The sequence below is a fragment of the Bufo bufo genome, chromosome 3, assembly GCF_905171765.1.
Source record: "Bufo bufo chromosome 3, aBufBuf1.1, whole genome shotgun sequence".
Classification (NCBI taxonomy): Eukaryota; Metazoa; Chordata; class Amphibia; order Anura; family Bufonidae; genus Bufo; species Bufo bufo.
Genome location: NC_053391.1, coordinates 342,466,720 through 343,620,152, shown reverse-complemented (window position 1 = coordinate 343,620,152; position 1,153,433 = coordinate 342,466,720). Strand labels below are relative to the sequence as shown.

Genomic DNA, 1,153,433 nt, shown 5'->3' with positions numbered 1-1,153,433 from the left:
AATTCAACGACAATTACTGTCTCAAGAGGTTGATGAAGAGGATGAGACACAGTTGTCAATCACTGAGGTAGTGGTTAGTTCAACAAGTCAGGAGGATTAGCAGAGTGAGGAAGTCTAAGTGGAGGTGGTGGACAATAAAGTCACTGACCCAACCTAAGAAGGTGGAAAGCAGAGCGAGGACAGCATTACAGAGGGGGAGGGATCTGCTGAACTGCAACAGACTAAAAGAGGCAGTGGGGTGGCAAAGGGGAGAAGGTGGGCCACACCAAACAGGCCCGCAACTGTTCCACAGAGCACCCCCTTGCAGAAATCTCCCTTGCCAATGGGTAGGTGTTCCGCAGTAAGGGACTTTTTTGAGGAAAGTGCGGACGACAAAAGAATAGAAGTTTGCAACCTGTGCCGTATCAAAATGAGCTGGAGCGTGAACACTAGCAACCTCACCACCACCAGCATGATCCGCCACATGGCATCCAAGCACCGTAATAAGTGGGATGAACGCCTGGGTCCACAATCTGTGTCTTCGGGTCACACCACTGCCTCCTCTTCCCCTATGTTACGTGCTGGCCAATCCCCTGTCGAAGGCACAGGCCCGGATGCCTCCCGCACTGCACCTGGACCTTTGCAAGCACCTTCAGCGACCACATCCACTTCTGTGTCCCAGCACAGCGTCCAAATGTCCTTTCTCCAGGCCTTTGAACGCAAGCAAAAATACCTGGAAATGTTGCCATTCAGGCTTGTGGACTGATGCCTTCTGCAGCCTGATGTCGGCGGCCATCCTACATTATGCAGTCCCCAGCCGCCACTATTTTTCAAGGTGTGCCGTGCCCGCCTTACACCAACATATGTCCCGTAACATCACATGTGCCCTGACTAACGCAGTTACTGGGAAGGTCCACTTAACCACGGAACCATGGATAAGTGCATTCGACCAGGGACGCTACATTTCCCTGATGGCACATTGGGTGAATGTTGTGGAGGCCGGAAGTGAGTCGTACCCTGCGATGGCACAGGTGCTACTGACGCCAAGGACTGAGGGCCCTAATTCGATCAGGTTTTCTGCCACCACCTACATTAGTGGCTCCAACCCCCACTTCTTCTCCTCCTCCACTTCCACCTCCAAATTTTCCACGTGCAACACCAGTCAGTCATCAGATAGTAGCTGTAAGCAGTGTAGCACTGCAGTGGGAAAGCCGCAACAGGCTGTACGGAAGTTGATATGCTTAGGGGACAAACAGCACACCGCCGCAGAGCTGTTGCAGGGGATAAGAGACCAGACTGAGCTGTGGCTCTTGCCACTCAACCTAGAACCAGGCATGGTTGTGTCCAGGCTCGGACTGGCCCACAGGGGTACAGGGGAATCCCCCGGTGGGCCCCTGAGCAAGGTTGGCCCCTAGTCTCCCACCCCCTGCACAAGTGGCACATAACATATTAGATTTAGTACACTACATACATTTATTCAATTTACAGCACCTCAACCAGCTTATGTTCATATAAAAAACTTGTTAGATTAATTATTATATTTGAATGTAACCGTACGGTGAGCCCCCAAAATAAATTTTACTGGTGGTCCCAAGGTACCCCAGTCCGACACTGGTTGTGTCTGATAATAGCCAAAACTTAGTGGTGCCTTTAGAGCTCGGCAAGCTCCCACACATCCCATAACTAGCCCACGTCTTAAACTTGGTGGTTTAGCGTTTTCTCAAAACCTACTCCAATTTGCCTGAGTTACTGGTTAAGGTGCGCCGCATGTGTGCACATTTCTGAAAGTCATCAACAGCTTCAGCCGGTCTGTCAACGCTGCAGCAGCGCTTGAAATTGCCAGCTGTTGTGCCAAGTGAGCACACGCTGGAACTCTACGTTCTACATGTTGGTCAGGCTTTGTGAGCATCAGAGGGCAGTAGTGGAATTCCAGCTGCAACATGGTTGTCGTCTTTCCAGTCAGCTTCCGCTATTCACAAGCGAGGAGTGGGCATGTATGTCTGACATCTGTGAGGTTTTAAGAAACTTTGACGAATAAACACAGATGATGAGGGGCAGCTCCCCAGCAGGCCTTCACCTACAATCTTTTACAGGGTCAGCTCAGCTGCAGGCCCGCACCTAAAATCTTTTACAGAGTCAGCTCAACTGCAGGCCCTCACCTAATTATACCTAATAGATAATTTGCACGCATGCTGCCTTGCTTGGATGTGGTAGCCGTAGCCGTTTCTCAGGCTCCCTCTCCGGAATCGAACCCTAAATTCCCGTTATCCGTGGTCACAATGGTTTGCACTGAAAAAACCATTGAAAGTTGATAGGGCAGACATCTGAATTGAACATCGCCGTCACGGGGACTTGCGGTCGGCCCCAGGTTATCTAGAGTCACCAAAGCGGCAGCAGACCGTCACCTATAATGTTTTAGATGGTCAGATCAGCAGGCCCTTGCTCCAAATGTTTTTGAGGGTCACTTGCATGCCATCAATCATCATTTTTCAAGGCTGTGTATGATGCCCTCCTTTATGTGTAACAAATGGTGTATTGGAGTGCCAGTTCCTTGTAATTTTTGGCAGCCCTTTCACTTAGTGCATCGGCTTTATGAGTGTAGGAGTCCCACTACATGAACAATTTTACCACAATGTGAATGAGGCCCTCTTTTATGTGATATACAAGTTGTATCGGAGTGCCTCTTCCTTTCAACTTTTGGCAGTACTTGCACTTTATATACAATTAAATATATAGGAAAGAGTGTTTCCTAACAATTTTTCCTCTAAAATCGATTGCATCTTTGGTTTTGTACATATTATTGTCAGTCTGTAATAGTGGAGTACTACTTGGATATCATCATTCCCAGGAGCGACCTGGGAGTCCAAGATGAATCCAGACATCCTATCCATGCTGTTTCCAAACCATTTCGGTGGTGTTTCCATCAATTTCTGACCTTTTCCTATGAACCAGGCACCCTCCAACAGGAGGCAAAGAGAAACGTCCTGCAATCCTCGGTGGCGGAAGGACATGCACCAAACTGCTATCCGCCTCAGGCCCAGCCGCCACTGCATTTACCCAGTGTGCAGTTAGGGAGATATAACCTCCCTGCCCGTGGTCAGTGGTTATATGGACCTTGCCACAGATGGCATTGCGCAGTGCACACCTAATTTTGTCCGCCACTTGGTTGTGCAGGGCGGGGATGACTCGACTGGAAAAGTAGTGGTGGCTTGGAACCATGTACTGTGGGACAGCCACCACCATAATTTTTTTAAAAGTCTCCGTCTCCACCAGGCATTTAGGGCCAGGATCGCGGGTGGGTAAGGGGGTACTTCCTATTTCTCTCCAGTGTGTGGGAGATGGACAGCTGAACGCTTCCATGGGACATTGTTGAGATGATTGGTGATGGTGACGGACATGGTGGCATTGCTGTCACATCCTCTTTTTGCGTATTGGCAGGTGCCACTGTCACTCCAGAGGGAGAGGAAGAGGCCGAAACTGCAGCAGTAGAGGGAACAAGAGGAGCCTGAGATCTTTTGTGGTTTTTGAGTTGTTTACTTTACTGCCGCTCGTGCTTTGCATTTAGATGCCTGGTCATGCAGGTGGTGCTCAGGTTTAGAACATGTATGCCTCGCTTCAGGCTCTGATTGCACAGCGTGCAAACCACTCACGTTTTGTCATCAGAACATTGTCTGAAAAACTGCCACGCCAGGGAACTCTTTGGAGCTAGCTTTGGTGTGCTCAGTCCCTGGGTGCGGTGGGCAGTAGCAGGTGTACTATCTAGGGTATGGCCACTCTGCTTTTGCACACTGCTTCCTCTTTTGCTGTGCGGCTGTTGCTGTGTGACCACCACCTCTTCCTCCAAATTGCACACGTCACTCCCATGACCTTTATTCCATGTGGGGTCGAGGACCTCATCATCCTCCACATCATTTTCCACCCACTCTTCACCCCTACCCTCCTTGCCGGTCTGCACACTGCAGAAAACTGCCGCAGTTGGCATCTGTGTTTCGTCATCATCAGAGATGTGCTGCGGTGGTCCTCCCATCTCCACATCCTGAAACATAAGTGGTTGGGCATCAGTGCACTCAATCTCTTCCACTTCTGGAGCAGGGCCATGTGGACCGCCCTCAGAAACCCTGCCAGCAGAATCATCAAAAACAATAAGAGACTGCTGCATGACTTGGGGCTCAGACTGCTTGGCTGATTTGCAAAGGGGTGGAGGCACTGTCAGCCACCCAATCTACTACCGCCTCTACTTGTTCTGGCCTCACCATTCGTACACCGGTATTGGGGCCTACAAAATAACGCTGAACGTTCTATCGCCTACGTGCACCTGAGGAAGGTGTTTCATTTGGGCGTGTAGCTGGAACAGATCGACCACGTCCTCTCCCTGCAACAGGAGCTCCACCAACCCCAGCAGCACCAAGACCAGGGCCACGTCCCTTATTTGATGCTCTCCTCATTCTTTGAGGTCACCCACTAAACTAACAGACAGATTAACTATATTATTTTCCCTGTCACATATGCAGTGCAGGTGTACTTCACGGAATAAATGGGTATATGACATGCACCTAACTAAGAGACGGATTAACTATATCAATTTCCCTGTCACATATGCAGTGCAGGTGTACTTCATGCCAAAAAATGGGTATATGACGTGCACCTAACTAATGGACGGATTAACTATATTTTTTTCCCTGTCACGTATTCAGTGCTGATGTACTTCACGCAATAAATAGGAATATAACGTGCACGACAACGAGAGATTGTGTAGGTGGCAGCAGCATGAGGAGGCCACAGAGTAGCATGACGACGAGAGATTGTGGAGGTGGCAGCAGCATGAGAAACCACAGAGTGGCACGACGACAAAGTGTGGAGGTGGCAGCAGCATGAGGAGGCCACGTCGGCTCTGCAGAATTTAATAATACACGTTCTCTGGCACAAAAGGCTTGGCAAATTAAGTGTTCAGGAATTTCCTTCGAAGGTTGGGATAATATATTGGCGAATTTAAGTTTAGTTTCTTTCATAAATTTTATTTAAAAAATGAAGTGTTGCCTAAGACAGGAGAGAATCGGCCAGTCTTCTGGTTATTTGACAATGTGGTTGCGATGGAAAAAGCATTCCAAAAAACAATATCTCTCCACCTGGAGACGAATCCTGTCAATATTGATGCAAGTGCGGCATCGGCTGCTCATCGAGCCAGATACTTCTGGGGGACCTGCCTGGCATGAACAGGCCTCTAGTAGCTACAGACAATGAGAAGACTAAGCTGCAAGATTGCCCTGGTCTCTTCGTCAGGGAAAACATCATGACTTCCCAGTCATTATGGATGGGAAGGAGGACATCCTGTGGTGCACGGAGATGGAGAGGGTCTTCAGATTCCCCCCGCACTACATGGACGTCTCAGAAACTCCCAAGTGCGATCAGCTACATCATCATCATTGAGCACTGTCTCCACATTACGGATGTCCTCCTCAACTGTCTCTGAGTCAGGAGCCTGACTGCTCGCAACACCAGCTCCCACGCCACTCTCCTCATCACTACTTGACCGCCTAGAGGAGGAAAGGACAGAGGCAGGTTGAGGACATCCTGCACAGGGCCTGCTCCCGGGCCATGCCAACTAAAGGTTGTGTCTGACGAACCCACTGACTGTTGGCTGGGGGTGTGTGATGTCACTTGGGATAAAGGGGATGACCGAGTTAATCAATCAAGAATAGAGTTGAGCGAACCCAAACTTTAAGTTTTTCAGCACCCGGACCCGAACCCAAACATTTACATAAAAGTTTGGGTTCGGGTTCGGTGTTCGGCGATTTCTATGGCGCTTTTTGAAAGGCTGCAAAGCAGCCAATCAACAAGCGTCATACTACTTGCCCCAAAAAAACCATCACAGCCATGCCTACTATTGGCATGGCTGTGATTGGCCAACTGCAGCATGTGACCCAGCCTCTATTTAAGCTGGAGTCACTTAGCGCCGCCCGTCACTCTGCTCGGATTAGTGTAGGGACAGGCTGCAGCTGCTGTGAGGGAGAGATCAGGGATCAATCTTATCAAGAACTGGCTTATGTACTCAGCGATCTACAGAAAAAGTGTTTTGTGGGAGCAGTGCACAATTTTTTTAAGCCTGCCCTGAGCCAACTACTGCTGAAAACAAACTTTTTTTTCTTCATTTCATCAATCTCAATACCTGATCGGCAGCCATTTTATGCAACGATAGTGCACCAGCATAGGCTATCTGCAAGTCTAGAAATACAGCTTTGGCATACTGGGGTGAAAAAACGCTCTAATATACTACACATCTGGAATTAGACAAGCATAAGTGACTGTCACATTTAGGACAGAAATACAGCTTTTTGGTTAGGGTGAAAAAAGCCTCTAATATATTGCACATCTGGGATTACACGTGCATAAGTGACTGTCACATTTAGGCCATAAATACGGCTTTAGCATACTGGGGTGAAAAAAGCCTCTCATATACTGCACATCTGGGATTACACGTGCATAAGTGACTGTCACATTTAGGACAGAAATACAGCTTTTTGGTTAGGGTAAAAAAAAAAATCTAATATACTGCACATCTGGGATTACACGTGCATAAGTCACTGTAACATTTAGGACAGAAATACAGCTTTTTTCTTACTGGGGTGAAAAAAGCCTCTGATATACTGCACATCTGTGATTACACGTGCATAAGTGACTGTCACATTTAGGCCATAAATACGGCTTTGACATACTGGGGTGAAAAAAGCCTCTCATATACTGCACATCTGGGATTACACGTGCATAAGTGATTGTCACATTTAGGCCATGAATACGGCTTTGACATACTGGGGTGAAAAAAGCCTCTCATATACTGCACATCTGGGATTACAGGTGCATAAGTGACTGTCACATTTAGGACAGAAATACAGCTTTTTGGTTAGGGTGAAAAAACCCTCTAATATACTGCACATCTGGGATTAGACAAGCATAAGTGACTGTCACATTTAGGCCATAAATACGGCTTTGGCATACTGGGGTGAAAAAAGCCTCTCATATACTGCACATCTGGGATTACACATGTATAAGAAACTGTCACATTTAGGACAGAAATATAGCTTTTTGGTTAGGGTGAAAAAACCCTCTAATATATTGCACATCTGGGATTAGACAAGCATAAGTGACTGTCACATTTAGGCCATAAATACGGCTTTTTGGTTACTGGGGTGAAAAAAGCCTAAATATATTGCACATCTGGGATTACACGTGCATAAGTGACTGTCACATTTAGGACAGAAATAAAGCTTTTTAATTAGGGTGAAAAAAGCCTCTGATATACTGCACATCTAGGATTAGACAAGCATAAGTGACTGTCACATTTAGGCCAGAAATACGGCTTTTTGGTTACTGGGGTGTAAAAAGCCTCTGATATACTGCATATCTAGGATTAGACGTGCATAAGTGACTGTCACATTTAGGCCAGAAATACGGCTTTTTGGATACTGGGGTGAAAACACCCTCTTATATACTGCACATCTGGGATAAGACGTGCATAAGTAAGTGTTACATTTAGGCCACAAATACAGCTGTCATATAGAGTAAAAAAATAAAAATAGAGTTGAATACCCTACATCAGGGTTTATATTGGCAGTTAATTATTTTTAACATACTTAACCACTTTTTACTTTGCTTTGTGAACGCTAACTATGAGGCAAACATCTAATAAGGGACGCGGTCATGGTTGTGATGGTGGTGTTGGTGGAGCCTCTGGTGCAGGGAGAGGACGTTGCCGTTCTGCAACAGCTACACGTCCTACTGAACCTACTACCTCAGGTCCCAGTAGCCGCCAGAATCTACAGCGATATTTTGTCTGGCCTAATGCCGTTCTAAGGATGGTAAGGCCTGAGCAAGTACAGGCGCTAGTCAATTGGGTGGCCGACAGTGGATCCAGCACGTTCACATTATCTCCCATCCAGTCTTCTGCAGAAAGCGCACAGGTGGCGCCTGAAACCCATGCCCATCAGTCTGTCACATCACCCCTGTGCTTATCGGGGAACCTGTCTGAGCCTCAAGTCATGCAGCAGTCTCTTATGCTGTTTGAAGACTCTGCTGGCAGGGTTTCCCAAGGGCATCCACCTAGCCCTTCCCCAGGGATGGAAGACATAGAATGCACTGACGCACAACTACTATGTTTCCTTATGAGGACATGGATATACCACCTCAGCACGTCTCTGATAAAGGCGAAACACAGGTGCCAATTGCTGCGTCTTTCTGCTGTGTGCAGACCGAAAAGGAGGTCATGGAGGAAGACTGGGTGGAAGACGATGCAGGGGACGATGAGGTCCTAGACCCCACATGGAATGAAGGTCATGCCACTGACTTTCAGAGATCGGTGGAAGAGGCAGTGGAGAGACCGAGCCAACAGTGTAGCAAAAGCGGGAGCAAGGTGCAAAAGCAGAGCAGCCGTCGCCAAAACAGTTTGCCTGCTACTGGCCACCGTCAACAGGGACCGAGCACACCAAAGGCAGCTTTAAGGAGTTCCCTGGCATGGCACTTCTTCACAGAATGTGCTGACGACAAGACCCGAGTGGTTTGCACGCTGTGCCATCAGAGCCTGAAGCGAGGCATTAACGTTCTGAACCTTAGCACAACCTGCATGACCAGGCATCTACATGCGAGACACGGGCTGCAGTGGAGTAAACACCTTCAAATCCAAGAAAGGGCTCAGGCCCCTCCTGCTCCCTCTTCTGCTGCTTCAAAACCAAGAAAGGGCTCAGGCCCCTCCTGCTCCCTCTTCTGCTGCTGCCTCGGCCTCTTCCTCCGCCTCTGGAGGAATGTTGGCACCAACAACACCACCTCCGTCACCAAGCATCTCCACCATGTCACACGGAAGCGTTCAGCTCTCCATCTCACAAACCTTTGAGAGAAAGCGTAAATTCCCACCTAGCCACCCTCGATCCCTGGCCCTGAATGCCAGCATTTCTAAACTGCTGGCCTTTGAAATGCTGTCATTCAGGCTGGTGGAGACGGATAGCTTCAAACAGCTCATGTCGCTTGCTGTCCCACAGTACGTCGTTCCCAGCCGCCACTACTTCTCCAGGAGAGCCGTGCCCTCCCTGCACAACCAAGTATCGTATAAAATCAAGTGTGCACTGCGCAACGCCATCTGTGACAAGGTCCACCTAACCACAGATACGTGGACCAGTAAGCACGGCCAGGGACGCTATATCTCCCTAACTGCACACTGGGTAAATGTAGTGGAGGCTGGGCCCCAGGCGGAGAGATGTTTGGCGCACGTCCTTCCGCCGACAAGGATCACAGGGCATCATTCTTTGCCTCCTGTTGCCTTCTCTTCCTACTCGGCTTCCTCCTCCTCTTCTTTCACCTCCTCATCCGGTCAGAGACAGACCTTCACCACCAACCTCAGCACAGCCAGGGGTAAACGTCAGCAGGCCGTTCTGAATCTGATGTGTTTGGGGGACAGGCCCCACACTGCGCAGGAGTTGTGGCGGGGTATAGAACAACAGACCGACGAGTGGTTGCTGCCAGTGGGCCTCAAGCCCAGCCTGGTGGTGTGCGATAATGGGCGAAATCTCGTTGCACATCCCTTGCCTGGCGCATATGCTGAATTTGGTGGTGCAGAAATTCATTCACAACTACCCCGACATGTCTGAGCTGCTGCATAAAGTGCGAGCCGTGTGTGCGCGCTTTCGGCGTTCTCACCCTGCTGCTGCTCGTCTGTCAGCGCTGCAGCGTAACTTCGGCCTTCCCGTCCACCGCCTCATATGCAACGTGCCCACTAGGTGGAACTCCTCCTTGCACATGCTGGAGAGACTGTGCGAGCAGCAGCAGGCCATAGTGGAGTTTCAGCTGCATCACGCACGGGTGAGTCGCACTGCGAAACAGCACCACTTCACCACCAATGACTGGGCCTCCATGCGAGATCTGTGTGCCCTGTTGCGCTGTTTCGAGTACTCCACCAACATGGCCAGTGGCGATGACGCCGTTATCAGCGTTATATAATACCACTTCTATGTCTCCTTAAGAAAACACTTTGGGTGATGATGGAAGAGGATGTGGCCCAGGACGAGGAGGAGGAAGAGGGGTCATCTCTGACACTTTCAGGCCAGTCTTTTAGAAGTGACTCAGAAAGAGGATTTTTGCAACAGCAGAGGCCAGGTACAAATTTGGCCAGCCAGGGCCCACTACTGGAGGACGAGGAGGAGGAGGATAAAGGAGGAGGAGGATGGGGATGAAGCATGTTCACAGCGGGGTGGCATCCAACTCAGCTCGGGCTCATCACTGGTGCGTGGCTGGGGGGATACGGAGGACACAGACGATACGCCTCCCACAGAGGACAGCTTGTCCTTATCTCTTGGCAGCCTGGCACACATGAGTGACTACATGCTGCAGTGCCTGCGCAATGACTGCAGAGTTGCCCACATCCCTGCTGGATCCCCATTACAAAGACAATGTGCCGTCCTTAATTCCCTCACTGGAGCGTGATCGGAAGATGCGCGACTACAGGCGCTCGCTGGTAGACGCGCTCCTGAGAGCATTCCCGACTGACGCCGGGGGACAAGTGGAAGCACAAGGCGAAGGCAGGGGAGGAGGAACAGGTCGCCAACGCAGCTGTGTCAGCGCCAGCACCTCAGAAGGCAGGGTTAGCATGGCCGACATGTGGAAAAGCTTTGTTACCTCGCCGCAACAACCGGCCCCAACTGCTGATATGGAGCGTGTTAGCAGGAGGCAGCATTTGAACAACATGATGGAACAGTACCTGTGCACACGACTACACGTACTGACTGATGGTTCTGCCCCATTCAACTTCTGGGTCTCCAAATTGTCCACATGGCCAGAGCTTGCCCTGTATGCCTTGGAGGTGCTGGCTTGCCCTGCAGCCAGTGTACTTTCTGAACGTGTATTTAGCACGGCAGGAGGCGTCATTACAGACAGACGCAGGCGCCTGTCCACAGCCAACGTGGACAAGCTCACGTTCATTAAAATGAACCAAGCTTGGATCCCACAAGACTTGTCTGTACCTTGTGCAGAATAGACATTTATACCACCATCAAACATACATTTTTGTACTTAAAGAGGACCTTTCACCTATTCTTACTCTATGAACTAAGTATACAGCCATGTGGAGCGGCGCCCGGGGATCTCACTGCACTTACTATTATCCCCAGGCGCCGCTCCGTTCTCCTGCTATGCCCTCCGGTATCTCCGTTCCCTAAGTTATGGTAGGCGGAGTCTGCCCTAGCGCTGGCCAATCGCATTGCAGAGCTCACAGCCTGGGAGAAAATAACCTCACAGGCTGTGAGCTCTGCGCTGCGATTGGCCAGCGCTAGGGCAGACTCCGCCTACCATAACTTAGGGACTGGTATCTCCGCCTACTATAACTTAGGGAACGGAGATACCGGAGGGCATAGCGGCAGAACGGAGCGGCGCCTGGGGATAATAGTAAGTGCAGTGAGATCCCCGGGCGCCGCTCCACATGGCTGTATACTTAGTTCATAGGGTAAGAATAGGTGAAAGGTCCTCTTTAAGTCAAGTGCAATGATTCTTTGTTTTCTTTTTTTTATTTGGCCCAATATTTTGGGGGCTACCTACCCAATAAAAAATTAAAAAAACATTGTTGGCTACCTGTTCCTCCACCATTGCTGCCTCCAGCTACAACACCACATTCATCGCCTCCTTAACCTCCGACTCCATATCCACCTCCTTCTCTGAGTTGCAGGTTAATAATTTGTAATTTTTAGTTATTTTATTTCATTTTAAGGTATTTCCCTATCAACATTTGTTTGCAGAGCAGTTGCCATGCTCTTAAGCACATTTTACTGCCTTTTACATCCCTCTAGCCTTTTCAAGTACTATTTTAGAGCCATTTTAATAAAATAAATTTTAGTGCCCTAAATTGAAAAAATTCTTATTTTCAATTGTCAGCTGACATTTTATCCATTTTTGGCGTATACAAACCCCTGCTGTGCGTGGGTGACAGGAGCATAAATCTCTCAAAATTCTGTTGTATTGCTGGGTGACATGAACCCCCTTTTGCTGTGAATGAACCTCTGCTCTGCATTGCTGACAGGAGCCTAAATCTCTCAAAATCCTCTGTTGTATTGCTGGGTGACATGAACCCCCTTTTGCCGTGAATGAACCCCTGCTGTGCCTGGGTGACAGGAGCCTAAATCTCTCAAAATCCTCTGTTGTATTGCTGGGTGACATGAACCCCCTTTTGCCGTGAATGAACCCCTGCTCTGCATTGCTGACAGGGGCCTAAATCTCTCTAAATCCTCTGTTGTATTGCTGGGTGACATGAACCCCCTTTTGCCGTGAATGAACCCCTGCTCTGCATTGCTGACAGGGGCCTAAATCTCTCAAAATCCTCTGTTCTATTGCTGGGTGACATGAACCCCCTTTTGACATAAATGAACCCCTGCTGTGTCTGGATGACATGGGCCTAAATCTCTCAAAATCCTCTGTTGTATTGCTGGGTGACATGAACCCCCTTTTGCCGTTAATGAACCCTTGCTCTGCAATGACGGCAGGGGCCTAAATCTCTCCAAATCCTCTGTTGTATTGCTGGGTGAGATGTACCCCCTTTTGCAGTGAATGAACCCCTGCTCTGCATTGCTGACAGGGGCTTAAATCTCTCAAAATCCTTTGTTGTATTGCTGGGTGACATGATCCCCCTTTTGCCGTGAATGAACCCTTGCTCTACATTGCCGGCAGGGGCCTAAATCTCTCCAAATCCTCTGTTGTATTGCTGGGTGAAATGTACCCCCTTTTGAAGTGAATGAACCCCTGCTCTGCATTGCTGACAGGGGCCTAAATCTCTCAAAATCCTCTGTTGTATTGCTGGGTGACAGCCAATGTGGACAAGCTTACGTTTATTAAAATGAACCAGGCATGGATCCCACAGGACTTGTCCGTACCTTGTGCAGAATAGACATTTATACCAGCCTCAACCATCCATTCTTGTACTCAAGTGCACTTATTCTTAGTTTTATTTGGCTATATGTCCCAATATTTTGGGGGATACACCAATTTAAAAATTAAAAATAACACAAATCAGTGTTGGCTACCTATTCCTCCTTCACCGCCGCTTCCACCTACACCACCACGTCAACCTACACCGCCACATCCACCCATCCACCGCCTCCTCAACCTCCTACTCCTTGATCCAGATTTTTATTTTAAATTTTTCTGTATTTTATGTTATTTTAAGTCATTTCCATACAGTTGCCATGCTCTTAAGCACATTTAGATGCCTTTTGCAGCCCTCTAGCCCTTTCCAGGACTATTTTAGATCCATTTTAGTACCCAAAAGTTCAGGTCCCCATTGACTTCAATGGGGTTCGGGTTCGGGGTCAAGTTCGGGTCAAGTTCGGGTCGCGAACCCGAACTTTTTTTTCAAGTTCGGCCGAACCTGCCGAACCCGAACATCCAGGTGTTTGCTTAACTCTAATCAAGAACCTCTGGGTTGCTGGTGAAGACACATCCGCTAAATGATACCGGGAGCGCAGGTCTCTCACTGCGACTCCTGCTGCAACGCCCCCTTACTCTGTGGCGACCTCTGCCTACGCCAGAAACATTTAAGCCTCTGCCACTCCTCTGTGCATGGCCTGGCACTTCTCTGTCAAATATACTTTTAGCTAAACTAAATCAATTAAAAGCATATCAAAACACCCCTAAAAGCGATAAATATATTTTTCTTTTTGTACTGAAATAGGCCACTAAACAATTTCACAACAGATAACTGCAACAGTGAAGTGCGGTATATATTTTTCTTTTAGTACTGGAATATGTCACTAAATGCTTTCATCACAGATAACTGCAGAAGTGAACTGAGGATATAATTTTATTTTTGTAATGAAATACACCACTAAACGCTTTCAACACATATAGCTGCAGTAGAAAACTGCGTATAATTTTTTCTTTTTGTACTTAAATAGACCACTAAACGCTTTCAACACATATAACTGTAGAAGTGAACTGAGAATATATTTTTATTTCTGTACTGAAATAGGCCACTAAACGCTTTCACCACAACTAACTGCAACAGTGAAATGCATATATATTTTTCTTTTTGAACTGAAATAGGCCACTAAACACTTTCACCACAAATAACTGCAACTGTGAAGTGTGTATACATTTTTCTTTTTGTGCTGAAATACGTCACTAAACGCTTTCACCACATAAAACTGCAGAAGTGAACTGAGAATATATTTTTATTTTTGTAATGAAATATGCCACTAAACGCTTTCAACACATATAGCTGAAGAAGAAAACTGCGTATACATTTTTCTTTTTGTACTGAAATAGGCCACTAAACGCTTTCAACACATATAACTGCAGAAGTGAACTGAGAATATATATTTTTTTCTATACTAAAATAGGCCACTAAACGCTTTCACCAGAAATAACAGTGAAGTGCGTATAAATTTTTCTTTCTGTACTGAAATAGGCCACTAAATAGTGTTGATCGAGCACCAAATTGCTTGTGTGCTCTGGTGCTCGAGTAGAAAACTTCCCAATGCTCGGGTGCTTTACAGAGCACCGGAGCACAAAGGAAGTCAATGGGAGAACACGAGCATTAAAACAGGCACCCCTGCTCTGAAGAAGGGAGGGTTTCGGGACTCTAGTTTGGCTTAGGAGTCCCTGCTCTAACTCCATATATAGCTATGTCCATATATGGAGTCAGTGCTTGTGGAAACCCAGTGTATTTAAATCTAATTTAGCCTCTAATTTGGAAAAGTTTCAGGCAGGATTCAAACTCACAACCTTCTACATAACAACCAAGAATCTTATCCACTACACTATAGAGCTGCATAGCCAGTTACAAAAAAAATAATTCTTACTACTAGTAAGTATTCCTATACAGCAGAAATCTCATATTTTATTTATTTATTTAATTATTTATTTTTGTAACTGGCCATGCAGCTGTATAGTGTAGTGGTTAAGAATCTTGGCTGTAATGTAGAAGATTTTGAGTTCGAATCCCATCAGAAACTTTTCAGAAATAGAGGCTAAATTTAATTTAAAGTTTTTAGCCATAATATATTTACATATATACATATATTATTATATATTTAGAATATATAATATATTATAATATATTATAATACATTATGGCTAAATCATTAGTAGTAGTTTCCCACATATTATACATTTATATACAGTACAGACCAAAAGTTTGGACACACCTTCTCATTCAAAGAGTTTTCTTTATTTTCATGACTATGAAAATTGGAGATTCACACTGAAGGCATCAAAACTATGAATTAACACATGTGGAATTATATACATAACAAACAAGTGTGAAACAACTGAAAATATGTCATATTCTAGGTTCTTCAAAGTAGCCACCTTTTGCTTTGATTACTGCTTTGCACACTCTTGGCATTCTCTTGATGAGCTTCAAGAGGTAGTCCCCTGAAATGGTTTTGACTTCACAGGTGTGCCCTGTCAGGTTTAATAAGTGGGATTTCTTGCCTTATAAATGGGGTTGGGACCATCAGTTGCGTTGATGAGAAGTCAGGTGGATACACAGCTGATAGTCCTACTGAATAGACTGTTAGAATTTGTATTATGGCAAGAAAAAAGCAGCTAAGTAAAGAAAAACGAGTGGCCATCATTACTTTAAGAAATGAAGGTCAGTCAGTTAGCCGAAAAATTGGGAAAACTTTGAAAGTAAGGGCTATTTGACCATGAAGGAGAGTGATGGGGTGCTGCGCCAGATGACCTGGCCTCCACAGTCACCGGACCTGAACCCAATCGAGATGGTTTGGGGTGAGCTGGACCGCAGAGTGAAGGCAAAAGGGCCAACAAGTGCTAAGGATCTCTGGGAACTCCTTCAAGACTGTTGGAAGACCATTTCAGGGGACTACCTCTTGAAGCTCATCAAGAGAATGCCAAGAGTGTGCAAAGCAGTAATCAAAGCAAAAGGTGGCTAATTTGAAGAACCTAGAATATGACATATTTTCAGTTGTTTCACACTTGTTTGTTATGTATATAATTCCACATGTGTTAATTCATAGTTTTGATGCCTTCATAGTCATGAAAATAAAGAAAACTCTTTGAATGAGAAGGTGTGTCCAAACTTTTGATCTGTACTGTATATCAGAAGTATGAATATATATAAATATATATATATATACATATATATATATATATATATATACAGTGGATATAAAAAGTCTACACCCCTGTTAAAATGTCAGGTTTCTGTGCTGTAAAACAATGAGACAAAGATAAATCATTTCAGAACTTTTTCCACCTTTAATGTGACCTATAAACTGTACCACTCAATTGAAAAACAAACTGAAGTCTTTTAGGTGGAGGGAATAAAACAAAACAAAAAAACTAAAATAATGTGGTTGCATAAGTGTGCACACCCTATTATAACTGGGGATGTTGCTGTGTTCTGAATTAAGCAATCACATTCAAAATCATATTAAATAAGAGCCAACATACACCTGCCATCATTTAAAGTGCCTCTGATTAACCCCAAATAAAGTTCAGCTGCTCTAGTTGGTCTTTCCTGAAATTTTCTTAGTCGCATCGCACAGCAAAAGCCATGGTCCACAGAGAGCTTCCAAAGCATTAGAGGGATCTCATTGTTAAAAGGTATCAGTCAGGAGAAGGGTACAAAAGAATTTCCAAGGCATTATATACACCATGGAACACAGTGAAGACAGTCATCATCAAGTGGAGAAATTATGGCACAACAGTGACATTACAAAGAACTGGACGTCCCTCCAAAATTGATGAAAAGAAGAAAACTAGTCTGGGAGTCTACCAAGAGGCCTACAGCAACATTAAAGGAGCTGCAGGAATATCTGGCAAGTACTGGCTGTGTAGTACATGTGACAACAATCTCCCGTATTCTGTATATGTCTGGGCTATGGGGTAGAGTGGCAAGACGAAAGCCTTTTCTTACGAAGAAAAACATCCAAGCCAGGCTACATTTTGCAAAAACTCATCTGAAGTCTCCCAAAAGCATGTGGGAAAAGGTGTTATGGTCTGATGAAACCAAGTCACTGCAGAAAATGCACCAAAATTATATGCAACTGACAATACTAGTTAATTCCTCAGGCCGATGTTAAAAGCTGAGAACATTGCCAATATCTTTCAGTCAGGAACATATCGGAGCCCCTCATGCACTACGTCACGGTGTCTCAGCACGCATGGGGTCCTACCACTCAACTGCCCGTGGTGTGTGACCAGAGTCTGAACAGTGCTAGAAACATACTCACAGCCAGACTCTCACATGCCTCCATAGTGGGATCACCAATGCACTGTGGGGTAGGATAAAGCTGTGAGCCGCATCCACAACAGACCATGTGACACAGAAGCCACTAAGTGCAAAAGAATGTTACCAACAAAATAAAGTGGCACACTCCATACACAAAGACAAAAACTCACCGAAAATGTATAATTTTGTGTAAGATGTTCTTGTGGTGCATGCGGTCTGCCCCGGCATCCTCCATTGTACGCATTTTTTGCTGGGGATTGCTGTTGTCTGCGGACCAAATGCGGAGGAATTGCTCCCCCGAATATGGACACACTACAGTGTCTGGGTTTGGAGCATTTTCCCCCGTTTAGGTCAGTTTTCGGTGAGTTTCTGATCAAACCAAGGTTGAACTTTTTGGCCAAATTTCCAAAAGATATGTTTGGCGCAAAAACAACACTGCACATCACCAAAAGAACAGCATACCCACAGTGAAGCATGGTGGTGGCAGCATCATGCTGTGGGGCTGTTTTTCTTCAGTTGGAACTGGGGCCTTAGTTACGCTAGAGGGAATTATGAACAGTTCCAAATACCAGTCAATATTGGCACAAAACCTTCAGGCTTCTGCTTGAAAGCTGAACATGAAGAGGAACTTCAACTTTCAGCATGACAACGACCCAAATCATACATCCAAATCAACAAAGGAATGGCTTCACCAGAAGAAGATTAAAGTTTTGGAATGGCCCAGACCTGAATCTGATTGAAATTCTGTGGGGTGATCTGAAGAGGGCTGTGCACAGGAGATGCCCTCGAAATCTGACAGATTTGGAGCATTTTTGCAAAGAAGAGTGGGCAAATCTTGTCAAGTCAAAATGCGCCATGCTAATAGACTCATACCCAAAAAGATGGAATGCTGTAATAAAATCAAACTTTGCTTCAACAAAGTATTAGTTTAAGGGTGTGCACACTTATGCAACCATATTATTTAAATTTTATATTTTTTCTTCCCTCTACCTAAAAGATTTCAGTTTGTTTTTCAATTGAGATGTACAGTTTATAGGTCACATTAAAGGTGGAAAAAGTTCCGAAATGATGTATCTTTGTCTCATTTATTTACATCACAGAAACCTGACATTTTAACAGGGGTGTATAGACTTTTTATATCCACTGTATGTATATATATATATATATATATATATATATATACACTCACCTAAAGAATTATTAGGAACACCATACTAATACGGTGTTGGACCCCCTTTTGCCTTCAGAACTGCCTTAATTCTACGTGGCATTGATTCAACAAGGTGCTGATAGCATTCTTTAGAAATGTTGGCCCATATTGATAGGATAGCATCTTGCAGTTGATGGAGATTTGAGGGATGCACATCCAGGGCACGAAGCTCCCGTTCCACCACATCCCAAAGATTCTCTATTGGGTTGAGATCTGGTGACTGTGGGGGCCATTTTAGTACAGTGAACTCATTGTCATGTTCAAGAAACCAATTTGAAATGATTCGAGCTTTGTGACATGGTGCATTATCCTGCTGGAAGTAGCCATCAGAGGATGGATACATGTTCTCATTCTGTTTACTCCAAATTCGGTCTCTACCATTTGAATGTCTCAACAGAAATCGAGACTCATCAGACCAGGCAACATTTTTCCAGTCTTCAACAGTCCAATTTTGGTGAGCTCGTGCAAATTGTAGCCTCTTTTTCCTATTTATCGTGGAGATGAGTGGTACCCGGTGGGGTCTTCTGCTGTTGTAGCCCATCCGCCTCAAGGTTGTGCGTGTTGTGGCTTCACAAATGCTTTGCTGCATATCTCGGTTGTAACGAGTGGTTATTTCAGTCAATGTTGCTCTTCTATCAGCTTGAATCAGTCGGCCCATTCTCCTCTGACCTCTAGCATCAACAAGGCATTTTCGCCCACAGGACTGCCACATACTGGATGTTTTTCCCTTTTCACACCATTCTTTGTAAACCCTAGAAATGGTTGTACATGAAAATCCCAGTAACTGAGCAGATTGTGAAATACTCAGATCGGCCCGTCTGGCACCAACAACCATGCCACGCTCAAAATTGCTTAAATCACCTTTCTTTCCCATTCTGACATTCAGTTTGGAGTTCAGGAGTTGTCTTGACCAGGACCATCCCCCTAAATGCATTGAAGCAACTGCCATGTGATTGGTTGACTAGATAATGGCATTAATGAGAAATAGAACAGGTGTTCCTAATAATTCTTTAGGTGAGTGTATATATATATACAGTTCCAAGAAAAAGTATGTGAACCCTTTGGAATGAAATGTGATTTGATCTTCATCTAAGTCACAACATTAGACAATCACAGTCTGCTTAAACTAATAACACACAAAGAATTAATTGTTACCATGTTTTTATTGAAAACACCATGTAAACATTCACAGTGCAGGTGGAAAAAGTATGTGAAACCTTGGATTTAATAACTGGTTGAACCTCCTTTGGCAGCAATAACTTCAACCAAACGTTTCCTGTAGTTTCAGATCAGACGTGCACAACAGTCAGGAGTAATTCTTGACCATTCCTCTTTACATAACTTTTTCAGTTCAGCAATATTCTTGGGATGTCTGGTGTAAATCGCTTTCTTGAGGTCATGCCACAGCATCTCAATCGGGTTGAGGTCAGGACTCTGACTCGGCCACTCCAGAAGGCGTGTTTTCTTCTGTTTAATCCATTCTGTTGTTGATTTACTTCTATGCTTTGGGTCGTTGTCCTGTTGCAACACCCATCTTCTGTTGAGCTTCAGCTTAAGTTCTCCTGCAAAATGTCTTGATAAACTTGGGAATTCATTTTTCCTTCGATGATAGCAATCCGCCCAGGCCCTGACGCAGCAAAGCAGCCCCAAACCATGATGCTCCCACCACCATACTTCACAGTTGGGATGAGGTTTTGATATTGGTGTGCTGTGTCTCTTTTTCTCCACACATAGTGTTGTGTGGTTCTTTCAAACAACTCAACTTTGGTTTCATCTGTCTACAGAATATTTTGCCAGTACTGCTATGGAACATCCAGGTGCTCTTGTGCAAACTGTAAACGTGCAGCAATGGTTTTTATGGACAGCAGTGGCTTCCTCTGTGGTATCCTCCCATGAAATCAATTCTTGTTTAGTGTTTTACGTATCGTAGATTCACTAACAGGGATGTTAGCATATGTCAGAGACTTTTGTAAGTCTTTATCTGACACTTGGAGTCTTCTTCACCTCATTAAGCAGTCTGCGCTGTGCTCTTGCAGTCATCTTTACAGGACGGCCACTCCTAGGGAGAGTAGCAGTAGTGCTGAACTTTCTCCATTTATAGACAATTTGTCTTACCGTGGACTGAAGAACAGCAAGGCTTTTGGAGATACTTTATAACCCTTCCAAACTTTATGCAAGTCAACAATTCTTAATCGTAGGTCTTCTGAGAGCTCTTTTGTGCGAGGCATCATTCACATCAGGCAATGCTTCTTGTGAAACGCAAACCCAGAACTGGTGTGTGTTTTTTATAGGGCAGGGCAGCTGTAACAAACACCTCCAATCTCATCTCATTGATTGGACTCCAGTTGGCTGACACCTCACTCCAATTAGCTCTTGGAGATGTCATTAGTCTAGGGGTTTACATACTTTTTCCACCTGCAATATGAATGTTTACATGGTGTGTTCAATAAAAACATGGTAACATTTAATTATTTGTGTGTTATTAGTTTAAGCAGACTGTGATTGTCTAATGTTGTGACTTAGATGAAGATTAGATCACATTTTATGACCAATTTGTGCAGAAATCCATATCATTCCAAAGGGTTCACATACTTTTTCTTGCAACTATATATATATATATATATATATATATATATAGATGAAGAAATTCAACAGCACATGCAAGGAGTAAAAATAAGTATAACGGCTTTATTCACTAGACACATAACGTTTCGATCTGCTTTCTGGGATCTTTCTCAAGCAGAAAGAAAGATCCCAGCAAGCGGATCAAAACATTGCGTGTCTGGTGAATACTTTATTCATATTTTATACTTATTTTTACTCCTTGGATGTGCCGTGGAATTTCTTCATCTATACAGTTTGAAGGTGGATCGCCTCCTCAGCCTCTGACATACCACATTTACGCAGAAAACCGCAGTGCTGCCCAATTTGCAATAAAAAGTATGTGAACCCTTTGGAATGATATGGATTTCTACACAAATTGGTCATAAAATGGGATCTGATCTTCATCTAAGTCACAACAATAGAAAATCACAGTCTGCTTAAACTAATAACACACAAAGAATTAAATGTTACCATGATTTTATTGAACACACCATGTAAACATTCACAGTGCAGGTGGAAAAAGTATGTGAACCCTTAGACTAATGACTTCTCCAAGAGCTAATTGGAATGAGGTGTCAGACAACTGGAGTCCAGTCAATGAAATAAGATTGGAGGAGTTGATTACAGCTGCCCTGCCCTATAAAAAACACACGCCAGTTCTGGGTTTGCTTTTCATAAGAAGCATTGCCTGATGTGAATGATGCCTCGCACAAAAGAGCTCTAAGAAGACCTACGATTAAGAATTGTTGACTTGCATGAAGCTGGAAAGGGTTATAAAAGTATCTCCAAAAGCCTTGCTGTTCATCAGTCCACGGTAAGACAAATTGTCTATAAATGGAGAAAGTTCAGCACTACTGCTACTCTCCCTAGGAGTGGCCGTTCTGTAAAGATGACTGCAAGAGCACAGCGCAGACTGCTCAATGAGGTGAAGAAGAATCCTAGAGTGTCAACTAAAGACTTACAAAAGTCTCTGGCATATGCTAACATCCCTGTTAGCAAATATACAATATGTAAAACACTAAACAAGAATGGATTTCATGAGGGGATACCACAGAGGAAGCCACTGCTGTCCAAAAAAAACATTGCTGCACATTTACAGTTTGCACATGAGCACCTGGATGTTCCACAGCAGTACTTGCAAAATATTCTGTGGACAGATGAAACCAAAGTTGAGTTGTTTGGAAAAAAAACACAACACTACGTGTGGAGAAAAAGAGGCACAGCATACCAACATCAAAACCTCATCCCAACTGTAAAGTATGGTGGTGGGGGCATCATGGTTTGGGGCTGCTTTGCTGCGTCAGGGCCTGGACGGATTGCTATCATCGAAGGAAAAAAGAATTCCCAAGTTTATGCAAGTCATTTTGCAGGAGAACTTAAGGCCATCTGTCCACCAGCTGAAGCTCAACAGAAGATTGATGTTGCAACAGGACAACGACCCAAAGCATAGAAGTAAATCAACAACAGAATGGCTTAAACAGAAGAAAATACGCCTTTTGGAGTGGCCCAGTCAGAATTTTTAACTCAACCAGATTGAGATGCTGTGGCATGACCTCAAGAAAGCAATTCACACCACACATCCCAAGAATATTGCTGAACTGAAACAGTTATGTAAAGAGGAATGTCAAGAATTACTCTTGACTGTTGTGCACGTCTGATCTGCAACTACAGGAAACGTTTGGTTGAAGTTATTGCTGCCAAAGGAGGTTTAACTAGTTATTAAATCTAAGGGTTCACATACTTTTTCCACCTGCACAGTAAATGTTTACATGGTGTGTTCAATAAAAACATGTAAATGCACTGTAAATGTTTACATGGTGTGTTCAATAAAAACATGGCAACATTGAATTCTTTGTGTGTTATTAGTTTAAGCAGACTGTGATTGTCTATTGTTGTGACTTAGATGAAGATCAGATCACATTTTATGACCAATTTGTGCAGAAATCCATATCATTCCAAAGGGTTCACATACTTTTTCTTGCAACTGTATATATTTTTCTTTCTGTACTGAAATAGGCCACTAAATGCTTTCACCAAAAATAACTGCAACAGTAAAATTCCTATATATTTTTCTTTTTGTACTGAAATAGGCCACTAAACGCTTTCACCACAAATAACTGCAACAGTGAAATTCCTATATATATTTTTTTGTATTGAAATAGGCCACTAAATGCTTTCACCACAAATAACTGCAACAGTGAAGTGGGTATACATTTTTCTATCTGTACTGAAATACGCCACTAAACGCTTTCAACACATATAACTGCAGAAGTGAACTTAGATAATATTTTTCTTTTTGTACTGAAATAAGCCAGTAAACGCTTTTTAGCAGAAATAAATGCACCAGTGAAGTGCGAATGTAATTTATATTTTTGTACAGAAATAGGCCACTAAACGCTTTCAACACATACACTCACCTAAATAATTATTAGGAACACCATACTAATACGGTGTTGGACTCCCTTTTGCCTTCAGAACTGCCTTAATTCTACGTGGCATTGATTCAACAAGGTGCTGATAGCATTCTTTAGAAATGTTGGCCCATATTAATAGGATAGCATCTTGCAGTTGATGGAGATTTGAGGGATGCACATCCAGGGCACGAAGCTCCCGTTCCACCACATCCCAAAGATTCTCTATTGGGTTGAGATCTGGTGACTGTGGGGGCCATTTTAGTACAGTGAACTCATTGTCATGTTCAAGAAACCAATTTGAAATGATTCGAGCTTTGTGACATGGTGCATTATCCTGCTGGAAGTAGCCATCAGGGGATGGATACATGTTCTCATTCTGTTTATGTCAAATTCGGACTCTACCATTTGAATGTCTCAACAGAAATCGAGACTCATCAGACCAGGCAACATTTTTCCAGTCTTCAACAGTCCAATTTTGGTGAGCTTGTGCAAATTGTAGCCTCTTTTTCCTATTTGTAGTGGAGATGAGTGGTACCTGGTGGGGTCTTCTGCTGTTGTAGCCCATCCGCCTCAAGGTTGTGCGTGTTGTGGCTTCACAAATGCTTTGCTGCATACCTCGGTTGTAACGGTTATTTCAGTCAACGTTGCTCTTCTATCAGCTTGAATCAGTCAGCCCATTCTCCTCTGACCTCAAGCATCCACAAGGCATTTTTGCCCACAGGACTGCCGCATACTGGATGTTTTTCCCTTTTCACACCATTCTTTGTAAACCCTAGAAATGGTTGCGCGTGAAAATCCCAGTAACTGAGCAGATTGTGAAATACTCAGATCGGCCCGTCTGGCACCAACAACCATGCCACGCTCAAAATTGCTTAAATCACCTTTCTTTCCCATTCTGACATTCAGTTTGGAGTTCAGGAGATTGTCTTGACCAGGACCACATCCCTAAATACATTGAAGCAACTGCCATGTGATTGGTTGACTAGATAATTGCATTAATGAGAAATAGAACAGGTGTTCCTAATAATTCTTTAGGTGAGTGTAATAAATTATGCCAGACAGGGAGTGCTCTGCCCATTTTGTGCATAATAAATGTATGTAATGTGCTGTAAAGATTATACTGAAATATTATGTTTGACATTGCTGCCATCTAGTGGTCAAAGTTAGTTTCTACTTTGCCAGAACTTTACAGGAAGTGTATTTTTCTCTGAGTCAGAGGCAGTAACCTTTAACCTGGAACTGTATTTTCTCCATTTCATGACTGCTCCTGGATCTCGCAGGCTGCAAGCAGAGGAGCTCTTGATCTATTCCTGGACTTGTGATGGAATTGTCTGTGAGTACTCTCACTGATGGAGTGAGGCTGCTGTATTATGTTTAATGTATTGACACATATGTTTTGTTTATGTTTATATTGTAGTTTTACAAAGTTATTCAGAAAAAAGAATACATACAGATCTGATGTCTCATGTTTCTTGACTTCTGAATTATTGTTAAGCTGTCTGACTAGTGTTATACAACAGTTCGATAACGCGAAGCAGAACACATAGTAAAATAGGGCTGGAGGGGTTAAAAAATAAATAAAAATATTAAACTCACCTTAGTCCACTTGATCGCGCAGCCGAGCTTCTCTTCTGTCTCCTTCTTTGATGATTGCAGGAAAAAGACCTGTGGTGACGTCACTCCGGTCATCACATGATCCATCACATGATCTTTTACCATGGTGATTGATCATGTGATGGACCATGTGATGACCGGAGTGACGTCACCACAGGTCCTTTTCCTGCAATCAGCAAAGAAGGAGACAGAAGAGAAGCCCGACTGCGCGATCAAGTGGACTAAGGTGAGTTGAATTTATTTATTTTTTTAACCCCTTCAGCACTATTGTACTATGCATTCTGTATTCAGAATGCTATAATTTTCCCTTATAACCATGTTATAAGGGAAAATAATACAATCTACAGAACACCGATCCCAAGCCCGAACTTCTGTGAAGAAGTTCGGGTTTGGGTACCAAACATGCACGATTTTTCTCACGCGAGTGCAAAACGCATTACAATGCTTTGCACTCGCGCGGAAAAATCGTGCATGTTCCCGCAACGCACCCGCACCTTTTCCCGCAACGCCCGTGTGAAAGGGGCCAAAGGATCTCCTGCTAATATTTTGGTGTCAGATACCACAGAACACCTTCAAGGGTCTTGTGGAATCCATGACTTGATAGATCATAGAACATAGTCAGTTGTTAGGGCTTACCTGACTATGGACCCAGGGGCAGGTTGTTCATGTATGGCATGAACAATGAACATGTCACAGAAATTCCATATGAGGCAATTAAAGGCCCCCCCTCTTTCACTGTCCTTGAATGCCATGGTCAGAATTGATTATCACACACAAGGTATCATCTCAGGCATTGTGGCATATCACTTGGAGCATGCTTGGCAATTTTTGGAAGTCTCACAGATATGAATAGAGTGCGTACCCTGCAAGTGCTGTCACAGCTTCATTCACTGATATGGGAGTCCCAGAAATAGCACAGCCAGCACTGTATTTTCAGAAATCATATAGAAATGAATGGTGGGTGGCCGTGGAGGCATGGCCCCCCTCCGATCTCTTGGGAGGTCCCATTCTGGAGATAGAAGCAGTGCCTAGAGGTTGGATCCACACCTATCTGACATTGGTGGCATATCCTAGCAATACGTCACCAATTTCAGAAGTGAGACAACCCCTTTTAATTGCAAAGATTATGGGCCAGATTTATCATTACTCTGACAGCTCACTCCACTTTCACATCTGGCTAAAGTCAGTTTTAGCCAAGTCAGATAGGCCCTTTAAGACTGTAATAAATGTGGTTTGACGGTAGCAGCTTATCCGTCAGTAAGCGGCTTTACAAAAGTCGCATGTCTTTACGGAAAAAGTCGCATGTTCTATTAAAAAGTCTCATAAGATAAGCATGGCCCTCACTGGAGTGAAATTGCGACTTTTTTGCGACTTTTTAAATAGTCGCAATAGTAAATCTGTCTAGAGATTCATTTACATAAGAAAACACGCCCACTTTCAGAAAACTGGCAAGCATAGTGCAGAGCAGAAAAAAGTCGCAAATTTTTGCGCAGTTTTAGTGATTGCGCAAAAATTTACGACTTTTTCACTCTATTATTCTGACTTGAGCTAATGATAAATCTGGCCCTATGAGTTTAAGGCCAGGTAATAAGGGCATACATTAACAAAAAAAAATTGCTTTGTGATGAATTACTTTGCCACAACGCACAATTTTTTGCAAGTATTTGGTACAATGACAGGGAGCTGCAATAGTGTCACTTCCTATCATTGTACCCCTCAGATGCCACGTTCATACATGATTGCTGCATCTGAGAGTAAAAACTGTGTAAAATTGACAGAAAAAAATTAAATCATACTTACTGCCTACATTTGCTCACAAGGGGCCAACCTCCGCCTTCTTTCTTGAAGAGCTAGAGCGAAATCTCGCACTGTCCAAGATGACGTCGCCATGCCAGCCAAACGGGATCTTCAATCAAGATGGCGGTGGCCGGCCCGTCGTGAGCAAATGGAGGAGGTAAGTATGTTTTTTGTTTGTTTTTTTTACACTATTTCAAGTTATATTCGGATCCACTTTGTTGGATTTGATTCATTAAACGCTAGCATAAATATGTAAAATATATACATGTCCCAAAATCCCAGGGAATGCCCACAACTACAGTTTTCGAAATTATCAGCCTAGGGCCTCATGTACACGACCGTTGTTGTGTTCCGTTCCGCAAAATGGGGTTCCGTTGTTCCGTCATCCGTTTCCGTTTTTGTTTCCGTGTGTCTTCCTTTATTTTTGGAGGATCACCAGACATGAAGGAAAGTAAAAAAAAATCTAAGACAGGTTTGTCATGCAAATGATAGGAAAAAAAGCGGACGCGCGGACGCGGATGACAATCTTGTGTGCCTCCGTGTTTTTTAGCGGTCCCATTGACTTGAATGGGTCCGTGAACCGTTTTCCACAAAAATAATAGGACAGGTTATATTTTTTTGACGGACTGGAACCACGGATCACGGACGCGGATGACAAACGGTGCATTAGCCGAGTTTTCAACGGATGCATTGAAAGTCAATGGGTCCGCAGAAAATCACGAAAACGGCACAACGGACATGGAATAAAACAACGATCGTGTGCATGAGGCCTGAGACTGAATCATAATAATGCAACCTTTTGTGATCATTCTTAGTGTCTAAAGTACAACATGTGAATTTTTTTGATAAGAAAAAAATATATACATAATGCATGTATTTCTTACTTCCCAGAACAGTTTGTATTGTAGAAAGAAAAATTCTATCAAAATCCTGAGATTCATATTGTTCACACAGCAATGATGTTGCATTTAGCTGTAACATTGCAAATGACCTCACAGCGAGACATTACATAATAACCCTACAGAGGGAGCAGTAAGCTAGTGCACTGTGACAAGGATGCCTCCGGCAAGAGAACTCAGTTATAGAAATGGATAAGTATGCCTAAAAGCCCTTTCTATCTATACAGCATGCAAGCAGAAACACAGCCGTACAGAAAATATTTCCCCCCAAATCAGTATTTATAGAGCTGAGGACAATAACTTGCACATAAAATATACATGTATTCAAAATGCATATATGAAAGCAAAATCAAGGCATGACTGCTGCATGATGTCCATCTGTTGACTGACTGCAGATATGCTGGAAAGCAAAAAGATAGATAAAATCAAGGCGGATTTCGTTTTTCTGCCATCATCTGTGCAATGCAAGCATTTCACAAAATAGGATTCTTTTTGGATGTCCCTTCTCAGATTGGTTGGCTGTAGTACATGAATATCCAGCCCTCCTGCTATACATACTATATGATTCTGCCAAGACTGAATATTCACTGATACTCAGGTCTATAAACACATGCTATGATATCTTTTAGTTTAGTAATCATAGAAGTATGTAGCATATTAAAAGTAAAATGTAACTCATGCATGGAAAAAAGTGCAATAAAAGTAAATGAAGACGATTATGTTAAACTCCATGAATGAGACATCTATTCACTCATGTGAAACATGATAAATGGGTGTTTTGTGCTCATTTAGATCACTTCTCCAGTCTCAGCTTCTCCTGATTCAGGGCTGCCATAATACCTCCTCTTACAGTCAGCCGGTAGTGCTTTATGTGTAATAAGCAAATATAATTTTAGATTGTAATTTGAGATATTTAAGATGATATTCCACAACAGAGATAGGTAGATTATATAAATAATTGAACATTTTAGAGAATCCATGCAACATAAAAAAAATGCCATGGTTCGGAAGAATATTAGATCCTCTAACAGGCACTCTGCATACTCTGTGTATTCTTGAAGACAGAGTTCAACGTTTTCAGATTCCTGGGTAATAACATTTGCGACACAGATCTAAAGATCTACTGTACCTGTTAAACATAAATAACTGGAATTAATACAAAATCATTCAGCATCAGTCTCACTTGGTGACAGTCAGGCTTTCATATACAGATATAGATGTCAACCCTGATTAAAAACACCCATTGAACTTCTATTTACTACTTCCTATAAACTGTTGGCTGCATAGCTTAAAAGTCCCTACCCACCCCCACATAAACAAAATCTCCTCCCAATCAGGGAAGCCTACTCGTTGAGCTCTCCTCTTAATGGTGGCTATGGGTACAGTCTTTGAGAGAGGGGAGACTTGAGGTTTGTGTAACAGAAGAGCAGATTGAGGCATGGGAAGCAGTCCATTAGAGAGATGGAGGCATAGATAGCAGTCCCTGTGTGTAGGAAATATTGGGAAGCAGTCTGTGTGAGAAGGTCTGTCCTTTCTAGTCTTAGCCTTCCTGCTACAAGGACAACAGTGGATCCTGTAGGGGCGAGTAACTTGATGGACACTAGGCAACATTAAACTTTTTTTCTGTCTTAAATCAGGTCAGAAACCAAGTACCCAATCCTAGGTGTGATGGTTTTATGCAACTCTAAGGTTGTGCCTCTGCTTCTGTCATTACTGAGTGCCACATTAAAGAGGACCTTTCACCTCGAAAAACATTGTGAACTAAGTATCCTGACATATACAGCGGCGCCCAGGGATCTCACTGCACTTACTATTATCCCTGGGCACCGCTCCGTTCTCCCGTTATGTCCTCCGGTATCTTCGCTCAGTAAGTTATAGTAGGCGGAGACTTAGGACTCTTGGTTATAGTAGGCAGAGTCTGCCATTGTTCTGCTGGGCATCTCCTCCTCCTAGGCTGTAGCGCTGACCAATCGCAGCGCAGAGCTCACAGCCTGGGAGTTTTTTTTCTCCTAGGCTGTGAGCTGTGCGCTGCGATTGGCCAGCGCTACAGCCTAGGAGGAGGAGACGCCCAGCAGAACAAGGGCAGTCTCCGCCTACTATAACTTACTGAGCGAAGTTACCGGAGGACATAACGGGAGAACAGAGCGGTGCCCAGGGATAATAGTAAGTGCAGTGAGATCCCTGGGCGCCGCTGTATATGTCAGGATACTTAGTTCGCAATGTTTTTCCAGGTGAAAGGTCCTCTTTAAGTCAATTTTTTTTTTGTGGTAGATGAAAGAGAAGTCTAAAAGCAGAACCCACATCCGTTTTCACTGGGTCCATTAACCCCTTAAGGATCGGGACATTTTTCACCTTAACCACCTCCGGACCGCTGTACGCAGATTCGCGTTCCGGAGGTGGCAGCGCTGCGCACAATCACGCATATACGCGTCATCTCGCGAGACGCGAGATTTCACTCCAAGCCGGCCCGCGCATGCGCATCGCGGGCCGGCAAAATTCAAAGAAGAAGTTCGTCACCAGCCTGCCAGCAACGATCATTGGCTGGCAGGCTGGCGATTTTTAAAAAATCCAATCAAAAGTCATATAACAGATCATATTAGTAAATATGATCTGTTATATGGCTTCTCTGCTCCTCTGCTGGTCCTTTTCGTCGGTTGGATCCAGCAGAGAAGCAGACTGAACTGTAAGTACACCAAACACTTCACTGTAGCCCCTGATCACCCCCCTGCACCCCAATTAACCCTTTGATCACCCCTTTGATCGCCCCTGTCAATCACCAGTGAAAGGAAAAAAAGTGATCAGTGTAAACTGTCACTTTTTTTTTTCCACTAGTATTGGCTGTTAGGTTTTAGGGATAGTTTAGGCCCCTTGGTTAGGTAGTTAGCGTCAGTTAGCGCCCAGCCCACCGCACCGCAGTCACTTTTATTCGCTGAATAGCGTATCGCTAATCAGCATTTGTACTTTTATAGTATCTGTAAGTGATCAAAACTGATCACGGTCAGATCTATAATAGTATTAGTGTCACTTTAGTTCGCCCTCCACCCAAAACGCAGTGTTTGCCTGATCAGGCCTGATCGGTCGCCCACACGTGCGTTCACCCATGCCCGCCCCACCGCAGTGACAAAAAATATATATTTTTTGATCACTGCACATTCATTTTACACGCACTGCGGCGATAAAAAAATCAGTTTTGATATTTTTTATCAACCGCAGCGGCCTCCGGTACTTCGCTAGCCTCCCCTTTGTAAGACAGGCTTGCTTTTTTTCTTGGGTAGTCTCAGGGAATACCCCTAAATTTAGTAGTCCAAAATGTCAAACAGGGTCTACAGGATTCTGACCCAGTCGGATGAGGAGTGGGAACCCTCATCTGATGAATCTAGCGGGTCAGAATATGAACCTGTGGAAAGCAGTGGCTCTCTGACCCAAAGTTCGGACGAGGAGGTGGAGGTCCCTGGCAGCACCAGGCGTACCCGGCCCCGTGTCGCTAGACCACAGGTTATGCAGGATCCGCTTCAAGAGCAGCAGAGTGGGGCTGTCGCTGCCGGATCACGTGGTGAGGCATACACCAGCAGCGCAGCCCTCCCTGGACCAAGTACCAGCACTGCCGTACAACATGGTGACGTGGCGAGCACCAGAAGGGCAGTTGAAGCTGGTACGGTGGCACGTGCACTAGTTACCCCGTCGCAGCCACCGCACAGACAGGCCCGTAGAGCCCCTAGAATCCCTGAGGTACTGGCAAACCCTAATTGGCAGTCACCAACTTCAGCCGCACCTGTAGTTCCCCCTTTCACCCCCCAGTCTGGAGCTCGGGTTGAGACGGCTCAAATCGGTTCGGCCCTGGGATTTTTTGAGCTGTTCTTGAATGCGGAGCTCTTGGACTTAGTCGTGGCAGAGACCAACCAGTATGCCACACAATTTATATCTGCCAACCCGGGAAGCTTTTATGCCCAGCCTTTCCGGTGGAAACCAGTCCAAGTTTCCGAACTTAAAATTTTTTGGGCCTTCTCCTCAACATGGGCCTGACAAAAAAGCATGAATTGCGGTCATATTGGTCAACGCACCCGATTCATCACATGCCCATGTTCTCTGCTGCTATGTCCAGGGCACGATTTGAGGCCATCCTCCGTTTCCTGCATTTTAGCGACAACACCACCTCCCGTCCCAGAGGCCACCCAGCTTTTGACCGGCTCCACAAAATTCGGCCCCTCATAGACCATTTCAACCAGAAATTTGCAGATTTGTATACCCCCGAGCAAAACATCTGCGTAGACGAGTCCCTAATACATTTTACCGGGCGCCTTGGCTTCAAACAGTACATCCCAAGCAAGCGTGCCCGGTATGGGGTCAAATTGTATAAGCTCTGTGAAAGGGCCACAGGCTATACCCACAAATTTCGGATCCATGAGGGAAAAGATCAGACCCTGGAGCCGGTCGGTTGCCCTGACTACCTGGGGAGCAGTGGGAAGACAGTCTGGGACTTGGTGTCACCCTTATTCGGCAAGGGGTACCATCTTTATGTGGAAAATTTTTACACAAGTGTGGCCCTCTTTAGGCATTTGTTTCTAGAACGGATTTGCGCCTGTGGCACCGCGCGAACTAGTCGCGTGGGCTTCCCCCAACGGCTTGTAACCACCCGTCTTGCAAGGGGGGAGAGGGCTGCCTTGTGTAACGAAGAACTGCTCGCGGTGAAATGGAGAGACAAGCGTGACGTTTACATGCTCTCCTCCATTCACGCAGACACGACAATCCAAATTGGGCGAGCAACCCGTGTCATTGAAAAGCCCCTCTGTGTCCACGACTATAATGCGCTCATGGGAGGGGTGGACTTCAATGACCAGATGTTGTCTCCGTATTTAGTTTCCCGCAGAACCAGACGCTGGTATAAGAAGGTGTCTGTATATTTAATTCAATTGGCGCTGTACAATAGTTTTGTTCTCTACAGTAAGGCTGGGAGAACACGATCTTTCCTCAAATTCCAGGAAGAGATCATCGAGAACCTCCTTTACCCAGGAGGTTCCGTGGCCCCATCCACCAGTGTAGTTAGCCGTCTACACGAGCGACATTTCCCCAGTGTCGTTCCTGGTACCTCAACCCAACCGTCACCCCGAAAAAGATGTCGTGTCTGTAGCAGGAGTGGAATAAGGCGTGACACCCGCTATTTCAGTCCTGACTGTCCTGACCACCCTGCCCTATGCTTTGGTGAGTGTTTCCGGAAGTACCACACACAGGTACACCTAGCATTGGGATTGCATCTCACAGGACAGGCACACAGGGCTATTAGGGCCCTTTTACTCTCAGCTGCTGCAAACCTCTCCTTTTACCTGGGATAAAGTGCATAACGTACTTCGCCACATCTTTGGGCGATTTGCGCTTTGCACATTGTCCCATGGGGAAGGAGAGGTTTGTTCTATAAAGGTAAAAAAAACTAAACAAAAAAAAAATTACCGGTAAGTAAAAAAGTTAAAAAAGTTAAAAAAAATTAATATGTTCTGTTCTAAAGTTAATAAAGTTATTGCTTTGCGGCCTGGTTTTTTCTTTTTTGTTTTGTTTTTTTACCTTTCAGGTGGACCAATCGATCGACTAGCTGCAGCACTGATGTGCATTCGGACAGAAGCATTGCGCTGCTGTCAGATTACACGCAAGTCGGTGTATGCGGCGCTGCAAGACGAGATTTCTCCTCTGCAGTAAAAGATATGTTTGCCGAGGCATATGAGCTGAGGAGGTGGCGGTGTTCATATACTTTGGCAAACACTTTGTATATATAAAAAAAAAAATCCCGGCAATGATTTATTCATCCACATCGATTGATGTGAATGGAGAAATCTGGTTTGCCAGGGCATACGAGCTGAAGTGGGTATGGATGTTGGGCGGAGCTCCTATGTCCTGGCAGACGCCTTTCCCCTCCTTTTTCTTTTTTTGGCAGAGATTTTTTCATCCACATTGATCGATGCGAATGAAGAAATCTGTGCCGTTCATTTTTTTCTTTCAGCCCAGAGGCTGAACGAAAAAAAAAAAAATCTCATTACCTGTATGCTCAATATAAGGAGAATAGCAGAAACTCCTAATGCTGGGCTTCCATGTAATGATTGCGGAGACCCTCAAATGCCAGGGCAGTACAAACACCCCACAAATAACACCATTTTGGAAAGAAGACACCCCAAGGTATTCGCTGAGGGGCATATTGAGTCCATGAAAGATTGAAATTTTTGTCCCAAGTTAGCGGAAAGGGAGACTTTGTGAGAACAAAATCAAAAAAATCAATTTCCGCTAACTTGTGCCAAAATTTTTTTTTTTCAATGAACTCGCCATGCCCCTCATTGAATACCTTGGGGTGTCTTCTTTCCAAAATGGGGTCACATGTGGGGTATTTATACTGCCCTGGCATTTTAGGGGCCCCAAAGCGTGAGAATAAGTCTGGTATCCAAATGTCTAAAAATGCCCTCCTAAAAGGAATTTGGGCCCCTTTGCCCACCTAGGCTGCAAAAAAGTGTCACACATGTGGTATCTCTGTATTCAGGAGAAGTTGAGGAATGTGTTTTTGGGGGTCTTTTTACATATACCCATGCTGGGTGAGATAAATATCTTGGTCAAATGCCAACTTTGTATAAAAAAATGGGAAAAGTTGTCTTTTGCCAAGATATTTCTCTCACCCAGCATGGGTATATGTAAAATGACACCACAAAACACATTCCCCACCTTCTCCTGAGTACGGAGATACCAGATGTGTGACACTTTTTTGCAGCCTAGGTGGGCAAAGGGGCCCACATTCCAAAGAGCACCTTTCGGATTTCACAGGTCATTTACCTACTTACCACACATTAGGGCCCCTGGAAAATGCCAGGGCAGTATAACTACCCCACAAGTGACCCCATTTTGGAAAGAAGACACCCCAAGGTATTCCGTGAGGGGCATGGCAAGTTCCTGGAATTTTTTATTTTTTGTCACAAGTTAGTGGAAAATGATGATTTTTTTTTTTTTTTTTCCATACAAAGTCTCATATTCCACTAACTTGTGACAAAAAATAAAAACTTCCATGAACTCACTATGCCCATCAGCGAATACCTTGGGGTCTCTTCTTTCAAAATGGGGTCACTTGTGGGGTAGTTATACTGCCCTGGCATTCTAGGGGCCCAAATGTGTGGTAAGGAGTTTGAAATCAAATTCTGTAAAAAATGACCTGTGAAATCCGAAAGGTGCTCTTTGGAATGTGGGCCCCTTTGCCCACCTAGGCTGCAAAAAAGTGTCACACATCTGGTATCTCCGTACTCAGGAGAAGGTGGGGAATGTGTTTTGGGGTGTCATTTTACATATACCCATGCTGGGTGAGAGAAATATCTTGGCAAAAGACAACTTTTCCCATTTTTTTATACAAAGTTGGCATTTTACCAAGATATTTATCTCACCCAGCATGGGTATATGTAAAAAGACACCCCAAAACACATTCCTCAACTTCTCCTGAGTACGGAGATACCAGATGTGTGACACTTTTTTGCAGCCTAGGTGGGCAAAGGGGCCCACATTCCAAAGAGCACCTTTCGGATTTCACAGGTCATTTTTTACTGAATTTGATTTCAAACTCCTTACCACACATTTGGGCCCCTAGAATGCCAGGGCAGTATAACTACCCCACAAGTGACCCCATTTTGGAAAGAAGAGACCCCAAGGTATTCGCTGATGGGCATAGTGAGTTCATGGAAGTTTTTATTTTTTGTCACAAGTTAGTGGAATATGAGACTTTGTATAAAAAAAAAAAAAATCATAATTTTCCACTAACTTGTGACAAAAAATAAAAAATTCTAGGAACTCGCCATGCCCCTCACAGAATACCTTGGGGTGTCTTCTTTCCAAAATGGGGTCACTTGTGGGGTAGTTATACTGCCCTGGCATTCTAGGGGCCCAAATGTGTGGTAAGGAGTTTGAAATCAAATTCTGTAAAAAATGACCTGTGAAATCCGAAAGGTGCTCTTTGGAATATGGGCCCCTTTGCCCACCTAGGCTGCAAAAAAGTGTCACACATCTGGTATCTCTGTATTCAGGAGAAGTTGAGGAATGTGTTTTGGGGTGTCTTTTTACATATACCCATGCTGGGTGAGATAAATATCTTGGTCAAATGCCAACTTTGTATAAAAAAATGGGAAAAGTTGTCTTTTGCCAAGATATTTCTCTCACCCAGCATGGGTATATATAAAATGACACCCCAAAACACATTCCCCACCTTCTCCTGAGTACGGAGATACCAGATGTGTGACACTTTTTTGCAGCCTAGGTGGGCAAAGGGGCCCATATTCCAAAGAGCACCTTTCGGATTTCACAGGTCATTTTTTACAGAATTTGATTTCAAACTCCTTACCACACATTTGGGCCCCTAGAATGCCAGGGCAGTATAACTACCCCACAAGTGACCCCATTTTGGAAAGAAGAGACCCCAAGGTATTCGCTGATGGGCATAGTGAGTTCATAGAACTTTTTATTTTTTGTCACAAGTTAGTGGAATATGTGACTTTGTAAGAAAAAAAAATAAAAATCATCATTTTCCGCTAACTTGTGACAAAAAATAAAAAGTTCTATGAACTCACTATGCCCATCAGCGAATACCTTAGGGTGTGTACTTTCCGAAATGGGGTCATTTGTGGGGTGTTTGTACTGTCTGGGCATTGTAGAACCTCAGGAAACATGACAGGTGCTCAGAAAGTCAGAGCTGCTTCAAAAAGCGGAAATTCACATTTTTGTACCATAGTTTGTAAACGCTATAACTTTTACCCAAACCATTTTTTTTTTACCCAAACATTTTTTTTTTTATCAAAGACATGTAGAACAATAAATTTAGAGCAAAATTTATATATGGATCTCGTTTTTTTTGCAAAATTTTACAACTGAAAGTGAAAAATGTCATTTTTTTGCAAAAAAATCGTTAAATTTCGATTAATAACAAAAAAAGTAAAAATGTCAGCAGCAAAGAAATACCACCAAATGAAAGCTCTATTAGTGAGAAGAAAAGGAGGTAAAATTCATTTGGGTGGTAAGTTGCATGACCGAGCAATAAACGGTGAAAGTAGTGTAGGTCAGAAGTGTAAAAAGTGGCCTGGTCTTTCAGGGTGTTTAAGCACTGGGGGCTGAGGAGGTTAAGGGCCAGGCCATTTTTTGCAAATCTGACATGTGTCCCTTTATGTGGTGATAACGTTAAAACGCTTTTACTTATCCAGGCCATTCTGAGATTGTTTTCTCGTCACATATTGTACTTCATGACAGTGGTAAAATTGAGTAAAAATAACAAAATTTTTATTTAAAATAAAAAATAAAAAATTTACCAAAAATTTGGAAAAATTAGCAAATTTCCAAATTTCAATTTCTCTACTTTTATAATAGATAGTAATACCTCAAAAAATAGTTATTGCTTTACATTCCCCATATGTCTACTTCATGTTTGGATCATTTTGGGAATGCCATTTTATCTTTTGGGGATGTTACAAGGCTTAGAAGTTTAGAAGCAAATCTTGAAATTTTTCTGAAAATTTCTAAAACTCACTTTTTCAGGACCAGTTCAGGTCTGAAGTCACTTTGTGAGGCTTACATAATAGAAACCACCAAAAATGACCCCATTTTAGAAACTACACCCCTCAAGGTATTCAAAACTGATTTTACAAACTTTGTTAGCCATTTAGATGTTCCACAAGAATTAATGGAAAATAGAGATAAAATGCACCCTTTTTTGGCAGATTTTCCATTTGAATCAATTTTATCCAGTTACAAAGCAAGAGTTAACAGCCAAATAAAACTCAATATTTATGGCACTGATTCTGTAGTTTGCAGAAACACCCCATAAACTGTTGTACGGGCACACGGCAGGGAACAGAAGGAATGGAAGTCAGATTTTGCTGGACTTTTTTTTGACACCATATCCCATTTGAAGCGTCCCTGATGCACCCCTAGAGTAGAAACTTCAAAAAAGTGACCCCATTTTGGAAACTTTGGGATAAGGTGGCAGTTTTTTGGGTACTATTTTAGGGTACATATGATTTTTGGTTGCTCTATATTACACTTTTTGTGAGGCAAGGTAACAAGAAATAGCTGTTTTGGCACCATTTTTATTTTTTGTTATTAAAAACATTCATCTGACAGGTTAGATTATGTGGTATTTTTATAGAGCAGGTTGTCACGGACGCGACAATACCAAATATGAGTTGGTATTTGTTTGTTTCAGTTTTACATAACAAAGCATTTTTGAAAAAAATAAATACATTTTAGTGTCTCCACATTCTGAAAGACGTAGTTTTATTTATTTTTTGGGCAACTGTCTTGTGTAAGGGCAAATTTTTTTCTGGATGAGATGACGGTTTGATTGGTACTATTTTGTTGAGCGTATGACTTTTTATATTTTTTTTTTACGGTGTTCACCTGAGGGGTTATGTGATATTTTTATAGAGCAGGTTCTTACGAACGCGTCAATACCTAATATGTAAACTTTTTTTTATTTATGTAAGTTTTACACAATGATTTCATTTTTGAAACCAAAAAAAATCATGTTTTAGTTTCTCCATAGTCTGAGAGCCATAGTTTTTTCAGTTATTGGACGATTATCTTAGGTAGGGTACGATTTTTGCGGGATGAGATGACGCATGACTTTTTGATCGCTTGCTATTACACTTTTTGTGATGTAAGGTGACAAAAAATGGCTTTTTTTACACAGTTTTTATTTTAAAAAAATTACGGTGTTCACCTGAGGGGTAAGGTCATGGGATATTTTTATAGAGCAGGTTATTACGGACGTGGCGATACCTAATATGTCCACTTTTTATTTTTTACTTAAGTTTTACACAATACCAGCATTTTTTAAACAAAAAAAATATGTTTTAGTGTCTCCATATTCTGAGCCATAGTTTGGGGCAATTAGCTTAGGTAGGGGCTCATTTTTTGCGGGATGAGGTGACAGTTAGATTGGTACTATTTTGGGGGGCATACACCTTTCTGATCACTTGGTGTTGCATTTTTTGTGATGTAAAGTGACAAAAATTGCTTTTTTTATACACAGTTTTTTTTTTTATGGTATTTATCGGACAGGGTGGATTATGTGATATATTTATAGAGCCGGTTATTACAAAACGCGGCGATACCTAATATGTGTGTGTTTTTTACTTTATTAATTTAATTACTTTATTAATTTTATTAAAAACACTTTAAAAAAAAAATTCCTTTACTTTATTTCTGATGTTCACTTTTGGGGGTCTGATCCCCTCTGAAATGCATTACAATACATCTACAGTGAGTAATACACAAACAGGTTGCCTAGGAGACCCAGCCTGAGGGTGGATCTCCTCGACTCCCATAGAAGGCAGGTCCCGATGCCGTGCAAGGTATTGGGCAGCCTCTGCACAGCATTGGGCTGCCTTCTGAGACATCGAGTCTCCTCCACCGCAGCACGGGGACTCGATGCAATTACTCAAACACAAACCCCTTCTATGCCACGGTCAGCGGCATAGAAGGGATTAATCTGCAGTGATCGCCGATACGGGGGGGTCATAGGACTTCCCCAGCTTTGACCCAGGGTGCCTGCTGATTGATTTCAGCAGGCACCCAGTTCCGCCCTGTACAGGTACGCCCTGTGTCCTTAAGTACTGGGACATCAGGGCGTACCTGTACGCCCTATGTACCCAAGAGGTTAAAAAAGACTATCATATAGTATTCCTGCCTTTTAGAAAATACCTTTATTCTCATGTGTTGTGTGTAGTTGAGTTTCTGTATTCAGAAATTGGTGCAACATATACTAAACACTTACGTATATGCATAGTAGAGATGAGCAAATTGATTCTAAACAAATCAAATTAGGGTGTTCCTAATCAGGGTTGACATTAGAGATGAGCGAATCGAAGCTGAAGTGGAATTCGATCCGAATTTCAGAAAATATTCGATTCACAACGAATGCAAATTTCCTTGCGCTTTGTGGTAACAAATCACAATTTTTCCTAAAATGACAGCTACAATGTTGGCTACACGTGTGAGGACATGGGGCAAGGAACTCTGGGAAGGTGGGCCTAACCATAATGCCATGCATGCAGCCAATCAGCAGCTAGCCAGCCCTGTGATGTCACAGCCCTATAAATACCCACAGCCATCTTGGATTCAAACGTTTCCCAGCGTTCTTCGTGAAGGGACAGACATTGCAGGTACTAGGGAGAGCTATACTGAAAACCTCATTGTGAAAAAAAAGTGATTTATAAGTGCAGGGAAAAATTATTCAAATTGCAGGGAAACGATAGGGAGGAATCATTTCACAGCATGTTAGTGCAAGGAGAGACGTCTGAAGTCGCTAGGGAAAGTGCTAGAAAAACTCATTGTGAAAAAAAAACTGCTATTTACAAGTGCAGAGAAACATTATTTGGGGATCCAAATAGCCATTATACAGCTCTTGTCCTTGTTATTGGGGTGCAAGTTCTATGTTGAAAAGACTTTAGTGGATTATATCTGTGAAAAAAGAAAAATATATACACATTTAACTTCTGCAGTTATTTGTGTTGAAAGAGATTAGTGGCCTATTTCAGTACAAAAAGATAAAATATATACGCATTTCACTTCTATATTTATATGTGGTAAAAGCGTTCAGTGTCCTATTTCAGTACAAAAAGCAAAAAAAAAAAATATATGCACTGCACTGTTGCATTTATTTGTGGTGAAAGAGTTTAGTGGCCTATTTCAGTACAAAAAGAAAAAAGATGTACGCATTTCACTTCTGCACTTATATGTGGTGAAAGCTTTCAGTGTCCTATTTCAGTACAAAAAGGGAAAAAAATATACACACTTCACTGTTGCATTTATTTGTGGTGAAATTGTTTAGTGGCCTATTTCAGTACAAAACTAAAAATATATACGCATTTCACTTCTGCAGTTATTATTTCAGTTAAAAAACAAAATATATTCAGCTTTCACTGTTGCAGTTATATGTGGTAAAACCTTTAGTGACGTATTTCGGTAAAAAAACAAAATACAGTATATTCAGCGTTCACTGTTGCAGTTATATGTGGCAAAACCTTTTCGGTCGAAAAACAAAATATATTCAGCATTCAGCACTGCAGTAATATTTGTGTTAAAACCTTTAGTGACGTATTTCGGTAGAAAATTATACATTTATTCTGCGTTCAGCGTCGCAGTTATATGTGGTAAAGCCTTTAGTTGCGTATTTGAGTAGAAAATGAAAAATGTATTCTTATAAAAATGTATCCTTATTAAGGAGGGGTCCACGGGTTCATGGAAGCAGCGGCAGTAGCAGTTAGTCAATGCGCAGTGTTGTCGGTAGAATCACCTACTCTGCGGTGTGGCAGTTTTTTGTACAGCCTCCGGAGGAGGTGAACATGGCCATATGTAGAATCTGTGGGCAGCGTCACCATAAAGTGGTCTGGGAGAACCGAGGCTCCAATGTGGTGGTCCAGCCTACCGCAGCAACCGTTGTATCACCCAGTGGCATGCCACACCCGCTTTCATGCAGTCAAGGCTCTACCACCTCAGGCGAAAGAGCTGTCTGTCGTTCCCATTGTCTGCTGGTCCTGATGCTCTTGCTCCTCCTCGTCAGTCATTCCGTGAGCAATCGATCACCGAATCGATTGCCAAGAGACAACGGTATGCGTGCACGCATCCAACGGTGCAGAAGCTGAACGTGCTGCTGTCCAAATTGCTGGAGAGTCGCAAGCCTTTTGTGGCGTATTTCGGTAGCAAAAAAAATGTTTTCAGTGGTCAGCGCTGCGGTTATATGCGGTAAAATCTTTATTGAAGTATTTTGGTCGAAAAACCAAATTAATTCAGTGGTCAGCGCTGCGGTTATATGCGGTAAAATCTTCAGTGACTTGATCTTGATGAACTTCGCGACTCTTCCGGGCTCAAAGCTATCTTCAAGCTTTGTCTTCTCATTGTCTGTAGCTACTAGAGGCCTGTTCATGCCAGGCAGATTTCCCCAGAAATATCTGGGTCGATGAGCAGCCGATACCGCACTCGCATTAATCTTGACAGGATTCATCTCCAGGTGGATAGAAATAGATTTTTAGAATGCTTTCTCCATCGTAACCACGTCGTCGAATAAACTGAAGACTGAAGGATTCTCTCCTGTCTTAGGCAACACTTAATTTTTATTATTAAATATTGAATATTAAATTGAACCAAAACTTAAATATAATTATAAAAAAGTAAACTTAAATTCGCCAATATATTATCCCAATCTCCCAGAATGTGTATTATTAAATCGTGTTTTAAGCAACACTTTATAAAGTTGAGAAATTTTAACCTTCTGTTCTGTCCCATATTCTCTATAAATGAATAGACGAAGTGGTCACTCTGTGGCCTCCTCATGCTGCTGCCACATCCACAACCTCTAGTCGTCGTGCCACTCTGTGGCCCCCTCATGCTGCTGCCACCTCCGCAATCTCTCATCATATTGCCACTCTGTGGTCTCCTGATGCTGCCGCCACCTCCACACTCGGTCATTGTGCCACCCTGTGGCCTCCTCCTGATGCTGCTGCCACCCCCACCTCCACACTATGTCATTGTGCCACTCGGTGGCTTCCTCATACTGCTGCCAGCTCCACACTCTGTCATTGTGCCACTCTGTGGCCTCCTCATGCTGCCGCCACCTTCAGACTCTGTCATTGTGCCACTCAGTGGCCTTCTCCTGATGCTGCTACTGCTGCTGCCACCACCTCCAGACTCTGTCATTGTGCCACTCTGTGGCCATCTGATGCTGCCGCCACCTCCACACTGTCATTGTGCCACTCTGTGGTCTCCTTATGCTGCCATCACCTCTAGACTCTGTCATTGTGCCACTATGTGGCCTCCTGATGCTTCCGCAACCTCCATACCCTGTCATTGGGCCACTCTGTCGTCTCCTCATGCCATTCCCACCCTCCCCACTTCATGACTGGTACACTATTTTGACTTTCGGCCTGGCTGACATCATCATTTGTTTGACCCTTCTTCTGATCTGTCAGACAGAAGGAAAAATGAGACGCACAACGGATCCTGTCTGTTTAGTAGCTGTAAGGCCTGTATGGTCCCATCAGAACTGGCTTATGATTTGGTAGCCAAAAGCAGGAGTGGGTACAAAACACAGAAGACATGCAAATATTCAATTCACGTGTCATCTCTGTTTTAGATCCACTCCTGTTTTTTTGGCATTAGCAATACTGATGGATTATTAAGCAAATCCTGACCGAGTGAAGGCGTATGCTTCACAGACAGGATACGTTTTTTTGTGGGTTATTGTTCTGACAGATCAGAGGAAGGGCAAATTAATCAGTGACATCAGCACAAACTTACTGCTGACACCCTCTCCACTCTGTCAGGGGGGCTCTTCTTGTATAAGCGTTTAATTGCAAAGGTTCTATCTATGTGGAATCAGCTGGCGACGGTGTAAAAGAAGTGCACTTCTTCTTGACGGTAACATCGACCTGTAATGCTGAGTTCATAGTTGAGTTATTTTGTCGGTTTTGGCCCCATGAATGCCCAAATAAGTGTAATGTGCACTGACTCTAAGAGTGACGCCCGTCATTTGCATGTCATACTGACTCACAGTATTATTTCACTACCACAGCACACTCCCTATGCGTATTACTGCAAGGTACAGTGTTCTACATCCCTATAAACGCTCTCTGCAGCCCTGAAATAGCTGTTTTTTAATGCAATTCACCTCAAATAATTTGGGATCGAAGTGAATCTTGTCGGAGAATTCGGCGAACCATCTGAATCGAATTTTTTTGAAATTCGCTCATCTCTAGTTGACATCTATATCTGTATATGAAAGCCTGAATGTCACCAAGTGAAACTGATGTTGCAAGATTTTGGATTATTTCCAGTTAGTTATGCTTAACAGGTGCAGGAGAACTCTTTAGATCTGTGTTGCAAATGTTATTACCTAGGAATCTGAAAACGTTAAACTCTGTCTTCAAAAATTGACAAAAAATTTTGTCTGGCAAACAAAATCAAAGTTTTGGTGATACATTTCAGATCAATTTCATCAAAACAGTGCCCATCACCATTTTATTTTGAAAATTGGCAGGGAAAATGACAGGAAGGAAGAAGATGGATGATCACGACCATGAGAGAGAAGGCTTGCTATAAATTCCTCAGAGGCTGACAGCCTGATCAGCCGATCAGAGGGAAGCATTCAGCATTCAGTCAGTACTGAGAATGAGCCATTCTGTTCTCATTTGATGATGTAATAAGATGTGCTGTGTCTGACAAAAAACAATTGCAGACAGAAGTCAGTTACTAAGGACACTATAGAGGCACTATAGGGAGAGAAAGGGAGATATTATTGGGTAGATTTTAGGGTTTTATCAGGAAAACTTAGCATAGAGAGTGAGTGAGGGACTGGCCACTGTCTCAGTTGTTTTATACAGCATACTAGCAAGTTCTGCATTATAGAATTCTGCAAGAAAGTTTATGACAACTAGCTAGCTTTTTTTGGGAAAAAGTTTCTATAGTTCATAGGCTTATTGCCCTCAAATAGCATGCATTCCACATATCGTTTGTGTATTTCATTTTATTACACCTCTGTTATTGAACACGTTGCATATAACTGCAAGATACTGTTCAGTGCTATAGTAAACTGATTTACTGCGATAAGGAAAGTGGTAGTGCGTAAGAACGCTAAAAAAGACCAGGCGAATGGCTCCAAAAACCCTTGAATACGGATAAGGGATAGAAGTGGATCCCTTTAATGGGAACTAAGGGCCCTATGATGCTAACACATTTTAGAAAAGTGTGTGCCCATAGAGTATGTAAAATCAAGTGTTTAAAATAGATGGTAATATAAAAAAATCACACATGACCACATAAAAACATAATATAAATCAAAAAATATATATAAAAATATATATTAATGATGACTCACTTCACCCAGGAGGGTAATGTGGGATAAAGCTATAGACACCCACACCACACCTCCTGCGCCTGGGTCGCCCGTAGAGATGTCAGATTCGGACCGAAACACACTCAGGAGCCTTATCCTTTTTATTTCCTTTTATTCCAAAGCCAGGGTGGGGGGAGTGGACAGCTCAACGCGTTTCGGGGCCTCTGTATGGGTCCCCTTCATCAGGAGAAGATACGTATCTGCTCCTGATGAAGGGGACCCATACAGAGGCCCCGAAACGCGTTGAGCTGTGCACTCCCCTCACCCTGGCTTTGGAATAAAAGGAAAGAAAAAGGATAAGACTCCACTCACTAAACAAGTGACTTCATTTGCAGGCCTCAAAATAAAATTTCTAAGGGAGTGGAAGTGGAGTGGAGAACAAAAAAGCCATGCCTCATCTTGTGGGATTCAGAATGCGGGTAGTAGTGCAAACATCAGTAGCAGCAGCCAACTGGTCAGTACAAGTAGCAGGCCACAGTTCTCCCAGACTTTTAATTGGTGTCACGTTATTATTGACGACAAAGAGGATATTGTGGACTGGATGGCTCACTTCTCTTAGTTACAGGAGGGTGATGTGGATGTCAACACTCAGTCTGACACCATGCCTTAGAGCTGATACTTCTTCCGGCAATCCAAGAGAAGACTTTCAGTTGAATTATCTCTGTCTTCACTGTCCCTTCCTCTAAGGCCTCATGCACACGGCCGTGCCGTTTTTTGCGGTCCGCAAACCGCAGATCCACAAAAAACTGAAACTGCCTGTGTTGCCTTCCGCAATTTGCGGAACGGAACGGGCGCCGGCAATATAAATGCCTATTCTTGTCCGCAAAGCGCGGACAAGAATAGGACATTTTATATTGTTTAACGGGGCTGCGGAACTTCTTGGAGATGATATCCTTTAAGGATATACGATAATGTAACATTGATTGTTACAGAAATGGTGGCAGATGCTCTTTAACACCATGGCTGCATGCATAAGAGCATATGGTTTTGAGCTCTGAATAAAAATAAACTAATCTCCAAACCGTTAAAAGATATTCTGAAATGAACACTAGAGATGAGCGAATTTCCAAAAAATTTAATTTGGCTGGTTCACCGAATTTTCCGAAAATATTTGATTCGATCCGAATTTATTTGCGGCGAATCACTTTAAAAAACAGCTATTTGCTGGCTGCAGAGAGCCTGTATAGTGGTGTAGAACACTGTGCCTTGCAGTAATATGCGTAGGGAGTGTGCTGTGGTAGTGAAACAATACTGTGAGTCAGTAAGACACGCACATGGCAGGCGTCGCTCTTAGAATCACTGCACACTTCACTTATTTGGGCAGTTACAGGGCAAAAACTGACCAAATAACTCAAGTGTGAACTCAGCCTTACAAGTCAATGTTAGCGCCAGGTATAAACGACTGTGCAGAGGCCCAAGATCCAACTGTAGTGTGAAAGCACACACTCCTTTTACATCGTCGTTAGCGGATTCCACATAGATGTCTACAGAACCTGTTCTATTAAACACTTATACAAGTAGAGCCCCCCTGACAGAGTGGAGAGGGTGTCAGCCAGTGGCGTACATAGAGAAGTAAGGGCCCCCACACAGGATACAAGGGTTTCCGCCTAAACCCCTTTCAATGACCCTTGGGCCATTTTTTCCACTGCCTCATATGCTAAAAGTTGTTCCTTTAGAGCAGGCATGCTCAACCTGTGGCCCTCCAGCTGTTGCAAAACTACAACTCCCAGCATGCCCAAATAGCCTATAGCTATCAGCCTACAGCAGGGAATTATGGGAGTTGTAGTTTTACAACAGCTGGAGGGCCGCAGGTTGAGCATGCCTGCATTAGAGGGTAGAGTCCTGACTAAGTTTTTATTTCCAGTAGAAGAGGAGATGATCCCCACTAAGACTGGGCCCTCTCTTGCCCTGGGCCCCATAGCAGTTGCATGGTCTGCCACTATGGTAGTTACGCCCCTGGTGTCAGCAGTAAGTTTGTGTTGACATCACTGATTATTTTGCCCTCCCTCTGATCAGTCAGAACAATAACCCCCCCCCAAAAGAATGGATCCTGTCTATTGAGCATCCACCTTCACTCGATCAGTATTTGGTCAGTAATCTATCAGTATTGCTAAAACAAAAAAAACAGGAATGGATCCAAAACAGAGATGACCCATGAATGGAATATTTGCATGCCTTCTGTGTTTTGTACTCACTCATGCTTTTGGCTACCAAATCATGAGCCAATTCTGATGGGACCATACAGGTCTTACAGCTGCTACACAGACAGTATCCATTGTGTGTCTCATTTCTCCTTCCTTCTAACAGATCAGAAGAAGGGTCAATTAAAAGATTATGTCAACCAGGCTAAAAAGGCAAAATTGTGGCCCTGTCATGGAGTGGGGAGGGTGGGAGAACAGCTTGAGAAGTCCACAGAGTGGCTCAATAACATAGTGTTGAGGTAGCAGCAGCATGAGGAGACCACAGAGTGGCCAATATACATAGTGTTGAGGTGGCAGCAGCATGAGGAAGCCACAGAGTGGGCCAGTGACATAGTTCTGAGTTAGCAGCAGCATGAGGAGGCCACAGAGTGGCAAGGTGACATAGTGTGGAGGTGGCAGCAGCAGTATGAGGAGGCCACAGAGTAGTTTAGTGATATGGTGTTGATTTAGCAGCAGCATGAGGAGGCCACAGAGTGGCAAGGTTACATAGTGTTGAGTTATCACCAACATGAGGAGGCCACAGAGTGGCGAGGTGACATAGTGTGGAGGTGGCAGAAGCAGCAGCATGAGGAGGCCACAGAGTGACCCAGTGACAGAGTTGTGAGTTGGCGGCAGCATGAGGAGACTACAGACTGGCAAGGTCACATAGTGTGGAGGTGGCAGCAGCAGAAGCATGAGGAGGCCACAGAGTGACCCAGTGACATAGTCTTGATTTAGCAGCAGCATGAGGAGACCACAGAGTGGCAAAGTGACATAGAGTGGAGGTGTTAGCAGCATTAGGAGACCACAGAGTGGCAAGGTGACATAGTGTTGAGGTAGCAGCAGCACCAGGAGACCACAGAGTGGCAAGGTGGCATAGTGTGGAGCTGCCAGCAGCAGCATGAGGGGGCCACAGAGTGACCCAGTGACATAGTCTTGATTTAGCAGCAGCATGAGGAGACCACAGAGTGTCCCATTTTAGTGTTGAGGTGGCAGCAGCATGTGGAATCCACACAGTGGCCCAATGACATAGTGCTGAAATAGCAGCAGCTTGAGGAGGCCACAGAGTGGCAAGGTGACATAATTTGGAGGTGGCAGCAGCAGCAGCATGAGGAGGCCACAGAGTGGGACAATGACAAAGTGTGGTGGTGGCAGCTGCATGAGGATACCACAGATTGGTCCAGAGACAGAGTTGTGAGTTTGCAGCAGCATGAGGAGACCACAGACTAGCAAGGTGACATAGTGTGGAGGTGGCAGCAGCAGCAGCTTGAGGAGGCCACAGAGTGCCAAGGTTACATAGTGTTGAGTAATCACCAGCATGAGGAGGCCACAGAGTGGCAAGGTGACATAGTGTGGAGGTGGCACTAGCAGCAGCATAAGGAGGACACAGAGTGGCTGTCACGGCGGGCGTGCACTCAGTATGACAGATAACAAACCAACCAGGCTCTGGGCGAGAGACAGGGGAAGGGTCACCTCCTAGCTAATCCCTGACCTATTTCTCTGCACTGCTCAGCCCATCTTCAGATCTTGAAGGTAGATCTGAGATGTCCCCGTGCCTGGGCTGACAAAACCCTGAATTCCCTGAGATGGTGAATTGGGAAATAGGAGCAGCCTGCTCGCACAGAACCTGGATGGGAAAGATGACACAAAACAACCAACTAGAAACAACACTTATCTTCCTGAGCTGGAGCAGACAGCCAACCTTCCTTCCTAGCTTCCAAGATCACAATGATGAATATAATCCGCTCAGGGCACTGGGCAGAGGAGCTATTTAAACTAATGACTCCACCCAGTGCACCTGATGAGGGGCAGATCCAGCACGACTCCAAAACTCGTGCTGCAATCCTGGCCGACCTCCGCACATCGTAAGAGTGGGGCATGACAGTGGCCCAGTGACATAATGTTGATTTAGCAGCAGCATGAGAAGAACACAGAGTGGCAAGGTGACACAGTGTGGAGGTGGCAGCAGCAGCATGAGAGGACCACAGAGTGGCACAATGACAGAGTGTGGAGGTGGCAGCAGCAGCATGAGGAGACCTGAGTGGTGAGGTGGCAGCAGCATCAGTAGACCACAGAGTGACCCGGTGACAGAGTGGGGAGGTGGGTGGCAATAACAGTACCCGATGATGATGGTGGGTGTAATAAGAAGCATTTGGCATCATATGTGTGGCATCAGGCGGGTGGCAGCATCAGAATAGTAGCTGACGTAGGTTGCCAGAAGAAACTGGTCTCTTTTGTCAAGGTTTGGTTGAGGCAGCATGGATGATCTAATCTGATGCATCAGGCATTGGTAGCTGAAAATCCTGGCTGATCCATGCCTGATTCATCTTGACAAAGGTCACTCTCCACATTTTGGGTGGACAGGCTAGTTCTCCTTCAGGTAACTATGGCCACCACACCACTAAACACCCACTCTGATGCCAGACTACTGGCTGGGCAGGACAGCTTTTCCAGTGCAAACTCGGCCAGTTGCAGCAACAAATCCAGTTTGGCTGCCCAGTAGTCCAGCAGATCATCAATGTGGGGTGGCAGGATGCTGTCCAAGTATGCCACCACCTGCTGGTTCAGGTTCTGCTCCAGGTCTAGCTGCTGCTGGTGGTGACTAGTTTCTTCCTTAGCCGGGTTAAAAAAGCTGCTCATCATCGTCTCTAGACTCAAGCTGATGATGATGGAGCTGGTACTACTCCTACCCCCCACCCCGCCATAGCAGCCATGGCAGTGGAACAAGAGTGCAGAGGGCCCCTGTGAGAGGATGGACAATTGTGCAGATAGTTACTGGCTAACTGACTACATAGGATATCTAGATATTAGTTCAGTTTGTCCTATCTCTCAGCGGGTGTAAAAAAAGGCCCTGATTTTGGACCAGTAGCAAAGGTCCAACAAGGTGGAGAGCCAGAAATCATCCCTCTGCTGAATGGTGACTATTCAGCTGTCACTACGCAAGCAAGTGAGCCTGCAGCAGGCCATTTGCGCAAGTGACTCGGAGGGACTCCCTGCGTCCATCTCCAATGCATACTGCCACGGTGTGCCTGGGTCATCTGCCTCATCTTTCTCATCTTCCTCTTGCTCCTCCGGCTGCTCCTGCTCCTCCTCTTGTGTCACCTGTGTAAAAAAAAACACCCATTCCGCTACACATTGCTTGTGCTTCAATGTCCTCCTCCTCCTCCAGTTCAGCCCCAACAGGGCTCATGTGGCCATGAGATGTAGGCGCCATGTCTTCAGTCCCTTGACCAGCCAGATGTATAAGCATCCGTTCCAGGATATAAAGCAGTGGAATGATGTTGTTCATCTCAAAGTCCTGGTGACTGACAAATAACGTGGCATCCTCAAAGGGCCTGAGCAAATGGCAGGTGTCATGTATGAACTGCAACTGGCTGACATCAAAGTTACACAGGGAAGTACTCCTGTCCACATGGATCATCAAGAAATCATTTATGGCCTTTCTCTGTTCGTATAGTCGGTCCAACATATGGAGAGTGGAATTCCAACTGGTGGAGACGTTGCATATCATCTTGGGGGACCCCGTTCTGCCACTGCAGCTCAAGGAGTATGTGCTTGGCGGTGTACGAGTAGCTGAAGTGCATGCAAAGTTTCCTGGCCATTTTTAGGATGTCTTGCAGATGGGTGGAAGACTTCAGGAACTGCTTGACAACCAGATTGAACACATGCGTCATGCAGGTCGCATGGCTCAGCCCTCCTTGACACAGTGCTGACACTATGTTCTTCCCGTTGTCGGTCACCATTTTTCCGATTTTGAGTTGTCGTGGAGAAAGCCAGGATCTGATTTCTTGATGAAGGACACAGAGCAGTTCCTCCCCTGTGTGACTCAGTTCGCCCAGGCAAACGAGGTGTATAACAGCATGACACCGCCGTGCCCTGCACATGTGGTATACTGGAGGAGCACTGTGAATTGTCCCTGCAGTGGAGACTGAGGACACAATGAAGGATGAGGAGGCAGAGACAAACATTGTCGCAGAACCAACGGCGTGACAACGTGGAGGCGGAAGCAACGTCACCTATCCAAGTTGATGGTTTGGCTGGGCAGGAACCACATTTACCTAGTGGGCCGTAAAGAACATATATTGTCCTTGACCGTAGTTATAGCTTCACACGTCGGTACTGCCCCTGCACTTTGTCAGACACCGACAGGCTAAAGGACTAGCCTACCATCTGTTCCATATATTTGTGCAGGACTGGCAATGAAATAACGGCTTGGTACTCTCGACCTTGGCTCAGTACAAGCCATCAGTTCTCTGAAAGGTGCAGAGTCCACCACTTGGAAAAGGAGGGACTGCAGCACCAGCAACTTAGCCAAGAGCACATTTAGCTTCTGCATTGTTGGATGCACACTGTTGTCTCTTGTATATCGCTTCGGTAAGCGATTGATGGAATGACTGACGAGGAGTAGGAGGGTGAGGAGCAGGAGCATAACGACCAGTAGATGATGGGAAGGACAGCCAGCTCCCTTCAGCTGAGGTGGTGGAGCCTTGATTGCCTTAAATCGGGTGTGTGCCCCTGGGTGATGCAGCGGTTGTTGTGGCAGGCTGGACCACCTCATTGGAGCCACGGTTCTCCCAGGCCACTTTATGGTGACGCTGCATATATTGACGCAGGGCCGTGGTGCCAACATTGGTACCCTGGCCACGCCTCACCTTCGCCCACAGATTTGTCAATGGCCATGTTCACCTCCTCTGGTGGCTTAACAAAAAACTGCCACACCACCGAGTAGGTGATTTTACCCCCAACACTTCGCACTGATTGACTGCTAACACCGTTGCCTCCGTGAACCCATGCACCACTACTTTCCAGGAAAGTAGGCTCCTGCAAAGCGGGTGGTCTACACCAGGCACGTTTGGCTCTGACCTCCCACTGCTGCCACCCTGCTGACTTTCCGGCCACGCTACGGACTTGCTGGCTCCGCTGCTGCCTCACATGCAAGCTGCCACCCTCTTCTCCCGATAATGATGAAGCCCCTTCGTCACCTGGCTCTCAATTGCGATCAGCTACATAATCATCGAGTACTGTCTACACGTCACTAATGTCCTCCTCAACGGTCTCTGAGCCAGGAGCCTGCCCGCTCGCAACACCAGCTACCACGCCACTCTCCTCATCACTACTTGTCTGCCTACCGGATGATGTCTCCTACACATCTTGGCTGGCCAGTAGTTGCTTGACTGTCCTCTATTAGCTTGTCCTCGCTGTATAGTGGAGCTGAACCCACAGCATATAATACTTCTCTGGCTGAGGGAACAGAAAAGGACGGAGGCAGGTTGAGGACAGGTGATGGCACAGGGGCTGCTCCCGGGCCATGTCAACTAGGGGTTGTGTCTGACGAATCCACCGACTCTTGGCTGGGGGTGTCTGAAGTCACTTGGGACAAAGAGGATAACAACCGAGTCAAGCATTCAAGAACCGCTGGGTTGCTGGTCAAGACACGACCGCTAGCTGGCACTGGGAGCTCAGGTCTCTGGAAGTGACCTTTGCTCCCACGCCCCCCCTTACTCTGCTGAAACCTGTGCCTATACCAAAAACATTTAGGCCTCTGACCCCTCCCCTGTGCAGGGCCTGTCACTTTTCTGTCTGACATACTGTTAGATCAAATAAGTAAATAAAAAGGATATTAATACTGTCCAAAAAAAGGCTGTAATTTTGTTACTTCACCACACAACGGAAAATAAGACTTTTTTTTGCCACTAATACACGACAAAAAAAGGCTTCAGAACATATAACTGCACCGCTGAACGGCAAATAATACTTTTTTTGTCACTAATACACGCCAAAAAGGGCTGTAATTTTCTCACTTCAACACACAACGGAAAATAAGCCCTTTTTTTTATAAACTAATACACTCAAAAAAAGGCTTTAGAACATATAACTGCACCACTCAATGGCAAATAATAATTTTTTTTGTCACTAATACACGCCAAAAAGGGCTCAATGCACAACGACAGGTTTTTTTGCGGTCCGCAAAATGGTCCGTGATCCGTTTCCGTTTTTTTTGTTTCTGTTATGTTTCCATGTGTCATCCGTTTTTTTTTTGCTGACCGGAAAAAAAAAAAAGGAATTTACAAAAATGTTTTTAAAAAAAGGACATTTAAATATCCACACCCAGGAACAGGTATATATGCTGGTCACCTGAGGTTTGTTTGGTGGCCATTTTCTGTAGTCTTTACAGGGTACAGAGGTGCGTTTGGTTACTTGGCTTTGCTGTTCTTGGCTTTTTCCTTGTTGCGTCTTGGTTTACCATGGCGGATGGACTCTGAGGAAGAAGTTGTACTGCACTGGCTAGTTTCTCGGCGATGGGAACAGCGCTCACTTTTGTTGGACGAGGGAACCGACTAGAAGGTGGCGATTTTGGGTTCATCCGATTGTTTCCCAACGCTACCGGAAAGACACTTTCATACCCTCTACCAAGATCTTCGGCAGCATCCTGAGAAGTTTTTTGGCGTTCTGTCGGATGTCAATGTCTATATTTGATTGCTTGCTGTTATCTCTACGTACTGTCCTTACCTTCATGGACACCAATATGAGGCGCAGCATTACTCCTGAGGAAAGGTTCATCGTGACGTTGAGGTAAGCTATATCTTTTATTTATAGTTCAAACAGTAATGTGCATGGCTTATGTCATCAGTAACATGTTTCTGGAAATGGCTGGTTTTAGACATGTGCTCATGTTTGGAGAAGTTACCATTCTTTTTCCATAATATGTCTGCCCAATTGTCAAAATTATTTTTTGGGGTTAACTGACTGACACATAACCTGGCCAGATTAAAGGTAGTCGTGTATGTTAAAATGGTTAACTATTTGTATGTGTTTGGCTAATATCATCATGCCGGGTGTTCACATCATCCTTGAAGTCGCCCATTCTGCATGCAAATGGCATAAACACAGCTGCTGTAGCCAGGGCCGGTGCAAGGATTTTTGCTGCCCTAGGCAAGATAAAAATTGCCGCCCCCTCCCCCCCTTATCAGATGATCTGTGGATGACGCACTGTTATGGGGGGGATCTGTGGATGACGCACTGTTATGGGGGGATCTGTGGATGATGCACTGTTATGGGGGGGATCTGTGGGTGATGCACTGTTATGGGGGGGATCTGTGGATGACGCACTGTTTATGGGTGGATCTGTGAATGACGCACTGTTATAGGGGGGGATCTGTGGATGACACTTATGTCTCCACAGATCCCCCATAAGTGTCATCCACAGATCCCCCATCAGATGCATCAGTGTGGAGGGAGGAGGCGGAGACACACATGGTGGGGCCCGGTGCAGTGATTCTACTCTAATACACTGGGCCCCGCCGCAGCTGTTTAGTCCATTCAATCCGAATGGGTCCCGCAATTACTGTACTGTACTTACTGTAGTACCTTATGTATTAGCATTAAGACGGCGCAGACCGGCAGCTCCCTCGGTCATGCGCCGCCTGCCTGCTTATCTCACTTTATGAATGAACAGGCAGACGGGCAGGCGGCGCGATGAAGAGGGAGCTGCGGCTAGGCTGCGCCATCTTAATGCTATACATAAGGTACTAGTACAGTAAGTACAGTAATTGCGGGACCCATTCGGATTGAATGGACTTAACAGCTGCGGGGCCCGGTGTAGAGTCACTGAACCAGGCCCCGCCATGAGTGTCCCCGCCTCCTCCCTCCACACTGATACTTCGCTGGCTACTCTGTGCAGCATAGCGGCCAGCGAAGTATCCCCAATCTCGCTTTACAGGACGCACGGCCATTTCCCCCCCCACTTTTTTTGGGGAAAAAGTGCGTCTTATAAGGGCAAAAATACAGTAAATAAATAAACATATTGCATTGTCTACTAACTACTTACCAGTCCAGGACAATAAGATGAGCTGGTCTCTGGCTGCAGTCTGGCTCTTGGTCGGGCCTGGGGGACTGTGAGACAAACACGGTACGTTTCACCATTCACCAATGTCGCCCTGGCTGGGTCCTGGGGACCCAGAAGGAGAAGGCACAGGCACTGCACTGCCCACTGGGGGTCGGGGGAGGCAAATTGCTGGTGGTGGGCCACTGGTGGCCTCCGTGGCCACCGTGGCCGTGGCTGGCTGCTCGGCTCCTGGGCTGCTCAGTGTGCGGCCTTGCCGCCTTCTCTTCTTCCTCCTTCGCTCCACCCCTCTCTCTGACTCTGCGTCACGTGCTCAAGGGTGGGAGGGGTCAGGGAGTTCAAATCAAGAAGATCATTACTCATTAGCTCCAAAGTTAGCAGAACTCTGCCTCCGCTCCACCCTCTGCACTGCAGCCTGAAGCCAGGTAAGCCAGCGTAAGCTAGCAGCAGTTAGAATAGTCACTCAGTCAGGAGGACGTCAGACCACCAGAGAGACAGACAGCGGTGACCGTGTCAGACTGTCACTGTCAGTGACAGACTGTCTCTCTGGTCTGCTGCGCCGATGCGCCGCCGCCGCCGCCGCCTCCCCGCCCCACCCCCACGGCTGCCTTCACTGAGGCAGCGGCGCTTAGTCAGGAGTCAGCAGGCGCCGGCTCAGCTCAGTGCTGCACAGCCTGCTGCCTGTGTCTGTGTGTGCGCTGCCTGTCTCTGACATGTGCCACCTGCCGCCGCGGCCCGCCGGGATTCTTTAGAGCGCTCAGCCGCTCAGGCGGTGCAGCATGAGGGGCGCCGCCGGCCGGCCGCCACTGTTATGTTAGTTATAACCAACTTTTCTTTATTTATTTTTTTTAAACCGCGGCGGGCCCCCTGCTAAGTTGGCGCCCTAGGTGACTGCCTAGTTCGCCTTTACTGGTAGCGCTGGCCCTGGCTGTAGCCTAGCTGGTGTGAGTATTGCCCACACCCCAATTTCTGAAAGTGTTTTGGTCAGTTGTACCCATATGTCTCATATCAACATTAGACGTATGATGTATTGTTTTGTAAACTTTTTTTAGCTGCTTAATGATATTTTTATTTTCTCTATTTTTCCACAGATTCCTTTGCAACTGCGAACTCATTTGCATCTCTGCATTTTTAGTTTCTTTTGGGGAACCTCAACCATTTCTCGGATTGATGCGTCACACTTGCCGTGTCATCTGGCACCAACCTCCTCACTCAGGGTCCCGATTCTTCAATTATGTGCAATATTTTTCGATGTGCTTATGGCTGTTGCTGACAGTAACTACCGGTTTATAATGGTTTGATATCGGGGCCTATGGAAAGCACAGCAGATGCTCGCACTTTAGTGCTTCTAGAATGGTGGTGAACGGCTTCGTGTCAACCAAGGCTTGCCCTGCCCGAGTCTAGAAGACTGCCCGGATATGCAGGTCCACCGGCTCCATTTGTCATCGTTGGCAGGGGATTAAGGGTTTGCATTGACTCACCATGTTATGCGGCCCTTCCCAAAGCGTGGTTTGGATGTCATGGAGGCATTATTTTCAAACTCCGGTTGACTCTTTGCCCGTCGGTATGTTGAGTGCGCTTTCGGGAACTCTCTAGCAAGTGGAGGGTATTTTTGTCATCAATAAAGATGGATCCGGAGATGCTACCCTGGTGATTCAAGCTTGTGTTGTTCTACACAACTTCAACCAGGATTCACCAGGCTTCCTCTTCTGTTGACATGGAAGATTTTCCTACGTCAACAGGTTTGGGTTTTGATAGGACCCTGCATAGAAGACTGGGACTGCAGGCATTGCAGTTCGGGAACTCCATGCAGGACTACTTTTTCAGCCCAGAGGGGTCCTTGCCATGGCAGAGGGACACTATTCATGGCAGGTGCTTTTATTTCTTCTGTGCTCGAGTAGTATTTTTTTTGTTTTCTAGATAGTTTGTGTAATTTATGTCGTAGTTGAGTGTAGGGAACTCGCAATGAGAATGAGGACCCTTGACGTGGGCTTGCGGGCTGAGGTTTTTTTGGAACAAAAACATATTCAAGCTCATTATAAATAATATAGAATGTTTATGGATTTTTGTATTATAAACATCATTATTGTATTTGCTATATGTTTCAAAAAAAAATTTCTAATATCTCACTTTTGCATAATTTTATTTTGGTTTTAACATAGAAAATTGGTTTACTAGAAGTATTGTTGTGTGTCTATCTAGTTTCTAAATAATGTTGCAATGTGATTATTTTGATATCAAGGATAATCTAACAATAACAATATCACATTCTACATGTATTCCTGGAACATTATAATGTTTTTTTTTTTTTTTAAATAACACTCAATTCAAAGTGGTGTTAGGAAAATGTACATACCCAAGTGGTTGGCTGTGCAACCACTTGGGTATTAATATTTCACTCAACCCATTAGTTTTAGTGTGTTTGTACATTTGTGCCTTTTAGTGTCGACCAATATTAGGTTTGATTTATCCCCGTACAAACAGATGTTTTGACTACCCCCGATTCCTTTGGCCTATATAATCTGTATTGCTACTTCACCATCCAAAAGGTTGAGTTGTTTATTGGGCCCTATCCCATAGTTATTATTTTTGATTGAAGCCACTATCGTTGAAGTTTATGATAAGAAAACGACACATAGCATTTGTAACTAGTCAAATTTACTTAAACCCAATCCCCCCAAATAAAAAAAAGGCACACAATTTTGCCAAATATTAAGGAAACATAAATAACAATAAATGAAAACAACAAAAGTGCACACATTTTGTGATATAGCTGAAATAATTCCCTGGTGAAGGGGCCAGGAGGATAAATGAGGTTGCCTGGCCTAACCTGTGGGTCTGGTTGTGTGCCATAGTCGAAAAAAGTGGCAGCATGAGTAGAAGAATGGGAAGGGGTTGGTTTGTGTCATGTACCACCCGATAACGTGGCACAGGTAAAGGTGGGCCATGGGGTTGTTGTTGGCTGTAGCTGGGAGCATGCTGCAAGGGTGCAGACAGGATTTGGCAGCGTAGGGTATTTATTTGGGCTACAATGTCTCCCTGCTATGGGAAGCGAACTGTCTAGTAACCAGAGCCAGTCCTGCTACACATGCGCTATACTTGTTGGAATTCACACGCCTCAGTAATTGCGCCACCCCCTCAGCATCGCTTCCTCTTGGCCCTCACTCCTCCTCTGGGTAAGGAACTCAATGACTCTGGATCATCTCCCGAGTCGCTTGGCCAGAGGAAGAGTGGGGCACATTTCGGCGACGTCTAGGCTGAGGCTGCTGTGACATTTCGGGGCTCCCCTAGAAAACGGTGGGTGGCTCAACGGACTGTTCTTCAGTTTCCTCTGCCGGTGTTGGAGCCGGACTACTTTCAGGGAGAAAACCGCTGGAGTCTCAATTCCCCAAAATCCGACTCGTCTGGTTCATCAAGACTGTCCACAGTACTGTATAGACAAATAAACATGAAAACATATATTACATCATTTGAGTAAACATTTCAGTAGTACGTAATGATTTAACCAAATAAAAGCTTTGACTGTACTATATACGATGAGCCTGCAAAGATGACATATTGTTTCTGAATGTGGTATTTCCACTTTAGATGTTATTTTATAACATCCCCAAAAAGACTTCACTGATTTTTTTTTGGGGAGCCTAAACACTAAATGGAAAAACTCTTTTTCAAACATTGCTTGGAGTTTGAGGATGTCCAGCCCGAAACCCGGTAGACACATTCAAGGAGCTACCAAGTGCTGAGATTCTGCCTGTCTGGATCTGGCCCGTTTCTACCATGCCAACCTCCTTATGTTGAATAATAAACAAAAACCCCTGAACAAAAACATGTATCAGGCATCACAAGGCCATGGTGGTAGTTGGATTTCAAAATATGATGGATGGACGCTGTTGCAGCATCAATACTCAATATAATAGGAGTATGTATTTTGCCTTTTATTATAACCTGATTAAATCCATTTTGTGGTTTGTACTCCAACAGGAAAAATATATAAATGGCAATTACAGAACTGAAGGGTTACAAACACAAAAAAAAAACTCAAAATACACAAATTAGCATGTATCTACCCAAACATAGGAACACAAAGAACCATACCCAAGTCACAACACTATTCTGGCCCTAAAAATGCAAAGGGCTTGGCCCAGCATTTTCATATTTGGTACCAATCCATAGGATAGGTCCACATTATCAGATTGGTGGGGGACAAACACCCATCAAAATATGAGAATCAGCTGTATGAGGAGAAAATGCGTGCAGTGCGCAGGGGCCATCTCCCTTCTCTATTTCTGCACTGATTGCAGATATCTGTAATTTGCTCCTGAAAAAAGTGCCACACAGGAAGAGAGACGGCATGAGCGCTGTGCACGTGTTGTCTCGTCAACAGCGGGGTTGACAGGTGTTTTACAACCCCAAAAAATGAAATTGATCACCTACACTGAGGATAGATCATCAAATGAGTGATGAGCGGCAGAGGTCATATTTGAATTTGGCAATATTTTGTGGAATATTTGTAGAATATCATTGAATATTAGCTAGCAAATTCGAATATTCGTTAGGAGTAGTGTTGATTGCGAATTTCGTAATGAGAATTTTTGTAATGAGAATTTTCGTAATGCACATTTTCGTAATGAGAATCAATGAGATCGTAAAAACTCAGATCCCGATGGTATATTCTACCCCCAGGCGTTTCCCATGGTGACGGGGAGGAGTATGGCAAAGTGGAACAACTGTAACAGATTTTTTTTTTAAAAAGACAAATATTCTAAAAAACAAATATATTAGTTTTTTAGAATATTCGTAATATTCTAAAACAAGAATATATAGCAATATAGCGAATATTCGGGAAAAAAAACGAATGTAGAACAATTTAGCTAATATAGTGCTATAATCTTTTTTTTTTATAGTTGTAATTTTTTTCCAATCTGAACTTCAGCAGGGAGGAATCATGACTTCAGATGGAAAAAAAGACGAATATTCTAAAAAACTTATATATTTGATATAGTGCTATATATTAGTTTTTTAGAATATTCCGATAATTCTAAAACAAGAATATATAGCAATATAGCGAATATTAGAGATTTAAAATCCCTCCACACACATCATCCCTCCCTGCTTCTAGCTTGTGGGCCAATGAGAAGGCTGCAATATCTTTGACTTTAGGAGTAGTGTTGATTGCGTAATGCAAATTTTCATAATGAGAATTTTTGTAATGAGAATTTTCTAAATATTATAATTTGCTTTATTGATATATATTCTTGTTTTAGAATATTATGAATATTCTAAAAAACGAATATATAGCAATATAGCGAATATATAAAAAAAAAAAAATGAATATAGAGCAATTTAGCTAATATAGTGCTATAATCTTCTTTGTCTAATAGTTGTCATTTTTTTCTCATCTAAAGTTAAGATTGGAAAAAAATTACAACTATTTAAAAAAAGATTATAGCACTATATTAGCTAAATTGTTCTTCATTTCTTTTTTTTTTCCGAATATTCGCTATATTGCTATATATTCTTGTTTTAGAATATTACAAATATTCTAAAAAATGAATATATTTGTTTTTTAGAATATTCGTATTTTTTTTTTAAATCTGTACAGTTGTTCCACTTTGGCATACTCCTCCCCAACAAGCGTCCCCGTCACCATGGAAACGCCTGGGGGTTAGAATATACCATTGGATCTGAGTTTTCACGATCTCTTTGACTCTCATTACAAAAATCCGCATTACGAAAATTTGCAATCAACACTACTCCTAAAGTCAAAGATATTGCAGTCTTCTTATTGGCCTACAAGCTAGAAGCAGGTAGGGATCATGTGTACTGATTAAAAAAAAAATTTGAATATTCGACATTACGAATATATATTACTATATTCTAAATATTCGCAAATTCTCGAAGTGCCGATATTCGCAATAAAAATTTGCAATTTGAAAATTGTGATCAACACTAGTCATACAATAGTAACACGCCACACAACCACTTTAAGTATTTCCTACTAGTGTTAACCTACATTATGAACTATTGAGACCCTGCAAATAATGCTATACATTTGGATAATAATACTTTTTCAAATATGGGATGAGACAACTATTGTATGCTCAATTACAACAGGGACACGTGTCACAAAATAAAACGTGCATATGCATGTTATCCATTACTACGGTTTGCTGTAGCAAAGGTAGGGGGCAGGCATTTACACCAAAATGCAGGAGTATGGTATAAATTGCACGATTGTTCAAAAAACCATATATAGGCCTATAGAAAATTAAGAAGGCCCCCAAAATATACAGTTTATTATGACATCATGGAATTAATAGCTAGTTGATTAGTGGCAACACAGGCCCAGGACAGTTCAACAACATTGCTGGCACATACCTAAATCGGCCAGGCCTTTTCCCTTTCGGACCGCCGCAGGGAACGGGCAACTTTCTCCCATGCCACCTCTTTCCATACTCAGCGGTCCTGGTATAAATTGATCCTGCTGTCCCATAATTCTGGCCTCTCCTGGACCAGGGTAATACATTTTTCCACGTTTCAGCGAGGCATTTTGGCAGGAACACAGAAAATTCTCTGGCAAACAAACCACCACACTTTTGCCACAGGTGCCTAGCAATCAGCTATCAGATAACCTGTGACCTTGAACTTCCTTCCTGTATTATAATTTTTATTTTTAATCTTATTTGGCTCAGTTCTGGCAGACAGGTTGCCATGAAAATGAATGTAAAAAATCGGACGCGGACGCGGATGACATACGGTTGTGCATCCGCACATTTTGCGGACCCATTGACTTGAATGGGTCCGCAAACCGTTTTTTTGCGGACAAGAATAGGACAGGTTATATTTTTTTGACGGACTGGAACCACGGACGCAGATAACAAATGGTGAACTATCCACATTTTACATGGCTCCATAGAAATAAATGGGTCTGCATCCGAAATGCTAAAATTGGCCGAACGGATGAGGAAACAACATACGGTCGTGTGCATGAGGCCTAATAAGTCCTTTTTTCCCCACTAATACACGCTAAGAAAGGATTTAGAACAGATAACTGCACCGCTGAACGGCAAATAATAAAAAAAAATTGCCACTAATAGACAACAAAAAAGTATTTAGAAAATATAACTGCACCGCTGGACGGCATATAATACTTTTTTTTGCCACCAATACATACCAAAAAGGGCTGTAATTTTCTTACTTCACAACACAATAATAATAATAATAATAATAATAATAAGCCCTTTTTTTTCCCCACTTATACTCACCAATAAAGGCTTTAGAACATATAACTGCACCACTGAACGGCAAATAATACTTTTTTTGCCACTAATACACACCAAAAAAAGCTTTAGAACATGTAACTGCACCGCTGATCGGCAAATACAACTTTTTTTTGTCACTAATACATGACAAAAAGGGCTGTAATTATCTCACTTCATCGAAAATCGGCTAATTAGCCCTTTTTTCCCACTAATAGACGCCAAAAAAGGCTTTAGAACGTATAACTGCATTGCACAAGGGCTAATAAGACATACAAATATTTCCTAGTAATACACCCTGTTAATGGCTGTATCACACAGCACTTGCACCCCAATAACAAGAACGGTTTGCTGGAATTACAGAGCTGTATAATGGCAATTTGGATCCCCAGTCAGTGCAGCAAGGTGTAATAGGATTGTTCCTATTACCCAGGCTGTAAACTCCCCTATTGAACACTGTTCTGCTTCAATACTGTGAAATAATTCCCCTCTATCCTTTTCCTACACTTCTACTGCTCTTTTCATGAACTTTTTTTCAGCAAAATTAAAGTTTTCAAGTCTTTCCTAGCACTTTCCCTAGCACCTGATAATGTCTCTCCCTGCACTAAGTACACTGGAAAATGGAAGAATCCAAGATGGCTGAGGCTATTTATAGGGCTGTGACATCACAGGGCTGGCTGGCTGCTGATTGGCTGCATGCATTGCATTGTCTGTGATACCTTGTTTCCAGAGTTCTTTGCTCCATGTCCTAACATGTGCAGCAGCCATTTTAGGAATAAATGCGATTCGTTACCATGAAGCGTCAGAAAATTCGGATTCAGTGTGAATCAAATTTTTCCTAAAATTCGGATTGCATTCCACTTTGTCAATTTTGATTCGCTCATCTCTAATTAACACTTCTCCCCCCTTTAGTATTAACTTCTGTGTTTGGCTCAGAAAATCCCCTCTCAAACTGCTTCAGGTCTCATTCACACATGTCTATTTCAGTCAGTAATTTGCTTCAGTATTTGCAAGCCGAATCTAACAGGGGGTCCGAAACATGAAAGAGGTGCAAATCTTTATTTTATAGTTTTTTTTATGTTGGATACAAAAAGATAAAGTTGAATCAATCTTTTCTGTACTATTCCTTGCATCAGGAACAACCATTTTGTGGCAAAACATATTCTGTAGAAGCAAGAAACACGTGCTTGTCCTGCATTTCGGATTTCCCATAGATTCATACCTGGAAAAGGCTACCGCTGAGGTGTGGGAGGGGATTGGACTGAAAGGAATTTATAACGAATTTAGCAGCAGGTTGGCTGCCCTAAGGCTTATAGTTATGTGTTTCAGTGATACAAAGTATCCAAAGTGAACGTTGATCCAAATTTCAGGAAAAATTTGTATTAGTCACGAAGTAGAATTTCCTCGAGGCTTCGTTGGTAATTAATCAAGCTTTCCTAAACTGGGTGGCTGAAAAAAATATACTCATCTCATCCACTTGCTCGCGGAGAGACCATCCACCCCCGTTTTGATTGAAGAAGACCCGCAAAAGGACCTCAGTGAGCGTGAGCCATCACCACGTGATACATTGAGAGCACACTGTGACATCATCAGTGATTACATCACCGCGTGCGAGCAGCTTCATTATGTGGTGACTGCATCATGCCGTCTGCCAGACCCTTTGGTGGGTTTTCTTCAATCAAAATGGGAGCTGACAGCCTCTCCGCGAGCAAGTGGATGAGGTGAGTATTATTTTTTTAACTCCTTTTTATCACTCCGTGATCACTGGTGCCAGGTTTCCTTAGGCTTGATAGATCAACCTGTTGTGGATCTGTATCAGTGATAGTACAGGCACTTAAAGTTTACATTACACACGCAGATAATCATGAAGATCATTGCTAACAAGCATTGATATGAACGCTTGTTAGTGATGATCTTACAGTGTAATACTGCCGCTGTTTTTTCGATTAACGAGCAAATGCTTGTTCATCGGGCAATTGTGATTTGCTTAAAAATCATCATTTGCCACCAGCAGATCTGCTGCCGGAAAACAACTAGTCAGTATAGGGTAGAGAGATAGCATTAACGATCGTTACTGCTGATACTCTGGAGGAGATCACTGCATGTAATAGCAACAGTTTCCTCCACTAGCGAGTAGCTGATTGCAGGAAGGAACACGGTCTCCTCCTGACAATCGCCTGCTGTAGTTGCTAGTGTAATACAAGCTTAACTTACTCAGGTAGACACAGCAATCTATTATATACATTTCTGATAAATTCTTGCTCATCAGAGGAGGTGAGAGATGCATTTACATGCAGCAATCAGCTCTGGTGTAAAGGGAGGATGTGTCCCTACTGTGATTACTAGTGTTGAGCGTGAATATTCGTATTGCAAATTTTTATCACGAATATCGGCACTTCGAGAATTCGCGAATATTTAGATTATAGCGCTATATATTCGTAATCGGAATATTCAATATTTTTTTTCACCTGCACACATATTCTCTCCTGCTTTTAGCTTGTGGGCCAATGAGAAGGCTGCAATATCTTTGTCAGAGCTTAGCAACATCCCTAGCAACCAATAGGAAAGTTGCCTACCCCTTACTATATAAGAACCTCCCCAGCAGCAATTTCCTGCTGTCTTTTGCAGTTGTGAGAGAGAGAGGAGTGTTGTGCTTTGCTGTGTCATCATATATTACATTAGATAGCCTATACAATTATATAATACAGATAGTTAGTTAGTGGGAGATACTCACAGTAGCTTAGTTAGTGATTAGTGTAGCTGATAGGTTAACTGCAGGGTGTTAGAGACATTATAGTTAGTTAGCTTAAATAGATAATACAGATAGTTAGTGTAACGGACCGTTTCAGCAGACAAGGTTTAAAATCCGTTATAGGCGATGTGCCCCTTTCTGAGAGACAGGCCCAGCTACGCAGAACACCAATGTCCCGAACTGGATACAAAGTAGCACTCCAAACTGGAACCTCACGAATAGCTGCTAGCAGACGAACAGAATCAGCTTACACTCCTGGCAATCAGTCTCTAAACAGCATACAGCTGATCCCCCCAATAACGAGACAAGGCATCGTGTTTAAGGGTCAAGCAGTGGGTCGAGGTGCTGGTCACCCAGCCTGGTTTTATTACAGTCTTTTCAAATACAGACCCGCCCACAGGGAGGTAAAAAACAACCAATCACATATCAGTTTACATCCCACATATTCCCTCCCCTTATTCTGAGAGGAAACTCAATTACACATACAGTTAAAACATACTTTTCTACCTACTTTCATAACTCTAAAACCATACATCACATTCACATAAAAATTACATATTCACAATCAATCCATTTAGGGGAACAACATATTACAAAATGGCATGAATCAGACCAGGGGTTTGAAAAGTTAGTAAAAGTATCTTTTGGGCCCTGGCTGGCAGCATGGCAATCTGCTCAAGCAGGTTTTTACAGAGACAACACATCCCCACAATGCATCATGGTTCTCCTCCTCTCTGCCCTGGAGACACCTGAGGCGTAATCCAATTATCTCTCAAGACAAAGAGAAATCACCAATACACACTGTGGGGACAATGGAACAGACATCACTTACTCAAACATACAATGTCCCCACCCTTTACAATACACATAGACATTTAACACATTCCCAGACAGCTCAAGTCTGAGTGCATATCATTAGGTGAATGGCAATCAGACAACATGAATACAATAAAATGAGCTAACTGGGTACCCTCACATACATACAATACAATTACACAGACAGATGGATCTGTCACACATCTCAAAACCCACATGTCCCCATATGGCTTTGGATCTGAGCGCTCAGATGCCACAAACACAGTCAAATCGCCATGGGGTTTAAGTTTTGCATGGGCTGATGAGAGGGCCCATAATCCTGGGGCAAGAGGCTGATAAACAGGCCTCTCCAAAACCCAGTGGCGAGGTTGGTTTCGCCACACATCTCCCCCCCCAGGGAAGACTAACCAGATACCTGACCTCATGCCGGGGTCGGTACCTGAGTTAGTCTGGCAGCCCACCCACAACCCAATACTGGGACCTGTTGCATTTGGTAGCCTGTTCTCTGTCCAGTGAGTCCACCAAGGTTATGCTGGAAGCTGGCACTCCCGGTCTCTGTGTTGCTCCCTGGCTTAGAGTCTGGCTGTTGGAGGGGGAGACTGACTGTCTCTACCCCCTGTGCCGTAGGTGCAGAGACCACGGTCCCATCTGCACTGTTGTGGGGGTTACTGTCTCCCCCTGGTGCGTTAAGCTGCCGCAGGGGAGAGGGGGTAACGAGCTCTCTCCCTTACATACTCCAGCCGCTGGGGAGGCGACCGACCGTCTCCGCTCCCAATACAGTGTCCTGCTGCTGGGGAAAGGAGACTGGGCTCTCTATTCCCTGCTGGACACTCTGCCGCTGGGGAATGGAGACTGGGCTCCCAATTCCTTAAAAATCACTCTGCTGCTGGGGGGCAGGAACAACTACCTCTGCCCCCTGTAACTCAGCCTGCTGCTGGGGAGGGAGGACGCTGCTCTCCTCTCCCTGCATTTCACACTGCCTTCCCGGCATATCACTCTGCTGCTGGGGGGGCAGGAACAACTACCTCTTGCCCCCTGTAACTCAGCCTGCCGCTGGGGAGGGAGGACGCTGCTCTCCTCTCCCTGCATTTCACACTGCCTTCCCGGCATATCACTCTGCTGCTGGGGGGCAGGAACAACTACCTCTGCCCCCTGTAACTCAGCCTGCCGCTAGGGAGGGAGGACGCTGCTCTCCTCTCCCTGCACTTCACACTACCGCTGGGAATGGAGACTGGGCTCCCAATTCCCTGCAGGACCCGGTGGAGAGACCTCGGTCCCATCTCTACCGGCCACCTGGGGCCCTTCCCAGTAACACTCTACAATATCTGCCCAGCTGAATGGGTCTGGATCTGGGTCTGTCACCTTACCGTCCTGCTGAGCCTTCTCAATGGAGTGGAAGAGATCTCGGTAGTCCTGCTCCAGTTCCCACTCCAGGGTTGCTAGGTGAGCCAGGTCTTGCTCTACCTCATGGGGGTCATCCCACTCATGCATAGCCTCCCTCTCATAGAAAATGTCCTGAAGTCTGGACTGTGCAGGGCTCCCAAAGTCAGGCTCTGCCAAGGACTCCCATAACAAGCCAGGACCATCAAACGCCTCTCCCTCTGGCTTGTCATGTTCGGCTGTCCAGGGTATATACTGTGCCATATACCACCAAAGTGCCTGGTAGGCATCCTCCAGCCATAGCTCCTGCCATACCCGGTGCTCTAGATCCTTCACCCATTCCTCCAGGGGCTGCTCTCCCAGGAAGGGCATCCGCAGGGCCACTTGCTTCTGCAACCGCTGCTCTTCACTGGGGAGACTCTCACCCCGCTGGTATTGTACACTATCCAGGGCCTGGTACCAGATGCCTTTCCTTAATGCATCCCGGCCATCCAGGTCCTCCTCCTCGTATAACACTGCTGGTTCCATCCTGTTGCTTTTAGGGTCGCTGTACTGGGACATGCGTTGCCTTTAAATTGTAGAATCCAAAGAAATGGTGTCTCCTGTAGCTGTCCTTCTGGCTGTAGGAACGATCCCGCTGCTTGCCACCAATGTAACGGACCGTTTCAGCAGACAAGGGGTTAAAATCCGTTTAGGCGATGTGCCCCTTTCTGAGAGACAGGCACAGCTACTGCAGAACACCAACCTCCCGAACTGGATACAAAGTAGCACTCCAAACTGGAACCTCACGAATAGCTGCTAGCAGACGAACAGGAATCAGCTTACACTCCTGGCAATCAGTCTCTAACAGCATACAGCGGATCCCCCCAATAACGAGACAAGGCTCCGTGTTGAGGGTCAAGCAGTGGTCTGAGGTGCTGGTACACCCAGCCTGGTTTTTATTACAGTCTTTTCAAATACAGGACCGCCCACAGGGAGGTATAAAACAACCAATCACATATCAGTTACATCCCACATATTCCCTCCCCTTATCCTGAGAGGAAACTCAATTACACATACAGTTAAAACATACTTTCTACCTAACTTTCATAACTCTAAAACCATACATCACATTCACATAAAAATTACATATTCACAATCAATCCATTCAGGGGAACAACATATTACAAAATGGCATGAATCAGACCAGGGGTTGAAAAGTTAGTAAAAGTATCTTTTGGGCCCTGGCTGGCAGCATGGCAATCTGGCTCAAGCAGGTTTTACAGAGACAATACATCCCCACAATGCATCATGGTTTCCTCCTCTCTGCTCTGGAGACACCCAAGGCGTAATCAAATTATCTCTCAAGACAAAGAGAAATCACCAATACACACGTGGGGACAATGGAACAGACATCACTTACTCAAACATACAATGTCCCACCCTTTACAATACACATAGACATTTAACACATTCCCAGACAGCTCAAGTCTGAGTGCATATCATTAGGTTAATGGCACTCAGACAACATGAATACAATAAAATAAGCTAACTGGGTACCCTCACATAACATACAATACAATTACACAGACAGATGGTTCTGTCACACATCTCAAAACCCCACATGTCCCCATATGGCTTGGATCTGAGCGCTCAGATGCCACAAACACAGTCAAATCGCCATGGGGTTTAAGTTTTGCATGGGCTGATGAGAGGGCCCATAATCCTGGGGCAAGAGGCTGATAAACAGGCCTCTCCAAAACCCAGCGGCGAGGTTGGTTTCGCCACAATTAGTTAGGGGGAGATAGCCAGTGTAGGTTAGTTAGTGAGTGTAGCTGATAAAAAGTATTTTCCTTGATGTTTTAGTGTCATTGTCTTAGGGTTTTGTGTGCTAGGGAGGGATTCTTGTCATCGTCGTTCGTCTGTGAATAAAACAAAAAAAAATGTATTTTGCTTGGTGTTTTTGTGTCATTGTCTTAGGGTTTTGTGTGCTAGGGAGGGATTATTGTCATCGTCGTTTGTCTGTTAAAAACAAAAACAAACAAACAAAAAAAAGTATTTTGCTTTGTGTTTTAGTGTCATTGTCTTAGGGTTTTGTGTGCTAGGGAGGAATAATTGTCATCGTTGTTCATCTGTGAAAAAAATAGTATTTTGCTGTCTGTTTTTTTGTCATTGTCTTAGGGTTTCGTGTCTATTTTATTTAATTTTTGCCCCATTTTCCCAAACCCAATAAAGTTAGCCCAAATTCTCTCTTCATTTTCTTTCAATATTTTTTTGGTATTTAAAAACACAGTGTTTGCAGATTCAATCATGAGTGGACATGGGCATAAAGGCAGCCGTGTTCATGATAGGGGAGTCGGTTCCATTGCTGGACCGCTGCCAGCACAGGGCCACTCCGCTACCCATGGAGGGGCAAGCACAGCTGGCATGGGCATCCGCCTCATCAGAGATTTTTTTTTGGCGTGGCAGACGCCCCATTTTATCTCAGGACTCCGAGGCAGTTGTGTCATTCGTGACACAAGCCAGTGGCACGGAGTCCTCTGCCCCAGCTCTGAGCAGCAGCAGCCCTCTAACTCCTGAAGGACCAGCCCCCAGCCCCCAAGACTTGCCCCTGATGCTGTTTGACAGTGACAGCGAGAGTGACATCTTGGGGGAGGTAATGCAGGAGAGTGAGCTGCAGCTTGGTCCGGATGCGCAGAACCTTTTGGAAGGGATGGAGGAGGAGGGGGTACCTCCCGTTAGTACCCCAGTGATATCCCTTCAAACTTGTGCGGGTGATTTCAGCCACAGAACCCCCTCACCTAGTAGACCCAGGCATCAGCCGGGGGACAGCGGAGGCAGTTCAGGGGCTCCACGTCTGCTGTTCCCCTCAGTCCACCACTGGTCAACCTTGGGTCTGACAATGCAGGCGACAAAGAGGAGGGTGACCAAGAATGGGTGCCACCTCCCTTGTCAGGTGACAGCAGCACTGATGAGGAATGTAGGCACCCAAGGCAAACGGCGCACCAGGTCACCAGGGAGCCCAGTGGCAGGGGCTCCACTGGTAATAGCAGCAGGAGGCAGCAGCAGCAGGTGCGGCAGCAGCAGCAGGTGCCGCCTCCACCTGTGCGCATCGAGATCGAACAGGTGCAAGCCAGCACCACCCCATCTGACAGGAGGTCGGTGCGTAAGTCGCCTGTTTAGGTTTACTTCACCCTGGCAGAAGACGATCAGACAATTGCCATCTGTCAGCTGTGCTATGCCAGGGTGAGGAGAGGAAGGTCTGTTGCTCGGCTGGGTACCACTGCCCTTACCCAGCACCTGAGAGTCAACCACTGGCGGGAGTGGACCAGATGCAGGGTGGTCGCAGCAGCACCATCAGCAGTGCACAGGGGATAGCAGCTCCTGCCATTGTCCTGCAGCCACCCCACCCCCTTCCAACAATTCCTTCCCACTCCTTCTCCTAGAGTTTCTGTACCCTCCTCTATCGCCTCCACTGCTGTCCGGCGCCAGCGTGTCCCCAGCCACCATTTATTTGCCAGGATCGGCGTCCCTGTCCTACACCAGCACATTGTGCAGAATGTATCCCTGTCTCTGGATCACGCTGTCAGCAACAGGGTGCATCTAACAATGGATGCCTGGACCAGCAGACATGGGAAGGGACGGTACATCAGTTTTACAGCCCATTGGGTGTCCCTCTGAGGTGCTGGGGAGGGATCATTAGATGTGGCGGCATCTTCGTTTTTGGTTCCACCCTGGGGTGTCCAGGGGAGAACTGCTGCTCTTCCTCAAACCACTGTCTCCACCGCTGCTGAGTCCCCCAGCAAGCGTCCCCTTAGCTACACAAGTGTGGGGCACATCCGCTGCCAGGCCGTGCTACAGCTTGTGAGCTTAGGGGAACGGAGACACAATGGACCTGGTGTTCTGGCCACCATCCAGGCTCAGGTCCACAAGTGCCTGACACCCCGAAATCTCCAGGCAGGTATGGTTGTCTGTGACAATGGCAGCAAACTCCTCGCCGCCCTCCATGCTGGCAGTCTAACACACGTGCCCTGCATGGCACATGTCTTCAACCTTGTGGTACAGAAGTTCCTACGCACATACCCAAGGTTGAGTGACATCGTGCAAAGGGTACGGAGTATTGCCAGCCACTTTCGACGCTCCCCAACCGTCACCTCGTCCCTGTCCAAACTGCAGCAGGACAACAGCCTGCCACCTCACAGGCTGATTGTAGACAGTGTGATGCGGTGGAACTCCACCCTCCACATGCTGGAGAGGTTGTGGGAGCAGCGACGGGTGGTAAAAGAGTACCTGCTGGACCAAGGCACTTCTGGGCCATCACATCCACTCCCCTACATCACCAATGCGGAGTGGGGGCAGATACACCAGGTCTGCCACATGTTGGCCCCATTCTAGCAGGCAACCAAGATGGTAAGCGGGGAGCATGTCGGCCTCAGTGACGTGCTCCCCTGCTGGACAGGACACTAGAACACCTGCTCAATGCTGGGGAGAGTGCCTTAGTGGAGAAATAAGAGGCAACACTGCTCCACCAAGACCAGGACCAGGATGAGGAGAAGAAGGAAGAATTTTTTGAGGAGGTTGTTTACGTCCAGGAGTCTGGGCCTGGTCAGGAGGGAGAGCCGGTGCTGGGGGCACCGTTAGTCCGGGGGTGGGGCAACTCCCAGAGGGAGCAGCAGCAGGAGGACCAAGATGTCCTGGTCCCGGGCAGCCAAGAAGAGTCACAGTGGTCTGTCCTCTTTTCCATGGCTGCCCACATGCTGCTCTGCCAATGGAGGGACCCCCGTATCAGGAAAATTAAAAAGAGGAATGATTTTTGGTTGGCCACCCTTTATCAGCAGCAGAAGCAACAGGACCAAGATGTCCTGGTCCCGGGCAGCCAAGAAGAGTCACAGTGGTCTGTCCTCTTTTCCATGGCTGCCCACATGCTACGCTGCCTTCGGAGGGACCCCTGGGATCAGGAAAATTAGGGAGAGTGATGATTTTTGGTTGGCCACCCTTTTAGACCCTCGCTGCAAGGGGAAACTGGAGCAGTTCATCACAGCCAGCCGGCGGGATGCCTATATGCAACACCTGCGGGCCTGTCTGCTCTACCGGCTGGAGCAGGCCAACCCTCTGCCTCATGCTCCAGTTCTCCCTACCCATCTCACCCAGCAGGTGGCTGGCCCAAGCACCAACAGCCGAGCAGGTGATCTTATGGGTGAGATGAGACTGTTCTACCAGCCTGCGCGATCCAGTAGCGAGCAGCAGTCACCACCAGCGGCTAGCATGATCACCAACGACCCCATGGAGTACTGGGTTTCAAGGCTGGACACCTGCTGTGAGCTCACTCAGTATGCGCTGGAAGTACTGTCTTGCCCCCCCTCCAGCGTACTGTCCGAGCGAGACATTCAGCACGGCAGGTGGTGTGGTCACCGACAAGCGGACCCGTTTGTCAACAGACTCCGTGGATAGACTGACAATTATCAAAATGAACGAGTCCTGGATCGGCGGAAACTTCTCGGCCCCCGCAGTCAGTTAAGGGAGCTGAAGGGTTCCTTGTCAATCCCTCTCCTTGGCTCTCCCTCCAAAACATCGTTGTTTTTTAACTTCTGTATATATTTCTGGATTATTTTATTTATTTATTTATTTAGGGATGATGTTTTTATATATGTTTATTTATTGATGACTTTATTTATATATTTCTCTATTGATGAATTCCTTTATGTATTTATTTGGCGAAGAAATTTTTTTTTTTTTTATCAATTGATGAGTTTATTTATCTATTTTTTTCATTAATTTATTAAACCTCTTATTTATTTATTCGTTCAATTTACTTATTATTGAAATATACAGGGAGTGCAGAATTATTAGGCAAGTTGTATTTTTGAGGATTAATTTTATTATTGAACAACAACCATGTTCTCAATGAACCCAAAAAACTCATTAATATCAAAGCTGAATATTTTTGGAAGTAGTTTTTAGTTTGTTTTTAGTTTTAGCTATTTTAGGGGGATATCTGTGTGTGCAGGTGACTATTACTGTGCATAATTATTAGGCAACTTAACAAAAAACAAATATATACCCATTTCAATTATTTATTTTTACCAGTGAAACCAATATAACATCTCAACATTCACAAATATAAATTTCTGACATTCAAAAACAAAACAAAAACAAATCAGTGACCAATATAACCACCTTTCTTTGCAAGGACACTCAAAAGCCTGCCATCCATGGATTCTGTCAGTGTTTTGATCTGTTCACCATCAACATTGCGTGCAGCAGCAACCACAGCCTCCCAGACACTGTTCAGAGAGGTGTACTGTTTTCCCTCCTTGTAAATCTCACATTTGATGATGGACCACAGGTTCTCAATGGGGTTCAGATCAGGTGAACAAGGAGGCCATGTCATTAGATTTTCTTCTTTTATACCCTTTCTTGCCAGCCACGCTGTGGAGTACTTGGACGCGTGTGATGAAGCATTGTCCTGCATGAAAATCATGTTTTTCTTGAAGGATGCAGACTTCTTCCTGTACCACTGCTTGAAGAAGGTGTCTTCCAGAAACTGGCAGTAGGACTGGGAGTTGAGCTTGACTCCATCCTCAACCCGAAAAGGCCCCACAAGCTCATCTTTGATGATACCAGCCCAAACCAGTACTCCACCTCCACCTTGCTGGCGTCTGAGTTGGACTGGAGCTCTCTGCCCTTTACCAATCCAGCCACGGGCCCATCCATCTGGCCCATCAAGACTCACTCTCATTTCATCAGTCCATAAAACCTTAGAGAAATCAGTCTTGAGATATTTCTTGGCCCAGTCTTGACGTTTCAGCTTGTGTGTCTTGTTCAGTGGTGGTCGTCTTTCAGCCTTTCTTACCTTGGCCATGTCTCTGAGTATTGCACACCTTGTGCTTTTGGGCACTCCAGTGATGTTGCAGCTCTGAAATATGGCCAAACTGGTGGCAAGTGGCATCTTGGCAGCTGCACGCTTGACTTTTCTCAGTTCATGGGCAGTTATTTTGCGCATTGGTTTTTCCACACGCTTCTTGCGACCCTGTTGACTATTTTGAATGAAACGCTTGATTGTTCGAAGATCACGCTTCAGAAGCTTTGCAATTTTAAGAGTGCTGCATCCCTCTGCAAGATATCTCACTATTTTTGACTTTTCTGAGCCTGTCAAGTCCTTCTTTTGACCCATTTTGCCAAAGGAAAGGAAGTTGCCTAATAATTATGCACACCTAATATAGGGTGTTGATGTCATTAGACCACACCCCTTCTCATTACAGAGATGCACATCACCTAATATGCTTAATTGGTAGTAGGCTTTCGAGCCTATACAGCTTGGAGTAAGACAACATGCATAAAGAGGATGATGTGGTCAAAATACTCATTTGCCTAATAATTCTGCACGCAGTGTATATATATATATATATATATATATATATACTACACGTTAGAATAACGGGTGCTAGAACAGTAGTGTATAAACATTAGTAGGAACAGTCTATATTAAATGACAAGGGAAGTTGACCACATTGACTTTTTGTGTCGAATTACTCAATTCAATTGATTAATTGTTTCAGCCCTACTATAGTCCTCTGTGTGATCTCTAGACACTGCCCACCATACATAAACCATACTGGAAAATAGAGCTCTCAGATACTAATTGCCACACAGCGCTCCACACGCTGCCCTCACTGCTATGCTCTCAGTTTCCATATCGGGCACATCATCGAGTAGGGAGAATAACACTGCGGTAATGTAGCCTGCCACGCCATATGCTGATTCCTCCAAGCGGGGTTGAACAGCGGCTCTCTCATCCTCCTTTTGTCTGTGAGGAGGCATGGGTACCGCCACTCACCCCACCCATACATGATCATCGCCGCACACATGCTGGGCTCCGACCATCGGCAGCACCCAGCCGTCCTTTGCCCGTCTGAGCCCAGAAGCCAGTGAACTTCAAAAACCTAAACTTTCCCTTATAGTGTTAGGATGCAGTGTTTTATACAATAACTATAATAACTGATGTCCCTAGGACTGCCTTACACCTGTTATTCCTCCACCTACCAATATCCTAAAACTTAACCTTTAATGGTATGCTCATAATATACTACAAACCGGATTCCAAAAAAGTTGGGACACTAAACAAATTGTGAATAAAAACTGAATTTAATGATGTGGAGATGGCAAATGTCAATATTTTATTTGTAATAGAACGTAGATGACAGATCAAACGTTTAATCCGAGTAAATGTATAATTTTAAAGGAAAAATACGTTGATTCTAAATTTCACGGTGTCAACAAATCCCCAAAAAGTTGGGACAAGTAGCAATAAGAGGCTGAAAAAAGTAAATTTGAGCATAACGAAGAGCTGGAAGACCAATTAACACTAATTAGGTCAATTGGCAACATGATTGGGTATAAAAAGAGCTTCTCAGAGTGGCAGTGTCTCTCAGAAGCCAAGATGGGTAGAGGATCACCAATTCCCACAATGTTGCGCAGAAAGATAGTGGAGCAATATCAGAAAGGTGTTACCCAGCGAAAAATTGCAAAGACTTTGCATCTATCATCATCAACTGTGCATAACATCATCCGAAGATTCAGAGAATCTGGAACAATCTCTGTGCGTAAGGGTCAAGGCCGTAAAACCATACTGGATGCCCGTGATCTCCGGGCCCTTAAACGACACTGCACCACAAACAGGAATGCTACTGTAAAGGAAATCAAAGAATGGGCTCAGGAATACTTCCAGAAACCATTGTCAGTGAACACAATCCACCGTGCCATCCGCCGTTGCCAGCTGAAACTCTACAGTGCAAAGAAGAAGCCATTTCTAAGCAAGATCCACAAGCTCAGGCGTTTTCACTGGGCCAGGGATCATTTAAAATGGAGTGTGGCAAAATGGAAGACTGTTCTGTGGTCAGACGAGTCACGATTCGAAGTTCTTTTTGGAAATCTGGGACGCCATGTCATCCGGACCAAAGAGGACAAGGACAACCCAAGTTGTTATCAACGCTCAGTTCAGAAGCCTTCATCTCTGATGGTATGGGGTTGCATGAGTGCGTGTGGCATTGGCAGCTTGCATGTCTGGAAAGGCACCATCAATGCAGAAAAATATATTCAGGTTCTAGAACAACATATGCTCCCATCCAGACGTCATCTCTTTCAGGGAAGACCCTGCATTTTTCAACAAGATAATGCCAGACCACATTCTGCATCAATCACAACATCATGGCTGCGTAGGAGAAGGATCCGGGTACTGAAATGGCCAGTCTGCAGTCCAGATCTTTCACCTATAGAGAACATTTGGCGCATCATAAAGAGGAAGGTGCAACAAAGAAGGCCCAAGACGATTGAACAGTTAGAGGCCTGTATTAGACAAGAATGGGAGAGCATTCCTATTTCTAAACTTCAGAAACTGGTCTCCTCGGTCCCCAGACGTCTGTTGAGTGTTGTAAGAAGAAGGGGAGATGCCACACAGTGGTGAAAATGGCCTTGTCCCAACTTTTTTGGGATTTGTTGACACCATGAAATTCTGATTCAACATATTTTTCCCTTAAAATGGTACATTTTCTCAGTTTAAACTTTTGTTCCGTGATTTATGTTCTATTCTGAATAAAATTTTAGAAGTTGTCACCTCCACATCATTGCATTCAGTTTTTATTCACAATTTGTATAGTGTCCCAACTTTTTTGGAATCCGGTTTGTACTAATAACTAACTATATGTTTAAAATCTCCAGTACATCGTAGCCATTAAAGTATGTCTGATTTTCAGACATACTTTAATGGCTACGATGTACTGGAAATTTTAAACATATAGTTAGTTATTAGTAGTATATTATGAGCATACCATTAAAGGTTAAGTTTTAGGATATTGGTAGGTGGAGGATTAACAGGTGTAAGGCAGTCCTAGAGACATCAGTTATTACAGAAGCCAGTGAGGAACCAGCTTGCCTCGGCCCGAGTCTGGAAGTGTCCCCAGCTCTGCCGCCGGGATCAGTTCACCTCCCCTCGGTGATGACTCAGTCACGGTACCCGGCTGCTGGCGGGGTCATCGGCGGCTGCTTCTGATGCGCAGCCTGGATCATCGATTGCAGGTTATGCTACTGAATAAGCCTTTAGTTGCGAGGCTTGGCTACAGAGGGGGTAGTGTCACACAGCCCTGGCCAGACTTTACCAGGAAGGTGCTGACAGGCACCGGGGAGCACCTACACGGTCATCCAGCAGAGCGGAGTTTGTAGTCTGTTTTGAAGGCAACATGTGTTCTCGAGTTACGTAGAACTGCTGGTAAACTTACCCCACAACACAAATGCAGCTCTGCTTCATCTTTGTGGACTTGAAATAGAAAATCATATCCTGTAGGTTCAAGAAAAACGTACAGTAATCGGGTCCTATACAATGCAGATGTCTGGAGGGGGAGAAGATTTCAGGGCTTCCAGGGAGAGATGGGGTAGATAGATTATAGCAGGATGGACCACATATATATATAATCTATCTACCCCATCTCTCCCTGGAAGCCCTTCATTCTTCTCCCCCTCCAGACATCTGCATTGTATAGGACCGGATTACTGTACGTTTTTAATGAACCTGAAGGATATGATTTGCTATGTCAAGTTCACAAAGATAAAGCAGAGCTGCATTCGTTTTGTGGGGTAAGTTTACCAGCTGTTCTATGTAACTCGAGAACAAAACAGCCTACAAACTCCGCTCTGCTGGATGACATTGTAGGTGCTCCCCGTTGCCTGTCAGCCCCTTCCTGGTGAAGTCTAGCCCGGGCTGTTACTAACCCCCCCCACTGTGTGTAGCCAAGCCTCTCAACTAAAGGCTTATTAAGCAGCCTGATCTGCGACCGATGATCCAGGCTGTACACTGGAGGCAGCCGGGGACCGTGACTGAGTCATCAACGAGGAAAATGGAACTGATTCCGGCGGCAGAGTCAGTGACACTTCCAGACCCAGGCCGAAGCAAGCTGGTTCCTCACTGGCTTCTGTGCTTAGACGAGCAGAGGACAGCTAGGTGCTGCCAATGGCCAGAGCCGAGCGTGTGTGCGGAGATGATCATGTATGGGTGGGGCGAGCGGCAGTACCCATGCCTCCTCACAGACAAAAGGAGGATAAGAGAGCCGCTGTTCAACCCTGCCAGTCCTGCTGCCCTCTGGCTTGGAGGAAGCAGCACACGGCGCGGCTGGCTGCGTTACCACAGTGTTCTTCTCCCGACTTGATGTGTCCGATATGTAAACTGAGAGAAGACCGTTGCGGGCGTGTGGAGCTAATGTTGTCCTAATTTATTGTGGCCTTTACAAACTTAAAATATCTTTGAAAAAAATATATTGTCAAAGGATATTCCTGCTCTAGACGAAGAACCTGCTGCTGTCATAGGTGTCTAAGTTTATTTTTGGTGTTGCCCTGGTCTGGTGGGGGCCTATTCCTGGGAACACATTCCTGCTGCAACAACGAACCTGCTGCTGTCAGAGGTGTCTAAGTTTATTTTTGGTGTTGCCCTGGTCTGGTGGGGGCCTATTCCTGGGAACACATTCCTGCTGCAACAAAGAACCTGCTGCTGTCAGAGGTGTCTAAGTTTATTTTTGGTGTTGCCCCGGTCTGGTGGTGGCCCAAAACATTTCTGTTACAAACAAAGAACCTGCTGCTGTCTGTTCCTGCTGAGTTTGGCCGAGCTATGTGTAGGCTTTAGACTCGACCATTACCATGTACCTGCTGCTGTCTGTGCTGATCATGCTGAGTTATGTGTAGGCCTTATGCTACACTGTTACCTTTACCTGCTACTGCTGTCTGTCCTGATCTTGATGAGTTATGTGTCGGCCTTATACTACAGCGTTACCATTTACTTGCTGCTGCTGTCTGTCCTGTTCCTGCTGAATTAGGCCCAGCTATGTGTATGCCTTATAGTACAGCTTTACCATTTACCTGCTGCTGTCTGTTCTGATCCTGCTGAGTTTGGTCGAGCTATGTGTAGGCCTCATACCATAGCGTTACGATTTACCTGTTGCTGTCTGTCCTGCTCCTGCTGAGTTTGGTTGAGCTATGTGTCGGCCTTATACTACAGCATTACCATTTACCTGCTGCTGCCTGTCCTGTTCCTGCTAAGTTAGGCCCAGCTATGTGCATGCATTATACTACAGCGTTACCATTTACCTGCTGCTGTCTGTTCCTGCTGAGTTAGGCCCAGCTATGTATATGTCTTATAATACAGCGTTACCATTTACCTGCTGATGTCTGTTCTGATCCTGCTGAGTTTGGTCGAGCTATATGTAGGCCTTATACTATACCGTTAACAATTACCTGCTGCTGCTGTCTGTTCTGATCCTGCTAAGGGGAACCAGCATGGACCACTTATTCGCCCTAGGACTTTATTAACTATCGAGTATTAGAATTCTCCTAAACTGGTGTGCATGTTCATTTTTGCGCATATGCTCTGTTCATCATATATTGTCTATATATATATATATATATATATATATATATCATTGTTTGCATAAAATGCATTCATGCGGTGTTACGCTTCATTCACCAAAAAAATTTATTTTTTTTACTTTATTTAATTTTACATTTTTTAATTTAGCTTTAATTAGGTTTTGGGCAGCCCTGGTGTGGTTCTTACTAAAACTAGGTGGGGACCGCATGTGGGCTTCCCTTGTCAAAAGGTCTTGTGCAGTTAACATTGTACAGGACTGATTGAGGAACCTAATTACATTTTATTATTTTATTATTTTATTGTTTGTTTTAATCAGGATTTAGGTTTGAACATGGTGTTGTCTGTCATCCTGAACAGGATGCCTGACTTCCATGTTGACCTCTCTACATGGTTGGGTGTGACTGGCATTATACTCATCCGTGTGGTAATCCGGTTTTGGGAATGGAGCGTTATTGTCACGTGTATATATCTATATATACATTTATATTTTATGTTACTTCTTGACAACTATGTAATGATAATTTGCACATGCCATTTTTATTAATCACAGCTTTTCACTTTGCAATATAAACTGTTGTATATATAATATTCTTGAAGCCATGTCACCATTTTAAGAGTTATTCTACTCATTTCCATGGTTGCTATCTTGTGACTGCATAGACAGGATGCATTTGTGGCTCAGCTTGCGTTTAATTTCTGATGCGAACAAGTGATCTGTTATCATGTGAACGCCCTGCTGCAATATATATATATATATATATATATATATAGTTTTTTTTGCAAATTTCTTGTGGGCTTTACAATCTTAAAAATACTTTGAAATAAAAATTGTCAAATGAATATATTGCAATTTGTATGCATGGGACACATTAATTTTGTAGAAAAAGAACCTGCTGCTGTCAGAGGTTTATACGTTTATTTTTGGTGTTGCCCCGGTCTGACGGGGGCCCATTTTTGGGAACATATTACTGCTATAAACAAAGAACTGGATCCTGTCTGTTCTGGCTAAGTTTAGCCCAGCTATGTGTAGGCCTTATACTACAGTGTTACCATTTACTTGCTGCTGTCTGTCCTGATGAGTTTGGCCCAGTTTGTGTAGTCCTTATACTACCCCTTTACCATTTACCTGCTGCTGTCTGCCCTGATGAGTTTGGCCCAGCTATTTGTATGCCTTATACTACCCCGTTACCATTTACATGGTGCTGCTAACTGTCCTAATGAGTTTGACCGAGCTATGTGTAGGCCTTATACTACACCATTACCATTTAAATGCTACTGTCTGTTCTGATGATTTTGGAGCGAGCCATGTTTAGGCCTTAGGCTGAGTTCACACGGGCGTTGCGGGAAAAGGTGCGGGTGCGTTGCGGGAACAAGCGCGATTTTTCCGCGCGAGTGCAAAACATTGTAATGCGTTTTGCACTCGTGTGAGATAAATCGCGCATGTTTGGTACCCAAACCCGAACTTCTTTACAGAAGTTCGGGCTTGGGATCAGTGTTCTGTAGATTGTATTATTTTGGTTATAAGGGAAAATAATAGCATTCTGAATACAGAATGCATAGTAAAATAGGGCTGGAGGGGTTAAAAAATAATAATAATAATTAAACTCACCTTAATCCACTTGATCGCGGAGCCCGGCTTCTCTTCTGTCTCCTTCTTTTCTGATTGCAGGAAAAGGACCTGTGGTGACGTCACTCCGGTCATCACATGATCCATCACCATGGTAAAAGATCATGTGATGGATCATGTGATGACCGGAGTGACGTCACCACAGGTCCTGTTCCTACAATCAGCAAAGAAGGAGACAGAAGGAGATGCCGGGCTCCGCGATCAAGTGGACTAAGGTGAGTTTAATTTTTTATTTATTTTTTAACCCCTCCAGCCCTATTTTACTATTCAGAATGCTATTATTTTCCCTTATAACCATGTTATAAGGGAAAATAATAATGATCGGGTCTCCATCCCGATCGTCTCCTAGCAACCGTGCGTGAAAATCGCACCCCATCCGCAACGCATAAGTGATGCGTGAGAAAATCACAGCTCATGTGCACAGCCCCATAGAAATGAATGGGTCCAGATTCAGTGCGGGTGCAATGCGTTCACCTCCCCCATTGCACCCGCGCGGAATACTCGCCCGTGTGAACTCAGCCTTATACTATCCCTTGCCATTTAAATGCTGCTGTCTGTCCTGATGATTTTAGCCAAGCTATGTGTAGGCCTTATACTACCCAGTTAGCATTTACTTGCTGCTGCTACTGTCTGTCCTGATCCTGATGAGTTTGACCCTGGACTAAAGGGGCCTTACTGCAACATTATCGTCCAAAATTACACGAAAACAAAACATCTCTTGCATCCATTTGAGGTGCAGCGCCTCCATCTTCTGCTTGCACATCAGCTTCTGCATCTTGTGCATGCCGGCTTTGTGCTCGTGCTGCATCGTTATTTTTTTTTATTAATCAGTACTGTTGCAATTCAGATTAAGAGGCATGGATATTGCTATGTGCACATATTTTCCCTCCTGGCAGGGGCTAGTGACAACCTCCTCCTCTTCATCGTCATCAGGAGCTGGGGGGTCCAGCCTCTTCCACCTCCACCTGTTTGCCCACATCAGGTGGGGGTGATGCCGCATGCTGCTGGTGCTGGGAGGGTCCGGCCTGATCTCCTTCCTCCTCATCGGCGGACAGCACCACCACCTCCAGATCCTCTGTCGAAGGCCTGCGGCGACCAGAGGTTAACTGGTACCCCTGTAATCACACAGTGTTCAAAATTTAGATAAACAACTCAGAACTCATAACAAATGCAAATTAAGTGTCGGATGTATCTAATGTAATGATGGACGGGGCCTTTTACTGGAATACAGAATGATGACTGCAGTTTATGTATATATACACTCACACACATATATATATATATATATATATATATATATATTTATGTGTGTGTGAAACGCACAAAATCAGCAGGTTACATCATACATCTGTACCTCACTGTGTGTATATATATATATAGCGAGGTAGAGATGTATGATGTAACCTGCTAATTTGATATGTGTCACACGAGGTACTAAGTAATCATTTGTAAAGGGATAAAATACTTATTTGCATAACTGTATATATACATTACAGATTGTTGACGAGAGATATAAAAGTTATGTAAGCATTGTACCTGGGCATATTCTGTCGTGGATCTCTCTACGAGTTCCTACTTTTCAAATCGGACCATTTCTTGAGTATGGCCATCTTCGTTTGCGTGCCATTAAACTTCCGACATAGCTCAAAACGGATCCCCCACACGATCCTCTGCTTGTCAGACTGGACCCGGGTCCTATCATAGCCCAGCTCCCAATTTTTTTTTAATACAAGTATTGAAAATAATGTCTTCAACAAAACAGCAAAAAGTATTTAAGTCTATGAAGGGGAAATATTACATTTAATGTTACCGTTATAAGATCGGATTGTATTGTGATTGTATGTAGTAATGGCCTTGCAGTTCGCCCCGCGGTCGGTTCGCAGCAAACTTTGACCGCTAGCGATCTGACGAACATGCGAACATATGGCAATGTTCGCGCGCGACATTTTTTTGCATTGCGCCAAACTTTGACCCATTACACATCCATCAGGTGGGACAGAACAATCAATTGAGACGTTTCACCACATGGACACACCCCTACCCTATAACAGAACCCGATCTAGCTGCCATTTTACATTCTCTATTTTGTCAGTGAAGGGAGAGATTGCTTTGTGGAGCAGGGACAGGCTGTTAGGAACACCAAATGCTAGCTAATATGGCCACAAAAGTCCTTTTAAGGATTGGTATAGGTGTGCTATCAATAGGTGCAATATATAGAGGGGTGTGATATACTAATAATATACTTTTTAACATAGAAAGTAAATTATAGTGCATTTGTACTGTGCAGCAGTTGTGTGCGGTTCTGCTGCGATACCGCAGCTATATAGAGGGGCAAACGCTATTGGAACAACTAATTGCAATGGGTGTGATATACCAGTTGCCCCCCAAAAAACTGATTGAGGCAGGGGTGTGATATACCTATAATATACTTTCTATAGAGTGCATTTGAACTGTGCAGCAGTTGTGTGCGGTTCTGCTGCGATACCGCAGCTATATAGAGGGACAAACGCTATTGGAACAACTAATTGCAACGGGTGTGATACACTAGTTGCCCACCAAAAAAACTCGGAACTGCTAGCCCGCCAACTACTGCCATAAAAACTGGTGGAATCGGAGACCTTTAGAAAACTTGAGGCCATTGGCACACGGCAATGGAATGTCCCCAGAAGGAAATATTTCTCCCAGAAGGGCATCCCGGAGCTATATGGCCACGTTCAGCGGCATGTAAATATATCTCTGGCACACAGTGTCGGTGCCAAGATACATGTGACCACGGACACGTGGTCTAGAAAACATGGGCACTGACCACTGGGTGAACCTTCTGACGGCCGTCAAGCATGTAACCTGTGGCTCCCGAGTGGATTTGGTGTTACCGCCACGGATTGCATGCAGGCCTGCCTCTTCTTCTCCTCCTCCTACTCCATCCTATGTCTCCTCCTTGGCTGACTCCTCCTTTTCCACTGCTACCGCCTCTTACGCTGCACCCCCCAAGCTCCCCTGAACCTATTTGACATCCCAGATGAGTCGTTGCCATGCTGTGCTGCAAATGTTTTGCCTGGAAGCTAAGAGACACACAGGTCCTCCACTGAACTCATCTGCTGTCACAGGCCGATCAGTGGCTAACCCCGCTAAATTTGACAGTTGGTAAAGTGGTGTGCCACAACGGTGACAATCTGCTGAGCGCGCTGAAACAAGGCAAAATGAGCATGGCACACGTCCTGAACTTAGTCGTGCAGCGATTCGTTGCCAAATACCCCGGGGTCCAGGATATCTTGCTGGGGGCCAGGAAAATCTTTGTCCATTTTAGAAGATCTTACACGGCCATGGCTCGCCTTGCTGACGTTCAGCGGCGACACCACTTGCCCGTCAGAAGTCTGGTTTGTGACAGCCCGACACGCTCAAACTCCACCTTGTATATGCTTGATAGGCTGCTCCTGCAGCAACTTTCCGTTAACAACTACCTGTATGAACTCTGCAGCAGGACAGGTTCTGGGCAGCTTGGTTTCTTTTCACCGCGCCAGTGGCTGCTCATGCGCGACGCATGCAGACTTCTGCGTCCGTTTGATGAGGTCACCAAACTGGTCAGTCACAGCCAGGGCGCCATCAGTGACATCGTACTTTACGCCTTTTTTCTGGAGCGTGCATTGCATCATGTCATTGATCAAGCCGTCGAGGAGCAGGAGCAGGAAGATGAGGAAGTCGCAATGCTGAATGAATTCCCAGGGGGGGCTACTCCATCTGAGACAAGTCATCAGGAGTCTCAAGAGAGGTCAGAGGAGGATGGTGGCTGGGGGGAGGAGGAGGAGCAAGAAGAGAAGGCTTTGAGGGGGACTTCAAACTTTTCAGGGATCCATGATGTTGTCCGTGGCTGGGGGGAAGAGACCGAGGACGACATTCTCTTGGGTGATGAGTAGGAGCCAGGGCGCTCCACCACTTCCAATTTAGTGCAAATGGGGCCTTCATGCTCCAGTGTCTGCAGAGTGACCCCGCTTATAAAAATCATAAAGGGGGCTTCCGGTTCCGGGGCCAACGCGATGAGAGGTGCGCACTAAGAGCTCCGCTCCGACAGGCATCGAAAATCGTAAAAATCCCTAACAAAACGACCAATTTAGTGGCACAACTCGGGCGATCGAGTGACTGCTTATATACAGAGTCGGTGGATGGACCGATACGTGACACAAATGGGGAGCAAATCGAAGAAAACGGCAGCTAAGCATGGAAAGGCGCCAATTGATGTTAAAATGGCGCAGCCGCCAGAGGAAGGAGCTCCGGATTTGTCACAATCAGAGCAGAGCAATGATGCGGGTGACCTGACTACTACTAGCGACGAGAGGCTAGCCATCGCCAAGTTCTTAGCGGTGGAGGTGGCGACGAGGATCTTACCTGACCTGCAAGAAGCCCTGTCATCCACAGTGGTGATTTCTTTTAATGAGCTGAAGGCAGAGGTCGCGCAGCATGACACGCGACTGGAGACGCTGGAGACAAGAATGGAAGAGATGGAGGGTGAATATGAGGAGGTACGCAGACAACTCAAAAGGGCTCTAATGGAAAATGCCAGATTATGGGATAAAGTGGATGATCTAGAGAATCGCTCTCGTAGGAGCAATCTGAGAATAATAGGCCTCCCTGAAGCAGTAATGCCAAAGGACTTAGAAATAATCTGCGCCAGAGAAATCCCAGAAGCATTGGGCCTAGATATTACCTGCAAAATTGAGAGAGCTCACAGAGTCGGCCCGTACAACGCACAAGCGGGTCAAGAGAGAGGCGCCAAAGATGCAAACACAACAAAGGCCAAAAGCAGGGCGCGCCAAATAATTGCTAAATATCTGAACTACGCGGATAAAGCACTCATATTAAGAGCGTTCAAACAAAGCGGCAAGGCCATTGAGATAAGAGGACACCGAGTTCTAATTTTTGGGGACTTTTCAGCTGAGGTATCCAAGCGAAGAAAGGCCTTTGCTCCATTATGCTCAGCACTGTTCAAAAATCAAATAAGATTTTCTCTATTTTAACCTGCGACGCTGAGGGTATTTTTCCCCAACAACAAAATGGAGTCGTACACGGATCCAGAGGAGGCGGAAAACGCATTGCAAGGTGTGCTTACAAGAAGACGAGGAATACCAGCGATCGCTTACAAGGCCTCAGAGTGCACTTCCCCGCAAAGAAACAGGGAGGACTCCTGGTGTGGTTCTGGATCGGTGAGAAGGTCGCCACGGGAAGATGCAGTCGCAGATTGATTAAAGGTCTATATGCATGTCGAAGAGACTGATAAGTATTTCAAAGTTTTCAGTTATGTTGGAATTCCTAACATGTTAGTAGGACATTGCTGGTCGAACTGGCTTTTGTTGAAATGATTGCTGCAGGAGTTTTCATTTAGGTAACCTGCCATATCTTTTTCATTAAGCAGGAAGGATGATGTAAATGGAGAAATGAGTAATATGTTATTAGCACTGATGATATATACTACCTATGTTTTTCTCATCTCTTTGCCTAATAGTTTGTTTAACATGCAAAAGATGTCTAAGTCGGAGGGGTTGAAGAAACGTAATAGTTATCTCTGCGTTGAAAAAGTGAAGCCTAAACTTAAACTTAAATGTGTTTAGAGTATATGCAGTGGATGTTAGAGGGTACAGTTTGCCCCAGGTTGTTCCACTGTTAAACCATCTTGAGTTGTAGTTCTACACAGGGGAGGGTGGGGGGGGAGAGGTTTCAGTTTTCCACTACAGGTCTGCAGGGACATTTAATAGCTAGGAAAAATCCTAATGGATAGTCACATTAAAATCGTCTCCTGGAACGTCAAAGGGCTGAGGTCTCCAAGAAAACGTAGGTTAGTTTTGAAATATCTTAAAAAATTAGGAGCGGATATTGCCCTCCTGCAAGAAACTCATCTCCAGAGGAGAATTTAGAAGAATGAAAACGCTATGGGTAGGAGAAGTATATGGCTAGGAGCTATAGGAAAGAAAGCAGGAGTGTTAACGTTGTTAAAGAAAGGGCTACCGTACAAAGTGATAGGGTCACACACATGACTTGCAAGGTTAGAACTATCCAGATTACAACTTACAGAGGGGGGGGAAGCTATCAGTATTCTCAATGTCTATGGACCTAACGATCGGGATAAACCCTTCTTCAGTGCACTTACCGGGGACATATCTGCAGAACCAACGGGACTGAAAATAATAACTGGGGATATGAATGCGGTATTAGATGAGAAGGAGGATAGGAAAAGAGACCCAGGAAAGGGAGAGAAAAAAGGGCCTATTGATACTAGATTAGCACAACTTATAGCTGACACAAATTTGGTGGACTTGTGGAGGACCCGAAACCCGGAAGAACGGAATTTACACACTATTCGCATGCCCATCAGTCGTGGTCGCGACTGGATTATATTTTATGTGGTAATTCAGACTCAGGGCATTTCTCAGAACCGCACATAGAGGACATGATAATCTCGGATCACTCTCCGGTATCTGTCATTTTGAGGAGGGAAACCCCCCTGGGTACTGACTTCTTATGGCGGTTTCCAGCCGCGCTATACAAAAATGAGGAATTTGCAAATCTTTTGAGAGGTTGGTGGTTAGAATATGAGCAAGAAAACAAGGGCATAGACAACCACCAAATACTCTGGGATGCAGGGAAGTCAGTGCTTCGGGGACGGATCATGGCATATATGTTCGGTAAACGCAGAGTGATAAAGGAAAAGTTGAGTCAGCTGAGTAGTGATCTTAGAAACCTTTTTTCAAGCCGTCCCCACAAATAATTCTCGTATAAGTTGGCAAAACGCTAAAATAGAATATGAGGCCTGGCTTAGGAAATGGGATAGTTTCGCCACCACAAGATGGGAAGCACATCTTTACCGTTATGGTAACAAGGCAGGCAGATTGTTGGCAAGGCTGGCGAAAGGGCAAAGAGGGACATCTACTATTCACTCCCTTAAAGGGAAAAATGGGAAAGTGACTTCGCACCCAGGAGAAATCAACAAAATACTGGGAGATTTCTACGAAGATCTATATGCAGCAAATTCCTCTCAGAATCAAGATGGTAGAAGTTGGTTAGCGGGAGTTCAGATGCCTAAATTGTCGGCGGAGGACAGGGAGACATTGAATTCCCCGGTCTCCACGGAAACAGTAATTACATATATTAAAAACCTGAACTTGGGGAAGGCACCGGGGCCAGATGGATATAGTGGGGAATTTTATAAACTAATAGCCCAAGATATAGCGCCGACTCTTGCTCAGATATATTCAGGGTATATGAATGGTGACCCAATACCGTCATTGACCAATACAGCATACATTAAAGTTCTTCCAAAACCCGGGAGGGATCCCACAGACCCAGCCTCATATCGTCCAATTTCCCTCATTAATGTGGATCTCAAGATCATTTCTAAGATACTAGCTGATAGACTCTCAAACCTGCTACCTAAATTGATTTCATCGGCCCAGGTGGGATTTGTGCAAGGTAGGTCGGCAGTGATGAATATTAGAAAAGTTTTGCTGGCGTTGGATGAGGTGAAGTTGAGACCCTCTTCCCATTCATTTCCAGCCATCATATCTATTGATGCGGAAAAAGCGTTTGATAACGTGGACTGGGGGTGGATGGGAGAGGTATTGGACAGTATGGGTTTTGTGGGACCATTTAGAAAATTCCTGAATGGAGTTTATTCAGATCCTCAGGCTAGAGTAGCCACGCCAGGATTTTTGTCCAGGGCTATTCACTTGGGCAAAGGGACGAGGCAGGGTTGTCCACTTTCTCCACTCCTCTTCAATCTGGCACTGGAGCCTTTATCCAGACAGATTCAGAAGGACAACAAACTAGAAGGGATAAAGATTGGCAAGTCCGGGAAGAAGGTATTAAAACATGCGCTTTTTGCCGACGACTTGCTGGTATTTTTGGAGAAACCACATAGGGACATAGGGCGCTTGATAGAATTATTGGAGACGTTTGGAACATTCTCGGGATTCAAGGTAAATACCGATAAGTCAGAGCTGTTGTTTATAGGACCTCAGGCCAAGAAAGCCCAAAAAAGATCATTAGGGTTTCCCTTACAGTTAGCCAATCATTCGATTAAGTACCTAGGTATACATGTAGGGAGTACGCCTGATTCATTATATTCATTGAATTACCCACCATTAATCAAAAAAATCCTAGCAGATATAGGGAGGTGGTCGTCCTTGCCACTATCCTTGGGAGGGAGGTGTCAACTTTTAAAAATGATGAGTATTGCCCAACTCCTGTACCCCATACAAACAATCCCTATCCTACTTAAACATAAGGACGTAGAAACCTTGGAAAAGGCATTTAGGTCATTTCTGTGGAGGGGGAAAAAGTGTCGCATCTCAGTGGCAAAACTGCAACTGCCCAAAAATTTGGGGGGTCTTAACTTCCCGGACATAAGAGCGTACAATTTAGCTGGTCTCCTAAGACACAGCATAGACTGGATATATGGAACACAATTTTACACGAATACCAAATTAGAGGAACAATTGGTGGCACCTTGGTCACTGACAGCGTTGCTGCACACTAGATATGGGGCCATGCCTCCTGAGGTAAAGGGTAGTCTTTTGATAAAAGATACAGTGGCAAGCTGGAAGGCGGTACGCAAATTATTTTCACTGCCTTTCAGTTTGTCTAAACGCATGAGCATCTGGGGCCATCCAGAATTCCCAGCAGGGAGTGAAGCTAAACATTTTCAGAATTGGAAAGAATTGGGGATAGGTAAGGTAAGGGATCTTTGGGATGCGCAGACAGGGAGTTACCTTAAATACGAGGAATTCATTGTGAGATTTCCTGCATTACGCAACCAACATCCGCTAGCATTTTCGCAAATTAAAGATTTTTTAACTAAACGGGTAATAAACCTGAGGGAGAAGAAGCAAAGGCAGATAGCAGAACGCCTATTCTCTAAATGGAAGAAAGAATTCCCGCTTATAGATATACAACAAATTATACTGAAAGGATGGGAGACAATTAGAAAGGTGACACCAAACGAAGGATGGAGAGAGACATACTTCAGGATGATGCATAGGGCTATTTATGGCTTCCACTTTGCCCCTCGGTTGCTCCAAACGGATAGAATCATTAAGTGTCCAAAATGTCAAGAGATGGGTACGGACTTATATCATGGGATATGGTCATGTCCGGAGACGGAGAGGTTCTGGAAACAGATCATTTTTCAAATAAAAAATCACTTGTAAGTGGAAATTTCGCTTGCTCCGGAGCTTCTGATATTCCAGATAGCTTCCAAGGGACAAATGATAACCCCGTTGGTGCATTTACTGCTGCTAGCTGCCAAGAGATGTATATTCAGGGAGTGGCTTCAACCTAAAACACCCTCAATGGACGAAGTTTTCTTACATACTAAGTCATGCTTTCTGCTGGAAAGAGCAGAGGCAGAACAATTTAAAGGAAAGAGGGTCAATGTTTTCTTTAGCAGATGAGAGCCTTTCATAAAGGTAGCCCTAACCAGCACTGAATTGCTGGAAACTATGCAACCATTCACAGGCTCAGAGTGGTATCTGAAAAGAAAAATAGCAAATACCTTAGGGACGTTGCAGGTAGACTGAAGACTAGAAAATAACCTACCTTTTAGCATATGAGTGTAGGTACCGAACCATATAGTAGACCTGTGGTGAAAGGGGGGGAGGGAGGTAGGGTTAGTTGGGGTCAGTTGTAATAAAGTTTGGGGTTAAAGATATATAGAAAATAAAAGTGGTTTTGAAAAGGTTTTGACATAACAAGGTGACTCATGAGGTCATAGGACAACTGTACTATGAAGGATAAATAGTATGTGTACCACCACATAAATATCCAGGACTTCAAATTGTATACAGATTGCATTGTAATGAATATGAAAATTTGTATATTGCTGGATTGCTGTCACTATAATTGTATATGCGATATGATGTCACTAAGTTGTAACTGAATCTGACTTATCTGCTTCAATAAGAAGGATATTTGAAAAAAAAAAAAAAATCATAAAGGGTAAGGACCAGTACTGAGTGGCAACGTACTTAGACCCCTGGGACAAACACAAAATGATGGACATGTTACCAGCATCAAAAAGGGGTGGCAGAATACAGCATTTCCAGGCCTTGTTGTGAGAGATGCTGTATTCTGCTGTTGCGAGCGCTGGCAGAGGAATTTCCATCCACAGCGAAACAGGTGCCGGTACCAATCCTACCGCTTCTGCAAGAAGATGGCGGTTTGAAGATGTGTTGGTCACTACGTATAGGAGATCATTCTTGCATCCAAACCATCGACAGCCGCCCTCTGGATCCAGCCTCAGGGAATGCCTAGACTGACAGGTGTCCGAGTACATTGGGTAAACAGCCGATGTGGACGCTCTGAGAAGCGAGGAACCCGTGGACAACTGGGTGTGCAGGCTTGACCTGTGGCTAGAGCTGGCACAATTTGCCATGGAACTCTTGGCTTGCCTTTCATCGAGTGTCCTGACCGAAATGATGTTCAGCGCAGCAGGGGAGATTGTGATCGATAAGCACACTCGCCTAGCTTACGACAATGTGGACTACCTCACATTTCTAAAAATGAATGAGGCATGGATCTCTGAGGAAATCAACAGCTGTGAGAACCACGTGTAATTGAATTTCCTCTTGCCAGCCCACACATATCCGCCACCACACAGAACAAAGAATGGTCCATGTCTTATGTATATACAGCGGCATAAAAGGCCTTTTCTGTCAGGTGAATGCCTAATTTTTAGGGCCTCTTCTCCAGTGGCCTACAGTGCAATCTTTATCAAGTGACCGCCTAATGTACCTCCAGCCACAGAATCACAAGTTCTTTTGTGTCAGGCGAATGCCTAATTTTTGGGGCCTCTACTCCAGTTGCCTACAGTAAAATGTTTATCCAGTGACTGCTTAATGTCCCTCCTGCCACAGAATTACAAGTTCTTTTGTGTCAGGTGAATGCCTAATTTTTGGGCCCTCTACTCAAGTGGCCTACAGTTCTATTTTTATCCAGTGACCACCTAATGTACCTCAAGCGGCAGGATCACAAGTTCTTTTGTGTCAGGTGAATGCCTAATTTTTGGGGCCTGTACTCCAGTGGCCTACAGTGAAATGTTTATCCAGTGAACGCCTAATGTACCTCCATCCACATCAGCCATAGTTATTTTCTGTCCGGTGAATGCCAAATTTTTTGGGCCTGTACTCCAGTGGCCTACAGTAAAATTTTTATCCAGTGACTGCCTATTCTACCTCCAGCTACAGAATCACAAGTACTTCCGTGTCCTAAAATAAAAAATTTCTAGGCTCCAGCAGGGCACATTTTTGAGAGTTTCCCTTTAAGACGCATAAAAATGTCCACTGATTAAAATACATATTTTCTTGTGGGAATTTTTGCCAATGATACCCCTCTGGTATATCACTGTCCATGTTGTGGGACTATTTGTGTACTTCTAGTAAGTGCTGGCTGCAAATATGACCTGAAGGTTTTTCAGGTTCGCCTGCCATTAAAGTGAATGTGGCCCGCCGCGAACGCGCGGTTCGTGAACATTTGATCGCAAACGCGCATTCGCGAATCGTCCAGGCCAATGCTCGTCCATCACTAATTGTATGTGTGTGGGGTCTGAGCAATCGGATATTGCCCAGCTGATGTACCTGTCTAGTGAAGTGACGGTACGGTATGGGGTGTAAAGCTGGTTCGTCTCCCCGTGGTGCACCCTGGGTAACTCTAAATGAACCTGCAGATACTGGCAGTCAGACAAAGAAAGCTTCTCCTGAGTCCTGAGCAACAGGACACAGACTCTAATCTATAGACTGTGTTTGTGTATGTATGTGTGTGTGTGTGTGTGGTATATAGTGTGCGGCAGGAAAATGGATGTACAATGTGCATGTGAGAGATATTTCTCTGCTGTCCATACATACATGCTACAGACATAGTGCTGTGATGTCACAACAATACTTAGTGCACCAATCAGTAATATCTATTGAGACCTAAAAAAAGGGAAGTTGTATGTATTGCAAAAAAATGTTTGCATCATTAGCAATGATTTTCGCAACCGCAGATATTTTAAAACACTCTATCTGCATATAAAGCGATTATTCTGACATGCATGTGACATGTAATCAAATACACTGCTGTAATGTCAAATTACTTACAGTGATCAGGACTCACTGTCGAGAAAATTGCTGCCAACCTTTTTTTCTAATCTCATCCAACTTTGGGTAGTTTGAAAACAGTTACTAAACTAGACCGCCCCCGTTTTGCGTATGCGCAGTTGTGAATATTACATTGCCGATTTTCGCAATAAAGAAAGTTGTGACTGGAGATCGCAAATTCTCGAATTCACGAATATATGATGAATATTCTCCCAAATATTTGCGAAATATCATGAATTAAAATATAGCCCCTGCCGCTCATCACTAGTGATTACTTGTCTCAATAGAGAAACATTGTTTCTAGGCAGCAGATTGCTGTTTACACTGTGTTTCTAGGCAGCAGATTGCTGTTTACACTGTGTTTCTAGGCAGCAGATTGCTGTTTTAAATGTAAAATGGATGTAGAAGTTAGGACGTTGGTAAACTTAATTGTAGCAACCAGTGTCAGGCAGCTGCTTACAAGGTCAATAAGATTATAGGCTGCATCAAAAAGAGCAAAAATACACTTGACAAAATCATAGTTCTGTCACTTTACAAATCATATAGTCAGACTGCACACAGAGTATTTTGTATAATTCTGGGTAACTACACAAGAAAGACATTAAGTGGGTTCAAAGGTGGGCAATTAAAATAGTAACTGGAAAGAGTGGACTACAATACCCCAAAAAAATATCAAAATAAGATTATTTGTTTTAGAAAAAAAAACAGCTAAGAGGAGATCTAATAACTTTGTACAGAGATCTCGCCCATGATTTATTTATATCAAGGACTGTGACAAGAGGACATTCTCTACATCTAGCGGTAAGGTTTATACACCAACATAGAAGAGGGTTTTTTACTGTAAGAGCAGTGAGACTATGGAACTCTCTACCAGAGGTGCTTGACATGGTGAACTCACTAAGAGTTCAAGAAGGTCCTGGAGGTTTTTCTGGAGTGTAACAATATTACAGGTTATAGTTATTAGAATTCTTTAAAAGGATTGTTGATCTAGGAAGTTATTCTGTTTGCCTGATTGGCGTTGGGAACTTTTGTTCCCCTAAAATGAAGACAATGGGCCTCTACCTCATGGCAATCATTATATGCAGGATAATTGGCTGAAATGGATGGACATACAGTGGGATGCGAAAGTTTGGGCAACCTTGTTAATCGTCATGATTTTCCTGTATAAATCGTTGGTTGTTACGATAAAAAATGTCAGTTAAATATATCATATAGGAGACACACACAGTGATATTTGAGAAGTGAAATGAAGTTTATTGGATTTACAGAAAGTGCGCTATAATTGTTTAAACAAAATTAGGCAGGTGCATAAATTTGGGCACTGTTGTCATTTTATTGATTCCAAAACCTTTAGAACTAATTATTGGAACTCAAATTGGCTTGGTAAGCTCAGTGACCCCTGACCTACATACACAGGTGAATCCAATTATGAGAAAGAGTATTTAAGGGGGTCAATTGTAAGTTTCCCTCCTCTTTTAATTTTCTCTGAAGAGTAGCGACATAGGGGTCTCAAAACAACTCTCAAATGACCTGAAGACAAAGATTCACCATCATGGTTTAGGGGAAGGATACAGAAAGCTGTCTCAGATTTCAGCGGTCTGTTTCCACAGTTAGGAACATATTGAGGAAATGGAAGACCACAGGCTCAGTTCAAGTTAAGGCTCGAAGTGGCAGACCAAGAAAAATCTCGGATAGACAGAAGCGACGAATGGTGAGAACAGTCAGAGTCAACCCACAGACCAGCACCAAAGACCTACAACATCATCTTGCTGCAGATGGAGTCACTGTGCATCGTTCAACCATTCGGTGCACTTTACACAAGGCGATGCTGTATGCGAGAGTGATGCAGAGGAAGCCTTTTCTCCGTCCACAGCACAAAAAGTGCTGCTTGAGGTGGGCTAAAGCACATTTGGACAAGCCAGCTTCATTTTGGAATAGGGTGCTGTGGACTGATGAAACTAAAATTGAGCTATTTGGCCATAACAAGGGGCGTTATGCATGGAGGAAAAAGAACACAGCATTCCAAGAAAAACACCTGCTACCTACAGTAAAATATGGTGGTGGTTCCATCATGCTGTGGGGCTGTGGGGCCAGTGCAGGGACTGGGAATCTTGTCAAAGTTGAGGGACACATGGATTCCACTCAGTATCAGCAGATTCTGGAGACCAATGTCCAGGAATCAGTGACAAAGCTGAAGCTGCGCCGGGGCTGGATCTTTCAACAAGACAACGACCCTAAACACTGCTCAAAATCCACTAAGGCAGTTATGCAGAGGAACAAGTACAACGTTCTGGAATGGCCATCTCAGTCCCCAGACCTGAATATAATTGAAAATCTGTGGTGTGACTTAAAGAGAGCTGTCCATGCTCGGAAGCCATCAAACCTGAACGAACTAAAGATGTTTTGTAAAGAGGAATGGTCCAAAATACCTTCAACCAGAATCCAGACTCTCATTGGAACCTACAGGAAGCGTTTAGAGGCTGTAATTTCTGCAAAAGGAGGATCTACTAAATATTGATTTAATTTCTTTTTTGTGGTGCCCAAATTTATGCATCTGCCTAATTTTGTTTAAACAATTATAGCACACTTTCTGTAAATCCAATAAAGTTCATTTCGCTTCTCAAATATCACTGTGTGTGTCTCCTATATGATATATTTAACTGACATTTTTTATCATAACAACCAACGATTTATACAGGAAAATCATGACCACTAACAAGGTTGCCCAAACTTTCGCATCCCACTGTATTTATTCTTTCAGCCTTACAAACTATGTTACTATATATGTTATTATGTCAGAATTTCTGTTTTATGAGTCCAGTGTGTTCATGAGAAAAACTCAGTCTCATCCCATGTAGGCTAACTGACAAACTGCAACTTCTAGTGAGCAGTATGAGAATTCAGCAGCAGGGTGGGAAGGTACATTGAAAGGAACCTGTTAGACTAGGTGGAAAGAAATTGAGTTTAGCTCTTGAATATACTTAGACTCATCCGTGTTCTCCCTCTCTGTAGTTGGACTCATAAAATGCTAATTTTAATACCAGGCAGGAAAACAAAAAGTATTATACAACCATTCTGACATGAATTTACAAGGTAAGTACACCCGCCTCATCAGGTATATGTAGTAGGAGATCTATTTAAGAGTCTGCAGCTTGTATTATGAAATCTAATGACATATCATCTTTAATTGCGTGATTAGAAGAATTCAATTATATTAATAGCATTTGATGGCATCTTGAAGGATGCAGTTTTCCAAAGACCTTTATTATTTGTTTAATCTGCCTACATTGTAAAAACAATGCTGATCTGTCAACATTTAAAATCTGAGAAGCATTTGTAGATTTCAACATAATTAAAAGGACATACAGAAATAATTAGAAAATCAAATACTGAGAAGAAGCAGAACTGGGATTTTCAAAAAAGTGAAAATGAACTCTTCAGCCAGCAGACACTATTGTAAGACTGCTATATTCTGTAAGTAAATTTTTCTTTAAAAACTGATCCTAATTACCTCATTTGACCATAGATTGGCTGGTGGATTAAAAAGCCACTTACTGTAGTGTGTTTATTACAGAGGAACAATGGCAACATACAAAAAAACATATACAGTAATTCAAATATACAGTGGTGCTTAAATGTTTGAAACCCCATACAATTTTTCTGTTTCTGCATAGATTTTCTCACAAGCCCTAAAAGTAGGTAAAAATAAACAAATCAAGCAAATAAGTAAAAACTAATAGACTTGGCAATTTATCTATTGAGGAAAATGAACCATATTATGTATGTGAATATAAGAACTTAATATAAGAACTTTTGCTTTGATTTGGTGTGACCCCATTGTGCAGCAATAACTGTAACTAAATACTTCTGGTAATCGTTGATTAGTCCTGCACATTGACTTGGAGGAATTTTAGCCATTGCTCAATACATGACAGCTTCATCTCTGTTATGTTTTTCAGTTTCCTCTATTTTTACACAGTCTGTCTGACGGTGGATTAGTGGAGTCCAAACTCTTTAGAGTTGGTGCTACAACCTTTTCCAACCTGATAAGCATCAACAGGTCTTCATCTAAGGTCCTCAGAAATCTCCTTTCTTCATGTCATAATACATTTCCATGTTGTGAAGATCAGACTTTGACAGAAGATTTTCTTTAACCCCTTTGACATACATATATGTCAGATGTTGCCACTTGTCGGCAGATGTTGACCAGAATGGAGTGGGCACCATATCCAGAGGGGTTTCGGATATTTTACACAGCAGACACCCAGAGCTAATGTTTGCGTTCACCAGTTGCAGACAATTAACTCCTCAGATGCCATTGTCAATTCTGACCACTGTATCAGAGGTAGCTTTCCCTGGGAGCACTGCACTGTAAAAATGAAAAATTAAATTTTTCCCATAAAATGTTCCTTTAGCCCCAGATTATTTATTTTCACAAGAAGCAACAGGAGATAAAGCAACCTGCAATTTTTTTTACACATTTTCTTCTGAATATGGAAACATCCCATATGTGGTTGTAAACTGATGTATAGGCACACTGCAGAGCTCAGAATGGAAGGAACACCATATGGCTTATAAAGGCATATTTTGCTAGAATGTTTTTTGCGTGCCATGTTGCATTTGAAGAAACCTTGAGATACCACTACAGTTACCCAATTTTGGAGACTTCAGGGGTGTATTGAGTCTTTTGAACCTATAGGCATTTGATAGAATTCAGAATAACTTGCCTGCAAAATGTTGCTTTAGCCCCAGATGTTTCATTTTCACAAGGGGTAACAGGAGAAAAATACCCACACAATTAATTTGTCACCCATTTTTCCTAAATACAGCAATACCCCATATGTGTTTATAAACTTCTGCTTGTGAACAATGCAGGGTTCAAAAGACAAAGAACAACATCTGCATTTTAGGCCTAGTTTGGTAATTTGTACAGCACTGGCCGACAACTGCAGAGGCTCTGGTGTGAAACAAAAAAAGAAACCTCCAAGAAGTGACCCCACACCACTCTCAGAATTTACCAAGAGACGTAGTGAGTATTTTGACCCCCCCAGTTGTTTTGCAAAAATGAATTTACAGTAGATGGTGCAAAGTGAAAATTGCAATGTTTACACAGACATGTCCATTTCAGTGCCCAATATGTTGTGCCCAGCATATATCAGTGTGAATCGCAAATACTCTAATTACTAAGCTGTGCTTCCTTTTTTTCTTAAACACCCTATATGCCACCCTAATCCTTTGACTGGACATACATCAGGACTTAGGAGTTAAAGACCACCATGTGTATTTGAGGCCCAATGTGGTGATTTACGCATTGTGTGCTGACAAATGTAGAAGCTGTAAGTTGAAAAAAATAAATGGAACTGACGAGAAGTGAACCCATTTTGGATACTGCACCTATGAAGATATTAAGACGTGGAGTGAGTATTTTGATGCCAGAGATATTTTTAAAAAATTAATGCACAGCGGACCATGCAAAGTTAAAATTGATGAAAAAGATATTCACAGATATGGCATTTCAGTGCCCAATATGTTCTCCCCAACTGGTGCCATCTGAAACTCACACTGCACTACTTGAATTGATAGGCGGGGTCTACTAAAAGTAGAAATGCAATACATATTGGCATAAGTTGTTGTATGGGCATATGGTAGGTCTTAAAAGGGAAGGAGCGCCATTTGGCTGTTGGAACATGGATTTTGCTGGAATGGTTTTTGGTTGTTACATCACATTTGCAGAGCCTCTGGAGCAGTGGCGTACGGATCGCCATAGCAGCCATAGCAATGGCTATGGGGCCCTACGCCACTGGGGGCCCGGGATGCCGGCTGAGGATTAAAAAAAAAATTTAAGTGGCGGTACGATCGGTGTGATAGGGGCCCCCCTCTCCTCATTGGTGGCAGCGGCAGTTCCGATCGGAGTCCCAGCAGTGTAATGCTGGGGCTCCGATCGGTTACCATGGCAGCCAGGACGCTACTGAATTCCTGGCTGCCATGGTCAGTTACTCTGCAGCATACTTATATGCGCTGTGGCCGCCGGACGCTCCTCCTTCTTGTAACTCGTCACAAGTAATAAGCAATGCGCCGCACAGACCTGTGACGTGTTACAAGAAGAAAGAGAGCCAGGCGGCCACAGCGCATATAAGTATGCTGCAGAGTAACTGACCAACTGCCGCTGACACCACTGATGGGGGGGCTGGAGGGCACACTGCCCACCAATGAATGATTTTAATACAGGGGAGGGGGGCACACTGCCCACCAATGAATTATTTTAATACTGGGGGCACACTGCCCACCAATGAATGATTTTAATACAGGGGAGGGGGGGCACATTGCCCACCAATAAATGATTTCAATACAGGGGAGGGGGCCACACTGCCCACCAATGAATGATTTCAATACAGGGGAGGGGGGGCACACTGCCCACCAATAAATGATTTTAATACAGGGAAGGGGGGCACACTGCCCACCAGTGAATGATTTTAATGCAGGGGAGGGGGGGCACACTACCCACCAATGATTTTAATACTGGGAAGGGCAGGGGACACACTGCCCAACAATGAATGATTTTAATACAGGGGAGGGGGGGCACACTGCCCACCAATGAATGATTTTAATACAGGGGAGGGGGGCACACTACCCACCAATGATTTTAATACCGGGGAGGGCAGGGGACACACTGCCCAACAATGAATGATTTTAATACAGGGGAGGGGGGGCACACTGACCACCAATGAATGATTTTAATACCGGGGGGGTTTGGGGAGGGCACACTGCCCACCAATGATTTTAATACCGGGGGGGGAGGGCACACTGCCCACCAATGATTTTAATACCGGGGAGGGCGCACTGGGGGCTGATGAAGATGGTACTGGGGGCTGGTGCGAGGCACTGGGGGCTGATGGAGAGGGTACTGGGGGCTGATGGAGAGGGTACTGGGGGCTGGTGAGAGGCACTAGGGGCTGGTGAGAGGCACTGGGGCTGATGGAGAGGCACTGGGGGCTGATGGAGAAGTACTGGGGGGCTGCTGGTGAGAGGCTCTGGGAGCTGATGGAGAGGCACTGGGGGCTGGTGCAGAGGCACTGGGGGATGATTGAGAGGCACTGGGGGCTGATGGAGAGGCTACTGGGGGCTGATATGGGGCTACTGGGGGCTGATATGAGGCTACTGAGGGCTGCTATAAGGCATGGGGATCTTATCTGAGGTCTGATTGGGGGTCATTCATATTGGGGTCTGAGCTGAGGTGTAGTGATGTCGCGAACATAAAATTTTCAGTTCGCGAACAGCGAACGAGAACTTCCGCAAATGTTCGCGAACTGGCGAACCGGGCGAACCGCCATAGACTTCAATAGACAGGCGAATTTTAAAACCCACAGGGACTCTTTCTGGCCACAATAGTGATGAGAAAGTTGTTTCAAGGGGTCTAACACCTGGACTGTGGCATGCCGGAGGGGGATCTATGGCAAAACTCCCATGGAAAATTACGTAGTGGACGCAGAGTCGGGTTTTAATCCATAAAGGGCATAAATCAACTAACATTCCTAAATTGTTTGGAATAACGTGCTTTAAAACATCCAGTGTGTGTATACGATCAGGTATGATGTTGTATCGATCAGGTAGTGTAAGGGTTACGCCCGCATCACAGACATTGACAGACCAAACTCCCCTTTTAATGCACCGCAAACAGTTCATTTGCACAACCGCAAACTCCCCATTTGCACAAGGTTGGATACCAAGCTAGCCACGTCCCGGTGATGTCATTGAAGGTTTCTTCCTCCACCCAGCCACGTACAACACCAAGGGTCCCCGAAAGGTCAATTGAATTGATTTTTCGAACGGGGAGATGGTTAAAAAAACGCTGGCTCCCTCCCCTTTGTTTTTATCCACGGTGACTGCGTCTGCGCCGTGCAATTTACTGTCACACCCGATATGAGTGGTATTTTCTGTAGTACTATTCTCATCAGTTTAATCCCTCTAACGTCCCCAATCTGGGTGCCATTTATTGAATAGATTTTTCGAACGGGGAGATGGTATCAGTGGTTGGCACTGGCAGTGGGCACACTACAGTCAGTAGAAGCGGGCCTGACACACACTGGCAGCAGGCAAGCAACTGAAATTACACTAAAGTGTAAAAATTAAATGCCTTATTTATCGGCAAGCTACTGTGCCACCCGGTATGAGTGGTTGGCACTGGCAGTGGGCACACTACAGTCAGTGGAAGAGGGCCTGACACACACTGGCAGCAGGCAAGCAACTGAATTTAGACTACTGTCTAAAAATTAAATGCCTTATTTATCGGCAAGCTACTGTGCCACCCGGTATCAGTGGTTGGCACTGGCAGTGGGCACACTACAGTCAGTTGAAGTCGGCCTGACACACACTAGCAGCAGGCAAGCAGCTGAAATTACACTAAAGTGTAAAAATTAAATGCCTTTTTTATGCAAAGTCCTGTGCCAGCCGGTATGAGTGGTGGGCACTGGCAGTGGGCACACTACAGTCAGTGGAAGTCAGCCTGACACACACTGGCAGGCAACTAACCTTAGATTAAAGTGTAAAAATTAAGTGCCTATTTTTTAAGCAAAGTCCTGTGCCACTCGGTATGACAGGGGTGGGCACTGGCAGTGGGCACACTACAGTCAGTTGAAGTCGGCCTGACACACACTAGCAGCAGGCAAGCAGCTGAAATTACATTAAAGTGTAAAAATTAAATGCCTTTTTTAAGCAAAGTCCTGTGCCAGCCGGTATGAGTGGTGGGCACTGGCAGTGGGCACACTACAGTCAGTGGAAGTCAGCCTGACACACACTGGCAGGCAACTAACCTTAGATTAAAGTGTAAAAATTAAGTGCCTATTTTTTAAGCAAAGTCCTGTGCCACTCGGGATGACAGGGGTGGGCACTGGCAGTGGGCACACTACAGTCAGTTGAAGTCGGCCTGACACACACTGGCAGGCAACTAACCTTAGATTAAAGTGTAAAAATGAAGTGCCTTTTTTTTAAGCAAAGTCCTGTGCCACACGGGATGACAGGGGTGGGCACTGGCAGTGGGCACACTACAGTCAGTTGAAGTCGGCCTGACACACACTAGCAGCAGGCAAGCAGCTGAAATTACACTAAAGTGTAAAAATTAAATGCCTTTTTTATGCAAAGTCCTGTGCCAGCCGGTATGAGTGGTGGGCACTGGCAGTGGGCACACTACAGTCAGTGGAAGTCAGCCTGACACACACTGGCAGGCAACTAACCTTAGATTAAAGTGTAAAAATTAAGTGCCTTTTTTTTAAGCAAAGTCCTGTGCCACACGGGATGACAGGGGTGGGCACTGGCAGTGGGCACACTACAGTCAGTTGAAGTCGGCCTGACACACACTAGCAGCAGGCAAGCAGCTGAAATTACACTAAAGTGTAAAAATTAAATGCCTTTTTTATGCAAAGTCCTGTGCCAGCCGGTATGAGTGGTGGGCACTGGCAGTGGGCACACTACAGTCAGTGGAAGTCAGCCTGACACACACTGGCAGGCAACTAACCTTAGATTAAAGTGTAAAAATTAAGTGCCTTTTTTTAAGCAAAGTCCTGTGCCACACGGAATGACAGGGGTGAGCACTGGCAGTGGGCACACTACAGTCTGTGGGCCTGCAGCTCCTCACACACAGGCAGGCCAGGCAACTGCAATATGTATATAAAGGAAAAAAAAAAGCAGACTAATGTTGCAGCCCTAAAAAGGGCTTTTTGGGGTGCTGTCAGGACGCTGTCCTTACAGCAGAGATCAGATGAGTCTTTCAGGACTGGAGTGGACACTGAATTCACTAGCCTAGCTATCGATTTCCCAATTAAATCAGCAGCAGTTACAGTCTCCCTCCTCTCACTAAGACTGCAGCTTCAGAATGAATCTAAAATGGATGCTGTGCAGGAGGTGGGAGGGTCTGGGAGGGAGGGTATGCTGCTGATTGGCTGGAATGTGTCTGCTGACTGTGAGGTACAGGGTCAAAGTTTGCTCAATGATGATGTATAGGGGGCGGACCGAACATCGCATGTGTTCGCCCGGCAGAGGCGAACGCGAACAAGCTATGTTCGCCGGGAACTGTTCGCCGTCGGATAGTTCGGGCCATCTCTACTGAGGTGTGATCTGAGGTCTTATTGGGTGGGGTCTTATTAACATTGGGGATCTTATTGGGGCTGTCAGCTGATTAACATTAGGAGTCTGATTGGTGGTCTGACCTGAGGTGTAATGAATTTTTTTTTTTTTCCTCTCGGAGCAGCTTGGAGAAAAAAGGTCTCACAGTCTCCCACACTCCTTCTGCCCGGCCAAGCCTGCCAGCACCCCTGAGGCCAAGCTAGCCAGCACCCCTGTTTCTTCAGAACTGTAAGTAAATTATATATAAGGGGAGCTTATAATATGAAAGAGATTAATTATGTCAGAGCGACTCTTCACCTACACGTGTATCAGCACTAGATATATAACCCTTACTCTCCCTAATACCCAAACTACACAAGATACATATCCCTACCTTCTGTCTAATACACATATACACCCCACGATATGTTCTTTCACCTTCTTGTGTTACAGACCTCTGTACAATTTAACAATCTTCTTTAATACACAGACATTTAGATTCATACATTTCCTACACTGGCACAAATGCGTTGCCAGTGACCAACTGTCTGTGCTCAGTCTTACGCGTAACCATCGCAAGTGCATAAGGAGCTGCGGATGTGGCGGCGAGGTCCGAGAGGTATGTGGGGGTGGGAGATCCGGGAGGGGGGGGGCATAATTTTTTTTTGCTATGGGGCCCAGTTATTTATAGCTACGCCCCTGCCTCTGAGGTACCCATACAGTGCAAACCCCCCAGAGTGTACCTCATTTTAGGAACTTAACCCCTCAATTTATTTATCAAGAAATGATTTGAGCATTTTGACAGTTGTTCTGCAGAAATGAATGAGTAGGGGACTGTAAAGTTTGAAAATTGCAAATTTTTCACAGATATTGTATGATATTTCAGCGACTAATGTGCTGTGTTATCTAAGATATACCACACTCTTTATATTGTTAGGTGAGTTCTACAGGGTACTGAAATGCCATAAATGTGGATATAAACAGCTGTTTGGGTACATTGCAAGGTTCAGAAGGGAAAAAACACCTTTTGGCTTTTGCAGAGCAGATTTTGATGGACTGGTTTACAGGCACTATGTTGTTTTTGAACAACCTCTGGGGTAGTAATACAGCCATTTCTGAGCACCATATATTTTTCATGTTTTTCTCAGTGGAGCTGTCGGAGTGCTTTTTTGTGATTTGCACTTATCATTGGTTCTATTCTGGGACACATATGACTTTTTAGTTAGCTTTTTAGTACTTCTGCTATTACTTTATTAACTTTATTCTGCTTTAATATATATAAGCATTTTTGAAAAAAAAAAGAAATTATGTTTTTTCATCCCAATTTTTTTAAAGACTTATTTTTTATTATTTTGAAGATGGTCTTATGCTAGTGCTCATTTTTTGTGGGATCTGTTGACATTCTCATTGGTACCGTGAGAGAGGCAAGGTGACCAAAAAATTGCTGTTCTGGCATACAGTTTTTTGTTCTCCTGATGGGGTAGATTATGTGATTTTTTTTATAGAGCAGTTCGTTACAGACTCATCAATACCAAATATACCTATTTATTTTTGTTATTCTATACAATGAAATCATTTTTAAAAGAAAATATCATGTTTTTGTCTCTTCATTTTCAGACAGCTATATTTGTTTTATTTATTTGCAATGGTCTTTTTTGTGAGGGGGCTCATTTTTTGTGTAATTTGGTGACATTTTCATTGGTACCATTTTGGGGTACATACAACTTTTCAGGCCAGGCTATTTATTATTTTTTACATTGGGATAGATCATGTCATATATTTATAGAACAGTTAATTATGTCTACATGTTTTTTAAAAAAAAAATCAGTTTCACTTTTTTTTTTTTAATAATGTTTTTGTGTCATCATTTACTGTGAGCTATTTTTTATTTATTTTTTGTGGGATGAGGTGTGTTCTGCTTCGCGTTATTGACTGTTGTATAACACTAGTCAGACAGCTTAACAATAATTCAGAAGTCAAGAAACGTGAGACATCAGATCTGTATGTAACTTTGTAAAACTACAATATAAACATAAACAAAACATATGTGTCAGTACATTAAACATAATACAGCAGCCTCACTCCATCAGTGAGAGTACTCACAGACAATTCCATCATTAGTCCAGGAATAGATCAAGAGCTCCTCTGCATGCAGCCTGCTAGATCCAGGAGCAGTCATGAAATGGAGGAAATACAGTTCCAGGTTAAAGGTTACTGCCTCTGACTCAGAGAAAAATACACTTCCTGTAAAGTTCTGGCGAAGTAGAAACTAACTTTGACCACTAGATGGCAGCAACGTCAAACATAACATTTCAGTATAATCTTTACAGCACATTACATACATTTATTATGCACAAAATGGGCAGAACAAGGTGATATTTTCATTTTTACCATTTTGTGGTACAAAATACTTTTTTAATCACTTGATATTATATTTATTGCTAGGCAAGGTGACCAAAATTGGCTGTGTTGGCACAATTTTTACTTATGTCTTTTTTTTTTTTATGTGATATTTTTTATAGAGCCAGTTACTACTGACCCGGAGATACCTAATATGTCTATTTTATTAATTTATTTCTAGTTTTTACATTTGCTAATGGGTTGATGAGCGGTGTCTTGAGAACATGACAACCTTTTATTCTTAAAAAAAAAACTATTTATTTATTTATTTTTTTACTACAGGACTTCAACTTTTGACTGTCTGATCCCTGTTTTAATGCAGTACAATACATATTGATGAGACCTAACCTGGGGGCTGGGCCTCATAGGTTTCCATATATGGAAGGAAATAGTAACCAACAGCATCCTGCGATTGCATCAAGAGCCCATGAGGTGAGAGTGGGAGTTCCCTCCATCTGTAAACTCCTTCGAAGATGCATTTAAGGGGTTAATTCACTGGCAGACATGTTTTTAGTGATGCTGTCAGGGACAGCAGGGGCCTAGTTGTCAGTAACAGCTAGAGCCACTCCATTGATCAAGCTATCACTAGCACAGCTCCTGTGCCCGCTCAATCAGTGCGCCGTACATGTTTAGTGGATGCCGTGCATGTCAAGAAGGGGTTAAACTTATATCTGAACTATCTGAACAGATTTCTAATAGATATTGTAAAGGATTGTCTCTTTTCAGGGGGTCACACTCACAGATATTTTGCCAGACAACGGATTTTCCTGTTCAAACTGTGCATTTATTTTGGCACTCTTCTCATACAGGATAGTCCAGTTATGCATCAATGGGTGGAGTGAGGTTCCCGCACCGCCAACACTTAAAACACAAATAAACTCCTGCCTGTCTAGTCACTACCTAAACAAAATACATCCCTACGTAACCTCTTGCCGCCACACTAACGCCGATAGGCGTCAGGACGGCGGCGCCCTCAGGTCTCAGCGAAGCCTATTGGCATCAACTCATTAAACTACAGCCTGCCAGCGCTGATCATTCGCTGGCAGGCTGTAGATGTTTTAAAAATTGCATCAGAAAGGTATATTAGACACTGTTTTGTTTACAGCGTCTAATATACCTGCTACCTGGTCCTCTGGTGGTCCCTTTTGCTTGGATCAACCACCAGAGGACACAGGCAGCTCTGTAAGTAGCACCAAGCACCACACTACACTACACCCCCCTGTCACTTATTAACCCCTTATTAACCCCTGATCACCCCATATAGACTCCCTGATCACCCCCCTGTCATTGATCACCCCCTTGTAAGGCTCCATTCAGACGTCCGTATGTGTTTTGCGGATCCACGGATCCGCAAAACACGGACACCGGCAATGCGTTTTCCACATTGCCAGAACTATATAGAAAATGCCTTTTCTTGTCCGCAATTGCGGACAAGAATAGGACATGTTCTATATTTTTGCGGAACGGAAGTGCGGACCCGGAAGTGAAGATCCGCAATTCAGGATCCGAGCGGGACAAAGTCTGTCCCCATAGAAATGAATGGGTCCGCAATTCCGTTCCGCAAAATTCGGAACAGAATTGCGGACGTGTGAATGGGGCCTAAGGGTCCCTTATCACGGCCAGTTAGTTACTTGTTAGGTAGTTAGCGCCCACTGCACCGCAGTCACTGATAAGTCGCTGATTAGCGTCATCGCTGTCGCTAATCAACACTAGTACTATACAGTATCTGTAAGTGATCAAGACTGATCACAATCAGATCTATCAGTACATTAGGCTCTACAAAAAACGCAGTGTTCGCCCGATCAGGCCTGATCTTGTGCGCCCCACCGCAGTGACAGAAATATATATTTTTTCTGATCACTGCAAAAACACCGTAAAATCGCTGCGGCGCTATAAAGATCCCTTTTGAGGGGCATGGCGAGTCCATAGAAGATTTTTTTTTTTTTTGCACAAGTTAGCGGAAATTGTTTTTTTTGTTTGTTTGTTTTTTTTTTTTTCTTACAAAGTCTCATATTCCACTAACTTGTGACAAAAAATAAAATCTTACATGAACTCACCATACCCCTCACGGAATCCAAATGCGTAAAAATGCCCTGTGAAATCCTAAAGGTACTCATTGGAATTTGGGCCTCTTTGCGCATCTTGGCTGCAAAAAAGTGTCACACATGTGGTATCGCCGTACTCAGGAGAAGTAGGGCAATGTGTTTTGGGGTGTATTTTTACATATACCCATGCTGGGTGAGAGAAATACCTCTGTAAATTGACAACTTTGTATAATAAAATGGAAAAGTTGTCATTTACAGAGATATTTCTCACACACAGTATGGGTATATGTAAAAAGACACCCCAAAACACATTGTCCTACTTTTCCTGAGTACGGCGATACCACATGTGTGACACTTTTTTGCAGCCTAGGTGTGCAAAAGGGGCCCAAATTCCAATGAGTACCTTTTAGGAGGGCATTTTTAGACATTTGGATTCCAGACTTCTTCTCACGCTTTAGGGCCCCTAAAATGCCAGGGCAGTATAAATACCCCACAAGTGACCCCATTTTGGAAAGAAGACACCCCAAGGTATTCCGTGAGGGGCATGGCGAGTTCATAGAAGATTTTTTTTTTTTTGGCACAAGTTAGCGGAAATTTTATTTTTATTTTTTTGTTTTTTCTTACAAAGTCTCATATTCCACTAACTTGTGACAAAAAATAAAATCTTACATGAACTCACCATACACCTTACGGAATACTTTGGGGTGTCTTCTTTCCAAAATGGGGTCAGTTGTGGGGTATTTATACTGCCCTGGCATTTTAGGGGCCCTAAAGCGTGAGAAGTATTTCGGAATCCAAATGCGTAAAAATGTCCTGTGAAATCCTAAAGGTACTCATTGGAATTTGGGCAAAAAAGTGTCACACATGTGGCATAGCCGTACTCAGAAGAAGTAGGGAAATGTGTTTTGGGGTGTATTTTTAAATATACCCATACTGTGTGTGAGAAATATCTCTGTAAATGACAACTTTTTACATTTTTTTATACAAAGTTGTCAATTTACAGAGATATTTCTCTCAAACAGCATGGGTATATGTAAAAATACACCCCGAAACACATTGCCCTACTTCTTCTGAGTACGGCGATACCACATGTGTGACATTTTTTTGCAGCCTAGGTGCGTAAAGGGGCCGAAGGTCCAACGAGTACCTTTAGGCTTTACAGGGTTGCTCACAATTTAGCCCCGCCCAAAATGCCAAAACAGTAAACACACCCCACAAAAGACCCCATTTCGGAAAGTAGACACCCCAAGGTATTCACTGAGGGGCATAGTGAGTCCGTGGGAGATTTAATATTTTTTTGCCAGAAGTTAGCAGAAATGGAAACTTTATTATTTATTTATTTTCCTCAGAAAGTGTCATTTTCCGCTAACTTGTGAAAAAAAATTAAATCATACATGAACTCACCATGCCCCTCCGTGAATACTTTGGGTGTCTTCTTTCTAAAATGGGGTCATTTGAGGGGTATTTATACTATCCTGCATTCTAGCACCTCAAGAAACATGACAGGTGCTCAGAAAGTCAGAGCTGCATAGCATAGTTTGTAAACGCTATAACTTTTGCGCAAACCAATAAATATACACTTATTGGATTTTTTTTTTTTATCAAAGACATGTAGCACAATAAATTCTGACACAAACTTGTATAGAAATGCAATTATATTTGAACAATTTTACCCAAAAAAGTTAAAAATACACTTTTTTTGAGAAAATTGCGGTCTATTCTGATTAATATCAGAAAAACGAAAAATGTCAGCAGCAATTAAATACCACCAAATAAAGATGTATTTGTGAGAAGAAAAGGAGGTAAAATTCATTTGGGTGCCAAGTTGCATGACCGAGCAATAAACCGTTAAAGTTGTGAAGTGCTGATTTGTAAAAAAAGGGCCTGGTCACTAGGGGGGTATAAACCTGTGGTCCTTAAGTGGTTAACTCGTAGAGCTCAGTTCACACATGGACATAATATGGGGCTTTCCTCAGCCAACATCAATCCAGCATTACCACATATCCCCCCCTCTTCTTCAGACCGGAGGTCTGGGGAATTTCCCACATCGTACCATGCCCTCTGGAAGATGTGGTCAGTGTCACATTTTTCCCTCTATTGTGCCACCCTCAGGGTAGCAGAACTTGGTTTTTCATAAACACTAACTTTCTAACTAGCCTACAATGTCTAAGGGATTCCTCCGTCTCCTCTTCGCTGGGGAACTTCTTAGCTTTCTGGCTTGCTACTTTTCCAGATTTCTTCTTAACCTTTACCTTCCGTAACCTTTATAGCCGCGTTTTCCACAGGGAGCTAACGTCTTCCCCTCTTGTTGGAGAGCCGGCTGGTCAGTTTTATACCTCTCTTCAGCAGCTCTTATGTCACCTGGTGTTCACACTCGCTTTGTTTCTTTATTCTATCAACAGATAGCATCTCTCTTTTTCCTTTACTCCCCCCAGGGGTTAGCTCAGGTTTGGATTCAGTTTCAGAGACCTTTGCTTCTTCAGTGGCTTTTTCCACTTCGGCAGACTCTGCTTCAGCCTCTTCTTTGATTTCTGCAACATCTGAGGATTTCTCCCACTCCAACTCATCGGCCTTAGCTTCTTTAGCCTTTGTCTCTTTGGAGTCTCCATTCACTTTGAGAGCCTTCTCATCCTTCTTGGACATGGTATCATATACCTGCCCTCTTAACTCCTACTTTTCTTTCTTATCAAGGTTGGAAGTACTCGGGACACTGGGGTTTTTAACAGACCCTTCGTCTTCTGGCATTCCCTACAGAGGGTCACCCAGGATATTGTTCCCCATTCGTGTAGGCTCTAGAAGAGCCATCTCACAGTAGTAGACAACATCTGCATGCTGGTCGTCTGTCTCCTTGTATTTCTTCCCCAGCAGACCGCTGGCTTTCTGTAAGACATTGACAGCAGAGGGAATGTCTTTCATGACCAGGTCCTGGCTACTCACTACCATGAGTCTCTTGGATTCAGCCTCCATATCAGCCACATTACCTGGTTCCGCATAACCATCTTCCATCTTCTCTGCCTCGGCCGGCACCACCATCTCCAGACCCATTCTTAACAGGCTCTGGCTTAGACTTCTTGGCATCTTTCATCTCTGCTCTGAGTTGCCTGTTCAGCCTCACAAATTCATCTCGCTCCTCAAGCGCTTCTTTAAGGGCTCTAGCCAAGGAGAGGGCCTTGGTCTACTTCTCCGAGCATCAATCTCCGCTCGGTCACGTTCTTCGGCATACTAGGCCAAGGTGTTTTTCTCTCCAGCCAGGAGCTGGTCAAACTTCTTCTGTTTCTTCTACAACTTAGACACAATTTGTCTCTGGTGGTCCAGGTCCAGCATCCGATCACGCAACTCTTGATCAAGTTGAGCAATCCTGGCTTCCAACTGTCTTTTCTCCTCCAAGAGAGCATATTTTCCTGAAATGCTGTTTGAGACCTCATCAGCCAGCTAATCTATTTCCTGCTCCGCATGACATCTGGATCGCTCAGAAGCTGCAAGTTCCTCTTGAAGTTGGAGAATTTCCGCTTCTATTTGTGACTCTAGATCCTTTAGTTCATTCATCTCTTTCTGAGTCTCCTCTTTTGACTCTACTGGAGCTTTCTCCAGTTGCTCTGCGAGAACAGCTAGTCCCTTCTCTAGTGTATCTAGGGACTGTGCGGAGTGGGCGAATACATCTTCAAGTTTGCAGCCGTACTGACCTGCCAGGCCCAGCTAGTAGTGAGCCTCTGCTAGCAGTCGGTCATGCTCTTCTACACGCTCTTTTTGGTTGATCAGACCTGCCAGGAATCTTCCAATGCCTGGGTATAATTCTCAGACCCTATGCTGACGTCTCCCCACTTATCTCTCATCAAGTCAGGTATAACTGTTGTCTGGTCGCTACTAGCAACTACCTTAACCAACTCAGCTCCCCTAGCTTAAACACCCTTAATGACCAGGCCACTTTTTACACTTCTGCACTACACTATTTTCACCGTTTATTGCTCAGTCATGCAACTTACCACCCAAATGAATTTTACCTCCTTTTCTTCTCACTAATAGAGCTTTAATATGGTGGTATTTCATTGCTGCTGAAATTTTTACTTTTTTTGTTATTAATCGAAATTTAATGAAATTTTAGCAAAAAAAATGACATTTTTCACTTTCAGTTGTAATTTTTTTTTAAAAAAAACGACATCCATATATAAATTTTGTTCTAAATTTATTGTTCTACATGTCTTTGATAAAAAAAAAAAATGTTTGGGTAAAAAAAAAAAAAAATGGTTTGGGTAAAAGTTATAGCGTTTACAAACTATGGTACAAAAATGTGAATTTCTGCTTTTTGAAGCAGCTCTGACTTTTTGAGCACCTGTCATGTTTCCTGAGGTTCTACAATGGCCAGACAGTACAAACACCCCACAAATGACCCCATTTCGGAAAGTAGACACCCTAAGGTATTCGCTGATGGGCATAGTGAGTTCATAGAACTTTTTATTTTTTGTCACAAGTTAGCGGAAAATGATGATTTTTTTTTTTCTCTTACAAAGTCTCATATTCCACTAACTTGTGACAAAAAATAAAAACTTCCATGAACTCACTATGCCCCTCACGGAATACCTTGGGGTGTCTTCTTTCCAAAATGGGGTCACTTGTGGGGTAGTTATACTGCCCTGTAATTTTAGGGGCCCTAATGCGTGAGAAGTAGTTTGAAATCCAAATCTGTAAAAAATGCCCTGTGAAATCCGAAAGGTGCTCTTTGGAATGTAGTCCCCTTTGCCCACCTTGGCTGCAAAAAAGTGTCACACATGTGGTATCACCGTACTCAGGAGAAGTAGGGCAATGTGTTTTGGGGTGTCTTTTTACATATACCCATGCTGGGTGAGAGAAATATCTCGGCAAAAGACAACTTTTCCCATTTTTTATACAAAGTTGGCATTTGACCAAGATATTTAACTCACCCAGCATGGGTATATGTAAAATGACACCCCTAAACACATTGCCCAACTTCTCCTGAGTACGGTGATACCAGATGTGTGACACTTTTTTGCAGCCTAGATGCGCAAAGGGGCCCAAATTCCTTTTATGAGGGCATTTTTAGACATTTGGAACCCAGACTTCTTCTCACGCTTTAGGGCCCCTAAAATGCCAGGGCAGTATAAATATTCCACAAGTGACCCCATATTGGAAAGAAGACACCCCAAGGTATTCAATGAGGGACATGGGCAGTTCATAGAATTTTAGTTAGCGGAAATTGATTTTTTTTGTTTTTTCTCACAAAGTCTCCCTTTCTGCTAACTTGGGACAAAAATTTCAATCTTTCATGGACTCAATATGCCCCTCAGCGAATACCTTGGGGTGTCTACTTTCCGAAATGGGGTCACATGTGGGGTATTTATACTGCCCTGGCATTTTAGGGGCCCTAAAGCGTGAGAAGAAGTCTAGAATATAAATGTCGAATTTTTTTTACGCATTTGGATTCCGTGAGGGGTATTGTAAATTCATGTGAGATTTTATTTTTTGACACAAGTTAGTGGAATATGAGACTTTGTAAGAAAAAAGAAAAAAAAAATAATATATTTCCGCTAACTTGGGACAAAAAAATGTCTGAATGGAGCCTTACAGGGGGGTGATCAATGACAGGGGGGTGATCAGGGAGTCTATATGGGGTGATCACCCCCCTGTCATTGATCACCCCCCTGTAAGGCTCCATTCAGATGTCCGTATGTGTTTTGCGGATCCGATCCATGTATCCGTGGATCCGTAAAAAACATACGGACGTCTGAATGGAGCCTTACAGGGGGGTGATCAATGACAGGGGGGGAATCAATGACAGGGGGGTGATCAGGGAGTCTATATGGGGTGATCACCCCCCTGTAAGGCTCCATTCAGACGTCTGTATGTGTTTTGCGGATCTGATCCATGTATCCGTGGATCCGTAAAAAGCATACGGACGTCTGAATGGAGCCTTACAGGGGGGTGATCAATGACAGGGAGGTGATCAATGACAGGGGGGTGATCAGGGAGTCTATATGGGGTGATCACCCCCCTGTAAGGCTCCAGTCATACGTCTGTTTGTGTTTTGCGGATCCGATCCATGTATCCGTGGATCCGTAAAAATCATACGGACGTCTGAATGGAGCCTTACAGGGGGGTGATCAATGACAGGGGGGTGATCAGGGAGTCTATATGGGGTGATCACCCCCGTCATTGATCACTCCCCTGTAAGGCTCCATTCAGACTCCGTATGTGTTTTGCGGATCCGATCCATGTATCCGTGGATCCGTAAAAAACATACGGACGTCTGAATGGAGCCTTACAAGGGGGTGATCAATGACAGGGGGGTGATCAATGACAGGGGGGTGATCAATGACAGGGGGGTGATCAGGGAGTCTATATGGGGTGATCAGGGGTTAATAAGGGGGTTAATAAGTGACAGGGGGGTGTAGTGTAGTGGTGTTTGGTGCTACTTATTACTGAGCTGCCTGTGTCCTCTGGTGGTCGAGCCAAGAAAAGCAAAAGGGACCACCAGAGGACCAGGTAGCAGGCATATTAGACGCTGTTATCAAAACAGAGTCTAATATACCTGTTAGGGGTTAAAAAAAAAAAATCGCATCTCCAGCCTGCCAGTGAACGATCGCCGCTGGCAGGCTGGAGATCCATTTACCTTGCTTACCTTCTGATCCTGTGAACGTGCGCGCCTGTGTGCGCGCGTTCACAGGAAATCTCGCGTCTCGTGAGAGGACGCATATATGCGTCCAGGAGGAATGAATTGACCGCCTCCAGGACGCGTCCCTGCGTTCGGCGGTCCGGAGGCGGTTAATTTCACAAGACCTTGACATCGTAGCTTCCCTCTCTGAGTTGCGATCGGTCACAGCACAATCATCATATATGCCGCTCGGGTCATTCTCAATCCTGACCTCTAGGGGCATCGATGAGCCTAACCCCACATGGGACACCTCCCCCGCAACCATAGAACCCCGTGGAGACTGCATATCTACCTCTGGTATGTGTGGTACACTTTCTAGGACTGCCACATGTTCCGGAACATTCACCACAGTAGGTTCGCTCCACTCGGTGCTCACAACATTTATCTGCACTTCTGCATCATTTACATTTTTAGCTACAGGGGCACTTCTCACCTGTCCACAACCTGCAACAAAATAGCATGTCATCATCATCACCACATATTTCACATGACCTCAAAATATGCATTTCCCCAAACTTGGTACAATACCCTTTCACCTTATCAGCACCATTGTTTCTAATGGTCACTTAATTTAAAGGGCTATGTACCAGTTCTGCAGGAGTTTTGTCACTGACTGCTGAAGTATTTCCACTTCCCCACAAATCACGGAACAAAGGGAAATCATGGCCCAACATTCCCTCATGCTTGAGCACTTTTGCATTACCAAGTTCATCAGTCTCAGTTCTCACCATGGTCTCACCCTCAGTGAGGACCAACGGATAGTGCATAGTATCCTCATAATTGTCCCGAACATTTATCATTCTACCAGTCTCAGGTTTTACTATCATGCTACCTCTTACCCGGGCTAGCATGGGATCTCTGATTTTCGCCATCCCAAATCTAGCCTTGGTCACAGGCACTTTTGGGCAACACAGTAACCTTCTCCCCTGCAGATTCCCGCGAGGAAGCAATCACAACAGGCTTACCCGCCTGTTCAGACACAGTATTTTCCACATTGTCACACATTTTCGTAACAGTTTCTCGCCTCGGTGACGTATCACTCACCGGCCCAGCAGGTAGCAACTGCCGCCGGCTCAATATCAATGGGTCTGCTACACAAGGGTTAATCGGAATAATCTTATCTCTTGTAATCACGGATTCGGCATTCACGGGAGATGAGGGTAGTCCAGGAATATCTCCAGCACGGTTATCACCCTTCTCCTCAATGCAGAAGTTGCCACGGGAAATGCCTTGGCCTTGACTCCAGTCTTTTTCTGGACGGTCACTCCATCCACACCCTTTAAGACTTTGTGCACATGTGCAGGAAGCATAGGATCTCCTGAGAACTGCAATGCTCTCCACCTCCTTTTCTTCCCGACAGTTGCCCTTGGCAACGGAACACATCTGCTCTTCCTCCGGAACTCTGGCCACATCACTTAACTCGCTATTTCCGCTCCACACCTGCCCAAATAACGGAAAGTCTTTGTCCAGCACACACTCCACTCTCAGGGTCTCACACTTAAAGAGCTCCCATTGCACTGAGCCATAGTCCGTTACAAAGAACAGAGACACAATGGTATCTGTCTCCGGTCCCCCTTTCATAAAGTCCAGAGTTTCCCGACCCGAGACACTTGTTGTTGGGAGTTTAGCGTGACCCACAGCTGGAATGCCCCAATTACTATCTTGCGGGATCTTTCATATCTTTGTCCGACCTCCATATCCAAGAACCATCCATTGCAAAGTCCTGCTGTAGGTGGGTCTGCATAAACCTCATAGTGACCACAACCGAGAGAAAAAAAATAAAAATTCAACAGGACAATCTCTTTCACCGGGTTTCTGGGCCTTTAAGCTCCACACACTTTTACTTGCAGCACAGCAGAAAGTGTCCAGAATAGCACGAGCAGCACCTGCTCTTTCTGCCTGTCATTGCCCCTAGCAACCAGTCTTGTTAGCAACGTGCTGTTGTTGCTGCCCGCATCAAATGTGAGGGATCGTCTCTTTTCAGGGGGTCACACTCACAGATGGTCACACTCACAGATATCTTGCCAGACAACGGATTTTCATGTCCAAACTGTGCATTTATTTTGGCACTCTTCTCATACAGGATAGTCCAGTTATACATCACTGGGTGGGGTGAAGTTCCCGCACCGCCAGCACTTAAAACACAAATAAACTCCTGCTCGTCTAGGCACTACATAAACAAAATACGTCTCTCCCTTACCCGTAGAGCACAGTTCATACATGGACATCATATGCGGCTTTCCTCAGCCTCAATCCATCAGCCTCCAGGCTGTGGAAATTCCAGTACCTTTTGGGGAATTGTGGACCAGTAGTCCTCCCGACTCTGACCTAGTGATCCTTTTTCCGCAGGCGTCACTGCATACCCCAAACTTCAGGCTATACCCTAGCCTTGTGGTCTCTCAGCCTTGCTAGCTGAGACCACACACCCAGAGCCTCAGCAGGACTCTGCTTTACACACACTCTTTCTCTCCCTCCTCAGACTGACACACTGGGAGGTGCTTTATGTTGGCCTGATTACAGCAGGCCTCACCTGCGATCACCTCAACATTGACTGCATCATGTACAGGGTACATGGAGGGAGGGAGGGGGCTCCCTCCCCATCCCCATTGGGTCCCAGAATTGCAGTGATGGTAACCCGATAGCTGGGAAGGCTGCTCAATGCCTTCCACAGGCATTGGCGCTTGCCTTCTATGGAAGGGTGTTAGACCCAGCCACCTGGGTCTCATAGGCTGGCACGCTGTCAGTATATTACACTGGTAATAAACTGACAGTCAGTGTATTACATTACACATATATTGCAATGCATTGTGGAGGGTATCAGACCTTGATATCCACATCAAAAGTTGAAGTGTGACAAAAAAAAGTAAAAAAAAAAGTGTTTTACATGATAAAAAAAATAACAGTTCCAAGTAATAAAAAAAGCCCTTATCCCATAAGTAAGTCATATAAAATTGTAAAAAAATAACAAAAAAATAGACATATTAGGTATCGTTGCGTCCTTATTGACTTTATAAAAATATTGCTTGATCCATATGATCAGATGAACACTGTAAAAAAAAAATATATAAATAAGTTGCCAAAACAGCCAACAGCTAAATCACAAAAAGTGTAATACCAAGCGATAAAAAAGTCATACATACCCCAAAAAAGTAACAATCAAACCATCATCTCAACCCATAAAAAATGAGACCCCACATAAGACAATCACCTAAAAAAAATATATGGCTTTCATAAAATGGCAACACAAAAACAAGTTTTTTTCTTTTCGAAAATGCTTGAACTGTGTAAAACTAAACAAGAATAAAAAAAAATCTACATATCAGGTATCGCTGCATCCGTAACAACCTGCTCTATAAAAATATCACATGATCCAGCCCATCAGGTGAAAGCTGTAAAAATAAAAACAGTGCGAGAACAGTAATTTTTTGTCACCTCACCTTACAAAATGCGTAACACAGAGTGATCAAAAAGTCATATGTACCCCAAAATGGTACCAATAAAAATCTCACTTCATTCCGCAAAAAAATTTGTCCTCTCACAAGACAATCTCCTTAAAAATAAAAAAAATATGGGGGGAAGGTGAAAACTAGCCTGGAATAGAGGGGTTAAGGTAGATACGGATGTGACAAAAAAGATGGAAATGGTATTGAGATTTACCAGATAATGCAACTGGAAATATCTACCCATGGATGGAAAATGAGGGACAATTATGGACAAATCTAAAGTGCCACAGGAAACAAGATGATGGTAAAAGGTGAAAAAGGTCCTATAGACAAGGGTGATGAGTAGGGTTGAGCGAACCCAAACTGTAAAGTTCGGGTTCGTACCGAACTTTAGGATTTTTGGACCCCGAACCCGAACATTTCAGTAAAAGTTCGGGTTCGGGTTCAGTGTTTGGCACTTTCTTGGCGCTTTTTGAAAGGCTGCAGAGCAGCCAATCAACAAGCGGTTAACTGTCTGACCTTAGAAGCCATCACAGCCATGCCTACTAATGGCATGTCTGTGATTGGCCAGTGTAGCATGTGACCCAGCCTCTTTATAAGGTGCAGTCACATAGCGCTGCACGTCACTCTGCTGTGCTTAGTGTAGGAAGAGGATGCTGCTGATGATTTCAGGGAGAGAATAGGACTGAATCTTTGTTCAAAATCTGAATTTTACTCAGCGATCTACATACATTGTGTTTTGTGGGTGCAGGGCACAATTTTTTTATCCTGCCCTGAGCCCAGTGACCGAAAAAAAATAACTTTAATAAGTCAGTGAGGTGGGCGGGGGCGGCAGCCATTTTATGCAAGCTCAGTGCACTAGCACTGCATCTGAGCTTTTGGGACATTGAAAATACAAATTTTTTAGGCAATTTACAACATCTGGTGCATTTGCAGGCTTAGTCAGTGTGCAATTTAAGCTAGAAATACAGCCATAATTTTCTGGGTTTTTAAAAACACACTTTCTGTGCCAAAAAAACTCAATTTTCCAGATCTTCAAGTGTTAAATTCAAGTTTAATATATACAGCTTTCATATTCTGTTACCAAAAAAACACTTTTTTGGCAATAGACAACATCTGGATTAGGCCTCATGCACACGACCGTATTTTTTTGCGGTCCGCAAAACGGGGTTCCGTTTTTCCGTGATCCGTGACCGTTTTTTCGTCTGTGGGTCTTCCTTGATTTTTGGAGGATCCACGGACATGAAAAAAAAAGTCGTTTTGGTGTCCGCCTGGCCGTGCGGAGCCAAACGGATCCGTCCTGAATTACAATGCAAGTCAATGGGGACGGATCCGTTTGACGTTGACACAATATGGTGCAATTTCAAACAGATCCGTCCCCCATTCACTTTCAATGTAAAGTCAGGAGTTAATATACCATCGGATCGGAGTTTTCTCCAATCCGATGGTATATTTTAACTTGAAGCGTCCCCATCACCATGGGTACGCCTCTATGTTAGAATATACCGTCGGTTTTGAGTTATATCGTGAAACTCAAATCCGACAGTATATTCTAACACAGAGGCGTTCCCATGGTGATGGGGACGCTTCAGGTTAGAATATACTAAAAGAACTGTGTACATGACTGCCCCCTGCTGCCTGGCAGGTGCTGCCAGGCAGCAGGGGGGAGCCCCCCCCCCCTGTAGTTACCCCCGCCTGTAGTTAACACATTGGTGGCCAGTGTGGCCGGCCCCCCCCCTCCCTCCCCTGAAGTTAACTCATTGGTGGCCAGTGCGGCCGCCCCCCCCCTCCCCTGTAGTTAACTCATTGGTGACCAATGAGTTAACTACAGGGGAGGGGGGCCCACTGGCCACCAATGAGTTAACTTCAGGGGAGGGGGGGCCCACTGGCCATTAATGAGTTAACTACAGGGGAGGGGGGGCCCACTGGCCACCAATGAGTTAACTACAGGGGAGGGGGGGCCCACTGGCCACCAGTGAGTTAACTACAGGGGAGGGGGGGGGCGGCCACACTGGCCACCAATAAGTTAACTACAGGGGAGGGAGGGGGGGGCCGGCCACACTGGCCACCAATGTGTTAACTACAGGGGGGGCTGCCCCCTGCTGCCTGGCAGCACCTGCCAGGCAGCAGGGGGCAGTCATGTACACAGTTCTTTTAGTATATTCTAACCTGAAGCGTCCCCATCACCATGGGAACACCTCTGTGTTAGAATATACTGTCGGTTCTGAGTTTTCACGAAGTGAAAACTCAGCTATGAAAAAGCTTTTATGCAGACGGATCTTCGGATCCGTCTGTATAAAAACTAACCTACGGCCACGGATCACGGACACGGATGCCAATCTTGTGTGCATCCGTGTTCTTTCACGGACCCATTGACTTAAATGGGTCCGTGAACCGTTGTCCGTCAAAAAAATAGGACAGGTCATATTTTTTGGACGGACAGGATACACGGATCACGGTCTCGGCTGCAAAACGGTGCATTTTCCGATTTTTCCACGGACCCATTAAAAGTCAATGGGTCCGTGAAAAAAAACGGAAAACGGCACAACGGCCACGGATGCACACAACGGTCGTGTGCATGAGGCCTTAGTCAGTGTGCAATTTAAGCTACAAATACAGCCATCATTTTCTGGGGTTTTAAAAACACACTTTTTTTGCCAAAAAAAACACTATTTTCCTGATCTGCAAGTGTTAAATTCAAGTTTAATATATACAGCTTTCATATTCTGTTACCAAAAAAAAAACACTTTTTTGGCAATATACAACATCTGGATTAGTCAGTGTGCAATTTAAGCTAGAAATACAGACATCATTTTCTGGGGTTTTAAAAACACACTCTTTTGCCAAACAACACTATTTTCCTGATCTGCAAGTGTTAAATTCAAGTTTAATATATACAGCTTTCATATTCTGTTACCAAAAAAACACTTTTTTGGGCAATATACAACATCTGGATTGGATTAGTCAGTGTGCAATTTAAGCTAGAAATACAGCCATCATTTTCTGGGGTTTTAAAAACACACTTTTTGTGCCAAAAAACACTATTTTCCAGATCTGCAAGTGTTAAATTCAAGTTTAATATATACAGCTTTCATATTCTGAGTGATGCAAAAGGAACTGGGCACTCTCAGGATATCTGAACCATAAGGAATTTATAAACATATACAATGTAGTTCAATAAAGGTAACTATATAAATCAACAACAGTCAATATAAAATATAAAATAGCATAGACATCTAAAATAACGCACCTAAAGTGCATAGACTGGTAGTGGGACCAAGATGCAGCAATCACTCAAAATTTGACATAAAAGAATTATAGTAGGTACAATACAAGTATAAAAACGAATGATAAAATGGAAAAATAGAAAAATTGGAAAAAATCGATATCACAGTCTATCAGGCTGATGTGAATCGTATTGATGAATTCCAATAGGAAATAGTCCCAAATATGAATATCAGCAATGATAGCAATGTCCTAAAATAAGCCCAATACGATAAATTGGTGATAATACACTTGAATGTTCTTATGTCCCACAGGGGTAAAGTATGGAGTCGCTCTGTACGGTGGTCTTGTGTGTGTAGAGACCAATATTCTTTGAGCGGTATTCGTCCTGACTTCCCACGCTGGCAAATGTTTGGCAGGTGCAGTCAGACCTTCACTATGGATTCAGGTCTTGCGTAGCGTTTTCCGAAACTACCATTCACACGGCTGACGATTTTCCTTGTGTGAATCCGGCAAGATATTCCAGCTTCCCAAGTGGTCAAACAAACGCCGCGTGAATGGTAGTTTCGGAAAACACTACGCAAGACCTGAATCATAGTGAAGGTCTGACTGCACGTGCCAAACATTTGCCAGCGTGAGAAGTCAGCACAAATACCGCTCGTAGAATATTGGTCTCTACACACACAAGACCACCTTATTGAGCGACTCTGTGATACGAAAAGTGACACGGTAAGACAGTTCAAATTTTTCCGGCAGTATCTTCAAATACGCAGTGTAAACCTTCCAGTGGGACGCCGCTGGTATTTGCATTTAGCGGGACGCGCTACTCCTTGCTTGGCCATACTTTACCCCTGTGGGACATAAGAACATTCGAGTGTATTATCACCAATTTATCGTATTGGGCTTATTTTAGGACATTGCTATCATTGCTGCTATTCATATTTGGGACTATTTCCTATTGGAATTCATCAATACGATTCACATTAATCGACACCAGCCTGATAGACTGTGATATCGATTTTTTTCAATTTTTCTATTTCCATTTTATCATTCGTTTTTATACTTGTATTGTACCTACTATAATTCTTTTATGTCGAATTTTGAGTGATTGCTGCGTCTTGGTCCCACTACCAGTCTATGCACTTTAGGTGCGTTATTTTAGATGTCTATGCTATTTTATATTTTATATTGACTGTTATTTATTTATATAGTTACCTTTATTGAACTTTATTGAACTACATTGTATATGTTTATAAATTCCTTATGGTTCAGATATTCTGAGAGTGCCCAGTTCCTTTTGCATCACTCAGTTTCTTTGTTGGAGTGGACAGGGTGAGTCACTGAGACTGAGTGCACCTCACTTGGTTACTAGTTACTTCTGTGCGTCACATTTACTATTTGCAAAAGCTTTCATATTCTGTTACCAAAAATACCCTTTTTTTGGCAATATGCAACATCTGGATTAGTCAGTGTGCAATTTAAGCTAGAAATACAGCCATCATTCTCTTGATTTTTAAAAACACATTTTTTTGCCAGATTCCACTATTTTTCAGGTCTTGCAGCATCAGCATGTGTGAAATTCCAGGGTTATATACTGCTGTCAAATTCAGTTATTAAACAAACACCCGTTTGGGCAAACAAAATTTAGTTGGCAGCTTTTTCTGCAGATGTCATTGTGAGATACCGCATACTGTCTTTCTATTCAGTTATTTGAAATAAAGCCATTTTGGGCACAATTCTTTGATAGCGTCCTAGTGTGGATCAGGGCGTGTGAGATACACCCTTTAAATACAGGGGTTCTATTCAGGTATTTGAAATACAGCCATTTTGGGCCAACAAATTTAATTGCGGCCTAGTGTGGATCAGGGCATGTGAGATACACCCTGTATAAACAGGGGTTATATTCAGATATTTGAAATACCGCCATTTGGTGCACAAATCTTTAATTGAGGCCTACTGTGGGTCAGGCCGTGTGAGATACACCCTGTATATACAGGGCTTATATTCTCTCATTAATAAAACACCCTTTTTGGGGCAAAATACACAATATTTTAGGCCTTGCAGCATCTTGACGTTTGAAATTCCAGAGTTATATACTACTGCCTTATTCAGTTATTAAACAAACAACCGTTTGGACAAAAAAAGTTTATTTGGCAGCCTTTGCTGCATATGTCATTGTGAGATACACCCTTTATACAATTGGGTTATATTCAGATATTTGAAATACCGCCATTTGGTGCACAAATCTTTAATTCAGGCCTAGTGTGGGTCAGGCCGTGTGAGATATACCCTTTAAATACAGGGGTTTGATTCAGGTATTTTAAATACAGCCATTTTGGGCAAACAAATCTTTAATTGAGGACTAGTCTGGTTCAGGCCGTGTGAGATACACCCTTTACATACAGGGGTTTGATCCAGGTATTTGAAATAGAGCCATTTTGGGCAAACAAATCTTTAATTGAGGCCTAGTCTGGTTCAGGCTGTGTGAGATACACCCTTTAAATACAGTAGACCAGTAAAAAAAAAAAAAAAAATTGTCAGTTACATTTTTTGGTGAAATTCAACAATTTTTGCGTGTGAAGTACCACTGCTATACCTAGTAGACCGGTTAAAAAAAAATTTAAATAATAATTGTCAGTTACATCTTCAGTTGAAATGCAACAATTTTTGGGTGTGAAGTACCACTGCTATACCTAGTAGACCGGTAAAAAATAAATTAAAAAAATTGGCAGTTATATTTTCTGGTGAAATTCAGCAATTTTTTGGTGTGATGTACCACTGCTATACCTATTAGACCGGTAAAAAAAATATAACATTTGTCAGTTACATTTTAGGGTCAAATTCACCAATTTTTGGGTGTAATATACCCCTCCTCTACCTAGTTGACAGCTTAATAAATTTCAATAATTTTTATTTTACATTTTCGGGTGACAATAAACAATTTTTTTCTGTCATAGACCCCTGCTCTACCAAGTAGACAGGTTAATACATTTCTGTAATTTTTCTGTTACATTCTTGGGTTGACATTATACAATTTTAGACGTGACTAAACCCCTGCTCTGCATAGGGGACAGGGAATCAAATTTCTGAAATGCTTCTTTAATTGATGCGCGCCACCTCCTTTGATTCAATCCTTAAACTTAAACAAGTTGTACCACATTTGCACTTCAATAATTTGTCCCACATTTCCGCTATACTCTTTTGGCCAACATTTGCGCCTCAATAGCTTTTCCCTATTTTATGTTATTTTAAGTCATTTCCCTATACAATAGCTTTTCCCACATTTCTGCTCGATCCCAATTTTTTTAAATAAATTTTTCTCCCTTAAACTTGGTCTCTTTTTCTCACGCTCCCTCTCCGGTGTGGAACCCTGATTCGCTGATAACCTTGATCAACATGGTAGGCTCAGAAAAGAACATCGAAAGTTGATAGAGAAGATATCCAAATGGATGGTGGATGTCACTTGGGCACTTCTACATAGGTGACAGGAACATAAATTTAAGAAAATCGTCAATTACATTGTCAGGTGACATTTTTCAAATTTTGCCGGATAGAAACCCCTGCTCTGCATAGTTGACAGGGAATAAAATTTAAGAAATTCTTCATTAAATGATGTGCGACACATCCTTTCATTCTATGGTTAAACTTTAAAAAGTTGTCCCACTTTTACTCTTTAATACTTTGTCCCATATTTCCACTCTATAATTTAAAATTTGAAAAAATGTATCCTCCCTTGGATGTGGTCTCTCTTTCTCACGCTCCCTCTCCGGCCTGGAAGCCTGATTCCCCACCACCCGTGTTCACCATGGTAGGTGCATAAAAGAACATCGAAAGTTGATAGAGCAGATATCAAATTGGATCGTAAACATCACGGGGACGTGCGACATGGTGGGGCAGTAAGTATGCACACACCCTGCAACTTCTGGGTCTCCAAATTGGGCACATGGCCTGAGCTTGCCCATTACCCCTTGGAGGTGCTGGCCTGCCCTGCAGCCAGTGTATTGTCTGAATGTATGTTTAGCATGACTGGAGGGTTATATTTCCCAATGTTTTGGGGTGTACCCTAATTTAAAAAACTAAAAATTAATTTTAAACCAAAAAGCAGTGTAGGCTACCTCCTCCTCCACCTCCACTTCCACCTACACCGCCACATCCACCATCTCCTCAACCTCCTACTCCATATGGACCTAATCCTCCTAGATCAAGATTATTATTTTTTATTTTTATGTATTTTATGTTATTTAAAGTAATTTTCCTATCCACATTTGTTTGCAGAGCACTTGCCACGTTTTAATGACATTTGCAGCCCTCTAGCCCTTTCCATGACATTTTTACAGCCATTTTAGTGCTCAAAAGTTCGGGTTCCCATTGACTTCAATGGGTTTCAGGTTTGGGGTCAAGTTCGGGTCAAGTTCGGGTCCCAAAGTCTAACCTTTTTCTTTTTTCTGTACCTTTTGCCAAAAATTCACAAATCATGGTGGACACCTATTGTGTCTGGTAAGGGTTCCATGTTTTCTAACATTTCCATTTTTTTTTTATGTGCCTCCTAAAGCCACATTGACTTCCTTTTACATTGTCAGCCTTTATATGTCCATTAGTCACTCTATGACCTTATTGATTCTGATTTTTGTCCTGCAGCATGTACATTTCTCATTACTGTGTTGAATATCATTCAAACATGTAATCTAACAATATGTTTTACTTACAATTGTGTGGGACTGCCAAGGACGCCAATGTGGAGCCCACATATACTAACATCTTTATGGCAGATTTGGAGGAAAGATAGATTTATGTTTCCCACCAATTCAGCCATGTGCTGAGGTGTTGGCGATACTTCAACATCTTCCTCATTTGTGCTGTCACTGAAACCCAGGTTTGTGATTCTTAAAGACTTTTGGAATGGTGTTGATTTACATGTGAAATTTACATTAAAATACATCTTTGAAGAAAACAAATTACAATGGATTTAAGATTTTGAGACTTTGGGTACTAAAGGGTTAATCGTTGAATTTAAAATTAATAAAAACTTGTTCAGATGATTAGTTAACCCTATATAATGTTCTAGTCCTGTTCCCTGAGGCTTCAAAAGGTTTTGATGTATGTGTAATGACCCGGAGTGCCATTACCACTTCTTTTGACATCTTGCTACAATTTCCTATATTTTATGTCATTTCCTATAATGTGCATATTTATTCCTCAAACTGTTAAGTTCAAGTGTAATAACCTGGTCCACCAGCGGATGGCGGCAGCAACATTGGCAGTATTAGCTTCCCCGGAGAGGAATCTTTTGCTTCCTCCCAGCCCTCTGTAGCTAGAGGGAGGAGTTTAGTTAGTGAGTAAGTCAAGCTTAGCCCCTGTAAGGGGAAGCAGCAGGCTCTCGTCCCTCCTGGACGAGCCTGCAGGAGTGTCTAGCCACCCTCCTTAGCAAACGGTTGTGTGCCGGCTAGCAGAGCGCTGCCTGATCTGCTAGGCCCAGAGGCCCTGCCTCTGAAGTCTACATGGTTGCTTGTCCCCTCCTGGGCTTGCATTGCCTCCTTCCAAGCTGAGCTAAAGCTTGAGGTACTCTAAAGCCAGGAGAAGAAGTTCCTAGGACTATAAGAAACAGACTACAGACCACAGTTAACGTAAGTTCCAGCAGAAGATGAAGAGTTTCCAATTTATCCAGCCAAGCATAGCAGTGCTGAGAGAGCTACCACATAGCAGAGCTGAGATTGTTGGAGAGAAGTATTTGCCTGCCAAAGTTTAGCCAATACCCGCTGATGACCAAGATATCATTTGGAAGCTGTTTTGATTACAAATTTATGCCAAGTAAAAGCAACTGTTCAACGTTACTACAAAGTCTGGACTCCATTTATTCCACTTGTTCATCATCCAAGTTCAACTACCCCTTTTGCACTGCTTCAGACCACATCACATCTGGGATCCATGGATATCCAGGTAGGAACACCGTGACACGTGTATGTAACATCTACAGAGACTGTAGGTCACCCTGCACCACTCTGGCACTCCTACCTCTGGGTACCAACCTTACCGTCTACAAAGGGAGCCTTGAGCTTCCGCTGCTTAATTGTAGCTGGCGTCATGTTTACTTGCTCTATGAGAGGGACATATTTTGTAAAAACCTCCCAAGGGGCAAGGGATACCCTAGGCGTGGCCCTTTAGTGGGACGTTGCATATGTTTTTATGGATTTTTTATTGTATTATATGATCATTAATTATGTCTTTTGTTTCATTTTAGAATCCGGAGAGGTAGGGATATGTCTCCACCAGAGGAGCATTTGTAACCATTGCAACTATGGATAATACAAATGTTATCTTTCTATGGGACTTGGGGGCACATTTATTAAGACATTTATTAAGCCAGTCTTCATAAACCGCACCAGTTCTAAAAGTTAGACAGCTTCCTAGCTGGCTTACATTTACACCTTTTTCTTTGCTACGCCCACTTTTTTAGACCTGGTGTGAACGGGGAGAAGTCACAGAAGTCGCAGAATCTGCGCCTGAAATACACCTAATTTAGGTGCAATGTAGATTGATAAGTAACCCCTTTAGTTTACACTTTGAGGGGTTGGCTATGTTTAAGTTATTCTATATGGCCTTGAGTGTTTGTTTTATGTCCTATTTCAGGCTTTTTACCGATTCTCTGCTGTTCAGAGAAATTTTCACGTGATCGGCCCTGACCTGCGATTGAGACACTGATCGTATCTTGATATGCTGGTCTTTATGCCCTTTTGGATGGTGAATGCACCTCTATGTGTTTTTCAATGCATTTACAGCCTTATTTCCTCTTTATGAAGTTTACCAGATTCTATGACGTCTGCTGTTATAACACATTGTCGGTGGGTAATAATTCAATTAAGAATTATTAATTATGGTCATAAAAATAATTAACCATAAAAAAATTAAATTTATAAAATTTGTCATAAATTCTTAAAATCATGACCTGGTGAATTGTAGACAACCTAATTGATACAATTCACATCTGAGTCTGACGATTTCCTCAGATAAATAAGTTCTTTTTGACGTGAGATGACGTTAATGATAAAATGTAGTTCTGCATTATACAATAATACACAGGTATTATAAAAATATGCAGATTTATTGGTTACAAGATTATAAACATATATAAGTAAATAAACACAATGATACATGCAAATGAATATATATAGCGTTAATATAAAGCATTACAAGCTTAACAATACATGTGAGTGGAAATAACTTGTCACATTATAACCAAGCTATTATTAGGTTAGGATATCAAAATATGAACATAAGTTATATACATTACTTCTGTTCAGAGAAAACCTCATGATATCAAGATGGGCATGTCTAATCCTAGACATCATTATAGAATGCTAAATACATTCTGCCCCCCCCCCCCTAACCAACTACACATCACATAACTTCTAGAGATGGCCCGAACTATCCGACGGCGAACAGTTCCCGGCGAACATAGCTTGTTCGCGTTCGCCTCTGCCGGGCGAACACATGCGATGTTCGGTCCGCCCCCTATACATCATCATTGAGCAAACTTTGACCCTGTACCTCACAGTCAGCAGACACATTCCAGCCAATCAGCAGCATACCCTCCCTCCCAGACCCTCCCACCTCCTGCACAGCATCCATTTTAGATTCATTCTGAAGCTGCAGTCTTAGTGAGAGGAGGGAGACTGTAACTGCTGCTGATTTAATTGGGAAATCGATAGCTAGGCTAGTGAATTCAGTGTCCACTCCAGTCCTGAAAGACTCATCTGATCTCTGCTGTAAGGACAGCGTCCTGACAGCACCCCAAAAAGCCCTTTTTAGGGCTGCAACATTAGTCTGCTTTTTTTTTTTCCTTTATATACATATTGCAGTTGCCTGGCCTGCCTGTGTGTGAGGAGCTGCAGGCCCACAGACTGTAGTGTGCCCACTGCCAGTGCTCACCCCTGTCATTCCGTGTGGCACAGGACTTTGCTTAAAAAAAGGCACTTAATTTTTACACTTTAATCTAAGGTTAGTTGCCTGCCAGTGTGTGTCAGGCTGACTTCCACTGACTGTAGTGTGCCCACTGCCAGTGCCCACCACTCATACCGGCTGGCACAGGACTTTGCATAAAAAAGGCATTTAATTTTTACACTTTAGTGTAATTTCAGCTGCTTGCCTGCTGCTAGTGTGTGTCAGGCCGACTTCAACTGACTGTAGTGTGCCCACTGCCAGTGCCAACCACTGATACCGGGTGGCACAGTAGCTTGCCGATAAATAAGGCATTTAATTTTTAGACAGTAGTCTAAATTCAGTTGCTTGCCTGCTGCCAGTGTGTGTCAGGCCCGCTTCCACTGACTGTAGTGTGCCCACTGCCAGTGCCAACCACTGATACCGGGTGGCACAGTAGCTTGCCGATAAATAAGGCATTTAATTTTTAGACAGTAGTCTAAATTCAGTTGCTTGCCTGCTGCCAGTGTGTGTCAGGCCCTCTTCCACTGACTGTAGTGTGCCCACTGCCAGTGCCAACCACTCATACCGGGTGGCACAGTAGCTTGCCGATAAATAAGGCATTTAATTTTTACACTTTAGTGTAATTTCAGTTGCTTGCCTGCTGCCAGTGTGTGTCAGGCCCGCTTCTACTGACTGTAGTGTGCCCACTGCCAGTGCCAACCACTGATACCATCTCCCCGTTCGAAAAATCTATTCAATAAATGGCACCCAGATTGGGGACGTTAGAGGGATTAAACTGATGAGAATAGTACTACAGAAAATACCACTCATATCGGGTGTGACAGTAAATTGCACGGCGCAGACGCAGTCACCGTGGATAAAAACAAAGGGGAGGGAGCCAGCGTTTTTTTAACCATCTCCCCGTTCGAAAAATCAATTCAATTGACCTTTCGGGGACCCTTGGTGTTGTACGTGGCTGGGTGGAGGAAGAAACCTTCAATGACATCACCGGGACGTGGCTAGCTTGGTATCCAACCTTGTGCAAATCGGGAGTTTGCGGTTGTGCAAATGAACTGTTTGCGGTGCATTAAAAGGGGAGTTTGGTCTGTCAATGTCTGTGATGCGGGCGTAACCCTTACACTACCTGATCGATACAACATCATACCTGATCGTATACACACACTGGATGTTTTAAAGCACGTTATTCCAAACAATTTAGGAATGTTAGTTAATTTATGCCCTTTATGGATTAAAACCCGACTCTGCGTCCACTACGTAATTTTCCATGGGAGTTTTGCCATAGATCCCCCTCCGGCATGCCACAGTCCAGGTGTTAGACCCCTTGAAACAACTTTCTCATCACTATTGTGGCCAGAAAGAGTCCCTGTGGGTTTTAAAATTCGCCTGTCTATTGAAGTCTATGGCGGTTCGCCCGGTTCGCCAGTTCGCGAACATTTGCGGAAGTTCTCGTTCGCTGTTCGCGAACTGAAAATTTTATGTTCGCGACATCACTAATAACTTCAAGATGGGCAAATCCATTCAAGGATATAACTTAGAAGAGATAACTGTATCCTTCCGCCCCATCCTGGACTATTTTCACACATATTACTTTGGTAAGACTATTAAGACAAATAACAGCGATCTAGGATTTTGCTAGACCATATCTTAAATAGGAGGGACCTGAAATAAGTCCTTCCTGTGGGAATCCATCACTTAGCTTGGCGAAGAATGTTCTATAAATATATATATATATATATATATATATGCAATTATATACTGCTTTTCTAGATTATGAGTCTAGATTCTTCTGCAGGTAGAATGAAGCCTCACAATATCCTAAGACTACATCTCAATATGGAGATGATCAATTAATTTAATTATTTATTTATTCGCCAATCTAGATGGCATAATTTCACCCACACTATCAAATTAGTCTTAATAAAATGAAATATCATTTCCTGTGTCTCTTACCAAGTCCTAGTAGGAATCTCACTTCTGCTCCTAGGAAAGCTGGGTGGTCCATCATAGCGCATCTCATCATGGCTTTCATCTTGATAGAGACTCTAGAGACTCAACTCGTCTCTCCTTTTCCTTCTCCCCCTTCACCTCCTGTGTATTGCTTATGATTAGTGTTGAGCGAACAGTTCGAGCATAGTTCGGGTCCGTACCGAATTTTGGGGTGTTCGTGACACGGACCCGAACCCGAACTTTTTCGTAAAAGTTCGGGTTCGGGTTCGTCGTTCGGCATGTATTTTGGCGCATTTTGAAAGGCTGCAAAGCAGCCAATCAACATGCATCATACTACTTGCCCTAAGATGCCATCGCAGCCATGCCTACTATTGGCAAGGCTGTGATTGGCCAAGTGCAGCATGTGACTCAGCCTCTTATAAGCTTGTGCGCACGTCGGGACGTGCTCACTCCCGATGTGAATAGAACAGGGTTAGACGCAGCTGATGCTAGGGCGAGAATAGGCAGGGATAATTGAATAACTGGAAGCAAATTTCTCTCCTCCACCTGTGATTCATCTGAACAACTGCAGCTGAGCTGCTTTTTTGATAGGGATTGGCTATTTTTAGAGTGGCCAGAGTGATTTTTCCATCCACATGTACCCGGGCTGACCGCCGGCCGCCATTTTGCGACTTGTAGTGCTGCAGCAGAAGCTGCCACAGTGTGCATTCCAAAGCTCCAAACAAGTCAGACATCTACACCTGGGATTCAGACCAATAGCGATTTAGCAGCACAGTCCAAGGCTATTTTTTTTAAAGGTTGTGCAGACCATTTTGTGGCACATGTTACTGGGCTGATAGGCGGCGGCTATCTTGGGACTAGTGCTGCAGCACAATCTCTCCCAACGTCCATTAATCACTTGTAATAGTGGTCTGTGCCATAGAAATCCTACATCAGGGACTTGGGTGTGCTTGTGTCACCCCTACTAATACCAGTCCACCTGTAATCCATACAGTGAAAAGCCATAAAGTATTCCAGTGAGGGAATTTTTTTTTTATTTAAAAAAGGCCAAGTTAGTTTATCTGGCGTTCAATATACTAGATACAGTTAGGCCTGCGTTTCATACATCTGGAATTAGCAAACTAATGTGCTGGGGTTGGGAAAACATATATGTACCCATACTAGAATCTGTCAAAGAAAGCGGTACTCACATATAACAGTCATTCCATCTGTAATCCATACAGTCAAAAGACTGAAAGTATTCCAGTGAGGGAATTTTTTTTATTTAAAAAAGGCCAAGTTAGTTTATCTGGCGTTCAATATACTAGATACAGTTAGGCCTGCGTTTCATACATCTGGAATTAGCAAACTAATGTGCTGGGGTTGGGAAAACATATATGTACCCATACTAGAATCTGTCAAAGAAAGCGGTACTCACATATAACAGTCATTCCATCTGTAATCCATACAGTCAAAAGACTGAAAGTATTCCAGTGAGGGAATTTTTTTTATTTAAAAAAGGCCAAGTTAGTTTATCTGGCGTTCAATATACTAGATACAGTTAGGCCTGCGTTTCATACATCTGGAATTAGCAAACTAATTTGCTGGGGTTGGGAAAACATATATGTACCCATACTAGAATCTGTCAAAGAAAGCGGTACTCACAAATAACAGTCATTCCATCTGTAATCCATACAGTCAAAAGACTGAAAGTATTCCAGTGAGGGAATTTTTTTTATTTAAAAAAGGCCAAGTTAGTTTATCTGGCGTTCAATATACTAGATACAGTTAGGCCTGCGTTTCATACATCTGGAATTAGCAAACTAATGTGCTGGGGTTGGGAAAACATATATGTACCCATACTAGAATCTGTCAAAGAAAGCGGTACTCACATATAACAGTCATTCCATCTGTAATCCATACAGTCAAAAGACTGAAAGTATTCCAGTGAGGGAATTTTTTTTATTTAAAAAAGGCCAAGTTAGTTTATCTGGCGTTCAATATACTAGATACAGTTAGGCCTGCGTTTCATACATCTGGAATTAGCAAACTAATTTGCTGGGGTTGGGAAAACATATATGTACCCATACTAGAATCTGTCAAAGAAAGCGGTACTCACATATAACAGTCATTCCATCTGTAATCCATACAGTCAAAAGACTGAAAGTATTCCAGTGAGGGAATTTTTTTTATTTAAAAAAGGCCAAGTTAGTTTATCTGGCGTTCAATATACTAGATACAGTTAGGCCTGCGTTTCATACATCTGGAATTAGCAAACTAATGTGCTGGGGTTGGGAAAACATATATGTACCCATACTAGAATCTGTCAAAGAAAGCGGTACTCACATATAACAGTCATTCCATCTGTAATCCATACAGTCAAAAAACTGAAAGTATTCCAGTGAGGGAATTTTTTTTATTTAAAAAAGGCCAAGTTAGTTTATCTGGCGTTCAATATACTAGATACAGTTAGGCCTGCGTTTCATACATCTGGAATTAGCAAACTAATTTGCTGGGGTTGGGAAAACATATATGTACCCATACTAGAATCTGTCAAAGAAAGCGGTACTCACATATAACAGTCATTCCATCTGTAATCCATACAGTCAAAAGACTGAAAGTATTCCAGTGAGGGAATTTTTTTTATTTAAAAAAGGCCAAGTTAGTTTATCTGGCGTTCAATATACTAGATACAGCTAGGCCTGCGTTTCATACATCTGGAATTTGCAAACTAATTTGCTGGGGTTGGGAAAACATATATGTACCCATACTAGAATCTGTCAAAGAAAGCGGTACTCACATATAACATTCATTCCATCTGTAATCCATACAGTCAAAAGACTGAAAGTATTCCAGTGAGGGAATTTTTTTTATTTAAAAAAGGCCAAGTTAGTTTATCTGGCGTTCAATATACTAGATACAGTTAGGCCTGCGTTTCATACATATGGAATTAGCAAACTAATGTGCTGGGGTTGGGAAAACATATATGTACCCATACTAGAATCTGTCAAAGAAAGCGGTACTCACATATAACAGTCATTCCATCTGTAATCCATACAGTCAAAAGACTGAAAGTATTCCAGTGAGGGAATTTTTTTTATTTAAAAAAGGCCAAGTTAGTTTATCTGGCGTTCAATATACTAGATACAGTTAGGCCTGCGTTTCATACATCTGGAATTAGCAAACTAATTTGCTGGGGTTGGGAAAACATATATGTATCCATACTAGAATCTGTCAAAGAAAGCGGTACTCACATATAACAGTCATTCCATCTGTAATCCATACAGTCAAAAGACTGAAAGTATTCCAGTTAGGGAATTTTTTTTATTTAAAAAAGGCCAAGTTAGTTTATCTGGCGTTCAATATACTAGATACAGTTAGGCCTGCGTTTCATACATCTGGAATTAGCAAACTAATGTGCTGGGGTTGGGAAAACATATATGTACCCATACTAGAATCTGTCAAAGAAAGCGGTACTCACATATAACAGTCATTCCATCTGAAATCCATACAGTCAAAAGACTGAAAGTATTCCAGTGAGGGAATTTTTTTTATTTAAAAAAGGCCAAGTTAGTTTATCTGGCGTTCAATATACTAGATACAGTTAGGCCTGCGTTTCATACATCTGGAATTAGCAAACTAATGTGCTGGGGTTGGGAAAACATATATGTACCCATACTAGAATCTGTCAAAGAAAGCGGTACTCACATATAACAGTCATTCCATCTGTAATCCATACAGTCAAAAGACTGAAAGTATTCCAGTGAGGGAATTTTTTTTATTTAAAAAAGGCCAAGTTAGTTTATCTGGCGTTCAATATACTAGATACAGTTAGGCCTGCGTTTCATACATCTGGAATTAGCAAACTAATGTGCTGGGGTTGGGAAAACATATATGTACCCATACTAGAATCTGTCAAAGAAAGCGGTACTCACATATAACAGTCATTCCATCTGTAATCCATACAGTCAAAAGACTGAAAGTATTCCAGTGAGGGAATTTTTTTTATTTAAAAAAGGCCAAGTTAGTTTATCTGGCGTTCAATATACTAGATACAGTTAGGCCTGCGTTTCATACATCTGGAATTAGCAAACTAATTTGCTGGGGTTGGGAAAACATATATGTACCCATACTAGAATCTGTCAAAGAAAGCGGTACTCACAAATAACAGTCATTCCATCTGTAATCCATACAGTCAAAAGACTGAAAGTATTCCAGTGAGGGAATTTTTTTTATTTAAAAAAGGCCAAGTTAGTTTATCTGGCGTTCAATATACTAGATACAGTTAGGCCTGCGTTTCATACATCTGGAATTAGCAAACTAATGTGCTGGGGTTGGGAAAACATATATGTACCCATACTAGAATCTGTCAAAGAAAGCGGTACTCACATATAACAGTCATTCCATCTGTAATCCATACAGTCAAAAGACTGAAAGTATTCCAGTGAGGGAATTTTTTTTATTTAAAAAAGGCCAAGTTAGTTTATCTGGCGTTCAATATACTAGATACAGTTAGGCCTGCGTTTCATACATCTGGAATTAGCAAACTAATGTGCTGGGGTTGGGAAAACATATATGTACCCATACTAGAATCTGTCAAAGAAAGCGGTACTCACATATAACAGTCATTCCATCTGTAATCCATACAGTCAAAAAACTGAAAGTATTCCAGTGAGGGAATTTTTTTTATTTAAAAAAGGCCAAGTTAGTTTATCTGGCGTTCAATATACTAGATACAGTTAGGCCTGCGTTTCATACATCTGGAATTAGCAAACTAATTTGCTGGGGTTGGGAAAACATATATGTACCCATACTAGAATCTGTCAAAGAAAGCGGTACTCACATATAACAGTCATTCCATCTGTAATCCATACAGTCAAAAGACTGAAAGTATTCCAGTGAGGGAATTTTTTTTATTTAAAAAAGGCCAAGTTAGTTTATCTGGCGTTCAATATACTAGATACAGTTAGGCCTGCGTTTCATACATATGGAATTAGCAAACTAATGTGCTGGGGTTGGGAAAACATATATGTACCCATACTAGAATCTGTCAAAGAAAGCGGTACTCACATATAACAGTCATTCCATCTGTAATCCATACAGTCAAAAGACTGAAAGTATTCCAGTGAGGGAATTTTTTTTATTTAAAAGAGGCCAAGTTAGTTTATCTGGCGTTCAATATACTAGATACAGTTAGGCCTGCGTTTCATACATCTGGAATTAGCAAACTAATTTGCTGGGGTTGGGAAAACATATATGTACCCATACTAGAATCTGTCAAAGAAAGCGGTACTCACATATAACAGTCATTCCATCTGTAATCCATACAGTCAAAAGACTGAAAGTATTCCAGTGAGGGAATTTTTTTTATTTAAAAAAGGCCAAGTTAGTTTATCTGGCGTTCAATATACTAGATACAGCTAGGCCTGCGTTTCATACATCTGGAATTTGCAAACTAATTTGCTGGGGTTGGGAAAACATATATGTACCCATACTAGAATCTGTCAAAGAAAGCGGTACTCACATATAACAGTCATTCCATCTGTAATCCATACAGTCAAAAGACTGAAAGTATTCCAGTGAGGGAATTTTTTTTATTTAAAAAAGGCCAAGTTAGTTTATCTGGCGTTCAATATACTAGATACAGTTAGGCCTGCGTTTCATACATATGGAATTAGCAAACTAATGTGCTGGGGTTGGGAAAACATATATGTACCCATACTAGAATCTGTCAAAGAAAGCGGTACTCACATATAACAGTCATTCCATCTGTAATCCATACAGTCAAAAGACTGAAAGTATTCCAGTGAGGGAATTTTTTTTATTTAAAAAAGGCCAAGTTAGTTTATCTGGCGTTCAATATACTAGATACAGTTAGGCCTGCGTTTCATACATCTGGAATTAGCAAACTAATTTGCTGGGGTTGGGAAAACATATATGTACCCATACTAGAATCTGTCAAAGAAAGCGGTACTCACATATAACAGTCATTCCATCTGTAATCCATACAGTCAAAAGACTGAAAGTATTCCAGTGAGGGAATTTTTTTTATTTAAAAAAGGCCAAGTTAGTTTATCTGGCGTTCAATATACTAGATACAGTTAGGCCTGCGTTTCATACATCTGGAATTAGCAAACTAATGTGCTGGGGTTGGGAAAACATATATGTACCCATACTAGAATCTGTCAAAGAAAGCGGTACTCACATATAACAGTCATTCCATCTGTAATCCATACAGTCAAAAGACTGAAAGTATTCCAGTGAGGGAATTTTTTTTATTTAAAAAAGGCCAAGTTAGTTTATCTGGCGTTCAATATACTAGATACAGTTAGGCCTGCGTTTCATACATCTGGAATTAGCAAACTAATTTGCTGGGGTTGGGAAAACATATATGTACCCATACTAGAATCTGTCAAAGAAAGCGGTACTCACATATAACAGTCATTCCATCTGTAATCCATACAGTCAAAAGACTGAAAGTATTCCAGTGAGGGAATTTTTTTTATTTAAAAAAGGCCAAGTTAGTTTATCTGGCGTTCAATATACTAGATACAGTTAGGCCTGCGTTTCATACATCTGGAATTAGCAAACTAATGTGCTGGGGTTGGGAAAACATATATGTACCCATACTAGAATCTGTCAAAGAAAGCGGTACTCACATATAACAGTCATTCCATCTGTAATCCATACAGTCAAAAGACTGAAAGTATTCCAGTGAGGGAATTTTTTTTATTTAAAAAAGGCCAAGTTAGTTTATCTGGCGTTCAATATACTAGATACAGTTAGGCCTGCGTTTCATACATCTGGAATTAGCAAACTAATGTGCTGGGGTTGGGAAAACATATATGTACCCATACTAGAATCTGTCAAAGAAAGCGGTACTCACATATAACAGTCATTCCATCTGTAATCCATACAGTCAAAAGACTGAAAGTATTCCAGTGAGGGAATTTTTTTTATTTAAAAAAGGCCAAGTTAGTTTATCTGCCGTTCAATATACTAGATACAGTTAGGCCTGCGTTTCATACATCTGGAATTAGCAAACTAATGTGCTGGGGTTGGGAAAACATATATGTACCCATACTAGAATCTGTCAAAGAAAGCGGTACTCACATATAACAGTCATTCCATCTGTAATCCATACAGTCAAAAGACTGAAAGTATTCCAGTGAGGGAATTTTTTTTATTTAAAAAAGGCCAAGTTAGTTTATCTGGCGTTCAATATACTAGATACAGTTAGGCCTGCGTTTCATACATCTGGAATTAGCAAACTAATGTGCTGGGGTTGGGAAAACATATATGTACCCATACTAGAATCTGTCAAAGAAAGCGGTACTCACATATAACAGTCATTCCATCTGTAATCCATACAGTCAAAAGACTGAAAGTATTCCAGTGAGGGAATTTTTTTTATTTAAAAAAGGCCAAGTTAGTTTATCTGGCGTTCAATATACTAGATACAGTTAGGCCTGCGTTTCATACATCTGGAATTAGCAAACTAATGTGCTGGGGTTGGGAAAACATATATGTACCCATACTAGAATCTGTCAAAGAAAGCGGTACTCACATATAACAGTCATTCCATCTGTAATCCATACAGTCAAAAGACTGAAAGTATTCCAGTGAGGGGATTTTGCTTATAAAAAATAATATATTTCATTGTGGTGCGAGTTGAATCGCAACAATGAAGAAAAATACTATTAAGGGACGAGGACGCGGTCGTGGTGGTGTCCGTGGAGCCTCTGTTGCTGGTAGAGGACGTGGCGCACACAGTAGGGAACGAACTCCCTCAACTAGCCGGCAGAATGTACCGCAATATCTCGTGGGGCACAATGCCGCTCTTAGGATGGTAAGGCCTGAGCAGGTACAGGCATTAATCGATTGGGTGGCCGACAGTGCTTCCAGCACGTTCACCACATGGTCTTCCACCCAGTCTTCTGCGGAAAGCGCACAGGTGGCACCTGAAAACCAAGCCCATCAGTCTGTCACATCACCCCCAAGCATATCAGGGAAACGGTCTGAGCCACAAGTTATGCAGCAGTCTCTTCTTCTGTTTGAAGACTCTGCTTCCAGGGTTTTCCAGGGGCGTCCACCTAGCCCTTCCCCAGTGGAGGAAGACATACCATGCACTGACGCACAACCACTTATGTCTCCAGATGAAGAGGACATGGGAATACCACCACAGCAGAGTCACCGACTCTCTGATGATGACGAAACACAGGTGCCCACTGCCGCGTCTTTTTGCAGTGTGCAGACTGAACAGGAGGAGGTCAGGGAGGGAGACTGGGTGGAAGACGATGCAGAGGACGATGAGGTCTTAGACCCCACATGGACTGAAGGTCGTGGCGATGACTTTCACAGTTCAGAGGAAGAGGTAGTGGTGAGACCGAGACAACAGCGAAGCCAAAGAGGGAGCAGGGGGCCAAAGCAGACGAGCCGCCGCCCCCAGAGTTCGCCTGCTACTGGACATCGCCAACAGGGACCCAGCCCCACAAAGGCAGCTTCAAAGAGTTCCCTGGCATGGCACTTCTTTAAACAATGTCCTACCGACAAGACCCGAGTGACTTGCACGCTCTGCCATCAGAGCCTGAGGCGAGGCATTAACGTTCTGAACCTCAGCACAACCTGCATGACCAGGCATCTACATGCAAAGCATGAACTGCAGTGGGGTACACACCTTAAAAACCAGGCACTCGCTGAGGCTCCCCCTGCTCCCTCTACCGCTGCTGCCTCGGCTTCCGCCTCGAGAGGAATGTTGCCACCTGCCGAGCAGCAAACAGAGGATATGCCACCGACACCACCACCACCGCCACCGTCAACTAGCGTCTCCACTATATCACACAGCAGCGTTCAGCTCTCAATATCTCAAACCTTAGAGAGGAAGCGCAAATTCCCCCCGAGTCACCCTCGAGCCCTTGGCCTGAACGCCAGCATTTCTAAACTGCTGGCCTTTGAAATGCTGTCATTCCGGCTGGTGGACACAGACAGCTTCAAAAAGCTGATGGCCATGGCTGTCCCGCAGTATGTGGTTCCCAGCCGCCACTACTTCTCCAAGACAGCCGTGCCTTCCCTGCACATGCAAGTGTCCGATAAAATCAAGTGTGCACTGCGCAACGCCATTTGTGGCAAGGTCCACCTAACCACAGATACGTGGACCAGTAAGCACGGCCAGGGACGCTATATCTCACTAACTGCACACTGGATGAATGTAGTGGCGGCTGGGCCCCCGGCGGACAGTTCCTTGGCGCACGTCCTTCCGCCCCCTAGGATCGCAGGGCATCATTCTCTGCCTCCTGTAGCCTCCTCCTCCTACTCGGCTTCCTCCTCCACTGCTTCCACCAGCTCATCCGGTCATCCACACACCTTCACCACCAACTTCAGCACAGCCCGGGGTAAACGTCAGCAGGCCATTCTGAAACTCATATGTTTGGGGGACAGGCCCCACACCGCACAGGAGTTGTGGCGGGGTATTGAACAACAGACCGACGAGTGGTTTCTGCCGGTGGGCCTCAAGCCAGGCCTGGTGGTATGCGATAATGGGCGAAATCTCGTGGCAGCTCTGGGACTAGCCGGTTTGACGCACATCCCTTGCCTGGCGCATGTGCTGAACTTGGTGGTGCAGAGGTTCATTCACCACTACCCCAACATGTCAGAGCTGCTGCATAAAGTGCGGGCCGTCTGTGCGCGCTTCCGCCGTTCACATCCTGCCGCTGCTCGCCTGTCTGCGCTACAGCGGAACTTCGGCCTTCCCGCTCACCGCCTCATATGCGACGTGCCCACCCGGTGGAACTCCACCTTGCACATGCTGGAGAGACTGTGCGAGCAGCAGCAGGCCATAGTGGAGTTTCAGCTGCAGCACGCTCGCGTCAGTCGTACTGCCGAACAGCACCACTTCACCACCAATGATTGGGCCTCCATGCGAGACCTGTGTGCCCTGCTGCGCTGTTTCGAGTACTCCACCAACATGGCCAGTGGCGATGACACTGTTATCAGCGTTACAATACCACTTCTATGTCTCCTTGAGAAAACACTTAGGGCAATGATGTTAGAGGAGGTGGCCCAGGTGGAGGAGGATGAGGGCTCGTTTCTAACACTTTCGGGCCAGTCTGTTCGAAGTGGCTCAGAGGGAGGTTTGTTTAAGCAGCAGAGGACAGGTTCACAAGTCGCCAGCCAAGGCACTGTACTGGAGGACGAGGAGGATGAGGAGGAGGAGGTGGAGGGGGACGAGGATGACGCAAGTTCACAGCGGGGTGGCAGCCCAGGCCCATCACTGGTGCGTGGCTGGGGGGATACGGTGGACGATGACGATACGCCTCCCACAGAGGACAGCTTGTCCTTACCCATGGGTAGCCTGGCCCACATGAGCGAATATATGCTCCAATGCCTGCGCAACGACAGCAGAGTTGCCCACGTTTTAACGTGTGCAGACTACTGGGTGGCCACCCTGCTGGATCCCCGGTATAAAGACAATGTGCCCACTTTAATTCCTGAACTGGAGCGCGACCGTAAGATGCACGAGTACAAGCGCACGCTGATAGAGGCGCTCTTGAGAGCATTCCCACATGTCACAGGGGAACAGGTGGAAGGTGAAGGCAGAGGAGTGGCAAGAGGTCGCCAACGCAGCTGTGTCACGGCCAGCTCATCTGAGGGCAGGGTTAGCATGGCAGAAATTTGGAAAAGTTTTGTCTCCACGCCACAGCTATCTGCACCGACACCTGATACGGAACGTGTTAGCAGGAGGCAGCATTTCACTAACATGGTTGAACAGTATGTCTGCACACCCCTCCACATCCTGACGGATGGTTCGGCCCCATTCAACTACTGGGTTTCGAAATTGTCCACGTGGCCAGAGTTAGCATGTTATGCCTTGGAGGTGCTTTCCTGCCCGGCGGCCAGCGTTTTATCTGAACGCGTATTCAGCACGGCAGGGGGCGTCATTACTGACAAGCGCAGCCGCCTGTCCACAGCCAACGTGGACAAGCTGACCTTCATAAAGATGAACCAGGCATGGATCCCACAGGACCTGTCCCTCCCTTGTGCAGAGTAGTCCTTATTAACTGCCTAAAACATGTCTTGTTGTGCTACGGGCCACTTCTTTATTTGATACAAATTTTATGAAACCCACAGTTGAATGAAACTCTTCTCTGTCTGGGCGCCGGGGCCTAACCAGATGAAAGTGGCCGGTTAAACTAACGGGTGACATGAAGCCATAACCTCTGCCATGCTACCTCTGTCTTCTGTCTGGGTGCTGAGGCCTAAGTCAAATAAAGCGGTCTTCTGCTGTGCTGGGGGATATGAAGCTAATCTCTGACCTCTCTCCTCTGTCTGGGTCCAAAGGCCTAAATCACTGAAAGAGGCCTTCTCCTGTGGTGTGTGATATGATGCCAGAATATGTGCTGTGGGGCCTCTCTCCTCTTCCTGGGTGCAGGGGTCAAATAAACTAAATTGTGGCCTACTCCTGTGGTGGCTGATATGATGCCAGAATATGTGCTGTGGTGCCTCTCTCCTCTTCCTGGGTGCAGGGGTCAAAGTAACTAAATGGTGGCTTCTCCTGTGGTGGCTGATATGATGCCAGAATATGTGCTGTGGGGCCTCTCTCCTCTTCCTGGGTGCAGGGGTCAAAGTAACTCAATGGTGGCTTCTCCTGTGGTGGCTGATATGATGCCAGAATATGTGCTGTGGTGCCTCTCTCCTCTGTCTGGGTCCAAAGGCCTAAATCACTGAAAGAGGCCTTCTCCTGTGGTGTGTGATATGATGCCTGAATATGTGCTGTGGTGCCTCTCTCCTCTTCCTGGGTGCGGGGGTCAAAGTAACTCAATGGTGGCTTCTCCTGTGGTGGCTGATATGATGCCAGAATATGTGCTGTGGGGCCTCTCTCCTCTTCCTGGGTGCAGGGGTCAAAGTAACTCAATGGTGGCTTCTCCTGTGGTGGCTGATATGATGCCAGAATATGTGCTGTGGTGCCTCTCTCCTCTTCCTGGGTGCAGGGGTCAAAGTAACTAAATGGTGGCTTCTCCTGTGGTGGCTGATATGATGCCAGAATATGTGCTGTGGGGCCTCTCTCCTCTTCCTGGGTGCAGGGGTCAAAGTAACTAAATGGTGGCTTCTCCTGTGGTGGCTGATATGATGCCAGAATATGTGCTGTGGGGCCTCTCTCCTCTTCCTGGGTGCAGGGGTCAAAGTAACTCAATGGTGGCTTCTCCTGTGGTGGTTAGTATGATGCCAGAATATGTGCTGTGGGGCCTCTCTCCTCTTCCTGGGTGCAGGGGTCAAAGTAACTCAATCGTGGCTTCTCCTGTGGTGGCTGATATGATGCCAGAATATGTGCTGTGGTGCCTCTCTCCTCTTCCTGGGTGCAGGGGTCAAAGTAACTAAATGGTGGCTTCTCCTGTGGTGGCTGATATGATGCCAGAATATGTGCTGTGGTGCCTCTCTCCTCTTCCTGGGTGCAGGGGTCAAAGTAACTAAATGGTGGCTTCTCCTGTGGTGGCTGATATGATGCCAGAATATGTGCTGTGGTGCCTCTCTCCTCTTCCTGGGTGCGGGGGTCAAAGTAACTCAATGGTGGCTTCTCCTGTGGTGGCTGATATGATGCCAGAATATGTGCTGTGGGGCCTCTCTCCTCTTCCTGGGTGCAGGGGTCAAAGTAACTCAATGGTGGCTTCTCCTGTGCTGATTGATATAAAGCTGATGGTTGTGCCATCTGACATGGTTGCCAGGGTCTGATTCAATGGGGGCCTACTCCTGTGGTGGGTGATCTAAATGCCTGATTCTCTGCTGTGAAACCTCTCTCCTCCGTCTGGGTGTAGGGGTCAAAGTCTTTCAAAGTCGCCTTCTCCTGTGCTGATTGATATGAAGCTGATGGTTGTGCCATCTGACATGGTTGCCGGGGTCCCATTAAATTGTGGCCTACTCCTGTGGTGGTTGATATGATGCCTGATTCTCTGATGTGGAACCTCTCTCCTCTGTTTGGGTGAAGGGGTCAAAGTAACTAAATGGTGGCTTCTCCTGTGGTGGCTGATATGATGCCAGAATATGTGCTGTGGGGCCTCTCTCCTCTTCCTGGGTGCAGGGGTCAAAGTAACTCAATGGTGGCTTCTCCTGTGGTGGCTGATATGATGCCAGAATATGTGCTGTGGTGCCTCTCTCCTCTTCCTGGGTGCGGGGGTCAAAGTAACTCAATGGTGGCTTCTCCTGTGGTGGCTGATATGATGCCAGAATATGTGCTGTGGTGCCTCTCTCCTCTTCCTGGGTGCGGGGGTCAAAGTAACTCAATGGTGGCTTCTCCTGTGGTGGCTGATATGATGCCAGAATATGTGCTGTGGTGCCTCTCTCCTCTTCCTGGGTGCAGGGGTCAAAGTAACTAAATGGTGGCTTCTCCTGTGGTGGTTGATATGATGCCTGATTCTCTGCTGTGAAACCTCTCTCCTCCATCTGGGTGTAGGGGTCAAAGTCTTTCAAAGTCGCCTTCTCCTGTGCTGATTGATATAAAGCTGATGGTTGTGCCATCTGACATGGTTGCCAGGGTCTGATTCAATGGGGGCCTACTCCTGTGGTGGGTGATCTAAATGCCTGATTCTCTGCTGTGAAACCTCTCTCCTCCGTCTGGGTGTAGGGGTCAAAGTCTTTCAAAGTCGCCTTCTCCTGTGCTGATTGATATGAAGCTGATGGTTGTGCCATCTGACATGGTTGCCGGGGTCCCATTAAATTGGGGCCTACTCCTGTGGTGGGTGATCTAAATGCCTGATTCTCTGCTTTGAAACCTCTCTCCTCCGTCCGGGTGTAGGGGTCAAAGTCTGTCAAAGTCGCCTTCTCCTGTGCTGATTGATATAAAGCTTATGCTTGTGCCATCTGACATGGTTGCCGGGGTCTGATTCAATGGTGGCCTACTCCTGTGGTGGGTGATCTAAATGCCTGATTCTCTGCTGTGTAACCTCTCTCCTCCGTCTGGGTGTAGGGGTCAAAGTAACTAAATGGTGGCCTACTCCTGTGGTGGGTGATATGATGCCTGGTTCTCTGCTGTGGGACCTCTCTCCTTTGTCTGGGTGCTGTGGTCAAAATAATAGTAAGTGACCTTCTCTATTGGTGGGTGACTTGAAGCCTGATTCTGTGCTATGGGACCTCACTCCAATTAATATTGTTTAATTTTTATTTATTTTATGTTAACTCATCATTTCCCTATCTACATTTGTTTGCAGGGGATTTAACTACATTTTGCTGCCTTTTGCAGCCCTCTAGCCCTTTCCGGGTGTGTTTTACAGCCTTTTTAGTGCCCAAAAGTTCGGGTCCCCATTGACTTCTATGGGGTTCGGGTTCGGGATGAAGTTCGGGTCGAGTTCGGATCCCGAACCCGAACATTTTTCGAAAGTTCGGCCGAACTCGTCGAACCCGAACATCCAGGTGTTCGCTCAACTCTACTTATGATCCCAAACTTATCAGTTAGACACACCTTCCTGGTTTGGAACTTTCCAATCATTGTCGGATGGGTGTGACCATTGATAAAAATTGTGACATCATAACCTTACCCAGAATGCACTTTTGCTACTGTTGTAAAGTCACCTACTGATACCTATAAACTATCTGCATCATAGTATAAAGGGTTAACTTATGTAAGTCTGAATATACATTTTGACTTTAGAAGCTTTAATTCAAGCTATAGGGATTAATTCTGACACTTGTAGCAATTAGAGACAGACCTCTAGGCGTCTCTTTTGAATGTTTCTCACACTCAATTTATGGATCGTAAATGGCTTGTTTTCTCACAGAGATATCAGTACCTCCTCTGTCATACCAAAGATGTGATTAATTGTTAAAAAATACACATCTTCACAGACACTCTTCTAATGAGAAATATATACAATATACTGGATACATGTTGCCTTCGTAACATATAACAATATAATATAAACAAATATTTATATATGTCCTACTGATTGTTTTATGCAAAGGACTAACTAAGGATCATTAAATGAATACATACATATTATATATTTTACTTCATTAATAAATGCCTAATTGTATAGGTAATTATCACCAGCTGCACAGAGCTCAACTTTATCTACCGTCATAAATTTAAAAGTAAACAAGGCGGATTCTTCTCAGACTGGTACATTCATGGGAAGGATAACACTGAAGAGTATAAACCTTTGTGTGACCTTAATTTGGCCTACTCAAGACATACAAAATTGCAACTATAGTCGAGCATGGCTCTTAAAGGCAATGAACATCCATCTTGACAATAATGAATTGGATATCAATGCATTTACCTATGAAAAGGCCCAACAACATTCATGTAGCGTGTATATGCTGTGAATAGGCTGTGTAGTACCTAAGTGTTTGTCACTGTACTTTTCATTGTCTTCTCATTGCTACCTTCTGAGATAAAATTATTAGTGTTGATTGAGCACCAAAGTGCTCGGGTTCTCAGTTGCTTAAGAAGAAAACTTTGGGATGCTCGGATGCTCGGGTGCTCTACAGAGCAATGGATTTCAATGGGAGAACCCGAGCATTAAACCAGGCACCGCTTGCTCTGAAGAGGGAAGGGTGTATGGTTCACCGGAAAAGGTCAGAAATTGATGGAAACACCAATGAAATGGTTCAATAACAGCATGGGGAGGATGTCTGGATTCATCTTTGACTCCCAGGTCACTGCTGGGAACGTTGTTGTCCAAGTTGTACACCACTTTTAAAGACTGACAATAATACGCACAAAACCGAAGATAAAATCGATTTTAGAGGAAGATTGTTAGGAAACATTCTTTCCTATATATTTATTTGTATATGAAGTGTAAGTGCTGCCAAAAATTGCAAGGAAGAGGCACTCAAATTACAAGGAACCGGCACTCCAATACACCTTTTATTACACATTAATTATGATTGATGGCCTGCTGGTGACCCTCAAAAACATTAGGAGCAAGGGCCTGCTTCTGACCCTCTAAAACATTAGGGGCGAGGGCCTGCTACTTTTCTGACCATTTAAAACATTAGGGGTCAGGGTCTGCTGCTGAGCTGACCATCTAAAACATTAGGGGCAAGGGCCTGCGGCTGATCTGACCATCTAAAACATTAGGGGTGAGGGTCTGCTACTGAGCTGACCATCTAAAACATTAGGGGCAAGGGCCTGCGGCTGATCTGACCATCTAAAACATTAGGGGTGAGGGTCTGCTGCTGAGCTGACCCTCTTAAACATTAGGGGCGAGGGCCTCCTGCTGATATGACCCTCTAAAACATTAGGGGTGAGGGTCTGCTGCTAAGCTGACCCTCTAAAACATTAGGGGTGAGGGTCTGCTGCTGAGCTGACCCTCTAAAACATTAGGGGCGAGGGCCTGCTGCTGATCTCACCATCTAAAACATTAGGGGTGAGGGTCTGCTGCTGAGCTGACCCTCTAAAACATTAGTGGCGAGAGCCTCCTGCTGATCTGACCATTTAAAACATTATGGGCGAGGTCCTGCTGGTGACCCTCTAAAACATTAGGGGTGAGGGTCTGCTGTTGAGCTGACCCTCTAAAAAATTAGGAGCGAGGGCAGCCTAATAAGCATGTTGATATGATAGAAGAGGAGGAGGACGAGAAAAGGAATATTGAACCATATACCCTTTTTTGTGGTGGAAGGGGTGCATGGGAATACAGTGTATTCAATACACCATAAAAGCCACATTTAAAGTGCCTTTATGTTCAGCTGCTTTCTTCTGGTGGAGTAGAGAAGTCAGGGTCAATCCAGGCCTTATTCATTTTGATAAGAGTCAACCTGTCAGCATTTTCAGTTGACAGGCGGATTTGCTTATCAGTTATTATGCCCCCAGCAGCACTAAATACTCGCTCTGACAAAACACTGGGGCAGGGCAGGCCAGCACCTCCAAGGTGTAGAGCGCCAGTTCGTGCCACGTGTCCAGCTTGTACACCAAATAGTTGTAAGGCACAAAGGGATCACTGAGGATGCTGACATGGTCTGCTACGTACTCCTTCACCATCTTCCAAACCTTTTCCCTAATGCGAGAAGGGTGAATAACCAGTATTCTGTGTTGGCCAAAATGCGTATAACGCGAGGGTCAGGGGAAAGGCAGCATAACATAAAGTCAGCCATGTGTGCCGGGAGGATGACTCTCAATCTCCTCATCCTCTTCATCCTCTTCGGCCCAACCACACTGAACAGATGGAATAAACCTGCTATGGGTACTACCCTCTGTAGTGGAGGCAACCCTCTCCTGAACCTACTCCTCGTCATCATCATACAATTCACGCTGAGAAGATGAACGGAGGATGGTCTGGCTATCACCCTGTGTACTGTCTTCCCCCATTTACACCTCTTTCACATGCAAAGCATCCGCCTTCATTGTGAGCAGCAAGCGCTTCAGTAGACACAGAAGTGGGATGCTACACTGCTTCCAGCTACTGACTGATGGCTGACTGGTGCTGCAAGATGAGAATTCAGAGGTGGAAGTGGAGGAGGAGGCGGAGGAGGATAAGGGGGGGGGGGTTGAAGCCACTAACGTGGGTGGTGGCGGAAACCCTGATGGAAGTAGGGCCTGCAATCCTTGGCGTCGGAAGCACCTGTGCCATCCCAGGGTACGACTTGCTCCCGGCCTCCACAACGTTCACCCAGTGTGCTGTCAGGGAAATGTAGCGTCCCTGTCCAAAGGGTGGCTGGCTAGGTATTTACGTTTTTGTTCAAAGGCCTGGGGAATGGACATCTGTATGCTGCGCTGGAACACAGGCGTGGAATTGCTAGCTGATGGTGCTTGCAAAGGTCCAGGTGCAGGGCGGGAGGCATCAGGACCTGCGTCTTGGACAGGGGATTGGCCAGTGTCAGTATGGGATCTGCATCTCCACTGCAGGGTGGCAGATCGCTGTCTACACATTGCAGCACTATGGGTCCCAGTACTAGTTTACCTTGTAGGAGACGCAGGTGCCCGCCAGCATACCGCCGCATCCGTCCTCTTTGCCAGGTGTCATCTGATGCGCTATAGCATGCGGGCGCGCACCTCTACCTTTCTTATAGGAGTAGGCAGCTGGTTCCTGATTACCATCCCCACCCGGAGGCGGGACTATTTGTATTTAAGGCAGCTTCACTCATCATGAAGTGCCCAAGCGTGGTTGTTGTACCTCTTGACTCCCGCTGAAGCATTCCTCTGTGTCTGTTTATTGGATTTCCTGGATTCTGACCTCTGCTTCGTTTGACTACGCATCTGCCTGCTGTCTGTTTATTGGATCACCTGAATTATAGACCTCTGCACTGCCTGACTACGCGTCTGCCCATCTCCTCCTGTAAGTCTGCCTGGATCCAGATCCTGCACTGCCTATGAGACTGCTTATATCTGCACTGCCTGACAACGAGACTGCTTATATCTGCACTGCCTGACTATGCATCTGCCCATCTCCTCCTGTAAGTCTGCCTGGATCCAGACCCTGCGCTGCCTATGAGACTGCTTATATCTGCATGCTATATTGCTCTGAACTTTGTGTTGCCTGTATCTGTCAAGTGACTTTTGAATACTGTCTGCCAGTAAAGACCATCTGTTCCTTTATTCTGCCTTTGTTGGACTCTGTTCACACTACTGCAGGTAGCTGCATTCAAGGTAACCAGTGCAGACACCAGGGTCCTGTCTCTGAGAGTCAGCAGTCAGCAATATTGGTCTAATTCCCAGTCCTCTATCAGCTGACACAGAGGATCCACATCCTCTGGTCGTAACAGTACGCTTGGGCCATGGATTCCGCTGGCTCTAAACCAGGAATGTCTGAACTACTACATGAACTTGAACAACAGCGTACCACCCAGAAACAAGTGATTAATTACTTGCAGCATGTAGCTGCTCGCCTGGACTCCCTTTCTACAGCACAGTCTGCACAGGCTCCTACTGCTTTTGCTGTCCCTGTTGCGGCTGCAGCACAGCCAAGCGTTTCCGGACTACGATTATCTGCTCCGCCCCGTTACAGCGGCAACCCGAAAGTCTGTCGTGGGTTTCTTAACCAGTGTACAATTCACTTTGAACTGCTTCCTCATCACTTTCAATCAGACCGTGCTAAAGTGGCGTTCATTATATCTCATCTCGAGGGTGAGGCTCTGGCCTGGGCGAATCCAATATGGGAGAGATCTGGTCCTATCACCAATAATGTGGCACTATTTATGGACTCTTTTAAGAGGGTGTTTGAGGAGCCAGGTCGAGCTTCTTCTGCGGCCTCCTCTCTGCTGCACGTCCGTCAAGGAAGCTGGTCGGTGGGCCAATATGCGATTCAGTTCCGCACCTTAGCGTCTGAAGTTTCGTGGAATGAGGAGGCTTTGGTGGCGGCCTTTTGGGAAGGTTTGTCTGGACGTATTAAGGATGAACTTGCAGGTCGTGATGTGCCTACCTCCCTTGAGGCTCTGATCTCTCTGGCTATTAAAATCGACATACGGTTTTCGGAGCGAGCTCGGGAGGCCCGTCGAGAAAAAAGACTTCCACAACAACTGTTTAAGTCTAATACGTCTCAACCTCCATTACGCACCTCCTTTTCGGATCCTGAACCCATGCAGGTGAATTCCACTCGGCTCTCGGATGAGGAACGTCGTCTTCGCATGTCTTCTGGACTCTGCCTCTACTGTGGTGGTCCGGGTCACCGTGTCCACAACTGTCCCCAGAAGTCGGGAAACTCCAATGCCTAGGGTCTTTGGGAGAGGCGGCCCTAGGCGAAAACTGTTCCACTCTCCAAATTCCTGTGACTCTGGTTCTTGGGGGCATCAAGGTCTCCATATCTGCTTCCTTAGATTCCGGGTCTGCGGGGAACTTCATACACCAAGCTATGGTGAGTCAATACCACATTCCTGTACGCCTGCTTAAAAATCCCCTGCTGGTGACTGCCGTCAGTGGACAAGTACTAACGGATCCAGTCCGGTTCATCACTGAGCCGTTGGAACTGCAGGTAGGGTGGTTACATGTTGAAAAGATTTCTCTATATGTGCTCCCTGAACTGTCCCATTCTCTTTTGCTGGGGTTGCCCTGGCTTAGGATGCACAATCCAGTAATCGAGTGGAGCTCTGGAGAGGTTCTTCAATGGGGTCAGCTGTGCTAAGGCAAGTGCTTATGTTCTATTCAACGAAGGGTCTCTATATCCCTCCCTAAAAACCTGGAGGCCTTGCCGGTGGTCTATCATTCCTTTGCGGATGTGTTCGATAAAAAAAGAGGCTGAGACACTACCTCCCCATCGCCCCTATGACTGCCCAATTGATTTACTACCTGGGACTTCTCCTCCTCGGGGTCGTGTTTATCCCCTGTCTCCTGCTGAATCGCAGGCAACAGCAGATTACATTAAGGAGAACCTTGAGAGGGGTTTCATCAGGAAGTCTTCCTCATCTGCAGGGGCAGGATTCTTTTTTGTGAAAAAGAAAGATGGGTCTCTTCGCCCCTGTATAGACTACCGTGGTCTGAATAAGATCACCATCAAGAATAAATACCCTTTACCGTTAATTTCTGAATTATTTGATAGACTCCGTGGGGCTCGGATCTTCTCTAAGCTGGACTTGCGGGGGGCATATAATTTAATACGGATTCGTGAGGGTGACGAATGGAAGACAGCTTTTAATACCAGGGATGGCCACTATGAATACCTCGTGATGCCCTTCGGGCTCAGTAATGCCCCTGCTGTCTTCCAGGAGTTTGTCAATGACATTTTTCGAGATCTCCTCTATTCTTGTGTTGTTGTCTATTTGGATGATATTCTTATTTTTTCCAGTGACATCAGAACTCATCGCAGGCATGTGCAGATGGTCTTACAACGCTTACGAGAGAATCGTCTGTACGCTAAATTGGAAAAGTGTGTCTTTGAATAGTCGTCCCTGCCCTTCCTGGGGTACATCATCTCGGATCATGGTCTCAAAATGGATCCTGGAAAGGTGGCAGCAGTGCTCGACTGGCCCCGTCCCTTCGGCCTGAAGGCAATACAAAGGTTCTTGGGTTTTGCCAATTATTATCGTCAATTCATCCGTAATTTTTCTACCCTGACAGCTCCTATTTCTGGTCTGACCAAGAAGGGTGCCAATCCCAAACAATGGTCCCCTGAAGCAGAGACGGCATTTTCCTCCCTCAAGCAAGCCTTTTCTTCAGCTCCAGTCCTTAGACGCCCAGAACCCAACAAACAGTTCTTCTTGGAGGTGGACGCATCCTCCGTGGGAGCCGGGGCAGTCCTGTCACAGAAGAATGCCTCAGGTCGTATGTCTCCTTGTGGGTTTTTTTCTAAGTTATTTTCCACTGCCGAAAAAAACTATTCTATTGGGGACAGGGAACTCCTAGCAATTAAGTTGGCTCTAGAGGAATGGAGATATCTTCTGGAAGGTTCTAGCCTACCGGTCATAATTTACACCGATCATAAGAACCTCACCTATTTGCAGACAGCTCAACGACTTAATCCTCGTCAGGCCCGTTGGTCTCTCTTCTTTGCCCGATTTAATTTTCAATTGCATTTTCGGTCCGCTGACAAAAATATCAAAGCGGACGCTCTCTCGAGGTCCTTTGAAACCACAGATTCAGAAGACGAACCCCAGTTCATCATTGAACCAACTAAAGTAGTCCCAGTGGCTCCAGTTAACCTGTCCAAGGTTCCCCCAGGTAAGATCTTTGTTCCGGAATCTAAACAAAGGAAGGTTTTATGGTGGGGGCATTCATCCAAGATTGCTGGCCATCCAGGTCAACGGGGGACCTTGAATCTCATCTCCAGTCATTACTGGTGGCCATCCATAACCGCGGATATTGTAGACTTTGTGGCTTCCTGTACCTTGTGTGCTCAGAATAAGTCTCCCAGACTGAAACCTGCAGGTTTATTATTGCCTCTTCCGGTGCCTGAGGTCCCCTGGCAGCATATTGGTATGGACTTCATAACCGATTTACCTGTCTCAGAGGGCTGTACAGTCATTTGGGTTGTCGTTGACCGTTTTTCTAAGATGTCGCACTTTATTCCGCTTCCAGGTCTGCCATCTGCTCCTCGTGTGGCTGAGCTATTCATTTTACATATCTTCCGCCTTCATGGATTTCCCCTCCATATTGTCTCGGATAGAGGAGTACAATTCACCTCCCGGTTCTGGAGATCTTTATGTAAGTCTCTGAATGTCTCTTTGGACTTTTCTTCTGCCTATCATCCACAGTCTAATGGCCAGGTGGAACGCATGAACCAAATATTGGTCAGCTTCCTGCGACATTTCACTAATGCCCATCAGGATGACTGGGTAAAGCATCTTTCCTGGGCGGAATTTGCTCATAACAATAGAGTCAACCAAGCCACAGGTAAATCTCCATTTTTTGGGGTCTATGGACGACATCCAAGTGTTCCTCTTCCCGTGCGGCCTTCTTCTGGAGTTCCTGCGGCAGATTCCTGTGTGGAGCAGCTGTCTCAGGTCTGGTCTGACACTAAAGTATCGCTTCGGAGAGCAGCGGACCAGATGAAAAGGTCTGCGGATAAGAGGCGCAGACCTCCTCCTCAGTTTGCCATTGGAGACAAGGTATGGCTTTCTTCTAAGAATATCCGTCTCAGACTTCCCTCTTACAAACTGGCTCCGCGATTCTTGGGACCTTTTTCTGTGATCAAGAAAATTAATCCTGTTGCCTACAAGCTCAAACTACCTGCTACCTTGCGGATTCCCAACTCATTTCATGTTTCGTTACTTAAGCCAGCTGTCTTTAACAGGTTTTGCAAAGGCACTTCACAGAACCCTCCTCCTGTCACTATGGATGATGAGTTTGAAGTTAAGGACATTCTAGACAGGAGGATTATCAGAGGTAAGACCTTCTATTTGGTGGACTGGAAGGGCTACGGGCCTGAAGAAAGGTCATGGGAATCTGCAGAGAATATTCATGCCCCTCTGTTGCTGAAGAAATTCCTCTCCAGGTCAGCCGTGTGGAGGAGGGGGCGTAAGAGGGGGGGTACTGTCAGTATGGGATCTGCATCTCCACTGCAGGATGGCAGATCGCTGTCTACACATTGCAGCACTATGGGTCACAGTACTGGTTTACCTTGTAGGAGACGCAGGTGCCCGCCAGCATACCGCCGCATCCGTCCTCTTTGCCAGGTGTCATCTGATGCGCTATAGCATGCGCGTGCGCACCTCTCCCTTTCTTATAGGAGTAGGCAGCTGGTTCCTGATTACCATCCCCACCCGGAGGCGGGACTATTTGTATTTAAGGCAGCTTCACTCATCATGAAGTGCCCAAGCGTGGTTGTTGTACCTCTTGACTCCCGCTGAAGCATTCCTCTGTGTCTGTTTATTGGATTTCCTGGATTCTGACCTCTGCTTCGTTTGACTACGCATCTGCCTGCTGTCTGTTTATTGGATCACCTGGATTATAGACCTCTGCACTGCCTGACTACGCGTCTGCCCATCTCCTCCTGTAAGTCTGCCTGGATCCAGATCCTGCACTGCCTATGAGACTGCTTATATCTGCACTGCCTGACAACGAGACTGCTTATATCTGCACTGCCTGACTATGCATCTGCCCATCTCCTCCTGTAAGTCTGCCTGGATCCAGACCCTGTGCTGCCTATGAGACTGCTTATATCTGCATGCTATATTGCTCTGAACTTTGTGTTGCCTGTATCTGTCAAGTGACTTTTGAATACTGTCTGCCAGTAAAGACCATCTGTTCCTTTATTCTGCCTTTGTTGGACTCTGTTCACACTACTGCAGGTAGCTGCATTCAAGGTAACCAGTGCAGACACCAGGGTCCTGTCTCTGAGAGTCAGCAGTCAGCAATATTGGACTAATTCCCAGTCCTCTATCAGCTGACACAGAGGATCCACATCCTCTGGTCGTAACAGCCAGCATGTAACACAGGGGAAGAGGAGGCAGTGTTGTAACCCGCAGACACTGATTGTGGACCCAGGCGTTCGGCCAACCTATTAGGGTGCTTTGATGCCATGTGGCGGATCATGCTGGTGGTGGTGAGGTTGCTAGTGTTCACGCCCCTGCTCATTTTGGTATGGCACATGTTGCAAGTGACAATTCTTTTATCGTCCGCACTTTTCTCAAAAAAGCACCAGACTGCAGAACACCTACCACTTGGCAAGGGAGATTGTTGCAAGGGTGTGCTCTGTGGAACAGTTGCGGGCCTGTTTGGTGTGTCCCAACTTCTCCCTTTTGCCACCCTACTGCCTCTTACAGCTTGTTGCGGTGCTGCAGATCCCTCCCCCTCTGTACTGCTGTCCTCGCTCGGCTTGCCACCTTCCCAGGTTGGGTAAGTGATTTCATCGTCCACCACATCCTCTTCCACTTCCTCACTCTGGTCATCCTCCTGACTTGTTGACCTAACAAGAACCTCACTTATTGACAACTGTGTCTCATCCTCATCATCATCCTCTTGAGACACTAATTGCTATTGACTTATTGGCAACTGTGTCTCATCATCATCCGTCACCTCGTGAAACATTAATTGCTGTTCCCCACCGTCATTTTCTTCTGACTGTGGATTCTCAAGAGTTTGTGAATCAGTTCACAAGATCTCCTCATGTCCATCTTCAAGCGGGCTTGGCGAGAGGCCCAAATCAAGGAATGGTGCTGAAAAGAGCTCCTCGGAATATCCGAGTGTGGGATCACTTGCTTGCCAAGACTCTCCATGGTGGGAGGAAGGAGGATCAGGGTGAGGATACTGTTGACCAGACTCTTGGCTACTGAGGCCAAGACAGGGCGGTGCTTAACTGACTGGAAGCATTATCTGCTGCAATCCAACCGACCACCTGGTCGCACTAGTGTGACTTCGAGAGTGTTGTCCTTCACCGCCCTGCAAACTGGGACATGAAGCTAGGTATCGTGGATGAGTGTGTTTCTTGTGCTCTGACAGCAGGCACAGTTTCACCGCGCCCAGGGCCACGGCCTCTGCATGTACCATCAGCAGCACGGCCACTTCCCCGTCCCTTACTGATCGCCTTGAGCATATTAAATGGTATATATGCTTGCAAGTATGTCACACGTACAGTAACGCAGGTCTTGTAAGTGTATGCGCAAATACAGATGTCACAGATGTTTAGGATGCTCAAACGTTATACAGGAGATGTAGCGCAGGTAATGTCAGTGTCAGCAGCAGCGAAATAATTAGACTGAATGTCACTGATATTTAGGATGCACAAACATAATACAGGAGATGTAGCGCAGGTAATGTCGCTGTCACCAGCAGTGACATAATTTGACTGAATGTCACAGATATTTAGGATGCGCAAACGTTATACAGGAGATGTAGCGCAGGTAATGTTGCTGTCACCAGCGGTGAAAAAATTAGACTGAATGTCACAGATATTAAGGATGTGCAAACGTTATACAGGAAATGTAGCGCAAGTAATGTCGTTGTCACCAGCAGCGACATAATTTGACTGAATGTAAGAGATATTTAGGATACGCAAAAGTCATACAGGAGATGTAGCGCAGGTAATGTTGCTGTCACCAGCGGCAAAAAAATTCGATGTAATATCACAGATATTTATGATGCGCAAAAGTTATACAGGAGATGTAGCGCAGGTAATGTTGCTGTCACCAGCGGTGAAAAAATTAGACTGAATGTCACAGATATTAAGGATGTGTAAACGTTATACAGGAAATGTAGCGCAAGTAATGTCGTTGTCACCAGCAGCGACATAATTTGACTGAATGTAAGAGATATTTAGGATACGCAAAAGTCATACAGGAGATGTAGCGCAGGTAATGTTGCTGTCACCAGCAGCAAAAAAATTCGATGGAATATCACAGATATTTAGGATGCGCAAAAGTTATACAGGAGATGTAGCGCAGGCAATGTCGCCATGTAACCATCACCCTCTGCCACAACAGAGCATCGGGTGATGAGGAGGGAGGGGGGCCCCCTCCCTCTGTGATCCCATCAAGAATCGGGGGCTGAAATGGCACAGCAGCCCCCAATGGGAAAGAGAGGGAGCTCCCTCCCTGTTAACCCCTTCCATACAGCAGTTCCTATGGACTGTGGCATGGAAGGGGTTAAACGGCTGACATCTGTGCCAGCACAGATGTCAGCCGTTTCAAGCAGAGTGTCAGCAATGTGCTGATACTCTGCTAACCGCTCGACCATCCTGTAAATGAGAGAAGGGGCGGGCGGATGATCGCACGCCTGCCCACACTGCACCGCCTGCACCGCCTGCACCCCCCTCACAGCTCGCCGGCACATATCAGTGAGGGCTGCGGGGGGAGGGGTAAAAATGAAAAGATGTGTCATTTCGAAGTTTCTGATCCCCGCGGTCCGTAAACTTCCAAAAGCGCTGCAAACCGCAGGTCTGAATTGACCAGCGGTTTGCAGCGATCACCGATACGGGGGGGTCACGGGACCCCTCTCGGCATTGTCACAGAGTGGACTCGGACATCAGGGCGTACCTGTACGCCCTGTGTCCGCAAGAGGTTAAAAGGACTTTTGGGTCTCTAACACCTTTCAACATTAAACAATTCCTGTCCCTACACTATCTGTCCTTCTGCTACAGCTCTCCCTGACTAAGACTGAGCCGAACCATGTGTCATCGGGTGCTATAATGCCTGTGTCCAACATGGTAATGCAGTAACCAACATGGCTACGGCATTACATTGAGGGCCAGTACTTTCCCGCACGTATTAACAAACATGCGTTGAGCACATGCGGTGTTCTGCCAAACACAGCGATGTGCCAAGCATCGCGATGGTCGAGTGAAAATGTTGTCCGGCCGAGCATGCACGCCCAACACTAAAAATTATAGCTTCTGGTTATGTTGCTTTGGTGCTCTGGATGTGACTTATCTTGTCTCCTTTGGCGGTTGGGCTGCATCTATGCTTTAATTTCCTCATCTACAGTACTCCGTGATTGTTGAGTATTCCCTCTCCACCTTGGAATACATTTGAATAATTGGCTAATATATATTCTGTACACATTTTCACTATTATGAATATCAGGTAGATTCCAGATTTTAATTACACATTGTATCATGTATACATGTATCATCAGTGTATATATTTAATATCAAGATGACCTCATTTTTTATGACATTTTTAATTGTGGTAATTTAATTCTGATGTCACCACTTATTAGGCTACATATATATATCCTTTCCCAAGTGCTCAAGTGCTGTATTCTTCCATTATATATATATGTATATATGTATATTTATATATATATATAGAAAACGAAAAGAAGGCAGCACTCCAGGTGAACTTGAAAAAAGTGGACGGTTTATTCACTCATTCAGCGACGTTTCAGCACTCTCAATGGAGCCTTTTTCCAGCTGATTAACATGTGCACAATTACATATATAAATAGTGCAAGTAATTGCCAAAATACAAATTGGTATATCATATAATAAAGTGCAAATGCATACAAATTACAGTCATATTGCAGATACAATTAATCTGGTGTCATAATACAGTGAAATAATAATATAGATAAGGTCATAAAAATTCATACTGTGATATCTCCGATGTATAATCTTCAAAATACCATAATTGTCAATCAAACATGTGAAGGTGAACACAAGTGTACAACATAATATAGCAATCAAAATTTTTAAAAACCTTTGAATGAATCACTTGCGGCTGAATAGGCATGGTGGAATCTGTTGGCGTCCGGACAAGACAACGGCGCATGCGCCACTTCATCTGCTATCGCGAGAGTCACAAAGATAATGTGTGGTATAGCAACCACAGCTAAAATGGCCGCTTGAGACCTTTTCTCTAGGGCGCATGCGCATGCCAGTAATCACGCCCATAGGAATTTGACAGACACTTATGCAGTGTCAGAGCGCCGCAGTGTAAAGCAGAAAGCTGATCCATATATCGGAGGCCGGCGTATCAACATCGGTCGCCAATAGGATGTCTGTATCAGCAGGACAATATGGTTTTCACACCGTTGGTGTCCCGCTGTCCAGAATGACAGCACATCCGCTCCCTGTCCCTTACAGCTGCACAATAGATATCCACTGTGAATCAACGGAAGGGACACGGACAGAACTGCATCGGGGCTCATCATAGTATTAACAGTAAATATGTCAGTGCCCACCGTCTATGCAGGTGCCGCTCAAGTCCCAAAAGGGGCTGGAGCCGTACATATAATAGACAGAGGCTGACCTCAAACACTCATTATACATGTAACAGAAAATAATTGAAAGAGGGATCGCCAACATAGTTCCTCCAGTATTCGCCTTACGTGAACACTCATACTTTTATGCTTCAATATAATATCCTATGAGGAAAAAGAAAAAAAAGGTTAATATATAGCACATGTTGTTTTCCATACACGCCATCAAACTTGGAGAAAGCATACATAAAATCAATAACTAGACGACCCTAAATTCCACATTAAGACCTTGAGGCCTTAGAGTGCCAAGTGTAAAGATCCAATATAACTCACATTTTTTCAGTATTTTTATCCGATCACCACCTCGCCTTGAAGGAGATATTTGTTCTAAAGTTCTGAAGCGTAAGTCATCTTGTGTGTGTTTAGCTTCAGTAAAGTGTTTGGACACTGGGAGATCCAATTTTTGCTTTCTAATCGAATATCGATGTTGATTGAGGCGAGTTTTAACATCCCATGTGGTCTCCCCTACATATAGGAGGCCACACGGGCATACCAACAAGTAGATGACATAAGAAGAATCGCAGGTTAAATATTGTTTAATTTTAACCCTATAACCTGTAGTAGGGTGCATGAAAGAATCTCCCCTCAACATTAGTTTGCAATTTATACAGTTATAGCAGGAATAACATCCTATACGTGTAGAGCCAAAGTAGCCCTCACATGTCTCCCTGGTAGAACCAATATCTGATTTCACTAGTTTGTCACCCAAATTGGGGCTGCGTCGATAGGAGCATAATGGTGGTGATTTAAACTCCTGTACCGTCTCAAAGTTGCTACTAAGGATACGCCAATGTTTTTTAATTATAGCTGCAATCTTGCCACTATTAGTACTAAATTCCGACACAAAAGGGATTCTCGCCTGGGAACCCTTGTGATCACCTAATCCCTTTCTGATATTATCAGTAGTGAGTGGTTTAATTCTGTTCAACTGTTCTTGAATCAATTTTTTAGGGTACCCACGTGTCCGAAATTTAGACCCCATTTCCTGTAGTCTATTTTCCACTTTTACCGGATCCTGAACAATTTTTTTGACCCTGAGGAGCTGGCTGAAAGGGAGAGACCTAATCATAGGTTTGGGGTGGTGACTCTCGTAGTGCAGTAAAGTGTTTTTGTCTGTAGATTTTACGTATAGGTCAGTAACTAACCTATCTTTCTGAATAGTGACTTGAGTGTCCAAAAATTGTAAGGTGGCCTCAGAATATATCAATGTGAATTTAACACTGGGGTCAATGGTATTAAGAAAACCATGGAACGCGATGAGGTCCTCCGTGGCACCGACCCAAATCAGGAAAATGTCATCTATGTACCGCCACCACCCCAGCACTTGGCTGAAGTGGTGGCTTCCATAGACGACAGACTCCTCAAGGTGTGACATGTAAAGATTTGCATAGGTCGGCGCCACGTTGGACCCCATCGCGGTCCCCCGCAACTGTTACATGTATAATGAGTGTTTGAGGTCAGCCTCTGTCTATTATATGTACGGCTCCAGCCCCTTTTGGGACTTGAGCGGCACCTGCATAGACGGTGGGCACTGACATATTTACTGTTAATACTATGATGAGCCCCGATGCAGTTCTGTCCGTGTCCCTTCCGTTGATTCACAGTGGATATCTATTGTGCAGCTGTAAGGGACAGGGAGCGGATGTGCTGTCATTCTGGACAGCGGGACACCAACGGTGTGAAAACCATATTGTCCTGCTGATACAGACATCCTATTAAAAATAGTGGTAGGTTGTGGTGGCTCACTAGCAAGTAGTTAAGGTATGGTGCTGCAAGCTCATATAGAGGGAATCACCCCACCCTCTCTTAAAGGCAAATGTAGTAATAGAGTAATGAGCGAGCACTCATACACTGGGCAACCAGATTGACATGTGCAGAAAATATTTATTATATCCCCATAAAATACAAGTAATAAAATTTATAAGAACAATGTAGCAATAATATACAACATTACAATCACATATATTGTGGTAGATATGATCAACACTATATTCATATGACTCAATAGTGTCGATAAATTCAATAATATATATCACACCAAGAAACTTCAAGTATATGCTGTTATTTGGGAAAGAGGGGGTATTATCTTCTAGCGCTCTATCCCAATTTGGGAAACTGAATGTCACTGAAAATGTTGTAGGTGTATTCACTGGGAGCGCAATATGTTCATAAAGTGTCCACAGGAATCCTGATAATGTGAAAAGTCTCTTATAGCTGATCCTTTTAAGCTCGATATGAGCTTTGGATTGGAGAAAACTTTAAATCGATGTTTGGCTTACCGTCTAGTGTCTGCTGTCTCCCTATTGCTTCAATGGAGCTTTAAATATTTGCCGGCTTATTCAGTCGCTCCATACAGCAAGCTGGTTTAAATTTCGCAGGAGTTCCAAAGATCGCAGGAGTTGCCACTCTGTTCCGCAATTTCCTTTGGTGCAGCTTTCGACGATAAGAATAGTTAATCCTTTACTGTAGAGATTTTCTTCTGTATGGCCATACAGTATTATCGGAGGCTTTTCAATGCAGGTACATCACTTGTTTCACCATACGCGTTACGGGTAGATTCACTCTCCCTTCCTCAGTGGTCAAGTGTCTGCCTGCTCTGCCTCCATTTTTATCCATTCCTTTGATTGCTTCCCAAATCTCGGACACCTGTTATTCATGCTACTCCCAGTTTGCAAGGGAATCCTCCCACATAATCAAGGGATAATTCTATACAGCCTTGATTTTAAAAAAAATAAAAATAATTTTTTTTTTTTATATTTTTTTTTTTTATATATTTTTTTTTTCCCCTCTTGCAGTTTCCATGCGTTTTTTATGCGTTTTTTTGGGGACACATGCGTTTTTTGGCCCAGATGTCCCAATTGGTGTGATATATCATTATGTGAAATATAAACTTGATATCTGATTGCCAACACTTATAAAATGACTTTTTATAATAAAATATTATTAAACAAATTTTCAAGATTAAAATATCAATATAAGAATATAAAACAATAAATAATAAATGTGAGGAATCTTGAAAGTTTCATAGGAATCCTAGAGTTTGATACAATTATTCGGATTTGATAGAGAAAGAAGGGTGGGTTATAGTTATAGCAGGAATAACATCCTATACGTGTAGAGCCAAAGTAGCCCTCACATGTCTCCCTGGTAGAACCAATATCTGATTTCACTAGTTTGTCACCCAAATTGGGGCTGCGTCGATAGGAGCATAATGGTGGTGATTTAAACTCCTGTACCGTCTCAAAGTTGCTACTAAGGATACGCCAATGTTTTTTAATTATAGCTGCAATCTTGCCACTATTAGTACTAAATTCCGACACAAAAGGGATTCTCGCCTGGGAACCCTTGTGATCACCTAATCCCTTTCTGATATTATCAGTAGTGAGTGGTTTAATTCTGTTCAACTGTTCTTGAATCAATTTTTTAGGGTACCCACGTGTCCTAAATTTAGACCCCATTTCCTGTAGTCTATTTTCCACTTTTACCGGATCCTGAACAATTTTTTTGACCCTGAGGAGCTGGCTGAAAGGGAGAGACCTAATCATAGGTTTGGGGTGGTGACTCTCGTAGTGCAGTAAAGTGTTTTTGTCTGTAGATTTTACGTATAGGTCAGTAACTAACCTATCTTTCTGAATAGTGACTTGAGTGTCCAAAAATTGTAAGGTGGCCTCAGAATATATCAATGTAAATTTAACACTGGGGTCAATGGTATTAAGAAAACCATGGAATGCGATGAGGTCCTCCGTGGCACCGACCCAAATCAGGAAAATGTCATCTATGTACCGCCACCACCCCAGCACTTGGCTGAAGTGGTGGCTTCCATAGACGACAGACTCCTCAAGGTGTGACATGTAAAGATTTGCATAGGTCGGCGCCACGTTGGACCCCATCGCGGTCCCCCGCAACTGTAAGAAAAAATCATCATGAAACAGGAAATAATTCTGGTGAATCTCAACAAAGCGCTTAAAAATCTCTGACAATCATGACTATAGTCTGTTTTTAACAAAACCTGTTCAATGGCCCATATGCCCAATTCATGTTCAATCAAAGTGTACAGGCCTATTACATATCAAACGATGCCAATAGTGCCCCCTTGGGGATGGAAATACCATCAATTTTTTCTCATAGGATATTATATTGAAGCATAAAAGTATGAGTGTTCACGTAAGGCGAATACTGGAGGAACTATGTTGGCGATCCCTCTTTCAATTATTTTCTGTTACATGTATAATGAGTGTTTGAGGTCAGCCTCTGTCTATTATATGTACGGCTCCAGCCCCTTTTGGGACTTGAGCGGCACCTGCATAGACGGTGGGCACTGACATATTTACTGTTAATACTATGATGAGCCCCGATGCAGTTCTGTCCGTGTCCCTTCCGTTGATTCACAGTGGATATCTATTGTGCAGCTGTAAGGGACAGGGAGCGGATGTGCTGTCATTCTGGACAGCGGGACACCAACGGTGTGAAAACCATATTGTCCTGCTGATACAGACATCCTATTGGCGACCGATGTTGATACGCCGGCCTCCGATATATGGATCAGCTTTCTGCTTTACACTGCGGCGCTCTGACACTGCATAAGTGTCTGTCAAATTCCTATGGGCGTGATTACTGGCATGCGCATGCGCCCTAGAGAAAAGGTCTCAAGCGGCCATTTTAGCTGTGGTTGCTATACCACACATTATCTTTGTGACTCTCGCGATAGCAGATGAAGTGGCGCATGCGCCGTTGTCTTGTCCGGACGCCAACAGATTCCACCATGCCTATTCAGCCGCAAGTGATTCATTCAAAGGTTTTTAAAAATTTTGATTGCTATATTATGTTGTACACTTGTGTTCACCTTCACATGTTTGATTGACAATTATGGTATTTTGAAGATTATACATCGGAGATATCACAGTATGAATTTTTATGACCTTATCTATATTATTATTTCACTGTATTATGACACCAGATTAATTGTATCTGCAATATGACTGTAATTTGTATGCATTTGCACTTTATTATATGATATACCAATTTGTATTTTGGCAATTACTTGCACTATTTATATATGTAATTGTGCACATGTTAATCAGCTGGAAAAAGGCTCCATTGAGAGTGCTGAAACGTCGCTGAATGAGTGAATAAACCGTCCACTTTTTTCAAGTTCACCTGGAGTGCTGCCTTCTTTTCGTTTTCTATGCAATTTGGGATCTTGGTCACAGGTCCCCAGGAGGATTTTTTGCACCCACTTACTTTGTGTGCTGCTTTTTTCTTTTTCGCTTCTATATATATATATATATATATATATATATATATATATATATATATATACACACACACACATACACTGCTCAAAAAAAATAAAGGGAACACTAAAATACCACATCCTAGATCTCAATGAATGAAATATTCCAGTTGCAAATCTTTATTCATTACGTAGTTGAATGCATTGAGAGCAATAAAACATAATGATGAATGTAAATCAAAATTAATATCCCATGGAGGTGTCATGTTTCCCCCACCGTACAATGTCAGGTATAATGGGGAAGCAGCTAGGCCAGGATACCGGAATCAGGTAGCAGGTCACCTCCTAAAGAGTCCCTAATCATCGCCCTAATTCCTCACCGTATGAGCTGACCTGGATGGTAGGATGGCTCATACCCAGGATACCTAGGACCCTGAGTCGCCCTGTTAATCCCTCACATAGGAGCAGGGGAGAGATGACCTATTCTTCCATGACTCGGATGAACAGGAGTCTCAACCGGCCTAGTAGCAGAGAAATGCCAAGTGGAACAGCAGGTAAGTTTCCAGTGACGGGGATAGCCACTGAACCTAGAACCCAGGAAGGCATGGTAACTTACCCCTGGCAGCTGCTGGACGGGACAACCGAAGACTACACCAAGGTAAACTGGAACCCATAAAAACATACTGCAATCCAAACACCAAACTGATGCAGTATGTACTGACACACAGGAACCAGCACTCCAGCAACAGATCACCGACTTGACATTTGGTTCACCCCTCCGGGAAACCATGACACCCCCTTTCGGAGGCCACGACAGACAAACAGGGGAACATCTAGCATCCATGCCGGACAGAATAATACACCAAACACTGACCAGACACAGAACAACAACCAGACGAACAACCACCCCAGAACATATACCCACACCAAACATAACCATAGGTAAGGTAGGGAAAATGGAGGAGACGTAAGGAAGACATCGCTGGAGACATCGATGTCCCACTAGGTGGCCCTCACACTGGAAGATGGAACAACCAGACAAGGAGCATAACTCCAACACACACCACATGCTCCTGTATGACCTCCCTACAATGCCTGGCCATGCTCCTGATGAGGTAGCGGATGTTCTCCTCAGGGATTTCCTCCCACTCCTGGATTAGGCTCCATTCACACGTCCGCAACGTGTTTTGCGGATACACGGAGCCGCGGATCCGCAAAACACGGAAAGCGGCAATGTGCGTTCCGCATTTTGCGGACCGCACATTGCCGGCACTAATAGAATATGCCTGTTCTTGTCCGCAATTGCGGACAAGAATAGGACATGTTCTATTTTTTTGCGGAACGGAAGTGCGGACCCGGAAGTGCGGATCCGCAATTCCGTGTCCGGGCAGCACATCATGCTGCCCCATAGGAATGAATGGGTCCGCAATTCCGTTCCGCAAAAGCAGAACGAAATTGCGGACGTGTGAATGCAGCCTTAAAGCATCAGTGAACTCCTGGACAGTCTGTGGTGCAGAGTGGCATTGGGGAATAGAACAAGACATGATGTCCCAGATGTGCTCAATTGGATTCAGGTCTGGAAAACGGGCAGACCAGTCCATAGCATCAATGCCTTCATCATGCAGGAACTGATGACACTCTTCAGCCACATGAGGCCTAGCATTTTCATGCATCGGCAGGAACCCAGGTCCCACTGCACCTGCATATGGTCTCATAATGGGTCTGTGGATCTCATCCTGGTACTTAATGGCACTCAGGGTACCTCTCGCTAGCACATGGAGGGCTGTACGGCCCTCCAAACAAATGCCTCCCACACCATTACTGACCCACTGACAAACCGGTCATGCTGGAGGATGTTGCAGGCAGCAGAACATTCTCCACAGCGTCTCCAGACTCGTCTGCCACATGTGCTCAGTGCAAACCTGCTCTCATCCATGAAGAGCACAGAGTGCCAATGTGGAATCGGCCAATCTTGGTGTTCTCTGGCAAATGCCAATTGCCCTGCATGGTGTTGGGCTGTAAACACATCATCGACTTGTGGACGTTGGGCTCTCATACCACCCTCATGGAGTCTGTTTCTCACAGTTTGAGCAGACACATGGATATTAGTGGCCTGCTGGAGGTCATTTTGCAGGACTCTGGCACTGCTCCTTCTTGCACAAAGGAAGAGGTAGCAATCCTGCTGCTGGGTTCTTGCGCTCCTATGGACCCCTCAATGTCTCCTGGTGTACTGGCCTGTCTCCTGGTATCTGCTTCATGCTCTGGACACTGTGCTGACACACGGCCTTCTTGCCACAGCTCACATTGATGTGCCATCCTGGATGAGCTGCACTACCTGAGCAACTTCTGAGGGTTGTAGACACCCCCTCATGCTACCTCTAGGGGTGAGAGCAATGACAAAATGCAAAAGTGACCAAAACCACAGCCAAAAAGGATGAGAACAGAGAAATGGTCTGTGGTCACCACCTTCAGAACCACTCCTTTATAGGGATTGTCTTGCTAACTGCCTATCATTTCTACCTGTGAAAGAAAGAAAGAAAAAAATATGGCGTTCCATCTTGATTGAAGATCCTGCGTGAAATCTCACGCACGGTGATGCAAGAGATCACCACACTGCCAGCGGGATACACACCGCGCAAGATTTCATGCAGAATTTTCAATCAAGATGGCCGCCACAGCCTCTTCGCGCTCAAATGGATAAGGTGAGTATTATTATTTTTTCAACAGTTTAACACCTGAAAGCCGTCACTATTATTCTCAGATGCTGTGACCAGCGATGAACGCTGCATTTGAGGCATTCAGTTATGAGGGGAGGCACAATCGCTGTTCCCTGTCTTTGCACTCGCTACTTACAAAGAAATGCGGTTTGTGATAAATTACTTCACCAAGTCACAAAGCGCATACATTTCTTTGTAAGTAGCGAACGCAATGGTGGGGAACGGCGATTGCAACATCCCTCATCATTGAATCCCTCAGATGCCACTTTAATCGCTGATTAGAGTATCTGAGAATAATTTCATTGTGAAATTCCATGAAGCAGCCAAATCGAATTTTTGTAAACTTCGCTCGTCACTAGTGTTGAGCACGAAAATTTGAACAGGTAATTTTTATCGCGAATATTGCCACTTCGAGAATTTGTGAATATTTAGAATATAGTGCTATATATTCATTATATCGAATATTCAGCTTTTTTTTCCATCTGAACACATGATTCCTCTCTGCTTCTTACTTGTGGGCCAATGAGAAGGAAGCAATGTCAAGTTCACAACAATACTTAGTGCACAAATCAGTAATCTGTAGTTAGACCTGCTAAAATATAAAAGTTGCACGTAAAAGATATTCTAATAACTGCCGATTAGCGCAATAGCGCACTTGACTCTATCTGCATATAAAGCTATTCTAATGTTCTGCCGTGCCAACCATTTTCTTCAGCCTCGGGAAACTTTTACCAGCTTGAAAAATGTAGTCAAAGTGACCCACGCCTGTATATCAAGTTACAAATTCGCATTACGTGATTTTTACATTGCCGATTTATCGCATTAAATAAAATAATCTCCAATTTGCGAAATGCGCGAATATATAATGAATATTCTACAAAATATTCATGAAATATTGCGAATTTGAATATAGCCCCTGTCGCTCATCACTACTCATCACTACGAATGGTCATACAGATACTGGATATCCTCCTGTGGTGTGTTATTCCAAGCTCTTTCAACTTGAAACTGTAGTTCAGTCAAGGTGGTTGTTGGCTGCTGTGCATGGGAGATCCATAGCCCCATCCAGTCCCAGACATTCTCAATGGGGAAGTGATATGGCGATCAAACTGGCCAGGGGAACCAGTGGATACCCTGAAGAGCACTTTCTGTAGCATCAGTAGTGTGTGGGCAGGCAATATCTTGTTGGATCACCATCTCAGTCAAAAAGGCAGTAGGACTGGTTCCACAATGTCTGGGATATATCGAAGGCTGGTCAATGTTCCCTCATGAATACCAGACAGGAACGGTCATGGTAGCTAATACCACCCCATACAATAACACCTGGTGTTGGCCCTGTGTGTCCACACTATGCATGATGGCAGTAAGCGCTCTCCTGAGAACTCTGATGCAGCCATCAATGGCAAACAATAGTGTTCAGTGACAAGAGCAGGTTCTGTCTTAGTACTAACAATTCCTTCAACAAAATTTGCAATAGGCCTGGAGAGCATCTACATATAGGAGGCCACACGGGCATACCAACAAGTAGATGACATAAGAAGAATCGCAGGTTAAATATTGTTTAATTTTAACCCTATAACCTGTAGTAGGGTGCATGAAAGAATCTCCCCTCAACATTAGTTTGCAATTTATACAGTTATAGCAGGAATAACATCCTATACGTGTAGAGCCAAAGTAGCCCTCACATGTCTCCCTGGTAGAACCAATATCTGATTTCACTAGTTTGTCACCCAAATTGGGGCTGCGTCGATAGGAGCATAATGGTGGTGATTTAAACTCCTGTACCGTCTCAAAGTTGCTACTAAGGATACGCCAATGTTTTTTAATTATAGCTGCAATCTTGCCACTATTAGTACTAAATTCCGACACAAAAGGGATTCTCGCCTGGGAACCCTTGTGATCACCTAATCCCTTTCTGATATTATCAGTAGTGAGTGGTTTAATTCTGTTCAACTGTTCTTGAATCAATTTTTTAGGGTACCCACGTGTCCGAAATTTAGACCCCATTTCCTGTAGTCTATTTTCCACTTTTACCGGATCCTGAACAATTTTTTTGACCCTGAGGAGCTGGCTGAAAGGGAGAGACCTAATCATAGGTTTGGGGTGGTGACTCTCGTAGTGCAGTAAAGTGTTTTTGTCTGTAGATTTTACGTATAGGTCAGTAACTAACCTATCTTTCTGAATAGTGACTTGAGTGTCCAAAAATTGTAAGGTGGCCTCAGAATATATCAATGTGAATTTAACACTGGGGTCAATGGTATTAAGAAAACCATGGAACGCGATGAGGTCCTCCGTGGCACCGACCCAAATCAGGAAAATGTCATCTATGTACCGCCACCACCCCAGCACTTGGCTGAAGTGGTGGCTTCCATAGACGACAGACTCCTCAAGGTGTGACATGTAAAGATTTGCATAGGTCGGCGCCACGTTGGACCCCATCGCGGTCCCCCGCAACTGTTACATGTATAATGAGTGTTTGAGGTCAGCCTCTGTCTATTATATGTACGGCTCCAGCCCCTTTTGGGACTTGAGCGGCACCTGCATAGACGGTGGGCACTGACATATTTACTGTTAATACTATGATGAGCCCCGATGCAGTTCTGTCCGTGTCCCTTCCGTTGATTCACAGTGGATATCTATTGTGCAGCTGTAAGGGACAGGGAGCGGATGTGCTGTCATTCTGGACAGCGGGACACCAACGGTGTGAAAACCATATTGTCCTGCTGATACAGACATCCTATTAAAAATAGTGGTAGGTTGTGGTGGCTCACTAGCAAGTAGTTAAGGTATGGTGCTGCAAGCTCATATAGAGGGAATCACCCCACCCTCTCTTAAAGGCAAATGTAGTAATAGAGTAATGAGCGAGCACTCATACACTGGGCAACCAGATTGACATGTGCAGAAAATATTTATTATATCCCCATAAAATACAAGTAATAAAATTTATAAGAACAATGTAGCAATAATATACAACATTACAATCACATATATTGTGGTAGATATGATCAACACTATATTCATATGACTCAATAGTGTCGATAAATTCAATAATATATATCACACCAAGAAACTTCAAGTATATGCTGTTATTTGGGAAAGAGGGGGTATTATCTTCTAGCGCTCTATCCCAATTTGGGAAACTGAATGTCACTGAAAATGTTGTAGGTGTATTCACTGGGAGCGCAATATGTTCATAAAGTGTCCACAGGAATCCTGATAATGTGAAAAGTCTCTTATAGCTGATCCTTTTAAGCTCGATATGAGCTTTGGATTGGAGAAAACTTTAAATCGATGTTTGGCTTACCGTCTAGTGTCTGCTGTCTCCCTATTGCTTCAATGGAGCTTTAAATATTTGCCGGCTTATTCAGTCGCTCCATACAGCAAGCTGGTTTAAATTTCGCAGGAGTTCCAAAGATCGCAGGAGTTGCCACTCTGTTCCGCAATTTCCTTTGGTGCAGCTTTCGACGATAAGAATAGTTAATCCTTTACTGTAGAGATTTTCTTCTGTATGGCCATACAGTATTATCGGAGGCTTTTCAATGCAGGTACATCACTTGTTTCACCATACGCGTTACGGGTAGATTCACTCTCCCTTCCTCAGTGGTCAAGTGTCTGCCTGCTCTGCCTCCATTTTTATCCATTCCTTTGATTGCTTCCCAAATCTCGGACACCTGTTATTCATGCTACTCCCAGTTTGCAAGGGAATCCTCCCACATAATCAAGGGATAATTCTATACAGCCTTGATTTTAAAAAAAATAAAAATAATTTTTTTTTTTTATATTTTTTTTTTTTATATATTTTTTTTTTCCCCTCTTGCAGTTTCCATGCGTTTTTTATGCGTTTTTTTTGGGGACACATGCGTTTTTTGGCCCAGATGTCCCAATTGGTGTGATATATCATTATGTGAAATATAAACTTGATATCTGATTGCCAACACTTATAAAATGACTTTTTATAATAAAATATTATTAAACAAATTTTCAAGATTAAAATATCAATATAAGAATATAAAACAATAAATAATAAATGTGAGGAATCTTGAAAGTTTCATAGGAATCCTAGAGTTTGATACAATTATTCGGATTTGATAGAGAAAGAAGGGTGGGTTATAGTTATAGCAGGAATAACATCCTATACGTGTAGAGCCAAAGTAGCCCTCACATGTCTCCCTGGTAGAACCAATATCTGATTTCACTAGTTTGTCACCCAAATTGGGGCTGCGTCGATAGGAGCATAATGGTGGTGATTTAAACTCCTGTACCGTCTCAAAGTTGCTACTAAGGATACGCCAATGTTTTTTAATTATAGCTGCAATCTTGCCACTATTAGTACTAAATTCCGACACAAAAGGGATTCTCGCCTGGGAACCCTTGTGATCACCTAATCCCTTTCTGATATTATCAGTAGTGAGTGGTTTAATTCTGTTCAACTGTTCTTGAATCAATTTTTTAGGGTACCCACGTGTCCTAAATTTAGACCCCATTTCCTGTAGTCTATTTTCCACTTTTACCGGATCCTGAACAATTTTTTTGACCCTGAGGAGCTGGCTGAAAGGGAGAGACCTAATCATAGGTTTGGGGTGGTGACTCTCGTAGTGCAGTAAAGTGTTTTTGTCTGTAGATTTTACGTATAGGTCAGTAACTAACCTATCTTTCTGAATAGTGACTTGAGTGTCCAAAAATTGTAAGGTGGCCTCAGAATATATCAATGTAAATTTAACACTGGGGTCAATGGTATTAAGAAAACCATGGAATGCGATGAGGTCCTCCGTGGCACCGACCCAAATCAGGAAAATGTCATCTATGTACCGCCACCACCCCAGCACTTGGCTGAAGTGGTGGCTTCCATAGACGACAGACTCCTCAAGGTGTGACATGTAAAGATTTGCATAGGTCGGCGCCACGTTGGACCCCATCGCGGTCCCCCGCAACTGTAAGAAAAAATCATCATGAAACAGGAAATAATTCTGGTGAATCTCAACAAAGCGCTTAAAAATCTCTGACAATCATGACTATAGTCTGTTTTTAACAAAACCTGTTCAATGGCCCATATGCCCAATTCATGTTCAATCAAAGTGTACAGGCCTATTACATATCAAACGATGCCAATAGTGCCCCCTTGGGGATGGAAATACCATCAATTTTTTCTCATAGGATATTATATTGAAGCATAAAAGTATGAGTGTTCACGTAAGGCGAATACTGGAGGAACTATGTTGGCGATCCCTCTTTCAATTATTTTCTGTTACATGTATAATGAGTGTTTGAGGTCAGCCTCTGTCTATTATATGTACGGCTCCAGCCCCTTTTGGGACTTGAGCGGCACCTGCATAGACGGTGGGCACTGACATATTTACTGTTAATACTATGATGAGCCCCGATGCAGTTCTGTCCGTGTCCCTTCCGTTGATTCACAGTGGATATCTATTGTGCAGCTGTAAGGGACAGGGAGCGGATGTGCTGTCATTCTGGACAGCGGGACACCAACGGTGTGAAAACCATATTGTCCTGCTGATACAGACATCCTATTGGCGACCGATGTTGATACGCCGGCCTCCGATATATGGATCAGCTTTCTGCTTTACACTGCGGCGCTCTGACACTGCATAAGTGTCTGTCAAATTCCTATGGGCGTGATTACTGGCATGCGCATGCGCCCTAGAGAAAAGGTCTCAAGCGGCCATTTTAGCTGTGGTTGCTATACCACACATTATCTTTGTGACTCTCGCGATAGCAGATGAAGTGGCGCATGCGCCGTTGTCTTGTCCGGACGCCAACAGATTCCACCATGCCTATTCAGCCGCAAGTGATTCATTCAAAGGTTTTTAAAAATTTTGATTGCTATATTATGTTGTACACTTGTGTTCACCTTCACATGTTTGATTGACAATTATGGTATTTTGAAGATTATACATCGGAGATATCACAGTATGAATTTTTATGACCTTATCTATATTATTATTTCACTGTATTATGACACCAGATTAATTGTATCTGCAATATGACTGTAATTTGTATGCATTTGCACTTTATTATATGATATACCAATTTGTATTTTGGCAATTACTTGCACTATTTATATATGTAATTGTGCACATGTTAATCAGCTGGAAAAAGGCTCCATTGAGAGTGCTGAAACGTCGCTGAATGAGTGAATAAACCGTCCACTTTTTTCAAGTTCACCTGGAGTGCTGCCTTCTTTTCGTTTTCTATGCAATTTGGGATCTTGGTCACAGGTCCCCAGGAGGATTTTTTGCACCCACTTACTTTGTGTGCTGCTTTTTTCTTTTTCGCTTCTATATATATATATATATATATATATATATATATATATATATATATATATATACACACACACACATACACTGCTCAAAAAAAATAAAGGGAACACTAAAATACCACATCCTAGATCTCAATGAATGAAATATTCCAGTTGCAAATCTTTATTCATTACGTAGTTGAATGCATTGAGAGCAATAAAACATAATGATGAATGTAAATCAAAATTAATATCCCATGGAGGTGTCATGTTTCCCCCACCGTACAATGTCAGGTATAATGGGGAAGCAGCTAGGCCAGGATACCGGAATCAGGTAGCAGGTCACCTCCTAAAGAGTCCCTAATCATCGCCCTAATTCCTCACCGTATGAGCTGACCTGGATGGTAGGATGGCTCATACCCAGGATACCTAGGACCCTGAGTCGCCCTGTTAATCCCTCACATAGGAGCAGGGGAGAGATGACCTATTCTTCCATGACTCGGATGAACAGGAGTCTCAACCGGCCTAGTAGCAGAGAAATGCCAAGTGGAACAGCAGGTAAGTTTCCAGTGACGGGGATAGCCACTGAACCTAGAACCCAGGAAGGCATGGTAACTTACCCCTGGCAGCTGCTGGACGGGACAACCGAAGACTACACCAAGGTAAACTGGAACCCATAAAAACATACTGCAATCCAAACACCAAACTGATGCAGTATGTACTGACACACAGGAACCAGCACTCCAGCAACAGATCACCGACTTGACATTTGGTTCACCCCTCCGGGAAACCATGACACCCCCTTTCGGAGGCCACGACAGACAAACAGGGGAACATCTAGCATCCATGCCGGACAGAATAATACACCAAACACTGACCAGACACAGAACAACAACCAGACGAACAACCACCCCAGAACATATACCCACACCAAACATAACCATAGGTAAGGTAGGGAAAATGGAGGAGACGTAAGGAAGACATCGCTGGAGACATCGATGTCCCACTAGGTGGCCCTCACACTGGAAGATGGAACAACCAGACAAGGAGCATAACTCCAACACACACCACATGCTCCTGTATGACCTCCCTACAATGCCTGGCCATGCTCCTGATGAGGTAGCGGATGTTCTCCTCAGGGATTTCCTCCCACTCCTGGATTAGGCTCCATTCACACGTCCGCAACGTGTTTTGCGGATACACGGAGCCGCGGATCCGCAAAACACGGAAAGCGGCAATGTGCGTTCCGCATTTTGCGGACCGCACATTGCCGGCACTAATAGAATATGCCTGTTCTTGTCCGCAATTGCGGACAAGAATAGGACATGTTCTATTTTTTTGCGGAACGGAAGTGCGGACCCGGAAGTGCGGATCCGCAATTCCGTGTCCGGGCAGCACATCATGCTGCCCCATAGGAATGAATGGGTCCGCAATTCCGTTCCGCAAAAGCAGAACGAAATTGCGGACGTGTGAATGCAGCCTTAAAGCATCAGTGAACTCCTGGACAGTCTGTGGTGCAGAGTGGCATTGGGGAATAGAACAAGACATGATGTCCCAGATGTGCTCAATTGGATTCAGGTCTGGAAAACGGGCAGACCAGTCCATAGCATCAATGCCTTCATCATGCAGGAACTGATGACACTCTTCAGCCACATGAGGCCTAGCATTTTCATGCATCGGCAGGAACCCAGGTCCCACTGCACCTGCATATGGTCTCATAATGGGTCTGTGGATCTCATCCTGGTACTTAATGGCACTCAGGGTACCTCTCGCTAGCACATGGAGGGCTGTACGGCCCTCCAAACAAATGCCTCCCACACCATTACTGACCCACTGACAAACCGGTCATGCTGGAGGATGTTGCAGGCAGCAGAACATTCTCCACAGCGTCTCCAGACTCGTCTGCCACATGTGCTCAGTGCAAACCTGCTCTCATCCATGAAGAGCACAGAGTGCCAATGTGGAATCGGCCAATCTTGGTGTTCTCTGGCAAATGCCAATTGCCCTGCATGGTGTTGGGCTGTAAACACATCATCGACTTGTGGACGTTGGGCTCTCATACCACCCTCATGGAGTCTGTTTCTCACAGTTTGAGCAGACACATGGATATTAGTGGCCTGCTGGAGGTCATTTTGCAGGACTCTGGCACTGCTCCTTCTTGCACAAAGGAAGAGGTAGCAATCCTGCTGCTGGGTTCTTGCGCTCCTATGGACCCCTCAATGTCTCCTGGTGTACTGGCCTGTCTCCTGGTATCTGCTTCATGCTCTGGACACTGTGCTGACACACGGCCTTCTTGCCACAGCTCACATTGATGTGCCATCCTGGATGAGCTGCACTACCTGAGCAACTTCTGAGGGTTGTAGACACCCCCTCATGCTACCTCTAGGGGTGAGAGCAATGACAAAATGCAAAAGTGACCAAAACCACAGCCAAAAAGGATGAGAACAGAGAAATGGTCTGTGGTCACCACCTTCAGAACCACTCCTTTATAGGGATTGTCTTGCTAACTGCCTATCATTTCTACCTGTGAAAGAAAGAAAGAAAAAAATATGGCGTTCCATCTTGATTGAAGATCCTGCGTGAAATCTCACGCACGGTGATGCAAGAGATCACCACACTGCCAGCGGGATACACACCGCGCAAGATTTCATGCAGAATTTTCAATCAAGATGGCCGCCACAGCCTCTTCGCGCTCAAATGGATAAGGTGAGTATTATTATTTTTTCAACAGTTTAACACCTGAAAGCCGTCACTATTATTCTCAGATGCTGTGACCAGCGATGAACGCTGCATTTGAGGCATTCAGTTATGAGGGGAGGCACAATCGCTGTTCCCTGTCTTTGCACTCGCTACTTACAAAGAAATGCGGTTTGTGATAAATTACTTCACCAAGTCACAAAGCGCATACATTTCTTTGTAAGTAGCGAACGCAATGGTGGGGAACGGCGATTGCAACATCCCTCATCATTGAATCCCTCAGATGCCACTTTAATCGCTGATTAGAGTATCTGAGAATAATTTCATTGTGAAATTCCATGAAGCAGCCAAATCGAATTTTTGTAAACTTCGCTCGTCACTAGTGTTGAGCACGAAAATTTGAACAGGTAATTTTTATCGCGAATATTGCCACTTCGAGAATTTGTGAATATTTAGAATATAGTGCTATATATTCATTATATCGAATATTCAGCTTTTTTTTCCATCTGAACACATGATTCCTCTCTGCTTCTTACTTGTGGGCCAATGAGAAGGAAGCAATGTCAAGTTCACAACAATACTTAGTGCACAAATCAGTAATCTGTAGTTAGACCTGCTAAAATATAAAAGTTGCACGTAAAAGATATTCTAATAACTGCCGATTAGCGCAATAGCGCACTTGACTCTATCTGCATATAAAGCTATTCTAATGTTCTGCCGTGCCAACCATTTTCTTCAGCCTCGGGAAACTTTTACCAGCTTGAAAAATGTAGTCAAAGTGACCCACGCCTGTATATCAAGTTACAAATTCGCATTACGTGATTTTTACATTGCCGATTTATCGCATTAAATAAAATAATCTCCAATTTGCGAAATGCGCGAATATATAATGAATATTCTACAAAATATTCATGAAATATTGCGAATTTGAATATAGCCCCTGTCGCTCATCACTACTCATCACTACGAATGGTCATACAGATACTGGATATCCTCCTGTGGTGTGTTATTCCAAGCTCTTTCAACTTGAAACTGTAGTTCAGTCAAGGTGGTTGTTGGCTGCTGTGCATGGGAGATCCATAGCCCCATCCAGTCCCAGACATTCTCAATGGGGAAGTGATATGGCGATCAAACTGGCCAGGGGAACCAGTGGATACCCTGAAGAGCACTTTCTGTAGCATCAGTAGTGTGTGGGCAGGCAATATCTTGTTGGATCACCATCTCAGTCAAAAAGGCAGTAGGACTGGTTCCACAATGTCTGGGATATATCGAAGGCTGGTCAATGTTCCCTCATGAATACCAGACAGGAACGGTCATGGTAGCTAATACCACCCCATACAATAACACCTGGTGTTGGCCCTGTGTGTCCACACTATGCATGATGGCAGTAAGCGCTCTCCTGAGAACTCTGATGCAGCCATCAATGGCAAACAATAGTGTTCAGTGACAAGAGCAGGTTCTGTCTTAGTACTAACAATTCCTTCAACAAAATTTGCAATAGGCCTGGAGAGCATCTACCGCCATCATGCATGGTTCAGAGACACACAGGACCAACACCAGGTGTCATGGTGTGGGCCATTCCTGTCTGGCATTCATGAATGGAGCACTGACCAGACTTTGGTATTTCTAAGACATTGTGAAATGAGACCTTTTCATGTGTGGTTGCTGCTGTACATACTGTCATCTCCATATATATATATATATACATGCTGTACTATATGGATTATATATGTTTTACTTATGCTGTCTGAGCCCCTTAGTGATCCGTTTTCAATAAGGAGAAAGGGATAAGTTGCAACCATGCACACCATTTATCTCCAAGTGACCAAAGGATTGCATGGGCTAAAATCCCAGCTCTTTAACCTTTGGTACCCTAACATACATGCAATTGACAGCAGATTCCACTCGTAAATATCTCCTCTGTACAGTAAACTTTAGATAATCTCTATGCACTTTCTGTATTGAAATTAGGTGCTGTATATTTCATGAAATTATACATTTTGTCCAGTATAAAAATAACAGAATAAAACAAAAACAGAATAAAGTAAATCTAAAGTGTTGGGTTCTTTCAATGTATAAGAGCTTGTCTTTTTTTTAGTATTCTTAGGATGCGAAGCATAGAAAACTGCACATTAAACTAAATCCATTGAGCTCATTGCAGCTTCTGTTTCTTCCAGCTATAGATGTAGCAGAGCTAAAAATCATCATTTAGCTTTTTGAGACCGCTTTGCTGGAACACACAAGACATGCTGAGCTGTGCCACACGACAAACTCAGCCATACTGCATTTGCATACTTTCACATCCAGCTGGTCAGTGAGTGCTGTGTCAAACAATGCACGAATAATAAAATGCTGGCTGCACATCCTCCCATTGCATTTAGACTGTGCTTGATCACATCTTTTCTCTAATGTGTCCAAATTTCCATCCTCTGCTCACTCTGCAGCTTCAACACCCCCCTTCCCTCATAGAAACCCAACACGTGTTGGCTCCCTCCCCGTTCACACTCTCATTGGCCTGTGCTCCATGCTCTGATCCGCCTTCCCATTCCTATTATGGAGCAGCCGAAATCCAAACTGGGAGCTACAAACAGCAGCAGGAGCAGCATCAGTATCAGCATCTCTGGGTATCTACAGTACACACAGCATGGGGCTCTGCAGCACCCTCACCTGCTTCATCTGCCTCACTCTGCCTTGGTACCTCTCTGCAGAGCAAGGTAGGTACTGCCAAAGGGCTGTGGGCGGGAGAGAGGGGTTTACCTTTCCACTGGATAAGGCATATATGTTCTAGTAGATGGGTTCAGGTGTATGAGTACACGTCCTATGTGATCAATGACAAAGGATGGACTGATAGAAATAAAAACACCTAAACTGGTGATCTACTATATTAAATTCAGAGCTTTTACACTAATATGGATGCATGATATATGTAGCATGTACATATTGCTCCAATGGGCATTGCTAATGTGCCATTCATTTGTGTGTTGGTATCAATATCTTTGTAGCATATGCTTTGTATAACCTTCCAATATATGACTTAGGCTGTATAGTTGACCGTATATCACTAAAGACAATGTGTGCCTTATGCCTTTAAGTATTTAGTATGTATTTCTATTGTAATTGTACCATACAATGCCCCTTTATGATGGTGATTATGATTATTTATTATTATTCTTCTTTTTATTATGTTTATTAGAATTGTTGCATTTTGTATTTTTTTCTAGTTTGGCGCCTTACAATATCTCGCTGGCAGCATTTACTCAGCAGTGTGTGCATGGTATTGATATCTCTCATTTCAATGAATTACAGGGTGCCATTCAAGGAAGTAATGATTCATATTACATGTGCTGTCTGATTACTAATATTATCCTTGAAATGTTTTCACTGCTTGGGAAACGGCTTCCTGCGTATCGCCTAGCACAGAATGGAATATTTCCTATTGTGTTGATCACTCAACAAAAAATTCATTGTCTTTGGCAGTGTTTTTTGATGGACAGGTTTGTCCTTTGTCCACCCTTTTAGGCTTGGTTGACCTTTCACCCATCAATTTGTAGGAACGTGCTGTTCTTGCCGTTGGCAGTGATAGGGTTAACTGCACCTGTTGTGCCATAATAGGATAGACAAAAGTTTTTTTTTTTTTGCAGAGTACCTGGACGGTTCCTAAAATCCACCCCTCTTATTGTTATCGCTGGTAGCCCTGGTATTTGGCAAGGCTGGAAAGTGGGAGGCAGTGTAGGAGCGGGGAAACAATGGGTGTATATTGTGTAGGATATTTAGGATCGTAGGGCTGAGTTTCACAGCAGTATGGAAAATCATTGCTCAATGGTGCATGAATGATTTCTAATTGACTGGACTTTCAGTATCTTAACTGCGCAAGCCAGCAGGGAAGCTGCATATCTCAGCAATGACAGCTATTTACAGAATCTAGCACTTGACTATTGGCACAAGATGGCATAATTACTTCCTGGTGACAAAAGACAGCATGGCCAGCGTCCCTCCCTCTGAAATACATTTTCTGTTAGATTAATGACAGTAAACTTCCACGTAGTCTGTGTGATTGGTGGGATGACTCCTTCTGTGGATAGAAAGCTTATGAATGGCTTTGTTTAAGGAGAATTCTACTGACTGTGAAGCTATGTACTGACTGAATGTGGCTCTAGGTGTACCGGCAGGTGGGGGGGGGGGGGGGGGGCATAGGACAGGCTTCTGGCAGGTTGGCATCTGTCATACTGTATTGTAGAGTTGTAGAGGAGGATGTCAACATCTGTCTCATCTAAATTTTATCTGTTACCTGTCATATCTAAATGTTATCTATCGTAACACATCTATCTATCTATCTATCTATCTATCTATTATCTGTCTATCTATCTATCTATCTATCTATCATCTATCTATCTATCTATTATCTATCTGTCTATCTCAATATCAATCTATATATCTATTATCTGTCTATCTATCTAATCTCATACCTAGCACTCTATTTCATATCTAACTCTATCTATATCATATTGTACTATTTATCTATCTATTATCTATCTATCTCATATCTATCTATCTATCTATTATCTATTATCTATCTATCTCATATCTATCTATCTATCTCCCATATCTATCTATCTATCTCACATCTATCTCTCATATCTATCTATCTATCTATCTATCTATCTATCTATCTATTATCTATTATCTATCTATCTCATATCTATCTATCTATCTATCTCCCATATCTATCTATCTATCTCACATCTATCTCTCATATCTATCTATCTATCTATCTATCTATCTATCTATCTATCTATTATCTGTCTATCTATCTATCTATCTATCATCTATCTATCTATCTATTATCTATCTGTCTATCTCAATATCAATCTATATATCTATTATCTGTCTATCTATCTAATCTCATACCTAGCACTCTATTTCATATCTAACTCTATCTATATCATATTGTACTATTTATCTATCTATTATCTATCTATCTCATATCTATCTATCTATCTATTATCTATTATCTATCTATCTCATATCTATCTATCTATCTATCTATCTATCTATCTCCCATATCTATCTATCTATCTCACATATCTATCTATCTATCTATCTATCTATCTATTATCTATTATCTATCTATCTCATATCTATCTATCTATCTATCTATCTATCTATCTCCCATATCTATCTATCTATCTCACATCTATCTCTCATATCTATCTATCTATCTATCTATCTATCTATCTATCTATCTATCTATCTCATATCTATCTATCTATCTATCTATCTATCTATTATCTATCTATTTATTATCTATCTATTATCTGTCTATCTATCTAATCTCATACCTAACACTCTATTTCATATCTAACTCAATTTATTTCATATTGTACTATCCATTATCTATCTATCTATCTATCTATCTATCTGTCTACCTATCTCCTATCCGTCTATCTATCTATCTATCTATCTATCTCATATTATCTATCTATCATCTATCTATCTATCTATCTATCTATCTATCTATCTATCTATCTTATATCTATATTATATCTATCTATCTATCTATCTGTCTACCTATCTCCTATCTGTCTATCTATCTATCTGTCTACCTATCTCCTATCCGTCTATCTATCTATCTATCTATCTATCTATCTATCTATCTATCTATCCCATATTATCTATCTATTATCTATCTATCTATCTATCTATCTTATATCTATCTATCTATCTATCTGTCTACCTATCTCCTATCTGTCTATCTATCTATCTATCTATCTATCTGTCTACCTATCTCCTATCTGTCTATCTATCTATCTATCTATCTATCTATCTATCTATCTATCTGTCTACCTATCTCCTATCTGTCTATCTATCTATCTATCTATCTATCTATCTATCTATATCTCAAATATCTATCTCCTATCTATCTACATGTCTATATCTGTTTTACTATAGCATATACAGATTTATAAGAAGATATATTATTGTAGTGCTTTCAAGCTATGTACGGATGTAGCAGGGTTAACACACATGCATTATGAGACATGTTAACATCTAAACTAAATGCATTAAGCAATTGCTTTTTCAATGGCTTTTCTTTCAAGATAACACAATGAGTTAAGAAATTTGAGTTGAAAGTGTGTGTGTTACCCCCTACTACATCTGTACATAGTTTAAGATATTGTGTTTGCTTTAATGTCCTGTATTACATCCCTATGAATATAAAGTAAATCATTTGGAAGATGACCACTCAAAATTGCATTAAAAAGCAAGAGGGGTGGTCTTCTGAAAGAAGATGGCCAGTACGCAGTCTGTCACTGGAAACCTTGTCTGGATATGGGGTGCTGTTTTGGAGAGCGTTCACTGTGTATACAATAGATGCAAGTTGTCCTGAAGAGCATGCACGTGCATTAGAGCCCAGTATAACATGATGCCCATCAATGAACTTGTCTGTTAAGGTGCTGGAAGTGAACAACTTGTTTCTAGAAGTCCATTAATGCATAGGCTTCAGAAGAAAGATGAAAGCTGCTGATGAATTCTGAGAAGGAGAAGGCCAGAAAGATGAGAAAGAGAGATTTAGGTATGAGTGTTGTAGATAGAGACTGTTCAAAGATGAGGCATTTCTGAGTCTGGTGTAAGAGGCTCATATTGATGGAACCAGAGATAGAAGCTGATATACATGGATGTGCCAAGCAGTGTTAAACCTTCTAAAGAACCAGGGAAATGTGGAGTTTATAGATACAAATAGAAGGCAAAAGGAACAAAAAGATGTTGATGTGGTGTGATTTGGGTATCTGAAATCTGAATTGCTTAGACTGAGCTTAAACTGTGTTTATGTTTAGTAAAACATCCTGCAATATATGTTACAATACAATAAGATTTTTAATTTGGGTTATTTGATATGATGCGGTAGTTGATGTATTTATTCCAAAATTACAAAACTGACTTTGTTTTATCACATTACAACATTTTTGTATATTCTAATACAAATAAGATGCAGATGGTTTATAACACCTAATGGCCGCTGGCTCTCCAGTGTGAGGACATGGTCCTTGTCTGAGCTCTGGACCAGTGCAAGCTTCAAATGACAAATCCCGCTTTGCTACATTTGTATATTATCTTACAGTACTTTATGCTGTATGTGTGTGCACCCATATTACTATATGTCATCTTTGTGCAACAACCTCAAATCTCTATTTATGCTTCTCCCTACAATATCTTCTCCATCAAATAAGCACATATCCATGTAGCGACAGCAGCACAGTACTGTTTTGTGAGACAACTTTACATTACTACACCTGTCATGCTTTTGCTATTACTACTGTCCTCTTCTTAACTGCAAATTCCAAGACTTTAATAAACAGCTCCCCCTTGTGTGTAAAAATCTGATTTTACCATTATACAAATATCACCTTCCGACATCTTGATAGGAAAAAGTGCTATTTCTTTAGCATTATTATATTATTTTTTCACATCCTAAGAAATCTTATTAATACAGGGTTTGTCATTTGCTCATCATATCCTATATGGTCAATTGGTCAACATTACTGTAGTGTAATATGCATACACAGGCCAACCCTCCTGCATCTGTGTGAATACTATATATATATATATATATATATATATAATGGTCATTCTGGCAGTGTCATGTAATGCCTCTGTGCCTGCGATGGCAATCTTGGCAATGCCAGGGCTACATCCTCAGGACAAACACAAGCCATGTTTTTTCCTTTGTTTCTGTAAGTGCGCTCTTTACTGTGCATAATTTGGATTATTCTGTAAAACTGCAACCCAAAGCAAGGCTGATAATGAAAAATGTCATTGTATCTGTTAAGATGGAGAAGATAATGTCTGCTAGTCTCTGACAGGGGTTTAAATAGCCTGTCTGTTCATTACAATATCGTCTGGGAAAGAGGCACAGGTCCTCAGATAAACTTTCCTTTGCTGCCAGTACCTTACATTTCAGCTGTGAAACCTTAACCCCATCCGTTCCATGTGTAGTTTACCTTGTCAAGCTTCCTTATAATTGAATTCTCTTTTCACTTCTTTTTTGAATGCTTGACTGATTATAGCTCTTCTATGGTACCTAAATCTACTTGCTCTGAATAATATCATTTTGAAGGTGTCATATCAAGCTTTTCCCAGTACCTCTCTGATTCTCAGCATAAAAGCTACCATGATATGGAACAGGGCAGAAAACCCTGTCTTATCTTTTACTTCGACTGTTCCTTATGTATCACTAAAATGATTTCACCTAATAGGAACGAGGAAAGGCTGAAGGTAAAATAGTACTTTTCTTCTTGAGTTAGTCCATCACGCACACAATAATTTTTCCATGACAATCTAAGGGTATAGCTTTTTTTAGATTTACAAGGGATTATCAGAGAATGTATCAATCCCCCCAAAAAGTGGTACACCATATAGAAACAAAACATCTAGAATATACTTGACTTCATGGCGACCAGTGGTGATCCTACCTTCATAGTCATAGGAGATACAGTGAAATAATCTGTCATAGATAGATGTGTGCATCACATTGGTGAAGTGTGATTTCCAGAGCATGCCTTCCTTGGCACTGCTCAGTGATGTCTACAGCAATCTAAGTACTGTATATGTCTATGTAGATCTATGACAGTTTCCTTAGAATGATGTGTCAAATGTCTAGTAACAAAATACTGAAAAGTGTCGAAAGAGTTTACATTTCTTTCCTGTTCGAAATCACTGATTGTCCTAGATGACATATTTCTCCAGTGTGACCACCTCATATGTATATTTGACATGTTAGACATTATTTTAACTGGATTTCTCCTATAAGCAAACATAAGAGAACATACGTAATTGTGGAGACTTGAATGCACAGTAGACATTTAATACTGTAGTTACGTCTTACCATTATAAATGCTGTTGGTTTTTACTTTAACTGAATAGCTGATTAAGATACTAAAGTAAAAAGGGCTTTGTCATGTTACCACACCTTTAAGTTACTACACCAATAGTATGAAACTATTGCACATTACAAGTGATCTTATGAGCCTGGACATTGAAGAAAATATTCCTATCTGGCTGGAATTGGTCTTTGACTGAACTATATAATATCTTTTCTTAGGCTAGTTTCACACAAATGTTCAGAGATTCGTCAGGCTGTTCCAGCCGGGAATGGTCTACCTGAGCTCTCTGGATCCTGCATTGCCGGACACTGCCAGAATGCCCGCCAGACATATTAACTATAATTGGAAATCACTTGCATCCAGGTGTGCAAGTATGTAACGATCTGGCCATAGAGAGTACTCCCTATAAATATTATAATATAATGGACCAAAATATAATCAGACATTGAGCCATTATATGCTAGAAAGACCACAGATTACTTCATATTCTTCACTAATGTTTTATGAAGAAGCCTAGTGGTCTAATCAAACAGAAGAACACAAGCAGCACAAAGTAAAATCAACTATCCTTGCATTTGGTCATCAAGAAGGAGATCACTGCTGCAGAGGCAAGGGGGTGATTGTCGACGTACATCTATGACTTCCATGTAGGGGGTCAACTTGGATGAGTTAAATGGAAAACAGCCTCAGGGTGCTTCGGAAATGTATGTATATAATATGCCCATTACACCACCTGTATTGGTTACAAGCCTCTGTATGTCAGACACTAAGTACCTGTTTTACTCATAGTCATGGACTATATAGTAAATTTCATGTATTGATTTGAAATAAGCTTTAATTTAGGTCCATAACTTACATCCGGTCATCCAACAGCCCCTTATCTACTATCCACTGCTGAAATGACGAGTATGTTTGGGTAAGGGGAACTGCGTTGTTACCTGCTAGACAAATAGTTGTTGTCTATGGTTAGCTATAGATTTCGAAAAATATTTCTCACCTTTCACATGGGAGAAACGGAATACAGTGCACTTTACTTATTTCTCTTTACTTAATTCCAAAAATGGACCATTTTAAAATTGTGCATCTGTCACATATGATGATTAGACTTTAAATTTACCTAGTGATAGAGCACCTCGGTTAAAATATCCTAGGACACAATGTAGATTTGCAGCTCATATTTTGAGTACTGTTGTTTCGGTTGTAGTAACATTACTATGTGGAATTCAGTTCATTGCAGCTCTGATATTTGTCTTCTCCATAATTTTGCTTGGCGATGTGATTATTCAAGGCGTTTTCGAAGATTTACAAACTGTAGTTACAAACCACGATGTTCCTTTCATTTGGGATGAGAATTTGGTATTGCTTCCCATCTTAAGTTTGCCCAAGACCACATGGATGCTAAACTAGGCTACTAATCATATGCTCTATGGACAGATGAGACAAAAGTGCAACTTTTTATTACAAATTCATAGCACTATGTTGTGGTTGAAAAAGAATACTGTGCACAGACGCCAAATCCTCATCTCAACTATGTAAGAAAAATTAATGAACTCAAACACATTTGCGGGGAGAATGGAATGTAATTCCCTCTGAACATTGTGCAAATTGTATTTACATTTTATTTATTTACAGAGAGAGTTATTAAATTCAAGAGTTCACTTTCTTTTTTCTCCCTTTACTGTGAATGTTTACTCAATGTGCTTAATGAAAGACAAAAACTGTAGAAGTGTTTGTGTGCTATTAGTTTAGTAAGATTGTTTTTGTCTATACTTCTAATAGCAATCACTAATTATTTCCTTTGAGTAGCCTTTTAAGCATTTGAGTATGGTGGTGCCGTTGTAACCCTCACAGGATACTGTATTATGTAATACCTGATTCAGTATGATATCATTTATATAAAAGAGTTATTGTTCCAAATTGGTATTGATCCATTGTTTCAACTGGATATGTCAGCAATTAAACCAGGACAGGAAAAGAATTATAGATATGCACTGTGGGAATTTAATTGTACAATAAGTAATAAAAATGGGTGAAGAACTGATCATATGAAGTACTGTACATATGGGAAAGCACCTGACAAATATGTGTGTTAATTGTCTAAAATAAACCTGCAAAAAAGGTACATGCACCATTGCTGGGAAACCTGAGTCCTTATGCCAGTTATAATATATAATGTGCCATATTGACGCCATACCATTGTGCCATATTGACGCCATACCATTGTGCCCTATTGACGCATACATACACACTTACCATTCTTCAGTCAATCTGTCAAGAACCATAGATGTTGTTCCCAGTCATAATTTTCTATATTTCTCTCTTTTCCACTGAAAGTAGAGATATGCTTCTGTAAACATCAGAACGATGAACACTTTGACTGCAATACAACAAGCTATAAAACTGGGAAGCACTAAAGCCCAGAATTAGTCGTATTGGTTCCTGGCAGATGAAACTCACAGTGTGGTTAAAAGGGTCACTGCCTTTCAAGATATTACATGGGTCTATATAAAAAATACAATGTTGTGTGATTAGGACACATGCTAGAACAATAGAATGGGCAATATTTGGTGATTTGTTATAGGGACCCTGGTTTATGAAGTGTAATAATTGCATATTTCCACCACCCTTTTACCTACAGTGGAGTGCTGCGTCAATTTTTTAAGTTGAATCTCTGGACAAAGGTTTTAGAGGAATTGTACCTAGTATCTGCATATGTTTGTGATAGTGCTGCTGTTGATTTTATATATATATATATATATATATATATATATATACTAGCTGAAGGACCCAGACTATAGGACTATAACAGTGACATCTACAGCACCCAACCCCCAAAACAGTCCACCCCCTTGAGAGTGATCTCCACAGGGGCCCGCCCCCTTAACAGTGGCCTTTACTGGATCGGGGGCATGTCCTTTTGTACAGCTTACTCTAAGATAGCAGCACTGTACTGTCTGAGTGTGATCTGCAGGGAGAAATTCACCCTCCCTCCCACCTCTGCAGCTGGCAGAAGTTGATTTTTACCTTCATTTTTTCAATCCCTGTCGGCTGAGGAGTGGAGGGGCGTGGCCTAACCAGATCGGGGCATGGCTTATTGCGACCTAGAAGTTGATGTTTAAATTCATTTTTCAGTATTAGTTGGCTGAGGGGGAGGGGGCGTGGCCTAACCAGATCAGGGGCTTGTCCTTTTGAACAGCTCATTCTAAGGGCCCATTCAAACGTCCGTAGAATGGGTCCGCATCCATTCTGCAATTGTGCGGAATGGGTGCGGACCCATTCATTCTCCATGGGGCTGTAAGAGATACAGACAGCACACAGTGGGTTGTCCGCTTCCACATTTCCAAAGCGCAGTCCTGATCTTTCGGTCCGCAGGTACGGAAAAAAAAAGAGCATGTCCTATTTTTGTTCGCAATTGCGGACAAGAATAGGCATTTCTATGGGGTTGTCGGCCGGGTGTATTGCAGATCCGCAATGCACTACGGACGTCTGAATGGAGCCTAAGTGTAGTGGAGCCTAAGGTAGTGTGAGCTGCAGGGAGAAAGTCGCCCTCCCAAGACCCGGCCTGTTATTTACAACATTCATCTGACAGGTTAGATCATGTGGTATTTTTATAGAGAAGGTTGTCATGGATGCGGCGATACCTAATATGTATACAATTTTTTTATTTATGTAAGTTTTACACAATGATTTCATTTTTGAAGCAAAAAAAATAATGTTTTAGTGTCTCCATAGTCTGAGAGCCATAGGTTTTTCAGTTTTTGGCCGATTATCCTAGGTAGGGTCTCATTTTTTGTAGGATGAGATGACGGTTTGATTGGCACTATTTTGGGTGCATATGACTTTTTGATCGCTTTCTATTACACTTTTTGTGATGTAAGATGACAAAAATGGCTTTTTTTACACCGTTTTTATTATTATTTTTTTACGGTGTTCACCTGAGGGGTTAGGTCATGTGATATTTTTATAGAGTAACTTATTACGGACGCGGAGATACCTAATATGTATACTTTTTTTTATTTATGTAAGTTTTACACAATGATTTCATTTTTGAAAGCAAAAAAATCATGTTTTAGTGTTTCCATAGTCTGAGATCCATATTTTTTTCTGTTTTTGGGCGATTCTCTTGCATAGAGTATGATTTTTGCGGGATGAGATGACGGTTTGATTGGCATTATTTTGGGGTGCATATGACTTTTTGATCGCTTGCTATTACACTTTTTGTGATGTAAGGTGACAATTTTTTTTTATTTAGCACAGTTTTTTATTTTTTATTTTTTACGGTGTTCATCTGAGGGGTTAAGTCATGTGATATTTTTTTAGAGCCGGTCGATACGGACGCGGCGATACCTAATATGTATACTTTTTTTTATTTATGTAAGTTTTACACAATAATATCTTTTTTGAAACAAAAAAAAAAATCATGTTTTAGTGTCTCCAAATTCTGAGAGCCATAGTTTTTTCAGTTTTTGGGCCATTATCTTGGTTAGGGTATGATTTTTGCGGGATAAGATGACGGTTTTATTGGCACTATTTTGGGGTGCATATAACTTTTTGATCGCTTGCTAATAACAGCTTTTTTAAAACATAAAAAATGATGTTTTAGTGTCCCCATATTCTGAGCCATAGTTTTTATATTTTTTGGGCGATTCTCTCAGGTAGGGGCTAATTTTTTGCGGGGTGAGGTGACGGTTAGATTGGTACTATTTTGGTGGGCGTACGCCTTTTTGATCGCTTGCTGTTGTACTTTTTGTGATGTAAGGTGACAAAAAAATGGTTTATTTAGCACCGTTTTTATTTTTTTATTTTTTACAGTGTTCATCTGAGGGGTTAGGTCATGTGATATGTTTATAGAGCCGGTCTAGGCGCACGAGGCAATACCTAATATGTCTATTTTTTCCCCCTATTTTTCACCAATTTTTTTTAACTTTATTTAGGGAAAATGACGTTTTGGTTTATTTTTACTTGAAACTTGTAATTTTTTGGGGGAAAACTTTTTTTTTCACTTTATTTTTTGTCCCACTTTGGGACTTCAACTTTTGGGGGTCTAATCCTTTACATTGCATTCCAATACTTCTGTATTGGAATGCATTGGCTGTATGAGTAATACTGTGTGTATTACTCATACAGCTTCCGGCCTGTGAGATCCAGGGGGCTGGATCTCACAGGCACGTCACAGGAAGGCAGCGGAGATGCCTCAGGAAGGCATCGTGCTGCCTTCCATGCCATTGGGTCCCCCCTATAGCCCCATGGGGACCCGATGGCACCGCCGACCGCACTATAAAAAGCCGCAAACCGCATGTCTGAATTGACCTGCGGTTTGCGGCGATCACCGACATGGGGGGGTCACGGGACCCCCCCGCACATTTAGCTGAGGTGCCTGCTCAATGATTTGCTGCACGGCGGTGATCGGAAATACACAGGGCGTACAGGTACACCCTGTGTCCTTAAGTACCAGGACATCAGGGCGTACCTGTACGCCCTGTGTCCTGAAGAGGTTAAAGGGAAACTCTCAAAAATGTGCCCTGCTGGAGCCTGGAAAATTTATATTTTAGGCCACGGGAGTACAGGCCCTAAAAATTAGACATTCGCCTCACAGAAAAGAACAAGTGATTATGTTGCTGGAGGTACATTAGGCGGTCACTGGATACCAATTTTACTGTAGGCCAGTGGTGTACAGGTTTCAAAAATTAGGCATTCACCTGACAGAAAAGAACAAGTGATTATGTGGCTGGAGATACATTAGGCGGTCACTTAATAACAATTTTACTATAGGTCAGTACAGGCCCCAAAAATTAGGCATTCACTTGACAGAAAGGAACAAGTGATTATGTGGCTGGAGGTATATTAGACGGTCACTAGATAACTATTTTACTGTAGGCCAGTACAGGTCCCAAAAATTAGGCATTCACCTGGCAGAAAAAAAAAATGTGATTATGTGGCTGGAGGTAAATTAGGCGGTCACTGAATAACAATTTTACTGTAGGCCATTGGAGTACAGGCCCCAAAAATTAGGCATTCACCTGACAGAAAAGAACAAGTCATTATGTGGCTGGAGTTATATTAGGCGGTCACTGGATAACAATTTTACTGTAGGTCACTGGAGTAGAGGCCCCAAAAATTAGGCATTCACCTGACAGAAAAGGCCTTTTATGCCACTGTATATACAGTACATACGAAAAGGACCTTTCTTTGTTCTGGGTGGTGGCGGATATGTGTGGATTGGTATGAGGAAATTTAATCAAACGTGGTCATCACAGGTGTTGAATTCCTCCAAGATCGATGCCTCATAAATTTTTAGAAATGTGAGGTAGTCCACACTGTTGTGAGCTAGGCGAGTGTGCTTATCGTTCATTATCCCCCCTGCTGCGCTGAACGTCAATTCGGACAGGACACTCAACGAGGGGCAAGCCAAGAGTTCCATGGCAAATTGTGCCAGCTCTGGCCACAGGTCAAGCCTGCACACCCAATAGTCCAGGGTTTCCTCGCTTCTCAGAGCGTCCACATTGGCCGTTAACCCAATGTAGTCGGACACCTGTCGATTTAGGCATTCCCTGAGCCTGGATCTGGAGAGTGGCTGTTGGGCTGGCTGAAAGAATGATCTCATATCCAAAGTGACCAACACATCTTCAAACCGCCCTCTTCTTGCAGGCGCGGTAGGATTGGTACCCGCACCTGTTTCGCTGTGGGTGGAAAAACCTCTGCCAGCATCCGCAACAGCAGAATGCAGCATCTCTCGCAGCAAGGCCTGGAAATGCTGCATTCTGCCAGCCCTCTGTGATGCTGGCAACATGTCCGCCATTTTGTTTTTCTACTGGGGATCTAAGTATGTTGCCACCTAGTACTGGTCCTAACCCTTTATGTTTTTTATACGGGGGTCCCTCTTCAAACACTGGAGCATGAAGGCCCCCATTTGCACTAAATTGGAAGCGTTGGAGCGCGCTGGCTCCTGCTTATCGCCCAGGAGAATGTCATCCTCAGTCTCCTCCCCCCAGCCACGGACAACACCAGGGATCCCCGAAAAGTTTTAAGTCCCTCTCAAAGTCTGCTCTTCTTGCTACTCCTCTTCCTCCTCCTCCCTACCAGCCACCATCCTTCTCTGACTCCTGTTCAGACTTCTGCTGACTTGTCTCAGATGGAGTAGCCCCCCCCGGGAATTCATTCAGCATTGCGACTTCCACATCTTCCAGCTCCTGCTCCTCGATGGCTTGATCAATGACACGACGCAATGCACGCTCCAGAAAGAAGGCGTAAGGTACAATGTCACTGATGACGCCCTGGCTGCGACTGACCAGTTTGGTGATCTCATAAAATGGGCGCAGAAGTCTGCACACATCGTGCATGAGCAGCCACTGGCACGGTGAAAAGAAACCAAGCTCCCCAGAACCTGTCCTGCTGCAGAGTTCGTACAGGTAGTCGTTAATGGCACGCTGCTGCTGGAGCAGCATATACAGTACAAGGTGGAGTTCCAGCGCGTCAGGCTGTCACAAATCAGACGTGGTGCTGCCGCTGAACGTCAGCAAGGCAAACCATGGCCGTGTAAGATCTTCTAAAATGGCCACAGATTTTCCTGGCCTGCCACAAGATGTCCTGGACCCCGGCATATTTGGCAAAGAATAGCTGCACGACTAAGTTCAGGACGTGTGCCATGCATGGCACGTGTGTCATTTTGCTATGTTTCAGCCTGCTCAGCAGATTGGCACCGTTGTCACTGTAAATATGCAGACATTTAAAAGGAAAAAAGAATCTTACCGATTCAACAATTGCAACTTGTATAACATAGAAACATAGAAACATAGAATGTGTCGGCAGATAAGAACCATTTGGCCCATCTAGTCTGCCCAATATATCTGAATACTATGGATAGCCCCTGGCCCTATCTTATATGAAGGATAGCCATATGCCTATCCCATGCACGCTTAAACCCCTTCACTGTATTTGCAGCTACCACTTCTGCAGGAAGGCTATTCCATTCATCCACTACTCTCTCAGTAAAGTAATACTTCCTTATATTACTTTTAAACCTTTGCCCCTCTAATTTAAAACTGTGTCCTCTTGTGGTAGTTTTTCTTCTTTTAAATATGCTCTCCTCCTTTACCGAGTTGATTCCCTTTATGTATTTAAAAGTTTCTATCATATCCCCTCTGTCTCTTCTTTCTTCCAAGCTATACATGTTAAGGTCCTTTAACCTTTCCTGGTAAGTTTTATCCTACAATCCATGTACTAGTTTAGTAGCTCTTCTCTGAACTCTCTCTAGAGTATCTATATCCTTCTGGAGATATGGCCTCCAGTACTGCGCACAATACTCCAAGTGAGGTCTCACCAGTGTTCTGTACAGCGGCATAAGCACTTCACTCTTTCTACTGCTTATACCTCTCCCTATACATCCAAGCATTCTGCTGGCATTTCGTGCTGCCCTATTACATTGTCTTCCCACCTTTAAGTCTTCTGAAATAATTACTCCTAAATCCCTTTCCTCAGAAACTGAGGTCAGGACTGTGTCGAATATTCTATATTCTGCTCTTGGGTTTTTACGCCCTAGGTGCATTATCTTGCACTTATCCACATTAAATTTCAGTTGCCAGAGTTCTGACCATTCTTCTAGTTTTCCTAAATCCTTTTCCATTTGGCGTTTCCCTCCAGGAACATCAACCCTGTTACATATCTTTGTGTCATCAGCAAAAAGACACACCTTCCCATCGAGGCCTTTTGCAATATCACTTATGAAGATATTAAACAAAATTGGTCCCAGTACAGATCCCTGTGGAACCCCACTGGTAACATGACCTTGTTTTGAATGTTCTCCATTGACTACAACCCTCTGTTGTCTGTCACTCATAACAATTGTAACATGTACAGAGATGGGTACTTATTATGAAAAGGCACGTAGTAATACATCAATCAGAATATGTCAGGTGAGTGAGCAATTGTATTGCAGCAGGTCATATATTAATTAACAGTCAACCTTCGGCAATCAGAAGCAATTAGAAGCATATAGTGTATACTATGTCATGGAGTTCGACTAGTTAAATCGGAGTCAATCACTAAAAATAATATTTCTGTGATTTATTCAATTTTTCCATTTGGATCTGAAGACCAGTGGTTTACGTGATTCTGCTGCAGCGTTCTCTTCAAACCTATATATAGAGTCTACCTTCCCTGTCCATTGGACTATGGTAGGGAGTTCAGCTGACAGCCAGAAACGTGGAATAAGGAGGCGCGCAGCCGTAAGAAGAATGTGGAACAGGGGAGGGATATTGTGAGCCAAATCTGAGGATGGAAGGTTCAGAAGAGCTAGATGTGGAAAAGGAGGGATATAAGTTTTGCAAATTTTGTTACAATTCTTGAATAGTGCTTCCCACCATGGGAGCAATGAGGGGCATGACCACCAAATATGAAAGAAAGTACCCCTTTCTTCTCCACATCTGCAGCACCTATCTCGGTTACAGCTATCATATCTAGATGTAATGTCCGGAGTTTTGTACCGTCTTGTGAGGATTTTATATCCGTTCTCTTGAATAAGTACACACCTTGATTTGTGTGGAGAGATAAAAAGCTTTGTTAGGTCTTGAGATGAGAAGAATGTATTCAAGTTTCTTTCCCAATGGCCTATAAAAGCAGGTTTCGGCATCATGATAGGTACAGTAAGTTTTTTGTATATGTGTGAGATTGTTTTTTTTTTTTATGGTACTGATTGCAAATCCAGTTCTCAAACCATGAAATAGGCCTGAGAAGGGCCTGGAAAGGGATATTCTTTGCTATATAGGAATGAAGGTAGGAAGTTAGGGAGGGGAAAGCGTTCGGAAGGGAGAGCAATATGGCGATTTCTATTTACATGGGACTGTATGTTGAAGGTGTCTGGCGGAGTGATGGTATTTACATAGGACAGAATATTAAGGGGGTGATGGGACTGTATGTTGAAGGTGGCTGGGGAGGTCTGTGATGTTCTTTACACGGGACTGTATGTTGAAGGCAGCCGGGGAGGAGGTGATGTTATTTACGTGGGACTGTATATTGGAGGGGGGAGGAGAGATGGTGTGATGTTATTTACATGGGACTGTATTTTGGAGGGGGCTGTAGATAGCGAGGGATGTTATTTACATGGGACTGTGTATTGGAGGGGGCTGGAGAGATGGTGTGATGGTATTTTCATGGGACCTTATGGGGGAGGGAAATAATGTTATTTACATGGGACTGTATAGTGGAGGGGCTGAGGAATTATAATTTCTGTGGACACTAAATTGAGGAATATAAATACTGGAGGCACTTCAGGGCCAGCATTATAACAGTAGGGGACAATATAAATACTGGGGGTACTGTAGGTGCATTATAACAGTAGGGGGCGATATAAATACTGGGGGCACTGTAGGGGCATTATAACAGTAGGGGGCGATATAAATACTGGGGCACTTCAGGGTGAGCATTATAACAGTATGGGGCATTATAAATACTGGGGGCACTGGGGGGAATTTTAAATCCAGGTGACATTAAGCGTTCTTATTACTACTGGGGGCTCTATAAGAGGCACTTATAGATCTGCATTATTTCTACTAAGAGCAGATATATCAATACCCTTAATCAGGATTTTGTGGAAGCAGGTATCTCGCACACCTCAATCAGTATTTGGTGGAAGCAGGTATATCAAACCCCTTAATCAGTATTTTGTTGAAGCAGGTATATCACAGACCTCAATCAATATTTGGTGGATGCAGGTATATCAAACCCCTTAATCAGTATTCTGTGGAAGCAGGTGTATTGCAGGCCTCAATCAGTATTTGGTGGAAGCAGGCATATAAAACCCCTTAATCAGTATTTTGTGGAAGCAGGTATATCAAACCCCTTAAGCAGTATTTTGTGGAAGCAGGTATATCGCACCGCTCAATCAGTATTTTGTGGAAGCAGGTATATCAAACCCCTTAATCAGTATTTTTGGGAAGCAGGTATATCAAACCCCTCAATCAGTATTTTGTGGAAGCAGGTATATAGAACCCCCTAATTAATATTTGGTGAAAGCAGGTATATCGCACCATCAATCAGTATTTTGTGGAAGAAGGTATATCAAACCCCTTAATCAGTATTTTGCGAAAGCAGGCATATCGCAGTACTCAATTAATATTTGGTGGAAGCAAGTATATTGCAACCCTCAATCTGTCTTTTGTGGAAGCAGGTTTATCAAACCCCTTATTTAGTATTTTATGGAAGCAGGTATATCACACTACTTAATCAGTATTTTGTGGAAGCAGGTATATCAAACCCCTTAATCAGAATTTTGTGGAAGCAGGTATATAGCACCCCTCAATCAGTATTTTGTGAAAGCAGGTATATAGAACCCCTTAATCAATATTTGGTGGAAGCAGGTATATCACAACCCTAAATCAGTATTTTGTGGAAGCAGGTATATCGCAGGCCACAATCAATATTTAGTGGAAGCAGGTATATTGCACCCCTAAATCAGTATTTTGCGGAAACAGGTATATCAAACCCCTTAATCAGTATTTTGTGGTAGCAGGTATATTTCACCCCTCAATCAGTTTTTTTTGGGGGGCAACAGATATATCACACCCCTTGCAAATAGTTGTTCCAATAGCGTTTGTCACACCTATATACCTGCGGTATCGCAGCAGAACCGCACACAACTGCTGCACAATACAAATGCACTATAATATACTTTCTATGTTAGTAAGTATAAGTATATCACACCTTTCAGTATATCACACCTATCGATAGCACTCCTATGCCAGTCCTTAAAAAGACTTTGTGGCCATATTAGCTAGTGTATATTGTAATTTGGTGACTGACAACATTCACTCACATTAGATGTTGGCTGAACCCACTGGTGAGACTGGGAGTTGTTGACTAGCTAAAGGTTATGTGGATCTCTGAACATTGGCTCCTCTTCTGTAGCTGGTCTCGGTTGATTAGTAATCTGAAATTACTATTCTAAAAATCTGTGGATCTGCTTGACCATATTCTCAGCTCAATCTAAATTATATTTTTTATTCTTTCTTATTTTGTTGTAGTCTAAATTTTAAATACTATTTTAAACTACTTTTACTCACTGTGAGAAAAAATAACTTGTGGAATTTCTTGAAGACTTCCAAATTTCGGTATGCCAGTCTACCATTTAATTTGTTAGATAGGTCAGGGGAAATGAGTTTAACATTGATAAAGGGTCACTAAATTTTATAGAGACATGTAAAAAGTTTTGATTGTTGGGGGTCAGTGCTGACACCCACAACAATCGCTAAATTGAAGAGAAAGAACTGTTTGCATATCACGTTCTCTTGTCGTTGCAGAGGACTGAATTAAGATGAGCCCAAAGACTTCAACTGAGCCCATCAACTGCACCGAGGAGAGAGAACATGATATATGAAAGCTTTTCTCTCCTCTTTCTAGTGATTGGTGGTGATCTCAGCATTCAGACCCAATCAGTCCAAACTTTTGACATATTTCTATGAAATGTGAAAAGTTTTTGGAAAACTTAGTAACCTTTCAAAGGAGTTATCTGGGTGTAATGACCGACGTCACGCACAGGGAGGATAAAAGGGAAAGCCCTGCCCAAGGGAGAGGGAAAGGTGGTGACCCCTAACTCACCTTGCGGCTGGCACCTGACTGCCCTGACGTCCCTAGACGGGTTCCTCACCGTGCGGCGATTACGTGCCTAAACCCTGGCTTTCCCTAAAATGAGCCCTAGATAGTGAACGGGCCGGTGGGATCGCTAGTCCGCACCACTATCACTAAGAGGGAAACACCAGGGAGAGGACAGACAAAACAGACAAACACATGCACCTAGGTGGGCGATCACAATAGACCACAAAGGTCCAACAGGGATCCGGAGGGTAGCGTTCTGGACCAACTACCAGAGAACGCAGCAACAGAGCTCCAGAAGGTCAGAATAGATGTCCAGGCAGGAAGTTCTATCTCTGGCAACCAGAGAAGTGTGAGAGGGCAATATAAGGAGGTTGGGAGTGCTGGACAAGGAACAGCTGAGGAGAAGGAGCTACGGATCCCTGAGTGAGCCAAAAGGGTTTGCAAAGCAAACCCAGAAAGCTACCATAAGGAAAACAGCCCTATCTTAAATAGAGCGTGCAGCCAACCGCTGCGACTTCCTGACCCCGGGTATAACGGAGTCAGGCGTGGTTCTCAATACCCTCGTGACAGTACCCCCCTCTCTACGAGGGGCCTCCGGACACTCAGGACCAGGTCTCTCAGGATGAGAGGCATGAAAAACCCGAACTAGCCTGTCGGAGTTTACCTCAGACGCAGGAACCCACATTCTTTCCTCGGGACCGTAACCTCTCCAATGCACCAGATATTGAAGAGAGCGGCGGACCCGACGAGAATTAACAATTTTGGATATCTGAAATTCTAGATTACCATCCACGACAACAGGAGGGGGTGGCAGCGGTGACGGTTCTAGAGATGGAACATATTTTTTGAGTAACGACTTATGAAAAACATTATGAATTTTAAAAGTCTGAGGTAACTCCAGGCGAAAAGCCACGGGGTTGATGATGGCTACAATTTTGTAAGGGCCAATAAACCTAGGACCCAGTTTCCAAGAGGGAACCTTCAATTTAATATTCCTAGTAGACAACCACACATAGTCATTCACTCCTAGGTCCGGACCTGGAGACCGTCTCTTATCAGCCATGCATTTGTATTTACCTCCCATATTTTTCAAGTTAGCTTGCACCTTCTGCCATACCGATGAAAGAGATGACGAAAACCGTTCCTCTTCAGGAACCCCAGAAGACCCCCCCTCTTTGAAAGTACAGAATTGGGGATGAAAACCATATGCACCAAGAAATGGTAACTTGCCAGTGGATTCCTGACGACGATTATTTATGGCAAACTCAGCTAACGGTAAATATGATGACCACAACTCTTGGTTTTCAGACACAAAACATCTTAGATATGTCTCAAGGATTTGGTTGGTACGCTCAGTCTGTCCATTCGACTGAGGATGGAAAGCTGAGGAAAAGGACAAGTGTACCCCCAAACGGGAACAAAAAGCTTTCCAAAATTTAGAAATAAACTGGGTACCCCGATCCGAAACAACATCGGAGGGGACCCTGTGAAGCTTCACAATTTCACTGACGAATACCTGAGCAAGAGTCTTAGCATTAGGTAGTGCGGGTAACGCAATGAAGTGTACCATTTTGCTAAACCTGTCCACTACTACCAAAATAACTGTTTTACCCGCAGACAAAGGTAAGTCAGTGATAAAATCCATTGACAGATGTGTCCACGGTCTATTGGGAATGACGAGTGGTATTAGGGGCGTCCCCCTGGGCCTCTAACACCTTCACCTCCAAAACAGAGTGTACCGCAGAAACAACCACTCCTCTTTGAAGAATGGGCACCGGATCACTCACATTACCCCCTCCAGGGAAACAACGAGATAGTGCATCAGCCTTGGTGTTCTTTGCCCCAGGACGATAGGTAATCACAAAGTTAAACCTGGTAAAAAATAGCGACCACCTAGCCTGTCTAGGGGTGAGACGCTTAGCTGATTCGAGGTACAGAAGATTTTTGTGGTCCGTAATCACAGTGACGGGGTGGACTGCCCCCTCTAAGAAGTGACGCCACTCCTCAAACGCAAGTTTAATAGCTAATAGTTCCCTATTGCCAATATCGTAGTTCTTTTCTGCTGCAGATAGTTTTTTAGAAAAGAAAGCACAAGGACGCCATTTGCCAGGAGACGGACCCTGAGACAGTACAGCCCCCACTCCCACCTCTGACGCATCGACTTCAACAATAAAAGGCTGAGAGACATCAGGTTGGACTAGTACAGGTGCTGAGGTAAACCTCTCTTTTAGAGAGGAAAAAGCAACTTTAGCGGCGTCAGACCATTTAGAAAAATCAGTCCCCTTCCTAGTCATGTCAGTAAGCGGTTTTACAATAAGTGAATAATTTTTAATGAATTTCCTATAGAAATTCGCGAGGCCCAAGAACCGTTGTAGTCCTTTGAGGTTCTCAGGAAGATCCCAATCTAAAATTGCCTGGACCTTCCTAGGATCCATACGGAAACCTGAAGCAGATAAAAAATAACCTAGGAATTGTATCTCCTGAACGGCGAAGACACATTTTTCAATTTTAGCATATAATTCATTCGTCCGTAGGACCTGCAGTACTTGTCTGACATGCACCTCATGTATTTTCAGATCAGACCAATAAATTAAAATATCATCTAGGTATATTACCACAAACCTGCCGATTAGATGACTAAAAATGTCATTAACGAAATGTTGAAAGACGACAGGAGCATTGGTCAGACCAAAAGGCATAACTAGATTTTCATAATGCCCCTCAGGGGTGTTAAACGCTGTTTTCCACTCATCCCCCTCCTTAATACGAATCAGATTGTAGGCCCCCCTAAGATCAAGTTTGGAGAACCACCTAGCACCCGCAATCTGGTTAAACAGGTCAGGAATGCGAGGAAGAGGGTATGGGTCTCGGATGGTTATCCAATTTAATTCGAGAAAATCTAGGGAAGGACGCAGGCCCCCATCTTTCTTTTTAACAAAGAAAAACCCTGCAGCCACGGGTGAAGAAGAGGGTCTGATGTGTCCCTTAGCCAAGCTCTCGGAGATATAATCTTTCATGGCTTGTCTCTCTGGACCCGAAAGATTATATAACCTGGTCTTGGGTAATTTTGCGTCGGGAATAAGGTTAACCGGGCAATCATAAGGACGATGAGGTGGTAACTTCTGACAACCGTTTTCAGAAAAAACATCCTCAAAATCCGAAATAAATGTAGGTAGGGTAGTTATGGAGGCGACTAAGCAATTGCTATTTAAGCAATTTTCTCTGCACTGCTCACTCCACTCCAATATCTCCCTGGCCTGCCAATCCACTACTGGATTGTGCGCTACCAACCAGGGAAGACCCAGCACTACCGGAGTGGGTAGCCCCTCCAGAACATAACCTGAAAGCATCTTGTTATGGTGGTCCCCTACCCGAAGGTGTAAATTATGAACAATGTGGGTGAGGTTTCTCTGAGACAGGGGAGCAGAATCAATAGCGAATATGGGAATGGGTCTCTGTAACGTATAGAGAGACAAACCCATAGTGCGGGCAAAATGGGCATCTATCAAATTTACCCCTGCTCCACTGTCTAGAAAGAAAGAAATAGTCTCCGTCTTATCACCAAAAATAATAACCGCTGGCAACACAAATTGCGATGTACGTATGGAGGAAACGTATACCCCCGGCTGACATCCTCCACACAGCCTGGGGTTAGTAGTTTTTCCGACGGTCTTTTGCTTCTGAGGAAAGAAGGACAGATTCTAATGAAATTACCCCTCTCCCCACAAAAAAAACAAACCCCACGCCTACGGCGTGCCTCAGGATAACGGACCTGATGAGTAGTTCCTCCTAGCTGCATAGGCTCGTCTAAGTCCGTACAGACTAACTGCTGCTTGGGAGGGGTTACCAATTGCTCCGGTTTTTTCAACCTGTCCCTAAGGCGTCTCTCTATACGGATAGAAAGGGACATAACCGCATCAAGGGAAAAGGGGGTCTCATATAATGCAAGCGCATCCTTAACCCTTTCGGATAACCCAGAGCAGAACTGACTCCTGAGAGCCGGGTCGTTCCATTGGGTATCCGTAGCCCACCTACGGAATTCAGAGCAATACTCCTCTACCGGCCGCTCTCCTTGTAAGAGTCTCCGTAATCTTGATTCAGCCAGTGCGACTCGGTCAGGGTCGTCATATATGAGACCCAAAGCCCCGAAAAACTCATCCACTGACCGGAGAGCCTGGGAATCAGTAGGTAAAGAGAACGCCCAGGACTGCGGGTCCCCCTGTAGCAGGGAAATAACAACCCCCACCCGCTGATCTTCATTACCAGAGGAGTAAGGGCGCAGTTTAAAATATAACTTACAGGCCTCACGGAATGTCAAAAACTTGTCCCTTCCCCCAGAAAATCAGTCAGGGAGAGGGACCTTGGGTTCCGCAACAACCTGGTTACCAGTAGCAACCGCTGGGCTTGCGGTCAGTTGTAATCGCTGCTGTTGCTGGAGGACTGACGCCTTCAATCCTGCCACCTCACAAGACAGGCCATGAAATTGTTTGGACAGAGCAGCAATTTGATCCATACTGGATTCTAAGTAGGTAAAAAAAATTTTTTCTTTTTTTCTTTATTTTACCTACACAAAATAAGGGCCAGAGATAATGTAATGACCGACGTCACGCACAGGGAGGATAAAAGGGAAAGCCCTGCCCAAGGGAGAGGGAAAGGTGGTGACCCCTAACTCACCTTGCGGCTGGCACCTGACTGCCCTGACGTCCCTAGACGGGTTCCTCACCCGTGCGGCGATCACGTGCCTAAACCCTGGCTTTCCCTAAAATGAGCCCTAGATAGTGAACGGGCCGGTGGGATCGCTAGTCCGCACCACTATCACTAAGAGGGAAACACCAGGGAGAGGACAGACAAAACAGACAAACACATGCACCCAGGTGGGCGATCACAATAGACCACAAAGGTCCAACAGGGATCCGGAGGGTAGCGTTCTGGACCAACTACCAGAGAACGCAGCAACACAGCTCCAGAAGGTCAGAATAGATGTCCAGGCAGGAAGTTCTATCTCTGGCAACCAGAGAAGTGTGAGAGGGGAATATAAGGAGGTTGGGAGTGCTGGACAAGGAACAGCTGAGGAGAAGGAGCTACGGATCCCTGAGTGAGCCAAAAGGGTTTGCAAAGCAAACCCAGAAAGCTACCATAAGGAAAACAGCCCTATCTTAAATAGAGCGTGCAGCCAACCGCTGCGACTTCCTGACCCCGGGTATAACGGAGTCAGGCGTGGTTCTCAATACCCTCATGACACTGGGATTAGAAAAACATGACTGTTTTCTTCTAAGAACAGTGCCACACATTTCCAAAGGTTATTACAGCTTATCCCCATTCACTTCAACAGAGCTGAGCTGCAATGTCTGACACAACCCATGCACAGTCCTGGTACTGTTTTTGGCCATTAGCCAAAGTAGCCATTTTTTTTTATTCTGGACCATTCATTAATCATACGTAGACATTTGCCAATAAGTGATTCAAGGAAATTGAATACAAGGCGGTAACTATTAATCAATATCCAAGTATACAGTATCTTGGATATACCGTGTCTCCAAGACAAAAGATCATTTACAAGTAAGAAACATAATCGACATGAAGAGGCCATTGTTATATAAAAGTGAACAAAAGCATTCTAAGCAAATAGACTAATAACCTCCGTTTACTATGTGATTTGTTTTATATGGTGTTAAAATGCGGTTTTATAGATATTCACATTTCACTTACTGTATGCGCTACAATTTACTGCATCTTGGAACAATACAGCAAAGATCATGAAAGAATTTCAGAGATAAATAGGAAACAATCCAGCCCTAGACACCAGCGGGAAAGATCAGACAGTGCATACTAACGTGAGGTAATGTGTGGACCTTGCTGACGGGGTCATACTGTATTTTGATATGTATTTATGGTCTCTGGGACAATACACTGGGGAATTGGCTGGCTTTGTTTGCCTTGAATGTAAATCAAGCCATTACATTCTCTCTCTCACTTTATTTCTTTATAAACTCCGCAGCACATTACATTGTGCTGTCTGTTCTCATCTCCACCATGACAGTCATTGTAAGAGGTTCAGCACATAACTTCAGAGAGAAAAATGAGACACAGGCTATTTACAAACCTCTACAGTAATATTTCACCCAGCTTCTATTTTATTGTAAGATGGAGAGATAAATCGCAGATCTTCTCTTCTACTACATTTACAACCTTAAACTGGCGTGTCTTGTTTAAAGAACTGAAATATGCCTTTAGGTCTTTCTTTATTAAATCAACTAGGAACCAAAAAACAAAAAGGAGATACAGAAGTATATATGCTGCAGATCACCAATAATTGCAAAAAAATATACTAAAGGAGTGATCCAAAATCAATTAGATACATATAAAACTTTTAATCCCATTACCTTCTAAAATAGATAGCCCTCAAGATAAATCATAATTGTGGCAGGGGCTGAGGTGTACATTGGTGTGGAGTCGGGAGGGATGCCTATCACCCTCCATGATCTATCTGGCTGAACTGTGCCTGGAGCCAGTGCGGGGTAGGCCTGAATAAGTGGGCCACCCAAGAGAGTGGAATGAAAGAAAGAAGGGTCGGGAGGGTGGGGCATGAAGCGACCGTCCTCAGGGTGAGGACGCGAGGGAAGATATAGTCAGCAGCCCCGCCCACAAATACAGGCTGTAACCAGCCTTAATACTTGTGGCAGGGGCTGAGGTGTACATTGGCGTGGAGTCGGGAGGGATGCCTATCACCCTCCATGATCTATCTGGCTGAACTGTGCCTGGAGCCAGTGCAGGGTAGGCCTGAATAAGTGGGCAAGAAGACTACCCACGCTGTAGGAGGGAAATAGTTAATTGAACCGAACGACACGGGAGATAACAAGGGCCTGAGAGATTCAGGCCGGAGCTGGGTTGTTAAATGACCTGAGCGATTCGGGAAGGCACTGGGTAGTTAGTAACGTGACGGTCCAGGATGACAGCGAAAGAGCAAGCTTGGGTGATCCAGGATGAGAGAGGCAACGTGGGCCTGGGCGATCCAGGGTGAGAGAGGCAACGTGGGCCTGGGCGATCCTGGATGACTGAGGTAGAGCGAGTCTGGGCGATCCAGGATGGCGGAGGCAGAGCGAGCCTGGGCGATCCAGAATGACAGAGACAGAGCGAGCCTGGGCAACCTAGAATAACCGAGATGGAGCGAGCCTGGGCGATCCAGGAAGACAGGAGCAGCGCGAGCCTGTGCGATCCAGGATGACAGGAGCAGAGCGAGCCTGGGCGATCCAGGATGACAGGAGCAGAGCGAGCCTGGTCGATCCAGGATGACAAGAGCAGAGCGAGCCTGGTCGATCCAGGACGACAAGAGCAGAGCGAGCCTGGGCGTTCCAGGATGACAAGAGCGGAGCGAGCCTGGGCGTTCCAGGATGACAGGAGCAGAGCGAGCCTTGGCGATCCAGGATGACAGGAGCAGAGCGAGCCTGGGCGAACCAGGATGACAGGAGCAGCGAGCCTGGGCGATCCAGGAGGACAGGAGCATGGTGAGCCTGGGCGATACAGGAGGACAGGAGCAGGGCGAGCTTGGGCGATCCAGGATGACAGGAGCAGGGCGAGCCTGGGCGAACCAGGATAACAGGAGCAGGGCGAGCCTGGGCGATCCAGGATGACAGGAGCAGGGCGAGCCTGGGCGATCCAGAATGACAGAGACGGAGCGAGCCTGGGCGGTCCAGGATGACAGGCGCGGAGCGAGCCTGGGCGATCCAGGATGACAGAACGAGCCAGGGCGATCCTGGATGACAAGGGTAGAGCGAGCCTGGGCGAACCAGGATGATAGAGACAGAGCGAGCCTTGGCCAGCCAGGATAACGAAACAGAGAGAGCCTGGGCGATCCAGGAAGACAGAGGCAGGGCGAGCCTGGGCGATCCAGGGCGATCCAGGACGATCCTGGATGGCAGAGGCAGAGCGAGCCTAGGCGATCCAGGATGACAAGGACCTCAGATGACGTGAGAGTGAGTCAAGAAGCAGGGAAGACAGACAGAAGGCGTATGCTTGATACCTGAAGAATTCGGGAAGCAAATGAGCAGCAACTTGGCTGATCGGGAGGACTGAATATCAGAGAGTACCGCAGCCCTGTCTGTTTTAAGAAAAGATTGCCCAAAATTGCACATTAGGAAACCGGAAAATAGCACAGCAACAAAACCCCACTACTAAAACAACATTCATGGAGTTAGCTACACTGGAGGGGATAACTTGTGTTACATCTGTTAGCAGCAGTGGAAGGTGCAGTTTCTGGCAACAGTCGAGGAGGCATAGAGCAATTGTGCAGCAATTGATTGGCACCCGTGGGTATAGGGGTCCACCGAAGGCTCCAACCTAAACTCAACCTGGGCTAGCGGTAGCACGGGCGACGGGAATCAGAGCAGCAGTCCCTGACCCCGCAGCAGTGTCCGCATGGCAGCACCCTACTGATCACACCGGTGTCTGGACTCTCCGCTGCGTACTTTTTTTTTTTTTCTTTTTTCTTTTTTACCTGAATGGAGACACAGGCCGGCAAACCCTGTGCCTGCCGACCATGGCTTCTCGGCTGGAATGTACTGCAAAATAAAATAAAAATAGAAAACAATACATGCAATTATACCTAATTACAGTTGTAGATACCACCAGGTCCGGTGCACTGAAGAAGTACTTGTACCAATTAGGTGGACCTGAGTGAATCGAGTGGACGGGGAGCAATAAAGGGTGACAGAGGCAGCGTGGACCTGGGCGATCCAGGACGACAGAGGCAGAACGAGCCTGGGCGATCCAGGATGACAGAGGCAGAATGAGCCTGGGCGATCCAGGATGACAGAGGCAGAACGGGCCTGGGCGATCCAGGACGACAGAGGCAGAACGAGCCTGGGCGATCCAGGATGACAGAGGCAAAATGAGCCTGGGCGATCCAGGATGACAGAGGCAGAATGAGCCTGGGCGATCCAGGATGACAGAGGCAAAATGAGCCTGGGCGATCCAGGATGACAGAGGCAGAATGAGCCTGGGCGATACAGGATGACAGAGGCAAAATGAGCCTGGGCGATCCAGGATGACAGAGGCAGAATGAGCCTGGGCGATCCAGGATGACAGAGGCAGCGTGTACCTGGGGAAGCATGGAAAACAGACCAAAATGACGTGCGCGTGATACCTGAAGAAATTCAGGAAGCTGAGCAGCTACTTGGCTGAACGGGAAGACTGGATATCAGACGGTACTGCAGCCCTGTTCATATCGGAAAATTTATCAGCACCTGAAGCGCCGAGGACACCGGCCCTGCCGACAGGGCCTAAACAGAAAAAAGAGGATTGCACGCTGCGAGGAGGCTTCCCAGGAGCTGAAGGAGAGAGGGAGCCCCGACCGAGCCCAGCCGGGCAGGCCGGGCAGACGCTGCCCCCGGCCGATGAAGCTTGAGAGCTGTACCTTACCCGGAAGTGACGTAGGCTGGGAACCCCGGAAGTGACGGAACGGGCTGAAGGTAGGAGCATGAAGCGACCGTCCTCAGGGTGAGGACGCGAGGGAAGATATAGTCAGCAGCGCCGCCCACAAATACAGGCTGTAACCAGCCTTAATACTGGTACAAAAAACATACAATAGCAAAAAGCTTCTTGGCTGTAGGAAAATTGGTGTACGGCGGCACACTAAAATAAAAACTGTTTGTCCTACCACTCTGCTGGTGAGTTCCAGAATGCATCAATTGTCCGGGAAAACAAGATGAGGCTCTCCCTGGCAAAGCTGAGGATGCTGAAAATAAAACGGGGAATGGGAATCAATGTCCCTAATATTGCCCTACAACAGTGGTGTCAAGCTGGCCCTAATAACCTAACCACAGAGCACCTGCCCTGACTATTTTAGTGTGCCGCTGTGCACCAGTGTTCCTACTGCCAAGAAGCTTTTTGCTACTGTATGTTTTTTGTAACATTATTATTTATCTTGAGGGCTATCTATTTTAGAAGGTAATGGGATTAAAAGTTATTTTTTATATGTATTTAATTGATTTTGGATCACTCAACTAGGAACCAGTCAAAAGAAAGGCCTTTAAGGAATTACATGATCCAGAATACCAGCGTCTTGATTAATTATTATTGTGTGGGAGTTTTTTATAGGATGTGTAAAGGAAGGTGAAAATAGGGGTAACCGTTGGTAACATTTAAGAGGAACATTCAGTGAAACCTCTTTTGTTTTCATTCATCATCTTCTGATCTTCTATACGCAGCCATCATTGAAAGAGATGGAAATAAACAAGCTGAAGCCTCTAATTCCATTGGATTTTATTCAGAATAGACAAAGTGTATGTTGAGGATGCAGGAGGTATTGACCTATTCACCCTTGAAGTGGTTGTCTGGGTTCAGAGCTGAAAATGAACATATCCCTATTTTCACCATGCCCCTCTGACATGTACATTGGAGAATTTCAAGCGCCGATGCTCTCCATTTCTTCTCCATTTCCAAGGCTTTCTTTGGAGATACAGTGACATCCCGGGCTCTCCATGGTTAAAGCTAGGTGGAGGCTTCCGCCTAGCAGTGAGCCTGGTGACATCACCGGCCCTAATAGGAAGGCTTTAGTGCTCCCCTAACCTGTAAAACGGCTAGGGCAGCACTAATGCCCAACCTTCAGTGCCTGTAACGGCACCGGAAACATTTCTAGACAGAAGCCTCTGCCTAGCAGTTTAAAAATATAAGCAAACAGCCCTTGCCTGCGCAATACAGTGCAGGAAAATGGAGAGCATCGAAGCATTAAATGCACCTATGCTCATATTAGGGGGCTACTTGGGTGAAAATTGGGATATGTCTGGGTTCAGCTCTGAAACAAGGCAACCTCTTTAAGCTAACATCAGTAAAAAGGGAGATGAATGTGATGGATGGTGAATGTGCCATGATGTGAGTAGATCAAAGCAGAGCACAAAAGTGGGAAAAGCAGCCCGAAACCTGCCAGAGTATGAATTTATTGTAAGATTATTGTAAAATTGGTGCAGACATGTTAAAATGTCATATTGGACAATAAAAAAATTACACGCTGCAGTACATGCAAAATATGGTATCACATGGGAAAGTATTTTATTATTCCACTTAGAGATGAGCAAATTTAAAAAAAATTTGATTCGGCCGGTTCGCCCAATTTTTCGAAAAAATTTGGTTTGATACAAATTTATTTGTGAATCGCATTAAAAATTGCTATTTCCTCGCTGCAGAGAGCATTTATAGTGGTGTAGAACACTGTGTCTTGCAGTAACAGACATAGGGAGTCTGCTCTCGTGGTGAAATAATACTGTGAGTCAGTATGACATGCAGATGACAGGCATCACTCTTAGAATCACTGCACAGTTTACTTATTTGGGCAGTCACTGGGCCAAAACTGATCAAATATCTATGAACTCAGCATTACAGGTCAATGCTAGCGCCAAGAAAAAGCGCACTCCTTTTACACCGTCGGCAGCGGATTCCATATAGATGTCTACAGAACCTGTTCTATTAAACGCTTGCCTCTGATCTGTCAGAACAATAACCCCAAAAAAACAGATCCTGTCTGTTGAGCATTTGCCTTCACTCGTCAGCATTTGGTCAGTAATCTATCAGTATTACAGAGATGACCGAGTCAACCTTTCAAGAATCGATGGGTTGCTGGTCAAGACACGACACGACTCCTGCTGCCATGCCCCCTTACTTACTTTGATGCAAACTTTGCCTGTGCCAGAAACATTTAGGCCTCTGCCACTCCCCTGTGCAGGGCCTGGCACTTCTCTCTCTGACATACTGTTAGATCAGATAAATAAATAAAAAGGAAATTAAAACACCCCAAAAAGTCTACAATTTTCTCACTCCACCACACAACGGCTAATAAGCCATTTTTCCCCCCCACTAATACACGCAAAAAAGGTCTTTAGAACATATAACTGCACTGCTGAACAGCAAATATATTTTTCTTTTGCCACTATTACACGACAAAAAGGGCTTTAGAACATATAACTGCCCCACTCAATGGCAAATAGGCCCTTAGTTTTTTTCCACTTGTACACTCCACAAAAGGCTTTAGAACATCTAAATGCACCGCTGAACGGCGAATATATTTTTCTTTTGCCACTAAAACATGACAAAGGGGCTTTAGAACATATAACTGCACCGCTGACAGGCAAATATCTTTTTCTTTTTTCCACTTATACACTCCACAAAAGGTTTTAGAACATATAACTGCACTGCTGAACAGCAAATATATTTTTCTTTTGCCACTAATACACGACAAAAAGGGCTTTAGAACATATCACTTCACCGCTGAACGGTAAATATATTTTTCTTTTGCCACTAATACACAATAAAAAGGGCTTTAGAACATATAACTGCACCGCTGAACGGCAAATAAAAATTGTCTGAGGCTGCTGATTGGCTGCATGCATGGCATTATGGGTGATCCCCCCTTCCAAGAGTTCCTTGCTCCATGTCCTCGTGCAGCAGCCATTTTAGGAAAAAAATAAAATATATATATATATATATATATATATATTATGGACTTTTTATGAGATCACATAGAATCTGACATAAAAAAGAAAAATATATAAATATATATATATATATATATAGAAAACAAAGAAGTAGGACTGCACTCCAAGATAGTGATAAAATCAGCAAGTGGTTTATTCACCCATAATATGGCAAGTCTTGCGACGCTTCGGCTCACAAGAGCCTTCCTCAAGCATGGTAACAGTGAAAGTGAGAGCATTATAAAGGCATTTACAAAGTGTCCAACCCATAAGGGTGTGGTTACAATCAATTACAATTGCAAACATACGATGCATAGCAATACAAATAAAGTGCATGTGCATAAAGTGAGCAGTGATATACAATTCATGACTAAGGGATGCCATCCCTACAAAGTGTATTAAAATGTATGTGATACTTCATCTAAGCTAAAATCACAATTATATAGGTGATAATATGATGAAGGTGGATCACAGAAGTCAAACCGTAGGAAGCAATGGGGCCCGCACATACCATGGCGTTCTTTGTGCGTATCCAGGTCCTCATTGCGCATGACCACACTGACATCATCCGATGCATCACAGTGTAAAGGTCAAGCGCTCGCGCTCTGCCTGGGTCGACATGAGAGCGCCATTTTACATAAGGGAAAGACACCTTAAGGTTACGTACAGGTTATTTATTTAACTGTTGTCCACACGGAACAATCATATCTCCGACCGCTGCAGGGATCTCCTACATATATCAGCAAATGGACAGGGGTCCCGTCCAAGTGGGCGGGACACCTGACCAAAGTGCCACTACAAGCACAATTGCCATAAAAATAGCAGTCGTAGAGGGATGATCCCTCAATTGTACCAACAACCTTATCTTGTTAAAATATAATGACATATCTGGAGTAACGCATTAATAAGAGAACACTGATGTCCACCTCGGGTCGCATAGCTTCCAAAAGGGTCTGATTCTAGGATCCACATCCAATTTAGTGAAAATATAAAATCCTAAAAAGCAGAGAAAAAATATTTTAGTTTCAAAATAGATCTTTTTCATAATTGTAGATAAATCTTTCACGGTTATCAAGCACCAATATACAAAAATGAGAAAGACAAAGCGCAAACATGCCAAGGGACCGGGGGTCAGCCACAGATCCTAGGTCTCTCACCTGAACTCAATATTGAGACCCCTGGGATGCAGGCTATCCAGATCATATATCCAGCGTAACTCTCTTTTCTTCAAGAGTGTCAGGCGATCACCACCTCTTCTAGGAAGCCTGACCTGATCAATGATCCAGCATCTTAGATCACGCTCGGAGTGTGCGAGGGATCCAAAATGTCTGGACACTGGTAGGTCAGTACGTTTCTTCCTTATTGAATTCCTGTGGTTATTCAACCTTACTTTCAATTCTGTGGAAGTTTCCCCGACATATAATAGGTTACAGGGACAAGCCAACACATAAACTACATATGACGAGGAACAGTTTAGATGGAACTTTATCGGATACTCTTTGTTGGTAAGCGGGTGTGTGAAAGATCTAGTTTTACATATATATCGACAATTGACACAACCGAGACACGGATAACATCCAAGTCCCGGCTGTGTCAATGTCCGCTGTATGCTGGTTTTCTTTGGACCTGCATCCGCTCTGACCAAGTGGTCTTTAAGATTTTTGTTTTTACGGTACGATAAAAGGGGCGGAAGCTTAAACTCTGGTACATCTTTAATAGACCTGCTTAGGATACCCCAGTTGTCCTTCAGGATACGTCCTATCTCCATACTACATCCAGAATATGTGGACATAAATGGTATCCTCTGAGTTTTTTTAGAGGTGGTATGTGTTATTTCAGTATTCATATGTAGGATTTTGTTCTTATGTGCATCTAATAATCTGCGAGGATAACCCCGCTCCCTAAACTTATCTGACATCATATCCAGTGTAGTCTCCAACTCAGTCCAAAGAAAACCAGCATACAGCGGACATTGACACAGCCGGGACTTGGATGTTATCCGTGTCTCGGTTGTGTCAATTGTCGATATATATGTAAAACTAGATCTTTCACACACCCGCTTACCAACAAAGAGTATCCGATAAAGTTCCATCTAAACTGTTCCTCGTCATATGTAGTTTATGTGTTGGCTTGTCCCTGTAACCTATTATATGTCGGGGAAACTTCCACAGAATTGAAAGTAAGGTTGAATAACCACAGGAATTCAATAAGGAAGAAACGTACTGACCTACCAGTGTCCAGACATTTTGGATCCCTCGCACACTCCGAGCGTGATCTAAGATGCTGGATCATTGATCAGGTCAGGCTTCCTAGAAGAGGTGGTGATCGCCTGACACTCTTGAAGAAAAGAGAGTTACGCTGGATATATGATCTGGATAGCCTGCATCCCAGGGGTCTCAATATTGAGTTCAGGTGAGAGACCTAGGATCTGTGGCTGACCCCCGGTCCCTTGGCATGTTTGCGCTTTGTCTTTCTCATTTTTGTATATTGGTGCTTGATAACCGTGAAAGATTTATCTACAATTATGAAAAAGATCTATTTTGAAACTAAAATATTTTTTCTCTGCTTTTTAGGATTTTATATTTTCACTAAATTGGATGTGGATCCTAGAATCAGACCCTTTTGGAAGCTATGCGACCCGAGGTGGACATCAGTGTTCTCTTATTAATGCGTTACTCCAGATATGTCATTATATTTTAACAAGATAAGGTTGTTGGTACAATTGAGGGATCATCCCTCTACGACTGCTATTTTTATGGCAATTGTGCTTGTAGTGGCGCTTTGGTCAGGTGTCCCGCCCATTTGGACGGGACCCCTGTCCATTTGCTGATATATGTAGGAGATCCCTGCAGCGGTCGGAGATATGATTGTTCCGTGTGGACAACAGTTAAATAAATAACCTGTACGTAACCTTAAGGTGTCTTTCCCTTATGTAAAATGGCGCTCTCATGTCGACCCAGGCAGAGCGCGAGCGCTTGACCTTTACACTGTGATGCATCGGATGATGTCAGTGTGGTCATGCGCAATGAGGACCTGGATACGCACAAAGAACGCCATGGTATGTGCGGGCCCCATTGCTTCCTACGGTTTGACTTCTGTGATCCACCTTCATCATATTATCACCTATATAATTGTGATTTTAGCTTAGATGAAGTATCGCATACATTTTAATACACTTTGTAGGGATGGCATCCCTTAGTCATGAATTGTATATCACTGCTCACTTTATGCACATGCACTTTATTTGTATTGCTATGCATCGTATGTTTGCAATTGTAATTGATTGTAACCACACCCTTATGGGTTGGACACTTTGTAAATGCCTTTATAATGCTCTCACTTTCACTGTTACCATGCTTGAGGAAGGCTCTTGTGAGCCGAAACGTCGCAAGACTTGCCATATTATGGGTGAATAAACCACTTGCTGATTTTATCACTATCTTGGAGTGCAGTCCTACTTCTTTGTTTTCTATACCATTGGGGATTGCCGTTACCCTACGTTGGACCTTGCACCCACATGCTGGCTGGTGCTCCCACTGGATTTTTTCTTCTCTATATATATATATATATATATATATATTCATGTTTTATTGCTACCAACATAGATTACTCAGCAATTTTAGTTCTACTGTCACAAAGTTAATCTGTTTGTTAATTTCTGTATCTATAAATAACATTATTTTAATATCCTTGTGTGACTCTAGTTTTGAGGGCGTTTGTAATTCTTGAGGAAATGAAGTTGCTATTTGCTGTAGGAAATGCCTCATTCTATTATTTAATGAGTGTACAATCCCAAGCTGGCATGGTATGAAAATAACAATTAGAGCAGGTGGCAGTGCCGTCCAGGGGCATGTACTGTGTTCGAGATGCCAATCTGCTCTAACAGAGGCCTGCTCTCAACGTTCCTTGCAACAGGCGATTTTGCCTGAATGCTTGTTGGAATGCATTCATCTTTAGTTAGGGTAGACAGATTATGCTTTTACTAAAGAATATTCAAGCACAATCTTTCATTTATCATTTTGTTAAAAAAATATATATATTAAACATGTTCTATATTTCCTTTGTTTTCCTTATTTAAAAAGAGAATTACATTTCTTGTGTTGTATGTAGTTTTGCTTGATTTATCTCTAGAGCAAATTGAAACCTTTAAAGATCTGGATATACAGTTCACAATAACAATCTGACTAAGCAGAAGATAATACCAAAATGCTGGAAGAAAGAAAAGTCTGAGATGGAAACAACCGCCATTGGTGAAATATCTGTATATCTATGTTCACAGGAATATGAATTTTCAGGAATATTAATATCTGCCACAGCATTAGTTTTCAGTCTTTAGAACAATTCAAAAATTTTAGCCGCTTTTCAACAAAAGCACTTATTTTGCAACAATAAACCACTTGTGCAGGAAGTCATATTTTGTTCTACATGAATAGGATGGGAACCCTACTCCGAGCACAAAAGAAATATCACAGTGTACCACAAGATATCGATTTTGAACTATAGGTTAAGGCTGAAGTAAGAAACTCTGGTCTTAATAAAACAGAAAGTTGCAGAACTTTTGTTTATACAGAGATGAAATAGAATTAACAAAACTTATGCAATTAAAGCTTAAGGCTGGGGTTACATTATGATCTTGGATGCTACACCTGTTGTGTGACAAAAGGTGACTATAAATCAAAATACTAAAACCCCCACAAAGAGTACTAAACAGATACTTGGTAACAATATCTATTAAATTAATTTAACATCAAAATAATAAACATCTAAAATCAATAACAACGGCAAGCACATATAGAAAAGGAGGTAGCAATGGTCATGTAGTAACGGATTCTATATATCAAGAGGGCTTACTAAGTCTTATTAAGGCATTCAGATCTATCATCAAACTGCATAGCCGCAAATAGTTAAATATAAAGTGCTATAGTGCTAACAGAATTTAATACGTGTAAATTAAAATATAATAGATAATGAAAGCAATAATATATGAAAAATCAAAGATAGTGATATGTATTAGAAAGACCAGGCATATCTCTACACGATTGTCAGATACAGACCAGTGTGCCTCCGCAAGAAGATACCTTGACATACCCTTACAGTGGAAACCCTCAAAAAGTGACCCCTTTTTTATCGCTTGGTTTTAAACTTTTAGTGAAGCAAGCTGAAAAAAAAAATTGCTTTTTTGGCATAGCTTTTTTACCAACTTACCTGTTAGAGCACCAGCAAGGCAGTCTGGGGCTCAAGAACGGATGCGCCATGTGAGACATCATGTCGGGCTGTGACCCCCTAGATGCGCGGCCAAAACACGTCCACTGCTGATGCAAACATGTCCATGAGAAAAGGATCACTCACCTCCTCCCCGCAGCGTACACATACTGGAGGAGATCCTGGTTAATAATTTGTGTTTTTTAGAATTAGGTGTGTGTTCTGGATGCAGGCTGAGTGACAGCTCAGCCTGCCTATCTGTAGGATACTGGTGTTCTAGTCCAATGGGTGCCGAGTCCATGGTGCTCTATTTAAATCCACTGCTTGCAATACACCCTTGCTAGTTATAGGTTTAGTCCCTTGCTGTGCTCCTGGTTCTGTCTGGGTGTATTGGATTGTTTGTTATCTTGACCACGGCTTAGCTCTGACCTCCCTATGTCTAGTGATTCTATACTATGTTACCCGTCTGGTTCTGACTTTGCATGGCTATTTTGACTACCCTCCATCCTCTGATTTTGTACCGCATTGTCCTCCCAGTTCTGACCTATTTCTGTACAACCTGTCTGTGTTGTTGAGTCTCTGTGTCTGTCTGGCACTTAGCAGAATAAGGAACGTCGACTAGTTGCAGTCATGCTGCTTAGGGCTTGCACTGCAAGTTGGCGTGGAAAGCAGGTTGGGTTCAGTTAGGGCTCACTGTGTGTGTGTTTCCCAGACTACTGTGCTGACAGGTGCATATGAAGCGTCAAACATATGGTGCATTGTGCTAATCTGCAGCAGTATAGATTTTGTGTTATTTGTTCATTATGCTCTTAATATGCTTGTTGGTTTTTAACAACTAGGCATTTAATTGGTGAGGAGTCTACAGCATGAGAAAAATAATGTAAAGCTGCTGGGGAGGAGTGGAGAATTTCAAAGGGACTCCAATTAACTTATCTGCTTTGCAAAGTCATCACCTTGACATCCATATAACAGACTGTAATATAATTAACTTCTCCATTTGTGACCCTTATTATGATTTATGGAGGACAAGCTATAGAAATGACTGCTAATAATTCTACAATTTCACTGAATAAGTAGGATAAAGAATATTCATGCTTCCATACAACAGTACTGTTTGCAAATACTGGCAGGATTTTTACCAGCTCTCTGTAAATTATTTTATATACCATACATATAATAATTGTTTATTCGGCTTAGGGATATGAACAAAATCTGAATCTACATATTGAAAATGGAAAGTTACACAAACCTTTATTCTATCAATTGTGTGATGAGACATGATAAAGCAGACAGATATGTCCAGCCTTAAGCAATGTCCAAACTACTGGTGGAGTGAATTTTGTTCAGAAACCAATTCAACACAATATCTGGATCTCTTAACTAAATCCAGGACAGGCTTCAATACACATCACAAACACTAGAAGGTGAGCTCTCTACAATGATCTCTTTCTTTCACAAGTAGCTTCTCATTCCTCCATGCTGCTTTCTCTGCTGTTCAGAGGACAGATAAGCTGGCCATATATATGAGATATTAATCTACAGACCAATGGCAGTTGGAGTTACATTTGGTGAGATCTGTTGAGATTCTGATGTGTGTGAGGGTCATACACATACAATTAAAGGAGCACTAAACCTAGAATCCAAACAAATAAAAATAAATAAATGAATAATTATAAGAAACCTCAAATCATCTCCTTATTTTATTGCTCTTCTTTTTATCACAATTAGAGCATTAAATCTAATATGGCTTTTCCAGACTTCTGATTTCTTGTGAAGTTGGATGATGACACTGAGGAGCAGCAATTGTGACCACAACCTGTCGAAGTTGTTACCCAGTTTTCCTAGACTATTGAATAGGCCCCGGTGAAGTTGCAGTGGCAAGTCTTCCATATTGTACATAGCAAAGGTAGGCAGATTTTCCATTCACGGTCCCAAGAAAGCTGTTTAGAGAGGACTAATGGAGACTACTGAATACTAAGTCTAGCCAAATAAATCCCCTTCCTTGTTCCATAATTGTGCTATACCATGCCAGGGGTTGCATTGGTGACAGTAACAGCCAAGCTTTGATGCATGAGGTGGCCCAAAGGCCCCTCTGCCACAAAAAGAAGACACCATTACACTTAGTGTGTTACATGGGGAACTTGTAACAGATAAAGTGCATGGCCCAGAAGAATCATACAAACTCGGCACTCTGACCCCTCTTATATGTGGGAAATAATTTGAGATGAACTTCGTGGGATTCGATCCGAATTTCAGGATAAATTTGATTCGCCTAGAAGTCGTGGATATGAGGACTGGGGACATAGGGCAAGGAACTTTGGGAAGGCAGGATCACCCAGATTGACATGCCTGCATGCATCCAATCAGCAGCCAGCCAGCCCTGTAATGTCATAGCCCTATAAATACATTCACCTAAAGAATTATTAGGAACACCATACTAATACAGTGTTGGACCCCCTTTTGCCTTCAGAACTGCCTTAATTCTACGTGGCATTGATTCAACAAGGTGCTGATAGCATTCTTTAGAAATGTTGGCCCATATTGATAGGATAGCATCTTGCAGTTGATGGAGATTTGAGGGATGCACATCCAGGGCACAAAGCTCCCGTTCCACCACATCCCAAAGATGCTCTATTGGGTTGAGATCTGGTGACTGTGGGGGCCATTTTAGTACAGTGAACTCATTGTCATGTTCAAGAAACCAATTTGAAATGATTTGAGCTTTGTGACATGGTGCATTATCCTGCTGGAAGTATCCATCAGAGGATGGATATATGTTCTCATTCTGTTTACGCCAAATTCGGACTCCACCATTTGAATGTCTCAACAGAAATCGAGACTCATCAGACCAGGCAACATTTTTCCAGTCTTCAACAGTCCTATTTTGGTGAGCTTGTGCAAATTGTAGCCTCTTTTTCCTATTTGTAGTGGAGATGAGTGGTACCCGGTGGGGTCTTCTGCTGTTGTAGCCCATCCGCCTGAAGGTTGTGCGTGTTGTGGCTTCACAAATGCTTTGCTGCATACCTCGGTTGTAACGAGTGGTTATTTCAGTCAACGTTGCTCTTCTATCAGCCTGAATCAGTCGGCCCATTCTCCTCTGACCTCTACCATCCACAAGGCATTTTTGCCCACAGGACTGCCGCATACTGGATGTTTTTCCCTTTTCACACCATTCTTTGTAAACCCTAGAAATGGTTGTGCGTGAAAATCCCAGTAACTGAGCAGATTGTGAAATACTCAGACCGGCCTGTCTGGCACCAACAACCATGCCACGCTCAAAATTGCTTAACCCCTTAAGGACCGGGCTCATTTTCACCTTAAGGACCAGGCCATTTTTTGCAAATCTGACCAGTGTCACTTTAAGTGCTCATAACTTTAAAACGCTTTGACTTATCCAGGCCGTTCTGAGATTGTTTTTTCGTCACATATTGTACTTCATGACACTGGTAAAATGAAGTCAAAAAAATTATTTTTTTTGCACAAAAAAATACCTAATTTACCAAAAATTTGAAAAAATTTGAAAAATTTCAAAGTTTCAGTTTCTCTACTTCTGTAATACATAGTAATACCCCCAAAAATTGTGATGACTTTACATTCCCCATATGTCTACTTCATGTTTGAATTGTTTTGGGAATGATATTTTATTTTTTGGGGAAGTTATAAGGCTTAGAAGTTTAGAAGCAAATCTTGAAATTTTTCAGAAATTTACAAAAACTCAATTTTTAGGGACCACTACAGCTCTGAAGTCACTTTGCGAGGCTTACATAATAGAAACCACCCAAAAATTACCCCATCTAAGAAACTACACCCCTCAAGGTATTCAAAACTGATTTTGCATACATTGTTAACCCTTTAGGTGTTGCACAAGAGTTATTGGCAAATGGGGAGGAAATTTGAGAATTTCATTTTTTTGTCTAATTTTTCATTTTAACCCATTTTTTCCACTAACAAAGCAAGGGTTAACAGCCAAACAAGATTGTATCTTTATTGCCCTGACTCTGCCGTCTACAGAAACACCCAATATGTGGCCGTAAACTACTGTATGGCCACACAGCGGGGCGTAGAGTGAAAGGTGCGCCGTATGGTTTTTGGAAGGCTGATTTTTATGGACTGGTTTTTTGACACCATGTCCCATTTGAAGCCCCCTGATGCACCCCTAGAGGAGAAACTCCCTAAAAGTGACCCCATCTAAGAAACTACACCCCTCAAGGTATTCAAAACTGATTTTACATACGTCGTTAACCCTTTAGGTGTTGCACAAGAGTTATTGGCAAATGGGGATGAAATTTGAGAATTTCATTCTTTTGCCTAATTTTCAATTTTAACCCATTTTTTACACTAACAAAGCAAGGGTTAACAGCCAAACAAGACTGTATCTTTATTGCCCTGACTCTGCTGTTTACAGAAACACCCCATATGTGGCCGTAAACTACTGTACGGGCACACAGTAGGGCGTAGAGTGAAAGGTGCGCCGTTTGGTTTTTGGAAGGCTGATTTTGCTGGACTGTTTTTTTGACACCATGTCCCATTTGAAGCCCCCCTGATGCACCCCTAGATTAGAAACTCCATAAAAGTGACCCCATCTAAGAAACTACACCCCTCAAGGTATTCAAAACTGATTTTACAAACGTTGTTAACCCTTTAGGTGTTGCACAAGATTTTATGGAAAATAGAGACACAATTTCAAAATTTCAAATTTTTGGCAGATTTTCCATTTTAATATTTTTTTTCCAGTTACAAAGCAAGGGTTAACAGCCAAACAAAACTCATTATTTATGGCCCTGATTCTGTAGTTTACAGAAACACCTAATATGTGTTCGTAAACCGCTGTACGGGCACACGGCAGGGCGCAGAAGGAAAGGAATGCCATATGGTTTTTGGAAGGCAGATTTTGCTGGACTGGTTTTTTTGACACCATGTCCCATTCGAAGCCCCCCTGATGCACCCCTAGAGTAGAAACTCCAAAAAAGTGACTCCATTTTAGAAACTACGGGATAGGGTGGCAGTATTGTTGGTACTAGTTTAGGGTACATATGATTTTTGGTTGCTCTATATTACACTTTTTGTGCAGCAAGGTAACAAGAAATAGCTTTTTTGGCACGTTTTTTTTTTTTGTTATTTACAACATTCATCTGACAGGTTAGATCATGTGGTAATTTTATAGAGCAGGTTGTCACGGACGCGGCGATACCTAATATGTATACATTTTTTTTTATTTATGTAAGTTTTATACAATAACTTCATTTTTAAAACCAAAAAAATGTTTTAGTGTCTCCATAGTCTAAGAGCCATAGTTTTTTCAGTTTTTGGGCGATTATCTTGAGTAGGGTCTCATTTTTTGCGGGATGAGATGACGGTTTGATTGGCACTATTTTGGGGTGCATATGACTTTTTGATCGCTTGCTATTACACTTTTTGTGACGTAAGATGGCAAAAATGGCTTTTTTTACACTGTTTTTATTTTTATTTTTTTTACGGTGGTCATCTGAGGGGTTAGGTCATGTGATATTTTTATAGAGCCGGTCGATACGGACGCGGTGATACCTAATATGTATACTTTTTTTATTTATGTAAGTTTTACACAATCATTTCATTTTTGAAACAAAAAAAAATCATGTTTTAGTGTTTCCATAGTCTAAGAGCCATAGTTTTTTCAGCTTTTGGGCGATTATCTTGAGTAGGGTCTCATTTTTTGCGGGATGAGATGACGGTTTGATTGGTACTATTTTGGCGTACATGCGACTTTTTTGATCACTTTTATTACCTTTTTTGGGAAGTAAGGTGGGCAAAATTTCAATTTTCTCATAGTTTTTATTTTTTTATTTTTATGGCGTTCACCGTGTGGGGAAAGTAACATGACCGTTTTATAGATCAGGTCGTTACGGACGCGGCGATACCTAATATGTGTAGTTTATTTTATTTTTTTAATTTTTATTCAGTGATAAATGGTTTTTTTTTTTATCTTAACTTTTTTCACTTCTTTTTACATTTTTTTGACCCAGACCCACTTGGTTCTTGAAGATCCAGTGGGTCTGATGTTTGTATAATACAGTACAGAACAATATATATTGTTCTGTACTGTATTTTACTTACACTGAACAGATCTGTGCTTTTAGCACAGATCTGTTCAGCACCATGGACAGCAGGACGCCTGAGCAGGCGTCCTGTTGCCATGGGAACCCTCCCCGTCTGCTCAGAACTGCGCAGACGGGGAAGGGTAAGCACGGGGCTGAGGGGGGCTCTCTGGGAGCTCTCTCCCTCTCCATCGGGGGGCTGCAAAGGCACAGCAGCCCCCCGATGGAGAGGGAGGGAGCTCCCTGACGATGACAGTTAACTTTTTCCATACAGCGGTCCGTACGGACCGCGGTATGGAAAGGGTTAAACGGCTGACATCTGCACAGATGTCAGCCGTCTGTACCAGGGTGCCAGCAATGTGCTGGCACCCTGGTATAACCACTAGACACCAACGATCATTCATGGGGAGGCGGGCGGGGGATCGCGATCCCGCCTGCCGCACCGCCCGCCTCCCGCAACGCCCCCACCGCATGCGACACCCCCCCTGCACCACCCGCCGGCATCAAATCATGCAGGGGTGCAGGGGGGGGTGAATAATAATGATTTTAGCCACTCTAAAGTTTCTGATCCCCGCGGTCAGGGACCGCAGGCATCAGAAACTGCAAAAAGCGCAGCAAACCGCAGGTCTGAATTGACCTGCGGTTTGCTGCGATCGCCGACACGGGGGGGTCACATGACCCCCCCTGGCGTTGTCACAGGATGCCGGCTGAAGGATTTCAGCCGAAATCCCGTTCCGTTTAACCCCTCGGGCGCCGGAATACAGATTTTAAGTCAGGACGTACCGGTACGTCCTGTGTCCTTAAGGACTCGGGAAATAGGGCGTACCGGTACGTCCTATGTCCTTAAGGGGTTAAATCACCTTTCTTTCCCATTCTGACATTCAGTTTGGAGTTCAGGAGATTGTCTTGACCAGAACCACCCCCCTAAATGCATTGAAGCAACTGCCATGTGATTGGTTGACTAGATAATTGCATTAATGAGAAATAGAACAGGTGTTCCTAATAATTCTTTAGGTGAGTGTATGTCGGCCATCTTACAGTCAGACATTTTCCAGCGTTCAGAGTGCAGGGACAGACATGTGAAGGTGCTAGGGACAGCTATTGGAAAAACTATTGTGGAAAAAAAATGCAGAAAAAACGATTTATAGGTGCAGGGAAAGGATAGGGAGGAATCATTTCACAGCATCTTAGTGCAGGGAGAGACACCAGAAGGCGCTAGTGACAATGATAGGAAAGTGATTTACAAGTGCAGGGAACGATTATTTGGGGATCCAAATAGTCATTAGACAGCTCTGTCATTCAAGCATTTTGTTATTCGGCTGCAAGTCTTATGTTGAAAAGCCTTTAGAGGCGTATTATATCTTAGTATCTTTACTATCTTATATCAGTACTGCAAGAAAAATATATACGCATTTCACTTCTGTAGTTATTTCTGGTGAAAGCGTATAGGGGCGTATTTAAGTAACAAAGAAAAATATATATGCACTGCACTGTTGCAGTTATTTCTGGTGATAGCGTATGGGGGCATATTTCAGTACTACCAGAAAAATACATACACACTATTTAATTGTTTTCTGGTTAAAACGTATAGTGGCCGATTTTATTCCAACAAGAAATATATATTCTCAGGTCGCTTCTGTAGTTATTTATGGTGAAAGCGTATAGGGGCCTATTTCATAAAAAAAAATATATATATATATATATATATATATATATATATATACACACTGTACTGTTTCAGTTATTTCTGGTTAAAAAACGAATAGGGGCATATTACAGTAAAAAAATAAAAATATATTCTCAGTGCATTTCTGCAGTTAATTCTGGTGAAAGCGTATAGTGGCCTATTTCAGTCCAACAAGAAAAATATATGCTCAGTTCACTTCTGCAGTTATTTCTGTTGAAAGCGTATAGGGGCGTATTACTCTGGTGTAATTATCTGTGGCAAAAGCGTTCAGCGGCCTATTTCAGTACAGAAAAAAAAATATATATGCACTTCACTGGTGCATTTATTTCTGTACAAAAAGAAAAATATATTCTCAGTTCACTTTGGCAGTTATATGTGTTGAATGCATGGCTGGGATTCAGCATGGTGGCAGCAGTTGGAGGTCCGGAGCCAAACGTGCCCGGAGTAGAGCACCTGCTTCGCAGCAGCCTTACAACCCGGGAAGTAGTGGTGCAGGGGTTCACGGAAGTAGCGGCGGTAATTCAGTCAGTGTGGCGGTTATATGTGGTAAAATCTTTATTGAAGTATTTTGGTCGAAAAACAAAATGTATTCAGCAGTCAGCGCTGCGGTCATATGCAGTTATAACTCCATGATTCACCATGATAAATCTGGAGCGTGGGGGCCCTGTGTGGCTTCTACACACTTTCAAAATATTCCTTCAGCGGAGCTAATAGATGCCGGATGACCGGGAAGCTCCATGATCTTCCCAGGAGCTGCTGTCGGGAGCAGCGGTTCATTTCTGAGACATCTGTATAGTGCGGGGGGAATCCGAAGACCCTTTTCATCTCCGTGCTCTGTTATATATGGTAAAATCTTTATTGAAGTATTTTGGTGGAAAAATAAATTTTATTCAGTGTTCAGCACTGCACTTATATGCGTTTAAATCTTTTGTTAATTATTTCGGTGGAAAAACAAATTTCATTCAAAGTTCAGCGCTGCAGTTATATGTGGTAAAATCTTTTGTAACTTATTTCGGTGGAAAAAAAATTTATTCAGCGTTAAGCGCTGCACTTATATGCAGTAAAATATTTTGTGACTTATTTTGGTGGGGAAAAAAATAGTATTCAGTGTAAAAACTAATTTCCACCTCCTCCATTAACTTCCTCCTCTCTTCATTCTCATCCTCAACACACACACTGACTTGACACCCCCCCCAGCTATATATATATATATATATATATATATATATATAAGTGGTGCCAGCACCACCTAGGGGCGGATAAAGGTAAATGACACTGCCACCCTGTTAAAGAGAATTATAGCATGATACCAGAATACATTTGAAATGACATTTAGCAACAGTTTGAAGTGCCCACATATAGCACATAGTGGGACACTGCATCAAAATGAATCAGGTGTGGATCAGCCACGATTTCCACACACCAATGCCTGATGCATCAGACTAGATCATCCATGGTGCCGCACTAACAATTTGACAAAAAAGACCAGTTTCTTCTGGCTACCTGCCTCAGCTACTATTCTGATGCTTTTACACCACTGATGCCACACATCTGATGCCAAGTGCTCCTTCTTTCACCCACCATCAGTGGGTACTGGTATTGCCACCAAGCTCCACAGTATGTCAACTTGCCACTCTGTGGCCTCCTGATGCTGCTGCCACCTCAAGACTCTATCATTGTGCCACTCTGTGGTCTCCTCATGCTGCTGCCACCTCCAGACTTTGTCATTGTGCCACTCTGTGGCCTACTCATGCTGCCGTCACCTCTAGACTCTGTCATTGTGCTGTTCTGTGGTCTCCTCATACTGCTGCCACCTCCTAACTATGTCAGCTTGCCACTCTGCGGCCTCTTCATGCTGCTGCCATCTCCAGACTAAGTCACCTTGCCACTCTGTGGTATCCTGCTGCTGCTGCCATATCCATACTATGTCACCTTGCCACTCTGTGGCCTCCTGATGCTGCCACCACCCCCCAAACTATGTCACCTTGCCACTCTGTGTTCTCCGGATGCTGCTGCCACCTCCTAACTATGTCACCTTGCCACTCTGTGGTATCCTGCTGCTGCTGTCATCTTCACATTATCTCACCTTTCCAGTCTATGGTCTCCTCATCCTGCTGCCATATCTACACTATGCCACTTTGCCATTCTGTGGCTTCCTGATGCTGCCGCCACCTCCAAACTATGTCACCTTGCCACTCTGTAGTCTCCTCATGTTGCTGCCATCTCCACACTATGTGACCTTGCCACTCTGTGGTATCCTGCTGTTGCCATATTTACACTAGTGATGACAGGCAGGGGTCATATTCGAATTTGTGATATTTCACAAATATTTTGTAGTATATTAGTCGAATATTCGTATATTTGAATATTCGTTATATTCTACATTCTTTTTTTTTTACTCGAAAATCGGCAAGGTAATGATCGCGTAATATGCGAATATTATGCGATCAATACAGGCGTGGGTTAAAAACTAATATATAGCACTATAGAAAATAGTGCTATATATTTGTTTTTTTGAATATTCGTCATGTTTTTCCATCTGAAGTTATGATTCCCCCCTGCTTAAGTTGCTTGTCAAGCAATTAAAGCCGGCAGAAATCATGACTTCAGATGGAAAAAAAAGACGAATATTCTAAAAAAAGAATATATATAGCACTATATTCAATATAGTGCTTTATATTCGTTTTTTAGAATATTCGTCATGTTTTTCCATTTGAAGTTATGATTTCTCCCTGCTTAAGTTGCTTGTCAAGCAACTTAAGCAGGGATAAATCATGACTTCAGATGGAAAAAAAAATTACAAATATTCTAAAAAACAAATACACTGCGTGCAGAATTATTAGGCAAATGAGTATTTTGACCACATCATCCTCTTTATGCATGTTGTCTTACTCCAAGCTGTATAGGCTCGAAAGCCTACTACCAATTAAGCATATTAGGTGATGTGCATCTCTGTAATGAGAAGGGGTGTGGTCTAATGACATCAACACCCTATATTAGGTGTGCATAATTATTAGGCAACTTCCTTTCCTTTGGCAAAATGGGTCAAAAGAAGGACTTGACAGGCTTAGAAAAGTCAAAAATAGTGAGATATCTTGCAGAGGGATGCAGCACTCTTAAAATTGCAAAGCTTCTGAAGCGTGATCATCAAACAATCAAGCGTTTCATTCAAAATAGTCAACAGGGTCGCAAGAAGCGTGTGGAAAAACCAAGGCGCAAAATAACTGCCCATGAACTGAGAAAAGTCAAGCGTGCAGCTGCCAAGATGCCACTTGCCACCAGTTTGGCCATATTTCAGAGCTGCAACATCACTGGAGTGCCCAAAAGCACAAGGTGTGCAATACTCAGAGACATGGCCAAGGTAAGAAAGGCTGAAAGACGACCACCACTGAACAAGACACACAAGCTGAAATGTCAAGACTGGGCCAAGAAATATCTCAAGACTGATTTTTCTAAGGTTTTATGGACTTATGAAATGAGAGTGAGTCTTGATGGGCCAGATGGATGGGCCCGTGGCTGGATTGGTAAAGGGCAGAGAGCTCCAGTCCGACTCAGACGCCAGCAAGGTGGAGGTGGAGTACTGGTTTGGGCTGGTATCATCAAAGATGAGCTTGTGGGGCCTTTTCGGGTTGAGGATGGAGTCAAGCTCAACTCTCAGTCCTACTGACAGTTTCTGGAAGACACCTTCTTCAAGCAGTGGTACAGGAAGAAGTCTGCATCCTTCAAGAAAAACATGATTTTCATGCAGGACAATGCTCCATCACACGCGTCCAAGTACTCCACAGCGTGGCTGGCAAGAAAGGGTATAAAAGAAGAAAATCTAATGACATGGCCTCCTTGTTCACCTGATCTGAACCCCATTGAGAACCTGTGGTCCATCATCAAATGTGAGATTTACAAGGAGGGAAAACAGTACACCTCTCTGAACAGTGTCTGGGAGGCTGTGGTTGCTGCTGCACGCAATGTTGATGGTGAACAGATCGAAACACTGACAGAATCCATGGATGGCAGGCTTTTGAGTGTCCTTGCAAAGAAAGGTGGCTATATTGGTCACTGATTTGTTTTTGTTTTGTTTTTGAATGTCAGAAATGTATATTTGTGAATGTTGAGATGTTATATTGGTTTCACTGGTAAAAATAAATAATTGAAATGGGTATATATTTGTTTTTTGTTAAGTTGCCTAATAATTATGCACAGTAATAGTCACCTGCACACACAGATATCCCCCTAAAATAGCTAAAACTAAAAACAAACTAAAAACTACTTCCAAAAATATTCAGCTTTGATATTAATGAGTTTTTTGGGTTCATTGAGAACATGGTTGTTGTTCAATAATAAAATTAATCCTCAAAAATACAACTTGCCTAATAATTCTGCACTCCCTGTATATAGCACTATATTGAATATAGTGCTATACAGTATATTCATTTTTTAGAATATTCATAATTTTTTTCCATCTGACGTCATGATTCCTTCCTGCTTAAGTTGCTTGTGGGCCAATGACTCATTGGCCCACAAGCAAGAAGCAGGGAGTTCAGATGGAAAAAATGACGAATATTCGAAAAAAGAATATATAGCACTATATTCAAAATATTAGCGAATTCTCGAAGTGACGATATTCGCAATTAAAATTCGTAGTTCTATTATTCGCGCTCAACACTAATCCACACTATGTTACCATGCCGCTCTATGGCCTGCTGATGCTGCCACCACCTCCAAACTATGTCACCTTGCCACTCTGTGGCCTCATTATACTGTTGCCATCTACAGACTCTGTCATTGTGCCACTCGGTGGCCTTCTCCTGATGCTGCCAACTCCAGACTCTGTCATTGTACCACTCAGTGGCCTTTTCATGATGCTGATGCTGCTGCATCCACCACCTCCAAACTCTGTCATTGTGCCACTCTTTTAAAGTGTTTTTTTTCCGTAATATTGATGGGTGACTGAAAAACTCCTTTTGCTGTATGGACCAAATGACGTTGTGTAAGGTCGTGTGAAAGTGTGAGAAAAATATATATTATGAAACAACAAATATACAAAAAGTACATGAAAGCAATGACAACCTACTGATGCTGCCGCCACCTCCAGACTCAGTCATTGTGCCACTTGGTGGCCTCCTCATACTGCTGCCACCTCCAGACTCTGTCATTGTGCCACTCTGTGGCTTTGTCCTGATGCCGCCACCTCCAGACTCAGTCATTGTGCCACTCGGTGGCCTCCTCATACTGCCGCCACCTCCAGACTCTGTCATTGTGCCACTCGGTGGCCTCCTCATACTGCTGCCATCTCCAGACTCTGTCATTGTGCTACTCTGTGGCCTTCTCCTGATGCTACCAACTCCAGACTGTGTCATTGTGCCACTTGGTAACCTCCTCATACTGCTGCCACCTCCAGACTCTGTCATTGTGCCACTCGGTGGCCTCCTCATACTGCTTCCACCTCCAGACCCTGTCATTGGGTCACTATGTGGTCTCCTCATGCTGCTTCTCCCTCACCACTATGTCATAGGTCCACTCTGTGGAATTCTCATACTATTCCCATCCTCTCCACTTCATGACTGGTCGACTATTTTGGTTTTCGGCCTGGCTAACATCATCATTTATTTGACCTTTCTTCTGATCTGTCAGAAGGAAGGAAAAATGAGACGCACAACGGTTCCTTTCTGTGTAGCAGCTGTAAGGCCTGTATGGTCCCATCAGAATTGCCTTATGATTTGGTAGTCAGAAGCAGGAGTGGGTGCAAAACACAGAAGATATGCAAATATTACATTCATGTGTCATCTCTGTTTTAGATCCACTCCTGTTTTTTTGGCATTAGCAATACTGATGGATTATTGAGCAAATGCTGACCGAGTGAAGGCGTATGCTCCATAGACAGGATCCGTTTTTTGTGGGTTATTGTTCTGACGGATCAGAGGAAGGGCTAATTAATCAGTGGCGTCAACAAAAATTTACTACTGACACCGTCTCCACTGTGTCAAGGGCCTCTACTTCTAAATGCGTTTAATAGAACAGGTTCTGTTGACATCCATGTGTAATCAGCTGGCGACGGTGGAAAAGGAGTGCGCTTCTTCTTGTCGCTAACATCGACCTGTAAGGCTGAGTTCATACTTGAGTTATTGTCACGGCTGAGGATGGGGAAAACCCTCAGCCGTGCGATGTCAGGAGATGGTAGGTCGCTGCTTGGCCAGGACCACAGAATTAGGGAGCAGGTCACCTCCTAACGCATCCCTAATCTGACCCTGACTCCTAGCTGCATGAGCCGACCTTGATGGTAGGAGGGCTCATGCTCCGGAACCTCGGATCCCTACTGACCCTCCGCCGATCCCTGAACTAGGAGCTGGGTAGACCACCTGTTCCTCCTGGAAGCGGAGAAACAGGAGTCTAAACTGGCCGAGCTGCAAGGGGATATAAACATAAACAGACTATGGATATGCCAGGAGAGTGAAAGACTTCCACCCCTACCTGCCACAGACACACTGACTGGATCCCTGGACACAAGTGCTGAAGTCCACACACAGACAAAAGGACACAGCACACATAAACACACAGGAAGCCAGAACCATAGCTGCAATAATAACAGACACCACATAAACATAAACTTAACATCACATAACAACATTTGTTTATGACCACAAGGGTGGCCCTCACTGACAGGTGGTATAAAAGTAGGAGGATGACTCCAGCAGACCATGGCTGAAGTACCCCTCTGACTACTGCTCTCAGCAGAGGCTATATAGGCCCAAGTAGCCACACCCACGCAGACACACCCAGTGTTCACACACACAGAAGGGAGTTAACCCTTCCTAGACCAGGCAAGGGAAAACAGCCACATACAGGGGAAGTGTACAAACCCTTATCACACTGCAGCTGTTACCGCAGGCAACGACATGCGTGGCAACCGTGTCCTGGGAGTCATCCAGAAGGCCGAGACACTGCCACCACATGTACAGAATACAACACGTTACCTCGGGCAGCCACAAGTGAAGGGAAACTATCACAGTGCACACACCCAAACTTCGTGCACACCAAACATATAAAACGGCACACCTACAAAGACAGGTTGCCAGGTGTAACCGCATGCAGATTGCAGCAAGCTGCCAAGCACAAACATGTTGCCAGCGGCAACCACATGTGAGGCAACAATCCAGCCGCCCTCACCATGTGATTGACAAAAACCAAACCGCAGGCAACTGCATGCGGATCAGGAGTCACGACCATAACCATAGTCGTGACAGTTATTTGATCAGTTATAACCCCGTGACTGCCCAAATAAGTGAAGTGTGCAGTGATTCTAAGAGCGATGCCTGTCATCTGCATGTCATACAGACTCACAGTATTATTTCACTACCAAAGAAGACTCCCTATGCGTTTTACTGCCAGGCACAGTGTTCTACAGACAGAACTAATAGCTATTTTTCACCACAAATATATTCGTATCAAATCAAATTTTTGCCGAAAAATTGGCGAACCAGCGAATCAAATGTTTGCCGAAAAATTCGCAATTTTTTAAAAATATTTGGCGAAACAGGCGAATCGAATTTTGAAGAAATTCTCTCATCTCTAGAAATAATAAGAAAATCACTACTACACACTGAGCACTGATCTGAAAATCTGCTTTTACTCTGTGCGTCCAGTGATTTATTATAAATGCACAATATAGTGTACTTTATATTGTTCCCTAAAATTAACTACTTTTCATTCTTTAGGTGACTTTTACTCACAAAGATCCAATGTATGCATTAAAAAGAAACCCTTGCCACTAGCTCTGGGAAATAAAGTGACCTTAAAAGGATTGAACAAAGTACTGGATATTCCCTCAGATATTCCACTGTACTGCAGTCTGAGCAAATACAATAATATAAAATGAAATGCTAGTAAAATAAGCTCTGTAGATGGAAGGTGAAAGTGTATTGTGCATAGTGTAGTATAAAAAACATTACTTTTAGAGATATTACTTAATTTATTATGTACTTTAAACTTAACAGTTACTGTATGTTATGCTTAAGAAAATATATTTAAAAAGTCAAAATGTAAAAAAAAAAACTAAAAAGTTTACCTTAAAATAAAAATATTTCACAATAAAAACACTGGAATAATGTGGCTTATTACACCAAAAAATACAGTCTATTCATTTTGCCAAATTTATTGTGTTTTTGAAACTGGTATGTCTTTTTACTCCTGGAGCATTAAAGTGATCTGAAGAGGGCTGTGCACAGGAGATGCCCTTGCAATCTGACAGATTTGGAGTGTTTTTGCCAAGTCAAAATGTGCCATGCTGATAGACTCATTCCCAAAAAGACTGAGTGCTGTAATAAAATCAAAAGGTGCTTCAACAAAGTATTAGTTTAAGGGTGTGCACACTTATGCAACCATATTATTTTATTTTTATATTTTTTCTTCCCTCTACCTAAAAGATTTCAGTTTGTTTTTCAATTGAGTTGTACAGTTTATAGGTCACAATAAATGTGGAAAAAGTTCTAATATGATTTATCTTTTTCCCCTTTTTTTTACATCACAGATACCTGACATTTTAACAGGGGTGTGTAGACTTTTTATATCCACTGTGTATATATATATATATATAAATATATATATATATATATATATATATATATATATATATATAGAGAGAGAGAGAGAGAGAGAGAGAGCTAAAGGCTCATGGGCCCTGATGCAAGAGTTCAGCTTAGGCCCACCTTCCCTCAGTGCTTTGTGGCCAGGGGCAGGGTAGAACATGGCCTTCGTGCTGCCTGAGGCAAAAATTTTAACGGCAGTCCCCATGTCAAATTCTCAACGTTATTTCCTTCCCTCCGGCCGGAGGTATAACTTGTAAAAAACTTGATGAAAAAAACATTGTTCAGACCACTTTGCAAATGTAAAGAAAAAAAGAGGGTTAGTCAGCACATCCCAGTGCGCAGGTGCACATCGCCACAGTTGAAAATACAACATAGAACAAAACATACAATGCAACAGCAATTTGCAAACCAAATAAAGTACAAAAATGAACTATATTGCTTATGCTATGCCTATAAATTAGAGATGATTGGCAAATCATTTTGCACAAAATTATTTGAGCCCGTCTACCGCACGTCAAGGCGATCTCTGTAAGACGGGAACCTAACACTAAGTTTAACCTGTTAAGTGCCATGACAGTGACCATGAAGTTCAGGGGGTGTAGGTTCTGCATGCCCCCTTAGGGACTACAAGTACGGGCTGCTAACCCGTACGCCGATCACGTGTCCACCTAAGCAGGAAAACCTGGACTGGAATCCATTCCCACCACTAGGTCATGGAGCGATCTCTTAAGAAACCGAGCGCGTAGCCACCCGCTGCGACCCTCTAAACACCCAGGCACAGCAATAGGTTGTGACACCCTCTTAACACTATCTATCTATCTATCTATCTATCTAATCTTGCTATTTTTGGATGATCCACTTGTTGTGGCTCCATCTGCCTTTCTTTTACATGATATAAAAATTGAATAAAGTACATTAAAAAAAGTTTAATCTTTTTTAATTAAAGTGTACTAACAAATTGTTTTAATTTGCCATTTTCAGGTATCAAAACAAATTCCCCTAGTGGCAAATTCTTCAGAGAGCTAAACCATAATGTCCATGGCACCTCTTGTAGTGATCATAAGTAGAGATGAGTGAAGTTTTGAAAAATTTGATTCAGATTCGGCTGATTCACCAAAGTTCGCCAAGGAATTTGATTTGTTCCAAATTAATTTGTCATAAATCACTATGAATCAAGTATACCCACTCTGCTTAATCATATTCTTACCACTTGGTGGCCCAATCTCAGTGTGAAGGCTTCAAAGTTAACCCTTTCCAGAACGCCAACAGTAAATTTACATTAGTAGTTGGGCATTTTAAAATTGTGCCCTCTGGCACGTGCAGCAGGCATCATGGCTGCTGGGTGTCTGCTGTTTTAAAGAGCAGACACCCAGCACTAATGTCCACAACCACTGGTAATGCCGGTTGTGGAATTTTAACCCTTAAGATACCGTGGTCATCCGGGTGTGCTCTGGCTCCCTGTGGTGAGGATCGGGAAGCCGAAGCATTTAGGCAGCAGTCCCTGATCTCCTGTATGATGGTACCAAAGATGATACACAGCATTGAGGTGCGAAAACCTTCCACAAAGCAATACAATTGATCCTATGTGGATCCCTCCATAAGGTCTGGGACCCCTCCCTACTATGAACTGAGTTGAATTTTGCTTTTAAAATTATTATTGTTAAGACCAGGTGGCCAAATATGGTGGATGGATCAAATATGGCCACTGGATTATTGCAGCAACACTGTCCCTAGTGAATTAGTGCTTGCCACGTCTCTCCCTATGCTTAGCTCGCAGGACAATTGCGGAGACCACTCAGGATCAGAGTTTTCTATATGGCTGTGACATCACAGGGGATGGCTACCAGTGGATTGGCTGGCTGCACTGCATTATTGGTCATATCGAGTTACCAGGGTTATTGATTTCCCTTTGTAACATGTGCAGCCACGATTTTAGGAAAAACTGATTCGTTATCACAAAGCAGGAGGAAATTTGGATTCATGTTGAATCAAATTTTTACTAATCTTTGCACCAAATTCCGCTCTAGATGCTTCAATTTGTTTAACACTAATCGTAAGTTACAACCTGCATTCACAGTACTGATGGTTTTCATTGAGAACTGTCAGGCTCACCCCTAACAGCTTAGCTCATCTCCTTTAGTGGAAATGTTATTTTTACTTACATCAGAGATACAGTGTGGTATATAAAGATGCATACAATTCTCAGTATCCAAAAAAACTGTAAAAGCACTGTGTAGATCAGCAAGGAATGCACAAGTCTTTCAGAATTGTGAATACAGCCCTGAACTGTGATATAGGTGGTAACTTATGCCACAAAAATATGAGTAATAAATTGTATAGGTATAAGAATTTTATTATGTACCAGGAGGTGTTAGATTATAGAAGAGCTCAATGCCATCTAAGATCCATTGTAAGTTACTTGAAGGTATACTTAGGTTTAGTTACTCTGTCTGGTATTAGACTTTGACTTCTAAAGGAAAACTGCTTAATCAGAGAGAGACAGACTAAACACGTTTTTTTGACATCCATTGGGTAGCTCAGCACACATTGCTGCTCTACATCATCTGCAGTCTGTCTGTAGTCCTTTATAATGCAATTATGGGAAAGGAAGTCTGCTTTATCTAGAAGCATATCTCCCTTTGCAGACATAACATTGGATGATGTCATCTAAGGTACCAAACTTTAGACACAAACCAGAAAGTCTTCAAAGACTCTAATAACAGGCAGGAGATACTCTAATAACAGACAGGTGATATAATTAGCTAAGCTTCAAAATTTAAAGCATATGCATATATATTTGATTAGAAAATTTAGCAGCAAGTCAACTTGTATTTATTGTGCTGACAAATTCCATAGAGCCATACAGAAATTGTCATCACTCATATCAGTTTGCCCCTAATGGAGTTCATAATGCAAAAGTCCCTTTCTCAAAAACATACACTTTCGCCAATTTAATAAAAAATTATTTATTGAAATTGTTCCATTGACAGTTATTACTTCAATCCCCCTCATACACATGTACGCTTGGCTCAGGTATGTTGCGCTGAATGGGGAGAAGGGGGCTGAATGCTTATGGCTGCTGGCAGATTTCCTGAGAACAAAAAAATGAACATGTTAAAACCCAAAAGCCCCACCCTTTTTTTCCTCTTGTGACCTGCCATCACATTAAATAGCTGGCTGATATCACGAAGATTAGTAAGCTCAGTCAACATTACTTGAATGTGTATGTCCATCTTTGGACAGTGGGAGAAAATTTTACAAAAACTCAGAGAAAAAATAAAAAACACTGTGTAGATGCTTCTCTAGGTCAACTCAGACTAATGAAGAATTGAAATACCTACAGCTATGTCAGATTCCTTATAAAGTATCAATTCTAATGACTAGTAAATATTAAAGGGGTTGCCTTAGTGATTCAATGTCTTACATGGCTGGCCATTAATTTAAATGGCTGCTTTGTACCATTACTTTTCAAGATTGGTAGACATGGTCATGGTCATATGACATCACTGTGGACATCACATCATTCTACAATGATGAAGCACTGATCATCTGAGAGCACAAGGGTTTAATGAGATTTTAGATCCTGGAAACTATTTTTAAAGGGGTCATGTTACTAAAACAATGTGCTTGCCATGTCTTTTTCTTTTAAATTATCTTTTTATAGAATTTTATAAACTATACAGAAATGTTCAATCTACAGCTTATTATAATGGTAATAAGGTAACTACAGCAAGGTATAGACATTCATAAATTAAGCATGTCACCTTTAAAACAGATGTGTTCAGTAGGTTGTGAATTATAGAACCTCAAATACAAAAGGCATTTCCATTCATAGGGAGGTAAGGAGGGGTGTAGGGAAGTAGAAGAGGAGGAGGACTAAAGTGGGTGGAATGGTGGAGAAGGGGAAGGACCAACTTCATAGGTCAGGTTTTTTAGAAGAGACAAATTCCAGGAGATGAGTAGTAAACTATCCAATTAGACCAGAGTTTAAGGAAGTGAGTATGGAAACTAGTTTACCAGGCTGAGAGTTCTTCCATGTAGAATATATGTTCCATTTTAGTCAATTATTAAGGAATCGAAGGGGCAATGGGTTTGTTCCAGTGACACATAACAAGGGGGTTGGGACACACATGAATAAAAGGAAATTTTCTTTGTGTGGGAGGAATATTTAGAAGTACTGAGATCGGAGATTGAGTGGAACTAAGAGAGCAGATTTGTTTAATCAATTGCAATTGGAGGACTTTTTCCAAAAATGGAAGGAGCTTAGGACACATCCTAATAGATCAGGGTTCAGACATTTCATCTGATGAGTTTTTTTGCAGTTTTATACAGTGAGAGATAATGTGTGAGTATCTGTATATTTGAGCCGTATCGGTGAAGTCAGTAGTCATTTGTTGTAGTAGATTGTAAACCTGCAAAAGTAGATGTTTAAGAGAAGATTTGAGAGTTATTAATTTTTCTAACTGAGTAACAGCCCTGTCCATTTTAGCCACTGATAAATAGGGAGATAACAGAGACAGAAGGTGAGCATTTGGTAAAAAATGCTGAGAATGTAGGAAGGGTGTCTCCTGCATTCAGCTAATCATAAAGGGAAGGAATTAGTAGAGAATTTAAATGTAAAATGGTAGGACAGATATCAGTATATTTTGGGAGGTATACAGTAGCTCAGGGATGTCACCAACTGACATCAGGGGGCATAGTTACAGGCTAAGTGAATCCTTTATGCCAGTGATGGCAAACCTTTTAGAGACCAAGTGCCTAAATGGTAACCCAAAACCAACTTATTTATCACAAAGTGCCAACACAGCAATTTACCGTGAATACCACAGTCCAGTATAGTACATCTTCCATATAAGTTATTATTTAGCTATAATAGCCCGCCTACATTCAGTGCGCTGCCTGTGCTGTTCATAGCATGCCCTGTGCTGATGAATGGCATATTGATACACCATCAACATTTTCCAGGATGTAGATGCCCTCAGAAAGGGCTCAGAGTGCCGCCTCTGGCACCCATGCCATAGATTTGCCACCACTGCTCTACGCGATTCCAAATTTTGAAGGACACAGAGACACAGAGAGAGAGATTGATGCAGCGTTGCATAATGTTGCTGGTTATGAGTGTTCTTCTAGAGAGGTCCAAAGCTTAGTGTTATCTGCTCTAGCTCATTGTATTAGTCTGACTAAATGGACCAAATCATAATATAATTGCCAGTCAGGCAAGGGCATACCACCACCAAGTTTATGCTGTGTAAGAAGTGCATAGCTAAAGTGAGGGTGTTTATCTCTTTCCATAAGTATTTATATATAAGTAGCCTAAGTCTTTGGAAATAGGTAGTTGGAATTGAAATAGGAAGGGTTTCAAAAAGGGACAGGATTTTAGATCTAATGATTGCCTTTTATAAGATCCTATCGACCTATCCAGAAAAGAATGGGAAGGGACCAAGAATCTAATATAGACTGAATTTATTTTAGAGATGATAGAAATATAATTCATGGTGTAAAGATCCTTCCAGTAGGAGTTGAGCTTGAGACCTAGATACTGTATATGATGTGTAAGAATGACCATTGATAAGGGAATTTTAATTGTAAGTGTTTCTGTTCTACATGTGGAAAGTTAATGCCTAAAGCTTCAGATTTGGTGGGGTTAACTTGAGAGTTGGACAGAGCTCTATAAGTTTTAAATAATAATTGCAATTTAGGGAATGCTTGTATGGGATTGGTAAGTATAAGTAGTATGTCACCTGCTTATGCCGCTGTGTAATGAGAGGTATTTTTGGCTTCAAAGCAATCAATGTCATGTTCTTGTCTTATAGATTGTAGGAGTGGCTCTAGAGACAAGCCAAAAAGAACGGCTGATAGGGAGTAGCCCAGTCTGGTGTCATTACTTATTATGAAGAGGGCAGATAGGGAGTATATATAACAAAAATAGCTTAAATGGAATTAGGTAGGGAGTTTAATTTTTGCAGTACCATCCTCATGAATGTCCAGTCCACTCTGTTGAAGGCCTTTTCAGCATCTGTGCCCAGTAGTACCATTTTTTTATTTAGCATTTTTTGCAATTTGGAGGAGGTGCAGTATACACAATAGTATTGTCCTTTCATTCGTGTCCTGCCACAAAACCAAACTGTTCAGGGGATAGCAAAGAAAGTAAATTTCATTTGCTAGGAGGCCCCCACTTTTTTCCATGTAAACATTTTTAGGTCATTATTAAGTAATTAGATTGGTCTGTAGCTTCCGCATCTGTGTGGGCTTTCCCTTTCCTTTCTCTGTTATATACGTTTCTAGACATTGTTTTGGGATAGGTTTGCCCAACAGATATGCATTAAATGTGTTTAGAAGATAGGTTAAGGATAGGAGAAGGCTTTAAAGTACTGTATGATCTAGGGAGACAGTCTGGGCCTGGAGCCTTTCTTTTTGGGCACTTCGATAGAGTGCAGCAGACCTCTTCTAGCAAGAATGTATTAAGAAGTGAGACACATGTTAAAGAAGGTAATTTGGGGAGTGTGATGCGAAAAATAAAATTCTGCAAAATAATCTGTGTTACACGGTCCTGCAGAGGTAAACAAAGTTCTAAGTTATGAAGTTGATTGAAGGAGGAATAAAAGTTTTAAAAAGCACGCTCTATAATTTCTTGTGTACATAATTGGGCCATCCATAGTCTGTATTTCAGAGATATATGTGGACAAACACCTTTTCCTAATTAATAAAATTATTTGTTTTGAGGCTTTTTCACCATGTGCGTAAATGAGTGCTTAGTGGACATGTAAGCTTTAGCAGATTTAACATTTAATATGTCATGTAGTCTCAGTCAGGCGGTGAGTAGGTAAAGTTGTTACTGTGCTAATGAGCGGTTGTGGACCAGTTCCAGTCTAGCAATTTCAGTTTAAAGGTCACGGATCTGAGACTCGCTAAGCGTTTTTTTTTAATAAGAGCCTATAGAGGTAAGCTCACCCCTGATTGTAGACTTATGGACTTCCCACACCACAGGCATGGGTATTTCATCAGAGATATTTTGTTTAAAATAAAAGCCCAGGGACATTTGTTTAGTAGGAGGTTGTGAAGAAATAGAAAAAGTAAGTTCAAGTGGTCAGAGGGCCTAACAAGGGTTCCATGGTGATAATATAATCGCCTCCTACTATTAGAACACCTTTTCAGGCATTAATTAGAACACCTGTCAGGCATTAATTCTGGCCCATGGAAGTCTACAGATGTATGATATGTCTCAGCATCTATGACAGGTTGATGATACTTAGAAATATTATTTCTAATTTTTCTGTTATGTTTAGTTAGATTTACATGCCAAACTAATTCCATTTCAAGTTGAGATAATAATGATGATACCAAGATGCTTTCTTATTGTTAACCATTTGTAAACCAAGTTCTATTGAACAAATAAATAGTGAATATAAACCAGAAAATATACATTATTATTAATTAAAATTATTACCACTATTATAAAAACAATCATTTCTGATATCACTTAAATGCGGCAAAAGAAATGCGCTAGTATTTCCCAGACAAGCATGCTGGAATATTTCTGTGTCCATCTTTTAATATCTGTACCTTCATGTCTGTTTTTTTCTTTTGCATGCAGCAGATTTCATTTGGTGCAGCAGCACAGATAGAACCTTCTTTATGACATGGTAGATTGATATTGTCATTTAATGTAGCTCTATATTGCTGTGAGCAACTCAGAATCCTTCCCTGGTATCACTGTGTGGTCCTGAACACAGCTTCATCTATTTACATGCTGCTTTCAATAAAGCCTACCAAGTACAATGTGTTCCTGATAAATATCCTCTCTCTGTAGCCGCATGATTCTTTTCCCTTTGTTTCTCTTACCTCATTTATATGTCTATCCTTGCCTATAGCATGACACTTACCTGTTGTTATAGTAAAACAGAAGTGGGCGACCCGGGGCTATGAGGCTGATATCTATGTTGATTTGAGCATATAAAACATATAGGATCCGATAAGTATATGACATAATCTAGCAGCTAAATGGTACATCATTTTGCAATATGGTATATTAGCATAGTATTTCTAGACATCAGTTGGGTCCAGGTATGCTAAACGGTGCCTGAAAGGGCATGCTGTCATATCTGTTTCGTAATTGCTTATTGCCAGTAGAAGGGCAGCTTTATTTTTCAGCATAATTTAAACTGACAATTACATAATGTGTAAGAGACTGGGTGTATTTTTATTCACGCCAAGATAGGACATTAAATATTTATGTTACACAATATATACTTTTTATGCCATTATAGATCAATGGAGAAAACAGCCACAGAGCAAAGTATCCAGAATATTTAAAAAACACTAAAATGCACAGATAACACAAGATGTCCACCATCATGCCAATGCATGAGACATTTGTTAGTTCAATTGCGTAAGTTAATATTACTACTTAATAGGGGTATATGCAACATAAAACAGAGGGACATACATTTAGCAAGCATTTATTTAGATACTATTGGTTAATTGATGCTAGCGGTTAGTAGACATCATGTTCTGTAGGCCCATTGTGTGCCTTCGTATGGCTTCACTTTCCTACAGATGGAGCTAAAATTGTACTACGTTCCATGGGGTGCAGTATTAGAGATATTCTATGAAACTGCATTGCTACATTGCATAGTACGGCAGTGCTAATGGTGTGGTAGTACAGAACCGTAGGCACTTCCATCATGGGCAGGGGATTTGTTAAATGTCTGGTGACATTGACATGGTAACAGAAGGAGATGCTATTGGGTTTTCATGTAAGATGTGTATCTCTAGGTTTTCCATACTTTTTAGTTTACAAAAATGGGAGGCATTTGACTTTTGACAGTGAAAATCTCATAAATAAGCCAGGCTTGAGAACAGTTGAAATAAAATAGATAAAACCAGTTAACTAGCCAGCGGCCAGTTTTGTATTGGGCTGTTGTCTCAATACATTGACTACAGAGTTCCTGCTTATTCCAGTGCCAGGGAATATGGGACTAAGGATTAGCGTTTAACTGCAGTTTATCTTCATGCCCATTCTCAGAACTTGGAAGTGATGATGGACTTGCAGTTACATGCCACAAAGATTGAATTACAGTTACACTTAGGCAACAATCCAAGCTGGCCGCTTCCTTGGAATTCAATTTGAATTTCCCTGTCCCAGGGGACCCAAAAATATCTGCAGCAGGGTCCTTTAAAGGGTTTCTGTCACCCCAATTTTCACTATTAAACAGGCTGACATTATAGATGTTAAAATGTCGCCTGAATTTAACTCTGCATTTATTTTATTTAAGTATGCCCCCGTTTTCGTGTAATTTGAACTTTTATTATATGCAAATGATCCTCTAGGAGCAGGGGGGGGGGTGTTGCACCTGCTCCTAGAGGCTCCGTTCGCCCACCTAATTTCAACGCCCTTTTGTCTTGATTGACAGGGCCAGGCCAGCGTTGGTTCTCCTGCTGGCCCCGTCTGCCTTGTTAATCTCGCGCCTGCGGCCTCCCGTTTAGGCGCGAGATTTACACGGCTGGCGGGGCCAGCAGAAGAACCAACGCTGGCCTGGCCCTGTCAATCAAGACAGACGGGTGAAGAAATGAGGTGGGCGAACAGAGACTCTAGGAGCAGGTGCCCCCCCCCCCTGCTCCTAGAGGCTCATTTGCATATAATAAAAGTTAAAATTGCAGAGTACAATTCAGACGACATTTTCACATCTATAATGTCAGCCTGTTTAATAGTGAAAATTGGGGTGACAGAAACCCTTTAAGTTAGGCTCATCTGTGCTGTTTATTATGGCATTTTGGTGGGTCTTTGGCATTTGGGAACAAATAAAAGTTTTTCTTAATAACCATAAAAATTCTAATTATGAACATGCTATAATAAAGCTTCACCTAGTAGTTTCTCACTGCTACTGTATATAGCTTATAAGAGCTATGTACTATATAACTCAGTAAAGCTATAAAAATTTGGAATTCACTTTTACATGAAGCAGCTCTGGTTCCAATTTCCAAATTAAAAAGAAAAATAATTTTGTACTTTCCATTTTCCCTACAAATCTTTAAGTGTCAAGACTGAGTTATTAACCTATATTGTTGAAATATTAAAAACTTTTGAGGATAGTAAATGGCTAGTGTCAAACTGGAAATTGCAAACAATCTCTCAAAGTTTAATAAACTCAAGAGCAATGACTTTTCATGTCATGCAAGACATGTAACCTAGAAATGAGCAAATTAATTCAAAAAGATTCAATTTAGTTCTGAATCGTCCAGTAAAAATTGCTTCAAATGGTGTCCACCATTTTACATATTCAAGAATACAGGAAAGATTAGAATATAAAGGAGGATCACATGACCCCATCATGGCAGTTTTTTCCCATAATGCCTTGCAGTAAGCTCAGTCAATCATGAAGGACTGTACGCTGTGATGTCAGTGGATGTATCATAAGCACTATATAGATCCCAGCCAGCATCTGCATTTCTGGACTGGATTTGTATCATACATTTCACAGCTGCAACATACCTTTTACACAATTAATGCGGTTGCTAATAGTTTTCCACCTGACCTATTGGTGTGTGCCACAGTTACCAACGTACATTTTACACAATTAATGCGGGTACTAATAGTATACTGCTTGACCTATTGGTGTGTGCCACAGTTACCAACACTATATTTTAGTATACTCTTTCCAACTGACCTTTAAAAAACAAAAAGAGTTTTTTAAAAGAAAATCACAGACTAGTGTGCCTGACCTATTGTGGTGTGTCACAGTTATTGACTATACCTAGAGATCATTTTTGGACCATTTGTTAATTTTAAAAAACATAAAAACTAACAGTGCAGTGTATCATTTTTCCATTGTCGCCTTCTAAACACTATAACTTTCTTTTATTTTTCCAACTATGTAGACTTATGAAGGCTTGTTTTTTGCTGGGAAAATTGTAGTTTTAACAGTGCTATTTTAGGGTACACATAACTTACTGATTAACTTTAATTAACTCTTTCTGGGAGATGTGGAAAAAACAGCAATACTGCCGCTGAGTTTTTATGTCATGCATTTTGAGATATTTATTTTTCGGCATAAATAACATGATAACTTTATTCTTTGGGTCAGTACAATTACAGCAATACCAAATACAGTATTTTTTTGCCATATAAGACCCACCATGCCCATTAAACGGTCTTAGAGGAGGAAAATAAGAAAAAAATATATTTTAATATATGTTAATTATACTTTAGATGAGACTCCCAATCAGACTCCCAATGTTAATCAATCCTCAGATCAGACACCAAATATTAAGCCGACCTCAGCTCACATTGGCAATGTTAATTAGACTTCAGCTAAGACCCCAATCTTAGGGTCCATTCACATGTCCGTATGAATGGTCCGGATCAGTACCGCAATTATGCGGAACGGGTGCGGACCCATTCTTTTTCAATGGGGCCGGAAAAGATGCAGACAGCACACAGTGTGCAGCCCGCATCCGCATTTGCGGTCCGTGGCCCCGAACTTCCGGTCCGCGGCTCTGCAAAAAGAATAGAGCATGTTCTATTCTTGTCCGCAGCTGCGGACAAGAATAGAAATCCTTTATATAGTGCTGGCCATGTGCGGTGTCAGTGTTTTGCGGTCCTCAATTTGCAGACCGCAAAACACAACGGACGTCTGAATGGACCCTTAATCAGACTCCCAAACAGACCTCAGATCAGACCTTTAATGTTAATTAGATCCCCAAACCTCAGATCAGACCCCAATACTAATTAGACCGCATCTGAAACCCCTAGTCAAACCCCCAATGCTGATTAGACTGCAGCTCAGACCACTAATCAGACCTCAGATCAGACAAAAAATAAATAATCAACTCACCTCCTCTGTTCCAGCCACAGCTACTGAGATCCAGCACACTTCCTGCTGTGCCATAACCTGACATCTCACAACATGAGGTCACAGAGCACACCTACAACCTCACACTGTACGCAGATCACAGCACAGCGTGTAGAGTTTCCAGAAGAAGACCATGAAGCAGTGCGTACAGCCAGCTATATTCACCGCTTTCTGGTTCTGCTGAACTAATCAGTGCTTCCATAATAACTCTTTAATACCAAATATGTGGAGAAGATTGTATTTTTGCTATTTTTTTCAATGTAAAAAGCATTTTATATTGGAATTTAATTATTATTATTTTTTTTTTACTTTTTAAACCATTTAATAGCCCCACAAGGGGACTATAATAAATCTATTCCATTAGTGAAATACATTTTAATGTCAGTGCTATACTGATATTGACCAGCAGCCTGCACCACAGAAGGAAACTCTGGAGACAGCCCTGAGGCCTGCACTAGGTCCTGGCCTGCTGCACAGGCACTGGCATCTGAAATCTCATTTGCGGGGTGCCGATGGGATATCGAAGGAATCCGTTCCCTCTGTAACCACTTAGATGCAGCAGGCCCCATTGCCAGCGGCATGTAAGGTGTTACATAAGTCCATCAAGTTCAACCAAGGGATAAGTGGGGACATGAATCCCAGGTGTTAAAAAGCCCAGATCATTGATCCCGTTAGAGCAGGAATGCGTCTCCCAGGTGAGAGCTAAACACTCACTCTCCAATGAATGGGAGACCCATGCAACGCTTAGGCCCAGCCTAAAGCCCTTTTGTGGCTGCCGTAAAAAGGTGTATGGGTGGTCACAAAGGGGTTAAACAGGCTGTTTGTTACCACTGGCTACCATCTATTTACCCATAGCCATACATATGTCACTGTCACTTTGACATTACTAATGTTGTCTTTCATTACCTTGAAAGCAGTTGAATACAGTTCTAGGTACCCCAGAATGTCATTCATGACTTCAGGACAATTATAGCACTGATAGCTGAATCAATAGAATCGGAACCAAAATAAATTTCAGGAAATTTGCTCATTTCTAATGTAAACCAACCTCATGTGTTATGATCATCTTTTTTTTATTGAGCAAACCTACTTTCTGTTTAGGAATTTCAGATATGTTATGAGAACAGAATGGCTGGCAAGTCTTTGGTACAGTGCATATATAGCAGATGCTAGTAAATAGCTTGCAATGCCCTTTGCTGTAAGAAAAACATGTGCAACTTCTCCAAACCCAATTATTTTCTATTCTCATGGCTTTTTATCCAGATGGTTCAACCACTATGGCTTGTGTTTACTTTAGCAAACAAAGCAAAAAAAGACACCTGAGGTTAAAGAAAATGAAACTTTTACCTTAAGCTCTTTCATCTCTTTTGACATCTTATTAGTAAGCATGAACAGAGATCAATTCTTCAACTCTTAAAATATGTAGAAATGTAATACGTTCATAACACTTCAGCCACAACAAGATTGTACAATAAGGATGATTTCACCCACATTTATTTGAAAAATTCCACTACTGCTTTAGATGCAGTTTTTCGTGCTGAAGCCAGAAGTGGATCCAGTGGGAAGGAAAATATAAGTATTTCCTTTATATTTTCCATCCCAGTAAATCCACTTCTGGTCTTGATAAAAAAAAAAAAAAAAACTTTTAGGGTACTTTCACACTTGCAGCAGAGGATTCCAGGAGGCAGTTCCGTCGCTGGAACTGTCTGCTGGATCCGGCAATCCGGACACAAACTGATGGCATTTCTCAGACGGATCCGGATGAGAATCCATCTTACAAATGCATTGAAATACCGGATCCGTCTCTCCGGTGTCATCTGGAAAAACGGATCCGGTATAATTTTTTTGCATTTTTAAAGGTCTGCACATGCGCATGCGCACACCGGAAAGCCGGATCTGTTTTGCCGTAACACTAAATGCCGGATCCGGCACTAATACACTTTAATGTAAATTAATGCCGGATCCGGCATACCGGCAAGTGTTCAGTATTTTTAGCCGGAGAGAAAACTGCAGCATGCTGCGGTATTTTCTCCATTCAAAAAACTTAAGAGGGACTGAACTGATGCATCCTGAACGGAATGCTCTCCATTCAGAATGCATTAGGATAAAACTGATCAGTAACGAAACTCAATACCGGAAAACAAAATGCTTAGTGTGAAAGTACCCTTATTCTGATAATTGGTATTCTAATCTATGGGACTGTTGTACAAACAAGTGTTGAGCGTCTATATTCGAACTATAAATATTTATCGTGAATATCGCAACTTTGAGAATTCGCGACTATTTCGAATATAGTGCTACATATTAGTTTTTCAAATATTCGTCTTTTTTTTTTTACTCCAAAATCGGCAATGTAATGATTGCGTAATATGCAAATATTACGCGATCAATACAGGCATGGGTCAAAAAGGAATATACAGCACTATAGAATATATTTGTCAAGCAATTTAAGCAGGGAGGAATCATGACTTCAGATGGAAAAAAATGACGAATATTCTAAAAAACTAATATACTGTATAGCACTATATTCTATACTTTTTGACCCATGCCTGTATTAATCGCGTAATATTCGCATATTACGCAATCATTACATTGCCGATTTTTGGAGTAAAAAATAATGTAGAATATAACGAATATTCGAATTCGCTAATATTTGCCGAATATTCTACAAAATATTAGCAAAATATTGCAAATTTGAATATGACCCCTGCCGCTCATCACTAGTACCAACATACTTTAAGGGATTGTTTGACAAAGAAAACCTCTTTTAACCCCTTAAGGACTCAGCCCTATTTCACCTTAAGGACCAGGCCATTTTTTGCAAATCTGACCAGTGTCACCTTAAGTGCTGATAACTTTAAAACGCTTTGACTTATCCAGGCCATTCTTTTTTCATCACATATTGTACTTCATGACACTGGTAAAATGAAGTCTTAAAAATTAATTTTTATTTATAAAAAAAATACCAAATTTACCAAAAAAATTTAAAAAATTTCAAATTTCCAAGTTACAATTTCTCTACTTCTATAATACATAGTAATACCTCCAAAAATAGTTATTACTTTACATTCCCCATATGTCTACTTCATGTTTGGATCATTTTAGGAATGATATTTTATTTTTTGGGGATGTTACAAGGCTTAGAAGTTTAGAAGCAAATCTTGAAATTTTTCAGAAATTTTCAAAAAAACTATTTTTAGGGACCAGTTCAGGTTTGAAGTCACTTTGCGAGGCTTACATAATAGAAACCACCCAAAAATGACCCCATTCTATAAACTACACCCCTCAATGTGTCCCATTTAAAGCCCCCTGATGCACCCCTAGAGTAGAAACTCCATAAAAGTGACCCCATCTAAGAAACTACACCCCTCAAGGTATTCAAAACTGATTTTACAAAAGTCATTAACCCTTTAGGTGTTCCACAAGAATTAATGGAAAATAGAGATACAATTTCAAAATTTAACTTTTTTGGCAGATTTTTCATTTTAATAATTTTTTTCCTGTTACAAAGCAAGGGTTAACAGCCAAACCAAACTCAATATTTATGGCCCTGATTCTGTAGTTTACAGAAACACCCCATATGTGGTCGTAAACCGCTGTACGGGCACACGGCAGGGCGCAGAAGGAAAAGAATGCCATACGGTTTTTGGAAGGCAGGTTTTGCTGGACTGTTTTTTTTTACACCATGCCCCATTTGAAGCCCCCCTGATGCACCCCTAGAGTAGAAACTCCATAAAAGTGACCCTATCTAAGAAACTACACCCCTCAAAACAGATTTTACAAATGTCGTTAACCCTTTAGGTGTTCCACAAGAGTTATTGGCAAATGGAGATGAAATTTCAGAATTTCTGAATTTCAATTTTTTGGCAAATTTTCCATTTTATTCCATTTTTCCCAGTAACAAAGCAAGGGTTAACAGTCAAACAAAACTCAATATTTATGGCCCTGATTCTGTAGTTTACAGAAACACCCAATATGTGGTTGTAAACAGCTGTACGGGCACACGGCAGGGCGCAGAAGGAATGGAATGCCATACGGTTTTTGGATGGCAGATTTTGCTGGACTGGTTTTTTTGACACCATGTCCCATTTGAAGCCCCCCCGATGCACCCCTAGAGTAGAAACTCCAAAAAAGGTGGCCCCATTTTAGAAACTACGGGATAGGGTGGCAGGATTGTTGGTACTAGTTTAGGGTACATATGATTTTTGGTTGCTCTATATTACACTTTTTGTGAGGCAAGATAACAAGAAATAGCTGTTTTGGCACCGTTTTTATTTACAACATTCATCTGACAGGTTAGATCATGTGATATTTTTATAGACCAGGTTTTCACCTAATTTGTATACTTTTTTTTATTTATGTAAGTTTTACACAATAATATAATTTTTGAAACAAAAAAAAATCATGTTTTAGTGTCTCCATATTCTGAGAGCCATAGTTTTTTCAGTTTTTGGGCGATTATCTTAGGTAGGGTCTCATTTTTTGCGGGATGAGATGACGGTTTGATTGGCACTATTTTGGGGTGCATATGACTTTTGATCGCTTGCTATTACACTTTTTGTTATGTAAGGTGACAAAAAATTGTTTAGTACAGTTTTTATTTTTTACGGTTGAACACCGTAAGTTAGGTCATGTGATATTTTTATAGAGCCGGTCGATACGAACGCGGCAATACCAAATATGTATACTTTTTTTTATTTATGTAAGTTTTACACAATAACAGCTTTTTTCAAACAAAAAAATTATGTTTTAGTGTCTCCATATTCTGAGCCATAGTTTTTTTATTTTTTGGGCTATTGTCTCAGGTAGGGGTTAATTTTTTTGCGGGATGAGGTGACGGTTAGATTGGTACTATTTTGGTGGGCAAACGCCTTTTTGATCGCTTGCTGTTGGACTTTTTGTGATGTAAGTTGACAAAAAAATTGTTTATTTAGCACAGTTTTTATTTTTATTTTTTTACGGTGTTCATCTGAGGGGTTAGGTCATGTGATATGTTTATAGAGCCGGTCGATATGGATGCGGCAATACCTAATATGTATACTATATTCCCCCCTATTTTTTACCAATTTTTTTTTACTTTATTTGGGGAAAATGACGTTTTTGTTTATTTTTACTTGAAACTTTGAATTTTTGGGGGGAAAACTTTATTTTTTCAACTTTTATTTTCACTTTATTTTTGTCCCACTTTGGGACTTGAACTTTTGGGGGTATATTCCTTTACAATGCATTCCAATACTTCTGTATTGGAATGCATTGGCTGTATGAGTAATACTGTGTGTATTACTCATACAGCTTCTGGGGCCTGTGAGATCCAGGGGGCTGTATCTCACAGGCTCTTCACCGGAAGGCAGCGCAGATGCCTCAGGAAGGCATTGTGCTGCCTTCCATGCCATCGGGTCCCCCCCATAGCCCCATGGGGACCCGATGGCACCACCACCGCACCAGGCAAAAGCCGCAAACCGCAGGTCTGAATTGACCTGCGGTTTGTGGTGATCGCCGAGGTGCCTGTTCAATGATTTGAGCAGGCACCTTGTTTCGATAATCGCCCGCTGGTTTCAGATCTTTGAGTTCAGTTCATGCAAAATTGGAGCAAAACCGAAAGTGTTGCGTTTATATTTTTGCTCAGTGTTTCTTTCACTTTGTAACATGTGTAGCTGCCATTTTAGCACCTTGATATGCCAAACCTGTGAGGTTGGATGGATTATCTTGGCAAAGGAAAAGTGGTCACTAACACAGATTTGTGAACACTATTTCAGAGTAATGGGTCTTTTGTATATGTAGAAAATGGTTCAGATCTTTGAGTTCAGCTTATGCAAAATGGGAGCAAAACCAAAAGTGTTGCGTTTATATTTTTGCTCAGTGTAAGAAGCCTGGGAAGGAAATATGATCCATAATTCCATGCAGCCAGCCAATCGTCAGAAAGCCATCCCCTATAAAAAGACTAATCCCGCCCACTCTCTTTTAACAAAATTTAATTGTAGAATCTTGGATAGGGACGGTACAGACACAGTGTACGGAGATCATAGGGAGAGTTTTCAGACACTGTAGGGAGCGCATAGAAAGAGCATAGGGACACTGCAGGGACACTGCAGTGTCCTCATCATTATGATATGATGCAGATGACCCCGACAGACCATGGCAATATGTAGTGGAGATGGAGACAGGCAGTCCTTCCGAGTCCCTTGCGCAAATACAAATATATATCACTATATTTTAAATATTTGCAAATTCTCAAAGTGCTGATATTCGCGATTATTATTCGCTATTCGAATATTCGCGCCCAACACTAGTAATGATCTGACAATAGTGTGTTGCCACACCAGAATATTGGTCCCTTACTTCTGCCCATACCCTGCTGTCACTATTCTGATGCTGTCATCTGCCTGATGCCACATGCCTGCTGCCATCTGCCCCTACTGTGTTCTGCCTCCATCATGTGCTGTTACTGCCACTCTGTTCTTGGGCCACTATTAGGACTCTTCATGCTTTTGCCAGCCTGACCACTCTGTGACGAGGGCACTATTGTGACTCTTCGTGCAGTTTCCACCCTCACCTGTTACGGGGCCACTAGTGTCCATGTTTAGCCATGTTGACATCACCGTTTACTTTTCCGTTCTTCTGATCCATTAGAAGAACAGAAAAATAACAAAAAAAAACTAAAAAAGGGTTTTGTTGTCCAGAAGGCCTCTATAACACTGTCAATATTCTGCATGCAGCAATTCTTTTCCATCTGAAAAAAGCCAATTTCAGAGAGTTACGGCTAAAACTCACGCAAATTGAGCATGAGGCCTCTATAACACAGTCAGTATTTTGCATCATGATTTGGAAGTGGGTCCCAAACACAGAAGACATGCAAATATTTGCATCACATGTTATCTCTGGACCCACTCTTGTTTTTGCCTTACCAATACTGATGCAAAAAACTGACCAAATACTGACCATTAGTGTTCAGCGAGCATGCTCATCCAAACTGTTGTTCGTCTTGAGCATCGCTATGCTCAGCACATTGCAGTGCTCGGCCGAATACTGCGGGTGCTCAAGTACAATGAAAGTCAATGAGAGACCCGAGCATCAAACCAGGCACCCCCTGCTCTGAAGAAGTCTGGTTCACAAAAAAAGTTAGAAATTTATGGAAACAGCATTAAGAGGATGGCTGGATGCATCTTGGACTCCTATTATCTATGACATACAATAGACAACCACACCAAGGCTATATGCCAAAAGCCAAGTATGTGGAAGCCAACAATCTATCCATGAGACAGATAACAGTCAGCATACCTTACAATGGCAGCCTTGTGCACTATGAGACATTCCAAACCAGCTCTCATCTGACTGAGAGCCAGTAAGCCTTAAAGTTGATTCACATCTGTTGGATGGCTTGGGTGGACTTGCACACCTAGATCCATATCATAAGGGTGACAAAAAGTTTTCTGATTGTCCTAACATAATATTTAATAACCTTTCTATACAGTTTTGTCATGTAAAAACTCATTGAACAGCGCCATCTATTGGTTTCATAGTCTTATGACAAGACTATTAGACTATGAATCTTATGACAAGACTATTAGTCTTGTCATAAGACTATGAAACCAATAGGTGGTGCTGTTCATCTTGTTGTGGCGCTAGTAAGTGGGGCACCCTGCTCAACAGAGTCTACACACCATGTAGCACTCACCCTTTTTCATGGAAAATGCTCAATAAAAATTAGTGATTAGAATATTTGCGATCTACACTACTCATGAACAGCGCCATCTATTGGATTCATAGTCTTGTCATAAGAATATGAAATCAATAAATGGCGCTGTTCATGAGTCATTACAAGCAGGGCAATAGTCCTCAGATACACCCTAGCAAGGTTAGCGCAAGCTATTATAGGCTCAGTTCTAAACGGTGTGTGGACTCTTTTGAGCAGGGTGCCCCACTTACTAGCGCCCCAACAAGATGAACAGCGTCATCTATTGGTTTAATAGTCTTATGACAAGACTAATAATCTTATGACAAGACTATGAATCCAATAGATGGCGCTGTTCACGAGTAGTGTAGATCACAAATTTTCCATGCAAATGGTTTTTCAGCTGAAAAACAAGGCAGATTCTGGTCATTTGAATGTCTTTCCCATATGCCCATGTTTATGCAAATTAGTTTTTACATGAGAAAACTGTATAGAAAGGTTATTGAATATTATGTTCGGACAATCAGTAAACTTTTTGTCACCCTAATGATATTGATCTAGGTGCGCAGGTCCACCCAAGACACTGACTGTTATCTGTCTCATGGATAGATTGTTGGCTTCCACATACCTGGCTTTTGGCATATAGCCTTTGTGTGGTTGTCTATTGTATGTCATAGATAATAGGAGTCCAAGATACATCCAGCCATCCTCTTAATGATGTTTCCAAACCATTTTGATGGGGTTTCCATAATTTTCGAACCTTTTTTTGTGAACCAGACACCCTCTTCTTTTCCAAGAAGGGGGTGCCTGGGGTTCTCCCATTGACTTCCATTATGCTCAGGTGCTCGGTAGAGCACTCGAGCATACCGATGTGTTCGGCCAGAGCACATGAGCACTTTGGTGCTCGATCAACACTACTGACCATGTGATAGTGGACATTAAAGTCCTGCATGCACATGGTCAGTAATTTGCACCAGGATTTTATCATGATTTGGAAGTCATAAGCAGGAGTAAGTACAAAACACAGAAGATATGCAACTATTCCCATCACATGTAATCTCTGTTTTGGACCCACTCCTGTTTTTGCATTACCAATACTGATTAAATGCTGAACACATACTGATTGTGTGAGGGTGGATGCTCAAAATACATGATCCACTTTTTTTTGACTGTTCTTCTGACACATCAAAAGAATGGAAAAATAAACAGTTATGTGAACACAGCCTTACTACTCACACCCTCCCCACTATCATGGGACCACTTCTTGAATTTTGGGCCTGGGCACGGTTAAGTCCACACCAATAAATTAGACCTGTTGCTAACATTGGCCTATAAGTCAGAGTTTCTACTTCTTTTATTTGGTAAGTTATTTCTAGCACTTATTGTGAGGCAAATTCAGGAGCCAAGCCTACTCTCTGATTAGGTATCAAGAATAGATCTGCACCTGCTCTGTGGTTTTGACCTGCTTTGGGCTGACGATTACAGATCAAATAAGTGAAGTGTGAACTAAGCCTAATAGTGACGGACAATCATTCTACATCTAACAGAAGGGATTCAAATGCATGTGTTTGCACTGCCATAACATGGATTTTTTTTTCTCCACTGCTTTATTGGCGCTGCCTCCATGTCCTTATTTTGTTCCACAAAAGAGCCATTGGGACACCTGCAGGGGCGCACAATGTTTTTTTATTTTTTATTTACTGAAGGACGTTGTATGCTTTTTCTTGGTTAGCTAGGGATTAACTAGGAATATCGGTGGCCTGCACAATGGTGTGCACAGCCATATATGTGACCTGCCTGTCATTAAGATGCAAAGTAACAGTTTCTCTACCAGAAAGGACTAGCCATGCATGTTGCTGCACTGCACAGTGATGTCTACAAAGTTTAACTGCTGGCTGGAATAGACCTGATTAATTGTGCTTTGTGACAAATTAATTCGGATCAAAAGGAATTTGTTTAAAACTTTGCTCATCTCTAATTACATGTTTATGTAATTCATGGACTGGCTATGTCCATCAGAGAGAGACCTACAACTCTGGTGTATAAAGGGAAGTCTCTTCTTCTCTGCTTTCACTCATATAGAGTGGGCCATGAGAGAAACAGAGCATGTGGACACCACACACAAATCCTTTAACACTCACATTGGTTCTATCTGATAGAAATTTGAGGAAAGTTTTGGATTATAATAGTGTTGTATTTAGCTTTATAGATGGCTGATGATTGCAATTATGTTGCAGAACTTAAAGGGTATGTGTTAGCAGATTTTAACCTATAGAACATTGGCTGACCTGTTACATGTGCGCTTGGCAGCTGGCATCTGTGTTGGTCCTATGTTCATATGTGCCCGCATTGCTGAGAAAAAATATGTTTAAATATATTAATTGAGTTTCTAGGAGTAATGGGAATGTTACTGTTAGATCTATAGGCTTTGCTCTTTCTGTGACTGCAGCCAACTCTCCACTTCGATTAACAGGGCCAGGCAGTGAAAATGTCATCACACCTGGCCCTGCCAATCAAAGTGGAGAGAGTGTAGCAGTTGCAGAGAGAGCTGAGCTTCTACATGTAATGGCAATGCCTCCTCTTCTTTCTAAGAGAATACATGCAGTATAACCAGTCTCTGCATTTTGACTTTAAGACGACCACATACATTAGGCAAATATTGGCTGAACCTGAGAAGGGGACCAGCCTACTGTCTACTGTATATAAAGGCTCTTGAACTCTGACATTGTTGGAAATAAGGATTGAGTAGTTGTATGTCAATATTCCCCATGCTTTTGTTTTTAGGGGGTTTTCATGTGTATGGAGGGATCGGGAAAGGGAGCTGTGAGCTGATTAAGCTATACTATGTGTATGACAAAGCCTTTGGGTAATGGTAAATGCTATGGCACATTTCATTTTTTCCCCCTTATAAAGAGAGTAATTTTGACAGTGCAGGTATTTCTTTAAATTCACAGCCTAAAACTTGTGATGAATAATATTTTTGTCACTAACTACATTCTTCCTTAGGCAGAAACTGTATAATTATCAGCATGAAAATCTCTATTGCCTGCTACCAAAATGAAATGAATGAAAGATAACACAAATGTCAACAGTAAGGACATCCTTGTTTTAATCAGCAAACTATTGCAGTTTAATTTTTTCCCTAAACTTGCCTTCATTTTCTATATATAGTGCTCCCTAGACACTGAACACATCTCTCTTGTACTTAAATAGCTGCTCTCAAGGCTCAAAACACCTCTACTTTTAATTAATATTTGGCTTCTTGTCATATTTGAAACAGTATTATGCAGAATGTTTGCCAGAGATCAATCTGTGCCTCCTCATGGATGCACATATTAAGCATCAGTGCTAACATTATTGCCACCTATCCTCTGCAGATTATTTTTTTCTATGACTTTCTTTGCTGTATGCATGCCAATATATAGCATCTACACCAAAGTCACAAATTCATTCACATTAATGCACATTTTTTTGTGAATATGGCACATCTAATAACTAAAATGTTTAATGCAAACTAGCAGTGTTTTAGTAGCAGATGCAAAGGTACCTTAAAATTCAACAAATTACTTGTAAAGTAGTTTGTAAATGCAATAAAGAAGATGTTTGAGGTAATGGATAGTACAAGTCAGTAGGTTAATACTTGAATCATTTGAAGATTAATTGCATCATTGGTCAGTTCAGCCTATGAACCCATCAAATGACCCTTTATTCACGGTCTGTGATCACCACACTTCAGATAAGGCTTTACCCGGTGGGTGTCCGCTCAGTCACTTTGCAGAAGGAAGATTTAAAGCTCAACATCATGAGGAATATTTACAATATACTGCAGTGATTTCTGACTCAACTAATGTCTTTACTGTGCCTTTTATCTATATATGGAGCTTGCTACAGGTGTTATAATAAATGGCGGGAAAAAAGCATATCTTTCTGGATCACCAAGATCATATTAGGCTTGTGACCAGGGCTACTAATGTGCTGGTTTATAATACCACATGAATTAAGTGTTCATGGGTAACATCTTTCTCTTCTTACAGGGAATCTTTTAAAGTTCAGTAGACAAAATTATTTTATGCACAGAAATCTGAATTTATGAAAATGAAAATATCAAGTTTTCTGGTAATAGGGTATATTCCTACAGTGGAATCCTTCAAAAGAAACCTGAAAACCCACCTCTTCAGACAAGCCTACAACCAGTGACCCTGCTGCCTCTATACCGCCATGACCAACTTCACCCGCACTTACTGTGTGCTTCTCTCATACCATGTAGATTGTAAGCCTTCACGGCCAGGGCCCTCTCTCCTTCTGTACCAGTTTGTAACTTGTCTTGTTTATGATTAGTGCAATTGTCTGTATTATGTATGTATAACCCTTTTCATATGTACAGCACTATGGAATGAATGGCGCTTTAATAATAAATAATAATAATAATAATAATAATAATAATAATTCCTAGGAGAAAGAATAATGACAGTGATTAATGCCAGGTAAGAGCCCTGAGTTGGGCAGTAGTACTAGTGATAAGCATGCCATTTTTAGAAAATGGATTTGAGGTCTATATTGAATTTTCCTTTTAATGACATGCAGAATTATAGCAGTAAATAGTAGCAGGGGTAGACCAAGCTTTGTTAGTGCAAATGTTGATGGTTTTGTGGTTTTGGGTGTGCCCACCAACCTTTATCCCTGTACATCAGCAAGATTATCAGCAAGAGCAAGTCATTGGATAGATGATCATTCATTTAATTGTGCAACTTTCCTCATTGAACCCTTATGTTATTCTTTATGCAGGGAGCACTGATTGATAATAAAAAGCCAATGCAGAACATTGCTTTGCAAGAAAAACATAAAAAAAAAAAAAGCATAAAATGTGCCTCTCCTTGAATGGAACCATAGGTGATTATCAATTTTCCCACTTTGTGTACATCGTGTACCATGTAAATAGGGTTAAGATGTAGAATACGTGTAAAGAAACATATCTGAAGTTCAGACATGGGCTACAGGGCAACGAAATGGAACATCATCAGGCTCTTCCCTTGCCTTGGTGACTGGACATGGTCATTGTGGTCATCACTGGAACACCAGAACACAGAGGAAAAAGAAAACCACTGTTGTAGCAGCACAGTGGAGAACTGAGTAACAACTGGTCAATTGTTTTAATTATCAGTGAATATATATTTTGATACATTTGAAGTTTTGATTTACTTATTATTACTTAGTATATAATGAATATACTCACATAGGTGACTGGGTATTGTAACATCGGCTGCTGTCCATCGATTTTCCCCTTAATGCAGCTCCGTGTTCAGCGGTGATCTGCTGCCGATGTGCCCATTCACTACTGCTGGACTCTGTCCTTGTAGGCATTGTCTGTTCTGGAATCTGTTCCACGGTTTCCTTCCAGCCTTGGCCACAGCTTGCTTGCTGCTTGTTCCATGTAGCACTCCCTTAAGGGCTGGCTCAAATCACCTGTGTTTTATGGGTTAACTCATGTGACCTTTCTGACGAATCCTAGCCCTCCTGCACATATATAAGTGGCTCAGCCCCCTTCCCAGGTGCCTGAGCATCAAGGTCCTTGTGTCCTGCTACGGTTGCTTATATATCTACTTGTGTCCCTGTGTACCTGACCCATGCTTGTATTTCTGGATTCGGGTACCTGTTTGATCCCTGCCTGCTTGACTTGACTCTCCTGTTGCTGATCCGGTGTCACAGCCTTTGGTTTGCGCTGTGACACTGTTGCCACACTTGCGGTTGCCCGCGGCAACGTGTTGCTGTGAGAGCATGCGGTGGCAATGTCTCGGCCTTCTGGGTGATTGCAGTGACATGGTTGCCACGCATGCTATTGCCGGTGGTAACGTCTGGTTTGTTATGCTTGTGTGTGCACTTCCCCTTTAAATGGCTTCCTTCCTCTGTCTGTTGTTAGAAGGGTTAACTCCCTTCCTAGTGTTTTGTGAACACTGGGTTTATGTGTGTGTGGGTGTGGCTGCTTGGGCTATTTAGCCTCTGCTGGATGCCTGAAGCTCAGTGTTCCTCCAGCCTTGGTGTATGCTGGTGGTTCACTGTTCCTGGCTTTTACCATCTGTCCAGTGAGGGCCACCCTTGTGGTCATTGATGTTATTATGGTGTCTCTTTCCCTTCTTATCTTTTGGTTTGCATGGGTTATGTTCAGGATGTTGTATGTCTTGTGTTGTGTTACATGGCTGGTGATGTTTGGTGTCCAGCATGTTTGCTAGACATTCCTGTCTTACGTTTATTGCAGCTATGGGTGTCCTGGGTTCCTGTGTGGTTGTGGTTTGTGCTGTGTCCTTTAATGTTGGTGTGGACAGCAGCACTTGTGCACGGGTTCCAGTCAGTGTGGCTGTGGCAGGTAAGTGTGTTATGGGTTTCGCTTACCTGCCAACTCCATATGCTGTATGTGTTCCCCTCTCCTTGCAGCCTGGCCTCAGATAGAGACTCCTGTTCCTCCATGACTGGGATGAACAGGTTGTCTCTTTGGTGAGGGATTACCAGGGTGACTCAGGGACTCTAGGAATCCAGAGTATGAGCCGTCCTACCATCAGGGTCCGCTCATATGGTGAGGAGTCAGGGAGAGGATTTGGGACGCTGTAGGAGGTGACCTGCTCCCTTATTACTCCTTTTGGCCAGGCTGATACCCTTTTACCCTTTGACACCGCACGCTGGGGGGTTTCCCCCGACGTGACACCCGGATTGCCTGACCTGTACTTATGCCACCAGCCCTGACCTATTGTTTGTTTGACTTCGCCTCTGCCTCATCCTTCAGTCCTACACTGTTGCTCCTGGTTATGACTTGAGCTGCTGACTATGATTGTATCTCTGGTACCTTGCTCAGGTACCTCCTGGTCCGTCTGGACCAGCTGCCTCATGTGCCAATCCTCCTCAAGAAGTAGCGACTTGGTGTTCTCCTAGGGAAAGTCTATCCCCACCTTTAGGGGTACTGTCAAAAACATGGGGTTCACTTAGCCAATGCCCTTAGATGAGGTAGGACATGGGACACAGTGGGTTCACACCATTTGGTTCATGACATATTTTTGTCACATATAAATAGAGATGAGCAAATTGCTAATAATTTTTTTCAATTTGAGTTCAATTCGGTCAGACTGGTTGACAGATAAGATTCTGGTCCAAATCAATTCTAGCTAAATAGAAAGTGCTCTAATTAGCCACAAAAGTTGGGCATGACACTCTGAACTCTCCAGTGACACTTATTTTTCCTTTTCTCACATAATTTATTTATTTTTGTTAATTTTATTTCACGATCTTCAAAATTTGCCCAAATGAAATCACCTAAAATTTGTATTCAAATCCACCTTGAATTTGTGCAAAATTCTGGAGAAATTAGATTTGTTTAAAATAATTTTGCTCATCTCTACACATGCAAAAAACTATAGTTCAGGAGTGAACAATTACTCTTACATTTCTAAATAAATCTGCCTGCTGTATTCACTATATATAACAAGGTGTACAGTGTTTGGCAGTGGAGTGAGGCTTCCAGAAGTGAAAAATGAACCTACAGCTAGAAACCACAGGAATTCAGACTGCATTATACATATACTGGTATTACTTTTGTCAGATTAGCAATCGATGCATTTTATGGGGATTTAGAGGCACTGTCACTACTGTTCATTATGAATAACCATACAGCTAATAGGCGTAGAAAGAACTGGGAAGCATGCAGAGATTTTCTGCTTCATATCTATCACATGGAGAGCAAACAATCTCTAGGACATAATAGAGTCAGATCAATTATCTCTCTTTCACAGGATGAAATGCTCATATTTGAATTTAAGCATTAAAGAAGGGCATGTTCTGCTGATCAAACATGAACGTTTAAAATTTGATGGTAGTGAGCTGCCCTTTTCCTACTCATGGCATTGGATCATGACTATAAAACTGATATATAATGTCTCTTACTTCATTGCTTCCTGAATCCATCTTATAGGGTAACTCCCCTGAAGGACAAAGAAATAAAGGTGGCATAGTTGCAGCTGGTAGATTTTTAATATAAATATATTAGAGATGAGCGAAGTTTTGAAAAATTTGATTTGGCAAGAATATTGACAAGAAATTAGATTTATCACAAATTACTTTGTCACAAATAATTTTCCATTGTATGGAGCGGGCGCAATGACGGGGAACGGCTATCACGCTGTCCTCCATCATTTAACACCTCAGATGCCACGTTCAATGTTGATTGTCCACTCCCATCTTGATTGAAGAAAACCTGCCAAAGGACCTGCGGTGAGAGTGATGTCCCCACGTGATCAAGCTGGTAGCGAGCGGTGATGTAATCACTGACGATGACAGCAGGTGCCTAACGTGATCATGTGGCGACATCATCATGCTCGCCACAGGTCCTTTGGCGGGTTTTCTTTAGTCAAGATGGGAGCGGACGGCCTCTCCGTGATCAATTATTTTTTTTACTTTCAGCCATCATTTTAGGAAGAATTGAATTGTTCCAATGAAGTGCGAGGGAATTCGGCTTCGTGGGACATAATTTTTTTCCTGAAATTCAGCAAGAGAGCAAGAAAATACACAAAGCAAGAAAAAACAGCAGCACATTCACTATATGCAAACTACAAGCATGGTGTCCACTAGATAATACAAAAATTAGAAGAACAAGGCAGCACTCCAAGGTATGGTGAACAGGGTTTAGACTCACTTTAAGCTTGGGCAATAAAGGGGTCCAACGCCCTGTTCACCTGACCTTGGCTTGCTGCCCCATTCTTCTAATTTTTAATATATATATATATATATATATATATATATATATATATTTTTTTTTTTTTTTTTACTCTTCATGAACTGAATACGTTTTTCTAAAAGAGAAAAACTTAAAAGAACTGATATGCAATTTGTTCAAACATTTCATTTTAATGCTTTCTGGAAACATGTCTCCAGACAGCATTAAAATGTATTGCTTCCATGGAGGCAAAATTTGTTTCAACCAAAGTCGTGCGAGATTTCAGTGAATGAATTTGGAATTAATTTCTACATCTTTAAAAACATTTAAGTGAAAGTTAATCAGGATAAAAAAAGGAAATAGTTAGCATTCGCTTATCAGATGATACAATTACTGGAAATCAGGAGATAATAAAGAGAGCTTTTGTAGAATATTTCTCGGAAATATATCAAACTAGTGATGATATCCCAGATGAAAAAAATCAATGCCTATTTAGGTGCGATTACTTTTCCGGTTTTGACTGAAATGTAGAGAGACTGCTTTGAAGCAGATTTTTCATTTCAGGAAAGAGAGACGACATTAAAATCATGTTCAGGTAACTCTTCCCCTGGACTGGATGGCTTCCCATACGAGCTTTACCGTAAGTATGGGGGGGGATTCTTCTGCGATTGTTGAGGGTAGTTGTTGAGTCTGTGGAAAGTGAAACCCTTCCTGAATCAATGACAGAAGAACTAATAATATGAATATTGAAAAAGGGGAAAGATTCTTTAGATATGGCGTCATATAGACCAATATCGCTCTTGAACACAGACTTAAAGCTCTTAGCAAGGATGTTGGCTACAAGGCTCTCTACAGTAATCTCCTCGATTATTCACCCGGATCAGAATGGGTTAATCCCCAATAAAGGTACTTATTATAATCTCCATTGATTATTTATTAATATACAAACCTCTGGGGGGAGTTCCCGCTCCATCCTGTCCTTGGATGCCTCTAAGGCGTTCGACAGGGTGGAGTGGAAATTATTTTGGAAGGTATTGGAAAGGATGGATTTTGGTACAAGGTTTATTAGCATGGTGAGGCTTTTATATATGTAGATCCCCCACCGCTAGATTGAATATAAATGGTAGTTTGATATCTAGTTTTAAGTTGACCAGAGGTACCCGGCAGGGTTGTCCACTTCGCCTTTATTGTTTGATTTATACATTAAGCCCTTGGCATTTAGGATTAGGGAAGTTACAAGGATTGAAGGGTTTGGAGTAATGGGAGTGGATGCCAAGAGCTCTTTGTATGCGGATGATGTGTTATTTTTTGTTAATCATACCAATGCATCTCTCCCAATAATTTTCTCTGTAGTTAATACTTTTGGGAAGTCTCTGGCTTAGATATCAACTGGGCAAAGACTACTCTTATGCCTTTGGATAATTTTTGGCACCAGTGTGAGGGGTTCCTGGCGATGTTAAAAATTGTCGACTCATTTGAATATCTGGGCATGATGATTGCCCCTAGAATTGAGGACTGTACTCGGGTCAATCTGATGCCTTTGATAGCCAAAACAAATCAAAAATCTCTATCTGGCTTTGCTTACCTTTATCCAGAGCTGATAGAATATCGTCAGTCAAAATGGTGATCTTACCCTAATTTCTCTACATCTTACGGAATTCTCCAAATTGGATGTGGATAGGTTTTTCAAGCTTATTGAAAGGATGATTATTGATTTACTCTGGGGAAGAAAGCGAGTGAGGTTAAAACTGGACTTTTTCTACAAGCCTTTGTAGCAGGGAGGGCTTAACCTTTTCTACTTCAAGGGCTATTTTATTGCTGCACAGTTTGGCTATATTGTGACTGGGAGAAAAGTGCTCTTTGTAGGACGCTTGTAGACCGATCCCCATTTGAAAATATATTCACTTTTCTGGAATCTGGGCGATAAATAAACCTTGAACAAGAATATAGAGTGACGGGAGGTTATTTTCTAGAACCTGGACCACCATTAGAAGATGGCTGGGGAGAAAGGGTTGCCTTGTATGTAGCTATCTTTGGCATAAATTCTTCTTAAAGAGTTTGGATAAACTAGCTGGGGATAAGTTTTGGCAAACAAGTAATAATATTTATGTTTCACAGGTGATGAGGAATAGGGAGGTTCTCTCTTTTTCCTCATTAACACAAAGGGGTAACTTTAGTTGGCTTAGGTACTTTCAGATACACTCTGCTCTTTCTAGTATAAAATAAACTACACTTTTGGAAATAGACACTTCTTCACCCTTAAATACTGAAATAGACACTCCTGGTCACAAGACTAAGATTTCTCAATTATATAAATTACTACTTAAAGCACTATTTAATAAGGTGGTTTCCCCAGGTCAAAGGGCTTGGGGATCGGATTGTACAATGGTTACCTGGGAAGATTGGGGTAATATATTTGGCTCACTAAGAATTGTTTCACATAATTTTAATCACATACTGGTTCAGTTTAATATTCTTCGTAAAATATATATTACGCCGACTTGGCTTAAAAAATGTGGCCTTCGAATGTGGCATTTTTTTTCATATGATTTGGTTGTGTCCACAGTTAAAAACCTATTGGGGTTTGATTTATAATTTCATTACCCAAAAAATGAAGGTAATAATCCCATTCACACCTGTATGTTGGATATTGAGCGACTTTTTCAGGGTTAATTGTCACAAATATAACTAGACTGTTGGTCACTCAAGTTTGGATCCCACATAATATTTCAAAGTTTAATGAATGGCTATCTTTGGTGAATAAGGTGAAGATATATGAGAATGTTTTATATTACTAAATAAATGCTGGGGAAAAATGGTCCAGAGTATGGGGAGGTTGGAATTGGTAGGTTTCCTTTTCTTTTTTTTTTTCTTTTTGGGATGCAACACACGGGTTGGAAGGGTAAGGGGGGTTGATTTGGGAGAGATTGTAAAAGAAATAGGAACGAGAATGTAATGATGGTATTGACTATTTATGCATTTGTTTTTCAAGTTTCTTGTTCTTTAATTAAAATAAAATAAATAAAAAAATTAAAAACATTTAAAATTCAGAATCCGAAGTCGGGTTTGTTACCGACTAGTAACTCGGTACCAAACCCAACTTCGCATTGCTAATTTAAAATGTTTTTAAAGATGTAGAAATGACTACCGAATTAATTCACTGAAGTCTCGAGCAACTTCGGGTGAAACAAATTTTGCCTCAAAGGAGTCAATACATTTTAATGATATACAGAGACAGGTCTCCATAAAGCATTAAAATGAAGTGTTTGAACAAATCGACTTTGGATCTATAATCTAAGGCTCAATTTGCTCAACATTAGCGGTCATGAAAACATCTTTAACCACTTCCAGATCTTGCCCCCTTCCTGACCAGGCCTAATTTTGCAGGCCTATTTGGTAATAACTTTGGAATGCTTTTCCTTATCCATGCCATTCAGAGATTGTTTTCTCATAACACATTATACATCATGTTAATGGTAAATTTGAGTCAATATATTTCACCTATATTTATTTTAAAAATCTAAAAGTTAACAAAAAATAAAAAAAAAACTGTTTTCTAAATTTGAATCTCTCTGCTTTTAAGACAGATACCTCATAAAATACTAATTACCATATTTTTCACCCCATAAGACGCATTTCCCACCCGCCAAAAGTTGCTTTTTATGGGGCGAATGCTGCCATTTTTACTCTGCTAACATTGATACATCGCCAGCCGCGATGCTGCACAGCACGGCCTGCAATGTATCAGTGGGGAGGGAGGAGGGGCTGGAGGTCGGCAACTGGTGTTGGAATCGCGGCGGGGCCCAGTGTAGTCATTGTACTCTATTACACTGGGCCCTGCTCACAGCAGTATTCATATATAAAGTGTAGGCAAGGGAGCTTTGTTAAAGTATTGCATTCCTCTGCAGCAGTATCACAATCCACTGTAGTACTCATTATGAAACTACCGTAGCAGGCAGGCGGGCTGGTCACTTACTTCATCACGTGCTTGCTCCTCCCACTTTATTAATGAAGCAGGCGGAGCAGGCACGTGACGAAGTGAGTGACGTTACACTGCTAGTCAGCCTGCCTGCTACGATACCAACACCAGTTGCTGGCCTCCACCCCCTGTATTGGGGGTCACTATTTAAACAGGGACACTGTTATGGGGGGATCTGTGGATGACACATATATAGCATAAGATGCTATATATGTGTTATCCACAGATCCCCCCATAGCAGTGTCATCCACAGATCCCCTCTATAACAGTGTCATCCACAGATCCCCATAATTGTGTCATCCACAGACCACCATTAGTTCAAAACCCACCAAAAACACACCTTTTGGTTCAAAATATTTTTTTTCTTATTTTCCTCCTCAAAAACCTAGGTGCGTCTTATAGGGTAGAAAATACGGTAACTTTCAACATATGTCTACTTTATATTAGCATCATTTTGGTAATGTAACCTTAGAAGGTTTAGAAGCAATTTTTTTATTTTTTAAGAAACTTTCCCAAATCAAATTTTTTAAGGACCAATTCAGTTCTGAAGTCATTTTGAGGAGTTCACATAAGAGGAACCACCCATAAATACCCCATTTTAGAAACTACACCCCTCAAACTATTCAAAACTGGTTTTAGAAATGTTGTTAACCCTTTAAGTATTCCACTGGAATTAAAACAAAATATAGGTGAAATTTTAAAATGTAACTTTTTTTTCCAGATTTCCCATTTAAATAATTTTTTTCCTGTAACACATCAAAGGTTAACAACAAAACAAACCTCAATATTTATTACCAAGAATCTGCAGTTTACAGAACCACCCCATATGTGGTCGTAAACCGCTGTATGGGAACACGGCAGAATTTTCTGGAATGGTCTTAGGGCGCCATGTTGCATTTGAAGAGACCCTGTAGTACCCCCACAGTGTGAACTCCCAAAAAGTGATTACATTTTGTAAACTACACCACCAAATTAATTTTAAGGGGTGTAGCGACAGGCGTTTCATAGAATTTTTAACCCTTGGCTATAAAAATTAAAAATTACATTTTCTTTTTACAAGAAAATGGTGCTTTAGGTCCAAACTTTCTTTTTCACAAAAGATAACAAGATACTATACCCCAACAATTTGCTACACATTTTCTCCTGAAGACAGTAACACCCATATTGGGGATACGCCAGGGCTCAGAGGGGAGGGAGCAGCTTCTGGATTTTCTAACATGGAATTTTCTGTCATGGTTTTTAAAAGCAATAAGTTTTAAATTTTTTGTTGACTGAACTGCTTGAGGGCTTATTTTTTGCTGAAAAAGCTGTAGTTTTTATTGGCAGAATTTTGGGGTACATTTGGCTTTCTGGTAGCTCTCATTGTTTTGGGAGGTGAACTCACAAAAAAAGCTGTTTGGTGTCATTTTTCTATATTTTTATTACACTGTTTACTTGATAGGGTATATCATGTAGTATTTTTGTAGAGCCAGTTGTTACAGATACGGCAATACCAAATTTGTCTATTTTTTTGTACTTTTTTAACGTTTAAAAGCATTTTTAGAAAAAGAAATCATGTTTTTGTGTTGCAATTTTCTTAGAGTCATATTTTTTTTTTTTTATGGCTATGGTCTTGTGTGTGGGTGCTAATTTTTTGCGGAATGAGGTGACGTTTTTATTGCTACTATTTTGGGGTACATACGACTTTTTGATCAATTAAGATTATGTTTTTTGGGAGGTCAGGTAAATAAAAAAGCTGTTTTGGCTAATGTTTATTTATTATTTTCTTTACAGTGTTCACCTGATGTGGTAGATCATGTTATATTTTTATAATGTCGGCCGTCACGGAAGCGGCAATACCAAATATGTCTAACTCTATTTTATTTATTTTTCTCAATTTTTTACATTTTTTAAATAACTTAATTGGGGGAATTTTTTTTTTTTATAAAACACTTTATATTTTTATTTTTGTATTTTTTATTTTACGCTTTGTGTCCCCCATCATTTCTCCTGTAACTGGGGCTTACATAGTAGCCCTAGTTGCAGGAAAAATACACATTGTGTACACAGTGCTCATTTAGCGCTGTGTATACAGCGATCTAGAAGGCAGGGACACACAGGAATGGTCCCCTGACACACAGTGGGCCCCTGACACAGCAGGTGCATGATTAGCGTGCAGCTGCCATCTCTGAAAGGACGTTCTAAAACGTCCGATCAGAGATAAACCCGACCGCCCAGGACGTTTATAGTCAATGGGCGGTCGGGAGGTGGTTAAAATAGATTTTCTGGGATTCCCTTCATGGGATCTGATTCTGTTTTTGGTTCTTAACAAAGAGTAAAACCTTATGCAAATCTGTCCTTTCGGGATCCATCATTCGGAGCTCAAAGTCTGCTTCTGTATCTCGGGGTGACCTGATTTTATATAGAGACATTCAGGATTTTTTCATCTTTGATTCATATAAATTTGTAGAATTCTAAAACACAGTAATTTTTAAGGTAAATCCAGAATGAAATAGAGTGCATCTACTAAACAAAGTGGAAATTAAATCCACAACAATTTCAGCTTGATGTATATAAGAAACAATTATTGATTTCAAGGGAAACTATTAGTTAAATGTAATAAGTATAATGTAAATGTAATTACTGAACATCTGTGTATCCGTCAAGTTTCTGGCATGTAAACTTTAAATATGCAAGAGATTGATCAGTAGGGTTTGCACAACCTTCTTTGCTGAGATGTTTTCCTTGAGGGTATCATAAAAGGACATGAAAAATGGTCAAGCTTTTATTTTTCCCAAACAACGGCTGACCCCTTAATGACCACCAACACTCTTTTGTGTTTTGGCATTACTCCAGAAACACATTTGCACCTGTAATCTAGCAGGAAGAGTTTGGTTCACCAGCTGTTTATAACTACTTCTACTTTTATTGCAGGCTACATTGTGTTCACTGACTACTCAGTGTGTGGCAATGCTCCTTCCTCTATTGGATCCTGTGATCCAATGGCGACTCTAGGAACAATATAAAGGAGGGGCACAAAGATACCACAGTCAAAAATGGAGGGGGGGGGCACTAATAATTTTCACCACTTAATCATACTACTGAAAAAAACAAAATAAGTATATATAAATAAGATTACAAAATACGAGAGTATTGCGGTATGCAGGAATACATTTATAATAAAACTATTTACTTACAAAATAAGCTATTAAGTCGTCTGCTGTGCCGTCCTCTGCTTGCTTCCGCGGATTCTTTCCTCTCCTTTCTGTCTCTCCTCAGTGTGCAGGCTCAGTGTTATGGGGGATCTGTGGATGACACTGTTATTATGCCTCTCATTAGCCCCAATTATGCCTCTCATTAGCCCCCATTATGCCTCTCATCAACCCCATATCAGCCCCCATGCCTCTCATTAGCCCCCATATCAGTCTTTATGCCTCTCATTAGCCCCCATTATGCCTCTCATTAGCCCCCATATCAGCCCTTATGACTCATTAGCCCCCATTATGCCTCTCATTAGCCCCTATTATGTCTCTCATTAGCCCCCATATCAGCCCCATATGCCTCATTAGCCCCCATATGCCTCATTGGCTCCCATATGCCTCATTAGCCTCCATTATGCCTCTCATTAGCCCCCATATCAGCCCTTATGCCTCATTAGCCCCATTATGCCTCTCATTAGCCCCTATTATGCCTCTCATTAGCCCCCATATCAGCCCTTATGACTCATTAGCCCCCATTATGCCTCTCATTAGCCCCTATTATGCCTCATTAGCCCCCATATGCCTCATTAGCCCCATTATGCCTCTTGTTAGCCCCATATGCCTCATTAGCCCCCATATGCCTCATTAGCCCCATATGCCTCATTAGCCCCCATTATGCCTCATTAGCCCCCATATGCCTCATTAGCCCCCATATGCCTCATTAGCCCCCATATGCCTCACTAGCCCTCATTATTACTCTCATTAGCCCCCATTATGCCTCTCATTAGCCCCCATATGCCCTTTATTAGCCCCCATATGCCTCATTAGCCCCCATTATGCCTCTCATTAGCCCCAGCAGCTTCATTTTTTATAAAATAAAAAAAACACTTACCTCTCCTGCTCCTGGACTCCACCGCTCCTCACGGCCAATGTTTTTCTTCCTCCTCAGTTGGCTGTGCTCTGAACTGGCGCACACAGCGTGAGGTCACAGAGCGCCCTTACGCTGTGCGCAGCCCTGCACAGCTGAGAGCCAAGGACCAGGAAGGGGTAAGTACCGAGGGTTCACCGCTTCCTGGTCCTTCGGTACTAATGAGCACTTCCAAAATGGAAGCGTTTATTAGTATTCGCCGGCCATTGGGTCTCAAGAGGCAGCGCAGCTGCCTTGGGGAATCAGCGGGGGGGGGGGCAATTCCTCCCCCTTGCCCCCCTGTAGCGATGCCACTGCTGTGATCATTGAGTATTATTCAGGCACATTAGAGCTGCTGGGTCTTAGTAGACACAGATAAGCATTGGCAGGCAAAGTGTCACCCAGGGGCTTTCTTTCCCTGTAACAGAGGCTCCTGTGGATGACCCAGTTACAGAGGTTAAATTTATAAAAAAAAATTACATAGTGTAAATGTTCCCCATATTATTTATCAAAAACATAGACACACATAAGTATAAATAAAATACAAATAAAGGTAAAAATAATTAAAATGTCCACACCAACCTAATAAATAATTGTAGTTTGAAAAAAATTTACCCCAAATAAAATATTTCACTACAAAACATATGAATAAATAGCCTTATGTGTAATGCACTAAATCACACAAAAAAAGGTCTGGCTTTTCAGGAAATTAAGGAGTTAATGGCACTATTGCATATCTGGCTTTTTAAATATTTATGGATTGTAAAGTGGTTGTCTGTGATCATTGAAAAATTAGACAACAGAAGGTATGGTGATAAAATGACCTATGCTCACCTGTTACAGTCAGGTCTATAAATATTGGGACATCAACACAATTCTAGCCTTTTTGGCTCTATACACCACCACAATGGATTTGAAATGAAACAAACAAGATGTGCTTTAACTGCAGACTGTCAGCTTTAATTTGAGGGAATTTACATCCACATCAGGTGACCGGTGTAGGAATTACAACAGTTTGCATATGTGCCTCCCACTTGTTAAGTGACCAAAAGTAATGGAACAGAATAATAATCATAAATCAAACTTTCACTTTTTAATACTTGGTTGCAAATCTTTTGCAGTCAAATTACAGCCTGAAGTCTGGAACACATCACCAGACGCTGGGTTTCATTTTGGTGATGCTCTGCCAGGCCTCTACTGCAACTGTCTTCAGTTCCTGCTTGTTCTTGGGGCATTTTCCCTTTAGTTTTGTCTTCAGCAAGTGAAATGCATGCTCAATCGAATTCAGGTCAGGTGATCGACTTGGCCATTGCATAACATTCCACTTCTTTCTCTTAAAAAACTCTTTGGTTGCTTTTGCAGTATGCTTTGGGTCATTATCCATCTGCACTGTGAAGCGCCGTCCAATGAGTTCTGAAGCATTTGGCTGAATATGAGCAGATAATATTGCCCAAAACACTTCAGAATTCATCCTGCTGCTTTTGTCAGCAGACACATCATCAATAAATACCAGTTCCACTGGCAGTCATACATGCCCACCCCATGATCCTACCACCACCATGCTTCACTGATAAGGTGGTATGCTTAGGATCATGAGTAGAGTTGAGCGAACACCTAGATGTTCGGGTTCGGGGAGTTCGGCCGAACTTTAAAAAAAAGTTTGGGTTCGGGACCCGAACTTGATCCGAACTTGGACCCGAACCCCATTAAAGTCAACTTGAACTTCACTTTACAAGTGGGAGGCACATATGCAAACTGTTGTAATTCCTACACCGTTCACCTGATTTGGATGTAAATACCCTCAAATTAAAGCTGACAGTCTGCAGTTAAAGCACATCTTGTTCGTTTCATTTTAAATCCATTGTGGTGGTGTATAGAGCCAAAAATGTTAGAATTGTGTTGATGTCCCAATATTTATGGACCTGACTGTATATCCCCCACTTCTCCAGAGCTGCTGCAGTGTATACAGTATGTACCTGTCTACTCACTGCTGAAATAGTGTATACTTACCTATAAAACATACAAAAACGTACAGTCACATATAATTCAGTTAAAAGTATGGAAAGCAATCAGATCTACAGATCTACAGTAGATGTTATTTTTCTAATGCTGGGCAAAAACTAAGGTCAGTATCTGATTGATTCCCCTTATGTAACATACTAAAGGATGGTTAATTAGTTAACACTGATTCTTAGGCCTCATGCACACGGCCGTTGTATGGACGTTCTGTGCATTGGGGATCGCAATTTGCGGTCGCCAATGCACGTGCAACATCAGCGCGGCGGCCAGGTTGGATCGAGACCCATTCAACTTGAATGGGTCCGTGATCCGTCCACACCACAAAAAAAAGTGAATAGGTCCGCATCCGTGATGCTGGGAGCACTCGGCCGGTGCCCGCCCATTGCGGACCCGCTGTTTGCGGGCCGCAATACGGCCATGGCCGGGCAACAACCATGTGCATGAGGCCTTAAAGAGGTTTTACAGTCTCATCGTGTTGATGACCTACAGTATTTTGAGGATAATTCCTTATTATTTGATCAGTAAGGGTCTGTTTGACACCCTGCAATGCCACAGATCAGCTGTTCCCTGCAGCCTCTGGTTCTGGATCTAGCACTATGAAGGGAACAGAAAGGACAGCTCCATTCAAAATCTTGTAGTTGTGCCAGGATACTGCAGATCAGCAACCACTGAAGTGAATCGGAGCTGAGCTGCGGTAACTCAGAGTGGCCACTGCTCTTTAAATGGAGGGAACAGGTGGTCACGGGGTGCAGGGTGTTGGCCCCTCACCAGTTGGATATTCATAACCTATTCTGAGAATAGTTCATCATTATCAAGAGCCCGGAAAGCCACTTTACCTTGTCCTGCTAGAACTCTTGTATGGGTTACGACTATAATTTTTGCAATAGACATAACTTTATATAGCGTATAAACGTCTTTTTTATTAGATTGGTAGATTTTGTTCTTCAGCAAGTAAGGAAACTTAAAAATATTCTTCGTATAACTTTATAAAGAGATCAGTACAGCCCTTATGTTATTTATTAGAAGATGCTCTCATTGGAAATATCTTCAGATTCTGCTGTTTCTGCTTTGTCTTTCCTGTGCAGAAGTTTGCAAGTAATTCATCTCCTACGGGAAAGTTGTTAAATAGCTGGTATCAATCACGTTGCATGGGTATAAATCATTTAAAGGCAAGGCAGGGCCAGTGATGCAGAGATAACCTTGTGTAATAGCAGATAGAAAAGCATAATGCAATCTCCAGCTACCATTTCCAGACCAGATGTGTGAGTGTACGAGCAGAGAAACTGCGAGTCGGATGAGAAAGTTTATTATGATATGAGAATTGGCCATGAAACATATTGTGTGTTTTGATTCCAAGCACATTTGAGGCTCAGCTTTCTTCTCCTCAAATAGTGTTCTGGATGATTACAACTTCAATTTACCTTCACTTTCCCTAGTCTCCAGCTAAAACAACTATTAAGCTTATGTAAGACATATGGAAGAGCTGTTGGCTGGTGGTTGTTCATTGCTGGTCTCCTGATTGTAGAAATCCCTTTATTGATCATATAGTGCACTGGCTTGTTGTTGTAATAGCAGCATATGAAATCAGTATCAGGCTACAAATATCATTTTACAATTGCCTTGCTAATTAGATGAGCATGAGCATTAGCATGAGGAAGCATTCACACCTCCATAATATGGTTCTCCGTGGGAATCACATATGCCAAAATTTTAATTGGGTCTAAATTGTGAAAAAGATGGCAACATTTATCCCACCCCAAAAAAACCTTTGGAATTTTTTTCCCTGCATATGATTGAACCTGATCCAGTTTTAACATGGAGCTGAGCAATACCAGAGGTAGCAATGGACAAAAGTGACGTTTTAAATTAGTTTTAAATTAGAGGGGCAAAGGTTTAAAAGTAATATCAGGAAGTATTACTTTACTGAGAGAGTAGTGGATGCATGGAATAGCCTTCCTGCAGAAGTGGAAGCTGCAAATACAGTGAAGGAGTTTAAGCATGCATGGGATAGGCATAAGGCCATCCTTCATATAAGATAGGGCCAGGAGCTATTCATAGTATTCAGTATATTGGGAAGACTAGATGGGCCAAATGGTTCTTATCTGCCGACACATTCTATGTTTCTATGCATCTATAAAAATAGTCAGATCTGTTTTTCAAATCTCAGAAACCCCTTCTTAAGCCTAATACATGTTAACTAGTACTCATGAGACCCACTGTAACAAATGGTAGTAGGACTACATTTGTCTATCCCTAATGCCAGGAAAAAGGTTGTGATTGTTAATTACATGAAATGTATTTCATTGTATATCTGTTTGGCAACATTTACAATTGCTTTGTCCTAACACAATTTGTTCCTTTTAGTAGTCATTCAGCAGACTATATATCTTCTTATCTTATTGCATAAAATTATCCCAACCCACACCTCTGGGACTCCCTTGTCAGACCATTAACCTGGTGTACAAAATAATAATGTTGAATAGTAAGAAAATTAGGAGCTAATTTATTATTTCAATGGGTTTTAGATACAGTGGTTCAGATTTACTAATTCTGTAGATAGCGTAACTTTAGACAGACTATCTAGACATGCTCAAGATTTATCATAGTGACTCAGGCAGGTGGTGTAGGGATAGATACTTTTTATACCAACTATTGGTTTACTTTGAGACACAATTTTACACCAGAGTGGTGCATTTTTGACACAAAACTGCGCATCTTAGGCCATGCCCCATTTAATGTGAAGTCCCTCCCTCCATACTATTCCTTTTCAAGCAAGTATGTCCAGTGTAAGTATATATAAATTATAATAGTTATAATTCCAGTAGATTTCTAATTGTCAAAGTGAACTGCTGGCAAAGTTTTGTAGTTGGACTCTTTTCAGATAACAAGCTGCAAACTAGTATACCACAGGTGGGTACTCTACTGTTGCCAATTAGTTAAATGGCTATTTAGGTTTTAGTTAAATAAAGCTTAGTCTTTGTGCAGTGAAAATTTTGGCAACCGATGAGCCAACCATACTGGGCACCAGGCTGAGAAATGTAACCACGTAGAATCAGAATTTTCTGCTGATATATTTAAATTACAAAGTATTGCCTAGGCTAGAGACAGTTATAGCAGACATTCTTCCGTGAGAAGTAGAGTTTGAGAAAATCCTCCTGTGAGAAGAATGCTGTCACACTAAAGGGTCACTTGTACAAGAAGATTCAACAGGAACATCAGACTCCAACCTAAAAAAAAGTTTTAACCTTTATTTACATAAAATGTATGTTGATTCCTTTCAGGTTTATGGCATTTTGAGAAAAGCTATGCGTAATATTGTAAAATTACATAGAAAATTCACCTTTAGAATACTTAAAGGGAACCTGTCACCAGTTTTATGGTGTCCTGTTCTCTTAGCAAAATGCTGGGTCACTTTCTTTAATTAACCCAGTCAATCTGCCAACATCTTGTATTGAAAAGCTCCAGCTCATAATAATGAGTCCTGAATATTCATGAGCTCCTGACTCTTCCCGCCTACCTGATGCTGATTGACAGTTATTTTCCATATGAATCAGCAGCAGGTGGGCAGGGGAGTGGCTATAGCTCTGAATTAAAAAAACGCTGGACTCACTGACATCACACTGGACTCAAATCAGCTCATTAGCATGTGGCATGCGGCATCTTTGTGTGTATATTATGAGGTAACCATCTGTCACACCAATAAGTGAATACATCTAAGGCACTTTTTAGTAGTTAATAATTGTATATAATTAGTTAGATTATAATCAAATATCCACATGACAGGTTCCCTTTAATTCCTTTCATTAAGGGGAACCTGTCAGGAGATTGATTCCACCCGAACCAAGGGCAGCAAGAATTCCTGAATGGTTCTGGACTCTATGGAGTTTCTGAGAAAATATAATTTAAAATGAGCTAGAAACAACGAGAACAGTCATCCGGGTGGCTCCCTGTCAATGTCTTCCCATCTGACTTGTCTCCCTATACACAAATAGGGATAGACCAGTTATCCTACATATACTTATTGTGAGATTCTACCTCTCTATGGAGATTTCTAGGATTATAGTGAGGACTATGTGAAAAATCTTGTTAACCACTTCCCATCTGGGCCCTTTGCCCCCTTCCTGACCAGGCCAAATTTTGCAAAACTGACATATCTCACTTTATGTGGTAATAACTTTGGAACGCCTTTATTTATCCAAGTCATTCAGAGATTGTTTTCTCGTGACACATTGTACTTCATGATAGTCATAAATTTGAGTCAAAATATTTCACCTTTATTTATGAAAAAATCCCAAATTTACCCAAAAATTTGAAAAATTCGCAATTTTCTAAATTACACTTTCTCTGCTTTCAAAACAGAAAGTGATACCTCATAAAATAGTTATTATTTAACATTTCCCATATGTCTACTTTATGTTGGCATCATTTTGGAAATGTCATTTTATTTTTTTAGGACGTTAGAAGGCTTAGAAGTTTAGAAGCAATTCTTCAAATTTGTAAGAAAATTGCCAAAACCCACTTTATAAGGACCAGTTCAGGTCTGAAGTCACTTTGTGGGGCCTACATAGTGGATACCCCCATAAATGACCCCATTGTAGAAACTACACCCCTCAAGGTATTCAAAACCGATTTTACAAACTTTGTTAACCCTTTAGGCGTTCCACAAGAATTAAAGGAAAATGGAGATCAAATTTTTAAATTTCATTTTTTTGGCAGATTTTCCATTTTAATCAATTTTTTTCTTTAACACATCGATGGTTAACAGCCAAACAAAACTCAATATTTATTACCCAGATTCTGCGGTTTACAGAAACACCCCACATGTGGTCGTAAACTGCTGTATGGGCACACGGCAGGGCGCAGAAGGAAAGGAACTCCACATGGTTTTTAGATGCCATGTCCCATTTGAAGCCCCCTGATGCACCCTTACAGTAGAAACTCCCAAGAAGTGACCCCATTTTGGAAACTAGGGGATAAGGTGCCAGTTTTATTAGTACTATTTTTGGGTACATATGATTTTTTGATCATTCATTATAACACTTTATGGGGCAAGGTGACCAAAAAATTGGTTGTTTTAGCACAGTTTCTATTTATTTATTTTTACAGCGTTCACCTGAGGGGTTCAGTCAAGTGACATTTTTATAGAGCAGATTGTTACGGACGTGGCGATACCTAATATGTATACTTTTTCTCATTTATTAAAGTTTTACACAATAATAGCATTTTTGAAACCAAAAAATTATGTTTTAATGTGTCCATGTTCTGAGAGCTATAGTTTTTTTATTTTTTGAGAGATTTTCTTATGTAGGGGCTCATTTTTTGCGGGATGAGGTAACAGTTTTATTGGTACTATTTTGTGGGACATACGCGTTTTTGATCACTTGGTGTTGCACCTTTTGTGATGCAAGGTGACAAAAATTGCTTGTTTTGACACAGTTTTTTTAATTTATTTTTTACGGTGTTCACCCGAGGGGTTAGGTCATGTGATATTTTTATAGAGCTGGTTTTTACGGACGCGGCAATACCTAATATGTATACTTTTTTTTATTTGTTTCACTTTAACACAATAATAGCATTTTTGAAACCAAAAAAATGATGTTTTAGTGTCTCCATGTTCTAAGAGCTATAGTTTTTTTATTTTTTGAGAGATTTTCTTATGTAGGGGCTCATTTTTTGCGGGATGAGGTGACGGTTTTATTGGTACCATTTTGTGGGACATACGCGTTTTTGATCACTTGGTGTTGCACCTTTTGTGATGCAAGGTGACAAAAATTGCTTGTTTTGACACAGTTTTTTTTATTTATTTTTTACGGTGTTCACCCGAGGGGTTAGGTCATGTGATATTTTTATAGAGCTGGTTTTTACGGACGCGGCAATACTAAATATGTCTATTTTATTTTATTTTTTCTATTTTTATTTTTATTTTTTATTCCTTACTTGGGATTTTTTTTTTTTTTTACATGTGAACCTTTTTTTTATTTTATTTTTTCAACACTTTATTTTATTTTTATTTTATTTTACACTTTTCGTCCCCCATAAGGTCATACAAGACCTCTGGGGGACATTTACTTCACTTTTTTTTTTTTTTTTCACAGTTGATTTCTCCTGTAACTGGGGCTGAGATAGTAGCCCCAGTTACAGGACAAATGCACCCCTTTAGAGGCTGTACAGCAGCAATCCTGCGCTGTACAGCCTCAGAGCAGGGCTGATCGAGGTCTCTGAGAGACCTCACACAGCTCCTGCACTCTCCGGTCCCGGCGGTCACATGACCGCCGGGCCGGAACAGGAAGCGCACAGCGCTTCCTTCTCTGCAGACACAGCGCTCGGTGAGCGCTGTGTCTGCAGCGATCGTGAAGGCAGGGACACCTGGGCACTGTCCCTGCCTTGTCTTAGGGTTGCCCTGCTGTCACTGACAGCGGGCAACCCGATCAGCAGCTGCACGATTAGCGTGCAGCTGCTATTTCTGACAGGACGTTTTAAAACGTGCTGTCAGAAATAGACGTCCACCCATAGGACGTTTATATCCTATGGGCGGACGTGAGGCGGTTAAACACTAGTGTTGAGCGCGAATATTCGAAAAGTGATTTTTTTATTGCGAATATCGGCACTTCGAGAATTCGCAAATATTTAGAATATAGTGCTATATATTCATAATGACGAATATTGTTTTTTTTTTTTTTTAGCACAGTACACATCAGGTGATCATCCCTCCTTTCTTCTAGCCTGTGGGCCAATGAGAAGGCTTTGTCACAGCTTAGCAACATCCTCTGCAACCAATAGAAAAGTTGCCTGCCCCTTACTATACAAGTTGCACGTATTGTGAAAAAATATGCGCATCATTAATTGCCGAAAATTTGCAAGTGCAAATATATTGGAGCACTCTATCTGCATATGAAGCTATTCTAATGTTGTGCTGTGCCAACCATTTTCTCCAGTCTCAGGAAACTTATACCAGCTTGAAAAATGCAGCAAAAGTGACCCACGTCGGTATTTTGCACGCATTACTCGAATAATACATTGCCGATATTCTCAATCAAGAATATAATCTCGAATTCTCAAATTCGCGAATATATGAAGAATAGTCTACAAAATATTCGTGAAATATCGCAAATCCGAATATTGCCACTGCCGCTCATCACTATTAAATACTTCCTCATTTCACATCCTGGAAATCTCTTTGAAAAGTATATTCTATAATCTGGATGGGTTATACTTAAAGATGAGCAAAGTTCTTAAAAATTTGATTCGGCTGTTTTGCAGAATTTTATAAAAAAATTTGCCTTGTGACAAATTACTTTGTCACAAAACACATTTTTTTGTAAGTTGCAGGTGTAATGACAGGGAACAGCGATTGCACCATCCCTCCTCATTAAACCCCTTAGATGCCGCTCAATATTAATCAATTAATTGAGTTTTATATTAAAGCATTTTAGTTGTTGTTCATAAAAAAAATTGGACTTACCTCATCCATTTGAGCATGATGAGGCCGCCGTGGCCATCTCATTTGACGTGATGACGTATGTGTCTACATACGTCACCACAGACATGAGATTTTGCGTGGGATCTTCAAGCTAGATGGCTGCGATAGCCGCTTTGTGCTCAAATAGATGAGGTGAGTTAGATTTTTTTGATTTTTACTGCCACTTCAGGGAAAATGTATTTCTTACCACGAAGCATGAGGAAATTCAACTTCATTAACTTCAATTCGCTCAACACTAGTTTTACTAGAAAAACTATGCAGTCTTTGAGTTATGTTCCATTATAGTTGACGACTTCTTCAGAGCTGTATGCTAAATAAGGTTCTGATGTTGTTAGCAGAGATGAGCTAGTTTATTCTAAACAAATCAAATTTAACCGCAAATTTGTGGACCATGTTTTAATCTATAAATAAAACTTGGCAGGGTGTTTTTAGATATGCTGTTTTAAAAAAAAAACTGCTATCATCCATTTACCCATAGTCACAGTATGTTGCTGCCACTTTGCTATTACTGATGGCGTTAAAGAGCTTGTAACAGGTTGGGTACACTCCTGGGAGAAGTCAGACTTTTTAGAGCCATCTATGCACTTTTGATTCGGGTTCAATTTATTTGAATCTGCCAACCGATTAGTTAAAATCAGACCCAAAACTAATTTCAAGAAATTCACTTCTCCCTAGTTGTTACTAAAATAGAACTACTATACTGGTAGAAGTAATGTCCATCACCTTTTACATACAAGAATATCCAAAGGGGACAAGTCTATGTGCTAGGGTTAAAAATTGATCTAATGTTAGTTAGAGCACAGGCTGTGGGTTAGCAAAAGACAGCTACATCACAGCCACAAAAAGTGCTGGAAAAAAATGTTCAGCAACAAAGAATTTCGCTTTAAACCAGTGTAAATGATTAAATGCAGTTGGTATTGACAATTTAATGAAATTCTAAACTGTGTTGTTCTTGTTTGCTTTTAAAGTAGAAAGAATTAAGTGGTAAGAGGGATGATGTTCGGTGCTGGGTGAGTGTGTTTCTTTGTGACTTCCAGCAGTGCCTGGACTCTCAGCAATGAGAGGTGTCATTAGCAGGAGCACTGTGGTTATTTAAGCAACATGAAATTCCACTGAGACATATTCTGCAGGGAACATGATTATTGGATTATATACTAGATAGATTGTGAATAGAGATGAACGAATTTCTCAAAAGTTCAATTTGGCCGTTTTGCCGAATTTTTCTAACAAATTTGGTTCGATCCAAATTTATTTGCGGCGAATAGCGTTAAAAAATGGCTTTTTCCTGGCTGCAGAGAGCCTTTATAGTGGTACAGGATCTAATTTTTCTTTCCTTCTGACATATCAGAAGGGTCAAATAAATGTTGGTGTCAGCCAGGCAGAAAGTCAAAATAATGGCCCAGTCATGAAGTAGGGAGGGTGGGAACAGCATGAGAAGTCCACAGAGTGGCACTATGACATACTGGTGAGGTGGAAGCAGCATGAGTAGACCACAGAGTGGCCCAATGACAGAGTCTGGAGGTTGCAGCAGTATGAGGAGGCCACAGAGTGGCACAATGGCAGCAGCAGCAGGTGGCAGCAGCAGCATCAGGAGGCCACAGAAAGCACAATGACAGAGTGTGGAGGTGGCGGCAACAGCAGCATCAGGAAGAGGACACAGGGTGACACAATGACAGTGTGGAGGTGGCAGCAGCAGCATGAGGAGACCACAAAGTGGCACAATTACAGAGTGTGGAGGTGGAAGCAGCATCATCAGGAGGAGGCCACAGAGTGACACAATGACAGTGTGGAGGTGGCAGTAGCAGCATAAGGAGGCCACAGATTGGCAAGGTGACATAGTATTGAGGTGGCAGCAGCATCAGGAGACCACAGAGTGGCAAGGTGACATAGTGTGGAGGTGGCAGCAGCATAAGGAGACCACTGAGTGACAAGGTGACATAATGTGGAGGTGGCAGCAGCAGCATCAGGAGACCACAGAGTGGCAAGGTGACATAGTGTGGAGGTGGAAACATCATCAGGAGACCTCAGAGTGGCAAGGTGACATAGTGTGGAGGTGGCAGCAGCATCAGGATACCACACAGTGACCCGGTGACAGAGTGGGGAGGTGGATGGCAATACCAGTAACAGCTGAAAATGGTGGGTGAAAGAAGGAGCAATTGGCATCAGGAGGGTGGAAGCCTCAGAATAGTAGCTGAGGCAGATAGCCAGAAGAAACTGGTCTCTTTTGTCAAAGTGTTGTTGTGACACCATGGATGATCTAGTCTAATGTAACAGGCATTGGTGGGTGGAAATCCTGGCTGATCCACGCCTGATTCATCTTGACAAAGTCAGTCTCTCCACATTCTGGGTGGACAGGAGAGTTCATCTTGGTGTAACTATGGTCCCTGCCACACTAAACACCCGCAATGATGCCACAGTACTAGCCGGGCAGGATAGCTTTTTCAGGACAATCTCTGCCAGTTGGAGCCACAAATCAAGTTTGGCTGCACAGTAGTCCAGCGGATCTTCAATGTGGGGTGACATGGTGCTGTCCAAGTATGCCATCACCTACTGGTTTAGATCCTGCTCCAAGTCTAGCTGCTGCTGCTGCTGGTGAGTAGTTTCTTCACTAGGCGGGTGAAGAAAGCTACTCATCAGAGACTTTAGACTCAAGTTTCTCTTGATGGAGCTCGAACTGCTCCTACCCCCCACCATGCCACAGCAGCCATGGCAAAGGAACTTGAGCACAGAGGGCCTCCCCGATAAGACCTGTGAAAGGATGGACGATGGCGCATATAGGCAGAGGCCAACTGACTACATAGGATGTCTCTATAGTAGTTCAGTTTGTCCTCCCTCTCAGCGGGTGTAAAAGAGGCCCCCATTTTGGACCAGTAGCGAGGGTCCAACAAGGTGGAGAGCCAGAAGTCATCCCTCTGCCGAATGGTGACAATTCGGCTGTCAATACGCAAGAAAAGGAGTATGCATCGGGCCATTTGTGCAAGTGACTCGGAGGGACTTTCTGCCTCCATCTCCACTGCATACTGCCATGGTGTGTCTAGGTCCTCTGTCTCGTCTTCCTCATCGCCCTGTAGCTCCTCTGGCTGCTCCTGCTCCTCCTCTCCTGTCACCTGAGTAGAAAAAACACCCATTTCGCTACACATTGCTTGTGCTCCAATGTTCTCCTCCTCCTCCCCCTGTCCAGCCCCCACAGGGCTCATGTGGCCGTGAGATTTAGGCACCACGTCTTCAGTTTCCTGACCAGCCATATTTACCAGCATCTGTTCCAGGACAGGAAGCAGTGGATTGATGTTGTTCATCCTGTAGTCCTGGCGACTGACAAATAACGTGGCCTCCTTAAAGGGCCTGAGCAAACGGCAGGTGTCACGCATGAGCTGCCAATAGCTGACATCGAAGTTACACAAGGGAGTACTCCTGTCCGCTTGGATCATCAAGAAATCATTTATGGCCTTTTTCTGTTTGTATAGTCGGTCCAACATATGGAGGGTGGAATTTCAACGGGTGGAAATGTTGCATATCAGCTTATGTTGGGGGATGCCGTTCTGTCGCTGCAGCTCAAAGAGGGTGTGCTTTGCGGTGTACGAGTGGCTAAAGTGCATGCAAAGTTTCCTGGTCATTTTGAGGATGTCTTGCAGATGGGTGGAAGACTTCAGGAACCGCTTGACAACCAGATTGAACACGTGCGCCATGCAGGGCGCATGGCTCAGTCCTCCTTGATGCCGCACCGACACATGCATATGTTGAAGCAGGGCTGTGGTGCCAACATTGGCACCCTGGCCAAACTTCACCTTCTGCCCACAGATTCGGCAAATGGCCATGTTCATCTCCTCTGGCGGTTTAACAAACTGCTACACCGCCAAGTATGTGATTTTACCCCCAACACTAGACACTGATACACGCCAAAAAGGGCTTTAGAAAATATAACTGCGCTGCTAAACGGCAAATAGACCCTAATTTTGTTCTACTTATACACGCCACAAAAGGCTTTAAAACATATCACTGCACCGCTAAACGGCCCAAAATTTTTTTTGCCACTAATACACGCCAAAAAGGGCAGTCATTTTCTCACTTCACCACACAACAGCAAATACTTTTTTTTGTGCCACTAACACACACAAAAAAAGTGCTTTAGAACATATAACTGCACCGCTGAAAGGCAAATAGACCTTACTTTTTTCTACTTTTACACTTCACAAAAGGCTTTAGAACATATAACTACACCGCTGACCGCCAAATAGTATATATTTTTTGCCACTAATACACGCCAAAAAGGGTTTTATAACTGCACCGCTGAATAGCAAATAGGCCCTTATTTTTTCAACTTATATACGCCCAAAAGGCTTTAGAACATATAACTACACCGCTGAACGGCAAATAATATATATTTTTTTGCCACTAATACACGCCAAAAAGTGCTTTAGAACAAATCCCTGCCTCTCTGAATCGCAAATAGGCCCTTATTTTTTTCCACTTATTCACGCCACAAAAGGCTTTAGAACATATAACTGCCCCGCTGAACGGCAAATATATATTTTTTTGCCACTAATACACACCAAAAAGGGCTTTAGAACATATAACTGCACTGCTGAACTGCAAATTGGCCCTTACTTTTTTCCACTGATACACTCCACAAAAGGCTTTAGAACCTATAACTGCACCACTGAACGGCATTTTTCGCCCCATAAGACGCAATTTTCCCCCCCAAAAGTGGGGGGGAAATGTCCCTGCGTCTTATGGGGTTAATGCTGCCATTTTACATCGCAGTCTGTGATGTATCAGCTGGAGGGGGGAGGGAGGAGGGGCCGGTGTCATGCAAATGCGGCGGGGCGGGTGTGGTCACTGTACTCCGGGCCCGCCGCTCACTCACTTCCTTAATGCCTAAACCTTTTATAATAATAACTTTAATTGAAATTCCGATCCCCAGCCCCTTCTGTACTATATACTAAATGTCCTGTAGCAGGCATAGCAGGGTGGGCGGCCGGCCGTAACTCACTGATGTCACGTGCCTGCGCCGCCTACTTCATTCATAAAGTAGGCGGCACAGGCACGTGACATCAGTGAGTTATGGCCTGCCACCCGCCCTGCTCTGCCTGATACAGGACATTTAGTAAGTAGTACAGATGGGGCTGGGGATCAGAACTTCAATTAAAGTTATTATTATAAAAGGTTTAGGCAATAAAGCAGTGAGTGAGCGGCGGGGCCGAAGTACAGAGACCGCACCGGCCCCGCCGCATTTGCATGTCACTGGCCCCTTCTCCCTCCCCCCTCCCACAGGTTTAGCTCTGGTATATTAGTGCATCTGTGGATGCCACTATTATGGGGTGGGGGATATGTGGATGGCACTGTTATGGGGTGGGGGATCTGTGGGTGACACATATATAGCAGTGCCATCCACAGATCCACCCCCCATAACAGTGCCATCCACAGATCCCCCTCCATAAAAGTGCCATCCACAGATCACCCCCCCATAACAGTGCCATCCACAGATCCCCCATAGAAGTGTCATGCACAGACCACTGTTAGTTCAGAACCCACCAAAAGCACACCTTTTCGTTAAAATATATTTTTTCTTATTTTCCTCCTCAAAAACCTAGGTGCGTCTTATGGGGCGGTGCGTCTTATAGGGTGAAAAATACGGTAATACATGCCAAAAAGGGCTTTAGAACATATACCTACACCGCTGAACGGCAAATAATATATAGTTTTTTGCAACTATTACATGCCAAAAGGGCTTTAGAACATATAACTGCACCACTGAAAAGCAAATAGGCCATTATCTTTTTCCACTTAAACACGCTACAAAAGGCTTTAGAAGATATATCTGCACCGCTGAACGGCAAATAATATATATTTTTTGCCACTAATACACAACAACAAGGGCTTTAGAACATATAACTGCACCGCTGAATGACAAATATATATATATATATATATATATATATATATTTGCCACTAATACACCCCAAAAAGGGTTGTAATTTTCTCACTTCACCACACAAAGTCTAATAAGCCCTTTTTTACCGCTAATACAAGCCAAAAAATGCTTTAGAACATATAACTGCCCTGCACAATAAAACATAGAAATATTTCCTTGTAATAAACCCTTTTAAGGGCTGTATCAAAAAGCATTTGCACCCCAATAACCAGAACGGTTTGCTGAAATTACAGAGCTGTATAATTGCAATTTGGATCTGCAGACAGTGCAGCAAGGTGTAATAGGATTGTTCCTATTACCCATACTGTAACCTCCCCTACTGAAACCTGTCTCCCTATCCCTATCCTCCCTGAACTTCTATATAGCAAAATAAAGTTTTAAAGTCTTTTCTACCACTGTCCCTAGCGCATGTTGACGTCTCTCCCTGCACTAAGTTCACTGGAAAATGGCTGAATCCAAGATAGCTGAGGCTATTTATAGAGCTGTGACATCACAGGGCTGGATGGCTGCTTATTGGCTACATGAATGTCATTGTGAGTGATCCCTTATTCCCAGGGTTCCTTGCTCCATGTCCTAACATGTGCAGCAGCCATTTTGGGAAGAAATGTGATTCGATACCACGAAGCGTGAAGAAATTCGGATTCGGTGCAAATCAAATATTTCCTGAAATTTGGATCGAATTCCACTTTGTCAACTTCGATTACTCAACTATAACTCAAATGTTACTTTCATTTCTATAGGTCTTTATTAAATGTGCTTCATAACTTAGGCACATCATCTGGCAGTCCCTGCACTTAAACTGGTATAAAAGATGATAAATATGGCAGGGCTGCTGGCTCTGCCCACTACTTGCCCTTGCCATGCTACCTTTTTTGGGAAGTGGCAAGACCAGTGGAGAAACGCCACTTGCCCAATACATTTTTGCATGTGGCATTTAAAAAGTAGCAGTTGAAAACATGCAGTTTGTGACTTTTTCAAACCACAAACGTGCCAAATTTAAATGATACATTTAGCCCAAAGCTTTTTTTTTCATTTATTCTTGAAAAAAAGAAAATCCTACCATTGTTTTAGTAGTTTGTATTTATGGTATTTATTGGGCAGTAAAAAGGAATACATTACCTTTATTCTGCAGGTCAGTTAAATGATAGCAATGTCAAAGTTACATTTTGTTATGGTTTAATGCTTTCAAAAATAAAATATGCATTTTTGACTACTGAGGAATGATTATGTAGGAATTCATTTTTTAAGGGGTGCTATATCGTTTTAATTGATTACAGAAAGAGTGAACTCACCATCACCACCTCCTCAGGCAGAGAGTTCCATAGTCTCACTGCTTTTACCATAAAGAATCCTCTTTTATGTTTGTGTACAAACCTTCTTTCCTCCAGACGCAGAGGATGTCCCCTCGTCACAGTCACAGTCCTGGGAGAAATAGATGATGGGAAAGTCTCTGTACTGACCCCTGAAATATTTATACATAGTAATTAGGGATAAGCGAACCCGAACTGTATAGTTCGGGTTCGTACCGAATTTTGGGGTGTCCGTGACACGGACCCGAACCTTTTCGTCAAAGTCCGGGTTCGGGTTCGGTGTTTGGCGCTTTCTTGGCGCTTTTTGAAAGGCTGCAAAGCAGCCAATCAACAAGCGTCATACTACTTGCCCCAAGAGGCCATCACAGCCATGCCTACTATTGGCATGGCTGTGATTGGCCAGTGCACCATGTGACCCAGCCTCTATTTAAGCTGGAGTCACGTAGCGCCGCACGTCACTCTGCTATGATCAGTATAGGGAGAGGTTGCAGCTGCGACGTTAGGGCGAGATTAGGCAGATTAACTCCTCCAAAAGACTTCATTCTGTGATTGATCTGCAGCTGTGGATCATTGAAGTGCTATTATTGACTTGCTCACTTTTTTGAGGCTGCCCAGAGCGTTTTTAGATCACTTTTTTTCTGGGGTGATCGGCGGCCATTTTGTGACTTGTGGTGCGCCAGCACGAGCTATCACCAAGTGTATTTAACCATCGATAGTGTGGTTATTTTGTGCTATATCCTACATCAGCTGCAGGCTGAGCCTGTGTCACCGAAGTGCATTTAACCATCAACAGTCTGGTTATTTTTTGGCCATATACTACATCAGCTACAGGCTGAGCCTGTTTCACCCAAGTGCATTTAACCATCAACAGTCTGATTATTTTTTGGCCATATACTACATCAGCTGCAGGCTGAGCCTGTGTCACCCAAGTGCATTTAACCATCAACAGTCTGATTATTTTTTGGCCATATACTACATCTGGTGCAGGCTGAGCCTGTGTCACCGAAGTGCATTTAACCATCAACAGTCTGGTTATTTTTTGGCCATATATTACATCAGGGGCAAGTTGAGCCTGTCACCCAGCACCTAAAAAATAGACCTGACATTTCTATTCAACCAAATCTGCACAGTTTTAGCTGGTCAAGTTATTTGTAGTGACCGTCAAAGCAGACTTTTTGTTCTGGGTTGAAAAAGCATTCCCAAATTTGCCATTCTGAAAATAACTAGTTTGTGGTATTTCAGGCCTACTTGAAATCTATCCCAAAAAGAAAATCTTCCATTGAAGTTATTGATAGTATCATTCAGAAAAACCTAAGACACACGCTAGCGTGCTGATAGAAGTGTCATTCTGTGATTAAACCTATAACTGTCACACAGCGCAAAAAAAAACAGGTCTCACATCTCTATTCAACCAAATCTGCACAGTTTTAGCTGGTCAAGTTATTTGTAGTGACCGTCAAAGCAGACTTTTTGTTCTGGGTTGAAAAAGCATTCCCAAATTTGCCATTCTCAAAATTGTGGTGAACGGGAACAATGAGGAAAACATCTAATAAGGGACGCGGACGTGGACATGGTCGTGGTGGTGTTAGTGGACCCTCTGGTGCTGGGAGAGGACGTGGCCGTTCTGCCACAGCCACACGTCCTAGTGAACCAACTACCTCAGGTCCCAGTAGCCGCCAGAATTTACAGGGATATTTGGTGGGGCCCAATGCCGTTCTAAGGATGGTAAGGCCTGAGCAGGTACAGGCATTAGTCAATTGGGTGGCCGACAGTGCATCCAGCACGTTCACATTATCTCCCACCCAGTCTTCTGCAGAAAGCGCACAGATGGCGCATGAAAACCAAGCCCATCAGTCTGTCACATCACCCCCATGCATATCAGGGAAACTGTCTGAGCCTCAAGTTATGCAGCAGTCTCTTATGCTGTTTGAAGACTCTGCTGCCAGGGTTTTCCAAGGGCATCCACCTAGCCCTTCACCAGGGGTGGAAGAGATAGAATGCACTAACGCACAACCACTTATGTTTCCTGATGATGAGGACATGGGAATACCACCTCAGCACGTCTCTGATGATGACGAAACACAGGTGCCAACTGCTGCGTCTTTCTGCAGTGTGCAGACTGAACAGGAGGTCAGGGGTCAAGACTGGGTGGAAGACGATGCAGGGGACGATGAGGTCCTAGACCCCACATGGAATGAAGGTCGTGCCACTGACTTTCAGAGTTCGGAGGAAGAGGCAGTGGTGAGACCGAGCCAACAGCGTAGCAAAAGAGGGAGCAGTGGGCAAAATCAGAACACACGCCACCAAGAGACTCCGCCTGCTACTGACTGCCGCCATCTGGGACCGAGCACCCCAAAGGCAGCTTCAAGGAGTTCCCTGGCATGGCACTTCTTCAAACAATGTGCTGACGACAAGACCCGAGTGGTTTGCACGCTGTGCCATCAGAGCCTGAAGCGAGGCATTAACGTTCTGAACCTTAGCACAACCTGCATGACCAGGCACCTGCATGCAAAGCATGAACTGCAGTGGAGTAAACACCTTAAAAACAAGGAAGTCACTCAGGCTCCCCCTGCTACCTCTTCTGCTGCTGCCGCCTCGGCCTCTTCTGCTGCTGCAGCCGCCTCGGCCTCTTCTGCTACTGCTGCCGCCGCCTCGGCCTCTTCCTCTGCTTCTGGAGGAACGTTGGCACCTGCCGCCCAGCAAACATGGGATGTACCACCAACACCACCACCTGCGTCACCAAGCATCTCAACCATGTCACACGGCAGCGTTCAGCTCTCCATCTCACAAACATTTGAGAGAAAGCGTAAATTCCCACCTAGCCACCCTCGATCCCTGGCCCTGAATGCCAGCATTTCTAAACTACTGGCCTATGAAATGCTGTCATTTAGGCTGGTGGACACACACAGCTTCAAACAGCTCATGTCGCTTGCTGTCCCACAGTATGTTGTTCCCAGCCGCCACTACTTCTCTAAGAGCCGTGCCTTCCCTGCACAAACAAGTGTCCGATAAAATCAAGTGTGCACTGCGCAACGCCATCTGTGGCAAGGTCCACCTAACCACAGATACGTGGACCAGTAAGCACGGCCAGGGACGCTATATCTCCCTAACTGCACACTGGGTAAATGTAGTGGCGGCTGGGCCCCAGGCGGAGAGCTATTTGGCGCACGTCCTTCCGCCGCCAAGGATCGCAGGGCAACATTCTTTGCCTCCTGTCTCCTCCTACTCAGCTTCCTCCTCCTCTTCTTCCACCTGCTCATCCAGTCAGCCACACACCTTCACCACCAACTTCAGCACAGCACGGGGTAAACGTCAGCAGGCCATTCTGAAACTCATATGTTTGGGGGACAGGCCCCACACCGCACAGGAGTTGTGGCGGGGTATAGAACAACAGACCGACGAGTGGTTGCTGCCGGTGAGCCTCAAGCCCGGCCTGGTGGTGTGCGATAATGGGCGAAATCTCGTTGCAGCTCTGGGACTAGCCGGTTTGACGCACATCCCTTGCCTGGCGCATGTGCTGAATTTGGTGGTGCAGAAGTTCATTCGCAACTACCCCGACATGTCAGAGCTGCTGCATAAAGTGCGGGCCGTCTGTTCGCGCTTCCGGCGTTCACACCTTGCCGCTGCTCGCCTGTCTGCGCTACAGCGTAACTTCGGCCTTCCCGCTCACCGCCTCATATGCGACGTGCCCACCAGGTGGAACTCCACCTTGCATATGCTGGACAGACTGTGCGAGCAGCAGCAGGCCATAGTGGAGTTTCCAGGAGGAGGAGCAAGAGGTCGCCAACACAGCTGTGTCACGGCCAGCTCCTCTGAGGGCAGGGTTAGCATGGCAGAGATGTGGAAAAGTTTTGTCACCACGCCACAGCTAACTGCACCACCTCCTGATACGGAACGTGTTAACAGGAGGCAACATTTCACTAACATGGTGGAACAGTACCTGTGCACACCCCTCCACGTACTGACTAATGGTTCGGCCCCATTCAACTTCTGGGTCTCCAAATTGTCCACGTGGCCAGAGCTAGCCTTTTATGCCTTGGAGGTGCTGGCCTGCCCGGCGGCCAGCGTTTTGTCTGAACGTGTATTCAGCACGGCAGGGGGCGTCATTACAGACAAACGCAGAAGCCTGTCTACAGCCAATGTGGACAAGCTGACGTTCATAAAAATGAACCAGGCATGGATCCCACAGGACCTGTCCATCCCTTGTGCAGATTAGAAATTAACTACCTCCCCTTAACAATATATTATTCTACTCCAGGGCACTTCCTCATTCAATACTATTTTTAATTTCATTTTACCATTATATTGTAGGGCAACCCAAAGTTGAATGAACCTCTCCTCTGTCTGGGTGCCGGGGCCTAAATGTGTGACAGTGGCCTGTTCCAGTGGTGGGTGACGTGAAGCCTGATTCTCTGCTATGACATGAATACAGATTCTGCGCTGACATAAGGCCAGATTCTCTGTTACGGGACCTCTCTCCTCTGCCTGGGTGCCTGGGCCTAAATTTGTGACAGTGGCCTGTTCCAGTGGTGGCTGACGTGAAGCCTGATTCTCTGCTATGACATGAAAACAGATTCTGCGCTGACATAAGGCCAGATTCTCTGTTACAGGACCTCTCTCCTCTGTCTGGGTGCCGGGGCCTAAATGTGTGACAGTGGCCTGTTCCAGTGGTGGGTGACGTGAAGCTTGATTCTCTGCTATGACATGAAGACTGATTCTGCGCTGACATAAGGCCAGATTCTCTGTTACGGGACCTCTCTCCTCTGCCTGGGTGCCTGGGCCTAAATGTGTGACAGTGGCCTGTTCCAGTGGTGGGTGACGTGATGCCTGATTCTCTGCTATGACATGAAGACAGATTCTGTGCTGACATAAGGCCAGATTCTCTGTTACAGGACCTCTCTCCTCTGTCTGGGTGCCGGGGCCTAAATGTGTGACAGTGGCCTGTTCCAGTGGTGGGTGACGTGAAGCTTGATTCTCTGCTATGACATGAAGACTGATTCTGCGCTGACATAAGGCCAGATTCTCTGTTACGGGACCTCTCTCCTCTGCCTGGGTGCCTGGGCCTAAATGTGTGACAGTGGCCTGTTCCAGTGGTGGGTGACGTGATGCCTGATTCTCTGCTATGACATGAAGACAGATTCTTTGCTGACATAAGGCCAGATTCTCTGTTACGGGACCTCTCTCCTCTGTCTGGGTGCCTGGGCCTAAATGTGTGACAGTGGCCTGTTCCAGTGGTGGGTGACGTGATGCCTGATTCTCTGCTATGACATGAAGACAGATTCTGTGCTGACATAAGGCCAGATTCTCTGTTACAGGACCTCTCTCCTCTGTCTGGGTGCCGGGGCCTAAATGTGTGACAGTGGCCTGTTCCAGTGGTGGGTGACGTGAAGCTTGATTCTCTGCTATGACATGAAGACTGATTCTGCGCTGACATAAGGCCAGATTCTCTGTTACAGGACCTCTCTCCTCTGCCTGGGTGCCTGGGGCTAAATGTGTGACAGTGGCCTGTTCCAGTGGTGGGTGACGTGATGCCTGATTCTCTGCTATGACATTAAGACAGATTCTGTGCTGACATAAGGCCAGATTCTCTGTTACGGGACCTCTCTCCTCTGCCTGGGTGCCTGGGCCTAAATGTGTGACAGTGGCCTGTTCCAGTGGTGGGTGACGTGATGCCTGATTCTCTGCTATGACATGAAGATAGATTCTGTGCTGACATAAGGCCAGATTCTCTGTTACAGGACCTCTCTCCTCTGCCTGGGTGCCTGGGCCTAAATGTGTGACAGTGGCCTGTTCCAGTGGTGGGTGACATGATGCCTGATTCTCTGCTATGACATGAAGACAGATTCTGTGCTGACATAAGGCCAGATTCTCTGTTACAGGACCTCTCTCCTCTGTCTGGGTGCCGGGCCTAAATGTGTGACAGTGGCCTGTTCCAGTGGTGGGTGACGTGAAGCCTGATTCTCTGCTATGACATGAAGACTGATTCTGCGCTGACATGAAGCCAGATTCTCTGCTATGGCATGAAGAGACTGATTCTCTGCTGATATGAAGCCAGATTCTTTGCTATGGCATGAAGAGACTGATTCTCTGCTATGGGACCTCTGTCCAATTGATATTGGTTCATTTTTATTTTTTTAATTTTAATTTTAATTCATTTCCCTATCCACATTTGTTTGCAGGGGATTTACCTACATGTTGCTGCCTTTTGCAGCCCTCTAGCTCTTTCCTGGGCTGTTTTACAGCCTTTTTAGTGCCCAAAAGTTCGGGTCCCCATTGACTTCAATGGGGTTCGGGTTCGGGACGAAGTTCAGATCGGGTTCGGATCCCGAACCCGAACATTTCCGGGAAGTTCGGCCGAACTTCTCGAACCCGAACATCCAGGTGTTCGCTCAACTCTAATAGTAATTAGATCTCCCCTCAGTTGTCTTTTTTCCAAAGTGAATAACCTTAATGTTGATAATCTTTCAGGGTACTGTAGTCACTCCCCATTCCAGTTATTACTTTAGTTGCCCCCCTCTGTACCCTCTCCAGCTCTGCTATGTCTGCCTTGTTCACAGGAGCTCAGAACTGTACACAGTACTCCATGTGTGGTCTGACTAGTGATTTGTAAAGTGGTAGGACTATGTTCTCATCACAGGCATTTATGTCCCTTTCGATGCAACCCATTATCTTATTGGCCTTGGCAGCAGCTGCCTGACACTGGTTTTTAGGGCTTTAGACAGTACTTTGTATAAAGGCAGACCCCTCCCCCTCTCCAGTTTTGGCAATCCTTTCTAAATAGCCTGTAACTCTGTACAATAACCACCGAGTCACAGATATCATCCAGCCATGTCTCAGTTATTCCCACTATCTCTTAGTCCTCCTCACATATCACTAATTCCAGTTACCCAGTTTTATTAGTCAGGCTTCTGGCATTAGTATACATGCATTTAAGAGGATTATGTATATTTTGTACCCTACACTTTTCCTTCTGAGCTGTTATAGTCTCTCCTTTCATTTCTCCCCCAGTCCCATTACTTTGCCCCTGGTAATTACTCTTCCCCCAGTCCCTTCTAGCCATCTTCTCGCCCAACACAGCTGCCCCTTCCCCATTGAGGTGCAGCCAATCCCTACGATAGAGCCTGTAGCCAAAAGAGAAGTCTGCCCAGTTCTCCAGGAATCCAACACCCCCCCCCCTTCCTACACCAGTTCTTGAGCCACTTATTAACCTCCCTAATCTGCCACTGCCTTACTTGTGTGGCTCGTGGTACCAGTAGCATTTTGGAAAATACTACTTTTGAGGTCCTTTCCCTAAGCTCACAAACTCGCGTTATTTGCCTGCTTGTATAAATGTAGCTCTCAAACCAGCCTGCTTATTTCCTCTGGATTTAAAGGACTAAGCTGCCCTCGGGGTTGGCTATTTAACTTCTCCTAATTAGACAGCCTCACCCTAATTACTCACCTGGTCAACACCCTGGAGAAGGAAGAGAATTTTTTTTTTTTTATCACAGTATACTCTCAGCTGCCATGCAATAAACCTGGCAGCAAAAGCAAGTCACAGTGTACAATAAAGTGAGGCACAGCCACTCAGCAATGCACACAAATAATTTAGCTCTCACAGATACTCCCTCACTTAATAAAAAAAATAATAATTATAATGGCTGCACACACATATAAGCAGTAAAGCTGAGAAATGGAGATCATTCTAAATTCAAGTGGTACTATACCTACTATTGGAATCAATGGAAGCTCTTAGCGCACATTTTGATCAAACTTGTATCGGGCCCATCCACCACGCGTCAAGGTGGCTTCCGCGGACGGGTCCCTATCACTAATATACCGCCTCTCTTGGACTTATCAAAGTCCACATTATCAGGGCAGTGAAGGAACCAGCTTCATTTGTACTTTTCTCAGAAGCTCCAGGCAGATGGGCGTGTGCTCAGTCAAAAAGAGGCGCCACCCTTATTTTTTTTATTTATTATGTTTGCCTTATGGATGTGCACCCATGACTATGATTATGTATAAGAATATGCCAGTCTAAACTTTCTTGTAATATTTATCTGAGGGTGGCGCCTCTTTTAGACTGAGCACAATCCTCTTATGCCATAATCTAAGTTGACTGAAGCATCTGTAAGGTTTAATGTCCATGATTAGAGTTATCTCCGACCATGGACACTGACAGCAGATGTCTACTTTATAATACAGCAGTCACTGGAGCCCACTTAGCTCCTGAGCAGGTGCAATTTTTTGAAAAGCCTCTGCCATATATGTACTATGGATGTCACCAATAGGTTAAGTGCCTCATGGCTTCACTGTGACATTGTCAAGGCCAAGTCAGTTGCTTCCTAGTAGAGCAAGGGACCTCCACATTGTATCCATTTTGGCAAACTTTGAGGGCAAATAGTCTGGCCAAAATCTTAATGATTATATACTCCCTGTAACAGTCCTACAGGCTCACCTGAGTCAGAGGACCGCTGGCTGGAGGTAGGAGTGGAGCCCAGTGGCAAGGACCGCAGGCAGGTAGTAAGCGTGGTCAGACAATCCGGATGGCAACGGTGGTAGCAGTTCAGTAGGTAGGGATAAGGCAGAAGAGTAGTCGGTAGGCAGGCGGTGGGTCAGGGCAGGCGGCAGTAAGCGTGGTCAGACAATCCGGATGGCAACGGTGGTAGCAGTTCAGTAGGTAGGGATAAGGCAGAAGAGTAGTCGGTAGGCAATTCATGGTCAGCAGTGGACTTCCAGCAGTAGCAAGAGCAACAGATGAGGAGAAGCTTGATCAAGGCTCAGGAGCTCAATAATCAGCAAACTGGAGTGCAAGGGGCTGGACTATATAGCGAAGTACCAGGTGTGGGGAATCAAGGTAATGAGCAAGGCTAGGCAAGACTGAGGTTAACTAATAGGCTTCAGGGAGGAATGTCCAGAGAGGACGGTAGCCTAGTACGCAGGGCTACCGCCTGGGATGTGGCTGGTCACGGGTTCGAATCCCAACACTCCCATCAAATCAACTTTACCTCCTGTTGATTAAATGTCCTGACATCAGTTATCTTGCTAGCCACCCTTTATTCATTTTGTAGCCCTTCCAAGCTAGAGGATAGATTGTATTAATCTTCAGATTGAACTGAAAGAAGTAGAATGGGTTCTTCATTAATCTGTCAGTGTTTTTCTGTTACGTTTAATATTTGTTTCTTAACTAGCTCTATTTATGGCCCTGTCTAAGATTTATCACAACATCTTGACAGCAATATCCGTTAGCAGTAACAAATGTCCTCAAAACATTAAAAAGAAAAAAAAAACTAACCAGGGATTTTTTTAATTATTATTTAGAACATCTGTAGCGGAAGTTAGCAGAATTAAGAAAGATTTTGTGTTTTATCTGAAAGTTTGTAAATTCTATGAGCAGTTTTTTTTCCCCATAATGAAACAAAAATGAATAAATATAATATATATATATATATATATATATATATATGTATATATACAGTACAGACCAACAGTTTGGACACACCTTCTCATTCTTTATTTTCATGACTATGAAAATTGTAGATTCACACTGAAGGCATCAAAACTATGAATTAACACATGTGTAATTATATACATAACAAACAAGTGTGAAACAACTGAAAATATGTCATATTCTAGGTTCTTCAAAGTAGCCACCTTTTGCTTTGATTACTGCTTTGCACACTCTTGGCATTCTCTTGATGAGCTTCAAGAGGTAGCCCCCTGAAATGGTTTTCACTTCACAGGTGTGCCCTGTCAGGTTTATTAAGTGGGATTTCTTGCCTTATAAATGGGGTTGGGACCATCAGTTGCATTGAGGAAAAGTCAGGTGGATACACAGCTGATAGTCCTACTGAATAGACTGTTAGAATTTGTATTATGGCAAGAAAAAATCAGCTAAGTAAAGAAAAACGAGTTGCCATCATTACTTTAAGAAATGAAGGTCAGTCAGTCAGCCGAAAAATTGGAAAAACGTTAAAAGTAAGGGCTATTTGACCATGAAGGAAAATGATGGGGTGCTGCACCAGATGACCTGGCCTCCACAGTCACCGGACCTGAACCCAATCGAGATGGTTTGGGGTGAGCTGGACCGCAGAGTGAAGGCAAAAGGGCCAACAAGTGCTAAGTATCTCTGGGATCTCCTTCAAGACTGTTGGAAGACCATTTCAGGGGACTACCTCTTGAAGCTCATCAAGAGAATGCCAAGAGTGTGCAAAGCAGTAATCAAAGCAAAAGTTGGCTACTTTGAAGAACCTAGAATATTACATATTTTCAGTTGTTTCACACTTGTTTGTTATGTAAATAATTACACATGTGTTAATTCATAGTTTTGATGCCTTCATAGTCATGAAAATAAAGAAAACTCTTTGAATGAAAAGGTGTGTCCAAACTTTTGGACTGTACTGTATATATATATATATATATATATATATATATCCAACAAAGAAAAACAGGAGCACTATGTTGTGAATCCAGGTGTAATTTCCTCAGACCACGGACAAAGCAGTCATCAGTAGTAATAGTTCTCTAAAAAAGAGGCAGCACTCCAGTATATTGAAGGTGAAAGACCCGCTTTATTGTCCCTTTGCAACGTTTCAACTGCTCATTGCAGTCTTTATCAAGCTTGATAAAGACTGCAATGAGCAGTTGAAACATTGCAAAGGGACAAGAAAGTGGGTCTTTCACCTTCAATATACTGGACTGCTGCCTCTTTTTTGGAGAACTATATATATATATATATATATATATATATACAGTACAGACCAAAAGTTTGGACACACCTTCTCATTCAAAGAGTTTTCTTTATTTTCATGACTATGAAAATTGTAGATTCACACTGAAGGCCTCAAAACTATGAATTAACACATGTGGAATTATATACATAACAAACAATTGTGAAACAACTGAAAATATGTCATATTCTAGGTTCTTCAAAGTAGCCACCTTTTGCTTTGATTACTGCTTTGCACACTCTTGGCATTCTCTTGATGAGCTTCAAGAGGTAGTCACCTGAAATGGTTTTCACTTCACAGGTGTGCCCTGTCAGGTTTAATAAGTGGGATTTCTTGCCTTATAAATGGGGTTGGGACCATCAGTTGCGTTGAGGAGAAGTCAGGTGGATACACAGCTGATAGTCCTACTGAATAGACTGTTCGAATTTGTATTATGGCAAGAAAAAAGCAGCTAAGTAAAGAAAAACGAGTGGCCATCATTACTTTAAGAAATGAAGAACAGTCAGTCAGCCGAAAAATTGGGAAAACTTTGAAAGTAAGGGCTATTTGACCATGAAGGAGAGTGATGGGGTGCTGCGCCAGATGACCTGGCCTCCACAGTCACCGGACCTGAACCCAATCGAGATGGTTTGGGGTGAGCTGGACGGCAGAGTGAAGGCAAAAGGGCCAACAAGTGCTAAGCATCTCTGGGAACTCCTTCAAGACTGTTGGAAGACCATTTCAGGGGACTACCTCTTGAAGCTCATCAAGAGAATGCCAAGAGTGTGCAAAGCAGTAATCAAAGCAAAAGGTGGCTACTTTGAAGAACCTAGAATATGACATATTTTCAGTTGTTTCACACTTGTTTGTTATGTATATAATTCCACATGTGTTAATTCATAGTTTTGATGCCTTCATAGTCATGAAAAGAAAGAAAACTCTTTGAATGAGAAGGTGTGTCCAAACTTTTGGTCTGTACTGTATATATACACTCACCTAAAGAATTATTAGGAACACCATACTAATACGGTGCCTTCAGAACTGCCTTAATTCTACGTGGCATTGATTCAACAAGGTGCTGATAGCATTCTTTAGAAATGTCGGCCCATATTGATAGGATAGCATCTTGCAGTTGATGGAGATTTGAGGGATGCACATCCAGGGCACGAAGCTCCCGTTCCACCACATCCCAAACATGCTCTATTGTGTTGAGATCTGGTGACTGTGGGGGCCATTTTAGTACAGTAAACTCATTGTCATGTTCAAGAAACCAATTTGAAATGATTCGAGCTTTGTGACATGGTGCATTATCCTGCTGGAAATAGCCATCAGAGGATGGATACATGTTCTCATTCTGTTTACGTCAAATTCGGATTCTACCATTTGAATGTCTCAACAGAAATCGAGACTCATCAGACCGGGCAACATTTTTCCAGTCTTCAACAGTCCAATTTTGGTGAGCTTTTGCAAATTGTAGCCTCTTTTTCCTATTTGTAGTAGAGATGAGTGGTACCCGGTGGGGTCTTCTGCTGTTGTAGCCCATCCGCCTCAAGGTTGTGCGTGTTGTGGCTTCACAAAAAACGTTTTTGGTTGTAGGTGGAGATGAGCGAAGTTTGATTCGGCTGCTTTCTACAAATTTTACAAAGAAATATGATTTGTTACAAACTATCATCTTCACGAATCACATACCATTGTAGGAAGCGGACGCAGTGATGGGGAACGGCGATCACACTGTCCCCCGTCATTAAACCCTTTAGATGCCGCAGTCAATGCTGATCGCAGCACCTGACAGTCAAATTGAATTTTTTTCTCCCAATCCTGTCTTGCACCATTAATTTCAGGATATCTTAAACAAAGAAGAAAAGATTGAAAATAACATATCTGCATCATATCTAAATAAGTGACATGTGAAATGACCTGCTTTAAAATAAAATATGATTTAATGATACACTGTTGGGAGGTTTTTATGCAATATGGGGGTCAATTATTAAGACCGTTACTTTAGATGCCGGTCTTTATAATCCCTATAGCTGGCGGTGGATCCACCGAAGTTCTGAAGAGGTTCTGGGCTCTACACAACTTCAGTGCATCCAGCGCCAGTCTAAATGTAAACCAGCTTCCTTGCTGGTTTACGTTTAGACCATTTTCTACACCTACAACAGGCGTATAAAATGATGAATGAGACAGGCCTGCCAGCCAGTCCCCTTCCCCAACCTCACCAAGCCCATGTTTTTAGACCTAGTGTCACCGGGGAAAAGTCGCAGATATAATATAGGTGTATTTCTGGATAGTAAATTACCCCCTATGTGTCTATATTTGACCACTGAGTTGTGATGTGTGCTCTTCAAGGGTTCTTCTAGCATGTCACAATAATTATTAGAATTTGTATAGTGGCAAACTGGTGTCCATAATAAAATTTGTGGGCAGTATCTTTTTGGGAGGTGTACTGCTACTTTAATGTTTGCACAGCTACCTAAGCACTATAGAACATACTGTATTTTTTGTTGTTCTATAAGATGCACAGTTTAGCAAGAAAAAAAATCTTGCTAAAAAGTGCCAGCGTCAGTTTGCAGTCAGTGCCACACCACCCTGACTGCTCCCTTAATGATCTGGCAGAGCGCTCAAACAGTGCTATGTTGGACCAGAGAAAGTATGATCTGTGTGATCAGAGCAGGAAGGAGAGGAGCGTGAGAGATCATGAAGGACTCCAAGCTGCTAACTGTAGCTGAAGGACCTTTTATGATGTCACAAGTGGTAGGGGCCAGACCAGGAAGAAATAGTTGTAAAGTGTAAAGAAATTAGATAGAAGATAATAATAATGTGTGTGTGTGTGTGTATATGTGAGAAAGGTAGCAGTGCGTGTATATATCGGGCTGTATTTGTCAGGTTTATATGCAACAGGGCTGTATGTGTACATATATCAGCTTTGTAGCAAAGCTGTATTTGCCAGGTGTGTATGTAGCAAAGCAGTGTGTGTATATGGCAGCTGTATAGCAAAGCTGTGTTTGCCAGGTGTCTATGCAGCAGAGCTGTGTGTGTGTATTTATATGTGTTTTTGTGTATGTATAATGTACATATTGCACTGCTGTATGTGTATAATGTGTTTGTGTATATGTATAATGTGTGTGTTGCAGAGCTATGTGTATAATGTGTGTATTGCACTGCTTTATGTGTATAATGTGTATGCTGCAGAGCTGTTTGCATGTATTTATACAATGTTATCATCATGGAGAGTTAAATCCATACCTAAAAAATAAACAATCTAGCAGAACATGCATGCTGGGACACTACAGAGCAATGATAGGATACATATTTACTTGGATAGGTACATGTAATGAAGTGCTCACATGCACCATTACCATTTGTTTCAATAGTCAGCAGATAACACACTAAAGTTTACAGGAGCTGACCAAAGCCATTAACCCCCTTTACACTGGACACCAAAGTTAGTGACCCTGACCCCTTCACTTTATTAAACCACCTAGTAAGGTTGAATAAATAGAAAAAATATATTTAAAAAAAAAAAAATCTGTCTAAACTTGGGGTGTGTTTTATAGTCTAAACAATATGGTAATATTTTTCTAATGGAAAATCCCTTTAACGGCTCTTACAGAAGAATATTTTTCCTAGCTAGATATTCAGCCCTATGACCACAAAAACATGTCCATAGGCCTTTAGTGATTGCATTCATTATTAGCATTTCAAAGATCCTCAGTACAGGAAGGCCATATTGTAAAGGTGGTGGAGAAGTAGATACACAATATTGTCTTGACCAACTCATTTTAAGTTATTTGGATGGTCATAGGGTGAAGTCTCTTTCACTATCCCCCCTTGGAAAACAGTACTTACATCTGGAACTGGCTACTTTCACACTCGCATTTTGTGCAGATCCAGCATGGACGGATCCGTTCAGATAATACGACCGTCTGCATCTGTTCAGAACAGATCCGGTTGTATTATCTGTAACATAGCCAAGACGGATCCGTTCAGATAATACAACCGTCTGCATCCATTCTGAACGGATCAGTATGTATTATCTTCAACATAGCCAAGACGGATCCGTGTTGAACACCATTGAAAGTCAATGGATGACGGATCTGTTTTCTATTGTGTTAGATTGTGTCAGTGAAAACGGATCAGTCCCTATTGACTTACATTGTGCCAGGACGGATCCGTTTGGCTCAGTTTCATCAGACGGACACCAAAACGCTGCAAGCAGTGTTTTGGTGTCTGTCCCCAAAGCGGAATGGAGACTGATCGGAGGCAAACGGATGCATCCTTTTCCATTCAGAATGCATTAAGGGCAAAACTGATCCGTTTTGGACCGCTTGTGAGAGCCCTGAACGGATCTCACAAATGGAAACCAAAACGCCAGTGTGAGAGTAGTAGACTAAGCTATATAAAATGTATGATTTCTGTGTATGTATATAGATAGATATGATATCACAATAGACTTCATATATGTACATATACAGATTCTCAATGTGTATGTCAGCCTCTGCAGATTAAGTGCATTAAAAGCTTGGGGCTGTCTACTCAACTTGGGCCCACTCGCTCCATTTTCCTCTGACATCCTCCCTTCCTTGTGTCACCCAATAGTTATTTATTTTTCTATATGAATAGGACAAGGACCTAGGAGCAGCTCAGTCCCATCCAAGTGATTGGGGATGAGCTGCAATACCAAGCACATCTGCTACTAAATGGACAGTGCTGCAATCAGTATGCAGCAAGGAGGCCACGTTGCTCACTGGAGCACCGCGGTCTCCTCAAACAGCTGATTTTCAGGGGTGCCAGGAGTGTGACACCCAGCAGTCTCATATTGATGATGTATCCTATTGATAGGCCATCAATATGTAAATCCTGGAGAACCCCTTTACCTAATGATATCTGTAGTGTTACATAGGACTGCAGGTACCATCTACTACACTATCTGTACTCAGACAGCTATCACGGTGTTATCTGTGGTGTTACATAGGACTGCAGGTACCATCTACTACACTATCTGTACTCAGACAGCTATCATTGTGTTATATGTGGCGTTACATAAGACTGCAGGTGACATCTACTACATTATTTGAACTCAGAGTCTTTTTGTACAAATAATGTAGCAGATGTCATCTGCAGTCCTATGTAACACCACAGATAACAGTGACAACTCTCTGAGTGGGGGTAATGTATTAGATGTTCCCTGCAGTCCTATGTAACACTTCACATAGCACAGTGATAACTCTTTGAGTACAGATAATGTGAGTAGATGATACCTACAGTCAGCTCTGCTCAAAGCTGGTTTGTCTCTCCTTCTTCTTGTGGCAAGAGGGAAATGTGTTACATAGGACTGCAGAGTGGGCCTGCAGAGTGGCCCTGAGCTGGTTACAGAACAGCAGGAATTGAAGCTGTGGAGCTGCACAGCCTAGGGGGACATTGAAGCTCTCAGGCCTGATGAATGTATTCTGTAATGTGGGCATTTTGGGTTGACATTGGGCCCCACAGATATGTCAGCCCCGGTCCTGCTCACCCGATTATAATCCACCATTGATACTTAGTAAAAGGATTCACATTCTGCATTGAGTGTGCTAGAAGTGTACATCCAGATGGTATATTGTTGGTATCTGGATATATATATTATTAATAGGTACACATTGCTGGTCACATTTGCTTAATACCCAGGGAAGGCAAGACAATGAGGCAGTCGTGTGTGGTTGTGTCCTCTATGTATTGTTTTGTCACCTCTATGTTTTAAAGGGGTTGGCCACTTTCTGGCTACTTGTGACCAATGTGTATATATGACGACTATATGGCACTTACTAATATAGCCTTTGTTGAAATTCTGCCCCATTTTCTATATTTCATAAGACATGCCCCTTTGTTGGCCAAGTCTTCTGTGAAGTCAACACAGAGGTCCTGTTCATAAAATGGCTGCTGATTGAGGGTCTTGCAACCAGGCAGATCACCTCCATGTGATGTCTCCTCCATTCTAACACACTGCACCTGCACTAAACTCCCAACAATGTCAATGCAGATGACAGGTGCAGTGTATTTGAATGTCAAATGCTAATGTTAGAATGCAGTATATCATATGGAAGTTTTTGGATGTTAATAACATTGCTTTCTTTATATATTTTTTCTTTCTACGTCACGGGACGTACTATGTGCTGAACAATTTTAATTAAGTATGAAACAAAAGCATACCTTTTCTCTGGATATCTATTTTAAAACATCAACATTCAGATTTTGAAATTGTGTTTTAAAGTTAAGCTTAGAATGAAAAAAAAGTATCTGGTGTTAAGAAAGAAAACATGATCTTTTTTAAAATCTCTTAATTTGATGTGTTTCTTACCATCTGCTTTCCAATGACAGTTTCACACCTCAACCTGCATAACAACAGAAAACAGGCTGTATTAAAAACATCAAGTTATTTATAACAGGCAGCGTATGTTGGGGTTGAAAGCATTAGAAAAAATATCATTCATTTTTTAATTAGGATACGATTTGTACTTTCTAGAACTCAACTTTTAGAAAGCATTGATGCATCCTATAAACAATAAAGGGACCCCAAAAATAAAGTATTGCTTTCTGAAATGAAAGTACTACTGATGAAGGGAGGTTTGCTTATTGGAAATTGTAGATTTATGTCTATCTCCGTATACCGTCCGTTTTATTCTATTCCTAGACTGTTGTCTTTGTTTCCTATATAACCCGCTTGTTCTGTGTTTTTCCAGTCCTTCATACACCCCAGGTGTAACATACAACCCTCGCAGATACTTATACATAATAATCGTTTTTTGATAACATAGAGATAACAAAGCAATGGACATTATACATAAAGATACAGACACTACAAATAACACAATACATAGAGGACACCACCACACACAGCTGCCTCCGTTCCTGCCCTCCCTGGATGCTAAGCAATGTGGCTAATAATATGTTTGTATATAAAGTATATCCAGAGTCCACCAATGTACCGTCTACTGGATCTACACTGGATCTACAGTTGTAACCAACATCCAGTACCTGACCATTAGTACATGTAAATATAGAGACTCATGCATAAATAGCATATACAGTGGGATGCGAAAGTTTGGGCAACCTTGTTAATCGTCATGATTTTCCTGTGTAAATCGTTGGTTGTTACGATAGAAAATGTCAGTTAAATATATCATATAGGAGACACACACACAGTGATATTTGAGAAGTGAAATGAAGTTTATTGGATTTACAGAAAGTGTGCTATAATTGTTTAAACAAAATTAGGCAGGTGCATAAATTTGGGCACCACAAAAAAGAAATGAAATCAATATTTAGTAGATCCTCCTTTTGCAGAAATTACAGCCTCTAAACGCTTCCTGTAGGTTCCAACGAGAGTCTGGATTCTGGTTGAAGGTATTTTGGACCATTCCTCTTTACAAAACATCTTCATTCAGTTTTGATGGCTTCCGAGCATGGACAGCTCTCTTTAAGTCACACCACAGATTTTCAATTATATTCAGGTCTGGGGACTGAGATGGCCATTCCAGAACGTTGTACTTGTTCCTCTGCATAAATGCCTTAGTGGATTTTGAGCAGTGTTTAGGGTCGTTGTCTTGTTGAAAGATCCAGCCCCGGCACAGCTTCAGCTTTGTCACTGATTCCTGGACATTGGTCTCCAGAATCTGCTGATACTGAGTGGAATCCATGCGTCCCTCAACTTTGACAAGATTCCCAGTCCCTGCACTGGCCACACAGCCCCACAGCATGACGGATCCACCACCATATTTTACTGTAGGTAGCAGGTGTTTTTCTTGGAATGCTGTGCTCTTTTTCCTCCATGCATAACGCCCCTTGTTATGGCCAAATAACTCAATTTTAGTTTCATCAGTCCACAGCACCTTATTCCAAAATGAAGCTGGCTTGTCCAAATGTGCTTTAGCCCACCTCAAGCGGCACTTTTTGTGCTGTGGGCGGCGAAAAGGCTTCCTCTGCATCACTCTCGCATACAGCATCTCCTTGTGTAAAGTGCACCGAATGGTTGAACGATGCACAGGGACTCCATCTGTAGCAAGATGATGTTGTAGGTCTTTGATGCTGGTCTGTGGGTTGACTCTGACTGTTCTCACCATTCGTCTCTTCTGTCTATCCGAGATTTTTCTTGGTCTGCCACTTGGAACCTTAACTTGAACTGAGCCTGTGGTCTTCCATTTCCTCAATATGTTCCTAACTGTGGAAACAGACAGCTGAAATCTCTGAGACAGCTTTCTGTATCCTTCCCCTAAACCATGATGGTGAACAATCTTTGTCTTCAGGTCATTTGAGAGTTGTTTTGAGACCCCCATGTTGCTACTCTTCAGAGAAAATTAAAAGAGGAGGGAAACTTACAATTGACCACCTTAAATACTCTTTCTCATAATTGGATTCACCTGTGTATGTAGGTCAGGGGTCACTGAGCTTACCAAGCCAATTTGAGTTCCAATAATTAGTTCTAAAGGTTTTGGAATCAATAAAATGACAACAGTGGCCAAATTTATGCACCTGCCTAATTTTGTTTACACAATTATAGCACACTTTCTGTAGATCCAATAAACTTCATTTCACTTCTCAAATATCACTGTGTGTGTCTCCTATTTGATATATTTAACTGACATTTTTTATCGTAACAACCAACGATTTATACAGGAAAATCAGGACAATTAACAAGGTTGCCCAAACTTTCACATCCCACTGTATATATAATCTACACGTAATACAATCGCAGACTACAAATATCTATATGTACACATATAAAGTCTACTGGGATATTATACTTATATACATACACATATAACTAGATCTATACTTAGCTTGCACCTGAAGAGTTGTTGGTCCAAGGGCTGGCAGGAGGAGAGAGAGCCTCCCATAGCCTATATGTTCCTGTTTCCCAGCCCCCACCATGGACTCCACACTGTGACCACCCAAATATCTTCCCAATCTGTTGGCCACGAGAATGTTGTCCAGCTGCTTTTACAATGTACAATTTTACATTCCCTGGACTTTATGTGGCTGTCATGGCCCATAAACAGGTAGGAACAAGTGTTAGGGACCACTCAAATGAGACGACCTTGACGCGGTGAGTGGCTTATTACGCTTTGGCCAAAATGTACACCAATGTCTCATCCAGCATGGAGGCAGGGCAGAGTGCTGGATGTAGTGTGCGATCACATTTGCATTTCCTGCTTTTACAATGTGCCTGTCCTGCCTTTCATATGCTAACAAGGGACACAATGACCAAATGGCTACTGGCCATACTGATATCACTGAATGGGTGAATACCACTGGATATCAATATACACTATATGCAATTATTAGGCATATTTGTGTGGTCATCAGGCTGAGGTTCTGGCTAAGAGCCATATTTTCCTGTAACAACTACTCTAGTCAATGGTCGATATTAGTTATTTCATCTAATCTACATTCAGATAAATGGAGCTGAAATACCAAGCACTGCCGAAAGACAAGAGTTGCACCATTTCATAAACTAATTTCTTCTTATCTTAGATGCAAGGAGGACATTGGATCAATTGCCCTATTCCATCAGTAGATCCAGTCTCTTTTTCTTATATAATTAAATCAAAGGAACAAGGTCATTTGGGACAAGATAAAATGTATAGTTTTTTTTTTTGTTTTTTCCCACTGGAAATGATTGTCAGTGCATTATTTTATTAGATTGATTTGAGTTAATTGGTAAATCTAATATTTCTGTAATCCAGACTGTTCAATGAATAAAGCAATTTTTCAACTGTAAACTCTTCTGGGAACTTTCGCCTTCTCCCCATTTTCTACATAGATGCACAGCTCTTGTTTCATCTTCCATCTCTATCATCTTGTCCTGCAGAACTATAGTACTGAGACATATGTGGAAGATAAGTACAAGTGAGCATCACCAACTGTAATTAGTTCTGGGTAATGGAGAATCTTCCGACCCTATCCTATGCTACCAGTCGTCAGATATAGATAGAAAAAATGCCACTGAAGTCAAGGTCATGTTCGTGATCAGTCACTGCCTGCCACTGTAGAAAGGATACTTATTCATGTAAATTAGAGGAGTCTTATTCTTGCCTCCCCAGTTATAAACTCCCTACACAGAATGAACAAATTTAATTTTCAAGTTTTTACAGATTAAATTTAAGCATTTCAATTTGAATCCTGAATATTAATGCAGAGGACTGTGAGCAAGTGGTATAAAAGTATGCACAATTACATTTATGGTTTAGTTCTATATATTCATTGAATTCAGAATTTTAGTAGGTGTGTAGAATTTATATGCCTTAATAAGCTAACCTCTTCCAGCTGAATGCTACAATTCATCCTAATAGGATGAAGCAACTGGTAATCTTTCAACACTGCGCTGTGACCAGTCGGATAAGAGAAATATGATGCTGAAACTGCTCCTGTGTGGCTGCTCTCCATGGTGCTGAACTCTAGTATGGCTTCTCTCTCTGAGTTATCACAGAGACATTACCTTGTGAATAATATTTTATGATCATAACTTCTGAGTCTGAAAACGATGAACCATGGTATGCATAAAATTAATCATTATTCATAAAATGATCTTATGTGATTGTTATACATGGACCTGAGCTGAATTTCTCATTGCAGTCTCTGTAAATATGTTTGTGCATCATGATGCTCTGCTTAGTAAAGGTATTGTCTGGCTTTGGAGCTGACAACCTCTAGGGTTCTCCCCTATCCCCCTTAACATAAAAAACCCAACCACCTGCCTGCAGTCCCACCACTGCTCTGTTCTTGGTCCTGTGATTGTTGTGGCGAATTACAGACGCTTCCTGTACCATGGATATTTTAAAATAACCTAGTAGGAAATTCCAAGTTAATTAAAGATTGTCCCCCAAACATGACCTTCATCTATTAAATAGCAGTTACAAAGCTCAGCTTTCCAGAGGATCCATTATATGGTTAGCAAATTTATCTCAAGGGAACGACAGGGCAATTGTACACTTGCTCCATGGTTCCTCCACGGATTACAGATGATGATCCCAACTATAGGACACCCCATGATCAGGTTGACCATAGTAGGAGCCTATTACCAACACTACCTTGTAAAACTACAGATAACATATATTTTTGTAATGAATTGAGCTGTGATTAATTGACTTCTGCTAAATCATCATTCTGTTTTAAATACTTTAGAATGTTTTTATGAAATGAGTGGTGACGCTTTTTATTTTATTTTTATTTTTTGCCTCTCAGCAACCTTAGTCTCCACTTTGTTCACTGGTTTTCATGTTCCCATTTGTAAACTTCAGCATTCGTCATATGCGTGGCCTCAGTGGTGACATGCGTCCAACCAGCATGTCACTGCTGGGTTACATGCTGCTTGGCTACATGTAGCCATTGGCTGCAGGGGTGCATGTAATTCTGTCAATGCATTGCCTGGGAGGCGGTTGAGTATGGATTTTTCCACATGTACAATTGGTTAAGGAGCACATAATAAAAAAGCATTAAAGGGGTTGTGCAGTTTTGTGGTTGAAGGGGAAGTTGGCAAATGTACCTGCTTCCCTACGCTGGCTCCCGGCTGCTCTCCTTTCTGGCTTTTGCTGCTCCATTATGGTTTGACAACACTGCCACAGCAGTGACCCGTTCCCCTTGCATTGTCTGACCATTTGTCATAACGCAAGTGGAGTAGATCATCACTGCAGCTACAGATCAAAATGGCATCCAAATGGGACCTGAGCGGAGCAACAAAGGCCAGAGAGTGCAGGAGCCAGCGTTGAGAAAAAGGTAGGTATACTTTCCTTCGAAGGTCTGCCCAGGAAGATTTTGGCAACCCCCTCCAAACGTGCGCAACCACTTGGTTTCCTGGGCTATACAACTTTTTATTGTAATTTTATTATTATTTGCTATGGATGAAGGAACACTTGTTGGTCAAATTCGGTATAAAAAAAACCCGTTAAAATTGCATATGTACACCACATGTGTTATATAGATAATAGATTAATTGTTTTTTCTGCCAATAAGATGCATTATGTTAATGAATCACCAGGTTTGAGGTTTGCTTATGGAAAAATTATGAGAATAATAGGTGCATTGATTTTCCAATTGAATTCTATGGTCAAGAAAGCTAGCAAAACAAGGACATCTGTGGAAAAGGCAAATTGAACTTCCTATATTGATGATAATCAGTTCTTAATTTTTAGCAGTATGGATCAACACTATATTGGAAGGTTATACATATGAATTGTAAATATATTTATATATAAAACTATATATATATATATATACAGTCAGGTCCATAAATATTGGGACATTGACACAATTCTAACATTTTTGGCTCTATACACCGCCACAATGGATTTGAAATGAAACGAAGATAAGATGTGCTTTAACTGCAGACTGTCAGCTTTAATTTGAGTGTATATACATCCACATCAGGTGAACAGTGTAGGAATTACAACAGTTTGCATATGTGCCTCCCACTTGTTAAGGGACCAAAAGTAAAGGGACAATTGGCTTCTCAGCTGTTCCATGGCCAGGTGTGTGTTATTCCCTCATTATCCCAATCACAAAGAGCAGATAAAATGTCCAAAGTTTATTTCAAGTGTGCTATTTGCATTTGGAATATGTTGCTGTCAACTCTCAAGATGAGATCCAAAGAGCTGTCACTATCAGTGAAGAAAGCTATCATTAGGGTGAAAAAACAAAACAAACCCATCAAAGAGATTGCAAAAACATTAGGTGTGTCCAAAACAACTGTTTGGAACATATTTAGAAAGAAGGAACGCACCGGTGAGCTCAGCAACACCAAAAGACCCGGAAGACCACGGAAAACAACTGTGGTGGATGACCGAAGAATTCTTTCCCTGGTAAAGAAAACACCCTTTGCAACAGTTGGCCAGATCAAGAACAATCTCCAGGAGGTAGGTGAATGTGTGTCAAAGTCAACAATCAAGTAAATACAGAGGGTTTATCACAAGATGTTAACCATTGGTGAGCCTCAAAAACAGGAAGGCCAGATTAGAGTTTGCCAAACAACATCTAAAAAAGCCTTCACAGTTCTGGAACAACATCCTATGGACAGATGAGACCAATATCAACTTGTACTAGAGTGATGGGAAGAGAAGAGTATGGAGAAGGAAAGGAACTGCTCATGATCCTAAGCATACCACCTCATCAGTGAAGCATGGTGGTGGTAGTGTCATGGCGTGGGCATGTATGGCTGCCAATGGAACTGGTTCTCTTGTATTTATTGCTGATGTGACTGCTGACAAAAGCAGCAGGATGAATTCTGAAGTATTTCGGGCAATATTATCTTCTCATATTCAGCCAAATGCTTCAGAACTCATTGGACAGCGCTTCACAGTGCAGATAGACAATGACTCAAAGCATACTGCAAAAGCAACCAAAGAGTTTTTTAAGGGAAAGAAGTTGAATGTTATGCAATGGCCAAGTCAATCACCTGACCTGATTGAGCATGCATTTCACTTGCTGAAGACAAAACTGAAGGGAAAATGCCCCAAGAACAAGCAGGAACTGAAGACAATTGCAGTAGAGGCGTGGCAGAGCATCACCAGGGATGAAACCCAGCATCTGGTGATGTCTATGTTTTCTAGACTTCAGGCTGTAATTGACTGCAAAGGATTTGCAAACAAGTATTATAAAGTGAAAGTTTGATTTATGATGATTTTTATTATGTCCCATTACTTTTGGCCCCGTAACAAGTGGGAGGCACATATGCAAACTGTTGTAATTCCTACACCGTTCACCTGATTTGGATGTAAATTCCCTCAAATTAAAGCTGACAGTCTGCAGTTAAAGCACATCTTGTTTGTTTTTATTTCAAATCCATTGCGGTGGTGTATAGAGCCAAAAATGTTAGAATTGTGTTGATCTCCCAATATTTATGGACCTGACTGTATATATATAGATATATATATATATATATATATATATATAGAGAGAGAGAGAGAGAGAAAAAAAAGTCCAACGAGAGCACCAGCCAGTATGTGGGTGCAGGGTCCAGAGTGGGGTAACGGCAATCCCCAATAATATACGTAGAGAAAGCAGGACTGCACTCCGCAGTAGGAGTGCAGTCCTGCTTTATCTATGTATATATATATATATATTATTTTTTATTATTTTTTGTCTAGCTATTTCTAGTCAGCATACTAAAAATTGGTATAAAAATGTTTACCTTTTTGGAGAAATGTTTACCTGTTTGCAGAATCAGATAGGTCCTGCCCTCGACTATTATGGATTTTATGTAATATATTACACTACTTATTAGTCTTTTGCAGCAGACATGGAGCCTATCTTAATAATGGATGAAATTCTGTACCCTTTGAAAGGCTTTTTCTTCTACAGATGCATTGACTGAAACCATCCTGTGCACACAGGGAGCATCCCTCCTGCTTTATTGCTTACTTAGAACTTACATGGTTCTTCTGTCAAGATGAGACATAGCTAGACAGGAGCTAAGCAAACAATCCATATCTCATTAGTGCAATAAAAGAAGATGTTGTATTTCCTTTTTTTGTGTATAATCTCTGAGATAGAGAGAATATGAATTCAGAACAGTAAAAGAGGTATGCTCGCTGAGGTGTCTTTGCAAGCAGTGAGGTGCAAAATAGCCTGCAATCTTGGAGGCAGTGTTTAGAATATTTTATGGCTAATCATTTCTTTGTTAGATAACACACATTCTATACGGAGCACTGCACTCACGATAATAGAACTTCTACAAGGTATTTTACTTTTAGATTTGAATGCAGATTTTTATTTTAGCGTCTGTTACAAAAAAGGTATGAGGTCTGATTTCATATTTTATGTAGCAGCAGGTCCAAAGCCATATGTTGTTTACTTGGTCTGCATGTTAATTTTAGAATATTAAAAGTGGAAGTTCACATTACTTACATCTTAATTCTGTAGTAAACAAGAGAGAAAAAATTGAAACCAAGGAGACCTCAGATTGTCATACACAAGTTTTCAGACCAATTGGAGCACTTTCGACTTCGGTACAATCAATTAGGATCCTAATTCGATCATTTTGAACCAGAATCGAATTTTGAGTGATTTGCTCATCTCTAACTGTTTCGCTAGGGTCACATCTGTGGTGTGGTTCTTATAAGAGCCTATGGACATGTTTGATAATACTCCCTGGAGCCCATGGCCTTTAGAATCCACATTACTTGTCAGTAGTCATTGAATTAATGCGAACACAGTACTATGTCTTCCTAAGGAGATATAGTACCTCCTGAATCCCGAGCTAGGCCTCTCACCCAGTTAAGCCAGTACACTCTGACCTGCACTGATGAGGGGCAATCACTCTAAAACAGATGTCTGCAGATGAGATGCCTGCTTATTTATTTTTAGAGTCATGTCTCAAGGCCTGTTTAAAAGGGCAAACCTTGATTTATGGGATATCTACCTTATATCTGGTGGCATCAGAGGCAGAACATGTTAATAACACTTGAATACCCTCTTTCTGTGAAGATAACTTTTCTGAGCACAATTTATAGTAAAAAAAAAAAACTTGTTGGCCCTTATCTTCACTGAATTGTTGAAACAATTGCACAAAGAGCACATAACAATCTTCTACTTTAGAACTTGTGGTAAAATAAGTGTTACATAATGTCATATCTTCATATCTGTTTTATTTCAGTTATTCTGTTGGATTCCAAAGAATCACAGGCCGAACTGGGCTGGACTTCCCACCCATCCAATGGAGTAAGTGTCTATTTAATAATATACAATGCAGATGGATGCTCTATGAAATGCATTAAAGGGGATCTTTCACCTTTCCTGATATGTTTGTTTTACAAAATATTTGTGTTCTCTATAAAACAAAATTTTTGGATTGTGCTTTGTATAAGTTTGTTGTGTTGTTCCTCTGTTGTTATTGCTAGAAATGTATGAATATATTGAGAACTGAGTGTTAGCATTACCTTTTCAATGAGATTTGTCCATTAACATAGCAATGTTGTTTAAATAATGCCACACCCCAGCTGGTAACACCCAATTCTCAATCTATGTATACATTTTTAAGATTAATAACAGATATAATCCAAAATGTTATGAGAAAAGATGATCTACATTGTTATATTATTGGGAATAAAATTAATTACCAAACAGACATGTCAGAAGAGTGGAGAGAAACAGTTTAATAATTATTAAGTCAATTTCACATGATTTTTACATGATTTTAAGTGTGGGAAATACGTTGAACACTGTTTTTGTGACATGAACTCACAGCATTATAATGATTTATAATGCTGTGTGTTGTGGCCTGACTGTGACTGTACTGAATTGTAATAATATAAACCTGTCAGTACAATTCAGTACAGTCAAGATTAGGTAGGAACTAGTGATGAGCGGCAGGGGCTATATTCAAATTTGCAATATTTCACAAATATTTTGTAGAATATTCATCATATATTCGCAAATTTCGAGAATTCAAGATTAATTTATTGAATGCGAAAAATCGGCAATGTAAAAATTGCGTAATGCGAATTTGTAACGCAAAATACAAGTGTGGGTCACTTTGGCTAAATTTTTCAAGCTGGAATTAGTTTCCTGAGACTGGAGAAAATGGTTGGCACGGCAGAACATACCATTTATATGCAGATAGAGTCCAGTGCTCCAATATATTCGTGATTGCGCTAATCGGCAGTGATTAGAATACGTGCAACTACGTGCAATTTCACATTTTAGCAGGTCTGACTACAGATTACTGATTTGTGCACTAAGTATTGTTGTGAACTTAAATTGTTTCCTTCTCATTGGCCCACAAGCAAGAAGCGGAGAGGAATCATGTGTTCAGATTGAAAAAAATGCAGAATATTCAATATAACAAATACATAGCACTATATTCTAAATATTCACGAATTCTCGAAGTGGCGATATTCGCGATAAAAATTTGCTATTCAAATATTCGTGGTCAACACTAGTAGGAACACACAACATTATAAATCATTATAATGCTGTGAGTACATGTCACAGGAGCCATGTTCAGTCTAGGAAATAGAGCTGTCACATGGAGTTTATTTCCAACACTGAATGAGTTTGAGTAAAATTGCCCTTAAGTGTACCATCAAAACTAGAGCTGACAGTATACCTTTTCCCAAAGATATTAACGAGGTTTGGTAATTTGGTAAATTAACCATCATTTCACTTAAATGTATTAAGAGGACTATATAAGAGATTTACATTGTCTCTGAAACAGTGCTATCCATGGGATGATTATAGTATTGCAGCTCAGCCCCATTTACTTGGAATGTTACCGTTTCTAGCTAGATCTATTTGAAATTTAAGCTTTTTTCCTGAGAGTTATCATGCCATATCTGTAGGCAGTGTAGTACAGCTAAAGTCAAAGTAAACCCATGATGCTTGTTTGATTAAAAATTGCCTAAGTTATGTGATACGAGTAACAAGACTGGAAAAACATGGAAGCTTTCTTATAGAGACTGTGTCACATTTTTCCACGTGACATCTGGTAGTGAAAGGGTACTTGATACTATTTTTGTGGGCACTAGATGAATAGGTTCTTTTTGGACCATGATTTGCTGAACTAAAGTCATTCCACAGTATATTCAGCACTGCGTACAGTTTTATAACAGATTTATAATTTTATTACATTCTCCTTTTAAGTTTTTTTTTCCAGATATTTTGTGTTCAGCTTTATATACAAGGGCATCATGTTTTATAGGATACCTAAATGTAGTGTGTTTAAAGGTGCTAATATCATAAAATTCCCATGTCTATATCAAAATGTGTAGAGTTAAATTTCCTGGTTGCACCAAGCTCAAACAAAGCTTGTAGCTCTGCTTGTTCATGTCACCATTAACCTGGGTGAACCAGAGCTGCTCTTGAATCTCTTCCTCTCAGGATAAGCTTCTTTTTATAGTCTAAGCAGACAGAAGGTTATGACAAATACTTTGAGATGCCCCCAAGGTATACATAAAGTTCAGTTGAAGACATTCTCTAGAGAGAACATTTTTATAGGAAACTGGATATGGACAAGATCAGTATCAATGAAAGATAATATTTTATCATGGAAAATATGTTTGCTTATAGTCGGTGGCTATTTAGGAATTGTAGGTGTGTGAGCTTTAAAGAATATAAGTAAGATGTCTACAAAGATTATACAATATTTTTATCAGTCAATAATACCTTAATTTATAGAATAATTGTGTAATGTAGAAGACCACTACACATATGCCAAATTAGGACCCTTGCTAGGAACTCCATCTATGACACAGGATGGAGAGCAGCCTATACATCTAAATGTCAACCAGGGCCACCTGAGCCCATCTCGATGCCTCTGGCTAGGTACATACTACAGAGGGAACTAAAGGGGTCATTATTACAGGAGGTCCAGGCATCATGTAAAAGTAGGGATGGCTTGGTGCTGTGGCCAAAATCTCTCCTCCTAAGTCCCCAATGTGGCAGCTATTGATGGTCAGAACAGAGGGACAAGCTACTGGGGAGGTATTCTGTGGCATTTGGTTCTGTGGGATGGTATTGCTGACTCTGACAACTTATATTGCCATCTACTTTTATTTTCTTGACTTCTGTCAATTTGGACCCACCTAGAACATTAGGACCATTTTAAGTTTTTTACAGGGCCACTTTAGGTACCTGGTCCGCCCCTGATGTCCACCATATATTACTACTATGCTGTTGGGAAAATATCTGGCTCACTGCAGAATTCCTTAGCAAAATAGACTTTTTGCTAAGGTTCTCAGAAGCTTTAATAAACAGCAACCATATAAAAGAGGTTGCATGTCATGAGACAACACCATTAAGGCTAAATTCACATCATTGTAGTGTACCTATAGCAAGTGTGCTGGGAGAGCAGTGTTGCATTAGCCATATTGGCCAGATAAAGGTAACCTCTTTGGCCGCTGTCTGATCTGTATACCTCAGTATACCACAAAAGATAAGGATGCAATAGTGTAGTAGACCAGGCTATCCTATTCAATGGTATACAGTTAAAATATGCTAAATGTATCTTTTTTAAATTTTTACAATGGGACAAATGGGGGATGGATGCTACTGTATGCCAGCCATCAAAAGCATCTGTTCAGTATAAAAGTCCCATCATTTATACTTAATAGAGATCATAAACATGACATAGAAAGGGCATTAAGCATGTAATAAATATGGGATTCCTCAGGGGGAATGTTGCAATCTCCCAAGCCAAACAAATGTTTTGCAGCCCAGGGGTCCTCATGCTGGCCACAAGGCATAGATAGGGTAGGACTTACCTCCTGTGCAGTCAGTTCAGCTGGGGAAGAGAGAGCCTTATAAGCTGTAGAGCATTAGCAGAAGTGTCCAGATTTTACTGCTCAGCTGAAGTAGGGCTTAGTTGGCCAGTGGGGGCAGAGCTTAGCAGTGCAACATGGTCAGAGATTTGAGGTTCAACAGGGCAAAACTGCTGTGCACCTGAGGTTGAAGACGATAACTTTGCTTGTGGTCTCATAATATACAAAGTTGCCCCTGAATAGCTTATGGCTCTCTCTCGAAATTGCAACATACCTTTGGGCAAACATATATTTGCTGTGAATTTGAGAGGGTAGAAAACTGCTGCTAGACTCCTCTGACGGGTGGCTTAATTCCACAGAAATAAAAAGATCAGGCATGTTGAAATCCAAAATGGCTCACCTTTTTCTCCCATAGGGAGAGTATGAGGAGCCTGATGCCCCGATGCATAGTAAAAGGTTGGCTGATACCACCAAAATCTTTTCAAATTGAAAACCAAAAATGTCTTTATTTTAAAAAGAACTATAGTAATTACAGGGCACATTGATATTTACTAAGGTGCATGCACAGTCCAGTGTTAATAGTCTATATTGACAGTTATTGTAAATAGTTAATACAGAGGAGCAGATCTTCAGACATCAAGAAATCCTGCTTGGTCACTGAACTATTATTTTTTTTGTTAGTTTGAGTCTTTTCCATTAAACGAGTAAAATGTTAGGGTATTTGTCATGCAATCTTTGCTTTACTGGTGATTTAAGCAGAAATGAAGGCTTGGCCTTACACAGTTCTAAATTAAATGCTAATCCTTGAAACACTAGCTCATAATTTATGCTTCCGATAATGACCTTATGAGTCATACTGTTAACGGATGATGTACTGTAAATGATTTCACTAAGATGTAGTGCAGTTAGATGATAATTCTAACAACACTCAGAATCTATTGTAAACCTATTCTAATGTATCATTTATATAAAAGGTTATTCTGTACAAAAATGGAAATGGATAAAAATGCAATTAACACATTATCTTACTGTATTATTTTTACCCTAGTGGGAAGAAATTAGTGGTGTCGATGAGAATTACAAACCAATTCGTACTTATCAAGTATGTAACGTAATGGAGCCCAGTCAGAACAACTGGCTGCAGACCGGCTGGATCTTAAGACGTAATGGACAAAGGATCTTTATTGAGCTGAAGTTCACTTTGAGGGACTGTAACAGCATTCCTGGAGTAGTGGGGACATGCAAGGAGACATTTAATCTTTACTACATTGAATCTGATTATGATCTGGGCAAAAACATCAAGGAGAGCAAGTACATTAAAATTGATACCATAGCAGCTGATGAGAGCTTCACCCAAGGAGATCTTGGAGAACGCAAAATGAAGTTGAACACAGAAGTCAGAGAGATTGGACATCTTAACAAAAGAGGCTTCCATTTGGGATTTCAGGATGTAGGGGCCTGTGTTGCCCTAGTCTCTGTGCGTGTCTATTATAAAAAGTGCCTCTCCACAGTGCAGAACCTTGCGATCTTTCCGGACACGGTGGCAGAGGCTGCCTTCTCGACTCTAGTGGAAGTTAGGGGGACTTGCGTGAATAACTCTGAAGTAGACTTGGATAACCCACCCAGGATGCATTGCAGTGCAGAGGGGGAATGGCTGGTCCCTATTGGAAAATGTACATGTAGTGCTGGCTTTGAAGAAAAGGAAGGTAGCTGTGCAGGTAAAACTCAGTTTACAGTCTCTATAGATTTGCTTGATTAATACTTAATCGTGTTAAATGTGATTCTATTACAAGAGACAAATTGCAAGTGAATGTTAAACTTCAGTAGTTGATTTATAGTCTATAAAGTTAAATTAGCTTGTAAAACTGATTATTTACTACAGAATACATCTGCACTGAATAGCTAGGGCGATTAATAATCCTTTGTATAATTATATCTACATTAACTTCACTTAGAGGCAGCTATGATATGGCATACAAACAGGGGCATTTTGTTCTGTAGCATATTCTCGTCTCAATGCACACATGCCAAGATATATCTATTGTGCTTTGTAGCTAAATCTAGTATTACCATAGTAACATTATTACTAATAAACTGACAATGACTGCCTTATTATGTTGGACAATTAAAATGTATTCTGCAAAGTTGGATGGAAAATGTTGTCAGCTATAGCACCCATAGTTACCTACCTCTCCTCTAATTGGTAGCGATACCTTTCTATTCTACATTATACTGTTGCTTTTCAGTAGTATTGTGTCTTTGTGTAGTGCTATATGTTGTACTCTTGTGTATCTGAGACAAATTAGCGCTAACATGAAGATAGAAAAATGTGCCCCTTCTCTTTCTGTTCAGCCAAGTAGTTATCATGTCAGGTACCGTAGGTGAAGTGCCAGGATTGCCCAGTCGGCAGTAGAATGTTTCTCTCTTACTTACTAGCCAATAATAACTCATTTCATAAATTTTTGGAATCTGTAAGGATTTCATGTTTAAAGAACTAAAGTTGTGAAGATAATAGAAGACCAGGTAGCTAGTAGGTCCTTATATGATATGCTTAATGTCAGTCTCCATCTCAGAGCCCCTTAGAAAATATTGGGAAATTGCCTAAATAGCAATTCAGTGGTATCATGTTGTAAATGAAGTCACTTAATATGACTGATAATTGCTGGCTAAAATCAGTTAACCCAATGCAGACCTCTTAGCCCTGAGTATATTACCTATAGGGTGTTTATATCTGATTTGAGACTTTGTTAAAGTCCTACCCCACAGATTTTATTAAAAAGTACATATGATGGAAACCTGATGAGTCCCATTGTATTCTATGGAATCCATCGGGTGCCATTGGTGTCTGTCATGTGACAGATCCATCACTGCCATCATTTTGTTTTACTTATCTTATGATGGAACAGAAAAATGGAAATGTTGATGCAGTAGTGAACAGAAACTTAGTTTTGCTGATTAATCTGCAGGATAACCACAGGAAATGTTCAGTTCTCCTTGGCCTTTAAAGTGGTTTTCAGGATTTTTTTTTTAAAGGGAGTCTGTCACCAGAAGATTCATTGTTAAACCAGGCACAATGTAATGTAGAGCTAGCTCAGCTGAATACAATTATATGTTTCACTTAGTTATCTGGTGCTCCATTGTGGACATGGCCAAGCGATATGACTATGCAGGAACCTGGTCCTGGTCAGTCAAGAAGGAAATCGAGGTGCCGGCAAAGGAATCAAGAATTGTAAGGGTGCACAGAGTTGTTTGGACCCATCCTTGTTGCACTTAAAAGGATTACTCCATAACTAATGTAAAAAATTATAATTCGACATCTTATAGTACAGGACTATCTCTTTCTAACAAAGCTAGAACCAGCCCTGTACCTCACATGGATCCAAATATATCTCTATTCATTGCTCTGCTAGACTTATATCAAGCTTGCAGCTCAAGGGGAGTGTCTTTTCTGCTGTAGCTCAGGAGACATGACATGTCTTTTCTACTGAAGCTCTCTCCCTATCACAGCTCAGGAAGCAGCTGAAGGATGAAACTGAACATGTGCGGCCTTCTCAGTGAGCAGGACAAAGAAATAGGAAATAAACAAACAGCAGGTGGTGCTGGTACCGTAGATACATGTTATTGAATAACTTAATTATATGCAATTGCAAAACTATTTAGATCCAGGGGTTGGGTTGAAAACTGTAGAATATTTTTTGGGAGACAAACCCTTTTGCTTTTGTATGTTGATTAAAATGACTATTTCTCCAAAATGAAGCAGTGAATCGCTAAGTGAAAGGAATAATTATATTCAGATGATATAGTCCGACAAGGCATTGTACCTGATCTCATAGTGAATCTCCTTATGACAGACTCCATTTAAAAAAAAGAGCCAGAAAGGCTAAAAAAATAGTCAATTATTACTGACCTCACTGACTCCTGCCATGGTTATTCTGACACTGCTCTGGTCTCCATTGCTCCTCACAAACTGGTGCCAACTCAAAACATAGGAAATGGCTTGGGATGCCTGCTCACAAAAAACAAAATTTTAACCCTTTTTGGATGTAATAAAAAAAAATCTCCCCTCTTAACCCCTTTAAAGTGAATGCCCATCTTTTAAGCTATTGGATCTTTAGAAATCTCATTGATAATCCTGGGTGCCTCCAGGCTGATCATCAGTGGGATCTGAGGAGCTCACTGCATGCTTTTATTAGTTCAATGTATAAACAGCATATACTGAGCTACTCAGCTCCCTCTAGTGGTGACTAAAAACAGTCTCAATTTTAACTTTATGTAGGGAATTGGGAGCTTTGTATCAGAAGAATAAAACTCAACCCACTGGTCCTATTTTATAAAATAAATAGCTCAAGGTCCGAAATTTCTTTTAAAGTTATTACTGGAATGTTCCCCATGTAACATATTAGATTTGTAATTTAATAGCATGTCTTGGCAGATTCCAAATAATTTCTTTATTTGTGATTCCAGTGAAACCATACATGACTAATGATTATGAAAATGCATATGTTGTTTCAATAATAATGCAATAGTAGCTAATGAGAGCATAAGTAACTTGATCTTACTATGAGTAGCAATGTACATAGACTTTAGAATTTGGAATGTATATAATGTGATTTTTCTAGTGTTGCATATTATCCATATAAGCATTATTGATAACATCTAGTAAATTCTGTACATATGTAAGAACTGCTTACCTGTAGTCTACTGAAAGTCTCAATTGGGTTTATGTTTCTGACCATGGATTAGTACTCAGTCCTGTTGTTAATTGACTCTACCTCAGTTGCAATCCGATTTTAAGACAACCTCTGACAGGAAAGTTTGTCCAATATTTGTTGACTTGCCTTTGTTAGCACAAGTAACTCATTCTGTTATGACCCTACCTGGGAACGCTTAAGAGTCTGACCAGGAGACTCAGGGTTATTATGGGTTATTATGAATCCTCACCTATAAAATGCTCACAAATGTAATTTTTTCATATAGTACATTGAAAAAATCAAGTGTAGACATTTGCTATAGATTTACACTAAGCCCGTAGCTTTTGGCCCTGATCCTTGGGGTCATGTGGGCAAGAGTGCTATGTTCCCTTTATATTTTAACTTTTTTGTGGAGGGCTGGTAACACTGTTTATATATCATTCTGAACAGTAAATTGGTTTTATAACTTGCATTTCCTAGATTGTATAAGATTATATGTTGGTTCTGTAACTGTCAATCTGACTTAGCAAGTAGATTCATTTAGATCAGGCATGCTCAACCTGCAGCCCTCCAGTTGTTGTAAAACTACAACTCCCACAATGCCCTGCTGTAGGCTGATAGCTGTAGGCTGTTCGGGCATGCTGGGAGTTGTCGTTTTGCAACAGCTGGAGGGCCGCAGGTTGAGCATGCCTGGTTTAGAGTAATAATTTTAAAGGCATAATTCTGTGTAATAAACAGTTGTTTTCTCCTTTATCACAGATGTAGCAGAGCTGACTTTATCAACACAGTGTAGATAAAGCACATGTTATGCTGAATAACAATGGTGATATTTTAAAGGAGTTGTCTAGAATTACAAAAATGTGCCTTTTTTCTTCTTCCGGAAGCAGTGCCATACCTGTCCATGGGTTGTATCAGGTAATGTACAGTAGGTCCGCCACATTAAGGTTAATGGGACTAAGCTACAAAACTAAATAAATAACCTGTGGAGAGGTGTGACACTTTTTTAGGGGGAAACAAAAATCGGCATTTTTTTCTAATCCCGTACAAACCCTTTTAAGTCAAAGCGATAAACTGAGCTCTGCTGCTTCAACAGTATTTACATGGTAGCATCTCAGGGTCAACTCCTTTAGAGAGTTCCCAGCTCTGGTCATAACCCTGCATCATAAAACCAGCCGATGTTGCAATTGTTATTTTGCATACACAATAAGTTTTAGCAGAATGGAGAAACATTTTCCTGTAAAATTGTCTTTTTTTACATTTGAAAATAAATGGTGTTCTTACATGATGCAAACATAAAGAATAGTCTGTGTCCATTTTTATTAATAATTAAATAAAAAAGGCATAAGAAAAATGAGAAGCTTTCCTATTTATCTTGGCTTTCCTGACTCAAGAATGCTCATAGGAAAATACAATGCTTCTCTGAACAATACATAGCATTATAGTAAGACAAAGCTACTGCAGGCTTCTGTGACCTAAAGAAAAGATCCCTTGGTAGTTGTTTGCTGTGAATATAAACATGGTCTGGGTTCAAGAACTGGAATTGCTATGCAATGATTTGCCATGAAATGTGCCATGAAATGTTTTTTTTTTCGTTATTCTCATATTTCTTGTGTCAAATCTGAGATAAGAAAAAGCGTGGATTCAATCCTACCAATCCTTTCTGAATATTCTCTGTCCTTAGCTGAATAAGGACTTGCCTTAAAGAACTAAGGTTCCGTGCACATCTGCGGCGGAGGTTCACAGATGATGTCAAACATAAAGGAGCAAAAAACTGCTGCCAGTATTTCATCCGGCAAAATAACAGCAAAATACCAGTACTCACGTCGTAACCCAACAGACTCCATTATAGAGATTGGGATATGGCCAATGCTGGCGGTGTCCGGCACATGTCAGATCCATCAATTCCAGTATTCCACTCCTATGCTGGAACAGACTACTGAAATCTAGGAAAAAAGGTGCACCTGCCTAACAAATGTGGTATAGACTAGTTACTTGCAATTAAAAGCCCTAATATGAAGGTTGCAGTATTAAAGGGCATCTGTCAGCAGATTTGTACCTATGAAACTGGCTGACCTGTTACATGTGCACTTGGCATCTGAAAGCATTTGTGTTGGTCCCATGTTCATATGTGCCCGCATTGCTAAGAAAAACAAAGTTTTAATAAATGAAAATGAGCCTCTAGGAGCAACTGGAGCGTTTTTGTTACTCCTATGGACTCTTCTCCCTCTACAACTGCCCCCCCCTCTCCATTTTGACTGACAGGGCCAGGCAGTGAAAACCTCATCACACCTAGCTCTGTCAATCAGAGTGCAGAGGGAGTGGCAGTTGCAGAGAAAGCAGTGTTCCTAGGAGTAATGGCAACACATTGCCTCTAGAGGCTCATTTGCATATATTAAAACTTAATTTTTCTCAGCAATGCAGGCACATATGAACATGGGACCAACACAGATGCCTTCAGCTGCCAAGTGCACGTGTAACAGGTCAGCCAGTTTCATAGGAACAAATCTGCTGACTAACGATTAGACAGTCTCAAAGCTGGGTAAGAACTATGCTGGCAATGAAGAGGGGAAAAAGCAGATTGTCAGTAATAAGATCATGTATCACCTAGCTTAGCTTGTATTATTTTTTAAGTTTTTGTTGAAATATTTACTCCATATACAATAGTACAAAACACAGACAAAACAAATTCAAACCATTTAAGTGCAAAATTTAGAAGTTACACAACAGCGGAAAAAAAATTCCAATACAATCAAAATATAATTTCCAATTACATTCTGCATATTGATGTGGGTCAATTAAATTCCAAACATGTACCCTTTTTCCAAAAATGTGACCTATTTTGATTCCTGACTTACTTCTCTATTGATCTATCAATTCCATTGAGTAGTTATAGTTGCATTACTATGATATATGTTTAGGCAGACTATGATTTATGACTACAGTTTAGCTACAGTGCCTATAGGAAGTGTGAAATAGCCTGAGGCACATTTTCTGTCTCATCATTGGTTCAGGCTGCTGCTTTCTCCCTCCTTCCTTCAGCCTCATCGGAATGATTGCTATGTAAAAAAATGAATACATCAGGACATGTGAGGAAAGCTGCAATAATGGCAGAGTGATAGTAAAATGCAAACTAGTAAACCACCAGTGAGAAAAACGATTATCACCTCCTATGTAAAAGGGAACAGGAGTTGTCATTACTTAAACAGGCTGTCCTAGAATATGAGCAGGACTGGTTGCCTCCACTTACAAAGCTGCCTAGGGGTTGATGGCGTAGGGCCTCACTACACATTGCACTGCTCTACAATAGATGGTATTGATGTGATCCTACCTATGATATGCCGTCATGGCTGAGCAGCCTGAAAGGAACGCTTATCCAATGCAAGTATACAGAAGTTCCATAGCATAGTGTGTAGTGAGGTCCCCCTCACCCCCATAGGTAGCTATGAAGTGGAAGACAACCAGTTCTGTTCACATTCTAGGACAGGTTTCTGGCAGCCGTTTCAAATCATTCCTAGAGAACCCCTTTAATGACAGAAGATAAAGAGAAGTTGTACATTTTATACATTCAGATGGATTAAACTTAGCAACGATGTGGCAATTGACTCTGTAGTGGACTGTAGGGGCATGATGGTCTCAAGTGGGCTTAGTAGTATCATTCAATGCCAAGTACCGGCAGCAAAACTAAACACAATTTTAGGGGGCATAGAAAAAGAGAGAATCAAACAGGGTTGGCCACTTTATCATTACTATTGACGTATGTATTTTTGTAAGATGACTAAATGGCACTTACTAATACAGCCTTTTTTTAATTCTGCACCTTTTTGTATATTTCATAACTTATTCCCCATCTTTTGTGCTGTCCACACAGATGTCCATTTCATAAAATAGCTGCTGATGCAAACCATTCAGCCTCCACCACCATTAAACACACTGGAACTGCACTAAACCCTAAACAGTGCAAGTGCAGGTGGCAATGGAGGAGAGGTCATATGGAGGTATACTATGGACAGCACAACAGACTTGGCAAACAAAGGGACATAACTTATGAAATATTCAAAAATATACCACATTAAAAAGTAACCATATTAGTAAGTACCATATAATTATCCTACAAACACATTGGTCAACAGTAACCAGAAGGTGGCCAACTCCTTTAATAAATTTTAAGGGAGGGGAGGTTTCTTATACAATAAAACATTGAGGAATGACTTATACTTGACAATAAAGGAACCATTTAGAGGAGATCCTGTGAATATATATCTATAAACATCTAAAGAAGCGACACAAGAACTTTTCAATCCAAGAACAGTACATTCTGTGTGATCGTCTAGCAGAAAACTCATATTCTGCATTTAATGAGTAGAACTCCTATGTGCACACCCAGTGAGTATCATAGTAATACCATGTTTCAGAAGATATATTTTGTACTTATTCCTTCTCCCCTACCTTAGTATAGTCGCTCCAGTTTCCATGACTCTGAAAAATAACAATGAAATATAAATGCAATAGCATTATTGCTCCACTCAAGATATTGTTAATTAAAGGCTTAAAAAAGGTCTTTAAAAGCAGTGATACAATATATGATTTCCACTACATAAGACTTCAATTAGGAACTGACCAGGAAGATATCACTTGAGGAAAATGAGAACCAGAGAAATAGCGTGCCTTTGGTTATAATCCACTTATTTATAATCAACATATTTATAATCTTGACATAAATTGCCTTAATTTTGTATATTAATATTCTTTTGGCGTTAAAGGTGTTCTTGGAAAATTAAGAAAATGAAAATACTTAAATATTACAATTATAAATATATTCCCAAATATCTTTCATTAGTTATAATAGTCTTTTTTGTCTTCGGAGCAATTATTAGGAGAAAAAACATGACCACCATCCTACTAGTACACACAATACCTGTCCTAATCATACAGCAGGACAAGTTACTTCAGAACACTGAGCTAAAAAGCTGCCTCAGCCTCCTCTCTGCTTGTCAGGGATTATGGCCCTGAATACAGCTGATATGATCTTCAGCTGAATCTCTATATAAACGGAGTTCATGAGGAGAAATAAAGAGGGGAGGGTGGGGTGGCTGATGAAAAGCAGCACTTGTGTGCAGTCTCCATTACCACAGCCCCACATTACCACAGTCTGTCCTGTCCATCCTCTCTGTACTTTATGTCTCCTCATAAATTCCCATTCCCACAGAGATTCAGCTAAAGTTACCAGCTGTATTCAGGATCATAATCCATGGCAAGTAGAGCAGAGAGAAGGATGAGGCAGCTCTTTAGCTCAGTGTTGTGAAGTGTCTTCCTGTGTGATTAGGACAGGTTTTGCATCTACTAATAGGACGGCGGCCATATTATTTTTCCTAATGATTGCCCCCTAGACAAAACAAGGAATTATAACTAATAAAAGCTACTTGAAAATATATTTATAATAAAGTAATATTTAAGTGTTCATTTTCTTAATTCCCGGAGAACCCCTTTAACTATAACTGTTTGCATTTGTATTAGTGCTGTGATGGTGGGGTACAGTTTACATTGTGTTAAAAAAGGTAAGCAGTGGTAGTACAAACTGACATTGCGTTACCTACTTTATGGCTAATGGGATAAATGGTTGATTGGTTTCTCTTTAAAAACCAAAATCGAGGGTGTTAAGGGCATTGTTCAACAGAGAAGGTGTTAATCAGATGTTCTGAAGTAATGAAATGTAAAACATGCTATTGAAATATTTATATACAGTTTGCATAAGTTAATGTCAGTTTAATTAATGGAGTGTAGACGTATAATTAAAGTTATCAAAGATATTAAATTCTAGTAAGAAGTGATGATTAAAACTGAGACGCTGTATTGATCAGAGATAATTAATATGGATGATTTTTAATTTACATCTCGCTATTCCTGTGTTATTTGTGTTTTGAAGTTGAGATGCTGCATTCTCTTCTCGAAAAAAGCAAACTTCAAATTAACCATTTACTCACTGTCTGGGACTAGCCTGTATTCCAAATTTTACTAAATGTTTGGTTTAGAAAGTTGAAATATAGTTTAATGTAAAATCATTAAATGTATATAATTATATATCAATGTGATCCTGCCTACGAGAGGTCATTATGTATCTAATTATATGATACCTATTCATTTTTTTTATCATTTTATATTAAAGTAAAGAAGCCATAACTTTGAATGGATTATATGTGTCTCCAGAAAAGGGTTCATGTATGTGACTAAACCATATGCGTTGGACTCTGTGTGTCGCAATAACCATAAGCATGGGTGTAACCAGAAGGGTGGTATCCTAAGAAACCGTTATGGAGCCCAGCAACTAAGATGGGCCACAAACTAAGGAGCAGTTAATAATAAAGGATGAAAGATGAGAGTGGAGAAATGAAAATTCATTTGGGACCAAAGAAAAGATGACACAGGGAGAGAGTGGATACTAAATAAGTCAGGAAACTTTAGGGGCAACTTCATACTGATTCAATTGAAAACGAATGAAAAACAAGTAGGGTGCCATGATACCAGAAACCTCACGCCAAGAATTGATTCATCTATTTCAAGTTATGCAGAGAATAAAAATCATTTACATTTTCAAAATCTGTTTCTTTTTAAAAAGCCGCTCGTCTTTTCTTCTACTAAAGTGAGCGGACTGAACAAACATTTATTAGTATTAGGCCAGTGGTAAAGGGAATTACTGTATAATCATGACACTGAGAGAATTTCTGGAGACTGGTTTGTAACCCCCTGACCTTCAACAAGCTTCGTTGTTTCCCTTGACTAGGCAGGGAAATTGTCCCTGAAAATTTTCTGTAAAGCAAGAAAATTGTATTTGCTGAGAAATTCTCCAGTATTGATTTTCTAAAATCAATAGTATAAAATGATTTGTATTTCTCTTTGTTCGGTAGTTTGAAGGCTATGTGACAGTGCCATGTTCCCACATAAAAATGCTCAAAACATTAAATATATATCCATATCAAATTATCTATGTAGTAATAGTGAAATGAAAACTAATATAAAAAATTATGAAGTAAAAGCATAATTCAGGTCCTGCAAATAAGACACATACCACCAATCTATGATCTAAAAGTGCTCATACTAATTAAGGCTACTTTCACACTTGCGTTCGGAGCGGATCCGTCTGATGTCTGCACAGACGGATCCGCTCCTATAATGCAGACGTTTGGATCCGTTCAGAACGGATCGGTCTACATTATATTTCAGAAAAAAGTCTGAAAGTTAGTCAGACGGATCCGTCCTGACTTTGCATTGAAAGTCAATGGGGGACGGATCTGTTTGAAATTGCACCATATTGTGTCAACTTCAAACGGATCCGTCCCCATTGACTTACATTGTAAGTCTGGACGGATCCGTTTGGCTCCGCACGGCCAGGCGCACACCCGAACGCTGCAAGCTGCGTTCGGGTGTCCGCCTGCTGAGCGGAACGGAGGCCAAACGGTGCCAGACTGAGGCATTCTGAGCGGATCCGCATCCACTCAGAATGCATTGGGGCTGTACGGATCCGTTCGGAGCCGCTTGTGAGAGCCTTTAAACAAAACTCACAAACGGAACCCCGAACGCAAGTGTGAAAGTAGCCTAAGTTTTTTGGAAATGGACTATTTTAACCATGACAAACGTTCATTAAGTGAATGGAAAAACTGATCATTAGTGTTCAGCGAATCGAAGTTGACAAAGTGGACTTTGATCCGAATTTCAGGCAAATAAAATTTGCCACAAGGCTGAATTTTCATTGTGCTACGTGGTAATTTTCCATAAAATGGCAGTAAATTTTTTTTATACTCAACTCATGCATTTGTGCACGAAGAGTCTGCCGCAGCCATCTTGATTGAAGATCCAACACAAAATCTCGTGCACGGTGACATGTGACGTCACCAAGCCAGCCAGCACGATGACGTCATCACGCACCGCACAAGATTTTGCAATGGATCTTGGATGAAGATGACCGCGACGGACATGTCATTTCTCATATTCAGTAAGCAGAAGTGTTACATGACATGCATTTGATGGGTCAGCATGCAGGACACATCACATGTGGTAATTAAATAGGACCAGTGGTGGAATCATGATTTTTTATTCTGGTTACTAAAGTAACTACATGACAGTGTGTATTTATATGGCGACCTGTCTGTAGGTGATGTTATAACTATGCCGCCTGTCTTTAGATTATGTTATCATGTTATTAATACAGCTAAGTGTAAAAAAAAATAATAATAATACAGAGATCTGCTACTACATGGACACTGACAGACATGTAATCAGATTTATCATAAAGATATACCCCTTTTGTGGCACATTTGTGACTTTTTCAACAGCACTCGCCCAATTTTTTTTTAGCAAGTGTTGTTTCTCAGTGACCCATCAACAGTTGTCATCTTCTACACCAGTTTTCCTGGCGTAAAATAGCACTGAAATCTATAACACTATAAATCAGATGCAGTATGTGTTAGCATGCACGGGTATTATAGCCCAGTAATTCTGCCCAATGGTGTTGAGTTACTGCTGCAGACAGTATATGTTCTGCTAATACTCTATTATTCACATGTTAGATACATGGGCAGTAAACTGAAAGCCTGGTCACATGATACTTGTGAGGGCCACATGACTGCTCACATGACTGATGCCATGTTAAAACCTATCTAGCTCTCCTATGGGTGCACTTAACAGGACTAAAATGGGCTGATACAAAGTGGATATAAAAGCTCTGTATTGCATAATTATAACTAGATACATATTAGAAGATGCTTCAACATCCTATTCTGTAAATAAATGGAATCCTTTTAAACTGGAACGCCTCTTGTGTTGCTCACCACTCCTCACCGGAATAAAATGGGGACTCAGGAGAGAGGAGGCGATTGCCAGAGGATGCGTTTCTGTAGAGGAGAAACAGCTGGATGTCTGGGAGAATCAGGAGAATTCTGACTAGGAAACTATCTTAAGGCCTCTTGCACATGAACGTGTGCTGCTGACCGCAGTAGTGCTTCAGTAGGGTTCCGTTCCGTGCTTCCGTTCAAGTGAATGGTCCTCATCCGTGATGCGGAATGCACAAGGCCGGTGTCCCATGTATTGCAGACCCACCGTATGCGGGCCACAATTTGACCACGGGGGACACACGCTCATGTGCAAGAGGCCTAAGTGAGTGAGGAGCTGGACTGAGAGAAAGGACCACAGAGATGTTCATGATAAAATTAGCAGCTGAAGAGAAGAGGCAATTAGTTAAAAAGAAAAGACCAGTGACTGAGAGTGAAGGTAAAGTCCCAAAAGGGAATAAAACACCCATCAGTTCATTATCTGTACAGTAAGGCTGATGCCAGAAGGTACAAATTACCAGAGTTCTGCTGTTCATCACCAAATCTAGTTTTGAATAAACGGTTTTGCTGGAAACCATCATATAATGACTGAATGTGAGGAGAAGTCAGTCAGGTTGTCAGAATAAATCCAGCCAGTCACTGGTTCCTCAGTAAAGTGGTTGTCAGTGTATAGGAATTACCACAGTTCTGCAACTTACAGTATGAACAAATCTAGCTTTGAATAAATTATTTTACTGAAAATAGCAATACAGTCACTGGATACAAGTTTGTCATGTTTTAATGGAGTAAATACTCCAGGCTATTATTATTATTCATCTACAGTATATTAAATGGATAGCACTACCTGCTGTTTGTTCTTTTAATTTTCCCCCCGTCTAACTCAGTAAGGGTACTTTCACACTAGCGTTGTTAGAATCCGGCAGGCAGTTCCTCCTCAGTCGGTATCCTCCGGAATAACAGATCCGGCATTTAAATTTTTTCAAAGATCAAAAGCGAAACCAGCTCCTCCTATATTCCGGCGCATGCATAGACTGGAAAACCGCATCCGGCGACGCGGCAATTTCCGGAACACTTGGTACTGGATATAGCATTAATACATCTCTATGGAAATTAATGATGGATCCGGCAAGTGCGGTATTGTTCCGGGATTTTGGCTGGAAAAAATACCTCAGCAAGCTACTGTATTTTGTCCGGTCAAATACCGTACAAGGGACGGAACGGAAGACATCCAGATGCATACTGAATGGATTGCTTTCCATTCAGAATGCATTAGGACAAAACTGATGTTTTTTTTTCCAGTATTGAGACCCTTTACCGGATTTCAATATCCTATACATAATACAACCGCATTTGTTCATGACGGATGCATGCGGTTGTATTATTGTAACGAAAGCGTTTTTGAAGATCCATGACGGATCCGCAAAAAACGCTAGTGTGAAAGTAGCAGAACAAGTTTGAGGTGGTCACACATACTCAGTTTCATCCTTTAACTGTTACCAGCTATATCTACTGTTAAAAGATATGATAGTTACCAAGAGAGAGCTGCATTAGAGAACATGTCTTCTGAGTTGTGGTAGGAAGAGACCAGCAGCAAAAAATGACCCCTCAGCTCAGGGAGAGAGCTCCAACAGAATGGATATGCCCCTTGATAAGAAAACACCCCTGAGCTACCATTGTGAAATAAATCTAGCAGAGAAGTTAGAGGAATTAATGGGAAAAACTCTGGATATATGTAAGGTGCAGAACTGATTCTAGCTTTGTTTGCAAGTGATTGCCAGCTCAGGAGATGTGTCCTGTAACTGTTGCAGTTTCTAGCAGAAGATATTTCTAGAGGCAGTTGAAGGATGGAACGGAGTATGTTCATCCACCACAAAGTGGACAGAGAGGTTAAGAAAAGAACAAACAGTAGGTGGTGCTATACAGAATGATTTTATTAAGTGCCTATACTAAATTCTAATTACAGGCAATTACAAAAGTATACCAGGTGCCGGTTTTAACTGTATAAAAAAAACAAAAAATATATATATATATATATATATATATATATATATACTGCAAATAATTGCATCAGATATCTGAAATAATCTATAATGTACTCATCTGAGTTAATACCATTTAGATTTCTAACAGGTTAATTGCTATAACCATATACTGTTATAGAGTATTGACTGGCTACATCTTACAGCATAATTCCAGAAAAAACTTGGTTAGCTCTGACACTAGTGTTACTAATGTGATAAAAACTTGCATGCTGTTTAATTGAATATCACATGCCGATCAATAGCTGACACTGCCAGGCATAAGAAATTGTTCCTCAACTTAAAATGCTAGAAGATGGTGCCCTCTGCTACTAAATCAATTATTTTATAGCATGTTTTGAGGGCCAGTTCAATCCTCATCTGATTAGATCTTATTAATGGGTATCTATAGGTCTTATTACCTGTAATTCAATATATATCCAATCCTCAAAAAAAAAAAAAATATAATAATAATAATCACCTGGACACTAAAATCATTAATATATGATAATACATTTTTCATGCCTTAGTTACCATTACGGTGACTATTTATTGCCAGTAACAGTAATCCAGTAACTTTGTATTTTTTTTTATTTTTCTTTGTGTACTTTGTGGACTGCTCAGCATAGAAAAACTCTCCTGGTGTGGAAACTGCCAACAAGCTGCTGTTGACAGATTTGTTTTGCTCTTTCTATACATCTTTTTTATATTGCTTTAGTACATGACCAAAAGTTAGATGTGGGATAACAAAAAATGCTGCATACTACCCACAGCCCTGGTCTTAAAACATGAATATATGATATTCACAAAAAGTTAGGGAGATTTGGCTTGTGGATGCAATTTCAGGATGAATCTAAAATGCACTCTGTAAACTTTTAAATGCACATGTCCAATTGTTCAATGTTTTAGTACTTTTTGCACAACTTTCTCTCTGACAGGGAGCTTAACAGCAAAATTCACAGCAGGTGTTTGATCTATGAATCTCTCAATAAATTTCCTGGTTCAATTAGAAGTGGTATTTAAACAGTCCCCCTCATTATGCTGTTCACATTTTGACATCATGAGACCAAGACGATACCTAACAATTGATAAACAGTACCTCACCATTGTGAGGCTTCAAGCAGGATGTTCTCAGACGGAAAGGGCCACTGAGCTTAGCTTAGAGTGCCACAGAGTGTCATCAGCAGGTTGCAACAGAGATACATAGAGACTGGAAGAGTCACAGAAAGGCATAGAAGGAAACATCCCTTGGCCACATCCAACTTTATTGTGAACAATGCCCTGTGGAACCGGATGATGAATGCCACACAACTCCAGGCACATTTAAGGGAGGTGAGAGGCCGCCAAGTGTCACGTCAGACCATTTTAAACCATTTACATCAGTACAGTCTGCGTGCTAGACAACCTGCCAGGATACCTGACCACACCACCAAGCACAGGTGTCATCGTCTTGCATGGGCCAGAGAGCATCTACAATAGACGAGGGACCAGTGGGCCTCAGTGCTGTTCACTGATGAAAGTTGATTCACGTTGAGCAGAAATGATGGCAGCCAACAATGTTGTAGACGTCAAGGAGATCGCTATACATCAGCCACTGTTGTCACCAGACGAGCCTTTGGTGGTGGTGTTACAGTGTGGGCAGGTGTGTCTAGTCAATGCAGAACTTCCCTACACTTCGTACATGGTATACTGACAAGCCCATACTACTTGAATAACACAATAACATAATCCAGCCATGGTGCCTCTGCATGAACAACACAATATTATAATAGTATAACTCCAATATGTTGCCTGTATTGTTAGCACTGCAGGTCCAAATGTGAAGTGGGTCAAGTTCACAAAACTCAAACGCACCATGAACAACACAAGCCTATTTTAGACTTCACGGACAACAATGCGCCAGCTCATTAAGGTCGCATCAGTAGGAAATGGTTGCTGGAGACTGGGGTACCTCAAATGGAGTGGTTTGCACTTTCTCCAGACCTGATTCCCATTGAAAACCTATTAGATCAGATAAGTTGCTGTGTAGAGGCTTGCAACTCTGTACTCAAGAATCTCATTGACTTGAGGGCCGACCTTCAAGAAGAGTGGGATACCATGTCTCAGCAGACTATAAGTCAACTTGTGAGCAGCATGAGACGTTGTCAAGCTATAATTGATTCTCAAGGCCGCATGACAAGATATTGAGACATTGACATTTTTTGTGGGGGTATACCAACCACTGTTGTTGGCTTTTGTTTCAATAAATTGTTTAAGATGAGGAAATCATCATTTCATGCTTTTACTTAAATGCCCTACTTTCATGATATGATATCACTGTAGCGTGAACTTTTTACATTTTCCATAAATTTCACCTGAAAGGGAAATATCCCTAACTTTTTTTGAGTAGTGTAAGTAATTCGCTAAAGTCATGTCATATGTTGACGTTTTAATAGGCTATCATGTAGGGTTATCATGTACAGTAGCTGAATTTAAGGATAATCAAAACAATTTACAATCTGATGAAAATGAAAAACCTTAATAAAATTCAACAGCAACTACTAGCCCACTAGTTGAAAGTTTCCGCATACCAACATTGTATAGCGGTTGTGTTTTGTATCTCGCTCAGCCCCATTCACTTCAATGGGGCTGAGGTTGTGCCTAGCCACGTGAGCGAGGGTCAAGTAAAAGCTGAGAAATGGCCGCGGAATTACTGCAAGCATTGCTTACTTCTCGAACAGCTGATTGTCGGGGATCCAGGGTGTTGCGCCCCACTAATCAGATACTAATGATCTATCCAGAGGATAGGTCATCAGTTGTAAAGTATTTTTTATACTCTGGATTGACTACAGATCTTACTTCTAAGGGCCTTTTCACATGGATTGGTGCTGGATCCTCTGACAATGAAAAAACACTCTTTAGTAAGGTGATCACATCTTTAATATAGCACCAAAAATCATCCTCTGGGGGAAGCATGTAGCCCCATGTGAGAAGGGATGTACTGTCCCCAGACAATGAATCTGTATGGGGATGAAGTTTTGATTCCTGCATGTAAATACAGTTCTACAGCTCCTCAATAGGGTTGAGCGAACCCGAACTGTAAAGTTCGGGTTCGTACCGAACTTTACGGTGTTCGGCACCCGAACCCGAACATTTCAGTAAGGGTTCGGTGTTCGGTGTTCGGGTAATATTAATATACCATCGGATCTGAGTTTTCTCTAATCCGATGGTATATTTTAACTTGAAGCGTCCCCATCACCATGGGAACGCCTCTATGTTAGAATATACCATCGGATTTGAGTTAGATCGTGAAAACTCAGATCCGACAGTATATTCTAACACAGAGGCATTCCCATCGTGATGGGGACGCTTCAAGTTAGAATATACTGAGAACTGTGGACATAATGGCCCCCTGCTGCCTGGCAGCACCTGATCTCTTACAGGGGGCTGTGATCTGCACAATTAACCCCTCAGGTGCCGCACCTGAGGGGTTATTTGTGCGGATCACAGCCCCCTGTAAGAGATCAGGTGCTGCCAGGCAGCAGGGGGCCAGACCCCCTCCCTCCTCAATATTAAAATTATTGGTGGCCAGTGCGGCCCCCCCTCCCTCCCCAGTATTTAAATAATTGGTGGCCAGTGCAGCCCCCCCTCCCTATTAAAATCATTAAGAAGTGGCCAAAGGAGGAAAAAGGCGCTCATAGGGTGAGTAGGTTCAGAACAAGCTTCCAAATACAGGAAGAGTGGTACTGCTCACCTGTTATTGTTGCACCTAATGTTTGGTGCAACTATACTGGAGGCGAGTAGGAGTGGTTTAGGTGTTGCTGGTTGGTGCTGCCGGTTACGTCCGTGTTCACCTTTGGCGGAGGCCAAGCCGCCGTCCGGGTCAGTGTATGAAGTATGTATCCACTGGACTCTGGGGTCGAGTGGAGGGTGGACCATAGGCGCAAAACACAACCAGAGTTTGTTTCAAACCAATAGGTTTTTTTAATTGTTTTTGTTATCGTGACCGGGTCACGATAACAAAAACAATTAAAAAAACCTATTGGTTTGAAACAAACTCTGGTTGTGTTTTGCGCCTATGGTCCACCCTCCACTCGACCCCAGAGTCCAGTGGATACATACTTATTAAAATCATTAGTGGCTAGTGCGGCCCCCCACCCCCTATTAAAATCATTGGTGGCTAGTGCGGCCCTGCACTGCAGTAGCGTCCTGGCTGCCATGGTAACCGTTCGAAGCCCCAGCGATTAAACTGGGACTCCGATCGAAACTGCAGCTCTGCTGCTACCAATGATCGGGGGGGGGGGAGGGGGGTTGTTAACCAATTATTTTAATTAGGGGGGAGAGGGGAGGCCGCACTGGACACCAATGATTTTAATAGGGGGGGGTCGCACTAAACACCAATGATTTTAATAGGGTGGGTGGGGGGGCGTACTGGCCACCAATAATTTTAATACTGGGGAGGGAGGGGGGCCACACTGGCCACCAATGATTTTAATACTGGGAAGGGAGGGGGGTCTGGCCCCTGCTGCCTGACAGCACCCGATCTCTTACAGGGGGCTGAGATCCGCACAATTAACCACTCAGGTGCGGCACCTGAGGGGTTAATTGTGCGGATCACAGCCCCCTGTAAGAGATCGGGTGCTGCCAGGCAGCAGGGGGCAGTTATGTACTCAGTTCTTAGTATATTCTAACTTGAAGCGTCCCCATCACCATGGGAACGCCTCTGTGTTAGAATATACTTTCGGATCTGAGTTTTTACAATCGTGAAAACTCAGATCTGAAAAAGCTAATACTATTATTTTCCGTTATAACCATGTTATAACAAAAAATAATAAAGTGAAGTTCGGGTCCCCATTTACTTTTACTTTTTTTTTAAGTTCGGCCGAACTCCCCGAACCCGAACAGCTAGGTGTTCGCTCAACTCTACTCCTCAACAAAAAGGTAATGATTGGAAACAAAGGGTTTGTCCATGATTATTGCATTGTGTATTGACCCATGTAAGAGCACTCAAAATCCGAATGATTATTAGTTCTGTCAGCAAAATGGCTTCTTCTCTTCTTTGTAGATGACAGGACTAGAAACCATACAGTTTTGTAGATGACAGGACTAGAAACCATACCAAACTTTGTAAAACAACTTTTATTCTATTATGTTGTAGGAAATGTTAATTATTAATATTTGGGATTAATATTAATAATTAATATTAATTAATAGGCGTATCCAGCTATTGCTGACTCCTCCTAATTTCTAACTGTGCCTTTCTGTAACTTTACTTTCCTGGAACTGTCTGTGTGTGTACTGAATTACGGCGGTGACTGAAGCCTCTATATACAGTATTATAACAATAAAACATATTTATTATAATAAATATTAAGTTTGCAGTCAGTTATTTACTACTATATATATATATACACTCACCTAAAGAATTATTAGGAACACCATACTAATACAGTGTTGGACCCCCTTTTGCCTTCAGAACTGCCTTAATTCTACATGGCATTGATTCAACAAGGTGCTGATAGCATTCTTTAGAAATGTTGGCCCATATTGATAGGATAGCATCTTGCAGTTGATGGAGATTTGAGGGATGCACATCCAGGGCACGAAGCTCCCGTTCCACCACATCCCAAAGATGCTCTATTGGGTTGAGATCTGGTGACTGTGGGTGCCATTTTAGTACAGTGAACTCATTGTCATGTTCAAGAAACCAATTTGAAATGATTCGAGCTTTGTGACATGGTGCATTATCCTGCTGGAAGTAGCCATCAGAGGATGGGTACATGGTGGTCATGAAGGGATGGACATGGTCAGAAACAATTCTCAGGTAGCCCGTGGCATTTAAACGATGCCCAATTGGTACTAAGGGGCCTAAAGTGTGCCCAGAAAACATCCCCCACACCATTACACCACCACCACCAGCCTGCACAGTGGTAACAAGGCATGATGGATACATGTTCTCATTCTGTTTACGCCAAATTTGGACTCTACCATTTGAATGTCTCAACAGAAATCGAGACTCATCAGACCAGGCAACATTTTTCCAGTCTTCAACAGTCCAATTTTGGTGAGCTCGTGCAAATTGTAGCCTCTTTTTCCTATTTGTAGTAGAGATGAGTGGTACTCGGTGGGGTCTTCTGCTGTTGTAGCCCATCCGCCTCAAGGTTCTGCGTGTTGTGGCTTTACAAATGCCTTGCTGCATACCTCGGTTGTAACGAGTGGTTATTTCAGTCAACGTTGCTCTTCTATCAGCTTGAATCAGTCGGCCCATTCTCCTCTGACCTCTAGCATCCACAAGGCATTTTTGCCCACAGGACTGCCGCATACTGGATGTTTTTCCCTTTTCACACCATTCTTTGTAAACCCTAGATATGGTTGTGCGTGAAAATCCCAGTAACTGAGCAGATTGTGAAATACTCAGATGGGCCCGTCTGGCACCAACAACCATGCCACGCTCAAAATTGCTTAAATCACCTTTCTTTCCCATTCTGACATTCAGTTTGGAGTTCAGGAGATTGTCTTGACTAGGAGCACACCCCTAAATGCATTGAAGCAACTGCCATGTGATTGGTTGACTAGATAATTGCATTAATGAGAAATAGAACAGGTGTTCCTAATAATTCTTTAGGTGAGTGTATATATATATATATGTATATACAGTACAGACCAAAAGTTTGGACACACCATCTCATTCAAAGAGTTTTCTTTATTTTCATGACTATGAAGGCATCAAAACTAACACAGGTGGAATTATATACTTAACAAACAAGTGTGAAACAACTGAAAATATGTCATATTCTAGGTTCTTCAAAGTAGCCACCTTTTGCTTTGATTACTGCTTTGCACACTCTTGGCATTCTCTCGATGAGCTTCAAGAGGTAGTCCCCTGAAATGGTCTTCCAACAGTCTTGAAGGAGTTCCCAGAGATGCTTAGCACTTGTTGGCCCTTTTGCCTTCACTCTGCGGTCCAGCTCACCCCAAACCATCTTGATTGGGTTCAGGTCCGGTGACTGTGGAGGCCAGGTCATCTGGCGCAGCACCCCATCACTCTCCTTCATGGTCAAATAGCCCTTACTTTCAAAGTTTTCCAAATTTTTCGGCTGACTGACTGACCTTCATTTCTTAAAGTAATGATGGCCACTCGTTTTTCTTTACTTAGCTGCTTTTTTCTTGCCATAATACAAATTCTAACAGTCTATTCAGTAGGACTATCAACTGTGTATCCACCTGACTTCTCCTCAACGCAACTGATGGTCCCAACCCCATTTATAAGGCAAGAAATCCCACTTATTAAACCTGACAGGGCACACCTGTGAAGTGAAAACCATTTCAGGGGACTACCTCTTGAAGCTCATCAAGAGAAGGCCAAGAGTGTGCAAAGCAGTAATCAAAGCAAAAGGTGGCTACTTTGAAGAACCTAGAATATGACATATTTTCAGTTGTTTCACACTTGTTTGTTATGTATATAATTCCACATGTGTTAATTCATAGTTTTGATGCCTTCAGTGTGAATCTACAATTTTCATAGTCATGAAAATAAAGAAAACTCTTTGAATGAGAAGTTGTGTCCAAACTTTTGGTCTGTACTGTATATATATAGTACAGTCTGCCTGCTGGGACCGTTCTCAAGCCTTGAGAATGGTCCCAGCAAGTGGACTGAAACGTTGCATGGGTGAATAAAGGACCACACATTTTTCACCATTTGGATGTGCTGGGGTTTGTCTTATATATGTATATATATATATATATATATATATATATATATATATAAAAAATAATAACAAAAAGGGCAGCACTCCAGGAAGTAAAAAATGAAAAAATACTTTATTTACCCATATGGGACAAGCGACGTTTCGGCTCGAAAAATTTGAATATTGTGCAAAAGTCCATTTATTTCAGTAATGCAACTAAAAAGGAATTGCATTAATGCAATTTAAAATTAGAATATTGTGAAAAGGTTCAATATTCTAGGCTCAAAGTGTCACACTCTAGTCAACTAATTAATCCATTATCCCTGAGCAAAGGGTACCTTAGATTGTGACTTTGTGGTTTTTAGAAGCTGTAATGTGTGATCATTTATTCACCAATGCAACATTTCAGTCTGCCTGCTGGGACCGTTCTCAAGCCTTGAGAATGGTCCCAGCAAGTGGACTGAAACGTTGCATGGGTGAATAAAGGACCACACATTTTTCACCATTTGGATGTGCTGGGGTTTGTCTTATATATGTATATATATATATATATATATATATATATATATATATATATATATAAAATAATAAATAATAACAAAAAGGGCAGCACTCCACGAAGTAAAAAATGAAAAAATACTTTATTTACCCATATGGGACAAGCGACGTTTCGGCTCGAAAAATTTGAATATTGTGCAAAAGTCCATTTATTTCAGTAATGCAACTAAAAAGGAATTGCATTAATGCAATTTAAAATTAGAATATTGTGAAAAGGTTCAATATTCTAGGCTCAAAGTGTCACACTCTAGTCAACTAATTAATCCATTATCCCTGAGCAAAGGGTACCTTAGATTGTGACTTTGTGGTTTTTATAAGCTGTAAGCTATAATCATCCAAATTATACCAAATAAAGGCTTGAAATATCTCGCTTTGCATGTAATGAGTCTCCCTCATTTATTAGTTTCACCTTTTAAGTTGCATTACTGAAATAAATTTACTTTACACGATAATTCTTCGAGTTTCACCTGTAAATGTATATATATATATATATATAGAGATATATATATATGACTATATAAATATACAGACATATAGACGCACACTACAACACACAATAACAACACTATAATAACCCTAACTACACTACACAAAATACACAATCCCCACTAATTATTCCACCCCAAAATATCTATCTAAATATACTCATAAGCATTATGATAAAAACACCCTCCCACCTAATGCTAAACTGTCCCTAAGGGATTACAAAGGATCAACTTAATGTAAATAGGGCAGCGAGAGGGTTTTAGGGTCCTATTGCAGAGATAATGGCTGGGAAAAGGGTTACTGGGATATTGCAGGGCTATGACAGGGAGAGTGGCAGGGAAAGGGTTAATACAGTAGTGGGATCAGGGGGAATATGGCAGGGAAAAGGTGGTATAAGGAATATGGCAGGGCGAATATGGTGATGCAATGTAGGGGTACAATGTAGGGGTATCAGGGGGTTCCATGGGTACTTAGCCAGTGAGGTTAATGGTAACTTGCTCGAGGTGCTGCTCAGCTGGTCTTCCATGTTTTAAGTCCCATGAGTGAAGATACTCTCTTTGTCCCTGATAGGGCTAATATAACCCCAATGTGCTCCCACCGCCCAATCTAAGGCACAGGGATATGACATCATCTTGTGCGTGTGACAGAATGCATGCACTCAGACTGTAACAGATAACTGCCAATAGACCCCCTAGCTAGCTCAGGATCTGTACAGCCAAAGGTACAAAATAATTCCTGTCCAATGTGTAAATGAGAGCATCCCTCGAAGGAAAACAATGGCACACACGTTCTAAGCAGTCCCAATACAAACTTACAGAAGGGGGAGAGCATAACAAGTAGGGTGGTATATATATATATATATTTATATATATATATATATATATATATATATATACAAAAAAGCGAAAATCAGGGCAGAATACCTTGTTTCTCAGTCGAAGAAAGGAGTGCCAGAGGTACAAACTTGACCGCGGTGATAAGCATAAAATAAGAAAAAACGCAGCACATCCAAATGGTGAAAAATGTGTGATCATTTATTCACCAATGCAACATTTCAGTCTGCCTGCTGGGACCGTTCTCAAGCCTTGAGAATGGTCCCAGCAAGTGGACTGAAACGTTGCATGGGTGAATAAAGGACCACACATTTTTCACCATTTGGATGTGCTGGGGTTTGTCTTATATATATATATATATATATATATATATATAAAATAATAAATAATAACAAAAAGGGCAGCACTCCAGGAAGTAAAAAATGAAAAAATACTTTATTTACCCATATGGGACAAGCAACGTTTCGGCTCAGTATGTGAGCCTTTCTCAGTATGTGAGCCTTTCTCATACTGAGCCGAAACGTCGCTTGTCCCATATGGGTAAATAAAGTATTTTTTCATTTTTTACTTCCTGGAGTTCTGTCCTTTTTGTTATTTTTTATCTATCTGGATTGGCTTATATCCACACTGGGCCTGCTGCACCCGCATTTTTTCCATCGACGGTGCTGCCACTGAACTTTTGTTTTTCTATATATATATATATATATATATATATATATATATATATATATACAGTATTAGCAGGATCCAAGATTGGAACAACAGGCACAATCACTGGCAAAAATCCCCAACGATCAGAACACCACAACAACACCAGAGATACACACAATTGACTCCACCAAGACACCACCCCTACCAAACACGAAGAGACGAAAGAAAAAGATACGAAGAGGCCGGGGTAAATCGAAGGTAACACAACAAGGAACAACTCAAAAATCAGGATGCTATCATCAACCTAAGTAAAGTAGAACTAACTCTAGCTCAGTCAAAACTTCTAAATAAAGGTCTCAAATTTCCCCCCACTAATAAATTAAATAAATTCCAAACTTTCATCGGAATAGAGAAGTTTATAAGAAAACTCTGCTTGAAAAAGTATTTCCTAAAAAACCCAATAGAACAACCACTACATTTGGACTCTAGATATAAACACACAGATCTAAAACAAAAATCTTCACTATTCCCCAAACAAGAGATAGGCCAGGAAATTGCCACATATAGGAAATCAGTTGAATCAGATATTAGAAAGCTAAACACCAGAAATAAGGATCCCACTAACAATTTATCAAATCAAGAAATTGAAGTCATCAAACACTACAAGCACAAAATTCCATTACCATACGGCCTGCTGATAAAGGGGGCGCTATTGCGATTTTAGATACGGATAAATACAACGACGAGTGTAAAAGGCAATTATCTGATCCATCAACCTACAAAAAACTAATAAAAGAAACCCAACTTAAGATTTCTCTAAAACACTCAACCACCTCTGCCAACAAGGGAAAGAAATAGGCATCCTACTTGAACAAGAAGCCAAATTTATTTTAAATACAGAACAAAAAATTCTGATGTTTTATTGTTTACCCAAGGTACACAAAAACCCAGACAACCCCCCAGGACGCCCGATCATCTCGGGAATCGGGTCCCTAACCTCAAACCCGTCAAAAGATATTGATACACTGCTACAACCAGTAGTAAAAAACACTAGATCCTACGCATAAGACAGCACACAAATTATCAAGGTTTTAGAAGAACTGGCTTATGACTCAACATGGTCCCTCTACACCTCTATCAACCATACAGATGCCCTAGCTGCGATGGGCAAACAACTAGAAAAAAGTGGCTCATTTCCTACGGAACAAGTAAACTTTCTAGTAGAGGGGGCAAAACACATTTTTACCCATAACTACTTTTCCTTTGAGGAAGATTTTTTTCCTCCAGGTAAGGGAAACCGCGATGGGCACCAGGTGCTCTCATTACGTTATATAGATGACGTCATTTTCATCTGGAGGGGGAATGAGGAGGAACTCAACAAATTCTTCAATGACATCAACAATAATGCAGTAAACTTAAAATTTTCATCCAATACAAGCAAATCCCATATAGAATTTTTAGATTTACACATTAAAATCCAAGGTGAGAGTCTGATCTGTAGCACATACCAGAAGCCTACGGCTAAGAATAGCTTCATATTATATTCAAGTTGCCACTTACCAAGGTTGCTGCTCAACATTCCAGGCAGCCAGTTCAGAAGACTCAAAAGAAACTGCACCGAGAAGGAGACCTTTGAACAAGAAGCCACAACAATGACACAACAAAAGAAAGTACCCAACCCACCAAATCAATAAATCACTAGATGTTACTAGAGATCTAGATAGAATGACCTTCTTACGTACAGAGTCCAATGAACTTGATAAGTTAGTGACAAACGAGAACGACATAACCCCCAAAATAATACTCCCTTTCAATAAGAACTATAAATCGATAGAAAAGATTATCAATACTCACTGGCACTTTTTACAGCAAGATAAAATAATTGGTTCTATCCTCACCACAAAACCACAAATTGTGTACACTAAAGCACCCAACCTAAAACTGAAAATAGCTCCAAAAATAAAACCACAGACAAACCAAAAATCCCATTCTCTAGGGGGTTGGCTTAAACTAAAAGGGTTTTTCAGATGGGAAAGATGCCCAAACTGCAAAATCACTTCCTTCAATAAAACCACAAAATCTATCACCACTTCTGGCCACTACAAACACAAAATTAAACAAGCCTTAACTTGCAATAGCATAAGCGTAATATATGCGATCAAATGCCCATGTAATAAATACTACATAGGAAGAACTAAAAGGACATTAAGAATAAGAATAGCCGAACATGTGAATAAAATCAAATCAGGCATCGAAAAACATGCACTTTCGAGACACTTCAGAAGACACCACAACCGAGACCCCACTGGTATCTCTTTTGCTGCCATTGAAAAAGTGGAGAAAGATTGGAGAGGAGGTGACCACATTAGAAAAATGTCACGTATAGAATCCAAATACATTTTCGAATTTAACTCCATTATTCCAGAAGGCCTGAATCCGGAATTGGAAATTTTTGGCTTCCTATAAATGGGTGTGAGGCCCCAAAGTCGATGTGAAGTTGCAGTCCGGCTGTTTACCAGCACTGTGACCCCTCCTCGACCGCGGGCCTCCATCCAATTCTCTGCCCGATATAAGTATAGAATTGAACACTAATGCCAAGAAAAGAGGATCAACATCACATGAACCATACCAATATATTGCGAACAAGAAATACATTTAAAATGACCATAATAGACCTTTCACTACCGCAGTACTACTACCCTAAGCCAGATTCAATACAAAGAACTGTATATATTATATAATACACCCACTAAGAACACCACTCTTATTAAATCACCCACTATATATGTATCACTATATTCACCGAGACCAATTATATAATTCTCTCTCCCCATTATATTCGTATACTGGTATTATTTTACTTTCAAATGATGCTTTTCACTTCCACAGTTCTCTATTTTATAACAAACTTATAAAACAACTAATTATCTCTAATAAATAATCACCACAACGATTGACACCTAGAATTGATTCCAACCAATTGTTTACAACATTTCATTCTCCTCTTTCTATAACCTTTATTGATTAATTGAAAATAACTAGTCAACTACACTCAAACAGATGGGTTTATAATATCCCATTTACCTCAGTATAACCTTTATTGATTAATCGAATTGATTAGATAATTCTACTCAGCCAGACGGTATATAAAGCCTGAATTAGGAACATGCAGGTACCACTGATGAAGGGGAAGGACACTCCCTGAAACGCGTATGGTACCCAAGAAACCCTGCTTATCCTGGACTAAGATTGGATGAACACACACAAGGATCCAGTCACAGGGAATCCCGATACTGTGAAAGCGGATACCAGCGACTACAGCACCACCTGATCACATTCCTCGGTTGACCGCGAAAAACCATCACATCTGGTGACGTCACCACCACGTGGAACGCCGGACAGAGGAGACGCGCGCGCTGCCAACGAGCCGCTCAGGAGCAGCCGCCAAGCAGCAGCTCAGAATCACCGAGGACAGACTGCGGGGGATTTGAAGGTATTAAGGCACAACACCACTACAGTGTGGGACGCCACACTAAGGTAGCTTATGCCCCTTACCTTAACACCCCTGCCATTTGATCGTAATCAACAGATACAGGGGTTGTATCCCCCTGAACACTTTAAGGGGCCAACAGCTCTAAAGGGGCCTACCCCCCTCATCTAATCAACTCCATTGCAAAGCTCAGCATTTAATCAATAAGAAGACTGTATGACCTTAAAGGTGTAATTTGGAGGGATTATTCTGAAGGGGCTCATTTTTCCCTCAATTCTCCCTCTGGCTGTTCCCACCATAAAAGTGAATCCCGTACTAAAGGATACTCCCCCTTTGGACAATCAGAGATCGTCTTCAGTATTATAAGGGGAGATCCCACGTTTTTGGATATACTAAAGACACTTTGTATCATCTCAGTACTGACTATATTTTATACTTTTTATCTTTATCTTTGTCGACACCATAATTATCCACAGTCCTTTTTTGTTTTTACATTTTTCCAATTTTTCATATTTTTTATATATTTTGTATGTCATCAATTTTTATTTTTTATTCTCTTATTTTTCTCCATTGTGATATAAAATAAAGGTGTATATTTACACATTTTAACACATCCAGGATTGTCCGCATCACACTACTTTAAATTCCAGTTGCTTGAGTGCCTGTCTATCAAACCTCTCTTGTTGTCATCTCTTAACACTGACCCCCACAGTGCTCTTCGCCCTTAAAATGTGACCTCCACAGCTTCCCTAACAAAGACCTCCCCAGCGGACCACCTCCTTAACAGTGACTCTCCACAATGATCTACCCCTTAACAGTGACCTCCACACGGCCCTGTCCCCTTAATGTTGATCTCCACAGCACCCCACCCCCTTAACTGTGAATACCACAGCGCATCAACCCCTTAACAGTGACCAACCCTTACACCGCTTCACCCCTTTAACGGTAGCCTCCACAGCACTGCCCCTTTAACAGTGACCTTCACAGCACTGAGCTCCCTTAACAGTGATATGCACCATTACCTAACCAATTAACAGAGACCTCCACAGCGCCTGCCCCTTCAACAGTGACTTCCACCGTACTCTGCTCCCTTAACAGTGACCTTCACAGTATCCTGCTGCCTTAACAGTGACCTCCACAGCAGCTGCCCCTTTAATAGTGACCTCCACAGTCCTCTGCCCCCTTAACAGTAAGCTCCACAGTGCCATCCCTTTTAACAGTAACCTCCACAATACCAGTGACCTCCATGGCGGCCTTCCCTTTATTAGTGACCTCTCGGGCGGCTAGGACAGATTAAACTTCCACTCTAACTATGGACTTAATGTCCTCCAGCAGACTAGATGATTCAGACTTGACAACAGGCGCAGTACACTCCTTGCATAAAGGTTTAGACCCTGAGGAAGGTAGACGTTTAGAACAGAGACCACACGTCCTGGGTTTAACCTTGGCAGAAGAGGAAGACTCCTTTTCTCCCTGCAACATACAAGGGAGAGAAGGGTCAACCAGTACAGGGTAAGTATAACATAAGGAGGGTGTCTAACACAGGCTACTCACAGAACCCAGGGTAGTTAGGGGCTCAGATCCAGAGCCAGTGGTGGTAGGAGCACTCATGTTTCCAGTTCCCGTCCACAGAAACGCCAGAGACTGCAGGCAGGGTGAGAACCCTGGGCGCCATGTTGGGACCGTCATTGCATGTTGGGACTGGCACTGCCCTCTTTAAACACTAGGCATGCGTGTCCTAGCGTCACTCCAGCCACCATTCCACTCCGCATTAAGCACTTCTGGACCGCTGCAGGAAGGAGCTTCGTCGGGGCCACCATACAATAAAGGGGGCCCGGGTGCAGACCACACAGGAGGAGGGAAGAGCCGGACCGCCGGAACCGACCTCTGGTCTGCAGAGAAAGATGATCCAGGTATAGAAATAGGCTAGGAACCCAAAGAGCTCCCAGCACCTCTCTGGACTTCCTTCCTTGACAGGACAGTAAAAAACACTGGCGATGAGGGGAAGGGGTGGGGTTTTTAAACCTCTCTGTGTTTTTTCCTGTCCTATCAGAGGAAATCACTCTCAAGATGTGCTGTCATGGAGACGACTGGGGAAATATATATATATATATATATATATATATATATATATACACACATTTTAGAAGGTCCTGATCCCCATAGTCACAGAACCTTTCAGCCAGCATTAGAATACTCTGATTGGCTGGTCTGCACAGACTAGCCAATCAGAGCAATCACCGACCCGGGACCGCCCTCATTGTTCCCGGGCCGGTTAGCTGAGATCCCTGGCTGTGTGTAACAGCCGGGGTCTCAGCACTGTCACCATGTCTGCAGACATGGTGACAGTTTAATGCCATGACGTGTATACTCATCATGGGGTGCCAAGTTGCAATGCTACATGACGAGTATACACATCAAATAGCACTAAGGGGTTAAAGATGACCTACAGCAGTGAAGAAAAATGGCTGGGTTGTTATGGAAACCTGGTGTAAAACTGTGTGTATCGAGACTGAAGGACCTGTGAGCTTCTATTGGCTGATAAGGGTCAAGTGACCGGGTGTGTGTGCCAGTTGGGGTATAAGTGAAAGACCTGTAGGCTTCTATTGGCTAATGCAGATCATGTGATGGTGTCATATTTGTATTTTTTTTGGGAATATCTCTGGAACGGTACGTCCTAGAGAGCTGAGACCCGGTCTAAAACCTTTCCATACACCCGATGTACCTAAATGCCAAATTTGGTGCAGATTGGTCCAGTTGTCTGGCCATGAATAAAGAACAGACAGACAAATTAATTTTTATATATATTTTATATAAGAGATTGAATTCCTTCCTTAAGGGGCACTATTGTCTTTAAGTGACAGTATATAACACCCCATAGAATTAGTATACACTTAAGGTCATGTGAGTTACATTAGCCTTTACAACAACGTTGGCTAAGCATCGCAATCAAAATCATATTAACTCACATGTAAGCTGTCTTGTACTAAGAATGTCCTTTGTTTCCTATAGCAACCAATAAGAGCTCATATTAATGACCTGTAGCAAAATAGAAACTAAGCTGTGATTGGTTGCTATATGCAATCTGATGAATATCCAGGCTAACTGCCACAACAGCCAACAGACAATGGCTCCTGTAGTTTGGCGGTTAGATTACTAAGCGTACAATTTGAAAGCGCGGGGTAAAAGTTTCCACTCTAAACATAGTCTATGACATTCCCCGAGGCGGCTGTGTACATTTGATTGTAAATGTGACGGAGCAGATTCCTTTAGCAGACATACATACATACATACACTCAGCTTTATAAATTAGATAATATATTATTGCCCAATATAGGCACTTCCCTCTACATATTACTCATTTTTTTCATATATTTCACCCAAAAAAGCCACCATATTGTGTGATTGAGGCTCAACGAGAATATTTTATACATATTGGGTGCTCACAGTACGGTGCAGTACAGTGATATCAAGATGGAGTGAAGCATCATACTCAGAAACTATCAGTGATTACAAGGTCGCTAACAGTCATAGGCAGAAAAGGGACTTGACACTTAAAATACATTATATTAGCCAGTTGCCAAATGTAGAATGCAATTTGCTAATTATCAGGTGCACTTAAAACATATGTTCTTCAAAGACCATTTGAGCAACTATTCAAATCCATTACTTATCTTATACTTATCATCAAGGCCGGTTTTAGACAAAGTGTGGCCCTGGGCAAAATTTCAAGCGGGCCCCAAAAGAAATATTGCACAAACTAAACATTCACACATAGCCTGCCTTCACCGATTGCAGATTACACAATGTTTTTCCATGCAGATTCTCGTGCAGAGAAACTGCAGTGTAATTCAGTACCAGTAAGGTGTATAAGATTATCTAGCAGAAATCTAAATGTGGCTGTGAGTTGTGATGTACAGTCGTGGCCAAAAGTTTTGAGAATGACACAAATATTAGTTTTCACAAAGTTTGCTGCTAAACTGCTTTTAGATCTTTGTTTCAGTTGTTTCTGTGATGTAGTGAAATATAATTGCACGCACTTCATACATTTCAAAGGCTTTTATCGACAATTACATGACATTTATGCAGAGTCAGTATTTGCAGTGTTGGCCCTTCTTTTTCAGGACCTCTGCAATTCGACTGGTCATGCTCACAATCAACTTCTGGGCCAATTCCTGACTGATAGCAACCCATTCTTTCATAATCACTTCTTGGAGTTTGTCAGAATTAGTGGGTTTTTGTTTGTCCACCCGCCTCTTGAGGATTGACCACAAGTTCTCAATGGGATTAAGATCTGGGGAGTTTCCAGGCCATGGACCCAAAATGTCAATGTTTTGGTCCCAGAGCTACTTAGTTATCAATTTTGCCTTATGGCACGGTGCTCAATCGTGCTGGAAAATGCATTGTTCTTCATCAAACTGTTGTTGGATTGTTGGAAGAAGTTGCTGTTGGAGGGTGTTTTGGTACCATTCTTTATTCATGGCTGTGTTTTTGGGCAAAATTGTGAGTGAGCCCACTCCCTTGGATGAGAAGCAACCCCACACATGAATGGTCTCAGGATGCTTGACTGTTGGCATGACACAGGACTGATAGTAGCGCTCACCTTTTCTTCTCCGGACAAGCCTTTTTCCAGATGCCCCAAACAATCGGAAAGAGGCTTCATCGGAGAATATGACTTTGCCCCAGTCCTCAGCAGTCCATTTACCAAACTTTCTGCAGAAGATTAATCTGTCCCTGATGGTTTTTTTTGGAGAGAAGTGGCTTCTTTGCTGCCCTTCTTGACACCAGGCCATCTTCCAAAAGTCTTCGCCTCACTGTGCGTGCAGATGCGCTCACACCTGCCTGCTGCCATTCCTGAGAAAGCTCTGCACTGGTGGCACACCGATCCCGCAGCTGAATCCTCTTTAGGAGACGATCCTGGCGCTTGCTGGACTTTCTTGGACGCCCTGAAGCCTTCTTAACAAGAATTGAACCTCTTTCCTTGAAGTTCTTGATGATCCTATAAATTGTTGATTGAGGTGCAATCTTAGTAGCCACAATATCCTTGCCTGTGAAGCCATTTTTATGCAACACAATGATGGCTGCACGCGTTTCTTTGCAGGTCACCATGGTTAACAATGGAAGAATAATGATTTCAAGCATCACCCTCCTTTTAACATGTCAAGTCGGCCATTTTAATCCAATCAGCCTGACATAATGATCTCCAGCCTTGTGCTCGTCAACATTCTCACCTGAGTTAACAAGACGATTACTGAAATGATCTCAGCAGGTCCTTTAATGACAGCAATGAAATGCAGTGGAAAGTTTTTTTGGGGATTAAGTTAATTTTCATGGCAAAGAAGGACTATGCAATTCATCTGATCACTCTTCATAACATTCTGGAGTATATGCAAATTGCTATCATAAAAACTTAAGCAGCAACTTTTCCAATTTCCAATATTTATTTAATTCTCAAAACTTTTGGCGACGACTGTAGACTAATGAGGACCAGTACAAGATTCTAAAATATACAAACTTATTTTTAGGGTACGTTCACAAAACAAATTTTGATAGTCCGCCTCCAAAAATCAGAACAGAATCTTTGTTTATTTAAAAAGCATGTTTTTGCTTTTATATATATTTTTTTTTTTGGGGGGGTGTATACTTCAGTGCAAATTGCTGCATTTTCTGCCTCCAGTTTCTTGTGTGGAAATATGAGAAAAACAGTGCAAAAAAATAAAACTCTTCAATACCACGCAGCCATTAACAATTAAGAGCGACTATACAGAGCGGTCTTCATTAGTTAAATGGAAGGCAGCTGCGCCTAATTGGCCGCATGGTTCTTTTTTTTAAACTCGCTTTATTGAAGAATAGCAAGCAAGAAATAACAGTTCAGTCAAAGAACAGTACAGTATACAATGCCTCACAATACTTAATAAAAGAAAAAGATTTCCTGCAACATCATAAAGAATAATAGTCAAAACACTTCATTGGTACATCATGCCAATAAACATCAATTTTACCAATAGTGCAATGTAATTTGGCTCCATTAATTAAGTCACATAATTGAATCCTGAAATCACGTAGTGATTGAAGTAGGGTGATTAAGCCATAGAGTGTAGATGGGCTGCTGTGGTAGTCAGAGGAGAAGCGCACCACGGGCCCCATATCTTTTGGAATTTCTGGGGGCATCCCCTGTGGGAGTATATAATCCTCTCAAAAGGGATGATGTTGTTGACAAGGGCTTTCCACTGGCTAACTGTAGGGGGTCTATCCGCCATCCACCTAAGGGCAATGGCTTTCCTGGCTATAAATAGGGCCTCCCTGATGAAAGTGAGTGTATAATGTGAAAGTGACTCATCTTCTATAATTCCCAGAAGGCAAGATTTGGGGTCAACCACTAGTGTGTCCAGGATCAGGGAGGAAACTACTTCCACCACCTCCTTCCAGTACGACTGTATGTACCTGCAGTCCCACATTAGGTGCCAAAAATCCGCATTCAACTGTGAGCATCTATGACATCCCGTGTGGGGCCGCCTACCCATTTTAAAAAGCCTGGTCGGGGTGAGGTAACACCTGTGCAATGTGAAAAGTTGTATCAAACTATTAGTGAGAGATGGAGATACAGCTATTGGGGCTTCCAAGGCCTCCCCCATTCCTCATCCGTTAAAGTAAGTATATTCCCTCTCCATTTACGTTCCGCACCCAATGGCAAAGCTGAGATTTTGAGGTTGAGCAGATGTGTGTAAATGGCGGATATCATTCCCCTTGGTCCTTGGGTCCTGAAAACCCCAATTAGTGGATACGCGGACACAGGTCCTTTGAGGGCCCGTATCTGGGCTTGAAGGGCATGTCTCAATTGCAGGTATCTAAAGAAGTGTGGCCTCAAAACTCACACTTTAGTCTGCAGCTGGGAGAAGGACAACAGAATGCCATTTTCATACAAATCTCTCAAATAACATATACCATATCCTTTCCATACCGACTCCCCTTCACAGTGCAATAAATGTGGAAACAATGGATTATTCCATAGCGGAATATCATCCGACAAATCCTTGTACTGCTGCAACTTTGCAGCCCTCCACACCTTGATGCGCCAGCTTATGAATCGGTAGGAGCGAGCCTGATATGGATGTCAGGCCCTCAAGAACAGGCCATAGGGTGGAGAGCTGCAAGTATTCCCGCAGGTAATATTCAGAGTTAGGAAGCACATCCCGGGTCACCCATGGCACCAAATATCGCAACTGACCAGCAAGAAAATACAAATGTAGGTCCGGTAAAGCCGCACCACCTCGATCCCAACTCCTCTGTAGGGATTTAATGGCTAATTTCCGCCTATTCCTACCCCATATGAATGTCGCCATGAGTGAGTGCAATCTATCAAAGAATGTACGTGGGATAGGTACACAAGCGTGTTCCAGTAGATATAAAGCTTTGGGTTGAAGAATCATTTTGATTATGTTTATGCAGCCCATGGTGGACAGTGGCAAAGTGTTCCAAGATTTAAACTTGTCTATAAAATATGGCACCAGGGGACTCGTGTTCAGTTCAGGTGAGGTGGCTGGGTCTTTTGTGATGATTACCCCTAGATATTTAAATCTATCCACTACCATCAGGTTCTGATACACCAATGGCCAGTCTGAGGCCCACAGAGGCATAATGGCCGACTTGGCCCAATTTATACATAGTAAAAAAAAAGGCACCAAACTGCTCAATAAGGGTTATTGCTCTTGGTAAAGTACATTCTACAGAATCCATGTATAAAATAAGATCATCAGCATATAAGCCCAGCCGGTCCTCCCTATTTCCCAGAGCAATTCCTTTATAAATATCATCCTGGCGGATCCTCAGTGCCAGATGTTCAATGGCTACCGCGAACAGCAAGGGAGATAGGGGACATCCCTGCCTGGTACCCCTGTATAGCTTAAATGTAGATGATAAGGAACCATTAATCATGATGTTCGCAGTCGGGGATTTATACAGGATATTGACCCATTTGATGAATGTGGGACCGAAGCCAAAAAGCTTGAGGACTTGCACCAGATAAGGCCATTCAACTGAATCTAACGCTTTGGCGGTATCTAAAGCGGCCAGAGCCCACAATTTCCGGTCCGCACATCCCAGCTGAGCAATAACCTGTACTCTACGTATGTTACTAGAGGTAGATCTGCCAGGAATAAAACCAGATTGATTTTCGTGTATAATAGATGATATAACCCTGTTCAGTCTATTCGCTAGCAATTTGGTAAGAATTTTGTAGTCTAGGTTTAACAGCGAAATAGGACGGTACGACCCGCACTCTAAGGGATCTTTATCAGGCTTCAACAGGACTACGATGGAGGCCTCATACAGCGATTCCGAAAGTACATCACTATCCAGAGACGCTTTGTACATGCGCAGAAGCTGCGGTGCTAGTATATCTACATACCTAGAATACACCTCTAATGGTATCCCATCCGGACCGGGGGCTTTACCCAGATTTAACCCTGAAATCGCCTCACTCACCTCCTCCAAAGTAATCTCCTCGTCTAAAATTTCCCTATCCGATGCAGACAACTGCGGGTAGGATACTTCCTGGAGGTAGTCCTCTAATGCTTGTGTAGAGTACTGAGCATGAGAACAGTATAGGTCTTGATAAAACTCCCTGAACCGATCCAATATACCCTCAGGTTCTGATACTGCTATCCCGCCTTTGTCTGCAATACGTAGTATCAGTGGGGACATGTTGTTCCTTCTTACTACCTGTGCCAGTACTTTGCCTACTCTACTACCTTGTTCAAAGGTTTGCTGCTGCAAGAAAAGCATCTTGCGATCACTTTTTTCCTGCAAGTGGTTCATGTAGTTTCTACCTTTCAGCATCCAGTCCCTCCTATTCTCTTCAGTGGGATCAGAGAAAAATATGCAAGTTCTGCATTTCTGCACTGCATGCCCAAATCCTCCTCCTTACGACGAGTAGATTTCTTAATGTAAGAGATGGAGGACTTGATGCACCCACTCAGGAAGGCCTTTAAGGTTTCCCACAGCAGGGCCGGGTCTGTGTCAGCTAAGTTAACTGCAAGAAATATGTGGAGCTGATAAGGTACCCTATCATTCAGGGACATCAAAGACAGCCAGAACGGGTGTATGCATTGCTTGGGCGTGCGGGCAGCTGTATAAGGGTCAGTGATCGAGGCCATCATGGGTGCATGGTCAGACGGACCCTGGGGCCCATAATGTATCTCTCGCACTGCCATAAAGGTGCCAGGGGTGCCCAGGAGGTAGTCAATCCTAGATAAAGCTCCCTAGAGGGAGTAAAGCAAGAGAATTCTATTCTGTCTGGATATCTCTCCCTCCATATGTCAATCCATCCCAGTTCAGACAGCAGGCGTGCTAGGGCCATTCTATTTGATGGTCGCCCATAGTGACTATTAGACGGGTTGCAAAATCTATCTTTCGAGTCATCCAGGAGTAGATTAAGATCTCCCATGCCGAAAATCCCGGCTGATAGAAATTGTGCCGCGAATCCTGCCACTGCCTGAAGCAGTGATAGACTGGCTGGAGGAGGATTGTACATATTCAATATCACATAAGGCATTCCATTAATATGAGCATATACAAAAACAAATTTCCCCTCCGGGTCAATATTCGTGTAATGCGGTTCTCACCGAACCGCCCGGTGGATCAACAATGATACCCCTTTGGAGTAAGAGTTAACATATGCACTTTCTACCCATTGAGCCCATGGTTTCTTAACCCTCCTTCCCCCCCGTTTCAGTGGTAAGGTGTGTTTCCTGTAACCCTAGAATATGGGGAGCATAGCTGCGTATATGTGAGAACACAGCCATGCGTTTCCTAGGTCCCCCTAACCCTCTGACATTCCAGGACATTACTTTAATATCCGCCATAGCGAGCACCAGTCGTAAAAATAAGGATAAGAACCCTGCTCCTGGGGTTCACTATGGCAAGAATGATGTACATTGCATATAACTCTCATAGATTGACTATTAGACATTTCAGAAATAGCGAATAACATTAGGCATATTTTAACCACCCAAACAGTGGGTGAACCTGTAGAACATAAACATGTCCAGAATAACAAGTGGCCATGTGCTTGGGGGACCTGCACGGTGTATAGAGTTGGAAACCCAGTGCAGGTGGAGTAGCTGGCTCCAACCATTCGCAGTGACGTTTGCCGGTTGCATTGGTGCCATCAAAGCAAAAATATACAGGGTTAACCCTCAACGTCCCTGAGTCCACATAAAAATGAGGCAATACATTACCAAACCATGAATCAGGGTAAATTAGAGGAATGAGAATAAAGGGTGTCCATAGTGCAATCCTTGCAGGATCCTTCCTGACTCCCATGTGATTAACAATAGAGGCTCATCCTCAATCAGGATCATTTGGGAGGGGAGCAGTGGGGTCTCCCGGATAGCCAGTTCTCCGCCTCAGCAGGGTTGGAAAAAAAGAGCGACTTGTCGCCATCTACCACCCTCAAGCGTGCAGGATGCGCCATTGAATATTTGAAGTTCATCTCATGAAGGCGCTTTTTAATGGAGACGAAGGTAGCTCGTTTCTTCTGCAGGTCAGCTGAAAAGTCCGGATACAAAGAGATATTCGCTGAGCCCAGCGATATGGTTTGTGTAACTCTGGCCTGCGCCAAAATAAGATCTCTGTCACACCAGTTTAGCATGCGGGCTAGCAGAGGTCTCGGGGGGGCACCAGGAGGAAGTGGTCTGGCTGGGACTCGGTGCGCCCTTTCAACTGCATATGCGGAGGAAAATTTAATCACAGCTAAGACGATATCCCGTAAGAGGGAATAATAACCACAGGTGGTATATAATCCAATAAATGTAATCACAGGGAACGACCTGTTTAAAACGTAGCCTTTAATCTAATTTAGACATAAAATAACAAAAACTCCCACAGACATACATAGAAAAGAACAAAAAGAAGATATATCCTTGATGACATGGAAGATGATACTTGTAATCGTCCAAGAAATACGGGTCAGAGATGGACGGAATGGACAGAGATGGAGTCTGATCTGTCCCTATTCCTGGCCCTGGGCTAAGTAGCCCTGCCTAAGAACGGAATAGCCGCCCTGATAAGGACGATCCCGTGTTCTGGAACCTCCTTGTGAAACCTAAATAGACCCTGTAATCCTGGTGGATCCCTACTGTGGGGTCTGCTCTAGGCAAACAAAACAAAAAAACAAGTATAGATAAACAGTATAGAAAGCAACAGGCCAACCACACTCATAGATGCTCAGTAGTGTGGGTGGAAAAGTTGCCAACAATAAATATGTCATAAAGGATGCACAGGCAGCCAAAAGTATGGCTATCTGTGAATGTGCATCATCAAATGGACGATGTCACTGTGTAGACCCCACACACCTGAATCGATGTGCGACGTCAACACACCATGAGTCGCCGTTCACATTTGTACATATCAGTGTATAATTGAGATGTATATACACGTACGGCACCAGAAGCACTACATATATCAGTATGCAATCAGGTGCCAGTGTCCCAACGCGTTTCACCCTGATTGATTTTCGGGTTCCTCAGGGGACATATATCGAAGTACAATGCTGTTATTTGGCATCAATGAGAGGTAACCAAACCGTTGGTAGGGTCCTCAATTATGATGACACCATTCGACCAGATCATTCACTGGTCGCATTATGTTCAATCACCCAATAGCTTTAAGTAATCAAACACAGGGACCACATCAGGGGGCCTATGGAATATGCTTGAAAGAAGATTCATTCGCCAGTGTGGATATATGTCCACATAGATATCCAGGCGTAAGTGATTACCACGAAAATAGTCAGAATGACAACCTCCTACAAACAGTCACTAATGTGTGATGCCATGTGTGATATCATGGCCAACAAGTAACAAGATACTACTTGCGTGTCCAAATGCGGCCAAGGATGGCCCAGGCTGTCTGTGGAGATGATCATATGTCCGCTGTCACTCCAGCCATAGCCCGCATACACACTGTTTGAGACATAATTGATAATCAAGATTAAATGCCAAATAGGGCCAGAAACCAACCTTTAGTAAGTGGGAGGAATCAGCCCCCAGTTGTCCAAGGAACTCACAGATAGTGGTGCCTCACTGGTCCTGTGTGTGAGGTCTCCAAGCAGAGAAACCTGCTCGGTTTAAATAGCCCGCCCTTGAGAGATGGAGCAGGGGGCCGGACCTCGTCCCGCCCCTCCCTTTCCATGCTATGGTTAGGCATGGGAATATGGCCAAGTTACGCCTCTAATGGGCGTGCCCGTGATGCTTGGAAGGTATGGCCAGTCCCCCTGCCTACTGAATGCTTAGCAAAGCGTACCGCCCCCGTCCCGTCACGCCTATAAGGGGTGTGTCCCATCGGTGAGAGCGAGCCTGGGATAGGTAATCCATTCAAATCAGCCGGCATCCGATGACGTCACCGGCCGCGCCCGATCACATGGTATCACAGGGATAGGGTCCTCGTGCCGGAGCGCCGCCTGATGATGACGCCCTTCACCTCCGATCACGTGACAGATAGGTGTAAAATGACACAGTGGGATACCTGTGATGCAAGGTTCCAAAGTGATCAAAATCGGGTAGTTTATATAAAAAGCACGATTATGCCTCAATAAAAAGGACCCAGTATAGATACATAGACCCTAGTTAAGGAATACAAAGCAATTAGCGCAGTATAGATGCGCGGACCATAAACCAGTTTAGTATAGATTAAAAGAGTAGGGATAATATTTAAGACAGATATTAGTCCCTAGGGACACGGTACACATAATGTACGCACCAGTAGGAGGGGATATAGATACTACAGGCTAAATAAAGCTATTAGTGAATACTCTATTATATCTTGGTGAATAGAGTTGATGGTATATATATATATATATATATATATATATATAAATTGATGTTCTACATGGGATGGATCAAAACGGCACTGTAGTGGGGGTGGCCACATATCCTCCCCTTAAAGTTGTTACAGTGCTCGAGATGTATATGTCGACCCCATGTCAAAATAGTATATGGCTGGCTAAAGAAAGCAGGAGTAATCAATATTTTCGTTCAGTCCTGCAGGTGACATGGTGTTTAGCATATCCATTTTGACTCTTTCTGTCTCAGGATAGTGTCAATGTCTCCTCCCCTGATGGAGTGTTTTACTGTTTCCACCATGGAGAAGTTTATCACTTTCGGGTCTCCTCCATGTTTTAAAACCACATGCCTGGACAGAGGCTTATCCCGCTTATGGCGGATATCGCCAATATGCTCCAGAATCCTCTTTTTAAAAGCTCTACAAGTTTTGCCGATGTACCTAAGGCTGCATATACATTGGGCCATGTAGACCACGCCTACTGTATTGCAATTTGCAAAACCACGGGTCATATACGTATGGGTCTGTTCGGTGTTTGTGAAGGATTGGCCTACTGTTATAAAGGAACAAGCCTTACATTTACCACATCTATAGGTACCATTTCTCCTATCCACTAGCCACGTACAAGAGGGGGGGACTGGTTCAAAATGGCTGTGTACCAGTTGATCCCCTATACTGTGACCTCGCCTAAAGGTAATTGAGGGATGCTCCGGGAGAAGGTCAGTCAGGTCAGGGTCATACTTAATCAGTGACCAGTATCGTCCGATGATCTGACGGACTTGATTAGCTTCAGTGTCGTATGTCCCTATGATTCTAAACACTTCATCTGATGCTTTCTTCTTCCCTACAGAGTGGATTAGTGTTGATCTATCAAGGGATCCTGCATGGTTCCAGGCCTCATAGAGATAATCCTCTGAGTACCCCCTCTGTTTAAACCGATGGAATAGAGTACTGGCTTGTTTGTCAAACTCGGTTGGATCGGAGCAGTTCCTGCGGAAACTGTCCCTTAGGGATCCCCTTTTTGAGCGGTTTCGGGTGAAAACTCTCCCACCTCAATAAACTGTTTGTTGAGGTGGATTTGCGGAACAGGGTGGTAGTTAGGGTATTATTCATGTTCTTGCTAATCTGTAAATCGAGGAAATTGATTGTTCTAGATTGTAGTTCATGGGTAAAAAATAGACCGATGTGATTAATATTCAGGTCCTTCATGAACCCATCAAAGTCTTCCGCGGTACCCGACCAGAATAACAGGATATCATCGATGAACCTCAACCAAGATATTATATGGCGGGTCCATCTCTGCATCCCTTCTGTAAAGACAATGGTGTCCTCCCAGCAGCCCAGGAGCATGTTGGCGTAGGTGGGCGCACAGGGGCTCCCCATCGCCGTGCCCCTGAGCTGGTGGTAGAACCGACCATTGAATACAAAGTAATTATGCTTCAAAGCAAAATCCAAGAGTCTGATATAGAGGTGGTTATGATCCCTGAGATCGGTTGATCTGGTATCCAGAAAATATTTGATTGCTGCCAAGCCCTTATTGTGTGGATTTGAGGTATAAAGAGCTTCCACATCGATGGAGGCTAGCCACACACCTGGATCCAGTGAGATGCCATCTATCCGTCTCAACAGATCATTTGTGGAGATATGAGGGTAGAGACATCACGAATGGGCAAGGAAAAATGCGGAGGAAAAGACAGCGTTTGGGAACACCTCTTTAAACCACCCTTCCAAGAAGGCTGCTGGATCTGGGCCCTCTGCCCGCTCTGGCATGCCGATGATGCGCACATTATTGCGACGCGCGCGATTTTCAAGATCGTCACATTTCTGACGGTACAGCTCCACGGATGCCCGCCGGTAAGGGATTGGCCAGGTCCTCCAGGTCAGACACCCTGGTCTCAGTGAGTCTTACCCTTTCCCGCAGCTGTTGCACGTCCTGACGTAATAGCCCCAAGTCCACTCTGACCTCCTCTATCTTCCCCGTCAGGGAGACCTGGCACCCGGTTATGGCCGCCATAAGTTGCTGATGGGAGGTTTGCAGGGTAAATTCCGTTTCGGGCTCTGCATCAGAATGTGATTGCTGAGACGATTGGCTCCTGGTGCTGGTCGCACATGTCGGTGATGGAGCCGCGGCGACATGCTGGGAGTCCTGTCTAGCGAACTCCTTAAGTCGCTCGGCCACCATCTGTGCTTTGCTGGGGCTTATGGTTCAGGTCAGGTCTTGTTAGCAGACCCAGGTGCACTTGCTGAGAGAAAATTCGGCAGTTGGTAGAGTCAGGATGGCTCAGGATTGCTGGTGGGAGAGGGAGCTGCTCTCAGATGCGTCCGGCCATGACGGCAGTTGGCCACGCCCCCGGCCGCGTGGTTCTTGATTGCAGCATGGCTGCAACCCGACCGTATTGCGGCTGTTCCTTGTGGCCGTTCCCTATGGGGATGAGTGATGACCACTGCTATCACTACACCTCGTACAGATTCATTGTTTTGGGCAACAAACCCCTGTTTACATTGTGTCCAGAAGCGATGACTGGGATGTCCTCATCAAAGATTGTTTCACCCAATGAACGAGAGTTTTGCTCATTCATCAGGTGATCTGTGGCACCTTGACACAGGCAGATTATCTGGGATGATCTGTCATGTGTACGAATGTTCATTCCTGATAATCTACTTGACAATAAGGCAGTGTAAATCCAGTTTAAATCTAGCTTATTCCTTTTTTGAAGCCATTAATTGGAGACTGCGCTTTTTCTTCTTCAGACAGAGGAAATTCCCCCTTGTTTTTTGAGATTTTACATGAAACAAGCTATCACCATATTTCACCAAGTTCCAATCATGTCCCTATATTATTTAATAATTATCCCTCCTTATTTAATTCTTTCCCTATAACAAAGACCCACCATTAACCCTTAACATGTATAACTTATATACATAGTTGTTATAGTAGGAGTAGGCATGCTAGGTACTGTGTGTTCTGTATACTCCAATATATATCTAAGTAGGAAGCTGTTGATATGTACATAGTGTCCTTGGAGATAAACCATAGTACGGTAGTTAATGGCTTACAGTTTAACTTCTACTTGTATTAGTTAAATCTGTATATATTGTGAGCCACATTGCAAACCACTCTGTGACACGATGAAGGACCACATGGTTTGAGCTGTCATACATGCCGCATGGATTAACTGAAGCTTACTGAATAAATCTTCTGTGCATTATGGACTTCTTTGGGCCAGTTCCCACGACCGATTTTGAAAAACACGCTTAAAAAAAATCCTGTTTTTTTGTGTTTTTTTGTAGCGTCTTTTTTAACCAATGGGTGTTCACTTTAATACAAAGCTGAGTTTTCAGCTTGATGTTTTTGAAGCAGATCTGCGGAAAATACACAGAAACGCATGGACTTACATAGAAGAGTTTTTTTCTGCTTTCTATTCATTTCAACGGGATATTCAGCGCTGATTCTGACCCTAGATAGGGTATGCTGCCTCTTTTTATACAAACTAAGAGGTTGGCATTAGCAGGAGGTGCTCAAACCCACATGCAGTTGGGGAGCAAATCCTGCACTTGTGGCCTGTAGATGGAAAACAGGCACATTTAAATTGGAGTTTATACACCTCCAGGAATCTATATATACAAACTAAGAAGACAGGTTGGCATTAGCAGGAGGTGCTCAAACCCACATGCAGTTGTGCATATATATAGGGGAGCAAATCCTCCACTTGTGGTCCGTTGCTAATGGCAATCCCCAGCAAAATGCATACGGTGGAGGATGCCCGCGGCGAACCACAAGTACCACAATAGACATCCTACACAAGGTAACAAGTGCGGATGTCATAATTAATATAACAATATGACAAAACAATAACAAAGACAGGTGCACTCTGCAGTCTCTCTAAACCCTCAAACTGATTTTAAAATTGAGAGATTAGTCAACATGTCCTACGGTGTAGAACATGTCTAAGCCCGGGCACCACGCCAAGGTTTCTCAAGTAGCCCGGGACCTAACACTCTCCTACCTGAGCCGGATGGGCAATACCAGGAGCCAGTGGGCAAATTAAAGGAGCATAAGGCCGACTCACAAACAGCTCACCAGTTACCTCCAGCATGTAGCCATGCTTGCAATGGGAGGAGGGAGGAGTCTGCGAGTCCCACTCAAGACTGGCTGATATGTCCCAGGCCTCACAGGTGCACCTAAATGTGGCCTGTAGATGGAAAACAGGCACATTTAAATTGGAGTTTATACACCTCCAGGAATCTATATATACAAACTAAGAAGACAGGTTGGCATTAGCAGGAGGTGCTCAAACCCACATGCAGTTGTGCATATATATAGGGGAGCAAATCCTGCACTTGTGGCCCGTTGCTAATGGCAATCCCCAGCAAAATGCATACGGTGGAGGATGCCCGCGGCGAACCACAAGTACCACAATAGACATCCTACACAAGGTAACAAGTGCGGATGTCATAATTAATATAACAATATGACAAAACAATAACAAAGACAGGTGCACTCTGCAGTCTCACTAAATCCTCAAACTGATTTTAAAATTGAGAGCTTAGTCAACATGTCCTACGGTGTAGAACATGTCTAAGCCCGGACACCACGACAAGGTTTCTCAAGTAGCCCGGGACCCTACACTCTCCTACCTGAGCCGTATGGGCGATACCAGGAGCTAGTAGGCAAATTACAGGAGCATAAGGCCGACTCACAAACAGCTCACCAGTTACCTCCAGCATGTAGCCATGCTTGCAATGGGAGGAGAGAGGAGTCTGCAAGTCCCACTCAAGACTGGCTGATATGTCCCAGGCCTCACAGGTGCACCTAAATGTGGCCTGTAGATGGAAAACAGGCCCATTTAAATTGGAGTTTATACACCTCCAGGAATCTATATATACAAACTAAGAAGACAGGTTGGCATTATTCCATTATTATTCCATTGTTTTATGCTGCCTCTTTTCTCCACTTTTCAATCTTACACATGTAAAAAAAAAAGCAAGTGCTGCTTCCCATTGAAATGAATGGGAGGCTGTTTTGAGGCAGACACACTCCAAAATCAGCGCCAAAAATCTCGGTGTGAACTAGCCCTTATAATACTGCTTAGTTCTACTATGTTTGTCTTAATTTGGGTATCCGCTAGCTGACTTTAATATAGTAAGTGGGGGAGCATGCACAGGATTGTGAGGAGGCATTGACTGCAAAGGTTTTAGTGCATGTACTGTATCTTCCATATTTAGCTGCACATTTGAAACTAGCATGATTCAACCAAAAATTGAAAATTGTATCCAGGTAATGGCAAGGGTTGATACAACTGAAACAGTCACATTTTAATTATAATGTACTCATAGAAATTTTGAGTACAATGACATAGTAATCTTATTTAATGTTACCTTGGCTCCAACTAAAAAAAAAGTTTTAAATTCTTACATCCTTTTATTCAGTTTCTTGTGTAGTCTCTCTTGTAATCTCAGCCATTTATGATCCAGAATTTTCCTGCTTATACTTTCTGGGACAGAAAGAAACTGCTGACAGTAACTTCCTGTCAGCCATGTTTGTTCTTCCATGACAACTTTCTCAGTTACCCTGTCACCTACAGTCCTAAACCTCCAACCTCCCTCAGGGGTTTTGACAATAAGTCCCGTTGCTCTCCTTGTATCCTGAACAGTAAAGGTTCAAATTTCTGAAAATACATTGTTAGATTCCTCTTATATTTCTATATTAAATATGATAGATAAAACATGTCTTCAGTGGATGAATAAAATATATTTTGTGTTCTTAGCAGCCGGCTCATACATCTGTAGACAATACCAGTGCACGTCATTAAAACTCCATTACAAGTACATTTCATCTTTTTGTATTTCCTGTTGATACCATGTCGCCCTTTACTGTTTGAAAGCTCTAATGGCCCTTGTGGAATCCTCAATTTTATCTAGCACAGCATCAAGTACTTTCATCAAACTGAATGGAATTCGGGTGCACTTCAATACTGCTGTCTTTTACGGCATTAACATTTTTCCCTAGGAATCGAGGAAGAAAGGGAGAACTTTGAAAAGCACTCTAACTTCTATTTGTTCTCTTTAAATCACAGAGTAAAGAGACACAGTTAAAATCATATTGCAATCTTGCTATTGTTGCACGCTTCACTACCTCAGTGGCAGCTAGCCATTATCAGCCATCTGCTTGCTGCAGAGCATTTACATACTGAGTCCCTGAAGAGTTTTTCACTAATGTTTTTAGGTTTTCTTTAGGTTGAATGTGAATAATTTATGTTCTCCTAGGACACATAAGGAGAAATTATTAAATGTGTCTATTTAACCCATTCTCTTTTACAGAGGTGGACTGACATAGTTATTATGTAAGGACAAATTGATATTGTTACTCTCCTTACATCGCCAATAGCTATTGTCACATATGAATGTGACAAATGGGGGCCTCAATTTAACAGTTAAAATGGAGAGATGCTACGAAGGGTTCCTCAGGTTCCAATGGACACAATACAATAGATTGCAGTAATATACTAAAAAAGCTACAATTTCTAGGGAAATTGTGTGAAGTGTTCTTCTTGCCTCCACCAGTAGTCTACAACTGGAGTGGGCAGAGTAACTGGGTGGAGTGGCTTAAGTAACTGTTGTGTGGTTGAAGTGGCTGGAGTAACTGTGGAAAGGTTGGACTGGGCAGAGTAACTTTATGGAATGGGCTGAGTAACTGTGTGGAGTGTTTGGAGTTAGTAAAGATAGTAAACATTACACTAACCAATTGATTGATCAAATTTAAAAAGTACACATGGCAAGCTTGATAGAGTGAGAAATGCATTTCAACTTTTATTTATTTATATATATAGCACATTTAATTGCAATGTTGTTGCCCAAAGTGCTTCACAGTTACATTAAAACATGCATTTAAAAAAACATTAGCAGCCGATTTTTGTAGGAGGGAGTTGTGGCAGTTTAGAAATCATGTCCTGATTTTTCAGCTCACACTCTAGCTTTTGTCACTCTCCTGGCTGCTCACACACCTGGGTTTTTATAGCAACTCACTCTACAGCAAGGGCAGAGAAGAGCGGTTAAAAACAAACTGCTCCAACTTGCTTACTTCATTGGCGGTTGCCATCTTCAAACGGTTGTAGTTTAAAAATTATAAATCCTACAGTGAAGAGCACTGTGAGAATCACAAGAACCAGACCTACATTTTGATGTATGTCTATGAAATATAAAATATGAAGGCACAGTCGCAGTTTAGAAATTGTCCTTAAAATTTGAGGTGGCTAGAGTGGAGTTTCAATTAATGTCAACGGGCGCCATCAGTTGCAAACAAATGGTCATATTGTGAAAACTATCAGGAATATGGCTTAGCTGTGGCAGCAGGGATAGCTGAACGATTTGATATAAGATTTGTGTAGGTGGGCTTGAAAATGAGGGAGTGGTGTCAGTTTAGAAATCATGTCCTGATTTTTCAGCTCACACTCTAGCTTTTGTCAGCTCCCACTCTAATTTTGAACATTCCGCCATTCATTCTTATGGGACCAATTTCGCCACAAAAACCCTGATATTTCATGAACCATTCGGCGAAATGTTCCACAAAGTAATAGCACACCAATGAACAATCTGCACGTTTCGGTATATTACTGTCTATGTAATGTAAAAACTGTGGAAGGAGTTAGGGTGGTAAATTTGGCTATAATAATAAGAATATATATGTGAGATAACAGTAAGTGGTCTTGTCATGCAAATAATGGCTACACAGAGCTGACAGTTAGAAATACCAGAAACCAATGCACAGAGCTAATTGCCAGGGAAACTTCAATCTATTAAGCAGTTGTCAACATAAGACGCTCTATTTAAGACACAATTATATTTCACAAAACATTTTATAGGAATTTAAAGGGGGACTTGATCCATGAAATAATGTTTCACACTTCTATGAACTCAAATGATGTACACCCAACCGCCAAGGAATATAATCTTTAAAGCATACCTACTGAACAGTGGTGATGTGAGATATAACACTTACTATTAGTTATAACAGTGTCTGTGTGTGACTGTCTCTCTGCTTCTCTCTCACAGTAGCTCACTCCTCCTCACCCTTCTTCCCTTCATAAACTTCTATGGGAGCTTGTAATCTGACCATTCAGTGAACTGTCAGCCTGTCTTGGTCTCACAAGATAGAATTTGGGATCGCTCACACCTATTCTAGTCCCTGGCCAATTTCTTTGGCCAAATAGCTTAAAAATAGCCTGACATGATGAGTATTTTTGTAGCACTTTGTTAAGGAGTTTATGAGAGGATTCTGCCCATATTGTGTGTTTTTCCACCTTGTGTTTTTGCATAATGTTTTTTTTGCATGCCTGCATTTTGTAGAGGAAAATATGTGCCCCTGTAATGTCACCTTCTCTGTAGAGATGTATAGGGGGAGGGGGATACCTTAGTAAAAAATTCAGTTAAAATGCCAATATATATTGCACGTGTTTATTTTTAACCAGCAAAATAAATTTAAAAAAATACCTAAATCAGTACATAATGCAATTTGTTAAATATACCACTGACCCCAAAAAATGCACCCCGAGGTCGTAGAAATGCCACTACCCAAAAGCTCCTGCTTGTCTTTCATTTAATCATTTAATATTTCTCATAGACTTCCATCTTTACAGATCTGATTGGTAGACTATCAGCAAAGCCACAATACAAGGGAGAACATTACGTTCCTTAAAAACTTTTATAGTGCAATAAAATATTGTCTAGTAAATTAACCAATATTCCCCGGAAACCCTAATTTGTACCTACCAAAAGAAGAACTACGGCTACGATAAGGGCGATCCTACTGTATTCAAAGCTGAACCTAGAAGACCATATTATTATGGGGTATTTGGATGCAGAAAGACAAAGATATAACCCTCTGAAGGAAATTAAGGAAGGGGAAGGGATCTGGAATGTATTGCCCTTATTTACTCCTTCCTAAAGCCGAACTTCTGCCATAATGAGGACAATCCCACTATCTTCATATCTATCCCTGTAATCAGCACATCTATGTAAAACATGGAATGTGGGTTCCAAGTGAAATACAGAGAATGAGGACAAATTGGCTTGATATATTCTAAAATCATTATTGAAATACTAGTTCAAAAATGCACCTTTGAGAATAATCCCTGTACAATGATATACCACAAATAGCTCACAATACATAATTCAGGAATAAGGACAATAATTTCACCAGACTCGTTCACAATATTAGTCATATGATATACTCCTCCATGGGATAATATTAGAAGATGGTCATTGAGCATCACCCGTCAAATTTCCACCCTAGGTTGCTGCACAATACTAAAAGGGTGAGTCAATCAGGCAGTGTGCCACCATGTCACATAACTGTATAGTCTTCAACAGCACTGTAGAAAAGTAACTGCACCCGCAATGTGTAATAGTCAGCGGGTGCAAACCCACTGTCCCATGTGACCAGTCTCCTCAGAGGGGGATGACTAAGTGTACCCCTCATCTACCACAATACCTCTGATGGTAAGGATAGACTTCCCCCAGGATACACCAGGCTCTGCCTCTGAGGGGGGGTTGGAACACATGGAAACAAGGACCTGGGTGTGGACCCACTGGACTGGCCTCCAGATGGTAGTGGACACCAGAGGCTTATCAGACGAAGGCAAGGTCAGGGCTGGTGTCAATATGGCAAAGTCCATAAACAAGGTCAGGGCAGGCGGCAAGAAGGCAATGTTCGTTAAGCAAGATGCAGGGTCTGGTACACAGAAATCGCAGAAATCACAGACACACCTTTGCTCACAGGAACTAGACAAGGCTAGGTACCAAAGTTGCTCAGGCTCCTTCCTGTAGAAGGAGGCACCTTTAAATACCTCCTGCAGACCAGCCATAGGCGGGGGAAGATATGAGGCGTGCGCATGCTGCTTCACTTAAGGAGGAGAGACACGCCTACACACACCCTAAATACACACAAGGAACTCTAAGCCAGAGTGCAAGCTTTGCCCAGAGGCAGGAAAAACCATGCGCCGGTCAGCAAGGCGTGCAGCAGCGGGGAGGAGTGAGGAAGCCCGGCACCTGCACCTGCGTGTGGGGACAGAATCACAAACACGGGAAGCCGGGCTAATACAATGCATCTCAAATATAACACAGTGTTGTAAAGCAGTGGTCTCTTAGGACTCTTTTTTTCTCTCTTTTCTTTCTCTCTGCAATTTTGTTCTCTCTCTCTCCCTATTCAAGCTCATTAATGCAGACAGTTTTATTAATGTCAAAGTCATAATGACATATATGGCTCTGGAAAAACACATGAATCACCAAAAATTTGCAATAGTTTTTTTTTAGAAAAAAGGACAACCTCTGCGGCCAAAAATATACCCTGCTGGTGATGCAGTAGAATACACTTATTTGTACTCATTAACTGTAAAAAAGGTTTTTGGAGACAAAAAGGCAAAGACTATGATATGTAAACCATCATCAGCCAGTAGTTTTAGGTTTTTTATATTAATTGGGCTGCTAGCTGACTCCTGCACATAAAATGAGAGTACTGTCTCTTTCAAAATTGATGTGCAGTGCATCAGAATCTGTATGTATGTGAACAGCTCAAACCCTGCAATACAGAGACTAAATTACCTGTCCCTAGTGTTAAAGCCTGTCTTTCTATCAAGTAATCCCATCTACCTAAGTAAACATATCACCCCATTCCCTAAAACTGCCTTTGTAAGATCCTAAAATGGCTGTCTGTTGTGTCTAATTACCGTATCTGTGACACATCCAATCACATTAGCGGTTTAGCTGGGAATGGCATCTTTGTTTGGGACGTTAAATAGACAACACAGTGTCTAATAGACAAGTCAATATTGCTCCTCCTAATTGTCTGTGATGCTGGCTGCATGGCACTATAGGCAAGCGTAACAGCCAGTGCCCTTCCCAGGTTCATGCGGTCCTTTGCCTCTTTCTTAGCTGCTTGTAATTGGTTTGTAGAATTGTATATAGAATGTTTTGGAAAATTTGTAACAAATTCTCTAAGCAGCAATAGTTGTAACAGGTCTATTCTTGTGATGAGCGAACCGGGTTCGTCCTTTTTTGACAAACCCATGTACATAGCTGATAATGATTCTGATCTCTACCTTCGTATATATGGCTTAAAAAGTATGGCCTTTGTAGTTTCCCACATGCGTCGTTAATGTAAGTAACAGTGCATGCATTAACGTTTTGCATTACATTCATTAATGATGGTGGCACGTGCCACAAACCCAGGTTCAGATTCGTAATGTCAAATATTAATGCATGTAGTCTTGCGTTACCCGCCACCATATTGAAAGAGCTTTATAAGAGGCCATGCATCTTAAGCCATGTACAGAATTAGAGATCAGCATTGGTATCAGTTATGTACATGAACAAACCTAATTTGCTCATCACTAGTCTATTCTAATGATAACATCTTCTCAACTAGAAAAGGTTGGTCCCCATGGCAAACATTTGAATGTGCACCCTATTTGTCTAACTGCCATCTAGATACTGGAATTGCTATTGGCCATAACATCTAAGTTGCATGATCAATCAGATGCCTCTAGAGTAGACACACAGGGGGTAATTTATTACTAGATAGATGGCAATTTGTGGCACATATCTGTCGCAGATTTGGTCGCAAAGGGGTTTTGCGGCTGAATCTGCAACTTTTCCTTGCTTATGGCAGTTCTAAAAAAGGGGGCGTGGTGTGGGCGGACAAGGGGATGGGCCCACTGGCCCGTATCATTTATAATTTTCTATGCCTGTTTTAGGCATAAAAAATTATCTAAATCTACACCAGCAAGGGAGCTGACGTAGATTTAGGCTGGTGGTGGATGCGTCTAAGTTATGGAGAGGCCTGCGCCAATCATGCACCAATGCAGGGGTATTAAGACGGCGTCTAAAATGCTGGTTTAGTAAATGACCCCAGCCACTAAGGCAGCTATGGTGGTAGTTCTGCTACTGTTCTGATAGGAAAATCAGATAATCCTAACATGCAGACCCTAGAGCCCCACATTTCCAACACAGGGGAACCTGTGGCACAGAGCATCTGAATAAGCCTCAGAGATAAAAATGAGAACCAAGACCCACAGTATGAGAATGTCACTCCCAAAACCCCAAAGAACTCCCAAACATTTTGATCTACATGTAGAAACATACTTTTATAGAAAAAACCCTTTCTTGATGACTATATATTTTTTTTTTTCTTAAAGGCAAAAAGGTATATCTGAATTTAAATGTTGCCATCCACTAACACAAGAAGTCACCTTATGTGTTCTTAGAAATGAATTAGATGCATTCCTCTACCTGGTTTACAAACACATTCTGTGTAATCCACATCACTGTCACTCAAGCAAACCAATCCTTTGCTGCATCTCAAAGTCACTTTATCAAACATCAATTACATTTACATTAACTGCCAAGGCAATCAATATCTCATATTTACAACTCCCACTGAAAAGAAGCAGGTTTCATTCATTCGATTAGCTGTTTACGTGGTTTTAAGGCGTATTATGTTTGTGTTTTACAGAAGCACGTAACAATAAACCAAAGCAAACAAAATGGGCTCAGCAACAATAAAACAAAGCAAACTAAAACTAAATTGTGGTGATACATGGAGGCTATGACAACTTTTTTAGATACACCGACTTCTGTCTTCAAAATCTGAAATATTTCTTTGTCTCTCTGCACATTTCTTCCATACAGAAAAGGTCTTGCATTCCACCCCTCCCATTCTTCACTGGAATTAGACAGTATAATGAGTATTATTGCAGTGTCAAGGTCATGTGTGTGAGTTCTCACAGCAAACTGGGGAAGATTATTCAATGTATTCATGCCAGTTTTCTAATAAATACATCCTGAATTTATAACGTTAAAAATGTTAAATACTAACTAGGTTGGCTTTGGGCTAAAGCCTAAGGACATTATCAGGGGTGCACCTAGCCTTTCTGCTGCCTCGGACAAAAATAAAAAAAAACCTTACCACCTTACCCCTTCCCTCCTAATATTACGTATATCACTACAGAACATGCAGACGTTTGTGGAACACGCTCCGTAAGATACCGGACTGGCATTTCAGGAGCGCACAGTATCATTGGTTGCTATGACGCCGTGTGCTTTGTGCCGCCGCTGCAGTACAGTAATACACTATGATCTATACGAGTGTATTACTGTACAGCAGCGATGGCGCAAAACGCACGGCGTCATAGCAACCAATGACGCCGTGCGCTCCTGCAATGCCAGTTCGGTATCTCACGGACCGTGTTCCACAGACGTCTGTATGAGGCTTCATACAGCGCCACATATCTCTTACATCCAGTGATGTCTCCTTTGATGTAGATGTTGTGTTGCCTCATCTTCTCCTTTCAGACCGGACCACCATTTTTCAGCTATTTCTCGTCTCTGCAGTTTGACAAAAAAAAAATCTTAGTTTACTACTTTTCCATCATCCTCCCACCTTCTGGACAAATAATTCTACCACCCCCAAAACTGTGCTGCTGTGCTCCCCAATATTATACTGTAGAAACAGATAATACCCCTGATAATACTAGTACCATGCAGATAGTGCCCTTCAATAATCATTTGCACGCAGTGTCCTAAAATAACTGCGCCCAGGAAATGGTGCCCTTGACAATAAAAGTGTAAACATAACAGCCCCCAAAAATAATTGTGGTAAGCTGATACTGTGCCGGGGTACCCCCACAGTAATAGTGCTCCCCAAAGTCCCACCAATAGTAATAATTCTCTGCAAGAGCACACATGGTAGTAATACTGCCCCTACAGTGCCCCCAACATGTCTCCACTGTGTCCCATAAGTAATAATGCTCCCATAGTGTCCATACTAATAATTGTGCTCCATGTGCCCTGCCGCCGCCCCCCACTTGTCACCAGGACCGTGCCACCTGAGGCAATTGCCTCACCTCGCCTAATTGGCAGTGCGGCCCTGAACATTATTCCAGAGCTGCACCGGTATTCACCCTTTACGCCCTGTACAGGATTCTGGATTTTGCTGCAATGGATGGCTACCTTTTGGGTTAGTCCCAGTGTAGTTGGCAGCTGACCCACTATGGTCAGGGACACTGGTGCAAGCACCAGAAGCTCCAGGCAAATGCACCAAAAGTGCAAGTACAGTCTGAACAGTCACTTATACTGATTAAGGAGACTTTTGGCAAAACTTGACTGTAGAAACCTTGATTGGCTGGCTGAGATGCAGAGAATCTGCACCACAATTGCAGAAGCAATGTGGGCAGTCATTAATACCGGAACTGTAGCTATTTGGCAACACTGAACAAGAGACAGTGGGAGAACCTGTGGGCGTATTAAGGGTGCATGCAGGAACAAGGCAGGCAGGCAGGAACCAAGACTGTAGCACAGACAGGGAGACAGACTAGGAGAACTTAAACATGAACTCGAACTAAAGTACAACTGTGTAGTCATGAGCATTCAAGCTGGGTGGGTACACAGAAGGAACACAGATGGGAACACAGGCTGAATAATGAAGGTAAATCACAAGATGTAGCAGAAGCACTAACTCTTCCAACACCTTTGCTGGTCATAAGGAACCTTTTAGCTCAGGCACCCTCTTTTAGCTCAGGCATACCAATGAGCAGGACGCTGGATGGCATAGTGAGTGGTGCAGTTTCCGTGCCTACAAGAGACAGCTCCGGACTAACTATGGACTATAACTGCTTATCTAGAAAAATGCAATTACATTCTGATCCACTTCTCAAAAGTGGTGAGATAAGCATAAAATAAAAAAAAGTATGCAAAAACAATGTGGGTGCCAAAATTTGAACCCTTTTTATGATAGAAGGTGCAACTATAGCCATGAATGTGCACTGTGGAGCTCAATTACATAGAGATTTCTAAGCTCATTGGCTTCACATAAACTGCTGTGGCATATTTGCAAATTGGGAACATACCCAAAATGTATTTATCCATGGCGCAATGGGAGGGGAAGGAGTAATTTAATACAGCTTCACGCTAGTTTTCTGTCATAGAAAAGTCATAAATTTTGTCTTCAAGTGCCATTTTCCGACTTATTCGATATTTCCGATTTTTGCCACTTTTCTAAAAAGTGGGTGTGTTGTGCATAGGAAGAAGTAGACCATACGCAGAAGCTCCACAACCTGACTCATTTAACACCTTCCGCCCAGTGCCGTAGATGTACAGCGCTGGACGAGTCTTTAAAGATGGCATCCGCTCACAAGTGCAGTGGGCGCCATAGCCACTGTGTGCCAGCTGTTTTAAACAGCAGACACCCAGGAGCTAAAGTCTCTTATAGACAATAACATCGATTTCAGACATTTAACCCCTCAGATGCGTTTGCAAAATGTGCTAAAAAACATGCATGCACTCCCGGGCAAGCAATGGCTCCCCTAGTAGGGGTTGGGGGATCCGAACGGTGTGTGCGGTAGCCTCGGTCCTCCTGAATGATTCAAGGCTGTCGCAGATAAATTCTTATGGAGACCATGCCTGTGGCAGGGCTCCATAGGACCATAGTGATATTGTCATAGACTCCTATGCTAATGCTTTGGAGTCTATGATAAAAGCAATGTAATAATTGAAAGTTCAAGTTCCCTAAGGAAACGTTTAAAAAGTTTTTTTTAAAAATGTGCTTAAAAATGTAAAAAAATATATATTCAAATTCACCCCTAAAACCTAAATTGAGAAACAATAAAAAAAAAAGTCATGGGCATCTACATTGTATGCAACATTAAATAGTGCCATTAGAAAGTACAACTTGTCCTACAAAAAATAAGCCCTCATATAGCAATGTGAATGAAAAAAAAAAAAAAAAGTTATGGCCCCCGGAAAGGGAGGGATTTAAAAAAATAAAATAAAATCCCCTCTGGGGGTGAAGGGTTTGACTATGTGCTCCAGAAACTGGCATATATTAAACTGGAAATGTACTCCAACTCCTGGCTGGAGAAGATTGCAGTTCTGACACGTGGACAGCAAAAGATGCAACAAATTTATTAAGAGGATCTTCCTCCATCAAGATTTTTACTCAGAGTGGCATGTGAAATGCCGGTCTTAGTACATTAACCCTACTATGTTCATGTGAACTGATTTTTGACAACTGACATTATTTTCTTCAATTAACAAGGAAATATTTCTACTACTTCACCAGAGCTACCAACCATATAATTTATGATTGATTTAGTCATCCAAAATAAAGGTTTTAAAGAATTTATTCTTCCCCTAAAAACCTACTTCTGGACCATAGTTCCCATTTTATCATGCTGTACATTCCTAAAGTAGAAGGTGATTGACACACTCATGTAAATGCTACTCTTGTTCAGTTAAACCTCTGCTCTCAAACTTCCATCGCCACATCATTAGTGATGAGCGGCAGGGGCAATCAAATTTGGGATATTTTGAGAATATTTGGGCGAATATTCGTCATATATTCGTGAATTCCAGAATTTGCGATTATTTTCTTGATTGTGAAAAACGCCAATGTAATATGCGCGTATTGCGCAAGCAATACAGGAGTGGGTCACTGTTGCTACATTTTTCAAGCTGCTAGAAGTTTCCTGAGACTGAAGAGAATTGCTTTATATGCAGATAGAGTGCTCCAATATATTTGCGATTGCTCAAATCGGCAATTAATGATGCGCATATTTTTGCGCAATACGTGCAACTTCACATTTTAGCAGGTCTGACTACATATTACTGATTGGTGCACTAAGTATTGTTGTGACATCACAGCACTATGTCTGTAGCATGTATGTATGGACAGCAGAACCTATTGCACTACCTAACACCCTGCACTGCAACAGCTACACTATATCAGGATATAACCTACACTGACTATCTCCCACTAACTATCTGTATTATATATATATAAGCTAACTAACTATCTAACTAATGTAATGACACAGGAAAGCACAGAGCACAGCAATGATACTACTGTCTCTCTCAGAACTGCAAAAAACTTTAGAAAAAGGCTGCTGGGGAGTTTCTTATATAGTAAGGGGTAGGCAACTTTCCTATTGGTTGCTAGGGATGTTGCTAAACTCAGACAAAGACATTGCTTCCTTCCCATTGGCCCACAAGCAAGAGGCAGGGAGGGATAGAGGGTTCAGATGAAAAAAAATCTAGAATATTCATGAATATAAATATATAGCACTATATTCTGAATCTTTGCGAATTCTCGAAGTGGCGGTATTCGCGATTAAAATTCGTGATTCGGATATTTGCGCCCTACACTACTCATCACGCATCTGTTCTGCTCTACAAGGAGAATTTAAACAAGAACCAAGGTTAATGTTTTCCGACCTGATTGATCACAAATGAGACGAGATACTTTTTTGGAGGTCTGTGTTTTGAAATTACTATGGTCTTCTCTGAATAAAGGAATTATCACTACAGAGCTGTATTATATGTCAGTCATACAAGGTCAGGGTTTCCATCCTTTGAGTTTTGCCAGTTTTATCTCCTTTAGAGACAGGTTTGCAGACGTTTCATTTGCTGACAAGTTAAAAATATAATGAGATTGTATTATGTGGACTTGATACTGAAATTACACAAAAAACATCTCTACCATTGAGATAACTGTGTTTATAATATGGAATAATCTAACAGCTGATGGAAACATAACATGCATTTATAAATGCTTTTAGTTTTTAATTTTTTAGCAAAACAGCTCTAAATGTATCCATAGCAAACGCGATAAAGCCAATTATCATTGCCAATTATCAGCATAAATTTTCCCTTACATTTCATACATTTTAAAACAGATGCATTAGATTCCATAGGTGGAAAGATATTATTACCATAGGAACACAGATTATTACTTATCATCACTAAATAAAGGAAGGGTGACAGCACCTCATACTATAGTAGACTAGTTGGAATGTACTTTGTATAAGTTCTTGCCTTTTTTACATTATTTGAGTTTTAGTCTAAAATGCTTAAATGGTCACTAACTTTTCACACAACTTTGTATAGAACAATAGTACAAGTGACCACAACAAACTGTGTAATATGTCTCATCAGTAAATAATGTCTAGTTCTCATATTATCAGCTGTTTAGCGCCACCTTTGTCTGAAGTGGATGGGAGCTAGTCTCGCCCATCAAATATGATAGAAATGGAAACTAGACATTCAGCTTGCAGAGGGGAATGTCTTGTTCACACTTCAGTGTATCAAGAATGTGTGCTGTCCATGTTCTCCATGGAACACACACTTAGGGCTTATTCACACGACCATTGCCCCTCTGTTGCCATATTGCGGCCCGCATACGGCAGGGCACCGGCCGTGTGCATTCCCTTGAATGGGTCTTCAAATTCGGAGATGCGGTGCGGAACGGAACGGATCCACGGAACAGAACCCTACGGAAAGAAGTGCTTTCGTGGGTTCCTTTCCATGCCTCCGCACCGCAAAAAGATAGTACTTGCACTATCTTTTTGCGGAACGGGCGGAACAGGGACCCCATTCAAATGAATAGGGGCGCGATCTCCATGCGGCAGCCCCACGGCCGGTGCCTGTGCATTGCGGACCACAATTTGCGGTCCACTGCACGGGCATGGAGGGGCAACTGTTGTGTGAACAAGCCCTTACCCATTGATTTTAATACTGTTTGTCCACATATCAGGGTAAAAATCACAGGAGCAGGCAGTACTTGAGTCCGTGTTTTCAACAAAGCATATCCATTGAAGTCTATGGGTCCATGAAAAAACAACTGACACAACACAGATATCATCCATGTTCTGCCAGTAGTTTTTTACGGACCATTGGTAGGAGATGCTCTGGAAATGAATGTTCAAATGAGCAGTGTCCATAGAATATGGACGACACATAAAGGGCAAAAAATGGACCAAACACAGATTCTTCATGTACGTCTTCATGGACGGATTTTCCACTGACATTATTCAGACACAGGAATGTGGACGGGGCCAAAAACTGATAAAAATTGCCAGATACAAGTCATACAATGACCTGCATACAGAATTGTGTAAAAATCTAAGATTTGTTTTGATGCCTGTCAAACTTTGTTGCCAAATATTGGTATCTTAACCTTTTCTACCCTGGGCCAGTTTTCACCTTCCTGCCCAGGCCATTTTTTGCAATTCTGACATGTGTCACTTTTATTTATTCAAGCTATTCTGAGAATGGTTTCTTGTGACACATTGTACTTCATGATAGTCATAAATTTGAGTTAATATATTTCACCTTTATTTATGAAAAAATGAAAAATGTATGAAAAAATTAGCAATTTTAAAAATTTCACTTTCTCTGCCTTTAAAACAGAAAGTGATACCTCATAAAATATTTATTACTTAACATTCCCCATATGTCTACTTAATGTTGGCATCATTTTGTAAATGTCATTTTATTTTTTTAGGACGTTAGAAAGCTCAAAATTTTAGAAGCAATTGTTAAATTTTTTAAGAACATTTCCAAAACCCACTTTTTAAAGACCAGTTCAGGTCTGAAGTCACTTTGTGGGGCTTACATAGTGGATACCCCCATAAATGACCCCATTGTAGAAACTACACCCCTCAAGCTATGTAAAACTGATTTTACAAACTTTGTTAACCCTTTAGGTGTTCCACAATAATAAAAGGAAAATGGAGATTAAATTTCTAAATTTCAATTTTTGGGCAAATTTTTATTTTTAATCCATTTTTTTATTTAACACATCGAGGGTTAACAGCCAAACAAAACAATATTTATTACCCTGATTCTGTGGTTTACAGAAACACCCCACATGTGGTCGTAAACTGATGTAAGGGCACACGCAGGGCTCAGAAGGAATGGAAAGACATATGGTTTTTGGAAGGCAGATTTTGCTGGACTGGTTTTTAGATGCCATGTCCCATTTGAAGCCCCCCTGATGCACCCTTACTGTAGAAATTACAAAATACATTTTGGAAACTAGGGGACAAGTGCCAGTTTTAATGGTACTATTTTGGGGTACATATGATTTTTAATTGCTCTATATTACATTTTATGTGAAGCTGTTTTGGCACCGTTTTTATTTTTTACAACTTTCCTCTAACAGGGTAGATCTATTCTTATAGAGCAGGTTACAGATGCAAAGATATCAAATATGTCTACTTTCTTTGTTTGTTTGTTTCAATTTTACATAATATAGCATTTTTGAAAAAAGATTATGTTTTTGTGTCTCCATTTTCGGAACGCCTTATTTTTTTATTTTTATGCCGATCGTCTTGTGCAGGAGTTCGTTTTTTGCATGAAGAGTTGACGTTTTTATTGGTACAATTTTTGGGTACATATGATTCTTAGATAATTTATTATTACACTTTATGGGGCAAGGTGACCATAAATGTGGTAATTTTGGCACAGTTTTTATTTATTTATTTTTCCAGCGTTCACCTTAGGGGTTAGATCATGTGATATATTTATGGAGCAGATCGTTATGGATGTGGCAATGCCTAATATGTATGCTTTTTCTTATTTATTTAAGTTTTACACAATAATAGCATTTTTTAAACCAAAAAAATGATGTTTTTGTGTCTCCATTGTCTGAGAGCCATAGCTTTTTTATTTTTTTGACCAATTGTCTTAGGCTGCTTTCACACTAATGTTTTTTTGCGGATCCGTCATGGATCTGCAAAAACGGATTCGTTACAATAATACAACCGCATGCATCCGTCATGAACTGATCCGTTTGTATTATGTCTTATATAGCCATGACGGATCCGCCATGAACTCTATTGAAAGTCAATGGGGGACGGATCAGTTTTCTATTGTGCCAGATTGTCAGAGAAAACGGATTCGTCCCCATTGACTTACATTGTGTGCCAGGACGGATCCGTTTGGCTCAGTTTCGTAAGACGGATGCGGAAATACCTAATATTTCTACTTTTTATTTATTTCACTTTAGCACAATAATAGCAGTTTTGAAGCAAAACAAAATCATATTTTAGTGTCTCCATTGTCTGAGAGGGATAGCTTTTTTATTTTTTGACTGATTGTTTTAGGTAGGGTCTCATTTTTTGTGGGATGAGGTTATGGTTTGATTGGTTCTATTTTGGGGCATACACCTTTTTGATCGCTTGTTGTCTCAATTTATGTGATGTAAGGTTACAAAAATGGCTTTTTTTTTATACAGTTTTTATTTTTTACGGTGTTCACCTGAGGGGTTAGGTCATGTGATATTTTTGTAGAGCAGGTTTTTACGAACGTGGCGATACCTAATATGTATACTATTTATTTATTTATTTCACTTTAACACAATAATAGCATATTTGAAACAATAAAATGATATTTTAGGGCTCATGCACACAACCGTATGCCCTCCGAGACATACGGTCCATGAGCGGGGCGTATAGGTTACTATGATGCTGTGCGCACTGGGCCGCCCGCGGGACTATTGTCTCGCACTCATATGATCTTATGAGTGCGGGTCAATAGCCCCATGGGCGGCCCGATGCGCACAGCATTAAAGTACCCTATGATGCTGTGCGCTCCCATGCGCACGATGTATGCTGCTCCAGGACAAATGGCCTTCTCACGGACCATATTTCTCGGAGGCCATACGGTCGTGTGCATGAGCCCTTAGTCATCTTCTGAGAGCTATAGTTTTTTTTAAGTTTTTTTGTGATTTCCTTATTATGTGAGTTTTATTGGTATCATTTTGTGGGACACACGCCTTTTTGATCGGCTGGTGTTACACTTTTTGTGATATAAGGAGACAATAGTGGCTTTTTTTTTATCGGACGGGGTGGATCATGTGATATATTTATATAGCCAGTCGTTACGGATGTGGCGATACCTAATATGTGTGTTTTTCTTTTTCTTTTTACATTTTTTATTATAAAATCAGGGGAAAAGGGGCATTTTTCTTTTTGTTTTTACTTTAGACTTTATTTTTTTTATTAAAAACACAGTTTTTTCATTTTTTTTACTTTATTTCTTTTGGGGGTCTGATCCCCTCTGCAATGCATTACAATACATCTGTATTGTAATGCATTGCGTGTTAGTTTATTACACAGAGTAATACACTAACAGGTTGCCTAGGAGACCCAGCCTGAGACTGGATCTCCTGGGCACCTGTAGAAGGCAGATCCTGATGCCGTGCAAAGCATTGGGCAGCCTCTGCATGGCATCGGGCTGCCTTCTCACCCATCGGGTCCCCGCCACAGCAGCGCGGGGACCCGATGGGCTCTCTTAACCGCAGCAAAACCCCTTCTATGTTGCGGTCAGCACTAACCGTGGCATACAAGGGGTTAATGCGCCGGCATTGGTGTTTTCACCGATGCCGGCGCATACAGCAGGGGTCCGGCTAATGGAAACAGCCGGTCCCCTGCAGCTGATCGGGCGGGCGGAGCTCCTGCACCAGCCCAATCAGCGGCCCGTAATAGTATGGCGCTGGGCGGCAAGTCACGTCCCGCTGCGCCGTACTATTACGCCGCTGGTCGGGAAGGGGTTTAAGAGGATTATCAAGGATTAGAAAACAAATCAGTTTTTTTTTTTTATAATCTGCGCCACTCTTTTCCACAGGCTGCTTGTTGTATTGCAGTTCATGCAGTAGCGTAACTAGAACCGACTGGTCCCCAAAGCAAATTTTTTAATGCCTCTCCAGCCCCCGAGCTACCTCCTCCTTCCCTCATGCAACTAGCAGCCACTTCATCCATTTCCTACACGTATATACTGTATGTCATGTCACTGTATAATACTGTTGTCCTGACATTAAAATCTTTCAGTCCTCCTCCCGGGTGGCCCCGTCTGAGTTCAGGGCCCATTGCAGCTGCTCTTCCTGCTTTCACTATAGCTACACCCCTGAGTTCATCCCTTATTCAAGCAAATAGGGCTGTACCCCAATATCAGACAAAGGCCATGGACAAATATGGTGCTATTTTTCTATCTTGGACAACACATTCTTCAATGTTTCTATAGGAAAATGTCTATCAGACAAGAATCAGTCCTGATTCCCTTATTGGCATGCAATGTTTTCAATGCTGAGGATTTTATTTTGTTACAAAATACATCTGGTAAAGCTTGTGGAAAGTCTAAAGGGGTACTTGTTCTAATTGAAAGTATACAGGTGGTATATGGAGGCATGTTTACAAGCAATGCTATACTCAGAAAAAAAGAATGCAAATTAGCTCTTCTCCAGATGGAAGAAAACTATCCCTTATCAACGAAACCAGAGACTCCTCTAAAAGGAAAATGTATTTTTCTTTTAAAGAAACCTCTGGTTTGGCTAATATGATATAATTTCCTTCCTTTTAGAGGTAAGCTAATTTGCATTCTGTATTAGAAACAAAACAACTGAGCAAGAAAAATCCAACCTGCTTCATCCTTATTTTTTTCTTAAAGGGGTTCTCCAGGAATTAAGAAAATGAAAATACTTAAATATTACTTTATTATAAATATATTCCCAAATATTGTTCATTAGTTGTAATGGCTCATGTTGTCTGGGGAGCAATAACAAAGAGAAATAAAATGGCTGCCGTCCTACTAGTACACACAAAATCTGTCCTAATCACATAGCAGGACACAGCCACATCCCCACCTCCTCTCTTTACTTCATGTCTCCTCATTAGCTCCATTCATACAGAGATTCAGCTAAAGATCTTATCAGCTGTATTCAGGATCATAATCCATGACAAGCAGAGCAGAGAGGAGGATGAGGCAGCTCTTTACCTCAGTGTCCTGAAGTAAGTTGTCCTCCTGTGTGGTTAGGACAGGCTTTGTGTGTACTAATAGGACAGCGTCCATTTTATTTCTCCTAATGATTGCTCCCTAGACAAAACAAGCCATTATAACTAATGAAAGTTATTTGGGAAAATATTTATAATAAAGTAATCTTTACGTATTTTAATTTTCTTAATTCCTGGAGAACCCCTTTAATGACAAACATTGTGGATTGTCTTAGAAGCTCCACAGATATTAGATTGTTAGTGGATCAGATAAAAAAATTTGGGATCTAATAACGAAAATCTTATGGATGACCATTTTTAAAGGGATCCTTTATTAGTTTTGGACGGATATTATGGACACAGAGGGTCCTTTACAATCAGAAATATGCCAAAGATTATTTGCCCAGCAATCTACAATAGTGTTATTCGAGCATCCAAGCACAATGGAAGTCAATGGGAGAACCCGAGCATTAAACCAGGCACCCCCTGCTCTGAAGAGGGGAGTGTGTCTGGTTTATAGGAAAAGGTCAGAAAATGATGGAAACACCACTGAAATTGTTTGAGGACAGCATGGGGAGGATATCTGGATGCATCTTGGACTCCTATGTTACTGCTGGGAAAGATGTTGTCCGAGTAGTACGCCACTTATACAGACTTACAATAATACGTAGTTATTGACAACTATGTCTCATCCTCATCATGAACAGAGCTTAGGAATTATGGCACAAGATCTCCTCATGTCCCTCTTCAAGTGGACTTGGCGAGAAGCCCAAATTAAGGAATGGCGATGAAAACAGCTCCTCGGAATATCAGAGTGTGGGATCACTTGTTTGCTTAGACTCTCCATGGTGGGTGGAAGGAGTATCAGGGTGAGGATTGTGTTGACCAGACTCTTGGCTACTAAGACTGGACTTTGTGGAAGACAGGGCAGTGCTTAACCGACTGGAAGCATTATCTGCTGCAATTAACCCGCCACCTGGTCGCACTGGTGTGACTTCGAGAGTGGTGTCCTGCGCCGCCCTGCAAACTGGGACATGAAGATAGGTATTGTGGATCTGGCAGCAGGCACAGTTTCATCGCACCCAGGGCCACGGCCTCTGCGTGCACCATCAGCAGTACGGCCACTTCCCCGTCCCTTACTGCTCGCCTTGCGCAAAATAAATGGTATGTATGCTTGCAAGTATGTCACATGTACAGTAGCGCAGGTTTTGTAAGTGTATGCGCAAATATAGTACACAGAATGTCAGATATTTTTAGGATGCGCACACGTTAAACAGGAGGTGTAGCGCAAGTAATGTCGCTGTCACCACCGCTTAATAAAAATTATAATGAATGAATGTCACTGATATTTAGGATGGGAAAACGTTATACAGGAGATGTAGCGCAGGTAATGTTGCTGCCACCAGCAGCAAAATAATTAGACTGAATGTCACTGATATTTAGGATACGCAAACGTTATACAGGAGATGTAGCACAGGTAATGTAACTGTCCGCAGCGGACACTGTCTACAGAAAAAGTACACTGAATGTCACAGATATTTTTAGGCTGTGCACACATTAGACAGGAGATGTAGCGCAGATAATGTCGCTATCTGCAGCAGCCAAACAATTGCAAGCTATTTAGCGCAGGTTGCGCTAAAAATATATATTTCTGCCAGATACAACTATAGTCCTTAAAAGGACTCTTGTGTCTCTAACAAGTTTTAGCAATTTAATGCAGGTTGCACTAAAAATATATATTGCTGCCACACACAATATTAATTAAAAGGACTTTTGGGCCTCTAGCAAGTTTTAACAATTTAGTGCAGGTTGCGCTAAAAATATATATTGCTGCCATACACAATAGTCCTTAAAAGGACTTTTGGTTCTACAAAAAGTATAAAAACTAAAATATTGCTATTTCAATCCCTACACTATCTCTCCCTTCTGCTTTCCAGCTCTCCCTGACTAAGACCGCTTTCACCTTACCGTTTTTTTTTCCGTTTTGTGGGCCGTTTTTTGCGTTCCGTATACGGAACCATTCATTTCAATTGTTCCGCAAAAAAAACTGAATGTACTCCGTATGCATTCCGCTTCTGTATTTCCGTTTCTCCGTTCCGTTGAAAGATAGAACATGTCCTATTATTGCCCGCAAATCACATTCCGTGGCTTCATTTAAGTCAATGGGTCCGCCAAAAAAATTGAACACATACGGAAATGCATCTGTATGTCTTCCATATCCGTTCCGTTTTTGCGGAACCATCTATTGAAAATGTTATGCCCAGCCCAATTTTTTCTATGTAATTACTGTATACTGTATATGCCATACGGAAAAGCCGAATGGAAAAAAATGGAACGGAAACGGAAACACAACGGAAACAAAAAAACGGAACAACGGATCAGTGAAAAACGGACCGCAAAACACTGAAATAGCCATACGGTAGTGTGAAAGAGGCCTAAGACTGAGCCGAACCACGTGTCATCTGGTGCTATATAACACCCAATGACACGTTCCGGCCATCACTGTAATGCCAGCAGCCAACATAGCTATGGCATTACAGTAAATGGCAGTACTTACCTGCACGTTTATTGGCTGAGTAGCAGCCAAAAAGTGTGCGGGGAGGAGACTCGAGCATCGAACTCAAGCACACGCGGTTTTTGGCTGAACACCGCGATGTGCCGAGCATCGCGATGCTCGAGCTGAACTAGTGTTCGGCCGAGCATGCTCGCCCAACACTAATCTGCAACTTTTCCCCACTTACGCCCGGTCTAAAAAATGGTGTGTGTGGTATGGGTGGGGAAGGTCATTCATCATTTTCTACGCCTATTTTAGGAAGCTGACTTACATTAAGACGGCACTGGATACGCTGAAGTTATGTAGAGGCCGGCGCAGGGACCTATTAAGACCGGCGTCTAAAACGCTGGTCTTAATAAATGACCCCCACAGTGCTTCTTGCCACAGAAAGTACCTTCTATCAACTGTTTTAATGATAACTGCTGTGTAGGTCTTTGAAGCATTACTGGAAATCGACAGAAATCAATAGGCATCTGTTGTGTTCATAGCATCTACTGATTTCAGTGAGCAATCTGCAGTCTTCTAGAGGCTTTAGCTAATGTGTAGAAGTTCCCTCAATTATCTATCCATGCCCTATTACAGGTTATAACAAGGAGTAGCCTGTATTGTGTAACCCTTTAATAAATGGGGACATTTTTCAAGTCTTCTATGCCAGCTCTGTGGCATAAAAAAGTTCTATGTGATGCCTTCATGGGACATTTGGTGTATATTTTTGTGATGTTTGGTCACATTTTGCAACATTTGGTAAGTCTCACCATATTTAGAAGTGGACTGACAAGTAGGTCAGGATTAAAGATTAGGACATCTTGAACTCTCATTTATGATGTGCAAAAAAGTCCCATCTGCATGCCAGACAACCCTTTGGTGTACTTTTACAAACATAGGCGTACATCACTTTACACTTGAACCAAATATATTTTATTGCGCGCCATTTCATAAATTTAGTGCAAACCTCACAAAGCATAGACAGACTTAAAACTGGCACCAAAACCAGCTCAAATATATTCTCCCCTATGTCTTTTATTTAGGATGAATGTTACAATTTACCTTATAGCCAAGTGTTAGCATGGTTACTGTGGCAACTACCAATGGATTTTAATGTACGATATCGTAGTAGTAGCAGCCATAGGCCTTTGAAATGCATATATCTGTTAACATATTTTACAGGTTTTTTTCTGGACAAACATATTAATAATTTTTTCATAGAATAGTTATCAATATGAAATTGGAGTATGATACCAGGCAGCTGCAGGATCCAAAAGTAAACAGTGTATTGAGCTAGAGCACAACCGCTCCCAAAACTGTGTTCTTTGTTACTGTGGTAGATGTTCCTCTTATATATATGAGATGAGCTGCAGTACCTGAAGATGACCACTACATAGTATACAGATCTGTTATGGTCCAGCTCAGCACATTGTTTACGTCCAGAACCTGGGACCATCACTAATTAGCTGTTCGTTGGGTTGTCAGTTGTTAGACCTCCACTGATTTCATATTGATGAGTTATCCTACTGATAGGTCATCAATATGTTAGTACTAAAGACCCTTTTTTAAGAAGCTATGAGGGGCATTTATCAAATGTGGTACAAAAGAAAATTGGCATAGTTGCCCATAGCATACCAATCAGATTGATTCTTTCATTTTCCAAAGGAGCTCTGGAAAATGAAGGGTGGAATATGATTGGTTGCAACGGACAACTAAGTCAGTTTCCTTTGTACCAGTTTTAATACATTTCTCGTATAGTTCCTATTAGGGATGATCAAATCGACTTCGGATGAAACATCCAAAGTCGATTCGCATAAAGCTCCGTACAGTATTAGAATGTATTGGCTCCGATGAGCCGAAGTTATTACTTCACGAAGTCCCGCGAGACTTCGGGTAATAACTTAAAAAATGTATTTCTTCTGTAAAAAACCTTTTACCGAACTAGGGTTCGGTTCCAAGGTACCACGTGGAACCGAACCCAAGTTCAGTAAAAGGTATTTATAGTATAAATTAATTCCTATACTGATAGCATTGATGATGGTGTCACTAAAGGGCTGACATACATACATAAAACTGTTTTTTATTGGTTTATGAGAGTAGCCAGACAAAGCTGTTGTCATGGTCCTGCCTGTGACAGGGACTAGAAGATCGAGGAGACTGACTGCACGTGATTGACAGCCTATTTGGTTTCACCTTTCTGTGTTGTTGCTGGGGATGACCACACTTCTTGTCTCAGGTGTAGCTTAAGTGGTCATTCCTTCTATTTAGTCCAGCCTCACCCTTCATGCTATGCGGTTGATAGCTCCTTGTTTGTAGAAGTCCTGGTGTTGGTTCTCTCTGAGTTCCTGCTCATTCGCATACTTCTGGAAGTTACGTTTTTTTTTTTTTGTTGTTTGTTGTTTTCCCCAACCTGCTGATATTAGGCCTCAGGGGGTCTCCTATCCCTTCATCTGGGAAGGAATAGGCCATCCGTGTCCTGACACTATCTGCAGGGCCCTGTTAGGGTTCGATAGGGCTTAGGTTCCTGCATATGAACATTCCTACCATCAAGGTCTCTTCATACTGATAGCAGTCAGGGCTCGAGGTAGGGACTGACTAGGTGTAACCATTTCCCTTTCCCTAGGTTCGAGGCCTAATACCTTTTCCCTTCCCTATTGTTTTCAGCATGGAGTGTATTTACCACACTGCGCCGTGACAACTGTGGATCACTAGTACTAAAACTGTAAAAAAAAAAACTGTTCTTCAATGCAATGGTTAGTCATTGAAGCACCTGAAAGTACCTTCATATTACAATTATACTGTACTACCATCATAGCCTGCACAAGCAGTCAGAGTAAACATACACGCAGACTGGGAACTTACAGTAGCCCTGGAAAAAACTACAAGTGACCCTATACGGTAGGCAGATCCAAATTAACAGAAGAAAGTGCTAATACAAGTAGGTAGGGCCAGCAATATCATATTGAGGAACAAAATGCTGCACCAGCAGAGCCAAATGCCTCAGTGCAACACAATAACCACACCCAACAGCATAAAAAGCTAAACTGCAGCACAACATAATGCCCCAGTAGAACAAAATACCTCCTCAGAAGCTACCCCTTTGTGGTGGCCATCTCCAGCTGCTACAGTCTATCTTTTTACTTTGATTGACTCAGTTGAATTCTGGAATCAGACTGCCACCTGTTGTCGCTGACCAGGTACATATGGTAGCTACTTGAAGTCACCAGAGTAATTAGCTCTGGGGGTGATAGATCATTACACAACTGGCTGGTGGCCATGAGGAGGGCTCAGGATGCCCCCTGGGCATTGGCCTACCAGGAAATTTCCCTGTAGAGTTTATGGCCAATCCACCCCTACATATATAACAGTAAAGTTGCCTGAACCTCCTGATTTCCATGTAACCAGCCAACTCTTTTATGTGTTTGGGTAAATGCAGATATTATTGGGGGTAGGCAATTTTCTTCGACAGTCTAATGTGCAAGACAAGCTCCTGACTCTTCCCAGCTGAATGATGATGTAGAAGGAGAGAAGGATCTGGCAAACTGAATATTTTCACCGCATCCTTTGGTTTTCCCAGGAGATGAACCACCACCAGAGGTTTCTAACAACAACATTCTCCTTCTTCCTCATATAATCTACATATATGCTCAGCATAAATAAACAGTTAACATTAAACAAAAGTTAAAATTTGGATAATTTAAACAGGTAACTTTGAGGGGATATTTGGTACAGGTTAACTTTATATAAAAGTCTAAAACTTTCATGTTATTCCCTCTATTAATAAGCTTTATTAAACAAAACAAAAATCCCTCATTAAACTGTTGTATCTATTTCATGCTGTTTCAATAAGGATATGGTCAAACCCAGCAGATTCATTGCAGGAATTTCAGCAGGCGGAAAATCTGTTCCAGGTATGTGTGCACGGTGCACACTATGATATTTGTGTAAATGAATTGCATTCTTGTTCTTAATGGGCAAAACAGCAAGTTAGTGGCATCTCTGATAATTGAAATGAATTGTGATAAATGAAAAATTATCCAGCGAACTCAATGAGAAACATGAATAATTTTATAAAATAAGGAGTCAATGAATCTTGTAGGAGAAGACCTTTGTTCCTCTCTCTCTTTTTTTTCTCTTTCCCTCCCTATTTAATATACGGTAATGTCATTCCATGATATGACACTCAAGGTTAATTGTACGGTACTGATATCAATATATATGCATGTGCTGAATAATTTGATAATTATGGTATATGATTTCATTTTACATTTGGAACAGAAATGAATTATTACAGGAGATCTTTAGAGAATGTAAAAATGTGTGAAATGTCAGGGTCTGAATAAGTTGAATTAGACCTGACATTTAATTTGGTCAGAAATCACATGATCTACTACCATAGCTAATAAGAACAACCATAAACTATTACCTATTCCTATTGTACATATGAAGAAGCAGTAGTTTTAAACCTTGCTCCCCCTCACTCCCCCAAACAACCAATTCTAAAGGAAGTTTATACACAGACTTTTGAGAAGCTTTGGCTGAGAATTGGACTCTGGTCCTAGAAAATCCTGGCATAATATTTGATGAGATTGTGTTTTTCATTAAAAGGAGTTCTGATAAATAAAAGCAGAATAGAGGAAACCAAGAGTACAGGGGCGTAGCTATAGGGGAAGCAGGGTTGGGGCCCTGACCTAAAAGGGGCCCATCCAAGAGGAGAAGGACTAAAAGATTTGGTCAGGGCCTCCTCAACAGTATTACACAATGAAATGATATACAGCGACAGTATAGACAGTGTAGGAAACGGATGGAACAGCTGCCGGGCTTGGTCTGAGAGAGCGATCTTTACTAGCCACAGGAATGGAGGCGGCATGAAAGGAAGGGGTTGCGAAAAAATTACTGGGGGAGGGGGGCCCCATTCAAAAATTTGCTGTGGGGCCCAGTCATTTCTAGCTACGCCACTACAAAAGAATATATATATATATATATATATATATATATACTGTATGTCCAACATTAGGGGAAAAAATCTACATGGTGTGTAAAATAAAAATTAAGTTTTACTATTGTTTTTTATAATTATTCCAAACATTTACTTGTGTTTTGTTTTAGTTTTATGATTCTTTTCATTTTAGAGATAATAAGGAAGCAATAAGATTCACAGGAATAGGTGCATGCAGATTTAAGAAGTAGAGATCAAGCTTTGGCTAGATTGCTTATCTAGACAGCTGTGCATAGATTCTGTATCTGCTTGTGACACTTAGCATCAGATACAGATGACAAAAATGGACAAAATGTTTGTTCTTGCTTAATATACTGCAGGATTAGGTTGTCTGATAAATGTACTAATGGAACAAATGAAAGGCTTACTTTATAGGATTAAAATGGGACCTGTCACCTCTCCTAATATGTCTGATTTAGTAATTACTTGCATTCCCCCTGGAAATACAGTACTAGATCTCCTTTTCAGATAACATGTAACTATATGTTGTTCCATTCCTCAGTTATTGCTACTAGGAGTGTATTAATGAATCTGTAACTAAATGTTAGCGGGAAGAGGGTGCTCCTGCCCAGTCTAACACTGGCAACACTGATTGGACAGTATCAGAATGTGCAGGAGTAAACCAGGAGTGGTGACAGGTTCAATTTAAATAAGCATCTCCAGTTACTAGTGACATTAGGCTACTTTCACACACTTGTTTTGTGCGGATCTGTCAGGGACGGATCTGTTCACATAATACAACTGTCTGCATCCGTTCAGAACGGATCCGTTTGTATTATCTTTAACATAGCCAAGACGGATCCGTCTTGAGCGCCATTGAAAGTCAATGGAGGACGGATCAGTTTTCTATTGTGCCAGATTGTCTAAGTGAAAACGGATTCGTCCCCATTGACTTACATTGTGTGCCAGGACGGATGCGATCATCAGTTTCATCAGACTGACACCAAAACGCTGAAAGCAGCGTTTTGGTGTCCGTCTCCAAAGCGGAATGGAGATTGAACGGAGGCAAACTGATGCATTCTGAGTGGATCTTTTTCCATTCAGAATGCATTAGGGCAAAACTGATCCGTTTTGGACCGCTTGTGAGATCCTTGAACGGATCTCACAAACGGAAAGCCAAAACGCGAGTGTGAAAGTAGACAGATACAGTAACCTACCAAAATAGTCTAAGATAACCATTGAGGAGAAAAATGAAGAAAGTTTTTGGAAAGGATTTCCTTATCTATAGGGATGGGATCTGATTTCAGCCTTGCTACTATAAATACATGGTGGTACATGAGCTATAAAGCCCTTACAGCTGTCCATTTGGCAATTTGTAGGACATGTTTATGCTCTGATGCAGAATATGAGAAACAGAAGCTATAGTTCATCCCAAGGACCTGTTAATAGAAAAGGTATCCTTTAGAGGAGTTGTCTGGCCAGTATTTATTTTTTATTTATTTTTTAAAGGCTCAGAATGCTTAAAAACCCTAAATAAATTTTAAAAAAAGTCATTAAGCTCACTAATCCTCCACCACTTCTATTCTGCCGCATCTTCGTACTCAACTCGGAAGTGTGACAGTCAATCAGTGATGACTTGCAAGCCAGTGATTGGCTGAATGTAGACATTTCCCTGTTAAGACAAACTGTAGAGGAGCTGAGGAAGCACGAGGATTTGTGCAAAGGGGCATCAGTAAGGTCTTACTTTATTTTTTTCAAAACATTCTGAGCCTTTTTGTAAGCAACATTTATTGGGGTTATGCTATGACTGATGTAAAAAATTACAATCAGAAATCATAGTACATAGTAGTACATGACAATCTTTCTGACAAAGCTAGAACCAGTCCTGTACCTCATATGGAACCAGGGATCCCCATTCATTTCTCCAGTTGATCTTCTGGTGTATTTCAAGCTGGCAGCTCAGTGGGTGTGTCTTTTCTCAGGAGGTATGTCATTCGCTGCATTTTTCTCCCTATTACAGCTCAGGGACATGTCGTTTCTGCTAAAACTTTCTCCCTGTAAGTCTTACAGATTCTAACTGTAGGCAGTTGGTGGAAGTTGAAAAAAGGAACTAAGGTAGAAATGTATTAAACTGGTGTAAATTTGAACCATCTTAGTTGCCCATAACAACCAATCAGATTTCACCTTTCATTTTTCACAGTTCCTTTGGAAAATGAAAGGTGAAATCTGATTGATTGCCATGCGCAAGCCAGTTTGAATTTACACCAGTTTGATTAATCTCCCCCTGAGTGTGTACGACAACCTCAGCATGTGGACGTGCATGTTAATTTACTGATTAAACACTAAGGGGTGTCATTTTAATGAAGTAAAATAAATATTACAATTGGAGCATTTTTGTAACAAAAAGAAAAAAAATAGCAAAAAGTAGAAAAAAGCACATTGGACATTCCGACAATTTATAACTTCATGTATAATTTAATGACAGCAGTACAGTATAAAGTCATGGCAGAACATCTATCACAAACATCTTATGGGGACTGCATCAGCAAATAAGTTTGGAGTTTTGTAATTATTTGTAAATTCCAATAGTGTTTGAATGTTTCTTTAAAGGTGACTAAAAAGAAGTAGATCTCAAATCCTTTGAACATTCGCAACTACATGCTCTGTTTTCCTAAAAACCACATTAGCATGTTTTGATTAAGGGTAATTAGAGGCATATTCTCGATACATTACAGAATTTGTTTTGTAACTCCCAGCAAAGGCATTACATTGAATTTAATTAGTTTACAGTGTGTTATTAATGATTTTAATTGGCTGTTAGATCTCACAGCATAAATTCTCTGATCGTGCTCCCTGACTCTTTCTAATCATCTTCAGAATGGATGGTAGCGTAACTGAAGACGAGAAACAGAGGTTTCTGATGGAAAGTGCTGTATACTTTAAATGCTGAGTTGTACCCGGTTGTTGCCTGGTAAATAGCTTACCCACACTGCACTGCTCTATGTGCCATCATCAAACTAAAATATAAATGGTTATGTCAGTTTTATATATGTACCCATATGGCTGTAATGGAGAAATTATTATCCGCAAAGTGGTTTGTGTCTATTGGGGCAGGAATTCTGGATACTTATTTGATACAGATGGAATGCAACAGACCGTGAAAGGTTGGTTGCTCAGAAGGAAAAAACAGATCTCTTACCTGAGGAAATACATTTGAGTATTAATGCACATGCTGGTTGTACATAGATAGATAGATCAAGCATGGTTAGTAGTGTTGATCGAGCACAAAAGTGCTCGGGTGTTCGGGTGCTCAGGTCAAAGACCTCAGGATGCTCGGGTGCTCTAAAGAGCACCCGAGCACAATAGAAGTCAATAGGAGAACCAGAGCATTAAACCAGGCACCTCCTGCTCTGAAGAGGGGAGGGTGTCTGGTTCATAGGAAAAGGTCAGAAATTAATGGAAACATCACCAAAATGGTTTGGGAACAGCATGGAGAGGATGTCTGGATGCATATTGGACTGCCAGGTCGCTGCTGGGAATGATGTTGTCCAAGTAGTACGCCACTTTTACAGACTGACACTAATACGCACAAAACCGGAGGGCCTGCTGGTGAGCTGACCCTCAAAAACATTATATGCAAGGCCCTGCAGGTGAGCTGACCTTCTAAAAGATTGTAGGTGAGGGTCTGCTGGTGAGCTGACCCTCTAAAACATTACATGCAAGGGCCTGCAGGTGAGCTGATCCTGTAAAAGATTGTAGGTGAGGGGCTGCTGGTGAGCTGACCCTCTAAAACATTACATGCAAGGGCCTGCAGGTGAGCTGACCCTCTACAACATTAGGAGTGAGGGCAGACTAAAAAGCATGTTGATATGATGGAAGAGGAGGAGGACGAGAAAAGGAAGATTGAACCAGATACTCTTTTTTGTGGTGGAAGGGGTGCATGGGAATACAGTGTATTCAGTACATTATAAAAAAAACATTTAAAGTGCCTTTATGTTTAGCAGCTTTCCTCTGGTGGAGTAGAGAAGTCAAGGGCAATCCAGGCCTTGTTCATTTTTATAAGAGTCAACCTGTCAGCATTTTCAATTGACAGGAGGATGCGCTTATCAGTTATTATGCCCCCAGCAGCACTAAATACCCACTCTGACAAAACACTGGCCGCAGGGCAGGCCAGCACCTCCAAGAAGTAGAGCGCCAGTTCGTGCCATGTGTCCAGCTTGGACACCCAGCAGTTGTAAGGCACAGAGGGATGATTGAGGATGCTGACACGGTCTGCTACGTACTCCTTCACCATCTTTCAAAATGTTTCCCTCCTTGTGACACTAGGCCGCTCATCTGTGTGAGGGTGCTGGCGGGGTGTGATGAAACTGTCCCAGGCTTTGGAGAGTGTTGCCCTGCTGCCGTTGGAATTGCTGTGTGTTCATCTCGTCTCCCCATCTCGGTTGCCCAAGGAACTACGTACTGGAAATTTTTGGAGCAATTTTTCCACAAGGACCTTCTGGTATTGCACAATTTTGCTCATCCTCTCCACCACAGGAATGAGAGATGAGAAGTTCTCTTTGTAGCAGGGGTCAAGAAGGGTGTAAAACCAGTAATCGGTGTTGTCCAAAATGCTTAAAACGCGTGGGTCACGGGAAAGTCAGCCTAACATAAAATCAGCCATGTGTGCCAGAGTCCCAACAGGCAAGACTTCGGTGTTGTTATCAGGAGGACGACTCTCAATCTCCTCATCCTCTTCTGCACATTCACACTGAACAGATGGAATTAAACGTTCATGGGTACTACCCTTTGTAGCGGAGGCAACCGTCTCCTGCTCCTCCTCATCATCATCATCATCCAATTTGCGCTGAGAAGACGAACTGGGGGTGGTCTGGCTATCACTCAGTGTAATGTCTTCCCCCATTTCCACCTCTTCCACATGCAAAGCGTCGGCCTTAATTGTGAGCAATGAGCATTTGAGAAGACACAGAAGTAGGAAGGTTACGCTGATAATAGTGTTATTGCCGCTCACCATCTGTGTTGATTCCTCAAAGCTTAAAATTCCCCAGAGGTCAGACATCCATGCCCACTTCTCGCTTGTGAAGAGCGGAAGCTAACTGGAAAGGCGACGACAATGTTGCAGCTGGTATTCCACTATTGCCCTCTGCTGCTCACAAAGCCTGGCCAACATGTGGAACGTCGAGTTCCAGAGCGTACTCACTTCGCACAACAGTTGGTAAGCTGGCAATTGTAATCGCTGCTGCAGCATTGACAGACCAGCGTAAGCTGTCGATGACTTGCGGAAATGGGCACACATGTGGAGCACCTTCACCAGTAGCTTAGGCAAATTGGAGTAGGTTTTTTAGAAACCACTGAACCACTTAGTTGAAGATGTGGGCAAGGCATGGTATGTGTTACGGCCATTATCACACACAACCATGCCTGGTTCTAGGTTGAGTGGCGAGAGCCACAGCTCAGTCTGGTCTATTATCCCCAGCCACAGCTCTGTGGTGGTGTGCTTTTTGTCACCTAAGCAGATCAGCTTAAGCACGGCCTGTTGACGCTTCCCCACTGCAGTACTACACTGCTTCCAGCTATCGACTGATGGCTGACTGGTGCTGCAAAAGGATAAGTCTGAGGTGGAAGTGGAGGAGGAGGCGGAGGAAGTGGGGGTTGGAGCTACTAACTTAGATGGTGACGGAAACCTTGATAGAATTAGGGCCAGCAATCCGTGGCGTCAGTAGCACCTGTGCGGTCCCAGGTTATTACTCGCTCCCTTTCTCCACAACGTTCACCCAGTGAGCAGTCAGGGAAATGTAGCGTCCCTAGCCGAAAGAATTGTCAATGTGTCAGTGGTTAAGTGGAACTTCCCAGTAACTGTGTTGGTCAAGGCACTAGTGATGTTACAGGACACATGCTGGTATAAGGCTAGGACTGCACACTGTGAAAAATAGTGGTGGCTGGGCACTGCGAAATGAGGGACGGACGCCGATATCAGGCTGCAGAAGTCCTCAGTGTCCACAAGCCTAAATGGCAACATTTCCAGGGCCAGTAATTTGTAAAGTTGCGAATTTACTGCTGTGGCCTGTGGGTGGGTGGCTAAGTATTTGCGCTTGCATTCAAATAGATGGGGTAAGGACATTTGGACGCGGTGCTGGGACACAGAAGTGGATGTGGTCGCTGATGGTGCTTGCGAAGGACCAGGTGCAGGCCATGAGGCATCCAGGCCTGAGCCTTCGACAGTGGATTGGCCGGCATGTAACACAGGGGGAGAGGAGGCAGTGGTGTGACCCGCAGACAAAGATTGTGGACCCAGGCGTTCGGCCCTCCTATTATGGTGCTTTGATGCCATGTGGCGGATCATACTAGTGGTGATGAAGTTTCTAGTGTTCACGCCCCTGCTCATTTTTGTATGGCACAGGTTGTAAATTACAATTCTTTTTCGTCCGCACTTTCCTCAAAAAATCACCAGACTGCGGAACATCTACCCCTTGGCAAGGGAGATTGCCACAAGGGGAGGCTCCGGGGAACAGTTGCGGGCCTGTTTGATGTGGCCGCCTTCTTTCTTTTGTGGCCACTCTGCCTCTTCCAGCCTGTTGCGGTGCTGAAGATCCATCCCCCTCTGTACTCGCTCGGCTTGCCATTTTCCCAGATTGGGTCAGTGACTTTATTGTCCACCACCTCCTCTTCCACTTCCTCACTCTGGTCATCCTCCTGACTTGTTGACCTAACAACAACCTCATTTATTGACAACTGTGTCTCATCCTCATCATCAACCTTCTGAGACACTAATTGCCGTTGACTTATTGGCAACTGTGTCTCATCATCATCATCCACCTCGTGAAATACTAATTGCCGTTCCCCACCGTCATCTTCTTGTGACTGTGGATGCTCAAGAGTTTGGTAATCAGGGCACAAGATCTCATGTCTCATGTCCCTCTTCAAGCGGGCTTGTCGAGAGGCCCAAATGAAGGAATGACACTGAAAAGAGCTCCTCGGAATATCTGAGTGTGGGATCACTTGTTTGCCAAGACTCTCCATGGTGAGAGGAAGAGGGATCAGGGTGAGGATTGTGTTGACCAGACTCTTGGCTACTGTGACTGGACTTGTAGGAAGACAGGGTGGTGCTTAACTGACTGGAAGCATTATCTGCTACAATCCAACCGACCACCTGGTCGCACTGGTGAGACTTCGAGACTGGTGTCCTGCGCAGCCCTGCAATCTGGGACATGAAGCTAGGTATCGTGGATGATTTTTTTTTCTTGTGCTTTGGCAGAAGGCACAGTTTCAATACGCCCAGGGCCACCACCTCTACATGCACCATCAGCATCACGGCCACTTCCCTGTCCCTTACTGCTCACCTTCTTCATATTAAATGTTATATATGCTTGAACACACGTACAGTAGCGTAGGATTTGTAACTGTATACGCAAAAAAATTGAAAAAAGGTATTTGGGATGTGGAAACTTCACACAGGAGATATACTGCAGATAATGTCTCTGATATCAGCAGCGGCTAATATAAAATTACAGGGAATGTCACAGGTATTTGGGATGTGGAAACGTTACACAGGATAAATACCACAGATAATGTTGCTGATGTCACCAGCGGCTAATAAAAAATTACAGGAAATGTCATAGGTATTTGGGATGTGGAAACGTTACAAAGAAGATGTACCCCAGGTAATGTCACTGTCCGCAGCGGACACCGTCTACGGAAAAGGTACACTGGATGTCACTGATATTTTTTGGATGTGCACACGTTACACAGGAGATGTAGTGCAGCTAATGTCACTGTCCGCAGTGGACACTGTCTACGGAAAAAGTATACTGGATGTCACAGATGTTTTTGGGTCTCTGACAAGTTTTTCTACTGAAAAAATAAAATAAAAATTTCACTCCCTACACTATCTTTCCCTTCTTCAGCACAGCTCTCCCTGACTAACACTGAGCCGAACACGTGTCATCGGATGCTATATAGCACCCGATGACGCGTTCCGCCCAGCCAATCACTGTAATGACAGTAACCAACATGGCTATGGCATTACAGTAAAGGGCAGTACCTACCTGCACATTTATTGGCTGCGTAGCAGGCAAAAAACATGTGGGGAGGAGACTCGAGCATTGCGCTCGAGCACAAGCGGTATCCGGCCAAATACCGCCTTGTGCCAAGCATCGAGATACTCGAGCCGAACTGGTGTTCGGCTGAGCATGCTTGATCAACACTAATGGTTAGTTACTAAGAGGGGTATTTTGTTTTATTCCTTATGTCATTTATTTATAGAATGAGGAACTATAACATTTCCTAGTATATCTGTATTTAAAATTCTGAGGGTCATTTATGACAGATATACTTCACTTTTGTGGTGTGGCAGAATCTGCAACTTCTTCCCCGCTCACACCAGGTCTTAAAAAGTGGGCGTGGCATGGGCGAGAACGGGGACGTGCTAATAGGCCCGTCTCATTCATAATTTTCTACGCCTGGTTTATGCAGCAAGGAAGCTGTTTTACATTTAGAATCAGCACTAGATATGCCAAAGCTATGTAGAGGTAGGCGCCTTTACATAACTATGGTGGACCGCCGCCAGCTATAGGGCCAATTAAGACTGGCGTTTTGTGCCCCTCTGTGTTTACACCTTTTTCATATAAGAGTATTAGATCCCTGTCTTTGCACAGTCAAATAACATAGACAAACTGCATAAAACTAACCATGATATCAGTCATGTCATGGTATCGGTCTCTTTCCCACCTCTCTGGTCTGACAGAGAGCGTTAAGAGAGGATCTCTGCCCTTCTAAAAGTCCAGGCAGGAAGTTAATGATTCTGGACAAAAACTAATATATATGTTATATGCATAAAAACGATCCATCAATTTTTTTGAGTATACATATATAGGTTGTTAATTTTTATTTTTGAAGTAATTTTTTATTGAAGTCTCTCTTTATTTAGAGAAAATATACTTTCAACTCGTTTGTTTTGATACTATGCTGACTAGGTATGTTTGAAGTGAGTTTGCCAAGGTGACCCCATCACTTGACCAGGGACTAGAGATGAGAGAATCAACTCTTAATTATGAGAATTCTACCCAAATGTTTGGCATCTGAATTTGAATTCTTGCTCATTCGAAAGAGAGAGAAAGAAAGAAATAGAAAGAGAGAGGGTTTAGTGTGTCATACACAAATTTTCATGCCAATTGGAGCACTTTTTATTCAGGTAGAATTGATTCAGAACCTAATAGAATTGGTCGAACAATTTGGCTGAATCGAACTTGAATACAATTTTGAGAGGTCCACTTATCTCTACTAGGGACCAGTCCAATGGGAAGTCTCAGTCCAGCATGTATTTTTCTTTAGAATTTATTGTCTATAGCAAACTTCTTATACTTAGACATTTTTTTACACTTGCAATAAGTCTGCGATGGAAGGATTTCACTTCTTGGTCACTATCACAGGCACACAATACCCCAAAGAATCAACATTTACCCTAGGATCAGTCAAACATTTGGCAGCTTTCCACAACTCATAAATAACCAAATATGATATGTAGATTGATCTATTGTGTGGTAAACAAATACATAATCCTTTGCAAGTAAACAGGATTAGACAGGTCCATAGGCATTGTACTCCTTTGTGTATTTAAGAGGATGTGTGCAGATAACTGCCAATTCTTTGTTCTTAAATAAAATGGATCTGTTCCCATTAATCAAGTTGAAGTTTTCTTTAGGAATAATTCAGTCCATAATACAAAGAAAATGTATTAGTTTAAATAGATTATAATAACCAATCTTGTTATTTAGAATATCTTTAGTTACAAAAATGAATTTAAAATAGGTGGATTCTATTCCATGGACTCTGTCCATGATGACATCCATGACAAGACGGCCAGTGGTACATCAGTAAAGATATCTGTGAAGGATCCATGTGTCTGTTTTTGCCCTCAGTGTGTCATCCATATTCCATGGACACTACTAGGCTGAAAATTAATTTTCAGAGCATCTTCTACCAATGGTTCATGAAAACCAAGGACCAAACACGAATGATATCCATGTTGTGTCTGTGGTTTTCATGGAACATAGGCTATAATGCGCAAATGGGATCTGTAATTAAGGACATAAACAGGCATACCTCCCAGGTGTCACCACAGACCGACGGTCCATGGAAAGCCACTGATGTGTAAATGCACACATTAAAGTCAATGGGTATATGTACTTTTTTTGGAAACCATGAACAGCACATGTATGTGATTTACTGACGTGTAAAATAGGACTAAGGCTAAAGCTCTGACCAAATAAATCCTTATTTAAATTTTGTTTTATTGCCATACATGCAATCAGATAAAAAAAAGGAAGAAATGACTATCCGTGGGATCATTTTGTGGAAGTATTGTGTCAAAACAAGTCATTTTCACATTGAATTAATGACCGATATACAAGATGGATGACATGGTATCATAAGTCACATTTATTTTCAATCTGTCCTCAAATTTACTATGTACTGCAATTTTCCCACTGTGGTCGTGCTGTAGGACAATTGAACACCTAACGCTCGAGTTCCATGCCTATCAAAAAATCTACCCCTGCCCATAGTTGGTTGAGACCTTTGCATCCAGAATATATTTCAGATGATGTGATACACCTGTGATGCTAAAGTGTGTTACTGGTCTAAAGGTGACCATGCACATTAGATTGAAGTTGGTTGATGGTTGATCAGAAGTTGAACAATCATCTGCTGATTGTTTTGCGGACCTGACCATGCACATTTTAGTCCATATTAGTTGTTACAGTTGTTCAAACTGGCCATACACATATAAAACCTGGAAATGGACAAAAGATCTTTCTGTTAAGATTCTTTCGAAGAGAGATCTAAAAAACTTTTGTCCGTCTGTAGCACAAAAATATTAAACAGGGTTGACTTCTTTTCAAATGATAATGATCTATCATTGGTCCATTAAACTATAGTTTGTTGTTACATTTCAACTGACAAATGCTTGTTTTGGTTGAAATTGTCTGTTTTCATAAATTTTACACTGATGTGTATGGCCACCTTAAGAGCTTTTTATTAAAGTGCATGCAGATTTGAATATACCAACAGGAGATCCAATTATAGGCGTGTGTTCCTCATCCAACCTGTTCTGGAATTAGGAGAGAACAATGCAGCTTTTATACAACAAAGCATTTACCAACTGTCAATTCTCTGCTAAGAGATATCAACTGATATATTTTTTTACTTCAGTTGTAGGCCTATCCTGTGTTGTAGGAGAAAGCCACCAGAGGACTCCAAGCCGGAGGCAGACATATTTCCTCCTAGGTTGGCAATTCTGAAAGCAGTTCCAACAAATGTAGCAGCCAAGAGAGATGAATAAGAGTTGGTATCACTGACCAAGTAATACGTGCCAGCTTTGTAATTTCTTGCCAGTGAACTGTTTATGTGATGTGCAAACAATGACATTATGAAGCTGTTGAGAATTGAGACTCTGGCATCTGCTTACACAAAGGGTGGTCTGAAAGCAGAGAGAGGCCTAACAATCAGACTGCCCATAGCTAGAACTTATTAGAACTCCATTTGCATACATTTGCCTCACTTTCATCAGCTTTGATTTTCACAGAGAATGCTGGAAACAATTATAAACATATTAGAAAGCCTGAAATATAGCTGCGCTAACTGGGTGTCTAAGTGACTTGTTAGCTGCTAATTGGACTGCTAATTACGCAGTAAACAGTATGGGATGTAGAATAAAATGATGTCCTCTTACTACAGTGCCATGGGAAGGTAAAGCAACACGGCAGGTACTTAGAAGATGAACAAAATCTGACATTTCTGAATATCATAAAACCAATGACGTATTAACTTTCTTATATTGCTAGGGAGTCCCCGTCGTCTGTGCTTCATAGGTTTCATTTCAGAACTATTGAAAGCTTTCCTTACTCTGTGGCCCCCTGATATCTCATATAAGACTGGAAATCGTAGTGACAAATAGGTTATTACTCTCTTTTTACATACTGTATTTATTATTATCTTTGATAATTCGAGCCTTTCAATGATTCCTTTACATTCTGAAGAAGATAACTTAGATTTGACCATAAAGGTCTAAATGTACAGTATGTTATATTACATTTCTAACCATACAGTATCCTATACTATATTAGGCCTCTTTCACACTACAGTTTTTTTTTTCCATATTCATTCCGTTTCCGTGTTTCCGTATCTCCGTTCTGTGCAAAGATAGAACATGTCCTATATTTGGCCTCAAATCATGTTCCGTGGACCCATTAAAGTCAATGGGTCCGCAAAAAAAAACTGAATGCATACGGAAATGCATCCGTATGTCTTCCGTATCCGTTCCGTTTTTTGCGGAACTATCTATTGAAAATGTTATGCCCAGCCCAATTTGTTCTATGTAATTACTGTATACTGTATATGCCATACGGAAAAACGGAACCAAAATGGAAACACAACGGAAACAAAAAACCGAACAACGGATCCGTGAAAAACGGACCGCAAAACACTGAAATAGCCATACGGTAGTGTGAAAGAGGCCTTAATCACAAACGTATAGTTCAATATAACGCAGAAATATGAAAAATAATTAAAGGGGTATTCCGGTTTTTATTTGTTTATATAATACAAAATCTTATGAGGCATAAGAGTTCATTTAAACAACAGTATGAGAACACAAATGCACCGTTTTCTACATTTAGAAATGGTGCTGAAAAACTCACTGAAAATAGTGGCCTAAACGGGTGAAAATGTGGACACTGTGGAGTGTCTATAACCGGGGGAGCAATTACTCCGCATGCGGTCCGCAGACAACGGGCAAATCCCCAGCAAAAAATGCGTACAATGGAGGATGCCGGGGCGGACCGCATGCACCACAAGAACATCTTACACAAAATGATACATTGTGCAGATGAAAAAATATACATACAAAAATCACTGCAAAAAATGCACCAAAATGATACGCAACATAGGAACATATCGGAGCCCCTCATGCACCACGTCACGGTGTCTCAGCACGCATGGGGTCCTACCACTCAACTGCCCGTGGTGTGTGAACAGGGTCTGAACCAACTCACAGCCAGACTCTCACATGCCTCCATAGTGGTATCACCAATGCACTGTGAGGTAGGATAAAGCTGTGAGCCACACCCACAACAGACCATGTGACACAGAAGCTACCAAGTGCAAAAGAATGTTACCAACAAAATAAAGTGGCACATTCCATACACAAAGACAAAAACTCACTGAAAAAAGTGGCCTAAACGGGTGAAAATGCTCCAAACCCAGACACTGTAGCGTGTCTATAACCGGGGGAGCAATTCTTCCGCTAAATGATACGCAACTGACAATACTAGCTAATTCCTCAGGCCGATGTTAAAAGCTGAGAACTTTGCCAATATCTTCCAGTCAGGAACATATCGGAGCCCCTCATGCACCACGTCACATGGATACGCCAAAGTTATGGAGAAGCCGGCGCCTCTTCATACCTTCAGCGGATCCACTGTCAGCTTAGGGCTTTATTATGACTGGCGTGTAAATTGCCGGTCTTAATAAATGTGCCCCATAATATGCATTTTGGAGTGTAAAATGTGCTCAAGTAATTTGAGGTTTAGTTGTGTTGTTAAGACACCTTATAGCCCATTATGGTCTGTGATTGTTTAGTGCATAGTCAGAAATATCCATCCTATTCTGAATATCAATGATATTTAATTCATATTGTTTCTTTCTTTGTATTATGTTTATTTGGACTTTGGTCCTTTATCCCATCACCCTCCTCTCTTCCTTTAAACCCGAGTAACAATCCTTTGCTGCTTGAATTGTTTTTCTGCACTTGATTAGATAATTTCTTGCCTGCTTTCCATCATGTCCAAGGACAGACTTTCCGAATACTTATTAAAGTCTGTTCATTAAGTATTTTTCTCTCTATCGGTCAGGTGAAGGGAGTTTTTTTTTTTTTCTGAGCCATCATATCTCCCACTAGATAAGAAGTTAACGTCGTATTATTTGATTTAATTGGAAAATTCTTCTTAGGGTCATCCTGCCCTTGTGTTGTACTAGGCCTGCTCACAATTACAAGCCTAATTAAAGTTTTGACTGCATATTTTCAGTCTTGGAAACATGTCTATGTCTATAATGCACATTGTGCTTTATACAAAAGTATACAAACATTAAAAGGTAAATAACATTTATCTCCAAATGTAACATTGTATACAGTTTTTTTTTGTTATTTTTTTGCGATGGATTATAAAGTAATATTGGACACAGAAAATATCACTTCAAGTTTATCTGTCATTTCTATATATTTTTAATTATTATACAGTAGATTAGTGTAAATGCAGGGTTGTTTAATATTTTTGTAATATGCTTTATTTGACAAATATGTTTTTTTGTACTAGAAGACAGGGTGCAAAGTGTATTTTTAGCAAAGTTTTAGCTGAGCTTTTCTAAGGAGAGTGTGTCTTCAGTCTTCAGTTAAACTGAGTGCTGAAGATGCCTGTGTGTAGCATGCAGAGACTTGCAGCCTGACTTTTGTCACTACCTCAGTCCCTATGTACATGTGCTCTATCACTGCCTCTCTCCATGCCTATCTAACTTGTTACACAAAGGTGTCTTCAGCGGTCAGTAGAACTGAAGACTGAAGAAAGACTTGCCTTAGCATTGCTCAGTTAGAACTTTAAATGTTTACACCTTGTTTTCTAGCAGAAAAACACATTTCCCTACTAAAGTACAATAAAATAGAAAAATGCCTAACTTTCCTGCCACTAAACAATAATAAAAATTAACTGAAACAACATTTATACTTTAATAGCATAGATTTAATGGTAACATCATTTGCCTCCCTGATTTCCAGAAGCAGATGTCTTGTATTGGAAAACGTTTTGGGGTCTGTACAGATCACTGTCCTTCATTGTCATCACAAACAAGATTACAATGACAGATATCACCAATATAGAGATAACACCCCACCATTTAAAATTAGGTGATATTTCAACTTATCTACTGTACCCCCTTCTGACTGTGACAATGGCAGTTCATGGCCACTGCTGTCCTGTGCGCATAGGTGCCAGATTGCTATGTGTTAATTAGGGCTTGTATTCATTGTATCTCTGTTTTCAGCACTGTTAGGCTGGGTTCAGACCTGAGCGTATTTGATATGCGCGTTTAACGCACGTTTTTGTCGCGCGTTTTTATGCGAGTTTTTTGCAATAGTAAACGCGCGTTTGACGCACGTTTGTGTGATTGACTGCAGTGTCCTATGGCCACAAACGCGCATCAAAACGCCCCAAAGAAGCTCAAGAACTTGTTTGAGCGTAGGGCGTTTTTCAGCGCGTTCAAACGCGCTGTAAAACGCTCAAGTGAGAACCAGGGCCATAGGGAATCATTGGTTTTCATGTGTTGAGCGTTTTACAGCGCGTTTGACATTAGTTTGACATTTGCCCCCTTCACATTAGTAATGTCCTCTGTTCCCCCTCCATAGTAGTAAAGTCCTCTGTGCCCCCTCCATAGTAATAAAGTCCTCTGTGCCCCCTCCATAGTAATAAATCCCTCTGTGACCCCTCTGTATTAAAAAAACAAACACAGTAACTACTTACCTTGTCCCGTTCCTGAAACTCACATATCTCTCTTCCCTGTAGGCACAGATTGCTCTGCAACACTGTGTGGGCAGAGCTTATGCAGATTTCCAGGCTGCAGGCTCGGCCCACACATTTCGGCAGCGCGATCTGTGCCTGAATGCTGAATGGTGGAGCCGGGAGAAATCTTCCAGCTTCACCATTCTGTGCCCCACTGGCCTGAAGGAGGGGAGGAGTGCTGGGAGCTGAGCAGTGAGTGACAGGACTGCAGCTCCCAGCACTCCAGCAAAGAGCGTTTCCATCTGTATTGATGGAAGCGCTTATTGCTTCTGGCACCCTCGAGAGCCGGGGACGACCCGCCTCCCCCCCCTTAGTACAGTTCCTTTCATCTAGCCCGGTTGGTTGGCACATTGGTTCCACAACTACTTTCCGTAACACTGATCTCTGCACAGGTGACAGAGCATGCCTAGAAAAATATTCATATTCATTTTTAGGTAAAATCTATAGCAAAAAAATAAAAACATTAGAAAAAAGGATAGCTAAAAGTTAAATAAAGACATAGCTAATAAAATTACATCAAATAATGTTGCTGAAGTTGGGTAGTTGTACAGAACCTATTCTTCTTCAGCCCTGTTCAACTAAATCCATCAGGCACTATGTGCAACAATACATATGTCTCTTATTAGAACGAGTTAGACATTTCAGTTGAAGTAGGTGGTTTAATTGATTTCTCCTTAAACGGTGACTTTGAATTTCCTTGCTCATGGAGTAAAGTTAGATCAATGCTCAGATCACATTGTTAATGGATTACAGCAAATGGTCTTGTCTCTATACACCAACTACAATCAATACATCACACACAGTATGTGCTAGTGATTTCTATGGTAAGCATAGCTCATGCAGTTGACATATACATTCACAGATTATGTTTAAATTATTTCTACATTCAGAAAAATATTATATAAAATATATTATATAAAATTGTGAAATAAAACTTTGTGACAACTTTTGATCTATAAAAATATAATATATATATATATATATATATAGTCAGGTCCATAAATATTGGGACATCGACACAACTCTAACATTTTTGGCTCTATACACCACCACAATGGATTTGAAATGAAACAAACAAGATGTGCTTTAACTGCAGACTGTTAGCTTTAATTTGAGGGTATTTACATCCAAATCAGGTGAACGGTGTAGGAATTACAACAGTTTGCATATGTGTCTCCCACTTGTTAAGAAACCAAAAGTAATGGGACAGAATAATAATCATAAATAAAACTTTCACTTTTTAATACTTGGCTGCAAATCCTTTGCAGTCAATTACAGCCTGAAGTCTGGAATGCATAGACATCACCAGACGCTAGGTTTCATCCCTGGTGATGCTCTGCCAGGCCTCTAATGCAACTGTCTTCAGTTCCTGCTTGTTCTTGGGGAATTTTCCCTTCAGTTTTGTCTTCAGCAAGTGAAATGCATGCTCAATCGGATTCAGGTTAGGTGATTGACTTGGCCATTGCATAACATTCCACTTCTTTCCCTTAAAAAAACTCTTTGGTTGCTTTTGCAGCATGCTTTGGGTCATTGTCCATCTGCACTGTGAAGCTCCGTCCAATGAGTTCTGAATCATTTGGCTGAATATGAGCAGATAATATTGCCCGAAACACTTCAGAATTCATCCTGCTGCTTTTGTCAGCAGTCACATCATTAATAAATACAAGAGAACCAGTTCCATTGGCAGCCATGCATGCCCACTCCATGACACTACCACCACCATGCTTCACTGGTGAGGTGGTATGCTTAGGATCATGAGCAGTTCCTTTCCTTCTCCATACTCTTCTCTTCCCTTTACTCTGGTACAAGTTGATCTTGGTCTCATCTGTCCATAGGATGTTGTTCCAGAACTGTGAAGGCTTTTTTAGATGTCATTTGGCAAACTCTAATCTGGCCTTCATGTTTTTGAGACTCACCAATGGTTTACATCTTGTGGTGAACCCTCTGTAATTCACTCTGGTGAAGTCTTCTCTTGATTATTGACTTTGACACACATACACCTACCTCCTGGAGAGTGTTCTTGATCTGGCCAACAGTTGTGAAGGGTGTTTTGTTCACCAGGGAAAGAATTCTTCAGTCATCCACCACAGTTGTTTTCCGTGGTCTTCCAGGTCTTTTGGTGTTGCTGGGCTCACCGGTGCTTTCCTTCTTTTTAAGAATGTTTCAAACAGTTGATTTGGTTAGGCCTAATGCTATCTCTCTGATGGGTTTGTTTTGTTTTTTCACCCTAATGATGGCTTGCTTCACTGATCGTGACAGCTCTTTGGATCTCATCTTGAGAGTTGACAGCAACAGATTCCAAATGCAAATAGCACACTCAAAATAAACTCTGGAACTTTTATCTGCTCATTGTAATTGGGATAATGAGGGGATAACACACCTGGCCATGGAAAAGCTGAGAAGCCAATTGTCCCATTACTTTTGGTTCCTTAACAAGTGAAAAGCACATATGCAAACTGTTGTAATTCCTACACATTCACCTGATTTGGATGTAAATGCCCTCAAATTAAAGCTGACAGTCTTCAGTTAAAGCACATCTTGTTCATTTCATTTCAAATCCATTGTGGTGGTGTATAGAGCCAAAAATGTTACAATTGTGTCGATGTCCCAATATTTATGGACCTGACTGTATATAAAAAAATTTGGACCAGATTTAGGTCAGTGTTCAAGTGCCATTATATATGAAATAACTTCTGCATACACATTTGATGTACTATATGTTGGCTAATGTTGCTCGTTTTAGTGGGACAATCCTACCATCTATTGCATATGGGGGCCTTCTGATGCTGTTATATTTAAACATGCCTGATACTTTTGTTCTTAGGATATAACTCACCCAAGGTGGATTTTATCAACAAACTCCACTCTCCTTATTATCAACATAACATGGAACATTCATTGTATAAAGGAGGGTCAGTACAAACAGCTATAGAGAAAAAGAGCATTTGGCTCTTTAATGTTTATGGCCAATGTAAGGGTCATGGCCCGATTGTAGTTAATTCATGCCAGTTGTTCTATTCAGTATGGGTGTATGTGTAATACAGTTAAACTGCAACTGACCATTCTTTGGTAAATGTTCAAGTATCTATGGTATGCTTGACCTGTCGCTGTTATATATAGTCCGTCCAGGCTTCAGAGCTATATATCTCATAAAGGTATTATATAATGTACTTGTATTTTTATTTATTTTTTAAATACCTGTATGTAGAAGTGTACTGAAAGCTCTATCACCCATGAGCAGCCTGGAGTAATGGTAAACTGAATGATCACCTCTTGCTACTTGCACAGGCCAAAAAACATGGTAGACTCCTCAGATCTGCATTTCCACACTGACACTGATGACATACACTGCGTGCAGATTTATTAGGCAAATGAGTATTTTGACCACATCATCCTCTTTATGCATGTTGTCTTACTCCAAGCTGTATAGGCTCGAAAGCCTACTACCAATTAAGCATATTAGGTGATGTGCATCTCTGTAATGAGAAGGGGTGTGGTCTAATGACATCAACACCCTATATTAGGTGTGCATAATAATTATAACTTCCTTTCCTTTGGCAAAATGGGTCAAAAGAAGGACTTGACAGGCTCAGAAAAGTCAAAAATAGTAAGATATCTTGCAGAGGGATGCAGCACTCTTAAAATTGCAAAGCTTCTGAAGCGTGATCATCGAACAATCAAGCGTTTCATTCAAAATAGTCAACAGGGTCGCAAGAAGCGTGTGGAAAAACCAAGGCGCAAAATAACTGCCCATGAACTGAGAAAAGTCAAGCATGCAGCTGCCAAGATGCCACTTGCCATCAGTTTGGCCATATTTCAGAGCTGCAACATCACTGGAGTGCCCAAAAGCACAAGGTGTGCAATACTCAGAGACATGGCCAAGGTAAGAAAGGCTGAAAGACGACCACCACTGAACAAGACACACAAGCTGAAACGTCAAGACTGGGCCAAGAAATATCTCAAGACTGATTTTTCTAAGGTTTTATGGACTGATGAAATGAGAGTGAGTCTTGATGGGCCAGATGGATGGGCCTGTGGCTGGATTGGTAAAGGGCAGAGAGCTCCAGTCCGACTCAGACGCCAGCAAGGTGGAGGTGGAGTACTGGTTTGGGCTGGTATCATCAAAGATGAGCTTGTGGGGCCTTTTCGGGTTGAGGATGGAGTCAAGCTCAACTCCCAGTCCTACTGCCAGTTTCTGGAAGACACCTTCTTCAAGCAGTGGTACAGGAAGAAGTCTGCATCCTTCAAGAAAAACATGATTTTCATGCAGGACAATGCTCCATCACACGCGTCCAAGTGCTCCACAGCGTGGCTGGCAAGAAAGGGTATAAAAGAAGAAAATCTAATGACATGGCCTCCTTTTTCACCTGATCTGAACCCCATTGAGAACCTGGGGTCCATCATCAAATGTGAGATTTACAAGGAGTGAAAACAGTACACCTCTCTGAACAGTGTCTGGGAGGCTGTGGTTGCTGCTGCACGCAATGTTGATGGTGAACAGATCAAAACACTGACAGAATCCATGGATGGCAGGCTTTTGAGTGTCCTTGCAAAGAAAGGTGGCTATATTGGTCACTGATTTGTTTTTGTTTTGTTTTTGAATGTCAGAAATGTATATTTGTGAATGTTGAGATGTTATATTGGTTTCACTGGTAAAAATAAATAATTGAAATGGGTATATATTTGTTTTTTGTTAAGTTGCCTAATAATTATGCACAGTAATAGTCACCTGCACACACAGATATCCCCACTCAAATAGCTAAAACTAAAAACAAACTAAAAACTACTTCCAAAAATATTCAGCTTTGATATTAATGAGTTTTTTGGGTTCATTGAGAACATGGTTGTTGTTCAATAATAAAATGAATCCTTAAAAATACAACTTGCCTAATAATTCTGCACTCCCTGTATTGTATAGTAGTGATGACATTGGTAATATCAGATGGCCTATATCATGGTCATGCAGTGGAGTCAGAACACTTCTGCACAGTTATTATATTTTCATGGCATGATGCTGTTCTCAGCTCTGCTCAGTTATCATGTTGCCATTCATGACAGTATTTCTTGTGCTGAGTCCCAAAATGTCTCATGAAAATGATGCATTTTCATATCCATAGCCAACTCACCTGTGATCTTTGAGTGTAGGGTCCCCAGAATGGCGAGGTTCTGGTAGATGAAGTGTTGAGGGAGAACAGAGCTCTAAAAGTCTCACCATAGCTAGTGGAAGAAGGTGAAGAAGGTAGGATAACATCAGTGAGCCAAAAATATGACAAATTTCTTTGCCAATTGGTTTTACATTGGGTTGAAAGAAGTGTGTCTATCAATTTCAGACTGTCATATGTGCAAGCTCTAGTTAATCCAGGGACAAGTCTTAACCTTGAACATTATAACCTTAAAGCATAGATTTTCTTATAATTTATGATTTTGTGTACAATATCAAGAACAAATGAATGTTATAAGCAATGAACATTTATCAATAAGAGAAATGCATTGTTATTATTCCATTTCATGCCATTTGCAAAGCACAGTTTTTCAGCTCTACATAATAGAAAGCCTTTTTTTTTTTTTTTTTTAACTTGATGATGTTGAGTAGTTATTAATTTAGAAATGGTATGCATCTCACATTGAGATAATGATGAAAGGGAGGAAATAACTGATGCTTTGGTTTTTGGAGACTACCGGCTTTTGATGTGGTGCAAGCTGTCAGTGTTTGTCCTGGAGAGACAGTTTGTCACTAGCTGTGATGGCTTCTAACAGACAAACAAATTCGTTTTTCGGCAGTGTAAATTAGATTTTTAAACCTCACAAGTGTCTCCTTCATCTGTAATTGGGATGATACAAAAGCCTGGTTAACACAAGTACATCTATTAAACAAGCCTGGCGTGTCACAGTAAAGTATGATAACTGCTCCTATGATAAAGCTATAGATTTCATAAATCTCAGAGGTGACTTAATGCATTTTGAGACTTTGTGGTTTATTTGATTCTTTTCTCCAAAATCTGATTGAAATTTTATTGATTTGTTGGCGCAAGGCCATGCATATAGCACACCAAGCTCACCATGTCTTTTTAACAGCAAATTAATGTGGCTGGGAATTTAATACCTATATATCAATGAGCCACAATTTAATTTTAAGTATAGTAATATCAGTGACAATTACAGCCATCACTTCTTGGGATAGAGTTTTATGTAACTTTTATGTGGAAACTTTTTCACTTTATTTTTTATTTTACAGTTTTAAACTTATTAGACAAATTTCAACCTCAATGACACCAATAGTTTTAATTAGCCAACATTTGTCCAGGGAACTTTTTATACCAGGTTGTGTTTTATGTTACGATATACTTATTTAGTATTTATATATAATAAATAATTAGAAATTGTATGAAACAATGTCATAAAATGTTGATGTCCAACCCTTTCTATGCCTGCACAGTCATGGCCCTAGGACTTTTGATGCCTCTTCTCGTGTATGTGCATATTATTTGTCAATTTTACAGACCTTCTCCCCGACAATGAGATGATCATTGTAATATGGAAGATAGCACTGGTTTATCATCATCATTAAACCCCTTGGACACATTTTCAGCGTCCATTGAAGTCAATGTAGCATAAAGTCAAGCCAGGTTTTCAACGGAGATGATTTTTGTTCTATTTTATCATCTTGGCAAGACCTCCTGTCACTATGCGTGCCAGTTGGCTCTAAGTTGAGAGTCCATACTGGATATTTACACCAAGATTGACACAAAGCTGCAAAAGTACAGCAGCAAAAAGTGTCGTCAGGGGGGCAAAGACAGAGGATTTCTTTTCACATGTGTCTCCTACAATCATCTGCTATTAAGGCTTTAGCATTTTTGTCACATTATGAAAGTAAATGTATTCTAATATAAATCTTCTCAGTGTTCTTAAATATTCTCATAGATTGCAGGGTTTATTTTAATTTACAATGGTTATTCTCATCTAAGATAGGGATAGAATATCAATATAACATCTGTAACCCCTGCAATTTTGAGAATGATTCAGCATGCTTGTCCCTTTTGGCCTGCACTTTAGCACACCTGACTACCTACTGTAGCTATGCAGAGAACGGCAGCTGAACCCATTCACTTAAATGGCGCTTTGCTACAGTTACCCTGCACAGTAGATAGTATGGGCACCCTGTGCTAAGGTTTAGTGAGGGTAGTGCCAGAGGATGGACTCCATCACCGATCATAAAAAAGCTGTCATATCCTAGTGATATGCTATTACATTAAGAGGATAAAAAAGGAGACACAGTCCCCCATGGAGATATAATGGGCAGATACCACACTGGGAAGAGTTTATGGATGTAAGTCAGTTGCAGCTGACTTTCATTTAATGGTGTATATAGCCACCATATAGTAAAATACAGTAGAGAAAAAGGAGTTTCACCATCGAACTGGCATCTCCCTCAGATTTGAGGAATACACCAGTTTAGTGTTGAAATAAATACCTTTACCAGATGAAATGTTTGAACCTTCTACTTGATTGTTCTATGTAAGCAGTATTGAATATTTTATTATTATTATTATTTATTATTAAAGCACAATTCATTCCATAGCGCTGTACATATGAAAAGGGGTATACATACATAATACAGACAACTGCACTAAGCATGAACAAGATGAGTTACAAACTGGTACAGAAAGAGATAAGACCCTGCCCATGAGGGGTTACAATCTACATGAATATTTCTCCTTTTCTCTCTACTGGATTCATAACGTTGTTACAAGCAACAAGGAATTCCCTGTTGATTCATCTTCACCTAGTCACTAACTTAGTTTGGCCAATTGCCATGCATTGCATAGCAATCTAGGCTTGGTTATCACCTTACTCTATTCTAGCTGTCAGTTATAGCTTTTGCTTTGCGCATTTCCTTTCAGATATTTTTTGTATTTTTCTCAGTATATTGGGATCTGTAGTAACACAGCTGTATCTTGCTTTAGTCTAAAGTTTTTTTCTCTACATTCGTGTATATGTATTTCCATTAGTCTTCATTGCTTTAAATTTGGATTTGTTGATTGTGTACCGTTGTACTGCCCTGGCTATTTGTGGGTTGAACTCAGGTTCACTTTGGTATTTCTCCATTTGTGCTTAATGCCATTCATCTGTCTATCTATAGTGCATACATTTTTTATCCACTCTGTTGCCAGGCTCTTATCTCCTCCATCCATGGCCCTCATAACTGTTGATGAGTTTAAGTACCTTGTATACTTCCAGTGTTGATATGTGCTTCATATACTGTATGTTTTTGTGATCATCTATCCTGGAGTTTAGCAATACTGTAGGTTGTGTGGGTATCTGAGTACCAAGAGACACTGTTAGTATTTGGGAAAGGAGACTGCTATCGGTGAAGTCCAGTTCTGTGATCTTGTGCACTACCGTGGTCATTATATCTATGCAAGGAAAGACTGTAAATATTCAAAAGCAGTGAGGGTACACTCCTACCAATTATGAAATAAAAACATATCCTAGCATTATCCAATTACTATATAGTAGAGAAAATGTTAACAGATACAAAGTACTCAATACGATAATATCTATTTATCATCTATCTACATGTCTATCTATCTATCTATCTATCTATCTATCTATCTATCTATCTATCTATCTATCTATCTTCTATTTAATAATTCTGTAAGTATACATGTATTTGTTTAATTTTAGTTGGATTCTGTCAACCAGAATTTTTCACAACAGCATATTTCTAAAAGTTAGCAATGGAATCAAATTTTATGCATGAAGTAGCCCTAATTAACAGTGACCCTTTGTCCAAATGAACTAATACAGTAATACAATCACTAATAAACATAGCTACTATATCTGGAGCAACGTATTGTTGATATAAAAGTACATGTTTAACATTAGAAAAAGAGCTAAATGTGACCATGACCTTATTTTCACCTTCAGTAGTAGACACTCATTAGCTGCAGAACATCAGCTTGTTTGCTAAAGCTGTGCCGCTCAGTGCATCTCTATATCTGGAAGTCTGAAACCGCAGTTTGCTTATCTTCTGCTATCTGCTAAACGACCCGCATAGCAAAGCGCTCCATGCCCTTTAAAGTTTAATGTTGAATTGCTGTTTACTGATGTTAGTGCTGAAATCACTAAACATTGTCGTGCTTCAATTATTCAGGATTATGTGCACAAAGTTTTTCTTATGCTTTTTATAGATATACATCATTGGAAATCCCCAGCGTTCAAAGTCACATATTTAATCAGATACTAAAGATAACATTGAGATTAAAAACAATCAAGTTGGGAGCGAAACCTATCTATTATTTATTTGTTGCCTAGAATGCCATCAAAGCACCCTGGGATTTAGGAATTCAAACTATTATGCAAGCAGATGAGGAAATAAAATAAATGTCAATAATGACGATGCTGACAATAATTACAACAAAACAATTTCCCATAACATATTGTTATAGATATTCATATATATATATATATATATATATATATATATATATATATAAAATATAATCGCTCTCATGGCAATTCAGAGCTGAGGGAAAAATAAAGGTTTCAAAGAAAGAAATGATGATATCCTTAATAAAATCATATCCTCATCAAAAGCAAAAGGTAATAAAAATGCCACATGTTTCAGTCCCCAAAGATATAGTTTGATGCTTGGAGATGTTCAAATGAATCTCATTCTAAACCTTCATACATTGTGGAAAGCAAATTTAGGAAATACAAATAATCTTAGCATTACTTTAGAAAACAAGAATGGAAATAAAAAAAATTATATTTTAAACCCTGTTTGAATTTAAAGGGGTATTGAAGTTTTAGGAGTTAGATGACCTTTTCTGTACTGAAAAATTGTGGTGAACAGATCCAAACGGTAAAAGGCTAGATGTAACGTTTATGTAAACATATCAAAGTATATTTGGCTCTTAACAGTCTCTGCAACTCTGCAGTCACTTTGGATTGAGCTGAGAACAACTTCTGAACAATTCCCCAACAAATAGAAGCTGTCACTACCGAGGCTTCATGCAATCTTTGTGCATGAACCCTGGTTAAAGATCAACTTAGACTGAATATAGGTGGTGCTCTATGTCATAAAGAAATAATCAACAATTTCAAGACCATTTAAAGATATTGCACTCATTGTACGGTTAAAAAAATATTCTTTATTATTGCGCTTACAGGTATATAGGAGGTGTAAATCAAGGCGATGCCTCTTTTGTGTGGTGCTGCACTTCATCCGGCCAGAGACACATACTATAACTGTAATCAGTCTTGCACCTTTTTGTCCATTACACAAGGGCATGAGTAAACAGTGCATGTTCTTGAAACGTTGAAATGTTCTTGAAATGTTCATGAGAAGTTAATACAGAAAGAATATTGAAACATTGTATAATTTTTCATAAAAAATGAATAATATATGATAAAACCAGGAGACTCCTTTTATTTTGAAAATCCTCACATGGACAACAATAACTTTTCTATAGCAAAATTACCCACAGAGTGGGACATTTTTGCATAACATCTGTAGGTTTTATCAACTAATCAGTCCAATGAACTAACAAAAATTGCTAATTGGGGAATATTGTACAAAACAGAATATATTTTGTTTATTATGTTATAATCACAAAATATGCTACTATCTACAAATTAATTATCTCACTAAACTTGTGTCATTCTAGTTTGGGTCAATTATCTTTTACCATTGAAAATTAAACATCTAATTGAGTCAATCTTAGACCAACCAGGTATTAGATTTACTGCATAATCCACCAATTTTGGAGAGATCAGGCAAATATCTAATGTGTATGGGGCCCTCCCAAGTTAAACTCTCCGATGTTTTTGTTCTTAGGGAGATAAGCCTCTGCCAGGTATGTCTACTGCATATGTACATGGGGTTAGGAAGAAACAGCTGTTCAGCCAAAAATGGCTCTCATGTGTATGGTTGGCCATAGTGTATCCAGTGCAATGAGAAATGTATGGCTCGAATAATCTTTGGTCTATGGTCAATGTAATCTTTGGTTTATGTATGATAGAAACTATATTCCACTTTTCACTGTGACCACATGTTCAGATAGCCAACTCCACCAGGAAAAAAAAAAATCACGCCTTATGTGTTGGCCACATAGAGCTGACCTTGAACAACAAAATAAGGATATCTAATTTCTCACATCGTCTGTAATCAAATCAAGGATTGGATGTTGGTAGCAGAGAAGGGAGGCATTCTCTGTGGAAGTGTTAGACAATCTTCCTTCTCTTCCTTGTGTTGAGAACTAATCTTTCTTTTAATAAAAAAAATAATAATAATGCAAAAGGGTCCTTGCATAGCTGTTGGTTGGTGACTGTCCATCTCTCCAGACTTCCCTTTAGTGTCCATATATAATTCTCTAAGAAGCTAACCAGTAACAATGGATGTCTGGCTGATCCCAAACACATTAGATCATGGATTATAACCGATCCTATTTACAAATTAGTATGTGTAGGAAGTGGGACAGCTACCAATCACTACCAGTCAGATGATCAACCACCTGCACTAACAAAATAGCTGAAATCCAACTGGTTTTTAGAGAGATCTCCTCTACTTTTGAATGCACCAGTTTTAATACATGGCTTTTAATATTTTTATATTGTGAGTTGATATCTCTTTGGGGAACTGTTGAATAAAAAGGAGTTAAAGCTTTTGAAACATTTTGAAGATCACGGAGAAGAGAACAGTGTGGATGTTATATTCACTGATGTGGTATTATGTTTTTTAATATAATTTTATTTCTTAAGCAAATTTGTAAGTTTATATGAGCATAGTTTTTAATTAAGCATTAAAGCAATGCTAAATAACTATTAGACATAGAATGGTGATTTAACCTGAAAACAGTTCTAGTCATAGTTTGAATAACTGTTGGAGACATTTCAATTATGACCTTTATTTCTCAACCCATAAAGTCTCGTCACTTGATATATCCTGAAGCAGCATGATGACCCAGATGTCTGCTACACTGTATAAGGGAATTGTAGTAAAAAAAAAAAAAAAGATATAATTCTTTCTCAGCACGAGATTCCACAAAGGCATTGTTCTATATTCAGATATAGATCTATGTCTCCACAATACATTACTTACTCCCCTGATGGTTCAGAATTTAATAGAGAATTCCGACAGCTATGCACAATTGATACATCTTTTAAATTAGATTTGACATGTGATTCAGTAGGGATAGTACTAGCAAAATATCTTCACAGTCCAGCATCAAGGTGGGCATCTTGTAACTTTGAGTGCAGAGTTGATTGGACTAATAACAGGCTTATGTAGATCTGTAAAAGTAAAATTTTAGATTTATATAGCTATATTTATCTAGTCTTGTCTCATTAAGTTTATGTGTTGTAATTCTAGGTAATTGGAATGTATTAAAATATTTTATTTCAAAACTGGTCATTTGCAATGATGACCATGTTCAAAGTTTTACACTTAGTTTTGGCTGGCTATCTATCTATCTATCTATGTATCTATCTATCTATGTATCTATCTATCAGTACTTACAAGTGGAGACAAGTGAATCAATTCTAAAATTGACCTGCATTGTAAAAAAAATTCTGATTCTAAGAAGCCCGAACTCTGACAATAGTTGAGGCAATAAATGACCATGATGAGCAGTAATGATAAAGATAACTGACATTGTATCCATCCAACAATTGTGCATAAATCACTATTATTTCCAGGTGCATATAATGTCATACATGTACACACAATGGCACACATACTGTATCTACAAACATGCACAATTTAGAGGTAGTCCATAAAGTGGAATTTCCTCTTGATTTGTGGTAGCAAAATCAATTTTCCCTGAAATAGTGTAAAAAAAATAAAAATAAAATCATACCTACCTCATTTATTTGCTTGCGATGGGCCAGCCACCACCATCTTGATTGAAGATCTCGCACAAAATCTCATGCGTCGTGGCATATGATGTCACCACGCCAGCTTTTGCGCCACATGTTCAATCAAGATGGCGGCTGGCCCATAACGAGCAAATGCACGAGGTAAGTATGATTTAATTTTTTATTTTTTTTTTATTTTACACCCGATTATTGCTATCAAATGTCGTGATCATGTGTGAACGTGGCATCTGAGGGTTACAATGATGGGGAGCTGCGCTATCGCCGCTCCCTGTCATTAAACCAACTACTTACAAAGAAATGCGCTTTGTGATGAAGTAATTAGTCATGAAGCAAATGTTTTTGTAACATTTGGCAAAGCAGCCAAATCAAATTTATTAATACTTTGCTCATCTATAATTAGAGGCATTTCTTAAGTAACATAACTGACCCACAAGTAAGTTTTTGAAGACAACTTGGAAGTAATTTAAGCTAAACCAAGATTCAAAGTGGATATGTCTTCTGACCTGTCCATTTTAGTAAATACAATATAAATAAATATTGTACAATACATTACAATACATTGTCCATAAAGTTACAATTCTAGAGCACTCTTTCTTAGTATTCCATGCAAGGCCATTCCTCTGTTTTTACTTTTAGAAACGTATGAATAAAAAATTGATAATTTGGACTAGGGGAATGGTACATCCCAACTATCCTTTTATTCATAAATTTCATAAAGGAAGAATAACAGATGTAAGGCACAACAGAGTTTAAGAGAAGAGAATCCTTTTCCTTGAAGTGGAGACAATAAGGGCAGTACCCATAGTGGTTTGGCCAAGAACTATATAGCAAAACCACGCAAGATGTTAAAGGGAATTGCTACAGTTTGCAATGTGGTTTTCAGACATGTAGCTTGGACAAATATATGTTAAAGACATTCCCCAAGAGATCTACATTAAAACCTCTTAAGTTACTTTTTGTGTAAATTGAATTTTCTCCTCACCCATGACGGCACCCCATGCGACCAGGGACCTCCCATCCGGGACAGGAAACCTGAGAAGATAAAAGGTTCACACCCCCACCAAGAACCAGTTCAGGTTTCCTGTCCTCCAGATAGGAAGTTCCTGGGAAGTTCTTAAGGATGTTTCTCACCTGCAGCTGGGGGGAGGCCCAGGTTCTGATCCGGTAGGTGGCCCCCCCAGGCAGCTGAAGGCTCTCAGGGGCCGCTGCCTATAGTCTGCCTTTCCCCAGCATTCCGGCGCCAATCCCGAGGGAGCCGCTGTGGCCGTGTTCAGGCGGCTTCCCTCATGCTGTTCGGCGTCTGTGCCCGGCTTCCTGTTGGCGTCAGGGAGGCGTCTGCGTGCGCTTCCGACGCAGGGGTCGGGGCTTAACCCGGAAGTAGGGAAAAGCACCAGAATAGCCTAGGCGCGTCTTTTAAAATATAAATGTGGCTGCGGGGGGAATCGAGCCAGCTGATGTAGCACACAGTGCTGTGCTGAAGAGGCTCTTTTTTCCAGCAAAAATGTCTGAGCCAGTAGATGGACGCGCCGAACCCCTGGAACCCTCGAGGCCTGCCAGTCCGGTACCAGTCCTGAGGAGTGGGGACAAAAGATCAGTGGTGAGGTGGATCTTTTTTTTTTATGGGGTGTTGTTTGTTTGGTTGTTGTAGGTTGCAAAGACCCCCAAAAAAGCAGCTTCAAAAACTAAACATAAGGAGTGTGCGGGATGCAGAGTGGCCCTGGCATCCTCTTATTCTAAACCATTATGCACGCCGTGTATTGATAAGTTGGTGGCGGAGGAATCTCAGAGCCTCTCCAAAAATATGAGGTCCTTAATAAGATCCGAGGTCAGGGCCTCCTTAAAGTCTTTGAATAAAGGCCACCATAGGTCACCAGAGAAGTCCCCGGAGAGGGATTCTGATATAGACCTCTCCGACGTGGAGGAAAGAGAAGCGGGTCAGTTATTTTCTAACGACGCTACATCATCAGAAGATGAGGAAGCAGGGAGTTCCTTTTTTTCACCTGAAGACACCCAAAACCTTCTTAAAGCTGTCAGAGCGACAATGCAACTGGAAGATGTGAAACAGGCTAAGTCAACAGCAGATCTAGCTTTTCAGGGATAAGGCCGCAGGAAGCATAGGGTTTTCACCATTCACGAAAACGTCCAAGCATTAATTAGAAAGGAATAGAAAAATCCTGATAGGAAATTTTTTATCCCAAATTCAGTTAAAAGGAAATATCCCTTTGATGAGAAAGTAGCAGCTATTTGGGACAAGGCCCCTACAGTAGACGCCCCGGTAGCAAAGATGGCCAAGAAGTCTGCTCTACCGTTTGATGACTTGGGTAGCCTGTCTGACCCTTTAGACAAAAAAGCAGATTTTTATTTAAAGAAGGTGTGGGAATCGACCTCTGCTTGCATGAGACCTGCTGTCGCAGCATCATGGGTTTCAAGATCACTGTATATCTGGTTGGAACAGTTAGAACAGTATCTCAGTGAAAAAAAAGCCAAGAGAGGAAGTTTTGGCCTCCCTTCCTACCTATTTTAAGGCCGCCGACTTTCTAGCAGATGCCTCCACGGATATGATTAGGTTTTCGGCCAGATCATCCGCCATGTCCAATGCAGCTAGGAGAGCGATCTGGCTGAAATCCTGGAAAGCAGATCAGGGCTCGAAGGCCAGACTGTACTCCATCCCTTGTGAGGGTGACAGGCTTTTTGGGTTGTCTCTTGACGACATACTTGAAAAAGCCTCAGACAAAAAGAAGGGCTTTCCGGTTTCTCAACGCCCCCCTTTTTTCGTAGATACCAGAATAAAAAACAGAGGGGTAGACAGTATGACAGAAGGGAAAAGGATAGATTTCCTAAAAAATCCGGCGGTTTCCTTTTTAAGCCCCAGGACCCAAGACCTAAGGATAAGCAATGACGCCGAATCCCAGGTAGGGGGAAGATTATCTCTTTTTCTCCCAGCCTGGAAAATGGTAACCAAAAATGGTTGGATCTTGGGAGGGATTGGAGAAGGGTTTCGGTTGGAGTTTCTGACCCGTCCCCAGGATTCATTCGTTCAGACAGACTGCCCCAAGGATCAGATCAAAAGACAGGCCTCAGAGTCAGAGGTGTTGCTTCTTCTACGAAAGGGGGTAGTAGTCCTGGTTCCACAGGCAGAGAGGGGCAAAGGATTTTACTCTCCTCTTTTTTTTTGTGAAAAAACCCAATGGCTCCTTCTGAGTAATCCTAAACTTAAAGAAACTAAACAGGTTCCTCAAATACAAGAAGTTTCGCATGGAGACCATAAGATCAACCATAGATCTCCTAGCAAGAGATTAATGGATGGCGACTCTGGACTTAGAGGACGCATATTACCATGTGCCAATTCATGTGTCCTCCCAAAAAATCTTAAGGACAGGGTCCAAGGAGAGTGTCTACACCTGCAGTACAAAGCCCTACCTTTCGGGGTTTCACAAGCCCCCAGAATCTTTACAAAAGTGATTGCGGAGGTGGCTTCCTTTCTAAGATTGTCAGGGGTTCCGTTGCTGCCATATCTAGACGACTTCCTATTTATTTCCCAGACCAAAGAAAAGTTAAACCAAAACATCAGTGTTTCCTGCTCCCTGTTAAAGGACCTGGGCTGGAAAATAAATTGGAAAAAGTTTTGCCTGTCACCATCTCAGACTTGTGTGCTTTTAGGCATCCTGTTAGATTCCCGGGTAGAAAAAACATTCCTCCCGTCCACCAAGATAATCTCCATCAGGGAACATGTTTGGAATCTTTTCAGGTCTTACCTCTGCTCGTTCTGAAGGGCGATGACAGTACTGGGCCACCTGACGGCAACAATTCCGGCAGTCCCATATGCGCAGGCTCATACGAGGAAGCCACAGTCATGCATCCTGCACCAATGGGATGGCTACAAACAGTTGTTAGACCAATCTTTCCATTTATCAGCGGAAGCGAGGATGTCTCTTCTTTGGTGGACAGTGCCAGAGAATCTTTCAGTAGGGTTACCCTGGTCTTTTCAGGATCCGATACTAATAACTACGGATGCCAGCCCATGGGGGTGGGGGGCTCACTCGGAGAACAAAGGCTGGCAAGAGTGGTGGGATTTGAACACCAGGAAAGCCACCTCAAACTTCAAAGAACTAAAGGCAGAGGAAATGGCGTTAAAAGCGATAGTTCCGGATATATCCCACAAGAAAATAATTCTATACTCGGACAACTCAACAACAGTTGCATACGTCAACCATCAAGGTGGAACAAGGGTACCTTCTCTGGCAATACTCTGTCACCAGATTTTTCAGCTAGCAGAACAGAAACATCTATCCCTGTCGGCAGTCCACATAAAAGGGAAGGAGAACATAGTAGCCGATTTTCTGAGCCGTGTCCAGCTAAAACAGGGAGATTGGTGTCTAAACCCAGAGATATTCTCCCAGTTAACTAAAAAATTTGGCCTCCCCACGGTAGACCTGTTTGCCTCCAGGAAGAACAAGAAAGTAGAGAGATTCTTCTACCTAAATCATTTGGACGATCCAACAGCCCTAGACGGATTGGTTCAGGACTGGTCTCAGGAGGAGGGTTATGCCTTCCCTCCTTTTTCCCTAATTCCGCAGGTCCTAAAGAAAGTCCAGAGGGAGAAAGCGATAATTACCCTAGTTGCCCCAGTATGGCCGATAAGGTCCTGGTACTCCTGCCTCCTAGACTTAGCGATAGCCCCTCCATGGATTCTGCCTCCCCGGGAGGATCTATTGTATCAAGGCCCAATCCTGCATCCCAATCCAAAAATCTTGCACCTGGCAGTGTGGAGACTGAAAGGGGGATTTGGTTAGGTCGGGGTCTGTCCCAATCAGTAGTGACCACCATTCTGGGAAGTAGGAAAGCTACTACAGCTAGGAAATATAATAAGATCTGGGAGGTCTTCTCCTTCTTATTAGGGATCAATCCTGACCCCTTCTCTCCTCCAAATGTCTCAAGAGTCCTAGACTTTCTACAAGCTGGTCTGGATAAGGGGCTTAAGGCTTCCACCCTGAGAGTGCATGTGGCAGCTTTAAGTTAGTTTTTCGATATGCAGCTGGCCCTTCATCCTTGGGTAAAAAGGTTTCTTTCAGCGGCCTCCAGGATCCACCCTTCGATAAGACCTTTGTCCCCTCCTTGGGACTTAAACACGGTCTTGACGGCCCTGTCACAGAAACCTTTTGAACCCCTGTCAGAAATCCCCATAGATATGCTCTCCTTTAAAATGTCCTTTTTACTGGCCATTACTTCAGTTAGAAGGATTTCAGAGATTCAAGCCTTCTAGGCTTTTCCACCGTATACCCAGATCTTAGATGACAAAGTTATTATTAGGCCTCTCCCGTCCTTCCAGCCAAAAGTGGTTACGGACTTCCACAGAAGTCAAGATGTTATTCTTCCATCTTTCTGCACAAATCCTTCCAATAATTTAGAAAGGGAGTATCATTGCCTGGACGTCAGAAGATGTCTGTTAACCTATTTGGAGTCTACCTCGGCCTGGAGGTTGGAAGAAAACCTCCTTATTCAGTTTTGGGGTAGAAATAAGGGGCGGAAAGTGTCCACGGCAGTCATTGCTAGATCGGTCAAAAGGGCCATTTCCGAAGCCTACCTAGCACAGGGTCTCTCGCCCCCTTCAGGGTTTGGAGCTCACTCCACCCGAGCGGTGGCTACGTCCTGGGCTGAGAAGGCGGATGCCTCTCTGGCTCAAATTTGTAGAGCAGCAACGTGGAGTTCTCCACATACGTTCTTAAAGCATTACAGGCTCCAACTTCAAGCGGATACCGCCTTTGGTAGGAAGGTGCTTCAGGCGGTGGTCCCTCCCTAATTTTTTCATTAATAGACTATCTCGCATGGGGTGCCGTCATGGGTGAGGGGAAAACAACATTGCTTACCGGTAATTGGTTTTCTCGATACCCATGACGGCACCCCCAAAATTTTTCCCTGCCCCAAAAAAAAATAAATTATTTATAGGTATTATAGTTACCTTAATAGGTTTAATATGGAGTAGCCTGCTACTCCTCGGCAAGATTCTTAGGGAAATTCCCTAATGAACAGTCTTGTTCAGAAGAGATATAATGTACTGTATTGGATCTCTCTCTTTCTCTTTTCTTAAGTGTGTTCACCTCCAGAGTACTGTTTATTACTATCACTGGTGCTTGGTGGGGGTGTGAACCTTTCATCTTCTCAGGTTTCCTGTCTCGGATGGGAGGTCCCTGGTCGCATGGAGTGCCGTCATGGGTATCGAGAAAACCAATTACCGGTAAGCAATGTTGTTTTCTTACATAGCATCAAGCAATAAGGTCTCTATGCTGTTTAGCAGCTTTATTCACTCGCAGGCTGCATACTGCATATTCATTTCAATATAGGGCAGAACAGGAGGAAACTTGAATCACTGCAGCCCATTCAATTTCTCCTTGCTGAGAGATATACCGTAGCTGAAATAATTTGAATACTTTATACAAACAGGGAAATACAAGCTGCTTGTAAGGGGAATTTGCTACAGCAGCAGCACTGATGCAAGCAGCAGTCTTTCTCTCACTCTCTGCAGTGTACAAGAGATTAGAGGATAAGTGTAAAGTGAGCTGTACACACAGTGACCATGACTTAACTGCAGCTTCCCTGTATTTGTAATGGATTGTAACATGGTCGTGTTACATTGTAACATGGTGTTTAAAAAGGAAAGACTTCACATGGTACTGTCCATGATGATCTAAAACCACTACAAACTTTTTTCTTTATTTGTGTTTTTCATTTCTATAGCCCAAAGCTGCAACACATGATATCTTGCGTTGTTAAAGAGGTATTCCCATCTTGGACCTAGTGATATGCCCCCAATGTCTGACAGGTTAACAGAATAAAACAATTAAACAACTAAAGGGTTATTCCCATCTTGGACATGGGGAGCATATCGCTAAGATATGCCCCTGTTTGATAGTTGCAGATCCCACACCTATACTTAGAACGGAGGCCACAAAGTTCTGGAGGACGCACTACGCATGCGCGACCACCCTCCATTCATTTCTATTGGAGCAACAAAAATCTGGCTTGGCTATTTCTGTAAGACCCATAAAAGTGAATAGAGCGGTGGGCACACTTGCTCAGTGCACTTCCCAATTATTTTAATGGGACTTTCGAAAGAAGTCGAGCATGCCTCTCGCCTATTTTCAGTACTCCCATAGAAACGAATGGATGGCGGTCACGCATTTGCAGTGTATCCTCTGGCACATTGCGGGCTCCATTCTAAGTATAGCTGTGGGACCTGCACCTATCAGAGGGAGGCATATCGGAGTGTCCAAGATGGGAATAATCATTCATTTGTTTCATTCTGTTAACCTGTCATCACTTAAGTATATCCTGTATGAGGCACTTCATGTTACAATATCCAACCAAACCCATGATGCACTTCTCCGTTCTCCGGCACAGCTACGGCACTGCCCCTAACAGCTAGTTTTTAGGTCCCTACATAAATTAATAATTGATGCAAACCAGAAAAACCTTTACATAAATTCTCTATATAATGTATTGCATACAGTGGTGATTGAAAGTTTGTGAACCCTTCAGTTTTTTCTATATTTCAGCATACATTTGACCTAAAACTATAGCCTAGAAGTAGACCAATACAAAAGACATTAAATAATAGCTTAACCTACTTCATTATGTCATACATATTATGTTCAAAGGTAGTAAATCCCTAAGATTTAACTTTAAAGTGAATCTGTCAGCAGTTCTGCTTCTGCAAGTGCTCAGTGCAAGTGCTGTAATATGCTGTCTGCATGTAGCTGCTTCAAAGGTCCTACTGTGATTGACAGCTATAGTTTCCAACTAGGAGACAACTGCAGATGTCACTCAGAGCAGAGGAGGGCTGTGAAACTGCTATATTCAGAGAACACGTAACAATGAAGCTCTGCCCCCTGGACACTAGCATTAGCAGAATCTGGCAGAATAAAACATTGTATTCTCACTACTCCTGATGATACCCAAACCTTAGTGCTTTCCTCAGTTTAGCATGGTCAAAGCGTCTGACAGATTCCTTTTAAAAATAATTTGTATTCCACTATAGACACTGATGCCATATGTCTCTACTCTATGCCATCAATATCCACCAGTTGTAGGAGCAGAAGGAAAATGTCATGTTACATTTTAGAAGGTCACATGGTAAACCCACTATGTCAGTTAGTTGACAATGTAGCAGCTAAAAGAAGCAGAGTGCAGGCACTTTTCTAGCACCTCTGCCACTCCATTCTAACAAATGTGGAATGGCATACCTTGGCAATATGCAATCAATAATTTTAGTGAGACTTCTCATCAAATATATATTTTTCTAATCTATATTTAAAAAAAGGTTAATATAATGTAATAATTTAGGCATTTCAGTGAATTAATATAGATTTGTCACAATATATAAGCCAACTTAACTACTGTATTACCTTTCGAACGCAATACAAAAAAACATTTTTGCATAATGTTTAATACAGTTCAGGTAACATGACATAGTTGATTCTGATTTCTACTTTAATTGCTTATGAGATAGCTATAGAAGGGCTTAATTGTGATTTAAGGAACATTGGGATGTATCCACATCAGCATATCTTGACTATGCTTGATTACTTATAATCCATACGTTATCATGTCATGGTGATTTTATTCTCTTTACTAAGCAATCAACAACTACAGTAAAACAAAATCAAGTATATGCTTGTGTAATATCATTGACTATATTCAGATACCAGAAGCTCATTAGGTAAAACATTATGGAGAATCAATTAAAGACTAGTGTTGGGTGAGCATGCTCGGCCGAACACCATTTTGACTTGAGCATATCACAGTATTCGGCCGACCACCGTGTGTGCTCGAGCGCCATGCTCGAGACTCCTCCCCACACGATTGTTGGCTGCTACCAGCCAATAAACGTGCGGGAAAGTACTGGCACTCACTGTAAGGCCAGAGCCATGTTTATTACTGTCATTACAGTGATTGACTGGCCGGAATGCGTCATTGGGTGCTATATAGCACCCGATGACACGTGGTTCGGCTCAGTCTTAGTTAGGTAGAGCTGCAGCAGAAGGGACAGATGGTGTAGGGACAGGATTATTGTATATTTTTTTTCAGGCAGGGTTTACTATTGAAAGGTGTTAGAGACCCAAAACTCCTTTTAAGGACTATTGTTTTATCTGTCTGCAATATATATTATTAGCGCAACCTGCGCTAAAAAGCGTGCAATTGTTTGGCCGCTGCTGACAGTGACACAACCTCTGCTACATCTGTTGTGTTACATTTGCGCATCCTAAATATCTGTGACATCCAGTGTAATTTTTTCTTAGCCGCTGGTGACAGCAACATTATCTGCGCTACATCTCCTCTATATCGTTTGCTCATCCTAAATATCTGTGACATTCAGTGTAATTTTATCTCCGCTGCTAACAGCGACATTACCTGCGCTACATCTCCTGCTTAACATTTGCGCATCCTAAATATCTGTGACATTCAGTGTAATTTTTTCTTAGCCCCTGTTGACAGCGACAGTACCTCTACTACATCTCCTGTATAACGTTTGCGCATCCTAAATATCTGTGACAATCAGTGTAATTTTTTCTTAGCCGCTGGTGACAGCAACATTACCTGCGCTACATCTCCTGTATAACATTTGCGCATCCTAAAAATCTGTGACATTCAGTGTAATTTATTTGCGCATATACAGGGTGGGCCATTTATATGGATACACCTTAATAAAATGGGAATGGTTGGTGATATTAACTTCCTGTTTGTGGTACATTAGTATATGTGAGGAGGGAAACTTTTCAAGATGGGTGGTGACCATGGCGGCCATTTTGAAGTTGACCATTTTGAATCCAACTTTTGTTTTTTCAATAGGAAGAGGGTCATGTGACACATCAAACTTATTGTGAATTTCACAAGAAAAACCATGGTGTGCTTGGTTTTAACGTAACTTTATTCTTTCATGAGTTATTTACAAGTTTCTGACCACTTATAAAATGTGTTCAATGTGCTGCCCATTGTGTTGGATTGTCAATGCAACCCTCTTCTCCTACTCTTCACACACTGATAGCAACACCGCAGGAGAAATGCTAGCATAGGCTTCCAGTATCCGTAGTTTCAGGTGCTGCACATCTCGTATCTTCACAGCATAGACAATTGCCTTCAGATGACCCCAAAGATAAAAGTCTAAGGGGGTCACTGGATTTGCGAAATTGCTACATGATGATGTGTTTCCCTCTTTATGCACTGAAGCTGGCACGTTCCCTGAGTTTTTCCAGCAAGATGGTGCACCACCACATTATGGGTGTCAGGTCCGAGCATTCCTAGATTAACAGTTTCCTGGAAAGTGGATTGCTCGTCATGGGCCAGTTGAATGGCCCCCAAGGTCTCCCAATCTGACCCCCTTAGACTTTTATCTTTGGGGTCATCTGAAGGCAATTGTCTATGCTGTGAAGATACGAGATGTGTAGCACCTAAAACTACGGATACTGGAAGCCTGTGCTAGCATTTATCCTGCGGTGTTGCTATCAGTGTGTGAAGAGTGAGAGAAGAGGGTTGCATTGACAATCCAACACAATGCGCAGCACATTGAACACATTTTATAAGTGGTCAGAAACTTGTAAAAAACTCATGAAAGAATAAAATTATGTTAAAACCAAGCACACCATTGTTTTTCTTGTGAAATTCCTAACAAGTTTGATGTGTCACATGACCCTCTTCCTATTGAAAAAAACTAAAGTTGGATTCAAAATGGCCGACTTCAAAATGGCCACCATGGTCGCCACCCATCTTGAAAAGTTTCCCCCCTCACATATACTAATGTGCCACAAACAGGAAGTTAATATCACCAACCATTCCCATTTTATTAAGGTGTATCCATATAAATGGCCCACCCCGTACTTACAAAACCTGCGCTACTGTACATGTGACATAGTTGCAAGCATATATAACATTTAATATGCTCAAGGCGATCAGTAAGGGATATATAATGGCCATGGCTCTAGGTGGGGTTAAACTGTGCCTGCTGCCAGAGCACAAGAAACACACTTATTCATGATACCTAGCTTCATGTCCCAGTTTGCAGGGCGGCGCAGGACACCACTCTCAAAGTCACACCAGTGCAACCAGGTGGTCGGTTGGATTGCAGCAGATAATGCTTCAAGTCAGTTAAGCACCACCCTGTCTTCCACAAAGTGCAATGTCAATAGCCAAGAGTCTGGTCAACAGACTCCTCGCCCTGATTCTCATTCTTCCCACCATGGAGAGTCTTGACAAACAAGTGATCCCACACTCGGATATTCCGAGGAGATCTTTTCAGTGCCACTTCTTGATTTGGGCCTCTCACCAAGCCCACTTGAAGAGGGACATGAGGCGATCTTGTGCACTGATTCTCAAACTCTTGAGCATCCACAGTCACAAGAAGATAATGGTGGGGGACGGCAATTAGTGTTTCACGAGGTGGATGATGATGAGACACAGTTGCCAATAAGTCAACGACAATTTGTGTCTCAAGAGGTTGATAATGAGGATGAGACACAGTTGTCTATGAGTGAGGTTCTTGTTAGGTCAACAAGTCAGGAGAATGACCAGAGTGAGGAAGTGGAAGAGGAGGTGGTGGACGATGAAATCACTGACCCAATCTGGGAAGGTGGCAAGCTGAACAAGGACAGCAGTACAGAGGGGGAGGAATCCGTAGCACCCCAACAGGCTGGAAGAGGCAGTGGGGTGGCAAAAGGGAGAAGGCGGGCCACAACAAACAGGCCCACAACTGTTCTTCGGAGCACCCCTTTGCGGCAATCTCCCTTGCCAAGGGGTAGGTGTTTTGCAGTCTGGCGCTTTTTTGAGGAAAGTGCAGACGATAAAAGAATTGTCATTTGCAACCTGTGCCATACCAAAATGAGCAGGTGTGTGAACACTAGCAACCTCTCCACCACCAGCATGATCCACCACATGGCATCAAAACACCCTAATAGGTGGGCCGAATGCCTGGGTCCACAATCAGTGTCTGCTGGTCACACCACTGCCTCCTCTTCCCCTGTGTTACGTGCTGGCCAATGCCCGTCCAAAACGCAGGCCCGGAGGCCTCCCGTCCTGCACCTGGACCTTCGCAAGCACCATCAGATAGCACATCCACTTCTGTGTCCCAGCGCAGCCTACAGATGTTCATACTCCAGGCCTATGAACAAAAGCACAAATACCCACCCACAGGCCATAGCACTAAATTTTCACCTTTCCAAATTGCTGGCCATAGAAATGTTACCATTTAGGCTTGTGGACACTAAGGCTTTCTGCAGCCTGTTGGCTGTGACAATCCCTCTTTACTTAGTCCCCAGTCACCACTATTTTTCCCGGTGTGCTGTCCCAGCCATACACCAGCATGTGTCCCGTAACATTACCCGTGCACTGACCAATGCAGCTATTGGGAAGGTCCACTCAACGACTGACACATAGACAAGTGCTTTTGGCCAGGGATGCTACATTTCCCTAACGGCACACTGGGTGAATGTTGTGGAGGCCGGGAGCGAGTCCTACCTTGGGATTACACAGGTGCTACCGACGACAAGGATTGCGGGCCCTACTTCCATCAGGATTTCCGTCACCACCTACGTTAGTGGCTGCAACCCCCCCTTCTCCTCCTCCACCTCCTCCTCCATTTCCACCTCTGAATTCTCATCTTGCAGCACCAGTTAGCCATCAGTCAGTAGCTGGAAGCAGTGTAGCACTGCAATGGGGAAGCAGCAACATACCGTGCTGAAACTAATTTGCTTAGGTGACAAACAGCAGACTGCCGCAGAGCTGTGGCAGGGTATAAGGGACCAGACTGAGCTGTGGCTCTAGCAGGTCAACCTACAACCAGGCATGGTTGTTTCTGATAATGGCCGTAACTTGGTGGCGGCTTTGGAGCTCGGCAAGCTCACACACATACCATGCCTAGCCCACGTGTTCTACTTAGTGGTTCAGCGTTTTCTCAAAAAATACTTCAATTTGCATGAGCTACTGGTGAAAGTGCATCGTGTGTGTGCCCATTTTCGAAAGTCATCTACAGCTGAGGCCGGTTTGGCAAAGCTGCAGCAGTACTTGCAATTTCCAGCTCACCGACTGTTGTGCGACGTGAGCATGCGCTGAAACTCCACGTTCCACATGTTGGCGAGGCTTTGTGTCACGGCTGTTTGTGAGCAACAAGAGCATACACAGTAAATAGAGCTACTGACCGGACCCAAACTAGGGAGGATAAAGGGTGACCCCTGTCAGACCCTCAAAGCTCTCCCTATGCTTCTAAAGCACATGCCCGGATCCAAATGGTGGAACGAGGCATGCCCGCGTACCTAAGACTGATGACCACTGTAACCCCTACAATAGAGGAAGGGGCACGGCCACCGGTGCCCTGCTCAGTATATGGAGGGAACCGTGGTCGCCTCAGATCCAGTCAGAAAATAAACAGATACACTACAATGTCTGCACACTTAGCTGAAGAAGCAGCAGAGAAGACGGATTAAAGACAGCTGGCAATATCCGGAGTACTTGCTGCAGCAGAACACAGGTCCAGTGAAATGATAGCTTACAAGTGAAGATACTCAAGCAAGAGCTACAACTCAAATGAGAAATATAATCCACACCCTACAAAAGGAGGAGGGGTGATTTAAAGGCAGGGAAATCAAACGCAGGAGGAACAGCTGGGAGGAAGGAAACAGAAAGTAAAAACCTCATCACAGGGGCGGAGAAACAGAGCAGTGAGAACTCCTCCAAGCTCTAGTAGTGACATCATCACAGGGGTGGAGAAACAGAGCTGTGAGAACGTCTCAAAGCTCTGGTAGTGACAGTACCCCCCCCTCTACGGGTGGACTCCGGACACCCAGGACCCACCTTCTCAGGATGAGCCCTATGAAATGCTCTGATGAGGCGAGTGGCTTTAATGTCCGACACCGGAACCCACATCCTCTCCTCAGGACCATAACCCTTCCAATGAACGAGGTACTGAAGAGAACCGCGGACAATGCGAGAGTCCACAATTCTGGAAACCTCAAACTCCAGATTGCCATCAACCAAAATCGGAGGAGGAGGCAAAGAGGAGGGTACCGTGGGCTGGACATATGGTTTTAAGAGAGATCTGTGAAATACATTATGTATCTTCCAAACCCGTGGAAGATCAAGACGGAAGGCAACAGGATTGATGACTGAAAAGATTTTATAAGGCCCAATAAACTTAGGACCCAATTTCCAGGAGGGAACCTTCAGTTTAATATTTCTTGTAGACAACCACACCAGATCACCCACATTCAGGTCCGGACCAGGCACACGTCTCTTATCAGCCACACGCTTATACTTCTCACTCATCTTTCTAAGATTACTCTGAATCTTTTGCCAAATGGTAGACAAAGACGAGGAAAATCTCTCCTCCTCAGGTAAACCAGAAAGAGCCCCTCCCGAGAATGTCCCAAACTGCGGATGGAACCCATATGCACCAAAGAATGGTGACTTATCAGAAGATTCCTGACGACGGTTGTTCAGAGCAAACTCAGCAAGAGGGAGAAATGAACACCAATCCTCCTGGTTCTCTGCCACAAAACAGCGCAAATATGTCTCCAGATTCTGATTGAGGCGCTCAGTCTGACCATTCGACTGCGGGTGAAAAGCAGAAGAGAAGGACAGCCGAACCCCCAGGCGAGAACAGAAAGCCTTCCAGAACCTGGACACAAACTGTGTGCCTCTATAGGAAACAATATCAGAGGGAATGCCATGCAATTTAACAATATGGTCGACAAAAGCTTGCGCCAACGTTTTAGCATTGGGTAAACCAGGGAAAGGTACGAAATGAGCCATCTTGCTAAAACGGTCCACCACCACCAGGATCACCGACTTCCCTGAGGAACGAGGAAGATCCGTGATAAAGTCCATGGACAGGTGTGTCCAAGGACGGGAAGGTATGGGTAACGGGAGAAGGGAACCTGAAGGCCGTGAACGAGGGACCTTAGCGCGAGCGCACGTCTCACAAGCAGCCACAAAACCCTCCACCGACTTACGAAGAGCCGGCCACCAAAATCTCCGAGCAATGAGATCTACTGTGGCTCTACTCCCGGGGTGACCAGCAAGAACAGTATCATGATGCTCCTTGAAGAGTTTGTGACGTAGCTCAGGAGGCACAAACAACTTCCCAGAAGGACAACGGGCAGGTGCCTCAGTCTGGGCAGCCTGGACCTCGGCCTCCAAATCAGAATATAGAGCAGAAACAACTACCCCCTCCGCCAAAATGGGACCCGGGTCCTCGGAGTTTCCTCCTCCTGGAAAACAGTGAGAGAGAGCATCAGCCTTCACATTTTTGATCCCAGGGCGAAATGTAACAACAAAATTGAATCTGGAGAAGAACAGAGACCATCTGGCCTGTCTCGGATTCATACGCCTGGCCGACTCCAAGTATGCCAGATTCTTATGGTCGGTAAAAACGGTGATAGGGTGCCTGGCCCCCTCCAACCAATGGCGCCATTCCTCGAAAGCCAACTTGATGGCCAACAACTCCCTATCTCCCACATCATAGTTTTTCTCTGCCGGGGAGAGTTTTTTAGAGAAAAAGGCACAGGGTCGCCATTTGGCAGGAGAAGGGCCCTGGGACAAAACCGCACCCACACCCACCTCGGAAGCATCCACCTCAACAATAAAAGGTAAGGAAACATCGGGATGCACCAAGACGGGAGCAGACGCAAAACTCTCTTTAATCTTAGAAAAAGCTGCAAGCGCCTCCTCCGACCAAGAGGAAAAATCCGCCCCCTTTTTTGTCATGTCAGTTAGGGGTTTGACAACAGAGGAATAATTCAAAATGAACTTTCTGTAATAGTTCGCAAAACCCAGAAAGCGCATCAATGCCTTCTGATTCTCAAGAAGCTCACACTCAAGTACAGCACGGACCTTCTCCGGATCCATGCGAAAACCAGAAGCAGAGAGGAGAAAACCCAGAAATTGAATCTCCGATACCATAAAAAGACATTTCTTTAGCTTGGCGTACAATTTATTTTCCCGCAGAATCTGCAGAACCTGAAAAAGATGATCCTGATGGGTCTGAACATCAGGGGAAAAAATCAAAATATCATCAAGATACACCAATACAAATTTCCCCATTAAATGGTAGAAAATACTATTAACAAAATGCTGAAAGACGGCCGGAGCATTCATCAGGCCGAAAGGCATAACGAGATTCTCGAAATGCCCGTTAGGGGTATTAAATGCAGTTTCCATTCATCCCCCTCTCTGACCCTGACCAGGTTGTACGCGCCTCTCAAATCCAATTTGGAAAAAACCTTGGCCCTAACAATTTGGTTGAAGAGGTCCAGGATCAGAGGAAGGGGATAGGGATCGCGAATCGTGATATGGTTCAGCTCCCTAAAATCTAGGCAAGGTCTCAGAGAGCCATCTTTTTTTTTAACAAAAAAAAAAACCCGCGGCAACAGGTGATTTTGAGGGACGAATATGCCCCTTATCAAGACTCTCGGAGATATAGGTTCGCATTGCGATTCTTTCCGGTTGTGAGAGATTGTAGAGGCGTGCTTTTGGCAGCTTGGCGCCGGGAATGAGGTTAATGGGACAGTCAAACTCCCGGTGAGGAGGTAGCTCCTGAACACCGCTCTCGGAAAACACGTCCGAGAAATCAGAGAGAAATGATGGCACAGTTTTAGTAGACACCTCTGCAAGAGTCGCTGTGAGACAATTCTCTCTACAAAAGTCACTCCACTCATTTATTTGCCTTCCTTGCCAATCAATAGTGGGGTTATGTCTAGTGAGCCAGGGTAACCCCAAAACTAGAGGAGAAGGCAATCCGTTAAGGACAAAACAAGATATATCCTCCACATGAGTGTCACCTACAGCTAGCCGGATATTGTGAACAATGCCCTTCAGAGATCTCTGTGAGAGTGGAGCAGAGTCAATAGCAAAAACAGGTATATCCTTTTCTAATGTGCAAACCTGAAAACCATGCATGGCTACAAATTGAGTGTCAATAAGATTGACGGCCGCTCCACTATCGACAAAAATCTCACAAGAAATGACTTTGCTCTCTAGCGCCACCCTGGCAGACGGGAACTGCAGGTCAGAGGAAAAGCATCAATTCCTACATCAACTTTGCCCAAAGTAGCAGATGAAGCAGAATTTGATGATTTACCTTTTGAGGTTTTTCTCTTATTATCGCTCTTAGTACAGTTCAAGAATCTCCTAGACGGACAAACATTTGCCAAATGACCTATGCCCCCACAACAAAAACACACCATACTCTGAGGACTAAATCCTATTTTATCAGGGGCAAGTCGACCTAGCTGCATGGGCTCCTCCTCAGAGGGGAGCGAGACAGGATGAGGCCCCTGCACACTGAATGAGTCCGCACCACTGCCCCTAGACTGACAATGGCTGGACAGAGAGGTCTCGTTTCTTTCTCTTAGACGCCTGTCAAGGCGTACCGCCAATGACATGGCAGACTCTAAGGACGTTGGTCTCTCATGGAAAGCAAACGCATCTTTCAATCTCTCTGAGAGACCATGACAGAACTGACTCCGGAGTGCAGCATCATTCCAACCTGAATCAGCTGCCCATCTCCGAAATTCAGAACAATAAAGCTCCGCAGACAGTTTGTTCTGGCATAAAAAACGTAAGTTAGATTCGGCCAGAGCAACACGATCCGGGTCATCATATATCTGCCCCAGGGCCACAAAAAATCTTTCCACGGATCGAAGGGAGGGATCCCCTGATGGCAGCGAAAAATCCCAAGTCTGAGCATTACCCCTGAGCAGGGAGATGACAATCCTCACCCTCTGCTCCTCATTACCAGAGGAGTAGGGACACAAGCAAAAATGGAGTTTGCATGCCTCTCTGAAGCGAACAAAATTCTTACTGCCCCCGGAGAACGTTTCCGGAAGTGAGACCTTTGGCTCGCAACAGACTCCATGGGCCGGAGCAGAGCCCAATGCTTGAAGCTGAGTCATAGATTGACGAAGATCCGCTACCTCCAAAGAAAGGCCCTGCATGCGGTCAATCAGGCCAGAAAGTGGATCCATGTCAAAAAGGACGGTTTTGGTGGATTATAATGTCACGGCTGTTTGTGAGCAACAAGAGCATACACAGTAAATAGAGCTACTGACCGGACCCAAACTAGGGAGGATAAAGGGTGACCCCTGTCAGACCCTCAAAGCTCTCCCTCTCTCCACATGCCCGGATCCAAATGGTGGAACGAGGCATGCCCGCGTACCTAAGACTGGTGAACACTGTAACCCCTACAATAGTGGAAGGGGCATGGCCACCGGTGCCCTGCTCAGTATATGGAGGGAACCGTGGTCGCCTCAGATCCAGTCAGAAAATAAACAGATACACTACAATGTCTGCACACTTAGCTGAAGGAGCAGCAGAGAAGACGGATCCAAAGACAGCTGGCAATATCCGGAGTACTTGCTGCAGCAGAACACAGGTCCAGTGAAATGATAGCTTACAAGTGAAGATACTCAAGCAAGAGCTACAACTCAAATGAGAAATATAATCCACACCCTACAAAAGGAGGAAGGGTGATTTAAAGGCAGGGAAATCAAACGCAGGAGGAACAGCTGGGAGGAAGGAAACAGAAAGTAAAAACCTCATCACAGGGGCGGAGAAACAGAGCAGTGAGAACTCCTCCAAGCTCTAGTAGTGACATCATCACAGGGGTGGAGAAACAGAGCTGTGAGAACGTCTCAAAGCTCTGGTAGTGACACTTTGTGAGCAGCAGAGAGCAGTAGTGGAATACCAGCTGCAACATGGTTGTCACCTTTCCAGTCAGCTTCTGCTCTTCACAAGTGACGAGTGGGCATGGATGTCTGACTTCTGTGAGGTTTTTACGCAACTTTGAGGAATCAACACAGATGGTGAGCCGCAATGCCGCTATTAGCAGCTTAACCATCCAACTTCTGTGTCTACTGAAACGCTCGCTGCTCACAATGAAGGCGGACGCTTTGCATGTGGAAGAGGTGGAAATGGGGGAAGAAAGTACACAGGGTGATAACCAGACCAACCTCAGTTCATCTCAGCGTGAATTGGATGATTATGATGAGGAGGAGGAGCAGGACACGGTTGCCTCCGCTACAGAGGATAGTACCCATAGAAGGTTTATTCCATCTTTTCAGTGTAAATGGGAAGAGGAGGAAGAGGATGAGGAGATTGGGAGTCATCTTCCTGATGAGGACAGCAAAGTCTTGTCTGTTGGGACTCTGGCACACATGGCTCACATTATGTTATGCTGCCTTTCCCGTGACACTCGTGTTATATGCATTTACTGGTTGTTCACCCTTCTCGATCCCCGCTACAAAGTGAACTTCTCATCTCTCATTCCTGTGGTGAAGAGGACTAGCAAAATGGTGCAATACCAGAAGGTCCTTGTGGAAAAATTGCTCCAAAAATTTCCAGATAACTACGCTGGCGGCAGAATACGTAGTTCCTTGGGCAACCAAGGAGAGGAGACGAGGGGAACACACAGCAGTTCCAACAGAGTCAGGTCAACACTCACCAAGGCCTGGGACACCCCGCCAGCACCCTCACCCTGATGCGCTGCCTAATTTCACAAGGAGGGAAAAGTTTTGGAAGATGGTGAAGGAGTATGTAGCAGACCGTGTCAGCGTCCTCAGTGATCTCTCTGTGCCTTACAACAATTGGTGTCCAAGCTGGACATGTGGCATGAACTGGCGTTCTAGACTTTAGAGGTTTCTGCAGCGTTTTGTCAGAACGGGTATTTAGTGCTATTAACTGATAAGCGCATCCGCCTGTCAACTGAAAATGCTGACAGGTTGACTCTTATCAAAATGAACAAGGCTTGGATTGCCCCTGACTTCTCTACTCCACCAGAGGAAAGCGGCTGAACATAAAGGCATTTTAAATGTGGCTTTAATGGTGTTTTGAATACACTGTATTCCCATGCACTCCTTCCACCACAAAAAAGGATATATGGTTCAATCTTCCTTTTCTCATCCTCCTCCTCCTCCTTCATATCAACATGCTTATTAGGCTGCCCTTGCTCCTAATGTTTTAGAGGGTCAGCTCAGCAGTAGACCATCACCCCTAAAGATTTAGAGGGTCACCAGCAGGCCATCGCCCCTAATGTTTTAGATGGTCAGATCAGCAGCAGGCCCTCGCCCCTAAGGTTTTAGATGATCAGATAAGCAGCAGGCCCTCGCCCCTAATGTTTTAGAGGGTCACCAGCAGGCCTTTGCTCCTAATGTTTATGAGGCTCACCAGCAGACCATCAATCTTAATTTTTCAAGGGTGTGTATGATGCCCCCCTTTATGTGTAATAAAGGGTGTATTGAAGTGCTGGTTCCTTGTAATTTTTAGCAAACCTTACACTTAGTGCATAGGCTTTATGTGTGTAGGAGTCCCACTACCTGAACAATTGCACCACAATGTGAATGAGGCTCTCCTTTATGTGATATACAGGTTGTATTGAAGTGCCTCTTCCTTGTAATTTTTGGCAGCACTTGCACTTTATATACAAGTAAATATATAGGAAAGAATGTTTACTAACAATTTTTTCTCTATAATCGTTTTTATCTTCGGTTTTGTGCGTATTATTGTCAGTCTGTAAAAGTGGCGTACTACTCGGACAACAACGTTCCCAGCAGCGACCTGGGAGTCCAAGATACATTCAGACATCCTTCCCATGCTGTTCCTGAACCATATCAGTAGTTTTTCCATCAATTTCTGACGTTTTCCTGTGAACTAGACACCCTCCCCTCTTCAGAGTAGGGGGTGCCTTGTTTACTGCTCTCATTCTCCCATTGATTTCCATTGTGCTCAGAGCACCCGAGCATCCCAAAGTGTTCTACTCAAGCACCAGAGCATCTGAGCACTTTGGTGCTCGATCAACACTATTAAAGAAGCAGAAGCAAATCTGTCGACCTAATCTGATTGTTTGAGCAATTGAGCTGTTTGAGCTTTTTAAGTGCCCTTCTTATAAAAAGCGCCATCAGATTTGATGAATATTATAAAAATGGAAATTATGAAAACAGATCATTTTGGCTCAAAACGTTAGGCAATGTTATGAGAAATAATCATATTCCCATGTTCAGATTGTATGTGAATATTTGCTATATCTTCACATAGAATATTGGAGAAGAGGAATTAATGTAACATAGATGCAACGTCTCTATCCATATATCTGGAATTAAATTCTTTAAAGGGCATTAGTCACTAGATTTGTACCCATGAAACTGGCTCACCTGTTGCATGTGCACTTGGTAGCTTAATATTAGTGATGGACGAAAATCGGCCGGGATGTTTCGTGAATGCGAAAGCACGTTCGCGATCAAATGTTTGCGAACCGCGTGTTCACAGTGGGGCCCTATTCACTTTAATGGCAGGCGAACCTGAACAACCTTCATGTCATATTTGCAGCAAACAAATACTTACTAGAAGTGCACAAATAGTCCCACAACATGGACATTGACATACCAGAGGGGGATCAATGGCAAAAATTCCCACATAAAATATGTATTTAAATCAGGGGCCATTTTTATGCATCTTAATGGGAAACTCTCAAGAATATGCCCTGCTAGAGCCACTGGAGTACAGGCCCCAAAAATTCACCTGACAGAAAAGATCAAATGATATTGTGGCTGGAGGTATATTAGACGGTGGATGGAGTAGGAGGAGGAGAAGAAGAGGCAGGCCTGCATACAATCCGTGGCGGTAACACAAAATCCACACGGGTGCCACGGGTTACAAGCTTGACGGCCATCAGAAGGTTCACCCAGAGGGCAATAAAAGTTATGTACATTCCCTGCTGGTGTTTGCTAGACCATATGTCTGTGGTCAGATGTATCTTGGTATCGACACTGTGTGCCAAAGATATATTCACTTGCCGCTGAACGTGGCCATATAGCTCTGGGAAGCCCTTCTCGGAGAAATATTTCCTTCCCGGGACTTTCCATTGCTGTGTGCCAATGGCCATAAATTTTCTAAAAGCCTCCGTGTCCACCAGTTTATATGGTAGTAGTTGGCGGGCTAGCAGTTCCGACAAGCCAGCAGTCAGCCAGTGGGAAAGAAGGTTATCCGACGTCATTAACTCTTTACGCTCAAATATTTTACCAGATAAACGCGACAACGGCACGGTGGAAGGTGGAGTGGAGGGCAAATGGGAGGAGAGAGGAGAAGGAGAAGATGCAGGACAATGAGCGCCAGGAGTGTGGATTTGTGGGTTCTGATGGCGTTGCTCCCACTGGGCTCGGTGATGGGAGGCCAGGTGCCTTCTTAAGGTGGTCGTCCCTAGTTGAGTGTTGGGCTTACCGAGACTTATGAGTTGACAGCACAGGCTGCAGATGGCAACACTATTGTCAGCAGCTGACACGTTAAAAAAAGCCCACACAGTGCAGTCATGTGCCGGCATCCTGGGAGCGCAAGATGTGACCGTGCATAGTGAATGGCTTGCTCCAGATACAATTGCAGTCTGCTTTTTGCCTCTGGTGCACTGCGAGTTCTGCCTGCTTCTCCTCCTTCTCCTCTCTATCTGCTGCTCCGTTTCTCCCTCTGAACTCCCCTCCTCTTCCTCTCTTGAGGGCACCCACGTGACGTCCATCGACACGTCATCATCGTCACCTTCACCTCCACTGACATTAGAGATCTCAGAGTAGGCAGCAACAGTGGGGACCACCCTCCTTCAGCTGATCTGGATACTGTCCTCAGACCGCTGGGTGGTGGTCGTTGCTTCCTCCTCTTCCTCATCCGATGCCAAGAATGGATGTGCATCGGTAAGGTCTGGGAATGGATGGGAAAATAATTCCTATGATTAGAGTTGAGGGGTTATGGTGGTGGTGGTGTCTTTGGGGGTGCACACAGCAGAGAGTTACTATGGTGCATATGCAGAGGATGAGGCGGGTGCAGAAGCAGAAGGCTGAGTGAGCCACTCAACCAACTCTGGTGCGTCCTTTGACATAATTGCACGCACCTTCTCCAACTTCCCACTTAGGCTCCGGGAACAGCCTGCCTCTTCTTCTGTCTGTCATTTTCAAAATGACCCTGTGCCAAAGTCCCTGGAGAAGAGAAGTATTTGTGGAAGCAGGTATATTGCAAGCCTCAATCAGTATTTGGTGGAAGCCGGTATTTTATTCCCCTTAGGCCTCATGCACATGACCGTTTTTTTTTTGCGGTCCGCAAAAACGGGTTCCGTTTTTCCGTGATCCGTGACCGTTTTTTCGTCCGTGGGTCTTCCTTGATTTTTGGAGGATCCACGGACATGAAAAAAAAGTCGTTTTGGTGTCCGCCTGGCCGTGCGGAGCCAAACGGATCCGTCCTGAATTACAATGCAAGTCAATGGGGACGGATCCGTTTGACGTTGACACAATATGTGCAATTTCAAATGGATCCGTCCCCCATTGACTTTCAATGTAAAGTCAGGAGTTAATATACCATAGGATCGGAGTTTTCTCCAACCCGATAGTATATTTTAACTTGAAGCGTCCCCATCACCATGGGAACGCCTCTATGTTAGAATATACCATCGGATTTGAGTTACATCGTGAAACTCAGATCCGACAGTATATTCTAACACAGAGGCGTTCCCATGGTGATGGGGACGCTTCAAGTTAGAATATACTACGAACTGTGTACATGACTGCCCCCTGCTGCCTGGCAGCACCCGATCTTTTACAGGGGGCTGTGATCAGCACAATTAACCCTTCAGGTGCCTCACCTGAAGGGGTTAATTGTGCGTATCATAGCCCCCTGTAAGAGATCAGGGGCTGCCAGGCAGCAGGGGGCAGACCCCCCTCCCTCCCCAGTTTGAATATCATTGGTGGCCATTGTGCGCCCCCCCCGGCCCCCCCTCTATTGTAATATCATTGGTGGCCAGTGTGCGGCCCCCCCCGGGCCCCCCCTCTATTGTAATATCATTGGTGGCCAGTGTGCGGCCCCCCCCGGCCCACCCCTCTATTGTAATATCATTGGTGGCCAGTGTGCGCCCCCCCGGCCCCTCCGTCGGCCCCCCTCCCCCCTCTATTGTAATATCATTGGTGGCCAGTGTGCGGCCTCCCCTCTCCCCCCTCCCCGCCCGATCATTGGTGGCAGCGGAGATTCCGATCGGAGTCCCAGTTTAATCGCTCTGGGGCACCGATCGGTAACCATGGCAACCAGGACGCTACTGCAGGCCTGGTTGCCATGGTTACTTAGCAATATTACAATATTAGAAGCATCATACTTACCTGCTGGCTGCTGCGCTGTCTGTATCCGGCCGGGAGCTCCTCCTACTGGTAAGTGACAGATCATTAAGCAATGCGCCGCACAGACCTGTCAATTACCAGTAGGAGGAGCTCCCGGCCGGACACAGACAGCGCAGCAGCCAGCAGGTAAGTATGATGCTTCTAATATTGTAATATTGCTAAGTAACCATGGCAACCAGGCCTGCAGTAGCGTCCTGGTTGCCATGGTTACCGATCGGAGCCCCAGAGCGATTAAACTGGGACTCCGATCGGAATCTCCGCTGCCACCAATGATCGGGGGGGGAGGGGTGGCCGCACACTGGCCACCAATGATATTAATACAATAGAGGGGGGGTCGGGGGGGCCGCACACTGGACACCAATAATATTACAATAGGGGGGGCGTGGGGGGGCGCACACTGGCCACCAATGATATTCAAACTGGGGAGAGAGGGGGGTCTGCCCCCTGCTGCCTGGCAGCCCCTGATCTCTTATAGGGGGCTATGATATGCACAATTAACCCCTCAGGTGCAGCACCTGAGGTGTTAATTGTGCGGATCACAGCCCCCTGTAAGAGATTGGGTGCTGCCAGGCAGCAGGGGGCAGTTATGTACACAGTTCGTAGTATATTCTAACTAGAAGCGTCCCCATCACTATGGGAACGCCTCTATGTTAGAATATACTGTCGGATATGAGTTTTCACCAAGTGAAAACTCATCTCTGAAAAAGCTTTTATGCAGACGGATCTTCGGATTCGTCTGTATGAAAGTAACCTACGGCCACGGATAACGGACGCGGATGCTAATCTTGTGTGCATCCGTGTTCTTTCACGGACCCATTGACTTGAATGGGTCCGTGAACCGTTGTCCGTCAAAAAAATAGGACAGGTCATATTTTTTTGACGGACAGGAAACACGGATCACGGATGCGGCTGCAAAACGGTGCATTTTCCGATTTCTCCGCGAAAAAAAATGGAAAACGGCACAACGGCCACGGATGCACACAACGGTCGTGTGCATGAGGCCTTAATCAGTATTATTTTGTGGAAGCCGGTGTACCGTAGGCCTCAATCAATATTTGGTGAAAGCAGGTATGTCAACCCCCTTAATTAGTATTTTGTGGAAGCAGGTGTATCACAGGCCTCAATCAATATTTGGTGGAAGTAGGTACAGTACAGACCAAAAGTTTGGACACTCCTTCTCATTCAAAGAGTTTTCTTTATTTTCATGACTATGAAAATTGTAGAATCACACTGAAGGCATCAAAACTATGAATTAACACATGTGGAATTATATACATAACAAACAAGTGTGAAACAACTGAAAATATGTCATATTCTAGGTTCTTCAAAGTAGTCACCTTTTGCTTTGATTACTGCTTTGCACACGCTTGGCATTCTCTTTATGAGCTTCAAGAGGTAGTCCCCTGAAATGGTTTTCACTTCATAGGTGTGCCCTGTCAGGTTTAATAAGTGGGATTTATTGCCTTATAAATGGGGTTGGGACCATCAGTGGCGATGAGGAGAAGTTAGGTGGATACACAGCTGATAGCCCTACTGAATAGACTGTTAGAATTTGTATTATGGCAAGAAAAAAGCAGCTAAGTAAAGAAAAACGAGTGGCCATCATTACTTTAAGAAATGAAGGTCAGTCAGTCAGCCGAAAAATTGGGAAAACTTTGAAAGTAAGGGCTATTTGACCATGAAGGAGAGTGATGGGGTGCTGTGCCAGATGACCTGGCCTCCACAGTCACCGGACATGAACCCAATCGAGATGGTTTGGGGTGAGCTGGACCGCAGAGTGAAGGCAAAAGGGCCAACAAGTGCTAAGCATCTATGGGAACTCCTTCAAGACTGTTGGAAGACTATTTCAGGGGACTACCTCTTGAAGCTCATCAAGAGAATGCCAAGAGTGTGCAAAGCAGTAATCAAAGCAAAAGGTGGCTACTTTGAAGAACCTAGAATATGACATATTTTCAGTTGTTTCACACTTGTTTGTTATGTATATAATTACACATGTGTTAATTCATAGTTTTGATGCCTTCATAGTCATGAAAATAAAGAAAACTCTTTGAATGAGAAGGTGTGTCCAAACTTTTGGTCTGTACTGTATATCATCCCCTTAATCAGCATTTAGAGAAAGCAGGTGTATTGCAGGCAATATTTGGTTGAAGCAGGTATCCCCTTATTCTGTATTTTGTGAAGCAGGTATATTGCCCCCCTCATACAGTATTTTGTGGAAGCAGGTGTATCGCAGGCCTCAATCAATATTTGGTGGAAGCAGTTATATCGCACCCCTCAATCAGTATTTTGTGGAAGCAGGTATATAGAACAACTTAATCAATATTTGGTGGAAGCAGGTATATTACACCACTCAATCAGTATTTTGTGGAAGCAGGTATATAGAACCCCTTAATCAATATTTGGTGGAAGCAGGAATATCAAACCCCTTAATCAGTATTTTGTGGAAGCAGATGTATTGCAGGCCTCAATCAATATTTGGTGAAAGCAGGTATATCAATCCCCTTAAAGAGGACCTTTCACTGCCGGCGTCTCCTTCTCCCAGGCTGGAGTGCTGGCCAATCGCAGCGCTCAGCTCATAGCCTGAGAGAAAAAAAAAAAACTCTCAGGCTATGAGCTGAGCGCTGCGATTGGCCAGCGCTACAGCCTGGGAGAAGGAGACGCCGGCAGGCTCCTCCCAGTTGAGGCGAAAATCTGAAGATACCTGAGCCTATACCGAGAGAATGGAGCGGCGCCCAGGGATAATAGTAAGTGCAGGGAGATCCCTGGGCGCCGCTCTCCATGTCTGTATGCTTAGTTTCGATTTTTTATTGTAGTGAAAGGTCCTCTTTAATCAGTATTTTGTGGAAGCAGGTATCTTGCACCCCTCAATCTGTATTTAGTGGAAGCAGGTATACAAAACCCTTTAATCAATATTTGGTGGAAGCAGGCATATCAAACCCCTTAATCATTATTTAGTGAAAGCAGGTACAAAGAACCCCTTACTCAATATTTGGTGTAAGTAGTATTATCACACCTCTCAATCATTATTTTGTGAAAGCAGGTACATAGAACCCCTTAAGCAATATTTGGTGGAAGCAGGTATATCGCACCCCTCAATGTGTATTTTGTGGAAGCAGGTATATCAAACCCCTTATTCAGTATTTTGTGGAAGCAGGCATATTGCACCCCTAAATCAGTATTTTGTGGATGCAGGTATATCAAACCACTTAATCAGTACATTGTGGAAGCAGGTATCTAGAACCCCATAATCAATATTTGGTGGAAGCAGATATATTGCACCCCTCAATCTGTATTTTGTGGAAGCAGGAATATCAAACCCTTTAATCAGTATTTTGCGGAAGCAGGTATATTGCACCCCTCAATCAGTATTTTGTGGAAGCAGGTTTATCAAACCTCTTTATCAGTATTTTGTGGAAGCAGTTGTATTGCAGGCCTCAATCAATATTTAGTGGAAGCAGGAATATCAATCCCCTTAATCAGTATTTTGTGGAAGCAGGTATATCACACCCCTCAATCTGTATTTTGTGGAGGCAGGTTTATAGAACACCCTAATCAATATTTGGTGGAAGCAGGTATATAGTACCCCTCAATCAGTATTTTGTGGAAGCAGGCCCCAAAGAAGCCACTTCCCCGCTTCCCCTATAGCTACGCCTTTGACCTAGAGGTTTAGCTCTCTCTGTAACTGTGGCACCCTCTAAACTTATGAGTTTATGGTGTACCACTCATTTTCGTATTCCTTCTAGAAGTTGTGAAAGAATTGCTATTTTGAAGGTCCAGAAGGGGGTTAGTATATAGGGTGTGTCCCTGCACAGTCTGACACTGGCAGCTCTGATTAGATAGTGTCAGAATGTGCTGGGGAAACCCGCAACAGGTAAGATCTATCTGACCCATCGCTGCAAAATGCTAGCAATTCATTCATAAACTTCTAGCAGGAATAATAAGGGAATGGCACATCATAAATTGATAAAAGTAGATATTCCAGCTTCCAGTATTTGCTAAAACAAACATTACAGGGGAGGATACAGGTTCTCTTTAACCACCTCAGCCCCCAGTGCTTAAACACCCTGAAAGACCAGGCCACTTTTTACACTTCTGACCTACACTACTTTCACCGTTTATTGCTCGGTCATGCAACTTACCACCCAAATGAATTTTACCTCCTTTTCTTCTCACTAATAGAGCTTTCATTTGGTGGTATTTCATTGCTGCTGAAATTTTTACTTTTTTTGTTATTAATCGAAATTTAACGATTTTTTTGCAAAAAAATGACATTTTTCACTTTCAGTTGTAAAATTTTGCAAAAAAAACGACATCCATATATAAATTTTGCTCTAAATTTATTGTTCTACATGTCATTGATAAAAAAAAAATGTTTGGGTAAAAAAAAAATGGTTTGGGTAAAAGTTATAGTGTTTACAAACTATGGTACAAAAATGTGAATTTCCGCTTTTTGAAGCAGCTCTGACTTTCTGAGCACCTGTCATGTTTCCTGAGGTTCTACAATGCCCAGACAGTACAAACACCCCACAAATGACCCCATTTCGGAAAGTACACACCCTAAGGTATTCGCTGATGGGCATAGTGAGTTCATAGAATTTTTTATTTTTTGTCACAAGTAAGCGGAAAATGATGATTTTTTTTTCTTTTTTTTTTTCTTACAAAGTCTCATATTCCACTAACTTGTGACAAAAAATAAAAACTTCTATGAACTCACTATGCCCATCACGAAATACCTTGGGGTCTCTTCTTTCCAAAATGGGGTCACTTGTGGGGTGGTTATACTGCCCTGGTATTCTAGGGGCCCAAATGTGTGGTAAGGAGTTTGAAATCAAATTCTGTAAAAAATGACCTGTGAAATCCGAAAGGTGCTCTTTGGAATATGGGCCCCGCCCCCTTTGCCCACCTAGGCGGCAAAAAAATGTCACACATCTGGTATCTCTGTATTCAGGAGAAGTTGAGGAATGTGTTTTGGGGTGTCTTTTTACATATACCCATGCTGGGTGAGATAAATATCTTGCTCAAATGCCAACTTTGTATAAAAAAATGGGAAAAGTTGTCTTTTGCCAAGATATTTCTCTCACCCAGCATGGGTATATGTAAAATGACACCCCAAAACACATTCCCCAACTTCTCCTGAGTACGGAGATACCAGATGTGTGACACTTTTTTGCAGCCTAGGTGGGAAAAGGGGCCCATATTCCAAAGAGCACCTTTCGGATTTCACAGGTCATTTTTTACAGAATTTGATTTCAAACTCCTTACCACACATTTGGGCCCCTAGAATGCCAGGGCAGTATAACTACCCCACAAGTGACCCCATTTTGGAAAGAAGACACCCCAAGGTATTCCGTGAGGGGCATGGCAAGTTCCTAGAATTTTTTATTTTTTGTCACAAGTTAGTGGAAAATGATGATTTTTTTTTTTTTTTTTTTCATACAAAGTCTCATATTCCACTAACTTGTGACAAAAAATAAAAACTTCCATGAACTCACTATGCCCATCAGCGAATACCTTGGGGTCTCTTCTTTCCAAAATGGGGTCACTTGTGGGGTAGTTATACTGCCCTGGCATTCTAGGGGCCCAAATGTGTGGTAAGGAGTTTGAAATCAAATTCTGTAAAAAATGACCTGTGAAATCCGAAAGGTGCTCTTTGGAATATGGGCCCCTTTGCCCACCTAGGCTGCAAAAAAGTGTCACACATCTGGTATCTCTGTATTCAGGAGAAGTTGAGGAATGTGTTTTGGGGTGTCTTTTTACATATACCCATGCTGGGTGAGATAAATATCTTGGTCAAATGCCAACTTTGTATAAAAAAATGGGAAAAGTTGTCTTTTGCCAAGATATTTCTCTCACCCAGCATGGGTATATGTAAAATGACACCCCAAAACACATTCCCCAACTTCTCCTGATTACGGAGATACCAGATGTGTGACACTTTTTTGCAGCCTAGGTGGGCAAAGGGGCCTATATTCCAAAGAGCACCTTTCGGATTTCACAGGTCATTTTTTACAGAATTTGATTTCAAACTCCTTACCACACATTTGGGCCCCTAGAATGCCAGGGCAGTATAACTACCCCACAAGTGACCCCATTTTGGAAAGAAGAGACCCCAAGGTATTCGCTGATGGGCATAGTGAGTTCATGGAAGTTTTTATTTTTTGTCACAAGTTAGTGGAATATGAGACTTTGTATGAAAAAAAAATAAAAAAATCAGCATTTTCCACTAACTTGTGACAAAAAATAAAAATTCTAGGAACTCGCCATGCCCCTTACGGAATACCTTGGGGTGTCTTCTTTCCAAAATGGGGTCACTTGTGGGGTAGTTATACTGCCCTGGCATTTTCCAGGGGCCCTAATGTGTGGTAAGTAGGTAAATGACCTGTGAAATCCTAAAGGTGCTCTTTGGAATATGGGCCCCTTTGCCCACCTAGGCTGCAAAAAAGTGTCACACATGTGGTATCGCCGTATTCAGGAGAAGTTGGGGAATGTGTTTTGGGGTGTCATTTTACATATACCCTTGCTGGGTGAGAGAAATATCTTGACAAAAGACAACTTTTCCCATTTTTTTATACAAAGTTGGCATTTGACCAAGATATTTCTCTCACCCAGCATGGGTATATGTAAAATGACACGCCAAAACACATTCCCCAACTTCTCCTGAGTACGGCGATACCAGATGTGTGACACTTTTTTGCAGCCTAGATGCGCAAAGGTGCCCAAATTCCTTTTAGGAGGGCATTTTTAGACATTTGGATACCAGACTTCTTCTCACGCTTTGGGGCCCCTAGAATGCCAGGGCAGTATAAATAGCCCACATGTGACCCCATTTTGGAAAGAAGACACCCCAAGGTATTCAATGAGGGGCATGGCGAGTTCATAGAATTTTTTTTTTTTTGGCACAAGTTAGCGGAAATTGATATTTTTAATTTTTTTCTCACAAAGTCTCCCGTTCCGCTAACTTGGGACAAAAGTTGCAATCTTTCATGGACTCAATATGCCCCTCACGGAATACCTGGGGGTGTCTTCTTTCCGAAATGGGGTCACATGTGGGGTATTTATACTGCCCTGGCATTCTAGGGGCCCTAAAGCGTGAGAAGAAGTCTGGAATATAAATGTCTAAAAAATTTTACGCATTTGGATTCCGTGAGGGGTATGGTGAGTTCATGTGAGATTTTATTTTTTGACACAAGTTAGTGGAATATGAGACTTTGTAAGAAAAAAAAATAATAATTCCGCTAACTTGGGCCAAAAAAATGTCTGAATGGAGCCTTACAGAGGGGTGATCAATGACAGGGGGGTGATCAATGACAGGGGGGTGATCAATGACAGGGGGGTGATCAATGACAGGGGGGTGATCAGGGAGTCTATATGGGGTGATAACCACAGTCATTGATCACGCCCGTGTAAGGCTTCATTCAGACGTCCGTATGCGTTTTGCGGATCCGATCCATCTATCAGTGCATCCGTAAAAATCATGCGGACATCTGAATGGAGCTTTACAGGGGGGTAATCAATGACAGGGGGGTGATCAGGGAGTCTATATGGGGTGATAACCACAGTCATTGATCATGCCCCTGTAAGGCTTCATTCAGACGTCCGGATGCGTTTTGCGGATCCGATCCATCTATCAGTGCATCCGTAAAAATCATGCGGACATCTGAATTGAGCTTTACAGGGGGGTAATCAATGACAGGGGGGTGATCAGGGAGTCTATATGGGGTGATCACCACAGTCATTGATCATGCCCCTGTAAGGCTTCATTCAGACGTCCGGATGCGTTTTGCGGATCCGATCCATCTATCAGTGGATCCGTAAAAATCATGCGGACGTCTGAATGGAGCTTTACAGGGGGGTAATCAATGACAGGGGGGTAATCAATGACAGGGGGGTGATCAAGGAGTCTATATGGGGTGATCACCACAGTCATTGATCACGCCCCTGTAAGGCTTCATTCAGACGTCCCGATGCGTTTTGCGGATCCGATCCATCTATCAGTGGATCCGTAAAAATCATGCGGACATCTGAATGGAGCTTTACAGGGGGGTGATCAATGACAGGGGTGTAATCAATGACAGGGGGGTGATCAGGGAGTCTATATGGGGTGATCACCACAGTCATTGATCATGCCCCTGTAAGGCTTCATTCAGACGTCCGGATGCGTTTTGCGGATCCGATCCATCTATCAGTGCATCCGTAAAAATCATGCGGACATCTGAATGGAGCTTTACAGGGGGGTGATCAGGGAGTCTATATGGGGTGATCACCACAGTCATTGATCATGCCCCTGTAAGGCTTCATTCAGACGTCCGGATGCATTTTGCGGATCCGATCCATCTATCAGTGGATCCGTAAAAATCATGCGGACGTCTGAATGGAGCTTTACAGGGGGGTAATCAATGACAGGGGGGTAATCAATGACAGGGGGGTGATCAGGGAGTCTATGGGGTGATCACCACAGTCATTGATCACGCCCCTGTAAGGCTTCATTCAGACGTCCGGATGCGTTTTGCGGATCCGATCCATCTATCAGTGGTTCCGTAAAAATCATGCGGACGTCTGAATGGAGCTTTACAGGGGGGTAATCAATGACAGGGGGGTAATCAATGACAGGGGGGTGATCAGGGAGTCTATATGGGGTGATCAGGGGTGATCAGGGGCTAATAAGAGGTTAATAAGTGACGGGGGGGGGTGTAGTGTAGTGTAGTGGTGCTTGGTGGTACTTTACTGAGCTACCTGTGTCCTCTGGTGGTCGATCCAAACAAAGGGGACCACCAGAGGACCAGGTAGCAGGTATATTAGACGCTGTTATCAAAACAGCGTCTAATATACCTGTTAGGGGTTAAAAAAAACACATCTCCAGCCTGCCAGCGAACGATCGCCGCTGGCAGGCTGGAGATCAACTCTCTTACCTTCCGTTCCTGTGAGCGCGCGCCCCTGTGTGCGCGCGTTCACAGGAAATCTCGCGTCTCGCGAGAGGACGCGCCGGCGCGTCCACTCGGAATGGATAAACCACTTCCAGGACGCGTCTGTGCGTACAGCGGTCCGGAGGTGGTTAAAGGGAATGTGTAATCAGAAAAGGACTAACTATACTGAAATATGCCTAAATTTGGCATATTTTAGGCGCAGATGGCGGCACAAATGTTAGTTGCGCCGCTATCTGTGACTTTGCCCCGCTCACGTGAGATCTAAAATTGTGGATGTTGCATGGGCGGGGAAGGGGACGGGCCAGTAGGCAAGGAAGCTGTCTTACATTTAGAACTGGCAGAGGATCCGCTGAAGTTATGGAGAGGCGGTTCGTCTTCATAACTTCGGCGGATCCACTGCCAGCTATGGGTTTTTATTAAGACTGGTGTCTAAAATGCATGTTTTAATAAATATGCCCCTTATTGCTTAAATAAAATTTTTATGTTTAATACATTTTTTAATAATATTTGCTGATGTTATGTTTAATTTTTGATGTCAATATCTATATTTACACAAATACTATAAAATCCTGCAGTTTTATCATTGGCCACTAAGCCTAATAATAGGAGTCACTTCTTGGTCTGTATAGATCACTTTACTACAGTTATCTGCTTATCTGTCTTTCAAATCCTGTCTGTACTGATATCACCTCTGTGTATAGATAAGACAGAATCGACCATTCACAATAGGTGATTGTGAAATCTTATCTATTCTTTCCTTGTACAATGACCTCTGCACAGGTCACAGAGCATGCCTAAAAACTCTCCCATAGTCAATGAGGTCTCCTCCTGTCCATTGTGCTTATGGCCCATGTGGCTGCTATAAAGCAATTTTCTTAATGCTTTCTAAATGCTGTTAAGAACAGCTCAGGTAAAAAGGCTTCCCCCATAATCATGTTCAGGAAATAAATAAATAAAAAACTCTGCAAACAGAAACTAAAAACAGATAAAATAAAAAAGTATACATATTTTTTTCTGGTTTTAACTTGCAGATAACATTTTTGGTGACACATTTTCTTTAAGTAGGTCATCCACGATAAGAACCATAGCCTAACAGCAGACAATAAGGTAAAATAAAAGAAATGATCATTAAGTCCCCCTGCTGCTTCAGTGTTGTCACTCTAGTCTTTGCTTGGTTTTGCTATGTGAAGTTTTTAGTTCCCATAGCCTATTTTTTTTTTATTTTTTTTTTATCAGGACAACCTTTTAAATTTACTAGACAAATATACAGTGGGTTAGATTAATGCTGGCACTCTATCTGAGAGGTGTGACAGTATATTTTACTACAATAACATGGAACAGGATGAGGAATATTCTGTATGCTTAAAACAATTCCAACGTCTACTCAGTTTGGTGAAGGAATCAGATTCCTGGGGAACAGGAAGAAGGATTTTATCTAATGTATTTTCACACCATGATCGTGCCTTAATAAAGACCTAAAAGGTTTTTCAGCCTATAGATGGATATTTAGGAGCTGTACTCATGAAAGGTCATCAATATCAGATCTGCAGGGGTCTTGATCAGCTGTTGGAAGGCACTGCCTCTTCAGTGCTTACCTGAACACCATCTCCATTGTCATAGTGGTGCAGAGTTATTACAGCTTGCTCTGCCATTCACTTGACTGGGAGAAGAAGCTGACTACACCACCATTAAAAGTAGACGGAGTGCAGGTAAACACTGAAGAGGACGCAAAGCTTGCTGCCCCTTCAAACAGCTGATCAGCATGGGTGTTGGGAATCTGCCCTGCTGATCAGAAATTGATACGCTTTTCTAAGTATAGGTCATCAGTGTCTGTAACCTAGACAACCCCTTTAAGGTATTGAGTAATTACAAATATATTACACAAAAGTGTTGCTTTAAGGAGTGCTCTAAGCCAGGGATACCAAACTGTGGCCCTCCAGCTGTTGTAAAACTACTCTTGGACAGACTACAGCTCTTAGTGCATACTGGGAGTTGTAACAGCTGGAGGGCCACAGGTTGAGCATCACTGCTCTAAGCATTTATCAAATAATCTAATAACCACTGCAGAATTGTAGTGAACAAACAATAAAAACATCACATAATACTGCAGACATACATTACATTTCATTAAGCAGTTCAGGATCCGGCCATTAAGCTTCTGTCCTGACCAGCCTTTTTTCAATGATACACAGGGGTTTATTTTTATGTCATTTTTTATGCCTGGGAAAATGTTAAAAAAGGAAAGGTAATCATTTTTATTTTTACATCTTTTCATTTCCTTAGTAGCTTACAGTGCAACTAGAAATGCTTTAGTAAATTAAGCCCCTCTTTCAATAACTGTCATTTTAATATATGGAATGTATGGGTTATGGTTACTGGGGGAAAGGCTTGAAGTTGTCTTGTGGCAAGTGCAGGCTTTTTTTTTCCTATTTTTATTTTGTGCCCCTTATAAGGTCACACAAGACCTTTGGGGGGAATTTCACATGCTAAAACCCAGCGGCTCGTGCCGACGCCTGGCCCCAACAATCCCATGTTTATTGAGACCAGACCAGGAAGCAGCTGCATTGTCGCTTCCTGACCTGTATATACAGGGATCTTCATGTGCTGCGTATGCAGTGATGGAGATGGCAGGGACTGTAAAAAAACAAAAACATCCCTGCCTGCTCTATTTGGAGCCCTGCTGTCCATGACAGCGGGAGACCCACAGCTGCATGATTAGCATGTAGCTGCCATCTCTGCAAGGACCTTCAGGTCTCTTCATAACTTCAGCAGATCCACCGCCCGGTATAGGACTTATATTAAGACCAGCGTCTAAAACGCCGGTCTTAATAAATGTACCCCTTAAAGTCTATGGGCAGTCTGGAAGAAGTTACACTTCTATAAGAAACATTTGCTATTATAAAGTTGGCATTTTCTTTTGAACAAGAACCATATAAAATGCTTAGAAGAATATTTTACTCAAACGTGAAAATACTCCTGCTATATACTGGATTGGTAGGAATTAACACTGCTATCATCTTATGATGCAAGAAGTTGTTAAGACATTTGGCGATCTGGGTGGGATTTAAACCTCTGAAACTATACAGAATATTGAAAGAAACCAATGCATTAAGTCTACTTATAGTTATTTCAGGTACAGTATTTTAGAGTTTTAGCCAGAGAATCCATTTATCAGAGATTATCAGCTATATTTTTGCCTCTAAACTTTTCTTTGATCTACTTTTAAAGCTTGAAGAGTAAATGACCTCTGTGGGCGCAGGATGATGACAGACTTGAGTGTTGTATAAGAGCAGCAATTTGGGGACCAAAGTAGTCTTGGCACTTGAGCAATCCATAGCTGTCAGCTGAAGGATTTGTTTTACAGCAAGCAGCTGGTGAAATAAGAGAGTCTGCAAGAATCTGATGTCTTCCAGCACATGCTGTTTCTACCTTCGCTGCTAGCCTGATTGCAAAAACTGTAATCAATAAGTGGCAGGCTGAGAGAGACTTTGCTCCAACGTCCCCACTGCGAGGACGAGCAGAAAAGCAGTGTACGCTCTGTTATGAGATACTGGACAAGAATCAGCTGCTGAGAATCAATAGTGACTCTGAACATGCATATTGGATGGATTGAGACTCTCAAAGTGTTTACAGATTTCTTGACTCTGCTGGATGAAAATGATGCTGATTCTCAAGAACTTACTTCATTGCTGCGCCTGAAAAATGTACAGTCCAATTCTGTTATCAGAACTTGTTAAACTGTTGCACCTTTAGAGTAAAACTTGGTGGGAGCTGGTTAAACTGAGTATATATACTTTTTTTTTTTTTTTTACATCTACACAGATAGATATTGTAAGAAGGTACCTGGAATCATTGTGGCTGATAGGTATGTGTCACCGAGGTTCCTGGCCTCGGTGAAGTAAGAGCCAGTATTTTATTTGTCAGCAGCAGCTATTGCTAATTGACACCTAAAGATTTAGCATGGCTGTTATAGCTGATCCGGGACGGCTCTTACTGGGAGTAGTCAAAGTACTGGGTGGCTGGCTACTCCCCATGTTCCAGGCCGGGTTTTGCCAGGCATAAAAACCAGGCATCACTGCCAGGTGTGTGGATTTACCGCCCTCCGACAGTGGAGCTCAGGAGTCTGTGTGCTGTGAACTGAGGGCTGTGCTGGGATTTGAGGTTTGAGCCGGGCTGGAGGACTCGGGCCCCTTTAAAGGCAAACAGGCCGCCTATGTACTTGATGAGGCTGAACGGTAAACAGGGTGTGTTTAACACCCAGGAGAAAAGGTGACTTTTATTGTTTATGGACTTTCCTTGTGTGTGAACAAACACCAAGCCACCTGCGTTTTGTGATACACCTTATCTGCATTTTGTTATACACCAATGTGTGAATAAACACCGCTGTTTGATTCAAGAACTGTGTACTTTGCCTCTATACTGCATATACTGCTAGTCCTAACTACCAGAGTGAATCCCCACTATATACACAGATAAACTATATTTAATTAAAATGAGGTTTCACAGAGGTACATAGACCATATGGTTGCTATGGGGCGCTTGGAGAGAGGGGTGCAGCCTTAGTTTTTTCCCTTTATCTGTGCTACCTGGGTCTCTTCTCTACAAAAGAGATTGGAGAAGTAAAGTCATGGGAAGCAAATGGATGGGAAAGCAAACAGGCCCTTCTCTCCTGGGAAGCAAAGCATGAGCTAGACTCCCTCAAATCAGATGTCCTACCTTAAAGTGACTTTTTGGGGGCTTTAACTTAATTCTATGTTTCAGCTATCAGATGCAAGCGACTATCAGAAGTACTTACCATTCATTTGCTTCACTAATTTCAATATCTTGGCTGTGACCACATGACCTCCTGACTGGTTGTTTCTTTCTCTTCAGATGCATAATATGCATGCAGTTAAACAGGAGGAATAAGGAGTACATCTGGACTAAACCTCCGCGAAAAAGCGGGTAGCTACTCGAGCTGTGCAGCAAAGATAGCAGAATCAGTGGAAGCTCTGCTTAAACTCTGTTCCTTCAACATATTTGCTGAAAGATAGAATGCTGCTAAAGCTCCAGAGAACCCCTTTAACACCATAGTGACCAGCTTATTTTGAGCCTTAGTGACCAAGCGGTTTTTATTTTATTATTGGCACATTCCAAAAGCTATAACTTCCCCCCCTCCCCCCCGTTGATATAGCCATATGAGGGCTTGATTAATGGCACCCTTTTGGGGTACAGATAACTTACTGACTAACTTTTATTAGTTCTTTCTGGGGGGAAGGGAGTTTTTACGTTATCATACTTTTTCTATTATATGATATTCACAATAAGGGATAAACTTTATGATAGTTATCTAGTATTAGGCTACATTCACACGTCAGTATTTTTCTATAATCCGATTTTCTGTCCGTTTTTTGCGGATCCGTTGTTCCTGAAAATGTTTCCGTATGTCATCCGTTTTTTGCGGATCCGCAAAAAACGGAAACATGTATAAATTTAAATAAGCAAATAAAGTTGTTTGGATTTCTTTAAAAATTAAAAAAAAAAAAAAAAAAAAAAAATTAAAATGTAATTTCCAGGAACGGATTCCGTATAAAACGGATGACATACGTAATGACATCCGAATGTCTTCCGTTTTTTGCGGATCCATTGACTTTGTATTGTACCAGGATCCGATTTTTCAGGAAAAGAATAGGACATGTTTTATAATTAAACGGACATGCGGAACGGAACAACGGAAAAGGACAGCACACATTGTGCTGTCCGTTTTTTTCCAGGACCCATTGAAAATGAATGGGTCCAGATCTGGTCCAGATCTGTTCCAGAAAAAACGGAACAGATCAGGAAAGAAAAAACGGACGTGTGAATGGACCCTTAGTCATTGAGAATATTTTTTTCATTGCAAAACTTTTTTTTTTTTTCAAATGCAAAAAGTAGTATTTTTTTTTTACTTTGATTTCTTTATTTAATAAAGTCTTATAAAAAAAAAAAAAAATTGCCCTATAAGATGCACTTTTCCCCCCTCAAAATGGGGGGGAAAAGTTGGTGCGTCTTATGGGGTGAATATAGGGAAAAAAACATGTCCGGCATTACTATAGTGCACCTTCCTCGCTGCTGCGCTAGGTTGATCAAAGGGCTGGCCGCGCTGCTGGTGCTTGGTGATTGCCGAAGGAGCAAGACGCAATGTGGGTATTCAGTGGCAGGTACCGGGTGCCGCTGTGATGCAGGGGCTGGTCGCCTCTGCGGGCTGTCTGTGGAAGGGACCGGCCGGTCTCAGCAAGTGCTGGGTGGTAAAGACCAGCCGGCCCGAAGCGCTGTTATGGAGAAGGGAGGGGGAGGAAAGTTGAGGAGCGCAGGAGCAATCAGATGAGGGGCGGAGCAGACTTCTCTGCCACACATTCCTGCTCCGCCTATCAGTCGTCGCACTGCCTGCTCCTGACTACGTGCTCCTGGCTAAGTGCAGAGCTGTGCCCTGACAGAAAGATTCTCTAAGGTAACCCTAATAACCCCACTGCTAATATAGTGACCCCCCCAATAAAGTGACCCCCCTAATAAAGTCATCCCCCCTAATAAAGGTACGCCCCCAATAAAGTGACCGCCCTTATAAATTCACCCACCAATAAAGTAACCCCACCTAATAAAGTGACCCCCTTATTAATATTAAAATATTGGTCTGTTATTTTAAAAAAGGTTTAACACGCCTTTTGTTCAAAATGTTATTTTTTTTCCAATTTTCACCCTCTAAAACCTAGGTGCATTTTATGGGCAGGTGCGTCTTATAGGGAAAAAAATATTGTATTTACTTTAATAGGCGATCTTTTGGTGGCTTCTATAATACATTGCAATTTGCTTATGCAATGCAATGTATTATTCTCTATTATTATGCTATACTGAAATCCACCAGCAGGCTTAGCCAGAATGGGGGGCAGGGTTGGGCCTTTATTGAGTTCCAGCCTGCCATGCACAGATATCGGCACCCCAGAAGGAGGAAGCCCTCTGTAACTGGACACTGTTAAGGTGTTATCGCGTGTTGTTGCTCTCTGGACGGGATGGTAAGACGTGGTGCACCCCAATGGGAATTAAGTCCAGAGAGTCAGGGTCTGCAGTGTGCTACTTTACTGGAGGAACTTATGTGCAAAACAATACAGGCAAGGCACTGGGCTGGCTTCTCCAGTCTCCACCTGGGCAGAAGAAGGGTTCGATGCTAAGAAAAAGACTGAGCTAGCTATCCCCCTTTCTCAGAAGGCTGGAACCCTGGCCAAAGGCAGGAGACCCACAGTCTGTGACTCAGTAATCCAGCTGGTTACCTGGTCGCAGGGCTAGTGACCCATGGTCTGTGGCTCAGTATCCCCATCTCAACGTCTTCTTTTGGTCACTCAAGCAGTCTCTCATGAGTCTCTTTTTCTTAGCACTGATCCCTAACTTCAGAACACCAGGAGCTCTGACCTTTCTCCTTATATGCAGTCTCTAACTGAACTAGAACCTTCTAGTGGGAGAGGTGGAGTAGAGAAACATGACCCAAACAAATACAAAGTTACAATTTAGATCTTTCATAGACTTAAATTAGAGCTTCAATAATATTTAATGACAATGACACAGCAGAATATTCATATAAAAACAAGTTTTCACACATTATGACATAGCTAAACCAGACATCCAAAAGGTCAGTCTGTCTGGTTTTGGTGGAAAACAAGTCTGGCTTGTTCCCTCCAAAAGATACTCTTGTTCTACTGTGGAAAATTACCAGCTTCTCATTATTAGCTAGAAAGTCCCAAAAGTCTTGCAATATTCATTAACCCTTTCCACAATGCTGTGCAAAAACAGTGCAAATGAACAGGGTATATATCGCAACATACAAATAAAATGCAGTTATACAGTATTAAACAATGTAATGTCAATGCAAGTTAACACTTTAAAATGAAATAAGTTAAGGAGGAGTTGATGACTTTACATAAGGGAAACAAGCAAATGTCCACAAATGTCCAGACTTCAAAGTACCACTGCTCCAGATGAGATGCAGCTGTCACTACTCACCATGGCATCTAAGGGGTTGAAAACATGCATCATTACTTCTGCTGATCTAACCATTATAGCAGGACCCTGGCTCTCACGTGACAGCTGGGCCCCCGGTCTCCTCTGCACAGCAGACCCCTGTAACACTTAGACTGGGCTGCCATAAAAAGGTGATGGCCCAACTGAAGGCCACTTAGGGAACGCTATAAAAAAGGCTTTTTGGTGGTCACTGAGGGGTTAAGGAAAGGCTATCATCATTAGAATCATAAAAAAAAATGTTATTTTATATCGGGAACAAGTAGCAACCTGGTGATTGCTGTAAAATTTCCAACACGGTTGATTGCAACTTTTGTGCATATGCAGTAGTCATTTGGTGTCCACAAATTAGTTATGCAACTTTGAATGCAAGTTTATGTTGCTATGTAGCCCTGTTGTGAACAATGATGGCTTGATTTTTTTTTTTTCATTATCAAAACAGTTCGACGTTTCTTAGTTGAGCAGAATAAAAAAAAATTTCGGCTTGAAAAAAACAATTTAACCTTGCAACATACCCCTTGACCATTTTGACTCGACTCACACTTTAATCAATGTGCTTTCCCAATGTGCAGCCATAGAGGGTTATGTAATATCTGTAATGCAGACATCGATATTAAGACAGATTACAATACAGGTGCTGTATGTCTGCACAGTGGTTTATCTTTGTAATTTGTTATTGACTGATATGGAAGCTGAAATCAATGATAATAGGTATTATCAGACAAATGATGCTTACAAGGCAACTTTTAGCTTCAGTGACAAATGGCCAAGTATACTGAGTTTGCTGGTATTATTGCAAAAGATGCAAACTAGTGCATATCCCCATTTCATGTTCATCAAATATGTTTTTGACAAGCAAATTTGTCTAGCATTATAATTGCTTTAACAGTAGGGGCAGTTTTAGACATTTATAAAACAAATTTATAGATGAGCAAATCAATTTAAAGATTTGGAAATTGTATCAACATTTTTTAAAAGGTTCTGGTTCTACCAAACCCAAATTTTTCATGATTTACTTTGGTAGAATCAAGGACAGGAGAAAGCAAGAGTACTCCAGGAAATCAGCGCACTAAATAAGCTGAACCCGGACATACCGTTATTTTTACCCAGGCAGCCCCCCTGAGGTTAGCATCTCATGCTCCGATGCGCTCCCTTGCCCTGCGTGATGTCACCGGCTCTGATGGACGGGCTTTAGCGCTGCCCTAGCCGTTTTACTGGCTAGGGCAGCGCTAAATCCCGACCATCAGTGCTGGTGATGTCACCAGGCTTCCTAGCTGCTCCATGGAGAGCCTGGTACGTCACCGGATCTCCAAAAAATGCCTTTGCCCTGCGCGATTTAGCGCAGGGCAAAGGAGAGCATCGGCGCATGAACTGGTCCGATGCTCAAGTCAGGGGGGACAACCCCTTTTAAAGGCATAATATTCCTTTATTTTTTTTAGGAACTGTATTGGTTGTGGAACCTTTTTGATTCCTCCAATTAGCCACCCTCTTGCCACCTTGTTTTGAAGTCCAGTCCAGAAAAAGCACTGCAGTGTGGGCACAATAGCTCATCTAGTTAGAGTTAAACTCCAAGCTCCTGAAGTATGGCAATAAGATACAACCGTTGGATCAATTACTGACCTAAACGTTAGGACATTATTTATTTTAACAAAACAACCATAGTAGAAACTTCCTTTGTATACTTTTTTATCTGGCATAGACCTTTGATATTTCCACGCAGTTGTATTCTAGTTTTTCAGCTGTATTATTTTTATTAAACTTAGATAGGAATATAAATTCTTTATCTTACCTTACTGTAGTCGTAACTGACTGGACTGGATAATTTTCACTCAAAGGGGGAGATTTATCAAGAGAGGAGCTTTCTGCACCTGTCTTGATATAACCTGTGCTGCCGGAGGATGCGCCTAATTTATGACAAAGTGAACGCCTCTTTATAAATTAGGTACATCCTTCAGCAGTCCGTGCGCCTAAACAGAAATCAGCTAAAAGCTGTTGCAGATTTCTGGCTTTATTTGCACCAGAAAACTGGCATAAATGAAGATAAGTTTGTCTGAGCCGCTTGTCCTGCTTTCTTAACGCCCCCTTAAGGGGACATAATATATATGTTATATTGAACTTATATAACATAAAGGTCTGTTTCCTATGTAATGGGAAAATACTCAAAAATATAGGTGAGCAGCCAGTAGACACAAACAGAAATGTTTGGTACCTGATGGTTTTAAGCCAATGGAGTCGACGACTGCCTGTGGCCCCTGGTCCACAAGTTTTGCACCACAGCATTAGATGAATGTTGGCCAAACCAGCTGAATGCCTAGTCTGCATTCTCCCTGGGCACCAGATGTCAAGGGGAGGAAAGATCACACATGATTAATTTTATCATGCCAGATTCTTTTGTTCCCAGAGGTGTCTAATAGCAGCTTCCTTTCCTCTCCCTACTGAAAACCCAAACATGCTCATCCGAGCAGGCATGGGTCGGGTGGAAGAGCTGACGGCCAAATGACTATTGTATTTTCAGATTAACCATAATTGCATTCAATCAAGTGAGAAAGATGAGAAAAGGTAGATTCTTGTATGTTCACTGACTGACATAAATAGGATGATCATCAAGGTAACCAATGATGGAAAGTAACCCTTTAGAAAGTAATATAGTTGACAAAGATAGCTATCCTAGAAACATTGGCGTACAAACAACCCAGCTAGAAGAAGAATGTCTGCAGGCGGTAACTAGATATCATTTTTGGTGGTATCTACATGCTATAGCTAATGCAAAGCACTGCTTGCATGTTTGTTCCATTTCTGGCATTGGCGTCCCTCATTTTGACATTTCTGTCATAAAAGACTGCTACTACAGTTTCAATTATAAGATCAGTGTTGTCAAGAAACAGTAAGAATATTTACAAAGAAAAAATGTGAAATTGTGCTTTAAAAAGTTTACTACCTCACTAATATTCTTTCCTTTCCTAAAAGGTGATTTCTCCTTTGCTTGTGTACTTTTCTTGCCTGCAGTACTGAGTAATGGAAAGGCCCAGAGAAGCGACAACTGCTTTAAATACTTCGGCAACTGAGAACATTATTCTACTTTCATTTAGCTGGTGACATACCATAATACGCTTTTGAAGTTAAAGGAGCACAGCTCTCTAGGACGTACCGTTCCTGAGATATTCCCAAAAAATTACCTACATTAGCCAATACAAGCCTGCAAGTCTTTCTCTTCATATCCCAACTGCCATACACACGTGTCACATGTCCCTTATCAGCCAATAGAAGCTTGCAGGTCCATAGTCTCCACATACACACAGTTTTACTCCAGGTTTCCATAACAACCCAGCCATTTTTCTTCACTGCTGTAGGTCAGCTTTAGGCTATGGCTACACAACATGTGTCGTGCGACAATAAGTCACACGACACACAGGGCACAACTACACTGCTATACATGTGTTGTGCAACATTTTTTATAATAATAGTCTATGGTGTTGCACTGCGACATGTGACATGCTGCGACTGCGACATGACAGTCGCAGAAAAATCCATCTTGGTCGTGTCACAGTCGCAGCATGTCACATGTCGCAGTGTGACACCATAGCCTATCATTATTACAATTGTTGGGAAAAAATGTCATGCAACACATGTCATGTAGCCCTAGCATTAAAGGGGCAGGTCGCTGTAGAGGTCACTGTTAAAGGGGTGGGCACTGTGGAGGTCACTGTTAAAGTGGCGTTCACTGTGGATGTTACTGTTACGGGGACAGGCCGCTGTGGAGGTCACTGTTAAAGGGGCGGACACTGTGGAAGTCACTGTTAAGGGGGCAGGGGCCACTATTAAAGGGTCAACTGCTGTGGAGGTCACTGTTAAGGCAGCAGGGCACTGTAAGGTCACTGTTAAGGCAGCGGGGTACTGTTCAGCTCACTGTTAAGGGGGCGGGCTCCTGAGGAGGTCACTGTCAAGGGAATGGGATGCTGTGAAACTCACTGTTAAAGGATGGGCTGCTGTGAAGGTGAAAGTTAAGGGGATGGGCTGCTGTAGAGGTCCCATTTTAAAGTGGCGGGGCACTGTAGGGGGGTCAGTGTTAAGGGGTGAGGGACTGTGAAGTTCACTGTTAAAGGGGCAGAGTGCTGTAGAGGTCACTCTTATGGGGGATACTATCTATCTTTTAATAACACACACAAACATTAAATTAAATAGATGAAATATACCTGTGCAAAGCAGGGTCCTGCTGCTAGTACGACATAAGGATTGGTGCGTTGGTGTTTTTTGCTACACAGACAGTTTTATAGGAAATGGGTAACATTGTCAGGGCCACTTGCGTGCCATTTTGCCTGTTTTCTAAATAATTTTGAAATATGTATTTAACATACAGATACACTTTTTGTTGATAATGTAGTACTGCCATACAATGCCTAAATAATACTTTCACAGAGTATCCAAAGAATGCTACCATACAGTGCTCTCATAATACTGCCATATATTTGCCACAAAATACTGCAGGTCAACAGCCAAACAAAACTGCAATTTAATGTTCTATTAGTAGCCTAATGCAATGCCTAAACAGTGATGTAGCTAATGGTAAAATTCCTGGTGGTCTATGACAGCAAAAGAGTCAATGAAAAAGTCCCTAGTAGTCTTGGACAGTGAAAAGATGTATGGTGCTCCAGGGGAGTGAATGTATATGCTGTACTGCTGTATGTTTTACTGTCATGCTGCTGATGAGGTCCAGTCCCTGGGATTCCCTGGAATACCAGCCTTGCTTTAGTTCTTGTGTCATATCCATCCTCTTCAGGCTCTGCACTAGGGATTATAGTGTTATACAGTTTCGCACATAGTCATAGCTTTCATTACTTCACAAGCACTATCTAAAATAATACTGAACCCTATAGGTCACGGTACTTTATTATGGGCACACTGACCTGGGTCTGAAGACAAGAAAAGCTCTGAGCTCAGCATCAACAGTAAGAATGGCTATTTATTAGTGTTTTGCAGACTTTTTTTTTACTTTTAAATGCAGATTAGACCTAGACCCCTAAACTCATTTAGATCAGACACCTAAATGCATTCTAATCCCAAACCATAATCCAGACTACTAAAATGAATCAGATTCCACATCAGACCACTAAAATTAAAAGACCCCAGATGCACTACAACAATTTTTTCAGACCCTAAACATATGTACACTACAGTTAATTCAGATCCTAGACCAGACATAAAACTATATATTAAACTCCTTCCATATTCCATAAAACTATATATTTAGTACTTCCATATTTACTCTTTTCCACTTCACGCAACTTCAGTGTCTTGACTAGCATTAAGGCCTTGTGTCCTGGGCCCTGGTGGCACTTCCAATTCTGGTGGCAGACTTGATGTCATATACAGTCCTGATCAAAAGTTTAAGACCACTTGAAAAATGGCAAAAAAACATATTTTACATTGTTGGATCTTAACAAGGTTCCAAGTAGAGCTTCAACATGCAACAAGAAGAAATGAGAGTGAGACAAAACATTTTTTGAGCATTCAATTAATTGAAAATAGCGATAAAACTGAAACATGCTGTTTTTCAGCTGATCCAAATTTTAGGACCATATGCCTTTAAAAGGCCAAATCTGTGCAAAGATGTGGATTCATTGTCATTTTCTGTCAGGTAGTCACACGTTGTGATGGCAAATGCAAAAAAACTCTCCCTTTTTGAATGTGGTTGGGTTGTTGAACTGCATAAGCACGGTCTCTCACAGCGCGCCATCGCTGCTGAGGTGGGACGCTGTAAGACAGTCATTTGGAATTTCTTAAATGATCCTGAGGATTATGGAACAAAAAAGTCAAGTGGAAGACCCCAAAAAATTTCATCAGTACTGAGCCGGAGGATCCAATTGGCTGTCCGTCAAGACACTGGACGATCCTCGACCTAAATTAAGGCCCTTACTGATGCTGACTGCAGCCCCATAACCATCAGACGGCATCTGAGACTGAAGGGCTTCAAAAACAAAAAACGTCTTCAAAGACCTTGTCTCCTTGAACGCCACAGAACTGCTCGTTTGGACTTTGCAAGAGAGCACCAAACATGGGACATTCAAAGGTGGAAGAAAGTTTTATTCTCTGATGAGAAAAAATGTAACCTTGATGGTCCGGATGGTTTCCAACGTTACTGGCATGACAAGCAGATCCCACCTGAGATGTTTTCTACGCGCCACAGTGGAGGGGGCGCCATAATGGTCTGGGGTGCTTTTTCCTTCAGTGGAACAATGGAGCTTCAGAAAGTGCAGGGGCGTCAAACGGCGGCTGGCTATGTCCAGATGTTACAGAGAGCATTCCTCATAACTGAGGGCCCTCGTTTGTGTGGTAACAACTGGGTTTTTCAATAGGACAACGCTACAGTACACAATGCCCGCAGGACAAGGGATTTCTTCCGGGAGAATAACATCACTCTTCTGGCCCATCCTGCGTGTTCCCCTGATCTAAATCCAATTGAGAACCTTTGGGGATGGATGGCAAGGAAAGTTTACAAAAATGGACAACAGTTCCAGACAGTAGATGGCCTTCGTGCGGCCGTCTTCACCACTTGGAGAAATGTTCACACTCACCTCATGAAAACGCTTGCATCAAGCATGCCAAAACAAATTTTTTAAGTGATAAACAATAACGGCGGAGCTACTCATTACTGAGTTCATGTTTGGAAGTTGGATTTCTGTTTTGGGGGGGTTTAGTTTTTTTTGGAGGTGTGGTCCTAAACTTTTGATCATCTGAAAAACAGCCTGTTTCAGTTTATTCCTTGTTTTCATTAAATTGAATGCTCAAAAAAATGTTTTGTCTCACTCCCATTTCTTCTTGTTGCATGTTGAAGCTCTACTTGGAACCTTGTTAAGCTCCAGCCATGCTAAATATGATTTTTTGCCATTTTTCAAGTGGTCTTAAATTTTTGATCAGGACTGTATGTGCTATACATATAGTGGCAGGTCTGCTGTGTCTGGACAGCTGGTTTCTCTGTTCTGGATCCAGACAGCCGTCTGGAAGTTGAGTGCCCTTGCTATGGGTAAAACACATAGATCTGAAGAGATTTTCACTAGGCTTTCAAGTAGACATTTGCAAAGCTAAGGTTTAGGAGGTTTAAACAATACAAGTTGATTGGTGCTTAGATTTACACAGCGTGATGAAAAGGATTTGGCTGAAAAACATTTTCATACCCTCTTTTTATTTAGAACATGCCACCAAATGTGAATTTATTTCTACACATGTGAAATAATTACTTTCAGGTTAAATCAAAATAATGCTATCTTTTATCACGCAAAGTACTTTCCGAAAGTCTGCATTACTAAAAAATAATTAAAGTATTAAAATGATTTTAGTAAAGCACTTGAGGCAGACAAAGTATTCCATAATGACTTTGTCTATATGGCTGATTAATGCTTTACCCTAACTACCTTTAGTACCATAGATTATTCTGTAAAGCTTTAATGGATTCAAATGGTCAATGTTCCAGGAAAGTTACTCCCACAAACAAATACGATAAAAAACTTGGTGGTTTTGTCAATTTCTCTTCATAAAACAAAATGTGGTTTAATCAGGGAGACTGTGTTAAACTCCAATTTACAAAGAAAACTTCCATTTGTTTTAATGATTTCAGGCAAGAGCTTTAGCCGTTCATTGCACTTCACTTTTTCAAATGAGTCAGACTTCCAGAAGATAAAAATAGACTTTATGCTGATGGTGATTGTCTGCAACTCTTTATTAATTATGCAAATAAAATATTCTCTAATGTTAGTTTGTTAAGGGATATTATATCTAATAACAGTAACTCTAAGCACAATGGTGCTCAGATAATAGGATTACAGCCTAAGAGCCTTCAGAACAATTGTGGATGTACATAGAAGAGGACATCTCGACTAGGACATTACATTGGCCTCTTGTTGCCCAACAACTAGTTCTTCAGGCCTTGCAGCATCAGCACGTTTGAAATTCCAGGGTTATATACTGCTGTCATATTCAGTTATTAAACTAACACCCGTTTGAACAAAAAAAAAGGTTATTTTGCAGCCTTTGCTGCATGTGTCATTGTGAGATACAGCCTTTACATAGTGTGGTTTTATTTAGGTATTTGAAATACCACCATTTGGTGCACAAATCTTTAATTGAGGCCTAGTGTGGGTCAGGCTGTGTGAGATACACCCTGTATATACAGGGCTTATATTCTTCTATTATTAAAACACCCTTTTTGGGGCAAAATACAAAAAAATTTCAGGCCTTGCAGCATCAGCACGTTTGAAATTCCATGGTTATATACTGCTGTCATATTCAGATATTAAACTAACACCCGTTTGTGCAAAAAAAAGGTTACTTTGCAGCCTTTGCAGCAAATGTCATTGTGAGATACAGCCTTTACATAGTGTGGTTCTATTCAGGCATTTGAAATACCACCATTTGGTGCACAAATCTTTAAATAAGGCCTAGTGTGGGTCAGGCTGTGTGAGATACACCCTGTATATACAGGGCTTCAATTCTTCTATTAATAAAACACCCTTTTTGGGGCAAAATACACAAATTGTAAGTCCTTGCAGTATCTTGACGTTTGATATTCCAGGGTTATATACTGCTCTCATATTCAGTTATTAAACTAACACCCTTTTGTGCAATTTTTTTTTTATTTTGCAGCCTTTGCTGCATATGTCATAGTGAGATACAGCCTTTACATAGTGTGTTCTATTCAGGCATTTGAAATACCGCCATTTGGTGCGCAAATCTTTAATTGAGGCCTAGTCTAGTTCAGGCCATGTGAGATACACCCTTTAAATACAGGGGTTTGATTCAGGTATTTGAAATACAGCCATTTTGGGCAAACAAATTTAATTGAGGCCTAGTCTGGTTCAGGGCATGTACACCCTTTACATACTGTCGTCTATTCTACTATTAATTAAACACCCATTTAGGGCAAGATCCTAAATTTGAGAAATATGAGGAGAGCGTCAAATAAGGGACATGGCCCAGTTCGTGGTGCTGCTGGTGGAGCTCCTGTTGCAGGGAGAGGACATGGTCGATCTGTGCCAGCTACACGCACAAGTGAAAACCCTTCCTCAGGTGCGAGTAGGCGACAGAACCTGCAGCGGCATTTGGTCGGGCCTAATGCGGCTCTACGAATGGTGAGGCCTGAACAAGTACAGGCTATAGTAGATTGGTTTGCTGACAGTGGATCCAGTTCCTTCACATTGTCTCCCACCCAGTCTCCTGCTGAAAGACCACAGTTGGCACCTGCAGCTGATGGCCATCAGTCTTTTACCTCACCCCCTTGCAAATCAGCCAAGCAGTCTGAGCCCCAAGTCATGCAGCAGTCTCTTCTGCTTTTTGATGACTCTGTTAGCAGGGTTTCCCAGGGCCATCCACCTAGCCCTGCCCCAGAAGTGGAAGAGATTGAGTACCACTCAACCACCGATGCCCAACCACTTATCTTTCAAGATGAGTACAAGGGAGGACCATCGCAGCATGTCTTGGATGATGACGAAACACAGGTGCCAACTGCTGGGGCTTTCGAAAGTGTGCAGACCGACAAGGAAGGCAGGGGTGAAGACTGGGTGGAAGATGATGTGGAGGACGATGAGGCCCTCGACCCCACATGGAATCAAGGTCATGCGAGTGACCTATGTAGTTCGGAGGAAGAGGCGGTGGTCGTACAGAGCCACCAGCACAGCAGAAGAGGGAGCAGGGTGCAAAAGCGGAGTGGCCGTCCTCTAGACAGTACGCCTGCTACTGCCCACCGCAGAAAGGGACCGAGCACACCAAAGCCAGCTCCAAGGAGTTCCCTGGCGTGGCAGTTCTTCAGACAATGTGCTGACGACAAGACACGAGTGGTTTGCACGCTGTGCAATCAGAGCCTGAAGCGAGGCATAAATGTTCTCAACCTGAGCACAACCTGCATGACCAGGCATTAAAGTGCAAAGCACGAGCTGCAGTGGAGTAGACACCTCAAAAACCAAGAAAGGTCTCTGGCTCCTCCTGCTTCCTCTTCTGCTGCAGTCTCGGCCTCTTCATCAGCCTCTGGAGTGATAGTGCCACCTGCCACCCCGCAAACAGAGGATCTGCCAGCAACACCAATACCTGGGTCACAAAGCATCTCCACAATGTCCCACGGAAGCATTCAGCTCTCCATCTCCCAAACGCTGGAGAGGAAGAGGAAGTACCCCCCTACCCACCCGCGAGCCCTGAATGCCAGCATTTCTAAATTATTGGCTTTTGAAATGCTGTCATTCCGTCTGGTGGAGACGGATAGTTTGAAAGGCCTTATGGCGGTGGCTGTCCCACAGTACGTCGTGCCCAGCCGCCACTACTTTTCCAGGAGAGCCATCCCTTCCCTGCACAACCAAGTAGGGGACAAAATCAGGTGTGCACTGCGCAACGCCATCTGTGGCAAGGTGCACCTCACTACAGATACGTGGACCAGTAAGCACGGTTAGGGATGTTATAGCTCTATAACAGCACACTGGGTAAATGCAGTGGAGGCTGGGTCTGAGGCGGATAGCAGTTTGGCGCATGTCCTTTCACCACCGAGGATTGCAGGGCGCTTCGGTTTGCCTCCTGTTGCTTCCTCCTCCTACTCCGCTTCCTCATCCTCTACCAGTTCCTCATCAGATCAGCGTAACACCTTCACCACCGACTTCAGCACAGCCAGGGGAAAAACTTATCTGTTTGGGGGAAAAAACCCACACAGCGCAGGAGCTGTGGACGGGCCTTGAACAACAGACCGATGAGTGGTTGGTGCCAGTGAGCCTCAAGCCCGGCCTGGTGGTGTGCGATAATGGGCAAAATCTCGTAGCAGCTCTGGGACTAGCCAGTTTGACGCACATCCCTTGCCTGGCGCATGTGCTGAATTTGTTGGTGCAGAGATTGCTTAAAAATTACCCTGATATGTCAGAGCTGCTGCATAAAGTGCGAGCTGTCTGTGCGCGCTTTCGGCGTTCTCGCCATGCTGCTGCTCGCCTGTCAGCGCTGCAGCGTAACTTCGGCCTTCCCGCTCACCGCCTCATATGCGACGTGCCCACAAGGTGGAACTCCACCTTGCACATGCTGGCCAGACTGTGCGAGCAGCAGCAGGCAATAGTGGAGTTTCAGCTGCAGCACGCACGGGTGAGTCCCTCGACAGAACAGCACCACTTTGCCACCAATGACTGGGCCTCCATGCGAGACCTGTGTTCCTTGTTGCACTGTTTCCAGTACTCCACCAACATGGCCAGTGCCGATAACGCTGTTCTCAGCGCAACTATCCCACTTCTAGGCCTCCTTGAAAAAACGCTGCTGGCGATAATGGAAGAGGATGTGGCACAGGAGGATTAGGAGGAAGAGGGATCATTTTGCAGGGTTTCCGGCCAGTCATTCCCAAGTGGCTCCGAGGGTGGGTTCCTGCACCCACAAACGCCAGGTACACAACTGTCCAGCCGGGGCACAGTTCTGGAGGATGACGAGATGGAGGATGAGGAGGAGGAGATTGAGGTGGAGGAGGAACCATGTTCACAGCAGGGTGGCACCCAGACCAGCTCATGGCCATCACTGGTGCGTGGATGGGGGGATACAGAGGACACAGACGATACACCTCCCACAGAGGACAGCTTTTCGTTGCCTCTGGGCAGCCTGGCACACATGAGCAATTACATGCTGCAGTGTCTCCGCAATGACCGCCGAGTTGCCCACATTCTAACTTGTGCTGATTACTGGGTGGCCAGGCTGCTGGATCCCCATTACAAGGACAACGTACCGTCCTTAATTTCCTCACTGAAGCGTGATCATAAGATGCGCGAGTACAAGCGCACGCTGGTAGACGCGCTGCTGGTGGCATTCCCACCTGACAACGGGGGCACAATGGAAGCACAAGGCCAAGGCACAGGAGGAGGAAGAGGTCGCCAACGCAGCTGTGGCACCGCCAGCATGTCAGAAGGCAGGGTTAGCATGACCGAAATGTGGAAAACCTTTGTCAGCACGCCACAACAACCAGCACCGCCAGATGATATGAAACGTCTTAGCAGGAGGCAGCATTTCACCAACATGGTGGAGCAGTATGGGTGCACACGCCTACAAGTACTTAATGACGGGTCTGCCCCCTTCAACTTCTGGGTCTCCAAATTGGGCACATGGCCTGAGCTTGCCCTTTACTCCTTGGAGGTGCTGGCCTGCCCAGCAGCCAGTGTATTATCTGAACGTGTGTTTAGCACGGCAGGGGGCGTCATCACAGACAAGCGCAGTCACCTGTCCACAGCCAATGTGGACAAGCTCACGTTAATTAAAATGAACCAGGCATGGATCCCTCAGGACTTGTCTGTACCTTGTGCAGAATAGACATGTATACCGGCACTAACCAGCCATTGTTATACTGCAGCGCAATTGCTCATTCTCCCTATTTAAAAAAATTTAATTAAAACCAAAAACCGGTGTTGGTTACCTCGTCAGTTACATTTTCTGCTGAAATTCACCAATTTTGGGGTGTATAGTACCACTGCTATATCTAGTAGACAGGTTAAACAAAAAAATAATAATTGTTGTAACGGATCTCCTAGCACCTCGACCGGGTACCTCCGTCGATGGATACTCCTATTGCTTCCCGAGGACTCCAAGCACTCCCCTTGACACCGTAAGCGCTGCAGACCCCACAAACCGCCAAAGCTTGGTTGAGGTCTCACCGTCTCCTACCCACCTTGGACCTAAGACAAGGCTCCAGGCTCCAGTGGGTGAACCTCTCCTAAATCCAGAGAGCAGGAACAGCTCTTACAAGAGCTAGTAGTTATAGCCAGGGGAGTATAGCAAAACTTCAGCATATAGCAATTCCCAGTGTCGATCAGTTACACCAGCCTCAACATGATGAAGGGTAAAACAGGAACTCTTTATTGAACACACAGCATTGACTTATATACACATAACATACTGAGGACATGACATAGCGGCCAATCCTGTACAGTTTAAACACAAAACTAACCCTATTCAACAAACACAATGGCATTGTCTGTGACGCAATTAACAAACACACTGGCATTGTCTTTGACACAATCAACAATTAACATGCAAACAGATATCTTCACCCCCTCCATAATGAATGAATAGGGGACGAGGAGACACATGTGATGGGATTATCTCCTGAGTGTTCATAGGAGTCGGCTGCTATTATAATCAACCTTAATCCCATCACTAACACAATCAGTGGGAGTCTCAGTGCAGAGTTAACCCTTTTTATGTTGCTGAATCCACACCATACCTTTTTAATGGGCCATAGGAAATATGTGGCATATAAATTACACACATAAATCAGGGTTCATAGTTCCTTGTAACCCCAAAAGGTCTGAGGGGGTCTCCATTGTTCTCGGTCCATAGTCTGTAGGAAGGAGGCTAGCCCTCAGGCTCCTCCAGCAGCCCCAGTGACGGTTCAGTCCGTCACAATTGTCATTTACATTTTCGGGTTAAATTCAGACTGAACTGTTTGCTCCAAAGAACTTGTTGCCTCTATACTGCGTCCGCTAATCCTGTCTACCAGAGCGAGTCCCCACAATATGTATTCACCTCCTTTGTTAGAAAGCCCATAAAAAGCTGTGGTGAAGCCAATTAGCTTGAGAAGTCACATAATTACTGAAATGATGTCCATCTGTGTGCAGTCTAAGTGTCACATGATCTGTCATTACATATACACACCTTTTTTGAATGGCCTTAGAGGCTGCAGCACCTAAGCAAAAGGCATCACTAACCAAACACTGCCATGAAGACCAAGGAACTCTCCAAACAAGTAAGGGACAATGTTGTTGAGAAGTACAAGTCAGGATTAGGTTATAAAAAAAATAATAATAATCCAAATCTTTGATGATCCCCAGGAGCACCATTAAATCTATCATAACCAAATGGAAATAACATGGCACAACAGCAAACCTGCCAAGAGACGGCTGCCCACCAAAACTCACGGACCGGGCAAGGAGGGCATTAATCTGAGAGGCAGCACAGAGACCTAAGGTAACCCTGGAGGAGCTGCAGAGTTCCACAGCAGAGACTGGAGTATCTGGACATAGGACGACAATAAACCGTACGCTCCATAGAGTTGGGCTTTTGTGGCAGAGTGGCTAGAAGAAAGCCATTATTTTCAGCAAAAAACAAAAAGGCACATTGTGAGTTTACGTAACAGGCATGTGGGAGACTTCCAAAATGTATGGTGGAAGGTTCTCTGGTCTGATGAGACTAAAATTGAACTTTTTATTCATCAAAGAAAACGCTATGTCTGGCGCAAACCCAACACATCACATCACCCAAAGAACACCATCCCCACAGTGAAACATGGTGGTGACAGCATCATGCTGTGGGGATGTTTTTCAGCAGCCTGGACTGGGAAACTTGTCAGAGTTGAGTGAAAGATGGATGGTGGAAAATACAGGGAAATTCTTGAGCAAAACCTGTACCACTCTGTACGTGATTTGAGGCTAGGACGGAGGTTCACCTTCCAGCAGGACAATGACTCCAAACACACTGCTAAAGCAACACTTTAGTGGTTTAAGGGGAAACATGTAAATGTGTTGGAATGGCCTAGTCAAAGACCGGATCTCAATCCAATAGAAAATCTGTGGTCAGACTTAAAGATTGCTGTTCACAAGCGCAAACCATCCAACTTGAAGAAGCTGGAGCAGTTTTGCAATGAGGAATGGGCAAAAATCCCAGTGGTAAGATGTGGGAAGTTCATAGAGACTTATCTAAAGTGACTTGGAGCTGTGATTGCCGCAAAAGGTGGCTCTACAAAGTATTGACTTTAGGGGGCTGAATAGTTATGCACATTAACTTTTTCTGTTATTTTGTCCTATTTGTTGTTTGCTGCACAATAAAAAATAAAATAAAAAAAAACATCTTCAAAGTTGTGGGCATGTTCTGTAAATTAAATTAAGCAAATCCTCAAACAATCCATGTTAATTCCAGGTTGTGAGGCACCGAAACACAAAAAAAGTCAAGGGGGGTAAATATTTTTGCAAGGCACTGTAGTAACATAAATGAGCATTGCAAACCGGTCTCACTACATAAGGTTTATACCAGTGTAGCCTCATTTAAGGCAATAATATGATAAGTTAATGTATTGTTTTATCCTTTTACTACTCATGTGCTTATTAGAGCCAGCGTGCTTGGTACTTGATTGTTAAGCAATGGATATAATCCATTCCCTTCTATTAAAATACATTACTTGTGGAAATGTGAAATCTCCTGGCCCTCTTATACTCAATACATAGCCCTGGTGTAACTGTTATCTCTTCAATGCCTATGGCAATCCCCCTCAATTAATGTCTATATACTCTGTATCCTCCTGTTATATTAAATGTATTTGTCAACTGATAATGAAGTCTTGCTCCAAAAAAATATTAAAAAATATAAAGAAAATAAACAATTTTCACTAAATTACAGTATAGAAGTTAGTTTTCAGAACAGGAATTCCTGATACAACAGAATATATGTATTTTACTACTGTTTCAATTTGCTGAAGTGTTCTTTCTTGTTCTGTAAACCGTTACCTCAAGATAGCATGATAGAAAATGAAAGTTTATGACCAACGCTATAAAAGAGATTTTTTTTTTATAGTTACTGAAAGCACTGCATCAAGTCATTGCCTTTAAAGTTAAAATATGATGCAGTTCTTGTTTATTGATTAATAGCATTAGTGCAAGTAGATGAGAGTTTTACTATTGCTGTAGAATCTCCATCATCCTCAAGGGAGCAGGAAAGATAAGATGCTGTGAAGAGCCATTAATATTGCACACAGTAAGCTAACAGCTATATAACATAATTAGCTACTAACGGGACGTCCTTTGTACATATAATTATAAAAATAATCAAATCTTGAATGGTAAGCACCACTTAATCTATTCTTATACTGGTGGGTATTGCTCCATGAGTAGTTATCCTTGACAGTGTAATGCTGTGTATTAAAACATGACTCAACACAAAGTAATTTTCACATAACAGTTATGGTAAAATATGCATTGTTCATTGTGAAAGACAAAAAATCAGGATTAGTGTTTATTGTGGTGAGTGAGAAGGCCCCCAGACACATTAAACCTGTCTCTCCATAAACATACACATCCAGATCAGTTAAGAATGGGGGGGCATACTGCATCATATATACATTCCTCCCAATTTGGAAGGCAAAGAGAGCCAAATTTGTCGCATGCTAGTGTATTGCATTATTATTTTTTTGTTAAGCCATGCCTCCAAACCTGCCCAACTTCTCTCCATACATGCTCAGTCCTGCTTAGTCTCCTTTCAGTATAATAGAGCCCCTTTGTGCCCGAACACTATGACAGTGTTCTCTTTGTTTGACTCACTTTAATAGTGTATGCCCACAGTGATTATGCCTCCTTTATACCCCTTTAGAGTAATGATACCCACTTAGCACCCCTTTATAGTTGTCATGTCCCCTTAGCGTCTCTTCACAGTAAAAATGCCCTCTTGTTGGTCCCCCTACAGTGCAGATCCCCCTTTATGCCTCAACACAGTACTTAGTCCATTCTCCTCCTCCAGTGGCAAAGACACACATACAGTTAAAATCAAGACAGGATGAAACCATCCAAGAACTGTAGCACAGCCGCTAAAATCTAGGACTCTCCATCAGAACCAACACTGTTGGTAAGCATGCAGATATGTTCAACCTGTGCAGGCTTAGTGAGTAGGAGAGGCATTGGCAACTAAAAATGATGTTGTGTTAGCTTGGAGAATATTAGGCCCCTATAAAGTTAATGAACAGAGGGCTTTGATTGTCATTCAGCATCTGGCTATGTATCAATAGCTAACCACACTGCTGGGCAAATCTAAATTGCCTAAGTAGGTGTATACCAACCATCATTTTAAACAGAGAGAAGTATAGTAATCAGGCTGCAGAATTTATATATATATATATATATATATATATATATATATATATATGAACTCCTATTACTACCTTTGTAATTTATTTTACTTTTTTACTAGAATAGGAAAATCAATTACCCCTTCAAAGCTTTCAAACTAAATTTTGAGAATTACAGTATATATGTATATATATATATATATATATATATATATATATATATATATATATATATATATATTTATGCAAAAATATAATTATTTCATTGTAATCCAGTACCAGGTTGACTTCTTAGACATCTACATAATCAATTTCAATAGCCTTCCTAAACATGCTTGTTTAAAGCCAGTAAATATACCATTGCAACTTAAAGATATGAAAATTAACTAGACATGAATGTCAATTGATTTGCATAAGTAGCTGTTTGATCATTTTTAAATGTCTTACCGAAATATTTCTACTCATAAGCACTTCTAACTAATATTAAGTCATTTTCAATACCATAATACAAATTACTTTCAATTCTACTTATCCAACTCTTTGCATAGACACATAGTTGTGGTTCATCTGATTGAATCACTGTTTTTACTTTTGTTGATAGGAGGTTCTATTCCCGAGTTATGATACTTTTTTAAAAATAATATGCACATTAGGTTTTTGGTGTAATGAGGGCATCACCATTGCTTTTATTGTACCCAAGCTCCACTCCTTTCTGTCGCCAGCCTCTTTCTGGCTGCTTTGATTGACAGGGCCAGGCAGTGGTTAAACATTGAGGGAGGGGCTGACCACAGAAAGAAGCAGAGCCTGTATGCACCAAAAACAATGGTGACACCTTTTTTGCATCAAAGACCTAGTTTTTATATAAATAAAGGTATCATAACTTGAGAATGGAGCCTCAGATCAACAAAAGAAAAGAAGCATTTGAATCAGGTGAACTACAGCCATGTTTCTATGCAAATAGTTGGATAGGGAGGTCACTGGTGACTGTCTTGTCAAATGCTCAAAGTTTGTCTTATTGTGTGCACATATGCATATAGAGCTTGGCTTATTTATATCTAGGGTTTATGTACATTGTCAAAACACACCTTTATACTTTACCATGCAAGAAGGTATCTCAGCAAGGACTGTCATAGCATTCAACCACCCCCTTCAGCAAATTGTATCCTTGAATTGTAACTACCAGTGAAGAAACTGGTGACCACTATTACATTATGTTTTGTCAGGTTATGTTATATACACTGTGATATACCATGCTATACAACATATACAAAGATTATATTACTTATTACATATTGTCTAAGATGACAGCAGTAGTCATGCTGTTTGCATGAGGTATTTAACTGCACTGATTGTATACTATGTGAGCTCAGGTCATAAATGGCTGTGTTGTCTCGTGGTCAGTCAGTCAGTAAGTATATAACAGAATCCAAATAAGCCAATTAACTCCTAACCCACCACCAGTTAGGATCAGTAGTTGGTTGGATTTACAGTAGGTTTGTTGAGAGATGTAGGGATTATGAGATTTGAGGGGGCAGTTATGGTTGACTGCCTATGCCATTGACCTGCTCTAGACTGATGTCAATGGGCAATGGGAGTGATAACCAAGTGGTTTTGACCTTCTCTGGTCTAAAGATCGTAATATAGGCAGGCCTGAACCTGACATTCTGAAGTAAGTAGTGACCAGAGACACTTTCTCAGGCACTTTCTCCGTAGTGATCAGACATACTGTCCCTGCGTGTTCGGAAGATTGTAAATTGTTGCTCTGTTATTGTGTTATTGTGTGCTGTGAAAGGGCCTTGGTAAGGAGAATGTCCCTTCACAAGTAACAGCCACCTGTTAAGTCTGCTTTGAGTACACTGTGAGTGTGGACAGAATCTATCCTGTTCCTAGGAGCAACTGACTGGTACAAGTGCCCTGTGTGTAGATGATACAGACCATCTGGCTACCAGTGGCCACCACCTGAGGAGTATAGAGATTGTACTGTTGCCAGTTCCAACTGACTATAGAGACTGCCCTACCCTTCCTGAGGAGTATAAAGACTGTCCTGTAAAGAGTGGCTTCTTCCTGCAAGGTATAAAGATGGCTTTGTTACTGTTGGCAACCTGAGTACTTATGTGTCTCAATAATTTATGTAACCTTCAAGTTTGTCCCCTCTATGAGACCTTAACCATATGCTTGTTGTCTTAATCTGTATAAACTACTGTTTAGGTTTGGTCTTGTCTGAGTCTATTTAAGTCATTGCATCATCCCAGAGTAGGGTACTATGTTTCTCCCCCTCTTACAAGGCATCTCTGATATCAGAAGTTGGTTTCTGTGTTGGATTCTCTGTGAATGTTATGCTCTACCAGATACTGTATGAAAGTATTGTGATGTCCCCTAAATTTACTGAGGGCTTTAATAAACTCATTTGAGTTACGGGGTGTTAACAGGTGAGAAGATCAACATTTTTCTCAGGAGGATCATACAGCATCTATGAAAATAGTAGTAAGCACATTTCTTATTACTTCTTTTTGGTTTAGTAGCAGGGGGAAGCAATAAGAACTTCTGTGACACGGGGTAAAAATGTCCTCTGAAGCCTCAACAATACAATAATGGTTATTTCAGCCTGAAGGACTAAATTGATGAAACTTGGTCACGGAGGTAGAAAACCTTCATAGCATCTTACACAAAATAATAAAAACAATAATACTTCTTTAACCTATTCTATTTGCACTGTGCCAGGGAAATACACAGCTCAGCCTTGACCTAGACATTGCCACTTTTACAAGTATCAGAAGATTCACAGAGAATGTGTAATACTTGTTATTAACCCAAAATAATTACTTTTCAGTGTCCTATTCTGGATGATGAAATAATGGAGTTTAAAAAGCATCTCTGATCAGACAGGTGTATTTTAAAAGGGACATCTTAAAGGTGTATTTTAAAAGGAACTAGCAAACATTACTACACAGCCCCAAAACTTGTGTTCAGGGGTGCTAAAAGCTGCTTTCTCTGTCCAGTTGTTTTAGACTGTGTAGCTAATTCCTCAAAGTTATACAGTTGGTCACATTTAAATACCCCATAATCACTTGAGAGACTTTGGGACTCATCTAGCAAGTTGAAAATCACTTATTCTGGCAGCTATGAAAAGCTGTAAGAGGAATATAACTCTGGTACATAATTGTGACATGCCTTTTAGAAAGTATATAGTGTTCAACAGGAACTATTCACATTGTACATGTAGTCCTATCTGTGGTACATATGATATAAAACAGGAGGAGCTAAGCTGATAGATTTTTTGTTTCTACTGTATGACTAGGAGTCCAGAAGGCAGTTTGAACCCATGATTGACAGCCGTCATTGTAGGAGCAGTCATATTGCAGAGGTTTTAATATATGCAACTTTGTAATAAGTAGCATAAAGTCAACATCAGTTTGTGACAGTTTAGCACCTCTTACCACTACAATTTCTCCATGTTAACAGGTCTCCAGCAGTTGTTTTGCACACATGCACTTGTCCTATAAGGACAATGGGTTAAAGAATAAATTGGCTTCTTTGATTTTTCCCATAGAGTCACAGGATTACTGCTGACCTTTAAATGCTTCAATGGTCCTGGGGTGATGGAAAAATTTGTAGATAGTAATGGTGATATCTGTATTCAGTATAATTTTCTAGTGGTCACAGATATTCTTGCTTATCTAGATGCGTTTTGAACTTCTCTCAGCTTCTTCCTCAATAGCAAATATGAATTTCAACATGCCAGATCCTTTGTTCTGAAGAGAAGCTGCTGCATGGCACCTCTATTCCATTACACTTCTACACACCTCTTTCCATTTTCTTTTCAACATTGAGATCACGTGCATGTTCATCCAAACTAAGCATGCATGTATTTGGAATTGTCCAAGTTATATAAAAACTCGGGAAACCCCTGTAAATGTCTTAAAATAACAAATCAATGTATCCTCACTTGTTTTATTACCTATTTCTTTCAAATGCTGTGCTCGGTCCACCCTCTGTTGATGTCATCTTCTTGGCTGCAGCGGAGATGTTAAGTGCACAGCTAATCTCTGGCCTCAATTGTGCACTGGACATCTCTGCTGAGGCCAGTGACTGCAGTGGTGACCTGTGTGAAAGAAAAACTAACACCAGGGGTGAGGACAGGAGCATACCCAGGAAATAGCAGTGGAGAAAATTGGTGACTATACATTCATTTGATATTTTAGGTACTTTATAAGCAGTGATGAGCGGCAGGGGCAATATTCGAATTTGCGATATTTCGTGAATATTTGGGCAAATATTCATCATATATTCACAAATTCGAGAATTCGTGATCTCCAGTCATTATTTTCTTGATTGCGAAAATCGACAATCGGAAAATTTGCGATCAACACTACTTCTAAAGTCAAAGATATTGCAGCCTTCTCATTGGCCCACAAGCAAGAAGCAGTGAGGGATCATGGATGCTGATGAAAAAAAATCTAGAATATTAGGGATATATATATTCAAATTTCGAAAAATGTTAAATTTGCTTTAATTTGGGATTTTTTTAAATAAATAAAGGTAAAACATACAGGCAGAGGGGGACTAGTGTTGGGCGCGAATATTCGAATAGCGAATATCGGCACTTTGAGAATTAGCAAATATTTAGAATATAGTGATATATTCGTAATTTCAAATAATCTAGATTTTTGTTTTTCAACAGTGACCTCCCTTCTTGCTTGTGGGCCAATGAGAAGGCTGCAATGTCTTTGTATGAGTTTAGCAACATCCCTAGCAACCAATAGGAAAGTTGCCTACCCCTTACTATATAAGAACCTCCCCAGCAGCCCTTGTATGCACTATTTTGAAGATCTGAGAGAGACAGCAGTGTCATTGCTGTGCTCTGTGCTTTCCTGTGTCATTACATTAGATAGTTAGCTAGTTAGCTTTTATATATATATATATATATATATATATATATATATATATATATATTACAGATATTTAGTGGGAGATAGTCAGTCTAGGTTAGCTAGTGATATAGTGTAGCTGCTGTCCATACATACATGCATAGTGCTGTGATGTCACAAGTTCACAACAATACTTAGTAAACCAATCCCTAATAAGTAGTCAGTCCTGGTAAAATGTAAAGTTGCACGTATTGCGCCAAAATATTCGTATCATTAGTGCCGATTTCGTAATCACGAATATATTGGAGCACTCTAACTGCATATAAAGCTATTGTAATTTTCTGCTGTGCCAACCATTTTCTCCAGTCTCAGGAAACTTCTAGCATCTTGAAAAATGTAGCTATAGTGACCCACGCCTGTATTTCATGCGCATTATTGATATATTACATTGCCGATTTTTCGCAATCAAGAAAATAATCTCTAATTCGCGAATATATGTTGAATATTCTACCAAATATTGGCTAAATATCGCAAATTTGAATATTGCCCCTGCCACTCATCACTAAGGCAGACATAGATTTTCAGTGTATCAGTTATTACCACCTTCGGGATCTTTACTCAGGGTGGGGTCGGCAATGACAGACTTCAGCAGAGACAGCGGGTTAAAAAGTCCAAACTGTTTATTTTCAGGTACACAGCATAACAAACAAAACAGCATCCAAGTTAGCACTTAACTTGGTGGGGTGAAGCTTCAGCACAACATAAACAACAAAATAAACTCCTGCCTGTATGGGCATTGCCTAGACAGGAAGTCTCTATCTCACCTATATAGTGCAGTACCGACACATGGGGAATCAGGCTCCAACAGCTAGTAGCTTCTTTTATTCACCAGCACTTACCCTCAGCAGCCACACCTCCAGCTAGAGGAAATAGGCATACTGGAATGGTATAGACGGGTAGGTCCCACTACCAAACCTACCCACCAGTCCAAATAAAATCCAGCCCAGAACAGAATCTAAACAAAGCTCTCTCAGCAAACTCCACTTTGCTGAAACCACTGCAACTTTCTGGATTTCATTTATCTCACTCAGCTAAGGATTCTGGGTGAAATATACATGCCAGCACTTTATCGTACACCTTACCACACCACATAAAGTGACACATGTCAGATTATCAAAAACAGGCTCTATCAGGAAGGTGAAAAATGACTGTATGAGAAAGGGGTTAATCATAGCTTAGTTTGTAGACTGTTGCATTATCAAAAGAAGAGATGATTTCACATATGCTACATATGAACATTTTTGTGGTCTCCAGTGTAGTGCAAAGTAGGTTGCTGGTTTAATATTGTTGGAGGCAATAGATGATAGACCTATCCAGAGAAAAGCATTGAGAACACTTCATATGGCAGGAATATAAAGAAGAAGACAGGTCATCTTGGATTAGGCAGCAAACCCTATCAGCCATTAACTACATACGGTACATTGCTAAGAGAATTTATATGAACTAGAAGCTAAATTGTAAAAGCTTTCCTTTCTTCCACTCTGGAATTTATAGATCACAATGTACAGTACTTTTATTATTTCACGGAACAGTAATAATAACCAATACAAACCGTACCTAACAGAGAGTTCAGAGGCTTTGAGCTGAGAAAGTTATGTACTTTCATGAATTTTATTCTAATGGATTAAAATAGAGCCAGCTAAATTACTGGGTAGAACTCCTACAGGTCAATGTATCCTCTGCAATCCACAAGCCAGCAGGTAGCAAGAGAGAACACCATTTACTGTGCAAAAATTTCTTATTAACTCAAAGTATTTCTTGGTATTACTTTTTTTAGATGTTATTTCACCCACTCTATAGAATAGTCTGTGCAAGGTCAGGTATCTAGCTATTACATAGTACTTCTGAGCTGAGAGGTGGTGGATTTTAATGAGGCATATTATGTGTTTTAACTATGCTGCCATCCTAGGTCAAAGCAGCAGCCTACTATGTAGAGTTAAGGAAGGAATGATACGTGGAATATAAAGGATCCTAGTATTCTGTCAGCAGCAGATAGTGTTTCTGTATTGTGGGATTGATATTTTCTGATTTTCTGTTAACTCTTGCAAGAGCAAAAGATACATGATGGATGTTGAATGCTATGGGGGGGGGGGGATTTATAAAGGCTTTCACGCCACTTTTGTGGAGTAAAAGTTAACAATTGTAGGACACACCATATTTGTGACTTTTTGTGCTTTAGAAAAGGCAACGTGAACCTAACTAAAAATCCAGTAATGATATCTCCCCCTTTCTTCTTTCTTTTGAAAGGGCACTTCTTGATAAAAAAAAAAAAAAACATGGCTGCTTTCTTCCAAAACAGCATCACCCCTGTCCATGGCTTGTGTCTGGAATTGTAGTATGGCACCATGCAGTCAATGGAACAGGCACAGCTGTAATCTGTGGACAGGGGTGGTGCTGTTTATAGAAGGAAGAAGCCATCTTTTCTAATACTGGAATAACCCTTTAATCATCTTTATCCTCTCCTTAGAGGGGTAGTCCAGTGGTATTTTGTTTCCTTTACAAAAGGCATAGAATGGGGTTCATACTTCACTTAACTTACTTTACTTCACTACCCCTTACCTATGACCTCACCTAGGACTGCTCAGCTGGTCACTTGAGAATTTCTGTGTGTCAAGAGGGACCAGGAAGAAGAAACCATCCAGATGACCCTAGATGATTTGGGGGAGGAGATGTGGTAAAAATTAAGTTAAATATGGCTTCTATTATTGTTTTATTTGGTTTTATCCCATTCTGTGACTTTTTGGAAAAACAAAAATGACAACTGATATGAAATTTACATATAATGCTTATGTGGCAGTACGTGTGTGTGTGGTTGGGGGGGTGTTTATGTAGATCCAGATGTGATTGCCTGCTCTGCACCCCTATACTGTAAAGGATAGTCAAGAGCTTGTTTGAGCTGAGCCTGAGACTTGAAAGTGGGTAAGCGTGAAATAACTTAAAAACTTGAAAAAAATCATTTAGATTTTAAGTAAAATGACTCTTCATACAATGCTGAATTATATTACAGCTGAGTGCTAAAGTTGTGAAATATTGTAGTCATTTTGACATCTATAGACAAAGTAAGGTTTCTACTAATTAAGGAAAGTACAATATTTTAAGCAAAGCTCATATTAATGATAAATGTTCTATGTTTTCTCCGTAAGTCACAAGTCACAGTGGAAAAGAAATTCAGTCTCTTAGAACTGTATATATTAAAAAGTACTCAATCATACCTGATTAAAACGAGATGCCTCAGCAACCCCACATTACTCTAATAATGATAAATAATGAAAAGTCTGCACGTTTCTTGGTTATACATTTCTGTATCACGGAAGCATAGAAGATTTTTACAGCTGAGCTGCTATGACCTCCAGAGGATTGTTCCTCTGTAAGTCATACAAGCCATTACCTTATAGTACATTTACATGGTTACTGCATACAGAAAACCAGGCCTATCAACACTTGTACACGAAGACTATCCCTCCATGTCATCCTCTGGTCAGCTGCAGTCTCTAAGGTGCAGTACTGAAAGTAAATCCTGTCAAATTCTGTTTTCTCTTTTATTTAAAGGATATATCCCATTTACTTTCTGTCTTTGATATCTCTCCTTTGGGTGAGAATATAAAACCTGAAACGGCTTTATGTTTTAGTCTGATTTTTAATGCTTTATTCTCACTTGGAGCTTGTATGTGTTGCTGTTCATGAAGTCAGAAAATATTTGTGAAAGATTGGTTTTAAAATAGTAGAGGTTTATTTCATAACCTGCACCGTACATAAAGTCATATGAAGAATGCACCTGTTCATTATATAGCAATAAATTCTGTAGGAATGTGATGAGCCAAAATTCCTTGAATGGAGTAGACTTGTTACTTCACTTATTCCATGGTGACAATGATGGTTGATTCAAAGGGGTTGTCTGAGATTGAAAAAAAAAAAAGATGTCTGCTTTTTCTTCAGCCCTAATGAGCTGTGCTTAGCACAAATGTACTAAAGTGAAAGGGCTGCAATATCAGTTACAGACTAGGAACAAGAGTTTCTGGAAAAAGGCAGCCAATGTAATCCAATACAATCCCTCTAATGACTAATTGTCCTTCTTGTGTCTCACCCGAAAGTCCTTCTCTAGGGTTTCAAACCATAACATAATCGCTCTTGTCATTTAGCAAGAGAATTTAGAAAATAGAAGCAAGTATCTGACAATATCACTAAATGATGGTGTTAGGGACAGTTGGTCGTGAACCACCATGCCAACCAACAGATTTGGCTAAATGCTAAACCCTAAGTTCAATATCCTGGTGGCTCCCTGGTTTCACCTTTTACAGGGGATGCAGGCCAGTATCTTGTCTTCACTGCAGGGAATGCAAAACGCTGCTATTTCTTGAAGTAGTCCCTAGCATGGATGGCTGCTAATCCACAGGGGGTCAAAGACCCAGAGGAATCTGGCAAAACTTGTTATAGTAACAGTCAAGGTCAGGGCAGACAGAGTTTTTGCACAAATCCATGAAACAGACCAAAGGTTAGGGCAGGCAAATGTCAAGTACGTAGCAGCACATCAGGGAATCAGAAGTTGTATAATGGCAGACAAGTGTATTATAGCAGATTTGCAGGATCTAGCAAGCTAGTGAAACTGATTGCTCAGGCAAAAGGGTGGGACAACCACACAGTATATATATCAGAGCTGATTAGCACATTAGTCAAGCAGATGCACACAGAGCAAAAGAGGAATTAATGCTTGTATTCTGCAGTATGAGTTCAATGAATAGTATCCCTATACACACACCAAGAAAACCTGCACTCAGGACCGCTACTAGAAAGCTAGAACTGTGACAGACACAGACAGGGTAAGTGGAGTGGTACCTTGCCCACCCGGAAGCACGGTACAACGGCAGCCATGAACCGCCATTGTAACGGATGGTAAGAACTAAAAATAATGTACGTGTATATTATATGCTAATTTAAGGTCCTTATGAGGTTGAACATTTCCTATATTGATGACGTCAGATAGGTCATCAATACAGATCAGCGGTGTGTTGAGGTTGTGTGAAAAGACCGCAGCACTCATATGGACGCTCCTTCTCTTCACTGTTTACCTGCTCGCCATAGACATCACAGCGACGAGCAGTTGTAATTGCAGCTCCTAGGTCCCCACTCACTGCAGTGTAACTGCTCCTTCTCACTGAAGTGAAGAGGGATGGAGGACATGCAATTACACCTGTTTGCCACTCATACAGGCGCTGCTTTCTCTTCAAACAGCTAATCGGCAGGGGTGCCAGGAGCTGATCTGATATTGATGACCTATCCCTGAGGAGAGGTCATCAATATAGAAGACTGGCCAAACCCTTTAAATTATAAGACATACTTTATAATGTTGGATGTATGGATAAGGGTATGGCCACACATTCAGGTTTCTAGATGCAGTTTTGGAAGCAAAATCAGAGTGGAATGGATCATAAAAGGAGAGAAAAGTTTTTTTTGTTTAATTATTTAATTGACTCCTGGTTTTGGCTTCCAAAACTGCATCAAGAAACCTGAACATGTGGCTGTATCCTAAACCATCAACCAAATAAAGTCACTGCTGGTGGAAAGTAACATCCCAAAGAGAGACCCAACTATACATCTTACATAGCTAAGAGAAGATCTCTTGTAAAACTGCCTCTATATGATTAGTGTTGAGTGCAAATATTCGTAGTGCAAATTTTTATCACGAATATTGGCACTTGGAGAATTCACAAATCTAGAATATAGTGCAATATGTTCGTAATCGCAAATATTCTAGATTTTTTTTCATCAGTACCCATGATCCCTCTTGCTTGTGGGCCAATGAGAAGGCTGCAATATCTTTGACTTTAGGAGTAGTGTTGATCGAAAATTTTCGTATCGAAAATTATTTATCGCTAATTTCCGAGTGACGATTTTTGCAAATCAAGAAAATAATGACTGAGATCATGAATTCACGAATTTACGAATATATGACAAATATTCACGCAAATATTTCGCAAAATATTACAAATTTGAATATTGCCCTTGCAGCTCATCACTGTATAGAGATCAGTCTAAAGGCCCCAAACACTTAAAAGTCCCCAAACCTGCTGATTTTGGTGTTACCAAAAGACTATTTTTATGTGAATAGGTGGATACCTCCTGAAAGAAGAGACAGACATTGTTGAATTGCAATGCCTTATCATTTTGTTCCAAGGTCAATAAGCCTTCATCAGCGGTATCTGGCAGTGGCTTATTCCCCTCCCCTCTCTGACATCACATACACTCTTTGCCAAACTAAGATCTATGGGGGAGATGAGAGAATTAGCAGTTGTCCAAATGAACATTTGCCCAAGGACCATTGCATGCTCATGGCATCTTAGGCAGAGCAGACTATTAAATTGAAACAGATCATATACATAGATAATACAGGGAGTGCAGATTATTAGGCAAGTTGTATTTTTGAGGATTAATTTTATTATTGAACAACAACCATGTTCTCAATGAACCCAAAAAACTCATTAATAATCAAAGCTGAATATTTTTGAAGTAGTTTTTAGTTTGTTTTTAGTTTTAGCTATTTTAGGGGGATATCTGTGTGTGCAGGTGACTATTACTGGCATAATTATTAGGCAACTTAACAAAAAACAAATATATACCCATTTCAATTATTTATTTTACCAGTGAAACCAATATAACATCTCAACATTCACAAATATACATTTCTGACATTCAAAAACAAAACAAAAACAAATCAGTGACCAATATAGCCACCTTTCTTTGCAAGGACACTCAAAAAGCTTTGCCATCCATGGATTCTGTCAGTGTTTGATCTGTTCACGCATCAACATTGCGTGCAGCAGCAACCACAGCCTCCCAGACACTGTTCAGAGAGGTGTACTGTTTTCCCTCCTTGTAAATCTCACATTTGATGATGGACCACAGGTTCTCAATGAGGTTCAGATCAGGTGAACAAGGAGGCCATGTCATTAGATTTTCTTCTTTTATACCCTTTCTTGCCAGCCACGCTGTGGAGTACTTGGACGCGTGTGATGGAGCATTGTCCTGCATGAAAATCATGTTTTTCTTGAAGGATGCAGACTTCTTCCTGTACCACTGCTTGAAGAAGGTGTCTTCCAGAAACTGGCAGTAGGACTGGGAGTTGAGCTTGACTCCATCCTCAACCCGAAAAGGCCCCACATGCTCATCTTTGATGATACCAGCCCAAACCAGTACTTCACCTCCACCTTGCTGGCGTCTGAGTCGGACTGGAGCTCTCTGCCCTTTACCAATCCAGCCACGGGCCCATCCATCTGGCCCATCAAGACTCACTCTCATTTCATCAGTCCATAAAACCTTAGAAAAATCAGTCTTGAGATATTTCTTGGCCCAGTCTTGACGTTTCAGCTTGTGTGTCTTGTTCAGTGGTGGTCGTCTTTCAGCCTTCTTACCTTGGCCATGTCTCTGAGTATTGCGCACCTTGTGCTTTTGCACTCCAGTGATGTTGCAGCTCGGAAATATGGCCAAACTGGTGGCAAGTGGCATCTTGGCAGCTGCACGCTTGACTTTTCTCAGTTCATGGGCAGTTATTTTGCGCCTTGGTTTTTCCACACGCTTCTTGCGACCCTGTTGACTATTTTGAATGAAACGCTTGATTGTTCGATGATCACGCTTCAGAAGCTTTGCAATTTTAAGAGTGTTGCATCCCTCTGCAAGATATCTCACTATTTTTGACTTTTCTGAGCCTGTCAAGTCCTTCTTTTGACCCATTTTGCCAAAGGAAAGGAAGTTGCCTAATAATTATGCACACCTAATATAGGGTGTTAATGTCATTAGACCACACCCCTTCTCATTACAGAGATGCACATCACCTAATATGCTTAATTGGTATAGGCTTTCGAGCCTATACAGCTTGAGTAAGACAACATGCATAAAGAGATGATGTGGTCAAAATACTCATTTGCCTAATAATTCTGCACGCAGTGTAGATATATTTTACTTAACTTTATTCATATTTTCTAAATTACATACATTAAGAAAGGTGTAAAAACATGAAATCATTATTGAAAAACTGCAAGCAAGAATGCCTGAAAAAGTCAGTTCAAATTATATCTATCATCTGGACGAAGCATACTCCTCCAAATGGTGCTCTACCTTCCAGAGGAGAGAAAAAGAAAGAGAACCCAACCACCGTGTGGGTGGCAATCCACAGATTTAAATCGGTGAGCCTTGATTTCAATAAAGGGAATCTTCCAGAAGTACCGTTCGTGTTTGCTGCGGTTATTCCTGTGATTCTACAAGCGACCCTGGCAGGGGAGTTTAGCCTATGGGTGTCTTGAGCTTTACCCCATAGACTATCTCCCCTCGTGAAGTGAGTTATCCAATGCACATCTGCATATTTACCTATATTGATGTTTTTAACCATCTTTGAGTGTTCATTATACACTGACCCAGCTTCTTATTTATGATTATTTCACACTAAGATCTATTTTACACTTTATAGTCTATACTTTAAAATTTTTATACTTTATATTTTACGTTTGATATTAGCTATGGGTTGAATAATTCTTTATTTTTTTCGGATCTATAGCACTATCTGATCCGATTTTAATCTGTGGATTGGCGCCCAGATGGTGGTTAGGTTCTCTTTCTTTTTCTCTCCTCATGACTATATGCCTCTTCCTGATACATATCTAACCACCCGAGGCAGTCTTCCACCATTCTTTAAAAACTGTCTCTCCCTTTTTCTCCTTCCTTTTCCCCCCCTGCCGTCACCTGGTAGTTACTCTCAATAACTCCTTTGGATCATTCCTAGGGGAAGTGTGTGACAAACTCTCTTTTTTTGGGACTTGTGTCTCCCTCTTCTATTTTCCTTGCTATACCTTCCACCAACTTGGTGAGTTGGAATGACTCCCTGATCACCCCCCTGTCATTGATCACCCCCCTGTAAGTCTAAATTCAGAGGTCCGTATGTGTTTTGCGGATCCGCAAAACACATACGGACGTCTGAATGGAGCCTTACAGAGGGGTGATCAATGACAGGGGGGTGATCAGGGAGTCTATATGGGGTGATCACCCCCTGTCATTGATCATCCCCCTGTAAGGCTCCATTCAGACGTCTGTATGTGTTTTGAGGATCCGATCCATGGATCCGTGGATCCGCAAAACACATACGGACCTCTGAATGGAGCCTTACAGGGGGGTGATCAATGACAGGGGGGTGATCAATGACAGGGTGCTGATCACCCCATATAAACTCCCTGATCACCCCCTCTGTCATTGATCACCCCCTGTAAGGCTCCATTCAGACATTTTTTTGGCACAAGAGAGCGGAAATTTATATATATATATATATATATATATATATTTTTTTTTTTTTTCTTACAAAGTCTCATATTCCACTAACTTGTGACAAAAAATAAAATCTCACATGAACTCACCATACCCCTCACGGAATCCAAATGCATAAATTTTTTTAGACATTTATATTCCAGACTTCTTCTCACGCTTTAGGGCCCCTAAAATGCCAGGGCAGTATAAATACCCCACATGTGACCCCATTTTGGAAAGAAGACACCTCAAGGTATTTTGTGAGGGGCATGGCGAGTTCATGTAAAATTTTATTTTTTGTCACAAGTTAGCGGAAAGGGAGACTTTGTGAGAAAAAAACAAAAAAAAATCTATTTCCGCTAACTTGTGCCAAAAATAAAAACTTCTATGAACTCGCCATGCCCCTCACTGAATATCTTGGGGTGTCTTCTTTCCAAAATGAGGTCACACGTGGGGTATTTATACTGCCCTGGCATTTTAGGGGCCCTAAAGCATGAGAAGAAGTCTGGAATCCAAATACCTTCCTAAAAGATACTCATTGGAATTTGGGCCCCTATACGCACCTAGGCTGCAAATAAGTGTCACACATGTGGTATCGTCGTACTCAGGAGAAGTTGGGCAATGTGTTTTGGGGTGTCTTTTTACATATACCCATGCTGGGTGAGAGAAATATCTCTCTATAAAGACAACTTTGTATAAAAAAATGGGAAAAGTTGACTTTTAGAGAGATATTTCTGTCACCCAGCATGGGTATATGTAAAAATACACCCCAAAACACATTTCCCTACTTCTCCTGAGTATGGCGGTACCACATGTGTGACACTTTTTTGCAGCCTAGATGGGCAAAGGGGCCCAAATTCCAATGAGTACTTTTAGGATTTTACAGGGCATTTTTTACACATTTGGATTCCAGACTTCTTCTCACGCATTAGGGCCCCTAAAATGCCAGGGCAGTATAACTACCCCACAAGTGACCCCATTTTGGAAAGAAGACCCCCCAAGGTATTTTGTGATGGGCATAGTGAGTTCATGGAAGTTTTTATTTTTTGTCACAAGTTAGGGGAATATGAGACTTTGTAAGGAAAAAGAAAAAAAAATCATCATTTTCCGCTAACTTGTGACAAAAAATAAAAAGTTCTATGAACTCACTATGCCCATCAGTGAATACCTTATAGGGTGTCTACTTTCCGAAATGGGATCATTTGTGGGGTGTTTGTACTGTATGGGCATTGTAGAACCTCAGGAAACATGACAGGTGCTCAGAAAGTCAGAGTTGCTTCAAAATGCGGAAATTCACATTTTTGTACCATAGTTTGTAAACGCTAGAACTTTTACCCAAACCATTTTTTTTTACCCAAACCTTTAAGACATATATAACAATAAATTTAGAGAAAAATCTATATAGAAATGTCTTTTTTTTTCTTTTTTTTTACAACTCAAAGTGAAAAATGACATTTTTTGCAAAAATTTTGTTAAATTTCGATTAATAACAAATAAAGTAAAAATGTCAGCAGCAATGAAATACCACCAAATGAAAGCTCTATCAGTGAGAAGAAAAGTAGGTAAAATTCATTTGGGTGGTAAGTTGTATGACCGAGCAATAAACCGTGAAAGTAGTGTAGTGCAGAATTGTAAAAAGTGGTCTGGTCATTAACGGTGTTTAAGCACTGGGGGCTGAGGTGGTTAAAGGGTTTCTGTCATCATAAATTACATTATGTAGATGTCTGACATTAGCGATGGGCTAATGTCAGCAGTACATAACAGTGGGCTTTATAAGTCTCTGCCTGCGCCGTTTTCTTAAAATAAACACTTTTAAAATATGCTAATGAGCCTCTAGGTGCTATGAGGGCGTTGCTTCAGCACCTAGAGGCTCGGTCCATTCACCCTTTGGCACGCCCAGGTCCCTTTGATTGACTTGCGATTTCTCCTCTTCGTCCAGTAAATCCTGCGCCTGCGCCGTACCATTTACTATTCGGAGCAGGCGCAGTGAGTGAAGGACGCGCTCCTGCTGCAGGCCTCCTTCACTCACTGTGCAGGCGCCGGTCTATTTAGGGACCTGGGCGTGCCAAAGCGTGAGTGGACCGAGCCTCTAGGTGCTGAAGCAACGCCCTCATAGCACCTAGAGGCTCATTAGCATATTTTAAAGTGTTTATTTTAAGAAAACGGTGGCAGGCAGGGAGTTATAAAACATACTGTTATGTACTGCTGACATTAGCATATCGCTAATGTCAGTCAGCTACATAACTTAATTTATGATGACAGAAACCCTTTAACGGGCCAAATTTTGGTGGTAACAACATGATCCTTGAGGATTTAGTGACCCAAACACACAGTAGCATCCATCCATGTAAGGCTGTTTGTTAGAATCATTAGGGGACCTGACATTACATTAAGAATAGGGACAGAGACCTTAGAGTGACTTTCCTTAGGCTCCTCCATATTAGTCTGCTTACAAACATAGAGACTTTACAATATATTTACTTCTGTAGGTGCACCCATTTCTATTAAAGTGTTATTCAAGCTGAATTACTTTAATTAATGTATTTTCTGTGCATGCCATTATTTCAACAGTTTATGAACAAATGACAGAATAATATTATACTCCCTGGGCATTGATCCAATATATTCCGCAAATTAAGCTTTCAGGATTTCTTTTCTCTTACAAAGCTGATGTCACAAGCTATACATCTGGTTCAATATATGAATTGAGGCATAAACCTAATGCAATCCAACAGGGGTAGACACTAAGGCCCCTTTCTCTACGGGCGAGTTTTCCGCGCAGGTGCATTACGTGACGTGAACGCATTGCACCTGCACTGAATCCTGACCCATTCATTTTAATGGGGGTGTGTACATGAGCGATGTATTGCATTGCATGAAAATCGCAGCATGTTCTATATTCTGCATTTTTCACACGCAGCACAGGCCCCATAGAAGTGAATGGGGCTGTGTGAAAATCGCATTGCATCCGAAAGCAAATGCGGATGCAATGCGATTTTCACGGATGGTTGCTAAGGAGATGATAATAAATAGGGATGAGGTCCATTCACTTTATTATTTTCCATTATAACATGGTTATAATAGAAAATAATAGCGTTCTTTAATACAGAATGCTAAGTAAAATGTCCTTTGAGGGTTAAAATATAATTAACCCTCAAAGGACCTGCAAAAGGACGTGTGCTGACGTCATCGCGCTCACCACATGGTGACGTCAGCGCAGGTCCTGCTGAATGAAGATAGAAGATCCTTGTATCTTCATTCAGCAGGACCTGTGCTGACGTCACCATGCTCCCCACGTGGTGAGCGCAATGACATCAGCACAGGTCCTTTTGCAGGTCCAGCAAGAAGAAGAAAGAAGACAATAACGGCTGCACAATCAAGTGGATGAGGTGAGTAATTTTTTTATTAGTTATTTTACTTAGCATTCTGTATTAAAGAATGCATAAATTTTTTATTATAACCATGTTATAATGGAAAATAATAAAATCTACAGAACACCGAACACAAACCCGAACTTCAGTGAAGAAGTGTGGGTTCGGGTCTGGGTACGCATTAAAACGCTTTGCACTCGCGCTGAAAAAACTGAACAACGTAAATTAAACGCAGACAAAACTGACTGAAATTGCGTGCGCACCCGCAACGTATCCAGACAAAATCCGTGACGACAGTGTGCAAGGGGCCTAAGAGAAAACGGGTAGGTGCAAGAATTGTGTGTGAATCACGTCGCACAAAAATACACATTGGGGGTCATTTACAAACAGATATCCGCCACTTTTGTGGCACAGATTCGGCCGCATGCTGCATGCCACGGGTGAATAAAGGACCTCCTTTTTCTTTTCACTACCTTGGAAGTGCTGCAGTTTTTTTTTTGACGATTGGTTGCCTCTTGCTGGCACTCCAGACTTTAAATACGGTTAGTGCTGCTTTGGATTTTCTTATATATAAATATATATATATATATATATATATATATATGAGACTTCTACTGTACTGTGAGACCTATATATTAGAAGTCTCATATTTATTTATTTATTTTTTCATGACGAGCTATATAGTGTAGTGGTTACAGTTCTGGGCTATGATGCAGAAGCTATGAGTAACAAGCTTCTTCAGAAGTAGAGGTTAAATTAGATTTATATATTTTATATTTTTTTTAGTTATTATAAAAAATGTATGGCACAAAATAAATGTGTATTTGTATTTCTGAAAAAGTTTGGGACAGGATTTGAACTCAAAGCTTCTGCATCCTCGCCCAGAACTTTAACCACTACACTATATAGCCAGTCACAAAAAAAAAAAATTATGAGACTTCTACTGTATAGGTCTCAGTAGAAGTACAATAGAGTAGAAGTCTCATATTTCTTTTTTTTAGCTATAATATATTTACACATATTATTATATATTTAGAATACATAATTTATTCTAATATATGTAAATATATTATGGCTAAAATATGAGTAGTAGTTTCCCACATATTATGAAAATATAAAATATATAAATCTAATTTAACCTCTATTTCTGAAAAAGTTTGTAATGGGATTTGAACTCATATCCTCTGTATCAAAGACCAGGACTTTAACCACTGCACTATTTAGCTGCATAGGCAGTCACCTAAAAAAAATAATAATAATAATATATATATATATATATATATATATATATATATGAGACTTCTACTGTATAGTTTTTTTTTAAGTAATTGGCTATGCAATTATTATAGCTGAGTCGTTAGGTGCCTTGCCTCTAATGAAGAAGGTTGTAACTTCAAATCACATCAGGCTAAATTGGATTTAAATACACTGGGGTGTCCCCAAGCACTGACTCAATATATGGAGATAGCTATATATGGAGTCAGAGCAGCGACTCCTAAGCCGTGGACTCACGCTGAGGGATTCCCTCACTGTACAGCGATCTACTGCATAAAAATAGAGGTTAAATTAGCTTTAAATACCCTGGCTCGAGCACACGCGGTGTTTGGCCGAACTCAACGATGTGCTGAACATAGCAATGCTTGAGCCGAACTGGTGTTCAGCTGAACATGCTCGCTCAACACTATTCTACACAAATCATGTTACTTTCAAATTTACCCAAAACTTTAGTGATTCCTTCCTAAAAACTACCACAATATAGCAGCTACCATTTTACAAATAAAATACGGGAGAAGGGATCTGCCTCCAAAAAGGGATCATTTTTGCACAGTTTTTTTAATTTAAAAAAAATCCAACAGTTCAGTGTGTTTTTACATAGGCTGTTTGTTACCACTGATAAACATGTTCACCCTTAGCCATATACAGATGTAGCCAAGCTAAAAGTGACTCTGATAACACATGGCACATCATCTCTGGTTTTGCAGAGACAGGGAGGAAGACTCCACACTGCTCTGTGTGCTCTGAGGGCAGCCATGACAGATAAGTGGCACAAAGCTGCTGTCCCCTCACACTGCTGGGTTCTCCATGTTCTCCTATGTGATGCAACTTGAGTCTGTCTCCCCGTCATCATTCTCTCCTCTGGCAGCTCTTACATGCAGGAGGCATAAAGATCTGTATTAAGCTAAAGTATATCCCACTGAACTACACTGGAGAGTCAGCACACACAGATAATACAGACAGTGTGAGTCAGAAGGTCTATATAACTGCAGCTAATCACTGAATTTACTCATCTACTATATAGCTATACTCCTGGGGGAGGGAGATTTCTGTGCTGGTTCGGATATCCCTTGCAATGCTGAAGGATGCACCTAATTTATGATGAGTTGCAGGCCTAGTCATAAATTAGGTGCATCCTCCTTCAGTCTGTGCACATAAACTAAAAGCTCAGAGCTCATGTAGATTGCGTGCCTCATTTGTCCCTGAAAACTGGCATAAGAAGATACATTTTTTATGGCTGCTGGCAACACCCCATTCCTGCCATTGTCATGCCACATTTCTAAAAAGTGGTGAAGGCAGAATAAAAACTTCCCTTTATAAGGTCACATATAAAAAGTCAAAAAGACGTGTTTTTAACACCATTTTTCTGGGGCAGGATGATGATAAGTCTCCCCACTGGTTCTTTAGATAGGAGAGACATTATAACTTCAACAGAATGCAGAAATAGGTGGAGTGTGGTGCCTGAAAGCTGCCAGGAGGTACAGGTATTTCATTGGTGATGAGGTCATCCTGTAGTCCACAAGAAGTCAGTCACAGGAGAGAGACCGACTTCCTGTTTACACTTTAGAGTAAAAAGTCAAACTTGAGATCATATGAGCAGGTTACCATCAGGAAAAAGTTCAAAATATATGACTGCAACTGAGTTAGGGTGACACAAATTAAGCCACTGTAATACTTCAGTCATTTGGTCAGTTATTTCCATCAGTTACCGTTAGCCAAAATCAGATGTGTGTCAAAAACACATATGTAAATCTTTCTATCATACCTTATCTCCAAGTAGGCTTAACTACTGGTTTTGGCTCACAATAACTGATGGAAATAACTGACCAAATAACTGAAGTATGAACTTGGCCTTAAACTGCTAGAATACTGGTAGTGAGTTAGTAATATATGTAAAATAAGTAGAGTGTTTTTTTTTTTAAGGAGCTTGAAAAGGGCTGGATAAAGTCCTAGGAGACTTCTTACCGCAACTCTGTAGTAATTGTAGTCTACTATAACACAAATTGCTATATAACAGTCAAAATCTAATCAGTTTCTCCTGCTAAATACATGTCCATGTCGAATACATATTTTGAGCAGATCCTAAACTACTAGGCTATTTGATTGATGAGCGTGACATCACTAGCCTAGGAAGAGGCTGCAGCGCTCTATACTGTGTGTAGTCTCCTCAAACAGCTGACCACTGGGGGCTGAGGGTGGGTGGGAGTTGGACCCCACTGATCACATATTGATGACCTATCCTGAGATCAATGAGTTCAATGGTACAAAATACTCAGGAAAACACTTTAATACTTCAGACAGATGTTCTCTTTTTTCCTTTGCTCGTCTAAATTAAGTATTAAGTGGAACAGCAATTCATAAAACTTAAGTGAAAGCATCCAGTAAAAGATATAGGCATTTATTTGACCACCTGCAGCTATGACAGGCGGTAGCTGGACATATCTTGAGTGGAGTTTTGCATAGTAATTTCATTAAAAAAGGCCTCTCTTCAGAAGCACACAGTTTGGAGCATTCACACAAAGCAGAGTTATGAAGTTGTCAAGAGTCATGATTTTTTCTTGAGACACAAAAAGGCAGATGCAGAGAAAAACATATAGCTTGTATATCTCATTATTCTAGAATGCGACAGACTCAGTACTGTTTTCAAGGCTTCAAATAACATACATTTGAGCTTCACAAATAAGCTCCATTCAAAATCAATATCATGAGTAGAAATAAGAGGGGATCTGCAAAAGTTTATTTTGCCATTTATTTCAGCAATCCATTGAGAAATAAAAAAATAAATACAAAAATTAAATATAAATATGTTTTTATTTTAAAAATGGAGAATGTTAAAAGGTTTTCCTTAGTAAAATGGTGGGTCTGACTCTTGGTACCCCCAGTTAATCAGCTAAATGATAAGCAGCATGCAATTTATAGGGCCTAGAACTGCAACTATCCGCAGGTCAGCATAATTCAGGTGAACCTCGAAATGTAACGACCTGTGCCTGCAGTGGACTGATGGGGGTGCTAGGAGTTGGAGCATCATTAAACATACACTGCTCAAAAAAAAAAAGGGAACACTTAAACAACACAATGTAACTCCAAGTCAATCACACTTCTGTGAAATCAAACTGTCCACTTAGGAAGCAACACTGAGTGACAATCAATTTCACATGCTGTTGTGCAAATGAGATAGACAACAGGTGGAAATTATAGGCAATTAGCAAGACACCCCCAATAAAGGAGTGGTTCTGCAGGTGGTGACCTCAGACCGCTTCTCAGTTCCTATGCTTCCTGGCTGATGTTTTGGTCACTTTTGAATGCTGGCGGTGCTTTCACTCTAGTGGTAGCATGAGACGGAGTCTACAACCCACACAAGTGGCTCAGGTAGTGCAGCTTATCCAGGATGGCACATCAATGCGAGCTGTGGCAAGAAGGTTTGCTGTGTCTGTCAGCGTAGTGTCCAGAGCATGGAGGCGCTACTAGGAGACAGGCCAGTACATCAGGAGACGTGGAGGAGGCCAACAACCCAGCAGCAGGACCGCTACCTCCGCCTTTGTGCAAGGAGGAACAGGAGGAGCACTGCCAGAGCCCTGCAAAATGACCTCCAGCAGGCCACAAATGTGCATGTGTCTGCTCAAACGGTCAGAAACAGACTCCATGAGGGTGATATGAGGGCCCGACGTCCACAGGTGGGGGTTGTGCTTACAGCCCAACACCGTGCAGGACGTTTGGCATTTGCCAGAGAACACCAAGATTGGCAAATTCGCCACTGGCGCCCTGTGCTCTTCACAGATGAAAGCAGGTTCACACTGAGCACATGTGACAGACGTGACAGAGTCTGGAGACGCCGTGGAGAATGTTCTGCTGCCTGCAACATCCTCCAGCATGACCGGTTTGGCATTGGGTCAGTAATGGTGTGGGGTGGCATTTCTTTGGAGGGCCGCACAGCCCTCCATGTGCTCGCCAGAGGTAGCCTGACTGCCATTAGGTACTGAGATGAGATCCTCAGACCCCTTGTGAGACCATATGCTGGTGCGGTTGGCCCTGGGTTCCTCCTAATGCAAGACAATGCTAGACCTCATGTGGCTGAAGTGTGTCAGCAGTTCCTGCAAGACGAAGGCATTGATGCTATGGACTGGCCCGCCCGTTTCCCACACCTGAATCCAATTGAGCACATCTGGGACATCATGTCTCGCTCTATCCACCAACGTCACGTTGCACCACAGACTGTCCAGGAGTTGGCAGATGCTTTAGTCCAGGTCTGGGAGGAGATCCCTCAGGAGGCCGTCCGCCACCTCATCAGGATCATGCACAGGCCACACACACTACTGAGCCTCATTTTGACTTGTTTTAAGGACATTACATCAAAGTTGGATCAGCCTGTAGTGTGTTTTTCCACTTTAATTTTGAGTGTGACTCCAAATCCAGACATCCATGGGTTGAAAAATTTGATTTCCATTTTTTTATTTTTGTGTGATTTTGTTGTCAGCACATTCAACTATGTAAAGAACAAAGTATTTCAGAAGAATATTTAATTAACTCAGATCTAGGATGTGTTATTTTTGTGTTCCCTTTATTTTTTTGAGCAGTGTATATTCATGGCCATATCCTAAGTGTCAGTAAATCTTTTTCATCAAACTTTAGCTTTTACTTCTTATCGACCTCGACATTTGGGAAGGCCAAATAGAACATAGTCTATGACAGCAAATCATCTCCTGCAAATTGTGTTTTGTTATACTGTTTGAAATGTTGTTTTGGTAAGATCAGTAGATCTTTTAATATGGAAAAAATACTACATCTGATATGGCAGAGTTGGGCTATGCGTTAAGGACCTTTACACAGGCCGCTAATGTGCATTCCTGATCATTGCTCTGTTTTAAAGGCCTACTGATCAGGCTATAAATCAGCAAATGCTTGTCAGCTGCTCACATCTTTCATGCAAGTCTTAAAAATAATCATTTCATAGCAATGTAAATGAGTGGCACAGGAACAGTCATAAAAGGTAAACAATCGTTCATTCATCGGGTTGTTTAGCCAATTGTTACTGTGTGTGAAGGTCCTTAGACAAGTGTCAATCTTCATGGCATACCCTCAGTCATTATCGTGTGAAATCTGCGCTTGTTAAAGGACAGTTACACTAGTCATTCATTTTATATTTACAAATCTGACTATAAGCATCTTCTTGGATCACAGATAGCAATGCCTTAATATAGTTTAGTCAACTTTCATTTTAGAACTGCACCAAAATAATTAAATGTGGACTTGGGGTGCAGGGAAGGTGGAGGGGATGAGTAGTTGTACTCATGGTGGCAGTCCCTGGACAGTGCAGTGATACAAAGGGTGTACCTTTTCTTCCCTTAGGGGAACATCATGGTTTTGGTGCTCCTGCCTGATGTCAGGTGGGGCACCCTCTGTACAGATGGGCTAGACAGGGTCCCTGAGTGATGTGACAGCATTGCAGATGTTACTGCATACAATAATAATGCCAGGATTTATGCAACAAGTCCACTGTACTTTACTGAGACAGTCCAATAGATTGTCCACACAGGCACTGATCACAGTAAACATAGTCTTTACAGTTAGCATTTGCAACCTTTCAAAGCTGTATATGGGGGGGCTAGTCACTCTCTCTTTATAATTGTCTCTCTATTTCTCTCTCTATGCAGTTGTGTTCAAAATTATTCAACCCCCACTGAAATTGAGTGTTTTGGCCAGTTTGACATTGATTTTGATCATTTCAGTCATCTTGTTTAGAATTAAATCAAAGAGGCACTTGTAAATCAGACAAATATAACATAACATTTATAATGAAATAACCACAAATGTCTTTTCTGTGCTCACATCATTATCAGTTTTATTCAACCCTCAAGTGACATTCAATCTTAGTACTTAGTACAACATCCTTTTCCAGTTATAACAGCTTTTAAACGTGAAGCATAGCTTGACACAAGTGTCTTGCAGCGATCTACGGGTATCTTCGTCCATTCTTCATGGGCAAAAGCCTCCAGTTCAGTCACATTCTTAGGCTTGCGCGCTATAACTGCTTTCTTTCAGTCCCACCAGAGGTTCTCAATCGGATTTAAGTCTGGTGACTGCGATGGCCACTTCAAAATGTTCCAGCCTTTAATCTGCAACCATGCTCTAGTGGACTTGGATGTATGCTTGGGATCATTGTCCTGTTGAAAGGTCCAACGTCTCCCAAGCCTCAGGTTTGTGATGGACTGCATCACATTTTCATCCAATATCTCCTGGTACTGAAGAGAATTCATGGTACCTTGCACACGCTGAAGCTTCCCTGTACCTGTAGAAGCAAAACAACCCCAAAGCATGATTGACCCCCCACCATGCTTCACAGTAGGCAAGGTGTTCTTTTCTTCATAGGCCTTGTTCTTCCTCCTCCAAATATAGCGTTAATCCATGGGCCCAAACAGTTCTAATTTTGTTTCATCAGTCCACAGAAAACTTTTGTGGTTTGTCCACATGACTTTTAGCATACTGCAGTTGATTCTTCTTATTCTTTGGAGTTCTGGCATGGAGGCCTTCATTACGCAGTGTGCGCCTTATTGTCTGAGCTGAAACTTCAGTACCCACATCTGACAAATCTTTTTTCAGTTCCTCAGCAGTCACACGGGGACTTTTCTCCACTTTGCGCTTCAGGTAGCGCACAGCAGTCAAAGTCAGCATCTTCTTTCTGCCACGACCAGATAGCGTTTCAACAGTGCTCTTTGCCTTGAATTTGTGAATGATGCTTCCTATGGTGTCTCTTGGTATGTTTAACATCTTTGCAATCTTCTTATAGCCATTGCCCTTCCTGTGAAGAGAAATCACCTCTTCTCTTGTCTTCCTGGACCATTCTCTTGACTTCACCATGTTTGTAAACACACCACTAAATGTCTAGAAGGAGCTGAGTATCACAGTCCTTTTAAATCTGCCTAATTGGTGCTTATTATGCTTGATTGCTACTCCTTGACATCCACAGGTGTTTTCAATACCTGATCGAAAACACTTGAATGAACCTCTGTTCTTAAGAGTGGTAGTCTTTAAGGGGTTGAATAATTGTGTCAATGAAGAAATCAAAAAAAAAAACATTTAATACTGTATTACAAATTTTTTTTATGTCATTTTAGTTGCATTTGGTTCTTTAAAAAGTCCTTGTAAGATTTCATTCTGAACACAATTACAAATGTACACTAAATTCCCTAAAACCCTTTACAGCATTGGGGGTTGAATAATTTTGAACACAACTGTATATATGTCCTTTTAATATGCACCTTATTGCTCCCACCAGTATGCAGATAAGTATATAGCCACAACATAGGTGTGTTACCTTTCTCTAAAAAATGCACATCAATCCTACTTGTATAGCCGCTGAACCTTTTGGTGCATTCAGTAACTCTTTCCTTCAAGGGCTAACCCATACACTGTAATTTTTTTAGCTCTTGCAATCCACAGGAGAAGGAAGCTGTCCTTTAAAAGTCTGGTCTTTGCTCCATACACATACACAGCTCACACTACACTGACTTACTTCCTCCTATAAAGGAAGTGGTGATGCCAGCCCTGCCTAGTAACAGTAGCTAGGAACTTACCACTCTCTCCATATAAAGCCCATGGGACACACAGTGCACAGAATACAGTGACTCAACTTTTGCAGTGGAAACACTGCAACTCTATTCACAGAGACAGATTTCAATCATGAGGTCCATATGGAAACCAGTATTACACAGGATTCTTATGGCAGGTTGAGATTTATAGTATATTCAAATCCTGGCAGCACTCTCCTGAGAGTATGGTGTGGGTATCAGTATCAATACACTTGATCCTGGGTGCATCAATAAAAGTAGAAATTCTACGGCACTCCTAAACATATGGTGAAAAAAACTAAACCTTGCTCAAGCCAAGAGAAAGCTTCCATGAGGGGACAGAAAAGCTGCTGTGACATGTGTGAATAAAGGACACTTTTTTCACCAGATCTTTAGGAGTGCAGTGGACATATATATATATATATATATATATATATATATATATATATATATATACAGTACAGACCAAAAGTTTGGACACACCTTCTCATTTAAAGAGTTTTCTTTATTTGCATGACTATGAAAATTGTAGATTCACACTGAAGGCATCAAAACTATGAATTAGCACATGTGGAATTATATACATAACAAACAAGTGTGAAACAACTGAAAATATGTCATATTCTAGGTTCTTCAAAGTAGCCACCTTTTGCTTTGATTACTGCTTTGCACGCTCTTGGCATTCTCTTGATGAGCTTCAAGAGGTAGTCCCCTGAAATGGTTTTCACTTCACAGGTGTGCCCTGTCAGGTTTAATAAGTGGGATTTCTTGCCTTATAAATGGGGTTGGGACCATCAGTTGCGTTGAGGAGAAGTCAGGTGGATACACAGCTGATAGTCCTACTGAATAGACTGTTAGAATTTGTATTATGGCAAGAAAAAAGCAGCTAAGTAAAGAAAAACGAGTGGCCATCATTACTTTAAGAAATGAAGGTCAGTCAGTCAGCCGAAAAATTGGAAAACTTTGAAAGTAAGGGCTATTTGACCATGAAGGAGAGTGATGGGGTGCTGCGCCAGATGACCTGGCCTCCACAGTCATCGGACCTGAACCCAATCGAGATGGTTTGGCCGGAGCTGGACCGCAGAGTGAAGGAAAAAGGGCCAACAAGTGCTAAGCATCTCTGGGAACTCCTTCAAGACTGTTGGAAGACCTAGAATATGACATATTTTCAGTTGTCTCACACTTGTTTGTTATGTATATAATTCCATATGTGTTAATTCATAGTTTTGATGCCTTCATAGTCATGAAAATAAAGAAAACTCTTTGAATGAGAAGGTGTGTCCAAACTTTTGGTCTGTACTGTATATATATATATATATATATATATATATATATATATATAAGAATTTGACATTTTTACCCTTCTTAAGCCATGGTGTACCACCAGATCACTGCATGCTTTATTTATGCTATTGCTATACTATGATATTTTTCAACCAAAGCCTTCTTTCATGACCTTAACCACTGACCTCATGAAGAGCAAATTATCCTGAAGGACTCCTGCCTGCTATTAAATAATGTAATAATGGTCTGTTACTTCCCAATCATTTAGACATGGGTCATAAAACCACAACATAGTGCTTATAGAGGTAGGAAGACTATAAGGGATTTAATTATCATTTAACAGAATAGAAGTGAAGAAAAAGTCATTACGAGGGTCAATTAAAGATCATAATGTTTTAATGCTGACCAGAAAGTAGAGAGAATTACCTGAAAGGCAAAGGCACGCATAGAATGCAATGTCCCCTCCAGTCCTTTTTGGTGCTACACTTTTATCCATTTGTCTTGCTTGCTTCGTTTCTTCAGCTTGTAGTATTTTTGGTTACCCAATCATGTGTCCAGTTGTCTATGCTAACATCTGGCTACCACTGGCAGCAGACATACTAGACATAACTTTTTTTTTTTCCTGAAGTCCCATTATTTCTGAAGCTGTCTAGTCATGTTTCCATGCTCAACTCACAGACAGATCCAAACATAATTTCTGGTACTGCAACACACAAATTTAAAAACATCCATCCACATGTATTAAAGGACACAGGGTGAGCAAAGTAATCAATTCCCCTCATAATTACTCCACCTACACCACCCTGAACTCTTGAAACATGACTAAATGGGTTCATCGACTTGATGCTGCTTGTCCCTACTATCAGCATTGTTCAACAGAAATGTAAATTCATCTGATCAGGAATCGTTTTTTCCACTGTTCAGTGGTTCCATTTTTGCACTTATTTTTGCCCTTGGACTGTAATGGAATGTAATGGAACTCCATCAATTCTAAGGAATGAGCTTTGTATTCGGACACTTTAGTTGGAGCATCATTATTGTTTTTGGCTACAATTTACTGGATTGTGCACCTCCTATTTGTCAAAATGATAATTTACATCTGGGTTTGATCTTTATATTGATGACTTTCTTACTTCCATCGAATTCCCTTTTGACTAGATATTTTTCCCTCAGTCATATCATTACTGGTAGCACATCAGCCGTTCTCCAGTCCTGTAAGGGAATCTAAGAAGATGAGATACAATAGTCTATAAATTACTGAGCTTAGTTCCCTCAGTACCTGTGGACATGGTTTGCAACTGTCCAGAAATTGTCTATAAAATTTTTTTTTATGTGTCTGCGATTTATTTGAGGCTGGTAGTACTTGATTGTTTTGGTGGTAATTTACAACTCACAATAAATGATAGTAATTAGTTCTTATCAGTATATTGAGCAATAGACATGTATTATAATTAGTGTTGAGCAAATAACCTTCAAGCCAGAACAGCAATAATATGCATATTGTCCCCCCACCTAACCAGCCAAACCACATACCAGCAACAGCCCCTGTTTAACAGTGCTATGAGGCCATTAACAATGAAGAAGGACTATTTCAGTGCACTCTTCATTATTAAATGAAAGGAAGCTGTGGGCTAATTTACCGCGTGATTATTCACAATAGCATGGCCACAACCCGCAGCACTGCCACGCCGTGTGACTGAACCCTAAGGCAGAATGGCCTGGGTATACCTGATTCATTGTGATTTTTGACATATTAATTTATAACAAAATTCTATTTTTTTGGCGAACTTCGGCAAAGTTTTTCAAAACTCTGTTCATCACTAATTATAATCTTTATCACTCATTAAGGTATTCCAATTTGTCCTTAAAAAATGTTGGCTGTCCGTGATTTTGGGATAAATTGTCCAGAAAAAAGAAGAATTCTGCTTGGCAACACTGTCTATAGATGAATGCCATCTGGATCAGGGACTTTATCAATATTTAATTTGCTAAGATGTTGCTGTACTTCTTGTGTTAAGACAATATATTTGACAGAGAACCTTGTTTACTGCCCCCTAAATGATATCTGGCACTGGCTAATGAACACATGAAAAGTAAGAGTTTAATACCTCTGTTTTCCTTTTGTCCTCTACAATTATTTTCCATGGTTACCTATTAGGGGGCCAGTGGTAGTAAAAAAAAATTTTTGGAAGTACAAAAAACATCAACCAGACTAATATGTCACACATAATGGCATCAAATAGACCCATGCTTCCAAAGTATGGAGTCCAGAGGAAGAAGTAAATCCAATAGTTACTTTTTTTTAAAAGTCTCAAATATGTGTTTCTGCACCACAGGGCACCTTTTTTAAGTAACAAAGACAACATATAAGTATGCACCAAACTTTTATTAAAGTGGTTTTATGCTGTGGACAATCCCTCTCCTGGAGGGTTTTTGAAGTTCCCTTTTGTAGGACCTTATTAAATATGATATTAAAACTAACCAAATTATTGCCACTGTGCCCAAGTGCTCCAGTACCTGAGACAAGATACCATGGACAGATTTCTATATATCAGAATGTGCGAAGCCAGTCATAGTGGATTTAGCGAAAAAAAGCTAATGAATGGAACTAATCTTTCCCTGCTTTATTGGACTCGGTAAATTCAAGCAGTAAAATGGTTCTCCTTTGTAATCAGCCTCCTAGGCATTCTAAGTAACAGAATCTGTTAGGTGAAGGTCTACTTTATATCTTTTGTTTAATTTCCTCAAGGGCATTATGACATTGACCTACAAAAACTACTACGACATACGAATCTGAGTTTGAAAAGATAAATTTTATATCATAGACAAAATGCAATGTCACTTTTGATAACATAAGTCAATAAGAGAAGTAACTGACTGCAACTATGGTTGCAAGTCAAAGAAAAAGAATGAGCACCTTCACATTTACTCCTTACCTCTCCCTTCTGAGTATCCTGATGTCTGGCCAAAGAGAAAAGGTCATTAATGGTTTGCCCAAACTGTGTGTGAGCAGGGGGAGTAGCTAAGTGAAGCTAAGTAATAACAGTATTTCTCCCCTGTAAATTCATTAAAATATTACTATACACTCAGGGGAAGATTTATCAAAACTGGTGAAAAGGAAAATTAGTCAGGTCTTTAAAGATGGTGCTTGCTGGAGAGCAGAATGAGCACCATAGCTACCAGGTGCATGCTGTTTCACACAACAGATACCGGGGGCTAATGTCTCTAGTTGGCAGTAATGCTGACCGCGGACATTTAACCCCTCAGATGTCATGATTAAATGTGACTAGACAATAACGCCTCCCTTTGGCTGAAATCAGAGAAGGCTTCTATTGTAGTAATAAGCCAATTCAATTCCACCAGAGTTGAATTTTTTTCCAGCTTCCCACTACATCATATGCAATATTAAATGATGCCCTTAGAAAGGGCAACTTCTCCTGCAAAAAATGTGATGGTTCTGGGAAGGCAGGGAGTAAAACAAAAAATGCAAAAATGGAAAATCGCCATGTCAGGAAAGGGTTATGCAACTTCTTAAAGTTCACTTTACGTGAACCTGAACAAATTTGAAAATCACTTTGATTAAAAAATGTTATTCGACCCTAAAAATTTATATTCGACCACTAGGGTGGTAGCAATTTAACTGTCCACTCACTGTTACTAGGTAAATCCTTTCCTTAGCAACACAGAGCAACTGGAATCTGTAACTATGATTTATTTACTTACAGAAATATTGGTATGCTGACAAAATGATAACTTACCATCAGTTATATAGTAGTACTGTATGGTTGTGACCAGTAGGCCACAAGCCAGCCTAGTGCACTACACGTAACTATGTGACTGGCAATTTGTAATAGGCCTATTTGTGTTCAGCCCCACCCCTCCTGAATGGAACACATGTGAGTAGATGTTTAGTATTTTATACTGATCTAATGTTTTAATATTTTTTACTAACACTGTACTTGGAACAGGTATTGTATCAGTGACTTTGGTCTTTCAGTGATATAATCATTTTAAACCCACTTCTAGTGTTTGTTTCTAATTTAAACCAATATGGCTGAAGCTTCTGCAAAAATGGGTACCTCAAGAAAACTGTGAATTGGCAATATCTCTGCAAGGGAAAGAAATATAATTATCGACTTTGACTACTACTCTAAGTGATGAAAGAGAACTTTCCATAGTAGGTTTATACCTTGTGGAATATATAAGCAAATCTCTCATTTAAAAATTCACTAATAAAAATAAGTAATAATAAATATGCTACTAAAAACAAATAACAAATTGTATTAATGTGTGCAGAAATTCGAATATGGATTGCTCTTCAGTATTTCAAGTGAATGGGTCCTATAATGAACTTGAATTCAAATATACTGCCATTTTATTGTTCAATTTCACATTAACTAAAACGCAAAAATGATATTTGAAGTAGACATGTTTTTTTCTGATGACATATTTGTGTAGTCCATTCATATGATGGCACACTTAATAGTAAACTTCCATAACACTACAAAGAAACATATAAAAAAAAACAAAAAAAGAAAAACATTATGGCTTATTTCCTGGAGGCTTCCTATTTTATTGTGCCCTGTAAATTAACAGACATGCAAGCATAAACTGGGATATAGCCATTATCTTCTTCCATAAAATGTCTGGCCATCCTTGCTGACTGGTCCCAATCTTTACCAATATATGCTTGGATGAATTTAACAACCTCTTAAATGCACCAGTGACTAACTGATGTTTTTTGGTCATTGTTTATTAGGAGCTGGTTAATAAATGTACATGGGTTTCCTCAAGCATGTCTAGAACAAGGCTAAAAATCTTATAACATCTTGTATGTGACCTCAAGTTCAATAACACAAAAATGAAATAAGGAAGAAATAAGTATAGCCAGCATAGGCTATAAGAACATACAACAATATATTCAACCAACGTTAAATTTTCCTTCTGTTTCAGATTGATCGGAGGTCTCATAAAATAGAGGAGATCTCTTGTACTCCTAACAAAGCAGTGCATTTGCTGTGGGCATTCAGAAGGTTCCCACTAGTGGCAGCTGCCGCTATCCTCAATTTTTATCATTTAAAGGTGTTTTCCCAAAATAATTACTGTTCACCTATTGATAGGATCAGAAATACGTGTTTGATCGCTGGTGGCTTCACCGCTGGGACTCCAACCAACTGGAAAAGATACTAGAGTGTTGTACTCGGAAATCTTTTTCAGCGCCATACAGCCTGAATTTTTTAACCTCATACAACCTATTTGCATGGTCTACAGACCACTGAAGAAGAGTAGACTGTCTGGGTGGGTGAAAGTATTGTGCATACTCATTCTTGTAGCAATAGGTTTTGGAAGCTTATTTCTTGAATTTGCATGATAAAGCCCCTGTGCACAAACAGGATCCATATATAAATGTCTTCAATAACATATTGTATAGGGTAACTTGCTAAACATGTAAACAGCTATGATTACACCACAATTCTCTTCTTTGAGATGAACTAGGCCTTGGAGATGCTGTCTCACCTTGTGAAGAGTGGCAGATCTGTTGTAGGCAGTGGTATAGGCCTTGCAATGCACCTTGGGAAAAAGAGAAATGCAGATTAGCTCTTTTCCAAAAGAATTAGTGTATTGCTGTTGACTACCAGATGTGTATAAGGAGCTCCCAACTCTCCCCAAAGGTGTCAAGAGGGAGAAAGATTAGACAAACTGAACTGAGCATACATGTGTATGGGGTAGTTGCGAGAAAGCCAACAAATGTGTGAGGTATATGCCCAAACTTGTAGTTTTATGGATGGGAATCCCCTGATTTGTGTTCCAAAATCCAAAACATTGTATCTTCGAGTAGTATGTCTTAGAGAAGAAGGGACTGAGCAGATTAATATAGTGTTTTGATAGAAAAGATTCAGTATTTTAGATCCCTGCTTATTGTGGACTTATGAGTCTATCGGGAGTACATACAGAAATAGCTGTGACACTTTGAGTAGGACTAACCTCTATACTCATAAATCCAGAGGGAGTAGACATCTAATACATGTTCTGCTGAACATTTTCCCATAAAACTATATATTAATGTGCTTACATTTTTCTGTTCTATAATATGCTTCCTGGCAGTCCCTCACTGTCACAACAGGAGCTGCGGCAGTGAGAAGACAGGAGAGCCAGCATCTTACCCTGCACCCAGCCTCACCAACCACCGGCCGCCTGTAGCTGCTAGAATGCCAGTGGAACCAGCCAGCCACCGGACCAGAACAGCAGAGACAGACTGAGCATCCTCAGGTGGTCTAACTAGAACACAGATGTTGATTATGGCCAGGAGGCATTATGGGAAGTTGAAGACACTATGATGTTTTCACTTTGTAAGCCATTGTGGGGGCACTAGCTACACTTTAGGGGGCACTGTGGGACACTATAGCTGCACTTTAGGGGCCAATGTAGGGTGGGGATACTATAGCTACACTTTAAGGGCCACTGTGTGGGCACTATAGCTGTACTTCTGTGGCCACTGTGGAGGCGCTACAGGCTATAGTAGCCCCACAGTTGCCCTTAAAGTGAACCTACTGTGTTCCCACCCCACAGTGGCCCCAAGAGTACAGCTATAGTGTCCCACAGTGGCCCATAAAGTGAATCTATAGCCTATATCTACACTTTAGGGGGCCACATTGGGGGCATTATAGATACACTTTAGGGGCCACTATGGACACTATAACTACACTTTATGGGGATTATGTGGCCCATAAAGTGGCCCATAATGTGCAGCCATAGTCATCACACAATTACCCATAAAGTGCAGCCATAATGTCCGCACACTACCCCAATAATGGCCTATAGAATTGAATTCAGTTATGGTGACTGTAATGTATTATAACTGCATTTTATGACGCATTGTAGGGGCACTATGACTCAAATTACCCAAAAACTGAAGGTATAGTGCACACATAATGGTCCATAAAGTGCAGTTATAGTGCCCCCAAAATTGCCCATAAAGTAAAGGCATAGTGCCCCCACAATTACCTATAAAGTGCAGCCATAACGGCCCCACAATTCCCCAAAAAGTGCAGCCGTAGTGCCCCCACAATTACTTATAAAGCACATAAATAGTTCCCTCACAATGGCCCATAAAGTACAGCCATAGTGCCTCCATACTACCCCAACAATGGCCCATAAAATGCAGTTATATGCTTAGGTAGTGTATCATAACTGCACTCTATGTGACATTATGGGGGCACAAATTACATATAGTGCACACATAATCGCCTATAAAGTGCATTTATAGTGCACACATAATGGCCCAAGAATTGCAGAGTAAGTGCCCCATTATGTTCCATGAATTTATGATTTATAATTTATGTGCATTATGGCTGTATTATGGCTATATTATAGGAGCAGTATTACTGCGCCTCCTAGGGCTTTACAATGGCATTATTATGATGGTACTTTAAGGGGCATTATGATTGCTCTTTATACAATGTTATTCCCCAAATAAAGAGTGCAGTATTAATGTAGTTGTGATGTCATCATGATTCCCTATGTGGAGGCACTATGCTCTATAAAGTGCAGTCATAATGCTCTATCAATTGTAGTCACAATGTGTCAAGTGCACTCATTGCTGTCATAATGCTCCAAAAGGCTAGTTAAGTAGTTAATAAGGTTAAAAAATGGCACAGGTCTATCAAGTCCAACCTATAACCCTGCTGTATTGATCCAGAGGAAGTCCAATAACCCATAATAGGGGGGGGGGGGGGGATTCCCTTCCCGACAAATCTGGCAATCTGAATAAATCCCTGGATCAATGTCTCTTCACCAGAAATTCAATACCCATAACTTGTAATATTACACTTCTCAAGAAAGATGTCCAGGCCCTTCTTGTACTTTACCGTCTATCCACCATCAGATCATCCTATGGTAGAGCGTTCCAGAGTTTCACTACTCTTAACGGAGCCTCTTCTGTGCTGGTGGTGAAATTATTCCATGTTTCTACAGAAATATGCTCATAATATACCTCTTTAATGCAATAATACCTGTAATGAAAATGGTTACTCATCAAGTCCCTTTCCAGGCGAGGTAATTAAAGAGTTAAAGGGGCATAACACTGCATGCTACCTGCCACGTGAAAGATTGAATACTGCTTGTATGTATAGGCATTTATGGGCATTTGTCACTTACTTATTTTTTGCTAATGATTGTTTTATCTGTCATGATAAAAAAAAAAAAAAATGTTTTTAACTTGTCTATCCTCAATATAAATACAGGGTGGGCCATTTATATGGATACACCTTAATAAAATGGGAATGGTTGGTGATATTAACTTCCTGTTTGTGGCACATTAGTATATGTGAGGGGGGAAACTTTTCAAGATGGGTGGTGACCATGGCGGCCATTTTGAAGTCGGCCATTTTGAATCCAACTTTTGTTTTTTCAATAGGAAGAGGGTCATGTGACACATCAAACTTATTGGGAATTTCACAAGAAAAACGTAACTTTATTCTTTCATGAGTTATTTACAAGTTTCTGACCACTTATAAAATGTGTTCAATGTGCTGCCCATAGTGTTGGATTGTCAATGCAACCCTCTTCTCCCACTCTTCACACACTGATAGCAACACCGCAGGAGAAATGCTAGCACAGGCTTCCAGTATCTGTAGTTTCAGGTGCTGCACATCTCGTATCTTCACAGCATAGACGATTGCCTTCAGATGATACGAGATGTGCAGCACCTGAAACTACGGATACTGGAAGTCTGTGCTAGAATTTTTCCTGCGGTGTTGCTATCAGTGTGTGAAGAGTGGGAGAAAAGGGTTGCATTGACAATCCAACACAATGGGCAGCACATTGAACATATTAAGTGGTCATAAACTTGTAAATAACTCATGAAAGAATAAAGTTATGTTAAAACCAAGCACACCATTGTTTTTCTTGTGAAATTCCCAATAAGTTTGTGTCACAGGACCCTCTTCCTATTGAAAAAATAAAAGTTGGATTCAAAATGTCCGACTTTAAAATGGCCGCCATGGTCACCACCCATCTTGAAAAGTTTCCCCCCTCACATATACTAATGTACCACAAACAGGAAGTTAATATCACCAACCATTCCCATTTTATTAAGGTGTATCCATATAAATGGCCCACCCTGTAGATCAGGTTATTTGTGTGTTGTGCTTTTTTTATTATTATTATTATTTTACATAATTATACTTATGGGTAAATTAAAGGGGGTTTCCAGGTAAATAGGTTTAGGATGGGCAACTACTCATGGGTCAATGCTGTGCGCTTGCCCCCCAGGCTATAGATTGCCAGCCAGCCCCTAGCATTGAGCATGATTCCTGGCTACATGCTGCTGTTCTTTATATATAAGTTCTGCATAGCACTAATTCCGTATTTATACTAGGTGTTATCTAGAAATATCTGCTCTTTTTCTGTAAGTATGGACATTACACAGTACCACTTCTCCTGTCCTGTATTCTGGGTGTAATTCTAAGTATCTGCTCTTATTCTGTATATATTGACATTACACAGTGCCACTTCTCTTGTCCTATATACTGGGTGTAATTCTCAGTATCTGCTTTTATTCTGTATATATGGACATTACACAGTGCCACTTCTCTTGTCCTGTATACTGGGTGTAATTCTCAGTATCTGCTCTTATTCTGTATATATGGACATTACACAGTGCCACTTCTCTTGTCCTGTATACTGGGTGTAATTCTAAGTATCTGCTCTTATTCTGTATATATGGACATTACACAGTGCCACTTCTCTTGTCCTGTATACTGGGTGTAATTCTCAGTATCTGCTCTTATTCTGTATATATGGACACTGCACAGTACCACTTCTCCTGCCCTGTATACTGGGTGTAATTCTCAGTATCTGCTCTTATCCTGTATATATGGACACTGCACAGTACCACTTCTCCATGGGCATGTGTCTGCTCAAACGGTCAGAAACAGACTCCATGAGGGTGATATGAGGGCCCGACTTCCACAGGTGGGGGTTGTGCTTACAGCCCAAAACCGTGCAGGACGTTTGGCATTTTCCAGAAAACACCAATATTGGCAAATTTGCCACTGGCGCCCTGTGCTCTTCACAGATGAAAGCATGTTCACACTGAGCACATGTGACAGACGTGACAGAGTCTTGAGACGCCGTGGAGAACGTTCTGCTGCCTGCAACATCCTCCAGCATGACCGGTTTGGCATTGGGTCAGTAATGGTGTGGGGTGGCATTTCTTTGGAGGGCCGCACAGCCCTCCATGTGCTCGCCAGAGGTAGCCTGACTGCCATTAGGTACCGAGATGAGATCCTCAGACCCCTTGTGAGACCATATGCTGGTGCGGTTGGCCCTGGGTACCTCCTAATGCAAGACAATGCTAGACCTCATGTGGCTGGAGTGTGTCAGCAGTTCCTGCAAGACGAAGGCATTGATGCTATGGACTGGCCCGCCCATTCCCCAGACCTGAATCCAATTGAGCACATCTGGGACATCATGTCTCGCTCTATCCACCAACGTCACGTTGCACCACAGACTGTCCAGAGGTTGGCAGATGCTTTAGTCCAGGTCTGGGAGGAGATCCCTCAGGAGACCGTCCGCCACCTCATCAGGACCATGCACAGGCGTTGTAGGGAGGTCATACAGGCACGTGGAGGCCACACACACTACTGAGCCTCATTTTGACTCGTTTTAAGGACATTACATCAAAGTTGGATCAGCCTGTAGTGTGTTTTTCCACTTTAATTTTGAGGGTGACTCCAAATCCAGACCTCCATGGGTTGAAAAATTTGATTTCCATTTTTTAGTTTTTGTGTGATTTTGTTGTCAGCACATTCAACTATGTAAAGAACAAAGCATTTCAGAAGAATATTTAATTAATTCAGATCTAGGATGTGTTATTTTTGTGTTCCCTTTATTTTTTTGAGCAGTGTATATATATATATGGCTACTGCACAGCACTACTTCTCCTGTCCTGTATACTGGGTATAAGTCTCAATATCTGCTCTTATCCTGTATATATGGACACTGCACAGTACCACTTCTCCTGTCCTGTATAGTGATTGTAATCCTCAGTATCTGCTGTTATTCTGTATAGCAGTATTTTGTCTTATTCAATAGATATGGACACTGCACAGTACCACTTCTCCTGCCCTGTATACTGGGTGTAATTCTCACTATCTGCTCTTATTCTGTATATATGGACACCAGTGATGGTCAGTTGGCAGTGTTCTTATTGTCAGTTTTTATAACACCCAATTTTATTGCATTTCATTATCGATTTTTAGAAATATACATTAATAACTTGTGATCTTTTGCATATGACCCACATAAATTGAGTGCCAGTCTTATATATTCTTTCCAGTTCGCAGTGTTCGCCAGCGAACACATGCGGGCTGCCATCTTTAGTAAGCTAGACTCACCCGTCCGGCGATGCACATGTAAGCCCTTACCTGTGCCTGTGCCGGGAGCTGGTCTGAAATCAAATGCAGTCACCGGGAGCAGGCAGTTCCGAGAACAGCCGCCGGGGCCTTCATTGGGCTGTTCTCAGAACTGCCTGCTCCCTGTGACTGCATTTGATTTCAGACTGGCTCCCGCAACAGGCACAGGTATGGGCTTACCTGTGCATTGCCGGACGGATGAGTCTACCTTACTAAAGATTGCAGCCCGCATGTGTTCGCTGGCGAACACTGCGAACTGACCATCACTGATGGACACTGCACACTACCACTTCTCATGCCCTGTATACTGGGTGTAATTCTCAGTATTTCGTCTTATTAAATAGATATGGACACTGCACAGTACCACTTCTCCTGCCCTGTATACTGGGTGTAATTCTAAGTATCTGCTCTTATTCTGTATGTATGGGTACTGCACAGTACCACTTCTCTTGTCCTGTATACTGGGTGTAATTCTCAGTATCTGCTCTTATTGTTTCCCTGTATACTGGGTACAATTCTCAGCATTTTGTCTTATTCAATAGATCTGGACACTTCACAGTACCACTTCTTTTGTCCTGTATACTCCGGTGTAATTCTCAGTATCTGATCTTATTCTGTATATTTGGAGACTGCAAAGTACCACTTCTCCTGCCCTGTACCACTTCTCAGTATCTGCTCTTATTCTGTCTATAGACACTGCACAGTACCAATACTCTTATCCTGTATACTGGGTGTAATTCTCGGTATCTGTTCTTAGTCTGTATATATGTACACTGCGCAGTACCACTTCTCCTGTCCTGTATACTGGGTGTAATTCTCAGTATCTGCTCTTATCCTGTATATATGTACACTGCACAGTACCACTTCTCCTGTCCTGTATACTGGGTGTAATTCTCAGTATCTGCTCATATTCTGTATATATGGACACTGCACAGTACCACTTCTCTTGTCTTGTATAATGGGTGTAATTCTCAGTATCTGCTCTTATTCTGTGTATAGACACTGCACAGTACCAATACTCTTATCCTGTATACTGGGTGTAATTCTCAGTATCTGATCTTATTCTGTATATTTGGACACTGCACAGTACCACTTCTCCTGCCCTGTATACTGGGTGTAATTCTCAGTATCTGATCTTATTCTGTATATATGGACACTGCACAGTACCACTTCTCCTGCCCTGTAAACTGGGTGTTATTCTCAGTATCTGCTCTTATTCTGTATATATGGACATTACACAGTACCACTTCTCTTGTCCTGTATACTGGGTGTAATTCTCAGTATCTGCTCTTATTCTGTATATATAGACACTGCACAGTACCAATTACTCTTATCCTGTATACTGGGTGTAATTCTCAGTATCTGCTCATATTCTGTATATATGGATACTGCACAGTACCACTTCTCCTGTCCTGTATACTGGGTGTAATTCTCAGTATCTGCTCTTATTCTGTATATATGGACACTGCACAGTACCACTTCTCCTGTCCTGTATACTGGGTGTAATTCTCAGTATCTGCTCTTATTCTGTCTATAGACACTGCACAGTACCAATACTCTTATCCTGTATACTGGGTGTAATTCTCGGTATCTGTTCTTAGTCTGTATATATGTACACTGCGCAGTACCACTTCTCCTGTCCTGTATACTGGGTGTAATTCTCAGTATCTGCTCTTATCCTGTATATATGTACACTGCACAGTACCACTTCTCCTGTCCTGTATACTGGGTGTAATTCTCAGTATCTGCTCATATTCTGTATATATGGACACTGCACAGTACCACTTCTCTTGTCTTGTATACTGGGTGTAATTCTCAGTATCTGCTCTTATTCTGTGTATAGACACTGCACAGTACCAATACTCTTATCCTGTATACTGGGTGTAATTCTCAGTATCTGATCTTATTCTGTATATTTGGACACTGCACAGTACCAATTCTCCTGCCCTGTATACTGGGTGTAATTCTCAGTATCTGATCTTATTCTGTATATATGGACACTGCCCAGTACCACTTCTCCTGCCCTGTAAACTGGGTGTTATTCTCAGTATCTGCTCTTATTCTGTATATATGGACATTACACAGTATCACTTCTCTTGTCCTGTATACTGGGTGTAATTCTCAGTATCTGCTCTTATTCTGTATATATAGACACTGCACAGTACCAATTACTCTTATCCTGTATACTGGGTGTAATTCTCAGTATCTGCTCATATTCTGTATATATGGATACTGCACAGTACCACTTCTCCTGCCCTGTATACTGGGTGTAATTCTCAGTATCTGCTCTTATTCTGTATATATGGACACTGCACAGTACCACTTCTCCTGTCCTGTATACTGGGTGTAATTCTCAGTATCTGCTCTTATTCTGTCTATAGACACTGCACAGTACCAATACTCTTATCCTGTATACTGGGTGTAATTCTCGGTATCTGTTCTTAGTCTGTATATATGGACACTGCGCAGTACCACTTCTCTTGTACTGTATACTGGATATAATCGTCAGTATCTGCTATTATTCTGTATGTAACGACACCGTACAGTACCACTTCTCTTTTCCTGTATAGTAGGTGTAATTCTCAGTATTTGGTCTTATTCCATACTGTAGATATGGACACTGCACAGTACAAGATTTCTTGCCCTATTGCCCTCTATGTGGCCCAACATTTCATAGTAAAATATAGGTGTTTGTTACAACGAAGCCTGTTGGGATTCCATGCCGTGTGTGGTTCGGCTGGCATGAAGACAGAATAAGAGCAGATACTGAGAATTACACCCAGTATACAGGGCAGGAGAAGTGGTACTTTGCAGTCTCCAAATATGTGGTACAACATTTCATAGTAAAATATAGGTGTTTGTTACAAAGGAGCCTGTTGGGATTCCATGCCGTGTGTGGTTCGGCTGGCATGAAGATCTTGACAGGTTCCGTTTCAATTACTGTGAAAACATCAGAAGAAAATAAAAATGCCGGAGTGGGGTGGGGGGGCTCTTACAACTTGTGCTCCAGGGCCACCAATGCATTAAAACAGCTCTTAATGTGGTTGCCTCTAATCTCCATGACATGTCCAGGTAACATATTTTACGCTATGTGTTTTTTACGTGTTCTTGGTTATTATCATTTTCACTTCATTTGTTTGCTGTCTTACCAAAATATTAGGAATTCTGGGTTAAAAGCAAAAGCTAGGAGACAGTTCCATCACTTTAGGAAAGGTGTTTTCTTTGCTTCTGGAGGGATCTTAAAGTACCCTTTAAAGATGGGAATGTGTGTCCTGATGAGAATGATCAATGGATGTCCTTATTATGAGAATTGAAAGCATCTCAAAGCCAATGTACTGTAAAACATTATTTAGATTACTGAGCAGCCACGCTGCATACATCACGTATAATCATGTGAGATTTCCAGCAGCAAACTGACATTCTGAATTAGACATGCAGCTACAATTGTCAAATTCATATCTCCCCTGTTGTTTCTTACCTAAGAAAGACCTGGAGCACTTGCACACCTATTTTGCCATCATATATCAAGTAGTGGGGCACAGATCTTTTTTGAAACATGAAGGCAGACTTTTCAACTGAAGTGCAGGAAATTTTAAGCTTCGGATGTCAGCTCTTCCATCATGAGGTAAAACTTGATGGTCCGTGCCCCTAGTCCCAGCAGGCAGAAGTTAATGTGACATGACTGCACGCAGAGATTCCAGATTGGCCTGTGTGTACTAAAAGGACAGAAAAATTCATGTCAGTTGGTTGCAAGTCACACATTTACTGTCACATTCTGTGATTTCTTACATTTTATCTTACTCCTGCCGGGTTTACTATAACCCTGAGCAAATACAAATATAAATAAGTATAACTCCTTCTTATGGTGATGGTTTTGAAGTAGCACATGTCTAGGTGGGTAGGTAGGATATTATAAGTGTCTCTGGCATTCTGGATACAGTATTTTTTTTTCTTAATAAACTTTATTAGATAAGTAAAAGTTAAATATACATCTCTGTACATGTTTGTTTAAGACAATGTTTGGGTAAGTATACATAGTCACAGATGTCTACTCAGCAGTCCATGAGACGCATACAATAATTAGCGAAACAATAATTCTAAGGAAAAATAATAAGGAAAAACTTCTTAGCCACACCAACGCTATCTTTCTCTAGATCAATGTTATTTCCGCCTTTCACTTCCATTGTCTATTCTGCTTCCTATTCACCTCAAGGATGTTTGGCGCAGGGGTCCCAATGTACCTTTCAGGTGCTATGTGTAGGAATTGAGCCATGACTGTGTTTATTTCCTCTGATGTTATAGATGAGATAATAATAAACTGTTTCCAGCGTTTAAAGAATATTTTTGTCAGGGTCTGTTTTTTGCGTTTCTAGCATATATTGTTTTAGCTGAGCGATAACCTCTATTGTGGAGGGAGCGCTAGGAGAGAGCTATAATAGCGCTCGCTTGGCCGCCATCCACGCTATATGGACCAGTGCTGGGAATTTGGTTCCTTCCCCAGTGGTAGATTCTGTTGAGGTTGAGGAATGTAATAAAATAGGCATCGGGACGAACTGGAGTGGGCATGGCCAAAGTTTTGAAAGCAATGAAAGTATGTCTTTCCGAAAGGTGTGTACCTTTGGATGTGACCACATGCAATGGTAGACATCTGACCTGTGTCTTTGACATTTTGGGCAGTGGGTCAGTCTGTCTGGCCTTGTATCAGAAGCAGGAAGAGTGAATGCATAAATCGAGTAAATAAGTCTAAATTGTGTCCCTCTCCAGGCCTCGCTAATAATATGTTTGTGCACTAGTTGCATCCTTTTCAGAATCCTGCTTGAAGTATCTGGGATCTGCAATGTTTTTTCCCAGCAGGCTAAAGTTAGCGGTTGTGAGATTTTTGTCTCTTTTACCATAAGCGATCTATATAGCCCTGATATGTTATTCTTTACCCCCATTCCTCCTATCCACTTGTCAAATTGGTTGTCTATTATTTATTTCGAGTAATCTCTCAACCATTTCTGACAAAAGACGAACAGTTGTGTGTATTGGAAGTCTTGAGGCCCAGTTAGCGCATGCTTTTGGCGAAACTCTGCCGTAGTAAGTAGGTGTGGTTCTGTGCTATGGAGGATGTCTTTGAGAGTTAGAATTCCCTTTCTCTTCCATTGTTGGAAAAACTTGTTTATACATCACACCGAAAAGTCTACTGATTGCCAAAGGGGTAAGTATTTAGATATTTGGTAAGATAACCCAAACTCTTTTCTCAAGGCTTTCTACGCAGCAATAGTGTCTCTGAGGACAGCAGAGTGTTTCACCTATGGTGGAAGAGAGGAGTATTGTGGGTGCAGTATTGCTGCTAAGTTATATGGAGAAGCCAACTCTGATTCTAGCGCTGTGTTAGAATAATACCCTGTATTGTGAAGCCAGTCAGCTACGTGTCTGTCTGTGCAGATTGAGAAGTTAAATTTGTGGCCTTTTACCCATCCAGATGAATCTCGTAAATGCTGATGTTAGAATATTCACATCTTGATGTTTGAGGAGCATGGGGATCATCTGAAGGGGGTATTGAAGTTTAGAGAAGCTCATCATTTTGAGTAGGTGTACTCTGCCATTAAGATTAAATGGTAGTGCTTCCCATCTCTTGAGTTCCTCTGTGATTTTTCTAATGAGGGGTGGGTAATTTAAAGAGTAGATAGTCTGGGGACCTCTCTATTTTTACTCCTAGGTATTTTATGAAGGTATTAGATATTGTTAGCCCTGTTTCTCCTAAGCAATGCGTTTCCGCTGCACCCAAGGTTGTAATCCTATCAGTTCACAATTTGATATGTTTAGTTTATAATCATTTTTTCCAATACCGTTTGTCACTGTGTGTAGCAGAGGGAAGGTAGCAATACCACAAACAAATGCTGCAGTACCCAAATTCACTATATAGAAAGTATATTATTGGTATATAACACCCCGCTTCTATAAGTTTTTTTGGGGGGTGACTGGTATATCACACCAGTTATAATTATTTTTTCCAATACCGTTTGTCACTGTGTGTAGCAGAGGGAACGCAGCAAAACCACAAACAAATGCTGCTGTACCCAAATGCACTATATAGAAAGTATCTTGGTGTATAACACCCCGCTTCAATCAGTCATTTTCGGGGGCGACTGGTATATCACACCAATTATAATTATTTTTTGTAATTGCATTTGTCACTTTGTGTAGCTGCAGTATCGCTGCAGAACCGCTCACCACTGCTGCACAATACAAATCCACTATAATATGCTTTCTATGTTAGAAAGTATATTATAAGTGTATTACACCCCTCTGTACTGCACACCAATCAATAGCACACCTATACCAGTCCTTAAACTGACTTTTGTGGACCTATTAGCTAGTGATTTGTGTCCCTAACAGTCTGTCGCTGCTCCACACAGCAACCTCTCCCTACCCTACAAAAGACAGAATGTAAAATGGCAGCCAGATGAGGTCTATTTATAAGGTAGGGGGTATGTCCATGTGCTGAAACTTTTCAATTGGCTGTCCTGTACCACCCGATGGATGTGTCATGGGTCAAAGTTCTTCACAATGTAAAAGAATATAGTGGGTGCGAATATCGCCATATGTTCGCATGTTCGGCGAATCGCGAACGAGCAAAGTTTGCCGCAAACTGCAAGGCCATTACTATTAAAAAGAATTCTTGGAAAGAAATTGGGGGAGAACACCTCTGTAATATAATCTGTTGGAGCATGACTTTTTTTCTCCATCAGATTCTGCATGAATAAGCTAAAAAAAAAACGTCATATGCCTCCATAATTAGAAGGTAGACTGGATACCATAATGTAGAATCAAACAACTAGGAACTTGCTCAATAAGACCACTATATGTATGAGCCCTGGACAACGTCTTTGGGTCTAGTTACACTTGTGTAACACTGTATTGAGGACTGATTTCCTGCTATTAGTGTTGACATAAATATTTATGAATTTATACTAAATTTTTTTAGATAGACTCACAAAATGTCATGTCTTATCTTGCCAGTGAAACTCATCAAGGTAACCTATATTAACAATAGACAACAAAAAAATTCAGCTTTCTTAAAGTGCGAACCAACCAATAAAACATATTTTATTGGGGCTGATTGGGGCCAGTCAAAGAGAAGAGAAGGTCCCAAAGCAAAAAAAAAAAGGTCTTATATGGACCAATTTGCTTATGGAAAGATTCTTGAAAGAACATTTGAAGTTTGATTTAATTCCAAATTATAAAAGATCAGCCTACGTTTAGCATCTGCTTCTTAAATTTCCTTCTCAAATGAACTGTCCATTCCCTAAATTACATAATATTATCCACAATCTTGAAGAAAAGTCTTAGGTATGATTTCCTCATGATGAAACTACTCTTTTTTTATTTTTTATAATGAAGCTAACTTAGTGATCAGCTTGTCAATTCTGGTGGGCCAATCAGATTAATGGTCAGTTATGTAATAGGTGTATGAGTCAAGTCTGCCAGAGTGAGTGCCACTCCTGCCCAGGCTAATGACTCCCCCCATTAAGTATGTATATACCATTTAAAGCAACTACATCTGTAATAAGTAGAGTCATGTTTTCAAATGCTAATCAAATAAACTTGCAAAATATTTGTAGCTTTTGCATCCAATTTTATAAAAGTAAAACAATAATAGCTATAATGTGTTTTGCTGTTGTAATAATAGAAGAGATAATGACTTCCATACAGATATGCACCATCTCCTAGAGTGTGTTAGCGGAGATAATTAGATCTATACATTTAGTGAAACCAGGGTCATTACCTTCAAATGAGGTACAGTTGCTCATCTGAGTACCTACAATTAGACCTCTGTGATGTCTCCTACTCTATTAGACTACAATTATTCTGTTTGCACTACATGCTGCAGATAAACCCTCCATTACCAAAATGAAAATGCAGTAAAATGCTTTATATTCTGGCAGTGAGAAAATATACACTCAGAGACCATTTTTCTTAGGTACAACTATACATATTGTATGTTTGTTCGCACCAAACTTCATATTGAAGGACAAATGTGATCTATGAGCTGTGTTGCAATAGTCTTATTAAATTAATAGAAAACATTCACTATGGCTCTCATATTGAATAACGGAGCTTTAGAGACACTGAATGTCCTACACCAAGGACTCCTCCGTTATCCATATGCAATAAATGAAGTAGAATCATGTAAAAGAAAATAAAGGTGATTTGCCATATCACAGAACCATGTTGCACAGATCTGTTATTCAGTGCCCATACTGTAGCTTGCTGTGGGCCCATGCTATAGTCTAAAGATGTATCCTAGCTGATTGGACAAGAGTAACTTGTCCAGCTAAAGGAGCATCCACTGTTAGACTTGGCACTAGCCTCCTAGTTCAAAAGCTGACAAACCTGCCTTGCACCCTTATCACTACAGGGCCCTGCCTACAGCAGAGTAGCTGCCTGATGAGAGCAATCCAATTATCAGGAACCTAACTAGATAACCCTAGGTGGTCTCTGTGGGCTGAATGGAATCAATCTTGCATTTACTGGGGTAGCTGCTGGTGGGTGGTGCAAACAGGTCAAGTAGTCATACTAGTTGGGGTCATAAACAGAGGGGTCAAACATCAAAGCCTAAACAGAATCCAATTGCAATGTCAGAAACAAGCCACTTCAAATTCAAAAGAGATAAAAGTTACAGAGATACAAAGGCAGGAGAATGATCACTAAGCAGGCCAAGGTCAAACACTGTAGCAGGTAAGCCAAGACAAAGGCAAAGAGTGGTCGGGTGAACAAATCAGGTCAAAACCACAAAAATGCTCACTATATGCACAAACATACAGGAACCAGGTGGCGTGTGCAATAATGTAGAAAATAATAAATCCCAGGGCAGGATCTACATAGAACACACATTTCATTGATTGGTTCTCAAGCCTAACCTCCTTCTACTTCTCTGCTCCAGAAAAGGTGAACTCTTCAGGCTACACCATTTTCTTCCTGTTTGCCTGACGTCTGGAGCAGAGACTGTTACATTACACATGCAGAGTCAGTGGTACAGACCCATGTAAACTCCATTTGTCATATAACAGGGTCCATGCACATAGCTTGGACTATGTATGGCACTCTTGGAAAGAAAGGGTCCTATCATGTAATAGCCATTGGATATGTATATGGAATGTTAGTATGCAATGTGCCTATTAGAATTTATATAGCATTTATATTTTTAGAGCTGTAATAAAATATGGGTGCAATGATAGCTTAGGCCATCATCGCTCAAAGATAAAATAGATGTAACCCTGTGTGACTGTGTCTTATGATATATGCTATTTTAATGAACTTTCAAGGACATTTTTCAGCAGGACTGCTACATCTATACCTTGTGCAGTAGATCACAGGGTTAACCTGAAGTCATCAATTCTCTTTTCACAACACAAAGCAAGGGCAGATTTACTCAATATGAAATGTATAAAGTAATCAATGTCACAGGTTGTGTCACTCCACTCCTAGACATAACTAGATCAAACACTGCATATAGACAAATAACTGGACCTGTCACGAGTTGGAGGTCCCAGGAGAGACCACCGCGTCGTCAAGCAATAAACGGAAATCAGGTACAGACACATAAGAGTTTATTGCACAAACAGAAACATGGAAAGCAGCACAGATAAAACATGAGCTCTATGTACCGTCAGCACAGTGGGAGAAAACCCCCACTGCGCCACTGTCTAGTAATACTCCAGAGGGGCGTAACTAAGCAACTCCTGGTTTTCACTAGAGCCCTAGATGGTAGGGTTAGACTTAGCCGCAGGAAGTTGCCAGGGTCCACTCTGGAGCGTGACCTAGACAGTGACAGCAGGAGCGAATGGACAACAGGTACCAGAAGGTACCGACGGCACATAGGCATACATAACATACAGGCAAATACAAAACAGAGCAACTAATGATACAAGCAGGAGTTCACGCAAGGGAGCAGGAGTGGCAATAAGCAGAGAAGGACTTGCTCCACCAGTAGTAAACTGCATGGCCTTGTCATGCCACTCTGCTGCAAAGGCTTGCTGAACACAGACATCAGAATAAACACAAAGTAACTAAAACATAACTGACAGAACAGATAACAGAAAGACAGGAAGGAAGACATCAAAATGGACAGGAAAGAGGACGCAAATGAACAAGTAGGGAAACCCACAGAGCACAGGCAGACAGACACGGATCCCATGGGTCAGCAGCATGGGAGAGAGAGTACAAAACAGGAGCAGGAAAAGACAACACACACCAGGAGAGCTGACACAGAACTGAGAAAACCTCAGCCTTATATACAGGTTCCATGGGTGCAGCAAAGAGACCACACCCATGGAGCAGACAGAGGATTAACTCCTAATAGGAATACAGGGGAGTTAACCCATACAGAACCACAAATACACAGAAACAGAACTTCAGCGAGGAGCGCCGAACGAGCAAGGACGGAAGGTCACAGCCAGAGATAGTGACTGTGACACTCCCACCCCTCAAAGCCCCCCCCCCTCTCCTCCCAAACAGAAAGGGGAAGAAGTGGGGCAACAAACCAAACAGAAGCAGGCAAGGGGACAGAAATCAAAGGGGTGACGAGGTACAAGGGCAGGAACACATACGACGACCGCAACCAGCCCAACCCCTGAAAACCAGCCTACACGGAGAGTCCGCAGCCAGTATGCCAGGGGAAGATAGCCAGCCAACACGGCATACACGTCAAGTGAACCGCACCAAGAAGTTACCTCCCCCTCCACTCTCCCTCTGGAGAATGACATGTCTGCCAAGAACTAATTGGCCAGACATGCAGACACCCCCTTCCGGAGGATTGGGACCAGAAACAGGAACCAGACAGGAATACAAAGAAAATTCAGAATCAAAGGGGTACAGAGGTACACAAGCAGAACACATAAGACGACCGCAGCAAGCACGCAGCCCCTAGCAACCAGCCTACACGGTAAACGCAGCCAGTACGCCAAGAGGAATGCAGCCAGCCTACACGGCCACAAAAGTCATGGTGAACTGCGGTGTGCTAACACCTCCCCCTCCACTCTCCCTCCGGAGAATCGCATGTCTGCCAAGAACTGATTGGTCAGACATGCTGACACCCCCTTCCGGAGGCCCAGGACCAGAAGCAGATGCCTGCACCGATAACGGAAAACACGGCCGTAGGCAGAACTGCAAGCTAAAAGGCTACACCGGACGTCGCCCCTGGCAACCAGCATACACGGAAAACACCGCAGCCAGTACACCAAGGCAACCAAATCCGATACCTAAAGGCAGCATACAGAGGGAAATACAGAATGCACACACACCACAGATAAGCAGAAAACAGAACAAAAAAAACAAAAACTCTGTGAAAGTTCACTTGTTCATTCTGTCACGAGTTGGAGGTCCCAGGAGAGACCACCGCGTCGTCAAGCAATAACCCATACAGAACCACAAATACACAGAAACAGAACTTCAGCGAGGAGCGCCGAACGAGCAAGGACGGAAGGTCACAGCCAGAGATAGTGACTGTGACAGGACCTTAATAATTTCTGATTCTTTACGGATGTATTAACATATATTAGCCAATGAGACGCGCAATATGATATAAAAGTTGTAAAATAGGATATTATACAGTCACTATGTCCTTGTTTAAAGTTACTGGAAAAAAAAAGATAGCAGGAAGTACACTGGAAGTCTTACTATATATAAGGTAATAAGGTTCAAGAGTATTTCTTCCAAAATATATATGTACACAGGATATTCATTTATTAAGTTAGTGACTTTTAAAATTACCTTTATTAATCAACGTGCGGGTATAGGTATGTATATACCAACAGACAATGCTACGATTCAAAAGAATTTTATATAAGTTACTTTTGATTGGGGAGTAGCAACCCCTCAACATTCATTAGTGACACAAAGATAGTCTAGATGCTTAGTAGTTCGAGGAATGGAGAAATGTAATACGGTAGGGCAGGGCAGACAATTGCTTACCCTAGAAGCCCTAACGTCTGCTCAGCCCAGGGTCGCCCCCTGATGGTGGGAGTTCCCTGTCCCCGAACCTAGGGCTAATAAATCCCTAGATCGACCCTAACCAGGGAAGGAGTATTAGATATACAACAATGGTTAAAAAAGCCCACAATACCGCAAGTGGAAGGTGTTCCAAAGATATGAAATAACCACCTGCCCACTCGGGGCATAAAATGGGATTAATAAGGATATGAGGAGAGTAGAGGGGGGGTCCAATTTGTAGGATAACACCCAATCCTCTCACAATACCAATACGTACATTTTCATATGCCCATCCTAATACATAAACCTCGACGCGTTTCACCTGAAACGAGGCAGGTTCATCAGGAGGTAGATAGGTACTTGGACATAGTCCAGGAATGATGCACACATAACCTGGGACCAAAAATATGATAGTATAAATGGGTCAATACTTAGCTACAGATGCTTCAGAAAGACGGGAAGGTAGAAGCTCAATGGCTACCAAATGGTAAGATAGGCCCCATCACACGATGCCTAAAGTGGTGTATGTAAAATAAAAGTGGTAAGTTACATCAAAGATAATGAAAATGGTCACAGCTATCATAGGTCGCAGGTTCAAAGTTCTAGCACAGGAAAGACTTACATGATGGTAATACTGGCAACAAAGCCCCCCCCTTTCGCTAGTCTGCTCAGAGGTCCAGGAGACTTGCTGATTTAAAGAGCCGACTATTTATAGAGTGAGTTCACTGCGTCCGGACGCCGGTAATCGACTTCCGGTTTCCGGAACGCACCGTGGAACGCATCAGGACTTCCGGCCTATGTCACTTCCGGTAGGAAAAAAAAGGCAGATATCAGGCTTTAGGTTGCAGAGGGACGAATTAAGATATAATCAAACGACCCCTATGATAATAATCATCGCCATCAATGCCGATAATAGATTTCCGGCTTCAAGGCCCCACCATGGACATGGATCAGAGCTTCAGGCCTAGGTCACTTCCGGTGCCGTGGAACGCATCATGAACCGCATGGGGCTCGATGCCGGCGCCCGGAAGGATACACACAGATGTAAGGCTTTAGGTGGAAAGGGGAGAGAATTAAAGAATAAATAATGTGACGACCATAATTATAGTTATCGCGATCAACGCTGCATATGACCAAAGAGTTCTTATTGCAGACACCAACACAAATGTAATTTTAAAAGTCACTAACTTAATAAATGAATATGCTATAAATCTATGTGATAAGGAATCTTCTAAATAATCTAATTGATTGGTAATTTTTATATGTACACAGGGCATTAGGGCATTAGAAAAGATAAAAAGGACCATATTTCCATTGTGCCTCTATCATATCCTCTCTCTTAATGTCTGACTGATGTTCATAATATTCTTGCTTTTTTATATTAGCTTCTTCTTTAAGCTCCTTCTCCCTCAAAGCAAAGTTACTCCTCATAAATTCTATCCTACTCATTAGGATTCCCCTAATAAAGGCTTTCATAGAGTCCCAGACATAATACATTTTTGTCGAACCATTATTTATATTCCAGAAATCGGAGATATCCTCCTGAATGGATCGATGTTCTTCAATGAGACTCAACCAATGCGGATTAACCCTCCGACAGATTCCACACCCTCTAGCACAGCCAAGATCGATCTCCAACAACAAAGGAGAGTGATCAGAGACCGATCTTGACTCATAACACATTTTGACCATGCTACTCACATATACGTGGTTAATTAGTGCCAAGTCAATAAAAGACATGGAGCCCCCTGTTCTACCACAGCAGAAGGCCTTGGTACTACCATTCTTATGCCTCAAAACATCAACAAAACCCATTACTCTACAAAACTTTGCCAGTGGAGAAGTCTATCTACAAGGAACACTCCCCCCCTGGTACTACTGAACCTGTCAAATTCTATATCCATTACATAATTAAAATCGCCAATAATGATAGTTGCACAGCCTTCCCTCTGATCCATAAATATTAATAGTTGACCCTGTATATACGGAGAATATGGCTGAGGAATGTGTACAAATGCAATAATAATTTTGTACTATTTAATATACCATGTAGGAAAATATATCTCCCTTCTCCATCACTAGACATGGAAATGCACTTAAAGTCAGCCTTTCTATGTATCAATACAGAAACCCCCCTAGAATAACTAGTGTAGACTGAGTGAAAACAAAAACTCATCCAGTTCTTTTTGGTTAAATGAATGGTGTCTTTAGTCAGGTGCGTTTCCATTAAACCAACTATGCCTGGAAGATGTTTATGAATCAAATTAAAAATGACACATCTCTTAACTTTGTCCCCCATACCCCATATATTCGATATCTTAACGGATATACTGGCTCAAAAAGAAAAAAAAAAAACACACTCGCTCCACCAATTCCCCCATCCTCACCCCACCATCCATCCCGCCACTTGTCCCCCGGCTAATATTAACCTGAGAACTCTATTCCAGAACTACTCCATACCACCCCAACCTCCACCGCACACCATGATAAACAAAGGGGCTGCAGCCTTCACAAGTCCATAGGACTATTTAAGTCCCTTTATATCCATCCATTCTGAAGCCTCCTTCGGCATATCAAAAATATGAACACTGTCCTCAAAGAAAACCCACAATCTAGAAGGAAAATTAGGAGAGTACTTAATGTTAGCCTGTGACAGTCTTTTTTTGACAGCCACAAAACTGCTTCTTTTTTCCTGTGTGTCCTTAGAATAATTCGGATAGATGGAGATCTTACAACCATTATAACTCAAATCCGATTTCTCCCTTGCTCTCTTCAGAATCCTATCCCTGTCTTTGGAGCTTAAGATTTTAGCTAGCATTACAGACAGATAGGACCCATAAGGTTTTTTCCAATTTGCAACGATGTGCACGTTCCACCCCAAATAAACAAGAAATATAGTCCTTCCCCAAGTTCTCCAGTAGCCATGTTCACAAAAATACTTCAGGGTCCTTGCATTCAGCTCCTTCTGGAAGCCCTATTATCCTAATATTTACAATGTCTTGATCTATCCTCTAGATCTGTAAGTTTTGCTTTTAAAGGACCCCCTTTCCTCCTTTAAAAGCAGATATCACGTTTCGTAATGTTAACCTTAGATCTCACATCTGAAGTAAAAGCATCTAGTTCTTGAAGTTAGGATTGCACTTTATTTAGATCATGTCTAATAATATAATACAGTTGCAAGAAAAAGTATGTGAACCCTTTGGAATGATATGGATTTCTGCACAAATTGGTCATAAAATGTGATCTGATCTTCAGTCACAGTCTGCTTAAACTAATAACACACAAAGAATTAAATGTTACCATGTTTTTATTGAACACACCATGTAAACATTCACAGTGCAGGTGGAAAAAGAATGTGAACCCTTGGATTTAATAACTGGTTGAACCTCCTTTGGCAGCAATAACTTCAACGAAACGTTTCCTGTAGTTGCAGATCAGACGTACACAACAGTCAGGAGTAATTCTTGACCATTCCTCTTTAAAGAACTGTTTCAGTTCAGCAATATTCTTGGGATGTCTGGTGTGAATCGCTTTCTTGAGGTCTTGCCACAGCATCTCAATTGGGTTGAGGTCAGGACTCTGACTGGGCCACTCCAGAAGGCGTATTTTCTTCTGTTTAAGCCATTCTGCTGTTGATTTACTTCTATGCTTTGGGTCGTTGTCCTGCTGCAACACCCATCTTCTGTTGAGCTTCAGCTGGTGGACAGATGGCCTTAAGTTCTCCTGCAAAATGTCTTGATAAACTTGGGAATTCATTTTTCCTTCGATGATAGCAATCCGTCCAGGCCCTGACACAGCAAAGCAGCCCCAAACAATGATGCCCCCACCACCATACTTCACAGTTGGGATGAGGTTTTGATGTTGGTGTGCTGTGCCTCTTTTTCTCCACACATAGTGTTGTGTGTTTCTTCCAAACAACTCAACTTTGGTTTCATCTGTCCACAGAATATTTTGCCAGTACTGCTATGGAACATCCAGGTGCTCTTGTGCAAACTGTAAATGTGCAGCAATGGTTTTTTTGGACAGCAGTGGCTTCCTCTGTGGTATCCTCCCATGAAATCCATTCTTGTTTAGTGTTTTACGTATCGTAGATTTGCTAACAGGGATGTTAGCATATTCCAGAGATTTTTGTAAGTCTTTAGCTGACACTCTAGGATTCTTCTTCACCTCATTGAGCAGTCTGTGCTGTGCTCTTGCAGTCATCTTGCAGGACGGCCACTCCTAGGAAGAGTAGCAGCAGTGCTGAACTTTCTCCATTTCTAGACAATTTGTCTTACCGTGGACTGATGAACAGCAAGGCTTTTGGAGATACTTTAATAACCCTTTCCAGCTTTATGCAAATAAACAATTCTTAATCGTAGGCCTTCTGAGAGCTCTTTTGTGCGAGGTATCATTCACATCAGGTAATGCTTCTTGTGAAAAGCAAACCCAGAATTGGTGTGTGTTTTTTATAGGGCAGGGCAGCAGTAACCAACACCTCCAATCTCATCGATTGGACTCCAGTTGGCTGACACCTCACTCCAATTAGCTCTTGGAGATGTCATTAGTCTAGGGGTTCACATACTTTTTCCACCTGCACTGTGAATGTTTACATGGTGTGTTCAATAAAAATATGGTAACATTTAATTCTTTGTGTGGTATTAGTTTGAGCAGACTGTGATTGTCTATTGTTGTGACTTAGGCCTTATGCACAGGACAGTGTTTTTTTACTGTCAGTGATTTGGCTTCAGTGGTCAGTGTCCGATTTTGCCTCAGTTGTGTTTCCTTGTGTCTTCCTTTTTTTTTGTCTGACAGGGGAAAAAAAAAGGAAGGTTAATGAAAAATGTAATTTTATTGCACCAAGGTCTTGTAGAAAAAAAATGGACACGGACGCGGACACGGAACACTTACCCGTTGTGCATCCGTTTCATTGACTTGAATGGGTCCGTCCTCCGTTTTCCACTGACAAGAATAGGACAGGTTATATTTTTTTGACGGACTGGAATCACGGATCACGGACGCGGAGAAAAAACTGAGGACTACGCTGCTAACCATCAGTGGAAACCAGGACCAAGGAATGCCACCAGTCATCAGAAGGAGCCAAGAGCATAGGGTGAATGCACTGGCAAGAAGCAAAAGCAGGCCGCAATCCCGGACATCATACTCAGCGTGCACCGTAGCGGGCGGGTGAGGTGGGTGGGGAGGCCACATTCAACTCTCTCTGCAGATCTGATATTGATGACCTATCCTGAGGATACGTCATCAGCATAAAAAAGCAGACAACCCCTTTAGGGGTTTTGTGAGATTTTTTAACTGATGATCTATCCTCTTCATAGGTCATCAGGATCTGATCTGTAAAAGTCCAACACATGGACACCACAACAATCAGCTGTTTGAGAACTTTCTCTCTGCTCACCAAGCACAGGATAGTACATTGCATAGCAGCTTTACTTGGTATTGCAGCTCAGCCACATTAATTTCAATTGGCCTGAGCTGCACCTAGGCCATGTGTCCTATAAAAGTGATGTCACATAGCCTAGGGAAAGCTGCAAGAAGGCCACAGCACTATTGCGAGCACAGGTACCTTTTCAACAGCTGATCAGCGATTGGTGGGGGTCCCAGGTGTCGGACCCCCATAGTTCATATAGGTCATCAGTTAAAAACATCTCGGAAAACCCCTTTAAGTATTTATGATTATGTCACAATTCTATATTGTGATAAAAAAACAACATTGTAATTAAGTGTATAAGATTCACGATTACTTATGATGGATAGTACTTATAGCATATATTTAAAGGGCAATTATCAATGAATCTGACAATAGAAGCCGGGCCCGCCATATGTAATAACTACTATTATAATCAGACATGAATTAAGTACACTTACTTACAGTGTTTGTTCGGTTTTTTTTTTTTTTTTTGGGGGGGGGTAGTGAAAACAACTCTAGTCTAGGGCAGAAATAGCAAAAAGTTTGTGAAGCCAGTAGCTATATAATATCAGTGAAGGAGGCTTTGTTTCCATAAATATTTCCTGTACAGACCAGTAATTTTCAGACATGTTACCTCTGCTTGTGGTATTAAAGGGACTATCCGAGTTATCCCCTACTTCATACTGTAGAGAGCATCTTGATTTCTTTTGAAGGACCAGAGTATAAATCCCCTGATTAGAATTATGTGTAGTACTAGGAGTGGAATAGTAACAGTTTATAGAAGCTGGTTGGCCTGAACACTATTCTGTGACTATTACAGGTTACTACACTAGAAGGCTTCATACTGCCAGAATAGCTGTGCTGGTTTTTATTAGAAGCAGAGCTTGAACTCAGAAAGATTTCTTTAGCACTTTCTTCGTTGCAGGTCTGACAAGCCAATCAACTGAAAAAAGTACATGTTTTCATTCTTGTCTGATTCTGTTATCTCTGAAAAAACTCAGCCTCATTCAGAGTTCAACATGCATCAAATAGCAAGAAATCCCTGACAAAAGTAAAGATATGATGGCAGGATCAAGTGTGGTGTCACGACTTAAGCTGCTACTATGGTTGAAGTGGTGTTTCCTCTGACCTTGAAAAGCATTCTGTAAGGAACTCTGTAAGTATTATAGGCAAGAAAAACAATACAAAGAAAGCAATAGTAAATCACAATATGGTGCAGCTAAGGTTCCTGTTCTCTGAGCCTATGCTCGCTGCACGTTTAAAGAATTATTAGGATTGTTTGTCCTCCATTCAGTTTGCGTATTGTTGGCAGAACATCCCTTGTAGAATGTTCTGCCGACAAATTATGATTTTTGACATCACATGAAAGATGAAATCAACCATTTGCTCTGGTGATGGGGCACACCTTTATGCAGGCCAGTTACAGGGAACAAGCGTTCATAACCAATGTTAATTGGCCTCATCCTTGGTCCATGTAAAAGACTGTGTAAAATTGCAGAGACATTAGTCATCTTTTGCCACTATATCTTTTGCAATGATATGTCTTTATCTGTTCTTCTCGCCTGCTAAAAGCATAATTGTTATTACTGGAAGATAAACTGGTGCTTAAGGCTCCATTCACACGTCCGCAATTTCGTTCTGCATTTTGCGGAACGGAATTGCGGACACATTCATTCCTATGGGGCAGCACGATGTGCTGCCCGGACACGGAATTGTGGATCCGCACATCCGGGTCCGCACTTCCGTTCCGCAAAAAAAATACAACATGTCCTATTATTGTCCGCAATTGCGGACAAGAACAGGCATATTCTATTAGTGCTGGCAATGTGCGGTCCGCAAGATGCGGAACGCACATTGCCGCTTTCCGTGTTTTGCGGATCCGCGGCTCTGTGTATCCGCAAAACACGTTGCGGACGTGTGAATGGAGCCTTAAGAGGTTCTGCAGTTTTTTTTAAACATGATCTATTCTCTGAATAGATCATCAGCATCTGATCGGCGGGGGTCCGACACCCGGGACCCCTGCTGATCAGCTGTTTGAGAAGGTAGCGGCGCTAACAGTAGCGCCATGGCCTTCTCGCTGTTTACCGCAGGCCCAGTGACGTCACGATTAGTATCACTGGCCTGGTGGGGCTAAGCTCCATTTAAGTGAACGGAGCTTAGCCATGCCCAGGCCATTGATACTAGTCGTGACGTCACTGGGCCTGCGGTAAACAGCGAAAAGGCCACGGCGCTACTGCCAGCGCCACTGCCTTCTCAAACAGCTAATCGGCGGGGAACCCGGGTGTTTAAAATAACTGCAGAACCCCTTTAAATAAACCTCCTAATTCATACATGCAAGCCTATAGTAGAATCAAGATTTTGATGATACGCCATAAAAGTCTGACTGGTGGAAGATTGACAATGGAAATCCCAGAGAAAGAGAGTCCCAGAGAGAGGGTGTATGGCCCTCATACTAGATGGCCATGTGAGTTCTGGAAACAGCTAAGAACACCCATGTATCATCTCTCAAGGGCGTATAGAGTAGGCTTCTGATATTGTCAGGATAGGTGGAAGTCTCCCATCGGATATGTTGTATGTTGGATATGTTGTAAAACCGTGACAAAAAACATACAGTATATTACATGCATGGATGGCTGTGGACTTCACCCTCTCCATTGCAAATCTGTGATGGAGATTGGCAGCATAACTTTCGAATCTGCAACACAGGTCAATTTACGTTGAGGATTTTTTATAAAGCATGGTAATGAAATTTCTTAAAATCTCATCCACATTGCTGGTATTTTTATCTCATCCACATTGCTGGTATGTTGTGGATTTGGCGCAAAACCTGCAATGGTACATATACCCTTAGATAAAACTTGGCAGAACCTGGCTGGATAAGCTATCTAATGTTACCTTTTGGCTACTTTCACATCTCCGGTTATGGATACGTCATGGATCAGCAAAAACGCTTCCATTAGGATAATACAACCGGCTTCACTCGTTATGAATGGATACGATTGTATTATCTCTAAAATAACCATGGAGCTTGTAAGTCAATGGGTGCCGGATCCGTTTTCTTAATTGTGTCCAAGAAAATGGATCTGGCACCATTGACTTACATTGTGTTTCCTGCCGGATCCGCTATCTTTCTGCATCCCATGACGCACTCAAAAACGCTGCTTGCAAAACTTAAGAGATTTCCCCCGGTATTGAGATCCTATTACGGGTCTCAATAGCGGAAAGGGAAAGCACAGGTATGAAAGCTTATCTTTTTGTTTTGTTTTGTTTTGTTTCATTTGTCTCCAAATTTAAGGTAACTGCACGCATTGCAAATTATGCACATTTTTCTGTGTGGATTCACATGCAGAAAAAGCTGAGCATAATACAATACCAGCAAAGCGTCTAAGATTTGAAAAATCTCATGTACACAGCTTTTTCGTTTCATGCAGAAATAGACCTGTTGTGGGGATTTTGAAATCGGCAGCATGTCAATTCTTTGTGCGATTCTTTTTTGCGGATTTCATGCTTTTCAATAAAAGGGTGAGATCGACTGCAACTAATCTGCACCAAAAATTGCATGCGTTTTTTGGTGCGGATTTGATGCAGGAATACACAAAACCTGATGAAAATATGGACAGATTTTCGGTTTTCTAACCTGCACCCTTGAGCGGGTGGCCAGATGATAACATTGTGCTGCATCTGCATATGGCAACAAAACTTTGCCTATAACCATGACTATACACAATACAATGCAATGCATCTTGTATCAAATTCATGCACCCTGCATACTATTAAAATGGTGGTTCAGGACTGCTGATATTTTGTGCACACATCCTGTGTGTGAATTAGGGTTTGTGTTCATTGTACCTCAGTCCTCAGAAGTGCTATGGTTAATCTTCTCCTAATCTTAAAAGAGGTATCATCCGTTTGCCTGATTCCTGTTTCTTGGTTCCTGATCTGTGCCTGTTCACCGTACTGTTCGTGTGCAGCATGTTCTGACCATTGGATTGTTTCAGATATTCATATGAACTCTGATAGCCTTGACTTCTGCCTCAGATCCCGGTGTCTCTTAGTCAGCAGCTAATCACACCAGGACTATTTCAAGAGCCAGCGGTCTGGTAGCTCCCCTGCAGCGACATCCAGATCCTTGTGTAGGTGTTAAAGGGTAAATATAAGGGGACTGCTAGGGTAGTACCCTTAGGTCTAACACACAGTCAAACTGGGGGATTGGCGCAATGGTTTCACAACTACTGCCATTACATATACACTGAAAGCATCTGCTCTAGTCCTGGATCGATAAATATGGCTTCAGCTAAAAAGAAAGAACAAGTAGATATGTGAATCTGTTTCTGTAATAAGCAGGATACATAAAAGTCCTGTCACATTTAGGAAGCATGTTGGCTAAAATAAGAACTAAGAACCCTTCTATTTAGCCACTCCTTAGTTATATATCTTTCTGGGAAAGCTGAGTAACAACAAATAGAGCTTCAATTTCAGTTACCACAGAAGGTGCTACTTAGCTTTCTCAGACTCTTAAAGGGGTTGTCCAATGACAACAACTTAACCCCTACCCATAGGATAGAGGGTACATGTCTGATATGAACACTGCTGATCACTAGAGTGGGGGATCATGTTCCCCGTTTGAATGGAGCAGCAAACATGCATGTGTTCTTGCAGCTCCATTCTAGGAGACTGCCAGAGATAGCAGAGCACTTGCACTTGGCTATCTCTGGCTGCCCGATAGAGTTGAATTGTAGCTGCAGCTCCATTTAAATGGCAGAACACATTCTAGTGATCAACAGAGGCCCTAGTGGTCGGATTCTCTCTGATCAGACACATAACCTATCCTGTGGATAGGGGATAAGTTGTCATAGGACAACCCCTTTAAACCAAAATCTATCACTTTAGATACTGTTGCTTAAAATTGGCAAATGTTCTACTGAGGAGCTTAGGAAACTTGGGTGACATCTCTTGTGGGAAAAATTATGGCAGCGAGATTTCAAAAGTTTTAATGTACAATAAGAATTTATTTTGTGTTGATTAAGGGCAGCTGTCAATTAACATTTCTGAGGGTATCAATGGCCATACAGTTTAGATAGATGTCTGCAGAATGCTTGTTCCACTTACTGCTATTTCCCTTAGCCACTTACACATGTATGCTCAGTTCAGACATGCCAAGCAGGCATATGCTCTGGATGGGGAAAGTTGCTGCCAGACTCTTCTGTTGGTTACGTATCTTCCTGAGAACAAAAGTATCTGGTATGTTGAAATCCTACAATCCTTCTCTTTCCCAGAAGTTGGAGGAGGAGAAAAGGAGACACTCATACAAATAAGATCTTTGGCTGGTACCAAAAAAATCATCAGGTTTGGCCAACATTAATGTTTATCGTGAGCTTCAGTCATATGACCCTATCTCTAGACCACAAATAAACCAGCATGCTGCTATATCACTTTCCAAGTATGAAAACTCCACTTTCAGCTCTGACTCGCAGCAGTATATTTGTAATGGAATCCCTTTTATTTCTTTTAACCAAACACATTTGTAAACAGGTGAAGGTCAGTATCGAGCACCTGCCGGCTGTGAGGAATCAATATGTCATTAAACAGTGACAAAAGGGTCTGTCGCACTAATCAGCCCTACTTCATAGCTCAGCAATTCGGATAAAATGATGTTCCTCTCAGCCTTTGGTAGCTGCCAGTGCTAACCACTGAGAAAATGTCTTGCCCGCTGAGATTACAACCCACACTACAAAGTTTGGATGGCTTACTAAAAGTAGATGTAGAGGCTTTCATGGTGCCATATGCTAGTTTTTTGTTTTGTTTTTCACTTTGGTTGAATTATATGGAAGCTATATCAAAACCAGTTGACCTTCAGTAGGACAGGTGTTAGTTTACTTTCTTATAGCAAGAAAACCAATTATCAGTATTAGTTAACTTTTTTTGGTGTCCAGTGGAATAGCCTGACATGTGGACCAGAATGGAATCCTGCATCTGCATCTAGAGGGACAACATCTCACTGTTGTGAGGATTCTTGAGATCATACATGCCTTATAAATGATTACATAAAGAGATTATGAAACCATATGTTCAGGGGCGTACATAGAAATCCTTGGGCCCCATAGCAAGAATCTTAATGGGGCCCCACTAACTCCGTCCACTGGCCCATCCCACCACCTGCCCTGGCTTCTCCCCTGCCATACCCCCAGCAGTTGCAGCCGTGTAGACATTAGGAGCTACTTTCACACTTGCGTTTCTATTTTCCGGTATTGAGATCCGTCATAGGGTCTCAATACCGGGAAAAAACCCGCTTTTGATTGTCCCCATTCATTGTCTGAGGGCACTGTCCACTATAAGCAGCACACAGGGGGTGCTATGGTGGTGCTGGCATAATAGTATACCAGTGCCACCATAGCCCCCCTTGCCTTATGAACTGTCAGAACCTCCTAATGCATACCTCAGCTGCTGCAGAACATATAAAGCTTCGTTCACATCTGTGTTGGGGCCTCATTCGTGGATCAGGTCATAAATGCTGGACAAAATTTTATAGCCTGGAAGATGGAAACCTGACAGATCTCATCATAGTCAGCGGAATCCGTCAGGTGTTGTCGTCCATGAAGTGCCAGATCCGGAACTGCGGTGATTTTCGTTGTTGTGCTCCTATGACGGCAGAACAGCGACCGTCACCAGCATAGAAGTGAACAAGTAATACACACCTCAGCTGCTGCAGAACATTATAATAGTGACAAGGGAACTACAAGTCTCATCATCACCAGATTATTATTGGAAATTAGGGAGCAACACAGGGAGAGGTGAAAGTGGAGAGAACTACAATTTCCAGCATGTCCAGGCTGTTATGATCAGATACAAGTAGATATTACACAGAGTATAAGGCCGGGTTCATATCACCGTTTAGTTTTCAGTTCTTCTGATCCGTCAGATAAACAGAAAAAGAAAGAAAAAAAAATGATCCTGTATTTCAAGCATCAGTTCTGCACATTTGGCATCCGTTTATGCCATTTCTGTCGGAGATCCGTTATTTTAGACAGAAAAAAGTCCTGCATGCAAAACGGAAAACTAAACTGTGATGAGAATCCAGCCTAAGAAAAGAGAACTACAACTCTCAGCATGTCCAGATTATAGGACATCATCTAGTTGTGCCAGGTAAGAGCTTTAAAAAGAAATAACTATAACCCCCAGTATGGCCAGACTTATTATGGGTCATCAGTTTACATTCCAAAGAGGGGGTATAAGAGGAGAGAACTACAACTCCCAGCATTACCAGCCTGTACTAGGGCAAACGTTTAAATTACATTGAGAAACATATAATACGACAAAACTACAACTCCCAGCTTTTCTAGGATGTTATGTTATCCCAGAACACCACTAACCTCTCCTTCAGGCACCACACAGAAGCTCCGCCCCCTCACAGTGATATGCCACAGGTCTTTCACCAGGCCTCTGCACTGGTCACATGATGATGACATCACCAAAGGTCCTTTAGACTTCTGCTGCTCTGCTATTCATTGGCTTCCTGCACTGGTCACATGGTTGATGACATCACCAAAGGTCCTTCGCCACCTCTTACTTTCTCAGGTAGCCATACAAGTGTAATTAGTGGGCGGGGCCTATCCTCCACTGCGGGCCCCCTTCCCCCAGGGGCCCCATAGCAGCTGCGTGGTCTGCCTCTATTGGAGGTACGCCACTGCATATGTTACAGATGATTACATAAAGAGAAGAGGAATATAACAGATGATGAAGAGAATCGTACAAGTGACAAATTTGTTGCAGAAATTACTGCAGCTGTCCCATTTATCTATATGGGGCTTGCAGAAATCCTTTCATATGCTGCATAAAAATTCCCATGTACATGTATGGAACTGAATTTCACATACATTTCTGGCATGTGTGAATATACTCAATATATGAACGAGAAGAAACTAATCTGTTTTAACCTGGTCTAGAGTTAACCGCTCACTCAAAAAAAAAAACACCAATCAGAGATGAACAAAGCTCATAAAATTCTCCAACATCATTTGACCATGGGAATCATTTTTTTAACTATAGAAATACCTAGTGGAGGAAACATTAAGGTAATGTACAGGATGGTGCACATTAGGACATCAGACTTTAAAGGGCCGCTATTCCTATCATATATATCGATTGCATATCCATAGGGTATGCTATAAATTTGCAACAGGTGTGGGTTCCACCTTTGGGACTCACGTCTATCTCAAGAAAAGAGGTTTCTCGACCATTATCTAGCTGCTATAAATAAATGAAGAGGTGGCCACGCATGCATGGCTTTCTCTATTCCCTTCTATTAAACGGGTTGTCTGGGTTCAGAGCTGAACCCAGACATACCTCAGTTTTCACCCAGGCAGCCCCCCTGACATGAGCATCAGAGCAGTTCATGCTCCAATGCTCTCCTTTGCCCTGCGCTAAACCGCGCAGGGCAAAGGCATTTTTGGGAGTTCCGTTGATGTACTGGGGCTCTCCATGGGGCTGCCAGGAAGCCCAGTGACATCTCCGGCACTGATGGGCGGGCTTTAGCTCTGCCCTAGCCAGTAAAACGGCTAGGGCAGCGCTAAAGCCCGCCCATCAGAGCCGGTGACGTCACCGAACACACTGCCTGGCGGAAGCTTCCGCCCAGCAGTGTGTTATGATAAACAAAAGAGCCCGTGCCCTGCGCGATGTAGTGGATAACCCCTTTAAACTTTTTAAATGATAACTTAATGATCTTAATAAATTTACATGTTGGATAATATGTTTTTAAAAAATAATCTTTTACAAATAGCAAGAAGGTTACAGACATAACCTCACATACCAAAATACTTTATGACCTAGGCAGATCTGGGGATTACATGGTGGCACCCAAGTATGATCTAAAATACTTCATATACTGTATGTATATATACTATATATTAGGCAGAAAATAAATGAAAGCAACTTTGCAAATAATTCTTATTAGAAGGTTCCTACTATTTTTTGTCCACTTCTCCTTTACAGACATATGTATCTCCATGGTTACAAACCACAAACCTTCTATATTCTACTCCTACATCTATACTTCTCCTCATACACCATGCTTCTTGCATTTCTAGTAAATATATGAACAAATGAGTCAGTGTCTACTTTCTGGACCATATTTCAAAGCAAGGGATATAGATGGATTTCAGTTCTGAAGCTGAATTGTAAAAGCAGCTTTAGGATAGGGCAAAAAAATCTGTACCTAAGAAAGAATGTAAAATAAGTAAAATAAATAATGTGTACATTTGTTTTTATTAAGACTGTGTAAAATTACATCTGCTGTAACTTTAAAGAGTTTCTGCAGGGGTTTAATAATGGTGACCTATCATCGGGATAAGTCATAAATATCTGATTGGTGGGGGTCTGATACCCAGAACCCCCGCTGATCAACTATTTCAAGAGGAGGCAGCGCTCCATGCGAGTTCTGCTTCCTCCTTATTACATTACATGTCTTCTCCCAAAGCGATGGCATAGTGTATTTACAAGTGAATGGAGCGAGAACTTGTGATTACAGTGTACTTCTGAGATGATGGGCAGTGTAATGCATCTATCTGAGGATAGGTGTCAATATAAAACCCCTGCACAACATATTTAAGTTATTTTGCCATTATTGGTGCTTAACCCAAATTCCATGAAATAGTTTTATTTATCAAAAAATATTTTAATCAATTTTGAATTTATTTTTCCCCCGTTATTTTAGTTCTCAAAAATCTATTTTCCTCAAAGCCATGTCATCACATTAAGGCCTCTTGCACAAAACCGTATCCATTTTGCAGACCACAAAATGTGGATCGGCAAAAACGGATGCGGTCCATGTGCATCCCTCAATTTTCGCAGGACCCACTGATAAAAAGTCTATTCTTGTCCGCAAAATCGACAAGACTAGGGCAAGTTGTATAATTTGCGGTCTGGCCACATGGATGCAGACAGCACACGGATGACATCCATGTACTCTCCATTTTTTTTGCAGATGCATAGAAATTAATGGGTCCATGTGTGATCCAAAAACTAACTGTTAGTCATAGTTAAGCTTGAGCGAATCAACGTTGGGATCATAATCCGAAGTCAATTTGTTCAAATATTTAGATTTGAATGCTGTTTCTGTACAGCATTAAAATGTATTGGCTCTGTGGAGTCAAACTATATCCCGCCCGAAGTCTCACAAGTACTTAAAGTAATTAAAAATAGGAATCTGAAGTGGGCTTTTGTACTGACTGGTACCTTGGTACCAAAGCCCACTTCAGATTCATATTTTAAATTGTTTTTAAATATTCAGATATGAATACAGTAGTAATTCACTGAAATCTTGCGCGAAGCACAGAAACAGCATTAGAATCAAAGTATCTGATCGATTCAACTTTGGATCTTTGATCCAAAGGTCGTTCAGCTAAAGCCTAGACATAGGGGCTATAAGGAATATGCTATAAAGATATACTGGAGCTATGGGAATATATGTAAATAGAAGGATGCTGTAGATTATTTATACTTCCTGGTGGTATCTTTAGTATTTAGTTATCCGACATGCACATTTGCATTATAATGATTCTTGTTTTATAATGATTATACTCCCTCAGATATGTGACTGAAGCTATATGACTAATAATAACAGAGCAATTCAAGGCCAGGGCTGACTTGATACCCTTGTTATTAGAAACTCTATTTCTGTAGCTGTGGGTACAAGCTTTATCACATAATTTTTCCACGTCAAGCTCACTTGACAAGACATATACAAAATGCATTTCCCTAATGTGATATACGGCAATGTTAGGATAGAAAAGTTAATGTATATTTGACAACTCATATCGTTACATGAAAAATAGGTTCCTTGCCTGCCAACTTTGCTGCAAGATTCCTGTAATAGAAATATCATTAAAAGGTGATGAACTACATGCAGTTTAAGAACGATGCCAACTTACCAAGCTAGCTCAAAAATGACACATATACCAGGGGAAGGAATAACAGCCCATTTAAACCTTCATTAAGCAAAGCCTCCACTACTCATATTGTCAAATGGCTTCAAGGTATCTCATTCTTCCTTATATACTCATACAGTATGTGACATTCATTTAAAATGTCATGGGAGAGTTGGAAAGGAGAAAGTTCCACAAGGGTAACGGTGGGAAAATAGAAATTTTTCATGCAATGTGAAGTGTAATTTAAAGTTATGGCTCTTGGAATGTGGGGAGGAAAAAATGAAAAAGCAAAAAAATTAAATAAAATGGGCTCAGTACTTAAGGTGATAAAACAATCTGTTAACCACAGGGATCTGACTTCAATACACAACTAGTATATATGTGTCTATTGCAGGGTCATTTACATAATAACCACTGAATCTCCTGTTGTTCCTCACCTACATCTAATGTGAAATTCTGTTATTATAGCTATAGGTTAGAACTAGACAATATCATAGCCTTAATTTATCCAGTCTATTCATGTTATGATCACTTATAGGGATTAGCGGACTGGAACCCGAACCCCAAGTCTTTGGGGACCCGAACTTTGGTGCAATAAAATGGCTGTAAAATATCATATAAAGGGCTAGAGGGCTGCAAAAGGAAGCATATATGGGTAAGAGCAGGACAATTACCCTGCAAACAAATGTGGATAGGGAAATGGCTTAACCCTTTTAACCCCGGGCCAGTTTCCACCTTCCTGACCAGGCCATTTTTTGCAAATCTGACATGTGTCACTTTATGTGGTAATAACTTTAAAACGCTTTTACTTATCCAGGCCATTTTGAGATTGTTTTCTCGTCACATATTGTACTTCATGACAGTGGTAAAAATAAGTCAAAAAATGTCATTTTTATTTATAAAAAAATACCAAATTCACCAAAAATTTAGAAAAATTTCCAAATTTCAATTTCTCTACTTTTATAATAGATAGTAATACCTCCAAAAATAGTAATTACTTTACATTCCCCATATGTCTACTTCATGTTTGTATCAATTTGGAAATTACATTTTATTTTTTTGGGTCGTTAGAAGGCTTAGAAGTTTAGAAGCAAATCTTAAAATTTTTTCAGGACCAGTTGAGTTATGAAGTCACTTTCTGGGGCTTACATACTAGAAACCACACATAAATCACCCCATTTTAGAAACTACACCCCTCAAGCTATTCAAAACTGATTTTACAAACTTTTTTTTAACCCTTTAGGTGCCCCACAAGAATTAAAGGAAAATGGAAATTAAATTTCTAACTTTAATTTATTTTAGCAGATTAGAATTTTTTTTTCTGCAACACATCAAGGGTTAACAGCCAAACTAAACTCAAAATCTATTACCCTGAATCTAGAGTTTACAGAAACACCCCATGTGTGCTCAAAAACTGATGTATGGGTGCACAGCATGCTTCAGAGTGGAAGGAGCACCATATGGCTTTTGGAGAGCGGATTTAGCTAGAATGGCCCTTTAAAGAGTAATGAGGGGGGAGTCGCAGAGAGCGACGAGGAGAAAGCAAAGCTGTTAAATATGTTTTTTCTCCAATGTATTCACTAAGGAAAATAAACTGTTAGATGACATGCAGAATGTAAAAATAAATTCCCCATTAAAAGTGTCCTGTCTGACCCAGGAAGAAGTACAACAGCGACTTAAAAAGATTAAAATAGACAAATCGCCAGGACCGGATGGCATACACCCCCGTATCCTAAGGGAATTAAGTAATGTCATAGCCAGACCCTTATTTCTGATATTTGCGTACTCTATGCTGACAGGGAATGTCCCACAGAATTGGCGCATGGCAAATGTGGTGCCAATATTCAAAAAGGGTCCAAAAACAGAGCCTGGAAACTATAGACCGGTAAGTTTAAGATCTGTTGTGAGTAAACTGTTTGAAGGTTTTCTGAGAGATGCTATCTTAGAGCATCTCAACGGAAATAAGCAAATAACGCCATATCAGCATGGCTTCGTGAGGGATCGGTCATGCCAAACGAATTTAATCAGTTTCTATGAGGAGGTAAGTTCTAGACTTGACAACTGCGAATCAATGGTTGTCGTATATCTGTACTTCTCCAAAGCATTTGACACTGTACCACATAAAAGGTTAGTATATAAAATGAGAATGCTCGGACTGGGAGAAAACATCTGTATGTGGGTAAGTAACTAGCTCAATGATAGAAAACAGAGGGTGGTTATTAACGGTACATACTCAGATTGGGTCACTGTCATTAGTGGAGTACCTCAGGGGTCAGTATTGGGCCCTATTCTCTTCAATATATTTATTAATGATCTTTTAGAAGGCTTGCATAGTAAAGTATCAATTTTTGCAGATGACACTAAACTCTGTAAAGTAATTAACACTGAAGAGGACAGTATACTACTACAGAGGGATCTGGATAGATTGGAGGCTTTGGCAGATAAGTGGCAGATGAGGTTTAACACTGACAAATGTAAAGTTATGCACATGGGAAGGAATAATGCAAGTCCATACTAAATGGTAAAACACTCGGTAACACTGACATGGAAAAGGATCTAGGAATTATAATAAACAGCAAACTAAGCTGCAAAAACCAGTGTCAGGCAGCTGCTGCCAAGGCCAATAAGATAATGGGCTGCATCAAAAGGGGCATAGATGCCCGTGATAAGAACATAGTCCTACCACTTTACAAATCGCTAGTCAGACCACACATGGAGTACTCTGTACAGTTCTGGGCTCCTGTAAACAAGGCAGACATAGCAGAGCTGGAGAGGGTCCAGAGGAGGGCAACTAAAGTAATAACTGGAATGGGGCAACTACAGTACCCTGAAAGATTATCAACATTAGGGTTATTTACTTTAGAAAAAAGACGACTGAGGGGAGATCTAATTACTATGTATAAATATATCAGGGGTCAGTATAGAGATCTATCCCATCATCTATTTATCCCCAGGACTGTGACTGTGACGAGGGGACATCCTCTGCGTCTGGAGGAAAGAAGGTTTGTACACAAACATAGAAAAGGATTCTTTACGGTAAGAGCAGTGAGACTATGGAACTCTCTGCCTGAGGAGGTGGTGATGGTGAGTACAATAAAGGAATTCAAGAGAAGCCTGGATGTATTTCTCGAGTGTAATAATATTACAGGCTATAGCTACTAGAGAGGGGTCGTTGATCCAGGGAGTTAGTCTGATTGCCTGATTGGAGTCGGGAAGGAATTTTTATTCCCCTAAAGTGGGGAAAATTGGCTTCTACCTCACAGTTTTTTTTTTTCGCCTTCCTCTGGATCATCTTGCAGGATAACAGGCCGAACTGGATGGACAAATGTCTTTTTTGGGCCTCATGTACTATGCTACTATGACCCCTTTTTGGAAAGTGAATCCCCGTACATTTTAAGGGGTGGAAAGGGCACGGTTGTCTCACAGAAAAAAATATGTAGTGGTTTTTGGAAAGTAGATATGCAAGCAAGGTGGACTAAATCAGAGATATAAAGTGTAAATATTTCAGGGAGCTTAAAGGATGAAATTTTATTTAATACTCCATGGATGTGTGGAATATTTTTAATACTCCTTCTTGCAAAGGCCAGGTTTCACAGTGGTAAATGGTGTCCTTCAAAAAAAAAAAACTTTTTGAACACACTCTTGCATCTTTTTTGGGTCCTTCCCTTTCTTGCTGTCTGGTGGACTTCAGCTGGGAAATATTGTCATGGTACAACACGGCCACTGTGACTTGGTTTGGAATAATTAAGGCCTTGATCACTACTTCTTGAAAATGAAGAAATGTACCTGTGTGTCCGCTAGACTTATATAGCACGTATGCATTGTACATTGCCATCTGTACAATGTGTATGGCCAGCTTTTTGTACCACACTTTTGTTTTTCATGTGGCACTGTAGGGCATCAGAACTTGATCTGAAAGATCAATCCCGCCCATGTGCCTGTTCTAGTCCAGAATGCAGTCTGGTTTGGGGACAGTGGTAGTGGTACCACATACAGAGGCAGGGGCGCTGGCGTTACTGTGAATGGTGGTCAGTACAAGGACGTCCCTCTTGTCCTTATACTTAACCACCAGCATGTTCTCATTGCAGAGAGCCCTGATTTCACCCTTTCTAAGTGGTTGCCCTACCAGGGATCTAGGGAGGCCTTTCTAATTTTTGCGTACTGTTCTGCAAGCCACAGTACCTCTGGAAGTTAGGGACATGAATAGGGGTATGCTGGTATAATAGTTATCCACATAGAGGTGGTAACCCTTATCCAGCAGTGGGTGCAGTAAGTCGCACACAATCTTCCCACTAACTCCTAGGACGGGGGGCAATCTGGGGGTTCTCTTCGGGAATCTTTCCCTTCATAAACCCGAAACCCATAGGTGTACCCGGAGCTACTCTCACAGAGTTTATACATTTTTATGCCATACCTTGCTCGCTTGATGGGCAGGTACTGACGGAATCTTACCCTCCCCTTGAAATGTGCCAGGGACTCGTCTATACAGATATTTTGTTATGGGGTGTGCACTTTAGCAAACTTGCTGCTGAAGTGGACAAGGACGGGCCTAATTTTAAAAAGCCGATCAAATGTTGGGTCATTTTGGTGCAGACACTGTACATTATCATTGTAATGCAAAAACTTCAGAATCGACTCGAATCTATTCCGGGCCATGGAATTAGTAAATATTGGAGTGTGACATCCGCACTCCAATACTGTCTAATTTCATTTTTTTTTAACAAGCCCCATATGCAGCAGAAGCCCCCAGAACATTTTCATTTCTGCTGCTGTACCTGAGGTGGCGATGTGGGGTTCTGGGTAATAAACTGCTGGGCATATAAATTTGTTTGGGCCATGATAAAATTTACTAAATCTTCACTGAAAAAGATTTAGAAAAAATCTGTTTCTGTGAAACCTGTGCAGTTAATTTGGATTCCAGAGTTTCCCACAAACTCTGGAATTTGGGGCTGATAATCATCAGGGGGTGGAGTCCATATGGGGTCACTTTGAGAGCAGCCATAGGCATGCACATCGCAGCTCCGGCTGCAATATGGAGCTGCAGGGGGCACCTTCTAGAGGGTCCCTCATCAGCGGATGTTGATGATGATGAGGGGGTAGAGGAGTAGAGAAAAGTGGCATCCTCTTTTCCCTCGCTAGCAGTCTCAGTATCGGAGGCAAAAATGGCGTTTGCCTCTTCAGCTGAGTAAAACTTTATTTAGTGTGAGGTGTGTATGTAGTGTTTTCACACGTGAAGGGGCTTGTAACTGTAATAAATTTAAATTTAGAAGAAGAATTGTAAAAAAAAAAAGTATTTTGCACAAAAAAAGTATTTTGCACAAAAAAGGTCTTCTAATAAAAAAAAGTATTTTCTGAAAAAAAAACAAAAAACGTGCTGTGCATACTGAGCAGACGCGATCAGTAACAGACACTACTGATTGGTACTCAGTGCTCTGCAAAATGCACACACGCAGATGGGGCGTTTGTGCAAACACCTAAACTGCCACTAACTGAAATTTATTTATATATAGTCCTGATCAAAAGTTTAAGACCACTTGAAAAATGGCAAAAAATCATATTTAGCATGACTGGATCTTAACAAGGTTCCAAGTAGAGCTTCAACATGCAACAAGAAGAAATGAGAGTGAGACAAAACATTTTTTGAGCATTCAATTTAATGAAAACAACGAATAAACTGAAACAGGCTGTTTTTCAGCTGATCAAAAATTTAGGACCACATGCCTTTAAAAGGCCAAATCTGTGCAAAGATGTGGATTCATTGTCATTTTCTGTCAGGTAGTCACACGTTGTGATGGCAAAGGCCAAAAAACTCTCCCTTTTTGAACGTGGTCGGGTTGTTGAACTGCATAAGCAGGGTCTCTCTCAGCGCGCCATCGCTGCTGAGGTGGGACGCTGCAAGACAGTCATTTGGAATTTCTTGGAATGATCCTGAGGGTTATGGAACAAAAAAGTCAAGTGGAAGACCCACAAAAATGTCCTCAGCACTGAGCCAGAGGATCCAATTGGCTGTCCGTCAAGACACTGGATGATCCTCGACACAAATTAAGGCCCTTACTGGTGCTGACTGCAGCCCCATAACCATCAGACGGCATCTGAGACTGAAGGGCTTCAAAAACAAAAAAACTTCTTCAAAGACCTCGTCTCCTTGAATGCCACAGAACTGCTCGTTTGGACTTTGCAAGAGAGCACCAAAAAGCACCAAACATGGGACATTCAAAGGTGGCAGAAAGTTTTATTCTCTGATGAGAATTTTTTTTACCTTGATGGTCCTGATGGTTTCCAACGTTACTGGCATGACAAGCAGATCCCACCTGAGATGTTTTCTACACGCCACAGTGGAGGGGGCTCCATAATGGTCTGGGGTGCTTTTTCCTTCAGTCGAACAATGGAGCTTCAGGAAGTGCAGGGGCGTCAAACGGCCGCTGGCCTTGTCCAGATGTTGCAGAGAGCATTCCTCATGACTGAGGGCCCTCGTCTGTGTGGTAACGACTGGGTTTTTCAACAGGACAACGCTACAGTACACAATGCCCGCAGGACAAGGGACTTCTTCCAGGAGAATAACATCACTCTTTTGGCCCATCCTGCGTGTTCCCCTGATCTAAATCCAATTGAGAACCTTTGGAGATGGATGGCAAGGGAAGTTTACAAAAATGGACAACAGTTCCAGACAGTAGATGGCCTTCGTGCGGCCGTCTTCACCAACAAATTTTTGAAGTGATAAACAATAACGGCGGAGCTACTCATTACTGAGTTCATGTTTGGAAGTTGGATTTCTGTTTTGGGGGGGGTCTAGGTTTTTTTGGGAGGTGTGGTTCTAAACTTTTGACCAGCTGAAAAACAGCCTGTTTCAGTTTATTCGTTGTTTTCATTAAATTGAATGCTCAAAAAATGTTTTGTCTCACTCCCATTTCTTATTGCTGCATGTTGAAGCTCTACTTGGAACCTTGTAAAGATCCAGCCATGCTAAATATGATTTTTTTGTCATTTTTCAAGTGGTCTTAAACTTTTGATCAGGACTGTATACACTCACCTAAAGAATTATTAGGAACACCATACTAATACGGTGTTGGACCCCCTTTTGCCTTCAGAACTACCTTAATTCTACGTGGCATTTATTCAACAAGGTGCTGATAGCATTCTTTAGAAATGTTGGCCCATATTGATAGGATAGCATCTTGCAGTTGATGGAGATTTGAGGGATGCACATCCAGGGCACGAAGCTGCCGTTCCACCACATCCCAAAGATGCTCTATTGGGTTGAGATCTGGTGACTGTGGGGGAAATTTTAGTACAGTGAACTTATTGTCATGTTCAGGAAACCAATTTGAAATTATTCGAGCTTTGTGACATGGTGCATTATCCTGCTGGAAGTAGCCATCAGAGGATGGATACATGTTCTCATTCTGTTTACGCCAAATTCGGACTCTACCATTTTAATGTCTCAACAGAAATCGAGACTCATCAGACCAGGCAACATTTTTCCAGTCTTCAACAGTCCAATTTTGGTGAGCTTGTGCAAATTGTAGCCTCTTTTTCCTATTTGTAGTGGAGATGATTGGTACCCAGTGGGGTCTTCTGCTGTTGTAGCCCATCCGCCTCAAGGTTGTGCGTGTTGTGGCTTCACAAATGCTTTGCTGCATACCTCGGTTGTAACGAGTGGTTATTTCAGTCAACGTTGCTCTTCTATCAGCTTGAATCAGTCGGCCCATTTTCCTCTGACCTCTAGCATCCACAAGGCATTTTTGCCCACAGGACTGCCGCATTCTGGATGTTTTTCCCTTTTCACACCATTCTTTGTAAACCCTAGAAATGGTTGTGTGTGAAAATCCTAGTAACTGAGCAGATTGTGAAATACTCAGACCGGCCCGTCTGGCACCAACAACCATGCCACGTTCAAAATTGCTTAAATCACCTTTCTTTCCCATTCTGACATTCAGTTTGGAGTTCAGGAGATAGTCTTGACCAGGACCACACCCCTAAATGCATTGAAGCAACTGCCATGTGATTGTTGACTAGATAATTGCATTAATGAGAAATAGAACAGGTGTTCCTAACAATTCTTTAGGTGAGTGTATATACCAGCGATGGCCAACCTGAGGCTCTCCAGCTGTTGCAAAACTACAACTCCCAGCATGCCCAGGCTACCTACAGCTATCAGCCTACAGCAGGGAATGGTGGGAGTTGTAGTTTTACAACAGCTGGAGAGCCTCAGGTTGGCCATGCCTGGTATATACAGTATAACTAACTACCTCTAACTGAAGCTCTTTTTTCACACCAAAAAATGTAAAAAATAAAATAAAAATGTGCAGATGCTACAGGAAGGGACAGGGACAGAGGGTGGTTTAGGGATCTGGAACAGCTGAAAATTAAAAAAAAAATCTGTACAGCTATTCTTTCTTTCTCTTTTCTTCTATCTTCTTTTTTTCTTCTTTCTTCTTCTTTTCAGCAGGAAAGTGTTAAAACGCTGTGGTGGTGCACCACAAGTTCCAGCAATCCACAAGCAGCACAGAAAGGCACAGAACCTCTCTGTATGCAGTCACCAGCTAGACTGGCTGCATACAGGGAAGTTCTGCCTCTTCCTGCGCAGCTATAGCACTGCCATTGGCTGGAGCGTTGTTCAAGCCAATAGCAGCGCTGGCAGGGGACCCAAAACACTGGTGTCCCATGCCTGACCTAGAAGGGGACAGGTGCTGACTTGTTCAGCACCGGTCACCTCTAGATGACACCCCCCGCCCCCCCTGCAGCTCCGTATGGCAGCCGGAGCTGTGATGCGCATGCCTGTGGAAAAAATACCTCCCGCAGCCTTTAGCTAACATGGCTGCCTGCTTGTCAAAGCAGCCATCACACCCAGATTCCCGAGCGATTATGCCCGGGGGCCGGGGATTCGTTCTTGCCATAATAGTACGGCGCTGGGCGGTAAGTCACTTCCCACTGCGCCGTACTATTACAGCGCTGGTCAGGAAGGGGTTAAAATAACATAGAATATAAATAAAATTACAAAATAATAATCTTGAACTAGGATGCGGAGGTCAAACTGGAGTAGGAGGTTGAGGAGGCGGTAGACGTGGTTGTGTAGGTGGAAGCGGCGGTGGAGGAGGTGGAAATAGCCAAGACTGTTGTGCGCTGGGTGCGGCCGGTAAACTTGTCTATTTAGCACAAGATACGGACAAGTCCTGTGGGATCCATGCCTGGTTCATTTTAATGAACGTTAACTTGTCCACGTTGCCTGTCTGTGATTACCCCCCCTGCCGTGCTGAACACACGCTCGAACAATACACCTCCAAGGCGTAAAGGGCGCGATGGCTTCTAAGTGCCCATAGCTTAAAAGCTTGTTGATTGGCTGCCCTGCAGCCTTTCAACAAGCTTTATTAAATGCCCGAACTCGAACCCGAACTTTTGCTGCAAAGTTCGGGTTCGGGTCCAGGTACGACTCAACACTAATCACTTACACAGCCTGACTCAGCCATGAAACCACTATCAAATGTTGATCGTGATCTAGAGCTTTGTCCTCTCACTGTAGGAATTATGCACAGTATATGCAATACACATCGACCAAACAGATATACTTACTCTATTCTGTAAGATCCCTTTATAAAGGATGATCATTTGGGTGATTATTGAGAAAGAACATTTGTTCAAACACTCATTCCTGATAATCGGCCCATATAAAGGTGCTAACTTTCACCTGATGGATAATCAAACGTTCGTTCATCGGTTAAACGCATGGTTGATGCTGACACCTAAGTCATTGTTTCCGGGCAAGCAGATTGTGCTGTGTAAACAGGAATCTGCAGCTAAGAAACCATAATTCTCGAAGAGGACAAGAGATTGCACTAGTCCCAATACAGGGGAGATGATTGCTGCCTGTAAATGTAGCCTTCACCTCCTCTGATAGGCAGCTAATTATCAGGAATGAACAGTTCATTCCCAATAATTGCCTGCTCAGTCTACTAGGTCACAAAGGACCTCATGTTCTAAAACTGTCTACTGTATACTCCAGCACAGAATAATACTATAAATGGCACTGATATTCTGGCTATATTAGGTCCAAAGGTTAATTAGGTCTTACCCAGAGATGAGTGAAGCTCCAAATAACAGAACTGTGTTCTCCTCATATAGAACATTGGAATCCATTCTGCTATATACTGCTCCATTTTAGGAATTTTGCCAATTGGCAAAATGAGGTCAAAACTAATTTTCACCCAATATATAACCTTGTCATTCATACAAAAATTAACAACTGTTATGTTTTTGGTCTAAATGATGTGTAAAGCACTACAACAGCGAACAAGTGAAAGCATTATATCTTAGAGTAGCATAAGATATACAGTGTGGGGTGGGTTATTCAAACCCTTTGCTCATGTAAAATTTAATATACCATGGATTAATTATTCAGATTTTATGGATTGTTTATGTATCATGTGCTGCCTGCTGGCACATAAAATTAGTTGTCAGGTACTACACAATTAATACACATTTCCAACATCTTATTTCCATACAGTGCTAGCAAAGGTTTACATAGTATCTCTTATAGACCGTATATATGTACTGTATATGAGGAATCCAACAACCTTTCATGCTGATAAATAGAAATTCTTATTCATTGCTTTTATACTGTAGATTGCAAGCTGAAATGTCCATGTTTTACATTGGGTTTATCACTTTCTCTGCATGAACACCAAGAGAGATGCAATAATCGCATAATTGCTTATGCAAATGAATGCTAAGTACCTGAGTACACAACTACTGTAAGTAAATGTATCTTCGGGATCATAACATTATATTACAAGCAAATATCAACTCATTGAATATTCAGGTGGCTGTTTCTGCCCACCAGATAGGCATAATCATTGTTAAATATTTATTGTATATTTAGTGACTTTTATTAAAAAAAAAAAAGTTTAGATTCTTAGTTGCAGTACTATTGTTTTTGTGGTTGCTTTATTTGCTGGGATGCTAACCCAGAAAAAACTCCATAAAGATCATTATAAGGCACAATATATAACATTTACCTAAATGGATTCTTTGGCCTGTACCTAAAAAGCCTTTTTCAACTAACCTGAGGAAAGAAGACATTTACTTACCCTTCTGTTGCTCCATCGATTCTAGGAGCATGTGCCCACCGGATAAGCTGTGGGGTTCTCCTCTGATATTGCCGCTGGATGTGTTCCTCTTTCTTCGTGTTCAACTCTACATTATGCAGAATAACTTCAGGAAAGAGAAGCACATCTAGTCGTGATGTCAGAGGAAGAGCCCATATCCAGATGGGCAGTCACGTGAGCCCAGCTGGGATTGCTGAAGCCACGGAGTTATGGAAGGATAAGTACTGCTTAAAATGTCTTCTCTTTTTAGGTACAGGCTCAGAGAACCCCTTTAATATTCTTGAAAAGTAGTTCTATCCAAAACAATGGTTAAGGTGCAACCACAAATGACAAGTCCACTGCTGGTTTACAGAAGCAAAAAAACTGCAATAGATCTTATGTGATAAGAAAATGATAAAATTGGGCTGGGATTTGTTGGAATTACAGTGGTTCTTCAATGTCAACTTTTGCATTCTACTAGAATCCTATGGGTACCAGGAAAATTTTAACTTTAACTTATAGTTACAAGGTCCTAACTAAGGAGGAGCGAACCCGTGGAAGTTCAGGTTTGCCGGGTTTGGCCGAACTTTAGGTCAAAGTTTGGGTTCGGGACCCAAACTTGACCCCGAATCTGGACCCCATTAAAGTCAATGGGGACCCTAACTTCACTTTATTATTTTACGTTCTAACATGGTTATAACGGAAAGTAATAGCATTCTTAAGACAGAATGATAAATAAAATCGCCGTTGAGGGGTTTATTGCTGCGCGATCAAGTGGATGAGGTGAGTTTTTTATTTTTAACCCCTCATTGGCCATTTTATTTTGCATTCTGTCTTAAGAATTCTATTATTTTCCGTTATAACCATGTTATAATGGAAAATAATAAAATCACCCGAACACCGAACCCGAACTTTAGTAAAAAAGTCTGGGGTCGGGTACCTGAACTTGCAAAGTTCGGTACGAACCCGAACTTTGCAGTCCAGGTTCGCTCAACCCTAGTCCTAACGCTACCTGTGCCAGGGCACAGTGTATTCTCTGGGTCTTTATATACTGTATTTATACCTTTTCATGGTCTTCTATTTTCTAATGGTTTTGTGAAATATTTCTACAGTGAGCTGTCTGCTGTATTGTTAACGGTCCATGACCATGATGTTTTTTTGTTGCTGGAAGTATGATGTGAGGGATAAAGAAATAATATGTATTTCCAGGCTCTTTACCCAGTCTCAGCAAGATTCAGTACACGAAAGGCTTGAAGGGGAAAATAGCACATCACACTGCCACTGGCAGATATCCTAAGGATAGATTTTGAGACAGATAGTTTATATAGTAGGTGACATCTAAATTTAATATCTGAGAGTTTTAATCATATTTATTAGCATATACTGATGAATTTATTTTAATTACAAACAACAACAGTTGTCCTTAGTGTGTGAGCCTGAGATAGGGAAATTAGATTGTGACTACCATTGGGTACAAGGATGATGCAAGAGATGACAGTCTCTGTACAGCACTACAGACAAAGTTAGAGGATAATCTATAGGTGAAACTCTAAAAATTTGAATATCGTGCAAAAGTTAATTTATTTCAGTAATGCAACTTAAAATTAGAATATTGCGAAAAGGTTCAATATTCTAGGCTTAAAGTGTCACACTCTAGTCAGCTAATTAATCCTTACCCCCTGAATAAAGGGTACCTGAGATTGTGACTTTGGGGTTTTCATAAGCTGTAAACCATAATCATCCAAATTATAACAAATAAAGGCTTGAAATATCTCACTTTGCATGTAATGAGTCTATCTCATATGTTAGTTTCACCTGTTAAGTTGCATTACTGAAATAAATTAACTTTGCACGATATAAAATTTTTAAAATTTTTACCTGTATATGAAGGACGTATGTATGTATGTTCCGCAATCACTCAAAAACGAGTTTGTATACCAAATTTCAACGAAATTTGGTATACACATCCCTTGCTACCTGGGAAGAAATCTTGTGTGGGTCACAGCTTTCTAGGATGTACTGTTCCTGAGATATTCCCCAAAAATTTCCTGCATTAGCCAATACAAGCCTGCAAGTCTTTCTCTTCATATCCCAACTGCCATAAATGCGGTCACATGTCCCTTATCAGCCAATAGAAGCTCGCAGGTCCATAGTCTCCACATACACACAGTTTTACTCTAGGTTTCCATAACAACCCAGCCATTTTTCTTGAATGCTGTAGGTCAGCTTTAGGCTAGGGCTACACAACATACTTGTCGCGCGACAATAAGTCACATGACACATAGGGCACAACTACACTACTACATGTGTCACGCGACATTGATGTCGCGCCAATGTCACGCAACAATTTTTATAATGATGGTCTATGGTGTTGCACTGCAACATGTGACATACTGAGACTGCGACAGTGGCAGAAAAATCCATCTTGGATGGATTTTCTGCAACTGTCGTGTTGCAGTCGCAGCAAGTCACATATGCCTATCATTATAAAAACATTATAGCCTATCATTATAAAAACACCATAGCCTATCATTATAAAAATTGTTGAGACAAAATGTTGCGCGACACATGTCTTCATGTAGCCCTAGTATTAAAGGGGCAGGGTGCTGTGGAGGTCACTGTTAAAATTATTTTTGGGGTGAAATTAAAATAGACCCACAATTCTGCCAAGGTTGTTTGGGTTTTGATATTACAGAGTTCACTGTCACCTTAAAATTACATGACATTCTTATTCTATAAGTCAATATGATTACGGCAATAGCAAATTTGTTTACTTAAAATATAAAAACCTTAGCTAAATATCAAGCTATTCTTTGCAATCATCATTTTCTGACAGTCATAACTTTTTCATTATTCCACCTACAGAGCTGTATGAGGCCTTGTTTTCTGTGGGGCATGCTGTCATTTTTATTGGGGTATTTACAGCTTTTTGATCACTTTTATGCAGGGCCGTCTTTAATATTGATTGTACCCTGGGCAAGAATTTACCTGGGCCCCCTGGATCCCACCTTCCCACACCCTAGCATGCAATCACACCCTCCACCACAGCACACATACAACCTCATCAATACAATGCACAGGAATGTGCAGTGTGTGAATATATCATTGCCAACCCACTGCTTTCCCATAGGGAAGCATTGGGAGGCTATTGCTCATGCGCGGCTTCATAGAGATGCTTTGAAGCAATGCATTTCTATGAGGAGTGTTGACCAGTGTTGCAAATTGTGAAACACTGGACTAGGAAGCACCTCTAGTGGCCGTCTGATGAGTGGCCACTAGAGGTGTTCCTTGGCAGTAATGTCTTTGCCGCTCTGCTCGCATAGTGAATGATAGGATTAGGATCGGGAGGGGACAGGGAGCTGCCTTGGGCCTCCCAGGAGCAACTGGGCACAGGGCAGCTGCCCCTTTTGCCCCGCGTTAAAGACGGCCCTGCTTTTATATCATATCACATTTTATATCATATTTTTATTTTTTTATTTGTTACAGTGTTCACGGCACAGGAAAAATGTTTTATACATTAAGCTCCCTTACATGTTACGGAATTTTCCACAACACAATCCACAGGTGAAGAAGTTGCGTTTTTAGTTGCGGATTATGATGCATATTTTGAAGGGTATTCCTTTGTGAATTATGTTGCAGATTTCTGTGCGGATTACATCTTCATTAAAATGAATGAAGACATTTAGGTACAGGAAATCCTCAACAAAATATTGTGTTGATAGACTGCAGAATTAATATTCTGCAGTGGAACAGACTGCAGGTATTGACACTTTTCATTCCCATAAGCTAACAAAGGGAATATCTTTATAATTGTGGATTTTGTTATGGAAAATTCTTCAACATGTGCACCCTAATAGTTCAGGCATTTTTGAATGTGAGATAACATGTTTATTTTTTGTCTTTATTTTCATATGTAAAATTGGAAAAAGTTTTTTTTTTTTTTTACTTGCTTTTTACCTTCTCCACAGTGACTTTTAACCTCTTAGGGGATTGGAAACTGTGATCTTCTGATTGCTTTTCCCATACACTGCAATAGAATACTATTGTGGTCTATGGGATTTTGACACACAAACGGCTTTAAAGGCAGTTATGTTCTGAAAGCCCCAAGCTACCATGGTAACTAATCAGAGCCCATCCATTTCACTGTGGGGGCTTTGATTGGAAGGCAAAGGAAGCCCGCTACTTCTACTGCACACCATAGATGCTGTGATTGCTACTGACCAAGGCATCTGAGGTGTTAAATGTCCTAGATCGGCATCATTGCCAATTCCGGTCATTGTGGCTGGGTGCCTGGTGTATTTTATAGCAGGCACCTGCTCCTTACATCCTCTTAACCATAATGATATACTGATGAAGCAAAGCTAAACTTGCCTCTGGTAACACATGGCACAGTGTTAACTTGATTATCTCATGACAAAAGCCATTGAAATCCATTGAAAAGTTAGTTATCTTTTTCTTGCCATTCTTTACTTAACATGGTAACCATCAAGTTTAGCTTGGCTGCATCTGATCATGATTATGCATTAAGGGGTTAAAAATGTTCAGCTACTTTTTTCTTCCCTAGATTATAATAAAAAATCATATGGAAATCTCTTACAATTGCAAATTGCTATTTAAAGTTTGGATTACTCTACTGAAAATAGTCTTATTACTAAAAGTTTACAAGTGTAGGCTAAATGTCCTTTTATATGGACTGATAATCAGGCCAATTATCGGGGATAATAATTTATGAAAATGCTAATTCCCGATAATTGGCCTGTGCAAAGGTGCCAGCAATCACCTGATGAATGAGCTAATTTATTTTCTAGAAACACTCATCCCATATAATTGCCCTGATAATCGGTTCATGTAAAAAGACCTTTATTCAGTTTTCAGCATATGGTTTTCAGTGATACTGCATAGGTTTATATAGGGTTTATTCTTTTGGAAATTGGTTCTTCTTACATTTCTTTGGACCTCGAGTAATAAAGAAGTAAAAGCAAGAGAAAAAATTATTTTGATCTTATTCTGACATAAAAAAGTATTCAAAACAACTCACAGGAGGAGCGACGCTGAACAAACAGCAAGATAAATATTTTCAATCAGCCCCCTACACAGCCAGTTATTATCTTAAGTTTGCACTTTACTGCAGCTGTGGCATCAAATATTCATAGACTCCTTACTTGACTTTAACAAATGCATTTACTAAAATTCCACATTCAGACCTTGCGCTCCAAATAGAGATGGGGGGGGGGGGGAGATAAGCATTAGTATGCCAAACCTTTTTTCACAAGTGTTTAATAATTTAGATTTGCTGTGTTATTAAGAAGTCGCAGGTGGAAAGATGATACTTTGTGAGTGTGGAATGGATGGGTGTGCTGAATTCAATTATTTCTTTTTTCCTGGTTTGTAATTTATTTTCAACCCTGTAATATTTACACGCTAGTCTGGAGCTTCTTGAGAGCTGCCATATTGAAAAGATAATGAAAGACATCCCTGGAGTGATGCAGGGCAGTCTTGTCAAGGACGGTTACAGTTTCTTCTGAATATGAAGATTTTCGAACTGTTGTGGAATCGTCTGTACAATGGCCATTTTATTTGACAACATATTTAGCTGTGAATCTGTTAATTATTCTTAATGTTAATGCATACATAAATTAATACATAAAACACAGTTCAGTAACATTGGGAAAGAAGAGTTAAAAAAGTTGGAAACTGTTACTTAAAGAAGACCTGTCACCTCTCCTGACATGTCTGTTTCAGCGACTACTTACATCCCCCTTGTAATAACTATTCTTATTACTCTACGTTGTGCTATTCCTTTATTATTGCTCTTGAAGTTTTGAATGAATTACTAGCATTGAAGGTCCAGATGGGTGTTATCAGTGTAGTGGGTGTGTCCTGCACAATATGACACTGGCAGAACGGATAGCGTCAGACTGTGTATGGACATTCCCCCAACTGTTAACACCCATCCGGACCTTCATTGCAATTAATTCAAATCTTCTAGCAGAGATATTACAGGATTAGCACATCATAGAGTCATAAGAATAAATGCACCAGAATTGTTATTACATGGAGAATGCAAGTAATTTCTGAAAGAGAAATGTCAGGAGAAGTGACAGGTCCGCTTTAAACTAGTGTTAGTACTCACACACACATTATTTCCAATAATTGCATACATTCCAGCTATTAGTGGTGCTTTTATTATTTTATTATATTTTGTATATTCATTTTTTCATGGAGACTTTGACGTCTTACCAAAAATATCTACTGTATCTGATCTGAAACTCTGAGGCCCTGATTTATCAAGGCCAGCGTGTGTTACGCCTCCTTGATAGGGCCTGCGCTGCAGATGGGGGCACACAAATTAATAATCAGGCCTCATTATAATTTAACTGCCTCCTCTGGCTCTCCATGTGCCAGAATTAAAATTACGGCAGCTTTGCTTAAATAATGATGAATAAGTAGGGCTGATGGCCGCCCTCATAATCCCCTTACCTTGCTTCTTTTCGTAGACATGGTGAGGTTGGAGTAAAATGTAGATGCTTACTAGAAGACTCACAAATGCATTGAAAAGTCACAAACCCAATGTTTGTACTCTGCCCCTTGCCACTTTATAAAAAAGAGGCGCGTTGAGGACGGTGCCAGTGGGCCTAGCACGTTTACCTTCTTCTACACCATTTTTCTGGCATAAAAGAAGACTGAAATCTACAGCACCTCGGAGCTGTCATAGAATTCAGTGTAGGCATATGGACTGCTGGAGGATGCACCCAATTTATGACGAGGCCTATGCTTCATCATAAATTAAGGCAGCACATGAGATATTCTAGGATATAAATTCCTCCTATACAGTTAAAACTACACTATATAGTTCTGGCTGTCTATAGCTATTAGTTCATCTCCAATTTAGAAGCGTACTGTTTATTACTGAGTTTAATGTATAAACTGCATATAATAAGCTCCTAATCATCCACTGGTGGTAGCTGCAGGCATCTAAAACTGTATCTTTTCATTCTTGGTCTATGCAGTTGATTTGGAATTATGTATGTGGAAAAACTGAGTCTCTCTACAATTCTGTTAAAAAATTCAGAAACTGAGGTATCTACTAATTTTGATGCTTTATTCCCAATTTTTCAGTTCTTTGAGTCTCTTCATCATGCAGCTGTGAACCAGAAGTCAGTTTCTTTATGCGTTCCTGTGAAACTCATATTGAGAGTCTCTTGAATTGCATAGAGATAATGATCTGTCAGTCTACACATAAGAGTCTGTAGGACTTGGTGAGTCAGAGGGCAGGTTATGTGGCACAACAGAAGATCCAAACAGAGGCTGAAGATTAGGGAGGGAGAAAAATTCTGGGAGTGATTCATAAACAAATGCCCTTGTGAAGTCCCAAATCTACAATCTACAAGACACATGACATGAAGAAAGTAATTCAGTGAAAATTGTATCTCCTCTAGACCTGTGTATATTCCTGACAAAAACTTCAATTACAGCAAACAGATTGCTATGTGTGTGTACTGTTCTTCCACATTCAGTGGATTAATAAATATATTTTATTATATATCTGTCACATTGAATGGTTTCTGGTCTAAACAAAATGTAACAGTAGATAAAAGAAATAAAGTTGTCATTACACATGTTAAAATGTACTACTCTTTAATTTGAAAGTTATAGAGGACAAAGCTTCATTATTTGATAAAGCGCTCCAAATTCCTTGCACAACAATAGAGTTAAAGGGAATGTATCCACTATACATATAAAACCAGACACTAATAAATATAATTTTTTTTATAATTTGTAATATTCTCATTTTTATTTTTTATCTACAAATAAATTGATTCAAAAATCAAAAGAAAAAAGTCTCGAACCACAAACTTGTTTGGAGCGCAGCCGGTCTATGGTGAGGTAGGCTCTCATTCACACTTAGTCCTGAATTTCATAGAAGAGACCGCGCAGCTCCTGGCTAGGAGCTGCGCGGTCTCCTCTATGAAATTATGTAATTTTTTATCTATTTACTGTCCACAATTATGGAGGCAACCAACTTAGCTGAGCTCTTTTTCCAAGCATTTAGAAATATGTTTTATAGCAGCCAATGGACCATAGGCACTGTAGATAATTAATGTTAGCTAGTTACATAGTTAATCTGGTTGAAAAAATACATAAGTCCTCTAAGTTCAACCAATGGATAGGTTGGTGAGATATGAATTTTAGAAAAAGGAAAGTGAGTCCCAGATTTCTACAGATTTCCATACGCTTTAATGCAATTTACTTCTAAGAATTAATCTAAACTCTTTTTAAAACCATCCATTTTTCCTGCTGTGATCACGTCCTAAGGTAGACAATTCCACAGATTTTTTGTTCTTACAGTAATGAAGCCTTGACACAGGGGCATAGCTAAAGGCTCATGGGCCCTGGTGCAAGAGTTCGGCTTGGGCCCCCTTCCCTCAGTGCTTTGTGGCCAGGGCCAGGGAAGCACATAGCCTTCATGCTGCCTGAAGCAAAAATTCTAATGGCACCCCCATGCCAAATTATTGACCTAATCCCTTCCCTTCAGCCAGAGGTGTAACTTGACCAGCATGCACTTTCTATAATACTGGTGTCTTCTTATGTGGCACAAGGGTCCCCTCAGGTTCCTGGACCCAGTAGCTAGTTTCCAATAACATTAATTAATAAATTAAATAATAGGAGACCCAGTACTGATCCTTGGGGAACAACCAATTTTAACTGGGAACCATTCAGAATAGGAATAATTGACCACAACTCTCTGGACACGGTCCTTTAGCCAGTTTCTAATCCAATCACAAACTATGTTGACTAGACCTATATAAATAAATGTCTATGAGGGACATAAACAAATGCCTTACAAAATCCCAAAACACTACATCCACAGCCACTCCTCTGTCTAGGCTTCTACTCACAAACAAATCAGGTTAGTCTGACAACTTGTATCCTTGGTAAACCCATGCTTATTATCACTTATGATAATTATTAACTTCTATTGAATAAGTTTGCTATGTTACCTGTACTAAAATCATTGTTTAGGGAGAGGGAATATATATGATTTGACCATTCTCTATTGTAAATAATGGGTGCTATATTATCTATACAGAAGTGCTATCTATCATTTTAATCCTACATGTGATTATAATTAGATAACTACTTAAAATTATCACTACACAGAATAGGAAGTGTCAGCCTATTAAATTAAAAACACAACAACAACTTAAGAAATATAAAAACAATATACAAAGAAAAAAACATTTAAGTTGTGCTTACCAGAAAGAGTTTGTGATGTCTCAAGCACTCTGGAAAGAGCATGTTGCTAAAATGGAGTGACTGCTGTTCCCAACCAGCAGGAGCCTAAAGAAATGTGAAGACAGCAAGGGAATGAGGAGGCACGTAAAGGAGGCTGACCACCTCTGAAACAAGTTGCCCCTTGCTATCTTCACTTGTTTTAATTTATTTTACTTGATTTCAATTTGTTTATTGTATTTTCTAAATAAAACTAATTTTAAGTGGCTAGCACCCCACAAACCAATTTCGTTTCTGGGCTGTCTTAAAATAAAAGATAAAAGATAAAACAAGGAGAACACTTAATAAGTGTTCTCCAATAAATAAATAAAATGTTTATCTTAAATTTGAAAAATCACAATGACATTTAGAATATTAAGTGAGAGGTAACTGTAAAATTAAAATATTAAGAATCAATGCTATTTAAACACTAAAACATGGTACTGCTTGTACAACTGTATGACAATACTTTGTTGCCACAGCACATGGACAACCTGTTCTTATAGAAGAAACTATTCTGAACTTAACAGAAAATTCTTAAAGAAAAAAATTTGGTCACCTGTCCGTAAGCTAAAGTATAATTAAGTTACACAGCATGACAGCGGTGCAAAAAAAGAAAATGTACATCAGAATGGCTGTAAGGAAACATAATTAAATCTTTTTGATAGACCTGGTCAAAGTCTGGTATCCAACAGACAACCAATGTACCTGAATTAAAGCAGTTCTGCAGTGGTGTGATAGATAAATATCAAACTTTGTTTCATAGCTGAATGAAGCACAAGTTAAAGGAATTTTCAGAAACTCCTTAGGCGTTTGGGAGGTTTGGCAGGCTGTTCTGGCAGGGAAATCCCTGTCGGGTATCTCTGGATACGGCATTGCTGGAAACTACATGAATGCCACCTGGTCCCACTACCTATAATGGGGACCTGCGGAGTGGTGGTATTTGTCCATCTGATTCTTGGCATATTTGCCGGGTTGTGACTGGATCTCTGTCGGTCCCATTTATAGTTAATGGGGCCGAACAGCATTCATGTACGTAACTTCTATAAATGCTGGATCCAACCTGCTGGATCTCCTGAATGCTAGCGTGAAACTAGCCTTAAATGGTCACTATATTTTCATCAAACTTTACGTAAATGAATAGTGCAGGTAAATATACAAAACTTTGCAATATATTTTATAGAGGAATAATTCATCTTTCTCCACTTATTAGACTCCATTCCCCCTGTCTCCTCCCTCCTAAACTGTTTATTCACTCAGACCTCACTCTTACATCTGTCTTAAGGTCTCCACTGCTGCCCATAGAAGTCTATAGAGAAGGTTGGGGTGATGACATTTCAACATTGTCACTTTATTCATTTCAACATTGTTCACTACCTCTCTATAATGTCCTATATAGTTGCGCTACTCCTGAGTGAGAGTTAGGGAGCATAATCTTCTACTTTTTCCATGGAAGATACTGTCACGAAAGTTCCCGCGACAGGTGGCAATAGATCGGTGAGACTGGCAACATGTAGCTTGATCTGACAGGTTTTCCTTGTGGATCAATAGGAGTCTGTGTTGTTTCTGGTAATGGCCACACCCCTTGCCTCCAGGTGTTGCTAATGTGGTCATTTAACCTTCCTTACTTATTGTTGCTTCTCCCACAGTGCTGCGCGGTTTATAGCTTTAGTTTCAATTGTGGATTGCTGGTGTGTGGATCTCGGTGGAAGTTGTTTTTCCTTTCCCTTTTTGTATTTTGTTTGGGATCTGTGTGTTGCATTTCCCTATTGTTTGTATTAGGCCTGAAGGAGACTCCTGTTTGTCCTTCCTTTTGGAGGAACAGGTAGTCTCACCCCTGCCATTAGTACCAGGGTCCTATAGGGCTAGATAGGACTCTAGGTATTCCTGCGTATGAACACACCTACCTCTAGGGTCTGTTCATACTGGAAGTCAGTCAGGATTTGGGTTAGGGTTTTACTAGGAGGTGTCCATCTTCCTTCCCTAGTTATCAGGCCTGATTCCCTGTTCCCCCCTTCCCTCTTATGCTCCGTGTGGTGTTTCCCTCCCACACTGAAGCATGACAGATATCATTTTAGCTAATCTCTACCACTAGCTCAGGGAAGAATGAGAATTAGAGATGTAACCTGCAGGAAAACCAGTGAAACGTGCAGAATAAAAGTTATATAATGGCCAGCTATAGTACTTCATGAGCGCTTATTTAGAAAAATCACCTGAAAGTGTAGGTAGGCATTAAATTAAATAAACCCTTCCTTAAAGAGGACCTTTTAATGGGACTTTTTTTCAAAACTAATACCTTTTATGTAGTCTGCCTCCAGTAGACACCATTGTCTTTTTTTCAGATTGTCCCTTCCATTGTGCCACTATGTGTGTGCGTCAGATATGCTAACTAGTAGTATCGGTACAGGGAGGAGGAGACCTCATCTCTCCTCAGTGGGCATCTTATTCTTCTTAGCTGTGACACTGTCCAATTGCAGCGGACCGCTTCATAGCCAGGACGATTAGCTGTTCTCATGAGATTTGGTAAATCTCATGAGAACAGGCTATATAATCGAGTACAGTACTCATTGTACTTCCTTACATAGCTTGTTCTCGTGAGATTTAACAAATGAGAACATCTAATTTTCTCCCTGGCTGTGAAGCGGCCTGTTGAGATTGGACAGTGTCACAGGGAGAAGGATTGAGTAATTCTGAAGACTCCTCCTCCCTTTACCGATGCTACCTATTTTTGGCTCCAGAACACATCAGAGAGGGGACAATCTAAGAAAAAATATAAATAAATGCTGGAGGCAGATTATGGTACATACTAAGGCCTCATGCACACGGCCATTGCCCGTCCGTGGCTGTATTGCAGCCCGCATACGACGGGTCCGCAATACACGGGCACCGGCTGTGTGCACTCTGCATCACATTCAATTGAATTGGTCCGCAATCCGGGAGATGCGGTGCGGAACGGAAGCACGGATCGGAACCCCACGGAAGCACTACGGAGTGCTTCCGTGGTGTTTCTGTCTGTGCCTCCGCACTGCAAAAAAATAGAACATGTTCTATTTTTTACGGTGTGGACGGATCACGGACCTATTCAAGTTGAATGGGTCTCGATCTGTCCCGGCCACCGCATGGATGTTGCTTGTGCATTGGGGACCGCAAATTGCGTTTTCAAATACATGGAATGGCCACACAACGGCCGTGTGCATGAGGCCTAAGGGTGGGTTCACATATACGTTATGTATTCCGTTATACCATTCCGTTAAAACAGGGTTATAACAGAATATTATGGAATTTAAGGTCGGAATGCAAAATGGAAGCCTTCCGTTTTTATCCGTTCTAATAGAGTTCTATGGGCACAAATAACGGTTCCATCTTGTCGACAATATAGCAGTGGTCCATTATTCATGTAACCACAGTAAAACAATGAATATATAAAGCACAATCTCATTGTACTCCTATCCGAGTAAACATTTGTACCATGAGTAATTCAATGAAATGCAATGCAACCGATTTTGTGGGCACTGTGCTTTATATACTCTTTGGTGTACTGTAGTTACATGAACAATAGATGAATAATATAAGTTATATTTTTGTGCAATTTTTTTTCTTTTCTTGGGGGTGGGGGGGGACGTTTAATGGTGTATAAAGAACAGTTGTATTTTAAAATCAATAAGGGTACTTTGCTTCTGTTATATATAATACAACTATCTAGAATCTATATGTTTAGACCAATGGTGGATTAAATGTCATTCCCCAAAATCGCCTTTAAGCACTGTATTACTTTGTTTTCTTTTCTAATGGTATATTTTGTTCAAAAATCATATGTTTTTACTGTCGCAATTATCTAAAGGGATGAATATTGCTGCATATGGCTGTATTTTACAGTGGTTGCAGCACTACATAGTTATAGCCTTTCATGTTTTGACATTTTGTGTCCATATTCAGCATGTTATTAAATTGCTGCACCTCTATAATTGAAGCATGTGCATTATTTGGGATAAAGGGAAAAACAGAGAGGAGGGTTCCCCAAGGACAGTTTATCAGCCCCTTGATCTTGGATAGTCAGGCATAGGGAACCCCACTAGAGATGGCCCGAACTATCCGACGGCGAACAGTTCCCGGCGAACATAGCTTGTTCGCGTTCGCCTCTGCCGGGCGAACACATGCGATGTTCGGTCCGCCCCCTATACATCATCATTGAGCAAACTTTGACCCTGTACCTCACAGTCAGCAGACACATTCCAGCCAATCAGCAGCATACCCTCCCTCCCAGACCCTCCCACCTCCTGCACAGCATCCATTTTAGATTCATTCTGAAGCTGCAGTCTTAGTGAGAGGAGGGAGACTGTAACTGCTGCTGATTTAATTGGGAAATCGATAGCTAGGCTAGTGAATTCAGTGTCCACTCCAGTCCTGAAAGACTCATCTGATCTCTGCTGTAAGGACAGCGTCCTGACAGCACCCCAAAAAGCCCTTTTTAGGGCTGCAACATTAGTCTGCTTTTTTTTTTTCCTTTATATACATATTGCAGTTGCCTGGCCTGCCTGTGTGTGAGGAGCTGCAGGCCCACAGACTGTAGTGTGCCCACTGCCAGTGCTCACCCCTGTCATTCCGTGTGGCACAGGACTTTGCTTAAAAAAAGGCACTTAATTTTTACACTTTAATCTAAGGTTAGTTGCCTGCCAGTGTGTGTCAGGCTGACTTCCACTGACTGTAGTGTGCCCACTGCCAGTGCCCACCACTCATACCGGCTGGCACAGGACTTTGCATAAAAAAGGCATTTAATTTTTACACTTTAGTGTAATTTCAGCTGCTTGCCTGCTGCTAGTGTGTGTCAGGCCGACTTCAACTGACTGTAGTGTGCCCACTGCCAGTGCCCACCCCTGTCATCCCGTGTGGCACAGGACTTTGCTTAAAAAAAAGGCACTTCATTTTTACACTTTAATCTAAGGTTAGTTGCCTGCCAGTGTGTGTCAGGCCGACTTCAACTGACTGTAGTGTGCCCACTGCCAGTGCCCACCCCTGTCATCCCGAGTGGCACAGGACTTTGCTTAAAAAATAGGCACTTAATTTTTACACTTTAATCTAAGGTTAGTTGCCTGCCAGTGTGTGTCAGGCTGACTTCCACTGACTGTAGTGTGCCCACTGCCAGTGCCCACCACTCATACCGGCTGGCACAGGACTTTGCTTAAAAAAGGCATTTAATTTTTACACTTTAATGTAATTTCAGCTGCTTGCCTGCTGCTAGTGTGTGTCAGGCTGACTTCAACTGACTGTAGTGTGCCCACTGCCAGTGCCCACCCCTGTCATACCGAGTGGCACAGGACTTTGCTTAAAAAATAGGCACTTAATTTTTACACTTTAATCTAAGGTTAGTTGCCTGCCAGTGTGTGTCAGGCTGACTTCCACTGACTGTAGTGTGCCCACTGCCAGTGCCCACCACTCATACCGGCTGGCACAGGACTTTGCATAAAAAAGGCATTTAATTTTTACACTTTAGTGTAATTTCAGCTGCTTGCCTGCTGCTAGTGTGTGTCAGGCCGACTTCAACTGACTGTAGTGTGCCCACTGCCAGTGCCAACCACTGATACCGGGTGGCACAGTAGCTTGCCGATAAATAAGGCATTTAATTTTTAGACAGTACTCTAAATTCAGTTGCTTGCCTGCTGCCAGTGTGTGTCAGGCCCGCTTCCACTGACTGTAGTGTGCCCACTGCCAGTGCCAACCACTGATACCGGGTGGCACAGTAGCTTGCCGATAAATAAGGCATTTAATTTTTAGACAGTAGTCTAAATTCAGTTGCTTGCCTGCTGCCAGTGTGTGTCAGGCCCTCTTCCACTGACTGTAGTGTGCCCACTGCCAGTGCCAACCACTCATACCGGGTGGCACAGTAGCTTGCCGATAAATAAGGCATTTAATTTTTACACTTTAGTGTAATTTCAGTTGCTTGCCTGCTGCCAGTGTGTGTCAGGCCCGCTTCCACTGACTGTAGTGTGCCCACTGCCAGTGCCAACCACTGATACCGGGTGGCACAGTAGCTTGCCGATAAATAAGGCATTTAATTTTTAGACAGTAGTCTAAATTCAGTTGCTTGCCTGCTGCCAGTCAGTGTGTCAGGCCCTCTTCCACTGACTGTAGTGTGCCCACTGCCAGTGCCAACCACTCATACCGGGTGGCACAGTAGCTTGCCGATAAATAAGGCATTTAATTTTTACACTTTAGTGTAATTTCAGTTGCTTGCCTGCTGCCAGTGTGTGTCAGGCCCGCTTCTACTGACTGTAGTGTGCCCACTGCCAGTGCCAACCACTGATACCGGGTGGCACAGTAGCTTGCCGATAAATAAGGCATTTAATTTTTACACTTTAGTGTAATTTCAGTTGCTTGCCTGCTGCCAGTGTGTGTCAGGCCCGCTTCCACTGACTGTAGTGTGCCCACTGCCAGTGCCAACCACTGATACCGGGTGGCACAGTAGCTTGCCGATAAATAAGGCATTTAATTTTTAGACAGTAGTCTAAATTCAGTTGCTTGCCTGCTGCCAGTCAGTGTGTCAGGCCCTCTTCCACTGACTGTAGTGTGCCCACTGCCAGTGCCAACCACTCATACCGGGTGGCACAGTAGCTTGCCGATAAATAAGGCATTTAATTTTTACACTTTAGTGTAATTTCAGTTGCTTGCCTGCTGCCAGTGTGTGTCAGGCCCGCTTCTACTGACTGTAGTGTGCCCACTGCCAGTGCCAACCACTGATACCGGGTGGCACAGTAGCTTGCCGATAAATAAGGCATTTAATTTTTAGACAGTAGTCTAAATTCAGTTGCTTGCCTGCTGCCAGTGTGTGTCAGGCCCGCTTCCACTGACTGTAGTGTGCCCACTGCCAGTGCCAACCACTGATACCGGGTGGCACAGTAGCTTGTCGATAAATAAGGCATTTAATTTTTACACTTTAGTGTAATTTCAGTTGCTTGCCTGCTGCCAGTGTGTGTCAGGCCCGCTTCCACTGACTGTAGTGTGCCCACTGCCAGTGCCAACCACTGATACCGGGTGGCACAGTAGCTTGCCGATAAATAAGGCATTTAATTTTTAGACAGTAGTCTAAATTCAGTTGCTTGCCTGCTGCCAGTGTGTGTCAGGCCCTCTTCCACTGACTGTAGTGTGCCCACTGCCAGTGCCAACCATTCATACCGGGTGGCACAGTAGCTTGCCGATAAATAAGGCATTTAATTTTTACACTTTAGTGTAATTTCAGTTGCTTGCCTGCTGCCAGTGTGTGTCAGGCCCTCTTCCACTGACTGTAGTGTGCCCACTGCCAGTGCCAACCACTGATACCGGGTGGCACAGTAGCTTGCCGATAAATAAGGCATTTAATTTTTAGACAGTAGTCTAAATTCAGTTGCTTGCCTGCTGCCAGTGTGTGTCAGGCCCACTTCCACAGACTGTAGTGTGCCCACTGCCAGTGCCAACCACTCATACCGGGTGGCACAGTACCTAGCACGCGTAGTACCACTTATCTAAAAAAAAAATGACAGGCAGAGGCAGGCCACCCCGCAGGGGCCGTCGTGGTCGTGGTGCTGTGATTTCCACTGTCCCTGGAATAATGCCCAGTTTTCAGAGGCCACGTACCCTGAACCCGAAAAATTCAGAGGACGTAGTTGACTGGCTTAGACAGGACACCCAATCTTCAACAGCTTCCGCTAAGAACCTTGACGCACCATCCTCCTCCAACTCAGCTTCGGTCACCTGCTCTCAAGTTACCACGCACCCGCCCGTCGCCACTACCACCACAGCCACCACAGCCGCTTCACTTGATCCGTCAGAGGAGTTATTTACACATCAGTTGGATGCAATTAGTGATGCGCAACCATTATTGCCAGATGATGTAGATTACGGGGATATGTCTCAGTCAGGCAGGATTACACACATGGACGTACAGTGTGATGATGATGATGTTGTACCCGCTGCTGCTTCCTTTGCTGAGGTGTCAGATACAAGTGAAGCGGTTGATGATGACGATGTGTCCACGGATGCCACGTGGGTGCCTGCTCGAAGAGAAGAAGAGGGGGAAAGTTCTGAAGGGGAGACAGAGAGAATGAGGAGACGAGTTGGAAGCAGGGGGAGGTCGTCGCAAGGAGTTAGTGGCACAGTCAGACAGCATGTATCGGCACCTGGGGTCAGCCAGACAGCACGCCAGTCAACGCATGCTGTTGCCACCACTAGAATGCCGTCATTGCAAAGCTCAGCAGTGTGGCATTTTTTTTGTGTGTCTGCCTCTGATAAAAGCAATGCCATTTGCAACCTGTGCCAAAAGAAACTGAGTCGTGGGAAGTCCAACACCCACCTTGGTACAACTGCTTTGCGAAGGCACATGATCTCACATCACAAACGCCTATGGGATCAACACATGAGTACAAGCAGCACACAAACTCAAAGCCACCATGCTCCTCCTGGTCCTGCATCTTCAGCCACGTCAACCACTGCTGTCCTCCCTGCCCCCTCTCAACCACCCGCCACTCCATCTCTCACCTTCAGCAGTTCCTGCTCATCTGCCCACAGTCAGGTGTCTGTCAAGGACATGTTTGAGCATAAGAAGCCAATGTCACAAAGTCACCCCCTTGCCCGGCGACTGACAGCTGGCTTGACGGAACTCTTAGCCCGCCAGCTTTTACCATACCAGCTGGTAGAGTCTGAGGCCTTCAAAAAATTTGTCGCTATTGGGACACCACAGTGGAAGGTACCCGGACGAAATTTTTTTTCAAAAAAGGCAATCCCAAACCTCTACCATGTCATTGAAAAGGAAGTCATGGCATCTCTGGCATACAGTGTTGGGGCAAGGGTCCATCTGACCACTGATACCTGGTCTGCAAAGCACGGTCAGGGCAGGTATATCACGTATACTGCGCATTGGGTCAACCTGCTGACGGCTGACAAGCATGAAATGCGTGGCTCTGCAGCGGAGTTGGTGACACCACCACGACTTGCAGGCAGACCTACTGCCACCTCCTCTACTCCTACTCCATCCTCTTTAATTTCCTCCTCGGCTGAGTCCTCTTCTGCTGCGGCGTCTGGCTGCACATCAACTGATTCCCCCCAGCTCCCCAGGGGCTATTCCACATCCCGGATACGACAGTGTAACGCTATCTTGGGGTTGACTTGCCTGAAAGCAGAGAGCCACACAGGACCAGCACTCCTGTCCGCCCTGAACGCACAGGTGGATCAGTGGCTGACCCCGCACCAACTGGAGATCGGCAAAGTGGTGTGTGACAATGGAAGCAATCTGTTGGCGGCATTAAATTTGGGCAAGTTGTCACATGTGCCGTGCATGGCACATGTGTTGAATCTCATCGTACAACGTTTTGTGTCTAAGTACCCAGGCTTACAGGACGTCCTCAAGCAGGCCAGGAAGGTGTGTGGCCATTTCAGGCATTCCTACACGGCCATGGCGCACTTTTCCGATATTCAGCGGCGAAACAACATGCCAGTGAGGCGCTTGATATGCGACAGCCCGACACGTTGGAATTCAACACTCCTAATGTTCGACCGCCTGCTCCAACAAGAAAAAGCCGTCAACGAGTATTTGTATGACCGGGGTGCTAGGACAGCCTCTGCGGAGCTGGGAATCTTTTTGCCACGTTACTGGACACTCATGCGCAATGCCTGTAGGCTTATGCGTCCTTTTGAGGAGGTGACAAACCTAGTCAGTCGCACCGAAGGCACCATCAGCGACCTCATCCCATTTGTTTTCTTCCTGGAGCGTGCCCTGCGAAGAGTTCTGGATCAGGCTGTAGATGAGCGTGAAGAGGAAGAGGAAGAGTTGTGGTCACCATCACCACCAGAAACAGCCTTGTCATCATCGCTTGCCGGACCTGCAGCAACGCTGGAAGAGGAGTATGAGGAAGAGGAGTCAGAGGAGGAATGTGGCGGCTTTGAGGAGGAGGAAGACCAACCACAGCAGGCACCCCAGGGTGCTCGTTGTTGTCACCTATCTGGGACCCATGGTGTTGTACGTGGCTGGGGGGAAGAACAGACCGTCAATGACATCAGTGAGGACGAGGAACGGGAAATGAGAAGCTCTGCATCCAACCTTGTTCAAATGGGGTCTTTCATGCTGTCATGTCTGTTGAGGGACCCACGTATAAAAAGGATAAAGGAGAACGATCTGTACTGGGTGACCACGCTACTAGACCCCCGGTATAAGCAGAAAGTGGCAGAAATGTTACCAAATTACCGAAAGTCGGAAAGGATGCAGCAGTTCAAAACCAAACTAAAAAATATGCTTTACACAGCTTATAAGGGAGATGTCACAGCACAACGGGAATCTAACAGGGGAAGAGGTGAGTGTAATCCTCCTCCTACCACGGCGGCAAGGACTGGACGATTTACAGATGTGTTGTTGATGGAGGACATGCGGAGCTTTTTCAGTCCTACTCATCGCCACAGCCCTTCGGGATCCAGCCTTAGAGAACGACTCGACCGACAGGTAGCAGACTACCTCGCCTTAACAGCAGATATCGACACTCTGAGGAGCAATGAACCCCTTCACTACTGGGTGTGCAGGCTTGACCTGTGGCCTGAGCTATCCCAGTTTGCGATAGAACTTCTGGCCTGCCCTGCTTCAAGTGTCCTGTCAGAAAGGAGCTTCAGTGCAGCAGGAGGCATTGTCACTGACAAGAGAAGTCGCCTCGGTCAAAAAAGTGTTGATTACCTCACCTTCATAAAGATGAATGAGGCATGGATCCCGAAGGGACTGACAGTGGGGGATACGTTTGACTAACAAAAGGCCTGATTACATGCCTTGGCCTCAAAATGGTCCCCACGCTGCTGTATTTAATGTCTGCATACCGGATGACTTTCGTGAATTCTCCACCACCAACTAGGGTTCAAGCCGTAATGTTTTAGTCACTTTTCTGCCTGGAAAACATAAATTTTTCCGGCCGCTGCTACAATAGCGTCTGCAACAGTGCCATTATTTTTCAGGCATGTGTACATGCCTAATTTTTCTGTCCTATGGTGCAGCACTGTGGCTGCAAAAACAAACCAAAAAAAAAAGGCACATACAAGTGTCAATTCCCCTTCGTGATCGTTACCTTGTTGTGGTGAAGGGGCTTGCGTATCACAATGAAGCAATCATCATCACCTCTATAAAAGTGTGTTGGCAATGTTGCCACACCCCAGATGATAAGGCCGTTGCTTCATTATGGTCAGACCAAAAGCGATCGGGTGGCCACGCTACTAGACCCCCGGTATAAGCAGAAAGTGGCAGAAATGTTACCAAATTACCAAAAGTCGGAAAGGATGCAGCAGTTCAAAACCAAACTAAAAAATATGCTTTACACAGCTTATAAGGGGGATGTCAATGGGGGATTCGACAATGGTTAATCAATTCGACCGGATAGGGTCCGTAACAGGGATTAAACTGATAGCAATAGTACTAGTTAAGACACCACTCATATAGGGTGTCACAGCACATTGCTCTGTGCACGCGCAGTGCCCGAATTTGGGAGTAAGAGGACCGACCAAGCTGCTTTTTCCATCTCCCGGTTCCTGAAATCAATTCAGTTTAGTGTATGAGAGTTTGGTCTGTCACTGTGAAGGCAGTCGAAGGTACCCGGCCTAAATTTTTTTTCATAAAAGGCAATTCCTGATATGGGACGTAACAGGGATTAAACTGATGAGAATAATACTACAGAAAATACCACTCATATCGGTGGAGGGAGCCAGCGTTTTTTTAACCATCTCCCCGTTCAAAAAATCTATTTAATAAATGGCCCCCAGATTGGGGATGTTAGAGGGATTAAACTGATGAGAATAGTACTACAGAAAATACCACTCATATCGGGTGTGACAGTAAATTGCACGGCGCAGATGCAGTCACCGTGGTTTAAAACAGAGTGGAGGGAGCCAGCGTTTTTTTAACCATCTCCCCGTTCGAAAAATCTATTCAATAAATGGCACCCAGATTGGGGACGTTAGAGGGATTAAACTGATGAGAATAGTACTACAGAAAATACCACTCATATCGGGTGTGACAGTAAATTGCACGGCGCAGACGCAGTCACCGTGGTTTAAAACAGAGTGGAGGGAGCCAGTTTTTTTTTAACCATCTCCCCGTTCGAAAAATCTATTCAATAAATGGCACCCAGATTGGGGACGTTAGAGGGATTAAACTGATGAGAATAGTACTACAGAAAATACCACTCATATCGGGTGTGACAGTAAATTGCACGGCGCAGACGCAGTCACCGTGGATTAAAACAGAGTGGAGGGAGCCAGCGTTTTTTTAACCATCTCCCCGTCCGAAAAATCTGTTTAATAAATGGCCCCCAGATTGGGGAGTCGGGGACGTTAGAGGGATTAAACTGATGAGAATAGTACTACAGAAAATACCACTCATATCGGGTGTGACAGTAAATTGCACGGCGCAGACGCAGTCACCGTGGATAAAAACAAAGGGGAGGGAGCCAGCGTTTTTTTAACCATCTCCCCGTTCGAAAAATCAATTCAATTGACCTTTCGGGGACCCTTGGTGTTGTACGTGGCTGGGTGGAGGAAGAAACCTTCAATGACATCACCGGGACGTGGCTAGCTTGGTATCCAACCTTGTGCAAATGGGGAGTTTGCGGTTGTGCAAATGAACTGTTTGCGGTGCATTAAAAGGGGAGTTTGGTCTGTCAATGTCTGTGATGCGGGCGTAACCCTTACACTACCTGATCGATACAACATCATACCTGATCGTATACACACACTGGATGTTTTAAAGCACGTTATTCCAAACAATTTAGGAATGTTAGTTGATTTATGCCCTTTATGGATTAAAACCCGACTCTGCGTCCACTACGTAATTTTCCATGGGAGTTTTGCCATAGATCCCCCTCCGGCATGCCACAGTCCAGGTGTTAGACCCCTTGAAACAACTTTCTCATCACTATTGTGGCCAGAAAGAGTCCCTGTGGGTTTTAAAATTCGCCTGTCTATTGAAGTCTATGGCGGTTCGCCCGGTTCGCCAGTTCGCGAACATTTGCGGAAGTTCGTGTTCGCTGTTCGCGAACTGAAAATTTTATGTTCGCGACATCACTAAACCCCACTGAGGTCTCTCCATCAATGCACCAATAATTGTGAGCAATGACATTTATTAGTTAAGTCTCTTTCATTACATAAAATCTAATATAATAGACCATATAAAGCTGTTACTATGGTATTGCCACACATAACAGATTTTTGCTGCACTTTGGTGACAATTTTCTACAGATTTCACTCTATACATTCCAAAAGGTGAAATCTACTTTGCTTGTACTGTAAACCTGTGTTTATTTGCCACATATAAATCTGCAGCATCAAATCTGCAGTGTATCTGAGATGTGTAAACATACCCTTAAAGATGTTGTCCCGTGCCTGACCACTTTGATCAGAATAGGGTCCCATTCCTTCCTGTTTGAATGCCGTGGCGCTCCCCATGCTCGCTGTTGCTCCGTTTAGCTCTATGGAGCCAATGGAGATAGCAGAGAACTCGTACTCGGCTATCTTTAGCAGTCCCCTAAATTTGAATGGAGAGGTGGACATGCATGTGTGTCTGTAGCTCCAGTCATTAGGGGAGCACATGTTCTCATGATCAACAGGGACTCAGACACTTATCCCCTATCCTGTGGATAAGGGATAAGTTGCCTTCATGGGAAAACCCTGATACTATGATAATGGCCCTCTTTACTACCATGATTCACTATATAGGTTGCACATATGGTATATCCATCTTGTATGAATAATATTATAATGACTACCGTTTATTTAGTATTTTATAAACTTTCTGATTTTACAATTTAGCCATTTCTTTGGTAAACTGTTCAACGGTTCAATGCAAATTAGCTATCCGATAACAAAGATAACAGAAAGGCTAAATCCACTAACTGCTGATTTGGCTGACATTCCTAAAACGTAATTAATATAAATGAAGACGTTTCCTTGAGATGCTTTATATGATATAAAGTTCATTTACCAGGCAAATGCAATATATAACAGATGCCTAAGATAAGTTAATATTGGCTGAAAACTTAAATATGTCTGTTAACCCTTCACATAGCTCTCGGATTCCATAGATATTTCCAATGCACTAAAATCCTGTGTACAATACATATTATTTTTAATAATGAATGGGCCACTAATGGCTGCAGACAAAGTTAAGTGTTTTGTCTTTCACCTTTCTACTGCATTTAATACTTTGGCCTATGAAACTTTAATAGAGCCCTTAAAGAGTTTTATGGCTTAAAAGTTACAATGCTGAATTGATTCAAGACCGATCTTGACAGCGACTCAGCAGAAATATATTCCTACACTAGGGCTCTTGAATAGACAGCATAAGGACTTCCTCAGAATTGTTGCAGTCCAGAAAATCCTTGACAATCTGCAATGATTGCATTCTTTCTTTTTAAAAAGCAATTGACCTCCTCTTGTGATGTTTTTTTTTTTTTAACTTCATATATATATATAGATATCACGTGGTCTATGACTACCTTTGAATGCATTTTTGGATCTCATTGTACTTAATTTAGCTAAAAAAAACATGAAACATTTTCTTAATAGGTCTTTTTTTTCATTTTTTATGATATGTGCTGAGTAGAGTTGAGCGAACACCTGGATGTTCGGGTTCGAGAAGTTCGGCCGAACTTCCCGTAAATGTTCGGGATCCGAACCCGAACCGAACTTCGTCCCGAACCCGAACCCCATTGAAGTCAATGGGGACCCGAACTTTTGGGCACTAAAAAGGCTGTAAAACAGCCCAGGAAAGAGCTAGAGGGCTGCAAAAGGCAGCAACATGTAGGTAAATCCCCTGCAAACAAATGTGGATAGGGAAATGAATTAAAATAAAAATAAAAAAAATAAAAATGAACCAATATCAATTGGACAGAGGTCCCATAGCAGAGAATCTGGCTTGACGTCAGCAGAGAATCAGTCTCTTCATGCCATAGCAAAGAATCTGGCTTCATGTCAGCACAGAATCAGTCTCTTCATGCCATAGCAGAGAATCTGGCTTCATGTCAGCACAGAATCAGTCTTCATGTCATAGCAGAGAATCAGGCTTCACGTCACCCACCACTGGAACAGGCCACTGTCCCACATTTAGGCCCCGGCACCAAGACAGAGGAGAGCGGTCCCGTAACAGAGAATCTGGCCTTATGTCAGCGCAGAATCTGTCTTCATGTCATAGCAGAGAATCAGGCTTCACGTCACCCACCACTGGAACAGGCCACTGTCACACATTTAGGCCCCGGCACCCAGACAGAGGAGAGCGGTCCCGTAACAGAGAATCTGGCCTTATGTCAGCGCAGAATCTGTCTTCATGTCATAGCAGAGAATCAGGCTTCACGTCACCCACCACTGGAACAGGCCACTGTCACACATTTAGGCCCCGGCACCCAGACAGAGGAGAGCGGTCCCGTAACAGAGAATCTGGCCTTATGTCAGCGCAGAATCTGTCTTCATGTCATAGCAGAGAATCAGGCTTCACGTCACCCACCACTGGAACAGGCCACTGTCACACATTTAGGCCCAGGCACCCAGGCAGAGGAGAGAGGTCCCATAACAGAGAATCTGGCCTTATGTCAGCGCAGAATCTGTATTCATGTCATAGCAGAGAATCAGGCTTCACGTCACCCACCACTGGAACAGGCCACTGTCACACATTTAGGCCCAGGCACCCAGGCAGAGGAGAGAGGTCCCGTAACAGAGAATCTGGCCTTATGTCAGCGCAGAATCTGTCTTCATGTCATAGCAGAGAATCAGGATTCACGTCACCCAACACTGGAACAGGCCACTGTCACACATTTAGGCCCCGGCACCCAGACAGAGGAGAGCGGTCCCGTAACAGAGAATCTGGCCTTATGTCAGCGCAGAATCTGTCTTCATGTCATAGCAGAGAATCAGGCTTCACGTCACCCACCACTGGAACAGGCCACTGTCACACATTTAGGCCCCGGCACCCAGACAGAGGAGAGCGGTCCCGTAACAGAGAATCTGGCCTTATGTCAGCGCAGAATCTGTCTTCATGTCATAGCAGAGAATCAGGCTTCACGTCACCCACCACTGGAACAGGCCACTGTCACACATTTAGGCCCCGGCACCCAGACAGAGGAGAGCGGTCCCGTAACTGAGAATCTGGCCTTATGTCAGCGCAGAATCTGTCTTCATGTCATAGCAGAGAATCAGGCTTCACGTCACCCACCACTGGAACAGGCCACTGTCACACAATTAGGCCCAGGCACCCAGGCAGAGGAGAGAGGTCCCGTAACAGAGAATCTGGCCTTATGTCAGCGCAGAATCTGTCTTCATGTCATAGCAGAGAATCAGGCTTCACGTCACCCACCACTGGAACAGGCCACTGTCACACATTTAGGCCCCGGCACCCAGACAGAGGAGAGCGGTCCCGTAACAGAGAATCTGGCCTTATGTCAGCGCAGAATCTGTATTCATGTCATAGCAGAGAATCAGGCTTCACGTCACCCACCACTGGAACAGGCCACTGTCACACATTTAGGCCCCGGCACCCAGACAGAGGAGAGGTTCATTCAACTTTGGGTTGCCCCGCAATATAATGGCAAAATGAAATTAAAAATAGTATTGAATGAGGAAGTGCCCTGGAGTAGAATAATATATTGTTAAGGGGAGGTAGTTAATATCTAATCTGCACAAGGGATGGACAGGTCCTGTGGGATCCATGCCTGGTTCATTTTTATGAACGTCAGCTTGTCCACATTGGCTGTAGACAGGCGGCTGCGTTTGTCTGTAATGACGCCCCCTGCCGTGCTGAATACACGTTCAGACAAAACCTGGCCGCCGGGCAGGCCAGCACCTCCAAGGCATAAAAGGCTAGCTCTGGCCACGTGGACAATTTGGAGACCCAGAAGTTGAATGGGGCCGAACCATCAGTCAGTACGTGGAGGGGTGTGCACAGGTACTGTTCCACCATGTTAGTGAAATGTTGCCTCCTGCTAACACGTTCCGTATCAGGTGGTGGTGCACTTAGCTGTGGCGTGTTGACAAAACTTTTCCACATCTCTGCCATGCTAACCCTGCCCTCAGAGGAGCTGGGCGTGACACAGCTGCGTTGGCGACCTCTTGCTCCTCCTCTGCCTTCGCCTTGGGCTTCCACTGGTTCCCCTGTGACATTTGGGAATGCTCTCAGTAGCGCGTCTACCAACGTGCGCTTGTACTCGCGCATCTTCCTATCACGCTCCAGTGTAGCAAGTAAGGTGGGCACATTGTCTTTGTACCGGGGATCCAGCAGGGTGGCAACCCAGTAGTCCGCACACGTTAAAATGTGGGCAACTCTGCTGTCGTTGCGCAGGCACTGCAGCATGTAGTCGCTCATGTGTGCCAGGCTGCCCAGAGGTAAGGACAAGCTGTCCTCTGTGGGAGGCGTATCGTCATCGTCCTGTGTTTCCCCCCAGCCACGCACCAGTGATGGGCCCGAGCTGCTTTGGGTGCCACCCCGCTGTGAACATGCTTCATCCTCATCCTCCTCCACCTCCTCCTCATTGTCGTCCTCCTCGTCCTCCAGTAGTGGGCCCTGTCTGGCCACATTTGTACCTGGCCTCTGGTGTTGCAAAAAACCTCCCTCTGAGTCACTTCGAAGAGACTGGCCTGAAAGTGCTAAAAATGACCCCTCTTCCTCCTCTTCCTCCTGGGCCACCTCCTCTTCCATCATCGCCCTAAGTGTTTTCTCAAGGAGACATAGAAGTGGTATTGTAACGCTGATAACGACGTCATCGCCACTGGCCATGTTGGTGGAGTACTCGAAACAGCGCAACAGGGCACACAGGTCTCGCATGGAGGCCCAGTCATTGGTGGTGAAGTGGGTCTGATCCACAGTGCGACTGACCCGTGCGTGCTGCAGCTGAAACTCCACTATGGCCTGCTGCTGCTCGCACAGTCTGTCCAGCATATGCAAGGTGGAGTTCCACCTGGTGGGCACGTCGCATATGAGGCGGTGAGCGGGAAGGCCGAAGTTACGCTGTAGCGCAGACAGGCGAGCAGCGGCAGGGTGTGAACGCCGGAAGCGCGAACAGACGGCCCGCACTTTATGCAGCAGCTCTGACATGTCGGGGTAGTTGCGAATGAACTTCTGCACCACCAAATTCAGCACATGCGCCAGGCAAGGGATGTGCGTCAAACCGGCTAGTCCCAGAGCTGCAACGAGATTTCGCCCATTATCGCACACCACCAGGCCGGGCTTGAGGCTCACCGGCAGCAACCACTCGTCGGTCTGTTGTTCTATACCCCGCCACAACTCCTGTGCGGTGTGGGGCCTGTCCCCCAAACATATGAGTTTCAGAATGGCCTGCTGACGTTTACCCCGTGCTGTGCTGAAGTTGGTGGTGAAGGTGTGTGGCTGACTGGATGAGCAGGTGGAAGAAGAGGAGGAGGAAGTTGAGTAGGAGGAGGAGGAGACAGGAGGCAAAGAATGTTGCCCTGCGATCCTTGGCGGCGGAAGGACGTGCGCCAAACAGCTCTCCGCCTGGGGCCCAGCCGCCACTACATTTACCCAGTGTGCAGTTAGGGAGATATAGCGTCCCTGGCCGTGCTTACTGGTCCACGTATCTGTGGTTAGGTGGACCTTGCCACAGATGGCGTTGCGCAGTGCACACTTGATTTTATCGGACACTTGTTTGTGCAGGGAAGGCACGGCTCTCTTGGAGAAGTAGTGGCGGCTGGGAACAACATACTGTGGGACAGCAAGTGACATGAGCTGTTTGAAGCTGTGTGTGTCCACCAGCCTAAATGACAGCATTTCATAGGCCAGTAGTTTAGAAATGCTGGCATTCAGGGCCAGGGATCGAGGGTGGCTAGGTGGGAATTTACGCTTTCTCTCAAATGTTTGTGAGATGGAGAGCTGAACGCTGCCGTGTGACATGGTTGAGATGCTTGGTGATGCAGGTGGTGGTGTTGGTGGTACATCCCATGTTTGCTGGGCGGCAGGTGCCAACTTTCCTCCAGAGGCGGAGGAAGAGGCCGAGGCGGCGGCAGCAGCAGCAGAAGAGGCCGAGGCGGCGGCAGCAGCAGAAGAGGCCGAGGCGGCAGCAGCAGAAGAGGTAGCAGGGGGAGCCTGAGTGACTTCCTTGTTTTTAAGGTGTTTACTCCACTGCAGTTCATGCTTTGCATGCAGGTGCCTGGTCATGCAGGTTGTGCTAAGGTTCAGAACGTTAATGCCTCGCTTCAGGCTCTGATGGCACAGCGTGCAAACCACTCGGGTCTTGTCGTCAGCACATTGTTTGAAGAAGTGCCATGCCAGGGAACTCCTTGAAGCTGCCTTTGGGGTGCTCGGTCCCAGATGGCGGCGGTCAGTAGCAGGCGGAGTCTCTTGGCGGCGGGTGTTCTGATTTTGCCCACTGCTCCCTCTTTTGCTACGCTGTTGGCTCGGTCTCACCACTGCCTCTTCCTCCGAACTGTGAAAGTCAGTGGCACGACCTTCATTCCATGTGGGGTCTAGGACCTCATCGTCCCCTGCATCGTCTTCCACCCAGTCTTGATCCCTGACCTCCTGTTCAGTCTGCACACTGCAGAAAGACGCAGCAGTTGGCACCTGTGTTTCGTCATCATCAGAGACGTGCTGAGGTGGTATTCCCATGTCCTCATCATCAGGAAACATAAGTGGTTGTGCGTTAGTGCATTCTATCTCTTTCACCCCTGGGGAAGGGCTAGGTGGATGCCCTTGGGAAACCCTGGCAGCAGAGTCTTCAAACAGCATAATAGACTGCTGCATAACTTGAGGCTCAGACAGTTTCCCTGATATGCATGGGGGTGATGTGACAGACCGATGGGCTTGGTTTTCATGCGCCATCTGTGCGCTTTCTGCAGAAGACTGGGTGGGAGATAATGTGAACGTGCTGGATGCACTGTCGGCCAGCCAATTGACTAATGCCTGTACCTGCTCAGGCCTTACCATCCTTAGAACGGCATTGGGCCCCACCAAATATCGCTGTAAATTCTGCTGGCTACTGGGACCTGAGGTAGTTGGTTCACTAGGACGTGTGGCTGTGGCAGAACGGCCACGTCCTCTCCCAGCACCAGAGGGTCCACTAACACCACCACGACCATGTCCACGTCCGCGTCCGCGTCCCTTATTAGATGTTTTCCTCATTGTTCCCGTTCACCACAATTTTGAGAATGGCAAATTTGGGAATGCTTTTTCAACCCAGAACAAAAAGTCTGCTTTTACGGTCACTACAAATAACTTGACCAGCTAAAACAGTGCAGATTTGGTTGAATAGAGATGTGAGACCTGTTTTTTTTTGCGCTGTGTGACAGGTATAGGTTTAATCACAGAATGACACTTCTATCAGCACGCTAGCGTGTGTCTTAGGTTTTTCTGAATGACACTATCAATACCTTCAATGTAAGATTTTCTTTTTGGGATAGATTTCAAGTAGGCCTCAAATACCAGAAACTAGTTATTTTGAGAATGGGAAATTTGGGAATGCTTTTTCAACCCAGAACAAAAAGTCTGCTTTTACGGTCACTACAAATAACTTGACAAGCAAAAACAGTGCAGATTTGGTTGAATAGAGATGTGAGACCTGTTTTTTTTTGCGCTGTGTGACAGGTATAGGTTTAATCACAGAATGACACTTCTATCAGCACGCTAGCGTGTGTCTTAGGTTTTTCTGAATGACACTATCAATACCTTCAATGTAAGATTTTCTTTTTGGGATAGATTTCAAGTAGGCCTCAAATACCAGAAACTAGTTATTTTGAGAATGGGAAATTTGGGAATGCTTTTTCAACCCAGAACAAAAAGTCTGCTTTTACGGTCACTACAAATAACTTGACCAGCAAAAACAGTGCAGATTTGGTTGAATAGAGATGTGAGACCTGTTTTTTTTTGCGCTGTGTGACAGGTATAGGTTTAATCACAGAATGACACTTCTATCAGCACGCTAGCGTGTGTCTTAGGTTTTTCTGAATGACACTATCAATACCTTCAATGTAAGATTTTCTTTTTGGGATAGATTTCAAGTAGGCCTCAAATACCAGAAACTAGTTATTTTGAGAATGGGAAATTTGGGAATGCTTTTTCAACCCAGAACAAAAAGTCTGCTTTTACGGTCACTACAAATAACTTGACCAGCAAAAACAGTGCAGATTTGGTTGAATAGAAATGTGAGACCTGTTTTTTTTTGCGCTGTGTGACAGGTATAGGTTTAATCACAGAATGACACTTCTATCAGCATGCTAGCGTGTGTCTTAGGTTTTTCTGAATGACACTATCAATACCTTCAATGTAAGATTTTCTTTTTGGGATAGATTTCAAGTAGGCCTCAAATACCAGAAACTAGTTTTTTTGAGAATGGGAAATTTGGGAATGCTTTTTCAACCCAGAACAAAAAGTCTGCTTTTACGGTCACTACAAATAACTTGACCAGCAAAAACAGTGCAGATTTGGTTGAATAGAGATGTGAGACCTGTTTTTTTTTTGCGCTGTGTGACAGGTATAGGTTTAATCACAGAATGACACTTCTATCAGCACGCTAGCGTGTGTCTTAGGTTTTTCTGAATGACACTATCAATACCTTCAATGTAAGATTTTCTTTTTGGGATAGATTTCAAGTAGGCCTCAAATACCAGAAACTAGTTATTTTGAGAATGGGAAATTTGGGAATGCTTTTTCAACCCAGAACAAAAAGTCTGCTTTTACGGTCACTACAAATAACTTGACCAGCAAAAACAGTGCAGATTTGGTTGAATAGAGATGTGAGACCTGTTTTTTTTTTTGCGCTGTGTGACAGGTATAGGTTTAATCACAGAATGACACTTCTATCAGCACGCTAGCGTGTGTCTTAGGTTTTTCTGAATGACACTATCAATACCTTCAATGTAAGATTTTCTTTTTGGGATAGATTTCAAGTAGGCCTCAAATACCAGAAACTAGTTATTTTGAGAATGGGAAATTTGGGAATGCTTTTTCAACCCAGAACAAAAAGTCTGCTTTTACGGTCACTACAAATAACTTGACCAGCAAAAACAGTGCAGATTTGGTTGAATAGAGATGTGAGACCTGTTTTTTTTTGCGCTGTGTGACAGGTATAGGTTTAATCACAGAATGACACTTCTATCAGCACGCTAGCGTGTGTCTTAGGTTTTTCTGAATTACACTATCAATACCTTCAATGTAAGATTTTCTTTTTGGGATAGATTTCAAGTAGGCCTCAAATACCAGAAACTAGTTATTTTGAGAATGGGAAATTTGGGAATGCTTTTTCAACCAAGAAAAAAAAGTGTGCTTTTACGGTCAATACAAATAACTTGACCATCTAAAACAGTACAGATTTGGTTGAATAGAAATGTCAGGTCTATTTTTTAGGCGCTGGATGACAGGCTCAACTTGCCCCTGATGTAATATATGGCCAAAAAATAACCACACTGTTGATGGTTAAATGCACTTGGGTGACACAGGCTCAGCCTGCACCAGATGTAGTATATGGCCAAAAAATAATAAGACTGTTGATGGTTAAATGCACTTGGGTGACACAGGCTCAGCCTGCACCAGATGTAGTATATGGCCAAAAAATAATCAGACCGTTGATGGTTAAATGCACTTGGGTGACACAGGCTCAGCCTGCAGCTGATGTAGGATATAGCACAAAATAACCACACTATCGATGGTTTAATACACTTGGGTGACACAGGCTCAGCCTGCAGCTGATGTAGTATATGGCCAAAAAATAATCAGACTGTTGATGGTTAAATGCACTTGGGTGACACAGGCTCAGCCTGCAGCTGATGTAGTATATGGCCAAAAAATAATCAGACTGTTGATGGTTAAATGCTCTTCGGTGACACAGGCTCAGCCTGCAGCTGATGTAGGATATAGCACAAAATAACCACACTATCGATGGTTAAATACACTTGGTGATTGCTCGTGCTGGCGCACCACAAGTCACAAAATGGCCGCCGATCACCCCAGAAAAAAAGTGATCTAAAAACGCTCTGGGCAGCCTCAAAAAAGTGAGCAAGTCAATAATAGCACTTCAATGATCCACAGCTGCAGATCGATCACAGAATGAAGTCTTTTGGAGGAGTTAATCTGCCTAATCTCGCCCTAACTTCGCAGCAGCAACCTCTCCCTATGCTTGAATCAGCAGAGTGACGTGCAGCGCTACGTGACCCAAGCTTATATAGAGGCTGGGTCACATGCTGCACTGGCCAATCACAGCCATGCCAATAGTAGGCAAGGCTGTGATGGCCTCTTGGGGCAAGGAGTATGACGCTCGTTGATTGGCTGCTTTGCAGCCTTTCAAAAAGCGCCAAGAAAGCGCCGAACACCGAACCCGAACCCGGACTTTTACGAAAATGTTCGGGTTCGGGTCCGTGTCACGGACACCCCAAAATTCGGTACGAACCCGAACAATACAGTTCGGGTTCGCTCATCCCTAGTGCTGAGTAAAATCTATCAAATCACTATCCAGCTCCTCTCTTCTCTTGAATGATCTAAGTTGATTTATGACCAAATTAAAGTTCATAAATTGGCTTAGAAGATCGTTCAGGACATGTGAGAAAGAGGCTGGAGGCCCCCAGCCTGCCATATATTTGAAGAAATTCGGGCTGCAGATCAAAAATGGAGTCAATTTATTAATAGGGGACTATTGTAAAAAAAAAAAAAAGATTCTCAATGGGGTCAAGGTCTGGACTCTGTGGTGCCTAATCCATGTGTGAAAATGATGTCTCATGCTCCCTAAACCACTCTTTCACAATTTGATGCCGATGAATCCTGGCCTTGTCATCTTGGAATATGCCCGTGCCATCACGGAAGAACAAATCCATTGATGGAATAATCTGGTCATTTAGTATGTTCAGGTAGTCAGCTGACCTCATTCTTGGAAAATATACTGTTGATGAACCTAAACCTGACCAACTGCAGCTCTCGCTTGTAACTGAAAAATGTACCTATCACATGACCAGAACAAATTTTTACCAAGGTTTCGATTGAATGGCAGCAGGCTTACATCTTGAAAACAGGTAGGAAATGAAACAGAAAGTATAATGGGAAAAATACTATGTATTGATAAAACCAGAATACACCTTCACATTTCCACAGCACTTTGAAATTGCAGCTTGACAAAGTTGTATATACTGCCAATATGGTAACTAGAGAATAGCTGGAGGAGGCGATTGATTTTTTTTTTTTGTATAACCTGTCCAGTTTCAATGCATTCAAAATGGCAGCTCTTATTGAATGTATTCTTTGGGTATAGAAGGTGTGTGGATTTTGTATGATGAACACTAGAGTAATATTTTGGCCTAAGACATTTAAGGCTACTGTAGCACTACTATGTGGGTACTCTGATACAGCACTATTGTTTATACCTTTAATTATTGTTATACAGTCCTGATCAAAAGTTTAAAACCACTTGAAAAATGACAAAAAATCATATTTAGCATGGCTGGATCTTAACAAGGTTCCAAGTAGAGCTTCAACATGCAACAAGAAGAAATGGGAGTGAGACAAAACATTCTTTGAGCATTCAATTTAATGAAAACAACGAATAAACTGAAACAGGCTGTTTTTCAGCTGATCAAAAGTTTAGGACCACACCTCCAAAAAAAAATAAACCCCCCCCCAAAACAGAAATCCAACTTCCAAACATGAACTCAGTAATGAGTAGCTCCGCCGTTATTGTTTATCACTTCAAAAATTTGTTTCGGCATGAATGATGCAAGCGTTTCCATGAGGTGAGTGGGAACATTTCTCCAAGTGGTGAAGACGGCCGCAAGAAGGCCATCTACTGTCTGGAACTGTTGTCTATTTTTGTAAACTTCTCTTGCCATCCATCCCCAAAGGTTCTCAATTGGATTTAGATCAGGGGAACACGCAGGATGGGCCAAAAGAGTGATGTTATTCTCCTGGAAGAAGTCCCTTGTCCTGCGGGCATTGTGTACTGTAGCATTGTCCTGTTGAAAAACGCAGTCGTTACCACACAGACGAGGGCCCTCAGTCATGAGGAATGCTCTCTGCAACATCTGGACAAGGCCAGCGGCCGTTTGACGCCCCTGCACTTCCTGAAGCTCCATTGTTCGACTGAAGGAAAAAGCACCCCAAACCATTATGGCGCCCTCTCCACTGTGTCGCGTAGAAAACATCTCAGGTGGAATCTGCTTGTCATGCCAGTAACGTTGGAAACCATCAGGACCATCAAGGTTAAATTTTTTCTCATCAGAGATTAAAACTTTCTTCCACCTTTGAATGTCCCATGTTTGGTGCTCTCTTGCAAAGTCCAAACGAGCAGTTCTGTGACGTTCAAGGAGACGAGGTCTTTGAAGACATTTTTTGTTTTTGAAGCCCTTCAGTCTCAGATGCCCTCTGATGGTTATGGGGCTGCAGTCAGCACCAGTAAGGGCCTTAATTTGGGTTGGGGATCGTCCAGTGTCTTGACGGACAGCCAATTGGATCCTCCGGCTCAGTGCTGATGAAATTTTTTGGGGTCTTCCACTTGACTTTTTTGTTCCATAACCCTCAGGATCATTTAATAAATTCCAAATGACTGTCTTACTGCGTCCCACCTCAGCAGCGATGGTGCGCTGTGAGAGACCCTGCTTATGCAGTTTAACAACCCCACCACGTTCAAAAAGGGAGAGTTTTGTGACTACCTGACAGAAAATGACAATGAATCCACATCTTTGCACAGATTTGGCCTTTTAAAGGCATGTGGTCCTAAAATTTGGATCAGCTGAAAAACAGCCTGTTTCAGTTTAATCGTTATTTTCAATTAATTGAATGCTCAAAAAATGCTTTGTCTCACTCTCATTTCTTCTTGTTGCATGTTGAAGCTCTACTTGGAACCTTGTTAAGATCCAACAACGTAAAATATGATTTTTTGCCATTTTTCAAGTGGTCTTAAACTTTTGATCAGGACTGTATACAACCTTGTGTTTGACAAGCTCTTGATAAAGTTTTAGGCTGAATATAGACCATATTGTCACCAGTGAAAAACTGCAATGGTAATATTTCCTGTGGGGTCTGTCAGGTGGATTGTGCCAGTGCTGATATGGCCATCAAAGGCATTATCTATAACCTGGTATGCAAATAGGCAATCTCTGAAATTGTGGCATTCGGTAAGTAATAATTTGGATAGATGTAGAAGCTCTATGGGACTAGCCTTAAATGGGTTAACCACTTTCTGGTTACTGTTGATCAATGTGCTTATAAAATGACTATATAGCATTTACTATTACAGCCTCTGTTGATGTTCTGCACCATTTCTATATTTAGTAAGTTATCCCCCTTGTTGACCTGGTTTTTTATGCTGTCCACAGGGAGATCCTGTCCATTAAATGGCTGCTAATGGAGGTTCATGTGAACAGGTAAATTACTCACTCTCCTCCATTCAAACTCATTGAACCTACCATCTGTACTTGCACTGTAGGGAGTTTAGTGCAGGTGCAGTGTGTCTGAATGGAGAAAGCTGAGTGATGTGTCTCCATCAGCAGCCATCTTATGGACAGGACATCTATGAGAAAAGCACAGAAGATTTGCCTAACAAGGGGACATGACATTAGCTTCATATAGTCATCTTACAAATCCCATACATTCACTAACAGCAGTCAAAAAGTGGTCAACTGCTTTAAGATGAATTTTCATTTTTTTGCTCCAAATGTCTCTTTGAAAGAAAGTTTGGTCTTCAGGCTCTGCAGGGAAGCTGAGAAGATTGATTGATATATAGCTTTGTGGGAAAATATTCAATATAACCTGTATTTTCATCATTTAACCTTCTACGTATTCTAGGAGTCCAGTGGGGGGTCTTAATCAGTCATTGACTGTAATATCTACATATACTCATAATGGAAAGGATGTCAATCATTGATAGGACTGCCCACTGGACTCTTAAGAACAGAAAGACCAGGGATTTAAATTTAAATAACATACACATTATAGTGAATCTTTAGTCCACAAAACTATATATCAATCTGCTCAGCTCCTTCGACTGTATAATATGCAGCCTACAGATTGCACTGTATTTCTGAAGTGATGGGTTCCCTTTAAGGATATGTTTGCTTTCAAAAACACATTTTCCCAAAAAGAGAAGAAATTAGTATGCATCTATGATTTGGTCAATAAACAGTTAATGTTTCTTATAGGAAGTGTTCAAAATTAGTTTTCCCAAAGTAACACCACCATACGGAGAGAAATGAAAAGTTTGTGTTTTCTTGGTCACATTGCATGTGCTTGGCCACTTCCTGGTGTCTTGTGAAAGCAGCATATGGTGCTCTGTTTATGTGTGAGGAGAATGGGGTCTGTGCTGTTTCTCTAGAAATAACTTGCATATATTATTACTTTAGTCATTCATTTGGCTAAAAACACCAAGGAAATGAGTTAGCCTTGCCATCTCATGCTTCTTTACAACTGTGTAACTGAATGACTCCCAACTGTTCTCTACAGAACAGTCTGGATGAGAGAGAGACGCTGTACAGGAAAATTATCTAGGACTGAATTCATTGTACTAATAGAACTACTCCTGTGCTAGTAAATCTTTGTGCCAGTATGTACTAAGGAGCAATACATTCTTACAATTCTTCCCTTTTTTATATTAATAGTCAGCCAATGTCATCATTTTTTTTCGGTTAATTGCTTTTTTTCTGTGATTATGTACAGTACAAAAAATAAACAGTTTAAAATTTAGATACTTGCTTTGATATATGTAATATTGTGGTATACTGGAGTAAACATATCATACATGCACCCAGTGTGGCAGAAGAAGGTGCCATTAGGTAACGGAGCCCAACATCAGCTTTGACTTGCTATTTCATTTTATATTATATAAATGAAAACTGTCATCGGAAACAGGGGAGGATTGGCTATAGACCTTAGAGAGAAAATTTCCAGGAGGCCGCCCAAGCCCTTTTCTCTGCCGCTGGCCTGGGATATAAAGAGCTCTCAGTGGTAATTAAGTGTGTTAGAATCACGTACTCATGTACTCGGTCAATGGCCGCACATGCCCTCCTGAATTCAGCTGCTATGGCCGTATCTCACTTCCTAAACCTCCTGCTTTATATCTTAATCAGAAAAAAATGGAGGAGGAGGACATAAAATAGCATCTATTGATGATCACCAATGTGGCGATATGTTGTGCTGCACTGTGGTATATGGTTCTGCTGGGATGATATTTTATGCTATGGTATGGCTGACCCAATTTACATGTGTTGCCATGTCTTCTGGACCTCTCTACAACATGGGGACACTTTTTTTACAGGGCCGCTTTAAGCTCCCAGTCCTTCCCTGATTGGAAACAAAATTCAGCAGAATAGGTGATAAGTGTCTGATTGCAGAATTTCTGACTGCTCGGGAACCGTGGATCACAGAAACAGAGGTACTGTGTAGTGTTGAGCGAATCAAGCTTTGGATCCTAGATCCAAATTTGATTCACACAAAACTTTGTTTTAATGCTATATGGAGGCCTGTCTCCGTAGAGCATTAAAATGTATGAGCTCCAGCAAGGAGATGTGAGTTATCACTGACTAACTTCCGCCACTGATTTTTAAACTTTAAAATCAGCTTAAAACATGCATCCGAAGTTGGCTTCAGTACCGCCTGGTACCTTGGTACCAAAGCCAATTTCAGATCCATGTTTTAAAATGGTTTTAAAGTTGAAAAATTTGGTGATAACTCACTTTTCCTCGCTGGATCCCATACATTTGAATGCCGTACAAATCTCCGCACAGCACTTTAACAAAGTTTTCAACTAATCGACTTTTAATCTAGGATCCAAAGCTACTACTGTGTCTCCTGTTTGAATGGGGTGACAGTCAAGCAGAGGTGCTGTCCCTTCATAAAAAGTCTATGGGATTGTCAAAGATAAGGGTACTACATGTCTTGACTAATGAACAAATTTTGGGTAGTGGCAGTGCCCATGGTTTATTCCACCCAATTCAACACAGTGCATGGTACTTCTGCTTTAATGATCAGTGAGAGGTGAGAGTCCTAGGGGTAGGATCTTCAGTAATTATACACTTAACAGCTATCCTGTGGCTTTACGGCTATGTTTTGATTCTGCAAAATCTTGTTTAATCGACTTGTTGCAAAATTATATGCTGAACTATATTATATAGGTAATTTTCTCGCTGTCTGCTGCATTTTCTAGGGGAAGTCTGTTGAATGCAGATTTAGGCTTGGGCTATATTGCAAGCGTCTCGTCAGTCACACAAGACTGGAGAACATGTAGCTGTGTGGGCAACAGACAGCCCAGAGAACATATGCTGTGGAGTGTGGGGGACATTTGCTGTCTGCCATTGTATAGATCTGCTGAGGGATGACTTACCAGGTTCTTCACTTGGCTATTTTTAATGTCACGAAGAATGCCTTGTGGCCATTCTCTAGCATGACAGGGCTCTTTCATATCTGAACTTACCTTGGTTGTACCACTGTCGAATCCCATACTATTTTCTTCCCTATATTTTTTAGTTCACATAGCCATATGAGGGCTTGTTTTTTGCAGGACAAGTTGTACTTTCCAACGCCACTATTTAGTATTGCATATGATGTAGTGGGAAGCAAGAAAAAAATTCCAAATAGGGGGAAATTGCAAAGAAAAACAACTATTCCACCACAGTTTTACAGGTTTATTTATTTATGACGTTCGATGTGCAATAAAACTGACCAGTTACTCTTATTCTACAGGTCAGTACGAATCCAGGGATTCCTTATATGTATTGTTTTTCTTGCGTTTTGATAATGATAAAAAAAAATTAAAGTGGGAAAAAAATCTGTTTTAGTTTTTTTGTCGCCATATTTTGACCCCCATAACTTTTTAGTAATTATGTGTACGGAGCTGTATGGGGCTCATTTTTTGTGGGGCGATCTGAAATTTACATTGATACCATTCTGGGGTGTGTATGACTTTTTGATCACTTTTTATAAAAAAAATTATAGAAAATGAAGCGACCAAAAACTGCAAATTGGCCATTTTGATGCTTTTTTCCGTTTTGCTGTTTGTCGTATGGGGAATATATTTTTATACTATGGGCATTTTCACACATCGCGACATCCATAATGTGTATTTTATTTTTATTTTGGGAAAAGGGTGGTGATTACATTTTTTTTAATTTTTTAAGCTTTTTTTTATAGTTCCCATCTGATTGCTATTATCATAGACTTCAATTCACTTGCATTGGAATCTATGATGATTTTACTACTTTCCTATGGAGCCCTAGCTCCATAGTAAATACTATGCAGCAGCCTCCTGTCATTCACAAAGACATGGGCGGCTGCACACAAGCTCCGGATCCTCTGATCGCCATATGGGGGAGCAGGAACACCACCAAAAGTGCACACTTTCGGTTTTCAGGGTGGTCAGATGCCGTGGTCAGGATTGACCACAGCATCTGAGGGGTTAAATGTCCGCGTTCGGCATTACTGCTGGTTGCAGACATGAGCCTCGGGTGTCTTCTATAAAAAGCAGGTAGCCACCCGCGGCTATGGTGCCTTCAGCGCTCAGGAGTGGGCACCATCTTTAAAGACCCGGCCAGCGCCGTACTATTACGGGGCTGGTCAGAAAGGGGTTAAAACGGTCCTTCCTATGAAGCGCAACTCTTCCTCTCTTTTAGCATACAAGAAAAATACACATTTTACACAGGCACAAAAAGACTGAATGAAAATAGTTCTATCGTGCTTCTCTTTAATCTTTTATATGAAGGAGAGATTTTCCAATCCAAGATTTCTGAGGCTGCCGTGACAGGTATTGTTGTAGAATTGTCACAATAAGTAGAATCCCTTATTCATAGCTGTTGACTTTATTGTGTGCTACAGAACAATTTTTTCTTCCACGTGGCAAGACAAACCATTATGGTACCCTGTCCACAATGCATTTGATTCTTTAAAGGAAAGGGTCAACTGTGTATTAAAATTGCTCTTTGAAAGCAAGAAGACAATGCTTATCTTAGGCGTCTCACATTGAGTCTTCCAAGAGCACTCGTTAAACCACTTTACATTAATGTAAATGAACAAATCGGTACTAAGTACAAAAGACAGATTTAATTAAATGTCAGATTACATTTCAAAGGTGGGAGAGCTCTGTGAATATCTGTGTTTTCACATCACAGAATCCATCATCTAAAAAAACAATTACAGTAAGGCCTAAGACATAAAGAAACAATTCAGCTCTTTATTATGTTTAACCCAACTATATTCTTCCCTTTCACAATTTTTTGTGTAGGTGCAAATTTTTTATAGACTATAAAACTTTCCATATATGAAGAAAAGAAAGTAGGTTCTTCTCAGTCACTGATAATCAATTATATATACACATGTGAAAGCAGCCATGGCATCTATTTTTGCATATATCACATTTTAACCTCCTAATAGTCAAATTAAAAATGGAAAAAACATTCCTGAAAATATCACTTTTTATTGTTGATTTTTGATACATGTCTGAAAAAAATATTGTTGGCGCACAACTCAGGGGACACAATTTCATTTTTAACTTCTTAGTGACGTAAATAATTTTAACTTTAAGGACGACCAGTAACATTTTCCTCCTCTTTGTTCCAGCAGTCATAACTTGTATTTTTTTCTTCTTCTGATTTTGCGGGATAAGTTGTAGTTTTTTTAGGAACCATTTTGGGGTACAAACAGTATACTGCAATTTATTTTAAAATGTTATTTAAAGGGGGAAAGATAAAAACTGAAATGTCAACGTTATTTTGTGGAATTTATTTATGGCATTTACAGTTTGGCATAATTGACAAGATAACTTTATTCTTTGGGTCAGTACAAATATGATAATGCCAAATTTATATATTATTTTCTTTCCTTCTGCAGGCTGTCTGTTCCCCAATTGCCCAACCCCTTCCTCCTCAAGACTGAAGGGGGGGCTGCTTTAACCTCCTCATATCTCAGGATTGGTAGCAGCTAGATATATGGTCTTGTTTGTATGGTCTTGTTTGAAAACTGTCATTCCATGCTTTAAAAAAAAAAAAATAGATCAGAAGATACTGCTAACCCAATTTCTAACAGCTGTAAATGCAGCTGAAAATAAAATTTCTAAAAGATTTCTACCAGTAAAATCTCCTGATGTAGTGGAGATAAGGCTGTGATGCTGGTCTTGTAATGACAGTTTTCAAACCATATCTCTAACTGCTACAAATCCTGAGGTTTGAGAAGGTTAAGTAACCCCTGCATTCCCCCCCCCCCCCCCAAACTTGGGTTACCCTGCTTGGACAGAATTATTAGGTCCTTTTTCCAGTAGGAGTAGGAGCAGAGCAAAACTAATAAGTGGTATAAAGGGGTTGTCTTTTCACAGACAACCCCTTTAATCTGAGAATTGCTTTGGTTTCCTAGAGACCCCTGGACAACAGATGGTTTTGCACAAGTATCATGTGGTACAATATAGTATTTTATGAAGGTCATACAGATGAATGACTATCTCATTAATTCATGGTTGCCCTGAGTCTGCTAGACCGAGAAGTAATGTTTTTTGTGGCTCCTAGAGGCCTATGATTGACATTAGAGATGAGCAAAGTTTTGAAAAATTCAATTTAGCAGCTTCGCTGAAGATCAACAAGAAATTAGATTTATTACAAATTCATTTGACATGAATTGCTATAAATCAGGTACACCCAGGCCAATCTGCCTAAAAGCAGGTTTTTCAAAACGCATTTCAGATGGAATTGGAGCAAATGGAATTCAATACAATGACATTTGTCCTCCATTGAAGTGCAGGTTAAATAAAACAAAAACTTTTGTTTTCATTTTAAAGAACAGGCAGGCGGATCTGTCTTATGGAAGGATAAAAACCAGCAAAACACTGGTTTGAACCCACCATAAGGCATATTCTTCCCATTTGGTGTCTGAATCTCAGTTTGAAGGCTTCGAAGTTACAGCTGCATTACGCAGTATTTTTAACCAACCTGGGGGCCCAATCTCAGTGTGCTGGGCAATAAATTTCATAAAAAGTAGTATAAAGTAGTTGCCCCATGACAGAACAGGGATGGTGACAGCAGCGGTGACAGTAACAGTGATAATAGTGACACCATGACAGAGTGATGAGGGTGGAAGAAGCAGCAGTGACAGTAACAGTAACAGTGACAATAGTGGCCCCATGGCAGAGTGGGGAGGGTGGCAGCAGAAACAGCAGTGGCAGTAATGACCTGAGCAAACTGCATTTTTATGAGCATTTTGCCTTTGCCGCTCAAGGAGGGCGTGTTTTGCATGGTAAGAGTGGCTTAAGTGCATGCACAGTTTCCTGGCCATTTTCAAAAACGTCTTACAGTTGGGTGGAAGACTTGAGGAATCAGGTGACAACCAGATTGAATACGTGTGTAATGCAGGGCACATGGGTCAGCCCTCCCTGATGCAGCACAGACAACATCCTGATGCAGCACAGACAACATTTTGATCCCATTATCAGTAACCATGGTTCCTATCTCCAGTTCACGAGGAGACAGCCGGTATTCAATTTCATCATTGATGATGCCGAGCAGTTCCTCCCTGGTGTGGCTCTGTTAGCCAAGGCTGACCAGGTGCAGATCTGTGTGACAACACCTAGCTTTGCATAGGGGATATAATGGAGGACCATTGTGAACTGTGCCTAGAGGGGAGGGTGGGGACAAGATGGAGGATGAGGAGGGAGAGGAGGACATTGGCACTGAAATCACATGATTACAACACGGAGGTGGCATTGTCATCACCTGGCCAAATTGCTGGTGTGCCTGACCCGGAACGACATTTACCCAGTGGGCTATGAATGACATATTGTCCTTAACCATAGTTACAACTCTATATTTAAGTGCTGACGTGAACTCTACCAAACACCAAGAGGCCCAAGGACTGGCCCACCTTCTGCTCAACTTACGTGTGCAGGACTGGTACATCTTTTTGGGAAAAGTAATGTTGGCTTGGAACTCTCCACCTTGGGTGGGCACAAGCCATCAGTTCTCCAAAATGTGCAGAGTCAACTACATGGAAAGGGAGACACTGTAGTACCAGCAACTTGAACAGGAGCAAGTTGATCTTCTGTGTCACTTGATGCGGGCACACATACTGTTGTCTTTTTCCAATCGCCTCGGTGATCGATTGCTGTCGAAATAAGTGATAATGAGGTGGAGGACCAAGATGAGACATTAAAGTCGATGGGAAGGAATGACCGCTTCCTTCTGCTGACGTTGCAGAGCCCTGACTGCTCGGAAGGAGATGCGGGCTGGTTGGAGATACAGCGGTTGCTGCATCAGGCTGTAACACTAATGAGTGGCACGGTTTTCCCACATCACTTTATAGTGACGCTCCATGTGTTCAGGCAGGGCTGTCATGCCAACATTAGCACCCAGGCCACACCTTAGCTGCCCAGACATCCGGCATAATGCCATGCTAACGTCCCCCATTGACTGTATGAAATATTCCCACACTGGTGAGTATGGCATTTTCCCTACACCACTGTGTGATGCCTGCTTGCTGCTGCTTTTATGAACCTATGCTCTGCCACTGTGTTCCTCCCAGGTAGTCTCCTGAGAAGCAGACAGTGTACCCCTGCCACATTTGGTTTCAGATCTCCCACTGATTCTACCCTTCTGTTTCACGGGCACCCCCTGATGATGACGATGCACCCTCTTCACCTGGCTACCACGTGTGATTGGCTACACGATCTACATATGTTTGCGATATGTTTATTTACTTGTGTCACCCTCACTTGTCCCTGACCTCTCACAACGTGCTCCCACTCAACTGTCATCATCGGTAGTTGTACGCCTAAAGAAGTTCTCAGCAGACCTCTCCTCCAAATCTGTGCTGGCCTGTAACTGCTGACTGTCCTCACAAAGTCATCTTCAGAGTAAAGCGGAGTAGAGCCAGTGGCTACCATTACTTGGCTGAAGGACGTGGGCACCAAAGGCAGGTTCAGGGCACAGAGGCAGTTCCTGGGCTATGTCAACTAAGCGCAGTGTCACAGAAACCCACCGATTCCTGGTTGTGCATATCTGTTGTAACTTGAGATGATTCTGAAGAGTGAACCAACCATTGTAGTACAGCTGAATTGTTGGTCAAAACACGACCGCTGGATGACAGTGCAACCACCATACCTTTCTTCTGCTGCTTCTTGTTCAAGCTAAGGCATCATTTTTGCCACTGCCGTTTCCTTTGGAGGGCCCAGGCAAATGTTATGAATCTTTGTGCACTTCACAGTTTTGTATACAGTGATAAAGCAACCTATAACACTGATGCACAGTAATTCTACAGCTAACGGAATGGATTAGCTATCAATATTTAGAATCAAGTTTTCCTAAACGTTGGACCGAATTCCGCTTCGGATGCCTCACTTGGCTCAACACTAATTGGCATAGTCTGTGAAGTCCACATTTATTCCTGATCATCCTTGAGATATGTTTTAATAGGTAAAATTACACCTAGACTCCAAGGGTATATGAAGGAGTTCTCTAGCTTTAAAAAGAATCTGTCGCCATAATCTCTGGCTTTTCTGTGCAGTAACACATGAGTAGTATTGGAGAAAGAAGTCAAGATAAAAAAAATGTCCCCCTTTTTCCCCTGCTGCCAGTGCTCAGAGCTGCACAGAAATGCATTGTAAGGACTGCCATGTATGCACACATGAGTCCTTTGCATTATATTGGCACAGCAGCCTGGACTGTGTATTTCAGCACAGCTTTGAGAGCAGACAGTGGGGAAATGGGGGGCAGTAGGAGAATAAAATAAAGTGATCTGGACTCTTTAGATATATCCTGGTGTCAGATTCCTTTTTAGTTTAAAAAAGATTATAGAGGTCAATGCCTGGTAGTTCACAGTTTCTTCTGTAGAGCATAACCATTATTCTTGTTATCCTTGACTAAATGTTTTTTTTTAAGCTTAGAAGGAACACTATTCACACACCATCCTTGGTTGAATGTGATAAGAGTTGTGAAGGATTGTCCAGTATAAGAAAATATGACTGTTCTCTTCCAGAAACAGCACCACACATCCTCGGGTTGTGTATGGCATTGCCTCTCAGCCCCAGTCATTTCATTTGAGCTGACCTCAATGCCAGACACAACCCATGGACAGGTGAGGTATTGTTTCTGGTAGAAACGAACCTTATTTATCTAGTGCTTTTCACATTAGGGTATGGCCTCAGAAAAGCAGAGAAAGTGTAAAGGAAACAAACTATAACAATATGTAAAATTCTCATAGAGCATGTCCTATGTATCAATATATTGGTACCTGTTTAGCTGAACATAACCCAAAAATTAAAAAGTAGAAAAAGGCACAATGTGACATGCAATACATATAGACTGGGGCAAATCTTATACCAAATCCGAAGTCCTGCACTTTATCTTGCACATCACCTAAATATGCTATGTCCCTAACAATATCTGTAACCAGAGGCTTTCGGTTATTAGCAGATTGTTGAAGAGTGAATAGTTGTTTAATGAAGACCAGAACTTCCCTGTCAATGCCACACACCCTTTTTAGATCTGGCGTGAGCGGGGAGACGTCACACATTGCCCCACAATCTGCGCTAGTTTAGGCGTATTTCTGTTTAATAAATGACCCCCAAAGTACTTTATGTTACAAAGTTGTATATCTCTACATTCTACATAAAACTATATAAAGGAAAATAAAAGTGAACTATTTCTGTGCATAAGCTTAGAATCTGGTATTATACACATATTTATATGTAAGATACAGATTCATTTCTTACAAGAAGCTTCATTGTATTTGTCTGTTTTTCTGTGTCTCAACAGCTTGTCCCCCTGGGTTTTATAAGATGTCTAGCCGCCTCCAGACTTGTGTTCCTTGTCCTGAGCATAGCTACACTAATCAAGAATCATCCACTGTCTGCGTCTGTGAGAAAAACTTCTACCGATCTCCTCTGGATTCCCCTTCTACGGCTTGTACAAGTAAGTATATTGTCCATGTAATGATAATTACTGTGACATTAATTACCAAGGTTCTAAACTTATAATGGCAGCCATTAAAATAAAAATACCTTTTTATGTCTATATACCCGATCTACAATGTTATTTTTTTTTTTTTTTCAAAGCTGCACGTATTGGTTAAATAGGCCATAACAGAGTCTACATTAAATATATCAGAAATTAAATGGACGTTGATTCAACGTGTGTTTTACCTGACAACATGAAAATGCAATGTAATCTGCAGGCAGCATAGTATAGAGCAGGAGGAGCTGAGCAGATTGATATATAGATTTGTGGGAAAATATTCAGTATAACTTGTAATTTATACATTTGAATCTTTTCTCATTCTGAGTCTTGAAGCCAAGGAAGACTGTCAGTCACTGATAGGACCTCCTCCTTGACTTCAAAGCCCATAATGAGCAGGAATTTAAATATATGAAATGCAAGTTTTACAGAATTTTTACTCATAAAACTATATATGAATCTGCTCAGCTCCTCCTGCTCTATAAGATGCTGCCTGCAGCTCAGATACTATGTTCATCGTGACATGTTCCCTTAAAAAAGGACCAGATGTCTTGATATGTCTGTTTTGGTAGCCACGACATGTCAGAGGAGGTGATAGGTGCTATTTAATAGTAGGGCAAATGGTACAGATAGAGGGCCAATAATTATAGATATCAAATACTTTGTCAGTTAATGGGGACAACTAATGCAGGCCACACACCAGGCTACTTTCATTACATTCATTTAGGCAAGCAGTAAGGAGCTGTGCTTTTTTCCCCAAATATTATCACATGTGTACAAAATCAACTAATGTGAAAAAAAATAATTAAAAAAAATAAAATAAATATATATATAGCTTGAGAAAGGCTCATTGCGAGCCGAAACGTCGCTTGTGCCACCTATGGGTGAATAAACCTTTTTTCACTGAGGATTCAACTGGAGTGCAGTCCGATTTCTTTTGTTCCATATTTGTGGGTAAGCAGCAGTTACCATACTTGGACATTGCACCCTCTCTATTTTATTTTTTTTCCTGGCTTGGTGGTGCTGCTGGTCATTTTTTTCCATATATATATATATATATATATATATATATATATAATCCAGAAGAAGGACGGCACTCCAGTAAGGTGAAAAAAATGATGATGCCTTTATTCAACCATCCGGTGCAACGTTTCGGCTCTAAATGAGCCTTAAATCCAACTTAGAAAAAACTTTAGCCCCAACAATCTGGTTAAACAGGTCCGGGATCAGAGGAAGCGGATATGGGTAACGAATCGTGATACAGTTCAGCTCTCTGAAATCCAGACAAGGTCTTAAAGAAGCATCTTTTTTCTTAACAAAAAAACCCCAGCGGCAACAGGTGACTTCGAGGGTCGGATGTGTCCCTTTCTCAGGCTCTCAGAGATATAAGTAAGCATAGCGACTCTTTCAGGTTGGGAGAGATTGTATAGTCGTGATTTTGGCAGCTTGGCGCCTGGGATGAGATTAATAGGGCAGTCGTACTCCCGGTGAGGGGGTAACTCCTGGACACCACTCTCGGAAAACACATCCGAAAATTCAGAGAGAAAAGATGGCACAGTCTTGGTAGAAACCTCTGAAAGAGACGCAGTGAGGCAATTCTCTCTGCAAAACTCACTCCAACCATTTATTTGCCTTGCTTGCCAATTAATGGTGGGATTATATTTAGTGAGCCAGGGTAGCCCCAACACTAGAGGAGTAGGTAATCTGCTTAAGACAAAACATGACATATCCTTAACATGAGCGTCACCTACAGTCAAACGGATATTTTGAACCATGCCCTTTAACGATCTTTGAAATAGTGGAGCGGAATCGATAGCAAAAACAGGTATATCCTTTTCCAAAGTGCATACCTGGAAACCATGCGTTGTTGCAAATTGATTATCAATGAGATTGACAGCTGCTCCACTATCTACAAAAATCTCACAAACAATGTTCTTGCTGTCTAGCGCCACCCTGGCAGGTAGGAGAAAATGGGAACTACAACAAACGGCAAACCTTCAATTTCCGCATCATCCTTGCCAATAGTAGCAAATGGAAAGGTTTTAGAGGGTTTTTTTTTTGTTTTGTTATTATTACCCTCAGAAAACGCCATGAATCTCCTAGAGGGGCAAACCTTAGCCAAATGATTTATACCCCCACAACAGAAACAAACCCTCCTCTGAGAGCTGAATCCTCTACTATCAGAGGCAAGCAAACCCAGCTGCATGGCCTCCTCCTCAGAGAGGATTGAGACAGACTGAGACCCCTGCGCACTGAATGAGACAGCCCCACTGTCCTTGGGCTGAATATGACAGGAAAGAGTAGTCTCCTCTCTCTCTCTAAGACGCCTGTCAATACGAACAGCTAGAGACATGGCTGACTCTAACGACGCTGGTCTCTCATGAAAAGCGAATGCATCTTTCAATCTTTCCGAAAGACCATGGCAAAATTGACTTCGGAGTGCAGCATCATTCCAACCAGTATCAGCTGCCCATCTCCGAAATTCAGAACAATATATCTCTGAGGACTGTTTACCCTGGCATAAAAGACGCAGTTTAGATTCAGCCAGAGCAATACGATCCGGGTCATCATATATCTGCCCCAGGGCAACAAAAAATTCATCCACCGATTGGAGGGGCCGTGCCCCCACCGGCAGCGAATAGGCCCAAGACTGAGGGTTATCCCTGAGCAGCGAGATGATGATCCCCACCCTCTGCTCCTCATCACCAGAGGAATGGGGAAGTAGGCGAAAATGGAGTTTGCAAGCCTCTCTAAAGCGAACAAAATTCTCACTACCCCCAGAGAACGTATCCAGAAGCGAGATCTCAGGCTCGGAACAAACTCCATGAACGCCAGCAGAACCGGTCACCTGAAACTGAGACAGTTTTACGGAGATCTGCTACCTCCAGCGAAAGACCTTGCATGCGGTCAATCAAGGCTGAAACCGGATCCATGCTTAAGACGGTTATGGAGGTTTATAATGTCACAAATGAAATTAGCAGATAGCTGAAACATATAAATAAACGAGCGACTGGCTTGATCCCAAACTAAGGAGCTTATAGGTGAGCCCTATAAAACCCTAAGAGCTCTCACTGACTGCTATGCACATGCAAGGGTCTGTATGGTAGACGATTGCATGCCCGCGTACCCAATACTGTGTGACACCTGAAAACCCTATAATAGTGAGAGGACACGACCACCGGCTCCCTGCACTTAATACGGACGGAGTCAGGGTCACCTGGAATCAATAAAATAACTGATACTAGAAGACTGGCACACTAAACATATGGGACATAATGGGCAAGTCCAAATTGCAATGAATTTATTATACACACAGATAAAATAAAATAAAGATAAAAAGTATAATGTTAAAATGTTAATAACAATGGATAAAAAGTGCCTGGAAATACAGAATATTACGCAATGTTGCGGTAAGTATCCAGCAGCTAGCTCAGTGGAATTTGCAACATAAAATATTATACACCATTAATACCATATAACCAGCAGCTGGCTCCTATTAGAACTTGGCGTCCTCAGATATGTCTACGGTTATTGGTTAGGTTGTAGAATGGATATAAAATCATTAATTGTGTCGTTTGTAGCACCTATGGAGGACAAAATATCTCACAACTGCGGTGAGGTCAGTGGTATAACAGGATGGCAATTTGTTGATATCACTTTAGATGTAATTATGTCCTTTTATGAAGTATTGCTCGCTGGTCATCTGAATCTTAAAACCAGTAATGATAACCCTCTTCTGTGGGCTTACCTTTCCTTGTCCCGGCTGCTCAACGGTATCATGAAGATTTCTAGGGCCCGCTGAACACCGGCGTCCCGGCTGTTTCTCAGTCGGCTTCCGACGTGTAATTAGAAGGTGGTTGATGCTTCCGGAGATGACGTAGCAGGCAGACAGGACTAGGACTTTTGAAATTTTTTAGTCCAGATCCTTGATCCAACGCTCGATAATATTAGGGCAATGATCGCTTGCAGAATTCACAGTGCACTGTTAATCATCACGATAAAGTCCATTCTTTTGGAATAGGGGTCATATCTTGATTTTTTTACCAAACATGTTTCGGGGACGACCCTTCTTCAGATGAAACTAAATTGAGGTACCATTCCACTACATGGTACCTGCTCAACCCTACTGTACTCTGCTCAGCTCTACATGGCTTTGGTACACGCTACTTTTATTTTCCACTGTGGATATGGTAACCCCTCACTGTCGCTGGTAGCAGTGTAGCGATGATTCTCTTGGACCAAAGCAATAGTCAGCACTGGGATCATGTGACCTTCATGGTACCAGTTTGGCCTGCTTCAATCTTCCTTGGATGTGGTACCAAAAAAGTATCAGGTACTATAGGCAACTTCTGCTCTAATAGAAAACAGAGTAGAGTCAAGTACAGTTGAGCCACTTCCCAGTGGAAAAAGGTTATAGATAGATAGATAATTTCACTTATACCTGTATGTTCACTTAGGAACAGAGCTAATTTGCCTATTTCTTCTTCTAGGGCCACCGTCAGCACCAAGGGACCTGATTTATATCATGAAACAAACAACATTAGTTTTAGAATGGAATGCACCGCTGGATACAGGTGGCAGGGGTGATCTTACCTACAATATCTTCTGTGACCGTTGCTCCATCATCTTTCAGCAGTGTGAACCTTGTGGGAGCAGCATTGGTTATGTTCCTCAACATATTGGATTAGTCGATCGGACAGTTACATTGGTCAACCTGTTGCCTCATATGAATTACACCATCCGAGTGGAATCTGTAAATGGAGTTTCTGACTTTAGTATGTATACCAAGCAGTTTGCTGAAATTAACATCTCAACAAATAATGCAGGTACTGTACTAATGACTTCAACTTAAAATTTCTATTTGTGAATATTTTCATATATTGATTTTGCATCTGTCATTGAATAAACAATTTTAAAATGTTGATAGGTTGCGGTTATATATAACATTATAGAACAAAATCCACAGTACAAATTTCAGAATTACAACAACCACTTTGTAAAATGCTAACAATGCCTGGTGCTGAAAGAAAAAACAATAGAAAGATAGCATGACCCCTGAGCTTGGTGAAAAATCATGCTCCCTTTATTCCGTTGATTAACTAATTCTAAGAAAACCAACAAGTCAACAGTAGGGATTGGCAGGAACTATGCCTGCCGGGTGCCTTTCTAGTATTCTAAAGGCCATTACCCTGTGCATAGGCAAGATACTACATACTAACATGGACATATGAAATAAATAATAAACAAGATATAATAATTTATAATAACTATGTATTGAAAAATACCATACAATGACCATTAAAGTAAATAATATTTATCTTTTTGAGGAATTAATCCCCAGATCAACATCTTTTACGCAAATAGCTATAAAAATGTACTGTAAAGCAATATCCAACAGAGAAAGAGAACTGTCTTGTTAGTGCCACCTATTACAAGTGGCTCCCTATTAGTGTTGAGCGAGCATGATCGGCCGAACACCACGTGTGCTCGAACACGATGCTCGAGTCAGTGTATTTAAATGTAATTTAGCATCTATTTCTGAAATGTTTCTGCCAGGATTTGAATTCGCAACCCATTGTACATTAGAGGCAAGGACCTTATCCACTCAGCTATAAAGCTGAATGCTAAACTGTGTCAGAAAAACCTCATAGTAGCTTCTGATGTAGTGACTATTCCTATTCAGCAAAAGACTTATTTTATATTTCTGTGCAGGTTACCACGTAGCTGAATAGTGTATTGGTTAATGTCCTTGCCTCTAATATACAAGCTTGGGAGTTTGAATCCCAGCAGAAAATATTTTGTATATAAACATTTTTAGCCATAATATATTTACATATATTATTCTATATTTAGAATATTATATATATATATATATATATATATATATACACATATACACACACACACACACACCTAAAGAATTATTAGGAACACCTGTTCTATTTCTCATTAATGCAATTATCTAGTCAACCAATCACATGGCAGTTGCTTCAATGCATTTAGGGGGGTGGTCCTGGTCAAGACAATCTCCTGAACTCCAAACTGAATGTCAGAATTCGAAAGAAAGGTGATTTAAGCAATTTTGAGCATGGCATGGTTGTTGGTGCCAGACGGGCCGGTCTGAGTATTTCACAATCTGCTCAGTTACTCGGATTTTCACGCACAACCATTTCTAGGGTTTACAAAGAATGGTGTGAAAAGGGAAAAACATCCAGTATGCGGCAGTCCTGTGGGTGAAAATGCCTTGTTGATGCTAGAGGTCAGAGGAGAATGGGCCGACTGATTCAAGCTGATAGAAGAGCAACGTTGACTGAAATAACCACTCGTTACAACCGAGGTATGCAGCAAAGCATTTTTGAAGCCACAACACGCACAACCTTCAGGCGGATGGGCTACAACAGCAGAAGACCCCACCAGGTACCACTCATCTCCACTACAAATAGGAAAAAGAGGCTACAATTTGCACGAGCTCACCAAAATTGGACTGTTGAAGACTGGAAAAATGTTGCCTGGTCTGATGAGTCTCGATTTCTGTTGAGACATTCAAATGGTAGAGTCCGAATTTGGCGTAAACAGAATGAGAACATGTACCCATCCTCTGATGGCTACTTCCAGCAGGATAATGCACCATGTCACAAAGCTCGAATCATTTCAAATTGGTTTCTTGAACATGACAATGAGTTCACTGTACTAAAATGGCCCCCACAGTCACCAGATATCAACCCAATAGAGCATCTTTGGGATGTGGTGGAACTGGAGCTTCGTGCCCTGGATGTGCATCCCTCAAATCTACATCAACTGCAAGATGCTATCCTATCAATATGGGCCAACATTTCTAAAGAATGCTATCAGTACCTTGTTGAATCAATGCCACGTAGAATTAAGGCAGTTCTGAAGGCAAAAGGGGGTCCAACAACGTATTAGTATGGTGTTCCTAATAATTCTTTAGGTGAGTGTATATATATATATATATATATATATATATATATACACACACACATATTCTAAATATATAATAATATATGTAAATATATTATGGCTAAAATACATCAGTAGTAGTTTCACACATATTATGCATTCATATATATCAGAAGTATGATTTTATCTAAATATATATATATATATATATATTTTAGTAATTACACATTTATTTTGTGCCATACACATCTGGTCTCCTTAAGGAGAACATTACCTCCTATAAGCTATAAAAATATATAAAATGAAAACCATAGAAATATTGCTACTCCAAGAGCAACTGTTCCTTTATAACTTGGTGGAACTATAAGTAACAGCACGCCAAGTAGCTCATCTTTTAAGCAAAGAATGTGATATATAGGGGTTCATTTATTAAACAGAAATACGCCTTAAGGGGACAAAATAGCAGGCTTATCTCATTCATCATTTTCTATGCCTAGTTTAGGCATAGAAAATGATCTAAATGTAAGACAGTTAGGAAGTGGCCTCTACAGAACTGCAGTGAATTTACCACCAGTGCAGGGTTATATTAAGGCTGGTGTCTTAATAAATGTGCCCAATAGACTCTGTATTATTACTTATTACTAAACTCATTGTAGTGCTATCAGGACACACCAGCTAGCCACTATAGGCGATTGGTGTTCTTTTTACCAATTTTTGAGAATGAACACTATTGGCTTATCCAATAATGAATATGTTTCAATCTTGTGACAGCCAACTTCTGTCCAATATTTCTAGACTTAAAAGAAACAGTCCTCATACTAATGGACTGGTACATGTCCTTTCTGATGTTTTGGGTAGAATCAGTAACTACGATAAGTTGTATTTTGTGTATAATTTGTGTAGACATCTGACTTTTACCTGTGCTAAGGCTAGGGTTACATGGCGTCTAAAGGATATGCAACAAAATATTGCAATGTTGGGCTACTAAAATTGCAACAAATGATAAATGACAAATGTGGATTCATTGAAATCTAGCAGGTTTGGGTTTTTGCCAGCCGTTGTGTCATGGTAATGGTACTTTGGGGTCTCAGAGTAACCACTTTTCCCATATTTAGTTGCATGTAGTCCTAAGTCTTATATAATTTATGGAATACAGTCTTATACATATTGAAACATAATTGTATACTACACAGTACATTATATGTTATAAACATACTATTTTCCATAGTAAGCTTATCCTTATGATCTTATAGCATATGTGCTGTGGATATCTAGAGAATGTTTGATAACATTGTCCAAGTGTTAGAAATCATTGTCAAACCGCCCTGTGGTTCAATGCACTTTTTACTTTTTCTTTATTCGATTATGACATGGTAAAATATTGTTGTTTCTGTAATGGAACTACCGTATTACCAGCCCAAACTAAGTGTATACCTGGTATATAGTTGCTACAATTCAGTTATTGAACTCATGTCCATGGAATCTAATAGAGCTGACATAGAGGGGAAAAATCTAATTTAGTCCTCCACTGATCTGAACCAGTCTACCTTTGGTCTAAAAGATATGCGCAGAAGAAGCTGATTATATAACCCTACATTTCTCCATGTTAAAAGACAAGTTCAACTAATTCTTCTTTGTGAGCCAATGATGTCAGATGTTAGCAAATGTTGGGTGCTTCTTTAATAGTAATGCACAATGGTATAGTTGTGAGTCCATTTACTGGAATATGATTTATGGTGCATTAAGTTACATTCATAATCTGGGACAACCATTACAACTTGGGACTTATCCTATGGATCATGGTTTCCTACATGTATAATTGTAATTTGCTGAATTCTCTTTGGAAATAAAGGGTATAATTTATGATGAGGTGTGAGGAATATGGATTAATATTTACTGTCAGCCATGTCCTCACACCCCCATTTGCTGACAGATAGCAGAGGTAGTGAACTCCACAGGAGGGCCCTGCTTCAAAGCCCCAGCCCTGATTGTCATTTGATTCACCTCTTGGCATGTTCATCAGTGTACATGCAAAATAAGTTCCCACCCCCCAGCCATCTGAGTGTCAGCTGGCAAGGAAGAAAGCCCCAGGGGTCCAGGCTTCAAGGAGGCCCCAGGTAGAGAAGGTCACACCTCAATCAACCAGTTTGGAGGCAAGCTAAATCCTACAGGAAAACCCCCCAGCAGGAGGTATCAGCCCTTGCTAGGATCAAGGATACCTTCCAGACATGTTGGCACCTACATTTCATAAGGAATTATGAATCGCCGGGCCATCGCATGCGCAAACTCGATACATATTTGTGTCTCGGTGGCCAAGATGTACGTGCCCATGGGCTTTATTTGATGGGAGCATGCCAGGGAAAGGAGATATCCATATCTCCACACAGAAACCAAATAACAGTACCATGTTTGGACTCTAGTTGTAGCCAGAACCCAGGCGGATCAATTGGGCCCGGAACCATCTTCCTGCGACATGCTGGTCTGGGGCTATGAGCCCTAAGGGTTTTTATGGGTCATTTGCTCCCAGCACCAGAGAAGAGGGGTGGACCCTACCCATTGGCGGGGAGGGGAGTGGCCGGCTACAGGTCATAAGCCCATGCAAGCCAGAGGGCAGGGTCTTTTCTGAAGGGGGTCACATCGTGCCAATGTGTTTGGAGAGACTAGGAACCAGCTGACCTTACTGCCCCCACTTGACTGCAGCCAAGGGCTATTCCGCCCTTATGACCCAAAGGAACTTTCATCTTACCCGGTAACTGACTTTTACTCTCCTTAACCCTGTTGTACCCAAATAATCTGTATCTGTAACCTCAGACCACTGTATATATTCTCTGTGTATATTGTGTTAAATCTAGTGTGCCCTTACGACGATTAAATATATCATTTAATCTTGCGCTATCTTGTATCTCAATCACGAATCCCCACGTCTGTGTTTTGGCCTAGTTATAAGCTACCGTGGGTTGGTTTCTCACCCTATATAATACCTTTAGCGAACCGGGCTTATATCAAACGAGAAGCTGGTGGCAGATTTCCTCGGCTGAGACAGCGCTGTTTTCACTGCGGCAGTGAAAAGGCTCTCTCAGCTTGTTGCCTCTCTGTGCCCGCGTGGACAGGAGGTGTCTGTGTAAACTGTACCAAGCTGACCTTACCTGCTCCTCTGGAGGGCGTAACATCACGCTTTAGTAACAAGTGACCATACTGCGTCTCATGAGCTCGACGTAGGTGACGTCAAGCGGGCACGAGGTGTGGTATTCGTCACATGAGGGATATTGTTGAAGTCAGTTTTTTTTTAGTCTAGGTTGGTGAAATTTGCACCAAATTTTTCAAATGTTGCACGCTGTTTGTCTAGAGATAGTACTCTAGTTTTTGTACACGACTCCCAACTGGAGAAGGATTTCGACTTTTAGTTGATAAATCTGGAGGGAAAATAATTAACTTAGCTAACCAGGCTGACTTTTCTACCAACTATTCAAAACTGCTAGTGAGTGGTCTCAATGATAAATCTGGAGTGAAACTCATTAACATAGCTAACTACACCCACTTTTCCTGCCACATTACAAAACTGGAGTGAGTGGTGTAAAAATTTAAAAAAAACTTGTACCATCCTTAAACCGAACACTTTTGTCAAGAGAAACTACTCCAGTTTTCCTACTTCACCCTCCTACTGGAGTGAGATTGCGACTTTTTTGCAATTTTTGAAAAAAGTCTCAATGATAAACCTGGAATGATGCTCATTAACATTGCTAACCACACCGACTTTTCCACCCATATTTCAAAACTGGAGTAATCTTGGCGTAAAACTGCGCAAAATGTTTGCACAAGTGCAAAAAGTCCTAAAAGCTGCTATTTTGCAACTTTTTGATGCCACGACTTGATAAATTCCCCATAAAGTCTAAAATGGTAAAACTTTGAAAGCTTAATTTTACACATGAAAATTAAGGAACTAATTTAGATACTCAGATCTAATGCAGAGCTCTTGAAAGTTATAAACTTTTGTATTTTTGGCAATATTCTAAAACATTTACAGAATTGCTTTAGCCATCTCATCAAGATGACTTAGAGGAAACATTAAATGATTTTATAGGGTTTTAGAAATTCTTTATTGTAAGCCTTACAGATATCTATATTATTTGTCAATTAAAGATTTTCAAAAGTGACCAGCATGCATCTTCCATGTCAGTTTAGCAAGAACCCTGCAAACAGAGATATAGATCTCAGCGTCTGGATAACCTGTGATGATTTTCTTGGGTGATAAGTGTAATGTGACATGATTGCTTGTATAGATAGTATAGTGTGAGATGAAAATAAAATACAATTATACTGTATTTGTATATTCCATTAAACATTTTTTATTTTATAAAATGTGCTTTATCTAGAACCAGCTGCATATCTGTCCATGGCTTGTATCTGGTATTGAAGCTTAACGCACATGAGTGAGCACTGCCAAATCATGGCTAGTCTGCAATATTGTTCTCTACTTTCAAAGAAAATGAGTAGACAGGGGAGGACTTGGAACTTATAGTGGCCCTGGAAAGAAAGAAAAAAAAACTAAAAGTGGCCCCTTTTTGTAGGCAGGTTCAAATTAATAGAAAGCTGGGCAACACAAATAGGTGAGGTCAACAATAGCATGGTGTAAAATACCATCCCAGCAGAACCAAATAACACAGTGTAGCACAATATACTGCCCCAAATGCTGGCCCTCTGTGGTGGCCATCAATAACTACCATCTTCTGTCCTCCTCCTCCAGTTGTCTATGGAGCAGGGGGCTTAAGGAGGTAAAGTGCGGGCCATAACAGTTGAATCCAAGGGCATGTGCGGTCGCTAGCTGGGTACATGAGTACCTGATTCTCACAGTGTTAATTACTGTTGAAAGCTCATCATGTACCCGGTCAGTGGCAAAGGGGGGGACTTGGGTGGCCTGCTGGGGTATCGGCCCACTGGGAAATTTCCCTGTAGAGTCTCTGGCCAATCCGCCCCTGAAAGTAGAGAACATGCACACAAGACTGTACTTAAAAGATAAATGGCAAATTAGCAGCTTAACTACATTCGCTTCAAAACCGGCCATAGCCAAGGGACGATCCCAGCCTTGTTTCTGGAAAAATCGGAATAGTCAGTAATTATAGTGATGCATTATTGACAATATAAAATACATGTATGAAGTTGTACCACCTAGTCACCTTCAAGCATCTTTTTAAACTGGCATTAATAAATAAGGATTTAATGTCTATTTGTTTTATCATCTTGTCATAATGAAGTATGAGGAGATTGTTTCATCTTTGGAAATACAGTAGAAGAGGGTGCTAAGTGCTCGTCTGAAAAAGAGTTTTGATTGAATGCCTTCTCTTGATTGATTTTGTAATGAATGTTTATAGCCACAATCGGTTTAGATAAGCCCATTAAAAGTAGTAAATTAATGCCTTTTTTATCATCTTGGTCAATAGTCACCATCTGCTTAATCTTTCTTGATTGCTATTATTATTGCCATAACATTTAATGTAATTAAATCCTTGGAATAGCGACCATCAGAGTGACATTCACGTCCCGCTATTGAGCTGCCGCTCTAAACAGACTCGCTTTGAATTATGCATTGTTTAGGAGCTTTCTAATTGAATGGCTTGTATTATTAACTGGGAGAATTTATGATATACAGTAGAATTATATGCCTTAACCCGGCCATACACATTAGGAAAATGTTGGCCGAACTGGTCAACTTCAGTGGGGCCCCTTGACTCCCACCCTATGGCAGATGTCTGGTAGAGGAAGACTGGGTAGAATTTTAACGTGCAGCCAATTTGTTCTCAAGGAAGATAAGAGGATGGCAGAGGAGTGTTAAAGTGGTTTATACTACTCTTCCCAATCAGACTTATAATCTTACAGTCCTGCATTTTGTGACCTTAGGATCCCAGTGTGCCTTCAAGGTACTGTATTCTCCCCTAGAAACTTTGCTAAATGTATTTCTTTAAAATGGCATCTGATGGAATATGGCTTGAATTCTGGATTTATCCATGAGGAAAGACTTAGTGATGCTGGCACCAAATGGTCATACAGAATGGAGGTGTATTGCAGCCCCCATATAACTTGCAACATCTATGAAGCTATAATGTCGTCATGCATTGTGGATATGTCCCTGTTAAGCCTCCTTAGTTACATATCCACTACATAGTTCTTTATAACTATCATCCATGGTACAACGTCTTGAGTTTTTGCATTAAGGCTGTGTCTTTACAGCAAAATCATGTGCGCCCACTGTCTTGCATACATATAAATCTAAATTATGTGATATGTGCAAGAAAATGCACATATTACATTTCACATACTTCTATTATTTTCTCACCTTTACTTTTATGTGTTATGAATGTTTTAGCATACTTTGTTCGCATAGTAATGCATGGGAATTTCTTGCATGTGTTGAATATAGTCCGGAACGGAAATATGCAAGGTTCATAAACTACGTAAATGAGTACTTCATGAAAAACTTTGTCTGCATGTTGCTTTTTTTAAGCTTTTAGAGTAGCTAAACAGTACACATTACACCCACAAACTTAAATGCATTTTATTGGGATTTTATGTGATAGAACAACACAAAGTAGCAAGTATGTGTGAAACAAAAATAAAATACATGGTTTTCAAAATTTTTAAGAATCAAAAATCTGAAAAGTGTAACTTTAATTGGTATTCAGCCCTCCCCCACCCAAGTCAATACTTTGTAGGGCCACCTTTCACTGCAATTACATCTGCAAGTCTTTTGGTGACATGTCTCTACCTGCATTGCACATCAAGAGGCAGATATTTTTGCTCATTCTTTTTTGCAAAATAGCTCAAGCTCAGTCAGATTGGATGAAGAGCATCAGTGAATAGCAATTTTCAATTTTGCCACAGATTCTCAATGGAATTTAGGTCTGGAGTCTGGACTTTGACTGGGCCATCCTACCACATGACTATGCTTTGAAATAAACTATTCCATTGTAGCTTTTGCTGTATGTTTCAGGTCAATGTTTTGCAGGAAGGTGAACCTCTTCCCCAGTCAAGTGTTTTGTAACCTGTACCAGGTTTTCCTACAGCAGTACCCTGTATTCAGCTTCATCCCTCTTCCCATCAACTCTGACCAGTTTCCCTGTCCCTGCGGAAGAAAAGTATCCCCACTGCATGATGCTGCCACTACCATGTTTCACGGTGGGGATGGTGTATTCAGGGGCATATGCAGTGTTAGTGTTCATCCACACATATCATTTTGCATTTAAGCCAAAAAGTTCAACTTTGATCTCATTAGACCACAGCATATTCTTCCACATGTTTGCTGTGTCCCCTACATGGCTTGTGGCAAACTGCAAACAGGAATTCTTATGTCTTGCTTTTAAAAATGGCTTGCTTGCCACTCTTCCATAAAGGCCATATTTGTGGAGTACACAACTAATAGTTGTCCTGTGAACAGATTCTCCCACCTGTGCTGTCAATCTCTGAAGCACCTCCTAAGTGACCACGGGGCCTCTTGGCTGCTTTTCTAATTAGTGCTCTCCTTGCCTGGGCTGTCAGTTTAGGTGGACGGCCATGTCTTGGTAGGTTAGCAGTTGTTTGCGTACTCCTTAAATTTTCTTAGTTTAAATCTCCTTAGTTTCAATGATGCTATTTGATCACTAATGTTCTCTAACAAACCTCTAAGTTCTTCACAGAAAAGCTGTAGCTATACTGAGAGTATGTTACACACAGGTGGACTCTATTTACTAATTAGGTGACCTCTGAAGGCAATTGGTCACACTGGATTTTATTTAGGGGTATCAAAGTACAGGGGGCTGAATACAAATGCACATCAAACCTTTCAGATTTTTATCAATTAGAAGTTTTGAAAACCATGCATAATTTTTTTTTCCACTTCACACATATTTGCTACTTTGTCTTTGTCTATCACATAAAATCCCAATAAAGTACATTTAAGTTTGCGGGTGTAATGTGAAAAAATGTGGAAGAGTTCAAGGGGTATGAATATTGTTTCAAGGAACTGTATCTGATTGGTAGTGACTCACTGTACCCCTGCTGATCAACTGTTTGAAGAGGAAGTGGTGCTCATATGAGCACTGTTTCTTCCCAAAGATTACACTGCATGTTATAGCATTGGTGCAGTTATTACAAATGCTTATTCGAAGCACTTGAAATTACACTGGACCGCTGAGACTTCCAAGACGAAATGCAGTGTGACCTTGAAGAAGAAGTCCAGCTCACACAAGAGCCTCCTCCTCTTCAAACAGTGGCTGAGTTCCAGGAGTCAAACCCCCACCAATCAGATAATTATGGACTATCTAAAGGATAGGTTATCAATATGGACTGGATGACCAACCCCTTTAAGCATTGTAAACGTACACTAGACAGTCTAAAGATGTGCAAGATTTATCACAGTGGCTGATACTGGATGATATAGTTGGTGCATTCATCAAGACCCCTGTGCGCCAGAGTGAGATGCACATATTTTATTAAAAGGCAGATGCTTCTTAATAAATTAGTCATGTTTCTGGGAATCTGTGCACCAGAAACTGAAGCCTATGTCAGCTAGGGAATGGCATAGGCTTCATCCATAAGTTACGCCAGTTTCTATTTTAAATACAGCAGGCCGCATGAACCCCATCCCCTCTCGCTAGGCGCTGATGCTTTTCTCACCACTTTAGAGAAGTGTTGAGAAGCTTAAAAAGTTTCAAATTATGGTGCAACTATGGCGTGCACCATAATTTGCAACTTTTCCATGCCATAATAGTGATGTAAAACTTTTAGTAAATGTTCCCCATTTTGTCTTTTATACCACCTATTAGTTGGCTTAATTTGCCACAGTATTTTGTGCCATACCCCTCTCACATCAAGTCACACCTCTTTGCTACTAATACCCCAACTAAAACACCAAACACACGGTGTAAAGTATGGGTGGCAGTTTTTCTTTGCAAATTAAACTACAAGTCTGAAACATTTAGCTTTGGCTATTTTCCCATCTCCATCTGTCCTCTACAGCATGCTGTTCCAGCATAGAATCTCGGGAATCGGCTGGACCAAAACCATTGTGTGCAGTGTTTTTTGTCTGGCCATTCCCTGCATATGTGCCGGGTAGCAGCCGGATTTATGCCAGACATCGTTATAGTCAATGAGATCTGGTGATCAGGCAGCAGTATCCGCAATGCTGGTTCTGGTGAACTTTGGTAGGCTGTTATATCCCAGAACAGCCTGCTAGAGAGGACAGATGTGAAACTAGCCTTAGTAAATCTGCCCCATTGAGTATTAACACGTCTCATACCAAAATCTGTAACAGTTTCACACCTACCATGTGTAATTTACAATACTGGTTTTGTTTTATGCAACAGAAGAGTCTTTGGGCCACACACAGGCTCCAGGCCACGGTTTTAACTGTTAACATTGCATCTCCTATAGCTACAATCCTGCTCTCACAAGTTGTATCCAAGAATGTTTCAGTAGGAAATATACAGTAGACCAGAAAGGCTCTCAAGCACATTAGAGAATGGCAGGGTTTATGGGGAGCTTTCAACTCTCCACTGACAAATGATGCTGGGGGAGAGAAGGATGGGGCAATGTAAATATTTTTGCCTGATCCTTTTGTTCTTCTAACTGCAATTAGAAGTGTCTGGAAGAAGCCTTCTCCTTTGTCCCCATAGAATACACATACGGTGAACTTAAAGTTCAGCCTACAGCTGTTGAATGATATGGCCTGCTTAAAGAGGTATTTCGGCAAAGAAACTTAATTTTTTAAAAACTGCAATACATATAACCAAAGTTTAAATTTACCTTGCAGTCCATTTGGCTAGCTCCTGTGTCAGCCTGCAACACACGGAGAGTATCATGGCACCTGATATACCCTCACACAACTTCAAAGACTACAATCCCCACAATCCCTATCTTTCCTGCTGTGAGTGATGTTTATTGATTGGCTGTCACCAGTCACGCCCCCTCTACTCAGTAATCACCAGCACACTAACATTCACTTTGTTTCACAAGACATTTAGCTGGAGAATTGATAGCAACACACTGAGCATGCTCGACCTAACAAAGGCTCAGAACTACAGGCCGATGCCATGGTAATTTATGAGGAAACACAGTGTGTGGCAGAGGACGAAAACTACTTTTATAACTACTGAAAAGGTAAATATGTGAAATTTACATTATATTAGGTAATTATTGATGATGAATTAGTCTAAAACATAAGTTATATTTATGGTAACCGGAATACTCGTTTAAGGCCTTATACATACATTTATATCCATACTAAAGGTCCATGTTGTATTTATCCGCAATATACTGTAGCACCAACAAAGTCCTGTAGGCATTTACATGCAGCAATCTCCTTCACAGTATGAGGAGGAGTGATCGCTAATGCCCTTGCTCGAATGATTGTTTTCCGACAGCAGAGTGCTGTTTAGTTAGCACAATTTGCTGGCAAATGATGATATCGGCGTCTGCACAAACAAGAGTGTTGCTCATTCATCTGGTAATCAGTGGCACTTTTACACCGGCAGATCATCTCTAGTGAGCCTTCCTACAAACGCTTGTTAGTGATGGAGTGTAAAGGGGCCATAAAGCTGGGTTCACACCTGAGCGTATTCGATAAGCGCTTTTTACAGGCGTTTTTATCGGGCGTTTTTGTATTTTGGAAACGCGCGTAGTACGCGCGTTTCTGTGATTAACCACAGAGGCATCCTATGAAAAACTGCCACAATACACGCGTCAATACGCCCCAAAGAAGCTCCTGTACTTCTTGGGGCGTTTTACAGCGAGTTTGTACGCGCTGTAAAACACTCAGGTGAGAACCATGCCCATAGGGAAACATTGGTTTTTGCCTGTTGAGCGTTTTACAGCGCGTAGGAATGTGCTGTAAAACGCTCAGGTGTGAACCTAGCCTAAGTGTCATGACTTTTATGAAGCAGCAGATGAATGGACATTCTGCAATATGGTACCTGCCCATGGGCTATATTGTAATACCAAGCTTCAATAAGACCAGCTGATCCAGCTTCACAGTGACTGTTAAGGATCAGTGAATGTTTTGTTTTCGAGTTGCGTTTCTGCTGCTCCCAGATGAAATCTCTACCAGCAGCTAAACTAATTAGTCTTAATCTCTGGGTTTGTTATAACGGGAAAGCCTAATCAGGAGGCTGAGTAAGCACAGAGGGCATGATAATGTCTTCCCCTGATGCCTTCAATGACTTCTTCAGAATTTCTAACTCTGTTTAATTATGTGTACACATTACACTAAAATGTACAATATACTATACTCTATATAACACAAAATCATCTGGCTATGAAATGTAGTCTACATAGTTTTTTTTAGAGGGCTGTGTAACAGAACAACCCTTCCTTTAATATTAATTTAATTTATTAACCTGGCAAAAAATTACCCTGACTTGTTAAACCACATATTCAGTTTTTACACCTACTACTAGTGTTCAACGAATCAAAGCCAAACGAATTGATTTAGATCCGAATTTCTGAAAAAAAATTGATTTGCCGCAAAGCCAAATTTTCTCATGCTTCGTGGTAACGAATCTATTTTTCCTGCATGTCACCACGCCCAGTCAATGTAATGATGTCATCACATCACCGTGCGAGATTTAGATTGTTTGTTTTTACTCAAGATGGCCACAATGGCCTCTCTGCCAGCAAATGGATAAGGTATGTGTTTTTTCTTTTAACCAGATTAACCCCTTCATTTTAATCTCAGATGCCACTATCAATGAAGTACACGGCATCTGAGGGGTTCAATGATGTCATTGTACCTGCTACATACAAAGGAATGTGCTTCGTGACTAAGTAATTCAAAACAAATCCAATTTCTTTGTGAAATTCGACAAAGCAGCTGAATCGAATTTTTCAGATCTTTGCTCATCAGTAAATACTACAAGTCATGCATGTAAATAACGGTGAACACAAATGAGGAAAAATAGCTGCGCTTACCTGTGTCCTGCTTGATGGAGGCATGGACCATAAACACGGATCAGGCAAGATTAAATAAAAAAAAAACATGATAAAAAAAAAGAAAAAAAGAGAATAAGATCGCACATCCACAAGCTTAGCTTTGATCTATAACTGCTTCTCAGCTAAATTTACATCGCTTCTCAGCGCAAAAATTAGTCTACGGCCCTCTATACTGCATAAGAGACATTTGTGTACTTTTTGATCAAAAGGCATAAGCCCACTCACCGGCGCCACAGCTCCGCACCAGCAGGCGGCAGGATCCAGCCGCCAAACAGCACCCCTGCTGCCTGGCGATGCCACCCTGGCATTAGGTCCCACCAAACCCACCAGTGCAGCGCCACAGCAACAGCAACCGCCACCCAGTACCGCACCGTGTGAACAGTTGTCAAAGCTCACATTGTTACCTGCTCTCAGAAACTCAGACTGAGGGCTGGTAGGTCACTTCACACTTATATTCAGGCTACTGCTAATTAAATGTACCTGTATTGAATAGGAGGAGTGCTGATCCTGGACAGAATAATCATACATGATTAAAAAAAACTAGAGGAGAAGCAATAGATCAAAGCTAAGCTTGTGGATGTGCAATCTAATTCTCTTTTCTCTTTTTTTGAATCGTGTATGATTTCTCTGGATATGGGGGTGTATGCAATCCGGTCCTGGTGATTTGTCTATTTAAATCTTTTTAAGACACCACTGTACTTCTTCCTGGGTCAGACTGGGTACTTTTAATGGGAAATTAACTTTTACATTCTGCATATCATCTGACAGTTTATTTTCCTTTGTGAATTTAGTGGAGAAAAATATTTAATAGCTTTGCTTTCTCCTTATTGCTCTCTGCAACTTCCCCCACATTACTCTGTAAAGGTCCAACACCTTCAGATTTATACTTTTTACCATTTATATAATTGAAGAACATTTTAGTGTTAGTTTTGCTCTATTTGGAAATGAATCTCTCTGTCTCTAGTTTGGTTGCTTTTATTTGTTTTTTGCATATTTTATTTTTTTCCTTATAGTTTTTCAGTGCTTCCTCGCTACCCTCCTGTTTTAGTGATTTAATTGCTTTCTTTTTGTCATTTATTGCTTTCTTTATATTTCTATTTATCCACATAGGTTTTTTATTGTTCCTTAATCTTTTATTCCCATAAGGTATGAACCTCTCCCAATTAGATTTTAGGATGCTTTTAAAAATATCCAATTTTGTGGCTGTATTTTTATTTTTGAGGACTTCGTCCCAGTTAGTTAGGCCTATGGCCTCTCATAGTTGGCAAAATTTTGCTTTTCTAAAGTTTGGTATTTTTGTTCCTCCCTGGAGAAACACTCTTTTGAATGACAATTGGAAGGTTATTACTTTATGGTCACTATTTACCAGGTGTCCCCTGACCTGCACATATGTTGTTCTGTCAGGTCTATTGGTTAATACTAAGTCCAGTATGGCCGTCCCTCTAGTCGGGTCCTGAACCAGTTGGGAAAGGTAATTGTCTTTGGTTATTGCCAACAACCTGTTTCCTTTATGAGATGTAAAGGTTTCAGTTTCTTAGTCTATATCTGGGTAGTTGAAGTCCCCTATAATAATGACCTCATTATGATCTGCCACCTCATCTATCTCGTTTAGTAGTTCATTTTCTGTGGACTCTGGTATATTCGGTGGTTTATAATAAATTTCTATTAGTATTTTATTATTGTGTTTGCCTCCATGTATTTCTACCCACAGTGACTCCACATGTTTATGTCCCTCACTTATATCTTCTTGAGTGTAGGCTTTAGACAGGACTTTACATAAAGGCAGACCCCTCCCTCTCTCCGTTTTTTACGATCCTTTCTAAACAGACTGCCACCCTGTATGTTAACTGCCCAGTCATGGCTATCATCCAGCCATGTCTCAGTTATTCCCACCATGTCATAGTCCTCTTCACACATCACTAATTCCAGTTCCCCAGTTTAATTAGTCAGGCTTCTGGCATTAGTATACATACAATTAAGAGGTTTATGTATATTTTTTACCCTACACATTTCCTTCTGAACTGTTCTAGTCCCCCACTGTTCTAGATCTTCCCATCCTGTAACATAATTACCCTCCCCAGTTCCTAGTTTAAACACTCCTCCAACCTCCTAACATCTTTCCCCCAACACAGCTGCCCCTTATCCATTGAGGTGCAGACTATCGCTACAATAGAGCCTGTAGTCGACAGAGAAGTCGGCCCAGTTCTCCAGGAACCCAAACCCCTCCTTCCTACACCAGTTCTTGAGCCACTTAACTTTCCTAATCTCCCGCTGCCTTTCTTGTGTGGCTAGTGGTAGAGGTAGTATTTCGGAAAACACTACCTTTGAGGTCCTTGCCCTAAGTTTTTGACCTAAATCAATAAAATAATTTTTAAGGATGCTCCACCTACCTCTAACTTTGCCATTGGTTCCGATATGGACCATGACTGTTGGATCTTCTCCAACCCCTCCCAGTAATCTGTCAACCCGATCCGCAATGTGTTGAACTTAAGCGCCAGGAAGACAACACACCGTTCGACGATCCCGGTCTTTGTGACAGATCGTCGAACATATTCAGTGACCTTGAATATGACTGCAAGAGGAAGCTCTGCTTCCACAATCGCTTTATCACCTAACGCATGACACTACCAAGGAGTGAAGCGACCACCAAACATATCTGCACATTCGCACATAACTCTGTCACCATCCATCAGTACGGCTGAGAGAACAACCTGGTTACAGACACAGAACACTCACAGTATACAACATGCAAACCTCCAGCACACTGGCCTTCAATAGTAACAAGGCAAAGTGGTACTTTGGCAAAGTGGTGTGGGTATGTTTAGAGCAGCCAGGATGGACTTATTAAATTTAAGCTTTAATATACAAAAAGTACAGTGCTAAAATAATACAAAAAGATGACAAAAAGGACATACAGATAAACTAAGAGTACAGAAATAAAATGGAGATAAAATAATGAATTGCATACCAATTTGATCATTGAGGGATCCACACTGGGAGAATAGATGAAAGTTGACAAGCCCTGCACAAAGTATATCTCTAGGATCTGACTAGTGATGGACGAACATCGGTGATCAAAAATTTGAGAACCGCGCGTTTGCTGTGGGCCCCATTCACTTTAATGGCAGGCGAACCTGAAAAATCTTCACCTTCAGGTCATATTTGCAGCCACCAAATACTTACTAGAAGTGCACAAATAGTCCCACAACTTTTTTTAAATTGGGGCCATTTTTATAGGTCTTAAACGGTCTTAAAAAAGTGCCCTGCTGGAGCCTAGAAAAAAATTATTTTAGGCAACGGGAGTACGGGCCCCAAAAATTAGGCATCCACCTGACAAAAAAGAACAAGTGATTTTGTGGCTGGAGGTATATTAAACGGTTAGTGGATAACAATTTTACTGTAGGACAGTGGAGTACAGGCCCCAAACATTAGGCATTCACCTAACAGAAAAGAACTAGTGATTATGTGGCTGGAGGTATACTTGACGGTCAGTGGATAACAATTTTACTGTAGGCCAGTAGAGTACAGGCTCCAAAAATTATGCATTCACCTGACAGAAAAGAACAAGTGATTATGTGGCTGGAGGTATATTAGGCGTTCAGTGGATAACAATTTTAATGTAGGCCAGTGGAGTATAGGCCCCAAAAATTATGCATTCACTTGACAGAAAAGAACAAGTGATTATGTGACTGGAGGTATATTATGCGGTCAGTGGATAAGAGGGGCATTGCTAGGGTCTCAAAAGATGAACAACCGCATACCCCCCCAAACAAACACTAGCACTGAAGACATTTTACTGTACTTGCTATACAGCAGCACATACAGTACAGACCAAAAGTTTGGACACACCTTCTCATTCAAAGAGTTTTCTTTCTTTTCATGACTATGAAGGCATCAAAACTATGAATTAACACATGTGGAATTATATATTTAACAAACAAGTGTGAAACAACTGAAAATATGTCATATTCTAGGTTCTTCAAAGTAGCCACCTTTTGCTTTGATTACTGCTTTGCACACTCTTGGCATTCTCTTGATGAGCTTCAAGAGATAGTCCCCTGAAATGGTCTTCCAACAGTCTTGAAGGAGTTCCCAGAGATGCTTAGCACTTGTTGGCCCTTTTGCCTTCACTCTGCAGTCCAGCTCACCCCAAACCATCTTGATTGGGTTCAGGTCCGGTGACTGTGGAGGCCAGGTCATCTGGCGCAGCACCCCATCACTCTCCTTCATGGTCAAATAGGCCTTACTTTCAAAGTTTTCCCAATTTTTCGGCTGACTGACTGACCTTCATTTCTTAAAGTAATGATAGCCACTCGTTTTTCTTTACTTAGCTGCTTTTTTCTTGCCATAATACAAATTCTAACAGTCTATTCAGTAGGACTATCAGCTGTGTATCCACCTGACTTCTCCTCAACGCAACTGATGGTCCCAACCCCATTTATAAGGCAAGAAATCCCATGTATTAAACCTGACAGGGCACACCTGTGAAGTGAAAACCATTTCAGGGGACTACCTCTTGAAGCTCCTCAACAGAATGCCAAGAGTGTGCAAAGCAGTAGGTGGCTACTTTAAAGAACCTAGACTATGACATATTTTCAGTTGTTTCACACTTGTTTGTTATGAATATAATTCCACATGTGTTAATTCATAGTTTTGATGCCCTCAGTGTGAATCTACAATTTTCATAGTCATGAAAATAAAGAAAACTCTTTGAATGAGAAGGTGTGTCCAAACTTTTGGTCTGTACTGTACCTCTCACATCCAGGGCCTCCCAGGTGAAGTCTCCTCTGATGTAGATCTTCTCTATCATCATCTTCTCCATTCGGTCCAGACACTTTTCTCAGCCTGTAAAACTGTGGTGAAATTGCATTTTTTTGCAATTTCACCCCATTTGGATTTTTTACCCTGATTCCCACTACATCATATGCAATATTAAATGGTGGGGTGGGTGGGATGGAGATGTACCATCTGTGGCATGCAGTAATTCCATTAGCATCTCTAAATTGGCTAGTAAAGCAGCCTTGTTTGGCTTTATGTCTGCAAACAACTTTAATTTCCCGTCCACATCCCGTGTGTAAAAAATGTTCTACTGTTCCAGGATAATTACATCATAACTCATAACAAAAGGGTGTAGCTAAAGGTTAGCAGAAGTAGCAATCACACCTGGACCCTGGCGTCATAAATGCCACACAACAGTTTAGGGGTCCTGTTGCAGTTTGTACATTGAAGCCTTGGAGCTTCAACATTCTACAGTTCTAGAAACATTCTTAAGAGGAGTTTCTTAATAAGCTGCAGTCCTCAGAAAGGCTGCACATATGTACAGAATGTTTGCTACATTTTTGTATGTATTTATGATGCTTTTCCAAGCTTGCAACTACTAGACTGAAAAAAATTGTGCAAAACCATATCCATAGCAATGATACAGACAAGTGACTTTGCTGCCTGCAAAAAAAAGTAAATTTCCTAAAACTCGATTTGGGTCCGATTCAACCATCATATTTGTTTTGAGTCCAAATTGACAGTGCTTCGATTGCCTGGAATAGCCTCTCAGTCTCACAATTCTCCTGAACTGAATAATTCAAAATTCAGGTTCCTTAGAATTAGAATTTTTTGAAAATTTGGGTAAAATTTTAGAATTTTAGATTCAATTTGTTTATCTGTAATCTACAGGGTGGGCCATTTATATGGATACACCTTAATAAAATGGGAATGGTTGGCGATATTAACTTCCTGTTTGTGGCACATTAGTATATGTGATGGGGGAAACTTTTCAAGATGGGTGGTTACCATGGTGGCCATTTTGAAGTTGGCCATTTTGAATCCAACTTTTGTTTTTTCAATAGGAAGAGGGTCATTTGACACATCAAACTTATTGGGAATTTCACAAGAAAAACAATGGTGTGCTTGGTTTTAACGTAACTTTATGCTTTCATGAGTTATTTACAAGTTTCTGACCACTTACAAAATGTGTTCAATGTGCTGCCCATTGTGTTGGATTGTCAATGCAACCCTTTTCTCCCACTCTTCAATGCTAGCACAGGCTTCCAGTATCCGTAGTTTCAGGTGCTGCACATCTCGTATCATCTGAAGGCAATCGTCTATGCTGTGAAGATACGAGATGTGCAGCACCTGAAACTACGGATACTAGAAGCCTGTGCTAGCATATCTCCTGCAGTGTTGCTATCAGTGTGTGAAGAGTGGGAGAAAAGGGTTGCATTGACAATCCAACACAATGGGCAGCACATTGAACACATTTTGTAAGTGGTCAGAAACTTGTAAATAACTCATGAAAGAATAAAGTTACGTTAAAACCAAGCAGACCATTGTTTTTCTTATGAAATTCCCAACAAGTTTGATGTGTCACATGACCCTCTTCCTATCGAAAAAACAAAAGTTGGATTCAAAATGTCCGACTTCAAAATGGCCGCCATGGTCACCACCCATCTTGAAAAGTTTCCCCCCTCACATATACTAATGTGCCACAAACAGGAAGTTAATATCACCAACCATTCCCATTTTATTAAGGTGTATCCATATAAATGGCCCACCCTGTATAGCAAAAGATCATATATAGAAATAGAAATGCTGATTTTGACATTTGGGAAACTCATCATATATGTCAGCCTACTTAAGGATATGACATTTTAGTTTATATATAGTATCAATGCAGCCCACATATCTTAGGGTACTTTCACACTTGCGGCAGGACGGATCCGACAGGCTGTTCACCATGTCGGATCCTTCCTTCCTCTATTTCGCCGTGCCGCCGGACCACCGCTCCGTCCCCATTGACTATAATGGGGATGGGGCGGAGCTCCGGCGCAGTGCGGCGGTGCACGGCGAAAGCCGCCGGACTAAAAAGTCCTGCATGTCCGACTTTTTAGTCCGGCGGCTTTCGCCGTGCACCGCCGTGCTGCGCCGGAGCTCCGCCCCCATCCCCATTATAGTCAATGGGGACAGAGCGGCGGTCCGGCGGCATGGCGAAATAGCGGAAGGACGGATCCGACATGGTGAACAGCATGTTGGATCCGTCCTGCCGCAAGTGTGAAAGTACCCTAAGTGAGACATTTTAGAAATACCTTTTCCTACTTACAGTATCTTGTATTTACCTCAAATAGAAGTTTGTCCCACATTCCTGATCTGCATTCAATATTATTAGTAGAACCCATAAACAGGTTTTTGACACACTCCTCAAAGTTTGATTCCAGTAATGCAATACTCTGTGTAGACTGAGATATTTGCAGTGCTTTTAAGCAATGCATCTTAGACATGTATGACATATCAGTAGGATGCTCCATTAATATCTGACAGATGCAAGTCCCACCCTGTGGTCTATCCAGAGGAAGTGAGAACACAGACGTGGCCACACATGTGCACAACTGACATTTGTGGCATATCTTGTGGAATTTTCCCCGAGCACAGATACGTAAAAGCACTTGCCACTTTTGTAACACCTGTTCACTTCAATAGAGACTGGTTATATCTCTGCATTTTCCTTTCTCCCTGCGATCATAACCAAAATTGTCTTTTTTAAGGGAGATGCTCAAGACCATCAGCAATGAGTCTATGACTTTAATGGGAAACTCATTTTAATGCCAATATTTTTGCAATAGTTTGCAGAAGTTTTCCTTATAGTCACCATGTGCAAGCAGAGATGAATCCAAAGATTGTTCTGACATAAAGATGTAGTAGAGTGCTTTATGAGATGTGTTATCTAAACTAAATGCGTTAAGCAAACCTTTATTTGCTTTTCAATAGCTTTTGTTTCAAGATTATGTGTTGAGTTAAGAAATTTGAGTTAAGAGTTTGTGTGTTAACCCTGCTACATCTGTACACTATTCTGTTATACATCAACTGCACTCAATAAAGACACAATCAAGTGTCACTTCTAACAGATTTGACAAGACGTATGTCAGCTGCTGATGTGAATTCTAGAAGCATTTGCAGAACATTTTTAACTTCCACACTTGCTTTGGAAACATTGCCTGATAGAGCAAGATTCACAGGAAAGTAATCAGAGACGAGAATGCCTCGTTTGTTCCGTATTTGATCGCAACAGATGGAAGTCACTTGGAAAACAGAATAACATCTGATGATGCAGATGCCCTCAGTTTTTTTAAAGCAACATTCTGAAAAGTTCCGACAACTAATGTGAAGAATAGACTGCTTTATTAGAGAAGTCAATGCTTGCACAAGGTCTTCTTTGCTGTTTTTCTCCTGCAAGGCTGCAAAATAAAAGCTATTCCATTAGGAACATAAGAAAGACAGAAGTGAAAGAGGCCAACTTATTTACCTAAAGATGTTAATGTAAGCTTTTATACTTTACATATGAAAGTTTTAATCACAGTTCTTCAATATTTAGGAATTATTTCAAGGTCATTTGAATACACATAATTCTTACCTTTACTGGCTCCCACTCATATGTGAAAGCAAAGTTTTTGAATACTAAACAATAAAAAATAGCTAAAAATGGGGACATGGTTTATCCTTGTGTGTACTGGAAGAATGTTGAAGGAATATATCATTTCTAAAACCTTGTCATACATTTTTCCAACTTGATGTCCTCTCCTGTCTTCCTTTTATAACACTAACATTTTCTTGGGGTCAGTGCTTCACAAACTCTTTGACATTCCTTCCTGAAGAGGTTCCCCCATTTGCTGGTGAGGCACAGAAGAAAATATAGTTTTATGATCATATGTTGAATTCTCTTGCTATACAGAGAATAGAGAATAATTTTAGATTAAGAGAAGAATCCCATGAAAAGTATTTATCACCTATCCATGTCAGATTATTGGCGGTCCAATCACTGGGACCCACAATAATTCCAAGAATGAGAGGTTCTTGAGCACCCTCTTCTGGAATGTTAGTGCTCATGTCAGTCCACTGCTCCATTTATTTCCATGGGACTGACAGAGTGTTCCATCAGAATAGCAGAATTAAATCATTATGAACAGGAGAAGGGTAACTGCTGTTTCAGTATTTTCCATAAATCAATAATATAAGTGAAACTAAGGTGCTTTGTAATATATCTTATTGCAAAAAATGCCTCTTTCACTACTTATCAGTCTCATCGCTTACGTCCCACTCATTTCACTAACTCCCAATTCACTGTTCAAATCTGTCTTCCATGAAGTTAAAATAGCAGCTCACCTAAAGATCATCTTACATTAACAGGCTATAGATCTTTATGAAGAGCAAAGGGGAGGGGTTAAGAGAAGCTTCTGGACAGAGAAAGAAAGATACACAGAGATCTTGCTAGCTAGTAAGTGGATTTGCTATCTCATCCCATTGTTAGATACACTTGTACAGTTCTTAGTTCTGCTATATAATCACATGCAGCTTCTTTCTACAGACAGATAGGTGAGAAGAATACCCTCTTATGTATGTGATGTAGATGTAGATATCATAGCAGCTAGTCTTAGCCCCTTAAGGTCCATTTATGCTGTGCTAAAGAGCATACAGTTATTGCTAAAGAAGTGTTCCTTCCGAAGAAAGGCTTGCTCATCAGCGGAGGTCAAGAGCTGCATTTACATGCAGCAATCAACTCCATTGTATGAGGATGAGCGATGGCTACTGCTATTCCTCATGTGTACATGTAATAGCATACTCTGAAATGTAATCTGAAATAACAGGTACTCTTTACATTATGTGTTACATTTTTTTCTTTTCTTAAGGCTTTAAATAGGTCTTAAAATAATATTCCAGCACACCACTTTAAAAATTCAGTATTTTTTATATATATATATATATATATATATATATATATATTTGTGTTCGAGGCCACGGTCCGTAGGATAGACGGAGGGGACCCTAACAGTGGCTGATGTGTGCCTGGAGCCACGTTACGCGGGTAGGCCTAAAAGAGGGCAAAAAACACTGAGTAGGGAAAAGCAATGACATTTAATATACATTACAAAACCAATGCACGGAAGACTTCCCGGGTCTCTGATTGCGGATCCGGAATATACCGGGAAAAACAGGCAGATCTCCACCTACCCATGTGACGTATGACGTGCGGAGGTGTCCTGTGTTTGGAGGCTGCAGATGCCGCTCCGATGTGGAATGAATGTCCGGTTATCGTTTTGGGGTCCACCCCCAACCCTGCGACCAGGGATCTGATGTGGGATACGAATTGCCGTGTGGATAGAGGCTTCCCTTGGAACGGAAGTAACGGTGATTCAGGGTCCGGAGGCAATATGGTGTTTAGGAAGTGTCGTAGCACGAGAACCGGACACTATTCGTTCTTTGACTCAAAGAAGCGAATCTGTATAGGAGGACCGGACTGAGACGTCTTCGTGGAAGGAAGGCTTAAGACAAAGTGATCCAGGTTCCAGGATAGTTGTTCCCTCTTCAGGAAGGTCGCCCTTGGGGAAGTGACAGAGAACTCTCCAGGGCGTAGGAAGCCGTAAAAGCTCAAATACATTGCCCCCTTGATAACCAGACTAATGGAAGGGCCAAAAGGATTTCCATCTAGGATTGCAGACAGCTGCCTAAAAAGTTCACCGGAGACCGGCCGTCGGGAAGGGGTCGTATCCCTACTGCTCTTTTCCATGCCCCTGAGCGTGGCTTTGACGGCCTGAGATATAAACACAGAGCGATACTCTGGATCTTGAAACAAGAAATGCTGCACCCCGGCAAGGTATAAACGGATGGTGCTGGGTGCCAATTTAAGGTTGACATGACAATAGGCCATGAAGGCCATGATGTAGGGAGTGAAAGCTGTATCCCGTTGGGGATGATCCGTGGTGAATTTTGAAAAAAGCTTCCAACCGGTGTGGTAATTGCGGGCCGTGTTGATAGAAAGGGAACGGTGCATGAAGTCCTTGGCTGTAGTCAGCAGGGACCTTAATCCAACATTAGGCTGCTGAAACTGGGAATCCGTGCCCCGGTCTGGTCGGCTTCTGGACATTCCTGAAAAAACTTGAGAAAATTGAACCGAGATAAAGCATCGGCCGCAGTGTTGCTAACACCTGAAATATGGGAGCATGAAAAATGGAAGTTGTTAATCATAGATAGCCAGACCAGTTTACGCAGGAGGGACATGATTTTTGCCGACTTAGCCCGACCCTTGGTGATGATATCCACTAAGTCTTGACTGTCTGAAATAAACATAACACTGGAATTGGCCCAAAGGTGACCCCAGACTGTGGCAGCTGCCACGACGGGATAAAATTCCAGAAATGGAGAAGAACTAAGTGCCTGAGGATCAGTACTGATCTGAGGCGGCCAAGGACCCGCCAACCAGTGGGACCCGAATATTGCTGCGAACCCCCGGGAAGCTGCGGCATCAGAAAACACCCTAGCTGAAGATTGAGTCCAGGAAGGGACGAACAGGCTAACCCCGTTCCATGCTGAAAGGAAGTCGTTCCACATACGCAAGTCTGCCATGGCTGCCCTGTCTAAGTGGACAATGCTGTCGGGTTCGGGGGCTGCTGGGAGGAGTGAGAGCAGACGTGAAATGAAGGCCCTACCCTGGGGCATCACCCTTAAGGCAAAATTTAATCTACCCAGAATGGACTGTAATTCTACCTTGGTCAACTGGGAAGATGCTAGAGCCCCGGAAACGGCTTCACGGATTTGTGCCAACTTGTCCCCTGGTAACCTGGCTTCCATCCTGTCTGAATCCAGGATAATGCCCAGGAAGGTGATGGATGTGTGAGGACCAGAGGTCTTGCCCTGCGAAATGGGAATGTGTAAGGAGGAAAAAAGCTCCAGGAGGGAGTGAAGCCCTGATGGTCGACACTGTGGCTGTTCAATGAGGAGAAAGTCGTCCAAGTAGTGGATGACCGCTGGAGTACTGCCGTGTTGGGTCAGAATCCAGTGTAAAGCCTGAGCCAACTGGACGAACAACCATGGGCTGCTTTTAGAGCCGAAGGTCAACCGATTAGCAAAATAAAACCTGTTCTCCCATTGAATGCCATAGAATTGCCATAAATGTGGAGCGATTGGAAGTAGTTTGAATGCGTCTGCGATGTCGGTTTTAGACAACCAGGCGCCCTTCCCAGCCCTGAGGATGAGAGCAATGGCCTCGTCAATGGACGCATATCTCATGGCAAACTCTGTAACTGCACCAGAGATTGTTGAATGGATGGGAACGAATCTTCCCCTTCTAATGGACCAGTTTCCGACATCAATAGCCTGTATAGTTCGGCTTTTCGTGCCGATGCTGGATGCCTGATGCCCCTTCTGTGCAATTCAGCGACAAGCTTTGGCACGGTCCATCTCCTGAGGGACTCTGGGCCGCCTTGACCAGAGACCGAGGTACCCGGAAGGGACAAAAGTGTCGTCCACGTCTGACACCTGAGACATGGTTCGGAAGACCTTACGTAGGACCTGTCTGTAGACTCGACACCCTTGCCTTACCGCCTGCGACTTGACGGATGAGACCCGACTCGCCCTGGGGACTGGAAAAGTCAGGAGCCGGCATGAGAGAGTTATGCGGGACCGAAAATAACACCCAGATGTGGCGAAGATGGACGAACGCACCGACATGCAAGTTAGACACGAAAAACAGAGTGACGATGGATGGGTGAGGCAGGAACCCAGAAGAGGCTCCCGAGAGCCAGCGAGCACACCGCTAAGGAGAAACGTAAAACGCAGAAGGGTGTCCAAGGTACCAGGAGGAGGAGAGATGGTCACTGCAGCGAGAGAGAGAGGCCTGGATGCTTCCAGGCCGAGCGGAAAGGTTAGACCTGAATGCTACCGGTTGGGGAGGTGAGTCGTGTACCAGAATGCTACAGGCTGCGAAAACAGGGACGAGACCTGAATGCCTCAGGCAAGATGGACAGGGAAGACACCCGAACGCTTCAGGCACAGATGGACAGGGAAGACACCCGAACGCTTCAGGCACAGATGGACAGGGAAGATACCCGAACGCTTCAGGCACAGATGGACAGGGAAGATACCCGAACGCTTCAGGCACAGATGGACAGGGAAGATACCCGAACGCTTCAGGCACAGATGGACAGGGAAGATACCCGAACGCTTCAGGCACAGATGGACAGGGAAGATACCCGAACGCTTCAGGCACAGATGGACAGGGAAGATACCCGAACGCTTCAGGCACAGATGGACAGGGAAGATACCCGAACGCTTCAGGCACAGATGGACAGGGAAGATACCTGAACGCTTCAGGCACAGATGGACCGGGAAGATACCTGAACGCTTCAGGCACAGATGGACCGGGAAGATACCTGAACGCTTCAGGCACAGATGGACAGGGAAGATACCTGAACGCTTCAGGCACAGATGGACAGGGAATATACCTGAACGCTTCAGGCACAGATGGACAGGGAAGATACCTGAACGCTTCAGGCACAGATGGACAGGGAAGATACCTGAACGCTTCAGGCACAGATGGACAGGGAAGATACCTGAAAGCTTCAGGCACAGATAGACAGGGAAGATACCTGAACGCTTCAGGCACAGATGGACAGGGAAGATACCTGAACGCTTCAGGCACAGATGGACAGGGAAGATACCTGAATGCTTCAGGCACAGATGGACAGGGAAGATACCTGAATGCTTCAGGCACAGATGGACAGGGAAGATACCTGAACGCTTCAGGCACAGATGGACAGGGAAGATACTTGAACGCTTCGGGCAGGATGGACAGAAAACGACACCTGAACGCCTCAGGTGAGGAAAACCACAGTACTAGCGAGTGAACTGCATAACAAGCGACGTGCAGCACCATACCTACCTGAAAGACCCTCAGGCCCAAGAATTTCCACTTGACTGACTGGCAGGGACCCTCCGTAGTGCCTGTAGACAAATTTTATATATTTTTTTTTTTACATTAATTAGCAATAGGTGTAAGAACCCGTCCTAATACCTAATCCTGAGACATCAGGAGGACAAGAACACGAAGCGGAGAAACCACGACTCTAAAGGAAAAAATAAAAAATAAGACACAAATGTAGAGCATAAACTAACAAGCCACCAGGGCTTGCAGGACACGGCAAAATCAAGGAGTTTTTAATATTTCTTCTTTTTTTTTTTTTTTATAAAAAGAAGTATGACCGCTGGGAACAAGCAAGCTAGGTAAGTTGCAGGGTGCCGTATGGCCCAGCACCAGCTGCGCTAACACAAGATGGTCATGCCACAGGCTAGCGCCAGAACGGACGGCAGGCAGCAAAGGAGATGGCCTTCTGGACCTGTTGGGCAGTATCTTAGTGGAAGCAGAAAAGACCGGGGATACCTGAACATTCCCTTAATACCATTTTTTTTTTTTTTTTTTAAAACCACAGACCTGACAAACATTGCGGATGACCTACATACAGTAAGGTGAGCTGGTGCCTACCCTATGCACAGACTGCAAGTAACGTTTAACCTAGTCTGAGCATAGTTTAGCGCTTGTTTACACCATGTCACAAATGACATGCAGGAGCAGTACAGCCCTTCCTCCCCAACCAGAGCGGAACAAGGAGATGTCGCGCTGGGGGGGGGGGGGAAACACTGCGGCCTGAGCATGCGGTGCGGGCGGTGCGGTGTGGCGTGTGACGTAGGGCCCCCCTCCCCCCGAGTGGAGGAGAGCGCGTGATGTCCGCCGCCGGGCTCCAGAGCGGGATCGACGAGCGTGCGCATGTCCTCTCGCGAGAAGAGGGGCGCGCCGTGGAGCAGCAGCGGACTGACCAGGAAGGAAGTGTGCACAGAAGAAACAGGCACCGGAGCGGTTCGGGTGAGACGTACGAGGGGGAAACTGGGGTAGGAGCGAAGGTTGACATGGAGTGGCGTGCGCCACCACTTACCTGACCAGCGAGCGTACCGGAAGTGACGAGAACTGCCGGGGATGTACGAATGCGGCGTGCGTAGCGGAGAGGACCCAGGAGTGGGGTTTAAGAGGAGTGACCTGGCCCCGCCCACAAATACAGGCTGCATGCAGCCTTAACTACATATATATATATAAAGAAAACTACAGGTAAAGAAAACTTCATACAGGTGTTTTGGTGGTCAATTTAAGTCTAGTTTGACCACTGAGCTATCATGCTTCCAAAATAAGTGAAGGTTCCATTGGTTTAATGGTTAAAGGTTTATTCGAAGATCACTGATTATTAAAGTACAGTACAGTACAGTTTTGAAAAACCAAAACCAGGAGTGAATTCCAAAAGGATGAGAGATAGTATCTGGCATTTATAATTTCTCTCCCTTTATGATCTAAACCTGATATTTGTTTCCAAAACTGCATCAGGAAACCTATAGCCAAACCCTTATAATGGCTTCTTGCTCTAAAAGTCACTACTAAGAAGACTTTTTCTATGACATGAAATGAAAGTGATACAGCATAGTTTCAGAGATACAGTAATTTCTGCTTCCTACCTTAAATAGTGGGTTTGGTCTGCAGTTTGATGTGTATGGGGAGGAAAGAAAAGAATAGGGAGAACAGAATATTTCCGCCTGATCATTTTGTTCTCCTGGAAGATAAGCCGCCACCAAAAGTCTTTGGCAGTAGCTTTCTCCTCTCCATCCTTAAGCACACATACACGGTTGGTCAAGCCAAATGTTTATATGTATGGGAGAGCCAAGAGGGAGTTGGGAGAGATAGCTGATCAATCGGCCAACAGCTATTGAATGTATATGGCCACCCTAACACTTTGGTCATGTCTACAAACTTTGCAAAACCCTCTGCCCCAGGTTCTCATTCATGGAGAAAACATCTTTGCACCTGTTTTAGGAGTGATTTTTTTTTTTATATAGTCTGTTGGATCTTATATCAATAACTGCATTTCAGTCTACCTCTCATCTCTCTGCATGTGCTGTCTAAAAGACAAACTATTTATTGCCAATAGCAACCAATCACAGCACAGATTTCATTTTTGCCAATAGCTACCAATGATAGCACATCATTCATTTTAATGCAGAGGTTTTCAATCTGTCTGTCCCATCATGTTGTCAAAAAATAAGGTCCTTTGTTATTCAAAGTAGAAATCTCCCTACATGTGCTGACTAAAAGACAAACTGTGTGTTGCCCATAGCAACCAATGATGCAATATGCTTTTTACACTAATGTGACTGTAACTGTTGAGGCATTGCTTCCCACTCTGCCTCTCCTCTAGTGTTGAACGCGAATATTCAAATCGCTAAGTTTAATCGTGAATATCGCCACTTCGAGAATTTGCGAATATTTAGAATATAGTGCTATATATTTGTATTCGCGAATAATGTTGAATATCCTAATCGCAAATTTATCACAAATATATTACATTGCCGATTTTTTGCAATCAAGTAAACAATGACTGGAGATCACGAATTCTCGAATTTGCAAATTTATGGCAAATATTCTGCCAAAAATTGGTGAAATATTGCGAATTTGAATATTGCCTATGCCGCTCATCACTACTCTCCTCTCCATGTGCTGCCTAAAATAAACTGCTACCCATAGCAAACAATTACAGCACAGCTTTTATTTTAATTATTTATTACATCGCTTTTTACAATACTGTTTACCAACCTGTGGCTCTTCAGCTGCAGCAAAACTACAATTCTCATCATGCCCCAACAGCTTGTTGCCATTAGGACATGATGAGAGTTGCAGTTTTGCAACAGCTGAAGAGCAACAGGTTGGGGAACATATGTTTAAAGTATTGTAAGAAACACTGTGGCAAAATGAAAGCTGTGCTGTGATTGGTTGCTATGGGAAACAAACAGCTTGTCTTTTAGACAGGACATGTAGGGAGATGAGAGGCAGACTGAAATACAGGAGAGATGAGAGACAGTGCGAAGCAATGCCTCAGCGGTTGCAGTTACATTAGTGTATACAAAAACACATTACTTTATTAGAACCATCCAACACTAAAACACCAGGGCCCAGGAGTGTCTGCTATCTCCACACCCAGGTATCTACAAATCAATTGGACAGTATTAGAGTGTTTTAGAGAGCTGAGAGGTCAATGTATAAAGACTGGGGTATTCTTAGTTATACAAGCTTCACATTTTCATTTGGAAATGTTTTTGTTTTTCTGTTAATAATAATAATAATAATAATAATAATAATAATAATAATAATAATAATAAAATCAACTGAAAAAATGACTTTTAGCCCAAAATGACTAAATTGCAATAATAATAATAATAATAATAATAATAATAATATCAACCGAAAAAATGACTTTTAGCCCAAAATGACTAAATTGCAAGAATAATAATAATAATAATAATAAAATACTGCCCCTAAAGGTGTCCATAGCTTTTAAAATCAGATTTGATACATCATTTTTTTACATGGCTTATTATAGCAACAGATTTCACAGTATAAACATAGAGTCCACTCATCTGCTGCTATTATTTCTAATCATAGATAAGAATATGTAATTTTATATGGGATAAATCCAAAATTTCCAATACTATAGCAAAAGTAAACATTTGTTTCCATTACCCGTAAGATGTTGCTAGGCTATTTCCCCGGTGTCTAGTAAATCCCTTTAGCTTCATTTCATTAACGTTTACCCTTTTTAATACGCATTTAATCAGAAGTATAAAGAGGATTCAAGTGTATTTATCTTCTGCCAACACAGAGCACAGCAGTCAATACGGTCATTAAATGACATAAAAAGCAGAGTTTAAGCCACCTTGTAGGATTCCTTTAAATATACAGCTAATACTCTACATGCTGAATGAAGTTCTAGCATGATTGATCTGTGCATGGTTTAGAAAAGAAAAAAAAAAGATAGTTGATGTTGCAGCTACAACACACAATGGATGATTTTTGGTGTGTATTTAGGAAGACAAGAATTTTTTATTTTTTTTGCATTATTAAATGCTATTTTTTCATTGATGTTTTTGTATTATTTTATTCACTCCTATAAAATCGAACCATGCATTAGCCATGACACTGTATACCTAATTCCTAATTTATTTTGTCAATTGTAATCTTATTGAAATAAAAAATGAAAATGCTGTGACAGCAAATACATACCAGTTACAGTGACAGAATTATACAGTAGTTGCCAATATTTACCAGTATATCTTAGGCTATGATATAGTTAACAACCGGTCAAGAGGACAGCTGGTTTCAAATGGTAGCAAGGCATCACGATTTAGCATTTATATTATAGCCCGAAAAAAAAAGACCCCCAATTATTGAATTATACCAAACATAGATCACCATAGAACCCTCTGTTGGTCTACATTTCATTTACCAGGACAAGAGGTCTTATCCTTGCAGCAACACCGCATACAGTATGTTAAAACGCAGCTATAGTAACCAGATCTGAACCCTGATTGCATAAAATAGTTTCATGTGATATGACTCAATATGATGAAACTCTAAAGCTAGTAATTTTGTGGTATAGACCAGCATACAGTGGGGGAAATAATTATTTGACCCCTCACTGATTTTGTAAGTTTGTCCAATGACAAAGAAATAAAAAGTCTCAGAACAGTATCATTTCAATGGTAGGTTTATTGTAACAGTGGCAGATAGCACATCAAAAGGAAAATCGAAAAAATAACTTTAAATAAAAGATAGCAACTGATTTGCATTTCATTGAGTGAAATAAGTATTTGAACCCCTACCAACCATTAAGAGTTCTGGCTCCCACAGAGTGGTTAGACACTTCTACTCAATTAGTCACCCTCATTAAGGACACCTGTCTTAACTAGTCACCTGTATAAAAGACACCTGTCCACAGAATCAATCAATCAAGCAGACTCCAAACTCTCCAACATGGGAAAGACCAAAGAGCTGTCCAAGGATGTCAGAGACAAAATTGTAGACCTGCACAAGGCTGGAATGGGCTACAAAACCATTAGCAAGAAGCTGGGAGAGAAGGTGACAACTGTTGGTGCGATTGTTCGAAAATGGAAGGAGCACAAAATGACCATCAATCGACCTCGCTCTGGGGCTCCACGCAAGATCTCACCTCGTGGGGTGTCAATGGTTCTGAGAAAGGTGAAAAAGCATCCTAGAACTACACGGGAGGAGTTAGTTAATGACCTCAAATTAGCAGGGACCACAGTCACCAAGAAAACCATTGGAAACACATTACACCGCAATGGATTAAAATCCTGCAGGGCTCGCAAGGTCCCCCTGCTCAGGAAGGCACATGTGCAGGCCCGTCTGAAGTTTGCCAATGAACACCTGAATGATTCAGAGAGTGACTGGGAGAAGGTGCTGTGGTCTGATGAGACCAAAATAGAGCTCTTTGGCATTAACTCAACTCGCTGTGTTTGGAGGAAGAAAAATGCTGCCTATGACCCCCAAAACACCGTCCCCACCGTCAAGCATGGGGGTGGAAACATTTTGCTTTGGGGGTGTTTTTCTGCTAAGGGCACAGGACAACTTATTCGCATAAACGGGAAAATGGACGGAGCCATGTATCGTGAAATCCTGAGCGACAACCTCCTTCCCTCTGCCAGGAAACTGAAAATGGGTCGTGGATGGGTGTTCCAGCACGACAATGACCCAAAACATACAGCAAAGGCAACAAAGGAGGGACCAAGAAGCACATTAAGGTCATGGAGTGGCCTAGTCAGTCTCCAGACCTTAATCCAATCGAAAACCTATGGAGGGAGCTCAAGCTCAGAGTTGCACAGAGACAGCCTCGAAACCTTAGGGATTTAGAGATGATCTGCAAAGAGGAGTGGACCAACATTCCTCCTAAAATGTGCGCAAACTTGGTCATCAATTACAAGAAACGTTTGACCTCTGTGCTTGCAAACAAGGGTTTTTCCACCAAGTATTAAGTCTTTTTTTGTTAGAGGGTTCAAATACTTATTTCACTCAATGAAATGCAAATCAGTTGCTATCTTTTATTTAAAGTTATTTTTTCGATTTTCCTTTTGATGTGCTATCTGCCACTGTTACAATAAACCTACCATTGAAATGATACTGTTCTGAGACTTTTCATTTCTTTGTCATTGGACAAACTTACAAAATCAGTGAGGGGTCAAATAATTATTTCCCCCACTGTATGTCCACAATATGACCAGAGGTAAACGTGCGCACACCCATATGGTCACTGACTGTCCATCTTACAGTGTATGACAACAGATGGCAGTGTCCTGGTGATCTCACATAACCACATGAAAGTGACATCACAAGCAAGATCACATATGGTGACCATACTGTTTGCTTATATCTACTCTGTATTCTGAGCCACTCAGTTAGTGAAGAATTAGTAAAGTATATGCTTAAGCTTCTTTTTTGTTATTTTCAGGCATTTGCTGTAAAACCTTTTTCTCTATTGATTTTCCAAGGGTTAACTCCTAATGTGATCTAAAACTCACACCAGTCAATACTTTCTTTCCACATCCATTGACAGCAAGATTTGAATTGAATATTGACTCTTTATTATGTCTAATACTGATATACAGTATACTATATTCCACTCTCATTATCCTCTGCCTTCACTGGGGCCCATACGTTCATTTTCAGTCCTACACACAAAGATTACCGTTATAGGATGTTATTTAACATTCATGAATCCAGAAACTGAGGCTTCAGGACTGACCTCAAAAAGAGAAATGTACAGTGAATTCTGCCTTGTTGACAGAAAGGAAGAGAAATCCTAAAAATGAGGACAATCAATAGATAGTTGCAAGAGTTATTAACTATTCAAGACTATTATACAGTTTATACTATACTGAATATCTCTAGAGAATATAGCAATATTCTTTGCTTCAAATATGAAAGAATAGTTGGAAACATGTTATTCTTATAGCAATGAAATGCATTGTATTGGTGACTCCTTAGATTACTACTGGGAGTTCATAGAAAATAATGTAATAGCGTTTGTCTTCCATTCTTTATATCTATTATAGATGTAACATCACTATATAGATAATGCTTTGTTATTGGGATAATACAGTGTATTGTATCCAGTACTAGTTTAAATACTCTATAATGGACCTTTTATGTCAGTACAGTTAATCTTATAGACAGTGCAGTTTGTGGGTGTGAATGAACCAGCTATTGGTCTATCGAATGATTGGTTTCGGAATAGCGAGCCACGATTCAGCTTAATAAAGCCAAAAGCCTTTTCTCCTAAATCAATTCCTTCATTTCCTTATCAGCATCAGTTATTTTTTCTGTTCTACTGTTTAACCATGACGCCATACTATTATATGACCACATTAAGTTAATAATACAACCTCTATTAAACCTCCTGCTGCTGTAGCAATTTTCACCCTTTTGATGTACACCAATAAAACATTTAAGAATTCACAATGCACCATACTGATATATTTTCTGAAAATTGACTCCTTACACATTGCAAAAATGCCACAAAGCACTTTACAGTCATGGGTGCCTTCATGCAACTTTGCATCAAAGCATAATATTGTATAAAAAAAGAAGCAAAATATGCATAATGTTGTAAAAAAAAATGTGTGGCTAGAGATGAACGAAGTTGTGAAAAATTAGATTCGGCAGCTTTGCCGAAGTTTGCCAATTAATTTGATTCTTTATTAACTAATTTGTCATGAATCACCATAAATTAGGTATACCCAGGCCACTCTGCCTTAGAGTACAGCCACACGGATCTGCCATGCTGCGGCCAGGTTGCGGCCATGCTGCAGTGAAGACTTGAACGGCCAATTAGCCCGCAGCTCCCTTTCATTTAATAATGAAGACCGCACTATATATCCAGTCTTCTGTTAATGGCCATGTGGCACCTTTAAATAGGGGCTGTTGCTGGTATGGGGTTTGGCTTGCTAGGTGGGGGCACGATATTCTGGCATACACATTTTGCCATTCCCAGCACTCTCCTACTCTACAGGTGGGGGCCGTTCTTCTGCCATCTGATTTTCCTCCTTTTCCACATCATCTAAAATCGATGAGAATATGTCATCAGGAACATCCAGCTACTCCTCTCTGCATCTTGCAGACTTTTCTAGGTCATGGAGACTTTGAAGGATGATTTGGAAGAAGTAAAGCCAGCAAAAGATGAGGATGGTCATCATTAAGACCTGACCCCCCTAAGGGGTGCAGACTGGATTATATTGGTTGGCACGCTGATACTGGAATAATAAAGGCTTCCATCTTATTGGTATTGAATTACATTTATGACTGATGTAGGAATAAGTAAATAAAACGGATGCAAAATAAATCTACCTGCACTCTCCCTGCTCTCTTCCTCTACAATACTATTCTATTAATTGATTTTAGCAACACTGCCCCTAGTACATAAGTGCTTGCTCTCCCTATGCTCAGCTCACAGGACAATGGCGGAGACTGTGCATAATGAAAGTTATATAGGGATGGCTATATACAGATTGGCTAGCTGCACGCCATTATGAGTGATCTTGCATTTCAGGGCTTGTCTCCTCTAAACTTAGTTTCGCTTTGTAACATGTGCAGCTGCCAAATTACGAAAACCTGATTTGTTACCACGAAGCGCAAAGAAATTCGGACTCGTTTTGCTAAGCTTAGAACCGAATTCTGCTTTGCTTCGCTCAACACTATTTGTGGCTATAGCGAAGATGCAGTGAAAAGTAACATTCCAGCACACAGGTAAATCCACACAGTTGTTCGTCTTTATTGGTCTTCAAAATAAAATCACATACAGCATGTATCTACACCCACCACCATGGACGGTTAACATATTTCCGACCTTACATGGTCCTTAATCATAACAGATTTACGTGATTTTATTTTGAAGACCAATAAAGACGAACAACCGCGTGGATTTACCTGTGTGCTGGAATGTTTCCTTTTCACTGCATCTATCAAGACTGGTCCGGTCGAGTTCCGTGCACCTTAGCTGGTATGGTGAGCTGGAAAAGCAATTTCTCTACATTATAGCAAAGATGCACTACTCCTCCTATAAAGATAGATCTGAATAGTTGATACATGCCACTTATGCCTATACTTACGTGCAGGTCTCTTTTATAATTCCCAGAACTGAAGAGATTGAACATCTTTAAGATGCAATAAACATCAGAATCAATTTGTCAAGAACTGGTCAGATTGGTTGCAGTTAGCAGTTAAATGTGCGACTTCTCACTTCCTTACTCCTCATGTAGATGACTTGTTTTGGTCCGCGTTGAGTCCGCACACAAACGCATTCAATTCTATCAGTCCACAAAAAATGCCAACAGCACATGAATGTCATCCACGTGTTGTCCACATCCATGCGGTTGGTCCGCAAATTGTAGAACATGTCCTATACTTGTCCATTTTGCGAACAAGAATTGGGATTTCTATAATATGGACCAATGAAACTGTGGATACATATGGCTGGTATCTGCATTTTACAGATCCACAATTTGAAGACCACAACATACCTACAGTCGTGTGAAAAAAAAAGAAATCCCCCTAAGTGTGACAATAACAGGGCACATAGATCACCCACATAAAAAGAGTGAAAAGTTCCCATATTGTCCCCTGTACAGGGTGAGAGATAAGTGACAGACTGTGATCTTTGTCCCTGCTGTCACTTGTAGCTTCCCACCTCCTATCCCTCCCTTACACACACACAAAACCAGTAAGTAAAACATGTCATCCGGATCTCTAACTTTGAATGAGCACTGTCTCACGGTTATTACACCTAGAACACCTGTTATCATTTGAAAGCTAAGATTCTAAGATCTAAGCTCTAACCCGTTAACACCATTTGCAGAATTGTTTAAAGTCATGACCTATATGATATAAATGTAGTAAAAGTGTTAACTTGACACTAAATGTGTTAAATACACATCATATTTAAAGTGATATGTGACAAGTTAACACTTGCTACATCTGTATTATATATTGTATGAGTATCGATTGTGTGCATGGTTCAAGGGTTTAAGCTTAGATCTTGAAATTTTAGCTTTCAAATGATATCAGTTGTTCTAGGTGCCATAATTGGGAGACAGCATTTGAAGTTAGGGATATGGATGAAAATATTTACTTCCTGGTTCTCTGTGTATAAGGAAGGATCGGGAGGTGTCCAGCTACAAGTGACAGCAGGGAAAAAGATTGCCAGCGTTATCTCTTAAGCCAGTGTTCCTCAAATCCAGTCGTCAGTGCCCACCTGCTGGTCCTGTTTTCAGGATTTCCTTAGTATTGAGAAGGTGATATCAGACTTACTACTGAGGGTGGGTTCACACTAGCGTTAGGGATTCCCTTATGGCCTTCCGTTATTACATGGCTATAACGGAAAATAGCGGAACTCCCAGACAGAATGCAAAATGGAAGCCTTTAAAAGGCATTCTGTTTGCTTTCTGTCCTAATACAAGTCTATGGGAAAGCATAACGGATCCCTCTGGGTCCCGTTATGCAAGACGGAAAAAAAAGTCCTGACGACAGAACTTTGTTTTCCGTCTTGCATAACGGGACCCAGGCGGATACGTTTTGATTGCCATAGACTTCTTTTAGGACAGAAAGAAAACGGAATACCTTTTAAAGGCTTCCGTTTTGCATTCCGTCATGATACAAGTCTATGGGCAGAAGCATGGATCCGCCCTTCCGTCTTATGGATTTCGTTATTTTCCGTCATAACCATGTTATAACGAAAAAGCTATAACGGAATCCCCAACGCTAGTGTGAACCCACCGTTACCTATATATTCAATAGGATATTCTCAAATCATGACCGGCAGGTGCGCCCTGAGGACTGGAGTTAGGACTGTCTTAGGTCTCTTAGGTGAATCGCAAATATGTCCTCTGCGTGGTCTCCATGGATTGCTCACGTATCCATTGACTTTAATGTGTGCATTTACACATCAGTGGTTCTCCACAGACTGTAGGTCCCTGGTGACACCATGGAAGCATGACCTATTTTTATTTGTGATTACAGACATTATAGATTATCAGTCTATGACACAACATGGATGCCATCCGTATGTTGTCTGTGATTTCCAAGGATCTTGGCAAGGATATGCTCTGGTAATTAATTTGTAGCTTAGCAGCATTGCTAGAAATGAATGACACATGGAGGGCAAAAAAACTGACACCTTGACCAAACATGAGTTCTTCATGGACATCTTCATGAATTAAATACTGACCATCTTTTCATAGATGTCATCACGTACACAAATGTGTGAAAGAGGCCGTAGCCTGTACAGCCTTTCAGTGACACAAGGGGACAATGTGTGAACCTTTCTTTATGTTATGAACCCCCTTTAGCAATGAGAGAGGATATGTGCTGTCTGTCCCATTTAGGGGGATTTCTTTTTTTCCCACTAAAAGAGTAAGGGAAAGAGCAGCTGCCCATCAAATTGCTTGCAGGTAATCAGACTCTTTATTGACTAAGTGACTTTTATTGCATCTTTATATAAAATGTTTGGTCTCTTCATTTCTGGTAATTATGAGAAGATGTCCATTCCACAAGTAAACATTGGCATATGGCACATCTTTTGGACGTGTAGTATCTTTAATGTTCTGCTTTGGCTAGACTTTAAGACATCATTGGAAAGTGAAATGACTAATCAGGCTTATATGTTTGGATAGCTTGCAGCTTCTCTACCAAGTCTCCCTGGTTTGCTATTTTTCCAACAAGGAAAATTGTCTCACATATGTGAGATTTTGTAGGTATCCTGCTCTTAGAATCTTATGAGTGTTTATCCTTGTTATAGGGATATGCTAGCAATTGCCACCCACATGTATATTAACACAAGTGTTGAGCGAATCAAAGTTAAAAAAATTTACTTTGATCTAAATTTCAGGAAAAATGCCGTAAGCCGAATTTAAGCATGCATCATGGTAACAAATAGTTTTTTTTCCCTAAAATGTTAATCTCGGTGACCCCAGATGAAAGTTTTGTCGAAACGTGCATTGGGGCATGCGGTTCTCCTGAGGTGACTACGCATTATGGATAGGTTACCATTCCTATAATTGATCTATTGTACATTATGTTAGGAGCTATTTATAGATGAGATATTACTAGCATTATTTTCTAGCAATGAGCATTTACTTATAGTATCTGTTATTAATTATTCACAGTATTTATCATATGTTTTGTAGCTTAGTCATTCTCTCATTATAGCTACCCTCCATTCAGTACAAACTATACTTCCCTATTTACCTGGGGTAGTACCACACTTTATTTTGATGTGATTTGTCTTTTTTTTATTATGTCTGGTATATTAATTTAATAATTGGAGCTATGAGGACTCATGCGTCTTTATGCAGGTTAATTTGTAAACGTACTTAATTTAACAAAAAAAAAAACGTGAAAGGTCCTCTTTAATCTATTCTGTTATACTTAGACTTTGGTCTCATTCAGACGACTGTATGAATGGGTCCGCATCCGTTCCGCCATTTTGCGGAACGGGTGCAGTCCCATTAATTTCATTGGGGCTGCAAAAGATGCAGACAGCACAAGGTGTGCTGTCTGCATCTGTAGTTCAGTTTCGCTGCCCCGCAAAAATGATAGAATATTTGCTATTCTTGTCCGCAATAGCGGGCAAGAATAGGCATTTATATCAGAATGCTGGTCATGTGCGGTCCGCACATTGCGGACTGCACTGTTAACCGCTTAACCGCTTCTGTTAGCCAAGCAGTTACTGTGATTTAGAGTTACAGTGTGAGTTGCTTACTAGTTAATCATAATTTTTTGTCGGAAAAATTATTCTTTTATCTGAAAAAATATTCTTAGCGAAAACATTAGTCTTTTACCAAATAAATTAGTCTGCTCCTGTATTATAATCCCAGATCCCTATGACAAATGATGTTGAGCAGGTAACAGGCACCTGTTGGCAAAGGATATATACACTGCAATCCCTTCAGTGCATAGTGTGTGCAGCTCCATATATGTAAGGGCCTCACAGAAGAGATAGTGCTGAACACCATTTGGCCCTCAAAGAAGCAGGATGTGGAATGCCTGGGGTCACATAAATCATTGCATTAGGGTTAAAACCAGATGGGCTGAACTTGCTGGGTGGATCAAACCTGGCAGCTGGATTATTACCATACGGGAGGAGTGTCGTTGGTTATCAGAATAAACCACACAAATCACTTTACCCACTCGACCCAAATTCATTGTAGCTTATACGTTCTTTTAGCAAAAATAAATAAAAATTTGTCTGCATCTTAAAGGGGTATTCCCACTTCGCCTTTTTATACTTACCTGCTGCCACCGCACCGTTCACTTCCTGGATTCTGGCTGGGGGCGGGCTTCCTCTTGATTGAAGTCTTCTCCCGGCCGGGCTGCGCGCTGGACTGACCCGGGCCAGTATAGTACAGAGCCGACGTGCGTGTTTGCAGCTCTGTACTATTCTGGCCGGGAAGAAGTCAACATCGCGCATGCGCGGCAGCGTGCGCATTCAGGACAGCGAGCGGCCCGGCCAGAAGAAAAGAAGGAGTCTTCTGCGCAAGTGCGGCCACCGGGATTCTGGAGAAGAGCGGTGGCCGTAACCAGGGGAGACAGAGTCACAACAATGAGGTAAGTGGGGATGAATTTTATCCTAAACGGTGGGAATTTGTTAATCAAGTATATTTACAAAAATGATCACTGTCAAATCATTAACAGATTTAACAGTGATCATTATGATGGGAATACCCCTTTAATTGCAATTGTTTATAGTTGTAACTATGACGGTACTACCAGAAAAATTGCTCCATCAACTGGACCCAAATTAATAATTCCTAGCTACCATGTTCTGTTATGGAAAATTTTATTCTGCACCACTTTGACCGCTGCTGCCACCGTTCCCACTCTGTCATGGAGCCAGTACTGCCACTGCTGCTGCGGTCACTGTCCCCACTCTGTCATTGGGGCCACTACTGCTGTTGCTGCTGCTGTCACCATCCTCACTCTGTCATCAGGGCCACTACTGCCATTGCTACTGCTGCTACCATCTTCACTATGTCATGGGGCCATTGCTTGAATCTTGGGGCATGGCATGGTTAAGTCTATGGCGATAAATTAGACCTGATGCTTTTATTGACCTGTAATACTGATGCACAGTAATTCCACAGCTAACAGAAGGGATTAGCTATGAATCTTGATGCCTTGCACAGTGATGTAAATGGCCATAAATTACAACTACCTGTAATACTGTCTACACAGTACCTACAGAACAGATTAACTATGAATGTAGGTGCACTAGAATATAATGCACATAGCGATACATCCTCCCTGACCTCTTCCTGCAGTGTCTCTGGAGTTTAACTTCCAAACCTTCACACTGAGATTGAGTCACCAAGTGGGATGCATATGATTAGGCAGAGTGGCCTTGAGATACCTATCATGCTTCGATACAAATGAATTCAGAACAAATCGAGCTTCTTGAAGAACTTCAGCGAATTATCCAAATTGAATTTTCCTAAACTTCACTTATCTCTAGTACATACATATAAATGACTATTCAGGATGTGGATAATGGCATTGGTAGTGATTCAGATTTAAAGAACATCCAGATGATAACAATGAACCAGCCAAAACATAGAAAAAGAAGTGTTGTCAAGGGATCAGGCAATAATGCTGCAGGTTTCTAACCTTTATCTTCAAGCACTGGTTCACACTGGTAAGAGGAAGTTATGGTAAGTGATTTGTGTATTTTCAGATACTTCTATTTCTCCTTTGAGTTTTATATAAAAATTCAGCTTTCTCAGTGGAAACTGTAGTTTTGTGTAAGATGTATTTTTCAAATTGCTGCACTTGAGGTTGATTACTTTTCTCTAATAATAAAAGCTATTCTGCAGAGAACTCACACAATTCTTGATACTTTTGTCAAGCGTACCATTTTTTTCCCCCACTTTTGAACTGTACTAAGTACCTGCCTAGTGGGACCTATGAATTTCCGTCCTAACTTTCTATAATATTGTAATCATTGTGGGGTTTTGCTCTGGTAGATAGGATAAGCGGGCGCAGTACAGAGGCAAAATACAAGTTCTAAACTCAAAACGTCCGTGTTTATTCACACTTGAGGCAATTGCACAAAACAGCACATAACTTTGCAGTCACCTTGCTGGCAGTTCTGCCTCTAGTAGTCCACAGCAAGCTTTAGGGGGCCTGTTTCCCCAGCATGCAGCTCTTAGCCGTCCAGCATGGCACAAAGCCTCAAATCCCAAAAACAGAGACATCTCTGCTGAGCACAGCTTCCTATTTAAGGACAGCCAAGTGCTGCCAAAACCTGGACCGGCACTTATCTCTGGTCCGGCATTTGACCTCACCTGGCTAGAAACCAGCCCAGCCACACATGCTGGGAGGAAAATACCTGCCTTGCCAGACACAACCCCTCACTGTGTAACATACACCCCCTTTGTTCAACCCTGAGGGGGTGGATACATGCCAGACAATGCACCCGGGACAGGGCATCCGTGTTTTCCTGCAACCGGCCTCCTCTGTGTTCTACCGAGAACTTAAAGTTCTGCAGAGAGAAAAACCATCTGGTGACCTGGGCATTCCTGTCTTTGGCCTGGCTCATCCACTTGAGAGGGGAGTCATCAGTCACCAGGCGGAACTTTCTCCCCAACAAAAAGTAGCGGAGAGACTCGAGTGCCCACTTGATAGCCAGGCACTCTCTCTCCACTATACTGTACCTGGTTTCGGCTGGGGTGAGCTTGAGGCTTAGGAAGATGCTCCTCCCCGTTGACTTGCTGAGACAGTACAGCACCGAGGCCTATTTCGGAGGCATCGGTTTGTACCGCGAACTCCCTCTTGAAGTTGGGCATCACCAAAACCGGTGACCCACATAGGGCCGACTTCAAAGCGGAAAAAGCCTCTTCCGCCCGATCGTCCCAGTGAGCCATCATTGATTTTTGTCCCATCAAGAGCCCTGTCAAGGGCACTACTAGAATAGTAAAGTGGGGAACAAACCTCATGTAATAGCCCACCATTCCCAGGAATGACTTTATTTGCCTAGTAGTGACAGGTCGGAGCCAATTCCGTATCGCCTCTATTTTGTTCACTTGGGTTTGATGACTCCACGCCCAATGACATACCCCAGGTAGTTAATCTGTCCTAACCCTATTGCTCATTTTTTTGGGTTAGCAGTTAGGCCAGCTTTCCGAAGAGAGTCCATTACAGCCTGCACTTTGGGTAGGTGACTTTCCCAGTCGGTACTATGGATGACAATATCGTCCAGGTAAGCCAAAGTGTACAGACAATGTGGATGAAGCACAATGTCCATTAGTCGCTGAAAAGTGGCTGGGGTGACATACAGACTAAAGGGTAAGGCCTTATATTGATATAGCCCCTCAGGCGTGTTGAAGGGAGTTTTCTCTTTGGCAGCCTCCATTAAGAGCACCTTCCAGTACCCTTTTGTGAGGTCCAAGACAGAAAAATACTAGGCATGTCCTAACCTCTCGATGAGCTCATCCACCCAGGGCATGGGATACGCATAGAATTTGGAAACATTATTAAGTTTTCCAAAGTCGTTACAAAACCGCAACGTCCCGTCCGACTTGGGTATCAATACTATAGTACTGGCCCACTCACATTTTGACTCCTCACTGACGCCTAGCTACAACATTAGCTGCACCTCCTCCGATATGGCTTTTCGCCGAGCCTCGGGTACCCGGTATCATTTTAATCAGACTTTTGCCTGAGGCTCAGTGACAATGTCAAGCTGGATTATGGAAGTGCATTCAGGGAGGTCCCGAAACACATCCGTGTTCCGACTAATGAACTCCCTGGCCTCCTGAGTCTGTTTAGATGAGAGGCTGTCATAAATTTTTACTGTGGCAGCCACCTCTCTTGCATCAGACAGAGAGTCAGGTACCTCTTCTCCTAGAAAACCCGGCCGCGGGCTGTCTTCTGTACAAGTTTCCCTATCTTTCTACGGTTTGAATAAATTCACATGGTAAACCTGCTCTGGATTTTGAAGCCTTGGCTGGTGTACCTTGTATTCTAAATCTCCAATTTTCTTGAGTACCTCATAGGGCCCCTGCCACCTAGCCAGGAACTTACTGTCCACGGTCGGCACCAGAACCAAAACCCGATCACTCGGGTTAAAGATCCGGATCTGAGCCTGCCGATTATAGACCCGACTGGGCTCGCTGAGCTGCCTCTATATGCTTCCTAACAAGAGGCAACACTGTCTTTATCCGATCTTGCATCTGGGTAACGTACTCAATGACACTTTTATGTGGAGTGGGTTGTTGTTCCCATGCCTCTTTGGCCACGTACAATAGTACCGCAAGGATGTCTGCCATATAGCAGTTTGAAGGGCAATAACCCAGTAGAGGCCTGGGGTACCTCTCGCACTGCGAACATGAGATAGGGCAGAAGGAGGTCCCAGTGCTTCCCATCTTTAGACACTACCTTTTTCAACATATTTTTTAATGTTTGGTTAAACCGTTCTACCAGACCGTCTGTTTGCGGATGGTAAATGGACATCCGTAGTTGCTTTATGTGTAACAACTTACAGAGTTCCCTCATCACCTTAGACATAAAAGGGGTCCCTTGGTCGGTCAGAACCTCTTTAGGTAGTCCTACTCGGGAAACCATCTCCATTAACAGGTATGTCTCTCGCTGCTGCAAGATTAGCCTCCATGAGGGCCTTCACAACAGCCTCCATTTTGTAGTGGAGCACTGGTTGTAATACAGCTGGTTTAATATACGACATACAACCGTGCCTAAAAAATGCAGAAACCAAAAATTTGGGCATTCACGCCAGCCTCAATCCCCGCATCCTCCACCAATTGTGGGGTTTCGCTCTGGTAGATAGGGTAAGCGGGCACAGTACAGAGGCAAAATATAAGTTCTTAACTCAAAACCTCTGTGTTTCTTCACACTTGAGGCAATTGCACAAAACAGCACGCAACTTTGCAGTCTTGGTGTTAATTCGCACACAATGGAAAGTTCATATAACACAAGTCACCTTGCTGGCAGTTCTGCCTCCAGTAGTCCACAGTAAGCTTTAGGGGGCCTGTTTCCCCAGCATGTGGCTCTCAGCCCTCCAGCATGGCACAAAGCCTCAGATCCCAAAAAAGAAAACATCTCTGCTGAGCCCAGCTTCCTATTTAAGGACAGCCAGGTGCTGCCAAAACCCGGACCAGCACTTAAACTCCAGTCCGGTATTTGGCCTCACCTGGCTGGAAACCAGCCCAGCCACACATTCTGGGAGGAAAATACCTGCCTTGCCAGACACAAACCGTCACTGTGTCACATCATCAAAATGGTACATAATTATAAAAGATTTTAAAGCTAATATAAGGTACTAAAAAAAAGCAAGCACTTTTTTAATGTCAGACAGATTCTCTTTCCTATAATGTGGTTGCTTTTCTCAATACCAGATAAGTGGGATGCAGTTCTTGATGCACGATAGTTCAGCAAATGAGAAACACAAACATGAATTTTATACACATATCTTAGGTCTTGTATTATCACATGAAAACGACATAAGTGCGTGGAGTGATAGAAAAACAAATACTACACAGGTAGTTGTAGTACACGCAACATATTTTACCCCTTGGCCCAGCAGTGTCAGTGTATAGACAGGTTACACTTAATGAGATTGTACAAAGAAGGCCACAGGGCATCGTATGTACCATTTATCACTTTTTACTCATGAGAAAACTTGCCATACAATTCCCAGTTGACTAATGACAGGATTACAGCCAGTGAAATAGTTGGCCTAAGACTGATTCCATTGAGTAACTAATGATTCCTTTTAAAATCCCTGAAAACCTTCTAGAAGAGCTTTAAGCTATAAAATTGAGTTGGGATACATGGTGAAATCTTTGGTTTATTTTATTGTGTCAGTTGTATTGTACAGAGTAAATCCCATATCATTGAAAACTAAAAATTTTTTGCTCAAGGTCCAGAAAGATTAAGGCATTCTTATTATAATGGGGGTTAATCTATAGGTTTCTCCCAGCAGCTATACAATCTGTTATTATAAAGTTACCAGGACTATCCATAGATACTTTTCTAGGTTATAAAACATAGGAAAATGCATGGAAATTGCATGTCAATACTTATGTTTCAGACGGGAAAAGTATGAATATGAAATTGTCTTGCCTATGGAGAGTTGCCTTTCCTTGGAAGAAAGAACTATGGGCATCAAGGTTGTTTTTGCATTTTAATGTGTGTCAAACTGGCTCATTTAAGCTTCATCTAGGGGTCATCTCCAAGACTATGAGCAAACCATTTCACCAGCAAAAAGTAATAATTTAACTAATTATACATTATATATCCAGAGTTATTTACAATAGCAGCTATGTACATGTATTTATTACACTAATCGGCCATAAGATTAAAATCTGATATAATGTAAATTCCTATCATGGCATCAAACCAAATGTGACTTATCGAGGCCTGAACTCTATAGGACCTCTAAAGATGTCCTGTGATATCTGGCACTGCAATGATTATTTAAGGTCCTATAAGTTGCAAAGTGGGGCCTTCTCCAGCACATCTAATGACTTCTCAATTGAATTGATTGAAATTTGGAGATTAAGTCAACCTGAACACTGTCATTTTCCTTAAACCATTCTTGGACAATTTTTGAAGTGTAGCAGAGCACATTATCCTGCTGAAAGAGGCAACTGCCCTTAAGGAATACTGTTACCATGAAAGGATGGACATGACTTGGTTTAGGTGGTACATATCAGTAACATCCAGAAACTGTAAATGCCAGCAACCAAGGTTTTCCACCAAAACAGTGTCCAGTGCATTACACTGCCTACACCAGCTTGCCTTCTTCCCATAGGGCATCATGATGCCATCTCTACCCTTTGTTACACACATATATCATTAAGTCTTGGGTGTTCACTGTGTGTCCTTCCTTGGACTACTCTTTGTACAGTAAGTAGTAATTAGTTGTCAGATCATTAGGATGCTGACACACATCATAGTCTTTTCCAGAAAAGGCAAAACACACAGCAGATTTAAATTATCTTAATGTATCTCTATTTTGTAATTAAAGGGGTTGTGTCACTAAACATATTCTACATTTTTCAAACCAGCACCTGTATCTGAATACTTTTGTAATTACATGTAATAAAAAGTTTTGTATAGTGAGCTATTCAATGACATGTATCTATATAGCGCCACTTGCTGTTTGTTGTTTTCCATTATTTCTTGTCCACCACATTGAGCTGGTTGAATGTGCTCAGTTTAAATCTTCAACTGCCACCAGCCATATGTTCTTTTAGAAGCTGTAGCAGTTAGGCCTCATGCACATGGCCGTGTTCCACGGCCGAGAGCGGTCCGTGGTAACCCGGCCGGGATTCCTGCTGACAGCAGGAGCGCACGGCGTCATTGGTTGCTATGATGCCGTGCGCTTCATGCAGCCGCTGCTGTACAGTAATACACTCGTATAGATCATACGAGTGTATTACTGTACAGCAGCGGCTGCAGGAAGAGCACGGTGTCATAGCAATCAATGACGCCGTGCGCTCCTGCTGTCAGCAGGAATCCCGGCCGGGTTACCACGGACCGCTCTCGGCCGTGGAACACGGCCGTGTGCATGAGGCCTAACAAGGAGAGAGATACAGCAGAAATGACACACTCTGTGAACTGCCAGGCTGAAGATAATCTAGCAGAACAATTGGAGCAGTGAATTGGTACAGGGCTAGTTCTAGCTTTGTTAGAAAGAGATTATCATGTACTATATGATGTCTGATTTTGATTTTTTACATCAATCATGGCATAACCTCAATAATGTTTTGCTATGTGTTTTCTCTTTGATGGAAGAAAATGTACCATAAATGCATAAACTGCATGCTATTTTTGGTGCATTTTTTGCAACACCAAAAATGCAGCACAGCCACGACATGTGGCAACACCCTTACAATTGCCCATTTTTCCTGTTTTCAATTAAGTTTAAGAACTGTCTTTTCACTTGCTGGTTAAGGATTCGTGCACAAGATCGTATGTATTTTGCTGTCTGCAAAACACGGATCCGCAAAAATACGGATGATGTCCGTGTGCATTCCGTATTTTGCGGAACAGAACAGCTGTCCCCTAATAGAACAGCACTATCCTTCTCTGTAATGTGGACAATAATAGGACATGTTCTATTTTTTGTGGAATGGACATGCAGACATATTGAAACGGAATGCACACGGTGTAACTTAAATTTTTTTTGCGAACCTATTGAAATGAATGGTTCCGCATATTACATATTGTACATTGTTAAGCTACGCATGCATATAAAAGGATATGTTTGCATGGTTTAAATGTGAATTTCAGCACAAATTATGTAAAATTCTGCTCCCAAAAATGTGCATTTGGAATCTATGTTGCTGTTCATATGACCATAGAACAGCAACATATACAGTGGATATAAAAAGTCTACACACTCCTGTTAAAATATCAGGTTTCTGTGATGTAAAAAAATGCAACAAAAATAAATAATTTCAGAACTTTTTCCACCTTTAATGTGACCTATACACTGTACAACTCAATTAAAAAACCAAACTGAAATCTTTTAGGTAGAGGGAAGAAAAATTATAAAAATAAAATAATATGGTTGCATAAGTGTGTTGTCACGGCAGGGAGTAGGGGAAACCCCCCACCGTACAATATCAGTCGCTGCTACGCCGGGTAGCAGGGAACAGGGAGCAGGTCACCTCCTAACGCGACCTTGAAGATCTCCCTACACTCCTAATGCATGAGCCGCCTCAGAAAGTAAGGGGGCTCATGCTCACCAACCTAGAACCCTAGGTACCCCTGCTATGCCCTAAGCCTGAAGACAGGGCAGATACCACCCATTCATCCTACACAACGGATGCATGGTGTCTCCAGGAGCCCAGCTGCTGGCCACCAACTAGACAGGGTTCACAGCCGAACAACAGGTAAGTAACAAAAGGCAACAGATAACCTAGGTTACCAGAACTTACCTGCCGCCGACGAGATGGACCGGAAATGCACTGTCTAGATGTTTGCTTAAACCCCTCCTTGAAAGCAACCCCCTTTCGGAGGAAACACACCACAACACAATAACCTCCAAACAAGGCCCACACCATAACAACATACACCAGGTGGGAGAGGGAAAACAGAAACATGCCGGAGGGGACATACAGACAGAGCAAGGGAAACAATATAACAAATAAGGGTGGCTCACACAGACTAAAACATACAGCCAAGGAGCAGAGCTCCAACACAGACTGACAAGCAAAAGCAAACTGACCTCATGTTCCACCACCCCAACATATAAGGAGGCCTGAGGTCACACCCACCACACCTAGCAAACACACCTTAACCCCGTGCACACCAGGATGGGAAGGGACACACAACTTAAAGGGGAAGTGTAAAAACATGCAAAAACAACATGTTGCCACCAGCAACAAGCATGCATGGCAAAAGTGTCATGGTCCACAAGACCAGAACATGACACAGCCGTGACATGTGCACATCCTTAAAATAATACTTTGTTGAAGCACCTTTTGATTTTATTACAGCACTCTTTTTGGATCTAAGTCTATCATAGAAACATAGAAACATAGAATGTGTCGGCAGATAAGAACCATTTGGCCCATCTAGTCTGCCCAATATACTGAATACTATGGATAGCCCCCGGCCCTATCTTATATGAAGGATGGCCTTGTGCCTATCCCATGCATGCTTAAACCCCTTCACTGTATTTGCAGCTACCACTTCTGCAGGAAGGCTATTCCATGCATCCACTACTCTCTCAGTAAAGTAATACTTCCTTATATTACTTTTAAACCTTTGCCCCTCTAATTTAAAACTGTGTCCTCTTGTGGTAGTTTTTCTTCTTTTAAATATTCTCTCCTCTTTTACCTTGTTGATTCCCTTTATGTATTTAAAAGTTTCTATCATATCCCCTCTGTCTCTTCTTTCTTCCAAGCTATACATATTAAGGTCCTTTAACCTTTCCTGGTAAGTTTTATCCTGCAATCCATGTACTAGTTTAGTAGCTCTTCTCTGACCTCTCTCTAGAGTATCTATATCCTTCTGGAGATATGGCCTTCAGTACTGCGCACAATACTCCAAGTGAGGTCTCACCAGTGTTCTGTACAGCGGCATAAGCACTTCACTCTTTCTACTGCTTATACCTCTCCCTATACATCCAAGCATTCTGCTTGCATTTTGTGCTGCTCTATTACATTGTCTTCCCACCTTTAAGTCTTCTGAAATAATTACTCCTAAATCAGCAAGGCACATTTTGACTTGGCAAGATTTGCCCACTCTTCTTTGCAAAAACACTCCAAATCTGTCAGATTGCGAGGGCATCTCCTGTGCTCAGTCCTCTTCAGATGACCCCACATATTTTCAATCGGATTCAGGTCTGAGCTCTGGCTGGGCCATTCCAAAACTTTAATCTTCTTCTGGTGAAGTCATTCCTTTGTTGATTTGGATGTATGCTTTGGGTCGTTGTCATGTTGAAAAATTAAGTTCCTGTTCATGTTCAGATTTCTAGCAGAAGCCTGAAGGTTTTGTGTCAATATTGACTGGTATTTGGAACTGTTCATAATTCCCTCTAGCTTAACTAAGGCCCCAGTTCCAGCTGAATAAAAACAGCTGCCACCACCATGTTTCACTGTGGGTATGGTGTTCTTTTGGTGATGTGCAGTGTTGTTTTTGCACCAAACATATCTTTTAAAATTATGGCCAAAAAGTTCAACCTTGGTTTCATCAGACCATAACACCTTTTCCCACATGCTTTTGGGAGACTTCAGATGTGTTTTTGCAAAATGCAGCCTGGCTTGGATGTTTTTCTTCGCAAGAAAAGGCTTTCGTCTTGCCACTCTACCCCATAGCCCAAACATATGAAGAATACTGGAGATTGTTGTCACATGTACCACACAGCCAGTACTTGCCAGATATTCCTGCAGCTCCTTTAATGTTGCTGTAGGCCTCTTGGTAGCCTCCCAGACCAGTTTTCTTCTCGTCTTTTCATCAATTTTGGAGGGACATCTAGATCTTGGTAATGTCACTGTTGTGCCATATTTTCTCCACTTGATGATGACTTCACTGTGTTCCATGGTATATCTAATGCCTTGGAAATTCTTTTGTACCCTTGTCCTGACTGAGACCTTTTAACAATGAGATCCCTCTGATGCTTTGGAAGCTCTCTGTGGACCATGACTTTTGCTGTGGGATGCGACTAAGAATATTTCAGGAAAGACCAACTAGAGAAGCTGAACTTTATTTGGGGTTAATCAGAGGCACTTTAAATGATGGCAGGTGTATGCTGACTCCGATTTAACATGATTTTGAATGTGATTGCTTAATTTTGAACACAGCTACATCCCCAGTTATAAGAGGGTGTGCACACTTATGCAACCATATTATTTTAGTTTTTTTTCTTCCCTCCACCTAAAAATTTTCAGTTTGTTTTTTTAATTGAGTGCTACAGTTTATAGGTCACATTAAAGGTGGAAAAAAGTTCTGAAATGATTTATCTTTGTCTCATTTTTTTACAGCACAGAAACTTGACATTTTAAGACTTTTTATATCCACCCTGCGATTTTGCAAGTTTTCCCACTTAGAAATAATGGAGGGGTCTGAAATTCACATGTAGGTGCATTCCCACTCTGAGAGTCAGAATTAAATAAAAAAAATCAGGAAATCACATTGTATGATTTTTTAAGAAATGTATTTGTCTTGCACTACTGAACATAAGTATTTGAACCCCTGAGAAAATCAGTGTTAATATTTGGTACAGAAGCCTTTGTTTGTAATTGCAGAGGTCAAACGTTTCCTGTAGTTCTTGACCAGGTTTGCACACACTGCAACCCCGATTTTGTCCCACTCCTCCACACAGATCTCCTCTAGATCTGTCAGGTTTCAGGGCTGTCACTGAGAAACACGGAGTTTCAGCTCCCTCCAAATATGTTCTATTGGATTTAGGTCTGGAGACTAGCTAGGCCACGCCAGAACCTTGATATGCTTCTTACGGAGCCACTCCTTGGTTATCCTGGGTGTGTGCTTCGGGTCGTTGTCATGTTGGAAAACCCAGCCACGACCCATCTTCAATGCTCTGACTGAGGGGAGGAGGCTGTTGCTCAAAATCTCACAATAAATGGCCCCATTCATCCTCTTATTAATGCAGTGCAGTCATCCTGTCCCCTTCGCAGAAAAGCACCCCCAAAGCATGATGTTACCACCCCCAAGCTTCACAGTAGGGATGGTGTTCTTGGGATGCAACTCATCCTTCTTTTTCCTCCAAACACGACAAGTGAAGTTTAGACCAAAAAGTTCTACTTTGGTCTCATCTGACCACATGACTTTCTCCCATGCCTCCTCTGGATCATCGACATTGTCATTGGCAAACTTCAGACGGGCCTGGACATGTAATGACTTGAGCAGGGAAACCTTACGTGCAATGCATGATTTGAAACCATGACGGCGTAGTGTTCTACCGACGGTGACCTTTGAAACTGTGGTCCCAGCTCTCTTCATGTGATTGACCAGCTCCTCCCTTGTAGTTCTGGGCTGATTCCTCACCTTTCTTATGATCAGTGATAGCCCACTAGATGAGATCTTGCATGGAGCCGCAGTCCGAGGGAGACTGACAGTCGTCTTTAGCCTCTTCCATTTTCTAACAATTGCTCCAATAGTTGAGCTATTTTCACCAAACTGATTGCCAATTGCCCCGTAGCCCTTTTCAGCTCCTCACTGTATATAATATATAATGTTGATTCTTGATGTGGTTTCCGGTGGAAACCTCAGCAGGTTGGTATTATGCAGTACAGTCCCATTAAAGGTAGTTAATCCACATGCAGAACCATGGCAATGGTAGATAGAAATCTGTTGCAGAAATTTAAGGGTCAGCCTTGTCCAATGTGTATTTTTGCCAACTGAACATAACTTTCTGGAAAATCAAGGTTTGCATTTCTCTTGACAAGGCAGAAGACTTTGATATGTGAACAGATCATTTGCGTCATTGTTGTTTTCATAAAATAGCAGGCACCTTTGTCTCCTTATTTAACTAGATGTAAAAATTATTCCTAATAATTTTCATGGGTCTTATGACAAGAACCCAGCAGAGGTTGTTAGTGCAGTTGGTTACATTGGTTCAGAGTACCGTATTTTTCGCTTTATAAGACGCACTTTTTTCCCCCCCAAAAGTGGGGGGAAAATGGCAGTGCGTCTTATAAAGCGAACACTGCCATGTTTACTTTGCTGACGCTGATACATCGCAAGCCGCGATGTATCAGAGGGGTGGGAGGAGGGGACGGAGGCTGGCAACGCTCGCGGCGGGGCCCGATGCAGTCACTGTACTGTAATACATCGGGCCCCGCTCACGGCAATTATCACATGTAAAGTCTATTATCTTCAAGCAGTATCTCTGCTTTTAACTACGGCAATCCTCTGTAGTAGTACACCTTACTATGAAAGCGGCAGGCAGGGCGGCAGCGTAATCTCGCGATGTTCACTCATTCACGCTCCTCCCACTTCCTTCATGAATGAGTGAGCATCGCGAGATTACGCTGCCGCCCTGCCTGCCGCTTTCATAGTAAGTATAGTATAGTAAGGTGTACTACTACAGAGGATTGCCCTAGTTAAAAGCAGAGATACTGCTTGAAGATAATAGACTTTACATATGAAAAAGGCTTCATTACACTCTGCTTTCTTCTATAACAGTACTCACTATGAAAGCAGCAGTCCGGCCGGCGCGTGACGTCACTCACTCGGTCATGCTCCTCCCACTTCATTAATGAAGCTGGCAGGAGCGTGACTGACTGAGTGACGTCACATGCTGGCCGGACTGCTGCTTTCATAGTGAGTACTGTTATAGAAGAAAGCAGAGCCATTAAAAGATTTTACATATAAAGTCTGTGTGCACTGTGGTGTAATGGGGGTCACTATTCACACAGGACAATATACTGTGACACATATGATACTGTGACCAGCATAAGATGATCTCATGCTGGTCACAGTATCATATGTGTCACAGTATATTGTCCCTGTGTGAATAGTGACCCCCATTACATAAGATGCTATATATGATGCTACATCCCCCTCATAACAATGCGTCATCCACAGGTCCCCCCATAACAGCGTCATCCACAGGTCCCCCCATAACAGCGTCATCCACAGGTCCCCCCATAACAGTGCGTCATCCACAGGTCCCCCCATAACAGTGCGTCATCCACAGGTCCCCCCATAACAGCGTCATCCACAGGTCCCCCCATAACAGCGTCATCCACAGGTCCCCCCATAACAGTGTCATCCACAGGTCCCCCCATAACAGTGCGTCATCCACAGGTCCCCCCATAACAGTGCGTCATCCACAGGTCCCCCCATAACAGTGCGTCATCCACAGACCACCATTAGTTCAAAACCCAGCAAAAGCACACCTTTTTGGTTCAAATATTTTTTTCCTTATTTTCCTCCTCAAAAATCTAGGTGCGTCTTATCATCAGGTGCGTCTTATAAAGCGAAAAATACGGTAATTACTGTATAAATGACCGTATGTGTTTTGTAGTTCGAAAACTATGGATCCACAAAACATGGATACCGGCTGTGTGCATGCCACCATTTTGTTTTACCGCTGTAGAGATATCCTATCCTTTCTATGGACAAAAATATGACATGCTCTCCCTTTTTTTTTTTTTTTTAAAGGCTGGCAGAACAGACAAATGCATGCGGACAGCACATGGGGCTCTGTCCACATCTTTTGCAGCCTCATTGAAATTTATGGAAATACAGTCACATGCATATGTACACATTCTATTAAAAAGAACAGGTGTTATTTTGACTAACATATGAGGCACTATTTAGAGTATTATGCCAAATACACCTTATACATATCTGTAGACACCTCCAGATATATTCTTGACACATATTTTTTACAAATTGTAGCATGAAAGGCTGAGCAAATTATTAAAATATAACAGAGGCAATCAGGTCTTATGGGTGTAAAGTGACCCAACAAGATTATAGAGGTAATACAATACACAACAAAGAGTTATTCACCTCTGCTTGTTCTGTAGCTCTGTGATTAGTACTGCAACTCTGCACAACCAATGTATCAGTGCCATTGTTCTTCAAGCATTGTAGAAGTGATTACGTGACTATTGTCTCTCACAAGAAATAAGTTTAATGATTGCTTTACACCTATTTGGACCTTGCATTTCCCTTTAAAAGTCCCCTAGAACGTTTATCACCCAAGATCCTATTTTCCCATTTGAAAAGAATCACAATTAGTATCTTCGAGTGGAATAAAAGGACTGTAGACTTTTGCCCTGTCTGGTTTATCAATTTATATTTGGTTTGGGCAATAAAAGCCTTTGTACTTCTTGTATTTTAGCCATGTATTTAGAACAGATTTGGTGAAGTCCCACTCATTTTTCAGACTTCTTACATTTTCTGTTAAGACATCTGTATGGAACTCTTTAAGGATATATCTACACAGGTGCAACAGGACCAGCCTTGAAGACGTTGTCCCATGAAACATATTCTAGTTTTCAAACCAGCACCTATATACTATTATAATTGCATTTAATTAATGCAAACTGCTTGTTTCTTTTCTAATTTCTTTGTTCTGCTCACTGAGATGGCCGCACAAGCTTCGTTTCATTCTTCAGCTGCCTCCTGAGCTGTGATAGGGAGAGCATGGACACGCCTCCTTACCTGCAGCACAAAAGACACTCCCCTTGGGACACTCCCCTTAGAGCTGCATGAATGGGAAGATCTCTGGATCCATGTGAGGTACAGGGTTGGTTTTAGCTTTGTTATAAAGAGATTGTCATGTACTATATGATATCTGATTTTCATTTTTTTACATTAGTCAATGGATAACCCCTTTAAGCCGGCCATACACATTCAATTCAGCAAACAGCTCTTTCTTGCCAACTCCCTCTTGTCTTTCTCATACACTCGCCCAACTGAAATGTCTATGTGTATTCAGTGGGGAGAAAGCTATTGCCAGACACTACTGGCGGCCAATTATCTCCTGGACGAACAAAAGGATCAGGGCGAAAATATTCCCTTGTCCGATCCTTCTCTCCCCTGACATAATCTGTCAATGGAGAGTTTGGAACACCCCATGCACATTAGACTACTGGCTGAACCCACTATTGTTAACACGTTCTGCTAGAAGTACACTAAGGTCTTTAGAGGTGTATGACCTGTGCACAGGGCACAAAGCCATACATTTATAAAGATGAGGAAACCACACTGCAGGTGAAAACACTGATTGCTTGGTGAACAAAGCCCTAGCCCTGACACTGGCATTAACAGTGGGCAAGCATCTGCCGTTGATTGTTTGGGTGCAAGTTCAAGCACACACATTGTGTGCAAATGGCAGCAATACAGAATCCTCAACTTCATATCATCCTTTGGCCAGCCCTGAAGCATACAATGAATTATAAAAACTATAAAAATTGTTGTTAGCTTCTCTCCATCATTTGCCTGTTATTAAAGGATTGACACTGTTGTGTCTTTATACACGTTCACACAGTGTGCAGTCTGACAGTCCGTATAAACCATTCCTGTCTTCCAAATAAGAGGACTGTTTTCTGTAGTCTAACTTGTTTATTGGTCAACAGGATTGTGAATTGGTAAAACTACAAGAATATAAATGGCTTGTGTAAGTAAAACATATAGAATAGCATGTACAGTAATACATTGACAGAGAAAGCAGATGTCCAAAATGGCTGCCTAAATATAGATTGCATGTCTGGCTAGCAGAAATAACTCCCTGAGTAAGACTTATACCTAGCTAAACAGCTCTGCATAACATATTATCCCTGAAACAAAGGTGGATGTCCCTCACCAGATATACTTGCACAAAGATGATGGAGTTTAAGAAGGAGAACTGCATGGAGCAGCTCTGCTGATGTCCTGTAGTCTGTATGTAGACTGAAAACTGGGCTTCTCCTTCCCAGAATGCCTTGCACTACCCACAATGCCTAGCACCTCCCAGAAAGCAATAATCTTTATTAACAAGAAAACAAGGTGTAATACATTTTTACCACCGCTAGATGGTGCTGTTACATAACTAATAACTACAGGAATACATAAATTGCAGCAGAATGATATAGAAATGAAATAGACGTGAACCTAAATGAATCTCCCTCTGCTGGAGGCAGAACACTTACATTAGGTCTACACTTATGGAACAGTATTTCCTATTTTATTATTTATAGCTCAAACAGTCTAACAGCTGTATTACACTGGCAGATGAGGCTGGTGTTTGTTGGGAGGGAAGCATTCTTTCCCGACAATTGCCTGCTTGCTAGCAGAGAAGTCTGCTGATATTACATGCAGTGGTCTCCTCCACAGGCAGTAGAGCATGATTAGGTGGCATGATCTGCTGCCGACACATACGTTTTGTGACCGCATAAAAGATGCGATTACCCAATGAGGGAGAATTAGGTCATTCATTGGGTAATCAGTGGCACTTTTACTCTGGCAGATCATTGCTAACTAGCATCCCTACGAACTGTTGTAAGTGATGATCTGGTTGATGCTCAGCCAGTGTAATACAGCCTTAAACTTCTTGCAACATCTACTCCTTTACCTGCCCTACCTATTGGTGTCAATTCATAGGTTACCTCTCTAAAGTTGTAAAATATATCCCCACTCCTCAAGGGACATCTCCATCAAACAGTTTTTAACTCAATTTTCATAGAAAACTTTTTTTATGCTTGACTCTTTCTTTTTCATTTTGGCAATACTATATTATTGAAAATAAAATGCAAAGTATTGTCCTTCTGTACCTGCAATCACAAAGCATACGACTTTCTATATAGAAGTGCTGCTATATATAAATAGGTGAGGGGAAGATGTTATCTGAATGGAAATCTTCATGCTAATAGTAGGAGTAGAATAGCGATCTTAGTATTACAGGTCTATTATTCTCTTGATATGCTTAGATAAAGGTGCCAGCAGACGTGTAATGTGTATGTTAGTTTAATGTGTAATGGTATAATCAAGTCTCTACAGGAAGAAGGGTGGAATCTTTCTGGTCACAGTGATGGCCTGAGAAAGTTAAGCGAGGCACTTTGTCATGCTCAAAGTCCAAATAAAGAGAAAATTGAAGAGCCAGGACAGGAAGAATACATGGACTGACTTAAAAAACTATTTCTTGTGGTTGCCTCCCAATAAATTATAACCAGTAATGTCTCTATTTATAAGACCTGTACTAAATATTGTAACCAGTCAGCTAAGTTTGGTTGTCTGCAATCTACATCCTGTTAATCTCTAGGATTTTACCTTATTCAAGGTATGCCCTACCTGGTTGTAGATTTATAGACAGATCAACGTTTGGTCCATGCCATGGTATCTGCAATAAAAAAAAAGCAAGGCCACTTTTTGAAAGCTGTGGGTGCTCCTACAGATCCACCCACACTTAGTAGATTTTTTTTTTGACAGATTGGTTCTTTCTTCCTCACCTTTCCACTTGTTAATTTTTCAATGCTGAGAATTTCAAGATTGTGCAATAGATGAGTTTGTTATATTTTTACTATATACAGTATATTTGCCCAGACATAGTAATGTGAATTAAAGACAGTTGAGGGTTTTTCCTATCATATTGCTATAATATATTAAATGTATATCATGACAATTTGGAGTCTTTAAAATAAATTGTGAAAAGTCAAGTGTGGACACATCTGTTGGTCCCATCTTCGGAAGTATTCTGTTCTTCTGTTTGTTGTCATTCTATCCTATCATCTCCAATGAACTATGGTTCATGCTTGGTATGGTTCTACATTTCACGTGCAGTATTTCAGCAGTATTTCAATTACAGGGTTTTATGCTATGTCAGTTAGATTGGTCATTAAAGTATAATAGGTTGTAGTGAGACCTCCAGTCCATTATTCCTAGGAGCTGAAATAGACCACCAGTTGATGTAGAGACTCCCATTTAGAAAGTGACTTTGATAAAGTTGGCTACTTGATTAATATACGTAAAGAATAAAAGAATTATAGCTTTAAGGACACTGGTATTTTTCATGTATTTATTGAGAGTTTGGCTTGAGTTTAGCTAGCACAGTAAAAAGAAAAGTAGGAATATCCACTAAAGAATTTATTTTGCATCAATCTAGTTTAAACAAACCAAAGACAGAATAATTAGTTATTTCAGCTAAGATAAATGTATTTTTAGGTGGCAGGTTAATTTCTTAAGAACTTGCAATCTCCCCTAGCAGTCAACCTATCTCCAGAGCACCTTGATTCAACAATAAGAAAAGACTATCCCAAATAATGATTGGATTGGTGTTTTAATTAATAAGTGTGTCGTATCTGCTCAAACTAATTGGATTTTGAATAGAAGCTGAAGAAAGATTCTTAAGACTTGCTGATACTTCTTCACACAGCCTCATTACTGAGTTTGAGACCCATGCTTGTGTGTGCCATCTTCATGAATTCTTATCTCTCTTGCTGTACTATTATGTTATTATTCATTTGCATAAAAGTCCATTCAAGTTGTTCAGGTTAATGGAGACAAACGATTTTCATGCACTTCTCAAAGGGAATTCACAAGCAATTTAATTTTGAGAGATTAAACTTTGATCCTGCTCAAAATCATTTTTTAGCTGTTTGATCAAATACTGCAGGTCACTTGGCTTTTTCTTCTGTTATAAAGCAATTAGTAATAATACGATGCTATCTCTTCAATCTCTTTTCAGTTTCCTTGCTGCAGTGACATTTATCATGGAAGCCCTCCATTACCAATCACCTAAATGCAATCTTTGAAGAAGATAAATACCCGATAGACACAGAAATGATGTCTTTCTGTAGGCCATTGTGGTATTAGACAGATGTATTAACTCTCTGGGCTGACAACAATTCATGCATTATAGCCCACTGTCATATAATGCAGCTTTCTTGGCAAAAAAGGTTTAATATAGTAAGCGATACTAGCCAGAGAGATGAACTTTTGCAGCTAGTGAAATAACCATTTCCCAGAATACTGCTCACTTTACCACAGGGATCAATGGGGTACCTCAGATAAAGCAGCCAACATTCAACAGTAGTCCAACATTCATGCGCATGTCATTAACCCCTTCAGGACTCAGCCCTATTTCACCTTAAGGATTTTTTGCAAATCTAACCAGTGTCACTTTAAGTGCTGATAACTTTAAAACGCTTTCAAATGCTTTTCGTCACATATTGTACTTCATGACACTGGTAAAATGAAGTAAAAAAAAATCATTTTTATTTATAAAAAAATACCAAATTTACCCAAAATTTGTAAAAAATTGCAAATTTCCAAGTTTCAATTTCTCTACTTCTATAATACATAGTAATACCTCCAAAAATAGTTGTTACTTTACATTCCCCATATGTCTACTTCATGTTTGGATCATTTTGGGAATGATATTTTATTTTTTGGGGATGTTACAAGGCTTAGAAGTTTAGAAGCAAATCTTGAAATTTTTCAGAAATTGTCAAAAACCCAATTTTTCGCAGAAGGAAAGGAATGCCATACGGTTTTTGGAAGGCAGATTTTGCTGGACTGTTTTTTTTTTTACACCATGTCCCATTTGAAGCCCCCCTGATGCACCCCTAGAGTATAAACTCCAAAAAAGTGGCCCTATTTTAGAAACTACGGGATAGGGTGGTAGTATTGTTGGTACTAGTTTAGGGTACATATGATTTTTGGTTGCTCTATATTACACTTTTTGTGAGGCAAGATAACAAGAAATAGATTTTTTGGCACCGTTTTTATTTTTTGTTATTTACAACATTCATCTGAGAGGTTAGGTCATGTGATATTTTTATAGAGCCGGTCAATACGGATGCGGCGATACCTAATATGTATACTTTTTTTTTATTTATGTAAGTTTTACACAATGATTTCCTTTTTGAAGCAAATAAAATCATGTTTTAGTGTTTCCATAGTCTGAGAGCCATAATTTTTTTAGTTTTTGGGCGATTACCTTGGGTAGGGTATGATTTTTGCGGCATGAGATGACGGTTTTATTGGCACTATTTTGGGGTGCGTGTGACTTTTTGATCGCTTGCTATTACACTTTTTGTGATGTAAGGTGACAAAAAATGGTTTATTTAGCACAGTTTTTATTTTAAAATTTTTACGGTGTTCATCTGAGGGGTTAGGTCATGTGATAATTTTATAGAGCCGGTCGATACGGACGTGGCGATACCTAATATGTATACTTTTTTTTATTTGTGTAAGTTTTACACAATAATAAAAATTTTTAAACAAACAAAAAATCATGTTTTAGTGTCTTCATATTCTGAGAGCCATAGTTTTTTTCAGTTTTTGGGTGATTATCTTAGGTAGGGTCTCATTTTTTGCGGGATGAGATGATGGTTTGATTTGCACTATTTTGGGTTGCATATAACTTTTTGATCGCTTGCTATTACACTTTTTGTGATGTAAGGTGACAAAAAATGGTTTATTTAGCACAGTTTTTATTTTTTACGGTGTTCATCTGAGGGGTTAGGTCATGTGATATTTTTATAGATACGAACGCGGCGATACTAAATATGTATACTTTTTTTTATTTATGTAAGTTTTACACTATAACAGCTTTTTTCAAACAAAAAAAAATGATGTTTTAGTGTTTTCATATTCTGAGCCATAGTTTTTTTTTTTTTGGGCGATTGTCTCAGGTAGGGGCTAATTTTTTGAGGGATGAGGTGATGGTTAGATTGGTACTATTTTGGTGGTAAATGCCTTTTTGATCACTTGCTGTTGTACTTTTTGTGATGTAAGGTGACAAAAAAATGGTTTATTTAGCACAGTTTTTATTTTTAATTTTTTACGGTGTTCTTCTGAGGGGTTAGGTCATGTGATATGTTTATAGAGCCGGTCGATACAGACGCGGCGATACCTAATATGTATACTTTTTTTTTTCCTCCTATTTTTTTACCAATACTTTTTAACTTTATTTGGGGAAAATTACGTTTTTGGTTTATTTTTACTTGAAACTTTATTTTTTTGGGGGGGGGAAACTTAATTTTTTAAACTTTTTTTTTTCACTTAATTTTTTTGTCCCACTTTGGGACTTGAACTTTGGGGGGTCTAATCCTTTACAATGCATTCCAATACTTCTGTATTGGAATGCATTGGCTGTATGAGAAATACTGTGTGTATTACTCATACAGCTTCCTGCCTGTGAGATCCAGGCTCGTCACTGGAAGGCAGCGTGATGCCTTCCTTAGACATTGCGCTGCCTTCCATGCCATCGGGTCCCCCACACAGCCGCATGGGGACCCGATGGCACCGCCGACACACCCGCCGCAACCGTAGGTAAAAGCCGCAAACCGCAGGTCTGAATTGACCTGCGGTTTTGGGGGGGGTTCACATGACCCCCCCGGGCGCTGTGACAGGATGCCCGCTGAATGATTTCAGCGGACATCCTGTTCGGATTAACCCCCGCGGCGTACCGGTACGCCCTGAGTCCTTAAGGACTCGGGAAATAGGGCGTACCGGTACGCACTAAGTCCTTAAAGGTTTAAGCAATGAACGATCATGTGTCACGAGGGTGTCAAGAACCACGCCTGACTCCGTTATACCCGGGGTCAGGAAGTCGCAGCGGTTGGCTGCGCGCTCTATGTAAGATAGGGCTGTTTCCTTATGGTAGCTTTCTGGGTTTGCTTTGCAAACCCTTTTGGCTCACTCAGGGATCCGTAGCTCCTTCTCCTCAGCTGTTCCTTGTCCAGCACTCCCAACCTCCTTATATTCCCTTCTCACACTTCTCTGGTTGCCAGATATAGAGCTTCCTGCCTGGACATCTATTCTGCCCTCTGGAGCTGTGTTGCTGCGTTCTCTGGTTGTTGGTCCAGAACGCTACCCTCCGGATCCCTGTTGGACCTTTGTGGTCTGCTGTGGTCGCCCACCTGGGTGTATGTGTTTGTCTGTATTGTCTGTCCTCTCCCTGGTGTTTCCCTCTTAGTGTCAGTGGTGCGGACTAGCGATCCCACCGGCCCGTTCACTATCTAGGGCACATTTTAGGGAAAGCCAGGGTTTAGGCACGTGATCGCCGCACGGGTGAGGAACCCGTCTAGGGACGTCAGGGCAGTCAGGTGCCAGCAGCAAGGTGAGTCAGGGGTCACCACCTTTTCCTCTCCCTTGGGCAGGGCTTTCCCTTTTCCCTCCCTGTGCGTGACGCCGGTCATTACATCATGGCATGCATGTCAGTAAAAATCACCAAATCATTTTATGTGATACAGTGCTGCACCCAGGACAAAGAAACATATAGCTCAGCATTTTGACTGATCCACTGGAAAACTGCTACCAAAATTTACATGAGTTTTAAGAGTATTTCTTTTGGAAAGGTCATCAGTATCTGATTGGTGAGTGTCTGACACCCGAGGCCCCCGCTAATCAGCTATTTGAGAAAGCACCAGCCCTCACAGTAGTGCTAAAGCCTTCTCACTGCTTTCCCTAGGTCAGTGATGTCATGTTTATTGGTCACATGTTCAAGGTGCAGCTCAGCCCCATTCAAATGAATGGGGCTGAGCTGCGATACTAAGCACAACCACAATACAATGTATAATGCTGTTTTTGGTAAGCTGTGATAATGTCTTGGCACTTACAGGAGCGCCGGTGTCTTCTCAAACAACTAATTTGCAGCGGTGCTGAGTGTTGAACCCCCATCGATCAGATACTGATGACCTATCCAGAGAATAGATCATCAGTTAATACGTCTCGGAAAAACCCTTTAACATAATAAATGTACAGTATTTACCATCACTTAGTCATGCAACAGCAATCTACTGTATCTATCTATTCTATCTATCTATCTATCTATCTATCTATCTATCTTATCTATCATCACCTAGATAATAGATTGTCCAATTTAATGCTCTTAATCTCAATGCAAAAGTGTAGCTGCTATGTTTCTACCACCTATAGATATGACCCTGCTATGTATCTATCTATCTATCTATCTATCTATCTATCTATCTAGCTATCTATCTATTAATGATTAATAATTAAATAAATTTGAGTTAAGTTAGCCAAGACATTCAATATGTTACAAATTAATTTGTCAAAAATCTCTATAAATCAGGTATACCCAGGCCACTCTGCCTTAGGGTATGGTCACACAAAGCTGCAGGCAGGTTGCACAGCTTCCATACATTCAATAATGAAGACCATACTGTACCGTGCTTCTTCATAATGGCCGTGCAGCACTTTTAATGCACCTTTAAACAGGGGCTGTTGCTTTCATGCGGTTTGGCTGGGGGCATAATATGCAACTTATCGCTGCTCTTGTGTGCAATCTTCTGCAGGTTATTTTACAGTAAACACAGAATATTAATCAGCTCTGGCACACCCACATCTTCAAGCCCAGATCTATCCTGCCCTACAGGTGGGAGCCATTCTTCTTCCATCTGCTTTTCCATATCATCTGATATTGATGAGAATATGTCATCAGGAACATCCAGCTCCTCCTCTCTCTCTGCATCTTGCTGACTTTTCTAGGTGACTTTTCTTTTCCTTCAACATGGAGACCTTGAAGGATGATTTAGAAGAAGTAAAGCCAACAAAAGATGAGAATGGTCATCATTAAGACCTTGCACCCCTAAGAGGTGCAGACTGGATGATATTGGTTGGCACGCTGATACTGGAATAATAAAGGCTTCCATCTTATTGGTTTTAAATTACATTTACAGATGATGTAGGAATAAGTAAATGTAGGAATAAATAAATAAAAATGACACAGAATAAGTCTTCCTGCACTCTCCCTTCTCCAATATTCTTATATTATTCACTTTCAGCAACACTGTCCTTAGCACATGAGTGCTTGCCAAATCTCCCTATGCCCAGCTCACAGGAAAATGGTGGAGACCACGCGGGATGATGGATAACTAAGTCTGTGACATCACAGGAGATCGATATCTGCGGATTAGCTAGCTTGACGGTATTATAGGTGATCTCATGTTCATTTGTTACTAAAAAGTGTGAGGAAATTTGGTACTATGGTACCCTGGTGGACTAGTTTGACCATGTTTCCCAGGACTGAATTTTATTTCCTTTTAAGTTGATAACTTCCACCTTGGAACCAAGCTCAATATATTTTAAGAAAATAGCAACTTCTTAATTCAGCACTATCAAGGCAAGTCATTGACAAGAAACAGGAAATATCACCACGTAACCTTGCACATTCTGTGTTTGGACATGAATAATTCTTTTACTCTGACATGGCCCACAAAGGTCTAGACAGACAAATTGCACAGTAATACTGTACTAAGTCCTAAGAAATGCAAGTCTTTTTCTAACGGAGGTACAAGCATTCTTTGATTGGTTAGACATTATATGACAAGAATTTCAATACATAAGAAAAAATTTGGCCTCTCTAATAATCGGTATATATTTTATTTAGCTTCTATATGAATTTTTTTTTATTCTTCGATGTTCACACAATCAAAATTTAGAATACACTAAAATAGCTATGCCTACTTACTCATTCATCTCTACAAAAATTGTCATAATCGTTATGGCTGCGTTTTACCCAACATTATTCACAATCATGTTGTAAGAGAATGTAGAAGTGAAGATGTGCTATTAATCAATCAATGTGGCATCTCAAAGTTCTCAACATATTTATTTCCCAGAAGAAAGAAAATATTTCCCGTTGAATATGACACACAAATGGTTATAATCAATCATAGCTTCCTTTCTTCTGGTTGCTTCTATTGAATCTTGTCTTGGGCAAAATCTTTACAATAGAAAACCACAAGCAGTTAAAACAGTGTTCAACTCTATCCTCAGGAAACCCTTGTCATGATTTAGAAAATCTTTTGTAGATACAACCATTTATGCACATATCGTATTATCATCTCTTACCTTAATTTCAGGTGTACAAATTTGCATACTTTTTTTTTCATGGAGCAATGCCTGAAAACTAGTTTCCATATGCCTCTGAGTCTTTTCAATGAGAGCCAAACCCTCCTTGAGCAAATTCCTGGTCAAATTTATAGCTTACAGCTTGTTCAATTATCTGTTCATTCTCAATTATGCTTTCACTTAGATACATAGCCTTTAAAACCTTAAATGTCTTCATATTCTGCTACAAAAGGTATAAAAGATTCTCATAATCTGGAAAACCTGAATTTCTGATAGCCATCAAACATAGCCCTATGGTTAATTTAACGTTGTAAATTTCCTATGTAGGCTGCAATATTTTCATCAAATCAGTGCATTGATATATTAGTTTAAGCTGATTTGTTGATTTATTAGTTTCAGCAGAATGACAATTTATTTGTAATCTACATTAGTGATGAGCGGCATATCAATATTAAGCTAATTATTTGCATAATATTCGCAATAAATTCACAAATTCCAGAATTTGTGATCTCGTCATTATTTTTGCGATTGGCCAAATCGGCACTAATGATGCTCATATTTTTTGTGCAATACATGCAACTTCACATTTTGTCAAGTCTGAGTAGATATCACTGATTGGTGCACTAAGTATTGTTGTGCCATCACAGCACTATGTCTGTAGTATGTATGTAACACACGTGTGTGCACAGTAATTCCTATCAGCTACACTATATCAGGATATAACCTACACTGACTATCTCCCACTAACTATCCGTATTATATATATAAGCTAGCTTACTAACTATCTAATGTAATTGGATTAGGAATAGGATCCAGATTAAAGCACAGAACACAGCAATGTGACTGCTCTCGCTCTCAGAACTGAAAAAAAAAAAAAACACAGAAAATGGCTGCTGGGGAGGTGCATATATAGTAAGGGGTATGCAAATTTCCTATTGGTTGCTAGGGATGTTGGCCCACAAACAAGAAGGGAGGTTACTGATGAAAAAAAAAATCTAGAATATTCGCGATTACGAATATATAGCACTATATTCCACATCTTTGCGAATGCTCGAAGTGCCGATATTTGAGATAAAAATTTGTGATTAGAATATTCACAATCAACCCTAATCTACATTGAGGTAAGGGCTGATGTGAATTAATATAATACTATAGAATCTTTACTTATATACAATTTTTAATACATTTATAGATATATACATTTATAGATAGATTTATAGATTTATATGTTATACATTTATAAACCTATTTAAATCTCTTGGAAAAAGGTCCAAACTGGGCTACTGTGTTTCTAGCAATTTGGCTTATTGCGCTAAGTCTTTGCTTTGTCACCATATAGAGGAGTATGTTGAAATTTTTTGTATGTATTCTACACCTGAAATCTCTGTAGAAAACACTAACAAATCTGCTTCCCATTGATTTTAATGGGAATTGGTTTTCTGAAGTGGACCCCATGGACGAGATTTTCAGCAGAAAAATATGCCACGTGAACATACCCATAGCAAATCAAAGGTGAATCCATACTTGCATATTAGGTAATTGTATATAAAATATGTTATGAACACATTACTATGACCTGAAACCCTGATAATAAAGAAATTTAAATTTAATTTGATTACAGCTTCTGATCTAATAGTTCATAAAAAATAAATAAAAATGCTGCTCCTGAATGATACTGAACAGTATGCAGATAACTCCTAAGCTACCTGTAGTGACAGCCACAGCCAGCAAACATTTCTTCATTTAACTCTACGGCTTTACAGGGTGATTAGAGCTCTTAATTATACATAGATATTAGGAAATGAACCCAGAAATGTTGAACCTAGATAAATATGATATTCACAGTCAGTATTACAATTTTTGAAGAATAAACACTCTTTTCCCACACACAAAAAATAAATATGTGCACCTCTATTGTCTGCAGTTAAACTTATTTTCTATTATTTGGTATAAATCTTTCAAATCAGTGTTGAGGAGAGGCTCACTCTGCTTTTCAGAATTTCTTTCATTCAGGCACAGCAGAAATTATTATGTATGAACTGCTTGTTTCATATCTAAATTCAGTATCTTTATTGGGTAAAGTCAGGATCTTGACTTAGTGTTAAAGAGGTTCTGCACTTTCATTTAACTGATGATCTATCTTCTGGATAGATCATCAGCTTCTGATCGGCGGGGGTCCGACACCTGGGACCCCCGCCGATCAGCTGTTTGAGAAGGCAGCGGCGCTCCAGCAGCGCCTCGGCCTTCTCACTGTTTCCCGTCGGCCTACTGACATCACGACTAGTATCAACTAGCGTGGGCGGGGCTAAGCTCTGTTCACTTGAATGGAGCTTAGCCCCGCCCATGCTAGTTGATACTAGTCGTGACTTCAGTGGGCTGGCGGTAAACAGTGAGAAGACTGCGGGGCTGCTGGAGCGCCGCTGCCTTCTCAAACAGCTGATCGGCGGGGGTCCCGGGTGTCGGACCCCCGCCGATCAGAAGCTGATGATCTATCCAGAGGTTAGATCATCAGTTAAATGAAAGTGCAGAACCCCTTTAAACTTGTGTACAGTATCTCTATATCTCTTCAAAAATCTATCCTATAACTCTTCAGTAACCACTTGTTGAAATGTTATTTAATGGATGTCACTGAGATCTGATCGAGTTTTAGAGCCCTTGGTCCCTTTACACGGGCCAATGTAGAAGCAGATTATCGGAAAGGAAGTGTTCCTTCCCGACAATCTGCTGATCGCTAGTGAAGGAGACTGGTGCATTTAGATACACCAATCTCCTCCTTGCTCGTTCCAATGCAGACTTGTTTCCCGGCAGCAGATCGTGTTTACACACAAGGGTCTGCGGTCAGGAAACAGGGATTTTTGTATTGCACTACTGATTCAATTACCCGATAAATGAGCATTTTGTAGGTAATTGGCGGTACATTTACACTGCCAGATACTAATGCCAGAAGCGATATGTGAGGAGGACTATGATATAGTGGGAATAACTGAGACATGGCTGGATGATAGCTATGACTGGGCAGGTAATGTACAGGGTTACAGTCTGTTTAGAAAGGATTGCCAAAATCGGAGAGGGGGAAGGGTCGGCCTTTATGTAAAGTCCTGTCTAAAGCCTACAGTCAGAGAAGATATAAGTGAGGGACATGAAAATGTGGAGTCACTGTGGGTAGAAATACATGGAGGCAAAAACTATAATAAAATACTTATTATAAACCACCTAGTAAACCAGAGTCCACAGAAAATCTACTACTAAACGAGATAGATGAGACGGCAGATCATAATGAGATCATTATTATTGGGGACTTCAACTACCCAGATATAGACTGGGAAACTGAAACCTGTACATCTCAGAAAGGAAACAGGTTCTTAGAAATAACCAAAGACAATTACTTTTCCCAACTGGTTCAGGACCCGACTAGAGGGACAGCCATACTGGACTTAGTATTAACCAATACACCTGATAGAACAACAGATGTGCAGGTTGGGGGACACCTGGGAAATAGTGATCATAAAGTAATAACCTTCCAATTGTCATTCAAAAGAGTGTTTCTTCAGGGAGGAACAAAAACCAAACTTCAAAAAAGCTAAATTAAAAAAATTAAGAGAGGCCATAGGCCTAACTAACTGGGACGAAGTCCTCAAAAAGAAAAATATGAGGAAGCACTGAGGAAGGTAATGAGGAAGCACTGAAAAACTATAAGGAAAAAATTGAATATGTAAAAAACAAATAAAAACAGCTAAACTAGAGACCGAGAGATTAATTGCCAAAGAGAGTAATACTAACCCTAAAATGTTCTTCAATTATATAAATGGTGAAAAGTATAAATCCGACGGTGTTGGCCCTTTACAGAGTAATGAGGGGGAAGTTGCAGAGAGCGATGAGGAGAAAGTAAAGCTATTAAATATTTTTTTCTGCACTGTATTGACTGAAGAAAATAAACCATCAGATGAAATGCAGAATGTAAAAGTAAATTCCCCATTAAAAGTGCCCTGTCTGACCCAGGAAGATGTACAGTGGCGCCTTTAAAAGCCTAAAATAGACAAATCGCCAGGACCAGATGGCATACATCCCCGTATCCTAAGAGAATTAAGTAATGTCATAGCCAGACCCTTATTTCTGATATTTACGGACTCTATATTGACATGGAGTGTTCCACAGGATTGGTGCATAGCAAATGTACCAATGTTCAAAAAGGGTTAAAAAAAAACTGAGCCTGGAAACTATAGGCCGGTAAGTTTAACATCTCTCGTGGGAAAACTGTTTGAATGTTTTCTAAGAGATGCTATCTTGGAGTACCTTATGAAAATGAGCTAATAACGCCATATCAGCATGGCTTTGTGAGGGATTGGTCATGTCAAACTAATTTAATCAGTTTCTATGAGGAGGTAAGTTCTAGACTTGACAGCGGTGAATCAATGGATGTCGTATATCTGGACTTCTCCAAAGCATTTGACACTGTACCACATAAAAGGTTAGTATATAAAATGAGAATGCTTGGACTGGGAGAAAATATCTGTATGTGGTTAAGTAACTGGCTCAGTGACTGGTGCACACTGGGTCGCTGTCACTAGTGGAGTACCTCAGGGGTCAGCATTGGGCCCTATTCCCTTCAATATATTTATTAATGATCTTGTAGAAGGCTTGCACAGTAAAATATAAATTTTTGCAGATGACACTAAACTGTGTGAAGTAATTGACACAGAAGAGGACAGTATACTGTTACAGAGAAATCTGGATAGATTGGAGGCTTGGGCAGAGAAGTGGCAGATGAGGTTTAACACTGACAAGTGTAAGGTTATGCACATGGGAAGGAATAATGCAAGTCACCAGTACATACTAAATGGTAAAACAATGGGTAACACTGACATGGAAAAGGACCTAGGAATTTTAGTGAACAGCAAACTAAGCTGTAAAAACCAGTGTCAGGCAGCTGCTGCCAAGGCCAAAGATAATGGGTTGCATCAAAAAAGGCATAGCTGCCCATGATGAGAACATAGTCCTGGCACTTTCCAAATCACTAGTCAGACCACACATGGAGTACTGTGTACAGTTCTGGTCTCCTGTGAGCAAGGCAGACATAGCAGAGCTGGATAGGGTTCAGAGGAGGGCAACTAAAGTAATAACTGGAATAGGTGGACTACAGTACCCTGATAGAAAATTAGGGTTATTCACTTTAGAAAAAAGATGACTGAGGGGAGATCTAACAACTATGTATAAATATATCAGGGGTCAGTACAGAGATCTCTCCCATTATCTATTTATCCCCAGGACTGTGACAAGGGGACATCCTCTGCGCCTCGAGGAAATTAGGTTTGTACACAAACATAGAAGAGGATTCTTTACAGTAAGAGCAGTAAGACTATGGAACTCTCTGCCTGAGGAGGTGGTGATGGTAAGTTCACTAAAAGTGTTCAAGAGGGGCCTGGATGTATTTCTGGAGTGTAATAATATTACAGTCTATAGCTACTAGAGAGGGGTCGTTGATCCAGGGAGCTATTCTGATTGCCTGATTGGAGTCAGGAGGGAATTTTTTTTTCCTCTTAAGTGGGGAAAATTGGCTTCTCCCTGACAGTTTTTTTTTTGCCTTCTTCTGGATCAACTTGCTGGATAACAGGCTGAACTGGATGGACAAATATATGTTACTATGTTACTAGCTCATCACTAACAAGCATTACTATAAACACTCAGAGATAGATAATTAATCTTTGCAATTCTCCACCCATATAAAGGGCCCTTTAATAATTTCAAGGAATCTGTCCTCAGTTTTGTACCCCCCTAAACTGTTAACACTACCTTATAGGTGACACAGTAAGCAGATTTAACACACCTACAGTCAGGTCCATAAATATTGGGACATCAACACAGTTCTAACATTTTTGGCTCTATACACTATCACAATGGATTTGAAAACAAACAAGATGAGCTTTAACTGCAGACTGTCGGCTTTAATTTGAGGGTATTTACATCCAAATCAGGTGAACGGTGTAGAAATTACAATAGTTTGCATATGTGCCTCCCACTTGTTAAGGGACCAAAAGTAATGGGACAATTGGATTCTCGAATAACTGTGTTATTCCCTCATTATCCCAATTACAATGAGCAGATAAAAGGTCCAGAGTTCATTTCAAGTGTGCTATTTGCATTTGGAATCTGTTGCTGTCCATTAGGCTGAAAAACAAAACAAACCCATCAGATAGCAAAAACATTAGGCTTGGCCAAAACAACTGTTTGGAACATTCTTAAAAAGAAGGAACGCACCGGTGAGCTCAGCAACACCAAAAGACCCAAAAGACCACGGAAAACAACTGTGGTGGATGAACAAAGAATTTTTTCCCTGGTGAAGAAAACACCCTTCACAACAGTTGTCCAGATCAAGAACACTCTCCAGGGGGTAGGTGTATGTGTGTCAAAGTCAACAATCAAGAGAAGACTTCACCAGAGTGAATACAGAGGGTTCACCACAAGATGTAAACAATTGGTGAGCCTCAAAAACAAGAAGGCCAGATTAGAGTTTGCCAAACAACATCTAAAAAAGCCTTCACAGTTCTGGAAAAACATCCTATGGACAGATGAGACCAAGATCAACTTGTACCAGAGTGATGGGAAGAGATGAGTATGGAGAAGGAAATGAACTGCTCATGATCCTAAGCATACCACCTCATCAGTGAAGCATGGTGGTGGTAGTGTCATGGCATGGGCGTGTATGGCTGCCAATGGAACTGGTTCTCTTGTATTATTTGATGATGTGACTGCTGACAAAAGCAGCAGGATGAATTCTGAAGTGTTTCGGGCAATATTATCTGCTCATATTCAGCCAAATGCTTCAGAACTCATTGGAAGGCGCTTCACAGTGCAGATGGACAATGACCCAAAGCATACTGCAAAAGCAACCAAAGAGTTTTTTTTAAGGGAAAGAAGTGGAATGTTATGCAATGGCCAAGTCAATCACCTGACCTGAATCCGATTGAGCATGCATTTCACTTGCTGAAGACAAAACGGAAGGGAAAATGCCCCAAGAACAAGCAGAAACTGAAGACAGTTGCAGTAGAGGCCTGGCAGAGCATCACCAGGGATTGGCTTTGGTGATCCTGTTTTTTTTTTTTATAGGGCGTATATTTTTTTAATTATGCTCCCACCATGCATACACTTTAAAACCTTGATTGATAATTTTTTTATATTTTTCTCCCATTTCCTCCATATTCTTGTATAAAGTTTGTGACTTCTTCACTCCAATGGTGATGATTAATTTATAGTAATGTTTAATGCATTACTGTCTACAGATGTTTTGGCTATATAAAGAATGGTTGACGTATGGGGGACATATCACCACTGCAGTCAATCATTGGTTTCAATGACACACGTGACCCCCATCAAACTGGTGACATGATTGAGGTCTGACAAAAAGGCCTTCCGAAGGAGGGCAATCCCTTTAATGTCAGGATTGATACTGTAAGCACAAAATTCAGTGCTTCTCACCCAGTTTGCAGGTTCAATTCTCTTTGCACAGTTTATGCTCACGCACAAGCACAAAGCTGGTCTTACTGCTCAGACCAACATCTTACTTTACATCAAAATCTCTGAGTCACACCAGGGAATGGAGTATGAGTGTGACCTTCCTACCCAGGCTCTTCGGTCACTCCTAAGTCCAGGAGTTAAACTTCAGCAAAGAATAAACTGTGAGAAAGCATCACTGGTCTTAAATTCCTATAGTGTGTGCTTCATTTTTAATATAATTTGCTTATAGCAAATCTGTGTTAGTGCTAATTATATCCTTACATAGTATATTTCCTCTATTACACATTATCATCTCATACTTAATTTCTAAATACAACCATATGTTCTTTAACCAACAAACAGGTGTTTTTCAGCTTTCAATTTTCTTTGCATTCTGGACCGCTGGGATGAAATGAAAAGGAAGGAATCAGAATGTGCTGTAAATATATTAGGCGATTATCATATTTAATATCTACCTGTTGTCACGCTATTCGCTTCATGCATAAGCCAAGCCATTTGCAGTCTGCAGTTTAATAACAGTGAGTTCAAACCATAATGCACTTGGAGTGAGGCATACTTAATGAACTGTCACTTTCAATTATTTCCTGTGAGTGTAAATTCCTAGGAGCTAACATAGTGCTGTGACCCGGATTAAATGGTGTGCCTATGTCTGTTCTAAAGAGCCTAGTGCAATGTAAATTAAATGTCACTGGTGTGGGTGTACAGCGTATGGGTATTTCTAGGTTGTAAAATCTCAACTGCTGGATTCTAGACTTCTCTTGTTCTCAATAATGATCCTTGTGTTTGCCATGCATAGGTGTCAAGGTGAATTTCCTGCCTCTTTATGTGAAAAATTGTGGCCTTTGTATTACTGCCCTTTATTATGTACTTGTTATGTATGGATCACCATTAACCAATATCATGTTAATATCATTTAAAAATTTAATCAATGATTTTTTTTTATTTATTACACATTGATAAAGCAAAATGTAATATTCACTGGTAATAAACATTTAGAATATTTCTATGCTTTTACTATGGGGCAGATTCCTGGTGTTTGCAATAAGGGGCTGCACATGTAGCAGCTATAACCAGGCCCGAGTATCCGAGGCAGGCCAAAAGGTCCATCTGTCACATAAATAGACAACAGTATGGCACATGGTTGATGCCAGCCTTGTTACTTGTTTACCTAGGACAGTGATGGTGAACCTTTTAGAGACCGAGTGCCCAAACTGCAACCTAAAACCCACTTATTTATCGCAAAGTGGCAACACGGCAATGTAACCTGAATACTACAGTCTAATGTAGTATATCTTCCATGTACTTTATCATTTAGCTATTAAGGCCTGCCTACATTCAATGCGCTGCCTGTGCTGTTCATAGTACACCCTGGGCTGATGATGGCAGGAAACATCTAAGGCATATTGGTACACCATAGACTTTTTCCAGGGTGCGGGTGCCCACAAAGATGGCTCTGAGTGACGCCTCTGGCACCCATGCCATAGGTTCACCATCACTGACCTAGGAGATTTGGCTCCCAAATTTTCACTCATTTTCAGCAACTTTTCTAGACTACGCTAGCTTTATGTCTGCTTGTGTTGAATCTGTCACTCTGCGACCGACCACTATGATTATTAATAAATACCCCCTTTTTTGCTTAAGGTAAATAAAAGTCAAATAATATACAAATGAAAAAATATAAAATTGTAATATTATTGCTTCCTATCATCTACCATATTTTTGTAAAAATAAAAAAAATATTTTTGTGACAAAAGGAAAAGCAAAAATAATATGTCCTATATGATACAAGTTCTAAAAAAATATATATATGTAAATGGTGACTTTATTTAAATGTACAAAAATATTGCAAAGATCAAAAATTTTTGGCTATCTTTTCAAAACATAAACTTTTCTTATTATATAAGGATAGGTTAGGAAAATAAATTGTGCAGGTAGCTAGATATACTATCAGCTAAGGCTTAATAAACAATATATTTGGCTTTTGAGGAATCACTCAGATTCAATTTGATCTTCATTATGCCTAACGCATTCCCTACTGAGAATTAACATGCATTCCCATTGGTATTCAGTATCTGTTCCGTGCAGAGACATTATCTTATTATTTTCACTAGAAGTGAGTCTTATGTTACTTTAATTTATTTTAAATCTGAAACCTATTTAAGAAAATTGACCAATTATGTAAGCAATACATGGACGTTCTAGATAAATTAAATCTAAATTAGACAAACTGGTTGAGATATACATGTGGATTGAGTTGTTCACAACTTGCTGCCCTTCATATTGTTCAAAGTTACTAGTTTCACAATTTATATTCAAGTATATCAAATCTCAAGTGTATATCATGCTTGTTTGGCTGTTTTCAGAGCTCCCATAGAATTGAGTGGAAAGAGCCATTCATGTGTGGCCACCTTTCTGTTTACAGTGGTCACAAGACAGGTTTTGGGGGGCACACATGACCAGAGATCATTACCAGCCAAACGTGCCCACTAGTGTTGAGAGAAGCAAAGCATTCAAAGTGGAATTCGATCCGAGCTTCAGAAAAACTTTGATTCGTAGCAAATCTGAATTTCTTAAGGTAATAAATCAGTTTTTCCTAAAATGGTGGCTCCACGTGTTACAAAGTGAAAGTAAGAAGCCCAGCAATACAAGATAACCCATAATGCCGTGCAGCCAGCCAATCCGCAGATAGCCATCCCCTGTGATGTCACAGCCCTAAAAACCCCTCATCCTGCTTGGTCTCCACCATTGTCCTGTGAGCTGAGCATAGGGAGAGACATGACAAGTGCTTATGTGCTAGGGACAGTGTTGCTGAAAACGATTAATAGAACAATATTCTAGAGGGAGAGAGCAGGGAGACTGCAGTTTTATTTATTCCTACATTTACTTATTCCTACATCAGCCATAAACTAAGATATGAAATTCTATACCAATAAGATAGAAGCCTTTATTATGCCAGCGTGCCAACCAATACCATCCAGTCTGCACCCCTTAGGGGCCAGGTCCTAATAATGACCATCCTCATCTTTTGCTGGCTTTACTTCTTCTAAATCATCCTTCAAAGTTTCCATGTCCTAGAAAAGTCTGCAAGATGCAGAAAGAGGAGGAGCTGGATGTTCCTGATGACATATTCTCATTTATAACATATGACATATTCTCACTTACAGTTGGACTTTTTTGTATTTTGTACAATCTTAAAAAAACTGAGTTTAAAAAATAGAAATTAGTTTAGTTTGGTATAAACTATGCAGACATTTCTTTTAAAGGGGTGTCCTCCATATACATCAGTGCAGTGTTAGCTGACCCCACTGAGAATGACCAACAGCCTAAAGTGTATATGGAGCTCCAGACTCTCCCGTGACAGATGATGTTGGGGAGAGAAAGATAGGCAAAGCGAATATTTTTGCTTGATCCTTTTGTTCTTCACAGAGATCTGAAGCTGTCAGAGGTGTATGGCAGCAGTTTTCTCCTCTCTCCCCATGAGGCACAGACGGGCCCACAAGGGAACAGGTGAGTCCCCCAGTGGGCCCTTAGCACAATATACAGGTACGCAGCATACAGTATCTCAGGCATATGTCACCATATTACAACTTTGTAGATGAAACTCTCTAGTTCAGTTCGGTGGCTGACATGACTTGTAGGTAAAGAAGCAGGCTAGCCTGGACCTGTGAACGGAGGTCATGTAATATTTGCATGTAGATGTACAGACCCAAGAACTAATTTTACTGGTGTACCCAAGGCGCCCCAGCTTGGCACTGTTCCCCAGTGAACACACATACATGTTTGGCCAAACTGAACATGCAAGTGTATGGGAAAGTCAAGAGGGAGTCAGGAGAAATATCTGTCAGCTGATTGATTGTCCAGCCAACAGCTATGAATGTCACATGTCATACATGTCTGTTACAGCTCCATTTAAAATCTTAATAACCAAAGAACAGAGTATCTAGTGGCATCTACTATTTTTCACTCTGGCAAAATACTAGACTACTGCAATACTATCCCACATCTGATTTTATCTGCTCCTCATAAAGCCACTTATACATAAAATAATAATGGCTCTTCTGTTATGATTGGTGCAAGCCAATGCTATGTGCAACTTTTCTTCAGTCATTTTTCTATTAGAGGGATTATGTCATGATTGATGTAATAATCATTAGACATCGTATAATACATAACACTCTCTTTCTAATAAAGTTAGAACCAGCCCTGTACCTCACATGGAACCAGAGACCTCCTGATACATTGCTCCAATTGTTCAGCTAGATAAATTTCAGACTGGCAGCTCAGGTTGTATGTCCTTTCTGGTGCGGCTCAGGGGGGTGTTTCTTTCTCAAGGGGAATGTCTTTTCTGCTGTAGCTTTTTCCCTGTAACTGCCACAGCTTCTAACAGAGGATATGGCTGATGACAGTTGAAGGCTTTAATTGAGAGCATGTGACCATCTCAGTGAGGTGGACAGAGAAATAAGGAAAATAACAAACAGTAGGTGGAGCTATACAGCTGCATTTTATTAAATTGCTTAGTGGCTATATTACACTTTTTAATGACATGCCATTAGAAAAGTATTCAGATCCAGGTGCTGGCTAAAAAGATATACAGTTTTTTTTCTAGGGCAACCTCTTTAAGGAATAGTCCAGTCAGAAGTTAAAGGTGGACTCTAGTCTCCTGGATTACAGTTCTTTGTCGAATAGGGAACTTAATTCAACATTTTAGAAGTAAAATTTACAGAATTACAAATATATATATATATATATATATATATATATATATATATGTTTCCCATTCTACAGATTAGGGTTGATGAGCCTGTGCCTCATAAAGGAAACTGACCACCAATATTATCAGAATAGTCACTGGAGACTATAGCCTTTCTTTATGGTCCATGTCAGAAGCAGTCACATTGTTTTAACTTGTTTTGCCTGTTCCACAGTTTTCATAAGGGAGGTACTCAGACCGTTATATTTTATGAAATATGCTGGAGTGTCACTTTCAGACTTTTTGCAAATTGGCTGCTCCATCAACTTTATTATAGAATAAGTTCGGAAATAAAGTTTATATGCATAATGAATAAAACAATCACTGTACATCTGAGTTATGTTTAGCGAGTTTTAATATCCCTATAGGGGAACCTTTTCACCTGTTTATTTCACAAACTCTATATTTTAAACTGTATTTTATTATCAACACCATCTGGCAAAGCCCACCACATTCACAGAGCAGCTGCGTTTCCCTTTCTCTTGGATTTGTCATCACCATTTATACTTTACTTACAAAAGGATGCTATTTATGCCCTGTTGCTTTCAAGTCTTCTAAAAGCAAAGTGAGAATAGTGGATTGCCACAACATAAAAGTGTAGTTCTAGCTTATAGGAATTATTTGTGATTGATGCAAATAATTCCAGTAAGAGGAAATGATGTGACCCATGGACTTCCTTTATTCAATTCATTTATTATTTCAACAAGCTTAAGAATGATGAAAGTTAGGATGATGTAATCTCAGAAGTGGAAAAACACACAAAGCCAACTTCTAATCGTATTAGTGTAGCCTATTGGCATTTAGTGCTTAGTATCATACTAAAATGCCGGTAGCAGTAGACATCGTGGAGAACACTTACATTATTTCACTGGTTTTATATACAGTGCCTATGGCATACCTCCAGGGTTGGGCTAGCGCACCAAAGTACCCGAAGATCCTCCAATGGGCCCAAGCTGTGACACAATAAGGGTCCCCATATAGAGCAAAATTCTTAAGGTCTAGCAGAAGATCATTTGAAGCTCACTTTGGAACCAATAAACGTCAGATATCCTATTAAAGGAATTTGTTGGGACTCATATATTGACGACTTACCTTCAAAATAGTTCATCAACATCTGATAAGTGGGGGTCCAACACCCAGCAGCCTAGCCAAGTGCTGCATGCACAGAGGGTGGGCCTTCAGAATAATTTCTTCTGGTGGGCCCAAGAGATTTTATCCGACACTGCATACCACTAAAGACCTTGGGGAAAAAAGAATGTAGGCCCCTTGCTCTCCATCAGCATATTTGTTGAAAGATAATAGTCTATCACCTACTGTACATCTTCTTTTCAGAGAAGAACTTAGTACATTATGTATTAAAAGGATGTTTTCCTTAGGATAGAACACCAATTGGTGGAGCTGAGATGCAGAGTATGCATACTCTGCTGTGTCTGTTCTCATAAAATCTTTGTCCCATGTTTAGCATATGAGCATGGTGGATGTCATACAGTTCCTGTTCCATGGCGGATGTCATACAGTTCCACTGTAAAAACAAACAAAGCAACAAAAAAAACCATCCATTTAATGTATACTTTTTTTTTTAATGGACTGCAGGATGGAAACGTGTAGTGTACTTTTGCATCCCTTTTATTTTCCAACACGTGTCAAAACGTTATGTGAACTAAGACTTGTGATTAGCATAAGACTTATGATTAGTAGTGTTGATCACGAATATTCGAATTGCAAATTTTTATTGCGAATATAGGTACTTCGAAAATTCGCAAATATTTAGAATATAGTGATATTTTTTTTATTGTGAATTTTCGTAATGCAGATTTTTATCGCAAATTTTTCAATTGCCGAGTAAACACATGATTCCTCCCTGCTTTTTGCATGTGGGCCAATGACTCATTGGCCCACAAACAAGAAGCAGGGAGGAATCATGACTTTAAATGGGATAAATGATGAATATTCTAAAAAAACTAATATATAGCACTATATCGAATATATTAGTTTTTTTGAATATTCGTAATATTCTAAAACAAGAATATATAGCAATATAGCGAATATTCAAAAAAAAACGAATATAGCGCAATTTAGCTAATATAGTGCTATAATCTTCAATGTCTAATAGTTGTAATTTTTTTCTCATCTGAAGTTCAGATTGGAAAAAAATTTCAGCTATTGAAAAAAATATTATAGCACTATATTAGCTAAATTGTTCTATATTTAATTTTTCCCCCCGAATATTCGCTATATTGCTATATATTCTTGTTTTAGAATATTACGAATATTTGAAAAAACTAATATATTTATTTTTTCAAATATTCGTAATATTCTAAAACAAGAATATATAGCAATATTGCGAATATTCGGAAAAAACTAATGTAGAGCAATTTAGCTAATATAGTACTATAATCTTTTTTTCCAATAGTTGAATTTTTTTCCAATCTGTACTATTAGACAACCAAGATTATAGCACTATATTAGCTAAATTGCTCTACATTCGTTTTTTTCGAATATTCGCTGTATTGCTATATGTTCTTGTTTTAGAATATTACGAATATTTGAAAAAACTAATATATTCGATATAGTGCTATGACTCATTGGCCCACAAGCAAGAGGCAAAAATTTGCGATAAAAATTTGCATATTACGCGATTATTACCTTGTCGATTTTTCGAGTAAAAAATCGTAGAATATAACGAATATTCGAATTTGCGAATATTCAGCGAATATTCTACTAAATATTCGCTAAATATTGCGAATTCAAATATGACCCCTGCCGCTCATCACTAATGATTAGCAATTATTGGGTTCCATGTAGGAATTCAAACTTATTCATATCTGAGTATACATATTTTTACAAAATTAAAGGGGTTTCTGCGACTATAATAGTGATGACCTATCCTTAAAAGAGTTGGTGCCTTGGAGCTGACAGCTTATTTGTTTCATACCTACCTATGCCCCTGTATATAAAAAAGGAAGACTCATCTGTCTGCAGTTCTGCTACTCTGCTCCACTCATGGCTGATTCTGGTCCCTGCAGAACCACAAACTGCTGTGGCCAATCACAAACGGTCACAGTTTGAATGGTACATCACTGTTGTAGCGTTCAAGCCACTGTAAATGCTAAGACCTGTGATTGGCCATGGTGTTCACGGGACTCAGCCGCTTCCTGGTCCTGCGGGAACCAGAAGCATTTGGGAATGGACCATCGGCAGGAACGCAGACAAGTGAGTCTGCCTTTTGTTTTTTGTTTTTGTTTTTTTATGTTTAGTGGCTTCAGGGGCACAGGTTCAGTCCAAAGGGGTTGTCAGCTCTAAGACTGAACAACTATTTTAAGATAGGTCATTAATATCAGATTGGTGGGGTTCCGACATCTAGCAACCCTCCTTCTCCAATCATTTGTTTAAATGGGTTGGAGCAACACCCACCATACACAGACTAACTAGCATGAACGGTATTGCAGCTCTGCACTTATTGAGGGCTCATGCACATGACCGGTTTTGGTCTGTATCCTATCCGCATTTTTTGCAGATTGGATTGGGACCCATTCATTTCAAAGGTGCCACAAAAGATGCAGACAAGAAAAGACAGTGTAGGACGTTCCGTTCTGGAAAATGTGAAACTTACATGGCCAGTGGACCACAAATACGGCTACGGACGTGTGTATAAGGCCTTAAGTGCCAAACTGCAGTAGTAGTCTCCTACCCAATTGTCACGGCCATGGTCATGGTCGTGTCTCTTGGCCGCATGCGGTTGCCTGCGGTCTTGGTGTTGTTGTCAATCACAGGTGAGGGCTATAGTATGTTGCCTCACCTGTGGTTGCCGCTGGCAACATTGTGTATGTGGCAGCAGAGCAGCCTGAGCGGTGCTAGGCAGCTTGCTGCAGTAGGCATGCGGTTGCACCTGGCAACCTCTCTTTATAGGTGTGCCTTTTATTGGTGTGCACGGGGTGTTATATGTGTTGTGTGCACTTCCCCTTTAAGTTGTTGTTTTCCCTTCCCTGGTGTTGGAAGGGTTAACTTCCTTCCTAGTGTGTGTGTGCACTGGGTGTGTCTGACTGTGGGTGTGGCTACTTGGCCCTATAAAGCCTCAGTGGAAGGCAGTAGTCAGAGAGGGTGCCTCAGCCATGCTTGCTGGAGACATCCTCCTGCTTATTTACCATCTGCCAGTGAGGTATTTGGACTATCCTTGTCCTAATTTTGATCTGGTGAAGGGTTTTTCAGATAGCTATCCTCATAGGGGAGAGAGAGAGAGACCCTCTTTATGATTCCTGTATGTAGCACAGAATTTCCGCCACCATGCAGGCGTCCGATTTTACCACAAGTCTGCAGGTACAATATGGAGGTTATGCTGTGGTTTTTCCCTATTCATCCTGCACTTACGATGAGATGACCGTCCTCCCACCAGCTCCACCTCAGCATCTTACTGTCCCTTCCAGCAGCACCGCAGCATTTGCTGTTGGTTAGAGATCTGTCTGTGGGCTATGTAGGTCTGAGGAACACATCTGGATGCCTACCATGCTGGACGAGCACCAGCAGTGGCTGAGCTACCTTCAAAATCCTTTCCCGTTCTTCTATGGTGCAGGAGATACGGGGGTGACCGGACACCCAGTCTGCAATACAAGCCGCTGGTCTGATATGTTCAGCTCCAGCGGGAGGCCTGTTACTGATAGCCGGCATAGGCTTACCTGGAGTGACACTTCTGGGTGCCGGCTACTGATGCAACATGCGGTCGGAGCCTCTGGGTGCCGGCGCCTGACACGATGCTCCAGCAGCTCCTCTTCTTCCGTGTGCAGAGCGCAGTACATGGAGGATGTGATGTTTTTTTGCACCAGTGTTCAAGGCAGATGTCGCCCTCTGCTCTGAGGGTAGGGGATATAAGCCGATTCACGTCAACACGTCGACACGTCTAGTAAACATGTCTGAGACTGTAACTGTAACTTATGTAGTCCTTAGATAGTACTTCAAAAACAAAAGCTTCTCCAAAAATTCACAAATGTGTTATGTGCTGCTAAACTGTCCGCATCCTCTTCCAAATGCACGGCCAATATGGCTAAAGATATTGTCCTGTCATTAAGGAGAAGAGGTTATTAGGCAGGAAATGAGGGCGGACATGTCAGAAATATCTGTGGTCTTCTCTTCATTTCTAACCCCCAAACATAGGCAAAGAAGGACCGAATACTCTTCTGTGTCTGGAGTCAGATTCTGACCACTCCTCTGGCTCAGACTCAGAATACAAAAAGTTCTTGTTTTTGTCCTATGATGCTAAAGAACTGATTAAAGCGGTCCAGCGTACTATGAATTTGTCTGATCCAGGGGTCTGTTCAGGACAAATTGTTAAGTGGACGGAGGAAATAACGTGTGTTTCCAGTTCATAAGAGCATACAGTACATTCTATTATTAATGGAGAATAGAAAACGCCAGGTAGGAAACTTGTTTTACCCGGGACTATCAGGCGTAGACTTCCGTTTGTCATAAAAGTTATGTCTGGTGTTAGTTTATGGTTTATCTGTTATTGCAGCATATGGTTTACTGGGTTCCCGTGTGATGTTTGTTGTGTGCTGTGTCCTTTATGTTGGTTGTTGATAGCACCACTTGCACGTGGGTTCCAGGTTGTGTGTCTGTGGCAGGTAAGTGTGGAACTAGTCTCACTTACCTGTCATTGCAATATGTCTGTTTATGTTTCCCCTTTCTATGTAGCTTGGCCAGTGAGACTCCTGTTCCTCCGTGTCTAGGAGGAACGGGTCGTCTTACCCTGCTCCTAGTCCAGGGCCACCCTGAGGGCAAGCAGGAATATCAGGTTCCGGAGTATGAGCCCTCCTACCTTCAGGGTTGGCTCATACGGATAGGAGACAGGGTCAGAGTTAGGGATGTGTAGGAGGTGACCAGCTCCCTAATTCTCTGTCCTGGCCTTGTAGCGACTCCATCTGCTGATACCGCATGGCTGAGGGTTTTTCCCATCCTCAGCCGTGACACCAATGTACAGAGCTGTTTTATTCCCATTATTCAAACAGTTGATCATGGGGATGTCAAGTGTTGGACCTTCACTGATCTGATATTGAATGATGACCTATCCTAAGGATAGGTCATCATTATTTAGGGTATGGCAATGCTGTCAGGTTTCTGTATGCAGTTTTGGAGGCCAAAACCAGGAGTGAATTAAAGAAAGAGTAGAAGTCATGTCTGTCCTCTATACTTTCTCTTCTTTTATGATGCACTTATGATTTTGGCTTCCAAAACTGCATGCAAAAACCTGATCATGTGACTGAACCCTTACAGTCCCAGAAAGCCACTTACCCACCAGTAAAACACAGATTTAATTTTTATATACAGCAGTCGTCCACATAGACATTTTCCTAGTCACTAACAGTGCAGCACAAAAGAAAGAGCTCATTAAAAGTTAATTATAATTAGTTTTTATTATTATGGTACTTAGGTATTGATAAATGTAAACTGATATAATCTAGGACCAATCTAGTCCTGCAGATATATGATTAAGATTTTACTGAATTACATTTGAATACATTTGGACTTAAAGGTGGGAAGACAATGTAATAGGGCAGCACGAAATGCCAGCAGAATGCTTGGATGTATAGGGAGAGGTATAAGCAGTAGAAAGAGTGAAGTGCTTATGCCGCTGTACAGAACACTGGTGAGACCTCACTTGGAGTATTGTGCGCAGTACTGGAGGCCATATCTCCAGAAGGATATTGATACTCTAGAGAGAGTTCAGAGAAGAGCTACTAAACTAGTACATGGATTGCAGGATAAAACTTACCAGGAGAGGTTAAAGGACCTTAACATGTATAGCTTGGAAGAAAGAAGAGACAGAGGGGATATGATAGAAACTTTTAAATACATAAAGGGAATCAACTCGGTAAAGGAGGAGAGCATATTTAAAAGAAGAAAAACTACCACAAGAGGACACAGTTTTAAATTAGAGGGGCAAAGGTTTAAAAGTAATATAAGGAAGTATTACTTTACTGAGAGAGTAGTGGATGCATGGAATAGCCTTCCTGCAGAAGTGGTAGCTGCAAATACAGTGAAGGAGTTTAAGCATGCATGTGATAGGCATAAGGCTATCCTTCATATAAGATAGGGCCAGGGACTATTAATAGGATTCAGATATATTGGGCAGACTAGATGGGCCAAATGGTTCTTATCTGCCGACACATTCTATGTTTCTATGTTTCTATGTTTCTATGAATACTTTGTTCTAGTGAAATACCTAGAGGAATCAATGGCCTCGGCATCTAGAGTACATGGCAATTTCCATATACAGACTATAAATAGTCTATCACAAAGCTTTCAGCATCTTAATCTTCGGGTGAATACCTAGAATAATGCAAACTAAGGAGAATCTAAAGAAGCAAAGATGAGTGATGTTGAAAGTGTATTATTCTATATCTATCACTATGGAGTCTGGTACAGAATTTAATATGGTGTATTCACACACAACAATAGAAAAATAAATCAATCTCTGAAGCTGGAAGAGATGATAATAGCATTACAAAAAACTCAATAAACTTTGAGAAATCATCACCTAAAAAACATTCAGTGATGTTAGCACAATCAAAGTTTTTCTATTTCCTCCTTTTTTATTTTTTATACAGGACATTTAATAAGTTTTCTTCAATGCAGTTCTATGCAGAAAACAACTCAGCAGGTGGTAAAAATTAATTCATGGAGTCACCTTTTCCACTAATCGGTAAGCAGCATGGGGTTAAACAGAAATACTTGTGTAAGACAGATTGTACCTAGATCTGGCCCAGACAATCGTATTAACAGAATAATAAGACTATTGTTTGTTCTGTTACGCTGCAGAATTCATTTACTATGTAAAATCAGAACCCAGTTACTTATTTTCTGGCAGATTTATTGCATTTACAGAAGTTTAATCTTCTGTTCCTGGCAGTCTTTAAATGCACATGGCCTGTGATATTTGAGTTCTCATGTCTGCAAAGCTTTACACAGTTCAGTGATGACCTCAGAACATTAACCGTGTTCTCCAAGATGTCAGCGCTGAAGAATTCTATTTTTAAAGAACAAAATCACAGTATTTTTTCCTGACAGATTGTCTGCTGACATACAAAACTTATTGGGGGAGAGTTCTGAAAACTGGCATAGCAACCAATCAGATTCCTCCTTTCATTTTTCAAAGCTCCTTTGTAAAATGAAAGGTGGAATCTGATTGATTATGGGCAACTAAACCAGTTTTCCTTTACACCAGTATAATAAATCTCCCTCATAGGCATTATATTTAGAGATGAGCGAAGTTTAGAAAAATTCGATTTGGCTGCTTCGCTGAACTTTAACAAGAAATTTTATTTGTTACGAATTACTTTGTCACAAAACGCTTTCCATTGTATGGAGCAGGAGCAATGACGATTGAGCCACCCCCCCTTCCCCATCATTGAACCCCTTAGATGCTGCACTCATCACTGATCGCGGTGTCTGAGGCTACAGTTTTGGCCTTTTAGGGGTTAATCACTGAAAAAAAAAATAATCACCTTTTCATTTGCTTGTGTTGAGGACGTCACGGCCATCTTGATTGAAGGCACCATGCGAAATCTTGCACCGTGACGCGATGACATGATGACTGATGACATCACCGCATCAGGCCAGCGCGCCAGCATGGTGATGTCAGACGTCACCCCATGTGAGATTTTCTGCAGTCTCTGCAAGCAAGATGGCTGCAGTGGCCTCTTTGCGTGCAAATGGATGAAGTGATTATGTTTTTGTTTTTTTAACGAATAGCGGCACTCACCATAAAGTAATATTTGCAGCTTTATTCTGGTTAAAAACTGGAAAGTGCACTTGGCGTGTATAAATAGAAAAATATATATATTTGCCATTCAGCAGTTATAGGTTCTAAAGCCTTTTGTGGCGTGTATTAGTGGCAAACGTAAAATATATTTGCCGTTCAGCGGTGCAGTTACATGTTCTAAAGCCTTTTGTGGCGTGTATTAGTGGCAAACGTAAAATATATTTGCTATTCAGTGCTGCAGTTATATGTTCTATAACTGCAGCATGGTGCCATCTTGATTGAAGGCACCATGCGAAATCTTGCACCGTGACGCGATGACATGATGACTGATGACATCACCGCATCAGGCCAGCGCGCCAGCATGGTGATGTCAGACGTCACCCCATGTGAGATTTTCTGCAGTCTCTGCAAGCAAGATGGCTGCAGTGGCCTCTTTGCGTGCAAATGGATGAAGTGATTATGTTTTTGTTTTTTTAACGAATAGCGGCACTCACCATAAAGTAATATTTGCAGCTTTATTCTGGTTAAAAACTGGAAAGTGCACTTGGCGTGTATAAATAGAAAAATATATATATTTGCCATTCAGCAGTTATAGGTTCTAAAGCCTTTTGTGGCGTGTATTAGTGGCAAACGTAAAATATATTTGCCGTTCAGCGGTGCAGTTACATGTTCTAAAGCCTTTTGTGGCGTGTATTAGTGGCAAACGTAAAATATATTTGCTATTCAGTGCTGCAGTTATATGTTCTATAGCCCTTTTTTGTGTATATTAGTGGGAAGAACGGCTTATTAGCCGTTGTGTGGTGAAGTGAGAATTTTTTTTGGGGTGTTTTAATTTCCTTTTAATTTATTTGTTTGATCTAACAGTATGTCAGACAGAGAAGTGCCAGGCCCTGCACAGGGGAGTGACAGAGGCCTAAATCATTCTGGTGCAGGCAGAGGTCGCAGCAGAGTAAGGGGCCATGGCAGCAGGGGTCACTTCGAGAGGCCTGAGCTCCCAGTGTTAGCTAGCGGTCATGTTTTGACCAGCATTTCTTGAATGGTTGAATGGTTGACTCAATCTTCGACTTCGTCACAAGTGACATCAGACACCTCCAGCCAAGAGTCAGTGGGTTTGTCAGACACAACCCTAAGTTTGTCATGGCCCTGGAGCAGGCCCTGTGCCCTCACCTGTCCTCAACCTGCTTCTGTCCTTTCCTGTTCTTAAAGCCAGAGAAGTAATGTATGCTGTGGGCTCAGCTCCACTATACAGTGAGGGAAAGCTACTAGAAGACAGTCAGCAGCTACTGGCAAGCCAATATGTGGAGGAGAAATCTGACGCTTCCTCCACTAGGCGGGCAAGTAGTGATGAGAAGGGTGGATTGGGAGCTGGTGTTGCGAGCAGTCACGCTCCTGACCTAGAGACGGTTGAGGAGGACATCAGTGATGTGCAGACAGTACTCGATGATGATGATGTAGCTGATCGCACTTGGAAGCTGGGTGACAAGGGGGCTTCATCATCATCGGGAGAAGAGGGTGGCAGCTTGCCCGTGAGGTAGGAGCGGAGCCCGCAAGTCACTAGCATGGCTGGGAGTGAGCAGAATGGCAGAAGTGGGAGGTTGGGAGCGAAACGTGCCTGGGGTACGGGTTCGCGGAATAAGCGGCGGTAGCAGTCAGTCAGTGCGTAGTGTTGGGTGTAAAATCACCTACTCGGCCGTGTGGCAGTTTTTTGTTAAGCTGCCGGAGGTGAACATTGCCATATGTAGAATCTGTAGGCAAAAGGTGAAGTGTGTCCAGGGTGTCGATGTTGGCACCATGGCCCTGCGTCAACATATGCAGCATAACCATAAAGTGGCCTGGGAGAACCGTGGCTCCGATGTGGTGGTCCAGCCTGCCGCAGTAGCCGCTGCATTACCCAGTGGCACACAGCCGATTTCAGACAGTCAAGGCTCCACCACCTCAGTCAAAAGGAGCTGTCTGTCCTTCCCATCATCTGCTGGTCCTGATGCTTCTGCTCCTCACCCTCCTACTCCTCGTCAGTCATTCCGTCAGCAATCTATCAACGAAGTGATTGCCAAGAGACAACAGTATGCGTGTAATCATCCAACAGCGCAGAAGCTGAACGTTCTCCTGTCCAAGTTGCTGGTGCTGCAGTCCCTCAAGTTCCAAGTGGTAGACTCTGCATCTTTCAGAGAACTGATGGTTTGTGCTGAGCCAAGGTGGAGAGTCCCAAGCCATCATTTATTTGCCAAAAAGGCAGTACCAACCCTACACACACATGTAGAATAGAAGGTGGGCCAGTCCTTGAGCCTGTCGGTGTCTGTCAAAGTGCACGGCACTGCTGATGTGTGGAGCTATAACTACAGTCAGGGACAATACATGTCCTTGATGGCCCACATGGTGAATGTGGTTCCTGCACAGCCACACCAGCAACTTGGCCAGGTGATGTCGCTTCTGCTACCAAGTTGTCACGTCGTTGGTACGCCTCTGCCTCCTCATCCTCCACTGTGTCCTCAGCCTCCACTGCAGGGAAAATTCACAGTGCCCCTCCAGCATACCACATGTGCAGGGCACGCTGTTCTGCACCTCATTTGCCTGGGCGAACGGAGTCACACAGGGGAGGAACTGCTCCATGTCCTTCATCAAGAAATTGAATCCTGTCTTTCTCCGTGACAACTGAAAATCAGAATCATAGTGACCGACAACGGGAAGAACATGGTGTTGACGCTATGTTAAGGAGGGCTGAGCCATGCGCCCTGCATTGCACACATGTTCAATCTGGTTGTCATTTTTGAAGTCTTCCACCCATCTGCAAGACATCATAAAAATGGCCAGGAAAATTTTCATACACTTCAGCCACTCGTACACCGCAAAGCACACGCTCTTTGAGCTGCAGCAGCAGAACGGCATCCCCCAACATATGCTGATATGCGACATTTCCACCCATTGGAATTCCACCCTCCATATGTTGGACCGACTATACGAACAGAGAAAGGCCATAAACTATTTCTTAATGATCCAAGTGGACAGGAGTACTCCCCTGTGCAACTTCGATGTTAGCCAGTAGCAGCTCATGCGTGACACCTGCCATTTGCTCAGGCCCTTTGAAGCTGGTAAATCTGGCAAGTCAGGGGACTGGAGATGTGGCGCCTAGATCTCACGGCCACGTGAGCCCTGTGGGGGCTCAACTGGAGGAGGAGGAGGACATTGGCGCACAAGCAATGTGTAACGAAATGGGTGGTTTTTCAATACAGGTGATAGGAGAGGAGGAGCAGGCAGAGGACCTACAGGGCGATGAAGAAGATGAGGCAGAGGACCCAGACACACCGTGGCAGTATGCAGTGGAGATGGAGGCAGGGAGTCCTCCGAGTCATTTGCACAAATGGCCTGATGCATGCTCACTTGCTTGCGAAGTGACAGCCAAATTCTCACCATTCAGCAGAGAGATGATTTCTGTCTCTCCACCTTGTTGGACCTTCGCTACTGGTCCAAAATGGGGGCCATTTTTACACCCACTTAGAAGGAGGACAAACTGAACTACTATAGAGACATCCTATGTAGTCAGTTGGCCGTTGTCTATCTGAGCCATCATCCATCCTCTCGCAGGTCTGACCAGGGGTGCCCTCTGCTCTCATGTTCCACTGCCATGGCTGCTGGGGAGGTGTGGGGTTGCAGGAGCAGTACCAGCTCCATCATCAGCAGCCTGAGTATAGAGTCGCTGATGAGCATCTTTCTTCACCCGCATAGTGAAGAAACTACTCACCAGCAGCTAGACATAGGGCAGAACCTGAACCAGCAGGTAGTGGCATACTTGGAGTGTACCCTGCCAGCCATCATTGAAGATCTGCTGGATTACTGGGCAGCCAAACTGGTTTTGTGGCCGTATCTGGCCAAGTTTGCCCTGGAAAAGCTGTCCTGCCCGGCCAGTAGTGTGGCATCAGAGCAGGTGTTTAGTGCGGTGGGGGCCATAGTTACCCAAAAAAGAACTCGCCTCTACACCCAAAATGTGGAGAGTCTGACCTTTGTGAAGATGAATCAGGCATGGATCAGCCTGGATTTACACACACCAATGCCTGATGCATCAGACTAGATCATCCATGGTGCCACACCAACACTTTGACAAAAGAGACCGGTTTCTTCTGGCTACCTGCCTCAGCTACTATTCTGATGCTGCCACCCGCCTGATGCCACATATCTGATGCCAAGTGTTCATTCTTTCACATACCATCTTCAGCGGGTACTGGTATTGCCACACCTCTCCACACTATGTCACCTTGCCACTCTGTGGTCTACTGATGCTGCTGCCACCTCCACACTATGTCACCTTGCAACTCTGTGGCCTCCTGATGCTGCTGCCACCTCCACACTGTTATTGTGCCACTCTGTGGCCTCCTGTTGCTGCTGCCGCCACCTCCACACTGTCAGTGTGCCACTCTGTGGCCTCCTCATGCTGGTTCCACCTCGCCACTATGTCATAGGGCCACTCTGTGGACTTCTCAAGCTGTTCCCACCCTCCCCATTTCATGACTGGGCCACTTTTTTACCTTTCGGCCTGACTGACATCATCATTTATTTGACCCTTCTTCTGATCTGTCAGAAGGAAGGAAATATGGGAAGCACAACGGATACTGTCCGTGTAGCAGCCTGCATTGTCCAATCAGAATTGGCTTGTGATTTGGTAGCCAAAAGCAGGAGTGGGTACAAAACAAAGAAGACATGCAAATATTCCATTCATGTGTCATCTCTGTTTTAGATACACTCCAGTTTTTGGGGCATTAGCAAAACATATGGAATACTGACCAAATACTAACCGAGCAAAGGCGGATACTCAACAGACAGGATCAGTTTATTGTGGGTTATTGTTCTGACGGATGAGAGGAAGGGCAAAATAATCAGTGACGTCAACACAAACTTACTGCAGACACCCTCTCCACTCTGTCGGGGGGCTCTACTTGTATAAGCGTTTAATAGAACACATTCTGTAGAAATCTATATGGTATCAGCTTACGAGGGTGTAAAAGGAGTGTGCTTTTTCTTGCCGCTAACATTGACCTGTAAGGCTGAGTTCACACTCGAGTTATTTGGTCAGTTTTGGCTCCGTAACTGCCCAAATAACTGGTGTGCAGTGATTCTAAGAGCGACGCCTGTCATCTGCATGTCATACTGACTCCCAGTATTGTTTCACTACCACAGCAGACTCCCTATGTATGTTACTGCAAGGCACAGTGTTTTACACCACTATAAAGGCTCTCTGCAGCCAGGAAATAGCCATTTTCAAAGTGATTCGCCGCAAATAAATTCGCATTGAACCAATTTTTTTTTTTATTCGGTGAACAGGCCAAATCAAATTTTTGAGAAATTCGCTCATTTCTAATAGTGGTCCATATGTCACTATAGGGACATATGTATAATGATGGTGCTCCATATCTTAATATATAGTCATAAATCTAGGTATGATGCTACTTGACTCATTATAAAACTACTGTACAAAAGTAATGACTGGGCTCCACATATCACTTTAGGGCTCTATATAAAATCATGACACTCCATACTTAACTATAGAGCTTTATATGGGAGGAGAGCTGACCTATTGTCTTCAAGTGTTATTTTATTGTATGTTTGTATTGGCTTAATTTACTATTAATTTGGGTATGGCTGCCCCCACAAACTTGTATTGGAACTACCTGTTCATGATTTAGACCCCACTATGAAATGAGGCCACTTTTTTTTTTTCCTGGGTTACTTTAAGTTGCTAATTAACCCCTGCTTATCTACACTTACTTCTGTTGTAGAGGGAAAATTGGAAAGCTTTACATATTAGATGTCTTGCTGGGCCTGCAAAATCAGATGATTTACCCAATATACATCTAGGGGGCGAGTTATCAAACTGATACAAAGGGAAACTGGCTTAGTTGTCCATAGCAATCAATCAGATTCCAACTTTCATTTTTTGGAGCTCCTTTAGAAAATGAAGGTGGAATCTGATTGGTTGCTATAAGCAACTAAGCCAGTTTTCCTTTACACCAGTTTTTAAAAATCTCCTCCCTATTGTTACTTTTATACTCCACATAATCAACCATATCAATGCCCACACCCTTACTAGTTATGCGTGTGTATGTGAGAACATTAATATAGATGGCTATTGAGATCCATGAAAGTAACTGCTAAGTGAACAAGTAAAAAAATGCTAAAATAACAAAAGACAACACAATCTAAAAGTATCCTGGTTAAAATATACACAACCACATAGGTTTAGCTCAGAGATATGCTCTGCCTCTGAACCACAGAACCTTCCCTGTTGCTTAGCATCAAGACTACTCCATGCTAGAAGATAATCTTCTTAGCCAAATTTATGTAATATCTTTATTTTAGGTTTAGACTTAAAGGGAACCTGTCATGTAGATATTTGATTATAATCTAACTACCGTAATTATATTCAATCATTAACTACTAAAAAGTGCCTTAGATGTATTCACTTACTGGTGTGACAGATGGTTACCTCATAATATACACACAAAGATGCCGCATGCTAATGAGCTGATTTGAGTCCAGCCTGATGTCATTGAGTCCAGCGTATATTTAATTCAGAGCTATAGCCACTCCCCTGCCCACCTGCTGCTGATTCGTATGGGAAAAAAAACTGCCATTCAGCAGCAGGTGGGCGGGGAGAGTCAGGAGCTCATAAATATTCATGACTCATCATTATCAGCTGGAGCTTTTCAATACAAGATGTTGGCAGATTGACTGGGTCAATTAAAGAAAGTGACCCAGCATTTTGCTAAGAGAATCAGTCACTTATTTATGTTGCCCTTAGTTAGGACACCATAAAACTGGTGACAGGTTCCCTTTAAAGGTTTAGACTCAAGGAGTCTATTCCAACCATGAAATGAAGTAGTTTTCTGGTTCACATGTTGTTAAATGAGTTTATGTAGACCCTGCCACAGCCCACCTCCTCCCACCCACGCCCCATTTACTTTTTGAAAACAGGCAAGAGATAAAAAAAAAACTAAAAGACACATATTTTGTCACAAACAGGAACTTGTCCCAAAATCTGTAACTTTTTTATACCAGAAAACTGGCATAGAAGTTTGACAAATCTCGTTGCCTTTCAGTCTATTTAGCTCCAATAACTCAATGATAACATGGGATTCATATCACATGGATTTAAATAAATGTTTTGCATTTACAGAATTTGACATCTACTAATTATGTATTTTGAGAATACCCAGTATCTCAGTATAATTACATGTCCTTGTCCTACATGCCTGGTCGAACCAGTAATTACTGCTTGGTTGATGTGGATTACTGCTTATTTCCAGTGTATACTTTCCCTATAATTGTCTTAGGATATTGTATTAATTCTACATACAAATAAGAATTAGTTTTGTTTGGATTTTGCTTTTGTGAACTTTGGATGACTTGCAGTAACCATGTGTACTGGTCTCCAATTTTCACGCCTGCCATCCTCTATTTTTACATGTTGGCTATTAGATATTTAAGCGGAAAAGCAGATTTTCCTATTAAGGAGAGAGAAAAGGTTGACATAATAAATAATAATATGATTTTACAAGAGCTTGAATATTAACATATCTGGCCAAATGCCATTGCCTTAAAAGTAGCTCAACTTTTAACATGCTTTAGAGGTTTCTAAATTTGAGATCAAGTACACTTAAGAGAGAAAAATGCAAAAGGGAGCAAAGGGGGGATGTGGTGGATGGCAAGGAGAAAAAATAAATAAAAAAAGAGACTACAGATAAAAATATGAACCCAAATCGAATAAGTAGACCTATTCTAATTTTGAGCATCTTTCTGACCTCTAGTTTCTTCTTTATAATGCAACTAAAATAAAATACAGAAAATAGTACAACAAATCATACATACTAAATGGTCATTATTGTACTGCAGTAGTTGATGTCTAAATGTCTGTCAAATGCACAGTCCTACACAGTTTTGAAATACATTGTCTAGCTATTCCTTATCGCTTTCAAGATTTATACTTGTGTATTGAATTGGAATTTTCATTGTTCCCTTCCAGAGGGTGAAGATCGGTTCTCAACATGCTAAGCAGGTGCACAGCCCTTTACCTTAGAGATTTCTGGTACCAGTAAAGGTTAATCTGTCCTTCCCACAATCTGCTTGTGGTAGTAAACAATGAAAGTTTCAACTGAAAGATTGCAAGCCAAGCATAGATCTGTAAAGGTACAGACAGAAGATGTATAGGACTTTAAGAACACAGGGAAAAAATATTTTCAGAAACTGGAAAACATCTTTAAATGGGTTGTCCTGTGTGACTACATTTTTGGAAAGCATTTAGAATGAGTAAAAAAAATAACATTTGAAAAGATTCATTGCCCATCTCTCCAATTCCCTGCTGCTCATATTCCACCATTCACTGGATCCTCACTGTTCTCTACCAATTCTATTTCATCATATGGAAAATGCCAGGATAAGTGTCCGCAAAACACGGACACTGGCAATGTGCATTCTGCAATTTGCAGACCGCACATCGCCGGCACTATAATAGAAAATGCCTAATCTTGTCCGCAATTACGGACAAGAATGGACATGTTCTATTCTTTTGTGGAAACGGAGGCACGGATGCGGAAGTGCGGATCCGGACAGCACATTCCGGCCCCATTGAAAATGAATGGGTCTGCACCCGTTCCGCAAAATTGCATAACGGATGTGGACCCATTTTGCAGACGTGCGAATGGACCCTAAGTCTATATATATTTCTAATTTGAAAATATTGGGATCTGCACACCTTTAAATGGGGTGGGTGCTCATAGAGGATCAAGCAATTGCAAGTAGTAATCTTTGGCACACTACACGTTTTGATATTGAAGGTAATGGTTTTAATTCCTTAATTCATTATTTTGTCTTTACAACACTTAGTGTTATTCCACATCCAGCATTTTACATATTAGGCATAGCAGAGGGTCATATATAGGAGTCCCGGCGTTTCGGTCAATTATGACCTTTATCAATGGATCTGTGGCTCATGTATCTGTGTTTGAGGCTGGATATCTAATTGACCGAAACGTCGGGACTCCTATATATGACCCTATGCTGTGCCTAATATGTCAAATGCTGGATGTGGAATAACACTAAGTGTTGTAAAGACAAAATAATGAATTAAGGAATTTAAACCATTACCTTCAATATATTTATATATTTCTAGGCATTTCCTGAAAGTCAAGACAGGATGTAGACACCAACAGGGACATATTAATACAATGGATGTGGCAATGTATCAGTAAGGTATAATATATATATTTTTTTAATAAACTCTTTTAAATTTTGCCCTGTGGAAAAACCACAAGCAGACATATTCGCATTGTCTATAATACTTTAAAGCTAAATGTATACTTTTTTAGTTGATCTATGTACGATCCTTACAGTGTTCATGTTAGTAGCCATAGCCATACCACAAAGGTGTCTGTACATAGTGGCTTTGTTTCAGCTTAGCAATATGCACACTTAACTCGTCCATATGTGTTCTGAATGGGGAAAGGCAAATAAGTAGAAAAAGTGTTCTGATGCCAGCTTAGCTTATCTGCCATGAGAACAAAAGGACTAAACATGCTGAAATCCAGCACCATGATTCTTATATTGACAAAAAATGTATCCACTATCAGGAGATGTCAGGAGTCTCCCATACATACTAGGTGGTTGATCAGTTCCAGGATTGGACAATATTCTCCTAATGTATATGGCCAGCTTTAAGAAGTTGTCAGACATTATATAGCACATGGCAATCTCTTTCAAACAAAGCTAAAACCAGCCCTGTACCTCACATGGATCCAGAGATCTTCTCATTCATTGCTCGGATTACTGTTAGATTTATTTGAAGCTGGAAGTTTGGATGGGAGGGTAGGCATGTCCTTTTATCCTGCAGCTGAGGGTCATGTCTAGAGATAAGCAATGTATTGGAAAATTCGATTCGCTGTATTGGAAAATTCGATTCATATGCCATGTCCATAGCTGATCGCGGCATCTGACATTAATATTATAGTGTTAAATAAAAAAACTAAAATAAAATCAGACTTATCTTCATCCGTTTGAGTGTGAAGAGCTAGCCCAAAATCTCGTGCAGCCCGTGATGACATCATCACATCAGCCGGCGTGGTGACATCATATGTCACCGTGCACGGGATTTCATGCGGGATCTTCAATCAAGATGTCAGCGGCTGGCTCTTCACGTTCAAACAGATGTTTTTACTAGCATTCAGGGAAAATTTATTCATCATGAAGCATGAGGAAATTCACCTTCGTGGCAAATCAAATTTTCCCTGAAATTCGGATCAAAGTCCTCTTCGTGGACTTTGATTCACTCAACACTAGTCGTGTTCCTTCTGAGGGAGTGTGTCCTTTCTACTGCAGCTCTCTCTGTAACTGTCAAAGCTTCTAGCAGTAGATATGGCTGTTGGGAGTTGTAGGATGGAACTCAACAGGTGCATCCACCTCAACAATGCGGATAGAGAAATAAGGAAAGGAACAAACAGTAGGTGGAACTATTCAGATACATCCTATTGAATAACAGTAGCTATACAAATTTTTTAATTACACGCAGTTACAAAATCATTCAGATTTAGATGCTGGCTTGAAAAATATAGAATATTTTTGTGGGACAACCCCTTTAAGTCACACAAGTAAGTTTGTATAGCATTAAAGTCTACCCTCCCTACAAAAACATATGTTTATTTACTGACAGTGCTGAGAAAATAGGTGCTGCACATATAAAAAATCTTTGTCGGTAGGTTTCAATATGTACAAACCGGATTCCAAAAAAGTTGGGACACTATACAAATCGTGAATAAAAACTGAATGCAATGATGTGGAGGTGCCAACTTCTAATATTTTATTCAGAATAGAACATAAATCACGGAACAAAAGTTTAAACTGAGAAAATGTACCATTTTAAGGGAAAAATATGTTGAATCAGAATTTCATGGTGTCAACAAATCCCCAAAAAGTTGGGACAAGGCCATTTTCACCACTGTGTGGCATATCCCCTTCTTCTTACAACACTCAACAGACGTCTGGGGACCGAGGAGACCAGTTTTTCAAGTTTAGAAATAGGAATGCTCTCCCATTCTTGTCTAATACAGGCCTCTAACTGTTCAATCGTCTTGGGCCTTCTTTGTTGCACCTTCCTCTTTATGATGCTCCAAATGTTCTCTATAGGTGAAAGATCTGGACTGCAGACTGGCCATTTCAGTACCCGGATCCTTCTCCTACGCAGCCATGATGTTGTGATTGATGCAGAATGTGGTCTGGCATTATCTTGTTGAAAAATGCAGGGTCTTCCATGAAAGAGATGACGTCTGGATGGGAGCATATGTTGTTCTAGAACCTGAATATATTTTTCTGCATTGATGGTGCCTTTCCAGACATGCAAGCTGCCCATGCCACACGCACTCATGCAACCCCATACCATCAGAGATGCAGGCTTCTGAACTGAGCGTTGATAACAACTTGGGTTGTCTTTGTCCTCTTTGGTCCGGATGACATGGCGTCCCAGATTTCCAAAAAGAACTTTGAATCGTGACTCGTCTGACCACAGAACAGTCTTCCATTTTGCCACACTCCATTTTAAATGATCCCTGGCCCAGTGAAAACGCCTGAGCTTGTGGATCTTGCTTAGAAATGGCTTCTTCTTTGCACTGTAGAGTTTCAGCTGGCAACGGCGGATGGCACGGTGGATTGTGTTCACTGACAATGGTTTCTGGAAGTATTCCTGAGCCCATTCTGTGATTTCCTTTACAGTAACATTCCTGTTTGTGGTGCAGTGTCGTTTAAGGGCCCGGAGATCACGGGCATCCAGTATGGTTTTACGGCCTTGACCCTTACGCACAGAGATTGTTCCAGATTCTCTGAATCTTCAGATGATGTTATGCACAGTTGATGATGATAGATGCAAAGTCTTTGCAATTTTTTGCTGGGTAACACCTTTCTGATATTGCTCCACTATCTTTCTGCGCAACATTGTGGGAATTGGTGATCCTCTACCCATCTTGGCTTCTGAGAGACACTGCCACTCTGAGAAGCTCTTTTTATACCCAATCATGTTGCCAATTGACCTAATTAGTGTTAATTGGTCTTCCAGCTGCTCGTTATGCTCAAATTTACTTTTTCCAGCCTCTTATTGCTACTTGTCCCAACTTTTTGGGGATTTGTTGACACCGTGAAAATTGGAATCAACGTATTTTTCCTTTAAAATGATACATTTACTCGGATTAAACGTTTGATCTGTCATCTACGTTCTATTACAAATAAAATATTGATATTTGCCATCTCCACATCATTGCATTCAGTTTTTATTCACAATTTGTTTAGTGTCCCAACTTTTTTGGAATCCGGTTTGTATTTAGAGCATGCCAATAAGTAAAATAAAGTAATGAATAAAAGATTTCTATTTATTAAGCACAAAGTGTTGCAGAGTCACTTAGTGCTTTAAGGCAAGAACAGAGGAGCCACAAATAAATAATTGTTTAAATGAATAATTATCATTTTGTAATTACAGTTGTTTTTGCTTTACAATCTGTTCTGTGTGCACAGTTATAAATGCCATTTAAAGATATAAGCTTGTTTCTCTTGAGTATGCCAGCATTATTTTACTTCTAATGACCTCAATTAATTGTCATTTGAAAGATCATAGAGAAGAATGAATAAGCTTTGTGTATTCTCCATTTAAATGTACAGATCAACACTATGATTTGTTAGTAGACGTGGAGGTCAGATTGCAGCTTATGATTCTAAAAGTTTTGTCTATTTCATTGCACTTTGTTAAGATAGTATATGTACTGTACAATGTCAAGTACTTGGGCCCTAATACAAAATGTATAACTTTGCTACCCACACTCACAATGTGCTAATAATGATGATGATGATGATGATGATGATGATAATGATAATGTCTGCTCATACTCTGTAGACTATGTACACTTCTGTGGTTACAGCTGTTTTTTTAAATCATCTTACAGGAATAGCTCTATCAAATTCATTGTTGTTAATACCTACTTTAAAAAAATACTTAAAAGGGCTTCCCCTTGATTCAGTGTTACATTTCTCTGTAAGTTTAAGCTGAACATAATTTTCAAAATTGGAATCATTTTAACAAAAATATACTGGTGTGATGAATACCACACCTCACGTCGAGTTCACGAGATACGGTATAGTATGCCACCAGTTTCTTGTTTCATATAAGCCCGGTCCGCTAACGGGATTATGTAGGGTGAGAAACCAACCCGCGGTAACGTATTACTATGCCGAAAGACGGATGTGGAGATTCGACATATAGGACAGCACAAGATTAAATTATACATTTAATCGCCTTAAGGGCTCACTAGACAGTAGACAATATAACAGAGAATATATACAGTGGTCCGATGTGCAGAATACAGGAGGTATGGTACAAACAGGATTAAACAGAACAAAAAGTCAGTTTACCAGATGGATGAGTCCTTTGGGTTGATGAATAATAGTTCCTCTAATCCTTGGCTGTCGTCACATGGGAGGCAGTGATGTCAGCAGTTTTAAAAGTCCCTCCAAACACAATGCTCAGCGTGCCCCCTCTTCAGAGAAAAGATGCTGGACTCTGCCTGCACTCCTCCCTGCCTCTGGGAGGGTCCCCCCTCCCTCCTGCTCCTGGCAGCTAAACGACCCACAAAACCCATTAGGGCCCATAGCTTCAGACCAGAAGGTCACAGGGAGATGGTTCTGGGACCCACGGGTTCGCCTGGGTTCCGGCTACAGGTCCACACATGGTACCATTATTAGGTTTCTGTAGGGAGATCTCCGTATCTCCTCTCCCTGGCATCCTACCACCCAACTATGAGCAGGAGTCTGTCTATCTTGGCCACAGGATCGCAAATATATATCTGGTTTATGCCTGTGATGGACGGGCGATTCATAATTCCTTATGAATCGCCGGTTCCATGCTTTTGACTTAGAACCCCTGCAGGGAAGTTTTCGTGCAGGATCCGTGTTGTCTGAATGGAGGTGTGAAATGTAACCAAATGTGGCCTGCTAGGAGTTTTCTGCTATCTGGCTACACTTTGAAGCAGGCATCCCCTGTGGAGTTTGATTTCCTTTGCCAATCCTGGAGCAAATTGCAGGAATGAAATCATACTCCATATTCCTCCCAACTGGTGTCTATTGCTGTTACATATTTGTTATGATGCCCCATGATATTCTTTTAATTCTCTTTTAAAATGTCCACCTGTTGTGTCTACTGCTGGTGGTCACGCATGCTCAGTAACTTGTTCCCATCACCCGAATCAGCATGCATATGGGTGAAAAGAGATTCCTGCATGCCAGCCAATATGAATTAGTGCACCACAGGCAGTTTCATCTCACTGTCACAGGACACCAGCATTGAGCTAAAAAAGAATGGTAATATGTAATGATGGGGCAGCCCTTTTTATTACTTGCAATTTCAAAGTAGAAGACATGGCGTAGACTTCTTTCAGCAAAACTTTTACAAGGTCTTTTATGAATTGCCTGGGTTGGGATACTAATATATATATATATATATATATATATATATATATATATATATATATATATATACAGTGGATATAAAAAGTCCACACACCCCTGTTAAAATGTCAGGTTTCTGTGATGTAAAAAAATTAGACAAAGATAAATAATTTCAGAACTTTTTCCACCTTTAATGTGACCTATAAACTGTACAACTCAATTGAAAAACAAACTGAAATCTTTTAGGTAAAGGGAAGAAAAAATATAAAAAAAATAATAATATGGTTGCATAAGTGTGCACACCCTTAAACTAATACTTTGTTGAAACACCTTTTGATTTTATTACAGCACTCAGTCTTTTTGGGTATGAGTCTATCAGTGTGGCACATTTTGACTTGGCAAGATTTGCCCACTCTTCTTTGCAAAAACACCCCAAATCTGTCAGATTGCGAGGGCATCTCCTGTGCACAGCCCTCTTCAGATCACCCCACATATTTTCAATCGGATTCAGGTCTTGGCTCTGGCTGGGCCATTCCAAAACTTTAATCTTCTTCTGGTGAAGACATTTCTTTGTTGATTTGGATGTATGCTTTGGGTCGTTGTCATGCTGAAAGATGAAGTTCCTCTTCATGTTCAGCTTTCTAGCAGAAGCCTGAAGGTTTTGTGCAAATATTGACTGATATTTGAAACTGTTCAGAATTTCCTCTAGCATAACTAAGGCTCCAGTTCCAGCTGAAGAAAAACAGCCCCAAAGCATGATGCTGCCACCACCATGCTTCACTGTGGGTATGGTGTTCTTTTGGTGATGTGCAGAGTTGTTTTTGCGCCAAACATATCTTTTGGAATTATGGCCAAAAAGTTCAACTTTGGTTTCATCAGACCATAACACATTTTCCCACATGCTTTTGGGAGACTTCAGATGTGTTTTTGCAAAATGTAGCCTGGCTTGGATGTTTTTCTTCGTAAGAAAAGGTTTTCATCTTGCCACTCTACCCCATAGCCCAGACATATGAAGAATACGGGAGATTGTTGTTACATGTACCACACAGCCAGTACTTGCCAGATATTTCTACAGCTCCTTTAATGTTGCTGTAGGCCTCTTGATAGCCTCCCAGACCAGTTTTCTTCTTGTATTCTCATCAATTTTGGAGGGACGTCCTGTTCTTGGTAATATCACTGTTTTGCCATATTTTCTCCACTTGATGATGACTGTCTTCACTGTGTTCCATGGTATATCTAATGCAAGGGTAGGCAACCTCTGGCACTCCAGGTGTTGTGAAACTACAACTCCCAGCATGCATACTTGCTCTGCTCTTCTCAGAACTCTCATAGAAATGAATGGAGCATGCTGGGAGTTGCAGTTTCAGAACAGCTGGAGTGCCGAAGGTTGCTGACCCCTGATCTAATGCCTTGGAAATTATTTTGTACCCTTCTCCTGACTGATACCTGATAACAATGAGATCCCTCTGATGCTTTGGAAGCTCTCTGTGGACCATGGCTTTTGCTGTGGGATGCGACTAAGAAAATTCCAGGAAAGATCAACTAGAGCAGCTGAATTTTATTTGGGGTTAATAAGAGGCACTTTATATGATGGCAGATGTATGCTGACTCCTATTTAACATGATTTTGAATGTGATTGCTAAATTCTGAACACAGCTACATCCCCACACCACATTATTTTAGTTTTTTTTGTTTTCTTCCCTCCACCTAAAATATTTCAGTTTGTTTTTCAATTGAGTGGTATAGTTTATAGGTCACATTAAAGGTGGAAAAAGTTCTGAAATTATTTATTTTTGTCTCATTTTTTTACATCACAGAAACCTGACATTTTAACAAGAGTGTGTAGACTTTTTATATCCACTATATATATATATATATAGTGGGGATTTGCTTTGGTAGACAGGTTAGCGGACACAGTATAGAGGCAAGGAACCAGGTTTTAAATCAAACTTCAGTTTTTTATTCACACAGTCCAGGTGCTTGTTCACACACAGCAAAAACAAAACAATGTTCACCTGGAATCCTAGGTGTCGGTTTACACCTGGCTGAATGCTCAGCCACAGAATAGTTCACTGGCAGGCTTTCAGGCGGCCTGCACGCCTGTTTGCAATCTTCAGCCTAGAGGACTCCACAGATGTCAGATGGAGGAAAATCCACCCACCTGATAGTGCTGACTGCTTCTATAAGCCTGCCAAGACCCAGCCTGGAACGTGAGGAGTAGACACCCACCCAGAACATTGGCTACTCCCAGTAAGAGCCGTCACAGATCAGTTTTACAGCAATACTAAACAGCTGAAGTGTCAGACTGCAATCTGCAATTATGACACTTACCTCACCAAGGCCAGGAACCTCGGTGACACGTACCGACCATCAATGATGGCCTCTTGTTCCTTCCTACAATATATATATATATATATAGTCCAAGGATCACTCCAGGATAATGTGGAAAATAGTGGTTTATTCACCCATTGGTGACGCAACGTTTCGGCTCCAACATGAAGCCTTTCTCAACCAATGTGAACAGGACATTCAAAACATTATATAGCCAAAGGAAATTACATCACAGTGTCATGTGATCACACATCTCAAGGAAAACATTAACCCTTGCTGTGATAAATTGTAGAATCAATATTCACAACCATACTAAAATCAGTATAAAGTGTTCAAAATATACATAATTATACGTGAGAACTGTGCAAAGATGCTTATAAAGTGGATGATGACCAACAATGATCATAATAAATATACACAATTGATGTATGCATTAATATATAGTGCATGAAATGACTAATGATACAAAGTGCGTGTGTGCAGCTGATTGATGTGATGGATGGAAACACATAGTAGAGGGCGTGGGCACAGACACACTAACCAGCAAAAGGACGATCCCCATCTCATGCTCAATGCCGGACATAGCGTACCCTCATCTTAACAGCGCCTATTACCGCGCATAGTATTGCCATCATAGAAAATCGCATCACTGATAAGGAAAATGCACATTGCCCAGCTCTTCCATGTATTCACAATTGTAGAAGTGGTAATGCCGACAGCAGCAATAGCGCATGCGCCATAACATACCGGTAGCAACCATTCCTCAATGCGGAATACAGCAAACAACATTATTAAGCATGCCAAAACGTTACTTATTGGATCTATGTGCAGAATAGAGGGCACCATTAAGCACCCACAGCCTAGCCAAACATAGAGAAAACCTGAGACGGGGAACCGCGTCAACAGCAACCCCGCCCCAAATTAACCCTACGGATCCAGTAACGTATTAACGAGGGATCTCCTCATCACATACTAACACACCACATACTCAGGAGACTGGACATAACGTAATTGCACGTAATTGCACCACGGACCAATACAAATTATGTGTATATAAAAAAACATTGTGGTGGTAACGTATATATATATATATATATATATATATATACACACACACTTCTGCTCTGTACATCTTTGATCCTCTTCCATCATCAAAAAGAACATCACATGCTCAATAACATCACCAACCTTGCCTGCCCCCTAGGATCACCACTTATGCTATACCTATTGATAGACAGGTTGTGTGATTAAAGACCAGTACTGCAATCCTATTGAGAAAAGGATATCAGGGCTAAATATGACTATAGCCCTGACATCATACGCAAGTGACTACTTTCATATATGGTGATAGGTTTTATAAAAGAGCCCTCCTTTTTCTTTCCACTCCTCGACGCTCTCAACATAAGATAGTGATATGAAAGTTATTAAATGGCCGCCATCAGAGTTTTCTTTACCGCATGGCAGTGAGTGTGGCTGTCAATTGCAGCATCTTCTACAGTGGAAAGGGTTAAACTGTTTAGCGCTCTGGAGTAGCCTTCCATGTTTTCTGACTGTAAAAAAATTCAAACACTTCAGTTAAAGTCTTCAGATTCAAGACTGCATATGGGACCTGTCATATTACTGACCATAGGTGTTTAAGAACTGTCAGCAGTAATTGCCTTCTAACAATTAGCTTTATCACATATTGACATATTTACTTACCTTCCCAGAATTTTCCCCAGCAAGGATGAGATTGGTTGACAATGTACATTAGCATCATCCCAGCAACAAGAATGAGGTATTTATTGCTCCAGACAGTCTGTCGGCTCTTCATTCCTATGGCCATTCACTGTAAAATATATCTTGGCATTCAGTATTTACTCAGCTCTATGCAGAATGAATGGGAATGGTTATTTTCTGAACAGCTGCAGAAAACATTTTCCAATATAAACTGTTGGCAATTGTGATTCTATTGTAAAATTCTATGAATGAGTATGAATATGACCTGACAGGTGCCAGACTATCAGATATTTTAGATTATTGGACATTCAGGACGGAGAGAATATAAAGATATACAATCCATATATTATTATAACCATAATTGTCTCTCTACATAGTCTCCTATTAGAAACAGTGATGAGCGGCAGGGGCAATATTTGAATTTGTGATATTTTGCAAATATTTGGGCGAATATTCGCCATTTATTTGCAAATTTGAGAATTCGTTATCTCCAGTCATTATTTTCATGATTGCGGAGATCGGCAATTGAAAAATTTTCGTAAAAAATTTGCATTACAAAAATTCGCAATCAACACTACTCCTAAAGTCAAAGATATTGCAGCCTTCTCATTGGACCACAAGCAAGAAGCAGGGAGGGATTATGTGCACTGATTTAAAAAAAATCTTGAATATTCGAAATTACGAATATGTATCACTATATTCTAAATATTCGTGTGTAAAGTGCCGATATTCGCGATAAAAATTTGCAATTTGAATATTCGTAATGAACACTAATTAGAAAATGATTGTATTATCATAAATCAACAATTCTAGAGCATTTTTTCTAAAGTTGCATTGTTTATCAGTTATTCCTCCTGGAAACACAGGCATAAATTAATAACTGTGTGGCACTATTCCTCTTGTCAGTAGGGCTTGACGGTACACTCATCAACACTGTCCAAACGGAAGACCACCTATTGAAATAATGTATTGTTTCATTTGTCAATGTACATACATTTCCTAGAAGAATAACAGAGGAAGGGTATAGTATAACATGGGGAAGCCAAACCATTTCCGTACTGACATATGGAGCTTCTGTGAAGTACTCTACCATGTTCTCCTCTAGAATAATGCTACAAGCCTACCACTGTAATACAGTATGAAATGGAGTGGAGGCAGTAGTATTAGGCTAGGGCTACACGGCTGCACATGTCATGTGACAAGAAAGTCACGCAGCATTTCATATATTGCAATGGTGTTGCAATGCAACATGCTGTGACTGCAACAGTTACCAAAACCCATCCAAGTTGTAATGTCGCATTGCAACTCCATCGAAATGGATGGGTGGAATTTTTACAGTTTTACAATATAAGTGGAGGATTCAGTGCTGGACCACAAGTTGTTTTAAAGAGATACCATTACAGAAGGATTTGTTTTTTTGCCCTGAAATGCTGCAAATCAAATATGGAGCTTTGGCCCAGTATTGAGTCTTCCACCTACATTATGTTCACCTTGACCTCCGGTCCACTTACGCTGGGTTCACACCAGAGCGTACTGAACGTACGCTCTGTATGAGCGATTGTACGGGAGTTTACAATCGCGCCGCGGAGACAAGCGAACGCCCTTTGTCGCGCGTTCCCGGAAGTCTATGTACGGGAACGTGCGACACTACACCCCAAAGAAGCTCCTGAACTTCTTGGGGCGTCGGGCGTTTTACAGCGCGATCGTACGTGCTGTAAAACGCCCAGGTAAGAACCATGCCGGTAGGGAAGCATTGGTTTCTCCTTGTTGAGCGTTTTACAGCGCGTAGGAACGCGCTGTAAAATGCTCAGGTCTGAACCGGCCCTTATTCCTTCAGGCTAAACTCTAGTGTTGTGCCTATCTGCACAAACAGACAAAAAGAGTAATACTCTCCCTAGCAAAGGCATAATTATTGTAAATCTTTACCTTATGAGCGCCTTTCTCATGTTGCCTCCATTACCACAGCTGTATGGGTCTTCTTTCTACAGCATTCCCCATAATTGACCTGTTACCTTTATTTTTTTTCAATATAATTTTGGCAATAATACAAGCATCAACATTGTACGAGGATTGCATTCTGAAAGTAGGGTTGTAGATTTAATCCCCCTTCTTTTACGCTGAACTTTCCAAGGTGTCATGTATGATGCTCGTGGGTCTCCTAGAACTTTATCCAAACCTTTTCAAGCTCTTTAACACCAAGACAGCATTATTAATGTCAAAGTGATAGCAACATATATGGCTATAGTAGTGGTGTTAACAAATAGCTTGTTTAAAAACACACTGTATTGTTTTTTTTTGGTGGAAAATGTCTTCTTCTATGCCTTCTAATGTGTAAAATGGCTGCCATTTTTAGCAATTTGTGTGGGATGATTCATGTAAATTTGATTCACTCATCTCTGCTCATAGACCTTCAGGAAGCTGAGATAAGAACGGTTTGGCAGGGTGCTCACACTGGTAGTTTTATGACCCTAAACAAACATACACAGTAGATTACTAGTTATGAAGAATACAATAAATTCAACATGAGGCGAGGTCCATGAATTAGTACCTCACAGTGGCTGAAGCTCCACATTATTTAAATTAACCACCATATGAAAAAGAGAAGAAAGGGAATAAAAAACAAGACATAGTAACAACTAAATGTTGCTGCAGGTTTCAAAATTCAATGCAAGAAAATTCCAAGCTTTTAAGCAGTAAAATCAACAACCTAAGTTACAATGTCATACATATTCTGCTCTTGGATACTACCCGTGGCTTTCCCAGCTGCTAAAATGTAGGCCACAGGGATTGTTAGTAAAAGAAAGTAGACATGAATAATTCATGATATTTTATGTTTTTCTTTTTTTTTTTTTTTTTTCACTTGAGATTAATGAGCAGCGTAATAAACATGGATTTTCACAGACGTTTAAGTTGACTTCCTGGGGACTTGTCGTAACTTTGAAAAGTCGTGTTTTGTGTTTAGAAAGTTGGCATAGTGTATTTGCACAATCCTTGAAGAACTGGGGCACATAAAAAAGAGAAATCTTTGTGTCATGTGACTTTTTTTTTTTACATCCTATTCTTCTGCAGATATTTTAAATGCTACTGTAGAATATCCAACAGAGTTTTCTAAGCAAAGGATTGGAAAATATAGAAATGTAAGGACCGGAACATTCAGCAACACAAAATAAGCATATGGATCAGTAACCAATAATTGATTCAAGCACCATTTTACTGAGTGCAACAGTTCACCAAAACAATCAAGTGACAATCAAATTATTATTATTATTATTATTATTATTATTATTATCATCATGTTAATAGGCAACATTGCATTCTATTGTTTGTCTTATTGAGCTCCTGCACTAGAAATAATACAGAGAATGAATTTTACCTGAAGAATTTGAAGTGGCTCTTTAGTTCTACTACTACCTGGGGAAAAACAGAAAACTTAACCATCTTTCCATATTTTAATCTCCCATTCCTCTTCTATGATCCAAGATGGCCACACTGCTTCTCTAACTACCTGATGCACACTGTGCATTTGACAGTCCAAGAATCTTTCTTTTTCCCTTAGATTAGACAGCATTGCCAATGTGAGCAGTGCTGGCTAAGCCAAGAGCAGGACTATGCAAGAAGGAAGTGCCTTGGACTGCCAAATGCATAGTGTCCATCAAGTAGTCTGAAAAGTAGTGTGGCCATCTTGGATACAGCCTGGGAATCATCAGATCTGTAGCTGAAAAGATGTAAGTGTTCTGTTCTGTTCAGTTCAGTGTATGTGATTTCTCCCCCACTTTGTACCATGAGGATTGTGTTAAGGCTAACATTGCAGTAATACACAATGCATTTGTATTCTATTACAATGGTCATCCTATAATTAACATATGATGTTAGTCTGTTAGATCAAGCAAAAATAAAAAAAATTCAATTATAATCCCTTGAAAATGCTCTTGTGTCTAGCTCTTGTTGAAACATACTTGTTACGATGCCCCTGGTGTTCTTTTAATTCCCTCTCAGAGACAAAGAGGTTTTTGGTTCAGTGATTCTTGTTGGCTGGCCTTCAAAATAACAGTTATGATTCCACTTTCCCTGTAGAGGAAGATCTGTCAGATAGGACTCTGCTATGAAGCCTGTGTGACCACCAGTACTAGACACATTAGGTGGATGTTTTGGGATGGAAACAAAAGGACACCAGAGGGCGCAAAATATAAAAAAAAAACAGGCAAAGAGCAGTGAAGTAATTTATTCTTTTACCGGAGCCTTTAATTTTGAGATATCCATTTTCTCCCTTTGCTGCATTTGTCTCGTTGATTTTTATACTGTTTTTGAGTGATATATATATATATATATATATATATATATATATATATATATATAGTGCCATACAACAGCACTCTGCAAATAATGGATTTAGGGAAGGCAGTCTCCACATATATAGTGGACCCACTCTGTATGCTACCTCTCCTGGTGCCATCAGGTCTCCAATTAATACAAGGAGAGCAAACTTCAGTTTTTTTATACATTAATGTTTTTCTTGAAGCTGACTTTTTGTTTTGTAATTTACTTAATGTGTGAATAAACACTGAACTGTTTAATTCAAAGACTTTGTTGTTGCCTCTATACTGCGTACGCTAACCTGACTACCAGAACAAATCTCCACAATTGATGGAGGATGCGGTCATTGCAGTGAGGCTGGCGTGAAGGCCAAATTATTTTAGTTTTTCCGGGCACGGTTGTATGTCTTACATCAAACCAAGGGAGCCCTCTACTGAAGACAGCCCGCGGCCAGGCTTTGTAGGAGAAAATGTTCAGGCTCCTCGGTCTAAGTAAGAGAAGCAGTTGCCACAGTAAAAATTGCTGACAGCCTCTCCTCTAAAAAGGTTCAGGAAGCCAGGGAGTTCATTAGTCGGAACATGCATGTGTTCTCGGACCTCCCTGGATGCATTTCCATAATCCAGCATGACATTGTCACTGAGCCCCAGGCAAAAGTCTGGTTAAAACCATACCGGGTACCTGAGGCTCAGCGACAAGCCATCGCGGAGCAAGTGCAGCTAATGCTGCAACTAGACGTCATTAAGGAGTCCAAAAGTGTATGGACCAGTCCGATAGTCTTAATATCCAAGCCGGACGGGACGTTACGGTTCTGTAATGGTTTTCGCAAACTAAACGAAATCTCCAAGTTTGATGCAAATCCCATGCCCCGGGTAGATGAGCTTATCGAGAGGTTAGGACAAGTTCGATATTTTTCTGTCTTAACGGAGGCTGCCAAAGAGAAAACTGCCTTTGTCACCTCTGAGGGGCTGTATCAGTATAAAGTATTACCCTTTGGTCTGCATGGTGCCCCTGCCACGTTTAAACGACTCATGGACATTGTACTTCGTCCACATCGTCGGTACGCGTCGGCTTACCTGGACAATATCGTCATCCACAGTACCGACTGGGAAAGTCATCTACCCAAAGTGCAGGCTGTAGTGGATTACCTATGGAAGGCTGGACTGACTGCTAACCCAAAGAAATGCGCGATAGGGTTAGAGGAGACTAAGTACCTGGGGTACATCATTGGACGTGGAGTTATCAAACCCAAAGTGAATAAAATAGAGCGCGATTCAGAATTGGCCCTGACCTGTTACCACGAGGCAAGTAAAGTCGTTTCTGGGAATGGTGGGCTATTATATGAGGTTCGTTCCCCATTTTGCCACTTTAGCGGCTCAGTTGACAGGGCTCTTGAAGGGATGGAAGTCCGTGATGGTCCGCTGGAATGATCAGGTGGAGGAGGCTTTTTCCGCGTTGAAGTCGGTCCTGTGCGGGTCACCTGTTTTGGTGATGCCCGACTTCAAGAGGGAGTTTGTGGTACAGACTGATGACTCTGAAGTAGGCCTCAGAGCTGAACTCTCAGGAAATCGATGGGGTGGAACATCCCATTGTTTTCCTGAGCCGCAAACTCACCCAAGCTGAGACTAGGTACAGTATAGGGGAGAGAGAGTGCCTGGCCATCAAATGGGCCCTCAAGTCTCTCCGCTATTATCTGTTGGGGAGAAAGTTCCATCTGGTGACCGACCACTCCCCTCTGAAGTGGATGAGCCAGGTCAAAGAGAGGAATGATCTAGTCACCAGATGGTTCTGGTCATTACAGAACTTCAAGTTGCAGGGAAACTTGGATGCCCTGTCCCGGGTACACTGGCAAGTGTTCACCCCCTCAGGGTTGAACAAAGTGGGGAGGTATGTAGAAAGGCGCAAGGGTCCATCGTAGATGGAAGGTATGGGTCACTGAGGTTCCTGGCCTCAGTGAAGTAAGAGACAGTATTTTCAGGTGTCAGCGGCAGCTAATGCTGATTGACACTGCTATTTTAGTATGGCTGTATAGCTGATCCGGGGCGGCTCTTACTGGGTGGGTGACTACTCCCCACGTGCCAGGCCAGGTCTTGACTGGCCTATAAGAAACCCAGCCGACAGTGTTAGCTGGGAGTGATTACCTCTCTCTTACAGAGGAGCTCTGGAAATTGCTGGTGTGGGAACTGAGCCCTGTGCTGTGCTGGGCTGAAAAGCTGAGATCTGTGTGTTGGGAGAGCAGTCCACCTAAAGCCTGCATTTGGACTGCTGGAGGGAGTGACGTTTGTTGTTATGCACAAACTTTCTACTCGGTGTGAACAAACAACAACCCTGCAAAGAGTGTTTTTTGTTTGACCTTATGTGTGAATAAACACGGACATTTGAATTCCGAACTTGTACTTTGCCTCTGTACTGCACCCGCTTATCCCAACTACCAGAGCGAATCCCTACAATATATATATATATGCTTAATGTCACTCTCCTAAGAATGATAGGAATGAATAGAACTTATGGTCAAGATAAAAACACTTTATCAAGAGTGGTGTTCTTATACGCCCGTCTTGATGCCCTTACACAGGAGTAAGATGTGCCTAATTTATTAACAGACAGTCTAAATGAGTCTCATCTTTAGACTCTATGCACCAGGAACTGAAGTCTACGCCAAGCAGGTGTAGAACTGAGCCATAACTTAAAGAGGACCTTTCACCTGTATAAACGATGTTAACTGAGTATGCTGCCATATAGAGCGGCGCCCGGGATCTCACTGCACTTACTATTATCCCCGGGCGCCACTCCGTTCTCCCGTTATAGGCTCCGTTACCTTTGCTTCTTAAGTTATAGTAGGCGGGTCTTCTCTTGTCCTGTGGGCGTCTCCTTCTCCTAGGCTGCAGCGCTGGCCAATCGCAGCGCACAGCTCACAGCCTGGGAGGTTTTTTTTCTCCCAGGCTGTGAGCTGTGCGCTGCGATTGGCCAGTGCTGCAGCCTAGGAGAAGGAGACGCCCACAGGACAAGAGAAGACCCGCCTACTATAACTTAAGAAGCAAAGGTAACGGAGCCTATAACGGCTACAATCTTTAGTAATATACAGTACAGACCAAAAGTTTGGACACACCTTCTCATTCAAAGAGTTTTCTTTATTTTCATGACTATGAAGGCATCAAAACTATAAATTAACACATGTGGAATTATATACATAACAAACAAGTGTGAAACAACGGAAAATATGTCATATTCTAGGTTCTTCAAAGTAGCCACCTTTTGCTTTGATTACTGCTTTGCACACTCTTGGCATTCTCTTGATGAGCTTCAAGAGGTAGACCCCTGAAATGGTTTTCACTTCACAGGTGTGCCCTGTCACGTTTAATAAGTGGGATTTCTTGCCTTATAAATGGGGTTGGGACCATCAGTTGCGATGAGGAGAAGTCAGGTGGATACACAGCTGATAGTCCTTCTGAATAGACTGTTAGAATTTGTATTATGGCAAGAAAAAAGCAGCTAAGTAAAGAAAAACGAGTGGCCATCATTACTTTAAGAAATGAAGGTCAGTCAGTCAGCCGAAAAATTGGGAAAACTTTGAAAGTAAGGGCTATTTGACCATGAAGGAGAGTGATGAGGTGCTGCGCCAGATGACCTGGCCTCCACAGTCACCGGGCCTGAACCCAATCGAGATGGTTTGGGGTGAGCTGGACCGCAGAGTGAAGGCAAAAGGGCCAACAAATGCTAAGCATCTGTGGGAACTCCTTCAAGACTGTTGGAAGACCATTTCAGGGGACTACCTCTTGAAGCTCATCAAGAGAATGCCAAGAGTGTGCAAAGCAGTAATCAAAGCAAAAGGTGGCTACTTTGAAAAACCTAGAATATGACATATTTTCAGTTGTTTCACACTTGTTTGTTATGTATATAATTCCACATGTGTTAATTCATAGTTTTGATGCCTTCAGTGTGAATCTACAATTTTCATAGTCATGAAAATAAAGAAAACACTTTGAATGAGAAGGTGTGTCCAAACTTTTGGTCTGTACTGTATATATATATATATATATATATATATATATATATATTTATACTTAAATAATAATAACCCAGATGATATATTTTATATGGGTCTGCTTCTTTAAGGTAGGCAACTACATTTTTAATGACTATAAATATGAAGTTTGTAGGTAGAAACCTGCATTCTTCTGTCATTTATCTGCACACTACATGCCTGGGGGTACAGTTTTCACCTGGATACTTTTTTTATCTGACATAATTTTGCTTATCTGGTTAAATCCAGTAAATGATATTCCTGGATAACATGATACAGGCATTGAATAGCTTTGTTATATTTCATGCACAATTTACAAAGTGAATACAGCTATTATAAAGAAAGGTTATGCTGCCTCAAAATGGCTTAATTATGTCTCTCTTTATTGCATTTCTCTTAAAAATCTTTGTGCTTTAACAATATATTGTGCTTCATTTTTATCTGTCCATTTTTCAGCTATAAAATCTCTCTTTTTCACTATACAATGAAGAGCATTAAAATAATAATTTATCATTCTAGTCAACGGATTAATGATTTTCCGTATCCAGGACTATTTAAACGTGCTAAGCTATTCAATCTGAAAAATGCAAAGATGTAGGAATGGTATAATGAAGGCATTTTTTTCTAAACACCCTGAAATGGTATCAAAGTTATGAAATAGATTCTTACAAATGAAAAAAAAAAAGATGTTGCTTGCTACAGTTCACCTTTCGAAAGACTATGATAAAAGAATGCACAACTAATTCAATGTCCCATATTTTTAATCATTTGAAAGGCTGCAGGAAATCTTAGATTTGCTGTGCTACAGTATGTCTACAGACCGATTAGCATAAAGTATTTTCATTTACGGCATATTCAGGTAATCCACTTTTCTTTTTTGGGGGAAAATTGTGGAGAATTTGAAATTCTCACAACTCTACAGGCTGTTATCAAGCCACTCTCTCAGCTATAGAGGTGGCTTCATTTTAGGATTTATTGTGGCTTCATTGTAGGATTTATTTCCTTATTTTTTTTTTTTTGCTTGCTTGTTACATGTATGTTGAAGATTTGAATAATCCTTCCTAATTTTTATACTTTTATATACTATAGCCATAGTATAGTTTACAGACCAACAAATTCATTAATTCAAAATATAAAAAATTAAAACAGTGTCAAATACCCATTCCAGACTTTACATGTCATTTGTTGTCCTGTATATCTTTCAATATCACATGGCAATTCGGATTAAGACATACGTGATGGAAGTACTGCATAAAATTCTGTAAATAATCTGTAAACCATTACTTTTTATGTAAAAAGACAAACAGAACAAATGAGTGCACTAAAAAAGAAGTTAAAAGATCAAGTGCTATGTTCAGGCAGTAATGCATCCCAACATTAAATATCCTTCACGAGATTTTGCAATTGGCCACAATGAAGCAAACAGCATAGATACAATGAGTCGACACACTGGGTGGGCTTGCTCGTTGCATTAAGTTCCACCTCCAATACTTCAATATCAACAGAAGGAATGCAGACATAAACAAGGAGTTTTCTTTGTAAATTGTCTTGTTCAGGATACGTTAGTACAAAAAATAGAAATATATGTCAATTTTCCATTTGTTTCATCAACAAGAAACACACAGGAAGCAACAAGCATGTGGTTATGCTAATGCTCAGCGTTTTAGAGACTGACCTCTTGTTCAAGCATGCGTTGTGTATCCTACCACCAGTACAAACTTGACATGTCCTCAAACAGCAGGTGATTGCTGAGGCCAGTGAATGACTGCAGCAGTGCACATGAGGAAGGGCAGAATGTGACACTGACAGTCTATAGGAGACTGGAAGCAATGGGGATGGGGTGCGGCTTGGTAGTTGTGAATGGCTTTTTTCTTTTCTTTTCTTATGTTTATTATAAGAACATTCCAGCACTTAAATAATTTCAATTTAGGGGGTCAGGCGACCACCTACGGAAAATATAAAAAAATTCCCATAATAAATAATTGGAGCACACTGCTAAATACAAAAAAATATTATTCTTAGGATTAAGCATGCTCCAAGTGGTTAACTTTTGGTATGGTAACCTAGGTCAGAAAGACTCCTAGTTATAAAAGAGTTAAAGAGCTAAGGAGGCTACATTTCCAGTAGGAAAGAGCTGCACTTTAGTAGAATTTGGAGAAATATAGCATCCAGTAGTAAAGCACAGCTACAAAATGGTTTCTAAAGAATAACTTGCACATTAAATATGTGAGATATGTTGTACAGCACTTTTGTCTGAGAGTGGGCTCACTGGGGGGGGGGGGGGGCCTGTTTGTGTCGAGCAATACCATCCATGTCTGACAGCAAATAGCTTCATGTCTCCTGCATGTATCTTGATTGATCTGAATGCAGATAAGCTATCCTTTATGTACCTGTAAAGCTGCCCATACTCATTAAATAGCTGTCACTCCTGTCTCCCTCACGGCTTCCCCATATGTATACACGTTCCGCTTAGCCATTTACGCTATGGAGAAAGGGGGGGAAACCACTGCCAGACACTTCGTGGGGGAACAAAAAGATAGGGAAAAAATATTAATTTGTTTCCCCTTGTCATCAAACTGGTTGGTTTGACAACATGACAAGTTGGGTTATTTTTACAGAATGTCTTTTGCACTCTTCAAACCTGTAGTCTTAAAAGTTTTTAAGGTAAAGAAATAAACTTGTATAAAGTAGTACAAAAATGATCTCAGAGCATATTAGAGAAACGAACTGAAAGATTAAAACTCCTCTATGGCTTCACCTTTATGGAGTCAGTGAAAAGGTTTAGGATTTGTGAACAATTTACTTAACTTATTTAGTCAGTTTTTCCCTCCCAGAGAGTGTGCAAATCTCTTTTCTACTGCAATGAATGTGACATGCTATTTCAGCCGCATGTACGTGTTGCCATAATTAATTGCTCTCACATTCTGATATGAAATTTGAACTGCAGGGAGAGTTACAAGATGTACTTTATTCCAAATTTCATTGTATCACAATTAATCCTTTAAACCAGCCGTCCTCCCACTCCAGGCAACAAGTGTATTTTTAGCATATTCTGTATTATACATTTTCCTTGAATTTGACATTGGATGGTGTAATTTTAATCACCTATCTTTCCAGGCAAAAAGGTCACAAAAACAAATTAATTCTTAGCATAATAAGCCATCAACTAGGAAATCATCTAACAAACAGAATTTTTTTTCATTTTTTCTGTAATCCTTCGGTAGTAATATATTTATTTATCGAGGGAACTGAACTAAATGAAAGTAACAATATGGTTACAATGCATTAATGTAGGGCCTTAACTGAAAAGGGGAGCTGTTGAAGCATGTGACCCTGGTGCTAGATGCCAGTGGAGTGCCTACAAGAATCTCTGATCAGAACAGGGTATTTAGATATTGGACTATGGGGGTAAACTGAGTGCTTTAACCAAAGTGAATGAAAACCTAGCCATAGTTCTATAAAAGAAAGTAATGAAGCAGTCATATTTGCCTTCTGATAGATACTTTACGAGTACATGAGTTCAGCTTTACTCATATTAGGGGGGGTACTAGGTGTCAGGAGGGCACAAAATCTGAAACATGGATGTAGTAAGAGAGACACATTTGTATAGTAGATAGATAATGATAGATAGATAGAGTTCAAATCTGTACAAAAAAAGTGTGAAATTATGAATTCAGCATGTAAGAGTCATCTGAAGTGCACTGTCGTTTTAGGCTACTTTCACACTGGCGTTTTGTTTTCCGTTTGTGAGATCCGTTCAGGGTCACAAGTGGTCCAAAACGGATCAGTTTTGCCCTTAATGCATTCTGAATGGATAAGGATCCGCTCAGAATGCATCAGTTTGGCTCAGTTTGGCTCCGTTCCACCTCCATTCCGCTTTGGAGGCGGACACCAAAACGCTGCTTGAGCAGGGTTAGCCACTGAACAGTCTCTGACCGCAGAGCTGAAAGCTCTTGGCTTCCAGGCACAACAGCCACAGCAAAGCATGGCAAGGTCTCACCTGGCACGTCGAATAGGTTCTGGGGAGTTCGGGGGTTGCAGCGGAAGAGGCGGTAGCAGTGGAAAAGAAGGAGTCAGTCGAGGAGAAGACGGAAGATGCAGTAGGAGGAGGAGAAGAAGAGGTAGGCCTGCATGCAATCTGTGGCGGTAACACCAAATCCACACGGGTGCCATGGGTTACATGCTTGACGGCCGTCAGAAGGTTCACCCAGTGGGTACTAAAAGTTATGTACCTTCCCTGCCCATGTTTACTAGACCATGTGTCTGTGGTCAGATGTATCTCAGCACCGACACTATGTGATAGAGATATATTCACTTGCCGCTGAACAAGGCCATATAGCTTTAGTGATGATCGAGCACCAAAGTATTGTTCGGCCCGAACACATTGCTATATTCGTGTGCTCAGCCGAGCACCCGAGTATAATGGAAGTCAATGGGAGACAACCAGGCACCCCCTGCTCGGAAGAAAAGAGGGTGTCTGGTTCATAAAAAAAGGTTAGAAATTGATGGAAACCCCATTAAAATGGTTTGGAAACAGCATTAAAAGGATAGCTGGATGTGTCTTAGACTCCTTTTATGTACAACATACAATAGACAACCACACAAAGGCTATATGCCAAAAGCCAGGTATGTGCAAGCCATCAATCTATCCATGATACAGATAACAACCAGAATACCTTACAATGGCAGCCTTGTGCACTATGAGATATTCGAACCAGTAAACCTCAAAGTTATTTTGCATCTGTTGGATGGCTTGGGTGGACCTGCACACCTAGATCAATATCATTAGGGCGACAAAAAGTTTTCAATACCCTTTCTATACAGTTTTGTCATGTAAAACTCATTTGCATAAACATGGGCATATGGGAAAGACATGCAAATGAGCAGAATCTGCCTTGTTTTTCAGCTGTCATAAGACTATGAAAACCAATAGATGGAGCTATTGAGTTATGAACAGCGCCATCTATTGGTTTCATAATCTTATGACAACAGACTAATAGTTTTGTCAGAAGACTATGAAACCAATAGATGGTGCTGTTCATAACTCAATAGTGCCATCTATTGGTTTCATAGTCTTCTGACAAGAATATTAGAGTGAGTCTTATGACAAGCCTATTAGTGTAGCCTTTTGCATGTAAAAATTTAGATAAAAAAACATACAATAGACAACCACACAAAGGCTATATGCCAAAAGCCAGGTATGTGCAAGCCATCAATCTATCCATGATACAGATAACAACCAGAATACCTTACAATGGCAGCCTTGTGCACTATGAGATATTCAAAACCAGCTCTCATCTGACTGAGAACCAGTAAACCTCAAAGTTATTTTGCATCTGTTGGATGGCTTGGGTGGACCTGCACACCTAGATCAATATCATTAGGGCGACAAAAAGTTTTCAATACCCTTTCTATACAGTTTTGTTATGTAAAAACTCATTTGCATAAACATGGGCATATGGGAAAGACATGCAAATGAGCAGAATCTGCCTTGTTTTTCCGCTGTCATAAGACTATGAAAACCAATAGATGGAGCTATTGAGTTATGAACAGCGCCATCTATTGGTTTCATAGTCTTATGACAACAGACTAATAGTTTTGTCAGAAGACTATGAAACCAATAGATGGTGCTGTTCATAACTCAATAGTGCCATCTATTGGTTTCATAGTCTTCTGACAAGAATATTAGAGTGAGTCTTATGACAAGCCTATTAGTGTAGCCTTTTGCATGTAAAAATTTAGATAAAAATTTGCGATTAAAATATTTGCGATCTACACTAGGATGATATCTGACACTGGGAAAGCTGGGTAATAACTCAGTAAATATATCTGACACTGGGAAAGCTGGGTAATAACTCAGTGATAAAATCTGACACTGGGAAAGCTGGGTAATAACTTTGTGACCATGGTTCCTATCCTATCTCTAGTGGGTGAGGAGGTAGCCAAGATTTGATTACTTGTTTGATGACGTGGAGCAGTTCCTCCCAGTTGTGACTCAGTTCGCCCAGGCTGACCAGGTGCAGAACCATGTGACAACGCCATGCTTTACATAGATAGTATGCTAGAAGACCACTCAAAACTGTGCCTACAGTGGAGTCTTAGGACAAAGTGGAGGATGAGGAGGCAGAGGAAAACACTGACACAGAAATCCCACAATTACAACCCGAGGCACCAGTGCCATCACCTGTCCAAGTTGCTGGCGTGCCTGAGTTGGAACCACGTGTACCCAGTGGGCTGTAAAGGACATATATTGTCCTTGACCATAGTTACAGCTCCACAAGTCAGCTCTGGCATGAGCTGTACCAGATGTCGACATGCTCAAGGATTGGCTCACCTTCTGCTCAACATATGTGGGCAGTGCCTTGAGTGGGCACAAGCAGTAAGTTCTTTGAAATGTTTACAATATGAAAAGGGAAGGACTGTAGTACCAGCAACTTGGCCAGGGGCACATTTAGCTTCTGCACTATTGGAGGAGTACACACATACTGTTATCTCTTTGCAATCACCTTGGTGATCCATTGCTGACAAAACACGTAAACACAATAAGTAGGAGGAGCATCAGAAGCACTAGACGAAGGGAAGGAATGACAGCTTCCTATTGCTGAGGTTGAGGAGCCCTGACTGCTGGAGAAGGCGTGCAGGAGTATTGGAGATTCAGCGGTTGCTTCATCAGGCTGTGCCACTACATCATTGCCACGGTTTTCGTATGCCACTTTATAGTGGCTAGTTGTTTCCTAAGAGGTAGGCTCCTAAGTAGCAGACATTCTACCCTGGTCATGTTTGACTCCAGCTCTCCCACTGCTTCCACCCTGCTGGCTCATCGGCACGTTAACACCCCTGATGATGATGATGATGAAGCCCCTTCTTCACCCAGCTCCCGCGTGCAATCAGCTACATCATCTACTACTGTCTGTTTGTCATTTATGTCACCCTCAAAAGTCTATTGGCCACGTTCCTGACCGCTCGCATCACGTGCTCCAAGCCGACTGTTATTATCGCTAGTTGCACACCTCAGGGAGGACGCAGCGGACCTCTCTTCCAAGTCTGTGCTGTCTTAAAGCTACTGACTGTTCTCACTAAGCTTGCCCTCGACTAAAAAGCCGAGCAGAGCCGGAAGCATACATTACTTCCCGAGCAGAAGGAGCAACAAAATAAATATGCAGTTGCAATACAGGTGAGGGCACGGATGTTGTTCTTGGGCCATACCGACTAAGTGTGATGTAAGAAAAACCCACCGATTCCTGGCTGTTTGTATCTGTTGTCACCTGAGATGATGTTGAAGAGCGAGTCAACCATTACAGTACAGCTGGATTGTTGGTCAAAACATGACCGCTGGATGACAGTTGCTGCTCTGGCCTGTTGCTGCAGCTGCTGCTACCACCCCCCCTTCGTCTGCTACCACTGCCCGTTTTTTTGTGGGACCAGGCAACTGTCTGTTGGGCATAGTGTACAGTAACTGAATCAGTAATGTAACTATCTCACTAAGTATGAATGGTATGAACTAAATAAACATGCCTATATATTATACCGCCTGAAGATGCTGTCTGATGCATAATAAGTCTATCTATAACAGAACATATTAAGTATTAATGGTGCAGCAAGTGTACTAGATAAACACGCCTATATTTTAGACTGCTTGTTGACAATGAATCTGATGCACAGTAAGTGTATGTATAACAGAACAGATTAAGTTTTAATGACACAGTAGGTAAGCTAAGTTAACGTGCCTATATTAGACCGCCTGTTGACAATGAGTCTGATGTACAATAAGACTATGCATAACAGAACAGATTAAGGGGGGTAATTTATTAAACAGAAATATGTCTAAATTAGGTATACTTATGGCACAGATTGCACCGCAAAGTCCTTTGCGCCACAATCTGCGACTTCTTCCTGCTCATACCAGGTCTAAAAAAGTAGGTGTGGCATGGGCGAGGAAGGCGATGGGCTGGCAGGCTCATCTTATTTACCATTTTCTATGCCTGTTTTAGAAAATACATAAAGCTGTCTTACATTTAGAATTGGCGGTGGATCTGCTAACGGCGGCGCCTCTTCATTACTCCGGCAGATCCACCACCAGCACAGGGCCTTATTAAGACCGGCGTCTAAAATGCTGGTCTTAATGAATGCACCCCTAAGTATTAATGGCGCAGTAAGTTTACTAGATAAACGTGGCTATATATTAGACCCCCTGTTGACAATTAGTCTGATGCACAGTAAGTCTATGTATAACAGAACAGATTAAGTTTTAATGCTGCAATAGGTAAACTAGGTAAACGCGCCCATATATTAGACCGCCTGCCGAGACTAAGTCTGATGCACAATGCACGGCATTATGGATCGTAGCATGTTCCAGGGCTTCTTAGTTCCCTTTGTAACACCATTTTAAGAGAAAAAAATTCAGATTGAAGTCAATTTGTTTAACTTTAAATCGCTCAACATTAATCACTACACTATGATGACTGAAGGTTCCTAATCTATGACTAGAGGAAGTTCTGCTATGCACGGAAAGGCCACACAATACTGTTCACATTTCCTATTTAGAGGGTGTCTAAGAGCAATAATGCTCATTGAAATAAACAATAGAGTCATCGAAACATAGAAACATAGAATGTGTCAGCAGATAAGAACCATTTGGCCCATCTAGTCTGCCCAATATACTGAATACTATGGATAGCCCCTGGCCCTATCTTATATGAAGGATGGCCTTATGCCTATCCCATGCATGCTTAAACTCCTTCACTGTATTTGCAGCTAACACTTCTGCAGGAAGGCTATTCCATGCATCCACTACTCTCTCAGTAAAGTAATACTTCCTGATATTACTTTTAAACCTTTGCCCCTCTAATTTAAAACTATGTCCTCTTGTAGCAGTTTTTCTTCTTTTAAATATTCTCTCCTCTTTTACCTTGATTCCCTTTATGCATTTAAAAGTTTCTATCAGATTCATATCCCCTCTGTCTCGTCTTTCTTCCAAGCTATACATGTTAAGGTCCTTTAATCTTTCCTGGTAAGTTTTATCCTGCAATCCATGTACCAGTTTAGTAGCTCTTCTCTGAACTCTCTCCAAAGTATCAATATCCTTCTGGAGATATGGTCTCCAGTACTGAGCACAATACTCCAAATGAGGTCTCACTAGAGCTCTGTAAAGCGGCATGAGCACCTCCCTCTTTCTACTGGTAATTCCTCTCCCTATACACCCATGCATTCTGCTAGCATTTCCTGCTGCTCTATGACATTGTCTACCTAGCTTTAAGTCTTCTGAATTAATGACCCCTAAATCCCTTTCCTCAGATACTGAGGTTAGCACTTTATCACTGATTTTATATTCTGCTCTTGGGTTCTTAAGCCCCAGGTGCATTATCTTGCACTTATCAACATTAAATTTTAGTTGCCAGATTTTTGACCATTCCTCTAGTTTTCCTAAATCCTTTTCCACTTGGTGTATCCCTCCAGGAACATCAACCCTGTTACAAATCTTTGTGTCATCAGCAAAAAGACACACCTTACCATCGAGGCCTTCTGCAATTTCGCTGATAAAGATATTAAACAATATGGGTCCCAGAACAGATCCCTGAGGTACCCCACTGGTAACAAGACCTTGGTCTGAATATACTCCATTGACTACAACCCTCTGTTGCCTGTCCCTCAGCCACTGCCTAATCCATTCAACAATATGGGAGTCCAAGCCCAAAGACTGCAATTTATTGATAAGCCTTCTATGTGGGACAGTATCAAAAGCCTTACTAAAGTCTAGATAAGCAATGTCTACTGCACCTCCTCCATCTATTATTTTAGTCACCCAATCAAAAAAATCAATAAGATTAGTTTGACATGATCTCCCTGAAGTAAACCCATGCTGTTTTTCATCTTTCAATCCATGGGATTTTAGATGTTCCACAATCCTCTCCTTAAGTATGGTTTCCATTAATTTCCCCATTATTGATGTCAGGCTTACTGGCCTATAGTTGCCCGATTCCTCCCTACTACCTTTCTTGTGAATGGGCACAACATTTGCTAATTTCCAATCTTCTGGGATGACTCCTGTTGCCAGTAATTGGTTAAATAAATCTGTTAATGGTTTTGCTAGTTCACCGCTGAGCTCTTTTAATAGCTTTGGGTGTATCCCATCAGGCCCCTGTGACTTATTTATATTAATTTTAGACAGCTGACTTAGAACCTCTTCCTCTGTAAAGACACATGCATCAAAAGATTCATTACACTGCGTGCAGAATTATTAGGCAAATGAGTATTTTGACCACATCATCCTCTTTATGCATGTTGTCTTACTCCAAGCTGTATAGGCTCGAAAGCCTACTACCAATTAAGCATATTAGGTGATGTGCATCTCTGTAATGAGAAGGGGTGTGGTCTAATGACATCAACACCCTATATTAGGTGTGCATAATTATTAGGCAACTTCCTTTCCTTTGGCAAAATGGGTCAAAAGAAGGACTTGACAGGCTCAGAAAAGTCAAAAATAGTGAGATATCTTGCAGAGGGATGCAGCACTCTTAAAATTGCAAAGCTTCTGAAGCGTGATCATCGAACAATCAAGCGTTTCATTCAAAATAGTCAACAGGGTCGCAAGAAGCGTGTGGAAAAACCAAGGCGCAAAATAACTGCCCATGAACTGAGAAAAGTCAAGCGTGCAGCTGCCAAGATGCCACTTGCCACCAGTTTGGCCATATTTCAGAGCTGCAACATCACTGGAGTGCCCAAAAGCACAAGGTGTGCAATACTCAGAGACATGGCCAAGGTAAGAAAGGCTGAAAGACGACCACCACTGAACAAGACACACAAGCTGAAACGTCAAGACTGGGCCAAGAAATATCTCAAGACTGATTTTTCTAAGGTTTTATGGACTGATGAAATGAGAGTGAGTCTTGATGGGCCAGATGGATGGGCCCGTGGCTGGATTGGTAAAGGGCAGAGAGCTCCAGTCCGACTCAGACGCCAGCAAGGTGGAGGTGGAGTACTGGTTTGGGCTGGTATCATCAAAGATGAGCTTGTGGGGCCTTTTCGGGTTGAGGATGGAGTCAAGCTCAACTCCCAGTCCTACTGCCAGTTTCTGGAAGACACCTTCTTCAAGCAGTGGTACAGGAAGAAGTCTGCATCCTTCAAGAAAAACATGATTTTCATGCAGGACAATGCTCCATCACACGCGTCCAAGTACTCCACAGCGTGGCTGGCAAGAAAGGGTATAAAAGAAGAAAATCTAATGACATGGCCTCCTTGTTCACCTGATCTGAACCCCATTGAGAACCTGTGGTCCATCATCAAATGTGAGATTTACAAGGAGGGAAAACAGTACACCTCTCTGAACAGTGTCTGGGAGGCTGTGGTTGCTGCTGCACGCAATGTTGATGGTGAACAGATCAAAACACTGACAGAATCCATGGATGGCAGGCTTTTGAGTGTCCTTGCAAAGAAAGGTGGCTATATTGGTCACTGATTTGTTTTTGTTTTGTTTTTGAATGTCAGAAATGTATATTTGTGAATGTTGAGATGTTATATTGGTTTCACTGGTAAAAATAAATAATTGAAATGGGTATATATTTGTTTTTTGTTAAGTTGCCTAATAATTATGCACAGTAATAGTCACCTGCACACACAGATATCCCCCTAAAATAGCTAAAACTAAAAACAAACTAAAAACTACTTCCAAAAATATTCAGCTTTGATATTAATGAGTTTTTTGGGTTCATTGAGAACATGGTTGTTGTTCAATAATAAAATTAATCCTCAAAAATACAACTTGCCTAATAATTCTGCACTCCCTGTAGTCTTCTTTCCTAACTGAGGTCCTTTTCCTTCAATTTCCTTTGTAAAAACTGAACAGAAGTATACATTGAGGCAGTCAGCTAGTTCTTTATCTTCTTCCATATACCTTCCTTCTTTTGTTTTTAATTTGGTAATTCCTTGTTTTAGTTTCCTTTTTTCATTTATGTATCTGAAGAATGCCTTATAGCCTTTTTTCCCTGACTGAGCTAATTTCTCTTCTGCCTGTGCTTTAGAAGCTCTTATAACTTGTTTGGCCTCTCTCTGCCCAATCTTATAAATTTGCCTGTCATCCTCGTTTTGTTTTTATAATTCCTAAATGCTATCTTTTTGTTTTTAATGATTTTGGCCACTTCGGCTGAGTACCACAGTGGTCTGTTCCTTTTTTTGCTTTTACTGACAAGCCTAATGCAATTTTCTGTTGCCTTCAATAGTGCCACTTTTAAGTAGTCCCATTTCTCCTGGACTCCAATGAAACTGTTCCAATCTGATAGGGACTCGTATACCACTAATGTAATTTTAGAAAAGTCAGTTTTTCTAAAATATAAAACTTTTGTTTTTGTGTGGTGTGACTCAGTCTCTGTACTTATAGTAAACCACACTGACTGCTGATCACTAGATCCCAAGCTTTTCCCTACAGTAATATCATATACCAAATTCCCATTTATGAATACTAAATCTAAAATGGCCTCCTTCCGGGTTGGCTCCTCAACTACTTGCTGTAGAGATTATCCCAGTAGGGAAGTGTGAATATCTGTACTCCTGGCAGAACTAGCTATTTTGGTTTTCCAGTTTACATCAGGAAGATTGAAGTCTCCCATAATGATAACTTCCCCCTTCAATGTCATTTTAGCTATTTCCTCAACTAGTAGATCATCTAATTCTTTGACTTGGCTAGGTGGTCTATATATCACACGTACACGAGTTACCTTATCATTAACAAGCTGCAAGGTAACCCAAACGGACTCTAAATTGTTCTCGCTAACTTGTATCAAATTAGATTTTATGCTATCTTTCACATACAGGGCCACCCCTCCCCCTTCTTGCCTTCTCTGTCTTTCCTGTATAGAGAGAACCCTGCTATTGTTATATCCCAGTCATTACTCCCCTTGAACCACGTCTCAGTAACAGCCACTACATCTATATTCTCAGATGCCATTATAGCCTCAAGTTCATTGATCTTATTCCCTAAACTGCGAGCATTTGTAGACAAGAATCTGAGCTTTTCATTTCTTAACCTTTGTGCTACTGGCATCTTCTGGCATTGTTCCGGGGGGCAGTTGGACTGCTGGATTATCACTCTTTTCCCCCCCTTTCCTAGTTTAAATACTCCTTAGCAAATACTTGGAACTGTTCACTGAGGACATTCGTTCCCTTGAGAGAAAGATGCAAACCATCTTTCTTGTACAGTTCTTTTCTATTCCAACAAGAGCTAACATGAGACACAAAGCCAAACCCTTCGTTCAGACACCATTCACCAAGCCATACATTGAATTCCTTAATGCACATCTTCCTGTCATGCTGAAGGTTATGCACAGGCAAAACTGCAGAGAATGAAACAGTTGATGCAACCTCCTGTATATCCTTTCCAAGTGTGTGAAAAGCTTCTTTCACCTTTGAAACCTCATTGCAAGCCAGATCGTTTGTCCCAAGATGGACAATAACATCCACTTCCCTTTCCTGCTTTGCTTGCCTAACAATATTAAGGATCCGTCGTCTATCCCTGCTAGCGGTAGCACCAGGGAGACATCTCACAACACCATGCTCCTCAAACTTCACACCTCTTATGATGGAATCGCCCACCAACAGCTGCTTACTATCAATACTCACCTTCACCTTTTTGTCTTTGGCTGCAGTCTTGCATACTTTAGGCATGGGAGATGATTGTTTCTCACCCACTGTGCTTGAGCCATCCTCCATGTTGCTCTTGCACTCTGAAAGTGCTGCAAATGAATTATGGAGAGCCACAGACTGTGGGACATATCTTCTATCCACAACTCTCAGTCTACCAGAACCTACAGTAACCCATCTTCCATTTCTAGGGGGCCTCTGTGGCATTGCAATGTTCTCAGCCTGAGTTTGTTTAATGGTTAATTTACAAATCTCATATTTCAAAAAGGTAATTTCCTGCTGCATTATGGAGAGCTGTCTACAGATCAGACAGTATCCAAACCTCTGAACAGTGGAACCTGAAATAAAAGCACAAAAATTTGTGAATTTCACCAGAATATATAGATGACAATTTTTTGTTTTTAACCTGTCTACCAGGTATAGCAGTGGTACTATACACCCAAAAATTTGCTTATTTCGCCCAAAAATGTAACTGACAATTATTTTTATTTTTTTTACCATGCTACTAGGTATAGCAGTGGTACTATACACACCAAAATTGCTGAATTTCACCCTAAAATGTAAATGACAATTTATTTATTTTTTAACCGGCCTACTAGGTATAGCAGTGGTACTATACACCCAAAAATGTGTTAATTTCACCATAAAATGTAACTGACAATTTTTTTTTTTACCGGTCTACTAGGTATAGCAGAGGTACTATACACCCAAAAATTGGTGAATTTCACCCGAAAATGTAAATGACAAAGTAGTGAAATGATATAAAATAAAACACGTAAAAAATAAATTGATTTATGAGGTGGAGATCCATATGGAGTAGGAGTAGGTGGAAGCGGCGGTGAAGGAGGACGAGATAGCCAACATAGGTTTTTGGTTTTAATTTAAATTTGTAAAATTAAGGTACACTCCAAAAGAGTGTGAAATATCCAAAATACAAACATGAGCACTTGTGCTGCAGTATAACAATTGCTGCTTAGTGCCGGTATACATGTCTATTCTGCACAAGGTACGGACAATTCCTGAGGGATCCATGCCTGGTTCATTTTAATGAACGTGAGCTTGTCCACATTGGCTGTGGACAGGCGGCTGCGCTTGTCTGTGATGACGCCCCCTGCCGTGCTAAACACACGTTCAGATAATACACTGGCTGCAGGGCAGGCTAACACCTCCAAGGCGTAAAGGGCAAGCTCAGGCCATGTGCCCAATTTGGAGACCCAGAAGCTGTCCTCTGTGGGAGGTGTATCGTCTGTGTCCTCTGTATCCCCCCATCCACAAACCAGTGATGGCCATGAGCTGGTCTGGGTGCCACCCTGCTGTGAACATGGTTCCTCCTCCTCCATCTACTACTCCTCATCCTCCACCTCGTCATCCTCCAGAACTGTGCCCTGGCTAAACAATTGTATACCTTATGTTTGTGGGTGCAGGAACCCACCCTCAGAGCCACTTGGGAATGACTGGCCGGAAACCCTACAAAATGATCCCTCTTCCTCCTCCTCCTCCTGTGCCACATCCTCTTCCACCATCGCCAGGAGCGTTTTTTCAAGGAGGCATAGAAGTGGGATAGTAACACTGAGAACGGCGTTATCGGCACTGGCCATGTTGGTGGAGTACTCGAAACAGCGCAACAAGGAACACAGGTCTCGCATGGAGGCCCAGTCATTGGTGGTGAAGTGGTGCTGTTCTGCTGAGCGACTCACCCGTGCGTGCTGCAGCTGATACTCAACTATCGCCTGCTGCTGCTCGCACAGTCTGGCCAGCATGTGCAAGGTGGAGTTCCACCTTGTGAGGCAGTGAGCGGGAAAGCTGAAGTTACGCTGCAGCACTGACAGGCGAGCAGCAGCAGAGTGAGAACGCCGAAAGCGTGCACAGACGGCCCACACTTTATGCAGCAGCTCTGACATGTCGGGGTAATTTTTAAGGAATCTCTGCACCACCAAATTCAGCACATGCGCCAGGCAAGGGATGTGTGTCAAACCGGCTAGTCCCAGAGCTGCTACGAGATTTTGCCCATTATCGCACACCACCAGGCCGGGCTTGAGGCTAACTGGCACAAACCACTCATCGGTCTGTTGTTCAAGGCCTGCCCACAGCTCCTGCGCAGTGTGGGGTTTGTCCCACAAACAGAAAAGTTTTAAAACTGCCTGCTGTCGTTTACCCCTGGCTGTGCTGAAGTTGGTGGTGAAGGTGTTACGCTGACCGGATGAGGAGCTGGTAGAGGATGAGGAAGCAGAGTAGGAGAAGGAAGCAACAGGAGGCAAACTGAAGCGCTCTGCAATCCTCGGTGGTGGAAGAACATGCGCCAAACTGCTATCCGCCTCAGGCCCAGCCGCCACTGCATTTACCCAGTGTGCTGCTATGGAGATATAACGGCCCTGACCTTGCTTACTGGTCCACATATCCGTAGTCAGGTGCACCTTGCCACAGATGGCGCTGCCCAGTGCACACCTGATTTTGTCCCCTACTTGGTTGTGAAGGGAAGGGATGGCTCGCCTTGAAAAGTAGTGGCGGCTGGGCACGACGTACTGTGGGACAGCCACCGCCTTAAGTCCTTTAAAACTATCAGTCTCCACCAGACGGAATGACAGCATTTCAAAGGCCAGTAATTTAGAAATGCTGACATTTAGGGCTAGGGATCGCGGGTGGGTAGGGGGGTACTTCCTCTTCCTCTCCAGCGTTTGGGATATGGAGAGCTGAACGCTTCCGTGGGACATTGTGGAGATGCTTGGTGACCCAGGTGTTGGTGTTGCTGGCAGATCCTCTGTTTGTGGGGTGCCAGGTGGCACTGTCACTCCAGAGGTGGATGAAGAGGCCGCGACTGCAGCAGAAGAGGAAGCAGGAGGAGCCAGAGACCTTTCTTGGTTTTTAAAGTGTCTACTCCACTGCAGCTCGTGCTTTGCACTTAAATGCCTGGTCATGCAGGTTGTGTTTAGGTTGAGAAAGTTTATGCCTCGCTTCAGGCTTTGATTGCACAGCGTGCAAACCACTCGTGTCTTGTCTTCAGCACATTGTCTGAAGAACTGCCACGCCAGGGAACTCCTTGGAGCTGGCTTTGGTGTGCTCGGTCCCTTGCTGCGGTGGGCAGTAGGAGGCGTACTGTCTAGAGGACGGCCGCTCCGCTTTTGCACCCTGCTCCCTCTTCTGCTGTGCTGGTGGCTTCGTGCGACCACCGCCTCTTCCTCCGAACTACATAGGTCACTCTCATGACCTTGATTCCATTTGGGGTCGAGGACCTCATCGTCCTCCACATCATCTTCCACCCAGTCTTCACCCCTGCCTTCCTTGTCGGTCTGCACACTTTCGAAAGCCCCAGCAGTTGGCACCTGTGTTTCGTCATCATCCGAGACGTGCTGCGATGGTCCTTCCATGTACTCATCTTGAAAAATAAGTGGTTGGGCATCGGTGCACTTATTCTCTTCCACTTCTGGGGCAGGGCTAGGTGGATGGCCCTGGGAAACCCTGCTAACAGTCATCAAAAATTAGAAGAGACTGCTACATGACTTGGGGCTTGGCTGACTGCTTGGCTTATTTGCAAGGGGGTGAGGTGAAAGACTGATGGACATCGGCTGCAGGTGCCAACTGTGGTATTTCAGCAGGAAACTGGGTGGGAGACAATGTGAAGGAACTGGATCCACTGTCAGCAACCCAATCTACTATTGCCTGTACTTGTTCAGGCCTCACCATTCGTAGAGCAGCATTAGGCCCGACCAAATACCACTGCAGGTTTTGTCGCCTACTCGCACCTGAGGAAGGGGTTTGACTTGTGCGTGTAGCTGGTACAGATCGACCACGTCCTCTCCCTGCAACAGAATCTCCACCAACAACACCACGACCTTGTCCACGTCCCTTATTTGACGCTCTCCTCATATTTTTCTAATTTAGGATCTTGCCATAAATGGGTGTACTGTTAAATTAATAGTAGAATAGAACGACAGTATGTAAAAGGTGTATCTCACACGGTCTGAACCAGTGTAGGCCTGAAGTAAATATATCTTTGCACAACATGGCTGTATTTCAAATGGCTGTAGTTCAAATCCCTGAATCAAACCCCTGTATGTAGAGGGAGTATCTCACAGGGCCTGAACCAGTGTAGGCCTGAAGTAAATATTTCTTTGCACAAAATGGCTGTATTTAAAATGGCTGTATTTCAAATCCCTGAATCAAACCCCTGTATGTAGAGGGAGTATCTCACACGATCTGAACCAGTGTAGGCCTGAATTCAATATTTCTTTGCCCAAAATGTCTGTATTTCAAATGGCTGTATTTCTAATGCCTGATTCAAACCCCTGTATGTAGAGGGGGTATCTCACATGGTCTGAACCAGTGTAGGCCTGAAGTCAATATTTCTTTGCACAAAATGGCTGTATTTCAAATGGCTGTATTTCAAATCCCTGATTCAAACCCCTGTATGTAGAGGTGGTATCTCACAGGGCCTGAACCAGTGTAGGCCTGAAGTAAATATATCTTTGCACAAAATGGCTGTATTTCAAATCCCTGAATCAAACCCCTGAATGTAGAGGGGGTATCTCACAGGGCCTGAACCAGTGTAGGCCTGAAGTAAATATTTCTTTGCCCTAAATGGCTGTATTTCAAATGGCTGTATTTCAAATCCCTGAATCAAACCCCTGTATGTAGAGGGAGTATCTCACAGGGCCTGAACCAGTGTAGGCCTGAATTATATATTTCTTTGCACAAAATGGCTGTATTTCAAATGCCTGATTCAAACCCCTGTATGTAGAGGGAGTATCTCAAATGGTCTGAACCAGTGTAGGCCTGAATTCAATATTTCTTTGCACAAAATGGCTGTATTTCAAATGGCTGTATTTCAAATCCCTGAATCTAACCCCTGTATGTAGAGGGGTATCTCACACGGTCTGAACCAGTGTAGGCCTGAAGTAAATATTTCTTTGCCCTAAATGGCTGTATTTCAAATGGTTGTATTTCAAATCCCTGATTCAAACTCCTGCATGTAGAGGGTGTATCTCACAGGGCCTGAACCAGTGTAGGCCTGAATTCAGTATCGGTGCACCAAATGGCAGTATTTAAAATCTCTGAATGTAACCCAAATATATTAAGGGTGTATCTCACAATGACATCTGCATCAAAGGCTGCCAACTAAATTTTTTGTGCCCAAACAAGTGTTTGTTTAACAACTGAATTTGACAGCAGTATATAAGCCTGTAATTTCACACATGCTGATGCTGCAAGGCCTGAAAATAGTGTTTTTTGTCAAAAAAGTGTGTTTTTCAAACCAAAGAAAATGATGGGTGTATTTCTAGCTTAAATTGCACACTGACTAATCAAAATGTTTTAGATTGCCAAAAAAGTCTTTTTTGGTAACAGAATTTGAAAGCTGTATATATTAAACTTGAATTTAACACTTGCAGATCTGGAAAATACTGTTTTTTTTAAAAAAAATTGTGTGTTTTTAAAACCACATAAAATGATGGGTGTATTTCTACCTTAAATTGCACACTGACTAATCCAGATGTTGTAGTTTGCCCAAAAAAAAAAGTGATTTGCAATGTCCCAAAAGCTCAGATGTAGTGCTCACATAAAATGGCCGCCGCCACCCACCTAACTAACAGAATTATAAAAGTTTTTATTTTTTTGTCAATGGCCTCAGGGCAGGGTAAAACGATTGTGTCCTGCACCCACACAACTATTTCTAGGTAGAACGCTCAGTTAGATTCTCTCCTATTCTCTCACTGAAATCACAAGTGCAGCAGCATCCTCTACGTACACTTGTAACAGCAGAGTGACATGCAGCGCTACGTGACTAAAGCTTATATAGAGGCTGGGTCACATGCTGCTCTGGCCAATCACAGCCATGCCATTAGTAGGCATGGCTGTGATCGCCTCGTGGGGCAAGTAGTATGACGCTTGTTGATTGGCTGCTGTGCATGTCATCCCCTGAAGACGCCAAGTAAATGGCGAAACATGTAGGTATGCAGGAACTAAGATTTTAGTTCAGGGATATAAGGCAGGGACCCCACAGTGGGAAATTGCATTTAGATAGTGTCAGACATAGAGACTCTTGCAGGCTTGGAGACTCGAGGGGTGGTCCATATCCCGCCCTGTGGAGTCCAATGTGAATACACACTATATAACAAATATTAGACAGTTCCCGAACCCTGATCTCCCTGAGGAATTTTAAGTAGCGAGTTCCCAAGTAGTATATGTATTTTTTAAAGAGTGATTAATAAATATAAAAATGTTATGATTACTAGTCAGAGAGGTTGCAAAAGTTACGCTAAGGTCCAAGTGACCATTTAACCCTTCTGTATAATATATATAGCTTCACAACCTCCTGAGGGATCCTTTTGTTTGTTATTGAAATAGATTCTCTACTATTCTCTCCCTGAAAACACAAGTCCAGCAGCATCCTCTCCCTACACTTGTAACAGCAGAGTGACGTGCAGCGCTACATGATTCAAGCTTATATAGAGCCTGGGTCACATGCTGCTCTGGCCAATCACAGCCATGCCATTAGTAGGTCTGGCTGTGATGGCCTCTTGGGGCAAGTAGTATGACGCTTGTTGATTGACTGCTGTGCAGCCTTTCAAAAAGCGCCAAGAAAGCGCCGAACACCGAACCCGAACTTTTACGGAAATGTTCGGGTTTGGGTCCGGGATCTAAAAATCCTAAAGTTCGGTACAAACCCAAACTTTACAGTTCGGGTTCGCTCAACCCTAGTCATCAATATTAAAGTTCTGAAACATCCTGTCAAATTAAGGGGACATTGTGTTACTTAAAGGGGGTTTCTGAAGATGTGCAGATCAGCAATAGCAGATTGGTAGGGTTCTGACTCTTGGTACCCCCACTGATTAATGTTATGCTGGTGGCTCATGTGTGCCGCTGCCCTGCTTCTCCTAGAAGACAAGGCCACTGCATCTCTCACCTAGCTTTCCCCTCTGCTTCCTAGTGGTGGCCAGACCAGCTTCTCCTCCTCTGGCTTTCAGTAGCATTCCTGACCATCAGCGTTCCATGTGATTACCTGCTGTAGGCTGCGGCCTGCGCTTCTCCTCCAGGTCTGTTAGGTCTTTCACTAGGGCATGTGCGGTCCCCAGCTCTTAAAGGCCAGCACAGGAGCATCCTAGTCTTCTCCAGACAATGTCTGGTCATTTATGGGTATTTAAAGTGGTTGTCCCACTTCAGCAAATAGTATTTATCATGTAGAGAAAGTTAGTACAAGGCACTTACTAATGTATTGTGATTGTCCATATTGCCTCCTTTGTTGGCTTGATTTATTTTTCCATCACACTACACACTATATGTTTCCAGGGTTTCTGACCACCCTGCAATTTAGCAGCGGTGGCTATGTTTGGAAAAAGCGTTGAGCTCTCTGTTTACCAGGACCGTGGGAGTGCACATAGGCTGGAGCTTTTAGTGTGTATGCACAACCCCTGCTACTAGATTGCAGGGTGGTCGTAAACCCTGGAAGTGAGCCGTGTATAATGTGATGGAAAAATTTTCTAAGCCGACAGTTGGCAATATGGACAATCACAATACATTAGCAAGTGCCTTGTATTAACATTCTCTACGTGATAAATGCTATTTTCTGAAGTATTTCCTGATCCCTTGGTGCTTTACACCAATGTCTCTGACACCCATATATCAGCTGCAACCTCGCCAGGACTATTTAAAAAGATAGTAGCCCGGTGGTTCCCCTACAGTAAAGTCCAGATCCATGTATAGGAGTTAAAGGGTGAACACCAAGGGCCTGCCAAGATAATGCCCTTAGGTCTAGCCCAAAGTCAAATTGGTTGGTTGGCACAGTGGTTCCACACCCACTGCCTATGACAACCAGCTGTTTGAAAGGGCTGCTAAACAGGAACTGGAACAGCATAGCTCCGCACACTAGGTAGTGATTGTGAAGGGTGAATTTACTTAAATGTGAGCAGCACTGTTCATGCCCACTGCCCACTTACCAGTGTACATTTTTGTCCAGTTCTAGTGCCTGTACTGGAGCACAGCAGTTCATTCAAACAACTGATAAGTGGGATTGCTTAGAGTGAAAGCCCCACCATTCTGATATTGATGATCTGTCACAGTCCCAGAACACCCTTTTAAGAAGCACTGCATTCTCTTACATTAAAGGGGTATGTCAGGATTTCAGTGTTGATTACTTTTGTTATAGATCATCAATATTAGATTGGTGGAAGTCCAGTTCTCATCAATCCATTGATCAGCTGTTTGCAGGAGCTATGGTGAGCAAAAACTAGCACAGCCCTATACACTGTGTAGGAGCCAGGACATGTACTACAAACTCAGTTTCATGCACTTGAATAGGACAGAGCTTGCAGTATATATCCTGATTCCCGACCATTATACAGTGTACAGAGCTGTAAGAGCATATAACAGTGAAAAACTCTCTCAAAGTAGATTGTTGGATGAAAATGATTTTTAATATTACATACATGCTCAAGCTTCTACTTTAATTAATGTTTTTTTAAATACTATATATGGAAGTAGAAGAACTTATATACTGTAGTTATCTGTAGGATTTACACAGAGCAATTATGTAGGGTCATATTAGTACATGTATCCCTCAGGTTGAGTACCGGAGAAATCCTGAAATTAGATACTAATTTGAATTGAGTTAAAAATATATTTGGTGTTTTTGAAGAGTTCAACATGCTATCCATATTTAATAACTAGAGTGAAAACATCAGTATTTCTATACAGATGGAAATGCCTAGAGGCCATAAACCAGCTTTTAGGATTAATAGGAGAAATTAAAAACTATGCTATTTCTAAAGGGGAAATATGTAACTATTTAAACTGAAATTTTCTGTATGCAGTGAAAAAAAGAGGTTGTTACCTTTGCAAGTAATTTAACATGCATACTGGATACGACTTTCTAATTTCCTAATGTGCTGTACAAGCTCTCAATCTAGAGCAATTCTAATTAACCTCTTACCTACAATATTAAGTATTTTTAATTAACCTCCTGTCTGCAATGTCTACAATCTTTACAATCAGATTATAGTTTGTGTTAACTACAACTTACAAATGTTGAGACTAGAAAAGCAAAGACTGAATCCCATGTGTCTTGCAAGTTCACTTCATGTGTAATATCTGTTTTGGGATAAGGTAAAACATTTTTGTTCACTAAAAGGGGTTGTCCAACATTTTCATCCTCAGGATAGGCCATCAATATCTGATTGCTGGGGGTTTGACTCCTGGCACCCTGACTGATCAGCTATTTGAAGAGGCTATGGAGCTCTGGTAAGCACTGTGGCCTTCTCCTAGGCCTGTGATGTCATGTTTAGCAGTCCCATGGCCTAGACACAGCTCAGTTCCATTTAATTAAAAGGGCCAATCTTCAATATTTACAAGACTTTAAAATCCATTGGAACAAGATCAACTTAACAGTAACATTATGGGTAAGATCATGGGAAGCATTAAAAATGCGTAAGCATCACTATCCAGTTTCTTCACTGGATTTTAAGAAATGTAAGTTATATCTCCTTTTGCCAAGTTCTGAATCACTTTTGTCTTTTCCATGTTACTGGCACTTGCCCACAAACGGGACAAATAAAACTTTCCTATTGGTAGAGAGCTGTGTTTCTCTTTTATCGATTATTTTCAGTAACCTGGTACAGAATATGTAAAGTCGGCAATGTATAGTAAAATATTACTTATGGGCAACAAATGGTGAAGAATTGTTTTCTCCCAAAAATGAAAATGAGTTATCAGAATATCCATTTAGTATATAAATATGTAAATGCATTATTAGGAGCTTTTCAAGACTATAACAGACCTCCCAGAATGGCCAACCCACGGTGGTTTTCATACTTAAATGGTCCCTGCCGCTGGGTTTGGACACTCTGGGAGGTCTGTTATAATCTTGAATAACCCCTTTAAGAACAAGAGATATACTACTGCAATACTGGTTCTCTGGCACCCAGAGAAAGAGTTACACTTTCACTTTAGAAATATTTTTTTTTCAGTAGCAGTGGAAAAGACCCAAGGAACACTGTCGGGGAATTAGCAGCAGCAAAAGTGGTTAGTCATCTAGCTGGGTGGAGAAACAACACATTAGTAGTGGTCCGATTTACTGTTAAATGATAGAGCAAACACAAACCTGAGTCAGATCATAGAAGTACAGAAACCAAAAGCACACTACATGGGAAGAAAAACTAATAGACAAAGTCTATAGAAAATCTAGACATGTTCTCCCTGCTGCGACATTCGATGTGAATATCTAGGCACCAAGCAACAGACATGATTAGTTAAGCTGCATTAGTGGAAGGGATTTAAATATATAAGAATATATACATAAAATCATTTTGTGTATCATTAAATCATACACAAAAAACTAAACTGGTGAAATTATTTAAAATCATTTCGTTTCTCTCCAGTTTGGTAAACAAGATGCTTGTTTTGCTGTAATATTGTCACCGTTTTGTAGTTGTCAGACTTTGATAAATAACAATCCATAATTGGGTTTAAAATATGACAAGATTGCTATTAGCAAATTGCTTCTGACAAATAGCAGCAACATTTTCTGACAGCGGTGCCAAGGTTTAATGCAAGTGTTGCCTTTCCCCATTTTCAAACGACCCGATAAAAGGCGACATAACCTCAATTGAAACTTGGCTCATTTGCTGTCCGTGGTGCTGAAACCAGCAGTGAACTGGTTATAGGCCGCAGCACATCTCCACCTGCTCATACTCCTATAGCGTGTCTGATAATGACCACACATATTGATTCCTGGGTATATGAGAGGTTATGTTTGTTTGCTCTCTGGATTAATCTTGATTATGAATGAGGCTCTGTCTCAGCACAAATGTTTTTCTAGACAAGATGAAATGAAGTCAGCATTGTGCCAATGAGATCAAACACAGAGTTTACAAAGAGCACCAGACATAACCTTTCTGCTAATTGCCTGAACTTGAAGAATAAATTACATCTATTTAGCGAGAGGCTAGAAGGATAGTACAGATATTATAATTTGCTTGTTATTTAGTTTACAGAACACTTCTGGGAATGTGCCTTTACTTTGCCAAGACACTTCTCGTCTGGTTATGGCTGGTTATGTTTGATGCTTAGCCCTTCTTAAAGAACTGAGGTTTCAGAAAAGAGAGATAATATAAAAGAGGTTCTCTTTTATTTTATATTTAGCAAATTGTAGATGTGTGTTTTTTATCTTCTAGTAAATTGAAGATGATGTGTCTTTTATCTTCTAGTAAGACATATAGTAGAATATTTGTAGAAAATTTTAAGATCCTTCCACCCTGAAAGATTTTAGTGTAGGGTAAAAACAGTGTCCTATCTGCAAACATAATAACAAATAAGAAATAAATATGTAAAAAGGAAGAAAAAGGCATGATTCACACAACAGTATTTAATGTATTTTTTTCTGTATGTACATCTGACAGTACTCTAACCTTAAGTCAACGGTTCAATAAATACAGCCGGTTTTCAGCATAGAAATTTCAGCATGTATTGATTTTGTGCCTTTTCCATCCAGACACATCTACAAGTGTATGGATGTGGAAAAAAAATAAATGCATAGGGAACTATACACTCAACTAAAGAATTATTAGGAACACCATACTAATACGGTGTTGGACCCCCTTTTGCCTTCAGAACTGCCTTAATTCTACGTGGCATCGATTCAACAAGGTGCTGATAGCATTCTTTAGAAATGTTGGCCCATATTGATAGGATAGCATCTTGCAGTTGATGGAGATTTGAGGGATGCACATTCAGGGCACGAAGCTCCCGTTCCACCACATCCCAAAGATGCTCTATTGGGTTGAGATCTGGTGACTGTGGGGGACATCTGGTGAAACCTTGGTATTTTATCCAGGTATTAGACCTAGGGGTGTGGGTGCGGGAAAAGTCTGAGGGGGACAAACTATTTCCTAGCATGCTCGGTCTCCTAGATACAATCCTGCATCCATTCCTGAGTATATCATTTAAAATACTGTCCTCATATAGAATCGGGAGACATTCACATACCACCCGTTCTATTTGAGGGAACGGTCTACTATAAGTAAGTACAAGTGTGGGTTTCTCCATATTCCCTGTTTCCATTGTGACTGGTACTTTCCCTTTCGATTTAAATAGTAAATCCCTTCTATCCTTCCTTTGTGCAATATTGCGGGCCCTGGATAACATCCAATTGGCATAACCCCTATGCTTCAGGCGATCCCATATTATCTGATATTCATTATGGAATGCGTCCACAGTACTGGAATTCCTGCGCACCCGGATAAACTCACCCACTGGTTTGGCTTTTATTGTGTGGATAGGGTGGTGACTGGTTGCTTTCAAAATAGTAATCCCAGAGACTTCTTTGCGGTAAGTCTCGGTACATATATCCTGATCTACAATTCCAGTCAGCCTCAGATCTAGAAAACACACTGTTTTCATATCCATATGGTGGGTGAATTTCAGACCGTATGGATTATTATTGGCGTAGTTCACAAAGTCCAGTATGGCAGATACATCACCGCTCCAAATGAGCAGCAAGTCATCGATATATCTGCCATACCAGACACTATGCCCCGAATATTGGATATTCTCTGAGAAGACAAACTGCTCCTCCCAGTATGCCATGGTTAAGTTAGCAAGGGAAGGCAAAAATTTCGCCCCACAGACACGCCTCTAGTTAGCACATAAAACTTAGAATCAAAGCAAAAATAATTGTGGTTTAGAAGGAATATCATGACCTCCACAATGTAATCAATATACTTCATTGAATGTATGCTCTACCTATGTAAATGATATTCCAATGTATCTAGGGCTATATTATGGGGGATGGAAGGATATAGAGAGACCACATCCATGGTTAACCACTTGTAATCCCCAGCCCAAGTTTTTTTAAAAAAAGCTCTGAGTACGTCAGATGTGTCTTTTAGGTAACCGGGTAGTCTCTTGACTGAGAGCTGTATCAGAGCATCAAGCCACTCCCCCATTCTTTCCAGTAATGACCCAATTCCCGAAACTATTGGTCTAAGTGGGGGTGGGTAGATTATTATATTTTTGTGTGTTTTTGGAAGCGCATGTATGATTGGTGTTACGGGTGCCTCCACAGCCAAGAAATTATGCTCTTTATCACTCAGGAAACCGTTATTTCTACCTTTGTCAAGAATGGCTAGGAATTATCTTTGATAAACATCCAGAGGATTTCTATCCAGCTTCCTGTATGTGGAGGCATACAACAACAAATCCATCACGTGCTGGAAATAAACCTTTTTGTCCAATACCACTACTGACCCTCCTTTATCGGCCATTTTTATCACTAGATCAGACTGATCTTACAAATGCTTGAGTGCTCCCCTTTGTTCCTTTGTGAGATTATAACTATCATTGAATTTACAGTCATATATTGCAGTAAGTTCCCTTTCAAGTACTTCCTGAAAAACATCCATGCTTTATGTACGTGATTTCACAGGATAATATTGTACTTTAGTGGTTTTAAATTCCTGCCTTGAAGATATAGGAAGAAAACAGGCATTTTCTATTTGTAAATCCACCATACTGACTAAAGACATTTGTTCCTGGAAAGACAAGCTACCATATTCATTGATAACAGACTCCCTATTGATCACTTCCATCTGACCACCCAGAAAAGTGGATCAGTTGCCAATCAGATTCCAAGTTTCATTCCGAGGCCTGCAACCTGATTGGCTGCAGTGAGCAGTGGCTCCACTTTGAGTTTACACAAGTTTCTGATAAATCTCTCTAAATATGATTTACTTTGAAATGATCCATTTGATCTCCATGTTCCTAAGTCTACTTTCACACTCGCGTTTTGGCTTTCCGTTTGTGAGATCCATTCAGGGCTCTCACATGCGGTCCAAAATGGATCAGTTTGCATTCTAATGCATTCTGAATGGAAAAGGATCTGCTCAGAATGCATCAGTTTACATCAGTTTGCATCAGTTCAGTCTCCATTCCGCTTTGGAGACGGACACCAAAAGGCTGCTTGGATAGTTAGTAGTAGCTCTTGTTATTTATTGCTGCATTAGAATAGCCAAGGCATACGTCTATTTTGAGTTTTGACTGCAGCTGAAGGATTTCTTCACATCTGCATTGTGGTTTTGATTCATAATGGAAGCTGAATTGCAGTGTGGGATGCGTTGTCTTTCTTGATGCCCCCGAAGTGTGAATAAGGCCTAAAAAATCAGGCTGAGATAGGTAATGAGGAAATTACTGTCAAGCTACTTTTTCTGTTACTGCTGGCTATTTCAAGCTAGTTTGAGTTGAGTGATGTAAAGCTGGTGTTATACTAAAGTTAGCTGCTGGACAAAAAGCAATCTTCTTTCAACTCCCCCCTTAAATGTATGTTTAGTTTCATGACAAGAGGAAGACAAGCTTCTGCCAGACAATTATGTTAGTTATTTAAATCAATAGTATCCTGGTTTCACTGGCATATGACTTTGGGACGGTCAAGAGCCCCACCAAAACCACCCATTATGGGATCTGCAAACAGTAATTATATTTACTGGTTAAAGTAAATGAATTGCTATGTATACAATGGCAGTTGTAGGCTGTTATATACAGGTGTCAAGCACAGGAGACCCTAATTGTTCATTTAGACTTATGTCTAAACCTTGCCTAGGAGAATATGGGTCTACAACTTATTATGGGCTTGTGAATTTCTCCTACTACTCAATCCTCGGTGACTGTCTCAAAACTGGCACTAAGATGAGGGCAGAGAAAGGACAAGGAGGCTTGGCAGTACTCAAACCAGGCTATTTTCAGTCACCTTAATATCATTAGCATTTTGTAGAATCATTTTAGAAAGAGAGCAACTTTAAATATTAAGCATTGATGCCAAATCACTATGCAATCCCTTGCATTAATATTTTTGCCATGAAGTTAGCATTTTATGGGCTATTTGATGATCTAATGTAACACACATTTCTTGGGAATTCCAGTCATTTTATGTTGAACATAGATAGTATCAATAAACTATTGTTCTAGAATTATAAGTCAGCTGTATAATTGGTTTAAGTGCCTAACATGGTTAGCATAACAAAAAGAAATATCATAACAAAGCCGTCTTCTTTTCTGCTTCACTTATCGCTCCCACAAACAGCGCTGAGTGGCATATGATTAAACCATTCCATGTGGCTGCTTCTTTGTTCGGAAGGATGGCTTCAATTTTCATTAACATGACCACTCTGCAATCAGCCATAAACAAGACATAGAGGCCTGCCAAATATTAACATGCCTGTCTGCTAGGATCAGCCAAGGAAGACAATGTCTTCTTACCCTGTGCTGTTCTCTTCAGTTATGTGGAAATTTCATGTTCCAATACATCAGCTGTTTTCATGGCCAGCTATCTGGCTTCTACTGTAATCAAGACTCATGCATCTTTTCATTGTTTTATATGAACTAATATAAAACCAACTGTGATTTCAAGCACTGTGTATTAGGAGGAACAAGAATTCATGAGGCCATCTAAAAGAGGAATGACCTTTCAGTGTTATGCATAGATGAGCAAATCTTTAAAGTGTAATGGTTATTTAAGTTTATTTTTAATATAGTGTAGGGATAGGGATGTTATACTTTTTTGTAATATTCTTTTTTTGGGAAAGATGTGTTTTTATATTAGAACACAGGATGCAACGTTTCTTCTTAGCAAAGCTCTAAATGAGTGTTCCTAAGGTGAGTCTGCCTTCAGTCTTTAGTGTAACCCTGAATATATGTAACATACAGAGGCTTCCAGACGCCTCTTGTCACTACCCCAGTCCCTGAATATGTCCGAACTATCACTGCCTATCACGTGCCTATCTGACTTAGACACGGGTACTTAGTAGAATGTTGAAGACTAAAGACAAACTCTCCTTGGCAACGCAGAGCTAGAGCTCTACTAAGAAGACACGTACACCTTATTTTCTAGTACAAAGAAACATCTTTCACAAATAAAGTATATTACAAAAATGTTTTGTAGTTCCTACTCTAAATTAAAAATATACAGAAATGACAGTTACACTTCAAAGATTCTCCACTGATTCTTCAAAATGCAAATCAATCTGACTTACTGCAAATTTTTAACCTGGCAAGCCAAGCTCTTGTTTTTTTTTTTATCACTTCTATGGAAGGGAATGGAGGTGGTAGTGCATGCATGGTATGCTTTCCATTCACTTTTATGGAAGTTCCAGAAATAGCCACGGGCTCTTGCTCTGCTATTTTCAGAACTCCCATAGAAGTAAATGAAGAGCATGACGTGCATGCGTAGAGTGCTCTCCTTCGCTTTAGGGTCTCAGTGGTGGGATCTGCATGTATCTATAATTGGTGGCATGTCTTAGCGATATGCCACCAATGTTTGAGATGATACAACCTCTATAAAAGTAAAACACTGCCCAGAGCATCAGACTGACTTTGATTTCTTGCCTTCTTTTCATAATGCATACTTGTGCTATCTTTTCTGCAGCTAAGTGACACACATGCATACAGCCATCCACACAATGTAAATTAAAACATAACTCATCAGACCAAGCCACCCTAATCCAGTGTGCCATGGTCTAGTTCTGCTGTTCACATGCTCATTGTAGGCAACTTCCCAAGTAGACTGAGGTCACATGGGCACTCTAACTGGTCTGTGGCTATGCAGCCCCGTACACAACAAGTATACACAGCAGGTTGCAATGAAGTAATTTGTAATAATTTGACACCTTTTTATGATGGCCAGCATTAATGTTTTTATCAATTTTGGATTAAAACAGACCTGCCAAACTTTGGTCCTCATGAACATCAATGAACTTCGGTTACTGAGGCTCCTTTCACCAGTTTTGTTTCTTTGGATGCCTTTTTAGTAGGTACTAACCGATGCACAGTGGGTATACCTAACAAAATTTTGAGGTTTCAGAGATACCCCTGACAAATTCTTCTGGCATCTCGATTCAGCTCTTATCGGAATCACTGAGATCTTTAGACTTTCCTATTTTTCCACTTTCAGAAAATCAAATTTAAGAACAGAATGTTCAGTTGCTTCATAATATTCACAAGATGATCAATATTATTCACTTCCACTTCACATTTCAAAGTCATATAGACAGATAGAAAAGACACTAAGAGTGAAATAGGTAGATAGATAGCTAGATCGATAGATAGATAGATAGATAGATAGATAGATAGATAGACAAATATAAAGATTGGGCAGCACAGCTGTAAGTCAGGTATAGGCGGAGTGGCAGTGGCTGTGAAGGCGATCCCCCTCCAAATAATAAGCGAGAAAAATTCCACGGCACCTCCAAAGCGTAAAATAGTAGCAAATTTTATTCACCAGACCCGCAACGTTTCGATCCGCTTCCTGGGATCTTTCTCAAGCAGTGACAGTGACTGTCACTGCTTGAGAAAGATCCCAGGAAGCGGATCGAAATGTTGCGGGTCTGGTGAATAAAATTTGCTACTATTTTATGCTTTGGAGGTGCCGTGGAATTTTTCTCGCTAGATAGATAGATAGATAATCTAAAAACAAAAGTTATTAGCAGCATTGCCAATAGTATTGTTGTGTGCAATCCCTCTGGGAGTATAGGTAAAAAGTCCACTAATAGATCCAAAGGCAAATGATGAAGCAGCACTCCAGGTTCAGTGAAAGGGTGTTGGACCCATTTATTTCCCCAGTAGAAACCTTTCAGCCCTCAATGTTTGTCAAAGGCCTCATTGTTGAGCTGAAATGTTGCTACTGGGGAAATAAATGGGTCCAAGTTACTTTCAATGAACCTGGAGTGCTTTGCCGATAGATAGATAGATAGATAGATAGATAGATAGATAGATAGATAGATAATTGCTAGATATGAAATAAATAGATAGATAGTGTAGGAAGGCACAAGGGTCCATTGTGGATGATAGGTATGTGTCACCGGGGTTCTTGGTGAAGTAAGAGCCGGTATTTTCAGGTGTCAGTGGCAGCTAATGCTGATTGACACTTTGCTATTTTAGTATGGCTGTATAGCTGATCCGGGACGGCTCTTACTGGGAGAAGACAAAGTGATGGGTGGGTGACTACTCCCCACGTTCCAGGCCGGGTCTTGACTGGCCTATAAAAAACCCAGCCAGCAGTGTCAGCTGTGAGTGGATTACTCCTCTCTGACAGTGGAGCTCTATCAGTCTCTGTGTTGGGACCTGGGTGTTTGGGCCTGGATTAAGGCTTGCTACCTTGTTGGTGTGAAAGCAGGTGGATTCGGCTTTGTCCTAGGACTTCTTCTTTGCCGCAGGTAGTGAACGAACACCAGAATCACAAGGTGACTGTTTTCCTTGAAGCAGACTTTTTGTTTTGTCATTTACTTAATGTGTGAATAAACACTGAACTGTTTAATTCAAAGACTTTGTTGTTGCCTCTATACTGCGTACGCTAATCTGCCTATCAGAGCCAATCCCCACAAGAGATAAATAGATACAGTAGATAGATAGATAGATAATGGAACATCAAATATAATATTTATAATATGATATTTTAATTAATGAATATAAATTAATGTCAAAGTTATAATCACTTACCTTATCCCTTTCCATAAAAGATTTAAAAATTATATTTAGTAATTTGTGTTGAGCGAATCGAAATATACAAAGTTGACTATGATCCGAATTTCAGGGAAAATTCAATAGTTCACAAAGCCAAATTTTCATGGTAATTAATAAATTTTCTCTGAAATGGTCTGAAAATTAACCCCCAAAAATACTCACCTCATTCGTTTGAGCATGAAGAGGCCACAGGAAGAGGCCACAGCAGGATCTTTATTCAAGATGGCCACGGTGGTTTCTTTGCGCTCAAACAGATGAGGTGAGCGTGTTTTTTTTTTTTAAAGCCCTCATTTTTCATCTCAGATTCCACGATCAGTGATGAACGTGGCATCTGAGGGGTTCCATGACAGGGGCAGTGCAATCTCTATTCCCCTTCATTGCACCCACTACTTACTAAGAAATGTGCTTCATGACAAAATAATTTGTCACAAAGCAAATTTCTTTGTGAAATTTAGTGAAGCAGCCAAATCTAAGTTTTCATAACTTCGCTCATCTCTTTTTAGTAATAATTACTATTCATTTTGATTAGGTTTTTCCTTGACTTCAGTGGTAAAAATAACAAAACTTGTCCATAGGGTTCTAGGAAGTTGGATGACAAATGGCAGAAGAGGGCAACTTAAAGATTTCAATTTTCTGGTTAGTTATTTACTTATCTTTGGAATTGCTATATAAAAATAGTGGTAGAGTATGAAATGTATTCCTAATGTGTATATGCTTCCAGTAATGAGTTCTGAACATACAGGTTTTCTTACCTTTGTTCTTGGCTCAATATACCCGAAATTTATGGCGTAAGATGGCCAACTGATAACAAACATGATTCAATGGTGTTATGAGATGTCTGTGCTGTGTGTATGTATGGCCACCCAGTGTTTGCAATGTGAACTGCAGTTTTTCAAGGCTTTTGCTAACTTGTTGCAATACTGTATTGACTTAAGAGAAATTGGAATCAACTTCATGCAAAGATAAGAGCAAACATATATTATAGCTAAAATACGTGGAAGACTCAAATTAAATCCATGCACAAAAATGGAAAGTGCAACTGTAGGCAAACTCTCAGTGATAGAAAATTTTTACTTTTAATTTTATTTGACAATTGCTGAAGCATTTCATGTCTTGATGGCTGTAATGGCTGATTCTCCCACAAAGATTTACTATTGAAATTATGCTTTTTTTTGTTGCATTTTGAACCAAGTAACTGGCATGCATGCTATGGGTCACATTTACCAACTGTTTTAAACACTTTCCAGGCTTTTTACACCTCGTTTACCAAGGGGGCATGGCTTCACATGAAAGGGGATTGACTTTATGGGAAAGGGGTCATGACCTAAATGCACCTCAGTGCATAAAAAAAAATGCCCCTGGGGCAAGGAGAGCCATGGCAATTTGGGTTTATATGAAGTAAGTTCATAGACCAAAGGTGGGGTAAATAGTTTACACTATTGGGGTCATTTATCAAACTGGTGTAAAGTAGAACTGGCTTAGTTGCCCATAGCAACCAATAATTTTCCACCTTTCTGAATGGAATCTGATTGGTTGCTATGGGCAACTAAGCCAGCTCTACTTTACACCAGTTTGATAATTGACCACATATGACTTTCAGGGACAGATCCTGGGAGAAGGGAAGTAAAACAGTAGCTGGCAATGATACATTTTCTTCTTTAAATATGCAAAGCCAACCATTAACACAAGAAGGAAATAAAGTGGAACTTGGAATAACCACATGGTCATGTAGAAGCATAGCTTTTTTTGAGGCTACTTTTACACTCCCATTTTGGGCGGATCCGTCATGGATCTGTAAAAGCGGATCCGTTACAATAATACAACCGCATGCATCCATCATGAACGGATCTGTTTGTATTATCCGTAACATAGCCAAGACGGATCCGTCATGAACTCCATTGAAAGTCAATGGGAAACGGATCCGTTTTCTATTGTGCCAGATTGTGTCAGAGAAAACGGATCCGTCCCCATTGACTAAAATTGTGTGTAGGATGGATCCGCTTCGCTCAGTTTCGTCAAGCGGACAGCAAAACGCTGCAGGCAGCGTTTTGGTGTCCACCTCCAGAGTGGAATGGAGACTGATCGGAGGGAAACTGATGCATTCTGAGCGGATCCTTTTCCATTCAGAATGCATTAGGGTAAAACTGATCCATTTTGGACCGCTTGTGAGAGCCCATGACGGATCTCACAAATGGAAAGTTAAAACGCCAGTGTGAAAGTAGCCTTAATCAGGGACAAATGTATGCTACCATTAGTAGTAGGGATCGACCGATTATCAGTTTTACCAATATTATTGGCCGATATTCAGGATTTTGACAGTTATTGGTATCGGCATCTATTTTGCTGATATTTCGATAACGTATGGGGAACACAGATCGCGCTGCTGTCAGCGCTCTGTGTTCCCTCAGCAGCACAGGGGAGAAGGAAGCAGTGTCTCCCTCCCCCTGTGATGCTGCTGCCGCTGCCACCAATGAGAGGGGAGAAGACAAGAGGACGGGAGGGGCTGTGGCCACTGCGCCACCAATGATGTTGACTTACTCATTCATTCAAATTGAACAGGAGGCGGGAGCTGGCTGCAGAATCACATAGCCGGCTCCCGACCTCTATGAGCGGTAGCTGCGATCCTCGGTAGTTAACCCCTCAGGTGCCGTGGATCGCAGCTACCGCTCATAGAGGTCGGGAGCCGGCTATGTGATTCTGCAGCCAGCTCCCGCCTCCTGTATATGAATAAATAAGAGATTTATGTTCATTGGTGGCGCAGTGTGGCCCCCCCAAGCCACCCCCGTATTAAAAACATTGGTGGCGCAGTGCGCCCCCCACCCAAACCCCCCAGTTTTAATCATTGGTGGCAGTGGCCACAGGGTCCTCTCTCCCCTCCTCCTCCGATCGGAGCCCCAGCAGTGTAAGCCTGCAGTGTAAGTATGGTAAGCTCCATGCTGCTGTGTGCACAAAGCACAGAGCAGCAGGGACAATGTGAGATCCTATTCACCCTGATAGAGCTCTATCAGGGTGAATAGGACAAGGGTTCTAGTCCCTAAGGGGGTTAAAAGTTTGTAAAAAAATAAACACCAAAATATTAAGTATAAATAAAAAATAAAGATTTACAAAAAAAAAAAAAATACACATTAACAATAAAAATATTCATTTTCAGCAGATGTGTGTAGGATCTTTTATTATTTTTTAAATGAAATTTCACAGAATATCGGTATAAATTATCGACTATTGGCCTGAAAGTTCACAAATTATCGGTATCGGCCCTAAAAAATCAATATCTGTCGATCCCTAATTAGTATAGCACCAATATAATCAATATCATCACACAGTGACCATATGGTGGTCAGATACCAGTTCTACACAGACAATCTGCAACATATTGTCATGCTGAAAACTACACCGAGTTCTGCCACCAACTGAAATTCTGTTTTTTTTAGTTTTTTTTTACTTTAGAATATATTAATTTATTTGTATAATGGTAATATTTGTCTAGTTGCTTACTAAGTGTTGCCTCCTAAACATCCATCTAGCAAATGTAAAGCATTCTCATCTCTGTAATGAAAAAGTACATCCTCCTTCTCTTTCAATTAAGCAGATACGTGGAATCCTGTTAGAAAGATGGGAGGCGAGGTAATAACAATGTGCTGTTGATTAGACAGCAACACATACTCTCTCGGTTCAGACTGTATTTCACCCTTTCGCTACTACCCTTGCATGGAATACTAATTAGACATCCTCCCATGTTTAGTGTGCAGGACACGTCAGTTGTTGAGGAGGACTTGTACTGTCTCTGGAGAGAAATTGATTTATTTGTGTTTCATCTACCTGCTGTCAGTGGCTGAAATTCTTCATTTTTGCTGATTGTTAGCTGGTTGGTGTCAGATAATATAGTTGATATACAAATGTGGTGCAAAATAAAAGACCATTTGAAGAACTATTTGATCATAAATTTCCCTAATCTTCTGAGAGAAGTTCCTCTGCACACAAAACATGTAGCTTTAGATAATACACTTGATTCACTAACTTTAACATTTAAAGTGAATATAAATAATTCACATTTTGGAAAATGAATGTATAACAGAATCTCTAAAGGTTTAATCATCTATAATAAAAATATTACGTCTGCACATCAATTAACCCGATCATTCCACAGCCCCAAATGGTTTTGTCCAGGAGACTAAAATCCATTCGGGCAGCAAACATTTTTCCACCGGAAAAAAAAACACCTTTTCAATAGTGGAAAATATCTCTTTTGTATGTTCCTTTCCAGATGATCGTCCAAGTTATAAAACAAATCATAAATATTCTTCACGTTATCATCTTATCTTTAAATCTATTACCGCTTTTAAAACGTTATCTATTTTGGTTAATTCCTGTTAAGTTCCCTAGAAGATAGGCTGGCTGTAACACCACCACAATAGAAATAAAGCATTAGGGCTGTGTGACTTTAAAAGATCAGGCAGATGATTGTCGGGAAGGGAGCGTTCCTGTTCATTAGTGGAGGAGACTGCTGCTATTAAATGCAGCGATCTCCTCCACTGTATGGAGCTAATGCCATCACTTGTCCCCATGCTGACTGGTTGTTTGCTGGATTACCTGATGAATGAGCGTTGGCTTGTTCATCGGGTAATCAGCAGCAGTATTACCATGCCAGATAACACATAACTAACAAGCGTTACTACGAACACATGTCAGCGATGATCTAGCCAACAATCGGCCAATGAAGGCCAACAATTGCAAAAATTATCAGGGAGGAGCATTCCTAGAATTGTGCTTTTCCAATAATTGTCATGTGCAATAGTTCCACCGATCACCCAAAGAATGAGCAAATGTTCCTTATTGAGGTGAAAGCATTGTTGATGCATCATCCAAAATCATTCCTGGACAGCAGATTGTTCTGTTGCTCAGAAACAATTAATCTGTATGGGGACAAGTTTTTACAGGAGCAATCACTTACAGGAGGATGCTTACTACATGTAAATGCAGCTCTCACATCCACTGAAGATCAGGCAATTATTGGGAACAAACACTTCATTTCAGATAATTGCTTGCTTAGTTGATTCATGTAAAGGGCACTTCAATCAATAGGATCTTATAATGTATATAGATGCTAGGTTTACTAGAGAGACTGATGCTCCTACTAACTGCTCTACATAATACACTAGAGTTAAGAACTAAGGACCTATTCTTTTATATCAGAATTCTCTAATAGTTTATTTGGCAATGAGTTTTCTAATTCATCAGCCAACCTCTTTATAGTAATGGATCTGTGGACAGAATACATTAATTTTCAAATGGCATTCTCACAGCACTTAAAACATCTAATATGTTTTTTCTTTATACTAAGCATAATACCCTGCACATTAAAGTGCACCTATCATAGGATAGGTGCAACTTTAACACTATCTGACAGATATTTATCAGGGGTAACACTAAGCAGACCTGTTAAAAACTTCTTTGTATAATGATTTTCCTGACCCTTATGCATTGTTCATCCAGTTAGCATTACTGGAATACGTATGGAATCCATCGCACTGAAACTTTCAGGCAACCAATTGATCTGGTACCCAAAACAGTGTGCTGTTTCAGAGCTGGGCTATTATGAGGACTCATCTTTCAGATGTCTTTGCTGAAAGTGCATCTGCTTCAAGCCGGTACAATTTACACAGACATAAGAACATTTGTTCAACATTTACATATTTATTAAATAGTTGTGATATCATTACAGAACCATTGCAACTGGGGTGTTGCTGTTACACCTAGAGGCTCTGCTCTCTCAGCAACTGCCGCATCCTCTGCCCTTTGATTGACAGGACCAGGTGTTATCAGGTTTACACATCCCTGCCCTATCAATCAAAGGACAGTGGGCACTTCTGTTCACTTCCCTGCCCACGCCATGCACACTTATGCAGACCTGGCGTGAGCGGGGCGAAGTCAACTGCACCTCAAATATGCATGATTTAGGTGTATTTAAGATTAGTAAATGACCACCATTATTTGTATACCAAAGTATATCATTGTCATGCCACATACATCTAAAATATTTAACAAAGTTGTCCAGCTTATTATTTACATATATTAATTATCACTATATTCAATCCACAAGGTAACAACACCTTTACCTGACAGGAATACTCGAATATACTACTAAACCAACAACATATGAGTAATACTCTGTTCCTTTAAAATGCACATACACTTGTATATTAAACATGATTAGAAAATCCGAATTACCATTTCATAATTACAGTAGGGAATCAAACATACAGCGCCATAGTACATATTCAATCACAAAACCATAACAGCATGATAGTATAAAGGTACCAAAAATCTTTTAATGCCCGCATCTATCTCATTAAAGTAAGGTATGGCCAACTACCTCTTTTTAGCTAGTTACTGACAGCAATGATATATGGGGTTGGCGTAACACATCTTAGGCAGTTCAATATCGCTTTTGAACCAACCCCTAGTTCATTATAAGTCTTTCCTTACTGTGCAATGGATAATAAAGATATATCATATGATTAGACTGCAAAAGGATCTTACTATCTGTAACATGCTTTAAATTAATTGTAAAATGGCGACTTCCCCTCAACACGTGTTTAGCGTTATTGCTTCTTATATTTTTAAACCAGGCTCGCCTTACCTAACCCTAACCCTTCCCTAACAACCTCTTCTGGTCCCCCCATCACTCTCTACTTCCTGGTCCCTCTCAAGAGCAAAGAAGCGACTGCTCAACCAATCACTGTAGTGATGACCATCCTAAGTCAGTAAGTGATCATTTCCTGCATACTAAGGGGAAACAGGAAATAGACACTACTATGGGACTATTAAGGGCTGGAACTTTTAATATGAGATTTGTAAGGGATTGCTCTCTCTCAGGGTGTCGCAATCACAGACTTCTCTTCTGACAACATGGTTCAAGTCCAAAAGGTGCTTTATTTTGGCACTTCAACACCATCACACACATAAACATCGAAAATAAACACCTGCCCGTCTGGGCTCTATACACGTGTTGTCTCTACCTCACCTATAGAGCACCGTTAACACACAGGATTAGATCCAGCTTCCTTAGCCATATACGGCCCAGCATTCTCCAGGCTGTGACCACACCAGCACCCTTGGGGGGAGATGGTCCAGAAGTCCTCCCGACTCTGACCGTGCGACCCTCTTTCCGTAGGCGTCGCTGGACACCTCAAACATTAGGCTTTACAAAGCCTCGTGGCCCCTCAGCCCTCCTGGCTGAGATCAGAGCCTCTCAGGCTCTCTTCTCTCTCTCTGGCTTCCTCAGTCTTTCTCCCCCCGAGTCACACACAGAGGGTTGTTTTATCCTTCCTTGATTACAGCAGCAGGCCTCACCTACGATCACCTCCAGCAAAAGACGATACATGTAGTGGAAGGGTGTGGACAGGCAGATCCCACTACCAAACCTATCCTCCAGTCCACATGAGATCCAGCCCAGAACAACATCTAGACAAAACTGTCTCAGCAAACTTCACTTTGCTCAAACCACTGTAGCTTTCTGTATTTCAGTTATCTCATCCAGCTGAAGTATCTGGGTGGGATATGCACGCCTCCCAGCACTTATACTGTACACATCACCACAGATTGTTAAAAAATGATTGCCAGTAAAGGATCTATAATAACAGTGAATGCCAGAACTACTACCAGCATTGCAAAAACATTATTTGTACACAGAAGTACATCATTGCAATGTCACATACTTCTATAATAGTAATAATTTTTAAACCAGACTCACCTTACCTATCCCAGCACCCAGCACTTTCCGCTGCAACCTCGCCCCCCTCCCAGAATTCTCTACTTCCTGGTCCATTTGAACACCATTAATGCTCATCCAATCACTGTCTGCAGTGGTGACCTACCTCATTCAATGATTGGGACCAGGAAGGGCAGTAACTTTCAATCTGTGATTGTAAAAAAAAAATATATATATATATATATATTGTCATTTAAGGATCTATTATAACGGTGAATGCCACATATATATTTCACACTCACACATATATGAATTGGAACTTATGTAGAGAACCACCATTCAGGATCTTAACTGTGTGGGAAAGTATTGGATGGAGCAGTGTCGATTTCTGTTCAGTCTTTTCTTGGGATCTCTTTGAAAAATGTCATGAGCCAGACATCCCCTTTAATGTGGCTCAATGCCACCTGTTTCATATAAATGCAGCTATTAAGCTAAAAAGGGCGGCTTAGATGTTGCTATATAGTTTCTTCTTGACCTTCCTGACATTAAATTCACTATGTGTTGATTGTTTTTTAGATGCATTTCTGTCTTCCACTTCTACTAATTAATTCATTCTATACACTGCTCTTTTCATTCATCATAGTGACATCACCCATATTCATTATCAACAGAAAAATCACACTTTCTAATTAGATGATAGACTCTGTGGGTTTGTTGAGTAGTCAAGAGACTCATTATTAAATAGAGCATCTTGTTTTCTGTTTCAGCAGGGACATTAGCAGGATTTTACTGTGTATAAAACAGATAGAAAAGGGAAATGTATGAGAGACAGATAATCATTCTATTTACATGTCTGACTGATTGAAGTGCAGTCTGGAAAAATACTGGTGGTGCTGAAAAATATTTATATGTTACATAAAGTTATAGAGAAAGTCATAGGCTACATCACAAATACAATTTCAATTAGTAATATGCACAAAGCATTTAGCGAGTGTACTGTATATCTGATTATGTCAATCATAGGTCTAAAACACAGATACATATTATGACAAGTTCTTTGGGGTATTAATACAACAAAAATAGGACTATATGGGCCCATACTGTACCTTGGTATGCCTATAATTTCACATGAAGGCATACAGAAAAGAATCTCATATTCCATGCTTTAGTGGATGAATATCTCCATAATACAATTTTGTACATAGAGACTAGAGATTTTTTGTGCAGGCTGCAAGTACATACAGTCGTTCTGCCACGCACAAGATGCCTAAGAGCCCATTTACATGGGTCAATAGAGAAGGCAATGATCAAAACAAGCCAAAGCCGTTTGTTCTCACTCATTTAAGCTGCATTTGCATGCAGCAAACATCTCAGTTGCATAGGGATTAATGAACATTACGATGATCCTTTGTCCCCATACAGTATCATTGTTTGTTGACGTGCTTCCAACCATGATTTATGTGTCACATAAACGTTCAAGAGTTTTTCTCATTTGTCGGCTGATCAGCAGAACATTTACATAGGCCAGTTATCAGGAATCAGTGTTCATACATAAATGGAACATAAGATAGAGCGTAGACCTCAACTGGAAATTTGTAAGTAGACCTGAAAATATCTGTTCATTCATAGTCACAATGTAACTTGACAAAACATAAACAGTTTTACAGAGAAAATGGGGGAGAAATTCTACTAGGTCCACATGCAAAGCTTATAGATACCTATTCAGTGCTCTTTAGGTGCCTATAATATTTCATTTGTTGTTGGCCAAACATTCTTCTGGCCAACAGTTATTCCCTTGTGACCTTCCCATATATATGCTCATTTTGGCTGTGTGTGCATGTGTTCTCAATGGGTAGTGAAATAAGCCACTGCGAGACACCTTTGGTGCTGGTTTGTCATCCACTAGAACAAAAGGTTTAACATGCTCAGTTGTTTTTTCCCTAATTTTTGCAGAGCAAACATTGTCCAAATATATAATACACATTATATGGTCAGCTGGTTCCACTGAAATTATCGAGTTCAGCCATCTTTAGTCTAATGTGTACTTAGTCTACATGTATTTAATAAGTTTTGGGAATCTGTAACTTTAACAGAAATTGTGTTAGTAGTTATAGGTTTTCTGCCCTTTTTCTCCATGTGGCATGCATAATGATGTACTCAGTGACTTTTACAGACTGCCTAAAGTTCAAGTGAAAAAACTTTTTACATTTTCTACTTTAAATAAGAGCTTTAGCACATCGAGGTTTGTGAAAGAGAATAATTTACCTGCAGGTAAAGTGTTTTGTTTCTTCTTTTTCCTTTGACATGTTATATTGTTGTACCTAGCCAATGTAATTTACCACTCTTGCTATCTTGCGATAATGTAAGAAATCTTTTTGGGGGTGTACAGTATATAAGAATAAGACAAAAAAATGGAAGGCAGAGGGTACAACAAATGTGTGTGTTTGCGGGGGATAAGATTTAGAATAGCATAAAAAAGATAGCACCAATATTAAAAAAGAATTGTCAAATTGTGAGCCCAGAAACTAAACCTGAAAGTTGACCAGTAAGTTTATTTGTGAGTAAATGTACTAAAGGTTTTCTAAGAGATGGTTTCCTGGAGAATGTTAATGAAAATAAGTGCATAACTCAATACCAGCATAGGTTTATTGAATTTCTACAAATGGTTAGTATATAAAATGAGAATGCTCGGACTGGGAGAAAACGTCTGTATGTGGGTAAGTAACTGGCTGAGTGATAGAAAACAGAGGGTGGTTATTAACGGTACACACTCAGATTGGGTCACTGTCACTAGTGGAGTACCTCAAGGGTCAGTATTGGGCCCTATTCTCTTATATATATTTATTAATGATGTTGTAGATGGATTGCACAGTAGAATATCAATTTTTGCTAGTAATGCTAAACTGTGTAAATTAATTAGCACAAAAGTGCACAGTATACTGCTACAGATTAATCTGGATAGACTGGAGGCTTGGGCAGAGAAGTGGCAGATGAGGTTTAACACTGACAAATGTAAGGTTATGCACAAGGGAAGGAATAATACATGTCACCAGTACATACTAAATGGTAAAACACTGGGTAACACTAAAAAGGACTTAAGCATTTTAGCTGACAGTACACTTAAAAGCTATGTATACCTTTGGGTTCATTTTTTTTTATTATTGCATTATACTCATTTTAAACTAAAATATTTATTTTCAATTGGTCTTTAGTTAAATTTTCATAGCCATTTTCTGTGTACAGCCTTGAGATTCTCTAGTAGCAAGCTCTCTGTCAGGCAGCTCAACTGATGGCCCCTTATCTCTGATCTCTGACCTCCTAAGCACTCAATATAGCTCAATTCTTATTTTACTGATAAGAATGTAGCTTAAGGCTGTATTAGACTGGCCAACTGTCGGACAGTTAAAGTTAAGGAGAGTTCCCCAATGAATGAGAAAATTCTCGTTCTTCGGTAATTGGAATCTTTCAGCTTGCTAAAAAATCCTTGTTTGCTGGTGGCAGATCGGGCTGTGCAATCATGATTTGCTGACGGCAAACAACTAGACAACATGGGGTTGAGCATGGTATAAGGATCACGGCTCCCCATGCTGTGGAGGAGATTGCTGCATATAATAGTAGAGGTATCCTCCGCTAATGAGCAGGGAAGGAACGCTTCCCTCCTTACAAGGGAACTAGACAGTTAACCCTTTGTGACAGAACGGCTGAATATTTTTAATAAAGACCAATTGAAGAAATTATTTTAGCCCAAAATGAGTAAAATGCAATCATAAAAAAAAAAAAAAATAATTGCCCCCGAAGGTGTACATTGCTTTTAAGTGTAGCAACCAGTGTCAGACAGCTGCTGCCAATGCTAATAAGATCATGAGGTACATTGAAATGACAAAGATTTCCTATCACTCATCTGCAGTAGGTCTAAAAGGCTCCATAAACATTAGTGTAGTAGGTGGGTTCAGCTGGGGGGAGTTGCTGACTCTCCCCCAACAGATGATGTAGAGGGAGAAAAGGATCAGGTGAAATAAATATTTTCACCAGACCCTTTTGTTTTCCTAGGAAATAAGCTGCTGCCTGACATGTCTGGCAGATGCTTTCTCCTCATTGAACATACTTACATGTTTGGCTGAGCTGAATGTCTATGGGGGAGCCTGGAGGGAGTTCTTCAGTGCAACAAGATTTCAAGTTAAAATTACTACATTATGGGAAAAGGGCTGCTGGTCTGGGGGGTTATCCTGATTGTCAGACTTGGAGTCAGGTAAATTTTTTTCCCTAAGATCAGGGAAATTGGCTTTTACCTCACAAGGACTTTTGCCTTCTTCTGGATCAACATTGCAGGATAGCAGGCTGAACTGGATGGACATATGTCTTCTTTTCACCCTTACAAATTATATTACTATGTTAATTAAGAAATTACTAAAAGAGTTTCTACTCTGTCATGCAGAAGAAAAACTAAAAATGTAGACTCAGGTTTTAATGTATTCTACAAGACCATTATCTACAGAATAATACATACTTTATGACTTTACAAATGAGCTGTAATTATAAAAAGGTATAATACAAGTGACTTCTATGGCTTTAATAGAGTTTTTCAAATCAATGAAATTCATGGAGTCAATAAACACCATTTAGTTTTCGCATGATTAGCTTTGCTGTACTGGTGTGAAGGAAATAATACAACAGCAGAAAGCTTGCTTTCATGATACCCCTCTAGCGTCCCCTTTGCTTGTCAAAGTTAATTTATCAGCATTTTAGTTGGCTGGTTTTACATGAGTTTAGTGCAGATGCTGATGTTTCAGGGCAAACACTGGAACTCACATGATTTATTGCTACTTTGTTTGAGAGTTCATAAAGTATGTTATCCTCAATGCACATTTCAATTTCCAAATGCAGTATGAGTGGGCTTTAACATGTACCCGAGGCATTGAAAGATCTAACAAGATTGTTAATATTGAGTGATATTCTTGTGAGGCATTACCTTCACTGCTGAAGTCTGCTACAATTTGCCTTGGTTTTAAAGGGAGACAAAATGGCAGCACTATGAATGCCTGAGCTATGAAATGTTGCATATCCTATTATAATGGGAATATGACTTCATTTTCTGCTTGTGCCCATGGAAATCAAGCTTTACAATCTATAAGCCAATACACAGCAATTTATAAATCTATATATATATAAAGAAGGACGTATATATATGTGCGTGTATGCATGTTCCACGATAACTCAAAAATGCAACTATCGATTTCAACAAAACTTGGTATAGACATCCCTTGCTACCTGGAAAGTAAACTTGTGGGTGTCATACGCCCCTACACAGCAGCTGCATGGAGTTTGTATGCTCCGACAGTTTTTGCTACACACACATTGCTCTGTAAGTCAAAAACTCATCGATCAATTTCCACTAAACTTGGTATACATATCACTTACTATCTGGGAAAGAATACTGTGGAGGTAAAATGGCAGTACACAATGAGTTTCTGTCTGTCCCGACGTCTGTCTGTCTGTTCTTTATGACTGGACCAAATGACTGGACCGATCTTCATCAAATTTGGCACACAGGTACATCAGGTGTCTGGGAAGGTATTAGACTGGGTCTCAGCTCTCTAGGACGTTCCTGAGATATTCCCCAAAAATTACTTGAATTACCCAATACAAGCCTGCAAGTCCTTCTCTTCATATCCCAACTGCCATACACACGGTCACATGTCCCTTATCAGCCAATAGAAGTTCTCAGGCCCTTAGTCTCCACATACACACAGTTTTACTCCAAGTTTCCATAACAACCCAGCCATTTTTCTTCACTGCTGTAGGTCAGCATTAGGCTAGGGCTACACGACGACAATAAGTCGCACGACACATAGGGCATAACTACACTGCTACATATGTCGTGCGACATTGATGTCGCACCAATCTCACGTGACAATTTTTATAATGATACTCTATGATGTTGCACTGTGACATGTTACATGCTGCGACTGCGATTCAACAGTTGCAGAAAAATCCATCTTGGATGGAGTGTCACAGTGCGACACAATAGCCTATCATTATAAAAATTGTCGCATGACACATCTCGTCATGTAGCTCTAGCATTAAAGGGGCACTGTGCTGTGGAGGTCACTTTTAAAGAGGCGTTGACTGTGGATGTTACTGTTAAGCAGGCAGGCCACTGTGGAGGTCACTGTTAAAGGGGCGGACACTGTGGAGGTCACTGTTAAGGGGGCAGGGGCCACTATTAAAGGGGTAACTGCTGTGGAGGTCACTGTTAAGACAGCACAATACTGTGAGGTCACTGTTAATGCAGCAGGGTACTGTGGAGGTCACTGTTAAGGGGGCGGGCCTCTGAGGTGGTCACTGTTAAAGAGGCGTTCACTGTGGATGTTACTGTTAAGGGGGTAGGCCGCTGTGGAGGTCACTGTTAAAGGGGGGGACACTGTGGAGGTCACTCTTAAGGGGGCAGGGTACTGTGAGGTCACTGTTAAGGCAGCGGGGTACTGTGGAGGTCACTGTTAAGGGGGCAGGCCTCTGAGGAGGTCACTGTCAAGGGAGTGGGGTGCTGTGAAACTCGCTGTTAAAGGTGTGGGCTGCTGTGAAGGTCAAAGTTAAGGGGATGGGCTGCTGTGGAGGTCCCATTTTAAAGTGGCGGGGCACTGTGGGGGGGTCAGTGTTAAGGGGTGGGGGACTGTGGAGTTCACTGTTAAAGGGGCAGGGTGCTGTAGAGGTCACTGTTATTGGGGATACTGTCGATATCTTTTAACGACACACACGAACATTAAATGAAATAGATGAAATATACCTGTGCGAAGCCGGGTCCTTCTGCTAGTATAAAATAAATATTAATATGGAACATTTTCAGCCAGACTCACTGTGGTTTACATGCAAAACCCAAGTGTGTACATGGTACATGAACTTTTTGAGGACATCAATTGTCTGAAAATGAGGTATTTAGATGGTGTTTTATTATCTATCTATCTATCTATCTAATTATCTATCCGTCTTGCTTGAGAAAGGCCTCATTGTGATTGTCTGAAATGTTGCAGTTGGGGTGAATAAAAGTGTGTCCACCACCCTTAACCACATTTGTAGTGCTCCCTCATTTTGTCAACTATCTATCGTTTAAAAAATATATATTGATATTTCCACACAGAGCCATCCCAATAGGCAGGTCCTTCTGACTTTGTAGAGATAATTTCTTTAGCTTGTGTGAACACTGTACACACTGAAGTTAGAAGGGATGTCTCATCAGAAACAACCCATTTCGAAATGCAGGCATTGTGTCGATCACCTGATCCCCATGGGTCTCACTGCCGACACACTTGAGAACAGGTGATTTTAGTATCACATGTCAGCCATTCAGATAAATTACCATTTATGTAAGGGTGGTTCATACCTTCCAGAATGGGACAGTGGGATGGGGCAGTATTATTCTGGGAAACTGTTCAATAATATAGTTAATTATATTCATTATTAGTTACATTGGAACAGTATAGATTCCAGCTTCAGACCATGCATCTCAATTATACTACACTGCAGCACTACTGAGAAAGAGTAAAGGGACTCTTTATTTCTATTATCCTGACAAGCATTGTGGTATATAAGGTACTGAGGCTGTTCTGTGCAGTTCCTCTCATAATAAATTGTTTAGATCTTTTGGTGGCAGGTTAAGGCCCGTTTCACATTGCCGCAGTAGATCCAGCAGGCTGTTCCAGCTATTTTGGAAGAGGCCTAAGAAGTTTAAATGAAAAAAAGATGTCATAACTGTTTATGTGTGATATTGGAACTTGTCAGTTGTAGTTTGTCAGGCAGCCACTGGTGTAAAGGTGTTAGCATCTCCACACAGTAACCTGTCAAAAACCAACCACTGTGTGCAGAAGCATGTGGAATAAGGACCAACTAACAATGCTATAACCCTGAATACTTGGCATTGATTGCAAGCCATGTCATGTATTTGGACAAAAGTCAAAGGCATTTTTTTATTTATGTAAGTCAAGTAATTAAACTTGATACTAATTGTCTTATTTTGGATGCACTTTGCCATTTGAGACATTGTCTTGCCAACTAGAGGATCAAAATGTTTTCCAAAATAAAACATGTTAAAAACGTATCTTATTGATTCTGAATTGTCCCCATGCTTTTCTCTTGTTTGCTAGCTATGAGTAGTGATGTGACAACCATGTGGCAGTAAACCACATACCCATTGTGGCCATTACATTCCTCATGGCATGATGTCAGCCTGGGTTAAATGTCATGGTGGTGGGCCTTGATTGTCATGATCACATTATGTGATGTCACATTGACATGTTGAAATAATAAATAGCAGGTAAACAAGAGCAACTGAAACTGTTTGGAATTAGTAATGTACAAATGTGTCCACCCTTACCTTGACTTGAATTTTGTTAAACTAAAATAAAAAAGTATATATTACTTACTTACTCCAGTACACTTCAGATTGAGACGAGTAGATGAAATGCCAGTCTTAATAAATTCCCCCCATTATCTCTCTCTCTTTCTCTCTCTGACATTTTGTAAGTCCCAGATTCTACTGCCTGCTCCTTCATGAGCCAGGAAATCTGACAGATCAGCCATTTACTGGCTGCATGGGTAACATATCTCCATCAGGGATTGGCTAATCAAACATTCATATTGAGAAGAAGCAGGAAGCAGAAGCCAGTGCACCAATCAGTAGAAACAAGTAGAAACAATCAAAAAGTGACCCTATTTTGGAAAGTAAGGGATAAGGTGACAGTTTTATTGGTACTATTTTGGGGTACATATGATTTTTAATCGCTCTATATTATGTTTTTTGTGAGGCAAGGTAACCAAAGAATAGATGTTTTGGCACTGTTTTCATTTTTTGTTGTTTGCAACGTTCATCTGACAGGTTAGATCATGGGTTATTTTTATAAAGCAGGTTGTTACGGATGCGATGATATACAAATATGTCTACTCTCTTTGTTTGTTTGTTTCAGTTTTACATAATAAAGCATTTTTGGAAAAAAAAAATGTTTTTGTGTCTCCATTTTCTGAATGCCATATTTGTTTTTTATATTTCTGCCGATCGTCTTGTGCAGGGGCTCATTTTTTGCAGGAAAAGTTGAAATTTTTATTGGTACAATTTTTGTGCATTCATTAGTACACTTATTTTACACAGTTTTTATTTATTTACTTTTACGGACTTGGCAATACCTAATATGTATACATTTTTTTTATTTTTCTAGGTTTTACACAATAATAGCATTTTTTAAACAAAAAAAATGTTTTAGTGTCTCCATAGTCTGAGAGCATAGCTTTTTTATTTTTTGTCCAATTGTATTAGGTAGGGTCTCATTTTATGCGGGATGAGGTGACAGTTTGAGTGGTACTATTTTGGGGGGCATATACCCTTTTAATCGCTTGGTGTTGCACTTTTTGTGATGGTAGCTGACAATGTCTTTTTTGGCACTGTTTTTATTTTTTACGGTGTTTACCTGAGGGGTAAGGTCATGTAATATTTTTATAGAGCTGGTTCTTATGGATGAAAATTATAGAAAAAAAGTCCCAATCCGTATGACAAAAATTGCCGCAGCGGTTCCCAATTGTGAAGTGGGTAAAGATCACAGTTCAGACCATGCGTTTTTGAGGGACCGCGCGTTCCCTGTTCAGGAGGTCAAACCTCTTCAATCTTGAGGCATCCAAGATTTTTAACACAGGCAAGTAAATCAGGTCCCCACTATGAGTACACTAAGGCACCTGTGGGATAACAGAAAATTCGCATATAGTGAAGCACTGCAGGTCACCAGGAAATTCCTTGTGTGTATATACTCACAAGCGCAGCTTGATATATAGGCACATAGTATAGCTCCACGGCTGTATAGTGTACTGCAGTGTATTTCTTTTCACAGTAAGCCTGATCAGGCTCCTGCCTCTGGCAGGACCCTGTCAATCTTACATACCATGGCAAGCCTTGGTGCCTGTGTAAGGCGTCCAGTTGCCATGGTAACGCTGGACGCTTCCACAGCAGAGCATCGGCACAATAGGGAGGAAGGGAGCTTCCTCCCTGTTACCCCTTCCATACTGTGGTCCCTACAGACCGCGGCATGGAAATGGCCGACATCAGTGCCAGCACCGATGTCGGACGTTACAGTAGATCATCAGCTGTATGTTACAACTGACAATGTACTACCGCTCAGCCATACGGGAAATTGTGGGGGTGGGTGGTCCCGCTCCCCCATCCTTAAAGATTGTGGGGGCAGGGAGGGGTGGGGGTTGCCCCTGAATTTCATCCTGAATGTGGGGGGGGGGGTGATCAACACAGCAGCGCAGCCCCGATCTCCTTAACACTAACTGAGGAAATCGGAGCTGCGCTGCTGAACGCTGTGATTGATCAGTCAAATCTGACTGACCAATCGCAGCGATTCAAAGGCAGAGACCACGCTGATTGATCCCCTGCTGGGTGCCCAGACAGCTCTGCTGTCCTTGACACCTGTTTACATGCCGGTGTCACCGCAAGTGTACTTGCGGTGGCATTTTGATCTCATGAAGTACTGTGTACGTCAAGATGCGGTAACTAACACCACATCATGACGTACACAGTACGTCATTGGTCATTAAGGGGTTAAATTGTTTAGCTTAATTACAAACAATGAGTAGAAAAAGAAATACAGTATTATTATGATTATGAATTATTATTATAATTAATATATAGTAGATAAATACTTTTCCTTCTAATACAGTGGAATTCCACATTAGAAATGTCTTGTATTCTTTCTTGAATTTCTGTATTTCACCCAATTTAATTTGTGTTTGATCCTTTAACTCAATCAGAAGATGAAGAGCTCTCTGTGTCATTCAGAACTACACAAATATTCCGAGGTTATCCTAAGGGCGTTATCCTGACAGTCCCCTGGTATTCACGTTGTAGCCTCTATACACGGATCTGGACTTAGCTGTAAGAAATCCACCAGAGGATTACCTCCTGGAGTAGTTAAAAGGAATCTGTCATCAACTTTATGCTGACCGTACTGAGGGCAGTATAAAGTAGTGACAGAAATGCAGATTTTGGCGGTGTGTCACACATCAGCTAAAAGTAAGTGGTTGCCGAGAACCAGCATCATAATCATTGCAGCCCAGGCCTTAAAAAGAGTCAAATCTACCTGAGAAGAGTCAGAGTAATTCATAATCTCCTGCTCTCCTTACCCATCTGCTGATGATTGGCAGTTCTCTACTAGAACGATAGGGAGAAAACTAGGTAGAAGACTGTCAATCATCAGCATGTGAGCAGGGAGAGCAGGAATTCATGAATAACTATGACTCTTCTCAGGTAGATTTGACTTTTTTCAAGGCCTGCACTGCAATGATTATGATGTTGGTTCTCGGCAACCACTTACGTTTAGCTCATGTGTGACACAACGCTGAAATCAGCATTTCTTTCACTACTTTATACTACCCTCAGTACGGTCAGCATAAAGTTGATGACAGGTTCCCTTTAACAGCTTACCCATAGGGGTCATAGGCATCGCTACAGGGCAGTAAAGGGTCAGAAAGAATTTTATTCAGAAACAGGATGAGGTTAGAACAGCCAGAAAAGGGTAAATATGGGTAAAGAAGTAGAGGTCGCTACACAGCAGGCAACAAGATTCAGAACACCTTTTCAGAAACTTATCAAGCTAAAGAACCTATTGTTCAGGCACCTTCCCACATGGGAAGTGCCTTAGGGTACGGCTAGATGGTGACAATGGCCATGGTCAGGATCACAGAGTAGCGGTAATCCCATAGAAATGAATACAAAAAATCTGACACTGTTGTATTTTTTTTCACTTGCACTGCAATCCCATACATTTCTATGGGATCATGGCTACTCTGTGATCCTGGCGGTGACAGCCGTTGTGCGACAATTGTCACAGTGTACCTGTACACTTAGGTACCCCAGCTTTGCCAGCCACTGGGTGATGAGAATGCAGGTGTGCACTCTGGACTTTTAAGAGGGAACATTTATGCCCTATAGGCAAAGAGGGAGTGGCCTTGCCAGCAAGCGGGTCACAGCCTTCATGGAGGGCAGAGAAGGGCTGGTGGCCAGATCCGCTGGCAGGTGTCTTCTTGTAATACTCAATATGGTGATTTTAATATCTATGAAAAGAGTTCAAGTTTTAACCTACGAATGCTGGGGTGAAGAATGGTCTTTTCGAAATACTATTTCTACCATCACTGATACAGATGGTTCACCTCCCTGCACAATATGAAAAATGTGAGAAGGTGGTTGGAATCTAATGCCAGTGAACTACACCCTTTACAATGAGTACTCTCAAAGTTTGTGTCTGACGGAAGGCTCAGGCATAATGTGAACAGAGTTACAGCTTTAGGGCTCATACACACGACCGTTGCCTGTTTTGCGGTCCGCAAATTGCAGATTCACAAAACATGGATACTGGCCATGCGCGTTCTGCATTTTGCAGAATGGAATGTCTGGCCTATAATAGAACACTCCTATACTTGTTTGTAATGCGAATGTTGTATATTTTTGCGGATGCCACAGAATGAACATACAGATGCAGAAAGCATTTTTTTTTGGCCCCATTGAAGTGAATGGGTCCGCATCTGACCCACAAAAATGCAGATCGGATGCGGACCAAACACACGGTCGTGTGCATGAGCCCTTAGTTACAACCCTGAACTTGCTTGTACCATTGCTGTTTGCATTTAAACTTTTCATAATTCAACAGCCATGAAATGCTAATTCCGTCACAAAGGCAAAGCAATGTAGATACACCACATACAAAATGTATGACATTTAAAATATTTCATGTTTTACGTGTTGACATGTTTGTTTGGCATTATTCAACACCATTCTGTCTATATATATTGCTTGTCATAAAATGGTGGAAGTAACGGCTTTTTCTCAGTTATCCTATTAGATGACATGCTGCAAGCACTTACTTAGCAGAGCAATTTACATTTGCACTTATGAAATAGCCAGTTAATTATTTAGCAGACAAAACATTCTGGAGAACGTCTTTAGCACTTGACAATATATTCTCGTATGAACAGAAAATTCATGCCAATGTTTGAGGCACTGTTGGTTTTAGACACGCACTTCCTAATAAAATCACTTGCCAAGAAATTTATTTTAAGGATTACTAAATGTGATACATGTCAGTCAGGATGGGGCTGAACAGTTTTGTGATGTCACAGCAGCTTACCTGCCAGAATCACTGCAGGGATGCTATAGTAGCTTACTTGAAAATACCCATTTGTAATGTCACAATAGCTTACCTGACAGAAACTGTTCATTTTGGTGATGTCACAACAGCATAGGCTACTTTCACACTAGCGTTTTAGTTTTCCGGTATTGAGATCCGTCATAGCGGCTCAATACCGAAAAAAAAAAAACGCTTCAAATGCATTCTGTTCCATTTAGTTGCGTTCCCATACCGGAGAGCAAACCGCAACATGTTGTAGTTTGCTTTCCGTCCTGAGATGGGGAGCAAGACGGATCCAGCATGACCCCCAATGCAAGTCAATGGGGACGGATCCGTTTTCTCTGCCACAATAGAAAACGGATCCGTCCGCCATTGACTTTCAATGGAGTTCATGACGGATCCGTCTTGGCAATGTTAAAGAGAATACAACCGGATCCGTTCATAACGGATGCAGATGGTTGAGTTATCTGTAAGGGAAGCGTTTTTGCTGAACCCTGCCGGATCCAGTAAAAACACTAGTGTGAAAGTAGTCTTACCTGACAGAAATAGTTCATTTTTGTGATTAGTGATGAGCAATATTCGAATTTGCGATGTTTCGAAAATATTTTGTAGAATATTCGTCATATATTCGCAAATTTCGAGAATTCACGATTATTTTCTTGATTGCAAAAATCGGCAATATAATATTCTCGTAATGCGCGCGCAATACAGACGTGGGTCACTTTTGCTACATTTTCCAAGCTGCTAGAAGTTTCCTGAGACTGGAGAAAATAGTTGTCACTGCAGAACATTAAAAATGGCTTTATATGCAGATAGAGTGCTTCAATATATTTGTGATTGCGCTAATCGGCACTAATGATGCAAATATTTTGGCGCAATATGTGAAACTTCGCATTTTAGCAGGTCTGACTATACACTGCGTGCAGAATTATTAGGCAAATGAGTATTTTGACCACATCATCCTCTTTATGCATGTTGTCTTACTCCAAGCTGTATAGGCTCGAAAGCCTACTACCAATTAAGCATATTAGGTGATGTGCATCTCTGTAATGAGAAGGGGTGTGGTCTAATGACATCAACACCCTATATTAGGTGTGCATAATTATTAGGCAACTTCCTTTCCTTTGGCAAAATGGGTCAAAAGAAGGACTTGACAGGCTCCGAAAAGTCAAAAATAGTGAGATATCTTGCAGAGGGATGCAGCACTCTTAAAATCGCAAAGCTTCTGAAGCGTGATCATCGAACAATCAAGCGTTTCATTCAAAATAGTCAACAGGGTCGCAAGAAGCGTGTGGAAAAACCAAGGCGCAAAATAACTGCCCATGAACTGAGAAAAGTCAAGCGTGCAGCTGCCAAGATGCCACTTGCCACCAGTTTGGCCATATTTCAGAGCTGCAACATCACTGGAGTGCCCAAAAGCACAAGGTGTGCAATACTCAGAGACATGGCCAAGGTAAGAAAGGCTGAAAGACGACCACCACTGAACAAGACACACAAGCTGAAACGTCAAGACTGGGCCAAGAAATATCTCAAGACTGATTTTTCTAAGGTTTTATGGACTGATGAAATGAGAGTGAGTCTTGATGGGCCAGATGGATGGGCCCGTGGCTGGATTGGTAAAGGGCAGAGAGCTCCAGTCCGACTCAGACGCCAGCAAGGTGGAGGTGGAGTACTGGTTTGGGCTGGTATCATCAAAGATGAGCTTGTGGGGCCTTTTCGGGTTGAGGATGGAGTCAAGCTCAACTCCCAGTCCTACTGCCAGTTTCTGGAAGACACCTTCTTCAAGCAGTGGTACAGGAAGAAGTCTGCATCCTTCAAGAAAAACATGATTTTCATGCAGGACAATGCTCCATCACACGCGTCCAAGTACTCCACAGCGTGGCTGGCAAGAAAGGGTATAAAAGAAGAAAATCTAATGACATGGCCTCCTTGTTCACCTGATCTGAACCCCATTGAGAACCTGTGGTCCATCATCAAATGTGAGATTTACAAGGAGGGAAAACAGTACACCTCTCTGAACAGTGTCTGGGAGGCTGTGGTTGCTGCTGCACGCAATGTTGATGGTGAACAGATCAAAACACTGACAGAATCCATGGATGGCAGGCTTTTGAGTGTCCTTGCAAAGAAAGGTGGCTATATTGGTCACTGATTTGTTTTTGTTTTGTATTTGAATGTCAGAAATGTATATTTGTGAATGTTGAGATGTTATATTGGTTTCACTGGTAAAAATAAATAATTGAAATGGGTATATATTTGTTTTTTGTTAAGTTGCCTAATAATTATGCACAGTAATAGTCACCTGCACACACAGATATCCCCCTAAAATAGCTAAAACTAAAAACAAACTAAAAACTACTTCCAAAAATATTCAGCTTTGATATTAATGAGTTTTTTGGGTTCATTGAGAACATGGTTGTTGTTCAATAATAAAATTTATCCTCAAAAATTCAACTTGCTTAATAATTCTGCACTCCCTGTATATTACTGATTGGTGACATCACAGCACTATGTCTGTAGCATGTATGTATGGACAGCAGAACCTATCAGCTACACTATATCAGGAAATACCTACACTGACTATCTCCCACTAACTATCTGTATTATATATATAAGCTAACTAACTAACTATCTAATATAGTGAGGAAAGCACAGAGCACAGCAATGACACTGCTGTCTCTCTCAGAACTTTAAAAAACTTTAGAAAATGGCTGCTGGGGAGGTTCTTATATAGTAAGGGGCAGGCAACTTTCCTATTGGTTGCTAGGGATGGTGCTAAGCTCAGACAAAGACATTGCAGCCTTCTCATTGGCCCACAAGCAATAAGCAGGGAGGGATCATGGTTTCAGATGAAAGAAAATCTAGAATAATCGAAAATATGAATATATATCACTATATTCTACATATTCACAAATTCTCGAAGTGCCGATGTTCGCGATTAATATTCGCACCCAACACTATTGGTGATGTCAAAACAGCTTACCTGACCAAAACAGTTGTGATGTCACAATAGTTACCAAATGGAAACACAGTTGTGATTTCACAGTAGTTTACTTGATTAAAATCCACCTATGAATTCCCACTAGATTACCTGACTCTAGATGTGAAAGCAGCATAGTGATACATATTTCTGATGTCATGGCATGCTTCCTGTCTGAAATCTACTTGCAATATCACAAAAGTTTACTTCACATTTCTAGACAAATAAATTATTTTTAAACTTCTCGAGGAAGAGTTAAAAATAAAAAAAAGAAGTGATACTCACCACACCGTTCTCCTGCCACTGCTGTTGGAGGCTGCTCTGGTCCTGCTATTTACTTCCAGGTCCTGAGCTTGACACACAGGAAATAGCTTGGCTTTCTGGCTAACAAAATCATGATATCTTTGCTGACAAACCCGGCTCTGTTACATCATATTTTTAGATATGCACATACTTTGAACATGTGGCTGTGACAGACAGAAATGCCAGGAAAACATGTAAGGATTTTAAACTAGTTTATGAATTATGGTCAGGATCTTCATAGGCCATCCTGTTTCCATAAATCACTATAGTCAGTGGCATAACTAGAAATGACTGGGCCTCACAGCAAATTTTTTAACAGGCCATTCACCTCCAGAAACTTGGACACCCCCTTCTCCAGTACAATCCCCACTCTTGTGGCTAGTCAAGATCAATCTCTCAGATGAAGCCTAGCAGCCGCTCCGTCAGTTTCCTACAGTCCCAATGTATATAATGTCCTTGTATAATACTGTTGAGAGGGCCCTGACAATGAAATATTTCAGTCTCCCTACTGGGTGGACACCTTCTGAGTCTGGACCCCAAAGCAGCCACCTCCCCTGCTTCCCCTATAGCTAGGCCCCTGACTATAGCAAAGAGTCCACACTGTTTTGAAATCGTGCCTTCTAGCCTGTGAATTATAAAGATGCTTCCACAAAATACTGATTGGGGGTGCGATATACCTTCTTCCACCAAATATTGATTGAGGCCTGCAATACACCGGCTTCCACAAAATACTGATTGAGGGGTGCAATATACCTGCTTCCACCAAATATTTATTAAGGGGTTCTATATACCTGCTTCCACAAAATACTGATTGAGTGGTGCGATATACCTGCTTCCACAAAATACTGATTAAGGGGTTTGATATACTTGCTTCCAAAAAATACTGATTGAGGGGTGCGAAATACTTGCTTCCACCAAATATTGATTCAGGTGTTCTATATACCAGCCTCCAAAAATACTGATTGAGGGGTGCGAAATACATGCTTCCACAAAAAACTGATTGAGGGGTGTGATATATACCTGCTTCCACAAAATACAGATTGAAGGGTGTGATATACCTGCTTCCACAAAATACTGATTAACCCCTTCAGGACACAGCCTTATTTCACCTTAAGGACCAGGCCAATTTTTGCAAATCTGACCAGTGTCACTTTAAGTGCTGACAACTTTAAAACAGTTTGACTTATCCAGGCCATTCTGAGATTTTTTTTTCGTCACATATTGTACTTCATGACACTGGTAAAATGAAGTAAAAAAAAATCATTTTTATTTATAAAAAAATACCAAATTTACCAAAAGATTTAAAAAAATAGCAAATTTCCAAGTTTTAATTTCTCTACTTCTATAATACATAGTAATACCTCCAAAAATAGTTATTACTTTAAATTCCCCATATGTCTACTTCATGTTTGGATCATTTTGGGAATGATATTTTATTTTTTGGGGATGTTACAATGCTTAGAAATTTAGAAGCAAATCTTGAAATATTTCAGAAATTTTCAAAAACCCAATTTTTAGGGACCAGTTCAGGTCTGAAGTCACTTTGCGAGGCTTACATAATAGAAACCACCCAAAAATGACCCCATTCTATAAACTACACCCTTCAAGGTATTAAAAACTTATTTTACAAACTTTGTTAACCATTTAGGTGTTCCACAAGAATTAATTGAAAATTGAGATACAATTTCAAAATTTCACTTTTTTGGCAGATTTTCCATTTTAATATTTTTTTTCCAGTTACAAAGCAAAGGTTAACAGCCAAACCAAACTCAATATTTATGGCCCTGATTCTATAGTTTACAGAAAAACCCCATATGTGGTCATAAACCACTGTGCGGGCACACGGCAGGACGCAGAAGGAAAGGAATGCCATACGGTTTTTGGAAGGCAGGTTTTTCTGGACTGTTTTTTTTGACACCATGTCCCAATTGAAGCCCCCCTGATGCACCCCTAGAGTAGAAACTCCAAAAAAGTGACCCCATTTTAGAAACTATGGGATAGGGTGGCAGTATTGTTGGTACTAGTTTAGGGTACATATGATTTTTGGTTGCTCTATATTACACTATTTGTGAGGCAAGGTAACAAGAAATAGCTGTTAATGGCACAGTTTAAATTTTTTGTTATTTACAACATTCATCTGACAGGTTAGATAATGTGATATTTTTATAGACCAGGTTGTCACGGATGCGGCAATACCTAATATGTATACTTTTTTTTATTTATGTAAGTTTTACACAATAATATCATTTTTGAAACAAAAAAAAAATCATGTTTTAGTGTCATCATATTCTGAGAGCCATAGTTTTTTTCAGTTTTTGGGCGATTATATTAGGTAGGGTCTCATTTTTTCGGGATGAGATGATGTTTTCATTGGCACTATTTTGGGGTGCATATGACTTTTTGATCGCTTGCTATTACACTTTTTGTGATGTAAGGTGACAAAAAATGGTTTATTTAGCACAGTTTTTATTTTTTATTTTTTACGGTGTTCATCTGAGGGGTTAGGTCATGTGATATTTTTATAGAGCTGGTCGATACGGACGAGGCGATACCTAATATGTATACTTTTTTTTATTTATGTAAGTTTTACACAATAATAGCATTTAAAAAAAAAAAATGATGTTTTAGTGTCTCCATATTCTGAGCCATAGTTTTTTTTTATTTTTTGGGCGAATGTCTCAGGTAGGGGCTCATTTTTTGCAGGATGAGGTGATGGTTAGATTGGCATTATTTTGGTGGGCAAACGCCTTTTTGATCGCTTGCTGTTGTACTTTTTGTGATGTAAGGTGACAAAAAAATTGTTTATTTAGCACAGTTTTTATTTTTAATTTTTTATGGTGTTCATCTGAGCGGTTAGGTCATGTGATATGTTTATAGAGTCGGTCGATACGGACGCGGCAATACCTAATATGTATACTTTATTTTACTTTATTTGGGGAAAATTACGTTTTTGTTTATTTTTGCTTGAAACTTTAAACTTTTTTTCACTTAATTTTTTGTCCCACTTTTGGACTTGAACTTTTGGGGGTCTAATCCTTTACAATGCATTCCAATACTTCTGTATTGGAATGCATTGGCTGTATGAGTAATACTGTGTGTATTACTCATACAGCTTCCGGCCTGTGAGATCCAGGGGGCTGGATCTCACAGGCTCGTCACCGGAAGGCAGCGCGATTCCTTCCTTAGGCATAGCGCTGCCTTCCATGCCATCGGGTCCCCCCCTACAGCCGCATGGGGACCCTGAGGCACCGCCGATCGCCGCCGCAAACCGCAGGTAAAGCCGCAAATCGCAGGTATGAATTGACCTGCGGTTTGTGGAGATCCACCAAATATTGATTCAGGTTTACCCAAAATACTGATTGAGGGGTTCAATATACCTGTTTCTACAAAATACTGATTAAGGGGTTCTATATGCCTCCTTCCACAAAATACTGATTGAGGGGGCGATATACCAGCTTCCACAAATACTGCTCTTCTCTAGGGACTTTGGCACAGGGTCATTTTGAAAATGACAGGCAGAGGAAGAGGCAGGCCATTCCGCAGTGGTGGTAGGGGTGTAGGGGTTGAGCAGGTGCACCAGGCTGGAACCTAAGAGGGAAATTGGAGAAGATGCATGAGATTACACGTACATCAAAGGACGCACCAGAGTTGGTTGAGTGGCTCTCTCAGCCTTCCGCTTCTGAACCCTACTCATCCTCAGTATCTGCACCCTCCTCACTCTCTCCTCTGTGCACCCCCAAAGACACCACCACCACCACCATAGCTCCTCCACTCGAGTCAGAGGAATTAATTTTCCATCCATTCCCAGACCTTATTAATGTGCAGCTTGGCATCGGATGAGGAAGAGGGGGTAGCAACGGCCCCCACCCAGCGGTTTGACGACAGTACCAAGATCAGCCCAAGTAGGATGGTCCCCGATGTTCTGAGATCTCTAATGTCAGTGGTGGTGAAGGTGACGATGATGGCGTGTCGATGGACATCACGTGGGTGCCCACAAGAGAGGAAGAGGAGGGGAGATCAGAGGGAGATATGGAGCAGCAGATAGGGAGGAGAAGGAGGAGAAGCAGGCAGAACTCGCAGTGCACAGGAGGAAAAAATTAGACTGCAAATGTATCTAGAGCGAGCGATCCACCATGCACAGTTAAATCTTGCGCTCCCATGATGCTGGCACATGACTCCACAGTGTGGGCTTCTTTTTAAAGTGTCAGCTCCTGACAATAGTGTTGCCATCTGCAGCCACATGATCACTTGTTCTTTTCTGTCCGGTGAATGCCTAATGTTTGGAGCCTATACTCCACTTGTCTGCAGTAAAATTGTTATCCACTGATCTCCAAATATACCTCTAGTACATAATCACTTGTTCTTTTCTGTCTGGTCAATGCCTAATGTTTGGGGCCTATACTTTATTGGCCTACAGTAAAATTGTTATTCAGTGACCGTCTAATATACCTTCAGCCACATAATCACTTGTTCTTTTCTGTCAGGTGAATGCATAATTCTTGGGGCCTATACTCCACTGGCCTGCAGTAAAATTGTTTTCCACTGACCGCCTTATATACCTCTAGCCACATAATCACTTGTTCTTTTCTGTCCGGTCAATGCCTAATGTTTGGGGCCTATACTTTATTGGCCTACAGTAAAATTGTTATTCAGTGACCGTCTAATATACCTCCAGCCACATAATCACTTGTTCTTTTCTGTCAGGTGAATGCATAATTTTTGGGGCCTGTACTCCACTGGCCTATAGTAAAATTGTTATCCACTGACCGTCTAATATACCTCCAGCCACATACCGTATTTTTCGCCCCATAAGACGCACTCCCCCCCCCCCAATGGGGGAAAAATGCCCCTGCGTCTTATGGGGCGAATGCTGACATTTTTTACATCGCAGGCTGCGATGTATGAGCGAGTGGGGAGGGACTGGGAGGAGGAGTTGGGGGCCGGCAATTGCGGCGGGGCGGTGCAGTCATTGTACCCGCCGCTTCAGTGCTGCACTATACAAATATAAAATGTCTCATTCAATTAAAAGTGATTAAACATGCCCCCCCACTTTTAATATTACCGTACACCCTAACAGCTTCTGTAGAATGCAGGCAGGCAGGCCAGGCGGGCGGCAGCGTAACTTCCTGATGTCACGTGCCTGCGCCGCCTACTTTATGAATGAAGCAGGCGGCGCAGGCATGTGACGTCAGTGAGTGATGCGCCGGCCGCCCGGCCTGCCTGCCTGCGTTGTACAGAAGCTGTTAGGATGTACGGTAATATTAGGAGTGAGTGTTTAATCACTTTTAATTGAATGAGACATTTTATATTTGTATACTGCAGCACTGGAGCGGTGTGGGGGGGGGAATCTGTGGATGACAGTTTTATGGGGGACATCTGTAGATGGCACTGTTAAGGGCTGGGGGGTCTGTGGATGGCACTGTTATGGGGTGGGCGGGTCTGTGGATGGCACATATATAACAGTGCCACCCACAGATCCCCCATAACAGTGCCACCCACAGATCCCCCATAACAGTGCCACCCACAGATCCCCCATTACAGTGTCATCCACAGATCCCCCATGTAACAGTGTCAGCCACGGATCCCCCTGTAACAGTGTCAGCCACAGATCCCCCCTGTAACAGTGTCAGCCACAGATCCCCCCTGTAACAGTGTCAGCCACAGATCCCCCTGTAACAGTGTCCGTCACAGATCCCCCCATAACCGTGTCCGTCACAGATCCCCCCATAACAGTGCATCATCCACAGATCCCCCCATAACAGTGCGTCATCCACAGATCCCCCATAACAGTGCGTCATCCACAGATCCCCCATAACAGTGCCATCCCCAGATCCCCCCATAACAGTGTCCTTCACAGATCCCCCATAATAGTGCCATCCACAGATCCCCAGATCCTCTTTTGGGCCGGTGCGTCTTATAGGGCGAAAAATACAGTAATCACTTGTTCTTTTCTGTCAGGTAAATGCATAATTTTTGGGGCCTATACTTCACTGTCCTGCAGTAAAATTGTTATTCAGTGACCGCCTAATGTACCTCCAGCCACATATTCACCTGTTCTTTTTTGTCTGGTAAATGCCTAATGTTCGAGGCCTGTACTCTACTGGCCTGCAGTAAAATTGTTATTCACTGATCGCATAATATACCTCTAGCCACATAATCACTTGTTCTTTTCTGTCGGTAAATGCCTAATGTTTGGGGCCTATACTCCACTGGCCTGCAGAAAAATTGTTATCCACGACCGCCTAATATGCCTCCAGCCACATAATCACTTGTTCTTTTCTGTCCAGTGAATGCATAATTTTTGGGGACTGTTCTCCACTGGCCTACAGTAAAATTGTTATCCACTGACTGCCTAATATACCTCCAGCCACATAATCACTTGTTCTTTTCTGTCAGGTGAATGCCTAATTTTTGGGGCCCATACCCCCGTGGCCTAAAATAAAAAATTTCTAGGCTCCATCAGGGCACATTTTTGAGGGTTTCCCTTTAAAGAGGACCTTTCACTAGTGTACAAACTAAAAACTAACTATATCAGTGGGCAAATCGGCGCCCAGGGGTCCCCCTGCACTTACTAGTATGTCTGGGCGCCGCTCCGTTCGCCCAGTATAGGCTCCGGTGTCTGCGCTCCCTCTGTTGTACTGGACTGATTTTTTGTATGAGGCGTGTCCCTTGCTGTAGCGCTGGCCAATCGCAGCGCACAGCTCATAGCCAGTTAAATCAGTAGTTAAAGCATTTTTTGGCTTGTATTAGTGGGGAAAAAAGAGATTTTTAGCCGTTGTGTGGTGAAGTGCTAAAATTACAGCCCTTTTTGTCGTGTATTAGTGGCAAAAGTAAAATATATTTGCCGTTCAGAGGTGCAGTTATATGTTCTAAAGCCTTTTGTGGCGAGTATTAGTGCAAAATGCAAAAAGATATTTGCCGTTCAGCGGTGCAGTTATATGGTATAAAGCCTTTTGTGGCGTGTATTAGTGCAGAAAGAAAAAATATATTTGCCGTTTAGCGGGGCAGTTATATGTTCTAAAGCCTTTTGTGGCGTTTATTAGTGCATAAAGAAAAAATATATTTGCCGTTCTTAGAAACATAGAATGTGTCGGCAGATAAGAACCATTTTGGCCCATCTAGTCTGCCCAATATACTAAATACTATGAATAGCCCTTGGCCCTATCTTATATGAAGGATGGCCTTATGCCTATCCCATGGATGCTTAAACTCCTTCACTGTATTTGCAGCTACCACTTCTGCAGGAAGGCTATTCCATGCATTCACTACTCTCTCAATAAAGTAATACTTCCTGATATTACTTTTAAACCTTTGCCCCTCTAATTTAAAACTATGTCCTCTTGTAGCAGTTTTTCTTCTTTTAAATTTTTCAGAGGTGCAGTTAAATGTTCTAAAGCCTTTTGTGGTGCGTATTAGTGCAAAAAGGTAAATATATTTGCCGTTCAGCGGTGCAGTTATATGTTCTAAAGCCTTTTGTGGGATGTATTAGTGGAAAAGAAAAAATATATTTACCGTTCAGCGGTGCAGTTATATGTTCTAAAGCCTTTTGTGGCATTTATTAGTGCATAAAGAAAAAATATATTTGCCGTTTAGAGGTGCAGTTATATGTTCTAAAGCCTTTTGTGGTGTGTATTAGTGCAAAAAGAAAAAATACATTTGCCATTCAGTGGTGCAGTTATATGTTCTAAAGCATTTTAAGGCGTGTATTAGTGGCAAAAGAAAAATATATTTGCCGTTCCGTGGTGCAGTTATATGTTCTAAAGCCCTTTTTTGTGTGTATTATTGGGGGAAGAAAATAACCGTTGTGTGGTGAAGTGAAAAAATTACAGAATTTTTAGGGGGGGGTTTAATTTCCCTTTTATTTATTTGATCTAACAGTATGTCAGACAGAGAAGTGCCTGGCTCTGCACAGGAAAGTGGCAGAGGCCAAAATGTTTCTGGTGCAGGCACAGGTCGGAGTAGGGTAAGGGGGCGTGGCATCAAGGGTCACAGCGAGAGGCCTGAGCTCCCAGTGTCATCTAGCAGTCGTGTCTTGACCAGTAACCCAGCGGTTCTTGAATAGTTGACTCAGTTATCCACTTTGTCCCAAGTGACATCAGACACCCTCAGCCAAGAGTCGGTGGGTTGGCCAGACACAACCCTTAGTTGGCATGGCCTGGGAGCAGGCCCCTGTGCCCTCACCTGTCCTAAACCTGCCTCTGTCCTTTGCTGTTCCCTGAGTGTCACGGCCATGCCCATGACCGTGACTCCTTTACCGCATGCGGTTGCCTGCGGTTTTGTATGGGCGTTCAACCACGGGTGAGGGCCGCTTGTCTGTGGCCTCACTTGTGGTTGCCGCGGGCAACCAGTGTTGTTTTTAGCAGCAGAGCAGCCTGAGCGTCGCTAGGTAGCTTGCTGCCCTGGCATGCGGTCACACCTAGCAACCTTTTGTTAGGTGTGTGTGTTGTGTGCACCTTGTGGTATGTTATTGTGTGCACTTTCCCTTTATGTATGTGTGTTTTCCCTTCTGTGTGTGTGTGATGTCACTGGGTGTGTCCAACCTTTGAGTGTGGCCACTTTGGCCTATATATACCCTCTCTCTAGCAGGGCTCAGTAGGTTGCTTCAGTCTTGCTAGCTGAGGCAGCCTCCTGTGCTTTCCATTCCTCTGTGAGAGCCACCACTGTGGTCATAGGTTTAAGTTCAGGTTTTATGTCTTATTAAGTTTATGCTTACCTGTATGTGTCATGTCTGGGTGATGGTCTGTTGGGATTTTCCTATGTTGGTTTGTGCAGCTAATGGTTCTGGATTCTCTGTGTCAGGGATCCAGTCAGCAAGGCTGTGGCAGGTTGGTTGAGCTACTTAGTTCACCTGCCATTTCCGTTAGTCTGTTTATGTTTCCCCTTTTTCCCAACAGCTTGGCCGTTGAGACTCCTGCTCCTCCGTGCCTAGGAGGAGTAGGTCGTCTTACCCTGACTCCTAGCGCAGGGACCGGACGGAGGGTGAGTTAGGGATCCGAGGTTCCTGCGCATGGGTCCTCCTACCTTTAAGGTCGGCCCATGCAGTTAGGAGTTAGGGTCAGGGTAGGGACGCTGTTAGGAGGTGACCTGCTCCCTATCCTGTTCTCCTGGGTCAAGCAGCCATACCATCACCTGGCTGCACACGGCTGAGGATTTCCCCCATCCTCAGCCGTGACACTGAGCCACAGAAGTATTGTATGCTGTGGGCTCAGCTCCACTATACAGTGAGGACGAGCTACTACAAGACAGTCAGCAGCTACTGGAAAGCCAAGTTGTGGAGGAGACATTCGCCGCTTCCTCAACTGGGCGGGCAAGTAGTGATGAGGAGAGTGGCGTCGGAGTTGGTGTTGCAAGCGGTCAGACTACTGACCCAGAGACAGTTGACGAGAACATCAGTGACATGCAGACAGTACTCGATGATGATGATGTACCTGATCGCACATGGGAGTTGGGTGACAAAGGGGCTTCATCATCATCATTAGAAGAGGGTGACAGCTTGCCTGTTAGAAAGCGGCGGAGCCAGCAAGTCGCTAGTGTGGCCGGGAGTCAGCAGGGTGGCAGCAGTCGGTAGCAAAATGTGCCCGGGGTAGACCACCTGCCCGGGAAGTAGGGCTGCAGGGGTTCACGGAAGCAGTAGTAGTAGCAGTCAGTCAGTGCGAACTGTTGGGGGATAAATCAGCAATCGATCACCGAAGCAATTGCCAAGAGACAACAGTATGAGTGCATGCATCCAAAGGTGCAGAAGCTGAACATGCTCCTGTCCAAGTTGTTGGTGCTGCATTCCCTCCCTTTCCAAGTGGTGGACTCTGCACCTTTCATAGAACTGATGGCTTGTGCCAAGCCGAGGTGGAGAGTCCCAAGCCGTCATTTCTTTGCGAAAAAGGCAGTACCAGCCCTGCACAAATATGTCGAACAGAAGGTGGGCCAGTTCTGTCAGTGTCTGCCAAAGTGCATGGCAGCGCCGACAAGTGGCAGGGACAGTATATGCCATTTACGGCCCACTGGGTGAATGCGGTTCCTGCACAGCCACACCAGCAACTTGGCCAGGTCACGCCGCTTCCGCCATCACATTGTCACGCCATTGGTCCTGCGACAATGTCCGCCTCTGCGGCCTCATCCTTCACCGTGTCCTCAGCCTCCACTGCAGGGACAATTAACAGTGCTCCTCCATCATACCACATGTGCAGGGCACGGCGGTGTCAGGCTGTTGTACACCTTGTTTGCCTGGGTGAACGGAGTCACACAAGAGAGGGACTTCTCTGTTTACTTTATCAAGAAATCGAATCCTGGCTTTCTCTTCGACAACTGAAAATCGGAACCATGGTGACCGACAACGCAGCACGCGTCAAGGAGGGCTGAGCCATGTGCCCTGCATAGCACATGTGTTTAATCTGGTTGTCAAGCAGTTCCTGAAGTCTTCCACCTATCTGCAAGACATCCTAAAAATGGCCAGGAAACTTTGCATGCACTTCAGCCACTCGTACACCACAAAACATACCCTCCTTGAGCTGCAACGGCAGAACGGCATACCCCAACATAGGCTGATCTGCAACATTTCCACCCGTTGGAATTCCACCCTCCATATTTTGGACCGACTGCACAAACAGAGAAAGACCATAAATGATTTCCTGATAATCCAAGCAGACAAGAGTACTCCCCTGTGTGACTTCAATGTCAGCCAGTGGCAGCTCATGCGTGACACCTGCCATTTGCTCAGGCCCTTTGAGGAGGCCAAGTTGTTTGTCAGTCGTCAGGACTACGGGATGAGCTATGTCATTTCACTGCTTCATGTCCTGGAACAGATGCTGGTAAATCTGTCTGATCCCTGTGAGGCCTGAACTGGAGGAGGAGGAGGACATTGGAGCACAAGCAATGTTTAGCGAAATGGGTGGTTTTTCTACACAGGTGACAGGAGAGGAGGAGCAGGCAGAGGAGATACAGGGCAATGAGGAAGATGAGGCAGATAACCCAGACACATTGTGGCATTATGCAGTGGAGGTGGAGGCAGGGAGTCCCTCTGAGTCACTTGTGCAAATGGCCCGATGCATGCTCTCTAGCTTGCGAAGTGACAGCCAAATTATCACCATTCAGCAGAGGGATGACTTCTGGCTCTCCACCGTGTTGGACCCTCGCTACTGGTCCAAAATGGGGGCCTTTTCTACACCCACTGAGAGGGAGGACAAACTGAACTACTATAGAGACATCATATGTAGTTAGTTGGCCGCTGCCTATGTGCGCCATCGCCCATCCTCACGCAGGTCTGACCTAGGGGGCCCTCTGCGCTCATGTTCCTCTGCCATGGCTGCTGGAGGGATGTGGGGGGCAGGAGCAGTACCAGCTCCATCAGCATCAACTTAAGTCTAGAGTCACTGATTTTCTTCACCCGCCTACTGAAGAAACTACTCACCAGCAGCAGCAAGTAGACATAAAGCGGAACCTGAACAAGCAGGTGGTGGCATACTTGGACAGCACTCTGCCATCCCAAGTTGAAGATCCGCTGGACTACTGGGCAGCAAAACTGGATTTGTTGCCACAACTGGCACAGTTCGCCCTGGAATAGCTTTCCTGCCCGGCCAGTAGTTTGGCATCTAAGCAGGTGTTTAGTGCAGTGGGGGCCATAGTTACCCCAAAAACTCGCCTGTCCACCCAAAATGTGGAGAGACTGACCTTTGTCAAGATGAATCACCTGTGGAACACCCAGTATTTCCACCCACCAATGGCTGATGCATCAGACTAGATCATCCATGGTGCCACACCAATACTTTGACAAAAGAGACCGATTTCTTCTGGCTACCTGCCTCAGCGACTATTCTGAAGCTGTCACCCGCCTAATGCCTCACATCTGATGCCAAGTGCTCCTTCTTTTACCCACCATCTTCAGCGGGTACTGGCATTGCCACCCATCTCCACACATGTCACCTTGCCTCTCTGTGGCCTCCTGATGCTGCTGCCACCGCCATACTATGTCACTTTGCCACTCTGTGGTCTCCTCATGCTGCTGCCAACTCCACACTATGTCACCTTGCCACTCTCTGGTCTCCTCATGCTGCTGCCACCTCCACACTATGTCACCTTGCCACTCTGTGGTCTTCTGATGCTGCTGCCACTTCCACATTGTCATTGTGCCACTCTGTGGCCTCCTGATGCTGCTGCCACCTCCAGACTTTGTCATTGGGTCACTCTGTGGTCTAATCATGCTGCTTTAAACTCACCATTTTGTCATAGGGCCACTCTGTGGACTTCTTATGCTGTTCCCACCCTCTTCACTTCATGACTGGGCCACTATTTTGACTTTCGCCCTGACTGACATCATCATTTATTTGACCCTTCCTCTAATCTTTGAGAAGGAAGTTAAAATGAGAGACACAACGGGTCCTGTCTGTGTAGCAGCTGTAAGGCCTGTATGGTCCCATCAGAATCGGCTTGTGATTTGGTAGCCAAAAGCAGGAGTGGGTACAAAACATAGACGACATGCAAATGCTCTTTTTACATATCATCTCTGTTTTGGATTCACTTCAGTTTTTTTTGGCATTAGCAAAACTGATGGATTACTGACCAAATGCTGACTGAGTTAAGGCTGATGCTCAACAGACAGGATCCGTTTTTTGGGGGATTATTGTTCTGACGGATCAGAGGAAGGGTAAAATAATCACTGACGAGTTTTGGCGCGTTCTGAACGGATGCAAACGTCTGCATTATAGGAGCGGATCCGTCTGATGAAACATCAGACGGACCCGCTCCGAACGCTAGTGTGAAAGTAGCCTTACAGTATAATTTCACTATCCATAGCAGACTCCCTATGCATGTTACTGCAAGGAACAGTGTTTTACACCATTATAGAGGCTCTCTGCAGCCAGGAAATAGCATTTTTTTAAATGTGGTTCGCCGTGAATAAAGTTGGATTGAACCAATTTTTTTAAAAAAATTTGGCAAACCGGCAGAATTTCATTTTTGCAAAATTTGCTCGTCTTTAGTAGCAGCACTATTTTTCTATCCATTCGAATGGTAGTTTTTCGCTTTCTCCCACGTCTTTCAGATTGTGGTTGCGATTTTAAAGCATTTGCGATCATTTTAGCTGAGCAGCCTATCATTTTCTGCACTTCTTTATATGTTTTCCCCTCTCCAATCAACTTTTTAATCAAGGTACACTGTTCTTCTGAACAATGTCTGGAACAACCCATGTTCCTCAGAATTTCTGAGATAAATGCACTGTAACCAGCATGTACAACATTTGCTGCCTTCCTTCCTTAAAAAAGGGCAATAATTGCCACCTGTTTTGCAAAGAATGAATGACCTCACTCACTGAACTCCACACTGCTATTATTTTGAACACGCCCCTTTCAATAAGTGATTGAATTACAGAGAATCAGCAGCATGCATGTCATGACTGTTGGGTCTGTTAGGTTTCTATTACTCTACTACACCTGCTAGTAAATTATTTGCCATGTAGAAATATAATCAGTGATTGATCAGGTTAGTGATGTCTGACTGCTATTATTTTGAACACAGCTGTATAAATACAGTCAAGTCACATTATTATGATTACTTCCTTCTTTTGATGTGGGCTGCATGTAGCTCATTAAGGAAGTCAAGGTGTGCGATAGGCTGTCTGCACACATATCCTTCATTTCTCTCATGGGTAAAAGAGACGATTTATCAGAGTTGCAAAAATGGATGATTATTGCCTTTCAGACCAAGGGTGACAGTATCTCTGAAACTACGCAGTTTGTCAACTGTTTGTTTCTGCTTTGGTGAAAGTGTATTGTGAGTGGACAAATTTAACCATTGCAAATAAAAAACTTGGAAACTTCAGAGCAGCACATGCCATTTATATGAGAGGTAAACGTTGCCTACAAAGGTACACAAGGAAAGACTGACATGCTACAGTGTAGTATCTCACCGCCAAAATGAACCAGGGGCTACCAGATGTGTGCCTAAAACAACAGTTTGTGAACCCTACTGCTTATGGGGCTCCAAAGCAGACGGATGGTCATTGCACCTCTGTTAAAGTTGCCTTGGCAGAAAAGGCTTCAATTTTCGCTTTAGTATCAGAATTGGATCTTCACTGATTGGCAAAGGGTTGACTTCTCCAATGAGTTACGTTTTATGCTTCATTGAACAAATGGATTTTGAAATGCCAGGTGAGAAATTTCAAAGAACAAACACCCTTCAACTATTGCTGGAAGAACACAAGCTGGTGGTGGCAGACTTATGGTTTGAGGAATGTTTTTGTGGTATTGTGATGGCCCACTCATCCATGTGGAAGTCACTCTGGGTATAAATCTATCCTTACAGATCATGTACACCCATACATGCTGATTGTATTCCATGAGGTGGAATCTTCTAGAAAGACAATGCAAAATGTCAGACAGTTGGAAAAGCATGAACTCCCCAGACTTGACCTCAACTGAGCATCTGTGGAACCACCTTGATCGACATGTTCACTCCATGCATCCTCCCGCATGCAACCTCAATCAGCTGTGGGATGCACTGCAGTCAGCATGGCTCCAGATACCTGTGACAACCTACCAGGACCTTGCTGTCTGTTCTGCAAATGGCAGTTACTCTGGATATTAGCTTGTGGTCATAATAATGCGACTAAACTTTGTACATCAAAAGGAAAACAAAGAGATATCTTACATGATCTATTAATATCCAGGACTGTGATAAAGAGCATCCTCTACATCTAGAGAAAGGAAGATTTCTAGATCAACATAGAAGGGGATACTTTAAGGCTGTATTAGACAGCCTGATGTGCCAGATGACTGTCGGAAGGTAAGCGTTTCCTCCAGGCAATTGCCTGCTCGCTAGCAGAGTAGACCACTGCTAATTTCATGCAGTGATCTGTCCCACAGCATGGAGAGGAGCGATGGCTATGCCATCGCTCCTCCCCATGCTGTACAGTGGTTTGTCAGTGGAAGATCGTGATCTGCCGCCTGCAAACTATTATTTTCTAACATGTCCAAAGATTTAGATTGCCCGATGATTGAGAATTCATCTGCTGAAAAATCTGGCTTTATAGTAAGAGATTTCCTGTAAGAGCAGTGAGAGTATGCTAATTTGCTGGAGGTGGTTGTGATGGTGAACTCACTAAAAGCGTTCAAGAGGATCCTGGATGCCTTTCTTGAGTATGATAATGGAACGTGCCGGAACACAGGGGGAAGTGAGTGTAGTGGTGGTGAGCCGATGGGTGTAGTAGTTCATTTATTCACGGTTAAGTTGTCCCCTGGGCCAGCATGCTGGATAGGAAGACAGCACTAAATCCTCCGGGGCACTCTCGGTTGCAGGGAACACCAGCCAGATGGAAGTTGAGGTTCCCTTGATGGTGGTGTTTAGGGTGCTTTGGTGGCTGGGCCCCTGTGTTGTAGTTTGTGATGTCAGCACCGTAAGGTGCAATTAAGAGATGGAGCAGAAGAATGAGGAATGAGGAATGAGGCAGTAGTTAAACCAAACAGGAACTTTACTTGTCAGATGTAGTAATCCAATATCATCACTTTGTCTTGCATACAGATGGCAAAAAAATTATAAAGCTACAAATCCAAATTAGCAGGCTCCTTGAGGTGAAGTGTATAGGTCAGCTCCAGCTCACTTTAGTACAGGTAATATTCTTACTTGTACTTTGTTCCTGATCTTGCTTTTGTTACTCAGCCTTTCAATAGTAGTTTAGATCCTCTGTAAGTATTCTGACAGATGGCCTTTTTGTCCTTGTTTATGGTGGGCAGCTTGTAGCTTAGAAACTCTCCACCTAATGCAAAGGTGACTAAAACCTGATGAACGGCAGTTATCTTCCCTTGCCAATAGTCTATAATTCAGTAATCCAGCAACCCAAGGGCGATCACACTCACGGCAGGCAAACTCTCTGCTTCATTATTTAAAAGTGATAATTGACTTTATACCCCAAGCAGCCTATCATTTTCTGCACTTTTTTATATGTTTTCCCCTCTCCAATCAACCCTGTCTCCTCTCCTTCCTCCCATATCCTAATATCCCTCTAACTTCATGTGGTTGCGTTATATAAATGGTGTCATGTGACCTCTAGTGGTGGAAGTTTGTAATGCATGTTACCAGCCTGTAATATGGATTCAGCAGCATAGACAAATGAATAGTGAAAAATGACATCATAATATATATAACAATTTGGAGCGGACCATACACACACATGTAAGACACTACAATAACATTACATGGTGCCCATGTTTATGAAGGTGAAGGCAACCCAGTGAATGAAATGTCACCTGAACTGTGGAATGTTACATTCTCGCACTCTGCTTGCTGGGAAAAGATACAGGGACAAAATATGAAGCATCACAGAGTCACATGCAGCAGGAATATCCAACCTACGGCCCTCCAGCTGTAGCAAAACTACAACTCCCAACATGCACTGATTACTGTAGGCTGTCCGGGCATGATGGAAGTTGTAGTTTAGCTACAGCTGGAGGTTGGACATCCCTGACATTTGGGGTGCAGTCAATTGACTGGAAAACAAAGGGCAAAAAAGGAGCTTTTTTTGTGAGCGCATATATGTTTATATGAGACATGTTTTCAAAAACATTGATAACCACTTTAATTTAAAACTCATATCAAAATCCTATTTAAAATTGAATTGAAAAACATTTACCAGTATTTCTTGCAACACTTGGTTTACTTTGTGCTTTTGTCTTTTCAGCTCTGTCTTTGATCACTGACATTCGGGCAGACAAAATAGATCAGAAAAGCATCACGCTATCATGGCAGGAACCGACTTTCCCATTCATCAACAATACAGAGTATGAGATCAAGTACTATGAAAAGGTAATTTGTCACTTGTTCATTTTTAGTTATTAGTAGTAAAATTTGATGTTAACGGCTGAACTGGAAAGAGAACAGAAAAGCAAACCATGAGGGCTATTTTCAGACATTGTCAAGGAGAACCTAAACATTCTTTTCCTATGTGCCAGAACAATTGAAATAACACATTATATACAGTAGTCATGCAATAATAACGCAACCCAACACATATACATACAGTCAGGTCCATAAATATTGGTACATGGACACAATTCTAACATTTTTGGCTCTATACACCACCACAATGGATTTGAAATTAAACGAACAAGATGTGCTTTAACTGTAAGCTTTAATTTGAGGGTATTTACATCCAAATCAGGTGAATGATGCAGGAATTACAACAGTTTGCATATGTGCCTCCCACTTGTTAAGGGACCAAAAGTATTGGGACAATTGGCTTCTCAGCTGTTCCATGGCCAGGTGTGTGTTATTCCCTCACTATCCCAATTACAAAGAGCAGAGTTCATTTCAAGTGTGCTATTTGCATTTGGAATCTGTTGCTGTCAACTCTCAAGATGAGATCTAAAGAGCTGACTCTATCAGTGAAGCAAGCCATGATTAGGCTGAAAAAACAACACAAATCCATCAGAAATAGCAAAAACACTAGGCCTGGCCAAAACAACTGTTTGGAACATTTTCAAAAAGAAGAAACGCATCGGTGAGCTCAGCAACACCAAAAGACCCGTAAGACCACAGAAAACAACTGTGGTGGATGAACGAATAATTTTTTCCCTGGTGAAGAAAACACCCTTCACAACAGTTGACCAGATCAAGAACACTCTTCAGGAGGTAGGTGTATGTGTGTCAAAGTCAACAATCAAGAGAAGACTTCACCAAAGTGAATAGAGAGGGTTCACCACAAGATGTAAACCATTGGTGAGCCTCAAAAACAGGAAGGCCAGATTAGAGTTTGGCAAACGACATCTACAAAGCCTTCACAGTTCTGAAACAACATCCTATGGACAGATGAGACCAAGATCAACTTGTACCAGAGTGATGGGAAGAAAAGAGTATAGAGAATGAAAAGGAACTGCTCATGATCCTAAGCATACCACCTCATCAGTGAAGCATGGTGGTGGTAGTGTCATGGCGTGGGCATGTATGGCTGCCAATGGAACTGGTTCTCTTGTATTTATTGATGATGTGACTGCTGACAAAAGCAGCAGGATGAATTCTGAAGTGTTTCGGGCAATATTATCTGCTCATATTCAGCCAAATGCTTCAGAACTCATTGGACAGCGCTTCACAGTGCAGATGGACAATGACCCAAAGCATACTGCAAAAGCAACCAAAGAGTTTTTTAAGGGAAAGAAGTGGAATGTTATGCAATGGCCAAGTCAATCACCTGACCTGAATCCGATTGAGCAGGAATTTCACTTGCTGAAGACAAAACTGAAGGGAAAATGCCCCAAGAACAAGCAGGAACTAAAGTCAGTTGCAGTAGAGGCCTTGCAGAACATCACCAGGGATGAAACCCAGCGTCTGGTGATGTCTATGATTTCCAGACTTCAGGCTGTAATTGACTGCAAAGGATTTGCAACCAAGTATTAAAAAGTGAAAGTTTGATTTATGATTATTATTCTGTCCCATTACTTTTGGCCCCTTAACAAGTGGGATGCACATATGCAAACTGTTGTAATTCCTACACTGGTCACCTGATTTGGATGTAGATACCCTCAAATTAAAGCTGACAGTCTGCAGTTAAAGCACATCTTGTTCGTTTCATTTCAAATCCATTGTGGTGGTGTACAGAGCAAAAAATGTTAGAATTGTGTCGATGTTCCAAAGTTTATGGACCTGACTGTAATTACCCAGTCATCAAAATATGGTTGTTGCATATCTGGTGCTGTGAAAAGGTTCTTTGTACTAAACTGAAGCCAGGCAATCACTTGGTGAAGAATGTGTATAGGCATAAAATTATGAAAAAAAGATATTTATTACAAGGTAATATTTAGAGATGAGCGAATTGAAGCTGAAGAAGTAGAATTTGGTCCGAATTTCAGGAAATATTCGAATTGCACCAAATCTGAATTTCCTTACGCTTCGTGGTAAAGAATCGCATCTTTTCCTAAAATGGCTGCTGCACATGTTAGGACATGGAGCAAGGAACTCTGGGAACGAAGGATCACCCACAATGCCATGCATGCAGCCAATCAGCAGCCAGCCAGCCCTGTGATGTCACAGCCTTATAAATAGCTTAAGCCATCTTGGATGCAGCCATTTTTCAGTGTACTTAGTGCAGGGAGAGACATTATCAGGTGCTAGGGACAGTGCTAGGAAAGACTTGAAAACTTATATTTTGCTCAATAGAAGTTCAGGGAAAGAGCATTATAAGTGTAGGGAAAAGATAGGGAGGAATTATTCCACAGTACTAAAGCAGAACAAGGTCCAATAGGGAAGGTTACAGCCTGGATAATATGAACAATCCTATTACACCTTGCTGCAGTGACTGGGAATCCAAAATGCCATTATACTGCTGCTAATTTGAGGTTTGCAATAGATGATACCTCTGTAATTCCAGCAAACCATTCTTTTTATTGGGGTCTTATTAGCCCTTGTGCAGTGCAGTTATAGATATGTTCTAAAGCCTTTTTTGTTGTGTATTAGCCGTTGTGTGTTGAAATGAGAAAATTACAGACCTTTTTGGAGTGTATTAGTGTCAAAAAAAAATTTATTTGACATTTAACGGCCACAGTTATATGTTCTGAAGCCTCTTTTTGGCGTGTATTAGTGGGGAAAAAGAAAATGGGCTTATCAGCTGTTGTGTAGTGAAGTGTGAAAATTACAGCCCTTTTTGACGTGCATTAGTGGCAAAACAAATAATTATTTGCTGTTCACGGCATCAGATATATGTTCTAAAGCCTTTTTTTGGTGTGTATTAGCAGGGCCGTCTTTACCAAGGGGCAAAAGGGCAGCTGCCCCGGGCCCAGTTGCTCCTAGGGAGCCCAAGGCAGCTGCCTCTTGAGCCCTGCTAGCCACTGCCCCGGGTGTCAGGCTGTCAGCTACACAGGGGGTGCTGCCATGCCATGCCTGCCGTCACTCCAGGCAGCGTACTGTGAGCTGTGATTCTCTAGGACCTTAGATGACATAATCACCATGTGACCAGTAACCTAGCAATATTACTGGTCACATGGCTATGAGGTCATCAAGGTCCTACCAGGAGTGTTGTGACAGAAGTTTGCCTTAACTGTGGAGCTTATTTTGTGAAGATTACATCAGAAAAAGGTGACAGGGGCTGTTATGCTAATATACTGTAAACTACTGTATAGTGGGGTGCTGTATACTGTGGGGGGCTGTATACTGTGGGGGCCTGTATACTTACATAGAAACATAGAAACATAGAAACATAGAAACATAGAATGTGTCGGCAGATAAGAACCATTTGGCCCATCTAGTCTGCCCAATATACTGAATACTATGGATAGCCCCCGGCCCTATCTTATATGAAGGATGGCCTTATGCCTATCCCATGCATGCTTAAACCCCTTCACTGTATTTGCAGCTACCACTTCTGCAGGAAGGCTATTCCATGCATCCACTACCCTCTCAGTAAAGTAATACTTCCTTATATTACTTTTAAACCTTTGCCCCTCTAATTTAAAACTGTGTCCTCTTGTGGTAGTTTTTCTTCTTTTAAATATGCTCTCTTCCTTTACCGAGTTGATTCCCTTTATGTATTTAAAAGTTTCTATCATATCCCCTCTGTCTCTTCTTTCTTCCAAGCTATACATATTAAGGTCCTTTAACCTTTCCTGGTAAGTTTTATCCTGCAATCCATGTACTAGTTTAGTAGCTCTTCTCTGAACTCTCTCTAGAGTATCTATATCCTTCTGGAGATATGGCCTCCAGTACTGCGCACAATACTCCAAGTGAGGTCTCACCAGTGTTCTGTACAGCGGCATAAGCACTTCACTCTTTCTACTGCTTATACCTCTCCCTATACATCCAAGCATTCTGCTGGCATTTCGTGCTGCTCTATTACATTGTCTTCCCACCTTTAAGTCTTCTGAAATAATTACTCCTAAATCCCTTTCCTCAGATACTGAGGTCAGGACTGTGTCAAATATTCTATATTCTGCCCTTGGGTTTTTACGCCCCAGGTGCATTATCTTGCACTTATCCACATTAAATTTCAGTTTACTGTGGGGGCCTGTATACTGTGGGGAGCTGTATAGTGTGGGGGGCTGTATAGTGTGGGGGGCCTGTATACTGTGGGGGGCCTGTATACTGTGGGGGGCTGTATAGTGTGGGGGCCTGTATAGTGTGGGGGCCTGTATACTTTGGGGGGCTGTATAGTGGGGGGCTGTATACTGTATATTGTGGAATGCTATACTGCTGTACTGTATACTGTGGGGGGCTGTATACTGTGGGGGCCTGTATACTGTTGGGGCCTGTATACTGTTGGGGCCTGTATAGTGTGGGGGCCTGTATACTGTGGGGGGCTGTATAGTGTGGGGGCCTGTATACTGTGGGGGGCTGTATAGTGTGGGGGGCCTGTATACTGTGGGGGCCTGTATACTGTGGGGGGCTGTATAGTGTGGGGGCCTGTATAGTGTGGAGGCCTGTATACTTTGGGGGGCTGTATAGTGGGGGGCTGTATACTGTATATTGTGGAATGCTATACTGCTGTACTGTATACTGTGGGGGGCTGTATACTGTGGGGGGCTGTATACTGTATATTGTGGAGTGCTATACTGCTGTACTGTATACTGTGGGAGGCTGTATACTGTGGGGGGCTGTATACTGTATACTGTGGGTGCTGTATATTGTGGAGTTCTATACTGCTGTACTGTATAGTGTAGGGGGCTGTATAGTGTGGGGTGCTGTATCGTATTTGCCATTCATGGCCGCAGTTATATGTTCTAAAGTCTTTTTTTGGCGTGTATTAGTGGGGAAAAAGAAAAAGGGCTTATTAGCCGTTGTGTGGTGAAGTGAGAAAATTAAAATCCTTTTTGGCGTGTATTAGTGGCAAAAAAAAACTTTATTTGCCATTCATGGCCGCAGTTATATGTTCTAAAGTCTTTTTTTGGTGTGTATTAGTGGGGGAAAAGAAAAAGGGCTTATTAGCCATTGTGTGGTGAAGTGAGAAAATTTAAGCCCTTTTTGGCATGTATTAGTGGCAAAAAAAAAGTATTATTTGCCGTTTACAGCCGCAGTTACATGTACTACAGGGAGTGCAGAATTATTAGGCAAATGAGTATTTTGACCACATCATCCTCTTTATGCATGTTGTCTTACTCCAAGCTGTATAGGCTCGAAAGCCTACTACCAATTAAGCATATTAGGTGATGTGCATCTCTGTAATGAGAAGGGGTGTGGTCTAATGACATCAACACCCTATATTAGGTGTGCATAATTATTAGGCAACTTCCTTTCCTTTGGCAAAATGGGTCAAAAGAAGGACTTGACAGGCTCAGAAAAGTCAAAAATAGTGAGATATCTTGCAGAGGGATGCAGCACTCTTAAAATTGCTAAGCTTCTGAAGCGTGATCATTGAACAATCAAGCGTTTCATTCAAAATAGTCAACAGGGTCGCAAGAAGCGTGTGGAAAAACCAAGGCGCAAAATAACTGCCCATGAACTGAGAAAAGACACCTCTCTGAACAGTGTCTGGGAGGCTGTGGTTGCTGCTGCACGCAATGTTGATGGTGAACAGATCAAAACACTGACAGAATCCATGGATGGCAGGCTTTTGAGTGTCCTTGCAAAGAAAGGTGGCTATATTGGTCACTGATTTGTTTTTGTTTTGTATTTGAATGTCAGAAATGTATATTTGTGAATGTTGAGATGTTATATTGGTTTCACTGGTAAAAATAAATAATTGAAATGGGTATATATTTGTTTTTTGTTAAGTTGCCTAATAATTATGCACAGTAATAGTCACCTGCACACACAGATATCCCCCTAAAATAGCTAAAACTAAAAACAAACTAAAAACTACTTCCAAAAATATTCAGCTTTGATATTAATGAGTTTTTTTGGGTTCATTGAGAACATGGTTGTTGTTCAATAATAAAATTAATCCTCAAAAATACAACTTGCCTAATAATTCTGCACTCCCTGTAAAGCCTTTTATTGTTGTGTATTAGTGGAGGGGGGAAAGGGGCTTATTAGCTGTTGTGTGGTGAAGTGAGAAAATGAAAGCCCTTTTTAGCGTGTATTAGTGGCAAAAAAATATAGTATTTGCAATTCACGACCGCAGTTTTATGTTCTAAAGCCTCTTCTTGGCGTGAATTAGTGGGGAAAAAGGAAAAGGGCTTATTAGCCGTTGTGTGGTAAAGTAAGAAAATGATAGCCCTTTTTGGCTAGTATAAGTGGCAAAAAAATTTATTATTTGCCGTAACTTCGGTTAAGGTTCTTGCCCCTCAAAAACAGCAACTTGGCCAGGTGACACCACTTCCGCCTCCACGTTATCACGTTGTTGGTCCTACAACAATGTCCGCCTCTGACTCCTCATCCTCCACCTTGTCCTCAGCCTCCACTGCAGGGACAATTCACAGTGCCCCACCAGCATACCACATGTGCAGGGCACAGCAGTTTCACACTGTTCTGCACCTAGTTTGCCTGGGCATCAAGAAATTCTGGCTTTTTCCGCTACAACTCAAAATCGGAAACATAGTGACCGACAACGTAAAGAATGTGGTGTCGGCGCTGTGTCAAGTGGGCTGAGCCATTCGCCCTCCATGTTGCACGTGTTAAAACTGGTCGTCAAGTGTTTCCAGAATTCTTCCATCCATCTGCAAGACACCCTAAAAATGGCCAGGAAACCTTTTATGCACTTAAGCCACACGTACACCGCCAAGCACACCCTCCTTGAGCTGCAGAGGCAGAACGACATCCTCCAACATAGGCTGATATGCAACGTTTTCACTCGTTGGAATTCCACCCTCCAAATGTTGGATCGACTGTACGAACAGATAAAGGCCATAAACGATTTCTTGATGATACAGTCGGACAGAGGTACTCTCCTGTGTAACTTCAATGTTAGACAGTTGCAGCTCATGCGTGACACCTGCCATTTGCTCGCGCCCTTTGATGAGGCTACTTTATTTGTCAGTCGCCAGAACTTTGGGATGAACAACGTTATTCCACTGATTTACATCCTGGAAAAGATGCTGGTAAATCTGGCTAGTAAGGGACTGGAGAAGTGAAGTGGCGCCTATATCTCACGGCCACATGAGCCATGTGGGGACTGAACTGGAGGAGGAGGAGAATGAGAAAGACATTGGAGAACAAGCAATATGTAGTGAAATGGTTTTTTTTCTACACAGATGACAGGAGAGGAGGAGCAAAAGCAGCTGGAGGAGCAAGAGGGAAATGAGGAAGACGAGACAGATGACCCAGACACACCGTTGTAGTATGCAATGGAGATGGATGCAGGGAGTCCCTCCGAGTCACTTGCGCAAATGGCCCGATGCATGCTCACTTGCTTGCGTAGTGACAATTTTCACCATTCGGAAGAGGGATGACTACTGGCTCTCCACCATGTTAGACCCTCGCTACCAGTCCAAAATTGGGGCATTTTTTACACCAGCTGAGAGGGAGGACAAACTGAATTACTATAAAGACATACTATGTAGTCAGTTGGCCGCTGCCTATCTGCACCATCGTCCATCCTCTCACAGGTCTGAACGGGGAAGCCCTTTGCACTCACGTTTCACTGTCATGGCTCATGGGGGGGGGGTTGCAGGAGCAGTACCAGCTCCATCAGCAGCAGCCTGAGTCTAGAGTCACTGATGAGCAGCTTTCTCTACCCACATAGTGAAGAAACTACTCACCAACAGCTAGCTGTAGAGCAGAACCTGAACCAGCAGGTGGTGGCATACTTGGAGTGCACTATGCCAGCCATCATTGAAGATCCACTGGACTAGTGTGCAGCCAAACTGTATTTGTGGCCACAACTGTCCGAGTTAGCCCTGGCAAAGTTGTCCTGCTCGGCCAGTAGTGTGGCACCAGAGAGGGTGTTTAGTGCGGGGGAGGCCATAGTTACCCCAAGGAGAACTTTCCAGTCCACCCAAAATGTGGAGAAACTGACCTTTATCAAGATGAATAAGGCATGGATCAGCCAGGTTTTCCAACCACCAATGCCTGATGCATCAGATTAGATCATCCATGCTGCCTCCCCCAAACCTTGACAAAAGAGACCAGTTTCTTATATTTTTTTATTTTTTTTATAATTAACAATTTATTTATTATTTTATCAGATAGTTACAGTTAGCCATACAATATGTACTTTCAAGTAAGACCATAAAAATCATAGATACAAGTGAAAGTGGTAGACATATAGCTTGACCGGTATGGACCGGAATGGGTAGGCAATACAGCTTGTTCAGTCAATAACATAACCATAACAACAGTTAGACATGGGAAAGTAGTGGTAATCTTTGCATTTAGAATAGGACAAACGTTATATCCTAAATCTTGTGGCACAGGCGAGGCAGAATGAGTTGGAGGAGGGGATCATGAGAAATCCCTATAGCTTCTCCAAGGTAACCATATCTGAAAGAAAGTAGGTCTAGATCTTAGCTCCCAGTGGGAAATTTCCTCGAATCTATAGATCTGGTCAACTTTGTTAACCCAGTAGTCTGTATTTGGGATTTCGGAAGAGAGCCAATGGGAAGGCAAGAGCATTCTGGCCGCTGCTAATAGTAGGGAGAAGAGAGAAGCTTTATGTGGTTTTACTCCTCCTAGAGTAAGAAAAGCTAGTTCCGGGGTGCAGGGAAAGGAGGTCTTGCATATCTGGTTGCTGATTTTAATTACTTCCGACCACCAGGCTTTGATTGGGTCGCAAGACCACCAGATGTGGCGGTAAGTACCTTTTTCTTTATGGCATCTCCAACAGACATCTGGGGATCCAGGCTTATAAAGACAAGTCTTGTCTGGGGTCCTATACCAGCGTAACAGGATTTTGTAACTGTTTCCCTGAATGCAAATACATCTAGAAATCTTATGTGGGGTAATCAAAATCTTGGCAATTTCAGAGGTCGACAGGGTCCGTTTTAAATCCCTCTCCCAAAGACCGACCACAGCAGGATTAGCTCTAGAGGGAGATGTCTTGAGAGACTTATATATTGTAGATATTAATTTGGGAGGGGGAAGCAAATTACCTATCAGCCTCTCAAACCAGATAGCCTCTCTCGGAGGGGGAGTGTTTTTTATGAGGAGGAGTGTTTCTGACTTAAGAAAATGCATGAGCATGTAGTTTCGAGTGGGTAAACCCAGGGGGAATGGTAGCGCCAAAGCCCCACCACTGTCCAAGAACCAACCCCAAACCTTTATTGTGTTGCGAATCATGGAGTTGGTAATAGAGCTGGGTATCAGAGGTGATTTGTCAGCCAGCAGAAGGGCCCGGGCGGTGGTGGGTAAGAAAGCATTCTCCAGGGTAATCTATGCTTTATGAGTGGGGTTCCTAATCCAATCCACTGCCCTGGAAAGTTGGATAGCTTTCATGTAAATTTTAGGGCCAGGCAGACCAATACCTCCCTGGGCTCTAGATTTAGTAAGCGTATCAAAAGAGATATGCAGACTTTTCCCCTGCCATATGTATCTGCGAATCAGATTATTTAGAGAGACAAAATAAGTTTTGGGGATCTCAATAGGGAGTACTTGCATCAGATAAATTAGTCTTGGGATTACCAAAGACATAAGGATAGTCTTTCTCCCAAACCAGGATAGGTATGGAAAGTCCAATGAGTCCAGCTGGGTGGCTATTGAGAGCAACAGGGGTTTGTAGTTTAGCTTAAATAAATCAGACAGGTATGGGGTAAGCTTTACCCCAAGGTATGTCAGTTGTTGAGTGTGCCAGTTAAATGGGGAATCCCTCTGGAGGGAGGAGAGAATTGGGGGTGAAAGGCCCATATGAAGCACCTGGGATTTGGATGGATTAACTTTAAAATTGGATAGGGAGCCAAAGTGGCTAAGTATCGAGAGGATAATACTCATAGATTTACAGGGGTTTGTTGTGAGGATCAGTAAATCACCTGCAAAGGCAGCAAGCTTGAATTCAGAACCCTCCACAGAAAGGCCTCTGATTTCATTCTCCCGTCTGAGAGCTTGTAATAAAGTATCCATGACAAGGACAAAGAGGAGGGGGGAAAGTGGGTAACCCTGCCTCGTTCCGTTCCTGATTGGCAAAAAGGGGAAGATAAGATTCCATTGACCGACACGGACGCCGAAGAGCAGGAGTACATAGAGAACACCACGTTAATGTAGGGTTCAGGAATCCCAAACCTAGACATAGTCAACTTGATATAAGTCCAGTCAACCCAGTCAAATGCTTTTTCGGCATCCGTGCCAATCAGGACTAAGGGGATGGATTTATAAGAAGCATAAAGTAGGGCATTTAAGACCTTTGTAGTATTGTCCTTTCCCTCACGTCCCCTTACAAATCCCACCTGATCAGGGTGGATTACACTAGGTAAAAGGCCCCGTAATCTAGTGGCCAGCATCTTGGCTATTAATTTGAGGTTTACATTGAGCAGTGAGATCGGGCGGTAGCTGGAGCATGATGAAGGGTCTTTGCCCTCCTTGGGGATGATAGTAATGGTGGCTCTAGTCATATCACCAGAGATAGAATGGTTGAGCATTAAGAGGTTGCATATGGGAAGGGAAGGAGGGAGTTTCGGAGGGTTGAGTAGTATGATATGGGAAGGTCATCTGGACCTGGGCATTTACCTTTAGGGGTGGAGTTAATGGCCAGCGTCAACTCGGAGATAGTGAATGGTTTTACTAGGGAGTTACGTTGGGATATGGTCAGAGTCAGGAGTTGGAGAGAATCCAGGAATGAGTTGATATTGGCCTCTTTCCCCTGGGAGGGGTCTGGGAGCTTAGAGGCAGGTAGATTGTACAATGACTCATAAGAAAGCTTAAACTGCTCAGCAATCTCTTCTGCTTTAAATAATAGATCTCCTCTTGGGTATTTGATGCTCTGAACGTGGCGGGAGCTTCTTCTCTGTTTGATTCTCTGCATCATAAATTTTGATGCCTTGTTACCAAGTGCAAAGAATTTCTGTTGAGCAGACAAGAAATACTTGGCTAAACGCTCATTCAGAAGATTCTTTAGTTCAGTTCTGAGAGAAGAGAGTTCCGCAAGTTGCTGAGGGAGTAAGGATTGCTTATGAGCTTTTTCTGGTATGTGTATCTTTGACAACAGGGACGAGTACTTTTTCTCTGATTCCTTTTTAAGGAAGGAGCAAAGTCCAATCAACCTACCCCTAATATATGCCTTATGGACATCCCACAGAACCTGGGGGGATATGTTCGGGGTATTGTTAATGGAGAAATAATCATCCAGGTAGGAGGCATTCTGAGATTTGTAGTTAGGGTTGCCCAGCAAGGACTCATTGATCCTCCAATTATTGTTCTTACCCGACCTGGTGGTAGGATGGACATCACAAAATATTGGGGAGTGGTCCGAGAGTGTCATATCACCAATCTTGGCTGTGAAGCAGAGATGTAGATGTTCTCTTGAGATAAAGATGTAGTCTATTCTACTATATGAATTGTTTGCTGGGGAATAAAAAGAGTAATCACGTGAGCTAGGATTAAGGCAGCACCAAGTATCTAATACCCCCAGCTTGAAAAGTTTGGTTTGCAGTAATTTGCAGATCTTTTAGAGGAGGTATCTATGAGAGGGTTAAGGGCCAAGTTGAAGTCACCAGCTATAATTAGGGTCCCCTCCCCGAAGGGAGAAAAGCCAGGTAATTTGATTTGTATTAGGGGCGTATATGTTCACAAATGTGAATAGGGTCTGTCCCGCCAGGCCCTTTAGGATGAGATATCTACCTTCGGGGTCTTCGGTATGGGACTTGTACTGGAAAGCTAGCCCTTTATGGAAACCAATACTAACTCCTCTCGAGGCGGCACCCCCGTCTCCACAATGATACCAGTTAGGAAATTTGGAGAAGGAGAGGTTCGGATAGTTGCCATGTTTAAAATGAGTTTCCTGAAGGAAAACTCTAGAACATCTCTCCCTATTCAAATGAGAAAAAAAATTGGCATCTCTTTGAAGGAGACCTCAATCCTTTAACATTATAAGATACTAATCTAAGGTCATTCATGTTGGAGTGTGAAGGTGAGGAGAGGGGGAGCGAAAGATATTCTGACCTCATAGATATAATCAGCTGGTGCGAGGAGAGGGGGAGCGCCACCCCAAGAGGAAGGGACTTCTAGCAACCAACTGGGAGAATGGTATAGTTGCCTGTTGCCAGACCGCCCATGTCTAAGAACTAAAACAAAATTAAATGGAACAGTAAAACATAACAATATATGCAAGACTGTATGTGGGTTATTAAGTGGTAAGTAGCACGACTCCCAGGGGAGTTTGTTTGAGAAAGTAGGAGTTATACAAGACATTAGGTAAGAAGAGGGAGAAAGAGGAGGGGGGTTACTAAGTAACATGTTGTATCGCCCTTAGTAGAAATTGGGATCCAGAAAAGGAGTATCAGAGAAATCTGAAGGGAGGAAAATTGACAGGAAAATAGACAGGAAAAAGGATGCAAGGAGGTAGCAATTGAATTAGGGGTGGTGTGACCCAAAGAGGAGGATCCTTATGCAGCTAGCTGGATAAGTTCATCTCATTCTCCCATTGTGAGTCTTCTGGGTGTTGATTTGGAGTTTCCTCTTCTGCCCCTTTGGGGTTTAGGGGTTTGCTGATTTTCCCAGAGCTCGAGAGGTGGGAGAATTGGTAAGTCAGCCAAGTCCTGGACAGAGTCCCAATAATGTATGTCCAGGGGTTCAATCCCGAGATGCTCGAATGCTTGATACAAGTCCTGGAACGAGGAGATGTTCATTCTATGTCCCTCATGCATAAAAGAGAGTCCAAAGGGGAAGCACCATATGTATGGGACACTCTTTGATCTGAGCCAATCTGTAAAGGATTTAAGGCCCATCTCCTTCAGGGTTGATTGGGCAAGGTCTTGGAATATAAAAATGTCCTGGTCATCCCATTTGACCGATTTTGCTTCCCTAGCCTTGGAGATAACAGCCTCTTTTACTGGAAAGTGAAGGAACTTGCAGATTATGTCCCTGGGAGGGGCTGTGGATACTGGTTTAGTATTCAGGGCCCTATGGGCTCTTTCCAGGAGCACTTCATGTGCTGAGTCTGGGCCCAGGAGGGAGAGGCATATCTGGACGATGGTGTTGGGTATGTCCCCTGGGGCAACCGATTCTGGAATACCCCTGAAACGCAGGTTATTGGGCCTCCCTCTATTTTCCTGGTCCTCTATGGCATTATATAGAGAGTTAATGTTGGCTTGAACCGTGTGGAGGTTATGCTTTACAGCAATTTGGTGCTGGATCCTAGCAGATTGTGACTCCTCTAGCGATTCTACCCTACGTCCTATATGTCGGACGTCCTGCTTTATTGCCATGAGGTCGGAGCTCAGGAGCTCCAAAACCGCTGCCAGAGAAGAAGTGGGGGGTTCTCTAAGGTACATACGGGAGATAGGCAGGGTGTCTGCATCGTCCTCACCTCCGTGAGCAGTGTTAGAAGCCTCCGTCTGTTTGTGTCCTGTGGTGCGCGGCGAGGTCGGCGCCATCTTGGTTTCCCTTGCGGCGTAGGCAGAGGCTGCTTTTTTAATAAACGTATCCATCTCCCCTTCGTTGTTCGAGGATCTGTGATGGCTGGAGGAATCGCCAGCTTTAGAGCCTCCTATCTTCACCATCCTGGATCCAACAAGCTGAAAAACCAAGCTCTATGGGCGATGTGACCGACGGAGCTACTGCTGCATGCGACCAGTCAGTTCAGGCACTAGCTCCGCCCACCAAGAGACCGGTTTCTTGTGGCTACCTGCCTCAGCTACGAATCTGATGTTGCCACTAGGGATGAGCGGGAGGTGCCATATTCGATTTTGCGATATTTTGCGAATATTCGATTGAATATTCGTCTTATATTCATCGAAATAGAATATTTGTCATTATTCTATTTATCGCGAATAATATGCGATTTCATTATTTGCATATTGCGATTTTCTTTACTGTATAAGGCAACTTTTCTATTGGTGGGCTATTTAGAATATTTGCATTTTTTTATACCATTGAAATCGGGAAAACTCATATCCGATGGTATATTCTAACCCACATGTATTCCCATGGTGATGGGGACGCTTGTCGGGGAGGAGTATGCGAACGACCGTACAGATAAAAAAAAACAAAAAAATAATGAATATTCAAAATAACGAATATTCGCTATATTGCTATATATTAGTTTTTTAGAATATTCGTCATATTTGTCATATTCGTCATTTTCCAAAACACTAAGTTATACCAATATAGCGAATATTCGTGAAATACACATATAGACTGCAATTTAGCTAATATAGTGCTATAGTATTTTTTTTAATAGTGTACATTTTTTCCAAATCTGAACTTCAGAAGAGACAAAAAAATTTGACTATAAAAAAGATTATAGCACTATATTAGCTAAATTGCAGTCTATATGTGTATTTTACGAATATTCGCTATATTGCTATATATTCTTGTTTTAGAATATTACGAATATTCTAAAAAACAAAGTTATAGCAATATATAGCGAATATTTGTAAAATACACATATAGACTGCAATTTAGCTAATATAGTGCTATAATCTTTTTTTATAGTCTAATTTTTTTTGTCTCTTCTGAAGTTCAGATTTGGAAAAAATTACACTATAAAAAAAAATACTATAGCACAATATTAGCTAAATTGCAGTCTCTATGTGTATGTCACGAATATTCGCTATATTGCTTTAACTTCGTGTTTTAGAATATGACGAATATTCTAAAAAACGAATATATAGCAATATAGCGAATATTCGTTATTTAAAATATTCGTCTTTTTTTTTTCCAATCTGTACGGTCGTTCGCATACTCCTCCCCGACAAGCGTCCCCGTCACCATGGGAACGCCTGTGGGTTAGAATATACCATCGGATCTGAGTTTTCACGATCTCAGGGAAAACTCAGATCCGATGCTATTTTCTAAGCCACAGGCGTTCCCATTGTGACAGGGACACTTGTCGGGGAGGAGTATGCGAACGACCGTACAGATTGGAAAAAAAAAGACGAATATACTAAATAACAAATATATTCCCTATATTGCTATGTATTAGTTTTTTTGAATATTCGTCATTTTATTTTGAATATTCGTCATTTTAATTGTGCGGATCACAGCCCCCTGTAAGAGATCAGGTGCTGCCAGGCAGCAGGGGCCGTTATGTTCACAGTTCTCAGTATATTCTAACTTGAAGCGCCCCCATCACTATGGGAACGCCTCTGTGTTAGAATATACTGTCGGATCTGAGTTTTCACGCTCTAATTCAAATCCGATGTTATATTCTAACATAGAGGCATTCCCATGGTGATGGGGATGCTTCAAGTTAAAATATACCATTGGATTGGAGAAAACTCAGATCCGATGGTATATTAATATTACCCGAACACCGAACCCGAACTTTTACTGAAATGTTCGGGTTCGGGTTGGGGTGCCGAACACCGTAAAGTTCGGTACGAACCCGAACTTTACAGTTCGGGTTCGCTCAACCCTAGTTACTATTGCTTTCCAGTCCCATTAATTATAATGGGACTGAGCTGCACATAGCTTATGTGACCAATGAATGTGACCTCACTGGCCTTGAAAAAGGCAGTAGGGCTCAATAAAGCACTACAGCCTCTTTAAACAGCTGATCATTCGGGTTGCTGGGAATCGGACCCCTGCCAATTAGATATTAATCTCCTGAGTATAGGTCAATATGTCACTTTTTTTAAGCTGGGCTTTCAGGTCATCAAGTCTCATTCTATAAACCAATACCTCCTTTGAAAATAACTTTAGATTTTTTCTGTTAGATTATAAAACCATTCATTATATTAATTTGATTATCACTAATTGTATTTATTTATTAATTATTATTATTATTATATACTAATGTTTTTCATTTGTTTATCAAAAATATTCAACAGTTTTCCTCTGCACCTACAGACTGTTGCTTCACCTACTACCTGATGGCGTAATCAATAGTCCTTACTAGTGTTGAGCGAACAGTTCGAGCATAGTTCGGGTCCGTACCGAATTTTGGGGTGTTCGTGACACGGACCCGAACCCGAACTTTTTCGTAAAAGTTCGGGTTCGGGTTCGTCGTTCGGCATGTATTTTGGCGCATTTTGAAAGGCTGCAAAGCAGCCAATCAACATGCATCATACTACTTGCCCTAAGATGCCATCGCAGCCATGCCTACTATTGGCAAGGCTGTGATTGGCCAAGTGCAGCATGTGACTCAGCCTCTTTATAAGCTTGTGCGCACGTCGGGACGTGCTCACTCCCGATGTGAATAGAACAGGGATAGACGCAGCTGATGCTAGGGCGAGAATAGGCAGGGATAATTGAATAACTGGAAGCAAATTTCTCTCCTCCACCTGTGATTCATCTGAACAACTGCAGCTGAGCTGCTTTTTTGATAGGGATTGGCTATTTTTAGAGTGGCCAGAGTGATTTTTCCATCCACATGTACCCGGGCTGACCGCCGGCCGCCATTTTGCGACTTGTAGTGCTGCAGCAGAAGCTGCCACAGTGTGCATTCCAAAGCTCCAAACAAGTCAGACATCTACACCTGGGATTCAGACCAATAGCGATTTAGCAGCACAGTCCAAGGCTATTTTTTTTAAAGGTTGTGCAGACCATTTTGTGGCACATGTTACTGGGCTGATAGGCGGCGGCCATCTTGGGACTAGTGCTGCAGCACAATCTCTCCCAACGTCCATTAATCACTTGTAATAGTGGTCTGTGCCATAGAAATCCTACATCAGGGACTTGGGTGTGCTTGTGTCACCCCTACTAATACCAGTCCACCTGTAATCCATACAGTGAAAAGCCATAAAGTATTCCAGTGAGGGAATTTTTTTTTTATTTAAAAAAGGCCAAGTTAGTTTATCTGGCGTTCAATATACTAGATACAGTTAGGCCTGCGTTTCATACATCTGGAATTAGCAAACTAATGTGCTGGGGTTGGGAAAACATATATGTACCCATACTAGAATCTGTCAAAGAAAGCGGTACTCACATATAACAGTCATTCCATCTGTAATTCATACAGTCAAAAGACTGAAAGTATTCCAGTGAGGGAATTTTTTTTATTTAAAAAAGGCCAAGTTAGTTTATCTGGCGTTCAATATACTAGATACAGTTAGGCCTGCGTTTCATACATCTGGAATTAGCAAACTAATGTGCTGGGGTTGGGAAAACATATATGTACCCATACTAGAATCTGTCAAAGAAAGCGGTACTCACATATAACAGTCATTCCATCTGTAATCCATACAGTCAAAAGACTGAAAGTATTCCAGTGAGGGAATTTTTTTTATTTAAAAAAGGCCAAGTTAGTTTATCTGGCGTTCAATATACTAGATACAGTTAGGCCTGCGTTTCATACATCTGGAATTAGCAAACTAATGTGCTGGGGTTGGGAAAACATATATGTACCCATACTAGAATCTGTCAAAGAAAGCGGTACTCACATATAACAGTCATTCCATCTGTAATCCATACAGTCAAAAAACTGAAAGTATTCCAGTGAGGGAATTTTTTTTATTTAAAAAAGGCCAAGTTAGTTTATCTGGCGTTCAATATACTAGATACAGTTAGGCCTGCGTTTCATACATCTGGAATTAGCAAACTAATGTGCTGGGGTTGGGAAAACATATATGTACCCATACTAGAATCTGTCAAAGAAAGCGGTACTCACATATAACAGTCATTCCATCTGTAATCCATACAGTCAAAAGACTGAAAGTATTCCAGTGAGGGAATTTTTTTTATTTAAAAAAGGCCAAGTTAGTTTATCTGGCGTTCAATATACTAGATACAGTTAGGCCTGCGTTTCATACATCTGGAATTAGCAAACTAATGTGCTGGGGTTGGGAAAACATATATGTACCCATACTAGAATCTGTCAAAGAAAGCGGTACTCACATATAACAGTCATTCCATCTGTAATCCATACAGTCAAAAGACTGAAAGTATTCCAGTGAGGGAATTTTTTTTATTTAAAAAAGGCCAAGTTAGTTTATCTGGCGTTCAATATACTAGATACAGTTAGGCCTGCGTTTCATACATCTGGAATTAGCAAACTAATGTGCTGGGGTTGGGAAAACATATATGTACCCATACTAGAATCTGTCAAAGAAAGCGGTACTCACATATAACAGTCATTCCATCTGTATCCATACAGTCAAAAGACTGAAAGTATTCCAGTGAGGGAATTTTTTTTATTTAAAAAAGGCCAAGTTAGTTTATCTGGCGTTCAATATACTAGATACAGTTAGGCCTGCGTTTCATACATCTGGAATTAGCAAACTAATGTGCTGGGGTTGGGAAAACATATATGTACCCATACTAGAATCTGTCAAAGAAAGCGGTACTCACATATAACAGTTATTCCATCTGTAATCCATGCAGTCAAAAGACTGAAAGTATTCCAGTGAGGGAATTTTTTTTATTTAAAAAAGGCCAAGTTAGTTTATCTGGCGTTCAATATACTAGATACAGTTAGGCCTGCGTTTCATACATCTGGAATTAGCAAACTAATGTGCTGGGGTTGGGAAAACATATATGTACCCATACTAGAATCTGTCAAAGAAAGCGGTACTCACATATAACAGTCATTCCATCTGTAATCCATACAGTCAAAAGACTGAAAGTATTCCAGTGAGGGAATTTTTTTTATTTAAAAAAGGCCAAGTTAGTTTATCTGGCGTTCAATATACTAGATACAGTTAGGCCTGCGTTTCATACATCTGGAATTAGCAAACTAATGTGCTGGGGTTGGGAAAACATATATGTACCCATACTAGAATCTGTCAAAGAAAGCGGTACTCACATATAACAGTCATTCCATCTGTAATCCATACAGTCAAAAGACTGAAAGTATTCCAGTGAGGGAATTTTTTTTATTTAAAAAAGGCCAAGTTAGTTTATCTGGCGTTCAATATACTAGATACAGTTAGGCCTGCGTTTCATACATCTGGAATTAGCAAACTAATGTGCTGGGGTTGGGAAAACATATATGTACCCATACTAGAATCTGTCAAAGAAAGCGGTACTCACATATAACAGTCATTCCATCTGTAATCCATACAGTCAAAAGACTGAAAGTATTCCAGTGAGGGAATTTTTTTTATTTAAAAAAGGCCAAGTTAGTTTATCTGGCGTTCAATATACTAGATACAGTTAGGCCTGCGTTTCATACATCTGGAATTAGCAAACTAATGTGCTGGGGTTGGGAAAACATATATGTACCCATACTAGAATCTGTCAAAGAAAGCGGTACTCACATATAACAGTCATTCCATCTGTAATCCATACAGTCAAAAGACTGAAAGTATTCCAGTGAGGGGATTTTGCTTATAAAAAATAATATATTTCATTGTGGTGCGAGTTGAATCGCAACAATGAAGAAAAATACTATTAAGGGACGAGGACGCGGTCGTGGTGGTGTCCGTGGAGCCTCTGTTGCTGGTAGAGGACGTGGCCGTTCGGCCCCAGGCGCACACAGTAGGGAACGAACTCCCTCAACTTGCCGGCAGAATGTACCGCAATATCTCGTGGGGCCCAATGACGCTCTTAGGATGGTAAGGCCTGAGCAGGTACAGGCATTAATCGATTGGGTGGCCGACAGTGCTTCCAGCACGTTCACCACATGGTCTTCCACCCAGTCTTCTGCGGAAAGCGCACAGGTAGCACCTGAAAACCAAGCCCATCAGTCTGTCACATCACCCCCAAGCATATCAGGGAAACGGTCTGAGCCACAAGTTATGCAGCAGTCTCTTCTTCTGTTTGAAGACTCTGCTTCCAGGGTTTCCCAGGGGCGTCCACCTAGCCCTTCCCCAGTGGAGGAAGACATACCATGCACTGACGCACAACCACTTATGTCTCCAGATGAAGAGGACATGGGAATACCACCACAGCAGAGTCACCGACTCTCTGATGATGACGAAACACAGGTGCCCACTGCCGCGTCTTTTTGCAGTGTGCAGACTGAACAGGAGGAGGTCAGGGAGTGAGACTGGGTGGAAGACGATGCAGAGGACGATGAGGTCTTAGACCCCACATGGACTGAAGGTCGTGGCGATGACTTTCACAGTTCAGAGGAAGAGGTAGTGGTGAGACCGAGACAACAGCGAAGCCAAAGAGGGAGCAGGGGGCCAAAGCAGACGAGCCGCCGCCCCCAGAGTTCGCCTGCTACTGGACATCGCCAACAGGGACCCAGCCCCACAAAGGCAGCTTCAAAGAGTTCCCTGGCATGGCACTTCTTTAAACAATGTCCTACCGACAAGACCCGAGTGACTTGCACGCTCTGCCATCAGAGCCTGAGGCGAGGCATTAACGTTCTGAACCTCAGCACAACCTGCATGACCAGGCATCTACATGCAAAGCATGAACTGCAGTGGGGTACACACCTTAAAAACCAGGCACTCGCTGAGGCTCCCCCTGCTCCCTCTACCGCTGCTGCCTCGGCTTCCGCCTCGAGAGGAATGTTGCCACCTGCCGAGCAGCAAACAGAGGATGTGCCACCGACACCACCACCACCGCCACCGTCAACTAGCGTCTCCACTATATCACACAGCAGCGTTCAGCTCTCAATATCTCAAACCTTAGAGAGGAAGCGCAAATTCCCCCCGAGTCACCCTCGAGCCCTTGGCCTGAACGCCAGCATTTCTAAACTGCTGGCCTTTGAAATGCTGTCATTCCGGCTGGTGGACACAGACAGCTTCAAACAGCTGATGGCCATGGCTGTCCCGCAGTATGTGGTTCCCAGCCGCCACTACTTCTCCAAGACAGCCGTGCCTTCCCTGCACATGCAAGTGTCCGATAAAATCAAGTGTGCACTGCGCAACGCCATTTGTGGCAAGGTCCACCTAACCACAGATACGTGGACCAGTAAGCACGGCCAGGGACGCTATATCTCACTAACTGCACACTGGATGAATGTAGTGGCGGCTGGGCCCCCGGCGGACAGTTCCTTGGCGCACGTCCTTCCGCCCCCTAGGATCGCAGGGCATCATTCTCTGCCTCCTGTAGCCTCCTCCTCCTACTCGGCTTCCTCCTCCACTGCTTCCACCAGCTCATCCGGTCAGCCACACACCTTCACCACCAACTTCAGCACAGCCCGGGGTAAACGTCAGCAGGCCATTCTGAAACTCATATGTTTGGGGGACAGGCCCCACACCGCACAGGAGTTGTGGCGGGGTATTGAACAACAGACCGACGAGTGGTTTCTGCCGGTGGGCCTCAAGCCAGGCCTGGTGGTATGCGATAATGGGCGAAATCTCGTGGCAGCTCTGGGACTAGCCGGTTTGACGCACATCCCTTGCCTGGCGCATGTGCTGAACTTGGTGTTGCAGAGGTTCATTCACCACTACCCCAACATGTCAGAGCTGCTGCATAAAGTGCGGGCCGTCTGTGCGCGCTTCCGCCGTTCACATCCTGCCGCTGCTCGCCTGTCTGCGCTACAGCGGAACTTCGGCCTTCCCGCTCACCGCCTCATATGCGACGTGCCCACCCGGTGGAACTCCACCTTGCACATGCTGGAGAGACTGTGCGAGCAGCAGCAGGCCATAGTGGAGTTTCAGCTGCAGCACGCTCGCGTCAGTCGTACTGCCGAACAGCACCACTTCACCACCAATGATTGGGCCTCCATGCGAGACCTGTGTGCCCTGCTGCGCTGTTTCGAGTACTCCACCAACATGGCCAGTGGCGATGACACTGTTATCAGCGTTACAATACCACTTCTATGTCTCCTTGAGAAAACACTTAGGGCAATGATGTTAGAGGAGGTGGCCCAGGTGGTGGAGGAGGAGGAGGATGAGGGCTCGTTTCTAACACTTTCGGGCCAGTCTGTTCGAAGTGGCTCAGAGGGAGGTTTGTTTAAGCAGCAGAGGACAGGTTCACAAGTCGCCAGCCAAGGCACTGTACTGGAGGACGAGGAGGAGGAGGAGGTGGAGGGGGACGAGGATGACGCAAGTTCACAGCGGGGTGGCAGCCCAGGCCCATCACTGGTGCGTGGCTGGGGGGATACGGTGGACGATGACGATACGCCTCCCACAGAGGACAGCTTGTCCTTACCCATGGGTAGCCTGGCCCATATGAGCGAATATATGCTCCAATGCCTGCGCAACGACAGCAGAGTTGCCCACGTTTTAACGTGTGCAGACTACTGGGTGGCCACCCTGCTGGATCCCCGGTATAAAGACAATGTGCCCACTTTAATTCCTGAACTGGAGCGCGACCGTAAGATGCGCGAGTACAAGCGCACGCTGATAGAGGCGCTCTTGAGAGCATTCCCACATGTCACAGGGGAACAGGTGGAAGGTGAAGGCAGAGGAGTGGCAAGAGGTCGCCAACGCAGCTGTGTCACGGCCAGCTCATCTGAGGGCAGGGTTAGCATGGCAGAAATGTGGAAAAGTTTTGTCTCCACGCCACAGCTATCTGCACCGACACCTGATACGGAACGTGTTAGCAGGAGGCAGCATTTCACTAACATGGTTGAACAGTATGTCTGCACACCCCTCCACATCCTGACGGATGGTTCGGCCCCATTCAACTACTGGGTTTCGAAATTGTCCACGTGGCCAGAGTTAGCATGTTATGCCTTGGAGGTGCTTTCCTGCCCGGCGGCCAGCGTTTTATCTGAACGCGTATTCAGCACGGCAGGGGGCGTCATTACTGACAAGCGCAGCCGCCTGTCCACAGCCAACGTGGACAAGCTGACCTTCATAAAGATGAACCAGGCATGGATCCCACAGGACCTGTCCCTCCCTTGTGCAGAGTAGTCCTTATTAACTGCCTAAAACATGTCTTGTTGTGCTACGGGCCACTTCTTTATTTGATACAAATTTTATGAAACCCACAGTTGAATGAAACTCTTCTCTGTCTGGGCGCCGGGGCCTAACCAGATGAAAGTGGCCGGTTAAACTAACGGGTGACATGAAGCCATAACCTCTGCCATGCTACCTCTGTCTTCTGTCTGGGTGCTGAGGCCTAAGTCAAATAAAGCGGTCTTCTGCTGTGCTGGGGGATATGAAGCTAATCTCTGACCTCTCTCCTCTGTCTGGGTCCAAAGGCCTAAATCACTGAAAGAGGCCTTCTCCTGTGGTGTGTGATATGATGCCAGAATATGTGCTGTGGGGCCTCTCTCCTCTTCCTGGGTGCAGGGGTCAAATAAACTAAATTGTGGCCTACTCCTGTGGTGGTTGATATGATGCCTGATTCTCTGATGTGGAACCTCTCTCCTCTGTTTGGGTGAAGGGGTCAAAGTAACTAAATGGTGGCTTCTCCTGTGGTGGCTGATATGATGCCAGAATATGTGCTGTGGTGCCTCTCTCCTCTTCCTGGGTGCGGGGGTCAAAGTAACTCAATGGTGGCTTCTCCTGTGGTGGCTGATATGATGCCAGAATATGTGCTGTGGTGCCTCTCTCCTCTTCCTGGGTGCGGGGGTCAAAGTAACTCAATGGTGGCTTCTCCTGTGGTGGCTGATATGATGCCAGAATATGTGCTGTGGTGCCTCTCTCCTCTTCCTGGGTGCAGGGGTCAAAGTAACTAAATGGTGGCTTCTCCTGTGGTGGTTGATATGATGCCTGATTCTCTGCTGTGAAACCTCTCTCCTCCATCTGGGTGTAGGGGTCAAAGTCTTTCAAAGTCGCCTTCTCCTGTGCTGATTGATATAAAGCTGATGGTTGTGCCATCTGACATGGTTGCCAGGGTCTGATTCAATGGGGGCCTACTCCTGTGGTGGGTGATCTAAATGCCTGATTCTCTGCTGTGAAACCTCTCTCCTCCGTCTGGGTGTAGGGGTCAAAGTCTTTCAAAGTCGCCTTCTCCTGTGCTGATTGATATGAAGCTGATGGTTGTGCCATCTGACATGGTTGCCGGGGTCCCATTAAATTGGGGCCTACTCCTGTGGTGGGTGATCTAAATGCCTGATTCTCTGCTTTGAAACCTCTCTCCTCCGTCCGGGTGTAGGGGTCAAAGTCTGTCAAAGTCGCCTTCTCCTGTGCTGATTGATATAAAGCTTATGCTTGTGCCATCTGACATGGTTGCCGGGGTCTGATTCAATGGTGGCCTACTCCTGTGGTGGGTGATCTAAATGCCTGATTCTCTGCTGTGTAACCTCTCTCCTCCGTCTGGGTGTAGGGGTCAAAGTAACTAAATGGTGGCCTACTCCTGTGGTGGGTGATATGATGCCTGGTTCTCTGCTGTGGGACCTCTCTCCTTTGTCTGGGTGCTGTGGTCAAAATAATAGTAAGTGACCTTCTCCATTGGTGGGTGACTTGAAGCCTGATTCTGTGCTATGGGACCTCACTCCAATTAATATTGTTTAATTTTTATTTATTTTATGTTAACTCATCATTTCCCTATCTACATTTGTTTGCAGGGGATTTAACTACATTTTGCTGCCTTTTGCAGCCCTCTAGCCCTTTCCGGGTGTGTTTTACAGCCTTTTTAGTGCCCAAAAGTTCGGGTCCCCATTGACTTCTATGGGGTTCGGGTTCGGGATGAAGTTCGGGTCGAGTTCGGATCCCGAACCCGAACATTTTTCGAAAGTTCGGCCGAACTCGTCGAACCCGAACATCCAGGTGTTCGCTCAACTCTAGTCCTTACCTCTAGTGCTCTGACAGTTGAAAAACATTTAATTTAAATTAGAGTTCAAAGGCAGCTTGAAAACATCCTAATCTTCTGAAAATGAATGTTATAATAGTGATCACGACCCATCTTTTGGAAAACGTTGGTTCTGTGTTCTTGTTATGGTGGTTGCCTTGGCGAGATAGCTGCTGCTCTGATAATCTTCCCCTCCACTTTTGTTTGCCTGTGGCTCAGACCGACTGGCCTCCTTCTTCCTCTAGGCAGACACGGCCTAGAATAGCTTCTGTCTTTTCTCACAGGCTGTGACCTACCTCCTGTTGCCATTGCATCTTGCTGCCCATAGGGCCCGCGCTCTCTCTCTAGCTCCTAAAGGGCCAATGCACATGCATCTTGATCTTCAACAGCCAATGGCTGGTTACTCAGGGGTACTTATGGAACTTTCCCCTGTTGGAAGGTGTCTAATCAATAGGTTCCAGTACACTAGCTCCTGCAAAGGTTTGCAATTTATATTTGTTTGACAATGATCTGACTCATGCCTGTTTCCTGGATTTTGATCCTTTGCTACCGGTCCTGACTTTTGCCTGCTCTCAATAATGACCTTAAGCTTTCTGTACTGCCCTCAGACTGTCTACTGGATTTAATGTTCTCTGCCTGCCCTGACCTTAGCCTGTCCTTATCTTTGGTTATACTTGAACCTTTAGTGTTCAGCGCCAGTGTCTCTTGACCCCTGTGAGTCAGCAGTTACTTGAACAAACACTACTCCAAGAGATAGCTGTCTAAAAGTTCTCCTGCAGTGAATCCAGATGCCTATATATGGGTTAAAGGGTGAATATAAGGGTGTCCCATAAATAACACCTTTGGGAGTAGCCCCAAGCCAAATCTGCTCAAGTGACTATACATCCACTGCATAACAGTTTTGTTTTACCGAGTATAGGTTACAACTTACTATATTACCAACCTTCTGATTATACAGTAGTTATCAAATGTCCATATGATTGTGGTATTGCATGAATCCAATATTCATATGCTTTCATAGTCAACTCCTATATAGCAGATGCAATAACTTTGCTACCCTCTCTGTATTTATAATAGCTGAAATAAGAATGCTTGCAACAGTTCTGTTCAGTTGAATATGTAGACAAAAAATAGGATCCTTTAAGGTATTTGGACATCTTAATAGAAACTCTTTTTTGAAATTGCCTCTAATAGAGTCTAAGGCCTCTACAAATACTCATTTTCCTGCTCCTTCCCTAAGCCTGCATTATTTTGTTGTGTATACCAAATTTCTCCTGCAATGTAGGCAGTAAATAAGGTGGTAAATGTTATCTCATGTACCCTGGCAAGGCCAGAAAAAAGTATACATGCCTTGTGCAAATGAATTTTGTGGATGAATAAAGTATACTTTAATGGGAAATGCAAGGTATGAATTTTATGGAATTTTACTTGATATATAATAAAAGTAGTTGGATCCCATGGCTTAGCTAGAAATACAACTAATTATTTTTCACTAAAATCAGGCGCCTGGTTTTAAGCTGCTGTCATATGTCCCAATTTAAAGTAAAGCAACTGCATTAACCTTTCCACAAGAAAAGATGACCAAGAATCTCTGTTCCAGGGATTGTGGAAGTTCAATCACTGACAAACTTTCATGTCATATTAAATACATATGCTCCAAATTATGCTGTCCTTAAAGGCCATCTGTCAGCATAAACATTTATGGGCTCATTTATCAAACTGGTGTAAAGTAGAATTGGCTTAGTTTCCTATAGCAACCAATCAGATTCCACCTTTAATTTTCCAAAGGATCTGTCAAAAATGAAAGGCGGGATCTGATTGGTTGCTATGGGAAACTAAGCCAGTTCTACTTTACACCAGTTTGATAAATGACCCCAATAGTCTGCAGTGTATTATAGAGTGCAGAAGGTTGATATATAGGATTGCTCTTAAAAATCATTACAACTTGCCATCTGCTTTTTCTATGCTAAGGTATCCAATGGGCTGTCCAGTGATTGACAGCTATATGCAGGAAAGGTTCTCAATCACTGATTAGGACTGATCACTGGACTCCTAAACATATAAGAGCATGTTTGGCAGATTTTTTTCTATTTTCTAACAAAATTATATATCAATCTGCTCAACTTCTGAAGCTCTATAACATGCTACTTCAGGTTTTATTGCATTTTCAAAGTAACAGGATCACTTCAAAGTTTGTCCTAGTAAAATCAACAAAAAAACATGGAAAATAGGGATCAGAGGTATATACTAGCACCAGCTTATATCCTATAAAATTAGTTGGAAGTAGATTGCCATTTTATAAACATGTCTAATAGTAAAAATGTGGAATCCCATCAACACAACATGATTCCATTAAGGCAGAAACATGGGCCTTTCAAAATGAATAAGTCCTTTAGTTATGCAGAACAATAAACTAATTAGCTGTGACAAGCTGTAGCTAAATCAATACTGAACCTTTCCTGTTATGTATAATTGTATTTTCAAGGCATAACTGCATATCCAATTTGAGTTGAACAAATCAAATATCGTAACTAAAGGTCTAATCATGGAGGATCATTTAGAAAATGAGATGGTCTTAATTTGAAAAAGAAAATTGCGCTGCCAAACCTTTCAGTAGAATGTGTGTATAGATGACAAATATTGCTAGTGACATTCAGTAATGGAAGTTATAAGAAACTTAAACTCAAACTCTGATAGGTTATGTACATGAAATGTTGCTCACATATAGATAAGCACTAGGGTTACAGTTTTTATTCTATATGGAGGCTATCACTTTGCACGGCATGCACTGGCATTACAGTGCCAGTGTTCAGGAGTTACGATTAGAGATGAGCGAATTACCTAAAATCCCATTAGTGTCTGATTCTGCCATATCCCTCCTTCAATCCTTTTCCCAATAAATTCAACCCGAATTGAAACTGCTATAATTGTCTGGAAAAGTTCTCTCAAATCAAATCACACAAATTCAGTACAATAAAACCTTTTTGAAAAATTTCCAAATTATAGAGTTAATTTGCTTATCTCTAGCCACGATGTTCATAAGTTTCTGGCTGCCTCTACCACCCTGCTCAACTTCAATAATTGTTTGACAGCTGTCTTCTTATACTGTGTGTAGGAAGGAAGCTGTTTATCAGAAACAGGGGGTTGGGAGAGGGCTCCTGAGCTTCTGCACTATGCTTCGCAGATTGCAATGCTTGAGTTGATGAATGGATATTCTAAGAAAATGATCTGGTCAATTCAAATAAGTTACCCACATTATCTTTAGTGATTTTGTCATCATTCTATGCTGCCCTCTATATTGGACAGCAATCTGACAGATCCCCAGACTGTAGCCTGTTATGCTGCACATTTTATCACACATATTAATATTTGCTATGCATAGGGTGAAATCCATGACAAATCCAAATGTAATCCATACAAATTTTGCTGTGAATTTCTTGCAGATTTATTCCAGCAGAAATGATTAGAGATAGCCTTGAGGTTCGCCCGGTGGTCGTTTTGCGGTAAACTTTGCTCGTTCTCAGTTCGGCGAACATGTCAGGATGTCCACCGATGCCATATTCTTTTGCATTGTGCAGAACTTTGACCCATGACACATCGATCAGGTGGGACAGGACAGCCAATTGAAACGTTTCAGCACATGGACACACCCTCTACCCTATAAATAAACCCGATCTGGCCGCCATTTTACATTCAGTCTTTTGCCAGTGTAGTAGTTGTGTGGAGCAGGGACAGACTGTTAGGGACACCAAAAGCTAGCTAATAGGACCACAAAAGTCCTTTTAAGAACTGGTATGGGTGTGCTATCGATAGGTGTGACATACAGAGATGTGTAATATACTTATACTTTCTAACATAGAAAGTATATTATAGTGCATTTGTATTGTGCAGCAGTTGTGTACAGTTCTGCTGCGATACTGCAGCTATACAGAGGGACAAATGCTATTGGAATAACTAATTGCAACTGGTGTGATATACCAGTTGCGCCCCAAAAACTGATTGAGGCAGGGGTGTGATATACCTATAATACACTTTCTATATAGTGCATTTGTATTGTGCAGCAGTTGTGTGCGGTTCTGCTGAGATACCGCAGCTATACACGGGGATAAACGCTATTGGAACTACTTATTGCAACTGCTGTGATATACCAGTTGCCCACCAAAAAAACTAATTGAGGCAGGGGTGTGATATACCTATAATATAATTTCTATATAGTGCATTTGTATTGTGCAGCAGTTGTGTATGGTTCTGTTGAGATATCGCAGCTATACAGAGGGACAAATGCTATTGGAACAACTAATTGCAGCTGGTGTGATATATCAGTTGTCCCAAGAATAAACTAATTGAGGCAGGGGTGTGATATACCTATAATATAATTTCTATATAGTGCATTTTTATTGTGCAGCAGTTGTGTGCGGTTCTGCTGAGATACCGCAGCTATACAGAGGGACAAACGCTATTGGAACAACTAACTGCAACTGGTGTGATATACCAGTTGCCCCCCAAAAAAACTGATTGAGGCAGGGGTGTGATATACCTATTAGTGTTGAGCGAGCACCAAAGTGCTCGTGTGCTCGGGCCGAACACATCAGTATGCTCGTGTGTTCTACCGAACATAATGGAAGTCAATGGGAGAACCCCAGGCACCCCCTGCTCAGAAGAAAAGAGAGTGTCTGGTTCATAAAAAAAGTTTAGAAATTGATGGAAACCCCATCAAAATGTTTTTGGAAACAGCATTAAGAGGATAGCTGGATGCATCTTAAACTCATATTATGTACAACATTCAATAGATAACCACACAAAGGCTACATGCCACTAGCCAGGTATGTACAAGCCATCCAGACACAGAGACAGATAACAGCCAGCATACCTTACAATGGCAGCCTTGTGCACTGTGAGATATTCCAAACCAGCTCTTATCTGACTCGGAACCAGTAAACCTCAAAGTTATTTTGCATCTGTTGGATAGCTTTGGTGGACCTGCACACCTAGATCAATATCATTAGGGCGAAAAAAAGTTTTCTGATTGTCCTAATATAATATTTAATAACCTTTCTGTACAGTTTTGTCATGTAAAAACTCATTTGCATAAACATGGGCATATGGGAAAGACATGCAAATGAGCAGAATCTCCTTGTTTTTCAGCTGTCATAAGACTATGAAAACCAATAGATGGCGCTATTGAGCTATGAACTGCGCCATTTTTATTGCAAAAGGCTAGACTAATAAGTTGGTTCCATAGTCTTCTGACAAAACAATTAGTCTACTCTTGTCATAAGACTGTGAAACCAATAGATGGCGCTGTTCATAACTCAATAGCGCCATCTATTGGTTTTCATAGTCTTATGACAGCTCAAAAACAAGGCAGATTCTGCTCATTTGCATGTCTTTCCCATATGCCAATGTTTATGCAAATTAGTTTTTACATGACAAAACTGTATAGAAAGGTTATTAAATATTATGTTAGGACAATCAGAAAACTTTTTGTCGCCTTAATAATATTGATGTAGGTGTGCAGGTCCACCCAAGCCATCCAACTGATGCAAAATAACTTTGAGGTTTACTGGTTCTCATTCAGATGAGAGCTGGTTTGGAATATCTCATAGTGCATAAGACTTCTATTGTAAGGTATGCTGCCTGTTATCTGTCTCATGGATAAATAGATGGATGGATGGCTTGCACATAGCTGGCTTTTGGCATATAGCATTTGTGTGGATGTCTATTGTATGTCGTACATAATAGGAGTCTAAGATGCATCCAGCTATCATCTTAATGCTGTTTCCATACCATTTTGATGGGGTTTCCATCAATTTCTAAACTTTTTCTACGAACCAGACACCCTCTTCTCTTCTGAGCATGGGGTGCCTGGGGTACACCCATTGACTTCCATTGTATTAAATTGTACTTGAGCACCCGAAGTATTCAGCCGAGCATAGCGATGCTCAAGCTGAACACTAATACCTTTAATATAATTTCTATATAGTGCATTTGTATTGTGCAGCAGTTGTGTGCGGTTCTACTGCGATACTGCAGCTATACAGAGGGACAAATGCTATTTGAACAAGTAATTGCAACTGGTGTGATATACCTGTTGCCCCCAGAAAACTGATTAAGGGGTTTTATATACCTGCTTCCAGCAAATAATCATTAAGGGGGTTCAATATACCTGCTTCCACAAATACTGCTCTTCTATAGGGACTTTGCCACAGGGTCATTTCGAAAATCACGGGCAAAGGAAGAGGCAGGTCATTCCGCAGGGGTGGTAGGGGTCGGGTAGGTGCACCAGGCCGGAGCATAAGTGGGAAGTTGGAGAAGGAGTGTGTGATTACGTCAAAGGTCACACCAGAATTGGTTGAGTGGCTCACTCAGCTTCCGCTTCTGCACCCTCCTCATCTTTTGTATCAGCAACGTCCTCACTCTCTGCTGTGTGCACCCTCAAAGATACCACAACCACCACCACACCATAGCCCCTTCCCTCGAGTCAGAGGAATTATTTTTCCATCCATTCCAAGACCTTACCGATGCACAGCCATTCTTGAGATCAGATGAGAAAGAGGAGGTAGCAACGTCCGCCATCCAGCTGTCGAACGACAGTACTCAGTTCAGCCCAAGGAGGGTGGTCCCCGCTGTTTCTGCCTACTCCGAGATCTCTAATGTCAGTGGTGGTAAAGGGGACGATGATGACGTGTCAATGGACGCTACAATAGAGGAAGAGGAGGGAATTCAGAGGGAGAGACGGAGCAGCAGATAGGGAGGAGAAGGAGGAGAAGCAGGCAGAATTCACAGTGCACAGGAGGCATAAAGCAGACTACAAATGTATCTGGAGCGAGCCATCCACCATGCACGTTCACATCTGGCGCTCCCAGGGCACATGGCTCTGCAGTGTGGACTTTATTTAACGTGTCAGCTACTGACAACAGTGTTGACATCTGGAGCCTATGGTGTCAACGTATAAGTCGCGGTAAGCCAAACACTCACATAGGGACGACCGCCTTAAGAAAGCACCTGGCCTCCCATCACCAAGCCCAGTGAGAGAACCACCGTCAGAACCCACAAAGCCACACTCCCGGCGCACCACGTCCTGCCTCTTCTCCTTCTCTTCTCTCCTCCCATTTGTCCTCCACTCCACCTTCCACCGCGCCATCGTTGTGCTCATCTGACAAAAGGCAGGCTTCCGTGGCCCAAATGTTCGAACGTAAAAAGTTGATGCTGCCGGATAACCTTCTTGCCCAACGGCTGACCACCGGCTTGTCGGAACTGCTAGCCCGCCAACTACTGCCATATGAACTGGTGGACTCAGAGGCCTTTAGAAAATTTGTGGCCATTGGCACTCCGCAATGGAAGGTATACAGAAGGAACTATTTCTCCCAGAAGGGCATCCCAGAGCTATATGGCCATGTTCAGCGGTTAGTGAATGTATCTCTGGCACACAGTGTCGGTGCCAAGATACATCTGAACACAGACACATGGTCTAGCTAACACGGACAGGGAAGGTACATAACTTTTACTGCCTACTGGGTGAACCTTCTGACAGCTATCAAGCATGCAACCTGTGGCACCCATGTGGATTTGGTCACGGATTGCATGCAGGCCACGGATTGCATGCAGACCTACTTTTTTTTCTCCTCCTCCTACTCCATCCTCTGCCTCCTCCTCGGCTGACTTCTCATTTTCCACTGCTACCGCCTCTTCCGCTGCACCCCCCCAGCTCCCCAGAACCTATTTGACGTGCCAGGTGAGATGTTGCCGTGCTGTGCTGCAGCTTTTTTGCTTGGAAGCCGATAGCCACACCGGTCCTGCACTTCTTTCAGTATTGCGGTCACAGGCCGATCAGTGGTTAACCCCGCTCAATCTTACAATTGGTAAAGTGGTGTGCGACAACGGTGCAAATCTGCTAAGCGCGCTAAAACAGGGCAAAATGACACACATGCCGTGCATGGCACACTCTCTGAATTTAGTTGTGCAAAGATTTGTTGCCAAATACCCCGGGTCCAGGACGTCTTGCGGCAGGCTATAAAAATCTCTGGCCATTTTAGAAGATCTTACACGGCCATGGCTCGCCTTGCTGAAACTCCACCTTGTATATGCTTGATAGAAACATGTCGTTAAAGACTACCTGTATGAACTCTGTGGCAGGACAGGTACTGGAGAGCTTGTTTTTTTTTTCACTGCGCCAGTGGATGCTCATGCGCGATGCATGCAAACTTCTGCGCCCATTTGATAAGATCACCAAACTGGTCAGCCATGGCACCATCAGTGATATCGTACCTTATGCCTTCTTTCTGGAGCGTGCATTGCGTCGTGTCATTGATCAAGCCGTCAAAGAGCAGGAGCTGAAAGATGAGGAAGTCACAATGCTGACTAAATTCCCATGGGCGGCTACTCCAAGACAAGTCAGCAGGAGTCTGAAGATGAGTCAGAGGAGTATGGTGGCTGGGGGGAGGAGGAGGAGGAGGAGGAGGAGGAGCAAGAAGAGTAGGCTTTGAGGGGGACTTTAAACTTTTCGGGGATCCCTGGTGTTTTCCGTGGCTGGGGGTGGAGACTGAGGGCAACATTCTCCTGGGCGATGAACAGAAGCCAGGGCGCTCCACCGCTTCCAATTTAGTGTAAATGTGGGCCTTCATGCTCCAGTGTTTGAAGAAGGACCCCCGTATAAAAAGCATAAACGGCAAAGACCAGTACTGGGTGGCAACGTACTTAGACCCCCGGTACAAACACAAAATGGCAGACATGTTACCAGCATCACAGAGGGCTTTCAGAATGCAGCATTTTTCAGGCCTTGCTTCGAGAGATGCTGCATTCTGCTTTTGTGAGCGCTGGCAGAGGAATTTCCACCCACAGAGAAACATTTTCGGGTACCAATCCTACAGCGCATGCAAGAAGAGGGTGGTTTGAAGATGTGTTGAGATCATTCTTGCAGCCAAAAACAGCTGCCCTCCGGATCCAGCCTCAGGGAATGCCTAAACCGACAGGTGTCCAACTACATCAGGTAAACAGCCGATGTGGACGCTCTGAGAAGCAAGGAACCCCTTGACTACTGGGTGTGCAAATACATGTCAAATACATATGTTTAAAATAACTAAAAATATAAAATTGGATTAAAAACATGGAAAAACAAGGAAATCCCGCCTCTTGAAAAAAAAAAAAAATGGTAATAGGTGAAATTCAATTAAACTGGCATTATTTGCCATGGAACTCTTGATTTGCCCCTCGTCGAGTGTCCTGTCTGAAAGGACGTTCAGCGCAGTAGGGGGGATCGTTACCGATAAGCGCACTCGCATTGCTCACGACAGTGTGGACTACTTCTCCTTTCGAAAAACTGAATGAGGCATGGATATTGGAGGAATGCAACACCTTTGACGACCACGTTTAATAGAATTTCACCTATTACCATTTATTTTTCAAGAGGGGAGATTTCCTTAGCCATGTTTTTAATCCAATTTTATATTTTTAGTTATTTTAAACATATGTATTTGACATGTATTTGTACTGGCCTGCAGTAAAATTGTTATCCAATGACTGTCTAATATACCTCCAGCCACATAATCACTTGATGTTTTCTGTCTGGTGAATGCCTATTGTTTGGGGCCTATACTCCACTGGCCTACAGTAAAATTGATATCCAATGACTGTCTAATATATCTCCAGCCACATTATCAATTGCTCTTTTCTGTACGGTGAATGCCTAATTGTTGGGGCCTCGGAGGAATACAACTCCTGTGACAATCACGTGTTATCGAATTTCACCTATTTTCATTTGGGGTTTATTCATAAGGGGGGATTTCATTAGCCATGTTTTTAATCCAATTTTATATTTTTCGTACTTTTAAACATATGTATTTGACATATATTTGTACTGGCCTGCAGTAAAATTGATATCCATTGACCGTCTAATATACCTTCAGCCGCATAATCACTTGATGTTTTCTGTTCGGTGAATGAATAATTTTTGGGGCCTGTACTCTAAAATAAAAATTTTCTAGGCTTCAGCAGGGCACATTTTTGAGTGTTTCCCTTTAAGATGCATAAAAATGGCCCTTGATTAAAATACATATTTTTTGTGGGAATCTTTGTCATTGATCCCTCTCTGGTATGTCACTGCCCATGTTGTGGTATGATTTGTGCACTTCTAGTAAGTATTTGGTGGCTGAAAATATGACCTAAAGGTTTTTCAGGTTCGCCTGCCATTAAAGTGAATGGGGCCCGCCACGAACTTATGGTTCGCGAACATTTGATCGCGTTCGCGCAATCGTGTTCACGAATCGTCCCAGCCTATGTTCGTCCATCACTAGAAATGATGTCTCATGGCACATATATCAATCTTTCTAATAGTTATTAATTAATTTGATGGATGCCTGTATTACATACATTGGCAAATATGTTTTTTGTTCCCTGCAACCTTTATGTTTCTTGGACGTAACTTTTGTTTCTAAAATGTTAATGAAAAAATAATAATATTGCCTTTAACCTTGATGTGGTACAAGTCTTTTTAAAGCCATTATATCAAATATTATTTTCAAACATTCCACACAAAATGATTCTGGAGAGGTCACTTGCCCCAGGCCAGAAATTATGACTTCTAAATCAATTTCCTGAAACTATTATAATTTTAACATGTGTATAAAAGATAAATGTATCCACTTTTCAAATTGACAGATAGCAGTAACTGGGGTTTCCTGGAAAATGAATGACTTTTTGTTGGATGAAAGCCTCTTTGTATATGCATAGTCATATTCCTTGCCCTTTGTCTTGCATATTACTTAGAAAATTTTTGACTTCTATATCCACAGCATGTCAATTATACTTGTGACATATTGAATTACTGGCAGGTTGGAGCATTGTTTACAGGTGAATGTAGTTCTGTACTTTCATTTTTTGACCTTTTTGTTTATCAAAATGTATTTTGCCTTTTAAGTCAGAATTAAAGATCTAAAATCATAAATTTTTGTGATTGTAACCAATGAAGTAGGAATTACCAAGTATTCTTTACTTCGACAAAACTTATCTTATCTTTAACTGGCTTATCTTTAAATGGGTTGTCCAGCCTTTACTCAGCTATGGAGTAGAAACACTGATATTAACAAAACACCAATAGTTTAACCACCTCCGGACCGCCGAACGCAGCGACGCGTCCTGGAGGTGGTTGATTCATTCCTCCTGGACGCATATACGCGTCCTCTCGCGAGACGCGAGATTTCCTGTGAAAGCAGCGCACACAGGCGCGCGCGCTCACAGGATCGGAAGGTAAGCGAGTGGATCTCCAGCCTGCCAGCGGCGATCGTTCGCTGGCAGGCTGGAGATGCGATTTTTTAAACCCCTAACAGGTATATTAGACGCTGTTTTGATAACAGCGTCTAATATACCTGCTACCTAGTCCTCTGGTGGTCCCCTTTGGTTGGATCGACCACCAGAGGACACAGGCAGCTCAGTCATATGAAGCACCAAACACCACTACACTACACCCCCCCCTGTCACTTATTAACCCCTTATTCACCCCTGATCACCCCTGATCACCCCATATAGACTCCCTGATCACCCCCCTGTCATTGATCACCCCCCTGTCATTGATCACCCCCCTGTAAGGCTCCATTCAAACTTCCGTATGATTTTTACGGATCCACTGATACATGGATCGGATCCGCAAAACACATACGGACATCTGAATGGAGCCTTACAGGGGGGTGATCAATGATGGGGGTGATCACCCCATATAGACTCCCTGATCACCCCCTGTCATTGATCACCCCCCTGTCATTGATCACCCCCCTGTAAGGCTCCATTCAAACGTCCGTATGATTTTTACGGATCCACTGATACATGGATCAGATCCGCAAAACACATACGGACATCTGAATGGAGCCTTACAGGGGGGTGATCACCCCATATAGACTCCCTGATCACCCCCCTGTCATTAATCACCCCCCTGTCATTGATCACCCCCCTGTAAGGCTCCATTCAGATGTCCGTATGTGTTTTGCGGATCCGATCCATGTATCCGTGGATCCATAAAAATCATACGGACGTCTGAATGGAGCCTTACAGGGGGGTGATCAATGACAGGGGGGTGAATACACCATATAGACTCCCTGATCACCCCCCTGTCATTGATCATTGATCACCCCCCTGTCATTGATCACCCCCCTGTAAGGCTCCATTCAGATGTCCGTATGTGTTTTGCGGATCCGATCCATGTATCCGTGGATCCGTAAAAATCATACAGACGTTTGAATGGAGCCTTACAGGGGGGTGATCAATGACGGGGGTGATCACCCTATATAGACTCCCTGATCACCCCCCTGTCATTGATCACCCCCCTGTCATTGATCACACCCTGTAAGGCTCCGTTCAAACGTCCGTATGTTTTTTACGGATCCACGGATACATGGATAGGATCCGCAAAACACATACGGACATCTGAATGGAGCCTTATAGGGGGGTGATCAATGACAGGGGGGTGATCACCCCATATAGACTCCCTGATCACCCCCCTGTCATTGATCACCCCCCTGTCATTGATCACCCCCCCTGTAATGCTCCATTCAAACGTCCGTATGTTTTTTACGGATCCACGGAAACATGGATCGGATCCGCAAAACACATACGGACATCTGAATGGAGCCTTATAGGGGGGTGATCAATGACAGGGGTGTGATCACCCCATATAGACTCCCTGATCACCCCCCTGTCATTGATCACCCCCCTGTCATTGATCACCCCCCTGTAAGGCTCCATTCAAACGTCCGTATGTTTTTTACGGATCCACGGATACATGGATCGGATCCGCAAAACACATACGGACATCTAAATGGAGCCTTAAAGGGGGGTGATCAATGACAGGGGGGTGATCACCCCATATAGACTCTCTGATCACCCCCCCTGTCATTGATCACCCCCCCTGTAAGGCTCCATTCAAACGTCCGTATGTTTTTTACGGATCCACGGATACATGGATCGGATCCGCAAAACACATATGGACATCTGAATGGAGCCTTATAGGGGGGTGATCAATGACAGGGGGGTGATCACCCTATATAGACTCCCTGATCAACCCCCTGTCATTGATCACCCCCCTGTCATTCAGACATTTTTTTGGCCCAAGTTAGCGGAAATTATTATTTTTTTTCTTACAAAGTCTCATATTCCACTAATTTGTGTCAAAAAATAAAATCTCACATGAACTCACAATACCCCTCACGGAATCCAAATGCGCAAAATTTTTTAGACATTTATATTCCAGACTTCTTCTCACGCTTTAGGGCCCCTAGAATGCCAGGGCAGTATAAATACCCAACATGTGACCTCATTTCGGAAAGAAGACACCCCAAGGTATTCCGTGAGGGGCATATTGAGTCCATGAAAGATTAAAATTTTTGTCCCAAGTTAGCGGAAAGGGAGACTTTGTGAGAAAAAAAAATAAAAAAATCTATTTCCGCTAACTTGTGCCAAAAAAAAAAAAATTCCATGAACTCACCATGCCCCTCATTGAATACCTTTGTGTGTCTTCTTTCCAAAATGGGGTCACATGTGGGGTATTTATACTGCCCTGGCATTTTAGGCGCCCTAAAGCGTGAGAAGAAGTCTGGGATCCAAATGTCTAAAAATGCCCTCATAAAAGGAATGTGGGCCCCTTTGCGCATCTAGGCTGCAAAAAAGTGTCACACATCTGGTATCGCCGTACTCAGGAGAAGTTGGGCAATGTGTTTTGGGGTGTCATTTTACACATACCCATGCTGGGTGAGATAAATATCTTGGTCAAATGCCAACTTTGTATAAAAAATGGGAAAAGTTGTCTTTTGCCGAGATATTTCTCTCACCCAGCATGAGTATATGTAAAAAGACACCCCAAAACACATTGCCCAATTTCTCCTGAATACGGCGATACCACATGTGTGACACTTTTTTGCAGCCTAGGTGGGCAAAGGGGCCCACATTCCAAAGAGCACCTTTAGGATTTCACAGGTCATTTACCTACTTACCACACATTAGGGCCCCTAGAAAGCCAGGGCAGTATAACTACCCCACAAGTGACCCAATTTTGGAAAGAAGACACCCTAAGGTGTTCCATGAGGGGCATGGCGAGTTCCTAGAATTTTTTATTTTTTGTCACAAGTTAGCGGAAAATGATGATTTTTATTTTTTTTTCTTACAAAGTCTCATATTCCACTAACTTGTGACAAAAAATAAAAACTTCCATGAACTCACTATTAGTGTTGAGCGAACAGTTCGAGCATAGTTCGGGTCCGTACCGAATTTTGGGGTGTTCGTGACACGGACCCGAACTCGAACTTTTTCGTAAAAGTTCGGGTTCGGGTTCGTCGTTCGGCATGTATTTTGGCGCATTTTGAAAGGCTGCAAAGCAGCCAATCAACATGCATCATACTACTTGCCCTAAGATGCCATCGCAGCCATGCCTACTATTGGCAAGGCTGTGATTGGCCAAGTGCAGCATGTGACTCAGCCTCTTATAAGCTTGTGCGCACGTCGGGACGTGCTCACTCCCGATGTGAATAGAACAGGGTTAGACGCAGCTGATGCTAGGGCGAGAATAGGCAGGGATAATTGAATAACTGGAAGCAAATTTCTCTCCTCCACCTGTGATTCATCTGAACAACTGCAGCTGAGCTGCTTTTTTGATAGGGATTGGCTATTTTTAGAGTGGCCAGAGTGATTTTTCCATCCACATGTACCCGGGCTGACCGCCGGCCGCCATTTTGCGACTTGTAGTGCTGCAGAAGAAGCTGCCACAGTGTGCATTCCAAAGCTCCAAACAAGTCAGACATCTACACCTGGGATTCAGACCAATAGCGATTTAGCAGCACAGTCCAAGGCTATTTTTTTTAAAGGTTGTGCAGACCATTTTGTGGCACATGTTACTGGGCTGATAGGCGGCGGCTATCTTGGGACTAGTGCTGCAGCACAATCTCTCCCAACGTCCATTAATCACTTGTAATAGTGGTCTGTGCCATAGAAATCCTACATCAGGGACTTGGGTGTGCTTGTGTCACCCCTACTAATACCAGTCGACCTGTAATCCATACAGTGAAAAGCCATAAAGTATTCCAGTGAGGGAATTTTTTTTTTTTATTTAAAAAAGGCCAAGTTAGTTTATCTGGCGTTCAATATACTAGATACAGTTAGGCCTGCGTTTCATACATCTGGAATTAGCAAACTAATGTGCTGGGGTTGGGAAAACATATATGTACCCATACTAGAATCTGTCAAAGAAAGCGGTACTCACATATAACAGTCATTCCATCTGTAATCCATACAGTCAAAAGACTGAAAGTATTCCAGTGAGGGAATTTTTTTTATTTAAAAAAGGCCAAGTTAGTTTATCTGGCGTTCAATATACTAGATACAGTTAGGCCTGCGTTTCATACATCTGGAATTAGCAAACTAATTTGCTGGGGTTGGGAAAACATATATGTACCCATACTAGAATCTGTCAAAGAAAGCGGTACTCACATATAACAGTCATTCCATCTGTAATCCATACAGTCAAAAGACTGAAAGTATTCCAGTGAGGGAATTTTTTTTATTTAAAAAAGGCCAAGTTAGTTTATCTGGCGTTCAATATACTAGATACAGTTAGGCCTGCGTTTCATACATCTGGAATTAGCAAACTAATGTGCTGGGGTTGGGAAAACATATATGTACCCATACTAGAATCTGTCAAAGAAAGCGGTACTCACATATAACAGTCATTCCATCTGTAATCCATACAGTCAAAAGACTGAAAGTATTCCAGTGAGGGAATTTTTTTTATTTAAAAAAGGCCAAGTTAGTTTATCTGGCGTTCAATATACTAGATACAGTTAGGCCTGCGTTTCATACATCTGGAATTAGCAAACTAATTTGCTGGGGTTGGGAAAACATATATGTACCCATACTAGAATCTGTCAAAGAAAGCGGTACTCACATATAACAGTCATTCCATCTGTAATCCATACAGTCAAAAGACTGAAAGTATTCCAGTGAGGGAATTTTTTTTATTTAAAAAAGGCCAAGTTAGTTTATCTGGCGTTCAATATACTAGATACAGTTAGGCCTGCGTTTCATACATCTGGAATTAGCAAACTAATGTGCTGGGGTTGGGAAAACATATATGTACCCATACTAGAATCTGTCAAAGAAAGCGGTACTCACATATAACAGTCATTCCATCTGTAATCCATACAGTCAAAAGACTGAAAGTATTCCAGTGAGGGAATTTTTTTTATTTAAAAAAGGCCAAGTTAGTTTATCTGGCGTTCAATATACTAGATACAGTTAGGCCTGCGTTTCATACATCTGGAATTAGCAAACTAATGTGCTGGGGTTGGGAAAACATATATGTACCCATACTAGAATCTGTCAAAGAAAGCGGTACTCACATATAACAGACATTCCATCTGTAATCCATACAGTCAAAAGACTGAAAGTATTCCAGTGAGGGAATTTTTTTTATTTAAAAAAGGCCAAGTTAGTTTATCTGGCGTTCAATATACTAGATACAGTTAGGCCTGCGTTTCATACATCTGGAATTAGCAAACTAATTTGCTGGGGTTGGGAAAACATATATGTACCCATACTAGAATCTGTCAAAGAAAGCGGTACTCACATATAACAGTCATTCCATCTGTAATCCATACAGTCAAAAGACTGAAAGTATTCCAGTGAGGGAATTTTTTTTATTTAAAAAAGGCCAAGTTAGTTTATCTGGCGTTCAATATACTAGATACAGTTAGGCCTGCGTTTCATACATCTGGAATTAGCAAACTAATTTGCTGGGGTTGGGAAAACATATATGTACCCATACTAGAATCTGTCAAAGAAAGCGGTACTCACATATAACAGTCATTCCATCTGTAATCCATACAGTCAAAAGACTGAAAGTATTCCAGTGAGGGAATTTTTTTTATTTAAAAAAGGCCAAGTTAGTTTATCTGGCGTTCAATATACTAGATACAGTTAGGCCTGCGTTTCATACATCTGGAATTAGCAAACTAATGTGCTGGGGTTGGGAAAACATATATGTACCCATACTAGAATCTGTCAAAGAAAGCGGTACTCACATATAACAGTCATTCCATCTGTAATCCATACAGTCAAAAGACTGAAAGTATTCCAGTGAGGGGATTTTGCTTATAAAAAATAATATATTTCATTGTGGTGCGAGTTGAATCGCAACAATGAAGAAAAATACTATTAAGGGACGAGGACGCGGTCGTGGTGGTGTCCGTGGAGCCTCTGTTGCTGGTAGAGGACGTGGCCGTTCGGCCCCAGGCGCACACAGTAGGGAACGAACTCCCTCAACTAGCCGGCAGAATGTACCGCAATATCTCGTGGGGCACAATGCCGCTCTTAGGATGGTAAGGCCTGAGCAGGTACAGGCATTAATCGATTGGGTGGCCGACAGTGCTGCCAGCACGTTCACCACATGGTCTTCCACCCAGTCTTCTGCGGAAAGCGCACAGGTGGCACCTGAAAACCAAGCCCATCAGTCTGTCACATCACCCCCAAGCATATCAGGGAAACGGTCTGAGCCACAAGTTATGCAGCAGTCTCTTCTTCTGTTTGAAGACTCTGCTTCCAGTGTTTCCCAGGGGCGTCCACCTAGCCCTTCCCCAGTGGAGGAAGACATACCATGCACTGACGCACAACCACTTATGTCTCCAGATGAAGAGGACATGGGAATACCACCACAGCAGAGTCACCGACTCTCTGATGATGACGAAACACAGGTGCCCACTGCCGCGTCTTTTTGCAGTGTGCAGACTGAACAGGAGGAGGTCAGGGAGTGAGACTGGGTGGAAGACGATGCAGAGGACGATGAGGTCTTAGACCCCACATGGACTGAAGGTCGTGGCGATGACTTTCACAGTTCAGAGGAAGAGGTAGTGGTGAGACCGAGACAACAGCGAAGCCAAAGAGGGAGCAGGGGGCCAAAGCAGACGAGCCGCCGCCCCCAGAGTTCGCCTGCTACTGGACATCGCCAACAGGGACCCAGCCCCACAAAGGCAGCTTCAAAGAGTTCCCTGGCATGGCACTTCTTTAAACAATGTCCTACCGACAAGACCCGAGTGACTTGCACGCTCTGCCATCAGAGCCTGAGGCGAGGCATTAACGTTCTGAACCTCAGCACAACCTGCATGACCAGGCATCTACATGCAAAGCATGAACTGCAGTGGGGTACACACCTTAAAAACCAGGCACTCGCTGAGGCTCCCCCTGCTCCCTCTACCGCTGCTGCCTCGGCTTCCGCCTCGAGAGGAATGTTGCCACCTGCCGAGCAGCAAACAGAGGATGTGCCACCGACACCACCACCACCGCCACCGTCAACTAGCGTCTCCACTATATCACACAGCAGCGTTCAGCTCTCAATATCTCAAACCTTAGAGAGGAAGCGCAAATTCCCCCCGAGTCACCCTCGAGCCCTTGGCCTGAACGCCAGCATTTCTAAACTGCTGGCCTTTCAAATGCTGTCATTCCGGCTGGTGGACACAGACAGCTTCAAAAAGCTGATGGCCATGGCTGTCCCGCAGTATGTGGTTCCCAGCCGCCACTACTTCTCCAAGACAGCCGTGCCTTCCCTGGACATGCAAGTGTCCGATAAAATCAAGTGTGCACTGCGCAACGCCATTTGTGGCAAGGTCCACCTAACCACAGATACGTGGACCAGTAAGCACGGCCAGGGACGCTATATCTCACTAACGGCACACTGGATGAATGTAGTGGCGGCTGGGCCCCCGGCGGACAGTTCCTTGGCGCACGTCCTTCCGCCCCCTAGGATCGCAGGGCATCATTCTCTGCCTCCTGTAGCCTCCTCCTCCTACTCGGCTTCCTCCTCCACTGCTTCCACCAGCTCATCCGGTCAGCCACACACCTTCGCCACCAACTTCAGCACAGCCCGGGGTAAACGTCAGCAGGCCATTCTGAAACTCATATGTTTGGGGGACAGGCCCCACACCGCACAGGAGTTGTGGCGGGGTATTGAACAACAGACCGACGAGTGGTTTCTGCCGGTGGGCCTCAAGCCAGGCCTGGTGGTATGCGATAATGGGCGAAATCTCGTGGCAGCTCTGGGACTAGCCGGTTTGACGCACATCCCTTGCCTGGCGCATGTGCTGAACTTGGTGGTGCAGAGGTTCATTCACCACTACCCCAACATGTCAGAGCTGCTGCATAAAGTGCGGGCCGTCTGTGCGCGCTTCCGCCGTTCACATCCTGCCGCTGCTCGCCTGTCTGCGCTACAGCGGAACTTCGGCCTTCCCGCTCACCGCCTCATATGCGACGTGCCCACCCGGTGGAACTCCACCTTGCACATGCTGGAGAGACTGTGCGAGCAGCAGCAGGCCATAGTGGAGTTTCAGCTGCAGCACGCTCGCGTCAGTCGTACTGCCGAACAGCACCACTTCACCACCAATGATTGGGCCTCCATGCGAGACCTGTGTGCCCTGCTGCGCTGTTTCGAGTACTCCACCAACATGGCCAGTGGCGATGACACTGTTATCAGCGTTACAATACCACTTCTATGTCTCCTTGAGAAAACACTTAGGGCAATGATGTTAGAGGAGGTGGCCCAGGTAGAGGAGGATGAGGGCTCGTTTCTAACACTTTCGGGCCAGTCTGTTCGAAGTGGCTCAGAGGGAGGTTTGTTTAAGCAGCAGAGGACAGGTTCACAAGTCGCCAGCCAAGGCACTGTACTGGAGGACGAGGAGGATGAGGAGGAGGAGGTGGAGGGGGACGAGGATGACGCAAGTTCACAGCGGGGTGGCAGCCCAGGCCCATCACTGGTGCGTGGCTGGGGGGATACGGTGGACGATGACGATACGCCTCCCACAGAGGACAGCTTGTCCTTACCCATGGGTAGCCTGGCCCACATGAGCGAATATATGCTCCAATGCCTGCGCAACGACAGCAGAGTTGCCCACGTTTTAACGTGTGCAGACTACTGGGTGGCCACCCTGCTGGATCCCCGGTATAAAGACAATGTGCCCACTTTAATTCCTGAACTGGAGCGCGACCGTAAGATGCGCAAGTACAAGCGCACGCTGATAGAGGCGCTCTTGAGAGCATTCCCACATGTCACAGGGGAACAGGTGGAAGGTGAAGGCAGAGGAGTGGCAAGAGGTCGCCAACGCAGCTGTGTCACGGCCAGCTCATCTGAGGGCAGGGTTAGCATGGCAGAAATGTGGAAAAGTTTTGTCTCCACGCCACAGCTATCTGCACCGACACCTGATACGGAACGTGTTAGCAGGAGGCAGCATTTCACTAACATGGTTGAACAGTATGTCTGCACACCCCTCCACATCCTGACGGATGGTTCGGCCCCATTCAACTACTGGGTTTCGAAATTGTCCACGTGGCCAGAGTTAGCATGTTATGCCTTGGAGGTGCTTTCCTGCCCGGCGGCCAGCGTTTTATCTGAACGCGTATTCAGCACGGCAGGGGGCGTCATTACTGACAAGCGCAGCCGCCTGTCCACAGCCAACGTGGACAAGCTGACCTTCATAAAGATGAAGCAGGCATGGATCCCACAGGACCTGTCCCTCCCTTGTGCAGAGTAGTCCTTATTAACTGCCTAAAACATGTCTTGTTGTGCTACGGGCCACTTCTTTATTTGATACAAATTTTATGAAACCCACAGTTGAATGAAACTCTTCTCTGTCTGGGCGCCGGGGCCTAACCAGATGAAAGTGGCCGGTTAAACTAACGGGTGACATGAAGCCATAACCTCTGCCATGCTACCTCTGTCTTCTGTCTGGGTGCTGAGGCCTAAGTCAAATAAAGCGGTCTTCTGCTGTGCTGGGGGATATGAAGCTAATCTCTGACCTCTCTCCTCTGTCTGGGTCCAAAGGCCTAAATCACTGAAAGAGGCCTTCTCCTGTGGTGTGTGATATGATGCCAGAATATGTGCTGTGGGGCCTCTCTCCTCTTCCTGGGTGCAGGGGTCAAATAAACTAAATTGTGGCCTACTCCTGTGGTGGCTGATATGATGCCAGAATATGTGCTGTGGTGCCTCTCTCCTCTTCCTGGGTGCAGGGGTCAAAGTAACTAAATGGTGGCTTCCCCTGTGGTGGCTGATATGATGCCAGAATATGTGCTGTGGGGCCTCTCTCCTCTTCCTGGGTGCAGGGGTCAAAGTAACTCAATGGTGGCTTCTCCTGTGGTGGCTGATATGATGCCAGAATATGTGCTGTGGTGCCTCTCTCCTCTGTCTGGGTCCAAAGGCCTAAATCACTGAAAGAGGCCTTCTCCTGTGGTGTGTGATATGATGCCTGAATATGTGCTGTGGTGCCTCTCTCCTCTTCCTGGGAGCGGGGGTCAAAGTAACTCAATGGTGGCTTCTCCTGTGGTGGCTGATATGATGCCAGAATATGTGCTGTGGTGCCTCTCTCCTCTTCCTGGGTGCGGGGGTCAAAGTAACTCAATGGTGGCTTCTCCTGTGGTGGCTGATATGATGCCAGAATATGTGCTGTGGGGCCTCTCTCCTCTTCCTGGGTGCGGGGGTCAAAGTAACTCAATGGTGGCTTCTCCTGTGGTGGCTGATATGATGCCAGAATATGTGCTGTGGTGCCTCTCTCCTCTTCCTGGGTGCAGGGGTCAAAGTAACTAAATGGTGGCTTCTCCTGTGGTGGTTGATATGATGCCTGATTCTCTGCTGTGAAACCTCTCTCCTCCATCTGGGTGTAGGGGTCAAAGTCTTTCAAAGTCGCCTTCTCCTGTGCTGATTGATATAAAGCTGATGGTTGTGCCATCTGACATGGTTGCCAGGGTCTGATTCAATGGGGGCCTACTCCTGTGGTGGGTGATCTAAATGCCTGATTCTCTGCTGTGAAACCTCTCTCCTCCGTCTGGGTGTAGGGGTCAAAGTCTTTCAAAGTCGCATTCTCCTGTGCTGATTGATATGAAGCTGATGGTTGTGCCATCTGACATGGTTGTCGGGGTCCCATTAAATTGTGGCCTACTCCTGTGGTGGTTGATATGATGCCTGATTCTCTGATGTGGAACCTCTCTCCTCTGTTTGGGTGAAGGGGTCAAAGTAACTAAATGGTGGCTTCTCCTGTGGTGGCTGATATGATGCCAGAATATGTGCTGTGGGGCCTCTCTCCTCTTCCTGGGTGCAGGGGTCAAAGTAACTCAATGGTGGCTTCTCCTGTGGTGGCTGATATGATGCCAGAATATGTGCTGTGGTGCCTCTCTCCTCTTCCTGGGTGCGGGGGTCAAAGTAACTCAATGGTGGCTTCTCCTGTGGTGGCTGATATGATGCCAGAATATGTGCTGTGGTGCCTCTCTCCTCTTCCTGGGTGCGGGGGTCAAAGTAACTCAATGGTGGCTTCTCCTGTGGTGGCTGATATGATGCCAGAATATGTGCTGTGGTGCCTCTCTCCTCTTCCTGGGTGCAGGGGTCAAAGTAACTAAATGGTGGCTTCTCCTGTGGTGGTTGATATGATGCCTGATTCTCTGCTGTGAAACCTCTCTCCTCCATCTGGGTGTAGGGGTCAAAGTCTTTCAAAGTCGCCTTCTCCTGTGCTGATTGATATAAAGCTGATGGTTGTGCCATCTGACATGGTTGCCAGGGTCTGATTCAATGGGGGCCTACTCCTGTGGTGGGTGATCTAAATGCCTGATTCTCTGCTGTGAAACCTCTCTCCTCCGTCTGGGTGTAGGGGTCAAAGTCTTTCAAAGTCGCCTTCTCCTGTGCTGATTGATATGAAGCTGATGGTTGTGCCATCTGACATGGTTGCCGGGGTCCCATTAAATTGGGGCCTACTCCTGTGGTGGGTGATCTAAATGCCTGATTCTCTGCTTTGAAACCTCTCTCCTCCGTCCGGGTGTAGGGGTCAAAGTCTGTCAAAGTCGCCTTCTCCTGTGCTGATTGATATAAAGCTTATGCTTGTGCCATCTGACATGGTTGCCAGGGTCTGATTCAATGGGGGCCTACTCCTGTGGTGTGTGATCTAAATGCCTGATTCTCTGCTGTGAAACCTCTCTCCTCCGTCTGGGTGTAGGGGTCAAAGTCTTTCAAAGTCGCCTTCTCCTGTGCTGATTGATATGAAGCTGATGGTTGTGCCATCTGACATGGTTGCCGGGGTCCCATTAAATTGTGGCCTACTCCTGTGGTGGTTGATATGATGCCTGATTCTCTGATGTGGAACCTCTCTCCTCTGTTTGGGTGAAGGGGTCAAAGTAACTAAATGGTGGCTTCTCCTGTGGTGGCTGATATGATGCCAGAATATGTGCTGTGGGGCCTCTCTCCTCTTCCTGGGTGCAGGGGTCAAAGTAACTAAATGGTGGCTTCTCCTGTGGTGGCTGATATGATGCCAGAATATGTGCTGTGGTGCCTCTCTCCTCTTCCTGGGTGCGGGGGTCAAAGTAACTCAATGGTGGCTTCTCCTGTGGTGGCTGATATGATGCCAGAATATGTGCTGTGGTGCCTCTCTCCTCTTCCTGGGTGCGGGGGTCAAAGTAACTCAATGGTGGCTTCTCCTGTGGTGGCTGATATGATGCCAGAATATGTGCTGTGGTGCCTCTCTCCTCTTCCTGGGTGCAGGGGTCAAAGTAACTAAATGGTGGCTTCTCCTGTGGTGGTTGATATGATGCCTGATTCTCTGCTGTGAAACCTCTCTCCTCCATCTGGGTGTAGGGGTCAAAGTCTTTCAAAGTCGCCTTCTCCTGTGCTGATTGATATAAAGCTGATGGTTGTGCCATCTGACATGGTTGCCAGGGTCTGATTCAATGGGGGCCTACTCCTGTGGTGGGTGATCTAAATGCCTGATTCTCTGCTGTGAAACCTCTCTTCTCCGTCTGGGTGTAGGGGTCAAAGTCTTTCAAAGTCGCCTTCTCCTGTGCTGATTGATATGAAGCTGATGGTTGTGCCATCTGACATGGTTGCCGGGGTCCCATTAAATTGGGGCCTACTCCTGTGGTGGGTGATCTAAATGCCTGATTCTCTGCTTTGAAACCTCTCTCCTCCGTCCGGGTGTAGGGGTCAAAGTCTGTCAAAGTCGCCTTCTCCTGTGCTGATTGATATAAAGCTTATGCTTGTGCCATCTGACATGGTTGCCGGGGTCTGATTCAATGGTGGCCTACTCCTGTGGTGGGTGATCTAAATGCCTGATTCTCTGCTGTGTAACCTCTCTCCTCCGTCTGGGTGTAGGGGTCAAAGTAACTAAATGGTGGCCTACTCCTGTGGTGGGTGATATGATGCCTGGTTCTCTGCTGTGGGACCTCTCTCCTTTGTCTGGGTGCTGTGGTCAAAATAATAGTAAGTGACCTTCTCCATTGGTGGGTGACTTGAAGCCTGATTCTGTGCTATGGGACCTCACTCCAATTAATATTGTTTAATTTTTATTTATTTTATGTTAACTCATCATTTCCCTATCTACATTTGTTTGCAGGGGATTTAACTACATTTTGCTGCCTTTTGCAGCCCTCTAGCCCTTTCCGGGTGTGTTTTACAGCCTTTTTAGTGCCCAAAAGTTCGGGTCCCCATTGACTTCTATGGGGTTCGGGTTCGGGATGAAGTTCGGGTCGAGTTCGGATCCCGAACCCGAACATTTTTCGAAAGTTCGGCCGAACTCGTCGAACCCGAACATCCAGGTGTTCGCTCAACTCTACTCACTATACCCATCACGAAATACCTTGGGGTGTCTTCTTTCCAAAATGGGGTCACTTGTGGGGTAGTTATACTGCCCTGGCATTTTAGGGGCCCCGAATGCGTGAGATGTGGTTTGAAATCAAAATCTGTAAAAAATGGCCGGTGAAATCCGAAAGGTGCTCTTTGGAATGTGGGCCCCTTTGCCCACCTAGGCTGCAAAAAATTCTCACACATCTGGTATCACCGTACTCAGGAGAAGTTGGGCAATGTGTTTTGGGGTGTCTTTTTACATATACCCATGCTGGGTGAGAGAAATATCTTGGCAAAAGACAACTTTTCCCATTTTTTTATACAAAGTTGGCATTTGACCGAGATATTTATCTCACCTATCTGACACTTTTTTGCAGTTCATGGAAGTTTTTATTTTTTGTCACAAGTTAGTGGAATATGAGACTTTGTAAGAAAATAAATAAAAAATAAAAATCATAATTTTCCGCTAACTTGTGACAAAAAATAAAAAATTCTAGGAACTCGCCATGCCCCTCACGGAATACCTTGGGGTGTCTTCTTTCCAAAATGGGGTCACTTGTGGGGTAGTTATACTGCCCTGGCATTCTAGGGGCCCTAATGTGTGATAAGTAGTTTGAAATCAGAATCTGTAAAAAATGGCCGGTGAAATCCTAAAGGTGCTCTTTGGAATGTGGGCCCCTTTGCCCACCTAGGCTGCAAAAAAGTGTCAGCAGTGCAATAGTGCAATAATATTATTGCTATTGTGCATAGATTTTATAAATATTGCATTTCCGCCAGTAGGAGTGACATAAGGAGGTGACCTGTTTTGTTGTAGCAGTATTGTCCTATAATCACTGCCATGTATGTAATCTGTCCACAATTATGTATTTATAATAATTTTTTAAATAATAAAGATTGAAGTTATAATATATGTGTGTGTTTATGTATTTGGTGATTTAAGTTATGGAGTATCCTAAGGATCGTCCATCACTAGCTATTTGGTGGGGTCTTACACCTTGCATACTCACTGATTAGCTGTAAGGGTGTAGCTCCATTGGCAGAATAATCTCTCTCCCCTACAAGGTTAATGTAGCTGCGTAGAGCCAACTTCGATTGACTGAGTTATACTCGAACAGCTGAACGGCGAAGGTGCAGGGTGTAAATGTATCCTTAGTATAGACCCTTACTTAGTAAAGGCTGGCCAATCACTTTAACCTTATTAAAACCTAACAATGTCAATGCCGATATTTTACCAAAGTACAGTGAAGACAGCGTTAGACCCAGGGAACTTAAACCAAGCAAGAGGGCAACAGGCAAGTATGCTTCCTTTCACAAGTCCCATGGAGTGAGGGTTAAAAGAGAAGGCAATCCTGGAATGTACCATAATTATTTTAGTTGTGTTAAAACTCTGTAAAACAATAAATGCAGTGATAGTCACCTTAGCATCCCCCTGTCAATCCAGTGCCAATGCTTTCCAGGTATTCCGGTGATGTCTGTTGATTCTATTTCAGCAATAACATGTCAATGTGACTTGCGACCACAACAGCCAATCACTGACTATAAAGGAGACATGTTGATAACATAGAGCACACCTCTGCCTGTGACTGGCTGCAGTGGTCAATCTGGATTGGTAAGGTGAGCATTACTCCTTTTGTTATTTTAAGTCACCAACCACTCTTCCTGTATAGTTCCAATATCTTCCATGAAATAAGAGGTGCTGGAGTTTGCTATCCTCCTTTGTATAATGTTTATGGAAAAATATAATCAATGAATGAGGAGGCCAAAAGTTTACATGAACGATAGACAACTTACTTGGACTTGTGTCCAATCAGAGGCATCAGGAGGGCAAATATGAAAACTCCATACACTTGAATAAGTTCTTTAAAGCAGGAGAACATCACCATATGCATGTTTATCAAGCATTTAAATCTCCATAACCCATAAGATAGGATTGGGGGAATTTAGCAGATGTTGCTGTATCCAAGAGTTTCTTTTTGTTAAGGCCAAAGGTGGGTGCACAATTAATACCCCATTTATGAGACAAGATGAGTAATTTGGTTCTCAGGCAGCTTTAGCGGACGACTTTTGGCAGTTATGCATTCTATGTATTTTACAAATCCAATATGGAAAAATAAACCTTAATCAGTAAAAAGAGTAGAAGCACCCCTGGTTAGGACACTATAAGAGTTAAAAAGAGATGTGTCTAAACCAACAGATGCAGTTAAAATAGAATGTTACTGTACAATGACATTACTATGCCCCTTCCTATACCTTTGTTTCATATGTGAGGTGATTAATTTAAAGATTCAGTGGATAATCATGCATATTTTATATTAGTCCCTCAATGACACATTAACATATGCCCGTCTTGTTTGCAGAATAAGACACATTTGCTCCAAATTCAGTTGATAAAATCATATCTGAAATAGACCTGAGAGATTAAGAGAGGATTACGATATCACAATAACCTTATGAGTCTTGGACTTTGCAGGTGGACAGAGTTCAAGTTGAACATAGGATTAGATGAAAGCCTTAGTAAAGCTGTTGACAAACCATAAAATACATTTAAAAAAATTGCCCTGTAAAACCTGCTTTTACACTTTTGATAGAGAACCTTTACTACTGCATGCTCTGTAGATAAACTGTATATACCTTTACATTAAATGGTGTTGTTGAATTGTATATATAAGTGCAGAAGAAAGAGCTCAGCACCACAGCGTTACTTGTGGTTTCAGCTTCAAACTATTAAAACCAGAATATTCCCAGACTAGCACAGTATGGTATGATGCAGCGAAATGATATACTTGTCAAATTTCAGCTTACATAAAACATGAATTTGAAGCAATTTACATTATGATTATATTTTATTTATAAAGCACTGGCATATATTACTTAGAGCTCCACTTGCTTTTATAGCCCATTCTGCAAATTAGTATTACAAGCTCAATAGTTATCTTTATTCATGTCAAGTGTGATGTACAAGATAAATTCCTTCATAATCTATATAAAACAATAATAGCACACCACAGTCTTCCACTGGTATATAGTGACACCGGGTAAATACTGTATAAATTGCTGCATCTGAATTGTTAGATACTCTAGAGAATTTACATACAGAAGTAATTTGGCGCAAACATTTAAATAGTATTTGCCTTGGGGATGTCTAATAATATGTGTCGGTGGCCCAATTCCAACTCACCTTTGCACAAACTCTACTCTTATGCAGCACGATAGGAAAAACCTCTACAGATTGTAATTCACATGATAGACACATATAGCATAAGCAACTCCTGACAGAGTATCACAAAATATTTTATTTTTGTATTTTTTTAAGCTGGTCATCCTGTGCCACACATCTTAGGATATGTCAAGCCAAGAGAAAAAGTAGGAAAGGACAAATCTGTATTGTATTTTAATATAGAGAAAAAACATGTATATGGCATATGGACTGTAAAGAAGGAGTACAGCTGCAATAATGGGGCTGAACTATAGAACAAAGCACAGGCACACATATATGTACCACACTGTTAACATGTAAACAACAAAGAGGAAATGTCTACTTCTTTGTGTTGATAGTAGGAACCCTGCATGTTGGACTCTCATGATGAAACATTGAAGGCCTATTCAAACTGTTTTCTGTATATATAAATGTAGAGTAGTAAGAGTGTCTCTGCTGACTCCTGCAAACTGCTATAAACTCATACAATGGGCATGTTATCAGCAGAAGGGGACCATGGAACAAAAATGCACAATGTAAATGGCCAGATGCTTGTCTATCACTTACCTGTGAATAAGGAGGTACCAGGATGCACTATGGGGAAAAAGACAAAGAGGTTGAAGCAATGTAAAACTCTAAGCAATGTTCTGTTTGGAAACCTTGGATCCTGGTATTCATATGAACTTGTACCAAGTACAGCTTTTCATGGGAAGGTATTCTCTATCTCTAATACCAGTGGTCTCTTTTGGAAGGATTATGCATTTTTCTCTGTGAATACAGAAACTGTTCAAGAATAGTTAAAGGACCATAACAAAGAGTTCCAGTTGTTGACTTGGCCTCAAAGTCGCAAAATCTCAATTGTGCATGTGTGAGGTGTACTGGAAAAAGAAAACAAGTCTGATCCATGGAGGCCCATCTCAAAACTTTAAGGAATTAAAGGATATACTGTTATCATTTCCACCTTAATGGGTCAGAGTTGTTATGGCCACATGAGAGGGTCCTAAAAAATATTATTTAGTTTTAACGTTTCTGCTGATCAGTGTATATTCTATTATACACACTACTGTATTTATTAACAAAGTGACCTTTAAATGCATTGCAAAAAAACTTGACCCGAAGTGATTATAAAAGAATACCCCTAACATCATGAATAATGGGAATATGAATTAATGGCATGAGACCTATTCCTGTATAAGCTCTTGATTTTCACATCATCACTCTGCTGCTGTGCTGCTTGCCTTGTATATTACCCACCCCATAACTTGCTGCAGGAAACTGGTAATAAAGCTGTTCCTATCCAGTAACTGTATTCCTCACCAGAGCTCACAGTGTGCATTATTATGATATATTGCAACCTAGTGGAACGAGGCATTTATTCCTTATACATTTCTCCATTTTTTATAAGATAGATTCTTTTTTATCTAAATCTTGTATACAAACGGTTCATGTGCCTTTATTCTTCATATATTGTATTCACTGGAAGTTGCTTTATTACATTAAAATGCAACATACACATTTCCATAATGTTTTACATGATTTCTGAAGATCACTACCATTTATTATACTAATCTCCCACGACCGAGCATTGCCTCATGACTTCTTATTTTTCCCATAATTCCTTTCACACTGTTGTAACTGAGGCAGGCATCTTTTGACAACATCATTTGTAATGCAGGGGGTAGTGTTTTCAGCACTGCTGGAATCTGACACAACATTTGTTCCTAACTTGGATTTTTGGCATAGTAAATGGTGGCGTGTGGGTAACATTTTTGTTGCTTATTGGCACAGACAGTTTAGGTTAACAGTAACATTGAAGTAGTAAATGTCATCAGTAAATGTCATCAATAAAATATTGTCTTTCATTTTTCCTTCATTTTATATATCTGATTAGGCGAGATTGCCTATATAGAGAAAATACTGAAATGTCACATACACAAACACCCTAAAACAGAGCTGGGTGCTTCCTGCACATATTATGACTAGAGATGAGCAATGCATTTCTTTATAGTTTGTAATTCATCTTTTTATCCAGCCTTAAAGGGAATAGCTCATAAATGCAAGTTTGCTGGGCATCCAACCAATTGCAAGCCGAATGATTCTAAGTTTTAGAGCTCCCCGTTTCAGTGTAGCGGCAGAGCACGCACATGTGGGTCCACTACTGTATTAACTTCTACAGGGGTGACTGAATGCTGTATACATACATCCTGTAGAAGTTAATTTAGTGATGGGCTGATATAGGTGCTCCATTCAGAAAAAGGACGTGGACCCTCCGCTCTCAGAATTGTTGGGGGTCCCAGTGATCAGACCCATAGCTAGCCAACATTTATCACTTATCCTGTGTATAGAGGATGAACAATTTTTGTAGGGCAAACCCCTTTCAAGAGCTTGAGTCTGGCAATCACTCTAAAGTCTGATTCAAATCAGATGATCAATTCTCTCAAATTGGACCCTATTCCATATTTACAGAAATTTGTTCATATCTAGTTGTAGTAAAAAAAAGAATAACATTCAAGTGCATCTCCATTAAATATGAAATGTACAGTATGTAGACTACTCTTTTTTTTATATATTTTTGACTAGAAACTTGAATTTGCACACTGACATTTGCATCCTTCTAGATTTTTAAGTAGATCACAGAAGGAACAATTTAATTATCCTGCATAACCAGCATGTAAAACGTCAACATGTTGAGTCCAATATAGTTAAATGAAATCTCTGAACAAACTAAAAAAAAGTATAATACAATGGAATCATTCCAGAAAATTCCTTCTTTGAGAAGACCTTCCCTTTATTCAGTCCCCAGGTTTTGAGACCGATTTTTAGTCCTATCATATCCCATGGTCTTGTAGAGGAAAAGCCCTCTAAGACAGTAAACAATTTTTCAAAGAGGTTTCACTGTTATAAGCAAAGTTTGCAATAGCTTCTCCCACTCTACCAGAATTGATCAACTGATCAGTTGATCAATAGTTCAACTGATCAATAGTTCAAAGAATACTTAAATGTGCTATAAAACCTTTAAAAACTGATGGCCTAGCTTTAGGATAGGACATGAATAGTACAATATATTGGTGCGGGTACAGCTACGGTATCAGCATCCTTGTAGATCAGCTATTTGAATGGGTTCAGGCAAGTAGGACAAAGCTGCAATACCCAGCGGCCACTTCAATGTGCTGATTGGAGTTGGACTCCTAGATATATGGTGTTCTGAGTATGAATTCATGTAAGAAACCTTTGTACGAACTGCATCCTCCATGTATGAAGATGGACCCATGTAAGCAATAAAGAGATTGCTGCATTAGCACTAGTGCAGTAGCCCTGCTCACCTGCTCATATAATGTTTATTTCATTGTACTTGTGCAATTAGAGGAGGTGATGAAACTAATAGCCAATAACACAAACAACATTTATAATGCATTACTGCATAGTGGGTAAAGTACAGAACATCTAGCCAGGATTTTACCTGAACTAAGGGTTCAAACTATAAGTTGCAGCATAGACAGATATGGTGGCTGAAGCAATCAGAGTCATTTGCACAGGTCTGATGCAGGGCAGAAGACAAGAAGTGTGTGGTTGCCGAGATTACAAGCAATCTCATACCTCTTTTGGTTTTATCAGTTCTCACTTGGGAGAGGTCCCATCCTGCCTCTTCCAGGGTCACCAAATAAATTACAATCCAAACAAGAAAGATGTCACATCTTGTTGGCCGTGAGATGCTATTAATTATGGATGCTGCTTTTGAACAGATTACAAATCAGCTCAGATAACCAAAGCAGCTAAAGAAAAATAGGCAACAGAACTATGGATTTCTTCTGCAACTGTACCTTTAGAAGGCTTTTATTTTCCTCTCACTTGCTATGAAGCCTTGGTAGATAATCCAGTGATCCAGCTTCCTGTGCGCCTGCATTATTCAGAATAAATGCTGCTGTCCTTCAGACATTATTGTAACACATTTATTGTCTGCGCAGGCAAGGAAGCATTCAGTATTCATGTGAAAAGCTGACTTTTATATTGTCCTGAGGAATAACTTAATCCTCTCTCAGTTAATCTTGAAAGCTAGAGCTAAAAGTGAATTAAAGCAGCGGTACGCTTACAATTGAAAGACATTTTAAGGGAATATACACAATAACATACACACTCATATTTAATTATGGCCACTGATTTCCTGAGTTAGGTATCCATTGAAATCTTATCCCGGTTCTTCTCATTTGTGACAACACTCTTGCTTTTTTAACCCCTTTACAACTGGCAATACATGCTATTTTGGTGGTGCTATATAAATAAATAGCTGCTGCACAAAGAATGGTCCAAGGGCAGATCGGATGCCTAGACAACCCAGCACCTGGTAGATAAGCAGTTTTATTTAATCATTTATTCTCTTTTCATGCCTGTATATACTCAACGAGAGCTGTGTATACATGATAACATTTTTAAAAATCAAAAATTTCAATAAAACGTTTAAGACAAAAACATGATAAAAACAATAGGTCAATTTCTGATGACACATTCCCTTGGGGTCAAAATAGAGGATAAATTGGTTGTGGAAAAAATAATGCTCCCAAAAGTCTTTTCTATCCATCTAGAACAAACTTAAAAAAAAAATATAAATAATAAAATAACAATATAATTAAAATGATGATAAACAAAAACTATAAAAAAAAACAAAGGCCCAATGAAATTCCGTTAGTCAGGCTTTGTTATATAGCAAAATACATATTGGACACAAATACAACTTTATTTTAAGGAGCCTTAATGTAATTTAAAAAAAAAGTTTTATTTTTGTAAACACTAAAAAGCCCTAATAAAACAAAACCCTATCCATCACTAAAATATGTAAAAAAATCTAACAACAGCATAAAAAATTGTAAAAAAAGAAAATGAAAAGACAAGCTATTATTGATTTAACCAGCGCTCACATTGTATACTTAAAGAGTCCCCGATACTACAATGCCAAAGAATATTCTTGCAACACAAATAGTAGAAGGCAAGAAGATGAATGCATTCTGTGGTTTTACTCCTGCTAGTAATGAGTAGGACACCCAATTAAACTGTACTTTCCTATGAGGATAGCTGATAAAAACGAATATTAAAAAATCTTGAAAAATGTTTCCCATCTATCCTAACAGTAGACTCTATGACAAAGAGTAAGTTATTAATTACCTGTTTCTTTTAACTATGTGATAATTTAATTAAAATTATGCATTCCCGGACTTTGGCAGGAGATCAACTAGTAAATGAGAAAGTGAGGGGAGAGTGCTTTACTGCACTGTATTAAAGGACTAAATGACTCTCAAGGCTCCATTTCCTATGCTTTACACGCCATGATCTGACACTGCAGAATACCTGGCTGATTATTACTTTGGAGTATTTATCTGCCGTGATGATCTCTGTGCATGATCAAGCATACTAAGTGTAGCAGTACATCCTTAATTATTTGGATGACAATTTGGTCGCCAGCTGGTAGTGCAGAGGGTCATTTGTAAAAGTTGTATTCTTTCAAAATTATGATAAACTAAACAAACTTTATTAACAGACACATAAGATGAAGACACTAAAGCCTCCATAATTTTACTATTCCAATTATGTGTGAAGACTTCTACATTATAGGTGGCATACTCATTGACACAATAGTAATGCTTGATTCTGAAGACCTGCCTTGTGTGATCTATGGCAGTGCTCCTACATATTTTCTTTGCAAATTAACGATAAAGCAAATGAACTCATCAGTGCAATATAAAGTTCAGATTTTTCATTAGTTGAAGCCAATCTGGTGATCAGTTTCAATTTCAAATGAATGATTAGACCATTACCTTCAAACAATATGAATTAAAGTACAGGTGCATGCTACCACAGCTGTAATGCAAAAGCAAACATACACTATATGCAGCAGTACACTGCTCCATGCCCAAAGAAACATGCAAACACTGGCAACATGGATAAATCTAAACTATATGAAAATTAGAAGCTCTTTGAGCACATTTTTTATCACAACTGTTTTGGTCCCATCTACCAGCGACAGGGAGCTCATATATTTTTTGTTGTAAAGGGGCCCTATGCTGCCTATACCCCCCCCCGCTTGGAACCCTATTGATCAAAAATGGGGAAAAAAAACAGACCACATTGCTCACATTGTACTAATATTGATAGTCCATACTATTGACACAGTGGCACACTTGTTCCTGATTTTTAGGTACTGCAGCACAGCATATCCCAATTTACATCAATATTGGTGCCCTATACGCATGCCCTATGGATCAGTGACGGACGCAGGGGTCATATGTCCACTGACCAGGTTATTTTTTTATTTATTAAGAGAGAGGACCATAATAAGCTATAGGACTTTAATAAAAATACACTACAAAAGTAACTGAATATGCCTTTCAAGGTGGGGATAGGGGTTTGGGGATTTCAGAACAGAACATTTAAAGCCATTTATCTTATCCTCACCGTCTGTACTTGGCATCCTCAGTCACAAATATCGTTAGTATCCATCATACTTATTCATCACACTTCACAAGTCCTCTACAATGGCCACCCCATTTTCTGAGTGAGGAGCAGAACTATCTTAATAGCTATACTCAGATTTGTCTCAGATTTGTAAGAACTGATATGCTGCACTGTGCAAGCAGGTTTATCAATTCTGATCCATGTTAGGCAGATTAATGTACTTCTCTTAAGTCTTCCATGTTTTGGTGCATTTCATTTCATTATAACTGATAAGAGCAATACATAGTCACCTTGCATTTCATTTCGTTCTTACCCGAGGAAAAGAGATCGGTCCCATCTTGTACTCAAAACACCAAGCATATAACTTGAAAATCATTTGCTTTCAGATAACAGATTTCTTCCATCATGTAATAAAAGGGATTTGTCTATTAAAGGAATGAGTTTGGCCTGCAGCTATTGAAGAGAGCTCGAGTCTCAGCACTGTGTTACATGCATCTTGCTCAATACCTTGTATTACACATGAACATTTAGAGACTGACCAGGCAGAACTGTAAGAATCATAAGCCCAGAAGCAACTGTAGATCCACCACTTTTTAGGATATTTTTTAACTTAACATACCTTATTTTCTCATAGGACCAAAGAGACCAAAGTTACTCCACACTGAAAACACCCTTGACAGCAGTAACTGTTCATAACCTGAAACCAGGAACTGTGTATGTCTTCCAAATTCGTGCATCATCATCTTCCCAAGATTATGGAAGCTATGGTCCAAGCATTGAAGTGGAAACACTAGGAGAATGTAAGTAATATATTACAAAGTGTTTCTTCTGTTGCCAAGATAAATAGTATTAAATTTCCAGGATATTGATAGCCTAAGGATAGTTCATAAACATTCGATTGTTGAAGGTCCAACTCTTGGCAATTCTGCCGATCAGCAGTTTACATGTGTAGAGACACTTGTGTGAGTGCAGCTGACTCTTCATTCTTTACCTTGGTATGCTCACTTGCACATTGTTTACTTAGCGGTGGAAGTGCATAATATTGCAGCCTCATTCCATTTGCTTGAATAGGATAGTACTGCAATATCCTGCAACGCTGCAGCAGAATTGATGACTTGCAGGTGGATGGACCAGCGTAAGCAATGAAGATGCCAAAGCACATAAGGCACCTTAAACAGCTCATCAGTTGGGTGCTGATTTCCACCATTCTGACATTGATGACCTAAACTGCAGGTTGGCCTTCGATATTTTGAAGGTTGACAGGTTGGATGCAGGTCCCCAAGCTTCAAGCATCTGTTAGCAATATACTGGTTAGAAGCTGTATATACAGTTTTCTAGTTTTATAACATTTTGTTTAAAAATGTCATTATATATTTTTTGTATATAGACATTGTGTTAACCATGCATTATGACCTGGAAGTTTGTCCTATCTGCTAAAACTTCAGATACTATGGGGGTCATTTATCAATCTGAAATATGCCTAATATGCGCCGCAATCTGCGACTCCTCCCCGCTCACGCCAGTTCTAAAATTGTGGGCGTGGCATGGATGGAGAAAGGTCTGGGAGGACCGTCTCATTTACCATTTTCTACGCCTGTTTTAGGCGTAGAAAAAGGTCTAAATGTAAGACAGCACAGAAGGCTACGCCTCTACATAACTTCAGCTAATCCACCGCCTGCTTAGGGCTTTATTAAGACAGGTGTCTAAAATACCGGTCTTAATAAATATGCCCCTATATGTGTATAGTTTGTAATACTTGCTCAATATCCATTTGTAATTAATATAAAACTTCAGCAAGAATGCATTTAAAACGTATGGCAATAACAAACTGTGTAATGCTTCATTTCACCTTTGATGATGCTGCAAGAGATATGAACTCTTGGGGGAATCCTAGCACTAGAAAACCAGGGGTCTTCTCTAACAAAATGACATTACTAAAAAGTAAGCCCCCCTCCGCTTTAAGGTTCCTAACACAGATGAACGTAATGTACTGTCGTGGCCAAAAGTTTTGAGAATGACACAAATATTAGTCTTCACAAAGTTTGCTGCTAAACTGCTTTTAGATCTTTGTTTCAGTTGTTTCTGTGATGTAGTGAAATATAATTACACGCACTTCATACGTTTCAAGGGCTTTTATCGACAATTACATGACATTTATGCAAAGAGTCAGTATTTGCAGTGTTGGCCCTTCTTTTTCAGGACCTCTGCAATTCGACTGGGCATGCTCTCAATCAACTTCTGGGCAAATTCCTGACTGATAGCAACCCATTCTTTCATAATCACTTCTTGGAGTTTGTCAGAATTAGTGGGGTTTTGTTTGTCAACCCGCCTCTTGAGGATTGACCACAAGTTCTCAATGGGATTAAGATCTGGGGAGTTTCCAGGCCATGGACCCAAAATGTCAACGTTTTGGTCCCCGAGCCACTTAGTTATCACTTTTGCCTTATGGCACGGTGCTCCATCGTGCTGGAAAATGCATTGTTCTTCACCAAACTGTTGTTGGATTGTTGGAAGAAGTTGCTGTTGGAGGGTGTTTTGGTACCATTCATTATTCATGGCTGTGTTTTTGGGCAAAATTGTGAGTAAGCCCACTCCCTTGGATGAGAAGCAACCCCACACATGAATGGTCTCAGGATGCTTTACTGTTGTCATGACACAGGACTGATGGTAGCGCTCACCTTTTCTTCTCCGGACAAGCCTTTTTCCAGATGCCCCAAACAATCGGAAAGAGGCTTCATCGTAGAATATGACTTTGCCCCAGTCCTCAGCAGTCCATTCACCATATTTTCTGCAGAAGATCAATCTGTCCCTGATGTTTTTTTTGGAGAGAAGTGGCTTCTTTGCTGCCCTTCTTGACACCAGACCATCTTCCAAAAGTCTTCGCCTCACTGTGCGTGCAGATGCTCTCACACCTGCCTGCTGCCATTCCTGAGCAAGCTCTGCACTGGTGGCACTCCGATCCCGCAGCTGAATCCTCTTTAGGAGACGATCCTGGCACTTGCTGGACTTTCTTGGACGCCCTGAAGCCTTCTTAACAAGAATTGAACCTCTTTCCTTGAAGTTCTTGATGATCCTATAAATTGTTGATTGAGGTGCAATCTTAGTAGCCACAATATCCTTGCCTGTGAAGCCATTTTTATGCAACGCAATGATGGCTGCACGCGTTTCTTTGCAGGTCACCATGGTTAACAATGGAAGAACAATGATTTCAAGCATCACCCTCCTTTTAACATGTCAAGTCTGCCATTTTAACCCAATCAGCCTGACATAATGATCTCCAGCCTTGTGCTCGTCAACATTCTCACCTGAGTTAACAAGTCGATTACTGAAATGATCTCAGCAGGTCCTTTAATGACAGCAATGAAATGCAGTGGAAAGTTTTTTTTGGGATTAAGTTCATTTTCATGGCAAAGAAGGACTATGCAATTCATCTGATCACTCTTCATAACATTCTGGAGTATGTGCAAATTGCTATTATAAAAACTTAAGCAGCAACTTTTCCAATTTCCAATATTTATGTAATTCTCAAAACTTTTGGCCACGACTGTACTTCAGCTTACTTACTAGCATAACCCAAAATTTTTTTCAATGTTATACCTCAATACCACCATGCTGTGTGGTAAATAGTTTATTTCTTTACTAAGGCAATTGTTCCAAGGTATGGGGTTGTCCACCCATAAATACATCTCAGTCTATAGTAAAGTTATGTGAAGTAATTGCGAACTGGGCAATTCTTCAAGCCCACAATCTATTTATAAATTTTATTTATTTAACTTTTCTAGATAGCAACAAATATATTTCATAGTGCTTAAAGAGGATTTCTGAGATTTTTTTTACTGATGACTAGTGTTGAGCGAGCATGCTCGGCCCAATACCGGTACAGCTCGTGCATCGCTATGCTCGGCACATGGTGATACTCGACCGAGTACCGCATGTGCTCGAGCGCAATTCTCGAGTCTCCTCCCTGCTCATTTTGTTGCTGCCAAGCAGCCAATAAATGTGCAGGTAAGTACTGCCCTCACTGGAATGCCAGTAGTCATTTTGGCTACTGGCATTACAGTGATTGGCTGGCCAGAAGGCATCATCGGGTGCTATATAGCACCCGATGACACGTGTTTGGCTCACTCTAAGTCTGGGAGAGCTGAGAATAGGAAGGGACAGAGAGTGTAGGGAGTGTAATTGAATTTAACTTTTTCTACAAAAACTTTTCATAGACCCAAAAGTCCTTGTAAGGACTATTGTGTGTGACAGCACCAAAAAATATGTTTGTAGCTCAACCTGCGCTAAATTGCTCAGTATTAGGGAGAGCTGTACATAGGAAGGGACAGACAGTGTAGGGAGTGTAATAGGAAGATTTTTAAGGACTATTGTCTGTGACATCAGCAATATATATTTTTAGCAAATCCTGCGCAAAATACTGTGTAATAGGCCGCTGCGGACAGTTGAATTATCCGCGCCACATCTCCTGTGTAAACTGTGCGCATCACTAACATATCAGTGACATACAGTGCACTTTTTCCGTAGACGGTTCCGCTGCGGACAGTTAAATTATCCGCGCCACATCTCCTGCTTAAAGTGTGAGTATCTCTAAAATATCAGGAAAAAGTGTATTTTGCCCAAAAAGGGTGTTTTTTAAAACCCAGAAAATTATTGCAGTATTTCAAGCTTAAATTGCACACTGACAAAAAGAGATGCTGCATCTGTCAGTGTGAAATACACGCGTTAGATACTGCTGTTATCTTCTATTATTAAATAAAACACCCATTTTGGGCCAAATACTAAATTTGCAGACTTTGCTGCATCTGTCAGTGTGAAATACACGCATTAGATACTGCTGTTATCTTCTCTTATAAAAAATAAATAAAAACTTTGGGCCAAATACTAAATTTGCAGCCTTTGCTGCATCTGTCAGTGTGAAATGCACATGTTAGATACTGCATTTATCTTCTGTTATTAAAAAAACACCCATTTTGGGCAAGATGCTAAATTTGCAGAGAATGAGGAGAGCGTCGAACAAGGGACATGGCCCCGGTCGTGGTGCTGCTGGTGGAGCTCCTGTTGCAGGGAGAGGACGTGGTCGATCTGTGCCAGATACAAGCATAAGTGAAACACCTTCCTCAGGTGCGAGTAGGCGACAGAACCTTCAGCGGTATTTGGTCGGGCCTAATGCGGCTCTACGAATGGTGAGGCCAGAAGAAATACAGGCGATAGTAGATTGGGTTGCTGAAAGCGCCTCCAGTTCCTTCACATTGTCTCTCACCTAGTCTCCTACTAAAAGATCAGAGTTAGCACCTGCAGCCGATGTCCATCAGTCTTTCACCTCACCCCCTTGCAAATCAGCCAAGCAGTCTGAGCCCCAAGTCAGTCTCTTCTGCTTTTTGATGACTCTGCTAGCAGAGTTTCCCAGGGCCATCCACATAGCCCTGCCCCAGAAGTGGAAGAGATTGAGTGCACCGATGCCCAACCACTTATGTTTCAAGATGAGTACATAGGAGGACCACTGCAGCACGTCTCGGATGATGAGGAAACAGGTGCCAACTGCTGTGGCTTTCTGCAGTGTGCAGACCGACAAGGAGGGCGGGGTGAAGACTGGGTGGAAGATGATGTGGAGGACGATGAGGTCCTCAACCCCACATTGAATCAAGGTCATGCGAGTGACCTGAGTAGTTTGGAGGAAGAGGCGGTGGTCGCACAGAGCCACCAACACAGCAGAAGAGGGAGCAGGGTGAAAAAGCGGAGCGGCCATCCCCTAGACAGTACGCCTGCTACTGCCCAACACAGCAAGGGACCGAGCACACTAAAGCCAGCTGCAAGGAGTTCCCTGGTGTAACAGAACTATGCCGCATGTCTGGACTGTTAATAGGACCGAACTCGGTCAGCGGTGTATTCTAAAGAATCTATGGAACTGTTTTGGGCAGGAAATTGTGCTTGCGGTCGGTCATAAAGGACTTCACTTAACTTTTGATCCGCTGGAGGGATTTGTGTGATTTTTGGGAGTGTTTATGTTTGATGTATGCGGAGTTTAAATATGTATCCAACGAGCAAGTGCTGAATGGAGTCTCAATACGCCCGGCTGAAAAGACCCACACTAAAGGATTTATTGGAGAGTCGTGGTAGGAGTGCCAGTAACAAACCACGGAGGGAGCTGATCGCTGACCTGCTGGAGCTGGACGGAATGGATAGATCCATGGAAGGAACGGAGCCCCTTGCACCTGCCAGCGAGGACGATGTAATTACTGGTATCGTACAGCGGAGGTTATCCTTGTATCCAGAAACGTCCGTGGAACTACTAAACCAACTGTTTCGGGAAGCAAGGGAAGAGATACGAACTAAGAGGGGACAAGAACTGGTAAGAGCTAGGCAGCTCATTACACATGCAGTGCCTACTCCCACACCCCCTGCTACGGGAAAGAAAATACCATTCACTGCATTTAAAACTTTTGTAGAAAGTGAGGAGGAAATAGATGGATATTTGGCGGACTTTGAGAGACAGTGCTCACTACACCAGGTACCACCAGACCAATGGGTCACTATTTTGTCGGGGAAATTGTCGGGCAAAGCCAATGAAGCCTTTCGGGCTCTTGCTCCAGAGGATATTTTGCAATACCAGCAAGTTAAAAAGGCGCTGCTAACCCGATATGCCGTAACCCCAGAAGCCTACCGCCGTCGCTTCCGAGAGTCCAAAAAGAAGGCTGTGGACTCCCACATGGAGTGGGCAAACAGGATACAAAGGGTGGCGTCACATTGGGTGCGAGGGTCCAAAGCCAACACCGGAGAGGAAGTGTTACAGTTGTTCTTGATGGAACATTTCTTCCAAGATCTGGCTGCGGAAATACAGGACTGGGTGAGAGATCGCCGCCCTGCCAACTTAACTGAGGCAGCACGTCTAGCAGATGAATACGCGGAAACAAGGAAGGTGAGCCAAGGTACCACACGACCAGCACCTAGAACAGAGACAAGCACCCCAACCTACGCTGCACGCACCGAATTTCGGGCTCCAGTACCCCCAGGACCGCCACGCCCCCAGGGGTCTAACAACCAGCCCCGGGAACCTTACAAAGTGACATGTCATCGCTGCAGCAACCCAGGACATATTGCCCGTTATTGCCCTCTGGGATCAACCAATAATAACTGGAGGCGCACAACCCCTAACAACGGGACCCCGCCAGCACGGCCCTCGGGTGCTCACTGCCTGGAAATTGAAGGGAGCCCTGAGGAGTGTTTGGGAATCTTGTATGAGGCCAACCCCATACAAGCTGCCTCCCCAGATAATCGCCAGCATCACCGCCAGGAGGTGCGAGTGAATGGACAGATAGCACAAGGCCTACGGGACACTGGTGCTACCATCACTTTGGTACAGAAACATCTGATAAAACCAGAACATGTATCTAATCGTACCGTTGCTGTTCGTGTCGCAGGGGGGGGCTGTTTTTCGCTTACCCACCGCCCGGATCCACTTGGATTGGGGAGTCGGGTCGGGAAAGACCACAGTGGGCATCATGGACAATTTGCCTGCGGAGGTCGTGTTGGGCAACGACATTGGCCCTCTAGCCTCAGCTTTTTTACCCACGACTGCTGCTGCTTGCCCCGTGACCACCCGCTCACAGGCCCGTACAGAGGACGATCCTACAACAGGTCGGGAGACCCAGGTAAGCCACCAGCAGCCACTTAGCACCAACACCCCAGAGAGACCCATAGCTTGGGACACCCCAGAAGAGTTTGGGAGGGAAACTAGACAGGACCCTACCCTCCAAAGGTACCGAGTATTAGCCGACAGTAGAGGGGATGAGCGGGAACGTTTTATATGGGAGGGCGACAGGTTGTATAGACTGACCGAAGGCAGAAAGAGAGGCTGTGTCCCTTCGCAGAAGCGCCAACTGGTAGTGCCCAGAAAGTACCGGTTGGAACTTCTCCGAATTGGCCATGACATTCCGTTGGCAGGGCATCTAGGGGGTAACCGCACCACCCACAGGATCACCCAGACCTTCTTTTGGCCGGGGGTCTCGAGGGATGTGCGACGTTACTGCAGCACTTGTGACGTATGCCAACGGGTAGGAAAGAGAGGGGATCATCCTAAAGCTCGACTGTCACCTATGCCCGTGATCGAGGAGCCATTTAGCAGGGTGGCAGTCGACCTAGTGGGACCCCTACCTAACCCCAGCCCCTCGGGCAAAAAGTACATTCTGACCGTAGTGGACTATGCTACCCGCTACCCAGAAGCCGTCGCTCTGACGAATATCCAGGCTGACACTGTCGCGAGTGCCTTAGTCGGGATATTCACCAGAGTGGGATTCCCTCAGGAAATCCTATCTGACCGAGGAACCCAGTTCACTGCAGACCTAACTCAGCAGCTATGGAAAGTCTGCGGTGTCAAAACCCTGCTTAGTTCACCGTACCAACCCCAAACTAACGGCCTCTGTGAACGCTTTAATGGTACCCTAAAGCAATTGCTGCGGACCTTTACGGCGGAATACAGAGACTGGGAGCGATTCTTGCCACACCTCTTGTTCGCATATCGAGAGGTGCCGCACGAATCCACAGGGTTCTCCCCCTTCGAGTTGCTCTACGGACGGCGGGTACAAGGCCCCCTCGACCTCGTCCGGGAGCACTGGGAGGGAGAGATAGAACATGAGGGGGTCCCTATCGTACCTTATGTGCTGGAGATGCGGGACCGCATGGGGCACCTAGCCAGGATGACCCGAGAACACCCCCAGGCGGCACAGGGCCGTCAGAAACAGTGGTACGATCGGGGCGCTAGACTGAGAACGTTCCAGGTAGGGCAGAAAGTCCTAGTACTTAGACCAGTTAAAGGGAACAAACTACAGACCTCCTGGCAAGGCCCTTACAAGGTGGTGGCCCAGGTCTGTGACACCACCTATGTGATTGCCAGTAGCAAGGACGAAAGGATACAGATGTCCTTTCATATAAACTTATTAAAAGAGTACCAGGAAAGACCCGAAGATATAGCAGCCATATGTATCCCGGCCACTGAAGATCCTGACAGCCTCCCCATCCCAGATCTGTTAGCCAAATCCGAGCCTAAAACTCTGCTTAATACAGTACAGCTAGGGGAGCGATTAACTCCCATAGAAAGGGAGCAACTCCAACTATTGCTAGCCGAGAAAAGAGTGACGTTTTCCCAGGAGCCCGGTTACACCCCCTTAGCGACACATTATGTCGAAACCCCAAGACAAAACCCTCTCCGACAGACTCCCTATAGAATCCCCGAAGCCGTAAAAGAAGAGATGAGAAAGGAGATTCAGGAGATGTTAAAACTAGGAGTTATAGAGCCATCCGACAGCCCCTGGGCATCCCCAGTCGTTCTAGTCCCCAAAAAAAGACAGAACGACCCGGTTCTGTGTCGATTATCGACGCCCCGAGTGGACGAACTATTAGATCGTATTGCCAGGGGACGCTATCTGACCACCATCGATCTGTGCAAAGGGTACTGGCAGATTCCCCTGGCCAAGGATGCTATCCCTAAGTCGGCGTTTGTCACCCCGTTTGGCTTGTACCAGTTTAAGGTCATGCCCTTCGGGATGAAAAACGCTCCAGCTACCTTTCAGCGCTTAGTGGATCGCCTCCTTGATGGCTTCCAGGATTTCGCTTGCGCATACCTGGATGACATTGCGATCTATAGTGAGACTTGGGGGGAGCACCTGGGACACGTAGAGACTGTGCTAGATCAGATTAGGGCCGCCGGCCTCACCCTGAAACCAGAGTAATGTAATTTCGGTATGGCTGAGGTCCAGTACCTGGGACACAGAGTGGGGTGTGGGAAACAACGACCAGAACCCGCTAAGGTAGAGGCCGTAGCCAATTTGCCCACACCCCACACTAAAACTCAAGTGTTAGCATTCTTAGGGACAGCGGGGTACTACAGGAAATTTGTCCCTGACTACAGTGCCATCGCCAAACCCCTGACAGATTTAACAAAGAAGAATTTGCCTAGGGTAGTCCTGTGGTCTCCCGCCTGTGAAGCGGCGTTCCAAACCCTGAAACAAGCCTTGATCAACGCACCCGTTTAGTCTGCCCCCGTCCCTAACAAAGATTTGTCGTCCACACAGATGCGTCCATGTACGGACTGGGGGCAGTGCTAAGCCAGGTCGGAGAAGATGGGGGGGAACACCCTGTCGCATACCTGAGTAGAAAGCTATTACCCAGGGAAGTGAGCTATGCGGCAGTGGAAAAAGAATGTCTAGCCCTGGTCTGGGCTCTATAGAAGTTCACACCGTAACTTTACGGTCAGGAATTCACCCTGATCACAGACCACAACCCCCTGGTATGGCTGAACCGAGTGGCTGGGGACAATGGACGATTGCTGAGATGGAGCTTGGCCCTACAACCGTATAACTTTTCCATTCAATATCGCCCTAGCCGGTTCAATGGGAATGCAGACGGACTGTCCAGACAAACTGAACTTTTACCTTAACAGCAGACTGGACAGCCCCAAGTTGACCCGAAAAGGATCAATCCGGGTCTGCCGGAGTGTAACAGGTTCCTTAAAAATCACCCCAATATGTCAGAGCTGCTGCAGAAAGTGCGGGCTGTCTGTGTGCGCTTTCAGCATTCTCACCCTGCTGCTGCTCACCTGTCAGTGCTGCAGTGTAAGTTTGGCCTTCCCGCTCACCACCTCATATGCAACGTGCCCACAAGGTGGAACTCCACCTTGCACATGCTGGCCAGACTGTGCGAGCAGCAGCAGTTGATAGTAGAGTTTCAGCTGCAGCACGCACGGGTGAGTCACTCTGCGGAACAGCACCACTTCACCACTAATGACTGGGCCTCCATGCGAGACCTGTGTTCCTTGTTGCGCTGTTTCGAGTACTCCACCAACATGGCCAGTGCCGATAACGCCGTTCTCAGCGTTACTATCCCACTTCTATGCCTCCTTGAAAAAACGCTGCTGGCGATGATGGAAGAGGATGTGGCACAGGAGGAGGAACAGGGATCATTTCATAGGGTTTCCTGCCAGTCATTCACAAGTGGCTCCGAGGGTGGGTTCCTGCACCCACAAACGCCAGGTACACAATTGTCCAGCCAGGGCACAGTTCTGGAGGATGATAAAGTGGTGGATGAGGAGATGGAGGAGGAGGAACCGTGTTTACTGCAGGGTGGCACCCAAACCAGCTCATTGTCATCACTGGTACGTGGCTGGGGGGATACAGAGGACACAGACAATACACCTCCCACAGAGGACAGCTTTTCGTTGCCTCTGGGCAGCCTGGCACACATGAGCGATTACATGCTGCAGTGTCTCCGCAATGACCGCCGAGTTGCCCACATTCTAACTTGTGCTGATTACTAGGTGGCCACGCTGCTGGATCCCCATTACAAGGACAACGTATCATCCTTAATTCCGTCACTGGAGCGTGATCATAAGATGCTCGAGTACAAGCGCACGCTGGTAGACTCGCTGCTGGTGGCATTCCCACCTGACAGCTGGGGCACATTTGAAGCACAAGGCGAATGCAGATGATGAGGAAGAGGTCGCCAACGCAGCTGGGGCACCACCAGCACCTTAGAAGGCAGGGTTAGCATGGACAAAATGTGGAAAAGCTTTGTCAGCACGACACAACAGCCAGCAGCACCAGCTGATATGGAACATCTTAGCAGGAGGCAACATTTCAGCAACATGGTGGAGCAGTATGTGTGCACACGCCTACATGTCCTGAATGCCCCCTTCAAATTCTGGGTCTCCAAGTTGGGCACATGGACTGAGCTTGCCCTTTTCGCCTTAGAGGTGCTAGCCTGCTAGTGTATTATCTGAACGTGTGTTTAGCACGGCAGGGGGTGTTATCACAGACAAGCGCAGCCGCCTGTCCACAGCCAATGTGGACAAGCTCACGTTCATTAAAATGAACCAGGCATGGATCCCACAGGACTTGTCCGTACCTTGTGCAGAATAGACATGTATACCGGCCTTACCCAGCCATTGTTATACTACAGCGCAATTGCTCATTGTTGTATTTTTGACATTTCCCACTCTTTTGTTGTGCACCCTAATAAAAAAATAAAAAAAATAAAAATGAAAACCAAAAACCAGTGTTGGCTACCTCGTCCTTCTCCACCGCCGCTTCCATCTACACCGCTACGTCCACCGCCTCCTCAACCTCCTACTCCACACCAATTTTTGGCTGTGATATACCCCTGCTCTACCTAGTAGACAGGTAAACAAATTTCACTAATTTGTCTGTTATACTTTTGGTTGACATTCACCAATTTTTGGCTGTGATATACCCCTGCTCTACCTAGTTGACAGCTTAATAAATTTCACAAATTTTTCTGTTACATTGTCGGGTGACATTCACCAATTTTTGGATGTGATATACCCCTGCTCTACCTAGTAGAAAGGTAATAAATTTCACAAATTTTTCTGTTACATTCTTGGGTGACATTTTACCATTTTTGCCATGAATAAACCCCTGCTCTGCATAGGTGACAAGGGCCGAAATTTTAAAGAATCATCTATTCCATTTTTGGGTAACATTAACCCTTTTCTGGCCATAAAAAAACCCTGCTCTGCATAGGTGACGGACTTAAATTTCTAAAATTTGTCTTTAATTTTCCCTTTCATTCGATCCTTCTGCTTTAATAACTTGTCCCACATTTCCGCTCGATCACATTGCAGCCATTGACCTCCCATGGATGTGGTCTCCCTTTCTCATGCTCCCTCTCCGGCGTGGAACCCTGATTCGCTGCTAACCGTGATAAACATGGTAGGAGCAGAAAAGAACATCGAAAGTTGATAGAGAAAAAATCCAATTGGATTGTGGAAGTCATGGGGACGTGCGATCAGGCAGAAGTTATCTAGAGTTAACAAAGTGGTAGCAGGGCCTCTCCTGTCTAACGTTTCCAAATCCAAAATACTCCAGTGACATTCCCTATAATTTTTTATTAATCATTCCAATAACAGGGCATATAAAGAGTCCTGTATTGATATTTATTATTTATTGATAACTTCTCCCACATTTCCGCTCGAAAGCATTTAATTTCAAACATTTTCCTCTCTCTTGTATGTGGTATCCCTTTGCAGCGCTCTAGCCTTTTCCAGGACTTTTTTACAGCCATTTTAGTGCTCCAAAGTTCGGGTCCCGATTGACTTCAATGGGGTTCGGGGTCAAGTTCAGGTCCCGAACTCGAACTTTTTTGTGAAGTTCAGCCGAACCCGAACATCCAGGTGTCCGCTCAACTCTACTTATAATAAGCTTATTAGTGTAGCCTTTTGCATGGAAAATTTGCAATAAAAATTTGCGATTAGAATATTCGCGATCTACACTAGGATGATATCTGACACTGGGAAAGCTGGGTAATAACTCAGTAATAAAATCTGACACTGGGAAAGCTGGGTAGTAACTCAGTGATAAAATCTGTCACCGGGAAAGTTGGGTAATAACTCAATGAATATATCTGACACTGGGAAAGATTGGGTAATAGCTCAGTGATAAAATCTGACCCTGGGAAAGCTGGGTAATAACTCAGTGATAAAATCTGTCACTTGGAAAGCTGGGTAATAACTTGCAATCTAAACTGAGTTATTACCCAGCTTTTCCAGTGTCAGATATTATCACAGACTTAGTACATAATTATTACATAATATTCTCTATATTGCTATACATTTGTTTTTTTAGTATATTACGAATATTCTAAAAAACGAATATAGAGCAATATAGCGAATATGATCTCAGCGAATAGTCTTGTCATAACACTAAGCAACTAATAGAGGGCGCTGTTCATGAGTCATGATTCATGACTCATGAATCATGACTCATGTACAGCTCCCTCTATTAGTTGCATAGTGTTATGACAAGACTATTCGTTGTTGTGAGTAAATAGTCTTGTCATAACACTATGCAACTAATAGAGCACCTCCAAGGCGTAGAGCGTCAGTTTGTGCCATCTGAACAGCTTAAATACCCAGTAGTTGTAAGGCACAGAGGGATCATTGAGGAGGCTGACACAGTCTGTTACGTACTCCGTCACCATCTTCCAAAATGTTTCCCTCCTTGTGACACTAGGCCGAGCATCAGGGTGAGGGTGCTGGTGGGGTGTCATAAAACTGTCCCAGGCCTCTGCCGCTGTTGGAACTGCTGTGCGTTCGTCACGTCTCCCGTCCTCGGTTGCCCAAGGAACCGCCAGCGTTGTGAGCTGGAAATTTTTGGAACAATTTTTCCACAAGAACCTTCTGGTATTGTACAATTTTGCTCGTCCTCTCCACCAGAGGAATGAGAGATGAGAAGACCTCTTTGTAGCGAGGGTCGAGAAGGGTGAACAACCAGTAATCGGTGTTGTCAAAAACGCGTAAAACACATGGGTCACGAGAAAGGCAGCCTAACATAAAGTCAGCCATGTGTGCCAGAGTCTCAACAGGCAAGACTTGGCTGTCGTCATCAGGAGGATGACAATCAATCTCCTCATCCTCTTCCTCCTTTACGCCCCATCCACGCTGAACAGATGGAATTAAACTATGGGTACTACCCTCTGCAGCTAAGGCAACCGTCTCCTCTTCCTCCTCCTCTTCAGCCTCCAATTTGCGATGAGAAGACAAACTGAGGGTGGTCTGGCTATCATCAACCTGTGTAATGTCTTCCCCCATTTCCACCTCTTCCACATGCAAAGCGTCGGCCTTAATTGTGAGCAGCGAGCATTTGAGTAGACACAGAAGTGGGATGGTGACACTGATAATAGCATTATCGCCGCTCACCATCTGTGTTGATTCCTCAAAGTTTCTTAAAACCTCACAGAGGTCAGACATCCATGCCCACTCCTCGCTTGTGAAGAGCAGAAGCTGGCTAGAAAGGCGACGACTATGTTGCAGCTGGTATTCCACTACTGCCCTCTGCTGCTCACAAAGCCTGGCCAACATGTGGAACGGGGAGTTCCAGCGTGTGCTCACATCACACAACAGTTGGTGAGCTGGCAATTGTAAGTGGTATGTGTGGGAGCTTGCCGAGCTCCAAAGCTGCCACCAAGTTACAGCCATTATCAGACTCAATCATGCCTGGTTCTGGTTCTAGGTTGAGTGGCGAGAGCCACAGCTCAGTCTGGTCTCTTATCCCCTGCCACAGGTCTGCGGCGGTGTGCTGTTTTTCCCCTAAGCATATCAGCTTTAGCACGGCCTGTTGCTGCTTCCCCACTGCAGTGCTACACTGATTCCAGCTACGAACTGATGAATGGTGCTGCATGCGGATAATTACGAGGAGGAGGCGGAGGAGAAGTGGGGGCTGGAGCCACTAATGTAGGTGCTGACAGAAACCCTGATCGACATAGGGCCCGCAATCCTAGGTGTCGGTAGCACATGTGCCATCCCAGGGTATGACTCGCTCCCAACGTTCACCCAGTGGCCATCAGGGGAATGTAGCGTTCCTGGCCAAAAGCACTTGTCCATGTGTCCGTGGTTTAGTCGATCTTCCCAGTAACTGGGTTGGTGAGGGCAAGTATGATGTTACGGGACACATGTTGATGTAAGGCCGAGAATGGCACACCGTGAAAAATAGTGGCGGCTGGGGACTGCGTAACGAGGAACGGCTGCCTACATTAGGCTGCGGAAGGCCTCAGTGTCCGCAAGCCTAAATGGCAAAATTTCCAGGGCCAGTAATTTGGAAAGTTGCGCATTTAGTGCTATGGCCTGTGGGTGGGTGCCTGGGTATTTGCACTTGCGTACAAATGCCTGGGGTAAGGACATTTGTACGCTGCGCTGGGACACGGATGTAGATGTGGTCGCTGATGTTGCTTGCGAAGGTCCAGGTGAAAGGTGGCATGCATCCGGGCCTGCACATTCGACAGGGGATTTGACAGCATGTAACAGGGGAAGAGGAGGCAGCTTTGGTACCTGCAGACACAGATTTTGGACCCAGGCGTTCGACCCACTTATTAAGGTGCTTTAATGCCATGTGGCGGATTATGCTGGTGGTGGTGAGATTGCTAGTGTTCACCCCCTGGCTCATTTTGGTGTGGCACAGGTTGCAAACTACTATTCTTTTGTCGTCCGCACTTTCCTCCAAAAAGCGCCAGACTGCGGAACACCTACCCCTTGGCAAGGGAGATTTTCTCAAGGGTTTGCACTGTGGAACAGTTGCGGGAGTGTTTGGTGTGGCCCGCCTTCTCCCTTTTGCCACCCCACTGCCTGTTGCGGTGCTGCAGATCCCTCCCCTTCTGTACTGCTGTCCTCATTTGGCTTGCCATCTTCCCAGGTTGGGTCAGTTACTTCATCGTCCACCACCTCCTCTTCCACTTCCTCACTCTGCTCATTCTCCTGACTTGTTGACCTAACAACAACCTCAATTGTTAACAACTGTGTCTCATCCTCATCCTCTTGAGACAGTAATTGCCATTGACTTATTCTCAACTGTGTCTCATCATCATCATCCACCTCGTGAAACACTAATTGCCATTCCCCACCGTCATCTTCTTATTACCGTGGATGCTCAAGGGTTTGGGAATCAGGGCACAAGATCTCATGTCCCTCTTCAAGCAGGCTTGTCGAGAGACCCAAATGAATGAATGGCACTGAAAAGAGCTCCTCGGAATATCCGAGTGTGGGATCACTTGTTTGGCAGGACTGTAAATGGTGGGAGGAAGGAGGTATTTCACAGGAATATCTTTGCCGCTCAGCGGTTCAGTTATCTGTTTTAAAGCCCTTTTTTGCATGTATTAGTGGAAAAAGGTAAAATATTTTTGCCGCTCAGCGGTGCAGTGATATATTCTAAAGCCCAGTTTGCCCTGTATTAGTGACGAAATAAAAATATATTCGCCGTTCAGCGTTGCACTTATCTGTTGAAAAGCCTTTTGTGTAAAAGTAGAAAAAAATTACTGTCTAATTGCCGTTCTGTGGTGCAGTGAAATATTCTAAAGCCTAGTTTGCCATGTATTACTGGCAAAATAAAAATATATTCGCCATTCTGCATTGCACTTATCTGTTGAAAAGCCTTTTGTGTTGTGTAAAAGTAGAAAAGAATTAGGGCCTAATTGGCCTTCTGCAGTGCAGTGATATATTCTAAAGCTCAGTTTTCCGTGTATTACTGGCAAAATAAAAATATATTCGCAGTCCAGCATTGGACTTATCTGTTGAAAAGCCTGTTGTGTGTTGTAAAAGTTTAAATAAATTAGGGCTTAATTGCCCTTATGCGGTGCAGTAATATACTCTAAAGCCCAGTTTGCCGTATATTAGTGGTGAAATAAAAATATATTCGCCGTCCAGCGTTGCACTTATCTGTTGAAAAGCATTTTGTATAGTATAAAAATAGAAAAAAATTAAGACCTAATTGCCGTTCAGCGGTGCAGTTATATGTGATGAACTCTTTTTCACTGTATTCACAGACTTTTTGGGGGGAAAATTGATGGGTGATTGTGGATTTTCTTCTGTATGAACCGAATTCCATTATCCTTTCATTGGTGGAATTTTTTTATTTTAACCATGTTTTCTTCGGGAAACTTGATGGGTGATTGTAGACCTCTTTTTGCTGTATGGACCGAATTATGTTGTCGTAGGTCCTGCAGTAAACATAATGAAGACACTGATGACAACATACCAGCAGACTTTGCCTTTACCATCTATTCACAATTAAATCAAGCAGCTTCACTAAGTTGAATACATTCATGTGTTTTTATCTGCTCCGTCTGCATTCGATCTCCACAGCACACAAGACATGACAGGAGAGCCTCTGCTTTGGAGTCCAAGTCCAGTTTCTTAAGATCAGGAGTTCCATCAGAATTGTGCATAACAATCTTGCTCCCTGTGCAAAGCCATAACAAAAGTACTCCGTAGGCATCCACATCAGAGGAAGCTGAAGCTGGTTGCCCCAATTTTAATTCAGGAGCTTTTTTTTGGAAAATGTATGGGTGAATGTACACCTCCTTTTGCGGTATGCACTGAAGTACTTAGTGGTGAAATTCTTTATGTGACATTGGCTTTTTTTCAGAAAATGTATGGGTGAATGTACACTTTTTTTTGCGGTATGGACCGAAGTATTTAGTAGTGAAATTCTTTATGTGAGACTGGCTTTTTTCTTGAAAATATATGGGTGAATGTACACCTCCTTTTGCGGTACGAATCTTACTTAGTGGTAAAATTCTTCATGTAACACTGTTGTTTTTTTTTTATATTTATGGGTGATTGTACACCTCCTTTCGCGGTATGGGCCTAATTTAGTAGTGGTGAAATGTGTTATGTGGACTACGCAGTGTTGAAATTTTAAATTTGAAAGCAAATTCCGCTGCTCTGTATCTCTTGTAAAGTTAATGTCTCCAAAAATGCCCCTCTCGCTATTTTCACCAAATACATTATTTTCATGTAGAGATCAAAGAATTATGTTGGAGGCATGTAATGTATGCAAGCCATGTGCGACCCCTCTCATCACTCTCACACTGTTCTGCATCTGGTTTGCCTGGGCGAACGGAGTCACACAGGGGAGGAACTGCTCTGTGTCCTTCATCAAGAAATCGAACCCTGGCTTTCTCCGCAACAACTCAAAATTGGAACAATGGTGACCGACAACAGGAAGAACATGGTGTCGGCTCTGCGTCAAGGAGGGCTGAGCCATGCACCCTGCATGGCACATGTATTCAATCTGATTGTCAAGCGGTTCCTGAAGTCTTCCACCCATCTGCAAGACATCCTAAAAAAGGCCAGGAAACTTTGCATGCACTTCAGGCACTCGTACACCGCAAAGCACACCCTCCTTGAGCTGCAGCGGCAGAACGGCCTCCCCCAACATAGGTTGATATGCGACGTTTCCAACCATTGGAATTCCACCCTCCAAATGTTGGACCGACTGTACGAACAGAGAAAGGCCATCAATGATTTCTTGATGATCCAAGCCGACAGGAGTAGTCCCCTGTGTAACTCCAATTTTAGCCAGTGGCAGCTCATGTGTGTTACCTGCCGTTTGCTCAGGCCCTTTGAGGAGGCCACGTTATTTGTCAGTCACCAGGACTACGGGATGAACAATGTCATTCCACTGCTTCATGTTCTGGAACAGATGCTGGTAAACCTTGATCCTGCACAGGCTGCTTTGCTCCTTCAAAAACAATGGACTCTGTACAGCGTCACACAGATGTATAATTTCTCATACACCAGACTGAAAGAAAATTCCAAGCACCTCTCTACCCACAGCTGCCGAGAAGCAGAACGGTCTTGCCATTGAAGTGGGCTCAGAGCTGAACCTAAAAGCCAAATTTTCCTGTTTACTTGGACTCAAAGGAAAGGACAGTGATCCACTGGCTGTGCTCATACAGATTTCATCAAAGCCTCCACTCACCAAGGCAAGCACAGAGGACTGGATTGTGTGGACAAGTTGGTTCTGTGGGACTTAAACAGAGGACCATCTATTGGAGGTGTTACCAAAGACATTTACTTGCCTCCCGCTCTTCCTGTATAATGGCTCCGAGGTGCTCACGGCTATCGTAGGGACGTGGTTCCAAAGAAGCTTTGACTGTTGTTTGGGCAAGCTGGTGATCAGATCTCAGGACCTTACGTGGCTAGCAGCTATGTGGACCGGGTGTGACGTGTCTGGATCAGTGTCAGCCATAGAGATTTTTTTCTCTGTGCCCGCTGAACCTCGCATGGACATCTCTTATGCCATCCACGCAGAAGACTTCAAGACTTTATGGAATGATATTCATAAATTAACGAACGAGGTCATGTTGGAGTAAGTGGACAATTTATTCCAATGTCTTTACTCGCATTTCCTCATACAGTTTAGAATCCACTTATCAGCAACCCAGCTCATCACTGAGTGAGCTGGAGTCAGCTTGTTTGCTGGACTGTCCTCCAGTTATCAGCCATAACCCCATACATTTCTTGGTCGTCAATCCATTCTTGTTGATGAAGCACTTTGTTTTTTCAGTTTGTCTTTTAAATATTGTTGTTTTGTCCCTTCTGTGTTGTATTTTATGTGTGTTAATATCCTGTTTGTTAAATAAAGTTTTTTTCTCCCCCGTTAAAAAAAAAAAAAAAAAATAATAATAATTGGCTTGTGATTTGGTAGCCAAAAGCAGGAGTGGGTACAAAACACAGAAAACATGCAACTATTCCATTCACGTGTCATCTCTGTTTTGGATCCACTCCTGTTTTTATTTTGCATTAGCAATACCAATGGATTGCTGATCAAATGCTCACCGAGTGAGGGCGGCTGCTCCTCAGACAGGATCAGTTTTTTGAGGGTTATTGTTCTGATGGATTAGAGGAAGGGCAAGATAATCATTGACGTCAACACAAACTTACTGCTGACACCCTCTCCACTCTGTCAGGGGGGCTCTACTTGTATAAACGTTTAATAGAACAGGGTCTGTAGACATCTATGTCTAATCAGCTGATGACGGTGTAAAAGAAGTGTGCTTCTTCTTGGCGCTAGCATTGACCTGTAAGGCTGAGTTCATATGTGAGTTATTTGGTCAGTTTTGGCCACGTGACTGCCCAAATAAGTGAAGTGTGCAGTGATTCTAAGTGCGACGCCTGCCATCTGCATGTAATATGGACTCACATGCGACTCCCTATGCGTTTTAACTGCAAGGCACAGTGTTCTACACCACTATAAAGGCTCTCTGCAGCCAGGAAATAGACGTTTTTGTAACGTAATTCGGCGCAAATTTATTCTGATCGAACCAAATTTTTCTGGAACAATTTGGCGAACAGGCAAAGCAAATTTTTGAAAAATTTGCTCATCTCTAGTCAAGGACAATATATGTATCCACAGCCCACTGGGTAAAGGTCTTTCTGGGCCATGTACACCAGCAACTCTGCCTCCTCATCCTCCACCTTGTTCTCACCCACCTCTCTAGCCACAGTTCACAGTGGTCCTCCAGCATATCACCTATGCAAACCTAGGCTTTGTCATGCGGTTCTGCACCTGGTCAGACTTGGTTAATGGAGCCACACCAGGGAGGAACTGCTCTGCATTATCAATAAAGAAATCGAACACTGGCTGTCTTCATGCCAACTGGAGATAGGAATCATGGTTACTGATAAAAGAACATTTTGGCATCAGGGAGAGCTGAACCATGCACTCTGCACGACACATGTCTTTAATAACATTGTCAACCAGTTCCTCAAGTTTTCAACAGTACTGCAAGAGCTGGTTAAACAGCCACTTTTACTGTGCAAAACACGCCTTCCTTGAGCTGCAAAGGTAAACTTTTCCACCCATTGGAACTCCATGCTCGATATGTTAGATCGCCTGTAAAATCAGGGGAAGGTGAACAATCTCCTAATGCTGCAGACGGACAGGTCTACTCCCCTGTGTAACTTCCACATTAGCCAGTGGCAACTCATGTGTGACACCTAGCTAACAAATCTGATTGGCGAGGGGACAGAAGACACGGTACATCCATTTCATGTCCACCTGAACCCCTAGGAGGATGAACTGGCAGTGGAGAAGGACATAAATGCCCAAGAATTTTATACACAACTAGGTGTTTTATCTGTCCAAGTGACAGGAGAGGAGCAGAAGGAGCATGAGAAGCTGGAGCCTGACAGTCCAGACCATGGCAGTATCCAGTGGAGAGGGAATCAGGGTCACTGTACCTCTCTGATGCCGCGTTCAAACATGATTGCGGCATCTGATAGCAATAATCACTTGTAAAAATAAAAAAATATGAAATTATACTTTCCTAAATGTTATTTTTTAAACACAAAATCAATATAAATAGTCAATCTATATATAACTAGTAGATCAATATAACCTTGCCTCTAGTCTTTGCAGTCTCAAACCAAGTCAATATTGTAGGTATAGCTGGTGAAAGTCATAATTATCTGATATAGCATCTGGCTATGAATAACACTTTCAAAATACTCAAATAACCTGTGGTTTTCAAAAGCTCCAGGTTATTGCTCGGTAATGGTAACTTTAAATCCACTAAAAATTATCCCCTCCCAATATTTTTTGTGATTTTGGGAAGTGCCATATCTAATGGATCCTGTCCGCTTTCCCATTTAGGGTGGGTTCACACAGAGATTTTTGGAGGAGGTTTTTGTGGCAGATTTTCCTTCAGGTTTTTCAAAGACAGAGGTGGACAGGAAGAAGAAGAAGTATAAGTCCTTTCTTTATATTTCTGTATTCCATTCAAATTCACTTGCTATGGCTTAAAAACCTACAGGAAAATCTGACTCAAAACCTCTTCCAAAAGACTCTGCCTGAACCTACCCTTAGGTCATTCATCTGTTTCCCTCTTCCTTATACACCATGGAGGAAAAAGATATAACATATGATTTATCATTAGAGATGTCCCGAACTATTCGCTGGCGAATAGTTCCCGGCGAACATAGCTTGTTCGCGTTCGCCGCGGCGGGCGAACATATGCGATGTTCAGTCCGCCCCCTATACGTCATCATTGAGTAAACTTTGACCCTGAACCTCACAGTCAGCAGACACATTCCAGCCATCAGAATACCCTCCCTCCCAGACCTTCCCACCTCCTATCCAAAAGCAAGGACAGCATCCATCTTAGATTCATTCTGAAGCTGCAGTGTCACAAATTTGACTAAGTTGTAATTGCAATGCGATTAATACAGGCTATATTAATCGCATTGCGAATTCAACTTAGAGCTGGGTTCCTAATGGTTGTATTGCTAGAATATAACGAAGACTGAGAATATAGTGCTATATTCGTTATATTCGTCAATTCTAGCAATACAACTATTAGGAACTCAGATCTAAGTTGTAATCGCAATGCGATTAATACAGGTTAGATTAATCGCATTGCAAATTCAACTTAGAGCTGAGTTCCTAATGGTTGTATTGCTAGAATATAACGAAGATTGAGAATATAGTGCTATATTCGTTATATTCGTCAATTCTAGCAATACAACCATTAGGAACTTAGCTCTAAGTTGAATTTGCAATGCGATTAATGCAGGTTATATTAATCGCATTGCGAATTCAACTTACCACACTCTGCGTCAACTACGTAATTTTCCATGGGAGTTTTGCCATGGATCCCCCTCCGGCATGCCACAGTCCAGGTGTTAGTCCCCTTGAAACAACTTTTCCATCACTATTGTGGCCAGAAAGCGTCCCTGTGGGTTTTAAAATTCGCCTGTCTATTGAAGTCTAAGGCAGTTCGCCTGGTTCACCCGTTCGCGAACATTTGTGGAAATTCGAGTTCGCCGTTCGCGAACGGAAAATTTTATGTTCGCGACATCTCTATTTATCATGTAGCCAGCCTTAGTTTAATACAAACATCCACATAGGAAAAACATCTTCACACATCAAACTGACAATAAAAACGGAAACAGCTCAACATTCCTTTGAAGAAGGAAAAGGAAAAATTTGAATTCAGGAAGTATAGTTCATCTGGATTAAACCATTTACAAAGTCAAATAATGTTGAATAAGAATATTAATTACATGAACATGGCACTGAGGGTATTCAGTATGAAACTAGATATTTTAATATTGAGTTCCCATGACTGCACATCATCAAATCTGTCTAGTGAAAAAATACATTTGGGGAATAGAGACATGACAATGCATACACTCAGGTCAAAACTAAGATAAATAATTTCACTTACTATGTGTGACCATCTGATATAAAAAATTAACTGCAAAATAAATAAAAAAAACACCTCCCAATTATTATGTTGTCATGGAATATAGTATTCTTAGATTTATGATGCTAAAGATAGCTTAATCTTTTGCTTCAAAAATAAATTATTTTCTATAAATTCCTCATTAAAAAATGTAAAGTTCTATATTTTAAAGGGGTTGTCTGGCTTTGGAGCCGACAAACCTCTGGGGCGCTCTTCTGTCCCTCTTCTGTCCCCAGTGGCGTAGGGATCGCCATAGCAGCCATAGCAATGGCTATGGGGCCCTACGCCACTGGGGGCCCGCCAGCCCGGGCCGCCGACTGAGGATTTAAAAAATAAAAATAAAAAATCATGTGGCGAGTGGGCCGTGGCGCTGTGATAGGTGGCGGTCAGAGCCGGAGTCAGAGAGGGAGTGGTCCCACAGTCTGGGCGGCAGTTCTTCTGACTAGTCCTGGCCGGAAGTGGAGGAGGCAGACTCGGAGCCTGCCATACAGCGAAGCTGCGAGCTGCTGGAGTGTGGTTGGCTGGCTTGGCGCGCAGACATACGGTACGGTTAAGTTCAAGTGGCTGAGGTGAGGGCTGGCTCTAGTCTGGCTGGGGAGTGGGGAGGGGGACTGTCACTGTAGCGGTGTGTGTCCAACCAAAGCAGCAGCATCAGTGGAGTACTGGAGTTAATGGCATTAGCGAAGACACAGCCACCTAATCCTGTATTTGATACCCATTCCTCTGGAGATCTGTGCTTGATGTCCCTCTCCCTTATAAATCTGTGCCTAATACCCCCATCCCTTGGAGATCTGTACTTAATGCCCCCTTCCTTTGGAGATCTGTGATTGATGCCCCTTCCCCTAGAGTTCTGTGCTTGATGCCCCTTTCCTTGGAGTTCTGTGCTTGATGCCCCTTCACCTAGAGATCTGTGCTTGATGCCCCCTCCCTTGGAGTTCTGTGTTTGATGCCCCTTTCCTTGAACATCTGTGCTTGATGACCAACTCCCTTGGACCACTGTGCATTATACCTGCTCCCTCTGAGATCTGTACTCGATGCCTGTTCCCCTGGAGATCTGTGCTTGATGCCTGTCACCCATGTTTGATGCCCCTTCCACTGGAGATTTGTGCTTAATGCGCCTCCCTTTGAGATCTATGATTGATGCCCCTTCCCCAGGAGATATGTGCTTGATGCCCCTATTGCTGAAGATCTGTGCTTGATGTCCAAGGAAACACTATATTAGGTCACATATCACTAATGTTTAAAATTAATCCCATCTACTGTATACACATTTTCTTTTTGCGTTTAAAATTTTAGTCTAAAGATTTTTCCCACAAAGACAACTGCCAGGCTTGAGCAGGTATATGTGTGAATAGGGAAGATGCTGAGATCCGGCTGTACCTCCACAGTGAGGTACAGCCGGATCTCAGCATCTTCCCTATTCACACATATACCATTACCTGCTCAAGCCTTGCAGCTGCATTATTTAATAGTGTGGTGTGGTAATGGTTAATTGCGAAGACAGCCACCTAATCTTATCTGAGGGGTCTGTAGCACAAGAAGGTGAAAGTACATATCGTGGGGTGTGTATGTGTATTAGACAGAAGGTAGGGATATGTATCTTGTGTAGTTTGGGTATTAGGGAGAGTAAGGGGTAAATATCTAGTGCTGATATAGAGCGGCTCTTTACCTACACGTGTATCAGCACTAGATATATACTCCTTACTCTCCCTAATACCCAAACTACACAAGATGCATATCCCTACCTTCTGTCTAATACACATACACACCCCACGATATGTGCTTTCACCTTCTTGTGTTACAGACCCCTGTACAATTTAACAATCTTCTTTAATACACAGACATTTAGATTCATACATTTCCTACACTGGCCCAAATGCGTTGTTAGTGACCAACTGTCTGTGCTCAGTCCTACGCGTAACCGTCGCAAGTGCATGAGGAGCGCGGATGTGGCGGCGAGGTCCGAGAGCTACGTGGGGGTGGAAGATCCGGGAGGGGGGGGGGCCCCCATAATTTCTAGCTACGCCCCTGTCTGTCCCTACTCATCTGTCCGCAGTTCTGCTGCTGCATTCCTGCAGTCCCAGCAGATTCTGGTCCCTGCAGTTGCAGTGGCAGGACCACGGATATGTGAGTGAGGTTTATTTATGTTCAGGGGCAGGGAAGTGCCCCAGGGGTTGTCAGCAACAAGGCTGGGCAATGCCTTTAAAGGACTTGTCCAATCAATCATTTCCGTGCCGAAAGTCTGGAAAAATCTGTTCATAACTGTTTAACCCTTTCACCCCCAGCGTTTCTTTTTTTTTTTTGCGTTTTCGTTTTGTGCTCCCTGCCTTCTCAGAGCCATAACTTTTTTATTTGTCTGTTCACATAGCCATATGAAGGCTTGATTTCTGCGGGACAAGTTGTACTTTCCAACGCCACCATTTAATATTGCATATGATGTAGTGGGAAGCGGGGAAAAAATTCCAAATGGGGTGAAGTTGCAAAAAAAATGCAATTCCATCATAGTTTTACAGGTTTTTATGTATGACGAATCCGGCGATACCTTATATGTACAGTTTTTCTTGCGTTTTGATGCGGGGCAACCTGAACTTTTTTATTGACACTATTTTGGGGTGTGTATGACTTTTGATCACTTTTTATTAAATTTTTTATAGAAAATGATGCAACCAAAAACATTGAGTCGGCCATTTGGACGCTTTTTTCCCTTTTGCTGTTTGCCGTATGGGGAATATATTTTTATATTTTTATACTATGGGCGTTTTCACACATTTTTTTATTTTTTTTATTTCTTTTATTTTTATTTTGAAAAAAGGGGGTGATTTGAATTTTTATGTTTTTTTAAATAAATTTTTTCCCTTTTTTATAGTTCCCATAGGGAACTATAACAATCAATCATCTGATTTGTATTATCATAGACTCCAATGCACTTGTATTTGAATCTATGATGATTTTAGTACTTTCCTATGGAGTCCTATTACAGGCAAGGGCTCCATAGGAAATACTATGCAGCAGCCTCCTGTCATTCACAAGACAGGGGCTGCTGCACACACGCTCCGGCTCCTCCGATCGCCACACGGGGAGCCGGAGCATAACCGGTAAGTGCAAGCTTTCTGTTTTCAGCACGCTCAGATGCCGTGGTCAAGACCACAGCATCTGAGGGGTTAAATGTCCGCGATCTGCATTACTGCCGGTTGCGGACATGAGCCGCGGGTGTCTGCTAAAAGAAGCAGACGGCCACCCGCGGCTATGGCACCTTCATCTTTAAAGTCCCGCATCTATTGCGGCGCTAGTCGGGAAGGGATCTTTTCTGACATAAAAACCTACACTTCTTGCTTCCATGTTTCCCCAATAATACTGCTGCTAATCTGCGCTGCTGGTGGCAGGGTCTGACCAGAATCCGTCTTTTTCTCTCTGGCAGCACTGAGCTTACTTGGCAGACATGGATAATGTTACACTTTCTAAACACCGGCTAGCGCCATACAGTTGCTTTTTTTTTATAATCATGGTATAAACCTTTCAAAGGTCATTAAAAGCTTGCATGTTACCACCAAGTGTGATGTCATATATATTTCCTTTTTTAGACCAAAAATTAGGGAACAAGTTCCTGAGTTAGAGACCCTATTGGTGGCACATGGAGACCCTATTGTCCTGATTATATACCTGGTACTATATGATGTATACATGAGGCATTGCCTTTTCCTCTAAAAGCAATGCTACTGATGGAGAATACCCAGCAATACATCATGCTTTGGAACATTTTGTGTAAATGAAAGATGGAAAAAAATGCATATCTTAGTATTTTTAATTGAAGCAATGTAGTAGTAAAGCATGGGCTGATATCAGTCTTTTGGTGCTATATTAAGAGAAATGCAATACAGAGCCATGATATTACTATGTGCTTGAGTCATAAACAGGGGTGGATTTAGAGTGGACGATCAAGTCCCCAAACCAAACAAGACCACTTTTTAAAATCATTCTTTATCACAATATGTCTCTCCTGGTCTCCAGTTCAGCTCTAAGTTGCAACAAACTAGATTTGAATGTTTGCATGAACATGTTTTTGCGGTGGCCCTTAGCATAGATACTAAGTATTTGAAGGGTCTGGTGTCTGAATTTTGGAGAATTATCTGGGATTTGAATTTATTTTGGGGTCTGGTAAGGGCACTGCATTAATTAAGGGGTATAATCTGGAAGGTAAATTAATTATCTTATTTGGCCTGGACTCTGGATTACCTTTTGGGTCTGGTCTGAGGTCTGAATTATATTTAGGCTGAGCACTAAGGTCTATGTATATATTAATTTATGCTTTGATCTGAGGCCTGAATTTGTTGCCATATAAACTCAGGTGGGCTGTGCAGCAAATTCTGCAGTGGTGATGAAACGTTTTCATGATGTCTGGACTAGATGGAGAACAGAAGGACAAGTAACAAATCCAATCAGAGATGACATCACCTGTACATCCTAGATGCAATTGTTGAGTATACTGAACTTTCTAACGTAGTCTGCAGCATGATAATTAGTGTTGATCCAAAGTTGATCTAACTATCATCCAAAGCTCGCTTCGCTCAACACTGATGATAATACTCTGCAAACCGCCTTATGGCCTTGGTATATGACTATTACATGGGCACTGTATGGCAGTATGATTGATTATATTAGATCATGTATAACCACAGCTTATGCTTTTCTTAAGTGTACACTTGTCCCTGACTTTGTGGATCAAAGTCTCTGCTTTTTATTCTGACCCCGCTAATTAGAATCCTGGATCTGGCCTTTTGGCCTAACGCTTTAGGAAGATTTGCCCTCTACTTGGGTCTATACAAACTTTTGTTTAAAAAAGTTTGTATAGAGTCTGGCTTAAGATATTTTATAACATTTCTCTCTAGGTGGACAGTGTAATTCATTAATATTGAAGTAAGCTTTTACATAGATGGCTGAAAGCATACATTACTTATTATGTTCCATTTCCATCATTTGTTATTATCAAGATTGTTATCACTGTATTTCACAGTACAGGCACAAAATAGTATAGAATTATGGGTAATTTTCTTCCGCCCCTGCCTTTTATTGGAATGTCTTTTTGGACAATAAAGAAGTCTGCTTTTCTACATTGGTGAGTGCCAACTATTATATCCTATGCATTCATGGGTAATTTTTTTACCCCATGAATATTTCTTGGTTCATTTTATTCATTTTGCAATAAAATTATCCAAATCACACTTAAATGTCATCATTTCTCTTTATGATAGTTAATCTTGGTCATTATCGCAGATGATCTCTGATTCCCTGCAGCTCGTCTAGCAGAGTACAAGCATATTATGCTGAGTAAACAGAGACATAAAGTTCATGCCTATTACTTGGAAGTAACTGCATGTCGATTTTTTTGCATACATTTTTCTTTTCTTGATTTATACTGTTAGAGCCTGTAGGCAGCCAAAGCCATAAACCATCCATTTTACATAAAACTTTGTGCCTTTTTATCTCTTCTTTCCTCTACCAGTTAAAGCTCTAGCACTTGGTATTTGTCCCATTGTTAAAAAATATATATTTTAATTCACATTTTGCTGGAAACGAATTGGCCTTCAACATACCTCCTGGGTAAATAGGCCAGTTTAAAAAAAAACATTGCTTTTTGGCCATTGTTCCATATGAGGAACATGAAAGTAATGTTTCTAAAGGTGCCCATTCACCTTCAATAGCTAACAGCTATTTTCCTGGGCTGGACACATCACCGATCTGATATTGATGTCCTATCCTAAGAATGTCATCAATATATTTGCACTGCACGATCCCTTTAATATTCCCAAAAAAAACCTTAAAGAAGTTGTTTCCTCAGGAGAGGTCATCAATATTAGATCAGAGGGGATACAACTCCCGGCACCCCTGCCGATCAGCTTTTTGAAGAGAAGGCAGCGCTCATATTAGCGCCGCCTTCTCTTCTCTGTGTACCTGCCTGCCGTATCAATGGGATGTCTCTGTAGTATTCACAGACCGAGCCGTCCTATAGATGTGAACGGGGACACTATACTTGTAATTACACCTCCTCACCACGGGAATTGCTTCAGCAAGAAAGTAAACAGAGCAGAGAAGGTAGCGCTTGTATTAGCACTGCCTTTTCTTCAAACAGCTGATCGGCAGGGGCCCCTTACAATCTGATATTGATATTCTCTATATAATGTATCTGAACTTGAATTAGTTAATTTTCCAATTCCTCCTCTCATTTTTGCCTTTAAAACAAAATAAGATTAACATACATGCTGTGCAGGGAAAGGAGACAACTTTTCACCTCTGCTTCCTGGAGGCAAAGGCCTACTGTGCCTGATAATAAATCTGTCCTTCTATAAAAGACGTCTATTTCTATTTCTATTAATCAATTCACCATAAAGCTAATGTTCAATTCAGAGGCAAATAAGTGCCTCCCAGACAAAAGTGCTCAGGATTCTGTTTCTATGTCACATAATGCTATTGTTCTGTTACCTACCTGTTATACAATTACCACAATTGAAACAATGAGATTGTAACAGATTGTGCATTCCACAGTTTTAGCACTCTATATGCTGAAGCAAATAAAACCCGTTTCAACTCCTGAAGAACTCCTTTAAGTCATCTCACATAATAGCAAGGATGCAGATTTGGATTTATGTGCTTTCTTATTCCTGGGACATAGAAGTCCTCTTGCTTTATGCAGAGTATAAATCTCTAAAATAATCCATAATTACAATAATCTATAATTATTCTGCTCATACTTTAATTAAGTAGCTTGCATCTCGCTTACTGTGTTGTATTTTTAGCTCCAAAGCAATAACTATTTTCTATAACTTCCTCATAGACTATACATAATTATATCACATATATTATGGCAATTAACACAAACAAATGTCATACACCTTTATTCTTGGCTTGTTCTGCAAGCTGAGCACTTTATATCTTCTTAATGCACATGGCAGCAGTAAATGTACACCTTAATATGAATAGTAACATTTCTGTCTTAAAGGAAAACCTTCCCCATATTGTGATTCTTCTTCATGCCCAGTGCAAATTACTACCCATAGTTTTGGTAACCGAAAACAACCTCATACTTCAAATTGTCACACACTCGTGGAAACGGGCAATACAACAATACAGTGCTCATAGAAATAAATAGTCCATACTGTAACTCCTTGGGCATTTAATATCATATGGAGGCATACATGTGAAACAATTGCTTCATGTTTCATCATATGCACTACTATTGTACTGTTCTCCTGCAGAGAATTATGGCTCTTCATGGAGATAGTGTGTCTGTGGTTTCCTTTCTAAGGAACCATACTCACTCCAAGGACAACACTGTGCTCTGTACTGCAGGAAGTTCCACATCACCCATCCTACATGGCCTCTTCATACTGCTGTTGACATGATAGCATGCTATCCCAGAAACCCCTTTAAAGGGGGAAGTGTGCATTGATGGCTTATCTTTATAATAGGTCATCAGTATTTGGTGGAGATCATTGTCCTAATCTACGAATATCCCAGGGATCTTATACCCACTAGTCAACTATTGATGAACTATCCTTAGGATAGGTCTCCTCCTCATGTGGAGAATCATTGTTGTCTGATAAATCGCATAATGGAAGTAAATGCTCATTTCTGATGACCTGGTATATATGGAATTATATTATACATAGAAATGAAAAACAAAATATATAGGTCATTCATGTCATTAATAGTACATTGAGTTTTTTTCTTTGGAATTATTGAACGCAGCCTTATTGAATTGTACTTACATTAGGCCGATAGCATTGCTATTTTTGCTGGATTTCCGATCCTTAACATATGGTTCCTAGATGATCTTGTGTCGCTGTGAGTTATTTAGGATGCCACGACGCACATTCCCTCTTATGTGAAAAAGTGGATATCGTTCCAGTGACCTCGAGATCCGGACAAGATATTATCTATATTTCTGTGATTACATTGTGTCGAAATATTATATTATTTTCGTATATTATTTTATTATTATTTTTTCCTCTTCATTTATAACAATATGTTATTTGAATGTAGTATTTACATATGGCTTTATTTTGTAATCTCTCAGTGTCTGAAGAAGGCTTTGCATAGCCGAAAACGTTCACACGTACTGCCGTATGTTACTCTGCTTCTGTTGAAAACAAAATAAAAGAGCAAACACAGAAAAAAACATTTTATCTGCAGTAATTTTGTGTATATATTGCCTGGGGTGGGAACGCTATATACAGCAGCAACCGACTTATTGCGAACAAATCTTTATATCAAGTATCCTTAGGATAGGTACAGTGGTGCTTAAACGTCTGTAAATCCCTCAGAATTTTTATCTAAAACTACATTAGATTTTCTAAAAGTCCTAGTCCTAATAGTAGATAATCAAATCAAACGAATGAGTAAAAAATATTAGACTTGGTCATTTATTAATTTAAGAAAATGATCCATTATCAAACATTTGTGAGCAGCAAAAGTATGCAAACCTTTAGGATTAGTACATAATTTAAAGGTGAAATTAGAGTCACATGTTTTTAATCATTAGAATGACAATCAGGTGTGAGTGGATGACAAGTTTCATTCAAAGAACAGGGATCTATCAAAGTCTGATCTTTGCTTTTGGAAATGTATCACAGCAGGGGAAAAAAGAGATTTCTGAGGACCTCAGAAGGATAGTTCTCGATAGTTCTGTTCATGTTCATCAGACTGGAAACGGTTACAAAACCATAAAAAAAAAATCATACTTACCTCATCTATTTAATCGTGAAGAGCACTCCGCCACAATCTTGATTGAAGATCCAGCACAAAATCTCGCCATCACGTGCATGAGATTGGATGGCGGTGGCCACTTCGTGCTCAAACAGTTGAGGTATGATTTCTTTTTGCCATTTCAGGGAAAATCAATTAGTTACCACAAAGCATGAGGAAATTCGGCTTTTCCGCAAATCAAGTTTTCCGTGAAATTCGGGTCGAAGTCCACTTCGATTCGCTCAACACTAATTATTACCCTCCTCAGGAGTGTTCAATCAACAATGATGAGGGCAAGGTAACTGTCACGAGGGTGTCAAGACCCACGCCTGACTCCGTTATACCCGGGGTCCGGAAGTCACAGCGGTTGGCTGCGCGCTCTATGTAAGATAGGGCTGTTTCCTTATGGTAGCTTTCTGGGTTTGCTTTGCAACCCTTTTTGGCTCACTCAGGGATCCGTAGCTCCTTCTCCTCAGCTGTTCCTTGTCCAGCACTCCCAACCTCCTTATATTCCCCTCTCACACTTCTCTGGTTGCCAGATATAGAGCTTCCTGCCTGGACTTCTATACTGACCCTCTGGAGCTGTGTTGCTGCGTTCTCTGGTAGTTGGTCCAGAACGTTACCCTCCGGATCCCTGTTGGACCTTTGTGGTCTGCTGTGGTCGCCCACCTGGGTGTATGTGTTTGTCTGTATTGTCTGTCCTCTCCCTGGTGTTTCCCTCTTAGTGTCAGTGATGCGGACTAGCGATCCCACCGGCCCGTTCACTATCTAGGGCTCATTCTAGGGAAAGCCAGGGTTTAGGCACGTGATCGCCGCACGGGTGAGGAACCCGTCTAGGGACGTCAGGGCAGTCAGGTGCCAGCCGCAATGTGAGTCAGGGGTCACCACCTTTCCCTCTCCCTTGGGCAGGGCTTTCCCTTTTCCCTCCCTGTGCGTGACGCCGGTCATTACATTATATCTGGCCCTTATTTTGTGTAGGTAAAAAAATAATAATAATAATTTTACCTACTTAGAATCCAGTATGGATCCAATTGCTGCTCTGTCCAAACACTTTCATGGCCTGTCTTTGGAGGTGGCAGGATTGAAGGCGTCGGTCCTCCAGCAACAGCAGCAATTACAACTGACCGCAAGCCCAGCGGTTGCTACTGGTAACCAGGTTGTTGCGGAACCCAAGGTCCCTCTCCCTGACAGATTTTCTGGGGGAAGGGACAAGTTTTTGAAATTCCGTGAGGCCTGTAAATTATATTTTAAACTGCGCCCTTACTCCTCTGGTAATGAAGAACAGCGTGTGGGGGTTGTTATTTCCCTGCTGCAGGGGGACCCGCAGTCCTGGGCATTCTCTTTACCCTCTGATTCCCAGGCTCTTCGGTCAGTGGATGAGTTTTTCGGGGCCTTGGGTCTCATATATGACGACCCTGACCGAGTCGCACTGGCTGAATCAAGTTTACGGAGACTCCTACAAGGAGAGCGGCCGGTAGAGGAGTATTACTCTGACTTCCGTAGGTGGGCTACGGATACCCAATGGAACGACCCGGCTCTCAGGAGTCAGTTCTGCACTGGGTTATCCGAAAGGGTTAAGGATGCGCTTGCATTATATGAGACCCCCTTTTCCCTTGATGCGGTTATGTCCCTTTCTATCCGAATAGATAGACGCCTTAGGGACAGGTTGAAAAAACCGGAGCAATTGGTAACCCCTCCCAAGCAGCAGTTAGTCTGTACGGACTTAGACGAGCCTATGCAGCTAGGAGGAACTACTCGTCAGGTCCGTCCTCCTGAGGCTCACCGTAGGCGTGGGGTTTGTTTTTTTGTGGGGAGAGGGGTCATTTCATTAATGTCTGTCCTTCTTTCCTCCTCCCCTGTGTGGAGGATGTCAGCCGGGGGGTATATGTTTCCTCCATACGTACATCGCAATTTGTGTTGCCAGCAGTTATTGTTTTTGGTGTTAAGACGGAAACTATTTCTTTCTTTCTAGACAGTGGAGCAGGGGTAAATTTGATAGATGCCCATTTTGCCCGCACTATGGGTTTGTCTCTCTGTACGCTACAGAAACCTATTCACATATTCGCTATTGATTCTGCTCCTCTGTCTCAGAGAAACCTCACCCACATTGTTCATAATTTACACCTTCGGGTAGGGGACCACCATAACTAGATGCTTTCATGTTATGTTCTGGAGGGGCTTCCCACTCCGGTAGTGCTGGGTCTTCCCTGGTTGGTAGCGCACAATCCAGTGGTGGATTGGCAGGCCAGGGAGATATCGGAGTGGAGTGAGCATTGCAGAGAAAATTGCTTAAATAGCAATTGCTTAGTCGCCTCCATAACTACCCTACCTACATTTATTTCGGACTTTGAGGACGTTTTTTCTGAAAAGGGTTGTCAGAAGTTACCACCTCACCGTCATTATGATTGCCCGGTTAACCTTATTCCCGGCGCAAAATTACCCAAGACCAGGTTATATAATCTTTCGGGTCCAGAGAGACAAGCCATGAAGGATTATATCTCCGAGAGCTTGGCTAAAGGACACATCAGACCCTCTTCTTCACCCGTGGCTGCAGGGTTTTTCTTCGTTAAAAAGAAAGATGGGGGCCTGCGTCCTTGCTTAGATTTTCGCGAATTAAATCAGATAACCATCCGAGACCCTTACCCTCTTCCTCTCATTCCTGACCTGTTTAACCAGATTGCGGATGCTAGGTGGTTCTCCAAACTTGATCTTAGGGGGGCCTACAATCTGATTCATATCAAGGAGGGGGATGAGTGGAAGACAGCTTTTAACACCCCTGAGGGGCATTATGAAAATCTAGTTATGCCTTTCGGTCTGACCAATGCTCCTGCCGTCTTTCAACATTTCGTTAATGACATTTTTAGTCATCTAATCGGCAGGTTTGTGGTAATATACCTAGATGATATTTTAATTTATTCGCCTGATCTGAGAACACATGAGGTGCATGTCAGACAAGTACTGCAGGTCCTACGGACGAATGAATTATATGCTAAAATTTAAAAATGTGTCTTCGCCTTTCAGGAGATACAATTCCTAGGTTATTTTTTATCTGCGTCAGGTTTCCGTATGGATCCTAGGAAGGTCCAGGCAATTTTAGATTGGGATCTTCCTGAGAACCTCAAAGCTCTGCAACGGTTCTTGGGCTTCACGAATTTCTATAGGAAATTCATTAAAAATTATTCAGTTATTGTAAAACCCCTTACTGACATGACTAGGAAGGGGACTGATTTTTCTAAATGGTCTGACGCCGCTAAAGTTGCTTTTTCCTCTCTAAAAGAGAGGTTTACCTTGGCACCTGTACTAGTCCAACCTGATGTCTCTCAGCCTTTTATTGTTGAAGTGGATGCGTCAGAGGTGGGAGTGGGGGCGGTGCTGTCTCAGGGTCCGTCTCCTGGCAAATGGCGCCCTTGTGCTTTCTTTTCTAAAAAACTATCTACAGCAGAAAAGAACTACGATATTGGCAATAGGGAACTATTAGCTATTAAACTAGCGTTTGAAGAATGGCGTCACTTTTTAGAGGGGGCAGTCCACCCCGTCACTGTGATTACGGACCACAAAAATCTTCTGTACCTCAAATCAGCTAAGCGTCTCACCCCTAGACAGGCTAGGTGGTCGCTATTTTTTACCAGGTTTAACTTTGTTATTACTTATCGTCCTGGGGCAAAGAATACCAAGGCTGATGCACTATCTCGTTGTTTCCCTGGAGGGGGTAATGTGAGTGATCCGGTGCCCATTCTTCAAAGAGGAGTGGTTGTTTCTGCGGTACACTGTGCTCTGGAGGGGAAGGTGTTAGAGGCCCAGGGGGACGCTCCGGTCTCTTGCCCCTCAGAGAAATTGTTTGTACCGTTGAACCTGCGTTTCGAACTATTAAAGGAACATCATAATTCGGCACTTGCTGGGCACCCGGGTAGTAAAGCAACCTTGGAGCTATTGTCTCGTCATTTTTGGTGGCCAAGGTTGCGTCAGGATGTATTGGATTTTGTGTCTTCTTGTTCTACCTGTGCGCGCGCAAAAGTTTCACATACACGTCCTGCAGGGTCTCTATTACCACTCGTCATTCCCAATAGACCATGGACACATCTGTCAATGGATTTTATCACTGACTTACCTTTGTCTGCGGGTAAAACAGTTATTTTGGTAGTAGTGGACAGGTTTAGCAAAATGGTACACTTCATTGCGTTACCCGCACTACCTAATGCTAAGACTCTTGCTCAGGTATTTGTCAGTGAAATCGTGAAGCTTCACGGGGTCCCTTCCGATGTTGTTTCGGATCGGGGGACCCAGTTTATTTCTAAATTTTGGAAAGCTTTTTGTTCCCGTTTGGGGGTACACTTGTCCTTTTCCTCAGCTTTCCATCCTCAGTCGAATGGACAGACTGAGCGTACCAACCAAAACCTGGAGACATATCTAAGATGTTTTGTGTCTGAAAACCAAGAGTTGTGGTCATCATATTTACCGTTAGCTGAGTTTGCCATAAATAATCGTCGTCAGGAATCCACTGGCAAGTCATCATTTCTTGGTGCATATGGTTTTCATCCCCAATTCTGTACTTTCAAAGAGGGGGGGTCTTCTGGGGTTCCCGAAGAGGAACGGTTTTCGTCATCTCTTTCATCAGTATTGCATAAGGTGCAAGCTAACTTGAAAAATATGGGAGGTAAATACAAATGCATGGCTGATAAGAGACGGTCGCCAGGTCCGGACCTAGGAGTGAATGACTATGTGTGGTTGTCTACTAGGAATATTAAATTAAAGGTTCCCTCTTGGAAACTGGGTCCTAGGTTCATTGGCCCTTACAAAATTGTAGCCATCATCAACCCCGTGGCTTTTCACCTGGAGCTACCTCAGACTTTTAAAATCCATAACGTCTTTCATAAGTCGTTACTCAAAAAATATGTTCCACCTCTAGAACCGTCACCACTGCCACCCCCTCCTGTTGTTGTGGATGGTAATCTAGAATTTCAGATATCCAAAATTGCTAATTCTCGTCGGGTCCGCCGCTCTCTTCAATATCTGGTGAATTGGAGAGGTTACGGTCCCGAGGAAAGAATGTGGGTTCCTGCGTCTGAGGTAAACGCCGACAGGCTAGTTCGGGCTTTTCATGCCTCTCATCCTGAGAGACCTAGTCCAGAGTGTCCGGAGGCCCCTCGTAGAGAGGGGGGTACTGTCACGAGGGTGTCAAGACCCACGCCTGACTCCGTTATACCCGGGGTCAGGAAGTCACAGCGGTTGACTGCGCGCTCTATGTAAGATAGGGCTGTTTCCTTATGGTAGCTTTCTGGGTTTGCTTTGCAACCCTTTTTGGCTCACTCAGGGATCCGTAGCTCCTTCTCCTCAGCTGTTCCTTGTCCAGCACTCCCAACCTCCTTATATTCCCCTCTCACACTTCTCTGGTTGCCAGATATAGAGCTTCCTGCCTGGACTTTTATACTGACCCTCTGGAGCTGTGTTTCTGCGTTCTCTTGTAGTTGGTCCAAAACGTTACCCTCCGGATCTTTGTTGGACCTTTGTGGTCTGCTGTGGTCGCCCACCTGGGTGTATGTGTTTGTCTGTATTGTCTGTCCTCTCCCTGGTGTTTCCCTCTTAGTGTCAGTGATGCGGACTAGCGATCCCACCGGCCCGTTCACTATCTAGGGCTCATTCTAGGGAAAGCCAGGGTTTAGGCACGTGATCGCCGCACGGGTGAGGAACCCGTCTAGGGACGTCAGGGCAGTCAGGTGCCAGCCGCAAGGTGAGTCAGGGGTCACCACCTTTCCCTCTCCCTTGGGCAAGGCTTTCCCTTTTCCCTCCCTGTGCGTGACGCCGGTCATTACAGTAACAGTCCACAAGGTCACAGAACCTAGAGTAACCTCTAAGCCAGTGTTTCCCAACCAGTGTGCCTCCAGCTGTTGTAAAACTACAACTCCCAGCATGCCTGGACAGCCTTTGGCTGTGCGGGCATGCTGGGAGTTGTAGTTTTGCAACAGCTGGAGGCACACTGGTTGGGAAACACTGCTCTAAGCAACTAAAGGTCTTTCTTACATTAGGTAATGTTAATTTCCATGACTCAGGAGGACAACAAGAGTGTGCATGGTAGGATTGCAAAAAGAAAGCAAATACTTCTGCCTGAGTGCAGTTTGTGAAAGATCACCTCGATATGCCAGAAAGATATTGGAACAATGTTTTGTGGACAGACGAGATTTTAGTACATCTATCAATAAGCTGAATCTCACGAGAACCTGTGTCGTGCAGCAAGACCATGACCCTAAACACACAAGTTGTTCTACCAATAATATGGTTAATGTTTTGGAATGGCCAAGTCAAAGTCCTGACCGTAATGCAATAGAAATCCTGTGGAAGGCCCTGAAAAGAGGAAATCCCCAACATAACGCAACTGAAGCTGTTTGTACAGAGGATTGACTAAAATTCCTCCAAGCTAATGTATAGAACCAATCAAGAATTATCAGAAATGTTTAGTTGCACTTATTGCAAGGGTTCCACAGCAATTTTATCACAGGTTCAGATGTTGGTGGATTGCAGTGTTATATGCTGTTAGTGGTTTAAGCAAAATTAGGGGTTTATGACTTGGCATATGCACAAGTGATTTACCGTAATTCACCCTCCATTACAAATGTTAACATTACCAGCAACCATATAGCACTACAATCTTCCACTATTGCACAGTGCAATTATTACAGCATGTAATATCACTGTGAAGATCAGACCTTTCAAGAATCACATTAGTTGAAGTGCAAATTTATCTGGATTACGAAAGACTAATCTTTTATTAAAACATGTGACATATTTCATGCTTTATCAAGACATACAAAATTAGATTTTCTTGTGTAAACATCAGAAGGCCAAAATAAGATGGAGTTCTACCAGTTTTATTTGGCAAATAGAAGCCAGTGTTGGCCTTGTAGTCTGATCTAACGCCACAAGGTAGATTAACTAGGGCAAGGTTTTGATATCAATTTGGAAAAGAGCAGATTAGTTGGGGCAACGGGTTTTTATCTGCTGGGAAATTGTATGTATGTATGTATGAAAACCTCTCATTTTCTTCCATTAAAAGGCTCCAAAGGCACAACAGCAGCAGCTTACACACAGTTTGTTAAAAAGCCATGGCAGTGACACCCATGACAAAAATATTGTTGTCTGAGAAAGGGATGATTTCCATTTAAACAGACAGCACAGTTATAAATGAAAGGTTGGAATGATAGCTTGCTTGGTATGAATTTTACAGATTGTGCTTAACGGGGCCTTAAATTGCATCCGTTTACTGCTCAAGAGACACTTTCAGAATGAATTGAATCCAATAAAAATTTTATGGAAAAAAGTGTAGCTGCCTAGAACCTTCTCATGCAAACATTGGAAGGCAGAAAATTAATGAATAAGAATAAGCATTCAGATGTCAAAATTTTAATATGGCCTTGTGATAAACAGGAATATTTTTCTCATGTCATCTTCTATAAATGTGTGAGTGCTATGGAAGCCAGAAGGATTCATTTTAATATTTTATTAGAGTCATTTTGAAATACAACTTTCATTATAGTGGCCTTGTCAGGAGGGCAGCATATTATGTTTAATTACAATAACATATTGGATCACTGTGACAGTACTTGATTTTTTTATGATCTGCTTATTAACCTTTATGTTTAGAATACCCCCTTGTCCAGAATGACCTCCTCGTTAACCCCTAACCCACCCAAACCTGTGAATGGAAACTTCAAGCATGGACAGGGTCACATGTGCTGCTACAGTCAATGACTGTAGTGATTACATGTGCTCCAAGCATCCTAAGGAACGCTCCTTGCTTATAAATTGCCCAGATTGTTGACCTGTATAAGAGGGCCTTTAATTATTGTTTTTATGGTGCTTAATTCATGTTTTTTCTATACATTACTCATTGTCTTTTTATTCATATTGCAGTGGCTCTAATATCCAGTGAACAGAATCCACTAATCGTCATAGTCATAGTGTCTGTGGCAGGATTCATTGTGTTACTTTCTATGGTAATAGGACTCATGATATGGAGGAGGTAAGACCTTTTGCTCACAGCCTACAAAATTATGTATTGATTTACACTGGTTTGCACACTACAATTTTATGTGATTTCATTCCAACCCCATAAAAGAGTGAATATGTGGTAAAAACCAAAATCATTCATTTCTCCAGCCTTGATTGTCATTGATTTTTTTATGTATGTTAACGCTGCTTGGCTATCTAAAGAGTAAAGTTGGATTCACACCTCCATAATATAAATGCCATGAAGATCTAATGTCTGATTTGTAGAAATATTTGTCATAAAATAATTGAGGGAAACGTGGCCTAGTTCTGGCAATGCTGAAACTGAATGCTCTTAAAAACCTCTACTAGTTATTGATTAGATAGAATGGCACATACATATATATATATATATATATATATATATATATATATATATATATAGTGGAATTACATGCAGATATTACTGGAACATCCTCATTGCCCAAGTTACTGTACATATGCAGTAACAATATCTTACAATTCTATCTAAATGTAATTTTAGAGCTACAATAAAGGTTTTATTTTATGTCCCATTGCTATTTCGTATTCATTCCCTTTTTATTTCATTTGCAACCCCACAATATAAATCATGTGTCCTATCTCATAATGCTATACATTCATCACATGACATTTTAAGCAAATATTTTCCTCCTATTCTACAGGCAGTGTGGCTACAGCAAGGCCAGTCAAGATGGAGATGAAGAGCTCTACTTTCATTGTGAGTAAATTCTGAGCTATTTCATTAAGCCAAATGTCTAGTGGTTATTGAATGAATGAAGACAACAAAAATTAGAACATTTGTCACAATTCTGCCCATTAAGGCATAATTTTTGGATGCTTGGTCCAAACAAGCCATTAAATTTTCCATCAACACTGTGTTTAAACACAACTTTCTAATATGAAAAAGCCTAACACATGTTATTTTACAGTGTGTTTTTAAACACACTGTTTGTTAAAACTAGTGTTGAGTGAATCTTTGATCCGAATTTCAGGGAAATTTTGATTTGCAGCAAAGCGGTAACAAATCAATTATCCATGAAATGGCGGTAAAAATAAGAAGAAATCATACTCACCTCATCTATTTGAGCACGAAGAGGCCACTATGGGCATCTTGTCTCAAGATCCTGGGTAAAATCTTGTGAGCGGTGACATATGATGTCACCACACCGGCCAGCATGATGATGTAATCAAGCACTGAGCGAGATTTCATGCTGCATCTTCAAGAAAGATGGCCACAGCAGTCTCTTCTCGCTCAACTGGATAAGGCAAGTGCATTTTTTTTTTTTTATGGTTAACCCCTGAAAGTCCTTAATATAAATGTCAGAAGCCACGATCAGAAATGAACACATCTGAGGGATTAAGTGACAGTGATGGCGCAATCGATGTTCCCCATGATTTAACCAGCTATTTGCAAAGAAATGCTCTACGTGACAAAGTAATTCATCATGAAGCAATTTTTTTTGTAGAATTTGGCAAAGCAGCAGATTTAAATTTGTAAAAACTTCTCTAGTTAACACCATTACTCATAATTATACATGTCTTTACTCTGACATTATTTACTATTGCTGTCATTGCTTTCAAGAAATTAAAGCGTACATGGGTTTTCAAAAAAGGTTTGCATAATGGCTGTGCTTCTTTGTACAATCATAACTATGAAGGAGCAGTTATGTTTGGGCTTCTCTAATGTTTTTTTGAGCCATATTATTCCCTGTTTTAGCTGCATAGTTAGATGCATTTCACTCAGAAGCAGGGGGCGTCTCCCTTCTTCCAGCTCTGTACCGCTGAGAAATCCTTCCTTTTACTTCTCACTATGTTTATTTTCAGGTCAGGAGCTCACAGAACAGATAAGAAGGGATAAATCACACTTACACAAAGGCAGGAGGTACCTAAGATGTTCAGAAGCAGCATAAAAGCAGTTGATTTATCCGACTCATGATCTAAGATAGCTCTGACACAACCCCACTTCCTCTTAGCTGTCTTCAGAGTCTCTGTTACCAGGGATGGATCTTCCTTAACATAGGCAGTGGACTGTAACTTAGGTGGAAGTGAGAACCCAAATTTTTTCTCAGGTGGATGCAGGCATATTTTTAACCCCATTTGCCTATCTACAGCAGTCACTAAAGGGCCTTAGGCAGGGCTGCTGCCTTTTCATGGCGGACCAGTCTAAACGCTGCACGGGTCTAAACGCAGCAGGCCCGCCACATGAAAGTGGTGACAGAGGGAACAGACTCCCTCTGTCTCCCATTGGCACCCCATAAATGTGTTTGCAGGGTGCCAATGTGTGCACAAAGCAAACTGGGACTTGGTGTAGGCCCCAAGCCTGCCTTGACTGTTCTCCAGCAGGCACTACCTCTCTGGCACAGCCTGCTGGTCAATATCGGTATAGCACTGACATTAAAATGCAATGCACTATAGGGATAGTGCATTGCATTTTAGAAGCAATCAAAAGACTGCCTTGTGAGACTATTAAGTGATCAAAAAAAGTATTAAAAAAAAATACATTTTTAAAATTTCCAATAAAAACATATACATTTTCCATTGAAAAAAAAATCTCCCCCACATATTTGGTATCGCGCAATCTGTAATGATCTGCACTACATAAATATCATGTAAATTATCCCCTATAGTGAACATAACAAAAAAAACAAAAAAACACCAGAATTGCTCATTTATTTTCAGTTGCCGCTGATTTTTTTTTATATCAAGTGATCAAAAAGTGTTATTTACTCCAAAATGATAACAATTAAAACTAAAGTCTTCCTGCAAAACTCAAGCCCCCACATAACTCCTTTTAAACTTATTTTAAAAAAAGGGGGTTATTGCATAAAAGTAGTAAAACATAAAAAAAATGTTGTGTATTTGATATCGCTGTAATTATACTGAGCCAGACAGAAGAAGTAGAATGTTATTTATGCTAAAAAAAATCTGCGCTGCAAAATTTATAACAGAAACTCAGTGGCAGTATTGCTATTTATTCCCATCTCCCTCTCAGATAGAGTTAATGAAAGTTAATCAGAAAGTTATGTGTACCCCAAAATGGTACCATTAAAAACTACAACTTGTTCCGCAAAAAAAACAAGCCTTCATAAAGCTACATAGAGAGAAAACTCCACATAGAACTCTTTTATACCTCTATAACCCCATTAGCTGACCAAACATGTCTCTGGAAACAAAGATCCCATTTATTATGTTACATTTTGGGAATCCTGTAAACTGGAAGAACATATACTAGTACCTCAAATCATTGAAAGTTTTTCAATAAATTAGAAATTATCACCGACTACAAAAAATGCAAGTTGGTTTTAGTTGAAATAAGACACTCTGCTATTTGGAATCGAAATTATTCATGATGTACCATATGCAGCCACTGTTCATGGTTCCTTCCAAAGTGAACTCAGAGTATAGTTTAAGGCCCCTTGTTGTTAGAATTCTGTGCACTATTCTCATACTGTCAGCTTTCCTCACTGCTTGGCATGAAGCTTTGTCTTTGTAGGACATCTCTATGTTATCAAGACACTATGATTTCAGACAGGACTTGTCAAAGATAGGCGAGATATGAGAGCGGATAACTTGATTTGATTTTTGGCGTATGTCATGTCAGTTTGCCATCTTCTGCTCCCTGAAGCATCTCACCAGTAGTCCTTGCCTCATTTCATTTCAAGGCGCACTGTCGAGTTGCTTGTGATTCTTGCTTTCATTGCAAGTGATTAAGAACAGTTTTGTTTATCACCAGTAACAGATTAAGGAGATGAGATGATTAAGATTTAAGAACAATTTTATTTTTGTGTAATAAAAAATATGGTTTGTTTATATTACTGTATCACAGCAAGACATTGATGATCTATTCCTTAATGATACACAACATGCTAATGGTTGCACAGGTGGGTACAGTGATGACAATGGGAGCTTTTACCAGGGGAAAAATTTTTCATCTTGCTGTAGGACCATTTTATGGGCCAGTTTCTGGAATTCCTACCAGAAGTGATGCTTTATGGGATCTGGTAATATCTAAGAGTGAAGAGCTTGCTGGAGATGTCACTGTTTGTGAAACACTTGATAACAGTGACCGACCAAAATATAATTACATTGATATACTGTAAAAAGCAAACTCTGGTTGGGAAAGCAAAGACACGGTTTAAAAAAAGGCCAATTTCCATTGTTTCAAGACAGCATTTCAGAGCATAGACTGGGAGCAGCTGTTGGCACACAATAGGGTGCATGACCACAAACCATGGATCCACAAAACATGGACACTGGCAACAACAATAATGTTAATGGACCTGCACTTCAATGCGGGATGCACATGGCCAATGTCTGTGTTGTGTGGATCCACAGTTTGTGGTCAGTGAAATGGACTTGGCCATGTGAATGCACACTAAAACAGATGCTACACGCGAGAGCTTTATGACAACCCTTCGGTTCAAGAAACAAATTCACATTAACTGGGGAATAAACAGAACAATTGAAAGGAGGAATCTGATCAGTTGCTATAAGCAAATAAGCCAGTTCTGCTTTACACCAGTTTAATAAATGACCTCTTGTATTCTGACCTCTGTGCTACAAAACTCCAGAACCACAGAGATTTAGCTTTTCTTACTTCAGCACTGACAACACATTTTTCTACATATGGAGCTTCCCCACCGATCTCCTCATCAAAGGAGATGGTGTTTTTCATGTCATTAAATCGGTAGTGGATGGGACCCCCCCCCTGCTCGTATGGAACCTAAGTGGCATACCGCCATCTGTTGATATGGGGAACCAGGAAACATATGATCCTTTTTTTGTGCCCTTGCCGTGCCCAGGCGCACATAAGCTGAAGTCAAACTTTTCATAAGATGATTCTACTGTCTCATGACTTATATAATCGTTTTCTTTCAGCTGTTTCAGCATATCAATAGTGGTGGCTGGACATACGGGGAGAATGGCGACAATTCTTCCCATATGATACTAATTAACCATGGGGCTTAAATTAGCTTCCATGAATAGCCCCGAGAAATGAGCACAAATGTGAGCGGAGGTAAAAAAAAAGTTAAACTGTAATGTGCTCAGGAAACACATATTGTTACTAAAAGATGCGTTCCGCATCAAACATCCCGGCTTTCCCGCTATTTTCCAGTCCCACCATGTCTATAGGACTCAAGGGGTTTTGATTGCCATTAGAGATTTGGTTGCTTTTCGTCTGTTGGACAAACTTGTAGATACCTAGTGCAGATATGTCCTTTTAGTATGCTCTATCAATAACTCTATCTATTACTATCCTTTGTCTATATGCACCTAACAGAGCTCAAATAAGTTTCTGCCATAAATTGTTTCATAAGGTTAAGCAGTGAAAGCTTATTGTCATTGGACGTTTATTGCATCTTAGATCCTGGTCTAGACAGCACTGCCCCTTTAAGATATAACCCTTCCCCATCAATAGGAAGATTATTGTGGAATTAAGGTCTCTATGGTGCTTGGTGATCGACAAAATAAGATGAGGTGTGACAACCCTTGTAATGGCATCTGCTTCAAGCTACTATTTTAAATACAAAATGCAATACGTAGCTGAATGGAACTAAATGCATGTAAATGACAGTACACATAAAACTTTGCAAAACTTGAGAGAATTAACAATATTTGAAAATAAGTTGTGAGTGGGTGAAAGTAATACCCCTTTCTCTCAGAAGACATACTGTCTGCCAGTCTGTTGAAGGGCATTTCATGGAGTACTTAGAAAATGAGAAATTACAGAGTACAGGAGGGAGCTCTTAGTTAAATAACAAGATTATATACCATTTAAAACATCTTAAGTTCTTAAAATGTATTAAAACTTAAACAAATCCTCTTTACTAAAAGTCTAAGGGAAGAGATTTTGTGATACTGCAGGACTAGACGTTGAGAAAGCTTGAGAAGGAGAGCACATCTGTATTCAATATTGTAAGTTGGCAATAATTAGAATAGGTCTCCATTGTTTTACAAATGCCATTCCATCACTGTGATGGGATGACAGAGGACAAAATGTAATTGTCTCTTCCTTTTGCCTATTCATTTATTCCGTATCCCTTATACAAATCATAGCCATGCACATTGGATTAATCTTCATTGTTTCATTGGCCCAAATTAAAAAATAGCTAAATATCAATAAATTACATGTATAATTTATGCTGTTATACAGGACTAGTTCTTTAGAAGTGAATTTTATTTTGTTGCTGACTCTAAATAATTATCTATTCATCTATCTATCTATCTATCTATCTATCTATCTTTCTACTCAGATTATGGCAGAAAAATGTCCTAATCTGCACATTTAAGGTGCTAATTTCTATCATTAGTCAAACATATCCCAAAACAATGTCCTTTCAGCAAACATTCGGACAGTATATACTGGTAGAACTTTCACAACTACTTTGAATAGTGTTAAGAAATCCTTTCAATAAGGCCTCATGCACACGGCCGTTTTTTTTTTGCGGTCCGCAAAAGAGGGGGTTCCGTAGTTCCGTGATCCGTGTCCGTTTTTTCTTCCATGGGTCTTCCTTGATTTTTGGAGGATCCACAGACATGAAGGAAAAAGTCGTTTTGGTGTCCGCCTGGCCGTGCGGACCCAAACGGATCCGTCCTGACTTACAATGCAAGTCAATGGGGACGGATCCGTTTGACTTTGACACAATATGGTGCAATTGCAAACTGATCCGTCCCCCATTGACTTTCAATGTAAAGTCAGGAGTCCCTATTATACCATCAGATCTGAGTTTTCTCCAATCCGATGGTATATTTTACCTTGAAGCATCCCCATCACCATGGGAATGCCTCTATGTTAGAATATACCATCGGATTTGAGTTAGATCGTGAAACTCAGATCCGACAGTATATTCTAACACAGAGGTGTTCCCATAGTGATGGGGACGCTTCAAGTTATAATATACTGAGAACTGTGTAATAACTGCCCCCTGCTGCCTGGCAGCACCCGATCTCTTACAGGGGGCTGTGATCCGCACAATTAACCCCTCAGGTGCCGCACCTAAGGGGTTAATTGTGCGTATAATAGCCCCCAGTAAGAGATCAGGTGCTGCCAGGCAGGAGGGGGCAGACCCCCTCCCTCCCCAGTTTTAAATTCATTGGTGGCCAGTGCGGCCCCCCTCCCTCCCCTGTATTTAACTCATTGGTGGCCAGTGCAGCCTCCCCTCCCTCCCCAGTATTATATTCATTGGTGGCCAGTGCGGCCTCCCCTCTCCCCCCCTAATTAAAATCACCCCCCCATCATTGGCGGCCAGTGCGGCCTCCCCTCTCCCCCCCTAATTAAAATCACCTTCCCCCATCATTGGTGGCCAGTGCGGCCTCCCTTTTCCCTAATTAAAATCACCTTCCCCCATCATTGGTGGCCAGTGCGGCCTCCCCTCTCTCCCCCCTAATTAAAATCACCCCCCCCCATCATTGGTGGCAGTGGAGAGTTCCGATCGGAGTCCCAGTTTAATCGGGGCTCCGATCGGTTACCATGGCAGCCAAGACGCTACTGCAGTCCTGGCTGCCATGGTTACTTAGCAATAGAAGCATTATACTTACCTGCGCTGTCTGTGACCGGCCGGGCGCTCTTCCTACTGGTAAGTGACAGGTCTGTGCGGCGCATTGCTTATAGCACAGACCTGTCACTTACCAGTAGGAGGAGCGCTCGGCCGGTCACAGACATCGCAGGTAAGTATAATGCTTCTAAAATTGCTAAGTAACCATGGCAGCCAGGACTGCAGTAGCGTCTTGGCTGCCATGGTAACCGATCGGAGCCCCAGCGATTAAACTGGGACTCCGATCGGAACTCTCCGCTGCACCAATGATGGGGGGGATTTAGGGGGGGGAGAAGGGAGGCCGCACTGGCCACCAATGATGGGGGAAGGTGATTTTAATTAGGAGGGGAGAGGGGATGCCGCACTGGCCACCAATGATGGGGGAAGGTTATTTTAATTAGGGGGGGAGAGGGGAGGCCGCACTGGCCACAAATGAGTTAAATACAGGGGAGGGAGGGAGGGGGGGCCACACTGGCCACCAATGAGTTAAATACAGGGGAGGGAGGGGGGCCGCAATGGCCACCAATGAATTTAAAACTGGGTAGGGAAGGGGTCTGCCCCCTCCTGCCTGGTAGCACCTGATCTCTTACAGGGGGATATGATATGCACAATTAACCCCTCAGGTGCGGCACCTGAGGGGTTAATTGTGCGGATCACAGCCCCCTGTAAGAGATCGGGTGCTGCCAGGCAGCAGGGGGCAGTCATGTACACAGTTCGTAGTATATTCTAACTTGAAGCGTCCCCATCACTATGGGAACGCCTCTGTGTTGGAATATACTGTCGGATCTGAATTTTCACGAAGTGAAAACTCAGATCTAAAAAGCTTTTATGCAGACGGATCAGCGGATCCGTCTGTGTGAAAGTAGCCTACGGACACGGATGACGGACGCGGATGACAATCTTGTGTGCATCCGTGTTTTTTCACGGACCCATTGACTTGAATGGGTCCGTGAATCGTTGTCCATCAAAAAAATAGGACAGGTCATATTTTTATGACGGACAGGAAACACGGATCATGGATGCGGATGAAAAACGTTGCAAGGGGAGCAGGTCACAGTTCTTGTCTGTGATTGCCTGCGCAGTCATGCCCCCCCCCCAAATGATCAACACGAGACCCAGTGGCAGGGACCAGGTAAGTATGATCTCCACTCTGGGAGGTTCATATTACTCTTAGATTAAAAATTTAATACACAAGCGATTGCATAGGTAGAGAAACATACATTTGGTGGTATACTTTAACCTTCTCCCTCCTCATGACATACTATAATTAGTGTTGATCACAAATTCGTGAATATTTAAAATATAGTGATATATATACGTAATTTCGAATATTCTAGATTTTTTTTTTCATCAGTAACCTCCCTTCTTGCTTGTGGGCCAATGAGAAGGCTGCAATGTCTTTTTCTGAGCTTAGCAACATCCCTAGCAACCAATAGGAAAGTTGCCTACCCCTTACTATATAAGAACCTACCCAGCAGCAATTTTCTGTAGTTTTATAGAGTTCTGAGAGAGACAGCAGTGTCATTTCTGTGCTCTGTGCTTTCCACTAATTACATTAGATAGATAGTTACTTAGCTTATATATATAATACAGATAGTTAGTGGGAGATAGTCAGTGTAGGTTATACCCTGATATAGTGTAGCTGTTGCAGTGCAGTGTGTTAGGTAGTGTGACAGGTTCTGCTGTCCATACATACACTGCTCAAAAAAATAAAGGGAACACTTAAACAACACAATGTAACTCCAAGTCAATCACACTTCAGTGAAATCAAACTGTCCACTTAGGAAGCAACACTGAGTGACAATCAATTTCACATGCTGTTGTGCAAATGGGATAGACAACAGGTGGAAATTATAGGCAATTAGCAAGACACCCCCAATAAAGGAGTGGTTCTGCAGGTGGTGAACACAGACCACTTCTCAGTTCCTATGCTTCCTGGCTGATGTTTTGGTCACTTTTGAATGCTGGCGGTGCTTTCCCTCTAGTGGTAGCATGAGACGGAGTCTACAACCCTCACAAGTGGCTCAGGTAGTGCAGCTTATCCAGGATGGCACATCAATGCGAGCTGTGGCAAGAAGGTTTGCTGTGTCTGTCAGCGTAGTGTCCAGAGCATGGAGGCGCTACCAGGAGACAGGCCAGTACATCAGGAGACGTAAAGGAGGCCGTAGGAGGGCAACAACCCAGCAGCAGGACCGCTACCTCCGCCTTTGTGCAAGGAGGAACAGGAGGAGCACTTCCAGAGCCCTGCAAAATGACCTCCAGCAGGCCACAAATGTGCATGTGTCTGCTCAAACGGTCAGAAACAGACTCCATGAGGGTGATATGAGGGCCCGACGTCCACAGGTGGGGGTTGTGCCTTCAGCCCAACACCGTGCAGGACGTTTGGCATTTGCCAGAGAACACCAAGATTGGCAAATTCGCCACTGGCGCCCTGTGCTCTTCACAGATGAAAGCAGGTTCACACTGAGCACATGTGACAGACGTGACAGAGTTTTGAGACGCCGTGGAGAACGTTCTGCTGAGTGCAACATCCTCCTGCATGACCGGTTTGGCATTGGGTCAGTAATGGTGTGGGGTCGCATTTCTTTGGAGGGCCGCACAGCCCTCCATGTGCTCGCCAGAGGTAGCCTGACTGCCATTAGGTACCGAGATGAGATCCTCAAACTCCTTGTGAGACCATATGCTGGTGCGGTTGGCCCTGGGTTTCTTCTAATGCAAGACAATGCTAGACCTCATGTGGCTGAAGTGTGTCAGCAGTTCCTGCAAAACGAAGGCATTGATTCTATGGACTGGCCCGCCCGTTCCCCAGACCTGAATCCAATTGAGCACATCTGGGACATCATGTCTCGCTCTATCCACCAATGTCACGTTGCAGCACAGACTGTCCAGGAGTTGGCAGATGCTTTAGTCCAGGTCTGGGAGGAGATCCCTCAGGAGACCGTCCGCCACCTCATCAGGAGCATGCACAGGCGTTGTAGGGAGGTCATACAGGCACATGGAGGCCACACACACTACTGAGCCTCATTTTGACTTGTTTTAAGGACATTACATCAAAGTTGGATCAGCCTGTAGTGTGTTTTTCCACTTTAATTTTGAGTGTGACTCCAAATCCAGACCTCCATGGGTTGAAAAATTTGATTTCCATTTTGAAATTTTTGTGTGATTTTGTTGTCAGCACATTCAACTATGTAAAGAACAAAGTATTTCAGAAGAATATTTAATTAATTCAGATCTAGGATGTGTTATTTTTGTGTTCCCTTTATTTTTTTGAGCAGTGTATATGCAGACCTGCTAAAATGTGAAGTTTCTCGTATTGCACCAAAATATTTGCATCGTTAGTGACAATTTGCACAATCGCAAATATATTGAAGCACTCTAACTGCATATAAATCAATTTTTAATGTTCTGCCATGTCAACCATTTTCTCCAGTCTCAGGAAACTTCAAGCAGCTTGGAAAATGTAGCAAAAGTGACCCACGCCTGTATTTCGCGCGCATTACGGGAATATTACATTGCCAATTTTTAGCGATCAAGAAAATATTCTCGAATTCGCGAATATATTACAAATATTCGCCCAAATATTTGTGAAATATTGCAAATTCGAATATAGCCCCCGCCTCTCTTCACTAACTATAATATCATGGGAGAGAGTCTGTTAATGAACCCTGCCATAATAATATGTCATGGTGGACAAATGACCTGGCTTGGTGGACAAATGACCTGGCTTGCAATGAAGTGTCAGAGGTGAAAAAATCTTTTATCACACTTGGTAATGACGTACAGGATTTTGCATCCACCATTTCATTTTCTGAAGTTCTGCCTGTGCATAATGTTCAGAATAATAGGCAGAGGCGCATAAAGGAGTTCAACATATGGCTTGGTAAATGGTGTCAAGAGCAAGGATTTGGCTTTGTTTCTCATGATAGCTCTACTTGGAATAGAAAGGAACTGTACAAAAAAGATGGTTTGCATCTTTCTCTCAAAGGAACAAATGTACTTAGTGAACAACTCCAAGAATTTGCGAAAGAGTATTTAAACTAGGAAGGGGGGGCAAAAGAGTGAAAATAAAAGAGTCCAATTGCCCCCCGAAACAATGCCAGAACAGGTCAGAAGCACAGAGGTTAAGAAATGATAAGCTCAGAGTCCTGTCTACAAATGCTCACAGTTTAGGTAAAAAAATCAATGAACTTGGGTCAATAATGGCATCTGAGAATGTAGATTTAGTGGCTGTTACGGAGACATGGTTTAATGAAAGAAATGACTGGGACATAACCATACCAGGGTACTCTTTATACAGAAGAGACAGAGAAGGCAAGAAAGGAGGAGGAGTGGCCCTGTATGTGAAAGATAGCATTAAATCTAACCTAATACAAGTTGGTGAGGCCAACATAGAGTCAGTTTGGGTTACGTTGCAGTTTGCTAGCCATGCAGTAACTCGTGTAGGTGTGATATATAGACCACCTGGTCAAGTTAAAGAACTAGATGATCTACTAGTTGAAGAAATAGCTAAAATGACAATGAAAGGAGAAGTTATCATTATGGGAGATTTCAATCTTCCTGATATAAACTGGAAAACCAAAATAGCAAGTTCTACCAGGAGTACAGATATTCTAAATTCCCTACTGGGGTTATCTCTACAACAAGTGGTTGAGGAGCCAACCCGGAGGGAGGCCATTTTGGATTTGGTATTCACAAACGGGGATTCGGTATATGATGTCATTGTAGGCGAAACCTTGGGATCTAGTGATCACCAGTCAGTGTGGTTTAATATAAGAACTGTGAAAGAGTCCCACCACACAAAAACAAAAGTTTTAGATTTTAGAAAAACAGACTTTTCAAAAATGAAATTAGTCATAAATGAGTCCTTATCAGACTGGAACAGATTACATGGAGTCCAGGAGAAATGGGACTACTTAAAAGGTGCATTATTGAAGGCAACAGAAAATTGCATTAGACTTGTCAGTAAAAGCAAAAAAAGGAGGAGACCAATGTGGTACTCAGCAGAAGTGGCCCAAATCATTAAAAATATAAAGCTAGCATTTTGTAATTATAAAAAAAAACAGAGCAATGAAGATAAGGAAATCTACAAGATTAGGCAGAGAGAGGCCAAGCAAGTTATAAGAACTTCTAAAGCGCAGGCAGAAGAAAAACTAGCTCAGTCTATGAAAAAAGGGGATAAGACATTCTTCAGATATATAAATGAAAAAAGGAAATTAAAACAAGGAATAACTAAATTAAAAACAAAGGACGGAATGTATGTAGAAGAGAATAAAGGGCTAGCCGACTGCCTTAATGAATACTTCTGTTCAGTTTTTACAAAAGAAAAAGGAGAAGGACCTCCACTAGAAAGAATGACTATTAAATCGTTTGATGCATGTATCTTTACAGAGGAAGATGTTCTAAGTTTGCTGTCTAAGGTGAAGACAGATAAGTCACAGGGGCCTGATGAGATACACCCAAAATTATTAAAAGAGCTTAGTGGTGAGCTGGCAAAACCGTTAACAGATTTATTTAACCAATCATTAGTAACAGGAGTCGTCCCGGAAGATTGGAAATTGGCAAATGTCGTGCCCATTCACAAGAAAGGTAGTAGGGAGGAATCGAGCAACTATAGACCAGTGAGTCTGACATCAATAGTAGGCAAATTAATGGAAACCCTATTAAAGGATAGGATTGTGGAACATCTAAAATCCCATGGATTGCAAGATGAAAAACAACATGGGTTTACTTCAGGGAGATCATGTCAAACAAATCTTATAGATTTTTTTGACTGGGTGAATAAAATAATAGACGGTGGAGGTGCAGTAGACATCGCATATCTAGATTTTAGTAAGGCTTTTGACACTGTCCCACATAGAAGACTTATCAATATACTGCAGTCATTGAGCATGGACTCCCATATTGTTGAGTGGATTAGGCAGTGGCTGAGTGACAGACAACAGAGGGTTGTAGTCAATGGAGAACATTCAAAACAAGGTCATGTTACCAGTGGGGTTCCACAGGGATCTGTACTGGGACCGATTTTGTTTAATATCTTCATAAGTGATATTGCAAAAGGCCTCGCTGGTAAGGTTTGTCTTTTTGCTGATGACACAAAGATATGTAACAGGGTTGATGTTCCTGGAGGGAAACGCCAAATGGAAAAGGATTTAGGAAAACTAGAAGAATGGTCAGAACTCTGGAAACTGAAATTTAATGTGGATAAGTGCAAGATAATGCACCTGGGGCGTAAAAACCCAAGGGCAGAATAGAATATTTGACACAGTCCTGACCTCAGTATCTGAGGAAAGGGATTTAGGAGTAATTATTTCAGAAGACTTAAAGGTGGGAAGACAATGTAATAGAGCAGCACGAAATGCCAGCAGAATGCTTGGATGTATAGGGAGAGGTATAAGCAGTAGAAAGAGTGAAGTGCTTATGCCGCTGTACAGAACACTGGTGAGACCTCACTTGGAGTATTGTGCGCAGTACTGGAGGCCATATCTCCAGAAGGATATAGATACTCTAGAGAGAGTTCAGAGAAGAGCTACTAAACTAGTACATGGATTGCAGGATAAAACTTACCAGGAAAGGTTAAAGGACCTTAATATGTATAGCTTGGAAGAAAGAAGAGACAGAGGGGATATGATAGAAACTTTTAAATACATAAAGGGAATCAACTCGGTAAAGGAAGAGAGCATATTTAAAAGAAGAAAAACTACCACAAGAGGACACAGTTTTAAATTAGAGGGGCAAAGGTTTAAAAGTAATATAAGGAAGTATTACTTTACTGAGAGAGTAGTGGATGCATGGAATAGCCTTCCTGCAGAAGTGGTAGCTGCAAATACAGTGAAGGGGTTTAAGCATGCATGGGATAGGCATAAGGCCATCCTTCATATAAGATAGGGCCGGGGGCTATCCATAGTATTCAGTATATTGGGCAGACTAGATGGGCCAAATGGTTCTTATCTGCCGACACATTCTATGTTTCTATGTTTCTATGTGGTGGTACCAGTATAGGAGCTTTGCCTTCCTTATTACCAATAGATGTTGCTGATAGGCATACACTACAATGCAAATGACTGAAATAACAAGTAAAACAAAGATCCTTGATATCCTTCTTACTGAGCCACTCCTTGGTTATCCCGGCTGTATACTTCGGGTTGTTGTCATGTTGGAAGACCCAGCCACGACCCATCTTCAATGCTCTAACTGAGGTAAGGAGGTTCCTGCTCAAAATCTCACAATAAATGGCCCCATTCATCCTCTCCTTAATACAGTGCAGTCATACTGTCCCCTTCGCAGAAAAGCACCCCCAAAGCATGATGTTACCACCCCCATGCTTTACAGTAGGGATGGTGTTCTTGGGATGCAACTCATCCTTCTTTTTCCTCCAAGCAGAACAAGTAAAGTTTAGACCAAAAAGTTCTACTTTGGTCTCGTTTGACCACATGACTTTCTCCCATGCCTCCTCTGGATCATCCAGATGGTCATTGGCAAACTTCAGACGGGCCTGGATATGTTGATGACTTGAGCAGGGGAACCTTCCTTGCAATGCATGATTTGAAACCATGAAGGAGTAGTGTTCTATCGACAGTGACCTTTGAAACTGTGGTCCCAGCTCTCTTCATGTCATTGACCAGCTCCTCCCTTGTAGTTCTGGGCTGATTCCTTACCTTTCTTATCATTAGTGATACCCCACGAGGTGAGATCTTGCATGGAACCCCAGTCCGAGGGAGACTGACAGTCGTCTTTAACCTCTTCCATTTTCTAACAATGGCTCCAACAGTTGATCTATTTTCACCAAGCTGCTTGGCAATTGCCCTTTCCAGCCTTGTGGAGGTCCACAATTTTGTCTCTGGTGTCTTTTGACAGCTCTTTGGTCTTGCCCATGGTAGTATTTGCCGCCTGACTGACTGTGGGGTGGACAGATGTCTTTAAAAAGCTCAGACAGGTGCTACTAAGTTAGATTAGTGAGTGGAGTAGAGGTGGGCTTTTTAAAGACACAGTAACAGGTCTTTGAGAGCCAGAATTCTTGCTGTTTCTCAAGTGTTCAAATACACTGCTCAAAAAAATAAAGGAAACACAAAAATAACACATCCTAGATCTGAGTTAATTAAATATTCTTCTGAAATACTTTGTTCTTTACATAGTTGAATGTGCTGACAACAAAATCACACAAAAATAAAAAAAAATGGAAATCAAATTTTTCAACCCATGGAGGTCTGGATTTGGAGTCACACTCAAAATTAAAGTGGAAAAACACACTACAGGCTGATCCAACTTTGATGTAATGTCCTTAAAACAAGTCAAAATGAGGCTCAGTAGTGTGTGTCGCCTCCACGTGCCTGTATGACCTCCCTACAACGCCTGTCCATGCTCCTGATGAGGTGGCGGACGGTATCCTGAGGGATCTCCTCCCAGACCTGGACTAAAGCATCTGCCAACTCCTGGACAGTCTGTGGTGCAAAGTGACGTTGGTGGATAGAGCGAGACATGATGTCCCAGATGTGCTCAATTGGATTCAGGTCTGGGGAACGGGCAGGCCAGTCCATAGCATCAATGCCATCGTCTTGCAGGAACTGCTGACACACTCCAGCCACATGAGGTCTAGCATTGTCTTGCATTAGGAGGAACCCAGGGCCAACCGCACCAGCATATGGTCTCACAAGGGGTCTGAGGATCTCATCTCGGTACCTAATGGCAGTCAGGCTACCTCTGGCGAGCTCATGGAGGGCTGTGCGGCCCTCCAAAGAAATGCCTTGTGCTCAGTGTGAACCTGCTTTCATCTGTGAAGAGCACAGGGCGCCAGTGGCGAATTTGCCAATCTTGGTGTTCTCTGGCAAATGCCAAACGTCCTGCACGGTGTTGGGCTGTAAGCACAACCCCCACCTGTGGATGTCGGGCCCTCATATCACCCTCATGGAGTCTGTTTCTGACCGTTTGAGCAGACACATGCACATTTGTGGCCTGCTGGAGGTCATTTTGCAGGGCTCTGGAAGTGCTCCTCATGTTCCTCCTTGCACAAAGGCGGAGGTAGCGGTCCTGCTGCTGGGTTGTTGCCCTCCTACGGCCTCCTCCACTTCTCCTGATGTACTTGCCTGTCTCCTGGTAGCGCCTCCATGCTCTGGACACTACGCTGACAGACACAGAAAACCTTCTTGCCACAGCTCACATTGATGTGCCATCCTGGATAAGCTGCACTACCTGAGCCACTTGTGAGGGTTGTAGACTCCGTCTCATGCTACCACTAGAGTGAAAGCACCGCCAGCATTCAAAAGTGACCAAAACATCAGCCAGGAAGCATAAGTGGTCTGTGGTCACCACCTGCAGAACCACTCCTTTATTGGGGGTGTCTTGCTAATTGCCTATAATTTCCACCTGTTGTATATTCCATTTGCACAACAGCATGTGAAATTGATTGTCACTCAGTGTTGCTTCCTAAGTGGACAGTTTGATTTCACAGAAGTGTGATTGACTTGGAGTTACATTGTGTTGTTTAAGTGTTCCCTTTATTTTTTTGAGCAGTGTACTTATGTTCAGCAGTGCAAGACAAATAAATTCCTTAAAAATCATACAATGTGATTTCCTGAATTCTTTTTTTTAATTATGGGAATGCACCTACAATGTGAATTTCAGACCCCTCCATGATTTCTAAGTGGGAGAACTTGCAAAATTGCAGGGTGTTCAAATACTTCTGTTCCTCACTGTATGTATGTCTATCAAGGAGTAACAACGTTCTTAGAACTGGTCATTCTGTGTATCCATCTGTCATATTACCTGAAGCATAACCATATTTTTTTGATGAACGCTTCTTGGAAGCTAAGTTTGTACAGAAGGTACTTTGGGAATTTTGTGAGTGATTGATCAAGAGTAAAATTTGAATAAAAAATATGACACATGAAAGATTTTAATTGTGAGCCATTCTTCCATATTCAAAAATGTTATTAAGGGAGCTACATTCTTCCCTGCTTAATAAAAATCTGGATACCTGAATTTTTTCCCCTTTGAGCTTAGATTCACCAACTGATGTAGAAAGCACTGTACACAAAATTAGCATTCACTCCTCGTCATAACTCTGCTAATCATGAGCGGTTAGTGTATGTCTATAGCTGGCTGATAGACAGGGGACATGCATTTGTTTCACTTAATTGTAGGTTTCGGATGGATGAGCTGATCTAAAATGAGTTTCACCTGAATGTTTGGAGCTGGTCATGCAGAGCAAACTATAATCAGGGTGATATTTTTGCTATCACACAGGATAAATTGTGTATGGAAACTAGGCAGCTACTGCTTTAGATTTCATATTACTTTGCTACCATTTTTTACTAGCTGTTTTAGCAGGCTGTGGTTTGCTAGTAGTTAATAATAGCATATGTCTATATTCTCCTACATAATGCAGCAGCATGTAACCAGTTGTAGGTAATTGTTACAAGGCTGTATTTACTATTCTGACATGTTAGACGCATGCATTTTCCAGCACTAATTTGCTTATGAATAGAAAACAATTAGCTATATATATTTGTCTATTTTCTTTTTATACTGAATAGTATATTGTGTAATAGAAATTATTATGGAAGTGAACATGCTGGGATTATGGCTTAACGGCTATGCACACTTTTGTATCAATTTTTTATTGCATGTACAGTATAATGTGATAATCATTTTTGTAATTGTCTTTTATAAAAAAAAAATCATATCTGCAGATAACATGTATTACAATATTTAGCAAGCTGCTTGCAGTTAATTTTGTCAGATGGGTTATTTAATGGATTTTCTCCATCTCCTCTCTCTTCTGTCTTGAACACGTTCCGATCAATCGGTTCAGCTTATATAAGCGTTCAGGAGAGGAGCTACAGACGAGCCATTCAGAACCCATCTGATAAAATTTATTGTGAATTGCATTGAGCAGCTTGCCATGTATTGTAATACAAGCAAGCTGCAGAAACAAAACAGTGCGAATGTTTAATAAACACCACTAGAAAAGTGTTAGTTATCACATAATAGATGCAATGTAATAAAGAAAATCAATCCACATATGCCCACAGTCTTTAAACATTTCAGTGACATGGTTCCTAATGTACTAATTTAAAGTATGCAAACACAACCTAAAAATATATGCATGTACTTATTGTGTGGTCTATGAGTAGTTAACAATGATATTTTCTCTTGCGTGCTGTTCAAAGTGATTGTCCACGATTAGTGCCATGTAGGCTGTAAAGGGAACCTGTCATGTTGAACATGGTGTCTGAACAGCAGGCAGCATGTTATAAAGCAGGAGGAGATCAGCAGATTTTGTAGGAAAAGATTAAGTATAACTATTTCATTCATTTAAATTCCTGCTCATTCTGAGTTTTGAAGTCAATGATTGACAGCCTTCCCTCTATGACTGTGTATATACACAGATAGCTGTCAATCACTGATAGGATATCCTTGACTTCAGAACTCAGAATGAGCAGGAATTTAAATTAATTAAATACAAGTTAGGCTACATGCACACAAACGTATTTTGTTTCTGTGTCCATTCCGTTTTTTTTTTGCGGATAGGATGCAGACCCACTCATTTCAATGGGTCCGCAAAAAAAAATGCGGATGGCACACCATGTGCTGTCCGCATCAGTATGTCCGTTCCGTAGCGCCGCATTGAGCATGTCCTATTCTTGTCCATTTTAGGCGGACCGCAAAACACATACGGTAGTGTGCATGTAGCCTTATACTGAATATTTTCCTATAAAGTGATACAACAATCTGCTTAGCGCCTCCTGCTCTATAACATGCAGCCTGAAGATTACACTTTATTGTCATAGTGACAGGTTCCCTTTAGGTCCAACATCCTCTGCTAATTCATTTTCATAACATGACACAACTCTCCACCACTAGGGAGAACTTAGTAGCTTACTGCTTAAAGTGTTTGATTATTGAGTTCAGTGTAAAATATTAGCCAATAATCTTCTTAGCTAACCCTGGTAGTGGCTTCATGCTTACCTCATGGTTTGTCTAGTTCCAAAAGATATAAAGATATACAGATATGCCCTTCCTTACCTTTGTTTTTGGCTAAACATCCTGGGATGTGTCATGTGAGATGACTAGCTTTTTATTTTAAAAGACATGACTTTGAAATACTGTGTCTTCAGATGTCTCTGGGAGGAAAGGGATGCAAACGAGCTCTTAACAAGCTCTGCCTCTTATGCCACCAGATGTAAGGCAGCTATCCTATAAGTCAATGTTTGACCCTTTAAATAGGCCTTGAGACATGACTTGGATAATAAATAAGCCAGCACTTCATCTGCAGAAAACTGTTTCGGGGTGATTGCCCCTCATCAGTGCAGAGCAGAGAGTACTGGTTTAACTGGGAAAGAGGCCTAAGTCAGAATTTGGTGGGTACTATCTCTCCTTGTGGAGAGTGCCTGAATTGGTGTGATCAAGCATATATGCCATGCAGAGCTTACTAAGAGCTAATTTTCATCCCTTTCTTCCCATAATTCCAGAGGAGCATGTATGGCCTATAAGCCTCCTCACGCCAATTAAGGCACTCTCCCCAAAGAGACATAGTACTCCTGATTGGAGATCTGGTATACAGTACAGACCAAAAGTTTGGACACACCTTCTCATTCAAAGAGTTTTCTTTATTTTCATGACTATGAAGGCATCAAAACTATGAATTAACACATGTGGAATTATATACATAACAAACAAGTGTGAAACAACTGAAAATATGTCATATTCTAGGTTCTTCAAAGTAGCCACCTTTGGCTTTGATTACTGCTTTGCACACTCTTGGCATTCTCTTGATGAGCTTCAAGAGGTAGTCCCCTGAAATGGTCTTCCAACAGTCTTGAAGGAGTTCCCAGAGATGCTTAGCACTTGTTGGCCCTTATGCCTTCACTCTGCGGTCCAGCTCACCCCAAACCATCTCGATTGGGTTCAGGTCCGGTGACTATGGAGGCCAGGTCATCTGGCGCAGCACCCCATCACTCTCCGTCATGGTCAAATAGCCCTTACTTTCAAAGTTTTCCCAATTTTTTGGCTGACTGACTGACCTTCATTTCTTAAAGTAATGATGGCCACTCGTTTTTCTTTACTTAGCTGCTTTTTTCTTGCCATAATACAAATTCTAACAGTCTATTCAGTAGGACTATCAGCTGTGTATCCACCTGACTTCTCCTCAACGCAACTGATGGTCCCAACCCCATTTATAAGGCAAGAAATCCCACTTATTAAACCTGACAGGGCACACCTGTGAAGTGAAAACCATTTCAGGGGACTACCTCTTGAAGCTCATGAAGAGAATACCAAGAGTGTGCAAAGCAGTAATCAAAGCAAAAGGTAGCTACTTTGAAGAACCTAGAATATGACATATTTTCAGTTGTTTCACACTTGTTTGTTATGTATATAATTCCACATGTGTTAATTCATAGTTTTGATGCCTTCAGTGTGAATCTACAATTTTCATAGTCATGAAAATAAAGAAAACTCTTTGAATGAGAAGGTGTGTCCAAACTTTTGGTCTGTACTGTACATACATAGTATAGTGTCTGTGCTTGGTATTTCAGCTCAGTCCCATTCACTTCAATGGGGTTGATCTGGAACTAGGTCATGTGACCAATGTACAGTGACATCACATGGCCTAGAAGAGGTTGCAGCATTCACAGAGCGTGAGGGGTCCCCACCAATCTGATATTGATGACCTACCTGGAGGATATTTAATCAATATTAATTACTGGATAACTCTTTTAACTATATTCAAGAACAGGTAAGCGTGGGCACATCTGTATTAAGAAATTAATCAGCACTTAATTTTGGACCTAATAACACAAAAAATGCATGTAGCTCTTCTATCTTAATCAATTTAAAGGGAATAAGGATGTTAGTTCTTACTGTGATAGGTCTTACAACGATAATGAAGAAATTTGACATTTTACATTGTAAAAATTCATTTGTGTATCTGACAACATTCCTATATTTCTCTTTCAGTCAAAATCCCTACAAGGAGGACGTATATTGATCCAGACACATGTGAAGATCCCATGCAAGCTGTCCATTTGTTTGCAAAAGAATTAGATAATTCCTGCATAAAAATTGAAAGAATACTTGGCACTGGTATGTATAGTGTAAAGCTGTCATGAACATTAATATTTTACCTGACCATGGGCATAACTACCAGAGTAGCTGCTATGGGGCCCAACAACTAAGGGGGGTGGGGGGCATCTCAACTCAAAAGTGCAGTAGTGGTGATGTTTCCCCATTCGCATGGTTAACCTGTGTGCAGGGTGCCCATTATCCCTGCACTATGACTTTGCTGTGGCATCACCCTGGGCATTTTCCCACTTATTACTTCACTGTATGCATTATCCTATTATAATTACACCTTTTTGTACATTATCCTACTATCATTATATCATTACCCATATACTGTGACATCACTATGTGCATTAGCCCTGTGCATTTGGGAAACCAATCAAACTTTTTTGAACTCGCTGAAAGTTGTTGTGTTGGAGTTGGGCCCCATAGCAAAACATGGAATGGTTATTTGTTACATCCCTGTACCTCACAAATGCTGATTAATCTAACATGGCACCATTACTTCTATAGATGTCAGAAGGTGTACCCAAAGAGGTGGTATGCTTTGTACAATCAATTTTTTATAGAAATACTAGCCCCCCCTCAAAAAAAAAAAAAAAAAGCTGTTTGCATGGTCTAAATGCAAATATTCACGTCCCCTGCAATTCCATAATGAGGAAAATTACATATTACATGGTGTCCACTGAAATCAATGTTATGCCTATTTAATGAATGGAAATACTGGATCCTCCAGAGGAAGAGAGAAAGCGAGAGAGAAATGAAATACACTTTGGTGCATTCACATATGTCTGGCAATCCCCCTGGCATTATTTTTTGATTCAGTGTCTTAATAGGTCCAGTCAGTTTCATACCCCAAACGAGCTTTTAATGTGCCAGATAGGTCTGTAATCAATTATGTTCAGCTGAGGCATAAGACAATAGGCCGGACACAATGGATGTATGCGAATAAAGACTTTGTAGTCACTTTGTAGAAACTTTGTTTGTAGCCACTCTCCATTCTGACTGATTGATGGTTCCTAGCGTTGAATGTCCTACTAGGCTAAATGAGAATGGGTTTTCTAAACCAGACTATCCCTTTAAAGGATATCTTTTCCAGATAATTTTTCACAAGCCGTTCTCCTCAGACCACAAGTCTTAACTGCCATATGAAGGAATGACAGTGGAGTAGATAGGACTGTTGAGATTGTTTTTAATGTTTGGTCTTTACCTTTCTGTATATAGGAATTTGTGAAGTACGTGCATATTTATTGTACATGTTAAAATTTTAATGCTGCTAAGAAAATAAAGAAGATTTTTGACTAAATGGATCTTTAGAGGCTTCCTGAATTAGAAACAATTTGTCATGATCCCTTTGAGATCCATTTCCTTCCATATTGCACAAAAAATGCAAAATTAATATGCCATTTTTTATATTTGCCAGAAAACCTTCAAGCATCGTGCTAGCATTTTAAAGAACAGTAACCAACTCATTTTCCAACATGTTTGTGCCAGCACTATTTTAGTTGAGATGTCTCTCTTATCTGTCACTTCTAAAGCTTTATAACCCACATTGACCAAAAGGTCTACAGCAAGTGTGTGAAAGAAAGAAAGCCTGAATAAATACCTTTCTTAAGTTTGACAGTAAATTCTCTAGGTAGGACACTCTGGAGCTGAATACATAACTCCTCTCGAAGTGGGTGATTCAGTTCTGAAGATGTCTGATGCTCAGTAGTGTAGAGAATTTGAAGCCTTTTTTCAGTTTATATTCTCATTTACCTGCAGCAAGGATAGCATTAAATGATGCTGGTGATCTCTCTGCAAGGCATCACAAGCTAACATCTGTTCTGAGAGTCTTTGCAGAAAACTGTCTGGAAATATGCTAAGTTACTAAATGATTTATTGATTTTCATCCGCTTTGCCGCTGAAGACTTTAAAGCAAATTAATTCTATTCTTACAACCCTGAAGCTTTAATCACTTGAGCACGCCTAAACTTCTAGCTCAGTTCTTCAGGCTTTTCTTTTTTTTTTTTAAAGATAAGTTCATCGTAAGGTTATTGTTTTTTTTTTCCCTTAATGACAGGAGAGCGAGATATGAAAATGTTAACTAATTCAAACTTGCAAGACTGAGAAAGAGCAGGAATGTGTCAATTTTATATTTAGGAGAATGTAGAAAGAAATCTGTGAAATCATCTATGAGAATGAGGAATACAGTAAAATGTTATTCCTACAAATCTAGAGAGGTCGTAAAAGAGTTGTCTGCTTTGGACAATGTTAGAAAGTTCCCTGATGACTAATCAATTATAGGGTGTCCAACTGTTTGGACTCCTCACTCAGCCTCCTCACGGCACCACTTTAGGAGAAATAAATTCTTTATTCCTGATTATAGGGAGATTCTAGGCAAATAAGACCTCATTCACATTTCCATGTCCGTTTGACGTCTGTGAAAAAATCTGTATGTGTATCAGTGAAGATGTCCATGTTTGGTCTGTGTGTCCGTTTTTTTCCCTCTGTGTGTCATGCATATTCAACATACACTGCTCAGCTGAAAGTTAATTTTTAGAGCATCTTCTATTAGTGGTCAGTGAAAAACAGACAAAACATCAACGCACATGGATGCCATGTTTTTTCACGGAGCCATTGATTATAATGGGCGCGTTTGGTCCACATTACGGGCCATAGTAGTGCATGTCTCTCTGATTTTTTTCACTGAACCATGGTCTATAAAAAAAAAATACTGATGTGTGCACAGACACATTAAAATAAATGGCTGTATGTGCTGTCCGTGAACAACACGCCAGTGAAAAACGGAAATGTAAAAGACGCCTAACCAGATAGGTAATCTGAAAACTAGTTTTACAAACCCATCAAAGGTTTAATTGATACAGGTCAAGTTTTGTGGCATTTTAGATTGTGCCATGTTATTTTTATGTTGCTAAAAGTTAAAGAGCCCTATTTTTTTTTAGGGTTTTTATCCCCCAATGGCATTTTTTCTATAATGCCAAACACTCATTAAACCCAAATGATTAATTACGGTATTACAAAAAAACATATTGCACTTTCAAATCCATATAGTTTCTGAAAGGAGATGCTTTGTATGTTTTTTAAATGTTAGCAAGCACTTTAGAATTATGTCAATCCACCTAGCACTAAATATTTGCATCATGGAGTCGACAAATAATCTGATTAAGTGCGGATGAGGGATGAGAAGATGTGTAACTGTTCATCTTCTCACATTTTTAGTAAATAAAAAAAATATAAAAATAAAAAAAACACCCCTTTTCCCCTCCAAATGTAACATGGACACACATTCTCTGTGATTTATAAGGGAGATGGTAACATGAAGAAAAATTTTTGTATTCACACTGGGGTCACTAGAGGCTAATCCGTAGGGAGATATAACAGAGGCATACAAAAAGTCTTGCCAAAGGCCTTATATACATTTATATATTGTCAAATAAACAAACCCATTGTATGTCCACTGGAACCCCAACTGATTACAAGAACAAGAATCCCATATCCCCTGTATGAATGTAGTGTTAGTACTGCCACTTCATTCAGACTCTAAGCATATGTCAAAGAGAGTTGAACATTGTACTCTGATAGCTTCATAGTTACATAGACTTTGAATGGAGCTAAAGTGAGCATGCTTGACCACTGCTACATTCAAATGGGAAACCCCGGACCCCGACTTTCATGACTCAGGACTCCCACTGTCATAATTGTGGGGATCCCATCAGTCAAACCCCATATATGTAACAGTTATCAGTAATCAAGGGTATAGGGGGAAACTTGTTGTTACTGTTGTTACACTTATTATAATCCTCAGGTTGAAAAGCATTACAATGCATTTGGAAAATCTTCAGACCCTTTCACTTTTTTCACACTTCTTTATGTTGTGGCCTTGTGCTAAAATAAAAAATAAGAGTGCCCCCCCCTCCCCCCCTCTTTCTGAATATTCAGACCCTTTGCTATGACAATTGAAATTTAGCTCTGGGGCCTCCCATTTCTCTTAATAATTTTTGAGATGAATCTACACCTTGATTGGAGTCCACTTGTGGAGAATTCAGTTGATTGGATAGGATTGGGAAAGACACACCCCAGTCTATATAAGGTCTCACAGCTGGCAAGGGATATCAGAGCAAAGAACCCAAGCCATGAGGAGGAAATAACTGCCTGTAGAAATCAGAGACATGATTTTGTTGAGGCACAGAGAATGGTACTAAAGAATTTCTGCTGTACTGAAAGTTACCAAGAGAACAGTGGCCTCCATAATTCTTAAATGGAAGAAGTTTAGAACAACCAGTTCCTAGAGCTGGAAACCCCATCAAATCAGGGAAAAGGGCCTTAGTAAGAGAGGTAAACAAGAACCCAATGGTCACTCTGGCTGAGATCCAAAGATTTTGGCTACAGATGGAAGAACTTCATCAACCATCACTGCAGCACTCCATATGTTTGGCACTATGTATTAAGGGGTTAAAACAAAAGTGACACCTAAAGACTTGACAGCCCAAAATATAGATTGGTATCCCTACTCCAGCAACCAGACTTAAAATGAATGGGTAAGGTCTCAGAGTAGGATATAAAAACGATGCTGACACTCTTCTTCCTGGTCCCATCTCGACACATGGAAAGTACCCAGAGATTCCTTCTTTGTTAATCGCTGGCTACAACAGTGACCCGGTGTCTAGGCATTTCTTGCATGTTGAGACAGGACCAGAAATCAGAGACCAGAAAGGACATAATAAACATGAAAGTGACGAGTGACCAGCCTTTCCCAATAACTTGTTATATGCTGTACAACCTCTTTGATAAAATTAATCATAGAGAAACATTTATCTAACAAACAGGCTCCATGGTCGCTTAAAAATGTTTTGTTTTTTCAAGTTTTTGTAGCCACCTAGCTACATACTGTTGATAAAAGATGTAATTGAGAAGATTAGTAAGAGCCACTATAAAACCAACGATTCACTGCAAATACATTACTACTATTCACAATTACCTGGTTTTTTATTTTTATTTTTACTGTTAAGAAAGACAGTAGACATTAGCTCATGACCCTACTACTTCTGATTCTGATTGCTATTATTGTGGTTTATTCAACTTATCTTAATACAAGGTTATAACCATGCCCCTAAGCATTCAACTAGGTTACTTTTGAGAAATCCATTTCTAAGTATGCTTCCAGGCTCAATGCTTTTCAGGCAATATTCTTAATGCATATTCATTAAAATGCATCATTCATATACATCATTTAAACAAGGAAGGACAATTCCATATTCCAAGAGATATAAGAGGGCTTTCACATGCTCTCTGGATGTATACTGTAATTATAGAAGGCGTCTTATATTATTTAAAGTCGCCAAGTAATTTAGCAGTTATAGCGTCCTAAAGGCATCAAAGCGAATAAGTGATATTCAGTGTTCTAACACAAACCAGACTAATTCACAGAACATTAGAACTGATAGAAAGAAGAGCAATTCCCACAAAGGGATCCAGCTGAGCTAATTACTTCACTTGGAATAGAAAGGTCTAGGAGACATGTACACTAGTAGTGCTGGGATTTACCCAAGTTCCCACCAAGAAACTCATGGTGTTTACACACAAAAGAGGTAAAAATGTTCATTAATAAAAATGACACATCCAAAATCTGCTGGGTTTTAAATATTCAACCGTATTATCAGTAGTTATGTAAAATCTTTAAATATAAAGTCAGTTAGTGTGCAGTACAAAAGCATTCAATGTGACCATAAATATAGAATTGTTCTGTTTGTTGCAGCAGCATAACTAGAGTACTATGGACCCCAGAGCAAATTTTGGACCTGCCCCCAGTTGAAGTTTCCTAGGTGGTAATAATGCCCCAGAGAGTAAATATTCCTCTCTTTTTTTGTCCCACACAATCATAGTTCCTCTAATGCCCCTCTTTGCACCTCCAAAATATAATAATGCACCCCTACAATATAAAAATGTTCCCTTTGCACCCCCACAATATAAAAATGCCCCCATTGTTGCCCCTACAATAGAATAAGGCCCCCTTTGTGCTCTGCAATAGAATAATGACACCATTGGTGCCTGCACAACAGAACAATGTCCTTCTTTGCACCTTCTTTGCACCCATACAATAGAATAATGCCCTTCTTTGTGTCCCCACAATATAATGTTCACTTTTGTGCCCATAATAGAATAATGTACCCAGGCAGACTAGATAGACTAGGTGGTTTCTCTGTTACTATATTCTATGTTTGTGCCTCCACATTGCAATAAAGCCCCCTTTGTGCCCCACATTGTAATATGATCCCCCTTTGTGAGAATTTAAAAAAATTAACAGACTTAAATTCACCTCTCTCCTCATTCCCATGACAAACAGATAGATCTCCTTGCCACTTGCTGTTCATTTTGCATTGCTGACTTCACTGCATCGTGCCTTCGGCAGCAGGACACTGATGTCTTTAGAGTCCTCTAGTAGGCACAGGCCTGTAGCAGCCTGCGACTTACTAGAGTAAATGATGGGACAGGGATCAAATGGTTTTCTGCTCTGCCATACTTTTCAACTGAATTAAAAAAACATGAGGATGCAGATTAATTTGAGAGTAGTGCAAGACACCCGTTGGTTCCATTCCCCTCAAGGCCCAGTTACATCTCCTACTAGTTAGTTAGCTAGTCAGTAGTGTTGATCGAGCACCAAAGTGCTTGGGTGCTCGAGTAGAACACTTTAGGATCCTCGGGTGCTCTAAAGAGCACCCAAGCACAATGGAAGTCAATGGGAGAACCGGAGCATTAAACCGGGCACCCCCTGCTCTGAAGAGGGGAGTGTGTCTGGTTCACAGGAAAAGGTCAGAAATTGATGGAAACACCACTGAAATGGGGAGGATGTCTGGATGCATCTTGGACTCCCAGGTCGCTGCTGGGAACGATGTTGTCCGAGTAGTACACCACTTTTACAGACTGACAATAATACACACAAAACCACAGATAAAATTGATTTTAGAGGAAAAATTGTTAGGAAACATTCTTTCCTATATATTTACTTGTATATAAAGTGCAAGTGCTGCCAAAAATTACAAGGAAAACGCCCTTCAATACAACCTGTATATCACATAAAGGAGGGCCTCATTCGCATTGTGGTACAATTGTTCAGGTAGTGGGACTCCTACACTCATACACTAAGTGAAAGGGCTGCCAAAAATGACAAGTAACCAGCACTCCAATACACCCTTTATTACACATAAAGGAGAGCATCATACACCCTTGAAAAATTATGATTGATGGCCAGCTGGTGACCCTCTAAAACATTAGGGGCGAGGGCCTGCTGCTGATCTGACCCTCTAAAACATTAGGGGTGAGGGTCTGCTGCTAAGCTGACCCTCTAAAACATTATGGGCGAGGGCCTGCTGCTGATCTGACCATCTAAACATTAGTAGCAAGGGCCTGCTGCTGATCTGACCCTCTAAAACATTAGGAGCGAGGGCAGCCTAATAAGCATGTTGATATGATGGAGGAGGAGGAGGATGAGAAAAGGAAGATTGAACCATATACCCTTTTTTGTGGTGGAAGGGGTGCATGGGAATACAGTGTATTCAATACACCATAAAAGCCACATTTAAAGTGCCTTTATGTTCAGCCGCTTTCCTCTGGTGGAGAAGAGAAGTCAGGGCAATCCAGGCCTTGTTCATTTTGATAAGAGTCAACCTGTCAGCATTTTCAGTTGAGAGGCGGATGCGCTTATCAGTTATTATGCCCCCAGCAGCACTAAATACCCACTCTGACAAAACGCTGGCGGCAGGGCAGGCCAGCACCTCCAAGGCATAGAGCGCAAGTTTGTGCCACATGTCCAGCTTGGACACCCAAAAGTTGTAAGGCACAGAGGGATCACTGAGGACACTGACACGGTCTGCTACATACTCCTTCACCAACTTCCAAAACTTTTCCCTCCTTATGACACTAGGCCGCGCATCAGGGTTAGAGTGCTGGCGGGGTGTCATGAAACTGTCCCAGGCCTTGGAGAGTGTTGCCCTGCCTCTGTTGGAACTGCTGTGTGTTCCCCTTGTGTCCCCTCCTTGGTTGCCCAAGGAACTATGTACTCTGACGCCCTCGTTTTCAGCTGGAAATTTTGGGAACAATTTTTCCACGAGGACCTTCTGGTATTTCACCATTTTGCTAGTCCTCTCCACTAGAGGAATGAAAGATGAAAAGTTCTCTTTGTAGCAGGGGTCAAGAAGGGTGAATAACCAGTAATTGGTGTTGGCCAAAATGCTTATAACGCGAGGGTCACGGGAAAGGCAGCATAACATAAAGTCACCCATAGGTGCCAGAGTCCCAACAGACAGGACTTCTCTGTCCTCATCAGGTGGATGACTCTCAATGTCCTCATTCTCTTCGGCCCATCCACGCTGAACAGATGCAATAAACCTGCTATGGGTACTACCCTCTGTAGCAGAGACAACCGTCTCCTCCTCCTCCTCATCATCATCATCCAATTTACGCTGAGAAGACGAACAGAGGGTGGTCTAGCTATCACCTTGTGTACTGTCTTCCCCCATTTACACCTCTTCCACATGCAAAGCGTCCGCCTTTATTGTGAGCAGCGAGCGTTTCAGTAGACACAGAAGTGGGATGGTTACGCTGATAATAGCGGCATCATCGCTCACCATCTGTGTTCATTCCTCAAAGTTGCATAAAACCTCACAGAGGTCAGACATCCATGCCAACTCCTCGCTTATGAATAGCGGAAGCTGACTGGAAAGGCGACGACCATGTTACAGCTGATATTCCACTACTGCCCTCTGCTGTTCACAAAGCCTGGCCAACATGTGGAACGTGGAGTTCCAGCGCATGCTCACGTCGGTGAGCGGGCAATTGCAAGCGCTGCTGCAGCATTGCCAGACTGGCGGCAGCTGTAGATGACTTTCGGAAATGGTCACACACTGGGCGTACCTTCACCAGTAGATCAGGCAAATTGGGGTAGGTTTGGAGAAACCGCTGAACCACTAAGTTGAACACGTGGGCTAGGCATGGTATGTGTGTGAGTTCACTGAGCTCCAAGTTACGGCCATTATTAGACACAACCATGCCTGGTTGTAGGTTGAGTGGCGAGAGCCACAGCTCAGTCTGGTCCCTTATACCCTGTAATAGCTCTGCAGCTGTGTGCTGTTTGTCACCTAAGCAAATTAGTTTCAGCATGGCCTGTTGCCGCTTCCCCACTGCAGTGCTACACTGCTTCCAGCTACTGGCTGATGGCTGACTGGTGCTGCAAGATGATAATTCATAGGTGGAAGTGGAGGAGGAGGTGGAGGAGGAGCAGGGGGGGTTGCAGCCACTAATGTAGGTGGTGGCAGAACTCCTAATGGTAGTAGGGCCCGCAATCCTTGGCCTCGGTAGCACCTGTGCCATCCCAGGGAATGACTAGCTCCTGACTTCCACAACTATCTCCCAGTGTGCCGTCACGGAAATGTAGCATCCCTGGCCAAAAGCACTTGTCCATGTGTCAGTTGTTAAGTGGACTTTCCCAATAACTGCGCTGGTCAGGGTACGGGTGATGTTATGGGACACATGCTGGTGTGGTGTAAGGTGGGGACGGCACACCGCGAAAAATAGTGGAGGGTGGGGACTGAGTAATGAGGGACGGCAGCCTCCATCAGGCTGCAGAAAGCCTCAGTGTCCACAAGCCTAAATGGCAACATTTCCAGAGCCAGCAATTGGCTGGGTATTTGCGCTTTCTTTCAAAAGCCTGGGGTATGGACATTTGTATGCTGCGCTGGGACACAGAAGTGGATGTGCTAGCTGATGGTGCTTGTGAAGGTCCAGGTGAAGGGAGTCTTGGACAGGGGATTGGCTAGCACGTAACACAGGGGAAGAGGAGGCAGTGGTCTAACCCACAGACATTGATTGTGGACCCAGGGGTTCGGGCCACCTATTAAGGTGCTTTGATGCCATGTGGCAGATCACGCTGGTGGTGGTGAGGTTGCTAGTGTTCACGCCCCTGCTCATTTTGGTACGGCACAGATTGCAAATGCCAATTCTTTTATCATCCGCACTTTCCTTAAAGAAGCCCCAGACTGCGGAACACCTACCCCTTGGCAAGGGAGATTGCCACAAGGGGGTGCTCCAGGGAACAGTTACGGGCCGGTTTGGTGTGGTCCACCTTCTCCCTTTTGCCACCCCACTGCCTCTTCCAGCCTGTTGTGGTGCTGCGGATCCCTCCGCCCTGTACTGCTGTCCTCACTTGGCTTTCCACCTTCCCAGGTTGGGTCAGTTATTTCATTGTCCACCACCTCCTCTTCCACTTCCTCACTTTGGTCATCCTCCTGACTTGTTGACCTAACAAGAACCTCACTTATTGACAACTGTGTCTCATCCTCATCATCAACCTCTTGAGACACTAATTGCCGTTGACTTATTGGCAACTGTTTCCTCATCATCATTCACCTTGTGAAACACTATTTGCCATTCCTTACCGTTATCTTCTTCTGTGGATGCTCAATAGTTTGGGAATCTGTGCACAAGATCTCCTCATGTCCCTCTTCAAGCAGGCTTGGCGAGAGGCCCAAATCAAGGAATGGTGCTGAAAAGAGCTCCTCGGAATATCCGAGTGTGGGATCACTTGTTTACCAAGACTCTCAATGGTGGGAGGAAGGAGGATCAGGGTGAGGATTCTGTTGACCAGACTCTTGGCTACTGAGACTCGACTTTGTGGAAGACAGGATGGTGCTTAACCGACTGGAAGCATTATATGCTGCAATCCAACTGACCACCTGGTCACCCTGGTGTGACTTCGCGAGTGATGTTCCGTGCCACCCTGCAAACTGTGACATGAAGGTAGGTATTGTGAATGAGTGTGTTTCTTGTGCTCTGGCAGCAGGCACAGTTTCACCGCGCCCAGGGCCACGGCCTCTGCATGCACCATCAGCAGCATGGCCACTTCCTCGTCGCTTACTGCTCGCCTTGAACATATTAAATGGCATATACAGCCAGGTCCATAAATATTGGGACATCGACACAATTCTAACATTTTTGGCTCTATACACCACCACAATGGATTTGAAATTAAACAAACAAGATGTGCTTTAACTGCAGACTGTCAGCTTTATTTTGAGTGTTTTTGCATCCAAATCAGGCGAACGATGTAGGAATTACAACAGTTTCCATATTTGCCTCCCACTTGTTAAGGGGCCAAAAGTAATGGGACAATTGGCTTCTTAGCTGTTCCATGGCCAGGTGTGTGTTATTCCCTCATTATCTCAAATACAATGAGCAGATAAAAGGTCCAGAGTTAATTTCAAGTGTGCTATTTGCTTTTGGAATCTGTGGTACTCAACTGTCACTATCAGTGAAGCAAGCAATCATTAGGCTGAAAAACAAAACAAACCCATCAGAGAGATAGCAAAAACATTAGGTGTGGCCAAAACAACTGTTTGGAACATTCTTAAAAAGTAGGAACAGACGGATTGGTGAGGTCAGCAACACCAAAAGACCCGGAAGACCACAGAAAACCACTGTGGTGGATGACCAAAGAATTCTTTCCCTGGTGAAGAAAACACCCTTCACAACAGTTGGCCAGCTCAAGAACACTCTCCAGGAGGTAGGTGTACCGTTTGTGTGTCAAAGTCAACAATCAAGAGAAGACTTCACCAGAGTGAATAAAGAGGGTTCCATTGGTGAGCCTCAAAAACAGGAAGGCCAGATTAGAGTTTTCCAAATGACATCTAAAAAAGCCTTCACAATTCTGGAACAACATCCTATGGACAGATGAGACCAAGATCAACTTGTACCAGAGTGATGGGAAGAGATGAGTTTGGAGAAGGAAAGGAACTGCTCATGATCCTAAGCATACCACCTCATCAGTGAAGCATGGTGGTGGTAGTGTCATGGCGTGGGCATGTATGGCTGCCAATGGCACTGGTTCTCTAGTATTTATGGATGATGTGACTGCTGAAAAAAGCAGCAGGATGAATTCTGAAGTGTTTCGGGCAATATTATCTGCTCATATTCAGCCAAATGCTTCAAAACTCATTGGACGGCGCTTCACAGTGCAGATGGACAATGACCCAAAGCATACTGCAAAAGCAATCAAATATTTTTTAGGGGAAAAAAGTGGAATGTTAAGCAGTGGACAAGTCAATCATCTGACCTGAATCCGATTGAGCATGCATCTCACTTGCTGAAGACAAAACTGAAGGGAAAATGCCCCAAGAACAAGCAAGGACTGAAGACAGTTGCAGTAGAGGCCTGGCAGAGCATCACCAGGGATGAAACCCAGCATCTGGTGATGTCTATGCGTTCCAGACTTCAGGCTCTAATGGACTGCAAAGGATTTGCAACCAAGTGAAAATTTGATTTATGATTATTATTCTGTCCTATTTTTTTGGTCCCTTAACAAATCCATTGTGGTGGTGCATAGAGCCAAAAATGTTAGAATTGTGTTGATGTCCCAATATTTATGGACCTGACTATATATGCTTGCAAGTATGTCACGCGTACAGTACCGCAGGTTTTGTAAGTGTGTGCGCATATAAATTAGACTGAACATCACAGATATTTAGAATGCACAAACCATATACAGAAGATGTAGTGCAGGTAATGTCGCTGTCACAAGCGATGAAAAAATTTGACTGAATGTCACAGATATTTAGGATCCGCAAATGTTATATAGAAGATGTAGCGCAGGTAATGTCGCTGTCACCAGCAGAAAAAACTTTAGACTGAATGTCACAGATATTTAGGATGTGCAAACGTTATACAGGAGATTTAGCGCAGGTAATGTCGCTGTCAACAGCGGCTAAGAAAAAAATTACACTGAACGTCACAGATATTTAGGATGCTCAAACGTTATACAGGAGATGTAGCACAGGTAATGTCGCTGTAACCAGCGGCAAAAAAATTAGACTGAATGCAGGAAAAAAAGGGTAATGCAGCAGCACTCTGAAAACACATATAAAGTACAACAATGTCATAATCATAGAAAACATTCTAGTGCTTATGCTACGCTTATTTTGCAATTGAGATGCTTAGCAAATACATTTTGTACAAATTTATTTGGGCCCGTCTGCCACACGTCAAGGCGATCTCTATTAGACGGGAACCTAACACTAAATTCTACCTGTTATGTGACATGGTGGCCACTATAAAATTCAGGGACTGTAGGTTCCACATGCATGCTGGGTCCACTCTGGTTATTACCATTTTTGGTGCCATAACGGCCTCTATTAAATCCAGGGATGCAGGTACCAACATGCATGCTGAGCCAACTCCATACCTCTCCTGGTGCCATATGGCTACAAATAGATACAATGAGAGCAGACTACAGCTTTATACTTACTCTAATTAAAGTCAGCCTAAAGGGCAGACAGGCTAGTCAGGGGTGCACTACTGAATGGAGTCAGCCACACCTCCAGTAAAAACTGCAAAGAAAAGGTGGGTCAGTCAGCACACCCCATTCCACAGGTGCACGCTGCCATGGCTAGAAAACCCAAGAAAAAAAGGGTAATGCAGCAGCACTCTGAAAACACATATAAAGTACACTGTCACAATCATAGAAAACATTATAGTGCTAATGCTACACTTATTTTGCAAGTGAGATGCTTAGCAAATACATTTCTTTGCTACAATAATATATATTGCAGCCAGATAAAACAATAGTCCTTAAAATGACTTTTGGGTCTCTAACACCTTTCAACATTAAACAATTCCTGTAACTTCTGCTGCAGCTCTCCCAGACTAAGACTGAGCCAAACCACGTGTCATCGGTGCTATATAGCACCCGATGACGCGTTTCGTCCAGCCAATCACTGTAATGCCAGTAACCAACATGGCTACGGCATTACAGTCAGGGCCAGTACTACCCCACATGTTTATTGGTTGCGTAGCAGCCAAAAACGTACGGGGAGGAGTCTTGAGCATCGAGCTCAAGCACACGCGGTGTTCGGCCAAACATCGCGATGTTCCGAACATCACGATGCTAGAGTCAAAATGGTGTTCGATGAGCATGCTCGCCCAACACTACTAGTTAGTTCTTCTTCCGCATGCTTATACACACAGTAATTGGTTTCAGACAGGTTATTGCATGGAGATGTTAGCTGCCATTAGACATGTGACTGACTAACTTTTAAACTACAACTGACAAATTGCACTATCACAGATGTACCTAAATACTAGTAGAGAGACTCCTGGAGGCATATTAAATATTGGTGCAACAATAATTTAAGACCACCTTTCCAATTCCACCATTAAGTTACACATTCTTCTTAGATCAAAAATCTTGTTGGATCCTTGTTTTCCCCAACAATCTTGCAAGCCTCCATAGAAATGTCTTTGGTGTCAGATCTCATTTCATAAAAAGAATGAAAATGTAACCTGCAGGATTGTGAGGAATGTCAAACTCTAGTCCCTATTATTAGAAGAATCAAAGCTGTCATTTATATATTGTCAATATACTGATGACATATGCTGTTTTAATGTGTCAGTTTGCCAAATTGTAGGGCACCACTTTCCTTCTGACAGGTTCTCTTTAAGATCAAAAGCATAGTAACATACAGCTACACTGTAGATAATATACTATCAAGTAACATACTATCATTAGATACAAATGTTTTCAACGTCATAATTTCTTACCGTTGATGGGAGAAAAACCCACATCAAGAGCAAAACCTCATTGGGAAAGCATACAATCTGTGAATAGGACTTAAAGTGGCCATATACCGTACCTCCACTGGCTCTCAGCAAAACAAGTAATGTCTCCGTTCTCCACTACATATCCACATGCTTTGTTCAGCCAAGCTTATGTATGTTTTTATTGGGATTAGATGAAAAGGACACTGTCAGACACCCCTGGGGGCAGCTTATCAAAAGAAGAACAAAAGGATCGCTCACTGAAATTCAACATGAACAATTCTTTTTTCTCCAACATCATCTGTCAATGATGTGACAATGGCTTCCCATGCATATTTATTTCTTTCACAAACATTGACAATACTTTTATATGAAACACATTTGTGCATAGTGTCAAGCATAAACAGGGCCAGCCTGTTTTCTATTTGTTACTGACAATGGTTGTGGAACCACAGTGCCAATTTACCGGTTTGACTTTGGGCTAGTCCTGAGGTTGTTATCCCGGTGGCCCCCTGATTTTCACCCTTTAACCACCAAACAGGGATCTGGCCTATACTGCAGTGGAGCCACCAGGTCGCTTCCTCTTGGAATAGTCGCAGTGTAGTTGGCATCTGACACACATGGTTCAGAAACTCCAGTGTGTAGCACCGGAGGCACAGGCAAAGCACAGAGACAGAACGAGGTAGAGAAAAGGCTGGCAGAGTACATGAATCCAAGGCGAACACACACAGACTGAACCAGACAAGGTCAGGCAAACAGAGTACATACTAATTCATGCAATAGACACAGGTAGAGGCAGATGAAAGTAGGTTAGAATTCAGACACAGACAGAACCTGAACAGATCCAAACACAGTCTGGAGAGACCAAGCAGACACTCATAGACAGGGTCGTCTTTAATATTGATTGGACCCTGGGCAAGATTTTAATTGGGCCCCCTGCATCCCGCCTTCCCACACTCCAGCATGCTATCACGCCCTCCACCACAACACACACAAAAAAAAAATCCACGCACCTCGTAGAGTAGTAAACTTTAATAATGATGAGTGGCCACTAGAGGTGTTCCTTGGCAGTAAAGTGTTTACATTAAACAGCTTGCAGAGACATGCTATAGACACCATAACTACTACGTGAAGCTGTTGTGGTTCTGGTGAATATAGTGTCCCTTAATATAGAGGGAAAAAAAGAAAGTATCAAATAAAATGGCTGTATCATTATTCTAAAAATAAAAAAAGCACAACTTCTGACACAAATATATAGTATTTTGCAGATTACTATATAAATTTTTTACAATGTGCAGATAGTACTGAACTACTAACCCATCCATCCACCCCTACATACTGGGTAATACAGCGCCTTATACCTCTTACATCCAGTGACGTCTCTTTGATGTAGATGTTCTCTTTCCTCATCTTCTCCTTTCAGACCCCCATTTTTCAGCCATTTCTCGTCTCAGCACTTTGACAAAAAAAATCTTAGTTTACTACTTTTCCATCATCCTCCCATTTTCTGGAAAAATCATACTGCCACCCCCAATATTGTGCCGCTGTGCTCCCCAATATTATACTGCAGAAACAGATAAACCCCCTGATAATAGTAGTACCATGCAGATAGTGCCCTTCAATAATTATTGGCACACAGTGCCCTAAAATAACTGTGCCAAGCAAATAGTGCCCCTGACATTAATAGTGTAAACATAGCGTCCTCCAAAAATAATTGTAGTAAGCTGATACTGTGCCAAGGTGCCCCCACAGTAATAGTGCTCCCAAAAGTCCCACCAATAGGAAGAATTCTCTACTAAAGCACACATGGTAGTAATAGTGCTCCTACAGTGCCCCAAACATTTCCCCACTGTGCCCCAGAAGTAATAATGCTTCTATAGTGCCCATACTAGTAATCATGTTCCCATAGACCCCAGTAGTAATAAAGCCTATCATAATGCCCCCAGTAGTAATAAGTCTCCTTGTAATGTGCCAGTGCAAAAAATACCCCCTTTTAATGTCCCCAGTTGAGCTAATGTCCCCATAGTGCCCCCATAATGTGCCAGTATAAAATACTCCTATAGTGCTCCCAGTAAATGCCCCCATAGTGCTCCTCTCCCCCTTCTTCCTAGTGCCCCCCATAATGTACCAATATAAAATGCCCCATATATAGTGTTCCAGTAGATACCATTAGTGTCCCCCATAATTTGCAAGTATAAAATAATACCCCTTCTTAGTGCCCCCCATAGATGAGCCCATAGTACTCCTCTCTCCCCTTCCCCATAGTACCCACCATAATGTGCCCCAGTATAAAATGCCCCTATACAGATCCCCCAATATAAAATACCCCTTCTTTGTGGCCTCAGTAGAAGCCCCCCTAGTGTTCCTCTCCCTCCTTCCCCCATATAAAATACCCCTTCTTTGTGGCCTCAGCAGATGCCCCCCATAGTGCCCCCAATAATGTGCCACTAAGAAGTGCCCCCATAGATGCCCCCATAGTGCCACCCAATAATGTGCCAGTAAAAAGTGCCACCAATAATGTGCCAGTAAGAAGTGCCATGCAGAAAAACATGTGATTTATACAAAAAGAAGTGTGCTGGTTTCAAATATGAACTCGAAATTTGCCTGTCACGTCTAGATTTTAAGTTATACATGCAAAGCCTATTCAGTTATTAATGCATTATATTGGAAATATTACAATAGACATGTCCAGACCTGTCCGAACGCACTCAGGCTGATGTCAGCAGTAAGTATATAAGGCAAGCTGGACAGATTTTGATAAAGTGATCTGTTATAGTGCAGTTTTGAAACTTAAGATAGATAAACGCAAATGTGTTAACGATCCAGACAATTTCTGCTACATATTTGACAAATACACTACTTATGATCAGCGCAAGAATCTGATAAAGCGAGTGAGTCTTGCTTACAAGTATTACTTTGACTGTAAAATTGGAGATCAAGATAAAAGCTGGGCACCTCATGTTTTTGCACTGTGTGTTACTCTGGGCTAATGCAGTGGTTGAATGGTAAAAGGAAAGCAATGGCTTTTGCAGTGCCTATGGTTTGGCATGAGCAGAAAAATCACCATTCAGACTGTTACCTTTGTATGACTTAAATCGCCGAAGAGAAGCAAGTCACAAATTGTGAATCCTGACTGTGAGTCTGCTCTTAAACCAGTACCACATGATGTAGAGAATCCAGTGCCTGCCCCTCCCACAGCAGGAACGGCAATTGAAACAGACGGTTCTGATCCTGAGAAGATGTTGATTGTCACAATGTATTTCCTGATCCACAACAACAGGAAGGTCAGCCGCACTTGCTGAGCCAATCAGATTTAGATGATCTGGTAAGAGATCTGTCATTATCTAAAGAAAAGTCAGGACTGCTAGCTTCTTGACTTTAGGATTGGAAATTGCTACAAACAAGCACCACAACTTCACACTTTCGTCATCGACACACCAAGTTAGCTGCAAACTATGCAATGGAAAGCGATGTCTGTTTCTGTACTGATGTAAATAGTCTTATGATGGAGATAGATGGTACACATGTTCCTGATGAATGGAGGCTATTCATAAAGTTTGAAAGCTGTCTTGTTGCACAATAGTAACGAAAAACCATCTGTTCCATTGGCTCATGCGGTTGGAATGAGAGACCCATGTTTCTTTGTAGTCAATTTTGAAAACGATCAAATACTCAGAACATAAATGGAAAATTTGTGCTGACCTGAAAGTGGTAGCACTGCTGCTTGGCCTACATTTAGGGTACACAAAGCATATGTGTTTCTTGTGCCTATGGATCAGTTGTGATGACAACAATCATTACAAAATGAGACAGTGGCCTCTCAGAGTCGAGTACACAGTTGGTCAGTACAATGTACAACACAAACTACTGGTCGATCCACTTCAAGTTTATCATCCACCACTTCACATTAAACTTGGTTTAATGAAAAATTTTGTAATTGCACTTGATCGTGATGGAAATGGTTTCCAGTATTTGAAGAAGTTTAGCACACTGAAAACTGATGCTAAAGTAAAGGCCGGAATTTTTATTGTCCCCAAAATCAAGAAACTAATGCATGATGACACATTCAGAACAAAACTAAACCCTATGGAACTTGCAGCTTGGGATGCATTTGTGCTAGTAGTGCAGAACGTCCTTGGGAACAGACGAGCTGCAAACTATGCTGAATTAGTAGACAACATGCTTACAGCATATGAACAACTTAGCTGTCAAATGTCATTGAAAGTGCATGTCTTACATTCCTATCTTGACTTTTTCTCACCCAATTTGGACACGTAAGTGATGGACATGAAGAGCGGTTCCATAAAGATATTTCTGCAATGGAGAACAGGTATCAATCCCAACATGATGGGGGACTACACTGCTTACTACCCAAACTTTGATGTAGATCAGGTAATTGTTGGAGTAAAACTCGTTCTGTTCAAAATTATTTAATGCTTTCCAAGTGCTTAATTCATTTAGGCATACCTATGCATAGCAAAATTTCCTGACGTGTTACAACAATTCTGACTTTGGATTTGTAATCCGCACACTCTATTTAGTAGAGGACAAATGGTTTTTGCCCAGTAGCAGTCGAAAAAAGTTTTTTTTTTTGCTGTGTGGTGTAATGTGCCAGTAAGAAGTGACCCCAAAGATGCCCCCACAGTGCCCCCCAATAATGTGCCAGTAAGATGTGCCCCCATAGATGCCCCCAATAATGTGCCAGTAAAAAGTACCCCAATAGATGCCCCCAATCATGTGCCAGTAACAAGTGCCCCATAGATGCCCCCCAATCATGTGCCAGTAACAAGTACCCCCTAAGATGCCCCCCAATCATATTCCAGTAACAAGTAACCCCATAGATGCCCCCAATCATGTGCCAATAACAAGTGCGCCCATAGATGCCCCCAATCATGTGCTAGTAACAAGTGCCCCCATAGATGCCCCCAATCATGTGCCAGTAACAAGTGACCCCATAGATGACCCCAATCATGCGCCAGTAACAAGTGACCCCATAGATGCCCCCCAATCATGTGCCAGTAACAAGTGCCCCCATATATTCCCCCCAATAATTTGCCAGTAACAAGTGCCCCCAGAGATGCCCCCAATCATGTGCCAGTAACAAGTGCCCCCATAGAAGCCCCCAATCATTTGCCAGTAACAATTGCCCCCATAGATGTCTCCCCAATCATGTGCCAGTAAGTAGTACCATATAAAAAAATAAACACTTATACTTACCTCTATCAGGCTGGCAGCGATGCGATGCAGGCCTCTTCAGGCCTGTGTCCCACGCTTTATGGCTCAGGCGACATCATGACGTCACTGCACCGCCTGCACCGGCTTGTGATAGGCTGCAGGCCTAGTGCCTACAGCCTATCAGAGGAACGGGGAAGTGAGACGCCTCTCCCTCCCCTGCCCCGCCGCAGCACATCTATCTGTATCGCTGTCCTGAGGACGGTGATACAGATGACTATGGAGATGAGAATTTCCACAATGGAAGCGCTCACCTGTGCCCTGCCGCCACCCCCCACTTGTCAGTTGTCACCAGGGCCGCGCCACCTGGGGCCATCACCTCGCTTTTCCTAATTGGCGGTGCGGCCCTACTAGCGCACCCTGGAATTTTGCGCCCGGGGCAACGGCCCTGCCACCCCTCCCACACTATGCCACTGGCCAGCGGGGCTCAAGAGGCAGCTTCCTTGGGCCCCCCATGAGAAAATGGGCCCGGGCAGCTGTCCCTTTTGCCCTGCGTTAAAGATTACCCTGCTCATAGACTCAACAAAGAACAAGTGGACAGAATCTGAAAAGACCCATTCAGAAGTTGTTGCTCAATTAGGAGCGTGACACACAAATCAAAAATTATATAGCAGGGGAAATTAACTCACTGGAAAAACAGGTGCACATACACAAAGCCAGACAAGGTTAACTCTAGCAGTACTAAAAGGAGGTGAGATACAAAGCACAATGGCCCAAATTCACACTCACAAGAAGCCGATGCCAGTGGCAACATTAACTGCCATTGAACATATTGGGCCAAATTCAAACCCACAAGACGCAATGCCTGTGTACACAGAACAAGTGAACCACCATTGGAAAACTATTATTAAGATTATGCCACATCATGTAAATTATCTACTACACAAGGCATTGCAGTTGTCTTGTTATATGACCATATATTAGTATTATTTTCTTTAGTACACTAATTTGTACAGTTTGTTAGAATCATCATTACTAATTAGTAGCAATCTATACAACATCTTCATGGTAATCATTGCTACTTTCACTTTTCCTTAATCATGGGGCATTAATTAAATTGTTATTACACAAAAGGATATATTTTATGAGTAATAGAGGCTAATTACAGTTAATTTAGGCTCTATGATAGCGTGAGCTTTTGGCGACAATGCAGTTATAAGCAAAGCATTGTTTTATATTGTTTAGAGATGTGGGAATGTGGAATGTGGTAATGTCGCAAAATGTTATTTTTTAAAATTGAATTTGGAATAATAAGTTGCCCGATTCCATTCTGGTCCAGTCCGATACTAAGCAAATTGAAAGTGCTTCAGTTGGCCTACAATTGTGTACATGACACCCTTGTGGTCCTAGGACTTTTTTTTTCTCTGTCGTTCAGGGGGTGGTAACCTTTTTTGTATGGAGTGCCAATTTAATTAAAAAAAATCAAAGCTGAAGCAGTCAATGTGCCGTGCAATAAAAGAAAGTCATATAACACAAGTTGTATGTGACATAAACCAAATAATCAGTTCCATTTGCCATTCAGTGTCACTCGTAGCTCTGTTTGTCTTTGCTGTGGTTCATACAATGTGACTTTGAGCTGGACACAGGCCTCATATGAAAGTCCTTGTGATGGCATTCATATGTAAGAAGATCTGCTTGCACAAATAAGTCAACCCAAAGACTGACAGCACTGCAAATGCAATCTTCTTCAAACAGTCTGATTTCTCTGGAAACGATGTTGAACACATTAAAAGGGACAGTGCGTTTTCTCTGGATGTTTCAAGTGATTTTGACTGCTACTCTGAATCCCCATAAAGAATCAATATACTTGGGACCCCCCCCCCCCCCACCACCATTGTCAGTAAGTGCATGGTTGGTCCCTTATTTTAACTGACTGATGGCTGCCCTCCCCCACCACTGTCAGTAAGGGCATGGTGGGAGGTGAGTCCCCTATATAATGATGGTGCCCCATACACTGATCAATCTCCAACAGTAGTGTTGAGCGCGAATATTCGAATCGCAAATTTTAATCGCGAACATTGCCACTGCGAGGATTTAGAATATATTGCTATATATTCGTATTCACGAATATCCTAAATTTTTTTCATCTGAAACCATGATCCCTCCCTGCTTCTTGCTTGTGGGCCAATGAGAAGGCTGCAATATCTTTGTCAGAGCTTAGCAACATCCCTAGCAACCAATAGGAAAGTTGTCTACCCCTTACTGTATAAGAACTTTCCAGCAGCCATTTTCTGCTGTGCTCTGTGCTTTCATCTGGATCCTATTCCTTATCCAATGACATTAGATAGTTAGTTAGTTAGTTAGTTAGTTAGTTAGTTAGCTCATATATATATATATATATATATATATATATAATATATATAATACAGATAATTAGTGGGAGATAGTCAGTGTAGTCAGTGTAGGTTAGATCGTGATATAGTGTAGCTGTTGCAGTGCAGTGTGATAGGTTCTGCTGTCCATACATGCATGCTACAGACATAGTGCTGTGATGTCACAAGTTCACAACAATACACAGTGCACCAATCAGTAATATGTAGTCAGACCTGCTAAAATGTGAAGTTACACGTATTGCGCCAAAATATGCGCATCACTACTTGCCGATTTGCGCAATCGCAAATATATTGGAGCACTCTATCTGCATATAAAGCTATTGTAATGTTCTGCCGTGTCAACCATTTTCTCCGGCTCAGGAAACTTCTAGCAGCTTAAAAAATTTAGCAAAAGTGACCCACGCCTGTATTGCGCGCACAATACGCGCATATTACATTGTTGATTTTTGCAATCAAGAAAATAATGGCAAATTCTCGAATTTGTAAATTTATGATGAATATTCACCCAAATTTTCGCAAAATATCGCAAATTCGAATATTGCCCCTGCCACTCATCACTACCCAACAATAGTAACAATCAGAGTTTACTCCCCATGCACCATTCACATCCAAAACTCACCCCCCCATGCAGAGTCATTACATTCAGTCTCACCATCCCCACCTCCCAAAGTAGCTTGATTCCCATCATCTCTATATCCCCCCCCCCAACATCTCATGCAGGCTTACCATCTCACCATCCTCTTCCATCCACCAAAGACAGAAAGCTTGCTCCTCATCCCCCCCCCTCCCAGCAGTCACATGCAGGCTCAACCCCCACCACCACCCCCAGATATCACATGCAGATTCTTTTGTACAGAGGAACAACAGCAATCAGATTGTATTGCACAGTGGAGCAGCAGTGGTATGCAGCCAGCCTGTGAAATAGCAGAGTCTGGTGGGTGACACGATGGGAAACGTGAGGGGTGGGTTAAGCAGACACTATGAATCATAGTGCAGCCTAGAGATGTGCCAGAAAAATACAGCTTGTGTGCCATCTCTGGGACACTTATCGGGGGTTGCCAACCCCTGCTGTAGTTTCTCACTTTTTTAAGAAAAAAAGTTTTTTAGGAATTTATTTTTCTCTTTTAAAAAATTCAGATTCAAATTTGGGTCGAACTTGATATGTTTAAAATTGATTTATTAATCTCTTATCATTGGGGAGATTTGCAAACTGATGCAATATCCAAAATCACAGTTTCTGGGTAGCAGAGCATTCTGTGTAAACAATAATCTGCTGCCCAGAAACAATGAATTTGTATGGGGACCAGCGATCACAGTAGTGATCTCTTGTTCCGTACAGATGAGAAGATTGCTGCATATAAATGTACTGTATCTCTCACTTTCTCTGATGAGCAGGCAATTATTGGGTATTAACCTATTTGCCTGCAAAGTCAGCCTGTGTAAAGGGGCCTTTAGAAAGGGTTAATACAACTGCCCAGTTGTTCTTGTTCTTGCCCAGTTTATCCTATCATTCAGAGCTGCCATGATGACTAAAAAGTTATAATATCATTTGTTACATATTCTGTGATCATATGGTCCATGATTACGTTATTGGTTATTTCCTCAGGGCCTCTATAATCCCCTTAACCTCCCCATGTTCACACCTCTCCTGAAGAAACACACACAGCCACAAGTCGGATTAAATCGGCCACAGTAGCCGTTTTATTAATGAAATAAATACAAAACATAAATAACAATAAATTAACCCTGACGAGGGAGGTCCTAGAAGCCTCAAAAAGTAACATCCATGAAAACCAACCTGGCAATTCCATCTTGCCTCCAGCCGTAGAACACCAGCTTGGAGACACCAACTGATGGACGCCTCTCCAAACCAACCAAGTGCACAACTATGAGAGTCCATCCACACCATTGATGCTCTCCCATTCTCCAGTACCATCCCATACCAAAAGCTTTGAGGACCTCCCACCACCACGCATGCCACGAAAAACAAACACAAAAATGACATAACAATTAATAAACCCCAAATACATGCCCGATTTTCCCCTTACTTATCCTACCCCTTTTTCTTTCTTTTTTTATTAGGGAGGGAGGGCAGGAGTTCCTGCTCTCGATCAAATTAAAATGGCGCCCTATCCCTTACCTCGCCCCCTTATAAAACCCTTATAAAATCTAAATCCCACCCCCCGCTGACCCACCCCTTCTAACTGCTCCTTAACCCTTTGCTGGCTTGCTGGCCAGCCCTTCGCTCCTAAACCCATCATGTCGGCCTCCCCTCACTAAAGTCCTAGTCCGGCCTCACTTGAATAGGTTATTGGTTATTTCCTCAGGGCCTCTATAATCCCCTTAACCTCCCCATGTTCACACCTCTCCCGAAGAAACACACACAGCCACAAGTCGGATTAAATCGGCCACAGCAGTCATTTTATTAATGAAATAAGTATAAAACATAAATAACTATAAATGAACCCTGACGAGGGAGGTCCTAGAAGCCCAAAAATGTAACATCCATGAAAACCAACCTGTCAATTCAATCTTGCCTCCAGCCGTAGAACACCAGCTCGGAGACACCAACTGATGGACACCTCTCCGAACCAACCAAGTGTCCAACTATGAGAGTCCAGCCCCACCATTTAGGCCCTCCCATTCTCCAGTACCATCCCATACCACCAGCTTCGAGGACCTCCCACCGCCAACAACATGCAGCTTGAACCCTACTACCCTCAAGCTTGCACGTTCCTCCACAACCTTAACGCCCTCTCAATACCTCCCTGCAGACCCAGGGACCACAAGTCAATGCCTACTGCGTTGAGGTGCACCCCGTCAGCTCTCCAAAATCCGCCCTTCCTGACTCCAATTCGAAATGTCTGACCGCCACCACCCCGTTCCTGGCCATGAACCTCCCAATCACCCTATTTACCTTAATCCTCGCCTTATTAATGCGCTCTACCGATCGCGCCTCCCGCCACTTCTTACGAGGCTCTATATCTGACCACACTGTTATCAAAGCCAGGAAAAGGGACCACAATCGCAATAAATCAAACTTTATGTCCCTGATCAGCTCCCTACATGGCCTAACCCTTAAGTCATTTCCCCCGACATGTAACACTAAGATTTCGGGGGACTGATCCAAACGTGCAAAACGATGCACTTCCCTCAAGACACTACCCCATAACATACCTCTGGACCCAAGCCACCTTACTATTGCAACGTCTCTCTCAAAGCCCAGTTGGCACCCGTTCGGCCACACATCCCCCCTCAGAACCCCCCAAAAAACAAACGAGTGCCCTAGAATCCAAATCAAAGCCGCAGGACCCCCTGAAACACAAAAACAAAAGTAGAACCAGATTAAACAACAACGCGACCGTACCCTTACCACTCCCCTAACCTAACATATGACCTGAAACAGGCCGATTCCCACCTACCAATCCTTTTTTTTTTTTTGTTAAATCTCATTTTATTATTTCAATTATTTCAAATAGACATTCACATTATGACTTGTGACATATGACTTACAGTGGGTGCACAGCATTGTAAGATACAAAGGAAAGCTGTATATGAACACAAGCAAATTTCAAACAGAATACACAGTCAGTATACAAGTTGATCAACATGGGTAAACATAAAAAGGGAAAAGAATAAGAATGAAAAAATAAATAAAAAATAAGGCACTTGGTATTTGAGAGAGCACAAGCCCTTAGGAGTGTAGTGACAAAGTTAGGTTAACCAGGTATATGTTGGTTTGTACATATAAATTGTATTATAGATAATTATCCCATAAAATGTGATGGAGAAGTGCTTTCCTCAGATTATTTCTAGAGTAAAGGAGTAATATAATATTTTATCTTGGACCTATATTTTAATTGTAAATTCAAAGAGGGTCATACCTCAGATTTCAAGCTACCACTTGATCTAGGACCTCCGCATCTCTTACAGCCTGAGCCCTTTTCCAGAGGAGCCATACCTCAAGGTATTTTAGCCTATTGCCATGGATCCAACCCACCACCTCCTCCATTCTATGAAGCTGATGCATCTTGCTATACCACATTTTTAAATCTGGCGGGGAGGTGTCCCTCCATTTAGTTGGAATAAGCAATTTCGCAGTGGCAATCATATGTGTGGGAAGATTGTCTTTCGAAGGACGGAAGCTGGGGGCTGGGATCCATTGCAATACCAACTCGGGGGAGAGTGTTATAGAGGTAGAACAACTTGCAGGATGACAGGCCGAACTGGATGGGCAAATGTCTTTTTTCGGCCTTATGTACTATGTTACTATGTTAGAACAGATTGAATTAACAGACCTCTAGACATCCTTCCAAAATTGTGCTAAAAGAGGGCAGGACCACCAGATATGAATCATAGACCCCACATCTGCATGGCATCTCCAGCATAGATTAGTGGGAGAAAGACCTATGGAGGATAAGTATACTGATGTCTTATACCATCTGGTGATGGTTTTATAAGAATTTTCCTGATAGCGGATACATGTGGAGAAACCTGTTGCATGGGACAGGATGTAAGAAGATTCAGCATCTGAGAAGCATCTCCCCAAATCTTTCTCCCATTGACGTAGGAAATATGGTTTGGAAATGCTGGACATGGTCAGTAAATTGTTGTACGTAATGGAGAGTGACTTTTTTAGAGGTGTGGGAAGTATAGTGAAATTTTCTAGCCATGTGGGTTCTGAAAACTTACAATCTGAATCCTTTTCATATTTCTTACAAATATTTCTGAAGTCCCACATTTGAATAGGGGTAGGAGGTTCTCTACCCAATTTGACATAAATGTCTTCCAGAGGCAGAATGTGATTAGTATCTATCATCTCACCTATTCTAACACCACCCAAAGAATGCCACCAACTTTTGTCTCTCCCTCCCATTTTGTCAAAGAGGTAAGGTAGTACATTAAGTGGGACTAATTTTGATAATTTACTTCCTTTTGGGGAAGCCACAGAGGAATTGCGATGACTAATGAGCATACTTTTAGACAGTATGCACATCCCCGGACAAAGAGAGAGTGGAACATCTTGTGACCACATTATAGCATTTCTGTGTATCCCTACCATGGTTCTTTCTATATCCAAGTAAGGTGCATTTATTTTGTCATTTGTTAGGAGCGCCCATCTAGCTAGTTGAATGGCTCTATTATATAATGCCATATCGGGTAACGATATACCACCTTTATGCTTTCTTTGGGAAAGAAGTGAATAAGCCAGTCTAGGCCTTTTAGTATTCCATAAAAAGGTTGTGAATACACTCCTAACTTGAGCATAGAAAGAAGCAGATATATGTATCGGAAAGGCTTGGAATAAATATAAAAGTTGGGGTAAAACAAATGTTGATAAAAGGTTTTACCTGCCAAACCAGGACATGTATGGTACTTTTAGAGAGGAGATGAAAGATCTGATTTTAGAAAGTAGTGGGGTATAATTAAGTTTAAACAAAAGGTTCAGATTAGCAGGGACACTAACTCCTAAAAACTTAATTGCCGTAGTGGGACACTTAAACGCAGAGGAACGTTTAAGTGAGGCTAAGACACTATTTGGAATGTTGATTGGGAGGGCTTCTGACTTGGAAAAATTAATCTTGAAATTAGAGACTATATTATATTTATCGAATATGGACATGATGGCGGGTAAAGCTTCTCCAGGATTGGAGATTACTATTAAAAGGTCATCGGCAAATGCTGCAGACCTATGGTAGTATTGACCAAGGGAAATCCCCTGTATCTTGTTTGATTGCCTAATTTTAAGGAGAAGCATTTCTAAGCATAAGATGAAAAGGGAAGGTGAAAGGGGGCATCCCTGCCTGGTCCCATTTCTGATGAGGAAGGCATCCAACATGGTCCCATTTACTAAGACTTGTGCCATGGGACATGAGTATAGCGAGAACATGGCTGAAACAAATACAGAGGGAAAACCAAATTTCAATAGAGTAGCTTTCATGAAGTCCCAGCTAACCCTGTCGAATGCCTTCTCCGCATCAGTCCCTAACAATAGCATGGGTGTATTAGTAACTTGGGTGTTGTGAATTAGGTGGATCAGCCTCCAGATATTGTGTTTCCCTTCCCTTCCCTTCCAGGGACAAACCCAACTTGTTTGTTAAGCATGGGGGATAACCTGTACGCTAATAGTTTGGACCACCATTTCAAGTCGCAATTGAGTAAAGAGATGGGTCTGTAGCTCCCACATTCCTCAGGGTCCTTTCCTTCTTTGTGCAAAATTGTTATATGTGCCCTCAAGTCCTGGGGAGCCAGAGACGAACCCCCTAACAGTGAATTGCAGAGGTCTGTGAAATGAGGAAGCAGAAGCTTTTTAAATTTCTTGTAGTAGATAATTGGAAGTCCGTCAGGTCCCGGACTCTTCCCTATGGGGATAGAGCTGAGGACCCTTTCTACCCTACCAATACTTTTAAACACCTCATCGCTCATACCTAGCCTAGCTGCCTCCATCGCTGCACCGATCCTGAAGGAATGACCCGTAAAATCCCTTGAATCCAGTCCCAAAGCTTGTAAGCACTTCTTAAAAACCACCACAAACTGGAAGCGCGACAAGAACTACCCATCTTCGTGTCTAAGGCTACTTACACACTGCCATTTCTGGGTCCGCCTGTGAGATCCGTTTCAAGGCTCTCACAAGCGGCCCCAAATGGATCAGTTTAGCCTCAATGCATTCTGAATGGATAAGGATCTGTTCAGAATGCATCAGAATTTTGCTCCGTTCCGCCTCCATTCCGCTCTGGAGGCGGACACTTTTTTTGGATAGAATAATGCAGACGGATCCGTTCTGAAAGGATACCAGCGTTTGCATTTATAGGTGCGGATCCGTCTGTGCAGATACCAGACGGATCTGCACCTAACGCAGGTGTGAAAGTAGCCTAAGAATGGGGCCACCCACAAAACTTGTACCCCTCCTGTATTCCTGTAAACACCTAACCGATCATAACAAACACCCAGGACCAGCAAACAAGCTAACACTGCAACCTCTACCCTTCATATCCTCTTAGATACTCAAGCCGGTCCTGATACAGGTCTACATCGTCCCCATACAAACTACCCGCACACTCTAAACTTTTGCACACTAACTCACGCAAGTGAAACGCCCCAAAAAAGGCCAGAGAGAGCGCTAACTGAAACAACCGCGCCTCGCTTGATGACCTGCACACTAAACCCACCTGAAAACCAATCTGCAACAACAGGGCAAATGAAACTGGCCTCCTTCTATCCACCGCTCGCCTCCCCCTTCTCCAACCCCTCAATACTTGCCAAACCAAGAAGGTTTTAGTAACATCCAGCAAACCCCGTAATTTAAAACCAAAAGCCAAACCCGCCATACAACCCCTTTCTTTGGCATTCCCCAAGAATAATAACAACTGGACTTCTCCTTCATCCACACTCACCTATAATTCCTCACACCACTGCTCCCAACGACGCCACGCCTTACCATAAGCTGCCCATGTACCCGCACTCAACGATTCCCACAAAAGTCCCTCTACCATACCTCCAAGAGCTCCCACAGGGACTCCGGACACACCAACCCTCCTGTATCCGCTTCTGGGGCCAGCTGCCGAAACTGCTCCCACTGAGAACGAGAAAGTGCATCTGCAATGCTATTATATACCCCAGGCACATGAACCACCACAATCCAAGTGTTAAGCGACAAACAAAGTAAAACTAAATGTTGCAATAACCAAACCACCGGAGGTGAAGAAGCAGTCAAACAATTGATCACCTGTACAACCCCCAGATTATCACAATGAAAACAAATCTTCCTATTTCTAAATTTTTCACCCCATAGCACCACTGCCAGGACTATCGGAAAGAGCTCCAGCACGGCCACATTCTGCACCCAACCCCTCAAAACCCAAGACTCCGGCCATCTCCCTGCACACCACTGCCCGTGACAATACACCATGATACCAACCCCCCCCCCCCCCCCCCCCCCGCTGCACCAAAAAATAACTCAAAATCAAAACTGTCAACTGTATCACCCATAACCAATGCCCTGCCATTAAATTGCCTCAAAAACCCTTCCCAAAGTCGCCCTTCAATTCCCGACCCAACCTAATAAAATGATGTGGAGCAACCACCTCCGCCGTGGCTGACGCTAAATCCGACCCATCGGAATAATCCGACAAGCAAAATTCTACTTCCGCAAAAGGGATTCTAAATCCCTCAAGCATATTTTTGGTGACCTCAACGCTTTATCCACCACGTCCCTTAAATCCTTCACCTTGTCTTCTGGCAGCTGACACTCCATTTTAACTGTTTCTATGACTATACCAAAAAAACTCAACTCAGTCGTAGGACCCACCGTCTTCCCTTCCTCTAACGGCACCTAACGGGACCTAAACAGAAAAAATCATCCAGAAAATGGGTAATAGAAGAACACCCATTCCAGGAAGGAACAAAACACTTCAAAATATGCGCAAGACACCGAGCAACCCTTCGGCAAACACCTATCAACAAAATACCCGCCATCTTAAAAACGGTCTCACCCCCTTTCTTTCTGCCACCCCTAAAGCATCGGCTGGCCCCATGACTTCCTCCGCATGATGAACACTCATGCTTGAATTTGCATTTTGCCCCGAACTTACAGCTACCTTCGTTGAACAGGAGGCACAAGCCCTTGGCAGATGCCACTGCAAAACTGGACTGACCCGACCCTCCCGATTCCCCCCGAAAGGACTGCCTAGCCTCACCGATGCCGTCAACCTTATCCATAACCCAATGTTCTTTTGGTCCCAATGAATGCTAGGGCGTACCACCTTCCTCTGTGTAAATTGGTCGTCATACCTGAGCCAACCAGAACCCCCATAAACCCTATAAGCCTCCCCTATCGCATCCAAATAGCAGAAAAAGCGCCGAACAGTCCGGCGACTTTTCCCCAATCACGCTCTCTAAAATGGCGAATGCCTGCAACCAATTTTCAAAAGTGCGCAAGATCAAACGATACCGACGCTTTTCTTCCTCCTCCTTTCTACCCCCATCCTTCTTACTCATATCCAAATTAAAATGCTCTAAGGGGAGAAGAGAAAAAATATCTACATACTCCCCTTGCCAAATCGGCTCTAGTACCTCCTGCTTCAAATGCGCACCTAATGGGCCTTCAAAGCACACGTACACTTCCCCTCTAGCCTCATCATCCACCCTGGGCCTGTCATACTCCGTGTGTCTGAGTCTGTGCCGATACTGAACACCTAACACTAGAAGCTGAATGCCCTGCCGCCCCACTGACCCCTGTTCCTACTGACCCCTGTTCCTCTTGCCGCCCCCAAACCTGCCCGCCCCTGGGCAGTTAACTAGCAAAAGAAGTGACCCCAATGCTGTCTCACCTGGCTGCCGGGGCGCTGTGAACCCTGCAGCCAATGGTCCTGGTTCCTGTCGTTCATCACTGGACAACGCAGGTACATTTCTTCCTGACGCCTTCACCCCACTGGCAAACTGCCTCCCAGCCTCCGCCATGCTGGATACGCGCAGACCCGGATCCCTCTTATTCCTCCAGGTGGGTGGGACCAACACTAAGCTGTCCGTCAAGCTGGAGAGGCCTGTGCACACTCCCGGCCTCACTGTGCACATTGCCCCTGCTGCCGAGCGGGCCTCCCAGCCACCCATGAGAGGGGGGGAGCCCGCAGTTCCTGGTCATTTACACACGCTGTTTGCTGCCGAGGACGGGGGACTGGCCCCCCCGCCCTGCACTGGGTCCCGTCGAACAGCTGGATTCCTCCCACACTGGGAGGACATTGAAGATGCCTGCCTGCTGTCCCCCCTTTTTGGAGGGTCCCCAGAGGGACTCCTGACCCGGCACCGAACCCTGGGGGTTTCTTCTGGGCTAAGGTGCGCCGGCGGCCGTACCCGCCGTGTCTGTATTGCGCATGGCTGCGGGCTCGCAGTACCCGCCGCCTCCCCCTGCAACAGGCCTGCTACCTGCTCCTGTAGCCAACCCAAACCACGGGCCTCTGCTGCCGCCCGCAGTTGCCGCAAAATCTCCTCCACTGCCTGGGACATCTTAAAGCGCTCCGGTAAGCCTGCAGTTCCTGCTCTCAATCAAATTATAATGGCGCCCGATCCCTTACCTCGCCCTTATAAAACCTAAATCCCACCCCTTCTAACTGCTCCTTACCCCTTTGCTCTCCGGCCCTTCGCCCCAAAACCCATTATGTCGGCCTCCCCTCACTAAAGTCCTAGTCCGGCCTCATTGTATTGGAATGAGCGAATTTATTTAAAAAAATCGATTTGTCTCATTAGCAACAGTTCTTCAACTTTGAAGGGCTGTCCCCGCAGATGAAAAAGTGCTGCCCTGCCTGACAGGACCGGATATCTGAGTAGCGTCGTAGGCACAGAGGCTCCTGGAACAGCTACTGCACATGCCCAGCTACCCTTATGGGTAGCAGTGCATGAACAGTTGCTGCTACCGAAGTGGAAACTGAACCTCTGCGCTTGCGCTGCTACTCAGAGCAACAGTGCAGGTGCCAGATTGTCAGGGTTGGTCAAGGCAGGGGGTAGGGGTTGGGGGATTAGAGGCGCTTCTTCAACTGGGGAGACAGCCTCTCAGAAGTGAAGAATCCGATTGTTAATTAGATGAATTGATTGGCTCAAATCAATTTGCTCATCACTGTTCCAGAATAAACTAGTTTTTAAGCAACTACAATAAAACAGAATAACGAATACAAAGTTAACTTTTTTTGTCTTAACTCACTTCTAAATGAGTCAATAAATCAATACATCTACATTTTTTAAATGATATGGCCTAAAATATCCACTAAAACATAAATGCGTTCAATGCTTCTACCATGTAGAGTTTTTAGAGTTTCACTGAAACATTGTGCAGCTGTAAAAAGACATTGAATTTAAAGAGGACCTTTCATGCGATTTTATTAAGGGAGATATATACCTGTACTTGCGGGGTACCACCCGCTGATGCTGCCACCCTGCTTGATTTTTTAAAATATGCCTTCTATGCCCCGCTGTCCCCCACCAGATTTCTCCTGCTCAATATGCTAATACTGAGCATCGGAGCAATGAGGAGCAGACTGAGTCATTCTCCGTGGACATCTCCTTCTCCCTGGCTGTAGCGCTATCCAATCACAGCGCCGAGCGTCACAGCCAGGGAGGTTTTTTATCCCATTTTCTTATTTATTTAAGTTTTACACAATAATTGCATTTTTGAAACAAAAAAAATGTTTTAGTGTCTCCATAGTCTGATAAGACCAAGATCAACTTGTACCAGAGTGATGGGAAGAGAAGAGTATGGAGAAGGAAAGGAACTGCTCATGATCCTAAGCATACCACCTCATCAGTGAACCATGGTGGTAGTAATGTCATGGTGTGGGCATGTATGGCTGCCAATGGAACTGGTTCTCTTGTATTTATTGATGATGTGACTGCTGACAAAAGCAGCAGGATGAATTCTGAAGTGTTTCGGGCAATATTATCTGCTCATATTCAGCCAAATGCTTCAGAACTCATTGGACGGCGCTTCACAGTGCAGATGGATAATGACCCAAAGCATACTGCAAAAGCAACCAAATAGTTTTTTAAGGGAAAGAAGTGGAATGTTTTACAATAGCCAAGTCAATCACCTGACCTGAATCTGATTGAGCATGCATTTCACTTGCTGAAGACAAAACTGAAGGGAAAATGCCCCAAGAACAAGCAGGAACTGAAGACAGTTGCAGTAGAGGCCTGGCAGAGCATCACCAGGGATGAAACCTAGCATCTGTTGATGTCTATGCTTGCCAGAATTTAGGCTGTAATTGACTGCAAAGGATTTGCAACCAAGTATTAAAAAGTGAAAGTTGGATTTATGATTATTATTATGTCCCATTACTTTTGGTCCCTTAACAAGTGGGAGGCGCATATGCAAACTGTTGGAATTCCTACACCGTTCACCTGATTTGGATGTAAATACCCTCAAATTATAGCTGACAGTTTGCAGTTAAAGCACACCTTGTTCATTTCATTTCAAATCTATTGTGGTGGTGTATAGAGCCAAAAATGTTAGAATTGTGTCGATGTCCCAATATGTATGGCCTTTTTGATTACTTTTTGTAATGTAAGGTGACAAAAATGGCTTTTTTTGACACTGTTTCTTTTTCTTTTTTTCTGGTGTTTATCGAACAGGGTGGATCATGTGATATATTTATAGAGCCGGCCGTCACGGACGCGGCAATACTAAATATGTCTATTTTTTTTTTTTTTTTCTATTTATTTTTATTTTTTTAATTACTTAATTGGGGATTATTATTTTTTAGCGCTGATCTGTATACACAGCGCTCATTGATCGCTGTGTGTACAGCGATCTAGAAAGCAGGGACACATGGGAACTGTCCCTGCCTTATCTCTGGGGTGCCCTGCTGTCACTGACAGTGGGCCCCTCACTCTTCAGCCGCACGATTAGCATGCTGCTGTCATCTCTGAAAAGACGTTCTAAAACGTCCCATCAGAGATAAACAACCGCCCATAGGACATTTATAGTCTATGAGCGGTCATGAAGTAGTTAATCTAAAGCCAAGAAGCACCAACTAGTTGAATGCATTCCCATAAAAAAAATCCTTTATTAATGAATATGCAACAGGCGCCTCCACCCAGGGCACTCTATATAAACATCAGTGCAAAAATACAGTGCAAATACAGAAAGCAGATAATTTTCATATTAGAGTCCGCAAAGAGCTCAGGTATACGTTTGAGTCTATTCCCTGAGTGCTTAATTTGTTAAGTGCACAAAACTGGAACAAATAGTGCAAGAGTCATTTGTAAACATCATAAGGTATGATATCAAATAGCAACAAATTTAATGAGAACCCTTTTTGCAGCTTCCCACTTAACCTGAGAAGGGGGGGAAAAGGAATTAGCGCTATTAGGTGCAACTGGGATATAAAGTTACTGAAGATGGGCGTAGTCCTAACAAAGCATGTCCATCTAGATGAGGGCCAAACAAGGGCAACAAAAACAGAAAATGGGCCAACAAGTCCTCACCCTTTAGGAACAGTTCATGATGTGGCTCCGGTCTGTCCATGATTCTTCTCTCTTTCTATTTTCAGAAGGGAAGCTCCTTAGAAGAGGTATCTGAAATCTTCCTCACTGCTCACTGCTGGAGCTGCTAAATTACATCAGAGGGCGCTCCTGCCTTTTGTAAGCCAGACTTGCTGCAGTGGTGGAGCCCTCTAGTGGAGGCATCTGATAGTGACCGACTGGTCACACTGGCAATGGCTGCAGCCACTTGTTGCTTCAAAGTGCCGGAACCTCCTGCTGGGGCAAGGGAACTCAGAATCACTGGCTGCAGGGGCTGTGGCTGTGGACCTCAGCTGATGCTATAGGAAATTGGGGACCTTTGGCTGCTGCCGATGCCATTTTCCAGGGAAGCTGGTAAATGAACACCGTGGGGTTATATGAGAAGGCTGTTGTGGCCTGGTATCTCATCAGAAAGGTTGGAGGCGGCGGCAGTCCCGGGATCAGTGGCACTGGCTGGGGCTTTTCTTAGAATCGGAGGACTCCCTCCGCGGTATCCTGGAGGCAGCGCACGCGGCCTGCGGCTGCTGGATCTTCCTGCCAGCACTCAGCTGCTGGCATAGGGACCAGAGGCTTGGATAGCAGGGTCACCCCGGTGGCAAATGGTCCCTTAAGGGAGCTCATGGGGGTGTACTCAACATGATCCCCTGCGTACAGACTGTGGCAGGCCTGGGGCAGGTAGGGGTGTTTTACAGACCTGCGGCCTACGAACAGCTCCTCGCCGTATTCATCCTCTGCTAGGGAGCCACTTCCGCGCTCGATGGAGAACCATAGGACGGTCCACCCGGCATCTCTCCAGTTGCGGATCTCCTGGCCGTGGATAGTCCAGAACCTGTATGACCCAATTCTTGATCGCCTTTTTGCAGTCCCATATGGTTTGGGCGTGGGCCGTCACCACCGGTGGTACCATGGGGTTCAGCTGGGGAGAAGGACATCTCTTCCTGGGCGTCAGATTGGACGCACCAGCCGCATCCGCCACACCAGCCGGACACGGCGGACACCTCGGCCTCTTTCTCCGGGTTCCACTGTTCTTCAGTGGAAGTCTCACTTCTTCAGAGGCGACTTGCACTTCAGGGTCATCGCCCCATACCATCTCTCCCCAGTTAGGCCTGAGAGGACGCACCATCTTGTCTTCCTCTTGCTGGCTGGGACAACATTGGTAAGGTGGGCGGATTCTTGAGGGCGGAGTCTTCACTCTCTGCACTGAGGCTGGGCAGTTCCCGGTGGGCAGGGCTGTCATTTCCCACTCTTGGGATGGGCGGTTCACTAGCAAAGATGGCCGATTAACCCCTTGGTTGCAAGTGTGCACAATCCATCACCTGTTAATCCAGGATAAATGTAGCAAAGTCTTTTTTCATGGGGTTTTCTATAAAACCTGTAGGCCTGTAGCATAAAGGCACAAAATTAAATCCTGTTCGTGATGCCAAAATTGCAACAGCCGCCTCTCCCCAGGGTCCTCTATATCGCGTCCCAGGTGTAGGAAATGCTGAGTGAATTGGTGCGGACTATCTGTTTCTTTCTGTGTCACGGTGCTCCTACCTGGATACCGCTGGACCCCAGGCTTTGGGTCTGAAGCAATAAATAGGGGAAATAATTAAGGGATTGGAAAGAATAACTTGAGTCTTGACCTTGAGATGAAGTTCAATGGCAGCTTTACTTTGAATAAACATTTCTTCCAAACAGTTTACCGGCATTGTCTTGGCTTTAGCATTAAACTGGCAGGCAAACTCAACTCTGCTCTATCCTTCTCTCCCTCTGCTGTACTGACAAGCTTACTTGGTAACGTGGCTTCTTTTTTATGCTGCACTTCTCTCTGTAGTCGGACTTATGTCTCAGCCAAGGAACTAATCTCCTGGCTCCTGCGACTTCTATGCTTCACCCTCCCCAGCCAGCAGAGCTTAAGGTGCTCTGGCTGGCGTGGGCACATCTAGCAGAGATGTGCCCCTGCACACCCTTCCTCTTGCAGGGGGTAAACTATAACTGGAGCTAACTGGTCCCCACCTTTCCTTCAGGAAGTAGGGCTTGCCCACCTCCATACAGAGGGGGGTTACAATGGAATGTTTGCTGCCACCTGCTGGTGAACCAGGTAAATTACACATCAACAGGTACATAGCATTAATGCAAATGCACAGTGTTGAGGGACCTGGAAATAAATATATAGGTGATATACAGGTTAGACCAATAAACATAGTAGCAAGGTGCAGAAGTGGTAACACCACTCTGGGTTGTTACAAATATATACAAAATAAAAATTATATGTATTTCCCACAAGATAAGAGCTAAACAGTTCAAAAATCGTGGAGTGCTATTTTACAATTATAATGAACTAAACACCATGTAAGTAAACACCGTCACTTAAATTAAAAGGCTTCAAAAACTGCAATGACATAAACCCTAACACATCATGAATATCCCGACATAGAAATAATATAATCCAGTAAAAATGAGCCAAATATAGTAAAACAGGTCACTGTCACTATAAATAAAAGGCTATAGTAACTGCTATGGTAACATTAATAGCTGGAAACATTCCAATAGTGACCACCTATAAAGCCTTTAAAAATAAAGTGACGTATGCCTATATACAAATAAGTTAGTAAGGTGCTAGCCTAGAAAATGAACATAGTCTTACCCCTATAGGACCAGAGCCCAACCTCTACACGTGTATTGCGTGTACTGCTTCATCACAATGAGCTCTCCAAGGTTGTTGAAGTTTTAACATCAGCCTGCTGTACCTATGCCTCAGCGGCTACGTGTCCACAACCATCATGTCACTGCTACATGAGGCTGGGACTGAAATTTAAAAATGTAAAAATTAAAAACAGTTGACCATTGGACCATTCATAGAAACAAGTAGCATAGTAACATAGTATATAAGGCCGAAAAAAGACATTTGTCCATCCAGTTCAGCCTGTTATTCTGCAAGTTGATCTAGTGGAAGGCAAAAAAAAATCCTGTGAGGTACAAGCCAATTTTCCCCACTTAAGGGTAGAAAAATTCCTTCCCGACTCCAATAAGGCAATCAGAATAACTCCCTGGATCAACAACCCCTCTCTAGTAGCTATAGCCTCTAATATTATTACACTCCAGAAATTCATCCTAGCCCCTCTTGAATTCTTTTATTGTACTCACCATCGCCACCGGCTCAGGCAGAAAGTTCCATGGTCTCACTGCTCTTACCCTAAAGAATCCTTTTCTATGTTTGTGTACAAACCTTCTTTCCTCCAGACGCAGAGGGTGTCCCTTTGTCACAGTCACAGTCCTGGGGAAAAATAGATGATGGGAGAGATCTCTGTACTGCCCCCTGATATATTTATACATAGTAATTAGATCTCCCCTCAGTCGTCTTTTTTCTAAAGTGAATAACCCTAATGTTGATAATCTTTCAGGGTACTGTAGTTGCCCCATTCCAGTTATTACTTTAGTTGCCCTCCTCTGAACCCTCTCCAGCTCTGCTATGTCTGCCTTGTTCACAGGAGCCCAGAACTGTACACAGTACTCCATGTGTGGTCTGACTAGTGATTTGTAAAGTGGTAGGACTATGTTCTCATCACGGCATCTATGCCCCTTTTGATGCAACCCATTATCTTATTGGCCTTGGCAGCAGCTGCCTGACACTGGTTTTTACTGCTTAATGCACCATTCTTGTCCATATTCCATTCAAGAATAATTAATTCAAGTGAATAAGTTTGAAAACAAAAAAAAGAGATGCGACTGATGCCATAAGGAGGTCCTTTTATATAAATATAGTCCCAAATACCTTTCATTAGTTATAATTAGGGTTGAGCGAACACCTGGAAGTTCGGGTTCGCTGGGTTCAGCCGAACTTCGCCGCAAAGTTCGGTTTAGGGACCCGAACTTGATCCGAAATTGACCCCGATACCCAATGAAGTCAATGGGGCCCAATGAAGTCAATGGCTCTAAAAAAGTCACGGAAAGGTCTAGAGGGTTACAAAAGGAAGCAAAAAACGGGTAAGAGCAGGACAATTGCCCTGCAAACAGATGTGGATGGGGAAATGAATTAAAATAGCATAGAATTTTAAAAAAAGGAAAAAATTATGATCTTGAACTAGGAGGCGGAGGTCAAAGTGGAGTAGGAGTTTGAGGAGGCGGTGGACGTGGCCTTGTAGGTGGAAGCTATTTTTGTAGTTTATTTTATTTATTATAAATTTGGGAAGACCCCAAAACATTGGGAAATATAAAAAAGAAAACAAAGAGGTAGTGCTCTGGAGTATAACAATGGCTGGGTGCGGCCGGTATACTTGTCTATTCTGCACAAGGTACGGACAAGTCCTGTGGGATCCATGCCTGGTTCATTTTAATGAACGTGAGCTTGTCCACATTGGCGTAAAGGTTTCCAGTACATGGTTTCCAGCCGTCACAACTTTTCCTGGCGAGCCATCCCGCCCTGCACAACCAAGTCGCTGGGCACAGCCTGGCACACATGAGCGACTACATGCTGCAGTGACTGCACAATGACCGCCGAGTTGCCCACATTCTAACCAGTGCTGATTACTAGGTGGCCTCACGCCTGACGAAGCTCTAGGAGTGAAACCCGGGTCGGGCAGAAGCAGCAGACGCTGGGAATTTTATGTGTTTTAAAAGCTGTTTTAAGAAAGTTGTCTTGTGAGTATGGACAAATAAAAAGTTTTAAAGAAGTATTACGGAGCTTCACTATTGCAGAAGCCATTCTTGTCCACAGAATGCTTCCAGGAATCTGAAGAAAAGAAATACAGATTTGTCTGTGGTATATACCATTTGAGTCCGTGTGGGGACTGAACCAGATTGTATGGAAACGTGGCTGTTTCGACAGAATAAGAGCAACCTACCACGGAGAGATTACATTTACGCCTTGTGTGATACGCAGTGTGTGAGTACAATCAGTGCAATGCAGGTTATTGTTACATACGGATTTACACTATTATAATTACATTGGTTGCAGGATATCTACTTGAGGGATATTTGCAGCCCTCAGGCTCTCTCTGCAAACAAGGAAGTGAGAAGGATTAAAGAACTTGCATACTGACCTGGACCAGAAGCGCGGTCCGAACCCTATATATTGTACCTGTTTATAACGTGATTGAACCCACATCACTTTTCGGACCTGCTGCATAACATTATTGCGGACTGGTGATATATTTATTTCTTTATTCTTCCTCCAAACTGCACACGTCACTCGCATGACCTTGATTCCATGTAGGGTCTAGGACCTCATCATCCTCCACATCATCTTCCACACAATCTTCACCCCTGCCCTCCTTGCCAGTCTGCACACTGCAGAAAGCTGCAGCAGTTGGCATTTGTGTTCATTTGGGCGTCTAGCTGGCACAGGTCGATCACGTCCTCTCCCTTCACCAACCCCAGCAGCACCACGACCATGGTCAAATCCCTCATTTGATGCACTCCTCATTTTGTGGTCGCCCACTGAACTAACAGACAGATTAACTATATTATTTTCCCTGTCACGTATGCAGTGCAGGTTTACTTCACGCAATAAATGGGTATATGACTCGCACCAAACTAACAGACGGATTAACTATATCAATTTACCTGTCACATATGCAGTGCATGTGTACTTCACGCAATAAATGGGTATATGACGTGCACCTAACTAACAATCGGATTAACTATATCAATTTCCCTGTCACGTATGCAGTGCAGGTGTACTTCACGCAATAAATGGGTATATGACGGGCACCTAACTAACAGACGGTTTAACTATTATATTTGTGTGTCAGGAATACAAAGTACAATTCAGAAAGAAATATAATAACAGATGTTGCAGATAATGGGCACATAGTGAATTAATTTGAGTATATCAAGAAGAAAAATAATAAAAGTGCTTCTAAAATTACCTTTATTTCTATTTTAGGGTAACAGGGCAACAAACCCTAATAATAACCAAAAAATGTGAACGAAGGGCTCTCGCCTAACAAAACAGATTAGAGAAAAATATCCTAACAGGGCTAGTACAGGTAATAATGAGCATATCTGGGGTAACAGGTTGAACCTAAGGGTATAAAAGAAATCTATCCCTGATGGTGGAGGCACCCTGTCCCCGTGCCTAGAGCCTGAAAAAGCTCTGTTAAAACCCTGCATTAGTGTACATATCCGATGTGTAAATACTATTTGGGTAGAAAACCTATAAAACCTATAAAAATATATAGATGACACAGAAAATAACAACCCCAATGCGTTTCGTCCGCATCTGGCGGTTCATCGGGGGGTGGTCAATATAAGTATTTGTAGGGATGATACAGTAGATAAAAAATAGGATACTTAGCTCCCTGAAGTCACATCTGGGGTTGAAATATACGGAAGACCATGTCAGCAGATACAGACGCAGATATAAACACTGGCCAACATTTCCGTCTCATCCCAAGACCTTGTTCACGGCCTTAGTTCTTAGGACATCTTGTAGGCTGGATGGCCATCCAGCCTACAAGACGTCCTAAGAACTAAGGCCGTGACCAAGGTCTTGGGATGAGACCGAAACGTTGGCCAGTGTTTATTTATTAATTTCCTGGATGGATAATAAAAAATCATCACTTATCCATTAATACAAGTGCCGCGGTTATTTATATTATATGATTATCGTAACTACTGCTGAGCCGTCCAAACAACTTCATATTGGAACCCACAGAATTAACAGCCAGATTTATTATTAGCTTTCTGTGTCGGGTTCGCTCAACACAAGTTATAATGGTTATTTTTTCGGGGAGCAATCATCATGGGAAATAAAATGGCCGCCGTCCTATAAGTGCACACAAAACCTGTCCTAATCATACAGCAATAACAAGTTACTTCAGAAGATGGAGTTAAAGAGCTGCCTCATCATCCTCTCTGCTCTGCTTGTCAGGGATTATGATCCTGAATACAATTTAATATGATCTTCAGTTGTATCTACAGTACAGACCAAAAGTTTGGACACACCTTGTCATTCAAAGAGTTTTCTTTATTTTCATGACTATGAAAATTGTAGATTCACACTGAAGGCATCAAAACTATGAATTAACACATGTGGAATTATATACATAACAAACAAGTGTGAAACAACTGAAAATATGTAATATTCTAGGTTCTTCAAAGTAGCCACCTTTTGCTTTGATTACTGCTTTGCACACTCTTGGCATTCTCTTGATGAGCTTCAAGAGGTAGTCCCCTGAAATGGTTTTCACTTCACAGGTGTGCCCTGTCAGGTTTGATTTCTTGCCTTATAAATGGGGTTGGGACCATCAGTTGCGTTGAGGAGAAGTGCCCTGTCAGGTGGGATTTCTTGCCTTATAAATGGGGTTGGGACCATCAGTTGCGTTGAGGAGAAGTCAGGTGGATACACAGCTGATATTCCTACTGAATAGACTGTTAGAATTTGTATTATGGCAAGAAAAAAGCAGCTAAGTAAAGAAAAACGAGTGGCCATCACTACTTTAAGAAATGAAGGTCAGTCAGTCAGACGAAAAATTGGGAAAACTTTGAAAGTAAGGACTATTTGACCATGAAGGAGAGTGATGGGGTGCTGCGCCAGATGACCTGGCCTCCACAGTCACCGGACCTGAACCCAATCGAGATGGTTTGGGGTGAGCTGGACCGCAGAGTGAAGGCAAAAGGGCCAACAAGTGCTAAGCATCTCTGGGAACTCCTTCAAGACTGTTGGAAGACCATTTCAGGGGACTACCTCTTGAAGCTCATCAAGAGAATGCCAAGAGTGTGCAAAGCAGTAATTAAAGCAAAAGGTGGCTACTTTGAAGAACCTAGAATATGACATATTTTCTGTTGTTTCACACTTGTTTGTTATGTATATAATTCCCCATGTGTTAATTCATAGTTTTGATGCCTTCATAGTCATGAAAATAAAGAAAACTCTTTGAATGAGAAGGTGTGTCCAAACTTTTGGTCTGTACTGTATGTAGGAATGGAGTTCATGAGGAGACATGAAGAGGGGAGGTGCTTCAGCACTTGTATGCAGTCTCCATATTGAGCAGCAGCACTTGTATGCAGTCTCTATTACCACAGTCTGTCCTGTCCGACCTCTCGGTACATGAAGATGAAGATCATAGTCAACTGTATTCAGGATCATAATCCCTGACAAGTAGAGAGGAGGATGAGGCAGCTCTTTACCTTACTACTCGGAATTAACCCATCCTGCTGTGTGATTAGGACTGGTTCTGTGTGCACTAATAGGATGGTGGCCATTTTATTTCTTCTAATGATCGCTCCCCAGACAAAACAAGTCATTATAGCGAATAAAAGGTATTTGGGAATATATTTATAATAAAATATTATTTAAGCATTTTCATTTTCCTAATTCCCAGAGAACCCCTTTAAGATGGAATTTCATTATAGACAAACTATTTTAAAACATTGCTGCAGGAGCAAACAGCTAATTGCACCTGTCCCTGGCAGCTGATTTTGCTGGGGAAAGCAGCTGTCAACCATGCATCACCTCTACATTTTTCCTTCACAAAACTTATTTACAGAGAGTCAAAAGATCCCCTGCACATTTTACATAGAGCGCTGAATATTTTATCCTCAACATTAGTGATGAACGGCAGGGGCAATATTCGAATTTGTTATATTTCACGGATATTTTCTAGAATATTTGTCATATATTCGCAAATTCGAGATTATATTCTTGATTGCGAAAATCGGCAATGTAATATTCGCGTACTGGTATAAGTCTCCTGTGGCTGGAGAAAATGTTTGGCATGGCAGAACATTAGAATATCTTTATAGACAGATAGAGTGCTCCAATATATTTGCGCTTGCAAATTAATGATGCACATATTTTTTCGCAATACGTGCAACTTGTGACATCACAGCACTATGTCTGTAGCATGCATGTATGGATAGCAGAACCTATTACACTGCCTAACACCCTGCACTGGAACCTATCAGCTACACTATATATCAATCTAACCTACACTGACTATTTCCTATTAACTATCTGAATTATATATATAAGTTAACTGTCTAATGTAATACAATAAAGCACAGATCACAGCAATGACACTGCTGTCTCTCATAACTGCAATAAACTTTGGAAAATGGCTGCTGGGGAGGTTCTTATATAGTTAGGGGTAGGCAACTTTTCTATTGGTTGCTAGGGATGTTGCTAAGCTGTGACAAAGCCTTCTCATTGGCCCACAAGCTAGAAGAAGGGAGGGATGATCACCTGATGTGTACTGTGTTAAAAAAAAAATACAAAAAAAACTGAATATTCGTCATTATGAAAATATAGCACTTTATTCTAAATATTCGCAAATTCTTGAAGTGCCGATATTAACGATAAAAATTTGTAATACGAATATTCACGCTCAACACTACTCAACATACCTAGATAGACAGGTAAAATACAGATATATTGAACCATGGCTGACTGCAAGCATTAGTGTGTGCGGTTTGTTTCATTGAGCAGCAGAGACCATAAAGACATCAGAACAGAAGGTTAAGTAAGTAGGCCTCGCAGTGAGTGAGGAAATCAGATAACTGTGATAGAATGAAAGAAGATGATAGTGACAAGTGTTCAGTGGCAGTGAGGACACTGGAGCTGTCAATAGATTTGTTCAGGTCAGCAAGCATGACTGCATAGATTTTACAGAAAGGGAAGTACTTGAGCAACTGAGCACATCTGATAAATGTTCAGGTCTTTAATTGCCATTACACATTTATGACATATTTATCCTTTTCAGTTGTCAAGATAAAAGGTTATTTTTGTGTGCTTGTGCCAAATCCACAACTATAAGCATTCATAAGGAGACGGTCTCATTTTTTCTGGGGTTAAAGTCTTTTCACCCACAAAACATTAGTGAGATCAAACACTGAAGCTGGGCTAGTTCAAAACTAACCTCAAATATGTTTTAACATACCACAAAGCAGATCACATCATGTAGTACGTTAGAGATTTAAAAAAACTTTAGAGACCCTTATACCTCCTGTGGCACCACTCAGAGGGTTTTATCAATGAACATTTCTGATACAAGACTCTGAACAGTCATTGACTGACATACATTTATAGCAGAAGAGCAATTTTAGATGGATTTCCTTAATCTAGTTTCTGCCTTAGAGCTTAGAGTTCCGAAGTACAAACTCATCACTACTACTAACATAATGTGTATTTTATATCAGCAGCTTCTGAAACATAGTTTTTGAGGTGCCAACCACAGGATCCCAGTGGCAAAATATACATTCTTCACCAATTATCCCTCAGGGCTGTCCCCTTTCCTTTGAGGCCACTGCATGTGAGTGTCAAGTCTGCACCTGATAATATTTGGCTGCTGGGATAGGGGTGAGTGTCACTGTGATATAGAGCCACTCACCTCTGCAAACTCTTTACATGTTGATATCAGAACACAGATTATATACATTATCTATATACAATCAATCGAAAAATGTTACAGGTACCGTATGTACTTTTGCAATAGAAACAACATAAATCATCAACAAATCTATGCTTGGTTATCGTTCAAAGAATATTTGTGCCTTGTGTAGGGATAGGCATAGGGGGAGACATTTTAGTGAAAATGAAAAAGCCTATTATCTAGGAACCAGATTCTGACTGATTGACTAAAACACTCACTTCTTGGCTAATGCTGATACTGCTTGATACCGACTCAAGGGGCCAAGGAAGTATACATATTACTTTTTATAAATGTACATTTTTGTTGCTGGTTTATTTTTTCTAACTAGTCTAATCTAATCCTGATTTTAGGAGAATATGGTGAAATATGTAAGGGTTGTTTGAAACTTCCAAGCAAAAGAGAGCTTCCAGTAGCCATACAGACCCTGAGAGCAGGCTGTTCAGAAAAACAGAAGCGCTCATTTCTGGCAGAGGCGAGCATCATGGGACAATTTGATCATCCAAACATCATACGCCTTGAAGGAGTTATCACTAGAGGTAAGAATGAACTAATGATAGATAGGAAAAATTCTCCTTGATAGTTCACCAAGACAGGTTCCTCTTAAATTGCAAATTTTTTTATGTTTTTCATTTCATTTTGCTTTATACTTGTGTTACTCTGTCCAATTGAAAGCTAACATTTGGCATGCTTTCTTGTTTGCAGCTTTATTAACTTTATATATCTCATCATGAATTTTTTGTATTTCAAATCATTTCCTTTATATACTGCATTTCCACCAAATAGCTCATCCCGAAATCTCTTGAGTCTATCATACTCTAGTTTCATAGTATAACCTTTAACTTTATTAGATCCCACCCTTTTCATCCCTGTGTTATTATCTGTATATATTTGACATTCATAAAAATGACTTTCGACTTTATAGGTAACACAATGATGACGGTTATGGAATATATGGGCAATGGCGTGCTGGATTCATTTATAAGGGTATGTATATAGGCAAAAGAAAATGAATAAATACAGTATATATTTTATATTGTCACATTAACAAATATTGTATGTTTTTGTGTGTTTAAGGATCCCATATCTGATTATTCTTTTTGATAAAATAGATAATTAAATTGTATATATATATATATATATATATATATTACGTTCAAACTATTTATTTATAGAATCTGCTATGGAGCCTAACAGCTACTTTTGTGATCATTTTATTGTGGCGGAAGGAGGGGAAAAAGGAAGAGATAGTGGTAAATTCAATAAAGGTCAAATATTCAGATGCATTTCATGTGCAGTTTTAGGTGGTCCCGATAAACTGGGGCACCATTCCAGCCTTTGTTTTAGGTCCTCATGGTTGCCTGCCTAAGTTTATTTATGTTAAAGGGCTTGTCTCACTTCAGCAAATACGTAGCATTGATCATGTAGAGGAAGTCAATACAAGTCACTTAATAATGTGCTCTTATTACCCATATTGCCTCCTTTGCTGGCTCGATTAATTTTTCCATCACATTATACACTGATCATTTCCATGGTTACGACCACCTTGCAATTCATCAGTGGTGGTGGTGCTTGTACATTATAGAAAAAAACACCGGCCTATTTGGATATTTGGTTGCCAGGATCTTCGGCGTGCACATACAGGTGAAACTCAAAAAATTTGAATATCGGGCAAAAGTCCATTTATTTCAGTAATGCAAATTAAAAGAAATTGCATCAATGTAGCTTAAAATAAAAATTTTGTGAAAAGGTTCAATATTCTAGGCTCAAAGTTTCACACTCTAGTCAGCTAATTAATCCGTATTCCCTGAGCAAAGTGTACCTGAGATTGTGACTTTGGGGTTCCATAAGCTGTAAGCCATAATTATCCAAATTATAACAAATAAAGGCTTGAAATATCTTGCTTTGCATGTAATGAGTCTATCTCATATATAGTTTCACCTTTTAAGTTACATTACTGAAATAAATGAACTTTTCACGATATTCTAATTTTTAGAGTTTCACCTGTAAGCTAGTGCCTTTTCCTATAGTGTACAAGCACGACCACCACTGAGGAAATGCAGGGTGGTCATGACTAGAGATTAAGGAATCAAAGCTGACAAAGTAGAATTTGATCCGAATTTCAGAAAAAAATTGATTCGCACCGAAGCCGAATTTCCTCGAGCTTCGTGGTAACAAATCGCATTTTTTTCTAAAATGGCTGTTGCACGTGTGAGGACATGGAGCAAGGAACTCTGGGATCACCCATAATGCCATGCATGCAGCCAATCAGCAGCTAGCCAGCCCCTGTGATGTCACAGCACTATAGATAGCCTAAGCCATCTTAGATTCTGCCATTTACCAGTGTACTTAGTGCAGGGAGAGATGTCAGCAGGCACCAAGGAAAGTGCTAGGAAAGACTTCATTGTGCTAAAAAAAAATATTTACAAGTGCAGGGAAAGATTATTCAAGGTGTAGGGAAAGGATACTGGAGGAATCATTCCACAGCATTTCTGTTGAACAGGGTTCAGTCGGGGAGGTTACAGCCTGGCTAATAGGAACAATCCAATTACACCTTGCTGCACTGACTGGGGACCCAAATTGCCATTATACAGCTCTGTAATTCCAGCAAACCGTTGTTATTGGGGTGCAAGTGCTGTTTGATACAGGCATTAACAGGGTTTATTACAAGGCAATATTTTGACGTCTTATTTGCCCTTGTGCGGTGCAGTTATATGTTCTAAAGCATTTTTTAGCTTGTACTAGTGGGGAAATAAGGGCTTATTGGCCGTTGTGTGGTAAAGTGCGAAAATTACAGCACTTTTTGTCGTGTATTTGTGGCAAAAGAAAACTATATTTGCCATTCAGCGGTGCAGTTATATGTTCTAAAGCCCTTTTTGTTGTGTAATAGTGGCAAAATAAAAATATATTTGCTGTTCAGCGGTGCAGTTATGTGTTCTAAAGCCTTTTGTGTGGTGCATTAGTGGCAAAAGAAAAATATATTTGCCATTCAGCAGTGCAGTTATATGTTCTAAAGCCATTTTTGTTGTGTAATAGTGGCAAAATAAAAATATATTTACCGTTCAGCAGCGCAGTTATATGTTCTAAAGCCATTTTTGCCATGTATTAGTGGCAAAAGTAAACTATATTTGCCATCCCTGGGTTAGGGCATATCTCTGTCTATTAATGGTCAGGATTCCTTGGGAGTAGAACCAGATCCACTAAGGGTCAGTAACATGCAAGCCAAAATAAATCACCCAGACATTCCAAGGATTAGGGTCAGTAGAAGGATGTGGTAATTAGTATAACTTACCTCACCCATCAAAAGAAGTGTAAACACACTTAACTCTCTCCCAGGATGGCCTGTAAAAAAAAGATGTTTCAAATGAGGTTACATGTGTCCTGGAGCTCCCCACCACCAAACTCCACAGCCAATATCTGATAGATTAAATATAGTTTTATTTAGGTCTGGCAACACATTTTAAGGTTTAAATCAGTGATGGGAGTCTGCAGGAGGGGAGATGAGCACTTCCATTGTGGAAGCGCTCATCTCCATATTCATCTGTATCGCCGTCCTCAGGACAGTGATACAGATGAATGGTGCGGAGGAGCAGGGGAGAGGCGTCTCCCTTGCCCGTTCCTCTGATAGGCTCTGATAGCCGTACAGAGCGGGACACAGGCCGGAAGAGGCCTGCATCGCATCACTGACAGCAGCATAAGGTAAGTATATGTGTTTATTGTTTTTATTATTTATAGTATACTGTGGCAAGAAGGGGGGTGGGGGCCCCATATACTGGCACAATATGGATTGGTACTATGTAAAAGAGGTGAAGCACTATGAGGGCCCCATATACTGGCACAATATGGATTGGTACTATGGAGAAGAGGGGAAGCACTATGGGGGCCACTATGTAGAAGAGGGGAAGCACTATGGGGGCCCTATATACTGGCACAATATGGGGGGGCACTATGGAGAAGAGGGGAAGCACTATAGGGGCCCTATATACTGGCACATTATGGGGGGGTACTATGGGGGCCCTAGATACTGGCACAGTATCTATTCTGCGAATTGCAACAACAAAGCTAACTCCCGACTTTGATGCTTAGCAAAAAAGGGAGACCAACAACACTGTTCCCACTAAAATTGAAGGTGAGTTATAAATACTATGTTATGAAAGAAATACATTGCATACAAGTTTTGTACAATAACTTTTTATGCTTTTCTACCTTTAATTAAACTAAACCTTTAATGTCACGAAATTTTTATTTAATTTATATTAATTCACACAAACACCCCATTAATGCCTTATACCAACAAACCAGTACCCCTATTAACCCCCTTACTGCCTTGCACCAACACAGAAATGTGCCTATTAACCTCTTACTGCCCTATACCAACATAGTAATGCCCCTATTAACCCCCTTACTGCCTTATACCAACACAGCAATTCCCTATCAGTATGTTTTTGGAGTGTGGGAGGAAATCAGAGTGCCCTGAGGAAAACACGGGGAGAACATACAAACTCCATGCAGATGTTGTCCTTGGTCGGATTCGAACATACAGCAGTGCCCCTATGAACCGCCTTCCTGCTCTATACCAACAGCAATGCCCCTATTAAACCCCTTACTGCCCTATACCTACAGCAGTGCCCCAATTAATGCTCGTACTGCCTTATATCAAAGGCAATTCCCCTATCAACCCCCTTACTGCCCTATACCAACAGACCAATGCCCGTATTATCCCCATACTGCTCTGTACCAACACACCAAAGCCCCATTAACCTCTTACAGCTCTGTACCAACACAGCAATGCCCCTATTAAACTCCTTACTGCCCTATACCAACACCACACTTCCCTTATTAACCCCATTACTGCCCTATACCAACACAGCAGTGCCCCTATTAACCCCCTTACTGCTTTATACCAACACAACAATGCCCCTATAAACCTCCTTACTTCTTTATATATAAAAAATAAATCCATATTAACCACCTTATGACCCTATACCAACACAGACATGCCCCTATTAACCTCTTACTGCTATATACCAACATAGCATTGCCCCTATTAAGCCCTTACTACTCTATACCAACACAGCAATGCCCCTATTAACCCCCTTACTGCCCTATTCCAACAGTGATCTTCCTATTGTCCCTTGTACTATTCTAGAAGACCATCCTTTTATGTTGCCTTTTTCAGGATTTTTTGTAACATTATTTTTATATTGTTGAATATGTGCCTCCTGTAATGCCATTTTCTCTTACTCCCCTTTAACAACACAGCAATGCCCCTATCAACCTCTTAGTGCCCTGTACCAACACAACAATGTCCCTATTATCCCCCTTACTGTCTTACACCAACACAGCAATACCACTATTAACCCCCTTCCTGCTCTATACCTGTCACGTTCTCTCCCGTGAAAGGGGTCAGAATATCTAAGAGACTGGCTGCACATGATGTGATCTGACAGCCTCTTTGGTTTCACTTGTTTCTGTGTTGTTGCTGGTTATGACCACACCTCTTGTCTTAGGTGTAGCTTAAGTGGTCATTCCAACTCCTCTATTTAGTCTGGTCTCACTCATAATGCTATGCGGTTTATAGCTCCTTTCTGGTTGTGGAAGTGCTGGTGTTTGGTTCTACTCTGAGTTCCTGCCCGTCCGCGTAATTCGGAGTTAAGAGTTTTTTTCCTATTCTTAGTTTTTCATATTCCCATATCTTTTGGTATTAGGCCTGAGGGAGTCTCCTATTACTTCAGCTTAGAAGGAACAGGTCATCTTTTGTCCCGACACTATTTCCAGGGCCCTTTAGGGTCAGATAGGTTCCTGCATATGAATATTCCTACTATCGAGGTCTGTTCATACTGATAGTAGTCAGGGCTCGGTTTAGGGATTCACTAGGTGGTGACCTTTCCCTAGTTTCCAGGCCTATTACCTATTCCCTTCCCTCCTGTGGTCGGTGTGGAGTTTAACACCCACACCGCGCCGTGACAATACCAACAGAAATGCCCCTATTAAACCCCTTACTGCCCTATACCTACAGCAGTGCTCCTATGAACCCCCTTCCTGCTCTATACCAACAGCAATGCCCCTATTAAACCCCTTACTACCATGTACCTATAGCAGTGCTCAAATGAACCCCCTTACTGCCTTATACCAACAGCAATACCCCTATCAACCCCCTTACTGCCCTATACCAACAGACCAATGCCCCTATTAAACCATTACTGCTCAATACCAACACACCAATGCCCCTCTTAATCCCGTACAGCTCTGTACCAACACTGAAATTCCTTTATTAACCCCCTTACTGCCCTATACCAACACAACAGTGCCCCTATTAACCTCTTACTGCCTTATATCAACACAGCAATGCCTATAAGAACCCCCTTACTGCCTTATATCAAAAACAATGCCCCTATTAACTACCTTATGACCCTATACCAACACAGCAAGGCCCCTATTAACCTCTTAATGCTCAATGCAGCAATGCCACAATTAATCCCTTCTGTAGAAAAGCATGGGAAAAGTGCAATGCTAAAACACTTTTAGTTCTTTCAGGCAGGGAAAAAAAAATATGCCTATAAGACAAATGTTGCAATAACACTGGTGTCACGCAATCATTTTTTTTTTTTTTTGGGGGGGGGGGGGGGGGCGGGGGACAGGTTTGCAAAAAACACCAGCTCCAGCAGCACACGTGTTTCTTTTTTAGTACCATTTTTTACCCATGAGGTGCATTTTTTTTTGTCAATCGTAGTTTTTTAAATTATTATGATTGATTGCAATTTTCCTATAATTGACTGGCTTCTTCCCATCGACATCTATTATATTGTTTTTGTTTGCCTTTTTTTTTAAAAAGATACACACTTTTCTGGTTATTTTCTTTTCTTATTTTTTTTTTACATGACTGAATGGGTGAGGGGTTTGTATGGCAAGTGGGAGGAAGAGGTTGCAGGGATTTTGCTGGGGGGAAGGGGAAGTGTTCAAAAATTTGCTATGGGGCCCAACCTTTTCTAGTCATGCTTCTTCTCTTCCAATTTCTTTTCTTTTCTAAAAATTGGCTATTTTTCTTTTTTTAATCCATGTATAGTCCTTGCAGTAAACGAACACTAACATATTTTATCAGTTTCTGGCTGTTATCTAAGTAAAATACATCAAGGGCAGTTGTCCACTTGAAATCCTGCAGCTTTTCAGATGGATATTTGTGTGCCACATCAGTTTGGTGCATTATTCCATTTAAAGATAGAAAATTAAAATTCCCTCCCCTTCAGCACTTACACAGAACATGAAAACGATGTTTCACAATAGAATGATTGTGTCCGGGAAAACATAAAAGGTGCAAAGAAAATAGAAGGTTGGAGGTGGGAAAACAAAAGCAAAACATCAGAGAATTGTGTATGAGCTGATTATGACAGAATGCAGGAAGCTTTTACAAGACAACGCAAATTAGCATATAAGCTTCAGGGTGCAGACGACACATTTATATCAGTGTGATTCTTTCTCTAAAGTCATGTTTGTTAAGGTTTACAGATATGTTCATCTGACTAGAAATTGACAAGACAAAGAGAATAAATTGTGCACTTTGTCTTTTACGTGAAAGTTGTTCATTTTGTAGTTCTAAGCCGTGTACCGGGGTGGGCTCCCCAGGATACATCAAAGTCACAGACGAGAAAAGCGACACAAACTCCAGCTTTTAGTAACCAATAAAACTTTACTAAACATCGAAAACCAGCATAACGATGAAGGAATACACAAGGTAATATTTCCCCACCCTTGAGTCCTGTCCTAGTCCGGCTAGCCGAAACTAACTCGGTGACGTGCACAGCAGAGCCTGAAAAGTCGATACTGTGCCACGGACTAGAACAACCTTGACCGATGGCGCACACAGCAGAGCCTGAAAAGTCGATACTGTGCCGCAAACAATACCGGGCAGCCTGCCAAATACAAGTCCTACCTATCTAACTAATGGCAGGTACAAGCTCAGTATTAGATTCTTCAGGTACCACTAAAATAGTGCGATGAACACAACAAAACCCGGGTTCACTGACCTGATACCATCTGGTAACAGAGGATGTCTCCCATCAGGATAGTTCCAGGCCTGTAAGCACACCTGGGGCCTTGCTAAGTAGATGTCTTTTTTTTTCCAAAGCTCTAATCAGCTCTGCTGGAGACACTCTTTATAAACAATATGGAATCCTTTTTTCTGTACAGATCTGACATGCTCTAGTAGCTGCTTGTGGATTTTTTTGTCATTTCCGTTATCTGAGGAGCAGACGGACAGCTTATCTCTGCTCTCTGACCTTATAAACACTCAATATAGCTAATTCCTCTTCTTACTGATAAGACTGTAGCTTAAATAAGGCCCCTTTCACACAAATGATACGGATTGGCTCCGGATACTTTCAGGGTACGTTCAGTGAAACTCGCACCATTTTGCAAGCAAGTTCAGTCTGTTTTGTCTGCGATTGTGTTCTGTTGTTCAGTTTTTTCCACGCGGGTGCAATGCGTTTTGATGCTTGATAAAAAACGGAAGGTTTACAAACAACATCTCTTAGCAACTATCAGTGAAAAACGCATTGCATCCGTACTTGCTTGCGGATGCAATGTGTTTTTCACTCAAGCCCCATTCACTTCTATGGGGCCAGGGCTGCGTGAAAAACGCAGAATATAGAACATGCTGTGATTTTCAAGCAACGCAGAACTGATGCGTGAAAAAAAATGCTCATGTACACAGACACATTGAAATGAATGGATCAGGATTCAGTGCAGGTGCTATGCGTTCATGTCACACATTGCACCCGCGTGGAAAACTCGCTCATGTGAAAGGGGCCTAAATGTTTATGACCTATTACTAGTTTAGAGATGAGGCTTATTAGATGACCGGTACAAAGTGAAAGTACCAGTCACACAGTTAGGGCTCATGCACATGACTGTGTGCTGGTAGGGCCCATGCTGCGGACTGCAAATTGCAGTCCGTAATGCACGGGCACCGACTGTGGGGCAGCCGCATGCGGATCGCGAACCCATTCACTTGAATGGGGTCCATGATCCGCATCCGATGATCCGCACAGCAAAAAAGTAGTGCATGCACTACTTTTTTGTGGTGCGGAGGCACGGCCAGAAGCACCACAGAAGCACTCCGTAGTGCTTCCGTGGGGTTACGATCCGTGCTTCCGCACTGCATCTCCGGGTTTGCGGACCCATTTAAGTGAATGGTTCCGCATCTGTGATGCAGGGTGCACACAGACATGTGTATGAGCCCATAGAAAAACAGTTTAGCTTTTGTGACTGAACAGCTCAATATTATTTTATAAAAATCAATTGGAAATATGATTTTTAGCCAAAAATAAGTTAAATGCAAATATTAAAAAAAAATTACTCCAAACGTGTACATACTGTAGCCTTTAACTTCTGGGTTCATTTATTATTTTAGGGATATTATTTCTCCTTGTGGAAAGCATCTAGTTGGTGTAAGTAGTTGTATAGGTCATGCAATGATCTTCTGGGAAAAAGGTATGCAAATTAGCTGTCTTAAAAAAAAACGTGCCACTATCACCACAAACTTTTTTTTTTTTTTTTTGGAAAGAGCTAAATTTGCATCTCTTTTTTCCAGAGGAGCACTGCATGGGCTATAAAATCACTTATACCTACTAGGGACTCTACACAATGGGAAGTAGTACCACCCAGATTCCCCAAAAAAGTTTCTCACCAGATTCTCGCCCAGCCAAACAAGTTCTCTTCCCTGTACTGATGAAGAACAATCACCCAAAACAGATGTCCTTAAGATGAGTGTTTACCATGGCTGTAATCCTAAGGGCTGCTCAATAAGGTCATACATTGAATTGAAGGATAGCTGCCTTCCAACAGGTGGCACTAGAGGCACAGTGTTTCCTTTTGTTTTGGAAAGAGAGATAATTTAATATTTTAGTATCTGCACTTTTTTTTAGGAAATGTGTAGGAATTAGAATATTAAAGTGAAGATTTTTCCCACAATATAAAGCAAACACAAATTTAGGCATATTGTAGAGCAAGTTCCTCCAGTAACTTTGTAAGCCATTTCATGTCTCGTAGATTAAAGGTGGAAGTAAAGATAATCTCAATTGAGATGGAAACTCAAAATCAGCAACATTAATTATTTTTGGGTTGTGCATGTTTGGCAGAAAGCTGAGTGTGTGTTTCTGCCTGTAGCCAATATTGATAATCCAAAGTATCTAAAACTTTCCAGCTTACTCGTTCTGGCACTAACAGCAGCAAAGACCTGCTTTCCCCTTCCATGCTTCAGTAGGCCTGGCTGCTGAAGTTGCTCTACCACTCCATGCAGGCTGCGGCCTGCTTCTTGCCAGCAAGGCCTCTTCTTCCCTGTCTTTAGGGCACGGTTGCATGTTTCACCCAGCTTTTAAAGGGAAATCATGCATGCACCCTAATCCGCACCAGACAATGGTTGGCCACTTTGGGATACTTAAGGCACCTACCCCTAAGGCCGAGTTCACACGAACGTGTGTGACCCGTGGCCATATTGCGGCCCACAAATCGCGGGCCTCAATACACGGCCACAGTTCCGTGTGCATTCCGCATCACAGATGCAGACCCATTCACTTCAATGGGTCCGCAAATCCGGAATCGCGGAACGGCCGCACGGGACAGGACCCCTTGGAAGCACTATGGAGTGCTTCCGTGGGGTTACATCTCGTACTTCCGTTCCGCAAAAAGATAGAACATGTCCTATCTTTTAGCAGAACGGGTGGATCGCGGACCCATTAAAGTAAATGGGTCCGCGATCCGATGCGGCTGACCTACGGCCGGCGATTGTGCATTGCGGCCCGCTATTTGCGGGCAGCAGCACGGGCACGGGTCACACACGTTCGTGTGAACTCGGCCTAAGGGAGGGTACCTGAACAATAGGTTCTAGTCTGCTAGTGTCCTTCTAAGGTGTGCTATTATAATTTTATCTGCCTATCTGCTTATCTGATGTCTGTCTGTTTCCTGGATTTGACCCTTTGCTGCCTAACCTCTATCTGACCTCCATACTGACCTTGAGCTACCTGCCTTAGGGTCCATTCACACGTCCGTAGTGTATTGTGGATCCGCAAATTGAGGATCCGCAATGCACCCGGCCGGCACCCCCATAGAACTGCCTATTCTTGTCCACATTTGCGAACAAGAATAGGACATGTTCTATTTTTTTTTTGGAGCCGCGGACCAGAAGAACGGGGGTGCGCTCCGGAAATGCGGATGCGGACAGCATACTGTGTGCTGTCCGCATCCATCCCTGCACCATAGAGAATGAATGGGTCCGCACCCATTCCGCAATTTGCGGAACGGATACGGACTCATTCTGTGGTCATGTGAATGGACCCTTATCCTCAGACTGTTTATTAGATTTGCTTTGGGCAACAGAGGCCCTTTCCTGATTCAGCATGATCATACTCGCTGGACAAAGCAAGGCTCCAAAAATTAGTTTGGTAAGTTGAGCAAAGAAGAATTTGACTAGCTTACCCAGAGCTCATTTTGTGATTAAATAAATACCGTACATGCTAAGGATCATTATGGGATTAAAGAATTATACTTGGATTTGCTATGAATAGTGTTCGCACATTCAAAAACTGTTAATATGTCATAGTTTGATGAAAAAATTGTGTATTTAATCATAAGGTTTATTTAATAAAAACTAGCATGGTATAACCTTCTTGGGTGAGAACTAATAGTATGATGAAATCTAAATCCAGTATGTGATTAATTTTGTGTAAAAGTCTTTCTTGTGTTTTTACAGAAAAATGAGGGGAAATTTTCAGTACCTCAACTTGTGGGGATGCTAAGCGGCATAGCCTCAGGAATGAAGTACCTTACAGAGATGAGTTACATCCATAAGTGTCTTGCTGCACATAAAGTCCTCGTCAATTCTAACCTGGTCTGCAAGATATCCGGATTTCGGCAATTTCAAGATGATAAACTTGATACTGTGTATACCACCATTTTACGGAATACAAATGTAAGAGGAACTGAAGTTGTATAATATACTATTTGCTAGTATGACCATTCATTGTTTGAGTCTTGTTAATGTGTAACCTTGGTGGCTAATCTAGGATGGGTCTGTGCTCACAGTATGGGTATATTCAAACATGCCTTATTCCATGACTTCCCCATCTGGGGACTTGTATAAATCCACGTACTTGCCGCCAAAATAACCACATTCAGATGTATGGAACTGATTTTGAATTCCTGCAAATCTGCCACATGTGCATACCCTAAGGTTGGCAACCTCTTTATGATAATAGCATGCCAAATGCTACTTACATCCACAAGGTGAACTGGTAGTACATGCACTTTTATTTTTGTCCTATTAAACCAGTGAACGTCTTTTAAGGCAAATAATTACTTTATTTAATGTATTTCTGATCTTCTTAGTACTCTAGGCTGTAATTGTAATCATAGTGCCGCCAGAACTACAGCCACCATATATTTTTAATTCCCTAGATCCATTTTCACACAAGTGTGTGAGGTTCTAGATATGCAGTTTGCTTGATGGCGGCAATTTCCTGACCGACTGCGGCTCAGCTACCCAAACTCACCACATCATAGAGATCTATGATACTGTGAGTTCCAGTCTAACCATAGGAATGTTTGCTTAGAAGTAGAAAATAGCTGTTAGAATATACAGCTGTCAAGATAGTTGGGTCTCCTGGCATGTCTAACCTTCTAATCTTCTGTTTGGATCTACACTCTTTTAAATGGATATGTCAGGAGAGCTGAAGGGGTTACCCCACAAAACATACTTATCACTTATTCACAGGATAAGTGATGAATATTAGATCATAGGGAATCTGACCACTAGGACTCCCAGTGATCCCAAGAATGTAGGGTCTCCAAGCACCCTCTTTGACTGGAGCAGGACTATGCATATGTGACTAACGTGGACAACTCTCTGTTAGTTCCCTAAAAACAAATAAAGCATTCGGTTAACATGCATACAACAGCTACATTTACAGAGAGGACTTGGGAACAGTCCATTTTTAGGATAAATAGGGATCGTAGTGGTCTGTTTCCCCAAGAAAATTGATATTTATCACCTATCCTGTAGATAATTGATAAATAGTCTTTTTGAGATAACCCATTCACTATTTCAAAATGCAATTTGGCAAATGTAGTCATGTATGTTTTGTGGTGAAGTGTACAGTAAAATTCCTGGAAGGGGTGTATATCTCACATAGGTTCCTAAACTGGTTGATATAAGTAAAATCCCGGGGGATGGCACTGGCTTCAGCATACATAGCTGCTGGAGCTATTTGTTTTGTTGGAGTAAAAGGGCTGGATTTTATTTGGACTGGAAAGGTAGGTTTGGTAGTGGGATCTTCCCAGATCACCCCCCATTCAACGGCAGGTTTTCCCCTAGCCTGAGGTCATCGTAGGTGAGGCCTGCTGTAATCAAGGAGGCATAAAACCAGCCCTCTGTGTGTCAGTCTTGGAAGAGAAAACTTGGAAACAGAGGCCTACAGATGCTCTGGGTGGTCTTAACCAGGAGAGCTGAGGGGCAACGAGGCTTTGTAAAGCCTCAAGTTTGTGCGGCCCAGAGGGTCGAACGGTCAGTTGGGAGGACTTCTGGACCATCTTCCCCCAAGGGTGCTGGTGTGGTCACAGCCTGGAGGCTGTTGGACCATACAGTTGTGTTCAAAATTATTCAACCCCCAATGCTGTAAAGGGTTTTAGGGAATTTAGTGTACATTTGTAATTGTGTTCAGAATGAAATCTTACAAGGACTTTTTAAAGAACCAAATGCAACTAAAATTACATCAATTGTTTTTGTAATACAGTATTAAATGTTTTTTTTTGTGATTTCTTCATTGACACAATTATTCAACCCCTTAAAGACTACCACTCTTAAGAACAGAGGTTCATTCAAGTATTTTCGATCAGGTATTGAAAACACCTGTGGATGTCAAGGAGCAGCAATCAAGCATAATAAGCACCAATTAGGCAGATTTAAAAGGACTGTGATACTCAGCTCCTTCTAGACATTTACTGGTGTGTTTACAAACATGGTGAAGTCAAGAGAATGGTCCAGGAAGACAAGAGAAGAGGTGATTTCTCTTCACAGGAAGGGCAATGGCTATAAGAAGATTGCAAAGATGTTAAACATACCAAGAGACACCATAGGAAGCATCATTCGCAAATTCAAGGCAAAGGGCACTGTTGAAACACTACCTGGTCGTGGCAGAAAGAAGATGCTGACTTCGACTGCTGTGTGCTACCTGAAGCGCAAAGTGGAGAAAAGTCCCCGTGTGACTGCTGAGGAACTGAAAAAAGATTTGTCAGATGTGGGTACTGAAGTTTCAGCTCAGACAATAAGGCGCACACTGCGTAATGAAGGCCTCCATGCCAGAACTCCCAGGCGCACCCCCTTGCTGTCTCCAAAGAATAAGAAGAGTCGACTGCAGTATGCCAAAAGTCATGTGGACAAACCACAAAAGTTTTGGGATAGTGTTCTGTGGACTGATGAAACAAAATTAGAACTGTTTGGGCCCATGGATCAACGCTATGTTTGGAGGAGGAAGAACAAGGCCTATGAAGAAAAGAACACCTTACCTACTGTGAAGCATGGTGGGGGGTCAATCATGCTTTGGGGCTGTTTTGCTTCTACAGGTACAGGGAAGCTTCAGGGTGTGCAAGGTACCATGAATTCTCTTCAGTACCAGGAGATATTGGATGAAAATGTGATGCAGTCCGTTACAAACCTGAGGCTTGGGAGACGTTGGACCTTTCAACAGGACAATGATCCCAAGCATACCTCCAAGTCCACTAGAGCATGGTTGCAGATTAAAGGCTGGAACATTTTGAAGTGGCCATCGCAGTCACCAGACTTAAATCCAATTGAGAACCTCTGGTGGGATTTAAAGAAAGCAGTTGCAGCGCGCAAGCCTAAGAATGTGACTGAACTGGAGGCTTTTGCCCATGAAGAATGGGCGAAGATACCCGTAGATCGCTGCAAGACACTTGTGTCAAGCTATGCTTCACGTTTAAAAGCTGTTATAACTGGAAAAGGATGTTGTACTAAGTACTAAGATTGAATGTCACTTGGGGGTTGAATAAAACTGATAATGATGTGAGCACAGAAAAGACATTTGTGGTTATTTCATTATAAATGTTATGTTATATTTGTCTGACTTACAAGTGCCTCTTTGATTTAATTGTAAACAAGATGACTGAAATGATCAAAATCAATGTCAAACTGGCCAAAACAGTCAATTTCAGTGGGGGTTGAATAATTTTGAACACAACTGTATATGGCTGAGGAAGCCGGATCTCTTCCCTGTCTAGACTTGTGTCTGATGAGCAGACCTGCTAAGGCTTGGAGCCTGAGACCCTGTGTACAAGCTGTGCTTAGAGGTGAGTAAGGGAAAACTACTGTGTATTAGGAAGTGCCTAGACGGGCAGGTGTTTATTTGATGTTTATGTTTGTGTGGGTGCTGAAGTGCCAAAATAAAGCACCAGGACATTAACTCCTGTTGTTTGCGAAGAAGTCTGTAATTGCGACCGCCTGAGAGAGAGCGATCCCTTACAGTTTTTATTTTTAATTTCAGGGTGGAAAGAGCACAGTCTTATGGACAGCACCAGAAGCAATCCAGTATCATCGTTACAGCACTGCTAGTGATGTCTGGAGTTTTGGCATAGTCATGTGGGAAGTCATGTCCTATGGTGAAAGACCTTACTGGGATATGTCCAATCAAGATGTGAGTTTGTAAAGATTGTTGACCTCTATTAGGCTTACATTTCAAGCTGAAAAATATGAAAATAAAAATGTAGATGTGGATAATGTTTCGGAAAAAATGGTTCTACAACTTGAAATCTTATAATTATTTTTTTTATCTTTCTCATAATATATTAAATTTTGATTTACTTTCTGTGCATGGCAATTCTAGGTAATCAAGGCTATAGAAGATGGATTTAGACTTCCAGCACCAATGAACTGTCCTCCTCCTCTGCACCAGTTGATGTTAGATTGCTGGCAAAAGGACAGGAATGACAGGCCAAAATTTACGCACATTCATAATATACTAAGCAAACATGGCCAAAGCCCGGAAAAAAACAAGTCTGCAACACTGACATCAACAAGGTGAGAATTTACCCATTATGTTCTGGTTTTGAATGGACTATAAAATAAATAAAGTACAGTTACTGTATGTGGTATGGCAAGAATAGCAAAGCACATATGTGTCTGTTGTCACACATAGCTGTCACACATTGTCTATTGCCCTATAGCCCCAAACTTATAGGGATTTTTCATGATTGACTTTTTATTTTTTATTTCATGCCCACCCTGTTGACCTATGAAGGGAAATATACTTGTAGCGACCAGCAGGGTGAGTGGCTACGTTGGTGGCATTAGTACTCACAGTTCACATTGGCAATCTCCCTCTGGTTTTCCCAGGGGCAGTGCATTGACTGGAGGGTGGACCCTTTCTTCCCTCTGGGCAAACCCTGGTAGATGGGTGAAAAGCATTCTTACTGAGTTGATTATAGGAGTATAAGTATATATAGCAGCAAAATGCACAGTTCTAAGGTAGATCACAATGTAGTCCTCTCTCAATAGCAGTGTAGAAGCAGCCATGATGGTAGTTGTAATACTTTCTCTAACTCTCTCTCTCTCTTGCTCATGCAAGGTGGTTCTTGTTAACTTCTTCTGCAGTGACTGAGGGGTGCAGAATTTAGATAGAGGTGGTTAATCTGTCCGTCAACAGCTTACGTCTCATCTCTGTTATTTGCTGTGCTCAGAGGGTTGCCATGCCTTAGGCATATATCCATCTGCTCAGCTCTTCCTGCTTTATGCTAACTGCCGCTCAAAAACCATGTTCACTGTGTCTGGTTACCTTTAACTGTTGAGTGACAATTGCAGGCACAAGATTGCAGACAGATGAATTTACTGCTTGGACTACAGCTGTCACTTGATGGCTAAAATCAATGAAAAAGGTTACAAAAAGTCTAGGTGTAGCCCCAGGCTCATGGCTTATTGACATGTCAGTGACCCATGGTGTGTGCTATCCATGTTCTCTCTCTCTCTCTTTTCCTGGAAAAATTCTACCCAAATGAATAAGAAGAAGTTCTGATTCTACTCAATTTGCACATCTTTTGTTTGTTCACATATCTTTGTTTTTATACTGACTGTGAGCACTTGCCTGTTGATCTGTTTGTCCAAGAAAACCACTGGCATGAAATAGATAGCATTCTTGCTCTGTCAGAGGTTTTCATTGACCATTGGTAGGAGATGCTATAGAAATCCTCTTTACAGCCTGGCACTGCATGTGGAAAATGGATGACACATAGAGGGAAAAAATGGACATGGACCCTTCATGAATATTGCCATGGATTTAGCACTGATCATGTTACCATAGGCATCATTACAGACATGTGAATAAGTCCTAAGTCTGACAGCTCTTAGATCTCATGCACATAGAATAATTATGTGTATGGACCCTTTACAGAGCAGACTGATCTTTCTACTTAGAAATGTTCTTTCTTCTTTTTCATTTTATTTGGTGCTTCTCCTAGTTGTAAAGTGGTTTTGAGAACTTTGGAGCTATATAAATAAAGTATATTGTTTGGCTATCGTCCACTAATTTTGGCTGTTGGTAAAATAAATCAAAAATAACCTTTCTAAGTTAATGCTTTTAGGCATGGGCTATTTCTGAAATACTTGATCGGCATTAAGGACAAATGCAGAGTATCATATTCACTTCAGTTTCATCAGTAATGTGTGACACAACCAAACTTATATATATACCGTATTATTCACCCTATAAGACACACCAGCCCATAAGACACACCTAGGTTTTATACAAAGAAGGAAGACCGGCACTCGCGATGGATTTTTCAATGCGATTTATTATTCAGTCACTTATAATAGCATAGTGACGCGTTTCAGCACACACTCGTGCTTTCTTCAGACTGCATAATTCACTCCTACCATTGTGCCTTATATACATTAAAAGGACAACAACGGAACTGACGTCATGTGATGTAAAGCTCCTCCCACATGGAGGCCGATACAGATTCTGCAATGTGGATACTGTAGACCATAGAAATCAATGTAGAGCGGTAGAAATTCAAGTCCGCTGAAAATAAAACATGAGTCAAGATGTAAGTATTGTGTAAACATGATCAAACGCTAGATAAAGCCAGAAATATTGTAATCTCGGTTGAGACCTCTTGGTTCCACCGTTTGTAACCGGTGAATCCAATACGCTTCTCTCTTTAGAAGCATTTTGTTTCTATCTCCACCGCGGCGGGGTAATGGTACACTTTCAATAACTTGGAATCGCAGCTGGGATATTGCATGTCGTTTCTCATGGAAATGATGTGGTAGAGGGAGCAGTAAATTCTCAGTGCGGACAGTGGATTTATGTTTACTTAATCTATCTTTTATCCGCATCGAGGTTTCACATACATAGAATAGGCCGCAGGGACATTTAAGAATGTATATTACATATTTACTGTCGCATGTGAACATGCCCTTGATTGGGATTTGTTCACCGGAGTGGGGATGAGTTAAAGCAGCACCTTTGATGACACTAGAACAATTATTGCAGTTCAGGCATGGGAATGTGCCCTGACGTGGCGTGGACAGTGTTGTTTGCCTCATGTTTGTTTTATTAGTGCCTATGTCGGCTCTAATAATTTTGTCGCGGATGTTATCTGCTCTTTTGAAGCACATCATTGGTGGATTTTGAAATGCCTCTATCTGAGGGTATGATCTTGAGACTATATGCCAATGCTTGTTAATAATACCCCTAATTTTTGGTGTCCATGGGTGATATTTCACCACTAATGGAATGTGTGGCGGTTTATTAATTATCTGTCCCTGTGGTTTATCTAGTTTTTTCTTTTGGGTTTCTAGTAGGTGTTTAGGATAACCTCTATTGAGAAATTTACTTGTCATTTCTTTTATCCTAGTTTGACAGGTTTCAGGGTCAGTTACGATCCTTCTCACCCGTTGGTATTGTGAAAAGGGATGGCTTTCTTAGTTGCTGGCGGATGACTGCTTGTGAAGGTAAGTAGACTGTTGCGGTCAGTTTCTTTAGTGAATAGATCAGTGCATACCGTGCCATCATCACTGCGTATCACCCATGTGTCAAGGAAGGCTATCTTGTGATGGTCAAAATGCATGGTGAACTGAAGTTCACTCCAGATGGAATTAAGATAGAGGTTGAATTCCGTGAGGGACCGAACGTCGCCTCGCCACTCGCAAAACACATCATCTATAAATCTGCGCCAAAATGTACAGTGTTTCAAATATAATGGATTAGAATAGACAAATTCACTCTCAAATGATGACATGTAACTATTTGAGTACGGCGGTGCGACGTTCGATCCCATCGCGGTCCCACGGCACTGTTACAAAAACGTATCTTGAAATTTATTTTATTTTTTTCTAATACAAGCTTTAAAAGTGTCAGAAAAAACTCCTTTTGGGGTGCCGTGTGACAGCTGGTATTCAACAGTCTAGACGCTGCTTCCAAGCCTTTTTCATGGGTGATGGAGGTGTAGAGGCTGCACACATCGAATGTAACGAGTATGCAGTCTCCATCCATTTTAAGGGGGCGGACCTCACTCAAAAAAAGTCCTGTGTCTCGTATGTAGGAGGGTGATTGTACAGTCAGAGGTGTAAGCACTTTCTCCAGAAAAATCGCTGGGGGGAGAGGATTGAATCAGAGGAGGCCACTATAGGGCGTCCAAGCGGTCTTGTCATAGATTTGTGAATTTTTGGAAGGGTATAAAGTATCGGCGTAATTGGGTGCTGATTTATTAAAAATTCACTTAGTTTATTGTCAATGATGCCATCCTCTCTAGCCTCCATCACTATTTTCTGTAGTGCATCTTTGATTGAATATACTGGATCTGACTGTAGGATTTTATATGTATCAGTGTCATTTAATTGACCTAGAATCTCTGTTATATAGTAGTCCCTGTCGAGAATCACCAGGGCCCCACCCCCTTGTCTGCTGGCTTAAATATGAGAGATTTGTCCTCAAGTAAATGGTTCAGTGCGTGTTTCTCTTCTGAGGTTAAATTGTGCCTTATATGTAGATTGCTTGTCTACAATGTTGCAGTAAGGAATTGACATCGCGCTGAACTAGATTGGCAAAGGTTTAAACTGGATCGTATATTTTGGGTGGTGTGAAGTAACTTTTCACTCTTAGTGCAAACTGTTTCAATGTTAATTGGTCAGTATGTTCCTCAAGATCAACACAGTCATCATCAGTATCATTATCATTGTCATTTTTGCAAAAATGCGCTTTAAGGCGTACATTGCGGAAAAAACGCTGGAGATCTATGTCCAGGGAGAAGGTGTCCAGTGTCCCCATGGGGCTGAAGGACAATCCCTTTCTCAGCAAGTTCAATTGTGCAGGACTCACAGTTTTACTAGATAGGTTTACTACTAAGTTCTCAGCTGTTGCATGGAAGCAGCGTCTAGACTGTTGAATACCAGCTGTCACACAGCACCCCAAAAGGAGTTTTTTATGACACTTTTAAAGCTTGTATTAGAAAAAAAAAAAATTATTTTAAGATACGTTTTTTCAACAGTGCCGTGGGACCGCGATGGGATCGAACGTCGCACCGACGTACGCAAATAGTTACATGTCATCATTTGAGAGTGAATTTGTCTATTCTAATCCATTATATTTGAAACACTGTGCATTTTGGCGCAGATTTATAGATGACGTGTTTTGCATGTGGCGAGGCGACGTTCGGTCCCTCACGGAATTCAACCTCTATCTTAATTCCATCTGGAGTGAACTTCAGTTCATCATGCATTTTGACCATCACAAGATAGCCTTCCTTGACACATGGGTGATACGCAGTGATGATGGCACGGTATGCACTGATCTATTCACTAAAGAAACTGACCGCAACAGTCTACTTACCTTCACAAGCAGTCATCCGCCAGCAACTAAGAAAGCCATCCCTTTTTCACAATACCAACGGGTGAGAAGCATCGTAACTGACCCTGAAACCTGTCAAACTAGGATAAAAGAAATGACAAGTAAATTTCTCAATAGAGGTTATCCTAAGCACCTACTAGAAACCCAAAAGAAAAAACTAGATAAACCACAGGGACAGATAATTAATAAACCGCCACGCATCCCATTAGTGGTGAAATATCACCCATGGACACCAAAAATTAGGGGTATTATTAACAAGCATTGGCATATAGTCTCAAGATCATACCCTCAGATAGAGGCATTTCAAAATCCACCAATGATGTGCTTCAAAAGAGCAGATAACATCTGCGACAAAATTATTAGAGCCGACATAGGCACTAATAAACCAAACCTGAGGCAAACAACACTGCCCACGCCACGTCAGGGCACATTCCCATGCCTGAACTGCAATAATTGTTCTAGTGTCATCAAAGGTGCTGCTTTAACTCATCCCCACTCCGGTGAACAAATCCCAATCAAGGGCATGTTCACATGCGACAGTAAATATGTAATATACATTCTTAAATGTCCCTGCGGCCTATTCTATGGAGGTGAAACCTCGATGCGGATAAAAGATAGATTAAGTAAACATAAATCCACTATCCGCACTGAGAATTTACTGCTCCCTCTACCACATCATTTCCATGAGAAACGACATGCAATATCCCAGCTGCGATTCCAAGTTATTAAAAGTGTACCATTACCCCGCCGCGGTGGAGATAGAAACAAAATGCTTCTAAAGAGAGAAGCGTATTGGATTCACCGGTTACAAACGGTGGAACCAAGAGGTCTCAACCGAGATTACAATATTTCTGGCTTTATCTAGCGTTTGATCATGTTTACACAATACTTACATCTTGACTCATGTTTTATTTTCAGCGGACTTGAATTTCTACCGCTCTACATTGATTTCTATGGTCTACAGTATCCACATTGCAGAATCTGTATCGGCCTCCATGTGGGAGGAGCTTTACATCACATGACGTCAGTTCCGTTGTTGTCCTTTTAATGTATATAAGGCACAATGGTAGGAGTGAATCATGCAGTCTGAAGAAAGCACGAGTGTGTGCTGAAACGCGTCACTATGCTATTATAAGTGACTGAATAATAAATCGCATTGAAAAATCCATCGCGAGTGCCGGTCTTCCTTCTTTGTATTGCACATTGGGATGCCCGCCTATTGACACGTGCACCGCAACCATTCAAGCAGTGCCGACCTTCATCTATAACAAACACAACACACAACGCACCTAGGTTTTAGAGAGGGACAATAAGATTTTTTATTTTTTCATTATACCTCAGGTCAGACCACCAATCAGACCCCCAATGTAAATCAGACCTCAGCTAACAGCCCCAATAAGATCCCCAATGTTAATAAGACCCCAATAAGACCTCAGCTCAGACCCCAATATGATTGACCCCCAATAAGACCTCAGCTAAGAACCCCATGCCTCTCATCATCCTCCAGTAGCCTCATATCAGTCCCCCCTAGCCTCATAGCAGACCTGAGTAGCCTCATAGCAGCCCCGAGTAGCTTCATAGCAGCCCCTATTAGCCTTATAGCAGCCCCCAGTAGCCTTATAGCAGCCCCATTAGCCTCATAGCAGCCCCCATTAGCCTCATAGCAGCCCCCATTAGCCTCATAGCAGCCCACAGTAGCCTTATCGCAGCCACCAGTAGCCTTATAGCAGCCCCAGTAGCCTTATAGCATCCCCCAGTAGCCTCTCATCAGCCCCCAGCAGCCTCTCCATCAGCCCCACTGCCTCTCAACAGCCCCCAGAAGTGTCCATCAGCCTCATAAATATAAAATAAATAAAAACACTTACCTCTCCTGCTCCTGAAAGCCACCGCTCCTCTCCTCTAGCGCGATCTGCATCCTCCTGCTGTCGGCTGTGCTGTGAAGGCTGCGCACAGCGTGACGTCACAGAGCGTTTCACGCTGTGCAAAGCCCTGCACAGCCGACAGTCGAGGACCAGGAAGTGGTGAGTACAGACTTCACCGCTTCCCGGTCCTCTGTTACTAATGAGCACATCCAAAATAGAAGCAGCTCATTAGTATTCACCCAAAATGCATCTTTGGGGTGAAAAATACAGTATATATACAGTTGCAAGAAAAAGTATGTGAACCCTTTGGAATGATATGGATTTCTGCACAAATTGGTCATAAAATGTGATCTGATCTTCATCTAAGTCACAACAATAGACAATCACAGTCTGCTTAAACTAATAACACACAAAGAATTAAATGTTACCATGTTTTTATTGAACACACCATGTAAACATTCACAGTGTAGGTGGAAAAGATATGTGAACCTTTGGATTTAATAACTGATTGAACCTCCTTTGGCAGCAATAACTTCAACCAAACGTTTCCTGTAGTTGCAGATCAGACGTGCACAACGGTCAGGAGTAATTCTTGCCTATTACTCTTTACAGAACTGTTTCAATTCAGCAATATTCTTGGGATGTCTGATGTGAATCGCTTTCTTGAGGTCATGCCACAGCATCTCAATCGGGTTGAGGTCAGGACTCTGACTGGACCACTCCAGAAGGCGTATTTTCTTCTGGTTAAGCCATTCTGTTGTTGATTTACTTCTATGCTTTGGGTCGTTGTCCTGTTGCAACACCCATCTTCTGTTGAGCTTCAGCTGGTGGACAGATGGCCTTAAGTTCTCCTGCAAAATGTCTTGATAAACTTGGGAATTCATTATTCCTTAAATGATTGCAATCCGTCCAGGCCCTGATGCAGCAAAGCAGCCCCAAACCATGATGCCCCCACCACCATACTTCACAGTTGGGATGAGGTTTTGATGTTGGTGTGCTGTGCCTCTTTTTCTCCACACATAATGTTCTGTGTTTCTTCCAAACAACTCAACTTTGGTTTCATCTGTCCACAGAATGTTTTGCCAGTACTGCTGTGGAACATCCAGGTGCTCTTGTGCAAACTGTAAACGTGCAGCAATGTTTTTTTGGACAGCAGTGGCTTCCTCTGTGGTATCCTCCCATGAAATTCATTCTTGTTTAGTGTTTTACGTATCGTAGATTCGCTAACAGGAATGTTAGCATATGCCAGAGACTTTTGTAAGTCTTTAGCTCACGCTCTATGATTCTTCTTCACCTCATTGAGCAGTCTGCGCTGTGCTCTTGCAGTCATCTTTACAGGACAGCCACTCCTAGGGAGAGTAGCAGCAGTGCTGAACTTTCTCCACTTATAGACAATTTGGCTAATCATGGACTGTTGAACAGCAGGGCTTTTGGAGATACTTTTATAACCCTTTCCAGCTTTATGCAAGTCAGCAATTCTTAATCGTAGGTCTTCTGAGAGCTCTTTTGTGCAAGGTATCATTCACATCAGGCAATGCTTCTTGTGAAAAGCAAACCCAGAACTGGTGTGTATTTTTTATAGGGCAGGGCAGCTGCAACCAACACCTCCAATCTCATCTCATTGATTGGACTCCTGACTGGCTGACACCTCACTCCAATTATTTCTTGGAGATGTCATTAGTCTAGGGGTTCACATACTTTTTCCACCAGCACTATGAATGTTTACATGGTGTGCTCAATAAAAACATGGCAACATTTAATTCTTTGGGTGTTATTAGTTTAAGCAGACTGTGATTGTCTATTGTTGTGACTTAGATGAAGATCAGATCACATTTTTGACCAATTTGTGCAGGAATCCATATCATTCCAAAGGGTTCACATACTTTTTCTTGCAACTGTATATATATATATGTTTTAAGGCCAATATGTTGGCCTGTATTTGTGGGAGGGGCCTATTGCCCTTATAAAATGGCATCTTACCATGGGGTGGCAGCGCTTCGTTTCGAGCGTTCGCCTGTACTTCCGGTCACGTGCTTGTGAGTAGCGGTGTGGTGCGCGTTCGGCGGTGAGCAGCCTTGGAGGTAAGTAGCCGGTGTGTAAAATCCCTCGTTCCCCTAGTCCGGCTGGCAGTGTCGGCTCCTATGGTAAAGTGGAGCATCACTGCAGCGGAGCGGCCAGTCTGGAAGTCTTGTTCGGCTTCCCACGTGACCGGCACGTTAGGGTGCAGTAGTCAGCGAGACTTCGTGTCTATGTTTAGGAAGAGAGGGGGGGGAGGTCAGCTGCAGAGGAATGAAGGTAACTCAGAGTACAGCTTATGACCCTGGGTCATCTCTGGGGGGCCCAGGCTACGCTGGCTTTGCTGGGGAATTTCAGGTGCACAATTGTTTTAGGCCTATAATGTACCAGAGCCGCATGACTTACTTGTACAGTGGGGGGGTAGGAGAGAGGTGGGGTGCAAAAAAAAAAAGGGGGTTTATTTATATGTTTTATTCTTCCTTAAAATGTCTGGCACGGGCCGCCGTGCTTCTAGCTCGGCAGGGATCAATGTGCTTTCGATAAATGTATTATGTCATACGTTCATTAGGCTCATGCACAATCTCGTATGTTTCAGTATGTTCCTCATGGAAAGGAAATATATGTTTTAAATGGGCAGGTTTTCTCGGTTGGTCTGTTTTGGATTTCTCAGAGTCTCTTTTCGGACGACATTGGTAGGCCTTCTAGTTATAAACTTTCACTGATCACGGGTCTTTTTCGGAGCTTCTAGATGATTGGTTCACATTACGTTTCAGTCTGGGTGTGTTTTGTTTGGTCACAGAGGTACGGTGATGGTATCAGTCAGTCACTGTTCCCAGATACCATTAAACACATATTTTGTTCTACAGCTATTATGTCTCACGGGTCTGACATTGTGGATGTTTCTGTGGAAGAAAATGGTTCTAGGATGTCGGAATCTGGCAGCGTTCCTTCACTATGGAACTGGACTATCCCAAGACTCATATCAGAATTAACTAGGAGGGGTATTCCTTTCCTGGCTACTGCAATAAAGGCGGAACTTTATCGTCTTTTAGTGACGGCCCCATCTCAGTTAAATCAGGAGGAGGTGTCTATGGTCACAGTCCAGACTTCGTTGTCCTAGCTGCATGCTATGTTAAATAATGTCACAACTTCCTTAACAAATATGCAAGCAAGGTTGGAGTCAGTGGAATCTAGGGTGATGACTATGTCCAGCTCATCTCCGGAGGTGTCAACCGCAGTTGTACCTGTAGCAAGTACGTTTGGTGGTATTGCTAGTTCACCTAATGCCACTCCGGCACATTTTATACCTCCCAATATCAAGAAAGATATCTTGGAGGGTACGGTTGTGAATCTGGCATCTCTGTTAATCGCCACTCGCGATTTGTCTGAGAATAGTCATTGCGTGTGGTGATGTTTCTGTTATTCTCAAGAGTCGGGATCATAGATTGAATAAGAAATTGACCATCCCCAAATTTGTATTGGCTTTCAGCCTATTCAGGGATGTGCTCTACCCAACCTGAGAGAAGAGAGGAATTGGATCTCTATATGTTTAGAGTTACCGAGTTGGGATACAGACTACCATTGCTCGTTCTCCGCCAAAGCGGCAGCAGCGCTGAGTCAATTTCAGTTTTCAGTCAATTGGGCAATGTTAGATACCGAATTGTTCTGCAGGCATTTTGCAGGACTTAAAGCTCCTGCCTGTTCGTCATGCCAATCTATATTCCATTCATCAGTGGTGTCACAATGTAGCTACCTGTGCTGCTCTTAGTACGACTACTCCGTTAGCTGGTCCATCAGACAGCAGTAGTAATGTAATTTCAGTAGACAAGCTCGGTCATCCAGTCAAGTATCTGGGTAGATCGCAAATTTGCAATAATTACAATTTTGCAAATTGTAATTATGGTCAATGTCGGCTCCTAAATATTTGTCTTAACTGTTTCAGAGCGCATCCCAAAGTGACTTGTACATTAAAGGCAGATAAAAATTACATGAGTGTTATTAATGTGGATTCCTTGCAGTCGCTTTTAATGAAACATCCAGATCCATGTTTTGTTGATTTTCTTGTTTCTGGTCTTAGTTCAGGGTTTCATACTGGTCTGGTGGCCCTACCAGAACTTACTTTTGAGAGTAAAAACTTACAGTCCACGGGAAAAAGTCTTCAATAGACAGACTTTTAAAAATTAAGTTAGACAAAGGCTTCGTTATAGGCCCCTTTTCAGTTTCTCCGTTTGATCAGTGGCGAGTTAGCCCGATAGGGGTGGTAACAGGGAAATTCAGCAAAAAAGAAAGGATGATATATGATTTATCCGCTCCACACGGCTCGCATATCCCTAGCCTCAACTCCCTTATTCCTGCCGAGGAGGTCAGTATGAATTATGCGTCCATCAATCAAGCAATCATAATCATTTTACAGTTAGGTCCAGGTACAGCGTTGTCTAAAGCTGATATTTCGGACGCTTTAAAATTACTCCCGATCAAACACGAACTTTGGCAATGGCATGGGATTAAATTGATAAATAGCTATTACTTCGCCACCAAACTCACCTTCGGTTCCCAGAGTAGTCCTTGGTTGTTTGATCAACTGGCAAAAGCGTTGCATTGGATCTTAGAGTATACATGTCTTTGCCAGCATGTCATCCATTATTTGGACAACTTTCTCTTGATCGAAGCACCAGGGGGTCACTCAAGTAACTTGCAAAAACTGTTAGCTTGCTTTGCTCAGTTGGGTGTTCCAGTAGCCCCAAACAAGATTGAGGGACCATCCTCGGTCCTTACCTTTTTAAGTATTACGTTAGATACGCAAAGCATGACGGCTAGACTGCCCGAAGAGAAGATATCTAGGATTAGGGAAGTTATACACAAATTTACCGTCAGTAAGGTAACTTGTAAGGTTGAGTTACAATCGTTGTTAGGTATATTGAATTTTGCCATGCGTATAATTCCGCAAGGTAGATCCTTTATTGCACGGTTGTTAGCCCTCTTAGCGACAGCCCCTTGTCAGGACAGTCCGGTCTATTTGGACAGAGAAGCTGATGTAGCAAAATTCTTTGGATCAGTGGAACGGTATCTCCATCTTAATTCGAGTGACTTCAAGGAGTTTATTAGTAGTCTTTGTAGCAGCTACTAGTAATGGTTTTGCAGCTATTTTTTATACGCATTGGTTAGCGGAGACATGGCCAGTTGAAGTAGCAGCACGTACAGGTTTCATTCAGTCCTCTGCCTTTTGTGTCTTATACCCCATAGTGGCAGCAGCATATGTTTGGGGTAGTTCCTGGTCTAACCGGATGGTAATGTTCAGTTCCGACAGTCCGGCCACTGCAGATATTGTTATTAGTGGCAAGTCAAAATCGACATACGTAATGTCATTGATGCGCCGCCTAGTACGGCTTTCTCTACAGTTTAATTTCTATTTCAGCTTCTCCTACATATGCGCTACGACTAATACTGCAGCCGACGCCTTGTCCAGGGGTCATTTCTACCTTTTTTCACAGGTCATGACCGAAGCAGATGTTGGGCCAACACCGAGCCCTCCGCATTCGGAATTAACGCTGGTTTGAATAGACACCTGGACACTGCCTGCCAGTTAATAGCTAAATCCCTTTCACCCAATACCATTAGAGCTTATAACACTGGGTGGCAATTTTTTCTTAAGTTTCAGCATATACATCCCCAGGGCAATGTGCCTTTCATTAATCATATTCTCAAGTTCATTGGATATTGTCACACGGAGGTACATCTGAGTCATAGTACCGTCAGATCTTACCTAGTGGGTGTTCAGCATTTTTCTTCTGTCTCGCATCCCGAAAGGGGTTCATTGTTCTCTGTGCATGTGATTAAAGCCGCGTTACAAGGGTTACAAAATAGCCGTGTTAGTGATAACTGTCGTAGGTTACCTATTTCAGGAGAAGTTTTCAGACAGATGTCTGACTTGCTGGATAAGAACCCCTTTGGAGTACTTCATAGTCTGGTTATTAAAGCGTCCATTTACCTAGCGTTTTATGGTTTCCTAAGACCAGGGGAGTTCACATGCACAACACTCAGCAGTTATTTCCCCACTGTCAAACAGCTAGTTCCTGACTCTGAAAGGTACACTCTGGTTTTACCTGTCACTAAAACTTCTCAGGTCGGTCCACCTACGCACGTCAGATATTTCCGTACGACCCACCGCTGGTGTCCAGTTCAGGTGTTACGTCAGTTAACCACTTCTCTGCCAGACCGTAGTCCAGATAGTCCATTGTTACCGTTTCCCTCAGTTCCGCTGTCCACATCTCAGTTTGTGTCCCATGTGCGTCTATTGGCCACCAGTTTAGGTATTGAACCAGCCACCATATCCGGGCATTCCTTTAGAATAGGCGCAGCTTCGGCGGCTAGCAAAAACAAAGTACCCGCTCACATAATATGTAAATTAGGCCGGTGGCGCTCATCTTGTTTTCATAGATATATTCCCAATCCTGAACGAAAGATTTCATGTGCTTTTCATAATTTGGTTTTGTGATTTGTTAATAAAGTTTTCTGGATATCATGCTCAGGGCCGTCTTTAACAAGGGGCAAAAGGGGCAGCTGCCCCGGGCCCAGTTGCTCCTGGGGGGCCCAAGGCAGCTGCCTCTTGAGCCCTGCTAGCCACTGCCCCGGGTGTCAGGCTGTCAGCTACACAGGGGGTGCTGCCATGCCATGCCTGCTGGCACTCCAGGCAGCGTACTGTGAGAGCTGTGATTTAGTGATGTCCAGTTCATAAACTAATCGTTCTTTTGAATCGATTCAGTTCACTGAACCGGAGGAGTCGATTCCTCTGACTGAGCTGATCCGTTTGAAACAGCTCAGTCAGATAGCATAGCAGAGACGCTGCAGCAGTGAGGAGCGTAATCTGATCCTAGAGTGTAAGCCAGGCTTCTGCCAGCCCCTCCCCTCCCCAGCCTGCAACCAATCAGAGCTGAGGCAAGCACTAGCAGCTCTGAGTCACACAGGTCTCCCGATCTGACCCCCTTAGACTTTTATCTTTGGGGTCATCTGAAGGCAATTGTCTATGCTGTGAAGATACGAGATGTGCAGCACCTGAAACTACAGATACTGGAAGCCTGTGCTAGCATTTCTCCTGCGGTGTTGCTATCAGTGTGTGAAGAGTGGGAGAAGATAGTTGCATTGACATTCCAACACAATGGGCAGCACATTGAACACATTTTATAAGTGGTCAGAAACTTGTAAATAACTCATGAAAGAATAAAGTTACGTTAAAACCAAGCACACCATTGTTTTACGTGTGAAATTCCCAATAAGTTTGATGTGTCACATGACCCTCTTCCTATTGAAAAAACAAAAGTTGGATTCAAAATGGCCGACTTCAAAATGGCCGCCATGGTCACCACCCATCTTGAAAAGTTTCCCCCCTCACATATACTAATGTGCCACAAACAGGAAGTTAATATCACCAACCATTCCCATTTTGTTAAGGTGTATCCATATAAATGGCCCACCCTGTAGTTATTTTCCTGTGTGGTGTCTGTGCGGACTGTGGACTATTTTATTATCAGCCAGTGTTACTGTTAACTTAGCACATACTGTTTTCCCTGTGGATACACTTCACTTGGTTGTACTGTCAGACTGTCACTGTGGGTGACAATGCATTCTGTCCCGAGTCCTGTCCCCTTCCCTTCCTCACTCGGTCAGAGCTCAGACCAAGTGCCAAGAGCCGACTCAGCGAGTCAGCAAGTGAATCGAAGCATCCGCGCATGCACACCACCTTGCGTCTCAGCTCAGCAGTCAGTAGACTCAGCGAGTGAACCGAAGATTTGATTCATGAATCGGTTCATTTGAATGAACTGATTCAAATGAACCGATTCATGTGAAAGATCCGAACTTCCCATCTCTACTGTGATTCTCTAGGACCTTAGATGACATCATCACCATGTGACCAGTAACCTAGCAATATTACTGGTCACATGGCTATGAGGTCATCAAGGTCCTACCAGGAGTGTTGCTGTAGAAGTTTGCCTTAACTGTGGAGCTTTTTTTGTGAAGATTACATCAGAAAAAGGTGACGGGCTGTTATGCTAATATACTGTAAACTACTGTATAGTGGGGTGCTGTATAGTGTGGGTGCCTGTATACTGTGGGGGGCTGTATACTGTGGTGGCCTGTAAACTGTGGGGGCCTGTATACTGTGGGGGCTGTATACTGTGGGGGGCTGTATATTGTGGGGGGCTGTATACTGTATACTGTGGGTGCTGTACATTGTGGAGTGCTATACTGCTGTACTGTATACTGTGGGGGGCTGTATACTGTATATTGTGGGTGCTGTATATTGTGGAGTGCTATAATGCTGTACTGTATACTGTGGGGGGGGATGTATACTGTGGGGGGCTGTATACTGTGGGGGGGGCTGTATACTGTGGGGGCTGTATACTGTGGGGGGCTGTATACTGTGGGGGGCTGTATATTGTGGGGGGCTGTATACTGTATACTGTGGGTGCTGTACATTGTGGAGTGATATACTGCTGTACTGTATACTGTGGGGGGCTGTATACTGTATATTGTGGGTGCTGTATATTGTGGAGTGCTATTCTGCTGTACTGTATACTGTGGGGGGCTGTATACTGTGGGGGGCTGTATACTGTGGGGGGCTGTATACTGTGGGGGCTGTATACTGTGGGGGGCTGTATACTGTATACTGTGGGTGCTGTACATTGTGGAGTGCTATACTGCTGTACTGTATACTGTGGGGGGCTGTATACTGTATATTGTGAGTGCTGTATATTGTGGAGTGCTATACTGCTGTACTGTATACTGTGGGGTGCTGTATACTGTGGGGGGCTGTATACTGTGGGGGGCTGTATACTGTATACTGTGGGTGCTGTATATTGTGGAGTGCTATACTGCTGTACTGTATAGTGTGGGGGGCTGTATAGTGTGGGGTGCTGTATCGTGTATAGTTTGGGGTGCTGTATACGGTGAGGTGCTATACTGCTCTACTGTATACTGTGAGGTGTTGTATACTGTGGGCTGCTATACTGCTCTACTAGATACTGTGGGGTACTGTATAGTGTGGGGTGCTATACTGCATACTGTGTGGTGCTGTATACTGTGGGCTGCTATACTGCTCTACTATATACTGTGGGGTACTGTATAGTGTGGGATGCTATACTGCATACTGTGTGGTGCTATATACTATAGGGTGCTATACTGCATACTGTGGGTTGCTGTATACTATAGGGTGCTATACTGCATACTGTGGGGTGCAGGGGTGCACTGTAACACTAGGGTGAGCCGAGCCCTGGTCTCCTTCCTGCAGAGCGGTGCCCACTTCCAGCCTGAGCCCAGCTGCCCAGAGCACTGATCCTGAGCTGCTGGAGTCTTCAGAACTGAAAGTATTTACAGTCATTCACTGTACTCTACCAGATGTGTAGATTTTTTGTGTGTGTGTTGTGGTGGAGGGTGTGATTGCCTGCTAAGGTGTGGGAAGGCGGGATCCAGGGGGCCGAAGTAAATTTTTGCCCAGGGTCCAATCAATATTAACCCCTTAAGGACTCAGCCCTATTTCACCTTAAGGACTTGGCCATTTTTTGCAAATCTGACCAGTATCACTTTAAGTGCTGATAACTTTAAAACGCTTTGACTTACCCAGGCCGTTCTGAGATTGTTTTTTCATCACATATTGTACTTCATGACACTGCTAAAAATCGGTCAAAAAAATTCATTTATATTTATAAAAAAATACCAGATTTCCAAGTTTCAATTTCTCTACTTCTATAATACATAGTAATACCTCCAAAAACAGTTATTACTTTACATTCCCCATATGTCTACTTCATGTTTGGATCATTTTGGGAATGATATTTTATTTTTTGGGGATGTTACAAGGCTTAGAAGTTTAGAAGCAAATCTTGAAATTTTTCTGAAATTTTCAAAAACCCAAATTTTAGGGACCAGTTCAGGTGTGAAGTCACTTTGCGAGGCTTACATAATAGAAACCACCCAAAAATGACCCCATTCTAGAAACTACACCCCTCAAGGTATTCAAAACTGATTTTACAAACGTCGTTAACCCTTTAGGTGTTCCACAAGAATGAATGGAAAATAGAGATACAATTTCAAAATTTCACTTTTTTGGCAGTTTTTCCATTTTTATATTTTTTTTCCAGTTACAAAGCAAGGGTTAACAGCCAAACCAAACTCAATATTTATGGCCCTGATTCTTTAGTTTACAGAAACACCCCATATGTGGTCGTAAACTACTGTACAGGCACACGGCAGGGCGCAGAAGGAAAGGAATGCCATACGGTTTTTGGAAGGCAGATTTTGCTGGACTGATTTTTTGACACCATGTCCATTTAAAGCCCCCCTGATGCACATCTAGAGTAGAAACTCCATAAAAGTGACCCAATCTAAGAAACTACACCCCTCAAGGTATTCAAAACTGATTTAACAAACGTTGTTAATCCTTTAGGCGTTCCACAAGAGTTATTGGCAAATGGAGATGAAATTTCAGAATTAAAATTTTTGTGCAAATTTTCAATTTTAATCCATTTTTCCCAGTAAAAAAGCAAGGGTTCACAGCCAAACAATACTCAATATTTATGGCCCTGATTCTGTAGTTTACAGAAACACCCCATATGTGGTCGTAAACAGCTGTACCGGCACACATCAGGGCGCAGAAGGAAAGGAATGCCATACGGTTTTTGGAAGGCAGATTTTGCTGGACTGTTTTTTTGACACCATGTCCCATTTGAAGCCCCCCTGATGCACCCCTAGAGTAGAAACTCCAAAAAAGTGGCCCCATTTTAGAAACTATGGGATAGGGTGGCAGCATGGTTGGTACTAGTTTAGGGTACATATGATTTTTGGTTGCTCTATATTACACTTTTTTTGAGGCAAGATAACAAGAAATAGCTGTTTTGGCACCGTTTTTATTTTTTGTTATTTACAACATTCATCTGACAGGTTAGATCATGTGATATTTCTATAGACCAGGTTGTCACGGATGCGGCGATACCTAATATGTATACTTTTTTTATTTATGTAAGTTTTACACAATGATTTCTTTTTTTAAGCAAAAAACAAATCATGTTTTAGTGTTTCCATAGTCTGAGAGCCATAATTTTTTCAGTTTTTGGGCGATTACCTTGGGTAGGGTATGATTTTTGCGGGATGAGATGACGGTTTTATTGGCACTATTTTGGGGTGCGTGTGACATTTTGATCGCTTGCTATTACACTTTTTGTGATGTAAGGTGACCAAAAATGGTTTATTTAGCACAGTTAGGTCATGTGATATTTTTATAGAGCCGGTTGATACGGACGTGGCGATTCCTAATATGTATACCTTTTTTTTATTTATTTAAGTTTTACACAATAATATCATTTTTGAAACAAAAAAAAAATCATGTTTTAGTGTCTCCATATTCTGAGAGCCATAGTTTTTTTCTGTTTTTTTGGCGATTATCTTAGGTAGGGTCTCATTTTTTGCGGTATGAGACGACGGTTTGAATGGTACTATTTTGGCGTACGTACGACCTTTTTGATCACTTTTATTACCTTTTTTTGGAAGTAAGGTGCGCAAAATTTCAATTTCATCATAGTTTTTATTTTTTATTTTTTATGGCGTTCACCGTGCGGGAAATGTAACATGACCGTTTTATAGATCGTGTCGTTACGGACGCGGTGATATATAACATGTGTAGGGAATTTTATTTTTTTAATTTTTACATTTTTTTCACTTTTTTAACATTTTTTTTTTACCCAGACCCACTTGGTTCTTGAAAATCCAGCTCCCTCCCTCTTCACCTCTTCCATACAGTGGTCCCTACGGACCACGGCATGAAAGGGGTTAAAACGGCGGACATCTGCACAGATGTCTGCCGTTTGAATCGGAGTGTCAGCAATGAGCTGACACTCTGATTCAACCACTCGGCCATCCTGAAAATAAACGGGGGGCAGGCGAAGATCGCGCACCCGCCCCCCACACTGCAGCCCGCCTCCCGCACCCCCCACAATCCTCCTCCCCGCTGTGCCCGCAGGCACAAAAACACAGAGGACTGCAGGGGGGGTTAACTTTCAAAAATATGGGCACCTTGATGTTTCTGATCCCTGCGGTCACGGACCGCAGTGATCAGAAACTTGCATAAGCGCTAAAAACCGCAGGTCTGAATTGACCTGCGGTTTGTAGCGATCGGCAATTCGGGGGGATCACAGGACCCCCCTAGGCATTGTCACAGGGTGCCTTCTAAATGATTTCAACAGGCACCCTGTTCCGATCACTGCCGTCCGTGCGGTAGTGATCAAAACTACACAGGACGTACCGGTACGCCCTGGGTCCTTAAAGGGTTTCTGTCACCCCGCAAAACTCTTTTTTTTTTTTTTTGGATAGTTAGATTCCTCATAGTGCGATATAGGAGAATATAATGCTCTTACTTACTTTCATGCGGCCGATTCTTTATAAAACGAACTTTTATAATATGTAAATGAGGGCTCTACCAGCAAGTAGGGCGTCTACTTGCTGGTAGCTGCTGCAGAAATCCGCCCCCTCGCCGTGTTGATTGACAGGGCCAGCTGTGATCTCCTCCTCCGGCCGGCCCTGTCAGTAATTCAAAAATCGCGCGCCTCGCGTCATTCGGCGCAGGCGCTCTGAGATGAGGAGGCTCGTATCCTCAGCACTCCCTCAGTGCGCCTGCGCCGATGACATCACCGAAAGAGAAGACGTCATCGGCGCAGGCGCACTGAGGGAGTGCTGAGGAGACGAGCCTCCTCATCTCAGAGCGCCTGCGCCGAATGACGCGAGGCGCGTGATTTTTGAATTACTGACAGGGCCGGCCGGAGGAGGAGATCACGGCTGGCCCTGTCAATCAACACGGCGAGGGGGCGGATTTCTGCAGCAGCTACCAGCAAGTAGACGCCCTACTTGCTGGTAGAGCCCTCATTTACATATTATAAAAGTTTGTTTTATAAAGAATCGGCCGCATGAAAGTAAGTAAGAGCATTATATTCTCCTATATCGCACTATGAGGAATCTAACTATCCAAAAAAAAAATATGAGTTTTGCGGGGTGACAGAAACCCTTTAAGGACTCGGGAAACAGGGTGTACCCGTATGCCCTAAGTCCTTAAGGGATTAAAGATGGTCCTGATCATGCTGTTTCTTTGCCCTCTTTCAGGTATACTCTCGACGAGGCAGTCATGGCAAATTTCAGACTGTTTGAGTACTCCAGGGGTTTGCATGTGTCGATAAGTTAACTCAGTGTACCGTGGCCCTGACCACAAATATATATATATATATATATATATATATATACAGTACAGACCAAAAGTTTGGACACACTTTCTCATTCAAAGAGTTTTCTTTATTTTCATGACTATGAAAATTGTAGATTCACACTGAAGGCATCAAAACTATGAATTAACACATGTGGAATTATATACATAACAAACAAGTGTGAAACAACTGAAAATATGTCATATTCTAGGTTCTTGAAAGTAGCCACCTTTTGCTTTGATTACTGCTTTGCACACTCTTGGCATTCTCTTGATGAGCTTCAAGAGGTAGTCCCCTGAAATGGTTTTCACTTCACAGGTGTGCCCTGTCAGGTTTAATAAGTGTGATTTCTTGGCTTATAAATGGGGTTGGGACCATCAGTGGCATTGAGGAGAAGTCAGGTGGATACACAGCTGATAGTCCTACTGAATAAACTGTTAGAATTTGTATTATGGCAAGAAAAAAGCAGCTAAGTAAAGAAAAACGAGTGGCCATCATTACTTTAAGAAATGAAGGTCAGTCAGTCAGCCGAAAAATTGGGAAAACTACGAAAGTAAGGGCTATTTGACCATGAAGGAGAGTGATGGGGTGCTGCGCCAGATGACCTGGCCTCCACAGTCACCGGACCTGAACCCAATTGAGATGGTTTGGGGTGAGCTGGACCGCAGAGTGAAGGCAAAAGGGCCAACAAGTGCTTAGCATCTCTGGGAACTCCTTCAAGACTGTTGGAAGACCATTTCAGGGGACTACCTCTTGAAAGAGAATGCCAAGAGTGTGCAAAGCAGTAATCAAAGCAAAAGGTGGCTACTTTGAAGAACCTAGAATATGACATATTTTCAGTTGTTTCACACTTGTTTGTTATGTATATAATTCCACATGTGTTAATTCATAGTTTTGATGCCTTCATAGTCATGAAAATAAAGAAAACTCTTTGAATGAGAAGGTGTGTCCAAACTTTTGGTCTGTACTGTGTATATATATATATATATATATATATATATACACATATATTTCTCATTAATGAGTAATAAGATATTAAAGGGGTTTTCCGAGATTTTAATACTGATGACTAGTGTTGATCGAGTCTACTACCCACATGTTTCTTGGCTGCTACGGTGTCTGCTGCGGACAGTGAGATTATATGCGCTACATCTCCAGTGTAAAGTGTGCGCATCCCTAAAATATCAGTGACATCCAGTGTACTTTTTCCGTAGATGGTTTCCGCTGAGGACAGTTAAATTATCTGTGCCACATCTCCTGTGTAAAGTGTGTGCATCCCTAAAATATCAGTGACATCCACTGTACTTCATCCATAGACGGTGTCCGCTGTGGACAGTGAGATTAGCTGCACCACATCTCCAATGTAAAGTGTTCGCATCCAAAAAATATCTGTGACATCCAGTGTACTTTTTCAATAGACTGTGTCTGCTGCGGACAGTGAGATTAGATGCGCCACATCTCCAGTGTAAAGTGTGCGCATCCCTAAAATATCAGTGACATCCAGTGTACTTTTTCAATAGATGGTGTCCTCTGCGGACAGTGAGATTAGCAGCGCCACATCTCCAGTGTAAAGTGTGCGCATCCAAAAAATATCTGTGACATCCATTGTACTTTTTCAATAGATGGTGTCCGCTTCTGACAGTGACATTACCAGGGCCACATCTCCAGTGTAATGAGTGCGCCTAAAATGTTATTCTCAACATACAGTGTACTTTTTACGTAGATGCTTTGGATAGTGACATTACCGGTGGTATCTTTCTTGTATAATGTTTCCTCATCCCAAATACCTGTGACATTCCCTGTAATTTTTTATTAGCCACTGGTGACAGCATTGACACTATCTGCGCAGGATATCTCCTGTGTGAAGTTTCAACATCCCAAATACCTTTTATTTTTATTTTTTTTCGCAAACACTTCCAAATCCTACACTACTGTACGTGTGACATACCTTCAAGCATATATCACATTTAAAATGAAGAAGACGAGGAGTAAGGGATGGGGAAGTGGCCCTGATGCTGATGGAGCACGCAGAGGCCGTGGCCCTGGGCGCATTGAAACTGTGCCTGCCGCCAGAGCACAAGAAAAAAAGTCATCCACGAAACCTAGCTTCATGTCCAAGTTTGCAGGGCGGCGGAGGACATCACTCTTGAAGTCAGACCAGTGTGACCAGGTGGTCGGTTGGATTGCAGCAAATAATGCTTCCAGTTGGTTAAGCACTTCCCTGTCTTCCACCAATTGCAGTCTTGATACTTCTTCCTCCCACCATGGAGAGTCTGGCCAAACAAGTGATCCCACACTTGAGTCATAAGAAGGTGATGGTGGTAAACTGCAATTACTGTTTAATGTGGTGGATGATGATGAGACACAGTTGCCGATAACTCAACAACAATTACTGTCTCAAGAGGTTGAGGAAGAGGATGAGACACAGTTGTCAATCACTGAGGTTGTGGTTAGGTCAACAAGTCAGGAGGATGAGCAGAGTGAGGAAGTGGAAGAGGAGGTAGTTGACGATGAAGTCACTGAACCAACCTGGGAAGGTGGAAAGCCGAGCGAGGACAGCAGTACAGAGGGGGAGGGTTCTGCAGGTGGACCACACGAAACAGGCCCGCAACTGTTTCATGGAGCAACCCCTTGCGGAAATCTCCCTTGCCAAGGGGTAGATGTTCCGCATTATGGCGCTTTTTTGAGGAAAGCGCAGACGACAAAAGAATTGTAATTTGCAACCTGTGCTATACAAAAATTAGCAGGGGCGTGAACACTAGCAACCTCACCACCACCAGCATGATCCCCCCCAAAGCACCCTAATAGGTGGGCCGAACGCATGGGTCCACAATCTGTGTCTGCGGGTCAAACCACTGCCTCCTCTTCCCTGTGTTAAGTGCTGGCCAATAACTTGTCCAAGACACAGACCCGGAAGGCTCCCGCCCTGCACCTGGACCTTTGCAAGCACCATCAGCATCCACTTCCGTGTCCCAGCACAGCATACAAATGTCTTTACACCAGGCATTTGAACACAAGCACAAATACCCAGCCACCCACCCACAGGCCATAGCATTAAATGTTCAGCTTTCCAAATTACTGGCCCTGGAAATGTTGCCATTTAGGCTTGTGGACACTAAGGCTTTCCGCAGCCTGATGTCGGCAGCCGTCCCGCTTTACGCAGTCCCCAGCCGCCACTATATTTCAAGGTGTGCCATGCCCGCCCTACACCAAAATTTGTCCCGTAACATCACTCATGCCCTGAACAACGCAGTTACTGGGAAGGTCCACTTAACAATGAACATATGGACAAGTTAATTCGGCCAGGGACGCTACATTTTCCTGACGGCACACTGGGTGACTGTTGTGGTGGACGGGAGCGAGTCGTACCCTGGGATAGCACAGGTGCTACCGACGCCAAGGATTGCGGGCCCCAATACATCAGGCTTTCGGCCAGCACCTACATTAGTGGCTCCAACCCCCACTTCTCCTCCTCCTCCGCCACATCCAATTCCAAATTATCCGCGTGCAGCACCAGTCAGTCATCAGTCCGTAGCTGTAAGCAGTGTAGCACTGCAGTGGGGAAGCGGCAACAGGCTGTGCTGAAGCCGATATGCTTAGGGTACAAACAGCACACTGCCTCAGAGCTGTGGCAGAGGATAAGAGACCAGACTGAGCTGTGGCCCTCGTCACCCAACCTAGAAACAGGCATGGTTGTATGTGATAATGGTCGTAACTTGGTGGCGGCTTTGGAGCTCGGCAAGCTCAGACACATCCCATGCCTAGACTACATCTTAAACTTAGTGGCTCAATGGTTTCTCAAAACCTACCCCAATTTGCCTAGGCTACTGGTGAAGGTGCGCCGCGTGTGTGCATATTTCCGCAAGTCATCGACAGCTTCAGCCGGTCTGTTAACGCTGCAGCAGCGCTTGAAATTGGCAGCTCACCGGCTGCTGAGCATGCGCTGGAACTCGACGTTCCACATGTTGGCCAGGCTTTGTGAGCAGCAGTGGGCAGTAGTGAAATACCAGCTGCAACATGGTCGTCGCCTTTCCAGTCAGCTTCCGCTCTTCACAAGCGAGAAGTGGGCATGGATGTCTGACCATTGTGAGGTTTTAAGAAACTTTGAGGAATCAACACAGATGGTGAGTGGCGATAACGCTATTATCAGCGTAACCATCCCCCTTCTGTGTCTACTCAAACGCTCGCTCACAATTAAGGACAACACTTTGCATGTGGAAAAGGTGGAAATGGGGGAAGATATTACACAGGATGATAGTCAGACCACCCTCAGTTCATATTCTCAGAGCGAATTGGACGATGATGAGGAGGAGGAGCAGAAGATGGTGTCCTCTGCTACAGAGGGTAGTACCCATGGAAGTTTAATTCCATCTGTTCAGCGTGGGTGGGCAGTAGAGGAGGAAGGGGATGAGGAGATTAAGAGTCATCCTTCTTATGACGACAGCAAAGTCTTGCCTGTTGGTACTCTGGCACACATGGCTGACTTCATGTTCGGCTGCCTTTCCAGCGACCCGCGCGTTATACGCATTTTAGACAACAAGGATTACTGGTTGTTCACCCTTCTCGACCCCCGCTACAAAGAGAACCTCTCATCTCTCATTCCTCTGGTGGAGAAGATGAGCAAAACGGTACAATACCAGAAGATCCTTGTTGAAAAAATGATCCAAAAATTTTCTTATGATAATGCTGGCGGCAGAGTCCGTAGTTCCTTGGCTAACCGAGGAGGGAGGACAAGGGGAACACACGGCAGTTCCAACAGAGGCAGGGCAACATTCTCCAAAGCCTGGAACAGTTTCATGATACCACGCCAGCACCCTCACCCTGATTTGCGGCCTAGTGTCACAAGGAGGGAAAAATTTTGGAAGATGGTGAAGGCGTACTTAGCAGACCATGTCAGCATCCTCAGTGATCCCTCAATGCCTTACAACTACTGGATGTCCAAACTTGACACGTGGCACGAACTGGCACTCTTTGCCTTGGAGGTGCTGGCCTGCACTGCCGCAAGCGTTTTGTCTGAACGGGTATATAGTGCTGCTGGTGGCATTATAACAGGTTGACTCTTATAAAAATGAACAAGGCCTGGATTGACCATGACTTCTCGACTCTACCAGAGGAAAGCTGAAGAACATAAAGGCACTTTAAATGTGTTGTTTATAATGTACGGAATACACTGCATTCCCATGCACCCCTTCCACCACTAACAAGGGTATATGGTTGAATCTTCCTTTTTTCATCCTTCTTCTCCTTTTCCATCATATCAACATGCTTATTCGTCGCATATAATGCCCCCACATATATGCACTTCGCATATAATGTTTTACAGTGTCAGCTCAGCTTCAGGCCCTCGTATATAATTTTTTAGAGAGTCAGCTCACCAGCAGGCCCTCTTCTACAATGTTTTACAGGGTCAGCTCACCAGCAGGCCCTCGCACATAATGTTTTACAGGGTCAGCTCACCAGCAGGCCCTCACCTACAATGTTTTACAGGGTCAGTTCAACAGCAGTCCCTCACATATAATGTTTTACAGGGTCAGCTCACCAGCAGGCCTTCACATACAATCTTTTAAAGGGTCAGCTCACCTGAAGGCCCTCGCATATAATTTTTTACAGGGTCAGCTCACCAGCAGTCCCGCACCTAAAATATTTTACAGGGTCAGCTCACCTGCAGGCATGCACCTAAAATCTTTTAAGGGTCAGCTCACCTGCAGGCCCTCACCTAATTATACCTAATAGCTAATTTTTGCGCATGCTGGCTTGCTTGGATGCAGTAGCCGTTGCCGTTTCTCAGGCGCCCTCTTTGGAATCGAACCATGATTCCCCGTTACCCATGGTCACCATGGTTTGAGCTGAAAATAACATTGAAAGTTGATAGGGCAGACATCTGAATGGATCGTAGCCGTCACGGGAATGTGGGACCGGCCCCAGGTTCTCTTGAGTCACCAAAGCGGCAGCAGGCCCTCACCCATAATGTTTTAGATGGTCAGATCAGCAGGCCCTTGCTCCAAATGTTTTTGAGGGTCACCAGCGGGCCATAAATCATAATTTTTCAAGCTGTGCATGATGCCCTCCTTTATGTGTAACAAAGGGTATATTGGAATCCCGGTTTCTTGTAATGTTTGGCAGCCCTTTTACTTAGTGCATAGGTTTTATGAGTGTAGGAGTCCCACTACCTGAACAATTGTACCACAATGTGAATGAGGCCCTCCTTTATGTGATATACAGGTTGCATTGGAGTGCCTCTTCCTTGTAATTATTTTTGGCAGCACTTTCACTTTATATACAAGTATATTTTTCGCTTTATAAGATGCACCTGATGATAAGACGCACCTAGATTTTTGAGGAGGAAAATAAGAAAAAAAAAATTTAACCAAAAGGTGTGCTTTTGCTGGGTTTTGATCTAATGGTGGTCTGTGGATGACGCACTGTTATGGAGGGACCTGTGGATGACGCACTGTTATGGGGGACCTGTGGATGACACTGTTATGGGGGGACCTGTGGATGACACTGTTATGGGGGAACCTGTGGATGACACTGTTATGGGGGGGACCTGTGGATGACACTGTTATGGGGGGACCTGTGGATGACACTGTTATGGGGGGACCTGTGGATGACGCACTGTTATGGGGGATCTGTGGATGACACTGTTATGGGGGGACCTGTGGATGACACTGTTATGGGGGGACCTGTGGATGACACTGTTATGGGGGGACCTGTGGATGACGCACTGTTATGGGGGGACCTGTGGATGACACTGTTATTGGGGGACCTGTGGATGACGCACTGTTATGGGGGATCTGTGGATGACGCACTGTTATGAGGGGGATGTGTGGATGATACACTACTACGGGGGATGTAGCATCATATATAGCATCTTATGTAATGGGGGTCACTATTCACACAGGGACAATATACTGTGATACATATGATACTGTGACCAGCATAAGATGATCTTATGCTGGTCACAGTATCATATGTGTCACAATATATTGTCCCTGTGCGAATAGTGACCCCCATTACACCACAGGGCACACAGTAGATTTTATATGTAAAATCTTTTAATGGCTCTGCTTTCTTCTATACCAGTACTCACTATAAAAGCAGCAGTCCGGCCAGCACGTGACGTCACTCAGTTAGTCAGTCACGCTCCTGCCAGCTTCATCAATGAAGTGGGAGGAGCATGACAGAGTGAGTGACGTCACGCGCCGGCTGGACCGCTGCTTTAATAATGAGTACTGTTATAGAAGAAAGCAGAGTGTAATTAAGCAGTTTTCATATGTAAAGTCTATTATCTTCAAGCAGTGTCTCTGCTTTTAACTAGGGCAATCCTCTGTAGTAGTACAACTCACTATGAAAGCGGCAGGCAGGGCGGCAGCGTAACCTCGCGATGCTCACTCATTCACGCTCCTCCCACTTCCTTCATGAATGAGTGAGCATTGCGAGGTTACGCTGCCGCCCTGCCTGCCGCTTTCATAGTGAGTTGCACTACAGAGGATTGCCCTAGTTAAAAGCAGAGACACTGCTTGAAGATAATTGACTTCACATGTGATAATTACCGTGAGCGGGGTCCGATGTATTACAGTACAGTGACTGCATCGGGCCCCGCCGCGAGTGTTGCCAGCCTCCGTCCCCTCCTCCCACCCCTCTGATACATTGCGGCTTGCGATGTATCAGCGTCAGCAAAGTAAACATGGCAGTGTTCGCTTTATAAGACGCACTGCCATTTTCCCCCCACTTTTGGGGGGGAAAAAGTACATCTTATAAAGCGAAAAATACGGTAAATATACAGGAAATAATGTTTCCTCACAATTTTATCTCCGTCTAAAATCGATTTAATCTTTGGTTTGGTGAGTATTATTGTCAGTCTGTAAAAGTGGCGTACTACTCGGACAACATCATTCCCAGCAGCGACCGGGGAGTCCAAGATGCATCCAGACATCCTCCACATGCTGTTCCCGAACCATTTCGGTGGTGTTTCCAACAATTTCTGACTTTTTCCAATGAACCAGGCACCCTCCCCTCTTCAGAGCAGGGGGTGCCTGGTTTAATGCTCGGGTTCTCCCATTGACTTCCATTATACTACTCTACCGAGCACCCTAGATGTGTTCGGCCAGACCACCCGAGCACTTTGGTGCTCGAACAATACTACTTATGACCTATCCTCCACTCATCAGCAGAAGGCAGCAGCTGTTGAAGTAGCACTACAGCCTTCTCTCAGCTTTTTCTAGGCCAGTGACAACACATTCATTGGTCACGTGGCTTAGGCACAGCTCAGTCCCATAGAAGTGAATGGGGCTGAGTGTGATACCAAGCATAGCCGCTATACAATGTATAGTGACTGTTTTATATTCTGTAGCTCATTTGTCAGTTTTGATGCATAGATGGAGCAGGATAGTAGCACAATACATTATGTATCCACATAAGACTCGTTATACATCACTCCTTTCACGTTCCATTCTCTAGGTAAAGGGGGCTTAAAGGGGTTTCCTACTTTTTGTAAGTAACAAAAGAGTTCCAGCTTTTTGTGAGTGACGGCCTATCCTCAGGATAGGTCATCACTAGCTGATCGGCAATGTTCTGGCACCCCACACTGATTGGAGCAGCACTCCAGTGATGAGCACTGTCCATTATAATGTTGCCTTATAGCTCCTTCACTGACTTCTAGTGACAGAGTTACACATAACAGCTGATTAGCAAAGGTGTGGAGTGTTGGACCTCCCAAAATCAGATAGTGATGGCCTCTAAGCTATCACTTAAAAAAGGCTGGATAACCCAGTTTATCATCACTTCCTGGGGACTGTAATAATCTATGACATTACTTTATCTGACCCACATTCATTGCTGCTGCCATAATGCACATCCACCCTACTGAAATGTGTATAAATACATGACAGGGGTATTGGTTATCTGCCGCTCGACCCCCAACACTCCTTTTTGCTCCCAAAATCCTGAAACTAACTCCACCCATCTCTCAACTCAACCTGACCCCAAAATGACACACAGACACCGATCTTGGAATAAATCGGCCACAGCAGCCGTCTTTTATTAACAAATAAACATAACCATTTGTAAATAACAATTCCCCCCCCCGAGGGGAGGTCCTTGAAGCCCCCAAATAACTGCAAGAAACCCCACTGAATGAGCCATCTTGCTTCCAGCCGTTGCCCTCCAGCTCAGAAGCACCACTGAATGGCCCCTTTAAAAACCGTCACCACTGGGAGTCCAGCCCTCACCATGGAGCCCTCCCAGCATCCTCCTCTGTGAATATGACCAACTTCAAGGACCTCCCCCCGCCACAGCCACCGTGACACTTACACAACCCTGCCTACCTTCAGTACACTAAGACTCATACCCCTAAACCTACAACCAAAATACAAGGGGAGGGTGGGCGGGAGTTTTCTTCAGATCTCTCCACAAAATGGCCTCTGTCTTCCTTCCTGCTCCCCTATTTAACCCCTTGACCACACCCCTGCCCTGAGACCACCCAATCCCCCTTTACCTAGCTCAATCCACCCATCTCCACTAACCCCACCTATCCCACTACCAGGGGGTCTCCCTAAACCAAACCCCTGTCATGATGCCCTCCCCTAAGGCTACGCCCTTCAGTCCGGCCATAACTTGACAGGGGTATTGGTTATCTGCCGCTCGACCCCCAACACTCCTTTTTGCTCCCAAAATCCTGAAACTAACTCCACCCATCTCTCAACTCAACCTGACCCCAAAATGACACACAGACACCGATCTTGGAATAAATCGGCCACAGCAGCCGTCTTTTATTAACAAATAAACATAACCATTTGTAAATAACAATTCCCCCCCCGAGGGGAGGTCCTTGAAGCCCCCAAATAACTGCAAGAAACCCCACTGAATGAGCCATCTTGCTTCCAGCCGTTGCCCTCCAGCTCAGAAGCACCACTGAATGGCCCCTTTAAAAACCGTCACCACTGGGAGTCCAGCCCTCACCATGGAGCCCTCCCAGCATCCTCCTCTGTGAATATGACCAACTTCAAGGACCTCCCCCCGCCACTGACGCGAAGACTTGACCGCCTTAAGGCTGAGCGTCCCTCCACAAACGCAAGGCCACCTCAATGCCCTCCTGAATTGCCAAGCACCACATGTCTAAACCAACCGCATTTAAGTGCACTCCGTCAGCCCGCCAAAACCCCCCCACACCCTTCTCAAGCTCCATATGCCTCACTGCCACCGCCCCATTCCTGGCCATGAACCGACCCATCGCCCGGTTCACCTTAACACGGGCCCTATTTACGCCCTCCACGGATCTTGCATCCCTCCACACCATCCTAGGCACTATATCGGACCATACCGTCACCATCCTCGGGAACAACGCCCATATCCTCAGCAAGTCAAACTTAATGCCCTGCAACAACTCCCTAAATGGCCGCGCTACCAGGTCATTACCCCCCACATGCAAGACCAACACCTCGGGTGCCCTATCCTGCCTCACAAACCTGTGAATCTCCGGCAACACCCCGGCCCAAACCATACCTCTCCGCCCTAGCCATCTCACCACCGCCACGGACCTCGAGAACCCCAGCTGCTGACCATCCGGCCGAACCGCTGCCCGGACAGCCCCCCAAAAGACATAAGAATGTCCGAGGATCCACACTAGGGCCGGCACTGCATCTGTAAAGAAAAACAAAACCAAGACCAACCAATAATAACATTGCATACAGAAAACCCGATCCCCTACCAGCCCCCCTGGCCGTTCCCTTACAAGCTATGCAAACGAATATATGATCTGAAACGAACCGATTCCCACCGCCCAATCCTTTTTATAATCTCATCCCCCAACCCCCACCTCGCTGCTTCCGTTGCCGCCCCGATTCTAAATGAATGACTCGAATACCCGTCAGGCCCCAAACCCAACCGAACTAGACACTTCGAAAAAACCGCCGCAAACTGAAAGCGCGACAGAAAGGAATCATCCCCATGCACTAACAACGGCAACGTATCACTCCTCCTACCTCCCCAATATTCACGCAAGCTCAATACCGGACACATAGCGCACTCCGGGACCCCAAACAACACCACCCTGCGCCCCCGTCCTTCCGCATCTGTCTTAGACCGGCGAATAACAAACTCTAGCCTGTCCTGAAATAACTCCACATCCGCCTTCTGCAACCCCCCTGCCTTACGCACCGTTGGACTAACCAATTCCCCCACCCGTAATGCCCCAAAAAACGCCAATGAAAAAGCTAAACGGAACAAACGAACCTCCGAAGCAGAAGTACATACCACCCCTAGTTGCTTGCCCAGTCTTAACAATAACCCGAAGGACACCGGTCTCCTGCCATCACACCCTGTACTCGTCCTGCGCCACCCCTTCAACGCCCGCGTCACCAAAAATGACTTAGTCGCATCCGGCAGCTGCCTACACTTAAAGCCGAACACCAAACCGGCCATGCAACTATTCATTTTTGCTACAGACCAGCCTTCCTCCCTACAGTGCCCCACAAACAACAACATAGGAACCTCCAGGTCCCCCTCCCCAACCCCCAACTGACTGCACCACTCCTCCCAGCACTGCCACGATTTTAAATACAGCTCCCACGTCCTAGGCGCCAGCGATGCCTGAATGAGATTGGCTACCGTTCTTCCAGTACCTCCCATAGACAACTCGGGCATTCCCTCCCAAACTCTTCCGCATCTGGAGCCAACTGCCGGAACCGGTCCCACTGTGAACGAGAAAGAGCGTCAGCTATGCCATTTTCTACACCCGGCACATGCACCGCCACCACCCACGCATTGATCAACAGGCACTCCAACACGAGCTGTTGTAACAACCTCACCACCAACCCTGACGAGGCTGACAACCCATTTATCGCCTGTACCACTCCCAAATTATCACAGTGGAACCGAACTTTTTTGTCACGGAACACTTCCCCCCACAACACCACCGCCGCCACAATAGGAAAAAGTTCCAACAAAGCCACATTCTTTACCCAACCTCTTTCCACCCAACTGTCAGGCCACCGACCCGCACACCACTGCCCCCGGCAATAGACCCCAAAGCCCTCACTCCCTGCTGCATCTGAAAACAACTCAAAATCAAACGAATTCACCACATCACCCATAAACAGAGAGCGACCGTTATAACAATCCAAAAAGGAACCCCACACCTTCAAGTCCGCTCTCAACTCCTTTCCCAAACGAATATAATGATGTGGTGCGACCACCCCCGCCGTCGCCATAGACAACCTCCTACAAAACACCCTCCCCATAGGCATAATCCGGCACGCGAAATTAAGTTTTCCCAGCAGTGACTGAAGCTCCCTCAACTGCAGCTTTTTTAAACGACACGCCCTCGTTACCTCCCCTTTGAGATCCTCCAACTTATCTAAGGGCAACCTACACTCCATCCTAACCGTGTCAATCACAATACCTAAAAAACTCAACTCCGTGACCGGCCCAACCGTCTTCTCCGAGGCCAGCGGGACCCCAAAAATTCCAAACAACGACTCCAATGTATGCAACAACAATGCGCACACCCTGGACCCCGACGGACCAATACATAGGAAATCGTCTAGGTAATGAATAATTGACTCACAACCCGCCGAATCCGCCACCGCCCATTCCAAAAATGAGCTAAACGCCTCAAAGTACGCACAGGACAGGGAACAGCCCATAGGCAAACATCTATCCACAAAAAACTCCCCCCCCCAAAAACACCCCAACAAATGCAAACAATCCGGGTGAACCGGCAGCAAACGAAACGCGGCCTCGATGTCAGTCTTCGCTAATAGCGCCCCCCTTCCAAATTTCCTAACCCACTGCACTGCCGCATCAAACGAGGTATAAACCACCGAACACAAGGCGGGGTCTATACCGTCATTGACCGACGAGCCCTTCGGAAAAGACAGGTGGTGAATAAGCCTAAACTTATTCCTCTCCTTCTTTGGCACTACCCCTAAAGGCGACACTCGCAAATTCGGCAAAGGCGGGTCCACGAATGGGCCCGCCATCCTGCCTAGACTGACCTCCTTGCTAAGTTTTTCCGCTACCACCTCCGGATGTTCCAACGCCGACCTCAAATTTCTCCTAATTAACAACCCATCACCCTGAACAAACGGTATCCGAAAACCAACCGAAAAACCTTCCTGCAATAAAGCCGCCGCATCCCTATCCGGATATCTATCTAGAAACGGGCCCATCCTTCCCAGGCGTACTGGCGTCTCCCCCTTTGCTATTAAAATCCCCCCCCCTCTGTCTGTTACCCCTAAAACACCGCGCTGCCCCATGCGACCCCCCACACACTGAGCACTCGTGCTTAAATTTACACTTTGCTCCGAATTTACATGTCCCATCATTGAATCCGAAACAAAGCCCTTTTGCTGATGCTGACGCGACATTGGACTGCCCTCCGCCTCCTGCATCCCCCCGAAAGGACTGGCCCTGTCTCACCGGCGCCGTGACCTTTAACCACAGCGCGATATCCTTATGGTCCCACTTTATTTCGGGCCGCACCGCCTTCCGCTGCCGGAACTGTTCGTCGTACCGCAGCCACGCCACCCCCCCATACACCCTGTACGCCTCCCCAACAGCATCTAAATAACAAAATAACGCCGAACAGCACTCCGGCGCTTTTTCCCCAATTACGCTTGCTAATATCGCGAACGCCTGCAGCCAGTTTGTAAACGTCCGCGGTATCAGCCGGTACCTCCGCTTCTCTTCCTCCTCCTTCTTACCCTCCTCCCGTCTCACCCTATCCAGGTTAAACTTGTCTAAGGGAAGCAGAGAAAAAATCTCCACATACTCCCCCTTCCAAATCTTTTCCCTGACCTCCTGTTTCAAATGCGCCCCCAACGGGCCTTCAAAGCAGACATACACCTCCCCTCTCGCCCTGTCATCCCTCCGCACCGTCTCATCCTCCGCCGCACACCCCGCCTGCGTTTGCACTGACGCTACCGCAGACCCTACTCCTGAACTGGCTCCCACACTCCCACTAGCGCCACCGGAAAACCCAGACACCCCCCACGCTGGTAACGGAGACGCACCCCCCATCCCCCAGCCCGCAAGCAAACCTGCTAGCCCGCCTAATAATTGTCCCAAACCCCTGCTAACATCTACTGGGGCCCCCCCAACACCCCCAGCCCCCCCAACAATCTGCGCTAAAGTTCCCCAAGAGGCCTCACCTGGCTGCCTGGGTGCTGTGTCCCCACCAGCCGAAGATCCGGAATCCAGTAGATCACTCCTCCGCGATGCCGCCTCTTCATCCAATCTCCTAGCCAGCCCCAGGCTAGAGACGTCAGGACCGCCATCTTCAACGGCTGCACCAGAGTGGGCGGAGCTTCTTCTCCCCTGTATCCCGACCACCGAAGACAGGGGCCTGCCGCCGGACACCATGGCAACTGCGGCAGCCCCGCTCCCCACGCCGTCCTGTTCACGCCGGGAGGTCCCAGCCCCCGATCCTGGGCTGGAGACCCCCGCACCTGGTCCTTCTCCACCGACGACCACATCTGAAGGCCGAGGTGACCGGTCCCGGCCACCTCGCAGGCTCCGCCTCCCGACCGGATTCCTCCCACGCCGGGGAGTACTCGAGGAAGCGGTCCCCGCTGACCCTCGGCGTGGAGGGTCCCCAAGGGGGCTCCGTTTTCGGCGCTGAGCCTTGTTGGGGGGCTGAGACGTATTGGACGTCTCCGGGCTGTAGCGCGCCGGCGGCCTGGCCCGCCGCGGCCGGACTGATACTGGCTGAGGCCCAGCTGGAGCCTCTGCCGCCCCCTGGAGCATCTGCTGCACCTGCGCCTCCAACCATTCGGCGCCGCAGACCTCCGCCGCTGCCCGCAGTTTTGCGATCGTCTCCTCAAGCTGGTTCATGCTTCAGCGTACAGGTACCAGTTTTCTTCAGATCTCTCCACAAAATGGCCTCTGTCTTCCTTCCTGCTCCCCTATTTAACCCCTTGACCACACCCCTGCCCTGAGACCACCCAATCCCCCTTTACCTAGCTCCATCCACCCATCTCCACTAACCCCACCTATCCCACTACCAGGGGGTCTCCCTAAACCAAACCCCTGTCATGATGCCCTCCCCTAAGGCTACGCCCTTCAGTCCGGCCATAACTATACAGAAAAAAGTACAGTATTTAAAATTAAAAAATATAGATACAGTACATTTTAAATAAGGAGTGCATTATTGTCCTTTAATGGACTTACATCTAATGAATGAGAGTAAAACTAAATGCATACGGTAATTCCTTAAGGTCATAATCCCACATTGCATTACCTATCCGGATATCTATCTAGAAACGGGCCCATCTTTCCCAGGCGTACTGGCGTCTCCCCCTTTGCTATTAAAATCCCCCCCCCTCTGTCTGTTACCCCTAAAACACCGCGCTGCCCCATGCGACCCCCCACACACTGAGCACTCGTGCTTAAATTTACACTTTGCTCCGAATTTACATGTCCCATCATTGAATCCGAAACAAAGCCCTTTTGCTGATGCTGACGCGACATTGGACTGCCCTCCGCCTCCTGCATCCCCCCGAAAGGACTGGCCCTGTCTCACCGGCGCCGTGACCTTTAACCACAGCGCGATATCCTTATGGTCCCACTTTATTTCGGGCCGCACCGCCTTCCGCTGCCGGAACTGTTCGTCGTACCGCAGCCACGCCACCCCCCCATACACCCTGTACGCCTCCCCAACAGCATCTAAATAACAAAATAACGCCGAACAGCACTCCGGCGCTTTTTCCCCAATTACGCTTGCTAATATCGCGAACGCCTGCAGCCAGTTTGTAAACGTCCGCGGTATCAGCCGGTACCTCCGCTTCTCTTCCTCCTCCTTCTTACCCTCCTCCCGTCTCACCCTATCCAGGTTAAACTTGTCTAAGGGAAGCAGAGAAAAAATCTCCACATACTCCCCCTTCCAAATCTTTCCCCTGACCTCCTGTTTCAAATGCGCCCCCAACGGGCCTTCAAAGCAGACATACACCTCCCCTCTCGCCCTGTCATCCCTCCGCACCGTCTCATCCTCCGCCGCACCCCCCGCCTGCGTTTGCACTGACGCTACCGCAGACCCTACTCCTGAACTGGCTCCCACACTCCCAGTAGCGCCACCGGAAAACCCAGACACCCCCCACGCTGGTAACGGAGACGCACCCCCCATCCCCCAGCCCGCAAGCAAACCTGCTAGCCCGCCTAATAATTGTCCCAAACCCCTGCTAACATCTACTGGGGCCCCCCCAACACCCCCAGCCCCCCCAACAATCTGCGCTAAAGTTCCCCAAGGGGCCTCACCTGGCTGCCTGGGTGCTGTGTCCCCACCAGCCGAAGATCCGGAATCCAGTAGATCACTCCTCCGCGATGCCGCCTCTTCATCCAATCTCCTAGCCAGCCCCAGGCTAGAGACGTCAGGACCGCCATCTTCAACGGCTGCACCAGAGTGGGCGGAGCTTCTTCTCCCCTGTATCCCGACCACCGAAGACAGGGGCCTGCCGCCGGACACCATGGCAACTGCGGCAGCCCCGCTCCCCACGCCGTCCTGTTCACGCCGGGAGGTCCCAGCCCCCGATCCTGGGCTGGAGACCCCCGCACCTGGTCCTTCTCCACCGACGACCACATCTGAAGGCCGAGGTGACCGGTCCCGGCCACCTCGCAGGCTCCGCCTCCCGACCGGATTCCTCCCACGCCGGGGAGTACTCGAGGAAGCGGTCCCCGCTGACCCTCGGCGTGGAGGGTCCCCAAGGGGGCTCCGTTTTCGGCGCTGAGCCTTGTTGGGGAGCTGAGACGTATTGGACGTCTCCGGGCTGTAGCGCGCCGGCGGCCTGGCCCGCCGCGGCCGGACTGATACTGGCTGAGGCCCAGCTGGAGCCTCTGCCGCCCCCTGGAGCATCTGCTGCACCTGCGCCTCCAACCATTCGGCGCCGCAGACCTCCGCCGCTGCCCGCAGTTTTGCGATCGTCTCCTCAAGCTGGTCCATGCTTCAGCGTACAGGTACCAGTTTTCTTCAGATCTCTCCACAAAATGGCCTCTGTCTTCCTTCCTGCTCCCCTATTTAACCCCTTGACCACACCCCTGCCCTGAGACCACCCAATCCCCCTTTACCTAGCTCCATCCACCCATCTCCACTAACCCCACCTATCCCACTACCAGGGGGTCTCCCTAAACCAAACCCCTGTCATGATGCCCTCCCCTAAGGCTACGCCCTTCAGTCCGGCCATAACTATACAGAAAAAAGTACAGTATTTAAAATTAAAAAATATAGATACAGTACATTTTAAATAAGGAGTGCATTATTGTCCTTTAATGGACTTACATCTAATGAATGAGAGTAAAACTAAATGCATACGGTAATTCCTTAAGGTCATAATCCCACATTGCATTACTAATCTGCAAATATAGAAGTGGCTGCTCAAATGAAGTTGTATACTCTTACTCACTGAGATGCTAGTTTGGCCATCTATCCTAGAAATAAGCTGTCCCGTAGATTGCTGTGAAGTCACTCATGTGAAACAGACCATGTAGTATAAGGCTGTACAGGATACATTTTTTTCACATTTCTCTCTCTATAAAATTGAGATTCCTGCTGACTTGTTATGTTGTTGGTATTTCATGAGGGTAGATCTTACCTGTTATGGAAACATTTATAGGCTTAGTTTCTATGTGGTCTAATATTGGCCTGTTGCTTTGTGTGCTGTCTTGCTCTTTCCACTGCTCGATATTTTATTCATCATCAGCCTGCACATCCGCAGTGGCCCAGAGGTCTTGCCGTACACAAATCCTATTCCCAGCTGGAGCATTATCAAGTTAAGTAGAGAATGTAAGATTTCCAGAACAAGCAAAAACTGTGATTATCCCTAACACTTTGCTGATGGTGCATTGATGCAGTGACAGAAACACCTCTCTGTTTCCAAGACCTTTTATTGATCCATCACCCAGAAAAAAGGGAAATGACATAGATCTCTGCTTTCAGAGAAATGTTTATACTGCTAGTATGAGTTACTATGGCCGCCATGCTTTTTAAACCTTAATTTCATTTAAATAAAATGCGTTGTTCAGCTACATTTTTTATGCATCAATACAAACAATCATTGGCATATAGTGAATTTACGATATTTTGCTAATATTTTGTAGAATATTCGCCATATATTCACTAATTCGAGATTATATTCTTGATTGTGAAAATCAGCAATGTAATATTCGCATAATGCGCTCAAAATACAAGTGTGGGTCACTTATACTATATTTTTCAAGCTGGTATAAGTTTCCTGAGACTGGAGAAAATGGTTGGCACAGCAGAACATTAGAATAGCGAATATTCGGCAATTAATGATGCGCATATTTTTTCGCAATACGTGCAACTTGTGACATCACAGCACTATGTCTGTAGCATGTATGTATGGACAGCAGAACCTATCAGCTACACTATAGATCAATCTAACCTACACTGACTATCTCCCCCTAACTATCTGAATTATATATATAAGTTAACTGTCTAATGTAATACAACAAAGCACAGAGCACAGCAATGACACTGCTGTCTCTCTGCAATAAACTTCAGAAAATAGCTGCTGGGAAGGTTCTTATGTAGTAAGGGGTAGGCAACTTTTCTATTGGTTGTTAGGGATGTTGCTAAGCTGTGACAAAGCCTTCTCATTGGCCCACAAGCTAGAAGAAGGGAGGGATGATCACGATGTGTACTGTATCGATTTTACGAATATACAGCACTATATTCTAAATATTTGCGAATTCTCGAAGTGCCGATATTCGTGATTAAAATTCGCTATTCGAATATTCGCGCTCAACACTATTGGCGTACCCTGCCAAAAACCATTAACATAAACCATGCATGCCAAATGATAGTATTTTTATTACTATCTAATGTTCTTTCAATTGCTTGCCCCATACAGTATATCACAAGACTACAGAAACACAGTGACCTCTCTGTTTAATAATATGACTGAAAAACTATGACTGCTATTAAAGAAAACACTAATCTTAATATGAAATATGATGTACTACTTTGGCCTGATGTACAATTAATCTTGTATCATTCACATATTTTCTATAAAGCTGAGGGAAGCGATTGCAATTTGTTTTCCAAATCAGCTGTAAACTTATACTTGAGTGATTTTCCTACAAAGCTAGTTGAATTCAAAATCAAGTACTAAATTAAATATTGTAATATGTAGTAAGAAGTCTACTGATCAATTGGTGTGTTTAAGAGCAGCAACATATGAAGTTCTTACAAATATACAGGTGAAACTCGGAAAATTAGAATATCGTGCAAAAGTCCATTTATTTCAGGAATGCAAATTAAAAGGAATTGCATTACTGCAGCTTAAAATTTGAATTTTGTGAAAAGGTTTAATATTCTAGGCTCAAAGTGTCACACTCTAGTCAGCTAATTAATCCATACCCCCTAAGCAAAGGGTATCTCAAAATTGTGACTTTGGGGTTTTCATAAGCTGTAAACCATAATAATCCAAATTATAACAAAATAAAGGCTTGAAATATCTCACTTTGCATGTAATGAGTCTATCTCATATGTTAGTTTCACCTTTTAAGTTGCATTACTGAAATAAATAAACTTTGCACAATATTAAAATTTTTAGAGTTTTACCTGTATATAGGGATGAGCGAACCCGAACTGTATAGTTCGGGTTCGTACCGAATTTTGGGGTGTCCGTGACACGGACCCGAACCCGAACATTTTCGTAAAAGTCCGGGTTCGGGTTCGGTGTTCGGCGCTTTCTTGGCGCTTTTTGAAAGGCTGCAAAGCAGCCAATCAACAAGCGTCATACTACTTGCCCCAAGAGGCCATCACAGCCTTGCCTACTATTGGCATGGCTGTGATTGGCCAGTGCAGCATGTGACCCAGCCTCTATATAAGCTTGGGTCACAAACCGCTGCACGTCACTCTGCTGATACAAGCGTAGGGAGAGGTTGCAGCTGCAACGTTAGGGCGAGATTAGGCAGTGATTAACTCCTCCAAAAGACTTCTTTCAGTGATCGATCTCCAGCTGTGGATCATTGAACTGCTGATATTCAATTGCTCACTTTTTTTAGGCTGCCCAGAGCGTTTTTATATCACTTTTTTCTGGGGTGATCGGAGGCCATTTTGTGGCTAGTGGTGCGCCAGCACAAGCTACCACCAAGTGCATTTAACCATCAATAGTGTGGTTATTTTTTGCTATATCCTACATCAGGTGCAGGCTGAGCCTGTGTCACCCAAGTGCATTTAACCATCAATAGTGTGGTTATTTTTTGCTATATCCTACATCAGGGTCAAGCTTTCATCAAGTGCATTTAACCATCAATAGTGTGGTTATTTTTTGGCCATATACTACATCAGGGGCAAGTTGAGCCTGTCACCCAGCGCCTAAAAAATAGGCCTGACATTTATATTCCTCCAAATCAGTACTGTTTTAGCTGGTCAAATTATTTTTAGTGACCGTAAAAGCACAGTTTTTGTTCTGGGTTGAAAAACAATTCCCAAATTTGCCATTCTCAAAATTAGTAGTTTCTGCTATATCAGGCCTACTTTAAATCTATCCCTAAAAGGGTATATTAGATTCAAGGTGCTGATAGGGTCATTCTGAAAAACTTAACACACACGCTACAGTGCAGATACAAGTCTAATTCTGTGATTAAACGTATACCTGTCACACAGCGCCTAAAAAATAGGCCTGACATTTATATTCCTCCAAATCAGTACTGTTTTAGCTGGTCAAATTATTTTTAGTGACCGTAAAAGCACAGTTTTTGTTCTGGGTTGAAAAACAATTCCCAAATTTGCCATTCTCAAAATTAGTAGTTTCTGCTATATCAGGCCTACTTTAAATCTATCCCTAAAAGGGTATATTAGATTCAAGGTGCTGATAGGGTCATTCTGAAAAACTTAACACACACGCTACAGTGCAGATACAAGTCTAATTCTGTGATTAAACGTATACCTGTCACACAGCGCCTAAAAAATAGGCCTCACATTTATATTCAGCTAAATCTGTCATTACTGGTGTGCCTGTATTAGTGTAATACGGTACCTAAATAGATAGCCAGACAGTGTTAGGTGTCTGTAAAAAAAGGCCTGAATTTTAATTCAATACATTGGCCCGAATAATATTTTTCTTATTGTGGTGAACGGTAACAATGAGGAAAACATCTAGTAAGGGACGCGGACGCGGACGTGGACATGGTCGTGGTGGTGTTAGTGGATCCTCTGGTGCTGGGAGAGGACGTGGCCGTTCTGCCACAGCCACACTTCCTAGTGTACCAACTACCTCAGGTCCCAGTAGCCGCCAGAATTTACAGCGATATTTGGTGGGGCCCAATGCCATTCTAAGGATGGTAAGGCCTGAGCAGGTACAGGCATTAGTCAATTGGGTGGCCGACAGTGCATCCAGCACGTTCACATTATCTCCCACCCAGTCTTCTGCAGAAAGCGCACAGATGGCGCATGAAAACCAAGCCCATCAGTCTGTCACATCACCCCCATGCATATCAAGGAAACTGTCTGAGCCTCAAGTTATGCAGCAGTCTCTTATGCTGTTTGAAGACTCTGCTGCCAGGGTTTCCCAAGGGCATCCACCTAGCCCTTCCCCAGGGGTGGAAGAGATAGAATGCACTAACGCACAACCACTTATTTTTCCTGATGATGAGGACATGGGAATACCACCTCAGCACGTCTCTGATGATGACGAAACACAGGTGCCAACTGCTGCATCTTTCTGCAGTGTGCAGACTGAACAGGAGGTCAGGGATCAAGACTGGGTGGAAGACGATGCAGGGGACGATGAGGTCCTAGACCCCACATGGAATGAAGGTCGTGCCACTGACTTTCACAGTTCGGAGGAAGAGGCAGTGGTCAGACCGAGCCAACAGTGTAGCAAAAGACAAAGAGGGAGCAGTGGGCAAAATCAGAACACCCGCCGCCAAGAGACTCTGCCTGCTACTGACCGCCGCCATCTGGGACCGAGCACCCCAAAAACAGGTTCAAGGAGTTCCCTTGCATGGCACTTCTTCAAACAATGTGCTGACGACAAGACCCGAGTGGTTTGCACGCTGTGCCATCAGAGCTGGAAGCGAGGCATTAACGTTCTGAACCTTAGCACAACCTGCATGACCAGGCACCTGCATGCAAAGCATGAACTGCAGTGGAGTAAACACCTTAAAAACAAGGAAGTCACTCAGGCTCCCCCTGCTACCTCTTCTGCTGCTGCCGCCTCGGCCTCTTCTGCTGCTGCCGCCGCCTCGGCCTCTTCCTCCGCCTCTGGAGGGACGTTGGCACTTGCCGCCCAGCAAACATGGGATGTACCACCAACACCACCACCTGCGTCACCAAGCATCTCAACCATGTCACACGGCAGCGTTCAGCTCTCCATCTCACAAACATTTGAGAGAAAGCGTAAATTCCCACCTAGCCACCCTCGATCCCTGGCCCTGAATGCCAGCATTTCTAAACTACTGGCTTATGAAATGCTGTCATTAAGGCTGGTGGAGACAGACAGATTCAAACAGCTCATGTCGCTTGCTGTCCCACAGTATGTTGTTCCCAGCCGGCACTACTTCTCCAAGAGAGCCGTGCCTTCCCTGCACAACCAAGTATCCGATAAAATCAAGTGTGCACTGCGCAACGCCATCTGTGGCAAGGTCCACCTAACCACAGATACGTGGACCAGTAAGCACGGCCAGGGACGCTATATCTCCCTAACTGCACACTGGGTAAATGTAGTGGCGGCTGGGCCCCAGGCGGAGAGCTGTTTGGCGCACGTCCTTCCGCCGCCAAGGATCGCAGGGCAACATTCTTTGCCTCCTGTCTCCTCCTCCTCCTACTCAGCTTCCTCCTCCTCTTCTTCCACCTGCTCATCCAGTCAGCCACACACCTTCACCACCAACTTCAGCACAGCCCGGGGTAAACGTCAGCAGGCTGTTCTGAAAATCATATGTTTGGGGGACAGGCCCCACACCGCACAGGAGTTGTGGCGGGGTATAGAACAACAGACCGACGAGTGGTTGCTGCCGGTGAGCCTCAAGCCCGGCCTGGTGGTGTGCGATAATGGGGCGAAATCTCGTTGCAGCTCTGGGACTAGCCGGTTTGACGCACATCCCTTGCCTGGCGCATGTGCTGAATTTGGTGGTGCAGAAGTTCATTCGCAATTACCCTGACATGTCAGAGCTGCTGCATAAAGTGCGGGCCGTCTGTTCGCGCTTCCGACGTTCATACCCTGCCGCTGCTCGCCTGTCTGCGTTACAGCGTAACTTCGGCCTTCCCGCTCACCGCCTCATATGCGACGTGCCCACCAGGTGGAACTCCACCTTGCACATGCTGGACAGACTGTGCAAGCAGCAGCAGGCCATAGTGGAGTTTCAGCTGCAGCACGCACGGGTCAGTCGCACTGCGGAACAGCACCACTTCACCACCAATGACTGGGCCTCCATGCGAGACCTGTGTGCCCTGTTGCGCTGTTTCGAGTACTCCACCAACATGGCCAATGGCGATGACGCCGTTATCAGCGTTACAATACCACTTCTATGTCTCCTTGAGAAAACACTTAGGGCAATGATGGAAGAGGAGGTGGCCCATGAGGAGGAGGAGGAGGAAGAGGGGTCATTTTTAGCACTTTCAGGCCAGTCTCTTCGAAGTGACTCAGAGGGAGGTTTTTTGCAACAGCAGAGGCCAGGTACAAATGTGGCCAGACAGGGCCCACTACTGGAGGACGAGGAGTACGAGGATGAGGAGGAGGTGGAGGAGGATGAGGATGAAGCATGTTCACAGCGGGGTGGCACCCAAAGCAGCTCGGGCCCATCACTGGTGCGTGGCTGGGGGGAAACACAGGACGATGACGATACGCCTCCCACAGAGGACAGCTTGTCCTTACCTCTGGGCAGCCTGGAACACATGAGCGACTACATGCTGCAGTGCCTGCTCAACGACAGCAGAGTTGCCCACATTTTAACGTGTGCGGACTACTGGGTTGCCACCCTGCTGGATCCCCGGTACAAAGACAATGTGCCCACCTTATTTCCTACACTGGAGCGTGATAGGAAGATGCGCGAGTACAAGCGCACGTTGGTAGACGAGCTACTGAGAGCATTCCCAAATGTCACAGGGGAACCAGTGGAAGCCCAAGGCGAAGGCAGAGGAGGAGCAAGAGGTCGCCAACGCAGCTGTGTCACGGCCAGCTCCTCTGAGGGCAGGGTTAGCATGGCAGAGATGTGGAAAAGTTTTGTCACCACGCCACAGCTAACTGCACCACCACCTGATACGGAACGTGTTAGCAGGAGGCAACATTTCAATAACATGGTGGAACAGTACCTGTGCACACCCCTCCACGTACTGACTTCATTCAACTTCTGGGTCTCCAAATTGTCCACGTGGCCAGAGCTAGCTTTTTATGCCTTGGAGGTGCTGGCCTGCCCGGCGGCCAGCGTTTTGTCTGAACGTGTATTCAGCACGGCAGGGGGCGTCATTACAGACAAACGCAGCCGCCTGTCTACAGCCAATGTGGACAAGCTGACGTTCATAAAAATGAACCAGGCATGGATCCCATAGGACCTGTCCATCCCTTGTGCAGATTAGACATTAACTACCTCCCCTTAACAATTGATTATTGTACTCCAGGGCACTTCCTCATTCAATCCTATTTTTATTTTCATTTTACCATTATATTGCGGGGCAACCCAAAGTTGAATGAACCTCTCCTCTGTCTGGGTGCCGGGGCCTGTTCCAGTGGTGGGTGACGTGAAGCCTGATTCTCTGCTATGACATGAAGACTGATTCTGTGCTGACATGAAGCCATATCCTCTGTTACGGAACCTCTGTCCTCTGTCTGGGTGCCGGGGCCTAAATATGTGACAGTGGCCTGTTCCAGTGGTGGGTGACGTGAAGCCTGATTCTCTGCTATGACATGAAGACTGATTCTGTGCTGACATGAAGCCAGATTCTCTGTTACGGGACCTCTCTCCTCTGTCTGGGTGCCAGGGCCTAAATGTGTGACAGTGGCCTGTTACAGTGGTGGGTGACGTGAAGCCTGATTCTCTGCTATGACATGAAGACTGATTCTCTGCTGACATGAAGCCAGATTCTCTGCTATGGCATGAAGAGACTGATTCTCTGCTGACGTGAAGCCAGATTCTCTGCTATGGGACCTCTGTCCAATTGATATTGGTTAATTTTTATTTTTTTTATTTTAATTTTAATTCATTTCCCTATCCACATTTGTTTGCAGGGGATTTACCTACATGTTGCTGCCTTTTGCAGCCCTCTAGCTCTTTCCTGGGCTGTTTTACAGCCTTTTTAGTGCCCAAAAGTTCGGGTCCCCATTGACTTCAATGGGGTTCGGGTTCGGGACGAAGTTCGGGTCGGGTTCGGAACCCGAATCCAAACATTTCCTGGAAGTTCGGCCGAACTTCTCGAACCTGAACATCCAGGTGTTCGCTCAACTCTACCTGTATACTGTTAAAATTTGGTGACTTTAGTAGCTTAGGAACAATAGGAATAGGATATAGGAAAAAGGATGCTGAGTCTCTCTCAATGTGACCAAATACAAGGCTCTCCTTACTTATTAATTAAACCATTGGCGATGAGGATTTAATTAAACTAATATCTGTTTCATGGGAGGAGGAATGAAAGTAGGGCTAAAGTACAGGAACTGTTACAAGTGGTAAAAAACACTGAGACAAACTATGTGATGGCCCCCTCTGCAGAACATGAAAACCAATGGAAGGAGGCTCAGCAGAAGATGAATGAGAGGCTACTCTTAAATGCGCAAAATAAAAGGTTCTTTCAACAACAGAAATATTATGAGGAAGGGGAAATAGCGGGGAGACTACTTGCCCTGCTGACCAAGACTCAACACCAGACTAATTTTATAGCGACATTGCGTGATTCTAGTGGGATGCTACATACATTCCCGAAGCATGTCATTCAGATCATGCATACGTTCTACTCCTCCCTATATACATCTAAATCTACTGCCCTTGAGTCGGAGATAGAAAACTTCCTCCAACCATTACGCCTCCCTACTCTCACAGTTGAGCAACAAGCCATATTGTATGCTCCTGTTTCCCTGCGGGAATTAGAAATAGCTGTAGGAGATATGACTAATAACAAGTCACCAGGTGGTGACGGTCTACCTGTTGAGGTTTATAAAACATTCTCGTCTGTGCTACTACCTCAGCTATTAGAGGTATTAAAAGAAGCCCAGCAACTGGGCAGACTCCCTGCCACTATGAACGAAGCGATCATAGCGGTAATCCCAAAACCGGGAAAAGATGTCCTAGAAGTCGAGTCTTACCGTCCTATTTCTCTATTGCAGGTGGACATAAAAATTTTGGCAAAAGTCCTGGCTAATCGCCTGAATTCAGTAATCACTTCATTGATACATACTGATCAAGCTGGATTTATGCCCAATATGTCGACAGCGGTAAATATTAGAAGATTATACCTTAATATCCAGGCAGGCCAGGTTCGCGCCTCGGATGCGGTGGTCGCATCTCTAGATGCGGCCAAAGCATTTGACAGCGTGGAATGGCTGTATTTTATATTGGTACTTAAGGCTATGGGGATCGGGCCAGGATTCATTCAATGGATTAGGCTACTATATGCTTGTCCTACTGCCAAAATCCAAGTAAATAGAAAGTTATCGGCCTCCTTTAGAATATATAGGGGGACTAGGCAGGGATGTCCTCTATCGCCGCTGCTGTTTGCAGTGGCGGTGGAACCGTTGGCTGCTGCCCTTAAAAAGGCAAGTGAAGTGAAAGGTATGACATACGGCACACTAACTGAAAAAGTCGCTCTTTATGCCGATGATCTGCTACTTTTTCTAGAGGACTGGCGTTCATCCCTCCCAGCGGCCATGTCGATCATTAATAGTTTTGGGAAGCTGTCGGGCTTGTCCATTAATTGGTCTAAGTCGGTGATTATGGCCCTGTTTCCAAAACTAGAGATTGACCCTTGCCATGCAGCAGGTTTGCAAGTGGTATTAACATTTAAATACTTAGGCATTTAAGTATCAGCGCAAATTAATGACTTTGCTAACCTCAATATATTGCCACTCCTAGATAAATTTAGGAAAAAGGTTCAGGTGTGGTCTAAACTACCCTTGACGTTAATTGGTCGCACTAATCTTTTAAAAATGATCCTTATGCCGCAACTTTTATATGTCCTTCATAATGCACCGACTTGGATACCACTAAAAATCTTTTACACTGTTAACGCGATATTCCGGGACCTTATTTGGAAGAAAGGGATACCACGCATAAAGCTTGCTACTTTATGTAGATCTAAGACCCAGGGAGGCTTGGGCTTTCCGGATCCTTGGGCGTATTACTTAGCGGCTCAATTACATCATATTAGAGGTTGGGGTGAAAGTGATACTGTTGACGCAGTCGGAAGGATTGTGCAGCACCTTATTGGCTATAGATGTATAATGGCAGCTCTGGAGGATGGTACTTTTGATAAAATGGGAGGACAGTATGGCCTACTGCGTGTTATTCAATAAGTTTGGTGGAAAGCTAGGAATATAGCGGGAGTTCGTGGATACACAAGTTTTACCCCAATATGGCCAAATTATGTCTATAAGGAAATAGATAAGGTTCCGAACGCCAAGGCCTGGGAAAGATATGGTCTTGATCGAATGTATAAGTTATATACGGAAAAGTCCCTTAAGAGCTTTGCTATGCTGCAGCAGGAATATGAGTTACCTAACTCTTTTCTATGTTTACCTACAAGTCAGACATGCTATACAGACACAGGAAAAGCAGGAGGAAATAATACCTGCTGGAAAACATCTTATGATAGATCTTACTTCTTCTAGAGGGACCACGAAGGGGGTAATTACGCTTCACTATTTGAGTCTTATGGAAGCGATCCACAAATTTCAACCATTAAAGTTATATGAGAAATGGAGGCAGGATATTACTGGTCAATCAGAGGAGCCGTGGAAAGATGTAGTTAAAAACTTTCCAAACGTGGCAGTGAGCGAGGCTCATAGAGTCTCTCAACTATTTCTATTGCATAGGCTGTATAGAACACCGGTATTGCTGTTTAAAATGGGGTATCGGTCGGATGATACATGTCCACGTTTTGGAGCTCATAATGCAGACTTAGTTAACATGATGTGGAATTGTCCGAGACGCTATTGGATGGATGTCCGGGAATTAATTAATACTGTGTTTCAAGTACAGATTGACTTGTCCCCATTAGTGTACGTATTAGGTCATGTAGGAGATATCCCCATAACTAGCGAATTGAAGCTGGCTGTCCTGAGAATCTTATACCAAGCCAGGAAATTGATAGCTTTCCACTGGATTGCTCCTGATCCCCCATTCTTATCACAACTGATAAACAAACTACACATCTTAATTAAACTAGAAAGCTATGTATATCAGAAAAGAGGGAACAATAAAAAAAAATTGATAAAATATGGTCTATGTGGATAAACCATTATGATATCTTAGTTTAGTGTCCCAAGTATAAAGGGAAAATAAGATTCTGAAATTTGGGAGCTTAATAATCTTAATAATGTCAATATACGGTATAATACTGCTCTGGATGGCTGCAATGAGTGCATGAGAGGGTAATGTATGCCATAATGATGGTGTCTGGGGAGCCCAGTGGAGGACATACTTCTGCTTTAATGGACGTTTTGTGAACAATAAGAAGACATAAAGATGGACTCTTGAATTCTGATTTATACTGTTCATTATAATGGCTGCAAGATTGGGTTGGGGAGGGAGGGAGAGGGTGGGATTGCGGGAGTGCTGGGGGGAGGGGTTTCATATTGTATTGTAATGTTTACTTTAAAATTGATATAAAATCAATATAAATTATTTGATAAAAAAAAAAAATTCTGTTTCAAACAAAAATGCCCAAACCATAAGAGGACCCTTGTACTGTACTCATTTTACAGACTAGAGAAAAGTCCTTACAGAAAGATCAGTATAAGGATAGTGTCAGCCAAAGTCCCACCCTCATTAAAGTCAGCAGCTACAACTTTTTAATCTACCTATTTTCTATTTTTTAGTCACATCCACCCCCTCCCCTTCCCTAACCAAATTATTGGAGCCAATTATGTGTTGCTATCTGTGCATCCCTCCCCTTCTCAATACTGTGAACACTGATAGTTATGAGAATATAGCATGGTCTTCTGAGATAAGGTATACCGTATTTATTCATGGTGCTCTGGTCACTAGTTACTGATACACTGAATTTATAGTGTTAGAATATTGAAGAACACTACCCTTGAGCACTGAGTGCCAGGGACCTTTCCCTTGGCTATATCTATATTCCCTTCCCTATGACTACTGTTAAAAACTACTGCCCTTAGTAATTTTGAGATTGGCAGTTTGAAATTTTTTATCAAGTGACAGGTAGAATGAACATAAGAATGAATAAAAAAAACAACAGACAAAATTGCCCCCTGGTCAGTCTGCAAAATGGTATGTAAAGAAAACATGTCTATTCTCTATTGGCCTATTTTATCTTTAGTAGATAGCAACAGAATAGGTGATCAATGTATGTTTGCTTGGGATCCAGCTGCTAAATGATGAGAATGGGGGCCCCTAAGTCCTATCTTTGAATATAGCAATAGTTCAAATATCAGTCCACTGTTCCATACACTTCACTTGTGATGTAACCATTGCTCATGCAGACTGATCCTGAGCAATCATTACCATTCCTGTGGATAGATGGTAAATGCTGTTCATGGAATTATTCCATTAAAGGGAATATAACCTTCGAACTATCCCTCTTTGCTGGAAGTATTTTCTGATAACAAGTTGACCAAAGAGTATTTTAGCTCTAGAAGCCTCAGCGATCAGCTATAATCTGTAGGAGGAATTCACCAACAAAGGTTTAAATTCACAGCAGTTACCACCAAATGGGAAATGAAGTGTTACTCAGTTCTTAATGAGATCAGTAGTTCGGCCGACAGCTTTGTGTCCCAACTCCCTCCCGGGGAGTCGGTGGTCGTGTCCCCTCACTATTATAGGGTTTGCAGGTGTCATTCAGTCTAAGGTACGTGGACATGCAAATTTCTAGCATTGAGATCTCTGCATGGGCTGAGCAGTGAGGGAGAGCTCTAAGGCTTTAATAGGGCTCACCCTTTTGTTCCTTAGTTTTGGATCAAGTCAGTCGGATCTTTATTTGTTACTTATTGTTTCCTGCAACACCATCCGTGACATTATGAAGCACCAAAACCGTCTTAAGCATGGATCCAGTTCTAGCCTTGACGGACCGCATGCGGGGTCTTTCACTGAAGGTCGCAGAGCTCCGTAAAACTGTATCTCAGTTTCAGGTGACCGGTTCTGCTTGCATTCATGGAGTTTGTTCTGAGCCTAAGATCTCGCTTCCAGATACCTTCTCTGGGGGTAGTGAGAATTTTGTTCATTTTAGAGAGGCTTGCAAACTCCATTTTCGCCTACTTCCCCATTCTTCTGGTGATGAGGAGCAGAGGGTGGGGATCATCATCTCACTGCTCAGGGATAACGCTCAGTCTTGGGCCTTTTCGCTGCCGATGGGGGCACGGCCCCTCCGATGAGTGGATTCATTTTTTGTAGCCCTGGGTCAGATATATGATGATCCGGATCGTGTTGCTCTGGCTGAATCTAAACTGCGTCTTTTATGCCAGGGTAAACAATCCGCAGAGTTATTCTGTTCAGAATTTCGGAGATGGGCAGCTGATACTGGTTGGAATGATGCTGCACTCCGAGGTCAATTTTGCCATGGTCTTTCAGAGGGATTGAAGGATGCATTTGCCTTTCATGAGAGACCTACTTCCTTGGAGTCCGCCATGTCTCGGGTTGTTCGTATTGACAGGCGTCTTAGAGAGAGAGGAGAGATCACTCCTTCCTGTCATACTCAGTCCAAGGACAGTGGGGCGGTCTCATTCAGTGCGCAGGGGTCTCAGTCTCTCTCAATCCCCTTTGAGCAGGAGCCCATGCAGCTGGGTTTGCTTGCCTCTAACAACAGAGGATTCAGCTCTCAGAGGAGGGTTTGTTTCTGTTGTGGAGGTATAAATCATTTGGCAAATGTTTGTCCCTCTAGGAGATTCAGGGAGTTTTTAGAAAATAATAAAGAAACAAAAAGAAAAAAGTCCTCTAAAAACGTTCCATCTGTTACTATTGGCAAGGTTGATGCAGAAATTGAAGCTTTTCCGTTTGCTTGTAGTTCCAATTTTGTCCTACCTGCCAGGGTGGCGCTAGAGAGCAAGAAAATTGTTTGTGAGATTTTTGTAGATAGTGGAGCAGCTGTAAATCTCATTGATAATCAATTTGCTATAACACATGGTTTCCAGGTATGCACTTTGGGAAAGGACATACCTGTTTTTGCTATTGATTCCGCTCCTCTTTCTCAAAAATCATTAAAGGGCATAGTTCACAATATCCGTTTGACTGTGGGTGATGATCAAGTTGAGGATGTGTCATGTTTCGTCCTATGCGGGTTACCTACTCCTCTAGTGTTGGGGCTACCCTGAATCACTAAACATAACCCCACCATTGATTGGCAAGCGAGGCAAATAAATGGTTGGAGTGACTTTTGCAGAGAGAATTGCCTCTCGACGTCTCTTTCAGAGGTTTCTACTAAGACTGTACCATCTTTTCTTTCTGAAATTTCGGATGTGTTTTCTGAGACTGGTGTTCAGGAGCTGCCCCCTCACCGGGAGTACGATTGCCCTATTAATCTCATCCCAGGCGCCAAGCTGCCTAAATCTCGTTTATACAATCTCTCCCAACCCGAAAGGGTCGCTATGCGTTCTTATATCTATGAGAGCCTGAGAAAGGGACACATACGACCCTCGAAGTTACCTGTTGCCGCTGGTTTCTTTTTTGTTAAGAAAAAAGATGGTTCTTTAAGACCATGTCTGGATTTCAGGGAGCTGAACAGTATCACAATTCGTGACCCTTATCCGCTTCCTCTGATCCCGGACCTGTTTAACCAGATTGTTGGGGCTAAAGTTTTTTCCAAGTTGGATTTAAGAGGGGCATACAACCTGGTCAGGGCCAGAGAAGGGGACGAATGGAAGACGGCCTTCAATACCCCTGAGGGCCATTTTGAGAATTTGGTTATGCCTTTTGGTTTGATAAATGCTCCAGCCGTCTTCCAACATTTTGTGAACAGCATTTTTTATCATTTAATGGGGAAATTTGTACTAGTGTATCTAGATGACATTTATATTTTTTCTCCTGATTTCAAAACTCATAGGGACCACCTACGTCAGGTCTTGCTCATTCTGTGGGAGAATAAATTGTACGCTAAACTGGAGAAATGTGTGTTTGCGGTTCCAGAAATTCAATTTCTGGATTTTCTTCTCTCCGCTTCTGGTTTTCGCATGGACCCCGAGAAGGTCCGCGCTGTGCTTGTTTGGGAGCTTCCTGAGAATCAGAAGGTGCTGATGCGCTTTTTAGGTTTTGCCAATTATTACAGGAAGTTCATTTTGAATTATTCCTCTGTTGTTAAGCCACTGACTGGGATTATCGCTACAGCAAGTAGTGGAGGAGCCAACCCGGAAGGAGGCCATTTTAGATTTAGTATTCACAAATGGGAATTTGGTATCTGATATTACTGTAGGGGAAAGCTTGGGATCTAGTGATCACCAGTCAGTGTGGTTTACTATAAGTACAGTGACTGAGTCACACCACACAAAAACAAAAGTTTTAGATTTTAGAAAAACTGACTTCTAAAATTAGATTAGTGGTATACGAGTCCCTATCACACTGGAACAGTTTCATTGGAGTCCAGGAGAATGGGACTACTTAAAAGGGGCACTATTGAAGGCAACAGAAAATTGCATTAGGCTTGTCAGTAAAAGCAAAAAAAGGAACAGACCACCGTGGTACTCAGCAGAAGTGGCCAAAATCATTAAAAACAAAAAGATAGCATTTAGGAATTATAAAAAAAAAAAAAACGAAGATGACAGACAAATTTATAAGATTAGGCAGAGAGAGGCCAAACAAGTTATACGAGCTTCTAAAGCACAGGCAGAAGAGAAATTAGCTCAGTCAGGGAAAAAAGGCGAGAAGGCATTCTTCAGATACATAAATTAAAAAAGGAAACTAAAACAAGGAATTACCAAATTAAAAACAAAAGAAGGAAGGTATATGGAAGAAGATAAAGAACTAGCTGACTGCCTCAAAGAATACTTCTGTTCAGTTTTTACAAAGGAAAATGAAGGAGAAGGACCTCAGTTAGGAAAGAAGACTAATTAATCTTTTGATGCATGTGTCTTTACAGAGGAAGAGGTTCTAAGTCAGCTGTCTAAAATTAATACAAATAAGTCACAGGGGCCTGATGGGATACACCCAAAGCTATTAAAAGAGCTCAGCGGTGAACTAGCAAAACCATTAACAGATTTATTTAACCAATCACTGGCAACAGGAGTCGTCCCAGAAGATTGGAAATTAGCAAATGTTGTGCCCATTCACAAGAAAGGTAGTAGGGAGGAATCAGGCAACTATAGGCCAGTAAGCCTGACATCAATAGTGGGGAAATTAATGGAAACCATACTTAAGGAGAGGATTGTGGAACATCTAAAATCCCATGGATTGAAAGATGAAAAACAGCATGGGTTTACTTCAGGGAGATCATGTCAAACTAATCTTATTGATTTTTTTGATTGGGTGACTAAAATAATAGATGGAGGAGGTGCAGTAGACATCGCTTATCTAGACTTTAGTGAGGCTTTTGATACTGTCCCACATAGAAGGCTTATCAATAAAGTGCAGTCTTTGGGCTTGGACTCCCATATTGTTGAATGGATTAGGCAGTGGCTGAGGGACAGGCAACAGAGGGTTGTAGTCAATGGAGTATATTCAGACCAAGGTCTTGTTACCAGTGGGGTACCTCAGGGATCTGTTCTGGGTCCCATATTGTTTAATATCTTTATCAGCGAAATTGCAGAAGGCCTCGATGGTAAGGTGTGTCTTTTTGCTGATGACACAAAGATTTGTAACATGGTTGATGTTCCTGGAGGGATACACCAAATGGAAAAGGACTTAGGAAAACTAGAGGAATGGTCAAAAATCTGTCAACTAAAATTTAATGTTGATAAGTGCAAGATAATGCACCTGGGACGTAAAAACACAAGAGCAGAATATAAAATCAGTGATACAGTCCTAACCTCAGTATCTGAGGAAAGGGATTTAGGGGTCATTATTTCAGAAGACTTAAAGGTAGGCAGACAATGTCATAGAGCAGCAGGAAATGCTAGCAGAATGCTTGGGTGTATAGGGAGAGGAATTACCAGTAGAAAGAGGAAGGTGCTCATGCCGCTCTACAGAGCACTAGTGAGACCTCATTTGGAGTATTGTGCTCAGTACTGGAGAACATATCTCCAGAAGGATATTGATACTTTGAGAGAGTTCATGGATTGCAGGATAAAACTTACCAGGAAAGATTAAAGGACCTTAACATGTATAGCTTGGAAGAAAGACGAGACAGAGGGGATATGATAGAAACTTTTAAATACATAAAGGGAATCAACAAGGTAAAAGAGGAGAGAATATTTAAAAGAAGAAAAACTGCTACAAGAGGACATAGTTTTAAATTAGAGGGGCAAAGGTTTAAAAGTAATATCAGGAAGTATTACTTTACTGAGAGAGTAGTGGATGCATGGAATAGCCTTCCTGCAGAAGTGGTAGCTGCAAATACAGTGGAGGAGTTTAAGCATGCATGGGATAGGCATAAGGCCATCCTTCATATAAGATAGGGCCAGGGGCTATCCATAGTATTTAGTATATTGGGCAGACTAGATGGGCCAAATGGTTCTTATTTGCCGACACATTCTATGTTTCTATATTTCTATGATATGACTAGAAAGGGGGTAGATTTTTCCTTCTGGTCGGTAGAGGCGCGTAAGGCCTTTTCTAGTTTCAAAGAGAGTTTTGCTTCCGCTCCCATCTTGGTACAACCTGATATCTCTCTGCCCTTCATTGTTGAGGTGGAGGCTTCTGAGGTGGGTGTGGGTGCGGTATTGTCTCAGGGTCCCTCTCCTGCCAAATGGTGACCGTGTGCCTTTTTCTCGGAGAAACTCTCCTCCGCAGAGAGAAATTACGATGTGGGAGATAGGGAGTTGTTGGCCATCAAGTTAGCTTTTGAGGAATGGCGCCATTGGTTAGAGGGAGCCAGACACCCTATTACCGTGTTTACCGACCATAAGAATCTGGCATACTTGGAGTCAGCCAAACGTCTGAACCCGAGACAGACCAGATGGTCTTTGTTCTTTTCAAGGTTTAATTTTGTTGTCACGTTCCGCCCTGGGGGATGCCCTGTCATGTTGTTTTCCGGGAGGGGGGAACTTTGAAGACCCGGATCCCATTTTGGCTGAAGGGGTGGTAGTGTCTGCTCTTTATCCTGAATTGGAGGCAGAGGTTCAGGCTGCCCAGGCAGAGGCTCCTAATCTTTGTCCTCCTGAGAGGTTGTTTGTGCCTCTCGCTTTACGACACAAGGTTTTTAAGGAGCACCACAATAATGTCCTTGCTGGGCACCCGGGGGGTAGAGCCACAGTGGATCTCATTGCTCGGAGATTCTGGTGGCCGCTCTTCGTAAGTCGGTTGAGGGTTTTGTGGCAGCCTGCGAGACCTGCGCTCGTGCCAAAGTCCCTCATTCACGGCCATCAGGTCCTCTCCTTCCGTTACCCATTCCTTCCCGTCCTTGGATGCATCTGTACATGGATTTCATTACGGAGCTGCCTAGTTCCTCAGGGAAGACTGTGATTCTGGTGGTGGTGGACCGTTTTAGAAAAATGGCGCATTTTATTCCTTTTCCTGGGTTGCCCAATGCCAAAACGCTGGCGCAGGCATTTATTGATCACATTGTCAAATTGCATGGTATTCCTTCAGACATAGTCTCTGATAGGGGCACGCAGTTTGTTTCCAGGTTCTGGAAGGCTTTCTGTTCTCGCTTGGGGGTTCGGTTCTCATTCTCTTCTGCTTTCACCCGCAGTCGAATGGCCAGACCGAACGCGTCAATCAGAATCTGGAGACATATCTGCGCTGTTTTGTGGCGGAGAATCAGGAGGATTGGTGTTCTTTTCTCTCCCTTGCTGAGTTTGCTTTAAATAACCGTCGTCAGGAGTCCTCTGATAAGTCACCATTTTTTGGTGCATATAGGTTTCATCCACAGTTTGGGACATTCCCTGGAGAGGGAGCTTCTGGTTTACCTGATGAGGAAAGATTCTCCTCGTCTTTGTAATCTATTTGGCAAAAGATTCAGGATAATCTAAAGAGAATGAGTGAGAGATATAAGCGTGTGGCGGATAAGAGACGTGTGCCTGGTCCGGACCTGAATGTTGGTGATCTGGTGTGGTTGTCTACTAAGAATATCAAATTGAAGGTTCCCTCCTGGAAGTTGGGTCCTAAGTTTATCGGGCCTTACAAAATCTTGCCCGTCATCAATCCCGTCGCCTACCGTCTTGATCTTCCTCAGACTTGGAAGATCCATAATGTTTTTCACAAGTCCCTATTAAATGTCCAACCCACTGTACCCTCCTCTTTGCCTCCTCCTCCGATTGTGGTTGATGGTAATCTTGAATTTCAGTTCTCTAGGATTGTGGACTCTCGTATTGTCCGCGGTTCTCCTCAGTACCTCGTTCATTGGGAGGGTTATGGTCCTGAGGAGAGGATGTGGGTTCCAGTGGCGGACATTAAGGTCACTCGTCTTCTCAGGGCATTCCATAGGTCCCATCCTGAGAAGGTGGACTCTGAGTGTCCGGAGTCCACTCGTAGAGGGAGGGGTACTGTCACCGCCAGATCTTTGAGAAGTTCTGACAGACATTCTTTAGTACCTCCTGCATGATGTTCTTTTTGTTTTGCTTTCGCTTTGACATCTCTTATCCCTCTCCCAGCTGTCATCTATTAGCAGTGATTGCCTCCCTATATATCTCCTCCCATACTGCCTCACCTTGCGGTTTATACTACTTCCTGGATTGGCTTTACTGCTTGAAGTTGCTACTGCTGGTTCCTCAAGATAAGTCTATTTCTGTATTGTGTTTTCCTGTTGACTTGATTCTAGGTGACCCTGACTCCCTCCGTATTAAGTGCAGGGAGCCGGTGGTCATGTCCCCTCACTATTATAGGGTTTGCAGGTGTCATTCAGTCTAAGGTACAGTACAGACCAAAAGTTTTGACACACCTTCTCATTCAAAGAGTTTTCTTTATTTTCATGACTATGAAGGCATCAAAACTATGAATTAACACATGTGGAATTATATACACAACAAACAAGTGTGAAACAACTGAAAATATGTCATATTCTAGGTTCTTCAAAATAGCCACCTTTTGCTTTGTTTACTGCTTTGCACACTCTTGGCATTCTCTTGATGAGCTTCAAGAGGTAGTCCCCTGAAATGGTCTTCCAACAGTCTTGAAGGAGTTCCCAGAGATGCTTAGCACTTGTTGGCCCTTTTGCCTTCACTCTGCGGTCCAGCTCACCCCAAACCATCTCGATTGGGTTCAGGTCCGGTGACGGTGGAGGCCAGGTCATCTGGCACAGCACCCCATCACTCTCCTTCATGGTCAAATAGCCCTTACTTTCAAATTTTTCCCAATTTTTCGACTGACTGACCTTCATTTTGTTTTTCTTTACTTAGCTGCTTTTTTCTTTACATAATAAAAATTCTAACAGTCTATTCAGTAGGACTATCAGCTGTGTATCCACCTGACTTCTCCTCAACGCAACTGATGGTCCCAACCCCATTTATAAGGCAAGAAATCCCACTTATTAAACCTGACAGGGCACACCTGTGAAGTGAAAACCATTTCAGGGGACTACCTCTTGAAGCTCATCAAGAGAATGCCAAGAGTGTGCAAAGCAGTAATCAAAGCAAAAGGTGGCTACTTTGAAGAACCTAGAATATGACATATTTTCAGTTGTTTCACACTTGTTTGTTATGAATATAATTCCACATGTGTTAATTCATAGTTTTGATGCCTTCTGTGTGAATCTACAATTTTCATAGTCATGAAAATAAAGAAAACTCTTTGAATGAGAAGGTGTGTCCAAACTTTTGGTCTGTACTGTACGTGGACATACAACTTTCTATCATTGAGATCTTTGCATGGGCTGAGCAGTAAGGGAGAGCTCTAGGGATTTAATAGGGCTCACCCTTTTGTTCCTTAGTTTTGGATCAAGTCAGTCGGATCTTTATTTGTTACTTATTGTTTCCTGCAACACCATCCGTGACACCCGGGTATGGGGAGAGCCAAGAAAGTCCCTGCCAGACACTTCTGTCTGAGGCTCCTATCTCCTGGGAGATCTGTCGGCAAGTTCAGGTGAAAAATGACTAATGTGTATGGCCAGTTTTAGACCTATCCACAGATGAAGGTTTGATATAATTTGTATCCAGTCTAAGCAATCCTCTATGAGCTAAATATATTCAAATAAAAAGCTAAAAGGAATCAGCAAGGACTCTGCTGATATTCTTTCCAAGCAGAGTAATAGGGTGGGTGGTGTGGAGTAGGAAGCCTAACACTAAGGGTTGATTTACATAACCATGCACACATCATTATGTGAGCACAGTTCAATAGACTCATGATCGGATAAGAACTGACTGTATGATAAAACACTATGATGTACTCAAATTGGATCAGGGATGCCGTGGTTAGTCCATGATATATGGTGGACACCCAGATTGTGTTTCACAGATCAAGCACATTTGCATGAATCAGTCATAATCCTTGCTGCATTACCATAAATTGTGCATGTTGTTTGCATAACTTTTTTTGGTTGGTTCTCCTGCAAAAAAAAATAATAAAAACTTGCATAGCTCAGATATGTTCTAGAAATTAGCAAATTTTTTGGCATTCATTTTGATTCATCTAATTTTTTTAAATGTTTTTTTTTTTTCAATTTGATTCTACCTGAATCAAAAGTGCTAAATTGCCTGATATTGGTATCTACTAGGACACAGACTTTTAGATCTTTAAGGTCTTTAACACAACGACAGCAATTGCAAATAATAGTGACACTGACATACACTGCGCGCAGAATTATTAGGCAAATGAGTATTTTGACCACATCATCCTCTTTATGCATGTTGTCTTACTCCAAGCTGTATAGGCTCGAAAGCCTACAACGAATTAAGCATATTAGGTGATGTGCATCTCTGTAATGAGAAGGGGTGTGGTCTAATGACATCAACACCCTATATTAGGTGTGCATAATTATTAGGCAACTTCCTTTCCTTTGGCAAAATGGGTCAAAATAAGGACTTGACAGGCTCAGAAAAGTCAAAAATAGTGAGATATCTTGCAGAGGGATGCAGCACTCTTAAAATTGCAAAGCTTCTGAAGCGTGATCATCGAACAATCAAGCGTTTCATTCAAAATAGTCAACAGGGTCGCAAGAAGCGTGTGGAAAAACCAAGGCGCAAAATAACTGCCCATGAACTGAGAAAAGTCAAGCGTGCAGCTGCCAAGATGCCACTTGCCACCAGTTTGGCCATATTTCAGAGCTGCAACATCACTGGAGTGCCCAAAAGCACAAGGTGTGCAATACTCAGAGACATGGCCAAGGTAAGAAAGGCTGAAAGACGACCACCACTGAACAAGACACACAAGCTGAAACGTAAAGACTGGGCCAAGAAATATCTCAAGACTGATTTTTCTAAGGTTTTATGGACTGATGAAATGAGAGTGAGTCTTGATGGGCCAGATGGATGGGCCCGTGGCTGGATTGGTAAAGGGCAGAGAGCTCCAGTCCGACTCAGACGCCAGCAAGGTGGAGGTGGAGTACTGGTTTGGGCTGGTATCATCAAAGATGAGCTTGTGGGGCCTTTTCGGGTTGAGGATGGAGTCAAGCTCAACTCCCAGTCCTACTGCCAGTTTCTGGAAGACACCTTCTTCAAGCAGTGGTACAGGAAGAAGTCTGCATCCTTCAAGAAAAACATGATTTTCATGCAGGACAATGCTCCATCACACGCGTCCAAGTACTCCACAGCGTGGCTGGCAAGAAAGGGTATAAAAGAAGAAAATCTAATGACATGGCCTCCTTGTTCACCTGATCTGAACCCCATTGAGAACCTGTGGTCCATCATCAAATGTGAGATTTACAAGGAGGGAAAACAGTACACCTCTCTGAACAGTGTCTGGGAGGCTGTGGTTGCTGCTGCACGCAATGTTGATGGTAAACAGATCAAAACACTGACAGAATCCATGGATGGCAGGCTTTTGAGTGTCCTTGCAAAGAAAGGTGGCTATATTGGTCACTGATTTGTTTTTGTTTTGTTTTTGAATGTCAGAAATGTATATTTGTGAATGTTGAGATGTTATATTGGTTTCACTGGTAAAAATAAATAATTGAAATGGGTATATATTTGTTTTTTGTTAAGTTGCGTAATAATTATGCACAGTAATAGTCACCTGCACACACAGATATCCCCCTAAAATAGCTAAAACTAAAAACAAACTAAAAACTACTTCCAAAAATATTCAGCTTTGATATTAATGAGTTTTTTGGGTTCATTGAGAACATGGTTGTTGTTCAATAATAAAATTAATCCTCAAAAATACAACTTGCCTAATAATTCTGCACTCCCTGTATATGGTTCACATGGTTCACAGTGTTAACAAACAGCCTGTTTAAACACTCTGCACCATTGCATTTTTTATTCTTTCTCATATTAGAAACCTTACAAAAATGATCCCTTAGGGCTCTTTCACACTTGCGTTCTTGTCTTCCGGCATAGAGTTCCGTCGTCGGGGCTCTATGCCGGAAGAATCCTGATCAGTATTATCCTAATGCATTCTGAATGGAGAGAAATCCGTTCAGGATGCATCAGGATGTCTTCAGTTTCGGAACGGAACGTTTTGTGGCCGGAGAAAATACCGCAGCATGCTGCGCTTTTTGCTCCGGCCAAAAATCCGGAACACTTGCCGCAAGGTCGGATCCGGAATTAATGCCCATTGAAAGGCATTGATCCGGATCCGGCCTTAAGCTAAACGTCGTTTCGGCGCATTGCCGCATCCGACATTTAGCTTTTTCAGAGTGGTTACCATGGCTGCCGGGACGCTAAAGTCCTGGCAGCCATGGTAAAGTGTAGTGGGGAGCGGGGAGCAGTATACTTACCGTCCGTGCGGCTCCCCGGGCGCTCCAGAGTGACATCAGGGCGCCCCAAGCTCATGGATCATGTGATCACATGGATCACGTCATCCATGCGCATGGGGCGCTCCGACGTCATTCTGGAGCGCCCCGGGAGCCGCACGGACGGTAAGTATACTGCTCCCCCGCTCCCCACTACTACTATGGCAACCAGGACTTTAATAGCGTCCTGGGTGCCATAGTAACACTGAACGCATTTGGAAGACGGTTCCGTCTTCAAATGCTTTCAGTACACTTGCGTTTTTCCGGATCCGGCGTGTAATTCCGGCAAGTGGAGTACACGCCGGATCCGGACAACGCAAGTGTGAAAGAGGCCTTATTCAGGCATATACAGGGAGTGCAGAATTATTAGGCAAATGAGTATTTTGACCACATCATCCTCTTTATGCTCATCCTCTTTATGCATGTTGTCTTACTCCAAGCTGTATAGGCTCGAAAGCCTACTACCAATTAAGCATATTAGGTGATGTGCATCTCTGTAATGAGTAGGGGTGTGGTCTAATGACATCAACACCCTATATTAGGTGTGCATAATTATTAGGCAACTTCCTTTCCTTTGGCAAAATGGGTCAAAAGAAGGACTTGACAGGCTCAGAAAAGTCAAAAATAGTGAGATATCTTGCAGAGGGATGCAGCACTCTTAAAATTGCAAAGCTTCTGAAGCGTGATCATCGAACAATCAAGCGTTTCATTCAAAATAGTCAACATGGTCGCAAGAAGCGTGTGGAAAAACCAAGGCGCAAAATAACTGCCCATGAACTGAGAAAAGTCAAGCGTGCAGTTGCCAAGATGCCAGTTGCCCCCAGTTTGGCCATATTTCAGAGCTGCAACATCACTGGAGTGCCCAAAAGCACAAGGTGTGCAATACTCAGAGACATGGCCAAGGTAAGAAAGGCTGAAAGACGACCACCACTGAACAAGACACACAAGCTGAAACGTCAAGACTGGGCCAAGAAATATCTCAAGACTGATTTTCTAAGGTTTTATGGACTGATGAAATGAGAGTGAGTCTTGATGGGCCAGATGGATGGGCCCGTGGCTGGATTGGTAAAGGGCAGAGAGCTCCAGTCCGACTCAGACGCCAGCAAGGTGGAGGTGGAGTACTGGTTTGGGCTGGTATCATCAAAGATGAGCTTGTGGGGCCTTTTCGGGTTGAGGATGGAGTCAAGCTCAACTCCCAGTCCTACTGCCAGTTTCTGGAAGACACCTTCTTCAAGCAGTGGTACAGGAAAAAGTCTGCATCCTTCAAGAAAAACATGATTTTCATGCAGGACAATGCTCCATCACACGCGTCCAAGTACTCCACAGCGTGGCTGGCAAGAAAGGGTATAAAAGAAGAAAATCTAATGACATGGCCTCCTTGTTCACCTGATCTGAACCCCATTGAGAACCTGTGGTCCATCATCAAATGTGAGATTTACAAGGAGGGAAAACAGTACACCTCTCTGAACAGTGTCTGGGAGGCTGTGGTTGCTGCTGCACGCAATGTTGATGGTGAACAGATCAAAACACTGACAGAATCCATGGATGGCAGGCTTTTGAGTGTCCTTGCAAAGAAAGGTGGCTATATTGATCACTGATTTGTTTTTGTTTTGTTTTTGAATGTCAGAAATGTATATTTGTGAATGTTGAGATGTTATATTGGTTTCACTGGTAAAAATAAATAATTGAAATGGGTATATATTTGTTTTTTGTTAAGTTGCCTAATAATTATGCACAGTAATAGTCACCTGCACACACAGATATCCCCCTAAAATAGATAAAACTAAAAACAAACTAAAAACTACTTCCAAAAATATTCAGCTTTGATATTAATGAGTTTTTTGGGTTCATTGAGAACATGGTTGTTGTTCAATAATAAAATTAATCCTCAAAATACAACTTGCCTAATAATTCTGCACTCCCTGTACTGTTTAAACACATGTGTTATTGGAGAAAAAAAGTTGCTTGTTGGACCAAGCAACTAAAAATTATGATTTAACAGGAGCAAATACCTGCCCCTGTAAACATACACACACATGTTAAAACCATTTGAGGACAATAAGATTACTGTCATCAATATAAAAACAATTATATTTCTTTCCCTTGAAATGTAGAATGTATTTGAACAATAAATAAAGCTAGATCCAATTGTTGATAAGAACTAATATTTTGACTCAAACAAAAGTATTTTAAGTTCTTAATCAGATGATACAGGCAATTAAAACATGGGACAAATACATCCCTTGGTTGGTCCTCAAAGGGTTAATGTCATAAGAAGCTGTGGTTTGTTCTGCACAAGCATCCAAAAATGTGTATTAATGGTGGTAGAATGCATGCCTGTATTTATACACACATAAGTGTTAATTGTCAGAGGAAACAGCGGCTTGTGTCAGCAATAGTAATGCCAGCAGAAGCAGCAAGGGATGGAACAGATAAGGCAACAAGTAGAGGTGTGTGCAGTTGTGTTAGGGTAGTAGTTAGTTGTAGTAGTGGTGGCTGTGTAGGGTTAATGGTAGTGGCAGTAGGGGTTATGGAATGGGCAGTGGAGATTAGCAGAGGGGATTAGCAACTGTGGCTGTGGTGGCAGAAGAAGCAGAAGCTATAGGATACGGAACACGATGGTAGGCAGGCAGACAGTACCAGTGGCATGATAGGGCTAGTGATCAATATCAGCCATCAGCAATGGAAGAACTATTTATCGACCTCAACTTCACTTGTCCAAGCCTCATTCATTTTGACAAAAGTAATATTTTGTACACTGGTGGAGGTAATTTTGTCCGTTTGGATGTGACAATGCCACCGGCCGTGCTGAAAACCCTTTCTGATAAGACATTGGAGGCTGGTAACAATATACATGTAATTAGGTAAACAAGCAATCATACAGCTTGCCATGCTCACCAATGTACCTGAGGACCTAGTTCATTCCAGATCCACCCTCCACTGCAATGATTAGTCTGGTCATCATGGCCAATGTCGTCATTAGAGATGAGCAAATTTCTCAAAAATTTGATTCGGCTGGTTTGCCGAATTTTTCAAACAAATTTGTTTAGATCCAAATTTATTTGTGCCAAATTGCGTTCAAAAAATGGCTATTTCCTGACTGCAGAGAGCCTTTATAGTGGTGTAGAACACTGTGCCTTGCAGTAACATGCGTAGGGAGTCTGCTTTGGTAGTGAAACAATACTGTGAGTCAGTATGACATACAGATGACAGGCGTCGCTCTTAGAATCAATGCACACTTCACTTATTTGGGCAGTTACGGGGCCAAAACTGACCAAATAACTCAAGTTTGAACTCAGCTTTATAGGTCAATGTTAGCATCAATAATAAGCGTACTCCTTTTCACTGATTCCACATAGATGTCTACAGAACCTGTTCTATTAAACGCTTATACAAGTAGAGCCCCCCAACAGAGTGGAGAGGCTGTCAGCAGAAAATTTATGTTGACGTCACTGATTATTTTGCCCTTCCTCTGATCCGTCGGAACAATAACCCACAAAAAAAGGATCCTGTCTGTAGAGCATCTGCCTTCACTCGGTCAGCATTTAGTCAGTAATCGATCACTATTGCTAAAGCCAAAAAAAACAGGAGTGGATCCAAAGCAGAGATGACACGTGAATGGAATATTTTCATGTCTTCTGTGTTTTGTACCCACTCCTGCTTTTGGCTACCAAATCATAAGCCAATTCTGATGCAAAATAGGGACCATGTCATGTAGGCCTTACAGCTGTTACATAGACAGGATCCGTTGTGCAAAAAAATTTTCCTTCTTTCTGACTAGAGATGAGCAAACTTTTCCAAAATTCAATTCACCGGTTTGCCGAATTTTTCAGGAAAAATTTGGTTCGATTCAGTATATTAGCGGCGAATTACGTTAAAAAAACGCTATTTCCTGGCTGCTAAGAGCCTTTATAGTGGTAAAGAACACTGTGCCTTATAGTAACACGCATAGGGTGTCTGCTTTGGTAGTAAAATAATACTGTGAGTCCGTATGACATGCAGATGACAGGCATTACACTTAGAATCACAGCAGCAGCATCAAGATACCACAGAGTGGCAAGGTGACATAGTGTGGAGATGGCAGCAGCAGCATTAGAAGACCAAAAAGTGACCCCTTGACAGAGTGCGGCGGTGGGTGGTAATCCCAGTATTAGCTGATGAAGGTGGGTGAAAGAAGGAGCACTTGGCATCAGATGTGTGGCATCAGGCAGGTGGCAGCATCAGAGTAGTAGCTGAGGCAGGTAGCCAGAAGAAACTGGTCTCTTTTATCAAAGTGTTGGTGTGGCACCATGGATGATCTATTCTGATGCATCAGGAATTGGTGGTTGGAAATCCTGGCTTATCCATGCCTGATTCATCTTGACAATGGTCAGTCTCTCCACATTTTGGGTGGACAGGCGGGTTCTCTTTAGGGTAACTATAGCCCCTGACACACAAAACACCCACTCTGGGCGGGCAGAACAGCTTTTCCAGGGCAAACTTAGCCAGTTGTGGCCACAAATACAGTTTGGCTGCCCAGTAGTCCAGCAGATCTTCAATGTGGGGTGGCGGGATGCTGTCCAAGTATGCCACCACCTGCTGGTTCAGGTCCTTCTCCAGGTCTACCTGCTGCTACTGGTGATTAGTTTCTTCTCTATATGGGTGAAAAAAGCTGCTCATCAGCGACTGTAGACTCGGGCTGCTGCTGATGGAGCTGGTACTGCTCCTGCCACCCCACTCCTCCCCAGCAGCCATGGCAGTGGAACATGAGTGCAGATGGCTCCCCAGGTTAGACCTGTGAGAGGATGGACGATGGCACAAATAGTTAGCGGCCAAATGACTACATAGGATGTCTCTGTAGTAGTTCAGTTTGTCCTCCCTCTCAGTGGGTGTAAAAAAAGCCCCCATTCTGGATCGGTAGCGAGGGTCCAACAAGGTGGCGAGCTAAAAGTCACCCCTCTGCCGAATGGTGACCATTCAGCTGTCACTTTGCAAGCAAGTGAGCATGCATCGGGCCATTTGTGCAAGTGACTCGGAGGGACTCCCTGCCTCTATCTACACTGCAAACTGCCACGGTGTGTCTGGGTCATCTGTCTCGTCTTTCTCATCGCCCTGTAGCTCCTCTGGCTGCTCCTGCTCCTCTCCTATCACCTGAGTAGAAAAACCACCCATTTTGCTACATATTGCCTGTGCTCCAATGTCCTCCTCCCCCTCCTTTTCCTCTTCCAGTTCAGCCCCCACAGGGCTCATGTGACCGTGAGATCTAGGCGCCATGTCTCCAGTCCCCTGACCAGCCATTGTTACCACCATCTGTTCAAGGACATGAAGCAGTGGAATTACATCATTCATCCCGTAGTCCTGGTGACTGACAAATAACATGGCTTCCTCAAAAGGTCGGATCAAATGGCAGCTGTCACGCATGATGTGCCACTGGCTAACATCGAAGTTACACAGGGGAGTACTCCTTTCCGCTTGCATCATCAAGAAATCGTTGATGGCTTTTCTCTGTTCGTATATTGGGTCCAACATATGGAGTGTGGAATTCCAACGGGTGGATTTGTCGCATATCAGCCTATCTTGTGGATGCTGTTCTGCCGCTGCAGATCAAGAAGGGTGTGCTTTGTGGTGTACGAGTGGGTGAAGTGCATGCAAAGTTTCCTGGCCATTTTTAGGATGTCTTGCAGATGGGTGAAAGACTTCAGGAATGATTGACAACCAGATTGAACATGTGTGCCATGCAGGGCGCATGGCTCAGCTCTACTTGACGCAGCACTGACACAATGTTCTTCCCGTTGTCGGTCACCATGGTTCCGAATTTGAGTTGTCGGGGAGAAAGTCAGGATTCGATTTCTTGACGAAGGACATGGAGCAGTTCCTCCCCTGTGTGACTCCGTTCATCCAGGGAAACGAGTTGCAGAACAGTGTGACACCGCCGTGCCCTGCACATGTCGTATGCTGGAGGGGCATTGTGACTTGTCCCTGCAGTGGAGGCTGAGGACATGGTGGAGGATGAGGAGGCAGAAGTGGACATTGTCTCAGGACCAACGGTGTGACAATGTGAAGGCAGAAGTGGCATGACCTGGCCAAGTTGCTGGTGTGGCTGTGCAGCAACCACATTCACCCAGTGGGCCATAAAGGACATATACTGTCCCTGACCATAGAGAAAGCTCCACACGTCGGTGCTGCCATGCACTTTGGCAGACACCGACAGGCTCAAGGACTGGCCCACCCTCTGTTCGACATATTTGTGCTGCGCTGGTATTGCCTTTTTCGTAAAGAAATGACGGCTTAAGACTCTCCACCTCAGCTCGGCACAAGCCATCAGTTCTCTGAAAGGTGCAGAGTCCACCACTTGGAAAGGGAGGAAATGCAGCACCAAGTTGGACAGGAGCATGTTCAGCTCCTGCACCGTTGGATGCGTGCACTCATACTGCTGTCTCTTCGCTTCGTTGATCGATTGCTGACTGAATAACTGACGAGGAGTATGATGGAGGCAGAGCAGGAGCATCTGGACCAGCAAAAGATGGGATTGACAGCTCCCTTCGGCTGAGGTAGTGGAGCCTTGACTGGCTGAAACCAGGTGCATGCCACTGGGTGATGCAGCGGTTTCTGCAGCAGGCTGGACCACCACATCGGAGCCATGGTTCTCCCAGGCCACTGTATGGCGACACTGCATATGTTGACGCAGGGCCGTAGTGCCAACCTTGGCACTCTATCCACGCTTTACCTTCGGCCCACATATTCTACATATGGCCACGATCACCTCCTCCGGCGGCTTAACAAAAAACTGTGACACCGCCAAGTAGGTGATTTTCCCCCCAACAGTCTGCACTGACTGACTGCTACTGCCGATGGCTCCGTGAAACCTTGCACCACTACTTCCCGGGTAGGTAGGCTGCTGCGAAGCAGGTGGTATACCCTGGGCACGTTTGGCTTGGACCTCCCAGTGCTGCCACCCTGCTGACTCCCAGCCATGCTACCACCTTGATGGCTCCGTGCTGGCTCATGGGCAAGCTGCCACACTTTTCTTCTTCTGATGATAAAGCCCCTTTGTCACCCGGCTCACAAGTGCAATCAGCTACATCATCATCATCGAGTACTGTCTGCACAGTACTGATTTCCTCCTTAATGGTCTCTGGGTCAGGAGCCTGACCATTGGCAACATCACCTCCCACGCCACTCTCCTCATCACTACTTGCCTGCCTAGTGGAGCAAGCGGTGGATGTCTCCTCTAGATCTTGGCTGGCCAGTAGCTGCTGACTGTCCTCTAGTAACTCATCCTCGCTGAAAAGTGGAGCCGAGCCCACAGCTTATAGTACTTCTCTGGGTGGGGGAACAGAAAAGGACAGAGGCAGGTTGAGGGCAGGTGAGGGCACAGGGCCTGCTCCCAGGCCATGCAAACTAAGGGTTGTGTCTGACAAACCCACCGACTGTTGGCTGGGGGTGCCTGATGTCAAGTGGATGACCGAGTTAACCAATCAAGAACCGCTAGGTTGCTGGTCAAGACACGACCGCTCAATGACACCGTGAGCTCAGTCCTCTCCCTGCGACTCATGCTGCCACGCCCCCTTATCTGCTGCGATATTTGTCTGCGCCAAAAACATTTAGGCCTCTGCCACTCCTTTGTGCATGGCCTGGAACTTCTCTGTCTGACATACTTTTACCTGAACTAAATAAATTAAAAGCAAATTAAAACACCCCTAACAGCGACAAAAATATTTTTCTTTTTGTACTGAAATAGGCCACTAAATGCTTTCACCACAAATAAATGCACCAGTGAAGTGCGTATACATATATATATTTTTTCCGTTCTGAAATAGACTACTAAACGCTTTCAACACAGAAGTGAACTGAGAATATATTTTTCTTAATGTACTGAAATATGCCATTAAACGCTTTTACCACAAATAACTGCACCAGTAAAGTGCGTATATTTCTTTCTTTCTGTACTGAAATAGGCCAGTGAACGCTTTTATCAGAAATAAATGCACCAGTGAAGTACGTACAGTACAGACCAAAAGTTTGGACACACCTTCTCATTCAAAGAGTTTTCTTTATTTTCATGACTATGAAAATTGTAGATTCACACTGAAGGCATCAAAACTGTGAATTAACACATGTGGAATTATATACATAACAAACAAGTGTGAAACAACTGAAAATCTGTCATATTCTAGGTTCTTCAAAGTAGCCACCTTTTGTTTTGATTACTGCTTTGCACACTCTTGGCATTCTCTTGATGAGCTTCAAGAGGTAGTCCCCTGAAATGGTTTTCACTTCACAGGTGTGCCCTGTCAGGTTTAATAAGTGGGATTTCTTGCCTTATAAATGGGTTGGGACCATCAGTTGCGTTGAGGAGAAGTCCGGTGGATATACAGCTGATAGTCCTACTGAATAGACTGTTAGAATTTGTATTATGGCAAGAAAAAAGCAGCTAAGAAAAGAAAAACGAGTGGCCATCATTACTTTAAGAAATGAAGGTCAGTCAGTCAGCCGAAAAATTGGAAAAACTTTGAAAGTAAGGGCTATTTGACCATGAAGGAGAGTGATGGGGTGCTGCGCCAGATGACCTGGCCTCCACCGTCACCGGACCTGAACCCAATCAAGATGGTTTGGGGTGAGCTGGACCGCAGAGTGAAGGCAAAAGGGCCAACAAGTGCTAAGCATCTCTGGGAACTCCTTCAAGACTGTTGGAAGACCATTCAGGTGACTACCTCTTGAAGCTCATCAAGAGAATGCCAAGAGTGTGCAAAGCAGTAATCAAAGCAAAAGGTGGCTACTTTGAAGAACCTAGAATATGACATATTTTCAGTTGTTTCACACTTGTTTGTTATGTATATAATTCCACATGTGTTAATTCATAGTTTTGATGCCTTCATAGTCATGAAAATAAAGAAAACTCTTTGAATGAGAAGGTGTGTCCAAACTTTTGGTCTGTACTGTATATATTTTTCCTTTCCAAGTTCCATAAAACTTACCAGGGAAGATTAAAGGACCTTAACATGTATAGCTTGGAAGAAAGACGAGACAGAGGGGATATGATAGAAACTTTTAAATGCATAAAGGGAATCAACAAGGTAAAAGAGGAGAGAATATTTAAAAGAAGAAAAACTACTACAAGAGGACATAGTTTTAAATTAGAGGGGCAAAGGTTTAAAAGTAATATCAGGAAGTATTACTTTACTGAGAGAGTAGTGGATGCATGGAATAGCCTTCCTGCAGAAGTGGTAGCTGCAAATACAGTGAAGGAGTTTAAGCATGCATGGGATAGGCATAAGGCCATCCTTCATATTAGATAGGGCCATGCTCTATTCATAGTATTCAGTATATTGGGCAGACTAGATGGGCCAAATGGTTCTTATCTGCCGACACCTTCTATGTTTCTGTACTGAAATAGGCCATTACATGCTTTCAACACATATAACTGCTGTAGTAAACTGAGAATATATTTTTCTTTTTGTAATTAAATAGGCCACTAAACGCTTTTAGCAGAAATAAATGCACCAGTGAAGTGCATATATTTTTTTATACTGAAATAGGACACTGAACGCTTTCACCACATATAACTACAGAAGTGAAATGTGTATACATTTTTCGCTTTGTACTAAAATAGGCCACTAAAGTCTTTCACCACAAATTAATGCAACAGTAAATGTGCATATTTTTTTTTCCTTTTTGTACTGAAATTGGACACGGAACGCTTTTACCACATATAACTGCAGAAGTGAAATGTGTATATATTTTTATTTTTCAACAGCTATAATCCACTAAAGGCTTTTCAACATAAGCATTTGCACCCCAATAACAAGAACAAATTGCTGAAATGCCAGAGCTGTATAATGGCTATTTGGATCCCCAAATAATGTTTCCCTGCACTTTTAAATCGCTTTTTGTTTTCACAATGAGGTTTTTCTAGCCCTGTCCCTAGCGACTTCTCTCCCTGCACTAAGATGCTGTGAAATAATTCCTCCCTATCCTTTCCCTGCACTTGTAAATCGCTTTTCTGGCATTGTCCCTAGCGCCTTCTGACATCTCTCCCTGCACTAAGATAATGTGAAATGATTCCATCCTATCCTTTCCCTGCACTTATAAATCGTTTTTTAAGGGTTTTTTACACAATGAGGTTTTTCCTATTGCTGTTCCTAGCATCTTCTCAAGTCTGTCCCTGCACTCAGAATGCTGGAAAATATCTGACTCTAAGATGGCCGTCGTATTTATAGGGCTATGACATCAAAGGGCTGACTGGCTGCTGATTGGCTGCATGTATGGCATTATGAGTTAGCCCGCATTCCCAGAGTTCCTTGCCCCATGTCCTCACACATGTAGCCGCCATTGTAGCCGCCATTTTAGGAAAATTGTGATTTGCTACCACGAAGCACGAGAAAATTCACATTCGTTGCGAATCAAATTTTTTCTGAAATTCGGATTGAATTCAACTTTGTGTGATTCGATTCACTCATCTCTACTTCTGACAGATCTTTTTTTTTTTTCACTTATACACTCCACGAAAGGCTTTAGAACATATAAATGAACGGCAAATAATATATATTTTTTGCCACTAATACATGGCAAAAAGGGCTGTAATTTTCTCACTTAAGCACACAACTGCTAATAAGCCCTTTTCCCCACTAATACAAGCCAAAAAAATGCTTTAGAACATATAACTGCACCACACAAGGGCAAATAAGACATAGAAATATTTGCTTGTAATAATCCCTCTTAATGGCTGTATCAAACAGCACTTGCACACCAATAAGAAGAACGGTTTGCTGGAATTACAGAGCTGTATAATGGCAATTTGGATCTGCAGTCAGTGAGCAAGGTGTAATAGGATTGTTCCTATTGCTCAGGCTGTAAACTTCTCTACTGAACCCTGCTTTGCTTCTGTACTGTGGAATGATTCCTTCCTATCCTTTCCTTGAACTTCTATATAGCAAAATAAAAGTTTCAAAGTATATTCTACCACTGTCCCTAGCGCCTGCTGACATCTCTCCCTGCACTAAAGTACACTTAAAATTGGCTTAATCCAAGATGGCTGAAGCTATTTATAGGGCTGTGACATCACAGGGCTGGCTGGCTGCTGATTGACTGCATGCATGGCATTGTGGGTGATCCCTCATTCCCAGAGTTCCTTGCTCCATGTCCTAACACGTGCAGTAGCCATTTTAGGAAAAAAAAATATTTGTTTTTTGGGCAGACTAGATGGGCCAAATGGTTATTATCTGCTGACACATTCTATGTTTCTATGTTACTACGAAGAGTGAGGAAATTCGGATTCGGTGCAAATCTAATTTTTCCTGAAATTTGGTTCGAATTCCACTTCATCTGATATGATTCGCTCATCTCTAGTTGTCATTATCATCAAAGGCCTTGTCCTTCTTCACCAACTCCACATTCTCCTTTTCCTTTAGTGGTATCTCCTTATCATCCTACTGCTCTTTCTCCTCCATGGAACTTTGTCATTGTGGGTTTTCAACAGCTACCAGGCAGCCAGTAGCATCAGCTGTTCTTTTGTCTGCTATCTCTTGTTGTATCAGTATGAGCACATGCTCTAGGATAAATATCAGAGGGATGACAATTCTGATGCAAAAAAACGGACCAAATACTGACCATGTGATAGAGGCCATTAAAGTCCTGCATGTAGGACTTCTTTTCCATCTGAATAAAACTGATTTCAGAGGCAAATGGCCAAAACTCCTGCAAATTGAGCATGAAGCCTCTCACACGGTCAGTATTTTACATCCAGATTTGATCATGATTTGGAAAACAAAAGCAGAAGTGAGTTCAACACACAGACCAGATGCAAATATTTCCATCACATTTCATCTCTGTTTTGGACCTACTCCTATTTTTGCTTTACAAATACAGATCAAATGCTGGATCAAAGGTGGATGCTCAAACTACAGGATCCCTTTTTTTTGGGCTGATATTCTGATGGATCAGAAGAACGGAAAAATAAACTGTGATATGAACACAGCCTTACTGCTGACACCCTCCCTACTGTTATGGGGCCAATACTTGAATCTTGGGCCACTGCACATTTAAGTCCACTCTGATAAATTAGACCTGACACTAACATTTACCTGCAAGGCTGAGTTCACTCTTCTGTTATTTGGTCAGTTATTTCCATCACTTATTGTAAGCAAAGTTCATGAGCCAAGCCTACTCTCAGATTAGGTATCATAAATGGATCTGCACCTGTTTTGTAGTTGTGACGTGTACCTGCTTTGGGCTGACAATAAGGCCTCTTTCACATGGGTGAGAATTCCACGCAGGTGCAATGTGTGAGGTGAACGCATTGCACCCGCATTGAATCCGGACCCATTCATTTCTATGGGGCTGTTCACATGAGCGGCAATTTTCACGCATCACTTGTGCTTTACGTGAGAATCGCAGCATGCTCTATATTGTGTGTTTTTCACGCAACACAGGCCCCATAGAAGTGAATGGGGCTGCGTGAAAATCGCAAGCATCCGTAAACAAGTGTGGATGTGGTGCGATTTTTTACGCATGGTTGCTAGGAGATGATCGGGATGGGGACCCGATCATTATTATTTTCACTTATAAAATGGCTATAAGGGAAAATAATATCATTCTTAATATAAAATGCTTAGTAAAATAGGGATGGAGGGGTTAAAAAAAAATATAATAATTTAACTCACCTCATCCACTTGTTCGCGCAGCCCGGCTTCTCTTCTGTCGTCTTCTTTGATGACAGGAGGAAAAGGACCTGTGGTGATGTCACTGCGCTCATCACATGGTCTGTCACATGATCCATCACCATGGTACATCACCATGGTGATGGACCATGTGATGAGCGCAGTGACGTCACCACAGGTACTTTTCCTCCTGTCATCAAAGAAAACAGAAGAGAAGCCGGGCTGCGCAAACAAGTGGATGAGGTGAGTTAAATTATTTTAGATTTTTTTCTAACCCGTCCATCCCTATTTTACAGAGCATTCTGTATTAAGAATGCTATTATTTTCCCTTATAACCATGTTATAAGGGAAAATAATAAAATCTACACAACACCGATCCCAAACCCGAACTTCTGTGAAGAAGTGTTTGGGTACCAAACATGCTGATTTTTCTCACACACGTGCAAAACGCATTAAAACGCTTTGCACTAGTGGTTGAAAAATCTGGCATTTTCCCGAAATGCACCCGCATCTTTTCCCGTATGTCACCCACAACGCCCGTGTGAACCCATCCTAACTGATGAGAATAACTGACCAAATAAGTGAAGTGTGAACTGAGCCTAATAGTAAGGCACAGTCATTCTACAGCTAACAAAAGGGATTAAAAAGCATGTGTTTCCACTGCCACAACATGGATTAAAAGAACTTTTTTTTTCTCCACTACTTTATTCATTAAGCCTCCATGTCCTTATTTTGTACTAAAGAGTCATTGGGATACAGCTCCTGCCGGGGTGCACAGTTATTTTTTGCTTAACTGAAGGCTGCTGTCACGGCCATGGCTATGACCGTGACTCCTGAACCGCATGCGGTTATCAGCGGTTTAGTTTGGTTGTCAATCACAGGTGAGGGCTGTGGTATTTGCCTTGTATGTGGCAGCATAGCAGTCTGAGCTGTCGTGGCAGCTTGCTATGTTGTGCATGCGGTTTTGTGTGATGTGTGTATGTGTGCACTTGGTTTTATGTTATTGTGTGCACTTCCCCTTTAAGTGGTGTTTTCCCTTCCCTGGTGTTGGAAGGGTTAACCTCCTTCCTAGTGTGTGTGTGTGTGTGTGTGTGCACTGGGTGTGTCTGACTGTGGGTGTGGCTACTTGGCCCTATAAAGCCTCAGTGGAAGGCAGTAGTCAGAGAGGGTGCTTCAGCCATGCTTGCTGGTGACATCCTCCTGCTGGTTACCATCCTTCCGGTCATAAAATCCTTATCCCTGATGTTTAGTTTATGTCCTATGCTTTTGGTTGTTATTGCAGCTATGAATGTCCTGGTTCCTTTGTGTTCTTATGTGTGTGCTGTTTGTCTATGTTTGTGTGGACAGCGTTCCTGAGCACAGGTTCCAGTCAGCAAGGCTGTGGCAGGTAAGTGTGGAACAGTTAGGTTCAACTGTCATATTCATAGGCTGTTCTTGTTCCCCTTTTCCCTGCTGCTTGGCCAGTGAGACCCCTGTTCCTCCATGCCTAGGAGGAATAGGTAGTCTTACCCTCCTTCTAGTTCAGGGCCGTCCTGAGGGCCTCCAGGGACTATTAGGTTCCAGAGTATGAGTCCTCCCACCATCAGGGTCGGCTCATGTGGACAGGAGACAGGGTCAGTGCTAGGGACGCAATAGGAGGTGACCTGCTCCCTAATGCTGTTGCCCTGGCCGAGTAGCGACCGGACACTTCTGTGCATCACACGGTTGAGGGTTTTCCCCATCCTCAGCCGTGACAGCTGCTGTAAGCTTTTCTTTTGGTTTAGCCAGGGGAGGGCTGGCAGCCTTAGTCCTGGGGGGCAAATCCAGTCAAGTGGCCCATTTTTAGCCCCGCCCATTATTAAAAGCCCCTCCTACATTTAATAGGCCACTCCCAACACACACTGTACAGCTGACATTCTATAGTTGAGGCCTGTCTACACATCATACGAAGAGGGGAGGGTCTGTCCTGGCTGCACTGCCTGCTTATACAACAAGCTACAGCCAGGAAGCTCCTCCGCTCTCCTCCCTCCCCAGATCCTGCTTAAGGCTTGTGGTTCCCCCCCACCATCTGCCACCCGCCCGTGGCCTGCTGCCCCCTTTCGTCATCCTCACCCAGCTCTGAATCCTCCTTCTGCAAATGGCAGGGGGAGGAGCCGGAGCATCTCCTCTCCTACATAGCACCACATACCTCTTACATCCAATGTCACCTTTGTTGTAGACGTTCTTTTTCCTCATCTTCTCCATTCAGACCAGACCGCCATGATGATTTTTCAGCCATCTCCCGTCTCTGCAGAGATTGAGAAACAGACATTAGTTTCCTGCCACCCCCAATACTATACTGCAGAAACAGTACCCCTGGGAATACTACTACCACACAGATAGTGCCCCCTTAAACAATTATTGGCACACAGTGCTCTAAAAAATAACTGCGCCCCGACACTAATAGTATAAAGATAATGTCCCCCAAAAATAATTGTGCTAAGCTGATACTGTGCTAGGGTGCCCCCAAAGTAACAGTGCCCCCCAAAATCCCACCAATAGAAATAATTATCTGCCAGAGCACACTTAGTAGTAATAATGCCCCAATAGTGCCCTAGTAATCATGTTCCTCATAGCCCCCCAGTAGTAGTAAAGCTCCCCATAATACCCCCTAGTAGTACTAATTTTCCCTATAATATGACAGTACATGAAATACCCCCGCTTAGTGCCCGCAGTTGAGCTAATGTCCCCATAATGTATGCCAGTATAAAATACCCCTATATAGTGCCCCAGTAAATGCACTCATACTGCTCCTCTCCCCCTTCCCCATAGTGTCCCCCATAATATGCCAGTAAAAAAATGCCCCTTAGTGCCCCCAGCAGATGCCCCTATAGTGCTCCTCTCCCCCACAATGTGCCAGTAAAAAAATTTCCCTTCTTAGTGCCACCATATGCCCCAATAGTGCTCCACTCCCCCATAGTGCCCCCAAATAATGCCCCATAGTGCCGCTCTCCCCTATAGTGCCTGCCATAATGTGCCAGTAAAAAATGCCCCCTTAGTGCTACCAAATGCCATAGTGCCCCCCATAATGTTCCAATACAAAAGGCCCCTTTAGAGCCCCCACTTCCCCATAGTGCCCCCAAATAATGCCCCTATAGTAACCCCAGATGCCCCATAGTGCTGCTCTCCCCTATAGTGCCCCCCAGAATGTGCCAATAATTAAAAAAAAAGCCCCTTTAGAGCCCCCAGATACCCCCATAGTGCTCCTCTCCCCCATGGTGCCCCCCCATAATGTGCCAGCAAGAAATGCCCCCATAGTGCCAGCTCCCCCCCCATAGTACAAGCCCCCCATAGTGCCAGGCCCCCCATAGTGGCAGCCCCCCCATAGTGCCAGCCCCTTTATAGTGTCAGCCCCCCCATAGTGCCACTTCACCCATAGTGCCAGCCCCCTTATAGTGCCAGCTCCCCCATAGTGCCAGCCCCCCCCATAGTGCCAGCTCCCCTATAGTGCAAGCCCCCCCATAGTGCCAGCTCCTACCCCATAGTGCCAGCCCCCCCCATAGTGCCAGCCCCCTTATAGTGCCAGTCCCCCATAGTGTCAGCCCCCCCCATAGTTCCAGCCCCCCATAGTGCCAGCCGCCCCATAGTGCCAGCTGCCCCATAGTTCCAGCCCTATAGTGCCCCCCCCCCATAGTGCTAGCTCCCCCAAAGTGCCAGATTCCCCACCTTAGTGCCAAATCCCCCCATAGTGCCAAATCCCCCCATAGTGCCAGATCCCCCCCCCCATAGTGCCAGATCCCCCTATAGTGCCAGCTCCTCCCCCATAGTGCCAGCCCCCTTATAGTGCCAGCCCCCTTATAGTGCCAGCCCCCTTATAGTGCCAGCCCCCCATAGTGCCAGCCCCCCCATAGTGCCAGCTCCCCCATAGTGCCAGCTCCCCCATAGTTCCAGCCCCCCCTATAGTGCCAGCTCCCCCTATAGTGCCCCCCCATAGTGCTAGCTCCCCCAAAGTGCCAGATCCCCCCCCATAGTGCCAGATCCCCCCCCATAGTGCCAGCCCCCCTTATAGTGCCAGATCCCCCCCAATAGTGCCAGCCCCCTGCAAAGAAGAAAAAAAAAACAACACTAATACTTACCTCCATCAGCAGCGATGCAGCCTCTTCTGGCCTGTGTCCCTGCTGTGTGCTGGCTCAGGCGTCGCAATGATAATGACGTCATTGCTCTGCCTGAGCCGGCCTCTGATAGGCTGCAGGCATTAGTGCCTGCGGCCTATCAGAAGAACAGGGGAGGGACACGCCTCTCCCTCCCCTGCCCCACAGCACACAGCACGGCCGCAATGACATCCAGGGCCGCGCCGCCTGTGGTGATGATCGGCGGTGCGGCCCTGAAGAATAAAAAAAAAAAAAAAAAAAAAAAATTTTTTTTTTTTTTAAGACGGTCGGCCCAGTGGCCGTTTATTTCGGGCGGCCTGGGGGGCAATTGCCTCCCTGCCCCCCGGCCCAGCCCGCCCCTGGGTTTAGCTAGGGGTTAGATAGAACTGTTGATGGCCTGCACAATGATGCACATGTCCATTTATGTGACCTCCCTGTTATTCTGACGCACAGTAACTGTTTTGTTACCAGAAAAGACTAGCTATGTATGTTGCTACAATGCACAGTGATGTACACTGAGATACATTCTCCCTAAAGTTTAACTGCAGGACGGGATAGACCTGATTTAATGCAATTCGTGACAAACTGATTTGTAACAAAGAGAAATTTGGAGAAATTTGGCGAAGCGGGCAAATAAAAATTTTGGAAATGTCGTTCATCTCTAGTTGTTACCGTGAAAAACATTGACCCAGTGGGAAAAGACAGACATGTACTATCCCTTCCTATGACAGCTGCTCCAGGTGTTAACAGTGCACCTTGCCACACAGCGAGAATTGCAAGGAGTGGCCCATGTTCTCCACCCCGTGATATTACAAATCAGGTATGGCTTTTTTGCAGAAATAATAGAGACTGGGTATTATCCAGCAAGGCTGAGTGAACAACATCAGTTACCAAAAAAATATGATTCCACTGAGTGGTGCAGCAACTGCACTGCCAGCAACTTGACAGGTGGGAGTTTAGCTGGTGCACCATGGATTGCCTGGGTGCGAGTTTTTTCCAGGTCAGACATTCTGTTATTGATAACTGACATCTGAGCAGAGTAGGAGGTGGAGGAGTTATGTAGGCTGGAGAAGTAAGTGATTTTGTTGATGACAATGACACTTCACTACATGTCGATAAGGCCTGGATACCACAAAAAAGACTGGGAGGAGGACACTCTAAATCTAATTGCTGGTGTCCAGTTCCATTTTCCCAATGGATAGGGGAATGCTTCTTCATGTTCTGCAATAGAGTCATGTGTTTGAATTTCCACGGCTTATATTTGTGCTGCAAACCTGGTACAGGGCAATGCTTTTGTCTTCTGGCAGTGTGGAGAAAAACTTCCAGACAGAAGGTACTTGAACAGAGCTAGCAATGCCCAAGCTTTGCTTAGATCTTGCACGTTTTCATCCTAAGACCACATTATCAGCAGCGTCACCAGTTCCTGAACTGACCATAATTGAGGCAGTTTTTGGGGAGGTTTTGGACATACATTACCTTTTTTTTTTTTTTTTTTTTTACTGCTACTGTGGTCATCACCACCCCTCTGTTGTCACCTCCAATCTGCCTGAACCTCCTCATAACGGTAGTCCATAGTCTGACTGTTTTTACTTAAGTGGTCAACACAAAGTGTTCCAAAGCATATGGTGTTTTATGCCTCTTAAAAAAGGCAGTCCACTAGGAGCTAGCTGTGAAGACAGTGATAATGTAAGTGAAATAATTTTCTGGAGCTGCAAAGAGGAGGAGAAGGGGAAATGTTGTGGCCCCTGGCTCTAAGGCATGGTGTCAGACTCAGAGGTGACCTCAACATCGTCCTGTTTTGACTGAGAGGATAAGTAAACCATCCAGTCCACAATGTTATCCTCTTTGTCCTCAATAATAATTTGGCACCTTTCCTAAGTGAGGGGGTGCTGTGGCCTGCTATGATTACTACTAGCCGGCCGGCTGGTTCTGCTACTGCATTACTATCGACTTTCTGAGTTTCAAATGACAAGACATCGGTCTTTCCTTTTAACCCCTTCCCGACTAGTGCCGTAATAGTATGGCGCAGCGGGACGTGACTTGACGCACAGCGCCGTACTATTACGGCCCCTTGCGCTGCTGTGGCAGGGACCTGATAGGTGAGAAGGAAGCGCGATGCCATGCAGAGGGTGCCCAATACTTTGCACGGCATCAGGACCTGCCTTCTATGGGCGCCCAGGAGATCCAGCCACAGGCTGGGTCTTCTAGGCAACCTGTTAGTGTATTAAGCTAACAGGCAATTCATTACAATACAAATGTATTGTAATGCATTGCAGAGGGGATCAGACCCCCAAAAGTTAAAGTCAGAAATAAATAAATAAATAAAAAGTAAAAGTGTTAAAAGAAAAAGAAGTTTCAAGTAAAAAAAGAAAAAACGCCCCTTTTCCCCTGATTTTATAATAAAATAATTAAAAAAATTAAAAAAACACACATATTAGGTATCGCCGCATCTATAACGACCGACTCTATAAATATATCAAATGATCCACCCTGTCCGATAAACACCATTAAAAAAAAAACTGTGTAAAAAAATGCCATTTTTGACCCCTTACATCACAAAAAGTGCAACACGAAGTGATCAAATAGGCATATATCCCACAAAATGATACCAATTAAACCGTCACCTTATCCCACAAAAAATGAGCCCTTACATAATAAAATCTCAAAAAAAAAAAAAAAAAACTATAGCTCTCAGAACATGGAGACACTAAAACATATTTTTTTGGGGTTTCAAATATGCTATTATTGTGTTAAAGTAAAATAAATAAAGTATACATATTAGGTATCGCCGCGTCTGTAACAACAAGCTCTATGAAAATATCACATGACCTAACCCCTCAGGTGAACGCTGGAAAAATAAATAAATAAAAACTGTGCCAAAATTACCAATTTGTTGGTCACCTTGCCCCATAAAGTGTAATAATGAATGATCAAAAAATCTTATGTACCCAAAAATGGTACCAATAAAAACGGCAACTCTTCCTGCAAAAAATGAGCCCCTGGATAAGACGATCGGAAAAAAAAAAAATAAGGCGTTCAGAGACACAAAAACATAATTTTATTTCAAAAATGCTTTATTATGTAAAACTGAAAGAAACAAACAAAGAAAGTAGACATATTTGATATCATTGCATCCATAACAAACTGCTCTATAAAAATAGCACATGATCTACCCTGTCAGATGAATGTTGTAAAAAATAAAAAAAGGTGTCAAAACAGCCATTTTTTTGTTACCTTGCCTCACAAAAAACGCAATATGGAGAAATTAAAAATCACATGTACCCCAAAATAGTACCAATAAAACTGGCACCTTATCACCTAGTTTCCAAAATGGGGTCACTTTTTGGGAGTTTCTACTGTAATGTGCATCAGGGGAGCTTCAAATCGGACATGGCATCTAAAAACCAGTCCAGCAAAATCTGCCTTCCAAAAACCATATGGCATTCCTTTCCTTCTGCGCCCCCGTGTGCCCTTACATCAGTTTACGACCACATGTGGGGTGTTTCTGTAAACCACAGAATCAGGGAAATAAATATTGAGTTTTATTTGGCTGTTAACCCTTGATGTGTTGAAGAAAAAAATGAATTAAAATAGATAATCTGCCAAAAAAGTTAATTTTTTTAAATTTTATCTCCATTTTCCTTTACTTGTTGCGGAACACCTAAAGGGTTAACAAAGTTTGTAAAATCAGTTTTGAGTAGCTCAAGGGGTGTAGTTTGTACAATGGGGTTATTTATGGGGGGTTTCCACTATGTAAGCCCCACAAAGTGACTTCGGACCTGAACTGGTCCTTAAAAAGTGGGTTTTGGAAATTCTCTTAAAAATGTTAAGAATTGCTTCTAAAATTCTAAGCCTTCTAACGTCCTAAAAAAATTAAATAACATTTTCAAAATGATGTCAACATATAGTAGTCATATGGGGAATGCTAAGTAGAAGCCGATAAATAGAAATTTTTAAATATATTGACTCAAATTTATGACTATCATGAATTACAATGTGTCACGAAAAAACAATCTCAGAATTGCCTGGATAAATAAAAGCGTTCCAAAGTTGTTACAACATAAAGTGACACATGTCAGATTTGCAAGAAATGGCCTGGGCAGGAAGGTGAAAACTGGTCTGGGGTAGAAAGGGTTAAAGTCTTCTTTTTTCCAGACATTTTATTATGGCTCCTATAAATGAAAAGGATCCAGACACAGGTGCAATTAACTTTACTTCTACAGACTGCACATTGGTATTGACAATTTATAATGGTGATCATGCAGTTTTGCAGTAAAATGATTTTGCTGTAACTACATAGTATCTTGAAGTAATACGACACAACTACTATAATGGGCATAGTAATGCAGTTTTTTCAGTAAAACACATTCACTAACACGGGTATAATAAGGCAGTCATTGTTAGTGAAAAAGCTTTAGCTGTAGCTACACAATATCATGAATAATAAAACACATTTACAAAAATGAGTATGCTAATGTAGTATTTGCAGTAAAAAATCTTCACTATCACTATCCATGAAGTGGAATTCGATCCGAATTTCAGGATAAATTTGATTCACCTCGAAGCCAAATTTTCTCGTGCTTCGTGTAAGCAATTCGATTTAAACTGAAATAGTATAAAAAAATAAAAAAACATGTATTCTTACCTACTTCATTTGCCTGCGATGGCCCGCCAGCCGCCATTTTGATTGAAGATCTCAGCCGAAATTCCGTGTGTGATGACATATGACATCACCACGTCAGCCGGCGTGATGGCATAATTTCACGCCAGATCTTCAAGCAAGATGGTGGTGGCCAGCCCATCGCGAGAGCAAATGGGCGTGGCAAGTTTGCTAAAAAATATATATTTTATGTTAGTTTCACATGGTTTTTACACTCAGATGCCGCGATCATGTATGAACGCGGCATCTGAGGGGTACAATGACGGGGGGCGTCGCTATCGCAGCTCCTTGTCATCGCACCCACTACTTACAAAAAAATTTACTTTGTGATGAAGTATTTCATCACGAAGCAAATTTATTGGGTAAATTCGGCGAATCAGTCAAAACGAACTTTTGAAAAATTTGATCATCTCTAATCAATATTATTATTTATTAAACTGGTTTTGCAGTACAGTAACTACACTATATCTTGAAGCAACAAAACACATTATGATATGATATCTTGAAGCAATACAACTAATTCACTAACTTGTATTTTAATGATGTTTTTGCAGTAAAATTGGTAAAGTAATTCAGTTTATGCATGTAAAAGTTTTTTCTGTAACTACATGCTATCTTGAAGTAATACAACACATTCACTAAGGCCAAGTTCACACTTCAGTTATATGATCAATTATTTTGATCAGTTATTGTGAGCCAAAACTAGGGGCAGGTAAAAAAAAAAAACAGAACAAAAAAAAAAAAGCAGATCTTTCCATTATACCATATCTCAGATTAGGCTTCATTACTGAAGGGCTCTTTCACATGAGCGGATGGCGTGAGTGGAATCCGCTGCGTGAAAGAGAGCCAAGCCGTGCTCCGGACAGCAGAGACACGGATCAGTAACATGATTGATAATGCTCCATGCCTCTCTGTGACCTTTTTACTACAAAATCACGGTGACAACTTTATCTCTCTGTGATTTTGTAGTAAAGAGATCACAGAGAGGCACGGAGCATTATCAATCATGTTACTGCTCCGTGTCTCTGCTGTCCGGAGCGGGGCTTGGCTGTCTTTCAAGCAGCGGATTCCACGCACGGCTTCTGCTCGTGTGAAAAAGCTCTAAGTGATGGAAATAACTTATTAAATAATTGAAGTATAACCTTGGCCTAACACATGTATTTTGATGCCGTTTTTAGCAATAAAAGGCATTCACTAACACAGCATAGTAATGCAGTTTTTGCAGCAAAATGCTTCTGCTGTAAATACACTGTTTGTTGGAGTAATATCACAAGCTCACTAGAACAGGTATACTAATGCATTTTTTTGTAAAAATACATGCACGTGGGCATAGTAATGTGAGTTTTTTGGAAAATTATTTTGCTCTAACTACATTGTATTTTGAAGTAACACAGCACATTCAATAAAACTAATACCGTTTTTTGCAGTAGGACACATTAACTAACATGAGAATAGTAATGCAGTTTTTGTAGCAAAATGTTTTTGCTGTAACTACTAAATATCTTGAAGCAATACAACACATTTACTAAATGAGGTATGCTAATGAATTGTTTGCAGTGAAAAAATTTCACTAACATGGATATAGTAGTGCAGTTTTTGCAGTACAATGTGTTCACTAACAAGGGTGTATTAATGATGTTTTTGCAGGAAAACATGTTCACTAACGGGTATAATAATGCAGTTTTTGGTAGTAGAATGCTTCTGCTGTAACTACACAGCATATTTCAGAAATATGAAGCATTCGCCAACGTGGGTATACTAATAGTGCTTTTGCACTAAAATGCCTTGACAACTTTGCTGTAAATGAAAAATGCCTTGCATTAATACATTTACTAACACAAGTATACTAATGGTGTAACTGCAGTAAAATATGTTTGCTGTAACTTAAGAGTAGAGATGGCCTTGCGGATCGCAATAGTTTTGTGGCAAACTTTGCTCAATTACGGTTCACCGTACGGGCGAACATATGGCGATGTCCGCCGGCGCCATATTCTTTTACATTGTGGAGAACTTTGACCCATGACACATCCATTAGGTTGTACAGGACAGCCAATTGAGACGTTTCAGCACATGGACATACCCCCTACCTTATAAATAAATCTGGCCGCCATTTTACATTCAGTCTTTTGCCAGTGTAGGGAGAGGCTGCTGTGTGGAGCAAGGAAAGACTGTTAGGGACACTAAACTCTAGCTAATAGGGCCACAAAAGTCCTTGTAAGGACTGGTATAGGTGTGCTATCGATAGTTGTGACGTACTAAGGGGTTTAATATACTTATAATATACTTTCTAACATAGAAAGTATATTATAGTGCATTTGTATTGTGCAGCAGTTGTATGCAGTTCTGCTGTGATGCTGCAGCTACACAGAGTGCCAAACGCTATTGGAACAAATAATTTCTACTGGTGGGATATACTCATTGCCACCCAAAAAAACTGATTGAAGCAGTGGTGTTATATACCAATAATATACTTTCTATATAGTGCATTTAGGTAGTGCAGCATTTGTTTGCGGTATAGCTGCGTTACCGCAGCTACAGATAGTGAAAAACGCCATTGGAGCAAATAATTTCTACTGGTGTGATATACCATACCAGTTGACCCCCCAAAAAAAGGATTGAAGCAGGGGTGTTATATACCAATTATATACTTTCTATATAGTGCATTTGGGTAGTGCAGCATTTGTTTGCAGTTTTGTTGCGTTAGCTCAGCTACACAGAGTGACAAACGGTATTGGAACAAATTATTTCTACTGGTGGGATATACCCATTGCCACCCAAAAATAATAATTTTTGGGACCTATAGTACACTGGCCTGCTGTAAAATTGATATCCAATTACCTTGTAATCTACCTTCAGCCACATACTTACTTGTTTTTTTATGTACGCTGAATGAATAATTGTTGCGGCCTCGTAGGAATTCAACACCAGTGACGACCACGTGTTATCGAATTTCAACTATTATCATAAGGGTTTTTTTCAAGAGGGGGGATTTTGTTAGCCATGTTTTTAATCCAATTTTATATTTTTAGTTCTTTTAAACATATATATTTGACCTGTATTTGTACTGGCCTCCAGTAAAATTGATATCCATTGACCATGTAATATACTTCTTGACACATAATCACTTGATCTTTTCTGTCCGGGGAATGCCTCATGTTTGGGGCCTGTAGTCCAGTGGCCTACAGTAAAATTTTTATCCATTGACTGCATAATGTACCTCGAGCCACATAATCATAATTTCTTTTATGTCAGATGAATGCCTAATTTTTAAGGCCTGTACTCCCGTGGCCTAAAATTACATTTTTCTAAGCTCTAACAGGGCACATTTCAGAGAATTTACCTTTTTAAGATGTCCCTTGATTAAGATACATATTTTTTGTTGGAATGTTTGTCATTTATCCCCCTCTAGTATGTCACTTTCCATGTTGTGGGACTATTTGTAGACTTCTACTAAGTATTTGGTGGCCTAAAATATGACCTGAAGGTTTTTCAGGTTCACCTGAGATTAAAGCGAATGGGGCCCGCCGCGAACTTGCGGTTCGCGAACATTTGATCGCGTTTGCGAACCTTCTCGGCCTATGTTCGTCCATCACTACTGAAGAGTATCTTGCAGTAATATAATGCTCTCACTAACATGGGTATACTAATGGCATTATAGGAGTAAAATGTGTTTGCTGTAATTGGCTCCTTTCAGCTGAGGACTCGCAGCGCAGCACCCATCCTGAACTCCCAGTGCTGCCAGGGTCGCATAGCATTATATTTATTTATGACGCTATGTAACCCTTACAGTTCTGGAATGTATTGGATAACAGTGACAGCATTATGTCAGTGTTATCGAGTACATTACAGACCTCTAAGGGTTACATAGCATCATAAATCAATATAATGCTATGCGATACCGGCAGTGCTAGAAGTTCAGGACAGGTGCTGTGCTGCGGGTCCACAGCATGACACTTGCTCATCTAAAAAAGTCCATTGAATGGTATCTTGCAGTAATTTAATGTGTTTAATTACACAGGAATATTGGTTCGCTGAAAATGAACAAATACAAATGGTCCAATTGAGGACTTTTAGGTAGAAAAGGGGCTTTTGCTTATTGTTTGCAGTAGAACATATGCAATTGGAATGCTGGTAATAAGCCTTTGAACTTTTACCCAAAAAATGTTGTCAGCTGTCTGTCATTCTTTCAGGGCACTCCTCCTCCCTGGGTCTGGTGATCCTCCTTCTTCCTTCCAGTCATTTCCTTTCAAAGTAAAATGGTACTGGGTATTGTTTTTGCATGATTTGTCCTAAGTGACTAGTAAAACTTTGAATTTGTTTAGCAGACACATTTATGTGAAATTTGTAATGCATCTGATTCATTTGGAATTGATTCATACATCTCTAATGTGTTCCTTTGGAAGTCAACAATGAAAAGATAAGACAATGAGAGTACACAAGCATGTTTGATTTAGACTGAAATTACATTTCGAGGACATGGAGACAGTGTTCTCTGTGTTAAATGTTGTAAGTTATGTTTACTTTTCCAATAAGTTCTCTAATGTCTTTCTGGTACATAGTTGTCCAAAGCCATAATTGTATTTAATGTGTCGTCTAGCCATGTAACAAGTGCACAAATTGCATTTCTATTGAATGCTGCAATTCAACTTGCCTTGCAATATCGCTAAATCAATTTCAGTACTTTATGTGTTCCAGGTAAGTGGTTGGATGGAAACCAGGGCTAGCAAATGCTGGTATCTATGAAAATTTAATATATTGTTAAAATAAAGGTTAAATACAGGTTGGGTCAGAATTGGCAATGCCAGCTGTGGCATGATCTATATTTTAACATCTTAAGGGTCTATACACATATGGCAGGAGGAAAGCCTCAGCCGGAAATAACATTCAAAGTGGGCTGGCCGTTACAGCAACATTACTGCTGGCATTGCAGCAGGTCCTTTGATACTTTCAACTAGAGATGAGCAAATTTCTTAGAAATTAGATTCAGCTGATTCACCAAATTTAACAAAAAAACGTACTTCGTCACGAAGTGCATTTTTTTGTAAGTAGCGGGTGCAATGACAGGGAGCTGTGATAGCGTTGCCCCCCGTCATTGTACCCCTCATATGCCGTGTTTAGACATGATTGCGGCATCTGAGTGTATTTTCACACTGTTATTAACAATTAAAACACAATTACATCAAACTTACCGCCTCAATTTGTTTGCGACGGGCCAGCCGCCGCCGTCTTGCTTGAAGATCTCTGCCGAAATCCCGTGCGGCGCACGATTACGTCATCACGCTGGCCAGCGTGATGATGTAATCTCACACCGCACGGGATTTCAGTCGAGATCTTCAAGCAAGATGGAGGCTGGCGGTCCATCGCGAGCAAATGGAGGTGGCAAGTTCGAATTTTGTTGACAATTTCAGTTTAAATCGATTCGCTAACACGAAGCACTAGGAAATTCGGATCGATTTCCACTTCGTGGGATTCGATTCACTCATCTCTACTTTCAATCTTTGCATTGCAGACGCCGATAGCCATAGGAAAGACCCACAGCATAAACTGACATGCTGTGGATAGAAAACCTGCAACTTACGTTAGTTTACACTGTGGACTTGAAATTTTTAAAATTTCATACAGTTTTCTGGTACTATATAATGCTATGGATTTGCTGCATGCAAATCCACTACATAAAGTCTGCCACATTTACACCACATGTGAATTCATCCTAAAGCTGTTTTCCAGAGCAATAAAAATTGGTGGCAGTGGGCTGACCCTCACTGGTCCCCTCACCACTGCTGCCTTTGCTCCAGTCCTTGCTGCTCTCCAATTCCTGCCTCAATTTCGACAGTGATGGGCTGAGTGGACCTGGCATTCCCAGAGTGTTGAGTCGGGACAAATTAGCATGCATATTGTAAGGATATTGATTTTAAAAAGTGACCCTTTAACTAAGGTCTAACTATTGTGTAGAGCACTGTTTATTTGGTTCCATTTTTTCTTCTTTCAAGGATTATTACAAAGGCTAACACAATAAAGCTTTTGTACTATTTGAACAGGATAGCATCTTTAACTTTAAAACATGTAATTTTTCATCCTATTTTATAGTCATGAAATGCCTCACACTTTGATTACCCCAGGATCTTTACAATACCTGCATTTTCCATCAGTCCTCTCAAATGTTCCCTTTCTTGCTGTGCAATTGGTTTGGTTTGTATAGATTGCAGCACAAAGCTTCTGTGTTCTTTATACTGATGTATAATTATATTTAAATGCTTCCTATATAGAGGAATATAATAGCGATTATTAATATAATTATAGCTTTTTCATTTTCATAGTGATTGGCTATTGGAGTGTGATTTTTCAACCACTGAGTAAAAAACAGAGGCTGAAAACCTGATTTTGCTATGTTGCATCACAGTGTGGAAAAAGCTAAATAAGAAATGCATAAGGAAATGTATGACTGCTGTACATGAAAATTAAAATTACTATAATATAAAGATCAACAATATTTGAAAAGACTTTCCCTTTCATGATTAAGTTTCCATTTCAACTTTAGGCTACTGTCATATAACCATAATAAAACTGCAAGACCTTGAACAAAGATGCCAATAGAAGATGTAACTGTTATGAAGCCCTTTAAAACCAGATTTGTAAACATACACTATGTAAGATCAGAGCCATAAAATACTTGTTACATGTAGGTACTTGAAAGGATGATGAAAATTCATGTATGTACAGGGAAGGAGAGGGTACTTTCATATTAATGCCATATTATAATGGGGATATTATAAAAGCTCCTGTAAGTGTAATGTATAGGTGTCCCAATACTTTTATCCATATAGTGTAGCTTCTTGGCAGTGAAATGGTTAATGCAAAGAAAGGAAATGAAACATAAAGAAATACATGTACCAACATTGTTGGTTTAAAATTCATTCTAACATAAATGCAAGGGGTCTATGTTTAAATTCTAGGATGAATCAGGTGCAAATTGCTATTTTTGTTCCTATATTGAGGTCATTATAGAGGCATTAGGACTGGAATTGCTTGGAAATAGTGATAACTTAAAAGAAAATCAGTCTGTGCACTGAGGTCACCAACATAAAGAATACAACAATGAATAAATGACTCATAACTCATGTATCCTATAATGTTGATTTTGCTTTCATTTTGTGTATATTACTTTTGAGTGAACTGGTAACAGCTTCTCTTCCTTGACTTCATGGACTTTCATGCAATGCCTATTTACTGTACATTAAGCTATTGTTTCTTAAAACTTCTCTAAGGCCTCTTTCACACTTGCGTTGTCCGGATCCGGCGTGTACTCCACTTGCCGGAATTACACGCCGGATCCGGAAAAACGCAAGTGTACTGAAAGCATTTGAAGACGGAACCGTCTTCCAAATGCGTTCAGTGTTACTATGGCACCCAGGACGCTATTAAAGTCCTGGTTGCCATAGTAGTAGTGGGGAGCGGGGGAGCAGTATACTTACCGTCCGTGCGGCTCCCCGGGCGCTCCAGAATGACGTCAGAGCGCCCCATGCGCATGGATGACGTGATCCATGTGATCACATGATCCATGCGCTTGGGGCGCCCTGACGTCACTCTGGAGCGCCCGGGGAGCCGCACGGACGGTAAGTATGCTGCTCCCCCGCTCCCCGCTACACTTTACCATGGCAACCAGGACTTTAGCGTCCCGGCAGCCATGGTAACCAATCTGAAAAAGCTAAATGTCGGCTCCGGCAATGCGCCGAAACGACGTTTAGCTTAAGACCGGATCCGGATCAATGCCTTTCAATGGGCATTAATTCCGGATCCGACCTTGCGGCAAGTGTTCCGGATTTTTGGCCGGAGCAAAAAGCGCAGCATGCTGCGGTATTTTCTCCGGCCAAAAAACGTTCCGTTCCGGAACTGAAGACATCCTGATGCATCCTGAACGGATTTCTCTCCATTCAGAATGCATTAGGATAATCCTGATCAGGATTCTTCCGGCATAGAGCCCCGACGACGGAACTCTATGCCGGAAGACAAGAACGCAAGTGTGAAAGAGCCCTAAGGGTACTTTCACACTAGCGTTATTCTTTTCCGGCATTGAGTTCCGTCCTAGGGGCTCAATAACGGAAAAGAACTGATCAGTTTTATCCCCATGCATTCTGAATGGAGAGCAATCCGTTCAGGATGCATCAGGATGTCTTCAGTTTAGTCTTTTTGCCTTTTCAGGACGGAGATAATACAGCAGCATGCTGCGGTTTTATCTCCGTCCAAAATTCCGCAACATTTGCATTTTTTACCATTGAAATGCATTAATACCGGATCCGGCATTGCGGTCTGCGCATGCTCAGACCGCAAAAAATGTGGAAAAAAAAATGCCGGATACGTTTTTCTGGATGACACCGAAGAATCCGGCATTTCAATGCATTTGTTATACGATCCTGATCCATCTGACAAATACCATCAGTTTGCATACATTTTGACGGATACGGCAGGCAGTTCCGGCGACGGAATTGCCTGCCGGAATCCTCTGCCGCAAGAGTGAAAGTACCATTAAAGGAGTTTTTTTGTAAGATTTTTTAAGCACACTGGTCAGAACTTAAGAGGTTAAAAATAAAAAATGAATCTTTTCTCACCTCTGCTAATCTCCTATCACAACCATTTTGATGCTGTTCCAGTCCTGCTGCTCTTCATTTTCTGGTCCCGGCTCCACACTGTAAATACCAGAGAAGGCTCATTCAGGCTGAGGTAGATCACTGTTATGACCATTGACCTACCTTCCCTTGCATTTCCTTTGCAGTGCATTGAGAAAAATATGCCTCGTGGGTAGAGTCGAGTGGACACCAGATGTTCAGGTTCGACGGGTTCAGCCGAACTTCACAAAAAAGTTTGAGTTCAGGACCCGAACTTGACCCAAACTTGACCCCGAACCCCATTAAAGTCAATGGGGACCCGAACTTTTGAGCACTAAAATGGCTGTAAATATGTCATGAAAAGGGCTAGAGGGTTGCAAATGGCATCAAAATGTGGCTAGGGAAATTACTTTAAATAACATAAAATACGTAAAAATAAAAAATAATAATCTTGATCTAGGACGACGAGGTCCATATGGAGTAGGAGGTTGAGGAGGCGGTGGATGTGGCGGTCTAGGTGGAAGCGGCGGTGGAGTAGGAGGAGGAGGTAGCCTACACTGCTTTTTGGTTAAATGTATTATTATTTTTTTTTAAATTAGGGTACACCCCAAAACATTGGGAAATATAACCTGTGATAACACCCTTCAGTCATGCTAAACACACGTTCAGACAATACACTGGCTGCAGGGCAGGCCAGCACCTCCAAGGCGTAAAGGACAAGCTCAGGCCATATGCCCAATTTGGAGACCCAGAAGTTGAAGGGGCAGATCCATCATGTAGTACATGTAGCCGTGTGCACACATACTGCTCCACCATGTCGCAGGTCCCCGTGATGTCCACGATCCAATTGGATATCTTCTCTATCAACTTTCGATGTTCTTTTATGCGCCTACCATGGTGATCACGGGTGGCGGGGAATCAGGGTTCCAGGCCGGAGAGGGAGCCTGAGAAATGGAGGTCAATGGATGAGGTTAAATGTAATCGAGCGGAAATGTGGGACAAAGTATTGAAGCATAAGCTTCCAAGTAAAGGAGGGGGCGCGTGGCAATTACCCACTCACGATTTGGGGAGGTAGTGACAATAAATAACAATACAGGACTCTTAAGATGCCCTGTTATTGGAATGAGTAATAAAAAATTATAGGGAATGTCACTGGGTGTCACGGCCAGGCCCATGTCCGTGACTTCTTACCGCATGCAGTTGCCGGCGGTTTTGCATGGGTCTTCAACCACGGGTGAGGGCCGCTTGTCTGTGGCCTCACTTGTGGTTGCCGCGGGCAACCAGTGTTGGGGTTTAGCAGCAGAGCAGCCTGAGCGTTGCTAGGCAGCTTGCTGCCCTGGCATGCGGTCACACCTAGCAACCTTTTGTTAGGTGTGTGTGTTGTGTGCACTGTGTTGTATGTTATTGTGTGCACTTTCCCTTATGTATGTGTGTTTCCCTTCTATGGCATTGGAAGGGTTAACTTCCTTCCCAGTGTGGGTGTGATGTCACTGGGTGTGTCTTATCTTTGGGTGTGGCCACTTTGGCCTATATAAACCCTCTCTCTAGCAGGGCTCAGTAGGCTGCTTCAGTCTTGCTAGCTGAAGCAGTCTCCTGTGCTTTCCATTCCTCTGTGAGAGCCACCACTGTGGTCATAGGTTTTAGTTCAGGTTTTATGTCTTGTTAAGTTTATGTTCACCTGTATGTGTGATGTCTGGGTGATGGTCTGTTGGGATTTTCCTATGTTGGTTTGTGCAGCTAATGGTTCTGGATTCTCTGTGTCAGGGATCCAGTCAGCAAGGCTGTGGCAGGTTGGTTGAGCTACTGAGTTCACCTGCCATTTCCGTTAGTCTGTTTATGTTTCCCCTTTTTCCTAACAGCTTGGCCGTTGAGACTCCTGCTCCTCCGTGACTAGGAGGAGTGGGTTGTCTTACTCAGCTCCTAGCTTAGGGCCATCTTGAGGGCTAGCAGGGACTTCTAGGTTCCAGAGCATGAGCCCTCCTACCATCAAGGTTGGCTCATGTAGCTAGGAGCCAGGGTCAGGTTAGGGATGCGTTTAGGAGGTGACCTGCTCCCTAATCCTGTCTTCTTGGTCAAGCAGCCATACCATCACCTGGCTACACACGGCTGAGGATTTCCCCCATCCTCAGCCGTGACAGTATGACCACAGTGGTGGCTCTCACAGAGGAATGGAAAGCACAGGAGACTGCTTCAGCTAGCAAGACTGAAGCAGCCTACTGAGCCCTGCTAGAGAGAGGGTTTATATAGGCCAAAGTGGCCACACCCAAAGATAAGACACACCCAGTGACATCACACCCACACTGGGAAGGAAGTTAACCCTTCCAATGCCACAGAAGGGAAACACACATACATAAGGGAAAGTGCACACAATAACATACAACACAGTGCACACAACACACACACCTAACAAAAGGTTGCTAGGTGTGACCGCATGCCAGGGCAGCAAGCTGCCTAGCAACGCTCAGGCTGCTCTGCTGCTAAACCCCAACACTGGTTGCCCGCGGCAACCACAAGTGAGGCCACAGACAAGCGGCCCTCACCCGTGGTTGAAGACCCATGCAAAACCGCCGGCAACTGCATGCGGTAAGAAGTCACGGACATGGGCCTGGCCGTGACACTGGGGTATTTTGGATTTGGAAACGTTAGCCAGAAGAGGCCCTGCTGCCACTTTGTTGACTGTAGATAACTTCTGCCTGACGTCCCTGTGACGTCCACCATCCATTTGGATATCTTCTCTATCAACTTTCTATGTTCTTTTCTGAGCCTACCATGTTGATCACGGTTATCGGCGAATCAGGGTTCCACGCCGGAGAGGGAGCATGAGAAAGGTAGACCTCATCCAAGGGAGGTCAATGCCTGCAATGGGATGAAGCGGAAATGTGGGACAAGTTATTAAAGCAGAAGGATCGAATGAAAGGGCCAACTAAAGATGAATTTTAGAAATTTTAGTCCCTGTCACCTATGCAGAGCAGGAGTTTTTCATTGCCAGAAATGGGTTAATGTCACCCACCAATGGAACAGATTATTTTTTAAAATTTGGTCCCTGTCACCAGGGGTTTATTCACAACCAAAATTGTAAAATGTCAACCCAAGAATGTAACAGAAAAATTTGTAGCTGGCTTTGGTGTGCTCGGTCCCTTGCTGTGGTGGGCAGTAGCAGGCGTACTGTCTAAGGGACGGCCGCTCCGCTTTTGCACCCTTCTCCCTCTTCTGCTGTGCTGGTGGCTCTGTGCGACCACCGCCTCTTCCTCCGAACTACACAGGTCACTTGCATGACCTTGATTCCATGTGTGTCACGGCGGACGTGCACTCAGTATAAAAGATGACACACCAACCAGGCTCTGGACGAGAGACAGGGGAAGGGTCACCTCCTAGTTTATCCCTGACCTCTTTCCCTGCACTGCTCGGCCCACAGACAGACCTTGAAGGTAGGTGTGCTGTGTCCACCAGCCTGGACTGAGAAAACCCTGAACTCCCTGAGATGGTGAAGTGGGGAGATAGGAGCAGCCTGCTCGCACAGAACCTGGATGGGATAGATGACACAAACAACCAAACTAGAAATGACACTTATCTTCTGAGAGCAGGCACAGACAGCCAACCTTCCCTCCAAACTTCCCAGACCAAAATGATAAGTATAATCCGCTAAGAGCACTTAGCTGGAGATCATTTAAACTAATGACTCCACCCAGTGCACCTGATGAGAGGCGGATCCAACACGGCACCAAAACAAATACTAAACTCGTGCTGCAATCCTGGCCGACCTCCGCACATCGTCAGAGTGGGGCATGACAGTACCCCCCCCTTCTACGAGTGACCTCCGGACACCCTGGACCAACCTTATCCGAATGGGACCTATGAAAGGCCCTCACCAGTCGGCTGGCGTTGACATCTGACGCCAGAACCCACATCCTCTCCTCAGGACAGTGCACCAGGTACTGGAGGGAACCCCGCAGAACTCTCGAGTCGAGAATCCTGGAGATCTCGAACTCCAAGTTTCCCTCGACTAGAACAGGAGGAGGAGGAGGCAATGGCGATGGTACCACCGGTTTAACATATTTTTTTAATAAAGACTTGTGGAAGACATCATGGATCCTCCAAGTCTGCGGCAGATCCAGTCGAAACGCCACAGGATTGATCACCGCAGAAATTTTATACGGACCAACAAATCTTGGACCCAGTTTCCAAGATGGCACTCTCAACTTGATATTCCTAGTGGACAACCACACCAGATCACCCACACACAGGTCCGGACCAGCCACACGTCTCCTGTCAGCCATTCGCTTATACCTCTCACCCATCCTCTCCAAATTCCCTTGAATCCTCCGCCAGATAGAGGACAAGGCAGAAGAGAATCTCTCCTCCTCTGGCATCCCGGAGGAACCAGACCCAGAAAAGGTACCAAACTGGGCATGGAAACCGTATGCGCCAAAAAATGTCGACTTACCCGTGGACTCCTGCCTACGGTTATTCAATGCAAATTCTGCTAAGGACAAGAATAAGGACCAGTCCTCCTGATTCTCAGCCACAAAGCACCTCAAGTAGGTCTCCAGGTTTTGATTGGTACGCTCCGTCTGACCATTCGACTGTGGATGAAAAGCAGACGAGAAAGAAAGTTGAATGGCAAGTCGAGAGCAGAACGCCCTCCAAAACCTGGAGACAAACTGCGTGCCTCTATCAGAGACCACATCCGAAGGAATACCGTGCAATTTCACAATATTATCCACAAAAATCTGCGCAAGAGTCTTAGCGTTAGGTAGACTTGTTAGTGGTATTAAGTGAGCCATTTTACTGAAACGGTCGACTACCACCAAAATCACTGTTCTCCCGGAGGAACTCGGCAGGTCCGTAATAAAGTCCATGGACAAATGCGTCCAAGGACGAGATGGAATAGACAATGGAAGAAGTATGAGCAATGGAAGAAGTATGCTCGAGTATGAGCAACCTTTGACCGAGCGCAGGTTTCACAAGCTGTCATGTAATTCTCAATACTCTTACGCAACCCAGGCCACCAGAACCTCCGGGACACCAGATCACAGGTGGACTTACCACCAGGATGTCCAGCGAGAACAGTATCGTGATGTTCCTTGAACACCTTGTATCGTAGGCCCTCAGGAACAAACAACCTACCTGGGGGACACGAACCAGGAGACCCCTCCTGAGCTCCCAATACCTCCATCTCTAATTCAGGGTACAAAGCGGAGACCACCACTCCATCCGCCAAAATCGGCGCTGGATCTTCTGAATCACTACCCCCGGGGAGGCTGCGAGACAAGGCATCTGCCTTGACGTTCTTGACCCCTGGGCGAAAGGTAACCACGAAATTGAACCTGGTAAAAAACAATGACCATCTGGCCTGTCTAGGGTTCAGACGCTTGGCAGATTGCAGGTAAGCCAAATTCTTATGGTCTGTATACACAGTAACGGGGTGAGAAGCCCCCTCTAACCAGTGACGCCATTCTTCAAAGGCCAACTTGATAGCCAACAACTCCCTATCTCCAACATCATAATTCCTCTCGGCGACCGAGAGCTTCCTGGAGAAGAAGGCACACGGGACCCACTTACCAGGAGAAGGACCCTGCGAAAGCACCGCCCCAACCCCCACCTCTGATGCATCAACCTCGACCATGAATGGCTGAGATGCATCCTGCTGCACCAGAATGGGAGCAGATGCAAAACGCTCCTTAATAGCCGAAAAGGCCTGTAATGCGTCATCCGACCGGACAGAGACATCAGCGCCCTTCTTGGTCATATCAGTAAGAGGTTTGACTAGCGTGGAATAATTCGAAATAAATTTTCTATAATAATTTGTAAACCCCAAAAACCGCATCAAAGCTTTCTGATTCTCCGGTCGGTCCCACTCCAGAACCGCCCGGACCTTTTCGGGGTCCATACGAAAACCGGAATCAGAAAGCATGTATCCCAAGAATGGAAGCTCCTGCACCGCAAACAAACATTTCTCCAATTTGGCATACAACTTATTCTCCCGAAGGATCATCAAAACCTGTCTCACATGATCCTGATGGGTCTTCAGATCAGGAGAATAAATTAGAATGTCATCTAGGTAGACTACTACGAACCTCCCGACCAAGTGATGAAAAATATCATTGACGAATCGCTGAAATACCGCTGGCGCATTCATCAACCCAAAAGGCATTACCAGGTTCTCAAAATGACCCTCGTGCGTATTGAAGGCCGTTTTCCACTCATCCCCCTCCTTGATCCTGATCAGATTGCATGCTCCTCTCAAATCCAACTTAGAGAACACTTTGGCTCCAACAATCTGATCAAAAAGATCAGAGATCAAAGGCAGGGGATATGGATCCCGGACTGTAATACGATTCAGCTCCCGGAAATCCAAACACGATCTCAGTGATCCATCTTTCTTCTTCACGAAGAACAACCCTACAGCCACTGGAGACTTAGATGGTCTAATATGACCCTTTGCCAAACTCTCGGCGACATACTTTCGCATGACCTCTCTCTCGGGTTGAGAGAGGTTGTAGAGCCGAGACTTAGGCAACTTAGCCCCCGGAATGAGATTCACTGGACAATCGTAGTCACGATGAGGGGGCAATTCCTGAGCCCCACCCTCTGAAAAGACATCCGAAAAATCCGAGAGATACTGAGGCAAGGCCGTAATGGACACTTCAGAAATAGATATGACAAGACAATTATCCGAACAAAACTTGCTCCAACCAATGATTTGTCTCGCTTACCAGTCTATAATTGGGTTATGTCTAGACAACCATGGCAACCCCAAAACTATTGGAGCTGGCAAATCCTTCATGACGAAACAGGAAATAATCTCAGCATGTGAATCACCCACCCTTAAATGAATACCATGAACAACGTGAGTAAGGCTCCCTTGAGAAAGAGGGGAAGAATCAATAGCAAAAACATGAATCTCGTTCTCTAACGTGCAAGTATTTAGTCGAAGGCCTTGAAGAAACAGAAAGTCAATTAAATTTACCCCAGCACCACAATCAAGAAAAACATCAACAAACACATTTCTAGACTCTAGAGCCACCATAGCTGAAAGGAGAAAACGGGAACTGCAGGGAAATTGCATACCAGTCTGCTCCACCACACCATTCATACTATCAAGTGTGAGGGGAGTTTTTTTTTCTTCTCTTTTTTCTTTATCTCATCCTCCTGTGGTTCAACATACGGACAAGAAAAAACAAAATGACCCCTCTTCCCACAATAGAAACATAGATTGTGCACTTTTTAGAAAGTCTCTACTATCCGAATGGCAAGACATCTGACCTAACTGCATGGGTTCCTCCCCTACCCCAGAGTAACAAGCAATATCACCCTGGGCAGCTGGTGAAACAAAACCACACGCGGGAGGAATCTCCTGCACAGAGGGACCCTTACACCTCTCTCTGATACGTCTATCCAAACCTATAGCCAAAGACATTGCGTTCTCCAAAGTATCTGGGTATTCATGAAAAGCCAGAGCATCTTTCAACCTTTCAGATAACCCCTGACAAAACTGACTACGTAACACGGGGTCGTTCCACCCTGAATCAGTAGCCCACCTCCTAAACTCTGTGCAGTAAACCTCAGCAGTATGTTTACCCTGTAGTAAGTTACGTAATTTTGACTCTGCCATCGAAACTCGATCTGGGTCATAGTAAATCAATCCCAGGGCTTTAAAAAATCCCTCCACCGACCGGAGGGCCAGAGAACCGGGCAGCAGAGAAAAAGCCCAGGATTGCGTGTCCTATTTAAGCAAAGACATGATGATACCCACCCTCTGATCCTCATTACCTGATGAAAATGGGCACAATCGAAAGTACAAATATGTGCCACAAAAATATATGTGCCACAGCCTTTCAAAAAGCGCCAATAAATCGGCGAACACCGAACCCGAACTTTTACAGAAATGTTCCGGTTCGGGTCCCGGGTCCAAAAATCCTAAAGTTCGGTACGAACCCGAACTTTACAGTTCGGGTTCGCTGAACCCTACTCATGGGATGTACCTTTTACATTTAAAATATGGACAGTTAAACTATGATACAATATGCCTGCAAAATAAGGCAGTATTATTATGTATCTCTGGCAGTCCATTAGAGAATGAATAGAGTGGTGATGCACATGCTTGACCAATGCTCCATTCATTTGGGGAAATCGGGAACCCTTTTCTTTGAATCTTTGGTGGTCGAACTGATGGGACACCTACTGATCATATACAGTACTTATAGTCTATTCTGTGGATAGGGATATGTATTGGTCTTGGTGCAAACTATTTAAGCTCTTTTTTATACTATTTGTAAAAAAAAATGGAGACCTTTGTGGTGCCAAGAAAATGAAATATTAGATTAGCGGTTGCTGCTAATATTTAAACATAAAAAAAAGTAATAACTAAAACAAAAGTATATTCTATAAATTTTGCATGCTAGACTTTCTAAAACTAAATGTATGTTTGTGCCTCTTTATTTTGTAGATCACTGAGTACTTCCATTCCATTAATTGAACGGACATTTACATCATTCCCTTCATTTAGTTCCGTGGGAGAATGGCTGGAGGCCATTGAAATGGAGAGATACAAGGATAACTTCACAGCAGCAGGGTATTGCTACCTCGAGTCGGTGGCCAGGATGACAGTTCAGTAAGTTGCACTTTATGATAATATTTGCAATATTTTACTTTGATACAAGAATCTATTATTTTTATACTGATTCAGAAATTAGTAGACCAGTTTCATGATTATTGCCATATAGCAATGTTACAACTTAGCCCATATACCTTGATGAAATATGCAATCTAATTAAACATCTCACAAAGGGCACAAATAGGGAAATTAGGGGGGAATTGTGTTTTGGGGAAAACTGGAATGAATAAAGCATATGGATTATATCCTATAATAACCTAGTTTATAATATGCCAATCATATCTTTTGCAGGGATGTCATGAGTCTAGGAATTACATCTGTGGAACATCAGAAAACGATTCTCAGTGGCATTCAGACATTACGGGCTCAAGTTATACAAATGCATGGACGGGGAGTACAGGTGTGACACGCAAGGACACAAGACAAGCTCTGAGACTGAAAAATCCAAAGGGAGAGCTGTACAGCCCCCATATCTGGCCCAGACACATGAGCAGAAAAGGCAACATATAAGAAGGGGAAAATATATCTAGGATTACACTGGAGTCAAATCCTTTCTTAACTCCCAGAACGAAATTGTGAAAATTGTCATGTGGTTATCTCATGGATGAAGATGGCACAGTCCCAAAGAAGATTTTATCTCTTATGCTGAGAAGATATGAAATCTGGCTGTGTATCCGCAATCTAGCCATAGACTGCAAAGTGGGCAGATTTTATCAGCCTTTTAATATGGCCAAGTGTCTGTATGACGCATAGGCGTACAGGGTGAGCTGGAAACGCGTGCACTTGTTTTTACATGGGGTACATTGTTGTAATATTGTGGTGCCAACTACTCCATTAACTCGAAGTACTTAAGTATTTTTCTAACAGCAACTGTGTTGTACTGACTCCCATAAATAGCTTTTATTTTTACAGAATGTAAAAGAAAAAAAAAGACTTTTTTATACCAGATCAAGTGTCCAAGTGATATGTGTTTGGTGCAGAAAGTGCTAGTCTTTTTCTTTTCTCTTCCTTACTAAGCACTTTTTGCTCGGCGGCATTAAATGATGGCATCTTTCTCATGGGGCAAATGCGATGAAGCTGAAGTGGTGCAATTTGTCTTGTAGTTGAAGTTCAATGTGAGCAATCGCTTACTTTGCAAAGGTTTGTCTGACAGTTTCTATCAGCAGGGAGGTGAAATAGAGAATGAGCCGAGCATAACATGAAAAAAGACAATAATATAGTTATGAAGCCTTTTAAGAATACATATGACGGTTGATGTGAAAGAAAATTAATTAAAAAATATGAGTGTCTGACATTTATAGTGTGTGGCATTGTACCGTTAGGAAGATATTGCTGCAGCCAAATGGGTTTTCAGACAGGGTATGCCTGATGACTTCGAAATTCCACTGGATTACATTTTGCATTGCATTTAACTTGCTCCATTTCACCTTTACGAGCAAAAGGCTATAGCTTAAAAAGTTAGTTTGTTAATTCGTCCACTCATTCATTCAGTAAGCGACTGCTGATAAGAAATTTACCTGAAGCTGCTCCATAACAGTTTTTTCTGCACTCGCACATGAATGATAATGGCTGAGTCCTCAAGGGTCAAGGTCTCCTCTCTTCTTTCTGCCAATAACTCAATTTAATTTGGAACGTGTTGTTTTTAACCTATTTTTATGTGCAAGAAAAGTACCGGTTGACTGGCCACCTCTTCTGACTGCCACCTGTGATTCATGTCCTACAGTATAATTATTAAGTAAGAGTACCTGTTTTTTGCGGAGCATAAGGGTAATTCATAGCACTTGAAAGAATAGGGAGTGCTCAATGCAATCCTATAGTATTAAAAATATCTGTGCCACAACATCTCTTTCTGTCCACACAAATATGCTTTGTGTAGTAAAGTAATAACAGTTTTTAAACTGACTTGCAGACTTATAGAATTTATAACTTCAATCTCTTTCTGAAAGTGTAGACCAGATTGACAAGTCAGGTGTGCACCACTTTAGAGTTAGTTTTTGACACGTACTGTGCAAACACAAAAAAGAGCTCTGTTAAATGTAAGATACAGTAAGTTATACAAAAAGGTTTTGGTAAAATTGATATTCATGGTTGTTAAAGGGAATGTGTCATCAGAAGAGTTCATGTTTAAATCAAGTTTTAATGTTAAACATTTTTAAGAACCTGCAAGGAATAAGAAATATCGCAGCCGGCACTGCTACACGTGTCTGTATGATCACTTAAATCACTGTATCGCACTAACTCAGTGGTTCCAAGGTGGTGCTCTGCTGGTTATGTAGTCCATATGGTAATGTATAAAAGTAGAAAAAAATACCGCGGCACTCACCATCAATCTTGAATTGCAGTTTATTTCATAGTAGCAAAAAGGTGGTGGACATGAAACAGTGCACAGGTGTGTGAATCGGCAACAGCTGCAACAGCTGTTTCGCTCTGACCCGCGCTTTGTCAAGCCTCCTGTGACGTGGAGGGGAGGGGGATTTAAATACCTCTTTCCTATACACGTCACTGCTATACGTGTGCATAAATATACAAAAACATATACAAACTTTAAAACCAGACAGCCAAATCATTTTTATCAGGTCAGCGTGAAACAGCTGTTGCCGATTCACACACCTGTGCACTGTTCCATGTCCACCACCTTTTTGTTACTATGAAATAAACTGCAATTCAAGATTGATGGTGAGTGCTGCGGTATTCTTTTCTACTTTTATACATTTTTAAGAATCTGTTGTGCTTTTTTCAAGCCACTGTTTATATTTAAAAAAAAGTCCTAAACATACTTTTTACACCAGCCACCAAACCTAATAATAGGCTAACACTTCTTGTTCTACAGAGATCACTTTTCATTAATCATTTCATCATAATCACAGGCTGGCTTATATCGAACATCTTCTGTATGTATAGATAACACAAAATAGGTGATTGTCATAGCTTATATATTCCCTTCTCTCAGATCACTGACCATGTATAGAAACATCTCCCATATAAGTCAGTGAGTGATCTCCAGACTACAAGTTTCTATAGTTTAGGTGACTCCTGTTAAGCATATCTAAATGTTGTTTACAGCAGCTTAGCCAAAATGTAAAAAAGTAAAAATGTACAGAAAATTAAAAACGGATTAGAACGAAGGTATATGGTATCATTTTCTGGTTTTAATTAGTAACAAATATATAGGTGACACATTATCTTGGGAATTATACCGCAGGGGCCAAAGGCCCCCCCCACCCAAAAAAATAAATTTTATATATATATATATATATATATATATATCTATCATGAATAAAATGTATTTATGTAGAGAACATAACATTCTCTTATAGAGTACCTTCACAGAGGTGAGTTCTAGCAACCCCAAAAAAACATAAAAATGTTTAATGAAGAAACATTCACAAATGTAAAAAGTCTTCTTCCATGTTACCTTGTTACATGATTCATCCTCTTATCCAACTGATTCTCTGCTCGTCTTAAAATAAAGTAATAGTTTAGATTAGAATATTGATTGTTCCCACAAAATGACAATTTTTCTGTGTGCTAGTACAGAGAGGACTGTCATAGGCCATTTATAGACCAGATCTTGCCTGCCAGACTAATTTCTTCTGGCTATGTTAAACTCCCTTTCCAAGAAGTAGGATGTAATTGAAGCCTGTCCTTACAACAGATTTTATTGAAGCCAAGCTTCTAGCAAGAAAATCTCATTTAGGGTTTAATTATATTTAACAGCACCTTTTATATTGCCAGCAAAAGTCAAATGATAGATTGTTTTGGGTTATTAAATTTAACATTAAAAGTACATTATATTTCTCTTTCTTTTGCTAATGCAATTGTTAAAATCAGAAAATGCAATGGAACTTTTTAAATTAAGTTATTGTTGAAGTCTTATCCTAATGGAGGCCATCATTAAGAATTCATCTTCTTTTACATTGGCGTGAATACAACACTGCTATAAATGTCATGTAACTTTTAACATACATAAAGGAATATTGAAAGTATAGCAGCAGAGTCCCATCTCTTTATATAGGCATGAGCAATTTCATTACCATTGATGAGTAGAAAATAATTCATTTCTCAATGGGAAATAATTGGGTTGATATATGGATATTTTGATGTATTAAACAGCAAATAGATCTTGTACTAATGTCGTTATTGGGGTTAAAGCTCTGTTTTTCTACTATCGAGTCTAGATAATGCAATTCTAGCTAGTGCATTTAACATATACAATGAATTGAATTATATTATACTATACAGATCTTAAGCTACCTTTAAGTTTGGCTGTATGTAAAAATATATTTTTAGAATATGTACTAATGTTGGCCTAAAAAAGACATAGGGAGAATGTATTAACTTTGGCAGTTTTATCCTTTTCTACCTCCCTTTCCACTTTTAAAAAATAGTGACAGGGCATTTGTGGGAGGAAGTGGGCCATGGGTGGGACTTCATTTGACAACACATACACCAGAAAAGTGGCACAGATTAGACCAGACATCTAAGCTAGCTCCAATGCTGGTGTATATTTCTTTTTCTGGTTCACCTCTCAATAATGTTCTAATATCTTAATAATTATGCCACAGGGGTTTGCCATTAAGGCTGGAACAAGAAACACCAGTCTTAATACATTCCCCTCATGGTTTTAAAGTAAAATCTCATATAATTGGAATTATAATAAATAATGTTGAGCGAATCGAAGCCAAACAAATTGACTTCAATCAATTTCAAGAAAAATTTGATTTGCCGCAAAGCCAAATTTCCTTGCACTTCATGGTAACAAATCTATTTTTTCCAGAAATGCCTTAATTAAAAAATAATACTCAACTCATCTATTTGCATGCGGAGAGGCTGTCGCAGGCATCTTGATTGCAGAAACCACACAAAATCTCGTGCAGGGAAGGCGTATGATGTCACCACACCGGCACACTTTCCAGGCACATTGACGCCATTAGTGATGATGTCACCAAGCCTGGCCAGTGTGATGACGTAATGACTTGTGCGGTGTCTTTAATCAAGATGGCCATGATGGTCTCTACGTGAGAAAATGGATGAGGTGAGTATTTATTAATTTATTAATTTATTTTACCCTGATTAACCCCTGAAAGACCAGAATTGTAAGGTTCAATGATAGGGGGACAGCGTGATCGCCGTTCCTCCGTATTGAGCCTGCTACATACAAAAGAATGTGTTTCGTGAGGAAGTCATTCATCGCAGATCAAATTAATTTTTTTTTCTAATCTCTAATAATAAAAATAGGTGTCAAGTATTGTACTCACTAGTAAAACAAATATCCTTGATATTTTATTATAGTGAAATTAATTAGCCCAATATCTAGTTTTCCAAGTAAAAGAATCTTGCATTTTCTTTTAATCCAAAGTTGCTTTAAAGAATTTAAAATGTGAAAATCCTAGCATAGTGATACTGCTGATAATCATTTCTGAACAGTGGGATGATATATGAGATATTTGAGAAGCCTTTAGTCATCTGAAATGTTACCCTTACTGGGCTCCCAAGTGATATTGATACTGGATTTCTCATAAGATGTCTGCTCTGCAAGTGTTCCCAAACATAAGAGTAATGAACCACCAATTTTTGCTTAACTAGTTAACTCTCTTATATTTATGGAGATACACCAACTCTACCCGACAGAAGACGTTGAAGGAAAAAAGGACTGCATGTTGAATTCAACACCTATCCTTTTAATCTCCAGAGATTTCTAGCAGTGGATTACTCCTCCTTAACACCTGCAACGTAATGTGGGAGTAGGAAAGACCAGCTATTGAAGGTGTATAGGTACATTTAGAGAGGTTCTACATTGACCTTTTTTAAGCCTTCAGGAATAAGGGTCCTATGGAAAAGTATCTACAGTAAAGCATTTTCTTTAGTTCATGATACTGATAATCAGCTTTTGCAGTTACATACATCTTGGATGAAATACTCTTGTGGTTATGACCCTATGACAATACTTCCTGCCCCGTGCACTAAATGCTCAGTATAATAGTTTTATATCTTTGATTCTGTGAACATGCAAGAATGACTTTAAATCTTCAGGCAGCTCAAAATTACTACCAAATTTTTGGACTATTATCTGCTGTAATATATGAGTAGTACTGCAGATAAGGAGTCAAGATATATATTATTTTACTACCTTCCCACCTTTCCCCACTGTCACTATTTAAAGCTGCACTAAAATACATGCACACCAGAGTCCTCACAATTATGTTAGCACAGCAGTCCGGACTGCGAATCTCTGCTCAGCTTTCAGTGCTGACAACAGAGGACATTGTGGCTGAGAAAAAAAATGGTGATCTGGACTCCTTATGTGCAGTACTACTCATGTATTACTGAAGATGATAGTCCAGAACCATAGTGCCAATTTTCCTTGAATTTCCCCCCCAAGACTCATCGTATTTAAATGCTAAATTACCTTCTTAAGTTTGGACACACCTTCTCATTCAAAGAGTTTTCTTTATTTTCATGACTATGAAAATTGTAGATTCACACTGAAGGCATCAAAACTATGAAATAACACATGTGGAATTATATGCATAACAAACAAGTGTGAAATAACTGAAAATATGTCATATTCTAGGTTCTTCAAAGTAGCCACCTTTTGCTTTGATTACTGCTTTGCACACTCTTGGCATTCTCTTGATGAGCTTCAAGAGGTAGTCTCCTGAAATGGTTTTCACTTCACAGGTGTGCCCTGTCACGTTTAATAAGTGGGATTTCTTCCCTTATAAATGGGGTTGGGACCATCAGTTGCGATGAGGAGAAGTCAGGTGGATACACAGCTGATAGTCCTACTGAATAGACTGTTAGGATTTGTATTATGGCAAGAAAAAAGCAGCTAAGTAAAGAAAAACGAGTGGCCATCATTACTTTAAGAAATGAAGGTCAGTCAGTCAGCCGAAAAATTGGGAAAACTTTGAAAGTAAGGGCTATTTGACCATGAAGGAGAGTGATGGGGTGCTGCGCCAGATGACCTGGCCTCCACAGTCACCGGACCTGAACCCAATCAAGATGGTTTGGGGTGAGCTGGACCGCAGAGTGAAGGCAAAAGGGCCAACAAGTGCTAAGCATCTCTGGGAACTCCTTCAAGACTGTTGGAAGACCATTTCAGTGGACTACCTCTTGAAGCTCATCAAGAGAATGCCAAGAGTGTGCAAAGCAGTAATCAAAGCAAAAGGTGGCTACTTTGAAGAACCTAGAATATGACATATTTTCAGTTGTTTCACACTTGTTTGTTTTGTATATAATTCCACATGTGTTAATTCATAGTTTTGATGCCTTCATAGTCATGAAAATAAAGAAAACTCTTTGAATGAGAAGGTGTGTCCAAACTTTTGGTCTGTACTGTATATTCAAGTTATTATTACCTAGGAACAATACCAAAAATACTTATACATAAAGTATACATAAATATTTATTAATATTCCTGCAGATACCCATTATTAAGCTTTCAAAAAGATTACAATAGAAGTGAAGTATTGACATTCATAGCATACATTTTAAACCTGCTTTATATGCATTCAATAGAAGAAATCTGCATTTACCTTAGGGAGAGATGCTAACCTTACAAAAGCATGTTTGCTCAACTGCTTTATTTCCTTCTCAAATTTGCATAGCAAATTAATAAAAAGAACCCTCTTCTCTGGCCTGTTGACATTTAAATTTATTAGTATTGGGAAACACTTAGCATGCATATAATTTTATTCATTTAACACCACCTCGCTTGGTAAGATTTCAAAGGAGTAGGATATCAGTCATAGCTGCTGTAAGTCTCATTCCAGGCAGATGCGTTACAAAAATATAAAGAAATAAGCTGCTAGGCTTCGAAATGCATCTGAACATTGCTTATATATGATGTTGTATTATGTATTGCAATATATATTTTTGTTCTAAGACATTTAGCTGTTTAAACCATATTAAGCAGCCCTCATTGAACGAATGTTTCCATGGCGCAGGAACATTTTATGTTTTTGCTTTTTATCTAAAGTCTATCAGATGAAAAATCTTTTGTTACATGCTCAAGTTTATTTATTACAGAAGAATTAGGAAAAATTAAGCACAGTGAAAATTTATGATAATTATAGAACCACTTCAGCAGACACAAGAGAGTACAGTCCATATTTTGTTTACTCCATTCAACCCTTTAACTTTCATTTCAATTGTCATTACATATAATTGAAATACATGTCCAATAATTCCTTGCCCAGACATCACATATGCAATCTGCCCAGATTTATTCTATAAAAAATCATTGTTATACAGATAGGTCCAAACCATGAGTAGGTGCTGATGAGTAGCTATGTGGCTAAGGAGAGCCTATAGACCAGGATGCCCAAGCTGCGGCCCTCCAGCTGTTGTAAAACTCCAACTCCAACCATGTCCTGCTGTAGGGGGATAGCTGTAGGCTATCTGGGTATGCTGGGAGTTGTAGTTTTGCAACAGCTGGAGCGCTGCAGTTTTGGAATCCATGCTATAGACTATTCCTATTCAGCGGCATTTGTGTTGGGGGCAATGTGAAAACTCCAGGTGAAGAAAAGATTGGTTGGCATTTCATACAGATTTCCTACAGGAAGCAGAGATTCACTGACAGCAGAATAGGGCTAAGAAGATTTGCAGCTCTTATGCAACAGTCCAGACATACTGGTGAATACTTACTTACTGTAAGCTTAGATTAGATACTTTAGTCATAACCCCTTCCTGATTTCTGACGTACATGTATGGGTCTTTGAGCATTGCGACCACTCTGGAGCTGAACGGGCAACATGGCCAACAGTTTTCTGCAGTTTTAAACAGCAAAAACCCAAAGCTAATGTCTGTGATTGGCGATAATGCTGATCACAGACATTTAACCCTTCATGCCGTGGTCAATTGTGACCATACCATCTGAGGCAACTTTCCTCGGGAGAGCTGTGCTGCCCGGGCTCAAACTGCTCCCACACACCCTCTGAAGGATCTAGGGGTACCATAGCAAAATTTCCTTTGGAGCTCTGCCAATTGTAAGGGTCCATAGAAACATAATGAAACTCCCATAGGCTGCAATGGGACAAGTGATCTAATGATCATATAACATCACTTCTAGGGGGACTTAAAATAAGTGAAAATAAGTTTCAAAAATTAAAATAAATTAAAATCACTCCCATTTCCCCATAATAGAAATTAACAATACAAAAATAAAAATCATTTGCAACACTGCATTGAAAAATGCAGTATAGAGCTGAGGACATGGATTGCTAGATGGCCGCTAGCACATCTGCAATACCCAGTCTCCATAGCTCTGTGTGCTTTTATTGTGTAAAAAAAAAAGATTTGATACATATGCAAATTAACACGAGATGAGTCTAATCCCTGAGATGAGTCCTGCGTGAAGGAGCCCAGCACTGCCCCGCATCCTGAGAATCTCCTCTTTGCTCCCCGACGTCAAAAAGCTAGAGCACCATAATCTCGCGATGCGTGAGCTAGCGCATGCACAGAGTCGTCATAGTGTTCCTTCCCTGTGCTGGCATCAGCCTCAGGGAACGAACTGCACATGCGCTAGCTCGCTCATTGCGAGATTACGGCGCTCTAGCTTTCTGACGTTGGGGAGCAAGGAGAAGATTCTGAGGATGCGGGGCGGTGCTGGGCTCCTTCACGCTGGACTCATCTCAGGGACAGGACTCATCTCAGGTTAATATGCATATGTATCAAATCGTTTTTTTTACACAATAAAAGCACACAGAGCTATGGGAACTGGGTATTGCGGATGTGCTAGCGGCCATCTAGCAACCTATGTCCTTAGCTCTATACTTAAAATCCCGGTGACAGGTTCCCTTTAAACCACATCCCTTTTCCACTAGACCACACCCATTTGCTGAAAATACACACTCCCATGTCAGACATGTTGTAAAAAGCCTCTAAAAGTGTCTAAAACATTATATGTGGTGCAAAGTATGTATGCCAATTTTTAGCTGAAATTGACCCAGAATTCTAGTCCATTTTGATTACTAAATCTTTACTGTATCCGATATGTATATTATATTATTCATAAACCTACAATTGTATGCAGCAGAATCATCATACATATTTAATTACAGATACAAATTTACATAGGAAACTTGGAGTTTCCGTCTAAATTCAAGGTGCATAATAAAAGAGAAGAGGAGAAATAATAATTTCATAATATTTATTAATGGAATATAATATATTTTTGTGACAAGTGTATTTTTTTTATTTTTTTTATTTCTACTAGGGGTATAGGAATATACCATGTATGGCTGAAAGATAAAGTTCCTTCCTTGCTACTACTTAAAAGTGGTAAAAAAACTGCACTGCAACTTTGTCAAGAAATGATTCCTACTTCTAGAATTGCTGCTCATAATGCCGCAAACCTTTTACCCGTTCTCTGAGAGTAGAGAAGGGATATAATTATGAACAAACACTTGGGGAATAGTATATAGATATTAAATAACCAATAAAAGATTGCTCAAAATAGCAACCCTGATGTAAAAAGGGACAGAATAATGTATTTTATAGGCTTTAACTATAATTTTAATGATGATGTTCATTAGTAAAGGGCCCTCAGGGGATGTACTAAAAATACTGCATAATGTGTATCTCACAGCTATAATTTTTATCTTGCCTATTGACCTACGTAACTCATTTTTTCTATAAAATTTTAAGTCTATTTGTCACTTTAGCACAGTTACTAATTTACTTTCAGTTAGCACCAATACTCAAAGTATGCCCTTTACACCATGATATTTAATTGATAATATATATATATTTTATTTGTAGTTAAATTTTGTTTTGTTTTTTTCTCTTTTACACAGTCAATATTTGATACCTATCAAGCAAACCTGGAACTGTGCATGGGACAAAACCCTTAGTGTGCCTTAAAACGTGGCAAATTATGATTTCTCATTGAAAGTTATGGAGTAATTAGGCTTTATAAAATTCATCGCAGATCTGTTTTAGCAGCAGAACACAGAAACACAGATTTTTTTTAGGGCAAACAAGTTTAAATTCCATAAGAATACATGGGAAATGACATGATTCTGATTTTTTACACTAATGAATTCCGCAATGTGTGAAGGTGCCTTTATTATTTGGATAAATAAGTTTTCTAAGAATATTAGAATAATCTGAAAACAGTGTTTCCCATTAATATTGAGATATTACATACAGTAATAACAATAATAATCTTTATTTATATAACTCCACCATATTCTGCAACACTTTACACTTCAGAGGGTTCATGTACAAAACAAAAGACATCACAACAAAACTGGGTAATATACAACTGAAACACTAGTAGTGAGGGCCCTGCTCGCAAGAGCTTACAATCTATCTGGAAGTGGGGGTGACACAAAAGGTAGCTGATTGTTATATGAAGTAGTCCAGCCATCTTTGTACTGAAAGGAGTGGTGTAGGCCGATCTGTGTGTGCTACTGCTTTGGGTATAGGACTGTCGGAAGATAGAGTTCAGGTCTGAAGATTTAGGAAGGGGGGGGTACTAGGGGAAGTTTTAGTTTAGGAAGCATGATAAGTGCCTGCCTGAAAAAATGTGTTTTTAAGGCACATTTGAAGGTAGGGAAGTTGAGAACCGACCTGATTTTGTGGGGCAGAGCATTCCAGAGAGTAGGTGCAGTTCGAGAGAAGGCTTGAAGATGGGAGTGAGAGGTATGAGTAGGGTGGTAGACAAAAATGAGGGAGTAGATGTATAGGAGGTGCAGCACTGTGGAGAGCTTTGTGGGTGAAGGTGGGAAGTTTGAGCTGTATTCTCTGGTGGATGGGCAATCAGTGAAGTGACTGGCACAGGCTAGTAGCATCAGTATAGCGGGTGGACAGGTAGATGAGCCTGACTACAGCATTTAGGACAGACTGAAGGGGAAGACCAATTAGTAATGAATTACAGGAGTCAAGAGAATGAATCAAAGTAACAAGAGTTTTGGCCATTTCCACCGTAAGGAAAGGGCAGATTTTAGAGATATTCTTGAGGTGCAGACAAAAAGACCATGCAAGTGATTGGATATGGGGAACAAAGGAAAGATCAGAATCAAACATGACACCAAAACAGTTGGCTTGCTGCCCAGGAGTCATGATATTACTGCAGACCGAAATTAAAATGTCAAGTTTAGGTGGATTAGTAGATGGGGGAAAACAAGAAGTTACGTTTTTAAGAAGTTCAGTTTTAGATACAGAAGATATGATGTTAGATTATATGTTCCCTTTGAAGATTTTAATATATTTTAATAATTATCACATAGTTTGTCTATGTGCCTTCATTTGCATATAGCAGTATGTATAGCATATAGCAAGAGATCAAAAGAGGAGCATATTATTATTTTGCTCTTTTAGTTGATATATCCTGAGGGGGAAATATGCTGCAAATTCCTGTCCCCTGATGAACCCCTTAAGTCATGAACCATTTGTAAAAGGGAATGCCCAGAAGCAACTATTTTGTTAAAAATTCAGTTCCAAGAAAATCAGTAAATAGTATCAATATATTGGGTATTTATTCCAAACCAAATTGGAAGCTTATATCTCCTAAAAACCTCCAAAATATTAAGCTTAACCATGACTTGATTCACTGCAAATAATGCACCAAAAATGATATGCAACTCACAATACTAGCTAATTCCTCAGGCCTGATGTTAAAAGCTGAGAACTTTGCCAATATCTTCCAGTCAGGAACATACACCAGTCAAAGCCCCTCATGCACCACGTCACGGTGTCTCAGCACACATGGGGTCCTACCACTCAACTGCCTGTGGTGTGTAAACAGGGTCTGAACCAACTCACAGCCAGACTCTCACATGCCTCCATAGTGGTATCACCAATGCACTGTGAGGTAGGATAAAGCTGTGAGCCGCACCCACAACAGACCATGTGACACAGAAGCTACCAGGTGCAAAAGAATGTTACCAACAAAATAAAGTGGCAAATTCCATACACATAAGGACAAAAATGGCCTAATTGGGTGAAAATGCTCCAAACCCAGACACTGTAGCATGTCTATAACCGGGGGAGCAATTCCTCCGCATGTAGTCTGCAGACAACGGCAATCCCCAGCAAAAAATGCGTACAATGGAGGATGCCGGGGCGGACCGCATGCACCACGAGAACATTTTACACAAAATTATACATTGTGCAGATGCAAAAATATACAAACACAATTAACTGCAAAAAAAGTCAACCATGACTATGATCTCTTCAGGATATTTCTCATAAAGTTTTCTAGCTAGTTCTTAACTATCACTAGCCTTCACATTATTTGTCTTAAAAGTTGTTCAGGTTGCTTTTATACATTGGCAATGGGCATCTGATGAGTCCATGAATGACCTTCTAAAATGTTCCTGCATGAAGTCTCCATTTCAGTTTAGGTGTATTCAACAAACAGTAAAGGTATATGTTTACACATGGAGAGTCCACGATTGATTTTCCCACAGTGGAAAATATGTAGCAGATCAATAGGAATAATGCCAGAAATGGGCTGTTTTTTGCGGCTGCACCACTTCCAGGATATATAAATTAATTTGATAAATTAACTGGTTAATAATATTAACAAAAAAAATTAGATCCAAAAAATAAATAAATGGTGCAGTAATGATAGCACAGGACATCATGGCTGTTTGCCAGAATTTTAAGCAGTGAATGTTTTTTAATAAAGCCTTTCATAAGGGTTACATAAGTGTGCAGTGCTGAAATTTTTTATGATCCAATATTCAAAAACGGCACAATTTTAATGGATAAAAGACTGACGCACATGGAAACATTTGGTGGTGGATTCAGTGCAAAAGAATGCAGATATGTTTTATTCCATTGCACCACATATATTTTTATCAGCAATGTGAACAGGTTCATTGGAGGTGGCCAGGTCAACATCAAAGTTCTTCAAAATGAAAATGTACAAACAGAACACCCCTGAAGATTTCTTGTTAGCTTTTCTAAATATTAATTTACACGTAATTTCAAAGTGTTAGCCAGGTAAACTTGTATGGCCTGAATCACACAACAATATTTTGGCCACTATTTTGCATCAGTATTTGTAAGTCAGATCCAGGAACAGATCCAAAATATGGCATAGACGCAATTCTTTCCATTATACTTTTTCTATTTATGTTCTATACCTGGATTTGGCTTATAAATATGGATACAAAATACTGAGAAATACTGCAATGCAAAAATAGCTTATGTGGCACTTTTTCGAAAAAACTAATTTACCAGTGGACACCAGATCCCATGAGGATTTTTCATATCTGTGGCCACTACAATAACAAATACAGTGTGGGTCCTTTTACTTGAGCACACAATAATTACAAAATATGCTAGAGCACAATTTTGACATTGGCAAACAATCTTCATTTGCATTAAGTTTTTGGAAACATAAGTTAGATTACTAGATTTTGTAAGCATGCAGAGCTGTACTAATACTGTATTTTAATTGGCAGACAAATTATATATGGGTCATGAATGTGGAAAAAGGCATTCAAGCCATGTATAGTATATACAATGATATTGCATAGTATTTGAATAATTATATATATGAGAAATAAGTCCCTTATACACATTATTTACCATTTTAAACTACCCAGAAGTTATTATTAGCCATCAATTAGGTGGTTATATTGTACCTATGTTTTTTATACAATGCCCAGACCAATTGTGGCTCCACTGAACCAAATTTATACCATGGAGATCTATGGTGCTATAAGTTTTGGTCTATAGAATCACAGCTGGTCCAGTATTACTTCTGGAATATAGGGGGAGGTTTATCAAGACTGGAGTTCTGATATGCCAGTCTTCATCTCCATGCACTGGAGTAGGATGCAATAATTTGAGGAAAATGCCTCTTAATGAATTAAGTGGATCTCTGGCACTTTGTGGGCCAGAAACTGAAGACTATACCAGCTAGGAGTTGGTGGACACTTGAGCTATAACTTTTGCTAGTTTCTGGTGTAGGTTATTGTAAATCTGGCAGCCTGAGTTAAGCCACAGCACTCATCTTGTCACTTTTGAAAGTTGTCAAAAGCCTCTAAAAGTAATAAATGATAGCGCAGCAATAGTGTAGTAATCATTATGGTAAATATCCCCCATAGACTTTTAAACACAGGTAAAATACACTTATCTGAATGAGACCTTAGTGTGCATAGTCAAAAAATTACTCTTTGGTATTATTAATACTATTTACAGCTTTTCTTTCAATGAAATATGCTCAAGAGATTTGCTCTTCCAAATTGGTTAAATAATGTAGAAGCTGGTTTCACACAGCGTGTACAGATTATGCTGTGAGACTAGCTTAAAATCCATAATGAAATGTATGTGTTATAGTTCATTGTTTTTCAGTGTTGATTCCAGAAATCATCAGGATGCTTACAATTCACACTGGAGTTTTTGCACTGTGACTGACTATGGTTTGTTTAAATGGAATATGTTGTGGAATAATCAGTAAGTTTAGACTAGACCATCTAAAGATGTTCCAAATTTATCATGGTAGCTGATGCCTGATAATACATTTAGTGCATCTAGTTTTCTTAATGATCTAGCTGTCTATTTGACTTACTTTGCACCAAATTTTCCCATCTTAATCCACATCTCATATTCAGCAAGGTATGCCTCCTTTTCTGCTAGGAGGCACCCCATCGCTGGAGTTGAGAAAAGTGTCCATATAAAGGGGTTATCCCATGACTAATGTAAAAAATTAAAATCTGACATCATATAGTACATGAAAATCTCTTTCTAGCAAAGCTCGAACCAGGCCTGTACCTCACAGGGATTCAGAGATCTCCCCATTCATTGCTCTGCTAGATTTATATCAAGCTGGCAGCTTTAGGGGAGTGTCTTTTCTGCTGCAGGTAAGGGGGTGTGTCTCAGCTCTCCCTATCACAGCTCAGGAGGCAGTTGAAGGATGAAACTGAGCATGTGCGGCCATCTCAGTGAGCAGGTCAAAGAAATAAAAAAATAATAAAAAAACAGCAGGTGGCGCTAAACAGATACATTTTATTGAATAGCTCAATGGCTATGTGAAGTTTTTAATTACATGCAATGACAAAAGTATTCAGATCCAAGCGCTGGTTTGAGCATAATATTTTTATGGGACAACCCTTCTAATACATGTGGTGCAAAGCTTATATGGCAGTTTTAGGTCCAAATTGCACAAGAATTCTAGTAAAGGTGAATAGTAAATTTCCCCTAACAACATTACTTAATATGGAACCCATGATCAACCTGTGATATCAAATAAAAGCAAGTTGTAAAATACTTTCTTCTAATAGATGATTTCATTCATGCTATGTTTGCTAATTGTGTTCATTTGATGTGCTATCTATACATATATGCATTAACCTTACCGTTTAAATAATGTAAATATACATTTTAAAGATTGACTATATTTTTCTATGTTTTCCCGGTGAGTGTGGGAGCCTGAATGTGAGGGTGTACAGTACACAAAATTAGCAGAAAATTATTAAACCTCCCTTTTTACATTTGGCAGATTGAATGCCAATAACAGCATGTTATGCATTTACTCTTAGATCAAAGCTGGTGTCGAATTTAAACACGGTTGCATAATATACTTTTATGTTTTACTCCTAAACCTTGTAATAAGGGTCAGTACACCACCAAAATGAACCACCAAATAATTATACAATGATACATTTGCCTTGACTGTTAATTCCAAACATGGTTTCTTATTAGAAGAGAAATTACTAAAGAATCATATAAAATAGTGGGCACTGTAAAGAGAAAAAAGTAGTTCCATCTCTGGGGAAGATAAGTTACTGGTGCTATAAAGTTTTTGTCCTCTCTGAAGTCATTATTATTGATGGCGTTCCTCATTCATTTGGATGCATCGCAGATTTTTGTGGGACCAACCAATGATCTAAAGTGTCCAGATGTAGCGGAAAAAATAGTCAGACATGTTGGATTTCAACATCCACACTCACTTTGTTCTCATGGGAGTTAAGCCACCTCCAAAAGTGTCTGGTAGTGGCAGAGCTCCCTTCTCCATATTAAAATCAATGTGGGATTCGAAAGAAATAGCTGTCAGAAGGCCTTTGGCATTTGTGCGGCCCCAAGCAAAGTTTTTTTTCTGGGAGCAGCACCACTAATCTCAATTACACCACTAATCTCTGTGCCTATTGGGCAGCTTATCCCCAGTCTTAGTTTAACAGTGCAGCCTGGACACTTTTTCTACTGCTCTACAGCTGGGAAGAACCATCTTTCCCCTGTACAGCTAAACTGGCTACACAGAAGGTATCACATGGTATCCCAAGGACCAGCAGTGTACAGTTGTAATATGTCAGAGAACTGTGCTACAATGTTTCACTTCTCCTGCAGTGCTAGAGAAGTATAACTGTTTGAGTTACATGGTAACTTTGAGTTCCTGAGACATCCTCTGATATCAAGTTGTTAAAATTTTACTACACCACGTCTTACTTTTACTGTTTCATGTAGGCAACCAATATGGATAACACTACATCACATTCACTTATACATGACTAGGCAAATCTGCCATTGAGGATTCTGTTACAATGCTTCTGTAACCTATCCTGGCAGTCGTAAGTAATAAACAGCTGAACTGATAACATGAGAAACACATGTCAGAAATGTTTCTAGAATTATAGGGTTGTCAATGGCACACATAGAAAAGGCACCATAGTCCCATTGTGTGGCTATTTTTTGCAATCAGTTAAATAAGGAGCTGGTGTTTATTTCTGTTTTCATTATCTTTGGCCAATTATCTACCCCTTGTTTTCTAACAATGCAGTTCCTCTGAAGAGCATAGTCTAGAACAAGTACTCACTATCCAATAGCAAAGGAGAAAGGCTCTCTCTCTCTATGGGGCTTAAAGGATCCTCATGGGCTGTCCCATTTATATATAAAACTTCATTTGTTTTATAGGAAATATACCTTGTTATACTTTCACAGATAAGTCCACAATAATTCAGCTAAATATGTATTTTTAGAGCATGTGCCTATACATAGCTATTTACTTCAATTCTTCCTTTGTCAACTAAAAATCAGTAGAGCAATGAAAAGCAAAGTCCCAAGAGCTAGGCGTGCTTGTAGGAATGGCAATCATTTGCATTTAGTAATTATCTTGTTACTGTTCCACTTTCCACTAGAAGTCCTTGGCAGAGACTCCTGGTTTTGACTAAGAGTAAATGCTCCTTTTCAACAAAGGGCTTAAACTTAGAAATGAAACAATGATAAACAAACTAATATCTTTGTTCGCCTTTTGTTAATTTTTTTCTGGCTATTTTGTATGAAACGACTTGTTTTAAGACTGAAATAACGAAGGGTTATTAAATATATAAACTAAGCCAATTCTGCCTGACATTGTTTGTTTTTTGTGTTATTTTTCTTTTGCCTTTTCTCTGATTTATTTAAAGTGCCCCGAGGAAAGCATTAATTAGCATATTTGGCAATTATGAAGCAATTAGCACTTTATGGTCTGGCAATAAGAAAGCTAATGTGCTAGTGATTTATTAAAACCTATGTAAGCTGCAAGGAAATAGTTGGGCACATTTAAGGAATCAACATTTGAAAGCACCAATTATTACATATGAGCAGAAAACACATTTTCTTTACTTTTACACTACTACACAGGATGTAATATAAAAGCTTTATTTTGTTCAAAGTTTTTCATTACTTTTGCTACAGATTTAGATTCTTACTGTTTCCTGATATCTGCCATACATGTACAGATTGCAGACACAGTATGGCAATTTGAGTAGCCTCCAATAATAAACATTTAACTACTCAAATGCGTTGACAGCATCTAAGGGATCAGTTATCGAATGCAGGCTGCAAGGGAGCCATAAGAATACTATGGTAGCCTATAGCCTTGTAAGGACTCCCAAGCCTGCCATAGCAAAGTACCTACTGAACCCTTCCTCAGGTAGGGCTTAAATGGGTTATTCAATTTCAAGAACCCCCCCCCCCCACACACACACACGTGACGGGCCCCTCACGGTAATATACCCCGGGAGCGGGGTAAGTATATTGCCAGTGAGAGGCCCGGCACATGTAGGGGGTTTTCTTGAAATCGGATAACCCCTTTAATATGAACATAGCAATTTTTATATAGACTGCTCCAAGTTACATTTAAAAAGAAACAAAAAAGTATCATTGGTATCACTGTTTCCATAAATGCCCAATCTATCAAAATATATACATATACATATGGTGAATGCTGTATTGTGTTTTTTTTTTTCCATCTCCACCCAATTTAGAATCTTTTTCGAGCTTTCAAACACAACACAATGAAAATTTAATTGTGTTTTTAGAAATAACAACTTGTCCCACAAAAAAAAATAACAAGCCCTTATAAAGTTATGTGAATGGAAACATTGTCTACGATGGTAAGGGGTTATACTGAAATATTTAGTGGGATCTTAATATTTAGTGTTCCAAGCACAATAATATTGAGGGTACACTAGGCTTGAGGGGTCCACAGAGATTTTGGTAAACATTCTCTATATTTTTAATCAGAGGGTGGTAGGCAAAGGGCCCATGATGACTTTGTGACACAAAACCTACACAAACCTGGAAAAAGTACCAATTTCACTCAACACTAAGACTCCTTCCCACAGTGTCTTCTAACATCTTAAACTTGGTATGTATTCTGTGTTAAAAGGTCTCATATGGACTTACAGAATCTGTCTCCCATTATTTTCAGTGGGAGACTGATACTGCTCGTACGGCCACAGTTTAAAGCTGCAACTGTGCCAAGAATGGACATCACCATGGCATTTTGATACAGTATCTTAGCACATACACTTATTTAGATGCATTCTCTATGTCGTTAGCAGTAGATCCTGTAAGTTGCCAAGTAGAGCCTACATGGATCAGAAAGTGGAATTTAGAGGCTACAGTAAGTCAACAACCTTGAATACTTTTTTGTACCCCAGAAAACATTAATACATTTTTTGCAGTGTAACAGGGAGCATCATCCTAATGGAGGCCAAAGGTTTTAGGGAATAATCTAAGAAATGTACATGGTTTGCACACTGTTATGGTAGGTGGTACGTGTCAAAACAATATCCACAGAAATGCCAGGACCTCGTGTTTCCAAGCAGATCAATATGTATTGCCTTTGCTGGCTTGCTTTTTTATGCATCTTGATGCCATTTCATCCAAGGCATGCTAGGAGACACACAATCACAACCAATCTACTTTCTTCCATCACTTTATGATTCTGTATTCATGCTCTATCCATTGTAGGCACTTTCAATAGTGGATTGGAGTCAGCATAGACACTCAGACCAGCCTGTGGTAACATAGCGCCAGACACCACAAGCCATGTTGTACTATGTGTTTTGACACCTTTCCCTTATAGCCAGCATTTGATATTTTGAATATTCAGAATATTAAGCTTTTTCCCTTATTATGACTAAAGCAGAGGCATAGTTAGGCTTTCCAGCACCTGTGGCTAGGATTAAGCATTTTATTTTTACACTAAGCTACGCCTCTAACTCTGCTCAATGTATAACTATACGCACCCAGTCCCACTCACCTGATAAAATCTATCATAGGTACATGGCGGTACCAATACACTTTGTGATAAATGAAAGCACCAACTGATCCTCCTGCATCCAGAGTTTTACTGGCATGTCAGCCTGATGTCTGCTGGATCCGGAACAAGGTCGCTATGGTGATAAAGCTATCAGAATAATCAGATATAGAAAGAATGGTAAATGCCCCTGTGAAATCCCAGCAGGGGGTGCTGTTGTGGCTTGTAAGACCGAGCCACTGGCATGCCTAGGGTGTTTGGCACCCAGGGTGGGTCCTTTCTCTAGCACCCCCTCCAATAACAAAAATTGTACCCCCTCACAGTAGTATTTCCCTCATTGTACACATAAATGCCCATTGTGCCCCATTAATAGTAGTAATGCCAACTGTGCTAGTAATGCCCTCTCCATAGTAGAAATCCCCATTGTGCCCCCTTCACAGTAAAAATGCCCACTGTGCCCCCATTATAGTAATAATGCCCACGGTGCCCCCTTCTCAGTAATAATGCCATCTGTGCCCCCTTCATTGTAGTAATGCCCTCTGGCTCTGTGCCCCCTTCATAGTTGAAATGCCCATTGTGCCCCTTCACATTAGTTATGCCCTCTGTGCCCCCTCCAGAGTAGTAATGCCCTCTGTGCCCCCTCCATATTAGAAACGCCCTCTGTGCCCCCTCCATAGTAAAAATGCCCTCTGTGCCCCCTCCATAGTAAAAATGCCCTCTGTGTCCTCTATGTATATAAAAAACAAAACAACAACACATTAACTACTCACCTTGTCCCATTTCTGAAGCTCACATGCCTCCTTCCCGGCAGGCACATATCACTCTGCAGCACTGTGTGGGTGAAGCTTATGCAGATTTCCGGTCCACATAGGCAGGCAGCGCGATCTGTGCCTACAGGCTGAATGGAGGGGCAGGGAGAAGTCTCCCTGCTTCATTATTCAGTGTGCCACCGGCCTGAGGGAGAAGAGGAGCGCTGGAAGCTGAGTGACAGGACCGCAGCTCCCGGTGCTCCAGCAATGAGCGCTTCCATATGTATTGATGGAAGCGCTCATTGCTTCTGGCACCCCCCTGAGAGCCAGCACCCGGGGCGGACAACCCCCACTTAGCATGCCACTGGACCGAGCCATCCCAATGTATAAAATGGTAATCTAGGACATTTCTTTCCCCTTAGTGTTACCACACAGTATTAATTCTCACATTATGCCCCCTCACAGTACTAATGCCCACATTGGGCCTCCTTCACAGTAGTTATGTCCACATTCTGTCCTTCATGGTAGTTATGCCCACATTGTTCCCCTCACAGTAGTTATGTCCACAGTGTAACCATCACAGTAGTTATGCCTTCCTTGTGCCCCATTCAATGTAGTTATGTCCTTCTTGTGCCCTTCTCACTGTAGTTATGCCCATCTTGTGGTCCCATCACATTAGTTATGTCCTCTCTGTGGCACGTTGCCCACCTTTGGCTCCTAGTACCTCCTCCAGCTTTATAAAAAAAAAATGTTTCCCTAATGATTGGGCACATCCAGCATTCCCAGCCATAGCATCAGCACAATGCGGTCACACACAAGTCGAGTTGCTGGCTGTGCAGGAGGCCGATTCCCGGACTTTCAATGCTCCTCCCACAAGGCCAGCAGCGTGATGTGCGGCTTGTGGAGGAGCACAGAGATCAGTAGTATTTTTATCGCGAATATAGGTAATTCAAAAATTTACGAATATTTAGAATATAGCGAAATTTATTCGTAATTTCGAATATTCGAAAAAAAAATTATTGCAAATTTTCGTAATGCGAATTTTTATCGCAAATTTTTCAATTGCAGAGTAAAAACATGATTCCTCCCTGCTTCTTGCTTGTGGGCCAATGACTCATTGGCCCACAAGCAAGAAGCAGGGAGGAATCATGACTTTAAATGGAAAAAATGATGAATATTCAAAAAAAATAATATATAGCACTATATCGAATATATTAATTTTTTTCGAATATTTGTAATATTCTAAAACAAGAATATATAGCAATATAGCGAATATTCGAAAAAAACAAATGTAGAGCAATTTACCTAATATAGTGCTATAATCTTCTTTGTCTAATAGTTGTAATTTTTTTCTCATCTGAAGTTCAGATTGGAAAAAAATTACAACTATTAAAAAAAAAAGATTATAGCACTATATTAGCTAAATTGCTCTACATTCTTTTTTTTTTTTCGAATATTGGCTGTATTGCTATATATTCTTGTTTTAGAATATTACGAATATTCGAAAAAACAAATATATTCGATATAGTGCTATGACTCATTAGCCCAGAAGCAAGAAGCAGGGAGGAATCATGTTTTTGCTCGGCAACTGAAAAATTAGCGATAAAAATTTGCATTCCGAAAACTCGCATTATGAAAATTTGCATATTACGCGATCGTTACCTTGTCGATTTTTCGAGTAAAAAAAATCGTAGAATATAACGAATATTCGAATTTGTGAATATTCGCCGAATATTCTACAAAATATTTGCGAAATATCGCGAATTCGAATATGACTACTGCCGCTCATCACTAGAGATCAGCAGAATAGTAAAGCAGCAAATGGCTCTCTGCTTCATCATGTAAATCATTAAACTGACCAGGTGTGCCCCCAAGCCTCTGTGCCAGGGACACTTGCCCCGGCCTCCTTGCCACACCCCAGACTGAAGTTTTAAGAATATCTTGTGATTGTTATAACATTGAGAACAATTAAATTTTGGCAGTAACACTTAAATATATTAGGGTTCAAAAAGTCTGATAACCCAGGAACAATATGAAAGGTAATTTGGAATATCACAAGACAAAAAGAAAGAACTTACTAAGGAGGTTTCATTGGATATTTCAACAGCTTTGGAAACTTAATTAATTGACATTGGATGATGTTCTTTATTTTGCTGGAAACATTAGATTACATTGGGGGTCAGTGATGGATTTTTGAATGTTAGAACAATGGCAGGTTCAAAGAGATGTGGAAGAACGAATATTTCTTTATAGGAAATCATAGTTCCACTAATTACTGACAATGGACAGCTGACAAAAGGTCATTAATCCATTATGATAAATAAAAGCATTACTTTATGGGTCTGTATCCCAGTTTTTATGACCATTCTGCCAACAGAAACAATTGATTTCAATTTTTCTCCATCACAATAACTAATTCACATAAATTAACATAAATAATGCAGGGAAATAAAGACATGTAATTACAAATGAAGCACTAATTACATGTCATACCATGGTTCAGTGGCAGTTTATTATATAAATGACTATTTTTAATCCCTTTTGCTGGTTTATTTCACTCTTTTCCAGCACTCAATATGCAGTACTCTTATATTCTAGGATAATGAAAGGATAATATTTCAGTAGAAGAACAATTAGACTGTATCTTGGAGAGTGACAATTCCATTAAGAATACTGATCAGTGTTTGAAGAGAAAAAGGAGAATCTGTTCTTTTGAGGTGTATTTAAAGGCAATGTACACCTTTAACCACCTCAGCTCCCCTAGCTTAAACACCCTTAATGACCAGACTACTTTTTACACTTCTGCACTACACTATTTTCACCATTTATTGCTCGGTCATGCAACTTACCACCCAAATGAATTTTACCTCCTTTTCTTCTCACTAATAGACCTTTCATTTGGTGGTATTTCATTGCTGCTGACATTTTTACTTTTTTTGTTATTAATCGAAATTGAACTAAATTTTTGCAAAAAAATGACTTTCAGTTGTAATTTTTTTTAAAAAAAAACGACATCTATATAAAAATTTTTCTCTAAATTTATTGTTCTACATGTCTTTGATAAAAAAAAAATGTTTGGGTAAAAAAAAAAATGGTTTGGGTAAAAGTTATAGCGTTTACAAACTATGGTACAAAAATGTGAATTTCAGCTTTTTGAAGCAGCTCTGACTTTCTGAGCACCTGTCATGTTTCCTGAGGTTCTACAATGCCCAGACAGTAGAAAAACCCCACAAATAACCCCATTTGGGAAAGTAGACACCCTAAGGTATTCGCTGATGGGCATAGTGAGTTCATAGAACTTTCTATTTTTTGTCACAAGTTAGCGGAAAATGATGATTTTTTTAATTTATTTTTTTCTTACAAAGTCTCATATTCCACTAACTTGAGACAAAAAATAAAAACTTCCATGAACTTACTATGCCCATCACGAAATACCTTGGGGTGTCTTCTTTCCAAAATGGGGTTACTTGTGGGGTAGTTATACTGCCCTGGCATTTTAGGGGCCCTAATGTGTGGGAAGTAGTTTGAAATCAAAATGTGTAAAATATGCCCTGTGAAATCCTAAAGGTGCTCTTTGGAATGTGGGCCCCTTTGCCCACCTAGGCTGCAAAAAAGTGTCACACATGTAGTATGGGGTATCATTTTACATATACCCATGCTGGGTGAGATAAATATCTCGGTCAAATGCCAACTTTGTATAAAAAAATTGAAAAAATTGGCTTTTGCCGAGATATTTCTCTCACCCAGCATGAGTATATTTAAAATGACACCCCAAAACACATTGCCCAACTTCTCCTCAGTACGGCGATACCAGATGTGTGACACTTTTTTGCAGCCTAGGTGGGCAAAGGGGCCCATATTCCAAAGAGCACCTTTCGGATTTCACAGGTCATTTTTTACAGAATTTGATTTCAAACTCCTTAACACACATTTGGGCCCCTAGAATGCCAGGGCAGTATAACTACCCCACAAGTGACCTCATTTTGGAAAGAAGAGACCCCAAGGTATTCGCTGATGGGCATAGTGAGTTCATGGAAGTTTTTATTTCTTGTCACAAGTTAGTGGAATATGAGACTTTGTATGAAAAAAAAAAAAAAAAAATCAGCATTTTCCACTAACTTGTGACAAAAAATAAAAAATTCTAGGAACTCGCCATGCCCCTCACGGAATACCTTGGGGTGTCTTCTTTCCAAAATGGGGTCACTTGTGGGGTAGTTATACTGCCCTGGCATTTTCCAGGGGCCCTAATGTGTGGTAAGTAGGTAAATGACCTGTGAAATCCTAAAGGTGCTCTTTGGAATATGGGCCCCTTTGCCCACCTAGGCTGCAAAAAAGTGTCACACATGTGGCATCGCCGTATTCAGAAGAAGTTGGGGAATGTGTTTTGGGGTGTCATTTTACATATACCCTTGCTGGGTGAGAGAAATATCTTGGCAAAAGACAACTTTTCCCATTTTTTTATACAAAGTTGGCATTTGACCAAGATATTTATCTCACCCAGCATGGGTATATGTAAAATGACACCCCAAAACACATTCCCCAACTTCTCCTGAGTACGGCGATACCAGATGTGTGACACTTTTTTGCAGCCTAGATGCGCAAAGGTGCCCAAATTCCTTTTAGGAGGGCATTTTTAGACATTTGGATACCAGACTTCTTCTCACGCTTTGGGGCCCCTAGAATGCCAGGGCAGTATAAATACCCCACATGTGACCCCATTTTGGAAAGAAGACACCCCAAGGTATTCAATGAGGGGCATGGCGAGTTAATAGAAATTTTTTTTTTTTTGGCACAAGTTAGCGGAAATTGATATTTTTAATTTTTTTCTCACAAAGTCTCCCGTTCCGCTAACTTGGGACAAAAATTTCAATCTTTCATGGACTCAATATGCCCCTCACGGAATACCTGGGGGTGTCTTCTTTCCGAAATGGGGTCACATGTGGGGTATTTATACTGCCCTGGCATTCTAGGGGCCCTAAAGCGTGAGAAGAAGTATGGAATATAAATGTCTAAAAAATTTTACGCATTTGGATTCCGTGAGGGGTATGGTGAGTTCATGTGAGATTTTATTTTTTGACACAAGTTAGTGGAATATGAGACTTTGTAAGAAAAAAAAATAATAATTCCGCTAACTTGTGCCAAAAAAATGTCTGAATGGAGCCTTACAGAGGGTGATCAATGACAGGGGGGGTGATCAATGACAGGGGGGTGATCAATGACAGGGGGGTGATCAGGGAGTCTATATGGGGTGATAACCACAGTCATTGATCACGCCCGTGTAAGGCTTCATTCAGACGTCCGTATGCGTTTTGCGGATCCGATCCATCTATCAGTGCATCCGTAAAAATCATGCGGACATCTGAATGGAGCTTTACAGGGGGGTAATCAATGACAGGGGGGGTGATCAATGACAGGGGGGTGATCAGGGAGTCTATATGGGGTGATAACCACAGTCATTGATCATGCCCCTGTAAGGCTTCATTCAGACGTCCGGATGCGTTTTGCGGATCCGATCCATCTATCAGTGCATCCGTAAAAATCATGCGGACATCTGAATGGAGCTTTACAGGGGGGTAATCAATGACAGGGGGGTGATCAATGACAGGGGGGTGATCAGGGAGTCTATATGGGGTGATAACCACAGTCATTGATCACGCCCCTGTAAGGCTTCATTCAGACGTCCGGATGCGTTTTGCGTATCCGATCCATCTATCAGTGCATCCGTAAAAATCATGCGGACATCTGAATGGAGCTTTACAGGGGGATGATCAGGGAGTCTATATGGGGTGATCACCACAGTCATTGATCACGCCCGTGTAAGGCTTCATTCAGACGTCCGGATGCGTTTTGCGGATCCGATCCATCTATCAGTGGATCCGTAAAAATCATGCGGACGTCTGAATGGAGCTTTACAGGGGGTTGATCAATGACAGGGGGTAATCAATGACAAGGGGGTGATCAGGGAGTCTATATGGGGTGATCAGGGGTGATCAGGGGTTAATAAGTGACGGGGGGGTGTAGTGTAGTGTAGTGGTGCTTGGTGCTACTTTACTGAGCTAACTGTGTCCTCTGGTGGTCGATCCAAACAAAGGGGACCACCAGAGGACCAGGTAGCAGGTATATTAGACGCTGTTATCAAAACAGCGTCTAATATACCTGTTAGGGGTTAAAAAAAACACATCTCCAGCCTGCCAGCGAACGATCGCCGCTGGCAGGCTGGAGATCCACTCGCTTACCTTCCGTTCCTGTGAGCGCGCGCGCCTGTGTGCGCGCGTTCACAGGAAATCTCGGCCATCGCGAGATGACGCATATATGCGTGACTCTGCGCAGGGCTGCCACCTCCGGAACGCGATCCTGCGTTAGGCGGTCCGGAGGTGGTTAAAGAAAATCAACAATTTTGACTGTGAATAAATAGCAGTCAGTTGCAAACAAGTGTTTGTGTGTTTAAGGCCCAGCTGCCAGTGCATAGTGTCACTTCAGCGCCATTCATTTCTGGTGTCACATTCGATTACATTTAAAGAAAAACAACAATTTTGACTGTGAATAAATAGCAGTCAGTTGCACACACGTGTTTGTGTGTTTAAGGCCCAGCTGCAAGTCCATAGTGTCACTTCCGCGCAACTCATATCTGGTGTCACAATAGCTTGCACGCATAGTACAACTTAACTAATCTAAAAAAAATGACAGGCAGAGGCAGGCCACCCCGCAGGGGCCGTTGTGGTCGTGGTGCTGTGATTCCCTTTGGCCCTAGATTAATGCCCAGTGTTCAGAGGCCACGTACCCTGAACTCGAAAAGTTCTGAGGACATAGTTGATTGGCTTACACAGGACACCCAATCTTCTACAGCTTCCACTCGGAACCTTGACGCACCATCCTCCTCCAGCTCAGCTTCGGTCACCTCTCAAGTTACCACTCGCCCGCCTGCCGCCACCACCAACACTAGCATTACAGCTGCTTCACTTGATCTGTCAAGGGAGTTATTTACACATCAGTTGGAAGAAATGAGTGATGCACAACCATTATTGCCAGAGGATGTAGATAACAGGGATATGTCTCAGTCAGGCAGCATTACACACATGGATGTACGGTGTGATGATGATGATGATGATGTTGTACCCGCTGCTGCTTCCTTTGCTGAGTTGTCAGATACAAATGAAGCGGTTGATGATGACGATGTGTCCGTGGATGTCACGTGGGTGCCCGCTCGTAGAGAAGAAGAACAGGTGGAAAGTTCTGATGGGGAGACAGAGAGGAGGAGGAGACGAGTTGGAAGCAGGGGGAGGTCGTCGCAAGGAGCTAGTGGCACAGTCAGACAGCATGCATCGGCACCCGGGGTCAGCCAGACAGCACGCCAATCAACGCATGCTGTTGCCACCACCAGAATGCCATCATTGCAGAGCTCAGCAGTGTGTCACAAAGTCACCCCCTTGCCCGGCGTCTGACAGCTGGCTTGTCTGAACTCTTAGCCCACCAGCTTTTACCATACAAGCTGGTGGAGTCTGAGGCCTTCAAAAAATTTGTAGCTATTGGGACACCGCAGAGGAAGGAACCCGGCCGAAATTTCTTTGCACAAAAGGCAATCCCCAACCTGTACTCGATTGTGCAAAAGGAAGTAATGGCATGTCTGGCACACAGTGTTGGGGCAAGGGTTCATCTGACCACTGATACCTGGTCTGCAAAGCACGGTCAGGGCAGGTATATCACCTACACTGCGCATTGGGTAAACCTGCTGACGGCTGCCAAGCATGGAATGTGTGGCTCTGCAGAGGAGTTGGTGACACCGCCACGACTTGCAGGCAGGCCTGCTGCCACCTCCTCTACTCCTCCTACTCCATCCTCTTCCATAACCTCCTCGGCTGAGTCCTCTTCTGCTGCTGCATCTTGCTCCACATCAACGGCACCCCCCCCAGCTCCCCAGGGGCTATTCCACATCCTGGATACGACAGTGTCACGCCGTCTTGGGGTTGACTTGCCTGAGAGCAGAGCGTCACATCGGACCAGCACTCCTGTCTGCCCTGAATGCACAGGTGGATCAGTGGCTGACTCCGCACCAACTGAAGATCGGCAAAGTGGTGTGTGACAACGGAAGCAATTTGTTGGCGGCATTGAATTTGGGCAAGTTGACACATGTGCCGTGCATGGCACATTTGTGTAATCTGATCATACAACGCTTTGTGCATAAGTACCCAGGCTTACAGGACGTCCTGAAGCAGGCCAGGAAGGTGTGTGGCCATTTCAGGTGTTCCTACACGGCCATGGCGCACTTTTCAGATATCCAGCGGCGAAACAACATGCCAGTGAGAAGCTTGATTGACGGCTCCAACAAGAAAAAGCCGTCAACGAGTATTTGTATGACCGGGGTGCTCAGACAGCCTCTGCGGAGCTGGGAATTTTTTTGCCACGTTACTGGACGCTCATGCGCAATGCCTGTAGGCTCATGCGTCCTTTTGAGGAGGTGACAAACCTAGTCAGTCGCACCGAAGGCACCATCAGCGACATCATCCCATTTGTTTTCTTCATGGAGCGTGCCCTGTGAAGAGTGCTGGATAAGGCCGTAGATGAGCGTGAAGAGGAAGCGTTGTGGTCACCATCACCACCAGAAACAGCCTTATCAGCATCACTTGCTGGACCTGCGTCAATGCTGGAAGAGGAGTGTGAGGAAGAGGAGTCAGAGGAGGAATGTGGCTTTGAGGAGGAGGAGGAAGACCAACCACAACAGGCATACCAGGGTGCTCGTTGTCACCTATCTGGTACCCGTGGTATTGTACATGGCTGGGGGGAAGAACATACCTTCAGTGAGATCACTGAGGACGAGGAACGGGACATGAGTAGCTCGGCATCCAACCTTGTGCAAAAGGGGGCTTTCATGCTGTCGTGCCTGTTCAGGGACCCTCGTATAAAAAGGCTGAAAGAGAACGACCTGTACTGGGTAGCCACGCTACTAGACCCCCGGTATACGCAGAAAGTACCTGAAATGTTACCGAATTAGCGGAAGTCGGAAAGGATGCAGCAGTTCCAAAATAAATTAAAAAGTATGCTTTACACAGCATATAAGGGTGATGTCACAGCACAACGGGAATCTAACAGGGGAAGAGGTGAAAGTAATCCTCCTCCTCCCACGACCACACCGGCAAGGACAGGACACTTTACAGACGTGTTGTTGATGGAGGACATGCAGAGCTTTTTAAGTCCTACGCATCGCCACAGCCCTTCGGGGTCCACCCTCAAAGAACGACTGGACCGACAGGTAGCAGACTACCTCGCCTTAACTGCAGATATTGACACTCTGAGGAGCGATGAACCCCTTGACTACTGGGTGTGCAGGCTATCCCAATTTGCGATAGAACTTCTGGCCTGCCCCTCTTCAAGTGTCCTGTCAGAAAGGACCTTCAGTGCAGCAGGAGGTATTGTCACTGAGAAGAGAAGTCGCCTAGGTCAAAAAAGTCTAGATTACCTCACCTTTATTAAGATGAATGAGGGATGGATCCCGAAGGGACTGACAGTGGGCGATACATTCGACTAAAAAAGGCCTGATGAGATGAGCTGCCTTGGGCTAAAAATGGTCCACACGCTGCTGTATTTTATCTCTGAATGCCAGATGACTTGCATGACTTATCCGCCACCAACTAGGGTTCAAGCCGCAATGTTTTAGGGCACTTTCTGCCTGGGAAAAATCTATTTTTTTGCAACAATACCTGATTTTTCAGGCATGTGTACATGCCTAATTTTTCTGGCCTCTGGTGCTGCACTGTGGCTTCAAAAAACAAACAAAAAAAAGGCACATACATGTGTCAATTCCCCTTCGTGATCGTTACCTTGTTGTGGTGAAGGGGCTTGCGTATCACAATGAAGCGACCACCTCTATGAGTGTGTTGGCAATGGCAATGTTGGCACACCCCAGATGATAAGGTCGTTGCTTCATTGTGAACAGACCAAAAGCGATCGGCTGGATAATTTTGCATAGAAAAAACATAAATTTTCTTTGTGAACATCTAAGGTGATCATTAAAGCCTACTAGGCCAACAATGGGCCCACACTGCAGAATCATTGTTTTCTGGGTCACTTAACTGTCACTGAACTACCTCAGCACGACCATAGGATTTGAAAAACCCCCATCGCCTGCAATCTCCCAAACGTGCGCACGAGCACAGTCATCACTACACCAAGATTGACGCATAGAGGTATAAAATTTATTTCATGAGTGTGTCAACTATATTGACAACTCTTTGCGGTTGTCTAAAATCTATTCCATACACGTCCCCTGATAGGGGACGTAACAGGGATTAAACTGATAGGAATAGTACTACTTAACACACCTTATAATAATAATAATAATAATAATAATAATAGACGTAACAGGGATTAAACTGATAGGAATAGTACTACTTAACACACCAGTCCTATCTGGTGGCACAGTAGATTGCACGTGCAGTGCCCCAAATTGGACGCAGGAGGACCGACCAAGCATCTTTTTCCAACTCCTGGTTCCTAAAATCGATTCCATATACACGTCCCCTGATAGGGGATGTAACAGGGATTAAACTGATAGGAATAGTACTACTTAACACACCTTATAATAACGCAGAGAGAGGCAACACAGAGAGAGGAGTCTGAAGAAGAGGAGTCAGAGGAGGAAGGTGGCTTTGAGGAGGTGGAAGACCAACCACAGCAGGCGTCCCAGGGGGCTTGTTGTCACCTTTCGGGGACCCTTGGTGTTGTACGTGGCTGGGTGGAGGAAGAGACCTTCAATGACATCAGTGAGGACAAGGAACGGGACATGGCTAGCTTGGTATCCAACCTTGTGCAAATGGGGAGTTTGCGGTTGTGCAAATGGACTGTTTGTGGTTGTTTGTGGTGCGTTAAACGGGGAGTTTGGTCTGTCACTGTGAAGCGGGCGTAACCCTTACACTACCTGATTTAAAGCACGTTATTCCAAACAATTTAGGAATGTTAGGTGATTTATGCCCTTTATGGATTAAAACCAGACTCTGCGTCAACTATGTCATTTTCCATGGGAGTTTTGCCATGGATCCCCCTCCGGCATGCCACAGTCCAGGTGTTAGTCCCCTTGAAACAACTTTTCCATCACTATTGTGGCCAGAAAGAGTCCCTGTGGATTTTGAAATTTGCCTGCCTATTGAAGTCTATGGCGGTTCGCCCGGTTCGCCCGTTCGCAAACATTTGCGGAAATTCGCGTTCGCCGTTCGCGAGCGGAAAATTTAATGTTTGCGACATCTCTAGTGCCTGGTCCATTGGAAAAGGTCATAAAGTGACAGAAACACCACCAAATTGGATCGGGAAGACCATGGGGACGATGTCTGAATGCATATTGGACTCCCAGGTCGCTGCTGGGAACTATGTTGTCTTACATACTGACTGACAAAAATACGCACAAAACCCCCCCAAAAAAGAACAATTTTACAGGAAAAATTGTTCGGAAACATTCTTTCCTGTATATTCAATTGTATATAAAGAACAAGTGCTGCAAAAAATTACAAGCAAGAGGCACTCCGAGGCCTGTATATCACATAAAGGAGGGCCTCATTCACATTGTAGTACAATTGTTCAGGTTTTGGGACTCCTACACTCATAAAGCCTATGCACTAAGTGAAAGGGCTGCCAAAAATTACAACGAACCGGCACTCCAAAACACCCTTTGTTACACATAAAGGAGGGCATCATACACACCCTTGAAATATTATGATTGATGGCCTGCTGGTGATCCTCAAAAACATTTGGAGCAAGGGCCTGCTGATCTGACCATCTAAAAGCTTAGGAGTGAGGGCCTGCTGCCGCATTGGTGACTCTAGATAACCTCTGGGCAATTGCACGTCCCCGAGACGGCGACAATCCATTTGGATGTCTGCACTATCAACTTTCGATGTTCTTTTCTGCGCATACCATGGTGATCACAGGTAACGGGGAATCAGGGTTCGATGCCAGAGAGGGAGCTTGAGAAAGGGATACCCCATCCAAGGGAGGTCAGTGGCTGAAATTTGATTGGCTGTTGTTGCCTTGACCCTTTTTTTCCCAATTGTGAACCATCCAGAGAGGGTGGGACAAGTTATTAAAGCAGAAGAATCTAAGGAAAGAAGCAGGCGCGCGGCAGTGACGATAAAACACAATACAGGACTTTTAAGATGCCCTGTTATTGGAATGAGTAATACAAAATTACAGGGAATGTCACTGTGGTATTTTGGATGAGGAAACGTTATAGAGAGGCCCTGCTGCCGCTTTGTTGACTCTAGATAACTTCTGCCTGATCGCACGTCTTTGTGACGTCCACAATCTATTTTGATATCTTCCCTATCAACTTTTGATGTTCTTTTCTGAGCCTACCATGGTGATCACGGGTAATGGGGAATCAGGGTTTGATGCTGGAGAGGGAGCTTGAGAAAGGGATACCACATCCAAGGGAGGTCAGTGGCTGAAATTTGAATGGCTGTTGTTGCCTTGACCCTTTTTTTCCCCCAATTGTGAACCACCCAGAGAGGGTGGGTCAAGTTATTAAAGCAGAAGAATCCAAGGAAGGCAGCAGGCACGCGGTAGTGTCGATAAATAACAATAAAGGACTCTTAAGATGCCCTGTTATTGGAATGAGTAATACAAAATTACAGGGAATGTCACTGCGGTATTTTGGATGAGGAAACGTTATAGAGGAGAGGCCCTGCTACCGCTTTGTTGACTCTAGATAACTTCTGCCTGATCGCACATCTCCGTGACGTCCACGATTCATTTTTATATGTTCCCTATCAACTTTCGATGTTCTTTTATGCGCCTAACATGGTGACCACCGGTAACGGGGAATCATTGTTCGATTTCGGAGAGGGAGCCTGATAAATGGCTACGGCTACTACTTCAAAGCAAGGCAGCATGAGTTGCAGTCCTGCAGGTGAGCTGACCCTGTAAAAGATTTGAGTTGCAGGCCTGCAGGTGAGCTGACCCAGTAAAAGATTTTAGGTGTGGGCCTGCTGGTGAGCTGACCCTGTAAAACATTATATGCGAGGGCCTACAGTTGAGCTGGCCCTGTAAAACATTATATGCGAGGGCCTGCAGTTGAGCTGACCCTCTAAAGCAGGGGTGCACAACCTTTTCTGGTTGGGGGCCACGTGGTGAGCCTGAACCAATTCCAAGGGCCGAAATTAAAACTTAAAGGGGTATTACCAACTGAAATACTATTTTTATGGCATATTGAACATACAGTATATATCATAAATATCTAGTTACACTTATAGTACTCCCATCTAATGGGAAATTACATGAAAGATACATGTGAGCAGCCACAAGACATAGACATACATGTCTGCTACCAGATAATTGGGGGCCGCACAGAATGGTATCGAGGGCCGCATGTGGCCCCCGGGCCGCAGGTTGTGCACTCCTGCTCTAAAGCATTAGGGGTGAGGGCCTGCTGGTGAGCTGATGCTCTAAAACATTATATGCGAGGGCCTGCAGCTGAGCTGACCCTCTAAAACATTAGGAGCAAGGGCCTGCTGGTGAGCTGACGCTCTGAAACATTATATGCGAGAGCCTGCTGCTGAGCTGACCCTCTAAAACATTATATGCAAGGGCCTGCTGGTGAGCTGACGCTCTAAAACAATATATGCCAGTGTCTGCTGGTGAGCAGACGCTCTAAAACATTATATGCGAGTGCCTGCATGTGAGCTGTGTGTGGGGGGGGGGGGGGGGGGGGGGGGGGTTTAGCTCTTCTCCGGGGGTCATTTACACAAGTATCTTCGCCAGACACCAAGTTTCAGGTCCAAACATCACTTTATATGGCACCTCAGCAAAACAAACATAAATTATACAAAATAAACACCTGCCCGGCTGGGCTCTTACTAAACATAATATAACCTGACTCACCTAAAGCACCGTTAACACACGGTCATAACATGCGGCTTTCCCAGCCCAATATCCATCAGCCTCCTTGCTGTACAGAGCACTGTTCACACACGGTCTAAAGTCCAGTGCCTTTATGGGGGAGTGTGGCCCAGTGGTCCTCTGACTCCGGCCTTGTGACAACTTGCGCCCAAACTTCACGGCATCCCCCAACAATCCGGCTAGCACCTAGCCCAGTGGCCCCTCAGCCAGCCCAGCTGAGACCACCCTTCCAGAGCCTCCAGCAGGACAGTGTTTCACAAAAACTCTGTCTCCTTCCCCAGACTGGGAGCCACACCCAAGTCCAACAACAGGATTAAATACCATCCCTGGACATGGGCATATTCCAAAATCCCGGACTGGAGCATGGGGAACAGGCACCCACCCAACACATTGCCTGTTCCCAGTAAAAGCCTGCCCTGGACTAGCTGGAGCCAGCTAAGCTAAGTAGCTTGGTGTCCACCAACTAGCTTAGTGGCCACCTATATCTAGGGCCTTTACTCCACCAAGGCCGGGCCCCTTGGTGACACACTCCTGGTGAAAACACCCCTTTTTCATGCTTCCCCGGGACTTTACTGCACCCATCATTATTCACATTGCCACAGCTGACAATCTAAAACATTATATGCAAGGGCCTGCTGCTAAGCTGACTGTCACCGCCAGACATCTGAGAAGTTCTGACAGACGTTCTTCAGAACCTCCTGCTTGAGGTTCTTTTGTTGTCATCTCGTTTCCCTCTCTCAGCTGTCATCTAGTTGCACTGATTGCATCCCTTTAAATCCCTTCCCATACTGCATCACTTTGCGGTTTATACAACTTCCTGGAGTGTGCTGATGCTAGAAGCTGTTACTACTGCATCCATAAGATAAGTCTGTTTCTTTATTTCTGTGGGCTTGATCTTAGGTGACCCTGACTCCCTCCGTATTAAGTGTAGGGAGCCGGTGGTCGTGTCCCCTCACTATTATAGGGTGTTCAGGTGTCATACAGTCGAGGAACGAGGGTATGCAAATTTCTACCATTGAGATTTTTGCATAGGCTGAGCAGTAAGGGAGAGAGCTAGCGTTGTTACAGGGCTTACCCTTTTGTTCCTTAGTTTTAGATCAAGTCAGTCGGATCTTCATTTGTGTCTTCTAGTTTTCTGTAACACCATCCGTGACACTGACCCTCTAAAACATTAGGGGCGAGGGCCTGCTGGTGAGCAGACGCTCTAAAACATTACATGTGAGTGCATGCTGTTCAGCCGACCCTATAAAAAATTTTTAGTTGAGGGCCTGCAGTTGACCAGACCCTATTAAAAAATTTTGAGTGGAGGGAATATATACAATCTGGATGTGGAGGAGGAGGAGGAGAAAACAAGATTCAACCATACTCTTTTTTTGTGGTGGTAAAGGTGCATGGGAATACACTACAGTAGATTGAGTAGATTATAAATGATAGATTGAAATTGCCTTTATGTTCATCATCAGCTCAGCTCTCCTCTGGTGGAGTTGAGAAGTCAGGGGCAATCTAGGCCTTGTTAATTTTTATCTAAGTCAACCTGTCAGCATTGCCAGGTTGACAAGCGGATACGCTTATCTCTTATAATGCCACCAGCAGCACTAAATGCACGCTCAGTCAATACGCTGGCGGTAGGGCAGGCCAGCACCTCCAAAGCGTAGAGCGCAAGTTCGTGCCATGTGTCCAGCTTGGACACCCAATAGTTGTAAGGCACTGAGGGATCATTTAGGACGCTGACACAGTCTGCTATGTACTCCTTCACCATCTTCCAAAATGATTCCCTCTTTGTACCACTAGGCCGTGCTTCAGGGTAAGGTTGATGGCGGGGTGTCATGAAAGTATCCCATGCCTTGGAGAGTGTTGCCCTGTCTTTATTGGAACTGCTGTGTGTTCCCTTTGTCTCCCTTCCTCGGTTGCCTAAAGAAGTACGGATTCTGCCGCTAGCGTTGTCAGATGGAAAATTTTGGAGCAATCTCTCAACAAATACCTTCTGGTATTGCACCGTTTTACTAGTCCTCTCTACCACAGGAATGAGAGATGAGAAGTTCTCTTTGTAGCGGGGGTCGAGAAGGGTGAACACCCTGTAATCCGTGTTATCTAAAATGCGTATAACGCGAGGATCGCTGGAAAGGCAGCCTAACATGAAGTCAGCCATGTGTGCCACAGTACCAACAGGCAAGACGTCGATCTCGACATCAGGATGACTGTCCATCTCCTCATCCTCCTCCTCTTCTGCCCATCCACTCTGTAGCAGAGGCAACTGTGTCCAGCTCCTCATCCTCTTCCTGCTCCTCTTCATGGTCCAATTCGCGCTGAGAAGACGAACTGAGGGTGGGCTGGCTATCACTCTGACACACTCATAGTGTCTTCCTTAATTGTGAGCATCGATCATTTGAGTAGACACAGCAGTGGGATGGTTACGCTGATAATAGCGCTATCGCCACTAACCATCTGTGTGGATTCATCAAAGTTTTTTAAAACCTCACAGAGGTCTGACATCAATGCCCACTCCTCGCTTGTAAATAGTGGCAGTTGACTCGAAAGGTGACGACCATGTTGCAGCTGGAATTCCACAACTGCCCTCTGCTGCTTGCACAGCCTGGACAACATGTTGAACGTAGAGTTCAAGCGAGTGCTCACGTCGCACAACAGTCAGTGAGCTGGAAGCCGCAAGTGCTGCTGCAGCGTTGACAGATCGGCTGAAGCTGTGGACGATTTGCAGAAATGGGCACACACGCGGCGCGCTTTCACTTGTAGCTCTGGCAAATTGGGGTAGGTTTTGATAAACTGCTGAACTACTAAGTTTAAGACGTGGGCTAGGCATGCAATGTGTGTCAGGTTGCCGAGCTCCAAAGTAAACCACCAAATTACGGCCATTGTCAGACACAACCATGCCTGGTTGTAGGTTGAGTGGTGAGAGCAACAGCTCGGTCTGATCCCTTATACACTGCCACAGCTCTGCGGCGGTGTGCTGTTTGTCCCCTCAACTTCAGCATGGCCTGTTGACGCTTACCCACAGCAGTGCTACACTGCTTCCAGCTAGCAACTGATGGGTGACTGCTGCTGGAGGTGGAAGTGGAGGAGGAGGCGGCGGAGGAGGAGAAGTGGGGGTTGGAGCCAGTAACATAGCTGCTGGCGGAGACCCTGATGGATGTAGGGCCGGCAATCCTAGGCGTGGGTAGCACCTGCGCCATCCCAGGGTACGACTCACTCCCGGACTCCACAACATTCACCCAGTGTGCCGTCAGCGAAATATAGCGTCCCTGACCACCAGCACTTTTCCCTGTGTCCGTGTTTAAGTGGGGTAAGGACATTTGTACGCTGCGCTGGGACACGTAAGTGGATGTGGTCGCTGATGGTTCTTGTGAAGGTCCAGTGCATGGCAGGAGGCATCCGGGCCTGCATCTTGGACAGGGGATTGGCCAGCACGTAACACAGGGGAAGAGGAGGCAGTGATGTGACCCGCAGACAAAGATTGTGGACCCAGGCGTTCGGCCTACTTATTAGGGTGCTTGGATGCCATGTGGTGGATCATGCTGGTGGTGGTGAGGTTGCTAGTGTTTACGCCCCGACTCATTTTGGTATGGCACAGGTTGCAAACTACCACTCTTTTGTCATCTGCACTTTCTTCAAACAAGCGCCATACTGCAGAACACCTACCCCTTGGCAAGGTAAATTTACGCATAGGGGTGCTCAGTGTAACGGTTGCCGGCCTGTTTGGTGTGGGCCGACTTCTCCCTTTTGCAACCCCACTGCCTCTTCCAGCCTGTTGTGGTGCTGAGGATCCCTCCCCCTCTTTACTGATGTCCTCGCTCGGCTTTTCACCTTTCCATGTCGGGTCAGTGACCTCATCGTCAACCACCTCCTCTTCTACCTCCTCACTCTGCTCATCTGTTACACCGGTGACAGGTTTGAGAAGATCTGAAAGATTATCTGCTCATTAGTGATCTGACAGCATCTTTTGGTTTCACTTTGTCTGTGTGTTGCTTGTATGTCCACACCTCCTGTTCAGGTGTGGATTATGTGACCTTTACCTTCCCCTATTTAGTTTGACTCCACCCATCACTCCTTGCTCTGGATAGCTTCATTTGGTGTTGGAAGAGCTAGAGTGTGGTTCTAGTTGTAGTCCTGATCATCCATCATCACCAAATTATACTTTAGGCTTCGTCCATACTCTTCTGGTGATGAGTGTCAACGTGTGGGTATGATTATTTCATTACTTAAAGAGGACACACAATCTTGGGCTTTTTCTCTGCCGACCGGATCACCGTCCCTCCGGTCAGTGGATGAATTCTTTAGAGCCTTGGGTCTAATTTATGATGACCCGGATCGGATCTCTCAGGCCGAGACCAAGTTACGGGGTTTGCGGCAGGGAGAGCGTTCTGCGGAGACCTTTTGCTCTGAATTTAGGAGATGGGCTACGGATGCAGAGTGGAACGATTCTGCTCTCCGTAGCCAATTCTGCCAGGGTCTCTCTAAGAGACTGCAGGACGCATTGGCTTTTCATGAAAATCCTGAGTCATTGGAAGCAGCTATGTCCCTTGCTGTACGTCTTGATAGACGCCTGAGGGAGAGATCTAGGGGTCCTCACCTTCAGAACGTACTGTCCAAAAGGGTACTGCTTCCTTTTCACTTATGGTGGAGAGACTCGGGTGGTTGTGCCTTGTGATGAGCCTATGCAGTTAGGAGGAGCTACTCCTGGAACTACTGGCAAAAGCTTGGGTCATGTGAAAGGAGTCTGCTTTTGTTGTGGCAAGAAGGGACATTTTGTGAATACTTGCAGCATCAAGGTGTAAACCAAAGAAAAAAAAGTTTAATCCCCAAATTACTATTGGAAGTGTGGGTGGGCAGCAAGAAAACCTACTTTTGTCTTTTACTGGTAGTACCCGTTTTCTCCTGTCAGCTGAGGTGGCGCTAGAGTCCAAAACTGTGAAAATCAAAGCTTTTATCGACAGTGGGGCAGGAGTTAACTTGATTGATGGACAGTTTGTACGCATTCACGGGTTGACTACTAATGCATTAGAGAATAGTATTTCTGTCTTTGCAATTGACTCAGCACCTCTCGCCCAAAAATGCCTGTCGCAGGTAGTGAATGACATTCATTTAAGAGTGGGTGATTTGCATCAGGAATCTATCTCCTGTTATGTGTTGGAGGGTCTGCCTGCTCCGTTGGTGTTGGGCTTACCATGGTTAAGCAAACATAACCCTAACATCGATTGGCAGGCGAGACAGATTCTCGAGTGGAGTGATTTTTGCATGGACAACTGTCTTAATGCATCGATCTCTATGGTTACCACTAAAACTGTACCCTCGTTCATTTCTGAATTTTCGGATGTGTTTTCTGAGAATGGTAATCAGGAGTTGCCTCCGCACCAGGAGTATGACTGTCCTGTCAATCTTATTCCCGGAGCTAAATTGCCCAAATCTTGGTTGTATAATCTTTCGGAACCCGAAAGAAAGGCTATGCGAGAGTATATCACCGAGAGTTTGGTAAAGGGACATATTAGACCATCCAAGTCCCCAGTGGCTGCTGGATTTTTCTTTGTAAAGAAAAAGGATGGTACCCTGCGACCATGTCTGGACTTCCGTGAGCTCAATCGTATTACCGTCCGTGATCCTTACCCCCTTCCTTTAAATCCGGATTTGTTTAGTCAGATTGTTGGTGCCAAGGTGTTCTCTAAATTGGATCTGAGGGGGGCATATAATCTGGTAAGGATCAAGGAGGGGGATGAGTGGAAGACCGCTTTTAATACCCCTGAGGGTCATTTTGAAAACCTGGTCATGCCCTTTGGGTTAACCAATGCTCCTGCGGTTTTTCAACACTTTGTCAATGACATCTTTCATCATCTGGTGGGGAGGTTTGTCGTTGTATACCTTGATGACATACTAATTTATTTGCCTAATATGGAGACTCATCAGGATCATGTGAAACAGGTGTTACAGATCCTAAGAGAAAATAAGTTGTATGCTAAGATGGAAAAGTGTGTATTTGCTGTACAGGAAGTGCAATTTCTGGGTTACCTACTCTCATCCTCAGGTTTTCGTATGGATCCCGAGAAGGTCCGTGCCGTGTTGGACTGGGATCGACCCGAAAATCTGAAAGCGCTTATGCGGTTTTTGGGGTTTACCAACTACTACCGTAAATTTATCTTGAACTATTCATCGGTGGTTAAACCTTTAACAGACATGACTAGGAAGGGTGCTGATATTTCTTTCTGGTCTGATGCGGCATTACAGGCCTTTTCTGCTGTGAAAGAATGTTTTGCTTCGGCCCCTATTCTGGTGCAACCAGACGTGTCTCAGCCATTTATTGAGGTTGAAGCGTCAGAGGTTGGGTAGGAGCAATATTGTCGCAGGGTCCTTCACCCAGTAAATGGCGCGCATGTGCATTTTTCTCTAAAAAACTTTCGACTGCTGAAAGGAATTATGATGTGGGGAATAGGGAATTGCTGGCCATTAAGTTGGCGTTCGAGGAATGGCAGCATTGGTTGGAAGGAGCAATTCATCCTATTATGGTAATTACGGATCACAAGAATCTGGTCTACTTGGAGTCGGCTGAGCGACTGAACCCAAGGCAGGCCAGATGGTCATTGTTTTTCACCAGATTTAACTTCATCGTCACTTACCGCCCTGGGGTTAAGAACGTCAAGGAGGATGCTTTGTCACTTAGCTTTCCTGGGGAGGGGGGGTGAGTCTAATGACCCTAGTCCCATTTTATCTGAAGGGGTAGTTATTTCCGCTCTTTATCCTGATCTCGAGGCCAGTGTGTTGGAGGCACAGGAGGATGCTCCGGACTCTTGTCCTCAGGGGAAATTGTTTGTTCCCCCCGAATTACGTCACAAGTAGAGTTGAGCGAACACCTGGATGTTCGGGTTCGAGAAGTTCGGCCGAACTTCCCGGAAATGTTCGGGTTCGGGATCCGAAACCGACCCGAACTTCGTCCCGAACCCGAACCCCATTGAAGTCAATGGGGACCCGAACTTTTGGGCACTAAAAAGGCTGTAAAACAGCCCAGGAAAGAGCTGGAGGGCTGCAAAAGGCAGCAACATGTAGGTAAATCCCCTGCAAACAAATGTGGATAGGGAAATTAATTAAAATAAAAATTAAAAAAATAAAAATTAACCAATATCAATTGGACAGAGGTCCCATAGCAGAGAATCATGGCTTCACGTCAGCAGAGAATCAGTCTCTTCATGCCATAGCAAAGAATCTGGCTTCATGTCAGCAGAGAATCTGGCTTCATGTCAGCACAGAATCAGTCTTCATGTCATAGCAGAGAATCAGGCTTCACGTCACCCACCACTGGAACAGGCCACTGTCACACATTTAGGCCCCGGCACCCAGACAGAGGAGAGAGGTCCCGTAACAGAGAATCTGGCCTTATGTCAGTGCAGAATCAGTCTTCATGTCATAGCAGAGAATCAGGCTTCATGTCACCCACCACTGGAACAGGCCACTGTCACACATTTAGGCCCCGGCACCTAGACAGAGGAGAGAGGTCCCGTAACAGAGAATCAGGCATTATGTCAGCGCAGAATCAGTCTTCATGTCATAGCAGAGAATCAGGCTTCACGTCACCCACCACTGGAACAGGTCACTGTCACATATTTAGGCCCCGGCACCCAGACAGAGGAGAGAGGTCCCGTAACAGAGAATCTGGCCTTATGTCAGCACAGAATCAGTCTTCATGTCATAGCAGAGAATCAGGCTTCACGTCACCCACCACTGGAACAGGCCACTGTCACATATTTAGGCCCAGGCACCCAGGCAGAGGAGAGAGGTCCCGTAACAGAGAATCTGGCCTTATGTCAGCACAGAATCAGTCTTCATGTCATAGCAGAGAATCAGGCTTCACGTCACCCACCACTGGAACAGGCCACTGTCACACATTTAGGCCCCGGCACCCAGACAGAGGAGAGAGGTCCCGTAACAGAGAATCAGGCCTTATGTCAGCGCAGAATCAGTCTTCATGTCATAGCAGAGAATCAGGCTTCACGTCACCCACCACTGGAACAGGCCACTGTCACACATTTAGGCCCCGGCACCAAGATAGAGGAGAGAGGTCCCGTAACAGAGAATCAGGCCTTATGTCAGCGCAGAATCAGTCTTCATGTCATAGCAGAGAATCAGGCTTCACGTCACCCACCACTGGAACAGGCCACTGTCACATATTTAGGCCCAGGCACCCAGGCAGAGGAGAGAGGTCCCGTAACAGAGAATCTGGCCTTATCTCAGCACAGAATCAGTCTTCATGTCATAGCAGAGAATCAGGCTTCACGTCACCCACCACTGGAACAGGCCACTGTCACACATTTAGACCCCGACACCCAGACAGAGGAGAGGTTCATTCAACTTTGGGTTGCCCCGCAATATAATGGTAAAATGAAAATAAAAATAGGATTGAATGAGGAAGTGCCCTGGAGTAGAATAATATATTGTTAAGGGGAGGTAGTTAATATCTAATCTGCACAAGGGATGGACAGGTCCTGTGGGATCCATGCCTGGTTCATTTTTATGAACGTCAGCTTGTCCACATTGGCTGTAGACAGGAGGCTACGTTTGTCTGTAATGACGCCCCCTGCCGTGCTGAATACACGTTCAAACAAAACGCTGGCCGCCGGGCAGGCCAGCACCTCCAAGGCATAAAAGGCTAGCTCTGGCCACGTGGACAATTTGGAGACCCAGAAGTTGAATGGGGCCGAACCATCAGTCAGTACGTGGAGGGGTGTGCACAGGTACTGTTCCACCATGTTAGTGAAATGTTGCCTCCTGCTAACACGTTCCGTATCAGGTGGTGGTGCAGTTAGCTGTGGCGTGGTGACAAAACTTTTCCACATCTCTGCCATGCTAACCCTGCCCTCAGAGGAGCTGGCCGTGACACAGCTGCGTTGGCGACCTCTTGCTCCTCCTCTGCCTTCGCCTTGGGCTTCCACTGGTTTCCCTGTGACATTTGGGAATGCTTTCAGTAGCGCGTCTACCAACGTGCGCTTGTACTCGCGCATCTTCCTATCACGCTCCAGTGTAGGAAGTAAGGTGGGCACATTGTCTTTGTACCGGGAATCCAGCAGGGTGGCAACCCAGTAGTCCGCACACGTTAAAATGTGGGCAACTCTGCTGTCTTTGCGCAGGCACTGCAGCATGTAGTCGCTCATGTGTGCCAGGCTGCCCAGAGGTAAGGACAAGCTGTCCTCTGTGGGAGGCGTATCGTCATCGTCCTGTGTTTCCCCCCAGCCACGCACCAGTGATGGGCCCGAGCTGCTTTGGGTGCCACCCCGCTGTGAACATGCTTCATCCTCATCCTCCTCCACCTGCTCCTCATCCTCGTCCTCCTCGTCCTCCAGTAGTGGGCCCTGTCTGGTGTACATTTGTACATTTGTTGCAAAAAACCTCCCTCTGAGTCACTTCGAAGAGACTGGCCTGAAAGTGCTAAAAATGACCCCTCTTCCTCCTCTTCCTCCTGGGCCACCTCCTCTTCCATCATCACCCTAAGTGTTTTCTCAAGGAGACATAGAAGTGGTATTGTAACGCTGATAACGGCGTCATCGCCACTGGCCATGTTGGTGGAGTACTCGAAACAGCGCAACAGGGCACACAGGTCTCGCATGGAGGCCCAGTCATTGGTGGTGAAGTGGTGCTGTTCCGCAGTGCGACTAACCCGTGCGTGCTGCAGCTGAAACTCCACTATGGCCTGCTGCTGCTCGCACAGTCTGTCCAACATATGCAAGGTGGAGTCCTAGAGCTGCAATGAGATTTCGCCCATTATCGCACACCACCAGGCCGGGCTTGAGGCTCACCGGCAGCAACCACTCGACGGTCTGTTGTTCTATACCCCGCCACAACTCCTGTGCGGTGTGGGGCCTGTCCCCCAAACATATGAGTTTCAGAACGGCCTGCTGACGTTTACCCCGGGCTGTGCTGAAGTTGGTGGTGAAGGTGTGTGGCTGACTGGATGAGCAGGTGGAAGAAGAGGAGGAGGAAGCTGAGTAGGAGGAGACAGGAGGCAAAGAATGTTGCCCTGCGATCCTTGGCGGCGGAAGGACGTGCGCCAAACAGCTCTCCGCCTGGGGCCCAGCCGCCACTACATTTACCCAGTGTGCAGTTAGGGAGATATAGCGTCCCTGGCCGTGCTTACTGGTCCACATATCTGTGGTTAAGTGGACCTTGCCACAGATGGCGTTGCGCAGTGCACACTTGATTTTATCGGACACTTGGTTGTGCAGGGAAGGCACGGCTCTCTTGGAGAAGTAGTGCCGGCTGGGAACAACATACTGTGGGACAGCAAGCGACATGAGCTGTTTGAAGCTGTGTATGTCCACCAGCCTAAATGACAGCATTTCATAGGCCAGTAGTTTAGAAATGCTGGCATTCAGGGCCAGGGATCGAGGGTGGCTAGGTGGGAATTTACGCTTTCTCTCAAATGTTTGTGAGATGGAGAGCTGAACGCTGCCGTGTGACATGGTTGAGATGCTTGGTGACGCAGGTGGTGGTGTTGGTGGTACATCCCATGTTTGCTGGGCGGCAGGTGCCAACGTTCCTCCAGAGGCGGAGGAAGAGGCCGAGGCGGCGGCAGCAGCAGAAGAGGCCGAGGCGGCGGCAGCAGCAGAAGAGGCCGAGGCGGCAGCAGCAGAAGAGGTAGCAGGGGGAGCCTGAGTGACTTCCTTGTTTTTAAGGTGTTTACTCCACTGCAGTTCATGCTTTGCATGCAGGTGCCTGGTCATGCAGGTTGTGCTAAGGTTCAGAACATTAATGCCTCGCTTCCGGCTCTGATGGCACAGCGTGCAAACCACTCGGGTCTTGTCGTCAGCACATTGTTTGAAGAAGTGCCATGCCAGGGAACTCCTTGAAGCTGCCTTTGGGGTGCTCGGTCCCAGATGGCGGCGGTCAGTAGCAGGCGGAGTCTCTTGGCGGCGGGTGTTCTGATTTTGCCCTCTGCTCCCTCTTTTGCTACGCTGTTGGCTCGGTCTCACCACTGCCTCTTCCTCCGAACTGTGAAAGTCAGTGGCACGACCTTTATTCCATGTGGGGTCTAGGACCTCATCGTCCCCTGCATCGTCTTCCACCCAGTCTTGATCCCTGACCTCCTGTTCAGTCTGCACACTGCAGAAAGACGCAGCAGTTGGCACCTGTGTTTCGTCATCATCAGAGACGTGCTGAGGTGGTATTCCCATGTCCTCATCATCAGGAAAAATAAGTGGTTGTGCGTTAGTGCATTCTATCTCTTCCACCCCTGGGGAAGGGCTAGGTGGATGCCCTTGGGAAACCCTGGCAGCAGAGTCTTCAAACAGCATAAGAGACTGCTGCATAACTTGAGGCTTAGACAGTTTCCCTGATATGCATGGGGGTGATGTGACAGACCGATGGGCTTGGTTTTCATGCGCCATCTGTGTGCTTTCTGCAGAAGACTGGGTGGGAGATAATGTGAACGTGCTGGATCCACTGTCGGCCATCCAATTGACTAATGCCTGTACCTGCTCAGGCCTTACCATCCTTAGAATGGCATTGGGCCCCACCAAATATCGCTGTAAATTCTGCTGGCTACTGGGACCTGAGGTAGTTGGTTCACTAGGACGTGTGGCTGTGGCAGAACGGCCACGTTCTCTCCCAGCACCAGAGGGTCCACTAACACCACCATGACCATGTCCACGTCCGCATCCGCGTCCCTTATTAGATGTTTTCCTCATTGTTCCCGTTCACCACAATTTTGAAAATGGCAAATTTTGGAATAGTTTTTCAACCCAGAACAAAAACTGTGCTTTTACGGTCACTACAAATAATTTGACCAGCTAAAACAGTACAGATTTGGTTCAATAGAAATGTGAGGCCTATTTTTTTTGCGCTGTGTGACAGGTATACATTTAATCACAGAATTAGATTTGTATCTGCACGGTAGCGTGTGTGTTAAGCTTTTCTGAATGACACTATCAGCACCTTGAATCTAAGATATCCTTTTTGGGATAGATTTAAAGTAGGCCTGATATAGCATAAACTACTTATTTTGAGAATGGCAAATTTGGGAATAGTTTTTCAACCCAGAACAAAAACTGTGCTTTTACGGTCACTACAAATAATTTGACCAGCTAAAACAGTACAGATTTGGTTGAATAGAAATGTGAGGCCTATTTTTTTTGCGCTGTGTGACAGCTATACGTTTAATCACAGAATTAGACTTGTATCTGCACGGTAGCATGTGTGTTAAGTTTTTCTGAATGACACTATCAGCACCTTGAATCTAAGATATCCTTTTTGGGATAGATTTAAAGTAGGCCTGATATAGCAGAAACTACTTATTTTGAGAATGGCAAATTTGGGAATAGTTTTTCAACCCAGAACCAAAAATGTGCTTTTACGGTCACTACAAATAACTTGACCAGCTAAAACAGTACTGATTTGGAGGAATATAAATGTCAGATCTATTTTTTAGGCGCTGGGTGACAGGCTCAACTTGCCCCTGATGTAGTATATGGCCAAAAAATAACCACACTAGTGATGGTTAAATGCACTTGGGTGACACAGGCTCAGCCTGCACCTGATGTAGTATATGGCCAAAAATTAACCACACTGTTGATGGTTAAATGCACTTGGGTGACACAGGCTCAGCCTGCACCTGATGTAGTATTTGGCCAAAAATTAACCACACTGTTGATGGTTAAATGCACTTGGGTGACACAGGCTCAGCCTGCACCTGATGTAGTATATGGCCAAAAAATAACCACACTGTTGATGGTTAAATGCACTTGGGTGACATAGGCTCAGCCTGCACCTGATGTAGTATATGGCCAAAAAATAACCACACTGTTGATGGTTAAATGCACTTAGGTGACACAGGCTCAGCCTGCAGCTGATGTAGGATATAGCAAAAAATAACCACACTATTGATGGTTAAAAGCACTTGGTGGTAGCTTGTGCTGGCGCACCACAAGCCACAAAATGGCCGCTGATCACCCCAGAAAAAAGTGATATAAAAACGCTCTGGGCAGCCTAAAAAAAGTGAGCAATTCGATATTAGCACTTCAATGATCCACAGCTGGAGATCGATCACAGAATAAAGTCTTTTGGAGGAGTTAATCTGCCTAATCTCGCCCTAACGTCGCAGCAGCAACCTCTCGCTATGCTTGAATCAGCAGAGTGACGTGCAGCGCTACGTGACCCAAGCTTATATAGAGGCTGGGTCATATGCTGAACTGGCCAATCACAGCCATGCCAATAGTAGGCAAGGCTGTGATGGCCTCTTGGGGCAGGTAGTATGACGCTTGTTGATTGGCTGCTTTGCAGCCTTTCAAAAAGCGCCAAGAAAGCGCCGAACACCGAACCCGAACCCGGACTTTTACGAAAATGTTCGGGTTCGGGTCCGTGTCACGGACACCCCAAAATTCGGTACGAACCCGAACTATACAGTTCGGGTTCGCTCATCCCTAGTCACAAGGTGTTCGAGGAACATTACTGTACGGTGCTAGCTGGGCACCCTGGGAGCAGATCGACTATCGATCTCATCTCTCGTAGATTCTGGTGGCCGGGGTTGCGTAAGTGTATTGAGGACTATGTGTCAGCCTGTGGTACCTGTGCACGTGCTAAGGTTACACATACTCGGCCTTCCGGATCTCTGCTTCCATTGCCCATCCCGTCCAGACCTTGGACCCATTTGTCCATGGATTTTATCACGGATTTACCGAATTCTTGAGGAAAGACCGTGATTCTGGCGGTTGTCGATCGTTTTAGTAAAATGGCACACTTTATTGCATTACCTAGTCTACTCAATGCTAAAACTCTTGCGCAGGTGTTTGTTGACAACATCGTGAAACTACATGGCATTCCCTCTGATGTGGTGTCCAATAGAGGGACTCAGTTTGTTTCCAGATTCTGGAGAGCGTTCTGTACTCGTCTGGGTGTACAATTGTCCTTCTCTTCGGCTTTTCATCCTCAGTCGAACGGACAGACGGAGCGCACTAATCAGAATCTGGAGACTTACTTGAGATGTTTTGTTTCAGAGAATCAGGAAGAGTGGTCTTCATTTTTGTCGTTAGCTGAGTTTGCTATAAATAACCGTAGACAGGAATCCACTGATAAGTTGCCGTTTTTTGGGGCATATGGGTTCCATCCACAGTTTGGTACATTTTCTGGTGCTCATAATTCCGGCATTCCTGAGGAGGAACGATTTTCCTCTTCTTTGTCTTCTATTTGGCGGAAAATCCAAAATAACCTGGAAAAGATGGGCAACAAGTATAAGCGTGTGGCTGACAGGAGACGTATGAGTGGTCCGGACCTGAGAGTGGGTGATTCTGTGTGGCTGTCTACAAGAAACATTAAACTTAAGGTACCTTCTTGGAAATTGGGACCAAGATTTATTGGTCCATATAAGATCACTGCCATTGTTAACCCTGTAGCCTTCCGTCTTGAACTTCCTCAGGCATTAAAAATCCATAATGTATTTCATAAATCGTTGTTAAAGAAATGTGTTGAACCTGTTGAGTCGTCCTCCTTGCCTCCCGCTCCTGTCATGGTGGACGGCAATTTGGAATTTCAGATCAGCAGGATTGTGGACTCCCGAGTTCTCCAGAGATCCCTCCAGTATCTCGTTCATTGGAGAGGGTACGGACCAGAGGAGAGGATGTTGGTTCCAGCGACCGATGTTAATGCTAGTCGTCTGGTGAGGGCATTCCACAGAGCCCGGAGGTCACCCGTAGAAGGGGGGGTACTGTCACACCGGTGACAGGTTTGAGAAGATCTGAAAGATTATCTGCTCATTAGTGATCTGACAGCATCTTTTGGTTTCACTTTGTCTGTGTGTTGCTTGTATGTCCACACCTCCTGTTCAGGTGTGGATCATGTGACCTTTACCTTCCCCTATTTAGTTTGACTCCACCCATCACTCCTTGCTCTGGATAGCTTCATTTGGTGTTGGAAGAGCTGGAGTGTGGTTCTAGTTGTAGTCCTGATCATGCATCATGCATCATCCATCATCCATCATCCATCATCCTTCATCCTTAGAAGTTAAGTGTTCCGCTTGTTGTGTTTTGTATTCCTCCCCCCCTCTGTTGTTTACTAGGCCTCAGTGAGACGCTGGTTCCTTCACCAGGGAAGGAGCGGGTTGTCTCTGCCCTGTCATAAGTCTAGGGCATCTGAGGGCCACCAGGGTTTTCTAGGTTCCTGTGTATGGGCATCTCTACCATCGAGAGGTGCCCATACGGATAGGAGTTAGGGCCAGGAGCAGGGTTTCATAGGTGGTGACCCTTTTCCTTCCCTAGCGGTGAGGCCTAGTGTCTTTTCCCTTCCGTCTTGTTGTCTTTTGATGTTCTCCCCTACAACATCCGTGACATCATCCTCCTGAATTGACCTAACCACAACCTCAGTAACTGTGTCTCATCATTATTCACCTCGTGAACGAACGATTGCCATTCACCACCGTCATCTTCTTGAGACTGTGAAGGCTCAAGAGGTTGTGAATCAGGGCACAGTATCTCAGGTCCCTCTTCAAGTGTGCTGGGTGTGAGGGCCAAATGTAATATTGGCACTGGAAAGAGCTCCTCAGAATATCTGAGTGTGGAATCACTCGTTTGGCAAGCCTCTCCATGGTGGGAGGAAGGATGATCAGAGAGAGGATTTGGTTGACCAGACTCTTGGCTATAGAGACTGGACTTGGTGAAAGAGAGGGTGGTGCTTAACCGACTGGAAGCATTATCTTCAGCAATCCAACCGACCAACTGTTCGCACTGGTCCGACTTGGACAGTGTTGTCCTGCGCTGCCCAGCTAAGTTGGACATAAAGCTGGGTACGGTGGATGTTTTTTTTTTTCTGGTGCACTGGCAGCAGGCACAGTTTTATTGCGCCCAGGGCCACGGCCTCTGCGTGCGCCATCAGCATCACGCCCACTTCCCCATCCCTTAGTGCTTGCCTTCTCATAATTGTTTGCAGTCCGCTAAAGACACAGCTTTCGGATGCAGGATAGTATATGTCACAGAAACCCATAGAATATGGACACTATATTAGGCGCAGATTATTGGAATTTGCCCATAGGAAAGAGTTTTTAGATGCAGGACAGTATATGTCACAGAAACACACAGAATATGGACACTATATTAGACCCAGATTAATGGAATTTGCCCTAAAGAAAGAGTTTTCGGATGCAGGACAGTATATATCACAGAAAGCCACAGAATATGGACACAATATTAGGCCCAGATTATTGGAATTTGTTCTAAAGAAACAGTTTTCGGATGGCGTACTGTATATGTCACAGAATACCACAGATATTAGGCCCAGATTATTGGAATCTGCGGTACAGACACTGTTTTCTGATGTAGTTTATATTTATATCACTATATCTTGGCCTGACAACCACACTAGGTGTTGAAGCGCAGATCACACAATTCACAGATTACACCGTTGACAGCAGTAATGTGGATAGATTATAGGAGAAAAATTGTTTTCTTTATTTAACCACCTCCCGACCGCCTAACGCAGGGATGTGTCCTGCGGGCGGCTGGGTTATTCCTCCTGGACGCATCAGCGCGTCATCTCGCGAGACGCGAGATTTCCTGTGAACGCGCGCACACAGGAGCGCGCGTTCACAGGATCGGAAGGTAAACGAGCTGATCTACAGCCTGCCAGCGGCGATCATTCGCTGGCAGGCTGTAGATGCGATTTTTTTAACCCCTGAAAGGTATATCAGACGCTGTTTTGTTAACAGCATCTGATATACCTGCTACCTGGTCCTCTGGTGGTCCCTTTTGCTTGGATCGACCACCAGAGGACACAGGCAGCTCTGTAAGTAGCACCAAGCACCACACTACACTACACTCCCCCTGTCACTTATTAACCCCTTTTTAACCCCTGATCACCCCATATAGACTCCCTGATCACCCCCCTGTCATTGATCACCCCCCTGTGAGGCTCCATTCAGACGTCCGTATGTGTTTTGCGGATCTGCATAGGTATATGTAAAAATACACCCTAAAACACATTGCCCTACTTCTCCTGAGTACGGCGATACCACATGTGTGACACTTTTTTGCAGCCTAGATGCGCAAAGGGGCCCAAATTCCAATGAGTATCTTTACGATTTCACAGGGCATTTTTTACGCATTTGGATTCCAAACTACTTCTCACGCTTTAGGTCCTCTAAAATGCCAGGGCAGTATAAATACCCCACAAGTGACCCCATTTTTGAAAGAAGACACCCCAAGGTATTTCGTGAGGGGCATGGTGAGTTCATGTAAAATTTTATTTTTTGTCACAAGTTAGTGGAATATGAGACTTTGTAAGAAAAAAAATTAATTAAAAAAAATTATCATTTTCCACTAACTTGTGACAAAAAATAAAAACTTCCATGAACTCACTATGCCCATCAGCGAATACCTTAGGGTGTCTACTTTCCGAAATGGGGTCATTTGTGGGGTGTTTCTACTGTCTGGGCATTGTAGAACCTCAGGAAACATGACAGGTGCTCAGAAAGTCAGAGCTGCTTCAAAAAGCGGAAATTCACATTTTTGTACCATAGTTTGTAAACGCTATAACTTTTGCGCAAAACAATAAATATACACTTACTGCATTTTTTTTATCAAGACATGGAGAACAATAAATTTAGAGAAAATTTTATATAGAAATGTAGTTTTATTTGAAAAATTTTACAACAGAAAGTGAAAAATGTCATTTTCTTGCAAAAATTTTGGTCAATTTTGATTAATATAAAAAAAAGTAAAAATTTCAGCAGCAATGAAATACCACCAAATGAAAGCTCTATTAGTGAGAAGAAAAGTAGTGTAGTACAGAATTGTAAAAAGTGGTCTGGTCATTAAGGGGGTTTAAGCTAGGGGAGCTGAGGTGGTTAAAATGTTTTCCCTATATCTAGGCCTGACAACCACACAAGGTATTGAAGCGCAGATCACACAATTCACGGATTACACCGTTCACAGCAAAAATGTGGACAGATTATGGGAGAAAAATAGTTTTCTGTATTTTAATTTTTTCCCTATATCTGGGCCTGACAACCACCCAAGGTATTGAAGCGCAGATCACACAATTCACGGATTACACCGTTGACAGCATAAATGTAGATTATAGGAAAAAAAATATTGTTTTCACTAATATTCTTCCTATCTCTGCCCCTGATACACAGAAGGTATTGCTGCACAGATGTCACAAGTCATGACAGAAACCTTCTATATAGCAAAAGAATCACTATTTCGCAAAGCATAAAAAAAAATATATTTGAGTACAACTTTGCACACTTAAATTGCTGCCACCACACACAATAGTCCTTAAAAGGACTTTTGGGTCTTTGAAACGTTATTCACTGAAATATATTGCGATCACAATCTCCCTACATTATCTGTCCCTTCCTAAGCGCAGCTCTACCTGACTCGCAAGGAGCCGCATCCGCGTCATCGTTTACTATATAGCACCCGATGACGCGTTCCGGCCAGCCAATCACTGTAATGCCAGTAGCCAACATGGCTACTGGAATTATAGTGATAGCAGTACTTACCTGCACATTTATTGGCTGCTTAGCAACCGCAAAACATGTGGGGAGGAGACTCGAGCATGCCGTTCGAGCACATGTGGTACTCGGCCGAGTACCGCCATGTGCCGAGCATAGCGATGCTCGAGCCGAACAGGTATTCGGCCGAGCATGCTCGCTCATCACTATTTATGACTTATCCTACAGATGCCCCATAAATGGCAATAGTCAGTATACATCTTTTAGTTCTGATCCTGTATAAGGTATGGCAAAAGTATAAAAACAATACATCCTAAATATTACTTTAAGGTTTGCTGGCAGAGGATCCAAAATATATTGTGTGTGTGTGTGTGTGTGTGTGTGTGTGTGTGTGTGAGTGGAATTTAAAAATGTAAGAATTTTGTATTTTTATAAGTATTTGATCTTTCAACTAACATGAGGCAATATGCAAAAGAAAACAAAAAAAGTGAAAGGAGAAGAAGGAAAAAAACATCTAAGAAACAATACTTATCTACACAATAATGTTTGGCATGTTAGATTTTGAAGTAATTATTTTGAAGAACATTTCTTTGTAGAACTTTGGTAATTGTAAAATACAGTGTTACTGTATGAAAAGGATGCTATTAGCTATTGTGTATATTCAAGGAGAATAATAGAATGGACAAGGTATAGGAACTGTAGACAGGCCACATTAAACACTAGAAAGAACGGAGATAGCTGGGGGAATAATAGACTGGAGGAGAATAAAGAAGAAAATACAGGTAGAACATTGTCTAAAGTTCAGCTGTGACAGCACTGACCCATAGAGAAGTGATCTAGAGGTAGTACCGGAGGTTCACAGAGAAGCAGTCAAGGGGATAGTCACAAAGCTGAGATTAGAGGAGACATAGATAAAAAACCTCAGGGAAACAGTGAGAACATGGAAGCAAAGGTGGAAAATCAATGAGCATGAATAACAAAGGTTAGACAAAATGAAGTATTTTCTCTGCAATGCATTAGTATAATACAAGAGAGCTTTTAAAATGTCAAGAATATAAAAACTAAGAGGTAGCTTCTGCATGTAGATACTCGTCAGTACATTATTCCGAACCTGAACTTTTCAGAAACTCTGCAAAAGAATATCAAGATGCTTATTGCCAGCAAAATCATATTTATTTGCCTTAGATATGCCCTTTAATAATGGAAAGCTTGGACTCTTTTTGTGCTCTAGATTCACCTTTCAGACTTTTACTGCTGTAAAACACATATGCAAGGAATTTGAAATTCATAAAGACACCACTTTAGCTTTCTTATTTCATCATTACATATATGCATCATGCACCAACTCTGTAAGAGAGCGCTTGTCTTCTTCATCTCAGTGTTCAGGTGGGTTATGATGTCTTGTCTCTAAGGAAACAAGTCCAAATAATCGGATAGGTGTTGTCACTTTGCCCATACTAATCACTTTGAATAAGGTACTGAAATGTGTAGTGAACTATAAAAATTATGGGGGTCATTTATTAATGACGCTAGCCTTAATAACCCTGTTCACTGGCGGGGGGATCCAGCAAAGTTATGAATAGTGTTGAGTGGCAGGGGCAATATAAAATTTTGCGATATTTAGCGAATATATGGTGGAATATTCGTCATATATTTGTGAATTCGCTATCTTCGTACACTAAATTTCGCTTAATGTGCATGCACAAGGGGCGTGGCCAAATTCCAAAACTGTTTTCGAACTACCCGAAGTTTGAGAAGATTGGAAAAGATGGTGGGAAGCAATTTTCGCGACAGTGAGGAAGAACTAATTATCACTGTAAGTATTTTGACATTATAGCAGTGTATTTGATTACATTTCACATGCATGTCAGAACAATCGCTTTATATGCAGATAGAGTGTTATAAAATATTTGTGACTGCGAAAATTGCCACTTATGATCCGATTATTTTTTCAGGATACATATAACTTCACTTTTTATCAAGTCTAAGTAGATATTACTGATTGGTGCACTAAGTATTGATGTGACATCACACAGCACTATGTCAGTAGCATATATGTATGGACAGCAGAGAAATATCTCTCACATGCACATTGCACATTCATTTTCCTGTCGCACACTATATACCCCCCCACACACACAAACACAGTCTATAGATTAGAGTTTGTGTCCTGTTGCTCAGGACTCAGGAGAAGCTTTCTTTGTCTTACCGCGAGTATTTGCTGGTTCATTTAGAGTTACCCAGGGTGCACCATGGGGAGGCGAACCAGCTGTACACCCCATACCGTACAGTCACTTTACTAGACAGGTACATCTCTGCTTAGCTGGCCAATATCCGATTGCTCAGACCCCACACACATACAATTGCAATACAATCCGATCTTATAACGGTAACATCAAATTTTATATTTCCCGTTCCAAGTCAAATACTTTTTGATGTTTTGTGGAGGACATTATTTTCAATACTTTTATTTTACAAAAATTGCGATTATATGCTTGCGTCTTTATCCTGCTGCTCATGTTGGATCGGGGCTATGACTGCACCCGGGTCCATGCAGAGAAGCAGGCCATTGTGAGTAAGATCCTGTCTGAGCTGAAAAGAAAATTTAAGGTCAATCACCCTCGGATGGCCCTATTAAAAAAATAGTCCGATTTGAAACGTCAGAACTTGGATCGAATCAAAGAGATCCGTGACAGAAAATGCTCTGGTACAATGCTTACATTACTTTTGTATCTCTCTCCAACACTCTGTAATGTATATATACAGTTCTGAAAAGAAGTACTTCATCCCTTTACATATATAGTTCTATATATTCGTTATATTGAATATTCGTCATTTTTTTTCCATCTGAAAAATGAGTCATTGGCCCACAAACAAATTAAGCAGGGAGGAATCATGACTTCAGATTAAAAAAAATAACGAATATTCAAAAAAACTAATAAATAGCACTATATTCAATATAGGGCTATATATTCGTTTTTTAGAATATTCGTCATTTTTTTCCATCTGAAGTGAACACTTCAGCTTCCCGATTCCGCCTCCATGGGAGGCCCCCGTCCTTCACCTTCTTTGAAGTCTATTCATTTATATAGAATAATGTATATGTCCTTCTAGAAGAGAATACAGTGGAACAATGCATTTTATACAGAAAACTCACTGAAATTGCATTATAAACGCATGTGTGTTTTTCTTGGATTAGATGCATTTTTTGTTTATATGCATATGATTTCAAGTGGAAATCGCCAAATGGGACCATAATGATTGATATGTTAGTGAAACACTGGTTTGACAGAATATAACATATAAAGTGACCAAGGTTGGTTTGCCCAAAATAATCGTGATTAGGTAATGTCATATTCATTTGTATTGTCCTTTTTCTAGGTGTTACATTGTTCCTTTTCCTATGTGTCACACTATTCACTTCAGATGGAAAAAAATGACGAATATTTTAAAAAACTAATATATAGCACCTATTAAATATAGTGCTATATACAAACCGTATTCCAAAAAAGTTGGGACACTAAACAAATTGTGAATAAAAACTGAATGCAATGATGTGGAGATGGCAAATGTCAATATTTTATTTGTAATAGAACGTAGATGACAGATCAAACGTTTAATCCGAGTAAATGTATCATTTTAAAGGAAAAATACGTTGATTCCAATTTTCACGGTGTCAACAAATCCCAAAAAAGTTGGGACAAGTAGCAATAAGAGGCTGGAAAAAGTAAATTTGAGCATAACGAAGAGCTGGAAGACCAATTAACACTAATTAGGTCAATTGGCAACATGATTGGGTATAAAAAGAGCTTCTCAGAGTGGCAGTGTCTCTCAGAAGCCAAGATGGGTAGAGGATCACCAATTTCCACAATGTTGCGCAGAAAGATAGTGGAGCAATATCAGAAAGGTGTTACCCAGCGAAAAATTGCAAAGACTTTGCATCTATCATCATCAACTGTGCATAACATCATCCGAAGATTCAGAGAATCTGGAACAATCTCTGTGTGTAAGGGTCAAGGCCGTAAAACCATACTGGATGCCCGTGATCTCCGGGCCCTTAAACGACACTGCACCACAAACAGGAATGCTACTGTAAAGGAAATCACAGAATGGGCTCAGGAATACTTCCAGAAACCACTGTCAGGGAACACAATCCACCATGCCATCAGCCGTTGCCAGCTGAAACTCTACAGTGCAAAGAAGAAGCCATTTCTAAGCAAGATCCACAAGCTCAGGCGTTTTCACTGGGCCAGGGATCATTTAAAATGGAGTGTGGCAAAATGGAAGACTGTTCTGTGGTCAGACGAGTCACGATTCGAAGTTCTTTTTGGAAATCTGGGACGCCATGTCATCCGGACCAAAGTGGACCAGGACAACCCAAGTTGTTATCAACGCTCAGTTCAGAAGCCTACATCTCTTATGGTATGGGGTTGCATGAGTGCGTGTGGCATGGGCAGCTTGCATGTCTGGAAAGGCACCATCAATGCAGAAAAATATATTCAGGTTCTAAAACAACATATGCTCCCATCCAGACGTCATCTCTTTCAGGGAAGACCCTGCATTTTTCAACAAGATAATACCAGACCACATTCTGCATCAATCACAGCATCATGGCTGCGTAGGAGAAGGATTCGGGTACTGAAATGGCCAGTCTGCAGTCCAGATCTTTCACCTATAGAGAACATTTGGCGCATCATAAAGAGGAAGGTGCAACAAAGAAGGCCCAAGACGATTGAACAGTTAGAGGTCTGTATTAGACAAGAATGGGAGAGCATTCCTATTTCTAAACTTCAGAAACTGGTCTCCTCAGTCCCCAGACATCTGTTGAGTGTTGTAAGAAGAAGGGGAGATGCCACACAGTGGTGAAAATGGCCTTGTCCCAACTTTTTGGGGATTTGTTGACACCATGAAATTCTGATTCAACATATTTTTCCCTTAAAATGGTAAATTTTCTCAGTTTAAACTTTTGTTCCGTGATTTATGTTCTATTCTGAATAAAATATTAGAAGTTGGCACCTCCACATCATTGCATTCAGTTTTTATTTACGATTTGTATAGTGTCCCAACTTTTTTGGAATCCGGTTTGTATTAGTTTTTTAGAATATTCGTCATTTTTTTTCATCTGAAGTCATGATCCCTCCCTACTTAAGTTGCTTGTGGGCCAATGACTCATTTGTCCACAAGCAATAAGCAGGGAGGAATCATGTGTTCAGATGGAAAAAATGACGAATATTCTAAAAACGAATATATAGCACTATATTCTAAAGTGCTATATATTCATTTTTGACCCACGCCTGTATTGATCACGTAATATTCGCATATTTCGCGATCATTACTTTGACGATTTCCGTGTAAAAAAAAAAGAAAGTAGAATATAACGAATATCCGAATTTGCGAATATAGACGAATATTCTAAAAAATATTTGTGAAATATCACGAATTCGAATATGACCCCTGCCGCTCATCACTAGTGACATGTACTGTAGCAAATCAGACGGTTACATCATACATACATCTCTACCTCGCCAGGAGTATATACAGTCAGGTCCATAAATATTGGGACATCAACACAATTCCAACATTTTTGGCTCTATACACCACCACAATGGATTTGAAATAAAATGAACAAGATGTACTTTAACTGCAGACTGTCAGCTTTAATTTGAGGGTATTTACATCCAAATCAGGTGAACGGTGTAGGAATTACAACAGTTTGCATATGTGCCTCGCACTTGTTAAGGAACCAAAAGTAATGGAACATAATAATAATCATAAATCAAACTTCAACTTTTTAATACTTGGTTGCAAATCCTTTGCAGTCAATTACAGCCTGAAGTCTGGAACACATAGACATCACCAGACGCTGGGTTTCATCCCTGGTGATGCTCTGCCAGGCCTCTACTGCAACTGTCTTCAGTTCCTCCTTGTTCTTGGGGCATTTTCCTTTCAGTTTAGTCTTCAGCAAGTGAAATGCATGCTCAATCGGATTCAGGTCAGGTGATTGACTTAGCCATTGCATAACATTCCACTTCTTTCCCATAAAAAACTCTTTGTTTGCTTTCGCAGTATGCTTTGGGTCATTGTCCATCTGTACTGTGAAGCACCGTCCAATGAGTTCTGAAGCATTTGGCTGATTATGAGCAGATAATATTGCCCGAAACACTTCGGAATTCATCCTGCTGCTTTTGTCAGCAGTCACATAATCAATAAATACAAAAGAATCAGTTCCATTGGCAGCCATACATGCCCACATCATGACACTACCACCACCATGCTTCACTGATGAGGTGGTATGCTTAGGATCATATCATGAGCAGTTCATTTCCTTCTCCATACTTTTCTCTTCCCATCACTCTGGTACAAGTTGATCTTGGTCTCATCTGTCCATAGGATGTTATTCCAGAACTTTGAAGGCTTTTTTAGATGTCGTTTGGCAAACTCTAATCTGGCCTTCCTGTTTTTGAGGCTCACCAATGGTTTACATCTTGTGGTGAACCCTCTGTATTCACTCTGGTGAAGTCTTCTATTGATTGTTGACTTTGACACACATACACCTACCTCCTAGAGAGTGTTCTTGATCTGGCCAACTGTTGTGAAGGATGTTTTCTTCACTAGGGAAAGAATTCTTCGGTCATCCACCACAGTTATTTCCGTGCTTTTCCAGGTCTTTTGGTGTTGCTGAGCTCACCAGTGGGTTCCTTCTTTTTAAGAATGTTCTAAACAGTTGTTTTGGCCACGCCTAATGTTTTTGCTATCTCTCTGATGGGTTTGTTGTGTTTTTTTCATCCTAATGATGGCTTGCTTCACTGATAGTGACAGCTCTTTGGATCTCATCTTGAGAGTTGACAGCAACAGATTCCAAATGCAAATAGCACACTTGAAATGAACTCTGGACCTTTTACCTGCTCTTTGTAATTGGGATAATGAGGGTATAACACACCTGGCCATGGAACAGCTGAGAAGCCAATTGTCCCATTACTTTTGGTCCCTTAACAAGTGGGAGGCACATATACAAACTGTTGTATTTCCTATACTGTTCACCTTATTTGGATGTAAATACCCTCAAATTAAAGCTGACAGTCTGCAGTTAAAGCACAACTTGTTTGTTTCATTTCAAATCCATTGTGGTTGTGAATAGAGCCAAAAATGTTAGAATTGTGTCGATGCCCCAATATTTATGGACCTGACTGTATACATGCATTACAGTGATTGGCTGGCCAAAACGCGTCATCAGGTGCTATATAGCACCCGATGACGTGGGTTCGGCTCATTGCGAGTCAGGGAGAGCTGCGCTTAGGAAGGGGCAGATAGTGTAGGGAGTTTGTGATCGCAATTTATTAAATTTTAAAACGTTTCAAAGACCCAAAAGTCCTTTTAAGGACTATTGTTTGTGGTGGCAGCAATTTATTCTTGCAAAGTTTTTTCCATACTTTGCGATTCTTTTTCTATAGAGAGTGTCTGCAGTGACTTGTAACATCTATTCAGCAATACCTTCTGTGTGTCAGGGGCAGGGATAGGAAGAATATTATTGAAAACAATTATATTTTTTTCTATAATTTATCCACATTTTTCCGATAAACAGTCCCTGCAGTGAATTGTCACATCTGTGCTGCAATAGTGTGTGTGTCTATCAGGTCCAGATATTGGGAAAAATATTAGTGAAAACAATTATATTTTTTCCATAATGTATCCACATTTTTACTATAAACGGTCCCTGCAGTGAATTTTCACATCTGTGCTGCAATAGAGTGTGTGTGTCAAGCCCAGATATAGGGAAAAATATTAACAACAACAAATATACACTCACCTAAAGAATTATTAGGAACACCATACTAATACGGTGTTGGACCCCCTTTTGCCTTCAGAACTGCCTTAATTCTATGTGGCATTGATTCAACAAGGTGATGATAGCATTCTTTAGAAATGTTGGCCCATATTGATAGGATAGCATCTTGAGGTTGATGGAGATTTGAGGGATGCACATCCAGGGCACGAAGCTCCCGTTCCACCACATCCCAAAGATGCTCTATTGGGTTGAGATCTGGTGACTGTGGGGGCCATTTTAGTACAGTGAACTCATTGTCATGTTCAAGAAACCAATTTGAAATGATTCGAGCTTTGTGACATGGTGCATTATCCTGCTGGAAGTAGCCATCAGAGGATGGATACATGTTCTCATTCTGTTTACGCCAAATTCGGACTCTACCATTTGAATGTCTCAACAGAAATCGAGACTCATCAGACCAGGCAACATTCTTCCAGTCTTCAACAGTCCAATTTTGGTGAGCTCGTGCAAATTGTAGCCTCTTTTTCCTATTTGTAGTTGAGATGAGTGGTACCCGGTGGGGTCTTCTGCTGTTGTAGCCCATCCGCCTCAAGGTTGTGCGTGTTGTGGCTTCACAAATGCTTTGCTGCATACCTTGGTTGTAACGAGTGGTTATTTCAGTCAACGTTGCTCTTCTATCAGCTTGAATCAGTCGGCCCATTCTCCTCTGACCTCTAGCATCCACAAGGCATTTTTGCCCACAGGACTGCCGCATACTGGATGTTTTTTTCACTTTTCACACCATTCTTTGTAAACCCTAGAAATGGTTGTGCATGAAAATCCCAGTAACTGAGCAGATTGTGAAATACTCAGACCGGCCCGTCTGGCACCAACAACCATGCCACGCTCAAAATTGCTTAAATCACCTTTCTTTCCCATTCTGACATTCAGTTGGGAGTTCAGGAGATTGTCTTGACCAGGACCACACCCCTAAATGCATTGAAGCAACTGCCATGTGATTGGTTGACTAGATAATTGCATTAATGAGAAATAGAACAGGTGTTCCTAATAATTCTTTAGGTGAGTGTATATTTTCCATAATTTATCCATAATTTTCCTATAAATGGTCCCTGCTTTGAATTGTCACATCTGTGCTGCAATAGCGTGTGTGTGTCAGGTCTAGATATTGGGAAAAATATTAGCAAAAACAATTATATTTTTTTTCATAATTTATCCACATTTTTTCTATAAACGGTCCCTTCAGTGAATTGTCACATCTGTGCTGCAATAGCGTGTGTCAGGCCCAGATATTGGGAAAAATATAGTGACAGCAAATATATATTTTCCATAATTTATCGACATTTTTCCTAAAAATGGTCCCTGCGGTGAATTGCCACAACTGTGCTGCAATAGCGTGTGTGTGTCAGGCCCAGATATTGGGAAAAATATTAGTGACAACAAATATATTTTTTCCATAATTTTCCTATAAACCGTGTCTACAGTGAATTGTCACATCTGCTCTGCAATAGAGTGTGTGTGTCAGAACAAGAGATAGTAAAAATATAAGTGAAATCTATTTTCCTTTTTCCATACTTTTCCATACTTTTTCCATATACTGTGCTTACTGTGAACTGTGACATCTGTGCCAGATCTTGTGTGTCAAGCGTGCATATAACATTCAATATGAAGAAGGCGAGCATTAAGGGACGGGGAAGTGGCCGTGATGCTGATGGTGCATGCAGAGGCCGTGGCCCTGGGCGTGTTGAAACTGTGCCTGCTGCCAGAGCTCACGAAAAACAATCATCCAAGATACCTAGCTTCATGTCCCAGTTTGTAGGGCGGCGCAGGAGACCACTCTTGAAGTCAGCCCAGTGCGAGCAGGTGGTTGGTTGGATTACAGCAGATAGTGCTTCCAGTCGGTTTAGCACCACCCTGTCTTCCACCAAGTCCAGTCTCAGTAGCCAGGAGTCTGGTCCACACAATCCTCACCCTGGTCCTCCTTCCTCCCACTATTCACAGTCTGGCCAAAAAAGTGATCCCACACTTGGATATTCCGAGGAGCTCTTTTCATCGCCATTACTTGATTTGGCCCTCTCGCCAAGCACGCTTGACGAAGGACCTGAGATCTTGTGCCCCGATTCCCAACCTCATGAGCATCCAGAGTCACAAGAACATGACGCTGGGGAAAGGCAATTAGTGTTTAATGATGTGGATGATGATGAGACACAGTTGCCAATGACTCAACCACATTTACTGTCACAAGAGGTTGAGGAAGAGAATGACACACAGCTGTCAATCACAGAGGTTGTGGTTAGGTCAACAAATCAGGAGGATGATCAGAGTGAGGAAGTGGAAGAGGAGGTGCTGGACGACGAGGTCACTGACCCAACCTGGAAAGGTGGCAACAAGCCGAGCATGGAGAGCAGTACAGAGGGGGAGGGATCTGCAGCACTGCAACTGGCTGTAAGAGGCAGTGGGGTGGCAAAAGGTAGAAAGCTGGCACCACCGAACAGGCCCACAACTTTTCCACAGAGCACCCCCTTGAGTAAATCCCCCTTGCCAAGGGGTAGGTGTTCGGCAGTATGGCACTTTTTTGAGGAAAGTGCAGACGACAAAAGAATAGTAGTTTTCAACCTGTGCCACACCAAAATGAGCCGGGGCGTGAACACTAGCAACCTTACCACCACCAGCATGATCAGCCACATGTCATCAAAGCACCCTAATAGGTGGGCCGAACGCCTGGGTCGACAATCTGTGTCTGTGAGTCACACCACTACCTCCTCTTCCCCTTTGTTACGTGCTGGCCACTCCCCTGTCCCAGACGCAGGCCGGATGCCTCCCGCGCTGCACCTGGACCTTTGCAAGCACCATTAGCGACCACATCCACTTCCCTGTCCCAGCGCAGCGTCCAAATGTCATTACCCCAGGCATTTGAACTCAAGCGCAAATAACCAGCCACCCACCCACAGGCCATAGCACTAAATGCGCAGCTTTCCAAATTACTGGCCCTTGAAATGTTGCCATTTAGGCTTGTGGACACTGAGGCCTTCTGCAGCCTGATGTCGGCGGCCGTCCCTCATTACGCAGTCCCCAGCTGCCACTATTTTTCAAGGTGTGCCGTGCCAGCCTTACACCAATATGTGTCCCTTAACATCACCCATGCCCTGACCAACGCAGTTACTGGGAAGGTCCACTTAACCACGGACACATGGACAAGTGCTGTCAGGGACGCTACATTTCCCTGACGGCACACTGGGTGAATGTTGTGGAGGCCGGGAGTGACTCGTACCCTGGGATGGCACAGGTGCTACCGACGCCAAGGATTGCGGGCCCAAATTCCATCAGGGTTTCCGCCACCACCTACGTTAGTGGCTCCAACACCCACTTCTCCTCCTCTACCTCCTCCTCCACTTCCACCTCAGAATTATACTCTTACAGCATCAGTCAGCCATCAGTCGGTAGCTGGAAGTAGTGTAGCACTGCAGTGGGGAAGCAGCAACAGGCCGTGCTGAAGCTGATCTGCCTAGGTGACAAACAGCACACCGCTGAAGAGCTATGGCAGGGGATAAGAGACCAGACTGAGCTGTGGCTCTCGCCACTCAACCTAGAACCAGGCATGGTTGTGTTCGATAATGGCCGTAACTTGGTGGCAGCTTTGGATCTGGGCAACCTTAGACACATCCCATGCCTTGCCCACGTATTCAACCTTGTGGTTCAGCGGTTTCTAAAAACATACCCCAATTTGCAGGAGCTACTGGTGAAGGTGCGCCGTGTGTGTGCACATTTCCGCAAGTCACCGACAGCTTCAGCCGGTCTGTCAACGCTGCAGCAGCGCTTGAAATTGCCAGCTCACCTACTGTTGTGCGACGAGAGCACGCACTTAAACTCCACATTCCACATGTTGGCCAGGCTTTTGAGCAGCAGAGGGCAGTAGTGGAATACCAGCTGCAACATGGTCGTCGCCTTTCCAGTCAGGTTCCGCTATTCACAAGCGAGGAGTGGGCATGGATGTCTTACCTCTGTGAGGTTTTCCGCAACTTTGAGGAATCAACACTAGGGTTGAGCGAACCCGAACTTTCTTGGCGCTTTCTTGGCGCTTTTTGAAAGGCTGCACAGCAGCCAATCAACAAGCGTCATACTACTTGCCCCAAGAGGCCAATCACAGCCATGCCTACTAATGGCATGGCTATGATTGGCCAGAGCAGCATGTGACCCAGGCTCTATATAAGCTTGAGTCACGTAGCGCTGCACGTCACTCTGCTGTTACAAGTGTAGGGAGAGGATGCTGCTGGACTTGTGATTTCAGGGAGAGAATAGGAGAGAATCTAACTCAGCGATCTATCTAGAAATAGTTGTGTGGGTGCAGGACACAATCGTTTTACCCTGCCCTGAGGCCATTGACCAAAAAATAATAATAACTTTTATAATTCTGTTAGTTAGGTGGGTGGTGGCGGCGGCCATTTTATGCAAGCTCAGTGCACCAGCACTGCATCTGAACTTTTGGGACATTGCAAATCACCATTATTTTTTTGGCAATCTACAACATCTTGATTAGTCAGTGTGCAATTTAAGCTTTGAAAAACACACATTTTTTTTTACAAAAAACACTATTTTCAGGCCTTGCAGCATCAGCACATGTGAAATTACAGGTTTATATACTGCTGTCAAATTCAGTTGTTAAACAAACACTTGTATGGGCACAAAAAATTTAGTTGGCAGCCATTGATGCAGATGTCATTGTGATATACACCGTTAATACATTTGGGTTACATTCAGAGATTTTAAATACCGCCATTTGGTGCACCAATATTGAATTCAGGCCTACACTGGTTCAGGCACTGCGAGATACACCCTCTACATACAGGGGTTTGAATCAGGGATTTGAAATACAGCCATTTTGGGCAAAGAAATATTGAATTCAGGCCTACACTGGTTCAGACCGTGTGAGATACTCCCTCTACATACAGGGGTTTGATGCAGGGATTTGAAATACAGCCATTTTAAATACAGCCAATTTGTGCAAAGAAATATTTACTTCAGGCCTACACTGGTTCAGGCCCTGTGAGATACTCCCTCTACATACAGGGGTTTGATTCAGGGATTTGAAATACAGCCATTTTGGGCAAAGAAATATTGAATTCAGGCCTACACTGGTTCAGACCGTGTGAGATACACCCTTTACATACTGTTGTTCTATTCTACTATTCTAATTTAACACCCATTTAGGGCAAGATCCTAAATTTGAAAAATATGAGGGGAGCGTCAAATAAGGGACGTGGCCCAGGTCGTGGTGCTGCAGGTGGAGCTCCTGTTGCAGGGAGAGGACATGGTCAATCTGTGCCAGCTACACGCACAAGTGAAACCCCTTCCTCAGGTGCGAGTAGGCGACAAAACCTGTATTTGGTCGGGCCTAATGCTGCTCTACGAATGGTGAGGCCTGAACAAGTACAGGCGATAGTAGATTGGGTTGCTGACAGTGGATCCAGTTCCTTCACATTGTCTCCCACCCAGTCTCCTGCTAAAACACCACAGTTAGCACCTGCAACCGATGTCCATCAGTCTTTCACCTCACCCCCTTGCAAATCAGCCAAGCAGTCTGAGCCCCAAGTCATGCAGCAGTCTCTTCTAATTTTTTATGACTCTGTTAGCAGGGTTTCCCAGGGCCATCCACCTAGCCCTGCCCCAGAAGTGGAAGAGATTAAGTGCACCGATGCCCAACCACATATTTTCAAGATGAGTACATGGGAGGACCATCGCAGCACGTCTCGGATGATGACGAAACACAGGTGCCAACTGCTGGGGCTTTTGAAAGTGTGCAGACCGACAAGGAAGGCAAGGGTGAATACTGGGTGGAAGATGATGTGGAGGACGATGGTCATGCGAGTGACCGATGTAGTTCGGAGGAAGAGGCGGTGGTCACACAGAGCCACCAGCACAGCAGAAGAGGGAGCAGGGTGCAAAAGCGGAGTGGCCGTCCTCTAGACAGTACGCCTCCTACTTCCCACCGTAGCAAGGGACCGAGCACACCAAAGCCAGCTCCAAGGAGTTCCCTGGCGTGGCAGTTCTTCAGACAATGTGCTGACGACAAGACACGAGTGGTTTGCACGCTGTGCAATCAGAGCCTAAAGCGAGGCATAAACGTTCTCAAGTTGAGCACAACCTGCATGACCAGGCATTTAAGTGCAAAGCACGAGCTGCAGTGGAGTAGACACCTCAAAAACCAAGAAAAGTGTCTGGCTCCTTCTGCTTCCTCTTCTGCTGCAACACCAATACCTGGGTCACCAAGCATGTCCACAATGTCCCACGGAAGCATTCAGCTCTCCATCTATCAAACGCTGGAGAGGAAGACGAAGTACCCCCCTACCCACCAGCGATCGCTAGCCCTGAATGCCAGTGTAGACGGATAGTTTTAAAGGCCTTATGGCGGTGGCTGTCCCATAGTACGTCGTGCCCAGCCGCCACTATTTTTCAAAGCGAGCCATCTCTTCCCTTCACAACCAAGTAGGGGACAAAATCAGGTGTGTACTGTGCAACGCCATCTGTGGCAAGGTGCACTTGACTACGGATACGTGGACCAGTAAGCACGGTCAGGGCCATTATATCTCCATAACAGCACACTGGGTAAATGCAGTGGCGGCTGGGCCTGAGGCGGATAGCAGTTTGGCGCATGTCCTTCCACCACCGAGGATTGCAGGGATTTCATCTCGTAGCGCTCTGGGACTAGCCGGTTTGACGCACATCCCTTGCCTGGCGCATGTGCTGAATTTGGTGGTGCAGAGATACCTTAAAAATTACCATGACAAGTCAGAGCTGCTGCATAAAGTGCGGGCCGTCTGTGCGCGCTTTCGGTGTTCTCACCCTGCTGCTGATCGCCTGTCAGCGCTGCAGTGTAACTTCGGCCTTCCCGCTCACCGCCTCATATGCGACATGCCCACAAGGTGGAACTCCACCATGCACATGCTGGCCAGACTGTGCGAGCAGCAGCAGGTGATAGTGGAGTTTCAGCTGCAGCGCGCACGGGTGAGTCTCTCGGCGGAACAGCACCACTTCACCACCAATGACTGCGCTCTTTCGAGTACTTCACCAACATGGCCAGTGCCGATAAGACCGTTCTCAGCGTTACTATCCCACTTCTATGCCTCCTTGAAAAAAACGCTCCTGGTGATGATGGAAGAGGATGTGTCACAGGAGGAGGAGGAGGAAGAGGGATCATTTCGTAGGGTTTCCGGCCAGTCATTCCCAAGTAGCTCCGAGGGTGGGTTCCTGCACCCACAAACCCAAGGTACACAATTGTCCAGCCAGGGTGCAGTTCTGGAGGATGAGGAGGTGGAGGATGATAAGGAGGAGATTAAGGAGGAGGAACCATGTTCACAGCAGGGTGGCACCCAGACCAGCTCATGGCCATCACTGGTGCGTGCATGGGGGGGTACAGAGGACACAGACGATACACCTCCCACAGAGGACAGCTTTTCATTGCCTCTGGGCAGCCTGGCACACATGAGCGATTACTTGCTGCAGTGTCTCCGCAACAACTGCCGAGTTGCCCATATTCTAACTTGTGCTGATTACTGGGTGGCCACGCTGCTGGATCCCGTTACAAGGACAACGTACCGTCCTTAATTCCGTCACTGGAGCGTGATCGTAAGATGCGCGAGTACAAGCGCACGCTGGCAGACGTGCTGCTGGTGGCACTCCCACCTGACAGCGGGGGCGCAGTGGAAGCACAAGGCGAAGGCAGAGGACGAGGAAGAGGTTGCCAACGCAGCTGGGGCACCGCCAGCACCTCAGAAGGCAAGGTTAGCATGGCCAAAATGTGGAAAAGCTTTGTCAGCACGCCACAACAACTAGCACCACCAGCTGATATGGAACGTCTTAGCAGGAGGCAGCATTTCACCAACATGGTGGAGCAGTGTGTGTGCACACGCCTACACATACTGAATGACGGGTCTGCCCCCTTCAACTTCTGGGTCTCCAAATTGGCCCCAAGGCCTGAGCTTGCCCTTTACGCCTTGGAGGTGCTGGCCTGCCCTGCAGCCAGTGTATTACCTGAACGTGTGTTTAGCATGGCAGGGGGCGTCATTACAGACAAGCGCAGCCGCCTGTCCACAGCCAATGTGCACAAGCTCACGTTTATTAAAATGAACCAGTCATGGATCCCTCAGGACTTGTCCGTACCTTGTGCAGAATAGACATGTATACCGGCACTAAGCAGCCATTGTTATACTGCAGCGCAATTGCTCATGTTTGTATTTTGGATATTTCACACTCTTTTGGAGTGTACCTTAATTTCACAAAATTTAGTTAAAACCAAAAACCTGTGTTGGCTATCTCGTCCTCCTCCACCGCCACTTCCACCTACACCGCTACGTCCACCGCCTCCTCAAACTTCTACTCCATATGGAACTTTACCTCATAAATCAATTTTTTTTTTGTACGTGTTGTACACTGCGTGCAGAATTATTAGGCAAATGAGTATTTTGACCACATCATCCTCTTTATGCATGTTGTCTTACTCCAAGCTGTATAGGCTTGAAAGCCTACTACCAATTAAGCATATTTGGTGATGTGCATCTCTGTAATGAGAAGGGGTGTGGTCTAATGACATCAACACCCTATATTAGGTGTGCATAATTATTAGGCAACTTCCTTTCCTTTGGCAAAATGGGTCAAAAGAAGGACTTGACAGGCTCAGAAAAGTCAAAAATAGTGAGATATCTTGCAGAGGGATGCAGCACTCTTAAAATTGCAAAGCTTCTGAAGCGTGATCATCGAACAATCAAGCGTTTCATTCAAAATAGTCAACAGGGTCGCAAGAAGCGTGTGGAAAAACCAAGGCGCAAAATAACTGCCCATGAACTGAGAAAAGTCAAGCGTGCAGCTGCCAAGATGCCACTTGCCACCAGTTTGGCCATATTTCAGAGCTGCAACATCACTGGAGTGCCCAAAAGCACAAGGTGTGCAATACTCAGAGACATGGCCAAGGTAAGAAAGGCTAAAAGACGACCACCACTGAACAAGACACACAAGCTGAAACGTCAAGACTGGGCCAAGAAATATCTCAAGACTGATTTTTCTAAGGTTTTATGGACTGATGAAATGAGAGTGAGTCTTGATGAGCCAGATGGATGGGCCCGTGGCTGGATTGGTAAAGGGCAGAGAGCTCCAGTCCGACTCAGACGCCAGCAAGGTGGAGGTGGAGTACTGGTTTGGGCTGGTATCATCAAAGATGAGCTTGTGGGGCCTTTTCGGGTTGAGGATGGAGTCAAGCTCAACTCCCAGTCCTACTGCCAGTTTCTGGAAGACACCTTCTTCAAGCAGTGCTACAGGAAGAAGTCTGCATCCTTCAAGAAAAACATGATTTTCCTGCAGGACAATGCTCCATCACACGCGTCCAAGTACTCCACAGCGTGGCTGGCAAGAAAGGGTATAAAAGAAGAAAATCTAATGACATGGCCTCCTTGTTCACCTGATCTGAACCCTATTGAGAACCTGTGGTCCATCATCAAATGTGAGATTTACAAGGAGGGAAAACAGTACACCTCTCTGAACAGTGTCTGGGAGGCTGTGGTTGCTGCTGCACGCAATGTTGATGGTGAACAGATCAAAACACTGACAGAATCCATGGATGGCAGGCTTTTGAGTGTCCTTGCAAAGAAAGGTGGCTATATTGGTCACTGATTTATTTTTGTTTTGTTTTTGAATGTCAGAAATGTATATTTGTGAATGTTGAGATGTTATATTGGTTTCACTGGTAAAAATAAATAATTGAAATGGGTATATATTTGTTTTTTGTTAAGTTGCCTGATAATTATGCACAGTAATAGTCACCTGCACACACAGATATCCCCCTAAAATAGCTAAAACTAAAAACAAACTAAAAACTACTTCCAAAAATATTCAGCTTTGATATTAATGAGTTTTTTGGGTTCATTGAGAACATGGTTGTTGTTCAATAATAAAATTAATCCTCAAAAATACAACTTGCCTAATAATTCTGCACTCCCTGTATTTTAGATCATTTCACTACTTTGTCATTTACATTTTCGGGTGAAAGTCACCAATTTTTGGGTGTATAGTATCACTACTATACCTAGTATGCCGGTTTAAAAAAAAAATTGTCATTAACATTTTTTGGTGAAAATCCCCAATTTTTGGGTGCAATATACCCCTCCTCTACCTACAGTACAGACCAAAAGTTTGGATACACCTTCTCATTCAAAGAGTTTTCTTTATTTTCATGACTATGAAGGCATCAAAACTATGAATTAACAGATGTGGAATTATATACATAACAAACAAGTGTGAAACAACTGAAAATATGTCATATTCTAGGTTCTTCAAAGTAGCCACCTTTTGCTTTAATTACTGCTTTGCACACTCTTGGCATTCTCTTGATGAGCTTCAAGAGGTAGTCCCCTGAAATGGACTTCCAACAGTCTTGAAGGAGTTCCCAGAGATGCTTAGCACTTGTTGGCCCTTTTGCCTTCACTCTGCGGTCCAGCTCACCCCAAACCATCTCGATTGGGTTCAGGTCCGGTGACTGTGGAGGCCAGGTCATCTGGCGCAGCACCCCATCACTCTCCTTCATGGTCAAATAGCCCTTACTTTCAAAGTTTTCCAAATTTTTCAGCTGACTGACTGACCTTGATTTCTTAAAGTAATGATGGCCACTCGTTTTTCTTTACTTAGCTGCTTTTTTCTTGCCATAATACAAATTCTAACAGTCTATTCAGTAGGACTATCAGCTGTGTATCCACCTGACTTCTCCTCAACGCAACTGATGGTCCCAACCCCATTTATAAGGCAAGAAATCCCACTTATTAAACCTGACAGGGCACACCAGTGAAATGAAAACCTTTTCAGGGGACTACCTCTTGAAGCTCATCAAGAGAATGCCAAGAGTGTGCAAAGCAGTAATCAAAGCAAAAGGTGGCTACTTTGAAGAACCTAGAATATGACATATTTTCAGTTGTTTTACACTTGTTTGTTATGTATATCATTCTACATGTGTTAATTCATAGTTTTGATGCCTTCAGTGTGAATCTACAATTTTCATAGTCATGAAAATAAAGAAAACTCTTTGAATGAGAAGGTGTGTCCAAACTTTTGGTCTGCACTGTAGTTGACAGCTTAATAAATTTCAATAATTTTTCTGTTACATTCTTGGGTTGACATTATACAATTTTAGATGTGAATAAACAACTGCTATGCATAGGTGACAGGGAATAAAATGTAATAAATTATTCAGTAATTAATGCCCACCTCATCCAATGCCTAAACTTTGAAAAGTTGTCACACTTTTATGCTTTAATAATTTCTCCCATATTTCAACTCTAATTTTAAATTTGAAAAAATAAATCCTCCCTTGGATGTGGTCTCTCTTTCTCACGCTCCCTTTCTGGCCTGGAACCCTGATTCCCCGCCGCCCGTGATCACCAAGGTAGGCGCATAAAAGAACAGCGAAAGTTGATAGAGCAGATATCAAATTGGATCGTGAACATCACGGGGACGTGCGACATGGTGGGGCAGTAAGTGTGCACACGCCTACACGAACTGACTGACAGGGGTCAGCCCCTGCTTCTTCTGGGTCTCCAAATTGGGCACATGGCCTGAGCTTGCCCTTTACCCCTTGGAGGTGCTGGCCTGACCTGCAGCCAGTGTATTGTCTGAACGTGTGTTTAGCATGACTCAAGGGGGTTATCACAGGTTACATTTCCCAATGTTTTGGGGTGTACCCTAATTTTTAAAATAATATTTAGAACCAAAAACCAGGGTAGGCTACCTCCTCCTCCACCGCCACTTACACCTACATCGCCACATCCATCGCCTCCTCAACCTCCTCCTCCATATGGACCTGGTCCTCCTAGATCAAGATTATTATCTTTTATTTTTACATATTTTAGTGCTCAAAAGTTTGGGTCCCCATTGACTTCAATGGGGTTCAGGTTCGGGGTCAAGTTCAGGTCAAGTTTGGGTCCCGAACTCGAACTTTTTTCCGGAGTTCGGCCGAACCCGCCGAACCCGAACATCCAGGTGTCGGCTCACCATCAGGCCCTCACAAATTTTTTTTTACAGGGTCCGCTCACCTGCAGTCCCACAACTCATATCTTTTATAGGGTCAGCTCACCTACAGGCCCAAACCTAAAACTTTTTACAGGGTCAGTTCACCTGCAGGCCCGCAACTCAATGTGAATGAGGCCCTCCTTTTTGTGATATACAGGTTGTATCGGAGTGCCTCTTCCTTATAATTTTTGGCAGCACTTGTTCTTTATATACAAGTAAATATACAGGAAAGAATGTTTTCAATCAATTTTTCCTATAAAATCGATTTTTTACTTTGGTTTTGTGCACACAACCTTAATTAGATTGTGGGCCTGGTGATCAGTTTAAGGCCTTTTAAGCAGCATCAGCAGCAGCATGGTGATAAAAGGAGGTTATATTTCCCAATGTTTTGGGGTGTACCCTAATTTTAAAAATAAAATTTAAAACCAAAAACCAGTGTAGGCTTCCACCTACACCGCCACATCCACCGCCTCCTCAACCTCCTACTCCATATGGAGCTGGTCCTCCTAGATCAAGATTATTTTTTATTTTAACGTATTTTATGTTATTTAAAGTCATTTCCCTACCCACATTTGTTTGCAGAGCACTTGCCATGCTCTTAACCACATTTTGACGCCATTTGCAGCCCTCTAGCCCATGACATTTTTACAGCCATTTTAGTGCTCAAAAGTTCGGGTCCCCATTGACTTCAAAGGGGTTTGGGTTCGGGGTCAAGTTCGGGTCAAGTTCGGGTCCCGAACTCGAACTTTTTTCCGAAGTATGGCCGAACCTGAACATCCAGGTGTCCGCTCAACTCTAATCAACACAGATCTTGAGCGGCGATAACGCTATTATCAGAGTCACCATCCAACTTCTGTGTCTTCTCAAACGCTCGCTGCTCACAATTAAGGACGACGCTTTACATGTGGAAGAGGTGGAAAGGGGGAAAGACATTACACAGGTTGATGATAGTCAGACCACCCTCAGTTCATCTTCCTCAGCGCAAATTAGAGGCTGAAGAGGAGGAGGAGGAGCAGGAGATGGTTGCCTCCGCTACAGAGGGTAGTACCCATGGAAGTTTAATTCCATCTGTTTAGCCTGGGTGGGCAGAAGAGGATGAGGAGATTGGGAGTGATCTTCCTGATGACGATAGCAAAGTCTCAACTGTTGGTACTCTGGAACACATGGCTGACTTCATATTAGGCTGCCTTTCCTGTGACCCGTGCGTTATACGCATTTTAAACAACACGGATTACTGGTTGTGCACCCTTCTCGACCCCTGCTACAAAGAGAACCTCTCATCTTTCATTCCTCTGGTGGAGAGGATGAGCAAAAAGGTGCAATACCAGAAGAACCTTGCTCCAAAATTTTCCTTCTGACAACGCTGGCGGCAAAGTCCGTACTTCCTTGGCCAACGAAGGAGGGGAGACAAGGGGAACACACAGCAGTTCCAACAGAGGCAGGGCAACACTCTCCAAAGCTTTGGACAGTTTCATGACATCCCGCCAGCACCCTCACCCTGATGTGCGGCCTACTGCCAGAAGGAGAGAAAAATTTTGGAAGATCCCTCAGTACCTTATAACTACTGGGTGTCCAAGCTAGACACATGGCACGAAATTGAGCTCTACGCTTTGGAGGTGCTGGCCTGCCCTGCCGCCAGCGTTTTGTCTGAGTGTGTATTTAGTGCTGCTGGTGGCATTATAACATAAGCGTATCCGCATGTCAACTGAAAATGCTGACAGGTTGATTTCTCGACTCCACCAGAGGAATACTGATGAACATAAAGGCACTTTACATGTGTTGTTTTTAATGTAGTTAATCAACTGTATTCCCATGCACCCCTTCCACCACAAACAAGGTTATATGGTTGAATCTTCCTTTTCTTATCCTCCTCCCCCTCTTCCGCCATATCAACATGCATTGCTTATTCGTCACATATAATGCCCTCACATATAAGGCCTTCAAATATAATTTTTTACAGGGTCCACTCACCAGCAGGCCCTCACATATAATGTTTTACAGGGTCGGCTCACCATCAAGCCCTCACATATAATTTTTTACAGGGTCCTCTTACCTGCAGGCCCGCAACTCAAATCTTTTATAGGGTCAGCTCACCTACAGGCCCAAACCTAAAATCTTTTACAAGGTCAGCTCACCTGCAAGCCCGCAACTCAAATCTTTTACAAGGTCAGCTCACCTGCAAGCCCGCAACTCAAATCTTTTACAGGGTCAGCTCACCTACAGGCCCACAACTCAATGTGAATGAGGCCCTCCTTTTTGTGATATACAGGTTGTATAAGAGTGCCTCTTCCTTATAATTTTTGGCAGCACTTGCACTTTATATACAAGTAAATATACAGGAAAGAATGTTTTCAATCAATTTTCCTATAAAATCGATTTTTTACTTTGGTTTTGTGCATACAACCTTAATTAGATTGTGGGCCTGGTGATCAGTTTAAGGCCTTTTAAGCAGCATCAGCAGCAGTATGGTGATACAAATGAGTGGCAAGGTGACATACTGTGGAGATGGCAGCATGAGGAGGCCACATAGTGGCACAATAACTGAGTCTGGATAAAAGACTAAGACCACAGATTGTTTAGAAAGATGCAGATGGAAATAAATCTGTGGAGCTGTATCACTGTCACATGCAGATTAATGCAGACCAGGGGCGTAGGTATAGGGGAAGCAGGGGAAGCTTCTGCTTTGGGGATCTGACCCAGAAGGGGCCCATTCAGGAGGAGGAAGACTAAATGATTTGGTCAGGGCCCCCTCAACAGTATTACACAATGAAATTATATACAGTGACAGTATAGACAGTGTATAAAACGGATGGAACAGCTGCCGGCCCTGGTCTGAGAGAGCGAAAGGGTCGCTAATAATGTACTGAGGGATGGAGCCCCATTAAAAAATTTGCTGTGGGGCCCAGTCATTTCTAGCTACACCACTGTTGCAGCCCACAAAAGAAAGTTGGGTTTATCGATTACAAAACCTTAATTAAATTGTGGGCTTGGTAATCAGTTTAAGGCCTTTTAAGCAGCACCAGCAGCAGCATGGTGATAAAAAATGAGTGGCAAGGCGACATGGTGTGGAGATGACAGCATGAGGAGGCCACCTAGTGGCACAATGACAGAGTCTGGATAAAAGACTGAGGCCACAGATTGTTGAGAAAGATGTAGATGGAAACAAATCTGTAGAGCTGTATGATGGTCATCTGCAGATTAATGCAGCCATCAAAATCAAGCTGGGTTTGTTGGTTCTACCTCAGTTCACCAGCAGGCCTGCACCTAAAATCTTTTACTGGGTCAGCTCACCTGCAGACCTGCAACTCAAATCTTTTACAGGGTCAGTTCACTTGCAGGTCCGCAAATCAAATATTTTACAGGGCCAGCTCACATGCAGGCCCGCACCTAAAATCTTTTACTGGGTTAGCTCACCTGCAGGCCCACAACTCAAATCTTTTACAGGGTCAGTTCACCAGCAGGACCGCAACGCAAATCTTTTACTGGGTCAGATCCTATGCAGGCACTCGCATATAATGTTTTACAGGGTCAGCTCACCTGAAGGCCCGCAACTCGTGCTGCCTTGCTTTGAAGTACTAGCCGTTTATCAGGCTCCCTCTCCGAAATTGAGCAATGATTCCCCGTTACCCCTGGTCACCAGGTTAGGCACATAAAAGAACATCAAAATTTGATAGGGAACATATCAAAATGGATCGTGGACATCACGGGGACGTGCGATCAGGCAGCAGTTATCTAGAGTCAACATAGCGGTAGCAGGACCTCTCCTGTATAATGTTTCCTCGTCCAAAATACTGCAGTGACATTCCCTGTAATTCTTTATTACCACCGCCCATAATGTTTTAGATGGTCAGATCAGCAGGCCCTTGCTCCTAATGTTTTTGAGGGTCACCAGCAGTGCATCAATCATAATTTTTAAAGGGTGTGTATGATGCCCTCCTTTATGTGTAACTAAGGGTGTATCGGAGTGCCTCCTCCTTGTAATTTTTGGCAGCACTTGCACTTTTTATAGAATTAAATATTCAGGATAGAATGTTTTCTTTCAATTTTTCCTCTAAAATCGATTTGTTTTCCTTACATTAGATACATCACACACTTAACTCCTTAACACCCAAAGACGTACATGTAAGTCAGATCTGGACGTGACTTAAATCCCAGTGAATGTACTGCATGGTGATCGGGCGGGTGCAGGAGCTGCGCCTGCCCGATCGTGGGCAGGGTTCCGGCAGTCACTGATCCCCTGCTTTATGCGCCGGCATCAGTGAAATGACCAATGCCGGCCCATTAACCCCAGCACGGCCGCGGTCAGCGCTGACCGCGGCACGTGCAGGCTTCAAACATGTGTGGGGTGTCCATCGGTTCCCCGCGATGCTGTGATGGGAACCCAATGGCAGGGAAGGCAGCCCGATGCCTTCCTCAGGCATCGTGGCTGCCTTCCGGGAGGGCCTATGAGATCCAGCCCCCTGTATTACACTGGTAATGCACATACAGCCAATGCATTACAATATTGAAGTATTGCAATGCATTGTAAAGGGGATCAGACCCCCAAAAGTTGAAGTCCCAGAGGGGAACAAAAAATAAATGGAAAAAAAATATATATATATTAAAGGTTTCCAAAAAATTTAAATTTTCAATTAGAAAAATAAAGCGTCCTTTTCCTAAAATAAAGTTAAATAAAAATTGAAAAAAATAGGGAAGTAGACATATTATGTATCGTCGTGTCCGTATTGACCGACTCTATAAAAATATCACATGACCTTACCTTAGGTGAACATTGTAAAAAAAATAAAATTAAAACTGTGCTAAATAAACAATTTTTTTGGAACATTACATCACTAAAAGTGCAGCTCCAAACGATCAAAAAGGCATATGATCCCCAAAATAGTACCAATCTAACCGTTACCTCATCACGCAAAAAATGAGTCCTACCTAAGACAATTGACCAAAAAATAAAACATATGTGGCTCTCAGAATATGGAGACACTAAACCAATATTTGTTTTCGGTTCCAAAATACTATTACTGTCTAATACTAAAATCCCCCCAAAAAAGATTTTGCAAATCTGACGTGTCAATTTATGTGGTGATAACTCTAAAAAGCCATTCTGAGACTGTTTTCTCGTCACATATTGTACTTCATGACAGTGATAAATTTGAATCAAAATATTTCATTTTTATTTATAAAAAAATAACAAATTTACTAAAAAAAAATAAAAAATCTGCAACTTTCCAAATTTAAATTTCTCTGCTTTTAAAGACAGTGATACCTCATATAATAGTTATTACTTTACATTTCCCATATGTTTACTTCATGTTTGGATCATTTCGTGAATGCCATTTAATTTTTTTAGGGATGTTAGAAGGCTTAGAAGTTTAGAAGCAAATCTTTAAATTTTTCAGAAAATTTCCAAAACCCACTTTTTAAGGACCAGTTCAGGTCTGAAGTCACTTTGTGAGGCTCGCATAATAGAAACCACCCAAAAATTACCCCATTTTATAAACTACACCGCTCAAGGTATTCAAAACTCAATTTACAAATTTTGTTAACCCTTTAGGTGTTCCATAATAATTAATGTAAAATGGAGATGAAATTTCAGAATTTCGCTTTTTTGGCAGATTTTCCGTTTTAATCTTTTTTTTTTCCCACTAACAAAACAAAGGTTAACAGCCAAACAAAACTCAATATGGTATTGCACTGATTCTGTCGTTTACAGAAAAACCCCATATGTGGTCGTAAACTGATATATGGCCACATGGCAGGGCACAGAAGAAAAGGAACTCCATATGGTTTTTGGAAGGCAGATTTTGATGGACTGTTTTTTTTACACCATGTCCCATTTGAAGCCCCCCTGATGCACCCCTAGAGTAGAAACTTCAAAAAAGTGACCCCATTTTGGAAACTTCGAGATAAGGTTGGTACAATTTTAGGGTACATATGATTTTTGGTTTCTCTATATTACACTTTTTGTGAGGCAAGGTAACAAAAAAATAGATGTTTTGATACTGTTTTTAATTTTTGTTATCTACAACATTCATCTGACAGGTTAGATAATCAGCTATTTTTATAGAGCAGATTGTTATGGATGCGACAATACCAGATTGTTTGTTTGAGTTTTACATAATAAAGCATTTTTGAAAAAAAAAAAAGCTTTTTTTTAGTGTCTCCATATTTTTTTTTGGGGCGACTGTCTTATATAGGAGCCCATTTTTTGGGTATAAATTAACAGTTTTATTGGTACTTTTTTAGGCTGCATATGACTTTTTGATCACTTGGTATTACACTTTTTGTGATGTAAGGTGACAAAAAAATAGCTTTTTCGACACCGTTTTATATTTATTTTTTACGGTGTTCACCTGAGGGTAAAATTTTAATAGAGCAGGTTGCTATGGATGTGGAAATACCAAATAAGTATATTTTTTTAATTTATTTAAGTTTTACACAATAACAGCATTTTTTAAACCCCAAAAAATCATGTTTTAGTGTCTCCATATTCTGAGAACCATAGTTTTTTTTATTTTTTGGGCAATTGTCTTTGATAAGGGCTCATTTTTGGTGGGATGAGATGACGGTTTGATTGGTACAATTTTGGGGTGCTTAGGACTTTTTGATCGCTTGGTATTACACTTTTTGTGATATAAGATGACAAAAAAATGGCGTTATGTCATGTAATATTTTTATAGAGAAGGTCGTTACGGACGTGGCAATACCTAATATGTATACTTTTTATTTATTTAAGTTTTACACAATAATATCTTTTTTGAAACAAACAAAAAAAATCATGTTTTAGTGTCTCCATAGTCTGAGAGCCATAGTTTTTTTTATTTTTTGCACGATTGTCTTGTCTTAGGTAGGGTACCATTTTTGCGGGATGAGGTGATGGTTTGATTGGCACTATTATGGGGTGCGTATGACATTTTGATTGCTTACTATTACACTTTTTGTGATGTAAGGTGACAAAAAAAAATTGACATTATTTTTATTAGATTTTTTTACGGTGTTCATCTGAGGGGTTAATTCATGTGATATTTTTATAGAGAAGGTCATTACGGATGCGGCGATACCTAATATGTATACTTTTTTTATTTAAGATTTATACACTAATATCATTTTTGAAACAAAAAAAATCATGTTTTAGTATCTCAATAGTCTGAGAGACATTGTTTTTTTTATTTTTTTGAGCCATTGAGCCATCATTTTTGCGGGATGAGATGACGGTTTGATTTGTACAATTTTGGGGTGCGTATGACGTTTTGATCGCTTGCTTTTATACTTTTTTTATTTTTATTGTGTCTATCGGACGGGGTTTATCATGTGATATATTTATAGAGCCGGTCATTACGGATGTGGCGATACCTACAATGTGTGTTTTTAATTTTTAAATTTTTTTTATTATACTGTAAAATCAGGGGAAAGGGCGTATTTTTCTTTTTTTAACTTGAAACTTTTTTTTT

The 1,153,433-nt window shown here is 42.5% G+C and overlaps 1 protein-coding gene and 1 long non-coding RNA gene across 2 annotated transcripts; both read left to right on the top strand.

Annotated features, from left to right (window-relative positions):
* The first annotated feature begins 269,802 nt into the window (after positions 1–269,802).
* Positions 269,803–286,168, top strand: LOC120994259. Its single transcript, XR_005777374.1, has 3 exons — positions 269,803–269,929; positions 280,548–280,554; positions 286,158–286,168. It is a non-coding gene; the product is annotated as an uncharacterized LOC120994259 (long non-coding RNA).
* Positions 286,169–310,505: 24,337 nt separating this feature from the next.
* Positions 310,506–1,073,021, top strand: EPHA10 (EPH receptor A10). Its single transcript, XM_040424435.1, has 16 exons — positions 310,506–310,565; positions 315,150–315,819; positions 598,132–598,287; positions 602,820–603,155; positions 790,501–790,625; positions 850,173–850,338; positions 889,709–889,817; positions 890,488–890,543; positions 911,314–911,439; positions 957,280–957,465; positions 957,852–957,913; positions 968,673–968,891; positions 972,478–972,627; positions 972,817–973,010; positions 1,072,448–1,072,612; positions 1,072,907–1,073,021. The coding sequence occupies exons 2-16, from the start codon at positions 315,216–315,218 to the stop codon at positions 1,073,019–1,073,021; spliced, it is 2,769 nt and encodes a 922-aa protein (XP_040280369.1). The 5' UTR covers positions 310,506–310,565; positions 315,150–315,215.
* The last annotated feature ends 80,412 nt before the right edge of the window (positions 1,073,022–1,153,433 follow it).

Coding starts and splice junctions, on each gene's coding strand:
- EPHA10 (XM_040424435.1), top strand. CDS start 315,216: ATGGAGCCCAGTCAGAACAACTGGCTGCAGACCGGCTGGATCTTAAGA. Junction 790,626..850,172: donor AGATCAAGTACTATGAAAAG/GTAATTTGTCAC, acceptor ATTTTCTCATAG/GACCAAAGAGACCAAAGTTA. Junction 1,072,613..1,072,906: donor GTGGCCAGGATGACAGTTCA/GTAAGTTGCACT, acceptor TATCTTTTGCAG/GGATGTCATGAGTCTAGGAA.